Source organism: Homo sapiens, chromosome 13 (assembly GCF_000001405.40).
Source record: "Homo sapiens chromosome 13, GRCh38.p14 Primary Assembly".
NCBI lineage: Eukaryota > Metazoa > Chordata > Mammalia > Primates > Hominidae > Homo > Homo sapiens.
The window spans coordinates 100,589,711-101,438,458 of NC_000013.11; the positions used below are offsets into that span (position 1 = coordinate 100,589,711).

General features: G+C 40.2%; 2 protein-coding genes, 3 long non-coding RNA genes and 2 pseudogenes across 25 annotated transcripts, besides 20 other annotated features; 2 read left to right on the forward strand and 5 right to left on the reverse strand.

The window, feature by feature from the left end:
• TMTC4 (transmembrane O-mannosyltransferase targeting cadherins 4) lies at nt 13,915-85,365 on the reverse strand. Of its 12 annotated transcripts, none has more exons than XM_011521122.4 (20): nt 85,230-85,365; nt 80,650-80,859; nt 78,869-79,084; nt 74,511-74,626; nt 73,254-73,470; nt 66,671-66,758; nt 52,501-52,601; nt 48,971-49,144; nt 48,220-48,312; nt 47,828-47,992; nt 46,822-47,024; nt 45,314-45,485; nt 45,095-45,226; nt 36,361-36,440; nt 36,075-36,182; nt 35,825-35,966; nt 24,606-24,720; nt 22,688-22,800; nt 16,648-16,717; nt 13,915-15,432 (listed from the first exon to the last, which is right to left on the reverse strand). In XM_011521122.4, the coding sequence occupies exons 2-20, from the start codon at nt 80,650-80,652 to the stop codon at nt 15,284-15,286; spliced, it is 2,457 nt and encodes an 818-aa protein (XP_011519424.1). In that variant the 5' UTR covers nt 80,653-80,859; nt 85,230-85,365; the 3' UTR covers nt 13,915-15,283. The 12 variants fall into 12 exon arrangements, 11 of the variants coding, with proteins under 11 accessions (XP_011519424.1, NP_001337500.1, XP_047286662.1 ...); NM_001350571.2 differs by lacking the exon at nt 85,230-85,365 and adding an exon at nt 85,034-85,085; NR_146794.2 differs by lacking the exons at nt 48,971-49,144; nt 80,650-80,859; nt 85,230-85,365 and adding exons at nt 17,682-17,799; nt 85,034-85,085.
• COX5BP6 (cytochrome c oxidase subunit 5B pseudogene 6) lies at nt 33,963-34,795 on the reverse strand (annotated as a pseudogene).
• Nucleotides 37,507-38,028: an enhancer, noted in NCBI's record as "H3K27ac-H3K4me1 hESC enhancer chr13:101279471-101279992 (GRCh37/hg19 assembly coordinates)". NCBI's record gives its function as "activates a minimal SCP1, AML or CMV promoter by ChIP-STARR-seq in naive and primed H9 embryonic stem cells {active_cell/tissue: H9 hESC(naive and primed)}" and the evidence as "EXISTENCE:reporter gene assay evidence [ECO:0000049][PMID:30033119]".
• Nucleotides 69,317-69,820: an enhancer, noted in NCBI's record as "H3K27ac-H3K4me1 hESC enhancer chr13:101311281-101311784 (GRCh37/hg19 assembly coordinates)". NCBI's record gives its function as "activates a minimal SCP1, AML or CMV promoter by ChIP-STARR-seq in primed H9 embryonic stem cells {active_cell/tissue: H9 hESC(primed)}" and the evidence as "EXISTENCE:reporter gene assay evidence [ECO:0000049][PMID:30033119]".
• Nucleotides 83,461-84,350: an enhancer, noted in NCBI's record as "H3K27ac hESC enhancer chr13:101325425-101326314 (GRCh37/hg19 assembly coordinates)". NCBI's record gives its function as "activates a minimal SCP1, AML or CMV promoter by ChIP-STARR-seq in primed H9 embryonic stem cells {active_cell/tissue: H9 hESC(primed)}" and the evidence as "EXISTENCE:reporter gene assay evidence [ECO:0000049][PMID:30033119]".
• Nucleotides 84,466-84,545: a silencer, noted in NCBI's record as "silent region_5478". NCBI's record gives its function as "represses an Ori minimal core promoter by ATAC-STARR-seq in GM12878 lymphoblastoid cells {active_cell/tissue: GM12878}" and the evidence as "EXISTENCE:reporter gene assay evidence [ECO:0000049][PMID:35858748]".
• Nucleotides 84,596-84,955: a silencer, noted in NCBI's record as "silent region_5479". NCBI's record gives its function as "represses an Ori minimal core promoter by ATAC-STARR-seq in GM12878 lymphoblastoid cells {active_cell/tissue: GM12878}" and the evidence as "EXISTENCE:reporter gene assay evidence [ECO:0000049][PMID:35858748]".
• Nucleotides 84,986-85,485: a silencer, noted in NCBI's record as "silent region_5480". NCBI's record gives its function as "represses an Ori minimal core promoter by ATAC-STARR-seq in GM12878 lymphoblastoid cells {active_cell/tissue: GM12878}" and the evidence as "EXISTENCE:reporter gene assay evidence [ECO:0000049][PMID:35858748]".
• Nucleotides 85,676-85,755: an enhancer, noted in NCBI's record as "active region_7961". NCBI's record gives its function as "activates an Ori minimal core promoter by ATAC-STARR-seq in GM12878 lymphoblastoid cells {active_cell/tissue: GM12878}" and the evidence as "EXISTENCE:reporter gene assay evidence [ECO:0000049][PMID:35858748]".
• Nucleotides 108,582-109,162: an enhancer, noted in NCBI's record as "H3K27ac-H3K4me1 hESC enhancer chr13:101350546-101351126 (GRCh37/hg19 assembly coordinates)". NCBI's record gives its function as "activates a minimal SCP1, AML or CMV promoter by ChIP-STARR-seq in naive H9 embryonic stem cells {active_cell/tissue: H9 hESC(naive)}" and the evidence as "EXISTENCE:reporter gene assay evidence [ECO:0000049][PMID:30033119]".
• On the forward strand, nt 118,615-469,576 carry NALCN-AS1 (NALCN antisense RNA 1). The gene is made up of 8 exons (NR_047687.1): nt 118,615-118,683; nt 150,847-150,918; nt 423,508-423,640; nt 434,969-435,088; nt 459,570-459,655; nt 465,447-465,736; nt 467,240-467,722; nt 467,984-469,576. It is a non-coding gene; the product is annotated as an NALCN antisense RNA 1 (long non-coding RNA).
• Nucleotides 148,491-149,136: an enhancer, noted in NCBI's record as "OCT4-NANOG hESC enhancer chr13:101390455-101391100 (GRCh37/hg19 assembly coordinates)". NCBI's record gives its function as "activates a minimal SCP1, AML or CMV promoter by ChIP-STARR-seq in naive and primed H9 embryonic stem cells {active_cell/tissue: H9 hESC(naive and primed)}" and the evidence as "EXISTENCE:reporter gene assay evidence [ECO:0000049][PMID:30033119]".
• Nucleotides 165,682-167,452, reverse strand: ARF4P3 (ARF GTPase 4 pseudogene 3; annotated as a pseudogene).
• Nucleotides 291,585-291,879: an enhancer, noted in NCBI's record as "tiled region #9290; K562 Activating non-DNase unmatched - State 24:Quies, and HepG2 Activating non-DNase unmatched - State 24:Quies". NCBI's record gives its function as "activates a minimal TATA promoter and a strong SV40 promoter by Sharpr-MPRA in K562 cells, with weak activation in HepG2 cells {active_cell/tissue: HepG2 | K562}" and the evidence as "EXISTENCE:reporter gene assay evidence [ECO:0000049][PMID:27701403]".
• On the reverse strand, nt 349,810-354,654 carry LINC00411 (long intergenic non-protein coding RNA 411). Its single transcript, NR_047015.1, has 3 exons — nt 354,465-354,654; nt 351,292-351,422; nt 349,810-349,899 (listed from the first exon to the last, which is right to left on the reverse strand). It is a non-coding gene; the product is annotated as a long intergenic non-protein coding RNA 411 (long non-coding RNA).
• Nucleotides 456,813-457,314: an enhancer, noted in NCBI's record as "H3K27ac hESC enhancer chr13:101698875-101699376 (GRCh37/hg19 assembly coordinates)". NCBI's record gives its function as "activates a minimal SCP1, AML or CMV promoter by ChIP-STARR-seq in primed H9 embryonic stem cells {active_cell/tissue: H9 hESC(primed)}" and the evidence as "EXISTENCE:reporter gene assay evidence [ECO:0000049][PMID:30033119]".
• Nucleotides 459,079-460,278: an enhancer, noted in NCBI's record as "BRD4-independent group 4 enhancer chr13:101701141-101702340 (GRCh37/hg19 assembly coordinates)". NCBI's record gives its function as "activates an origin of replication core promoter dependent on BRD2, P300/CBP, MED14 and CDK7 cofactors, and independent of BRD4, by STARR-seq in HCT116 cells {active_cell/tissue: HCT116}" and the evidence as "EXISTENCE:reporter gene assay evidence [ECO:0000049][PMID:35650434]".
• Nucleotides 464,066-827,469, reverse strand: NALCN (sodium leak channel, non-selective). Of its 10 annotated transcripts, none has more exons than XM_024449336.2 (45): nt 827,407-827,469; nt 809,309-809,455; nt 805,473-805,655; nt 788,860-788,943; nt 787,207-787,346; nt 786,990-787,118; nt 755,556-755,710; nt 702,514-702,656; nt 702,280-702,384; nt 694,223-694,309; nt 668,733-668,864; nt 648,045-648,212; nt 639,683-639,874; nt 602,207-602,344; nt 586,590-586,664; nt 555,050-555,186; nt 553,370-553,511; nt 534,898-534,971; nt 527,210-527,296; nt 521,415-521,516; nt 520,909-520,978; nt 517,988-518,079; nt 517,777-517,899; nt 515,184-515,240; nt 514,820-514,940; nt 514,585-514,716; nt 513,462-513,629; nt 511,074-511,178; nt 505,864-505,970; nt 500,136-500,256; nt 499,953-500,051; nt 494,001-494,094; nt 493,382-493,488; nt 493,099-493,173; nt 491,817-491,936; nt 486,163-486,231; nt 484,804-484,952; nt 483,874-483,967; nt 478,985-479,117; nt 478,208-478,323; nt 475,694-475,851; nt 472,258-472,408; nt 470,108-470,257; nt 468,229-468,346; nt 464,066-465,778 (listed from the first exon to the last, which is right to left on the reverse strand). In XM_024449336.2, the coding sequence occupies exons 1-45, from the start codon at nt 827,422-827,424 to the stop codon at nt 465,585-465,587; spliced, it is 5,361 nt and encodes a 1,786-aa protein (XP_024305104.1). In that variant the 5' UTR covers nt 827,425-827,469; the 3' UTR covers nt 464,066-465,584. The 10 variants fall into 10 exon arrangements, with proteins under 10 accessions (XP_024305104.1, NP_001337677.1, XP_011519369.1 ...); NM_001350748.2 differs by lacking the exon at nt 827,407-827,469 and adding an exon at nt 826,603-826,798; XM_011521067.3 differs by lacking the exon at nt 527,210-527,296.
• On the forward strand, nt 473,002-477,978 carry LOC124903202 (uncharacterized). Its single transcript, XR_007063855.1, has 3 exons — nt 473,002-473,036; nt 474,031-474,109; nt 477,899-477,978. It is a non-coding gene; the product is annotated as an uncharacterized LOC124903202 (long non-coding RNA).
• Nucleotides 475,084-475,584: an enhancer, noted in NCBI's record as "H3K4me1 hESC enhancer chr13:101717146-101717646 (GRCh37/hg19 assembly coordinates)". NCBI's record gives its function as "activates a minimal SCP1, AML or CMV promoter by ChIP-STARR-seq in naive H9 embryonic stem cells {active_cell/tissue: H9 hESC(naive)}" and the evidence as "EXISTENCE:reporter gene assay evidence [ECO:0000049][PMID:30033119]".
• Nucleotides 475,585-476,085: an enhancer, noted in NCBI's record as "H3K4me1 hESC enhancer chr13:101717647-101718147 (GRCh37/hg19 assembly coordinates)". NCBI's record gives its function as "activates a minimal SCP1, AML or CMV promoter by ChIP-STARR-seq in naive H9 embryonic stem cells {active_cell/tissue: H9 hESC(naive)}" and the evidence as "EXISTENCE:reporter gene assay evidence [ECO:0000049][PMID:30033119]".
• Nucleotides 667,856-669,055: an enhancer, noted in NCBI's record as "P300/CBP strongly-dependent group 1 enhancer chr13:101909917-101911116 (GRCh37/hg19 assembly coordinates)". NCBI's record gives its function as "activates an origin of replication core promoter dependent on BRD2, BRD4, P300/CBP, MED14 and CDK7 cofactors, with strong dependence on P300/CBP, by STARR-seq in HCT116 cells {active_cell/tissue: HCT116}" and the evidence as "EXISTENCE:reporter gene assay evidence [ECO:0000049][PMID:35650434]".
• Nucleotides 668,386-668,445: an enhancer, noted in NCBI's record as "active region_7962". NCBI's record gives its function as "activates an Ori minimal core promoter by ATAC-STARR-seq in GM12878 lymphoblastoid cells {active_cell/tissue: GM12878}" and the evidence as "EXISTENCE:reporter gene assay evidence [ECO:0000049][PMID:35858748]".
• Nucleotides 744,484-745,039: an enhancer, noted in NCBI's record as "NANOG hESC enhancer chr13:101986545-101987100 (GRCh37/hg19 assembly coordinates)". NCBI's record gives its function as "activates a minimal SCP1, AML or CMV promoter by ChIP-STARR-seq in naive H9 embryonic stem cells {active_cell/tissue: H9 hESC(naive)}" and the evidence as "EXISTENCE:reporter gene assay evidence [ECO:0000049][PMID:30033119]".
• Nucleotides 825,599-826,149: an enhancer, noted in NCBI's record as "H3K27ac-H3K4me1 hESC enhancer chr13:102067660-102068210 (GRCh37/hg19 assembly coordinates)". NCBI's record gives its function as "activates a minimal SCP1, AML or CMV promoter by ChIP-STARR-seq in naive H9 embryonic stem cells {active_cell/tissue: H9 hESC(naive)}" and the evidence as "EXISTENCE:reporter gene assay evidence [ECO:0000049][PMID:30033119]".
• Nucleotides 826,150-826,700: an enhancer, noted in NCBI's record as "H3K27ac-H3K4me1 hESC enhancer chr13:102068211-102068761 (GRCh37/hg19 assembly coordinates)". NCBI's record gives its function as "activates a minimal SCP1, AML or CMV promoter by ChIP-STARR-seq in naive H9 embryonic stem cells {active_cell/tissue: H9 hESC(naive)}" and the evidence as "EXISTENCE:reporter gene assay evidence [ECO:0000049][PMID:30033119]".
• Nucleotides 834,748-835,042: an enhancer, noted in NCBI's record as "tiled region #15039; HepG2 Activating non-DNase unmatched - State 9:DNaseU". NCBI's record gives its function as "activates a minimal TATA promoter and a strong SV40 promoter by Sharpr-MPRA in HepG2 cells {active_cell/tissue: HepG2}" and the evidence as "EXISTENCE:reporter gene assay evidence [ECO:0000049][PMID:27701403]".

Sequence of the window (848,748 nt, forward strand, 5' to 3'; positions counted from 1 at the left end):
ATCTAAACCATCAGGTACATAAGTCGTTGGTTTTCACAGTTTTTTCTTGTCTTGGACACTTCATAATTAAATTGAAATGTATTAAAAAACCTTGTCTAGCTCATATTAATATTTTTTTTTTTTTTTTTTTTTTTTTTGAGACGGAGTCTCGCTCTGTCGCCTAGGCTGGAGTGCAGTGGCGGGATCTGGTTCACTGCAAGCTCCGCCTCCCGGGTTCACGCCATTCTCCTGCCTCAGCCTCCCAAGTAGCTGGGACTACAGGCGCCCGCCACTACGCCCGGCTAATTTTTTGTATGTTTAGTAGAGACGGGGTTTCACCATTTTAGCCAGGATGGTCTCGATCTCCTGACCTCGTGATCCGCCTGCCTCGGCCTCCCAAAGTGCTGGGATTACAGGCGTGAGCCACCGCGCCCGGCCTCATATTAATATTTTTAAAGACAGCAGTAATTCTTAACTTTTTGAAGCGAAAGAATGATTCCACTTTCATCTCTTTTTTGAGGGGGGAAAATCATGTCAGCAAAGGAAAGTGAGACAAATAGATAAATAATTCTTCTGATAAAGGAAAATTAAAGATGACGCAGACTAGACGAATTTTTTGTTTGTTTTGAGATGGGTTCTCACTCTGTCACCTAGGTTGGAGTACAGTAGCATGTTATTGGCTCATTGCAACCCCTGTTTCCCAGGCTCGAGTGATCCTCCCACCTCAGCCTTCTGAGTAGCTGGGACCTCAGGCACCCACCATCACGCCCGGCTAGTTTCTTGTATTTTTTGGTAGAGACAGGATTTCACCATGTTGCCCAGGGTGGTCTTGAACTCCTGAGCTCAGGCGATCCACCCGCCTTGGCCTCCCAAAGCGATGGGATTACAGGTATGAGCCACAGTGCCTAGCCAAGACAAGTGTTAAGTTGCATCCCAGATAAGGCTGGGGAAGCCCAATCTAACATAGAATAGGCTCTGTGGGATGAAGCCTTCAGTTTAACTTCTTGGAAAACAACTCACAGTTTGAAGAGCAGTTTTTGAAATGTGGTCCCAGTCCAGCAGCACTGGCAGCACCTGGGTATTTAGAAATGCACAATCTCCAGCCACACTGGAGGTGTCCTGACTCTGGGGGTCAACTCAGTGTCAGCAAGTCTGGGGGTGGGGCCCAGAGATGGACATTCTAATGAGTGATGCCAGTTCAAGTTTGAAAACCATCGCCTTTTGAGGATGTACCTCGGTGCTTCTCAAACTTTAACGTGCACGTCAGTCAACCCAGGGTCTTGTTTTAAAATGTAGATTCTGGTTCAGCTAGCCAGGAGTAGGGTCTAAGATTCTGCAGGTGGACAGAGGGTGCTAAGTGAAGATTTTCTTGTGTATAGACACACTCCAGGGTGCTGTCACTGTGAAGACAGCTCCACAGCAAAGCTTGGGTCTCATAGAGATAAAACTCACAAAGTGCCTCAAGGAAATAGACTGGTCAATCTAAGCAGGTCCCGGGCTTGTCAGTTTAGGGTTGGTCAGTTATTCAGGATCCCTTGGCAAGCCAACTGCTCTGGTAGCTTTTAGGAACTGGGTCGACTCACCAAGTCTGTTTGGTTGTGTCCAAATGGTACAATTGAGTCATTCACTGCAAAGGGTTCAGCTGCTCATTCTGGCCCCTTTGCTCTGCCTTTTTACAAACTCTCACATCCTCTAGGCTTAGGGTCATGCAGTCAGCAAATCACTATGCACCTGTATTAGTCTGTTCTTGCATTGCTATAAAGAGCTACCTGAGACTTGGTAATTTATAAAGAAAAGAGGTTTGACTCACAGTTCCACAGGCTGTACAGGAAGCATGGCTGGGGAAGCCTCAGGAAACTTACGATTATGGCAGAAGGTGAAGAGGAAAGAGTCACATCTTAAATTCTTAAACAGCCAGAGAAGGAGAAAGAGAGAGCAAAGGAGGAGGTGCCACAGAGTTTTAAACAGCCAGATCTTGTGAGATCTCACTCACTATCACGAGAACAGCCAGGGGGAAATCTGCCCCCATGATTCAATCACTTCCCACCAGGCCCTTCCCTGACACCCGGGATTACAATTCAGCGTGAGATTCAGGTGGGGACACAGACCCAAATCATATCAGCACCTGTTCAAAGCTCAGCAAACATTTTCCTTATCAACTACAAGGATTTAAACCAGCAAATTGTCTTTAACCAGAATTAACCAGTTTGGCATTTGTATTTGCCTAAATCAGAGCAGGTAATTGCTGAGCTCTGTTTTCCAGACCTGGGTGTAATAGATGTCTAATTTATATTCCTATTTAACTAAATACATTACTACTTAATATTATGCAAACGAGGCCAGCCTCCTCTGGGTGTTTCTCTCCTGCGTGCCTCCAGCATTGCAAGTAACGTCCAATAGAGGGGAAGATATCCCCTAAGTCTCTTGAAACTCTAGCTATAATGTGAGGTAAACAACCAAAAGGAGGGCTATATAAGGAGCTTGAAGTCCAACTGAATAACACCATAAAATCTACTGAAATATTACCAAATTATTTCAGTAAACCATTTAATAATCATCTTTGGGCCTAAAGAGCCTGCAGACTAAATCCAACCTGGTTGTCTATGGCCTTCAAACTAATAAAGAGTTTTACATTTTTAAATATTTGGAAAAAAATTCATAATAGTTCATGAGATTTAAGTTTCAGTGTCTGTATATAGAATTTTGTTTGTTGACACTGTCTGTGACTGCTTTCACAGGACAGCGGCAGCATTGAGTAGCTGCCACTGAGACCATATGGCCTGTAAAGCCTAAAATACTTAACATCTTCTTTTACAGAAAGTTTGCCCACGCTGCAAACTGTGTTTCTTGCTCTTGCCTCTGTTTCAACACCTTCCTCTCCTTTCTGTAACTGTCTCCCTACTGAACCCAGTTTCACGAGCACAGACCTTCATGCTTTGTGTGTATGTTTCAAGCACCTCGTGCCGTGAGGTTTACTTTCTGATCATTTCCCTGTGTAAACCAGTATGAACTTAACAAGAAGACTTTCAAATTTCAGCATAGGATTAGTAGGCTAATTTAGAAAATGCGTGTGCAAAAGATAGCAAATAGTGTATATTCTGCAAACCATTGGATTCCTTACTTCCACTTCTAAACCCGGCTCTAAAAAGTTGTTAAATTTGAAAACAGCAGGATTATTATTTCTTTCTGTGTGATTATTTTACTTGTTACAACAGGTCTCACTGCTAAACAATTTCCATGACAAATTAACGAGCAGAGAAAACCAACCTCACGAAGCTAAGTTCGCTCACTTTAAATTCAATCCCAGTATTTCTAGAATTAATGTTTTAAAGATGATGTGGGTTGCCGGCAGGTTTTTGTGAATAAGGCATTGACCTTTTCTCCACAAAAGATATGCAGTATCTTTTTTAAAAAGTGTATGAAATTTTCCAAGCAATTGCAGTTGAGATGGTTTATGCTATTCTTGCCATCTTCTGTAATTTCAGGAACAACAAGCAAAGACCGGAAGAAAGCACTATATGAGGTTATTTCCTTAGCTTTGTTGAATAAATCCCCAATCATGAATAGGAGAATAAGAATTCTCAGAAGTAATCTGACCAGCCAAATATACTATCCACCATGCTCAAAGCTAATGACATTGAAAGAGCTGTAGGCAGGCCACAGCCTCTCTAACCCTATCACCTTGCTGCCAATCAAGTCACTGCCCTGCTATTCAAGCAGTAACTTTTAAAAGGAAATAATGCTAATCTGGTGTCTAGAAATGTAGACATTACAAAATGAAATGTAGCTGGGTTCTCTTTGAGTGGTCAATGTGGGGAATTAAGGCATATTGAGTGGGCCTCATATGCCAGGCACGACATGACTCTTCTCGTGTCATCCTTTGAACAATAGTATGAACCAGATATTATTATCCCCATTCTACCTGTGAAATGGCTCTGAGAGGTAAAATAACTCACTCAAAGGTACACTGTAAATAAGCGTGCAATGGCTTGAACTCACACCCAGCTGAGCCGAAAACCTGTTCTCTTACCATGAGGTTTAAACGGGGAAGCTGGGTAATATACCCTGAACTGTATATTATCAGGACTTATCATTTATATTTGAACCTCTTTGTTAAAATTATTAGTTCCAGTAAGTAATCCTATACATGTAGTTCTCTCAGTGAAGCACTTTCACACACACGATCCATTTGATCCTTATTCTTGCATGAAATAGTAAAGACCAGGGAGAATTTCTTCTGCTTTGATTGGCACGTGGCCTGTCTGGGCCCAATCAAAGACCACCAGGTGCAAAACTGTAGTTGGATAAAGTCAGATTTATTGGCTCATTGCAAGGAGAGAAGACTGAGGCCAGAGGAATCCTGGGATGCCTCAGCAAAGGTAAAGTTTGAAGACTTAGGGGAGGGGTGGCGTGTAGGTGAAATTTAAAGGAAAGAGTGTTTTGACAGGTTCAAGGCAGACAGAGCTGTGAGTACAGATCAACATCAGGTCTGGAGTCTGGGGGTCTACATCCTTGGAGACTAGAGTTAATATAGATGCAGACTGGCACACCCAGAAACCCTTTAAGGGAAGTTCTGCACCCAGGTTGGAAATAGAGGCTGCTTGTTTGTTTCAAGGAGACTCGGATCCCCCGGGTAAGTTGAGATGGTTCCGTCCTGATGATTTCAAACAGCAAACCTTCTGATAGTCAATGCTTTTCCAGAAGGAAGCCTCTCAGTGAGTAAGAAAGCAGCAAGCACCCAAGGACGGGGGTGATTTGACCTGATATGACATCCGTGTGTCCTTGGAGGACGTATTTCCCGCTCCCTCTGCTGCTGTCGTTATCTGTGCTATCTCAGCCTGATGGATGGCAGGGGGCAGAAGTTTACTTTTTCAGTCTGAGATACCTTTTTAACTGATCAGGCCATATCAGGACTAGAAACCTTCAAAATACTTTATTTCCATGCGGGTGTTGGCATTTCAAACATTATGATATTTCACAACAGATTTTGATGAGGATTTGCATAAGCATGCAAAGCAGCTCACCTTTATAACTTCTTCCAGTGGACTTCTCTATAAGAGTTCATGTTTTTTTAAAAAAGGATAAAGCATCTAGGTATTTTTGAAGACTCCTGGGTTAGTCCAATCTTATTTCATAGAGGAGAAATTAACCAAAGCAAGGACAACTACTGATAGTGACAGGAGGCAGCCAAATGCCTAGGCAGGTAGGGCAGGTCCCCAGTGAAACGCCACCTTCAGGCCAAAAACAGCCTGAAAGCTGAAAGATCGGATTGCCGGTCCCGGATGAAGTCTGCAACCCAGAGTGAGAACTTCTGTTCCTTTTTGCCCATCCTTTCCCAATTGATTCTTTCTGAATTATGCCTTTTAACTAATCAAATGTTGCCTTTTCCAATATTACCTACAGCCTGCCCCTTCTCCATTCTGAGCCCATAAAAAGCCTCAGACTCAGCCATATTAGGGGAACTTTCCCACCTTTGGGTAGGGGCACCACCCCGGCGTCCCCTCTCCATGAAAGCTATTTCATCATTCAGTAACCCCGCCTTGCTCACGCTTTGATTGTCAGTGCATCCTCATTCTTCTTGGGTGTAAGACAAGAACTGGGGAATCAGTGCATAAGCTTGACCGGGCCTGGGCAGGCTGAGTGGGCAGGCTGTGTCCTGCAGCAGGTAGTGTGGTTGAGTGAGGCCTGGGTGGGGTGTTGCATCTTGCAAAATGACTGAGAAGAAAATCCTGTGTCACTACCATTATTTTTATCAGAAGCAACTGAGGCATGGAGTAATTAACAGATTCATCCCAGGTTCCAAGTAACTAAAGGAAGGATTGGAGTTGTTTGTATCTAATTGGATTGCTGGAACTTAAAAATAAAAGACACATGCCAGTGAAGTTAATCCTAGCACAGCTCTCACACACCTGTTCCCATGCTTTTTCTACCCTGTCACCTTGTTTGCCGAGGTCTGCAGTTTCCTAGGCCAGTACTGTGAAAGCTATCATCTGTATGTTTTATCAGAAAGTTCTAGAAATGAGCAGTTTTGATATTCAAGACAAATCTCAAGTCTAGCCATCATAATTAATGCTATCAAAATTTAACTGCTGAGACAAAATTGTTTTTACAAGATGGATAAAAGTAGAATTTAAATCAAGAGAGAAAACATTTTCTCAAACACATCACAAGTGGGAAGAAGAAAGCTTTATTGGTCTTTGGGAAATGCCACATATTTAAAAATAAATGATTAGAAATGTAGGACACTCAGGCAGTTTTGATAAACAAAGTAACTGATTAAAACTACTTGAACTAGTCAGAAAATAAGTGATTGCCCAGGTGTGGTGATTCACGCCTATAATCCCAGCACTTTGAGGGGAGGCTGAAGTAGGAGTTCAAGACCAGCCTGGGCAACATAGGGAGAACTTGTCTCTACTAAAAAAAAAAAAAAATTAACCCAGCATGGTGGCACATACCTGTGGTCCCAGCTACTCAGGAGGCTGAGGCAAGAAGATTGCTTGAGCCCAGGAGGTTGAGGCTGCAGTGGGCTGAGATCGCACCACTGCACTCCAGCCTGAGTGACAGAGCGAGATCCTGTCTACCCCCCTCAAAAAAATATATATATATAAATCTGAAATTATTTCTGGGTCATTTAATTATAGGAAAAGTGAAGGGTTTTCCCCCCTTCAGTTATTTATCAAATATTTTGATATACCAAGCTCTGGTCCAGGACTCTATATGTCTTTTCTCACGTAAACATCTCAATAATTGTGAAAAAGTTACATTCCCCATTTTACAGACAAGGAAGCCAAGGTGCTGAAAGATTAAGTGACTTGCTCTATTAGTTCCCTAGGGCTGTCATAACAAGGCCCCACAGACTGGGTGGCTTCAAACAACAGAAATGCATTCTCTTGCAGTTCTGCAGGCTGGACATCTGAGATCGAGGTATTGGCAGGGGCCACGCTACCCTGGAAGCCTCTAAGGGAGAATTCTTCCTTGTCTCTTCCAGCATTTGGTGGCCCCTGGTGTTCCTTGGCTTGTAGAAGCATCACTCTAATCCCTGCCTCTGGTGTCATCAACTCAGCATGTGGTAGAATGTGAGTCAGGATGGATTTTGGCTTTGAAAAGCTATACCCTGTTTTAAAGAGCCTGCTGAGGGAGGGAGGCTCATTAATCCAAAAGATAGGCACCTGTGTGGAAGTGCATGCCCCTAAAGGTGGAAGCCAACTGGAAGAGGATGAAGAGAGAAATGGAGATCTGTGATGTTATTGCAGGAGGTCAGTACTGTCTGCGTGGTTGAGTGGGGAAAATGAGTGATATGCCTCAAAATACAAATCCCCAGATTGGCACCACTGCAACATAGAGTGCCTGGAGGGATGCTCCAGTGATGTGAATACCTGCTGGATGTCGTCTTTGGCAGAGCCTTTGTTAAGACTCTGACTCGACATGCTGACGTTTTAATTTCCCAAGAATAATCTAGAAGAGGAAGGTAGACGCTATGTAGGTCTATGGGGGAAATTGGGTTTCTAAGATGCCATCACAAAATTTCCCATTCCACGTGCTCTTTTTACAACGTGATGTTGACATGCCTCCCATGGAGAAGTGAGGTCTGCGTTCCCTCCTCTTGAATCTGAATGGACCTATGATGATGGCAGGAGACACTTTGTGACTGCCAAAGCTAGGTCAGAAAAGGTGACATAGCTTCTGCTTGACTCTCTTGGAACTCAGCCACCATGCTGTGAGGAAGCCTAAGCAGCCACATGGAGAGGCCACGTGTTGGCATTCCAGGTCTCAGCTCCAGATGAGCTCACAGCCAATAGCACAAACTGCCAGACGTGGGTGACCAAGACCACAGATGATTCATTCCAGGTCCCAGTCTTTGTGCCACCCCAGCTCATGTGGCATGGAGCAAGAGAGGACCTATTGGGGATGAATCCAGCCCAACTTGCAGATGCATGAGTGTATTAATCAGGATAACGATGGTTGACCAAATATCTGGGCACCCCATGACCTACCTACTCAAGTTGACATATAAAATGAACCATCACAGGCCAGGTGAAGTGGCTCATGCCTGTACTCCCAGCACTTTGGGAGGCCGAGGTGGGTGGATCACCTGAGGTCAGGAGTTTGAGACCAGCCTGGCCAATGTGGCAAAACCCCACCCATACTAAAAATACAAAAATTAGCCAGGCATGGTGGCATGCTCCTGTAATCCCAGCTACTAGGGAGGCTAAGGCAGGAGAATCGCTTGAACCCGGGAGGCAGAGGTTGCAGTGAGCCAAGATCACGCCACTGCATTCCAGCCTGGGCCAAAAAGTGAGACTCTGTCTCAAAAAACAAAACCATCACAATAAGCAAATTAAACTGTTATTTTAAGCCACTAAGTTTTGAGGGTAATAACTGGAACAAACTTTTTTTTTTTTTTTTTTTTTTTTGAGATGGAGTCTCACTCTGTGGTCCAGGCTGGAATGGAGTGGCACAATCTCCACTCACTGCAACCTCTGCCTCCCGGGTTCAAGCGATTCTCCTGCCTCAGCCTCCTGAGTAGCTGGGATTACAGGCTTGAGCCACCAGGACTGGCTAATTTTTGTATTTTTAGTAGAGATGGGGTTTTGCCATGTAGGCCAGGCTGGTCTCAAACTCCTGACCTCAGGTTATCCACCTGCCTTGGCCTCCCAAAGTGCTGGGATTACAGGTGTGAGCCACTGCACAAACTATTTCTAATCAACAATTGGAAGTGCATTGGTAAAGTGAAAATAATAGCAACTGCGGGACAAAGTGGCTATACAGTCAATTTGTGAAAGCTGAAGCAGAAACGGCTGTGCAGGTGCAATTAACTTGAACCAAAAGCTTCAGGAAGGCACATTTCCAGAAGCTAAGTAAATATCTCAGGAGGACAGGGAAGCTGTCAGCTCTCAAAAATGCAATTTGGATTGTGATTCCAGGGAGGGAAAAGATGGGCAGGCACCTAAAACCAGTAATAAAATCAGGAAGTTCACCATTAAACAAAGATATTTAAAAGATTTACCGAAAAGACAAAAATATGACTTGCCCCAGGACAATATGAAAGGGACCATTTGCAAGAATGGTGTCAGAAAAGATAAGCAGAGATCCATCCATTCTTCCTTCTTTCTTTCCCTCCCTCTCCTCTCCTCCCTCCTTTCCCTTCCTTTTTCTTTTAATTATTGCAAATCCCAGACCTCCTATCATTTTACCTCTACAAACTTAGTATGTATTTCTATCTTAAATATACACATATTCTATGTAATCATAATAGCATTATCATGACAAATTTACTACTTACGGTCTCAAAAATGTCATTTTGCATTTTTTTTTCTTAACATTAGGCATCAAAAAAGGCAGATTTTGGTTAGATTCAGGTGCAACTGCCTTTTTTGTTTTTGTTTTTGGCAAGGATACATCCTGGGAGGCTCAATGTACTGTATGCAGCATCACAGTGGGAGACACACATCTGGGTGTCCCACTCTTAATGATTGTGAAATTGGTCAGTGGGGCTGGGCACAGTGGCTCACGCCTGTAATCCCAGCGCTTTGGGAACCGAGGTGGTCAGATCACTTGAGGTCAGGAGTTCAAGATCAGCTTGGCCAACATGGTGAAACCCCGTCTCTACTAAAAATACAAAAATTAGCCGGGCATGGTGGTGCGTGCCTGTAATCCCAGCTATTTAGGAGGCTGAGGCAGGAGAATTGCTTGAACCCAGGAGGCAGAGGTTGCAGTGAGCAGAGATTGCGTCATTGCACTCCAGCCTGTGGGACAGAGCAAGACTCTGTCTTAAAAAAAAAAAAAAAAAAAATTGGTCAGTGGGTTCGGCTGGTGACAGCCTGGTCCCTCCAGTGCAGTTTCCCATCAATGATTTTATTTATTGCTGATCTCTGTTTGAATCAACTGGTTCCTTGGGGACCAGAAGAAAAAAGGATGATTTCCTAATTCCCATTCTTTCATCATGTATTAGCTATAATTAGTCTATAAGGAAGAGTCTTCCTCATCAGCTATGGCTGTTTGCTAATCACATAATCACGATAGGCCTGCGGAATCCAGTTTTCCAAAGGGCATCGGACTGGTCCACTTAGGAAAGCTTTAGGGACAAAGATGAGAAATATAGACCTTGTAGGAGTCCAAGAATGAAAACATTAATTAGATTGCAATAATTAGATGCAATAAATACTTTTTAAAAACACAAATTAGATTGTGAGGTAGGTACTGTATACCCAGCTCCTACTGTACTCTAGATCAGTGCTACCCATTGGAAATATCAAATGAGCTCCAAAGCAAGCCATAGATGTAATTTTAAATTTGGTAGCCACATTAAAAAGTTAAAAAAAGGGGAAAATAATTTTAACGTTTTATTTAACCCAATATATCTAAATATTTCAACATGTAATCAAAATAAACTTTATTGAGATCTCACATTAATCTTTCATGCCAGGTCTTCAAAATCCAGCATGTATTTTACATTTATAGCACATCTTGACGTGAACTGGCCATGTGTGTAGTGCTCACTAGCCACATGTGGTGAGTGGCTACCTTACTGGACAGGACAGCTGTAGACATTTTATTATATTAACTTGAACCTTCACAACAACCTTGCAAATTAGACATTACCTGCTTTTTTTTTTTTTTTTAATTTTTTTTTTTTTTGAGACAGTCTTTCTCTGTCACCCAGGCTGGAGTGCAGTGGTGTGATCTCGGCTCACTGCAACCTCCGCCTCCTGGGTTCAAGCAGTTCTCCTGTCTCAGCCTCTCGAGTAACTGGAGCTACAAGCGCACGCCACCAGGCCTGGCTAATTTTTGTATTTTTACCGTATTGGTCAGGCTGGTCTGGAATTCCTGACTTCAGGTGATCCACCCGCTTTGGCCTCACAAAGTGCTGGGATTACAGGCATGAGCTACCGCACCGGCCTTTTTTTTCATATGAAGAAGTTGAGAGTCAGGTGGAACTTCTTGTAATATGACCACTGAATGCTGCAACTGGGGCTTAGCCAACTGTATGAATGTGCAGAGGTGCCTACATCTGTTCCCATCTGGACCTCTTAACATACATACAGGAGCCTTATTTCCTCTTTTGTAGGGCCAAACTCTACCTGATTTGGGGCCCTATCTTGTTTCTTCTCAAGAACCTTCTCTCTCCAGTTTAAGGCCAGCTTCTCCCTCAGTGGCTTCTGCGCCGAATTTTATTTAGTGCCTCTCATTCCCACACCACCCACCTCCTGCCCATGACTAGTTGATTGACTCCTTATCATTACTCTAAACTGTCCACATTTCTCCAGCCCCACTGCCACCTGGCTGCATAGAGCCACCTTCATTTCGACGCTGACACCTGGGATGGTCTCTTGGCTTCTCTGCTTATATCCTTAGCCTCTCTCCAATTCTCTTCTCACCAGCAGCCAAGTGACCTTGTCAAAACCTCACTAACTTGGATCATGTCACTGACCTGCTTTGGATTCTCCCCCAGTTTAAGTAAGCACCACGTGGTCTGTGAACCCTGTATGAGCTGGCTTATCACCAAGGCCAGCCTTCTCAAGCACCCTCCCCGGCCTCCTCAGACTTCAGCTTTCCCGCAGCAGGGCCTTTGCAGATGCTGTTGCTTCTGTGTGGTCCACGTTTTCTCAACCTTGGGACTACTGATGTTTTAGGCCAGTTGATTTTTGTAGGGGGTTGTCCTGTGAATATTGCATGTACAGCAGCAGCCTCTCTCTCCCCTGTCACTTTCCAATCAGTTTTAACAATCAAAAATATCCCCAGGCCTTGCCAAATGCCCCCCGCCCCCAAGGGTGACATCTCCCCTGGTTGAGAACAGCCAGCCTGGAGTGATCTTCCTCCCCTCTGCCTGTCAATCTCCATCCGGAAGCCACCTTCCCAGGGAGCACTTTCTTGACTCTCCAGGTTAGAGCAGGCCTCCCTCCTCAGCTACTATTCATGTGACTCTTTGATCATTTGTTTTCTCTCACTGGACTGTCCACTGCTGAGGGCAAGAGACCGTGTCCTCTTCCACCCACCTTAGTATTCAGACAGCCTAAGAAAGTATCTGGTACATAGCACTTAGTATGTGTTGAGTGAATGGGGAATAAAGGTATCTAAGGCCGGATCTGTGTACTCCCAACAGAGCCCCTCTTTCAAAAGTCCAAGCTATCACCTATGGAGGGTCTACTGGGCTCCCTACGTTATGGCTATGAGGGATCTTCTTATCACCACCGTACAGATGGGAAACTGGCGCCTGAGCAATGCTCAATGCCTTACGTATCATACTGCAGTGGGAGAGCCCCAGGTCCAAGTCTGGGTTTTCTCACCCCAAAGTCCAGGCTGGTTGGGTGTGAATATGGACATAGATGTCCAGTGCTTTGGTGGAGGGCTCAGTCTTCTGTTCCGATATTTTGTCAATAATTTGAAATAAAATGTGAAGAATGGCCTGGCACAGTGGCTCACGCCTGTAATCCCAGCACTGTGAGACCAGGGCAGGTGGGTCAGTTGAGCCCAGGAGTTCAAGACCAGCCTGGGCAATGTGGCAAAACCCTGTCTCTACAAAAAATATAAAAATTATCCAGGCATGGTGGTGCGTGCCTGTAGTCCCAGCTACTCAGCAGGCCGAGGTGGGAGAATCACTTGAACCCGGGAGGCAGAGGTTGCAGTGAGCCAAGATCACACCACTGCTCTCCAGCCTGGATGACAGAGTGAGACCCTGTCTCAAAAAAAAAAAAAAAAAAGAAAAAGAAAAAGAAAAAAAAAAGGAGAAAGAACATCTGTAAGCAATGTGACAGAATGAGAACCTCAAGGGGTCCTGTCAAGGCCTGTAGGCTACATCTGACAGGATGAACTCGGAGAGAAACAAATGTTAAGCCTGCATTTAAATTTGTAAAAATCCAAACAAGAACAGGGAAGAAGTGCTGCATTTTCACATGTGCTACATATGTTAAACCACCCAACAAACCAACACCCAGCTCCAAGCCTCTTTCCAGATTTGTTGATGTTCGCTATCAAGGAAGAGATGATGAGATTTCTCCAACTTGTGACTTCCCCATGTTTGTTTTGACACCTGCCTCCCAACTGTCATTAGCAATAAAAACATTAAAATAGTAAAAGACTCCAAATAAGAGAAGAACTGCGAGGCGGCCTTCCACTTCAGTCTTGTTTGAAAGGAAACCGAAGAAACAAAGAGGGTGGCTGCCTTAAGATGGAAAAAGAAGAAAAGGGAGCCAGTGTGTTATGCTTCCAAAATCTGCACAGATCAAAGACTTCCTGAAATATCAATCAAATTAATCACTGTGTTCCCTGGAAAGAAAACAGCTACGATGGAAATGCTGGAAGCTGAAGCAGTGAAGGCTGAGGGAATTTGTCGGTAGGCAGGGGTCCAGATTTGCACAACTTGATTTGGCACTAGTTTTAGAATCGGTAGGAAAAAAGAAGGATCCTGAAGGGGCTTTTGTAAGAAACATCATTTTGTGATTACTCTCAATAGACAAGTACTGTTTCAAAAAAAGAAGTTTGCTTTAAAAAAAAAATCAACAAAGCATATAATGCATCTATTGTATGACAAGTGAAGCACTATAGGAACATAAATAAGAGGAAGATGGTCTTAGCCACTAAAGAGAGCTATAAATTACTACTGTTGTTTTGGGACCATTTAAGAAATATTTGAAGGCTGGTTATGGTGGCTTATACCTGTAATCCCAGCACTTTGGGAAGACGAAGTGGGTGAATCACTTGAGGTCAGGAGTTCGAGACCAGCCTGACCAACGTGGTGAAACCCCGTCTCTACTAAAAATACAAAAATTAGCCGGGCATGTTGGTGCACGCCTGTAATCCCAGCTACTCGGGAGGCTGAGGCAGGAGGATCGCTTGAACCTGGGAGGCGGAGGTTGCAGTGAGCTGAGATGGTGCCACTGCACTCCAGCCTGGGAGACAGAGCAAGACTCCATCTCAAAAAAAAAAAAAGAAATATTTTAAACACAGCACTTTATTTCTTGATACATTTCAAACACCAGAAGTTACAATCACTGACTGAAACACTACACAGACCTGCCCCCAACACGTGAGTCCAGAGAATCACATTCCTCTCAGTGTGGATCTACTCGCTCTGTTCTCTGAACTTGGAAAACACTGTAGTGCCATTCTATGAAATGGTCCCCAAGTCACACAGAAGCCACATAAATGATGATTTGGTCAGTTTGATTTCATTTTAAGGTAAAGGAGGATACAAAGTTCACTACTTGAAAATAATTGATTAAGAAGGCAATATGACATTTTCATGCTAGTTTGTGTAGTAATTTTACTGCATAAGAAATTACAGAGATTGCATAAATCATTAGGTCAACAGCATACAGAGAAGAACAAAACAAAACATTGTTTGGATCAAATAAAAAACAGCAGGAACAACTCAATTCTTAAAAATACCACGAATTCCCCGAATGTGGCTCCATTTGATAGAAAATTTTGCATTTTCTGGATAATGTCTGTAGTTACATTAAGCAAAATGGAAAACGGCCTTCAGATAAACACACTAAAAAGCAGCTTACACAGATGTGTTGCCCTCTTCACCTTGGATGTAACAAAAATAAAGATGTGAGGCTGCCTGCTCTTGCCTAAAGCATGGCTTGAACTTTCAATTGATAGTAACCGCTTATGTAAAATATTACATTACATAATCTCCTGTGTATTGAAATTGCACAAGTCAGAGCATCCAAAAACTGCAAGAGTCAATTTCTTCCTATGGGGAAAAGCATATAGATATACTATGTTAAAACTTCCATTCCTCATTCGATTATTTGCCCTATTCAAAACATAAAAATACAAATAAATATTTCCTTACAAAGTTCACAGTATGTTGTTTTAAAAAAAAGAGATAAAAAAACTTAATTTGCTTTGTCATTAAATAAAAATGCTAATATATAGACATGTTCAATATTTATACAAATTGTAGGGGCCAGTGTATCCTTTCTTGGTCATAATTGAAGTTTAATAGTGCTAGTCCATACACGACAAGGCTCAGATCCCAAATGTAAGCTCAATTCTACTAAAAGTTGCTCAAGATAATTTTTTCTCTTTTTCTGTTTAATTAAAAAAGACATTTTTGGAATTTTAGAATTACATTTGAGTTGTCTGAAAAAATACAATTTCAATGAAAAATCATATCACGCATTCAAGAGTATATTGCTGGTGCTATAATCTTTTTGCATGTCTTTGTTTTCATAGAAAAAAATCAGTAAAATAACATGTCTAAGACTTTTAAATGGTTAAATGTAACCACATACTATTAATGATATGCCTCATGCACACACACACTCAAACTCAAAACATGAAGGAAACAGGATCAGACAGCTTTCTTTTGCATTAGTTCTAGCTTTCTTCTCAGCAGACCGTAATTCTCCTTAGTTCCTGATGCCGTGGGGTCAAGCTGCAAGGAGATTTCATAGTGTTTCTTGGCCAAGTCTAGATGTCCCCAACGATGATAAAGCACAGCTGAAATAGCAGGAGATAAATTTCACTGGGAATGCTTCTGAGTAACGTGCCGTATTCCTACCCTCTTGGACAAAGAAATATTACAGATCCTATGCAAACAGTTTTCAAAAGTCAATTGTATGAAACAATATTGTTTGTACTGAAAACTCTATTTATTGTAATCACACTCCCTGATGATTATCCATTTACTGCCAGTTACTCCTAGGGCTCTTCATAGCACTAGATAAGATACATCTGCCTATAGTAACATTATTACATAAAGAAGCAAAAAGAAGAGTACATGCAATGTCTTAGTGCTGCCATGAAATTTCCAGGAAGCAAGGCTGGGTATGGGAGGTGGGGGTGATGGATGCTAGGCACTGCCCAGAGCCCTGACTATGCAGAAGTTCAGCTGTTTATTTTAAATATTTCCTTACACCATTTGGGGAAGTAATAGCTTGTTTGGGTCCATTTAGAAAAAAGGCCTCTGATATCAAGAGCTGACCCTAAAATGATAGTTACAGTAAACCTAATCATTAGGATGATTAGCCTCTGATCATGACAGTGATTTTGTTAGTAAAATTAACTTTCTATATGGGCAGAAGAGCATCTGTGGACGCTTTTTGGCTTTTGTGAAGAGAAGCTTCAGAGTTGGTAGAGAACAGCTTTGGTGAAAAAACATTTCTGTGAGCATTCTAAACATCAACAATGCTATGCTCTAAACATCTTAACTATGGAGACATACAAATGCAAGAAATGAATTCTAGGGAATAAATGATTATAAATGCATTTTAGCCAAGGCATAAGAGGATATAAAGCAGAAGACCAGGCTGGAAGGGGAAGGTCTACTCTGTAAGAAGGAAGGAAAAGGAGGTAAGTTCAATGGCAAGCTTCCAAAGTACCTACGATTAATTTACTAGGAGAACTCTTCGCAACCATAGCCTCATTCTCTTGATCCAATCTCACCCTTCTCAGCTTAACACAAAGAAGGACAATCTGAGTTTCATCATGAGAAGGTAATAGAGTGGGCAAACTTTGGGGCTGTTCTGGTCATGCAATTGAGATTTGTAAGTGTGGCTATCACTTTGCTATCTTTTTAATGCAATAACAGAACCACATTTTAAAGCCAGGCTAGCTTTGAAAAAACTACTCTCCCAACATTAATTTTATAGACATGCACCCACTTCATTAAAGTAACAAAATTTCAACACGATTCAAGTTGAACATTTTTCTTACCCAAATTACCATGGTAACTTGCAGCATTTGGATTTGCTTTAATTGCCTTGAGGAATAAAGCTTCAGATTCCTAAAAAATGAGAAACATAAAAAGGAAGATATTTATTGTACATGAAGCAAAAGCAGTTCCCAGTTTTATCACCTACGGTTTTCAAACTTTTAACCTCCTCCTTTTGTATCAATGCATTCCTCCAGAAACACTCGGAAGGCCCAGCGGGGCCACGCTCTGCCAAAGAGAGGCTGACAAGGAGCAGTGGGAGGGAGTGGTGGCCGCAGAGAGGGGATGAACATGTTCGTGAGTGCCACCACCTGCCTCCCTGCAGTGGTTGGACTTCTGTAATGTTATGCAAGTCGCCCAGGTCAGGGTGCGTGATGACGACAGGAGGCCCAGGGAACAGGAGAAGGCTGAGCCGTGGAGCATACCCATGCCAATGCCATTTCCAGAGCTCTTGGGGTAGCAGTTGAGGCCCATTTCCTCTCCCCCAAGAACCTACAACACTCTGGGCCGCCCAGAAGCAGCCCCATCCATCTGGAAAGAATGTGCAGAAAAGAGGAAGGAATGGCCACCTGTCAACTACATTGTCACAGTACTGCACATGACCATCACCAAATGCCCCTGATGGGTGTGAATTGATTCTTGCACAGCCTTGCATTTCTTCCAAGTCATACTCACTTCCAACCTGGCCCCTAAAAGGCAGGGCAAAGTGTCTTCCTACCCTGATCACTGCTAAAAACTGATGGCTGGCTGGTCCCTTCTACCATAATGCTGAGAAATAAAGACGCCTAACCTGTTTTTATTGACATGTGCCCTGGGGACGCTGTTCACTCCATCCACCTTCGCATTCCTTAAGGGGAGCATGCTTTCATCAGTATCACATGCTGGGCATGGTGGCTCATGCCTGTAATCCCAACACTTTGGGAAGCCAAGGTGGGCAGATCACTTGAAGTCAGGAGTTCGAGACCAGCCTGGCCAACATGGTGAAAACCCGTCTCTACTAAAAATACAAAAATTAGCCGGGTGTGGTAGTACGTGCCTGTAATCCCAGCTACTTGGGAGGCTGAGGCAGGAGAATTGCTCCAATCCAAGAGGAGGAGGTTGCGGTGAGCCGAGACTGCGCCACTGCACTCCAGCCTGGGCAAGAGAGCAAGACTCTGTCTCAAAAAAAAAAAAAAAATCGGTATCACACATTGAGCTTAACCAAACAAATTTGTTGGTGTGGGGATAGTTTTTGTGCCTTCTACCTGGGTCATACATGAATTTTTTCCAGGTGGGCTTCCCATATCTGTGACTGTGCATTTTATAATGTGCAAGACCACCAGTTCCTTTGCCCTGTATGGCCTGTGGTACCCCTGAGAAATTGGCTGAGAATGTGGGGGACCATCTCCAAAACCATGACCTTTCAGACAGAGCTGGCAGAGAAACATTTATATTTTAGAAATGTCATCCAAGAGGGACTTAAGAAAGACATCAGGACAACATACGGGATGTCAGTTCAAAGTCAGTGTAGTGTCTACATTCCGAGTTTCAGGGGCTGAAACTCCTTCCAAGAGGGTCAAGACTCCGGCCATATCAGGAAGGCTGCAGAAAAAAAGTCAAATGGGTTGTGTAGTTTCGCAGTGGTTTCTGAGTCTCTGGGCTGTTTCTGATGATTTTCAAACATTTCCATTTAAAACCTAAAACTTGAGACATAGGAAGGCCAGGGAACCACATCTACTTAAAAATCCTTCCCAACCTGTAAATGAAGTAGTGTTAACTTGAGAGAAATGGCTTAGGGATAAAAAGTTAGGAGTTTTCTAGTGTTGCTAAATTCATTTATTCATTCAGCTAAGTTCTCAGATGCCTGTGAGGACGAACATCATTCAGGACATTGAGGAGTCAGCAATTTGGGGGACACAGTGGTGCTGAAGACAGGGAAGGGCTCAGATCTGACACCTTGTTAGAGGGCCACTGCTGTCAGCAAGGGCTGGACCCAAACTCTGCAGGGTGAGGAGGAGGCCAGTGTGAAGGAACAGGGATGAGGAATAACAGGCAGAGAGCACTGGGCCAGGGGGACAAAGGAGGAAAAATGAGTCAAGATTTCCAAGCCAGGGCAACAAAAACACGACAGCATGTGGACAAAAGAAGGGGTGTCAGGAGGAAGAGATGGTTTGAGAGGAGGTGTGGGTGGGTCGGCCTGGCTCTATCCAAGTCACGGGGGCAGCCCCTGGGCCTGTACCTGGGCCTGGGAGTGGGGTTGGAGGGGCCTCTTTAGAACGCAGCATCTGTGAGTATTCAAAGCCCATGAAATGTTCATCTATTAAATCAGCCTTCTAATGGCCTCATTCAGGAAAGCAGTGAACTGTTTATAAATTGATCTTCTGTGGAGGTCTCTGGATGACTAAAGACCCAGGCAATGAGCCAATTTAATGCCAATGAACCAATAAACTCACATTTAGAGTTGGGGATATTTTTTTTCTGAACAGAAAGGGGAAAAATAAGGTATTATGTTCTGAAGCATATTAGACAAAATGTATTTAACAAAGGTGTAGGACTGAGAAAGCCTTGCAAATTATGTCTCTAGGTAGGAACAAGCGCTAGTCTGTATGTCTAGGCGAGGAAGCCTGGGTGGGCGGAGGTCATTTCAGCCACAGCAGCCACCCAAGAGTGCTCTGGGGCACAGGGGCCACTGTGCCTCCGCTAGAATAGGAAGGGTAACATGGGAGATCTGATGAGAAGTTGAAACCGTGACTCACACAGGAAGAGAGTTATTCTCTATTCTCCCTCCTTCCTTCTGATTGCATTGGGGCTGAAGTCTGCACTTGGTGGTGGTGTGTGGGCCCCACCCTCTAACATACCGGCCAATCTCTCCTTGAAGCTAAGAGAGCTCAGAGCCTTGGCCAGCAATAGTATCTAGCTGGGATTTAGTATGATTATTTCACTTTCAGTTACCCTGTATTTACAGTAATGATGCGTTGTTTCTCCTTTAAATACATTCATGTTAAAAATCTATTTAAATAAAAATGTCAAGTAAATAAGGTAATACCTAGATGTGGCAAAAAAATATCATAAAGGTGTGACATAAATGTCTGGAGCTTAGGAAACTGACTCTATCAACATAACCTGCACTTAAGCTACAGGGCCATTGGAATTAGCACTACAGAAAAAGAAATCAGCACAGGAAGCCATGATTTAAGCACTGAAAAACATTACTTTTGTATTTTTGCTTTACCACATTAGCTTGAAACTGGAAATTAAATGGCAAGAAGTAATATAAATTTTAATACATTTTAATGATCCCTAGAGATTCACTGAATGATTGAATGCTCACTAAATGTATATATATACACACACACACACACACACACCCATACATATATACATATACATATTAACCATTTGATAGTTGCAAATTAAGTTGTTGTGCATTTTTTTGTATCACCTTGTCAAGAGGGTGGGCAGATAACTATCTCCATTTTATAGATGAACAAACTGAGACCCAGAGAGGCTAAGTGACTGCTGTTAGGTTTTAAGAAGGGCTGCTCAGATAGAATAAAAAGGTGCTTAGAGCCACGCAGATATAACGAGAACACTCACTCTGCATATCAACATCTCAAAATAGGTTCTGGAAGCCTGAACGTTTCAGGGCCAAATGAGAGATGCATTTGATCATTTTACAACTACTTAACTGGGTGCTTCGTAACTGCCCGACAGCAATGGAGATACAAAACTGGGACCAAAGACTCGGCTCCAACCTCAAGAAGCCTCCAGGCTCTCTGAGGAGATTTACCAAGTGCATGATAAATAAAACAGCAAGTGCTTGGGTAAAAAGTGAGTTGTCAGGGAGCAGACACCTGCCCTGCCATCAAGATAGCTGGGCTGGAGGGTCTGTTCACCCAGCCCTGCGACTCACCACATCCCCTCTTCTCTGGGACATCCTGCCCAGTGCTCTGCGAGGAAACACGTCCCCTCACTACATCCTGAAACAAGCAGTGCCAGGGATGCAGCTGACCATTAGCAACCGGTATCATTTTTGCATTAGAAGAGGAAAACCTAAACAGTTGCTTAAAATTCAAACCCTTAACTAAAAAAATACATGGAATGCTTGCTTGGTGGCTGATGCCATGGCTCAGGAAGTCACATCATGTCCCCCAACTTGGTAGCTCCTGAAGATCTCATCGTGAGTTCTGTGTTTCAGATTTCACCTTCTGTTTCCTTAAGTTAGGCCCAGTGCTTTGGCCTTGATAATTAAAATGCAAAATGTGTAGAGAAAGAGGAAGCTGATTTCTCCATTCTGCTTTACAGAGTATTTTCTACTTTACTTGGGGGTGGGGGAGGAAGAACAACATGAACTGGAAGCCAAACGAACTCTGGGTTTTATCCCCTTAATAGAAATTCCAGCAGTTTACAGACTGTGGGATGACAGAAAAATCAATACAACGATTATATAAGCCAAGTCTTCAAGAAGACTCGCTGTAGCTGGGTCACTGGAGGAGAACTGAGACTTGGGACCTGTCCCAGGCTGACAGATGGCTGGAAAGGTCATTAGAAGGGAAACCTGTAAACCTCACCTCCTTCCCCTGCTACACAAGTAGATTCATAAAAACTAAAACTAAGCCCTCTTCAAAAAGCTATTTCTGGAGTAAAATCTAGAAATTTAAAAAATGCATAGTGAAGCTATTCAACTCCCCAACATTATAAAACTAGAGATATGCATGAAATTATCTTACCATTGTTATTGAAAATTATACTGATAATGACATGTAATAAACAGAAAAAGAGAAGTGAATAACACTGGACAGATATTAGCTAGTTGCTGCCTTTAGGTCTTATACATAGGCTGAGTGATTGAAATAAGATATAGCCCCTGATTCTGAAATAAAGGTATTTCTCTTAAGAAACGACTAAGGCACTGCTTCTGTGATATCTGTGTTTAACACCCAGGATGCCAGCTAAAAATGCATATTCCAGCTGGGCGTGGTGGCTCATGCCTGTAATCTCAGCACTTTGGGAAGCCGAGGAGGGTGGATCACAAGGTCAGGAGATCAAGACCATCCTGGCTAACACGGTGAAACCCTGTCTCTTCTAAAAATACAAAACATTAGCCGGGCGTGGTGGCGGGCGCCTATAGTCCCAGCCACTCGGGAGGCTGAGGCAGGAGAATGGCGTGAACCCGGGAGGCGGAGCTTGCAGAGAGCCGAGATGGCGCCACTGCACTCCAGCCTGGGCGAAAGAGCGAGACTCCGTCTCAAAAAAAACAAAAAAAATAAAAAAACAACAAAAAAATGCATATTCCCTGACCTGACCTAACCCACGAAGCCAATCCCTTCTGGGGAGAATCTGGGCATCTCTACTTTAACAAGCTTCCTCAGTGATTCTGATAGACAAAATTAAAGTTTACAACCAGTCCCCTTCAACACACAGGGAGTTATGCATAGCCTATTCCTGCTCCACCCTGGCTGCCAACTGGAGCAAAGATTTAGTATCTTGTGGTTTTTGTTGGTCAGAAAACTCTGGGCCTTGCTGGTGGCCTATATAACTCAGATAAAGAAAAACCTGGAAGCAGCAAGAACCAGTCATGCATCCTCCATGGGCTGGTTATTCTTTTGTGCAGAAGATGGAACCTGCAGATAAAACCTAGAGCTCCAGCCCATGTGCAAGTGACAGAGTCAAACCCTGTTGTGCTAGGGTGGGGCTGGGGCAGGGGCACCTCCGGGGATGCACTGTGGCTGCCCTGAGTCCTCCTCCTGCACCAGCCTGCCCGGCCTCTGAGGCCAAACATTCCACAACTCCCTGCCTGCTCCCACCCCTTCCTTGGGCTTCTCTTCCTCTCTCCACGTGTGAACCACAGTGGTTAATTCTGATGAGAAAGGACACTGGGTTTGGCCCCACACCGCTGTCTTTGAAGCAACTTTTCCAGGAAACAAACTGGCCAAGCCACATTGGTGCACCACTGCCACTGTTTTGGCCTGATTCCTAATTTAACTGGGCAGAAGTAACACTTACGTCTTCTGTCAGATGCTGGCACTAACTGCAAGAACTCACAGCCTGCGGTTTACGCACCTTGTATTTCTGGGATTTCCCCAGCACGTTTGCCAACGAGAACATGAGAGAGTGATCATTAGGTATTAATTCCAGTGCCTCTCTTCCAACTGCTTCAGCTTGGGCTAAATTACCTGGGAGTGAAAAATGGAAAAATAAAAGACATGTTAATGTTGTACTCGCATTTTAGCTTCTCTCTATAACTAACAGGGTTTATGTGCACAGCACATGACAATTATGAATAAACTACTTAAGAAAATCTGTGTAGATCATGTAATACACACACACACACACACACACACACACACACACACACACGACGTTATCAGTGGCAAAGCCACTGCAATTCAGCACATTTCTGACACAACACATAAACAGCTTTTGATTAACTTCTGTAAAACCATCTAAAACCTAGTTTTAATTTTTTCCCAGATACCAGTTATACCCAAACAAATCTGCAAAATAAGAGGATGACAGTAACACTTTCATAACTGAGAATTTATCACATTGAAGTATACATTCTATATTTTCCCTAGAAACAACCATATATCTCTGCTCTACACCATGATCAAATTAACACCATCATTAACATATTTTTACTGACACATAACTGTACATATTGATGGGGTGCATGTGATACTTTGATACATGCATACAATGTGTAGTGATCAAATTAAGGTACTTAAGACAACCATCGCCTCAAATATTGATCATTTCTTTACGTTAGGAACATTTCACATCTTCTAGTTCTTGTGAAATATATCATAAAGTGTTAACTACAGTCACCCTACTGTGCAGTGGAACACTAGAACTGACTCCTATCTGTGTTTGTACCCATTAACCAGCCTATCTTTATCCCCGCCCCCTTCCCAGCCCCTAGGAACTACTGTTCTGCTCTCTAGTTCCACGAGGTCCATTTTTCCAGATCCCCCATGAGTGAGAGCATGTGATATTTGCCTTTCTGTGCCTAACACCATCATTTCTTAAAAGACGTTTGGATTTTTAAAGTGAAGGAGGCAGAGTAACTCCTAATTGATTGAATCTGGTCTGCTCAGGGATAGGAAACCAGATCTTCAAGTCGATTAGCATTATATAAAAAGAAAGAATCCATGGCTCCAAGTGTAGACTGAGGGGGCTCCTTTGAGTGAAGTCCCTGAACTTGGGGCATGGACCTAGTACTATCCATGTCATTAGCCCCAAGGCCATTCTTGCTCACTTCTGAGTGCTCCCAACACCCTAGAGGATGGCCAATGGTGGATAACAGGCTTCAGAAGAAACAAGATACTGTCACACCTCTCCCCCATTACTCAACACCAGTTCTAGGTGGAGTGTCATTTTCCCAGACATTCACATTCCAGTATGTCTAAAGAAATTCCTTCCTTCCCTCCCTTCCCTCCCTCCCTCCCTTCCTTCCTGCCTTTCTTCCTGCCTTCCTCCCTCCCTCCCCCTCTCCCCCCTACCCGCCCCCCCCTTTTTTTTTGAGATGGCGTTTCGCTCTTGTTGCCCAGGCTGGAGTGCAATGGCGTGATCTTGGCTCACTGCAACCTCCACCTCCTGGGTTCAAGCGATTCTCCTGCCTCAGCCTCCCAAGTAGCTGGGATTATAGGCATGCGCCACCACACCCGGCTAATTTTGTATTTTTAGTACGGACAGGGTTTCTCCATGTTGGTCAGGCTGGTCTCGAACTCCTGACCTCAGGTGATCTGCCCACCTCGGCCTCCCAAAGCGCTGGGATTACAGGTGTGAGCAACCGTGCCCGGCCTAGAAATTCCATTTTCTAGAGGAATAGACATTTTTGTAATAGAAAATAATTAACTTCACATTAATTTTTTTTTAAACTCAGTAGGAAAAAAGCACAATAATCTCTATTTCCTAAGTCTTCGGTGGCATTTTACTGTGGAGCCATTTCCTGTGATTTGTTCCATCCAGCTTTCTGTACCTGTATTGTCGAGGAGTATAATCATGTTGTTCCAGGCCAGGCTGTGCTCTGGTTTCAGCACGGTGGCATTTCTCCACGCATTCAAGGCATCCACGTGGCGATTGAGATCTGCATACTGAAAATAAAACACACCAAAAAATCAGTATTCCAAGTTTCCTGCTTCCTCTTTCCAAGACATTATTAAAAAAAAAAAAAAAGAAAGAAAAAGCCCAACAAACAACAATAAAAAACCAAAACCTAACTTTAATTATGGAGCTTCTAGTTTTTCATATCAACTCATTTAATCCTCAAAACAATACCAATGAAGTAAATACTATTGTTATCCCCATTTTACAGAGGAAGCAACTAAGGCACGAGGAAATGAACTTGCCCAAAGTTATAGACTAGAAATGGTAAAGCAGGAATAAGAACAAGGTCCGAACCTGTAATGTCCTATTTCCTGTTATTTAGTGATTTTAGGAATCAAATCATATTTCAGACTGCTGAAATACTGAAGAAAGCCTCATCATTAGTCTTTTTCACTAAAGACTTCATAAGTTCATTGTTGATAAAGTATTACTTAGAATAGTGAACAAAGTATTTCTCATGATCAAAAGCTATGTGTCCAATTCACCTTGTGAAGGGTGGTCTCAGGGCCTCTTCCTGCCTGTGTCTAAAGTAAATATAAAAACAGGAGCATATCAGACATACTTTGTAACTCCTTGGAAAAGTCTCCTATGGTAAGGTAAAACCTCTTGGCAATTTTGAGTTTGTTTGCTTCATTTAGGAAGGAGAAAAATACCTGTTGCTTTCTTATTTTTTATAATTTAAACTTTTATTATTATTATTATTTTTATTTTTGAGATAGAGTCTCACACTGTTGCCCGGGCTGGAGTGCAATGGCGCGATCTCGGCTCACTGCAACCTCCACCTCCCGGGTTCATGTGATTCTCCCGCTTCAGCCTTCTGAGTAGCTGGGATTACAGGCGCCCACCACCATGCCCGGCAAATTTTTTCTATTTTGAGTAGAGACGGGGTTTCACCATATTGGCCAGACTGGTCTTGAACTCCTGACCTTGTGATCGATCTGCCTGCCTCAGCCTCCCGAAGTGCTGGGATTACAGGCGTGAGCCACCGCGCCAGGCGTATGTACGTATTTAGAAACAGAGTCTCGCTCTGTTGCCCAGGCTGGAGTGCAGTGGCATGATCTTGGCTCACTGCAACCTCTGCTCACTGCAACGTCTGCCTCCCAAGTTCGAACAATTCTCGTGCCTCAGCCTCCTGAGCAGCTGGGATCACAGACGTGTGTCACCATGCCTGGCTGATTTTTGTACTTTCAGTAGAGATGGGGTTTCACGATGTTGCCCAGGCTGGTCTCAAATTCCTGGCCTCAACTGATCCGCCCACCTTGGCATCCCACAGTGCTGGGATTACAGGCGTGGGCCACCGCACTCGGCCTTCAACTTTTTATTTTAGATTCAGAATGTACATGTGCAGGTTTGTTACATGGGTAAATTGTGTGATGCTGAGGTTTGTGATAGAAATGATCCTGTCATCCAGGTAGTGAGCACAGTACCCAATAGTTAGTGTTTCAACCCTTGTTTGCCTCCCTGCCTCCCCACTCTAGTAGTCTCAAGTGTCTATGATTGCCATCTTTATGTATTAGCGCTCACTTATGAGAACATGTGGCATTTGGTTTTCTGTTCCTGGATTTATTTCCTTAGGATAGTGGCCTCCAGTGGCATCCATGTTGCTGCAAAGGACATGATTTTTTTTTTTTCGTATGGTTGTGTGGTATTCCATGGTGTATATGTACCACATTTTCTTTTTCCAATCTACAGCGGATGGGCACCTAGGTTGATTCCATGTCTTTGCTATTGTGAATAGTGATTGATGAACATATGAATGCATGTTTTGGTTTTTTTTTGAGATGCAGTCTTGCTCTGTCACCCAGGCTGGAGTGCAGTAGCACAATCTCGGCTCACTGCAACCTCCACCTCCCAGGTTCAAGCAATTTTCTGCCTCAGCCTCCCAAGTAGCTGGGATTACAGGCGCCCACCACCATGCCCAGCTAATTTTTGTATTTTTAGTAGAGATGGGCTTTCACCATCTTGGCCAGGCTGGTCTTGAACTCCTGACCTCGTAATCCACCTGCCTCGGACTTCCAAAGTGCTGGGTTTACAGGTGTGAGCCACTGTGCCCGGCCGCATGTGTCTTTTTGGTGGAATGATTTCTTTTGGGTATATAACCAGTCATGAGATTGCTGGGCCAAATGGCAGTTCTAAGTTCTTTGAGAAATCTCTAAACTGCTTTTCACAGTGGATGAACTAATTTATATACAGTGTCTAAGCATTCCTTTTTCTCCCACAGCCTTGCCAGTGACTCTTGTTTTTTCACTTTTTGATAACAGCCACTCTGACTGGTGTGAGATGGTATCTCAATTGTGGTTTTGATTTGCATTTCTCTAATGATTAGTGATGATGAGCATTTTCTCATATGTTTGTTAGCTGCTTGTATGTCTTCTTTTGAGAAGTGTCTGGTCACGCCTTTTGCCCACTTTTTAATGGGGCTGTTTTTTTGCTTGTTGATTTGTTACTTATAGATCTCAATATTAGACCTTTGTTGGATGCATAGTTTATGAATATTTTCTCCCATTCTGTAGGTCGTCTGTTTACTCTCTTGATAGTTTCTACTGCTGTGCAGAAACCCTTTAGTTTAATTAGGTCCCACTTGCCAATTTTCGTTTTTGTTGCAATTGCTTTTGAGGACTTCATCATCAATTCTTTCCCAGGGCTGATGTCTAGAATAGTGTTTCCTAGGTTTTCTTCTAGGATTTTTTTTTTTTTAAAGACAGGGTCTTATTCTGTCGCCCAGGCGGGAGCGCAGTGGTGTGATGTGGTGTGACCAGTGGCTCACTACAGCCTTGACCTCCTGGGATCAAGCGATCCTCCCACCTTGGTCTCCCAGGTAGCTGGGACTACAGGCACATACCACGATGCCCAGCTAATTTTTTTGGATTTTTTGTAGAGATTAAGTTTTGCCATGTTGCCCAGGCTGGCTTCAAACTCCTGGGCTCAAGCCATTTGCCTGCCTTGGCTCCCAAAGTGCTGGGAATACAGGTGTGAGCCACTGAGCTCAGCCTCTTCTAGGATTCTTGTAGTTTGAGGTCTTGCATTTAAATTTTTAATCTATCTTGAGTTAATGTTTGTGTTTTGTGAAAGGTAGGGGTCCAGTTTCACTCTTTTGCGTATGGCTAGCCAGCTATCCCAGCACGATTTATTGCCTAGGGAACCCTTTCCCCATTGCTTTAAAAAAAAATTGGTTAAATTGTTTGAAGACCACATGGCTGTAGATGTGTGGCTTTATTTCTGGGTTCTCTATTCTGTTCCACTCATCTGTGTGTCTGTTTTTGCACCAGTACCATACTGTTTTGGTTACTGTGGCCTTACAGTATAGTTTGAAGTCAGGTAATGTGATGCCTCTGGCTTTGTTCTTTATGCTTAGGACTGCTTTGGCTATTCAGGTTCTTTTTTGGTTCAATATGAATTTAAGAATAGCTTTTTCTAATTCTGTGAAAAATGACATTGGCAGTTTGATAGGAACAGTGTTGAATCTGTAGATTGCTTTGGGCAGTATGGCCATTTTAACAATAATGATTCTTCCAATCCATGGTCAGGAAATGTTTTTCCACTCGTTTGTGTCACCTCTGATTTCTTTCAGCAGTGTTTTGTAGTTCTCCTTGTAGAGATCCTTCACCTCCTTGATTAGCTGAATTCCCAGGTATTTTATCCTTTTTATGGCTCTTGTAAATGGGATTGCATTCTTGGTTTGGCTCTCAGCTTGAATGTGATTGGCATATAGATATGTTTCTTACTTTTGTACACTGACTTTGTATCCTGAAACTTTACTGAAGTTGTTTATGAGTTCCAGGAGCCTTCTGGTAAAGTCTGCAGGGTTTTCTAGGTGTCGAATCACACCGTCCATGAAGAGAGATAGCTTGACTTCTTCTTTTCCTATTTACATGCCTTTTATTTATTTTTCTTGCCCGACTGCTCTGGCTAGGACTTCCAGTACCATGTTGAATAAGAGTGGTGGGAGTGGGCATCCTTGCCTGGTTCCATTTCTCAAGGGGAATGCTTCCAGATTTTTGTTGCTTCTTGTTTTTTTTTTTTTTTTAATCTCTCTCTCTCTCTTTTATTTTATTTTATTTTTTTATTGATCATTCTTGGGTGTTTCTCGCAGAGGGGGATTTGGCAGGGTCATAGGACAATAGTGGAGGGAAGGTCAGCAGATAAACAAGTGAACAAAGGTCTCTGGTTTTCCTAGGCAGAGGACCCTGCGGCCTTCCGCAGTGTTTGTGTCCCTGGGTACTTGAGATTAGGGAGTGGTGATGATTCTTAACGAGCATGCTGCCTTCAAACATCTGTTTAACAAAGCACATCTTGCACCGCCCTTAATCCATTCAACTCTGAGTGGACACAGCACATGTTTCAGAGAGCACAGGGTTGGGGGTAAGGTCACCGATTAGCAGGATCCCAAGGCAGAAGAATTTTTCTTAGTACGGAACAAAATGAAAAGTCTCCCATGTCTACTTCTTTCTACACAGACACGGCAACCATCCGATTTCTCAATCTTTTCCCCACCTTTCCCCCCTTTCTATTCCACAAAACCGCCATTGTCATCCCAGCCCGTTCTCAATGAGCTGTTGGGTACACCTCCCAGATGGGGCGGCCGGCCGGGCAGAGGGGCTCCTCACTTCCCAGTAGGGGCGGCCGGGCAGAGGCGCCCCTCACCTCCCGGACGGGGCGGCTGGCCGGACGGGGGGCTGACCCACCCACCTCCCTCCCGGACGGGGCGACTGGCCGGGCGGGGGGCTGACCCCCCCACCTCCCTCCTGGATGGGGCGGCCGGCCGGGCAGAGGGGCTCCTCACTTCCCAGTAGGGGCGGTTGTTGCTTCTTTTGAGAGGGAATGTTAACATTGGTAACAGAATATAAAATGGCTAGCTCTCAATTTGCATAGTTAATAAAAGCAGACACACACACACACACACACACACACACACACACACACACACACACAGTGATGGATTTTTTAGCAGGTGACCCTGTTGCCCTCTTATCTCAGTTCAAATGCACATTTTATTTGAGTGTACTTGATCCCTTTAACTCTGCAAAAAGTACAAATGATTACAATTTATCAGAGTTTAAGGCTGTTTCCTTACTTACTGGCAAGTCTGTCTTTTCTTCAGACAACAAAAACGTTCTGACTTGTCCTACGCTACACAGCAAATAGATAGCATATTATGCAAGAAAAAGAAAGCTTTAATGAATTATGGAAACATTTATGAACATCCATTTGCTAAAGATGTTGTGGGAATTTCTCATGAGACTCAGAAACTCAAGTTACAATATTTTTACCCTTTAATGAGGAAATGATAGGAAAAGTTCAGAAAATGAAAATAATGCGATGCTTAATTATTCTAACACTTAATTATCTCTATTTGATGTTCCAGTGATTCCTCAGATCAATTCACTCCACCAAGTGATATGCATTTGAGTCACTTGGACAAAATCCATGGCAACATTTGAACACACCTAGAACAACCAACGTAACTTCCTTTATCCAACATGACAAAATTCTTCACTACTTTACTGTTACTACTACAATTATTATTACTATTTATTGAAGAATAGACTGAATCAGATAAAATTTAGTTTCATTTTGTCTCAAATTCTACTCATCTTACAGCATCTACACGAAGGGAACAAACTTTCAGGGAAGCAGAAAAAGTGGTGATTTAACCAGAACTGCTCATCCAGGAAGTAGATGGGTAACATCAATCACCCAGCAGTCCTACGCTTACCCTTCTGTACTCTGCTCTGAGAAGCAGGGGCTGGGAGTCTGCAACTACATTTCCCAGGCTTCTTCACCCTTTTGTTCTGTTCTGTCAACAGGCACTGGATGGTGGGGAGAGGGGAGCAGTCCTTTCCTCTTACTCTCACTCTCTCCTTCCTTCCCCTGGCAGTGTCTCTGAAGTGACTATGTCCCCTCCTCCACCGTCCCAGGGTGGAAGCAGTGGTCTGTCTCCATGATCACAGCTCTTGAGGCTGTGGTAGCTCCAGAGATTGTAACCTCTTGTGAGTTTTTAAATCTTGGTAGTGCCTCCTGTCTGTTCCCCCAAAACATATAGGATTCCCTTTAATCTCTGAGTTCATGTTACCATCCCATTTTTGCTCATCCAGCCTTCCAATGAGTCTAACCAATTCCTTATATTAAGTCTTCTCTATCTAAAACACTTAGAATGGTTTCTGTTTTCCTGGACACATCCAGTCCTTCCATCATGCATTGTCTTCCGCAATCCCTCTAGCCATTATTGCTTAGAATATAACTTTCTAAGATTAGTAATATGTCCCAGTAATTGCGCTCTTCCTGACTTCCTATTCCACAAGAGAACTGCCTTATATTCTCTCCATATTGGGGTCTAGAAATCAAAACAAATCGCTGTCTCCTGTTACTAGAGAGTGATTTCTTAAAACAAACAAACAAACAAACAAACAAAAAACCCTCTTAAGCTATTAAGTTCTTATTTGCCAGTATATAAATGGGTTGGTTGAGTTGTTAAAGATTAAGCTCTTAATGCTTTTAAGCTGTCAAAGAGGAAAAAGCTGGATAATTAAACCACAAGGGAAAGCAAAAGCCTTAAATAAGCAGGAACAGTTGGCGGAATGGAATACAGGAAGACCATTTCACGGCAGTGTAATTAGTAAACAATATAAACCAAAAGCAGTACAAGGTCTCAATGTGTTCAATGCTACAGATGATCTTCCAAGTGAAAGTGTAATGAATCCCAAGGACTACAGCACATGATAAAAGCTGGTACTTTATATTCTCCGTTCCTCCCTTTGGACATCATTCTTACAGAAGGAGCATTTATTATAAATCCTCTATTTTCCAAATCCCAAGGAACTGCAGTGACGGGCAGCTACTAGGAGAGGGGAGAAGACTAAGCTGTGGAGCCTAGAGGATAACCTGGGAGGCTGTGGGCAGACCCACTCACTTTGTGAGCAATAAAGTAACAGAAGAGCAATCCCCAGAAAAGGAAAAAAAGGGATGAAAGAAGAATTCTTTTTTTTTATTTTTATTTTTTGAGATGGAGTCTTGCTCCGTCGCCCAGGCTGGAGTGCAGTGGCGCCATCTCGGTTCACTGCAAGCTCCGCCTCCCGGGTTCACGCCATTCTCCTGCCTCAGCCTCCTGAGTAGCTGGGACTATAGGCGCCTGCCACCACGCCTGGCTAATTTTTTGCATTTTTAGTAGAGATGGGGTTTCACCATGTTAGCCAGGATGGTCTCGATCTCCTGACCTTGTGATCCACTCGCCTCGGCCTTCCAAAGTGCTGGGATTACAGGCGTGAGCCACCGCGCCCAACCAAAAGAAGAATTCTTATGAATACCAAGTCTCATATTTAGTCACTGAGTACTAGTTTAACAGATACAGTGAACAGAAACGGTAATCCCTACACCCATATATTCATAACCACCCAAATGCATGAATTCAGGTAAGACCTCATGTGCTCCCATCCTCCACCCCACCCCTATTCTCACTTCACTAACTTTGTGAGGATCGCCCCTGCTTTGTATGTGATTGAATTTTGAAGTCACCACTCGTAACATTATGTTGAGGTTTCACAGCCTCCCCTTCCCCCTGGGAACAAACAGCCGATCATTATAATAATTTCAGCTCTCCTGGAATCTTCAGGTCTCACAGAGAAACTGGTTTCAACATCAAAGCAGGTAACTAGGTCATAAAGCACAGAATTTTAAAATGTAAAAGAACAAAAATGCACGCAAGGTCAGTGGTTCTGGAGAAAGTTAATGTGAGACAAAGGAATATCTTGCCATTAATCTTCCTTGTTCAAGCATCATGCCATTCCATGAGTTCAGCCACATTCCTGCCACCCTTGCCTCTGTGCCCACGAAGAAATAATTCCTCCTTTCCACAGTGGAGTCAGCACATAGAGGTGGTATCTTCCTGTGGCATATCATAACTGAAACATGTTTTGCATTTTTTGAGTAATAAAAATGCGGTGATATGGTTTGGCTGTGTCCCCACCCAAATCTCATCTTGAATTGTAGCTCCCATCATTCCCATGTGTTGTGGGAGGGACCTGGTGAAAAATAACTGAATCATGGGGGTGGTTTCCCCCATACTGTTCTCGTGGTAGTGACTAAGTCTCATGAGATCTGATGGTTTTATAAGGGGAAACCTCTTTTGCTTGGCTCTTATTTTCTTTTGTCTGCTGCCATGTAAGATGTGCCTTTCACCTTCCACCTTGATTGTGAGGCCTCCCCAGCCACATGGAACTGTGAGTCCATTAAACCTCTTTTTCTCTATAAATTACCCAGTGTCAGGTATATCTTTATCAGCATTATGAAAATGGACTCATACATGCAACCACTTCACTTTAGTATTTCTTTTTTTTTAAATTTATTATTATTATACTTTAAGTTTTAGCGTACATGTGCACAATGTGCAGGTTAGTTACATATGTATATATTTCTAACACAAGCATTACTCGTCCACGTAAAGGGACTTCTGCAGAGGGGGAAGGTCACATTTTACCATTAGTTAGCCAGACGTTCCTGCTATCTTGTTTTCTCCATTCATAAGATTCTATCTCCACAACTCACAAAATCATGGCTACCCACTCCAGAAACAAAGACAGTAAGACCAAAGACATTCACATTATGGTAAAAACCAAAGCCTGGTTTTCCAATAAATGTAAAGCAGTCAGTGTTTTCTAGGATTGTTCCCCACAAACCATGGCTTCTGCTCTGACATGATTACCCTGTTATCCAAGTTCAGACAGAGCTGCTTCCCTGCTGCAGGGCCAAGGGCAGGTTACTGGAATCACCTGGGTGATTCATTATTGTTATTTTACTTACTTAATTTTTTTGAGGCAGAATCTCACTCTGTTGCCCAGGCTGGAGTGCAGTGCCGCAATCTTGGCTCACTGCAACCTCTGCTTCCCAGGTTCAAGTGATTTTCCTGCCTCAGCCTCCCCAGCAGCTGGGATTACAGGCACGTACCACCATGTCTGGCTATTTTTTGTATTTTTAGTAGAGATGTGGTTTCGCCATGTTGGCCAGGCTGGTCTTGAACTCCTGACCTCAAGTGATCCGCCCGCCTTGGCCTCCCAAAGTGCCGGGATTACAGGTATAAGCCACTGTGCCCAGTTTATTATTGTTATTTTAAAACAGATTCTCTATAGAGCCCTTGATTCCCTAAATGTCAGATGGGGTGGGACGGTCTGGATGCATGTCAGTTTTGGAAACTACTAGTTGGGTTTTGTTTTTTTTTTTTTTTTTTTTTGCAGAAGGAGAAGGAGCCAATGCAATGGCTGGTCTTTATTGGAAAGATGAAACTTTATAGCACATTTTGAGTAACTTGGTGCAGGCGCTCAATGCACCAGCTGATGGGTACCAGCTTGTAATGGGCTCCACAGCTGGGGCATTGCTGGGTCTTGCCTTTGTGCGGCCAAAACCAGATGACAGCACTGTTTTCCTCTTCACAGATGCACCCACTATTCTCTTGTTGGTGATGGAGGGGACTAAATTAGGGTCTTCCTTGGTGCCTAAAGCTGTCTTTGGGGGTAGTACATTGTATGGGTCCAGTCTCTTCCTTGCAGTCATCATGACCTCCATCTCTAGGCCAGTCACCTACTTGTTATCAATAGAAACACCACCTCCAGGCTGGGCATGGTGGCTCATGCCTGTAATCCCAGCACTTTCGGAGGCTGAGGCGGGCGGATCACGAGGTCAGGAGATCTAGACCATCCTGGCTAACATGGTGAAATCCCGTCTCTACTAAAAATACAAAACATTAGCCAGGCATGGTGGCGGGCGCCTATAGTCCCAGCTACTCCGGAGGCTGAGGCAGAAGAACGGCGTGAACCCGGGGGGCGGAGCTTGCAGTGAGCCGAGATCCCGTTGAGCCGAGATCCCGCCACTGCACTCCAGCTTGGGTGACAGAGTGAGACTCTGTCTCAAAAAAAAAAAATAAAAAAAAAATAAAAAAAGAAAGAGACACCACCTCCAGAAGCCATGGCACGCACCGTGGCCATGCCATTGGGACCGCCAGCCCTCAGGGCCTGCGCAGCCAAGCGCTCCAGCTCCATGAAGTAACCTTGAAAGCCATCGACAAGCAGCTAAGGGAACTACCAGTTCTGACAACATAAGAACTCTTTAAAGCGAAACTCTGTCTCCAAAAACAAAACAAAACAAACAAACAAACAAACAAACAAAAAACAAAACCAAGAAGCTTCAGGCCTTTAAAACGAGGGCAGCAGACATCTCTTTAGAACACGAGGATGCCTTCCTACCTGTAAGGCTAAGCTGGATAAAATCTGGAAATCTACATATAAACTTCTGTGAAAGTCATATCACTATGGATGTATTCCAGTTTGGTTAGAATGAACACAAATTTTTTAATTAACAATGTTTATTGAATACATCTAAATATATTAGGAACATATGTATTTGTTTTCTTGAAACCAAATTAAATGGTTGATTATAGGGAGAAGACAACCATTCGTGTTTAAAGAATTTTGCTATGTGTGTGTCTCATTTTATTTTTGTCAAGAAAATCAAGAGCAATCAGATCTTCGTAAACATCCTGTCAATAACCAAAAATATAAAGCTACTACAGAACACGTTATTTTCTATTTCCACCAAATAATGTCAAAGCCCTTTCAAATAAATCCCGTGCCCTCCAAAGCTGCCTTTTTTGGGGGAAATGCTCCCTGCAGATGAAGAGCTCTGCTCCCTTGAAGAAGGAGAACAAGGGAGCTCAGAAATCATACTACGGATTTGTTACTTTAATCTCTGTTCTTACTCAATTCTTGTTTTAAAAACAGAGAAACTGATGTTTATCAGGAAGTTACCCATTGGAGTGCTGTTTTACAGGGCGGACGGGACTTTAACATGTTAATTTATTCCTGGGTTTAACCTTTTGCGTGGGTGACCTCTTAAACTTGACTAATTCACACTGTACTGCTCTCTAATGAGAGCTTTAAAAAATTACTCAAAAGGAAATCAAATAGCTACCTTCAAATGAGATAGAAACATGTGAAAGAACTTTATAAAATGTATGGGCTAGGTGGGTGTCACTATGTCATTTTATTATAAATAAGAAAAATAACCCATCTTTCCTTCCACAGGCACAGGGCACCCCGCGCTTACCAGACGCCCGAGGTTGTAGTAACAGTCTGGGTATTTCCTTCTGTGTTTAATTGCTGTCCGGTAACTTTGCTCTGCTGCTTCAAACCGTTTCAGGCTATTCTGCACTATGCCTAGATTCATCCACGCAGCGGCAAAGTCTGGCCTAGAGGAGCAGTTTTAACAAAGATAAACAAGAAGATGAAAGGCTTAGATGCCGGAATGCAGGAGCTCCTTTCTTTGTCACTAGCATAATTATAAAAACAATGCTTACTGTATTTGAACAGCCAAAGACAGCAGCTCCTCAGCTTCCTGTAGCTCATTCCTTTCTTTTAAGATATTTCCAAGATTATTCATGGCATGAACATACTTGGGATTTAATCTGAAAGTTGAGAAAAAACCAAGCTGACCATTAAATGCTCAATAGTAAGTTTTTACTAAACTCTCAGGAATCGGTAAAGATATTGTAAAGTTGGGGTCTTTAAAGGAACAGGTGTTTCATATTAGAAAGTGAAAACGATCTGTGTACATAATTCTTCTGTAAGACATACTCGCCATACCTTACAGCTTCCCGGTAGTATCTGATGGCAGCTGTCTGGTTGCCTTTATCAGCCAGGTTTTTGCCAATGTTGTAGTGAACCTGCAGACAGAGAATAATTGGGCCATCAGCAGACAGACTTCTTGTTCAGAGCCTGGACCCCATCACATCTTCTAACTGAAGACAAAAGGTAAAGCGACGAGGAAAAAAAATCACCCACCAGAACTTTAGCTAAAACCCTACAGGGGTTAGGAGTTGCTTGTGCTTTAATCTCCAACCCTGTAAGAGGATCAGAAGAAAGGGGGTATAGGCATGATACATCTCTAAAGCACAACAGAAGGGAAATAACTAAAGACCTCACCAGAGACAACCAGAAAACTACAAAGCTGGGCTTTTTAAAATTTTACTTTTGATTTTTAGAGATGGGGTCTTGCTATGTTGCCCAGGCTGGAGTGCAGTAGCTATTCACAGGTGCCATCATAGCGTGCTGCAGCCTTGAACCCCTGGGATTCAGTGATTCTCTTGCCTCAGCCTCTCAAGTAGCTGGGACTACAGGCATACACCACCACACCTGGCTTGTTTTTATCATCAAAACCTCAAATTCCCCTCACCTACACACTCCACTAGAGTTGAGATAACAAAGTCTAGTCACATGTGGACATGAGTAGAAGAAAGCATGATTCTGTCCACCCATTTAAGCAAATATGGCCCTTTCTTGGATGGCACCTTTCTTCTATAGCTAGCATCACAAGCATTTTACTCTGTATCTGTAATAAGCAGAATGTTTATGGACTCTCAAAATTCAGATGTTGAAATCCTGACTCCTAATGTGATGGTATTGGGAAGTAGGGCCTCTGGGAAGTGATTGGGTCATGAGGGTGGAGGCCCATGAATGGATCAGTGCCTTCATCAAAAAGGCCCTGGAGAGCTCCCATGCCCCCTTTCCGCCACGTGAGGACACAGTGAGAAGACGACCGTCTGTGAACCAGGAGGCAGGCCCTTACCACACACCCAACCTGCCTGCACCTTGATGGTGGGCTTTCCAGCCTCTGGCACTGTGAGAAATGAGTGTCTGGCACCCTGTCTCTGGTATTATTCTCACAGGGTCTGAGCAAGGGCCTCGGTGTGGCTGGAGCACAGAGAGCAGGGATGCAGGTTGGAGAGCCCGGGAGGAGCAGCTGCGCTCGCAGGGAACCCTGAGCAAGGGCAGGCTAGGATCAGTCGTTGTCCTCAGAGCCACGAGGCCGGCGCGGGGCGGGGTCTGTAAGTGTGTGAGTGCCCCAGGGTTGCAGCAATAAAGCACCACAAACTGAGGGGCTTAACACAACACACTTCTCTCACAGTCCTGGAGGCTGAGATCACGGTGTGGGCAGGGCTGGTCCCATCACCGGCTGAGGGAAGAGACTGCTCCCTGCCTCTCTCCTGTCTCACGGTGCTTGCCCATAATTTCCGGCTTGCAGATGCCTCGCTCCCACCTCTGCCTCTGTCTTCATGACCATCTCACCTCTTGTCTGTCTCCCTGTCTCTTCTCCTGTCTTAAAAGGACACCAGTCACACTGGATTAAGGGCCCACCATCCTCTTGTATGACCTCATCTTAACTGACATCTTAATTACATCTGCAACAACCCTATTTCCAAAAAAAGGTTATACATTATACTTCTAGGTCCCAGGGGTTACGATTTGAGCGTAGCTTTTGGGAGGCACAATTAAACCCACAGCAGGAAGCCAGGGGTGGGAGGGTGGCAGAGGTCACCACCATGTTTATGTTCATATGAAACAAATCCCGTGGTGGGAAAGAGATGTGAGTGGGGGAGAAGCAGGTGTCAGGGGCTCCAGGGAGGCTGTGGCTGCAGTCCTAGGAGAGAGGTCAGCAGACTGAACTAGGGTGGTGGTGAATCTGTGGAGGGGTTTGAAGAACAGTGAGGAAGCAAAAAGCATACAAATTGGTGACCAACTGATAGGAGAGAGGGAAGAGTGTCAAGAACAAGTGGTAGGTTCCCAACATTCAGGACAGAATGGGTGTGATGACTTTCAAGAGATGTGATGGGTGACCAGCCTTGTTTAGGGGTACAGGATAGGCTGACGTGGAAGTCCATGGTCACCATCCATCTCCAGAGTTCTTTCATTTTGCAAATCTGAAACTCTGTACCCATTCTCACCTCCACCAGACCCTGGCAACCTCCATTCATTTTCCGTCTCTATGCATTTGACTCCCACGTGCCTCATGTAAGTGGAATTGTACAGGATTTGTCCATTTGTGTCACATGTGTCAGAATTTCCTTCCTTTTGTGGCTGAATAATATTCCCTTGCATGAGTACACCACATTCTGTTTGTCCATTTGTCCCTGGATGGACACCTGGGTAGCTTCTACTTTTTAGCTATTGTGAATAACGCTGCTGTGAACATGGGTGTACAAATCTCTCTGAGTCTCTGCTTTCGGTCCTTTTGGATATTTGCCTGGAAATTGAATTGTTGGATCACAGAATTCTGTTTTTAATTTTTTGAGGTACTAACATGGATAGTTTTATGTTATAGGAATTTTACCTCCATTTAAAAAAAAGAGAGAATGAGGAAAGGATTTTCAATGACTGAAGAGGGGGTGAAGTAGGCTGGATAGAATGGGGCTCCCAGCTGCCAATCTACTAGGAATTCTCAGGTCACCTTGGAACGAGGGCATCAGGGAAGCCAACGTCTGGTAGTTTCTCAACTAAACATGGGCTTAGAATAAATGACAAAGAAAAAAGTGGGGACTTGAACTAAGCCTAAGGCAGCCAGACTACACAAGCTCACGAAGACTACAATAAAAAGAATTTGTTGGCCGGGCGCAGTGCCTCATGCCTGTAATCCTAGTACTGCAGGAGGCCAAAATGGGTAGATCACCTGAGGTCAGGAGTTCGAGACCAGCGTGTCCAACATGGTGAAACCCCATCTCTACTAAAAATACAAAAATTAGCTGGGTGTGGTAGTGCACGCCTGTAATCTCAGCTACTTGGGAGGGTGAGACAGGAGAATCGCTTGAACCCAGGAGTTGGAGGCTGCAGTGAGGCAAGAGCATGCCACTGCACTTCAGCCAGGGCGACAGAGCAAGACTCTGTCTCACAAAAAGAAAAAGAAAAAGTGAAAGAAAAAGAAAAGTATTTGTTGATGATCAAAAGCTCCTTTCGGGACTTTACAATACAAAGTGAGTAGCAAGCCCAGAGGAGACGATGCTACAGAAACTCACTCAATCAGAAGCATGAAGTGTGGGTGCTGCTAACAACAGTCACGGTGAATGGTAAGATGGTGTGTAGCTGGCACACCTTGAGTGGCACCCACCAGCTGGGAGCGGTGTTGCGTGCTGTGTGATCGCGGTCTTTCCTCACGGTGGCTCGAGGCCGTGGCTGCTGTGACCCTCTCTTCTGAGTTGATAAACTGCTTCGGGGCCATTCAGCGTCTCATCTAGGGCTGTGAAGTTGGATTAGAACCAGGCTCTGAAGCCTGTGTTTCTTCCCACTAGATAATACACATTGATTACAGTGCTGGGGGAAGATGAGGGTGACTGCTCGAGGCACTTTCTAGATCCACTCATTCATACCACTGGCCTTTTTCCTAAGTAAAATCACATTTCTTTTTATATGTTATTGTCCCCCAAAGTTTACATTAAACCCTCAGCACCCCAGAATGAAAATGTATTTGGAGATAGGGTCTTTAAAGAGGTAAGTAAGGTCAAATGAGGTCATATGGTTGGGCCCCCATCCATATGACCCCAGTCCAGTATGAATGGCGTCCTTACAGAAAGAGGAAATATGGACACAGACACCAGAGATATGTGTGCACAGAAGACACACCACGTGAGGACACAGGGGGAAGGTGCCGTCTGCAAGCTAAGGAGAGAGGCCTCACAAGAAACCAACCCTGCTGACACCCTGATGTGACAATTCCAGCATTTACAACAGTGAGAAAATTAACTGTGGTCTAAGCCACCCAATCTGTGTGTATGTGTGTGTGTGTGTGTGTGTGTGTGTGTGTGTGTGTGTATGTGTGTGTGTGTGTTTATAGCAGCCTGAGAAAACTAATAAAATCTTGAAATACAGAAGTGGTTTAAACACATTCAAATAACATTATGTCTGAACACTGCTTCCAAATGACCCCTGAAAACACAACCACATCCTGCCTTATCCATCTTAACCTACAGTTACAGCACTTCGTCAAACATACTTAGATTTCTGGAAGAATATGCAGCAGTGCATATTAACAGGTTTTCTTAACTGCCAATTTAAAAGCATATAGATTTATGTTTACCCACTCTGATGAAAGGACTCACAAGCAGAGAAATTGCAGGTGATAAAAATGTGTGTACTACCATGCACCACACAGTAGAATTTAAGCTTTCTGCATCAAATTATTGTCCATTCATAGGTATTTTTGTCCTCAAATTGTAGCTTGGAGGAGGCTCAGTTAATGCTATCGCTGAAGTGTGTGTTGAGAAAAGTGCTCTAAATGATTAGAATTTGAGCTTCCCCCAACCCAGCTTGGACATGTGACTTCACCTCCTCTCGTATGCACAAAACAACCTAGGGCCGGAGAATCCAATCTGTCAGTGATGTCCTTGTAGTCCTCAGAATACAAATACAGCTTCTACTCAGACATCAACACGACGCCCGCCTCTTCCGCCCCAAGCTCCTGCTGTTTTCCTTTGTTCCAGGCAAATTCTGTTTTCTCAATAAAAAGCCCAGACAAAGAGTTCAACCGCCCTCTGCAGTATAGACAGTGTTCTGTTAGACACTCAGAATGCCAGAGACCAGAAGATCAAAGGAGAAGGACGTGGGACTCTGGAACAGGAACTAGTTAAAAATCTGATACAGCCTTAGAAGGCAGGCCATCATTAAGAATTGGTAAACAGGTTTCCCTAGAGGCCAGCTTTATCCTATGGGTTAGGTGGAGGGAATTCTTTGAATAAAAAATAGCTGCCTAGATTGCAAAACAAAACAAAACAGAACAAAAATCTCACAACCAGGTCACTTAAAATAGTGTTTAGAGAATGACTGACTTTTGTTTCCCTGAAATATAAATGATTGAAAAGCTTGTTTATTCTTCAACTTTCCCCCTAGCATTTGTGATGCACATGCTGAGGCAATGAACTAGCACAGAAGTCGAAGATAAAACAAACATTACAACCCAGTAACATGTAAATGCAAGAAAGTGAGAGTATCAGTTATGAAAGGCACCTTTAATACCAGGGCTAAACTAATTTGTTATAAATATTCTGGCAACATCTAATGTTAAACTTAAAATGTTTTGAAAACATAAAAATCCTATAGCATCCTGGGTCACTTACTCCTTAAGAAAATACCTCATTGTGGCATATGATCTGTTTCATTGTTAAAAGAATTTATTATAGAATTGTATCACAGAGTTGATGGTGTGACATACTTTTAAGCCTTAAAAACTAAAAATGATTATAAGTATACTTGGTATCTCATCCACAGTAGTCTCAGTGAATTCAACTTCCCTTTGGCTGAATTCAATAACTAATATTGATTGTCTACCATATGCAAGGCACTGTGCCTTGACATGCAGACCAGGGACCAGCACTACCTACACTGACATTGCAATCTCTCAAAAAAGATGAGTCTTAGCTCACACATCTGGCCCTAAATTAGAGCCAGTTGCCAATTTCTTACTTTATATTCAATAGATATCAAATGAAACCAGTATAGAAAATGTGTCCCCTGAAATAATGGGACTGAAGGAAACCAGTGTCTTCCTAAGTGAGATTACTTTCCTAAAATTAACTTACATTTTTTCAAAAAAAAGGAAGTAAAGATAATTTTATGACACTTCAATTTAAAAAGAAACTCCCAAAAATCTCAATCTTGCTTATATTGAATAGAATCATTGAAAAATGTTCTTGAGAAAGGACTATTACCACTGGGTCCATTTTGAAGATGAGGTCTTATATGTATTCCTTAAATTAAGAGGAAACCACACACACACACACACACACACACACACACACACACACTCTCTCTCTCTCTCTCTCTCTCTCTCTCTCTCTCTCTCTGTCTTTCTCCTAATACTTACGTGCATTCCCACAAGCACACGCCCTGTGTTTTCTAGCCTGTAACATATGAAATCACTTCCCGGGCAGATTTTTGGGTTCAGACATCACCTATGTTCCATCCCCCTTATTTACTAGAGGCACCTGGGCACATCACCATACCAGGTCTCTCTGTAGCCACCTACATTACTAACCTAGATAATGTCAGTTTAATCTTGCTATGCTTCAGTTTCTCCCATCTGGGAAAACAGAGAAAATAATACGCTGTCTCTCTAAAAAGCTGAGTGAGAGGATAATAGAGATGAATTATAGAGCCTCTGTAAAGAAATCTGAACTCCTTGTGGTGAGGAACTCCACACATAGAAGGGGCAATTACTGCGATTCAAACAGTAAAGGAAAAATAAAGCAGATCTATTAACGTTTAAGAAATTAAATCACAGGCAATTTATTTTTGGTAGCATAAAATAAATTGATAAGTCAACAAATCAAACTAAAGATAAAAGCTGAAAGTAATTCACTATTTTATCTAAGTCTCTTAACTAAAATATGAATGACAGGTTTTAATCCAAGAAAAAGATAAGTAGCCAGCATCTCTTATATATTATTCTTTACTTAAGTTTCATAATAAGATGTCAACTATTCATTAGTTTTGTTTATATAATTTTGTCTGAAATCACTGCTTTCCCTTAAATATGGAACATAGACATGAAACAGATCCAGAGAGCTCCCCGTCTCCACCCAGGAGGATTACATTTAAGCAATCTAGGCAGCTCTTATGCTGAGGACCTAAGAGAGAATGATCATTATTTCATGATAATAATCTATACTAAAAGAAAATTCTTCTAACCTAACCCCTTGGCCCCCATTTTGAGCAAATAGCGTTCTCTTCCCAACATAATGCAAAACCCAAACTGAAATGAACCTACAAAAGCTAACACTTGGCTGGGCGCGGAGGCTCATGCCTGTAATCCCAGCACTTTGGGAGGCTGAGGATGGGCGAATCACGAGGTCAGGAGTTCGAGACCAGCCTGGCTAACATAGTGAAACCCCGTCTCTACTAAAAATACAAAAATTAGCCGGGCATAGTGGCGCATGCCTGTCCTAGCTACTCGGGAGGCTGAGGCAGGAGAATCGCTTGAACCTGGGAGGCGGAGGTTGCAGTGAGCCGAGATCAGGCCACTGCACTCCAGCCTGGGCAACAGAGCAAGACTCCATCTCAGGGAAAAAAAAAAAAAAAAAAAAAAAAAAAAAAGCTAACACTTTCTGAGCACCTACTGCTGGCCACCGTGTGAGGGCATTTTAGTTCATTCAGCCCTAACAACAAATCCAGCAGATAGGTATTATCCACTTCTGATAGAAAAGGGCACTGCAAGTTTTAAAAAGTGTAGTTTTGCCCAAAGAGGCACAGCTAGTCAAGTGAAGAGCTTGGATTCATCAAGAATACAAGTGAAAAAATTCCTACCAGATTGCTTCAAACAAAAACACTGCCAATTTTAGAGTACAGTCATGCATTACTTGATGACAACAAGGATACATTCTGAGAAATGCATTGTTAGCTGATTTTGTCATTGTTTGAACATCATAAGAGTGTACTTACACAACCCTAGATGGTAAAGCCTACTATACACCTAGGCTATGTGTGGTCTAGCCCGCTGCTCCTAGGCCAGAAACCTGTGTAGCGTGTGACTGTACTGAATGCTGGAGGCAATGGTAACACAATGGTAAGGATTTGTGTATCTAAACATAGAAAAGAGGCAGTAAAAATATTGGTCGGGTGCAGTGGCTCACGCCTGTAATCCCAGCATCTGGGAGGCTGAAGCAGACGGATCACTTGAGGTCAGGAGTTCAAGATCAGCTTGGCCAACATGGTGAAACTCTGTCTCTACTAAAAATACAAAAATTAGCTGGGTGTGGTAGCAAGCGCCTGTAATCTAGCTACTCAGGAGGCTGAGGCCGGAGAATCCCTTGAACCCGGGAGGTGGAGGCTGCAGTGAGCCGAGATCGCACCACTGCACTCCAGCCTGGGTGACAAGAGAAAGACCCAGTCTCAAAAAAAAAAAAAAAAGGTATAATTTTATGGGACCATGGTCATATATATGCAATATGCGGTTTGCTGACTGAAACACTGTTACATGGCACATGACTGTATGTACATTTATGTTTACCTAATCTGACCCCCAAAAAATCACTAGCAGGGCACCCAAAGGTGACATAAATGTGTACTATTGTGCAGCACATAGCATAAACTTCCTGAACTACATTATTGCCAATTTGTAGGCATTACTACCCCTTTAAATTCCAGCTTGGAGGAGGCTAGTTAATGCTATCACTAGAGAGTGGGTTTTGAAAAGTGTGCTCTAGACATCAGAATCTGTGCCGTGCCCACCCTCAGTCTGAATACGCAATGTCACCTCCCCTGAAGCTACTTCAAAGGGTGAGTAGATCATCTGGAAGATGATTAAGACCTCATTAGAGTCATCTGTTTCATTGATACTGTCTGCTTTTAAATGACTTCTTTTCAATTTTGGCTGAGTGGAATTTTAATGAATCTTATCAAAATCATTAAAAAAAACCATACATAACAAAGAAAAACCCAAGTATTCGGTCATGGTCTTACACTAAATACTGCGCGACAGGAAATGTTCTTATTCAGCCCAAGAACTTAACAGATACCCTAGTAAGGTCCCTTTAAAAGAAATCTGGCAGCTAGGTACCTTAGCATTGAGGGGACACACAGACAGAGCACTTCTGAAAAGCTGTTCCTCACTCCGCCACTCGCCGCTGCGCAGCACACATCTCAGCGTGTTGATGAATAAGATTCCCAGCACGACAGCGGCAATGAGTTTCTTAAGAACAGAAAGACATGGTAATTGTCACCAGTGAGATGCATCCGGTCATTCTGTTCATCAGCTGGCACCACTCTCAGTTGATACCTTTTTCTTGGTATGTTTGCTCAGGGCTCCGAATCCAAAAGTCAGCAGCACACAGTACCCAACGCTGGGGAGGTAGAGGACACGCTCTGCGACCACGAAGCCCACTCGGAAGAACAGGTTACTCGCGGGGAGAAATGGGATAACGAGAAATCCCAGGCCCAGAGTAAGGATCCTGGATGATGAAAAGTATTTAAATAAATGGCTATTTCCAGACTTCTCAAGAAAAACATCCTACTCCACATTAAATTAATGCTAAAGACCTTTTCTTTTCCATGGCATCAACTGAGAAAAGATATTGTTGTCAGCCAAAGGATATCATCAGTAGAGACAGTTTAGCTTGGTAGCATGTGGATAAGGCACAAAAATATTCCTCTGGCACTTCACAGCGAGTCTAAGGGTAAAACTCAAAAGCCATACAATTCGTATGGAGAAAATTAGCATGATCGCATTTCTGAGGCCTTATTAATTCACCTACTCCTCACTATGCCTCAAACCATTTAGGTACTGAACAGTTCAGTGGATATTGTTGGTCTCAATTAATTCAAAAACTGTCCCAATCAGTTTTCACGGGGAAAAAAAAATTCCTCCAAAATGTAATGAGAATAATAACACTTAAGTAAGTTTAAAGTTTATGAAATTTGAAATAAACAAATACCATTTTTTGGTTGCTACATCACCACCATAAATTTCAGTCAGGGAGATACGAAGCTGAGCATTGAAACACTTCTGGAACCACCTGATCATTCCCAATGTCCCCTATGATGCAAGAGGATGAATTAAGACTCTAGGTCAATTTTGGTGGCTCCTTCTTGGGCCCTGTGGCTACAGTATTTCTATAAAAATCCCATTTTCTGTGGATAAGGGAACTGGGACTAAAGTTTGTGGCTCCTTAGAATTACTAACCAATTCAACACACAGGTAAACTTAAAACTTAATTTATTTTGAGACATTACTAATCTAATTCCATAAACACTTAGGCTTAAAGGAAATCACCTTAAACAGTTTTCTTTTTCATGAAACACATTTGTTTTCCCCAATTATTTTCTCAATAACTTTTTTTTCCATCAAGAAAGAACAGTCTCTTTGGGGCAATGGCTTATTTTGTACCCAGCTACAACAGAGGGAATCATGGCAGCGTTCACCAGGGTGTTTTGAGGAAGAATTGTGCAATAATGGGCACAACACACATCAATTACACTCTCTGTTCTGACCGTAAATTACTCTTTACCACCTATGGTGAAAAGGATCGCAAAATGCTACTTCCTAGGGAAAGGGGAAGGGAGGGATGAAGCAGTCATCCGTAGCTCCTCTTCCAGCCTCGCTCCCCACCCGCGGAAGCCAGCCATGGATTCCAAATGGATGGAACTCATCCTAGCCATAAATATGCATTTGAAACAAATGTCCTTAGACGTGACTTCCACAAAATCATAAAAATGATCAGCGCAGGATTTCACAAAACGCTTCTGACTCAACCAGCGTGGAACTTAAGATTCAGTGCTGCCTCTTACCTTCTCTTGTGGCCGTCTTCAGAGCACAGGGCTTGGCATATCAGGCCAATTAGGCAGAACCAGAGTGCTGCAAGTGCAATTACCCTCCAGTCGCTGATGGACTTAATGAGGGGGATGCAGCCCATTGACCAATCAAAACACAGCCACCAGGGACACAGCAGCAGCCAGGCATTCAATGAATAGTAGTAATTGTAGTTTACGGCCTGCCAGTCAAAAGGAGAACAAACATCTATTTGATACTGAACTTAAAAAACACATATATACGCACTAACTTCACTTTGGAGGCACTCATATGCTTCTGCTCAATGAAAGCAGTTGTATCAAATAAAATGTTGCCAACGTGTATTGGGTATGTGACTATAGTCTGTAAAAATGTATTAAATGTATTCAGATTTTGGTATATAAAAATATGGCAAAGCCATCAGACTATGCAATACATTCGTTATATTTCTGGCAAAGCTATGATCTATTTGCTGCCTGAAGCCTGTGACCTCTAAATCTGAGGACCCAGGGTCACCTATACACCCAATAACATAACAGGCTTCGATGGCTGTTCTCTTGATTTTGGTCTCTATGAAATGCACAGCTAAGAATCTGTGGCTTGATACCCTTGCCTTTAGAAAAAAGGCAAATCTAAAAGAATAGTCTTGACACCACTAGTCTTCTAAAGATACCACCAAGAAGGTTATATTTAGCCTTAACCCAGCCACAGGGTTAGGGAGCCCTTTCACGGGACTGGCAAGGACCCTGATGTGAGAAGGAACCACCCTCTTTACTCCTTGTTAGAACGGAAATGCAAGGAGCTTCTGCATGCCCTTTCAACCCCCTCAGGAAGACCTGCTTTCATCCCAGAACATCTTTAGTGATCGCAAGCAAACATGGAGGTGGCGCGTGTATTGGGGATTTTGTTGGCGTGCAGAGGAGTGAGACGAGGAGGAGGGGTGAGGGATCTGGGAATCTGGTGGGGGAAGAAAAGAGTCCAGGGGGCGGCAGGCTCAGAACTCACCCTCACCAGCATGCTGTCAGCAAAGGAGGCCGGGTTGTCCACCTCGGTGAAGGCCGGCGGGCCCGTGCCCATGATCCTCCAGCGCACGTAGAGCATCCCAGCCCCTCCAGAGGTGAGCAGGGTCATTCTGAAGAGGAGGCCCCCGTTCCTGAGCATGCCGAGATTCTGCAAGGACATCGCAAAGCCCCAGAGGTGGCTGATTTTCACATAAAAGTGTGGCTGAGCCAGGTACAGATGTGCAGCAATTCTGCCTGAACTGCTTCAACACTGTGCTTTAAAAGGCTGGTTATTGTAGAATTCAAAATCACAAGGAATATTTGAGAATGGCATTTTAAATCAGCTGGTACTTGACATTTTCCATGTCTGGGCTGGAGATAAAAGTACAGACTCACCTCTAATGACTTGTCCTTATGTAGTACCTTCTGGACAATTTCCAGAACATTGAATTTGCCTATCACCAAGATGTCAAATACCGCATTTAAACCCTAAGAAAGCAAAGCAAGACAATCAGCCACGGGAGAGCTTGGCTGTGTTAGGCAGCAATTACACTTCACAATTTCATTACTCAATCTAGACAAGGAACACATAGACTAGAGAATCACGGAAGACCTCTGCAGCTCTTTAAAAAAACACATAACAGCCGTACGTTTCTATGAAATTAGCTCAAGGTAATAGATCATATTTATTATTTAGTAAGCCCCTGATAGTAATGATTTCACAGTCTGCGTGTAGGAGTTCTACAAGATTCAGGATAGCTAGAAATTTGGGATTCCTAGGAAAAGCCCTCGAGAGATACCCCCTCCCCACTTTTTTTGGTCACTATAAAACAGTCCTTTAGTTCATGCAACAGAGTGTTTTCCTGGGCAGTAATCATACTGGAAGATAAAGGCAGCCATCAACCTCAAAAACCCAGCCATGTAAGTGAACCTTAAGTGCCAGTGCACTTTGGCATCTTTAGAAATGGGATGAACACACATGATAATCTCTAATGGAGCTCTGGAGATCTCTTGTGCAGAAATCTAGTTGTCCAGTAGTTTTCTCGCTGGGTTACAACTAGATGACATCTCCCAGCCTCCCCTGCAGTTAAACTAGGTTGCGGGGCTGAGTTCTAGCCTTATGGAATGTGGGAGAAGCGACACGTACCATTTTGGATGTTTGGTTGTAAAACTTGGGCACACATTCCCACTTGGTTTCCCCTTCCAGCTGGCTGGAATGGAGATGGACAGGGTGACTTTGGAAACCACACATTGATGAGAGCAGGCCTTTGCCAGGCAGGGCCGTGGTGTGGAGGACGGCCACCTCTATCAATTTACAGCTCTGTCCATGACCCATGAGGGGAACAACAAATAACTTCAATTAGCAGTCCACCTATGTTAACAGTTTCCAATAGCACCACGATAGTTACTTTCTAGCCGGTAAAATTAAACCTGTAGTTACAGGCGAAAGGAGAGATGGGCCCTGGATTCTATTCTCTCTCCTGCCATGGACTTTCTATAAATGTCACTGCTGCAGGCAGTGTCATCGACAGAACTCCCTGCCCAATCTGGATAAAGCAGTCTGCACATACTCAGTGGATATTGTTAAAGCTGCCCCTAAATGACTTGGGTCTCTTTAATATGATCTTCTTTGCGGCAAAGGAGATCACACATCATCAGAAGTCAGTGGTAATTTGTGGTTTTCAGAGCAAGGATGACATCCCTACTTAACCCTCTCCCAGAAATGCTGGGAGCCACTAATTATCTAATACATGGGCCAGTGCTGGGTTAATCAGTTCAAAGAATTCTGATTTTATTCACCCATGTGAGACATGATCTTAGTGGGTCACAGAAGACCGTTTCTGCCTGGTTGAAAACCACTTTCTAGAAGGCAGATGCTCCCTGCGTAGCAGCCATTGTCTTCTCACAGTTTTCCTGTGAGCTGCAGGACAGTTACCAAGGGGTGGCAGGTTCATGTGGTGAAGAGGCCTGAGCCAAACACAAGACTGCCCCCTTCCTTCTTAAATGCATCATCAAAATGGCCCCATTTTAATCCAATTTTTGAGAATAGCTACCTTTCACTGTATCTTTATTCATGTAAATTCAACCGAACTCTCTCCTGCTCCTGAAAAACGGCACAGAGGAGGCCTGGCGTGGTGGCTCACGCCTGTAATCCCAGCACTTTGGGAGGCTGAGGTGGGTGGATCACCTGAGGTCAGGAGTTCGAGACCAGCCTGGCCAACATGGTAAAACCCTGTCTCTACTAAAAATACAAAAATTAGCTGGACGTGGTGGCATGTGCCTGTAATCCCAGCTACTCGGGAGGCTGAGGCAGGAGAATTGCTTGAACCTGGGAGGTGGAGGTCGTAGTAAGCTGAGATTGCACCACTGCACTCCAGCCAGAGCGACAAGAGAGAAACCGTCTCGAATAAAAATAAAAATAAAATAAAATAAAATAAAATAAAAAATAAAGTACTGCACAGAGGAGCCTCCCGAGGACCTTGTAGATGGAAATTCCGACTCAGCAGGCCTGGGGAGGGGGTGGGGCCTGGGATCCTGAATTCCTAACCCTCTCCCAGATATTGCTGATGCTCCTGGTCCTCAAACCACACTTCGTATTAGGGAAAGGTTCTAAAACCAGCAGTTCTCAGGGACGATTTTGCCCTCCAGGGGGGTGTTTGGCACTGTCTGGAGACATTTTAGGTTGTCACAATTGAGAGGTCCCACTGGCATCTAGTAGGTGGAGACCAGGGACGCCACTAAACATCCCACAAACCCAGAACAGCCCCCACAAGAAAGAACTGTCTGCTGTAAAACATTAATAGTGCCAAGGTTGAAAAACACTGTTTTAGAGCAAATTAAAAAAAAATTAACTCATGAAATTCAAGTATCTTTCTATGGTAATTCTCCCTATACCATCTCTTTGCTAGCTTAATCTTAATAGATACAACCTAATAAAACACTAATTTTTGCCTTGACTTGTATCAAGCCCCAGACAGCTTTAATTGTTCTTTCCTTTCCAAGCTATTTCTATATGATCATTCTAATCCCACAACTTGGCCAGGCGTGACGGCTCATGCCTGTAACCCCAAGGCTAGGAGTTTGAGACCAGCCTGGCCAACACAGGGAGACCCCATCTCCACAAAAAATTTTAGAAAATTAGCTGGGGTGGTGGCACACACCTACACTATACCAGCTACTTGGGAGGCTGAGGTGGGAGGATCGTTGAGGCTGCAGGGAGCTGTAATCACGCCACTGCCCTCCCTCCAGCCAGGGTGACAGAGTGAGGCTCTGTCTCAAAAAAAAAAAAAAGGGAAAAAAAATTCCATATCTTTCCATTTCTCTACCTCTGTTCACAACCTTAATTTCTATATTTTCTTCTAATAATGGAAAGCAATGGAAAGCAGGAAACTGGTTAGAATGGAGAAAAAGAAAAATGGATTTCAACACCTCTCCTTTCCTGGGTCTTTAATCCTAGCATCTACTCAGATCAGACTGAAAAGGTAGATGTCTTTCCGCTTCAGAGAGCCCTCCCCCACCCCCCTGACACTGCCGGTGGAAGCCGAGGTACAGTTTTTTTCCAGGAAAACAATGTACCCCAAGAGAATACAGTGTATACACATATTACACACAGAGAGACTTCAAGGCTCGAAGTTAAAACACGTGATTACCTGGCACATCTGGCATAAAAAGAGTTCTCTGAGAACAAAGTCCCACTAGAAACATTAGCACCATTACAGATTCTCCTTTAAATACTAGACTAGTTATTAATCTTGTAATTTCAGGTCAAACATTTGTGACCATGGAACACTTTGGTTCCAGCGTTGCTTGAAGTTGCACTTGGGTGGTGATTAACTATAACCATAGGTAACCGCTGGGGGTGGAGGAATGACGAGAAGAGAGACAGAATGTGTGTGCACGTGAGGCTTTGAGTGGCTGCAGAACTCCTGTTCCTTCATCTTTTCCTTCTTTCTTTTTTTTTTTCTTTTTTTGAGATGTAGTTTTGCTGTTGTTGTCTAGGCTAGAGTGCAATGGTGCAATCTCGGCTTACCGCCACCTCCGCCTCCTGGGTTCAAGCGATTCACCTGCCTCAACCTCCTGAGTAGCTGGGATTATAGGCATGCACCATCGCGCCTGGCTAATTTTGTATTTTTAGTAGAGAAGGGGTTTCTCCATGTTGGTCAGGCTGGTTTCGAACTCCCGACCTCAGGTGATCTGCCCGCCTTGGCCTCCCAAAGTGCTGGGATTACAGGCGTGAGCCATGGCGCCCGGCCCTGTTCCTTCATTTCTAAACTATCCACCAGCCTTTCTAGATCCAGGATCAAAACCATTGATGAGGTCAGTCCTAGGTGATCTAGGACTGCTGAAATATGTACAAGCATCCCAGAAAACTCAAACCATTCTTTTATCTTTTTCTACAGGGCCTCTCAAGAGCACTCATCATGGCTCCCTAAGAACTCCTCATTCACCATTTCTCCCCAGTTGCACATGACTGTCAAGAAAGTCAGTCAATTCTCCATCTGCAATGCCAGAATTGTGACAGCGAAAGCCATTTGTCCAGAAAGGTCTATCACCTCAGGCCAGCAATGGGATGTAGGCGTGGAGAACGCCACAGAGGCAGGGCCAGCCCCAGATGTCTTTATAGGAGGGAAAAGGACACACAGAAAAAGCAGGCCCCAGCCATGTTGCGGCTCTCACCAGCACAGTGATCCCTTGCTCTTTGCACAGCATGGCCACTGCTCCCAGAAAGATACTCAGCAGCACCCAGAAGGTGGAAGAATGCGCTCCCTCCTTGTTACCTGCCAATTAAGAGAAATGATCAGTGCAAAAGTCATGGAATGCAGCTCAGTTTTTTAGCATCAGGAACTAAAATTCTAAGCAAATACCTTAAACAACCATAACTTAAAAACAGGGTTTGGGCTTCAGACAGCACTTCTCTGTGGGCAAGAGTGCATTAGACAACACCTTCTAAATGGTACCTATGTCCCCACTCAAGGCTCTCCTGAGAACGTGCCCAGGGCCTTTGGGAGGCACTGTCATGAAGCCCTGGCCACAAAGACGTCTCATGCCAGAGTCCCCACGCAGCAGGTACCTTCTTCCCAACCTACCAGTCACCTGCTAGACCATTCTGACGAGTCTTTTTGAGAACTCTCACTGAGACTGCAAACAGTCCATCTGGTTTCAAGATGACCCCAATGGTCACTGCTGCTGCCATGATGGAGCTGCTGGGAATGCCTCTGAGAATCTCCACTACTCCTGGAATAGGAGTTTGGGCCCTGTGGACACCAGGTGGCTTAGGATGGGTCTGCTCTGCTCCCTGTGTGGAACAGCTCCAACCCCTACCAAAGGATACACAGCTACTGACAGAGCTGGCACCTACCTAGCACCTGGGGCAGGTAAAGACATGGACCAGGCTGGGCTGCCAATCTGCATGGGGGCTCGAGCACCAACAAGAAGCCAAAACATCCCCAGACGTGTGAACACTGTAAGAAGCTCAGGTGGGTGGCAGCTCCAGTAACCACCACTGGTCCCTAAGTGGCCTTCTGCGAGCAGGGTCTGGCTGTACACTATCTCGTCGGTGGTGCGTGCAATTTGGGGGCCAGAACTAAACTACTAGGGAGGAGAGGGAAGCTGCATGGATACTCCTCTCCGTTGTGAAGTCCCCACTCTTCATCTAAATGAATAAGCCAACATATAAAAAAGAGATCGGTATCAAGTGGGACAAAAGCGAACCTTCTTGGAGAATCCAATTGTTAGCTCGCCTGGCATTACTCGGTTCAATTCCACTTACACCTGGAACTCCCGGTCTGAATGCCTATGGCTCTATGTAAGCATCTGAATGCCAGCTCTGCCACTCACTGCGTGACACTGAGCAAGTGACTTTCACGGTCTCAAGGAACTCACCTATAACGTGGGGGCAACGTTACCGACCTCAGGATATATTCGAAAGGAAAAAATTACATAGGAACACCTGGCCATTTGTGAGAAAAACTCATAAAGAATGCTTGCAAATGCAAAATATATCTCTATGACAACACATAAGAAATTGACTAGTTTCTGAGAAGTTCTAAAATGAAGAATTGGGGTAGAGGAGGGAGAAAGTCTTACTTTTAATCTTACTTTTCATTACATAACCTTCAGTACTCTTTACATTATTTTAACCATGTGTGTATATTAAAAGACTATGTTAAAAACTAAGCATGTTAAAAATCACTTGGTATAATGCTGGGACTACAGAAATCATTTAATTAATGTTTGTGGTACTTGGGTCAGCCAAACCTGGTCAGCTTAGAGGGGGATGGAATTTCCAATGGGGCTTTGATGCAGTAGTCAAGTGGGTGGCTGATCAGCCACTGTGCCACAAAATGTGCCAGACAACTGGATAGTGTAACAAATACACCGTGACTCTCATTAAACTGCCTGCTGGGGAAATTAACAAGTGTTTGTGTGTGTCCTGCAGACCCTGCAAGGAGGGATAGAAAAATACTTGTGAATACTTGAGATAGAATCAGCAACACCCCAGGATGGAAGGCCTTCCTGTCCTGAAAACAGCCAGTGCGTTCTGGCCTGGGGGTGGGAGGCGCTCTTTTTTTTTTTTTTTTTTTCTTTTTGAGACAGAGTCTCACTCTGTCGCCCAGGCTGGAGTGCAGTGGCACGATCTCGGGTCACTGCAAGTTCCGCCTCCTGGGTTCACCATTCTCCTGCCTCAGGCTCCCGAGTAGCTGGGACTACAGGCGCCCGCCACCATGCCCAGCTAATTTTTTGTATTTTTAGTAGAGACGGGGTTTCACCGTGTTAGCCAGGATGGTCTCCATCTCCTGACCTCATGATCCGCCTACCTTGGCCTCCCAAAGTGCTGGGATTACAGGCGTGAGTTATTGCGCCCGGCCGGGAGGCGCTCTTCACCTCAAATGCTCTACAATGGGGTTGAGACCCTGTCAAGATGAGAAGGCCTGTCCCCAGCTGGGCCCCTGGCTCTCAATGAACCATGAGCAGGACTAACTCCTGATGTGCCCAACACTAGCAGCTTGCAGCTATACAGCTGGGCTGCTAGGACAGCCTCCTCACTCCCACACAGTCTCCAGCAGCAGCAGAAAGTCTGGCCCTTTCAGCTTTTTGGGGGGAGAATCTCTGCGTATCAAATTTCTAGATTTAAAATACAAACAAATGGAATAGCTATTATACAAAAAGTTGACTTGACTTGGCTATTATAGCTGAGGCACTTTAAAGCTTTTCACAAGGCCAGCTGATCGACAGGAAAGCCTCATTAACTGAGATCCCATTGTCTCATAAAACACAACGAACATACTTTTTTTTTTTGAGATGGAGTATCGCTCTGTCACCCAGGCTAGAGTGCAATGGTGCGATCTCGGCTCACTGCAACCTCCGCCTCCCGGGTTCAAGAAACTCTCCTGCCTCAGCCTCCTGAGTAGCTGGGACTACAGATGCACGCTACCACGCCCAGCTAATTTTTGTATTTTTAGTAGAGACGGGGTTCACCATGTTGGCCAGTCTGGTCCTGAACTCCTGACCTTGTGATCCACCCGCCTCGGCCTCCCAAAGTGCTGGGATTACAGGCGTGAGCCACTGCACCCGGCCTGAACATTCTTGTTTTATGCCTTCTAATTATCTCTTTTGCCTTCAGGATAATGGTTCCTCTTCTGACCGTGGCTTTAAAGGCCTTGCTGAAGTGGCCACCGCGAACCCTCTCCAGCCCCTCCCAGCATACACTCACTCCAGGCCCACCACCACTGCCCACTTGCAGGTTCTCACCTGGGTGTGCTTACTGAGTTCCCTTGGGGCAGAACAGTCCTGGCAGAATCCTACCCAATCAATAAAGCTGTTAAATGTCACTTATGCTGTGAAAAGCCAAACCCCACCCTCTCAGGCAGGTCTCTCTGCAATTCACTTGTTTCCTTCCACAGTTAAGAGAGCAAACACCCCTGCTGTATGCACACCTGACTGCCCCTGTGAGCAGGTGAGCCCTCTGTGAGCAGGTAAGCCCGGTTCACCTCTCCATGTCCCTGACTGCCCCTGTGAGCAGGTGAGCCCCGTGCACCTCTCCATGTCCCTGACTGCCCCTGTGAGCAGGTGAGCCCCGTGCACCGCTCCAAGTCCCTGACTGCCGCTGTGAGGTGAGCCTTGTTCACTGACTGCCCCCGTAGATTAGGTTAGGCCCAGCTGTAGTGCTCTAAACTGCCCTGATCACAGTCTATCACAATATTCCTCACAGAGTTTATCACAAGCACTTGATTTTCTGTCATTCCCGAGTCGAGGGTCTGTCCACCTCGGCACTCATCACATGTGGGCTACTTACTTTTTTTGGAGGGGGGTTGCCCTGTGAATCACAGAATGTTTAGCAGTACCCTCAGCTTCTACTCATCAGAGGCCAGTAGCACCACCCCCTACCGCTCCCCTCAGTGGTGACAATCAAAAATGTCACAGATATTGCCGGATGTCAGTAGGGGCGTGGGGAGGGTAGGAAATCACTCCCACTTGAGAACCATTGCCCTAAACCAGTGCCACTCACGGGTGTGTGGTCCATGAACCTGCACCTGGATCTTATTAGACTCAGGCCCCACTGAGATCTGATGAATCAGAAATTGAGGATGGGAACCAGTAATCGGCCTTTAACAAGCTTTCCAGGTGGCTCTGATGCTCCCTAAAGGCAGGGTGCACCCTCTTGAGAGTAAGCCTGTTCACGGCTGGACGGCTGGCACCATGCCTGGCTCATAGGAGCAACTAAAAATTGTTCTGACTAAATCAGCAGGCCCGACTGACGCTGGAAGGGCAGTATATGTTCAGTGAGTGAAGTGACTATCTACTCTCTATCAAAAGGGGTGCAATAAGCTTTGTGCTCCCGACAAATCATGGAACCGCAGGTGTCAACACTGCTTCTTAGAGGCTGTGCATCATCTCTCCTGCAAGGATGGAAATGCTGGAATCCCTTCCAAGATGCTTCCAGCAGGGGGCCACCTGGCCTCGACTTGAGTAACTTCACTGGTGGGGATTAATTTTCAAACCACAGCCCGTTTCATTAAACTCTGGGTTGTTAGATTATTCTAAATGCTGAGCCCAAGCCTGTCTCCCTAAACTTCAGGTCTTAGCTGTGCCCTTGGGCAGCGATCCTCCAAGTTGTTCAGGAGGCATGGAGCCCGGAAGTCAGGCTTCCTCTACTGAATACCATTACACAACAGTATGCTTAGATCCATCAAGCAAACTAAGGATCATTTTACTTGCAGAAATTAATTACTTTCTATGTATCTAATGTCAAAAGATCACAATAAGGAGCCACAACAACAACAAAACCCTGTTAAATTACACATAATTCCAATTTGAGCACTTAACGTATTTATTGTTTCATGTGGGCATTTGCTAGCACTCATCAGCAGATAAGTATTGGCAGGCACTAAAGCTCTAAAAAAAATTATGGCCGAAATAACCCTAAACTAACAGATTGATGAATTCTTTTAGGCTATGGTTTGGGGAAAGGGACACAAGCTTTAGCGAGAGAGCACAGCGTCCAGCTTACAAGTCCATGCCAGAGCCTCGGAGAAGTCCGGGCCTTCCGCCACGTCATGAGAGATGGGTGGCTTTGTCCACTCAGTCTCGGTACAGCCTCTCTTCCCGTGACACATGTTCCTGAGTCTGGGTCAAACTACCTTTAGGATTTTCTCCTATTAGCAGTTTATTTGTAAACAAAACCTTTAATTATAAACGACCTGATTAATTACCATGGGATCTCATCCAGAGATAAACAGAGCAAGAGACCCCTGGCCCCTGCCGGCCACTCTAGACCCAGCACGAGGAGATGGTGCCATGGCCGGGCTCCATCCATTGTTTTCAAGTTGACCAGGCGCTCAGCTCCATAGCTCACTAGAAACCAAATGGACACCCTCCACCCCACCCCATCCCATCCCACCAAACTGTTACCTGAATTTGTTTTTTGTAGGCTTCTTTCACTCTCAGAATTTGTGTTGGTACTTCTCAACTAAACATAATACATTCCCCAATGTAACAGTCTCTGTTCTTAATTTCAAAAGCAAGTTCCTTGATTTTACATTTCTGCCTAGAAAAACGGAATTATCTTGTATTTTTACTTGACTGTAACATGGATTAATTTTCCCCCATGGACTTTGAAAAGAAAAATATTCCTAGTTCCTTCATTAAAAATGCCCAAAAGACAGCTCTTGAAAGCACTCTATTAACACAAAGCTAAATTATGACACAGACACGAAAGTGATGGGCTCCTCTAGAATTCCTCTAGATAAGAATTCTAGATAGTCCTCTTATCTGGAATTTAAAATGGCTTTCTCCTTACAAGGTTAAACCAGAGACTTAATTGAAAACAGAAAAATAACAACTAGAAAACACAGCCTTCAGGTTTACTGACAACCTTCTCCCTAATTTCACCTCATAATTTCACCACACTCTCAAACTCTAAACTCCACCTCTCCCATCCTCTATTGCAATTCTGACAGAAGAGTCCTACTCTTTTTCCTTAGACTTCCGATTTTGCTTCAAACACACCCAGCATGAAAAGATATGAAAGATGAAGGTAATGTTTCTTTGCTGAAGAAGTGTCTTCAGTCTCAGCAATTATTAAATATTAAGTATTACTTCTCAAAACTGTGGCAATTTCAGATCAAAGGCAAGGGCTCAATGGTCAGAGATAAACCTAGTGAGCACTACATTCTAGACCCACCACTCTCCAAGAAAGTAATCATTACAGCTAATGAGTGCTTGAAATGTATCTAGTCCCAGGTGGGATGTGTTGTTAGTGTGGAATACAAAACCGATTTTGGAAGCTTAGTATGAAAAAAAAAATGTGAACATTTTCATATTTTTATATTGATTATATGTTGGAATTATAATTTTGATATATCAAGGCAAATAAAATATATTATTAAAATCCATCTCATCTGTTTCTTTTTATAACGCGGCTACTTCAAAGTTTTCAATGCCACATATGGCTCCTGTGGTATTTCGATTGCATGGCAGTGTCTAGACCATGTGATCAAAGACCCAGCTCACAGATGACATAATGTGCACATTGCTATGTTTGTATCCAGCTCTGTCCTTGAAAACTCAGAAAATAGGAAATGAGTTTGCCTATTTAAAGCCAACTCTTTCTCCAATCCCTACCGGATTAGTCACTCAACAATTTTTGGTATATTTTTGTTTTGAGACAAGGTCTCATTCTTTTGCCCAGGCTGGAGTACAGTAGCATGATCATGACTTACTGGAGCCTTGACCTCCCAGGCTCAAGCAATCCTCCGGCCTCAGCCTCCCGAATAGCTGGGACCACAGGCACATGCCACCAGGCCTGGCTAATTTTTAAAAATTTTTATTTTTGTCGAGAAAGGGGGTCTCACTATATTGCCCAAGCTGGTCTCAAACTCTTGTGCTCAAGTGATCCTCCCGCCTTGACCTCCCCAACTGCTGGGATTACAGGTGTGAGCCACTGTGCCCAGCTGCCACTCAATATTTTATCCAGTCATAAGACTAAGCATGCACACACACTTTGAGTTTCCCAGAATCTAAACTGGAAAGCTTAATTTAATATTTTAAAACCATTTCATATAAATGAAAGGAGTCCTCTTTATATATATGCAGTATATATGTGCATGAATGATAAACCAAGGCCAGCCCATACAGCGTTGACAAAATGCTTCCAGTTCTGGAGGTGAACAAAAAAGGCCTTACAAAAATTCAAGTGAAAAACTAGCTCTGAGTGTTTAGATGGCCCAGACTAGTGGACTTCTGGAAATATGACCTGCTCCATCAAACTTCTGCCCACATAATTCCCCAAATTAAGATTTATTTTAAGCCTTAGTTTGTGAAGGTGACTAATGCTAATAATTATCAACATATAATCTAGAGGAATTTAGACTCTGTGCTTTTGTGGCTATGTTCTTATACAGTAACAAATGCAAACCATTATTTTATTTCCAAGTGTGAGCATTTTAATAAGACAATTGAGACAGGTAATAGTAGGCCACTTTGCATATAGTGGGCACTCGATAAACATCTGTTGAATCAATAAATAGTTTCATTTATTTCTATGTCTATCAGAGTCTTACTATATTACATTTTTCTTGCAATTATGAGATGTAATTTAATACCCAAAAGTTAATCATTTGCTCAGTGTGGACAAATACTGCCAGAATTCAGGTCTTTTTCACTTTTAATTTAATCTTTGAACCCCTTCACACTGGAAGAATCGCCATCATTAAGATATTCTTCTTCAAAATAAATAAATAAATAAATAAATAAATAAATAAAAATTACTTAATATTTAAAAACTATGGAGAAGATCAATATTTTCATTTTAAATTTAGAAGTAACTGTTAAAAACAGTACAAATAAATTCTGAGTGGCAGATGTCACCTCCAACACAGCTGCACTTATAAATATTTTTATTCAGAAAAATCTTCCCCAGATTTAAAATTCTAACTTGTGCATGGCTCTATGTAAGCATCTGAGGACATCACTCTTCCCCAGCATTCTCCATCTCCTCTCCATCAAGACTGTTACATTTTAAATACCAATGACCCAGGAGAGGATGGGAAAAAAAAAAACAAAAACCATTTGGACACCATGCTGCCTCTCTCATCTTTTAAGAAGACAACTTGCTCTAGGATAATTATGCAGCATTAGCAAACATCAATAGTTTACGATCCAGAATTGACCAGAGACATGCCTAGGCAATGTTCTTCTCGTTTCAGTATATTGTCTCTAGCATCTAAGAGAATTCACTCACTTAGGTAAATGGAGGCAAAGGCTAATGGAGTGAAGGGGGCACAGGGAAAAAAATGCAATGACAGAAAGACACTTGTCAGTGCTAACACCCACAAGTGCCAGCAGATGTGATCCATTTAATGAAGCACGTGCCTCGGATTTGGCACTCCTTTCCAGTGGGAAGATCTCCTTTCAGAAAAAGCATCACGTTGTACAAGTTACCCCTCTTCACCACTCTATGCCTGGCATCTCCACCGCTCAAAACTGGCACGTCATGTTGTGTGTGGGAACCACGCCACCCCGACAGGTGGCCGCGACTCTCTCTCTGCCAGAGCAACACAATGAGCATCAGATTCGCGTTCCAAAAGCTGGAACGACCAAGCCGTGCTTCTATGCACAGAATGAAAGAAGTCAGGCTTGCTGGTCTAAAACACGGGTCCATTTGGGGGAAAATCAAGCAATGAAGCAACCAAAGAAACAGGGAAAAGAGAATCTGCATGACTCCCACCGTCAGAATGCAGTCAGCAATGGCCCCAAATTGAAAACCAAGCGTCCTATCGGACATGAGTTAGCCAACTGCCCTATTTTATAAGCAGTGTGATTCTAAGTCAAAGAAAAACAGGTGTCTTTAATCAGAATGAAAATATGAGGCAATGATATCCCAAGAGCAAGATTTATCCCATTTTAGTGCCTGAACTATACAGCTTAAGGTGAACTATACAGCTATAGAACTACACAGCTTAAGGGGAGCTATATAGCTTAAGAACAATGGAGATTTGAGATCCTGCCTTTGATATTATGAGTAAGAATTTAGAACTTAAAATGGTTGTTCTAGGTATATAGAAAATCCATCCCCCTCTGGAAAAGACTCTCTTCTCCCCACTATAAATGAGAATAAATTTCTTCTTTTGGTCTTAACTCCCATGAGACAAGTATTTTAAGGTATCAGTTTAGAAACGAAATTGTTTTGGCTATTCTAGCAAGTTTAATGTGCAGAGATGATCTGTTTCCAATCTGAAATACCAGGCTTTAAGAGAGATGTAAATACAAGATGCCTCATTGTAAGAATAACACTTTTTGTTTTGGGCATTCAGAAGTAATACCCAGTGTGCCATTGATTTCATCTCACTAGTGTTTTTTGTTTGTTTGTTTTTTTAAAGAAAATGTATGCTTCCTTTATGAGGACATCTACTTTTAAAAAATTCTGTTGCAAAGATCTTGCTAGATGTTCTATTTATGCACCAAAAAAAAAAAAAAAAAAAAAAAAAGGCAGAGCCCCAGAAATGTTATGTGAGTACATTTTTCATTTTCTGAAAATACTAGGATTCCAGAGGTTAGGACAGAATAAACTCAAGCAGTTAAAAATCGTCCAGAGCTTTATAATAAAGACGTCCCATCCATAAAAAAAGTTAATGATGTTACCAAAAAAAGTATTCTCTGAAAGAATTTATTAACTAGTTGAATCATTAATTTCAGAGTACTTAATTTTTTGTTCCCTTATAATATTAAACTTGTTCCTCTGATATTAGGCCTTTCTTTGAATTTATGTTCAGATCCCAAAAGTACAAAGACCAGGGTTACGTTAAACCTGAAATTTAAACATTAAATAGCATTACTATTTGTATCTCAATAAAAAATGACTTGTCTACCACCGAAGAGTTAGTTTTTATTCTCTGCTGAACATTTATAGACATGGGCACTTGGAACAAGAAATCATCACTGCAGTGACAATAAATACATGTGTTTACCACTCAGCTTTTTGTACAATTTGTACTGACTACATAGGGTAAAATAAAAACATGGCTGGAGGCTGAGACAGGAGAATCACTTGAACCTGGGAGGTGGAGGTTGCAGTGAGCCAAGATCGTGCCACTGCATTCCAGCCTGGGTGACAAGAGCAAAACTCCGTCTCAAACAACAACAACAAACAAACAAAAAAACCAGTGCTGGGCACGGTGGCTCAGCCTGTAATCCCAGCACTTTGGGAGGCCGAGGTGGGCAGATCACTTGAGGTCAGGAGTTCAAGACCAGCCTGGCCAATGTGGCGAAACCCCGTCTCTACTAAAAACACAAAAACTAGCTGGGCGTGGTGGTGGGTGACTGTAGTCCCAGCTACTTGGGAGGCTGAGGCAGGAGAATCACTTGAACCTGGGAGGCAGAGGTTGCAGTGAGCTGAGATTGTACCACTGCACTCCAGCCTGGGCAACAGAGCAAGACTTGGTCTCGAAATAAATAAATAAATAAACATGCGACTGTTTAAGATATCTCAAACACCAAATGAACAAAGCTCTTGATCCAAATGAAAATATATATATATACACCTGAATTTTCATTAGGATCAAGAGCTCTGTTTTGTTGTACTGAAGGAAATTTAATAGAAGATGAAGGAAGTAAGTAGAACAAAGGCCATGGCCTCCCACTCTGCATAAACACAGCATGAAAAGAAAGGATCCTTACTGAGTGCCTGCTATGAGGGGTACAGGAAGGAAAAAGTCAACAGGAAAGGAAGGAGAACCAGAATATTCTGCTCTGTAGGCATTCTGAATCATGGAAGCTTTATTTTAATCAAAATATACTGGAGTTACGGTAAGCCCCTCAGGGGCATGAACTTTGTTGTTCTAGTCTTTGTATCCCCAGCACCGGAAACCTGACCTGGTACAAGAAACGCCCTTAAAGTTTGATTAACTATTGGTGATGGAATGAATGACTAAAATCAATAAGCCTTTATACTATTTTAGAACAGAATCAGAAACCCATGGCTTTTCATGAACACCTTAACCGGAATTATTTTTGCATATGGGGCTCTTACTGCTTCTTCTCTGTAAAGGTATTATTAATTTGCAGCAAGTTTTCTCCTCCTAAAAAAGACTCTTAAGTACCCTACGAACTGAACTGATCATTAACATGATGATGTTCAAGGATTATTCCAAAGAGTTGTAATCTATCAACAAAGAAGCACATTCTATTCTTCGCATGTTTAAAAAGGAGTATGGAAAATCAGAAACAGAAAAGTCGCTAAGAACAGTGCCTCTGCTAAGAGACTAGGAGAGGCTCCAGCAGACTTCACTAGCCCCGGTTCTGGGGTTGCTCAGACAAAGGGAATTTTGGGAGTTGTGAGGAGGAGGGGAGAGATGGGCTGGCAGCGTGAGGGGCTGTTCTGATGTCGCCGGGCCAGGGAACGAGGTGGACGGGGATAGGCATCCAGTCCTGAGGTCCTGAAGTGACAGAGGGTGGGTCTCAGGGTACAGCACCTTGTTGGGGAGGGGTCAGAGACCTGTTCACATGTGGGACACAGGGGACTCCCCCAAGTAAGCTGGTCACAGTGTGTCTAAGGCCCTCTCTCAAGAATCCACGTGGCTCTGCGCCTCCAGGCCTGTGATGGAATTGAGGCAGAATTCAATCATTCTGTCGGAAATCTGGAAGCGATGAGTGGGAATGGAAAATAGCAGTGAAAGCCAATTCCAAATGATGGGAACTGCAGCTCGAGGATGGGTGTTTTAAACCCTCCGCTTTACACTGCCGAGAAAAACTGTGATGATCCATAACTCAAAGCCTGCCAGGGCAGGTGGACACCATGAGGGGACAGGAAGGACACAAAATGCACGCCCAACAATCAGTTTCAGGGTCAAGACACCAAAGCCTGGATGAGCAGAAGATGCAAACTACTGTAGTTTTGTATTTTCCAAAGACCAAAGAGGCTGTTGGTGCCTGCAAAGGCCCAGAGACCACTCTGGTGGTGACTCCATCGGCTCCATTTAAATGAACGCTTTCCTTTTCCTCAAGAGGGTTCATGTTAACAAGAGAACAGATCCCACGAAGACGGGGCAGCTTGTAGACAAGAGGTCAACAGAAAGCATTCTTCAAAGGCTTCCCAGTCCACCTATCTGTCTTTTAACTGCCCCAAGTAACTTCAACCAAGTCAAAATCTAGTCATCTTAAAAAGCTTTCTATGGAAGCCACATCTACCACTGCTATCGGTTTGCAAATGCAAAAATGCCCAGGTTAACATTCTCAAAAACATCTACAAATTTAACATTAAAGGCCTCATAATTTCTTTCCAATTTTAAAATAAACATTACAAATGCTAAAAGAATGTTACCGGACAAAAAAGAAAGGTCATGTTGGTACTTACAGTTAATATATTTATGTCAGTATTGAAATATACTTTGCCTATTTCTCATGAGTCAAAGTGTTAATAATGGAACAGCCATCACACATTTAAGTACCTTTAACTTTGGTGTTGGTTTCTTGCCAAAAGCTTTATTTAAAAAGTATCTTTTGTATGGATATTTGGAAATAATTTTATAATTTACAAATGCATCAAAAATATATATGTAATATATATTAATATACAAATTTGTGAATTAAAACAGAAAAAAGAAGAGTAAAAGGTTCCAGAAAAAGAATATAAAATGTCTAGCCTTTTCACTTTTCTGTGAGAATACACCATTAAAGGAGGCCAATACATGTATCTGTTCACTCGATGGAAGAGTGTTTAGTATCATAATAGCTTTTTCATTATTTCACAAGAGCAATCTTTAGAAGTAGTGACAGGTTCTATCATATCTCCTAAATGATGTCCCCCACATGTTAAATCTATCAAGGTTTAGTACTTTCCTCAAAAATCACTCTGATGTCTTTGAAATCCATTCAGAACAAGGAGTAGTGACTTTAAGGGAGGATAAGTTAAAATTATGTTAACATCAATAAAATGGCACTTTCAGAAACTTTAGAGTTGTCTTTGAGAAAAGCCACAACGCCTATTTTTTTTTTTTTTTTTTTTTGTGAGACGGAGTGTCACTCTGTCACCCAGGCTGGAGTGCAGTGGCGCAATCTCGGCTCACTGCAGCCTCCGCCTCCCGGGTTCAAACGATTCTCCTGCCTCAGCCTCCCGAGTAGCTGGGACTACAGGCACACGCCACCACACCTGGCTAATTTTTGTACTTTTAGTAGAGATGAGGGTTTCACTATGTTGGCTATGCTGGTCTCGAACTCCTGACCTCAAGTGATCTGCTCACCTCAGCCTCCCAAAGTGCTGGGATTACAGGCGTAAGCCACCGCACCAGGCCCACAACTCCTAATTTTAAATTTTCTTCAGGAAAAATATGATTTCTGATAAACTGTTATCTGTATCTGTAAATTCAGATTTAATTGCCAACTTTTGAAAAGGAAGAACCATTATCTGTAGTGAACGTTAACAGTGAGGTAGTGAAGGGACCCCTCCCTCCCAGTCCTGTTACTGATTCACTGTCTCATGAAGAGTCACACGATTCATTATGGGGCCGGCCAATTCAACCTCGCCAGGTCTCTGGCGGCTGTGTCTCTTGGGAGATTTGTAATCATCATAGGTGGGGAGACCCTTACCCCAGGAAGAGACTGCAGTGCATTATTGCTAAGTTACAGGAAGAAAAGTTACCACCACTGTTCTCAATACTTGAAGGTGTTCTGCTCAGCTGTCCCCAAACTCTCTAATGTATCAGAAAACCGATGAGCGATGGGAAGAAGTGGTGGTTTTATCCAGGCTTGATAAGGTAATAATAATAAAAGGGGGTGGGAGTGGTTGGGTGTAACCATGCCCTGAGTGGGCACTGGCACAGGCTAGGGCCACTGGGTCACCTTTCTGCTGTGCCTTAGGGCAGTTGCAGGTGCTCCAAGACAGGGCCTGAGCCTGGGTTCAGTCTGGACAGGATGGGATGAAGGAGGGACAGTGTATGAAAAATCTCCCTGGCTCTTTCCAAGCCACCTTTGGAAGCTATGAAAGGATAGCTGGGCAATAAATACCTAGAACATCAAAACAGGACAGCCTGTCCTGGAATCATTCGCAATCCTATAATTTTGCAGGAAATAAAATGGCAAAACTCAATCCTGCTGCTGCTTCTGTTCTTGGTCTCAATACCTAATAGGATAGGCCACAGTGTGAACACCAGTGTCAGAGCTTTGCATTACGGAAAAAGCAATGGCACAAATAGACATACATATCTAAAGAGAGTTTATGCATCCTCTGGCCCAGATCCCCTCAGAGTGACACACTCACATAGATGGATTCTTTCCCGTATGTTAAGACACTGCTCAACAGGACAAAAACATGAAGAAGGTGGAAAATTAAGAAGGCAAACAGAATGCTTACTTTCTCTAAATGCTTTACAGTAGCCAAGGAAAGATAACAAGAAGAACAGGGCACACAGGAGGTCTGCACGGCCGACAACACCAGCAACCTTAAAAAAGGGGGAAGAAAACAAAGAATTACATAAAACACATTTAAGGAAATCCTAAACTTAGGAGACATAACTTTTTTTTTTTTTTTTTTGCGACAGGGTCTCACTCTGCCACCCAGGCTGGAGTGCAGCAGTGTGATCTTGGCTCACTGTAGCCTCAACCCCCCTGGGCTCAAGCAATTCTCCCATCTCAGCCTCCTGAATAGCTGGGAGCAGAGGCGCACACCACCACAGCTGGTTAATGTTTGTATTTTTTGTAGAGACGGGGTTTCACCATGTTGCCCAGGCTGGTCTTGAACTCCTGGGCTCAAGTGATCCACCCACCTCTGCTTCTCAAAGTGGTGGGATTACAGGTGTGAGCCACCGTGCCTAGCCAAAACCAAATTCTTTAGACATATAAAACAAGAAACTTCCTAGACTCTGCCACCTATTAAAATAAATACATGATGTAGCTGTGCAATAGTGCTTGGTGTTATCTTACAATCAGTTCTCTCCTCCCTTTTGGGTGTAGGACTTGACTTAACTGCTTCAAGAGAACACTGGATTGGTTTGAACCTGCTGCTAGCTATTCTGCTGGACACAGACGGCGATATGCACGTGCCATAAAAACTGTGTTCTTTAACACACGATACCCAAGAGCTCCAAAGACTTAGTCTTCTGAGGTCACAAAGTGGATTTTCAATTGGAAAATGTTATCAGCTCAAAGGTCATGATATTTAAAAAATAAAATGTGATTGGAAACATGAAGGACATAAAGGTGTGAGAGAAGTGTGAAAAGCCGTCCTGCCGATAGAAAAAGACACAGGAGTAATCCTTCAAAGCTGCCTCTGCTCTTTTTTCTTCCCTTCAGACCAAACTGATTAAGTGGGTTAACCTGGAAAGCTGAATGCTTCAAGAGTGATTAACAACTAGGATGAGAACAGAATACAATTTCTGCCATTTCTTTCCCACATTTTCCACATGGTGACTCTGCCCTTCCTTTCCTCAGTAAGAATGAAGCAATATCAACTATGTGTTTCTTTCTTCAGGCTGATTATTCCAGTAATTGTTCTCCCAATGTTGTACGTGATGAAAGACACAGAATTCCCCCCAGGGGTACTGGACTAGTTTAGGTGGGATTCGTTACTAACTGGCACCTGAATGTGACATGAACCAAAGCTTCTGCTGTGATTGTCCAGGTATCGCTTTAAAGGCTGGTAGGTTAATCCCTTCCCAAAGGATGGGGATGTGATATATGAGCTGCAGAATAAAGGACTCTTCTATAAATCAAGATAAGAAAATATACACTGACTACGAAATTACTATATTTACATATGATTCTCAAGTTCATGTGCAGTCAATAGCTGAAACAGGATGTCTTTTAGGAGCAGATTCCCCTACATCGGTTATACACGAAATGCCGAGGACCATTCGTCACTGTAACTGTGACCTCCTGATGGTTGGTACGTGGCAGCCCGTGGTGTCAGGTGATGGCTGGGAAAATTGAATAAGCTGATAAATCCACCCAGTGAACACCACACACACACAAACACTACCGAGAAGGAAGCCAGGGACAAAACAAAGGCTTAACAGATCTGGAACAAGTATGCCAGTATGCTGGAGGGGAACAATCCAATTGCTTTATGAATGAAATGAATATGCAATGAGCGCTCTGGAATACTCAGGGCTGGAAACTCACTCCATCAGGGACACAGTAAAATAGTCAGAGATGCAGCCACACAGAACAGAGCCTGGTACAGGGTGGGTGCAGCTGACTATGAGTTCCCTGGTGGGTCCTATGGGGTATGTCTATGAACAGGAGTAGCAGAAAGGCAAAGGACAGAGGACGCAGAAGCTCAGGTATCATCTCTGCAGCCCCGGGTGAGTGAGGAGGCAGCTGGTGCATCCTGGCTTTGTGGTCCTCACGCCAGGAGGACATGAGAGGAGACAGGAGCATCTCAGAGCTGTGACTATCTACAGCACCTCAGGATGGACTGGAATCCCAACCCTTTAGAGAAGAGAAAGCAATAAAAGCCAATCCAGACAAGCCTGTCCGAAGGGGACCACAGAGAACAGGGTCACAGGAAACAGGGGGAGCAGGTGTCAGAGACCAAGGGGAAGTGAGGTGAATGAGGGGGAAGGAAGTGGTTTGGAAAAATACTAGGCCTAGAGGCCAGGAGGGCCAGGCTGCCTAAACCACTTGCTATCTGGGTGGCTAGTGTAGATTTGAAGAATCACCAAAAATGAAATTTAAACATCAAAAGCTTATTTTTACAGAAATGTTTCTTTCTGCTAATTGCTGAAGACCATCCCACGACTTTGAGCAATGTACATTATGTTCCTTGACATAAAGAAAAACAAAATTTTTAAAGTATGGGAAGTGTTTTAAAGCAAAAGAGCATTTAGTATTTACAATGAATTTTTTTGGCATAGTAATTAAGAGAGATTTCACTAAAAGAATGTTAAAAAACTACCCAAGGAGAGGGACTGTATCCAATCACTGTTTGAGAATGTACATAAGCAAGAAAACATTTTCTTTTCCTTTTCTGATATTTGCATAATATGTATTTTTAGGCAAACTTTTCTACAAAGGCTATTTTTTTTCTCACAAATACTGTGAAACACTCAGAGTTTTCTGGAGAAATCACTGCAATCCCTCTGAATCCTTAAAGCAGGCGGCACCATTGTTTCCCCAGTAGGTACAATTTGCATGGGGGCCATGAAAAGGAATTAGGGGGATGGGGAAGGTTTCCCCTCCCGATTCCTTCTGGGTTAACGTCTGGGTTCATTAGACAGACAGAACTCTTTTTAAACATTTTGTTTAATTTTTTACTTCTAGAGACAGGGTCTCACTCTGTTTTCCAGGCTGGAGTGCACTGGCGTGATCATAGCTCACTGCAGCCTCAAACTCCTGGGCTTGGGCAGTCCTCCTGCCTCAGCTTCCCAAGTAGCTGGGACTCCAGGCATGCGCCACCACACCTGGCTACAGGCAGAACTCTTAAGGGGGCCTGAGCTTCTCTCCTTGATGTTGGAATTCAGACAAAGTGAAATCTTCCCCAACACTTTGAGGAAAACAAAAAGGAAAGCCCACACAAGCCACTTCTGTCCTCAGGGAAGCGCTGGGGTCCTCCTGCTAATGGCCACACAGAGCTGAAGAGCCACCAGCAGACCAGGGGCTGTGTGGCCCTCCCAGGCTCTCCTCCTTGCAGTAGGGACTGGCCTGTCAGAGGGTTTGGGTGTCTACAAACCACTTGAAGCAATGTGCGGTGGTTCATTAGAAAAACAGAGACATTCCATGAGTTGAGGAGCACAAAACACCGACTGCAATTACAGCATTACCAAGCAGAGGCCAGGAGGGGGCAAGACTGTGAGGTGCCCAAGTCATCCCCATTTGCCCGGCTGTCGTTGCTTTAAAATGGAAAATCCCCAGTCCCAGAACCCTCTCAATCTCAGGCACACTAGATGGCTGATCACCCTAGAAGACTGGAAAATTCAGGTGCTTATTTGCAGTGGGAAAAATCATTTTCAGTGTGAAATGCTGGAGAGTGGTAAAGACCTAAAACATATTAATATAAATGTTAATATAAAGAAATTCATGTTAGGCCAGGTGCAGTGGCTCACACCTGTAATCCCAGCACTTTGGGAGGCTGAGGCAGGTGGATCACTTGGGGCCAAGAGTTCGACACCAGCCTGTCCATCATGGTGAAACCCCATCTCTACTAAAAATACAAAAATTAACCGGATGTGGTGGTGCACGCCTGTAGTCCTAGCTACTTGGGAGGCAGAGGTAGGAGAATCACTTGAACCTGGGAGGTGGGGGTTGCAGTGAGCCAAGATTGTGCCACCGCACTCCAGCCCAGGTGACAGAGTGAGACTGTGTATCAAAAAAAAAAAAAAAAAAGAAAAGAAAAAAAAAGAAATTCATGTCACTAAAACTGCAGGAGCCTATACTGCTATTACTGTCTCCTAATAAATGTACACTGAGACAAATGGGGTAAACTGAGGCAGTTTACTAACCAAATCCCCATTGTCCTCATCTCACAGGGATCTATGTGGCTGGGGCTGCTGTGCCCAAGGCCAGCATTCAGGCCGCTGGCCCAGCCAGCCAGAAAGTGGGGCTGGCTCCTCGGTGTTGGTCAACACCTGGGAGGAGCTCGCCTGCCACCCATTTCCTTGGGTGTTCCACTCTTTGTATGTTTTTAAAGCTGGATTTTTTTTTTTTTTTTGACAGAGTCTTGCTCTGTCACCCAGGCTGGAGTGCAGTGGCATGGTCTTGGTTCACTGCAGCCTCTGCCTCCTGGGTTCGAGTGATTCTCCTGCCTCACCCTCCTGAGTAGCTGGGACTACAGGGGCATACCACCATGCCCGGCTCATTTTTGTATTTTTAGTAGAGACGGTTTTTCGCCATGTTGGCCAGGCTGGTTTGGAACTCCTGACCTCAAGTGATCCACCTGCTTCGGCCTCCCGAAGTGCTGTGATTACGGGTGTGAGCCACTGCGCCTGGCCTAAAGCTGGAATTTTTAACTGCAGGGTAGGAGATAACAGGGGAATGCAGACAGAAGGAAACTGAATACTATCTGCAGAAACGCTGAAAGGTAAATGTACAAAATATCTGTCTTACAATGCTAACTCTTAATTATCCACAAGTATTTCTTCAAATCTGAGTTTGAATGGATGTCATGGTGGGGAGGGGAAGAGAGAAAGAGGTTTTTCAAATGCTCCCTTTTCTCCTAGAGCTAGTCTGCCTCAGTTTCCTTTTAACCATCTGGAATGTGGACTTTCAAGATTACCATGTTCCCAGGTTGCATTTACCTGGAATGTGCGTGTGTGTGAGAGAGAATGTGTGCGTGTGAGTGTGTACGTGTGTGTAAGCACATTCAGTTATACCTGTTGGCACTTGAAACCTTTTTATAAATCAACTTCTGAATATTTAAAATGAGAATTTTAGAAAACTTTCCTTGGCTAATAATTCAAGTATTTCATTTTGCTTTTAAGATCACGCTAAATTAGACGAGAAGGAAGACAGAATCAGTACTTCTCCAGTGAATCCCTCTCTTCCAGTCCCTTATTCAGGATCAATGGCTGCACTATATCTGGGTCCCAGAGAGAACTCAGATCGAAACAAAGTCTAATTCGGTCACAGTTATATATAAAGAGCTTATAACTAAATTTTTACACAGCAGTCCCCAGCCTATTCAGCCCTTAATGTTCTCTGAATTTGCTGAGGTAAAAAACAAAGATTTAAAAAGATATCAGGAGGAGGGTGTGATAACAACTCCACAACACTCTTGATACTGAAGAATAGACAATTTACTAAAGTCAGATGCTAAAAACAGGACGTCTGCTCAGCATCTTGAAACTTCAAGAAGCAACATGCAATTGGTTAAATGTAGATATTTCAATCCCTAAGAAACGAGAAGTCTACTGTGAGGGAAGTAATAAAGTGTATGTGATTATTTTAGGCACTTCGTGCTCACAGAATGAATGACTCCAGTCAAATCTTGTCCCTCAGCAAACATGCTGCCTTTTGCATTTTCAAAGGGTCCACATGGTGGTGCAGGGGGCGGTTCCTGACAACTTCACAAATGCCTAGTGAAATCCCAGCACAGCCTATTCCAAACACACAGAGGCAGCGCGATGGGATGGAGATGCAGCCTCCAGGCCTCCACTGAGGATATGCTGATGTATTTGGTGTTGAACTGGAAAGCGGTGCCCGTACCCTGCTGGGGAGCTGCTGGTGAAGTCTCTCCACCCTCCTCCACCTCACCCTGTGTGATCCTCTCCCCCAGGTGATCAGGGTGAGGTGGAGGAGGGTGGAGAGACTTCACCAGCAGCTCCCCAGCAGAGTGCAGGCACCGCTTTCCAGTTCAATACCAAGTACATCAGCATCTCCTCAGTGGAGGCCTGGGAAGCCCAGAATTTAAGTCCTGCCCGACATCCACTTGCTCCTCACCCTGGATAAATTTTTATCCTGCCAGGCCATTCCCTCATCCCTAAAGTGGAACTGTTGTACTAGCCCCGCTGATGTCACAGCGTTTTCATAACAAGCATGTTAAGTCTAAGAAAGGATTTTATAAATCACAAAGCTGTCAGCGAACACAGAAACACTGCATCAGACCCTCCACTGAAGAACAGTTCTTAGCCTCTGAACTTTAGACCCCGAAGTCCAACAATATTTAACATCCGTGCCTTCACAGCTGGTGTTATGCTAGAAGCTAAACAGAAAGTGTCACCAGAGATCACACCACACCTTATCACGCAGTCCCCACCGACATGGTGCTCTGCATTTTTTTTTCACAAGAGATGTCTCTGCCCCAGACAGAATTGTTTCAAATGTCTGGCAGAGTATTTATGTAGTGTCCTTTCTATTTCTAGAGTATGTTGTGGAGTAGACTTTCTCCAGCTCTGGAACCAAGATGGGTACATAAAGGGAGCCTGTTTTAGGAAACCAGGCGACATGGGGGTGTCATATCGCTTCTCACGTGCATACAGATGCCTCGGGCAGACGACACTTACACACTCGGTGTGCACAGGATGGACAGCAAACAGCAGCGCGGCCAGCAGGGACGCCCTGGGGGCGAGGTGCAGCCTCCGGCCTTTACTGGTGTACTGCAGGCCGCCAAACAGAACCGAGAAGACGTCCACCATGAGGACAGAGATGCCACTGTGCAGGAGGATGTTGACCACGTGAAAGCCCACGGGGTGGAAGCCTCCCGAGAGGTAGTAGTTAATCCTGCAGAAACACAGGGTGTTCAGGGTACACGCGCAGCGGCATGCGGCAAGAAATGGCAAAGGTCTGGAGGAGAAGGCTTGTGTGTGGAAATATTAAAAGGAGAAGCGGAAGACTTTGTGCCAGCTTGATAAAAACAGCATCAAGATAAATAATGCCTGTCGAGCTAAGAAGGTTGTGGAAAAGGTGGGAATGTAATTAACTACAGGGAAAAACGGATGAAACATATGTGTCCAAGGGGAGTGGCGCTGAAGCAACTTGCAGAGGAAAATCGAAAGGAAAGCTAGACGATGTTTTAAGTGCAGAAGGGGCAAGGCTGCAATCCAAGAAGATATAATATTCCACACACTACTCATGGTTACCCCCTAGGGACCTGGATTTAAGACAGTCTTATAACTTGCTTATCCTCCAAAAAAGGGCTCCTCATCAGTATGCCCACCAGCCTTCCCCCAACGAAACACCCTCCGCTGGCAGGGATTCCTATTCTGACTGCTTCTCAGCTGCTGGTGGTTCCAATTCATCACTCCCATGCTCCTGTGGGACGTCTACTCACAAGTGTTTAAATGCACCCGAGGAGCAGGTATGGACGAGAACCTTTGTGAGGTAAATGCATCTATTAAGTGCAAGTGGCTCCCTGATTAACGGAGGGGGGATTGTTTTTAAGCAGCATATTGCTTTTGCATATTGACTTGGTAACAGTAGGAAGATTTATACCTTATTTATTTCTGTAGTGAAAAAAATCAGTTTCATCAGAGGCCCCATGATGCTTTCACTCATATTATTCCATTGGTGTTAACCAGCAAAGGGTCAAACCTCCAAGAACTGAGAAAAATATGAAACACCACCAATGTGCACGTCATCCTTCACAGGGGCCACGCTGGCCTTCTCTGCACCTAGAGACCCATGTATATGAGCAGCTCAGACCCCACCTGGAGCCACTGACTAGACTCCTGAATGCTGAGAACCTGGTGACACACACCTGTATCCAATGTCACACACAAGCTGGGAGGGACCTTCCCAGGCCCTTCAATGTCACAGCTTACCTGAAAGTCAGGACGGTGAGAGGCCGGTAGGACTTGTGGCTGGTGTTGCTGCTCAGTCTACTGCCCCAGAAGTCATGATGCCACAGGTCCCCCAGGGGCGTTTCTGCTTGGAGGTCCTGCAGGGTCACAAAGGGGATGTTCTGGACAAGGGTCTCCCATCAGCCCTAAGCCAAGCTCCTCCATCTCTCACCTGGGATGCAGTCAGGCCTCCTAGCGGGGATGCTGTGCCCAACATGTTCTCTATGTTGATATCTCGAAATACACATGGGCTCACCCCACCAGGCTTCAAACACCGATCAGCTTTCACCCTCCTGGGACATAGCTGATATGCTGAAGGGGCTGTTGCAGACCCTGGCTTCCCCCGAACTCTGCAGGCCCATAGCTCTGGTGCTGTGCTTCTGCCAGCTCCCAACCCAGGGGCTCTGCACGTGCGGGTCACCCCTGGACAGTCACCCTCAACTCTTCATGGCTCAACTCCTTCCGCCATTCATCTCCCAGCTGCCTGGCTCTGCCCTTCCTGAGCTGATCCCATCCCTCTTCCATAGGCCTCTGGACATCTCACCCTGTCAAGCAATGTGTGGCACCCTGGCAACTTACAGTCACATGACTATTTTTCTGTGCCACTAGACTGGGCTCCATGAGGACTGGGCCACATCTGGGTTTGCTGGCTGTATACAGAAGGTGCTTAATACGTGTCAAATAAGTGGACCACACAGCTAAATAAGATCACTATTAACCTCTCACATCTATTAAATAAGGTAACTTACCAAAATGTCCCAGTTAAGTATGGATAAACATATTTTTTTAAGTTTCCATTTTTGATCATGAGCTAAGCAGACTATGAAATCAGAAAAAAAACCTTAATTTTTCCAGACAAAAGTCACTAAATATTAAAAAAAACACTGTACCGCTCTTACTGCTGAGATAATTTGGTACTATACTACAGATGTTTAAAAATGCATTGTTTTACATTCAAAAGATGAAAGTAGATGGCTTAAATTGTGTCTAATGAGAAGAGAGGCAAACAAGGCACTGTGGTGGAGTAAGTAAGAAAAATGACAGATTAACTTTCTCTTTAGAGCATAATTAAACAGGAGTGTTTTAGGGACTAGAAATTACAACATGCTGATCACTTCCCCGGGTTGTCCATCAAGATTCTTCATCGCAGTAACCAAACTCTGATTAATTTAAACAAAAAGGGAATTCTTCAAAGGGGAGTTTGCAGCTCACAGACCCTCCTGTGGCCTGGAAAGCCAGGGCAGGGCCACGTGGCAGGAGCAAAACCACAAATCATGCGCCGGGCACCTGGCAGAGACTGCCTGGCTGCCTCTGGGCCCCCACCTCGCGTGACCAGTTCCTGATTCCAACAGGTGGGCGCACCTGATGGGACAGCCCGTCTGTACCAGCTCCCTAATCAAATCATCTTCTGAGCACCTAAGAATGCCCCAAACAGAAATGGGTCAAATGATGGGTGGCCCCAAAGAGCAACAAAGGTCCACAGCCACCATGCGACTTAGCACCTGCGACTTAAGTGCTTGCTGACTCAAAGGGAAAGGCTTGAAAAGAGGTGACAGATGCAAAGCTGGTCACTGATGTCCACTGTTAAGGGTGACATTTGCTTCCATGGGCATCGGCTTCAGAAGCCAGGAGCACACTGACCACTCCCCAAGAGCAGGTTAGAGATTCTGTGAAGGTCATGTGAGGCACCTGCTCCCTTCGTTGACTCAGTGACAAGCCTGGAAGCCTACCTTCTTCTACACTCTTACAGAAGTACCCGGTCAGCTGTGAAGGGCTTCGGCAGAGGATCTTTTCCTCCCTTTGAACAGGAAATGAACACCAACGAGGTTCTAAATATTTGATTAAGTGGAGCCTCCACAGCAGGGTGTGCTACAGAAAGAAAGGTCAATTCTTCCTCATAATGATTTATGGAAAAGATGTATTGTGTCTAAAATTCCCCCTAACTCCACTGTCTCAAAGAAGATCATCATCTCAAGGAACAAAAAAGGCAACTCCACACTGCAAGGAAGCATCTGGAAAACAGTCTCTAACATCACTAAAATCCAGTAACAGCCTGTTTCACATTACTGTAGGCACAGTGCCAATGAACGGAGGAGTGCCTTTCATTAACCAGGAAAAGAAAAAGGGAGGGCTAGCAAGTTAACAAAAGGGGCACAGTGTGATGCTCCCAAAAACACTGCCAAGACCATGCTCAGCAGAACCACGAAATGGCTTCATCTGCCTCACCTCACAGAAGGAACGAGAATTACACCCAGACACCGGGGCCTCCACATACAACACGGCTCGTGTTTTTCTTCTTCCTGGCTGACCAACATTTTTCAACATGGTTTCTGAATTAACACTTTATATGTCTTCTGCTTTACACAAGTGGAAGAGTCAAGATATTCTCACCAAAATGAATAATGGAATTTAAATAATAAAACTGTAGCTTTCTGAGAAAAGCAGTTCTGTGGCCATTAAGCCACCAATCCGTGCTGGGCATGGTGGCTTGCGCTTGCTATCCCAGCACTTTGGGAGGCCAAGGTGGGAGCATCGCTTCAGGCCAGGTGAGATCAACCAGGCAACACAGTGAGACTCTGTCTCTACAAAAAAATTTTAAAAGTCAGCTGGGAGTGGTGGCGCATGACTGTAATCTTAGCTACTCGGGAGGCTAAGATGGGAGGATGGCTTGAGCCCAGGCATCGGAGGCTGCAGTGAACTATGACTGCACCACTGCACTCCAGCCTGGGCAACAGAGTAACACCTTGTCCCTGTCTCATGAAAAAGCCACCAGTTTGACATAAAAGGTCTGTAGAGTTACTTAGTTCTTTTAAGCATGGTTTAAAAAAGAACTGAAACAGAATCATCTACAGTAACTGCTGAGTGAATCTGAGGAAAATTACAAATGAAGAACTTGAATTAAAAATAAATATTGGCCGGGTGTGGTGGCTCACACCTGTAATCCAGAACTTTGGGAGGCCAAAGTAGGCAGATCATCTGAGGTCAGGAGTTCAAGACCAGCCTGGCCAACATGGTGAAACCCCATCCCTACTAAAAAATACAAAAATTAGCCAGGCATGTGATGCCTGTAGTCCCAGCTACTTGGGAGGCTGAGGCAGTAGAATTGCTTGAACCCCGGAGGCAGAGGTTGTAGTGAGCCAAAATCGTGACACTGTGCTCCAGCCTGGGCAACAGAACGAGACTCTGTCTCAAAACAACAACAACAACGAAAACCCATTAAAACATTAAAAATGATCTAGTGTGTGCCCTCAAAATGGAGATCAACTGCAATATTATATCACAAATAAAATATATGCAAATCAGTCATGTTGCCCCCATACAATACATGCTTGTCATATAGAGAGTTCTTCTCAACATTTTCAGTATGAAAATGACTTTATACTTATTTGGTAGAATCCATAACTTCACATTTTTAAGAGCATTCAACAGTGTTACAAAGAGTTGCTCTAATTATATCTAGTAGGGAGCTAAATGTGTATATTCCTCTAAGTCTTCTTCACTGGCTAAGGAACACACATAAAATATCTTCTGAATAACAGATTGTTGAGAGGCTCTAACTTGTGCCATTTCCGAGTTCTTTCTCCTCTGGGCCTTGCCTGCCTCTGCATTTCTTGCTCTGGTTTTTAGCCTGCTTGAATCTTTTTCATCTTTTCCCACAAACCTCTTTCTTCTGCCCTAACTCCGGGTAGGGAGTGGAAAAAGATTACCATTTTTCCTGCACTGATACATAGCAACCACTGGTAAGCAAAATTGACTGGGATTCTGCAAGTTCAGCAACACCGAATCTCCAAACACGAAACAAGCAGGAACTGCAGCGCCCATGGGCAGCACATTCCTCCTGCCCCAGCAGCTGTCAGCAGGCTGTCCCGACAGTCTCGGAGAAGGACAAAGCGGCAGCCAGCTCCCTGCCTGCTGCTGAAGATGCACCTTCTGGCAGGTGATCACACCCGTCCATCACTGCAGCAAATGCGTGATGGGTTTTTTTTTTTTTTGAACAACTGTGGAAATGTTTTGCAAAATCTGGAATACTAAGTCTGCAACACCCTGCAATGCCCTTGCCTTGTAATCTTAGAATAACGGCCTCTTTGATCCATATGTGGACTGGAGCTCTTGAGGGGAGTGCCTGAGCTGAGGCAGGGGTTCAGAACCTTGGTGCCAGCAATAAGAAAGGCACTAAATCATGGAGGCGATGTTGAAAAGAGAGAAAAATCGAGAGCACCATCGGGGCCCAGGCCAATGCTTAACCTACATTCCACAGAGAACAATGCAACACATACTTAGATGATTACTGAGACACAGTTGGGCAGTTAAGTTTACCAGAAAAGAGTTGAGATACAAACCTTATTGTTAACAATAGCTTCTGAGTCATCAAAGACAAAGTCTCCATCATAGCTGCGTGCAAAACACACAATGGCAACCGATCCCACTACTAACTTAGCCCAGAATGGAGGAAGAACAGAAGATGGAAGAATGTGATCCAAATCAGTGTCCAACACGGCCATTCTGAAAACTGCAGGTTGGTGGCTCCCGGCTCCAGCATTATGCTGGTTAGGAATCTGCAGGAAAAACAACACTGTATAAATATTCATCAACACTGGTAGGACCGTTTCTGCAGTGGGCACCGTGAGTAAGAGCTAGATAGTCATTTATGCTATGATTTTATAGGATGTGATCAGTAACAATTTGAAGCTGTGCTTCCCAAACTTTAGTGGGCAGAAAAGTCACATGGGACACATGCAGATTCCTGGGTCCGACCACAGGATCTATCAAATCAGATGCCCTTTGGTTTCTGATGCCAGAATATCGTTTAGAAATACGAATGTAATGGTATCCTCATCAACCCCACAAGGCAAATCATTTTTAATCGTCCTTGAACCAGTTTACAAAGCTTAAAAAAAAAGTTACCATCCTACCTCATCCAATCCAGAAAAATTAATAAATAGTCATTGTTGGGTTTTAGCACACTGTGTGTGTGGCAGGGGAGAGGGTCGTGTGTAAAACACAACCCTGCTTCTGAAAGAGCTTATGGTCTATTTGTAGCATTCAGGCACACAGGCCAGGGAGCTGAGACTCTGACACAGAGACAGGGGAGTCGAACAGAGAAATCCTAAGGCGGGGCACAGGATCGAATGCTGGGTTCCTAGGCTACTGGCTCAACACAGAGGACAGATAGAGGAAATGACTGGTGGGGACAATATCTTGTCCCAGAAAAGGCTGAGCCATACAAAGGAAAGGAAGGGAGGCTATTCTGTGTGAGGATATGACCTTCAATCCTGGTGAAAGAGTCAAGATAAAAATATATCCTATTTTGAACTTTTCTTTCAAATGGGCATAATGTTTCTCGCCGGGGATGCCTGTGCCTCATCCTTGCCATGTGTTAGTTGTGCGGTCCTGTGCACAACCCCTTTCCTCTCTGAGCCCACCCCCTGCGGCCCTCTGCAAAGCATCTTAACGCCCAGTGGTCAGCGGTGCCTAACAGCTTCCCGCCTTGGAATTCGCCAAAACAAATCTCAACCTACCCCCAAACTCGCACTTTTTTATCTGTCCCCATTCCCACCACATCCTGGACAGGTGCTTTCTTTGGATTTACCAGGATCAGGTTTGGGTAAGACTGCTCGGTTCTGACCTGGGGTACCTCTGGCAACTTACTTGACCTCTCTGGGCCTGTTTCCTCAACACTAAAATGGGGATGGTAAGAGTGCCTACCTTCTAGAGTTGTCATGAGGGTTAAATAGGATTCCCAGCACTGCCTGGCTGTAATGAAGGCTCAGGGGAGGCCGGCTACTATTACTAATACTTTCTTCCAGAAGGCTGAAAGCAGAGGCACAGAATGATTTTCTGTGGGAAATCCCTTTTAGTAGCTGGTTGATTGGTACCGAGGCTCCTGTCTTTACTAAGGGACCTGGACCCTGTTCTTTTCCTGCTGAGATGAAAGAGAATTCCAGCCCCCTGATTGGGAAGGCAGTTTGGATGTATTTGTTTCTGGATCTCTAAGTGGATACCCCAGATTATGGAATCAATAAGAAGCCAGCCAAATAGGCCACCTGAAGTCACAGGCATCTTTCTATAGCCTTCTGTCTGAGTGAAGATGGAGACAGATCCAACAGGCAACGGGACACACCATTCCATGGTGATGCTGTCCCCTTCCAGGGGCCAGAAGGAGGCTCAGATTTACAATCCAGAGATGAAACAGGCCGCAACTCTTCCACTGCTTGTCTCTCGAGCCTCACAGCCTGGCATACGGCATGCTCTCAGCAAGTGCTGGGGGAATACTGCAGCTACTTTTCTTTTCCAGTCAAAGGATAAACCACTTCTCGAATCTAAATTACAACTGCAAACACAACACAGGTTAGCACACAGACCCCAACCTCTATGCTTACATTTCAGCTAAAGAAATTACTCCTGCTACTTAAAAAACAACAAATCAAGGCTGGTTGCAATGGCTCACGCCTGTAATCCCAGCACTTTGGGAGGCCGAGGCCGGTGGATGGCTTGAGCCCAGAGGTTCGAGACCAGCCTGGGCAACAAGGTGAAACCCCGTGTCTACAAAAAAAAATACAAAAATTAGCTGAGTGTGGAGGCGTATGCCTGCAGTCCCAGCTACTCAGGAGACTGAGAGGTGCGAGTATTGCTTGAGCCCAGGAGTTCCAGGCTGCAGTGAGCTGAGATCACACCTCGGCTCTACAGCATGGGCAACAGAGTGAGACCCTGTCTCAAACAACAACAAAGCCCAACAAAGCCAAATACTGAATAGTTAGGAAGATACTATGATTTAACATGGGGAGAAATTTTAGAAAATTAAATGTGAAGGAAAACAAATAATTTATAGCAATTTTAAATGCACAATAGAGTCATGAGCTGACAAAAGGTCATGTAACCGGTTTTGACGTTATCTGTTTTATTGTTTCAATAGTGAATTTATTGGCTCATGCAATATATTTTTGGAGATGGCGTCTTGCTATGTTGCCCAGACTAGCTTCAACTTTTGGGCACAAGTAACCCTCCTGCCTCGGTCTCCCAAGTAGCTGGGACTATAGGAGTGTGCCACTGAGCCTGGATATTATCTGCTTCAGGCTCAAATATTTGAAAATTATTTCACAAACGTTTGTCAAGGTTCAAATGGCCTTCTAAGTAGAATACTAAATCAGGAAATACTTTGTGCTCCTAAATTAGCGACTGTACCTCAGATTGCTTAGAACATAAACGTGTTCTAAGCAATATGTTCTAAGCATAATCATGTTCCAAGCCACAGCCCCAGGATATATAAGGCAGACTGTGGACCACACCATCAACGAGATGCCCTGGTAGGAGGCCAGGTCCAGACTCTTGGGAAGTCAAGTGGATGGCTGACTCAGTGGATCTCAGATGATCTCCTCCTCTGCTCTTGCAGGGACAGCAGGAAACCTGGCCTACCTCCAACGCCCCTGCCCCTACATCATTTCCCAGTTCTGGCTGGCTCTCCCCTCCTTGCTGTGACTCCCCTGCTTCTCTATCTCAGGGGGCTCCTTCTCCTTTCTCCAAGGCCTCCCACTTCTTTGCTGCCACTGAAAATACTCACAAATGCTCTTTTCTTTGAAGGGATTTACTGTTAACGTACATAGTGGAACAGTTTGGAAAATGCCTTTCACTAGCAAACGCAAAAAAAAAAAAAAAAAAGCTACAATTTGTTAGAAAGCCAGGCAAAGTGATCAGTCTAGTCCAGTGGTTGAGACCAAAGGCTCTGGTGACGGACAAACCTGGACTTGCCGGCTGCACGACCTTGAACTGCTTAGTCTTTCTAAGAATCAATTTCCTCACTGGCACAACACAGTACCACCACCACTTTCTTCAGAAGGTGGTGGTAAGGATTAAAGGAGAAAATGTATGCAAACAACTAGTTCTCATTATTGTTAGATTTTGGAGAAATTAGCCGCTGCTTCCCAGTCCCTGACTGCCTGTCTCGGGCGCACCCATGTTGCCAGTGTTTATTCCTGCAGATGGGCTGAGCACTAGGGCCAGCAGTAGCCCATCGGGTGACCTGGTGCGACTGAGAAAGGCGGGCCCTTCTTTTGGGCAGACCCGGGGCACATGGCTTCCTTGGTCAGGTGTCTGGCACAAACTGTACAACCATGCACAGTGACCTTGTTCCCAACTCTCCTTCCTCCAACACTAAACGACTTCTGTTCCTCAATGACCTGAGCCAGGCCTGGCACTCAGTTAAAAGAAGCCCTGTCTGAGCAAGGTGGCAGAGACGGGGGACCACCCTCTCTACATCCCTTCCCCCCTTTTTTTGAACAGGGTTTCACTCTGCCACCCAGGCTGGAGTATAGTGGTATGATCATAGCTCACCACAGCTTCACCTTACTGGGCTCAAGGGACCCTTCCACCTCAGCCTCCCAAGTAGCTGGGACTATAGGCATATGCCACCATGCCTGGCTATTTTAAATATTTTTTTGTAGAGACAGGGTCTCACTATGTTGCCCAGGCTGGAATCAAACTCCTGGCTTCAAGCGATCCTCCTGCCTCAGCCTTCCAAAGCATGGGGATTACAGGTGTGAACCACCGTGCCCGGCCTCCACCATTTTTTACAGTCAGGACATGAAATAGGAAAGGATGCTCTGTTTTCTTCCAGATGGGCCCTAGGTTGAACTTTCTGGTCCCTCTTCTCCACATGATGTCCTGCCTGGGCTCCCTGGCTCCTCTGCCATAGCTGGATCGTTAGTTCACCTTATGAAGCAACAAAAAGAGAGACCCACTGTGGCCTCTGCTACAGGCCAAGCAGAGGGCACAACCCAGGAGGAATGAAGTCAGTGTTCTGCTCGCTACCTGACTCCTGCGACAGAATCAACTGGCCCCTCAACAGGGGCTGAATCTGGAACAAAGCAGACGTCCCTTTATCCTACAATTTCTCAAACTTCTCATATCGAGCCTCTGTTTTCAGGAGGTTAAAACAAATTAATCATCAGTGAGAAGGCCAAAAAGACCCCACACAGGGACCCCAGAAAAACAAATGTCATCCAGCTGTGAACCATGAGGGCCCAATGACAGCTGACACGGCAGCCTGGACTGCGGTAAACAGAATGGCGAGACCAAACCTAAATGTTTCCCCTTGGAAAAATTAGCAGCAGCCACCTACAGAAGAATATTCCCCTCCATGCATCCAGGGGCCTGCTGACCTCTGCCCAGCCTTTCTACCTCATCTGTAACATTCAATCACATAGCCAGCCATCCTATGCACGCTGAGAGGTGACAGCGCCTCTGGGAATCAGATTAGAGAACACAATCGTTTGTGACCCTGCATCCCTGGGCCTGGCAGTTTCCTGACTGATCAGACCCTGGGCCCCTCAAGGCAGGGGCGCGAGCCACCACCACCGCCCTCCTCCGTGCAGTGCTGAATACATGCTACTGAAGGCTAAGGTATCGTCCTGCTGTGACGGCCTTCCCATTTTATAATTCAGTAGCGCACGAGGGCCATGGCTGCCTATAGCAAGAATGTGTGTGGTTTGATATTCACAGTTCCACTGTCCCAGAAAGTTTCCAGTTTGCTAGCTTGTAGCCATTTCCCCTATCTAGGTGCACTGGCCGTGATTTTACCCCACTCCATCTGGGGCGCGCCCGGCGCAGACAGGACTGCAGAGAAAAGGGACAGGGAGGGGACCTAGTCAGTCCCTACTATAACTGTTTCTCAAGACATTCTCCCCATGCATTTATTTGCTCTCCCGGGGAAAGAGCGAAGTGTGGGATGACTCATAGTGGCTAGATCGTTCCTCTAACTCCTCCCTTCTTTTGTGTGTGGTTTAAAAAAAAGAAAAACACACACGCAGCCCATAGCCACAACATCAACAAGACCAGAAGCCCCGCAGAGTTCGCAGGAGGTGGGCAGTGGCTGCGCCACCTGCTCGGCTTCCCCAAACTCCGAGCCCACGCCGGGAAGCGGCGGCTCGGTGGCCCCGGGCGCCCGGGCCGGTGGCCCCGCGCTCGCGCCGCTCCGCTCCGCAGCCGAGCGTGGAGTAGCAGGCGCTCGCGGCGCGGCGGGGGAGCCGCCGCGGAACCCAGGGCAGGCGGCCAAGCGGCCCGGCTGTGTCCAGCCATCGCCTGCGCCGCGGCCAGCTGGCGGCCAGGCGCGGGGCCCCGCGGCCAGATGGCCGCTCCGGGGACGCGCCGCAGGCGCCGGGTGCGCCCGGGCCGAGGGAGCGCCGGCGCGGCTGTGCAGGCAGGGGCTGGGGGCGGCGACCTCTGCCCGGGCGGAGAAGCTCAGGGGCCCGAGCGCGGCGGGCGGGGCGCGCAGCCTCCACGCCGCGCCCTTTGTCCCATGTGCGGCTCACACAGGGGCCCGCGTCCCCCGTGACCCCGGCCCGGGCCGCAGCTCAGGTCCCGGAACCAACTCCTCCAGCAGCGCCGCTCTGGCCCGGGCCGCCGTGCGGGGCTCGGGACACGGCGGCAGCGGGGAACCCGCGCCCGCTCCGCGTCCAACTCCGCTCGCCCCGCGGCGCGCTCGGCCCTGCAGGGGCCGCCCCGCGCGTTACCTGCAAGGAGCCTGAGCCCCGGCCGCATCTCCCTCCCGGGTGCGGAAACTCTGGCGGCTCCAGGCACCCGCCCGGACCTGGCAGGGGGAGGGGCCGCCCGCCGCGCACCCGACCCCCCCCGCGCCGCGCCTCCCGCAGCTCCCCACGCGCGCGGGCGCCCCCCAGCACCAGTCTCGGCCCGCCCCCTCCGCCCGACCATTGGCTGCTGCTCCCGTCACTTTCAGGCCACAGCCAAGTCCCTCCTCAGCTCATTGGCGGACGCGCCGGTGACGTCAGGCCAGGGGGCGCTAGTCGGCGGCGAAGGAGGCGCAGGGACAGACGGACCCGGCGGGAGAGGAGGAAGCCGGGTTGTGGGCGCGGAGCTGAGGCGGAGGCGGGGCCGGGGCGGGAAGGGGCGGCCCCAGCTGGGTCGGGCGAGGCTGGCTGCGGGAAACCGAGTGAGCCCTCGCTTTTCCTCCGGGGTCCGCGCGCGGGACCCTATTTCTGGCCTGTCTCGCGCTTCGCCTGCGCGGTGGTCTCCACGCTGGGACTGCGGCGTCCTCGCAGAACAGCCAGAACTCCACTTCTTCCTGTCCGGGAGGAGTTGTTTAAAACATGCGTATCTCCACCTTCTGCTTCTTAGAACAGAACTGACTGAAGCCGTGTTCTTCCCGCCGAGACCATGCCGCCCCATCGACCCTGCTGCGGCCAGAGCCACCCAGGGCGGGCCCACTCACCGCAGGCTCGGGCCACTTGGTTCCAAACCTCCACTCCCATCCAGGGGCCCGGCACACCCACCACACTCCCACTCTCAGAGGTCTTTGCCGCCTGCTTCAGGAGAAAAGAGAAACTTCCACTTTCCACCGGCAAAACTGCACACCTGCTCCCTCCATCACCGAGCCCCCCCCCCCACCTTCTGTTTTTCCAGTATCGCAGAATCCGATCCGTTGCTCCCTCTGGACTGGAATCCGTATCCTCGGCATTTCATCATTCCAAGATTCTCTACTCCACGTACCCTTGCTGCCACCCTCTTCTACTTTCCATCGCTGAAGTTGGTGAAAGAGGCGCCTGCCCCCAGTTTTGTGGTCTCTCAACTCCACGTGTTCGTTTTCACACTCGGTGAAATTGCCTTTTTAATTGTCGCAAGTAGCATCCACATCACTAAAGTCAAAGGACACTCTCCTTTCTCGTGTTAACTGATCTGAGCAAAATTCCTTCTTTCTCCTTAAAACACGTCTTCCTGTGGCGGGGGTGCTCCACTTTCCTGTCTGTCCCCAGTCTTGGCGTGCTTGTCTACTCTGGGTGACCACCAAATAACAGAGTTTTCAAGGTCTCAGACCTTTCCTCTTACTCCACAATTTTTCCCTGAATGATTTAACCTGCTGTCAACATTTAAATCAATATATCCCAAATTTGCAACTCTAATCTTTGCTCCTCTGAGCTCCAAATCCGTTTATCTAGCTTCCTATTCAGCTACTCCTGGTAACAAGCACCTCAAATGGAACCCATCCAAAACTGAATGCGTCCTTTCCCTGCTTGCTTTCAACTCCCTGTCTCCCTGTGATAGTGAAGACACCACTATCCAGTGTTTCCCAAACTCTGCCTTCACCTCGGCATCTAACAAATCGCCAAGATTCTACTTCCTAAATAACTCTGAAGTCTGTCCACTTCCTACCATTTCCAGTATTACGTATCATAATGTGCTTACTGCACGTGCGTTTTCCCGGCCCACACTCAGTGATGTCTCGTTGGTAGACTGTAATGGGCCATGGTCGAAGTATTTACACCATGGAAATTAGCCAACATTATGAATCATGAATCAGGGATCGATTTGTTTTGCTGATTGTCTCTAGACTTCAGAAAGTGATGGGGAAGATGTTAATAATGTAGATTAAACTTAAAAATGTGTTTAGTGCTGAAACAAGATTGCAGTTTAATGAGTTTATACAAGGGTAAGAAGTAGTTTAACAGATCACATATCAGATTTAAGGACAATAAATTTGTTGGCAAAAAGTGGATCGGTATGTAATTTCACTAGTCACATCATGGTTGAGTTACAAGCATTGGATGGATTCAGATACAAGCCTTTGGCAAAAAAGAAGCAAAGCTTTCTGTGAGAATCAGTCAAGTAGATAGAACTGACAATAAAGAGTGTCTGCCTTTTACTTGTGTATTGTTTATTACACATCCTTTATATCAGAAACATTTATAACACACATATGGTTGTATATATAGGTGGAAATAAAAAGCAGATGAGATTTTAGTCAGTTTTTTTTTTTATACTTTTAAGTTCTAGGGTACATGTGCAGAACGTGCAGGTTTGTTACATAGGTATGTATGTGCCATGTTGGTTTGCTGCACCCATCAAGTTGTCATTTACATTAGGTATTTCTCCTAATGCTATCCCTCCCCCAGCACCCCACCCCCTGACAGGCCCCGGTGTGGGTGCGTGAGGTTCCCCACCCTGTGTCCATGTGTTCTCATTGTTCAAGTCCCACCTATGAGTGAGAACATGTGGTGTTTGGTTTTCTGTCCTTGTGATGCTTTGCTCAGAATGATGGTTTGCAGCTTCATCCATGTCCCTGCAAAGGACATGAACTCATCCTTTTTTATGGCTGCATAGTATTCCATGATGTATATGTGCCACAGTTTATTAATCCAGTCTATCGCTGATGGACATTTGGGTTGGTTCCAAGTCTTTGCTATTTTAAATAGTGCTGCAATAAACATACGTGTGCATGTGCCTTTATAGTAGTGTGAGTTATAATCCTTTGGGTATATACCCAGTAATGGGATCGCTGGGTCAAATGGTATTTCTAGTTCTGGATGCTTAAGGAATAGCCACACTGTCTTCCACAATGGTTGAACTAGTTTACACTCCCACCAACAGTATAAAAGCGTTCCTGTTTCTCCACATCCTCTCCAGCATCTGTTGTTTCCTTAATTTTTAATGATAGCCATTCTAACTGGCATGAGATGGTATCTTATTGTGGTTTTGATTTGCATTTCTCTGATGGCCAGTGATGATGAGCATTTTTTCATGTGTCTGTTGGCTGCATAAATGTCTTCTTTTGAGAAGTGTCTGTTCATATCCTTTGCCCACTTTTGGATGGGGTTGTTTTTTTCTTGTAAATTAAGTTCTTCGAAGATTCTGGATATTAGCCCTTTGCCAGATGGGTAGATTGCAAACATTTTCTCCCATTCTGTAGGTTGCCTGTTCACTCTGATGATAGGTTCTTTTGCTGTGCAGAAACTCTTTAGTTTAATTAGATCCCATTTGTCAATTTTGGCTTTTGTTGCCATTGCTTTTGGTGTTTTAGACATGAAGTCCTTGCCCATGCCTATGTCCTGAATGGTATTGCCTAGGTTTTCTTCCAGGGTTTTTATGGTTTTAGGTCTAACATTTAAGTCTTTAATCCATCTTGAGTTACTTTTTGTATAAGGTGTAAGGAAGGGATCCAGTTTCAGCTTTCTACATATGGCTAGCCAGTTTTCCCAGCACCATTTATTAAATAGGGAATCCTTTCCACATTGCTTGTTTTTGTCAGGTTTATCAAAGAGATGGAGACTTGCTGTGTTGCCCAGGCTGGAGTGCAATGGTGCAATCTCAGCTCACTGCAACCTCCACCTCCCAGGTTCAAGTGATTCTCCTGCCTCAGCCTCCCGAGTAGCTGGGATTACAGGCACCCACCACCATGCCCAGCTAATTTTTGTATTTTTAGTAGAGACGGGGTTTCACCAGGTTGGCCAGGCTGGTCTCGAACTCCTGACCTCAGGTGATCCACCCGCCTCGACGTCGTAAAATGGTGGGATTACAGGTGCGAGCCACCACGCCTGGCCTAGTCAGTTTTATTATTGTCAACTCTCTATAGACAATGCACACCTTATTTCCTGCCTTCAGGGTGGCTTGCCCCCACACGGCCCCTCTTGGTGGGCTCCTGCTTCCCAGTACTCTTAGATTGAAGGCCTCAATCTTTCATGATCTGCAATGCCACAGCATGATCAGGCTGCTTGCCTGCTGCTCCTGAGTCATCTCATGCCTCTCTCTCCTGCATTCCCTAGGCCCCAGCCATGTTGGCCTTCTTGCATCCTCTGGTGTGTTCTGAGCTCATTTGCATCCTGGGCTGTGCAGGTGCACCTGCAGCGCTCCCTCCTATCCTCCTCCATCACACCTGGCTACCTCCAATTTAGAGGTCTCCAACTCTCCAGGGCCGCGGATGGGTACCTGTCTATGGCTTGTTAGGAACCCGGGCAGCACAGCAGGAAGTGAGCCTGCCAAGCGAGCAGTACCATCTGAGCTCCACCTCCTGTCAGATCAGCAACGGCATTAGATTTTCGTAGCAGTGGGAACCCTACTGTGAACTGTGCATGCGAGGGATCTAGGTTGCAAGCTCCTTATGAGAAAGAATCTAACTAATGCCTGATGATCTGAGGTGGAAGTTTCATCCCGAAACCATTGCCCCAACTCCATCCATGGAAAAATTGTCTTCCACGAAACTGGTCCCTGGTGCCAAAAAGGTTGGGGAGCAACCTTTTGCTGCCCTAATTAATTCTTCAGGTCACTACTCAAGTGTCATCTCCTCTGAAAACCCTTCCCTGAATTATCTCCCCAAACACATGTAGGTCCATCTGTATATACTCTCATAGCTTTTATTAAAACTGTAATTAACTGACAGTGTGGCCATTTGTGTAAAGTCTATCTCCAACTATCTCACTAGACTGTAAGTGCCATGAAGGCAAGACCCATGTCTGTGTAGTTAACTCCTGCACCCCTGCAGCTACTGTGCCTACCACACAGCAGGCATTTAACAAGGTATCTCCCAGAGAAGCACAACTCTTAAAGTCGCGTTACATGTTATTGGCAATACTGGAGTTAGAATCAGAGTCTCCTGACTTTATCCAATGTTCTTTTGTTCTGTAAATTGCAAAGCCAGCCATGACCAAAATGATATAACACTATGTGCCAAGCACAGGGGCAGGCTCTGTGGAGAAGGTAAAGGTAAGCATGACACTGATTCCACCTCTTACAATCTTATGGTTTCGTGAGAAGGATAAGACGCAGAGAAAATTTCCCTGTTCCTGTTCCCCTACACTGACCACAACCCCTTGCTCCGATCATGCCTTCTGCATGTGACAGCAACCCCCAGCCCCTTGGACAGGAGCTCTGGGGTTGCTGTCACACATGGAAGGCATGATGGTGGTGGACCACTCAATGTGCTCCAGGCACTATGCTTGTGTTATTTAATTCTCATAAAAGTTCTGGCCAGGCACAGTGGCTCAAGCCTGTAATCCCAGCACTTTGGGAGGCCGAGGTGGGCAGATCACTTGAGATCAGGAGTTTAAGACCAGCCTGGCCAACATGGTGAAACCCCATCTCTACTAAAAATACAAAAAAAAAAAAAAAATTAGCTGGGTGTGGTGGCGGGCACCTGTTATCCCAACTACTTGGGAGGCTGAGGCAGGAGAATCGCTCAAACCTGGGAGGCAGAAGTTGAAGTTAGCCAAGATCACACCACTGCACCCCAGCCTAGGTGACACAGCAAGACTCTGTCTCAAAAAACCCAAAACCAAAACAAAACATAACTTCTGCCAAGTGCATATCATTATCCTCATCCTACAGATGAGGAAGGAAGCACAGAGATCCGGGGTTAAGCAGTCAGTACTTTACTCAATGAAGCCAAGATTGGGCACAAAACCAAGGGATGTAGTCAGAGAGTTAAAGAACCCCCACCTGCCTAATAAGATTATGTTGGACTGGAAAGAACTGGAACAAATAAGAGAGTACATATTGTCTTGTCTCCCCATACCTTCTCCCTTGTGAAGAGCAGATGTCAAAAGTTGTTGTTGGGAGATGAGCCATTTGAGACTTTGGGGATAACTAATTTCAGTTAGTTTGGTTGTAGATTTGGAGGTGGTTGAAATGTTTTGGTGTCTAGGAAGTCTTTGGGCTCTGAAATGTGCACACAGGTGCACTGTAATTTTCATGAATAGAGCCCTCTGGAGTTGGGCAGGGCACAGCTCTCCCAGGTGTACACAGCTTCCCTGGACTTGGAGGACTCCTTTCATGAGATCCCCTCAGCCCTAGGAGAATGTAAGGGGACTCTCAAGTTTCCTTCTTGCTTGCCACCCCTGTTCACCAGATAGAAATTCCATCAAGAAACAGCATGTACAGTGACAGCAGCAACAACCCTCACCGTATACTAGCAGGGACTAAAATGTGGTTGCTGGGCAAGGAACACCTCAACACTTGTCCTTAAAAAATGTACAACCTAGAGAGAAAGAGACAACACATAAACAACCTTAATGACATAAGGCTAAATGATAAATACTGTAAATGGAGCACTAGAGAAAAATGCTCAGATGACAGAGTGGTCATTTTCTACAGGAGTGACATAAGAAGGTATAAAATTTGAGCAAAGTCTCGAGGTATGATGTGCCATCAGAGTAGTTCAACTGCTATTATGAACAATGCTAACTCTCAGTGACTTAGCCTGATCAAGTTTTCTTTCTCATGTCCTAGCCATGCACAGTCTGCTCCATACAGTCATTCTGGGACCCAGACTCCACCCATGTTGTGGCTCCAGGCTTTCATCTTTAACTGGCTTCACAGTTGCTTGGCATTATTCCTTGGGAGGAGGGGAGAAAGGAGTGAATAGATTGAAAAGACACATGTGCTATTAACTGCCTTGGCCTGGAAGTTACACACATTGCTTCCATTCTCTTTCTATTGAAGAAAAGCAGTCATGCTGTCTAGATGCAAGAGGGCTGGGCAATGTAATTTAAGTATAGGCCCAGAAAGAGAAAATCAGTTTGGTTTCACTTGTGTATGATTTTAATAGGAGAGGATTGGTGAGGAACAGCATTCCAGCCACGAATAGGCGTCAGATTTTGGAAAGCTATGGCCATATTTATAGAAATCCAGACCGCCTAGACATGGAATCTATGTGGAGGAATCAGGCTGGAAAGGGTTGAACTTTCCAGATTGAAGAAGGTATGCAATGTCATGATAAGAAACTTGGGCTTTTTTCTATAAGCAGTAGGAAATCTCTGAAGTTTCTCATGAGAGAATGAATTAACCAAGCCATGTTAAAGGAGATTAATCAGCAGAGATTGTACACAGTGAGATGCGATAAGGCTAGGGCTGGAGCAACCCTGTTTTTCTCCAGCAGCGGGGGGTTTGCTGGAAGAAACAAGGATGAATTAGATGTTTAGAGAGACATGGTGCCCAGAGACCATGCAGCGCTGGAGGCCAAGAGAGGTGCCTTAGGTCCAAAGTCTCTCATTTGTGAGGCCTCCTAGATCTTCTTGCCCCATAATTCTGGGAGATGCTTTTGTTTCCTTCCAGTATATTCCATCTTTTTTTCTTAAGATATCTTGAGTAGCTTTTCTTCCTTTTAGATGAAGGAACCTTGATTAAGATGAAGGTCGTTGGAAAGAAGATTTGAAAATTTATCTGTGTCAGACAAGGAACCAAACCTTGAACAAGGTGAATGTAACCTCCATCCACCATCCCTTGCCCTGTCTGCTTTCAATCTTAGCTGTCTGAGCAGAATTAGAGAGAACGAGTTGTCCACATGAGCCAGGCATGAGAATGGACACTTTGGTCTCTGCCATGACTTGTGGGTCATGGGGTTGATAGCCCAGGAGAGCAGGGAGGATCCCAAGGCCTAGAAGGTCATGTAGAGGGAAAATGTGCACATGAAGTAAAAGATTCTAAGAGCTTGATTGTAAGAGCCCCTCCCTGGGTCTTGTTCTCTTCTAAATGCAGCTTCCTCACTTTAAATTGCTATTTTAAATAAATGAGAAAATAATAATAAAATTTATTCTGCACTTATAACTTAGCATGTGCCAGGCATATGATACACACTTTCATTATGTGTATGAACCTGATTATGTTATAGGAACCTAATAATCCCTTGAAGTTTGCTGTAATGACCCTTTTTATTTTTTTGAGATGGAGTCTCCCTCTGTTGCCCAGTCTGGAGTGCAGTGGCGCGATCTCGGCTCACTGCAAGCTCCGCCTCCTGGGTTCACGCCATTCTCCTGCCTCAGCCTCCAGAGTAGCTGGGACTACAGGTGCGTGCCACCACGCCTGGCTATTTTTTTGTATTTTTAGTAGAGACAGGGTTTCACCATGTTAGCCAGGATGGTCTTGATCTCCTGACCTTGTGATCTGCCTGCCTTGGCCTCCCAAAGTGCTGGGATTACAGGCATGAGCCACCGTGCCCAGCCTATCATGACCCATTTCACACCTAGGGAAGTTGAATCTTGGTAATATTAAGTAACTTGCTCCAGGTCACGTAGAGAGCAAGAGTCAGAGCTGGGATGTGCACTAGGCAAACTGACACCAGATCCCATTGTAAAATCGGCACACAAAATTTCCTCCCATTTGATTACTGTTTCTTCAAATTTTTGCTTTTCTCCTCCAAATTGATAAATCTTCCCAATATGCTCCCTTTTCCTTGGATTGGGCTGAGTGAACATTGACAGATCTTGCTCTTTAGCTCAAATTCTATGGTCTTTGTGCAGACCACCACCCTCCTGCCTACATTTTTAGAGACAGGCTTTATTTCCATAATTATTATTTTCCCCACTAATCACATTTATATCTTTGTAGCTCTCATGGAATTTGGAGGGTGCTGTAATGCCTTGTGATTATTTGAGAATTTTCTCTTGTTCTTTTTTTTTTTTTTTTTTTTTTGGTCATATGTCTTTCTACCTTTGCCTGGGATGTCCCCCACACCTGGATACTTCCCACCCACCTTCAGGACTTAGTGCAAGAAGAACTTTCTTTGTAAACCAGCCTTGCTTAAATCCTCAGGTAGAATTAGTCATACCCTCCCTTGGGTCCTCAGTGGGTCCCATAAAGCTACTGAGTCTTTCCAATCTGTTAATTGCTCTTGCAAAGATTCCTTTATAAGTGTAGTGTTTTCTCATCTGATTCCTTTTCTAGTACTGAGTACAGCACTGAACACAGTAGAAACTCAAAAAAAGAAGGGGGGTTGTTGAATTTAATTCAGTTCCCAAATTCAATAGGATGACAAAATATGTAAGGAACACTCTAGTGCTCACAAGTATCTAAGGATACTTAGCCTGGAGGAGAAAAAATCAAGAAGAGTATAATATCAAATATCCTAAGGGCTGTCAGATTCTGTGCTGCTCTCGAAAGCATAATTCAAACTAGTGGGTAGAAGTTGGAAGGAGATTTTGCCTTAGTTTGAGAAATAATTTTCTAAGTATAAATGTCTAGCAATAGAATAGCTTACCATAAAAACAACCATGAGTTCCCCAAACAAATCAGGAAGAACAAAACAAATAATCCCATCAAAAAGTGGGCTAAGGACATGAATCGACAGTTCTCAAAAGAAGATATACGAATGGCCAACAAACATATGAAAAAATGCTCAATATCACTAATGATTAGGGAAATGCAAATCAAAACCACAGTGCAACCACCTTACTCCTGCAAGAATGGCCATAATAAAAAAAATTAGATGTTGGTGTGGATGTGGTGAAAAGGGAACACTTTTACACTGTTGGCGGGAATGTAAACTAGTTCAACCACTATGGAAAACAGTGTGGAGATTCCTTAAAGAACTAAAAGTAGATCTACCATTTGATCCAGCCATCCCACTCCTGGGTATCTGTCCAGACAAAAGAAGTCATTATTTGAAAAAGATACTTGCACACGCATGTTTATAGCAGCAGAATTTGCAGTTGCAAAAATATGGAACCAGCCTTAATACCCATCCATCAAGGAGTAGATAAAGAAAAATGTGGTATATATATACCATGGAATACTACTCAGCCATAAAAAGCAACGAAATAATGGCATTCGGCTGGGCGTGGTGGCTCATGCCTGTAATCCCAGCACTTTGGGAGACCCAGGCGAGCGGATCACCTGAGGTCGGGAGTTTGAGATCAGCCTGAGCAACATGGTGAAACCCCATCTCTACTAAAAATACAAAATTAGTCGGGCATGGCTGTGTGTGCCTGTAATCCCAGATACTCAGGAGGCGGAGGCAGGAGAATCGCTTGAACCCGGGAGGCAGAGGTTGCAGTGAGCCAAGATCGCACCATTGCAACCCAGCCTGGGCAAAAAGAGCGAAACTCCATCTCAAAAAGAAAAAAAAGAAAAAAGAAAAAGAAATAATGGCATTCGCAGGAACCTGGATGGAATTGGAGACCATTATTCTAAGTGAAGTAACTCAGGAATGGAAAACCAAACATGATATGTTCTCACTCATAAGTGGGAGCTAAGCTATGAGGATACAAAGGCATAAGAATGATACAATGGGCTGGGCATGGTGGCTCGTGGCAGTAATCTCATCACTTTGGGAGGCCAAGGCAGGCAGATCACTTGAGGTCAGGAGTTTGAGACCAGCCTAACCAACATGGTGAAACCCCATCTCTGCCAAAAACACAAAAAATTAGCCGGGCATGGTGGTGGGTGCCTGTAATCCCAGCTACTTGGGAGGCTAAGGCTGGAGAATCACTTGAGCCCGGGAGGTGGAGGTTGCCGTGGGCCGAGATTGCACCACTGCACTCCAGCCTGGGTGACAGAGTGAAACTCTGTCTCAAATAAAATAAAATAAAATAAGAGGTACAATGGACTTTGTGGAATTCGGGGAAAGGCTGGGAGGGGGGCATGAGGGATAAAAGACTGCACTTTGGGTGTACACTACAGTGTACACTGCTCAGGTGATGGGTGCACCAAAATCTCAAAATCTCTGCTAAAGAAATTATTCATGTAACCAAACACCACCTGTTCCCCAAAAACCCATTGAAATAAAAAAAAAATGAATCACAAGTTCCCCATCAAGTAAAATCTTCAAGCACAGACTGACCAAGCCTACTGATGAATGCACTAAGGAAAGAATGCATTCCTCCATTCAGAGGGACATTGAACCAGACCGCCTCAGAAAGATGTCTGGTCTGTGAAGATTCTGGGTTGTCAAAGTATAATTTCAAAAAAGCTAAAAACATGACTAATCTGTATGTAGAATGAGGAAGCATCACGAACTTTATTTCACTTTCTAATGAGGGAACAGGTGGTAAAACCAATTCAAATGAGAATTAGAAGGATCAGAACTGTCTCCACCAGAAAACACATTCTGGTACGTCTGCTGAGTTTGAAGCAAAACTGGTTAACGCTCTACAGGATATTAAAATAATAACCTTTAGGGTTATCTTTTTCTCTAGACAAAAATTATTTACATCTCCACTGGGCAAGGTCTACAAATTAACATGTAACTTTACAGAGACTGTACCCTTACCTACTGTAATAAGTAGAAAAAACAAAGTCACAGTCCCCTAAAAATTTTAATAATACTTGGGTGAGCCTGTTAAACAATAGCCCAGGGTATTAGTTTCCTAGAGCTGTTACAACAAATTATAACTGACTGAGTAGCTTAAAACAACAGAAATTTATTCTCTCAAGAGGCTAGAAATCTGAAATCAAGGTGCAGGCAGGGTTGGATCCTTCTGGAGTTTCTGAGGGACAATCTGTCCCATGCCCTTCTCCCAGCTTCTGGTAGTTGCTGGCCATCTGATATGGTTTGGATCTGTGTCTCCGGCCAAATCTCATGTCGAATTGTAATCCCCAATGTTGGAAGAGGGGCCTTGTGGGAGGCGATTGGATCATGAGGGTGGATTTCCCCCTTGCTGTTCTCATAATAATGAGTGAGTTCTCATGAGACCTGATTGTCTATAATAGTGTGCAGCACCTCTCCCTTCGCTCTCTTCCTCCTGCCCCATCCATGTAGGATATGCCTGCTTCCCCTTCACCTTCTGCCATGATTGTAAGTTTCCTGAGGCCTCCCCAGCCATGTTTCCTATACAGCCTGTGGAACTGTGAGCCAATTAAACCTCTTTTCTTTGTAAATTACCCAGTCTCAGGTAATTCTTTATAGCAATGCGAGAACAGACTAACACACCATCCTTGGCATTCTTTGCCCTGTAGACATGTCACCCTCTACCTCTGTCATCACATGGTGTTCTTCAGGACACCAGTCATATTGGATTTAGGGCCCAACCTACTCCAGTATGACTTAGTCTTAACTAATTACATCTGCAAAACCATACTTCCAAATAAGGTCACATTCTGAGGTTCTGGGAGGAACATGAATTTTTTTTTTTTTTGAGGGAGTGATTATTCAACTCAGTATACTCTGTAAGACAGAGAAAGGGACATCCTACCTACTCTTTTGCCTTATTTCCAAGTTTTAAGTACTTTTCTTACCACGGGTAGTTGCTTACTTTCCCAGTCTCTCCACTGGCATCTCACACATGTCATTAGCCATTCAGCTGGAGCTAGCTCTATATTTAATGATGCCACACAAAGGAAAGATATCACATATGTTTCTAATAAAAAATGTAAGAAATGGATCAAATAAAAATGTTTGAATGTAATGATACAAAAGACTTAATTTCCAGGGCAGATGTCTAGCTGTTCAGTTACTATTTTGGGAAAAATCATTTTCATGAGCTGTTTTGGTGTGGGACATGTCCCTGGAATTATTAAGGCAGACTCAGGAGAGTCAGTTTTGGCATACATTAAGAACAGGGGAGGGAATTTTAAGTTATATAGGCAGCTCTCCACCTCCTCCCATTTTATGTTTAAATAAAAGCTTTTTCATAGGAAGTCCAGTTGGGCAGAATTCAGGTTTTTTTTGTTTGTTAGTTTTGTTTTGTTTTTTCAGAGAAGTTGCCAGCATTTATCAAGGTTAGCTTCTGCAGCAAGTCTCTGCAGAATTTTCTGGGGGAAGTGGGGTCCTTTCTTTTCTTTTTTTTTTTTTTTTTTCTGAGGCAGAGTCTTTCTCTATTGTCCAGGCTGGAGTGCAATGGTGTGATCTCGGCCCACTGCCACCTCTGCCTCCCAGGTTCTAGCAATTCTGCCTCTGCCTACTGAGTAGCTGGGATTACAGGCATGCACCACCATGCCCGGCTAATTTGTGTATTTTTAGTAGAGATGGGGTTTCACTATGTTGGCCAGGCTGGTCTTGGACTCCTGACCTCGTGATCTGCCTGCCTTTGCCTCCCAAAGTGCTGGGATTACAGGCGTGAGCCACCGCACCCAGCTGGGGTCCTTCTTAAAACTACGAATGTTAGGTGAGTAGGGATTCATTACACTGCTCCATTTCCCTACCACAGGGAAGATTCTATATTAATTTAATAGGAACTTTTTTGGCTAGACTTTCTTCCAAAAATCCTGGTTGGCAGAGATGATTACTAAATTAAGAGGGGGGTAAATTGGAGAGGAAGAAGATTGAGACTCATCTCCTACCTTTCACTGATGAGATATTACCTTATCAAGATCTTTCTGATGAATTAAGATGGCCCCAACCCAGATGAAGTCTGCTGATGGTAAAGGCCATTCAGAACCCAAATGGGAGAAAGGTTGATTTGGAATCTCTTCATTCATCCTTCCATCCATCCATCCATCCATCCATCCATCCATCCATCTTTCCATCCATCTGATGCAGGACAGGTGAGCCCCCAAACTGGGGCTTAGCTCAGGAAAGTTCTTGGCTTTGCCCAGAAAATAATTCAAGGGTGAGCTGGTGGTGTTAGCTAATCTTTTATTGAAGGGTACTGCTCCTTGCAGAGCAGGGCTAGCTCACAGGCAGTTTGCCCAGAGTCAGCAACATATGGATTCTTAGCAGCTGTGTTTATTCTCACTTATGCCCACTTTCAAGCACATGCAAATTTAGGGGCAGATTAATGCACATTGGGGTGGGTTATTTAGAATTTTTAAGGAAAGGGGGAGCAACTTCCAGGTTCTTGCCATGGAAAAAGATGATAACTTCTGGGTCATTGTCATGGCATTTGTAAGCTGTCATGGAGCTGGTGGGAGTATCTTATGCTAATGAGCAATGAGGGTAGGTAGGGATCACTTTCTTTGCCATCTGCTGGTTCCTGCCAGTTTCTTCATTTCACCCCATCTGGACCAGGTCTTGTTTTGGTCAGCAAGGTTGTGACCAGAAAGCAAGTCTTGCCAGTTATCCTACTGCATTCCCTACTCAGAGATTAGATACCCCTTCTTAATCTTAAGGGGGGTGCAGAAAGGTGGAGGTCCATCTTCTGTAGCTGCTTCTTGCTGAGTTTCTGGGCATAGGCCCTGCCCGGCATTGGAAGAGTAAAAATTTCTGGATACCTAATCTAAGGAACCCAATGGCAGAATGTTTTCATTCTCTGCATCAGAAAACAGGACAGGTTGGAAGCATTCTGCAAGCATCATCTTCAGGTGGAATTGTTGTAGTCTAGAAGACATAAGCTTAATTAAGAGAATAAACAAGCAAGGGGCAAAAATTAGTAATAATAAAATAGCTATCATAGGTCTCAGGAAAGGTAAAAACTAGGTGAGAATATTAAGTGTGGTGTATTATGGCACATACTCCTACTTGTCATGTTATTTATTTGTGCATTTGTGAAACAACAGCTTTAAGTCTTCTACAGGTTCATGAGTATAGGTCATGCAGTCCTCTTATGCCTGCAGGGACTCATAAGAAACAGGTTTAATCTTGGACAGGTGTGCCCAGCTACTGATTCTCTGAAGTTTAACAGCAATGGGGGTACTCAGTAATACCTGATAAAGGCCCTTTTATTTTGGTTATGCTTGATCCTTATATTAGTACCAGAAGTGGGGTGCTGCTGTAAAGATACATGAAAATGGGGAAGTGACTTTGGAGTTGGGTAACAGGCAGAGGTTGGAACAATTTGGAGGGCTCAGAAAAAGGCAGGAAGATGTGGGAAAGTTTGGAACTTCCCAGAGATTTGTTGAATGGCTTTGACCAAAATGCTGATAGTGACTGACATGGACAACGAAATTCAGGCTGAGGTCATCTCAGATGGAGATGAGGAACTTCTTGGGAACTGGAATAAAGTCACAGTTGTTATGTTTTAGCAAAGAGACTGGCGGCATTTTCTCCTTGGGCTAGAGCTCTGTGGAACTTTGAACTTGAGAGAATGATTTAGGGTATCTGGTGGAAGAAAATACTAAGCAGCAAAGTGTTTAAGAGGTGACTTGGGTGCTATTAAAGAGCGTTTGGTTTTATGTAGTCACAAAGATATGGTTTGGAATTGGAACATATGTTTAAAAGAAAAGCAGAGCATGAAAGTTTGGAAAATTTGCAGGCTGACAATGTAATAGAAAAGAAAAACTCTTTTTTATATTCCTTTACAAAATTACACTTTAAGTTCTGGGATACATGTGTAGAATGTGCATGTTTGTTACAGAGGTATACATGTGCCATAGTGCTTTGCTGCACCCATCAACCCATCATCTACATTAGGTATTTCTCCTAATGCTATCCCTTATTTTCTGAGAAAAAGTTCAAGCCAGCTGCAGAAATTTGCATATGTAACAAGAAGCCAAATGTTAATCACTAAGACAGTGGGAAAAATGTCCTCAGTGCATGTCAGAGACCTTCCTGGCAGCCCTCTCATCACAGACCCAGAGGCCTAGGAGGAAAAAATGGTTTCATGGGCCAGGCCTAGGGCCTTCCTGCTTTGTGCAGTCTCAGGTCTTGATGCCCTATGTCCCAGCCATGGCTAAAAGGGGCCAAGGTACAGCTCAGGCCATTGCTTCAAGGGTGCCAGCCCCAAGCCTTGATGGCTTACATGTGGTGTTGGGCCTGTGGGTACACAAAAGTCAAGAATAGAGGTTTGGGAACCTTCACCTAGATTTCAGAAGATGTATGGAAATGCCTGAATGTCCAAGCAGAAGTTTGCTGCAGGGTTGAGCCCTCATAGAGAACTGCTAGGGCAGTGTAGAAGGGAAATGTGGGGTGGGAGCCCCCATACAGAATCCCCACTGGGGGTACTGCCTAGTGAAGCTGTGAGAAGAGGGCCACCATCCTCTGGACCTCAGAATGGTATATCTGCTGACAGCTTGCACCATGCACCTGGAAAACACACAGACACTCAATGCCAGCCTGTGAAAACAGCTGGGAAGGCAGCTGCACTCTGTAAAGCCACAGGGGCAGAGCTGCCCAAGGCAATGGGAGCCCACCTCTTACATCAGTGTGACCTGGGTCAAAGTGAGACATGGAGTCAAAGGAGATTATTTCAGGGCTTTAAGATTTGACTGCCCTGCTGGATTTCAGACTTGCTTGGGGCCTGTAGCCCCTTCATTTTGGTCAATTTTTCCCATTTGAAAAGAGTTTATTTACCCAGTGCCTATACCTACACTGTATCTAGGAGATAACTAACTTGCTTTTGATTTTACAGACTCATGGGAGGAAGGGACTTGCCTTGTCTCACATGAGACTTTTGACTTGGACTTTTGGGTTAGTGCTGGAATGAGTTAAGACTTCAGGGGACTGTTGGGAGGACATGATTGTATTTTGAAATATGAGGACATGAGATCTGGGAGGGGCCAGGGGCAGAAGGATATGGTTTGGCTCTGTGTCCCCACCCAATTCTCACCTTGGGTTGTAATAATCCCCATGTGTCAAGGGTGGAACCAGGTAGAGAGAATTTAATCACGGGGGCAGTTTCCCCCATCATGACAGTTTCCCCCATGCTGTTGAGTGAGCTCTTACAAGCTCAAGTGGTTTTTATAAGGGGCTTCACCCTTTGTTTGACACTCATTCTCTCTCCTGCTGCCCTCTGAAAAGGCACATTCCACCATGACTGAAAGTTCCTGAGGCCTCCCCAGCCATGTGAAACTGTTAGTCAATGGGCATTTCTTCATAGCAGTGTGAGAATAAACTAGTACAATCCTTGAGGGATTAATTTTTTTGTGTCCTTATAAGACTAAGTCTTCTGGTTGAACAGAGAAGCTGTTCTTTTTTGTGGGTGGGGGAGAAGGGCAATACTTTATTTGGTAATTTTGAAAGGCCTTTTGAACCTGGCCTAAAATTTAAGAAAGGGCATAGTGAGGCATGTCTGATACTCTATTTTCAATCATGGCCAGAATTCATTTTTTAGGTTTGTTTTTTTCCCCCCTTTGGTTAAGGGACTTAAAGTCAAAAGACTTACAACCAATTAAATATTTCAGGTGAGATGTGAATGAAAGTGGGCACTCATTAGCCCTTGAAATTTTTTTAAGCAATATAAGAGTCAAAAACAAAAAGCCACAAATAAGGTTATATATCAAGAAAAACCTAGTACTATAGTTTGGCTGTGTCCCCACCCAAATTTCATCTTGAACTGCAGCTCCCATATTCCCCTCATGTCATGGGAAGGGCCAGGCAGAGATAAATGAATCATGGGGGTGGGTCTTTCCCATGCTGCTCTCATGATAGTGAATAAGTCTCATGAGATCTGATTTTTTTTTTTTTTTTTTTTTGAGATGGAGTCTTGCTCTGTCACCAGGCTGGAGTGTAGTGGCGCAATCTCAGGTCACTGCAACCTCCGCCTTCCAGGTTCAAGTGATTCTCCTGCCTCAGCCTCCTGAGTAGCTGGGACTACAGGTGCATGTCAATGCGCCCGGCTAATTTTTTGTATTTTTAGTAGAGTTGGGGTTTCACCATATTAGCCAGGATGGTCTCGATCTCCTGACCTGGTACTCCACCTGCCTTGGCCTCCCAAAGTGCTGGGATTACAGGCATGAGATCTGATGTTTTCAGAAAAGGAAAGTTCTCCTGCACATGCTCTCTTGCCTGCCACTGTGTAAGACATGACTTTGCTCCTCCTTTGCCTCCCACCATGATTGTGAAGGCTCTCCAGCCATGTGGAACTGTGAGTCCATTAAACCTCTTTCCTTTATAAATTACCCAGTCTTGGGTATGTCTTTATTAGCAGCATGAGAACAGACTAAGACACCAAGAGCATAGAATCAAACTATATTGGGGGAAAACACTGCTCCCCCAGACCTCTAAGTCACAACAATAGTCAGAAACAGAGGAGAAAAAGTCACAGGAGGTGATGGAAAAGCTAAAGGAAAGAGTTATTTCAGGCCTTCTAACAGGGAGAAAAAGCTGAAAGCAGCAAGACACAATAACAACCGAATGTTCAAGACACAAATTTGAAAAGCTATTAAAAGAAATCGATCACAGAATTGAAAAGCAATATTTCTGATAATTTGGCAAATTAACATTTTAAGGAAACCAGGTCCAACACATAGACCATTTTTCTAGAAAGTGTACCACAAACAATCTCCCTTTAATCACAGCCAGCTTAATCACACACAAAATTCCTGTTGCAAATTCCCTTTCACAATTATCCCTATTATCGCCCACAAAGACGATTCGATGACATGGCTGGACCCTCCAACCTGTCCCGTACCACCTACCTCCCAAACAACCAGTCACTTTATTTTAAAACAAGAATCTACCACACAAGATCTGTCTTCATATTAAATCATGTTTTTCCTCATCTCTCCCTGCAAAAAATATATCTTCCACCTATAACTTTCCTCACATCTCTCTTTTCTACTGACTGGTTTTCTCCTATTTTGATCCTTCCTTTTAGTAACTTCTGAATTAGACAAAAATTATTTTTTCCAACAAAAATTTTTTCACCATAAAAAATACACCTTCCCTGGCATATTCTATATAAATCTAGGAAGCAAGAAATCCTGAAATGCCTATTGGTATTTTATAGAGGAGAACCATTCAACAATTTTAAGATTTTAAGCCACACAAAGAACTCTCTACTCAGAGCCATTTTAACCATTCGAAAGCCTATGAATCCTCAGTGGTTTACCTAGGTAAAATTCTTAAATTCTAGAAGACATATATTTTTCAAACTAATAAGTTTAGACTAGTTTTATTTGTTTAGTTTATGAGCACTCTTCTATTTATAAGCCAATTGGATAGCACACTGGACACAACACACATCACACAAATGAGGTGACCTATACAAGACTGGATCTAAGTTATTTATAAAATTGGGACTTGTCTGCTGGCCAAATTTTGTTTGCCCCAGTAGACATGGAAGACAGGATAACGCAGGGAAGGGAATCCTGTAGCATCAAGTAAGGAATGGAAGGGGTGAACTGCATTGCTCAAGGGAGACCTCAGAGTCCCTGAGCTGCTGGAGAACTCACTCAGTGGAGACACCAAAGAAAAATGTTTGGGGCCGGGTATGGTGGCTCATGCCTGTAATCCCAGCACTTTGGGGGGCTGAGGCGGGCAAATCACCTGAGGTCAGGAGTTTGAGACCAGCCTGGCCAACGTGGTGAAACCCCATCTGTACTAAAAATACAAAAATTAGCTGGGCATGGTGGCGGGCACCTGTAATCCCAGCTACTCGGGAGGCTGAGGCAGGAGAATTGCTTGAACCCAGGAGGTGAAGGTTGCAAAGAGCTGAGATTGCGCCACTGTACTCCAGCCTGGGAGACAAGAGCGAAAGTCTGTCTCAAAAACCAAAAGAGGAGAAAAGCAAAATGTTTGGGAGGCCAGTCAGGGGATCTCATCCGGGGATCCCAGACACTGACCTCAGGACACTTTCTTGGCATAGGTAACCGTGAGGTGGCAGGGAGCTTAAAGCAGCCACAAATAATTGTGTTTTTTATTATTTTTGGTTGGTTTTTTCACTTCTTTTGCCCTGTCTTTACTGTTGTAAACTTTAAAGGCCGTATTTAAGAGTTGACTCATGGCCGGGTGCAGTCGCTCACGCCTGTAATCCCAGCACTTTGGGAAGTCGATGGTGGACAGATCACGAGGTCAGGCGATCAAGACCACTGTGGCCAACATGGTGAAACCCCATCTCTACTAAAAATACAAAAATTAGCTGGGCGTGGTAGCACACACCTGTAGTCCCAGCTACTTGGGAGGCTGAGGCAGAAGAATGCTTGAACCCGGGAGGCGGAGGTTGCAGTGAGCCGAGATCATGCCACTGCACTCTAGCCTGGCGACAGAGTGAGACTCCATCTCAAAAAAAAAAAAAAAAAAAGAGTTGGCTCATAGGGGTTCGAGGTCCCACTCCTGCATCTTGTAGTTTTCGCCTAATGTCAGGGGCAGATTGAGTAATAAAATGCATATCCAGAGCTTGCCCTGCTGGGGAGTCTGGGTCTGTATTCGTTTATTTCCTGAGTGCCTCAACCAAGCGACCCTGAAACAGAGCAGGACTTTCATCTTTTCCCTGAGTTACTTATCTAACCTTGTCATAATTGACTGGCTTAACCACACACCATTCCCTCTGCTTCTTCTCCACGGCACAGCAAGCGGATGATAACATTTCCAAGTCATGCCAAGTTAAAGGATGTGGTCAAATGAACAAACTCCTCTATCATCCTCCTTGAATTTTCTGAAAACTAGCCAAATTTCTCCTTGTATAAAGCCAAATTCGAGATAGAAAATGGCACATGTACTCTGAGTGTTTCCTCATTTCCTTTAGCTACTTCCCACAATGGACACAGTTTTGATTTCAGGGGCTGAGATAAGGCCCCACTCCTGGGGTACTGGTTGGACTTACTCTCTTGGGCAGCAGGGGACATAGGCTGGGGCTAGTCGGGTAAGGGAGAGGAGTGCCTGATGACCTTGGAGTGGAATCCTGTGTTAGAGAACAGGCGGGACTGACTCAGAATTGCCGGGCAGAGGAGGCTCTGAGGAGGGCGTAGGCCTCTAGGGGGAGCCGCTAGGAGCGGATCCCTTAGGCATGGCGTCCTGGTGCCTGCAACTAACATGAGCCAGGAAAGGGCCACAAAAGCCTGTACATAATAAGGGACCTCCTCCCATATTCCTTCTTTTTTTACAGAATCAGACCAATTGTAAAATAACGTTATAATGTATAGAACCATATTTAGGCCAAATATCTTGGTTTTCTAATTTGTATTGGACTCAAACGGTGCTGCAAAAGAAAATGAGTTTCTTTTGCTTTAAGCTGGATTTTAATTTGCTCTAATAGCCTAAAAGACACCCTAGTGGCTGGTCCTCTGAGATGCTCATCATTGTCCCATGTCTAACAAGAATTTCTACTAGACACAGAAATTTTTCTAAGTCTAGTGAGAGGGAAAGCAACTGGGCTCATTAGGGTTCCCTTTTAGATTCCCGGTTCCTGCAGAGAAAATGTAAGTATAGGCAGCAAGACATTACAAAGTGGATACAAAGTGGATTATAAGTGTTTGCCGGTGAACAAAATATGACAAAAGAAGTATATTTATTAATAAAAGTATAGAAGGAAAAGTGTAAATAAAGTGACAATAAGAAAAGAAAATGCTTTTATGGAAAATGATAACTTTAGGACAGAAAACAAGAAAGGTAGACCAAGATTCCCTTGGATGGGTCTCCAACTCACAATCCTAGAGGAAATGCCAACACGAAACACCCTAGAGAATCCTGGGGGTGGCCAACAATACCAAATGCTGAAAACCCAGAGTACCCAGGTATTAGCCAACGAGGGTCCCCACACCAAATGCCGAAAACCCTGGAACATCCAGAGGGGACCAATAGTGAACACCAAAGGCCTCACTGGGGTGACAGAACAATGTGACTCTGTCATCCCAGGGTCAACACAACAGGGGACCTCTTACAGCCAAGTGTCCTGCCTTAAACAATTGCTCAAGTATGGTTAACAGGGAGTGACAGCAAAAACTGCAAGTGAAACATACATTTCAGAGCAGAAACAAAGAAAATGGCCAGTGAAGCAAATTATAATGGCACGACAGGAGAAACGACCGAGAGAAGTTGCAACAAGCATTTAGTTGATCAGGCCTGCTCTAGGGGACTTTGAATCGACTATCTAGCCAGAAGCCTTATTTTCTGGCTCACCTGATATTGAGGCAGGTGGTAGAGGGGACACCCTTTCAGCAGAGCCAAAATGGAGCTGACCAGTCTCCAACATGGGACCTAGGTGAAGGTCTCTCCAGGTTTTCACAGTTGGGTGGGATCAGTTGATGCGAGGGGACCAGTGCTGCCACTTGTCAGGAAAGATAACGGCCCTTAAAAGAGTCTATGGTTAGTACTGTAGCTCTGCTGGTTTGATTGCTGTAGCGCTGATCAGCGTGTCTTGCCATCTCTTGCCAATCACTGTCTCTTGCTGTCTTACCAATCACTGATTGCTGCTTGCTGATCGCCACTAGCCACCTTTCTCTGACTGCCACCTCTTGGTGTCTTCTTGCCCTGCTGAGCACCACCTCTCACCATCTTTCTGGTTGACATCTTACCATCTCATCATCTCTCACTGTCTCTTGTCATCTCACCTCTCTGCCAATCACCATCATCTCTCACTGTCTCTTTTCATCTCGCCTCTCTGCCAATCACCACCATCTCTGCTGTCTCACTGCCTGTCCACTGATTGCCAATTGCCACCATCTTTGTCTCTTCATGATCACCAGATGATGCAGGGACAGGTGAGCCCCAAAATTGGGGCTTCGCCCAGGAAAGAATTCAAGGGTGAGCTGGCGGTGTTAAACAGCAATCTTTTATTGAATGGCACTGCTCCTTGCAGAGCAGGGTTAACTCGTAGGCGGTGATCACAGAGTCAGCAACATATGGACTCTGAGCAACTGTGTTTATACTCACTTATACCCACTTTCAATTACATGCAAAGTAAGGAGTGGGTTAATGCAAATTTGGGGAGTTATTTAGCACCTTTTAAGGGGTGGTAACTTCTGGGTTGTTATCATGGAAAGGGGCAGTAACTTCCGAGTAGTTGCCATGGCATTTGTGAACTGTCATGGTGCTGGTGGGAGTGTCTTATACTAATGAGCAATGAGGGCAGCTAGGGATCGCTTTTTTCACCATCTGCTAGTTGCTTTTTCCTTCACTTCATCCCATGTGGACCAGATTCTGTTTCGGTCAGCAGCGTTGTGACCAGAAATCAAGTCCCACCTCACATTTATCTATCTATGTGGGTGGAGGAGGTGTCTGGGCTGGTGAACCAGGCTCAGCACAAGCCATAGCTGTTTGTGGCCTTTCTAAATCCAGCTGTTCTGGCAGAGTATCACGCAGGGAAAGCAGCTGTGCAGATGGCTGCACTAAATGTGATATCGCCTCAAGGTCCTGCTAAGGGGCACTGCTGTGTCTGAGACCAGAAAGCGCTGGGCATCTACTGGGCATGGTGGCCTCTGAGCAATGGTGCTGGGTTCTGTCTGCACAGCTGAGCTTTTCCTCTGCCTGCTCCTTTGGGGCTGAGCAATTGAACTTGGAATTCTTGGCACTGAGATGGCAGGTATAATGAAGGTTTCAAGAGGCATATAATGAAATTTTTGATAAATAGCACAGGCAGGGGCTCAAACAAGAAATTAGAAAAATGATCTGACCTTGGTTGTTTCCCAGGCTGATAAAATGGCTCAACCGGTTATAATGTTCAGTAACATTTTCCTTTGCCTGTTTTTCTCTCACTATAAGTCACCCCCGAGGTAAGTGACTCTTCCTTTTTCTTTTCTTGATGTGACAACTCTGGCCTTCTGCCTAGAATGGTGCTGTTCTTATTTCTGCAAAACCATTTAAGAAAATTGGGTAGAGTCGGGGGGAGGAGCCAAGATGGCCGAATAGGAACAGCTCCGGTCTACAGCTCCCAGCGTGAGCGACGCAGAAGACGGGTGATTTCTGCATTTCCATCTGAGGTACTGGGTTCATCTTACTAGGGAGTGCCAGACAGTGGGCGCAGGCCAGTGTGTGCGCGCACCATGCGTGAGCCGAAGCAGGGCGAGGCATTGCCTCACCTGGGAAGCGCAAGGGGTCAGGGAGTTCCCTTTCCGAGTCAAAGAAAGGGGTGACGGACGCACCTGGAAAATCGGGTCACTCCCACCCAAATATTGCGCTTTTCAGACCGGCTTAAAAAACGGCGCACCACGAGACTATATCCCACACCTGGCTCGGAGGGTCCTACGCCCACTGACTGTGCTAGCAATCTCGCTGATTGCTAGCACAGCAGTCTAAGATCAAACTGCAAGGCAGCAGCGAGGCTGGGGGAGGGGCGCCCGCCATTGCCCAGGCGTGCTTAGGTAAACAAAGCAGCCGGGAAGCTCAAACTGGGTGGAGCCCACCACAGCTCAAGGAGGCCTGCCTGCCTCTGTAGGCTCCACCTCTGGGGGCAGGGCACAGACAAACCAAAAGACAGCAGTAACCTCTGCAGACTTAAGTGTCCCTGTCTGACAGCTTTGAAGAGAGCAGTGGTTCTCCCAGAACGCAGCTGGAGATCTGAGAATGGGCAGACTGCCTCCTCAAGTGGGTCCCTGACCCCTGACCCCCGAGCAGCCTAACTGGGAGGCACCCCCCAGCAGGGGCACACTGACACCTCACACGGCAGGGTATTCCAACAGACCTGCAGCTGAGGGTCCTGTCTGTTAGAAGGAAAACTAACAAACAGAAAGGACATCCACACCAAAAACCCATCTGTACATCACCATCATCAAAGACCAAAAGTAGATAAAACCACAAAGATGGGGAAAAAACAGAACAGAAAAACTGGAAACTCTAAAACGCAGAGCGCCTCTCCTCCTCCAAAGGAACACAGTTCCTCACCAGCAACGGAACAAAGCTGGATGGAGAATGATTTTGACGAGCTGAGAGAGGAAGGCTTCAGACGATCAAATTACTCTGAGCTACGGGAGGACATTCAAACCAAAGGCAAAGAAGTTGAAAACTTTGAAAAAAATTTAGAAGAATGTATAACTAGAATAACCAATACAGAGAAGTGCTTAAAGGAGCTGATGGAGCTGAAAACCAAGGCTCGAGAACTACGTGAAGAATGCAGAAGCCTCAGGAGCCGATGCGATCAACTGGAAGAAAGGGTATCAGCAATGGAGGATGAAATGAATGAAATGAAGTGAGAAGGGAAGTTTAGAGAAAAAATAATAAAAAGAAATGAGCAAAGCCTCCAAGAAATATGGGACTATGTGAAAAGACCAAATCTACGTCTGATTGGTGTACCTGAAAGTGATGGGGAGAATGGAACCAAGTTGGAAAACACTCTGCAGGATATTATCCAGGAGAACTTCCCCAATCTAGCAAGGCAGGCCAACGTTCAGATTCAGGAAATACAGAGAACGCCACAAAGATACTCCTCGAGAAGAGCAACTCCAAGACACATAATTGTCAGATTCACCAAAGTTGAAATGAAGGACAAAATGTTAAGGGCAGCCAGAGAGAAAGGTCGGATTACCCTCAAAGGGAAGCCCATCAGACTAACAGCGCATCTCTCGGCAGAAACCCTACAAGCCAGAAGAGAGTGGGGGCCAATATTCAACATTCTTAAAGAAAAGAATTTTCAACCCAGAATTTCATATCCAGCCAAACTAAGCTTCATAAGTGAAGGAGAAATAAAATACTTTACAGACAAGCAAATGCTGAGAGATTTTGTCACCACCAGGCCTGCCCTAAAAGAGCTCCTGAAGGAAGCGCTAAACATGGAAAGGAACAACCGGTACCAGCCGCTGCAAAATCATGCCAAAATGTAAAGACCATCGAGACTAGGAAGAAACTGCATCAACTAACGAGCAAAATCACCAGCTAACATCATAATGACAGGATCAAATTCACACATAACAATATTAACTTTAAATGTAAATGGACTAAATTCTCCAATTAAAAGACACAGACTGGCAAGTTGGATGAAGAGTCAAGACCCATCAGTGTGCTGTATTCAGGAAACCCATCTCACGTGCAGAGACACACATAGGCTCAAAATAAAAGGATGGATGAAGATCTCCCAAGCAAATGGAAAACAAAAAAAGGCAGGGGTTGCAATCCTAGTCTCTGATAAAACAGACTTTAAACCAATAAAGATCAAAAGAGACAAAGAAGGCCATTACATAATGGTAAAGGGATCAATTCAACAAGAGGAGCTAACTATCCTAAATATATATGCACCCAATACAGGAGCACCCAGATTCATAAAGCAAGTCCTGAGTGACCTACAAAGAGACTTAGACTCCCACACATTAATAATGGGAGACTTTAACACCCCACTGTCAACTTTAGACAGATCAACGAGACAGAAAGTCAACAAGGATACCCAGGAATTGAACTCAGCTCTGCACCAAGTGGGCCTAATAGACATCTACAGAACTCTCCACCCCAAATCAACAGAATACACATTTTTTTCAGCACCACACCACACCTATTCCAAAATTGACCACATAGTTGGAAGTAAAGCTCTCCTCAGCCAATGTAAAAGAACAGAAATTATAACAAACTATCTCTCAGACCACAGTGCAATCAAACTAGAACTCAGGATTAAGAATCTCACTCAAAGCCGCTCAACTACATGGAAACTGAACAACTTGCTCCTGAATGACTACTGGGTACATAACGAAATGAAGGCAGAAATAAAGATGTTCTTTGAAACCAACGAGAACAAAGACACAACACACCAGAATCTCTGGGACGCATTCAAAGCAGTGTGTAGAGGGAAATTTATAGCACTAAATGCCCACAAGAGAAAGCGGGAAAGATCCAAAATTGACACCCTAACATCACAATTAAAAGAACTAGAGAAGCAAGAGCAAACACATTCAAAAGCTAGCAGAAGGCAAGAAATAACTAAGATCAGAACAGAACTGAAGGAAATAGAGACACAAAAAACCCTTCAAAAGATCAATGAATCCAGGAGCTGGTTTTTTGAAAGGATCAACAAAATTGATAGACCGCTAGCAAGACTAATAAAGAAAAAAAGAGAGAAGAATCAAATAGACACAATAAAAAATGATAAAGGGGATATCACCACCGATCCCACAGAAATACAAACTACCATCAGAGAATACTACAAACACCTCTACGCAAATAAACTAGAAAATCTAGAAGAAATGGATAAATTCCTCGACACATACACTCTCCCAAGACTAAACCAGGAAGAAGTTGAATCTCTGAATAGACCAATAACAGGAGCTGAAATTGTGGCAATAATCAATAGTTTACCAACCAAAAAGAGTCCAGGACCAGATGGATTCACAGCCGAATTCTACCAGAGGTACAAGGAGGAACTGGTACCATTCCTTCTGAAACTATTCCAATCAATAGAAAAAGAGGGAATCCACCCTAACTCATTTTATGATGCCAGCATCATTCTGATACCAAAGCTGGGCAGAGACACAGCCAAAAAAGAGAATTTTAGACCAATATCCTTGATGAACATTGATGCAAAAATCCTCAATAAAATACTGGCAAACCGAATCCAGCAGCACATCAAAAAGCTTATCCACCATGATCAAGTGGGCTTCATCCCTGGGATGCAAGGCTGGTTCAATATACGCAAATCAATAAATATAATCCAGCATATAAACAGAGCCAAAGACAAAAACCACATGATTATCACAATAGATGCAGAAAAAGCCTTTGACAAAATTCAACAACCCTTCATGCTAAAAACTCTCAATAAATTAGGTATTGATGGGACGTATTTCAAAATAATAAGAGCTATCTATGACAAACCCACAGCCAATATCATACTGAATGGGCAAAAACTGGAAGCATTCCCTTTGAAAACTGGCACAAGACAGGGATGCCCTCTCTCACCACTCCTATTCAACATAGTGTTGGAAGTTCTGGCCAGGGCAATCAGGCAGGAGAAGGAAATAAAGGGTATTCAATTAGGAAAAGAGGAAGTCAAATTGTCCCTGTTTGCAGACGACATGATTGTTTATCTAGAAAACCCCATCATCTCAGCCCCAAATCTCCTTAAGCTGATAAGCAACTTCAGCAAAGTCTCAGGATACAAAATCAATGTACAAAAATCACAAGCATTCCTATACACCAACAACAGACAAACAGAGAGCCAAATCATGAGTGAACTCCCATTCACAATTGCTTCAAAGAGAATAAAATACCTAGGAATCCAACTTACGAGGGATGTGAAGGACCTCTTCAAGGAGAACTACAAACCACTGCTCAAGGAAATAAAAGAGGATACAAACAAATGGAAGAACATTCCATGCTCATGGGTAGGAAGAATCAATATCGTGAAAATGGCCATACTGCCCAAGGTAATTTATAGATTCAATGCCATCCCCATCAAGCTACCAATGACTTTCTTCACAGAATTGGAAAAAACTACTTTAAAGTTCATATGGAACCAAAAAAGAGCCCGCATCGCCAAGTCAATCCTAAGCCAAAAGAACAAAGCTGGAGGCATCACACTACCTGACTTCAAACTATACTACAAGGCTACAGTAACCAAAACAGCATGGTACTGGTACCAAAACAGAGATATAGATCAATGGAACAGAACAGAGCCCTCAGAAATAACGCCGCATACCTACAACTATCTGATCTTTGACAAATCTGAGAAAAACAAGCAATGGGGAAAGGATTCCCTATTTAATAAATGGTGCTGGGAAAACTGGCTAGCCATATGTAGAAAGCTGAAACTGGATCCCTTCCTTACACCTTATACAAAAATCAATTCAAGATGGATTAAAGATTTAAACGTTAGACCTAAAACCATAAAAACCCTAGAAGGAAACCTAGGCATTACCATTCAGGACATAGGCATGGGCAAGGACTTCATGTCCAAAACACCAAAAGCAATGGCAACCAAAGCCAAAATTGATAAATGGGATCTAATTAAACTAAAGAGCTTCTGCACAGCAAAAGAAACTACCATCAGAGTGAACAGGCAACCTACAACATGGGAGAAAATTTTCACAACCTACTCATCTGACAAAGGGCTAATATCCAGAATCTACAATGAACTCAAAAAAATTTACAAGAAAAAAACAAACAACCCCATCAAAAATTGGGCAAGGGACATGAACAGACACTTCTCAAAAGAAGACATTTATGCAGCCAAAAAACACATGAAAAAATGCTCATCATCACTGGCCATCAGAGAAATGAAAATCAAAACCACCATGAGATATCATCTCACACCAGTTAGAATGGCAATCATTAAAAAGTCAGGAAACAACAGGTGCTGGAGAGGATGTGGAGAAATAGGAACACTTTTACACTGTTGGTGGGACTGTAAACTAGTTCAACCATTGTGGAAGTCAGTGTGGCGATTCCTCAGGGATCTAGAACTAGAAATACCATTTGACCCAGCCATCCCATTACTGGGTATATACCCAAATGACTATAAATCATGCTGCTATAAAGACACATGCACACGTATGTTTATTGCGGCATTATTCACAATAGCAAAGACTTGGAACCAACCTAAATGTCCAACAATGATAGACTGGATTAAGAAAATGTGGCACATATACACCATGGAATACTATGCAGCCATAAAAAATGATGAGTTCATGTCCTTTGTAGGGACATGGATGAAATTGGAAACCATCATTCTCAGTAAACTATCGCAAGAACAAAAAACCAAACACCGCATATTCTCACTCATAGGTGGGAATTGAACAACGAGATCACATGGACACAGGAAGGGGAATATCACACTCTGGGGACTGTGGTGGGGAGGGGGGAGTGGGGAGGGATAGCATTGGGAGATATACCTAATGCTAGATGACGAGTTAGTGGGTGCAGCGCACCAGCATGGCACATGTATACATATGTAACTAACCTGCACAATGTGCACATGTACCCTAAAACTTAAAGTATAATTAAAAAATAATAATAATAATAGTAATAATAATAATAATAATAATAATAAAGAAAATTGGGTAGAATGACCTCATTCAGAAGAGAAGAGGCCACAATTTCTGTTTTGTTTGGTTTGTTTTGTTTTTGACAATTGCCAAAGTACACTTTGTATTATTTTTATGGTCTTCATTTTATAAAATACAGAGATATTTTCATCTTTTCTGAGTAGTTGATATACAAAAAGCCTAGGTTTAACCTCAAGTTGTTGCAAATACTGTTATTGTTTTCATAGCTATGTTTAAACTTAGTTTTATGTTTGAAAATGCTACCTATTGGAAAAAATAAAGCAGAAAATAAAGAAAGAAAACACTAGAAATTCTACTTCACACTGATGACTACGTTGGTGCATTCAGGCACATTAAGTATATGTGCACAGTTTTCTCTAAAAGTATACTATACATGTTCTGTAATCAGCATCATTACTCAATCTGTCATGGACATCTTTTCATTTTGATAAATCTAAATCTAAAAATCACTTATGATGTTTGGAGACTATCACATTGTCTGTAACATAATTTACTTAATTAGCTCTCTATCAAGGGGCATTAGGTTCCTTCTGATTTTTCATCATTATAAACAGTGCTGAACATTTTTATGCTTATATTTTCCAGTTTTTAAAATTATCATCTTAAGGTAAATTGATGATGTAGGATTGCTAAGAATATGCAAACATTTTATAAAACATTTCTAGAAAGGTTATACCCATTTATATTTCCTTCAATAGTACATAAAATCTCATTTCTCAATGTTTTGCCCAAACAGGTTTTATCACCATATATGATTTTTCTAATAGGCAAGAAAAGCTTAATTTTGTTTTCAAAAATATTTCAAATAAAACATTGAAAATTTTTTAATTCGTATGTCATCTGTAGCAGCCTGATATCCAGTTCCACTCCCTAGGATCCCCTATTTTATATACTTCTACTTATATTATTTATAATGACTTTCTGTAAGTTAAGAAAATACCATTTTATTTATATTTATTTATCAATGTTAGAGAACAGATTGACTTCCACTGAATTATCAGGGATACATGTTCTTACAGCCATCTTCTTCTGCATCTAATGTTTTTATTTTATCCCACATTAATCCAGAAGAGAAAGTCAATATTTGGATTGAAAAAATCCTCTATGCAAAGCTTCTATAAACAATGTATATTCCTGAAGAAGGCTGGAGAGGCTTATTTTGAAACAAAGCAAACAATTTTAATAGTCACAGAAGACATTCTCATTTTTAAAAGCTCCATCAGCTGCCTGCTGTTAAAGATGGCAAACAAATTCTTTGTCATTATCCTCATTAGAAGACACAGTTTATTTCCTCTTCTTTTGAGTCTGGCCTGGCCTCACACTGCTTAGCCAATAGAATGTAGTACAATTGATCGATATCAGTTTATTTGAGGATTGGTGGCTTCTGCTTCCTCTCTCTCAGAATGCTGTCCTGGGGGTGCTCCCTCTTGAAATCCAGCCACCAAGACTGAGGCACTCAAGACAACACATATCCACTTGAGCTCCCAGCCAACTGCCAGCATCCACCGCCAACCCTGTGAGTGAGCCTTCTTGGACATTCTAGTCTAGCTGAGTACCCAGATGTCACAACTCCAGCTGCTTATGATAATATGGGGAATAGGAAATGTAGCCAATGAATTTGTGGATTTGGCTAAGGAGATTTCAGTTGAGCTCCTAGATGTCTTCAGACCTAGCTCACATCCTGTGGGGCAAAAGAAACACCCAGGTAACTCCAGATTTAGGGTGGATTGTCTTACAGACAATAGTACATAACTGAAGTAGCTGTTCCACCACTGAGTTTAACCTTCATCTGTCCCTGCATCTCCCACTTTTGCTAGGTCCCCACCCATCCTCTCCGCATCTCCACCCCTGCTCCTGCCAACACGATCACTTCTCTTCAAGAGTCAAACTAGCCAAATTTCTCCTCTTTCCTCACTTAAAATGTCTTTCCCCACCCTGAGGACTTTATGCCTGCTGACCCAGGTTCTCAGTGGGCAGAAACTTAGGAAGGCATCCTGCCAAACAAAGTCTCTTCTTTAAGAGAATTGCGATGAGTGACATTTTCTCTACCCATGAACCACACGTGAGCTGCACTCACCACTTCTCCTACATCCGGAGCGAAAACAACCTCCCTTCCTTCTTTTCTTTCCTCTCCCCTTCTCTTTCTTCTTCTCTTTCTGCTTCCTTGTCCTTCTCCTCATTCCTTTGCAAACCATGAAGAGATAAAACTGTCCATGATGAGATGCTCAGTTTTTTCAAGACGAATTGCTGTTCCACCTCTTAAAAAAAGATCTCACTGCAGAACTGTGCACCCGCGTTTATAAATGTTAGATAACTATGGAAATGATTTAATCAGTTCATCAACACATTTGTTAAGCACCTGTTTTCTGTAAGGCACTGAGCTAGCCAATGAGGGAAAAAGACATGTGATAGACATCGGTTTGCACTTTATTTCCTCTCACACGTCTGTCGTCAGTGCCTTATGTACGTGTCACCTAGTCTATTAATCCACACTTCCTTACTGAGTGCCACCATGTTCCAGGCAGCATGAGAAGCAAACAGCCTTCAGGAAGCTTCCCTCTTCTCCACACACTTTCTCCTTGTTAGTTTGCTCAGACTCCATAACCAAGTACCACAGGCTGGGAGTCGTAAAACCACAGAAACTTACTGTCTCTAGTCCTGGAGGCTAGAGTTTGAAATCAAGGTGTTGGCAGGGCTGTTGTCCTTTCGAGCTCTAGGGAAGGGTCCTTCTTTGCCTCTTCCAGCTTGTGGTGGCCCACAGCACTCCCCGGCTTGTAGCAGCATCACTCCAACCTCTGCCTCTATCTTTACGTGACCTTCCCTCTGTGTGTGTCTGTGTTCAAATTTTTCTCTTCTTAGAAGGACAGCAGTCGTGTTGGATAAGGGCCCGCCCTCATCCAGTATAGCCTCATTTTAACTTGATTCCATCTGCAAAGACCCTATCTCCAAATGAGGGCGCATTCGCAGGTTCTGGGGGTTAAGACTTCAACATGTCTTCAATCCGTCCACAAAACTCTTCTTTCCTCCTTCTCTTACCCTCTGATGAAACTTTCTTCTCTTCTACTCCATTCTTTACCATTCCCTTTTCTTTTTACACAGCTGTATCTTACTGTCTCATTCACCTTCATCCCAGACGAGCCTCTCCTTCATTTCCAGCTTCATATGAGTCCCCATGTCTCTCCCAGTGGTGATGCTGGCTCCCTTGGAGGTGGGGCACAGTAGCCCAGAGGGGTATGAAGGAGAGCGAGAGCGCAGGTGAATGTCTTTAGTGACACTCATCTCAGCAATTGTTCCCTCTCCCATTCACTCAGTGTCCTGCAATCTTGAATATACCACCCATAGGGAAGCATGAGGGAAGGAAAGAGCTGAGAAAGGAGAATGAAGATAAGGATGAAATTCCCTAGATAATCACAGCAAGCAATTAATCTAATTAAGCTAATATTATTCAACTAATTTTATAATACCTGCCAGAATGTTATCAGATTTCGCTGAAGTGCAGCAGCATATTTCAAAATAAGTAGAAAGGGATTACAGATCCTAACTTTGGCAATAAGACTTTGAATCCATGGACTCTGTCTCGCAGTGGGGTTATTGGCTAGTATATCATTGGTGCCTGTGGAATACTTGAGGGATTCCAGTTAGATCAATCAGTTGTATGACCTGCTGCATGTAACTGCTGATGAAGAGGCTTTATCGAGCTGAGTCAGCTTCTGATAGCTGAGCCTCAAAACCTCAGGTGTCTCTCTCTTCCATCATTTACGCAAGAGTGAGAGGTTAGGTCAGACCCTCATTGGCACAATTGTTTTAGCTCAGTGGTTGATGAGCTGATTTCCAGTTTCTCTCTCCCACAAACCTGTGACTCACCCACAAAGGAACATTAGTGGGCTTTGCGGCCCTGATTTCTGGCATCCTAGGTGGGAAAATGAAGAGAGTTAAATCATGATGACACATTGCACACCAGCTCTGCAGGCTGTGAGCCAACTGTGAGAGGCAGGCACAGAGAGCTGGTGATATGGTTTGGTTCTGTGTCCCCACCCAAATCTCTGTCAGATTGTAATCCCCAGTGTTGGAGGAGTGGCCTGGTGGGAGGGGATGGAATCATGGGGGCGGACTTCCTCCTGGCTGTTCCTGTGATAGGGAGTGAGTTCTCGCAAGACCTGGTTGTTTAAAAGTGGGCGGCACCTTCCCCTTCGCTCTTCCTCCTGCTCCTGCCCTGGTAAGAAGTGCTGCTTCCCCTTTGCTTTCTGCCATGATTGTACGTTTCCTGAGGCCTTCCCAGCCATGCTTCCTGTGTGGCCTGTGGAACGGTGAGTCAATTAAACCTCTTTTCATTATAAATTACCCAGTCTCAGGTAGTTCTTTATAGCAGTGTGAGAACTGACTCATTTCAGCTGGTGTATTAGTTTTCTATGGCTGCTGTAGCAAAATACCACAGACAGGGGAGCGTAAACAACAGAAACGTATTCTTTCAAGGTGTCAGCAGGCCTGGTTTCTTCTGAGGCTTCTCTGCTTGGCTTGCAGATGGCTGCCTTCTCAATGTGTCCTCACGTGGTCTTTCCTCTGTGTGCACACATCCCTGGTATCTCTCTTTGTGTCCAAATTTCCTTTTCTTATAAGGACACCAGTCAGATTGTGTTAGGGCTAACCCTCATGGTTTCATTTTAAATTAATTACCTCTTTAAAGGCCCTGTCTCCAAATACAGTCGCATTCTGAGGTACTGGGCGTTAGGGCTTCAATATAGGAATTTGGGGGTTGGGGAAGACACAATTCAGCCCATAACAACTGGTTAGCCAAGAGGAACTAGTTTTGGAAGGAGCATATGACTTTCTTTTCTTCCTTTTCTTCACCCCCACCATCCAGAGCCTTGATTGGGCACTTCTAGCTAATACCTCTGGAAGTTGTATTAACAATAAAGTATCTCTAAGATAAGGTTTTCCAAATAGCTTCATATTTCCTAGAGTACTTGCTAAAATGCAGATTCTTGGGCTACCTGAAATGCTATAAATGGGAAGCTCTTAGGGTTGTAGCCTAGGAGCCTGTATGTTCCCAATAATTACTTCTCCAGGTAATTCTAAAGAACACTAAACTGGAGTTGCGTCACTATCAGTTGGAGATGATTGACTTGACAAAACTAATGATTGGTCACTACTTTTTAAATATGCTGACATGCTTTTTGAATAAAAGTTGCAGAGAAAGAGCAGGCTGCTGTGGGTGAACTGTGCATAACTCTATTTTATTGATGTTTCAACCAGTAAGGACAGACTATTACTGAAGCATTAACAAATAGCTGCGGTGATTATAAATTATTGTCACCTAAATGCAGGGAATCCCACGAGTGTGTGTTGAACATGAGCATTCTATGCATCATGCAATTCTCCAGAGGAAAATCAAAGAGCAAAAGTGCCTCAGACATTCTTTCTAAAACCAGTAAGATTGTATATAGAGAGATGTTCCTCAACTTTGGTGGGGTTGCATCCCAATAAACCACCATAATTTGAAGATATTGTAAGTCGAAAATGCATTTAATACACCTAAACTACCAAACATTATAGCTTAGCCTAGCCTACCTTAAATGTGCTCAACACTTACGTTAGCCTATAGGTGGGCAAAAATCATGTAACACAAAGCCTATTTTATAATAAAGTACTTACTATCTCATGTAATTTATTGAAAAACAGAATGGTTGTATGAGTACTCAAACTACAGTTTCTACTGAACGCATTTCACTTTTGCACCATTGTAAAGTCAAAAAATCCTAAGTCAAACCATCATAAGTTGGGGACCATGTGCATATACAATCTTATATATATATATAGTATATCATCATGTGTTGCGTACTGATGGGGATATGTTGAGAAATGCATCATTAGGCAATTTCTTCACGTGCAAACATCATACACTTACACAAACCTAGATGGTATAGCCTATCACACACCTAGGTTCAATGGTATAGCCTATATATACCTACATATGGTATAGCCTATGCTCCTAGGCCACAAACCTCTACAGCATGTGACTGTATTGAATCCTGGAGGCAATTATAACAATGGTAAGTATTTACGTATCGAAACATAGAAAAAGTACAACAAAAATACCATATAAAAGATTAAACATGGTCCATCTGCACAGGGCACTTGCCATGAATGGAGCTTGCAGGATGGGCAGTTGTTCTGGGTTAGTCAGTGAGTCAGTGAGTCAGTGGAGCGTGAATGCGAAGGCCTAGGACATTACTGTCACTACTTAGACTTTATAAACACTCGACACCTAGGCTACACTTAGGAAATATATTTCTTGTTCAATAATACATTAACCCCACCTTACTGTAATGCTTTTACTTTATGAACTTTACATTTTTAAAACATTTTGACTCTTTTGTAACAACACTTAGCTTAAAGCACAAACACATTACACAGTTGTATAATAACTTTCTTTATATTCTTATACATTTTTTCTATTTTTTAATTTTTTTTTACCTTTTAAACATTTTTGTTAAAAACTAAGATACACACATACATATTTGCCTAGGCCTACACAGGTCAGGATCATCAATATCACTGTCTTGTCCCATGGCAGGGTCTTCAGGGGCAATAATTTGCATGGAGCTGTCATCTCCGATGGTAACGATGTCTCTTTTTGGGATACCTCCTGAGGAACCTGCCTGAGGCTCTTTTACAGTTACCTTTTTAAAAATAAGTAGAAGGAGCGTACTCTAAAGATAAAAAGTGTAGTATAGTAAACGCATTAACTAGTAATATAGTCATTTATTATCAAGTATTATGTACCATGAATAATTGTATGTGCTATACTTTTATGTGACTGTCAGCACAGAGGGTTTGTTTATACCAGCATCACCACGAACATGTGAGTAATATGTTGTGCTATGACATTAGGACAGCTCTGATTTCACTAGGGGATAGAAATTTTTCAGCTCTAACATTATCTTATTAGATCACTGTTGTATATGTGGTTTGTTGTTGACCAAAATGTTATTTGATGCATGACTGTATATATCTTTGTATACTATATATTAGTATAGATATCCATATGTGTATATGCATGTGTGTATATATAGAGAGAGTCAGGGTCTTGCTCTGTTGCCCAGGCTGGAGTGCAGTGGTGCGATCATGGCTCACAGCAACTTCAACCTCCTGGGCTCAAGTGATCCTCCTGCCTCAGCCTCCCAAGTAGCTGGTATCACAGGTGTGAGCCACTTCACTTGGCACCCTTTGGTATTCTGGATGTTTCCAGGTCCTACAGGCTCCTGGGGCCACCTTTTCCTCTAACACAAAAGCAACATGGCACGTGTCCCATTGTGCATAGAATAGGGCATTGAGCATCTTTCCTACATGCTTCTGGGAATTTCCTTGGAGTTTATAATCCCGTGCTCATCCCAGCTCCATATTCTAAACATCTCCATCTGGAAACTCTGTGGCCAATCTGAGCACAAGAATTCCTCACCTGCCAGCCCACGTTCTTCCTAAATTTAGCTTTCCACATGATTCCTGTTATGTGTGCTTTCTCGTTCTCTCTCTCTCTCTCCCTCTTCCTCCTCCTCTCTCTCAAATCACCTCCCATACTTCCTTCCTCCATTCTAACATCCACCCCCAAACTTTTTTTCTCCAACTACCAATGCAAGACTAAAAAAAAGTTACTGAATTATAAAAAGCAATTTAATTCTCCATCCTCATCTCTAACTGGACTCTGGGACTTCTTTTTGAGTTAAAAACAAATCATTTGGGCTGGGTGCAGTGGCTTATGCCTGTAATCCCAGCACTTTGGGAGGCTGAGGCGGGCTGATCACAAGGTCAGGAGATCGAGACCAGCCTGGCTAACATGGTGAAACCCCGTCTCTACTAAAAATACAAAAAGTTAGCCAGGCGTGGTGGTGCGTGCCTGTAGTCCCAGCTACTCGAGAGGCTGAGGCAAGAGAATTGCTTGAACCCAGGAGGCAGAGGTTGCAGTGAGCCGAGATCGCACCACTGCACTCCAGCCTGGGCGACAGAGCGAGACTCCATCTCAAAACAAACAAAAAAACCCCAAATCATTCAACGCTGATTTCCTGAACACCTGCCAGGAGATAGGCCCTGTTTTAGTGACCTGAGGTGCCCTCTAAGGTGTTCTGCTAAGGGACCATTCCACCTTCAGAACAAAGAACAGGTTGAAAGTTTGTATTTGAGACTCTCTTATACTTGGGTGAGATCAAATTCTTAGGCAGAACACTCTCTCCCAAATACATATTAGAAATATTTTATTATTTGTTTATTTATTTATTTATTTATTTTTGAGACAGGGTCTCGCTCCATCGCCCAGGCTGGAGTACAGTGGTGCGATCTCGGCTCACTGCAGCCTCTGCCTCCTGGGTTCACGCAATCCTCCTACCTCAGCCTCCTGAGTAGCTGGGATTATAGGGGCGTGCCACCACACCCAGCTAATTTTTGCATTTTCAGTAGTGACAGGATTTCACCATGTTGGCCAGGCTGATCTTGAACTCCTGACCTCAGGTGATCCATGTGCCTCAGCCTCCCAAAGTGCTGGGATTACAGGCTTGAGCAGCTGGGCCCTGCCAGAAGTAGTTTTTTTTTGTTGTTTTTTTTGAGACAGAGTCTTGCTCTGTCGCCCAGGCTGGAGTGCAGTGGCGCAATCTCGGCTCACTGCAAGCTCCGCCTCCTGGGTTCACGCCATTCTCCTGCCTCAGCCTCCCGAGTAGCTGGGACTACAGGCGTCCACCACCATGCCCGGCTAATTTTCTGTATTTTTTTAGTAGAGGCATGGTTTCACTGTGTTAGCTAGGATGGTCTCGATCTCCTGACCTCGTGATCCGCCCGCCTCGGCCTCCCAAAGTGCTGAGATTACAGGCATGAGCCACTGCGCTCGGCCAGCCAGAAGTATTTTTTTAAAGTTCTTGTTATAGTTCCTTTTTTGTGTGTGGCAAAATATATATAGTATAAAATTGGCCATTTAAACCATATTTTGAGCGAACAATTCAGTGGTATTAGGTATAATCGTGATGTTGTACAGCCATCTGCACTATCCATTTCCAGAATTTTTTCATCATCCTAAATGGAAACTCTGTTCTTGTTAAACTGTTCCTGCTACTAACTCCCATTCCCCCTCCTCTCAGCTCCTGGTACCCTCTATTCTGCTGTCTGTCTCTGTGTGTTTGCCTTCTGGCTATCTCAAATAAATGGAATCTGACATTCGTCCTTTTGGGCCTTGCTTATTTCACTTGACATGTTTTCAGGTTCATATGTGTTGTAGCAGGTATCAGATCTGCCTTCCTTTTGAAGGTGGAATAGTATTCCACTGTAGGTATATACCACAGTTTGCTTCTCCATTCATCAGTTGAGGGACATTTGGATGGTTTCTGCCTTTTGGCTACTGTGAATAAGGCTGCCATGTACATGGGTATACAGGCATGTATACCCATGTTTGAGTCTTTATTTTCAGTTATTTTGGGTATGTAGCCAAAAGATGCTGGACCATAACTGCTGTTGCATTTCTTTTTATCAAACATGATATATGGTGGGTGTCAGGACCAGTCTGGGTTTCAATGCTGGCTCAGTCACTTATAATTTGGGCAAGTAAACTCACCGTCTCATCTCCTTTCTTCCTCTTAAACAGGGGCCTGGACTAAGATCCCTTCTAGTCCTAATATTTATGAAATGAATATTGAATCATATTTCACAAAGCCACATTATACCTTATTTCAAAAATGCTTAAATTACCAAAAGTGAAATCTTCAGTTTTACATGTCTCCAAAGTTATTATGTCTTTTGTGTAGAAAATTGTAGCTGCTAATATCTGACATTGTAGCAGTCACTCTGACAGTCTTATCCATCTATCCATTATCCATTTTTAAGTTTTATGTGTTGGAAATATAAACATGAGTCACACAAATTCTATTCTTTGGCAGAAGCAGATTCTGCCAAGTTCTAGTCACACAAATTCAAAGTCACACAAATTCTAATTCATTGGCAGAAGCAGAGGTAGATCAATTCCTTTCCTCTTTTCCTTTATTCCCCCTCTCCCAATTTGAGCAGGGGGAGCATTTTGGCCCAGTCCTCACATCCATGAAAAACTTCAAACATTAGACTTCACTTCTCATGTTGAAGTTAAACACACAGTGACAGAAATCATTGACAGGATAGAGAAAAAATGATGTCATATAAATTGAATCTTGCATCTTATTACTAACCACACCTCTGTAGCATTATAAATTAATATTTTCAGTACATGCTATAATTATCTTGTGATTAACAGTCTTGCATTCGTTGTAGGAATGTTAAAAGGATTAATTTTATACATGTAAATATTTGAACTGTACCACGATGTCTGTTATCCTGGGTTTATACTTGGCTGAGAATAGCAAGGACCCCCAACAAACAGTATCTTAGGGAAGATATATATCTTCCTTCCAAGCTTCTGCCACCAGAAGGCAAGAGGGAGGCAGTCTGGGGTTTGTGTGGCCACAGGAGAGTGTTCTGACAGATGCCACATTATTTTCCCTTCCTCCTGGGCTGGACTATGTTTCCTAGACTTCTTTGCAGTTAGTGTGGCCGGATGACTGAATTCTGGCCAAAGGAAAGCAGTTGGAAGTGATATATGCAGCTTTTGCTTCTGGTTCATAAAACTTTACTGCAGAATTGGTTCATTCCCTCTTTTCATCTCTGCTGGTTGGATGTTCACACCCAGGGTGATCTGAGAAAGCATGTGTTGAAGATGGTAGCACCTCCATCAGCCTGGGTCCCTGAATCATGACATGGAGCAGAGCAGTTCCTTCCATCCCCTGCTAGTTGAAATTTACATACATCATAAATGATTGCTGTGTGAGAGTTCAAAGTTTGCTTGTTACTGCAGTTATTGTTAACTTACAAAGACTACATCAGGAGACTAGTCTCTTTCTACGTTGTCTACCTTGGACATGTAGCTTTCATCCTTATGGTCCTAAGATGACTGCCACATCACCAGCCACCAATAGCTGCATCCCAGCCAGAAAAGAAAGGAGACCAGGAAAGAGCAGAGAGGAGCCCTTTCTGAGGACTTTTACCTATTTTTTAGTGGCCAGGCTTGTGGCATGTGACTACCTCCAGCTGCAAAGGAGGCAGGGAATTTGAATATTTTGTTTGCCAGTCTCTACTGTAGATAGAGGGACATAGTATTGAAAATGAGCAAATAGGCACTAGTCTCTTTTTTGGCATTTCATCTCAAGAACTTTAAAAGCAGCCTCTTTGATCCCTGAGAGGGCCCCTTTGAGTTTCAGCCACTTCGTGCTCCTGCCTGTGGGTGGAGGTCAATATCTGGCCCCATGCTCAGTCAGGCTGACCCGGGCTGTGGTACCTTGGTTGGGCCTGGTCACCTCCCAAGTTACAGCTTTCTTTCTCTTGTCCTTCTGTCTCCACTGTTGTTTCCAGTTCATATAATTTTACTTCTGTTTTTGGCTTGTTTCTGATTTTATTTCTGCCTCCCACAGCTATACCGCCCTCCGGGAAGACTGGTAGGGATTGCTCCCAACTTGGTACAGGAGCTGGAATCCCACCACCCGTGAAGAGGCCTGGCCCTGTTCTCCTAACAGCCTGGACTCCCAGGTGCTACCCACCCTTGGTGACCCAGGGTCGCTGGGCTCAGTGCCCTGCTGGGGTGCCCATTCTCCCTGCTTACTCGCATGCCCCCATCTCCCAGGACCAGGCCTGGGAATACTCTGTTCGTCAGGACCTTGTCCATTTGGTAGCTGGGCAGTGTTGGCTGGGACTAATTCTGTGTGTGTATATATGTGTGTGCACGTGTGTGTGTCTGGTGGTTAGGGAAGGCTTGTGGATGCTGGGCTATGAAAGATGGTCTAGATCTGGGCAAGTGGAGATGAGGGTATGGCCTCCTCTATGATCACCCATAAAACACCAGGTAGGAAGCAAGTGTGACCGACATGTGACTCCACCCAAAGTCCTTAGGCCCCTTTTCCATTCCTCTTGTTCTACTCCCACCCACTCAACCCCCTACACAAACTTCTGTGTTTTGCTTCCCACAGCTCTGTACCTGGGACTCAGCTAGCGTTGCCTCCTCTTACGGAGTCCCAGGAGTGCCTGGGTTTACAGCCCATCTTCCCTCCCACCCTCACCTGGCCCTTCTCCAGTGTCAGGCAGTGGCTGGGGGGTGTAGGGAGTCTGAAGGCCCAGTGCCCTCGCCCTGGATAAAGACAAACTTCAGAGCTCCCCTCTGTTCCCTCCAAGGTCTGTGTCTGAAGTCACCCCCTTCTAGGCTTTTCCCTGTCATCTGTCCAGCTTCCTCAGTAAGTCACCTGCACATGAATCGTCATCTCAGGGCCTCTGCGGAACCCCGCCTGAGACAGCAGAAAAGTGTCTGGGGAGCAGAAATAGCTCATTTGAACTGTGGTCCAGAAAGAGCAGTCAGCTTCGAGTGCCAGGCAAGGCTGGGTCGCACTCTGTTCTGTAGGAAGGGGATGTCAGCAGCAGCTCCTGAACTGCGAATCAGCCTACAGGAGGGGGGTTAATCTATACATTAGCATGGGGGAAACTTGGAGGCAATAAGGTGGCTGGAAGGCTATTTTAATAATCCTGAGTTCTCAAAAGCTTAAAATCAGTTTTTAGGGTGTGGCAGCTGGAGGGTGAGGAATGGGGCGCACAGGAGGGGGACTTCGGAGGCTGTATTGGCCAGGGGGCACGAGAGAAGGCACCCACACTGATGCCCTGGAGTGGGGAGAGAGGGGGTGCCATCTGAAACAGAGAGAAGGGCTGGTCTAGAAAGGGAGAGGGGAAATTCCGTCTCTCATCCCTGTCTGCCACTCTGAAATCATACCCTTTCACTCTGCATTAATATTTCTTTCCCTCGCATTCTTCTTGATTTATCTTCCAGGAGCAGACCCTCCTTTCCAAGTCATCATCTGGCATAATTCTTAGATCACTATGGCTTAATTGGTGTTTGATCATTTTTAGTCTCAGCTCTTCAACATCAAGGGAGAATTTACAGGGGAACGAAAAAGATCTCATTGCGATGACGCCCAGTGTCACAGAGCTGGGTGTGTTAAGTCTTCTTTTACAGCTTTTTGAATGCCATGGCCTTGCATTTAGATAACACCTAATGCCAACAAAGCAGTGAGCTGTGAGGATTGAGCTGTGTAACGGTAGCATTTAACAGTAGGGCTGAGTTTATTGTACATTTTAAAAATTAACTCTGTCCTTCATGATCCTAAGATGTACTGATGATTCTATAGAAGCAGAATGGGTGAACTCTCAGTCCTAGAAATTCTGAATGATGAAGACACAATATAACCTGCGAATCACTTAGATCATTTTTCTTACAGACACAATACTTAGCTTTATTTGACAGTGTTTTCTAAGATTGTATTTTGCTTTAGATAATGAGCCATTGTACTAAGAATGGAGAAATGCTCCAAGGCGCTTGCTTTTAATTTAAACACAAGTTCAATGCACCATCCCAGAGTGGAGATTGCTATCATCATTAGCGCATCTCGCATCTCGGGCTATATTGCTTTCCAAATTTATATGTTCTTTGTGTTAGATGATGGTGCTGTACCCTTTCAGCAGCTCTCAGTGGGTATCCCAAGGAAAAGTATGTTCTTATTAAACAAGGACCAAACTGCTAAGGGAATGCTGCCTTAATTAGTTTAATCATTACAAATTGATTGAGACCCCACCCACATTTTTGAATGCCTACTATGTGCGGGGCACAGTGCTAACTGCTAAGCACTGGGGACACACAGAGGCACCTATAAAATGTGTCCCCTGCTGCAGAGGGACTTGTAGGCTAGTTGGCATTACAGACGTAGGAAACGGATTATTATGGTGCAGTCTGGTATGGTACACAGGGCTCAGCAGGCTTCAGGGAGGAGGCGAACACCCCTGGAGCGCCTGCAGAGCCATTCCAGTTCTCCCTAGCTTCCCTGCATGTTTCAACTGGATTCGGCACTCCTTGCATCTGCTGCTTTAAAACAAGAGAAGATTCCTCAAAAAGTTGAATGCAAAATTACTACGTGACCCTGCCATTCCACTTCTGGGTATATACCCAAGAGAACTGAAAACATGTGTCTACACAAAAGCATTTATACCCACGTACATAATAGCAGTATTCACAACAGACAAAGGGTGGAAACCGACAAAATGTCCCTCTATTACAGGAAAGAGTCCTGATCCAGACCACTAGAGAAGGTTCTTGGATCTTGTGCAAGAAAGAATTCAGGGCAAGTCCATAGAGTAAAGTGAAAGCAAGTTTATTAAGAAAGAAGAACGAAAGAATGGCTACTCCATAGACAGAACAGCCCCGAGGGCTGCTGGTTGCCCATTTTTATGGTTGTTTCTTGATGATATGCTAAACAAGGGGTGGATTATTCATGCCTCCCCTTTTTAGACCATATAGGGTAACTTCCTGTCGCTGCCGTGGCATTTGTAAACTGTCATGGTGCTGGTGGGAGTGTAGTAGTGAGGACGACCAGAGGTCACTCTCATGGCCATCTTGGTTTTGGTGGGTTTTAACCGACTTCTTTACTGAAAACTGTTTTATCAGCAAGGTTTTTATGACCTGTATCTTGTGCTGACCTCCTATCTCACCTGGAGACTTAGAATGCCTTAATCATCTGGGAATGCAGCCCAGTAGGTTTCAGCCTTATTTTACCCAGCTTCTGTTCAAGATGGGGGTGCTGTGGCTCAAATGCCTCTGACACATCAACAGATAACCTAAATGAAACAAAATACTGATACGTGCTACCACATGGATGAACTTTGACACTATTATGTGAAGTGAAATTAGCCAAATACAAAAGGTCACATACTGTATAATCCATTTACATAAAAAATCCAGAATAGGTAAATACATAGAGACAGCAGATTAGTTTTGTCAGGGGCTAATGGGGCGAGGGAATGGAGATTAACTGCTTAATAGGTATGTCATTTCCTTTTGGGGTGATGGAAAATGCATTGGAATTAGATAGAGGTGACCATTGTATAACATTGTGTATGCAGTAAATGCCACTGAATTGTATATTTCCAAATGGTTAATGTTATATATGAGAATTTTACCTCGATTAGAGAGGAGAGGACTACTTATTTGGGTGTTCAGACCAAAGCTGAAGGGATACCAATGATAATATATTCTTAATTCTCTTACCTGGGAGAGAAGGCCCTCTTCAAATCTCTTCAGTCTGTGGTATGTCTTTAGCCAAAATATACCAGGAAAATATTGGTTCGATACAAATGCATCTTGTTTTTAAGCCAACTTGGGAAAGGTAGACACAGCTCAGTTTCATAACAACAATAAAAAATACAGAGTGACAAACCCTATCAGGTGGTATTCAACAGCTCATGGGCTGTTGCCTTAATTTAGACAGAAGGCAGGCAAGGGAAGTTGCAGGAAAATAAAAAAATTAAGGACAAATTATTCATACGTGGATGATATGGTTTGGCTCTGTGTCCCTACCCAAATCTCATCTTGAAATGTAATCCCCACATGTCCAGAGAAGGACCTGGTGGGAGGTGATTGGGTCATGGGGCCAGTTTCCCCTATACTGTTCTTGTGGTAGTGAGTTCTCACGAGATCTCATGGTTTAAAACTGTCAGTTTCCCCTTTCTCTCTCTCTCTCTCTCTCTCTCTCTCTCTCTCTCCCTCTCCCTCCTGCTGCCATGTAAAACGTGCCTTGCTTCCCCTTCGCCTTCTGTCACGATCGTAAGCTTCCTGAGGCCTCCCCAGCCATGTGGAACTGTGAGTCAATGAAATCTCTTTCTTTCTAAATTACCCAGTCTCAGGTATATCTTTATAGTAATGTGAGAGTGGACTAATACAGTGGAGTTAGCAGTATTGTTAGCAGTGGCGGCAAGCTTTGCTTAAAATGGAAGACCGTACAGTGCTATCTGTTAGTATTTTGTGCTAAAGGGAAAAACAAGCCTAGTGACTGTACTAGGGAAAATGAAACGTATTCAGTTTACCTCCACAAACGTGTATGTGAAATTGATTCAGCTCAATTTTCAAAATATGTTTGTCTTAGACCCTGTACATTGGCAATACAAATACAAAGATCTGGCTCTTGTCCTCAAGGATCTTACAGCCTTCAGTAGAAATAGCCAACTGTAGTAGATGAGAGACTGAATATACACATAGACAGTGGCCAGACCGTATATAAAAATACAACTCTGACCCCAAATCTGCAGCAACTACCTCAGAAAATCAACCCATTATATACAGTAACCAGCCCAGGAAGCCATCTGCTGCCTTTAAAAGCCAGACTTACAGGAAGTCAGGCTACTATCTCTAGCAACTGGTCTAAGAAGCCAAACAATAACCCTTCTAGTAGTCGGCCCCAAATGAACAGGACTTGATTAATAACTGACACCTTCCCTAATTTTTGTGCCTGCTTCCAATTTAAGACCAACCACAGAAAGCCAACTATGGCCCTAACCAATCAGATAGGCTTCAATGCTCCTAGTTGGCCACCGTGGGCTTCCCCAGGCCAACAGCCTCCAATCAGGGCACACCTGAAGCCATCCCTTGTGTGCTCTGTAAAGTTCTCCCACTCCCCTGCCTGCCTTTGAGTCCCTGCCAAACAAAAGTGATGGTGGCCAACTCCCTTGATGGAGCAAGCTCTGAATAAGTAGCCTTTGCCTTTCTTGTGTGGGTTGTGTTCATTTATTTCTACATAGAGAAGGCAGAATAAAAGAAGTGCTAAAAACACCTACAAATTTCATACTGTGTGGGAACAAAGGGAAGAGTAATTCCTTCTGTCCCAGGAGGCTGGGAAGGCAACCTTGCAGCAAGTTGCTGAAAAACACCATGGTGCATTCCTAAAGAGCCTCCTTTTAAATTCTGATACACTAGTGCTAAAATAACTTGTGGACTGTTTTTCAGAAGGGAGACATGTTGTCCCACCTCCAAAGGGAGAAATTAGTCCTCTGAGGCCGCCGATGCTAAGGCTGCTGGTGGCTAAGGTTAGCCTCCCGCCAGCTCAGGGTTCTAAGAAAGACTTGCATCACTGACTCTGGCAGGGCTCACGTATACTTCAGGATTTCTCTGCTGGACATGAGCATAATTGTCCATAAATACATGAGAAAGGCTATGTATTTTCATTGCTATTGGCTAAATAGGCTGTTGAGATATTTATGGGCTTTCGGCCCAATTTTCTCCCTTTATCCACCTCCTTCAAGCAGATAGACCCGAGATTCTTTGCCCCCAGGAAGGCTTGAGGCTGCCTGACTTGATTCTAAACCCACTGAGGAGATAAGGCTGTAGGTCCCTGAGAGGCACTTCAATGATGAGGTGTCCTGCTTGGAGATCTGATACCGCAGAGGGGCAGGAGGGAGAGGTACGTGAATCAAGAGCAGGAAGTCTGAGGGTCTTAGAGGAGAGGGAGTCTTGGTCATGGCTTCCTGGAAGCACATGGAGATGCTGACGGACCCAGGGGAGAATCCAAGAATCCAAAGGCCGTCCAGCTCATTTAGGGAGATGGAGTCTCATGGCAGCAATGGGGCCCAGCTGGGGCCATGCAGGGGGAAGAGGATGTCTCAGCAATTAGCAAACTGATGCGAGTCCAGGGGGCATGTCACAGACCTGCAGCAGTGCACACAGACCTCCATAACCGTGCGAGAGCTTCAGGGAGACATCCGGAAACTCTGAAAGTCATTGAGGTTAGATTTTCTACCAGCCTGGTATTATTAGCACTGGGATCAGAAATCAAATTAATTTATATAAATAAAGAGATGTGCTGTTTCCTGAGTTTGTGAACTATGATTCATGTATGAACTTGATGCTTATGAAGTTAACAAAAAAGGGTCATAGAATAAATTAATACAAATGATCTCACGTGTGTATGCATAATTTCAGGGTGGGCTGTATGTACGGAAACACTCATGGTGTGGGGAGGCTGGAGGACCAAGTAGGGGAGATAGATGAATTATCTGGCCGCCCACTAGATGGCGTTAAGGAGCATGTTGTTTTACCTCTGTGGGCAGATTTCTTTGCCCTTCCTCTCTCTTTTCCTTACTACAGATTTTGCAGCGATTCTTTATGTCAGTATTCTATGTTTGTGAATTAGTAAGAACTTAGACTCCCTTAGGAAAATGCATTGAGTAGGAGTTGAAAGCTGAGTAGAAATGATGAGGAGGTTGGGAAATATTAAATCTTTCGTATATAAATTCTTGGTGCTGTTTATATTTCTGGCTTTAGAAAAAAGAGAGCTAGAACATATTTCTTTTCAGGGAGAAATGTTTTTAAACAAGCAATATTTGGGAGAACACATAACCAACATCTACAAATTACAAAAATGTGATTTGATCAGAAATATTTACAGGATTTCTAACAGAAAAACTAACTGGTCTTGATTTGTGGCTTAGAGAGGCAGCCTGCAGCTTCATAGCCTCCTATGGTTCCTGCTCTCCTGCCGCTGGCTTTGGCAAAGAGAGTCTCTTTGGTGGCAGCAGTCGGGGGAGAATGGAGGAGGGGGGATGATTCTGGCCATTGTTGGTACTGGATTCTGGGAGCAGGGCATGGCAGAGGCCAGTACTCTTGGAAGGAGGCTATTGATGGATGGCAGTCAGTTCCTAGAGCGCTGTGCAATTACAGTGTAACACCAGCCTGTGGCAGGCTCCTGGAGAGGAAGCCAACTGCCTCCCTTCTGGCCAAAAACCAGCTTCTGAGATATGGGTGCTCAGGTGGGAAGGAGACCTGGGCCCCTGGCAGGACGATGCTTCACAGTAAAGAACGAAGGCTGGAGGCCGATTCCGTGGTTTAGTTCCAGCATAAGGTGTACCTGGGTGCAGAGGGCTTGCCCCAGCCCGGGCACCAGAGATGACAGATCTGCTTGGCAACAAGGGAATCCTGGGAGGGAGGCGGAGTAGACAGAATTGCCCCCCAAAGATGTCCGCATTCTAATTCCTGGAGCCTGTGGATATGTTTCATTACATGGCAAAAGGGATTTTACAGATGCGATTGACATTACTATTAATAGTCGGTTGGCATGAAGATAGCGAGATTGTCCTGGGTCATGGGGGGTTGGAGGATACCAATGTGGTCACATGAGCCCTTCAAGCAGAGAATCCTAGGAGAGGGCAATAGGATACTCAAGTATGAGGCTGATACCACGTGCCAGTGCTGGTTTAAAGAGAGAGGGGGTAATGTGCCCAGGAATGCAGGTGACCTTAGGCAGCTGACAGAGGCTCCTGAAAATGGGCACCTCAGTCCTACAGCTGGGAGACACTGAATTCTGCCAATAACCTCAATAAGCTTAGAAGCAGGTTCTCCCAGAGTCTCCAGAGAAGAGCCCACGCAGGCCAACACCTTAATTTTGGCCTTGCAAGACCCAGAGCAGAGAAATAGCTGAGCCCACTCAGAATTCTGACCTACAGAGCTGAGAACTAATATCTTTCTGTTATTTTAAGCCACTGAGATTGTTGTTGTTTGTTCTAGCAGCAAGAGGAGAGGAATATAGGACTGGAGGCTGGGGGTGGGGAGACTGGGGCCAGGGCCTGAGGTCATACCTAATTCCAGGTTGTTCTTCATGGTGGGGGAGAAGGTGAGGGTGACATGAGTTGGGGGGTAGGGATATCAGTAGGCTCAGTGCCAGAGGGGAGACACCAGAAAAGAGCAGGAGAGGACAGTAACTCAAGATGGTGGAACTCTTTGCTGGCTTAGAACTTCCTCTAGCTCACTGCTCTGATCCTGGTGGGTGGCAGGATCATAATGGTAGCATTTTATGGAAATAGCATTTGCTATAGTTTGGATGTTTGGATCAAACCTCATGTTGAAGTTTGATCCCCAATGTTGGAGGTGGCGCCTTGTGAGATGTGTCTGGTTATGGAGGTGGATCCCTTATGAATCAATGAATGCCTTCCTTTAAGGGTGAGTGAGCGTTCCCTTTTAGGCCCATGAGAATCAGTTGTTAAAATGAGCCTGACACCTCCCTCTGCTGTCTCTTGCTTCCTCTCTCACCCTGTGATCTCTGCACATGTGGCCTCCCCTTCACCTTCCATTATAAGTGGAAGCAGCCTGAGGCCCTTGCCAGAAGCAGACGCTGGTGCCATGCTTCCTGTACAGCCTGCAGAGCCATGAGCCAACCTCTTTATAAGTTACTTAGCCTCAGATATTACTTTATAACAACACAGACTAAGACAGCATTTGTCCTTGATGGCAAAGCAATCAGCTCCACTTTTGGTCTTTCTTCATTCTTAGGCTTATTTGTTCCAGGTGTAAATCTCTTAAAATTAGCTAACACTCTTCCAGGAAATCACATTGTGAAACAAACATCAGGTGGAGAAGAAGGGTTCATTTGGCCAACATGTACTTTCTTTGATACAGCATTTTGGAAAATGGGAGATGTCTCTTCTACATTGCTTGCAAAAACCGTGCTGGGAAACCATCAGAAAAATAAATTTTCCCAAGAACAGAGCATTAAGGTTTATATTGTTTTTTACCTGAAAGCCTAAAACCAGCTTCCATTTATTTCTTGTGAATATGTCACTTTGAAATATTTAAGATCGAAAGGTTTGGCTTGTTTTTGTAGTGGCCGCTGGATGGAAAACCGACTAAAGCATGTTAAGACTGACTGGGGATGCAATGTGCCAAATTGCAAATACAGCTATCTCTACTTTCTGAGTGACTGTTTATAATACAACTGGAATTGCAGGTTCTTCTACCTCAGAGGTTGAATAAATGACTGTGTTCCCCAAGCAATTCTTGTGTCTTTTTTTCAGCCATTTCTGCACAGAATGACGGTTGTGACCTCCCAAGAGCTAATGTGTTAATTACTATGGGAAATTGCTGTGGGGTCCCCAACAGGGTTGTCTGTAGAATATTAAACTCTCAGTTTTCCAGAAGAGGCATTTCTTCCTTCGCAGTTTTGAACCATCTTCAGGACAGGAGATAACCGTATTCAAGGTTTTCTCAGTGTTCAATCTATATTGTTTCTGAATGGAGGAAATTTCTTGTACAGAGTGGTCGGGGAGATGGTCACTCTACAATTCATCAAGAGCTTAGCTGCCAAAAAATATCACCTTTGACGATCTCCAGCCTATCCTGAAAATTTCACCCTTTAAGTTTTATTTGTTTGTATACGTATTTTATATTTATACCATATCTATTTCCAAAGATGATTTGAGGAGCTATATACCATCAAGCCAGTTAAACAAGAGCCAAAAGCCAAAGCCTTATAATAAAACAAAAAAGAGATTTTTTCATCAGAAAATTTAGGCTGAGGAAAAATATGAAGTCCAAGAAAAAAATGAACTAAGATCTTTCTGGAGGCAACTGAAAAGGAGTTCATAACCAAAAGAAAGGAGGGGTTACAGACATCGAGTGTGTAACAGTAAGACAGCACTAATTCGTCATAGAAGGACAGGAATTTCCACCAGCAGAGCCCCTTAAGAAGGTTATCTGGGAGCGTGCGGAGGGCCCAAGCAATGTGCTGCAGCCCTGCCTCTTGGGTGCCTTTGCCTGCTAGTTACACTGGCTGGGGGAGGTGGGGAGAGCCCTGGCCACAGGGAGGTGCTCTCAGTGGAGGGGGCATGGCAAGTGTGGCAGCTGGGTGTCAACGTGGGGAGACCCAGGGGAACCCCACAGGCACATGAGAAGTGTAAGAAATGTTAGTTTCTTTTTTTCCCTCTCTGTTGATGTCCTCTTTAATTCAAGGCTTTGTATATGCGTGTTTAAACATTTCCAGGCAAAAATATGTTGGGGCTAAAACATTATTTCGTGGGGAGTGATTGGGAAAGTATGATATCAATTTTTTGAACTATTTTGAGCTTTGTGTGGCCTGTAATAGGGCTATTTTTTCAAGATATGAAGTGGGTATTTGAAAAAAATGCATATTCTCTGCTTTCGGAAACAGAGAACGTTAGTTGTTTAGTCTTGTTAATTGTGTACATAAACTCCTATGGATTTTTGTTTGCTTATTTTTGGTCTGCTTGAAGAATATATTTCAAAAGAGGCATGTTAAGACTGCTTTCTTCAAAAATTTTTGCTTTAAAAGATTTTTTCAAAAATTTACACCACCTCCCCATTGTACATTTTTAAGTTGGCATTTAAAAATATTCACTGTAAGGCTGGGCGCAGTGGCTCATGCCTATAATCGCAGCACTTTGCGAGGCCAAGGTAGGCGGATCACCTGAGGTCAGGAGTTTGAGACCAGCCTGGTGAACATGGTGAAACCCCATCTCTATTAAAAACACAAAAAATTAGCCAGGTGTGGTGGTAGGTGCCTGTAGTCCCAGCTACTCAAGAGGTGGATGCAGGAGAACAGCTTTAACCCAGGAGGTGGAGGCTGCAGTGAGCTTAGATTGCACCTCTGCACTCCGGTCTGGGTGGCAGAATGAAACTTTGTCTCAAAAAAAAAAAAAAAAAAAAAAAAAAAAATTTGACTGTAAGTTTAAATGGTTCAAAAGAATGTAATGTTTGAATAATATTAATAGTAAATATAATATGTTTCAATTTCTAAATTTTGGATGCTGTGTAGCGAGAGTTCAGATAATGAGGGATTTACCCAAACTCTGAGTCTATTTGGTTCCTGAATTCACAAGGTATGAATTTGGATGGAGATGGGGGTATCTATATTGAGATTAAAAAAATTATTAGGGTTTATTTTCTTCTCTAGAGATTTGCAGATAGATGGTTGGTTACCTAAATTCAGCGGCTCAAGAATGTCAGAAGACTCCCAAGCTGCCTGATATGGTTTGGCTGTGTCTCCACCCAAATCTCATCTTGAATTGTAGTTCCCATAATTCTCTTGTGTTGTGGGAGGGACCTGGTGGGAGATAATTGAATCATGGGAGCGGTTTCTCTCTACTGTTCTCATGGTAGTGAATAAGTCTCACGAGATCTCATGGTTTTATAAGGGGAAACCCCTTTTGCTGGGCTGTCATTCTCTTCTCTTGTCTGCTGCCATGTGAGATGTGCCTTTTGCCTTCAGCCATGATTGTGAGGCCTCCCCAGCCACGTGGAACTCCATTAAACCGCTTTTTCCTTATAAATTACCCAGTCTCGGGTATGTCTTTGTCATCAGCATGAAAATGGACTAATACCCTGCCTTTCAGCAATTCTGTACTATTTTATACCCTGACCAAAATCATATGCATGCCTCTTTCCCTATTCTCATTGTCAACAGTGTATGTTATAAACCTTTAGAAAGTTTTCCAATTTGAGTGAAAGAGTTATATGTTGTATTCATTTGCATTTCCCTGGTTAGCAGTGAAACTGCATGTCGTTTCATGTTTGTTTGGCTATTTAATGTATGGCACCCTCTTTGAATTGCCTTCTTGTCAATTTTGTCCAGTTTTCTATAAAGCAGTTAAAGTACAACTGTCAGAGCGAGAAAAATATCTGAAAGATAAATAACACTGTACAAATATCCATAATGCATAAAGGCTATATTGACATCTTAAATAATGATGTTATTATATTATAACTCACATACAGAAAAGTGAATAAAGCATAAGTGTACGGTTCATGAATTTCTACAAATTGAGCACACCTGTATAACCAGCACCCGGATTAAGGAACAAAGCATTACCAGACTCCCAGAAGCCTCCTGTCCCCTTTCCAGTCACTCCCTGCTCCATTCCAAGGATAACCAGCATCCTGACCCTTTTTTTTTTGATACACAGTTTTGCTCTGTTGCCCAGGCAGGAGTGCAGTGGTGAAATCTCAGCATACTGCAACTTCTACCTCATGAGTTCAAGCGATTCTCGTACCTCAGCCTTCCAAGTAGCTGGGACGACAGGCATACACCACCATGCCAGGCTAATTTTTATAGTTTTAGTAGAGACAGGGTCTTGCCTTGTTCACCAGGCTGGTCTTGAACTCCTGGCCTTAGGTGATCCACCTGCCTTAGCCTCCCAGAGTGCTGGGATTACAAGTGTGAACCACCATGCCTGGCCCATCCTGACTTTTAATACTATTGACTAGTTTGCTTATTTTTGAATTTTATCTTGTGAAATAAGTTCACAGTGCCCTAGTTACCAACTTCTCTGAGTCTGGTGAGACAGAGCACCCCCCACACACAACAAATTACATAGAGCAGGTTCATTACTCACAGATAGGCAGCAAGGGACGACAGAAGCCTAGGATCCACCATAAGCCATTCCCCTCAAGCTCTGGAAAGCTGCCCAGGACAGATGGAATCTTGACTGTGCATGACCCATTTCTATTACAGCTGAGGGACCCTGAAAAGCAGTCTGCCGTGGGCTTTGTACCTAAGGTTTTATGCCCCGGGGAAATGTGAATTGCTGGGCTAAAGTGTTGAAGGACATCTTGTTTCTAGGGTAGGGGCGTGAATAGAGTCTGGGCTGTTCTCGCCAGCTCCCCCTTCCCAGCACATTCTACAGCTGTTCTTGAGAACTACAAGTGAGAATGGGGGTAGGGGTGAGAGGTGGGGGAGAACTGGGTCAGTTCAAGATCACAGGGAGGACTGTCCTGAGTATATAAATGAATCATATCATTTGACTTCTTTTGCTCAGCAATAGTTGGTGAGATTTGATGGTATCAACATTTTAAAGCAAATCTGTCAATTATACTTTTAAATATATCCAATGGAACCTAAATGCCATAGAGATTTGTTATACACTGTCATATTTTACAAATGTATACACAAAAAACCTTTCCTAAACATTGGGAAAATGTATATTTCATCTTTCTCCTTGGCCTGAATTTCTATTCTACTTCTCCCATAGAATTTTATCTAGTAAATATAATGGAATTTTATGCTTGAAAGTCTTTAGTACTCACTCCATTAAATTTGTTTGCAGTAAAATTATGTCTATTGATTAAAAATCTTGCTTTATTTCTTATGAATATCAGGCTTTTAGTGACAAGAAGTTTATTTTATATTTAGTTATAAGTTAAATTAGAATATAATTGATCAAAATAATATATTAATATATTAATATGGAATAATATATTACAAACTTTGATAAATAATAAACCTAAAACTATATTTTATTAGAATTGTTTCTTAATAGTTGTGATAGGCAAAATGCCAGCTACCCAATTATGTTTGTATCTTAGTATCTGGGACCTGTGAATATGTTCAGTTATATGGCATAGGGGAATTAGGGTTTAGAAGGAATCAAAGTTGCCAGTCAACTGAACTTGAGATGAGGCTGGGTTGTCTAGGTGGGCCCAGTGTAATGACAAGGATGCTGATAAGTGGAAGAGGGAGAAAGAAGAGAGAGAACCAGAAAGACAGCAGCATGAGAAGGGCAGCCTCACGTTGCAGGCTTTGAAGGTGGAGGAATTAGGCCATGAGTCAAGGAGCATAGGCAGCCCCTATGCACTGGAAAAGGCAAGAAAATGGATTCTCCCCTAGAATCTCCAGAAGGAAGGCAGCTCTGCAGACACCGACATTGTGGCCTTCTGAAACCCATTTCAGACTGGCCCCCAGAAATGCAAGATGATCAATTTGCATTGTTTTAAGGCACTCAGTTTGTCATAATTTGTTATTACAGCAATAGGAAGTGAATTTGATAGTTCAATATGGTCTATTACTAAAATGAGATAGGGCACAGCATCCATTTTATTTTTAATTCATTTAATAGGAAGTGGAAAATAAAATATTTTATGTGATAAACTGGCATGAGGAGAGACTATGGTCGGAAAAAAATTTTATTATTTAAGTGTCTTGCTGATCTGCAAGAAATCATATTAATGTTTTATCAGTGAGTTTGTAAGGAATATGTCAAAAATTTATTCCCAGAAAAATTCTGTTTATATTATTTATTTTTATAGACAGGGTCTTGCTTCATTGCCCAGGCTGGTCTGCAGTGGTGTGATCATGGCTCACTGCAGCCTCGAACTCCTGGACTCAAGCAATCCTCCCACCTCAGCCATCCAAGTCGTTGGGACTACAGGCACGTGCCGCCATGCCTGGCTAATCTTAAAAAAAAAAAAATTTGTAGAGATGAGATCTTACATTACCCAGGCTGGTCTCAAACTCATGGCTTCAAGCAATCCTCCTATGACAGCCTCTCAAATTCCGGGATTACAGGCGTGTGTCCTGCAACCAGCCTTTGGTTACACTAAAAAACAACAACAACAACAAAACCAAAACAAAACAAAAACATCACTGACTCTTACTGCTTATGCTATTTGAAAGTTTTTTCTTTCTGGCTGTTAAAATATCGTAGGCATGAGTATTGAGAGCAGCTGAAAATAATTGTTTATGTTTAAAAATATTATAATGAAAAAAGGTACTTCTTGCATTCAATGTTTCTTGTAAATGCTCTCTTCACTTTGCTCTTTTGAGGACTCTTCGAGATTGGAATATCCTTTCACAATGGTTCAGAATGATGTGGCAATGGAGATAAAAGTTTTTACTCCACCATTTCACTCCACTCTAAACTGAAATCAGGACATCCCAACAGGGCTCAACATTTCTACTTTCTTACAAGATAATAGTTGACAGAAATGTGTGTAATGCAGGAAAGAAATTGGATCCTATCAGGGTGTCCTATGACATGATTAACCATTAAAGACAGCTCCTCTTTTGCCACCTGGAGGGCTTTTGGTTGGGTAACCACCCTGGTGGGACAGCTGCAGTCAGCAGTTCTCTAGAGAAGGCAGGCAGCCCATGAGACTTTAAGAACAAATACCCACAGCAGCTGGGGGTGGCTTCACCAGGCTGAAAAAGGGTCTGGGTGGAGTCCCAAGTGTCTACTATACTCTGTGTCTTATAAACTGGATATAAGTAGTTGATTTTGTGTTTGTGTGTGCATGTGTTTTAATGTTAAATTGAATATTCCTTTTAATATGCTGTAGGGAAGGAAAAAATTTTCCTCTACCCTCTTAAGTTTAGTGATGGGGACCCGTGAATTAAAGAAACAAAAGACACAATTTGTATTAATAGTTACGTGTATGGGAGTTGAGAGAAGAGAAGTAAAACTCAAAGAAGGGGTCAGACACTAGGCCTGAATATCATTTTGATAAAGGAAAGGGGCTTTGGGCTTAAAGGGATAACAAATTGTAGGGAAATGACGAGGAAATATATGGAGGGAAACAAATGGAAGAAAAGGGTTATTTTAGTAAGTTGTGTTTATGCAGACTCATCTCGGTGCCACCTCTCCATCTCAGGGGATAAGAGTCACTCTCCTCTTCCTGGGACAGAAGAGGGGGACACCTTTACAAAGGGAAATGTATGCCCTATTTTTAGGTGGATGGGGGATGGCAGAGAACTCCCTGCACCTGTTCATTCTCAATTGCCTTCAGCTCAAAATAATTTTTATGCCAAAATGGCATGTTTTGGGGTGGCAAGTCCTGATCCCCTTCACCAATTTAACCTAACCTCCCCCTCACCTCTCATAGATTCCATCAGCAAATCCTGTCATCTTTTGCAAAATATCTTCCCAGTTCTGTAAGTTGTCACTGCTTCTACAAATACCACCCTAATCCAAGTCCCCATCACATTGCCTAGACTAAGAAAATAGCCTCCAAGTTGACCAACCTATATTGCTCTCCAGCCCCTAACTCTGCCTTTTCTCTCTCTAAAACCTAAATTTGAGATTATCTAACATACCTATTGGTTGATGGTCTGTTTCCTTACTAAAGTGTAAGCTTCATGACAGCCATCAATAGTGGTGTCTCTAGTGCCTATAATAATGCCAGCCACAAAGTATACACATCATCAACACAAGGTTGAACTGATAGTTTGACTGTGTCCCCACCCAAATCTCATCTTGAATTGTAACTCCCACCATTCCCACGTGTTGTGGGAGGAACCTGGTGGGAAGTAATTGAATCATGGGGGCGCTTCTTTCCCTTGCTATTCTTTTGATAGTGAATAAGTCTCACGAGATCTGATGGTTTTAAAAATGGGAGTTTCCCTGCACAAGCTCTCTTCCCTTGCCGCCATGTGAGACATGCCTTTCACCTTCCACCATGATTGTGAGGCCTCCCCAGCTATGTGGAACTGTAAGTCCTTTATACCTCTTTCTTTTGTAAATTGCCCAGTCTTGGGTATGTGTGAAAATGGACTAATACATGAACTAAGTCCCTTAGTTATATTTATGGAATTCACTGGTATGTTTGGGTTTATTCTTATTTTCTTAATTTGTGTTCTCCTACTGGGCTTTCTAGTTGCCTTTAATTAGTGGTTCATTTTTCCACTTTTACTTTCTGTAAGTTGGAAATGTACATATTTTATATCAAATACTTAAATACTTAACATGGTCTAGAATTAATAATTACCTAGAAATTATCTAGAATTAATAAGCTTTGTCTGCAATTATCTTTTTCCTCTGCTTTCCTCAGTCCCACTGAGAAGAAAAACTTTACTGACCTTTTAGTTTTCCCTACTTAAAATCTCACCTGCTTCCATTGCTTTTAACATTGCATGGGATGTCAAAACATAAAGCTTAAACATTTACTACTTATTTTAATGTAAAAATAAATTTTACTATTGTGTTTATAGCTCATTGCATTATACCTGTCATCTCTTCCTTCTGGAACCGTCCCTCCCACTGCCCCATAATTTTCAGTAATTCTTCCAAGGAGGATCATTGGATAGTAAATTTTATGGGATTTTACGTATCTGCAAATGTCTTTATCTTAATTTTAGAAAGTTTTATAATTTCAACTTTTATTTTGGATATAGGGGTACATGTGCAGGTTTGTTACATGGGTAAATTTAGTGATGCTGAAGTTTTGGGGACAAATGATCCCCTTACCCAAGTAGTGAACATAGTACCTAATAGGTAGTTTTTCAGCCCTTGGCCCCCTTCATCTCTCCCCCCTCTAGTAGTCCCCAGTGTTTATTGTTCTCATCTTTATGTCTGTGTGTACCCGATGCTTAGCTCCCACTTATAAATGAGAACACATGGTATTTGGTCTTCTGTTCCTGTGTTTACTTAGGATAATGGAGGTTGCTGCAAGAGACATGATTTCATTATTTTTATGGCTGCACGGTATTCCATGGTGTATATGTACCACATTTCCTTTATCCAGTCCACCGTTGATGAGCATCCAGGTTAATTCCATGTTTTTGCTATTGTGAATAGTGCCGCAGTGAACATACGTGCGCATGTGTCTTTTTGGTAAAAAGACTTATTTTTCCTTTGGGCATATACCCAATAGTGGGATTGCTGAGTCTAATGGTAGCTCTGTTTTAAGTTATTTGAGAAATCTCCAAACTGCTTTCTACAGTGGCTGAACTAATTTACATTCCCACCATTGGTGTATAAGCATTCCCTTTTCTCCGCAACCTCGCCAGCATCTGTTAGTTTTTGAATGTCTTTATTTTAAAGCAGGTGTCAGCAAGCCCTTTTAAATGGTCCAAATAGTAAGTATTTTAGACTTGTGGCCATATGGTCTCAGTTGTAATTATTCAGCTCTGCCAAGGTAGTGCAAAAGCAGCCACAAATGATACCTACATAAATAATGGGTGTGACTGTATTCCAAAACAATTTGTAAAAATGGGGCTGGTCCATTGGCTATAGTTTGCCGACTTCAATTTTAAAAGATAGCTTGTCTGGCTAGAACATTTTAGGTTCAAAATTATTTTCCTTTAGATATTGAAGATAATTGCTCCAAGGTCTCCCTGTGCCCATGGTTATTGTCAAGAAGGCTGAGGTCAATCAGATTTTTTTTTTTTTTTTTTTGAGATGGAGTCTCACTCTTGTCACCCAGGCTAGAGTGCAATGGCTCACTGAAACCTCCACCTTCTGAGTTCAAGCGATTCTCATACCTCAGCCTCCCAAGTAGCTGGGATTTCTGGTGCCCACCACCACACCTGGCTAATTTTTGTATTTTTAGTAGAGACGGGTTTTCAGCATGTTGGTCAGGCTGTTCTCGAACTCCTGGTCTCAGGTGATCCACCCATCTCAGCCTCCCAGAGTGCTGGGATTACAGGCATGAGCCACCATGCCTGACCATATTATTTTTCTTTTGTCAATAACCAGTTTATTCTTCCCCAGAAGATTTTAAGGATTTTCTTTTTATTTTAATGTTGAAGTTTCTTCATGGATTTTCAACTGTCAACTCCCAAAATATCTATCAAAATAACCTTTTGATAAAGCAAAGCTAAGTTTATTAAACTTACTGTAAGGGAGACCATCACTTTGAGACCTTAGCAATGGCTCAAAGGGAGAAGTAAGGAGAGGATATTTATAGCATTTTGGTGTCTGAGCTCATGAGATTTGAGGCAGTTCTTTCAAGCTGGGGAATTGACTGGGATGAGCAAAGTTCGTAACTGATAGTTTAGGATTGTGGCCACAGTGAAGCTAGGGGCTCAAAGCAAATATTTATAAGTAAACTGTTTGATAAAAGAGCTCTTTGCCCAGATGAAAACATGGCTGTCCTGTGAGGAAAACTGGCCAGATGCACAAACTATTTGCCCAGACAAACTGGTTTGCAGGAATTTCCTAAAGTAAATAGCAGTTATTTATTGGTTTACAGCTTTATCTTTCTGGGCAAGGATTTCCTGGAGCAAATAATTAAGTTATGTTGAAACAGGTGGTCTTTGTCCTTGGTCCTAATATTTAAGCCATGTGGATGCAAATGTTCTCTCTTCTCAACTGTGTCTGGATAATTTTAAAAATATTTATCCTGCTGGGTATTGATGGCTTCTTTCAGAGACCTCATGTCTTACTTCGATTCTGTACATTTCTAATCAACTATTTCTTAAAATTTTATTTACTTTTAATTTCTCCAGGCTCTTCTTTTGTAACTCCTATTACATGGATGCTGGAACTAGATTTATTCTACAAATCTCTTAATTTTTGTGTCATTTTGAGCAAATTCCATGGTTCCATTTTCCAATCTATTTGCCTCTCAGCTGTGCTTATTTTGTTTTTCACCCACGTACTAGGTTTTTAAGTTTCAACAATTAAAATGTTCATCCAATAGTTTTGATTGGTTCTTTTTTCTTTGAGATGGGGTCTTGCTCTGTTGCCCATACCGGTCTTGAACTCCTGGGTTCAAGCGATCCTCCTGCCTTGACCTACCAAAGTGCTGAGATTACAGGCATGAGCCACCACGCCCAGACTCTTTCTATTCTTGTGATCGCACACATTATGTCCTTAAATATTTAAAGATATTTTATATGTGCATGTACACACACACACACACACACACACTTACACACACACTGCTTCTATTCACCAACCTACTTCTTTAATGAAAGTTTTTCCTTTTTCACTTATTTCTATCTTCTGATGCTGGATCTGCTGGAATATTTGATTCTGCTTATGTAAATCAATGCCAAGTTTCCCTGTTAGAAGATCTGCTATAATAGTTCACGCAGATGATTGAGATGGGGTGGGAACTGCCATTGTTGCTGCTGCTTTACACTGGCTTTAGTGAGCCTGGCAGAGGCTCCTGTGGTGTGTAAGGAGATGACATCTCACAGTGGGTCTTTAAGGCATATCTGGGGCATTGCGCTGCGTCTCTTGCTCCCAGAGTTCCTGTACCTGCTGCTCTGGGGAAGGCAGGCATATCTGGGGCATTGCGCTGCGTCTCTTGCTCCCAGAGTTCCTGTACCTGCTGCTCTGGGGAAGGCATACACTTGCATCCATGGGTGCAGGTGCCCTGCCCGGAGGCTGCCCTACCACGCTGCGCTCACCTTGGCCACTCTGAGTTCCTCCTCCTCTTTCTGGATCCCCCCTTCTTGGTCGGGGGCACCCCTTGAGGCTCACAGCAGAATTCTCCCACTCCCAGCTAGGCTGCAGTTTTTCTTCTTTATGCCTGCCTACTTTCCAATTTTAAGAGATTCTGGGCCGAGCACAGTGGCTCACGCCTGTAATCTCAGCACTTCGGGAGGCCGATGTGGGCAGATCACAGGGTTAGGAGTTTGAGACCAGCCTGGACAACATAGTGAAACCCCGTCTCTACTAAAAGTACAAAATGTAGCAGCCGGGCATGGTAGCATGCGCCTGTTGTCCCAGCTACTCGCGAGATGGAGGCAGGAGAATTGCTTGAACCTGGGAGGCGGAGGTTTCAGTGAGCCGAGAAGGTGCCACTGCACTCTAGCTTGGGCAACAAAGCTAGACTTCATCTCAAAAAGAAAAAAAGAGATTCTGTATCGTTCTGGTTCATCCAGAGTTTGTGTTCTTCTTTCCAATCATGACTATGCCCTTACGTGTTTACTTTTTTATATCTTTTTAATGATTTCTATGAATGTCATGTAGGAGGGATTAGTAATCTGTTTTGGAACATTTTTTTTAAATGTCAAATGAAAATAAACTCCAAGCCACCATCTTACATCATTGGCAAAAAATTCAGTCATTTGGGGGTACCCCATTATATAGAAAGGTCCTGGGGTATCATAAGCAGGAATAGTTATCCTGGAAGCTGACCTCTAGCCTGACCTGGTTACCTGTGAGAAACCCATCACCAAGGCCCATTGCTAGTTTTGCACCTTCTTTGCCATCATGGATCCAGAAATCTCTGCCAAAGCAGTGTCCTGGGCTGGGACTCCGATCGCTGTCTATACAACAAGCAGCCATTTCCCCTAAGGTCTGGCCACCATCCTTGGCCATTTTGAGGGACTTAGTGGGTTAGAAGTTCCTGTGCTTACCCCTGTTCTAGTTTTCTAGTATGGTGGACTCTCCCTTATATATGGTCATTCCTTTTATGTCCCCTCTCCCTTTTCCAAACACCAATTGTTTTCCTTTCTGTCCTCAGGATGTAATCTCCAAAAGAGTGATAGGATTTGAGAACTATCTACTTCTGATTCTATTCATGGGGGAAGAAAGCACAAAGGCTTATCTTGGAGTGGGCAAGGAAAAATCCAGAGAATAAACCACAAGTAGCTTTCATTATCAGCTGAGTTATCAGCCTAAACGCCTAGAGGTGTCCTTTCCATGGGCCGTCTCCACATGGGCTGGTTTGGGCTTCCTCACTGTGGCTGGGTTCTAAGCACTGGCGTCCCAAGACAGCAAGGCAGGAGTGTGTGGCATTTTTAAGAACTAGCCTTGGAAGTTCATAGTCGCTTCACTTATTATACTGGTGACAGCAGCCCAAGTTTTGTCCAGATTCGAGAAGAGAGGACTGAGACTACCACCACAAGAAAAGTGTCAAGGTGATGTTGCCAGAAGGGCAAGTGGGATGGGGCAGGTTGTGGCGGTGATGTTTGGAAGACATAATGTGACACAATCTGCCCTTTGGCCACCACGGTTCACATTCTTCTACATGTAAAATATATTATCTCCCTTCCCCAAGAACCCTCATATTAGTTCTTTTACAGCATTGTCAAGGGGGTGCCTTGAGCAGGGGAGCTTTCATCTGCCACATAAATCATCACCTTCTTCCTGAACCTTACCAAAATAAACGAGCAGGCCTCTCTGCACATGGCAGCTTCAAGATAAAGCCTTTTGTCTCCATTGGCAGCTCCAGATAGGTCTCGAAATAAACCCGCAATCCAATTAAAACCAGTGTGCCTGCTCTGTAAGTGTGATGTCAGGACTCACGTCTAGTCCTTTCTTTCAGCCACTTTGTTCCTTCTGTAGACATTCTGGAGCTGCCGTTGCACAGCGGTGAAAACAGGCCCAACTTCATATGTCAATATCATCTTTCAACACGTTATACACTGGAAACAGAAATGTTAACTTGGGTTTCTGTGAGTGATGAGATTGTTGGTAATTTTTTTATTTTCTTTTTTCTAATGTCCTAAACATTCTTCTTTCTTTTCTTTCTTCTTTTTCTTTCTTTCTTTTTTTTTTGTTTTTTGTTTTTTTGAGACAGGGTCTTGCTCTCTCACTCAGGCCGAAGTGCCGTGGTGCGATCACAGCTCACTGCAACCTCGACTCCCCACGCTCAAGCAATCCTCCCATCTCAGACTACTGAGTAGCTGGGACCACAGGCATGTGCCATCACATCCAGCTAATTTTTGTATTTTTTGTAGAGACAGGGGTCTCACCATGTTAGCCAGGCTCGTCTTGAACTCCTGGGCTCAAACTATCTGCCAGCCTCAGCTTCCCAAAATGTTGGGAGTACAGGCATGAGCCACCAGGCCTGGCTCTAAACGTTCTAAATTTTTAATTTTCTATGACAAACACTGAGTGTAGAAAACCACCTATAGACACCCTCTGCGTCAGACACCCCAGATTGTCCATCCAACACCAGCCTCCCTCCTTTATCTTTCCTCCTCACCTATTTCTGTTCTCTGGGACTCAGGGACTTAGCCGTATATGCTCTCTGTTCCCCTGCCCTCTGGCGTTGGGTTGGTTTAGCCAGGCAGGAGATCAATGGCCAGAAGGAGAGAACAATCGGGGTATTTCTTTACCTGCTTCTTCTGTGCTGTGGCTCTGGTGGCGACCACATCCTCCAAGGACAGCTCCTGCTGAGCAACCTGCCCTCAAGGCGCTAGGTTTCCTTGGGTTCAATTATGCCGTTTTCTATCTTTTCCTCTTTAGGCCAAAGGGTGGTAAGTGTTTCTCACTGTTGCTCTTCCTGAGTGTCTTTATATCCCTAATTGGCACCCTGCAGTGCTGCCCATCCTCTGTAAGCAATTCCGATATTCAATTCTCTCCATAACTGAAGCTGAGTGGTCTGTTTCCCTGCAAGCCCCTGGCTGACTCACCACTGAGGAGCTGTGGGATATTGCACAAGTCCCTCCCCTCATGAGCTTCTACTTCTCCATTTTAAAAGGGTGGATTTGGACTAGACTGGTGTTTATTAAGTTTTATGTTAATTAAAGTGTTCTTTAAAAAAGGAGTTCCCAAGGATCTAGAACTAGAAATGCTATTTGACCCAGCCATCTCATTACTGGGTCTATACCCAAAGGATTATAAATCATGCTGCTATAAAGACACATGTACACTTATGTTTATTGCAGCATTATTCACAATAGCAAAGACTTGGAACCAACCCAAATGTCCATCAATGATAGACTGGATTAAGAAACTATGGCACATATACACCATGGAATACTATGCAGCCATAAAAAAGAACACTGCATGTTCTCACTGACAGGTGGGAATTGAACAACGAGAACACTTGGACACAGAGTGGGGAACATCACACACCGGGGCCTGTCGTGGGGTTGGGGGAGGGATAGCATTAGGAGATATACCTAATGTAAATGACGAGTTAACGAGTGCAGCACACCAACATGGCACATGTATACATATGTAACAAACCTGCACGTTGTGCACATGTACCCTAGAACTTAAAGTATAATAAAAAATAAAAAATAAAATGGAGTTCCACTCTTGTGCACTGTTGGTGGGGATGTAAAACGGTGCAGCTATGGAAAAAAATGTGGTCGTTCCTCAAAAATTAAACATAGCATTACCAAAGCATCCAGAATTTCCACTTCTGAGTATATATCCAAAAGAATCGAGAGCAAGATCTCGCAGAGATATTTGTGCACCTGTGTTTGTAGCAGCATTATTCATAATAGCCAAGAGGTGGCAGCAAGTCAAACGTCCATCAGTGAATGAATGGATAAATAAAATGTAGTATATTCATACAATGGAATATTACTCAGCCTTAAAAAGGAAGGAAATTCTGACAAATGCTGTAACATGAATGAAACTTGAGGACGTTATGCTAAATAAAATAAACCAGTCATAAAAAGATAAATACTCTATGATTCCATGTGTGCGAGGTACCTAGAGTAGTAGAATTCATAGAAACAAAGTAGAATGGTAGTTGCCAGGGGTAGGGGAAGACATGCAGAGTTTTTGTTTAACAGATACAGAGTTTAAGTTTTGCAAGATGAAAAATTTCTGGAGATTGTTTTCACAACAATATAAATATGCTTATCACAACTATACACTTAAAAATGGTTAAGATGATAAATTTAATGTATATATATTTTCCCACAAAAACAAAAAAAAGTGTTCCATTCAAAAAAAGTTCTATAGTTACATCAGATTTGGAAAAGGTAGTTATACACATACCTTTTAAAGACTCACAGTATACAAGCCTCCTGAGAAGTGGTTGTTGGCTTTTTTTTTTTTTTCTTTGAGACAGAACCTCGTTCTGCTGCCCAGACTGAAGTACAGTGGCACGATCTCAGCTCACTTTAACCTCCACCTTCCGGGTTCAAGTGATTTCCAGCCATTTTTGTATTTTTAGTAGAGACAGGGTTTCACCATGTTGGCCAGGCTGGTCTTGAACTCCTGACCTCAAGTGATCTGCCCGCCTTGGCGTCCCAAAGTGCTAGTGCAAGAATTACAGGTGTGAGCCACCATGCCCGGCCCCCTGAGAAGTTTTGAGTAAAACAAAAAAAATCTGATATCCTCTGTATAAAATCATTTCCCAGAAAGAACTGACAATGGAGAACATAGTTTTGGATACAAGTGAGGAAAACCATCTCTAGAATCCCTTGTGGTTCTAAGTCCTATGGCTCTTTTCTGATTTGAAAAGAGAGTCAATCCTGGTCGATATTATTTCTGGCATGTCTTTGCTGTCTTTTCCTGAACTCAGGGATTCTCCCTGCCACAGATGTGTCTGGATGGTGACAGATGGGAATCTTCTCCAGTGACCAGAATCCATGCCTTACCTTGGGAGCCCAAGGTAAGCTGCATTTATTTCCTTGGGCGCTTTCTGAGTATTGGGTAGAAAGGGGCTTTTTGAAATATTTGAAGGTTACTTGGGTATAAACATTTTATGTGTGAATGGCTTTCAATTGCTCTCTTTGTTAATCACAACATATATGGTACTCAAAACCCAGGAAAATATACTCCTAAAGATGTTCAAATTCCCTTATTGTAACTCATCGAAATGTTTTATGGACTTGGAAATTTTTATAAGCGATTTAAAGAATACAATTATGTTTATAAAGAATTTGACTGCAGTAATTTGTAATCTGATATAGACCACATTCAGTCAAGTTGTACATAAACACTTAAGAGGTAATTAAGGTAGAAAGAAGATTTCTTTCTAAGGGTAATTACTTGGTAATTAGAGAGAGTCATTGCAGATTTTATTTTCAAAATACTTCAAGGAGAATGGAAAGTTCCAGAATAATGATTATGCATTAGTCAGAAAAAGATATTTGGACCGAAATAAATATTTGTATTACTTGATTCCTTGCCTTGAATTGGCCTAGTAGGAAACCAGGGAAATTATTTGACTGTCATAGGAACACCAACCTCCTTTTTTTTGCCCATCTCCCATCAGAGGGTCTAGAAAAGAGTTGCTGCGGATTCTGTTCTAGTTACTTGAGAAAACAGGAAAATGGCAAGGAGACATCAGTCATCAATCTGGTTGTTCCCTGTTTCCTTTCTTAGAAATTTTGCTGTGAGAATTTGGTGTTTAGGGCTATGGTGGCCACCTTTCAGCTAAAGTGAAAAGGCCAAGAACCTCACAGAGTGGTTGACCCAGAGTCCTGGAGGGATCAGCTCTAGAATCATCTGTGCCTAGACTTCTCACAATGTGTGATTACTAAATGCCTCTATTTTAATAAACTTAATTCAACAGATATTTATTGACATCTATTATCTGTTAGTCACTGTTCTAAGTACTTTACAAATATGAAAAAAAATCACTGAGTTCCATAGGGCTATCTTCTAGACGCTTTAGTCATATACCCTGTTACCTACAGCTTAGAGCATTCCCAAAAGTCCATGGTATAACCTAACCTATTATGGGTTTGATGGCATAGCATGCTGGAGCTGACTTCTAATAGCTTGCAAGAACTGATCGTTAAATTTTCCAGAATTTTTAGCCCTTGTTAAACACAGCAGGTTTATTAAATTGTCTAAACTTGTAATTAAATTGTATTAAAAATACAGTACTCAAAGCCTCAGTACTTTCTACTTATTTTAATATCATCTGACCTTTTGAATTACTTACATTTATTGCACTTATATCATCCAAATAGTATATCATGGGGCACTACTGGGCATCTCTTCCCAAATCAAGGACATCAGCTTGGTAGCTTAAAGTCAGCCATAGTGGGGATATTTGTGCCATGGAAATTGGCAACTGCTATAAATCGAAGCTTGATTTATTGTTCTGATGACTCTTAATGTTATCCATATTAAATTTAAAGATTGTCATGTCTGTAGCCATTACATTGTCAATAGCACAAAAATTTGAGGAAATATTCTTTTAGCATTAGAAAACTGTTACCTGAATCAGCAAAGAAGTTGCTCCAATCATTGATGATCAGGTAGTGTTTCTACGTATATCTTCATTATTTCACCTTCACCATACTTATTAATGCAAGCAAAAATGTCAACATTCTAATCAAAACTGCACTCATATATCAGCTGCAAACATAGGTTGGCTATGAAAACAAGAGCTTGGCAAAAATCAAGAAAAGCATTGAGAATCAATGAGAATCAATGGGCTATATGGAATTTACAATGAATTGTAGACTTTATTATCATTTGTAAATTGTATGATACACATTATGTATATCAGTAAAATCAGTAATCACCTCATGTATGTATATATTTCCATGCATTATTTGGAGAGCCAGTTGTTGAACATTTACTAGCACACCACTGGTTGGGTGGGATCAAAGGGGAAACAGGATAAGAAAGTGAGTAACAGCAATGGACATTGCCTGACTGTTCAACCCAAACCATTTTGCAGGATTGCTCTGGAATCCCTGTTCTTAGAGGCCCACACATGTTGCCAGGCTTTGAATCTAGCACTGGAAACAAGTGTCCAAGCTGGTCAGAGACATTCATCTAATCCCACTAGTTACTGAGCCCACCCAAATAGTCACCTACCAGAAGAACTATATAAAGTACACACCAGATGACTTTGATACAGTGCATGTGATTTGGGCTATAAAACTGTCCACAGAGCCTTTGACCCCAATCATTCAGGCCCTCGAAGTGTAACGTGTCTTCATGACACCCACCACCATGTACTGTATTAGGCCATACCTGTGGAGCAATGAGTATGTTGAGAACAAAAAGTAAAACACACACAAAAAAACACATATAGATATAAAAAGGTGTTCTGGGACAACCTTAGTCAGATTGCCCCTTATGAAACAAGGACTTCACTGACAGTTTCTATGCATGGGATTATTTTTCCTTCCTGGGGAAAAAGATGGAATATATGAATCCTGATTATTAAACAAGTTACCACATGGCTGTGTATGTCCTTCCTCAAAAAACAAATATCTCAGCATGAGAAGAATGCGTAATGTTTGCAAAATTCCTTAGAATTTTTAGAATTTCTTCTTTGTTTAACAGTGTTGATGACTGATGGTTGATGTAGCCACTGGAGAAAGACTGCCCATTAGGCTTTATTAAATAGATATGATTGGATTCATCATGGCACAGGCTTCTACTGTGGGAGAAACAGAGAGACACCTTCCCTTTGGGAAGCAGCTGTCTGATAGAGTCTGTGGAGTTGGGCTGTGACTTACTGCAGAAGCTTCTTGTCCATTACAAGAAAAGCCCAGGTCTATCTGAATATCTACACAAAGAGAAATTTATCTCAGAGGCAGAGGACTGAAACCAGTGTGTATAATTTGTGAATCACTTGTTTTGCATTAAGAATTAACAAAAGAGGAGAACAACTGTTGACCGTTTTCCATTTCTTGGTGTATTGAAACTTACTTCTCATTTCCCTTTGCCTACCCGCCCCCAATCCTCTTGCTTTTTTTCTTTTGAATCCCATGTCTTTATTACAGTTACCATGAACAGAACATAACTGCCTGGGCTTGAGTTCTTGTCTATTAACAAAAAAATCTATTTAATTCGTATGTAAGGTCTAACATGGAGTGGGGAAAGGCAGAAACATCTTTTATGGAGACAGATAGTGAATGATACCTTCCGAATGGTAAACATGTACTTGTTGGAGATGAGCTCAGCTCACTCAGAGATCTCATGGGAATGAATGCTTCTCCTGATTTAAGAGCATGCATATCTTATTTCCACATTGAGGGAGAAAAGAATCATAGTATAGTGGAAAGAAGAATTGGACAGATTCGGGACCCCACATTTTCCTTCTGCTGCTTGCTGCATCAGCTTGGGCAAGCTACTTGACCCCTGTGAGCCCTGTTGCCCCATCTGTGGAATGGGGATTATTATACTTACCACATGGGATATTGTGTTTATTACATGAGAAAATGTTTTTTATGGCCTGAGGCATACTGCAACTCAAAGCTGAGTAAGCAATGACAGCTGGTGTGGTGGCTCATGCCTGTAATCCCAGCACTTTGGGAGATCAAGGTGGGTGGATCACAAGGTCAAGAGATCGAAACCTTCCTGGCCGACATGGTGAAACCTCGTCTCTACAAAAAATACAAAAATTAGCTGGGTGTGGTGGCATGTGACCTGTATTCGCAGCTACTCGGGAGGCTGAGGTAGGAGAATCGCTTGAATCCGGGAGGCAGAGGTTACAGTGAGCTGAGATTGTGCCACTACAGTCCAGTCTGGCAACGGAGTGACTCCGTCTCAAAAAAAAAAAAAAGAAATGACACCTTCAAGAAATTTACAGTCTAGCAGACATTTGAAAACTAACTTTGGCTTAATCATAATATAGTGATTTCTTGTTTACCTCTGATGACTATTACTGCACTACCTATTGGAAGATAGATAGTACGGTTGGGTTTCTGTGGGGAAAAAATGGAGATATTTCCTTTGGGACAGTGACTGTGCTTAGAACTGATTACATGAAACATTCCAAGACTAAAATCCCAGTAACCTTTACCTCTCTTATTCTACTGACACCTTCACCACCCCCAAAATGAATAATAAAACACACATTCAACATCAAAACTTATGATTACAACCCAATTTTTAAAATGGGCAAAGCTGGCGTGGTGGCTCATGCCTGTAATCCCAGCACTTTAAGAGGCTGAGGCAGGCAGAATTGCTTGAGCTGAGGAGTTTGAGAACAGCCTGGGCAACGTGGCAAAATCCCATCTCTACAAAAAATACAAAAATTAGCTGGGTGTGTTGCTGTGTGCCTGTAGTCCCAGCTACTCAGGGGGCTGAGGTGGGAGGATCACTTGAGTTGTGAGGTCAAAGCTGCAGTGAGCTGAAATCATGCCACTATACTCTGAGCTTGAGCAACAGAGTGAGACTTTGTCTCAAAAAAGAGGGGGTGAGAGGCAAAAAGAACTTGAACTGACCTTTGTTATGGGCTGAATGTTTCCCCCAAAATTTGTATGTTGAAGTCCTAGCCCCCTGTACTCAGAATGTGACTGTATTTGGATACACGGTCTCTGAAGAGGTAATTAAGGTTAAATGAGACCACTGGGGTGAGCCCTAGTCCTCATAAGAAAAGGAGATTAGAGCATAAACACAGAAGAAAGCACATAAACAATCACAGAAGAGAGACTATATGAAGACACAGGAGAAGACTGCCATTTATAAGCCAAGGGAGAGGCCTCAGCAGAAATTAGTCCTGCTGACACCTTGGTCTGGGGCTTTTAGCCTCCAGAACTGAGAGAAAATAAACTTCTGTGTTTAACCCAGCTTGTGGCACTTTGTTATGGCAGCCCTAGCAAACTAATACAACTTTCCCCCAAGAAGGCATACAGATGGCCAATGAGCACATGAAAAGATGGTCAACATCATTAGTCATCAGGGAAGTGCAAATCAAAATCACAAGGAGATACCACTTCATACTTGCTAGAGTGGCTATAAACACACACACACACAAAACAAAAAATGGAAAATATAAGAGGTATTGGTGAGGATGTAGAGAAATTGGAACCCTCCTACAAATGGTACATTTTGAATGTACCATTTGAATGGTACTATGGAAAATGGTTTGACAGTTCCTCAAAAGCCAAACATAGAATTGGCATATGATCTAGCAATTCCACTCCTGTGTATATATCCAAAAGAACTAAACAGAGGACCTCAAGCAGATGCTTATAGGCCAATTGATATGATTTGACTGTGTCCCCACCCAAATCTCAAATTGTAGCTCCCATAATTCCCGTGTGTCATGGGAGGGACCTGGTGGAAGGTAATTAAATCATGGCGTGGGTCTTTCCTGTGCTGTTCTTGTGATAGTGAATAAGCCACATGAGATCCAATGGTTTAATAAATGGGAGTTCCCCTGCACAAGCTCTCTTTCCTGCTGCCATGTAAGACCTGACTTTGCTTCTCCTTTGCTTTCCACCATGATTGCGAGGCCTCCCCAGCCATGTGGAACTGTGAGTTCAATAAACCTCTTTCCTTTATAAATTACCCAGTCTTGGGTATGTCTTTATTAGCAGTGTGAGAGCAGACTAATATACCAATGTTTATAGCATTATTCACAATAGCTAAGAGGTAGAAACAACTCCAGTGTCCATCAATGGATGGAATGGATAAAATGTGGAATATGTATACAGTGGAATATTATTCAGCCATAAAAAGGAATGAAATTCTAATATGTGCTACAACATGGATGAACTTTGAAGATTTTATGCTAAGTGAAATAAACCACACAAAAGACAACTATATATTTCCCTGATATGAAATATCTAGAACGGACACATTCATAGAGGCAAGGTAGATTAGACGTCACCAGAGGCTGGGAGGAGGAGACAATGGACAGTTATTGTTTAATGAGTAGGGAGTTTGTTTGGTGTGATTAAAACGTTCTGGAGATGGATAGTGGTGATGGCTGCACAACAGTGTGACTGTATGTAATGCACAGAACTGTATACTTAAACATGGTGAAAATGGTACATTTTGTTATGTATATTTCACCATAATTTTGCAAATAATGTAATAGATGCCAAACCATTTAATTAATGGGTGAATTGTATGGTAGGTGAATCATATCTCAATATTGCTGTTGGAAAAAAACTCTGCAATAGATTGTAGTGGGTGAGAAAAGGCAGGTGATGGAGACCAAAAGGCTAAATTGAGGAGACTGCCAGAATTTTCCCCACTTTTCCTTGTTCTAACCCACTGACGAGGCCCTATTACCAGATGAGCTGAAACCATTAAATGGGCTTGGCTTCTCTAGTAGCTCGTCTTTCCTGAGTCTGAGCAATTTTGAGTATAGAAGGTGGTGCGTCCATGACGCCTCCAGGCTGACCGTCCTGTGCCCAGCCAGAACTCAGCTATCTGTTCTCAGCTTGAGCTCATCTCTTGTGTCTCAGTCAGCCTCCCCTATGGTCAGGTGGCACCTGCTTTCTGTCACCGCCTGCACTCCTTCTAGACTCTATAAATATGGACAGAACATAAATAAAAAGCCCAGCTTTGGGGCCTCTGAGCAGGATTGTTATTTACTGTTATGTAGTGTGATTCTGCACCCCCAGGGCTGTAGGCTAGTATTTGCTTTGGGGGCCTGATTGAAAGGTAGTTCTTCATGATCATAAAAAGTCAAAATCATCTCCTGTGATCCAGCCTGCTGCTACCAGCTGCAATCTATGCTTTTACATTATGCATGATTCTCAATGCTTATGGTGCAGGAAAAAGATACACAATTCCATTAGCGATTCCCAGTGTTATGCTAACCACTTCCAGGCTACTGCTGCTAATTAATGTTAATATAGAACTGCTTACATATTTATGTCTTAGTCCATGCATCATGAAGATGGCATGGGGCTCCTCTTGTTTAGGACTGATTAAGCCAATCTAAAACTGATTGAGAGCCACAAGTGATGGCTTTGGAGTGGATGGCTTTGGCAATGCAGCCTCACATTATTAAATGGAGGGGACCTGCGGAGGTGCCTGCTCTGCCGGGGCTGCTGCGCACACACGCGTGCCCAGGCGAGTTTGGACTCTCCCTCTTCCTTGCCCTTCCTGCTGTATTTATAGTGTTTGATAATCAGCATGGGTCTGGTACCTGCACTGATTTGTCCTGTAGACTGTGACCCTTTTAGCGTACAAGCTCCACCATGAACCACAGAGCTGGCTGCAGCAAACGGCCTCTCTCATCCTTTTCTCTTTCTAGGCTCCTTGCCTCTTTGTCTCTCCTCTGCTTTTCTTTATGCTTTCTTCTCTCTGTCCACCTAAATGTACTTATTTTTCAGAGCCTAAATAGTATATGTGGGGGGACAGGGAGAGAGAGAGATGGAAGGAGGAAAAGTCAGTATAAGGTAGGTATGGTTACAGGACGGGCCACTGTTGTTGGCAAGGGGACTCCATCCTGCCCAACCCTTCTGTCCACCTGAAAGTGGTCTTGCAGAGGCGTCTCTCCTCTGTTGCTCCAGGAGCTGTGGGTTCTCCCAGAACTCTCAAGCAACACGTGGAGATATATGGAGTGGGCTCTTTCCCAGGTCTCCCACTGTAGGATCAGAGTGGTGTGGGTGAAGGCAGATATACTGGGCAGAGCCTAGAGCAAGAGAAAGCGACACACAACTGCTGTCCACAGCTGCAGCAGGGGCCACCAGAGGTGCCTGCTAAGCCAGCTGACACACTATCTGGAAGAAGGCTCCATCACAGCCCTCCCATGGAGGCCACACTGCCCCAGGACATCTGGGTGGCTACAGGTGGACTTGTGCCTGCTCTCCTTTCATACCTTTTTGCATTTCCACCATCAATCTCCCCAGGAGGTTCTCCCATTCAGTGCTGAATGCCAGTTCCAACATGGCTCTTCATTTATTCACTCCAGCATTCATTGAGTGCATACAGTGGACCAGGCTCCTTGCAGGTTCTGGAGATAAAAAGAAAAAAGTGCCTGTAATCCCAGCACTTTGGGAGGCTGAGGCGGGTGGATCACAAGGTCAGGAGATCGAGACCATCATGGCTAACATGGGGAAACCCCGTCTCTACTAAAAAATACAAAAAAATTTAGCCAGACATGGTGGCAGGTGCCTGTAGTCCCAGCTACTTGGGAGGCTGAGGCAGGAGAATGACGTGAACCCAGGAGGTGGAGCTTGCAGTGAGTCCGGGTCACACCACAGCACTGCAGCCTGGGTGACAGAGCGAGACTCCATCTCAAAAAAAAAAAAAAAAACAAAAAAAGTGAACAGTCTGTGTCTATCTTAGAACCAAGGCATGAAGACACAGTCCTTGAAACAGACCACAAGAGGAGGCAGGGACTGTAAGGTAACGATGACTTGTGGGGCTCACTCATTCCCCTACTTCACAAATAGTTACCAAGCACTCACTCTGGGCCAGGTCATCTTTCAGACCCTAGGGATTCAGTGCTGCCCAGAACCCACACAGTGCTTGCCTCTCTGGGCTTGGAATAGGGGATGCCAATGGTCAGGATCACAAGTGCAACAGTAATTTATAGCAGAGGAAGATCACGTAGGCTGGAATGATTCAGATAATTTCCTCCTTCTGCCTCTCACTCTCCCTGGTCCCTCATATATACTCTTTAGGCTTTGGAAAATAAGTATATTTATGTAGACAGAAAAGAGCAGCATTCCAAGCATCAAGAAGAGCAGAGGAGGAGGCAAAGCGGGAAGAGGCCTAGGAAGACAAAACGAAGTGAGAGGGTCTTGTCTGCTGAGGCTGGACAAAGCTAACCAGGGCGGCAAGGGCAGAGGTGAACTCCCCTCCCTCCTCACCCCTTCTTGGCTTCTGATACTGGGTGTGTAGGGCTTATATGTCACTTACCCATGCCTGCGAAAATGGTTCAACATTCTTCCCAAAGTCTCATCTCTACCCAGGAGCCTGGAGAGGTTGTAGAGACGCACTATGCTTTGTTCAGGGGAGAAAATCCATGAGTCCCGGGAAGCCAGAGATAAACCTGAGTCCTGAACTGAATAAGGAAAGGATTTTGACTCATGGTAAGAACATGGCATGTCCGACTTCAAAGAAAAAGGACAACCTCTACTTTGATCTCCCTGACACCTAGATTTCACAGGGCGGCGACACGCCAGGCACTTTTTTGGTTGGGCATTTTGCATGGGCGATAGTATATTCTTAGTTGGAATGGGATAAGGAGCCCTGAATGCTTTTTAAAATTCCATGCTAAAACTGTGAATTGGGCCTAATGGAAGCCCCTAGAATGTTACTCTCAAGGATCAGAGTTTTATGTCAGCTGGGACTTTGCAGAGAGTCTTCTGTGCAAGCCCCTCACTGTCAGATGAGGAGACTGAGGCCAAGGGAAGGGAAATGACTTGCCCAGTTTTCCAAGGCTGGTAAGCAGTAGGTCAGCAGTAGCAGAGCCTGGAGCCCCATGATGAGGCCATGACCAAACACAGCCAAGTGAGCAAGACCAGGTACTGGGCAGGACAGCCTACTCCACGGGAAGCCTGCGCTACTCATATGGGAAGGAAGGCAGGAATTAGAGTTCTCCAACCCAGGGCCATTAGGCGCAAGCTCTGGATTATGTGCCATTAGGCACAGCAGAATCACCTGGGAGAGTTGTTAACACAAATGACAGATGCCCAAACCCCACCTACAGACTGGGTGTCCCCCTCCCCCTTTATATGTTGAAGCCCTAATCCCCCTGTGTTTGGAGATAGGGCCTATAGGGAGGTGTGATATTGTGATGGAATAAGCATCTTTTACAGAAGTATAAATTAGACTAAGTTGTTTCCTAAGCCTTTTTATGTGTGTTGCTCAGAATAGTGTTGGGGACTGGAGAGATTGGGGTGGGAGCCCAGGAGAGGCAGCGTCCCTCCTAGGTCATGTCAGATGAGACATAGTCAAATGTGTGGGGTCTCGGTAGCACACTGCCGGTATTCCACAAGTATGAAAGTGAGAAAACCACCCAAATATGAGACAAAGATTCTCTCCTACCCCCGTGATGAATATGAAAATCATCTTATTTAACACAAATACTATCTTGTTCCCCACTTACCTCCAGTCTCCTGCCAGCAGACATCTGCACGCAGGCAACCACAACCACATACACATACACACATAAGCACACACACAAATATACGCACGCTGTTGCACTCAGCTGCTGCAGTCAGCCATCACAGTGGCTGGATTAGACAGCAATGTGTTCCTCATTCCCTGCCTCAGGCTTTTTGCTTTAACCAGAGGTCTAAAAAAGTTTTTTTTTGTTTTGTTTTGCTTTAAAAACAAAAAGGAAATTTCTTTCTTCTGCTAGCTTTTCAGCTATGAATCGAAATGTCCCTCCTGGGTTTTGAGGTGGAGGAACAAGTCTGTAGCTTTCTGTGAGCCTCTTGGCTGCTACCAGGTGGAACTTGGACAAAATAAATGACAGTAATCATATTTTCTTGTTCTCCTTTAGTTCCCCATAATCTGGCATGTCCCCAACCCCTCACACATGGAAAGAGATTTGTCTCTTGCCTGGGTGAAGGTCTAGAATGGTGAGTGCTCCGTCTGGGCTGCCTGACTGCCGTCCCTGTGTTCTCCTGTCCCTCCCTGGCAGTTCATCCATCACCATCCAACCTCCCTGTACCCCCACCCCTCCGCGCCCCCCTCCTGCTCCATGGGGCCTGGGGGCTTTGAGGAGAGAAGGACTTTGATGAACTTCTGAAACATGCAGAGCACGTTAGGGTTCTGCCAGAGCTTCCTCTGGAGCCTGAAAGCTTGGAACTTCTCTAAGACAATGGACAAGGGCTGGGCTAAGCTCAGGGAAACATCGTTTCTCATTTTCCTTGGCGGGGCTCTCCATCAGTGCTGTGCCCTGTGTCTGCAGGCTGGGTGTTCATCTCTCAGCTGCCTCTGCTGGTGGTCTCAAGCTCAAGAGGTCTCCAAACCTTTCACGGGGGCCAGGGGGGCATTGAGATCTGCTGCCCACTGCTACTCTGGGTTGCCAGGGCATCTGGGCTGTTCCTGTGATTGGACGGCAGCTGTTTAGAAAGCCAGGCAAAGCCATGTAAGGTGAGAATACATGTGTTCCTCTGCCCTGGACACTTAAGGAACCCCAAAGGTTGTCTGGCTTCTTCATTTAGCAGGATGACATGCCCCGAAGTGAAAGATGCGAGTGTGCAGAATCCCATCATCCAAAACCCTGCCGCGAGGGCAGCAATAGCAAAGACCCCTCCACAGACACATCCCTGTGCCAGCCGGTGCTGGGGCAAACGGCAAGTCCCCAAAGCTAGGGGCATGGGGGACGTGCATTACACGGAGAAGCAGAAGCTGCTGGCGCATCCGTGACAGCTGCTGGCTGTTTTCCAGTACTGCAGGGCTCCCTGCAGCAGCAGACGAGACTGTAATGCAGAATTTGGAGTTGATTGGTACGGACAGAAAATAGCCTTTACATTGCCAATATACTTGAAGCTCTTTACATTGCTCAATATACTTGTGTTAATTCACACGTTGCTAACTGGATGGCATCGATAGGGTCCAAATGTAGTAGAGAATTGAGGAAATTACCTACATTAGTTAACTCACAGAAAACACTTTTGCTCAACCAGCAGGATATTTCTTTCTGGTTGAAATAATTGGGAACCTTGAATTATATGGTGCTGTGAACTAAACTATGTCCTCCCGGAATTCATATGTTGAAGCCTTAACCCCCAGTGTGACTGTATTTTTTTTTGTTTTTTTGAGACAGAGTCTCACTTGATCACCCAGGTTGGAGTGCAGTGGCATGATCATGGCTCAGTGTAGTCTTGACCTCTTGGGCTCAAGTGATCCTCTTCCTTCAGCCTCCCAAGTAGCTGGGACTGCAGGTGTGCACCACCACACCCGGCTAATATTTGCATTTTTTTGAAGAGATGAGGTCTCACTATGTTGTCCCGGATGGTCTCAAACTCTTGGGCTCAAGTGATCCTCCAGCCTCGACCTCCCAAAGTGCTGGGATTATAGGTGTAAGCCACCACACCCACAACGTATTAGAAATAAGGAAGGAATTAAGGGTAAATGAGGTCATTTAGGGTGGAGCCCCAATCCAGTAGGATTTGTGTCTTTATAAGGAGAGATACCAGAGAGCTCATGTACTCTCTCTGTGCCAAATGAGGACCTAGGGAAGGAAGCCATCTGCAAGCCAGGAAGAGAGCCCTCACCAGAAACTGAGTCAGCTGGCACCTTGGTCTTGGGCTTCCCCAACTCCAAAACAAAGAGAAATAAATTTCTGTTGTTTAAGTTACCCAGTCTATGGCATTTTGTTATGGCAGCCTGAACTGACTAAGATACATGACTATTTAACTCACTTTAGTTGGCATTTGGAGACAGGGCCCATATTTCCAGAAGAAAACAATTTCCAGAGGCATTTCCCCAGAAAGATATGGCTTTAGCTTGTCTCTTACTTTATCCACTTTATTTCTACTATATCATGCGCTAGAAATCTGGAAGCATGCAAGGTGTTTATATTCTATCAAAAACTAAATTGTGTTTCACATGTGTTCTCGCAGCATTTGGGAACTGGGAAAGTGGGATTTGTAAAGCCTTGTTGCTGGCCTCTGGTATTGGATAGTAGACAATGTAAATATCATCTTTAGAAGATAAAACATTTTATCTAAACAGCCTTATGATCCTGTCATTGGGTTGGAAACAGTTGCTTTCAATCTGCAGTCATACACAAGAGGGAGAGAGGCAGAATTCTTGTCTGATTCCCCCAATTCCCCAGGGATGAGAGCAGCAATCACAGATTTTCTCTCCATCACTCTGGCAGCCCTTAGGATGTCCCTAGACCACCACGCAGGTCCTCAAGCTGCCTGCCTTTTGTGTGCATGTGTTTCACAATTTCACATCTGCTGTTAGAACCAGAAATAGGTTTTTGTGGCTAGCTTGAACGTAAGCGCTTCTGGGAGTGTGGCAGCAGGACAGTTTTCTCTGTGTTGATGTGCCAGGAACATCGTAAACCCTCAATAGATGTGTTGCATTGGCTTGAACACAAATATACACCCTGGGTGCTTACAATTGCACAAAACATTTGTTTTCCAAGGATGTTCTCATTTACAGCACCTTTGACTGGTATGATTTGGGCCTGTTCTTTTGAGAATGAAAGAACTCATCTAACGGAACTGACGGATTTTATTGTGAAAACCACTAACCATGGGAATTAATGGAAAAGGGGAAAATTCCCTTTACACAGGGAGACAGCTACTGTGCTCATCTCTCAAAAGGACAAAGGATGAGTTTAATAATTACAGAGCAGCTCGCTTTACCTGATGTAGCTGGAAGTGACTAGAATGCCTCCCCCCAAAATCAATTTGTAATCACCCAGAAAAGCAAAAGAGGGTGCAGAACAATTAGAGCTGGCTTTGTGTGAAGTAGCACACATCAGAGCAGATGAATTTATTTCTGTGAGGGAAAGAGGGACTGAGTAACACAAGGCATGTATAAAGGATATTTAGGCTTCTGGAACCTTTCTACGTGATGTTTTCATCATCAGGCTGGGAAGCTTTGGGCTGAGCCATGCTACTGTTAGGTACAGAGTGAATTTTTGATTATTCTGCACCAGGCTGGGCATGGTGGCTCACGCCTGTAATCCTAGCACTTTGGGAGGCTGAGGCGGGCGGATCACCTGAGGTCAGGAGTTCCAGACCACCCTGGCCAACACGGTGAAATGCCGTCTCTATTAAAAATACAAAAATTAGCTGGGCGTGGTGGCACGCACCTGTAATCCCAGCTACTCAGTAGGCTGAGGCAGGATAATTTCTTGAACCCAGGAGGTGGAGGTTGCAGTGAGCCGCGATCATGCCACTGCATTCCAGCTTGAGTGACAGAACAAAACTCAGACTCAAAAACCAAACCAAAACCAACAAACAAAAACGACAACAATAATTCTGCACCAGTCTGGAGAGGAATACATTTGAATATTTGATTCAGACCTCACAGAGGTCTGCCCTACCCAGGTTAATTTTGCATTGCATCACAATCATTCCTGGAAGACAAGTTGACAACTCTCCTTTCAAGACACACATGGTCTCCTCACTGCGGTGCTGGGTTACTCTTGGAATCAGCAAATCAGTGGTCCTGGCAGCCAGGACTTCTACCCCCGTCTCTAAAAACAGTGGAAAGGGGCAGGTAACCAGATTTTTCTCTTTGCAGGCATAGGGGTGACTCTTGGAATTTGTATTCCTGGAAACAGACATATTGTCTGATGGCAACCCTCCTTCATCAATCCCATTTAAAACTTGTGGAAAAATCCCAAATTTTGTCTTCAGATCTTTGTGACATAGTTTGGAAATTTGCAAGTTACTAGAACCATCCAGGACACTTTAGAAAGCCTTCAAGCCACATGAAATGTGCAGAATATGAACTCCAGGATAGCAGCTCACATTTAGAAAACTGAGCCAGGGTGACACACAGACATTCAGTTTTTATTGCTACAAAAAGCACATTGGGAGATGAAGGAAATCCTAGTTCTGTGTATATATATATAAATATATACACAAATATATAATATATATATTATATAATCATCACAATAGTTATATGATTATATGTTATGTATATGCACACATACGGAATTATATATAGTCATATAACAACATGTATATATGATCATATATAATATATATTATATATTACATGTATAATATGCACATATATAACAGATTGTATATATAATAAATCATATATATATAAAATCTTTTTTAGGAATAATTCCAAATGGGTTATGAAGAAAATGTATTCATTGAATTTGATGTTTTCCAAAAACTCTTAAGATATGTTCACCCAATAAACAATAATAAAACATCAGCAGAACTATCATATACTGAGCAAAAAATCAGGCTGATACCGCAAGCAACATGCAACATAAAAAAGATACAATATAAAGGAAGACAATCTGTTGAGTTGTAAAAACCATCCGAATATGGCCAGGCATGGTGGCTCATGCCTGTAATCCCAGCACTTTGGGAGGCCAAGGCGGGTGGATCACCTGAGGTCAAGAGCTTGAGACCAGCCTGACCAATATGGTGAAACCCTGTCTCTATTGAAAATGCAAAAATCAGCTGGGCCTGGTGTCGTGCGCCCATAGTCCCAGCTACTCAGGAGGCTGAGGCAGGAGAATTGCTTGAATCTGGGAGGCGGAAGTTGCAGTAAGCTGAGATTGCGCCACTGTATTCCATCCTGGGCAGCAGAGCGAGACTGTCTCAACAAACAAACAAAAAAACTCTTCTGAATGAATGAACTCTTTGCCACCAGTACAGAACTAATTAGCTATCAAATCTAAACCACACCAAGGTAAGTTTGTCTGATGTAGGCCAGGAGTCAATATTGGGAGGAAAATAAGTTCCTCAGTGCAAGAGAGCTGAATAGTGTTTTGGAGCATTTCCCTGGATGCTATAGCAGTATTAGAAAATCTTTCTGGCAAGGGAAGGAAATAAATACAAATGGAATGCTACATTTAAAAATCAGCAAACGTCTCAGGAATAAGTGTATCAGTAAAGTAGGAAGAGGATGACTTTAAAACATTAAAACAAATTTTTGGGCTCAACAAACATTCAAAATGGATTTATTTAAAGGTTTTGCTATAGCTATGTCTAGGCATTTAGGCTTATGGGAAGTAAAATTAAAAGAGGACTCTTTTTTTCCCCAAGGAGCATTTCTTTAAAACCAAGCACATTGCTAAATAGCAACATTATACTTGGTAAACAATAATTGGCAATAAAATAAGTTTAATATTCTGCTCAAACCAGTCCTTGATATTGTTTAATAACCAGGATACAAACTGATTTTATTGTAAGTCCAAGATCAAGCCTAGATCAATTTTATCAAAATGTCCCTGGTTAGATATCTAGTTTCATTTAACATTTTGAAAGCTCCTTTGACAGCTGGTCAGGTCTCTCACACAGACCAGTTCCTTGTGTTATGCACGTGGCTTGAACAGATCATGTCCTGTTAGGAGGAGATCGAAGAGCATTTGGCAAATCCTGTGATTCTCAAAAAGCAGCAGCACTGCCTCTCTCAACTCATCTACCAGAAGCAATTTCTGCAGCTCACCTGCTACCTCCTTAATTCTTTCACGATTATTGCTATCTACCACAAATATAAGATATTGGGTATTTGGGAAGTAATACTTCCGGAGAGGCCTAATTCTATCTTGACCACCAGCATCCCATACTGTGAAACGAATGTTTTTATAGTCTACCGCTTCCACATTGCAGCCAACGGTAGGAATGGTGGTGACTATCTCCCCTAACTTCAGTTCATACGGAATGGTCGTCTTGCCAGCGGCATCCAATCCAACCATCAGAATGTGCATCTGCTTCTTGTCAAAGAGGTGGGAGAAGAAAGAGGAGATGGTGAGGCCCGTGGCGGTAGTGGCACTGGCATGGCAGAAGCAGAAGGGGCTCGGAGTGTCTCTGTGATTTCTCCTTTCATACCCCCAGGAGAACTGAATGAGAGGGAAGAGAAAGCTCATTCTTTAAACTTCAGTCCTCTCAATTTTCATCCTCTTGAAATAAACAACATTAATGACCTGGTTTACAACCTTCCATAGTCCTCCTAACGCTCAAACAACATATATACACATATGTAGAGTTTACAGGTTTTGTCCACTCTGAAATAACACCTGCGTGCTTATCTGAAACTCAAGATTATATTAAAAACATTTCCATCTTTTTCTAAAGTCTAGAGGAGGCTAAAAATAAGTTTCTCATATTCAAAATTTGAGAGGGGAAATAAAACCAAATGAGCCAAGTGTGTTTTAAAATAGCAGCTCTTGGGCTGGGTGCAGTGGTTTGTGCCTGTAATCCCAGCACTTTGGGAGGCCGAGGTGGGCGGATCACTTGAGGTCAGGAGTTCGAGACCAGCCTGGCCAACATGGTGAAAGAAACAACAAAAATATAGCTGGGCATGGTGGCAGGTGCCTATAATCCCAGCTACTCTGGAGGCTGAGGCAGGAGAATTGCTTGAACCTGGGAGGCAGAGGTTGCACTGAGATCACACCACTGCACTCCAGCCTGGGTGACAGAGTGAGACTCTTTCTAAAAAATCATAATAAAAAAGCTCTTTAACGGTTTTTTTTTTCACGTATTCTTATTAGATTGATTTTTTGTAATCCTAATTTGCATTTAGTTACTCCAATTTACTATTATAAAGTGCCCCTAACATTTTCTGATATTTTAGTCTATTTCATACCTGTAGTAAAATCTACTCATTCATTCCTAAGAATTATATATTAGCTTATTTCTGATACGTTTTAGGAATTTTCTATTGTAGAAGTCTTTAATAGGTTTTAGTTTTTTATCATTCCTTTCATAATTTGTCTTTTTTATTTAACCAGTTTCAGCTTTTACCTTTTTAAATCAATCTTCCTACTTCATTTTGCATGATTTTTATTCTCATTTCCTAATTTGAAAAACTTAGGGACAAGCTAATGCAGTGATTATGTTCATAGATGCTGAACACGAACTGCTTTGGCTTAAAGCCTTGTTTTGTCATTTACAAGCTGTGTGACTTTGGGCAAGTTACCTACACTCTCTGTGCCTAAGTTTCCTCACCTGTAAAATGGGTTGTGAAGATTAAATGAGTAAATATATGTAAGCCCTTAGAGCAATGCCTGGCACATAGTAGCTACTTGATAAATAGTTTTAGAAAGAAAACAAATGAACTCCTTTAAACAGTAAGCTCTAAGGATAGAACAATTTTGAATACATTTTTAGCTGTGGTTTTGGTATGAAACCTTCCTTTCAATAGCTTGTAGATGTTTGTTTATTTCAGTTTTCGATATATTTCTTCCAATATTTTATTATAAAAAGTTTTCAAACCTGTAAAAAAGTTGAAAGAATCATAGAGGGAACACCAGCACTAAATTCTACAAGGAACATTCTGCTGTACTTATCGAATCACCTATGCATCTAACTATCCAGCTGTCTCATCCTGCACTCCAGCTTGGTTTTTGGATGCATTTCCAGGTAAATTACGAACAAGTTTTGACGTATTTTAAATAAGGGGGCCAACCAAAGGAGTGTTTCTTAATTCTAATAATGTAATTTTGAAATTGTCCGTTCATTTCCCTTTATTAGAGTATGAACCAAGAACATGGCTTCTAAAATTTCTGCTTTGGGAAGTTTTCTTTATGGCCAAGCACATGATCAATTTTTGTAACATGGATGCAAAAGATGTATTTTCTGCTTGTAGGAAACACAGCTCTCCCTCCATGCTTACTGTTCTTGTCAATTACATAATTCAAAACCTCTATATCATTATTGATTTTTCTCTGCTTGGTTTGTCAAAATCTGAAAGATGCATATTGAAATTTCCTTTTATAATGTTCAAAAAGTTTTTCTTGCAGTTCCGTAAGTATATGTCTTCTATTTGAAGTATTCTTCTCCACTATTCCATTATAGACCCCCTGACACACTGCTGTGGTCCATCTGGTGTAGCTACAGATCGAAAGTTTCATTGCTCGCCCCCATTTCCTTTCCCCTGATCTTTTCCTGTCTTCAGGTGTCTGATTTGAGTCAGTTGACATTTGGTTAACTGTTTTCTATTTTCATTGGCTAGGAACACTGATGTTAAGATATCCTGAATCCTTGCATATAGGCAGCGAGTAAGAGATATCATGGCCTGATAGCATGGATAAACCTTCTTTAAAACTCTGATCTTTTCCCTTAGGATTTTCATCTTACTGTGTTTTTGCTTTTGGTTGTGCAAAAACCTTGCTTTTGGTTGAGCTCTTGGTCTTTTGGGTCATTAACTTGGTTCTCAGCCATGATCACCTTCTTTTTCAACTCACAATAAATTTTAAAATAAAGATATTGAGTATCTTAGTTGCATGAGCTGCCATATCAAAATACCAGAGACTGCATGGCTTAAACAACAGAAATTTGTTTTCTCACGGTTCTAAAGGCTGGAAGTCCAAGATCAAGGTGGCAGCGTAGCCATTTCTGGTGAGGACTCTCTTTTCTGGAAAGACACAGAGAGACAGATGGGGGAGGAGGGAGAGAAAGACAGCAAGATCTCTGATGTCTCTTCTTCTAAGGGGGTTAATTCCATTATGAGGGCTTCATCTAAATCTAATGATCTCCCAAGACCCCATTTCCAAACACCATCACATTGGGGATTATGGCTTCAACACATGAATTTTGAGGGGACACAATTCAGTCCATAGCATCAAGTTTTTTGTGTTTGTTTCTCCTAAACTTCCAGAACATATTTTGGGTGCTCTACTTAAATCACCTTGGGGGTTCTCATTAGTTCTCTATTACAAATTATCATCTGGATCTTTCCTGATTTGTCCCTCAAAGGGAGCCTCTTTATTCAGCTGTTCCATATCCTGCTCTTCCTCCTTGTCTCTCTCTCTCTCTCTCTCAGGGCACTGAGTCGTCTTAAACAGTTACAAGTGTGTATTTTTTTAAACTGCTCACTTGGTTGTGCCTTTAGTCCCCACACTGGCCAGGATGTTGAGGCCTACTGAGCAGTAGCAAGTTGGTGAGCCCACAGTGAGAAAACTGGAATGCTGTTAATTCCCCTTGAGTGTAGTGGGGATGATGGTCCTCCGCTGCCACAGACCTGCACAATTTAACTCAGTCCTCCTGGGATCAACAGGAATGGGCAGGCCCTTCCAGAGCCACTGGGTCACAGGTACGCAGAGGAAGAGCTTTCCTGAAAACAATCACAGGCTCTGACGCCTGAGGTCCTCAGCAATCCAGGTATGCCCAGGGCCTTAAGTTGCTGCACACCCTTGTCTGTAGCCACAGGCTCCTTAGCTTTCCCCAGATGCCAACCAGAAGAGAGTCTACATCTGCCCTCTCCTTCAGGGATGCTGAGACCTGTGGCCTCAAATGAACCCTCCAGACCCTTCCAGCTTGATTGGTGTTGGGTTTTATTTATTTATTTATTTTTTTAATATATATGTTATTTATATATAAATGTTACATATGTTTTATATATATATTTGTATATAAATAGAATAAAAGTTTCGTTTAAGGCCTTATTCAGCTGAAAAGTAGTACCAGGGACTGTTCTAAGCATTTCACATATATTAATTTGTGACTCATAAAAATCTGTGATATAGGTACTAGTAAAATGCCCATTTTACAAATGAATGAACCAAGGTGCTGAGATTAGTTAACTTTCCCAAAGTCACAAAACTAGTAAAGGGAGTTTAGCTGTGATTTAAGCCCAGGCTGTCTGGCTCCAGAATCCACCATGTTATGAAGCGACATTTATTGAAAGCCACTGTTAAAAACAACCTTATGGTATCATTAATAACATTATTCTCTTCAATTCCACCTTCTTTCCTACTTTTTGGGTGAAGAAACTGAGGCTTAGAAAATATATCTCGGCCAGGCAGGGTGGCAAATACCTGTAATCCCAGGACTTTGGGAGGGCAAAGCGGGAGGATTATTTGAGCCCAGGAATCTGAAATCAGCCTGGGCAACACAGGGAGACACTGTCTCTCTAAAATAAATGTTTAGGCCGGGCACAGTGGCTCACGCCTGTAATTCCAGAACTTTGGGAGGCCAAGGTGTGTGGATTGCCTGACATCACGAGTTTGAGACCAGCCTAGCCAACATGGTGAAACCCCATCTCTACTAAAAACACACAAAAAATTAGCCGGGCATGGTGGCACACTCCTGTAATCCCAGGTACTTGGGAGGCTGAGGCAGGAAAATCTCTTGAACCAGGGAGGTGGAAGTTGCAGTGAGTCAAGATGGAGCCACCCTTCCCATTAATATCAATGTCACTCCTTTCTCTTTTTTTAAACAAATAGATGCATTTTCTATTCAGCTTTTTATACCTCCACCTGTTTTTTTATTTATTTATTTTTTTTTTTATTGATCATTCTTGGGTGTTTCTCACAGAGGGGGATTTGGCAGGGTCATAGGACAATAGTGGAGGGAAGGTCAGCAGATAAACAAGTGAACAAAGGTCTCTGGTTTTCCTAGGCAGAGGACCCTGCGGCCTTCCGCAGCGTTTGTGTCCCTGGGTACTTGAGATTAGGGAGTGGTGATGACTCTTAATGAGCATGCTGCCTTCAAGCATCTGTTTAACAAAGCACATCTTGCACCGCCCTTAATCCATTTAACTCTGAGTGGACACAGCACATGTTTCAGAGAGCACAGGGTTGGGGGTAAGGTTACAGATCAACAGGATCCCAAGGCAGAAGAATTTTTCTTAGTACAGAACAAAATGAAAAGTCTCCCATGTCTACTTCTTTCTACACAGACACGGCAACCATCCGATTTCTCAATCTTTTCCCCACCTTTCCCCCCTTTCTATTCCACAAAACCGCCATTGTCATCCTGGCCCGTTCTCAATGAGCTGTTGGGTACACCTCCCAGACGGGGTGGTGGCCGGGCAGAGGGGCTCCTCACTTCCCAGTAGGGGCGGCCGGGCAGAGGCGCCCCTCACTTCCCGGACGGGGCGGCTGGCCGGGCGGGGGGCTGACCCCCCCACCTCCCTCCCGGACGGGGCGGCTGGCCGGGCAGAGGGGCTCCTCACTTCCCAGTAGGGGCGGCCGGGCAGAGGTGCCCCTCACCTCCCGGACGGGGCGGCTGGCGGGCGGGGGGCTGACCCCCCCACCTCCCTCCCGGACGGGGCGACTGGCCGGGCAGAGGGGCTCCTCACTTCCCAGTAGGGGCGGCCGGGCAGAGGCGCCCCTCACCTCCCGGACTGGTGTTGGGTTTTAAGTCAGAGAGGGGATCTGAGACATGTGCTCCTACCACCATCTTCTCCCAATTTTCTCAAGCCCATGCTCTTAGCATAATGGGCTTTCTGTGGCAAATAAGCTAACTCCGTGCTGAGTGTGTTTTGTGTTACTCTTCTGTCATGTTTGGGGATGGGATGCTCCACCTTCTATCAATAGAGTTGGGAGAAGTATAGGATTGGGGTGAGGGAGACATCCTGCAAGCTGCATAAAGGATCAAGGTCACTGACATTCTTTTTTTTTTTTTTTTTTTTTTTGAGACAGCATATCACTCTGTTGCCCAGGCTGGAGTGCAGTGGTGTGATCTCAGCTCACTGCAACCTCCGCCTCCTAGTGTTCAAGGGATTCTCCTGCCTCAGCCTCCCAAGTAGCTGGGATTATAGGCGCCCATCACTATGCCTGGCTAGTTTTTGTATTTTTAGTAGAGACAGGGTTTCACCATGTTGGTCAGGCTGGTCTCGAATTCCTGACCTCATGATCCACCTGCCTTAGCCTCCCAAAGTGCTGGGATTAGAGGCATGAGCCAATGCGCCCAGCCTGGCATTCTTACAACTCAAGGCATTTTGGGGATCCAGAGGTTCTCTGGACTAGGAGTAGAAGAATATTGAAGAGAACACTTGAGAATAATTGTAAGAATCAACCAAGATGCTTTTTAGAAAATACCTGGGATGCCAGGAATATTTCTGGACCAAGGAAGAAGGGGATGCGGCAGCCATGGGCAGTCCAGTGATTGGCTCAGCCAATGTGGGTGTGAGTAGGGCAGTCAGGATAGTACCAGTCCCCAGAGACATGGCAGATGCAGGAAATGACTTCTTCCAGGGGAGGTGGCCCAGGCCTGGGACAGTAGGTGACACTGGGAGGGATCAGCATTCCTCCCCGGGTGGTGTGCAGACAGCACGTGCTCAAAGGCAACTGGTGGAGGGGGCAGGTGGGGCTAAAATCCTGAGAATGGGATGGCTTTTCTAATTTGTTCACTCAGAGAGTAGCATTTTGTAATTGTCACAAATGTGGCATAATGCTGGCCATGACCTACTGTAGCAGTCTTGGATAAAATGAGATAATAAAACTAAAGTTTATTTTGTGGTATCAAAAATAAGTACATAGGAGGTAGGAGGTGGGACTCGACTCCAGACCAAATTGAAGACTGGCTGACATGCCCACCAGTGCCATGACAGTTTACCCATTGCCTGGTAACAACACGAAGGTTATCACCCTTTTTCTAGAAATTTCTGAATAACCTGCCCATTAATTTGCACGTAATTATAAGTGGGTATGGATGTGACCGCAGACCTGCCCCTGAGCTGCTACTCTCGATGCACGGCCTATGGGGTAGCCCCGCTCTGCAGGAGCAGTCACGGAGCTGTGACACTGCCGCCCCAGCAAAGCTGTTTTCCTCTACCACTGGCTCACCCTCGAATTCCTTACTGGGGGAAACCAAGAACCTTCTAGGGTGGAGCTCCAATTCTGGGGCTCCCTTGCCCTGTGACACTTAGGCAGAATTATATAATGAGATTTATTATCTGTTGTGTGGTTTTGGACAAAGAATGGTGAAAGATTTAAGAAAGTGCCTCATAAATCACTATAGTGTCTCAGAAAAAGAAAGAAAATCCCACTTTATGCCTTGCACATACGACTTCAGTGACACAGGCAGTTCTGGTCCATGTACAGATGACAATGACAGTAGGTGCTCAGCAAATACTTACTGAACAAACTCATGCAGGAAGACATAAACCCTGAGCTCTTTTTTTTTTGTCAGACGGAGTGTTGCTCTGTCAACCAGGCTAGAATGCAGTAGCTCGATTGTGGCTCACTGTAACCTCTGCCTCCTGCATTGAAGCAATTCTCCTGCCTCAGCTTCCTGAGTAGCTGGGATTACAGGCATGTGCCACCACACCCAGCAAATTTTTGAATTTTCAGTAGAGACAGGGTTTCACCATGTTGGCCAGGCTGGTCTCAAACTCCTGACCTCAGGTGATCCACCTGCCTTGGCCTCCCAAAGTGCTGGGATTACAGGTGTGAGCCAACGCGCCCGGCCCCTGAGCTCTTTCTGTTTGGATTGTTCAGTGTGCTGGTGCCTCTGTCACTTCTGCTCACCTAATCTCCATGCCAAAGTACAATTCTAGTCTCACTGTTCCCACTGTGGAAGAAGGATCCTCATGGTAGGTGTGTGAGTAGCTTCAAAGGCAAAAGCTTTGGCAAGGGAGCTGTGTTACAGCAATAGGCCATGCGGTGTTCAAGGCTGGGGGCATTTTATCGACGGGAAGGGAAACGTCAAACGTTCACTTTTTGTTAGCAATGTATACCCTAAATAGCTAAAAAAAAAAAAAAAGATAAATTGTGATTCAAATAATGCCTTGCATATTTGTGCAGTTTCCAAATGTGTTATAATTGAATTGCAGGAATTACTGAGAACAGATGCTAACAGAGACACTGAACATACCCTACAGTGAGAAAAATGACACACTTCACTCTACTTGCCCAAAATCCATTTAAATTTTAACTTGTTTTAATTGCTGCATATTTCTAGTGCAATATAATGGAGGTTTACAGAAAGATCTGATGGAAAACAGTAGATTTTGTAAAGGGCTTCAGGGTTTTTGCGTGTGATCAACAGTAGCCACACCCACTGCCAGTGACTATCCAACAGGGACGTGCTTTTTATTGCGTTTCTTTTAATAGAAAAATGTTATCACCTACATATCTCATCATTATTTACATTCTAATCACCCTCCAGTGATGAATTCAGAATGCAAGCGTTTTTCATCAGTCAGTTTGCCATGGCAACTCGAGTTGGGGAAGGCCCTTCTGCCGGCGCCGCCACTGGGCCTGGAGCGGGCCTCTTTCTTCCTCAGCTATCATTGACCTCCTGCTAGGAGACTCATCTTCTGATGTGCACTTGGTGGCAAATGGGACCAGAAAACCCCTACAAATTCTCATTTGGAAAGAAGAAAAGATAGTTTGTCTCCAATCTTTGGAAGTACAATTAGATGTTGATAGACACAGACAAGGCTAAAAAAGCAGGGCATTAGTAAAATGCTGTAAAATCTTGTTTCATCCAGTCCAAGAAGGCTAAGTGGAGTCTATCACTGTTGACCCCGACTGAGCTTCCATTAGCATGGCAATTCTTAAGTTGCCACATCTTTTGATCTTTTAAAAAGGGTCCTGGGTTTTTAACCAGTTGTCAGGAATGACTGAAATTATTGGTAAAAAAAAAAAAAAAAATCTGGCTTTCGTAACTTTGTTGGTAGCTGCAGACAAAGGAAAGGTTTTCAGGAATTCATGGGGCCAGTATAACTTAATACATTTTATATATGTTTTGGAGAAAATACACAACTACTGAAGAACAAGTGAGTAGTAAAGCAGATTTTACGACAGTCCAAGGGCTAATGTGAATCATTCATGACTAGATTTGCTCTTAGTTATTCAACGAAGAGTGTCTATTGGTTGTGGACAGTCATGTCTATTATCTGATGTAAAACTTACCTTCAGGAGATTTTTAATATAAGGGAGAAGAGAGGGCCATACAAATGGCAAAAAAAGGAGAAACATGCATAAACATATGCAGATACATATATGCGCACATAGAAATGGTGGTAAAAATATCCAGCTGTTACAAGCATTATACAAGGAATGGGAGTGAGTGGAGTTTGAAAGGAGTAATCTGATAAAATGTCATAGAGAAGGTAGTCCTAGAATAATTGCTCATTATTTTAATGATGACAGATATATACATAAATACAAAGTTTAAATATCATAAACGTACGAAAGATAAAATGACAGTCTTCCATATTACCATCCTCCAAAATAGTGATGTGCAGAGAGCCCCACCTTTTTAATACATATCTAATTATGTTACCAGAAAGGGGTCCTGATCCAGACCCTAAGAGAGGGTTCTTGGATCTCATGCAAGAAAGAATTCGAGGTGAATCTATAAAGTGACAGCAAGTTTATTAAGAAAGTAAAGGAATAAAAGAATGGCTACTTCATAGGCAGAGCAGCGGCTGCTCAACTGAGTATACTTGAAGTTATTTCTTGATTATATGCTAAACAAGGGGTGGATTATTTGTGAGTTTTCTGGGAAAGGGGTGGACAATTCCTGGAACTGAGGGTTCTTCCCTCTTTTAGACCATATAGGATAACTTCCTGATGTTGCCACGGCATTTGTAAACTGTCTTGGCGCTAGTGGGAGTGTCTTTTAGCATGCTAATGCATTATAATTAGCATACAATGAGCAGTGAGGATGACCAGAGGTCACTTTCGTCACCATCTTGGTTTTGGTGGGTTTTGGCCAGCTTCTTTACTGCATCCTGTTTTGTCAGCAAGGTCTTTGACCTGTATCTTGTGCTGACCTCCTATCTCATCCTGTGGCTAAGAACGCCTAACTTCCTGGGAATGCAGCTTAGTAGTTCTCAGCCTTGTTATACCCAGCCCCTATTCAAGATGGAATAACACTAATTCAAATGCCTCTGACAATTATATATTTCTTCCAGTTTTTAAAAATGAAAATGGGATTGGTTGGATGCGGTGGCTCATGCCTGTCATCCCAGCACTTTGGGAGGCTGAGGCAGGAGGATTGCATGAGCCTAGGAGTTCGAGACCAGTGTGGGCAACATAGGGAGACTTTGTCCCTACAAAAGAGAGAGAAAACAAGAGAAAAATAATTAATGGGGTGTGGTATCACGTACCTGTAGTCCCAGCTACTCCAGAGGCTGAAGCAGGAGGATCGCTTGAGCCCAGACTGAGTTGAGGCTGCAGTGAGCTGTGATCACACCACTGCCCTCTAGCCTGGGTGACAGAGAAAAACCCTGTCGAAAAGAAAGAAAGAGAGAGAGAGAGAGAGAGAGAGAAAGAAAATGAGATCAGAAAGCAAGAAGGAAAGAGAAAATGGGATCATAATATACATATTGTTCTGCATCCTGCTTTTCAGTAAAAAAAAAATAACATTGTTAAGTCATAGGGGGATGACATCAGTCATCCTGAAAGGGGAGATATGAGCAAATGGGTGTGGGGTGAAGGCAGGTGAGGGGAACCAAGCTTAAGGGCAAACCAAGTTTTGTCCAGATTATAGTTCTTTCTCCTGGCAAACCAAGTCCTGAACCTGTCGCCAGGCTGTTGTTTAGGCTCAGGGCTTGGATGGCCAGGAGAAAGAACTGTAACCTGGGCAAGACTTCACATTCATTAATATCATCATATGTATTAAGAGGAAATCTGAATTGATTTACATTTCAATTTCATTCAGAAGGCCAGTGGGAAGTAGTGTAGTCTAGGAGATGAGCAGTTCTTGGTGAAGTTGATTCTGTTTATAAACTGAATTACAGGAGAAAGAAGCAGAGGGCAGGGCAGCTAGGAGGATACGCAGGATAGGCCACACCACCCCAATGTGAACATGAAAAAGGAAGAAGTACCTTGTGTAAGGGAGTTAAAATCCAGTCACTTTCTTTTTTTAAAAAAATAAAACTAGTTACCCTCTGCTGCTGCTTTTTCTTTTTGTAAATCTAATTGGTGTGTCCTTCTGAATTCAGCTAAGATGACTCCTCACCCAGAGAAAGGGTTCATCTCCTCTGGCTTTTTTTGTTTCTTCTATTTTCACACCAGTTTTAGAAAAGGCAGGGCCCTCATTTGGAAGTAGCAGACAAAATGGCAGTGCAGGTTTGTGCATTCTTTCAAAAGAATTCTTGATTTTTGGCTGGGCGCTGTGGCTCACGCCTGTAATCCTAGCACTTTGGGAGTCCAAGGCGGGTGGATCACCTGAGGTCAGGAGTTCGAGACTGCCCAACGTGGTGAAACCGCGTCTCTACTAACAACACAAAAATCAGTCAGGTGTGGTGGTGTGTGCCTGTAATCTTAGCTACTTGGGAGATTGGGGCAGGAGAACTGCTTGAACCTGGAGGGTGGAGGTTGCAGTGAGCTGAAATCACACCACTTCACTCCAGCCTGGGCAAAAGAGTGAAACTCCATCTCAAAAAAAAAAAAAAAAAAAATTCTTGATTTTCCTTTGAATGTGTCCTGCTGGCTTTGTGGTGTGGAAACGGCGTGAGAAAACGGCTCCATCATGCTGTTCGTGGGACTGACTGTTCCCAGCAGTGTAGAAACCTTCCTGTTTTATGCTTAGAGCCCGATTCCAGAGTCCGTCTCTCTATTTGTCCTGATTGCAGCAAAAACATGCAGTCTACATATAATCAGAGGATCCTGCTAAACAGTTGTCAGAAAAACAACGGAAATCCTAGCTGCTTGTGATTTCATTACACCGGCCTTGTAGTTGAGTTAGTGAAAGATGAATTTATTGAGTGCATCTAGAACAGGGGCGGCACTTGGCCTAAGGACGGGTGATGTAGAGTACACTTTGTAGCAGTTATTGGTGCGACATGCGATTGAGTATTCGCTGTTGCAGGTATTCTGTTTATTGTATTTCACACAAGGTTAATTCACGGTTTTTTTTATGCTTTCAAAGCAAAAGCTATACAATACAAAATGTACATGTTAGATTTCCATGTCATAAGTAAACAAACTTTTTTTTAACAATTATAATTTTCAGAAACCTAATGAACCTATAATAAAATATTGAGAACAATAATCTTCAGTCCTATTAGGCATCGTGGGAGAACCTGGGGGAAATTTTACTTTTCCTTCTGTCAGATTTGTTTGATTATACTGTAACTCATTAATGGAACGGTTCCTGTGTGTCAGCTGCTGAGCGAAGTGGTCACTGTACATCATTTTTCGTCTTCACATCAAACCCTTTGGGACGGGTCCTATTATGATCCCCATTTTACGGTCTGTGTTACGTGAACCAATGGACTCCACTAAAGAAAAATAGAACATGAAGAATTGAAAAGTTTTGCAGTCAGTTCAGTTTTTCATGGAGCCTCTGTTTTCTCCCTGAACAACTCTGTCCCTTGACCACAGTTTCTTTGAAAATTGGCTGGGTGTGGTGGCTCACGCCTGTAATCCCAGCACTTTGGGAGGCCAAGGTGGGCAGATCACCTGAGGTCAGGAGTTCGAGACCAGCCTGGTCAACATGGTGAAACCCTGTCTCTACTAAAAATACAAAAATTAGCTGGGTGTGGTGGTGCATGCCTGTAATCCCAGCTACCTGGCAGGCTGAGGCAGGAGAATCACTGGAACCCTGGAGGCAGAGGCTGCGGTGGACTGAGATCGCACCACTGCACTCCAGCCTGGGTGACAGGGTGAGATCTGTCTCAAAAAAACCCAAAAGAACAAAAAAACAGGGGTTTTGTGCTGTGACCTCTGCTAGTTTCACCCTAGCTCACTTCCCAAGCATGTGGTTTCAGTTATGGCCTAGGTAGATTATTTTGCTCATTCACAGCTAGCTCATACCTTTCTTCTGAGCTCCAAACACACATAGCCATTTGCCCCTCAGTTTCTCCATAGATGTCTAATGGCACTGCCAACTAACTGAACATTCTTTAAACTGAATTGATGGTAGCCCCTCTGCACTCCCAGCAACAACAAACACACTGCATTCCACCAAATTCCACAAGCAGAAACCTAGTTAGTCGTAACTCCTTCATCTTTGTAACTTTCCATTTTCAATCAATTACCAATTTCTATCAATTTTGCCTCTAAAGATAGTTAAGAATCTTACAGCTTCTCTCTATGCCCACTGCTATCACCCCTGACCAGGCCTCCATCATCTTGTCTGTGATTCCTGCCATAATCTTATCTCAAAATCTTTGAGGTTATGAGTTATACATATTTCAGTCTTCTGTTTGCTCCATTAACTGTGTTTCTTTAGAATTATACTCTTCAGTAAGTTTAGCTCCACTTTCTCACAGGTTTGGTTTTCCCCGCATGTCTGCTGCTTCTTGGATTTCCACTACTTTTTTTTTTGACATTCTCTGTTCTGCTGCCTGCTTGGTTCACTTCAGCTGACCCCAGGTGGTGATGGTGCATTATTTGGAGGGTCTGTCATTTGCCTTTGGGGGCTCCCTCTTCCTTCTGGGAGTCCTGCCTGCCTCTCTGCTCTCATGCACATATTCATTCCTACTCAGCAAGCAACAACTCTTTGCCAGACACTCTTCTAGGCTGGGGGATCCAGCAAGGTATCGAACGACTGTGATAGCCACCCAAGGTTGAGTGTAGAGGTGAGAGTGGCCACAGATCTGTCAGTATTTCCCTGAAGCTGGCCCAGACCCTTGCACTGTTTGGATCCTTGGCTCCAGCTTTGAAGTTTCTTCAGTTTCTTTTGGACTCTGATTTTCCCTATAAAATTTATCCTACTTACATCCATCTTTCAGGAATTTAGTGTCAGTATTATTTTAACATTTCTTCTTTAGGCTTGGCTAATGGGTACAAAAATACAGTTAGAAGGAATAAAATCTAGTGTTCAGTAGCACAATGGGGTGACTACAGTTAACAATTTATCATATATTTCACAATAGCTAGAAGATTTGTAATGTCCCCAACACAAAGGAATGACAAATGTTTGGGGTGATGGATTTCCCAATTACCCAGATTTGATCATTGCACGTTGTATGCATATATTAAAATATCACATGTACCCTATAAATATGTACAGCTATTATATATCCATTAGCATATGAAAAACAAAAATAAATTCCTTTATTTAAAAAATAAAATTTCTTCTTAAAGTAGGTGCTCAGTCATCCTTTTTGAGCTAATCCTCTGAAAGAGCCTTCAAGAATCCATTCCGGTCCAACTACCAGGTATCGTTCTATCAAGATCACTCGTCATCCTCAAGTTGATTCTATCATTTGCCTGCTTTAAACCCTTCAGAAATATGCTAGTTCCCTTAGAACTAGGTCCAAAGTTCTTAACATGGGTCTACAAAAACCCAGATGACTATGGCCTCCGCATACCTCATCTCCTACTATTTTCCACCACTTCTAGCATTCACCTATCCTGAGTTTTCTTAATTTCTGAAATATGCTACGGTTTCAGCCACTACATGTTGACAATGTTTCAACTCCCTGGAAAAGTCTTCCTTCCTTCCTTTATATATTTTTTTAACCTAACTAAAGTCTGGGCTTAAATATCTCTTACTCCAGGAAACTTATTCCAGATCTTCCATACTAAGTTAGGTCTCCTTTAATTGCAATAACTTGTTTATTGTGTTTATTTATTATTTTAATAAGGTCTGTCTTCCTTGCTTTACTGTAGACTTTAAGACTGTAGGGAACAAAGTCAATATAACATTTTTTTCCCCTGGCATATGGAAGAATTAAATAAACATGGTTGGATAACCAAATTGTACCTATATTTCCATTTTTGTGGCTGACTGACTGAATTATATTTAGGGCTATCCAGAATAACTTTTTGTGATGGTAGAAATGTTCCATATCTGTGCTGTCCAATGTGGTATCCCATAACCACATGTGGCTACTGGGTACTTGAAATATGGCTAATGCAATGGAAAAATCTTACATGTTTCTAATTTTACTTAATTTACATTTAATTGGCTAGAGGCTACCATATTAAAGTGCACAGGAAAGATATTTCCACCTTCTAAGTCATATTTCTTTTTTTCTTTTTTCCTTTTTTTTGAGACAGAGTTTTGCTCTGTCACCCAGGCTGGAGTGCAGTGGTGTGATCTCAGCTCACTGCAACCTCTGCCTCCCGGGTTCAAGTGATTCTCCTGCCTCAGCCTCTCAAGTAGCTGGGATTACAGGTGCCTGCCACCATGCCCAGCTAATTTTTGTATTTTTAGTAGAGATGGGGTTTCACCACGTTGGCCAGGCTGGTCTTGAACTCCTGACCTCAGGTGATCTGCCCACCTCAGCCTCCCAAAGTGCTGGGATTACAGGCGTGAGCCACCGCACCCGGCCTACTCTTTGTTTCTGATTGTCTTTTTCAAGGATGTTTTTATGGTGAACAGTCTCGGAAAAGAGAGGTGGTGTCTCCCTGTGGAACAGAGCGCAGGCATGCTTATTGCCAATTTGGATTCCCTAAACTCAGCATTCTTAAGAAACAACCCACTACACTTGCAAGTGGTATCTGGCCCTCTTCACATCACCCTGTGGGATTTGGAGCTTGGGGAGCTGACTTAAAATGCCAATATTCCAATTCCTGCTACTGCTTTGAGTAAAAACTCTCCTTTGTAGCTGACCCAGAAATTTTGTGTCTTCTACCAGCCTCCATGAAATGGTGGCGGACTAACTTGTTAGCTTCCAAATAGGGTCAAATCTACACCCTTCACAGTTCTTGACACACAGACAAAACTTAAGCTCTTAAGTATTTTGCTTAGGATGGTTTTCAAGTTTGTTTCCTCGATGTTCTTCTTCTCCTCTTTCTTAAACTACCAAGGAACATTTTGCTCCTGTTAATGTTGTAAACTCAACCTTTTTGATTTATAAATAGCAAATGACAAGAGAATTCCATTCTAAAGTAACAGAATAACTTTAAAATGTGTCTAATGAGTGGGAGATGTGATTTTTCACACTATCTCCAATTCTCACAGAGTTAGGCATCTGAATAGAGAACCACTGGAACGCCTATTGAGAAGTCATGTTTTGCCTTTTTATCTTTACCAACACAAATAAAGTTCTTGGGATCTATTTGTTTTTATGATATGTATAACGTTACCTGGTAAATCACAGTGGTTATGACATTTTCCCAGACAACAAAGGGAGATTTTCCTTTTTAATATTTCATAATGCCTGAAAGACATGTTTTCTCCAAACACAAGATTTTCAATTCAAATGAATTCAGCAAATATTTATCAAGGCCCTTATTCTACTGATCATTGCTTTGTAATAGAACATCTAAGGAAATGATGACTTTTTAAAAACAATATAGTCAGTAAAAAAAAATTTTTTTTTTTTTGTGACAGAGTCTCGCTCTGTTGCCCAGGCTGGAGTGCGGTGGTGCGATCTCGGCTCACTGCAAGCTCCGCCTCCCGGGTTCCCACCGTTCTCTTGCCACAGCCTCCCGAGTAGCTGGGACTACAGGCGCCTGCCACCGCGCCTGGCTAATTTTTTATATTTTTAGTAGAGATGGGGTTTCGCCGTGTTAGCCATGATGGTCTCAATCTCCTGACCTTGTGATCCGCCCACCTTGGCCTCCCAAAGTGCTGGGATTATAGGCTTGAGCCACCGTACCTGTCCTATAGTCAGTAAAAATTTTACTAAGACAAGGCTGTGGAAAATTCTAAGAATTTGTGGATATTTGTCTTGACATGTTGCTCTTCTGGATCCTGGAATCAATTTAGCTATTGTACTTGCCAAACAAGTCAGATTCCTTAGAGTTGCTTGTTGCAAGGTGTGGCAGATTGTATTCTCCAAAAGTAGCCACAGTAATATTTCTGGGGCCCATTGACAGCTGCAGCCTTTTTCCCTTCCCCTTGAAGCTGGGCAGGATTTTGTGACCGCCACAAATAGAATGTGGGAGAAAAGACACCAGACAGGACAGGACTAGGGTAAGATGAGTGAAACATTCTCACTCCTTGGATGCCATACATAGGGGATACTAAAAAACTCAGTCATAGAAATTGTGAACCCAGAACATCTGAGACAGGTCTCAGTTAATTTAGAAAGTTTATTTTGCCAAAGTTGAGGACGCGCTGTGACACAGCCTCAGGAAGACATGCGCCTAAGCTGGTTGGGGCACAGTTTTTTTTTAATACATTTTAGGGAGGACACGAGACATCAATCAATATATGTAAGAAGCACATTAGTTCGGTCTGGAAAGGCGGAACATCTTGAAGCAAGGGCAGGAAGCTGGGAGGGAGCCTGTAAGTCACAGACAGGTGAGACACAAAAGGTTGCATTCTTTTGAGTTTCTGATGAGGCTTTCCAAAGGAGGCAATCAGATATGCATCTATCTCAGTGAGCGGAGAAATAACTTTGAATAGCATGGGAGGCAGGTTTGCCCTAAGCAGTTTCAAGCTTGAGTTTTCCTTAGTGATTTTGGGGGCCCAAGAGGTTTTCCTTTCACAATGGCCATGTGCTTGGAGTGGCATCTACAAGCCAAAGAATGGCAGAGATTGTGGGCAAACAGCAGAAGCTGCAGCAGGTATGGCAAGCTCCCTCCTAGCACCATCAGAGAGAGCGTAGCCCTGCTGACGCCTGATTCCCGAATGGTGAGACAATACATTTCTGTTGTTTTAATTCCCCCAGTGTGTCGTACTTTGTTATAGCAGCTGAGCAAATGAATCTAACACTTACGAGAGGAGTCTGCCCCAAGCTACCTCAGAGGCAGCTGGTCCCTCGTGTACATCTTATAGACAAGATGGTTTTTGCTGTATTTGTGGTAACAAGTTTGACTTAGCTTGACATGCTAGCTGTGTAGATGATGAACATTTGAGACTTCATAGGTTCGGTCTGCAGCCTGACCATTTTGGAAAAGCAAAACTGCTCTTCTCTTCTGCTTTCTTTTTCCTTCTTCACTTGAAGTTCTCTAATAACAGTGTCTGACATAGAGTAAGCCCTCAATAAATGATGATTCCTTTATCCAGCCATCTACCCCTAATTTCCTTCTTTCTTCCTTCATCAGTGGGGTGGGACCTCCATCTTCTTGGTTTCCAGATATATTTGGTTTTTATTTTTAGAAACAAACTTTGCTTGAGCCTTTGGCTTAATTTCCTCTCCTCAGTCATTACTACTTCCTGTATTTCATTTCCTTTCTCTCTTCTGCTTTCTTCACTTTCTTTCTTTTTTTTCTTTGAGATGGAGAGTCACTCTGTCGCCCAGGCTGGAGTGCAGTGCACGATCTCGGCTCACTGCAACCTCTGTCTCCCGGTTCAAGTGATTCTCGTGCCTCAGCCTCCCAATTAGCTGGGATTACAGGCACACACCACCACACCTCCCTAATCTTTGTATTTTTAGTAGAGATGGTGTTTCACTATGTTGGGTAGACTGGTCTCAAACTCCTGACCTCAGGTGATCCACCCGCCTCGGACTCCCAAAGTGCTGAGATTCCAGGCGTGAGCCACCGTGCCTGGCCTCTTTCTTCACTTTCTAATGTTGGCTCTTGACTTCGTTCTCCAAGTCACACTGTTTCCTGGTGGCCTTGCCTCTGTCCTTATCTCTGTCTTCACCTTTGTTTGTCCCCCACTCACTTCCTGTTTATAATGTGTGTCTACTTATGCCATAGCTATTTGCTTTTTTTTTTTTTTTTTTTTGACGGAGTCTCACTCTGTTGCCCAGGCTTGAGTGCAGTGACACAATCTCGGCTTACTGCAAGCTCCGACTCCCGGGTTCACGCCATTCTCCTGCCTCAGCCTCCCAAGTAGCTGGGACTACAGGTGCCCGCCACCATGCCTGGGTAATTTTTTGTGTTTTTTAGTAGAGATGGAGTTTCTCCATGTTGGTCAGGCTGGTCTCGAACTCCTGACCTCAGGTGATCCGCCCGCCTCGGCATCTCAAATTGCTGGGATTACAGGCATGAGCCACTGCACCCAGCCTTCTTTTTGTTTTTAATAAACCTTCTCCTGAAGAATAACATAGCTACCAAAAAGTGCTCAAATTATTAGTGTATAGCTTGGAGAAGTGTCACAAATGGAAAATTTCACCTGTTTCAGGAAAAAACTCTCACAACATGTTTTTCCTCTGTTTCTCACACCATCAAAATCAACACACAAGACTTCTGTGACCAAATGTGTGGGGGTTGCCCCATCACCACGCAGTGAACAGGAGGTGGGTGTCCTCCGATTCAATTCCAACACTGTTTACCTGGAGGTCGCATCAGATCCCACAGGTTGATCCCACAGGCCCCCAAGACTCCCTCTGACCACCCCTTCAGACACCAGGTGCAAATCTAGGCCTCTGGAACTTCTGACTGACAGGCTTCAAGTTGGGGTTCCCATGACCCCTTCTTTGGATTTGCCGAATTTGCAAGAATGGCTCATAGGACACTGAGAAACACTTACTTAGGTTTACCAGTTTATTATAAAGGATGTCACAAAGGATACAGATGAAGAGATGTGCAGGGTGAGGTATGGGCAAAGGGGCATGGAGCTTCCATGCCCTCCCTGGATGCACCGCCCTCCAGATGAAACCACCTTTGCAAAATTATGACTGAGACAGTGAAAGAGATCTAACCTAACCAACTCCATTTTGCTTCTAACCTTTAAGTTGTCTTTGTTCATTCCTGGGCATAGGCTGAACTAACTTGGGGAGGAACTTTATAGTTGATAGTTTAAAATAAAGATGATAATAGCCCTTTCCTAAAACAGACCTCCTTGCCTGGGGACTAGATTGCCTTTGTATGACTAACAAATTAGCCACGAGATTAGAAATTATGGCTTAGGAGTCATGCCGCTGGAGACCACAAGATTCTGACCCTCCCTAACTGCTCCTAAGATCAGTGCTTGAGATACTTTGCAGACCCTGCACTTGATGGATCAGCTGGCACCACCCAGATTGATGAACTGGCTCATCTGCCCCCCATCCAGGAACTGACTCAGCACAAGAAGACAGCTTCAATTCCCTATGATTTCATCTCCTACTTAACCCATCAGCACTCCTGGCTCACTGGTTTCCCCCCACCCACCAAGTTGTCCTTAAAAACTCTGATCCCCAAATGCCTGGGGAGGCTGATTTGAGTAATAAAACTCCGGTCTCCCACACAGCCCGCTCTGTGTGTATTACTCTTTCTCTATTGCAATTCTCCTGTCTTGATAAATCAGTTCTGTCTAGGCAGCAGGCAAGGTGAATCCAGTAGGCAGTTACACAGGAACCTGCAAGTATTCAGCTACCCAGAAGCTGTCTGAACCCAGTCCTCTTGGGTTTTTAAGGAAGCTTCAAGGGGTCAGCTTTCCTTTTCCCATGGTATTGGGTGGGACCCTCTCTAGGCTGGGTCTCATGACTCACAATCAGACAGTCAAGGAAGATTAGAGTCCTGATTGGGCCAGGTGAAAGAAGAGCAGGAGAAGGTTGGAGAGATTGTTTCCTGAAGCCTGACACACCTAACATTATAACAAAAGACTGTTAACAAGGGCTATATGAGTTATGAGCCAGGAACTGTGGATGAAAACCAATATATTTATGTGTGTAAATCACAACACCACCTTACCCAAATCAAGAAACAGAACCTTCCTAGTACCCTAGAAGCCCTCTCCTAGTCTACCTTCATCTTCTTCTCTAAAAGTAACCAAAATCCTGGTTTCAATGCCACAAATTTTTTTTTCTGCCTTGTTTGCATAAATAAAATGATATAACTATTAAATTATATTATTGTTTTTTGTTTAAGATTGTTTATGAGCTTGTTATGTTGTATGTAGTTCATTCATTTTCATAGCTGTATAATAGTCCATTGAACGAATATACCAAAATTTACTTCCAAATTCTACTATTGGCAGACACTTGGGTGGTTTCCAGTTTTGGCTCTGAGTATTCAAATCTGAGTGTTTTCAGTATATGTACCTAACATTCTTGTATATGTCTTTTGTAGTTCTTATGTATTTCTATGGGACATATCTTAGAAGTGGAATTGTTGTGTCATATGCAAAGGTTCACCATTGCTGGACATTAACATTTTTCTTTATATATATATATTTTTATTATACTTTAAGTTCTAGGGTACATGTGCACAATGTGCAGGTTTGTTACATATGTATACATATGCCATGTTGGTGTGCTGCACCCATTAACTCGTCATTTACATTAGGTATATCTCCTAATGCTATCCCTCCCCCCTTCCCCACCCCACAAAAGGCCCTAGTGTGTGATGTTCCCCTTCCTGTGTCCAAGTGTTCTCATTGTTCAATTCCCACCTGTAAGTGAGAACATGCGAAGTTTGGTTTTCTGTCCTTGTGATAGTTTGCTGAGAATGATGGTTTCCAGCTTCATCCATGTCCCTACAAAGGACATGAAGTCATCATTTTTTATGGCTGCATAGTATTCCATGGTGTATATGTGCCACATTTTCTTAATCCAGTCTATCACTGTTGGACATTTGGGTTGGTTCCAAGTCTTTGCTATAGTGAGTAGTGCCACAGTAAACATACGTGTGCATGTGTCTTTATAGCAGCATGATTTATATTCCTTTGGGTATATACCCAGTAATGGGATGGCCGGGTCAAATGGTATTTCTAGTTCTAGATCCCTGAGGAATCGCCACGCTGTCTTCCACAATGGTTGAACTAGTTTACAGTCCCACCAACAGTGTAAAAGTGTTCCTATTCTCCACATCTCTCCAGCACCTGTTGTTTCCTGACTTTTTAATGATCACCATTCTAACTGGTGTGAGATGATATCTCATTGTGGTTTTGATTTCTGTTTCTCTGATGGCCAGTGATGATGAGCGTTTTCTCATGTGTCTGTTGGCTGCATAAATGTCTTCTTTTGAGAAATGTCTGTTCATATCCTTCACCCACTTGTTGATGGGGTTGTTTTTTTCTTGTAAATTTGTTTGAGTTCTTTGTAGATTCTGGATATTAGTCCTTTGTCAGATGAGTAGATTGCAAAAGTTTTCTCCCATTCTGTAGGTTGCCTTTTCACTCTGTTGGTAGTTTCTTTTGCTGTGCAGAAGCTCTTTAGCTTAATTAGATCCCATTTGTCAATTTTGGCTTTTGTTGCCATTGCTTTTGGTGTTTTAGACATGAAGTCTTTGCCCGTGCCTATGTCCTGAATGGTATTGCCTAGGTTTACTCATAGGGTTTTTATGGTTTTAGGACTAACATGTAAGTCTTTAATCCATCTTGAATTAATTTTTGTATAAGGTGTAAGGAAGGGATCCAGTTTCAGCTTTCTGCATATGGCTAGCCAGTTTTCCCAGCACCATTTATTAAATAGGGAATCCTTTCCCCATTTCTTGTTTTTGTCAGGTTTGTCAAAGATCAGATATTTGTAGATGTGAGGTATTATTTCTGAGGGCTCTGTTCTGTTCCATTTGTCTATATCTCTGTTTTGGTACCAGTACCATGCTGTTTTGGTTACTATAGCCTTGTAGTGTAGTTTGAAGTCAGGTAGTGTGATGCCTCCAGCTTTGTTCTTTTGGCTTAGGATTGACTTGGCAATGTGGGCTCTTTTTGGTTCCATATGAACTTTAAAGTAGTTTTTTCCAATTCTGTGAAGAAAGTCATTGGTAGCTTGATGGGGATGGCATTGAATCTATAAATTACCTTGGGCAGTATGGCCATTTTCACGATATTGATTCTTCCTATCCATGAGCATGGAATGTTCTTCCATTTGTTTGTATCCTCTTTTATTTCGTTGAGCAGTGGTTTGTAGTTCTCCTTGAAGAGGTCCTTCACATCCCTTGTAAGTTGGATTCCTAGGTATTTTATTCTCTTTGAAGCAATTGTGAACGGGAGTCCACTCGTAATTTCGTTCTCTGTCTGTTATTGGTGTATAAGAATGCTTGTGATTTTTGCACATTGATTTTGTATCCTGAGACTTTGATGAAGTTGCTTATCAGCTTAAGGAGATTTTGGGCTGAGACAATGGGGTTTTCTAGATATGCAATCATGTCATCTGCAAACAGGGACAATTTGATGTCCTCTTGTCCTAATTGAATACCCTTTATTTCTTTCTCCTGCCTGATTGCCCTGGCCAGAACTTCCAACATTATGTTGAATAGGAGTGGTGAGGGAGGGCATCCCTGTCTTGTGCCAGTTTTCAAAGGGAATGCTTCCAGTTTTTGCCCATTCAGTATGATATTGGCTGTGGGTTTGTCATAAATAGCTCTTATTATTTTGAGATACGTCCCATCAATACCTAATTTATTGAGAGTTTTTTAGCATGAAGGGCTGTTGAATTTTGTCAAAGGCCTTTTCTGCATCTATTGAGATAATCATGTGGTTTTTGTCTTTGGTTCTGTTTATATGCTGGATTACATTTATTGATTTTTGTATGTTGAACCAGCCTTGCATCCCAGGGATGAAGCCCACTTGATCATGGTGGATAAGCTTTTTGATGTGCTGCTGGATTTGGTTTGCCAGTATTTTATTTATTTATGCTACGATTAAGAAATTTAAACTTCGTTTGGTATGTTTATTGGCCTCTTAAATATCCTGTTGTGAAAAGCCTATTCAACTCATTTAAGAATTTGTGTTTTGCAATGTCTTATTAATTCTTATTAATTGATTAATAAAAATGGATCAGAATTAATTGAGATTTATTAATTCTATTAATCAAATACAATTCTTTTATTTTAGTTAGAACATTTTGTGTCCTGTTTAAAAAAAAGTTTTCCTACCTCAAAGCAATAAATATACTTTTCTATGTTATCTTTTACAAATGTAATGTTTTGCTTTTCACATATAGATCCACCTGTGAAGGTTTTTTCTATATGGGGCGAGGTAGAGGAACAGATTCACTTTTCTCCATCTGGCTGTGCAACTGACTTACCAGCATTTATTGCCCCACTATTGTTGCTGCTCAGTGTTGCTTTGTCATAAAGTAAGTTTCATTCTATATTAGATCCCCCAAGTTTTGAATGGCTGTATTATATTATAGATGCATCACCAATTAAATATCCTAAAAATTAAATATCCTAAACAATCAAACATAAACAAGAAGCCAATAAGCCTCACCTGATTTGGCTAGGTGGTATTCTAACCATAAAACTTCCAAACAAAAGGGATATGGAGGAAAAAGTATGGATTTAGGCCACTTATCCCAATCTTAGCTCATGCTCTTACTCATCAATAATAGTTATTTATCCCCAGTTTTCTCCTCTATAAAATAAGAATGATAATAACTATCTCAGCCAGTTGTTAGGAGGATTAGAAATATCATAGCTTAGAAGGCTTGGCACAGAGCCGGCACCCCAAAAGTCATAGCGGTTATTAATACAGCCAAAGGTTCAGGAAGACCTCATCTCAGTTTCAGAAAGATCCTCGTTATCTTTGGAATAAAGAAAATGCTTTCGTGTGTCTACTTTGAAGAGTTGGAGGTGGCTGAGCACAGGCTGGGACTATGAGTTTTGGCTCCCAATGGCCTTTGGCTTAAAGAACCTAATAGGACCCAAAGATAGCATCAGTTTGAGAAAACACATGAGAATCTTCATTGCTGCCCTCATGGCCTTTCATATCAATACCAAAAACCTACTGTTTTGTGTTTTGTAGTCCTTTTCTTTTTTTTTTTTTTCTGGAGAGACGCAAAGAATATTTAGATAATATTTCTGTAATTATTTACTTAGTCTTGGTTTCTAATTTTCCTCAGAGAAAGGAAAGCATTATTTGAAAATAAAACTAAAGTAGCATTTAAAAATCCCTAGGTGAGGACATTTTTCCAGTGGAAGTTTAGCCTCCAGATTCCCGTGTCACTATTTTTATAGTTTTCAATAGCTTTGGCCCTTCCCAGCAGACTGGGAAGGCCTGGAACATACCATAATGCTCATATTTAAGCAACAAATAAAAAAAAACCCTATTGCTGTCAAGATTGTTGGTATTGTATTAATCTTTATGTTAGAAATCTCCTTGGAAACCTAGAGGGGAATAAAGGTTCTTTACAATGGGATAGAGAACTTTAGATTTATGATGTTTCACCAAACCATCTTTGCTTTGGGCTTTTTCACTGAGTAAATATCAAAGTTAGTAGTAAGGGCAGAAACTTGGTCCTTTTTGGACTCATTATATTGGAAATTGAATAAAATGACTGAAACAGAGACAGTTAAAAGGTGTCAGTTGGGTTTCTTTTTCTTTTTTTCTTTCTTTCTTTTTTTTTTTTTTTGTAGACAGAGTCTCACTGTCACGCAGGCTGGAGTGTAATGGCACGATCTCGGCTCACTGCAGCCTCCACCTCCTGGGTTCAAGCGATTTCCTGCCTCAGCCTCCTGAGTAGCTGGAATTACAGGCGTGTGCCATCATGCCCAGCTGATTTTTGTATTTTGAGTAGAGATGAGGTTTCACCATGTTGGCTGGGCTGGTCTTGAACTCCTGACCTCAGGTGATCCACCTGCCTCGGCATCAGTTGAGTTTCTAATCTTCATTTTTATTAATTTTATCCTGAATACAACATGAGGCATTATGGATCAGAGACAAGATTTCTTATTACAGCTCAGTAAATAATAAACATGTCACCCCCTTGCCCCATTGCTTACCCCTGGGTGACACATAAGAGACAGTGGGAATTTTCCCCGTGTTAGTAGTGGACATTCCCTAAGTGAGGGGGTAGGAAAAACTATTTGCTCTGCTTACAAAGGGAAGGAGGCAGCCACTCCTCTTGCCTTCTGAAAGGCTCTCTTTGGAAACATAAAGGGCAGAAATCCTAACTCCAGCCTTTGCCATGTAAATAAAATCTCCTCAGGTACCTGGTAGCCCCAACTGACTAGGCTTTTACACCTTACATCTAAGAAGATAAATCTCCAGTATCCCAGGCACCTTTGGAGTTAACCTAGGTGTCTATACCAGGATTTAGTCTTTTGGCCTTTGGGGAGACAAGAGATGTTTTATTTTCCTTTCAGATCAGAGCACTTAAGTAGACAAATGGCTGTGGAGCTAACTGTCATGGTGTTTGGAGAATCCCAAAAGGCCAGGGATTTTACTAAAGCATTGAGAGTGTTCCTTCCATCTGAGACATCTGCTTGCAGAAAAGGAAACAGTCAGGTGACAAGGGGCTATTTTCTCCAGTGGCCACAGGATTGCTACAGCTAGGATGAGGGAGGAATATGATGTCTCTTGGTGGGGTGTGGTGGGGGAGATTCCCCTCCCCTCTATAACATCTTTTTATGTGCAATTTACCAACTGTCAATATGACACAGAGTGTCAATAGCTAATGACTATTATATATACCTATCTCCTGGGAGTCCTTTTATCCCATCTGTTTAGGTGAGTTGATTCCATTTTTCACTTTGGAAATGTGAGTGGCATCAACTTTATCTGTAGCAGAGGGAATTTGGGTTACACCTTTATTCTGTGACACTCTAGTTCAGGGGTTGACAGTCTTCCTCTGTAAAGAGCCAGATAGCAGATATTGTAGGCTTGGCTGTCCCTAGACAGTCTCTGTGGTATATTACTTGTTCATTTATGATGGTTAAACATGTCAAAACCTGTATAGAAGCAGGCTGCGGGCAGGCTTTGGCTGTCCAAGTTGTGCTTTGTTGATCTCTGCTCTAGTTACCTTCTCCTATTCTGTCCATATTTCCCATGTTCCAAACCTCCAACTTGGGGAAGGTGAAACAATCTTTATACTCATGATATTCCCTGGTTTTCAGATCAGAAAAGACAGGCAAACTATGATGTCTGATACTTGGACTTTGTCATGGTTCTATATCAATGTCAAGTTACCTAGTCTTTGCAGCTTGATTCAAAGCTGAATTGTTTGTATTTCATGGCAGTCAGGTGGAATTTGGAAAGATATAAATATTCATAAAGATGCCATCACATTGGTGATCCAAAGACAAAGGAGTAATATAGTATCTGCTTTCTATCTTCTGAGAATTAAATCATTGTAAGCTGGGATGGAGTGACATAAAATATGCATTAAAATTATATGCTCCAAAAACATTTCATTGTAACATTTCCTTTCAATATGACCATTTAGCCATAGTGAGAAGATATATTAGGCCAACTTATTAACCAGCATACAATTAAGGGTTCCCAAAAGATTACATTTCCAAAGCACTTATTTTTCGATCTGTATTTGCTTTGAGGCTGGCCAGCAACTTTGAGAGACTCTCCGAAAGTCCAGGGCTAACGTCCATGGTGAAGCCTCCTGGGTGGCTGAGATTACAGGCATGCACCACCATGCCACCATGCCTGGCTAATTTTTGTATTTTTAGTAGAGATGAAGTTTCACCATGTTGGCCAGGATGGTCTCGAACTCCCGACCTCAAGCAATCTGCACGTTCGGCCTCCCAAAGTGCTGGGATTACAGGTGTGAGCCACCTCACCTGGGCTTATATGGTATTTTGTGTCTTTGATTTTGAGATTCACCCATGTTGTAGCCCGTATCAGTACTTCATTCTTTTCATGGCTGGGTAATATTCCATTGTACAGATCTACCCCATTTGATTTATCCATTCATCAGGTAATGGACATTTGGCTTGTTTCTGCTTACTGAGTGTGATGCTGCTCTGGACATTTGCACACTGCTTTTGTGTGGACGTACATTCTCCATTCTCTTGGGTACATACCTACATACGTAGGAGTGGCATTCCTGGGCCATATGGTAACTCTATGCTTACCTATCTGAAGAACTGCTAATTTTCCAAGCAGCCATATCAATTCTTCAATTTCCCCACATCCTTTCTAACACTTTGGTATTGTCCATCTTTTTTATTATAGCCTTCCTAGTGACTGTGAAGTGGTTTCTCAATGTGTTTTGTTTTGAGATGGGGTCTTGCTCTGTCACCCATGTTGGAGTACAGCGGTGTGATCTCGGCTCACTGCAACCTGTGCTTCTGGGGGCTCAAGTGGTCCTCCCACCTCAGCCTCCAAAGTAGCTGGGACCACAGGTGCACGCCACCATGTCTGGCTAAATTTTTGTATTTTTGGTAGAGATGAGGTTTCACCATGATGCCCAGGCTGGTCTCAAACTCCTGGGCTCAGGCAATCTGTCTACCTCAACCTCTCAAAGTGCTGGGATTACAGGCGTGAGCCACTGTGCCTGGCCTCTCAGGGTGGTTTTGATTTTCATTTTTATGATGGCGAATGATGTTGAGCATCTCTTCATGTACTTACTGGCCATTTACTATCTTTTTTGGAAAAATGTCTAATCAAATTATATGTTGTTTTAAAATTAGGTTATTTTTCTTTTTATTGATGAGTTATTTATAAGAGTGCTTTATGTTTTTGGAATACAAATCCCTTATCTGATACATGATTTTCAAATATTTTCTTTTCTTTTATTTTCTTTAAGACAGGTTCTCACTCTGTCACCCAGGCTGGAGTGCAGTGGTGTGATCATGGTTCACTGTAGCCTCAGCCTCCCTGGGCTTAGGTGATCCTCCCACCTCAGCCTCCTGAGTAGCTGGGACTACAGGCCTGCACCACCATACCTGGCTAATTTTTGCATTAATTTTGTTTGCTCAAGCAATCTGCCTACCTTGACCTCCCAAAGTGCTGGGATTACAGCTGTAAGCCACCATGCCCAGCCTGCCAATATTTTCTCCTACTCTGTGGGTTGAATTTTCACTTTCTTGGTGGTATTTTTTGAAGCACAAAAGTTTTACATTTTGATCAACTCCAATGTACTCTTTTTTTCTTCTGTCACTTGTGCTTTTTGGTGTCATATCTAAGAAACCATTGTCTAATCTAAGTTCATGAAGATTTCTTCTAAGGGTTTTATAGTTTTAGCTTACATTTAGATCTATGATACATAGGACTCCTCTTATAACCACTGTAAGTTTATCAATTTGAGGAAATTTAACATTGACAAGATACTTGTATGTAATCCCCCATTCATATTTTGATTTTCTCAGTTGACCTAATAAATTCTATAGAATTTTCTTATTTCTTTCAGTACCTGTCAGTCCAGAATTATATATACATTTAGTTATCTTGTCATTAATCTCCTTTAATGTGAAACTGTTATCTTTCATGATATTGATATTTTTAAAGATATCCCCCCCCCCCGCTTCTTTTCATTAGAATGTTCCTCATTTTGTGTCTGTCTGATGTTTCCTCATGATTAGATTCACGTTATGCCTCCCCGGTCAGCCTGAAAGTGATGTTGTATTATTTTGTACTTGTGTTTAAAACAAATAATTCTTTTACAGAGTGAATAACTAGATCCCTACATTGTTTATGTTTAAATACATGTTCAGATACCTGGTTTGGGACCAGGTGCAGTGGCTCATGTCTGTAATCCCAGCACTTTGAGAGGCTGAGGCAGGTGAATCGCTTGAGTCTAGGAGTTCGAGACCAACCTGGGCAATGTAGTGAGACCCTGTCTCTATTAAAAAAATTTAAATTTAAAAACAAAAACAAAATCCACACACCTGGTTTGGTTACAGCCAGGGATAATTCTAATTTGATTCTGAGCACCTACAGTTATTGAGCATATAAATAAATGGGAAGTTGTGGGTCTTATGATGGCTGTTCTGGTCTCTTGGCTGAATCCTCATGCCTGGGCCTAGCGCAGAAGTCTCTTTTCTGTGCTTTGTGCTAGTCTCTGTGGACTAGCTGTGTTTTTTTCTTCCTAGGTAGTAGTATTCTCTCGTCTGCATCTGATTTGATGTTTTGGTGATCGAACAATATGAAATTAAGTGACTCTATAACATGACTTGGACTATTCAGATTTCCTTAAAACTTTTTCCATCCACTGGGAAGAGTATATAAATATATATCCAGTATATATATTCAATGTGTGTGTGTGTGTATATATATATATATATATACACACACACGTATATACATATACACATATATATATATTCAGTATGTATGTGTATTTTTTCAGTACATATATTCAAATGAAATACTCAGCAGACTCCAATAATCCAGGCAGATAAAAACATAACTGCTTAGTTGAATCAGACCTGACCCTACCTTCTAAACAGGAACCTGCACTTATCTCCTGCTTTAAACTGTGAATATTTCCTGCTTGTCTCTGGGATTTTCTGAGTCTCTTTTGGCCTTTCCATCTTTAGAGGAAGTTTTATTCTTGTGGTTCAGCCTTCAGAGACAGAAATCTGGTAGAAATGAGGGGAACATTCAAAGACAGTTGTTAAGAGAGAAAATTTCTTGTTGCATGTTGGCTGAAATACATCGAGAAATATGTCAATAATGTTAAAGGAAAAAGTTGAAACTGTATCTAATTTTGGGTTTGCACTTATCTTTCCAGGAAGGAGATGAGTCTTAAAAAACAACAATCTCTACATTAACAAAAACAACAACAACAACAAGTCGCATTAAGCAACAGCTGTTTAGGGTGAGGTATGAATGTAGGACTTAAACCGTGTGATGTCTAAACTCCGTTCCATGGCCATGAGCCTGTGATGCCTGTGTTGTCTATAACCTGTCAATATTTTTCTCTCAACAATTTCCAGCTCAATAAGTGGGCGAGACAAGGTTATCAATAACAAGTTGGTTATTAAAGGTTACCGTCTATTCACGTGATAGCTTTCCATTTCCATCATTGAATTAAGGTCTCAGTTTTTATTTAGTTAGTTTTTTAGTTTTGGTTGAAAGGGGTTTGTGTTTATGTGACTTATTTGGTTAGTGGGTTATTTTGGGGGAAAAGAGGATCTCCTTCTTTTGCTGACTTAGATAAAAAATTCTTGCCTTATGAAGGCTCTGGCTGTGCTGTTGGACTTGCTAACGTGTGGAGAACATGGCTATTTAATTGTAAAAAGTTGTCCTGAGGAAAAGCCTGTATTCTCCTCACCCAGTGACTAGAAAGGATGGTGTACCATCAGTAGGCTGCAGAGAGAAAACCACTCTTTTGTGTTTTCCTTTCTTTCTACCAGGTGTAAATGTGTCAGGAAGTCCAGGATGGGGCTCCTAGGTTCAGCATTGTTATGGGTTGAAGTGTGTCTCTTCCAAATTCATGTGCTAAAGTCTGCTATAGTTTGAGTGTATCCTTCAGAATTCATGTGTTGTAAATTTGGCCCCTGGTGTGGTGTTGGGAGATGGGGCCTTTTTGAGGTGATTAGGTTGAAAGATGGATTAATACCACTCTTGTGGGACTGGGTTAATGCTTGTGGGACTGGGTTAATGCTTGTGGGAGTGAGTGTGTTCTTGCTTTTGAAGGACAGGATTAGTTACTGTGAGAGTGGGTTGTTATAAAGTGAAGCTGCCCCTCATGTTTTGCCCTTTCAGGCATGTGCCTGATTCCTGTTCTGCTTCTGTGCCACATTTCTGGTGAACACAAGGCCCTCACCAGAAGCCAACCAGAGGCAGCTGCCTGATCTCGGACTTACCAGCCTCCAGAGCCATTAGCCAAAATAAACCTCTTTTCTTTTTAAATGACCCAGTTTCAGGTATTCTGTTACAGCAACAGAGAATGGGCTAAGACAAAGTCTTAACCCTCTTTCAGAATGTGACTGTCTCTGGAGATAGAGCCTTTACAGAGATAATTAAGTTAAAATGAGGTCATTAGAGTGGACCCTAACCTAATATGACTGGTGTCTTTATAAAAAGAGGAAATTTGGATGCAGACATGTACAGAGGGAAGATGATGTCAAAACACAGGGAGAAGATGGCATCTACAAGCCAAGACCTGGAACAGATTCTTTTCTCATGGTTTTCAGAAGGAACCACCCCTGATGATATCTTGATCTCAGATTTCCAGTCTCCAAAACTATGAGACAAACATTTCAATTTTCAAGCCACCCAGTCTGTGGTACTTTTTTATGGGAGCCCTAACAAACTAATAAGCATCATGGGCAGATACACACCTGGCAGGGGAAGGGAATATCTAGGGGAGCCCAAAGCTGTTCACTTCATGGCTATTCTGGTGAAAGCTTACTTAGTAGGTAGACTAGAAAAGGACTTGCTAGACCTAGGGGAGATTAAATGTGGTAGAATCAGAAACCTGCACTTGGTAAACTGGGCAGGTCCCATACCACCTGTGTTCTCTTTGAATGATCTAGCTTATCTCAGCTTGTAGAAGGTAACCATGGCAAGCTAACCCAGCCAGTAGTGGGGAAACATCCCTCTAGGGAGCAACCTGCTCCTGCCGGTGGCTAAGGTCATGGAGGAAGAGGACTCAGAAATTAGGATCAATCCCATAGGTCAGTTAACCCTCTCTATTGTGAGTTTTAATTTTTTTCCTAAATGCTAACTTTGAAGGTTTGGATTTTGTTTTAATAAGGCTTCTTCCCTTAGGAGAATAGAGAGGAAAAGATGCTGTTTCTCTAGGAATCCCTGTAAGACAGAAAGAAGGACTTAAAACTTTTCTGTCTTCAAGGATTTGCACATATACAGGTGCCATCTCTTCTGTCCTGCCTTGCTTCAAGTTCTGCTAATACCACTGCAGGAATCTGGGCAACCCATTGTTGAGTGGTTGCTCATTCTTCTAGTGACAGGAAGTCCTTTGTCTCTGAAGACAGAGTCCTTTCTCTGTTGGACACCTCTGAAGTTAAAAGGTGCTTCTGTCTCATTTCAAATAACTTACTCCCAAAGTTTGAGAACTCAATCCATGTAAGTTCGGGATTGCCTACAACTTGAAAATGCCTACTGCTGTGGTTTAAAGAATATATGCCAGAAATTAGAAATTGTTGTAATTAAAGGAAAATGCGTCTTAAATAATTGTCTAGCAGAGAGAAATCTACATTTGCTGTGAATAGAGGCTGTCCTCAGCCTGAGATCTCAGCAAGGCTGGGCTGCCAAGGGAGGAGGCAGAATAGAGTGTTTGTCAGAGCTCTGGCAAGTGGTTAGAAGTGGGGAGAACACACAACAACCTCCCCCTCCTGAGCACACAATAACCAACCCCTTTGATCTGGGAACAATTCCAGATCTTAGTCCTAGACCAGCTGGGGCAGGATGAATGTGGAGAGGAGACATTCTCCTTCCGGAAAGTAAAGGAAAGAGGCATGAATTGCTCTTGAGTGTCTGGCTGTATGTCAACAAGTGGCCTCTCTGTTCCTTGGTTTCCAGGCGCTGGCCATGTGGTCTGTCCAGGAAGGAGAGTGTAAATGTGATAATATTGCCTGCTACACAAGAAGCATCAGCCCTAGGAAAAAACCCTTCATTACAGGAAGGAAGAAAGATCTAGGGAACTCTCCCAGTGTCAAGGAACCTGGGGAGGGAAATTAGCCACAAGAGAGTCACTTGCTGAGCATGGAATCAGTGCATGTTTTGGTGGAGGATTCTGTTGGCTGCTTGAGGTTTTTTTTTCTCTACTTTATGGTAGCACCACCTACCTAATGACCATCTGGCACAAAGTTTTCCTTTCTGAAACTGTGCAGCTTAATGCTGACAAATTCTAAGCCGCAACTCTCCTTTTTGTGATATCATTTCTTACAACTTAGAGAAACCTGCGGTTTCAGGGTCCTTTACTTCCTATGTGTCATAGTTATGATGACAGCTAAATTTACTTTAGTTACATTTCACATTGGCTACTTCTGGACACCCCAAGTCATCAGTCAATTTTCTCTGCATCACACTGTAGAATGGCTTGTTTCTGGGGAGGTTCGTGGACATGGCTAATTCCCCTCCTTTTTTTTTTTTTTTTCCCAAAAACCCGTTTGCACTCCTAAAAGATGGCTAATTGTAGCCATTATTTGCTGCTTCTAGTAATCTCTCTCTCCATTCTGAAAGAACAATTTAGCTTCCCAGCTCGTAGCATATAACAATGGCTTGCAGAATTTCTTATTTTGACTGGTGTGTGGGGTGTGTTTATGTATGTGTTTGTTTAGGAGAGAAGAATTATGGCCAGTTTTTTATTCATGACATTTATCATCTTTATTTCTCCATACTGATTCTAAAGATTGAAAATGCTTTTAATTTTAATGTTAATTTTTTTGTACATAGTATTTATGTCTTTAATATAACATGTGCTTATTTATTACTGTATGCAAGTGACTTAAATATTGAACCTTTCAAAATAAGAAATTTCTTCAATTTTTATCATTTGAGAAAAATATACTCTTTCTGGGGAATGATTTCTGTAATAGATACGGTTTATTTTAATTGTGGTGATAAACCATGCCTTCAGTAGAGACCTCTGAGAGTAACAATAGCAGCTAATTTATTTTTAGCTGTTATTTGCAGAGAAGTGTAGTTTATAAGTTATACATGATCTTATTTGATATTCACAGAAGCCTAATGAGGCAGGATGCATTCATTCCTTCATTATTTTATTTATTTAACAAATTCCTACTAATTGCTAGTGGTGTGCTGGGCACATCCAGAGGTGCTGTTGACACAGTAGTGAGCAAGGTAGATCTGGTCTTATCCTCAGGGACTTTATAGTTTAGTTAGAGCTGGTATAATTAACATTCCTGGGCTAGGTGCGGTGGCTCACGCCTGTAATCCCAGCACTTTGGGAGGCTAAGGCGGGTGGATCGCTGAAGGTCAGGAGTTCGAGGCCAGCCTGGTAAACATGGTGAAACCCCATCTCTATTAAAAATACAAAAAAAAATTTAGCTGGGCGTGGTAGTGGGTGCCTGTAATCTCAGCTACTCAGGAGGCGAATCAGGAGAATCGCTTGAATCCGGAAGGTGGAGGTTGCAGTGAGCTGAGATGGCACCACTGCACTCCACCCTGGGCAACAGAGTGAGACTCCATCTCAAAATAAATTAAAAAATATATAATTAACATTCCTATTTATCAGTCCAACCAGAGTTCAGATTGATTTGTATCTGTCTGTGATCCAGGGTCTCTGAGACCTCATTTATATTTAGCTGCCTGATCTTGCTGAGGAAAGGCACCCTGTGAAGAGGTCTAACTCCAGGAAGCTTCCATGGGGCATTTGTGCAGACAGAAACTTGGAAGGTGCTAGACATTGTGTAAAGGCAGCTGGTGAACAATGCCCTTCCAAATGTGAGATTATTTTTGGGAGGGCCTAAGGGATAAGACTTTATCATTCTGATTTACTTGCTTGAGGATATTGTCCTTCTCTGGGATGGAGACTTTCAAGAACCAGAGTTGGGGTTTTGTGTCTGTATCATCCCTGGATCTAATTTCATTCTAACTGGCACCTGCACAGAGGTTTTTACTTACTGCACCTTGACGAGGAGAGGTGTGCTCAGTTTCACTGTCATAAACCAAGTGGTTATTGAAAGAATTGAGAGACTGCTAGGGTCTTGATATTGTTTGGCTGTGTCCCCACCTGGATTAGTTTGTTTTCACACTGCTGATATAGACATACCTGACACTGGGAAGAAAAAGAGGTTTAATTGGAATTACAGTTACACATGGCTGGGGAGGCCTCAGAATCATGGTAGGAGGTGAAAGGCACTTCTTACATGGCAGAGGCAAGAGAAAATGAAGATGCAAAAGTAGAAACCCCTGATAAAACCATCAGATCTCGTGAGACTTATTCAGTGCCATGAGAACAGTATGGGGAAACCACCCCTACGATTAAATTCTCTCCCACTGGGTCCCTCCCACAACATGTGGGAATTATGGGAGTACAATTCAAGATGAGATTTGGGTGGTGACACGGCTTGGCTATGTCCCCACCCAAATCTCATCTTGACTTGTTGCTCCCACAATTCCCATGTGTTGTGGGAGGGACCCCGTGAGAGGTAATTGAATCATAGGGGGCAGGTCTTTCCTGTGCTATTCTCATGATAGTGAATAAATCTCATGTGATCTGATGGTTTTATAAAGGAGAGTTTCCCTGCACAAGCTCTCTTCTCTTTTCTGCCACCACAGGAGATGTGTCTTTCACCTTCCACCATGATTGTGAGGCCTCCCCAGCAACATGGAACTGTGAGTCCATTAAACCTTTTTCTTTTGTAAATTGCTCAGTCTCGGGTATGTCTTTATCAGCAGCATAAAAACAGACTAATACAGGTCTACTGGGATAGAGGTCAGCCTACCCCCAGGACAAGGAAGGATGCAGATGCCTCTCTGAGGAGCTCCCAGTGGTGTTGGCAGTGAAACAGGTGGCTGGCCATGAAGATAAGCACATCTAGATTTTAAAGTGCCCATCAAGAGTATAGAAGTCAGCAGCTGACACCACACGGTTGGGACATTCACTGGCTGGGTACACAGTCCTTTACAGGGTGGACTTGGCAGGGAAGTGTTCTTTTTTTTTTCTTTTTTCTTTTTTTATTTTATTATTATTATACTTTAAGTTTTAGGGTACACGTGCACAATGTGCAGGTTAGTTACATATGTATACATGTGCCATGCTGGTGTGCTGCACCCATTAACTCGTCATTTAGCATTAGGTATATCTCCTAATGCTATCCCTCCCCCTTCCCCCCACCCCACAACAGTCCCCAGAGTGTGATGTTCCCCTTCCTGTGTCCATGTGTTCTCATTGTTCAATTCCCACCTATGAGTGAGAACATTCGGTGTTTGGTTTTTTGTTCTTGCGATAGTTTATTGAGAATGATGATTTCCAATTTCATCCATGTCCGTACAAGGGACATGAACTCATCATTTTTTTATGGCTGCATAGTATTCCATGGTGTATATATGCCACATTTTCTTAATCCAGTCTATCATCGTTGGACACTTCTGCACAGCAAAAGAAACTACTATCAGAGTGAACAGACAACCTACAAAATGGGAGAAAATTTTCGCAACCTACTCTTCTGACAAAGGGCTAATATCCAGAATCTACAATGAACTCAAACAAATTTACAAGAAAAAACCAAACAACCCCATCAAAAATGGGCGAAGAACATGAACAGACACTTCTCAAAAGAAGACATTTATGCAGCCAAAAAACACATGAAAAAATGCTCACCATCACTGGCCATCAGAGAAATGCCAATCAAAACCACAATGAGATACCACCTCACACCAGTTAGAATGGCAGTCATTAAAAAGTCAAGAAATAACAGGTGCTGGAGAGGATGTGGAGAAATAGGAACACTTTTACACTGTTGGTGGGACTGTAAACTAGTTCAACCATTGTGGAAGTCAGTGTGGCAATTCCTCAGGGATCTAGAACTAGAAATACCATTTGACCCAGCCATCCCATTACTGGGTATATACCCAAAGGACTATAAATCATGCTGCTATAAAGACACATGCACATGTATGTTTATTGCAGCACTCTTCACAATAGCAAAGACTTGGAACCAACACAAATGTCCAACAATGATAGACTGGGAAGGGTTCTTTACCCCCCTCCTACCTCCCTGGAGAAGCTCACAAGAAAGGCATATAGATTTAAAATGACATATAGATTTAAAAGGACAGCAAAAATATTAATTGCATGACACCAGTTATCAAAGGACTCAGTGAGATTAAGTGGGGTGGGAGATGGATTTATAGATTATAACCCTCCCAACACCTATTCACAAATTTACCCCCCAAACATGTGTTGAACATTACACAGAGAATGGGGTTAAAGAAAAGGTCCAGCTCCCACACATTACATTAAAATATATTTCTGATTATGTCTCTTTTGGGTAATAAGAGTCTACATGAATTTTACCACCTGTGTGACTCTGAAAAAATTGCTTGTGTCAATCTTAAATAATCAGATTCAGAAAATAGGATTAAGTAGAGAGCTTATTTGAGAGCAAAGCATGAGCATAGCTACCCATGTAACATAGACTGCCAAAGAATGGAATCAGTGCAGGAAAGTTAACTTCCCAAAGCAAAGAAGTTAAGTTTTAACTTATACAGCCAGAAGCAGAGAAACTTAAGAGTTGAAACATATTTCCGCTCAAGGCCAATACATATGTTACAGTAATTTGATTGGTTACAGTTTGCTGCATCCCAAGAAAGATTGCTTTAACATTCCCTACGGAGGAGGAATGGACTCCAGGGGGTCTTATCTCTGGTGTCTTTCAGTCTTTCCTAATCATCTACAGCAGGGGTCCCCAACCCCCACCCCCAGGCCACAGACCTTTACCAGTTTTTGGCCTGTTGGGAACTGGGCTGCACAGTAGAAGGTGAGCCAGAGAAGCTTCATCTGTATTTATAGCCACTCCCCATCACTTGCATTACCACCTGAGCTCCACCTCCTGTCAGATCAGCGACGGCATTAGATTCTCATAGGAGCACAAACCCTATTGTGAACTGTACATGCCAGGGATCTAGGTTGCATGCTCCTTCTGAGAATCTAATGCCCAATGATCTGTCACTGTCTCCTAAAAACCCCAGATGGGACTGTATAGTTGCAAGAAAATAAGCCCAGGGCTTGCACTGATTCTGCATTATGGTGAGTTGTATTAGTGTCATTTTTCATTATATATTACAATGTAATAATAGAAATAAAGTACGCACTAAATGTAATGTGGTTGAATCATCCTGAAACCACCCTCCCACACTGGCCCCATCCATGGAAAAATTGTCTTCTGTGAAACCGGTCCCTGGTCCCAAAAATGTTGGGGACCACTGATCTACAAGAATAAGAAAGAGAGTTAATCTATAACTGGGGAAGCAGAGGTTGCGGCTGCATGCTGCATGACCCAGGCTATATAGCCACATTTCTCTCAAGGCTCAAAATAATTCAAAGCAGTTTTAAGTTTGAATTATTTAATGTCACACTTAACCATTCAGAGTCTGTTTTTCCTCTGCAAAGATGGGGAAAATAATAGCACCTTCTTCATGGGAATTTTAACCTATGCTTGCCACTTAGTAAACCCTGGCAAGGCACTCACAGTTGCTCATTTCTTGCCCTCTGCTTTGTCTTGACCCTGTCGTGTTCCCAGTCAGTTTCTCCTGGGAGTCAACTGAGTACAGTGAGCCCAACTTTTCCAGTCCAACTCCATGGATCATTTCCCCTGGCTTGTCCAGTTTTCCCTAAAGATTCTGCTAATCTCTACTTACCACCTCCTTCATCCTATTAAACAAAACTTTTTCAGCTTGATTTTGAGACACTTCCAAACCTTATGATGAAGGCATTCTTTCTACTGCAATAGTCCCGTTCCCTCCCTTGCAAGAATCCTTTTGAATAAGTCTCTCCTTACTAAGTCCTGATCTGTTTCTTTGATAGCACTTAATAAATATTAGCTGGTAACTACCAATACTCAGTTTTAACCAATATCCAGATTCAGCAGGAAAGCCAGGAAGCCTGGGGCTGACCAACTTCTACTTGAGAGTATCCACTGCACTCAGAAATTGCTAAAGGTTACATCTGTAGGTCTGTGTATCTTTCCAAAATGCCTTGCCTTTGGTTGCTAGCTTTTGTTTTCCAAACAACAGAAGATGGTGTATTGATATGGTTTGGGTGTGTCCCCACCCAAATCTTATCTTGAATTCTCATGTGTTGTGGGAGGGACCCAGTGGGAGGTGATTGAATCCTGGGGGCAGGTCTTTCCTATGCTGTTCTTGTGATAGTGAATAAGTCTCATGATATTTAATTGTTTTAAAAAGGGGAGTGTCCCTGCACAAGCTCTCTTCTCTTGTCTGCCACCATGTAAGATGTGCCTTTCACCTTCCACCATGATTGTGAGGCCTCCCCAGCCATGTAGAACTGTAAGTCCATTAAACCTCTTTCTTTTGTAAATTGCCTAGTCTCAGGTATGTCTTTATAAGCAGTGTGAAAATTGGCTAATTCATCTATATTGCTTCACTCTTTCATATCTGAACATTCAGGTCCCCACTTGGTTCAAGAAGAAAATTATTTCTCTTAAGAGTTGTCATTTTGGAGTGTGTGTGGCACCTGCTGTCCAGGCTGGATTCATTGGGTTTCTGAAGAGCAGAGAGGGTCAGTTGCCTCAGGGCAGAGGTGGGGACAAGCTACACCAAAAGTTTACCCCTTGAGGGCTGTCAAAACTCAGAGGAGTGGCTAGGCAGGATGTTAGTCTGTGTTTTCAGCCTCCTGGGATGTTCCTCCCCCTGGAATTGTTTTGCTGAGTTAGGAGGAGAGGGGAATTCTGCTTTGAAACCTGCTCTGCAGAAGCCAGTTTTTCAGGTTTGAGGGTCCCCAGGGATCAGTTTTCATAACAGAGAAGGTGACTGAGTTGTTGACACCCAACAGGCTCCTGTTGTTCCTGCTGACAGCTTAGCGTTCTCCTTGCGGGTCCTCCCAGCTCTCCCTCCTGGTTCCTTTTCTTTCTATCCTGTTCTTGGTTCTCCCTGACTGGAAAATGTCACCTCTTGACTGAGTCTACCTGTCTACACTGCAGAACCACAGGGAGATGGGAACAATCATACATCTCTATATGACCTTTCCCATTTCAGATGGCAGAAATTCCTAAGTGTGGGAGATTTTGTTGTTGGATTAACTGGTATTGGCTGTCCATGCCTTGAGGGCAATCACCAACTCTGCTGGGTGCCTACTGACAGAGACCCTGATTGGCCAAACTCTAGACGTGGTCCTCTGAGCCCCTCATTGATGAAGCCCCATCCTCAGGCCTTGTCCTCAAGAATCTGGTTGTAACAAGAAAACTAGGCCCAGCACAGTGGCTCATACCTGTATTCCCAGCACTTCGGGAGGCCAAGGTGGGAGGATGGCTTCAGTCCAGGAGTTTGAGACCAGCCTGGGCAACATAGTGAGACCTCATCTCTACAAAAACTAAAATGTACCTGAGTGTGGTGGTTCATGCCTGTGGTCCCTGCTACCCAAGAGCTGAGGTGGGAGGACTGCTTGAGCCTGGGAGGTTGAGGCTGCAGTGAACCATGATCATGCCACCGCAGTCCAGGCTGGGTGACAGAGCAAGATTTTTTTTTTTTTTAAATAGTCCTGCTAAGTTAGGAGATGGATATCTAATCACTCTTGATATCTGATTGTGTTCCTTATCCCACACCATTGCCCAGGGGATGTCTTGTCACCCTGGCCTGCCTTCAGCAAGAATCCTGTTAGGTCTGTTTAACCAGAAGCTCCCCAACCCCCAACACCCCCATGTTTCCTCTTATTAATTTTCCATCCACTGACCCCAACTCTACCCTTTGGCTGTAAATCTCCGCCTGCCCATGCTGAATCTGGAATGGAGCCCAGTTCTGCACCGATATCATTGCCCCCTCTTGTAGTAGTTCCTGAATAAAATCTGTCTTTACTGCTTTAACGCCAGTGCAGCTCTGGTTTTCTTTACACTATAATAAAAGCTCTATTAGTTTTTATTAGTTGTTGATGATGATGGCTGGGCAGTTCCCTTTCTTTTAATTGTTTTTACTCCTCCTAACTCAATTTTTATTGTTTCTTTTTAAAAGAAATCTATCCTCCTCTCCCCAGTAAAAATCCCACTCAGACAATTTGTGATCTAGTTGAAGTTTGCTTGCCTAAAGCAAGCTTTCAGAACAACTGGGCTCCCAGAATAATGAGAGAAGGTTGTATTTATAGTTCAAGTTATTATATAGCAGTTGACAGTTTCATTTTGATTTAAAGTCCTGTCTCTGATAATAGGAAAAAGGATCACAGCTTATCTCTGGCTGTAAGGCTTTAGAATGGCCTGTAATTCAAGGCTTATCTCTGGGAATGCACGGCTTTTAAAAATGTAAATCTTTCCTGGGCTCTGGTAGTTGCCGTCTTGTATCAGATGGGGCTAAGCTAAGGATGAGAATGTCAGTTTTATTTTTTCAGGTTGTCTTATAAGCAAATTCTACCTCAAAGGCATGAATTTGACCAAATATGTCTGTTCTAGATTTTCTGATCTAGTATAATTAACTTGATGTTCTTTTTTATTTGGTTGGTTTTGCTTACATAGGCACAGAAAGAAGTAGTGGTTATTACATAAAGACCTCCTTGTATGCTTGATCATAAGATATTAAGGTTAAGGAGTGAATTTGTGTCTGCGACTCCATCACAAAGCCCCTGGATTCATATTTTTGATCACTTTTATTATGCCAGAAATATTCTCTGTTGCCTTTAGTAGTTCATCTATTTCCATTTCAGGAACCAAAAACATGTATTCAGTTTCCCCTTGGAGTGCCTTTAACTGTAAGGTTTATCTTCTTTCTCTGAAATCTTCATATTTACTTTTCCTGGCTGACCAAGAAGTACAAGTCTTGACATCCTGTAAGGCTGGGACTCTGTAAGCCCCAGGGAAGGCTGTAGAGCAGTCTTCCAGGAGGATTCTGTAGGCATCATTTCCACATGAAGTATATAGTCCTTGTTCCTTAATGTCACAGTCTCACCAATGCCCCACAATGCAGCAGTGTCTTGTTGTGAGGTATGACCTGGAGTTCTTTGTCTCATGAACAAGAGAATTAAGGAGCATGGACACAAAGGGAGCGGTTGGAACAAAAGTTTAATAAGTAAGAGAATAAAGCTCTCTGCTGTGGAGAGAGGCCAATTTTTACAGTTGAATGCAAAGGCTTTGGTAGGAAACCAATGAGGTCTGGGTATCTCAATTGCATAAGGTGCGAATTTCTGGTAGTTCCACTCTGTCCTCCTAGTAGTCATGTGATCCCTTAGCTTCAGTTACTCCATATTGCTTTGCTTTGTTCCCCTTACTGTGCATGTGTCAGGGCATGGAATTTTCCATTGTGGGCATGTCTGGTCAAGTCACCTGTGTAGCCTTTTTTTTTTGTTTTTTGAGACAGAGTCTTGCTGTGTCACCCAGGCTGGAGTGCAGTGGTGCTATCTCTGCTTACTGCAACCTCCACCTCCCAGGTTCAAGTGAGTCTCCTGCCTCAGCCTCCCGAGTAGCTGGAATTACAGGCACATGCCACCATGCCCAGCTAATTTGTGTATTCTTAGTAGAGACGGGGTTTCACCATGTTGGCCAGGCTAGTTTCGAACTCCTGAGCTCAGGTGATCCATCCACCTAGGCCTCCCAAAGTGCTGGGATTACAGGCATGAGCCACCACTCCTGGCCCCTGTGTAGTCTTTTTTATCTGTGCAGCTGTGGGCATGTCTTAGGTAAGCCCCTCTGTGTAAATTCCCTTATCTGTGCCTGGAGGCTGTTCTTTTGTTTGAAAGAAATCAACTGAGGACCCACCCTAACTGCCTGTCTGACTGTGTTCTTTCCCTTCTCCTCTGTCATTAATAATGGGCTGGTCAAACTCAATTAAATGAGATTTAAATGAGACGCTTCTGGAACGGTTACAAGTTTGGTTTATCCAATTATATCATTAAAAAGACAGATTTTTTTTTTTCTTTTAAATTTAACTTAAAAAGTTTTTTTTTTTTTTTTTTTTTTTTTTTTTTTATAGTGATGGAGTCTCATTATGTTGCCCAGGGTGGTCTTGAACTCCTGGCCTCAAGTGATCCTCCCACCTCAGCTTCCCAAAGTGCAGGGATTACAGGCATGAGCCACCGTGCCTGGCCCAAAGACAGAATCTTATTGAATCCATGCAAATAACTACATTGCTGTGAAAAGTAAAAGGGTTTAATGAAGGCACTTTGATTGTTTGGGTCAGTTTTGCAGACAAAGGCAGTCAATACCAGTGTTTTCTATACACCCATCATCCTTAAGTTCTTGCTGATTCATTAGCTTATAATTTATATCCAGATATTCTACAGGGTATCTCCCCTGAGTTCTGAAGTAAGATTTGGAGCAACATACCATCCAATGAGTATGTTCTTGCAATTTGCATAGGATTAGTCTGCTAAATTATAGAAAGAAGAGATAGATCAATATGTAAGAAAAATTGTTTCCTCTGCCTCCTGTAAGGAAAAGGACACTAACCACAGTTAAATTACCCCTTTCAGTTCACTTTAGTCCTACACATTTAATTCCTGTTCTGCAGGAGCTTGGGTCAGCAGGTGGCTGTAAAGAGTCACCTGCTTCTGGGCCACAGGGTCCCTGGGAGTCCTGCCGCAGTCCTCTGGCACAGGCTGACGGGGCGTGATGTTACTTCACAGTATTCACGAGTCGTGAATACTGTGGGAGCCAAGGGAAAACTTCCCTGTGCCCTCTGAAGGTTTGCTGAAAAATCAATGTACAAAGGACAGATTAACTGGAGAAAAAGCATGCAAACTTATTAATGTGTACACAGGGGAGAATCACAGAGTAATCACTCCAATGCCCCAAGGCAGTGCAGAAGCTTATATACCATCTTGAGGTTACAGAAAGAATGGAGTTTCAAAGCCTTAAAAGACAAACGTCAGCTGAATTAAAATGTAAAGGAGTTCAGCTGAGCAATGAGTGATTCGCAAATCGGGCAGCCCCCAGAATCACAGCAGATTCTGAGAGTCTTCAGGTATGTGTTGTGATCAGAACAAATTTATAGACAAAAAAAGGGAAGAGATGTACAGACATTGGAAGTGAGGTACAGAAACAGCTCGATTGGTTACAGCTCAGCGTTTGCCTTATCTGAACGCAGTTTGAACGCTTAGCAGTCTATGAGTGGTTGAAGTATGGCCACTGGGATTGACCAAGACTCAGCTATTGTTACAGGTGCATACTCTTAACTTAGGTTTTAAATCTTGTCTGCCTATTAAGCTATGTTACCTAATAGGCATAGCTCCTATGCCTATTAAAAGTACGGAGTCCCCTTCAGGCCATATTTAGCTTCTCAGGCCATGTTTAGTTTGCTTTAACAAGAGCAAGTCCCAAATCATGCCGTGGTTTTGTTATGGTGGTAACCGTATTATGGTGGTAAATCAGGTTATACTGGCAAGACAGGTCATGGGAGGGGGAGGCGAAGAGGCCTGGCCGGCAAAGGTGGTCTTGTTGTATAGATGAAACCTCACAGGTAGCAGCCCTCAGAGAGAATAGATGGTAAATGTTTCTTTCAGTTGTCTCAAGGTATCAGACTCTGAGTTAATCTTGCCTAGATGTGGACAAGGGAAGACCTGGCTGCATTAATGCAGATTCTCTGCAGATGCAAATCTCTCCTGCAAAACACAGCTCTGCAAGATGACTTCTGCCTGCTGGCTCTCTGAACAGCCATCTCACAATATGTCAAAGAAATATTTTTTGGGGTAAAACATTTTGATTTCCTTCCGTATCTAAAACTGTACTCTACTGAGGCTAACATTCTTTTGATATTTCTTCCAGAAGGCTAAATTCCTGATCTGTAGCTTGTAGCAAGGGTCTTTAGGCAAGAACAAGGGAAAAAGGGGAGGTGCCTTTTGGTGTTAAGACTGAATGGTTTTGGTTAATTTAGTATAGTAATGTCAAAGAAAAATAGCACGGGACACTTGTGACAGGGGGCAAGGCAGACTTTACTCAGACTACTGCAGTAGGGGAGACAGACTCCAGGAGCAGCTGAGCTGAGCTGCAGCTAAAACAAAGGTGACTGAGATTTTTAAAGAGAGAACAGAAAGGGAACGAAAGGGGGCTCTAGAGAAATTAAAGACAGAACAAAAAAGAGACCTGGGGGCGCTATGAGGAAATGGAAAATTTCAGAAAGGGTAAGTGGAGAATTATTGAAAGTGGTTTGGCAAAGTGGATTGGGATTACGGGCATTTTATGGTTTGGCAGCATTTTGTTTGCTTGAGCAAAAAATTCAGCATAGAAGGCTGGGGTCAGCTTTAGGGACACAACTTGGTACAGGTGGAGGCCAGGCTCAAATGTAGTCAGGTCTCTTGGCACGGTGTTCTGGTAAGTTCTTCGGGCCACATGGGAGGTCACAGTAACCAGTGGTAAGGGAGTGGAGGGGAGAGTGGAGCTCCCTGTAGGAGTACAGGAACAGTGTTTCAGGATTTTGAAATGACCGATTATCCTGAGGGTAAAAACATTCGTCTCCTGTCCATGTCAAGGATATGGACAATTATCCAGGGCTTTCTAATCCAACCAATACAAATATTTTAAATATAAAGGTATTTGAAATTGAGGAACAAGCTGGGCGCTGTGGCTCCTGCCTATAACCCCAGAACTTTGAGAGGCCAGGGCAGGCGGATCGCTTGAGGTCAGGAGTTCGAGACCAGCCTGACCAACATGGTGAAACCCCGTCTCTACAGAAAAATATAAAAATTAGCTGGGCATGGTGGCATGCATCTGTAATCCCAGCTACTCGGGAGGCTGAGGCACGAGAATTGCTTGAACCCTGGAGGTGGAGGCTTCAGTTAGCCAAGATCGTGCCACTGCACTCTAGCTTAGACAACAGAGTGAGACTCTGTCTCAATAAATAAATAATAAAAAATAAAATTGAGGAACCAGCAGGGTGTGGTGGCTCACACCTGTAACCCCAGCACTTTGGGAGGCAGAGGCAGGAGGATCATTTGAGCCCAGGAGTTTGAGACCAGTCTATGTAACATAGTGAGACCCTGCTTCTACAAGGAAATTTAAAAATTAGTTGGGCATGGTGGCACAGGCCTGTGATCCCAGCCACTCAGGAGGCTAAGGTGGAAGGATCATTTGTGCCCAGGTGGTTGAGGCTGGAGTGAGCCCAGATCATGCCACTGCACTCCAGCCTGAGTGACGGAGACTTTGTCTCACAAAAGAAAAATAAATAAAATTGAGGAAGCAAAGTCTTTAAAAAACCAACTTCTTAATCATTAATGAACCAATCTTTATATTTCATTATGTGATTGCTCTGATCCGTCCCGGAGGGCCTACGATGGTGAAAATGTTCATATTAATACCATTTTACCTGTACTGAGTGATATGGGGGATGCAGCTTCTCTTTTGACTTGAGAGTTCTCAGATGGTTGCCTTGGTAATCAGGTCACCTCTCACCACGGTGCTGAGTCATTTAACAAATTGGAGGGTGTCAACCCTGATTGTTTCCCAGACTTCCCTATTCCCAAGGGCACTGGGATGGGTTCTGTCACCCAGACCCAGATTCCCACAAGATTTCCTGCCCTGCCCTGCACACCTTTGCTCCTACACAGGCTCTGCTTTTCCCCGTCCCCGGAGTGTTCTCAGGATGAGGTTGAGGGATCCAACATCCAAAGACTCAGGGCCTTCTACCTTTCCTGACTCACTTCTCACTGCTCCCCTTGGGGCCCCCCACTTTGTTTTCGGGTTGGCCAAGTGGTTGATACCTGAGAGCCCATCAGGAAGTCTAGATGGTTATATTAACCGTGCCTTTTTCTTTTATGTATTTTTGAAGTTTTGACATCTTGGGGGCCTTGCTAACCTTAGAGATGTCAGAGGCTTGTAAACCAGAGCAACTCCATCTTGAGTAGGGGCTGGGTAAAATGAGGCTGAGACCTACTGGGCTGCATTCTGAAATGGTTAAGGCATTCTAAGTCATAGGATGAGATAGGAGGTCGTCACAAGATACAGGTCATAAAGACCTTGCTGATAAAACAGCTTGCAGTGAAGAAGCCGGCCAAAACCAAAATCAAGATGGCGACAAGAGTGACCTCTGGTTGCACGACCCGTATTGTTACCCTCCCACCAGTGGCATGACAATTTACAAAAGCTGGCAATGTCAGGAAGTTACCCTGTATGGTCTATAAAATGAGAGGCATGAATAAGCCACCCCTTGTTTAGCTTATCAGCAAGAAATAACCATAAAAATGGGCAACCAGTAGCCCTCGGGGCTGCTCTATCTAAGGAGCAGCCATTCTTCTATTCCTTTACTTTCTTTCTTCTCCCCCCTCCCTCAGACGGAGTCTTGTTCTGTCGCCCAGGCTGGAGTGCAATGGCGTGATCTCTGCTTACTGCAACCTGGGTTCAAGCAATTCTCCTGCCTCAGCCTCCTGAGTAGCTGGGATTACAGGCCTATGCCACCAGCCTGGCTGCTTTTTGTATTTTTAATAGAGACGGGTTTAACCATGTTGGCCAGGCTGGTCTTGAACTGACCTGGTGATCCCTCTGCCTCGGCCTCCCACAGCGCTGGGATTACAGGCATGAGCCACCGCATCTGGCCCTATTCCTTTACTTTCTCAATAAACTTGCTTTCACTTCACTCTACAGACTGGCTGTGAATTCTTTCTTGCGTGAGATTCAAGAACCCTCTCTTGGGGTCTGTATCGGGACACCTTTCCTATAACAGACACTGACACTGCCTCTCCTAGGGTGAGCCAGTTCCTAGAGATGGTAAATGACTCACCTGTGAATGCACCTTCCATAGGCCAACCAACCAATCCAGAGCCCACACCCCACACCTGAGCTCTCACACTGCAGGTCACTGTGCCCTCATCACCCAGGGCCAGGTAGTGGACTAACCCCTGGGACCCACAGCCTGCTGAAAACAATTCAAACTAGCCAACCCTATGGCAGTTTACTCTGCCTTGCATGGTCCTTCCCTCAGGAAACACAATAAAGGCTCTTGCTCACGTTTTCCTCTCGCTCCTTCCATCTCCTAACCTGGGAGCTTTCTCGTGGGATCCCACATGGCATGATGGGCCCCCAGCTCTTGGGAACTGGGAGAATAACAATCTTTTCAATGATAATCTCCTAGTCTGTTGATTTTACCATATCTGAATAATAAAGATTAAACTAAAATATACGCACACACATTAGAAACACAAGGTGTTACTACTTCCCCTGAAAATATGGTGAGACTCACTCCCCTATCCCAAAGGAAACAAAATACTTCTCACTTCTTCCTCCTGAGTTGTTTCACCTCCATCCCTCCAGGGATCCAGGGAGAGTGAGGAGGGACTTCTTGTTAGAGGGACTTCTTGTTAGAGCAAGGAAATTCTATAAGTTTTGTCCCACCCTGAGATAAAGCCTAATGGTCTACCCTCATGCATTTCTATTTTCAAATCCTCTTTTTATTTATTAAGAATAGCATTGAACTTGGAGTTGGAGGCTGACCTGCCCTGTGTCCATCTGGCTTGGTGAGCTTTTTTGAGACCCAACTCCTCAGGGTCTTATTTTATGTCACTATTATATATAAGACTTTTAGATAGAATTTCCTAATTCCTGTGATTCTATTTCTTTTGGTTTTAAAATTTTATCAGAATCTCACGCGTTAAGGGACATGATTATGTTTCCTTCGGGAACAGAAGCTAAGCAAATGCAGTATTTATTTATCTTTGCAGATAGAGAGCGGTTGACAGAGGCTCTCCAGTCTGAATTCCAGGGAATTCTTAACTCAAGTGCTTGCTCTTGTTAGTTTCTATTTGTTACTATTAAAGAGGAGATTTTCCTTAATGATTTAATGGGAAGAAATCCTCTTAGTCAACAGGTCATCTGCTTTCACTGCCCACAACCACCCTGGCCCAGAGCTGGGGGCCTCTTAGCCTGGAACTACCAAAGACAAAAGCCTGTAAACCAATTTATCTGCCTCCAACCTCTCTGGGTCACCCTGTGTGTTGGTTTCCAGCAGTTGCTGGAGCACAGTACCACAAACCTGATGGCTTAAAACCACAAACATTTCTTTGTCACAGTTCTAGGGGATGGAAGTGTGAAGTCAGTGCTGGCGGGGTCTTGCTCCCTTTGAAACCTGCAGGGGAAGGTCCTTCCTTGCCTCTTCCAGCTCCTGGTGGCTCCAGGTGTTCCTCAGCTGGCGGCTGCATAACTTCAGCCTCTGCCTTTCTCTTCCCTCGGTCATCCTCTCCCCTTGTGTCTCTGAGGTCTTTCCACGACATTCTCCTCTTCTTATAAGGACACAGTCATTTTGGATTGTGGACCCACCCTGTTCCAGTATGACCTCAGCTTAACGAATTATATCTGCAATGACCCTGTTTCCAAGTAAGCTCACATTCACACTTGTGGGGGGTGAGGACTTCAGCATATCTTTTTGAGGGACACAGTTCAATCTGTAATAGCTTGCTTATAGTAATCTTCCTGCTTACTGTTGTTTTTCTCTGTGTCATTACTATAGAGAACACAAGGAAAGGACCTCGAGGTATTTATAACAAGAACTTACAAATAGAGGGGAGGGAAGTGTCCTCTGACCACTAAACTATACCTAATGGCTTAGTGCAGAGCGGTGTGAAGTCCACCAGAGAGTTGAGGCAGATCCTAATCTAAGACTCACCCGATGCAACCTGCTGCACACGGTGTCTGTGTAAGTGCTGTGGTGGGTTAGTCAGCCGAGGAAGCTGAGAAAAGGGAGAGCAGAGAGGACAGCAAAGGGGCACATCTTTTAGGCATCTGCAGGTCCCCAGACCGGGTCCTGGGAAGCTGGGTAGCCAAATAGTGAAGGGCTGGATGATCCTGGGTTTATATCCTTACTCTCTTCATAAGTTGTATAACTTTGAACAACTTACTTAACCTCTTTAAGCCTCAAATTCCTCATGGGAATGGTTAGACCTCCCTCCCTCTCTCCCTCTCTCCCTCTCTCCCTCTCTCCCTCTCTCCCTCTCTCCCTCTCTCTATCTCTTTCTCTCTCTCTCTCTTTCTCTCTTTCTCTCTTTCTTTTTTTGAGACAGGATCTCCCTCTATTGCCCAGGCTGGAGTGTAGTGGTGCAATCTTGGCTCACTGCAACCTCTGCCTCCTGGGCTCAAGTGATCCTCCCACCTCAGCTTCTGGAGTAGCTGGATCTACAGGCACATGCCACCACACCCAACTAATTTTTATATTTTTCTGTAGAGAGGGGGTTTTGCCATGATGCCCAAGCTGGGCTCAAACTCCTGTGCTCAAGCAGTCTGCCTGCCTTGGCTTTCCAAAATGCTGGGATGACAGGTGTGAGCCACTGCCCTTGGCCTAGACCTCCCTTTGATTGGTCGTGTATATAAAGCACTTAGGAGAGTGCCTGGTACCTACTAAGTGCTGGTAGATGGTGGTCATTGTAATAATGATTTTGCAGCAAGTATGCATTAGGACTCTTGGGCATACATAAGTGGTAGAATGAGTTTATCCAAAAGGCGGAATGTAATGGAGGAGAAATACACATACATCTAGTGTATATGTTGATTACTAAACCCAGCAATAGCGTTTATGTGACCATAATCTGGACAGGGGACCAGCTAGAATCAGGGTCTCCAATGTCACCAGGACTTTGCACTTCTGTGGATTATTTGGCATCTTATTTATAAAATTTTGTTGCCTGATTGGGTAAAACTAGGTACTTTCCAAATCTTGAGAAAGATCAAAGAGTTTTATCCTTTTCTCTGCAAGTAACTACCTATTCCTTCAGCAAAAGGAGAGAGGAGAAAATGAATATTACTGTCATCACTAAAATGGCTACAGTAACAAGAAGTTTAATGATTGAGAAGAAGTTAAAGTAAAACAGTCTCATGAAGTGCCTCTTTTCTCAGCATCACACAACAAAAGTTTCTTTACTTAGATATTTGATTCTTATTTACTATTTGCCTTGTTTTGCTCTCTGTGGCCAATTTGTCACTAGATTCTGAAGCTCTCAGTCATGTCTCTTTTGCTATTCTCATGGGTCCTGAAAATGGAACCCAGTGTTTTTTTCCCTTTGTTTCTTTGACCACACCGGGTTTTGTTTTGGATTATTTAACTGGGATATGTGGTAGAACGTTTCCACTGGAAAGATGAGAAAAGATAAACTACACCAAGACTTCTCTGTTTTCAATTTTGCTGTGACTTATTTCATCTTTGCTCAATATCATTTCTTGCTCTTGGTGAGAAGTGGAGCTCATAATAAATATAGTCTTGTGGGAAAATGATATAACATTATGAAGCCCAAACCAGGGGACACAGTCATCGTGCAAGTCACTGTATGAAAAGCATTCTTAGCTTTGGTTTTCATTCCCTTTAGGCAGTTTCTGGAGGAGATAGGCTATTCTATTCTAAAATTATGTGCCTAATACTGTCATTTTATTTCTTGAGAAGATTTTTGTGTATATTAGTATAATATGTAAAAATACAATATAATAAACACAAACATAATGTATAAATGTAATATGCATGAATGCAGACATGAATGCAAGTTTAGTAACTCACACTTTAATAGGAAGACCTAGGACCCTAAAGAAATGATAGCTTTTGTCAACATCATTGTTCCCCCAGCTGCTTTGGGGCTTTGTCATATTTTTATACAAAGCCCTATTGTGCCTACTGCCCTTCTGACCGTTCAAGGTTCATTGTTACCCTGACAGGAGCTGTGGAGGGGATGGGGCGCATTCATTCCTTTCTTTGTTTGGACCAGACTCTGTCCAATTGTGAGTGGAGACTGAATGGCTTAGGTGCAATTAGTTGGCTTCTGTGTTTGCAGACCAAGAAAACGCTAAGCTTTTAGCTCTGATGGTACCCAAAGAAAATCCTGTTGTTGGTACCAGTTTCTAGTAGCCTCACTTCCTTCTGGGGTTGAGTTATCTTAATTCATGTGGGATATAATAAGATGTCTTTGCATAGATTTTGATAGTGCTTGGAGCTGCAGCACTTAGACACCACCGGCTGTCGATGGTGTCAAATAAAAAAACAAATCCATATTTCAAAAGGATTACTGCAAAGTGGGAAGAAGAAAGGATAATTGCAATCGGGAGAAAGCTATGACCATAAGGTTGGCAGGCAGCTCAAGAGAGAGGCAGAATGGGATTTCTTTTACAGAGAGGAATAAACAAGGCTGGAAGGAACTGGGTATGGGAAGTGGTAGGCTAGTGGATGAGAGAACGTCCTACTCTGAGGTCAGCCTGTTCTTAGGGGTGGCTCTGTGCTGCTCAGGCTGAGGGTGGGTCAAAGTTCCTGTGGAAGGCGAGCAGCTTGACCCAAGCTTGGTTAAAAAGCATTTTGTTCCGCTTGATTCATGAGGACAAGCAGTTCAGCTGATCTTTTGTGAGGCCAAGAATGGGACCTGGTGTGTCTGTGTCATCTCATCCTAGGTAAAACAAAGGGAACACTCATGAGTCTTCTTTAAGTCCTGTGGGGATAGGGAGTTCTTTGCAGGCAGCTGTTTTCTGGAACACAAGAAAGTAAGGGGATTTCTTAACCGTCCCTGTTTTGCAGGATCAGTGGGCTCAGGTAAAATTCAACGTTGTCAATGGTTATGCTTAGAAGTTGTCAAACTAAATAACAGAGCGTGATTCTCCAAAAGAAAAGATGTTTATTTGGGAAGAGAGCATTGCAACGGGAATATGAATGCCGTAATATACTATGTATGTATTCAGGGAGGTAGAAGAAGAAAAAGGCTTTGAAAGGAAAAAATGAAGAGGATTACATCATTGTTTTGAAATAATTATTCTTGGCTACAAGGATCAACAGGGGTGATGCCAGTGTGGGGTTAGACAGGCAGCTACTGGGCAGATGTCTTTCCAGTAGTATTTTTGTGAGTATGGTTGTGATGGTCTTTGTGCAAGGTTGTGGCTTTTGTAGTCTTTTTTTTAAATTTCAACTTTAAAATTTTAGATTCAGGGGGTAAACACACCGGTGTGTTTCATGGGTATATTGTGTGATGCTGAGGTTTGGAGTGTGACTGATCCTGTCATCCAGGTAGTAAGCATAATACCCAGGTCTTTTTCATTATCAGGACTGCTAGCAGGAGAACCCTTTCTTCATGGCCTTGCCTGGCTCTATTTGTCAGGATTTATTTTAGCATTAGTGGCTCCATTTTGATTCAGACACCTTTCACAAAGTGAACGGGTGTCTTTATACATGGCAGGGTGCCAAGTCATGCTCCAGCTTCCCTGGGAGAAGGTGGGTTCCCATCAGCAGTGGCAGACTGATGACACATAGCACAGAGACACCGAGAGAGAATCTCTTTCCAAAGGAGGAACCAGTTTATTTAGGGAGAAAAATTGCTTTGGAAAGAGAAAAACTCTCTCGCCTGAAACCCAAGAAAGGAACATACCAAAACCTTCTGTTGTTTGCTAAATAAGAGCAAAGTTGTGTATAATAAGGCAATTTTAACAGGGAATTATCAGCAGGACATAAATGGACGGTGGGTGGGGTTTCTAATGGGTATCATGGAAGACAGATTTTCTTTGCATTAAAATTTGGTCTTGTTTTGTATTGTTTAATTATGATCATTTCAGATCCACAGTCACTTGAGTTCTTGTAAATAAATCCAGGCTCTTTTGTGTATACTCTAACAGTGGTGGTTCGTTGCTCTATCCTGCCCTGCCGTGGCTTTGTTATATCACAAAATCCAGCAAGAATTTATCTTGCTGCTAATAAAATCAGAAGATGGCCCAGAAGAAGAAGACAAGGATTTTGTCTTCTTTGAGGTTGCCCCATCTCTAACCAGTGACAGAAATGGCAGACCCAATTTAGGTCACCTTCTACCATGTCTCTTAGGATTTGTGCCTGCAGCATCATAAACAAAAGTGGCACATGGAAATGACAAAGACAGCCTGACACAGTCCTTTTGATATACGTGTATTGTTTGTGCTCTATGTTCATGCAATTACGTAAGATATTTATTTCATAAGGAGGACTTTTGAGACTCTAGTGTAGATGTTGATTACTAAGCCTTGACTATCTGTACTTGAAAATAAACTTAATATAAATTTTAATCTATCTTTTATGTTTACATGCATCATAGAGTGATTTTTACATGCAAGATTTTGGTAAAATTGGATGGGATCTTTATTCTGGAGTCTCTGTGTGGCTATAAAAGACATTTTCTCTTTTCCTTTTTTTTTTTTTTTGCCTGGTATGTTGAATCTTTCATATCCCTTAGCTTCAGTATACATGAATTGATGATTGAATAAATTAAGGATAAGCACACTGTTCTGTTCTTCTAAAACCTTTATTTATTGCTGTGATTTATCTGACAATTTACATAAAGTGCTAGTTAGTACAGCTGAAATTATTAATTCTTCAGAGAATGAGATGTTCAACTGTTTCCACAGCTCCAGGCAAATTTTCCACATTGATATGCAGGAATTACACAGACCACAACTCGTTTTTTGAATTAAAATGCATCATTGATGCTAATTTTAAGGAAGTCTGTATATTGTACTCCTATTTAACCAAACATCACATTTCCTCATTAAAATATCAGCATCCATAATGAAGCACTTTGCATTATAATTTAAAATGTCCCACTATGTTGAATGCACATTTGAACATTTAAATGTAATTCTGCTAATGTACTGATTAATTTATGTTATTCTCTTCCACTCACGTGGCAGATTTTAATTGCAATTAGTTAGCTGCTGTCGGGTCTCGGCATGCTGAAGGCTGGGGGAAGTCCTGATCGGGGTAGAACAATTACCAGGACTTTTGAGCAGGGCTGGTATTAGAGGGAGCGAGCGAGAGCACCCATCAAAGTTGTGAATCTTAATTCTCCTGGTAATAGCTATGCTTGGGGGGCCAGCATTTGCTCTGAGGAAAAAGCCAAATAAATGGGAATTATCCGAGCACTATAATACAATTAAGCTGTCACAACAACTTTGGGGACTGATCTTTTGTACTCTTTCCACGTTCATCCCGGCGGCTTGGGGGCTGATGTAGCCGGGAACGTGCTCTCTCCGGCATCCTGGGCTTTTGATGTGTGTGATGTACAGCTGTAACAAGGCATGGGGTACAACACCCGCCTTTCACTCAATGTTGTTGAGCTACAGATTCATGTAATTAATTTTAAAAAGCCATTACTTTGATCTTCATAAATATGCCCAGGATTCAAATGGAAAACCTCAAGGGGAATTTTCTCAGGAGGATGATATGGCCAAAATGCAATTTCATTAGGGTCTACTACTTGTCCCTAAATGAGGCTGCCCCCACCGGCCCCAGCTTTTATTTCAGTGGCTGCTATTACCAGCTGCACTGCTATATTATGCAGAAAATCTGCTTGCTTACTCTGCAAACAAACTGCCTTGGTTCAATGAGCTATTCGTAATGTTATGCTAAGCTTTGTGATATATTGCTATAATTTGGTGTAAAGCACTTTTAGTTCTTACACTGGTTTTATTATGTTAAGTATAGGGCACTGGTGTTTAGAAATGAGATGAAAACATAATCCTTGAGGTATTCACTATTAGTGAGGCACAGAGGAGGGGGCTCTGGGCCCCTTGAACTTGGGTTCTAGTCCTACTTCTATCACTTCATGGTCTCTGTGAACCGCTGTGCTCTTAGCTCTCAGATGAGGATAGAATGAACAATTCCTAGCTCAGGTTTATTTTGTGGGTCACATTACAAACATGGGGAAAAGAGGTCTGTAAAATTAGAGCAGAATGTGCACCTAAGGCTTGATGTTATAGTAGCACCTTACTTTTGTTTTTTATTGGCATGACTTAAAATTCTGACAAAAATACTGTTGAGAGAGATGGAGCTCCAAACTGCCAGCCTCCTTCTTAAGTAAGTAATTTCTAAAAATCCTGGTAAGTAGTAGAATTGAGCAGTGACAGTATTAACTGTGGTTAAATTGTAGAATTTTTGGAAGAGATTATGAAAGCTGACTCTACCCTCATTCAATAAAATGCATCAACATTGCAGATGATCCCCAAATTTCAGTGGCTTAACACAGCAGAAGTATACTTCTAGCTCATGCTGCATGTTCCAGGGTCCACAGGGACCCAGGTGAATGGAGACCTAATTTTTTTTTTTTAAATTGTAGTAACACATGTGTGTTTCTGAGGCCTCCAAGATGGGGGAAAAAAGGGATTCCAGGGGGCTGGGAGATGTCCCCAAACACCAGTGGGGCCTCAACCCCAGTCGGTGTCCAGGCTCTTGACAGCATCTTGAGAAGGAATTCAAGGATGAATTGTAAAGTAGTGAAAGTATGGAGATTTATTGCAATGTGAAAGGTATACACTCAAGAAAGGGGAGTGCAGGAGTATTCAAGAGAAAGCCATGCTCAAGGGGGTTTGGGGCTGCTGCCTTTATGTGTTTGTTTAAACAAAGGAATATTCAGGACAATTCCTGGAAAAAGGTGGAGACTTCTTGGAACTGTGGTGCCACCCATTTTTACACCAAATACTGGTTTTCCCGGAATGGTCACAGCACTGGCTGTGTTTAATATATTAATATATTTAGCATATTAATGAGTGTATCACAAACTCCTAGGAGAAACCTAGGTCAAATCCAGTGCCATGTTGGGTCTAGTTGGTCTTAGTCTTAGCTTGGCCCACACCCTGGTTGTGCAGAGTCTTACAGCCTCAAGCTTCTGCAGCTACTTCAACAGTTTTCCTTTTGCTAATCAGGTTAAACTGCTGCTGGCAATTTTCTATTCTCCTGCAACCACCCTGAATGACCCCTGTCTCAGGGGGACACAGGCACAGGCCCTTACATGCTTACTCCTGGAAAGGATGCAAGAAACCTATGCTCACTTCTCATAGCCCAAGGGACATGCAAGGTATGTAACATGTTGGCAGACCCATCATCCTCTCATGTGCCACCTGCTCTGAGTTGCTGACAGAGCCTGAGGTTAGTTGCTGGAATCCCAGTCTCCTGTATTTGGATGGTGGGGTGACAGAGGAGGGGTCTTGAGGGGACAGCCTCTTCCCTTAGAGGCATTTCCTAGTGGTCTGATGCATTGGCCGAATTTCCTAGGAAGTCCCACAGACAGAATCAAGTGATGCTCCTAGAGCTTTGCAGATATCATCCATAGTCCCTGCCCTGAGATGGCTTATAGTGTATCCTAGTAGACTTCTGAAGAAGCCTGACTCTGACGTGCAGGACAACTAACAGCATAGCATCCTTAGCTCCTCCAGACTGTGTTAATTTCTTATGGCTGCTGGGAAAATTACCAAAAATGTGGTGGCTTAAACAATACAAATGTATTATCTTGTAGTTCTGCAGGTCGGCAGTCAGACATGGCTTAGAATTAGTGATGGCAGCCTCCTTGCTGTGGAGGCTCTAGGGAATCTGCTGTCTTTCCTTTTCCAGAGTCCAGAGACTCCCTGCCTTCCTTTGCTCGTGGCTGCCTCTTCCATCTTCAAAGCCAGCAGCGTGGTCTCCATCATCTCTCACTTACATTTTTTTTTCTTTTTTCATTTTTTATATCTTTCTCTCTAATTCTCTTCTTTTTCCTCCTTCTACTTTTTTGTTTGTTTTGTTTTGAGACAGGGCCTCACTGTTGCCCAGACTGGAGTTCGGTGGTGCAGTCCTAACTCACTGCAGCCTCGACCCCCCTGGGCTCAAGGGATCCTCCTGCCTCAGCCTCCTGAGTAGCTGGGCCTTTTTTTTTTTTTTTTTTTTTTTTTTTTTTTTTTTTTTTGAGGCAGAGTCATGCTCTGTTGCCCAGGTTTCAGTGCAGTGGCATGATCTTGGCACACTGCAACCTCCGCCTCCCGGGTTCAAGCAATTCTTCTGCCTTAGCCTCCTGAGTAGCTGGGACTACATGTATGCACCACCACACCTGCTAATTTTTGTATTTTTAGTAGATGTGGTTTCACCATGTTGGCTGGGCTAGTCTTGAACTCCTGGGCCCAAGTGATCTGACAGCCTTGGCCTCCCAAAATGCTAGGATTACAGGCATGAGCCATGGTGCCTGGCCTCCTCCTTCTACTTTTAAGAACTCCTGTGATCCTCTTGGGCCTACCCAGATAATCCAGGCTCCTCCAGATCTGTCACAAGGTCCACAATGTGGACCACATCTGCCAAGTTATTTTTGCCATACAACCGAACATATCCGCAGGTTCTGGGGATTAGGATGTGGGGTCCTTGGAGGCCATCACTCTGCCCACCATGCAGACAGACAGTAGTGAGGACACCTGCTCTGTGCCAGAGGCTGCACCCCACTCTCTGCATGCATCCCCTCACTTAGCTTGCACAGCAGCCCTGTTAGTGAGGCCTTGTGGTGTCCTTGTTGAGTAGAGGAGGAAATCGAGGCTGAGAAAATGACCACTAAGAAGCTAAGGCAGGCTTTGAATCCGCCTTTCATGGTGGAAAGAACACAGTTTTGGAGCAGGACAGGCGGTGTGGTGAATTCAGCTCCACATCCTGATTAGCTGTGTAATGCCTGGCACTTCTGTGGTTCAATCTCCTTGTACACATACCACGTCCGTCATATGGCATGGGGCATGTGGCCCTCATGAAGAGAGCTGTGCTGTTGGAACAAAGGTGAGACACATTCTCAGTGAAAAAAACCAAATGGAAAAAAAAAAAAACATCCCAAATTCCCCTAGCACCTTGGATGTCATGGTGGAAGGAACATAGGATTTGGAACAAGACTAATTTGGGTTTGAATCCTGACTCTTACTATGTAGCAGGCTCACTTTGCCAGACTGATACGTTTTCATTTGCTAATATATGTGTATATGTTTAAAGGTTTCATTTCTTCTGTTCATTCATTAAACACGTATTCAGCTGCAAGCTGGGACCTGTCAGATGAGAAGACAGGGCATGGTTTTTGTCTTCATTGTGTAGAAGAGTGGAATCCTTTATTTCCTGCCAAGTCTCTGCTCCCTTACTTTTAAAGCTTGCCTCTCTGAACTAGAAAAGGCTGCATCCCAGTTAACTTAATTTTTTTCTCTGCTACACTCCTCAGGAAGTTTCCCTGCTGCTTCTCACGCATACTCCCTTTATTCTCATTTGCAAGATCATTACTCTCCCCCTGCTCCTGGCATCTGGCCTATTTTACTATACCCTGGCCAGTCTACCTCCTAAATGTCTCTCCTCCCCTCCTTTCCATCCTCACTGTCTTAGGTCATTGTCATTTCCTAACTAGGCATGGATCCTCTTAACAGAGTTTCCTGCTTCCAGTCTCCTCCCCTGTGGTCCCTGGCCCACACTATATTTGAGGACCCCTGGGCTCTCTTAATAACATGACATCCCAGTCTACCTAAAAGATGGTGGAGAAGATGCTTTGGGGCTGGGAGGGTCAGCTGGACCACATGTTCCCTGCTCCCGTCCTTGAGATCGAACCTGTCTTTGGGGATGCCATTACTCATGGCTGCTACCTCTGCCGACGTTTATAGCTCTATTTTCCTATGGCACTTCAGGACATAGACCCTTTTCTTTAATTTCCTTCCTCACAGCTGACACCAGATCTGGCACGTAAGCACTTAAAAAAGCCTCTTTCTCTCCGTGGAAAAACAGCGAATGACAATACAAGGAGCTGTTTTGTACTTGTTACCAGAGATGCTCAGAGATGCTGGGGGAAGTGGGGGGTCTTGCTACCTGTTTATGCTCCCTGCTCAGCTTCTTCTCTGCTGTACCATGGCAGAGACCATGTGTCCTCTTCATGCAGGGAGCTCCTTTAGGCATTTGTAGAGATCTCCCTGCCCTTTGGTATCACAAAAAACCTCTAAGCCCTCTATTTCTGTCCTAGAATCTCCAATTTTCCCAAGGGGGCTGATAGTCGTACTCTATTTTCTTCAGGGGCATCCACACTCCTTACCTAGAAGGGTGTGGCCTAGCCCTGTGGTCTCCATGCACATCCAAAAGCCACACTTGAAAATGATAGTCCAGCCTCTTTATGACAGCAACGTGAACAGTAGTTGGGGTGTAGTTTCCTCACCTGTCACTAAAATGCAAATCTAACCAAGTAATTAGTGTTTATGATCCATCAATACCTCTCCATTGCCTTCTGAAAAAAGTCTGAGCTCCTGGCTCAGGCCTTTCCTATCTTTCTAAGAGGCTTCTGACACTGCCTGTTCTCTAGCTGTATTGAAATGCCTGAGGCATTCCGCTCTCTTGTGCCTGTGTGCCTTGCTTCTGCTGTTCTGTCTGCCCAGAATTATTCCCACCTGGCAAATTCTAATTTTTTATTTTAAGAATTATTTTTAGAGACAGGGTATCACCCTGTCACCCAGGCTGGAGTATGCCTTGGCCTCCTGTGTAGCTGGGACTACAGGTGTATGCCATCATGCTTGGCTAATTATTTATTTATTTATATACATATATACATATATATACATATATACATATATACATATACATATATAATATATACATGTATATTATATATATAAAATATACACACACACACACACACACACACACATATATATATATATATATATATATATATAGAGAGAGAGAGAGAGAGAGAGAGAGAGAGAGAGAGAGAGAGAGAGAGAGAGAGAGTAGAGGCAGGGTCTGGCTATGTTGCCCACATGGGTCTCAAACTTCTGGCCTCAAGTGATCCTCCCACCTTAGCCTCTCAAAGTTTTGGGATTATAGGCATGAGCCACTGCATTTAACCCAAACTTCTATTTAATCTTCAACACAGCACAGGCATCCCCTCCCTTTTCTGTGAATCTGTCCCTGAAATTCCGCCCCCGACCTGCCCCCAACTCTTCATAGCGATAAGGATGTGATGGTGAATTCACCACACCACGTGTCCTGCTCCAAAACTGTGTTCTCTCTGCTCTTAATACATATACACATATCTAGGGGTGGGTGGTAGGGCGGGCAGAAAAGTGTTTCCTCTACTCAGACTCAGTAACTGGGGACTGTGAATTAACTGACAAAAGACACGTTAACGGGAGAAAAGGTATGTTTCTTTATGATGTTAATATTTTTTGTGCACAGGAGCTTCACAAGACAGAGAAAACCCCAAGAAGTAGTTAGATTGGAAGCTTATATACCATTTTAACAAAGGGTAATACATTGTGGAGAAGTGACTAGACAAAGAAAAGGGAGGTTTAGGCTTCTGGGGTGGTGGTAAATTGTGGGAAGGTGAATGTGTGTGTGGAAACTCATGGAAGATAAGGGTTATTTTAGCAAGGTTTCTCTCTGCAGACTCATCTTGGTGACCTTTCATCTTCTTCATGGCTATAAAACTGCTGGAGAGAAGATTTATGGCAGTCTTCATTTCTCAGAAGTTTCTGCTTTTAGTCAGATAAGAAAATCTCTGAAAAGTCTTCTTTCTGTATCTGTTGATTCTCAGTTGCCTTCAGCTCATAATAATACATATGCCAAAGTGGCATATCTTGGGGTTGTATATTCTGATCCACTTCAGCTCTTTATTATGGCCTATGTCACATTGTTTTGATAGTCTGCTTATCTGTTTCCTCCTGTGTCTGTGAGCTTATCCAGGACAGAGATATGAATTATTTGTCTTTGCATCCATATACTGATGCTTGGGTTCCACACCCACAGATTCCGATATAATTGATCTTGGATGCTGCCTGGACACTGGGATATTTAAAAGCTCCTCAAGTGATTCTAATCTGCAGGCAGGGATGAGAACAAACTGCCTATGACCAACGTTTTAGATCCTAGCATTCTCCCAGCATTCTCCAAAGCTCTTGGGGAACTTCCTCTCAAAGCATGTCAGTGATGGAGGGGAGAATACTGAAACTAACCTCTGGCTTGAGCAGTAAGCTAGCAGGAGGAAAGGGTTATCTTGGGAGCAGATGCCAACAACAGCATCTTGATCTGGAAGTTGGTACTAAACTGAGATGTGGCACCAACTCATGGAGATGAGATAGTGTTTATTGGGAAAAATCCACTGAGTTAGGGTGGTACAGAGGCAGACATCAGAGTCCACAGGAGGACCCTAACCTTGGGCTGTGGGGCTTTTAGATCGCATTGGTTGGGAAGAGATACAACAGCAATATGATATGGCAGAACTTTGGCTCCAGCGCTGGTCTGCCAACTCAGTGTTCATGGATGAGGAAGTGCAGCGTATCCCCAGGCATGGCCAGAGGGCTGTAGGCCAACCTTTGAGGTTGAATAGGATTGATTGTCTTAAGCACTGAGCTGTGGCTGGTTTCCATGGAGCTTTGCAAGAGGCCAAGTTCTTTTCTGGGAGGCCAAACTTCAGGGTGTCTATCTTAGAAAGTTAACCCTTACCCCACTCACAGAGGATGAACTCACAGACATGAGCCAGCAACAGGAGACAGGATGATCCAAAACAATTCAGAAAAGAACAAAAGAGAACTTCTGAAAATAAAAACTATAATTGTTGAAAAAAATCCTTAGTGGGATAATGAGACAGTGAATTAGACACATCTAAAAAGAGAATTACAAGAAGATATATTTGAAGAAACTATCTAGAGCAGATGCAGAGAAGAGAGATGGAGAATGTAAAATAAAATTTAGGAGGGAGCACAGAATGAAAAGGTATACCAAAAATCTAAGAGTTTCTAGAAAGAGAGAATAGGGTGAATCAAGCCAGACAACATTTGAAGAGATCACTGCTGGGAAATTGCAAGACTGTTGAAAAAGATGAATATATTGATCCCATACCAAGACAAGGCATAGTGAAATTTTACAGTACTGAAGCCAAAGAGAAGACTTTTAAGTTGTCAGAGAAAATGATTACCTATGAAGAATGTCAGTTAGTGAGTGGACTTCTCAATAGTCACATGGAAGACAGAAAATAGTGGAATAATATATTCATGAGAGAAAAGAAATGTTATCTTAGAATTCTATATCTAGAAAAATTATCTTTTAAAACTGAGAGAGAAATAGAGACCTTTTGTTCTTAGATAAAGGTGTGCAGGATTTACCTCTTCCAAATAGCATAAAACAACCCTTTGAAGGGTGTATTTCAGAAAGAAAAAAAAATGATCACAGAAGGAAAGTCTCAGAGGCAAAAAGGAATGCAGAGCCAATAAAATAGCAAATACATACATTGAAGCAAAGAGTTTGTAAATTAGAGAATAATGATTCATTTTCGTCTTTTAAAAAAGTCCCAGAATGGAAGCACTTGTCAAGTGTGTTTGTCAGTTGTATCAGGGAAAGAATAGTGGTTATATAAAAATTTCTCTGAAGTCCTTGTCTCCTTGGAAAAGAGGTTAAGATATAATCTATTACTAAACTTTAAGTTAAAGATGCATAGCACAATTTCAAAGGCAGTAAAATATCAGATTTAGGGTGCTTTAATTTCCAAGCCAGTAAAGGGAATAAATGGAAAATATGATAAAACAAATAAAAATTTTCAGTCCATCCCAAAAGACCAAGAAAAAAGAAAAAAGAGGCATTAAAATTTAAGAAGGGGAAATAAAAGGGGCATAGAAAAGGAGAGACAAATACAAATTTAAGAATAAGATAATAGAAACAAATTTCAGTATATTATTTATCTCAAAAATAGTAAATAAGCTGAATTTACATACCTTAAAAGAGATTGTCAGAAAAACAGATTTTGGGGAAAAACACAAAGAGATCTAGTGAAATGACATTTCTAAGAAATATTTCTTATAAGAACAGAAATGTTGAAAGAGGATGGAAAAATATATACCTGTCAAATACAATTAAAAAGAAAGTTGTGACAGTCATATTACTATCAAACAAAAGTAGACATTAAGGCAAGAAGCATTATTGAGGAATGAGAGGATCGCTTTTTAATAATAAAGATTCAATTTACTGGGAAGATTTAATATTTCAAATGTGTATGCACCTAATAAAATATCTTCAAAATATATAAAGCAAAAATTGTTAGATCTAAATTGAAGAACTATCTGACAAACCCACCACCAGTGTGGGAGATTCCAACACATCTCTGTCAGTTATTGATATGTCAAACAGACTGAAAAATGGTAAAGAAAATTTGCATAACACAATTACCATGCTTGATTTATTGAACATATGTAAAATTCTGCCCCAATATGCATTCTTCACAGGCACACATGGAATGTTTACTGAAATTGACCATATAGTAGGCCATAGGCAGCTATCAATTACTTTCAAAGAACTGGTAATATTCAGACCACATTCTCTTGCCACAATGCAATTAGGTTAGAAATCAATAGCAAGAAGATTAAATTGAAAAATTCCCTATATATTTAGAAATTAAACCACATGTCTAAATAGCCCAATGGATCAAAGATGAAATCATAATGCAAATGAAAAAGATGATCCATAGTTGGAAATCATCCAATCCAGTGTTGTATGCCCTTGACCCAGAGGGCCAGGTGGGAGGGGCCATGGTGAGGGCCTGACAAGGGCTCTGGGAAGATTCTTAGAAAGATTGATCCTCAAGCAATTAAGGCAAAAGCATCCAAATCCCTGACCTGTGGAGATTTCATTTTTCTTTATTGATCTGTCAAATGGTCTAAATTCTCTCACTCAGGTTGCTTCTTCTATAATTAAGGATAAAAATATTCCTGTGTTGCATTGCAGAGTGTCAGGAAAATAGTCACTTGAGCAGACCTTGCAAATGTTGGCTGGACGCCCTCACCTGCCTTTAGGGATGCCTCCGGGGGTATATAATTCCTAAGTAGACACCCATGGTTTCGTATATGGCTACTAACATGTAGGCAGGGCCTCTGGATACCCCAGGGGAAGACCTTTGATGCCTGAAGGCAGCTGGCTGCAGTTTAATCGCCAGGTAGTTCATCTCAGCCATACACTGAACTGTGGGCTTACACCCGGGATGCCTTTGAATTGGAGAGCTACAGGAAGTGACTGTGCCCTGGGCTTCTCTTATTCCCTTTCCAAGCTTCCATTCATCCACTTTCAACCCACATTCATATTCCTGCCTTAACGGCAAGTTGCAAGGAATGAGAGGCATATCTGTGCCAAGCACTGTGCAAACCTGCAAGTCCAGTGTGCACCTGTCATTTTTCACCCTCACTTTTTAGCATATCAACCTGGAGAAACTCGATGCGGCTTTCTGCATTCTAAGGCCCATAGTGCCAAGGTAGGACCCATCACTCCAAATTATTTTTTAACTTATTAAAATTAGAACCTAAGTCTAGATGATAATCTAATTCCTTCCTCCTAATTAATATCATTAATTGAACTGATTAATCCTAAATGATTAATCCTGACATGATAATGGAAACAAAGTCAAACCTCCTATTTCCTAAATACAAATGACTAAATGTAGCACAATGCTGTGTGAGCCAAAATTCGGATTATTTCAGTCTCTTCTGGAGGATGTCTCAATACAAACTCCTTAAACTTAGAGTTGGACCAGCTCATGTTGTCACAAATAAAAAGCACTGCCTGGCTTTCTCATTTGAAGTTTGAAGTACAACTTAATTTCCAAGAAACTTAGATAGCATCACGTGCCTCTGACAAGCAGTTACTAGCCGGTATTTACTCCTCAATACGGAATAAATTTAACAGCAAACGAATTACATCTAAAACCAAATCTTGTAACTGAATTAAGGTAAATATGCTCTTTCTATACAACTAACATAAAGTTTAAATAGGCAGAGAAAAGAGGCATCTTTACTTCTTAAAAGGCAATTTTCAAAAATGAATTGAAGAGTAATACATCTGAATAATAATGTCAACAAAAAGAACAACTATCCCAGCACTTTGGGAGGCCAAGGCTGGTGGATCAAATGAGCCAGGAGTTTGAGACCAGCCTGGCCACAAAGGTAAAACCCCGTCTCTACTAAAAATACAAAAATTAGCTGAATGTGGTGGCTCATGCCTGTAATCTCAGCTACATGGAAGGCTGAGGCATGATAATAACTTGAACCTGGGAGGAGGAGGTTGTAGTGAGCCAAGATCACGCCACTGCACTCCAGCCTGAGCGACAGAGCAAGACTCTGTCTCAAAAAAAAAAAAAACACAAAAAACACAAAAAACAGCTATAGCACCCTCCATGAGCAAATGGAAACATAACGTTGCTGTGTCTCATCCAAGCAATATCTAGGTTCTAGAATAGGGAGGAGGAAGAACAGAGATACATTACTTGAGGCAAGAAAATTATCCAAATGGTGTCTCTTCCTTCCTACCCAGACAAAACTGGTATTATTTCCCTATCTATTTTTCCACTTGCTCCCGGCCAATACTATAATTAAAAGACCTCCCTCCAAGGATTTCAAAGTACTTTAGAGACATGGTCTAATTAATCCTCAGTACATCCTGGTAATGTCCGCAAGCTCCAGGCCCTGCCTCTGCCCATCAGAACCCATTGAGGTGCATGCGGCCACACTTCTTGAGTGGCTTATGGGAAGTGACAGCAGCTGTCTTACCCAGCCTCTCTTTCCAGAAGCCGTGAAAATAGCCTCTCTTTCCAGAAGCTGTGAAAATGGCCTCTCTTGGGTGCCAGGGTCAGTGTTTGCCAGCTGAAGGGCCAAAAAGCCATCAATCAGCTCTGATATGCATAATCTGCATATTCATTCTTCTGAATATTCATTCTTCCGCATAATGCTCTGTTGCCTTAATTAGGGCTGCAGCCTGCGGATAGGTAGAGGCATGTTTTGGAGTCTTTCAGCCAATTTATCTTTTTAAATGAATCTTTTTTGGCCTTAGATGTTGGTCTGTTCCTATGATCACTTAGTTGCCCTTCTTGGCCTCTTCTCTGGGTTTATTTTTTGTGAGGTGGTACACAGCCTTTCTGCACTGGCTGTATTGTTGATTACACTCCCTTTTCCAGAGTTCCATTTTCTATGCAACCCTCATCCAGAAAGCGTAAAATGTCTCTTTTAGTCATTTCAACCCCAACAACACGTCGAGTTAATGGCTTTCAGCAGCACTGTTTACTACAACTCTAGATTTGCTTTCTATATAGAAAAGCTGGAGCTCACCCTAGAACCCCCAGAGTGCTGTCTGCTTGTAATTTCTCCTAAATACTCTTTATTTTCCCATCTGCCACTTTTTCCTCCCCCATATGATTGTGTGAGGTTTGTGAAGGTGATAAAACACTGGGACATTCCTGAAGCATTGCAGAGCCAGGGCTTCTCAAAACCCTAAAGAATGTTTTAAAATGTATTATTTATTATACCATCTGAGAGTCACATAGCACTTTGATATACTCAATATGATCTTAAAATAATGTTGTGAAGAAGGAAGCTCAGAATGCTTCAATATTGTTTCAAGATCACAGAGGACAAATGCAGATTTTCTTTGTACGTTATCAATTTTCTTTTCACTCTTTTTTGTCAATATCCATTCTCTTTCCATCACCACTTGTGATTCATTTGACGATTATTTACTGTATGTCTTTTTTTTTGGTGTCAGACACTGTGCCAGGGCCTAGTATTTGCACAAAAATATATATTTTTGGCCCCCGCCACAGAAAATATTTTTGTATGGGAAAGGGTCATCATGCAAAGGGTTAATGCAATACTGTGTGATGGAGACCTGAATTAGATGTTATGTACAGGTTGAGGGAATTCTTGGATTGGAAATAGAATGATAAGGAGAGAAAGAAAGAGTGTATGCAAACACGTAGAAATATGAATGCAGATGCAGAGTCTGAGGAATTCTAAGTTGTTCAGTTTTCCAGGGCTGGATTGGAAAGCAGCAGAGACAAAGGTGGGGAGACCACTGGGGCTGACATCCTAGAAAGCCTTGTGCATCATCCCAGGGAGTTTGGACTTTGGTCCTCAAGGCAGCAGGATGTCATTGAAATCCTGTATACAGCAAAGTCACATGATCAGATCCGTTGATTTTATCAAGCTCCCTCTGGGTCTTCTTTGAACCTCTCAAATTGGCACAGATGAAGGAAGACGAATATGCTTCATGTTGGGAAAGAGTGCACCGATGTGGAAATTCTCACAGAATGGTAGCAGAAAAATAAAGTGAAAAATGCTTGCTGGAAAGAAATTTGGCAATGTGTGTTAAGAGACTTGAAAGGGTTTATTCTTTTAACTCAATAGTTCTGTTGCTGCAGATATATTTTAGGAAAACGATCTTAAATAAAAAGAATATTCCAGGGCAAAGTTATTGTTTGGGCAACTACTTTTTATTAATAAGCCACTAGAAACAATCTAAAATGTCCAACAATGAAGTAATAGTTAAGAATACAATGCACTCATAAGTTTATAATGAAGCTGGTGAAAAGTTTTAAATACAGTAATGTCCAGCAATTGCACAATGTTTTTGCTACCCAAGATCCATTTACACTTATCCTGGTGAAAGAGCTGTGCTTTCTGTCTGGATCCAGGATTGGAACATGATGTCCTGGTTAAGCCATCTACCCTGCTCTCAGGGACTGGTTCAGGGGGGATCGTGCAACCTGAGCCAATTTAATCATAATGAATCTCAATAATTATTCTGGAAAGGCTGGGACAAGGATGCACCCATTTTCCTGCTGGATGTGGACAAGTTCGTGGTAATTTGTGATATTGACAACAGAAACCTCATATAAATAGAAATGTTAAAGTGGTATTTAACCAGACCCTGGGAAGAGCAACACTTGATTATTGCCAAAGAACATTTTGGGAAATGTGAAGAGACAGCTGCCCCCTTCACATTATTTATCTTTGGAAGGAATGTCAACTCAGCACCTGATTTATGAATTGAATGAGTAAGTAGAAAAAAGATTATTTATTTTGGAAAATCCTCTTCCTATCCCGAATAATACCTGTGCTATGTAATGTACAACAATGAGATGCTGGAGCAAAATATTAAGAAAGTCCCCAAAGATTCAGAGTTAATCCTCCTGCCACACTCCAGAGTAATCTTTGTTAACTGAAATGGAAAAAGTCATTTTCCCTCTAGACTTGCTGAACTTCTGTGATCAAAGCTCCAGGATTGTAGAATATGAAATTTAGGCAGCAAAAAGCGACTCAGAGTATGAATTTGCTGATTTGACTCATGTGACTTCAAGCCAAGTCTCTTAAAGTTACTTCTAAAAGTGCAGGCTGATTTCCAAACCTGAGTCACTTTAGGCTTCCAGTAAGATGAAGATCAGACAGATCTGACACAATATGGAAATGAATGTGGTAGAACAATTTTTATCCTGGGTGTGCATTTTAGCCTGTATTTGTCTCGGGAATATTTCAAGATGCCTTTGGCTTTTTGGGGGTATTAGGGTTGTAAGTGACCAGCATTCCTCGAGGTCAATGCTATTCTCTGCAAAACACAATAAAAGCTTGCAGGAGGCCGAGGGCTGTATGAGAAAATTAAGTATTGATTGAGGAGTAGATATGATGTTGTGAAATGTAGTTATTAGACTCAATTCAGTGCTGTTAATTTGAGGTCTTGCACTTTCTCAGAAGATTACACCAGTTAACAATACATTATTGAAGTCTGAGGAGTACTCTTACCCCGCCTCATGCTCTCTGCATCCTTTCTCTCAGCTTTGGAAGACTGCTTTGCCCAATCGATATGCTTTTATTGAACACAGGTTTATACAACCAGTCAGCTCAAATATGATCACTTTCAGGAGTTTGCGACGCGTGGCAAAGTCAAATTTCCTTCCAAATAATCTTCTATCAAGAAATCAGAAATCCTGAATTTAATCATCCCCCTTTTCACGTCCCATGAATTATAATAGGACCTCGGAAATGAAGAAGAAAATAAATTCATTCTTTCGCTTTCAGTGGTCCTCTCTGCCCTGCTGCTTCCAGTGGAGTTGAAATAAACAAGATCCCTGAACATGGGAAGGGATCAGAGGTATCTGTAACTAAGAACAACAGATGGAAAAAAAAAAAGTCCTTTATAAAATCTTAGAACTGGAAAGGGCATTAGAAACACCTAGTCCAGTTCTTTCACTTTCTAGATGACTCAATTCATATCTAAAGTGGCTGTGATGCGCTCAGACTTCATAGCTAGTCAGTGGCAGAGCTGGGAAAGTAATTCAGGTGTCCTGACTTCGGTTATTTTCACTATGTATTCTGCCTGCACAACTGCCTCGACTGTGTACAGGGCAAGAATCTGAGTGAACAGTCTCTTTAAGAACAATTGCATTTATAAAAAATTAAATTTACATTAGATAATTTTCTTCCAACCCTTAAATGTCAAACAAAGCTAATATGCAGACTTCTAAGAACCTTGCGCATGGTTTTACAGCATTTTTTTCTAACTTTGTTTTGTAGAGAGGAAAGTTTTTAATTATCTTCACTTTACTGATGACAAAATTAAGACCCAGAAAATCCAAATGGCTTATTTTAAGTGGTATAGCCATTTTGGATAGACAGGTAGATACTCAAACCTAGGTCCTTGTACTCTTAGTTCCGTGTTCCCTTTAATGTTCTCTGCAGCTTCCGTTGCTTACTCTAAAATTTGTCTTCTGGCTGGTGTGTTGGCCACAACTGTAACTCCAGTGCTCAATCTGGAGATCGAGGCAGGAGAATTGCTTGAGGGCATGAGCTTAAGACCAGCCTATGCAACATAGTGAGACCCCGTCTCTACAAAATACAGGTTTTTAAAAATTTGCTGTTTGGTGGTATGTGTTTGTAGTCCCAACTACTCTGGAGACTGTGGAGGGAGGATCACTTGAGCCCAGGAGGCCAAGGCTGCAGTGAGCTATGATGGCACCACTGCACTGCAGCCTGGGCGACAGGTTGTTTCTAAAATTTTTTTTTAAAAATTGTCTTCCTGTAAGACTGAAGCACTTAACACTTCTCTAGTTTTGCTACTCCTTTCCCTAAGCCGTATGCCCTGGAATGGGGCAAATGTTTGCTTAATATTTTAGCCTGTATTCTTAACACCCAAGCTTAAAATCAAAGAGGGAACTCTAATAGTATTTCTGGCTTCTCTGGGCATGGCAAATATTGTGTTAATCACTTTACTTGGTGTTTGCAATCTGTTTCATTGTCGCTAATATGAACATGACATACAATATATGAGTCATTTATTAATCTTGCTAAATTCACATTTGGCAATATTCTTTCCAGCCTGTGCAAGTGAGCACGTACAGCCTCACTTGTGATCAGAACCATGATACCCTAGAAACTGTTTCTTCCTCTGCTGTCTTCTGTGACCAGCTCTTTATTCTCCAACTAAAATCACTCGGTTGACAAGAGCTTCCCGTGTTAAGCTTCCTTCCGAAGTGATTGCAGTTTATCTTTTCCAATCAAAATGGGAACAATTTGTGCTTTCTTATGATTCCAGAGCTGCTATAAATCGGGGTAATAGATTTTTCAGTGCCTAGTAAGATAATTGTGCTGGGGAGAAGATTAAAGTGCATGCTGGGAGCCGTGAATGCTGTGTGCCTCCATCCTCCTGTTCTTGTTGCTTCCAGGACGACCTAGAAAACAAGGCTGGAGAAAGACAGCTTTAAATTCCTCATGCTAAATTAGTTCTGAGATGCTTCTGGGCAAAGACTGCCAACTGAACTCTGTTTTGACAGTAGAAATATTTATAATGAAACATAATGAAGTAAAATTTAAGTCCCAAATTACCCCAACACAGAAGCACTAAAATTGCAATTCTGGTTATAGTGACACCTCCAATTACCAAAATGCGAAATAATTCTCTTTAGAAAATGACTTCATTTTGAGGAAATGAATCCTAGCTAAGGATCATGACACACACACCAGGGGCTTCAAATCCTGTGTTACTGCTGACCCTAGAGAAGCAGATGAGATTCTCCACGTCTGTTTCCCCCTCTAGAGGCAACAGTCGATACCAACAAGCCATGTCTGAGGCTTATGTGATGCCCGTGAAGCCTTGTCGAACAGCTCTAGAAATGAAAGCACTGAGTACAGACTGGGAATTTTTGCAGCAGTAGTAACAATTGGTAGGATATAGGATATAATTAAAAACCCACAGGGTTATCACCCTTATGCAGTGATGCTCATGTTTTTTAGAAAGACTCTCATTGCCATTGATTCTCAAGAGCAAAGAAAATTTCTGACCCAGGCTGCTGGTTGTTTTGATTCTTAATGAGTGAATTCCTTTGTTTGTTCCTCTGTTCAACAAATATTTATTGCATACTTACTGTGTACCAGGTGCTATGTTTGACACCGAAGATACAACAGTGAGTATGATTGATGGGGTCATTCCCCAACAAGATATTAAAGTATTATACAGTCAGTTCTTGGTGTTCAAGGTAGTTCTGTTTGATGAAGTCACCAAAAACACTGAATTAGCAAATGCTAAGCCATTGCTCCTAGGGGAAATACAAGGTTATGTTCCTACAAGCCTCTGGTCATAATAGTTTCATCAATTGATCAATCCATAACTTTGCCTTATGTGTGTTTCTGTTTAAAGGCACCTTTTTAATAGACATTTTTGGTTCATTAACATTGAACTCACGGCTAACAGGACTGTAACTCATGCCTGAATGAAGCTTATCTGAAATGCATCTTTTCTCCATAAGACACATCATGGCCCTCCCGTGATTAGGAACACTAGCTAGCACTTCAGCACTATGTTTAGGGACCATTTTAAACAGTGAAATCACCAAGAAAAAGCACAAAAATAAAAAGGTGGCACTAGATAGACTGTGAAAAGGACACATTTACAGTATGAGAACTGAAGCGAGAAGGCAAAGAGTTGAACTTGTTCAGCTTGTTGGGAACATGCATATTGGGTGACTCAAATTTTCTGTGCACTTCTGCAAATGACCAAGGAAAGAGCCACAGGTATTGATCCTGTGGTTACAAATACATTTTAGTAAGCAGGCAAATTTGCAAATACAGAATCTGTGAATCATGTGGATCAACTATACCTCCTTGACTTGCAATTTCTTAAGCCTTTTGACCTTGAAGTTAGGGCCACTCAGCCTTCACTGGATGTTACCCCACCCTAACCCCAGACACATCTTGCACATCATAAAAAGGTAGGAGGAGTTCTTGGTCAGAAGGTCCCTGGCACTAGGTTCTATGGTTTTTCTTTTTCTTTTCTTTTCTTTTTTTTTTTTTTTTTTTTTTTGAGACAGGGTCTCATTCTGTCTCTCAGGCTGAAGTGCACTGGTGCAATCTCAGCTCACTGCAGCCTCGACCTCCTGGGCTCAGTTGATCTTTCCTACCACCCACCAGAGGCGCATACCACCACACCCAGCTAATTTTTGTATTTTTTGTAGAGGCAAGGTTTCACCATGTTGCCCAGGCTGGTCTCAAACTCCTGGGCTTGAACCATCTGCCCTCCTCAGCCTCCCAAAGTGCTAGGATTACAAGTGTGAGCCACCATGCTTGGCCTAGGTTCTGCAGTTTTAACTGGGGATTTGGGTTGTAAGAAACAGATTCCCTTGAGTTACCTCATGAAAAGGGATGTTTATTATAAGGACATATTTGAAACTGAAGGCAGCTTGCAGGACCAGCTGTGCTATGACTCTCACAGACCACACAGCTTCTCTTTCTCCAGGCATTTCTGCTCCCTTGTCTGTCCCTTTCATTCTTCTTTTCACCATGTGGCTTTTTGCTGTTTAGATATAACTCTTGTTTCCTCTTAATTCCAGCTCGAGTGTTGCCGTTTGTGGTTGCCCTGGCCCCTCTCTTGTTCCCGTAGCTTTAGCTCCCTCTGAACTGGCCCCAGTTCTCCATGTTTCCTAAGATACACTGAGGGAGAATTTGAGGGGGTCAGCTCATTGTTTCACTTTAGACCATGTCGTTGGTCCTTGCCCAGTTTCTGGACTGCCTGCCTGCCTTTAGGTCAGGTGCTTACTTACCTCTGAGTCCATCAACATGGCTGGGGCAAGTGAAATCATGTGATACAAAACATGGTGACCAAGATCTAGCCTTGCTTCAGTGTGACTGATGCCTGCTTTGTACTTCAGATCTCTCATAACTGTTTCTTCTGCCCCTTTTCTTAAATAAGGGAATTGCTTTTGTATAGAACTCAGCCCCCCTCAGTGGTTAGACATCCTGGCGTCTGAATGCCACCTAACTGGGCCTCCACTGGTTGCTTGCCATGTGGGCCTCTCCAACTGCCTACTATCTCTGCACTGGTTTAGAGATTTGCATCCCATTTCTTTTTCTTGTCTTCCTTCCTTTCTTTTTTTTTTTTTTTTTGAGACAGAGTCTCGCTCTGTTGCCCAGGCTGGAGTGCAATGACCTGATCTTGGCTCACTGCAACCTCTGCCTCCTGGGTTAAAGCGATTCTCCTGCCTCAGCCTCCCGAGTAGCCTGGGATTACAGGTGTCTGCCACTATGCCCAGCAAATTTTTGTATTTTTAGTAGAGACAAGGTTTCACCATGTTGACCAGGCTGGTCTTGAACTCCTGACCTCAGGTGATCTGCCCACCTCAGCCTCCCAAAGTGCTGGGATTACAGGTGTGAGCCACCGCACCTGGCAAATTTTGCATTCCATTTCTCCTTGCCTCATGGACTGATCTTCAATGTCAGACCTGCATTTGAATCTTATTCTTGTCTACTTATCCTTAAAAGGAACCAATGATGGTCATGTTTCATGGTCATTATTTCCATCTCCTTGACCACCAACATTCTTTGTTTTTTTTTTTTTTTTTTTTTGAGACGGAGTCTCGCTCTGTCTCCCAGGCCGGAGTGCAGTGGCACGATCTCGGCTCACGGCAAGCTCTGCCTCCCGGGTTCACACCATTCTCCTGCCTCAGCCCCTGAGTAGCTGGGACTACAGGCACCTGCCACCACACCTGGCTAATTTTTTTTTTTTTTTTTGTATTTTTAGTAGAGACAGGGTTTCACCATGTTAGCCAGGATAGCTTGACCACCAACATTCTATCAAAGTCCACAGATCTATCTAGACTCTTGCACTGTGTGCTGTGTTTTTTGACCTTGTCTCATGCCTCTTGAGTCCCACGTTGAGTCCTAAAGCCTGTGAGGTCACTATCACTATCAATATCAGTGCTCCCAAGGATATTTAAACCATAGTTCCCAGGGGGTCATATTCCTGGCACCTTATCAGGCATTCCACGCATAGCCTCTTCTCTGGAAGCTCTTCTGTGTGTGTTGGGCTAAAGCCCTCTACCAGAACATTCTCATGCACAAACTGAAACTTGATATTTTTTTACCACATGTCATCCTCACCCTGAAAAGTCTTTCAAGCTCCAGTACTTCTGTCTGGAGTCACTAGCAAGTCAAGGGCACCATGTATGTGCTTCCACATCCTTGGCTCTGCTACATCCCTTCCTGAGATGCCATCTCTAGGTCCTCGTTGGACTTGAAGTCTCCGGAGCAGTAGTTCTCGTGGCAGTGGCTTAATTCTAACATTCATCTACAATCAAACAATCTTGTGCTTGCAGTTTCCTCTGATGCTTAGAGCCTCTTCCCATCTCAGCAGCCTCAGAACCTGGCTCTCTTCCTTGGTAATGAGCTCAGGAAGACCCGTTTCTGTACTGAACCTCAGCCTACTGTCCCTGGCTTGTCATATTCCAACTACAGAAGGGTAGTCACCCTGAGGAAATGGAGTGTTGGACTGTGTGCAGTCAACACCAATGACCTCAAAGAAGGCATACCTTCTGTATTAGTCCATTTTCATACTGCTATGAAGAAATACCCAAGACTGGGTAATTTATACAGAAAAAGAGGTTTAATGGACTCTCAGTTCAACATGGCTGGGGAGGCCTCACAATCATGGCAGAAGAGAAGGAAGAGCAAAGGCACATCTTACATGGTGGCAGGCAAGACAGTGTGTGCAGGGGAACTGCCCTTTATAAAACTATCAGATCTCATGAGACTTATTCACTATCATGAGAACAGCATGGGAAAACCCACCCCCATGATTGAATTATCTCCTGCTGGGTCCCTCCCACGACAAGTGAGGATTATGGAGCTACAGTTCAAGATGAGATCTGGGTGGGGACATAGCCAAATGATATCACCTCCTAATTGGAAAAGAGATCCTTTATATTTTTATATACCCTACTTAGACTGGTTAATATTCCCTATAAAAGATACCAGAACATCCAGCATTTTCAGAAATGTCTTTTTCTAGAGTTTAGGGCTATAAGAGAACTTCATGATGTAGATTTTATCATCTTATTCTATTGAGGAAACAACTGAGCTACCAAGAAATAAGGTCATTCTTTCAATGCTCCACAGTGTTGGTGTTGGGAGTAAGACTAAAATAAGCTTGGTATAGGGGAGGGACTTCATGAATCAGATGAATGAAGAAATTAATAAATGAGGGCATGAGTAAATGACTCTGATTCCCACCATACCAGGGTCCTGCCACCTGGTCTTAAGTTTGGACATTTACCTAGGGCGGTGGGTTCAGTTCTTAGATTTCAAAGTCAGATGGTCAGCCCTCCCATCTAGCATAAGCCGAAAGTACTGAAGAGAAAGTATTTCAGAAAGTGAACATCACTATAACAACTCAAGGTGGTATTTTGCTTTGAAAGCTCAGATGGATCTGTTTATTGGGACAGTGTAATGTACATTCCTTCTTCTTTCAGCTATACAGCAATTGAATCCTTTTTTATGTTTAAGGAATCTCCTACAGGTTGAATTTTGTTGGTAGGCAAGGCCCATGTCTCTCTATAAAATCAAAAAATTGTGTGAGGTCATCAGGGTGGGCCCTGATCCCATACAACTGGGGATTTGGAGGCACACATGCACACAGGGACAGCCACATGAAGATGAAGGCAGAAATTGGGGTGATGCTTCTATGCCAAGGAGTGCCAAAAGATTGCTGGCAAACTACCAGAAGCCAGGGGAGAGGCGTGGGACAGATTCTCCTTCCCAAACCTCAGAAGGAACCAGCCCCACTGATACCTCGATCTCAGACTTCCAGCCTCCAGAACTGTGAAACAATAGATTTCTGTTCTTTAAGCCACCCAGTATGTGGTACTTTGATCTGGCAGCCCTCAGGAAACCAATACGTAGTGGACTCCCAAGAGCCGGGAGGCTGAAGGACCTGCTTTGTGTCTAGCAGGCAGCCTCTTTCCGCAGCAGCTCCGGTGCTTGGTCAAAACACTCATGATAAAATGCCCTTGATGGAAAAGGTGAGTCGTGACTTGGCTACCCCCATTGCCAAGTGTCCACTTTGCTAATAGCAGTGTCCAGCCCAGAGTCTCTGATGTATCCTGGGGGCTGAGAAGTGGGCTGGGGGATCAGTGTCTTTGTGGATGGTTGCTTACATTGTGGAGATGGCAGTGATTTGTCTTCAGTGGAATGGATTCTTATTCTGCATTTGGGTTTGCTCTGCAACTAAGCTGCCTGAGTGCAAATCATGGCTCTGCCACTTACCTTGGCAGGTTCCCTCATCTTTCCATGCTTTAGTTTCCCCAGTGCAAAATTAGGATAGAAATATTATCTACCTGTATTAGTTTCTTGGCACTGCTATAATAAATTACCGTAATTTAGTGGCTTAAAGCAATAGGAAGTGATTCTCTCAGAGTTGTGAAGGACTGAAATCTGAAATTACAGTGTTGGCAGGGCCATGCCCCCTCCAGAGGCCTGAGGGAAGAGTCCTCCATTGTCTCTCCAGCTTCTGGTGCTGCTGGCATGCCTGGGTGTGCGTCCACATCACTCGAATCTCTGCCTTGTCTTCTTCTGTGTATTTCAAATCTCCCTCTCCCTCTCTCTTATGAAGACATTTGTGATTGAATTTAGTTTGATCCTTGATAACCTTCCCCAGCCAAAGTCCTTAATCACATCTGCAAAGACGTTTTTTCCTCGTAAGGTGACATTTACAGCTTCCAGGGATTAGGAGTAATATTCTTGGGTGGAATATTTTGCGTGGCCTTTATTCAGCCTGCTCTGTTGCCTCATAGGATTGTTGTGAGAATTATATTAATTAGTTCTTGTAAACCTTTTAGAACAATATGACACATGATAAGCCTCAACAAATGTCACCAGTGAAGAAGAGTATGACAATGGTCTTAGACAACCATAAGTGTGACTGTAATTCTGCAGCCTTCTGGTAATTTTGTGAGATGCTCAATATTCTTTCAGAAATGCTGTTCTTACTTAAATGAGACAGAGATCATTCTGCAACAAATATTTGATGCAACAAATAATCCTGACTGATATCAACAATATGGGCATTATCAGCAAATGTTACTACAACTTCCCTTTGGGGTAGGAGTCTTCTTTTTAAGGGAATGTGGCCAGTGTACTCTCAGAGTTGAAATCAGAGTGGGCTGCCCACTCCTGAGAAAGGGTCAAATTGTTTCAAGATTGATCTTGCTCCAGGGACCTGAATATACATATCTGAATTGGGAAAAAAAATGCTCTCAATAAACTCAGATTAAGGTAAGCTATTCATTGATTAGCAAAAGACTGCCGTGTCTATGCCATTTAGCATTGCAGTAAAGTGTTTTGAATTAATTACTTGGAAAATCTATGATACTTTGAAAACATTTTATAATCAGTTTAATTAATCACTTTTTATGTCCTTCTTCCTGACATTTAATAAAGTCATCCCTAATAGGACAATATTTTAACACATATTGCAAATAAGAAAATGATGTTAAGCATGGTGATAAAATTAAAGCTAAAGGAGAGAATATACAACGTGTGGATTCCTGAAAAGACAGAGAGCATATGCTAGTACGTCCTGCTTTTATCTTTAATAATCTTAATAATCTTTTTTTTTTTTGGAGAAGGAGTCTCGCTCTGTCGCCCAGGCTGGAGTGCTGGAGTGCAGTGGCGCGATCTCGGCTCACTGCAAGCTCCACTTCCCGGGTTCACGCCGTTCTTCTGCCTCAGCCTCCCGAGTAGCTGGGACTACAGGCACCCACCACTGCACCCGGCTAATTTTTTGTATTTTTAATAGAGACGGGGTTTCACTGTGTTAGCCAGGATGGTCTCAATCTCCTGACCTCGTGATCCGCCCGCCTCAGCCTCCCAAAGTGCTGGGATTAACGGCGTGAGCCACCATGCCCGGCCTAAAAATCTTCTTTTTTTTTTTTTTTTTTTTTAATCACTGAGGCCCAGTGATTTGTCTTATACAACTATCCAATATCTTTAGGACATTAATCTTGCTTTGTAAGAAATTCAGTATTGAGTAGAATTTTTATTTTTTTAATGGTATTTTAAGCATGATTTCAGTTATACTTTTTCTTGATAGCTTGCTCGAAAATTTTTTAAAAGAATGAATTCTAATTTTGTCTTACCATTTGCAAGTATCGTTTTCACATATATTGAGAATTGAGTCCTGTGTTGTGATGACTCACAGCATGAGCCTATATAATGTACAAAGGAATATAGTGTTCTCTTGTACAGGAAATTCCTTTATCATGGCTCAATACACTTTGAAAATATAACTCAAACTGAAATTTAAAAGCCGTATGGAATTTTACTTATATTTAACATCCAGTTTTCACCAGGAAGCTACACGTGCGTGTTCATTGTTGTACATGTTTTTTGCCAATAAAATATAAGATGGAACAATTTAGAAATATGTATATCATCAATACTTCTCTCTATATAATATTGTATATATATTACGTGACATAATATACATTATATACATACATTATATACATTATATGTAATATCTACAAAATTGTATATAATATAGTGGTATTGTTGATATAGATATATCTAAATTGTTTCATCTGGCCAGGCGCAGTGGCTCATGCCTGTAATCCCAGCACTTTGGGAGGCAGGGGGGCGTGGATCACCTGAGGTCAGGAGTTCAAGACCAGCCTGATCAACATGGTGAAACCCCGTCTCTACTAAAAATACAAAAAATTAGGTGGGTGTGGTTGTGGGCACCTGTAATCCCACCTACTTGGGAGGCTGAGGCAGGAGAATCATTTGAACCCAGGAGGCGGAGGTTGCAGTGAGCTGAGACAGCACCATTGCACTCCAGCCTGGGTGACAAGAGCAAAAAACTCCATCTCAAAAAAAATAAAAAATAAAATAAATGGTTTCATCTTAGATTTTATTGGCAAAGAACATGTACAGCAATATGTGTGTGCATATAAATATATTGTATAAATATGTAAAAATAAATAAATAAAAATCTTGATGATGGCAAGAGTTTGGTGGGGGGTGTGGTCACTGCATATATTACTGAGAGCTGAATTCTAGCATCTTAGTGATAGTCCTTGTCGCTAAGTTAGGTGTGAAGGGAGTGCATATTCTAGGAAGAAACAGCCAAGCTACACACCCTCCAGCAAGCTCCACCTTCCAGCAAGCTCCACCCTTCAGCAGATTTCCCTGGGGGGCATGACTAACTCCACCAGACTCCCGCCACATCTCAGGAAATCTCCTTCCTTCAAGCAACCCCCTCACAAAATGATTGAGCCCGGATTTTCATCCAACTGTAGCAGGTTGCGATTGAGTCATTTCTATTTTGTTTGCCAAGCAAAAGAAAGATATCATCTCCTATATTTTGAAAGTTGCAAAGCAAATTCATATGGCCTCCTAGTGAATTAAATAGCCATCTTGGTTTTATTTCTTTAGATGATTTTTTTTTTGCTAATTCTTGCATGTATAGTGTTTATTGTATTTTATTATATTACTTTTTTTTTATCAAGGAAATTATCAGCTTTTAATCGTCCTTAGAAGATTATTAGTTACCTTAAGAGGAAATTTCGGCTTGGTGAAAAAAATTGTGGTAAAAATATAACATAAAATTTACCATTTTAACCATTTATAAGCGTACAATTCAGTTGCATTAAATACACTCACGATATTGTGCAGTCATCACCGCTATCCATTTCCAGAACTTTAAAAACTCTTCCTAAGTGGAAATTCTGTGTCCCTGAAATAATAACCTCCCATTCTCCTTTCCCCAGGCCCTGGTAACTTCTACTTTCTGGCTTTATGAATTTGCTTATTCTAGGTACCTTATATAAGTGGAATCACGCAGTATTTGCCCTTTTATGTCTGGTTAATTTCCCTTAGCATAAAGTTTTAAAGGTTCATTCTTGTTATATCATGTTCCTGAATTTCATTCCTTTTTAAAACTGAGTAATATTCCATTGTAGGTATATACCACATTTTGTTTATCCATTCACATTACATTGTATTTTTGTTCCAATTCCCTTCAACACTGAGTTTCCAGAGCACAGAGATAATGTATAGTATGTCTCTGTATTCCCAGCAGCTACCACAGTTGAAGGAAAGAAACGACAAATGGTATCTATTAATCATTCAATGGTAGGCATGGAGTTATAGTTCATTCATCACTCAGAGGCACTTTAACTTGACAGTAGGCCTGGATCTATAGTCCTGAAAGATGAAGCTGTCATTTTCAGCTGTGACCTAATAGTACAACCCTCAGAAGACCCAGTGCTTAACCCTATCCCTGCCTCTTGAGGAAAGACCACAGCACAGTGACCATTCCTTAGTCTGGGGCCTTTACTTATGCACAGAGAGAAGAGGCTGAGCTAGGCAGAACTCAGGCAGGGCAGCCTCTGACTCTGCTTTGCAGTGTTAGACAAAATGTAAGTGCAGAAATATATGCTGAAGGCAAATTTAATTTTTGCCTTATCTTGCATTTTCCAATACCCTCTTTTAGTTCGGATAATCAAATGTGAGCTTTGGAGCAGATCTAGTATCAAATGGAATTAAATATAATTTGGTCCTGTCAATTTAGTCAAAGGTGGCTTAGTAAATGATATGCCTCAGACTTTAAAAACAACTTAGGAAATCTCTGTAAATACAGAAATAGCTAAGCTCCTGTGCCACGTGACAGCAGAAAATATTCCCTTCTGTCCTATAGATTGGTTGTGCATTTTATCTTTTCCTGCCTGGACTCACAGGTACATTTATTTCAAGTTTCAAATATGACTTTATTAATGCCAGAGAAAGAGAACTGTGGCACCGATAATGCAAATGTGTGGATAGCGAAACCATGGAAACTTTGTGAAGGGGCAGAGGCCTGGTTCCCTGTGTGAGAGCCCTGGACCCCATGGGCATGGCTGGGAGTGGAGTGGGGGAGGGGGATGACTTTGGCATCTGCTGGCAGGCAGACCTAGGTTTGCATTTTCAGTCTGCATTTCAGTGGCTGGGTGACCATAGGCAAGTTACTCTCTGAGACTGAGTTTCTTCCTTGCAGGGCTATTTGGAGGATTATAATATATATAAGTGGAAATAACACATGAAAAGTGATGGCTTTACAGTGGCTTTAAAAATTACTGGTAACAATTATTAGTGTTTGCAGATGGCTATGAAGTGTTCTCTGCCAGACTAGGGAACAGTGGACCTTGGAAACATGTCTGGCCTTTGGATGGGAGAAATGTAGAGCTGCTTGTATAGTGTAATTTGAGTGGGTTCAGGTAGATAGGGGTGTCAGATTTATCTAATAACAATACACCCAGTAAATATCAATTTCAGATGAGCAACAAATAAATTTTTAGTATAAGTATATTTCATTCAATATTTGGGACTAAAAAATTATATTATTATTTTGAGTTGCAGTCTTGCACTGTCAACCAGGCTGGAGTGCAGTGGTGTGATCATAGCTCACTGCAGCCTCAAACTAATGGGCTCAAGTAATCCTCCCACCTCAGCCTCTTGAGTAGCTGGGACTACAGGTGCACACCACTGCATCTGGCTAACTTTTGTATAGATGGGGTCTCATTATGTTGCCCAGGCTGGTCTCAAACTCCTGGGCACAAGTGATCCTCCCACCGCAGCCCCACAAAGTGCTGGGATTACAGGTGTGGGCCATTCTGCCTGGCCTAGAAAATTATTTGTTTTTTTGTCCAAGATTCAAATTTGACAGGACATCCTATATGTTATGTTGCAACCCTAAACACAGGGAACCTTATCCTTTATCTGAAAGATCTACTTTAAATTCATTCCTGTGGTTCTTAAGGGATTTTTTTTTAGTTTTTCAGATCAGTTATTAACATACTGTTTTAAGCTTCCATTGTGTATAGGGAAATAGTAGCTTTGATGGGTTCTAGTTCAGAGCAAGGCATTGTGGGAATGAGGCCTGAACACTGTACTGGGGGCTGTTCAGCGTGTTCTGGAAAAGGAGAAGCGCAAGAATGGGCCATCTGAAACTGTATCACTTCCAGTTCCCATAACGAGTCTTCTTCTTAAAGCATTGTGAACCTTTCATATTCTCCCATCCCAGGGCGCAGGCAAACCTCAGGGACAGGTCGTGAGGAAGGTGGCAGCTTACCTGCAATATACAAATATACAAGTAATTTTTTAGTGTAAATATGTCCCAAATATTAAATGGGACATGCTTATACTAAAACAATTATGTGTTGCTCATGTGAAATTGATATTTAACTGGGTAGGACTGGCCTGGCAGCAGCCATTTCCACAGCTACTCTTGTGCTGTCCAAACTGCTTGGTGAAAGTGGCACAGAGACTATATGAAGGATGCAGGGGACTGTGGGGGCAGTCATGGCCCTCCCTTCATCCTCTCTGGAACCTGCTACATGCCAAATTCAGGTTGCAGGTGGAATTAAGTTTGCTAATCAGCTGACCTTAAAATAGAGAGGCCAGGCATGGTGGCCCACATCTGCATTCACAGCACTCTGGGGAGGCAGGGGGATCACTTGAAGCCTAGGAGTTTGAGACCAGCCTGGGCAGCGTAGTGAGACCCCATCCCTACAAAAAATAAATACAAATATTAGCCAGGTGTGGTGACACGCACCTGTAGTCCCAGCTACTTGGGAGGCTGAGGCAGGAGGATCACTTGGGCTTAGGAGTTTCAGGCTGCAGTGAGCTATAATCATAGCACTGCATTCCAGCCTGAGTGATGGAGTGAGACCCTGACTCTTAAAAAAAAAAATAGGGAGATGATTCTGGATTATTCAGGTGGTGGTCAGTGTAATCCAAGGAGGCCACACAAGGAGAAGAGGGAGGCAGAGGAGAACCAGGGTGATGGCAGTGAGAAAAACTTGACCTGCTGTTGCTGGCTTTGAAGACGGAGGAGGAAGGCCAGGAACCATGGCATGTGAGCACCTTCTAGAAGCTGGAAAAGTCAAGGACATGGATTCCCTTCTAGAGCCTGCAGAGAGGAAGACAGCTCTGTAGACAGCTTGGTGTTAGTCCAGTGAGACCGTTTCAATATTTGACCACAGTACTGTAGGATGATGATGCATGGTGTTTGTAACCCTCAGGGTGTTTGTGGTAATTCGTTACAGCAGCAGTGGGAAACCTACCGAGGAACCAAAGTGGGAAAAGATGAAATAGCCAATGAAATGGCTCAAAGAGTAACTGGAGTGAGAGTGTGCCCAGGTGTCTTAGGCGGAAAGCTGGTGAAGAGAATTGTCCGGACTGAGAGGCCTAGTAGATTCAAAGCACATCTTAACCACAGAAAACCATCAGTTAGAGGCCAGAGAATGTCAGACCTGGGAGGAATCCTATGACCATATGGTCCAGCCTCTCATTTCTTGGGTGAGGCATCCAATGCCCAAAGATATAATGGAATTGTTAGAATTCACAGAGCTAATCAGGGAGTGAATGATCTAGGACAAGAATCCTGTTCTTCTGACCCTTTGGCCAGCCCTCTGGGTACCACACCACGCTCACAAAAACAATACTTTACCGATGGCTCACAAAAACAATACTTTACCGATGGAGGGATTATCTATTTAAACTTCAAAGAAATTCTTTTGGAATGTTTTTGAGCCCTCCAATGCTAATTAGTGAATTGACTCAGAGTAAGACAGCGGCTCTGCCTCCCGACTCCCCAGGGATGTGTCTCTGCCATGGGGTCCCCCACCCTGTCTTATTTGGACCCACAGCTGCCCATCCTCAAGACTGTGCTTGCCCAGAGTCACCTGCTTGAGGAAGTAGAGTATGGCAATGAAGACAGCATGGGTGGGCCCTGGGTCTAGACAGGCCTGAGTTCTAGCTTTGGTGTTGTCCCTGGTGTGGACTGGTGTGTCCTGTGGAGTGACTTAGGTAATCTCTTGAAGGCTCAGGGTCCTGGTCTATAAAATGAAGAGAAGAATATAATTTAATAGGATTCAATAAGATAATCCATATAAAGCATTCAGCACGGGGTCTGGAGGCAGTCAGCGTTCAGTAAAATAGCAACTATTGTACTTGTTTTTAGAGAGACCTTCTTTGGCCCTGCCTATGGCTTCCATATCTGTCTGCATTGGGCACGTTGCTGTGCACTCCCATCAGCCCTGTGCCTGCCTCTGTTGTTCCATTTATCACATGGGGCTGCTGTATGTAATTTACTTGAATATCTCCTTGCTCTAGACTGTAAGCGACTTGGAGTCAGGAATCAGGGCTTTTTTGTGTTGGTATTTCCCAGCATCATAGATTGTACCTGACTCACAATTTGACTAGAGGAGTGGGAGTGTGCATAGGTGTCTTAGTAGGAAACCTAGAGAAGAGAATTGTCCTGACTCAGAGGCGTAGTGGCATGGGGCATCCGAGATGTAAAAAGTAATAGTCCCATTTTATAGGTGCGGAAACTGAGAGCTCTCATTTCTCCAGCCTTTTCATTGATTTCCCCCCTCTACATTTCAACCCCTTGGCAAGTTGTCTTTTGCTCTTGGACAGATCATTTTCTTCTGCTATGGAGGTTCTCTGGAGAAACATGGGGAGGCGACTGCTGAGGCTGGAAGAGCCAATGACAAATGACCAGGGGCTTATATCCAGGTGGACAGAGGCTTTTCTTCATTGCCTGGTGATTCAAAAAATGTCTATTGAATGAATTAACAAATGAACAGCTTATATACTGGATAAAAGCAAAACAATCAAGAAGCAAATGAAAACAATGAATAAAGGAAGCTACTGTAGCTTCCTCTAACACTCTGAAAATAGCTCAATCTTTAATGGGGCCTCATTTGAAAATAAAGTACCAGTGTGTGAAATCTCCTGGTGTTTATTGTCTAAGTTCTGGTTGGTTTTTCAAGCATGGCAGACAGGTAATGACTACTAATTCCTTAGCTATTGATTTTTTGGGCTTTGCTTTCACAGGGTAGGTAAATGAGCCCCTCAGTGAGGATGGGAAGAGGAGATGCTCTGATTTCCTTAAGCTCTTTGACAACATCTTTCAGGAGTCAACTTTTTTATATTATAGGTAGGTGTAATTGGAAATTTGCTTTCTTGCTACTACTTCTGTTCTAGCCAAGATTAGATATTTAGTGTGCAAACATTCCTGCGAAACGTGACACCCGAGGGCTGTAACTGACAGTTCTCAGTAGAGTCTGGGAATTGTTATTGCTGCTGAATTCCCTATCAGACATGCACCATAGTCATCCAAGTAGGCTAGAGAGTCACATACTGTCATTTGATGTGGAAATTTGTTTTCAAATGAACTCTGAGATTTGGAGAATGCACTGATCCTTCACTAGGCAGAGAGAATAAAATCTTTATAGTTTTAGACGTTGCAGAAGATTCTGGAAAGAGTCACCCTTATTCCCAAGGGTAAAAATTAGCTGATACTAATGAGACTTCTTTGAGTCTTCTTGTGGCTAAAATTTCTAAGGGGAGTGACACTTCATCTTCATAGTAGGAGAAGTGGTTTGTTGAAGTTGCTGGAGCTGGTTTCAGATGGGAAATGCAGTGAAGTAGCCTCACCCTGCTCTTGCTGCATGGTTTTATGCCTCTAGTTCCACAAACTGAGCCCAGGCAGTGTGTCCAGCCATGGGCCCGCATTGAGCATGGGAGGAGAGGCCTGACCTGCCTGAGAAAGTCCGCCATGAGGAGGAATACTTATCACGATGGAAATGGTTTTTAAAACATCTGTCTGTAGACCTATGGATGGAGAAAGAGTGCTGGAAAGGATTCAGAGAAGAATCACAAAGTGATTAAAATCTTGGAAAAGAGGGTTTATGAGTAAGAGTCTGTAATTATTCACAAGGCAAGGTCAAGGAGATGAAATAACGCCCTAAAGTAGAGAGAGAGGTGTTTTGCACACCACGGAAGACAAATGCGCCAGGGATGAGTACAGGTTTTTCTCCAAAGAACTAATGGTTGCTCTACCTGATTAAAAGATGGTCAATGTCAGGAATCGGGAAAAATGACAATTAAAGGGAAAATGTGAAATGCTTTTTCATGTATAACACTGGCAAAGACTAGAAAGATCTGCTCTTACCCAGTAGGCTAATGGGAGGAGGAAGGGAATACCCTCACCCCAGATACTGCAGAGGCTGATGAGAGCCTACATTGGCCAACTTTGTGGAGAACGATGAGGTAGTTACGTTTCCAAATCTTAACAAAGAGGCTCCTTTGCTCCAGCAGTTCCAGTAATAGGACTTTATCCTAAGGGAAACTTTGGTCCAGCGATAAAAGCCGTACATAGGTTGTTCACTGCACTGGTGTTTATCCCAGATAAATCTTATAAATGCCAACGTTTCCATCAATCTGGGATGAATTAAGCAAATTATGATATATCTATAACAGGGGTCAGCCCTTTTTCTTAAAGGACGGGATCAAAATATTTGGGGTCAGGAGGCAAAATTGAAGATATATGTAGGCACTAATATAATAATTTAAAAGTAAGGATTTAAACATGTAAAAACCATGTGTAGCTTGTGGGTTACACAAAAACAGGCAGTGGGCTGGATTTGGCCCCTGGGACTAGTTTGCTAAGTAGTTTGCCAATCTCTGGTCTCTACCATGGGATACTATAAAGCTGTTGAAAATGATGACATAGATCTATATTTATTGGCATGAGAGATATCTACAGTAAGTTACTAAGGGTAGAAAAGCAGGTTACGAAACAGCATGCAGTTATGACTCTATTTTTGTAAAAATCAATTTTTGTATATGAAGGTTATAGACTAAAATATTGACTGCAGTTAATACTCTAGGTTGTGGATTGGGGAGATCTTTATTCCTTCTTTAAATATTTCTGTATTTTGGGAAGGTAATAAACGTGTGTTACTTACAAAATTTTAAAATAACATGAAGTAATTAAAAACTGCAATGCCTCCAAAAAAGAAACACAAATAAATTAGAAAACAAAGCACTATTATACAGAATATTGCTAACTTCTCAATATTCTACCTCAATTTGGTGGTAGGAAATAAAGTGAACTTAAATTATTTTTCAGATAATAGATTAGGATAATATCTGACACTGAAGGGGTTAGCAGGATTCCCCCCACAACTTTTCCATATCTTAAGAACTTGTAAGTATAGATTGGGTGTGGTGGCTCATGCATGTAATCCCAGCACTTTGGGAGGCTGAGGTGGGAGGATTGTTTGAGCCCAGGAGGTCAAGAGCAGCCTGGGCAACATGGTAAGACTTCGTCTCCACAAAAAAATTTAAAAAATTAGCTGGGCATGGTGGCATGCACCTGTAGTCCCAACACGCAGGAGGCTGAGATGGGAGGATTGCTTGGGCCCAAGGTCAGTGCTGCAGTGAGCCATGTTCATGATATTGCACACCAGCCTAGGTGACAGAGAAAGACCTTGTCTAAAAAAAAAAAAAAAAAAAAAAAAAATAAGAAGGAGGAAAGAAAAGTCATAAGCACAAATTTGAAGGTAGGGAACAGTTGACTAAACCCTTAATACTCTTTCCAAACATTCAATTATTGCCATTACCTGTGTTAAATACAAGTTTTAGATTCATCCTGTTATGAAGTCTTGTTAGACAACCTTGGTGGGAGTGGGAGGTATGTTGACATTGTCTGCCATAAAGGAAATGGAAAAATTTAAGTTTAATCCCAGCATTTGGTTTTAACATAAGAACATTGCAAGCCAGGGAGATACCGTCATGCAGCCTGAATCAGACCGTGAACAGGGAACCAACAGCTCAGAAATAAAAAGACAAAGCTATCTAGCTAAAGTCAATAAACAACTCATTTTAAATTGCAAATGAATTAATTATCCAGTGCTTCTAAAATGTCCCTCTTGGATGCATTCCATAAAATTAGCTTTTTCATTAGCAAAGTTTTCATTGCTACCATCAGAAGAAATTCTCTCTGTGAGTGAGTTGTCTGCATAATTGGTTATCTCCAGTGATGATAGCAGCTTGTTTTCTGTGGACAGTGCAGGAGTGTGAGTATGTCCAATAAAAATTCTCTCACCAATAAAAATGTACTGAATAAGTAATGATCCCTAACATCGAGGAGGTTTTAGTTTGGTAGGAAAATGGACATTAAATGTATTGAGCTAAGTAATTCTGTTTATGTAGCAAGCCAAATAATGATAGCAGTGATAATAATAAAACCTTTGATTTATTAAGTGCCTACTAAGCCCCAAGTACAATACCAGATAACATGACTGCTAGGACATGGGCATTACTATGCTCTTTTAGATGGGGAATTAAATCTCAGAGAGGTGAAATAACTTTTTTGAGGTCACACAGCTAATAAGTGACGGGAGACCTGTTTTAATTTTGTATACTTTCCACTATGCCAAACTGCCTGCCAACTATAAACTATAAACTACTATTGTATTATCTATTAGTCTGTTCTCTTCGATCATCAGCACACATAATTGTGAGTTTATTACTGCTACAAAACCATTTCCAGGAGGATTACTATGGAGCTTATGAAACCACTTTGAGACTATTGAACTAAGAGGGACTTAGTCTTGATTTTTTTTTTTTTTTGAGACTCGGTCTCACTCTGTTGCCAGGGATGGAGTGCAGTGGCACAGTCTCAGCTCACTGCAACCTCCAACTCCTGGGTTCAAGTGATTCTTGTGCCTCAGCCTCCTGAATAGTTGGGACTACAGGCATGTGCCACCATGCCTGGCAAATTTTTGTATTTTTAGTAGAGACAGGGTTTTGCCATGTTGGCTAGGCTGGTCTTGAACTCCTAAGATCAGGTGATCCGCCTGTCTGGGCCTCCCAAAGTGTTGGGATTACAGGCGTGAGGCACTGCGCCCAGCCAGTCTTGATTTTTAAAAGACAGCAGTCATATGCATGGCCTCAGTGAACATTCACTGTCATCAATTCATTCTTCCTTCTCTCAGAAATACGCTCTTGACATCATGTAGCGCCTGGTTGATGGAGAGTGCCTTAGACTCCTTTATGATGTGTGCTACAGACCAAGGTCTCAGAGGGGTCAAGAGCTTGCATTTCATGGACTTTTGCTCCTGTTGCTGCCTGATAAATGGTTAATTGCTCCTTAGGTAGTATTGGACTAAAGAAAAACAGATTTGGACTTGCAATTTCATGGTAAGAGAGGGGAAAACCCAAAAAACAAACAACCCCCCCCCCCATTATTCTTTGCACATAGACAGTAAAACATATTCCAAGTTTTACCCTTGAATTTCCTTCAAAACCATTCATCTGTCATGTTTCCTCCATTTTTTTCAAAGCTAGGAGCAGCATCCATTTAATTGTGTACACCCTTAGTCCTCACTCATTCATTCATTCCACCATCATTCACTGAGTACCTGGTCTGTGATAGGCATCATTCCAGACAAAGGGGCACAAAGCCAAATGAAAGATGGTTCTTGCCTTCCAGGAACTTTTGGCTTTGTGTTGTATAAACAAAACATTTGTATTGTAACTACAAGGACCACAATGTGGATGAAGAGTGGAAATTCATGTAATGGTTAGCTGTCGCCACAGTGATACTGGGTAACATACCATTCCAAAACTCAATGGCTGCAACAATAATCATCTACACTTTTTCATTACACTGTGGTTGGATGGTGTACTCGTTTGGTAGGGCTGTCATGACAAAATACCACAGACTGGGTAGCTTAAATAAAAAAATTATTTTCTCATCGTTCTGGAAGTTAGAAGCCCAAGATCAAGGTGTCGGAGGCTTGGTTTCTTTTGAGGCCTTCCTCCTTGGCTTGCAGATGGTGGCCCCTTGATGTGTCTTCAGATGGTCTCTGTGCACAGACATGTCTGTGTCCTAATTTCCTCTTCTTCTGAGGATACCAGTCCTATTGCACCAAGGTCCACACATATGACATTGTTTTATTTTAATTGCCCCTTTAAAGGTTCTGTCTCCAAATAGTCACATTCTGAGGTACTGGGGCTTAAGGCTTCAACATATAAATTTTGGTGGGGGAAATAATTCATCCCATAACAGATGGGGTTTAGTTGATTTAAACTGGGTTCTGGTGGGCTTGGCAGGTCTCACATTTCTCAGTCTCCTGGAGAAGTGGGCTAGCTGGGGCATATTCCCTTCATGGCAGAAGTTGGAAGCTTCCAGAAGAGTTAGTGGAAGCATGCAATGTCTCTCAAGGCCTTGGCTCAGAACTTACACACCATCACTGTCACCCACATTCCATTGGCCAACATGAATCCTGTGGTCAAACTTGTGTTTCATGGGACAGGGAATAAACTCTCCCTCCAGTAGAAGGAAGTGCAGAGTCACAAGACAAAGCTTGTGGCCACAGGGAGGCGTGAAGAATTGGGAACAGTAACGCCGTCTATCCCAAGAGTCGGGTGCATGAATTCAGGCTGGAGTTTCTTCGACATGAAGTGAACTGAATATTTATTTTGCTTCTGAGTGTTTAGCATTGAGTAGTTTTGTTCAGGTGCTGAAATGCGCAACAGTATACCTGTCCAAGAGGCCAAAAAGTTATTTTCTGAAACAACTGCATGAGCAGTCACATTCGTTGTGTGCAAATGATCACAACCTAGTACGACTTGTACCCAGTATTGGGAGACAGAGCTTACTGCACTGAGGCTGAGGCCCCAGGTACACTCTACCCGTTGCTGCTGCTTTACGGCTATAGATTCTCTCAGGAGATATTCCAGGTCATGCAGTAGGTAAGGAAAGACCAGCAGATGTTCACTGACATGAGACTGACATGAGAACATGTCAAAGTAGATGTCCCCTGACAAGGAGTCAGTATATTTAGGTCAACACAATTAGGCAATAATGTGGTGTAAATCATTCAAAGGCCCTGGAAGCAATGGAAGTAGAGTGGAGGGAGCACTGTGAAAAAAGGAAATAGCATCAGTGCATTTCCTGAGCGAGAAAATGAGAATGGCGCCTCCCGGAGGCAGCTCTTGGCTTATTAAACGTATCCACTCATCCCGGTGGCCTGGGCTCCACTAGAGAAAAGGAGGAAAGGATTCCTAGGTGGCAGATTAGCAGCTGTGGGATTTGCTGTCAGACAAGAGAGAGGGAAGTAAAACAGATTGGACCACCTTAGGGAAGAAAAGGAAATTTATGGAAACAAATTAATTATAGCGACTGAAGTAGAGAAAAGAAAGGGTAGAGAAATCAGCAAAGGCTAGACTAAAATTTCCCAGATTGGCTTTTCTTGTCTCTGTGGGCTATGGTTAAACTCTCTAGGGCCCATGAGTTTTATGAGACTTCACCATTTTCATTTGATGGCAAGCTAAAGAAAAATTTGCTGAAGAATATGCTGGGTGACAGATGAGTATCTCTTAACTGGGTGTTGCTGGGCAATTTCAGGTCTGCATTTGCACTTCTATTTACTTTCATATTTGTGATAACTGGAAGCAGAAAAAAAACATTCTAGGACACTGGATGAAAAAGTTATTCATAGCAGTTTGATTGTGGAGAAAGTGGAGGCCGAATGAAGTAGCATATGGGATGTGGCTGCTCAACACAAAAGAACCAACACATGAAAGTATTTATTGATATTATTCTGAACCTGAATGCATACATAAGTTTTTGTAATTATTAGCAATTGTAGTGTTAAATATGAAATTATGATTTTTTTCTTTAAATGAACACGTGGAAGATGACAATATTTTGTTCTGGGATATACTATTACATTGCATGGCCTATCGATAAAATGGTTCAGGGCTCAATTTTAGTTTAGTGTTAGAAATGAAAAATAACAGAGATAACAGTGAGAGCTTCAGTGATGATCTGTCTTGCTTAAAGTCACAAGAAGCAAGTCAATAATCAGCAAAATCAAAAGGGATGTATATATATATCTTTCTTCTATGAACCACAGTGTTAGTGATTTGCTCTCAGTAAATACCATCCATCACAGCAATGATTTTTGAAAAATTGTATTGGGGTTGTAGTTTTATTTGCATTTATTTTATAACCTTATTTTGGTGGTAGAGCTGTCTAAGAGCTATATGCACAGGAGTTTTTACTTGTTCAATGTTTGTACATGCTTTAAAAATTACAACAAAAACTTATTTAAAAAGATGTTTGAGAATTCCTTTTTCCTATAGAAGTAATTTGTTCATGAGGTTGATGAAAGAAGGAGGTGAGAGGAGATAGGTGATGAAGAAAAGGTTTTCTAGGAAAAAGGTAATGCATAGTCAAAGGGTTTCCTATTGCTGCTGTAACAATCACTACAAAGCTAGTGTTGTAAAACAACACAGATTTATCCTCATACAGTTTTGGAGGCCAGGGGTCTAAGCCCAGATCACTGGTGGTCAGTCAGCTGGTTCCCTCTGGAGGGTTTAGAAGAACATCTGTTTCCTTGCTTTTTCCCACTTCTGGAGGCCACGTACATTCCTTGGCTTGTGGCCCCTTCCTCAAATCACTCTGACCTCATGTTCTGCTGTCATATCTCTGACCTCTCCTTTGACCTACCTCACTTTTAAAAGGCCTTTGTGATTACATTTAGGGCTCACTTGGCTAATTCAGGATAAACTCCCCACCCAAGGTCCTTAACTTAATCATGCCTGCAAAGTCTCTTTTGTCATATAAGGTAATATTCAAAGGTTTCAGGGATTGGAATGTGAGCACCTTTGGGGACTATTTTTCAGCTTACCTCAAGGGGACAGAGTTACATTAAGACCCAGGTTAGAAGAAGGATCAGAAAAAGTATTGTGGCAAGGCAGGGGCCCTGCATGGAATTATGGATCCAGTTTGAGTCTGAATCACTTGATAGATGAAGCAATACTTGTAAGTAGACTCTTCAGAAAGAAACATTGAACACGGGGAAAAACTTGGAAAATAAAGTCTTAGAATAAGAAAATATAAGGGTATTGTAATTTTTCTGAAATGTAGAAAGAGCTATAAATGTTGATAATTAGCCATTCTTCTTATAACAACTGCTGGATGTTAGTAACCACCTATTGTTCACATAATCCCAACAACATTGATTTATATTTTAGAGAAAGCTCCTCTGGTTTATTTATTTTCCTTTTTATGTTTTATTTTTCAGTTGTTTTTAGAGATGAGGTCTCACTATGTTGCCCAGCCTGGTCTCAAAGTACCTGGGCTCAAGGGTTCCTTCTGCCTCAGTCTCCCAAATAGCTGGGACTACAAGTGTGTGCCACGGTACTGGTCCCCTCTGATTTCTTGACTGAATGGAAGTTATTAGCAATTATAGGAAAATTGCTATAGACTGAATGTTTGAGTCCCATTAAAATTCATACTGAAATCTTAATCCCCACGGTTATGGAGTAGGAAGTGGAGTACTTAGATCATGAAGGTGGAGCCCCCATGAATGGCATTAGTGCCCTCATAAGGGATGAAAGAGTTGTCCCCTGCCATTATGTGAGGTTACAGTGAGAAGATGGGCTCCCATCAGACACTGAATCTGCCAGTGCTTTGATCTAAGACTTTTCAGCCTTCAGAACAGTGAGAAATAAATTTTTGTTGTTTGTAAACTACCCAGTCTATGGGAGTTTGTTGTAGCAGCCTGAACAGACTGAAACACATAGATTTCTAAAACTATTTTGGAACTTTCTGGAAAATTTTAGGACTCACAACACTGTACCATTGAAGGTAGTAGGAGACTGTCAGGAGAAGCATAGTTCAGGATGACTTTAGAAGTTTTCAAATGCCATTAAGTCAGAGGTGGCCTTTTTTTGTAGTTCTCGTCTCCTCACCTCCCCATGAGTTTGTTCTTAGCCTTTCTGATTGTTCAGCTGACTTGGAAGAACTTTCTGCCCAACAGTGAGTGGGTATGTGTTCTGGGAGGCCAAGTTACAGGATTCTGCCAAGAGCCAGTTGAGGCTTGGATAGTCACGTCCACATTCACAATAACACAATGGGCGCAGTGGCTCACGCCTGTAATCTCAGCACTTTGGGAGGCCAAGGCAGGTGGATCACCTGAGGTCAGGAGTTCAAGACCAGTGTGGCCAACATGGTGAAACCCCATCTCTACTAAAAGTACAAAAATTAGCCAGGTGTGGTGGCACATGCTTGTAATCCCAGCTGCTTGGGAGGCTGAGGCAGAAGAATTGCTTGAACCCAGGAGAAGGAGGTTGCAGTGAGCCGAGGTCATGTCACTGCATTCCAGCCTGGGTGACAGAGTGAGATTCTGTCTCAATTAATAGTAGTAGTAGTAATAATAATAATAATAATAATAATAATAATAATAATAGGGTAGAGTCACTGAGTTCCTCCTTCACTGTGGATAGCAGCCTCCCAGAGGAAGGAGCCCATCAGAGCTGCTGCATGCCCCAGAGCTGACTGCATACAGCTTCTACACAGGGCCAGCTTCATGCATGTGTGACCTGTGCAATCCCACAGGGCCCCTGTACTTAGGTTTCATGCTCTGCTGGTGATGTCTTGAAAATCTTAATAACTTTGAACAAGAAGACCTGCATCTTCATTCTGCACTGGGCCCTGCAAATTCTGTAACTGGTCCTGCCTGCACAATCTCACTCAGCATCCCTGCTAGTGGCCTCTGTAGGGCCAAGCCTCTCCAAATTGAAATAGAATGAATCCACCTGCAAATCATATAATGCTGGTAGCAGAAGCAGCAATGTCAACCATCAGTATGTGCTCAGTCACAATCATCACCTTGTGCTAAATTATTACATCAAGAGCTACTAGGCAATAGTTTCCTTTTTCCTTTACAGCAACCCAGCAAAGTCCATGTTACTACTATTTTGCAGAACAGAAAATAGCTCTGACTGCAAGAAAACTTGCCCAATCTGTTACAGAGCAGGTACAAGGCAGAGCCAAAAATCAGGCAGAAATGTGTGGCTCCAAAGTTCATGTTTCACCAAAATTAACTGTCTTCTCTGACATTTGCCTGACAGGCACCGTATTTTAGGAAGGGCAATTGCCTTGGCAATTTTCATTGAGAACTCACTTTACCTTGGGACATATCCAGCTGCCAGAAAGTTCTTACTCATTCTGAAATATAGAGAAAGCTTTGCACAGTGATACTCATCACAGCAGTTTAAATATTTAAAACATTTGGAAGCAGCATAAATAGTCAACAATACATTGTCAGCTAAAGGAACCAAGTTACATAGACAAAGTCAACTGTTACATAGTTATATAAATTGCATTTATAAAGATTTTAATAGTATAGAAAATAATTTTTTATAATATAAATAAATTCACCATGTGAAAAGTGCATAGATAAAAGACTTGGAAATATGCTAAGATATTAATGTAGATCATTTCAGGATTAAGGGTAACTGTGCTTTTCCGCACTTCCCAAATTTTTTACAATCCATGCAAATTTCATTTATAACTAAAAAAGATGGATGGAAAATACGTTATGCTATTGATACAATAAATATTCCTTGAGCACCTAGGATGTATTAGGTACTGTGCTTGGCACCAGCAGCAAATAAGACAAAATCCTTGCCTTCATTTTGCTTATATTATAGAATTGTTATTTTGATGAAACCTGTTATCATCATGTCGGCATCCATGTCAAGCTAATGGGCACTATTGGACTCACAGGCAACTAAAACTTACTTTTAAAAGTAAACTGTTAAGTTGATCCTGTCCTTGGAAAGTGGATTTTTTTTTTCATCAGATAGGTTCAGTGTCTTGAGATGTCTGTATTTCAGGAGTTTTAATTCTGACAAAAAGTATACTAGTTGTCCTTTCTAGCTTTGAGACCCTTGTGAATTATTCAAGCATATTTTCTCTGGCTTTATTCAGGCTAACACTAGAGGTGTTGACAGAATAGCACCAAGTTTGGGGCTCTAGAGAAGACCTCAGAGTCCCACATTCAAGTCCTGATGCTTGAATACACTGCAGGTGTGTCTGCTCCAATAGTGGATTCATGTACTGTATACATCTACTAGGGAGTTATGAAAGATTTTTCCAAAAGATTTACTTACAGTAGGAGACGTTGTACTTATGGCATCCTCCTATGAACCAGTTTAGCAACTCTGTCAAAGAAGGAAATGAGGTCTGATGAGCCTATCTCATTCTTTCCCATACCGTTTCTTAGAGTCCGCTGCCTGTGTGCAAAATGTTTTCTAAATACCCACAAACCATCTGTTAAGTAATTCGTTATAGCATTTCCCTGGTGAATAATATTAAGTTCATCTGTCTACAATTAGGAATTTGCTTTTTTGTAAATCAGAACAATATTTTCCCATAACAAGGTCCTTGATGGGCTGAGTGGAGAATCACAAATACCTTGATAGGTGGTCCTTGAGATGGAAAATCGTCTCTAATCCTGACTAGCCCGAAGACCATGGAAGTGTCTTGGCCTCTCTGTTGTCCTGAAGGCCCTCAGAGAGAGGTGAACTCTGTTAATTAAACACTCTTCATCTAAAACAAAGCATGCCAGCACAGGGAGATTACAGAAGGACCATAAATGTGAATTTTATTTTGCATTTAAAAAGCCATGCTTTATCCAATTGACATGTTGGAAAAAAGATTGATGGGGGGACTTCTTAAGAACACGAGAGGGGCTGGTAATTTGCATATTAATTTATGTACCCAAAATGAATGCAGACAGCCATAAAATGCACTTGTAATAATTATACTACCATTGAACTGTGGGCTTTTAATTAAATGGAATGTTTTTATCTTGTGTTTTTCACGTTAACCATGTTGCTATGGATGTCAAGCTGTTCTTGCAAATCAAAGCGGTGGAGATGCCTGATCCTGGGCTTTCATCACTCCCAGCCGAAGTGGCTTGCATTCCAGGGCTGTGGCAGCTGGGTCTGGGGCTCAGGGACAGCTCTGGGCACCTCTGTTTTATGCATACTTTAAAGGAGGGCAGTGGAGACCCAGCTCGGTCGAACTGGCCCTGAACAGGCATGACAAACCTAGGCTTTGGAAATGAGAAAAGAACGATGCTTGCAACCTGTGAGCCTTTTAAGTAAGTCAGAAAATGAAACCCTGGGTGTGCTTCTTGAGACATGTTTGCACCGTTTGTCGGTGCCGTTATTTTGATCTCCACTTTCATTGTGGGCATATTAGTGTTTAAGACAGCAGCTACGTTATCCAAATGATCATTTTCATGCTTTTCGATGCAGTAGCAAGAATGCTCTCCCTACTTCCCTCCATTTTTTTTTCTCCAAATAGCTGTTAAGTGGAGCCGCTTGTGACTGATATAAATAATTGCCATTGCGTTTTGATGATCTGGGCTGGACACACTTAACCTCTTGTTTTGTAATCTGAGTTGCATGGTACCGGTCCATTATTTTCATGGCAATTGCACAGACTCGGCACATCCAAGCATTGTCAACCAGCTCTGTCTCCCAGAAGGGGTTCAGGGCTCTAGATGAGGGGTTGGAGAATGCCTTTGTTGATAGAAAATGAGTAGCGTACAGGCACTATTCATATGTCCAAGGGAATTAACAAGGGAGAGTGATATCAGATATATGCAAGGCGTTTTTGTTCACTGTGACTTTTGCTACAACTTGGGCACCCAGCAACTTTTTACAGTGGCTCTGCACCGTATCCATCTCTTTTGGTTATAAGTAACAAAAGCAAGTTAATTATTAGGGACACAGGTAGGTGTGTTTCATGCAATTTAAGGGCAGGGATGGCACTGGGATTCAGAAATGATCACTAAAGAAACTGGGAATTTGATAAAAACCCAAAGAATATTCTGCTCCTCTCTTGGCTTCTCTTTCCCTCTGTGGTGAGTGCTTCATTCTTTTCTATTGGCAGAATGGCTTTCCCCACTGCTCTGCCCTCAGGGCAGGCAGAGCAGAGGTGACCAAGGCCTCCCAAGTGCTGATCCAGCCTCACAGTGTGTCACTGTCCCAGTCACTCTTTCACTTCCTCAATTCCAAGTTCCAGAGAAGGGACCCTGGCCCAGCCTCGATCTATTGCCTAGCCTCTGGTTCAGTCTTAGGGGGCCAGGGTGGTTGTGTATGTGCCTATGTGTGTTGTGTGTGTGCGTGTGCGTGCATGCATGCATGCATCTGCATGTGGAACAGGGCGGGCTGGCAAATATGACTGTGAATAGGTGAGGACAGTTAATGACACACCAGGTGTCCTTGTCTGCATGTCTCTACTGCTTTTTAATTTGACACATTCAACTGACTTCATCAAGGAATTTTCCTAATACTTTAGATGATCATGAAAACCAGGATCATCATGGTGAGGTCTTGGCAATTCATATCTTTTTAGAGCTAAGAAAGCGCTAAATACATTATATGTTCTTCAAATGAGTCACTTGGAAGAGCATTAATGTGACCACAGTCTGGTACCCAGAGTTGACAAGTGAGGAGGGAACACAAAGGGGTAGTGACCTCTCAGGTTGAGTCCAAGATGCTTCCGAGAGCTAGATCAACACCAACACACCATTTCTCCCGACGTAAAAGAGAGATTTGGTCAGAGAGCACTCTGAAATTTTACCCATCATACACTGAGCAGTCCGCTAAAGAGTCTGATTATACCTATAGTAAAAACATTGAAAGGAGGGCCACAGATTTTATCTGTCATTCTGCAATCTCCTAAATTTTAGTTTCTTCTTTGCCCTACTGTTTCAACCTCTCCTCTCCCTCTTTTTCAGCATCCCAAGTTGTTGTGAGATGAGGAACATATTTTATGGTTTTTGTACCATATTTGCCTGAAATCCTCAAAAGATGCAAACTTTTTTTAAGCTGTGAAAAGCTGAAGAAGGGAATAGCTGTAACTGTGAAGTTTTAATTATTGCTATTATGGAATGAATTATCAGGGAATAATCAAAACATACATTTCTATCTAACCCAAGACACAAGATAAATAAGAAGCTACAATGGTGCCAGGATTCATCAAGGAACTTGGAGTTATTCTGTCACCTTCATCATTATAAATCCTGAGTGACATTATCATGGAAGGTGCAGAGGCCTTGCCAGGGAAGCTCACACCCAATGGGTGGATGGGGGAATGGGAGAGGGGGCAGGGCAGATGGTTGCCTCTGTATAGACTGTGCGTGCGTGCACATGTTGGGAGACACCAACATCCTCTTCTCCATGTGTTTTTGATTGGCTGGAAAATAAGATAAAAAGAGGCACCAGTGAGAAAATGGAAGGATCACCCTTGTCACTGGTGATCATTAAAAAAAGCTGGGAATTTGATAAAAACCCAAGGACTGTTCTGCCCATCTCTTGGCTTCTTTTTCCCTCTGTCGTGAGTGCTTCATTCTTTTCTCTTGGCAGAATGGCTTTCCCTGCTGCTGTGCCCTCAGGGCAGGCAGAGTGGAGACTACCAAGACCTCCCAAGTGCTGATCCAGCCTCACAGTATGTCTCTGTCCCAGTCACTCTTTCACTTCCCGTGGGCAGGGGGACTGGCAGGTATTGGACATGTGTGAGCCCACATGGGTAGGGTGCCTTTTTCCTCCTCAGTACACTTTGGAAGAGGCTTCTGGGAGCAAGCAGAGTCTGCAGGTGCCCATACTTAGGTAGACGGCTGTTTCCATGAGTCCAGTGAAGAAGAGAAAGGGGGCAGATTCCGCCCTCCTCTAATGAGAATCTTTTTTTGTTACCCAGGCTGGAGTGTAATGGCGCAATCTCGACTCACTGTAGCCTCTGCCTCCCCAGTTGAAGTGATTCTCCTGCCTCAGCCTCCCAAGTAACTGGGACTACAGGCATGCACCACCACGCCTGGCTAATTTTTGTATTTTTAGTAGAGATGGGGTTTCGCCATATTGGCCAGGCTGGTCTCGAACTCCTGACCTCAGGTGATCCACCCACCTCAGGCTCCCAAAGTGCTGGGATTACAGGCGTGAGCTACCGTGCCTGGCTTGAGGAGAATCTTTAATAGTTTAGCTTCATACAATGGAGAATTTGAACCAAACCAACCAGGTAAGTCATTCTACCTGCATGAGGAGGAGCTAGTGGTGGGGTGGAGGCCAGGAGTGTTTGGGTATTTTCCTCACAAAAATCAGTAGCAGGAAAACAGTACAACAGCCACTGCTTTGATCCTCCACTTTATGCCCGGCACAGATCACAGTACCTGGCACTCAGAAAGGATGAATGGAGAAACTTACAAATGCCTGTCCCTGAAAAATAATAGGCACCCCATAAACACTCATTGAGTCCATAAATGCTTAAATGCTCTAGGCAACAAATTGACCCTGGAGATAATTGTAAAATATTATAGTAATAATTTGATTCTGACCACATGCTACGTCCTTTTGGAACTCTCAAGAAAGGCAACCCACAGAGCCTGCCTCAGTACCAGGGACATGGATTTTGGTCTCTTGAGATTCTGATTTTTGGGACTGTGGCAGGCAAGCACCAGCAAGTTGTCTATGCAGGTCCTGAGACTGACCCATCCACATCAGAAGGGCCAAGTGCTGCTGGAACGGGGTTGTGCGTGAGGCAGTCACCATTCAACGACGGGGTGGACGCAACTGTTCTTTTCTCTATTCCCTAAATCCTAATTAACCACATGTAGAGTCACCATCCAATGGCCAATACCATGGCTGCTGATGTTTGGGCTCCAAGCACCCAAAGTGGATTCTGTAGTTATCTTGACTAGGAGGGGGATTGGATACAAATAATTGGCATTAATTTGGTGACTGAAGGTGCGATTATATATCATTCTAGTTTTTAATGCAGCTTATTGCAAAGAAAAGACTTCCCTTTCGTGCATTTCAGTGTTTGAGTTTAGGTTTCCTCATTTCTTAAAGCTCTTTAAGCATATATACAGGAACAGTATTTCTAGGAGTGTAAATTTTGGCAGATCACACCATTTTCCTTCCTCAGCCTCTGGGCAAAAATTTCTGATAGTTAAATGAGACATACATTTAGCAATTATAATTATTTAGTGCAGATCACTTATAAAACCACCTTTTGAAGTGGGTCTAGTTAACTTTTTGTTTCAACGCAGGTACTCTGCATTAGATGGGCAGTGCCAACTGTTCTCCTGGCCACACTGGGCCATGTGGCCCAGTCACTCCTGAAGTGGAGCCACTTCCTTTGCCCCAGAGAGTCACTCCAAATTCAGGGTGAAGTGAAATTACCCTGGTTATAGTCTCATCATGGAAGGCAAATGGAGAGCAGCTCAATGCGACATGGGTTCCAAGTCTGTGAAGCCTCAGGGGACGCTGAAACATTTTCTCATTTGCCTGTGACTTCTGTCGTGTCTTTGAGAGTCAGGAAAACTCGGGCCTAAGGTGACTGTCCTGCTGATGGGGCAGTTTCTCTTTCTACCTCAGCTCACAGGGTATGTTTACAATAAGCTGATATGGGTTGAATTGTGTCCCTCGAAAAGATATGCTAAAGCCCTAACCCCTAGTACCTCAGAATGTGACTTCATCTGGAAATAGGGTGGTTCCAGATGTAATGAGTTATGATGAAGTCATACTCATCGTAGGGTGGACCCTGCTTTAATACGACTAGTGTCCTTACAAGAAGATAGCCCCATAAAGACAGAGACACACAGGGAGAAGGCAAGGGGATGGCGAAGGCAGGGATTGGAGTGATGCAGCTGCCAGCCAAGGATTGCTAAGAGTTGCCAGCCACCCTCAGAAGCTGGGAGAGTCAAGGATGCATCCTATTCAGTCCCAGAGGAGGCATTGCCGTGCCGACACCTGGATCTTTGACTTCCAGCACTCTGAGTAAGAGAATGAGTTTCCATTGCTGCAAGCCACCTAATTTGTGGTGCTTTGTTATAGTGCCATAGCAAAGGAATGCAGAAGCGTTCAGTCCTATAAAGTGACCTCTGCAGCCTCTTCCTTGAGATCTGCAGAGGTCACTTCACAGGACTGAGTGCATCTGTATCAGTTTGCTAAGTGTGTTATAACAAAGTACCTGAAACTGGGTGGCTTCAACAACAGAGATTTATTTTCTCATAATTCTGGAGGCCTGAAGTCCAAGATCCAGGTATCAGCAGGGTTGTTTTCTTCTTGGCTTGTGGATGGCCATCTTCTCCTGTGTGTTCACGTGGTCCTCCCTCTGTGTGTTTCTGTGTCGTAATCTCTTCTTAGAAGGATGTCAGTCCTGTTGGATTAGGATCTAACCCAGTGACCTCATTTTACCTCAATTCTCTCTCTAAAGACCCTGTCTCCAAACATGGTGATGTTCTGAGTTACTGTAATTAAGGACTTCAACATGCAAATTTTGGGGGTGACACATTTCAGCCCTAGCAGTCCCCTGACTAGTATGTATTCGTTGAGGGAATGAACTGTGTTTCATGCACCTGGGTACCTGCAGAACCTCATGTGGAACAAAAGTCAGTGCTTAAAGCCTTTGATTCTTAAGGGAAAAACAAAAATAGGACAAATCTGATTTCTGCTTCTGTGCTCACTCTATATAGGCCCTCAGTCCCACAGTGAAATCTAGGGTCCATGGTGAAAATGTGCATATGGGAAGATGAGGATGGCGGGGGGACGAGACAGACACACTGGATAGGAATAGGTACTCTGGCACATAGCAATAATAGTTATGACATGTGGCTTTTTGTTGTTGTTTGTGTAATGCTCGTAACTATTAGAGTTGTGTAATGGAAATTTGTCCACATACGTATCATGTTTTGTAATCAAGACCACGATGTGATAGAAAGCAGAGGGAGAAGACATGGCCTCCTCCTGGGAGTTCCTGTCTTTCTCTGCTGTTTCCAAACAGCCCCAGCTGCCCATGCTGTGCAGAGCTGGGCTTCAGCTTATCTCTGTAGCTTTCTTCTGCCCACCCTGTTGCTGGGTGTCCCAGTCCAGCCAGATGCACGGAGGTGCTGGGCCAGCCTGTGGCTATTTTACTCTCAGAATTTGTAAGCAACTACTTACAAATATGAATTCATTTCCCCCAAAATACATAAGTAGGAGCAGATGTAGTTGACCTGTGAAAATATGTTGGTGCCGACATGAAAGAAGTGGATCTTTTATTCTTTTTCTTTTATTTTTTAAAAAATAAATTCCATCATGTATATTTAAGGTCTACAGCATATTATACAATACATATAGATAGTAAAACAGTTACTATCATGAAGCAAATTAGTATTCCAACCTATTACATAGTTACTCTATTTTTTTTTTTTGTGGCAAAAACAGCTAAAATCCACTCATTTAGCATGAGTCCCATCTCCAGCACAAGTTTGTTACCTACAGTACTCGTGTTGTACATTGGATTCTCAGACTTGCTCGTCTGACATATCTGCTGTTTCGAATCCTCTGATGTGACATCTCCCCATTTCCTCCCCTGCCCCCAGTAGCCACTGTTTTGTCCTCTATCTCTATCTCTGAATATTTGATTTTTTTTTTTTTTTTTACTCTACGTGATATCATACAATATTTTCTTTCTCAGTCTGGCTTATTTCTCTTACAGTAATGTCCTTCAGCCTCATCCATGTTGTGGCAAATGGCAAGACCTTGTTCTTTTTTAGGGATGAATAATATTCCATCGTATGTAGGTAGCACAGGTTCTTTATCCATTTTCCATTGCTGGATGCTTACATTGTTTCCGTATCTTGGCTGTTGTGAAGAATGCTGCAGGGAACGTGGGAGTGCAGATGATGTCTTTATGAGGTGGTGATTTCATTTCCCTTGGGTATATTCCCTAGAAGAGGAATCGCTGGGCCATATGGTAGTTCTATTTTTAATTTGTTTAGAAACTCTCATATTGTTTTCCATAATGACTATACCAACCTGCATTCCCACCAATAGTGTACAAGAGCTCCCTTTTGCCCACACCTTTGCCAACATTTGTTTTTTTTGACTTTTTGAAAATAGCCATCCAGCGTTGTATCTCATAGTGGTTTTGATTTGCATTTTCTTGATGATTATTAATAGTGAGGGCCGGGTGTGGTGGCTCATGCCTGTAATCCCAGCACTTTGGGAGGCTGAGGCAGGTGGATCACCTGAGGTCAGGAGTTCAAGACCAGCCTGGCCAACATGGTGAAACACCGTTTCTACTAAAAATACAAAATTAGCTGGGCGTGGTGGTAGGCGCCTGTAATCCCAGCTACTCAGGAGGCTGAGGCAGAAGAATCGCTTGAACCTGGGAGGCGGAGGTTGCAGTGAGCCAAGATCACGCCATTGCACTGTAGCCTGGGCAACAAGAGCAAAACTCCATCTCAAAATAAATAAATACATAAATAAAATAATAATGAGGACCAGTTCATATACCTATTGATAATTTTTCTGTCTTCTTTGAAGAAATGTCCATTCAGGTCTGTTGCCTATTTTTTAATTCAGTTATTTGTTTTCCCATTATTGAGTTGTATGAGTTCTTTATGAATTTTGGATATTAACTTCTTGTACATATCTTTTACGAATATTTTTACCCCAATTTGTAGGCTGCTGTTTAATTTTGTTGATTATTTCCTTTGCTGTGTGGAAGCTTGTTAGTTTGATGTAGTCCCATTTATTTATTTATTTATTTATTTATTTATTTATTTATTTATTTTTGCTTGTGTGGCCTAAGCTTTTGGTGTGATATCCAAAAAATCACTGTCAAGGCCAATATCTAGAAAACTTTCTCCTATGTTCTCTTCCATAATTTCTGGTTTTATATTTAGGTCTTTTATCTATTTCAGCTTGATTTTTGTGTATGATATAAGGGTTCAGTTTCATTCTTTTGCATTTGGAAATCAGTTTTCCTGGCAACATTTATCAAAGAGATACCTCATTGTATCCTCTTGGTGTCTTTGCCATAAATTGATTGACTATGTATATTTCAATGTATTTCTGCACTCTGTATTCTGTTCTACCAGACTGTGTGTCAGTGCTATACTATTTTGATAACTATAGCTTTGCTATATTATTTTATTTTATTTTTGAGACAGGGTCTCACACTGTCACCCAGGCTGGAGTGCAGTGGCATAATCTTGGCTTATTACAGCCTTGACCTCCTGGTCTCAAGTGATCCTCCCACCTCAGTCTCCTGAGTAGTTGGGACTACAGACATGCACCACCATGCCCAACTAGTTTTTATTTTATTTTTAATTTATTTTATTTTATTTTATTTTATTTTTTGAGATGGAGTCTTGTTCTGTCACCAGGCTGGTGTGATCTTGGCTCACTGCAACCTCCCACTCCCTGGTTCGAGCAATTCTCCTTCCTCAGCCTCCGAGTTGCTGGAATTACAGGCACGTGCCACCACACCCAGCTAATTTTTGTATTTTCAGTAGAGACGGGGTTTCACCATGTTGTCCAGGATGGTCTCGATCTCCTGACCTCGTGATCCACCTGCCTCGGCCTCCCAAAGTGCTGGGATTACAGGTGTGAGCCACCGAGGCCGGCCTTTTTGTTTTAATTTTTGTAGAGACAAGTTCTCATTATGGTGGAAATATTTTCCTATTTCAATGAAGAATGCCGTTGGTATATTGATAGGGATTGTGTTGAATCTGTGTATTGCTTTGGGTGGTATGGACATTTTAACAATATTAACTCTTCCAATCCACGAACATGAGCTGTCTTTCTATTTATTTGTATCTTCTTCAATTTCTTTCATTAAGGTTTTATAGTTTTCAATGTACAGATTTTTCGCCTCCTTGGTAAGATCTATTTCTAGATTTTTAAAAATGCTATCATAAATGGGATTGTTTTCTTGATTTATTTTTCAGTTAGATTGTTATTTGTATATAAAAATGCTACTGATTTTTGTATGTCGTCTTTGTAACCTGAAACTTTACTGAATTCATTTATTATTTCTAACTTTTTTGTGTGTGTGGATACTTCGTTTTTTTCTTACAGGTAGGATCATGTCATCTGCAAATAGAGATCTTTTACTTTTATTTCTTCTTCCTGTTTGATTGATCTTGCTAGTACTTCTAGTACTATGTTGAATAGAAGTGACAAGAATGGGCATCCTTGTCTTGTACTGTATCGCAGTGAAAAAGTCTTCAGTTTTCTCTCATAGCTTAAAATGTTAGCTGTGGGTTTTTCATAAATGGCCTTTGTTATGTTGAGGAACTTTTCTTCTATACCTAAAGTGTTGAGAGCTTTTATCAAGAAAGACTGCTGGGCTTTGTCAAATGTATTTTCAGCATCATACCAATTTGTTGCCATGTATTTGTTCATAACGGTCCCTTATTATCTTTTTTAATTTGTGAGGTGTCTGTTGAAATTTCTTCACTTTTATCTTTGATTTTATTTATTTGAGTTGACAATCAGTTGAGATGATCATGTGGTTTTAACTTTCATTCTGTTAATGTAATGTAATGTGTTGATTGCTTTGTGTACGTTAAACAAGTCTTGCATACCAAGGATAAATCTCATTTTTATGCTGTATAATCTTTTTGATTTGTTGTTGGATTGGTTTGCTGGTATTTTATTGAGGATTTTTGCATCAATGGCCCTCAGAGAAACTGGCCTGTAGTTTTCTTTTCTTGTGATACCTTTGTCTGGCTTAGATATCAGGTGATGCTGGCAGTATTCCCTTTATATCTATTTTGTAGAGGAGTATAAGAATTATTGTTATTTTTTTGAATATTTAGTAGAGTTCAGCTGTGAAGCCATCTGGGCCTGGGATATTTTTTGATAGGAGTTTTTTTTTATTATTACTTATTCAATCTTATTATTTGTTATTGACATATTCAGGCTTTTTATTTCTTCCTGACTGAATCTTGGTAGGTTGTATTTTTCTATGAATTTATCCGTTTCCTCTCGGTTATCTAATTCATTGGCATATATTTGTTCATGACAGTCCCTTATTATCTTTTTTAAAATTTCTGGGGTGTCTTGAAATTTCTTCAGTTTTATTTTTGATTTTTGATTCACTTATTGGAGTCTTTTCTCTTTTTTACTTAGACTAGCTAAGGTTTTGTCAATTTTGTTTATTTTTTCCAAAAACTATCTCTTAGTTTTTTTATGTTCTCTATTGATTTACTGATTTACTTCTGTTCTTCTTTTTTTTTTTTTTTTGAAACAGTGTCTCCTCCCTTCTTTGTCCCCCAGGCTGGAGTGCAGTAGTGCAATCCCGGGTCACTGCAACCTTCACCTCCTGGGTTCAAGTGATTCTCCCACCTCAGCCTCTCAGGTGGCTTGTTCTGATTTTTATTATTTTCTTTCTCCTGCTAATTTTGGGTTTAGTGTGTTCTTTTTCTAGTTCCTTGAGGCATAATATTAGATGTTTTTCTTGGGATCTCTCTTCTTTTTTTTCTTTCTTCCTTTTTAATGTACACATTTATTGCTATAAACTTTCTTCTTGGAACTGCTTTTGTTGCATCCCATAGGTTTTGGTATTTTGTATTTCCATTTTCATTTGTCTCAAGATGTTTGTAAATTTCCCTTTTAATATTTTCATTGACCCGTTGCATACTTGTGAATTTTCCAAGATTCCTTCTGTTACTGATTTCTAGTTTCAAACCACCATGGTTTGAAATGATACTTGAGATGATTTCAGTCTTCTTCAATTTGTTAAGACTTGTTTTGTGGCTTAACATATAGTCTGTCCTGTAGAATGTTCCCACACACACTGAAGAAAAATGTGTATTCTGCTGCCGTTGGATGGAATGTTCTATATGTGTCTGTTACACCAGTTGGTCAAAAGTGAAATTCTAAGTCCAGTATTTCCTTATTAGTTTTCTGTCTGATTGATTGATACATTGTTGAAAGGGGGTTTTATTGATTATTTGTATGGTTTTTATATTCTTTGATTTATTTCTGTTTTGATTTTTATTATTTTCTTTATTTTGCTAATTTTGGGTTTAGCACGTTCTTCTTTTTCTAGTTCCTTGAGGCATAAAATGTTAGACTTTTTACTTGGAATCTTCTTTTTTTTTTTTTTTTTTTTTTTGAGATGGAGTCTCCCTCTGTCTCCCAGGCTGGAGTGCAGTGCAGTGGCGCCATCTCGGCTCACTGCAAGCTCTGCCTCCTGGGTTCACGCCATTCTCCTGCCTCAGCCTCCCGAGTAGCTGGGACTACAGGCACCCGCCACCATGCCTGGCTAATTTTTTTGTATTTTTAGTAGAGATGGGGTTTTGCCATGTTGGCCAGGCTGGTCTCAAACTCCTGACCTCAGGTGATCTGCCCACCTTGGCCTCCCAAAGTGCTGGGATTACAGGGATGAGGCACTACACCCAGCCTCCATTAACATTTGCTTTAGGTTTTAGGTGCTCCAGTTTTGGATACATATATTTCCAATGGTTATGTCCTCTAATGAATTGACCCCTTTATCATTGAATAATGATTTTCTTTGTCTCTTGCAACATTTTTTCACTTGAAGTCTATTTTATCAGGTATAAGTATAGCTACCCCTACTGTGTTTTAATTACCATTTGCATGGAATATCTTCTTCCACTATTTCACTTTCAGCCTATGTATGTCCTTAAAGTTTAAGCGTATCTCTTATAAGGAGGTAACATATAGTTAGGCCTTGTTTTTAATTTTTTAAATCCATTCAGCCACTCTATGTCTTTTGATTAAAGATTTTAATTTATTTACATTCAAGGTTATTATTGATATGTAAGGACTTACTACTGCCATTTTGTCATTTGTTTTCTGGTTGTTTTGTAGCTCCTTTGTTCCTTTCTTTCTCTCTTGTTCTCTATTTTTGTGATGTGATAATTTTCTGTAAGCTTTGATTTCTTTCTGTTTATCATTTATATATCTACTGTAGCTTTTTGTTTTGTGGTTACCATTAGACTTACATAAAACATCTTAGAGTTGTAATCTACTATTTTAAGCTGATAACAACTTAGATCATGTAAAAAACTCTATATTTTACCCTGCCCTCCCACAATTTATGTTTTTGATGTCACAATTTACATCTTTTATATTGTGTATTCCTTAACAACTTATTGTAGTTTTAGTTATTTTTGACCATTTTGACTTTTATGCTTCATACTAGAGATATGTGTAATTTATATACCACCGTTATAGTACTGGAGTATTCTGGATTTGATTATGTACTTACTTCTACCAGTAGTTTTATACTTTCATATGTATTCATGATAGTAAATATTCTCCTTTTTTTGTTTTTGCTTGAAGAGCTTCATTAAGCATTTGTTGTAAAGCAGGCCTATGGTAATGAATTCCTTTGTCTTTTGCTTGCCTGTGAAAGACTTTATTTGTCTTTCATTTCTGAAGGATAGCTTTGCTTGGTATAGTATTCTTGGCTAAGAGTATTTTTTTTCTTTCAGAATTTTGAATATATTATCCTATTCTCCTTTGGCCTGCAAGGCGTCTGCTGAGAAATCCACTGATAGTCTGACAGATATTTCCTTATACGTGATTTGGCACTTTTCTCTTGCTGCTTTAAAAATTTTCTCATTTCTTTGACTATTGACAGTTTGATTATAATGTGTCTCAGAGAACATCTCTTTGGGTTGAATCTATTTAGGAACCTTTGAGCTTCAAGGATCTGGGTGTCCATATCTCTTCCAAGACTTGGGAGCTTTTCAGGAATTATTTCATTACATAAGCTTCCTATTGCTTTCTCTGTTTCCTCTCCTTCTGAAAATTCTATAATGTGAATATTTGTTCACTTAATGGTATCCCATAAGTTCCGTAGTCTGTCTCCACTCTTTCTCATTCTTTTTTTTTTTGTTTTTCCTCTGACTGAGTCATTTCAAAAGACCTATCTTCCAGTTCACAAATTCTTTCTTCTACTTGATCCAGTCTGCTGTTGAAGCTATCAAATGAATTTTTTATTTCATTGATTGAATTCTTCAGATCCAAAATTTCTGTTTGGTTCTTTTTTGATATCTATCTCTTTTTTGAATTTCTCATTCAGATTATTAATTGTTTTCCTAATTTCATTCAGTTGTCTATTTGCATTCTCTTATATCTCAGTGAGTTTCCTTAAGATTATTATTTTTAATTATTTTTTAGGTAACTCATAAATTTCCAATTCTTTGGGGTCAGTTACCAAATAATTATTATGCCCCTTTGTAGTGTCATGTTTTCTTGCTTTTTCATGTTTCTTGTATTTCCGCATTTATGTCTGTGCACCTGGTGGTGTACCTCTTCCAAACTTTACAGAGTGGCTTTTGTAGGGGAAGACTTTCACCTGCAGATGGGCCTGAGAGTACTGGTTGAACAGAATGTTCACTGATCACTAGTTCACTGTGAGTGTAATGCTATAGTCTCCATGCAGATTCTTCAGCTGTGATCAATGTTAGCCATGACAGCAGGTGCCTTGGTGGCCTAGGCTGCAGGAGTTTGTGGCAATAATGGTGGCTGCATAGGTTATCAGGGCAAGGGCTTTAGGGAATCCTCTGTTATTGCCTTTCTCAAAGACAATATCAATATCCTCTGTTACTGTCTTACTCAAAGTGGGGAGGCTTAGCTGAGGGTATCTCTCTTAGTATTGGGTCTGACACAGCTCACAGGCAGCCACAGTGGCCCTGGGATCCAAGACGCAGGTGCTCAGAGGGGCTGTGGAGCTGGGTTCTTGGGCTGAGGGTCTTGAAAACCTATTATAGCACCTGGGATGTGGGGCACAGATTCACTCTCCAAGGCACAAGTGAATGCAGTTCTTTCACTAAGCCAGGATCTGTTGCTCTGAGGCACACCCCAGCATCTCAGGCCCAGGGGGATAGAATTGTGCTTCTAACCCTTAAGGGCAGGGTATATATAGTACTGACATGGCTCCAGGAAATAAGGGATACTCTGAAGGCTTGGGCCCTGAAGACAGAGCACAGCTGCAATTCGCAACCTGCAGCCATCAGACACGACAACTTGTGTTCTGGGGTATAAGATATCATGCACTGTTACCTCTGGAACCTGATACAGCAGTATCCCAGGCTCTGTGAGGCCAGGTATAGCAGAAGGAATGAACTAGGAATGGCAAGATGCCACCATGGCTTGGGTCCTAGGAGGCAGGGAGCAGCACAGTGATGGCTCCACTCCTTAGAGAGGCAGAGAGCCTCAGCAACTTGGACTACAGGGGGGTAGTCCTGTTCTAGGTAGGTGGAGCTCTGTGGGTATTTGGAGGATAGGGTGGCACAACTCAGCCAAGGCTCTGATTCCCTGGGACCTGAGGCATTGTGTCTACTTGGCCTTGAAAAGTGCAGCTGCATGGGTCAGTGGAGCCTCTGGATCCCTGTGGGTAGGTGCGGCATCAGCTGTGGTTCTGGGAGGTGCACCTGCTCTGGTGTACTGGAGACTTAGAGCCCCTGGAGGTAGAACGCCGCTTCACCTGTGGCATGGGGTGGTGGTGCAAGACAGCTCCAGTGTGTGGAAGGCCTGAGGTCCCTCGGGGGTGGGGTGCTGCCTCAACTGTGGTGCCAGGGCGTATGACTGCTCTGGTAGTTCGAGGCTCCGGGTCCCCAGTGGTGGAGCACCACTTCCACTTAGCCCTAAGGGGAGGGTGCACCACTGACTAGGATGTGGAGGATGTAGCAGCTCAATAGCTTGATTTTAGGGAATAAAGTGTAGCAGCAGTTTTGCTTGGGATGGCACCAAGTGGGTATGGTGCACTGGTGGCTGAGCCTGAGGGATGCAAGAATTCAGTGGCTACCCACCCCCAGAGCAGGACGCACTGTAGTGTGTCTCCAGTTCCAAGATGGCACAGTACAGTAGCAGCTTGGGCCATGGTGGAAGGGCAGGGAAGAGTGTCAGCTCCTTTTCTGTGGGTAGCTCAGCGTGTGGACTCCAGAGACTTTCTCAATGGGGCTCTGAGCCTGTGAGGACTGCAGGAGTCTCCAGTAGTGAAAATTGCAGGTGTCTGCTTTGGTGATGGGGGCTGCTGGGGTCCTCTTGCTGACCTTTCCCCTGCAGGAAGGGGTCCCTCTTGGTTTCAGGCCGATCCCCACTTGTGGGCTGGGGTGGTGGAGGAGAGGTGCCTCCTTTCTTTTGCTATGTGGCCACCATGTGATTCTGTGCTCTGCAGGATTTTTGCTGCTTCTTTGCTCTTCTCTTGTGCTCTTCTTTAGTTATTTGTTGAAATGGAGTTGTTTATTTATTGTTTTGGATTTTTTTTTTTTTTGGCTGGAGGGGCTGGTGGTGGAGAGTAATAGGAGCTTCTAGTCAGCTATCTTGGTGACATTCTGTCCTGAATCCTTTATTCTTTTGAAGTTTTTCATTCATGCATCTAGTATTCAACATGTTGAGACCCCACTGTGTGCCAGATCCACAGTCAGTCACCATATATCTGGAGGGTTTTTCCTTTTTATAATGTAGTACCAACTCTTCCCTTTACTTGTTTTTACAGGTCTTTGTAAACTCTAAGTGAATGCTTCTCAAACTTCTCTGTGAATGTGATTTCCCCAGGTTGCTTATTAAAGATGTAGATTGCTTGTTCTTTATTCCTAGAGAGTCTGAGTCAGTGGGTCTTGTGTGGAGCCTAGGAATTTGAATTTTTAGCAAATACTCCAGGAGATCCCCATACAAGTGGTCCATGGACAAATACCCTTTGAGAATACTACTGTGGGGTTGGAAGTACAGGTGAGGGAGTGGTCCTTACCTTAGCCATATTAGCACATTGCTCTTAACACTGAAGTTGAGCAGCCCATAGAAAATAAGTGTGTTTGGGGCAGGACCTATAGGGTATGTCCATAGGAATGGAGTATGTGTGCATGGGTTGGAGAGAAGGGGCTGTGGGGAAAATGAAAGGGACCTCCTTCAGCTGGGATCTGCCTTCCCTGCCTCTCTTTTCCCTGAGGAGTCCTGGGTTCCAATGGTCAGGCTTCACGTTCTTCCTTTCCTGGCTTTACTTTGCTCGATGCAGCTCACCAGAGTTCAGAATTAAATGGTTTCCTTTCTTAATGGAATTTGATTTTCAGCTTGTGAAAATATAATCAAGTGGCCTGGCCCTTTGACTGTGGCCTACAGCAGCTACTTACCAGTTTAGACTATCTTGTCAGTGTTAAGATTCGAGCTGTACTTGGAATTCCCAGGAAGAGTTTTTCTTTGCTTTTCTGAGAAACAATAGTTTTCACGCCCATTATTTCCAGCTTAATTTAAAATGTTTGTTGCTTAGGGAAATGGCCTATGCTTGTGCTGGGAGGTCTTTTGCTGAGATCTGAGACTTCTGTGTTTACAGAATGAATATTCTAGCTTGGATGGACAGTTATTTGTATCCCATTCCTATGATGAAAACCAAATGGGAAATAAACCTATGAAGACTAATAGGGGACCGCGCCACCTATGGCAACTCATTTCAGCACATAAATTTGTTTTCTTTTACCTTCAACATAAAAATCCTTTGTAAATCTCCCTTGGTAGTATCCAAAATCGCATGTCTGATCTTTTATGTACGAATCACTTCTGAAAATATCCCTGCAATTTCAATGCTATCTGGAGCAGTTACAGTCCATATTCTATGTAAAGGACTGATGGAGAAAGAGGAATAAATATTATGGCAATTATTACTATGAGCTTTTATTTTAAGCTGCAAAGCCCAAGATTTCTATGGTGATATAAGTACATCAAACTGTATTTTTTCTAGTCACATCTAAACTGGGCAATAGTAGCATATCAATAAACTTCAATTACACTCAAGAAAATACTAAAAGTGAATCTCCAGTGATGCTCAATAAAGTCTGCAGGCGCATTAGAGTTACATACAGCAGTGACATCCATCTGGTATTTTTCAGTGACTTCTAGTCAATTACTACATTTCATCCTGTGTAATCCTCTTTTATCTTCAGTTCCTGCTGGTGCAGTAATTCTCACTCTGCTGCATCTGTGGCTTTACTGTGAATTTTTATTGCCCAGGAGTCAGTGCGTCCCTTCCTGCCCCAGGATGTTGTTGAACTGTATCTGTTGAAGATTTAATCGCAATGTAGAGACACATAGGAAATATATAAAGTGACTGGCAACATCACTAAAAAATGGGCATGCTTTGAAATAAAATGTTGCCTTTCAGTCAAGTATGGATTCCATGAACCTTTGGACCTAGAGTCTGGAGTGTTGTTTTTAGCAGTGTTGTTTTTAAAGGGTAAAAAAGTAAACAAAAGAAAACAAAAAGAAGCAAAATCAATCCTGTCTGATGGTGATCTTTCGGAAAGGAGCTTTTGTACACATTTTATATACATGCTACATTTGTGTAAGTGTTTTATGTGTATATGAAAATGTACATGTGTATAAGTGGTATATATTGTAATTTGTATTCATGTTATAAAATATATTTTATATTTTGGAAAGCCGAATGTATTTTTTAAAAATCCAGGCTTTACTTTTTGGAGCAGTTGTAGGTTCACAGCAAAATTGAGAGGAAGATACAGAGATTTCCCATGTACCCCCTGCAAATTATCTCCCACTGCCAACGCCCCCCACCACATATTCTATTTGTTGTAATCAATGAACCTACATTGACACATCATTATCACCCAAATTCATAGTTTACATTAGGGCTCACTCTTGGAATTGTACATTTTCTGGGTTTTGACAAATGTGTAATGGCATGAATCCACCTTAACCTACCTTTCTGGTAGCATATAGAACAGTTTCTCTGCCCTAAGGTCCTCTGTGCTTCACCTGTTCGTCTCTCCATCCCCGCACTTCTGACGACCACTGATCTTTTTCTGTCTCCATATTTTTTGAGGACATGATATAGTTGGAATCACAACGTGTGTGGCTTTTACAGATTGGCTTCTTTTACTCAGTAATATGCATTTAAGATTCTTCCATGTTTTTTCATGGCTTGATAATAGCTGTATTTTTTTTTTTTTGAGTCAGAGTCTCGCTTTATCGCCCAGGCTAGAGTGCAGTGGCGCGATGTCAGCTCACTGCAAGCTGATAATAGCTGTATTTTTAAAAGAATTAATGAGTAATAAAACAGAATGTATTCATTGTTTAGTTTTTGAGAAAACTTACTTTGTTTGGTTTTGTTTTTAAGACAGAGTCTCACTCTGTTGCCCGTGCTGGAGTGCAATGGTGTGATCTCGGCTCACTGCAACCTCCACCTCCTGGGCTCAAGCCATCCTCCCGCCACAGCATCCCAAGTAGCTGAGACTACTGGTGTGTGCCACCATGCCCAGCTAATATTTGTATTTTTTGTAGAAATGGGGCTTTACCATGTTGCCCATGCTGGTCTTGAAATCCTGTGCTCAAGTGATTCTCCCGCCTCAGCCTCTCAAAGTGCTGGGATAATAGGCATGAGCCGCTGTGCCCTGCCAAGAGAAAACTTATTTTAATAAAATAGAGAGCGAGAAATGGAAGAAAATTGTGAGGCAGTCTTTATGTGCCTCTATCCTTCTTATTCCTTTGCCTTCAACATAAAAATAATTTGTAAGTTTACTTTTCCTCTCTCGTTTCCTTTAGTTTGCACCATTTTTGTTCTCTACTCTCATGCTACTCCTCCTCAACCCCCATGAAAGCCCTTTCTAATTGTACCTGGAAGATGTTTATTAATTCAATCATTTGGTCAGTCAGGCAAGGTGGCCTGCTAGAAAGTAGGGAGGGAGGGTGAAGAAGTTTCAGAGGGACCGTCTCACCACGCACTGTTTTCTGTCCTCACCATGTGTAAACATTCTTTTGATGTAAACACCACACAGCAGGCTTGGCTTGATTTGCCTTATTGCTAAATCTTCCTGGGCCCCTGAAGTTCCAGCTGCCAGATATTTACTCATAAAACCTTAAATCCCAAGAAGGGTGATGAGATTGGCCAGCTCTCCTACAATGACAAGAATAAAGAGAAATTGTTTTGGTTCCATCGATGGCTCCCGTTGCTCAAGCTACAGTAAATAAGGGAATGTGCTGCTCCTCCCAGGCTGCTGAGTGGGAGAGCACCCCAGGGCTGATTGGGAGAGCTCCTGGGTGCTCCTGTCCCCCAAGGCCGGTGTGCAGGCCCTGAATTATGGGCCTCTGCTGCCTCTTCTACAGACTTGGCTCTGGCTGCTGCCGCCTGGGGAAGTAGTTGCTCTGAAGCACTCTCCCTGATGGCACCGAGGTTTTCACATCCTCAGGGTTCATGCTGTGGCTTCCTCTTCTCCGTCCTGAATGAGACAGCGTTATGCCACCCTCGACGTCTGGGCAGTCCAGCTGCTGTAATGAACAGCCCCAGAGTCTCAGAATCTTAACACCTTGCGCATGACAGGGTCCAATGCAGGGTGGCAGTGAAACTCTGCTCCACACAGAACTTCAGGGATCTAGGTTCCTTAGATGTAGTGGCTCTGCCATGTCTTAGGCCCTTGGACCCCTTTGGCCAATCACTGTACTCACCTGATGAGGAAAGTGGGAGTATGGAGGATTCTGTGGGAGGTTTTATTGGCTGGGCTAGAAGTGGCAAACATCCCTTCCACCTAGGGTGACCAACTTTTAGAAAAGTCTGTGGTCTTTTTTCTGTATGAGTTTTTGTTACAACCTACACATTGCACCAAACAACTCAGGTATGGTTAGTTCATCTCTTTCTAAGCTCTTATGGCCTCTTCAAAGGTCATCACACAATTTTGGAGAAATAGCACATAAATGTCTGTATTATTATAATCTTTTTCCCTATTCTTATCCTTGATGTATTTCCAAATTAGACAAGGGCATTCTTCTTGTTCCACTCTCTGAAAGTAAGATTTTACGGAAAGCCAACATTTTAACATCTTTTTTTATGGTGGACCACAATTACAGTTATCTTTTAGGACATGTTTTAGGAAGCAATCTCTTTTCACTTTTCCACAAAGCAAAAAGTCTCATGAAGTGTTTTTGCACATTTTGAGTAAATTGTAAAGTGGCCAAAAACTTTGATTAGGAAAGCCTCAGTATCCCAGGTAAGCAAATCATACCTCTTTCCAGCAGTGTCATGGACAAAGGATGTAGGACATTTAGAAATCAGATCTTTTTATTTTCTTTGGTAAGAAGTTTACAGACTGGATGGAATTTTCCCAAATTTACATTTGCATTGTCTCCTGAATGTGCAGACAGATGAGTAAAGCCTAGTTTGTATTTGGACACGATATATCAACAATCTTCTGTTTTGTATTTCCCATGGTTTCCTTAACATCTTCAAAGAAATCAAGAAGTGGATTTGAAACTCCATTTTTTCACATCAAAGTATCTAAGATCCAAGAGGACATTTTTATGTTGCTGTGATTCTATACATCACTTGGTTTACTGTAGAAAATATGATCACTAGTAAGATCTGACAGGATCAGCCCCATACTCAGAGAGGCTAACACATCTGTTATCAAAATTTTCCTCCTTGTTCATCCGTGAAACAGTCTAGTTGCAACTCTGAATCAGAAAGTTTGGCTTTATTCAGTTCTATAAAGCAATCAAGGGAACCATGCAATGATTTGTGTTCATTCCTGTGTTATGCTCTAATTTAGAGCATTAGCACTAATTAGCACACTAGCTAATTTAGCGGCTACAGTTTTTGATAGGGCATTGGTGTCTTTTGGTGAGAAAAGACAACTTTTGATTGATTTAGATATACCTGCCTCTGTCCTTCTGAACTTGTGAGATTCCATCTCCAAATACGCTTTCATGTTCTCTTCTCCACCAGGTCCGATCCCAAATCCTTTTCTACAGATTGTGCATTGTTATCTCTTTTGATTATTTACCTGCTAATTCAGTTCTATGTGTCCTTCCAGCTGGAATTAAAGTAACAGTCATTTAGCCTTCTTTTTTTGTTTATTATTATTATTATACTTTAAGTTCTAGGGTACATGTGCATAATGTGCAGGTTTGTTACATATGTATACATGTGCCATGTTGGTGTACTGCACCCATTAACTCGTCATTTAGCATTAGGTATATCTCCTAATGCTATCCCTCCCCCCTCCCCCCACCCCACAGCAGTCCCCAGCGTGTGATGTTCCCCTTCCTGTGTCCATGTGTTCTCGTTGTTCAATTCCCACCTATGAGTGAGAACACGCGGTGTTTGGTTTTTTGTCCTTGCGATAGTTTGCTGAGAATGATGATTTCATGTCCTTTGTAGGGACATGGATGAAACTGGAAATCATCATTCTTAGCCTTCTTTTCAGTGATGTCTGGGTCATGCTGGTGTTGATATTGTATTCATTCTCATTTTCATTATCTGAACTCTTAGAAAACATGCACAACAATGGGACTAGTTAATTCTAGTCCTAATCACAACATTCACACTGTTAAATAGTAAAATAGCACCATCTTGACTCAAGGCACAATAGGTAATTCACAGGCAAAGTAGGTCTGTGAAGGTTCACAATTACAATGCACTTAAATTGCAAACTTGAGTCATGTCACTCAAAATGATGTAAAGATGAATGACTCATTACTGTGAACCAAAAATGAGGTTGTCAGATCAGTGGTTGGGGGAAAAAACAGTGATGACAGCTATGGAAGGCTGATAATCTTTGCCATATCTTTTTGCCACTAAAAACAGCGTTGCTTCCAGCTTCTATTTTTTGAAGAACTCAATGTATAGTCACCACCCTGGTTTGCCCAAGAAGTTCAAACCCTATCCATTGGGAGTTTGTACTTCTCGTCCCAAACTTCTGCATTCATTGCCAAAAATCTGGACTCTTTGTGTCATGAAGAGGGATTTTTTGGAAATCAGACTTTCAGCACTAAAAAGGGAAATTCCTGGGCAAACCAAAGTGGTGACTCACTCTACTAGCCACTTATATTGTGATAGCCAAATATGGTCACATGAATCCAACCACAACTGAATTTATGACTAGTCGAGTGCTCAGGAAAAGAGCAAATGTGTTTACTAAGTACCTCATAAGACTGCTTTATCTGCCTTTTTGCTTAGCTAATTCCTATTTATTTTTCAAATTTTATTTCATATGTAACCTCTACTGAGAATCCAAACTTGCACAGTCAAATCCTTCTCATCCCATGAGTTTTTCTATCATAATGCAAATCCTTCCCTTTCCTCGTCTTTTCCTCCCATATCTCTCCATCTCCTGCCTTCCTCCTCTCCTTCCCTCTCCCTTCCTCCTTTTTCCTTTCTTTCTTCCCTCATTCTTTCCTTCCTCCTTTCTTTCCAAAACTATGTATCGTACCTCAACTGTGGGCCAGATTCACTGCTAGGTAAGTCTATGTTTACCTTCATAGGAAACTGACAAATTGTCTTCCCAAATGTCTGTGCCATTTTAAATTTCCACTAGCAATGAGTGAGAGTTCCTGTTGCTCCACATCCTCTCCAGCATTTGATGCTGTCAGATTTTCGGATGTGAGCCTTTCTACTAGATGTATACTAATATCTTCAAAGTTCTAGTCTAGCATAGGGCATGCTATTGTTGGAATAAATCAATGAATAATGAAATGGGACAAAAAAGAGTATTTTACTACTTATTCTTCGAGGTTCCTCTGTTACTGAAGCAGGCTGCATTTGGACAGGAATTACAATTAGAAAGGGATTGCAAGCTTAAATGCTTACAAAGGGAAACAGAGTGAGTGTAAGGGCAGGAGAGAATGGGAGGAACTGTGGCAATTTGGAGACCCCAAGATAATCAGTGAACCCAGTTTTGCCAGATTTTCCAAATTTTGAGGTTGAGCCATAAAAGCAGATTTATGGGAAATCTCCCAATTTGTCAATGTTAGTAATCAACTAAAAATTATGAAACACTGTGTGGGATAGACAATACCTGTTTGTAACTAGATTGGAATGGTGAGTTATTGGTTTTTAATCTGTACGTTTTTTAATCTCTTATGCCGTAGCATTCAAGCAATGCATCCTCTATAGCTTAAGAGTTTAGTTATTATCTGGCTATTATTTCTTATTGGACATTATTTTGATTATTTAAGATAATAAAAATGAGTTTGGGATATTGGGGTTAGAACCGATGAGAAGAGGAAAATCAATGTGAAGATTTCTGTGTTAGAGGAGAAGCTAGAAAATGTGGCTTTATGGCCCTTTAAAAGCTTACTTCAGGGAACTACAGTAGTTAATGGTTGATTATTGGAAACTTTGTAAGTGTGAGAACCCTGAGTTAGGAAGTGACCTGGATCAATCAGCTTCATCTTGGACTGTGGATGTTTAATTTAAGCCACTGCCTTAGGAATTTTGAGAATCTTTCTTTTTCCGTAGTGGGGTTTTATGAGGAAAAAGAATTGGACAGGCCACCAAAGTGGGACCGGCCATTTTAATGGCCATTTTTGTTTGTTGTCTTCCTAAACTTTTTTCCTCCTCATGATGTATCAAATGTGTTCATAATTTATGGGGAGAGAAGAAATTATGTATCATATGCAATTATCTGGTAAATATTTATGAATTCTCTGCTTTTTAATATGAGGGTGTGAAAATAACTTAAGTCCTGATTGCAAATTAGCAGTTACATAAGCCTGGAGAAGACAGCAAGAAACTCACGGTTCTAAAAAAACAGGTCTTTGTTTCTACACAGAAATGTTCCTGTTAAATTGTCTCTCCTTTTTTGACATGGTTGATTCCTCTGTTTCATTACTTTTCTAATAAACCCCAAAGCTGTGCTGCAGCAGAACCAAGATATGCTCTAACTGGGAATGACATGATACATGATACAACACGATACAAAATGCATAGTAAATAAATAAATAGTTCTGTGTACCACATGGAATGGACAACCAGTGAGAAAAACACCCCTTTCTAATATTACTTGAATTAAAAGGCTTCCCAGGCTGGTGAGCTGAGTTAGTGAGGGCCCCCTGAAGAGGCCATGTTCTGACTTTCCCAAGGGCCAGTTAATTTGGCTGAGTTCAGTAATCACTGCTTGTGTCTCTGGCTCTGCAAAGTCATTTGGAGAACATGTCTTCTTCATCATTAAAGAAACCAAATATCTGAACACTTGGGCATTGCTACTTCTGGCCAATCCACTTAAGAGTGCAAACCCTATTGATGTCTTTGGTCAATACTGTTATCTCCATACCCAAAGAAAACAGTCTATGGAGAGAACCCCACTTATCTGTGTGATAATGGCCTCCCTTGACCTTTAGAGCCTCAGCTTCCTTCTCAGGTGGTTAGCAGTTAGAATTTAGGGATGTCATGTCTGTCTGTGAAAAACTCTCAAAATGCGAAGGGCTGTACAAATCCCAGACAGCATGGTTGCCTATGGTTTTCACCTTATGGAAGATAATCTCTTGTCATGACAATAGCTTTAAATGGAAAATCTGCATTCTAGCTATTTCAGGAAGTGAGATTTTGGTCTCATTTGGGCTCAATACTATAAACAAGTGGAGGTGTTCAAAAGCTCCCTTTTAACAGAAATCTGTGTTTCTCTACTAATTATCCATTCCATAGTTGTTCAGATACAAGGCCCCAAGACAGCCGTGGTGGAGCCCCTGGCTCACTTTTGGGACTGTCCAATTGGCCCCACTCCAACACGCAAGCTGCACCTTCTGAGGCCTTTTCTACTGTGCTTCCAGCTAAAATTTGATTTAAAGAAAAAGCTTTGTTATTACAAAATTGTGTTTAGAAACCATTGAGAACATTCCAAACTATACCATGAAAATGCAGTGAGCAACAACCAGACTTCAGGAAACCCTACAGGATAAGTGGTCTGGTCACTTTGGCAGATATATTCCAAGGGGAAAAAGGGATGTCCCCATGTATTCTACCTGCTCTCCATCAATGCTTTCCTCTCTCTTCTGCAGAAATCAGTTATTTCCTCTCAAATGAATCTGTGCCATAACATACGGGCATGTTATTATTTTTCCTATCTTAAAAAAAATATTTCACCTGACTTGACTGAGGCTACCAAGGGCATCTCTTCTTTGCAACAAAACTCTTTCAAAGTATCATCTATAATTGCTACCAATTCCTCTCCTCTCCTTCTCTCTAGAAAATACTCCAAACAGGTTTTTGCCTCCATTGAAACTGTTCCTAGAAAAATCTAGTGGTTAATCTCCGAGCTCATTGTACTTGACCTATCAACAGAAATTGACATTCTTTCCTGGAAACACTGTTTGTCCCTGGCTTCCTGAACACATCTCAGCTGATTTTCCTGCAATCATTCTCACTTTTTTTCTCTCTCATTCTTTTAATTTTTTTCCTGGTTTCTCTTCCTCTTCTTGGCCTCTTACATGGTCTCTGCCCCAAGACTCAATTCTTGGAACTCTTCTCTTTGCCATCTAGTCTGCTTGCCCAGGAGAGTTCATCAAAGTTCCTGTCTAAATATTATCCCTATGTCGAGGACTCTGCCTCCCATCGATTGCAGTCCTTTCTCTATAACTGCACACTCTGTCTCACTGGGATGTGTAGTAGATATCTCAAATTTGAACATGACCTGCACGTGGCCCCCACATTTCCCACCCTGTCCTGCAGGAACCAGTTTCTGCTCTCGTGAATGGCACATCTGGTCCTCCGTGTTGCAGATTAAACACCTGCTGTTAACTTCATCTCCTCTCTTACGCTAACACCAATAATCTGGTTTTTAGCAAACCTTACTTTTGGCTCTACCTCCAAAATATATGCAGAATGTGGCCACTTCCCCACTCCTTGCAGCCACTCTGATCCAAGCCACCATTGGATTTGACTGGATTTTTCTAACAGCCTTTGCTTCTGCCGGTGCTTTCTATCATTGGATTCTCACCTCCACAGCCAGACTGAACCTGCTTAAACCCAGGTCAGGTTGCTTCTTTCCCCGATCAAAATCCTCCAGTGATTCCCAACCTAGTGCAAAACTAAGCTTCTCGGCTGGGTGCAGTGGCTCACACCTGTTGTCCCAGCACGGCCGAGGTGGGCAGATCAGAAGGACAAAAGATCGAGACCAGCCTGGCCAACATGGCGAAACCCCGTCTCTACTAAAAATACAAAAATTAGTTGGGTGTGGTGGCACGTGGCTGTAATCCCAGCTACTCAGGAGGCTGAGGCAGGAGAATCGCTTGAACCAGGGAGTCAGAGGTTGCAGTGAGCTGAGATTGCACCACTGCACTCCAGCCTGGCGACAGAGTGAGACTCTGTCTCAAAAACAAAAACAAAATAAAACAACAACAACAACAACACGCTAAGCTTCTCACTTTGACCCACACGGCCCTGGCAACATACTTTACTTCCCTGATGTCATCTCCCATGACATTCCATCTTGCTCAGTGGCTCCAGACATTTGCCTCCTGGCTCTTCTGCAAATATCTGCAGGTGAGCTTTACTTTCCTTAGTGCCTTGCTTCTCCTACCAGCATGTAAATTCCATGAGCTTATTGTTCCTACTCTGTGGAACCCCTGTTCCCAGGACAATGCTTCACACAGGGTGTGCAGGCATTGAATATTTGTTGAATGAACAAATAATTTTCAGTGTTGGAAAATATGTTTAAATATGCATGTTAAAAATTTTAAGGTAATTATTTAGAGAATAGAAGTAATAGAGGTAATAGCCAAGTAATCAGAGGAGAAAAATGGAATAAAGAAAACTTTGTAACAAGAAACAGGGAAAAAAATAAAAAGGGTGCACAATAAACAGAAAACCAAAACAGAATTGCAAAAAGGAAAAACATGTCAGGAATCACAATCTATGCGAATAACACGGCTTTCTCAGATTGAATAAAAAATCCAGTTATGAGCTGTTTACAGGAGGCAAATATAAAACCAAATGATGCAGAAAGGTTGAAAATAAAAAGAAAGAAAAATACAAACCAGGCAAACATTAATAAAAAGAAAACAGAAGTAATAATGCTAAAATGACAAAATGTAACTCAAGGGTAAAAGCATTAAGAAGGAAAAAGAAAAGATGTTTTATATTAATCAAAAACACACCATGAAGATAAAAGAATCATAAAGCAATTTACAGTGCCCATCATAGTTTTGACATATAAATAAAGCAAACAATTGAAAATCTACATTCATAGTGAGAGATTTTAATACTCTTAGAAACCGACAGATCAAGTAGACAGAAAATGAAGATACAGAGTATTTGAAAACCATAACAGGTTTTTTGGGGGCATTGAGTGAAAATTGTGCTCCAAATATATATCTAGAGGATCACGAGGATTTAAGAAACAAGAAGACATATGTGGAGAAAATAAAAATTATCACACATTGTATAGATACTGTCTGAACAGAAAGAGTCAATTAAGAATCCCAATCCATTTTCTGATCTTTTGAAACATCTGGTCCTAACATTGCGTAGAGCAGCGGTTCTTGCAGTGAAAGCCCTGGATCAGTTGCGTCAGTGCCGCATGGCAATTTGTTAGAAATGCAGACTGATGGGCCCTAGCCCCAGCCCTACTGAGTCAGCAGCTCTGGGGATGGGCCCAGCTTTAACTAGCCCTCTGGGGGCTCTCACGCCAGCTCAAGAGTGAGAGCTACTGGCACAGATCAAAACTCAGAAGCCCACCTGCCTTCCTGGGTTTGAATGTCCTTGAAGCAATAGAGAAATGAATGTGCACACACTGTTCATATGTCGATTTCACAATATCCCTGAGAGTCTGCTTCATGGTAAAGGCCTGGGACTCGTCTTAGATCATCCTGACACTTTCCTGGGAAATTATGGCCTGAGTCTTTATAATTAACTTTTCTTTAAGAGAAAAGAGGTAAAATAATCAGTGGCCCTCATGCTGAAAATATTAAAAGTGTAAAAAAATTGAAATAGATGGATTAAAATAAATCAGTTATGATTTCTTATGCCTGAATTATATGCCTGGATTATGGACAAAATTTTCCCCTGTATCCATCTCTGGGTTTCCATTGGTTGCATCTACACTTTCAGCATCTCTAGGAGGTCTTCGGATGAGCCTTCCCCCAGGGAGGACACTGAGGACCAGGCATAACTGGGTAGAGAGGGAAATTAATGCCCTTTTCTTGAGACTCTTCTCCATGCCTGAGTGCCAGCCTTTCTCTGCTTCCCTTCAGGGACATGCTGCCCAGTTGAAATGCCTAAAACTGCTTCCTGGGAGCATTTGCAGTAGTAAGTGAAACACCTTTGGAGAGCATTTGTTTAAAAAAACAGAACAGCGTCATACATGCAAATTAAAATTTGTGTGTATCCGTACAACTATTCAAAGATGCATATCCAACACATCACAGTGGAAATCTGTGGAGAGGAGAGAGTTAGGGATGAGGGTTGTGGGGAAAAACAAAAGAAAACAGGAGTAGGTCCTTGTACAAAATGATTATTGTAATATGTTCTAAATCCAGAGGTATGATGTGATGGTTAATACTGAGTGTCAGCTTGATTGGATTGAAGGGTGCAATATTGATCCTGGGTGTGTCTGTGAGGGTGTTGCCAAAGGAGATTAACATTTGAGTCAGTGGACTGGGAGAGGCAGACCCATCCTTAATCTGGTGGGCACCATCTAATCAGCCACCAGTGAATATAAAGCAGGCGGAAAAGCGTGGAGAGACGAGATGGACCTAGCCTCCCAGCCTACATCTTTCTCCCGTGCTGGATGCTTCCTGCCCTCGAACACTGGACTCCAGGTTCTTCAGTTTTGGGACTCAGACTTGCTCTCCTTGCTCCTCAGCTAGCAGACAGCCTATTGTAGGACGTTGTGATCGTGTAAATTAATACCTAATAAACTCCCCTTTATATATATGTGTATATATATATCCTATTAGTTCTGTCCCCCTAAGAGAACCCTGACTAATACATAAGATTAATTCAAATCTCTGTTCCTGAGGTACTAAAGGCAAAAAAAAAAAAAAAAAAAAAAAAAGGTGGAGTTGAGCTATTCCTAATCTAAAAACTGATGCAATGTGGGAGAGGTAGTTTCTTTTAGAAATAACTTGTACTAGCTAGCTTTCAAATGGAACATAATAAATTTGTAAACTCATTACAAGTTGACTTAAGCTATAGGCCTGGTGTGATTTCAGGCTTGAAAACAAAGAAATAGTTCAGGGTTGCAATAGGGGGCCATGACTCTGAATCTTAGCTGAGCCTCTTACTAGCTGTATTACCGCATACTTGGTACTTAATCACTATCAAATTCAGTTTTCTCATCTAAAAAAGGGATAATTCTATCCACTTTACAGATTTGTGCAATAGTTGAATGTGATACCATACACGAAGGTATGTTAGGTACAGAATAGGTGCTATATAAAAGCTTTGGTGGAGAGAAGTAAGACAGGATGGGAGCCGTACCATCTCAACTGGTTTTTCAGAAGGTAATAGTATTGATTACAAGGAAAAGTTTGGATAGGAATGGTGAAGTCTTTGTGAACTGATTAATTCTATTGGAACCTCATTAGCCCTACAACTCTTCCGAATGATTCTTGATGTCGTGCACCATGCTTTTTGCGGAATTCAGTTATACAGATATGTGAGAAATAAGCCATCTCCCTCTCTCTTCTCTTCCTTCCCTCTATTCCTTCTTCTCTGTCATAGTGAACATGCTTTTCTACTGCGTAGGGCTTGACATATGTGTTATTATGGCTGTCAAAAGGAAGCCAGACCCAGAAGCTGCTGCCACACTGTGGTGTAACTGTGAGTGTGTCCCTTCAGTGCTCATAACAATGGAAGAGTTTATTCTTGATAATCTCTTAGGTCCTATGTCACTCTAATATTTTAGAACTCTGCATTTAAAGAATAATACCCTCTATCAATTCCAAGTCTAAGGAGGAGTCTTTGATCATGGTGAATTAATGTGTTACTTAGCTTTGCTATCCAAAGTGTGGTCTGTAGACCAGCAGATCACCATCATTTGGGAGCTGATTAGAAGCACAGAATTTTAGACTTTACCCAGGTCTCCTGAATAAGAATTTTCACAGGATCCCGAGGTGATGGATGTCTCATTAAAGTTTGAGAAACACTGCTTGAAAAACCACAACTCTTCTTTGTTCATATAAAATTCGCTGCCTTCAGCTTCAAAGTGTGTCTCCAGAAGCCACATAAAATTTCATCAAATTCTTGTGAGGAGGCTCACATTTTGACCATTTTTATAAAGAAAAACCGAGTTGGAGAATAAAAAGGGCTTGCTGAGGACTGGGGAGAACTGTCGCATAGAGAATGTGACCACAATCGTGCTCAGGCAGCCGTTGCCATAGGTAATGTTGGGATTCCCATTGCAGCCACATCTGCCTTTTGATACCTGAGCTAATTAAACATTAGAATATAGTGTGTTGTTTGCACAAAATGACGCCCTTTGAAAGTTGTCGAAGTTTCTTTGACATGAGAGTGGCTGATTTGTACAGTGGCATCTTAAAGACTTGATTAATGTTGTTCTATTTATTTTGACCACCCCGATCTTTAATTATAAAATTATACAGTTTAAAACGTGGCTGTCGGCCCCCGTCTGTGCCAAGTTTAACTGAACACATTTCTGTCTGGTCTCTTGTCACACTGTGGGCTTCAAAATCAATAAGCAAACTGCCTTGTTCTCAGACTCTCCATCCTCTCTTCTGCAGTCAACAGTCATAACTTTTTGAGGACACATGTTTATTGCTGCTGCTGGGGGCAGCTGCTCTTGTACCCACTTTCAAATGGGCTGTGGAAGAGACAAAGCTCATCTGGCTGCTGGTGAGTAGATGAATGTGAGCCGCTTCTCTTAGGCCATTGGTTTTTTTTTTTTTTTTCTTCCACTAGTTTTCTTGGAATGTGAATTCTCCCGCTATACAGAGGGAATTGCAGGTAGGCAATAAATAGTGTGTCTACCTAAACCACCAAGAAATGCATGGGGAAAATGAAAGCTTATGAAAATCCGATAACAAGTTAGAAATGCTATGGTGTGATTTTTCTCTTAAAGTTCTTCCTTTTATTCTTCATATCCTGCTTAGTTTTGCATCATTCGGCAACCTTTCTAGTGCTTGATTTTAAAAAGAAAGTGTCTCTGTCCCATCTTGTGTCCATATTTGACTCCTATGCTCTAAGGAAACCAGAACAAGCTTCAGGATAGAAGTGTGGCCATATCATGGGAAGTAGTAATTGGACAAAGTCCCTTTCAAATACCGCTGAAAGCAGGTGGTAGTTTTAAATGATACATTCCCTAGACACAGTTTTGCTTGATGTCTTTCTCTCTTACCTGTTTTTTTCCTTCCTTATCATTTTTGGATGTATTTAAAATGATTGTATTTTGGATTTCAGTTTTATAAGATGTTTAAAAAAATAATTGGAGGCCAGCCCCATAATTTTTATTGTATAGATAGTTTTGGCTTTCCATTCTTAACTCTTCCAAATAAAATTTCCACCATGCTTTTTAACACCTCATCTCTGGTGAAAATTAAAATGTTGTTTAAAATCACGCCATGGAAATTTTGTGCAAAATATGAAACTTTCACACTCCTTGATGCTATTATAAATCATTCGTATTGAATAAGTGTCAAAAATGACTAGGATTTAGGAGCTTAGGGAATGAAATGTTTTTTTCCCATTCTTTTCCGAAGAATTGTAACGTAGTCTGAAGATCTTGAGAGTTAGGTTTTGCTGTTCTGTGATGATGGAAATGTTCTTTGTGCTGTCTGAAATGGTGGCTGCTGGACACATGTGGTCACTGGACACTTGGAATGTAGTTAGTGCCACCGAGGAACTGAATTTTAAATTGTATTTAGTTTTACTGCATTTAAATTTAAATAGCCACATGTGGCTGCAGCTGCTTCTAAACTGCGACAGCAGAGTTGTATAGTTACAACAGAGACTAGTCTGCAAAGCTTAAAATATTTATCATCTAGGCCTTTCCAGAAAAAGCTTGTCAACCCTGGTCTAGATCAATGTTCAATGGAGTAGGACCCATGGAGAATAGGCAAAAGTAGTCAGGCCAATCTAGAGATACTTCATATTGGGCACATATGGAAAATGTTCATCTTGAAAATTATGTTAAGAGATTGGTAATTTTTTAGCTAGTTTTTTTTTTTTTTTTTTTTAAGACGAAGTCTCACTCTGTTGCCCAGGCTGGAGTGCAGTGGCGCAATCTCGGCTCACTGCAACCTCTGCCCTCCGAGTTCAAGCGATTCTCCTGCCTCAGCCTCCCGAGTAGCTGGGATTACAGGCGCCTGCCACTGCACCTGGCTAATTTTTGTATTTTTAGTAGAGACAGCGTTTCACCATCTTGGCCAGGCTGGTCTTGAACTCCTGACCTTGTGATCCACCTGCCTCGGCCTCCCAAAGTACTGGGATTACAGGCGTGAGCTACTATGACTGGCCTTAGCCAGTATTTTTTTCTGTAAAATGTGGTTAATGATTATGGTAAAATTTCAGGAAAAACAAGTGAAAAGTAAAAGTAAATTTCCACACATCTATATACTATATGCATACATATGTGTGTTTTTGTATTTGTTATAGAACAAATTATATTATTCCATATGTGATGTCCTACATATTCCATGTTGCTCCCATTTAACACTTTATTTGAATATTTTAAATAACTCAAACGTTAATCCATCCAAGGTAAAATCTCATTTCAATGATCATTTCCTTCTTTTAGAAGAGCAGTCTTACTTGCTGAGTAATTTTTGTAGCATTTGTGCTACAAACGTAGAAACAGGAGTTTCAAACGTTTAGCTATGCTTGAAATCTCAAGCGAAGGTTTAATTTAAATTTGGAGTACACATATCCACATATTTACATATGTATATAAACATGTATGTATTTATATGTGTACTCCAAATATATGTATACGTATAGTATACACACATAGTATATGTGTGTATATGTATCTATGTATACTCCAAATTTCAAAGATGCAATTGTAATGATATGTATTATTAGAGTTAAACTGAGAGAACATTTAAACTTACTATTTACTCTTCTATCTGAGAACAAGCAAAGTGAGAAACTTGACATGTGGGACAAGAGATTTTATTTGAATCCTCAAAACAATAAATGCAGGTTTATTTTCTAAATACTGGGATCTGGGCATGCTGTATAAGAAAGACATTGATTCAACCAAATTCTTTGGGCACTGATACGGTGAGGGCTAACAGGGCTAATATAAATGGAAGATATGGTAGTGTCTTGGTTTATGGTCTCTCCGGGCATACAAATCATATGAGGATAAAAAGGTAAAATGCAAGACAATACATAATTAGGAATCACCTGAGTAATATAGTAAATATCAGGGAATATCTCTTGCCAATGCTCAATTTTCACTGTGCTATGGCCCATATATTTCAACTAGACACTTTGGTGTGAAGCGCAAGGACAAGAAATGAGTTGTCAACATCAGTCTGGTTTATGGGAAAGATGAAAGACTTGGTGAATACAGTGGAGGGTAATGTACAAGGGAAAGAAAGCAACACAAAAAGCTGAGTGGTAGGAAAAAAGAGAGGGAGGTTCCAATAATAAAAGGTAAAGAGATAGAGACTGCACTGGTGTGATGGAAGTCCTGCAAAATTTTCAGTTTTCCGCCCATAGTCAAACTTTGCCAAAAATGCATAATATAGATTTAAATTACGTTGGAAGAACAAACCTCTCAGGCTGTATAAATGCAGCCCATGGGGCTAAAGAACCTGATCACGTCCAGAGTAGAGAGATAGGAAAACTTAGGGGAGGCAATTAGCAGCCCATATATACTTAATGAGCTGTTTTAAAGGGTACAGGTGACAATTAGCCTGGTACTTACCCTGTGCCAGAAGGAAGTCATTTCAGTTACTACCAAGGTTGGTCTGTGCAGATTGCTATAAATAATACTTTCCTTTGGCTGGAAATGACTCAGCAATGTCCTTTCTCAACCCCACTGTGTCATTAAGAGGCTGTGAAGGAAACTCATTCCAGATTCCCTTGGGACAAAGTGAGCATGCAGTGAAGGCAGAGAATGCCTTTCCTTGGGGTCAGGAGGGCCCCATGAGCAAGATATGGGCTGGCAATGTGATGACAGTAGTGTCCTGCATTCCTGAATGGGATGACAGCAATGTCCTGTATATCCTGTTTTGGGATAACACAGAGCCATGTTGGGAGACTGAGGCCATGGTCACGTGACCTCAAGCAAGTCATGCAATCTCTCTGCAGATCAGTTTCCCCACCTAGCTCATACTCCGTAAGAGGATATGATCATCAATAATACTTTGAAAAGATAAAAAAGAGAAAAAAAGCCCTATACGTAGTTAAGAAATCACCAATACATGCTTTAGAGCTAGATCCAAAGGTGAAGATCAGAATTAAATATGACCTGGGCTGGGGGAAGAAGGTGTCACTTAAGATATTCATCCCAGATCCAGTTGAATCCTCAGTCTGGAAGCCATGTTGGGATGAGAATCTATTCCATGGATCTATCTTTTGCTTTGACTCACATATTGGTAGAGTCTATAGATATTTCTCTGGGAAAAACTCTACCCTGGGCTAACTTGAAAAGGCATCATCCCATCAGTGTATCTGTATGAAGGTATATGTAGTATTTAGCAATAAGTAGTGGTGTTCCTTGCTTTTGAAACCAGGAAGGGTGAGCCCATAAAGTTAGTTGTGGAAATAAACAGACAACTCAAATAAGAAAAGCAGAGGTGATTTATTCAGAGTTTGATGTAGCAAGAGAGTCAGCCACCATCACTTGCATTTGGCAGAGACTCAAAGGTAGGCAGGGGAGTGGGAGAGCTTTACAGTGGGCAAAAAGGGACAGCTTCAAGTGTGTCCTGATTGAAGGCTGTTGACATAGGGAAGCTGGCTGCAGCCAACTTCCCAGATTACAGCCAACAACCCAGATTACTGGGGTCAACCCCTAGAGTTTCTGCTCCTATAGGTCTGAGGTGGGAAGTGGATACCTGCAGACCGGAAAAGTCTATGTAAGGGGTTGGGGGCATATTTGGCTTTCTTTCTGGTCCTAAGCTGGAAGTGGTGACAAAAATTAGAGAAACTGCCATTCATTAATCAAATCCTCAACATTTTGTTTTTTTTGTTGTTGTTGAAGAAGTGATTGTTTAGCCTGCTGGATTGTTACTAGAGATAGCAGTCTGGCTTCCCGCAAGTCTAGCTTGAGTAGGCTGGCTTCCTTTGTTGTTTATTATAGATAAAGGGTTGGTTTACTGGGCAGGCTGCTGCATTTGCAAGTCAGAGTTCTGTTTTTTAGATGGTCTAGCCATTCTCCATGTTGTATTAGTCTCCCGTAGTTAAGACCAAACATTAATGGAGATCTTCATTTAAATTATTATTTTACTAAGACTTGTGTGACCCTGAGAAAGTCACTTCACCTTTCATCTAAGAATAGGATTGTATTACCTGCCTAGCATAGCTCACAGGGTTGTATGTATATCAAATGAGAAAAATTGTATGCAATATGGTAGCTTGTCTCTAGGATAGGGAATAAATTTTAATGATGACAATGACAGAGACCAGTATGGAATAACAGCTATCCTTCCTTTACCCCTATCTACTCTAAGACATATGAAACCATCTTGTACTTGATTGAAAAAGGTTAATTCATATTTATTTAGCATCTTTGGCACACATTAATATTTGAACCACTTTCTTCATGAAGTGTCCCAGTTACAAAATAAATAAGAGAAAATGCATGCTCTCTCTTAAGTGTTCATATTATTAACCATTTTTGGAATAACGGACCCATTTGAGAATTTGATAAAAGTTATGGATTCTCTCCCAGAAAAATACACATATACATATACACCCAATTTTGCACACTGTTTCAAGGGGTTCATAAATGAGGAATCCATTTATGTAGACTTTTAAAGGCAGAGGTTCTCAACCTGGATTGCATATTAAAAACATCTGGATAGTTTATAAAACTCCTATTAGGTAGGCTGTACTCTTGCGGGGTGAGACCCGGACATTGGTCCTATTGAATGTCTCTCAGGTTTAAACTATTTCTTTAAGGCAGTGGTTCTCAAACTTTAATGAACTCCAGAATCACTGGAGGGCTTGTTAAACCCAGATTACTGGGCTTAACCCCCAGAGTTTCTGCTCCTATAGGTCTGGGGTGGGAAGTGGATACCTGCAGACTGGAAAAGCTCCTTGGTTGATTCTGGTGCTGACCTCTGATTGAGACTCACAGCCCTAGAGGAATGAAATCAGAATCACATCTGAGATGTGGCATTGCATGTACATAGAGGTCAAATTAAAGCGTCCACATGCCATGCTTAGCTCCTCCCATACAAGGCCACATCTGGGTGTGTGCTCTTGGAAGGAATAATAACTGAACCTTTGTTTCTCTAGGGTTCACCAGCCTGGAAGTGTGGTTGCAAAACAGAAGGCACCCCTCAGAGCTCAGGCATTGAAACTGATGGATTTCTAGTCCTATGCTCTCTGCTAAGTTCCATCCCACATGGCCCACTATCTCTCAGGCTGTAGACAGCATGCCCAATCCTGTACTCACAGTTACAGAAGGGCTGTGTTCAATACTCCTGCCCCACCTCACACCCTTTGTGGAAGTTTTTCACTTTAGCTCCTCATGGCATCAATGCCTATTATTGCTGCACTGTTGGCCAAGCAGTGGCCAGGCCAGATTAACCCTTTGGAACAGTGCCCCCTTGTCTTTCACATCCCTGCCTCCTCCTTAGGGGATAGCAGGCTTTCCCTGTCTTTTCTTTTCCTCATCATCCAAGGATATAAAAGGCTTTGAGGGGACTCAGGGTAGGGTTTATCACAGCACATCCCTGGTGAGTTTTGAGGGTTCTTTTTGCTTCAGTCTTTCCCATTTGAGCATCCTGCAATAATTCATTCAAGTGCATTGTACTACAAAGTCACTTCCATCCACCCTGCTCTGTAACCTGATACCCAATCTCCCTGGATTAAGGAGTCAGCCACCATCACTTGCATTTGGCAGAGACTCAAAGGTAGGCAGGGGAGTGGGAGAGCTTTACAGCGGACAAAAAGGGAGTATTAAGGGGAAGGTCAAATAGGTAATTTCTTCGAGTCTAAATTTTCACTGGAAACTGTCTGTCTGACTTCCCCGTTATCCATACTTCTCCAGGGACCAGAAGATTGGGAAGAGCTTGGGTCAATTAGCTTGAACAACCTTAACCCAGAAATATTGGTGTGATTACAGACTGCATTAAGGTACTTCCCTCTTTGGCGGATGTAAGTGAGCACATTCAAGACAAGGTGAAGTCCGGGCATGGTGGTCCACGCCTGTAATCCCAGCACTTTGGGAGGCTGAAGCAGGAGGATCACCTGAGGTCAGAAGTTTGAGACCAGCCTGACCAACATGGCAAAACCCTGTCTCTACTAAAAATAAAATATTAGCCAGGCATGGTGGTGCATCCCTGTAGTCCCAGCGGCTCAGGAGCCGGAGGCAGGAGAATCGCCTGAACCCAGGAGGCAGAGGTTGCAGTGAGCCAAGATCACGCCACTGCACTCCAGCCTGGGCAACAAGAGCGAAACTCTCTCTCTCTCAAAGACAAAACGAAACAACAACCAAAAACAAACAAACAAAAAAAAATGTGAAGAACACCAGAACACTGTCCCCTGACCATTGGTGCTTTTACCAGAAGAATATTTGTGCCCTGACATTTCCTTTTCCTGTCACATTTACTCATGTTTTTTGATTTTCTGGTTTGCTGGATTGCACTGTGTGGAGTGGTAAAAAGAGAGCAGTGTCAGAAAATCCATAAAGTAAGGAAAAAGCCTTCAGCCAGAACTTCTCCTTTGATAGGTGAAAGAATCCTCCAGTTTTGATTGAGGAAGCTAAAAAGAAATCTGGAAATCTGGCTTCATCCAATAAACCATGAGCCATGATCCAATAAGGCACAGTGGCTGGTTTAGATGCTAGAGGTGTAGGACCTAAATAGTTTTGCAATTAAAGGTTATCTCTCAATTTTCCACACTCTTTGGAAAAATTGTAAAGATTCATTTACTCTGTAGCATCAATTCATTCTCAAAAGTATCATATTTAACATATGAGTCTGTTAACAGAACCATTCATAATTTATTCAAGTTTCCTTCAATCCATGATGACTGGTGATTCTCTTGATATCGAGCTGCTTGTAAACTACAAAGATTGATATTTCCAGCATCCCGAGAGATTATTATCTTAGTGTCATTGCTGTTTATATCCATGTTCTATCAAAGTCAAGGACTTCTGAAGTCATCAGTGCTTTGTCACTTTCTAAGCACTTTGCATGTGCCAGGAAGTGGCCAGCATTTCATGTGCATTGTTTCATTTAGTCCTCATAAGAGCTTCACAGATGAAGACACTGATCTTGGAAAGGTGAAGTTCACACAGTGAGGAACATGGCTGCCTGTGCATTCAGTGTGCAAATAAATAAATGCATAACTGCAAAAAATATGTAATTGCAAATATGTGTATTATGGATAAGTAAATACTAAAAAGATGATATTTTCATTTTATTGACTATTTAGGTCACTGCTTTCTCCTGGCTTGAAGAAATATTACAGATTAATTGAATGAAAATTGTAAAATGATTGGGTGGTTGGGAATTGAAGGCAGTGATCCCTATGCTTCAAGATGCCTTGTGTAAGTAAGACATGAAGGCTGACACACTGACGCTTTTGTGTAGTTAGCTATGGTGAGGGCACATTTACTTTTGGTTGGGTTAGAGTTGAGAGAGCCAAGGGTCTGTAACAGGCTTTGGGGCTTGTGTGTGAGAGTGTGTGTGTGTGTGTGTGTGTGTGTGTGTGTGTGTGTGTGTGGTGGGTGAATGTGTTTGAGATGGGCAAGTAGAGAATACAGAGGTAATGAATAGACCAAGAGGAACAGCAAGCTTTAGTTGGGGGAGAGGGCTACACATTATGGAACACCAAAGACCCTCTTTGTTGGCCCTGCCAACCTTTCCAGACATAGAAATTGAGTGGGATATTGCAGTGTCAGGCTCTCAGGGGACTAAGGTTTCAAGTTGGCTTCTTTCCTTTCATTTTCTTAAGGTTGGAACTTTGGAATATCTGAGCCTTGGATTTTGTTCTACCACTGCCTTTGTTCAATCTCAGATCCTGCAAAATGTTGGTTGAGATAGGTAGTTTACCTGTATATGCTTTAGAAATGGACAAGCAACTTCATGGCGGTGTCTCAGCCTTGCTCTGCCAACTGGACATGAGTTCTAGAAGGAGTTAGGGCTGAGGGTCACCCAACTTGCTTAGTCACCCTTTGTGTTCTCATAAAACACAAGCACGTTGTGTCTGATAAAGGTCACATAGTTGTCACCATTCTTTGCTGAGGACAAAGCTGCCTTAGTTATCCCAGGAGAATGCAGTGCAAATGGAGGAAAACTCTTGTTTTATAGCATTTTTAGAGTAGCTATCTTCTCACTCTTGTTGACTCTCAATGACTCTCAATGACTCTCAATGACTTTGTGTCTGGGCCTTGCTTGGGATATGGAACCTGAGCTAGTATTTAGAATTGTGATCATTAGGTAAAAGACATCATTTCCCAAAAAGAAACTCTTATTCTGCTTCTTTGTAATTCTGCTCTTACATACGAGTATAAAAAGCTCTCCCCCTTGCACTGGCATAAAGAAAGTTCTGTTTTCTCATCTCTAACTAAGTAGGCTGAGTTCAGGGTGAGATGAGATTTCAGCTTTTCCCTTTGTTGTAGTCGGGCTTTTCAGACAGAATAATGCATTAATGGATGCACGAACACTTTTATACGATTGGCGAATTGTTCTTGTAGGAGGATAAGATGTAATGTTCATAGAAGTCAGTCTGGTCTGCAGCATGAAACCCACCAACACTAAAGTTCCACGTCGTGTAAACACCTACACCTTCTGACTTACGCTCTTCCTGGGGAGTTGTCTTTGCAGTTCATGCTTTGCTCCTTGTCATGTATAACTTTGGGTTTATTTTTTAAAGAGCATGAATTCCTGAATGGAAACAATGGTATCTTTACTTGGTTTTATATTTACCACAGTATCTTAGAAATGTACAAGCTTCTCAACTTCATGAAAATACATTAAAAAAAAAAAACTGCTGGGAATTGACTCTGAAACTCTGTGGATTCATCTTGCAAGATAATTACCTATCCATCTGCCTTAGAAATGCTAAGAAGAACAGAGAAGGTGGCTTTGAGATCTGATTCTTTATAAGAGTAACATAGGGATGAAGAGAACCCTAAGAGGTTCAGATACTTGCTATAAGGTTCCACTGGCCCTGGAGGCTTGAGTCTATAAGAAATGGGGGTAGGATGTGGGATGCAGTCAGTAGTCTTCTGTGCAATGGACGCTTCCTTGGTCATCTTCAGTCTTTTTATTTTTTATTTGTGTGTGTGTGTGTGTGTGTGTGTGTGTGTGTGTAGAGATGAGGTTTCACCATGTTTCCCAGGCTGGTCTTGAACTCTTGGGCTCAAGTGATCCACCTGTCTTGGCCTCCCAAAGTGCTGGGATTACAGGTGTGAGCCACTGTGCCTGGCCCATCTTCAGTCTTTTTGAAGGACTGTGTAGTACTGGGACTGCTTGTCAAGGTTTACTAGCCCCCATTCTAGCCCGAGAGCTGGAATTAGGTCAGGGCTGGTATGTGAGATGCCTGTGTCTGGTATGGGACAAGACAAGGATGTGTGTATCAGTAATCTATTGTTGCATAGAAAGTTACCCTAAGATTTAGTGCTTTAAAACAACAAACATTTATTGTCTCACAATATCTGTGGGTCAGGAATTTGGATGCAGCTTAGCTGGGTGTCTCTGCTTCTCCCCAAGAGCTGCAGTCTGGGTGGCAGCTGGGAGTGTGTTCTCATCTGTGGGCCTGACTGAAGGTTAAACTTGCTTCCAAGCTCATTCATGGGATTGTTGGTCGACTCAATTTCTTTTAGCTGGTGAATGGAGGCCTGTTTCTTGCTTGTTCTTGACTGAAGAGCTCCCTCAGTTTCCTGCCACATAGACTTCTCCATATGGCAGCTGGCTTCCCTCAGAATAAGCAAATGAGAGCAAGAGAGGGCACTCAAGATGGAAACAGATCTTTTTGTAATCTGATCTCTCAAATTACCTTATTGAAGAAATGACAATTTACCCTGAGCATTCATGGAAGAGATCTAAGTCCTTATCTTGTAATGAATACCTTTTGGCAATCGATCACTGAAAGCTGTGGGGTTGCTTTTCAGGCTAAGGTCCATGTCTGGTGCCAGAACTACCCTTGATAAGGCAAAAGCATCATGTACTTAATCCTTCATAACTGAAATATGGGTAGCTGTAATCTTGAATGTGCATTGAGGACAAACTACTTTCAGCTGCCATCAAGAGTAGGTCTTTGAACCATTTGATTTTCATTGGTGAGTAGGTCCTAAAATTTCCTGGGACTTCTGAGGTTGAATCTGACTGTATATTTTATAAACCAGTGATCTCTTTCTCTCACCCTGGGCCCAACCACCTTAATGGGAAGGGAAATATCTTCATGTCCCTATCTTAGCCATTTTCCTTATCCAAAGGTATTAAATTACAAATTATGCTACTGATATGATTGTTAATATTCCTTTAAAAAGTCTATCTTATTTATAAAGTAGGAAGGAAAGATGGAAACCATGAAAAAAGACAATAGATTTTATGGTGTCATCGAGGCAAAAATGACAAATTTTGCAATTTGTCACACGTGATGGAAAGAAACTCTTGAAGAGAGAATCTTGAATAGAATAATTTCTTTTACACCCAAATTATGCAGATAGATAAATGTTGCATCTCTAATGAACACAAGTAAAAGTAACCATTACCCCACACCGTTGTGTTCATTGCAGATATGGAGGTGAAAACAGTGGGCTGAAAAATGCAAAGCTTCCCCTGAAGAAGTCCTGCTGGATTTGGCCAATTTCCCTTGACATACGTTAGGAGTCATATTTCCATGGCAGGCTCAGAATTTCACAGCTTTTGTGGTTTGTGACATTGTGATTTACATGGAAATTAAAAAGGAATGACACACCAGACCAGAGGAGTGTGATCTATGAGTGAATGTGCCACTATTGAAATAAAGTATGCTTCTTTTTGAGCCTGAACAGAAATTCTGATAGCTTACACATCATGTTTAGGTCTTAACTAAGCCATAGGGCTTTATTAGTCTTTTCTTGAAGGACCTTCAAAAACAAGTTTGTTCAGTTGTACCAAAGTTGGAGGGTGGTGGCGGTGGCTTAATGCCAAGCAAAGAGCCATATCTTGAAGAGTAGGCTTGCAGTGGACATGGTAACCTGACCTCTATTTCTTTGGAAGAGAGATTCTTGAAGTGTAGAGGTAGTGTAGTGTGGTGGGAAGGGACACAGTATAAGCTGTAGAGTCAGAGAACTGGGACTTATACACCCAGCCTTGACCTTCCTGGTTGCATGAACTTGGGCAAGTCAGTCATTACCTCTGGAGACAGTTTTTCTTTTCTGTTAAGAGGAAACAATAATTAAACTGACCCCCATGATGTGATGGATAAATAAAAGATTATTCATAAAATGTGGTAATTATGCACAATGCAGTTATCAGTAATTGTGATTTTCAGAGCATTCAAGGGAGCATCCTCCAGATGGTCTTTTGAAGTATTAATATTTACAACATGATAATATTTGTATTTTTGTTCCCAGACTTAGAATTTATATCACATCAAAATTAGAAAAATTATTTTCATTAATAGATCTGAAGTGTTTGGAGGGTGGCAGGTGGAGTTGGGAAAGATTGTGGGAGTTGACGGAGACTTTTACTTCATGGACATTTCTGCGGATGAAAAATAATTCTGAAAGTGATTGCTTGCTTTGGAATTGATGTAATAGTCTCCTGAAACCAGCTCTGTAGAATGCAGAGGCTTGGGATTGGGTTGGAAGAGGTCTTTGTTACTTCCTATGCTTGGGAGAGAGGAGGTGAAAGTCTTCTCAAGTCTTAGCCCATTCCCTTTTGAGGTTTGAGGTGTTTTCTTGATGCACTAGGTTTCAAAAACTTTTCTCCTCCAAGATGTTAAACAACAAAAGAATTGCCCCATCCACCCCCACCAAAGGTCAATTGCTGGCCTTCCTCACCTTTCAGGCTCAAGTTGTGTGTGTCTTTTACCTGTGGCTTTAGTCCTGCCTACTTCCTGAACCAGTTCTGACCAGAGGAAGTGAGCAGCAGCCTCAGTGCACCAGCTGGAGTCATAGCCCCTTGAGAGCTTCTTGCTGGCCAGATCCATTCACAACACCAGGATCCTTCACTTACCCTGTTAATTCCTCAGCTTCTTATTGGTGCCCCTACAGGGTTGCTTCTTACCTCCCATGCCCTTCAGCTGCTGTGAGGCCCTGAGAGCCCCTGTGCTGCCATCTGACTTGAAGCATTGTGTGCTGCTGCCCTGGAGATGCTAACTAAACCCAAAGTGGCTGTTTTTGTTAAGATTCTCCAGGAAAACAGAACCAATAAGGGAGAGAGAAAGAGAGAGAGAGAGATTTATGATGAGTTGGCTCATGTGATCCTGGAGTCTGGCAAGTCAAAAGCTTGTCCAGTGGACTGCCAGGCTGAAGACCTGGGAAGAGCTGATGTTGCACTTCAAGTCTGAAGGCTATTGGGCGGGAGAATTCTCTTTTACTTGGAGTAGGTCAGCTTTTTGCTCTTTTTAAGCCTTCAGGATGAGGCCTACTCACATTATGGAGGGCAATCTGCTTTGCTTAGTCCACTGATTAAAATGTTAGTCTCCCCAAAAATCACCCTCACAGAAACATCCAGAATAATGTTTGACCACATCTTTGGGCAGCCAGGCCCAGCCAGGTGGACATAAAATTAGCCATCACAGTGGTCCTTTTGGATTTCCTTGACTGAAGCCTATCTGTTTATCTTCCCCCTTTATCCTCTGTATTAGATACTGAACACTGGAAAAGAATTGTCTTCCTTGTACCAGGGTGGTGGTTGTTCACTCTCCATCAGCTCAATCCTGGTTTCCTTGCCTTTCTAACTCATAATTCAGAAGTCCTAGCATGCTCATGTTTGGGAATGTCCTAATGACTGGTAAAAATAAAAAATGAAAATGGAGTCTTGTTTCTACATAGGGAGGCCAAGTCTTAGCTATCAGTTAATTACCCTCTTAATTAACTGCACCATCAGTGCAGGAGGCTGAGTATATTGGAATGTAGGTAAACTTTGGATCAGACAGACTTGGGTCTAAATACTGACCCAGCTTTGTGCCCTTAGCAAGTCACCCAGCCTCTCTTAGCTACCATTTCCTTACCCTTAGATGTGGATAAGGATACTAAATCTGCAGGATTTTTAAAAGATTAAATGAGACAATGAAGGTATGCAAGCTAGCTGGCACATAGGAAATTCATAGCAAGTGTATTTACACATCATTATTATTATTGCCATACCAATAATTACTACTGAAAAGAACAAAGATATATAATATCACTTTCTAAATAGGATTTTTAGTAGGGTTTCTAAATAACTCCAGCTAGAGAGCAGGAAACCATGGAAGATTTTCATAAAGAATCCAAATGTTAAAAAACTTAGTCAAATTTATAATTCTTCCTGGAAGGAAAATAGCTTTTTTATTTTATGGGAGAAAAAACCCTTGAAATTTACTTATTGAAACATGTCATCAAGTTCTGAGGAGAACATGAAGAAAGATTACAAAATATAGGACATATACTAGGACATCAAATGATTAATTCTGACTAAACTCAACAGATGTTCAGCAAATCAGTGATTCATTTAAAAGATGGCCCTGTTGTGTTGTCACTAGTGCTCACACAGGCTCAATAAACTAGTCACAGGAAAAACACTTAATGTGCCTAATTTGTCTTTGAGACACCATCGTGTCTAATAAGTACACAATGTCTGGGCTCTTAATTATAGGAATTTTTTTTTCCAGAAAGTAGACAGGTTGGTATAATCACTACTAAAGAAATATGAGACACAAAGAGGCATGGAAGCCTTATCAATCTGGCAGAAACATCTGGCAAGGATATGATGGAAGGAATGAGGTGATGGGGCCAAGTTCCCACAGCCTCATCACCTGCTTCAGGAGGAGAGAAACCACCCACTTGAGGATATTGTCATCCTTGCAGCTGAACCGAACAGTGTGATTTGGCCACTCGCAGTCAGATTATGTCAGCAAAGGAAGAAGGCACTGCTCTTTGGGAGTGTCAGACATTCCATGAATTAAGAATGAAATAGGAAATCATTAGGAAATCTTGATATGTCGTAATGTAATTGAAAACCTAATTTAGAGAGATGCTCGTTTTAATTTTGACTTGTCTTAGTAATTAAAGATAACATAGTTTACTGATATAACCAATATACCTCAATGTCAGAGTGCAATAAAATATCTATGTATAAAGAATAACAATAAAATGAACCCCTGTGAACCAGTACTTTAGAATTTTCTCTGTGTGACCTCTAGTCTGACAAAATCAGATTTACTGGCCCATTGCAATGAGGAAAACCACATGCTGAGAATCATAAGATGTCTCACCAAACAAAGGAAAAGATAGAAGTATTATAGGATTTGGGGGAAGGATGGAGTTTAGGCTCAAAGCAGCATCAGGTAACCCAAGGTCCTATTTCCTTGGAATCTACAAAGTTAAGATAGACATGGAAGGCTGAGTCCAGAAATCCTTTATCTGGTGCTCTGTAGCTGAGTTGTGAATCAAGAATGCTGCTCTGCGTCAAAGTGACTTAGATCCTCAGTCAAGAGCAGAATGTCTCATATTGATTTAATTTCAAACGGCAAAGCTTTTGATAGTCTATGATCTTAGAGAACAAAGTTTCTCTAAACTATGTGGTAAGTTCATTGGTGACAAAGAAAAATCAACCAAGGAAGAGGGATAGTGAATTCTGATGAAGGGGTTTCATTTTAAATAGGGTAGTCAGGGAATGTTTCATATATAAGTAAACCAAGGAATGACTCATGCAGATGCCATGGAGAAGAGCATTCTGGGCAGACAGAAGTGTGAAGGCTGAGGTGAGAGTGGGTCTTCAATGTTAGACGTTAGAGGCCTGAGGGTGTGGAATGGAGGGTAGGTGAGAAAACGCGGTAGGATACAAGGTTATCGCAGTAAGTAGAAGCCAGTTAATGCAGGATCTTGCAAATCATTGTGATAATTTTGGCTTTTACTTTGAATGAAAAGTGAAGTCATTGCAGGACTTGGAGCAGAGAAACACCAAGATCTAGCTTCCGTTCTGACAGGACCACTCTAGTTTCTGTGTTGACAGTAGACTCAATAAGGGTAGAGTAAAAAAAGCAGGGAGACCAGTTAGGAGGTTGCAACACTCACCCAGGTGAGAGAATCCAATGTCTTGGACCTGAGTAGGTGGCAGAAGAGGTGAAGACAAATGGTCAGATTCTGAATAAATGTTGAAGAACTGATAGGATTATGATGCTCTATGTCTATTCTCTTAGTGCTCACAGTAACTATTTTAATGTGCTTACTCAACTTATCAAAGTCTAAAGTTTATCACATGCTCACTGTATTCTGTAGTAATTAAAGATGTTAGAATACTTTAACTTCTTTTAAACTCTTTTAAGTCACATGTTATGACCGTCTACATTTTTATCGTCTATTCTATTCTCATATATATTAGATATTTTATTGAATACAATTGATGTTTGTTTATATTTATCTATATTTTCTTCATGATTATTTCTTCCATCTCAGATATTTAATCTAGTGTTATTTCTTCTCTGCCTAAAGTATATTCTTTATATTCTAAATATATCCCAAGTCATTTTGTTATTTCTTTCAATTTTAACAAATTTCAAAATAGTTGTAGATTTGTAAAACAGTTACAGAGAGTACAGAGAATTCCCATATACACTACATGGTGTCCTCGTTTTTAACATCTTATATTACTATGGTACATTTGTAACAATTAATGAGTCACTATCAATACATTATTATTAACTAAAGTTCATACATCCTTCAAATTTCTTTAGTTTACCTTTAATGGCCTTTTTCTGTTCACAGATTTCATCTAGAATGCAATATTACATTCAGCTGTCATATCTTTGTAGACTCCTCTGGACTGACAGTTTCTTATACTTTCCTTGTGCTTTAAGACCTTGAGACGTTTCAGGAATTTTGGTCAGATATTTTATAAAATATCCTTCAGTGGGAATTTGTCTGATATTTTTCTTATGATTAAACTGGGATTTTGGATGGAAGACCACAGAGATAAAGTGCATATTAGTGCATTTTATCAGCATATATTACCACTATCGATGTTAATCTTGATCACCTAGCTTAAGTAGTATTTGTCAGGTTTCTCTGCTATAAAGTAACTCTTTTTCTTCCTTTCCATATTGTGCCAGAGTGAGGAGTTATACTGCACCTCCTAGAAATGAGGATATGTACATAAATTATTTGAAATTAATCTCTATGGAAGATTTGTCTCTTTTACCCCATCTATATAAGTCTGGACTCATGGAGATTTATTTGATACTTTGGTTTTAGAATCCAATACTACATTATTTTGTTACTTACGTTGTTCAGCTGTAGCTGTTGATAGTTCTTTCAGGCTGGCTCTGATGTCCCTTTGACATGCCTCTGCACCGTCCCCCCCTACATCATTTTGGTTTCTTGAGCCCTTTCTTACCTTCTGGCACCATGAGATGCTCCAGGCTCCTCCTGTATATTGTCCTGCCCCAGTCCTAGAATCAGTTGTTTCTCTAAGGAACCATGGCTCCTTTTTATTGGAGAACGGAATTAGAAACCAAGACCTGGAACTAGATGTGCTCATTGCTACTGGGATATTAACGCTTCTAGGCCCTCTGAGCTGAGACAGCAAGAAAATATATGTGGGTATGCCAACTCATGTATACAGTATACACGTATCTATAAATATTTCTATATGTATCCATCTGTGTGTACATTAAGCTAAACATGAGTCATGTGGATTACTACGTGGATCATTCTAGCCTTCTTCTTTTGCTTATCTGTAACCTCCCACTCCAACAGAAAGAAACCTGTTTCCCACCATTAGGCATCCACTCACCTAATTCCATTATACATATATCATGGTTTCAGGATTGTTAACCTGTGACTTGTGGAAAAACTTTATCTAGGAGAGTACCATGCTTATATACAGTTTCTTTGGTCTTCAGTCTTGTAATCTACACTCACTTCCAAAGTTATTTAGATCATCCACTCCCCCTTCCCACAACCTTTTTCTGTGAGGTTTTCTCAAACATTTGTAACGCAGTTAGATTCTTTTGTCTCCATCCCACCCTGACATACCTTGACCTTCGAAATAATATTTTTTAAATTTGCATGACTTAAGGTTCCTTCTTTGTACTGTCAAATACTATGCACTTGATGAAATTGTCTTCTGAAGTGGTTATATCATTTTGTATTCCCAACACCAATGAATGACAGTTCCTGCTGCTTTGAATTCTTGGCAGCAATTATCATTGTCAGTTTTTTGGATATTAACTACTATAGTAGGTGTGTAGTAGTGTTATTCATGTTATGTGTCCTTTTGTGTCTGGCTTATTCCATTGAGCTCAGTGTTTTCAAAGTTCATCCATGTTGCAATATGCATCAGGATTTTATTCCCTTTTAAGACTGAATAATATTTTATTGTATGGACAGATTATATTTTGTTTATCCTTTCATCTCCTGATGGCCACTTGGGTTATTTCTACCTTTTGGCTATTGTGAATAATGCTACTGTAATCACTGTATACAAGTATTTTTTGAGACCTTGCTTTCAATTCCTTTGGGTATGTACCTAAAAGTAGAACTGCTGGGATATATGGTAATTCTATGTTTAACTCTTTGGGAAACTGCCAAACCATTTTCCACAGGTGCTACACCATTTTAAATTTCCACTATTAATGCATTTTTCTTCACTTTTATAGGTTAATTTCATGGTATAGAGCATTCTAGGTTAGTGTTTTCTTTTTCTAAACAATTTAAATATTTCATTCTACCCTTTTCTTGCTTGCATGTAATTCTTATCCTTGTTTATCTATAGGTAACTTTTTTTTCCTTCTGCCTTCTTTCAGTATTATTTGTTTTGACTTTCTGCAGTTTGAATATAAGCCTAGGCATAGGCATTGCTATTTTTTTTTTTTTTTGTATTTATTCTGTTTGGTGTTCTTGGAGCTTCCTGAATCCATGCTTTGGGTCTCATGAATTTTGGAAAGTCCTCAGCCATTTTTACTTCAAATATTTCTTTTGCTTTGTTTTCTCTTGCTTGTCCTTCTGGCATTCCAATTATGTATATATTGCAGATCTATCTATGTATCTATGTACATATCTATGTATCATTTCCTTTTGATATTGTCACACAGTTTTGAATGTTCTGCTCTGTTTTTTCTTTCTTTTTTTTTTTGTCTTTACATTTCAGTTTAGGAAGTTTATATTGACCTATCTTCAAGTTCACCGAATCTTACCTTGGCCTTGTCAGTCTACCAATGAGCTCACTGGAGGCATTTTTCCTTTTTGTGACTGGGTGTTTGATTTGTAGCATCCTTCCTTAGAGTTTCCATCTCTCTGCTTACCTCCCCATCTCTTCCAAGTGATCTACTTTTTAAATTTCAATGCTTAACATATTAATAATCATTTTTAAAAATTCCCTGTCTAACCATTACAAGATCTGAATAAAACCTGAGTATGTTTCTCATAACTGCGTTCTCTCTGGAGACTGTTTTGCCTGCCTTGTGGCATGCCTTGCAATACGTTGTTGAAAGCCATATGTGTTGTATTGGGTAGAAATTGAGGTAAATAAGCTATCTGAGGATGAATACGTTGAACTGGCTGTGAGTGGGCTGTGCTTAATGTCTGCTGCAGCTGTGTGCACCATAGGCATCAAGTACCTCCAAGTCCTTGTTGTGTCTCTCCTCTTGACTTTGGGTTTCCCTATGTGCTTCTCCTCAAACAGTCTGTGTCTTATAGCTCTTTTGGTTATAATCCACTGTTATTATACTGGAGCCTTGTTGGTGTGGTGGTAGAAGGTGGGAGAGGGAGATTGTTTCATAATTTTCCAATTACTCATCAGTGTTTTGATGGGCCTTTGTCTTGGAGCTGCGACCTTCATAAGTATTCCTCCCATGGTGTAGGTGTAGCTTTTTGCCCTCTTTCCCCTTCCCCTACTCCATCTCATGGCTGCAGCACCCTGAACAATTTCTCTGAAGCCTTGACCCTTGTTGACTGCTTTCTGCCTTAACCTTCATTAGGTGAGACAGGAAGGCTACTGTGGGCTGATATGGGGAGTATCTCCCTCCTCCATCTGGGATAAGGTATGGGAGTTGGGCTCTGGCCAAGTCCTTTCACCTGGAGTGTAGGCATTTTGTTGTAGGACTTTCTCCTTAGTTCAGCTAAAACTCAGGTTCTTGTCATACGGTCATGAAAGCTTAGGCTCGCAGAGACTTTGAAGGGTGAGAAAAATGGAATTTATTGGGTGAAAAGGAAAAAAAAAAAAAGGGAAACAGGGACTCTCAGCAAAGCAAGAATCCTGCTAACCAGTTTCTCGCCTCACAGATTGAATTCCAGATTACCACCCAGACCAGGAGAGGCCAGTCTCCTCCCCCCTGCAAAAGACGACTTGAACTTCCCAAGGCTCCACCCTGGTGTGCACTCCTCCCAGTGCACAGGCCTGTGGGAAGTTCTGCCAGGGAGCCCTTTTTACCTGGCTGTCTCAATTTGTTATGGAGAAGGCTCTGGGCATATTTCACAATGATTACTCTTCCCCTCCCCTTGACAGAGCCTTGAAAAGATCTTTGTTGGGTCCTCACTATGAGAAGAACCTTGTAGGGTTCTTGGAGGTAAAGCCCACAAATGCCTGCAGGTCCTCCTAGAGCTGCAGGGTATCCAGGAGTTTCTCACCCTTGTGCTAGTTCACACCCAACCTCCAGAAGTTTGTCACGACTGCCATTTAAGTATTCCTAGCAATCCATGGCTCTAGTTGCTTCTCCTCCAGCTCAGAAGATCTCTGTTACTTTCCCCTGGATGTGCCTATCTCTCCTAATTTGGAGATGTTGATTTGGCCAATGAGCTCAGTTCTGTTAGGCCAAAAAGCAATATTGGTTTCCAGTTTGCCCAGCTTCTCGCTGTAAGGATGGGAGTGGCAACTTCTAAGATCTTTTCATGTGAGAGCTGAAACTGGAAGTCTCTGGTTTAAATTTTTAGTCTTTTGTTTTGAGGACTAGGCTCTGATTTGTTTTATCTTGCCCACATTTCTATCTAAGGGGTCTGGGGAGTCATGCCCTACAAACCATAAGTTCTCATCAGATTTTTTTTTTTTTTTAAATCCTGTATATTATGACTTACTTTCCAATCTGACTCTGACTCTGGCATAACAAGGAAGAAAATAAAAATATTTTACCCCAAATCATGTTTCTCTGCCATATCTTGAAATGGCCCTGCAAAGCCATCCTTTGTGGGGGAAAATCTGCATCTGTAAAGAATCTCTATTAACATAGCTAGATTTTTTTTTCCAGGCTCTCCCAATCCTGAAGAGATTAACTAAAAGTCTAGCACCTTTTAAAGATCTGAATAGGAAAATTTGTCATTTATTGTCTCTCAGAGCAGCCACTATAAGACTTCAAAAGAACTTTGGTCTCTACAATCTTTTATCTTAACCTGAACATTTCCTTTCTATAGATCCCAGGTCTTCCCACCAATTGTCAACCAGAAAATATTTACATTTACCTATATCCTGGAAGTGACAGCCACCCCCAGCCCGCACCCCCTCCACCACTCCCCTTTGAGTTGTCCCGCCTTTTTGAACCAAACCAATGTACTTCTTAAATGTATTTGATTGATGTCTCATGCCTCCCTAAAACATAACAAGCCAAGCTGTACCCCAACCACCTTGGGTACATGTTCTCAGGACCTCCTCATGTACCTCATATTTGGGTCAGAATAAATCTCTTAAAATATTTAAAATCTCTATGTGTCACTCATATTTGGGTCAGAATAAATCTCTTAAAATATTTTACAGTTTGACTCTTTTTGTCAACAGATTCTTATATTTTCAAACTTTTTTCTTTTTTCAAAACACATTTTTTTACAAAAATCAATTGTATCACTACACATTAGCAATAAGCAATCTGAAAATGAAATTAAGAAAATAATTCCACTTATAAAAGCACCAAAGAACAAAATACTTAGGAACAAATATAACCAAGTAAGTGCAAGATTTGTACACTGAAAACTACAAAATAGGGTTGAAAGAAATTAAAGAAGACCAAAAGTAACAAAGACTATATGTGTTCATGTATTGGAAGACTTCATATTGTTAAAATGGCAATATTCTCCAAATTGATCTCCATATTCAGTGCAATCTCTATCAAAATCCCAATCTTTTTTTTTTTTGCAGAAATGGATAAACTAATTTTCAGTTCATTGGAAATACAACAGACCATTGAATAGCCAAAATAATCTTGACAAAACTAATGTTCAGTTCATTGGAAATACAACAGACCATTGAATAGCCAAAACAATCTTGAAAAAGTACAAACTGGAAGACTTACATATCCTGATTTCAAGACTTATTACAAATCTACAGTAATCAAAATAGTGTTGTACTAGTATAAGGATAGACATATAGATTAATGGTTTAAGAATTTAGAAATAAGCCCATACATTTATAATCAGTTGGTTTTTGGTAAGAGTGCCAAGAACATTCAGTGGGTGAAAAAATAGTCTCTTTAATAAATGATGCTGGGATAACTGGAAAACCACATGTAAAAGAATGAAATTGAACTTCTGTCTCACTCTATATACAAAAATTAACTCAAAATAAATCAAAGACTGAAATGTAAGAGATAAAACTATAAAACTCTTAGAAATAAATGAGGTGTAAATTTTTACGACCTTTGATTAGGCAATGGTTTCTTAAATATAGCACCAAAAGCACAAACAGCAAAAGAAAAAGAGATGTTATACTTTGTCAAAAATTTAAACTTTCACTTATCAAATGATGCCATCAAGAAAGTGAAAAGACAACTTGTAGACTTGGAGAAAATATCTGCAAATAGTTTAGCTGATAGGAGTCTACTATCCAGAATATATAGAGAACTCTTACAACTCAACAACAAAAAGACAATCAAATATAATTGATTTTTGTAAAAAAATTCATGTATTAAAAATGGGCAAAGAATTTCAATAAACATGTCTCCAAAGATGATATGCAGGTGGCCAAGAAGCACATGAGGAGATGCTCAGCATCATTAGTCATCTGGGAAATGCAAATCAAAACATCCAGGAGACACCACCTCACACCAACTAGGATGGCTAAATAATAAACAAAACCAAAACCCAGAAAACAAGTATTGATGAGCGTCCAGAGAAATTGGAACCCTCATTTGTTGATGGTGGGAACATTAAATGGTGCAGCCTCTATGGAAAACAGTTTGGTAGTTCTTCAGAAAGTTAAACATAGAATTACCATATGACTCAGCATTTCCACTACTAAGTGTATGCCCCCCACAACTGAAAACATCTTCCAACAAAAATCTGTACACAAATGTTCATAGCAGCATTATTAATAATGTCCAAAAAGTGGAAACAACTCAAATGTTCATCAACCAATGAAGAGAGAAACAAAAGGTATATATCCCTACAATAGAGCATCATTCAACCATAAAGAGGAATGAAATATGGATACAAATTACAACTTGAAAACATTATGTTCAGTGAAAGAAGCTAGTAAGAAAAAAATCACATATTGATTCAATGTAGATAAAATGTTCAAACGGGCAAATCCACTGAGACAAAAAGACTAGTGGCTGTCAGTAAATGGGGAGGGGAGCATTGGGATATATGAGTTTTCTTTTTGGGGTGATGAAAATATTTTGGAATTAGACAGCACTGATGGTTCCATAATACTGTAAACATGCCAAAAACTATTGAAATGTTTAATAGTGTTCAACCCTTTAATATGGTTAAAACGGTGAATTTTGTGATGTGAATTTTATCTCAAAAACAATTTTTTAAAAACATTCATAATAGTTATTTTATATTCTGCATCTGTTAATTCAAAATTCTGAAGTCTTTGTTGATCTGATTCTGCTATTTTTGTCTTTGCTTCACTCATGATGTTATTTTCATGTGTATTTTCTAAGTTTTGACTGCAAGCTGGTCTTTTTCCTTGGAGTGTCGTTTGTGGAATTAATTTGAAAATTTGATTGAAATTGTGTTTTTTTCAGAGTAATTTCGCATTTATTTCTTGCAGATACTGAAAACCTGGGACGAATTGAAAATAAGTTTGAGTTTGTTTTTGTACTCTCAGTTATTGTGGATTAGATCACAGGCCCACGAGAGCTTATTTTTTGGTTATGCATTCTCAAGGGAAATTCCTTCTCTCTTTTACCTAGTGCCAAAGTCAAGATAAGTTTCCTTGATGTCTTCTTCTCAATGACCAGTTTATTTCTCTCCATCTTTACCATCAGGCACAGTTCTTCCATATCTCACGTGGTGATTCTTCTTTTAGCCTCCTGATGTTTGGTGAGTCCTAGGCTTCATCTCTTCTTCTCTCCAATCTTGCCATCATCAGAGTGTAAACTCAATATATTCAGGGTTCAGCAGAAACCTTCACAAAGAAAGAGCTAGCTTTGGTGTTTTCTTGTCTTCAGGGTTCCTGCTTTTATTTTATTTTTGGTCATTGTGGATTGTTTCCCTTCTGCCAACTCATTGAAAAGGACATTTAGCAAGTCTTAACCTTTATTTTAGTGGTTTCAGTGGGAGAGTTGTTCAATCTAACTCCTTAACCATTTCACCAAAAATAAAAGTAGAGGTTCATATTTTGACCTTGTTATTGGTTAGAAGAGGGTCCCTGTTGTTGGTTTCCTACAAGTCAACTGCATACGTGGGTCAGAAGCACCGACACAATACTCAGGTGCTTCTTGCCTTCTACTTAGCCAGTGTCATCAGCCTAGGCTGAGGGATGGGGAAGAAGAATGCAAGGCACATGCTCAGTGATCCTGGACAAACTCTGGCCTTTGCCGTGCTCTGGTGATGGGCTGCTGTTGAACTCGGGGCCACGCAACAAAGGCTTCACCTGAAAGCTGTGCAGTCTTCTTTCCCATGGGTAGAAAGGTCTGAAATAAGCACTTTGACCTGTTTAACTCCAAATCATTGTCTCTCTATCCAGAGGATGTCCATACCAGGACAGTAGTACATGGGGTTGGGCAGCAGGTAGGTGGGAAGTTTTTTCTTCCAGACACATTATCTCTCTCCGCTGCTCTTGCCATCTGCATTATTTGGTAGATCAGTCTCTATTTGAAAGCCTCCTCATCACCCGTTCAGTTTCCAATCCAATTCCACCTGGCTTCTATCCCATTCCACTCCAGAGAAACACCTTTCACCATGTTCATTAATTATCTTTTAGTTTATTCAAAATTTACTTCCCATTCTCATCTCACTTGGCCTCTCGTCACTGGATGCTGCTGAACACCTCCTCCTTCCTGAAATTCTTACATGCCTTAGCTTCCTGGTTTTCCTCCTATCTCTATAGCCATTTCCTCTCAGGGAAATAGTTTCTTTCTCTCTAAATGACATATATCTTCCTTTCTTTCCTTTATTTATTTATTTTCCAAGGACAGGGTCTCACTCTGTCGCTTGGGCTGGAGTGCAGTGGTGTGATCACAGCTCACTGTAACCCTGAACATGTGGGCTCAAGGGAGCCTCCTGCCTCAGCCTCCCAAGTAGCTGGGATTACAGGCTTGTGCCACAATGCCTGGGTAATTTTTAAATGTTTTGTTGACCCAGGGTCTTGCTATGTTGCCTTGGCTGGTCTTTAATTCCTGGCCTCAAGCGATCCTCCTGCCTTAGCCTTACAAAGTGTTGGGATTAGAGGATTAGAGGCATAAGCCACTGCACCCAACCCACCAAATAACATTTTTCTTATTCTCTAGGCATCCTCCCATTCTTCCATCTCCATCTTTTTAACAAATACTTAACAAGCTCTGTGTTTGAGACAGAATTGACAAGTGAATAAGATAGGCATGGTCCCTGCTTTAAAGTGTTTGCAATCTAGTGTGGTATAAACAAATATTAAAGTGAGTTATGGGAATACATCACCAGGGACCCTAGTCAGTTCTGGGAGGTTGACCTCAAAACTCATATCTAAAAGATAAGTCATAGCCAGTTGGCCATTGTGAGTAGTCAGGTATGGGAAGCAGCACATTCAAAGACCCAAAGGCAAGAGAGAATGTGTGTTTGAGGGCTTGAAAGCAGCCTGGCATGGACAGAGCAAAGGGAGGAGTGGTGAGAGATGAAGCTGGAGAGGTAGGCAGGAGTCACGTTCATAGTCTTGTGTGCAGGTATGGAGAATGAATTGAAGGCTGGCCAGAAGGAAAGTGGCGAGAGTAGTTTGGAGCCCGTTGTAGAACCTCAGAAGGGAGATAAGGATGATTTGGCCAAGGGTGGTGCAGTGTGCCAAATAAAAACAAATCCAAGTTAGGTAAGGGGGGACTTTATTGAAAAGGATGATTGCAGTGGGGGGTAAGGAGAACTATTGCAAGAGAGAGAATCTCTGACCGTGACATTTGTAAGTGGATCCCAGGAAAAAGGCTTTTCTTTTGTAGGGAGGAGTGAATAAAGCTGGAAAGAACTGGGTGTGGGGAAGTGGGATGAACTGGGGCAGGTGGAGGGATCAGACATTAAATCTGAGAATGCTTTATCCTGGGGTCAGCCTGTTCTCAGGAGGGTCCTCAGGCTGAGGGTGGGTCAATGTTAGGGACTGAAGAAAAGAAAGAAACCTAACTAAAGTTTGGTCAAATAAGATTAATGGGCATCTTATTTTGATTGATCAGTGGGGACACACAGTTCATGTAATGGTTTATGAAGCAAAGAGTGGAATTGGAGGGTCTGAGCCTGACTTTGCCATAGTAAACAAAGGTGGGTGGGGGGTATCTGAGGGTCTTATCTAAGTTATAGAAGAGGATTCTTTGCAATAAGTCATTTTCCAGAGCACAAAAGAGTAGGAAATCTCTTAATCACCACTGTTCTCTAGAAGCATGGGACTCAAGTAAAAGTCAACATTGTAAAGTGGGTTGGAGGGAGTAAACTTACTTAAGAAATAATCAGCAGTAGGTAGGTTCACAGGTTGTGCTGATAGATTGAATGTCAGAATGAAGAAAAGAGAAGCATTAAGGATGTCTCGAAGTCTCTGACTTAGGGACTGAGTGAGTGACAGTGTGCAAATGAAGACAGTGACATAGAAATAAAAAGTAATTTGGTATGATGGCAAAATGGAGGAGATACCCATAGATACTGTCAGTTTCTCGTCTACTCATACCCTCTTGGTCACCACATTATTTCCGTCTTATCTCTTAAATGTGTCTTGAAGCCAACTGCTCTGCTCCTGCCTTAGTTCACACTTCCATCCTCTGTTGCCTGCACTATTAAATTCACTTTCTAACCAGGCTCTTTGCACCCAGGTGTGTTCTCACAATCCCACACGCATCTTCCACAGTCTGCTGGGATAACATATCTAGATGGATTACAGCATGCCACTCATGCTTTCAAATCTTCCCAGTTGCACATGTGTGTGGGCCTCCAATAGACTTTATTCCTTAGTCTCCTTAAACTTAAGGAGAGTTTGGAATGATAAATACAGGTTTTAAGACATATCTCACCCTGGCCCCTCCCTAAATGAGTTACTGTTCCTCTTTAGAAATTTATCTTTACCTTTTATTTCCTTTAATAATTTTTGTTCCTTTGTAATTTCTTTCATTGGATTTTGAGTCCCTTTAAGGAAGGTCCAGCGTCCTTAACTTTTGTCTCCTCAGTGCGAACAGAGTGGCTTGCAACTAGTAGGTGCTCAATAAATCTTTGTTGAACTTTTGATTAAACTCTAGGTGCATAGAGATCTCCTTGAGGTTGTTTTATACCAGCTTCTTCAGCTCCACTTTACCCGTAAGTAAGGAACTCTCTCTCCTATTGTGATTTGAGAGGAATTGTGAATTTCCACACTCTGTGATATTTTCAATCTCTCCATAAACCCTTCCTTTACTTCTTTTAAGATTTTCTCTCTTTCCTCTTGCCTCTCTAGAAGTGACATTTGAGAGGGGAGCCACAATAGCCCCAGACCTGTGAGTGTCAAGGAGTCGATCTGGTAGCTTTTCTCGTTGGCAGGAGGGAGTATTTTGTGTTTGGGGAGTGGGCAAACAGGCAGAAGGAGGGAGTGGAGAATGCTAAAAACAAACTGGATTTGAATCTCTGTAGGTGGTCCTTTTAGAAGCATTATTTTTTACTGGTAATTCACGACACCCATTACTATTACTACAGGCATTAGCATTGAATGGCGGATTTCAAACTGTGTTCTGTGGAGCCTTAGCCTTCACTGAGGGTGCTTCTGAGACTTCTACCCCTGGTGAGTGGGGGTGGTACCCAGGGAATAGGGTCCCAGGCCTCTCACCATTGGCCCCATTCAGCCAGGGTGCCTCACTGGATTCAAACCTGGAACACACCTGCCCCATCTTAGCTGGTAATCTATGGATACCTACTTGATTTTTATTTGTTTTTAATGTTCCCATCCTCCCTGGGAATGACAGGTTCTGTTTTTCCCTTCAACTATTTTAGCACATGGAGTTCACAACTCATTCCAGCTACAATGGGAAATGTTTAGTCCCGACTCCCCTTGCACAGTCTTTCCCACTAGGCTCCTGGTTCTGAAGATTGGCAGGAGGGGCCTGATTCTATTTCCCAAGATGTATAAGGTGTCAAAAGAGGCTCTAGAAATCTCAGAAACAGACCAGATAAAGAGTTTTTAAAGCAGGCTCTTTTGAGATCTAGGGTATTGAAAAGGCACTTAGGGTCTCCCCGGGGTGCTGTGGACATCACCCACATCTGTGCTTTAGCCAAGCCGTGCTCCTTTTATCTCTTAATTACTGGGACTTTATGGAATATTTCACTTGGAAGCAGGGTTCTACTGCTAATGGGAGTTTGAGGCCTAGAAGATCATTAAAGCCTTTTTCAGCTAAGATATGCCCATGTTCTTTCTTATGAAGCAATAATGAGGGGGACATTGTTATCGTCTTTTCATTGTACGGAACATAAATGATCACTCATGAGGCACAGGGGGTTGAGCCCTGGATGGCTTTGCCACAGAACAGCAGATCTGAGTCCCTCATACATAAGAAATAGAATCTTAGTTGTTAGGAATGCATGGTGCACTCGACTTCACGAACATGCGTTTTAATGCCAGTGTCAGGGCAAACTTCTACCAGCTGTCTAAACATTTACAGAACAAAATAATAGCATGCAAGATATGTAGGTTTCAGATATTTGTCATCTTAAAACAGCACTTAGTCATTAACTTAATCACAGCTGCTATATGCCAGCCAGTGTACTTTGTTTGTAAACAACACATCTGCTACAGGCAGGAATTGGGAGCTCGGCTGTGGTCGTGCGTAGCAGCCTGGTTAATGCTGGGATGTGCATCTTGAGTGTCTGAAACACATGGGCGCCATGCCTCAGACCAAACCTGCTGACTCTAGTGGGGAACAATTTAGGGTTTATTTCCTCCCAGGTGCTGCTTTTGTGGTTTTTCTCTCAACAGACTTAGATGCTTAATTTGGAGAGATGTCCTGATGTCCACAGTCATGGGTTCATTTGAAATGAGACATAGCCTCCCAAATAGTTGCTTTCGCGTTGTTATGGACTATTTACCACCCTTTCAAATTCATATGTTGAAGCCCTCACCTGCACTGTGACTATATTTGGAGGCAGGGCCTGTGAGAAGGTGATGAAGGTTACCTGAATCACAGGAGTGGGGCCCTAATGTGATGGCCCATTGTCCATATGAGAAGAGGAAGAGACCCCAGAGCTTGCTCTTTCTGCCATGTGAGGACGTGGTGAGGGTGGTCACCTGCAAGCGAGGAAGAGAACTCTCACCAAGAACCAGATTGGCTGGCACCTTGATCTTGGACTTCCCAGCCTCCAGAACTGTGAGAAATAAATTTCTGATGTTTAAGCCACCCAATCTGTGGTATCTTATTATGGCAACCAAAGCTAATAATCCTTATTTTCCTTCTCTAAATTCCTGGGTCTAACTTTTTCTTAATGCCAGTAGCATTGGGACTTCCAACGTCTTAATCTTTGCTTCTCATTTCTCGGCAGCTATTTCAACACATCTTATTGGGCCATGCCATTTGTTTTCTTCCTTTGGTATTAAGTGAAGTTCTTAGTCTCTGCTTGAGAGAAAGTACCTTGACTTCTTGTGGGTTCCTGTAACATGGCTTAAGCCATTTGTGCTCATTGTTTCTGTGTGTTCAGGCCCAAGGGATTTAGAATGACTTGTTTAGACTTTAAGTTGTGTGGTTGACACTGTTAGTTGTCTATGTGATAACCATCCCCCCGTCTTGCTGAAAAACAAAACAAAACAAAAAAAACCCGATTTTGCTCTGGGCAGCAATATATCCCAGCCCTAACACAAGAAATCAAAATTGGTCTAAATCAAGATTGAAATCCTTGATTCTGGCTTTCATTGAGATTGCTATGTGACCTAGTTCTGGCAAAAAATATTGAAGTGCAAGTCTGACAAGGAGTAGGCAGATGGAACTGGTACTTCCCTTGCCCTCTTTCTCCTGCCTTTTACATGGATATGTTGTGTGGGGCTGTGTTTTTGTGACCATGAGGCTGAAAGTCAGGATGATAAGGGTGGTGAAACAAAAAAGAAAGAGACCAGCTATGAGCATCATTGAACTGTTAAACAGTATCAGTAACTGCCTACTCTAGATTTCTTTTTCTAAGCATAATATCTTTGATATTCTTCTATATTGTACAGGGATTTGTTCCTTTCTATCCTGTGCATTCTATTAGGCAGATATATCACCACTATCCAATCTCCTATTGACGGAAATTTGAGTTGTTCCAGTTCTGGGGGATTATTAGTAAGTAATAAACATTCATATACAAGACTAATAATAAACATTCATGTACAAGATTTTTCTGGACATGTTCTCTTCCTTTATTGGGAGAAAATTTCCAGGGGTAGAATATCTGGGTTGCAAAATAAGTGTATGTTTAATTTTTATAAAAGAAATAGCTAAACTTTTTTTCCAAAGTGATTTTTCTATTTTTCATTCCCATCAGCAATGTATGAGAATTCCAATTGCTTCGCAAAAGTCGTCAACACTTGGTATTGTCAGTTGATTCATTTTAGCCATGGTGTGGGTGCCTAGTGGCATACATTGTCCTTTATATTTGCAATTCCCTAATGATGTTGAGCACTTTTTCATGTGACCATTGGCTGTGTGTGTGTATGTATATTTTTGGTGTGACGTGCTAGTTAGTCTTTTGCCCATCAAAATTAATTGGATTGTTTTTCTTTTTGTGATTGAGCTATAGGAGTTCATTATATGTTTGGGATGGAAGTCTTTTATCTGCTGTAGGTAAGGAAATAGTGGTTTGCTTATTGCCCCGCTCAAATAATTTCTGCCATGCCCCGGAGTCTGTGGACAGAAGTATCAACTCTCAGTCCTCGGGCTGGCTGTATCGTTGCCCCCACCCTGCAGCATCTCTTGCTCCCAGCAAGTTGGTTTCCTCATCAGCTTCCTGAAGTGCTGTGTTCTTTTCTGACTCCTGACAAAGACTGTTTTCTTCATTACACTCTACCCAGGCTCCCCTGAGCCCCTTTCCTCCATTAATCCCTGTATTCTGCGGTCAGTGTCCAATTTTGTCGAGAATTTTGCTAAGTCAGTTTAGCAAGAATCCTCCATCCTCGATATCTGAGCACCCTGATACCTGATAGGGTTCTTCATCCACCACCATCCCTCAGGTTGTGTGTGATCGCCCTGGTCTGTCTTCAGTAAGAATCATGCTGGGTGAGTTTAGCCAGAATCTTCCCTTCCCCGTGATGTTTCCTCTTAGTAATTTCCGTCCACTGACCCCCACTCTTCTCCTGGGCTATAAATTTCTACTTTTTCTTGTATTCAGAGTTGAGCTCAATCTTTCTCCCACCACAAAATCCCATTTCAGGGATCCTTATACCTATCATGATGGTCCTGAATAAAGTCTGCATTACATTTCTTTAAAAAGTATCACAAAATAAACTAGGCACAGAAAGATAAACATTGTATGTTCTCACTTATCTGTGGGATCTAAACATCAAAACAATTGAACTCATGGACATAGAGGGTAGAAGAATGGTTACCAGAGACTGGGAAGGGTAGTGAGGGGTTGAGAAGGAGATGGGGATGATTAATGGGTTAAAAAATAGAAAGAATGAATAAGACCTACTGCGTGATAGCACAATAGGGTGACTGTAATCAATAATAACTTAATAATAACTAAATTGTATTTTAAAATAAAGAGTGTAATTGGATTGTTTGTAATTCAAAGGATAAATGCTTGAGGGGATGGACACCCCATTCTCCATGATGTGCTTTTTTTATTATTATTATACTTTAAGTTCTAGGGTACATGTGTACAACGTGCAGGTTTGTTATATATGTATACATGTGCCATGTTGGTGTGCTGCACCCGTTAACTCGACATTAACATTAGGTATTTCTCCTAATGCTATCCCTCCCCCTACCCCTCACCCCATCCATGACAGGCCCTCATGATGTGCTTTTTTACATTCCCTGCCTTTATCAAAACATCTCATGTACCCCATAAATGTATATACATATAGTACTATATAGGTATATATACTTGTAGAACAATGTTTATAGTAGTATTCATAATAGTCAGATGGTTGAAACAACCCAAGTGTTTAGCAACAGATGAACGGTATATCCTTGACATGGAATATTATTTGGTTTTTAAAATAAATGAAATTCTGATAGTGCTGTAACATGAATGATCCTTGAAGACATTATGCTAAATGAAATAAGCTAGTCACGAAAAGACAAATATTGTATGATTCCACTCCTATGAGGAACCTCTTATAGTCAAATGTACAGAGATAAAAAGTAGATTAGAGGTTACCAGGGCCCTAAGGGTGGGAGAATGGGGAAGTATTGTTTAATGGGTACAGAGTTTCCGTTTTGGATGATGAAAATGTCTGGGAATGGGCAATGATGAGGGTTGTACAACATTTTGAATGGACTTAACGCTACAGAATTGTATACTTAAAAATGATTAAAACAGTAAATTTTATGTTAGGTGTATTTTATCATGGGAACTCCCCCCAGTATATCTAAACTGAAAGCAAGAAAGGGAAATCCGTAAGTGTCAAAATTAAAGACAGAATTAGGAGCAGCACGAAGAGGGTGGGTGAAAAGCCTTATAAGGCTGTGAGGCAGGTGGAGGCTGCTCTGTGCTGTAGGAAGTGATTTCAGCCTCAGCTGCACATTAAAATCAACTGGAGAGCTTCCAAAAGCCCTGGTGTCTGGACCTCAACCCCAGAAATTCTGATTTAATTGGGTTGGGGGTGACCTGAGCTTCCTGTATAACTAGCTTCTGGGAATTCCCATGGATTTGAAAGCTCTCTGAATATGAGTTTGCAGCCAACATGACAAATCGTATGAGGAAGGGAGGGAGGGTAGGGCCAAAGCAAAAGAAAACAGGACAGTATAAAAGATAACTTAAAAGTAAGTGTGTTTTAAGCATTCAAAGATTTAAATGAAGGAATAGGAACCAGAGTAGGAACATGACACTGTGACAAGATTTGAAAGAGAACTGAATAAAAATAAAAACTCTGCAAAGTAAATTAGCGAGACCAAAAGACGGAAAATTTGAGAGCATTTATAGGGCTTGGGACAGAGTAAGCCAGTTCCAAGATATGCCTAATAGACATTCCTGGATGACAGAACAGAGAGGATGGAGGAGAGATGCAATGGGGGAATATTCCGTATCAAGGAAAGATGCAAATTCTCAGATTGAAGGAACACACTGTCCTGAAAGATCCCAGATGAATTAAAGTTAAACTGTAAAAAATCAAAAACAAAGAGAAGATCCTCCACTCTGCCTGAGAAAGAAGACAATGACTTAGAAAGATGCCCGTGGGGACAGCTGCTGTCCCCAGCAGCAAGAGGGGGTAAAAGTGGTCTTTAAGAGGTCGGGGAAAAACACACATTGTTCTTGTAATTCAAGAGTTAAGGCAAAATTAGACACTTTCATATCTACAAAGAGAAAGAAAATGTCTGGTCTCCTCTAAAGGAACTAACAAAGGCTGTATGTTTGTAGAACAGACATTGTACAATTTTTTAAATTAAATTCAAGTATTACATGTTAATGCTTGTGAGATGAGATGAACCATTTATTTAGAGAGAAATGTGTAGCCTTACATGCATGAGTTAGAAAACAAAACAAAAAATAAAATAAACAAATAAGTATCCAAATCAAGAAAATGGACAAAAAATCAAACTAAAACCAAACAGAGTAAACCCAAGCAGAAGGGAAAATACAATAAGGATAAAGTCAGAAATTAATGAACTATGCTGGTCAAATGATTATTATGCAGCATATCTAGGTATCTACGCATGTATGTATCTATGTATCTCTCCCCTTTGGAAATCAATAAAAAAGCAAAAAATTATATAAAAGAGAGTAAAATTTATGAGCAAGCATTTCACATGAACAGAAACTTTAATGGTTAATGAGCATGAAAATATGCTCAGCCTCACTCTGCTCATTGAAAAAATGTCAAGTAAGAAAACATTGAGATACCATTTCACACCCATCAAATTATCAAACATTAAAAAGGAAAATTTGTCAGTACAAATAAGGACATGGGGAAGCAGGAACTCACTTCTGCTGCTGACAGGAATGTTGATTACTATCGTGACTTAAGAGAGCAATTGGGCAGCTTCCTGGTAAAGCAGAGGAGGTACACACCCAGCATTTCTACTTCAGCTGAGTGCCTCTGATGCTCGCTGCAAGATGGATTTTGTTATAGCAAAAAATTGGAACTTAGATGTCCACCAACAGAGTTAAGGATAAATTATTATCTGGAATCTCCTGAATGTTATACAATATTTAAGATGAATGACCTATATCAGTATGTACCAACCTGGGCTGATGTTAAAAACAATGTTGATATGCTAAATGAAATAAGCCAGAGACAGAAGGACAGAAATTGTGTGATTATTACATTTATGTGAGGTACCTAGAATAGTCAAATTCATAGAGACAGAAAGTGGAATGGCGATTGCCAGGGGCTATGGAGAGGGAAGAAATAGGGGAGTATTGTTTGATGGGTGCAGAGTTTCTATTTAGAATGATGAAAAAGTTCTAGAAATGGATGTGATGGCTACAGAACATTGTGGATATACTTGATGTTACTAAATTGGATGCATAAAAATAGTTAAAATAGGCATCTTATGTATATTTACAATAAAAACATTAAAAATCCATAACGTGGAGTGGAGAAAGAAATTTGTAGAAAGGTATATATATTTTAAGATAACTAAGATTGTTTATGATACATGCATATGTATTGAAAGTATAACTCATGAATGGCCAGGGTGTACACAGTTGCAAGACAGTGGTTTTACCGGAGAGGGAAAGAGCCAAGTGGGAAGCCTCAACTGCGTGTGATATTTCTTAAAAAGTCAAAGATCTGAAGGAAACATAACAAAATATCGATACATAATTCTTAGCGGTGGTACATGCACCTTTGAAATATTTACATTAAAGAAATCACCAGGACCATGGTTTGGGGAAATTTCCTGATAATTTAGTCGACCATTTCCAACATTTACAGGATCGCCTGGTGATGGGTTGGAGGTGGAGAGGGAGGTACTGCACATCTCTCAAACATCTGTTGACATCTTTCTTACCCCAAGAAATTTAATCACCAGACATTTCCTTGTATTATGGTGGACCAGGTGTGAGAAGAGCGGTCCTCGTATTTTGCCAAATGAAGGTGAGCCAGTTTTCATGGAAGACCTTCCACACAAGGTCCTCCAGGGAAGGGAATCATCTGGGGCCTTCTGGCTGGCTGAATTGTACATGGATTCTAGCTAACCGTAAATAACCATGAACAAAGAATATCTCAGTAGCCAATATTTTTCTCTGCTGGTATCAAATGAAATTCATTTGGTATCAGCTGGAGTTTTTATAGTGCTAATGGAAGTTATTTTCAGTTATCACGTCAGTCCATAAGTATACAAAGGCAGCAATTTCACTGGAAATCTGGAGATCAGTTTGTATGTAGGGTGTATGCTTTAGACTATTTCTGCAGTGTAAGCTTTTATCTTAAGAAATGTGGGGAATCATAAATAAAAAGGGAATGATGAAACAGAACATCCAACAAGGGCGAAGGGCGGGCTTGGAAACGTTTCATAGCATGAACATCTGAACTCCAAGATGTGGTGATGTCCAGGAAGCCCTGGGCGCGATAGGGAGCCCACGCATCTGAGAGCTCATTCCCCCGAATGTTAGTTAGCGCCCCTCCCCATTCCAACGATAGCTCTTTAAATACTGACAGTGTTTGCTTCTGTGCAGCCTCTATTTGATCTCATTCCATGGGGTAGAGGAACGGAGCCGGAACCATCAATTTTTGTTTTTTAATAAACTCGTGTAATTTGACCATACCACCACCAGGTACAAGAATGACAATGGAGCCCTGTAAATAAAAATCTGCTCCCTGCAGGATTTTAATTATTTATATTCTTTCAGCAAACAGAACCCCTGTCTGTTGTTGATGATAGCATGTGCATACATTTAAGGATCAAAATGCAGTGCCAAGGTTGTTTAGCCCAGGGAGGGGCAATTTAATTTTTTCCCCCTATGAACATGGAAATGCTGAATGCCTGATATGGTTGTGCTAAATATCATAGCTAGTAGCATTGCAGACAACTTGTTTTGTAGTAAGAACTCAGAGCTTAAGGGATTTTTTTTCTCCCTGTAAAGGCCAAAGGTAGGGTCATCTGACTCCCTTACTACGTTACATGTCCAACCGTTGATAGAACACTGCTTTTAGAAGGAATAAGCAAGAACTGTCCCCTAAAATGGTTAAAATAATAAATTTTTATGTGATGTATGTTTCATCACAATGTGTTTACCATGGTACAAATGGATAAAAAAAAATCAGTAAGCAAGTGAACAAGGTTAGTTCACACATGTTAGTTAGGCACGGAACACTATGCCAGGTACTGGGTGGGGGATGGTAAAGATTGCTTGGGATAGCAATGCTGTCTCTATTCCTTAAAAAAATTAAACCAACATATAATAATTGTACATATTTATGGGTACATAGTGATGTTATGATACATATAATGTGTAATAATTAGATCAAGGTTATTAGCTACCCATTATCTAATACATTTATCATTTCTTTGTGTTGGAAACATTCAATGTCCCCCTTCTAGCTATTTGGAACTATAATTAACATATTATTTTAACTACAGTCATCCTACATCCGTGCTATAGAACACTAGAACTTATTCTCCCTATACAGCTGTAACTATATCCTTTAAAACTCTCTCCTGATTTTCCCCTTCTCTCTACCCTTCTCAGCAGGCATTCTCCCTTCTACGAGTCATTCCTTTTTATAGCTGCTTTCTCTTATGATCCTTTCCTAGCTCTGAGTAGAGTCCCCGGCTAACAGTGGGCGGACAGATGTTTATTGAATAAAATAAAAGATATGCTCCCTGCTCTTGAAGAGCAGGGCAGAAAGAACATTGTTTTCCAAAAAAATCTAAGGGGGATTATTTATTTGCATGTATCCATCATTTGTTTGAGTGCATCTGAGCCCAGGTCATGGGTGTGCAGTGGGGGCTGTCAGGGCCCCACCCAGATCCAGTCACTGAGCCAGTTCACCTGCCCCAGCTTCTGGGAGCCTTGGTGTCCACAGCTCACAGTTACCCTTGGCCAGACAAGAGCCACTGTTTACCAGCTTCAGATGGCTGCATCCTTGCTTTCTTTATTTTTCAGTCCTATCCCACAATTCTCCTGCTCCTCCTGTGACCTGTCACCCGATAAATCACTCCAGTGAGTCCTCTTCTGAGACTTTGCTTCTAGGAGAGCTGACCAACGACAGCGTTTAAAAGGCGTTCCCTACATACTGAATGAATGAATGAGCACTCCTTTGGTCATCTCTGACGGAAATCACTGCATCCAGGGCCCCAAGTTGGTGCAAAATCCAGGGGTTATAAGAGTGGGATGATCAAGCACAGAATCTGAGGGCAGTAGGGGTTGAGAGAATGTGGGCAGGGAAGAAAAAATTAGGGCATTTTTTTTTTCTTGGTTTCACTCCTAAACTTGAAGATATAGCACAAATCCACATCACTCCCAGCCTCTCAAAATATTGTTATTTCTTCCACTTCCCTTATCATGCAATAAGATAAGGTTTTTGGGAACAAATGGTTTTGAGACAATTTTGTGGTCCAGGAGATACAGGAACACTTATCCCTCCAATCATTGCATGTCTTACACTGCATTCTGTTTTGTAGTTGCTACTTTATACAAACAATTCAGAAGGGTCATGCACCTTCAAATCACTAGCATGAATGCCAGATGTATAATATGATGTTAAATTTTTTTGATTGTTAAAAACCATTTATCACTTGTGATTTAGTTGTTACGTCATTCAAAGCACCCAATTTATTGTCCTCTGCAGCTGACGTGATGCAACTGGCATCACAGTGTGCAGAGTTACGGTCTCCTTTGCATTTTCTTCGCAACTCCCCTGAGTATCTTCAAAGCAGGACCGATACTTCTGCCCCTCACCTCTTGTGTTGCAGATAGTTCTCACGAAAGAAGGGGGCGTTCTGGGCTGGACATTTCTTTTGTTCGGGGGGTGTCCTTTAATGAAGTTCTTTCTGACGCTGTGCTAGAGGGCTCAGAGTTTCAACTTCATCTAGTGTTTCAGAGTCTCAATCTTTGTAAACTGACATTCATCAACATTAACAAATATCACTGAAAACACCATTGCACACTTGGCTTTCCACAGTTTTTTTTTTTTCAAAGACCAGCTCTCTCTGTTGCCCAAGCTGGAGTGCAGTTGTGTAATCATATCTCACTGCAGCTTTATACAAATGAATGACGTAACAACGAAATCACAAATGATAAATGGTTTTCAAAATCAAAAAATTTAACATCATACTATACATCTGGCATTCATGCTGGTGATTTGAAGGTGCATGACCCTTCTGAATTGTTTGTATAAAGCAGGCTCCTGGGCTCCCACAATCCTCCAATCGTCCTGCCTCAGCTTCTTAGTAGTTGAAACTACATGTGACACCATGCCTGGCTAATGTTTTTTAGAATTTTTTTTTTTTTTTTTTTTTTTTGTAGAGACCTAGTTTCACTATGTTGCCCAGACTGGTCTCAAACTCCTGGACTCAAGCAACCCTCCTGCCTTGGCCTCCCAAAGTATCAATATTTTAAATAAAGACCAAACCAAAGGCTTTTGTGAAAACAGAATTTGTATCTCTTCTTCATTATGGCATGGATAGGATGCAAATATCAGCAGGGCTGCTGTCTTTGCCTCAATCTGCTCAATAGCTACCATTTCTGATTGTTTAAGTCATCCTGGTTATATTGGCTTTTTATTTTTTGTGGGGGACCTAGGGTTAGGGTTACCGTAAAATCATACCCAGATGCTGCACTTAAAATGCAAGCACTCAATTTTTAACTATGATGAGATTAGAAACTGTACATAATAAATAGAATTTTGAGAAAAATGTTGAAAAATACTCTGAGGAGGTCATTCTCTGGTGTGTGGCTTGTTTAGTCTAAACTCTGGAGCTCTGCAAATCCCCTGTATGATTTCATTGTTCTTTTCTTTCCTTTTCTTGTTTTTTTCTTTTCTTTTCTTTTCTTTTTTCAGATGGAGTCTCACTCCGTCACGCAGGCTGGAGTGCAGTGGCGCGATCTTGGCTCACTGCAACCTACGCCTCCGAGTTTAAGTGATTCTCATGCCTCACCCTCTGGAGTAGCTGAGGTTACAGGTGCCACCACGCCCAGCTAATTTTTGTACTTTTAGTAGAGACAGGGCTTCCCCATGTTGGCCAGGCTGGTCTCAAACTCCTGGCCTCAAGTGATCCGCCCACCTTGGCCTCCCAAGGTGCTGCGATTGCAGGCGTGAGCCACTGTGCCTGGCCATTGTCTTATTTCCTTATACACCACATTTGACCCTACCCCAATTCCTCATTCCCAACATTTTTTCCAATTGTAAATTTCTTGCTTTATGTTTCCTTTAAAATTATTTATTCACTTTATTTTACGTATATGTAAATTTTACATCTATTTTACATAAATAATACGTATATTTTACATATATAATTAACAGAATAATTATTATATATATTTTATATATATATATATCTCCATCCCCTCAAAGATTTATCCTTTGTGTTACAAACAGTTCAATTGTAATCTTTTAGTTACTTCAAAAGGTACAATTATTATATTATTGACTACAGTCACCCTGTTGTGCTATTTATTTATTTTAAATCAAACAATGCATAAATTTACTTTTGTGGCAAAAACAATAATATGAATCCCCTCCTCCCAATTCTACTTTCTACCACAGTGATCTTTCTTTGGCATGCATCCTTCTAGGCTCTTCTTTGCATTTATAACATATACGTAGCTCTGGGAAACAGTTGAAACTGCACCCCAAGAGGATGGAGGCCATATGAAAATGAGAAGGAGCTTCATTCACCTTGGGGGAAGCTCAAGGTGGCTTATGGCAATGGTCTCCACTGGAATATGCTTCGTAGGGGGTATAAGAACATGGAGAGTTTTAAAGAAATCAGTGTCTAGGTCCCTAAATTCTATAGGTCCTCTTTCCTAAAGCTCATTCCTGGAGCGCTTGCCTGAATTCACAATAGTTCTTCTTCCAACTGGTAAACAAAAAGGTGACCTCTAACCCATCTCAAATCTTATCCACAGATTAGAAGTCTGAAAATCTCTTCAGCCTCCTTTAAACGTTAGTAGAGACACATTGAACACATAGAGATTCCCTGTATTTCTCTGTCTTAATCACTATGCAATTAAGGGTGAAAATTGCTGTTCCAGCTCTGGGTTAGATGATCTGGTTCAGATATAGGAATAGTGGGAGTTAAGACATTTTTAATAATGGCTTTATCTCTTCCATCCCCCTCCTTTTGCCAAAAAATGTAAAATTCTGTGAGAGCAAAGCAAAGTGCACTTTAAGAAATATTGAGTGCTAAAAATGACCTTTTTCATTTATTTAACCATAAGCAATTCTTTTCAGCTATTCTTAGGACTCATTTTTAGTCTGCTTTATTAGCTGGAAAGCAGAGACTGCTTGTTGAAGAAGCTAACAGTAGGTTAGTATTGCAGAATCTTTTAAATGTCACTGGAAGGCATCTAAAACTACAAAAAATTTTAGGATACATTATATAAAACCCTTGGCTAAATCTTTATGTGATTTTTTTTTCAGATTTAGGATATGTTATCCAGTTAGGTAGTTAAAAATTATTTTGTCACATTATATGTATATAGTATTTAAGTATAATTAATCTTACTTCATGTTATAAAATGTTTAATATTTTCAACTTCTTGTTAACATAAAATATATATGCTAGCTTCTGAATGGATTTGCTTTTTAGCAGTTTTGCTTTAAGAGATAACTAATTTCCAATAATTAAATTTCTTTTAATATTTATTCACATTTTTAATATATTTACATTTTTGATCTTTTTTTTACTAATAATTTTAATGATTACACAATATGGAAAGAAGTTTTAATGCTTGAAACATGATCATAGAAAATAAAACATAAAAAAGTTTGATTGCTGTAAACAGGCTTTTATTGAATAAACTGTGGTAGTGGGATCAGTAGAAGACTTCCAAGCATTAAAATATATTAAGCTACAAGTCGGAATGAAGAGTAATGAAAATACAAATAAAAGACAGGAAAGGAAATGTAAACATTTCTAAGGTCAAGAAAGAGCTAGTTCATGTACTGTTAAACTGATAATAGTATTACTAAAAACTGTGAAGAGGCTGAGATTTTACCCTCATTGCAACCTACTAGGTTAGCCTGTAACAGGTTCATGGATGCTGGTAGAAGACGTGTGACTCCTGGATCAGAGACATAAGACTTCATTACTCAGGTTACAGAAGACAGCATGAGCTTCATGTTTGGGCTGATGTCCCCCATGCCTGGCAAGGTCCATGGTGCCATGGCTTTGTGTCTGTTTGCCTAGGCTAAACTGTTCCAGAATTCCCTTTACTGTGTATTTCTGGTTGATGTGGAAGATGTGCAGGGCTGAAGGGAAGTTGCAGCCATTTGTAGATGACCCTCACTGTTCCTCATCTACTGATTCACCTTGTTGATGTGAGGTAGTAACTGGGCCTGTAGGTATTGTATCCCATCTCCCTCTAGATCCTCTTTTAGCTTCTTTGACTCCAGGGCCAGATGTGTGTGTTCACCTCAGGGATGAAGGACTCTGGCTTCTGCAGGATACTGTCATCATCAGAGGCAGAAGCAACAGAAAAGGCAACTGTTTTCCAACAGATGGCTTTCAAACCATTATGAAATTTAGATTCCATTGCATATATTTAGAAGGATGTTGTAACTTTCATTTTTAAATTTCAGCATTTACAATATGCTAAATATCACATTCTTTACAACTATTTAAGCTTATAAAGCAAATGTTTAGATGTCAATTTAAAAGTGTTCACAGGGGTACATAATTTTTCAAAATAATTAAAGAGGTATGTGAGCAATGAAGTTTGAAGGCTTTTGGTTTATAGGATGGTCGTGGTTTTAGGATGGTTTTATAGGATGGTCAAATATAAGCATGTGGACCTTTGTGTTTTTTCTGGTGCCGTTTTGTGACATCTAACATTACTGTAGGGCTGGAGGCTGCTAGAACTCCAATTTCCCTCTTCTAGAAACAGTTCTGTGAGAGTGACTGTGATGGTTAATTTTATGTGTCAATTTGACAGGGTCATGGAATATGGGTGGGTATCACCCTTCCTGTTGAGGGCCTGAAATAGAACAAAAAGGTGAGGAATGTTGAAGTCATTCTTGGCCTGACTGCTTGAGCTGGAACATCAATCTTCTGGCGCTGGTGTTCCTGGTTTTCAGGCTGTCTGACTCGGGCTAGAATCTACACCATCAGCTGTCTGGCTCTCAGGACTTCAAACTATACCACCAGCTTTCCTGGCTCTCTAGCTCGTATATGGCAAATCGTGGAACGTTTCAGCCTTCATAATTGCATGAGCCAATATTTTATAATAATTTCTCTCTCTCCCTCCATATGTGGGTGTGTGTATGTGTATGTATATATATGCTTCATATTTGTGCTGGTCCCCCATATATGTCTCCATTCTATTGGTTATTGGTTCTGTTTCTCTGGAGAACCCTGAGAAATACAGTTGCAATGGACTGAATGTTTATGTGCACCCAAAATTTATATGTCAAAATCCTAACCTTCAAAGTGATGGTATTAGGAGGTGGGGCTTTTGGGAGGTGATTACGTTATGTGAGTGGATTCCTTATGAATAGGATTAGTGCCCTTATAAAAAAGACCACAGAGAAATCCCTCATCCCTTTTGCCATGTGAAGATCTGGGGAGAAGACAGCTGAGTATAAACAAGGAAGAGGGCCTTCCCCAGACAGGGAATCTGCTGGTGCCTTCATCTTGGACTTCTCGGCCTCCAGGGCTGTGAGAAATAAATTCTGTTGTTCATGAGCCACCCAGTCTGTGGCCTTTTATTAAGGCAGCTGAACAAACGAAGACAACGGTGGTGCCTAGAACATTACTTTGAGACGAAAACAGTTCAGTAGAAAATGTAGTCATTGGGGCAGGAAAAAATACTGTTTGTTGATGATCTTGATGTTGAAAAAAATTTCCCGCAAAGGATGTTACCAGAAGTGGTGTTGCAGTAACAGTGCTAGGTAACAATTCCGAGGAGGACAGGTATCTCAGTCTGTTTGTGCATCTATAACAAAATACCTGAGACTGGGTAATTTATAAACAATAGAAATTTATTGCTCACCGATCTGAAGGCTGGGAAGTCCAAGATTAAGGCACGTGCTGATTCAGTGCCTGGTGAGGGCTGTCTGCTTCCTAGATGGCACCTTCTTCCTGGTTCCTCACATGGTAGAAGGGGCAAACAAGCTCTCTCAGGCCACTTTTATAAGGACACTGATATCGCTTATGAGGTCTCTGTCCTCATGGTGTAATCACCTAAAAGCCCCACCTCCTAATATGATTGCATTGGGGATTATGTTTCAACATATAAATTTTGGGGGGACAGATCTCCAGTTCATAGCAGCAAGTGAGCTGGCAGTGAGTATGCTCCAGGCTAGACCATGCTCCAGGCAATGGACCAGGGGTGGACACTTGATCCACTGAGCCAATGAGAATTTCTCTCCAGGGAATTTGTAACAGGAGATATGAAGTCAGAAGAAATGGCTTGAGTTGTACTTTCTTTGTGACCAGGGGAAGTCACTTAACTTTTCTGACTATTTACCTCTCTAAAATTAACAGGACCACATGAGAACTAGATGTAGAAATGTTTGTTAAAGTGCACTGTAGAATGAAAAGTGCTAGAGAACCTAAACTGTGATTCATACCATGTTCTGCCCAAAGCCTCTGTTGATCTGCATCCTGGTTGTGTTAGAATATAGACCTGTGCATTCAGCCTCTCTTTGTACCTGCTGTACAACATTTATTAACAAAATATTGGAAGGTAAGAGGTGCTGATGACCGGTCGAGTAATCAGCATGTTGATCGATCTGCACATAGTAATCAAAAACAACTTGTGTGGTTCTTTTGGATTCGTGTTCCAGATCACAGTCTAGTCTGCATTAATGTCTGTGAATGGATACTCATGTTAAAGATTTTATTTTCTTTGTTCTCTTTGCCAACTCACAAGACAATTTCCCTCAGACTTGATGTGGGAGCCTGAAAAGGTAGCCAGACACCTAGGTATGTATGTCTGTACAGCGTCACGTACTTACGTTGCTGTTGAGGGGCTGCACCTTCTGGACCTTGTTGTAAGGGAGACGGGGCAGTGAACACAGGTTTCACTGCTGCCTCCAATACCACATCCTGGCTCCCGTGGCTCAGACCTAGAGACCTTGCAGGCAGGTACTGTTAGTGATCTTAGCACTGGAGAATAAATTCTGCAAGAAGAACATTTTTCTCTCACCTGTTTCTTTGAGAACAAAGGAAAGAAAAGACTTCTAAGCTTGAATTCTAAGCAAGAAGCTTCAGTTTCATAAAACATCAAGACATTGGTTCACACAGCTTGTAGTATGTGGATACAAGTTGAAATTCTGGGAAGATAATCTTCCAAGTTCCGCAGACATCTGTATTATTTTCTGAGAGCTGTCATAACAGAGTACAGCAAATTGGGTACATCAAAACAACAGAAATTTGTTCTCTTACAGTTTTGAAGGCTAGGCATGTGAAATTAAGGTACTGGCGGGGCTGCCACACTCCCTCTAAAAGCTCTAGGAAGGGGTCCTTCCTTATTTCTTTTTTTTTTTTTTTTTTTTTTTGAGATGGAGTCTCGATCTGTCACCAGGCTGGAGTGCAGTGCTGTAATCTTGGCTCACTGCGGACTCCGCCTCCCGGGTTCAAGTGTTTCTCCTGCCTCAGCCTCCTGAGTAGATGGGACTACAGGCGTGTGCCACCACACTTAGTTATTTTTTTGTATTTTTAGTAGAGATGGGGTTTCACCATGTTGGCCAGGATGGTCTCAATCTCTTCACCTATGATCCGCCCACCTCGGCCTCCCAAAGTACCGGGATTACAGGCATGAGACACTGTGCCCGGCCCCTTGCCTCTTATTCTAGCTTCTGATTTTACTGATGTTGACTTAAAATCATGAGATCCATAAATTTGGAGAAGAGAGCTTTGTTTTTTAATAAAGGTTGCAACCTGCAGGCTGGCCATGCTGCAGGCTGAGAGGCATAGCCCCTGGCAGAGACTGAAAGCAGGCACTTTGAAGGAGGAAGGATGAGACAGGAACTGATGCTGAATGGTTTAGCTAAGTAGACGTATTCAACAGGTTATAGGAGGAACTATGAATATTCACAAAGAGGGGGCATGCATGCTTAATAAGCAAAAATGTATGTTGCATACATCCCATGTTCACTTAGGGGTGGAGACAACATTTAAATGCATTAAAAGCAGGCTTTATATGTCAGAAGATGAAATGGAGGACACAGGGCATCCATGTGCAGCTTCTGTAGACTGGCTAGAACCGGTCCATGGTCTGTGGAGGAATGTGATGTGGTCCTTGTCACCTGCTGTGTTGAGACCACAGGAAAGCAGAGAGTCTGGGTATGGCGTCTAGTGATTGGTTAAAATCAGTGGTGGAGCAAGTCTTTTGAAAGGGAGAGAAAGGCAATTTGGGGGGAGAGGGTATAAAGAGGCGCATCTGACCTCCCATCTCATTGTGGCCAGGAACTCAGTTTTCAAGGTTTCTCTGGGGTCCCCTTGGCCAAGAGAGGTCTTTTAAGTTGCTTGTAGGGGGTTAGAACATTCTTTTTTCTTTTGAGACAGGATTTCTCTCTGTCACAGAGGCTGGAGTGCAGTGGCTGATCATGGCTCACTGCAGCCTTGAACTCCTAGGCTCAAGTGATCCTCCCACCTCACCCTCCTCAGTAGCTGGAACTACAGGCATGCACCACCACACCTGGCTACTTACAACTTTTTTATTTTTTATTTTTATTTTTATTTTTTTTGTAGAGATGTAGTCTTGCTATGTTGCCCAGGCATAGGACTTCATTCTTATTTCACACCAGTGATCCTTAGCGCTCCTTGTCCTGTAGGCTCGTCATTCCAGTCTCCGCATCCATCCTCACGTGGTATTCTCCCTCTTTGTCTCTGTGTCCAAATTTCCCTCTTCTTATCAGGAGACTGGTTACATTGGATTCAGTATCCACGTACTGCAGTATGGCTTCCATTTAATCTAACTAATTACATTTTTAATGACTGTGATACTGTGATTTATAACAAGAAATACACAGAAGCTCCCTGACTTACTATGGGGTTACATCAATTGACAAACCCATTGTAAGTTGAAAATATTATAAATTAAAAATGCATTCAATACACTGCATCTATTGAACACGACAGCTTAGCCAAGCCTACCTTAACGTGCTCAGAACGCTTACATTAGCCTGTGATTGGGCAGAAACATCTAACACAAAGCCCATTTTAAAATAAGGTATTGAATTTATGTTGACCTGAAGGAAGAAATTGAGACACAAAATATAATTTTAAAGTGTTTACTTGAGCCAAGGTGAGTACAACTGCCCGGGAAATACTTCTAAGTTGCCTTGAGAAGTGCACCTTTCGGCCTTTGCTACAAGGAGGTTTTTAAGGGCAAAGGTGGACAAGGAGTGGGCTGATACAATTCATATTGATTTACAGAAATAACATTGATTAGTGATTGGCTATACGTGGTTGAACTGTAGGTTATGAGCTGTGGTGTCCAGTGTGCGGCATTGTCAGGGTAATTTGTAGTTACTTGGCATCAGTCAGTCTAGAGTCAACGTGGCAAGCACCTTGAAGAGATCAAGTCAGAATGGAGTGGGACGTGACTGCTGTTCCATTCCAGTGCTTCTCTGGGCCTGATCATTTAAGGGGGGCTTGCATTCTTCCGCTATAGTGTGTCTTTTCTTTCTCATATCTCATGTAATTTATTGACTATTGTACTGAAAGTGAAAAACAGAATGATTGCATGGGTACTCAGAGTGCAGTTTCCACTGCATCATGTCATTTCACACTGTCAAAATGTCAAAAAATTGTAAGTCAACCCATCGTGAGGGACTGTGTACATATTTGGTCTTGTTCCCATTTCCTGAAACACAGCACCTAAAATCTTTGGGATCTCCAAAGTGTGATGATATGTGTCTGTGTATGCTAGGCATATGACTGATGGCTGGGGGCTCCTGGATAGCCTCCAGGGTTGGGGGCGCTGGTTGCCAGAGGAAACAACTATGTGATTAGAGGGTTGGAACTCTCAGTCCCACCTGATCTCTGGGGAGTGGTGAGGGCTTGAAGTTTGAGTTGATCAGCAATGGCCAATACTTAATCAATCACGCCTGTGTAACAACCTACAAAGACAGCATTCGGAGTGCTTTCAGGTTGTTGAATTTGAGGAGGTGCCAGTAGGTGCCGGAAGCTCCACACCCTTCCCTCATTCCTTGCCTATGCGTCTCTTCCATCTGGCTGTTCATTTGTATCGCCGGTGATATTCTTAATAATAAATGAGTAAGTGTAAGTAAAGCATTTCCCTGAGTGTCCTAGCAAATAAATCAAACCCAAAGAGCGGGTCTTGGGAACTCTAGTTTATAGCCAGTTGGTCAGAAGCACAGATCACAACTGGGGCTTGTGACTGGTATCTGAAGTCGGGGGCAGCCACGCGAGACTGAGCCCTTCACCTTAGGTCCTGATATCATCTCTAGGTAGATAGCATCAGAATTGAATTGAATTGTAGGACACCCAGTTGGTATCTGCTTGGAGAATTGCTTGGAGTGCAGAGAAAATCCCCCATACATTTTGGTCACAGCAGGTTCTGTGTTGTGTGGAGTGTGAGAATAGTACAAACAGTTTGGTGTTTCCTATCGGCTTACAATGACCCTATTTCCAAATAAGGTCACATTCTGAGATTCCCATGGGCTAGGGCTCAACACTGTGGGGGAACACAATTCAACTCATAGCAATATCTAAGCACTAAATGTTTGTCCAGGAGGTCTTGAACCTGAAACGTTCCCAACAGCCAAGACAGAGACCCAGAGTCATGTGTTTCTATTTCCAACATAAACTTTTATAATCTACTGTGCTTTTGTTTTTATGATTCCCTCATTGGGAAAAGTTAGGAAAGAGTTTCTCAGTAAAGAATGAATAATGGGTGTTTGATTTAGTCACCATTTTTACATTCAGAAGTGAAAGCTCTGATCTTGCAGCACACAGTTTTTTTTTCCTTCTTTTTTTTTTAATGGAAATAGTTGGGGATTTAAAGTACAATGATTATAGCCTGAGGAGATATGATTGTCTCCTGCTAATTCATTGAAGTTAGTAAGGTATCTTCTATAAGACCTTAATCAGATCTTCTACCATTCATTCTATTTCTTTCCTCTATAGATTATTCTTTAAAGCAGTTTGGGTTTGTGCTTTGCAAGCATCAGGATTTTTGGATCTCACACTTGAAGCTGTGCCTATTGATCTCAAAGATATTTTATTTTCAGGACACATGGTCATTGAATTTTGTATCTGGAGATTGAATTTCTGGTCAGAAACAAGTTAAAGAAATGTTCTCGTTTTTTGTTGTTTTTCAGCATGGAAGAGGTGAACGTTAACATAAACATTTAGCCATAATTATAAATTCATCAAATGTGATGCAGTTTTAATTATACAAGGCCAATTGAAAATGCAAAACATGAATATGCAATTTTAATTTAGATACATGGGTAATTACAATGATACTTCTCACAGGAAAAAGCAGGAAAATTTCGTTTTACTCCTCGTTACCCCTCTTCCCTTAAATGCGATCCTTGTTCATTAAATCCTCTAATATCCTTGGAAATCGTCCTGCTGTGGGTTTTTTTTTAATTGCTCATAGACAACTGGAGTTAAAATCCAAATCCACCTAAAATCCAGTGTGAGAGCCTGTTTTAAAGCTCCACTTTGTGTTTTCAGGGGAAGGGCAGAACGGTCCGCACTGTTCTCATTTGTATTGACGTCAACCAAGTATCTCAGTGAAAGTGGATTTCAGACCCACCAATCGCTTACGGAAGAGATACGACATAAACATTGAAATAGTAGGAGCTATATTATACTATAAATATATAAGAGCTTTGTACTTGGTTTAAAGATTGAAGGCTGTTGTCTTCAATATATAGCTCTTCACGTATTTGTGTGGATCTCCATGTCTACATCCTCAAATAAACACTTTAACTTTGCAGGTAGGTAGTGAAGAACATGAAGACTCCATAAATACTCATATGCCAATAATATTTCAGTTAGATTCACCTCTATTCTAAATTCATATGCTTAATGATCTGTTTATTCTGTTATTAAATAAAATGAAGAGATGAGTTTCTTATTATCAGATATAACTATCAATTAAATGATTAAACTTTAACAAATATATTAGAATTTAAAACCAGTCAATTTGCTTAATTCTACTAATATATGAATATGCTACTAATATATTATTTCTACTAATATATATTAATATTCTACTAATCTATTACTTAGTAATATTCTACTAATATATTAATATTAATATTCTAATCTGTTAGTAATATTCTACTAATATATTAATATTAATATTCTACTAATACATTAATATTCTATTTAGTCTCCTTGGGAGATGTTGGCCAAGAGCGATGCCATTTCTCAAGTCAGGGAAACTCAACAGCTGGTGCCTTGGATGTAAATGTAGGTGTTTCTGGAGGGAGTTCAGAGCAGCTTCTTCCTATTCCTTCTTCCTCCATGCTGATCTCAAAGCTGCTTTTATCTGCAATGTCAACATAATGCTAAATGCAATCATCACTTGGGCTTTATATCACTTATATCTGATTCCCGTGTGTTATAACAATAATTATGCATATCATTAAATATTATCATTGGGGCAAGATTTATTTATTGCTATAAAAATTCTATTCCCATGTGATCAGTTCACATATTTTGTTGCTCAACCAAAAACTGTGTTCTAGTAAAAAAAAACAAGGGGGGGGGTAACACTTTTATCAATCTGGTTAAAACCTGATTTGGGATGATTCATGGAATTGCCTAGCAACAAAGCACTTTGATTTTACAATACTGGGTGCAATTTGACTACTCAAAACACAATAAGAAGAAAATTTTCATTGGTCTGCTTAAAGATTTTCCACTGTTATTGCAAATGTTTAAGTGGATCTCTCAGAAGCATGTTGGAATTAAAAACAACCACCACCACCTTCTTTTGAATTAGTACCTTATCTTTTAGAGCCTTTTTGAAGGAGGTTTTATTATTCATCACCATAACCAATAACACAATGATCATTATAAAGATTATTATCAGAAGCATTTATTAAAACCATTTTCCTGGATTGTAGAGTAGGTCTGTTGCTGTGGGAAAGAAGTATTTCATTAAAGAGTATCTTCACAATACAAAAGCATTTACTCAGCCTTCCATGTTGTTTTCCTGGGAGTTTCAGGAGTCATTTTAATAAGCAATCAACAGGGATTGAGCTAGTGAAAAGTATTTCAGAGTTAAGTACCACCAAAGTTAAATTCCCAACATTATCACTCTCCTTAATTATAAGCCACTAAGACAACTATTCATTGCCAATGTGCTATACAGGAATTTCCTGGTGCCCAATTACATGTGTGTATCCTGTTTAGAGAAGAGTAAAAAGGGGGAATCGTTTCAGTGCCTTCGGTGTGGAGGGACTTCTGGGCTGTGTCAGAAACACTGTTTTACCACTTAGTGCTGTGACTCGGAGATGTTCCCTGTGCACTTGCTCTGAGAACTGAGTGTAAGATCCCAGTAGACAAACGTTTTTAACGCACATGCAATGCATGCCTATTTAAATGGGATGGATGGGGAATGAGCATTGTTTAATTGGCTTTCTTATTAACAGAACATTACTAAAACACAAATCTTGCATTACTACTTTTCAATCAATGATTTTCAAACAATTGGAAAAGTCTGTTAAGTATTAAAACGAGAGTGAACAGAATCAGGATCTGGTCTCAAACATCACCTTGGGAAGAAGCTTTCCGTACCCATCCTGTCTAAAGGCACATCCTGCTCCCATTCCAGTCACTATTCTCAGACTCCCCTGAAGCCAACAGGTGCATTTACTCCGTCATATGCTAGAAAATACACTCCACAGGGACCTGGGACTGTGCTCATCTTGTCCACCACAGTATCCCCGGCAGCTAGACCAGTTCCTGGGCGATGTTGAAGCTCAACATCTATTGGTGGACCAGAGCAGTCAATTTCGGAGTGTCTCAGGGTCATAAAGAGTTAGACTGTCCAAACTGTGTGCCTGGAAGGCTATTTCTGTGGAATTTTAACCAATGTTACATGATAAAGGGGCTCTGAAGTCAAATAAATGTGAGAAATAATGGGATGAACAAGGCTAAACAGATGTTTTCAATGTAAGATTTCTGAGAATCTTCAAGATACGAATTATCCAGTCATAGTCCCTCCTCCCCTCTTTTTTGAGGAACATCTTCACCAATATTCAGAGAAAAAGACTTGGGGAAATGTTGCTGAATAGCAAATGAGGATGATTCTGATTGCTTGGGATTTTTGGTGATTTGGAGTCCATATAAACAGGCAGATATTGCAGAATGTTAAATATGCCCCCTTAAAAGAGATAATCCATTTTAAATGGCAAATAATATTTTGAGGTGTGCATAGAAGAAAGGTTTAGTGGTAATATGAGAGCCTCGGGTGTTGTTGAATCCTAATCTTATCACTATGTTTATTTTAGAGAAATGTAATTTCCTGAGAGCAACTCAGGGCTAAGTTGCAAAACCTGGAGAAGAAGGAAGTCCAGCAACATTTGTTGCTGTTTTTACATTTTGGTCTTATGTGACCTTCAGGTTTCAGCAGCTTATCCATCCAGTGATAAAAGATGCTTTTTTTTTTTTTTCGATAACAGCCTCTTTTACTTTGCCTGTTAATAACAAATGATTTCTAATTAAGAACCTCTTTTTGATCTTGATTTTGGGTGTACATTTATCAATAAGTTTAAAAGAAAGGTCTTTTGACTTATGGGATTTGTGTTTTTTACTTTTTTCAGCTATGCATTTGATCGTACTTCCCTAACCATTTCCCCAAATGGAATAATCAAATGAATTTTCTTTACCTGGTCTTGTCTCTTCAGATATTATCATGTTAAGTTGAATCCTATTCAGAGAAAATCTTACAAATATTGCAGAGTTGTTCTACCTCAGCTATTCTCTGCATCCTGTTTGTATTGCTCCAAATCTTGTCTAATTTATTTCTTTTCCTTAGGCATGCTAAAATTACTTATTCTATAAAATGGTAACTTATAAGAAAACACCACACATTTTTGCATTTGGTCCTGGTGACTTATTTTGCCACTACAAAGAAATTTAAAATGCCCTTTACCACTAAAGAGTCTAATTTTGCCTCTTCCCTCATGTTGAAAAATTTCATTCTAGTCTTACTACTAGTTAGATGGTCTACGTCTGTGGTTCCTGACATGCAGACCATGTGCGTCATGAGTTTCTTCTTGAGTCCATGTGCCCAGTAAGCAGTATCTGTAGGTTGACTAAATAATCTCTTGCACATGTATGGGTTAGTATTTTAAAAATGTAAGTAGACACTTAAGATTAAAATAATTCAAATTAATTAAAGGCATCATCGAATTCATAGAGGTATGTTTTTATTAATACAAAGAAAATAAATATAAATGCTACCTATATTATAGGGGTCTAAGAAATGTTTTGTTTAACTTTAAGTTCAGAGGTGCATGTGCAGGTTTGTTACACAGGTCAACTTGTGTGATGGGGGTTTGTTGTACAGAGTATTTCATCGACCAGGTATTAAGGCTAGTACCCATTGATTATTTTTCCTGATCCTCTCCCTCTTCCCACCCTCCACCCTCTAATAGGCCCCAGTGTGTGTTGTTCCCCTCTATGTGTCCATGTGTTCTCATCATTTAATTCCCACTTAAAAGTGAGAACATGCAGTGTTTGGTTTTCTGTTACTGCATTAGTTTTTTAAGAATAGTTGCCTCTAGCTCTGTCCATGTCCCTGCAAATGACATGACCTCATTCTTTTTTGTGGCTGCATAGTATTCCATGATGTGTATGTACCATGTTTTCTTTATCCAGTCTACCATTGATGGGCATTTAGGTTGATTCCATGTCTTTGCTATTGTGAATGGTGCTGCAATGAACATACACAGGCATGTGTCTTTATAACAGAATCATTTATATTCCTTTCGGTATATAGCTGGTAATGGGATTTCTGGGTCGAATGATATTTCTGTCTTTAGGTCTTTGAGGAATCACCACACTGTCTTCCACAGTGGTTGAACTAATTTACACCCCTGCCTCCAACAGCATATAAGCATTACTTTTTCTCCAAGACCTTGCTAGCATCTGTGTTTTTTTTTTGACTGTTTAATAATAGCCAAAAAATGTTATTTTAAACTTTTATTTTAGGTGTTAAAAAAGGTCCTCATGTTCACCCTAAGGGATTCCACGTTCCTTCCATCTTCTAGTAAGATTTTTATCCTATTATAGTATGTATTGCCCCTACCCATAATGTTAATCCAACGCTTCCTCCTATCCCTTTCTTGCTTTAGAATTTATACCCATAAGGGTGCCACATGGTTTTAAAAAGTATAGTGTGCACTTACTTTAATAATACTAGTTCACTCTTTTTTGTTTGTTTTTAGAGCTAGGATCTCACTCCATCACCCAAGCTGGAGTGCAGTGGCAAGATCATAGCTCACTGCAGCCTAGAACTCCTGGGCTCAAGCAAGCTTCTTGCCTTGGCCCTCCAAAGTTCTCAGATTACAGGTGTGAACCACCATACATTGAAAAATATGCATAAAGCTCACACTGAGTGGTTCTTGTCACTGGGTATGTATAAGAATCACCTGGCCAGGGGTGGTGGCTCACACCTGTAATCCCAGCACTTTGGGAGGCTGAGGTGGGCGGATCATGAGGTCAAGAGATCGAGACCATCCTGGCCAACATGGTGAAACCCCATCACTCCTAAAAATACAAAAATTAGCTGGGCATGGTGGCGTGCGCCTGTAGTCCCAGCTACTCAGGAGGCTGAGGGAGGAGAATCACTTGAACCTGGGAGGCAGAGGTTTCAGTGAGGCAAGATCATGCCACTGCATTCCAGCCTGGCGACAGAGTAAGACTCTATCTCAAAAAAAAAAAAAAAAAAAAAAAAAAAAGAAGAGAATCACCCAAATCACCCACGGAGAAATACAAACAAATCTCATCATGGTCCTGTCTCCACCAACAGGATGAGCATCTTCTGGGAAGGAGGGGGTGCTTGATATCTCTATTTTAAAGGAGTTCCCTAGGAGAGTCAAATGCATGGCACATAGGAAGAACCCACTGCCAGCAATGGACCAGGCACCATGTTTGGTGCCTGGCATTCCAAGAGTGAACAAGTTAGACTTGGGCACCGTCTCCTCTAAGACTCTGGTCTTGCAGAAATCCCACAGCAACTTCTCTTTGAGTCCAGTCAGCTTGTCACCAAATGCATTGTATTCTGACACCCTGCAATTATTGCATAAAAATGGTTTAATTAATTACAACATGCCAGACATAAACACTTGATTCTTGGCCTTTAAAGCTCAGATACCAGACTGTCTGGCTCTAAACTGCATGCCTGGCATATGGAGTGCACAATGCCTGGCACCTAGATGGGAATCAATAGATGTTTCTCTTTCATGAACAATTGAATAAAAGAGCAATGTTTGCTGTAAAGGAATTGTTTGCTAACTTCACATTTTCAATTATTAGTTGTGGGGAAAAACTGCCCAGAGGCAAATTTCCTGATTCCTGTTTATTAGAAAATAAACACTTGCAAAAAAAGACTGTTCTTATTACATCTCCCAAGTCTATCAAATTTCAAACATATTACAGTCTTTACTGCTAAATTTTACAAATTGTCCTTAATTCCAAGTGAGATAAATTAGATTTAGGTTTCTTCCTCTTGTAGTACCTCCCGATTCTCTCTGTCTCCCTCACTCTTTTTTGTGATTCTTACTGTTCCACTTTTATTTATGTTTTCTTTCTTTTTTTTTGCAAGGATAAGAAGATTTTGATTCTGGTACTTCTTGCTGGATGACTTTGGGAGCGTCAGGAAAGTTTTGTGGCCTACATTTTCTCATCTGTGTAATGGAAATAACATTTTCCACATTGTGCTTTAGGAGAAGGATAATAATAATATATCAAAACACATTTGGCCGGGCGCGGTGGCTCATGCCTGTAATCCCAGCAATTTGGGGGGCCGAGGCGGGTGGGTCACTTGAGGTCAGGAGGTCAAGACCGGGCTGGCCAACATGGTGAAACCTCGTCTCTACTAAAATACAAAAATTAGCTGGGTGTGGTGGTGCGTGACTGTAATCTCAGCTATTTGGGAGACTAAGGCAGGAGAATTGCTTAAACCCAGGAGGTGGAGGTTGAAGTGAGCTGAGATCGCACCACTGCACTCCAGCCTAGGTGACAGAGTGAGATCTGTCTCAAAACACACACACACACACACACACACACACACACACACAAACCCGAAAACCAAACAAAAAACCCACATTTAACTTGATATGTAGGAAGTACTAAAAAACGTCAATTGTACCTAAATATATTCCACTATTTTCATATTACAGATGAGGAAAATGAGACTTGGAGAGTTTCACCAATACACTCAAGGTCTTATAGCTCCCTAGGGCTGGACATATGCTTAGAATGTGATGGCAGTGGGAGAGGCCATGGGGAGGGGTGTACCTTGGTTCTAGGAAACACAGAGATAGTAGGAAAGTAGCATGGGAAGGACTCTATATCAAATGTGTATAAATCTATAACAAAATTCAGGCCCGAGGGTAGACGTGAGGCTGCTGATACAATAATAGCAGGAGAGATCTCTGATTCCACCCTTTGGGAGGCTCTGGCATGTTGGCTTTCAGCCGGTTCCTAAATCTTTCAGCCTGTCTTCTCTGCAGTGAACCATCCGAGGGCCTCTGTCCTTTCCTTGTATTTCTGGTCCTCTTGAATCATCCTCTTCCTCACATTTGTTTCCTCTCAGGTTCCTCATCTCTTTAGCCGATGTGGCTGAATGCCAGGTGGTATCCTGGCTAAGGCTCAGCCAATCCTGGCTTATGGGAACAAGAATGAGAACCTCGGGATTCTACACTTCATCCTAATTCCTTGGATTTTTAAGCTGTGTTTGTGCTGAGCTGGGTGCATGCTGTGTTTCTGTAGTCGATTTTTCCTCATCAGGGAGTCTCTCTTGCATACATCTTTCCTGAACCTGGTACTGACTGATTCCCCTGATTTTGAGTGTATTCTCCTAACAAAGGCAAGCAGTGCACATTGGCACAGCCGCTTGGTATTTTTCCTAGAATGCTAGAAGGAAGCAGACATTCATTTGCTTTTCGCCAGTCTCTCTTTGTCTAAATTGTCCCATTTGGCTCAGCCCGTTGGCTTTAGTCATTAGAAGGGGGATGTAGGAAACTGTTCCTCTTGGTTTATGAGCTTAAGCCCAAGTACATCAACATGTGCCTTACCAGGACAGAGATTTACATAAATATTCCTGGGCTATCAGAGTTCTGTGAAGAGTGTTTCTGCATTCCAGATGTAGGGCACGCATGTCCAAATCCCATGTGGAGGTCACAGTTCACTAACTCTGGAGGGCCACCTAGAGAAAAGAAGTGTTTCAGGATAATCACTCTGCAAACTGTAGACAAGAGACCCAGAAACCACCATTCTTTTGGTGCTGTTTAGAATTTGGACAAAGAGCCACAGACACATTTTTGAGGTGAGGAGAACTGCGTTTTCCTTTTCATAATGTAAAAAAACCCATCTTTAGCATTTTTGGAATAAGCAATATTCATCTCTCAATTAGTGTTAACAGCTAATCAGGGTGCAGCAGGATAGTAGAGCTTTCCTCGAACAGCAGGCAGCTTGTTTTATTTTTTCAATGCAGCTTAAAGATTATTTGAAAAATCTCCTTCAGAGACCAGTGTGCGGGGAGCCACCTACCCCAGTCAGAATTTAAAATGATCCATAATACAATATTAATGATTGATGCGGAAGCTCACAGTTTGGGGCTGGGGTTTAATTAGATAAGCATTGCAGCTGTTTTCGGGTGGAAGCAACTTGATAGGACGTGGAGCTGTTATGTGACTTCCCATCTACAGGGTATCTATTGAAGCGGAAACAGAAGCAAGCTACTAGGAATTATGATGATTACATTTTTTTTTTCAGTGCTGAAATGAGTAGAAGTCTGATTGTAGGGGAGGAAAAAGCATTTTGTAATTAAAAAGGTAGGTTTGGATCCTCTATTCATTTGCTCATGAACTTAACATTCATAGAAAAATCAGCTAGTTGCAGGCAAGCAAAGATCTGGCAAGCTATATGTAAAGAAGTTACATGTGTGGCTCTTTTGGCCTGTACCACTTTGCACGTACAAAATCCTTTTGCCTCAAACCCATCCTTCCCTTTGCAAACATCAGGTCATGTCAGGCTGCCTAATGTCTTATGCATGCAGACAAATACCTCTAATGGGCTGCTTTGGAATTGCTTTCTCACCCTGAAAACTTGAGAAGAATTTAAACTGGGGTCCATTTCACCGTATGTCACTTTCTAAGTCAAAGGGACTTGTCAGCATTTGATTACGATAAGAGGAGTTTCCTGTGTCTCAAGCTGGAAATGGCTAGAACGCACTGTGTAGTCTGTTTACAACTAAGCTTCAGCCTGTATGAATGACCTCTAGTCATGAGAGCCATCTCATGAGGGCAGTTTATTGAGGCTTATTGTAAATTAAATGCCCCAGATTTCCAGGATTTATTCCACCACAATGAGGCTTGGAACTCTGTACATTTAAAGTGGTTTTGTTAAATTGATTTTTAAATTATCTCTACCTAATAAAAAGGAAGCCTGTCTAGGTGTTTTGTGTTGTAAAATAATTATACTAGCCATCTGGTTATCTATGAGATAAATTTTTAATTGTTTATTGTCAATAACTACAAAATGTGAAGTCACATGAGAATGCTAAGTGTATTATTTTTATTGTGTAGATGAAGCTTACTGAGTCTTCTCCTGATTGTTCTAAATCAATTTCTGCCTGACTCTTTGTGAATAGGGGAGAAATGAATCTTTTGGAAGGTGCATTAACTCTCTCAGGTTATTGTCATTCTTTGCACTGAAAAGGGACTTAAGCACTGCTTTCTCCCTTCCGGTTAGAGGTGTTGGAAGGTGAAGAACTAGGGATTAGAAAGCTTGAAAAACGGAGCCCTGGTTTGTCCATTTTCTAGCTGTGTGATCTTGTTCAGTTTGCTAAACTTTGAGACTCTCCTCATTTGCAAAATCAAAACAATAGCACCTGCCCTGCCTATCTCACAGAGTAATTCTGAAGATCTAGTTGGATGACACATGTCTTCAGGTTGAGACCTGAAGCTAGGCATGTCTAATATTCTGCACACAAACTGTAATGAATTAATGTAATAAATCAACAGGGGCTTCAGTGAGGCAGTTCCCTGCAGTCCATGCTACTGAGAATAGATGATTCTGTCTCTCTTAAACTTTCCATTGATCAAGGACGATGGTGAAATATTTGGATTTCTAAAGCTTCTTCTAATAAGTAATAACTCTTACCACCTGCCTATTTTGAGAGGTGTGGAGAGAGTGTAGGGTTATTCAGGCAGATATATAGATGAAGAAAATTAGATTGTGCATGACCCAATGAATTACAAGTCAGACCTTGGACCCAGGACTTCTGATTCCAAGGTGAGTGTTACCTCCTTTACAGCGGATTATCTCTGCAGACAGTATGTAAAATTAATGGAAATGAGGAGATGGGCTATGAGGGAAATGTGTGATCAATTCTGGAATTGCAGAGTGCAGATGTCAACAAAGCAGGTAATTCATTAAAGAAGATCAATAGGCTGAACAGCATGGTTGCCATGAGATGGACCGCAGATCACTATTTTGTGTATACAAGAGATTTGGCTATATTGTGGATTTAAAAAAAAGTAAAACAGGCTGAGTGCAGTGCCTCGCACCTATAATCCCAGCAACTTGGGAGGCCAGGGCAGGTGGATCACTTGAAGTCAGGAGTTTGAGACCAGCCTGGCCAACATGGCGAAACCCTGTCTCTACAATAAAAAAATTAGCCGGATGTTGTGGTGTACACCTGTAATCCCAGCTACTTGGGAGGCTGAGGCAGGAGAATCTCGTGAACCCAGGAGGTGAAGGTTGAAGTGAGCCGAGATCACGCCACTATACTCCATCCTGGACAACAGAGTGAGACTCTGCCTCAAAAAAATAAATAAATAAAACATACTCCTTTTAGTTGCATGCAATAATGATTGTTGATCATTTGCAAGTGATGCTTCCATACTTGTTCCCTTGATAAAGTAATTGATCAACCTATGGTCCCTTCATGCCTTTTCTAATTGATGCTGATGGAAAAGCTGACAACAATAAGTGATAGGGTTATTGTAATACTCCATCAAGATCTTTGAGGATAGAGATGGATTATAGTGCTTTAAACATCACTATAGATCCTGAAGGCAATCAATAAACGCTACTAAGGATGGGAAAGCCTGGTGGACTGCTGAGTAAGAGGTAGATGTGAATATTTTGGATAAAGGGAATGTACAGAATGTAGGAAATGCTAATACATAGTTAATGCATAGGCAATAGACACAGGGCTTGTAATGTATAGACAAGCACTTACCTTGTAGAATAATGGTAATTTTGATGAAGGATAAACAGCAATTACTTTTAATTTATTGGTATCTATTGGTCTTCCAATCCAGTGAATAGTCTTTCAGAGTTCAAATTTGGGCTGCATTATCCATCCCAAGGTTAAATTTTCCACTGAATAGCAGTGACCCCAAATCAAGCTACTTTTCACATGACATAGTCACGCACTCGGCTGAACACTCCTGCAGCACTTTTCACATGCCTCTGTTAAGCAGTTGAGGCCACAGCTCTGATTGAGATGCCTCAGAGAAAGGTTATTAAGTGAGAAGAGTAGATGGTCTAACATCAAGCATTAAGGCACCCCAACACTTATAGGCTGTGTAAGTGAGGATTTGAGAGGTAGAGCCAATGAGTAGCTGGGGACAGGAAGACAATTAGGAGAGGGTGACATCACTATAGAAATCCAAGGAAGAAAGTGTTTCACAAAGAAGGGCGTGGCCAACAGGGCTGAGTTGTCGGGGAAGATGAGGGCTGAAAAAGGTCAGTTGGCTCAAGTAATATGGAGACCACTAGAGAACTTGGCAAGGGCTGTTTTAGTGAAATGGAGTGAGCAGAAATCATATCTCTGTGGGTTGAGAAGTGAGTGAGGGTTGTGTAAAGTAAACAGAAAGTACATACAACGATCTCACTTGCAGTTATTTTAGAATCCATGATGCCATTTTTCCATGTATTCCCCTAGAGTCACAGTTAAGACAAGCTGTGAAGGTTTCCATCCAGAAAGGCCTCCCATCCATCTGGAGCTAATATTATTTCCAGCACTCAGGGTAGCTCCTGAGAACCAACTAATCCTGTTGCCAGCCCACCTGGTGTAGGATTTCCAAGAGCAGCCGGCTTCTTCCAGAGAGGCCTGAGTCCTCCAATCCATCAGAGACTTCAGAGTCCAGGTCTGTGGACATTTCTAGGTCGTTTCTTTCCCCCATGACTCATCCATGTCTTTCACACAAACTGAACAAGGTCCTCTGGTCACTGTCCTCTTCACGTGGCCATGTGCTTCCTTCTCCCTGGACCTGATGTAATTGCTCTTCTTCTAAACTTTTCCGCTGTGCTCTGTGGAACCTCTATTAGTTGCAAACAATTTCATGCATGCTCTTCACCTAGTTACAGAAAGTTTCACCATTTCTTTGCTCTCACTGAAACCTTTGCTCTCAAGTGTATGCTCTCATTTGGATTGGGGTCCTCCTTGCTCTCAGAGTCCCTTGCAGATCTTCGCTCATTCACCATGTCTCCTGGTCACTTCCCTTCTTTCAGGGAGCCCCTGGACCTGCTGCCATTCTCTTTGTCTCAAGCGGGTGTGACTCACCCTCCACCCTGGGATCTTACCTTCTTTTCTACCTCAACAGACCAGGACATGGCAGGACCCACCATCCCAATCTATCCCCCATCTGACCGTTTCTTCTGCCTTCCTGCTTCCAGGCCCGACAGTCCTCAACCTGGGCTGCTGCAGCCTTGGGAATCAGCCTCCTGTTTCTGCTTTTGCCCTATATGGCATCTTCCATCTTCCATGACACCCAGAAGAATGTCTTAAAAATGTGTCACATTGGCCAGGCACGGTGGCTCACGCCTGTAATCCCAGCACTTTGGGAGGCCGAGGTGGGCGGATCACGAAGCCAGGAGATCGAGACGATCCTAACTAACACAGTAAAACCCCATCTCTACTAAAAATACAAAAAATTAGCCGGGCGTGGTGGCAGGCACCTGTAGTCCCAGCTACTTGGGAGACTGAGGCAGGAGAATGGCATGAACCCGGGAGGCAGAGCTTGCAGTGAGCCGAGATCATGCCACTGCACTCCAGCCTGGGCGACAGAGCGAGACTCCTTCTCAAAAAAAAAAAAAATTGTCACTTTGTGTCACACCCCCACTTAAAACCCTCCAGGAACTTTTCTTCATACCAAGACTGAACTCCAAAGCCTTACCATTGTCTGGAAAAGCCTCCAGGGTAGGCCCCTCTCTGTCCTTATCTCCTACCACATCCACCTTGCTCAGGCTACTCCAGCCACCCCCAAATCTACCAAGCTCATTCCTTCCCCACAGCATCCTCTTCCAGAGAGAGCTCCTCTTTCAGTCATCCACAGAGCTCACCCCTTGCTCCATCCAGTTCCCCACTCAAATGCCAACTCTCCCTGGTCACTTTAACTACAAGAGTTCCTTCCTCTCCCTGTCCCCAATACCACTCTCAACCCTGATGCTGGGCACACATCAGAAGCAGAATTATTGTGTCCTTGGGTGTGTTAGCGTCTCTCTCCTCCATTAAGTGCCTGGAAGGTGAGGATCTGTGCGCTGTGCCCACCACTGTCTCCTCAGCGCCTGCTGTGAGCTGAGTACATCCTATGTGCCAAATAAACCCTTGTTGGATGATGAAGGAACAAGGTAGCCAATTCACTCTTCTCCAGCCACTTTGTCTTAAAGCCATAAAACAAGTTCTTGTGGCATCCAGATGTGTTGGGCTAGAGACCTAAAATAGCAGTTCTTCTCCCAAAGTGCTACCACTGAAGAGTGGACCTCCTCTGCGCCTTCTCGGCATGACTCTCATAACTGTGCAGTCACTCTCGGGTCTCAGGATGGGCTCATTCCAGTCCTATCTCTTCTAAACTTTTGTCTACCATCTAAAGGACTCCTTGGTACCTGGCACAGGCCAGCCCATGAGGCTGGTCCCCATTTAGAATGGAAGAGAGTTGTGGTTCTTTCTCCTGAGTCTTCTCTCCCCTCTATGGGGCAGGGACGAGTGGAACTAAATGAAGGTCACAAGGCAGATATCTTCTGCCTCATAGCCAGCAGCTGTCAGCTTTGTTGGGCTCTCTGTGCTGTTATCGTCCTCTTGGCAAGGACATGTCTCAGCAAGCCTGTGCAATAACTGAAAGTTTTTCTGAACTTAAAATGTCGAGTTCTTAGGACTTCTGGGCTCAGCTTTGGGCCTTAGTTGCAATTCTGAGAAAAGCAGAGAAAACATACCAAGCCCCAGTGTCATCCTTTCAACCAAAGGTCCAGGAACAGCTCAGCTGCTGAGACTGTGCAATGAATGCACCGCTCTGGCCTCAGCTTCCTGGCTTTCCAGTGTCCCCACTCTCTTGGGCCCCTGCAAGACTGTCAGCCTCCTTACCTACCAGCCTCGAGGGACTTCCGCTTGTTCCCCACCCTGCCTATAACTTAGGGGTGATCACTTCAGCCTCCTTAGAGAGGTCTTCCTGGATGACCCCAAACACAGCAGGCTCTTCCTTGTCACACCATGTCTGTCATGGCCCCTACCCACCATCTGAAATTCTGATTTCCGTGTTTATCCTCTTGTTTCTTGTTTGCCTCCACTGCACAGCACTGGAACAATCCTTGCCTGTGTTGCTCACCACTGTGTCTCCAATGCTAATGCTAAAGCTTGGCATGTATCAGGCACTCAGTAAACGTGTTGAATGAGTGAAGACATTTCAACAATTCCCTTGCCAATGTCTTCAGTGCTCTTGCCCTCTAATGCCTTCCCCACCCGTCCACCTAAAAGCCAATCTTGGTCAACTTGCATCTCCTTTTCCTGCCCCTACCCTGGCCTGCTGAGCATGGCTGGAGGAAATCACGCGATGTTTGGGTTGCAGCTGCTACCAGTCCATGATCTCCAACCTCAGCTGAGGGCGACCATTCTTCTGTGAGTCTCAGTCATCTCTCTTCCACTTGCCACCATATTTACTTCAAGGCTTCCTCAGTTTCCCTGTGCCCCCCGACCCAACTGGGAAAGTGGAAGATATCAGATGGGAATTGGCTCAACTGTCCAGTCTCCCTGACACTTGTCTTCATCCATCCTCACATGCTTCAGTCATTGCAATGTGGCGTGGACTTCCCTTCCCTTCTCCTCCATAAGCACACACCTTCCACTGTGCTCTCCCACCTGCTCATGGGTTCCCTTCACCCAGCAGCCTTGCTCCTGGGGCTTCCACAGCTTCTTTCTTACTGATTCTTTGCCGTCAGTATTTAAACATGATCAAATCTCTCCAGTTGCGGAAAAAAAAAAAAAAAAAAAGGAAAACAAACCCCCAAGCCCACCCTCTCACCCATGTTTCATTTAGATTCTTTATTCTCTCATTCATTTCCTTTTTTACAAGTTTTTTATTGAATGCCTTCACTCCTGTTCATACTGAAATCCTCTACAATCTCATTCCGCCCCCACCACACTAAAGACCCCTGCTTTTCTGGAACCTTATACACTTAGGCTGATGAATAATTTTAGGCTGCAGTGCATGCAGGCCATTGTCTCAGCTCCACTCTAGGGAATTAAAGAAGCAAAGGCTTTTCATCTATTTATTAGGATTCTCCTAAAGAACCAAGTGGTACAAAGACCCAGAATTATCAGGGAAACCAGCCCAGTAGCCGCGCATTTGCTCTTACCTTCCCTATACCTTCATGACCAGTATCATTCTCAGGAGGTGGTGCCTTTCTATTTCTTCCCACCTGCCCCACCTACCTCTGTTTGCTGTTTTCATCTGGAGCACATGGTGTGGTTTGCCTCACTACGACAATCCCTGCTTCTTCTGTGGGAATGATCTCGACCTTGGCAAAGGTCTAGAAAAGAGTGCAGTTGGGTGCCTTCCTCCCACAAGATCCCCCCTAAGTCGTGACCTGAGGATGGAAGTTTTCTCTTGTGCCTGGATCCATATGTTCTATGTAACTGTAAAGCTGATGCCCAGTCTTATCTCTGGGGTAGACTTCACAGGTTGTCTGGGCCCCATGTGTGTCTCATGGAAAGAGCGGAAGGTCACAATGTCCCAAGGCTCCTCCAGGAGTTTGGAAGTATCTGCTGCAGATGGCTAGAGACAGATGGTTTTGAGTGGCTTGACAACAAAAAAAATGCTGTGCAAGTTCAACTGAATTCTTTTTTATTTTTTTACTTTATTTATTTATTTTTTGAGGTGGAGTCTCTCTCTGTCACCCAGGCTGGAGTGCAGTCACGTGATCTTGGCTCACTGCAACCTCCGCCTCCCAGGTTCAAGCAATTATCTTGCCTCAGCCTCTCAAGTAGCTGGGACTACAGGTGCCTGCCACCATGCCCGGCTAGTTTTTGTTATTTTAGTAGAGACAGGGTTTCACCAGGTTGGCCAGGCTGGTCTCAAACTCCTGACCTCAAGTGATCTGCCCCACTCAGCCTCCAAAAGTCCTGGGATTACAGGCGTAATCCACTGCGCCTGCCCTGAATTCTTTTTTTAAAGACTTCTGATTTTCACACACTCATTAAATCGCTTGGAATAGGGAGAAAGGATGAGAGGTAAACATTTTGGCAAGAGGAAGGTGGGAACTAGTGGTAAACAGCTAGAGGAGAGTCCACGGTGAAGGAGGGCTGGAGGATGGACGTGCTTGCCTGGTTGCTATGCAGAAAACACCATCACTGGTACACTGTGCCTTTTGCAGGCAGTGTCGTTTTGCTCGTTTCCTGCTCCATCCCTCCAGATTCCCTGCATTTCAAGACCATACCATATTAACTGGTAGCTCACTAACCTCACACCCTTCTGGGTTCCTTGGCCTGAAATTCTCTTTCTCATGAATTTTCGATTGAACTCTTATTCCTTCAAGGACCAGCTCCAACGCCAACTCCTCCACGAAGCCCTCTCTGATACCTATACTGGCAACCTCAATGAAATGGATTTCTCCTTCTTGCTTAGTCGCCTCAGCATTTTGTGTTACTTTAATACTTTTTCTGAGAAGTAACTGGTTCAGTTAAGAGAAAGACTATGGACTCTATAGAGTCAGACAGACTCAGGCTCATGCACAATTGATGATTTAGTCTGTGTGACCTTGGCCAAGTCGCTTAACTTCTCTAGGCCTCTGTTCTCCCACCTTTGGAGGTGCAATAATACCCAAATCAGACGACTTTGGTGAGGATGGGGAGGAGGAATATGAAGCTCTCTGCATGAGCTCCGTGTTCTCTAAGTTCACCCTGATCCATTGCATCTGCTGGGCACTAGGGCTACTGGCTTCCTCATCCTCATTAGACAGAAAGTTCTGTGAGTGCAGGGTTAATACCGTTATCAGTATGACATGTTCCTAGAGGGCCTAGCACCATGCTTAGTAAGTGCACATCAAATGTTTGACATATGAATTCCAATTTCCTTAGACTGTTAATTCCCAAATTTGTTCACCTCCTGGTGCTCCTAGAAAGTGAAAATATTTGTATGGATAACCTGGCGGGGCTGTGAGGGCATCGGTGTGGTGCTTGGTGAGAAGAGCAGATCCATTTTCTTTATCCTATATAATTATGGTAAAGAAAATAAGGTATTAAGAAATATATTAAATATTTTATTTGTACAATACTTTAAAGCACGACCTCTTTAAATTAGTGGCCCAAGGAAGTTATAAGAATAGAATTCCAATATAAGTTCAAGTGATTCTGAAAACATTCCGTTTTGCATTTTGTATTCACTATGAAATATTTATAAATATCGATAACTCTCAGGACACTGGGAGTCTGTCCTAGGGAACACTGATGAGGAGGAAGAGCTTTAGTCAACGTTTGTGTAAAGTTGCAGACTGTTTTTGAAGTGAGGAAGCGGACTGGCCTACAAGTGATGCCCTGGTGGGGGTCAGAAGTGGGTCAATGCAGCAGCAGGAGTTAGTACAGCACGGCCGATCTGAGCCCAGTCACCTGGCAGGTAATCAGCAGGTAATATTGCCTAAATACTTCTTGACTTTCAACGGAGCCCAATTTCTCCTGTTTTCACTCAAAAGGCACCTTGATCTTCAATGAATGTCCTTTGTTAAATTGCAAGGGACGTCCTAATAAGGTCACTGACTTCTTTTGGGCATGGCTCACGTTTGTAACTTGGAGTTCCTGATTCTGCATCGCATGTAGGTTGGCCTTGTTTGCTGTAAGATTCTGGAATGACTTTGAATAATGCTGTTGATTCCAAGGGACCCACTGCCTGCCAAAACTGTGTTCCAGGAGAAGAGATGGAAAGGAAGCAGAGAGGTACAACCTCAGGGATTGGAAAATTAGACAGACGTAGCCATCTGTTACCGCTTCCACCTCGCTCATGGGCGGCTGTTATTACAAGGCTATTTTTACAGGTGCATATTTTTGTTATGTTTGTCCTCCACTTGTCTTTCTGGGCTCATTTTGAAGCACTTGAGGCAATCCAGGGAGCCCTTTGGCTCTGTAAAAACTGCAGGATGGCTCAGAGCCTGGCATGGTAGGAGAAGATCTGTCCTGACATTCTGGTGTATTTCTACATCCAAGGATGGGAAGGGCATTTGGTGGCAATGGTGGGAGAGAGGGCTCAATGGGGCACCAGTGTGAACAGAGGAAAGACGTTGAGCAGACATATTGGGTTACTTCCACGATAACTTCAATTTCCCCACACATGCCAAATGAAATACTTGCAGGGCACACTAACCTCAATAATACAGAGAATAGTGAGACCAAATTGAACTCAAATATATGTGGGCACATAAGTATTTCCACCTTTATAATCTGACCCTAAAAGTGGTGATATACAATATGCCAAATCACCTGGGCCTCAGTGAAACTTCTTTTCATGTTGTGTTCTATTTTACTTCTAGAAATTACCATTTAGAGGGAAGCTCAGATGATAAAACCCAAGCATTCCAAGCTTTCTTTCTGCCTGGCACAAGTATTTATCATTTGTTTACATTATTCATACATTAAATGCAAAGCAGTTATTAAACATCCACCATGAATCAAGTACCCTGATAGATGCTGAGGACACAGGGCTGGATAAAACCGTCCTTGCTCTCAAGAAGCTCCCAGTCTAGTCTACAGATTTGCCTAGTGTGATACGTGCTGTTATGAAGATCACAGGGTGCACCACGGAGAGAGAGAAGAGGGGAACTTAAATCAGCCTGAGCCGTCAGAGGCACTTCATGTAACAGGCAGTGTGTGTGCCTGGATTCCTTTCTTCAGGAGGAAGGAAATACTCATTGGGTGAATCAAGACAATGGAGGGAATAGGACATTGGTCTGAAAACAACAGCACATGCAAAAGGTCCTGAGGTGGGAGCAACCTGGACCATTCTTGGTACAAGGGACAGCAGGGAGTTTGATAAAGCCAGAGGACAAGGTGTCTGGGGGACAGGGAGAATGGTTGATGAGACAGGAGAGATAGGTGAGCACTAGATCATGAAGGGTCTCCCATGACAAGCCAGGACTTTCTTGTGGGGACTTTCTTATGAAAACCATAGGGAGCTGGTGAAATAGTGGGAATAGATGGCGGCAGCTTGGCTGTTTTTGAATTTGAGAGCAACCAGCTCGGTGGCAGGAGATGGACAGTGCAGAGAATACACTGAGTGACATTGAAGTTAGAGGCAAATTGATCAAGAAAGGGGTGAGGGCCTGAATGGTCGTAGTAGCAGCAGGGATGGAGAAGAGGAGAGGATGCTGAGAGCTATTTAGAGAAACTGGTGTAGATAAGGATGAATGTCTGCATGGATGTAGGGGACCCAGGACAAAGAGCAGTGAAGGATGACTCCAGAGTTTCTATGTAGGGAAATGGGTGGGTGGTGGTATCATAAGCGGAGACAGGGATTCAGGAAGCAGAAGTGCATATGGAATGGGGGAGGGACAAGAAGAATTCCACTGCAGCATCTTGAGTTGCAGTTGCCAAGTGAATAATCCTGCGTTCATTTTCTGTGTGGCATGAACAATCCCATTGTCTACAGAGTGGGCCTGATGTTCTGTATCTTTGAGAACTGTCTCCTGATCTGCTCTTCTGTTCCCTCTCCACCTCCTCCTCCACATGAACCCCCAGCAGTCTTCCTGCTGCCCTCTCTATTCATCCCCCTCATCTGTGAGTATCTTTCCTTTGACACCTCTTTCGAGCCTCTCCATCCTCATATGATTTTCCGTGCCATCTCATTGAAAATCACTGTTCCCCGAGCAGCACCACGTGGCATTCTGTGTTGCTCGATGTCTGCCTTCCCTGATGTTCTGCTCTCCCTCACAGAGGTGGGGGCATCCAACATGATGGGAGTTAGCTCGTCAGGGGTGAGCTCGCGCAGCTGCAGAACATGAAAATGGCTGGCTGAATGCAACACGGTCCATGAGAGAGGTCCCTGGAGGTTGCTGAATATCTGTTTGAAAAAGGAGATCAAAATGACTGTGTTGTGGGCCATGGGGATGGAGAGACTCACTCATTCTTCACAACTATCTTCTCTTTTGGTAGCAGCACCCTCAGGCCTCTGGCTCTTTGCTGTGGCCAGGAACTCCCTGTGGGTTTGGGATGTGGTGGTGCTGCCAAGAGAGACCCAGCTGACGGCCTTCCTCTCTGGGTCAGCTGGCTGCCCCTCCTGCATCTGAGGACTCCCTTCTTCACATTGCTCCTCTTCTTCCACTTCCTGAAGCATGGTAGCTGAGCAATCTGAGCGGGTCCATTTCTGATTCTATGGGAATTTAGGCCCCAGGGTCTTCAAGCCCTCCTTCCGATAGGGAAAGCACTGCACATCACAGGGTGACTGTGACCTTGGCCTGGGCCTTTGGCGGACAGTGACCAGAGTCCTCCCATCTTCCATCAGCTGAGGTTCTCACCTGTGCACCTGACCATCTTGGTATCCACATAGGAGGCTCTGAAGAGCACATATACTGGTACATCAGCGTACATTCTAAGCTTGTTAAAGGCAGAGATGTGGTATATCCCTTCAACACCTAATACTTGCCATATAACAGATGCTCAGTAAATGTGTGTTGTTGAAAAGGTATGTGACTAGGTAAATTTCCTTGAAATGATCAATAGTAGTTTATATATACATATATAAGTAATACCACACTATTTTCATCATAGCTACTGTTTTTTGTTTGTTTGTTTGTTTCAGCACCTACTATGTCAGGCACTATTCCAGGCATTCTATGCACATTATTTCTAATCATCTCAACTAAGTGCATTCATTTTGTTTTTGACATATATTTATTGAGACTTCATGAGGTTAAGTTGCCTTTCCAAGGCACATCAGAAGTATCCTGAACTGAGGTTTAAATATAAGTTATTTTTAGCAATATCCATGCTCTTTCATGAGCTCATTCTCACCAGCAAATATCTTTGACAATCAGGTCTATATGTGAGTCAGCACCATCACGCCATCCTTTGGTCTGGGGCTCTGCCCCGTACTTTCCGCCATATGCAGCCACCAGCCCTATAGCACTCTAGCATGTGTGTGACACGCACGTACATACACACACTTTTCCCTGCCTCTGCCTTACTCATACCCCATGCTCCACTAGGAATGGGACCCTTACTCTTCCATAAAATATTTGATGCTTTCTTTCTTCTCTGCTTCTTTTTAGTGCACATGATTCTCTCTTATTACAGTTTTTGCTTATTCAACACTCTTAAGAAGAAATACTCATCAATGTGTGATATGTTAATATATTGCCTTGGCTAGTGCTACATGGTTCAGCTATTTTTGGAAAAAAAAGAGGATTTCTAGTTTGCCGATACAAATTGGTTTCGCAATATATTTCCCTATATGTTAGTCTTTGTATTTCTCCTCATTTTCCCCCCTCGTCTAAGGTTCCCTTTCTTCAATATTTTCCTTTTGCATCTGTTGGGACTTTAATATTGGGGTTTCCTTGGAAACTTGTTACTGGAAAATACTGAGCCATTTTATTGTAGGACTGGGTAAATACTGTGACTTATTGTGGCCAGATCAATTTAATGGCAAGGAAATGCTTATGTTCCAAGACCAATAATTACAATCCATTCCTCACTGGCTTTCCCGCTTCTGGCATGGCTCCCTGCAGTCAATCCTTCATGCAGCTGCCAACTTCATTTTTCTCACCCGCTGCTCTGACAGCATCACCTCTCTCATCCAACTCCTACAGTCGCTATTACCCCTCATGTCCATCCACACCCAAAGCTATCCCCTTAGCTTCAAGACCTTCACTACCTCAAGAGCCTTTTCCCCTCCAGTCCTAGCTAGCATTCTGCTGACAGTACTTTCACACAAGGACGTCCCTAGCCCTTAGAGACGCTCACTCTATCAAGAATTGATTGGCAGCATGCCAGTGGATTCCAGATGGATTTCTCAGTGTTGCTCCCTTTGCCTCTGAATCCCTTCCCAATACTTCTGTTCTCCCAGCCACACTCTTTGCCAAGCGTACCTGCTGAAATTTCACCTCTTTCCTATAGTCTTTTTCATTTAACAGAATGATAGATTGTATGATATATTTTATTTATTTATTATTTTTTTAAGACAGAGTCTTGTTCTTGTTGTCCAGGCTGGAGTGCAATGGTGTGATCTTGGCTCACTGCAACCTCCGCCTCCCGGGTTCAAGTGATTCTCCTGCCTCAGCCTCCCAAGTAGCTGGGATTACAGGCATGTGCCACCACGCCCGGCTAATTTTTGTATTTTTAGTAGAGACGAGGTTTCACCATGTTGGCCAGGATGGTCTCGAACTCCTGATCTTGTGATCCACCCGCCTCGGCCTCCCAAAGTGCTAGGATTACAGGCATGAGCCACCAAGCCCGGCCCAATACATTTTATTTTTACTTTTATTTATTTTTTGAGACGACGTCTTGCTGTGTCACCCAGGCTGGAGTGTGGTAACACAGTCACGGCTCACTGCAGCCTCGACTACCCGGGCTCAAGCAATTCTCCCACCTCAGCCTCCCAAGTAGCTGGGACTACAGGTGTAAGCCACTGCACCTGGCCCTGTATGATACATTTTAAATTAAAAAAAATTCAATTGTGGCAAAACACACATAACATAAAATTTACCATCGTAACCATTTTTGAGCATACAGTTTCGTAGTGTTAAGTACCTTCACATTGTTGTGCGATGAATCTCCGGCACTCTTCTCATCTCGCAAAACTGAAACTCTGCACCCATTATACAAAACTTCTGATTCGCCCTTACGCCTGGGCCCTGGAAACCACCATTCTGCTTGCTGTCTGTGTGAATGGGATTACTCTAGGTACCTCATCCAAGTGGACTCATACGGTGTCTGTCTTTTTTTGTGACTGGATTTTTTCACTTAGCATAATGTCCGCACGGTTCATCCATGTTGTAGCATGTGTCAGATTCTTTTTCCTTTCAAAAGTTGAAAAATTCTCATTGTGTGCATATATCACATTTTGTTTATTGGGTCATCTGTCAGCAGGCACTTGTGTTGCTTCCACCTTTGGCTATTGTGAACAATGCTTCTGTGAACATGGGTGTACAACTGTCTCCCTTGGGAACACTGTTTTCAATTGTTTTGGGTATATACTCATCAGTGCATTTTTAAACTCACGAAATAATTTTTGACGTTTGCTTTAAGAGGGTTTAAGTAGGATGAAACAAAAGCAACTATGTAGTGCTTTTCAATGGATCCATAGTAAGGGATGTGCTAATGTGAAGATGGGTTGTACCTGCTTCAGAACCCAGTGGTAATAAATGAATATTTCACAGTGAACAGTGAGCAGCATTTGTTTGTTGAACAGTTCAAATCTCAGAAACAGTGGGAGAGGTGATAATTCAAAAAATTGTTGAGTGTGGTTAGCTGAGTAAGTCAGTATACCTTAGGGTCTAAGTGTTTTAGGTGCTCATCTTCATTTTATAACACTTGTGGTTCTGTGATGTCAAAATATGTTTGTAGTAGAAAATATGGAAAGTACGAAAACACATACACACTTGTGTGTGTGTGTGTGCATGCAGCTCGTTTGCTAAGTGAAAAGTGTACATTCCCCTCCTTGCCAAGAGAAGTCCCCCTGATTCTCTCCCATGCCCCTTATGGGGCATTGCTCCATGTGTGTAGGGAGTCCTGTGTGGCTGGGCTGGGACACATGAGTCACAGGGATTACCCTTGTCTCTCTGGCATGGGACTCAGGCTATATGTGACTTCTTTTCCTTCAGTTTACACCTGATCTTACTCTTGAATCTTAACTCTCTGATGACAAAAGAGTCAGGAAAAGATGAAACCAAGGAAAAGTGTACCAGTGACAAAGAGTATTGTCCATTAAGGCCCACAGCAAAGTTGGCCTAAGTGCTTCCTTCCCTCTTCCAGGCAGGAGGCAGCTTGAGGCCACGCTACATGGCAGAGACCTTACTGCATAGAGCCCAGGTTTTGAACACCTTCTCTGGTCATGGATTAAGCTGGAGCCCCTAGCACCACAGACCTGTATCCTTGACCTTGATCCTATTGCAGCGCACCTCTCTGTGGTGTCCCTGCTTGTGGCTTTGAGCTGTCCCTCTGCTCAGTGCATGCCATTGCATGGGTCACAGTGGAGGTCTCCTTGCCATACAAGATGTGTCCCATCTTTCCCAAGGAGGTTCCCAGTATGTAGGTAGATCAGAGTTTTCAAATGAAAGCACTTCATACTCAGCAAGTATGCTGCAGTCTCAAATTTTGGGTTTCTTTCTTCAATTCCCCCAAAACAGATGCTGTTTCTTGAGATGATTTTGTTATGCAAGAGAAGACTGGTGCAAAAAAAAAATTGAGGAAGAGTTGAGCAATGACTTTCCTCCCCTCACTTGTTATTGTTTATTTCTTCATCTGGCTTGATGGCAAATTCAATGGAGAAGGTGCCAATCTATCCACTCTTGCTTCTAGCAGAGTCACAGAATTTCTCACATTAGAGTCACTCTGAAAAACCCAATCAATATTTGCTTAAAGAGCAAATCGGAGGCACCATTCTCATTTGAAAGTTAAGGTCCCCTTGGGATGGGATCGGCAAGCCAACTTCCTTCGTTTTTGGCTTTCCTCCTCTCTCTCTCTCCAGGGTTTTGATTCTCACTACCCTCTCACCTTCCTGCTTAATCCCCAGCCTCCATATGCCATCCATTTTTCTGGACTTTCTGCTGTGATCCAGGATTTGGAATTGGTCCTCATCCTTCCTGTTTTCACAGCAGGCCAAAAAAAAAGTAACAAAGGAATTAAAATCCCTTATGAATCAGCAGTTTGCAGAGCAGACTTCTCTTACGGATGCTTCTCATTAATACCAGGCAAGGTGTTTATTGATAGAAAACTGCAGAGGAATTTTTACAAAGTTTTTTTTTTATGTCTTCGACTCCCCCAAATAATCAGGAAACCTTTTCACTGATATACCTTATACATTTTAAATCAGAATTTCTTTTGGTGGCTTTTAACTGACGAGGCCATAGGTTTTGAGATATGCTCAACTAAAATGAATGAGGAGACCACAGGAGAGAGCTCCAACGTGGCTGACATGTATAGTGGACAGAAAACAGAGACCTGCGTTGGGCTTTGTTTATTCTTTCAAGTCTCTAAGCTGTTGAATGACAATACCCTGTATGGCATCTTAGCAGAAATGACCTGCATTTTTCATTTTTTCTTTGGTCCTCTAAAGCGTGGTGTATACCTTCTGTGTGGTTCAGATATCTTCCATATCATATTGGAGCCTTATTAACATGCCATGTGTAATACATTGACATTAGAAATAAGTCAAGCACATTGTGTGCGTGTGTGAGAGAGAGAGTATGCAAATAAAACCTAGTTCAATTTTCATAGCTACCTAGAAAGCATCTATTGTTACCCTCCTTTCACAGATGTAAAAGTCAAGGGTCAGATAAGTGACATAATTTGACATCTCACAGTAAGAGAAAGAGCTGGGATTTGCACGAGGGGTCTGCATTTACAAAACCAGTGTTCTTTTCATCTCTATGCTGCTGTTCCTTTGGTGGTGAAAACAATGATTATCTATCAGTCCCCTTGCCCTGCCATTTTCTCTCAAGCATTGCCTGGCTGAGAATAGTTGCCCAACAGTTGTGAATTTCCTTCCTTCCGTTTCCTCCTTCTCCGATCTGGCCAAGTTTCTTGGCTGCAGGCATTTACAGACTATCAAAATTCTCAAAACAGTTCAAACCAGTTCTGTGTATGAGCAGAATATAGAATCTGTCATAATGTTGGCCCCCTGAAATTATGTTTTTATACACTATGCTTTTCAAATTGGGGCCAATCAACTCGTCATTCACTGAAATATTTTCAGCAGAGATTACACTGACACATGGGGATGCATATGTCACATTTTATAGGGGAGGTTTTAAAATATGATCATTCCACTGGCATCGATTCCTTGTTAACCAAAGACGAGGTTATTTAGATGCATTGAGTGTGGCTCTTTTGGATCAACTCAGCTACTTTTGATCTTACCCAGACTTTTACAATTTTGTCTTACAAGGATATAAAAAACAAAATTTCATCCTCCTGATAGAGTAGGAAAATGATTAAATATACTATAGATATTGGAGAAATGGAACCATATTCAATTACAGTGCAAGCGTATGAAGTTCCATTTCTCACTGTGTCTGAAGTTCTGCAGTTGGGTTTCTGCCATACTAAGACGGGCGGGAGTCTCCTTGATTGAAGGTCTTCTTAGGTGAAATGCAGGATGACTGGTTATTTTTCTCGGAAATAAGGCCAGTGCAGATTTGAGAGCAGCACAATTTAGCTTCACCACTGTGCTTCTCAATCTGGAGAAATCCAAGCTATGGCTATGGAGAAGTACAGCAAGCTTAGATGAGCACTGTACCAGGAATTAGCATTTCAGCCGGAAAGTGCCTGCAGAAGCCCAGACTTGTACATCCAACAGTATCCTGGACATCTCTCAGGCAGGCATCTTAACCTTAACTGATCTAAAACTGACCTCCTGTTCCTCCTTCCCTAACCTGCCCACTCAGTTTATCCCCCTCGGTGCTTGGCAGTGCCATGCTTCTAGTTGCTCAGGCCAAAAACGTTATGGCTATCCCTGATTCCTCTCTTTCTCTCACATCCAACCCATCAGCACATTCTGTTGCCTTTGTCTCCATAATACACAATACGTCTGAATTCTGACCACTTCTCATCACCTCCATTGCCAACATGTTGGTCCAAGTCGCCATCATCTCAAGCTTGGATTGCTGTAGCAGCCTCCCACTGGATTTCCTATTCCATGCTTGTCCTTGACAGACTGACATCAACCTAGCAGCCTGGTGAACACCAATGGCAGACCATGCATCTCTCTGTCAGAACTCTCTACTGGCCCCTCATTTCCCTTAGAATAAAAGCCACAGGGTTTCTAGTGGCTTACAAGGCTCTGCAGTCTTAGCTCCTCTTCCTTCTTTGGCCTCCCCTATTAAGACTCTCTCCCTCTCTCTTTCTACTCAGCAAAGTCTTCCTTCTTTTTCTCAGCCATCAAACAGCTCAATGTTGGCCTGAGACAGATTCATTAGTGATGTTTCATCAGGTGTCTCCATCTAGTGCCTTGAACCTGTTTCAAAAATCATCTCTACACCTTCTGGAGAAAGCGCAAACCACCAGTCCAGTTAATCGGCGAGACAAGTCAGCTCTACTTCCAAAATATGTGTCTAGCAGGTTCTTTTTCCGCCAACTTCACTGTCAGTAATCCTCATTCCCAGCCCTCAGTTATTATGTCTGAACTAGGGCCTTACGGCTCTGCTTGGGTGGGCCTCCAGAGACCTTCTCAGGGCAATTCTCGCACCTCTTTACTCAAATGTCTTCTTCTCATGGAGGCCTATCTTGACCTCCCTATTTAAAATTTAAAAAGTATTCTATTGCACTTCTCCATCATAAATTGAAAATCTAGGATTTCTAGAATCTAAAAATTGAAAATTTATTAAGATAATTTTATTTATTAACCATGGAATTCTGTATTCAAATAAAATTCAAAATAATTTGATGTCAAAAAAAAAAAATTACAACCTGCATATTTTTCTGCTAGAACATAAACTCCATGAAAGCAAAAATAGTTGTCTTTAAAACAAACAAACAAAAAAAACTGATGTGTTCCTGAGAACTTAGAATAGTGCCTGGAAACAGTAGGCACCCATTACATATTGGCTTAATAAATGAATAAGCTGAAGGTCCTAGCTCCAGAACTGGATTTGATATTGTGGACAAGACACTTCAACCTTCTGAAAATTGGTTTCTCCACATATGGAGAGGTGAGGGTCTGCAACTCCTAATTCCTGACTTTGGGGAGACATAAAAACATTCCAAAATGTACATGATGCAAATATAACATGGTTCAGGGGCACACGTGGCAGAAGGTGTGAGTGACACAGTGGGCTTGTGCCCCATCCTAGAGCTGCCCTGGCTGCACACCCAGGGCTCAGTATTTCTCCTCTGGAAAGTTAGCATCACAAATTCTTGTCAAATTCTAATTTAAGGCTAATACGTAGCTGCAGTCTGACTGAATCAGGAAGAATTCAGACCACGAAAAGATGAGGGAGCCATAACGGTAAACGCTTCTGGTAAAAAGGCATTGCTATGGGAACTTGCCACTTTGCTTTACATGTGTAGCATTCTGAGTGACCAACCAGAATAATAAAGCAGCTCCTTGAATTACTTAAAATCACACCGAAACTCACTGAGGGCTTTGTGACCTAACCTTGCGTTAATGATGTCACTGTGCTCTGAAGTCCGGAAGTATTGTTACCTTGGGTTTTAACATTTTTGAATAAGTTCTTTATTAAAAATACTTGCATCAGAATTACTTGCCACTTTCTCAAACTGGTGATTTGTAATTGGAACAGATGCACTGGTGCACACAATTGTGAGAGTCCTATTTTAAAGTGTTCTTCCTCATTTTTAATGAGTTTCCTACCTTTAGGCATTGCGATATATGCCTTTATTCATCCTGGTTAAGATTTATAAGCAGCTTATAAATAAAAATTTTAATTTAACTTGTAAATGTAGTAGACATTCAACCACAAATGTCTTTTTCCTTAAGAGAGAGAAATAATCTTTACTCATTTACTCATGCATTCATTAATTCAGTTGCATCTCTGATGCATCTACTATGTGTCAAACCCTGTGTTAAGGGGTGAAGAACAGTAGTTCACAAATGGCCTCAGTCCTTACCCTTATTCATGGAGTGTATAGTCTAGTGAAAGAGAGAGAAATCAGACTAATAATTAAATACGATCTAATTAATATCAGGCTGTTACTAAGGAAAAGCAGTAGATTGAGCAGCAGGTAAACCTGAGCTGGTTGGGGTTGGGGCTAGCGTCTCCATACCGTGTGCCTTTCCACCTAGGACATGAAGGAGTCAGCCAGGAGAGAACAGGGTCGGTGTTTGTGGGATGCCCTGCATCCCGGAGGGTTGAAGAGCGTGTGTGATGGTCCTGGGGTGAGTAGGAAAAAAAGAGAAGGCCAAGAAAGAGAGAGACAATAAACTGGAGAGGGCCAAATAATGTGGGGCCTTGTCAGCTACGGGTAGAATTTGGGAATATTTGAAGAGTAAGAGGGATCCATTGAAAGGTTTCAAGCAAGAGTGTGACATAACGATTTTATTAAAGCATCACTGTGGTTGGTGAACGGAGACTGAGCTGGAGGTAAGTGTGGATGGAGGGGCAGCGCTTAGGGGCTTCTGCACTTGTCCCAATATAAACAATTTGGTTTTGTGGTGGCAGTGGTGGTAAGAATTGATAGTGAAGATGGTGAAAACAGAGCCCGCTGGACACACATTCTGGAAGTAAAACTGGCAAGTCTTGCTGATGGATTGGATGTGTAGTTTATTATCCAGAAAGTGTTGAGATGAGTTTTGGAACAGGCTCAAAAGACGCTACAAGAGGACACCTAATGGAACATCAGGAAGGAATCCAGACTCACAGTGAGGATGATGACATGATGAATTCAGCAGCTGGAGCTGGGTGGTCACCATGGGACAAAAGCTTCGGGGATCTCATTTCAGCAACCTCTTGAATTCCAGCTCACAATCTGGCATTTACATTCCCCTGCCTGCCAAATGCCAACCTTGGATTTCACTTCTGCAGAGATTTCTGGAGAGTGGTTATTCTATGTGTGTAAAAGAAGGGCTCATTCTCAGGTGTTTCCTGAGGATCCACAGAGAACTGCCAGTACTTCCAGCATCCTGGAACACTTGTCTTTTAAAAATAATTAAAACTTTTTTCACTGAAGTAATACATGCACAGAGTTAAAATAAAAATATGGAAATATGGAAATCAATCAATAAATATATGCAAAGACTTAAAATAGGAAGTGATAGTTCCCTACTGGGAATCTCTCCCCCGCTCCAACTCCTAGTCTCTAGAAGCAACCACTGTTTACCAGCTATCTTCATCTCTGTAATGATATGACCATATTTATTGAGGTGAAATTCACACAACATACAGTTTACCATTTTAAAGTGAGCAATTCATAATCGTTTCCAGATTCATCCAACTTGTAGCATGTAGCAGTATTTTGTTCCTTTTTATGGCTGAATAATATTCCATTGTATGTATATGGCACAATTTGTTTATCCATTCATCCAATGATGAACATTTGGGTAGTTCCTACCTTTCGGCTGTTACGAAAAATGCTGCTATAAACATTCATGTTTGGTGTTCATATGTTTTCATTTCTTTTAGATATATACCTAGAAGTAGAACTGCTGGATCATAAGATAATTCTATGTTTAACATTTTGAGGAGTTGCCAGGCTGTTTTCCAGTGGCTGCACCGTTTCACATTACCACCAGCAATGCATGAAGGTGCCTGTTTCTCTACATCTTCGGCAGCACTTGTTATTTCCTTTATTTATTTATTTATTTTTTTGTCTATTATAGCTATTCCAATGTGGGTGAAGTGGTATCTCATTATGTTTTGATTTGCATTTCCTTAATGACCAATTAAGTTGATTAACCTTTTGTGGGCTTTTTGGTTATTTGTACATGAAATATATGTTCATGTCCATTGCCCATTTTTTAAAGTATTATACTTTAAGTTCTGGGATACATGTACAGAGTGTGCAGATTTGTTATATAGGTATACATGTGCCATGGTGGTTTGCTGCACCCATGAACCCGTCATCTACAATAGGTATTTCTCCTAATGCTATCCTTACCCTTGCCCCCCACCCCCTGACAGGCCCTGGTGTGTGATATTCCCCTCCCCGGTGTCCATGTGTTCTCATTGTTCAGCTCCCACTTATGAGTGAGAACATGTGATGTTTGGTTTTCTGTTCCTGTGTTAGTTTGCTGAGAATGATGGTTTCCAGCTTCATCCATGTCCCTGCAAAGGACATGAACTCATTCTTTTTTATGGCTGCGTAGTATTCCATGGTGTATATGTGCCACATTTTCTTTTTTTTTTTTAAATTATACTTTAAGTTCTAGGGTACATGTGCACAACATGCAGGTTTGTTACATATGTATACATGTGCCATGTTGGTGTGCTGCGCCCATTAACTCGTCATTTACATTAGGTATATCTCCTAATGCTATCCCTCCCGCCTCCCCGCACCCCACGACAGGCCCCGGTGTGTGATGTTCCCCTTCCTGTGTCCAAGTGTTCTCATTGTTCAATTCCCACCTATGAGTGAGAACATGCGGTGTTCGGTTTTTTGTCCTTGCGATAGTTTGCTGAGAAAGATGGTTTCCAGCTTCATCCATGTCCCTAAAAAGGACATGAACTCATCATTTTTTATGGCTGCATAGTATTCCATGGTGTATATGTGCCACATTTTCTTAATCCAGTCTATCACTGATGGACATTTGGGTTGGTTCCAAGTCTTTGCTATTGTGAATAGTGCCTCAATGAACATACGTGTGCATGTCTTTATAGCAGCATGATTTATAATCCTTTGGGTATATACCCAGTAATGGGATGGCTGGGTCAAATGGTATTTCTAGTTCTAGATCCTTGAGGAATAGCCACACTGTCTTCCACAATGGTTGAACTAGTTTACAGTCCCACCAGCAGTGTAAAAGTGTTCCTATTTCTCCACATCCTCTCCAGCACCTGTTGTTTCCTGACTTTTTAATGATCGCCATTCTAACTGGTGTGAGATGGTATCTCACTGTGGTTTTGATTTGCATTTGTCTGATGGCCAGTGATGATGAGCATTTTTTCATGTGTCTGTTGGCTGCATAAATGTCTTCTTTTGAGAAGTGTCTGTTCATATCCCTTGCCCACTTGTTGATGGGGTTGTTTATTTTTTTCTTGTAAATTTGTTTGAGTTCTTTGTAGATTCTGGATATTAGCCCTTTGTCAGATGAGTAGATTGCAAAAATTTTCTCCCATTCCGTAGGTTGCCTATTGACTCTGATGGTAGTTTCTTTTGCTTTGCAGAAGCTCTTTAGTTTAATTAGGCCCCATTTGTCAATTTTGGCTTTTGTTGCCATTGCTTTTGGTGTTTTAGACATGAAGTCCTTGCCCATGCCTATGTCCTGAATGGTATTGCCTCGGTTTTCTTCTAGGGTTTTTATGGTTTTAGGTCTAACATGTAAGTCTTTAATCCATCTTGAATTAATTTTTGTATAAGGTGTAAGGAAGGGATCCAGTTTCAGCTTTCTACATACGGCTAGCCGGTTTTCCCAGCACCATTTGTTAAATATTCCCCATTTCTTGTTTTTGTCAGGTTTGTCAAAGATCAGATGGTTTTAGATGTGTGGTATTATTTCTGAGGGCTCTGTTCTGTTCCATTGGTCTGTATCTCTGTTTTGGTACCAGTACCATGCTGTTTTGGTTACTGTAGCCTTGTAGTAGAGTTTGAAGTCGGGTAGCGTGATGCCTCCAGCTTTGTTCTTTTGGCTTAGGATTGTCTTGGCGATGCGGGCTCTTTTTTGGTTCCATATGAACTTTAAGGTAGTTTTTTTCCAATTCTGTGAAAAAAGTCATTGGTAGCTTGACGGGGATGGCATTGAATCTCTAAATTACCTCGGGCACTATGGCCATTTTCACGATGTTGTTTCTTCCTATCCATGGGCATGGAATGTTCTTCCATTTGTTTCTGTCCTCTTTTATTTCCTTGAGCAGTGGTTTGTAGTTCTCCTTGAAGAGGCCCTTCACATCCCTTGTAAGTTGGATTCCTAGGTATTTTATTCTCTTTGAAGCGATTGTGAATGGGAGTTCACTCATGATTTGGCTCTCTGTTTGTCTGTTATTGGTGTATAAGAATGCTTGTGATTTTTGCACATTGATTTTGTATCCTGAGACTTTGCTAAGTGGCTTATCAGCTTAAGGAGATTTTGGGCTGAGACAATGGGGTTTTCTAAATATACAATCATGTCATCTGCAAACAGGGACAATTTGATGTCCTCTTGTCCTAATTGAATACCCTTTATTTCTTTCTCCTGCCTGATTGCCCTGGCCAGAACTTCCAACACTATGTTGAATAGGAGTGGTGAGAGAGGGCATCCCTGTCTTGTGCCAGTTTTCAAAGTGAATGCTTCCAGGTTTTGCCCATTCAGTATGATATTGGCTGTAGGTTTGTCATAAATAGCTCTTATTATTTTGAGATACGTCTCATCAATACCTAATTTATTGAGAGTTTTTAGCATGAAGGGCGGTTGAATTTTGTCAAAGGCCTTTTCTGCATCTATTGAGATAATCACGTGGTTTTTGTCTTTGGTTCTGTTTATATGCTGGATTACGTTTATTGATTTGCGTATATTGAACCAGCCTTGCATCCCAGGGATGAAGCCCACTTGATCATGGTGGATAAGCTTTTTGATGTGCTGCTGGATTTGGTTTGCCAGTATTTTATTGAGGATTTTTGCATTGATGTTCATCAAGGATATTGGTCTAAAATTCTCTTTTTTTGTTGTGTCTCTGCCCGGCTTTGGTGTCAGGATGATGCTGGCCTCATAAAATGAGTTAGGGAGGATTCCCTCTTTTTCTATTGATTGGAATAGTTTCAGAAGGAATGGTACCAGCTCCTCCTTGTACCTCTGGTAGAATTCGGCTGTGAACCCATCTGGTCCTGGACTTTTTTTGGTTGGCAGGCTATTAATTATTGCCTCAATTTCAGAGCCTGTTATTGGTCTATTCAGGGATTCAACTTCTTCCTGGTTTAGTCTTGGGAGGGTGTATGTGTCCAGGAATTTATCCCTTTCTTCTAGATTTTCTAGTTTATTTGTGTAGAGATGTTTATAGTATTATCTGATGGTAGTTTGTATTTCTGTGGGATCAGTGGTGATATCCCCTTTATCATTTTTTATTGTGTCTATTTGATTCTTCTCTCTTTTCTTCTTTATTATTCTTGCTAGCGGTCTATCAATTTTGTTGATCTTTTCAAAAATCCAGCTCCTGGATTCATTGATTTTTTGAAAGGTTTTTGAGTCTCTATCTCCTTCAGTTCTGCTCTGATCTTAGTTATTTCTTGCCTTCTACTGGCTTTTGAATGTGTTTGCTCTTGCTTCTCTAGTTCTTTTAATTGTGATGTTAGGGTTTCAATTTTGGATCTTTCCCACTTTCTCTTGTGGGCATTTAGTGCTACAAATTTCCCTCTGCACAGTGCTTTAAATGTGTCCCAGAGATTCTGGTATGTTGTGTCTTTGTTCTCATTGGTTTCAAAGAACATCTTTATTTCTGCCCTCATTTCGTTATGCACCCAGTAGTCGTTCATGATCAGGTTGCTCAGTTTCCATGTAGTTGAGCGGTTTTGAGTGAATTTCTTAATCCTGAGTTCTAGTTTGATTGCACTGTGGTCTGAGAGACAGTTTATTATAATTTCTAGTCTTTGATATTTGCTGAGCAGTGCTTTACTTCCAACTATGTGGTCAATTTTCGAATAAGTGTGATGTGGTGCTGAGAGAATGTATATTCTGTTAATTTGGGGTGGAGAGTTCTGTAGATGTCTATTAGGTCTGCTTGGTGCAGAGCTGAATTCAATTCCTGGATATCCTTGTTAACTTTCTGTCTCGTTGATCTGTCTAATGTTGACGTGGGGTGTTAAAGTCTCCCATTATTATTGTGCGGGAGTCTAAGTCTCTTTGTAGGTCTCTAAAGACTTCCTTTATGAATCTGGGTGCTCCTGTATTGGGTGCATATATATTTAGGATAGTTAGCTCTTCTTGTTGAATTGATCCCTTCACCATTATGTAATGGCCTTCTTTGTCTCTTTTGATCTTTGTTGGTTTAAAGTCTGTTTTATCAGAGACTAGGATTGCAACCCCTGCCTTTTTTTGTTTTCCATTTGCTTGGTAGATCTTCCTCCATCCCTTTATTTTGAGCCTATGTGTGTCTCTGCACGTGAGATGGGTCTCCTGAATACAGCACACTGATGGTTCTTGACTCTTTATCCAATTTGCCAGTCTGTGTCTTTTAATTGGAGCATTTAGCCCATTTACATTTAAGGTTAATATTGTTATGTGTGAATTTGATCCTGTCATTATGATATTAGCTGGTTATTTTGCTCGTTAGTTGATGCAGTTTCTTCCTAGCCTTGATGGTCTTTACAATGTGGCATGTTTTTGCAGTGGTTGGTACCGGTTGTTCCTTTCCATGTTTAGTGCTTCCTTCAGGAGCTCTTGAGGTCAGGCCTGGTGGTGACAAAATCTCTCAGCATTTGCTTGTCTGTAAAGGATTTTATTTGTCCTTCACTTATGAAGCTTAGTTTGGCTGGATATGAAATTCTGGGTTGAAAATTCTTTTCTTTAAGAATGTTGAATATTGGCCCCCACTCTCTTCTGGCTTGTAGAGTTTCTGCTGAGAGAGCCACTGTCAGTCTGGTGGGCTTCCCTTTGGAAGTTTCTGATGGGTAACCTGACCTTTCTCTCTGGCTGTCCTTAGCATTTTTTCCTTCATTTCAACTTTGGTGAATTTGACAATTATGTGTCTTGCAGTTGCTCTTCTCAGGGAGTATCTTTGTGGTGTTCTCTGTATTTCCTGAATTTGAATGTTGGCCTGCTTTGCTAGGTTGGGGAAGTTCTCCTGGATAATATCCTGCAGAGTGTTTTCCAACTTGGTTCCATTCTCCCCGTCACTTTCAGGTACACCAATCAGACGTAGATTTGGTCTTTTCACATAGTCCCATATTTCTTGGAGGATTTGTTTGTTTCTTTTTACTCTTTTTCTCTAAACTTCTCTTCTCACTTCATTTCATTAATTTGATCTTCAATCACTGATACCCTTTCTTCCACTTGATCGAATCGGCTACTGAAGCTTGTGCCTTTGTCACGTAGTTCTCATGCCATGGTTTTCAGTTCCATGAAGTCATTTAAGGCCTTCTCTTCATTGGTTATTCCAGTTAGCCATTCATCTAATCTTTTTTCAAGGTTTTTAGCTTCTTTGTGATGGGTTCGAAATTCCTCCTTTAGCTCGGAGAAGTTTGATCATCTGAAGCCTTCCCTCAACTTGTTAAAGTCATTCTCTGTCCAGCTTTGTTTCGTTGCTGGTGAGGAGCTGTGTTCCTTTGGAGGGGGAGAGGCGCTCTGATTTTTAGAATTTTCAGCTTTTCTGCTGTTTTTTCCCTATCTTGGTGGTTTTATCTACCTTTGGTCTTTGATGATGGTGACGTACAGATGGGGTTTTGGTGTGGATGTCCTTTCTGTTTGTTAGTTTTCCTTCTAACAGACAGGACCCTCAGCTGCAGGTCTGTTGGAGTTTGCTGGAGGTCCACTCCAGACCCTGTTTGCCTGGGTATCAGCAGTGGAGGTTGCAGAACAGCGAATACTGCTGAGCAGCAAATATTGCTGCCTGATCGTTCCTCTGGAAGCTTCATCTCAGAGGAGTACCTGCCATGTGAGGTGTCAGTCTGCCCCTACTGGGTGGTGCCTCCCAGTTAGGCTACTTGGGGGTCATGGACCCACTTGAGGAGGCAATCTGACTGTTCTCAGATCTCAAACTCCGTGCTGGGAGAACCACTACTGTCTTCCAAGCTGTCAGACAGGGACATTTAAGTCTGCAGAGGTTTCTGCTGCCTTTTGTTCGGCTATGCCCTGCCCCCCAGAGGTGGAGTCTACAGAGGCAGGCAGGCCTCCTTGAGCTGCAGTGGGCTCCACGCAATTCGAGCTTCCCAGCTGCTTTGTTTACCTACTCAAGCCTCAGCAATGGTGGGTGCCCCTCCCCCAGCCTCACTGCTGCCTTGCAGTTTGATCTCAGACTGCTGTGCTAGCAATGAGTGAGTCTCCATGGGCGTGGGACCCTCCGAGCCATGTGCGGAATATAATCTCCTGGTGTGCTGTTTGCTAAGACCGTTGAACAAGCACAGTATTAGGGTGGGAGTGACCCGATTTTCCAGTTGCCATCTGTCACAGCTTCCCTTGGCTAGGAATGGGAATTCCCTGACCACTTGCGATTCCCGGGTGAGGTGATGCCTCGCCATGCTTCGGCTCACGCTCGGTGGGCTGCACTGACTGTCCTGCACCCACTGTCTGAGAAGTCCCAGTGAGATGAACCCGGTATCTCAGTTGGAAACGCAGAAATCACCCAACTTCTGTGTCGCTCACGCTGGGAGCTGTAGACTGGAGCTGTTCCTATTCGGCCATCTTGGAACCCACATTTTCTTTATTCATTCTATCATTGATGGGCATTTGGGTTGCTTGCAAGTCTTTGCTATTGTAAATAGTGTGGCAGTAAACATATGTGTGCATGTGTCTTTATAGTAGAATGATTTATAATCCTTTGCATATATACCCAGTAATGCATTGCCCATTTTTTAACTGGAATTTTTGTCTTTTGTTGAAAGTGTTCTTTCAATATTTTGGATACTAGGCCCTAATCAGGTGTATGATTCGCAGATGTTTTACCTCATTTTGTAGGTTGTCTATCATTTTCTTGAAAGTGTCAATTTTATTTTTTTTTAATGTAGATAAAGTCCCATTTATCTATTTTTTTCTTTTTGTTGTTTTTGGTGTCATATCCAAGAATCTATTGCCAAATTGTGAAGATTTACTCTACATTTTCTCCTGAGAGTTTTATAGTTTTAGCTCTTATATTTGGGTTTCTGATCCATTTGGAATTACTTTTTATGTATGAGGTAGGGGTTCAACTTTATTCTTTTGCAAGTGGTTATCCAGTTGCCAAAGCACCATTTATTGAAGAGACTATTCTTTCCCCATTGAATGGTCTTGGAAGCATTGTCAAAAATCAATTGGCCATAGATATTGGTTTTATTTCTGGACTGCAGTTCTGTTGGTTTATATGTCTATCCTCATGAAAGTACCACACTATTTTGATTACTGTAAATTTTGCAGTAAATTTTGAAATTGAGATGTATGAGTCCTTCATCTTTATTCTTCTTTTTGAGGATTATTTTGGCTATTCAGGGTGCCTTACAATTTCATGTGAATTTGAGGATCATATTTTCTATTTCTGCAATAAAAAGCCATTAGAATTTTGAATGGGATTATATTGAATCTGTCGATCCTTTTGGGGAGTATTTCCATCTTAACAATATTAAAGCTTTCAATCCATTAACATGGGCTGTCTTCTCTTAATATTGTCTCTGATTTCTTTCAACAATATCCTATAGGTCTCAGTGGTCAAGCCTTTCACTTCCTTGGTTAAATTTATTTCCAGGTGTTTTATTCTTTGGATGTTAATGTAAATGGAATTGTTCACTTAATATTTTTGTCAGATTGTTTATTACTGGTGTACAAAAAGATAGCTGATTTTATATGTTGTTCTTGTACCCTGCAACTTTGCTTATTTTTATCTATCTATCAATCTATCTATCTATTTTCTGAGGTGGAGTCTTACTCTGTCATTGAGGCTGGAGTGCGGTGGCATTGTGTCAGCTCACTGTAACCTCCGTCTCCTGGGTTCAAGTGATTCTCCTGCCTCAGCCTCCCGAGTAGCTGGGATTGCAGGTGCCCACCACCACACCCAGCTAGTTTTTATATTTTTAGTAGAGATAGGGTTTCAACATGTTGGCCAGGCTGGTCTCAAACTCCTGACCTCAGGTGATCCAACTGCATCAGCCTCCCAAAGTGCTGGGATTACAGGCGTGAGCCACCCTGCCCAGCCCATTTATTAGCATTAGTAGTTTGTGTGTTGTGTGTGTGTATTTGTAATTTTCTATATATAGAATATGTCATTTGAAAATATAGATAGCTTTATTTCTTTATTTCCAACTTGGATGACTTTTATTTCTTTTTCTTGCCTAAATGCTTGGCTAAGATTTCCAGTACAATGTTTAATAGCAGTGGCAAAAGTGGGTATTCTTTTCTTTTTCCTAATCCTAATCTTTCATTTTTTCACCTTTGAGTATAATGGTAGCATGGGTTTTTCACATATACCATTTATCACGTTAAGGAAGCTCTCTTCTAGTCCTAATTTGGTGAGTGCTTTTATCATAAAAGGGTGCAGCATTTTGTAAAGTGCATATTCTGTATCTGTTAAGATCACCATGTGGTTTTTTCACTTTGTTTGAAGTTCTATTAATATAGTGTATTGATTTTTTAAATGTTGAACCATCTTTGCATTCCTGAGATAAATCCCACTTGGTCATGGTGTGTAATTCTTTTAATGTTATGTTGGATTTTGTTTGCTAGTATTTTTTTGAGGATTTTGCATCTATATTAATAAGAGACAGTGGTCTATAGTTTTCTAGTGGTTTCTCTGTATGGCTTTGGTATCAGGGAATGTTGGCCTCATAAAATGTTTTAAGAAGTATTCCTTCCTTGTCATTTTTTTGGAAGAGCTTGACTAGTACTGGTGTTCATTCCTTTTTAAATATTTGATAGTCTTCACTAGTGAAATTGTCTGGTCCTGGATTTGCCTTTYTCTGAAGGTTTTTGATTACTGATTCAATCTGTTCTTTGTTATAGGTCTATTGAGGGTTCCTATTTCTTTTTGAGTCTATTTTGGTAATTTGTGTTTCTAAGAATTTGCCCACTTCATCTAGATTTAATTTGTTGGCATATATTTGGAAAAAACTCAAACTGCTTTTCGTCTGCTCTCATACCACAATAATCATCAACACAGAATAATACTTCTGTGATCAAATGTAGGGGGTGGGGTTCTCCCCACCACCAAGTGAGCAATTGATTCTGCAGCAGACATCAACTGGGTGTCCTCCAGTTCAATTTCATCACTATCTACCTGGAGATATTGTCAGGTCTCTCACAGATTGAGGGCTCAGTCCCCAAAACCTCAGGCCCCATCAGACCCCAATTGCAAGTCTAAGTCTCCAGAACTTCTGACTGACTGAATTCAAGTTTGGATTCCTATGATCTCCTTTTTGGAGTAGATGAATTTGCTGGGGCAGCTCACAGAACTCAGGGAAACACTTATGTTTACCCTTTTATTATAAAGGCTGTTACAAAGGATGCAGATAAAGAGATGCATAGAGTGAGGAAAGAGAGAATAGGTGGGGAGCTTATATGCCCTCTCTGGGTGCATCACCCTCTAGGAACCTCCATGTGTTCAGCTATTCAGAAACTCTCTGAACCCAGTCCTTTTGAGTTTTTATAGAAGCTTCATTATGTAGGCATGACTGAAGCATGGGCAACCATGTCAAAATGTGATCGGACAAAAAAGCCATGCTCTAAACCTAGCAAGACCTGTCCAGATTCGTTTTGGCCTCTCTGTGTAGCATTCCTTCCKTYGGGGTATGAGGCAAGACCCTTTCTGCTAGAAGGTAAGAGAAAGAGATTCTATTTATTATAACAAGGGCTATGAGAGTTATGAGCCAGGAACCATGGGTGAAACATATATATACACACACGCACATATATATTATATATATAATACATATATATGTGCGTGTGTGCATATGTGTGTGTATGTGTGTGTATGTGTGTATATATGTGCATGTGTATGTGTGTATATATGTGTGCATGTATGTGTGTATATGTGTGTGCATATTCACATACACATATGTATGTATATGCAGACATGTGTATGTGTATATATACACACATATATGCAAAAACGTACATACATACACATATGTGTGTATATACAAATATACACATACGTCCACACATATATACACACATATACACATACACACATAAACACACGTATATGTATATACAAACATATACATGCACACATATATACACATACTTATCACAGCATATAATTGTTCATATTATTCTCTTATTTTAATTTCTATAAAGTTGGTAGTAATATTCTTGCCTTAATTTATGGTTTTAGTTAGTTTCATCTTCTCTCCTTAGTCAGTCTAGTTAAAAGTTTGTCAATTTTGTTGATCTTTTCAAATAACCAATTTTTGGTTTTCTTGATTCTTTCTATTGTTTTCCAGTAACACTGTGTAACAACTGCACTATTTCTCAGTGACTTAAAACAACAAACAGTGATTTTTCTTACTTATGGGTCTACTTGTCAGTTGTGAAAGTTCTTGAAGCTATGCTCCAATTATTTTATTCCTGTAATGTACTTCAATGTGTTATCTTTCAATTGTTTCTCCTTTTTCAATCATAGGTGGATTTGTGGGAAATCCACCTAAAACTTACTCTAAACAAATCTGCTGAAGTGCATTTATGTTGCCATTTAGTGACCTTTTTTTTTTGAGCCAGATGTAGCAGAATAACTGGATGCAATAACATCTGTGGCCACTACTGTAGAATTGCCCTTTCCAGTCAATCTGCAAAACATCTAATAATATGTCACAATAGAAAAAAGGCAAATGACTGTGTTCATCTTCCTCACAACTAAGGTTATTGGCAGCAGTTTGCTGTGCGAATAAGAGGACTTTAGCTTTCTAAAAACATTGACTTATTTTCATAGAAGGCCTAAGGATTGAAGAATGTCAGCTCAAACAGGGCAAAGGTATCTCTGAGCTTACTCCAGGCAAAATTGAGAACTGGCTCTTTCCTGTCTCTAAATTGAGTCACTTGGTGTCTCATGCCTATTTCTGCCTGCTGTGTTCTGAGAGGTGGAATGTCATCATCATCACGTTCTCAATGACAGATAGAACTTTGTTAGCCCTCCCAGGACTATTTTTATTTTAGAAGGGATCAGGGTCTTAAGCAGAAAAAATGAGATGATATCATTTTTGTCACCAGCCAAGTAAGAAGATGGATAAGGCAGATGGCCCTTCTAGATACTGTCATATTCAGGGGACAGAATCTGAGAGCTATTTCCAGTCTTTTCAGACTTTGTATATATATTTCACTTATCAAGTTTCTCCTTTTTAAAAATCTCACCCTTAGGTATCTCATAGGAGCCCTACATGCTATTTTGGATAGAAAATAGGTGCCATATCGTTTTCCATAAATAACATAGCTTGTGGCAGTACATATTAGGCATTTGACTGACAATTGTTTCCATAGGTTGTATTTTCATGTAAGTGCATTTGATGTCCAGGCCTACTTCATCAATTGCCTACCTGTGTTTTCTATCTTTGATTTGTCTTGGAAACATTTATTTATAATTGATACCATTTTCACTTCCTAAAAGGAATTGAGCAGCACAGAGTAAAAGATGAAATAATAACTCTTTAAAAATAGAAGTCAGAAATTAAAAGCTATGTAGTAGAGGTAATATTATAAACAACAGGATTTGAAGTCAGGGACCTCTAGGAAAATTAACCTCTCTTAGTCCCTGTCTCTTACATGTAAACTAAAACATGTAAACAATTGTACCTATATCCTCGGGTTGTTGTGAAAATTAAAGTATTTAGTTTGATGCTGGCATATTAGCAAAACTTTTAAAAACTGAAAGGATGGACCAAAACCCCAAGCTTCTTTATTTCCTATTGAGAGGTGACAGCGTGCTGGCGGTCCTCACAGCCTTCGCTCGCTCTCGGCGCCTCCTCTGCCTGGGCTCCCACTTTGGCGGCACTTGAGGAGCCCTTCAGCCCACCGCTGCACTGTGGGAGCCCCTTTCTCGGCTGGCCAAGGCCGGAGCCGGCTCCCTCAGCTTGCAGAGAGGTGTGGAGGGAGAGGCGCGAGCGGGAACCTGGGCTGCCTGCGACGCTTGCTGGCCAGCTGGAGTTCCGGGTGGGCGTGGGCTTGGCGGGCCCCGCACTCGGAGCAGCGGGCCGGCCCTGCCGGCCCGGGCAATGAGGGACTTATCGCCCAGGCCAGCGGCTGCGGAGGATGTACTGGGTCCCCCAGCAGTGCCAGCCCACCGGCGCTGCGCTCAATTTCTCACCGGGCCTTAGCTGCCTTCCCGCGGGGCAGGGCTCCGGACCTGCAGCCCGCCATGCCTGAGCCTCCCACCCCCTCCATGGGCTCCTGTGCGGCCCGAGCCTCCCCGACGAGCGCCACCCCCTGCTCCACGGAGCCCAGTCCCATCAACCACCCAAGGGCCGAGGAGTGTGGGCGTGCGGCGCGGGACTGGCACGCAGCTCCACCTGCAGCCCCGGTGCGGGATCCACTGGGTGAAGCCAGCTGGGCTCCTGAATCTGGTGGGGACGTGGAGAACCTTTATGTCTAGCCCAGGGATTGTAAATATACCAATCAGCACTCTGTATCTAGCTCAAGGTTTGTAAACACACCAATCAACACCCTGTGTCTAGCTCAGGGTTTGTGAATGCACCAATCGACACTCTGTATCTAGCTACTTTGGTGGGGCCTTGGAGAACCTTTGTGTCCACACTGTGTATCTATCTAATCTGGTGGGGAAGTGGAGAACCTTTGTGTCTAGCTCAGGGACTGTAAACGCACCAATCAGCGCCCTATCAAAAACAGACCACTTGGCTCTACCAATCAGCAGGATGTGGGTGGGGCCGGATAAGAGAATAAAAGCAGGCTGCCCGAGCCAGCAGTGGGAACCCGCTGGGGTCCCGTTCCACACTGTGGTAGCTTTGTTCTTTTGCTCTTTGCAGTAAATCTTAACTGCTGCTCACTCTGGGTCTACACTGCTTTTATGAGCTGTAACACTTACCGCGAAGGTCTGCAGCTTCACTCCTGAAGCCAGCGAGACCACGAGTCCACCGGGAGGAAGAACAACTCCAGACGTGCCGCCTTAAGAGCTGTAACACTCACTGTGAAGGTCCGCAGCTTCACTCCTGAAGCCAGCGAGACCATGAGTCCACCGTGAGGAAGAACAACTCCAGACGTGCTGCCTTAAGAGCTGTAACACTCACTGTGAAGGTCCGCAGCTTCACTCCTGAGCCAGCGAGACCACGAACCCACCAGAAGGAAGAAACTCCGAACACATCCGAACATCAGAAGGAACAAACTCCAGATGCGCCACCTTAAGAGCTGTAACACTCACCGCGAGGGTCCGCGGCTTCATTCTTGAAGTCAGTGAGACCAAGAACCCACCAATTCCAGACTCACTAAGACATTACTTTTAGCTCAGCATTTCTTGGATGCCCAGGCAAAAGTATGGATGCATAAAATTAGATAATCCCTACAGTCTTATGGAATGTGGCTTTTGCTGGCCAAGCCTCTCTCGCTTACCACAGTGCAACTTCAAGAATTAATATATTCAAAAAAGGCCTGGAATTTCCAAACAACATTCTTATTAAGGGTAAGTAGAAGTCGGAGTAGAAAGAATGTCTGGAATTTAATGAGTGTGTACTTTGTTCTGATACCTGTTTTTAAAAATGAGCACATGTGATTTCATTTAATATTCTTAATAATTCTATAAAATAGATATTATTTATCTTCCATTTCTGAATGACTAAAATAAGAAACGTAACCAAATTCACAGTCATTCAAATATTTATGTCCAGGATTGGAATCCAGGTCCGTCTGATGCCAAAGCCCATGGTTTTTCCATTCCAACATCCACCTACCTTGCCTACCCCAGCGCACCAAGTAAACAAGTGATCAGATAGACCAAAAAATGTCTAAGCAAGTCTAAGTCACTATTTAAAAAAGTGTGTTTGACTTCATTCACTTTGCCTTCGTGGGGAGCTCTTCTGGGCTGTTTTCTCATTGACTACTGGTTTTGTCTCTCATCTCCCTGAGATTTTCATCTTGGATATTTTTTCCCTAGCTTTTTGAGAATTCAAAGGAAGCATATGTATCTTAATATGCAGAATACAGAAATTCTCAGTAGGACATGCATTATTTCAGTAGAAAAAAAGAAAGCAGCAGATTGCAGTTTATTTCTCTTTGTATCTTTACTCCCCATCTTCGTGTGTGTGTGTGTGTGTGTGTGTGTGTTCGGAGGCTAGACTGCCTTACCCAGTTGTGGCTTTTTTGGTGGTTGTTATTTTGTTTCCTTTCTTTCTGGGTGCAGGTGAATTTCTAGCCTATTTGCCTTTTGAAGAGTCTCGCATAAGCCATCAACACACCTTCACCTTCCACCCATCACAGTTACCTCCTCACAGGGGAACCCACACAGTGACAACAGCTGAGTCAAAACCATCTGCTAGATCTTTCATGTCTACCCACACGTTCAATAGCATAGTATTACCTCTGCTATCTGATAAAAAGTGGTATTATCATAGCCTAATGGAAAACGATGTTCTTTCCAACAGCGCTTCTACCAAAGCTCCAGAAAGTGTATGTTGATCCGTAAAAGTACTGGAAATGCTGTTTAGATTTAAAACCATTCAGGGCTCCCTGCAAGTTTGGTAAAAGGCTCTATGCTTTCTTTGCATTATTCCAGTAATTATTGTGACTAAATATTCACCTACTTGAATAACTCAAGATAGAAGGGCAAAGATTTACTGAGCCCAGTGGCAATGATGAAGCTATGGCCTGGGATAAAATATTTGCAACACATACATCAAACAAAAGACTTGCATGTAGAATACAAAAAACAAAACAAAAACCCCTTAAACTGGAAAATAAAACAACAACAAGCAAAATGGGAAAAAGATTTGAAGAGACACTTCACAGGAGAAGATGTAGGAATGACTGGTAAGCAGGAAAGACGATGCTCAACATTGTTAACCATCAGGGACATCTCAGTGGAAACCGTGATGAAGTACCCCTGTATACTCAATAAGATGGCTGTTAGGAAAAAGACCCAGTGTTGGTGAGGATGTAGAAACTGGAATGTTCCTACAGTGTTGTGGGAATGTACAAGGGAACAGCCAAGCTGAAAAGATGTTAGCGGTTTCTTAAAAAGTTAAACCTACACCAATACATAATTCAAGCCTCTTCCACTCCTTGGTATTTACCCAGGAGAAATGAAAGCCATGTTCATACAAAGACTCTTACATTCTCATAGCAGCATGGCTCATTGCAATGGACATGCAATCTGTGTGTTCATGGACAGTAAATTGGAAAACAAAATACGTCTATCCATATAAGGGGATATCACCGAGCAACAAAATGATGTAAAAATCAGTACATGCAGCAACATGGATACATCTTAAAATCATTATGCTGAGTACATAGAATGGGGTCCCATTTAGATAAAATTGCAGAAGGTGAAAACTTATGTATAGTGGCAGAAAGCAGGTCATTGGTTGCCTGGAGATCATGGGGTCAGAAAGGGAAGAACTGATTGCAAAGGACACATTATGAAAATTTCCAGGGCAGGGTGATGGAACTGTTCAATGTCTTGATTGATTTATCTCTTGGGTGGATATGTCAAAATTTATCAAATGATACATTTAAAATATGTTCAGTTCTTGTTATGTAACGTATGTCTTCATAAATTAGTAAAAGAAAGTAAAAACTTAGTAAAAAATTTGCAACAAAGTAGTAAAGAAAAAAAAGTAGCTATTGGAGTAACCAGAAGTAATGTATGAAGAGATCAAAATTGGGAGTGATACTTGGGAATAAGAAAAGAGCTACATTTGAGAACCACTTTGAAAGACGTGTTGGCAGGACTTGTTGAAAAAGTAAACCATAAAGTTTTTAACAACCGTGATTGAGGAAGTGGTAGAAACATTGACAAAAATGGGAAAGTCAGTAGAATTGATAGAATTTGCTAATAGAAATGGCAGAGGGTTGAAGGGGAACTTAACGGAATGGACATACAGGTTGTATGTCTGTTGCTATGAGACATGCTGCTATGAGAATGTAAAAGTCTAACCTACTCATAGCTGCTTTGAATATCGTTTATGCCTTTCTCCTATCTTGCTGCTTCCTCTTGTTCTACAATTATCCTATGAATTTTCATTCCATGAAAAAGGAATTTTCTCTGTCTTATGTCTCAGTGAGTGACTTCTTTTTATCTTCCTGCTAATGTTTAAACCTGGAACCACTTGAAGCTTACTTAATCTTAAGTTTAGGCATGACTAACTTTCCTTTATTTCCTATTTCCCATTTGTTTCAGAATCTTTAAAAATCTCTCTTCTCATTCTGAAAATCTGCTCTCATAGGTATTATCATATATTCCCTAAACCTGTTTGCCTTTCCCCAGGTCTCTTTCTCCTGTACTTGTGTACAAGATTTAATATATAAGTATGTAATGTATTTTATAAAGAATTATTTAAAAATTGTTTTTAAAAAGAAAACCTTATTAGGCTAAACTTATTTAGAATGGCTCCTTGCCAAATGCTTCTAGACAAGAATAAATAAAGCCAAGAACAGCAACTATCTTGATAAAGATGTAGGGCTGGGGAGAGAAGAAGAATGTCAAGGGATTGGCAAGAGAGAGGTGCTGGGGCCACTGCAGGAGAGGGAGCTGCAAATGGGGGCAGGAACTTTAAGAAGTGTTGCTGTTGGGGGTTGTGAATTGGAACTGCTAATTCTTCATAGGTAAACCTAAAATTTGGAATTCCTCTTAAATTCCTTTTGATTGAATTGGGTTTCCTGGCATTTGACTCCCAGCAGGGACTGAGTCATGTGAAGCCCTTAAATGTTTGAGAGCTAGGTCTGAATTGGTCAAAGTAACTACAGTTTCATACATTATAGTAGCCAAGTCCATAATACTTCAGTAAATGAAAAGAAGAAAGAAAATCACTCAATTAGAAGCAAGATAACAAGCCTATAACAATTTTTTCCTTAGGCATTTAGGCTACAGCCTGTTAATAAAGTAAATGTAGCTATGGGAAGAATATTTTCATTGCCTGTAGCACAGGCTTTTGGCTCTTGTTTTAATTGGAGCTGTGCATTTGAATATTTATAAGTGTGATTTGCAAGCCTACAAATCAAATTATTTTCTGTATAGGATACCAACCAGAAAAAATGGTACTGTTTTTTGGAAAAACAATATGGTGTGTGGGATGGAATGAGGTTATGGTAACAAAATTTTCCTGACCCTAAGTTGGGCTGTGTTCTGACACATGGTTTGATAAGGCAAAATATTTTAAATCAGTGGACTCAAGGAAAAGCCAGGACATATGGCTGTCTTAGTTTGGGTACTAAAATAGAATCCTATATTCAGACACCATCTCTTTAGTAAATTAGACAGCACTACCCCAATACGTTCATGGATTTCTTGATTTATTGTTTCAGTTGCTTCTTAGCAAGATATAGAAGCCCTTCAATACATGTTTCTAGCCTCATGATTCTATTCTCTCTCACAGCCTAGCCTCATCCATTCTAAACTACTTAGTTTCACCGTATATGATGAGCAGGAAGCCCAGAATTCTGGTAATTTTCTGTTTCTGGGTCTGGGTGCTGGTTCAAAGACGTGTTCAGTTTGTGCACATTCATTGCAGGTTTTACTTATGCATATTGCTTTTCAGTACAAATTTTAAAAAGCAATCAAAATTCAGTAAGTCATGATATTCAGTAAGATATAATATTCTGATAATCTGACCTTGGAAAAGTTTTAAAAATTGTTGGTGTTTGACAGATAATTTCTGCAGAGAAGAAAACTATAAATTTTTTTGGTGGGATGGGGGAGGACATATGAGAGTTTGTGTCTAGCTCAGTAGGAGGAATTTTTTAAAAAGGAACTTAAGCATAGGTGGGCCAGGGAAAGAGGTTTTAGCTCATTTCACTTTGTTCCTTTTGATTTAATGCAAGGAATTACTCAAGAGCAGAAAGGGATCACGGCGGGAGAAGTTCAAAGTATGGGTGAGGAGGAATGGTGTAGCCAAGTCCCAGAGAAGGTGTGAGGATGGGATCAGCGCAAAGGTAGAAAGTGTGGGGCATTAGAAGAGGATCAAATTCTCTCCTTAGAAATGGCAGGGATGGGAAGAAAGATACTGAGGCTCTCATATGTGTCTAAGTCCATTTGGGATATTAAAGTGTAGGAGGTGAGTGTGGAAGTGGGAGTTGAGAAGCAAGAGGGATTAACAGAAATGTTCTCAGAGGACTTATCTGTGTGATAAGATAGGAATGAAAGTTTTGCCTGAATGGCTAGGGGGCTCCATTATGAATGCCATTGTGGTTTTATGGTGCAGTGCTTTGGAGTTCAGGGTGAAACTGAAGGAAAGTAATCAGGAGGGGTGCCCAGACAATGCTGGGCATAAGTAAAGCTCTAAGGGGTGAGGCATCAGGGTGTTGTGAAGGACCTGTACATGATAACCCCGCACAGTCTCCAAAACTGTTTGGCAGGAATTCACTGAAGTACAGTGGGACGTGTAAAATTGGAGACTTAGAGAGGGCCCAAGGGATTAAGGGTTGAGGTCAGTGGGTACCATGTTCTGTCTCTGCAGGGGAGGGGAGAGATGCCACTTGGTGTAGACTTCAGGTCTTTTCTAAATTTTAATTGTCTCACTCCCTCTGTCCTAGAGTAAGCATGTCATCGTGGCCATAATTTCTCTACAAAAAGTGCCTTAGGAAACAAAAGCTTGGGGCAATTTTTTTTCAGTACAGAGATGAGCCCCTCATGTTCCATAGCAGCTGCATAGCAGTCCTCAGGGTTATATAGATATGGAGTTACATCTGGACATCCCATTAGCTCCAAGAGGTTCAAGACAGCAGGCCTAATATTCCAGCATCAAAAAAGAGGTTCTACAAAGGTTGATTACTCCAAGTACAAGATCCCTGTGCCACCAGAGACCTGTGAATAGAATGGTTTTCTTAAACTAGATGCCAGGTCCCTCATTTCTAAATACACTGTCAGAGATGCTCTTTTTATTTTGTAAAAGGTAAGCTTCAAACATATTCTTTTTACTAATGGAAGCACTGAATCAAGATTCAGCTTAGCTCTTGGGTTATTTGCCCTGACCATCCTTTCATGCAGAGCTGGTTTTTTATCCAAACATAACCCTTCTGTCAACATCATCATCATCATCAGCTGTTTGCTTATACTCCAAATTCTTATATTACACACTTTCAGCATCATTACCCCAAATTGGAGAATTTCAGGCAGAATCATCTGTGAAAATATTAGAGGTAAAAATAAGCTATTATAGGGTGTTGATGTCACCCTGAGGCCTTGTTTGCTACTTTTCTGCTCATTTTACTGCATTTAACTCACGAGAAAAGGAACTAAACTATAATCAACTGCAATTTATCAGTGTTAATGGGGGAGAGACGAGGCATTGGCAATACAAGATAGCAAATAATAAGAGATGAATGCAAGAAAAAGATAACATATGCATACTTTAAAAAAGATTATAAATATGTAAATATCTGCCCTAATAATGTTGCAATTCAACTGGATATTCTGTGGTCTGGGAAGGGGAAAGAGGTAGAGCAAGATTACCTAGGGTTGCTGTGCATTTTGGTCATTGGCAGACGCACGGGGACCTGTGTTAGAAAGCCCAGCAAGCGGAAAATTGAGAGCTGACTTGCCGCCAACTACAATTGAAAACAGATGGGTATATCTGAGCCATGTTCACGTATCTTGTTCATTTTCTCATTAAAAAAATTGCTGCACTATTTTTAGTCTATGACTCATTTTTCGGCAAGAATCACCTGCAAGTAGATCTTAATTTTCTGCTGAACTTCAGGGAAAATTCAAGTTCAGCATGGCCTTCAAGAACTTTGACTCCTACAGAAATGGACAAAAAGGTTGGCAGGTGTCAGTCTGATGAAAGGGCTGAGATCTTGACTGCCCTTGAGGGATGCCAGTATGAGATGGCTGTGGGGCAGGCTGTGGCTGCTTGTTGGAGGGAGGCAGCATTGTTTGCATCTTGACATCTCATTTCTGTAGGAAGGCATGGATCATTTTACTAGACCCTGTGAATAAGTCAAAATAAATCAAGATCTGCATTAGAACCGAAATCTCGATTACTTTTTTTGTCAGTTTTGCTTAGGCTGTATATATAAAAATGGGAAAAAAGGGCAGACACAGAACGTCAAAGAAACCAGCTCTTTATGTTTTAATTGCAGCCAAAAAAAAAACCAGCTATATAGGAGCTTATGGTTTTAATACTCTCAATATGAGACAAACCTAAGCATTCCCACTCAGTTTCTCCCTTTCTAAGATGTCATTTCCTCCCCATCCTTAACTGTCAGGTGTTGTATCATGTTGACCCATGATATACCCTTCACCCTTGAAAGCTCATACTCCAGAGAATCATAGTTTCTTAATATTTGTTTTATTAAGTGCCACCTTCCAAGATACAGTCCTTGCTGTAGCCAATTAGCTAGTTCACTGGCTCATGAGAAGCTGCAATGCTTCTAGAAGCAATAAAATTAAAGAACAGTGCTCTCTTAAAAAGGCAGGGAGAAGTGGCAGGGCATTCTGTTGTTGCTGTTGTCCTTGTGAGCTGTCCTTCATGTTTGAGAAGCAGGGGCTGTCAAGAGCTTTACTGTACCCTTTGATGTATGAAGAATCCAATTTAGAGCTTAGTCTGTGCACATTTTCCAGTGACTAAGCCAGTCATTTGGGTTAGGGGAGTGGTATTTGTAAGGAGGTCTTTACAGCAGATATTTTTTTTTTTTTTCCTTGATAGGTGTGAAAGAAACTGGTTAGCTCTTAACCAAAGCCATTTTCTCTTCCCTCTGAGCCCAGAGTTAGATCATTTTCCAGCCCTATTGTGGTGAGGTGTGGCCACGTGACTGAGATCTGACTGATGCAATGTGCTAAGAGTCGTGTTCACACCTCTTGGCTTGGCTCATAAAAACTGCACAATATGGCCCCCCATGGTTTTTCCCCTCTGACTTGATGCAGACAAGCGTAGTAACCTGAGGAACCTGGCATTGGAGATGATGAAGCTGTGAGCCAGAAGAAGCCTGGGTCCCTGAGTCACTGGAGATCTGCCCTCTGTTAGGGAATAACCTGTTTGTGAACACAATACACATCTAGTCTCTGAAGCCACTAAGATTTAGCATTTTATCTGTTATATCTTTAGCTAGTTCTTCCTTACCTAAAACATAGAACAAGTATATGCCTATATTTAATGTGTACTGAAATTATATTTGATTCATAGTGGCAAGCAATTTTAGATTCACCTTTGTTAAACAAAGGTCTATGTATTAATATTTGCAAGAGTCATTTATTTCAAATCTTTTTAAGACATGTGATTTCTAAAAGTCAGTTAACTTTAGTGACCAGAAGGCTTCCATGTGTGAAGCACTTTTAAGGGTATTGGGTGCGGATAATAGGCATAGATAAAGGTTGATGAGGTCTCTAACTGGAGAGGAAAAATAAACCTACAAGAATATACTAAAGAAACACATGAAAACAAGGATAAATGAATAAAGTACATACACCATGTAAATTAATGTTCAGAGCTCAAAAAGAATTGTTACAAGAGGGGCTAAGGAGTTTTGAGACTTGCCAAAGATGCCTGAAAAGCTTGAAGCTAACTCGAGCTGAGGAATCAGCACTTGAACTCATGGAGCTAAATTGATTTCGGTTTCCTTCTGAGGCTGACTCAGGATTGGGGGACACAGAAAAGGATGGATTACAGTGACAGTGAGAGTGTTATTGTTTTCTACCTAAGGTCTCACCCTGGAGGTTGTCTTCCTGGAGATTTTAAAAACTAGACTCCTGAAATATACTTTAGTCCTTTTAGGTTGCCCATGTAGAAAAAATTGAATGCCACTCATATGAGAAAAGCAAAGGTGATTTATTCAGCGCTTGCCATAGCAAAGGAGTTGGCCACCATCACTTTCATTTGGCAGAGACTCAAAGGTAGGCAGAGGAGGGAGAGAGCTTTACAGTGGGCAAAAGGGATGGCTTCACGTGTGCCCCTTATTGGAAGCTGTTGGCCAGGGGAAGCCCAGGGTGGCCAATTTGGAGCACGGAAGCCTGTCTGATTGGTTGGGGCCATAGTTGGCTTTCTCTGGTTAGTCCTAAATTAGAAGCAGTCACAAAAATTAGGGAGGCTGTCAGTTACTGTGATGGTTAATTTTATATGTCAACTTGACTGGGCTAAGAGGTGCCCAGATAGCTTGTAATCAATTATTTCTGGGTGTGTCTGTGAGGGTTTTTCTGGAAGAGATTAGCATTTGAATGAGATGACTGAGTAAAGAAGATTACCCTCACCCACGTGGGCATCATCTGATTCCTTGACAGCCCAAATAGAACAAAAGGGCACAGGAAGTTCTCTCTTCTGGGACATCCATCTTTTCCTGCCCTTAAACATCAGAGCTTCTGGTTCTCAGGCCTTTGGACTCCAGGACTTACTCCAGCAGTTGGCAGGTGGGGCAGGCTCCCGTGGTTCTTAGGCCTTCAGCTTTGGACTGAATTATACAACCACTACAACCAGCTTTCCTGGTTCCCCAGGTTGCAGATGGCATATCTTGGGACTACTCAGCCTGCATAATCTGCATAATGGCATGAGTCAATTTCCATAATAAATTTCCACATATATATGTATGTATGTACAGGCATACATGTATATGTAATATATATGTAATATATATGTATACATGTATATGTGATATATATGTATACATATATATGTGATATATATGTATACATATATATGTGATATATATGTATACATATATATGTGATATATATGTATACATATATATGTGATATATAGGTAATATATATGTAATATATATGTAATATATGTGTAATATATATGTAATATATGTGTAATATATAGGTAATATATGTAATATATGTGTATACATATATGTTATATATGTGTATACATATATGTAATATATATGTGTATATATATGTATAAACACACATCTTATTGGTCTTGTTTCTTTGGAGAATCCTGACTAATACAATTATTAATTAAGTCCTGAACATTTTGGGTCTTTTGTTACAGAAGTTATTGTTTAGCTTCCTGGGTTACCACTAGAGATAGCAGACTGGCTTCCTGCGAGTCTGGCTTTAGCAGGCTGTCTTCCTGGGCTGTTTGTCATACATAATGGGCTTGGTTTCCTAAGCAGGCTGCTACAGATTTAGGGTGATAGTTCTATTCTTATTATATGGTCCAGGCACTGTGCATTTGTACATTCAGTCTTTCATTTGTTTCTTCATTTTTATGATGATTTTATTTTAAATAGACCCTTTCCTTCCTTCCTTACAGAGGACAGCTGGCTGGCTTCCTTCACTTTCATATTAATAAGCCTCAATCCTTGCTGATCATAAACCCGCACCTGAGGATGAGTGCCAGGAAATGCAATGCCTTCTTCCCTCCTGGGTTGCCTCTTTCAGAGATTTGGGGGTAAAACTTGTGTCTGCATTATTGCCCTGCGGAAAGTCTTAATCCCATCAGTCCTCAAAATCTTTTTCACTGTTTCTGTTTTTCCCAGGGGCAGTGGCATCCTCATGCAAGCTGGTCTACTGGTGGCTGCCCCTGTGACCTGCTTCTGAATGGCCAGGCAGGAAAAGTCTCCCACTGTGTTGCATTTAAAGAAAAGAAAAAGATGAATTAAGTAAAAAGCTCTGCAAACAACTGAGTGTAATTATTGGATATGTATAAACTTATGCATATTTTCCTTTTTTTAATTATACTTTAAGTTCTAGGGCACATGTGCACAACGTGCAGGTTAGTTACATATGTATACATGTGCCATGTTGGTGTGCTGCACCCATTAACTCGTCATTTAACATTCGGTATATCTCCTAATGCTATCCCTCCCCCCTCCCCCCACCCCACAACAGGCCCTGGTATGTGATGTTCCCCTTCCTGTGTCCATGTGTTCTCATTGTTCAATTCCCACCTATGAGTGAGAACATGCGGTGTTTGGTTTTTTGTCCTTGCGATAGTTTGCTGAGAATGATGGTTTCCAGCTTCATCCATGTCCCTACAAAGGACATGAACTCACCATTTTTTATTTGAATCTGTTGATTTATTGCTTTTTAAATAAAAAATGGATCTGTCCAAAAGGTGAAAATAAAGTATTTTATATTTCTTTCTTATTTCAGCTGGTTTAGCCTAAGGACAGAAAACCCCCAGCCCGTTTAGTATTCTAGGCATTTAAAAGACCCTCAAGTATCAGCTCTTTGGAAGCCCAGTGTCTTTAAATTTGCAAAATAGACAGGGCAAGATTCCATGTTTCTAACTCCCTGGGACTCATTTCAGGAGTTTGATTAACTCTTTGGTTTGTCTCAGCAAAGGGAGGCTGAAGTGTCCGCTTAGAAGAAGAGGTAGGGGGCATTCAGATGAGGGCTGTTGTCTGCCAAGATCAAAGCAGCGCTGCACATGCTAAAGAGTCTAATTCACAGACCCTCGGTGCTTAGTTGTAGCACCAACTTGAAGCCTATTTGGTCAGAAGTGGCCACTCGAGCCGTCTTAGGGCTAGGCAAGGGCTTCTTTGTTTCAGAAAGCACTTGCCACTGGGAGAAGAGAATGTGAAGTGAGGGAGCCCTCTTTTGGAGGAGGAAGGCTAAGGAGGAAAGTGAGGGAGAGTGGGAAAGACCACAGGACAAGAAGATCTAAGCCAAGGGAGCCTTGTTTGCCTTTACTGGCAGGTAGGTACTCACGAACAAGCCAGCCTGCATTTCTGAACTCACATCGTGGCAAAAGCAACAAACACTTTTAAGACAAAAGATAAAGGGTAAACTACTTATGGGAAACACTTTTCCAAAAATACCTAGATTCTAGGTGGCAGGGTTAGAATTGTTCTCTTGTCGTTTGGCTAACATAAGGGACTCCCAAGACACGAGCAGAGAGGGTGGAGATGGTTATGTGTCAGTTGGAGCGAGGTGGGAGCAGGAACCTCCTATTTAGGGCACAAATCTTTACACAGGGATGACATTTGAAAGATTTGGTCATGGACCTGGGTCCACTTCCTTTGCTTTTCAGAAAAGGTCCCAAGATTAGCAGCAAAAGTAATCCAGGTGAAAATAATCCATGAATTTGAACACTTTGTTGGGTGTAGTAGGGAGATTCTGACAGGTGCCTGATGACCCTATGTCCTGGTACCCACACCTTTGCTTAATCTCCTCCCTTCAAGTGGGGATTCACTTTTAATGTGACTCACTTTTAATGAACAGAATACAGCAGAAGTGCTGGGATGTCATTTCTGGATGATGTTGTGCAAGACTGTGACTTCTATCTGGGACACACTCCTTTTCAAATCCTCACTTGCCCACTCTGGTGAAGCCACTGCCACATCGCCAGCTGCCCTACAGAGAGGCCACGTGGCAAGATGCTGAGGGCAGCTTCTGGCTGATAGCTGTAAGGAACAGAGGGTCTCAGCCCAACAGCTTGCAAAGAACTGAATTCTGGCAACAACCTTGTGAGTGAGTGTGGAAGTGGCTCCTATTGAGCCTTGAGATGGCTACAATCTACTGTCACTGTGATTCAGTAAATGCAAGTCCTAAACCATGCCCAGCTTCCTGAATTTCAGGATATGTGAGATGAAAGTGTTGTTGCTTAGGAGTATTTGTTCCACAGCAATAAATAACTAATACACTAAGGTATTATTATTTTACTGTACCTTCTCTGCTTTGTGCACCTATTTGTCTGCTGAGTCCTATAAAGATTTATTCTTCAAAGTTTTCATTTCTTCCCTCCTTTCCGGTTTTATAGACACAGTCTATTCCAAGAAAAGCTTTAAACTTCCTGGGAAATTATAGGGAAATAAATTAGATGTCCTGACGTCTGCAGAATGTCCTCTAGACAGTGTCCTCATTATGCTGCCCTTGGTTCTTCCAGTTCATCAAATCTCATTTAGCTGTGCACCAATTAGACTGCCTTTGGCTGGAAGTGACATAAAGCTGAAAAATAGTGGATTATATAAGCCAATAGCTTATTTTTCTCACACAACAAAAAGTCTGGAGTTGAGTTGTCAAGGATGTTATTCTGTCTGAGTTGATAAACTTTGTTAAAGGTCAGAGAGTATTTTAGGCTTTGTGGGCTGTACCATCTCTGCTGCAATTACTAAATTCTGCCTTTAGGGCACAAAAGCAGCACAGATCATATGTAAACAAATGACTGCGTACCAATAAAACTTTATTTATGGACAATGAAATACAAATTTCATGTTATTTTTATGTCATAAAATATTATACATTTTAAAAATTTCCTGTAACCATTAAAACATGTAAAAGCTATTCCTTTTGTAGGCTGTATAAAAACAGGCAAGCTGGATTTGCTGGCCTTTGTATTAGCTTCCTTCCACCTTCCTACATTCTCATTTTCAGTGCATGGCTTGGTCTTCATGGGCACATTGTGACTGCTGCTGCTCCATTCACTGTGTTGGCATTTCAGGCAAAGAGAAAGGGGAGGGTGAAAGAAAAAGGAGTGTCGCCTAGATCAGATCAACAAAAGCCTTCCAGAAAACTTCAGCTTATGTCTCAATAGGCAGAACTATGTTAACGTTTTTAGCTGGGCTTATAGCAAACCTGATCAAATTTGGGGTTCTATTAGTAAGAATAGAAAGAATGGATATTGGATAACATCATTCAGATTGTAAGTGGTGAAAATGGAATTTGAACCTCTAGACCAGTGATTCTCAATGGGATGATCAACCCTTACCCTTCCCAGGGGGCATTTGGCCACATCTGGAGATATGTTTGGTCATCACAACTGGTGTGTGTGGGTGCTACTGGCATCTCATGGGTAGATGCCAGGGATACTGCTAAACATCTGCAATACAGAATTAACCAGCACAAAAGTCAATAGTGCTGAGCTTTGGACAACACAGGAGACTCTGTCTAAAAAAAAAAAAAAAAAATAAGAGCCAAGCTTGAAGAACGTTTCTTAGTCACTCTGCTATTCTCAACTATTTCTTTATCCAGCTCTCAGCTCTTTCTTTATTCAGTTCCCATATATTTTCTACACATCCGACAAAGATAATTTAAAGACAAACTGATACTTTTCCAGGTTTCCTCAGGTCTTGTATGCCATTCTGTAATAACTTTAGGAGTAAGGAAAGAATCTAAGAATTAACTACTTGGTTATTCTTGGCTAAGAATTAATTACTTGGTTTTTTAAAGAAGTTAGTTGTGGAATGAATACTGTTTAAAACATAAATGTAATATAATAATAAAAAAACCCAGAATCTCTCCCCACTTTGATCCAGAGAAAGCAAATTTCTGTGAATGCATGGTGAAGTTGAAAAGGAATGTTAATGTGCCAATTCAGTGAAATACCAACATCTCTGGGAGGTGGCCTCTGTGGGTTGTGACAGTACTAAGGAAGAGAGAAGACAGTGCAGATGCTGACTGGCTTTTCTTAAAGCCTAAAGAACTGGCATTATGTGAAAGAATTAGCAACAAATGGAAAAGACAGGGTGGAGGTGGAGGTATAAGCCCAGAAGAGTATTCTTGAATTTTTTTGGCTAGAAATATACCTCCAAATACACCTGCCGGATACTATAAAAATCTGAACATCACCAAGGAATGTAGTCACCAGATTGTCTAAAGTCAATGCTAAAGAAAAAGTCTTAAAGGCAGCTAGAGAAAAAGGTCAGATTATGTACAAAGGGAACCCCATCGGGCTAACAGCAGACTTCTCAGCAGAAACCCTATAAGCCAGAAGAGATTGAGGACCTATTTTCAGCATCTTTAAGGAAAAAAAAAAAAGAAACTCCAAACAAGAATTTCATACCCAACCAAACTAAGTTTCATAAGCAAAAGAGAAATAAAATCTTTCTCAGAAAAACAATCACTAAGGGAATTTACTACCATTAGACCAGCCTTGCAAGAGATCCTTAAGGCAATTCTAAACATGGAGATGAAGGAACAACATAATCCACAGACCCTTTGAAGCAACACACAAAAGAAACTATAAAACAGCTAACTAGCAACTTCATGATAAGATCAAAGCCTCACATATCAATATTAACCTTGAATGTAAATGGTCTTAATGCCCATTTAAAATGTACAGAGTGGCAAGTTGTGTTAAAAAAACACCACCACCACCACCCATTCATCTGCTGTATTTAAGAAACCCATCTCACACATAACAACACTCATAGACTCAAGGCTGGAGAAAGATCATGCAAACAGAAAACACAAAAGAGCAGGGGTTGTTATTCTTATATCAGGTAAAATAGACTTTAACAACAGTTAGAAGGAGGACAAATAATGGCACTACAGCATGATAAAGGGTTCAATCCAACAAGATGACATAAGTATTGTAAATATATACACATCCAACATTGGAGCACCCAAGTTCATAAAACAAGTACTTCTAGATCTATAAGAAGACTTAGCCACACAATAATAGTGAGGGACTTGAACACCCTCTGACAGTGTTAGATCATTGAGGCAAACAACTAACAAAGAAATTCTGGACTTAAATTTGACACTTGACCAATTGAACCTAATAGACATCTACAGAACACTCTATCCATCAACCACAGAATACATATTATCCTTATCTGCACAGGGAACATAATCTGATTGACCACATGCTCAGTCGTAAAACAAGTCTCAGTAAATTCAAAAAATTGAAATCATATCAACCATACATTCAGACCATGGTGGAATAAAAATACAAATAAGATCGGGCACGGTGGCTCACGCCTGTAATCCCAGCACTTTGGGAGGCCAAGGCAGGTGGATCACGAGGTCAGGAGATTGAGACCATCCTGGCTAACATGGTGAAACCACGTCTCTACTAAAAATACAAAAAAATTAGCCAGGTGTGATGGCGGACACCTGTAGTCCCAGCTACTCGGGAGGCTGAGGCAGGAGAATGGCGTGAACCTGGGAGGCAGAGCTTGCAGTGAGCCGAGATCGCACCACTGCACTCCAGCCTGGGCAACAGAGCGAGACTCCATCTCAAATAAATAAGTAAATGAATAACAAGAAGATCTCTCAAAACCACACAATTACATAGAAATTAAACAACCTGCTCTTGAATGACTTTTGGGTAAACAGTAAAATTAAGACAGAAATTTAAGAACTCTGAAATAAATGAAAACAGAGACACAACATATCAAAATCTCTGGGATGCAGCTAAAGCAGTGTTAAGGGGAAAGTTTATAGCGATAAACACCTACATGAAGAAGTTAGAAAGATCTCAAATTAACAATGTAACGTTGCACCTGAAGGAACTAGAAAAACAAGAACAAACTAACTGCAAAGCTAGCAGAAGAAAAGAAAAACTAAAATCAGGGTAGAACTGACCAAAATTGAGACACAAAAAGTAATACAAAGAATCAACAAAAACAAAAGCTGGCTTTTTTGAAAGGATAAATAAGATTGATAGATTGCTATCTAGATTTACAAAGAAAAAATGGGAGGAGATCCAAATAAGCACAATCAGAAGCAACAAAGGTTAAATTAGAACTGATCCTACAGAAATATAAAAGATTCTCAGATTATTATGAACACCTCTAACAAACTAGAAAATCTAGAGGAAATGGGCAAATTCCTGAAAACATACAACCTCCCTAGTCTGAGTCAGAAGATAAAACCCGGAACAGACCCAACTTCAGTAAAGATCCAGGATATAAAAATAAATGTACAAAAATCAGTAGCATTTCTACACCCCAATAACGTTCAACCTGAGACCCAAATTAAGAATGCAATCCCATTTATAATAGCCACAGACACACACACACAAACCTGGAAATATATCTAACCAAAGATATAAGAGATCTCCACAAGGAGAACTACAAAATGCTACTGAAAGAAATCATAGATGATACAAACAAATAGAAAATGTCCCATGCTCATGGATTGGAAGAATCATCATTAAATGGCCATACTGCCCAAAGCAATCTAAAGATTCAACACTATTCCTATCGAACTAGTAGTGTCATTTTTCACAGAATTAGAAAAAAACTATTCTATAATTCATATGTCACCAAGAAAGAGCCCAAATAGACAAAGCAATTCCAAGTGAAAAGAACAAAGCTGGAGGTATCACACTACCCAAGTTTAAACTATGCTACAAGGCTACTGTAATCAAAACAGCACTGCACTAGTACAAAACAGGCACATAGACCAATGGAACAGGATGGAGAACCCAGAAATAAAGCTGCACATCTACAGCCATCTGATCTTTGACAAAGTTGCCTATGGGGTTTTCTAGGTGCTGGGATAACTGGCTGGCCATATGCGGAAGAATGAAACTGGACTCCTATTTCTCACTATATACAAAAATTAACTCAAGATGAATTAAGACTTAAATGTACAACTACTCCGTGTTTTTGGCCTGAGCAATTAGAAAGTTGGAGTTGCCATTTAATGAGAGAAGAAAGACTGTGGGAGGAGCCAGGGTGTATAGGGAAGTTCAAGAGTTTATTTCTGGACATAAAAGTTTGATATGCTAATTACATGTCCAAGTAGAGATGTCGGGTTAACTGCTGGTTATGGGAGATTCAAGTTCAGAGGCAATGTCTGACTTCAGTGGCAATTGTCTGATACATAATTTTAGGACTCATTAGTATTTAAGGCCAATTAGGGAGACAATTCGTGAACTGGAAGATTGGTTTGAAGGAATGAAAAATGTGGCAAAGAGTGATAAAACGATAGGAAATAAGAAACAGACGAATAGGCCTGGAGGAAAGGAACAGGATGCTCCAACATATGTCAAGAGGAGAGAGCAGAAAGAGAAGATAGTAACAGTGGGAGAAGAAATGATACTTGGAAAAAATATGGCTAATAGTTTTCCAGAATTGATGAGAGATATGAATGTGTACATTAGAAAATCCGGAGAATATCAAGCAGAGTGAATAAAAGTGAAAGTAAACTTTGATATACCAGAGTGAAATTGAAGATTAGAACAAATAAACCCCCCAAATCTTAAAAAGCATAGAAAAGAACAGATGAGGCTGGGCACAGTGGCTCATGACTGTAATCCTAACACTTTGTGAGGCTGAGGTGAGTAGATCACCTGAGGTCAGGAGTTCGAGACCAGCCTGGCCAAAATGGTGAAACCCGGTCTCTACTAAAAATACAAAAATTAGCCAGGCATGGTGGCATGTGTCTGTAATCCCAGCTACCTGAGAGGCTGAGGCGAGAGTATCACTGGAACCCAGGAGGTGGAGGCTGCAGTGAGCCGAGATCATACAACTGCACTCAAAACCTGGGCGATAGAGAGAGACCTTGTCTCAGGAAAAAAAAAAAAAAAAAAAAAAAAATCAGATTCATCTAATTGTCAACTAGATTGATGGTTCACTTCTCAATAGCAAAAATAAAAACCAAAAGCACTAGAACTGCCAAAGTATTGAGAGAAAATAACTGTCATGCTGCATAGCTAACCTATCATTCAAGAACAAAGGAAAAATAAAGATATTTTCAGGCAGACTTAAAAAAATCTTCTGAAGAATATATTTCAGGAAGAAGGAAGTTAAGTGAGCTGCAAAAACCAATAGTGAGGTGCGGGGAAAAGACAAGTGTATGGGAAATCTAACCAAATAATAAATATACAGAACAACAAAAATAAGAATAACAGATCCAGATTATGGGGAAAAGACAGAGGTAAATTGCTGGCAGTAATAATATATAAGATCAGAGACAGATAATCAAAGTTAAAAGTTTCTTGCAGTGATTGTGACTAGAATTGAGCTACTGATTAGATTTTGTTTTCTTTTTTCTTCTTCAAATTTTATTTTAAGTTCAGGGGTATATGTGCAGGATGTGCAGGTTTGTTACATAGGTAAATGTGTGCCATGGTGTTTTGCTGCATAGATCATCCCATCACCTAGGTATTAAGCCTAGCATCCATTAGCTATTCTTTCTGATGCTCTCTCTCTCCCAACCCCCACCAAAAGGTCCCAGTGTGTGTTTTTCCCCACTATGTGTCCATGTGTTCTCATCATTCGGCTCCCACTTATAAGTGAGAACACATGGTGTTTGGTTTTCTGTTCAGGTAATAGTTTGCTGAGGATAATGGCTTCTAACTCCATCCATGTCCCTGCAAAGGACATTATCTTGTTCTGTTTTACGGCTGCCTAGTATTCCATGTCGTATATGTACCACATTTTCTTTATTCAGTCTATCACTGATGCACATTTAGGTTGATAGCTATTGTGAATAGTGCTGCAACGAACATATGCATGCATGTATCTTTATAATAGAATGATTTATATTTCTTTGGGTATATGCCCAGTAATGAGATTGCTGGGTCAAATAGTATTTCTGCTTCTAGATCTTTGAGAAACTGCCACACTGTCTTCCACAATGGTTGAACTAATTTACACTCCCACCAACAGTGTAAAAGCATTCCTTTTTCTCCTCAAGCTTGCCAGCATCTGTTATTTTTTGACTTTTTAATAATAGCCATTCTGACTGGTATGAGATGACATCTCATTGTGGTTTTCATTTGCATTTCTCTGATGATCAGAGATATTTGTTAGTGAGGTGTGTGGGTTGTCAAATGTAACACTAAAAAATAAAACTTCCAGATCATTGGAGGTTAAAAAAAGAAATAAAACTTGGCCAATGTAATATAGAGAAGAGAAAATGAAAGGGGCAGATAAAAGCATAATAAACAGAAATAACAAAATATAGAAATTAAAATTTCAATACTTATGATCTCTGTAAACAAACTCACTATTTTTAAAAGACAGAATCAGATTGGCTAAACAAAATCTGTAAATATGTTGCACTTAGGTGTGTGATGGTCATTTCAAACTTAGGAAACAAAACTTATTTCCCAGTTCTTCATCTGTCCATGTCAAGAGGCCTACTGCAGTCATGTTCCTGGCCTCTGGCCCTAGTGCTTATGGCTTCTTCCCATAACCAATGGCCCCGGATTTCCTAGAGTGAGTCAAACGAATCTAATAAAATGTTGCAAAGCCTGGAAATCCACTTCTTTTCTTCCCTCTCTGCCTTGGATCTGTACAAGGCAGCAATACTGGGGAAGTGTGTCTTCCCTTAGATTTAGACTTTTCCTTGGGTGTGCTCTTCTAAGGTCTGGACTAGAAGGTAGAGGCAGAGAGACAGACAGACAGACAGACACACACACACACACACACACACACACACACACAGAGAGAGAGAGAGAGAGAGAGAGAGAGAGAGAGAGAGAGAGAGAAAGAACCAGCCCAACTGGCTTTCACAACGAAGCCATATTCTCCAAACATCTTTAGTAAGAAAGGTGATGGTAGATCTCTTTGCTTGGCCCTAGAAACCTTTGGTTTCAAACCAGAAATTGGAATTGAGGTGTTGGTTTTTAAGCCTCCTCCCAACCCAACAAGATTTCCAAACCGTACTCCGGGTCTTCTTCTTAAACTTGCTCCTCCTGCAGTCTTGCATCTCATAAAATGGCTATTCAATTCTTCTAATCACCCTGGAGTCATCCTTGATGTGCCCTTTCCATCACATCTTACATCCAACCCAACAGCAAATCATCTTGGTTCTGCCTTCAAGATACATTTAGAATCTGACCGTGGCTCCCTACTTTCAGTGCTGCCCCCCACCCCGCTCAGCCATCCATGGAAGTTTCTCACCTGGAATATTGTAATAATGTGTTCTTCAATGCAAATCAGATCTGGTCACTCGTCCACTCCATTTCACTCAGAGGAAAGTCCAGCATCCTTATCGTCACCTCAAGACCTTTTGGGAGCTGTCCCTCCATCTCGCTGGCCCACCCCAGACCTCCTCTCCTGTGCTCTCCCTGTGACCCTTCACTCTACTTACAGAAGTGGGATTGGCCACCTGCTATCTCCAAGTGTACCCAAGCCTACTTTTGACTGTGGGCTTGTTCCCCAGCTCTTCCTTAAGCCTGGGGTCTGTTTTCCTAGGTATTTCCCTGGCTTGCTCCCTGGTTTCCCTGGCTTCTCAAATACCACTGTATCTGCAAGTTCTTCACTGACTACCCTCCACAAAACAGTACGCCCTCCCACTCCCCCATACCCTCTTACTCTAATTTGTTTTTCTTCATACCTCTTGTATTACCTTGTTAGTTGTTGTCTTTCTTCCTCTCCTGCCCTCTGACTGCCCCTTGTAGACTGTAAACTCCTTGATTGCAGGGACTTTGTTTAGTTCACTTCTGTTCTCCCTTTGCCTAGAACTGTACCTGGCACAGAATAATCAGTGAATAATAGTTTTGTTTTGAGTTAACTGTGAATGCTATTTGTGAGAATTAATCCTAAAATATGGAATAGGAAAAGGTTGAGTTGAAACTGAAAACATTATTCCAGGAAAATATTAACCGGAGTGGCTGGCAGTGTTAATGCCAGGCCACACAGACTTTAATGAGAAAACAAAATTTAGGAGAGAGACAATCACTATACGAAGAGAAAAAAAGAAAAATCTCTAGTAAGATACTAGAATTCTAAACCTGTTTCCACCCATGTTACCACTTGGCTCTGTATGATGCAAACATTTTAAATGACATTTGGAAGTGGACAGATCTACAGTCATGATGAGGGATTTGGCATGCCGTGCTCAGTAATTCATAGTATAAACAAAAATACTAGGCAGGATATGGGAGATTAAAATTTGAAAGCTTAATATAATGGATACACATCCTTGCTCCCAACATGTAAAGAATTCTTGAACTTTCATGACACATGAAACAATTTCCTAAATAGTGACACTAGAGCAAATTTTAATAAATGCCAAAAACTGATATCAAACATGCCATGTTCCCTCGGTGCAATCATACCACAGTGCAATCAAATTAGAAAGCCATATAAAATATTAATCCTTATCCATAATTTAAAATTTTAAAACACAATTTTAAGTATCCCATGGGTCAAAGAAGAGTCCATTATGAAAATCCAAAAATATCTGGAAGTGAATGATAGCACCAGTGTTACGGAACACAACTCATGGGATGCAGTTAAAACTGGAAAGATGGCTGTATCCTAAATACCTCCATTAGAAAGGAAGAGGACCACAGAATCAGAACTAAGTGTCCAAATGAAGACTCTTGAAAAAACTCAAACTTCATTTTTTTCTTCTCATTTTAAAAGAAATGAAAACTTGTTCTGGCCCCTAAAAGTATTGCTGGCTGTCATCCCTGGTTCTATGATGCATGTGTAGGCTGAGATTCAGCTAAATGGAGCATCTATGGCAAGAGGCTTCAAGGAAAGCATGAAGAAAATCCAGTAAGTTCTCATGTCCCACTCATGCATTTCTTATCCAGCCTTCCAGCTGGAGTGCAGTACGCAGTCGCTGAGTTGATCCTGACGGCATGTCCTCTCAAGGACCAAGATTGTTGGTGACTTTTTCTGTGTGTGATGAATCGTGAAGTGACTTGGCAGAAGTGAGAAGATGCAAATAGGCAATTAGCTTCTGAAAGTTAAAAATTGATGCAGTAGAAGAAAAATAATATTTTTGCTTATCCTCTATTTTCCATATCAAAATAAGATAAACATAAGTGACAGAAACTTTGCTTTTAAAGACAAGTAAGGAGGCAAGGTAGATGTCTGCTCTGAATTCATCATTCACATGGCTAACTTTCTCCCGTCCTTTGGGTCTTTACTGAAATGTCATTTTATCCCAGAAGACATCTCTGACCACCATGTGTAAAATGACAACATCCCCTAACATGAAACACCCCAAAGCCCCTTGCTCTCCTTTATTGATCTCTGTGCCCCATCAGGAATGGGAACTGACTTGGCAATTACTTGGTGTCGGTGTCTTGTTCATCGTTGTTCCTACAACCTATGGTCGTGGTTGACATAAATATTTACATCTCAATTGGTGTTTGATGAATAAAACATAAATGTATTTGCTAGAGTATTTATTAAAATGGGGCTCTTGGACTTGAACCCTTGGCAGTTCCAAATGCTGACCACATTAGAAGCTTCAACTATCATCTGGTTTAGTGGTCAGAGTTGATTTGGCTAATTTGAATGATTCAGCAAGAGTCTTTTGAACCTATTCATTATGCTAATTACATCCTTCCCAATCTGCCTGGTCCAGGGGAGATTTTTTTACCTGTAGATTGTTCTTCAGACTAGAATAGACAAGAAGATTTCCCCTCTTTTTAGAATCTCTGCAAATGTTTTGAAGAGATATTTGAGGAGAAAAAAAATTCTCCATTCTTCCTTTACTTGTATGTGAATCTGGACTTGGACATTTAGAGCAATTCCTGCTGATCAACCTGAAAAGAGAAAATTTAAGAAAAGAGATACAGGAAGATACTGGAAGTAAAGTCCCTATAGGACTTTGTAACTTAAAGTATCCCAGGACACTTCTGTTCTCTGGTAGTGATAGAAAGTAATATTTATTAAAGCAATTTGACAAATAAAATGGCATTGCCCTGAGTGAAAAATGGGGTTGTAATAACCCCGAATGACTGTTGTTAGTATATGGGTAATGATGAGACTCTTTATCCTCTGTCTTTGTTGATAGGTCATTCTTGCCATCAGTAACTGGAACAAGAGTTAAAATGCATGTGGCATTTCCAAAATGCCATTTCTTGTAGAAAGGTTAGCACCGTAATAAAGTTTTAGGGAACATATGAGGCCTGCTTTCTTGTTTATTGTAGGACGTGTAGTTAAAAGGCTTGTTGTCAGCCATGCCAAAGATGATATGATTGCAAGCTAGTTACAACTTGGTTTCTAAACATTCAGTGACCTGATATTATGAACAATTAGGGTGTTGGAAGGAGCAATTATTCTTTTCACACATGTATTTTAATTCTAGGGAGCCTCTTATATGAGATGTATGCAGAGATACTTCATGGTGAGTGAAATAATTTCCTTTAAATTTCAAATAGATGTCAAAACACCATGTGATAAAATCCAGCATGCAAGTTATATGATCAAAGTAAAGTCATTTTCATAAGACCAGTTTTGCATAGGATAAGAGTAAAGTTCTTTAAAATGTTTTCTTTGACTCAGAAGAATTCATTATAGAAATTATGTTGACCTAAAACTGGAAGATGAAGAAATTAGATTTGAAGTATCACAAAGTGATTTATGGGACCAGCCACCTGTCACATCTGAATCAAAGTTCAGGGTAGTTGCTGTTATACTTAATAGCACACCACTAACAATTATAAGGAATGAAGACAAAGTAAAATGTATAGAATTTATGGAGCACCGTGCAAAGCATTAATGATTAATGATTATGAAATATCAACTATATAAGCCTAAAAATTTTAGCACCTTTAATTTTACAAAGTATTCCACATCTATTAGCTTATTAAGCACTCAAAACGACCCTCAGTTTCAACACTTATCTTGGGCCAGTTTTACCAGTTCTCAGGGATATTCAGGAAGTTGCTCAGGAATATCTATTCCGAGACACATCCTTCTTAAGTGGCAGAGCCTGGAATCTTCTGCATTTTTTCCTACCATTCCCCATGCTGAATATTTAAGTCCAGCAACCTCCTTGTCTTGCACCATAATTTTGGCTGTTTAATACTGGGTGCTGCAGATGTGTAAATGAAGATGGCAGAAAATGTTCATATGACTGAAAGAGATGATAACATAGATGTTTTAAAATAATTTAGAAAGCCAGTATGAGGGAATAAGTTCTGCCCCAAATGCCAACAAGCAGCAATTTGAATATAAGCGATACTGTATTTATCTTGACTACTTTCTAGACTGAAATTGGCATATTTAACCTACAATTTAAAAATTGGTTATCCATATATGTAGTTTAAAAAGTGGAGAGCATAAAAGAGCTTATAATGAAAGGCAGTGTCTTTTAAAGGCACAGACTGATCCCAGTCTTCTCCTCCCCATCGTGAGCTCCCACCTTTATGAGTTCTGCATTGACTTTAATATTGCCAGGCTGCTAACGTTGACGATCTGAGTTTTAACATGGATTAAGCCTCCTGTGCTTTGGCTATCAAATGATTAAAAAACAATAAACTGCAATAGCCTCCTGATAGGTCTCTCTGCTTCCGCCTTTGCCCCTTCTAACTTGTTCTCACTGCAGCAGCCTGAATGATGTTGTTTGAGATCACATCGCTCATCTGGCCCCATTCCCTGCAATGTCCACCATTCACTCAAAGTGGAAGCTGAAGTCCTTCTAAGGACCTATAAAGTCCCACACAACCCACCTACCTCCTCCCACTCAACTTCCATCCCACCTTCCCACTCTCTCTCTCACTCTTTTGCTCTGGGACAGCCACCTTTACCTTTTTGGTTGGCAAATAGCCTTCTCGTCAAAAGGCTGTTCATGGCCTTCAGATGGCTACCTCCTCGCCACATTCAAATCTCCCTTGGATAACATCTTTTCACCTAATTTCATTGGCCCCTATGCAACTTGCTTCACAACTCACACCCTATCCCTCTTTGCCTGTTCTAGCATTTCCCCAGCGCACTTAACCCTACAAAACTTACCTAATGATTATCTATAATATATTATGGATTTCCTCTAGAATGTAGCTTACAATGGGGAGGCTTGTTTGTTTACTGTCTTGTTCACTGATGTAGTCCATGTGCCTACACAAGCCTGGCACATAGTAGGGAGTCAATAAACACGTGTTGAATGAACATGCAGAATTCCTGTTAAAATGATTATACAAACATTGCTTACTGAAAATTGAGAATGGAGTAGCTTCTTTTGATTATACTTCCTTCTCTGTGGTTCCAGTGTCACGAGCCCCATGCAACTTAAGGAAAAACGTTCAAATTGATTCAGCATTCTTGTTCTCCACTAAAGCAAACAAAACAGAAGTAGGCATGGTCCAGATAGAAAGCGATTAATATAAGAATTAAAAAGTGGCATGATTTTGAAGTAATTGTTCTTTTTTCACGAGACGTCCTTCTCTCTTCCTATCCTTCTCCTTCCTCTTTTGCTCCTTTTACTTCTCTTGCTTCTCTGGATGTAATACATCATTATATCAACGCTCATATTAATATTAATTCTCATATTAATTAGCCATTTTTGCAAGTCCCCCTCCTTTCCCTCTGGGATTAGCTTTTCTGCATAATTCGTCATGGTCATTGTCATGCTGCAGGCTTTCTTCAGATTTCTGGTGGTTCTTGCTTTCCCAGTCATATTCAGACTGAGGCTTCCCTGGTGGCATTTGTAAAGCAGCAGGATTTTTTTTTTTAGAGGACCTGGTGATTAAACTGAGGATTACCCTAATGCTGGAATGTGGGGGGCTTTGCTCCAGGATGTCAAAACCCTACATTAAGGGTTATAATTATCACTTGGTAGTTTGTCTATTTCTTTAGAGAAAAAAAGTTGCAGCTTTCTTCATGATTAAACATCTGTCTTGCAGGACAATCTGTACATGGAGTTGCGGGCTTCAGGCATTTCAGATGTAGACTATTAATTAACATCCCTCCCACCCTGCCCTCTGCCACCTCTGCCATCCTGATGACAGAGCTGTACTGAGATCCCACCAGAGTCTGGCTTCCTCCTTAGCTGCAGCCTTCTCTGCACCTATTTCTGTCTTCTAGAAATTTGTTTTATCTCTTGTTTTAGGCAGCCTCCCTCTCCCATATTTAATTAATTTGTGAGTATATAGTTAATAACCACATTGCTTTATTAACACCTTAAGGAAGTCTTGGGAAGAAGTGGTCATACATGTTTGCACTCAGTCTGCCATCTTGAACAGGATCATATGGGCTGGTTGTAAATTCTGTAGTTTATCCGGCTGTAATTAAGTATGGATTATGGCTATTTGATAAAAACAGTATAAAGGTGGTGCCATAGAAGCTTGCTTCTCTTCACTCTATTCTCATTGCATTGCAATTAATTTACACTGTGTATGATACACGTGCACTTAGGCTTCCTGTGCAACAGTAAAGTCTATGTGTCTGCTCTCCCTTCTTACCCCCACTGTCTTGTTAATCTCTGAAGGATGGAGATTACACCTCATTCATTTTGAAGTCCTTATGCTTACCCCAGACACAAAGATTTCTAGGGAATACTTGTTGAATGAACCAGAGCAAAATCTAAGTAAGAGTCCAATACCTCTTTATTTTAATCTTTACTATTACAGATTACTGCTTGTGCTGTCATTGTTTCTATCCCAAACTTGGAACCATTCAAACAAAAATGCACTCTTAGTACTTAGAGTCAAATTCTTCCTTTGACTTCTGTATCTTCAGGGATGTAGGCCAACTTGGTGCAATCCCAGAACAAATTCCTATGGGTGAGAACTTGTCAGAAGTTTCCCTCTCTCTCTCTCTCTCAGATCTAGACTGTTCTAGCAAATAAAAGGAATGTTTTTAGTTTGCCTTTCTAAACTCTGGATTTGCTTGAAGGTCTGTGTGTAATTTCTTGTGTGTAATAAAGGCCACAGTACAGAATGATGATGATAATAGGTACTATTCACAATATTTATAATAGAAATATGGAAACTAAAATTATCTCAGGAGGCAAATTAGAAATTGCAATAATAAGTACTATTGTAATAACAAGTCAGTGAGGGATTTATATAGGCTGATTATTAAAAAACATGTTACCAATGAATCTTTTAGAAGTATTTTAAAAGGCACTTGGACAAATCACTGCTAAGTAAAAATTTCAAGAGACTGGCCTACCCCAAGTAATTTGTTCACAGAAAGCACGATGCAGGATTCCATGAGCTATAGTAGACCTTTCATTAAGGAAGCAGTGACATAAATCATGAGTGTGGAAAACAGGGCTTCCAAGAAGTTTAATGAAGGAGATGTTGATTTGACATGAAGCATCTCAGTAGGCAGGCACTGTACCACCTCCATGTATGGAAAGAAGGGCCCCGCATGTGCCTAAGGATACATGTTGGAGCCTGCACTACAGACATGGGCATCTTGTGTAGCTCAGCATGTCACTGACCTTTGCAGCAGAGCAGACCTCACTGCATGCTCATCACCTGTGCCACTAATGGAGTGGTGCACCCCACTCCAACACGAGGCTTTTGGTGGTGCCAGATGGCACAGGAAACTCTTGAAAAGACACAAACTCAAGTCACATCAATACATTTTTTGCTTGGGTTGGTTTTACAAATCCACATTGCTCTCATGGATCGGGTAAAAAAAGATGGAAACTGAGCTCACGCTTAATGTTGATATTTCTCACTTGGATGGTACCTCCAGTCAGCTCCCCTAGACTTACTCATTTGCCCCATCCTCAACGTTTTAAGCATTCATTATATGCTTCCCAGTTATAAGTGTGTCAGCCTCATCTAGCCACATTTACTAGCTTTGCCCTTCCATCAAGTTGGACAGTAATCTCTTGCTATAATTTGAATATATCCCCCAAAAAGCATGTGTTGGAAACTTTATTCCTAATGCAACAATGTTGGGAGGTGTGTCCTAATGAGAAGTGATTAACCCTGAAGGCTGTGACCTCCTGAGTGAATTAATGCTGTTATCATAGGAGTGGGTTCCTTATACAAGGATGAGTTTGGCCCCCTTTTCATTCTCTCATTCTGTTGCCTTCTGCCATGAATGATGCAGCAGGAAGACCCTCACCAGATGCTCACCCCTTGATCTTGGACTTCCCAGCCTCCAGAAACATGAGCCAATAAATTTTTGTTTATTATAAATTACCCAGTCTCAGGTATTCCATTATAGCAGCACAAAATGGACTAAGACACCTCTCATTGTCTCAGCTGTCCTGTAGAGCTCATCTAAGTACAGCTGAGTGTAGCTCACCAGAATTGTTCCTCAAGCACTCTCCACTCATTTTGTGCATCCTATATAGAGCTTACCTCTTAAGCACTATGTAGTATATTGTATGTATTTTTACTCATCTTGTGCCCATGGCCTTCTGTTGCTTAATGTACCTATTTTACTCCATAACACTGAATAATATGCCATATGCAAAATATGGTATTTATGTCTGCACAGATGAAATTTTATACTTTAGTAAATCTATTAAAAGCTTGGTTTTTTTTTTTTTTTTTTTTTTTGTTGAGATGAAGTTTTGCTCTTGTTGCCCAGGCTGGAGTGCAGTGGCATGATCTTGGCTCACCGCAAACGCCACCTCGTGGGTTCAAGCAATTCTCCTGCCTCAGCCTCCCAAGTAGCTAGGATTACAGGCATGCACCAACATACCTGGCTAATTTTGTATTTTTAGTAGAAACAGGATTTCTCCATGTTGGTCAGGCTGGTCTCAAACTCCCGAACTAAGGTGATCTGCCCACCTCAGCCTCCCAAACTGCTGGGATTATAGGCGTGAGCCACTGTGCCCGGCCTAAAAGCTTGAATTTTATGCCCTTTGGTAACACATCTTAAATTTTTTTTCCTGACAGTTTCACATTGCAAAAGATATCACATATTTCATTTGACACTTGCATCCCTCCTATGTAGGGAAAATGAACATGAAAGAAAATTCAATGAGCAGAATCTATAATGACATGCAATTTTCCACAACCCTGACTATTTGTAGGTGAATCTTCTGAAATTCTTCCCAGTTTCTATCTGCATTTTCTTTATTGACAAAATCTTCCAAACTTTTCTTAGAAATCATTACTTTTGCACTAATATCTTATTTTTCAAACAGTGACTTTCCTTAGTTGTGATATCATAATTTCCATATTGCAGGGTACCTCAAATTCAAGTTATTTTTCTGATAGAGATTGTGTATGTTACTGTAGACCAGTGGTCCTCAACCTTTTTGGCACCAGAGACTGATTTCCTGGAAGACAATTTTTCCACAGACAGGGGTGGTGGGGAGATGGATTAGATTCTCATAAGGAGGGCACAGAATAGATCCTTCACATGCGCAGTTCATGATAGGGCTGGCACTCCTATGAGAATCAAATGCTGCCACTGATCTCACAGGAGGTGGAGCTTGGATGGTAACATTTGCTCACCCACCACTCACCTGCTGTACGGACCAGTTCCTAACTGGCCATAGGCTGTTCGATTTTCAATAATATTGTAGAGGCTTTCCTGATGTTTTTGTAGCATGAACTAGATGATTATAATAATAGCTACCTATTTTGGGGTAACTACTGTGTGCAAGATTCTTTCCACATGTAGACCCCACCTCTCTAAATGCTTCTGTTTACTATGTGGAGAGTCAAATGTGAGCTCTGTCTCATATGGTGGGTAGATTAGTCAGGGTTCTCTAGAGGGACAGAACTAATAAGATAGATATAGATATACAAAGGGGAGTTTATTAAGTATTAACTTACACAATCACAGGTTCCCACAATAGGCCACCTGCAGGCTGAGGAGCAAGGAGACCCAGTCCGAGTTCCAAAACTGAAGAACTTAAAAGTCCGATGTTCCAGAACAGGAAGCATCTAGCATGGGACAAAGATGTAGGCTGGGAGGCTAGGCCAGTCTTGCCTTTTCATGTTTTTCTGCCTGCTTTATATTCGCTGACAGCTGATTAGATGTTGCCCACCCAGATTAAGGGTGGGTCTGCTTTCCCCAGCCCACTGATTCAAATGTTAAGCTCCTTTGGCAACACCCTCATAGACAGACCCAGGATTAATACTTTGCATCCTTCAGTCCAATCAAGTTGACACTCAGTATTAACCATCACATTGGGGAAGCCACCCTCTCTCCCCCTACAGTCTGCTGAAGGGCCTCAGGACTGGCTTGCATTCTGCAGCTGCAAATGTCTAACTGGCTCAATTCCTGTCAAACTGCTTCTTCTGGTTGTCTCCACTCTCTAGCAGCTTTCTCATTACCTTACTTTCCCAGTGGAGACTTGAGGAAGGTATAAGGAAATTAGAAATGCTAAAAAGAAAGGTGTCAACATTATACATCATCTAAAGTCCATAGGCTACATTCCTATGTGCAGTTTCCTTCATTGGCCCTGGTCTAACCCCTTGTCAAGTCCCACTGCTTCTTAATGTCCCTCTTCTGGGAACGCTTGAATACTGCAGCCATTACACCTCTACTATGTCTTTTGTGAAGTCTTATTTAAGTCTCCCATCCAATATTCTATTGGTTATCTGTCTTTTTCTTAGTAAGAAAGAGACGGGTGAGGCTATGGTGTTCCCTTATCTCCAATCTAAGACAATCAACTATCCTGAGTAATGTGTCTTACATTTTCCTTCCTGAAAATTTTACATCACAAAAGGTATGAGATGTCTCATTTGACAACTGCATTTTTTTTTTTTTTTTTTTTTTTTTACTAGTTATCCTGCAACTAATAGAAGAAAGAAACATGGAGAAAATGGAGCAGATATTCAAAGTAACTGTATTTGACTTTGGTTAGCAATGATACAGACTTGGCAGGCATAAAACTGACTGTGCCATTCTGACACCCTCACTCTCTCAGCAGGTCTGATTTACTCCTGATGTTCACTTCTGGTGAGTTAATATATTACAGCAGTTTAGAATTAATTGCACCCTGTTGTATAAGTTAATTCTCATTTAATTCTTTTTCTTAATCTTACTAGCTTTTGGCTTCATAATTCTATTAAAATGGGGCAGTATATAGAAACATAAGCTGTATCAGAAAAATAGCTTAACTAATTTAATTTGTTTTCTTAAAATTGGCTGGTTTTTGCATCATAATGCCATTCAAAATGGGATGGTCTATAGAAACATATACAAGCTGTATTAGAAAATAGCTGGGCTTAAAGGCATTTTATGATATAGAAGCGATTTTCACCCGATTTACTATTTTTCCCCTGAAATCAAATATCAATATAATTAGTCTGCAATTGTGGGAATCAACCTTCTTCGTTTTAAATATGAGCATGATGATGTATTCCTGTAGTCCTGGCTACTCAGGAAGCTGAGGTGGGAGGATTGACAACCCAGGAGGGCTCATAGTTGCCATGCCATTCTTAATTTTTTTAATAAAAGATTTTTTTGAAGTATAGTGTATATATAGAAAAGTATCCAGGCTTTAAGAGCCCAGTTTGATGAATTTTCATAAAGTGAATACATCCATGTGCCTACAACTCATGTAAAAAAGCAGAATGTTGGCAACCAGACCCCCTTCCTCATACTCCTTTTTATTTTATTTTTAGTTATTATTATTATTATTATTATTATTTGTAGAGACGAGGTCCCACTATGTTGCCTAGGCTGGTCTTGAACTCCTGGGCTCAAGTGATTCTCCCATCTTGGCCTCCCAAAGTGTTGGGATTATAGGTGTGAGCCACCATGCCCCACCTCATACTCTCTTTTAGTTACCGTTCTCCCAAAGGTAACCTGACTTCTAATGCCACGGGTAACTTTGCTTGTCTTTGCAATTGATTAGTATGTAATTTTGTGTGTACATCTACTTTTGTTTTTGAGATCATCAACACAGTTGAATGTAGCATGTTTTCATTGTTGTATTCTACTGTATGAATATACAACAATTTTATAATTTATTCTAATGTTGATGGACATGTCATTTATTGCACATGTATATACATTCCCAGAGGAGGAATTGCTAGATCCTAGAGCTATACATGGTCATTTGCTATCTAAGAGTTTTTGAAAGAAGCTGTATTATAGACTCCCACCAACATTACACGATAGTTGCAGTTACTCAATGTTCTTGTCAACTTTTGGTATTCTCGGTCTTTTGGAATTTTACTCATTCTAACAAGTGTGGAGTGGCATCTCACTGAAGTTTTAATTTTCATTTTCCTGATGACTAATGAGGTTGAACACCTTTTCAGGTTTCTTGGTGATTTGGATACCCTCTTTTGTGAGGTGTCTATTTAAGCCTTTGGTCCAACTTTCTACAACTTATTTTTTTCCCTTTTTATTGATACTTTAAATAGGCAGGATTTAAATCCTTTGGCAGTTATATGTATTGAAAATATCTTCTCCTACTTATATTTTTAAATTTACTTCATGTTGAATTTTTCATATACAGAAGTATCTAATTTTAATATAGTTAAGTATGAATATTTTTCTTTACAGTTAGTGGTTTTAGCACCTATTTAAGAAATCTGGTCTACTTCAACATCATATACATATTCTCTTATGATGTCTTCTAGAACTTTAAATTTTACCTCTCACATTTGGATCTACAATCTAACAGGAATTGATTTTTACTTATACAGTGAGACGGGGTCAAAATTGATGTTTTCTTCCATTTGATCCAGTATATAGCATAATTTGCTTGCCTGATAACAGAAGATAGATAGTAACAATAATGAAAACAGAGAATGTATAGAATGATGCTCAGGAAATATAACACAACAAAAACAAAGCTAAAATAAAACCCAACAAAGAGCAAAGATTGGGTGATTGGCTATGTCTGGAGGCAATTTTGGGGTATGTATTAACACTCCCTCCAAAACTAATTTCCCATATGGCTGGGAAAGGAACCTATCACCTCCTTTTGAAAAATAACATGACTGTAAGTATTCAGATTTCATCACGATATACAGTCCCATTTCTTCTCTACAATATGCTCTTTCACATTATATGTTACATTTTACATCAACCTAAGATTAATACTCTATTTCCAAGCTTTATGCAGAATCAGACAATTTGTCATTCTTTGCACTCTGTTGTGGGAGATGAAGAAAAAAAAACCCAACTATTGTTTTGTACAAAAATAGCATTAAAAATTTTAAATTCTATTTTCCTTATTAGTTCAAGACAATGTATCCACTTTTCTTTTTTATTGGATTTGGAATTGTTATTGTGTAATACATTTAAATTCCCCAGTGTTTTATTAGAACAGCCTATTAAATTATGTGTTTGGAAGAGATGCATTCATCTTTTTACATATGAATGTTATGTAAAACTGTGGTCATGCATTTCATTTGCTTCCCACAGTGTGACTTGCGGAGGTACAGGACATCTAGGAGCATTTAGAAACCAGTTATAGGCTGGTAGATCAACTCAGAGAACAAAACAGTTGATAACTTGTTGCTTTTTATTAAGGATAATAAATATAAATGTATGTTTCTAAAGCATTAAAGACGTATATCTTCATAGCTACTATATATCAAGGGGCTGCAGGAAGCTTACATAGAATTTGAAATGACAAATATGGGCTGTGCATAGAATTTGAAATGAGAAATATTGGCCATTTTGGGGGTTGTCTCTCAGGAAGGGAGGCCGAGAGGTGGGTGTGTGGTGCTTCATCATAGAGTGAGAGGAGTTCGGGAAGCCCCAGTGTGGAGTTATGGCATTTTAGCCCTGCTTTAAGTTAAGCTGAGCTAAACATGATACGATAAAATGATCTGCAGCTTTTCTCATCAAGGCGATTCTTCAGTGATCTCAGGAAACTGGCTCACCTGGACAGAATCTGGGCATAAATTACTATAACAGAAAGGCCAAAAAGAGAAGCTTGCGAAGGAGCAGGGGAAGTAAGAAAGAGGGAGATACTCATTTCTCAACAGAATTGAGGAGCCATATCTCTAGTGAGTGGCATATATTGAATTTAATAATGTTTGTCTGCTGGAGCAGACATCAACATAGGGTGTAAAATTTGGTGTGACATCGATCTTGGACTTGGTGTATATATATACCATTTATATATATATGATATATATATATACCATTTATATATATATGACATATATATATATACCATTTATATATATGAGATATATATATACCATTTATATATGAGAGATATATATACCATTTATATATATGAGATATATATACCATTTATATATATATGAGATATATATACCATTTATATATATGAGATATATATATACCATTTATATATATGAGATATATACCATTTATATATATACCATTTATATATGAGATATATATATATCATTTATATATGAGATATATATATACCATTTATATATATATGAGATATGTATACACCATTTATATATATATGAGATATGTATACACCATTTATATATTATATATATACCATTTATATATATGATATATATCCATTTATATATGATATATATATCCATTTATATATATATGATATATATACCATTTATATATATGATATATATATCATATATATATCAATCACAAACTCCACCCTTCCCCACAAACACCTCCCAAACTAAACCCAAACCCAAAGTTGATTCTATTCAGCAAGTCTTCTCTAAAATCTGCGGCCTCTAGTTTGATCAGGCCAAAGAAATATTCAACTGTTTGATTCTTTTAAAGTCCTATTGTGTCTGAAGTTTCTTTTACCTTCTTAAAATTCTTATCTTGATCACACTTCTCTTTGCATCTGTGTCTTTTTCCACAGTTGACTTTCCAATTTATTAAAAAACACAAAAAAGCAAAAAACAAACCACCACTAGCAACAACACCCCCCGAAATCCCCCCAAACCCTGAGGTCTATATATTTCCCAAATGTGCCTTGGCTTTTCTTTTTGCTTAATTTAAATTTGTCCTATGTCTCAACATGATGTACAACTCTATGTGTGTGTGGCTACTTTTATACAGAATTGTCATCTGGCAGATTTTTTTTTTTCACAGTGTTAAGTTTTGGAATTGCTTTTTCAACTGCTTCTCTGCTCTGTAGTCTCTTGACTTGAAGTCCTGAATTCTTCTGCTGGCATTTCACATGTAGTGATGTTTGTTGTCTCTGAAATATTATGTCTGGAGTGAGCATCCCTTCAAAAATATATAGAAATATGTTTTTTAAGGTCCATGCCTAATAAAACTGCAGCTGTCTATCTGCTGAGGGAAGCAAGGAACTGCAGCTCTTGCACAGGAATAAAGTACTAGAAATATCATTACCCAGAAATTCAAGAGCTTCAGGTGCAGAATATACCAAAATAATTTCTGTTACCTGCATTCAAAATGTGGTTATGCTGACAAAACCTTCAGACAATGTGTATATGGCAAAGAATCTCTCTGAGAACCAGAGAGAAAAATCAGGAACGTTGGGGCTGTATGCACATCTAAATTCATAAAGATATTTTGGAATGACATTAACTCTGCTTGCGAGTTTCACTGGAGAACCACTGCATCACCCTCCAAAAGGAATGTATTAATATTTAGTCATAATAATGAATCTAACAAGGAAGCAATCATGTAATTGAACAATAACAGCTGTGTGTTTCCCAGAGAAGATTCAAATCAAACAACAAGAACAGAGCTTCTGTAATTTTCTCTATGCTCTTTTCTGAAGAAGAAAGGATGTTAATGTTGTATTGTTTCTTTCTTGTTTTTTGTTTTTTTTGAGACGGAGTCTCGCTCTGTTCCCCAGGCTGGAGTGCAGTGGCGTGATCTCAGCTCACTGCAAGCTCCGCCTACCGGGTTCATGCCATTCTCCTGCCTCAGCCTCCCGAGTAGCTGGGAATACAGACGCCCGCCACCATGCCTGACTAATTTTTAGTATTTTTAGTAGAGACAGAGTTTCACCGTGTTAGCCAAGATGGTCTCGATCTCCTGACCTCGTGATCCGCCTGCCTCGGCCTCCCAAAGTGCTGGGATTACAGTATTGTTTCTTTCTTTAAGTTCTTTGATATTGAGGTCAAGACTATGCTTCCACATTGGTTGACCCTCCTACCTGTTAAAAATATAAGATCTGGCTGTATCCAAAACACATGCCATTTCCAAAGCGGATTTCATATTGTCTCTTCAGGACCAACTAGGTGGCAGGAAGCTAGGACCCTCATGATGTCTTGGAACATTCAAAGTCCTGTTTCTCAGTGGGTGGAAGAGAATTAGTGAAACAACAACCACAAAAGGCTGCTGACCTTTGTTTTCCTTTGCAAGCTGACTTCTCAAGCTCTGGGGATGCCTCAGTGATCTCTGATGTGGAATTAGTGGAGGCTGGCCGTTGCTCACCTCTACACAGCCTGCTGGTCGTTAGCGAGCAGGAGTTCTGATGTTCCTCTCATCTTGGATGGTAAGAAATTTATGAAAATGCTAAGTCCTGAGGATTAATAGAGGAAATGAGGACTAAATATACAAAATAGTCCAGAAGGTGGCAGGTGGAACACAGCAATAATATATGATGTTAGTCATCAGTCATTAGTGCCACAGGGATCCTAGGCGATGGCTGGGAAATGGCTTTTGCAGGCTGAGATGGTGGTAGCGCTTCACCCTCTAAGGCAAGTGCCTATGATTCAATGGGTGAACTCACTGCCACCCCAGCAGGGTGGGGTTGGGGTTGGCTTGGTGAGAAGGGAGATGTCATCTTGCCCAAGGAGGCTTATCCCTTGTGAAAGTCTGGAACAACACACAAAACACCAGGAGGAACTGTTTCGGAGTGCTGTCTTGAATGCAAGCAGGCAGCCTCCATTTAGATCTCACTGATTCTTCTAGGATATTACAAAGCACTTTCTTACCCCAAATCCTTCAGTGCCACCCTGCCACTAAATACAAAGAAGAAGCTCTGCTTCCCACCGTGCAGAGGAGCCACAGGGATTGCATGGTCCCCATGACTGCCTCTTTGGCCCAGGGAAAGGGCCCAATCAGACAGCACCCCAGATCTTAAGAGAAGAACTTCCAGTCAAAACAACAGGGCACCCCCGTGTGCTGGAAGGTCCAACTCTCTCCAGTCCCAAGAGTGTTAAGCATCTGGCTAAGGCTTTGCTAAATTTCCCATAAGAGCTGCATTGTTTTCTTCTGTCTGTTAGACCTAGGAAGTTTTCTGGGTGTGGACGTAGGGCTTTTGCAAGTTTCAAAGCTTCCAGGGGATTAGAAACCATCATTCCCAAGCATTTACAAGAAAATCTTTTGTCTCCACTGCTTGATATCGAAAAACAAGGGTCACTCTTCTTTTCCCCTAAGGAGGGAAATGGGAACACCCCGCTGACCATCTCCTTCTGCCTCAGGCACTTTCATGGAGACAGTCGAGGGCTTTGGGGCCTGTCCTACCTGGTGGTCTACTCAGTAGAGCCATCGGGCTGAAAAGGAGACATCTGTTAAGGTAACTGGTGATCCCATGTAAAAGCTTTGACTAAACCACAGGAGCTGGAACCACTTTCTCAGTAAAGCATGCCAGGAAGCACAAATAAAGTCATGTGCTGCATAAGGACGTTTTGGTCAATGAGGGACTGCATAAATGATGGCGGTCCCATAAAATTATAATATCATATTTTTACTGTCCCTTTTCTATGTTTAGATAAACAAATATTACCATTGCATTACAACTGCTCACAGTATTTCAGCAGGAAAGGGCCCTTCGGGAGGGGCTCCAGCTTGCCTCTCCAGGTCTAGGTCTTATCGTTCTTCCCCTTGAAGTTGACCCTACAACCTTATTAAATCTTCTGCAGTTACCAAAAGTGACAATGTGCTTGGCCTTTGTTTAAGCTGTGCTCTCTGCCTTGAGCTGTCCTCCTTCCCTCTGCTCAAGTGCCCCATTTTTCATGTCCCTTGGGAACAAGCTCAGGTGTCATCACTGAATTCAGGTAGATGCCCCTCTTATCTGTCCCCAGAGCATTCTGCACTTATCCCCATCACAGCACTTCTCATGCTCTGTTATAATTTCCTTCCTATTCCATTAGCATATGAGGAACCAAGGGCCATGTGTCATTCATCCTAGTACATGTTACTTAGTGGAGTTGCATAAATACTTATGGAATGAATAAATTGACTAAGAGGTGAGCTGGGCTCAGCTTGTGGATGATCCTGAAAGATAGATTGGCAGACTCTTACCTTTTTTGGGAGTGTGCAACCGGAAACTGCTTATTGTGTTTTTGAGGTGGGAGATAATTTATTGGGACTGTCCTTTGGCATGATAGCTCTAGAATGAGTGCTAAGGTTGAATGGGATGGAAGAGAGAGCCAGTTAGTAAGCCATTGCAGGGTGCAGGTGAGACAGAATAAACTGAAGTTAAATAGGAGTAATGCGGGAACATTCAAAATAGGGTCAGTAAGAAGTGATCACAAATAACGCAAGGGAGACGGAGGAATCAAGGGTGATGTGGAGGTTTCCAGCGTCTACTGAAGTGAGTGAATGAGGATGCCTCTTTCCCACTAGAGGAAGATAGGTATGGGGGTGGCCACAGCTGCCCGGTTGCATGGATAGGAACTCCTTGACTTACCTTTTATTAGAAGATGGGTAATGATGACTCCATCACTGTAACTGCAATCTATTCTGGGTGAAGAGTGCCCATACGGTAAATGTTTTAAAATATTCTGAATATTGCCCCTGGTCCCAAGGGATGAAGGCATTGTGGAGGAGTTTTCCCTTAAGCATAGTTGAAATAGGAGAAAAAAAAAAGAAAAGGAAAAATCAGAAGTTATGTCTTAGAAGGGTGTTGATGTGGATTGGTTTACCAGGGTTGCTGTAACGGAGCAGCATGGCCTGGGTGGCTTGAACAACAGAGGTTTATTTTCTCACAGTTCTGGAGGCTAGAAGTCTGAGATCAGGCTGTCAGTGGGTTTGCATCCTCCTCAGGCCTCTCTCCGGGCATGTAGGTGGCTGTCATCTCCCTGCGTCCTCACAGGGTCTTTCCTGTGTGGGTGTCTGTGTCCTCATCTCTTCTTCTAAGGACACAAGTTTGTTTTTGGATTGGGATCCACCCTAATTACTTCACTTAACTTTAATCACCTCTTTAAAGACCTACCTCCAAATAGGGTCACGGTGTGAGATACTGGGAAGTTAGGACTTCAATATATGCATTTTGGTGGCAGGAGGCGCACAATTCAGCCCGCAACATGAGGCATGAGCAAAAATATAAATTTAAACAATGTTGGCAAAAACAGATTCAAAAGCAAAATGCAACGCCAAAGCATGAGGAAAGGGAAGAAGTTTTGGATAGTAGGCATGGATGAGGTGGTCCCGAGGGAGAGAAGAGGCTGGGGCACCACGCGGAGGGGTTTGGTAGACCCTGAGTGGTTTCTCTCATTGTAGAGGGTCAGGAACAATTTGAACACAGAACAACTGAAGAGCCAGGCTTGACGGCTCTGTTAAGGAAAAGACACTTTTAGGACGTGCAGTTGGACCTTTTCAAGAAGCTGTTGGAGGTCAGGGTCTGAGTTGAGAAAGGAGCTTGGTCCTGTAAGTCATCGACACTCAGTTGCTTCTGGATCCCATCCTCACCCCCTGCACCGCGGGGTCCTTCTCAGGGAACGGGCCACTTCCCGATGCTCCCTGGGCTGCCATCAGCTGCCATGAACACTCTGCTTAGTGGAGGCTCCGTGGCCTGTGAATTAGCATCAACCTGAAATAACAAGCAGGGGCTTCCTATGAGTCAGCCATAGTCTGTTCAGAGATGCTGCCTAAAGGGTCTAAATCCAAAGGCATTAATTAATTTGTTCCCAGGGTCCACAGCATGGGGAGCTCAAGCCCTTCCATTTCCGCTCATTGATACCGGCTGGGTAATATTATGTGGGTTCCATTTTTAATGTAGAATGCTTTATTTGACAAACATCCAGACAGCACCCCCAACTTTGTTTTCTTGAGCAGAAGAGAGAAAACAAGAGATGAAGGCATTGATGCATCAGCCCTGCAGAAAAATGGCAAAGGTTACAATATGTTATATTTAGATCCGCAATTTGCCGAAGGAAGATAATTGGGAAATTAAGTTGCCTGGTTGGGAAATCAGCCGTCCTTTTGTTTTTGTCCGGTTGTGTAGTCTCATAAATGTTCAGGGCTTCAATACCTTTAGGCACTTATAATTAATTTTTTAAAAATTGGAAGATTCAGTATATAAGCTGCCTGATTTAATGAAATAAGTCAAAAGGAGAAAAAAGAAGGGAGTTTCTTGCAGTAATTGGTTGTTACATTTTTCCACATTGCCATTCTAATTCATTCCTTTGAAAAGAGTTCGTTTTTCAGATTCTATAAGTACCCATGGCAATAAGTGCTATTTATAATAAAGAGACATAATGAGTCTCAGCTGCACCCAGGGAGGTTGCAGCAGGTCAGGAGCCTCTCTGTCTGCTCCATTGTTGCTGGGAGAGAGGGTCTTGTTCCAAGGGTTGGGTGGGAAACAGGAATTCCCCACACTGTCCCTGAAATTGTGGAGTGATGAACTAGGGAGGGAAGTCTTAACTGGAATTTTTCAATATTAGATTTTCCAGAGACTTCATTCAGCCCACTCTTCAGTAGGGAAATAAATCCTTTATGTAGAAAAAAAATCAAACCATTTCCTTTTGAATAAGGTAATCTCTGAATCTGAGGAACCCCGAGATAAGATGATGTATTAGCCTGCTCAGGCTGTCCTAACAATGTACCGCAGACTGGGTGGCTTCAACGTCGGAGATTTATTTCCTTGCAGTTCCGGAGGCCGGGAGTTCTAGAATACATCAAGGCATCCACAGGGTTGGTGTCTTCTGAGTCCTCTCTCCCGGGCATGCAGGGGGCTGTCATCTCCCTGTGTCCTCACATGGTCTTCACCCTGTGTATGTGTGCCTTACTCTTTGCTTAAAAGGACATCAGTCATATTGGGTTAGGGTAGAGCCTCATTTTACCTTCACTACCATTTTAAATACCCTATCTCCAAACACAGTCACATTCTGAGGTACTGGCTCTGCATATAAATTTGGGGGGACACATTTCAGCTCATAATAGATGTGCATCTTATTTTTGAAAATAAAATTACAGAGGTCTTTCCTCTTATTCCCTTTTCCTCTTTCACCATTCCTGCCTTTCCTGTATTAGCTGAGACAGTAATTCATATTGTCAGAGCACACACTGTCTCTCTCTCTCACACACAAACACACATACCTCCACACACTTTATCTTTCCTGCCTCCAAATTATTTTCTTGTTATTGGAAGCAAAAATGCATTTTTCCTTCATAGGCACCTTCTTACCCAGTCCTCAATGGGTGCTGTGATCAAAGGAGGCCACCACAGCTCTATTAGCTCATGCCCAAATAAAGCCAAATCTCACACCTTCCACAAGTGACCTGTGTTGCTCCCTTCCTGAGGTTGTTTCACAGAGAAGAGACCCAAGGTTAGGCTGGCTGTTGGCCTCCATCAGTGATAGTGATGGCTGGGTCACAGGTTGCTGAAGGAGTCAAGGGACTCATTCAATACTGGATGCTTCTGTTCCTCTTTCCTCTGGGGCTGGACTAATTAAGGAAAAATGTTTCCTGGCTGTTCAGGTTTCCTCCATGCTAATTCAGGCCTATTCTTGCAGATGCATACAGTTATGACTTCATTATGCTTGTTGGTATGGAAATAGAGGTAAGATCAGGTGCCCAGTGGTCTGAAAAATGTTGACATGCATTTTTGAGCCTGTCCACAGTTGTCGTTAAAGCCTTGTCAGACTTCCCTGGGAGGACATTTAGAGTGAGAAAAAAGAGAACCTAGGAAAAATTCCTGGGAAACATCAGCATTTCCAGTTCAGCTGCATGCTTGCAGATGCGAAAAAGTCAGGGAAGTGGAAGCCAGGAAGGTGAGAGGAAAACCGGGATGGGAGGAGCTGTGGAGATCAAGGGTGGGGCAAGAGTTTCATCGGGGAGGGGCAGCAGTCTGCAGTGGCCAGGGTTGTGGATACATGAAGCATATGATTCCTGACTAAGTGAGGATTTCTGGAGTGCGTCATCTAATTTTCTCTGAACTCATTTTGCAAGAATTTCCTAGGGATTCCATTGGGGCGGGCGAGGTTCCCCTTGATGCTTTCGTGTAGTAGTTGGCTCAGAGGGAATGGTGGAGGTAGGAGGCATATAGCTCCTCTTCAAGTGCCACTTCAAATCCACTAGGTGTTATCTCTCATTTTGGCTACTGAGCTACATGTTGTGCCCCCGTTCCAGCACCTTCCAGCAGGTGTAACTGACAATACTCACCCCAGGCTCACACACATAGCCTTTGCTTTGTGCTGCTGTCTTCTCCATTGGTATGGCATGGAGCATGGCCATTAGCACCTGCTCAGTGCTCATGAGTGCACCAGAGTTATTTCCCTGTGGGCAGCTTGTGACCAGAGTAGGTCAGAAGCTAATGGAGAAATGCTTCCTCCTTTCCTCCTCTGGGAAAAAGGTCTGCAGAATTGAGCAACTGGTTGCCTGTGGTGATGGCCAAATTTCTGAACACATCATTAGAATGTTAGGGTGACTCTCTCCTCCTCTGCTTTGCTTTCTCTCACCCTTGGTCCATGGACCACCCTCCCTACTGAAGTACTTGCAACTCAACTTTGGGGGAAACTGTGGATAAGAGAATTAGTCTGGGAAGAGTTGGATTACTTAAAAGTCAAAGAGGAATACGGACCCCATTGCTGGTGATAAGAGGAGTGGTGATAATCCTTGGTATGCAACAGCTTCCTGTTACTATGGCTCTTGCCTGTGGTAGAGTGATATGTGGCACAGGTGGAAGGTAATGCATTAACTTAGGTCAGCAGCTGGCAAGCCATCGTCCGTCGCCTATTTTTGTATGGCCTGTGAGTATAAAATGGCTTTTGCATTTTTAGAGGATTGGAACCACACACACACACACACACACACACACACACACACACACACACACACAGAATATGCAACAGAGACTGTGTGTAGCCTACAAAGCCTAAAATATTTTCTGTCTTCCATTTACTGACGAAGTTTGCTGAACTCTGGTGTAAGTGATAGGGTACCATGTGAACAATGAGAACATGAAGAATGGCCATGGCAGCTGACAGCTAACGGCTAGATAGTACTAGTGAACATGAGTAACACTCACAGAATATAAGCAATAATTAGACAAGGCCACTGTGTCACCACCATGGAACAAGACAGACAAGACCACTTCATGACTGTGAGTGAAACAAGATAGAGACAAGGACACCCTGCAACTCCCCCTCCAAATAACTTAACATGCCACTCTTCTAACAAGAATAAGAGACTATCACTTCGTGCTGATTGCAACTCTATCTGTGATTCAATCCTCCTGCCTCCTAATTAAAAATTACCAAGGAACCAAATCACTGAATTGTTCACATACCCTAACAGCATTCAGTCTAGAACTGTCTTTGTTTCCTTCAACTCTCCCTCCAATCACCTGGCACAAGGTCAAATTCTACAAAAATCCTATCTTAATTCCTAGTTTCCAAGACATCCCACAGCCCTACAGAAATAAAGACCACCCAACTGAGAACAAGGATGGTGATTTATTCGGAGCTTGCTGTAGTGAAAGAGTCGGCCACCATCACTGGTGTTTGGCAGAGACTCAAAGGCAGGCAGAGGGGTGGGAGAGCTTTACAGTGGGCAAAAAAGACGTCTTCAGGTGTGCCCCAATTGGAGGCTGTTGGCCTAGAGAAGCTGGAGGTGGCCAAGTAGGAGCAGGGCAGGCTATGTGATTGGTTGGGGACATATTTGACCTTCTCTGGTTTGTCCTGAATTGGAAGTGGGGACAAAAATCAAGAAATATGTCAGCTATTAATCATGTGCTGGTCATTTTGGGCTGATTGCTACAGAAGTTGTGGCTCAGAGTCTTATTGCCACCTCTGGTCCAGCCACTGGCCATGGGTGTGTTCAGTTTTCAGTTCTCTGGAATGCCTTCTTTTCTCTGCAGTAAGCTCAATGAACTTGGAAGCAGATTCTCCCCCACAGCCTCTAGGGAAGAGCCCAGCTATGTCAATGCTGATTTGGGCCTGTGAGACCCTAAGCTGAGAACACAGTTAAGGCCCCCCAGACTTCTGATCTCCAGAGTTAGAAATAAATGAGCACTCTTTCAAGCTGCTGAGTTTATGCTAATTTGTTTGACAACAGGTGATTCCTGATGGTCACTGGTTACTGGACTTGGAAAACTGTGTGAGTGCAAGCATAATTATTAGGATCACAGTGTATGCTGGGTTTTGTTAACTGCATTGACAGCCTTAAAGAAAATGGTACCCTCAGATCAGCCAACTGTCAACTCAAGGTGTGCTGTGAAAGCTGGAGGCCTGTAGAAAGAGTTTAAAGAACCATGACCTCCTTTAGCCAGAGGAAGACTAGATATCTACAAAGACCTCACTTGAGGCTGATCCTTCCTCACAAGATGGTGTTCATCCTCCTGAGGGTCTTTGCTGTGACCCCTTACCATCTCCAGACCAATGACCAGGATCAGGCCTCATAGCCCTGCCTGCCCTGAAAACATAGGGATAAAACAGATCCCAGTGGTTATTTAGCAAATGTTCTGCATCCTCTATGTCTGCATCAGTTACTACCTCAAAACAGCTGGCATTTTGCCTTTTTTCCCCCACTAATTTAAAGCGCATTCTGAGAGCAGGGGTCAGCACACTCTTTCTTTAAGGGTCAGATTGTAAATATTTTCATTTCTGCAAACCATTTGGTCTTTGTTGTTATCCTCCACTTTGCCACTAGTAGACATAGATAATACACAAGCGAATGGGCATGGCTTTTGTTCCAATATAACTTGGTTTACAAAAACAGAAACAGGCCAGATTTGGCCCACAGGCTATAGTGTTCCAGCTTCAGTCTTGGAAAATCATTTAATCTCTCTGGGTTTCATTTCTACACCTGTAAAATTAGAGTATTGTTCTAAGACAATGCCTCTCACACTCCAGCTAGCGTTAGAATCATGTGGAGAGCTACTGAAAGCACAGATTCTTGCACCTTACTCCCAGTGATTCCAGTTGAATAGGTCTGGAGTGGGATCTGCATTTTTAACATGCTCCCAGGTAAAACTAGTGCCGCTGGTCCAGGGACCATGCTTTGAGTAGCAGAAGTCTTGGGCAGTACTTCTCATCCCTGGCTTCAGAGGAGACTCGTGCTGAGAACTTTTAAAAAGATACTGATCCCTCTGTTCCACCTAAGACCAATTAAATTACAAGCAGAATCCAGGCTTCTGAGCATTTTAAAATTTCCCCCAAGGGATCATGTACAATCAGGGTTGAGATCCACTGGTGGAGGTGAGCTCCACAGCCCTGCCCTCCAAGTATGATTCTTGATGAGTGGCCTTGGCATCAGCACAACGTAGGAACTTCCCAGTAACACACAGTCTCGGGCTCCACCTTGACCTACTGAATCAGAATCCACATTATAACAAGATCCCTTGGTGATGCATGAACACATTAAAGTTGGGGAAATGGGGTTCTACAGGAAGGAATGGATGAATATTTTCACAGGTTCCTCTTCTCCTACTACACACCAGGCACTGGGTGGGCTATACTTAAGTCACTTAAACTTGCCTGTGTAGGTTTTCTACTGCTGTCCTGACAGATTAACATAAACTTAGTAACTTAAAGCAACACTCATTTATTTTCTCACAGTTCTGTGGATTGGCAGTCTGGGGAGGCTCAAGTGGGTTCTCTGCTCAGGATCTCACAGGCCCAGAGCAGGGTATTGCTGTGTTAGGCTCTTAACTCAGGCTTGGGGAAGGAATCCACTTCTAAGCTCAATTACGTTTTTGGCAGAATCAAGCTTCTTGCAGTTGTAGGACTGAGGTTGCTGTTTTCTTGTGAGCTGTTGGCCAGGGGTTGCCTTCTGCTTCTAGATGTCTCTTTGAGTTCCTTTTAACTTTTACATTATGTTCAAAGATAGCAACCATTCATCATATCCTCCTCATGCTTCCAACCTCTCTGACTCCTCCTTCCGCTACTAGCTAGTGAAAACTTGCTTTTAAAGAGCTCGTGTGATTATATTAAACTCACCTCCATAATCGCCAATTTTACTAATTCAAGGTTGATGGATTAGTAACCTTAATAACATCTGTAAAATTCCTTTTTCCATAGATGTGTTATCTCGTATATTCCCAGTCACTGGCATTAGGGCTGAAGGTCTTGGGGGACATTTAAGAATTCTGTCTACCTCAATGTACCATGCCACTTACACGTCAGTCTTAGAGTCAGATTTTGAATCTAGGTGTGTCTGATCCTAAGGCTTATATGAACATTATTTTACCAATTTGTTTCTCTGTGGTAAGAACAAAGGTGTTCTTTGTTCAGAGAAATTTATAGTTATCAAAGAGCTTTCACATTGATTTTATTGTTTGGTCTCATAAAAGACCTTTATTAGGTATTATTATTCTTTTTATGGGGGATTGAGAATGTTTAATTATTTGTTCAAGGGCCTATAAGCAGAATATAGAAAATTCAGGACTGAAGAATGGGTCTCCTGATTCCAAATTTCATACTTTTCCTTTTATATTACCACAATTTTATAATTTCTTATTTAGATCATTCTTGTTGTCTAATTAGAAAACAAATTTACCAGGATAGAATAAAAGAAACTAGCAGAGTAGTTGTAGATAGGATGCAAATGTCTGAATCCTGCAGTGGGCCCTGCACAGAAAAATAGACCCACCTGTTACGCTAATTGAAGGAAAAACTCTGCTGAAATTCAGAGAAGTACTCCATTCAGGTCTTAAAAATTATTGTTCTTAAAGAAGACAGTCATTCAATTTTTAAATGTAATTTAGAAAACAACCAATTCACAAAACAAACACTTTTTACTGAATTACAAGTCAATCATGACCTTACTTTGGAGAAATGACAGGAAATATTGGCAAATCATGTGGATGCAACTCACATTTGTGATAAGAAAGTTAGCCTGCTCCCATGGATGAAGCTTAAGGAGAATCATAAAACCATCCTCCTTCTAGTGACTATCTTTCAGTTCATTCTCTTTTTGTTTCAAAAGCAAAGAAACCAATGTGACCTGAATGAACTATAATTACAAAGCTAAGATTCTTTCAGAGGGCAGGATGATATCTACTGGTTGGGGTTTTCTTGGCATGGCCAACTAGGATTCTGGTATATAGGGCATGTCTCTCATGAGTCCCCTAATAATGTAATCATTTTTTCTTCTCCATATGGTGCAAAAGTCATATCTAGTGAGAAAGTATCCTTACATTGCCAGTTTAGAAGTTATTTTATGCTTAAAAAATGGCCCAGTCAGTTGTTCAAATAAAAAACAGCTGGAAATTCAATATCTTGGGCTGTTTCCTTGTCATCATTTATAGATGTAAGGGGTTTCATTACAATCTGAGAGGCAGTCTATGATTTAAACAAATTATCAAAAAAATTAGGCCTTGGTCAGCTCAATTTTATTAAAAGCCTTCAGATCTTAAAGGATCAATGACTACAAGAGAAAGGTTAACCCCCAGGGCTCCTGGTTGGTGAACAAACACATCAAAGTGAAATCAGAGTTAAAAGCTATTGTTCCCTTGGCTAACTTTTGCCTCTGTCATATTCAGTTGATTTGAAGAGATGAGGAATGATAAACAGGACCAGGTTACAAACATAGAACTGTTACATTTTGTTCATTTAGCCAGGAGCTTTATTCTTTTGTTTTTCATGAGATGGGTCATTTTAATAGTCAACGGTGTTGACGACAGTCACCATTCAATCTGTCATTTCTAATACAGTCTTTCCTAGGAGAATATTTCTCACGTGTTTGACAGAAAACATTATCTGTCCATCATTTCCATGGATTCCTGGGTCTCACGGGCAGAAGGACAAGGCAGATATGAGGCGGATCTGGTAAAGTAAGTCATTGTGTACTCTTTGTATTTGTTTGAAGATATTTGGTCATTTTCAGTCATATATGTGATGGAGAACCAGTTGTTAGAACAATGTGTATATTGATGGAGAAACAGGTGGGCCAGAGTGGTCGGTAGTCTGTGTGACAAACAGTGATGCCACTTTCACTATCTGAAAATGAATGAATATATTCATAGTAGTGGGCATGCAAAGGTAATAAAGACCTGACCCCCAACATCAATAATATAATAATGATGAATTCATATTCTAAATCTGATCATTTAAGGAAGGCCATCCATATCTCCATCACAATCACTTAAACAAATGCAAAAATGGATATTCTTTCTAGAATATTTCTGATGAAATTGCTTCTGAAGGCTGCAAATTAGTGCTCAAGACCCTGTTGAAAAGCAGTTTCCTGTATTCACTTATGAAGTCAAATGCAGAAATTATATTTATTTGGATTTTATTTATAGCAGAGAGAATAACTTAAAAACTGACATAGCATTCTTTTCAAATCTGAACTCAATGTCTGATTTTTGGAAGATTCATATCAGCTCTACTCTTATAAATCAGAAAACAAAAACAAAACAAACAAACAAAAAACAACAACAAAAAAAGAAAAACAGGCCCAGACACCAGCAGTGACCCAGTCAACCACTGGCCAGTCAATATGAGAGCCAGCTGGTTCTTCTAGTGAAACCTTCACCTTTCTAATCAGAGGGTTTCAGGTTTTGCTCTCTATTGAGTCAATTGCTTGAGGGTAGAAAAAGAAAATCTTCGAATTGCATTACATACCACTCCTTTCCCTTTCTATAGATTTCCCCCTCTCTCCTTTCCAGGAATATTGATTTTCTTCCCTGGGTTTCTGAAAAAGCTTTTCTCCCCAGGCATCTTTATTTGGTTTGCTGACCAAAGCATTATTCACACTTCTCCTGCGGCCACGCCAATGCCACACCCGCTGCAAGGTGCTCCCGGTCTCCTACCTCTGAACAACAGTGGTCTGAATCTCTGACTTGAGCCGTGCAGCCCTTTGAAAGAAAAGTCATTTAGGAGCTCAGCCCTCTGAGGATGTAAAGCCCGTCGCAGGTGCTTGTTTTGTCTGTCTCCGTGTGTGGAAGATGCCTTCTGTGAGGTCCTGCGCCTCTGCGTAAGCAGCTGAGTAGCTCCTTGGGCTGACAAAATACTTTGTTGTGGCTCCATTACACACCCAGGGCAACCTCTTTAGCTGGATTTTGCAGACCGGGAAATGGGCTCTGAGGGGAAGTCACGCCTCATCTCAAGGTTTACTGAGGAGCCACGAGGAGGCCCCACCGCTGCCACAGCTAACTCATGGCCTCCGGCCAGGAAGTCTGGAGATTTTAAGACCATAATGTCAGCCAGGGTGACCTCTGGAACCTGTTCACCCCTTCACCCGTTGTGAACAAGAGAGCTGAATAGCCACTATCACAGATAATAACAACAGCTGACATTATTAATAGGATGCCTTACAGGCTGTAAAATACTTTCACAAACAGGATCTCATTTGATCCTCATAATCTCAACATGAGGTGCGTAAAGCAAGCAATTATTACTAATCTCCTTTTACAGAAGAGAAAAGGAAGTCCTGAGAGATGAATCCACTTCTGGGAGGTCTGACAACGTTCAGCTTTACCTAAGCCATGGTCAGGAAACTTTTCTGCGTTCCAGGAAATGGCCGGCCACAACGACTGGCCCTTCCCTATAAAAACTTACAAAACCCTCACAGGTGACCTCCTTGTTTACCTATGACAGAACCAGACACAGTGCCAGATCCTCCAAACTCCCATTCTTTGCCTTATATGTAATCAGTTGAACTGTTTGTATCTACTGACTAATCTAGACAAGGTACTTGCTAACTTGACCTGTTTAAAAGTTCGAAATGCCAAACTTTCTTTCTTTTTTTTTTTTTTCCCATCCCACCCCACCCAGATGGAGTTTCACTCTTGTCACCCAGGCTGGAGTGAGTGCAGTGGTGCCATCTGGGCTCAGTGCAACCTCTGCCTCCCGGGTTCAAGCAATTCTCCTGCCTCAGCCTCTAGAATAGCTGGGATTACAGGCATGTGCCACCACACCCGGCTAATTTTGTTTGTTTAGTAGAGACAGGGTTTCATCATGTTGGCCAGGCTTGTTACAAACTCCTGACCTGAGGTGATCTGCTGCCTCAGCCTCCCACAGTGCTGGGATTACAAGTGTGAGCCACAGTGCCTGGCCCGAAATGCTAAACTTTCATCAAGATATTGCAATAGTCTTTTCTAAGAAAGCTCTTCCTTACTTAACTTGTGCCTGGCCCCAAATGCTAAACTTTCATCAAATATTGCAATAGTCTTTTCTAAGAAAGCTCTTCCTTACTTAACTTGGGATTTGTTTTATCTGACACAGGGCACAGGGTAAAGATCAGAGGTGGCTTCCTGTCACTCATCCAGCCAGCCACCCAGCTATGGTTACCCACAGGGCCTGATAGCCATCCCTGCCAGCGGTCAGGGTTGCATTGTGGCCCCCACTCCAGGCCTTGCTTATTGCAGGCTTGGTTCCCATGGCTGCTCTCTGTGTTCTTGCAACCTTGCATCCTGCCAGAATCTCTGGAAGAAAGCTCTTTGGCGAGAAATGAAGAACAATCCCAAAGGTGCTCCAGGAAAGTTCATTATTTTGTGTACTCTGGTGTCTTACCTTAATCAGAGAACAGTTGTCTGTGATCCTCAAAGAGGGAATTAAAGGGAGGAATGGAACCAGAATTCAGTGACAACTGGAATGAGTGACTGAGGTGTAGCGTCAATCATCAAGGTTTATTAAACTACTTAGGGTGCGTCTGGAAAAAACATGAGCCACAAATACATCTGGGGTTGTTTTTCCAAAGAGGTTTTTGGGAGATTTAGTATTTATACATTTCCTTAGAGGGAAAAGGCATGTGGAAAGAGGGGCAGGTAGGCAGTTGGCAAATACTACATTTTACATAAGATAAGGCAAATGAAGAGAGAAAGAGAGTAAAGGAATAGTCCATTTTACTTATGTCTTTGTTCTGCACCTGGGAGGAAGTTCTTCATGACATCAGTGTGGAATCAACAAACTTTAGTTTTAGGAGCTAGGCTTAGTTTGTAGACCTACAGTTATAACTGGTGGTTCTGTTGATGGGATGCCAGTGAAGAATGTACTTAGGAATGATCTGTGAGGACTGTCCTTTCCTGATGCCTGAGTCCTTTTTCTTGGGGTGAGCGGGGGGTACAAAATAGGAGCATATATTTATGGAGTACATGAGATGTTTTGATACGGGCATGCAATGTGTAATAATCATGTCATGGACAATGAGGTATCCATCCCCTCAAGCATTTATCCTTTCTTTTATGAACAATCTGATTACACTTTTTTACTTATTTTAAAATGAACAATTAAGTTATTATTGACTATAATCACCTTATTGCCAATGTTTGTCATTCTGTGCCTGGCTTATTTCACTTGATAGAATGTTCGCCAGTTCCATCCATGTTGCTGCAAATGTCAGGATCTCATTCTCTTTTAAGACTGAATAGTGCTCCATTGTGTATATGTAGCACATTTTCTTTATCCATTCATGTGTTGATGGACACAGGTTGCTTCCAAATCTTAGCTATTGTGAACAGGGCTGCAACAAACATGAGAGTGCAGAAATCTCTTGCATATACTGATTTCCTTTGTTTTGGGTGTATACCCAACAGTGGGATTGCTGGACCATATGGTAGCTCTATTTTTAGTTTTTTGAGGAACTTTCAAACTGTTCTCCATTGTGGTTGTACTAATTTATATTCCAACTAACAGTGTAGGAGTGTTCCCTTTCCTCCACATCCTCGCCAGCATTTGTTACTGCCTGTCTTTTGGATATAAGCCATTTTAACTGGGGTGAGATGATATCTCATGGTAGTTTTGTTTTGCATTTCTCTGATGATCAATGATGTTGAGCACTTTTTTGTATGCCTGTTTGCCATTTGCATGTCTTCTTCTGAGAAACCTCTATTCAAATCTTATGTCCAGTTTTTTGATCAGATTATTAGACTTTTTCCTATAGAGTTGTTTGAGTTCTTTATATATGGCGCTTATAAATCCCTTGTCAGATCGGTAGTTTGCAAATATTTTCTCCCATTATGTAGGTTGCCTCCTCACTTTGTTGATTGTTTCCTTTGCTGTGCAGAAGGTTTTTACCTTAATGTAATCCCATTTGTCCACTTCTGCTTTGGTTGCCTTGCTTGCTGGGTATTACTCAAGAAATTTTTACCCAAACCAATGTCCTGGAGAGTTTTTTCTATGTTTTCTTGTAGTAATTTCATAGTTTGAGGTCTTAGATTTAAGTCTTTAATTCATTTTGATTTAATTTTTGTATATGACCAGAGATAGGGGTCTAGTTTTATCCTGCATATGAATATCCAGTTTCCCCAGAACCATTTATTGAAGAAACTGTCTTTTCCCCAGTGTATGTTCTTGGCACCTTTATTGAAAATTCACATATTGTAGGTGTGTGGATTTATTTCTGTGTTTTCTATTCTGTTTCATTGGTCTATGTGTCTGTTTTAATGCCAGTACCATGCTATTTTGGTTACTATGGTTCTGCAGTATAATTTGAAGTCAGGTAATGTGATTCTTCCAGTTTTGTTCTATTTGCTTAGGACAGCTTTGGCTATTCTGGGTGTTTTGTGGTTCCACATAAATTTTAGGATTGTTTTTTCTATTTCTCTAAAGAAGTTCAGTGGTATTTTGACAGGTATTGCATTGAATCTGTAGATTGATTTGGGTAGTATGGACAGTTTAATAATATTGATTCTTCCAATTTATGAACATGGAATATCTTTCCGTTTTTTTGGTGTTGTCTTCAGTTTCTTTCATCAGTGTTTTGTTGTTTCATTATAGAGATCTGTTGCTTCTTTAGGTTAATTCCTAGGTTTTTAATTTTACTTTTGGCTTTTGTAAATGGGATTTACAAAAATTTCTTTTTCAGGTTGTTCACTGTTGGTATACAGGAATGCTAATGATTTCTGTACGTTGATTTTATATCCTGCAACTTTACTAAATTTGTTTATCAGTTTTAATAGTTTTTTGGTGGAGTCTTTAGGTTTTTCCAAATATAAGATCATATCATTTGCAAACAAGGAGAATTTCACTTCTTTCTTTCCAATTTGGATGCCATTTATTTCTTTCTTCTGATTGCTTTAGCTAGGAATTCCAGTAGTATGTTGGATAATACTAGTGAAAGTGGGCATCCTTGTCATGGTCATGTTCCATATCTTAGAAAAAAGCTTTCAGTTTTTCCCCATTCAATATGATACAAGCTGTGGGTCTGTCATATATGGCTTTTATTATGTTGAGGTGTGTTTCTTCTACACCCAGTTTTTTTAGGGTTTCTTATCATGAAATGATGTTGAATTTTATTGAATGCTTTTTTGGCATCAATTCAAAAGATCCTTATATCCTTTATTCTGTTTTATCCTTTATCCTTTATTCTGTTGACATGATGTATCATGTTGATTAATATACATATGTTGAAAAATTCTTGCCTCCCAGGGATAAATCCCACTTGGTTATGATGAATGATCTTTCTAATGTGTTGTTGAATTCAGTTTGCTAGTATTTTGTTGAGGACTTAAAGGCCAGAGATTTTGGCCTGTGGTTTTCTTTTTTTGAGTGTCTTTGTCTGGTTTTGCATTATAGAATGAATTTGGAAGTATTCACTTCTCCTCTATTTTTCAAAATGGTTTGAGTAGGATTAGTATTAGTTCTTCCTTAAATGTTTGGTAGAATTCAGCAGTAAAGCCATTGGGTCCTGGGCTTTTCTTTACTGAGAGAATTTTTATTTGATCTCATTACTTGTTATTGGTTTGTTTAGGTTTTGAATTTCTTACTGGCACAAGCTTGGTAGGTTTTATGTGTCTAGAAATTTGTCCATTTCTTGGAGAAATTCCAATTTATTGGCCTATAGTTGCTTATAGTAGCCACTAATGATCCTTTGAATTTTTGCAGTATCAGTTGTGAAGTCTCCTATTTCATTTCTGATTTTATGTTTTTGTACCTCTATTTTTTAAATTAGTTTGACTAAAAGGTTTGTCAATTGTGTTTAACTATAAAAAGAACCTTTTTGTTTTATTGATCCTTTTTATTATTTTTTTTCATTTCAATTTCACTTATTTCTGCTCTGATCTTTATTACTTTTCTTTTACTAATTTTGAGTTTGGTGTGCTCTTGTTTTTCTATTTCTTTAAGATGCATCATTAGATCACTTATTTGAAGGATTTCCCCTTTTTTGATGTAAGCATTTGTAGATATAAACTTCATCTTAGTACTGCTTTTGCTGTATCCCATAGGTTTTGGTATGTTGTTTCCATTAACATCTGTTTCAAGACATTTTTCAATTTCCCTCTTAATTTCTCCATTGATCCACTAGTCATTCAGGAGCATATTGCTTAATTTCCATGTGTTTGTGTACTTCCCAAAATTCCTCATGTTATTGATTTCTAGTTTTATTCCATTGTGGTCAGAGAAGATGCTTGGAATTATTTTAATTTTTTGAATGTTTTAAGATTTGTTTTTCACCTAATGTATGGTCTACGCTTGAGAATGATCCTTGCACTGAGGAAAAGAATGTATATTCTGCAGCCATTGGATGAAATGTTCTATAAATATCTATTAGATCCATTTGGCCTATAGTGAAGATTAAGTCGGATGATTCTTGGTTGATTTTCTGTCTAAAAGATCTGTCCAATGCTGAAAGTGGGGTGTTGAAGTCTCCAGCTATTCTCGTATTAGAGTCTATCTTTCTCTTTAGCTCTGACATTTGCCTTATACATCTGGATGCTCCAGTGTTGGGGACATATATATCTAAAATTGTTATTCATATATTATCTTGCTGAATTGGCCCTTTAATCATTATATAGTGACCTTGTTTGTCATTTCTTATAGATTTTGTCTCAAAAATCTATTTTGTCTGAAAATATAGTGACTCCTGCTTATATCAGACAAATTTGATATTTTTCCATCCCTTTATTTTCAGTCTGTGTGTGTCTTTATAGGTGGTGTGTTTCCTATAGGCAAGATATCAGCAGGTCTTGCTTTTTTCATTCATTTAGCCAGGCTATGCCTTTTAATTTGGGAGTTTAGTCCATTTATATTCAATGTTATTATTGATAAGTAAAGACTTCCTCCTGCCATTTTGTTATTGTTTTCTGGTTGTTTTGTGGTCTTCTCTTCCTTCTCTCTTTTTCTTCCTGTATTCAATTAACTGAAGGTGATTTTCTCTGGTGATATGATTTAGTTTCTTGCTTTTCCTTTTTTGTGTATCCATTGTATGTTTTTTGGTTTGAAGTTACCATGAGGCCTGCAAATACTAGCTTATAACCCGTGATTGTAACCCAATAGCAACTTAACCACTGTTTGCATAAATAAACAAGCAAAAAGATAACTAATAAACACTCTACACATTTTTTTTTTTTTTTGAGACAGTGTCTTTGCTCTGTTGCCCAGGCTGGAGTGCAGTGGTGCAATCTCAGCTCACGGCTCTTTCTGCCTCCATATTCAAGTGATTCTCATACTTCAGTCTCCCAAGTAGTGGAGATTATAGTCATGTGCCAGCATGCCCAGCTGATTTTTGTGTTTTTAGTAGAGATGGGGTTTCACCATATTGGCCAGTCTGGTCTCGAACTCCTGACCTCAAGTGATCCGCCTGCCTCAGCCTCCCAAAGTGCTGGGTTTATAGGCATAAGCCACAATACCTGGCCAACATTCTACATCTTAACTTCATCCCCCCACTTTTTAACGTTTTGTTTTATCTATTTACATTTTCTTATACTGTCTATGTCTTGAAAAGTTGTTCTAGTTACTATTTTTGACTGGTTCATCATTTAGTCTTTCTACTTAGAATAAAAGTAGTTTACACACCACAGTTACAGTGTTGTAATAGTCTGTGTTTGTATACTTACCATTAACAGTGAGTTTTGTATCTTCAGGTGATTACTTATTGTTCATTAACACCCTTTTCTTTCTGATTGAAGTACTCCCTTTAGCATTTCTTGTAGGACAGGTCTAGTGTTGATGAAATCCTCAGCTTTTGTTTGTCTGGGAAAGTCTTTATTTCTCTTTCATGTTTGAGGGGTATTTTTTGCCAGATATACTGTTCTGGGGTGTACATTTTCTTCTTTCAGCACTTTAAATATGTCATGCTACTCTCTCCTGGCCTGTAAGATTTCCATTGAAAAGTCTGCTGCCAGAAGCATTGGTGCTTCGTTGTATGTTAATTGTTCCTTTTCTCTTGTTGCTTTTAGGATCCTTTATCCTTGATCTTTATCCTGAATTTGATTATTAAATGCCTTGAAGTGGTCTTCTTCGGGTTAAATCTGCTTGGTGTTCTATAACTTTCTTGTACTTGGATATTGATATCTCTCTCTAGGTTTGGGAAATTCTCTGATATCCCTTTAAATAAACTTTCTGCCCCTATGTCTTTCTCTGCCTCTTCTTTAAGGTCAATAACTCTCAGATGTTCCCTTTTGAGGCTATTTTATAAATCCTGTAGGTGTGCTTAATTGTATTTTATTCTTTTTTCTTTTGTCTCCTCTGGCTGTGTATTTTCAAACAGCCTATCTTCAGGCTCACTAATTCTTTCTTCTGCTTGATCAGTTCTGCTATTAAAAGACTCTGATGCATTCTTCAGTATGCCAGTTGCATTTTTCAGCTCCAGAATTTCTGCTTGATTCTTTTTAATTACTTCAGTCTCTGTTAAATTTCCCTGATAGAATTCTGAATTCCTTCTCTGTGTTATCTTGAATTTCTTTGAGTTTCCTCAATATAGCTATTTTGAATTCTCTGTCTAAAAGGTCACATATCTCTGTTTCATTAGGATTGGTCCCTGGTGCCTTATTTAGTTCATTTGATAAGGTCATGATTTCCTGGATGGTGCTGATGCTAGATGTTCTTCGGTGTCTGGGCATTGAAGAGTTAGGTATTTATTGTTGTCTTCACTGTCTGGGCTTGTTTGTACCCATCCTTCTTGGGAAGGCTCCAGATACTTAAAGAACTAGCGTGTTGTGATATAAGCTGTATCTGCTTTAGGGGGCACCCAAGCCCAGTAACACTGTGGTTCTTGCAGACTAGCAGAGATATACCATCTGGTATCTCTTGGTATTGATGGTCGTGGACAAGATCGAGGAGAATTCTCTAGATTACCAGGCAGAGACTCTTGTTCTCTTCCCTTACTTCCTCCCAAACAAACAGGGTCTCTCTATCTCTGTTCTGAGCCACCTAAAGCTGGAGGTGAAGTGACACAAGCACCCCTGTGGCTACCATCATTATGACGGCACTTGGTTGAACTGAAGCCAGCACAGCACTGGGTCTCACCCAAGGTCTGCTGTAACCTCTCTCTGGCCACTGCCTATGTTCACTCAAGGCCCTTGGGCTTTAGAGTAAGCAGATGGCAAAGCCAACCAGGCCTTTGTCTTTTCCTTCAGGGCAGCAAGTTTGCCCAGGCCCCTGGAGGGTCTAGAGGTGCCATCTGGGAGTCAGGGACTACAGTCAAAAACCTTAGAAGTCTACTTGGTGTTCTACTGTATTGCAGCTGAGCTGGCACTCAAACCACAAGACACAGTCCTTCCTGCTCTTCCTTCCCCTTTCCAAAGGCAAAGGAGCCTCACCCTGAAGTCCCTGCCACCACAGGTCACAGGGAGTACTGCCAGACTACTGCCGATGATCCCTTAAGACCCAAGAGCTCTTCAGTCAGCTTGTGGTGAATGCTGCCTGGCCTGGGACTCACCCTTCAGGGTAGTGGGCTCCCTTCTGGACACAGGCAGGTCCAGAAATGCCATCCAAGAGTCAAGTTCTGGAATAAGGGACCCCAGGAGCCCACTTGGTGCTCTACCCTTCTGTGGCCAAACCAGCACCTAAGGTGAAGGACAAAGTCCCCTTTACTTTTCCTTCTGCTTTTCTCAAGCAGAAGGACTCTCTTACTAGAGCTACCATAGCTGGGAATGTGCCGAGTCTCACCTGAAGCCAGCAAGTCTCAGAGGCTCACCAAGGCCCTCAACATAGTTCCTGGGTATTGCTGCTGTTTATTCAGGGCCCACGGGCTCTTCAGTTAGAAGGTGTTGAGTGCTGGCAGGACTGAGTTCTTCCCTTCAAGACAGCAGGTTCCCTTCTGGCCCGGGATGTGTCTAGAAATGTCATCCAGGCGCCAGGTCCTGGATCAAAGCCCTCACAACTGTGACTGGTATCCTATCCTGCTGTGGCTTAGCCGGTATCCAAGATACAAGACAAAGTCCTCCCCACCCTTCCCTCTCCTCTCCTCAAGCAGAAGGAAGGGGTCTCTTTTGGAGCCACAAGCTGTGCAGCCTGGGGTTAGGGGAGGGGCGATGCCAGTACTCCCTTGTCTTCCCCAGCTTGTGTCTCAGTATGTCGCCCATCCCCAGTCCACTGTCTCTGGGCCTGGTTCAGCAGTAGCTCTTGCCTAAGAGTTGCAGTTCCTGTGGCCTAGACTGCTTTTCAAGTTTACTTGGAGATACAGAGCGCTGTAGCCCTCAGTGGTGAGGTTTGCAGAAACTCAAGTTTGCACGGCTGGGATCTGTGATCCTTTCTGGCTAGGGCTGGTTTAAATGTTCCCTCTGTGGGTGAGAGTGAGCTGAGTTAGGTCCTTTCGGTTTTCCTTTCTGCTCTAACAGGACAGCACTGAGTTCAGTGCTTCACAATTGCTGTGCTCTCCCTCCTCTAGTGCCTAGAGATGCTCTCCACACCACATCACAACGGTTTTTCCTGCCTCTGAAGTTAAAACCAGGTACTATGAGGGCTCACCTGATTTTTGGTTCTGATGAAGGTTGTGTGTGTGTGTGTGTGTGTGTGTGTGTGTGTGTGTGTGTGTGTAAATTGGTGTCCTTGAAGGGAGGATGATGGGTGGAGTCTTCTATTTTGCCATCTTGCTCCACCTCCACCTCACCTGAGGCCTTTTACCTCTCTCTGAGGACCCGCCTAATGCGTAATGCTGGTAACAGGTATTCATTTGGGAGAAGGTGTTGCAGTGATCTTCCCTTTTGCATAAGAATTTTGGAGGGGTCCTGAGATACTTTAATTAATTGAAGAATAATCCCAAATGTTCTCCAGGAAAGTTTATGTTGTTTTGTTTATGCTGGTGGTTTACCTTAACCCAGAAAAGTTGCTGTGATCCAAAAAGGAGCAAGTTAAAGGGAGGAATGAAACAGGAATTCAGGATGAAAAAATGAGAAATCTTTCCAATGGTTGTTGTTTTGTTTATGATGAATGCCACGGATATCAGACATTCTTATGCAGAAGTGAGTTTAAAAGATCCAAAGCATTTCCACCGTTTTCTGTTTAAAGAGCAGCAACAAGAATCACACATGTTCCAACATGCAGTTTAGAGAGGCTAGAGGCACAGATATGGACAGACGTCCCTGCTCCTAACAGCTCTCTAAGGTCTGGTGGAGGATTCAGACACATGACCTGGCCTGGAGGATTGAGCTTCTGGATTGTCTGTAAGCTAGGCAATCCACTATTTAGTCTTTAGTACTGTAATAGAGGTCTCAGTAAGTGTGTACCTTGTTTGCCTACTTTATATATTTTTATTTTGTGCGATACCAAATATTGTGGAAGGATTTCAGGTAGGAATTTTGAGTGTTGTTTTTGCATCAATTTATAAAGATGACGGTCTCTGAGCTTTGCAGGCAGTATGTCTATACCGTGTTGATTCATGTGCCTGGCTACAGGTCACCACACACTATACACTCTTGAGTTTGCTCTGGAGAAATCTCAATGAGCCACCTGCAACATAACCTGCTTTGTGGCTGGGTTCCTTAAAATCCAATATATTCTGAAGGATGTGATCAATAAGCAGATGGCTCAAGCCCATACACATGCCAAGAAATGAGGCATCTAATTAACAGTTAGACAAGGGTGTGAGGGAATTGCAGAGGGGTGTGGAGGCCCTGCCTGGGCTGGGAGACCTCGGGATGGGAGAATCAGGGCTGGTTGTGTGACGTGTCGACACATAGTGGCTGTTGGAAGTGTGAACACAGTCGGGACCTTCAGGCTGTGCTCATTAGGGCTTTGCAAAATTCCCAATTATCTCTTGACCTGGCCCTAAGCAAGGCCCCTTTCCATTGCCCTGGAAAAAAAAAATGAGTGAGTCAAAAAGGACACCTGATTTGACACGCTACATGGGTTTGGTTCTGAAGCTAGGCTAGTAGAACACAGAAATGAGGCATTCTTGTGCAACCAGTGATGACTACAGGAAGGATAAGTACCAGGAGCATCCGGTGTCACAGAGGCAAGGGCGGGCTTTTTGAGATGGCTGTATGGTGCCCCAAACAAAGGCCAGAAAGAGACGATTTGTGAGAAGAGACCAACGCGCCCCTTGCAAAGAATTCATAAGCAGTGTTTCAGTTAAACTGCAAATCTCATGGATGGTGTCAAAAGAGTGAGGACTCCTTTCCGTACACGTCTCACAGCTCAAACAGGAACAGAAAGAGGCTTTCTCTCTGTGTCTTGGAGAACCCACCACTAAGTGCTCCCTGGTGTCAGAGAAGGGAATTGGGCTCAGTGTGACAGCTTTCCCTGCTATATGTGAAATACATTATCAATCTGTTGTCAGCCTGATGCTCCCTAGCTGACTGTTTTGTTGTTGCGCTTCCAGTGTTACCCTGGGTTGGTCCCTGCGTGATGTTTCTAATATAAAATATGCAGATTGTGAAAGAGAAGACAATGCTTCGAGTCTGATCTATCCTAAGATGAATGTGCTAATGCTCCCAAGACCCATAAGACAGAGGAGGTCAAGAAGGTGCCTTGTGGTAGGCGATGCATCTTCAAATTCGTTGACACAGGCTCGTGAATTCAGATTAGCACTTGACCACAAATACACATGTTAAAACAAAGTCACATTAAACATCTCTCTTCCTCAATCTCCTTTCCCAGCTTCCTTGCAGAGAAGAAATGCAAGAAGGTGAGTGAATAAAATCAGAATTATTTGCTTTTTATTCTGAGGACAAAAGACAACTGGTTGGATTCCATGGGCACACAGTGATCTAAGGTTATAGTAACCAACAACTATGACTAAGAAAGTGATAGTCATTGTGATAGTTAATTTTACATGTCCATTTGGCTAGGCTATGGTGCCCAATTGTTTTATCAAATGCTAGCTGGATGTTGCTGTGAAGGTGATTAACATTTAAATCCATAAGCTTTGAGTAAAGTTGATTACCGTCCATAATGTGAGTGGCCCTCATCCAGTTAGCTGAAGGACTTACGAGAATGATTGAGGTTTCTGGAAGAAGAAATTCTGCCTCAAGACTTTTAACATAGAGACTCTCAGCCTGCAGATTTTGGACTCAAGACTGCAACATCATCTTGTGCCTGAAATTCCAGTAGGCTGCCTTGCCCTACAGATTTTGGACTTGTCATCATCCCCCATAATGACATGAGTCAATTCCTTAACATAAATCTCTCCTATATATCCTACTGGCTCTGTTTTTCTGGATAACCCTGATTAACACAATCATTCTGTCTATTGTAGATGATCTGTCCTCCTTGACCACACTCATTGGCCAACACTAGCCTTATTACCTGCAAACATGAGATAGCATGATCTATTGCCCAGAAAAGAGGATAGAATAGAGGCTATTTTTTTCCTCCCATCTCCCTGTTCCCCTGTCCTCTATCCTTATCTTAATCTTTCCAACCTACTATTATGCTCCAAGAGTGTTACCTACTTTTATTATTTTCTGTCTTCAAAGTTAAAGAGTGCCTGAAAGTATGCAGATAATTCAAACAAAAAAGCAACACTTCCCTGTGTAATTATTCGCTCAACTCTTTGCCTTGGTGTAATTTATGTGCTCAACACTTTTCCTTGGAATCTTAGCTAAAGAAGACTTTTCTGGGGACTGGGCGTGGTGGCTGAAGCCTGTAATCCCAGCACTTTGGGAGGCCGAGGTGGGCGGATCACGAGGTCAGGAGATCAAGACCATCCTGGCTAACACGGTGAAACCCCATCTCTACTAAAAATACAAAAAAATTAGCCAGGTGTGGTGGCGGACACCTGTAGTCCCAGCTATTCAGGAGGCTGAGGCAGGAGAATGGCGTGAACCCAGGAGGCAGAACTTGCAGTGAGCCAAGATCGCATCATTGCACTCCAGCCTGGGCGACAGAGCAAGACTCTGTCTCAAAAAAAAAAAAAAAAAGAACACTTCTGGAAACTGTTTTTCCTGGCAGTCCTTGGTCAAGTTGCTAATTTAATATTTTAGATGGTTTTGACATGGTTTAGAATGCAAAATTATCATCTTTTAATATGTATTTGTTTGCAGAGAACCCATGGGCCTTAGTTCATTTCTGCACCCACAGAGAGGTTTAATCTCATTTAAATGCTAAACATCGCAGTGGTCAGGCATTAGGAACACTGCTAGGAAGGCTGCAACAAAACAAGTGTTTCCACTTAGTGTTATTTGGGGGTTACCATCCACATCATACAGGAAATGGAGTGACAAATACCAATTTGAGAAAGGAACACAATGAAACTACATAATTCCTCTTGTAGGTTAGTTGATCTGTAACCAAGCCTTAAAAATTGACATTGACATTGAACCACTGCCTGTGAAGGGAGAATGAGAAATAACCTCAAATCTGCCTCTAAATAAACCATCCATAGCTTAATTCAAGAGTTGGGATACCAGCTCTCTAGCATTCAAATGGAATTTAGGTATTTACTAGGCATACTGTGGGGGATTTTTAAGTTGAATGGGTAACATAGAGCATTGGGGCAAAATAATAGAATACGGTTGCTGGTTTCAATGACAGCATGGGTCTTTTCCACCAAGAGACTACAGTACAAAATTTAAATCAGGTAAACTGGTCCAATGTAGAAAGCAGGCAGTCAGGGAAGCATAGTTTAAGGGTGGCATTGAAATAGTTTTGCCACTTCAATTTGGTCACTAGCTTTTGGGATCAGAGTATAGTGTCAATGAAGAGAGTCAAATTCTGTAAAATATTTGAAGAGATTTATTCTGAGCCAAATATGAGTGACCATGGCTCATGACAGCCCTCAGGAGACCCTGAGAACATGTACCCAAGGTAGTTGGGGCACAGCTTGGTTTTATACACTTTAGGGAGACACAAGACATCAATCAAATACATTTAAGATATACATTGGTTCGATTCAGAAAGGTGGTACAACCTGAAGTGGCAGGGGGGTGGTGGCGGGGCAGCTTCCAAGTTATAGGTAGATTTAAACATTTTCTGATTGGCAATTGGTTGAAAGACTTACTATCAATAGAAAGAAATGTCTGAGTTATGATAAAATGTTGCTGAGACCAAAGTTTTATCATGCAGATGAAGCCTCCAGGTAGCAGGCTCTAGAGAGAATAGATTGTAAATATTTCTTATCAGACTTAAGGTCTGTGTTGATGTTACATGCTGGTCAGCTCTTCCTGAATTCCAAAAGGGAGGTGGTATAACGAGGTATGTCTAACCTCTCTAAGAGCTCCCTCTTAGAAACAAACAGACAAAACACACAACAAAAACCACACTTGTAAACCCATCGTCCCATCTCTCCACAGCTTGACTTCTTTTCATAATCCAGATTTGGCTTAGGGATCCAAGAGTCTTGAAAATATTTCCCATGCATTTATTCTGAAATTTGCCAAGGGTAATTTGACTCCTCCCTTTGGGTTTTGTGTTTATGGTGCCTGAGATTTCAAATTTGACATTGTTAATTTTGTTCCCCACCTCCAATCAGCCTTGCCCACCTCAACAAATGTCCACTTCATTCTTTCGGTGGGGGTCACTCTGGACTTTGTTCTTTCTCTCAAATTGTCAGTCAACAACTCTGTCGGCCCTGCCTTTGAAATAAATTCATCTAGGATCCTGCCCCTCTTCACCACTGCCACCACCATGCTGGCTAAAGCCACTGTTATTTCTCGTAGGTTAGGACAACACCTTCTGTCTGGTGTTGCCTCTACTGTCTAGTCTCCACACATAGCCAGAATACTCTTAAAACATACATCAGATACCATCATTTCTTAGCTTGCCATTCTCTAATGATGTCCCACAATTCTTAGAGTAACATCTCAAAATGTGACCATGCCCTGTGTATTAGTCGTCCTCATCCTCCTCCTCCTCCTCCCCTTCTTCTTCTTCTTCTTCTTTATCATCATTAAACTTTAAGTTCTGGGATAGATGTGCAGAATATGCAGGTTTATTACATAGGTATACATGTGCCATGTGGTTTTCTGCACCCGTCAACCCATTGTCTAGGATTTGAGTGCTGCATGCATTAGGTATTTGTCCTAATGCTCTCCCTCCCCTTGTCCCCCATCCCCTGAGAGGCCCCAGTGTGTGATGTTCCCTTCTCTGTGTCCATGTGTTCTCATTGTTCAACTCTCACTTATGAGTGAAAACATGTGGTGTTTGGTTTTCTGTTCCTGTGTTAGTTTGCTGAGAATAATGGTTTCCAGATTCATCCATGTCCCTGCAAAGGACATGAATTCATTCTTTTTTATGGCTGCATAGTATTCCATGGTGTATATGTGCCATATTTTCTATATCCAGTCTATCATTGATGGGCATTTGGGTTGGTTCCAAGCCTTTGCGATTGTGAATAGCACTGCAATAAACATACATGTGCATGTATCTTTACAGTAGAATGATTTATCATCCTTTGGGTGTTTATACCCAGTAATGGGATTGTTGGGTCAAATGGTATTTCTGGTTCTAGATCTTGAGGAATCGCCACACTGTCTTCCACAATGGCTGAACTAATTTACACTGACACAGTGTAAAAGCTTTCCTATTTCTCGACATCCTCTCCAGCATCTGTTGTTTCCTGACTTTTTAATATTTGCCATTCTAACTGGCATGAGATGGTATCTCACTGCGGTTTTGATTTGCATTTCTCTAACGACCAGTGATGAGCTTTTTTTTTCATGTTTGTAGGCTGCATAAATGCCTTCTTTAGAGAAGTGTCTGTTCATATCCTTCACCCACTTTTTGATGGGGTTGTTTTTTTCTTGTAAATTTGTTTAAGTTCCTTGTAGATTCTGGATGTTAGACCTTTGTCAGATGGAGAGATTGCAAAAAATTTCTCCCATTCTGTAGGTTGCCTGTTCACTCTGATGATAGTTTCTTTTACTATGCAGAAGCTCCTTAGTTTAAGTAGATCCCATCTGTCAATTTTGGCTTTTGTTGCCATTGCTTTTGGTGTTTTTGTCATGAAGTCTTTGCCCATGCCTATGTCCTGAGGGGTATTGCCTAGGTTTTCTTCTAGGGTTTTTATGGTTTTAGGTTTTATGTTTAAATCTTTAGGCAATCTTGTGTTAATTTTTGTATAAGGTGTAAGGAAGGGGTCCAGTTTCAGTTTTCTGCATATGCTTAGCCAGTGTCCCCAGCACCACTTATTAAATAGGGAATCCTCTCCCCATTGCTTATTTTTGTCAGGTTTGTTGAAGATCAGATGGTTGTAGATGTGTGGTGTTATTTCTGTGGCCTTTGTTCTGTTCCATTGGTCTATATATCTGTTTTGGTACCAGTACCATGCTGTTTTGGTTGCTGTAGCCTTGTAGTATAGTTTGAAGCCAGGGAGTGTGATGCCTCCAGCTTTGTTCTTTTTGCTTAGGATTGTCATGGCTATACAGGCTCTTTTCTGGTTCCACATAAAATTTAAAGTAGTTTTTTCTAGTTCTGTGAAGAAAATCAATGGTAGCTTGATGGGAATAGCACTGAATCTATAAATTACTTTGGGCAGTATGGCCATTTTCACAATATCGATTCTTCCTATCCATGAGGATGGAATGTTTTTCCATTTGTTTGTGTCCTCTCTTATTTCCTTGAGCAGTGGTTTGTAGTTCTTGAAGAGGTTCTTCGCGTCCCTTGTAAGTTGTATTCCTAGGTATTTTATTTCCTTTGTAGCAATTGTGAATGAGAGTTCACTCATGATTTGGCTCTCTTTTCATCTGTTATTGGTGTTTAGGAATGCTTGTGGGTTTTGCACATTGATTTTGTATCCTGAGACTTTGCTGAAGGTTCTTATCAGCTTAAGGAGATTTTGGGCAGAGATGATGGGGTTTTCTAAATATATAATCACATCATCTGGAAATAGACAATTTGACTTCCCCTCTTCCTATCTGAATACTCTTTCTTTCTCTTGCCTGATTGCCCTAGCCAGAACTTCCAATACTATGTTGAATAGGAGTGGTGAGAGAGGGCATCCTTGTCTTGTGCCAGTTTTCAAAGGGAATGCTTCCAGCTTTTGCCCATTCAGTATGATATTGGCTGTGGGTTTGTCATAAATAGGCCTCATTATTTTGACATATGTTCCATAAATCCCTAGTTTATTGAGTGTTTTTAGCATGAAGGGATGTTGAATTTTATTGAAGGCCTTTTCTGCATCTATTGAGATAATCATGTGGTTTTTGTCATTGGTTCTGTTTATGTGATGGATTATGTTTATTGATTTGCATATGTTTGAACCAGCTTTGTATCCCAGGGATGAAGCCGACTTGATCGTGGTGGATAAGCCTTTTGATGTGCTCTTGGATTCGCTTTGCCAGTATTTTATTGAGGATTTTCGCAGCGATGTTCATCAGGGATATTGGCTTGAAATTTTATTTTTTTGTTGTGTCTCTGCTAGGTTTTGGTATCAGGATGATGCTGGCCTTATAAAATTAGGGAGGATTCCCTCTTTTCCTATTGTTTGGAGTAGCTTCAGGAGGAATGGAACCAACTCCTCTTTGTACCTCTGGTAGAATTTGGCTGTGAATCCATCTGGTCCTGGGCTTTTTTTGGTTCGTAGGCTATTAATTACTGCCTCAATTTCAGAACTTGTTATTAGTGTATATGGGGATTCAACTTCTTCCTGGGTTAGTCTTGGGAGGGTGTATGTATCCAAGAATTTATCCATTTCTTCTACATTTTCTAGTTTACTTGCATAGAGGTTTTCATAGCAGTCTCTGATGGTAGTTTTTATTTCTGTGGGATCAGTGGTGATATTCCCTTTATCATTTTTTTATTGTGTCTATTTGATTCTTCTCTCTTTTCTTCTTTATTAGTCTGGCTAGCAGTCTATCTATTTTGTTAATCTTTTCAAAAAACCAGCTCCTGGATTCATTGATTTTTTGAAGGGTTTTTCATGTCTCTGTCTCCTTCAGTTCTGCTGTTAGTGTGTTGGTTTTAGATCTTTCCTGCTTTCTGATGTGGGCATTATAGTGCTATAAATTTCCCTCTTAACACTGCTTTAGCTGTGTCCCACAGATTCTGGCATGTTGTGTCTTTATTCTCATTGGTTTCAAAGAACTTATTTATTTCTGCCTCAATTTTGTTATTTACCCAGTAGTCATTCAGGAGCAGGTTGTTCAGTTTCCATGTAGTTGTGTGGTTTTGAATGAGTTTCTTAATCCTGAGTTCTAATTTGATTGCACTATGGTCTGAGAGACTGTTTGTTACGATTTCCATTCTTTTGCAATTGCTGAGGAGTGTTTTACTTTCAATTACGTGGTCAATTTTAGAATAACTGCTACGTGGTGAAGAGAAGAATGTATATTCTATTGATTTGGGGTAGAGAGTTCTGTAGATGTCTATTAGGTCTGCTTGGTCCAGAGCTGAGTTTAAGTCCTGAATATCCTTGTTAATTTTCTGTCTCATTGTTCTGCCTAATACTGACAGTGGGGTGTTAAAGTCTCCTACTATTATTGTGTTGGAGACTAAGTCTCTTTGTAGGTCTCTAAGAACTTGCTTTATGAATCTGGGTGCTCCCGTACTGGGTACATATATATTTAGGAAAGTTAGCTCTTCTTGTTGCATTGATCCCTTTACCATTATGTAATGCCCTTCTTTGTCTTTTTTTCATCTTTGTTGGTTTAAAGTCTGTTTTATCAGAGACTAGGATTGCAACACCTGCTGTTTTTATTTATTTATTTATTTATTTATTTTTATTTTTTTAGCTTTCCATTTGCTTGGTAACTATTCCTCCATCTCTTTATTTTGAGCGTATGTGTGTCTTTGCATGTGAGTTGGGTCTCCTAAATACAGCACACCAATGGGTCTTGACTCTATCCAATTTGCCAGTCTGTGTCTTTTAATTGGGGCATTTAGTCCATTTACTTAAAGGTAATATCATTATGTGTGAATTTGTTCCTGTCATCATGACGCTAGCTGTTTATTTTGCACATTAGTTGATGCAGTTTCTTCATAGTGTCAATGGTCTTTACATTTCGGTTTGTTTTTGCAGTGGCTGGTACCAGTTTTTTCTTTCCATGTTTAGTGCTTCCTTCAGGAACTCTTGTAAGGCAGGCCTGGTGTTGACAAAATCCCTCAGCATTTGCTTGTCTATAAAGGATTTTTTTCTCCTTAACTTATGAAGCTTAGTTTGGCTGGATATAAAATTATGGGTCGAAAATTCTTTTCTTTAAGAATGTTGAATATTGGCCCCCACTCTCTTCTGGCTTGTAGGGTTTCTGCAGAGAGATCCACTGTTAGTCTAATGGGCTTCCCTTTGTAGGTAACCTGACCTTTCTCTCTGGCTGTGCTTAACACTTTTTCCTTGTTTTCAACCTTGGAAAATCTGATGATTATGTGTCTTGGGGTTGCTCTTCTCGAGGAGTATCTTTTTGGTGTTCTCTATATTTCCTGAATTTGAATGTTGACCTGTCTTGTTAGGCTGTGGAAGTTCTCTTGGAAAATATCCTGAAGTATGTTTCTTGGAAAATATCCTGAAGTATGTTTGGAAAATATCCTGAAGTATACTTTCCAACTTGGTTCCGTTCTCCCCATCACTTTCAGGTACACTAATCAATCATAGGTCTTTTCACATAGTCCCATATTTCTTGGAGGCTTTATTTGTTCCTTTTCATTCTTTTTTCTCTAATCTTGTCTTCACGCTTTATTTCATTAAGCTGATCTTCAATCTCTGATATCCTTTCTTCTGCTTGATCGATTTGGCTATTGATACTTGTGTATGCCTTACGAAGTTCTCATGCTGTGTTTTTCAGCTCCATCAGATCATTTATGTTCTTCTCTAAACTGCTTATTCTAGTTAGCAATTCCTCTAACCTTTTATCAAGGTTCTTAGCTTCCTTGCATTGGTTTAGAACATGCTCCTTTAGCTCAGTGGAGTTTGATATTACCCACCTTCTGAAGCCTACTTCTGTCGATTTGTCAAACTCATTCTCCATCCAGTTTTGTGCCCTTGCTGGAGAGGAGTTGCAATCATTTGGAGGAGAAGAGGCATTCTGTTTTTTGGAATTTTCAACATTTTTGCACTGTTTTTTCCTCATCTTCGTGGATTTATCTACCTTTGATTTTTGATACTAATGACCTTTGGGTGGGGTTTTTCTGTGGGCATCTTTTTTGTTGATGTTGATGTTATTGCTTTCTGTTTGTTAGTTTTCCTTCTAACAGTCAGGCCCCTCTTCTGCAGGTCTGCTGGAGTTTGCTGGAGGTCCACTCCAGACCCTGTTTGCCTGGGTATCACCAGTGGAGGCTGCAGAACAGCAAATATTGCTGCCTGCTCCTTCCTTTAGTAGCTTCGTCCCAGAGTGGCATCTGCCAGAAGTCAGCTGGAGCTCTTCTGTATGAGGTGTCTGTTGAACCCTGCTGGAAGGTGTCTCCCTGTCAGGAGGCATGAGGGTCAGGGACCCCCTTAAGGAGACAGTCTGTCTCTTAGCAGAGCTTGGACACTGTGCTGGGAGATCCGCTGCTCTCTTCAGAGCTGACAGGCAGAACGTTTAAGTCTGCTGAAGCTGGATCCACAGCCGCCCCTTCCCCCAGGTGCTCTGTCCCAGGCAGATGGGAATTTTACCTATCAGCCCCTGGCTGGGGCTGCTGCCTTTCTTTCAGAGATGCCCTGCCCAGAGAGGAGGAATCTGGAGAGGCAGTCTGGCCCCAGGTACTTTGCCATGCTGCGGTGAGTTCTGCAGTCAGAGTTAACACTGTAAGGGGAAAAGCACCTACTCAAGCCTCAGTAATGGTGGACGCCCCTCCCCCAACAAGCTCAATTGTCCCAGGTTGACTTCATACTGCTGTGCTGGCAGCGAGAATTTCAAGCCAGTGGATTTTAGCTTGCTGGACTTTGTGGGAATGGGACCCGCTGTGCGAGAAGACTTGGCTTCCTGGCTTCAGCCCCCTTTCCAGGGGAGTGAGTGGTTCTGTCTCACTGGGGTTCCAGGCACTGCTGGTGTATGAAAAAAAACTCCTGCAGCTGTTTATCTGCCCAGAGAGTTGCCTAGTTTTGTGCTTGAAACCCAGGGCCCTGGTAGTGTAGGCACACGAGGGAATCTCCTGGTCTGTGGGTGGCAAAAACCATGGAAAAAGCATAGTATCTGGGCTGGATAGCACAGTCCCTCACAGTAGAGTCCCTCAGGGCTTCCCTTGGCTAGGAGAGGGAGGTCCATGACCCCTTGCACTTCCTGGGTGAGGCGATACCCCACCCTGCTTCTGTTCCCCCTCCATGGGCTGCACCCACTGTCTAACCAGTCCCAGTGAGATAAACCGGGCACCTCAGTTGGAAATGCAATAATCACCCACCTTCTGCGTTGGTCTTGCTGGGAGCTGCAGACTGAAGCTGTTCCTATTCAGCCATCTTGCCAACTCTCTTGTATTAGTTTTCTATTGCTGCCATAACGAATAGTCTCCATCTTAGCAGCTAAAAACAACACCCATTTATCAACTCACAGTTCTGCAGGTCAGAGTCTCGTAGGCTTGGCTAGTTTCTCTGTCCTGAGTCTCATCAGATTGACAGCAAGGGGCTGACAAGGCTGTATTCCCTTTTGAAAATTTTGGAGATGGATGTGTGTCTTTGTTCATTCAGGTTATTCACTGAATTCAGTTCCTGTGGTTGTAGCAATGAGATCTCCGTTTCCTTTCTGGCGGTCAGCCCAGGGTAGCCTTTGCTCCTAGATGCTGCTTGCATCCCTCAATCTTTCCAGGTGGCCCCTCCACCCACAGCAGGTAGGGTCCAGGTCCCTCTCTTGCTTTAGATCTTTCCTCCTTACTCTTCTCACTCCAGCCACATTTCTCTCACTCCAGCCAGAGACATTTCTCTAATTTTAGATGGGTTCCACTCCCTGGTTTAAGGTCTGCTATCTTAATTGCATCTGCCAAATCTCATCATAGCAGTACCCAGGTTAATATTTGATTGAATTACTGGGAGATAGGAATAGTGAGGGACTACCACAGCCTAGGAAGTCTTGAATGATATGATTCCTGTGACTTCTCTGACTTCATGTCATCCCTCTTTCCCTTTTAATATCTAGACTCCAAGTCAGTATGGCCTCCTTGCTGTTTTCTCCAATTGACCAAACCTATATCCACTTGAGGGCCTTGACACCTCACATTTCCTCTGCCAGAACACCCTTGCCCGAGGCCTTTCCATGGCCCACTCTCTCACTAAGTTGGATGAGTCCTCTGGGAAGCAGACTCCAAGGCAGTATTAGGAGAGCTCAAGATTTATTGGGGGTAAGGCCTGTGAAAGATAAAGGAGAGAAGGGACAGGAGTGGGAAGGCTGGGCCTTCAGACCACAGTGCAGGTCTGACATCCTTGCAGGGATAGGAGGGGATAGGAGGATTGGATGAAGAGCCTCAGATTTCCATGCATACTGCACTGAGAAAGTGTCAGCCAGCCCAGCAGGGAGCTTTTGCCACAGAGATTGCCTGTGGAAGGGTTCCACGCTGCCCGGGAAATGGCAAGCCTTTGTATCATTGTGCTCCGTCATTGGCTGAGGATTATCCAGGAAGCATGTGACCTCCACTCAAAAGCTGAGGGAGAAACAACCAAATGTCCATCAACAGATGAGTGGATGGACAAAACGTAGTATGCACATTCAGTGGAATATTATCCAGCCATGAAAAGGAATGAAGTATTGACACACACTACCACATGGATGAACATTGAAAACACTGTGCTCAGTGAAATAAAACAGTCACAAAAGGACAAATATTGTATGCTTCTACTTATGGTAAATATTTAGAACAGGTAAATCCATAGAGACAAAATATAGATTAGAAGGTCCAAGGCTTGCAGAAGGAAGAAATGAGGAGTTATCATTTAACGGGTACAGTTTCTGTTTGAGGTGTTAACAATTTTTGAAACTGGATAGTGGTGGTGATAGTTGCACAGAATTGTGAATATAATTAACACCACTTTAAAATCTTAAAAATGGTTGAAGTGGCAAATTTTATGCTAAATACATTTTACTACAGTAAAAAACAAAACAAAACAAAAAAACAGACCGAGGCAGATCCTGAAAGCACCAGCAGCTAGAAGCTGTCAGCAAATAGCACCTTTTGTGGGAAGCACATCTCCATGGCTGCCATGCTCACTGCCTCGGGTCTCTGCCGAAATGGCAACTGAGCAGTGAGTCCCTTAATGACTAAATTACATCCAAGAGGAAGGCCTATCCTTCTCAGTCAAGTTAATTTTTCTCCATTACACTTAAAGCCTTCTGACTTATATATTTACCTGTTTATTTTCTGCTTCCCCAATAGACCATAAACACCATGAGATCAGAGCATCCATCTGTAGACTCACAGAGCAAGAAGCGTGACTGCCCCAATCTTGAATGGATGAGTAAGTAAGTGAACTACCTGATGATTCATTCATCGGACAATAGTCGATCTGAGGCAATTACAGTGTGTCTTGTGTTATTTAGACTTTCCATTGATAAATTACTATAGGCAGAGTTCAGACAGTTCTTCCTAATTAGAGAATAACCTGTCTTTTGGAAAGCTACTTTGTTTTTTTTCCCCCTGTGAATTGAATTCTCAGAGGATCATCACAGGAAAGGAGATCTCTCTGGTGTAACTTTTGTACTGAATCTGCATTGGACGTTGCTGAGCTCTGTCCTGATGGAAGAAGAATGTCCTGAGAATCAGGAAGTGTGCAGCATGTTCAGGCTGGATGTGACTTCTGTTCAGGAATGTAGGGGGTGCAATAAGAAGGTGGCGTGTCAGAAACAAGAGTTGGCACAGATGAAAGGTCTGTTGGAAAGGGTTGGAAGAGAGAGAGCATCTGTGTTTGAAGCCAAGGAGGAAGGAGGGCAGATAGAATGGTTCACGTTGGAGAGAAGAGAGAGACTGAAAGCACTTTTCTGCCTACAGAATTTTTTTTAATAGGAAGCCATGACCTTGAGCATGGTTGGAGAGAAGTCTGGGGACTATTGAGGTGCTTAGATGATATGGAAAATATATGGTGAGACCTGGAACCAGCTAGGTCAGAGATAGGGAGTGAAGAGGTGTCAATGGTGATGGACCATAATTCTATCCAGGAAAAATTAATTGTCATTATTTATGATAAGTCCTCATTCCAGACCATTGTGGTCAGTAGATAAAGGGAGAATGTGTGTCTTTCTAGGGAACTTTTGTTTCTTTTTGCCTTAGTTTTCTTCTTCCAGCACCTCTATTCTTCTTCTTCATCCCATCCCCGCAATAAAATCTGAGCAGTTTGATGCCCACATCTCAAAATGCAACCCTAAAGTCAAAGAGAGAAGGGGTGTTCCATAGGGGGATAGCTGTTAAGAGCAGGTGAGTCTGGAGGGGCCATCCCTCTCCCATCAACTGCAAAACTCTACCTAGTAAACTCCCAACTTGTACATTCCATTCAGCTTGCAAGATCCAGGAGTAGTACCCCCAAGCAATTATAATGTAAAAGATTAACAAGTGGTCCAGGGAAATGAGAATCAAACAAAAAAGGTAAGTTAAATAAAATTTATAATTATAAGGCCTGTGGGAGAAAGCTAGGAGAGAAAGCGTATTCTGGAATTAGGTCCAGAAAATGGTCAGTGTATTTCTGTGGGTCCTGGTTCAAGAAAAGATTAACAAAGGGCAGTGTTGTTTGGAAGAGCAAGTCATTGGTGCAAGATGAATGAGCCCAGTGTGGTGAGGTCCTGCAGCCCCTTTTGTCTGGTAAGTCCCTGTCACATCTCCACCCTCCTTCCATGTCCCATGCTGCTACAGAAGTTCAACTTTGAGGTTGGAGAACTAGAACCACAATTTTCTTGGAAAGCTGGGGTATTGTAAAGATTCACCCTGCATCTGTCTCTCCCTCCTCAATTCCATTTTGCACATTGCTCCCGGCGTGCTCCTCCTAAAGCCTGGTCTTGCATTATTACCATAATCTCCCTCCCTCTCCACCTCCATGGACTCCCCTTTTCTACTGATCACTGTCCACATGAAATGTGGGCATTAAAGGTTCTTTGTGCCCTTGACCAAGTCTCCAGTCTTGCCTTTGCACACCTATTCAGAAGACTTGGGAATTCATTGAATAGAGTCAACTGACGCTCTCCTTGATAATTTTCCTTTTGTTATTCCAGGCATCATTCTGTCTGCTACTTCCCCATCTATGACAATTTAAATCCAAGTATTCCTTCTTTAATGCTTAATTCACATGGCATCACCACCCCAAAAGCCTCCTCTGATCACCACTCCACCTTTCTATGGCAGATTTAACAATTACCTTATATCATGGGGACCCGCACATCTGTCTTGTCTCTCCTACTACAGTTCAAGCAAAAGATCATGTTGGTATGCTCGGCTCTGGCTTCTTCACAAGGCACAGCACAGTATATAGAAGATGCTGAGAAAGCTTTGATGGAAATAAAGAGATCTGTGGCTCAGGTGGAGAAGTAAGACTTGGAGAAGAAGCGAGGTTCTTTATAAGACAGAAAAGAATGGGGAGGGGATGAATGAACATGTACAAAAACACTGAGATAAAAAGAAAAGGGAGGTGGGGAAGTGCACATGAGAAAGCTGTTAGCTTTTTGGGTTGCTAGTTCCCTGGGAGATAGAAACAAGAGCTTGGGAAGCATCATAGAAGAACTACTCAAGGCAGAGGTCAGAAGTGCATACAAATGTATTTCTAGAGGTGTGAAAGGAGATCTTGTGGGCTGGGGGTATCTGGGGTGGACAAGATCAAGCCTGTGGTGTACCTGTGGCTATGTGGGATGAATAAGAAATAGAGGAAGAAGGAGGTGCAATGTTAGAGAGTCCTAAAGTAGAATTGGAAAGGGAGTTAGTAGAAGACAGAGACTAAACTAAAAAACTAAAATGATAAAATGATAAAAAAGCAGACAAACTGGGCAGCTTAAAACAACAGAAATGTATGTTCTCACAGTTCTTCTGGCTAGAAGTCCAGAATCAAGGTGTTGACAGGGGGCCATTCTCCCTTAGAAGCCTCTGGGAGGCGCCTTCCTTGCCTCTTGCAGCTTCTGGTAGCCCAGGTGTCCCTTGGCTCTGGGCAGCATAGCTCCGATGCCTCTGCCTTCACCGTCTCATGGCCATCCTCCCCACATGCCTGTGTCTTCAGAGGATACCAGGTATGTTGGAGTAAGGGATTACCCTCCTCTAGTATGACCTCCTCATAAGTAATTATATCTGCGAAGACCCTATTTCCTAATAAGGTCATATTCACAGGTACTAAGGGTTAGGACTTCAACCTATCCTTCTGGGGGTCACACTTCAACCCATAATAGTGGGTGAGAAGAGACCACATGAGTGCCGTTTTCATCTTCACCTCAACTTCAACGAGGGCTGCCTGGCTTTTGGCTGGTTAAAATTTTGGGATCTGTTGAAGGCCTTAGAAACAGTTCCACTGCTTACTGATATACTGAAAACCACCCATGTATAGAATGCCACTTCCTACAAGGAAACAGGCAAACACATCATTCCACTGGCTTAAAGCTGCTTTCCTGTAAGGCTTTATAACACTGGTTTTTCTTCTGTGTACCCTTATCTCATTCAGCTTGGCCAAGGCACAGCCAGCCAGACACTGCTGATGTATGTTGGTCTGGAAGTACCATTAAGAATAGAGTGGGCCGGGCACGGTGGCTCACGCCTGTAATCCCAGCACTTTGGGAGGCCGAGGCGGGTGGATCACGAGGTCAGGAGATCGAGACCATCCTGGCTAACATGGTGAAACCCCGTCTCTACTAAAAATACAAAAAAATTAGCTGGGCATGGTGGCGGGCACCTGTAGTCCCAGCTAATTGGGAGGCTGAGGCAGGAGAATGGTGTGAACCCGGGAGGTGGAGCTTGCAGTGAGCCGAGATCGTGCCACTGCACTCCAGCCTGGGTGACAGAGCAAGACTCCGTCTCAAAAAAAAAAAAAAAAAAAAAAAAAAAATAGAGTGAATAGCATTGGCCCTTCCATTCTGTCCATCCTTGTTCCCTTTGAGTCTCCTTGAAGTGCCATACAGGTCACACATGTGTGGCCTGCTCTCTCAGGGGCTCTGAGTCAAGTAAGTATTCCACCCCATATGCTTTCTGGTGCCTTTGGAACTGACAGCACCCTCTAATTAAAGGCAGTGGGTGGCGTGATGACAGGATTAGTATCAGTGTCTGGCTTCCCTAAGGACCAGGGAACACTGTGACCCAAGTTTTCCCATCTGTGTAATGGGATTTTTCATATGTTTACATATCTAGGGGTAAAATCTAAATGGGGGTGGTGCTTAATTTCTCTGGCTTGCATATGCTCTACCTGTTTCAGGAAAATCGTAGAGAGGAGTCCTACAGGAAGTGTGTGACTGTTTCGCTTCATTGAAAATATAGGGTGCTATGGCTTTAAATACATTGGTATTCTGCCCCTGGCTTCACTGCAGAATGAACAACAATGATGTTCTGCTGAACATCAATTCCAGACGTTTTAGAAAGGGCTCAGCAGTTTCGTGAGAATGAAGCTGTATTACTCAAGTGTAATGAGCCAAAAACATCTTGTTTTTATGCAGCACTAGTACAGACCCATGCCCTGGACCTGTAAGTGCCTTTTCTGTTCATTGTAGGCTTAGAGGGCACAGGGTATTCACTCAGCCTTATCAGCACAAGTGTGAAAGGAACATTCTGGCTCAGAGAATTGAGTTGAAATGAGTATCAGGGACACAGCTTTTGCCAACTAATTATGGACTGAATATTCAATCCAGGTTTGCAATGTGCTGCTACCGAGTGCCTGCCCCACCAAGAAAAGGGTTTAAAAATGGTCAACTCAGAGTAAATTATTTTACAAATCCAATATTTATTTTATCTTGTATGTACAAAAAGTAAACTCCAAGTGAACATCAAATCAAATCTAATCCTTTTGGCCACATGACTGGTTGTTCTTTATCTCATAGTTACAATGAATCATATAAACTGTAGACTGCCACTACCACGATACTTCTGTGACACAGAAGGAATGTCCTATTTGCCTATCTATCTGAGGAATGTTAAATAGAGAAAAATAGATTATAAAACAACCTGGAGGTCACAGGATTCTGAGATAATCCCTCTGTTAAAAAACATCTGAACAGCAAATGTCCAATCTGTAATAAAATAGTTAAAGGTCCAAGTCAAGTCCACTTCTACTTGGCTGGCCCAGCACAAGAAATCTAACAGCACTTTGTAATCATTTTGCTTTTCTAATTTTCCCGGAGGACATGGGCCATTGACATATAAGGAAAAAAAACAAAAACAAAAAACGATTAAGTAAGTTGTGTGATCCCTAACCTGTGAGTTCAAAGGAAGATTTTGCAGGGCACCATTATTTCCATAGAAGATTCTTTTAACAGAGATGTCATTTCAAATCTAACGTAGCAATGGTGTGTTAGGATCACCCAGAATGAAATGACTCTGCTGATTTATGGCAAAACAGACATACCTTGGGTAAGAAATGAAGCCAATGATAACATCACACATGCAAAGATTTTTTTAAATAAATTGAGCTATATAGTTTTATTCTTTTTGCTAAACTCAGTTATTAAAAGGTTTCTTAAGAAACTTAACATCTTTGCGCAACTATGTCACTCAAGTGATTTATCTACAGGTTTGTTTTAAACCGCTAAGCATCCTGAGTCCATTTCTTTGCCTGGTGCTTGCACACACAATTTTCTTAGAAGGAGGCAACAGTTTCATTAACATAACTGAGGACAGAAATCAACTTGTTCTGGTCACCAAATGTCTTGTGTATATTTAAAAATATAACACGAGAAAAAGAAGATACTTTTTAAAATTCAGAATCTGTAGTTTGTAAAACTACTATCATTTTAGCATAAGTTCAGTGCTGACCTTTTCAGATCAATCATAAATAATAAATTCTCTCAAGAGAAATATTTCTAGTGGAAATGGGAAAGATGTGAACTAAAGCTATAACCCCTGTACCCTAAATATCAGCCACTTTGGGCTTAGCACTCTTTTGCGGGGCGGTGATAATACTGCATTAGAGCACATATGAATATATACCTTAGTTTACGCAGACAGAATATATGACATTTTTAAGTGATATACATTTGCTTGCGGTATCATTTCTAATATTATCAGTACTGTCATTATACAAAAATTTTTTTGAGCAATGATTGATAGTAACCCATCATACATGCAGCTTATGCCTTTCTGTGGCAGGATGAAAATCAATTTATAAACATCTTGTGACAAGCTGGAATTCAGTTATAGATCAATTACAGATTGCTCACTGGACAATCAAGGACATTATTAGAAAACGGTTTCCACCACTAGAAATTCATCTACATTGACATCCACCTAAATATCCAGAAGGTCATCCCCACTTTCGTCGCTCTCCACAGTCAGCTGCCGGGTCCACCACTTCTTAACTTCAGAACCGCAGGAAGCCGCGTCAGTCATGGGGTTCATTTTGCACACGACAGATTTCATGGTTGTCCTTCCTCCAAACCGTAAGTTGACTGAGGACACTGAATGGCTTATTGGTTTTGGGGCTGTGGAATTAATGAGTCCTATGAGCCACTTGGTATTGCTTCACCCTATTGTAATCACTCCTAAAAACCCATGATATTCCCATCAGTGATACTTTTGGCTAACGTGTCCTAGCCACAGATGCTAAGTAAACATCCTTTTCAGGACTTGATTCTTTATGTTCACGATAGATTTTTTTTTTAATTGTGCTCATGGACAACTAATGATGTCATTTGGGAAAAAAACGTGCTGCTCACCCCTTTCATTTTGAAATAATTAAAAAAACTAGAAAATCACTAAAAAAATTCCAATTCGGGAACTATTAAGTGTCACAGAAACCTGTGCATTCATTAGCATATGCAATAAAAAAAACAAAAAGGAAGGAGAGTGTGACCCACAGTAAAGGCGAGGGGGGATGCAGTGAGGGTATGGGAGGAAAGGTGTGGTTCTGGGGCCTCACAGTCATGGTGTTGGGACCCACCTCTGCAACCTGTGGATATGTAGCTATGGGCAACTTCACGTCTCTGAACCCAAGTTTCCTCCATTGTAAGATGAAGACAATGAAAATGTCCTAATTAGACTATTGTCAGGATTAAAACAGGTTACATGAGATGACTTAGGAAAGTGCATAGCATGACACCTGTGACATTGTTGCTGCCCCCTCAAAATACTATTTTTCTTCTCCTCTGCCTCCTCAAACTCAGCCTGACCCCAAGAGCATGTCTATTTCACGATCACCGTTTTTGGTGGGGACCACCTAGGCATGGACCAGTGGAAGTACTTTTTTTTTTTTTTTTTTTTTTTTTTTTTTGGGAGACAGGTTCTCACTCTCTCACCCAGACAGGAGTGCAGCGGCACAATCTTGGTTCACCACAACCTCTGCTTCCCAGGCTCAAGTGATTCTCCTGCCTCAGCCTCCCAAGCAGCTGGGATTACAGGTGCACACCACTACCGGTCAGCTAATTTTTGTATTTTTAGTAGAGACAGGGTTTCACCATGTTGACCAGGCTGGTCTTGAACTCCAGGCCTCAAATGATCCACCTGCCTCGGCCTCCCAAAGTGCTGGGATTACAGGGGTGAGCCACTGCGCCTGGCCCAATGGAAGTACTTTTGACAGCATCATTTCTTTTGTCCATTTAAATGAATACCAAGGACTGTGCATTCTCCCCAGGTCACCTCTCCTATCTGTCCCTGCAGTATCTGGCCCCCAGCTCTGTCCATGCCTTTGTTGCCTTGTGCTCACACCACGGTAACTTCCTCCAGCTTGTAACCTGCCTCCAGGCTCTGTCATAGACAATTCCCTCCTTTGCTGCCAAGTCAACTTCCTAAAGCACAGATTCCAAAAGTCACATACTGCTCAGAAATCTTTGCTAGCTCCTAATTGCCTACAGGATAAAATTGAACCGACTCAGCTTGTAATTTATGACCTGGCACCACCATCTACGTTGTCTTGATGCTGTCATTCTCTGCTGTGTTTGAATCAGGAGGAACCTAGATCTTCTCTGATCTCTGAAAAATAAGTTCCTGGATATGAAAGGGGATACTTTCCTTGGTGGTAGTCCCAGTGAAGACCCACTGAACATCGTCAGCCTCAAAATGTAAGCTGTGCTGTCATCTGCTTTGTGGAACACATATGCTACACATCTTCTCCTTTCAATTGGGCTGAAGTTGGGGCACAGTTAAAGAGCATTATAAAGCTCCTGCTTTAGCATGAACTTAGTTATCTATAGAAAAAAACATGTACAAGGACACTGGGCTGTGGGGAGCATTGCTCTCCCTCCATTCCTGAGTGCTCTTAATGGGATTATCCTGGCTTTCCAAAACCCTATAGAGAAGAAGCTCATAGAAGAAAATTCTCTTACTGAATCAGTAAAATATGGAAAATAATGGGACTGTTTATTAAAGGATTGAATGAGAGAACACAAGTAATGCACTTAGAAGAGTGACTGGCATACAGTGAGTACTACGTAAGTGTTTGTTGTTGTTGTTTGTTATTGTATGGAGGTAAAGCAGCTTGCCTAAAGCCAGTGACCGGCTCAGCTGCAAAGTGTGCTGAGAGAAATCGGGGGCCTGTCCCTTTTTTGAGAACTTCGTGGCATTTTCTGAATGATTGCATCTGCCCACTCCCTCTTCAGTTGAATACTTTTGCCCATGTTTGAGCATGCCTTGAGGCACACAGAAAGCCCTTGGAAATTTCTCCCTCTTGCTGAATCTTGTCTTTTTCATAGGTGCTGGCTTCTCAACCATGATAGCCTGAAATGTACCCGGAAAATGGGGGCTAATGTAAGTCATATTTAGAGAAGTTATTTTGGGGGACAATGTTTTTGACAAGACTACATTTTTCATTATGTTGCTGTCTGTAAACAACTGTAGATGCAGACTTGCATTTTGAAAGGCAAGACCCAAAACACACAAACAGAGTAAATACCTTTAAAATGCCTCGATCGCTGGAGAAATGCCTGGATGGACCTACCTGAGGGCAGACGCCACTGCCCAAATTTCCTCTGGGGTTTCCCTGCGTCGGCTGCATCTTGCCGACTTCCTCCTCGATCCGACAGCGTGGGGCTCAGGAGCTGCTGCTGGCTGCTTGTCTGCATGGGAGGAGAAGCACACAGTTACCGTCTTTTTAACCCTGCGCTCTCCTCCTTTTACTATAAGAAAGGAAAACACATGGCAGGAGGACAAGTGGGAAGAACAACATGGACTCAGAGTGTCCACAATGGGGAAAAGTGAAAATGGGTATAAAGGGTCACAGAAGAAAAAGAGCCACCACTGCACGCCCTGCTGAAGGAGACACCACTCTTCCTGGGACATCTTGTCCTGGGTAACCCCCACTGCTTCGTTCCCCTCCATGCCTGAGAATGTCATTGTTTCCCTTCATATCTTCGCTGGCAAACCAGGGGGTAAGGAAGGGGAACTGCAGGAAGGAAGGTGGGGCAGTGGGGACGGGCTGGGCGGGGGCAGTCTACTGTCACCAGCCTGGAGATCCACACTTAGAGCTTCAGGGAAAGAGTTCTCTGCAGGCAAAGCTGTATGATGGGCCCTGGTGGAGGATGGAGCTGATAACAATCTAAGCTACAGTGAAAGAAAGAGAGATGCCAAGACTTCCCACACATTTCACCTGTTCTCAGGTTCACCTGTCACCTCTCCCTTTCCTAACAAAAGCCTTGGTCTTCACATCTCTTTAGTATCCTTTTTTTTTTTTTTTTGTCACCTCTTTCTTTCTTAGGCTTTTTCATCTAAAAACAGAGGGCTCTGAAATCATCACTTTCCCCAACCTCATTAGCCCTGTCTCACTGTCTGTCCTGACTTCAGCCTGCCTCCCTCTCCCATGCGAGACATTGCCAACCATCTTCAGGGTGACCAGTGGCAAGGCCACTGCAGATGCCTCCCCTTGCCCCTTGGTTGACTAACTCCGCAGAAGTCCCTGCAGTCGGTGGCAGATGATTTCTAAAGGCTGGGGAGCCCAAAACATGAGATCTACTGAAAACTGAGCTATGGCACCAGTGGGCCTCCTGGAGCACCCTGCTGGGCCGTGGAGCCTTAGGCTTCCAAAGGTACTCTGGCCCCTGGCTGCGTTGCTGCACACCATGGAGCCTGGTGCTGCTGGGGGCTCTGCACAGAGCACGGGATCAGCTCCACGTTGTTAACCTCAAATCGTAATTGCTGCCTCATAAAGGGGCAGGTCCTCCCAGCCAGCTGCTTCTCACAGCACAGGACTCTCCAGGACGCTGATAACTCCTTGTACTTTTTTATATAGACACATACATAGAGTTTGAAAATGAAAATATGCTGTGACTTAATAAATAGAAACTCCTCAAGCCAATTGTCCTGAATTCCATATGTTCTTCTGATACCCAACCAGGAAAGGATATATCTTCAATGAGTCTGATTATTTAAGGAGGTTGAAAGCTAATTACAAACATTTTCACTGATTTTACTGCAAATTTCTATGACTTTAGAGAAGGGAGGAAAATATTTAGGGCAGAGCTTCCTGTAAACCATACTCCATGTAATATACCCAGATTCAAATGCAGCCCTTAGAGCTGATGTTAACTCTTTAGACAAAAATAAAACTACAGAATTATGAAGTTCAGGGCATTCACTTTTTTTGGCATTCATATGAGTCAGACTCTTTTTAAATAACCTCAACTGCATCCAAGATGGCAAAGACATAGACATAATCTGGATCAATGGATTTCCGTTGCCTTTTTTTTTTTTAATGAAAATATTCCTATTAGAAATATTGTCACCTTGTTTGAATGATCTGACCAGCACCCATTTTATTTATTTTTATTAAAAGAAAGAAGCCCACAGAGTGTCCTGGGACAGAGGACGCCTCGTGCCCATACCTCAGGTTGCATGCTGTTGTCCTGACTGTTGGCATTCGTGTCCTCACTGGGCTGGGTGGTCTCGATGCTGGGCGGGTTCAGAAACCGGCTCAGCTCTTGCTGCTGACTCTCTCTCAGGCTGTGGATGATACTGCACGACTGCTGCTGTTTCTATGGAAATGCGATTGTTTGTTCAGTAAAATAAGCCCAGCATCCTGCCTGCCCCACCGCCACACAAATCTTATTTTCTTCTCCCCTCTCCTAAGACCTGCATGACGGGTGACCTCTTAGGAATTTCCAAGTAAGGATCCTGAACTAATTTCAATGTTCAATTAAGGTAGGCTGATGCAAAGGTGGGCTTAGAGAGGTATGCATTGACTTCCCAGTCCATTTTCATTTGTGTAACAATCAGAATAGTGACGGTCATTGATGCTTGTATTTTATTTATTTGTTTTTCTTTTTGTTGTTGGTGTTTTCTGTTTTTTTTTTTTTTTTTTTAGATAGGATCTCACTATGTCCCGTAGACTAGAGTTCAGTGGTGCGATTATTATAGCTCACTGTAACCTTAAACTCCTAGGCTCAAGCTATGCTCCTGCCTCAGCCTCCTGAGAAGCTGAGACTAAAAGTGTGCATGACTGTGGCTGGCTAATTAATTTTTTTTTTTTTTTTTTTTTTTCAGAGAGGAGGTCTCACTCTGTTGCCCAAGCTAGTTTCAAACTTCTGGTCTTAAGCGATCCTCCCGCCTCAGTTTCCCAATGTGCTGGGATTACAGGCATGAGACACTGTGCCCAGCTTATGTCTTATTTAAAATTACTAATGTGGCTATTCTATTTTTTCTCCTCTTATTTTATTCTAGGCTCATTAAGCCAATACAATCCCAACCCCTTTCCCACTTTCCTGCAAGTTGTAAGAGGCAAAGAGCCTTGGGTGGATGAGAAAACCTTTGTGCTTGTCTTGGTTCTGAAGTTTTCAGGTCAATCCAGGAGACCAATCTGTCTCGGCATATACTAAAGCCAGGACTCCTTGTGCCCTCTCAGAGCCAGAGGAGGACAGATTGATCCCTGGAGCTAACATAGCTACAGTGGCCAGCAGTGATGGGACATCACTGGGCAGCTGGCCTTGCTATAGGAGGTTGAGTTGTATCTTTTCTCTGGGAACCTTTTCTCCTCCAATAGAAATACATGTGTCTGCAATTGACGTTGTTGCTCTGAGGAAGAGGATTGAAACAATCTCTGTTATATATAAATGTTTAGTGATTGCTTTGGGTTTTTTCCCTGTCTGTGAAACATGCCAAAAGCATTCATAAAAGTAATTATCTCATAGAAACATTCACTGTAAATACAGTATATGTCAATGCAGTATACATTCATTAATTTATGAGTTAGAGAATCTTATAGGCTTATAAGTCAGGAAGCAGGAAACATCATTAATCTTGAGAGGTGGTCTTTTCAGAATAAATGACATTATCACAGTTTGTTGAAATTTTTAGCAGCAATTTAAAGTAGTTTTGCAAATTCAATATGTGGAAAATTCTAGAATTTTGAACAGTTGAGTTTAATAAATGGACATCATATTTTAATATCAATAAACTTTTTTTTTTTTTGAGACAGATTCTCACTGTGTCACCCAGGCTGGAGTGCAGTGGCATGATCTCAGCTCACTGCAACTTCTACCTCCCAGGTTCAAGTGATTCTCATGCCTCAGCCTCCTGAGTAGCTGGGACTACAGGCATGTGTGCCACGCCTGGTTAATTTTTGTATTTTTAGTAGAGATGGGGTTTTGCCATGTTGGCAGGCTGGTCTCCAACTCCTGGCCTCAAGTGAGTTGAGCTCCCCCCTTGACCTCTCATAGTGCTGGGATTACAGGCATGAGCCACCACACCTGGCCAATAAACTGCTTTTTAAGTCTTCATGTCATATTATAAAAATGGGATTCCATGGAAACTCCTAATGGACTCTGCTAAAGAGGGCAGGGCTGACTGTGGACTAGAGTGAAAGTCTGCATCATGATCTGACCACTGTAAGTGGAGGTAGTGGACATAGTTTAAAGGGATAGAAGGCTGATCACAGAAGGAGCTAATCCCATGTTCACGAAGCTCTTTTCTTTCATCCTCCTGCGGGGCAGGGCGGGGCGGGGCGGGGACCCAACCTGCATGTGTGCAGTTCACTCACAGCTCTGATGCGCTTCAGGCACTTCTTGAGCCACATGCGGATGGTCTGCTTGGCCACCTCCTCCTCTATGGTGTACTCCAGCTGCTCCCTCGCCAGGAGTTCCTCCAGCTGCAAGCTCTTCCGGATGTCCACGGACCGGTATGAAAGCATGCTGGTGGGAGAAACACACCTGCAATCGCAGCTCTGATTCACCTGAGATTTACACCCTTAGATACGTCAAAATCCAGAGAGGACATCACTCAGTCTAATAAGTCTAGTGTTTTGACGCCACCCCTCGCCACCCGCATGTCTTGGGCTGGTCCTGTCACCTCTCTGTGTCTCCCTTCCCTCGTCTGTAAAACAAAGATGATAGATAGTCCTGGTAACTCCTTTATTTAATGACTAAGTGAGTTAATATCTGTGAGGCTCTTATAGTAGTAAGTGCCATCTAAGTGCCTGTAAAGCAAAAGATCCAGGCTAGGAAAAGGCTCGCGACTTTCTCTGCAGAAGGAAGACCGCACCTCCCATACTTTCTTCACACTTAGCCCCCCGAGGTGATGGTTAATATGCTCGGCTGTGCGTCACACATCCCTACTCCCTGCATCCCACTTCCCTCTCTGTTTCTCTCATTCATCCTTCTGTATCTTCCTTATTAATTAATTTTTTCTTTTTTTGAGATGGAGCTTCACTCTTGTTGACCAGGCTGGAGTGTAATGGCGTGCTGTCAGCTCACTGCAACCTCCGCCTCCTGGGTTCAAGCATTTCTTCTGCCTCAGCCTCCCAAGTAGCTGGGATTACAGGTGTGTGCCACCACGCCCAGCTAGTTTTGTATTTTTAGTAGAGACGAGTTTTCACCATGTTGGTCAAACTGGTCTTAAACTCCTAACCTCAAATGATCCACCTGCCTCAGCCTCCCAAAGAGCTGGGATTACAGGTGTGAGCCACCATGCCTGGTCTTCCTTATTAATTTCAGAGGCTACCAAACAAACCCAGGGTTGAATATCCACTCCCATTTAACCCTTGACACACAGCAGGCCCATGCAGTTGTAGGTAAAGCCAACACAGCATTACAGTTCATGGGGCAATAAGGCAGCTCCCAGGATGCCTGGACTGAGCAGTCCACCACCAGAGGAGAAGACAGCCCCTCTTGGCAGTGTGATGCACCCAGGTGTAGCCACAGGATTCCAGGTTATGGCTCAGACCCATGCACCCTGGTGCACCTGTGAGCTACCCACTTCTGTGAGCTCAGTTCCATCCTAGAGCCCAAATCACAGCCTGGAGGCTCTTGAGAGCACTGGTACATTGGGCTTCTCTTTGCTAAATCTCTTCCCACCACAGAGGGAAAAAAAATGAATTTTCTCTTCCTCTCTTCCCTGACTCATCAAGAATCCCATCAAAGCTTCATTGCTTTTATCTTCACTGTTTGTTTTTATCATATACTGGGCTAGGGGAATAAATAGGAAGGGGAGAGACAGCCCCATCACAGATTTTGCCTGGGTCTATTTTTATTAGATACATCGGTGTGTTCCAAAGAGGCTGAATATTAATTATTAATGACAACAGTATGCCTATCTGCCTCATGTCAACCAAAAAAATTTGCCACTAGGAGGAAAGACTCAGAAACATTCTGACAGAGATGACCTCCTTTGTGATTCACATGCATTTCTCCGTCCCATGTTTTTCTGCTTTTTAGCTTGTTGGTGGAAGAACTGGATAGTGGGAGGTGAAATTGATAACTTGAGAGAACTTTTCCCAGATTCTTCCTGTGCTGATCTGATCCTTTTTTTTTTTCAGCTTCTGGCCACAAGCATATTTCTGTACACCTGAGTTCTCCTGAAATTTGAGACACAACACAATATCCCACACACTCCTTGTAGGTACTGCTATGTGATTAAAATAGCTACTGCTAGTCAGTCGCTCTTATTTTTTTCTGTGGCATGGACCCCTGTGGCAGTGGAGCTTATGGGACATTTCTTGAAATAATGCTTTAAATGCACGGAATGAAATACACCGTATTACAAAGGAAACCAATTATATTAAAATACAATTCTCAAATTTACTTTAAAACGGCAGTGATAAAGTAACATAAGTAAGTGCTTCCTTTATTATTCCATTAAATAATACCATCTAGCAGAGCTCAAATGACTACCATAACTCAGAAGCACTGGTGAGCATAAATGATATTTTAAGATGTCAGTCAAGGCAGTCAGTTATGTCATCTGAAAATATCTATGATTTCTCCTGGTAACAAAGACATGGATATTGCTAATGCGACTGTGGTTTGTTGCCTACGTTCATCATGGAAGAGAATGACACATTTCAAAGAGTGATTAGTGAAAATAAAGATGTAATTGTTTCCCCCTTGCAAGTCCATGGGCCTCTGTTTTATCCATGGACTCCTGCTTAAGAAGCTGTTATGGGTTAAATGTTTCCTCCCAAAAAAAGATATGTTGGAGTCCTAACCTCTAGTACCTCAGAACGTAAGGTTATTTGGAAATAGAACATTGCAGATGTAATTAGTAATTAAGTTAAAATGAGATCACAGTGGAGTAGAATGGACTCCTAATGTAATACGACAGATGTTCTTATAAAAGGAGGAATTTGAACATAGATACACACACACACACACACACACACACAAACAGAATGCCATGTGAAGATGAAGGGAGACCAAGCTGATGCTTCTACAAGCCAAGGAATGACCAACATTGGCAGCGCACCTCCAGCAGCCAGGGGAGAGGCTAGGCTAGATTCTCCCTCACAGGCCTCAGAAGGAATCAGCCCCGCAATACCTCCATCTCGGGCTTCCAGCATCCAGGACTTCGAGACCATACCTTTCTGTTGTTTAAATCCCTCAGCTTAAGGTGCTAAGTTACAGTAGCCCAAGGAAACAAATACAGAAGTCTCCCAGGAAGAAGAAAAGGCAGAGACTCCATTTGACCCTCTGTCCTGTCTGGGCGCTCATGAAATGTCTGGAAAATCTGGTGTTTTAGCCAACGGGGCAACCATCACAGAGCAGGCCAGGCAAATTCTCATCAGACCCATGCAAGTGAGGTGCTCTGCATGTTAGTCCCAGCTTTGCCAGAGCCCTGTAACCGCAAGCAAGTCACTCAGCTCTTCTGGGCAGTTCCCGCATCACAGGGAAGGGGTGGGACTGTGCTCTCCCAGATCCCTTCCACCTCTCCCCTCGGGGTGCACCTCAGTGGGCAGGGGTCCCTACGGGACATCAGGGCACAGCCGCCCAGCCCTCCCCTGCGAGGCACCTACTTGGAAATGTTCACTGGAGGACGGCAGGAAAGGGCACTTAGCGCCTGGGACATGTGACCCCACTTCACGACCACAGCAGATGTGGCATTTTGGGTTGGAAACACACTTGTTAATTGTACTGCAGAGGCCTTGAAGGCTGACAGCTGTGGTTTCTGGCCCCCATTCAGCCCTGCGAAAGCCTGCCTTGTACCTCAGGACATCATGGAAGGTGACGTCGCCGCCATTGTGGAGCCTCTCCATTTCGTAGCACATGTGCTTAAACAGGAGCTTGTCCTTGTCCAGGTCCACCTCCAGCCTCCCACGCAGTAGCCGCAGCAGGAACTTGACGCGGAACGTGGGGATCACCCCCTGCGGGGCAGAGCACAAGAAGTAGCAAATCATCAGGCCTCGATGATTCACTTGGGTTTCTCAAAAGAAAAAAAAAAAGGTGCTATTTCTCAAAAGCTAGCATAATTAGCACCAGATGTGAAGAAAGCTGGTCACCTCCTTGGAGCCTGGTAGAATTAAGTGCACTAAGAAGAGCAGAGGATAGAAAACTGAGTGATAAATTTCTGCTGGTGCTTCTCTTTCTGGGATGTCACCACATTGCAGCATTTGGAGTGAGGCATGGGAAGCTCCCCTTCAGCCCCCCAGGACCCTACTCTTGCTCTCACCAGGCTGATGCTTGCATAGCCTGTCCCACAGACGCCACCTCCAACACATGCACTGAGTGGGCCATAATGTACTCACACAAGGTAATGGACAAGACACACACGTGTAATCCTCCTCTTCACTCAATCGGGATGCTAGGAACGTCTCAATGTTTATTACATGTTTTTCTACCATTAAAAGATAACTCGTGTTGGATCATGCCTGTAATCTCAGCACTTTGGGAGGCCGAGGCGGGTGGATCACCTGAGGTCAGGAGTTCGAGACCAGCCTGGCCAGCATGATGAAGCCCAGTCTCTACTAAAAATAAAAAAATTACCCGGACATAGTGGTACATGCCTGTAGTCCCAGCTATTTGGGAGGCTGAGGCTGGGGAATCACTTGAACCCAGGAAGCAGAGGTTGCACCACTGCATTCCAGCCTGGAGACAGAGTGGGACTCCATCTCAAAAAAAAAAAAAAAAGAGCTAACTAACTCCTTTTCATGTCTTCTTCAGGATTAGAAAAACTATATACAAGAGAATTAGGCCTTCAGCTCTGCCCTCTTCTGGGGTCAGAACTGATCCAGACACTGAGAATCTAAGATGTGTTGCTACCTTCCATGCAACACAAACCACCATGCCCCCTGGCTGTATCTTTGAATGAAAGTGCTGGGCGGAACACTGGCGACCATGACTGCCTGCCAGTTACTGACATCTCGGTGTGCAGGGCAGTGGGTCTTCATGTGTGTATTGCATGAAAGCAGGTTCCCGTGGGTGACAGTTACAGAGAGACAGGTGGATCCTGAGGAGCTGAGAGTGAGCTCAGATGCCCTGCACGCAGGGCTCTCACTACCTTGAAAGGAAAGCCCTCAAGACTGAAGCCTGGGCGGGCAGGGGTACCAAGAAGAGGGAGCAAATTGGGGTGAGTGCACTGCCGGAGCCCCTCATTTATGATGCCCAGGCTGGCTTCTTGGTCTTTGTGCCCTTCATCAACTCTTCTTGAACTATTTCCAGATCTCGCCCCAAATACCCTGGCAGAACTTTCCTTGTTGTTCAGACATGAGGTCCCACAGCACCCCTCAGGCCTCCTTCATGGTCATTCCTGCCGGCGCAGCCCCAACCCCAACTACTGTCTATAGTTTTAACTTCTGGAAATACTGCACTATTTATTATTATTTCACTTTTTATTATTTGTCTCCACCTATTAGACTGTAAGCTCTGTGAGTACAGGAGCTGTTCCATCTTGTTCACTGCTATATCCTCAGTGCCTAGAACTGTGCCTGAGTGTTTGCTTGGATGAGGAAGAGAGAAGAGGAGAGGGAGGAAGAACAGGAGGAAGTGGAGAAGGAGGAGGTGGGGGAGGAGAAGGTAGAGGAAGGGGTAGAGGAGGAGGAGGTAGGGGGGAAGATGAGGTGGAAGAGGAGGTGGACGAGGAGGAGGGGGAAGAGGAGGGGGAAGAGGAGGGGGAAGAGGAGGGGGAAGAGGAGGGGGAAGAAGAGGGGGTAGAGGAGGAGGAGTAGGAGGAAGGGAAGGAGGTGGAGGTTGATGACGACAATGACAAGAAGAGGAAGAGCAGACTGCAGCTACTTTGGCTAATTTTAAGAAACCTTGGGTAAACTTTATGGTTAAAACATTCAAGTAGTAACTCAAAAATAATCCAATACACACCTTCAGATGCCACTTAAATAACTCCTTTGTACTTTTAATTGGGATTGCTGCTTGAGTTTGAGGTGATCATGAATTTGTAATATACTGTCCCTTTGGTAGTTTCAGTGTCACCTCTTTTTCTGGCCTGAGCCCAAGGCTGATTCCTACAGAGTCCCTTTGGCTTCCTTTCCCTGCTGGCCTTCGGAAAGTCTGAAGAAGAGGATGTTCATGGTTGAAGATCATGTAAGGAGGAACGATGCTGTCTCCCTTCCTAGAGGATTCTGCTGAACTGTAAATGATGGCTTTCTGCAATTCACCATTTAAAAATTCAATCTGTGTCATTTGCCAACCTGAAAACCATTTAAGTGTTTGAGACATGTTGATAAGTCTCTTTGAGGTGAGGCATGAAACAACAACCCACTCCCATACCTCTCTTTTATCATCCACCATGTTCCATATTATTTGAAAGTGGCGAAGATCATTGTAACTTAAAAGCTGGTCCTCCTCAGTGGAATAAAACAAGGAGAAATTCTCCACAATTATGGCTTTTAAAAAAAGAAAAATTCAGAAGTTAGACCATTATGCTAATCTGTCATATTTTAGAAAGAGTAAAACATCTATTATTAATAATGGATTCTATCACCTATATCATAAGCCAAATTTTTAAAGTGCTTTTAGTATGGTTTCCAAATTGGCATGTTTACACTTGGACTAAGCTATTTCTCCAGCTCCTGCCTTTCCAAAACATGAGGGTCGTAAGCACAAACACACATTCTGTGTATAGAGATAGTCATGCCAGCTGGCTTTAACTCTTAGTTGAGAGTTCCAGGGCCATTTTTAAAGGTCAAATTGAGTTCTGGGTGGGCCCACATCTGGGTAAATAAGGTGTACCTTTCAAAAACATAAATGTGATATTTCAAGGCTAGAAAGATAGTCCTCTCTGATATTTGTTCAACTCAATCCATGAGAAGAGCCCTTTTGAAATTAATGATCATAATAAATGCTACAACTCTTAAAATTGCAGTCAACTGTCATTTACGTGCCTTTCAAAGGTCTTTTCAGCTTCTGGATTGAGAGACAACAATTTATAATTAATGCCATGAAACACCCACCCCAAGAAATCCAGGGTAATTGCTTGAAAATAATACATAATTATCTAAGTACCTGAGTTTAAAGAGTAAAAAGTATTCAACTAACATCACTTACCTACAAGCAGATTTAGCATGATGTAGGCAATGATGACATAAAATGAACAGAAATACATAAGTGCCCCAGCATAATTTCCACAGTCTGTTGCCCAGTATGTAAATTCATCTGGAGTACAAAACGGAGGCTGAACCTTTGGGGCATTGGGGTGGAAGAAGGAGAGGATAAGAGTAGAGAATACAAATTTCTTTTAGCTGACTATAGTTAATGAATAGATTCCTAAACATATAGCATATAATTAACTTCAAAGTAAGCTTTCAAAAGCCACATACATTGGGTACATCATCTGTAGCAGAAATAAAGAAGAATATTTCACTTATGCTATGCTGTTATCTTGTAGAATCCCAAGGTTATTGCCATTTTTAAAAGCACAATGAAAATGAACTGATCTCCACTAGATATTCTTTCTGCCACCACCACCAGCCCCAAGTGATAAGTAGCCACTGTGATCAAACTGCAGAAAATCAAATAAAAAGACATTTGCAAGTTTTTCTCTGACTGAAGTAATGGGTTAAGATTTGGGAATATAGACTCTACAGGTATACCTCGGAGACATTGCAGTTTCAGTTCCAGACTGCTGTGATAAAGTGAATATTGCAATAAAGTCCTATGCATGTTTTGGTTTCCCAGTGCACATGCAACTCATGTTTATACCATACTGTGGCTTATTAAGTGCACAATGGCATTATGTCCAAAAAGGTACAGACCTTAATAAAAAGTACTTTTATTGCTAAGAAAAGCTAACAATCATGTGAGCCTTCAGTGAGTTGTAATCTTCTGCTGGTGGTGGAGGGTCTTGCCTCAATGTTGACAGCTGCTGACTGAGCAGGGTGGTGGCTGCTGAAGGTTGGGGTGGCTGTGGCGATTTCTTAAAACAAGTCAACATGGAAGTTTATCATATCAATTGACTCTTCCTTTCATGAAAGATTTTTCTGCAGCATGTGATGCTGTTTGCTAGCATTTTACCCACAATAGAACTTCTTTCGAATTTGGAGTCAACCCTCTCAAACCCTGCTGCTGGTTTATCGAGTAATTTTATGTAACATTATAAATCCTTTGTTGTCATTATGACTATGTTCATAGCATCTTCTGCAAGAGTAGATTCCATTTCAAGAAACCACTCTGATCATCCATAAGGAGCAATCTTCATTCCTTCAAGTTTGATCAGGAGACTGCAGCAATTCAGTCGCGTCTTCAGGTTCCATTTCTAATTCTAGTTCTCTTGCTATTTCTACCAACCACATGTGCAGCGACCTCCTTCACTGAAGTCTTGAACCCCTCAAAGTCATCCATAATGGCTGGAATCAACTTCTTCCAAATTCCTGTTAATGTTGATGATATTTTGACCTCCTTCCATGAATCATGAATGTTTTTTTTTTTTTTTTTTTTTGAGACGGAGTCTCACTCTGTCGCCCAGGCTGGAGTGCAGTGGTGCAATCTCCGCTCACTGCAAGCTCCGCCTCCTGGGCTTACGCCATTCTCCTGCCTCAGCCTCCCGAGTAGCTGAGTCTACAGGCGCCCACCACCATGCCCGGCTAATTTTTTGTATCTTTAGTACAGACAAGGTTTCACCATGTTAGCCAGGATGGTCTCGATCTCCTGACCTCGTGATCCACCCGCCTTGACCTCCCAAAGTGCTAGGATTACAGGCGTGAGCCACTGCGCCTGGCCATGAATGTTCTTAATGGCATGTAGAATAGTGAATCCTTTCCAGAAGGTTTTCAATATACTTTGCCCAGATCCATCAGAGCAATCACTATCTATGGCAGCTATTAGCCTTATGAAATCTATTTCTGAAATAATAAGACTTGAAAGTTGAAATGACTTCTTGATCCATGGACAGAATGGATGTTGTGTTAGCAGGCATGAAAACAATGTTAATCTCCTTATACATCTCCTGATACAGCTCTTGGGTGACCAGGTAGATGCATTGTTAATGAGCAGTACTACTTTGAAAGCAATCTTTTTTTTCTGAGCAGTAGGTCTCAAGAGTGGGCTTAAATATCCAGCAAACCATGCTGCAAACAGCTATTCTGTCATCCAGGCTTTGTTGTTCCATTTATAGAGCACAGGCAGGGTAGATTTAGCATAATTCTTAAGAGACTGTATTAGTCCATTCTCACACTGCTAATAAAGACATACCTGAGACTGGGTAATTTATAAAGGAAAGAGATTTAATTGACTCACAGTTCAGCAGGGATTGGGAGGCCTCAGGAGATTTACAATCACGGCGGAAGGGGAAGCAAATATGTTCTTCTTCACATGGTGGCAGCAAGAAGTGCCAAGAAAATGGGGGGAAAAACCTCTTATAAAACCATCAGATCTCATGACGGCTATAGTGAGAACTCACTCAGTATCACAAGAACAGGATGGAAGAAACCACCCCCATGATTCAATTATCTCTGCCTGGTCCCTCCCACGACACATGGAGATTAAGGGAACTACAATTCAAGATGAGATTTGGGTGGGGACACAGTCAAACCATTGCAGGGTCCTAGGATTTTTGGAATGGTAAATGAGCATTGGCTTCCACTGAAAGTCACCAGCTGCATTAGTCCCTAACAACAGAGTAAGTCTGTTATTTGAAGCTTTGAATCCAGGCATTGACTTCTCCTTTCTAGCTATGAAAGTTCTAGAGGGCATCTTCTTCCAATAGAAGGCTGTTTTGTCTACATTGAAAATCCATTGTTTAGTGTAGCCACCTTAATTATTTGAGCTAGATCTTCTAGATAACTTGCCACAGCTTTTATATCAGCAGCACTTACACTTTCATATTATGGAGATGGCTTCTTTCTTTCCTTAAACATAATGAACCAACCTTTGCTAGCGTCAAACATTTTTTTCTACAGCGTCCTCACCTCTCTCACCCTTCATAAATTTGAAGAGAGTAAGGGCCTTCTTCTGCATTTGGCTTTAGCTTAAGGGCATGTTGTGGCTAGTCTGATCTTCTACTGAGACCGGTAAAATTTTTTCTCCATATCAGCCATAAGGCTATTTCTTATCAGTCATGTGTTCACTGGAGTAGCATTTTAATTCCCTTCAAGAACTTTTCCTTTGAATTTACAACTTGAGTAACTATTTGGTGCAAGGGACCTAGCTTTTGGGCTAACTCAGCTTTTGACATGCCTTCCTCCATAAGCTTAATCATTTCTAGCTTTTGATTTGAAGTGACTGATGTGTGAATCTTCTATTCACTTGAACACTTATAGGCCATTGTAGGGTTGTGAATCGGCCTAATGTCAATATTGTTGTGTCTCAGGACATAGGGAGGCCCAAGAAAAGAGAGAAGAGTTGGAGAAACAGATGTTCGGTGCAGCAATCAGAAGACATATGACATTTATCAATTAAATTCTCCATCTTATTGAGCATGGTTCATGGCACCCCTCAAAAAAAACTACAAAAGAAACATCAAAAGATCACTGATCACAGATCACCAAAACAGATAATAATGAAAAAGTCCGAAATAGTGAGAATTACCAAAATGTGATACAGAACCAGAAAGTGAGCAAACATGCTATTGGAAAAATGGCCCTGATAGACCTGCTCCACACAAGATTGCCATAAACCTTCAACTTGTAAAAATGCAATGTCTGCAAAAGGCAATAAGGGAAGCACAGTAAAACAAGATGTGCCTGCACATAGAAAATTCACATTCAAATTGTGTGAGGAGTAAGCCCCATTCTTGGAACACTGTTATGGGATGCTATGGAATAGCACAAGACTTAAGTCATCAAAAACTCTCTCATTGTTTACAGGCTCTATAAAATGCCGACACCTCTGAGAGAACTTTCTGGTTTTTCTCAGCCAGATAAACTAGCTCTCTCTTCTATAATCCCAGCATTCTGCTTGTATTTTTATTTAAGATTCATTAAATTTTGCCTTGTATTCTATTTGATTTGGCAAATTCTCCTTGTTAATTCATGCATGAAGTCCCAGCACTCCTACTGTGTGCTAGGTTTGTGCCAAGTTTGGGGAGAGACTGGTAAGAAAGACATAGGCGGCCCTATCTCTTCTTCCTACTGACAGTTGAGTGCTGTGCAGTCCAATATGGTGACCACTAGCTCCATGCAGCGATGTAAATTTAAATTTATGTTAATTAAAATGTAATAATATAAAATTAAAACTAAAATTCAGTTCCTCAGTTGTGTTAGCCACATTTTAAATGCTCCATAACCACATATGGCTAGTGGCTCCCGAATTGGACAGTGCAGATTTCCATCACTGCAGACATTTTTTAACACAGCATTGGTCTGTCCTACGGTGAGAAAGAGATAAAATAAATGAATGTAAGCCAGTAATTCACTACAGCTCCTTATTACAAAGGAGAACTATAGAGCAGCATAAGAACATGTAGCTGGCTGTCTTAGCTTAAGGCAAAAGACCTGTTTAAACTGAGACCAGAAGGATGATGCTTGGGGAAGACAGGATATAGTAAGAAGGAAGTATAAAGTATACTTTATAGTATAAAGGAAGAGTAACTCAGAGCCCTTGAGGTAAGCTCCTTGAGTGTGCCTTGGAGTTGTTGAAGACCTAGGGCCTAGCATATAGCTGAGGGGCAGTGAACTATCCACTGAACACATTAAATTAAAGGGCTTCCTGTTTGACTTTCATTACCAAAATATTAAAGATGGGAGGGAAAGAACAACACTCACAAAATGCATATTTGTTGAATGGAACTACAATAGCTCAAGTTGGGTTAATTGAGTATTTTGCCCTAAATATTCACACATTGGAATGTATAATAATGCAATTTTATGGACTGAAGTGTCAGGATTTATATTTCATACATAAAGTCTTAACGCTAACAAGGATGATCCTGCCAACATTGTGTTGCAAGAGTTTCATGCTGATTCTAAGTCTAAGCCTTGTTCATGATGAGAGATATTTACCATACAGTCATGCATAATCTTGTTCCAGTCTTCACCTGTGACAATTCGGAACAGTACGGTAATAGCTTTTCCAGCCGAAGAAAAATTTGCATGCCTAATTTAAGAAAAAAAAATTAACAGAATGTGAATTATAGAAGGGTTTGTCATGAAATAGCATGGTTTGCCAACACCAAAACAAGTGGAGGTTGTAGCAAATTTGGTTGCTAAGTCACCTTTTCCAAAGGTTATACCTTTTTATTAATTTGTCATTTATACTTGCCTCCAAGTATAGCCGTCTGAACACCCAACTCTAGCATGGCCACTAATTTATTACCATTCATCTTGAATGACTAAGTAGGCAGGCTTTGGCAACTAAGTGATTCCTTCTTTCACTTGGACGATGCTATAAAAGGTGGGGCAGCCATGTATCTAATTCCTACAACTTGACATATCGGTATATACTTTGTTGTATCAGGACTTGAAAAAAAATGATGCATCTATAAAACTTAGGCAAATCGTTGAAAACTGCTTTTCATATATTACAACCATTTGGGGGGCTCTAAATTCCCATATTTTGCTGAGAAAGAAACCCAGAGTTATCTTAAAATTGTTCCATCTAAAAATAATATATCATTTTTTGGCAATATGTAGATAGAAAAAGTGCTGGAATTAGGAGTGATGATTACTGAATGTTGGTGGAATTATAGATTCTTTTTGTTTTCTTTTATTTCTAATTTTTCTAAGGTTTTGAAAGTAGACCTTTTCAGTTGAATAACCTTTTTCAACTGGAAAAATATCATTTAAAACTTGGCTATTTTATTTTAATTTCCAACTGATTACTTCCCTTTCCCCTCTCCTAGACTTTAATAGACAAAAAACATTTGTTTATTTAAAATTTTATTACCAAAGGGTTTGCTTGATAAATGAATAGAAAGATAAGTATATACCAACCTGTTAATATTCTCCCCATATTTCACAGTACCAAATAAAACAACTCCAGCAAAAGCGTAACACAGCAGCAAGAGAAACATGCCTACTATGATAAAGAAGCTCTTGTACATGCTGACGACCACTGTCAAGAGGAGCATCTTTAGCGTTACCTGGGGACCAGGGGTGGGAAGCGGGGAGACAGAGAGAGAGAGAGAGAGAGACAGAGACAGAGAGAGAGAGAGAGAGAGAGAATATTCAATCTATTAAGCTATGGAAGACCTGGGTAGCAACTAATCTTTAAGCAGATTGGCTCAAAATCACTCTTAGGTGTATCATTTGAAAGTTGCTTTCTATAAGGTATTACATCAAAATATTCTTCAAAACCCACCAGGCGTTGGGCGAATTTTATTTTTACTTCAAACATTTCAGCCTCTTCACACAAATTAATAAGAGTAACACTAAGCATTTTCACCTTCCATTTTCTCTTCTGCTCCTCAATTCTCTATGATAAGGGCTACACATTTTTGACTGACAGCAAGTAAACTCAGGTTTCTTCCACAAACAGACTTTCACAAAAACAAACCTAAGCAATGGTATAATACTAAATAACTATCAAATATTAAGTATATTGGTTATGTGTATATATGGAATGTATATATGAAATAACGTTTGTAATAAAAAAGGAAACAGCATTGTAAAAAATGAAAAATATATGTGGAATATACCCATGGACATTAACAAATAATATTAAAAAATCTGGAATCTCATCCTGGCTAACGTGGTGAAACCCTGTCTCTACTAAAAATACAAAAATTAGCTGGGTGTGGTGGCACATGCCTGTAATCTCAGCTACTCGGGAGGCTGAGGCAGGAGAATCACTTGAACCTGGGAGGTGGAGAAAACAGTGAGCCGAGATCCTGCCACTGCACTCCAGCCTGGTGACAGAGCAAGACTCCATCTCAAAAAAAAAAAAAAAAAAAAAATCTGGAATCATGGAAACATAAAAATTCATTAAAGATTATTTTTCTTTGAAGTTACTTAACTTTATTGAAAATAAAAATAAAAATGCATTAAGAAAGAATATTGGTTTTTGTTTTCATGACTGGTTATCTTTAATTAATTAAATTAATAAATTTAAATAATTTACTTAATTATTGAATATAAAGAATAAGCAACATAAATGGCAGGAAACACATCGAATGATAACTAAGCTACTGATTCATTTAACAATGTTTAATATTTGTTAATCTTGACTTATGATGTCTAGTAATTTGTGATTACATCCCTAAATAACCGAGGTAAGGCTGTAATCAATTAATCACCATTCTTTCATTAACACATATATGACCTTTAAGATAAGATTCTTAACAATGTACTTACATGTTTTCCACAGATGGAGAAAAACCTAAATACAATCACACAAGCGCCCATCATGTAAGTATATGCATTCTGAAATTTAAACAGAAGACAGCTTCTCATAATTTGCACAAAAGATCTTGTTACAGTTCCATTTTTTAAGCCTTCTGTGAAGTATACTGAATAATTAGCTTAATATGTGTAAATTATTATAAGAAAGTGATCTAAAAAAGGTGCTGAAAAGGTCACTGCAAAAACTCATGAATAAATATTAGATTTAAAATTCAGTCTCAAATGAAACTTCGGGTTCTGTTTTGCTCAGCTAAATTCTGTATTTTGAAATTTATTTTACATAAAATGGTGACCAGCTCTTTTGCATACAGGGTGTGAAAAACACAGGATAACAGTGCAACATAGGAAGGTCAACTGACATAGGAGGTAAAGGAATCCTGGCAAAGAGAAAGGGCTGATGGTGGAAAAGATTGCCAGAAGTCAGATTCTAGACACCACTGAAGAACAAACATACACTCATTCCTCTAAGCTGATTTCAGAGAGGTCCTCCCTGCTCAGGAACACATCCAGCTCTTTTTTCAAGGGTGTGATTAGCAGGAAGAGATGACTGCACTTTATGAATAAGAAAGCTTCATTTGAGAAACAAAGATCCCACCAGCTATAACTGCAATAACAACCTTGACATTCAGCCGATGCCAGAGTGTGATTACTCTCAAGGAGGCTTGCCTAGCCAAATGATGACAGTCACAGATGGGCCCCGCGAAGGGGGTCCAGTGAGATCCTTGGTGAGGTCCAAGCACATGAATGTGTGCACATAGCATCCTTGGATGGGGAACTTTCCTTCCCAATAGTCCACTGCAAAATACGGTGGAGAATGAGCATCCTTCCAAGACCAAAGAGGTTCTTGGAGAAGAACAAAGGCAATTAGGCAGAAAAGGGAAGTTGGTCTTTGGGTTTAAGATTTCCTCTCTGAGGTTATCTGGGATTAGAGAGTCTACTTGACTTTTGCTTGGACTCAGTAGCTTTAGGTTGCATTTCGATATGGTTTGGCTATGTTCCCACCCAAACCTTATTTTGGATTGTAGTTCCCATAATCCCCATGTATCCTGGGAGGGACCAGGTGGAGATAATTGAATCACTGGGGTGGTTTCCCTCATCCTGTTCTTGTGATGATTAAGTCTCACCAGGTCTGATAGTTTTATAAGGGGCTTCCCCTTTCACTGGTCACTCATACTTCTTCCTGCCACCATGTGGAGAAAGATGTGTTTGCTTCCCCTTCCACCATGATCATAAGTTTTCTGAGGCCTTCCCAGCCATGCAGAACTGTGAGTCAATTAAACCTCGTTCCTTTATAAATTACCCAGTTTTGGGTATTTCTTCATAGCAGCATGAAAAAGGACTAACACAGTAAATTCGTACTTAGAGTGGGGGGCTACTATAAGGATACCTGAAAATGTGGAAGCGACTTTGGAACTGGGTAACAGGCAGAGGTTGGAACAATTTGGAGGACTCAGAAGAAGACAGGAAGATATGGGAAAGTTTGGAACTTCCTACTTGTTGGATAGCTTTGACCAAAATACTGATAGTGATATGGACAGTGAAGTCCAGGCTGAGGTGGTCTCAGGTGGAGATGAGGAACTTATTGGGAACTAGGGCAAAGGTGACTCTTGTTATGCTTTAGCAAAGAGACTGGCAGCATTTTGCCCCTGCCCTAGAGATCTGTGGAACTTTGAATTTAAGAGAGATGATTTAGGGTATCTGGTAGAATAAATTTCTAAGTGACACAGTGTTCAAGAGGAAGCAGAGTATAAATATTTGGAAAATGTGCAGTCTGATGATTTTTATAGAAAAGAAAACCTTATTTACTAGGGAGAAATTGAAGCCAGTTGCAGAAATTTACATAAGTAACGAGGGACTGAATGCTAATCACCAGGACAATGGGGAAAATGTCCCCAAGGGCATGCCAGAGACCTTCACAGCAGCCCCTTCCATCACAGGCCTGGAAGCCTAGAAGGGAACAATGGTTTTGTGGGTGGGCCCCAGGCTCCCTCTGCTCTATGCAGCTTTGGGACATGGTGCCCTGCCTTCCAGCAGCTTCTGCTCCAGCCATGGCTAAAAGGTGCCAATATACAGCTCAGGCTGATGCTTCAAAGAGTGCAAGCCCCACGACTTGGTGGCTTACACATGGTTTTGGGCCTGTGGGTGAACAGAAGTCAAGAACTGAGGTTTGGGAACCTCTGCCTAGATTTCACAGGATGTATAGAAACAACTGGATGTCCAGGCAGAAGTTTGCTGTGGGGGTAGAGCCCTCATGGAGAACCTCTGCTGGGGCAGTGCGGAAGGAAAATGTGTGGTTGGAGTCCACACACAGAGTCCACACACAGAGTCCCCACTGGAGCACTGCCTAGTGGAGCTGTGAGAAGAGGGCCACCATCCTCCAGACTCCAGAATGGTAGATCCACTGACAGCTTGCACTGTGTGCCTGGAAAAGCCACAGACACTCAATACCAGTCCAGGAGGGGGTCTGTACCCTGCAAAGCCACAATGGTGGAGCTGCCCAAGGCCATGGGAGCCCACCTCTTGCATCAGTGTGCCCTGGATATATATAAGACAGAGTCAAAGGAGATTATTTTGGAACTTTAATGTTTAATGACTGCCCTATTGGATTTTGGACTTGCATGGTGCCTATAGCCCCTTTGTTTTGGCCAATTTCTCCCATTTGGAATGGGTATATTTACCCAATGCCTGTACCCCCATTGTATCTAGGAAGTAACTAACTTGCTTTTGATTTTACAGGCTCATAGGCAGCAGAAACTTTCCTGTTCTCAGATAAGACTTTGGGCTTGGACTTTTAAGTTAATGCTGGAATGAATTAAGACTTTCGGGGACTGTTGGGAGGGTATGATTGTATTTTGAATTGTGAAGACATGAGATTTGGGAGGGGTCCAGGCAGAATGATATGGTTTAACTGTGTCCCCACCCAAATCTCATCTTGAATTGTAGTTCCCATTATCTCCACATGTTGTGGGAGGGACCAGGTGGAGATAATTGAATTAAGGGAGGCAGTTTCCCCCATCCTGTTCTCATGATATTGAGTTAGTTCTCACAAGATCTGATGGTTTTATAAGGGACTTCCCCCTTTGCTGGGCACTCATTCTTCTCTCTCCTGTTCCCTTGTGAAGAAGGATGTGTTTGCTTCCCTTTCCACCATGATTGTAAGTTGCCTGGGGCCTTCCCAGCCATGTGGAACTTTGAGTCAATTAAATATCTTTCCTTTATAAATTACCCAGTTTTGGGTATTTCTTCATAACAGTGTGAGAAGGGACTAATACAAATTTTATCTGGAGAAAGGAAAAACATGGGCCTTGCTGCCTTTTCTTCCCATGTTAGCTAAAGATCTATTGCAGATACCTTCCCTCTTTATGTTTTGGAAGTAATGACAACCAATAGTTTTTAGGATGAGAATCTGAATTCTTCACCTGGACTGCAAGGTCCTAAGAGGTCTGATACCTTCTTACCCATCCAAATCTTGTACTATGCTAGTACTATGTATCTATCCTTCTTCCAGCTCTGTCATCTTTCCATCACAGGGACAACTACCTGAAATGCCCTCCCCTTATCCTACAGATGGAGCCATCACTCCCTTGGGGATGTCTTCCAAGACCTCTCTGATGAAGCCATCTCCCACTATTATCTATGTTGTCACAGGAACACAGGCTCTCCTTCATCTCCCTCATCATAGTCATTATACTCATAGATTTGTGAGCAATTGATGACTATCTATCTACTTTTCTAGGATATAAGGTTCACAAGAGCAGCAACTATATTTGTTTTGCTTATTACATTCTTCTCAGTTACTAGTACTGTGTCTTGTACTAGGAATTGAGAACCATTTATTGCTGAGAAAATACTTCAGGATGACTGAGAGCTCACCTAGGCTTCATACAGCCCCTGATGCTGAAGGTAACCACTGGTTTAAGAAGGACGCTCACTATGTTCATGAGCACAGCGTCTCGTATTAAGGCAAGCCCTTTAGGATGTGTAAATGAGTCTTTCCCAGCATGTCTCTAACACTAAGGGGATGGGAGAATGGATAGAAGGAAACAGGGAAAAACCGATAATATTCCTTGGGATGAGATCAAGTATGACTAACAAAAAGAAGGTAATTATAATAATGCCTACAGGCTTGTATAATCTTTCTAGTTCAAGAAAGCCTCAAATATATTATCTCACTTGATCTTCATAATGCCAGAGGGAATAGGTGGATTATGAAGTTATATTGGCCATTCAGAGCAGGAAACAAAGGATCATTGAAGGCAAATAAATTAGTCAAGGCTGGAAAATGGTGGAACCTAGACTAGGACCCATATCTTCCAGAGCTGTGCTATCCAACATGGTAACCAGCAGCCACATGGAACCACATGTGGTTACTGAGCACTTAAAATGTGGCAATTTAAATGAAGATATGCTGTAAATGTAAGATACATACTCAGCCAAAGACTTCACACACAGATACAAGGATACTACTTATCTCAATAATTTTATATTGCTTACACATGAAAATAATAATACTTTGGATATAGTTTAGAAAATATAATTATTAAATTGTTAATAATTAAATTATATAAATAATTATAATTACATAAGTATAATTACATACATAATAGTTATAAGTATATAAATAATAATTATACATAAATAATTATAACCAAATAATTATATAATTAAATAATTATTAAATTAATTATATAATCAATTAAATTAATTATTTAATTAAATATATTAATATATAATATATAACTATATAAATAATAAAAATATATACATACACATACACATAATGCATCTTTTAATTAATACATATTTTAAATAATAAAATATATTACATAATTAAATAATTAATTATTATTTATTTAATAATTATTAACAATTTAATAGTTATATTTTCTAAACCACTACTTTTTTATTGTGGCTTCTAGAAAATGTTAAGTGATATCTGTGGCCACATTTTATTTTCATTGGACAATATGGCCCTAGATTACAGTTCAGTACACCCATAGCTGCAGATTTTGAGTGGGATCTCAGACTGAATGGAGGGTGAAGGCACTTTAGGTAAAATAGTGAGAACACAGATATAGAGATGGAGAATCATATGCTTTAGAGAAGTGGAGGCTAAATGTCTTATAGAAAATGAAACAGTGGAAGCACTTGAGAATCACATTGTGAAATACTGATTATAACAAAGTGGAACAAATGCTATATTTCAGCTGAGAAAACAGGAAAACAGGACTATAGTCTTCTGATACTAGCTTGTGTGAATTTGGACAGTTCTCAGTCTCTGTTGCAGTCTTCCTCTCTCTTTCTTGTTTTCCCCTTTGGTAAAATGAGGGGCTAAACCAGAAGATCTTGAAGGTCCTTCTCTTTCTAGCTTGCATCGTCTAGGTCTTTGAGGGGCCAGGTTTTGCCTGTGTGAAGAGTGTGGGGGTGTGTACATGTAGACACAAGCATGTCTGAGAGCCCATCACAGTCAAAGCTGGGCTTTAGGGAGGTCCATCTAACACCTCAGAGCAGGTTGATGTGGAGTAAAATGAGACTGGAAACAGGACTGAGCAGAACTGAACCAAACTGAAATAATCAGCTGAAATCAACTTGACTTCTATGCTTACCAGGAGGGCAAAGTGAAGCACCACCCATACAACGCCAAGCGACGTCACCAGGAGATCGTATCGGTTTCTTCTGCTTTGCCAGAAGCCAGCAGGCGACATTGCTATGATCTTCATGGTAACCTGGAGAAAAAGCAAAGAAGAAAATAAACAGAGAGAGTGTTTAGTACATATTTAAATGTATTAACTTGAGATGCATTATGTGTATGTATTTTTTTCAAATGAAGAAAATTTTAAATTATTTGATGTGGACACAGTATCTTTTCCATTGAAAATGAGACAAACACTTTAATGCCCTTTGAGGTTTCCTTTTAGGCCACGTGCCTACACTATCTATCTGTCTGTCTGTCTATTTATTTATTATTATTTTTTGAGACTGAGTCTCGCTCTGTCACCCAGGCTGGAGTGCAGTGGCATGATCTTGGCTCACTGTAGCCTCTGCCTCCCGGGTTCAAGCAATTCTCCTGCCTCAGCCTCCCGAGTAGCTGAGATTATAGGCACGTGCAACCACTCCTGGCTAATTTTTGTATTTTTAGTAGAGATGGGGTTTCACCACGTTGGCCAGGCTGGTCTCAAACTCCTGGCCTCAGGTGATCCACCCACATCGGCTTCCCAAAGTTCTGGGGTTACAGGAGTGAGCCAGCATGCTCGGTTATACTATCTATTTAAAGAATAATTGTAAACATGTAGTAACTAAAAATAAGAGTTTATTACCAAGATATATGATTTTATTTTTGAAGCTAAGTAGCTTACAAATCTGTGTTCTCTACACTCTTTCCTCTTCGTTTTATGACTAGTTCTGATCATGGGACATTTTTCTTCCTTAAGCAAAAGGCCATAGATTTTGGGAAACATCAACCAGTGTAGGGCAAAATAAGAATCTGCTTGTATTTCAGGAAGACTGCCCTGGAAAGCAATATTATGAGAATCACATGTTAAAATAACCTTGTCTGGGCCAACTTGTTTTGCGTCTCTATTGCAATTTGAGTCAATGAATTATAGTGGCTTGCACCATTCCCTCTAAATATCAGAACTCGCATAACTAGACAGGCCAATGTTCAGACACAACAATCGACAGCAGCATTTCTGTAGTTAGAAAAATCTGATGGATAAAGTGATGTCTTTGTTCGAGTTAAGCAGAACCGCTTAAGTAGGAAATATCCTAAGGGCAAACTTCAAAGGCAATGGAACACAGAGAGGAGAGTAAGTGGCATCAAAGAGGGAGGCTGATTTACTTTAAAACTGTGCACAGATTCCCCCAGAGCTAGCTGACTCATTACAGTACCTCCAGAACAAAGATGAAGGTGAAAACAACTGACATTGTTGCCAAAGGTACGGTCACCGGGTCCTCGACGTCCCACTGCAACAGAAACAGCACACGAGTCGTTGCCCACGTCCATCGGACACATACAGGCTTGCCCCTCTTCTGCCCACTTTGCCATTGACAGTGAATCTTAATTTTTACACCCAAGAACATAACCGTGAATGCATATAGCAGCTTGTGATACTCTCGGATGTAGCAGTGAATACAAAATTCATTCCCGGAGTCTTAGGGTGAAACGAAGTACCTTGACAGAGAGCAACACCGACTGGGCCAGGACGAGTAATGCGATTGTCCTCTTAAAAAATGGATGCTGGGTTATGTCATACATTTTAGCTCTAAAACCATCATTATCTAGAAAAGAAAGGTTTGGGCAAGGGCATTTTAGACACAGGTCACATTTACTTTCTTGTCGTTTATTTTCTTAAATGCTTATCTTAAAACCCATTACATTTTTCTCCCCAAACAGTTCCGTCTATTGTGAGGTGTTTTTGCAGCAATGGCTGGCTCTGAATATTCAAAACGACAGTGCATGATGCCGTCTATATTGGAAGGAGAAGTGCATCATTCAATTTCTGTCAGTTTAATACATTTCACTTATATTTTTAAAAGGCAAGAGCAAATATATTTTATTTAAAAATTCATTTTTTCATTAAGGCTTAGTCTGAGAGCACTGAAGCACAGCCTTTGGGTGGTTGATTTTAATAGCCTTATGGAGAGATCTGTGGTTTGGAGCCTGTTTCTGTATTACCTTATGCACAACCTCCCAGCGGCCTCACGATTATTATTTTAATTTAAATCTGAGACTCCTGGGGAATCGTGCACACTAGTGCCCAACATGAATAAAATCAGAGCATTTTGGGTACCCGGGCGAGGCGGAAGATGAAGAGGCTGTGCGATCTTCAGTCGGCTCTTCAGGTCTTCCCATCTTCTCTGATCGACGGTCAGCAAAGCCGTCCCCTTAACAGACAAAAGAAAGCAGGAAAAGGCCTTTTGTCATGTGCTTGCACCAAGAACATGGCAGATGGGGTGCCGAGACAAACAGGACTGATGTGAGGGCTTGCACTGACCATGTTCTTCCAACCGTGGTGGTGAGAGAAACATGGTCAGAATGCTCAAAGTTGGTCTCGGGAGGAGTTCCCAAAATGATGACCAGGTGTTTCAGAGAGAATTCAGCAGCCTTCGACTTGTATCTTTGGAGATGTGTAATATTCAGGTTTGGGAAAATGTAAAGAGGAGTTTCTACATAATTACATTTTCAAAAAAGGATACTCACTAATAGTAGTTAGTTTCCTTTCATTTCATAGCAGCAAAATTATAGCTTGTCAATGCTGTGGCTTCCAGTTAAGGGTATGTTGTCTTTCTTTAAAAAATGTCTAATATGTGCAATTGCAAAACTGTTTTTGAGAGATACAAAGTCATAGAGTTTGCATTTTAAGAAAGTAGTGCTGTGATAACTGCCTAAATGGAATTCCATATTCTGTATAATAGAGTACTTGATTAAAATGCATATGATTAAAATTATATTATATTGTATTGCACTGCACTGCATTATATTTTATCATAAAAGCTGAAGTGTAATTTTAAAAACTAGACAAAAACCCCACTCTCCCTTTCCTTACCCAGAGCTAACCACTACCCTTCAGGCGTGCATCCTCCTTACTATGTTTTCAGACTTTTGTGCTTACGCATGAATCAATACGTAAGAATTTGTTCTGAATTTTTTAATATTTATAGAAATGGACTCCAACATGTGATTATTTATGCTGTTTCTTTATATCTGCATTGAACAGTATACTTTCCATACAACTAGATTACTAAATCTAATTTGTTTAACTGCTCACAAACACCATCCACTGTACGAATATCCGAAGTTATTCATTTTTGATTTATGGACTATAACCAATGCTGCAATAAGCATCCATGTACTGTCTCACAGTAAATATCTATGAGGGTTTCTCCATTGTTGATCTCTAGGAGAAGAATTGATGGGGTCTAGGAATTTAAGCATCTTTACATTTACCAGATGTTGCCAACTTGCTTTCCAAAGAGCAAAAACCAAAACAAATTTCCTACCAGCAATACACAGGTGTTACCATATCCTAATATTCTTGCAATACTTGATATTGCCAGACATTGTAATCTGACCATTTTGATAGGTGTGAAAATGTATCTAATGTTGTTTTAATATTAACGAGATGAAACATTTGCATGTGTGTAAATGGTGATGCTTGTATCTTCCTATGTGAATTGCCCATTCATATCCTTTGCTCATTTTTGTATTTTGATATTTACTTTTTAATGGTTTGTAGAGATTCTTTATACATGCTGGATACTAATCTTTTATCAATTATGTAAGTTGTACATATTTTCTCTTAGTCTTGGCTTGTATTTTTATTTTGCTTAGAGTGTCTTTTGTCATTCAGAACATTTTAATTTAAATATAATCGAGTTTATAATTTTTTTCCTTTACAGATTTCACTTGGTGGCTAATGGGATGAAATCCATAACTACTCCAGGGCAAAAAACAAATGCTTACTAGGGGTGGGGAGGGGAACTAGAATAGGGATAGTCAAATGTTGATTAATGGATATGAAAATACAGCTAGATTGGAGGAATAAATTTTAGTGTTCCATGGTAATATATGGTGAATCTAATTGACAACAATTAATTGTTTATTTTTAAATACCTAGAAGAGAGGATTATGAATGTTCCCAACACAAAACAGTGATAAATGTTTGAGGTGATAGATATGCTAATTATCCTGATTTGATCATTACACATTATAATACATGAATTGAAATATCACACTGTACCCGATAAATATGTACAATTATGCGCTGATTAAAAATAATAAAGGCAAAAACATTATTTGCTGCTTATCTGAAATTCAAATAAAAAATAAATGCTGACATGCTTTAAAAATGGTTTAAATTTTGCTTTTCATATTGAAGTCTTTAATTCATCTGGAATTCATTTTTGAGTATGCAGTGAGGTAGAGATCTCAGCATAGCTCTTTACATCAATACAATCAATACTCCCAACACCACTCCTTGTTGGTCTCACCACCCTCTGCACTAATTTGTTGAGCTGCTTCTGTTTTCTACATACATGGGTCCCTGCTGGGTCTTTCTAGTTTTTTCTGTAAGTCTAATTTTCTATACCTATAACAATACTGACACTCTTTTAATGATTGTAGCTTACTTTCTTGTTTCATGTTTTTATTTTTGTTCAACCTTCCTAGAGGTTTATTGACTTGATTTAAAAAAAACCAAAACCCAGCTTTTGTTATTCTTGAATATTATAGAAGCTATACAAGTTTCCTTACTTTCTGTATCATTAATTTGTGTCCTAATCTTTGTTACTTTCTTCCCCCCTACTTTATTTGATTTTACTTTATTATAATTTATTGATTTGGATATTTGACATATTAATATTTAACTTGTGATTCTTCTTTAATATATACACTTAAAACGATACATTTATTTGTAATTACTGATTTACCTATACCTCATTAGTTTTTGTATATGACGCTATAAAATGTTTTGTCTGTAAATATTTTGTGATTTTCTATTATAATTTCTTCAACTCATAAATTATTTATAGTATTGTCTTAATATTTCCAAATTGTAGAGTTTTTTTTGTTTTTGTTTTCATTATGGTCAGAAAACATTCTTACATTATCAATTCTTGGGTAATTATGGCCTTCTGGGAGACACATTTTGTGCTTGAAAATAATGCACATTCTCAAATTGTTGTAATTAGAGTTTTCCTTATACATTCACTTGATTGTGTTTATTGTATCAAATCTCATATTTCCTTTTATTCTACTCTGAATTATGAGATTTTTTGAGATATATGTTAATATCTTTCACTATGATTTTGGATTTTCTAGCTTCTTTTTACAACTTGTTTAATTTTTGCTTTGTACATTTTGGGATTTGGAAGTTCTATATCTTTCTGGTGATTATTTTGTCATTCTTTAGTACATCATTTATTCCCAATAATAGTGTTTGTTTAAAATTGTTCTTTTCTGATAATCACATTGCTAAACCACTTTTCTCACTAATTATAAGCAAACACTTGTTCTCTGGCCACCATAGACACTAATGTAATTACTTTGTTATACATAAAAAAAATTTTGGAAAGTTGAACTCTGAAAGGATCTAAAAGAATAATAGGCATGGAGATATCATCTGATCATTAATATATAAAAACCTCTGAAAGTTTATTATTATCAAGTTAGGTTAATAAATCAAACACATTGTCTTACATAGTAGAGAAATCAGAAAAAAATCTATATTACTAATATAGACTTGGAACTCTTTAAAGAGGTTTCCATTTTCAAAAGAAGACATATTTTTGCATGATTCTGAATTGTACCCTAAAGATTCCCTCATTTTCTATCTCTGTTGTCTCTACATTTGGAAATTTACCTATGTGCCTTTGGGTATGACTATTAAGATGTGTGCTCCATGAGGGCAAATAACTTTTCTGTGTTTAGTGTTTAGGTTAGTTCACTAGGTCCTCAGTGTCAAGAGCAGCCTCTGGCACCTAGTAGATGCTCAAATACATCTGTTGAATGATTGAATAATGTATAAATGCTGTTAGATGGCAGCTCATGAGCTGCTTTCTAAAAAAAAAAAAAAACTTGCAGAGAAAGAAACTTTTCTAAAAGGCTCACATAATTTAGCAATTGATATCTCCAATTAACAAATCAAGTTTGTAAAGCTTGGTAATATAATTTCTTGTCAATTTCTCCTTTCTTTAAGTGCCCATTTGAGCTGATAGAACATACGCCCCAGATCCCCCAAACAGGCCACGTTACTCTTTCCTACCTGCAGAACATAAATACAGTGCTGGATGGAGACCTCCCTGGTTATTCTGCTAACCTCAGCCACTTCTCTAAGCTCAAGTGTTGCAATTAATTATACATTTATTTCCAGTTACTGAACATTTTATGTTGTTCTATGTATGTTGCTGAATTGTGAGCTGTGATACATTCTAATCTTCCTGAAATCAGGTGTCTGCTCAGACGGCTTCTTAACGGTGTTCTGGGCAAGCAGTGCCTAAACTCTCCTGTTAATTGACTGATTAGCTTCTGCTTATATTCTAGAATTCTCAGTGTCTGCTGCATTACATGGCTCAAAGGCATCTAAAAAGATCCTTCTTCCTCTTTCTGCTTGGTATTAAACTCAACACTGTAGGGCTCAAAGCATCTCGTTAATGAATGTGATAGGAGTAAAATAAGGGGCTGGGTGACATGATCACTACTGTTCTTTCTGTCTCTAACATCCCATGTTTCTGAGGGTCCAAGTAGAGTCGGGGCCCAAAAGAGGAATTTTTAAATCTCACCCTTTGAAAGCCTGAATGAAATGACATGCTCATTAGCCACACATCAAAGGTGTCAATTGACTGGCTAACTGGTACCACTCACGTTGAGCCTGAGGACAGTGAATGACAGATACAGTCCCATGTGTAGCAACACAAACTGAAGAGCTCTGATGTGAACGCATGGGAATCAGTCCTAGCCATGAATAACATCGAGCAGCACGGTGCTTTACAGGCAGATCTAGCTTCAACTTAATGCAGAGTGAAGGTTGACTTTATTCTACTCATGCCTTCGAAGAATCACAGAGCCTGCGGTAATAGGCACCAATTCTGAATTCTGGCCCTGTTTATCACACCTTATAAGCCCCAGACTAGTCATTGCTTTTTCTGCAACCGTGCATTTGAGAGTTGTGAGAATTGATTGAATATGTAAAATCTTAGTACACAGTGTGTGCTCAAAAACTGCATGCACTTCCCTTACTATGATTCCAAAGACTGCGTCTCAAACAATAGAGGGCATAGCTCAAGTGCCTAGATGAGCAAGCCCCTCTCCAAGGAGTGCTAATAGAATGTTCTTCCCCAAACTCACACTTTGATAGGAAACTACATTGTTATTTTCCCATTTGTGAGCCTTTGTTCTAATCATTAGAGCTGTTACAAACTCAACAGGCTTCCCGAGTTCACAAAGTATGTCAAGTTCATATGAAATTAGAAAATCTTTTTTTCTTTTTTTTCTTTTTTTTTTTTGAGTCTCGCTCTGTTGCTCAGGCTGGATGCAGTGGTGTGATCTCGGCTCACTGCAACCTCTGCCTTCTAGGTTCAAACGATTCTCATGCCTCAGCCAACCCAGTAGCTGGGATTACAGGCATGCGCCACCACGCCCGGCTAATTTTTGTATTTTTAGTAGAGACAGGGTTTCACTATGTTGGCCAGGCTGGTCTTGAACTCCTGACCTCAAGTGATCCACCCGCCTTGGCCTCCCAAAGTGCTGGGATTACAGGCGTGAGCCACCATGCCCTGCCACAAAATCTTTTTTTCTGTGAATTAGGATTTTGAAATTTCTACCAGACTCCCCTCACCCCCATCAAAATCCTGAGTTCACCTACTGAGTTACACAGAAGCATACAATTTACATTTAGTGAAAGTAATATTACCTGTAATTAGCGAATCACTTTCATCTATTGTATTTTAATAACTTGCTGCCCATCTTTCTTTTCAATTTGAACAATAGGAGACGCGCCTCTCAGTTGTCGGTGAATTAATGACACTGTTACCAAAAGGGTAAATTTAGCAAGAGAACTGTACTCTTAAATAATGTGTCTGAAAAGCAGCAATGAGGGAGCTTGTAAAACAGTTATAGAGATTATTTACACCAGTCACATTACAGTTTAAAGCGGCTTCACGCCGCGTGTGAAAAGAAACAAATAGCTCAAAGTGAGTGGCTAGAAAAGGCTAAACCCTGTGGTATCCAAACCAAAAATCCTTACCTTGTTTTCATTGAAATTAGCAATAACTACTCCAACAAAAAGGGTCAGTCCAATCATGCAACCCAGGAATACAAAAACATGAATATAGATTCCATGGATCTGCATAAAGGAAAATATGGTTATTCATCAAAACAAATGAAAGCTGCTCTTGAAGTGTTCAAAGGATTCGATGTGCTCGCTTACCGGCCCCACACGATGAATAATAACATCTCTCACTTCCACCCAGCCTTTCAAGGAGAGAACTTCAAACAACGCCAGCATAGCGTTTCCCACATTGTCGAAATTAAAGTTCCGAGGATTCGCCCTGCGATTCCAATACAGGAATGTTCTGTGAAATTCCAATAAGCAGCACCCGAAGGCAAATATCTGTAGCCCTTTCCAGTCATGAGTGTGGGATATGTGTGTGTGTGTGTATATACACACACATATATACACACACACGTGTGCGTGCACACACACATACATATGTGTGTATATGTATACACACACATTTTTACGCTATATGGCATTCGTTTGCTAAATCATAACAATGCATCAATGTGTTATAATTGATTGTGTTCATTAGGTAATGATGGGGTGATCTCAATGTAAAACAGCTCTAGTTCTAGCTTGAGAGGTTCTGCAACATTTCTACCTTGTCCTGATTACCCTGAGGACTGGACAGATGATTTTATCGATTTGCACAAAGAAGCATTGGATTTTGGATGTGGATTTTGAAATAGTTTTGTAACTGAAAATCTTTCGAAAGGCATAAATTACAATTGCCTGTGTTAGTATAGAAAGTGTAGAGTAGAATTTAGTCACTTTATTTCACTTTGTGTCATCATGGTGAACACAGGGCTGGAAAGTAGTGATGCATTTAGAGGTCACTGAGACGGCAAGAGGTGTTTGCTTGTAGTATGTATTTTTCCAAATTACTCTCTTCCAGTTGGATTTTTTCTTATTAACTCTGAGTCTTCTCAGTGGACTCTTAGTCTGGTCCCCTTTATGGGTGGTATGCTTTCTACCTCCACCGCTGATTCCTGATTCCTGAAACTCATTGGCTTATTCATTTTCTGTTTTCTTATAGATTTGGGGGGTACACGTGCAGGCTTGTTACATGGGTGTATTGCATAATGCTGGGGTTTGAGCTTCTAATGAACCCATTACTCAGATAGTGCACGCAGAATCCAACAGGTAATTTTTCCAACCTATGACCTCCTTCCTTCCTCCTCCCATTTGAAGTCCCCGCTGTCCAGAGTTTCCAACTTTATGTCGAGGTGTACCCACTGTTTAGCTCCCACTTCTGTGGGGGCCAGGGATGTCTCATTTCTTGTTCTTTTAACATGGTTATACTTTTCTCTTCCCAATTATAAAAGTGATCCTTTTTACTAGATTGCATCTTCTTTAATTGTTATGGTTCTTAGCTAACATTTTTGTTGTTAATAGAAGAAGCTTTCAGTGGCTTTTCCCCCTCTTTCCTTCTTATTAGAGGCTAATTTTAAATAATTAAGATTTTGATAACCAAACACTGGAAAATCATGGACTATATTTCTTGAATTTAATGAAGAACTGAGCTCCGGACCACTGACTAGAGTAGGCCCCTTGGAGCCTATTTAAATTATATTTTGATCATTTTTTCCCCCTGCTAGCTCATTTCTCAAAATTTAACCCTCAGGACAGGCAACGCTCTAGGGAAAATCTGGTTCTGTACTTTTCTACCATCTTTTATGTTTTTTAAACTATAGAGACAATCACAAGATGTGCCTTCATAAGTTTTTTGAATATTAAATAGATGAGGATATAAGAAGAAAACATTAAACTGAAACTGATTTGTTCTTAAGGGCTTAGGGCTGATTAGTGGAGACGGTCTTTAATATAGTGCAAAAGCCCCACTCAGAAATGCATATTTTGGAATTCTGCTTTATATTTTTTTATGTATGAAAGTACAAATATATTCTTTTGGATGCTTCCAACAATCTTTCCTTTGGGATGTTTCCACTAAATTTCATATATTTTACAGTAGACAGAAGTTATAAGGATTCTACAGATGCCACAGTTTGCTTGAATAAGGATTTTTTACAAGCAAGTGAACCGGTTCTCAGAGCCGGTGTTGGACTTCCTTACCTGCTCATTTTCTTTTGTAGAAGTGCTTTCTTAGCTGAATTTGCAGCCACTGAAACTACTGTTATGTTCTAGATCTTCTAGAAGTTAGAATATGTGAAAAATATTCTAACTAAACCAAGTAAAACAAAATGTAGCATCAAAGACTTCAATAGTTGGAAGAATTTATCACATTAAAAAAATAAGTCTTTTTCAGTTTTAATCATGTAAAGTGTTTTCTTATGCTTTCTTCATGCTAGCAAAGTTGCAAAGTTTGAAACTTTACCTGTAACTACGGAGTCCTTCAATAAATCCCAAATGCCATCTATTATTGTCATTTTTACCTGCTACCCTTCCTTGAATTGAAAAGGTTGTCATTTTTTCTGGTTAATTTGTGAAATATTGTAATCTTGCCTGTCCAATTCAGAAAACTAAGACATTAGATCTGACCACATAATTTTGTCAGTTTTTTACCTCCCAGAGGAGGTGCTCCAAGGCCCCCCAAGATCAAGGTAGGGAGAGCTGCTCTTCCCTTGGGGAACATGGGGGCACCCTGAAGACGTGACTGAGCGTCTGCCCTTGGATGTGGAAATGCAGAAAAAGACTTTGTCCAAAAACGGCATGCTGTATCTTACACAACCATCTCTCCTAAAAGAAATCAGAAACGTCGTACTTCCTACAGCACCCCAACGCTTTTTGCCTTGAGCTTTGGGCATAGAGTTGCCTTAACTTGTAATACCAAACCTATGCCTAGACTTTCCTCCTCACCTGCCTCTGACCCTGCCCCCTTCACCTGGCTAGTTCCTATTGGTTGTCCTTCAAAAGGTAACCAGTGTGTCTTCTCATCTGGTCCTTCTCTTTGGCCCTGCATAGTTGGGGTTAGGTGCTTCTCCTGTGTGTCCATTGTACCCTTAGCCTTTCTGTAGGAATCAGAGGCAGGTATATGATGAAGCCAAAGAAACCTAAGGGGTAGGACCCCTCTTTTGTACAGGCCCTTCTGAGATGTTGGTACCCCAAATTGTTTGGGCCTTAGACCCTATAAAACCTGATCACCTTCTTCCTAGAACATATCACAGTGTAGCTTAACATTACATGGAGATGAGTTTCGGGTGAGCCAGAGGTAAGCTTAGGGGCTTCTCTGTGCAGCATTAAAGCCCTTAGCATATTATATAAAATTATTTGTAATTTTATTTTCTGTTTCCCACTAGACTTTAAGCTCCTAAGGGGTAGGGGCCATCGCTTATTCAGGGCCTTACCACAGTGACAAGCATACTAGCTGGTGAAGAGCAAGCACTCAATAAATACATTTATTATAAGCCTGAATACTTTGTTAGTTTTTCTCCCATGCATGCCATTTTCCTATATTCCAGACCTCCTCTTAAAATAAATCACACTGTATTTATAATCCATGATATGTTTAATCCTTTTTACTGAGGTGACTCATCAAGTCTGAGTGATTCAGAAGAAAGTACATTTATTAATCTGAAGAGAGAATATTGAAACTAGACTGTCTCCTGAATTAGTGCATATTTATGTCCTAATTATAATTACCAAAGCATTCCTCTAGTGTATTCCTAGATATGTTATTTTCTTAATCATAATTTAGCCAATATAAAATTACAAAATTTCAGCTTCCAACTCTTGATTAGCTTACTTAAGAAGGAAAGTGTAAAAAGTTATCATGGTTACAGATGACATTTATTAGATCGAAGGTGTCTATTTCACTACAATCCAAGTCACATTATCCTGGAGAAATGGACAAGAGCACTTGTGATGATGTTCAAGGAATGCCTGGCTATTTGCTTATGCTTCTAGAATGGCATTGCCTTTGAAACCCCTAATAATACCTTCCATAAAATATTGCATTTAAATTAACTTTGATTTTAAAAATCCCATGTAGCTGGTTTTATGGACTAGGTTGAGTGCTATAGGGCACAACTGGCAGGTTTACTTTTCTCCAAACACTACCTTCAAGTGTGTTCCAGCTCCCTGTCTGAATTCTTGGGGAGGTCCCAGAGCTTTTTGGTTATTTTCAGTAATTCAGTTTTACATCCAACTGATCCTATAACTCATATAACAATCCCATCCTTAGCAGCTCAAGGACCCCGGTTTGAGGAAAGGAAGAAAAGTTGGCCACTTTCTTCACTTCCACTCATCCTCTTCAGGCCACCACGAGATTCTCACATGACTGAGGTGGGATGTCGTTGAAAGGAATGGAGGAATGGAGTTTAAGTCTTGTGCATCTGATACAATTGGATTCTGGCCATAGGTGTTCAAGAGTTTGAACCCCCTCTCCAGCCCAGGAGTGCCTCATTGCACCTTTTCTCCTGTAAGTGTGCAGTCTTTGGGTGATTCTCAAGTCTGGCTCCTGGAAACACACCTACGGACCCTTTGGAGGGGGGTACCCTTTCCCAGCACAAAGCCCTTTGCCGCAAGGCTCAAGAGGACTCAGATGATGTGGCCCTAGGCAGTGACTACTGGGCTCTCCAGGAACACCAGATAACCCTGCTCTCCAGATGGTGATGAGCAGCCTGGCCACAAGAGTCTCTCTTCTTGCCCTGCCCATCTCTGACGTTAAGTGATCCCCCTGGGGTACCTCACTTGGCAGAGGTGGGAGGCACCCTCTACCTTTCTCTATAGTGAAGGAAATGAAATGCCCCAGTGTTCTCTATTCCTGACTACATTTACTTCCATGATATTATCTTTGAATTAATAAAAATTAATAAATTATAACATAAATAACTTTATGCTATAATTAATTTTTATCTCATGGAAGAAAATTTTTATGCTCCTTTAATTTTTATTTCAATGGAAATTGGACGGCTTTTCTAGTCAGCAGTGGGGCCAGGATATTCTCATGTCTCACATTCCTCTCTCTCCAAGCTGAAGCCACATACCCCAAATGAATCCTTTTTCTCAGTTCTTGGATATTTTAAAAAATAAAAACCCAATATGCATTCTATTGGATTACGTATAAAAGCGAATTTCATATGAGAAAAATGCCAAAGAGAGGTAACAGTGAGTGCTAGGGTACAGCTGGGTGAAATGCTGTTCCTTTTAAAGAGTTTTGACATTTAGAAAAGAACATCAATTGTGACAAAAGCAGAGGTGCTGTGACTCAGTTGTTATTCTTACACATTTTCTAAAAGAAAACTTAAAAAACAGATAATAATTTTAAAGGACAAATGAAGGTGACAGAACACTCAGTTCACCAATGACACAGACTGAGAGATTCACTCATGGTCATTAATAAAATAAGAAAGAAGGTACTAGGTATTTCTAGCTTTGATCTAAGTGCTTTGAAAACTCAATTTAAAGAAAAAGGAATATTAAAGGGAAAGTTAGAAGCAATCAACTGTGTCACTGATTATTCCTCTCTAGTGTTTCAATAATGGAAGTCCTTCAGTGTAAATGGGTTTTAAAATGGAAATAGCTTTATGATTTAGGGTTCTATTATGAGGACATCAGATCCTCCTTTAAAGATATAAACTCAGGATAAGTTTAGTTTTAATTTGACAGAAAATCCTGTTAAGCCTAATTTTTTAAGGCATTTGAATCCAGATACATATTTCTGAAGTATTAGAAAAATACTGAGATAATATTTCTCTAGTTTCATGAAGCTATATAGAACTCATTGCACTACTTGCTCTCTTATTTTTTACCTTATTTCTATCTTCCAATATAATCTAGCGCTTCGCCCTGTATGACTTAAGATCATTTTAACATCTCTAGCAAAACTACTTTTAGTTACATGCCATATGATACTTATTTAAAGCCTTATACTGACAAACACACCATTCTTCAGAATATTTTTTTATGATATACTTACCAAACACGGGGCACCCAAAATCCAGGTTTTTTCTCTCCAGGCCTCAATTTTAAATTTAAGTTCTTTGACACACTGACATTAATTCTGAATATGCCATTGCAATCTTCCTAAAGTAGAAAAACAAGAGGAGAGGGGAAACCTGGTCAGAAAATGAACTCAGAAAAGATAAAGGATAGGAAACTCTTTCTTCTTTCACGGAATCCCAAAAGCCCTTTATCTAACAACAGTGATGTGGACAGCTACCCAGCAAATAGTAACAAAGACTTTGGAGACAGGCAGTTAAAAATCGATGCTGAGAATATTACTTAAATGAGCAAAGGACCTGAGTAGACACTTCTCCAAGGAAGATATGCAAATGGCCAAAAAGCACACGACAAGATGCTCAGTATCATGTGCCATCTGCCATCCGGAAAATGCAAATCAAAACCATAATGATATATCACCTCACACCCACTGAGAAAGCCATAACCAAAAAGTCAGATAACAACAAGCATTGGCGAGGATGTGGAGGAATCGCAATCCTCATACTGGAACCCTTACATACTGGTGGGGATGTAGAATGGTGCAACCACTTTGGAAAACATTCTAGCAGGTCCTCAAACCACTAACACAGAGTTACCATATGAGCCAGCAACTCCACTCCTAGGTATCTACCCAAGAGAGATGAAAATATATGTCCCTATAGAAACTTGTATAAAATGTTTATATAAGCATTATTCACAATAGCCAAAAGGTGGAAACAATCCAGATGTCCATTTTTGAACAAACAGATAAACAAAATGTGGTCCAACCATACAAGTGAATATTATTCAGCCATAGGAAGGGATGAAGTCCTGATACGTGCTACAACATGGAGGATCCTTGAAAATATTATGCTAATTGAGAAAAAAGTCACAAAAGACCATATGTTATGATTTTATTCATATAGAAGTCCAGAACAGTGAACTCTATAGAGACAAAAAGAATATTAGTTGTTGTTTAGGTCTTGAGGTGGAGGCTAAAGGGATGGGGGTAATAGTTAAGAGACATAGGGTTTCTTTTCAAGGAGATACAAATGTTCTAAAAGTGGCTGTCGTGTATACAACTCTATGAATACGCTAAAAAACCATTGAATTGAACACTTGAAGTGGGTGTATTGTGTGGTATGTGGATTACATCTCAATAAAGCTGTTAAAAAGGTTTTAAAAATTAAACATCTATAGGAAGTTTTTGACTCATTTCCTATTCTCCCTTTGGTTATTTTTGTTTCTTTGGCTATGATGGTCATATTTTGAACCTAAATCTCTTTTCTGGGTTCAAGGTGTAGATGGTAAAATTCTTGATCACTGTTTGAATATTTCAACAAAAATTCCATTTTAATCTGCTTCACGTCCTCTTTGACCCTAAGCCATGTCTCCTCTTGGCCTCCTCCTTTCTGTCCCTGGACCAGCATCCCAGCAGAAGCCCAGCATCAAGCTTAGGGTTCCCTGGGCTTTCCCTGTCCTTCTTGGCCCAAGTCTCCATTCTTACTACGATGAGTTTAGTAATGCCAACGTTACTTCTTTCTGGATTACCAGCATGATTCTTTAAAATAAGAATATTTTAATGCAAATAACACATCTTTAATTTATAAAGCCTGGACAAATAAAAGGAAGAAAACTTACCCACAATTGCCACAGACAAACACAATGAACGTTTTGGAGTATATCCTTCCAGTCTTTTTTCCTATATGTATCTGAGCTCATAAAGTTTATATTCTTCCATCGCCCACTTTTTTCAGCTAAAACTACATTGCGATTATCTTTCCATAACCATACCTTTTTATGTAGAACATTATTTGGAAAGGCTGTGTTGTAGTGTATTGTATAAAGGTCCCTTGACATATTTGGCCTCACTGCCTTTTCCAATTTGTCTTCCTGAACCCACCTGAGCCCACCTTTGATTGCATGAAGCAGTCTGGTATCTTGGTGAAAAGCCAGGGTGCCTGGACACTAGTTCCCTGCTTCTCCACTTATTAGGTGGGTGACCTTGGACAAATTATTTAATCTTTCTACACCTGTTTTCCTCATTAGGAATGGATATCCTCATTAGGATATGGGTAACAAAAACAGCACTAGGAATGGTGCTTTGTACTTTGTGGGCACTAGGATGTGTCTGATTCCTCTTCTTACCAACCTTTTGTGGTTTCTCACTTCTCATCAACGAAATTCCAAACCCCTTAGCCAGGCATTTCAGGCACTTGAGGATCTCTCCCTAACTTACATTTCTGGCCTTGTTCTTCAGTTTTTTCCTACATGGGCGGGAATGAAATTAACACTCACTGTTGAGATCAGGTTAGGTACTTCGCATAAACAAGGTAATCTAATCTTCATAATATCATTGTGTGAGAAGCATTCAAGGCAGAAATAGGTTCCAGAAGGATTAAGTGACCAGACCAGGCCATCACCTCTCCTGAAGTAGGATTCCAATCTCAGAAGCTGTGATTTCGAAGCCCATGCTCCTTCCTCCTTGTTCGGTCCCTGCCTCTACACTGTGACCCTTCTTTGTATGCTCCGTGTCCTTCTTCACTGCTTGCTCTCCTTGGAAGGTCCTTTCCTGCTCATCTCAAATCCCACCTCCTCCCTGAAGCCCTCCCAGTACAGTACTCCCAGTTGGAAGCACAATTTCCCATGCTGACATCATAGATTACATGTTATTTCTGCTTCTCATAGGCTTTTGAAAACTGCTGACTTTATATTACTGTTGCTTGAACATGAAACACGTTCTGATTGGACAGAAAATGCCACAAAACAGAAGCAAGGACCTCCTAATGTTTCCCTTCCACATTTCATTTCACCTATCACAGTGCCTTGGACACAACTGACATTTAATGACTATTTGTCAAAAGGTATCCTCAGCGTTTGTTTACAGGGTTTTGGTGACAAAGTCCTAGGCTCCATATCTATATCTATATTGATCTCATGACATCTGTTGAGTTTTAAGACAACAAACAAAGGAGCAGAGGGAGGAAGTGCTCAGCCTCATACAAGAAAACACATCTTCCCAACTGGAAACTATGGGCGCAGCAACTGAAGCTTCGTTGTCTTTAACAGGAACTGTGTGTGATCTAAATGTTGGTGTATCTACTTTCCCCCTTTCTTTGGATTTATCTCTTCTTTTAGTAAGATGGGCTGAAGTTCTCCAACAGAACTTCAGCCGACGTCACCTTCACTCATGGCGTTTTTGGCCTCGGCCTCGGCCTCTTATGTTTGGATTTGAGAAGACAAAAAGACTCAAGCCCCGTCTCACCGTGCCAATTTCTTTTCAATCGTTCTGCTTGGTGCTGGTGCTCTCTATGATGGCTGAGTCTCCTTAGGCTTTCCATCTGAGCCTCGCACAGACCTCACTGCTCTAGGAAACAGGATAAATGCATCATGAAATCTGTGTCTATGCTCATCTGCTGGCTGCTGTCACCATCAATCTTCAGCTTTGGCTGGGTATGAGTGGATAATGTAAAATCACCATGCTCTTAGGCCACTGTTAATATACTGAGTCATCCAAGATTCCTAGCAGGCTTCATCCTGAAGTGTTATTATCTTTCTGGCCTCTGTTCAGTGTGGATCAAAAATCACTCTTCTTTCCACACACAAGCTTGTGGATGAATGCGTCAGGTCTCTGTCACTTTCTTTATCAGCTAATTTGATACGGCATGACCGTCAGGCCACATTCCTTGTTCTGTCTTCTCAGGTGTATCAAAGCTCTTGGAATGTCTCTCCCAGTCTGGCCTTTGTTTCAAATTCTCATTATTAATATAATTTATAATGTATTTTGGCTGAACAAAGATGTTACCTGTATTTTGTCACAATTAGAGAACAATTTGTATCATTTAAAATCTATACTAGATAGCCATATTTGCTAGAAATAAATAATGTAGTTCAGGTCTAGTAGGCCTTTTGAAGATATACATTTAGGAACTGAGGCATCATTTTATTGGGATCAAAGAGAAAATGCTTTTCTAGTTTATACATCAGCAGTGGTTGGTTTACTTTATGAATTTACTTGTAACATAAGAATCCTAAGAGAATGGGACACTTTATGATATTACAAAAATTGTCTAATTATTAACCAAACTGTGTCCCCCTTTTATTTTTCTGGAGCACACAACTAAATTCCAGCCCCCCTTGCAGTATCTCTGCTCTTTACAGAGGAATGTGGGTGGAGCAGATTCTCCCACAGCCCACTCAGTTGGAGATGGCTCTCCACTGTTATCTCCAGCTCATTGAAGAAGGCTCTGAAGACATGGCAAAGGGTGGCGGCATAGGATAGAAGGCATGTGAGTCCCTGAGTGGTCATTTGGAGGAGAGCTGTATATAGTGTATATATTGCAAATGTATATATTGCAACTGATCCAAGATGCAATATATACATTTCATTATGTGAAGCTACCGAAATATTGGGCTTGTTACAGCAGCTAGCCTTCCCTTATAACCAATGACTGAAGAAAGAGAAAGAAACGCCGTAGTGCAAGTATTCAAGTTTGGGTCTTTGTGGAGGTCCTTGTTGGTTGTCATAAAGAGGGAGATTCTGGGCAGCTAGAGCTAATGTAAAGGCACTGGCTTTCTAATGGGGAGAAAGCTGAGAGTGGGGAAGCAATAAAAAGTGGTGAGAACCAAACGCTGCTTCTTGGACATTTTTGCATGGGGCTGTTTGCTGATATGAGTCTTATGTGACAACAAAGGAAGGATCAAGTTAGCTAAGACCTCAAGGGAAAGTATCCAAAGCTTACAGCTGTAAACAGCTGGAATCTTGGGTGACCACACTCAAGTTGTCAACAGTGGGTTGACACTGGAATAGGAGGGAAGAGTGACATTCTCTGAGGTGTGCTTTTCATCTTATTAACCTTTCTAGCCAGAAGAGACATATCACATGCTTAAGCAAAAAGGGGTTTGTGGGAAGAGAATTCTTAGGGTTTTATAGGGAGTTCTTAAACTAGGCTTGTCAGCCACTGGTACCACATGCTTGCCAAGGGAGTGTAAACACCTTATTATTATTTTGTTTTCTTTTTAGGGACAGGGCTCTCGCTCTGTTGCCCAGGTTGGAGTACAGTGGTGAGATCATAGCTCACTGCAACCTTGACCTCCAGTTTCAAGTAATCTTCCCTCCTTGGCATTCCAAAGTGCTAGGATTGTAGGCACATGCCACCACACTTGGCCCTTAATTTTTATTTCAAAAGACAGAAAGATACATCTTACCCTTCTAATAATGTTGGGATCATTGCACTTGGCCAGTTTTCCAGCAAAAAGCTGAACTCCAAAGCTTGCAAAAACGAGCATTAATGTCAGCAAAAGAATGGAGACCTGAAAGAAATTGATGAAATGTTAAATCTCTTGTTAAAGACTAAATATTAGGTTTGGTTTAAACAGTGACATAAATAGGACTTCTAAGATAACATTGTATAAAAATCATGGGTTTTTGATGATATATTTTAACTTCTCCACCATAGGTCACACAATTAGCCTTACTGGAAGGTCAAAAGGAGAAAATTAACAAGCTTTGAATTTTTTAAATGGAAACATGAATTTCATGTAAGAAAATGGAATAAGGTATTTTTGATATGGCTTGAACTTTTCTGACTTTAAAATCAACACCTTGATCTTTTTTATTTAATGGAACAAAGGAAAAAAATGTTTAAGTAATTATATTTTGTCTATTTTTTCCCAAATGGACATATATATATTTATTTTTTTTTCTTTTTTTTTTTTTTTTTGAGATGGAGTGCCACTCTGTCCCCCAGGGTGGAGTGCAATGGTGCAATCTCAGCTCACTGCAACCTCCACCTCCTGGGTTCAAGCAATTCTACTGCCTCAGCCTCCCGAGTAGCTGGGACTACAGGCACACGCCACCAAGCCCAGCTAATTTTTGTATTTTTAGTAGAGACAGGGTTTCATCATATTGGTCAGGCTGGTCTTGAACTCCTGACCTCAGGCAATCCACCCGCCTGGGCCTCTCAAAGTGCTGGGATTACAGGCGTGAGCCACTATGCCTGGCCTGGATTCATATTTTTATTAGCAGAGCACAAATGAGCGGGACAGTGGCTTAGCTGTCTTGTAACTGTGAAGGTGTGCGTTAGGAGAATGTTCTATGCATAGAGGAGAGGAGAGAATTCAGTCCTGAAGAGCAAATCTGTTAATTAACTCATGCTCCCTCTGCTGGCTGACTTCTTTGGTCTCAGCAGAGACGAGTGGCAGAGGGCAAAATATGGAACAAGTGAACTGCACTGGTTGAATAACCTAAACATATACCTAAGTGTACTAAAATCACACTGACCACCATTAGGGAAAGGCACAAATTCTCCTCTAAAATTTATTATTGATCAAAAGATTCATATACATTAGCAGTCAGGTGATATTTTCTTTTAATTCCAGCTGTGTGAAGAGTCACTGTTTTATGGCTTTGCATAAAGAAAACAAGAATTTTTAAACCCATCTTAAAAAAGAAATTCAGCAACTGGGAGGCTGAGGTGGGTGGATCTCCTGAGGTCAGGAGTTCAAGGGCAGCATGGGTAACATGGTGCAGCCCCGTGTCTACTAAAATACAAAAAATTAACTGGGAGTGGTGGCACATGCGTGTAGTCTCAGCTACTTGGGAGGCTGAGGCATGAGAATCTCTTGAACCCAGTAGGTGGAAGTTGCAGTGAGCTGAGATTGCGCCATTGCACTCCAGCCTGGGCGACAGAGCAAGATTCTGTCTCAAAAAAAAAGAAAAAAAAAGTCAGTAATGATATATATACCTCTAGTAACATCACAATCTATCTTTAAAATACATTTGTGTCAACTACAACTACAGCTGTTTTCTCATCACAGGTAAGTCTCTAGAAAGCAAGATACAAAACAAGCCTATGTAAATTAATTCATGCTTCTCATGCACAAGCAGACCTCATCAATAATAAAAAAAACTTTTGATCACTGTTTTGTAAGGCAAAGATCTTTCTGTAACAGATTGTGAACAATGAGCCTCTTTCTTGTTGTTTTATCTCTGACCTTGTTTTCAGAAGACCCTAAATCAATGTTTGCCCAGCTAGAAAGTACGTTTTGCCCCCTCAATCATCTTTGTAATCACTCATTACTGTAATGCTGAAGTTAATTGAAGTGGGTTATACCTATATGTTGCATTTTTAAAGTTGTTTTATGTTAACACTCCTGAGATCTAAAGACAAATTCTGTGCTATATTATTTCAGGAACACACAGAATGAGATTAGGAGCCCAAAAGCATGAATTCCTAATCCCATTTGTGGAGTACACAGTGTTGAATCTTCTTATCCTTCATTTTCAGATGGGAGGAAACTAAAACCCAGAGTAGGAATTAGAGTCAAGAGGTTAGTACCGAAAGAGTCAGCAGATAGGAACTCTTTCAAATCTCAGAGTGCTTCTCTTTAGGTGAATTAAATAAACTCATACGCCAGAAGTGCCCATGAGTAAAGTGTTTGAAGGTGCATTGTGTTTTGTTAGTGCCTCCATTACCCTCTGGCAATAACCAAAACTATTGAATTGACCTCAATAAGCAAGACTCACTTTTCCCTCATTAGCTGCATTAGAGGTGGACTACTGTGAACTGGAATCAAAGGATAATTCTCACATACCAAAAAAATTTCCTTGAAGCCGCTGAAAAGTTCTCGAACAACTTTCCTCATCTGGGGCACCAGTTTGAATATGCGCAGAGGTCTCAGGCACCGAAGGACCATTAGAAGCTGAGCTCCCGATTCAGCAGGTACATTTTGAGGCATCCAACAAAGAAATATCAAGCTCACCTAAAGGGGAACAAATGATCTCTGGAATTTATACAATTCATCCCCTACTATTTACATTTTCTGACAGCCGACTGGCCACAACTTTTCATTTAGCAGAGATTCCACTCACTGGTTGTACGTGCCATCTGTTAACTTTAAACAACAAACCTCATCTAGACTTGCTAGGTACCTCAAAGGAAAGTCATCATGTGTATGCAGGAAAGAAATGGGGGTGTCCACACCGTGTGTGTGTGTGTGTGTACACCAGTGCGTTCTGCCTCTTCTTTTAACTTACTACTCTGGAGGCTCCACTGATGTCGATCTGGCTGGAATTCCTTTTATCAAGGTTACTGCTATTTTATTAATGACCTGCAACATGCTACTTGTTAATGATCACAATTCTCCTTGTTGTCTCTGCAAAGACATTGATTTCATGCCTCCTTGGACATACAGGAAAAATAAAAAATTCTCTGAGCCCATTTCTATGGTTTTCCAGCGAGTTTTACTAGACAGTTGAATGGGCAACTGCTATAGCCAGGTATTTTATGCAATGGAATCAGGAGAGAGATACAATCACAATCACTTTAGTTTGCTTTCAGCAATAAGGGGCTCATAATCAATAACATGGTTTATATGAGGCAAACTTTTTTTTTTTAGTATAGAAGCCATAAGGTTTGTGGGATGCAAACTAGATTTGCCATGTTAGACCTTATTAATGTATGTCTCATTCATACATAAAATTGTGATTAGTGTATTTGAACAATATAACTATCCATAGATATTTATGATGCTCTTAATTTAGATTTTACATGCATGGCCCTTATTTGCATATAATGAACTACTCTAGAGTCCATTTAAGAATTCGGTTAGGGAATCTAAGCCTCTGTAACTCATACCTCTTGCGCTTATACCAAGAAATGCAGGAGATTTTACAAAACCATTACATTTTTCATTTAGGCAATAAGCAAAGACTTACAAGATATATAAATATGTCCATTACTCCACCGAAGTCCCTGATGACAGCAGTTGGAGTGAAAAATAAGCCATCTGCCATAATCTTCAGATTAAGCTCAATGCTCATGAATATCACAAACACATACTCAGCAATCTGAAACGGGCAAAAGGCAGTTTGGTTACAATGAACGGAAAAACAGCAGGTCAGTATTTTACCTCCTAGTTGTAAGCTGAGATTTTGCAGCGGTAAGCGGTACCTGCAAAGTAGGTGCATGCATGACTCTTCGAAACGGGGACTCAAACATCATGGAAATGCAAGAGCAGATGGTTACGATGATCATGACCCAGTCCAGGTAAGTGACCAATCCCAGCAAATCACTGCCAAAGACCAAACAAAATTGAGAAACATAAAGGTTCCAGGAAAGGCTTCTAAGAGTTAGAGATGATGGCTTCTGTGGCTCTATCAACATGACTGGTATTTTAAAAACATCATTCCCCAATCATCTATTTCATAGCACTATATAGCAAGAAAATAAAAGAGAATTTTAATCGTTGTATGCAGCATAAAATAGTACATGAAAACTTTAAATGTGCATGGAAAATGAAGTTGGTGATGCTTACTAAAGTTGATGGTACTTTGTATTTTTCACAGCTCCTGTGACAGGGTCTGTTTTAGATCTGTAAGAGAACACATATATAAAATTCTGCAACAAAGCAAGCATGTTTTAACTTGCTAAAAATCATATTTGCAAACATCTCATCTACCTAAAATCTCTTTTACAGCCTCTCTACAATGTCCATTATAAAATATGTTAACTGTAGGTAACTCTGGAGGTCAGAGAACATTGATGAAAGAAAAAATCCAAAGAATTTGCAGTTGATGCTTATGAAAATAAAGTTTTATATTTCTCAAAATACTTGATTTTAGACTTTGTGACTTTGTTCAGAATTTTCTGACATGGGTAGTACAAAATTAAGTTTTGACTTTCATTTAAAAACACTCATTTGAAATCTTTGCCTTAATAGTTCAAGAATGTTAGTTATTCAAGATTATTTAATTAAATACTCCATAATTTAAATAGACTTCTTCCCCCTGCATTTAACTGTGATGTGGTAGAATGATTTATTTAGAATTTCTTGGAAGGGAGAGTCGTTGTTTCTACTTTCAGGAAGCCTGTGAGCACTGTCAATGAGATTGCTTACAGTCTTTGTGTATGTGTCCCCAATTACAACAGAGTCTTCATCAATTGTATTCAACATCAGCTGCCTTGCTGATAAAAGGGAAATTACATCACACTAAGTGAAGTGGAGAATTAACCATGAGATGTTAAGGTACAGGCAGCCAACAGGATAATTCAAGATAAAAAAAACGTACTTCAAGAACTGATCAAATCAATCTCCAAAATGGCATTTTCTTCCTTTACTTTGAAAACTCATGGAAGATTTTAATAATTGTGACTCAGTTGCTTTAAATTGTGAAAGTCTTTATAGAACAGCAGAAAGAACAATAGTCTGGCAATCAAGAGAGAGCCAGGTAGTAGCTGGGTCCCTGAGCAAAGCCCTCAACTTCTGCACGCTTAAATGTCCTCCTCTGTTGAAGGAGGGGGCACACAAATGACACCGAGTGGTCCCTGAGGTCTCTTCCATCCCTGAAATGTTATAATAGTGTGTATTAGTTTCCTCGAGCTGCTGTAACAAAGTACCACTGGTGCTTAAGACTGGATGGCTCAAGCAACATAAGTTTATTTTCTCATAGTTTTGGAGGCTGGAAATCCAAGATCAAGATGCCAGCTGAGTTGGTTCTTTCTGAGGGCTGTGAGGGAAAACCCTGTTCCAGGGCTGTCTCCTTGACTTGTGGAGAGCCGTCTTCTCCCTACGTGTCTTCGCAAGGTCTTCTCTCTGTATATGTCTGTGTCCAAATGTTCTCTTAAGGAAACCAATCATATTAGATTAGGGCCCACCCTAATGATCTCATTTTAATTAACCTGTTTAAAATTCCTATTTCCAAATACAGTCACATTCTGAGGTTCTGAGGGTTTGGACTCTACCGTATGGATTTTGTGGAGGGGGAACAATTCAGTCCATAACAGATAGTGATTATCATATGCTACTAATTAATAACAAAGAAATCAATTTACTTAAACGATGGCATCAGGGACACTCCAACTACATAATGGGAACATGGAAAGTTTTCTCATTTCCTCCATGACTCTTAATGTCTTCAGAATATTTACTTAAAGGTACTGATAGGGTTTGGCTCTGCGTCCCTACCCAAATCTCATCTTGAATGGTAGCTCCCATAATTCCCACATGTTGTAGGAGGGACCCAGTCAGAGATAATTGAATCATGGGGGCGGTTCCCCCATACTGTTCTTGTGGTGGTGAATAAGTCTCATGAGATCTGATGATTTTATGAGGGGTTTCTGCTTTCACTTCCCTCTCTTGTCTGCTGCCATGTAAGATGTGCCTTTTGCCTTCCACCATGATTGAAAGGCTTCCCCAGCCACTTGGAACTGTGAATCCAATAAATCTCTTTTTCTTTATAAATTACCCAGTCTCAGGTATGTCTTTATCAGTGGCATGAAAATGGACTCATACAGGTATGCTTGACAAAAATCCATTTCATCCATTTGTTGCCTGTCAAACTTGGCTTAGGTGTCCACAACTAGTGTCTTCAATGTCCACTCTACTTACGGCTTCTTACACATTTCTTCCATGTTGGTAGGGTAGAGACAGTGAACAGTGGGTTTCCTTCTTATAACAGTTGGTAATGAAAGCACTAATCAACTTTACGTTATTCTCCAAAAAACAAATTGAGGTATTTTTACCACAAAGGAACTACAAGCCTCATGGAAGACATGGACAATGACCTTCCTTTCACCATGTCCTTTAGTCTCCTTTTGTCTCAGTACTTCCAAAATAAAATATGGAGTTAATAATGCCGATATAAGTGTATCAGGAAACTGTTAAAATGCACAAACGAAAATGGCTGTTTTGTGTTTTATCAATGCGAGTTTTCTATAAATGTTAACTACTTGCGACCTTTGTTTTCCACCTGGTCGGGTGTTCAGCAAAGAGGAGCAGCATGATTAATTAGTCCGCAGTTTATTTTGTGACCCCATTAGGATTACACGTTCCTTCTTCTTCATATGACAACACCCCTGCTGTTTGCATGGCTCAGGCCAAACACCTGGCTGAAATGAAGTGTACTTACGCGTTGAAGCGTGCTCGGACCACCACCCGGCAAAAGTTTCTGAACCTGTGTTCTCGCCCGACAATGAACAGTGGCTTATCGAAGTATGGGTGGTTCTCTCTGAGTTCCTCTTCTTGCACTTTCCTTGAAGGAGAAATTCATGGGAGAATGAGGCTAAGGGAAATTTTGCCATTCCCGAATGAGAGCCATGGGACACTGCAGCAACCTGTACCTTTTCATCTCTGCTTGCTCCTTTTTTTCCTGAATCATCTTTATTTCACTGTCTTCTCTTTGTGCATTTCTATATCTCACTGTATTGGAATGCTAGAAATAAATTAACAGGGGGTGTGTTAAAACAGGAGGGTTTTGAATGCAAAATATATTATCAGTTAAAAAACTTAAAACTAATATCTCCCTCAATATAAAGTATAAATATTAATTACATATATTTACTGTTAAACATATATTTATATATTTATATTAAATGTATATTTTACAATGTATATTTATACTAAATGTATATATTTACAACAAATATGTATATTTACACTAAATGTATATATTTACATTAAATATGTATATTTATACTAAGTATATATTTACAATAAATATATATCTATATGAAATGTATATATTTATAATTATGTATATTTATACTAAAGGTATATATTTACATTAAATATGTAATTTAAAGTAAATGTATATACTTACATTAAATATATAAATTTACAGTATATAAAATATGTATACGATTAAATGTACATATTTAATGGCCACAGTCTTCATAGCAAGAGTATTTGTTCCTCTAAAAAGTAATTCATTCAGCACATATTGATTGAAATCCTATTATGTGCCAGGCACTATTCTAGTGTGCAGGATATGGCAAGTGGAAACAAAACATCCTTATTCTCATAGGATGTTCTAGTCAGTGGGAGACAGATAAAAAATAATTCAAAATAAGTATGTAAGAGGATGCTTAGTGATCCGATTTTTTAAAAAATCACAATGGGTGAAAGGCATAGAGAGACATAGACAGGCTAGAAGATTATGATTTTAAATGAACAGGTCAGGGTAGACCTCAATATGAAGGTGCTATTTGAGGAAAGACTAGAAGGAGGTGAGGGTGCAGGCTGTGGTAGGACTACAGAAATGTGTTCTTCCAGAGCTAGGAGCAGGCCTGGCGTGTCTACATGTGGAATAGCCAGGATGCCAGTGTGGGTAAAGCTAAGAGAGGTGAGCAGGCCATGCAGGCCCTTCACAGCCCTTTAGATGGACCCCATGGAAGGTGCAAGGCCAGAGTTCCAGTAACTCAGTAGATTTTACAGAAAGCACTCCTTAGACTTAATTATCTGTGTCTGCTATCATTCAGAATAAGTGAAAAAGTTAAAATTCTCTAATTTAAATCTCCCCTTTGTGGGAGAAAAGACATTATAAGAATTTATTGGAAATGATCAGAACCCCATGGCATTTTGCTATGGAGAAGGTGGGAGATGGATTTTACTATACTTCTACATGAAAAATAGGGTAGGAAGTCTCTGAAGAAGTAAGCTCCGGCACTGAGACTATTCAAATAGGGCCTTTGCTGTCTATGTTTAAACACATTATTTTCAAAGACATGTTCTGATTTGATTCTTAAGTAGGTTGTACATTTCGGTTGAAACATATTGAAGGCGCTTTGAATGAGGGTTGCCTCTTTGACTTTTCACCTGAAAATGTTCTCCGTGCAATATGGCTGACTCTGCAGTTCTAAGTTGCGCAGGCCATATGTTGGATTTGATGGCAATTCTATGTCAACAATATGGTAGCCAATCAGATAGAGCTATGGATATTAAAAATCATGGTGGTAAACAGAGCTCTGTGCCAACTAGAACCATGTCTATAGGGTATTGGTGATATCAGGTGTTCTCATTGCCAACTTCTCGCTCTTGATTTTGCCCGGAACACTTAATAAAAACCATGTACTTGGACTAAAACAGCAGTTTCTACAGAATGAAAGCAGATGTAGTAGGCAAGCACTCCAAAAGCTCAAGAAATAAGAGATAAGTGGTGAAAAAGAGAAAAACGAAATAACCCCAAGGCTTTGCTAACTTTCTCTTGCTAGCCCTCCTTTCTCAAGTGCCATCCTTGGCTCTGAACATTCAAGATTACTTTTTAAGCCAGTTCATCCAGATTCAACCTAACGCCTGTCTTTTTACCAGGGCTTCATAATTACGGTTATTTAATATGCATTTCCCAAACCTTTCATTGTAATCTTTGCATGGTATAGCTGCTGGGCCATATAACGCTTGGCTTCTCTGCATTTTTTTCATGTCTCCTTCATTTCATTTGGGTCTCCGGGATAATGCAGATGGGTCTACGATAACCATCGTATCTAAAATTCCCTGCCCCCAAATCCCCACCTTTGATTTATTTACATGACTTCATTTTACTTTACATTATAAAGCAAATCTGTCACAGTAATGAAGAGATGATGGAAAATAAAAAGAAATCACTCCAGAAATTCCATTATATTTTTATGAACTTATTATCTGTCTCCTATTCTAAAATTTAAGCTCCAGGAGGGCACTGAGTCTATCTTATTACCCCACTGCTCCTCGTTCCTTAAAACAGAACCCAGCACAGAGCAAACACTTGATAACTATTTATAGAGCCAGTAAATAAATCCATGACTTAGAGTCTAAAAGCAAAAAGCTTTCCTGGGAAATACTAGGTAGTCCTTGACAGGAAAATTCTTCTAGAAATAAAATTTCACTTCCTAATATATAAAGCCCTGAAATTATAGACCCTTGATCTAGATTCTAGAATATTCGATTCTCAGTGAATATTCAAAGTCAATGATGCAAATCAATCCTATATACAATGCTTAAAATGTCTTTAATTTCAAGTCAAATCCAACTGATAATGACACTTTTGTGTTACTATTTTAACTAAGACATGTGCTTTGTGTGGGATGACTGGAGTTTTCTGCTGTTAACAGTTACTTCTGATACTTGGCTACATAATTCATATCCTGAGTTTCCTGATTCCCTCTGGTATGAAGTCTTAAGGAGACATGGGAATGCAGCAGAAAGACACTGGGCATTGTCTAAGCAGTCATTTAAATACATTTTCATAATCACGTTTCTGAAATCCAAAGCATTGCTTAAAACTTACATCTTGAGTCAAAGTTTCAAGAGATTTTCCCCTGCTGATCCTCTGGCTGTTTGATCCATGTCTTAGTGACCTAAAACAACCACAGGCACTGGTTAATACATCTCAAGATCAAACTGGCCTTTCAAGCAGTGACCATGATAAAATCAAAATAAAACACTTTTTCTGCTACAACGCCACAAATGCCTATGATTTCTTTTCATAGCAGAAGCTTATACTCTCTCCAAATGTCTTTGATCCCATCTAACAAAATTCAGAATTTTTCCTTCTGATCTTAAAGGTGAGAATTTGGCCATCTCTAAGGAAAAGGATTGTGAAGTAGAGATTTTTTTGAATCTTTGGATCTGATTAGGTGTTTCATTATTGTAACAAACAGCAAATAGAACGCGATTCCTCAGCCATGCCTGTCTGGCAGCCAGGGCTGACAGCCGTGACTGTGTACAGCGACCATTTCCTGTAAAACCCCCCTTTTTTAGAGTCTCTGAAGCCCTGTCTTCCCAAGTATTTACCTGCGCTCTTGGCGGATATGATGCTGCACGCTGAGGATTGACCTCTCCTTTGCGGGCTGCCCCTCAAATGATCCGCTCAGCATGCGCTGTCGGGTGCAAGCTCTAGGAAAAAAAAAGGAGCCCAAGATAAATGCATGGTTTGTACACTTGAGATGAATAACACATAAGTGCTCATTACTTTTATTATTTTAAAGGCAACACCAATGAAAACACAAAATACAGCAAATAACGTATAATTATAAAGGAAAATGAACTTTACGCTCTGCGTCAAGAACACTTACAAAGCAGAAGTATCACAGCTATGAAGAAGGGCTGGAAAATAAACAGAAAGCTCCCCTCTTGCCCCTCCTCCTTCTGCCTCCTCCCTCCTTTCCAAAAATAATGGTAGAGCTTCTATCAGGACACCATAAGCAGAAGGCCAGCCTACCCACAGTGATATGGTTTGGCTTTGTCCCCACCCAAATCTCATCTTGAATTCCCATGTGTCGTGGGAGGGACCCGGTGGGAGGTAATTGAATCATGGGGGCAGGTCTTTCTTGTGCTTTTCTCGTGATTGTGAATTAGTCTCATAAGATCTGATGGTTTTAAAAAGGGGAGTTTCCCTGTACAAGCTCTCTTCTCTTGTCTGCTGCCATATAAGACGTGCCTTTCACCGTCTGCTATGATTGTGAGGCCTCTCCAGCCACGTGGAACTGTAAGTTCACTAAACCTCTTTCTTTCGTAAATTGCCCAGTCTCAGGTATGTCTTTACTAGCAGCATGAAAACAGATTAATACACACAGGCAATCATGATGTCGGTTTTGAATTTAAACAAGGTTTCTAATAAACCCCCTTTGGGAAGGATTTGTCCACTCAGGCTCCTGGAATGATTAAATATATGTTCCAAGGAGATTTTGTAGAACTTTAGGAAGATAGGAAAACATAAGCTTACAAGCAAAAATGAGTCATAAAGAGAAGTAACTAAAGCTGGAATTATGCACAACAATGTAAACATACTTAACACGACTGAACTGTACACTTAGAAATGGTTTAGATGGTAAATGTTATGTGTTGTTTTTAAAACCACAGTTCAAAAAAAAAAAAAAAGCACACAGTTTTTGGAATTATTACCTACAGAAACCTCAATCTGAAGCTTGCAGCTTACTGGTAACCAGTTACCACTTGTTTAAACCACGAAGACTTTTAAAAACATGTTCTTTTTGGACAATAACTGGACTTGTGTTAATTTCTGATTTGCTAATGAGTGAAGACAATTGGGTGGCCTAACACCTGTGGTGTGAATGATTTTGGTGAGAAAAAAAAATTATTCTCCAGAAAATTTTCTCCAACTGGGAATGACAGGAATTCCCTTGAGATAGTTGATAAGTGGCAAGAAAATAACACAAGGGATTAAAAGACCTGTGTGCCAGAAGTTACACTGTTATGAAGTAGTTGAGTGATCTTTGGGCCTAACTTCCTCATTGGTAAAATGAAGAGAAAGCCTTGCTCTGAAAGATAGCTCACAGGTTGAAAATGCAATGATTTTATGATATGCAAATCTAATGATACTCTATTTGCTCAACACCTGAACACACAATTCTGCCATTTTTTACATATTATTTTCACATTTATGTTTCTTAAAATGCATTTCTTGAATGGCTTTGAATATGATTACCATCTGTCTGAGAATTAAGATCTTTGAGAAAAAGATTTGTATGTGCTTAGCGCACTTAAAATAGCAGCTCTTATGATACATGTATAATAGAAGCATTTTTAAGTATTTAAATATAACACATATATTACAGAAGAACTTATATAATACATCATATAAGAACTTATTATATAGTAATACATTATATAAGAACTTACTAAATATGTCATATTTAAGTCCTTAAAAATGTTTTTAATGTGGATGAAGATAATTATGGTGAATATCTATGAAAAATCATACAAATTCACTGAATGTAAATGTATTCTTGGAAACAAACCCTAAATAATCACTATTTTTCATTTACTAAACAGCATGAAGCAACTTTTCTACAGATATATAAATATGTCTAACGAGAACATTCTGAAAAATCTTATTCCATTATACAAGGAGACCACTGGCCACACACAGGTTCCTGGTGAATGAGGGAAGGACCGCAGATGGAAGTTATAAACCTGAGGTTGGACGGTGGATGCAGGAGCAAGGCAATGGGAAGGAAGTTTTATGACCCTTTGGCCTAGAGCTCACCTGGACATTGAGACAGGTATAGAAAGATTCCCATGATAGGACGTTTCTGCATAATGAAACAGCCTTGTACAGCCTAAGCCATTGTCACATTTGTTGGTCATGTAAGAAATTTTGCTATTTTGGAAAATAACAGTGTTGGCAGAAAGCTATGAACTTCAGTTGGACACAATCAGACCTGCTAAGAGGTTACATATACTCTAATCCAATGTGCCCAGGTTCATACAAAAGCATGGTAAAAGTTTGCTTTATTATTTTTTAAAGGGAATACAATGTTACTATAGATAAGCATATACAGTAAGGCAAACCATGAAATAAATACCAAATAGTGTTTTAACATGCACAGTATAATGACAGACTGATATAAATGGGCTCTGAAAAGTAACATGAAATGAGAAATGAATATTTCACCTATGTGAAAGCACAAAAAAAGACTTGTTTTATACTCCATGTTCCTACAGTATGTTATTAACCAAGCTTGTTTAACGCTCATGGCATTTTGTTATCATTAGTTATTCCCCTTACTAGGCTGTGAGTTGATTAGGGACCACTTTATCACTCAGCCTCCCATTCCTAGGAAGTTCAGTTTCTGGCCCTCATGCTGCCTGATGAACAGAATGAGTAAGTGAAAAGGTGGGGAGGGGTGAGTAGGGAGGGTAGCGGCAGGTGCGTGGGGACTGTGTGACCCCATCCCTAACTTGCTAGCCTCTCATGGTTCAAAGAAGTGCACCCTGCAGTGCAGCTGCTGATGGAAAGTTCTGCCTTTGTCTGGAAGCCTAATGGAGAAGATGAGTTGAGAAAACATAAGCTTTAAAAGCACACACTTCTGACTTCAGCTTTTATAAGCTGTGGGACCTTAGACAGGTGATGTGCTTTCTCTAAGCCTCCATTTCCCATATGTAAAATGCAGAGAACAATAATGCCTTTCCTTCTGACTTCACAGGGAGCTGGAAGAAGTAAAGATGATTATGAATGTGACAGTGCTTTGGAAACATCAACGCTTTCTTTGAATTTTAGTTGCTATTATTTCCTGTTGTATCTTTTCCCGCGTCATGGTGGATGTTATAACACTCTACATAGCATATTCATTCTCTCTCTCTCTCTCTCTCTCTCTCTCGCTGACTTGCTCTTCCCATCTTGCTTGCTTGCCCTGGTGAAGCAAGCTGCATATTGTGAGGTGCTCTACGGAGAGTTCCACTTGGGGAGGAATCCAGCAAACCGGATGGAACTGAGGCCTTCATATCACAGCTCACGAGGAACTGAATCCACTAACAACCATGCGATTGAGTGGGGCTCTTCCCATTCAAGTCCAAATGCATGCAGCTTGGAGAGAGACATGACTAAGGGATGCCCAGATTCCTGACTAAAACTGTGAGATGAAAAACGTGTTGTTTAAATCACTTAAGTTTTGGAGTAATTTGTCCTGCAGCAATAGATCACGAATGCGGTTATTATCACTGCCTTAAAAAGACTAAGCCTAACGAGCAGCATGGCTTGCACAGCCCCGTTTAGTGTCCCTCTAACCTCCCTTTCTGGTCTCATCTTTACCAGGAGGAACCTCGTTCTCTCCATGCCATTTTCTTTGTTCTTTTAGTTCGTCACATATGCCATGCTCCAAAGAGCTCTAAGAGAGTAGGGTTTTCTTTAAAATTGGTCATGATTATTTCTCAGCTCTTATCCACAGTAGGTGCTCAATAAATATTTGTGGAATGAATGAACCTTGAAATTCCGTGAAGATCAAATATTTTCTTTTCTGATCACTCCCTGCTTTTGAAGCATGAAAATAATCACGGACAAAACAGCATGTGTTTAAAATATACTTTTAAAGGGGCAAGTTAAATAATCTTAATTTTATCTCAAGTTAGAATATGATGCCACTCAAGAATAATGGGCTGCATACCTACACTAGAAGAGACAGTAATGAAAAAAAAAAGACATTGCTTCTTACGACTAAAAACTTCATACATCTTTCTCTATGTTGTATGTGAAAGCTATTAGGGAAGCCTGAAAGCCAAGAGGGAGCAGAGCAGGCTGTAGCAGGTGAACTTAGTTCAATTTCTTTAACTGGAGATCAGATCTGTTGCTGGGAACATAGTCTCCATATACCTCCTCTTACAGGAATCTAATACTTGCAAGCCGAAATAGTGAGTAACTACAAAATTTGAGACTTCCAATATTTTATATAAGAAATGAGATGCATACATCCTTAAAGTTACGAAGTAACAGACCTACCCAGAAGGAGAAGAACTTGAATATTCCATTTTGTTATATTTTGCCACTTTACATTTTTCATTAGTATTGAGATGCCTTTTGGTCTCATGTAAGGACAAAGGAGGTGCATTTTCAGAAAGAAAATGCTCATTTATTTGCTTCCCAGAGTAAAGGCAAGGCTAATTTTACTGGAAGAATACTGTGATCTTCAGGGACAGTCTCACTTTTCTTAGAGGAAAGACTGGGTAGTGTCAGGTACCAAGGTTTTTAACATCTTCCCTAGATCTTTTCACAATGGCAAGTACTAGAAGGCCAGTTTCTTAGGAACTCCATCTAGTGGCTTCATATAAAAAACTGGCCTGCCTCCTCAGCTTCTGCAACTGGGAGGCACAAGACTTCAAGTGTCTGGTGAAAAATAATGAAGTCTTTTGTCTTGTCTGGGTGAGGAAATTCTTCATTATGCAGGCATATGTAATCCCTTTATTCCTGTTCCCTGGAGGAGAATTACAGTGAGGCATTTTCCTTTTCCCAGTTGGGGTTAATGTTATGCCCTCTCTACCTTTGAAAGTAAAACAAGATGAGGACCCCTGAGGATGATTCAAATGTGGGAATATTCTTCAGCAAACACACATTCCCAGTTGCAAAAATATTACCCCTGGTTTCTTGCCAAGCCTTTGAGAAAAAATAATATGAAAGATTGATCCTTTTTTTTCCCCCTGCATTGCCTTTGTGCTGTGGAATTTCAATTGCTCCTTATATGACAGCCATATATATATATATATATATAATCTTTTATGGACGTTGGGGAAAGAGAATCATGTCTTGAAATTGTCTCTATTTTTCTTGACATTTCTCCATCTAAAATATTTTAAAATTGGCCCAAAGATTATGGTTATAAGAGAGATCTTTGGAGCTTTATTAGCCTTTAAACACCACTAGTTGTTTATAGACACAGTAGCAGGGGGTCCCCGGTTCTTTTCTTCTTTGTCTCCATGTCTTCTTTCTTAATGTCCCAGAACAAGGGTGTGGAAAAAGCCTATACATTCTGTAATGAAAGGGAGAGGCCTATGAGTCTTCAAATTATTTTCACTCATTATAGAAAAGTTAGATTACACAATACCGTCTGGTATTAAACGTAATTACCATCTAAAGGAACTGCAGTATAACTTTGCAGAGCATTACATTTGAGGGATTTTGCTCAAATCTTGAACTCCACAAGTAATTCATTTAAAAGTATTATCCAAGGTTGGTTAATGTAATGTAATCACATTAGCAGACAACAGGAAAATAGTCTTTCAGTGGTAATTATGTAAAACTATGACTGTATAACTAAGAGAATAGATAATGAGTATTTCCTGGAAATGGCTCTTACCTGACTCCACTAGAGTGACAATGTGATCTTCCCAAGTAGAGACAACAGCGGATGCTAATGGGTGAGCTCGTCGGTAATGGCCTCTTGCTGAGATGAGGAAAAAGCTGCATTTTTATCCTAGTGGATACCCCACTCCTTTGTGAGTCAGCCCTATCCTGAGTAAATGGATCTGGCTCTTTCATAGCAACTGCCAGTTAGTTCTTCCCAATCTTGTGTTATTCATAAAAATGTTTTCATAGAAAGGCATGTAAATACATGGGCGACCAGAACTTCATTGTAGGCAGAAAATAAAATAAACCTTGAATGTCTTTATCTTACGCACTTATACCCATACTATAAACAAAAAAGAAAAATTAACTCATGAGAAATCCATGCCTTTCGTGCATCTATTAAATTTCAGCATAAAAAATGTCTGCAACCCCGCATCATTCACTGGGCTTCAAATTTAGTAACCCAACTACTGACTCCGAAACATGCAAATTACAATGCAAAGGCTGAACTTTTTACTACAATAAAAGTGAAATTTTGTAAATGCTGCAGGAACTGCATTGGCCAATTTTCAACAGATATGTATTCCATTTTTCTTTACTACTTTACTCTCCAGTGACAAAATAACAAAAGAAAGACCTTGTTAAGATATCTTTCCATCTCCATGGTTCTATCTTTCCCAGAATGCCATATAGTTAGAATCATACAGTATGTAGACTTTTCAGACTGACTTCTTTTACTCAGTAACAGGCATTTATGTTTACACCATGTCTTTCCATGATGATATCTAATTTCCTTTCCATGCTGAATAATTATTCCACTGTCTGGATGTACCACAGTTTGCTTATCCATTCTCCTACTGAAGGACATCTTGGTTGCTTCCAAGTTTTGGCAATTAGGAATAAAGCTGCCATCAACATCAATGCATGTCTATGGAGACACATATCTATGTATTTCTATGTGCATTTCTATGTCTGTGGAAACAGTAAAAAGATCATTGGTTGCCAGGGTTTGTGGGGAGGGAGGAATGAATAGGTGGAGCACAGAGGATTTTTAGAGCACTCAAATTACTCTGTATGATGTTATAATGATAGATACACATCATCACATATTTGTTCAAACCCATAGACTATAGTACTCTAGGAGTGAACCCTAGTGTCAGCTACAGACTTGGCGTGATAGTGATGTGTCAGTGTAGGTTCATCAATTGTAACAAATGTACCACTCTGATGGGGATGTTGATAGTTGGGGAGACTGTGCCTGTGTGGGGGCAGAAGGTACATGGGAAATCTCTGTACCTTTGCTCCATTTTGCCGCAAACCTAAAACTGCTCAAAAAATAGTCTATTAAAAAAAACTTCCCACATCTGTTTGGTAAAACTCAATAGTAGCCCTTCTAATCCATAACACTATTATAATCACTTTTGGGCTTAACTAAAAACAATCTATAAATCATATGCTATCTCAATAAAATATAACATATTTTGATTACCGCAAATCAGGTACTATCTAAAAATGTGATTAGAATATATTATTTTTGTTTTAGTTATATTTTGCCACTTTTAAATCTTTACTATTTTATGTTTTATGCAAAAACATATATCTACACATCTTGTCTCCTTAGTTTATGGTTGTCTGAATACAGTTAATTTTCATCTATCTACTTAGCTTATTTCCAAATAGTCTTTCAACTAACTTATCAGAGTTTTTAAGTGTCAGGAAAATCTTAAGAAAAAGCCAACAATAACCAGGCAGACTTCATAGAATTGCAAAGATAAATATTTATGACATTCATTCTCATACTCTATTTTCTTAAAACTTGGGGTTATTCATACCAAATGCTAAGAAAAAAATTGCTGCTATCTCAGGGGTTGGCACAAACCCTAGGCTGCAAGGGTCTCTGTCGTTTCTTTCTCTCATCTGTAGGGTCAGTCCAGCACCTTCCCTTTCCACTGAGGAGCTGAGCTCAAAGGTCCAGGGGACGCTGTAAGGTACTCAGGCCCTCCCAGCAGTGTACAGGGTGTCTTGCTAGTTCTGCCCAGAATGCGGAGCTGCAGAGAAATAATATGACCTTATCCAAAGTTGCTGAATAGCTGGCTAACCTATGGAACAATAATTATAAAAGGAGAACTTTCCAAATGGGAAAAAGCAAATGGTGTGAAATGCCTGGCATGTGAGACACTACAGAGATATTTCTCGAATGAATGCGTGAATTCTTAGGGGCACTTTCTTTCAGGAAAAAAAATCCAGCTAATGTCATTTACATAATTGCAGATTAATAAATACATAGTGATTATATATATATGTAAGTAGTATATAAGTTGTATTTATAGTCATTAAATGATTCTTTTAAAATGATAAGAGAAAAACTATCTCTATGTATTTTATTAAATCCGTTTAATTTTTTTCTGTAGTAAGTAGCACTAAACTAAAGACTATTCCTTAAGACTTAAACAGTTATTAATATAAGTGCATGGCAAAGAAAGTTACGTTATAAAACCAAATGTCAGAATGCAAACATCATACGAGACTGAGCATTCGAAAGGTTATAAATATATTGTCCTCACTAAGGAGGTACTCATGGCAAACCACACAAGGATGGAACTTTCTAAACTAATGTAAAATGTTTAATTGTTTTATTTTAACATTTCTCTATTCATTCAGCCTTGCAGGAACGATAATGCATTTTTTGCTCGATTTCAGGGCTTTGAATTAGAGGAAATCTCAACAAAGGTAGTGATGCTTTTGAAAGTACATTGCTATTTGTTTTTTATTTCGCCTGATGAGAGAAAAGGTCACTGCCTTTTGAAAAGAAGCTTTATTTAGTGGAGCTGAACGATACAGTCTAAGTCAGAACAACAATAAATTTAATAGCAATCCTGGATTTTATAATTCAGGTAGTGGAACATCCTCTTCGGATAACTCTTAAAAAACAACAACTCAGATGCCTGTTTGTGCCAAGTGAATCATCTGCATTTTAGCATGGGCCAGTAGCCTCAAGTTCTGTAAAAATGGCCCACTTTTTTTTTTCTCATCAAAGAGTTCTCAAATATATCAAAAAATTCATTTATATTTCTCAAAACATCAATTAATTTTCAAAAGTACAAGAACATGAATTAAAGATGATTATACATAGAAATGGGTGATTCTACCTGTGAGTTACATACCTCAGGCTCTAGGGCCCTTCCTCTCTGAAAGACTTCTTCCTCTGTGGGCTGGAATTTCCTGTTCATAGTAATGTATATAACATACTTTCTGCTAGAATAATGTGGATCCTGTTTCAAATGGAAGATGGATATTTGGAAATGTGGGTCCCCCCTGAGAACTAAGACCCCTGGCAGCTCTCCAGCTTAATTTCCAGGGCTGAGAGCTGAGCCTCTGCGTCAATATGACTTGACTTGTCCAGGAAGGTAAAGCTGTTAAACAGTCAGCAACTTCACCGTTGATTTCAGGCACTTCCCACAAATTCATTTATCTGAACTATAGACTGCTGGGCCAACCCCTTTCTCCAGACAGTAGGTCACTCAACTGGTCAAGCTAGTCACCTACAAATAGTTGGTATTCATTAGGATTTTTTGTGAAGACTCTACCCAATGGGGATCAATGCCAAACTTAAAAAAAAAAAAAAACCACTATAAAAGTCAGTTGTATTTGTTTGTTAAAGGTAATACATGTGTCTGGTTAAAAATCTGAAAGGCACAAAAGAAAAAATAAATTTCATGTGTGAAGAGGACAACATAAGGTCACCATTTATTTTTCTTCTCTTAGATCACCCAAGTCAAGAAGGAGAATGAAAATAGAAGGGCAAACTCGCTGTAAAGAATGGATTACTCAAATGTTGAACCAAAGCCGGGGGAAAGAACATGGAAAGCAGTGGAGAGGCACCAGGCAGGTCGCTTTCTCTTTCTGGTCCTCAACCACAGCACTGCCGTCTTCAGAACAGTAACTATTACTTGTCCATACCAGGCATCTTCAATACTCCTCAACTCATATCAAGAATTCTGCCCAGTCTAAACAGACCTCCATCCTACAAACACTGAAACCCAAACCCAAAACCTTACATATATCCACCTCTCACTTATCCCTTCTGAGACATTATGAAAACAAAGTGGCAGTTTCCCTTACTGGAATAAGTATTAAATTTTGCTTGGTCAATAGATTATTCAGACAATCTTTTTAAGGTAGATAAGAAAACTGAGGGTCAGATTAGTGAGGTGTTCAATGTTACAGAGAAGCAGAGCCTGATCCCAGCCAGGGGGGATTTAACACCAAGTCCAGTATCCTACATTAGATCTTCAGGGGCCCTGAAGATCGCCTCCTCCTAGCTCCCATGGAATAGACAAGAGAGCTGAGAATTGAAATTAATTGTCTGTTTACACAGCCAGGCCTCCAGAAACCTTAAGTCAAGGGGTTGCTTTATTTTTTCCCAAATACTTGTTATTTTTTGGAAAGTTATCTCAAGACGCTAATATTTCATAAAAACTTCCTATTCTTATATCACTCTGGATTTAAGGTTTTTGTGATTTATCTCTATCTGCACACAAATTAGGACGAATGCCAACCTGTGATATTTGCCGGAATGATCCAGCTCAGGTCTCTTTTTCAAGCCTCCCTATACTGCTGTTACTTACCTCCCTGGCGAGGAACCTCTTGGATAAGACTAAAGACAATAATTCTATGAAATTAAAAACACCTAGAAAGTTAAGAGGAATAGAACACTAAAACGGCAGTCTCTTCCAGATTTCTTTTATTTATATCAAGATAGACCCATCTATTAAAAGACAGAATCTGCATCCTCTTTGTCTTAAAAGCCCTTTCATTTTTTAAAAGCCTTCTTTCAAAATGCAAATGGTCCTGGGAGACCCCACTGCTAAGTTATCCAGGAACCTTGGCAGAGTTTAATCGACAGCAAGGTTGGAGCCTAGGAGAGCGGAGTCCCTAGAGGCAGTAAAAAGACACTGAAAAAGTGGTGGAGAGCTTTTTCTCCTTCCCAATTTTGTGGAAGGTTATTCGAATCAATTGTCCTGAGGTTACTGCAAATGTTTTCCTTTTTTTTTTTTTTAAAAAAAATTCTTTTTCTCCCTCTTTTTTTCCTTTTAGCTGTTATTGTTCCTTGAAAAACAGTATAAAACAATACAAACACTCATTGACATGGACCCAATCTATTCTTGACTTTTTAACTGATGGATCACATTATAATGCAGGTATGGTATCATTGCCATTACTATTACTACGATTAGTGGTGAAAAGATAAGTATTCCCAAAATATCAGTTTGATTTTTTGCACTTGCCCTTAATTCATGCAGAAACTAGCATAGAAGCAATGAAGAAACCATTCGCACAGAAGAAAAAACAAAATGGCTTTCTAAGATCAAATTTGTATTTTAAAAAATTCTAAGGTTTTTTATTTTTTCAAATTATGGCTTTTTATTTCCTGAGTTTCAAAAGGTGATATAGCTCAGGTAGTTTTAAGGTGCTGCCTCTCATTCTGTAGTATGCTGGGCTGCAGTAAAATATTATTTATTGGCTGTGGGTATCCCCTAAACTACACCATTGTTAGGCAAGTTAGAGGTGTCTATATTCCCTGATAGTCTTAAAAATATTGCTCATGTACATTATATAATTGAAAAAACAAAAACACTTCTGTATATTTAAAAATCAGCAACTATATCCCTCTTGCACCACGTTAAATAGAAGAATGTAATTTCTAGCATTATTGTGTTTGTGCTTGAAAATAATTTTAAGAAAATATTGGAGACTCTTCGCCATCCAATCTATTCAATTTTATGACATTGGGCACTTATTAAATCAGTTTTCATTGTTGAACCAATCAGCTGAATCTGTCAGAAAAAGTCTGGCTTTATTTTTCAATTCAAATAACATGTAACCACATGCCCTTGTGACAATCATGTTATTTCTAAGGCCTAATCTAAGGTGGATAGCTTTGGGAAGGAAGTTATCCATAAAACTGTCACCTGGATAAATAATAAGGCACGGCCCCATGGGACCCTCTTTTTGGAGAAATCCAGGTGGGAACGGTCCTTTTGCTTGGCAACCCAGAGGATTTTACATCCCAGATTAATACACGCCATAGTTTCCGGATGAGTGAGAGTTTCACCTTTCTTTTGTAAACTGAGAGAGGGGTAAATAAGGACAGGAGGGTGAAAAAGGTAAAGTGATAGATCAGTTTTAAGGAAGAGTTCCTAGGGAAGTGAGGTCTGGAAATCTCTTCCTTGCCAGTATCTGTTTCTGCATCTGCCTTGGAAAGTCTCTGGGAACCCATTCACACAGAGGGCCCATTCACACTGCAAGGCAGTGGCTCTGGACAGGTGAGTAAGGTCCCTGTAGTTCCTGACTTGGCAGGCAGATACTCGATGCAGACTGAGAATTATGATGTCCTTGTAGGTAGTTTCTGGCTTGAGGGTGAATTTCTCTTTTTAGTGAGTGGATCAGCCTTGCTGTAGGACCCTACCATGAACCTGTCTGATGTAGGTGCAGCTGGAATCATGATCCTGATGTAACATGTGTGGTTCAAGGCCAGCCTCACTGCATGATCTGATGGTAATACCAGGATGGAGTTACCAGCCAGTCGGGAGTAAGCCTAAGTTGGGGCGCAGGTTGTCTATTTCAATGAGACCTTGTCTGTTTATCTCATCACATTTTGTGGTGATAATATACAAGCCCTAGAAATGCTTATTTTCATCCTATGACAGCTACTCCAACACATACTTAACTCTATGCATGAACGTCAGCCAATATTGAGAGAAATACTGTCTTGATGAGTTAGGAAATTTTTTTTGCACACAAATTTTAGGTAGTATTATAAAGTAAGAATAGTTTTAAAGATCATATATACTAAGCTTTATTTTCTCACACAGTCTTCCAAGTTATAGTAATATGCATTCTGGAGAGAATGCATTAATGTCTATTCCTAGTAATAAATCTAGTAGAAGGGAGCTAGAACTCCTTATCACTCACCGCAGGTTTGCAGGGGGCTTCCTGGCATGAATCTGTCCACTCGCCTTGCGAGCGATCCTACCTCCAGCTCCCAATCTTGAGTTGTGTCATCTACATATGTCTATGTAATATATGTACCAATAAATGATATTCTAAATGCCTATGTGTTTTTATACTCATCATGTTACTCCATAATATAACATATAGTCTTATAAAACACTCAAGTCGGTTGCTTAGTTTTCCTCCTTGATACTTCATTTCAGCGCATCTTCTAGAAAGTAGCATTAAAAGCATATGTTTTCATAGGCATTCTAAGATTGGTATACTTTTTATTATTTCCGGATTTTTAATAAATGTGCTCTTAATAGTGTAATGAACTATAATGAAAAAGTTTACCCTTTTACCATTTATCCTTTAGATTGCAATTTCTCCTTTACATATCACAAAAGATATAAAACTGTTAAAAATAACAGTAAGTTATTTTCACCTTTTGGTCAATGTTTATACTTATCATTTATGTTTAAATACTTGAAAGAAAGGCCTACTGAGCTACTAAAATTTTTTTTTAGAAATGACATCAATATGTCTTTTACATTGTTTATAAGTACATAGATACTCAAAGCTACTTTCTGGCAGAAAGTATATGCTGATGCCCAGAACATTAATTCATTTTTCAAAAAGCTATTTTTCGATTAATATAATCCCACTTGTGTTTAAATATGTGTCAACATTAATTGGTGTTACCTTAAGATTTTAGTGACTGCGGTCTCCTTTTCCAGAAGGTTCCTTGCCCTGATGCTGAAAACAGACTTGCGAAGCTGAAAATGATAAGAGTATGACTTTTAGTTTTGGAATGTTAAGAAATAATATACTGTCAAATCATTCAATAGATGACATTGTTAAAACATGAAACATGAATATGTTTCGCTAAAGCATCATCGTACAATTGACAATTCTTGTCTATTTTTACTTTTATTTGGGCAGCACCATGAACAAACTTGTGGGGCCCCACGTCCCAGCCACGGATGGTGCATTGGCTGTGCCTCACTCTGATAATGGCCTTCGTCTGAATAAAATTTTCAGTTTCCAAAGACTTTAACGTTGACCCTCATACTGGACTCCTTATTTGTCTTTGATTAGCGCAATGTTCTCTAATCCACATTATGTCTGCTGCAGGTTCTTGGCCTGTAACCTAACACTAATCTGAACAATGAGTTTAGGAGTTGTTTTGCTTGCAGGTGTGGGGAATGAATGAAATGGGCATTCAAGATCTCTTCCTAGTTGGCGATGATAAAATTACTCCAGAGAAGAGAACTAAGGAGAAAACCATCCTGGATGCTGACTGTAAATTCAAAGATATACTCCCCAAGCTCAGTTCTGTGTGGCTTGCTAGTTGCAGATTTTAGATTGGTGGAAGGTGTACAAGGAGTTAAAGCAGGCAGAAGAAGGGCAAAGAGAAAACAGGCAAATGGGCCACTATGTTCTCATAATAATAAATAAATAACTAGATTCACAATAATAAATAACTAGAATAAATAATAAATAACAGGAAAGTGTAACTCCAGTAGTCAGACTGAAGATAGTAATTGAGACCTGTTCATTTTGATCAATAGATTAGATTTACTGAGCACTTAGCATGATATTAGTGACCATAGGAGATTTAGGGTAAATAGAATTTGGAGTTCTTGGTTTCTAGAAGTGAATAGCCTAGATAGGAAGACAAGGGTAGGACACATGAGATCATCAGTGACAAGTACAGTGCAGTAGATGGCACAGTGCTAGATGATACGTAAAGGAGAAAACACAAGATCAGAGGGGCTGGAGCTCTCTGCGGTGGAACAGCAAGTCTGGACTAGTCGGCAAAGGCTTCAATGAAAAAGTGGAGGTTATACTGGGCCTTGAAGGAAGGCTAAGATTCCTAGAGGCAAAGGCGGTACTGGGTGAAGGACTGAAGTGGACATGTGTGCACAGGGCAAGTTAATTTGGTACAAACTACCTGTATAAGTGCTGTGCTAGCCAGATCTTGAAACCAGGCAAGAAGCCCTACAGGGCATACTGTGTGTCAAACAAAGTTGAGGGGGGAAAGAAAACCCTCAGAAGACAGAAAACTCTGTATTCAGTAAAAATAGATCACCTAGTTAGTTTCTTTTCAACAAGGGTTAGGTATGTTGAGGTACAAACTCACAGCACCCCATTCTACAAACAAAGCTATGAACAAATGCTATAATGTCAGTCAGTGTGTCCATAAAGCCATAGTGGAGAAGAACCAGAGTAACAAACAGGTCTTTTTAGTCACAAATGATAACCTAGATAACATCAAAACTAGCAATCCACTTTTCATATTTTACAGCAGATATGTAGTAAAGATCAGCATCACTGAACATACTGGTGATTTCCCCCTCATGAGGAAAGGTGGTTTGTTCATTTTTCTGCTCAAAAATGAAAAACCGGAATTGGTTTCATTATTCACTAGAACTCTTAGGAGAAAAATTAATGTATGGACAAGGAGACAAGAGTGGATACCAACTATTTGGAACTTCCATTTTCTTGGTAGCACATACATGCTATTTCCAATGATAAATCTTGAAACTTTCCTACTTCTCCCCTCCTGAAAGAGTTGACTTTTGGCATAATTTTTTTTTTTTTTTTAAGATAGTCTTGCTCTGCCATCCAGGCTGGAGTGCAGTGGCGTAATCTCAGCTCACCGCAACTTCCACCTCCTGGGTTCAAGCGATTCTCCTGCCTCAGCCACCCGAGTAGCTGGGACTACAGGTGCCCGCCACCATGCCCGACTGATTTTTGTATTTTTAGTAGAGATGGGGTTTCACCATATTGGCCAGGCTGGTCTTGAACTCCTGACCTTGTGATCCACCTGCCTCAGCCTCCCAAAGTGCTGAGATTACAGGCATGAGCCACCACACCCGGCCAAAAGTTGACTTTTGACATGGATTTAACCTCTCTTGAGTTGACAGCTCAGCTCCTAAGGAAAGCTGCTTGGAGCCGCTTTTGGAGATGGAAGACTCAGCTGGTGGCCCCATCATCGTGGAGCATCTGCTCTTTAGACACCTAAGAACACACATAGTCCTGAGACAGACCCAGGCACAGAGGTCCTGTGACAGTGAGTTTTAAGAGAGGACTCCAGATTCCACAACTCTTATTTCATCTTGAAAGGACAATGACATGTGTTAGTTGTCTTTCCTTCAGTGGAAGATGAGAGTCTGAATCCAATCACTTATCTACTGCCCCTGCAATTTCACGTTAGGAAAAACTTTTGGGATAATATCTGGTACACTATTGCCTAAATGATTTCTGCCCTGCACAAGATTGCTAAAAGGCTACTGAATGGCCTTTGTCCTGAATTTGAACTAAGACAAAATACAGTATTAATTCATACAGGAGAGTACTTGAGAACTGTTTTTATAACTAATGCCAGAGGTAGCAGGAGAATCAATATTATAATAGAAAAACATCAGATTTAGCTTTGGGATGTTCTTTTGTTTTGTTTTGTTTTTTGAGAAAGAGTCTCACTCTGTTGCCCAGGTTGGAGGGCAGTGGTGTGATCCCGGCTCACTGCAACCTCCGCCCCCTGGGTTCAAGCAATACTCCTGCCTCAGCCTCCCTAGTAGCTGGGATTACAGGCATGCACTACCACACCGGCTAATTTTTGTATTTTTAGTAGAGACGAGGTTTCACCATGTTGGCCAGGCTGGCCTCAAACTCCTGACCTCAAGTGATCCACCGACCTTGGCCTCCCAAAGTGCTGGGATTACAGGTGTGAGCCTCCACACCTGGCCTTTGGGATGTTCTTAAAAGAAGGAAAGGACTCACACACACATATATATGTCTTCTTTCATCTACTTATACATATATATATGATATTACATTTGATGTCCTAGATATGTATTTAGATCGTTATATACTTTCTTTTTTCTACTAAATAAAGAAGGCCTATAGTGATTATCTAGTTATTCCCTTCTTTTTTCTTACTTCTATAGTAAAGCTTTGCGAATTTTTTTTGGCAAAGGGCATTCCTAGACTGTGCTAAACATAAAGAGCTCAGAGCTACACTGCTCTGCAGTGCCCTCTTCTGGCTCTAGAAGATACTGACAATCACCTGAAATAATTAGCAAAACAAAGAATACAGAGATCCATTTCATGATGAGTAATTTCAGATCTGAAATTGTAAATTACAGCTATGAAAGGAGCCAGTAATTGCTCATTCTGGATGTAAACATATCAGAGATGTGGGAATAAAAAGGAAGGGGATGAATGATGGAATTACAAGGAGTTTACTTTGAAAAAAGTCAAAGATTCGTTGAAGAAGATTTTCTTCGGTTTTGTTTGGAAACTGAAAACATCCAACTGCCTCAGATAACAATTCTTTGACAGAATTAATAACTCAAAACAAGTAAATTAAATTTAAATTATCAACAATATAGAGATATTTTAAGTCTTGAACTTCTAAGTTAAAACACGTTTCCAGAATTACATACTTTAACACATAATTCAAAAGCTTCAACTCAATTCCCATAGAGTTATTTGTGATTGAATAATTTGGACCTGAAAGACATTCCAATGTATGAATCTTGCTGATTTTTTGGCGATGTCTTCTAATTAATCTACATGTTACCCTTTTTTCCCCTTAAAATAGAGAAACCTGGGCCATTTGACCTATAGTTTTTGAGTCTGGATTTTTTTTTTTCTTTTTTTGACAGGGTTTCGTTCTGTCACCCAGGCTGGAGTGCATGCAGTGGAATTATCATGACTCACTGCAGTCTTGACCTCCTGGGCTGAATCGATCCTCCTGTCTCAGCCTTCTGAGTAGCTGGGACTACAGGCGTGTGCCATCACATATAGCTAAGTAACATTTTTTTTTTTTTAAGAGATGGGGTTTCTTCATGTTGCACAGGCTGGTCTTGAAATGCCTGGGCTCAAGTGATCCTCCTGCCGTGGCCTCCCAATATGCTGGGATTGTAGGAGTAAGCCACCGCACCCAGCCAAGAGAGAGTCTGGATTTTGCTGAAAGCACACTCTTGGTACAGTTCAACACGTTCTTCTGTCTTCTATTTTCTGAAAATCGGCAGCTGGATCCAGAGGTTTCATCATACAGACTCTGGTTTCATCCCTTTGGCAAGGCCATAGGTGGTGTCAGATTCTTCCATCGAAAGGAACAGAGTGTGTGTGTTTCTTTTTGTGATGTTACGGGTCTTGATGTTCATTTCTTAGATCCCTTGACTTCATTCCGTTTGCAAAACTGTCATTTCTTTTTCATTTATTAGTTGGGATAGTTTTATAATGAGGTGCTTTCCCTCCTGTATTATTTGGTTACCCAGTAGCAAAACTGGTATGGAAAAGCCAAGATAAATGCTTGATTATCGACTTTTACTTATTAATTTTACATGGTTGATTTTCTATCATCGCTCAAGGTAACCAATTACTATTTAAAAAATGTCATTATGAACTCAAGATTTAAACTTATTTAATGTTTAATGGATTTCAGTCCATGTCAATTACCATTTCTTACTGTTAGTCAAATTATCTCTACTGTGCTCATTGGGAGTTTTTCAAGTTGGTCAGTCTGTAGGTTCTTTTTATATGACCCTCGTAGTCTTTGACAAAGCTTCCTTGTTCCTAGTATGACAAGATGCTCCAAGGTCAGCTTGTACACTTCCTATTCAAAATCAACCATTTTCTTCAAGAAGCCCTGGTTTACTTATTGGAAAATTGGAAAAATGGTGTTTCAAGAACATATCTAGAGCCCATAGATGCTCACTGCTATGGAGTTGGTCACTGTTTCAAATATTTTGCCTGGGTTTATTCTGATGTTTTCAATTTAAATTCATGACCCAGGATTTTTTTTTTTTTTTTTTAGTTATACTTTAAGTTCTGGGGTACATGAGCAGAACGTGCAGGTTTGTTACGTAGGTATGCATGTCCCACAGTGGTTGGCTGCACCCATCAACCCGTCATCTACATTAGGTATTTCTCCTAATGCTATCCCTCCCCTTGCCCCCCACCCCGATAGCACCCAGTGTGTGATGTTCCCCTCCCTGTGCCCATATGTTCTCATTGTTCAATTCCTACTTATGACTGAGAACATGCTGTGTTTGGTTTTCTGTTCCTGTGTTAGTTTGCTGAGAATGATGGTTTCCAGCTTCATCCGTGTCCCTGCAAAGGACATGAGCTCATTCTTTTATATGGCTGCATAGTATTCCATGGTGTATACGTGCCACGTTTTCTTTAGGATTTTTATTTTTACCTAAGCTTTTCTATATGATATCTATATCTCCTTTTTTCTCCACAAAGAGCACTCTTGATTATCAAGAGCACCAGGGATGCCAGAATTAGATTGTCTCAACAGTGACTCAGTTTTATTTCACATTTCATAGACAATAGTCTCAGAATGAAAATACACAACCAAGAAAACTACTGAATATCTTAAGGGTTTGCATATCTTCTTCCCGTTCACCTCCTCATTTGTATATCTGTACTCTATCCATATTAGAACAAATAATTATTACATATTTCACTCTTCATGTTGTCCTTATGTAGTTAGTTGTTACATATGAATGTGAATTTTTATGCCAAATGGTTTAAGAGTCCCTTTTGGAGTTCATTTAGGTTATCTGAGGCATGTTTTTTAGTAGATTACAGGTTCATTGAAACAAGATTACTTGTATCTTACATTACTCATATTCTTAGATCTTGAAAGCAGTTTCTCTGACCTTGAAAGTTGAAAGTCAGTTTTCAGGATGGAAAAAAATCTGGCTCAGATATTCTTTGCCTGGGCATCCTATATATGTTACTCTATTTTCTTCTGACATAAAGCATTGCTGCTGAAAAATCTCATGATAATCTAACGTTCTTTCCTTTATAAATCACTTGTTCTTATTTGGGCTAGATAATATATTTTTAAAAAATTTAAAGACCTGTCATTTGTCTGGTGTATGTATTGTTTTTAATCATTTACTCCAATATTTTTAGGTGTGTGCTGTCAATATATAGTTTCATATCTTTTTATGTTTCAGAAAAGTTTAGTATACGTTTTATTCTCTTGCTGTGGTTTTTCTTCCTTAGGGACACCTATAATGCAGATGTCGGATTTTTGACTTTCTTCAATTTGTCATTTTTCTTGCAAATCATTTTCATCTCTTTCTTCATTTCTCTTTGATTTTAAAAAATGCCCTCTTCTCCATTTTCTATTTCTCACTTTTGAATCATCTGAGGTCTCTTTATGTTCCTTCTCGTTTAGTTTTCATTGCTTTAATTTATAACTTTTCTCAGTTCTGGCACCTCATTTCTGAGTTTTTCTAACTTTTATTTATGTTGCTATTTCATCCTTATGTAATTTTTAATGTCTTTTAACTAATTTTTCAATAGTATGCTACAGTTTGAGCTGGTTAGAGCACGTTTTTGTAGGTTGCTTTCCTTGTCTACAGTGAGAGACAGTATTCTGCTGTTTTTTTCTTATAATAACGTTTGCAGGGAATTTGGCTTTGATAATTTTCCTTACTCATTTTTATACAAAATTAGTTTTCCCAAACAGTTTAGTATTTCTCTTCTAACTTCAGAGTTTCCTCTTCTGTTGTTTTAATATATCGATCAAATATGGTAGCTTTCTTTCTGGAATTTCCAAGCTCTGTTTCCCAATCCTCCTCCCCCCACAAATTTTGTCTGGATCTGCTTTTATCCTTATCACTCTTGTTCCTGGCCTGTTCAATTTTGATTCCACTCCTGGACTTTTTATTTCAGAATGGAGCAAAGAAGATGTTCTACCATTCCATGAACATTGGACGCTCTGTAACTAAGCTTGGTTTCCTCCCACAGACACTAATATCATGCAAATCATGTGGCTGTTTGTCAACACTTGCTTTTATTTAGGGTTTGTGGATTACCGAGTTTTATGGTAAATATTAACTATGGATTTGGGGTTTTGATATCTTGGTATTCTTTTTGTTTTCATGTGGGAATTCAAGGTTAAAAAACAATGTCAATGCCTCTGTCATCTTTATAGAAGAAGGCTCCTTAATTTTTTCTTGTTGAATTTTAAAGTAGATTTATCAATTTTATTACTGCTTCCAAAGAACAAAATTTCAATTATGTTGATATTATTTATCACCTCTTTCCCCCCATTTGATTAATAACTGCTTTTCTCTTTATTATTTCTTTCTTTCTGCTATCTTAGTGTTTCCTTGGTTGATAATTTTTCTAAATTCTTGAAATGAATGCTTGGAGGATTAATTTAAGCCTTTATTTCTTTACTAGATATTCATTCAGGGCTAAATTTTTTCCTCTAAAAATGCCATTAGCTACTTCCCACAAGTTTGATGCATCTTTTGTTCATTATTTTTTAATTGTAGATATTTTCTTATTTTCATTGGTGTTTCTTCTGTGCTTATTTGAAAATAGTTTTAAATTTCTGAATGTGTAGGTTTTTTTGTGGTTATTTTCTTCTTATTAGGTTTCTGATTTTGTTACATTTTGGTCAAATAATATCTTTTCTAGGACACTGATGTGTATATATTTAGAAGTCTGTGGTAAATGGTTACATTTAAAATCATACATGTGTTCTTGAATTAGAATGTTATTCTCTAGTCATTGAATGAAGAATTTTATAGATGCCCATTGCACATTTAAAAATGTACATTTTATAACTTCTACATCTGTATTTCTTGGCTCCTTGATCTGTGCTGAGGTGATATATACATATTTTAAACTTAATCTTCAAACTAATCCTCATAGGTAGGTAAGGTATTATTATCTCTTTTTTCCAGATTAAAGATCTAAGGCTCATAAAAATTAAGTTGTCTAAGTTCACTCAGATAATAAATTGCAAAATTATTACTAGAACTCTGGATCATGCAGCTTCAGTGTTCAAATCTTTTCACTGCATTATGTCTATGTAAAATGTCACTAGGCTTAGTATAAAAAAGCATTTTCTAAACTATATCATAACAAAATATTATCTGCTTGACTTGAAATATTTTGTTTACACATATTATAAACTCTTGCTATTCTCACATCCTAATGCAAAATCGAAACTAACCAACTTTTTGTTTGTTCTACATATGCATAATTGATTTTCAGAATAATGACTCTGAAGCACTGAAAGAGATCAATACATTTCCTAACTCATTAAAGCTAGTATGATCATAGTTTTTATATTTTACACTTACTGATTCCTTAAAATCTGGGATCCATCAAAACTCTCAATCAATCAGAATATTAATTTGATTAATTCAATCACCCAGAAGTAACCACAGACCTATCTTGAATATAGATTCCTTTAGGATGCGGCAATGCTTAGACCTAAAGAACCATAGCTTGACCCTAGAAACCACCTTCAGAATGAAGCCATCAATATTTATTTGACAAAGCACACCACAAGTATTATAAATATTCAATAGCTTTTTTGATTTACAATGTTAACAATACATTTCTGTTTCTAACTGGGAAAAAGTTTGAGTGGCTCCATTTTTCTTTTCTCACTTTACAAATATTAACAGGTTAATAATAAATGGGAAAGTGGTTATAAAAACATATGACCATAAGACACAAAACCACGGTCCAATGAATATGGCTTGATGAATGTCATTTCTGCTAGAAAGTTGTAGTGTAATTATTGTAACGAGCCACTTTATTGAATAAGTCTCCCAAATAAAATATAGTAATTGGGAATAAGCAATTACTTAAAATTGCATGGGTCGAAGGTGGTATCTCATTTGACTGTATTTGAATTTTCATGCACCCGTGAATTCATAATTAATCCCAAAGTGCATACGACAGATCATGTGTGTGGCAAGATGTTTCTATAAAATAAACTTTCTCTGGAATTGACATTATGCTTAGAAAAAAAATTTTAAAAGGTGATTAATGTGAGCATCAGCAAGATTAAAATGTTGATTATGGATGTATATAAAGGTGAATACCATTATAATATCATGTTATGAAGCTTTGAACAGTATCTTAAAATGTGAATTTTGTGAAGAGAATTTTAGATGATGGGTCAAGATTTCTTATTGTAGGCCAGGTGCGGTGGCTCACGCCTGTAATCCCAGCACTTTGGGAGGCCGAGGTGGGTGGATCACGAGGTCAGGAGATCGAGACCATCCTGGCTAACATGGTGAAACCCCGTCTCTACTAAAAAATAGAAAAAATAAGCCGGGCATGGTGGCGGGCGCCTGTAGTCCCAGCTGCTCGGGAGGCTGAGGCAGGAGAATGGCGTGAACCTGGGAGGCAGAGCTTGCAGTGAGCTGAGATCGCGCCACTGCACTCCAGCATGGGCCACAGAGCGAGACTCTGTCTCAAAAAAACAAACAAACAAAAAAAAAGATTTCCTATTGTAACTTATTTCAATATCATGTGTTCTGAACCCTGTAAAAACACTATGTGTAGGAGTTAAAATATTCATATAAACATGCATGTGCACGTGTGTGCATGCCATGCATACACCAAATCTTCGCTCTTCCTTTGGACTCCTAGGCACCCAGCACAAGTTGATCCCTGCCCTGTGTGAAACATCTTTTTATCTTTCTGTAAATTCCAATAGATTGTAAACTCCTTAGGATATGTATAATGTATTCTTTGTTTATTACATTTTCTTTCATTGTCTAGCACTGTGCATTGTTGGTGCTTGAAATATATTTGAAAATTGAATTAATTTCATAATATTAAAGTATTACTTTTTCTATCTTATATATTTTAATGTAGTTAGTCCTTGAAAATAAGAAATATGAATGACGTAAAAATTACAAAGAGGGACTGCTTATTTTGAAATGAATCAACTAACTTGATATATAGGAACAGCTTGTAATATTAGAAACTAAACAATTTAAAACTTAATGGATCTGATTTTTTTTTGCACGTGAATGTTATGACAATGTTTCGGCCACTAACACAGTAGCCTGGGGTCACTTGGTCAAATCTCCAACATCTTACACATCAAATAATGAAACTGTGCAAAAATCGAGGGAAAAGCAATATCTTCGAGTACTGAAACAAATTTAGATAGGTTTAATATACAGTACTTAATGATAAGAAACTATAAATGCCCGGGTGCGGAGACTCACGCCTGTAGTCCCAGCACTTTGGGAGGCCGAGGCGGGTGGATCACGAGGTCAGGAAATCGAGACCATCCTGGCTAACACGGTGAAACCCTGTCTCTACTAAAAATACAAAAAAATTAGCCGGGCGTGGTTGCGGGCGCCTGTAGTCCCAGCTACTCAGGAGGCTGAGGCAGGAGAATGGCGTGAACCCGGGAGGCGGAGCTTGCAGTGAGCCGAGATCGTGCCGCTGCACCCCAGGCTGGGTGACAGAGCGAGACTCCGTCTCAAACAAACAAACAAACAAAACTATAAATATACGCTAGATAGATTTTAATTACAAAAGTAAAATACAAAATGACTTTATGATTATATCTAATATAAACAGGAAGGCAAAGATTGGAAATCTGCAGAGACAAAAGAAGGTGAGTGGGCTTGTGATTCTAGAGTAAATGTCAGATGCTTTTAACCTGTTTGTGAATTTAGAAATTCCAAAATTTTTTTTTGTTTTGAGACGGAGTCTCGCTGTATCGCCCAAGCTGGAGTGCAGTGGCATGATCTTGGCTCACTGCAACCTCCGCCCCCTGGGCTCAAGCAATTCTCATGCCTCAGCCTCCCGAGTAGCTGGGACTATAGTTGTGTGCCACCATGCTCAGCTACTTTTTTTTAGTAGAGATGGGGTTTCACCATGTTGCCCAGGATGGTCTCGAACTCCTGAGCTCAGGTGATCCGCCAGCCTTGGCCTCCCAAAGTGCTGGGATTATGGGTGTAGAAATTCGAAATTTAAGGTCTGTGGCAACACAAGGAAGCAGGACTTGGACTCAACACCATCATCAGCAACAAATACAACACACTGAGACTAGCATGACACTTGATAGAAGAGACAATTTATAAGTAAAACTGTAGTCAGAAGAGGAAAAAGTTTAAAAAGAAGAGCAAAATGTAAATTTCCAAGATAGATTTAGCAGCGGCCTTAACTCCTTGATACCTCTTTTGTGCATGATACAGAAAATGCGATTAAAAATCTTTTAAATTACCTATAAAAAATTCTTAATCCTAGACTGATTTACTTTTGACTCTCAATGCGCATTTACTAAGGAATACAAACAGCTGATACATAGTTCCAACCTAAAAATGGTTACACAATTAAATATTCTGCAAAAATAATCATTGAGAGGGAATTCCTACTCTAATGTTAGTTGAATATAGAAAGATGTGTTTGTTTACTCAGGGCCCAGCAAACTGTTTGCATATAATGGTCCTCAAAAATGATTGTTGGATGAAAGGGTGAGTGCTCACACACACAGATATTTGGTTTTAGCTTGAGAATTTACTGCAAAGACCAGTAAGAAGAAAAAATGGTTTGATTTTATAGTACGCATCGTTTTATTTATTTATTTATTTATTTATATATTATACTTTAGGTTCTAGGGTGCATGTGCACAACGTGCAGGTTTGTTACATAGGTATGCATGTGCCATGTTTGTGTGCTGCACCCATTAACTCATCATTTACATTAGGTATATCTCCTAATACTATCCCTCCCCCCTCCCCCTGCCCCATGACAGGTCCCAGTGTGTGATGTTCCCCTTCCTGTGTCCAAGTGTTCTCATTGTTCAGTTCCCACCTATGAGTGAGAACATGCAGTATTTGGTTTTTTGTCCTTGTGATAGTTTGCTGAGAATGATGGTTTCCAGCTTCATCCACGTCCCTACAAAGGACATGAACTCATCCTTTTTTATGACTGCATAGTATTCCATGGTGTATATGTGCCACATTTTCTTAATCCAGTCTATCATTGATGGACATTTGGGTTGGTTCCAGGTCTTTGCTATTGTGAACAGTGCTGCAATAAACATACATGTGCATGTGTCTTTATAGCAGCATGATTTATAATCCTTTGGGCATGTACCCAGTAATGGGATGGCTGGGTCAAATGTATTTCTAGTTCTAGATCCTTGAGGAATAGCACGCTGTCTTCCACAATGGTTGAACTAGTTTACGGTCCCACCAACAGTGTAAAAGTGTTCCTATTTCTCCACATCCTCTCCAGCACCTGTTGTTTCCTGACTTTTTAATGATCGCCATTCTAACTGGTGTGAGATGGTATCTCATTGTGGCTTTGATTTGCATTTCTCTGATGGCCAGTGATGATGAAATCTTACGCATCTTTTTATTTCTTTCCATTATTGTGACTAAATTGGGAATCCATTATCTACTAAAGCATTTTTAAGCTAGAGAGAAGTGTACAGAGTTTTCATATTTGACATGAGGAACACCAATTCTTCCCTTTGAGATACAACCCATGGTTACATGGTAGCATCATGTCATCTGTCACTCTTTTCCTGGAGATACATCTTGAATGGTACTGCAGAGAAGCTAAGCCATTATTTAAAAAAAAAATTCTTTCAAAAGACCAAAAGCCCTAAAAATGAAAACAGGCTGTGTTCGTTCGTTCATTTGTTCATTCTCTCTCTCTCTCTCTCTCTTTTAAGGTGAACAAACATTCATTCATCCTGGAAATTATAGATCAGGCTGAGTAACTTGCTATGTGAGGAGTTACAAGAACAAATTATCAAGCACTCTATAATCATATAGAACATTATAAAATGCTGTATGGCAATAAAAAAAACGGAAGAGTAAATCTTACCAGAATGACCTAATTTACTTCTTCAGATTCGAAGACACCGTGTAGACAATAGGGATAGCAACTAAAATATCAACAAAAATCAAACTCTAAAAAAATCAGACTTAGGTACCATAAGGAAATTGATCAGTAATTAATATATTGCACTCAACTAGACTGTTACATCTGAAGGTTAAATTTATGTAAAAGTCTTTTGTCCTAACTGATGAATAGAAATCTGTTTGCTGAGTCTGACTTCATGGTACAGTTTAGTAACAGTAACCTTTCTTGTCTGGTTTGAGAGGCACAGAACATATGCTAGCCCAGGTGCAATGCTAGGTATTTAACATTATTACATTATTTGATTCTCACAACAAACCTTGAAAATGAGAATTATCTCCACTTTACTGATGAGGGTTGGAACCTGCACCACTTAATCACTCTTCTACCCAATTTCTCTCAAACATCGAGCACCTGATGCTTTGCATACCTTTGCATATATGTCCCCCTCTGCCTGGGGTGCTTTCTTCCTTTATCAATCAATCACACTTCTTCTGTAAGGGGAACTTAGGGGGTTCTGTCTCATGGTTCCAGTAATACTTTTTACTTTCATGCATGTATGTGCATTTCCTCCCATTGGACTATGAGCTTCTAAAGGGTACAGTTCGCATCTTGCTCACTGTTGAATTCCCACAGCCCAGAGAATAGCAGATGAATAACGGGTGCTCTATAAGTGCTTGTTGAATGACTGAATGAATGTTAATGAGTTATAAAATAAAATGGGTAAACAAAACATAGTCATTCCAATGATCATTTTCCTCTTTACTGTACATAAGTTAGCTGTTCATTGTGAAGGCTTATTAAAGAACTATCATATGCTTCAGCAGAAAGGAGGCTGACAAGAGGGTGGGCAGATATTGCCCTACTGTCAGAGAAAATATTCACTGTTCATTATTATGTGGGCTCTGATTCTATGCTGGGAAGTACAGGGGCACGAGGTGGAGGTGCTGGGACAGCCCTCATCCTAGCATGGCTCCAGGAGGTTCACTCATGCTTCCCAGGCTATTGCAGGTTCTGACATAAGAAATGGTGCATCAGCCAAGACAGCAGCACAGAACCATCCTCAGGCCACAGGGCAGTGAGACGCTGTAGACTCAACCACAGGTGAGACCTTGACCTTGACTGGATGTCTCACTTCGGAGAACAGAGCGGGCTGCTTTTATTACAGGGTTACTGGAAAGTCAAGTTCAGATCTCACTTTATTAATCACCACTCTGCTTAAGGAAACTAGAGTTTAATTTCAATAATATGGAGGAAAAATACAAGTAGAAATTGTTGCTTGATTTCTTTCTGCTTGGAAACTGGAAAAGCCCCTGTCAAAATCCTTGAATCAGGAAGAAAAGGAACCTCTCACAATTGCTCACAGGAACGGTAGGTAGCAGGATAAAGGGATGGGGAAATGACCACTTGGGAAGGTCGTTTCTATGGAGTCTCAAACGACAGGCAGGAAAACACTCTTTCCTGTCTTTTCCTTTTAGGATCTGGGTCAGCCCCAAGATTTTAAAGATTTTTGTTTGCTGGTTGTTTTCTGGGAGAAGGACAGGTATTTTAAACTGTATAATAAAGGTGATCCACCAGGGCTATTTTTAAAAACATGGTTTCTGCAAAGTGAGGTTGCCATGGGAATTACTCATCCCTGTTCAAAGCTTGGGTAATTACTGGGAGAAAATCTTGCCTAATGTGCTTTTGTGTTTTCTGCAATGCTTCATCAAACCCCAGCCCCCTTCTGGGGTTGCTGTCAGTTGTTGTTTTTTTCTCCCTGAACTTGCAGTCTTCAGGCACCTGGGGCTTCACTATTTTCCCTGGAAAGAGAAAGGTGATTCCCTCTAGCATAGTGAAGTCAGAAGTTTCTCCTGGTACAAGATAACCATTAAGAGAACAGTTTTATTTTATTGTTCCTTTGTTCATGTTATGAGAATCACCGATAAACCAGCCTCTAATGTCCTTTTTCTTTCATACCAGTCACTGAGGAAACACAGCCTCAATTTGCACAATTTGCAGAGGGCTGGGTGGTTTTTTTTTTTCACGTAGAGTGAAGAACCCTGCCTGTCACTTTACTGTGACTAGGATTTCCAAAGGCAATTGGGATTTTAATGGAAATTTCTAAGTGCTCGCTGAAAAATACTTTATAAGGGGAACTAATGGTGGTAGGGTCTGTGACGGGGATTTTTGTTCTGTGTTTATGCGCTCTTGTTTTTAAGTGGCTTTCGGGTTTCTTAATAAAAATGAAAAAGGCTTGCCGTATTCATAATACAAATGCCAGAATGCTGTCTCCGCAATTTGTGCTTCCATTAAATCCTTATCACTGAAATCCTTTGAAGAGGGATTTTCTGCTTTAGATTTCCCTGGCCCAGGGGCACTCAACAAGGTTGACAAATCCTAAGGTCTTATGAGGAACACCAAGAACTGGTGGGAACTATTGCTGAAAATGGTGGATCCTGAAAAGAATTAAGTCTACTTTTCTGACAACCTAGATCGAATCAAAGCTTTAAGAAAGCGTGGATAGTAACAGGAGCAGTTGTCTTGCCACTCCCATAATAGGGTCCTCTGATGAAGAAAAAGTATGTTTTTGACATTCCACTTTCCAAGTGGGAGCAATAAGACATGTTGTATGGGATAAAACGTGTTATTCCAACTGTACCTGGGGAGGGTTCGCTTCGGGCGGGCGCACAGAGGGGCGGGCCACATTCTCTTTAGACTCCTCCTCAGCCCGGCACATGCCTCTCAAGACTCTTTTTATCTTTGTCCTCACCAAATCAAAATACTGTGTTCAGGAAATGTGAGAAACAATCACATTTCCTTTTAGAGAGAAAATAAACTCATATTTCAATTTTGTGTTTCCAGTGGGGTAGTGTTACCAGTGATTTTTAAAAGCATGTCATGGTTTTGTGACTTTGGCCATAATGGAAATCAGCTCTCTATCCTCTTCCTGGAGATAAGTGGTCACAAGGACAGCCCAGACTTCTGGCTTACAATCTGCTTTGGAAACAAAACAAAACAAAACAACCTGCTTTCTAGTCCACGCAAACTGCAATTTCAGACTGACTGGCTGAAGCCAAGGCACTATCTTCCCACTTGTTTATCCACTGACATATGACCTTCTGCTTCCATGCCCCATGCACAGTGTTGAGTGGATTATAACTGTGAAGAAGAGAGGTGATAAGTTTAATTTAAAAAAATCAAAAAAGCCAGGCATGGTGGCCATGCCTATAGTCCCGGCTACTCGGGAGGCTGAGGCAGGAGGATCACTTGAGCTCAGGAGTTCAAGGCTATAGTGCACTATGGCCGTGCCTGTGAATAGCCACTGCACCCCAGCCTGGGCAACACAGCAAGATCTCATCTCTAAAAAAATAAAAATAAAAGATAAAAGTAAAGCCTCTAAGGACAGCTAAGGGTAATATGCAAGCCTTTAAGGATAGTTAAGGGTCATATGTCCATATCATAATTTTTCACGAGAAATTTAGAAGCAAAGGATGACCTCAGTTGAAATCTAATTAGTGTCCTGGAAGACCAAGCACAGAACAAAAATAGAGAGATGGCAATCCCAGGGGAGAGAGAAGCAGATGGAAGAGTAACAATTGAACGCAAAATAAATGGAAATTTCCCTGAGCAAATATCTTAGTTGGCAAGCTGAAAAGACTCTAGTTGGAGCAGTTCTGATGAAAAAAGACATATAAGGTATATTCTAAGAAAGCTTCTGAACTCCAAGGATACACAGAAAATCTTACAAGTTTTCCTGAAGAAACAAGCAAACCAAGTCTACCAACCAAAAGGCTAATTACTTAAAAAAAAAATGACATTGGCATCAGACTTGTCATTTACAATCTTGGATTCTGCAAAGATAGTAGAATAGCATCTCTAGATGGCTGAAGGAAAATCAACACATGGAAATCCTTGAAAAAGAAGAGACATCCTGCAAAGAAAATCATCATCATTTTCAGCAAGAGCAACATGACTGAACTACAGCAGAGAACCTGGGAGCTGGGGGAGAGGTAAACGGGAGTAGTATCACATTAGGGGAGGGGAGGTGAGAAAGAGGAGGAGAAAAGGGGGAGGTGAAAAAGGAGGAAAAAGGGGAGGCAAGAAAGAGGAGAAAAAGGGGAGGCGAGATAAAGAGAAAGGTGAGGGAATTCCAAAGGGTTCATCCCTGTGGGAAGGGAAAGAAAGCGGAGAGAAAGAAGATCCTGGAGGATGAAACAGTTGGCATTTTATTGTCACATGATCATAGAGAAATATGGATTTCACTATAAGCAAAAGAAAAAGGGCAGTAACAATGTAAAGGAATAAAAAACACTCTAGGAATGCCAAAGTGGAATACTTGCAAGTGAACTAGATGTTTTTGCAAACTCTACTGTTTAATCTCTTTAATATTAAAGGACAATTATTAATCTTTCATTTTCTAACTGAACTGACATTGATTATGTGACCAAGCTGATATATATAGTTTGATACTATGCATACATATATACACACATATACATTTATATGTCTATGTGTGTATATATAAATATGTTTACTTATTATACCTAGATAATACATTCTATGTCTTTTTTTTTTTTTTTTTTTTTGAGATGGAGTCTCACTCTGTTGCCCAGGCTGGAGTACAGTGGCACAATCTCAGCTCACTGCAACCTCTGCCTCCTAGGTTCGAGTGATTCTCCTGCCTCAGCCTCCCGAGTAGCTGGGATTACAGGCATCCACCACCACGCCCAGCTGACTTTTGTATTTTTAGTAGAGATGGGGTTACACCATGTTGGCCAAGCTGGTCTCGAACTTCTGACCTCAAGTGATCCACCCGCCTCGGCCTCCCAAAGTGCTGGGATTACAGGGGTGAGCCATGGCACACAGCCCTTATATTATTTTTTTTAAAAGTGAATAAATGAAAAAGTACATTTCTTTAAAATTATTACCTAAATTTGCTTTATTTATATGTGGTTCCCTACTGATACTTTGCTGTGGAATCTGAAAAAAATTTTCCCTTCTACTTTTCAAATGATAAAGAAATAGGTAAACTAGAACATGAATAAGCTCTTGCACCTAAGTTCCTGCCACATACTAAGCATTGAATAAATGGCAATTCTTTCGACCGATTTTAGAGAAACATGCTCTCGTATCCTCTCTGATGTAATAAGTAGACATAAGCAGTTGTACTTGCAGGAGATGGCAGGTCATTACACCTGGACTGAGCCTTGGAGATCCCAGCCCTTTATTCCGCACCTGAGAAAATGCAGATTTGGGAGGCTCTTGATGTTTACAAAGTCGCATGGCTGCCACGTGGCGCAGCTCAAAAGCTTACACGGGCAAATGCAAAATTTCAATGCATAGAGTAAAAAATGTTAGGTTTCATGATATCTTTTACAAATGAAATCATTTTATTTTCATTATTCTCTTGAGAAATTGGATTCCAGGACCCTAAAGAACTCTGCGGTTCTTTTCTCAAACATAGATGCTTTTTAGAAGCCTGGTTATTCGAAACAGCAGATCTTACTTTTTGGTCGATGTATTTGTTGTCCTCAATTGCTGAGCGTTTGGAGTGGTCGCAGGAGGAGGAAGAGGTGGTCGGGAGGCTTCTCAGGAGGCAACATGTGTCCTGTTGCTGGCGGTCAATAAACTGCTTCATAAAACTCTCCCTTTGCAAATGAAGTATATGTGCATCAGGCATTATTAGTGGAAGGGAGCAAGTGACAGCATTTTGCAATGATGAGTTTGCTTGAGCAAAGATAAAGCAGTGATAAAAGATCATAGAAAACTAGATCATGACTAAAATATTTCATTAGCAACAGCTTCCTGAAACTCAGTGACTCCTGCTTAAAAAGCAATATCCTTGAAATAACTTTCAAGCAATATTACTCAGTAACCGATGGTAGTTTTTTGAATCTTTTTTTTTTTTGAGACGGAGTTTCACTCTTGTTGCCCAGGCTGGAGTGCAATGGTGCAATCTCAGCTCACCACAACCTCCGCCTCCCGAGTTTAAGCAATTCTCCTGCCTCAGCCTCCAGAGTAGCTGGGATTACAGGCATGCGCCACCACGCCCAGCTAATTTTGTATTTTTACTAGAGATGGGATTTCTCCATGTTGGTCAGGCTGGTCTCGAACTCCCGACCTCAGGTGATCTGCCCGGTTCGGCCTCCCAAAGTGCTGGGATTACAGGTGTGAGCCACCGCACCCAGCCCAGTTTTTTGAATCTTATTGTGGTAATAAAACACTTTTTTTCCCCCTCTAAGACTTGGAAGAATTAGTTGCTCTCTCTAAATGTCCATTTATCATAAGAATGACTAAGAGAGAATTTTACATTTTAAGACTCAAAAGCAAGTGCGTTCATCTGATCTTCAAAGCATAACGAAAATTCAAGTAACGTCTCTTCAAATTACCAAATTCAATTAATTTTGTTTTTTAAAATTAGAAATGCAAATATATTTCTACCCGAATTTTAAATATTATGGCACCATATATAGTCTCATACTTTTATAACCCCCCACAGAATTATTTTTAAAGCTAGTAACATATTACTGTAATTCTGTTTGTAATTTCTTGAGCTATAACTAGAAGAATTTCCTTTTATTATTAAAAATAGGTGTTTAAAGCATCTTTTATGCATTTGCTTAACTGGAGGGCAAACGTGGTAGAAAATCAAATCAGTATGAGTGGAAAAACGCCACGGTTCTTCTTTTAAAAAGTGGAAGGCAAATTATATATGGTAACCTGACATGGTAGGCTCCATAAACACTGTAGTAGTACACAAACTGGGCCAGCTGTGGTTTCCCTGTTTGCTTGAAAATAAAAGGGCCACAGAGGCAATTTTAGTCTCATACGGTTGGGGTCTGAGATTGATGTCTACCTGCCATCCCTGCAACACTGAGCAGCTTCTCCAGTTTCCTGGGATGTCCCATTCCCGAGGAGTCATCCCAGAGAGAAGCGATGGGAAGCAGCCTTCTTGCTTAGGCTACTGCAGTTATAAAGTGACTCTTCTGTGAATACATTGCTTAAAAGAGTCAAAGTTGTTTATTTATTTATTTATTTTAAATAGAGGTAGAGGTAGTAGAAAGATGACAATAAAATAGAAAGAAACCCAACCCACATATACTTAAAAGAAGGGTTAAATCAGATTTAAGATGATGAATCTTTTACAATATATGTGAAATATGCAATTAAAGAAGTATTTTGGTACCTGATTTTAGGAACTGTAAAATCTGAAGGAAGCTTTGAGATTTTCACCATTTGAGGTCTGTTTGGAAATTTTTCAAAGATTCGCAGGCGTAAAGGGAGCTTTTCTTTGGTGTCCGCATTTGCTTCACTTTGCTTTAACTAAAGAAAAATTGGAAAGAAGAAAAAAAGGGGGAACCTATAATACTATTATATACGTTACACAAAATTAGTTTTAGAATGGAAGCAATAAGTAATTACATGAAATGCCAGTAGATGGCAGCAAAGGCCTACCAAGTATACCTCTCTTGCCCGCCATAAATTGCTCTATGAGCTAAAACTTTTGAGTTAACAGAAAAAACAAAAACAAAACTTAACAACAAAAAAACTAAACCAGAAAAAAATTCAAGGAAAACTTTATGTCATTTTATTCCCAAAGACAAGTCTCTTTTCATCTCAGACATTTTTAATGGTTTACTATTACTTGCATATTTAAACAATAAAATTTGTTTACACATGCCTAACGCTAGAATTAAAAATTTTTAAAAACCATGAAAAATTTAAAAAAAATTAACTACAGAATCATACTAAGTAGTAGCATTTGTAAAGAGAGACAATGGCAGGAAAATTGGTTATGTCGCCTAGCAGATTAAAACAGAAAAGCTCAAAACACAAATACCACATTTGGTCCATGCAGCGAGTTTTCCATTTGGCTGCAAACATGCTTGGACACGACGAACTTAAATGCCATATGATATCTTTGTGAGGAATGACAATCAAATGGATTTATTTAAGAGTGTATATTTATATTTCTACAAATTGAGTTTCAGGGAAGCTCAGGTTTAACATCATAAACTGGAACAAGGCTGAACTAAGATACTACAAAGGTGGACTGTGGCTTCCAGAATTCATGCTATACTTTCCTATGCTCTCTTTTTCTCTCCCAGTGCCGACGTCTCTTGGAGTCCCTCTTTACTTCTGTTTACCTCTCCCCTTCTCCAGGACCTTCTGCAGAGTGGAACACCCTTCCCCACGTCTGCCCTGTCTTCTGTCCCGGCTTCCCAAACTGCATCTTTTAACACTGATGCCTTTCAAAGAGTACATGTAATTCAGGCTGCCTTTTTGGAGGGATTTGGGGGGTGGGTTTCAAAAATCATCCACTCATTTACCTCCTTGTTGGGTATGGTTTTACTCTATAATTTGTTTTAGGAATTATGGAAAGATAAGAATTAGAGGCCAAGAGAGCTTTTAAAACAGGAAGAGAGATGGCAATGCATCCCTCCTATATGTGGAAATACAAATTGGCTAAGGAGAACAGGAGGGCTTCTTTTTGGGGAAACATTCCCATTTCAATATGATGGATGACTCAACTATCCTATTGGTTGTGAGCTCATGATGAGATTATACATCCTGATTTCTGGTTTTCTTATTAGGCTGCAGAAATCGCTCTTATGTTTTTGTTTTGTGTAACATAAACATTTACCTTAGCCATTTGTAAGTCTGATTTGATTTTGTGGGTAGCCTTTGGTTTTTCTGTCTTAGATGGTAATCTTATTTGGAGAAGGAGTCACTGCTGTTCGTTGCCTTCCTCCCTTCCTAACTGGAGTGCTCAACGCAGTAATGTGTGCAAAATGGCACGTTCTCAACAGTTCCATGGTTATGATGATGACAATGGTAAGGAATTAGCTCCCAAAGACACAAAACAAAAAGTAGTAGCATCTCTGTGAGAGGTACACAGTTAGAAAAATGATTCCACACACGAGTAAAGAGATTTACCAGGAAGAGTCTTGTTTTCTAAAAGTTGATACAACTAGTAGAAAAATACTTGTCAGTGGTAAATAGAGCAGAAGTAGAAAAAGCAGTTAATCTATTAGATCAGATCAGAGTGTAAGGCAGGTATATCAGGCCAAAGGTGATAAGACAGAGCAGAAATAAAGTATTGTTAATTCATGCATTTGCTGACTCATTTATTTATACATTGATACTGTCACTTATAAATCAAATCTTACAGGTCAGGTTCTGTGCTAAGCTCAGGGGATATAAAAAGAAATAAGTCACTGCACTCGCCCTCACGGAGCCCACAGTATAACTGGGTAGATAGTTCTATAAAGAGACAATGATAATAAAATAGAATGGCCACTCTGGCAGATATAGGAACAGAGTGCTCGGAAACACAAGGTATAGAGCAAAGAGAGAAATAAGAAAAAAAATGAAGGCACTACTTCTACTCCACGAGACTTCACGGGCAGCAGAATAGACACACGTGGTCAGAAGAGTTGACTTGGGGGCTCTAGATGTATCAGGACTGGTATGCATATTTTATGAGAATTCAATGTCTTCAAACAGACACAAGGGCAAATGGTATATTAATTGGGACATATCATTGAAATGAGAACACAGAGTTCTTTCCTAAAAGCCTCTAGGCCTGCCCACTGCCTGCATCCCCACCAGTGCCTCCCTGGCCAATGCACCACTGGGTTCCTGCATTTCCTGCAGTGCTTTCTCCATCTGCTTCAGCTCTTTCTAATCTGCTCTTCATTCTGCGGTTATTGCCATTTCTCACGCTCTGTCTTAAAACTTTTCAATGGCATTCCACTGCCTTTTTCTTCCTCTCTCTCTCTTTTTTTTTTTTTTTTTTGAGATGGAGTCTTGCTCTGTCTCCCAGGCTGGAGTGCAGTGGTGCGATCTTGGCTCACCGCAACCTCTGCCTTCTGGTTCAAGCCTCAGTTTCCTGAGTCGCTGGAATTATAAGCATGCACCACCACACCTGGCTACCCACTGCTTTTAACAAACAAACAAAAAAACTTTTGTTTTAACAAACAAAAACAAAAATATAAACTTTTCTTTTTTAAAGATATGGGATCTTGCAATGTTGCCCAGGCTGGCCTCAAACTCCTGGGCTCAAGGGATCCTCTTGCCTCAGCCTCCTGAGTAGCCGGGACTACAGGTGCGAGCTGCCATGCCTGGTCAAAATCTCAATCTTCAATCTAGGCTCAGAGGCCTTTTTTTGGCCCCTCCCTGCCTGTCCAGCCTCAGCTAGCTCTATCCCCACACCGGGTTCCAGTCACATCCTTCAGTTGCTTGGAAACATCTGCACCCTCTGCCTCAGAACCTCTGTGCCTCCCCCACCTCTGCCGGCCCTCTGCTGGCCCTCTGCTGGGTTCCCCTTTCTTCCTCTTTTTCTCTTGAACTCCATCAAATTCTACTTGTTTTCTAGATTTCAGTTCCACTAGAAATTCCTCACAGAAGCTTTCTCTGACAAAGTTTTCCTCTTACAAGCTCATAACATGGTAGGATGAATCCTATAATATTGCTGTTTGTGTGGCTCAAAGCAGTTGAACATCTGCAATTTCTTACGGGTCAATTGAATCCACAATACATTAGTTTCCTAGGACTCCTGTCACACATTACCACTAGATCATTAGCTTAACACAATAGAAATTTACTCTCTCAGCATTCTGGAGGCTAGAAGTCAAAAACCAAGGCGCCAGCAGGGCCATGCTCTCTCTGAAGGCTCCAGGCGAGAGTCCTTCCTTGCCTTTCTCTTGTTTCTCATGATTCTCAGCCATGCTCGGAGTTCCCTGGCTTGTAGCTGTAACACCCCATCCCTGCTTCTGTCACCACATGGCCTTCTGGGCCTGCGTGTTTCTGTGTCTCTGAATCTGAATCCCCCTCTCCTTTTCCTTATAGATGCCAAACACTGGACCATCCAGAACAATTAACTTAACTGGTTACCTCTGCAAAGACCCAATTTCCAAAGATGGTCTCATTCTGAGGATCCAGCTGGACAAAAATTTTGGGGGAATGCCTTAAACCCCCTACTCGTACTGTCGTTTGACACTATATTGTGTGACCCCTTGCACAACAGTTCTCTTTTCCCTGAGACTGTAAACTTGGTGAGGACAGGAACCATGCAGGGCTCTGCTCATTATTCCACGGGCAGTGGCTGGCATGGCACTGGACACAAGGTGAGCTGAGCAAATATTCAGTGAAGGAATAATGGTATTGATCAGGTGGCGGAACTCAACTCTAAGCTAAACTCTCCAGCAGACAACTGGGAAATAAAAGAAAAGATTTTAGATATATCCTGAAGGGTAGAGAGATAAGCATAAAATATCTATTGATTGATTGAATAAATTTGTTAGTGTGGAGTATGCGTGTCCTTAGATTCACAGAAGAGAATAAAATTAGACTCCTGTGTCGTTTAACCTGAACTGATGTCTGTCGTTGACAAACTAATGAATGTTTAGACAAAGTACAGATATAAAAATTTTGTAGGCTGGGCGCAGTGGCTCACGCCTGTAATCCCAGTACTTTGGGAGGCCGAGGTGGGCGGATCACGAGGTAAGGAGATCGAGACCATCCTGGCTAACACGGTGAAACCCCGTCTCTGCTAAAAATACAAAAAATTAGCTGGGCGTGGTGGCAGGCGCCTGTAGTCCCAGCTACTAGGGAGGCTGAGGCAGGAGAATGGCGTGAACCCGGGAGGTGGAGCTTACAGTGAGCCAAGATTGTGCCACTGCACTCCAGCCTGGGGGACACAGCGAGACTGTCTCAAAAAAAAAAAAAAAAAATTATAAAGGGACATGTTGGAGAAATGGCAAGTTATATTTTATCGAATATCCTTGAATATATTGTTTAACATATGTAGGATACCAACAGTCACCTTGTTTACACATTTTAAAAATGGGTTTCACCCGCATTCTAATTGGTATTAGAGATATTTACACTCCCCAAAGCTTGTACGCTCCTTAGGAACAAGATACCATTTTAAATTTACTTCTATAGTACATTCTAGGGAGTAGAAATAGAACTCTTTGTAAATAAATGAATTAGAACTCAGCACAACTTGGTCATTGCGCTGTGAAACTACAAAGAACAGACGGGAAGCTCTTTTTGGAGACTCAGAAGGTTCTTCACGATTGTGCAAACCTGGCATCATTGCCCTACAGTTGTGCATTAAGGGCCAGTTAACACAGAGAAGGATGAGCGGCTGCTTGAAGGGTGAGTATTTTGAATCTCATGGCTGAGGCACTGAATCAAACCTCCTAAAAGCAAGGACTTGTTCTTCTGGACAGCAGTTCCCATGCACTCTTTGCTGTTATTAAGAGAGAAGCAGCATCAACTAAAAATGAGCACAGGTAAATCCAGCAGCCCTGTGGATCCTCTCCTAGGTGCGTGCCTGCAAGAACTGCGTGCACACCCACAAGGCACAAGCCCTCCCTTGGCCACAGCAGTGTCAGTTGTTAAAAGTCCCAAAATGTGAACTGTCCAAATGCCCACTAGCAGTTGAGTGGGAAAATACATTTGGGTTTATTTAAATATTTGAATGAGTGAACTACATCTCAGTGTAAGAAATGTGGATTTCACAACATAACATTGAGTGAAGGGAGCCAGACGCAACAACAGAGTACATACTGTTGTATGTACTCCATTCCACGTGGAGGAAGTTAAACCAGCAGGTGGCACTGACGTGTGCTGCCGGGTGTCTGCAGAGTGGTCGTCCTGGGTGGGGGTGGCGGGGAGCGGGAGGGAGTATGGAAAGGAGCTTCTAAGGCACAGTCAATATTTCCTGAGCAGGGTGCTGGGTGTGTTCAGTTTACAAAAATGTATACTATACCTCTTTCTATATGTATATTAGAGTTCAGTTAAAAGTTTTTCAAAAGGGAAGATGATGCAGTTAAGCAAAATTATTCCATTCTTACTTCGGCACTATCAGCCACCAAAACTTTGACGTCTTTCCCAACCCATGATTTTGACCAAGCTACAGACACAGAAAAAGGAAGAAAGAGTAAGATGGGAGTAGACAGGGTGTGTGTTGGTGGTGGGGGATGAGGTGACCATGATACACAAAGTATTACATGTTATTTTGAAGCCACTATTAAGTTTCTTTAAAATGTAATGAAATGGTATTCTACCTTTTATCCAAATTCTTTCCCCTTTTTTGCATTTAAGCAAAGATTTTGCAAGATTAAATTTACTTTGATGCAAATGAATGAATAATATATATTATAAGAAGTGGTTATGAATTTTTAAGATCATTATACTATACCAAGAAAAGAAGATCTTTTAACATAAAGTAATTATAATTGTAAATGTCCATTTAAAAAGTGTTTTTAAGATCATGATTCTTGAAGGAAAAGAACACAGTGTAGAGAATCCTAGGATTTTATTTCTCATATTGAAAAATCTAATGTAAAGAACAGTACAAAGGAAGTTTATAATGGCCTCAGCTGAGCATGAAGTCTGGCTGCAACCGAGAGATCAAATGATAGCTTTGTCACACATTCACATGGTAAAGAAAAGCACATTTGCAAGAATGAAATTAGAATCAAAGAAACAAACTTCAAACCTTGAGCTTTAAAACTAGAAGTCGTCTAAGCTCAGTGCTATTCTACGGCTCAGCATCTGCCTGGCTGAGATATCATTACACATCGGGCGGCTGAAATCCTCTGCTTTCCCTGACTTCTCAAGAGACTTCGGGTGTAATTGCTCTGCACGACACATACTGTGTTCTGCCTCATCGCTTAAATCTTCCCTATTTCAGCCTGTGCTTTCTTCTGTTAAAATATTCAAACATTATTCAGTTTCAGTTCCTTTCTGATTGCTGTGAGGAATAACTGAATTGAAGAATTACATTAAATAAAAATTTTTGTAATTTTTTGGTATGATTTCCCAAAAGAAAACAATTTAAAAAACATTCAGACTTGGGAGATTCTCATTTTGAAATCTAGTCCGTGTTAGTTTGAAAACTGTGCATAGATTTGTGAGTTGATGTAACTGTAGAATATTTTTTGGTTGTTCAATATAGGAAAAATAACCACATTATCTTCAATCAGAAGAAAGGAGTCCCTCCTCTTTGTTATGTGAATAAATTAAGGCTGAAGTCTCTTTGCTTCTTTACACAGTGGCTTTAGCTATTTTTTCTGTATCTATATATATGACATAGCAATTCAGAACATAGAGTCTTGCTAAGGCGTAAACTATTATTTTTCAAGGGAGTTTCTCTTGCTAATTTGTATATGTGATTTTACAACCCAAATCGCACAGTCAAAACAGATGGGGCATCTGGAATAATGATCACACATGTTGGTTTTTAATAATACCTCTGTGTAATTATAAAACCTTAATATGCAAATACAAAGAATATCCCTCACTGGCCTGTGAAATCCAATACAGAATTTCTTCAGGTGGGTGGGCACTGTCTTTTCTGCTGTGGACAAAAGGCAACCAAGTCAAATTAGTGCATAGAAGACAGCGATACTGTACAGTTTTCAAACGTTTCATCAAAAAACATGTTTAAGTCACTAATTTTTCCCCGTTTTACAAAAATATTTAATACACCCAGTATATCCAAGGTCAAAGTGGGGTTTTCAATTATTTGGACGCATCGACTGAAGCCACAGATAGAAATTGGAGGGCTCATTTCTTGGTTAGCCTATGGGCCATAAAAGCTACATTTTTATGTGATAGCTGACATCCAAAATGTTCATAACATTAGCTGATTAACTGCATGTGCTGTATCCTGGCTGGTTACTCATTCGTCCAAGCAGCATGTCCCTTAAGTAAGTATGAAGAGAAGCTCTGTTTTCGGAGGGGCGGATGCACTGGGCAATTAAGTGGCTGTTTTGTGTTTGTTGGTTTGGGAGCTCAGCAGAGCACTTATAACAGACTGTTGCATTCCTGCCACTTATGATATCCCTGAAGTGTGCATAAAATGTTTACTTTCATGCTGTTATCACAACCCTTAAGATCTTACAAGCTTTAAATGTCCTTCAGAAGGTTACTTTGTGCAACAACATAGATAATATTTGCAGCAAGGCTAAGCTAACCAACAACTCTAATGAATTAGTAAAAGAAAAAAAAAACTATTCAAATCCAGAATACCTAATTATGTTGAATGAGCACATTTTGCTCATATTATTGTCCTTTAATATCCCATTAATGTAATTAATAATTTCTTAGAGACAGTGGTGATGAATAAAGATTGATTTTGTAGGTTTATTCTTCTAGGTCCCAAACATCTCTATTTTATATTATATCTGTCCTTTGTTACTCCACTGAGACACAGTTGTTTCCATCAGAGAATTTACTGAGTCATAGAAATATGCTCAGTGTGATAAAAAAAAGTATATATCTTTTTTGCTCCACTTCAGAGGAAATTATATTAGAGTTTCATGTCAACTAGATACTTGGTTCTTATTGTGAGATGATTCTTCGTTAAGTGCTAGGGAAAAATGTCACACCAAAGGGAATTCAGGATACACACACACACACTTACACACACACAAACACGCACATACACTCCCATGTAATTTTTCTCTTTTTTTTAATTTATAAAACATCAGAGATAGCATAAGTAAAAACAGTAAAAAACAAAGTAAGAAGACATGGATTTAAACTTTTGTTCAGTTTTATAATCTCTTCACCCCTTTGGATTTCAGTGTTCTCAAATAAAAAATGAGGATCTTTAGTCTTTCATATAAATGCCAGACGTGTAAGTGAGATAGCAATATGCCTGTAATTTGAATTACTCAAGGGAAATGTGCTATACAAACCAAAGCTATCACCATGCCACAGTGACTGCTTGCTCTACAGGAGGAGGACTTCACCCATATGAATGGGGTGACACATATGTGTGCTTGAGTCCCTTCCCTCTGGCTAATCTGAGACAACTCAACCTCTCCCTCTTTCCCCAATTTCTTCTCGTTTGCTATGTTGATTGGATTGTTTTCTCAAGACTCTTGGTTGTAAAAATGAAAACGAAAATAGGCAGTTAAACCATTTCTCCTGATCATGCCTCCTTTGCTATTTAAGGTTGCTTCTTCAAAGAGATGCTTACAGCACCATTATATCGCTTCCCACCCCTCTTCCAGCCTCTCCTGTCTCAGGTGTCCCCCCCTGCCTCAGTGGGGCTGCTCTTGGCAAAGTCAGCGTATTTCCCATTTTGCTGAATCCAATGGTCAATTGGTCATCCAAATTTCATCTCGTTGAGACTCCTGAAACCTTCCTAACTGGCTTTCTGTCTTAGTTTTTTCCCTTTAAACCAATCTTTTAGAACATCTAGAAAAGAAATACCTTTATGTCCCTCTGGTCCTTAAAGTAATGCAAAGACTATCAATTATGTACAGAAGAAATTCTAATCTTCTTAGCATGGCATAAGCGGGTCTTCCAGTGCTTTGCCCTCTATGCTCTAACCTGTAGGTCTGTGCCCCCCTCACACAGGGATGTCACATGAAGATACTGCTCCCCATGCCTGCAATACACTTATTTAACTCTTATAAATCCTTCCAAAACCATCTTCTCCAGGAATATTTCTCAGAATAACAACTGGTAGGTGAAGCAGTAAACACGCGTGCTGGATATGATGCTGAACACTTTATGCTAATATTATTTAACCCTAAAAATTAGCTCCCTGATGTCGGTACCATAATTAGCTCCATATTATGCAATGTCATCGATGAGGAAACAGGTCCATGGAGCTTCAATTAGCTGCCTGAAGTCACATAGCTAGAAGTGGCAGAACTGGAATTTGACAACAATTTTCCTGATTCCAGAGCTTGAGCTTCTAAAACTGTTGTATACTGCCACACCAAAACAACACTTTCAAGCAATTGGTACACTTTTACTTGTGAATCTTGTGCCTGTTATTCCTCTTATATGGGATATTTTCTCTCGTTTTCCTAAGAAAATTTTATGCATCATTTTTAGACACATCTTCCAGGACCTGCCTCTAAACCAAATTAGGCACATCTTCCTCTGTGCACCTTGCATTTAGTCACATCTCCCTCTGTTGCACCTTGCTCAGGGGTTTGCACTATAACTTTCTAATTACGTGTGCTTTTCCCCTACTAGCATGATGCATTTTTAATTAAGGGCACAACTCTCTGTGGCCCTGTGGCCTCAAATTGTGCACACAATACAATGATAATCCAATGGTGATGAGATGAGAACAAGAAGGCAACACTAACGGAGTCCCATCAACAGGCAGAAGAGGATCATTTGTAATATTTCTCTTCATTCTATTATTGTTTTCTTAGAGCCTTTACAATATGGAATCATCTATATTATCCAGCACAAGCAAGTCTGCCGATTTCAGATGAGTTATATTACTGGCAAAGATGAAAGAGGAGTAATGACAAGTTACATCAGATTTTCTATTAGAAACAAAATCACAAAAAGCATTTGGCTCTTGATAAAGTGTGTGTTCCCAGCTTTTTAAGATCAAAAAAGAATAATAAAGTATAAACTTGATACAACGTATTCATGGCAGAAAGCTACACAGATGTACATATCTTTGAACAAGGCAACACAGGAGCTAATTTCTATGTTGCATTATTACAGCTTACCATAGAAAATTCTCATCCTGTTTACAAAAACACTATTTTGAAGTAATTTAAAACTCACATGAGAGTTGCAAAGATAGTACAGAGAGTTCCTGTATACCTTGACCCAGCATGTTATATACCATAGAACATTTATCAAAACTACAAAATTAACCTTGGTCAAATACTTTTAACTAAAGAAGTTATTGGGAATTCCCAGGTTTTTGCACGAATGACTTTCGTCTGATCCAGGAGCTCATCCTGGAAACCACATTGCATTTCATTGTCACATCTGAAGTTTCTCTTGGCTGTGACAATTCCTCTAATTCTTCTTGTTGTTAATGACTTTGATGGTTTCGAGGAGTATCAGTCAGGTAATTTGCAGAGTGTCCCCCAATTTTGGGTTGTCTGATCTTTTCTCATGATTAGACTGAGCTTATACATTTTTGGGACAAATACCATGGAGATGATACGCCCTTCTCGTCATATCAGTGTGTATATGACATTGAGGTTAACTGTCCTTACTTGGGTAAGGTGATGTCTGCCAGGTTTCTGCATTATAAAGTTACATTCAGTGTTTCTCTTTTCCTACTCCATTGGCTTGAAGCAAGTCACTGACTCCAACTGACACTTAGAAGAATTAAAGCTTTATCTCTTAGGAAGGAGGAGTATCAAAGAATTTGTGGGTGGATGTTAAAGCTGCTACAATAATTAAAAAAAGACTTGGAGAGGACACTTTGAGGCCATGCAAATGTTTTATTTCTCCTTAAAGTTTCACATACTAATTTTGGTATTCATCAGCTCTTGTCTGTGGCAATTACAACAATAGTTTCCTAATGGCAATTTTCTGTTTACTTCATTTATTATTCTATTATTTCTATTTCTCTACATTTCTTACTTGGAATTATTCTGAGAGAATCAGTTGTCCCTCCTCCTTTATTTATTTATTCAATCATGTATCTGTATAAATATGTATTTGTGACTATTTATTGTATTCTTTGGGTTATAACCCAGTACTTTCCTTATTCATTTCATTGCTCAAAGTCTTCCTGCTTTGGCCACTGGGGGCACTTTCAGTCGGCTTCTCTAGTCTTCAGACATACTTCTATCTATTTTGTTTGTTTGTTTGTTTGCTTGTTTGTTTTTTCCTTTTTAGCTCTTCTTTATTTTCTGGCACCACAAAATGTCCTATCCTCATCTTGTGTTCTCTTTAATTCAGCTCTAAAGCCAGCCATTTCTTCAGAGTGCCGACTTGTTTTATTGGAGAATGTTATTTAGGGACCAAAATCCCAGCACTAGGTTTCTCATTGTTTCTAGTATATCCTTACTTCTAGGCTCCCTCAGCAGAAAGAGCGGGGAAATACATGTATGTATACTAACTCATGTACACACACTCTCTCACATTTACCTAGTTTTGTATATATTTACCTACGTATGTATCTTACATAACCCTCCAACCATATGTATGCAGGTATATATATATATATGCATGTAACTACCTACCTATCCTCTCTCTTAAAATAAGCTGAGTTCTTACTGATACTCCTAATCTAGCCCCACAGGTTCTCCTGTGGCATCTCCCCTCTGCTCATTTATAACTTCTTTCTCTGATGGTATGAACTCTGGCTCTCATTTTCTATAGAAAATTCCCTTATTTGTTGCACTTAGTGTGCATGTAACGTTGTATCAGTAATGGTATTTACTATCAAATAAATATGACACTTTAAATTAGAGGCATGGAAAATACGTACTTTGGAATGCAGTCTTAACATTGGGGTCTTGGACCCCAGCAGTGTCCTATTCCCTTAAGTAATTTCTTTTCTGGCCACAATCATGCATTTCCAATTATCATTTTTGTGTATGTCTGTGGTCAAATGAATAGTTTTTAAATGTCTCCTATGTTGATAAAAGGGCTTATTAGATACACTATGAAAATTCACATTAATCCACATATTTTATTAAAAACAAGTGGAAATAGGGATAACATTAAAGAAAATAACATGTATATACTGCACTCATGTCCCAGTAACAATCTAACAAAATTAGTATATTGTTAATACCTGAGTACAAGTTATCAAGGCAGATGGTTCTATGGTTATGTAAGACACATGCATAGATAGGTAAATATATACAAAACTAGCTAAATACATGTATGTGTGTACTTGAGTTAGTACACATACATGTATTTCCCTGCTCTTCTTGCTGAGAGAGCCTAGAAACACTGATATACTGGAAACAATGAGAAACCTAGTGCTAGGTTTTTGGTCCCTAAATACCATTCTCCAATAAAACAAATCAGCACTCTTTGAAGAAATGGCTGGCTTTAGAGCTGAATTACAGAAAACACAAGATGAGGACTGGAAATTTCACGGTGACAGAATGCCAGGAATGTCTCACCTCTCACTGTGCCTGGGGATGCCCTACCTCTCACTGAGTAATGCTCCAAGTGGAATGTAAGGGAAGGCCAACAGTGAAATCAGTCATCCTCAATTATAGGAAAGTTGGATTATAAATGAGGATAAAAGACTGGTTGTTATCCCTAGTTAATTCCCTAACTTTTTGGTCAACTTTGGTTATTAAAAATTTACTTCAGTGCAGTCTAGTCTCATATCTGATTCAAACCTCCCTTCTTCCTCACCCCATTACATGACAGTATGACATATGGTTTTGAGCTAGGGAGGGGACATGGTCTTTTTTTTTTTTTTTTCCTGAGATGGAGTCTTGCTCTGTTGCCCAGAGCTGGAGTGCAATGGCGTGATCTCAGCTCACTACGACCTCTGCCTCCTGGGTTCAAGCAATTCTCCTGCCTCAGCTTCCTGAGTAGCTGGGATTATAGGCAGGCGCCACCACACCCAGCTAATTTTTGTATTTTTAGTAGAGACAGGGTTTCACCACGTTGGCCAGGCTGGTCTCAAACTCTTGACCTTGTGATCCACCCACCTCAGCCTCCCAAAGTGCTGAGATTACAGGGTGAGCAACCAACTGTCTTTTCTTTCATTGCTCCACATCTTCTTCTTTTGGGTGTAGCTCCTCCAAAGTTGGGGTCAGAGTGGAGAGTTAGGAGCAGAAGGTATTATCTTAGGAAACCACTGACCTCCCTTCTAGTTTGGTTTGGATCTACACCCATTCAGCACTTATGTCCTTTGTTGATAGGGTTAACATATAATTTGTGTGATTTCTTTTTTGTATAAGGAGAGTTTTACTCTGGTCTTCCGCAGCCAAAGACGTCCTAAGAGAAAGAGAATCTTGTCTTCCTTAGGTCCTTCCTTTAATCCTCTCCTGAATGAGCATGTCTTGGCTTGGCCTCTGCCTGTGCAGCCCTCTGCCTCCCCAACCTTCCTCTAACATCTGTCATGGGCACCGCTGAGCTCCCCTCTGCACTGTCTGAGGTGGCAGAGAAGGAGAAAGGGGTGGGGTTCCCCCAGCCCAGCATTAATCTTAGAAAATATTCTTCTTGACAGTCCTTTCTTGACAAGCTACTGCTAGCTGTACTCTGGCTGGCCTCTGACTTTCAGAACTGTCTATGTCACGCAAGGGCAGGTTCACTCTACCCCCATCTGCACCATTCTTCAGAAGGAAGATGCCAGCTTCCTTTCACAACCAACTCAGCTTGCTGTAATCTAGTGGCTGAACTGAGTAGAGCTACGGGTTTCCAAGCTTCCAGATAGAAGAGCCAGTCTCTTTCTGTTTGACTGGTACTCCTCACTCCTACAAGTGATTCTCTGGAAGTCCTCTCTTGCGCTTTGGCAAAGGAGGAATAATCTCTCTCCGTAAACACTGCTACTGATGATTCTACCACAACTTTCCTCCCACAGCACTCTCCTTATTTCATCTGGGGGAGTGTGAGCTGGGAAGATAATCAGGAATAAGAGGACCACCAGTCATCTTTGGAAGGTGGAATCTCAATTTAGAAGATAGAGCACTTAGCACTGAGATTTTAGGCACAAATCCAGAGTAAGATGAAATGATCCAGTTAAAAATATGTTGAAGGCATATGAGAATCCAGGTAGTCATATAATTCCCTTTCCTAAACTCCCAGAGTGAAAAAATAATAGGAAAGTGGGAAAGTTTGATGGCATATTAAGTAAATGGCAAGGAATGAATATCATCACTTTCCTGACTTTTATTCTTTCATTTGATCCATGTACAAATACAAAGCAATGCTGTCAATGACAGCATTTATTAATACAACCAAGATTTCTGCTAAGAGAAAATTGTATGTATTGACAAAATCTGACTATTCTCAGAGGAGATTACTTATCTAGGGCCCTGTGACCCCAGCTCTAGTGCCAGAGCTTGCAGCACAGGTCAGGTACATGGTAGACCCAGCTCTTCATCATGGCTTGCAGTCGCCCCCTCCGGGTGGTTACTAACATGTTGCCTATGCTGGGGATTGCGGTTTGTGTAGGTGGCCAGGGGTCGGAGCAGAAATTCGCAGTAATGAACAGAGAACATATTAGAACTACGTATATTAGAAAACCATGCAGCATGAACACCCCAAAATCAGAAGAGACACTGGACATAAACAACAGATCTGTCATAATGAAGTATACAGCTACAGGTGTCCCAGTAATGACAGCTCTCGACTCTTTCCCGGATGAGAATTTTAGATCTAGAAGAGATCTTGTCAGGGTCTAGTGCAGGGGCCCAGATTTAAATGCCTATGAGACCAGGGAGATGATATAAGTGCCAGCTTGGATGACATAAAACAATCATATAAGACAATATATAGGAGTTAGGACTCGTGTCATCAAAGAAAAGAGGGCACACCGGATCTAAAGATACCCAAGTTAGATTTGGTAAAACTGAAAGAGAGGGAAGACATTTCTCCAAAATCACATCTCTTTGTTAGTGAGAGAGAAGGTTTTTTTTGTTTTTTGTTATTTTTTGTTATTTTTATTTTATTTTATTTTGAGACGGAGTCTCATTCTGTCGCCCAGGCTGAAGTGCAGCGGTGCGATCTCGGCTCACTGCAACCTCTGCCTCCTGGGTTCAAGCGATTCTACTGCCTCAGCCTCCTGAGTAGCTGGGACTACAGGTACACACCACCATGCCTGACTAATTTTTTGTATTTTTAGTAGAGACAGGGTTTCACCATGTTAGCCAGGATGGTCTCGATCTCCTGACCTTGTGATCTGCCCGCCTTGGCCTCCCAAAGGAGAGAGAAGTTTTCATTGTTTCCTCCTGTGGACCACTCAGTGGAAGGAAAATGTTTGCAAGGTCCCTTCTAAATTTCCTTCCCTCTTCCTTCTTTTTCGCTTTGTCTGTGTCTCTTGCCTTTTATCTGCGCTTATCATAAAGCAGAGAGGTAAAGTGAGAACAGGAGCCATATGAAGGTGTAACTGACCAAGCGTGGGGAGGAGGGGCAGGCTAGGAAATGGGAACCAATACTCCCTCAGGACCCTACAATGGCACTCACATCTGCTTCCTCCTGAATGAGTGGTTGGGGAGGAGCTGGATTATCTCAGCTCCTCTTTTCTGTTACCTTTGCCTAGACTGTTAAATTACAGTGGCATGCAATAGATAAACATATTAAATCTCTCTGTAATATGCAGGTGAGTTCTCCAAATGTCTGCCTGTTCTGTTTTTTGTTTTGTTTTGTTTTTGTTTTTTTTTATGAAGGTGTTTCTTCCTTATAAATTGCCTTATGGTACAAAGTAACTCATCACCCTTGTCAAAGCTGGTTGAGCCAGAAACCGGGCCAAAGACAGGGACTTTCTATAAGACTGGCCAGCATTGCGAGGCAATCAGAGATGAAATTCCTGCCTAAAAGGAATCATATTGATTAGCTGGATCGACCAAATCTGTTCTTATTGATCAAGTTTTGAACCTGAGATACAGAAAATGTTGACTATTTGCAATGGAACTGAAAGTGAAAATACACAAGGAGGAAAACAGAGACAGGTTGAGTTACCATAAAGGCAAACACCAGCAGTTATTAAATGTTGCTCTTCCTCAAGGCTCCAGCATATTTTTTCTTCCCACCCTATACAATCTCATCCAGATTTACACCTTCCAGTATTATGAAAACATGGAGAACTTTACTAGGACTGAAGCTCAAAGGAGGCAGTCATTTTTGTCTGTTCTGTTCATTGACCTACGCCACATGTCTAGAACAGCACCTGAATAAATAATTGAGAATTACATTGAATGTCCACATTTATATCTCTAGGCAGCCATCCTTCTCCCCTGAACTCCAGACCTATACACAACTATTAGGCATCTCTGTTCAGACATCTTGAAAGATTCACCAACTCAACATGCCCAAGGCTGAGTTGATGAACGTTTCCCCCAAATACGGTTGTATGCTAGTGTTTCTTAACTCAGTTAATGACATTTCATTCATGCAACTGTAGAAACCTGAAACCAGGAATCATCTTTGAGACTCTCTCACTCATGTCTTTAAATCCAACCTATCACCAAGTCCCTCTTGATTTTATTTTCCAAACAGCTCTCTGGTTCACCACTGCCTCCCATCTTATAAGCTTTCAGTGGCTCAGGTTAAAGGTAAACATTAAAGGTAAATGTTCTGGCTGGTATGGTGGCTCATGCCTGTAATCCCAGCACTTTGGGAGGCCAAGGCAGGCGGATCACCTGAGGTCAGGAGTTCAAGACCAGCCTGGCCAACATGGTGAAACCCCGTCTCTTCTAAAAATATAAAAATTAGCCAGGAGTGGTGGCGCACGCCTGTAATCCCAGCTACTCGGGAGGCTGAGGCAGGAGAATCGCTTGAACCTTGGAGGTAGAGGTTGCAGTGAGCCAAGACTGTACCACTGCACTCCAGCCTGGGTGACAGAGTGAGACTGTCTCAAAACAAACAAACAAACAAAAAACAAATGGTAAATGACCTTACCGTGTTTCTCAAGGCACTGCATGGTTCATGCCCTGCTGACTTTTCCACACTTACTCTATACCACTCCACCCTGGTCTTCCTGCATTCTGGGTGCACAGAGGCTTTCCCTTCTCCCTGGAGTTGTGCTCCCCTCCCCTGACCCACCACACCTCCGTGAAGTCCACAAGGCTCATCTTGCAAAACTTAGCTCTCCTGTAACTTTCTTCATCCTCACCCCTGACCACCATTTGTGTCGGGGTCTTCTACGAGTGTCTCTCCTTAAATGATGTTATTTTCTGAAGAAAGCTCATCTCAATCTTTACACAGTTAGGAATTATTTTAATTACTTGATTTACATCCAACTCCCCTATTAGACCAGAAGGCTCCATGGGAGCAAAGAACTTACTTATTATTGTACCTGGCCTAGCGTTGTACACATGGTAGGGACTCAAATATTTGAAGAATGGATGATAAAGCAGATTGTGAGGATGCTTCCAGAAGAACGGAAAAGTACATGAATTACTTGAAAAAAGATCCAAACGGACTGTGTGAAAGTTGAGTTCAAAAGGAATCAGGGCAATGACTCCAGCTCCAGCATGTTCCTATTTAATGTGTAGGTCCACACAGGGTAAACCTCACTATTCTAACTCCTCACAACAAATCTTAACACAACTATAAGAGTGCCTTTTTGTAATTCAACAACTGCCAGGCACCGCATAAAACTGAAAACTGTCATGCTTTTCTCTTAGAACCATTGCAATCTAGTTTCCCACTGCCTGTGACAGGATCTGAAAGAAAAAGTGCTGCGAGGTTGCTCTTCCTTATCATCCTTGCTGTTTTCAATGGTACAGTGCAGTAAGCTCATGCTTCTTAACAATTTTGTTCTCTTGATTAAAGGAAACAAAATAAAATAGCATCCTTACAGTTAAGCAGTGGGTGGTGTTCAGTTGGAGTTGAAGTGTGAGCTTCTCTCCTGTTTGGGCACATCTTCCCTCCAAATCCCACTATATTTTATTTTATTTATTTTTTTGAGATGGAGTTTCACTCTTGTTGAGATGGAGATTCGCAGACGCGATCTCAGCTCACTGCAACCTCTGCCTCCTGGGTTCAAGTGATTCTCCTGTCTCAGTCTCCCAAGTAGCTAGGACTACAGGCGCCCGCCACTACGCCTGGCTAATTTTTTGTATTTTTAGTAGAGATAGGGTTTCACCATATTGGCCAGGCTAGTCTCAAACTCCTGACCACAGGTGATCCACCTGCCTCGGCTTCCCAAAGTGCTGGGATTACAGGTGTGAGTCACCATGCCTGGCCTATATATATATATATTTTAATTGAAGGGTTACCTTGCAGAGTGCTGTGGAAACTAGAATGAAAATAATTCTGAATTAGCACAATTAAAGAATGATACAACCGACAACCCACCATTGTAGACTCGAGTGGACAATCTTAGGTGTGTAGTTTCATGTTTGTTCCATGGTAAGAGAGATCATGCTAACAAAACAGTCCCGAGTACCCATGGATGAGGCAAAGAAAAGGTCTCTAAAACAATGTCCTTCTGGTTTGAGTTAATCACACATGACATGAAATTTTGGAAGGGCTTACAGAAACCTTTCCTCTAAGAAAGTCTCAAGTCTATAAAATTTTACTATGATGGGGTTTGATTCCTATAATCAAAGAAAGGCAGAAGAAAATAACTCCAACTGCTGAGAAAGCTGCTCCAGGGTGGCGCAGGCTGGCGTAGGATTCCAAGGGTACGTCCATTGTTCCCTGCTGCCCCATGCTCTCAGCCAGGCTACTTGCCAGCTTTAGAAGGGATCGTTTCTTCTTGAGTCCAGAGAACAAGGCTCTGGAGGTGTGTTAGTTGTCTAGGGCCGCTGCCACAAAGTTCCAAAAAACTGGGTGGCTGAAAACAGAAATGTATTGTCTCATATTTCTGGGGGCTGGAAGTCTGAGATCAAGATGTCAGCAAGGCAAGCTCCTTCTGGAGGTTCTGAGGGGGGTCTACTCCATGGGACTTTTCCAGCTGCTTGTGATGCCAGCAATCCTGGGTGTTCCTTGTGGACCACATCACTCTGGTCTGTGGCTTCATCATCACACAGTGCTCTCTCTGTGTGTCTGTGTCTGTGTCTCTTCTCTTTTTATGAGGACAACAGTCATATTGAGTCCACCCTAATGACCTCATCTTAACCTGATTGCATCTACAAAGACCCTATTTCCAATCAAGTTACATTCACAGGGACTGAGGCGTAGGGCTTCCACGTACCTATTTGAGGGACAGAATTCCACTCATATCAGGAGAACATCAATTCTAACAGGTACTTCTGTTTTGAACTGACTTTTTGAATCTCCCACCTATACTTATTTGACTGTAAAAATCCAGTTGGCTGTTTCTATCTTTATCTTTCTTGGGGGGTTGGGGGGACAGGGTCTTTCTCTGTTGCCCAGGCTAGAATGCAGTGGCACAATCACAGCTCACTGCAGCCTTGACCTCCCAGGCTCAAGTGATTCTCCTACCTCAGCCTCACAAGCAGCTGGGACCACAGGTATGGACCACCACACTGCGATAATTTTTATTTTTTGTAGAGATGAGGGTCTCACTATATTGCCCAGGTTGGTCTCCAACTACTGGGCTCAAGCGATCCTCCCACCTTGGCCTCCCATATTTCTACTTTTTGAATGACTTCTAGATTCCTAGGCTGTTGTTTTTATGTTGATAATTGATATTCCCAAATTCTGAGCCTCTGTTGTGACTTCTTGGCTTAAACCTTGATCTAAACTGTTCTGTCTTAGCCATTTCATTTCTTCAAACCAATTTTATTGCTGTTTATGTCTTAGTGTGACAGAGAATTTATTATAAAAAGTCTAACATTTATTATAAAAGTAAGAATTTATTATAAAAGTAAGTAGCTATTTCAGAAATAGCAGATCAAATGCTCTATAAGCTGATCTTTTGAGATTTACATCATGGAAAGTTATGGGCAATAATAAACTGACCTCAAAAGAGTCATCTCTGACCAAAAGATTGAAAGAATGGCTTCAAGTGGAGTTAGGTAGCATCAACAGATTTGAGTGAAATGCAGAGTTTTTCAACTCTCAGCCACTAATGATTTATAGGTTCTTCAGGGTACGGTCCTCTCGCTCCTGGGCAGCTGTTCCCTGGAGCATCAGGAATCCTTGATATCTGATATTTCCAGCTGCTTTTGCTTCCTACCTATTGACTTCAGCGTGTTGTACAAATATCATTCTCTATGCATACCACAATGGCAAAAGGTTGGGTAGCACTGTAGCAAATGGTGTTAACATATCTAACAAAATTAAGAATCAGCCAGCAACCAGGTGGTCTATCTGGAAACAGAGTATGAGGCGTTTGAGGAAAAGGTTGGTGATCCACCTTCACTTCCTTACCCGTCATTGATTCCCTATCCTCTGCAACCCAGCTCTGTATCATCGAAGGCCCTGAGCTTGCTCTTATTGCCTTCACTAACCACCTCCTTATTGTTAATATGATCAGTTTTAAATAAAAGAAATTAATTGTGGTAAAAAACATACAACATAAATTTTGCCATCTTGATCATTTTTGTCGTTGTTGTTGTTATTTGAGACAGGGTCTCACTCTTGCCCAGGCCGAAATGTAATGGCATGATCACAGCTCACTGAAGCCTTGATCTCTTGGGCTCAAGCAATCCTTTCACCTTGGCCACCTACGTAGCTGTGACTACAGGCATGCGCCACCATGTCCGGCTAGGCTAATTTTTTGTATTTTTAGTAGAGACAGGGTGTTGCCACGTTGCGCAGGCTGATCTCAAATTCCTGGGCTCAAACAATGTGCTTACCTCGGCCTCCTAAAGTTTTGGGATTACAGGCGTGAGCCACCACGCCTAGCCCCATCTTAACCATTTTAAGTGTACAGTTCAGCAGTGTTAAACATACTCACATTGTTGTACAACAGATCTCCAGAACTTTTTCATCTTTCAAAGTGGAAACTCTGTACCCATTGAACAACAATGGGTTTACTCCCCTCCCTAGCCCCTGGCAACTCTCATTCTGTCTTCTGTTTCTCTGAATTTGACTACTTTAGATAAACTCACATAAGAGAAACCATACAGAATTTGTCTTTTTGTGACTGGCTTATTTCACTTAGCATGATGTCCTCAAGGTTCATCCATGTGTAGCATGTGTCAGAGTTTTATTCATGTTTAAGGCTGAATGATATTTCCTTGCGTGTAGATACCACATTTTGTTTATCTATTCATCCACTGGTGGACACTAGGGTTGCTTCCACCTTCTGTTATTGTGAAAAATACTGCAATGAACATGAGTGTGCAAATATGTCTTTGAGATTCTATTTTCATTTCTTTTGGATATACATATCCAGAAGTATATTTTATCATATGATCATGCTACTTTTAATTTTTTGAGGAACTGCCATACTGTTTTCCGCAGCAGCAGCACCATTTTACATTCTCATCAACAAAGTACAAATGTTGCAATTTTTTCACATTCTTGCCAAACTGTTTTTTTTTTTGATAGTGGCCATTCTAATAGGTATAAAGTGGTATCTCATTGTGGTTTCTATTTGCATTTCTCTAATGATTAGTGATGTTGAACATCTTTTCATCTACTTGGCCATTTGTATACCTTTTTTAGATAAATGTCAGCTTAAGTATTTTGCCTATTTTTAAAACAGATTATTTGTATTTTTCTTGTTGACTATAGGAGCTCTTTCATATTCTCAATATTAACTCCTCATCAGACACACGATTTGCAAATATTTTCTACAATCCCATAGGTTGGCTTTTCACTCTATTGATTGTTTCCTTTGACGTGCAAGTGTTTTTAAGTTTAATGCAGTCTCCTATTTTTGCTTTTGCTGTCTGTGCCATATCCAATAAATCATTGACAATTCCAATGTCATGAAGCTTTTGCCTTGTTTTCTTCTAGGAGCTTTATGGTTTTAGGTCTTTTGTTAAGGTCCTTAATCCATTTTGAGCTAATTTTTATATATGATATAAGGTAAGGGCCAAACTTCATTCTTTTGTGTGTGGTATCCAATTTTTCAACATCATTTGTTGAAGAGACTGTCCTTTCCCCATAGTGTGGTCTTGACACCACTGTTGAAGATCATGTGACTATATATGTGAGGGTTTACTTGTGGCCTCTCTATTCTGTTCCACTGGTCTATATGTGTGCCTTTATGCCAGTATCACACTGTTTTGATTATTTTATCTTTGTAATATGTTTTGAAATCAGGAAGTATGACATCTTCAAGTTTGTTCTTTTTCAGAATTGTTTTGGCTATTTGGTATCCCTTAAGATTTCGTATGAATTTTAAGATTTCTTTTCTATATCTGCAAAAAGCGTCATTGGAATTTTACGAAAGATTGCATTGAATCTGTAGATTGCTTTGGATGGTATGAACATTTTAACAATATTAAGCCTTCCAGTTCTTCAACACAGAATGTCTTTTCACTTGCAGATGTTCCTCAACTTACAATAGGGTTTATAAATTCATTATAAGTTGAAAATACTGTAAAAGTGCATTTTTTAACTTATGATATTTTCAAGTTACTATGAGTGTTTCTGGATATAATTCCATCATAAGTTGAGGAGCATACTGAGCGTGTATCTGTTTTGCACCATCATAAAATCAGAAAATTGTAAGTTGCCAGGTTAGGTGGTTCACGCCTGTAATCCCAGCACTTTGGGAGGCTGAGGCAGGTGAGTCACTTGAGGTCAGGAGTTCGAGACCAGCCCTGGCCAACATGGTGAAACCCTGTCTCTACTGAAAATACAAAAATTAGTTGGATTTGGTGGTGCATGCCTGTAATCCCAGCTACTTGGTAGACTGAGGCAGGAGAATCACTTGAACCTGGGAGGCAGAGGTTGCAGTGAGCCAAAGATCATGCTACTGCACTCCAGCCTAAGGAAAAGGTTGAGACTCTGTCAAAAAAAAACAAAAACAAAAACTGTTAAGTCGAATCATCGTAAGTCAGAATTCATCTTTATTTGTGGCTTAAGTTCTTTCCTCAGTATTTTATAGTTTTCAGGGTATGTGTCTTTGCCTCCTTGGCTAAGTTTATTCCAAGTATTTTATTCTTTTTGGTGCTACTGTAAATGGGATTGCTTTCCATGGTGACTATTTTTTTGACCTCTCTGAAGTCTTTGAGATCGTTGAACAAGGATCTCTCTTGAAACTCTTTCACCTTTTGATCTTGGTGACAAACACATTCTAGGCTTTCCTCTTACCTCTTGTGCTGTGACTTCTCATACACATTTTGGCTCCTCCTCACTGGTTCATACCATTTATTTATTACCCCTTAGGGAACCATCCTTCCCTTGGTAAGTTCCTGCTCTCTAAAGGCTTAAATTACCATCTGCATGTTGATTTTGCTCTTTTTCAGTATCTATTTCAGCCTAGATATTCCACCTAAGCTTTAAACTTTGTATCTCTCCATAGACATTGTCTCATAGATATTTCCCAGGCATCTCAGGGAAAATATGACCAAACTTCTTCCCCCGAAAAAAAACCCAAATAAACAAAACTCTCATTTCTTCTTTCTCTTGTATTTCTTCTGCATCAGCGCACTTAAAGAAATCTAGAAATCTGGGTGACATCCCTGTGTCCTGGTTTTTCTCACTTCCTACATCCAATTTGTCACTAAATCCTCTTCTCTGTACTCCACCGCTTTCGATATTCTCTCATTCCTATTTCCTTTGGTTCAGGCTGCCATCACCACTTGCCTCAAGAACGGATTCTTCCATCTCCAGTCTGGGTGCCCTCCAGTGCATTTCACACTGACACCAAAATGTAGGTATGATTATGACACCCTGTGGCATCAATACCATCAGAATAATATCAAAATGCTTAGTGCTGCTCAAGCATTTCCTGTGCTGGTATCTCCTTATTTTTCCAGTTAACAATTTTCTCTCTTGCTCTACACATTAGCCACAGCAAACTCTTAGTGTCGAGAAAGCCACTCTGTTTTTTTCCCACCTAAAAAAGACTCTGCAGTTCCCTTGGTCTTCACTACCCTCCTTCATGCCATCTTCCTCCAACCCTCTTCACCTGGATTAGCACTACTCAACCTCCAGATTTCAGTCTGCACCTGCTTGTGAGAAAACGTCCCTGATTTCACAGTCTGCTTTAGATGTTTTCTGTGTGCTTCCGAAACATTATCCTTATAATCATCACCACTGAACCCAAACTGCCTGTTTACTTGTCTTTTTCTCCCACTGGCTCAGGAGTTATTTTTGAGGGTAGAAACAGTGTCCTGACCATCACATGTCCCTAGCCCCAACACAATATCTATAGCATAGTAGATGAGTGTCCAGACCCCAGTTTCACAGAATGAGTAGATTTAGTTTCTAGGTCACTAATATCTCAACTGTAAAAGAGATAACTCAGTTGATCTCAGCCTATCTTAGCCTATGCCATTATGTATTTTTAAAAATATTTTTATTTATTTTTAGATTTTACTTTAAATACTGGGATACATGTGCAGAATGTGCAGGTTTGTTACACAGGCTTACATGTGCCATGGTGGTTTGCTGCATCTATCAAACCATCATCTATGTATTTAAATCACACAACCTTTCTCGCCTCCCTCTCCATCCTGATTCCTGGCTCACTAAGCTATAGTCTGATTATAATTTGGCTTCTTCTTTGAATACCCACAGGGAGAAAATATGCTGATCTAAAAAATGGATAAGCATCTCATCCAATCCACACCTAGATATGCTTTTCATTATAAATGAAGGAGCTGGTTCTCTGCAGGCAGCATGGCCTTTTTCAGCAAGGACATTGGTTTAGGGTCAGACAGCCTTTGTGGCTCTGACCCAGGCACATATGAATTGTGTGGACTTGGGTGAGAAATTCACTCCCCTGAATGTTAGTTGCCACGTCTTTAATATTTAGGATTAAATGTGATAATTTAATATAAAGTAGCCTACACAAGGTAGTTCTCAATAGATAGCATTTGCTCCTGCAGCAGTTATATCAGTCTTTTAAAATTACATTAGTTTGAGTTCATTCATGAGAGACTGACAAAATGCTGAGAAGATTGAAGATTCAACTAACATCAGGAGATGCAACCAGTGCTCAGCCGAATGGCATCTTCCAGCAGTATCCCTGCCACCTTGCTACCGCCCTCAATCTGGAATGAACTCAATATAGGCGACAAAATGGACATGCAAATGAGAGCTTCAGGTGTGTTAGGCAAGATTCTCCAGAGAAACAGGACCAATAAAATATACATCAGTATTTATTTTAAGGTATTGGCTCATGTAATTATGGAGGCTGATGATAAGTCCCACTATCTGCTCTCTTCAAGCTGGAGACCTTTGGAAGCCAGGGCAACATTTTGAAGGCCTAAGAACCAGGATTCCTCAGGGCAGGAGAAGGTTGTTTACATGGTGCAGGCAATGAGACAGACAGCAAATTCAGCTTTCCTCCACCTTTTTGTTCTATCTGGGACCTCAAAGCTTTGGAAGTGGTTTAACGACATTGGGGAAGGAGGTCTGCTTTACTCAGGCTACCAATTCAAATGCAAATCTTTCCAGAACCACCCGACAGATGCACCCAGAAACAATGTTTTACCAGCTATCTGGGCATCCCTTAGCCCAGTCAAGTTGACACATAAAATCAACTATCATGCAGCTTAAGGCTAAAGAAAAACATTCACCTAGAGCTCATACTTTAACAAAAGAGAATATAAGATATTTATGGTTTTTGTTTAAAAAAGTCACAGTCAATAAGAAAGGAAAGCTTCTTAATATATAATATCTATCCAACACTATGCAGTGGACTCTAGCAAAGACCAAACATCATTAAATTGGAACCAGGATTCAAGTGAGACTGGATACAGGGCTGGGTAAACAGTTTTCAATTTCACAGCTCTGAATTTAATCTAAACAGACTACCTATACTTCCCTTTTCGATGATTCCTCCCCTCAGGCTTTTCTGTGGGTTTTTTCTTCCCTCAAAGCTTAATGAATTTTATACCACTTAAAAGAAAACCCTTTATATCTGTCTTTCACCAAATTTGCAAAAATCATTAAAGCTGCAAGAATTCTCTTCATATTCAAACCTTGCAAAACTCTGTGTACATTCCCCAGTGTCATTCCTGCATCACTTGAGCTTCACAGTCATCAACTCTTCCGTTCAGAGAAGTTTTAGGTCAAGGGTTTTGTTGTAGCCTCTATACCAACTGATTTATCAGGAATCTCCTCAGCTCACCACAATCTCATTTTTAGCCAATTTTTAAATGTCATGCAGAAACAATGTTTTATATATATGTGTGTATAAATACTAAATATAAAAAATATAATTTTTATATACTGTTACATATATTACACACATTATGTATAATTTATGTCATGTATTACATATATTTATAAATATAATCTTTATATTTAATATATACATATACGTATAGATATTACATATATGTAATACAAAATTATAATATATTTTTGTATTTAATGTATGACATATACATATATGTTACATATATTACATATATGTAATAATAGATATACACACACACACATATATATTTTTTTCCGAGGTCTCTGTATTGGCTTTTGGGGATGCTGAAAAGAGAAATATGGTTTCTACGTACTTCAATATGGGGGTCATGTAAATGATGGCAGCTATGAAAAGATTACGCTGCCCTATTGCTATTAGCAATCAGCTGTGTCATATATATAACACACAGGGAAGGCAATAGAGGAATTTCATATGGTTATATGATTGAGGTGAGTTTTTGGAACATGATTGTGGGAAGTGACAAAGGAAAAGCCATAGAGGTGACCATCACGGCACACACTGGTGATGTCTTGGAGAGGCGGTGATGGGAATAAACACACCAGAGCCTCTCAAAATTTCTGTGCAAAAAGTCCTTTTACTTTCTCCTCTGGATTCTAAAACCCAAACTTCTTTCCTGCCAAAATGCCTCGATTAAGCAATAAGAAATTCATTGTAGCTTTAAACAAATTTGCTTAAAGGAAACTATATATGAAAACACTTCAGAACTATAGTATTAAGGAAACAGTGCTGCCACTTAGAATTTTCAGGTTTCCAGCTAAAAGTATTAAACTTGACATTTTATTTAGCAGGTGCGGGCTTATATTAAGTGAATGCACAATTCTCTTCCAGCTTCCTGAAGTATTAAAAATGACACCATAGCTTCTCATGAGGACGCCTAGAGCTCAGCAGTCCTTGGCTAGAAACCACCTCTGATGCACACGGAGGTTGCATAGAAAAATAATGGGAAAAGACATACAGCGCCATGCTTCTCTTCCAGGAGAACACGGGCCCACCGACAATCCATCATGCAGCCCATGCCTGCCCTCAGGGAGCTTCTGAGGGGAACGCCCTGGTGGGCTTTGACTTTTGGCCACTGACTTGCTCACATTCCTAACTCTGGATTTGGCCACATTCCTGCACCTTTATCCCTGAGTTATAGTCATACTCTTTATTTCATATCTGGTGTTTTCCTACTTCACTTCTTCCTTCTTTTCCATTATAATTTCTTCACTAGTACCTTTTCACTTTCTACCACCATCTCACACCCTTAGCTTAAGGGCGGCCTCTCCTCTCCCCTGTATGAGGGCTGCTTCCTCTTCCTCTGTTGAGCCCTACTGAGTGTTGCATGTTAACACCCCCATTTATTGTTATTATTATTTGAGACGGAGTCTCGCTCTGTCACCCAGGCTGGAGTACAGTGGCGCCATCTTGGCTCACTGCAAGCTCCGCCTCCCGGGTTTACGCCATTCTCCTGCCTCAGCCTCCCAAGTAGCTGGGACTACAGGTGCCCGCCACCACGCGCAGCTAATTTTTTTGTTTTTCGTATTTTTAGTAGAGACGGGATTTCACCGTGTTAGCCAGGATGGTCTCGATCTCCTGACCTCGTGATCCGCCCACCTCAGCCTCCCCAAGTGCTGGGATTACAGGTGTGAGCCACCGCGCCTGGCCAACACCCCCATTTTAGAGCGAACAGGCCCTGGTTTTTATTACTCTTGAAAAAAATCTATGAACCAACTTTTACATATTAACACAGTTAAAAACATATCGATAATAAAAGACATTAAAGTCACTAAAATGCTGCTATGCTGCAAGCCTGTTATGTAGGCGTCTGAGGAGGATCATCACTCCAAGAAGATCATTGCAAAGTGGCACCTTGAGTGGCGTTTGCCATCGCGCAGCAAGACTGTAACTCCAGTGGCTCTGATTAGATCCTCTGAGTTTTGAGAGGAAACAAAGAACTAATGTGAATAGTTTTAACGATTGGGTTGCTGCATTCACCGCTATTCTCAGAAACTGTCCTTCATTCTAACAGTTACTTGAATATGAGGATGCCTTTGTTATCTACAACATCATTATTTATAAACAAATAATTCATAGTCCTATGAGTGCCCTCCCCAGTATGCATGACTCATGTTTGGCCTTTATATAGCTTTAGTTTGAATCAATACAGTTTAGAGGTTAAGAGTGTGGGCTTTCGGTCCAAATTGCCTAGGTTCAAATTCTAGCTCCGACATTTGTTGGCTGTGTAACCTTGAGCAAGTTACTTAACCTCTCTATGTCTTAGTTTCCTCATCTGTAAGATGGACATAATAATAACACCTGCATTGAATGGGTCGTTTTGAAAAATAAGTGAAAACATAAAACACTTGATACTGAGCAAGAATTCAACCAATGTCACCATAGCTATGAGAATCTACATACAAGCAGATGTGGTAAAAGAAGCAAAAAGTTTGAACGGAGCAAAGATGGAATTTGGAATGCATAGCGCTTTCTGAAACTTGAAACATTAAGAAAATCAAATACTTTTTTTGAACATTTCCTCCACTCTACTCTCTATCTGGGAGTAGTAAAAATAGAGTACATAAGTTTAAATCTTAAGGACTGGATTTGTACATGGACAATTGAAACAAATATTTAGGGTACCAATTTCATTGTTTTTTAAAAGAATCTGTAAAAGACAGTCTAAAGTTTCAGGTATCCACATGACCACATGTGTATATGAAAGTGAATGCATGAGAATGTGTGTGTTTTTAAAAATATGCAAATGAGCCCTACCTTAAAGGCCAAGATCACTGAAAATAAGAAAAATCAGGGGCATAAAAAATGACACCGTTGTTAAAAACTACTGAAAACAAAACATAATCATACAAAAATGAGAGAAAGTTAACCAGGAACACTTTAACTTAGTTTAATAATATTTGCTATAATGAATTTCAGGTTCAACGAGTTTCAAGTATGAAATTAATAGAAGAATTTAATAGATACATAGTTTCAGTCCAACCATGAATAAAGAATAGTGTAAAAAGTACTAACAAAAATGGAATTGCTGCGTTATGATTGGAGTTTTCAATGCCCAAATACCCAGAGTATATGGTCCAAATTGTAGGCTAGTGCAATTGGATAACCAGTTCTGATATACAGAATTTCCAGAAACACAAAGCTTCACTAATATCTAGCAAGTGATTAAAAGCCATTTTATAAATAATGACATTTACCCAAAGTGAAGGGCCATATAGTTTATTAAAACTTTATAGCCCAGGAAGAATGTCAATGCCAATTAAAGTCCTGACTTTTTATTGTTGCTTCTTCACTTTGGGTCAGATATGAAATGCCTATTGTGACCACTAGATATAAAGATGACAAAAAATTTAAGTAGGCTATGCATATACGTGTATATATAAATAAGTTAAAATGTTGAAAAAAATGAACACTGCAAAGTATCCTTAGGTTTGAATTCACAATCCTGAAAAAATTGCTACATACAAGTTTATTTTGTTGCTTTCCAGCAGAAAAATTATTTTACAAATGAGGGCTGGAATTATATGGTTATTTAAAAGCATATGGAACCTGGCGGTAGCACTAGCTAAAAAAAATTGGATATTTTAAATTTTATCTATAGAATACACATTGTAACATACTGTCTCAGAGGATAGTACATATCTGTGCATAATAACCATGGCATGAAGGAAAAGTGACAGCTCAATACCAGATTTGTAAAGCATGGACTAAAGTGGTTCTACAGCAGCAGATTTTTATTGATCATGTCTAATTATATGGCTGGTCACTTTCAATCTTGAATTCACCTATTAGATATTTTTTTCTGCAACTAGAAGCCACACAAAGTATTTTCATTGATGGCATAAAGGAATGTCCCAACTCTCATTTGAAGAATCTATCACTGCTGCCACAGAGTGAAAAGACGGGGAAGAAATCATCTCTAGCAGAGCCGGGAAGATGCCCATTTGCCTGGGTAGCTGTAGGATGGTAAAGAACTCAAAACCTTTCTTGGTATGCTCCAAGTAGGAATCTTCATAACAATTTTTTTTTGTTTGTTTGTTCTGTTTTTTTTTTTCCTTGTTGATACCCTCTGTTAAAAGCATAGGCTTTAAAGGTAAGAGTAATAAAATGAAATGCCTAACCTGATCATGAGATAGATTAAAAAAAATTAAAAAATTTAAATAGGTTATACTTTTTGCTTTGTTAAAAATAGAGAGCTTTGGGAAATTCTGAATATGGAGGGCCTGCTTATAATTCCAAATGGAAAGTTTCAGAGCCATGGTTCTGTTAACATTATAACAGGTGTGGTTCTGTCAACATTATAACATTCTAACAGTTGGGTAGAGTTTGGTAGTTAACATCTCAACTATTCTCTCAGTTTTGGGGAGGGTGATACAAGAACGTTCCACCCATTGTCCCACTCTCTTGCGAGCTCTTCTTCTCAAAGGGTCTGTACTCTTTGATAGAGCCAAATATTCAAGCCAAATATCCTCCATGCAACAGAAGCTATAGGAATGATTGACGATAGCTGTAATCCTCCTGCCATTAAGAACACAGCATTCACCTATTTCTAGTTTCATTCTCTGGGGTATAACTTTCACCATGATGACATCCCGTCTGTTTTCATACATAACTGGGTCCACATTTGATCATTTATTCTGTTTCTTATACTCACTATGGGCACCCAGACTAAATTGTCCTTTAGTGTCTAGAGACCAGGCAGGTTGATTGTAGTATTTTTATGATGATGATAAAGACTATTACATATAATTATGCAAAATCTGGCCTTGAGGCATCTCATTTCCAAACAACCTTCATTTAATGGCAGAAGGAGAACAGTCTCCAAATCCAATTAACTATACTCTGCCCATTTTACTTTTATTCAAAAATAATAAAACTATTCCTAGGATATTTATAGAGTAATAGAAAGTTTCCCTTGTTAATATTAGATAAAAGTTAAACTTAACACCATTTTACCACCTTCGATAGCCTTATTACATTTTATTTTTACTTTGAAGCTCAAATTTTTAATATTGCCTATAAGCAAATGGTTTGCCCCTGGTTTTTTGTCCTTTTTAAAAAAAATCCCCCACACACTACTTACTTGTTTAAGCTTCTTTAGGTCTTCATCAAGTTCTAAGTTGTCCAAAATAACAGCAACAAACAAACTCAGGAGGATCTATAAAATGGTGAAATAACAATGAAAAAACCCACATGCCATAAGTATCAAAATATTATATGTATAATATAGCTACCTAAAATATATTGAGTATATAATTCATTAAATGCAAAATAAACATGCAGTGATGAATCATTGCATAGGCATTTCAAGGTATTTATCACAAATACATGAAATAAAATGCATACGTTCATTGAAATAATATGTTAACTTGCTTTATGAAACCAACTTACTTAAAAAGGAAATTAAGAAAAAGGTTTTTTTGAACTCAACAATCCCACTTGTGTGATAATATTCTAAAAAAGTGATCTGAACTATTGATGAAAAGCTTAATATACACAGGTGCTTATTAGAGGGTTGTTTGTAATAAGGAAATATTAGAAATAACATCCAACTTTGCATGAATAGTCAATACAGTTATAGAGATTTATGTGATAAGATACATGCAGCCATTACAAATTCCCATGTGGTAGCTACTCTTCAAGATGGCCTCCAGCGTTGTTCTAGACTCCTGGTTCATGCCTTTGTGTAGTTCCCTTCCACACTGAATATGTCTGGCCTGTGTCATCAGCAGGTTGCAGAAATAATTGTGTGTGACTTATGAGGCTAGGCAATAAAATACACTGTGTCTTTACCCTTGGTCTCTCCTAGATCACCTGCTCTGTGGAAGCAGGTGCTATGTTGTGAGGATGCTCAAGCAGCCCTCTGGAGAGGTCCATGTGGTGAGGAACTGAGGCCTCCTGCCAACAGCCACTGGAGTGACCCATCTTGGAAAGAGGCACTCCAGCCCTAGTAAAACTTCAAGGTGACTGCAGCTGTAGACAACATCTCAACTGCAACCTCATGACACTTTGAACTAGAAACACTCAGCTAAGCCTGTCTCAGATTCCCAACCTTGAGAAACTAATTGAGATAATAAACATCTATTTCCTGGTAGGCTTCTAATGTGTGGGTAATTTATTACACAGCAACAGATACCTAATACACTGGTGAATTTTTATGGTGTTGAAAACACATTATAACAGTAAATACGAGTATATATATATATATATATATATGGTAGAAGCTCAACTATGCATATAACGGAGTAATAGAGAAAATGCTTGAAGGAGGTACTTTAGAAATATTAATGGTACTTGCTTTTGTGTATTGGAGTAATACAATTTTTCCTCTTTTAAAAAATGTTATGATTTTCTCAGTTTTTAAAAAATGTATGCTTCTTTTAGAACAGGTAAATAAAATAAAACAAAATAGCATAATTTTTAAAAATATTTTACGCTGTAGTCCCTCTTCAACTTTGAATTTTTTTAAGTCCCATATTCACTTGATCATCTTTTTCATTTCTAACTCATATTTTTCTTTTCAGTTTTCTTCTTAATGAATTATTCCCATTTGTTAATATTAGGTGGTTAAGCATGAAGGTCAGAAAGTTGAGATAATTCAGCCAGTGCTAGAGAAGTTATTATGCAGAAGTTAATGGCTAGCTCTTTTTCAATTTTAATGAGTATATCAACATGATTAAATTATGATGGGATATGCTTGGCTTGGGACAAATGCCAGCACCCTTCTTTTCAACAGCCATGCCCTTTGGAGTCTTACCATAACTTGAAGAAGATACAGAATGATCTAGACCAGAGGGTTTTTATTAACATCACCATGACTGGTACACCACTGGTAACTGGGCATCAGGCTTATTCTGAACCAGACATCATTCCAAACTGGACATTTTAAAGTTTGCTCCATGTTCAGCCCATTTCCCAATACCTCGACGACAGAAAGTAATATCAGAGGCAGAGTCTACCTTCCCCTGTCTTGATTTCTCACCCCGAATTCTGAGATGTTCACCTGCTGGTTTCCTTCTGCAGGAGGGGATATCTTATACCCCTTCTCTCACACCTGGGCACTGGAGCAGGCATTGTTCTGTGTCCTAATTTAATCATGTTTCCTCTCTCTCTAGTGAAAGTACAAACATGAATCTAAAAAAAGGGGGGTCGGAAGGGATCCTGTTCGCCTCCCTTTTCTTAGAGCATTTCCTTTATAAGACTTGGAATTGTAAATTCTTTCCCTTTCTGTTTGAGATGTATATAAATACTTTTAAGAGCCAAATAAGCTTCTCACCAGTTCTACAACCTAAAAGAATGTTTTCCTTGAGGGCTGTCTCCTTGAAGTAATGTAAACATCAAGGAAGACAAGAGCCTCCGTCTCCCCTTCTCCGTAGAGGGTGGGAGTTTAGACATCTGGCTCCAAGTTGTAAACCTACCTACTTGTCACGGAAATATGAGAAGTTTTAATTTTCCTTTGGATAAAGGCAATCAGCTCCCACAGATGGCCACCCCACTTACCAGGTGAATTTAGGATAAACTATATTTAACAAGTGGTGCTGTCAAGCCTTCTTACTTGAGGACTAGTTATTTCTATCTTGAGAACACGTATGGAAAGCGGTGATATAAAAGAGGGAGGTATTTTCTGCCTCCGTGATCTCTTTAGCAGATTGCCAGTGATGTGCATTGCAGCCTGCGTTAGAGCTTTTTCAATAATAAAACTGGGCTCTCTCTCCTCTACCTTTAAGGAGAGGTTTCGTGGGTTGGCAGGAGATTTTATTCTTAATTATATCCCCCAAACTGGACAGAGGGCAGGCTACTTAAGGACAGCAAGGCTATGTTATTCTATTAAATTTGACAAACAGTTGACTGGACTCCATGGATGTGTGAGGCACTGCCTGGTCTGATACATAAATACAATATTGCACTCACTGCAGTGATGTTTATCACTGAATTAAGCAGACATAGAAGAGAGCACTGTGCTTGGAGTCAGAGAGCTCAGGTAGCAAACAGGCTGTGCCAGCTATGAGCCACGTGGCAACTGCCAGCCCACAGTGAGTTTCGGTGCTCTCGTTTGTAAAATATTACAAATGTAATAATAGCTCAACAAATTGCAGCTTTTTTTTCATTTAATTCTCCCCGAGCAACCCTGACATGTAGTATAGCTATACAATGTCTGAAAATATACAGACATAAAATTAGTTATGCAAAGCTAAAATAAATTTCTTGGTTTTTCTACAAATGAATTGAATTTGGTGCACAATCCCTCCATTTCTGTTGGGGGCTGGAAACATTATCTTGCTACATCAGTTCCATTCAGTCCTTTCAAGCTCAGTTACATTTGAATAAATGCTCCTTTTCTTTTTAGGGTAGTTTAAGGTCAAGGTTACCCACTACAAGCTGGGTAATATGTCCTCCATCCCCCATCAGGGGAACTGATGAGGCTGTACAGGGGGTTTGGGGCTTTCTTTCTGCTGACTTGACCACCATCTCAGCTCCCAAAGCTAAGAGCTCTGATTCCCAGTGATGTCCTCCATATGCGCTTCCTAGAGTACTGTAACACCGTGCACGGAGTTGGTAGCTTCAAACAACAGACATTTATTTGATCACAATTCTGGAGGCCAGAGTCCAAAATTGAGTTGTCGGCAAGACCACACTCTCTCCAAAGGCCACGGGGGAGAATACTCCCTTGTCTCTTCCAGCTGCTGGTGGCCTCCTCTGTCCCTCGGCTTGTGGCTTTGTTAACACCAGTCACTTGGCCTTTATCTAACACCAGTCACAAGGCTTTCTCTCTGTGTCTTGTGCTCTTTTGTGTCTTACAAGGACGCTTGTCATTGGACTTAGGGCCCACCCAGATAATCCAGGATGATCTCATCACAAGATCCTTAATTTAATTACATCTGCAAAGACTCTTTTTCCAATAAGGTCGTGTTCATAGGTTCTGTGGGTTAAGCCATGGTCCTATCTTTTGTAGGGGCCCATTTAATCCACTATACTCTCCACCTGGTCTTTTTTTTTTTTTTTTTTTTGAGACAGGGCCTCACATTGTCACCCAGGCTGGAGTGCAGTGGTGTGATCTCAACTCATGCAGCCTCCACCTCATGGGCTCAAGCGATCCTCCCACCTCAGCCTCCCAAGTAGCTGGGACTACAGGCACCTACCACCATGCCTGGCTACTTTTTTTTTTTTTTTTATTTTTTGTAGAGACAAGGTTGACCAGGCTGGTCTTGAACTCCTGAGCTCATGAGATCCGTGGATCTTGGCCTCCCAAAGTGCTAGGATTACAGGTGTGAGTCACCACGCCTGGCCTCCGCGTGGCCTTTGGCTTGGGCTGTTGTTCCCACAACACATGTATTAGCTCTCAACTCAGGGAAACTCAGAAAGGGCTGTCATTCCACTTGGAACTAACGGAGACTTGTTCTTGTGGGATATTCCGGGCCTCTCCACCGAGAACTCTCAGGCAGCTGCCCAACTCTGCCCTGGCTGCCCCTGGCCCATGTGGGGCCCCCAGCAAGGTTCTCTCCCCATCAGGTTCCAAGAAGAATTAGGGTCAAGTCTTGGATGTCAAAACACACCTGTGTGGGTACCAACACTGCCGATGCTCCCAAGTGAGGTGTGTGGGCATCTCCCACGGAAACACGCTTTGTCTCTCTCTCTCTCTGCATCTGTCTCTCTCATGCTCCATCCCAGAAATCAGTCTTATTTCTTCTCAGAAAGCAGAAACGTGAAAGAAAATTGGAGAGCGGATGGGAAGGGCGGCCACGCAAGTGTGAAGAAGGAGGACCAGAAATGAAGCCCCATCATAAATTCACACATTTAGTTCTGTACCATTTTGAAGCATTTAGACTTGGAGAGCCCATCTGGGCACATGGGCCAGGGGGGCACTTTCCGAACACTACTTATCGAAGATTGTGAGACAATGACAGAGAGCCAAGGATGCTCTCCCAAGCCACGCAGATGCCAAGGAGAAGACTGATTTTGGAAAAGAGCTGTGAGGAACGCATTCCAGGTGGTGTGGTGAGGGCCTGGTGAGTAAGTCTGGCCAGAGTCTGGCTTCCAGGCAGAGGGTTTGGAGGCTGGAGAGGAAGGCAGGATGGACAGGCGTCTTGAGTGCCACAGAGGTCACGGATAAGAGAGGGAGGCTGGAATAATCACAAAGTGATGACATCAGTTTCTTTCTGCTAAATTTTTCCTTTTAAAAGTTCTGGGGCTTTTTGTGTGTGTGTTTTTGTTTTTAATGCATGTAATGCAGCAAGTTTAAACTGGCTCAGCTGGGCATGGTGACTCATGCGTGTAATCCTAGCAGTTTGGGAAGCTGAGGCAGGATTGCTTGACCCCAGGAATTTGAGACCAGCCTGGGCAACCCTGTCTCTCAAAAAAAAAAAAAACAAAAATTAGTCAGGCATGGTGGCGCATGCCTGTGGCCCCAGCTACTTGGGAGGAGGCTGAGGTGGGAGGATTTCTTGAGCCTGGGAGGTCGAGGCTGCAGTGAGCTGTGAATGTGCCACTGCACTCTAGGCCTGGATGGCAGAGCAAGTCCCTGTCTCCAAAAACTAAAAACAAACAAAACAAAAAAATAAACTGGCTCACTGAAATAGTAACTAGACAAGGTTAAGTGCAGTTTGACAAAATGTTATTAGATATATAATGTTTTCTAGCCGGGTGCAGTGGCTCACGCCTGTAATCCCAGCACTTTGGGAGGCCAAGGCCGGCAGATCACGAGGTCAGGAGATCGAGACCATCCTGGCTAACATGGTGAAACCCCGTTTCTACTAAAAGTACAAAAAAATTAGCCGGGCGTGGTGGCGGGTGCCTGTAGTCCCAGTTACTCCGGAGGCTGAGGCAGGAGAATGGCGTGAACCCGGGAGGCGGAGCTTGCAGTGAGCCGAGATCGTGCCACTGCACTCCAGCCTGGGCAACAGAGCGAGACTCCATCTCAAAAAAAAAAAAAAAAAAAAAAAAGATATGTAATGTTTTCTTACATTGGTTAAACAAGAAACTGGTATATACTTTTTCCTTGGGATAAACAGAGAAAAGCCACCCTCAGAGCAGGACAGAGAGAGCCACGGCATGCCAGCTGCACTGACTCCTCAAGGCAGATGCATTTGATATTTGCTGTGGATAGGAGAAGGCAAGACTCCTAAAGGAAGAGCTTTGGCTTCTCTGGGAAAACGCTGCGTGACTTCACAACAGGAAGGCCCAAACTTAAAGAATTAGAACAAACTCTTGGGGAGGCAACAAATTTAAAAATAATATAATAAAGTTTGAAGTTTGCTTGAAAGTAGCATAAACCTAATTTTATTCAGCAAATATCTTTGTTTAGGCATCATTTTTCAATTAATTTGACAGTGGCATGACAAAAGCACAAACTTACAAAACAGAAACTGGTTCAAGATGTATGTGTGTGGTAGGGGGCTTGGGTTTCCGCTGAAGCCCTATTTGAATGTGGACTTTCAGATTGATCCTCATCAAACTGTCCCTGGCATGTAGGGCACTGTGATAAGGTGGCAACTGGCACTCCGGGTGAGAGATGACTGAAGTCTGACCCAAGGCTTTGGCTGTGTCTTTGCAATGGAAACAGAAGATTCAGGAGGTGCAGGGTGAGTCTGTAGCTGATTGCCAGGAGGTGAGAATGACTTTGCGGTTCTTTTCTCACAGACTCTAATAAGGTGACAATAAGCACTGCGATAAAGGGTAGAAGTGAAGGAAGAATGGCAGCTTGGTGTCCATCATATTTAATTTATGTTATCAATGATACAGTATTTTCCTACAAACCCAGTGCAATGTGGATTTGGACTGAAAGAGCAGGTCGACCTGGGTGTCAGACACTTGCCAACACATGGTATGGAAAGTCATGGGAGTGGGTGACAAGCCCTCATTCTGAAAGGAAGAACCATTTTTCAGTTCTCTGAGTGTTCTCATTTATTCTGTTTTTACAGAAAGCTGAGGTAATGCTCATTAGTAATCAGAACCCATTACAGCGATGTCTGCATATTACCTTCAGCTAATGTTTACCTACACTACCACATGTTGCTGTGCCAAAAGGTTTTTCTATAGCCACTAAATGTGATTTACAGGTTCATATTAAAACGGTATTGATGTAATAAAGGAATTTTACAGGGACTTGCCACATTAAATCACAGGAGTGTCATCATATGTATAAAACACTTTTACCTTTGTGTTTTGACTGTTCTAAATTATGCAACTAATTTGCTTTGCATTATTTATTTCTTAATATTTAGATTTATGTGATATTTCTATTGAGTGATTGATTGATTGATTGAGGCAGAGTCTCTCTCTGTCCCCCAGGCTGGAGTGCAGTGGTGCGATCTCAGCTCACTGCAACCTCTACCTCCCGGGTTCAAGTGGTTCTCCTGCTTCAGCCTCCGAAGTAGCTGGGATTTTAGGTGCCTGCCACCACACCAGGCTAATTTTTGTGTGTTTAGTAGACACAGGGTTTTACCATGTTGATCAGGCTGGTCTGGAATTCCCGACCTCAGGTGATCCACCCGCCTCGGCCTCCCAAAGTGCTGGGATTATAGGGGGAGCCACCACGCCTGGCCCGATATTTCAATTTATACTGCAGCAGGATATACTATGTCCCTATTTTTTTTTAATGATATAATTTCAGGGGAAAAAGGCTAATGACACCACCTTTCATCTCCTCTTGAACCCTGCTAAGTACATGTATGCTTTCAACACAGTGGTGTTTAGTTTGTACAATGCTGTAAAAAAGAAAGCCAAATATCTATTTTTTCATGCATTTACTATTTGGCACTTTTAACAGGTCTATAGCGTTTGATCATATTAATATGCAACACAGCATTTGTCCTACTGTGTAATATACAGCTGATGTATGTATCCACTTTTTAATTTTATGACCGATATTGATACATTATGAATCAGTGATGTCAATGAAAAAGTGGAGAATAACAATGTATTTCAGATATCTAATTCTTTATTTCCCTCAGATTATAATGCCCATTGCTAAGGTATGTTTAGCATTGACAATGCATTCAGTGTGGAAAATGCCACATTATCAGGCCTGCTGAAGTCTGGGAAGTCTCTCTCAGAATATTTATGAATGATATAATAGGATTTTGACCTTTCAGCTTAGTGGATTTCAAAAGCGTAATTTTCCAGGTTCAAACTGGTACCTGGACCAGGGTCTCACAGGCGTTTGATTTCTCTAATATTCTTTATGACGCTCCTCTTTCTCTAATACCTCCTCTTCCTTTTTCTCCTCTGAAACAGCCCAGATTCACCTCAGTTAATGCTGTGGTAGTTATTTGCTCTGTTTAAGTTTTATACATGTGACCACAGATATATTTATTTTTTTTCTATTTAACTACAATAAATTTCAGTCAAATTCAATAAATTACTGAAATAGTTGCATTTGCAAGTATAATTATTTCTTCCAATTTTGTTGTGATGCAGATCATTTTGTCCAACATAATGTAGTTCTCATTCCCTCGGAATAAGACTTTTGGATTAGCATGATTCAAACAGCTGAAAAGTATGATTTATTTTTGCAAGAGGGCAGCCTTGTCATTCACAATGGATTTTCTGGTTGAAAATTTCTCTCCCTGCAGCAACATATCCTATTTTACATTCTCTCTGACTCTGCAGATAGCCATGACCTTACCCTATATAGCTTTCCCTTTTCAGTTTTCTTTCTTTTTATAAAGTTTAATTTTATGATTTTTTTCCTTTTATATAGCTTAAAGATGTCCCTTTAGCTGAAATTTCACCTTTAATCTTATTTTCTTCTTTGCTGTGAACTTTATTAATAATTTCTTATCTTTAAATTATTTTGAAATATACACTAGAAACACAGCAGGAATCAATGTCCCACACTCTTGTGTTTTTCTTTTCCTGTTTACCATTTATAATCACCCTATCCTAAGCTGTCTTGCCGCCTGTGGTATGAAACAATTTCACTTTTTATATGGGTCAACAAAAAGTCAAATGTAATCAGCGCAGTGTAAAATGGGATACGTTCAACACAGATGCACTTTTAAATGAATTCTATACAATCAAGTTATTTAATTTACACTTTGGAATGCCCATTTGTGTCAGCAAAATATGACTATTCTCAGCAAGCTGCCACTACCGAGGCAAAATCAAGAGATTGCTGTGTTAATTTCAGCACTTCAAAGGTAACAAAAAGACTACCCACAATGAACGCTTAATTACATTTTCTTTCTTTTCAGTATTCACATCACAGGGCTTTCCTTTGAAACAGTAATAGACAGAAAAACATTGCAGGAAAAATGGAGTCTTTCAACTTGTTAGGTCTTCCATAGTCCCTATCCCCAAATCATTGGCAAAGATGGGGAAAAAGATGAATTTAACAAGCATTCAATAAACTGCAATCAGTCAGGACAGAAATACAGAATACATACCTGGCGGAAGAGAGAGATGTTTGAAAGGGACAATACATGGAGGTTATGAATATGCATTTGCTATATACTTCAGCTTGATTTTCATTGTGGGCTGAAAATTGGTGCCCCCAGGGGTGATGAAATAGCCTGCTGTTCTTTATTCCAGAACAAGCTGCAACCACACATTTTATTTTTCGCTGCTTGGCACATGCCTGTCCCTGGGAAGACTAAATCAGGAACTCATCAAGTTGTATGGCACCACTGTTCGGTGTGAACAAAAGACACATCAGAGCTTGTATGTTTACACAGACTACTTTTTTTTTCCCTTCTCACCCATTTGGGTTAAAATGCGTTGTAGCATTTTGTAAAAGGAAACATACAATTAAACAAAAATGCTCATTTTAAGGTAAGTTCAGCTCTGAAGACAGGCTTATGGAATATTTTAACTTGTGAAGTTTAGTTTTTAGGGGCATGCAATGTGTGTGTAACACAGACCTGTCACCCTCACGCATGTGTTTATATGTTAGCCCACAGACTATCTCCAGCTGTTTCACTGCCACTACTTTTGATATTTCTCATAAGGCAGATTGGGAACAACTGGGAAGCAGATGTTTATTGATCACATAGCAAGTAGCAATGTACACATGCCTCTCTTACCATTTGCATCTTTAGGCCTTGGAACCACTGGTTTTATTTGTTTGTTGGTTAGCCTGTCTGTGTTCGTTATTGCTAATTTCCAATTATTTGTAGCCCCTAAGAGGACATGAATTAAGCTCTTTCCCACTTTGGCCAGGACGTAGGTTAGTACCTGCACGTGGTAGTAGAGGTTCAGTAAAACTGTATCAAATCAAATTGAACTCACTTCATAAAGCCCATTACAGTAACTGTTAGTCTAAGGGTACAAAGGAAAAGAGAAACAACTGCTGACCATGTTTTAAGCAAAATTTTTTGTGAACTGGGGAAGTGACTTCAGTATTAGACTTTTTTTGGGTAGTATAGAAGTGATAATCTTTGTTTTAATTTAGTTATATAGTGTTTCCTTTTATTAAATTATATATCATTTAAAAAATAATTTAGAAATTTAAAAGTTTGAACAGTTTACCTTTTTTGTGTTAGACTTCATAATCAGATAAATCAAATAAATATTCTAAACCTTGCAGTTTCTCATATAAATCTGAGAAAAATTGATTTGAGTTTTATTTAAACAGTATATTTCATCTAGCTTATGCTATATCTAACTAGTAAGTAGAGATGAGCTAAAGACTTAAAGGTGAAAAGCAAAAATTGTAAACAATTAGAAGAAGATATAGGAGAATATTTGTATTACCTCAGGTGGGAAAGAATTCCTTAAGCATGAGGTCAAAATAAATACAGACCATCAGTGAAAAACCGATAGTTTTGACCTAATTTGATCATTCCACAATGTATGCATGTATCAAAACATCACGTTGTACCCCATAAATACAGTAGGCCCCCCCCTTATCCACTGTCTCACTTTCTGTAGTTTCAGTTCCCTGTGGTCAGCCACAGCCTGAAAATATTAAGACATTTTGAAAAGGAGAGATGGAGACAGAGAGAGAATGCGTATTCACATAACTTTTATTACAGTATATTGTCATAACTGTTCTATTTTGTTATTATTGTTGTTGATTTCTTACTATGCCTCATTTACAAATTAAACTTTATCAAAGTTATGTATGTATAATAAAACACATAGTATATATAGGGTTCTGTACTATCCATGGTTTCAGGTATCTACTGGGAATCTTGGAAAGTTTCCCTTGGGGACAAAGGAGGACTACTATATATACAATTATTATTTGTTAACTAAAAATGAAATAAAAATATATAGAATGTCAAAAGACATCACAGACAAACTGGAAGACAAAATACTGCCTAAGAGAGGATATTCGCAACACATGTAATAGTCAAGAGATTAATATCCAACAAATATCCAATAAATGAGTTAAGACAAATTTGTTTTTAGGAAAATAGGTAAAGCAAACAATTGAGTCACAAAAAAGATGGTCAATAAACATAGTAAGAGGTGCTCCCTTATTAATAATTATGGAAATGCAAAAATGCAAGCCCAATTGATACCAGTGTTCACTCATAAGATTGCCAAAACCTCACATGTCAAACAATGTGACGTCTAAGTGAGAGTGTAAGAACACAGGAATTCTCAACTATTGCACTTGGGAGGGTAAATTAGCACAATTTATCTATAGAGCAGGAGTCCACAGTGTTTTCTTAAAGGTCCAGACAGTAAACATTTTAGACGTTGAGGGTCATGAGGCAATACTGAGGATATTCTGTGGGTACCTGTATAACCACTAAATTATAGAAACCATTTTTAGCTCACAGGTTGTATAATACAGGTGGTGGGCTGGATTTGGTATCTGGGCTTGCAGGTCCCTAGTATAGAGCAATTTGGGCAGTACCTAAGATCTAAGCATTCTACTTTTGGACATATATCCTAGAGAAATTCACATAAGTGGGCACGATACATAAATGTATTGCAGCATTATAAAAGTACAACTTTGGAAAACAGCCTAAATAGCCATCAGAAAGGGAACTGATAAACAAATATGGCATATTCACAGTCCGCGGAGTACCATACGGCTCTCTATAACAATGACCAAATTAGCTTCATGTGGAGTAAGATAAAAAGATCTCAGAAAAAAATAGCCAGTGAAAAATTTAACTGCAGAATATATGTTGAGTTTGATACCATTTGTTCTAAAAATTGCTGCCACAAATAATTGATAAGGAGGGAAACACATGACCATGTATAACTTGGCCCCAGCATGGACTTATAGGGAGAGAAGTATGTATTACCAGACCACTCCCCTAGGGATGGCCATCAGTTGACTGGAGCAGTGCTTTGCAAACTAAGAAAACTTAATATTAATCTTCAGAATTTTGGGCATAAAATGTATTTAGATGGTAACCTTAAGTTTAAAATACTATATGTATACATATATATACACACACATATATATACATATATACACACACATATATATACATATATACACACATATATACATATATACACATATATACACACACACACGTGTGTGTGTGTGTCTGTGTGTGTGTATATATATATATATTTTTTTGAGATGGAGTTTCACTGTTGTTGCCCAGGCTGGGGTACAACAGCATGATCTCGGCTCACTGCAACCCCCACCTCCCAGATTCAAGTGATTCTCCCCTGCCTCAGTATCCTGAGTAGCTGGGCTTACAGGTGCTCACCACCATGCCTGGCTAATATTTTGTATTTTTAGTAGAGATAGGGTTTCACCATGTTGGCCAGGCTGATCTTTAACTCCTGACCTCAGGTGATCCACCTGCCTCAGCCTCCCAAAGTGCTGGGATTACAGGCGTGAGCCACCGTGCTGGCCATAAATACTATATTTTTAATGGATGCATATATGTGTGGGAAACCTCTGCATTTCATTGATTTTAAGATGCACATTTACTTTCACCTTTTAAAAACTCTGAAGTAGGGATGCCCCTTATCCTCTATGTGTATAGTTTAATTGTTTTTCTCTTTAGTGTTACACAAACTGAGTCTTCTACTGAATGACAGAATGTTAAATTTAGTGAAATATGTTCTAAAAATTGGAAAATGAATTTATATTAAAATTATCAGAGTCATTGCCTGGGAGAAGAGGTATAGGGAAGGAGAGAAAGAAGAAGAATGGAAATTAATTCAGGAAGGGGCATAAATGATACCCTAATAAATGATACTTGCATAAATTAAAAATATCTGAACATAATATAAATTTAACATTTATTAATATATGGCTTTAAATGCACAAACCGTCTTATCTACATTTAAAGGGGCTCAGTGCTGGTGCTCTAAAACATCCTCAGAAATACAGGGTTAACTCGCAGATACATGACAACCTTGGAAACTGGGTGTATTGTGAATTATTATCCTCACTTTCCGATACAAACAACAGAGAGATCAGGGAAGTTATGTGAGTCTTCAGAAATCAGATATCGAGTGACCAGCAGAGCTAGAACCTGAATCTGGATTTTTGCCTTCCAATTTCATAGTCTTGTACGACACCACATTTACCAAACTGTTCTCGTTAACATGTAGACTTCTGAATTCTCAATTGCCTTACAGACTTTTAAAAAGTGTGAATAAAAGAACAAGTTATTTCAATTTTCAGTTTTAACTTATAACTGTTGTTTGAAAATTGCAATAAAAAAGTTAGAACAGATGTTTTGGGTAGATACTTAAATCAGTAAGTGGAAAGAGTAGAATTAGAGATTGGTTTTCATCTTGTGCTCTGTGGATTCCTAAAGCCTCAGGTGAACCCCAGGAGTCCTTGGATGAACTTTAAGTGATCTATAACCAATGCCATATTTTAGCCCATAAAGAAGATTTAGATTGCCCAAGAAGGCTATATACCAGTTTTAATATTTTATTTTATTATATTAGTGACCCCAGTAGAATTTTCACTTGAAAAAATATTACTTTACTAAATAATGTAATAGGCTAGTTTTTTCTTCCAGCTTTCATTTTTTGTGTCCCTGATTTAAGAATCAAACATATATCTGAGTGTGAAACATTTTCAGTGAGGAAAGTAAACCATTTTGTTGCTTTATTAGGAAAACGATTAGGTTGATTACTATAAAATAATTAGATTGATATTCCCTGACATAGATGATTTCAATGAAATCTATCCTGCATTTAACCCACAATCAACAGTCTGAGCAATTCCATAGTTTTAGAGTAACTTAAACACAAGTAGCTTAATAAACTTAGTTGAACGCATAAATGATGTGTAAATGAATGGATGAATGAATAAATGGCACAGGCTTAAAGGTCCTGGAAGGGAAGATGCAAAGACCCCAGGGCTAAGTGTTGTGCAAACACCAGCACAGCCAGATTCAGCTTTGCAAGCCAGGCTTCCATTCCTATTGCACAATGTTCCTATCTTTCGCGTAACTTTTAAAAGTCAACTCCATGTATAAAAAGGCCAAAACTATGTCTATGTAGTTCTACTGTTTGAGCCCATGACTTCACACCATGTAACAATGAATTCTCATTAACTTTTTGGTGGACATGTCTTAGTTTTGAAAGCCTCTGTCTGTCTATAGCAAACACAACTTCTAAGTTATATCTAGTTTATCAAGGACTTATTTCATTCATAGATATTTAGAATTAAAACTGACCTTAGAGATTATATGTAATTTGTTTGATGTGAGTGATTCTTTGGCAGAAGTTTGATTTGACAAAGACATTTTTTCAGACAACTTTAAACTTCATTATCCAGGGAAGCAATAATAATTAGCTGCAAGACTAAGGACCAAATCTAGATCAGACAGACCTGGGAACACTCTGGTCATATTTACATTCCATGTGACATCAGATAAATTACTAAACTCTTCTGAGTATCAGTTTTATCATCTGTTAACTGGGAATACTATCTAATCGGGTGTTCCAAAGATTAGCAATAATATTGTAAGATATTTTGTAACTGTAAGACATATTGCCAAAAACAATAGTAGCAGTTGTATTTATTTCTTGTATTCCTGATAAAGGGAAACATTTGAGTCCTCAACTTGGAACTTCTAACGTGATGTTAGAACTTAGGTTTGCTTCTTAAATATGAACAAATTTATTACATAGAGATGAGCATTTGGTATTACATTCCTTAGTAAGTCACAGGCTGCATTTCATAACATTTTTTCTTTGTTTTTAATGGAAGTATATTGAAGAGAAAAATCTGCTTGTGTGACAGAAGTCGGTTCTTACTGGACTTTGGTATTCAGTTTTCTTGTGCTTTTACAATACTTGCAGCAATGTGTTTTATTTTTTTCCATGTGTTTTTTTCCAGTCGCACATAGCACAAAACCACTGTGCTGATTTCTAATTAACTGACTGCACCCTGAGGTCTATAGCTTCTGTCTTCAGTTTAATTACAGCTGTGAAGAGGATGCAGTGAAACTGAAGACAGTGTCTCTACATGAGAAAAAAAATAATAATGGAGTTCCGGTTTGATCCTGAGATCATCTAGGTGTGAATGCTTGGGGATACTTAAATTGGTATGTAAATGTGAGATTTTCATTTTGTTCTGTCTTGTTTTCCCTCTTACAAACACTGGTACCTGATGGAGAAAATATCTAACTTAACAAATCAAGCAGTTCTTTGATGTGTAGAAACTTAGAATGGAAGGAGGGATCTCATCCAACCAGATTAGTCTGCATTAGTCCTTTGGCTCCCATTTTGAAATTGACAATAGGCCAAATATCTGTTGATGTTCATCCCATTATAAATTCCAAGATATAATTGAAAAAAAAATGCTGAACTCACCAGAGTGGCAAAAAGATGATAGAGAATGAAATAGATGGCAACCACGGGTGCCCACATATGTCCCACAGCATTTAGAGTTTGGTCCATTACGTCCACCCATCCTTCCTGGGTGAGGATCTGGAACATGGACATAAATGCCTAAGAGGAAAAGAACAAAGGTATTACACACTAGCTTTAGGCTTGCATACAACTTCAAATTAGCATGTGATGTTTGAAGACTTTGATCTCAATATTATTGATTTTTATCTGATCAGGGCAAGAACAGTCTTGATTCAACACATAGGAAAGATATAAGAATAAAGATCTTAAAAATGTGATATTTAACTATTTGATGTGGAATAAGAAAATAATTACCCTGAATTAAAATTAGTTTTGTTCGCAGTAAATGCTGTTGAGCAAATTAGAAACAAATTCAAGATCTTTGGTTTTTGCCGTTAATTTTTTTCCTTTCAGCAAGCTATCTAACATTTTCAACAGATTACTTTTTCTTTGTTCCTGCTGCTAAGAGAAACTTATTTTTATAGTGAATTACACTTGTCTAAGGCATATAAAGGCATATAATTTTATTTTTATGGTACCTTTCTATCATATTATTTTAGCTATCATATTAAAAACATGGGACTCTTTAAAAAAGAAATATTTCTAAGTGATATTGCCACACTGGACAGCTTGAAGACAAACACATTTTTCATGATTTAAAAAAAGTTTCAAGGCACAGGGTCAAGATCATGGAAGAAGCCAAGACCAAAAAAACAAACAAACAAACAAAAAAGAAATAAAAAATAGAGCATTCCAACAAAGGCCAGCCAAGCTAAAAATCTCACACACTTTCTGCCAATATCTTTGGCTAGTTTCATTCTTACATATTTTTCTAATTAAATATATGTGTATCTGTGAGTCTCCAACTCATGTATCCTATACACATTAGTAGTCAATAAATACTTTTTAATGAGACTATGATGATATCTGGAGCAAGTTGCCCCACTGGAGTCTAGTGACTCTTTAAAAACATCTTTATAGACTTCAGTACGATAAAGACATAAATTGAATTCTCAGATATTGGGATTCCAATAAATAAAGTCCAGGATAATGCAAGGATGGACTGAGACCAAGACAGAAACCCAGTTACACTGGGGGACCTAAAGATAGACCTAATCTGGTAAAGATGATTTCATCTGATTCCTTCTTTTTTTTTTTTTTTTGAAGATAAGGAAAATGAGGCTCAAAGATGTTAAGTGATTATCCCAAAGTCACACTATTAATTTCTGGCACTAATAGAAGTAGCACCCAGGCATTAGGACTCCAAAGTAAGTACTTTTCCAAATATTGCATCCTGCATTCAGTGAAGTCTACCCAGGATCTACCAGGCCTAATTACATAGTAATCTAAGTATAATTTTCACACTTGATCTTAGCCAAAAGGCTGAGAAGCGACCTAACTGTAATTTCCTTCAGTAAGGATAACAAACTTTCTTAGAGGTACACTGTTCAAGGCCCAGAACACAGTGGACCTATTTGAAAAAGGAGCAATTAATTGTTAAATGAACCACGAACTAGAAGATAAGTTCTTCCACTTATCCTTTGTCCATGTGCAAAGTAATTATTTTTACCTTGAGTTGATTTTTCTATAATCTCATTACCTTATGAAGAAGTGTTTTGTTCATGAAAATATGAAGCGTGTTGTTATTGATACTTGACCGCACCATCACCAAGGGCAATATACTATTTTTCTTGTTATGGTGCCCAAGAGACAGCCACTCTCTGCAAAAATTATTCCTTCTAAAATTGCTTTTGAGAATTTTTCAACACATCACTTATCCTTATAAGTATTTCAGAACTCATCATTGAGGGCAATTATTTTTTTCCTGTATTTTTTTTCTCTTGAATATTTATTGTATCCAAAGGTGAGGAACACGAATTCCAAAGATGATTCACATAAAAATATCAGATTGCTGTATTTTCTTCAATGAAGGTATCGGTGTGAAAACATGTACATATCCTGGAGATTCAACAGCAATAGGTGAAGAGTCAAAATGCCTGCCAGTATAAAAGAAATTTCACTGGACATGGCTTTCTTTCCCCAAAAGTAGCAGGACAACTCATGATTAAGCCCAACAGATTTATTTTGGTATCTGGAGACTAAAAATGTAAGTGCACCTTTCAGCTGTCTTGGGCATGAACCAGCTGATGTTTTCTCATCTGTTGCATTACATTTGATCAACACAGTAGCTGCTTGGGAACGTGGAGTTATGGGATTGTAATCTGTTGTTGTGAGATAAGCGATGTGGGCAAGAGCACTGGGGTTATCCTCTTTTCATTTCAGAGTCTCGGGAGAAAAAAAAATCGAATTTCCACACAGCTCAACCACCTGAAAGCTCATATTGTGAGATGCACTAAATTATATTTGCGAACAAGGCTTTCTGTGACAATGGGATCTGTGTGTTTATGGCTGCTGAAATGAATAAACCAATGAAAGGTAGTGCCAACAAATACTTCTATTAGAGGCTGAAAATTAACTTGTGTCTTGCTTGAAGGGTGCCTTATCAGTTTTGTGGAGATTTTTATCCAGAAATTTAAATTCAAATGGTAGTGTGCTTGAGATAGTGACTCAAGTGCACTTACTGACTTACATTGTCCGTAGGGCCTGTGCTCTTTATTTATTCAAACAAGGATTATTAGTGGTTACTAAAGGTTTGATGCATTGGGGATTGAGTGGAGTAAGACATAGTTTCTTCCCTTAAGAATTGTATAATTGAGAGGGGAAGAAAAAGATGAACAGGATCAATTCTCAAAAAGGAAGAATACTGGCTGGGCATGATGGCTCACGCCTGTAATCCCAGCACTTTGGGAGGCCAAGGCGGGCAGATCACTTGAGGTCAGGAGTTCCAGACCAGCCTGGCCAACATGGTGAAACCCCGTCTCTACTAAAAATACAAAAATTAGCCAGTTGTGGTGATGGTCACCTGTAATCCCAGCTACTCGGGAGGCTGAGGAAGAAGAATTGCTTGAACCTGGGAGGCGGAGGTTTCAGTGAGCTGAGATTGTGCCACTGCACTCCAGCCTGGACAACAGAGCGAGATCCTGTCTCAAAAGAAAAAAGAAAATAAAAAGAAAGGGAAGAATAGTAACTTTGGTGTGTAAGCAAAATATGGTTAAAGTACTGAGGGGCAACAGAGAAGAGCCAATTTAGTCCTCTTGGGTGAATCAAGAACAGTTTTGGGAAAATGAAGCAACTGACCTCAGTAATGCACAGGAGTAGAGTTTCAGTGGAAAGAAGGCAGAGAGGAAGTTGTTTCTCTGAACTACCTATTCGCATGTTATTCCATTTTTCTGCCCTGTTGACCATTTTATTTTCTTTATTGGTTTCCACCAACTCTTTACAAATAAGAAAACCCATCTTTTATCTGCCATGTATGTTCAGTGCATTTTCCCCTATACATTTCTTATATTTTTGCAAAGATCAGTTTTAAATTTCAGTGTGGTCTAATTTGTCATTCCTTTTAAGTGTTTTTATTTTGCTTAAAAAGACTTCTCTCACTGCATGATTAGACATAAATTTACCCATGGTTTTATGCAGTAGTTTGACACTTTCCTTGCTTTATTATTTTAAACATGTTGAACCTGAATTGGCTGTTTAAATCAGTTTAAATCTGAAATTTATTTTGGTATAAGTAATGAGACAGGAATTTTTTGTTTTCACTTCTGATGGCGTTATGCCTATCCCTATTTAGGATTTCTTGATTTATCCACTTTAGACATAGACTTCTGCTATGATATGTGAAGATTTCATTCAGGCACAACATCACTCCCCACTTCCCTTAACCACTCCCAAATTTGGATGTAAATCTCGATTTCTTTTTCCATCAAACTAGAAAGACTTGACCCCTTCCAGTGTGAGATGAAGGTATTACCATTGCCACTTGTCAGGTCACCTCTTCTCTCTGCTTTCATTTTCCATCTCGTGTCATGTATACATTTATATCCTCAAGTTTGACAATATTTACATTTTGTTTTTCTATCATAATTGGGTCATCCGTGCTTCTCAGCAGGTTGATAATCAATATGTTGATAGTCAATGTTTCCTATGAAAACATTGCTCACTCTTGGGCCAGGTAATGTTCTAAAATTATACTTCCCCCTCCAAGACTCTATTAGACAGTAAATGGTCAAGGTTAAATGGAACCTTCCTTACTTTCCATTAATTGCTCAGAATCTGGGCCAATTTAACTCACGTTATTTGAGCCATTTTTTTTTAATACAATCTTTGGTTTGGTTTTGTTTTTGCTGAGATTTTCTGACTATTTCTCACATGTCTCATTGGGAAAATAAATATATTCTTTCTTTCTTCTATCTCAAGTAGCTTCCAGATTCTCACACATTACACTTATCATTTAGAATAAACCCTTCTTACTATCCTGCAGATGTTCTTTCTTTAAACCATCAATTGCCCAGAAACCATTTGATTCTTACTCTCATAGATATTATTCTTGGGGTCCTCTCACTACCTGTTTTAATTTGAACTAATTTCTTTCTAGACTGGTTCCACAGTTGCCAAAATTTCCACTTTTAACATTATTATCTAGATCTTTCATTCTTTCTAATACAGGGGCAGAGAATTATTCCAGATATCTCATCCCACTCATTAGCATCCTTTTTCAATTTATCAACGAGGTTTTCTTCTCTGTGTTTTACTGTTTCAGTATGAGGAGAGGGGTACAGGGAGAGAAGTATTAGCTGAGGCTGTGTATGGGCAATTATGCTTGAAATATCAGGCTTCAGATATTTCTTCAATTCAGGTAGGTTCAGGAAATCTTTATTGCAGCCAGAACTAATCAGTCCTAAGTGTTCACTTCCCCAAATTCACTGGCCTCTCTCCAGCCATCATTCCCACTCCACTGACTCCAGGTGAGGGAGAAGTCAATGTCCTCCTGTTGGTTTTGGTTCTCTGTATGGGCGAATAGGACAACTCCTGGGGCTTTCGACACCCCTCTTTATCCTGAGCTTCCTGTACTCTTGAAGCTTCTGTTTTTGTCTCTTCATATTTTCATTATGCTACATTTTTGTAGCAGAATGGGAGATGATTCATTTTCAGAAGGTATGACATTTTGCCTTCACTCTCAAGCCTCCTCAGCTGAAAAAAATAAAAATGGTGAGATCTAGTGGATTATTTTGCCTCTGGAACAAGTGGCTTCTATACATGAGTGGTTCTTATCACTTTCCAGGGCTCTGCATAGCCCTTTGGCCACAGACTTCACAGATTGGGGAATTTGAGTATACGGTTTCGTTGTTTTTCCAAGTTTATTTCTTCTTAACTTCTTCCAGAAGACAGTCTTAAGGGATGAGCCTAGAATATTCATGTTCTCTCTCATTCTCTTCTCCTCCTCCGCGACCCTTTCCTTTTCCTCCTCCTTCATCTTTCTCTTCTTTTCTTTCCTCCTAGCTGCTATTCGGAGAAAATGGCATGAAATTGTAGCTCTTCCTTACTGTAGTTATGCTGGTATAATTTTCTCAGGTCATTTTATTCATTTCCTTAGGTTTTATTAGCAGGGGAGTTGGGTAATTTTGCTATTTTACCCCTCAAGTCCAAACCTATACATGTAAGTATGAGTAAACAACTGTGTTTACAAGTGCTATTTTGTTTGCTGCTAGTAACATTATCACATATTAAACATCACTATACGGGTCAATCACTGTTAATGCTGCAGATGCCTCCCTGCTGATAACTGCACCAGGGATGAGCAGTTTACTTGAGAATGGTCCAGTTTGCTATGAGGTGATCTGGAACAAGCAACTCTACCCTGCCAGGGAAGAAATAAGTAAATCAAAAGCATCTCTAGTGAATTTTAATGGGAAACTATGAAGAAAAATCAGATTGCCAACAGTAGGCTCTGGAAGTGAACAAATGAATGGAGATCAGCCATGCAGTTGAGTGGGACAACAAAAGGGAAATTACAAAGTCAAAGTTGCCAGCACATTGATGTTCCCAGGAATCAGTCTCTGCATGAACAGAATTTAAGTGGAAAAGAAAACATATTGAATAAACAGACTGCAATGATTTTTACCTAATGGAGAAGAAAGATTTTGAAAATAATGAGCTGAGTTCAGTTGTTGTTTCTAATTAGAGTGTATCATCTTCCTTGGATATATGAGAACAGGGTGAGAACCAGAGAGTAGAGGGTGAAAGCACAACAGGAATGTATGAGGAATCTTATGCAAAAATTAATTCAAGATGGAATAAAGACTTAAATGTCAGACATAAAACCATGAAAACCCTAGAAGAAAACCTAGGCAATACCATTCAGGACATAGGCATGGGCAAAGACTTCATGTCTAAAACACCAAAAGGAATGGCAACAAAACCCAAAATTGACAAATGGGATCTAATTAAACTAAAGAGCTTCTGCACAGCAAAAGAAACTACCATCAGAGTGAACAGGCAACTTACAGAATGGGAGAAAATTTTTGCAATCTACTCATCTGACAAAGGGCTAATATCCAGAATCTACAATGAACTCAAACAAATTATAAGAAGAAAACAAACAACCCCATCAAAAAGTGGGCAAAGGATTTGAACAGACACTTTTCAAAAGAAGACATTTATGCAGCCAACAGACACATGAAAAAATGCTCATCATCACTGGCCATCAGAGAAATGCAAATCAAAACCATAATGAGATACTATCTCACACCAGTTAGAATGGCGATCATTAAAAAGTCAGGAAACAACAGGTGCTGGAGAGGATGTGGAGAAATACGAACACTTTTACACTGTTGGTGGGACTGCAAACTAGTTCAACCATTGTGGAAGTCAGTGTGGCAATTCCTCAGGGATCTAGAACTAGAATTACCATTTGACCCAGCCATCCCATTACTGGGTATATACTCACAGGATTATAAATCATTCTGCTATAAAGACACATGCATATGTATGTTTATTGTGGCACTATTCACAATAGCAAAGACTTGGAACCAACCCAAATGTCCAACAATGATAGACTGGATTAAGAAAATGTGGCACATATACACCATAGAATACTATGCAGCCATAAAATTGATGAGTTCATGTCCCTTGTAGGGACATGGATGAAGCTGGAAACTATCATTCTCAGCAAACTATCACAAGGACAAAAGTCAAACACTGCACTTTCTCACTCATAGGTGGGAACTGAATAATGAGAACACATGGACACAGGAAGGGGAACATCACACACTGGGGCCTGTTGTGGGGTGGGGGGAGGTGGGAGGTATAGCATTAGGAGATATAGCTAATGTAAATGACAAGTTAATGGGTACAGCACACCAACATGGCATATATATACATATGTAACAAACCTGCACATTGTGCACATGTACCCTAAAATTTAAAGTATAATAAAAAAAAGAGTTGGAAAAAATAAATAAATAAATCATGCTGCTATAAAGACACATGCACACATATGTTTACTGTGGCACTATTCACAATAGCAAAGACTTGGAACCAACCCAAATGTCCAACAATTATAGACTGGATTAAGAAAATGTGGCACATATACACAATGGAATACTATGCAGCCATAAAAAATGATGAGTTCATGTCCTTTGTAGGGACATGGATGAAGCTGGAAACCATCATTCTCAGCAAACTATCGCAAGGACAAAAAACCAAACACCGCATGTTCTCACTCATAGGTGGGAATTGAACAATGAGAACACTTGGACACAGGAAGGGGAACATCACACACTGGGGCCTGTTGTGGGGTGGGGGGAGGGGGGAGGGATAGCATTAGGAGATATAGCTAATGTAAATGACGAGTTAATGGGTGCAGCACACTAACATGGCACATGTATACATATGTACAAACCTGCACGTTGTGCACATGTACCCTAGAACTTAGAGTATAAATAAATATATATATATAGAAATGTCACAGGGATGCTCCGGGTGAAAACACAGAGAAAAGCAGTGAACAAGCATCTTTCAGTCACCAAAAGAGCCAGAGCACTGCACTACAGAGCCACAAAATCCAATGCCAGCCCTTTGCATGCTCCTTTGCTGGTTTCTCTTCAATTTCCTAATGTCTAAATGTTACAGAGCTCCAGTACTTGACCTCAGATCTTTTCTTATATCTCAATACTCACTACCTGCTTGATCTCATCCATTGTAATGCCTTCACATCCCTTGTATGTTCTGATGACTTCCACAGTTATATTTCCAGCCCCACCTCCAGAATCAACTCCACATTTTTACTTGGACAGATGTTAGATAACAGGAATCTCAAGTATTTGATGTGTCATATGAAACTCCTCATGCCCCACTTTCAAACCTGTTCTTTCTGCACTCCTTCCCAGCCAAGAAAATGGCAAATCTATTCTTCAAGTTATTCAGGCCAATGACCCTGAAGACATCTTTGGTTCATCTCATTTCCTCACATCCTACATCCAATCTTTCAGGAAATCCTGCTAAATCCAACCTTAGTCCTTGCTTCCAGTTCTGCATTTGTCCCTGATCTTCCTTGATATTACTTCCAAAACAGATAACATTTTTCCCCTAAATGCCCTCACGCTTTGGTGCTGTATTTTCCGGTTATAAGTTGAGATTAAGAGCGTCGGATAAAAATAAGACCACCAAAGAGGGAAGAAAGGGGGATAAGCAAAAGTTTCCACAGCTTCTCTTTTGTTCCTAGCACCCCTTAAACATCAACATAGGTGGGCTAGGCCATGTTGCCTACACTAGGCTTCCCACAGGGCCACTGAGGACCCATGCCATAGGGTCATGGCAGAGCCAGATCATCAATAGCAGAAGATCCTTTTCTCTCTCAAGCCCCAAGAACCCATTTCTGACCCTAAATATCTCTAATAGACTTCCTTAGAGTTAGGTGAAGGCAAAGCAAGGGTATTTTCCTATGCTGAAATAAACAGGCTGAAAGATCATGCAAAGGAGTTTTAAGCCCTTAAAAAATATCATGGATGACCTTTGAAATTTGATGACTCAATGCATATTTTGGTATTTTAGTATGTGTGGATATCAATTTAAGTTCAAACATAGTCAAATATTAAGAAAAAGTAGAATGGTTAAACATCTTGGGTTTTGGTCAAAGTAGAGTAAGTAGAATATATAGTACCATCCCTTTGCTATATCCCAAGCACATAGATATGCTTTTGTGTGCATATAAATGCTTGAAAGTGTATACAATAAACCTGTAACTCTAAGGACTAGAATGGAAAGGACTAAGGAACTATGGAAGGGGTCTATACTATTTTTTTTGACTTTTAAAAGAAATAGGTTTTTGAGATACAATTTGCATACCATAAAGTTCACCTTTTAAAGTGTACGATTAAGTGGGTTTTAGTTTATTCACATGGTTGTGCAGCCATTACCACTATCTAATTTAAGAACATTCTCTTTATCCCCAAAAGAAGCTACATACTTGTTAGCTGTCATTCTCCATTCCTCCCTCCCTCAGCCTTTGGAAATCAAAGACATCTACTTTCTGTCTCTATGGCTTTTTGTACTCTGGATATTTTCTATAAATGGAATCACCCAATATGTGGCCAGGGGTCATCCATGTTGTAGTATGCATCGGAACTTCATTCCCTTTTGTTGCCAAATAATATTTTATTAATGGATATACCACATTTTACCTATTTATCAGTTGATATTTGGGTTGTTTCCACCTTTTGGCTATTATGAATAATGCTGTTATGAACATTTATATACAAGTTTTTGTGTAAACATATGTTTTGATAAATTACTTCTGACTTTTTTTTTACTGTTTGTACTAAAATACGTGTAAAATGTACATTTTTTCATTTAAAAATATATACACTAAAAATGTTAAAATGTGGTGGGGAATACAACTCGTATCATCCACATATAACTTTGATTTTACAACATAACTTGTATCAACTTTTTAAATCTTTAACTGGTTTCAAGAACTCTTTCTCTACAAAAAAAGTTGCTTTCAAAATAAAATCTACTTGATGATTTATATAGTAGCTCAACCTTTTTATTGAGAGAGTCCCTGTTATATCTTACTATAAGACAGCCCTAAAATAGAAGACTTGCCTTGATGGTATTCACTGAGTGCAAAAGTGACTTCTCTTCTGTTTTTAATTGCCTTAATGATTCATTTACTCAGTCTCCTTGTTTCGATTTTTCCCAAACAGCAATAATTAGTAGAATAGTTTTATCTTCAGAAAAACCCACTGACCTCATAATCCGTTAATATTTTGTTTTATAATTCCTTTGCTTTTATTTAAAACTTAATTCAGCTATTCAAAGCTACAGCAATATTTAGGATAATATTGATATACAGTAAATGCTGGTCGTACCTAATGTTGGGGTTACATTTCTAAAAAGTATATTGGTTGGCAAAGTCATAACTGACGGGATGAAGATCTTGTGGAGAATTAGGGGTTAAGGAAAACCAATGAAGATGACATGAAATGTATTTAAAATCCTATGGTAAATAAAAGCTCCAGAAGCCACAACTTACTATGGCTAAACTAAATTGTACCTAAATACACATAGTGTGGATTTGGAATTTGGAGTATAAATATAGTACTGTTGGTTAGAGCCATTGACCATAGCTATTTCTTTATTTCAGATCCCTCCAATTCAATCACACTCTTCCCAGTTCTTCAAATTCCATCTCTCTGTCTTTTTTTGTGAAACCCTCAGGAAAAATATCGATTCCTAGGTGAATCTGATACTCCATGGCTGCCCCTAGCCATCCAGCTGCCCTGTGGAGAGAGCTATATCCCAGGGAAATGGGTTCCCTCCTCACACAGCCTCCAAAGGGACTTCGACACTGCCAACAAAGCTCCTGCTCCCATTAGTACATGCCTATCAGCCAGGAGCTTTTCAAAGCTGCTCCCCCTGGTGTAACTTCAGCCACCTCCATCACTGCTCTCACTCTAAAGAGATCACCTTTCTAGAAGGAATGGCTGAGGGACTGCGTTTAAGATAGAGATTGAATCGCTGAGTATGCAGACCAGGATGCTCTGTAAGCCAGCAGATCAGTGAGGTCAAGAACCAAGTACTCAGCCTCTGCTTTCACAGCGTCTGAGTCTAAGTCACCGACTTACTTAACGGCTTTGGGAAAAACATTCAGCCGTCCTGAGACCAGCCTTTCTCAAATATGCAATCCCATTGTCACTCGAAGATTGTTTTGAAAATCAAAATAACATATATGTGAATACTTTAAAAATAATAAAGCATTATATAAAGAATAGTTGAAATAATAATTTTGAAATCTGCCTTAAAAATATTGTCCCAAGGAAAAGCAACTTCTATCACAGTGGTTAAATTCCGGAATTCCTATGTTTTCTTTTTTTTGAGACAGAGTTTCGCTCTTGTCGCCCAGGCTGGAGTGCAATGGCACGATCTTGGCTCACTGCAACCTCCACCTTCCAGGTTCAAACGATTCTCCTGCCTCAGTCTCCTAAGTAGCTGGGATTACAGGTGCCTACCACCACACCTGGCTGACTTTTGTATTTTTTAGTAGAGACGGGGTTTCACCATGTTGGCCAGGCTGGTCTTGAACTCCTGACCTCAGGTGATCCACCCACCTCAGCTTCCCAAAGTGCTGGGATTACAGGTGTGAGCCACTGTGCCCGGCCCAGAATTCCTGTGTATTCTTTATGACTTAAAATGTTTGGTCATATATGGTGTGATTCCATTTTTATAAAGTTCAAAAATTATAAAGGATAAACTATTTTTTAAGGAATTTCTTTTAGATACATAATTTTGAAAATTTGACAGTGTTTTCAAAGACATTATTTCCTTTCATCTTTGAAGTACACGATACATATCTTCCAGCTATAAAGGTCTACTATTCTATAATCTATTAACTGTTAATGACAGTCAATTGGAAAATTTTGTTTTTTTTACAATATACTTTCCAGTCTATTTTTCCAAGCCAGATCTTACCTATAAAAGTTAAACAAAGAAGCTACAGTGACTTCTTACTAATAGATGCTATGAATTGCCTTTTGGTGCTGTCAACTCATCAGGGTCTTCTACTGAATCAACAGTAAAAATTGCAGTTGGCAAATTGACTGAAAATAAGGAGGCAGGTAAATTAAGTGCTTTGCTCTATGTCGTAAGTCATCACATGACTGGATGTTAAAACGCAATGGAACACTAACTGAATTTTGGTGTAGGGTCCTAGTCTGGGGAGTTTAATTATGAGTGACTTTTAAATGATAAAGATTTTGTAGCTATTTTTATACATATCTCTCTATGTATGAACTCTTTTGGAATTAGAGATCTGTTGAAGTCAATTACCTTTATGTTAATAGAACTTAGGCGTTTAAAATATCACTGTATCTGTAAAATAATTCCTTATTCCTTGTGATTTAGGAGGAAATAAAGTTGAAACTGGTGGTTTCAGTTAATTCTGTGACTGCCTTTTATGTTGGCAAGAAAGACCAAGTAGTTCTTTTTTCAAAATGAACCCACATTATTTATTTTGCTTTTACAATTCCCAAAATATGCTTGTTGCCAAGCATACCACTTAAATGAATAAAGAGAGAGGAGAAAAAAACTGTTTATTGTTCAAATTTTAGATGACTAAGGAAAAGTCTTCTGAATCTAGACTTTTGTAATTGGCCTTAAATGTCAAAATGAGCTTGAACATAATTAGAAGCAAAGCAGACATCAGAACATTATGCCTATTCCAGCAGCAAATTACTTTAAGTGGAGTCTACACTTAAATATAATTTCAAGAGTAAAAGAAAAAAAAAGTAACAGAAGCACATTGGCAAAAACCAGCGAATCTTTTTGCTAGTTATGAAAATATATGTAGGTATGTCCAATTGTCTCTTTCCTTGGCTATGCTTGGGTTAACTTTTATGTATTATACCATAAATGACAGCTGGACAAGGTCATGAATTTGTACTAGGATTTCATTGCAGCTAAGATGAAATGATATGAGAACAGGCACTGAACCAGGACTAGCATTTGTATGGTGCTTTGCAATTCCCACAGTAGTTAATTGTCCATTATTTAATATAATCTTAGCAATGACCCTGTGAAGTGATTACTGTAGATATAATGGCCCCTACTGCAGATGGAGAGCTGAAGTACATAGGGTTTAAATCAAGAACTCCAGCTTACAGGTAGCAAATGGTGTTGCTCAGTATCCAGGCTGAGATCTCTTGACTTTGATTCCTTCTGTGCTCTTGGGTGTTACAGGTAAAAGACATTTAAGATCTAATAATTGCTGATCCCTTTCCATTATTAAAATTAATAAAACAAAGAACATACATGCATATTCTCAGCAATATCTAAAAATTTTAATCCTCTTTTTTCCAGCACACCTATATTGCACTCCATATAATGCTTGGCTGATTAATGAAAAATAGATATCCTCAGTATTTTTTACTCTTTGCTAAAATAAGCTCTACTGATTAACATTTTTATGTATGAACACATAACCTTTTTATTTTTATGAAAATATAAAATTACAAAATATATTTTAATAATAAAAATATTTCAGTAATTTGAGACTTAAAGTTCCTGTATTAGAAATATTTATTTTAAGGAAAAATATCAAGATCAACTGAATGAACTTATATTTTACCCCTGACAATCTTTCTTGCAGAGCATGGTATTTTTAGTTGAAAGGTATACTTCCCACCGATTATGTTAAAATAATGTTGAACTGCAACCGTCTAGCTGACAACAAACAGCTGTGAAAATGAGACCTGGAGATTTATGCAAATAGGGGACTTTTGAATTAATGCTCTTCATAGAACAGACTGTCAAGTTTCTTGGAGTACTTATGACCTATTTCTTAATAAGAGATTTTGCTAATGTCAGCCATATTACATTTTTATAAGTTAAATGCATTTCATTGTCAATCAAATATGTGCTATAAAATTGTACATGAAATTGATATTTTCATTTCAGTGCAATGATAATTACTAATATATACAAAACAGTGCTTCGAAAAACACAGATGTATGCCCCATTGTTAAATGGAGGATTAATTAAAAATATTTCCGTAACTAAAACAGCACAGAATCTACATAGGAAATTTCACTATGTTCTCGCAATACTATGCTCAAAAATAATATTTTTATATTTAGCTTTAAATAGAAAGCAGCTTTGGTCAGAGAAATGCTTATGTTTTGCATATTAAAATAAACCACACTTCAGACATGGAGTTTGCCTGGCTATTGTTCTTCTCTTTACAAATGTGGAAATATGACTACTATTTTCTCTGCTCATTTCCTCATGCCCAATACTTAATTTTTAAAAGTTTTAAATCTGAGATTTTCTAAAATCTCACCCAATTCCTGCCTTCCTCCCTCCCTGTATCTTTCTCTTATCATGTGAAAAAGTAACCTGTGTAATCAACTTTGATTTCTCATTTCTCTTCACTAAGCTCACAAATAAAGAGCTTTATCAAAAATGATGTGGTCTTTTGCAGATATAAATTTCAAAGCCACACTTCTAATAGTGCTTATTTAGTACTTTAATACCTTAAAAATAAACTTGATAGCTGTTTATGAATAAACACTTAATTGAAATTATTTTACTTTAATAAAATATTTTACAAGTCAAAAACCTAAATTAGTTTTATTGTAAATATAACTAGCATGTCCGTGTGTGTGTGTATTTTCTTTCTTTTAGAACTTTACCTGTTCATGTACTTGCCATTTAAAAAATAGTTTTTTTCTCACTGATGTTTAACTATAAAGTAAGGTTTTATATCTATTTGTTTATCAGTCCACCTGTTTCCATTTTTGAAGATTTTCATAGTAAAAAATCTCAAAATACCAAAATATATGAAGCATAAAATAATTCAAACAACAGGTTTTTTAAATATATATATATATATATACACATATAACAAAAAATGTATATATTTTGTTTTGTAATTTAAACATTCTATCAGTTTGTTTCTAGGCATACAAATGTACTTGAATCAAAATTGAATTCAGCTGCAAATATAGTTTGGTAAAATTTTTAAAAATATTTTATCATCACCATTTCTCTCACTCATGACTTACATCACTAATTAGTCTATAAAAATATAGTTTTGATAATTGCATGATAAACCACTATATTTCAAAATTTACTTAGTCATTCTACTATGGTTGGACAGAAAAACTGTTTCAAAATTTTCAAAACAGTAAATAATGCAACAAAAAACATTTTTTGAAGATCAATCTTTGTATGCATCTCAGGTTACTTTCTTAGGAGAGATTTTTATAAATGCAATTAGAAGATCAAAGGATAAGATGCTTTTTAGTGTCATTTTATATAATAAAAAACCAATTCTCAGAAAAGTTACACAAATTTTCACTGCCACATGCAATATATCACAGTATCTGTGCTTCCTTGCCAGCAGTGTGCATTGTTGATAACAAAAACCAAATATAGCAAATAAATCTTGTCCATTTGACATTTTCTTACTGAAATGGTAAGTTAAGGTTGTATTTCATATTTTGTTTAGAAAATATTTTTGGTGGTTATTTTTGACTTGTTTAAAAATTCAAATTCATTCTTCTTTGTAATTGATTTTATTCTGTTAGGCTTAGGTGGCCTTTGACTATCCAAGATTAAGATTTTATTTTCTTTTTGTTCTCTACATTTTTCATTCTTTAAATATCCTTGCTCTAATTCATCAAGAAAATGTTTTGATACATAGTATTGAGACATGAAGCTGGCTGGGCTTCTGGGTTGAGTGGGGACTTGGAGAACTTTTCTGTCTAGCCAAAGGATTGTAAATGCACCAATCAGCACTCTGTGTCTAGCTAAAGATTTGTAAACACACCAATCAGCACTCTGTAAAATGGACCAATCAGCGCTCTGTAAAATGGACCAATCAGCAGGATGTGGGTGGGGCCAGATAAGGGAATAAAAGCAGACCACCCAAGCCAGCAGCAGCAACCTGCTTGGGTCCCCTTCCGTGCTGTGGAAGCTTTGTTCTTTTGCTCTTTGCAATACATCTTGCTGCTGCTCACTCTTTGGGTCCGCACTGTCTTTATGAGCTGCAACACTCACCGCAAAGGTCTGCGGCTTCACTCCTGAAGCCAGCGAGACCACGAACCCACCGGAAGGAATGAACAACTCCAGAGGCGCTGCCTTTATGAGCTGTAACACTCACCACGAAGGTCTGCAGCGTCACTCCTGAAGCCAGCAAGACAACGAACCCACCAGGAGGGACAAACAACTCCCAACAGGAGGAACGAACAACTCCAGATGCGCCACCTTTATGAACTGTAACACTCACCACGAAGGTCTGCAGCTTCACTCCTGAAGCCAGCAAGACCACGAACCCACCAGGAGGGACAAAGAACTCCCGACGGGAGGAACAAACAACTCCAGATGTGCCACCTTTATGAACTGTAACACTCATCACAGAGGTCTGCAGCTTCACTCCTGAGGCCAGCGAGACCAGGAACCCACCAGAAGGCAGAAACTCCGGACACGTCCAAATATCAGAAGGAACAAACTCTAGACACACCATCTTTAAGAACTGTAACACTCACCGCAAGGGTCTGCGGCTTCATTCTTGAAGTCAGCAAGACCAAGAACCCAACAATTCCGGACACAGTATGAGAGGGCTTTAGTATTCCCAACTTAACTTGTTTAATATGTCTTTTAATCATTCATTGTGACACTTTGTTACATGTTGTTTGAGTGAATATATGGTGATATGGTTTGCATGTGTGTCCTTTCCAAATCCCATGTTGAAATGTGATCCCCAGTGTTGGAGGTGGGGCCTGCTGGGAGGTGTTTAGGTCACGGGGCAGCTGTCTCACAAATGGCTTGGTGCTGTCTATGATAACGAGTGAGCTCTCGCTCTAAGCTCTAAATTCACAGGAGATCTGGTTGTTTGAAAGAGTTGGCGCCTCCTCTCTCTTTTGTTTCTGTTCTCGCCATGTGAAACCGCTTGCTCCCCTTTCACCTTCTGCCATGACTGGAAGCTTGCTGAGGCCTCACAAGGAGCAGACGCTGGTGCTACACTTCCTGTACAGCCTGCAGAATGGTGAGCCAATTAAACCTCTTTGCTTTAGAAATTGCTCAGTCTCAGGTATTTCTTTATAGCAATGCGTGTTTGCCCATTCATCTGTCTGCGAACCCTAAGTCATACACTTCTAGTTATTGTAGCCTTATATGTTTTCTTGTTGGTTCTCATCAATTTCTGGTGCTGTTCCTCACTGCTTCTTTTTTATAACGTCCATAATTTTCCTTAATGAAGTCGTTTTGAGAATTATATTAGATATATGTGGATATCTATGTGTGTGTGCACCTCTCTCTCTCTGTGTATACCCATCCATCTCTCCATTTTTCTTCAAGGCTCTTGTAAACTCTCACACATAAAAAGCAATCACATATAGTAACCATTAAGATTAATAACATCCAGAAAAATGTCTTTCTGGACTTGATCAGGAATAATTATGCTTCTCTAGGAACTAGTTGGTACCTCATAATCACTGTAGAACTTGTATAAACATGTTTGTCTATCAAAGTGTATATTTGCTAGAAAAATTAGTCACGCTTGGTCCGGGATTCTGGGAAACATGAGTGTCCTCATGATGAGCCTTTTAGGTTTTGGAGTGCCATTTTTTGTTTCCATCTTAATTTGTTTTATTTTTAATTACTTTAAATTTTGATTAAATTTATTTGACCTGGATATAATTATTGCCGGACACATTATATTCTGTTAGAACAAGGCCAAATATAATAAACATTTCTTTTTATTTATTGTTGAATTGGCAGCAACTATAAGATGAAGATAATAATCTTTGTCTAGTGAGTAATACAGGAAAGTTCTCCCTCGCTCTTCAAGAGAGTGTTGCCTTTCCTTTCATTTGCTGTACCTTTGCATAATCCCACTGGCTTTACTTCATTTTACTCAACTTGAAATGACTTGGTTTATCCCAAGAGACAGCAAATGTGACATTTGTCTAGAATGTTAACAGAATTCACTTTTTGGTGGTTCATATTAATATGCATTCTTTATTGCCAACTTTGCAGAGTTCTCACAGGAATTTAGCAAGTACATTTCTGTTGGATTGAGGCAGGATTTTTATCTTTTGCCTGTTGCCTTTTTCTCCGGAATTCTGAAAACTAAAATAACAACACAAAGAAGCAACAGCAAAAGCCACAGCAGCAATACTGCAGACCTCCATCTAAACTAGCTACTAAGGTTCTTTCTGCATCTGGTCCCACCTGCTCTGCTTTTCCTTTTGTATTGCACAATTTAAGATTATAGGATGCAGCCCATTAGCTTCCATTTGCTTAGAGGGGGTCCCTCTCTCCTTCCCCACCCCCATCTGCATGCACATGTGCTCAGCCAGATGCATGCTCACACACGTACACACATTATGCTTTATCCCATCATGCTTCCTGGAAATTAAGATTTCAACATTGATTCCTAGAAAAAATGTTAGAGACAGTCCTCTGCAGAAGTAGGCATTTTAGTCTTCTGGCACACTAAGACTCTGGGTGTTACATCCAAGAAGGGTATACCCAAGAGAAAGAATGAATATACATATCATTGGGTGAATGGTCTCTGTTTAGTTCCGTATATGTAATAGTTAATGATAAGCTATTTCCGCGTCTGGAAATAACTTGTCGGTTTGTCTTATTTTTCTGTAATATGATTTTTTTTTACCTTTTGCATTTGTCTGGAAAGTCGCAAAAGACTGATTAAAAATAATCTCCTAAACTGGAATTGGGGACTATTTTTAAAGTTTTAAACTTTCTATACAACACAGAAAACTGAGTGCCCACCATTCCATTAATTCTCCAGTCATTTACCCTTGGATGCTGGGCTACCTCAGTGCTGCTAGGAATTCAGCATGCCATGCTAAGACATGGGCTTTCCATGCATTTAAGAAGGACAACTGCTACTACTTGTTAAGTGCCTGTTTACATGGCAGGCGCAGTGCTAACTACTTTGCACCTGTTACTTCCTTTAATCTTCCTACCAATCCTCTAAGTTATGTATTATTATCCTGTTTTATTGATAGGAAATTGTGGGTAGCCATGAGAGACTGACAATAGAGTCTCACTACAGACTGTATTTTTTGTAGGCAAGACTACATAAATCATGTGCCTGTTTTGTTGTTCAAAATTCCACCGACATTCTTTATGCAGTAGAGCTAAAAGGCATACAGACACAAATGTATGAACTGTCCTCTTTTTGTAGGCAAGAATCCACAAAATATTTAATAACACGGTCATGTTTTCATCACTGAAAACATACTTGAGGAAGCTCATTATAATGGAATGAGACAATACTTTTCATTAATGACTTTCATTTATTTTTAAAATTTGAACAATGGAACAGTCTGATTATTAAAATAATATTAATGTAAGATGGCAATTAAATAGTTGGGAAATTGCAAATAAGATGATTGGTGAAAAACTACCAAAATAAGATGAGCTGCAAAAATAGGTTCTCCCTGAAAGAGTACTCTTCTAGGGTTAGGGGTAGGAAACAGGATGCTTTATTCAAGGAAAGTCATAATTCTGATCATTGCAGTTCAGTGGACCAATGATATTAATATACAACAGCAGGAAAAGATGGCCAATTTTATGTGATTCATCCTCTAAAAGGAAGTACACAGGATATTATTTTATCATTTCATCATTATGCCACAGATGAGTCACCACAAAAATAAATTCCAACAGGAGCAAGGAAAAAAAAACCCTAATGTTATAGTAGAAAGGAAATAATGAAAATTAATTTTACAGTTTTTTTTGGGGGGGGAGACAATGACAATAAACTATATATATATATATATATCTCATGGTATCACTTTAAAATAAGCCAAATTGTTAGTTTCTATTGCAGAGTCATGCTCAACCATGGATAACAATCTGGCCTAAAGCTTCAGATGAGACTCAATTTTATGAAACTGTGAAAGATTTGACACAGTAACAGCCTCACAGAAAAAAATATAAAATATCTCCAAAGATGCCTGAAATTTATCAACTGATCATAAATTCTTGTCTTTCATCAATAAAAATGAATTTTGTTCAATGAAAATACCTCCTCATAGAAATAACATTTCTTCCAGTGTAACTTTCCTCAAAATAGCTCTTCTGCTATTCTCCAAGAAAAAAAAAATTAAAAAAAATAAAGTAAAAATCTTCAAAAGCTCCCTTGTGTCACAGTTCCAACCACTGAAGACCCTCCATGTCTGGTTTCCCATTGCTACTGCCATCCTTTGGTCATATGTCCCTCCATGCCTGTGATTCTCCATGTCTCTAATTTACTCATTTGGTTTTTCTTATATGGAATGCCTTCATCTAATGCCATGACCCAAATCTCTACCTGTTGAAATTATATTCACCCCTAAAGACAAATCTTTATAAAGCTCTGCACACCTCCTTCTCTGGAAGCAATATTTTTCTCTCATTAAATGAGCTGATATTTGGAAGTGCTAGGCACACAGTAAATTCCCAGAATTTTAAAATACTCTCCCAAATGTCTTTGCTATTACTTTAGAACTGAGTACATCTATTGTAGCATATGTCACCTTTGGCTTACTTGAGATCTTTCTTATGTGTTCTACTATGGGATGAGTTGTTTCAGTCCTTCCTTGGGTTCTTGACAATGCTATAGTTAAAGAGGGCAGTGAGTACATTTGTTCATGTCGGTATGCTTCCTAGCTGTGTTGCATAAAGAATGTTGATAGAATTATGAATGAAAAACCAAGAACATGATTTATTTATCTTCATCATAAATGGGTATATCAGATATTTTGTGAAAGATGATTTTCAGTGGTGTGGCAGACTGAGGGAGGGTAAAGCTGAGGCTATGACATTCAAAGAGGACACAATATCCTCAATGCAAACAAAGGCAAAAGACTGTGAGGCTGCGGACAGTAAAGGCAAACACTGGGATGGCCTGCCCTAGATCATGCTCATTTTAAAAAGTCTATCCATCTGAAGTCTTATCCATCTGATAGGAAGGATCAATACCATGAAAATGGCCATACTGCCCAAGGTAATTTATAGATTCAATGCCATCGCCATCAAGCTACCAATGACTTTCTTCACAGAATTGGAAAAAACTACTTTAAAGTTCATATGGAACCAAAAAAGAGCCCGCATTGCCAAGACAATCCTAAGCCAAAAGAACAAAGCTGGAGGCATCACGCTACCTGACTTCAAACTATACTATAAGGCTACAGTAACCAAAACAGCATGGTACTGGTACCAAAACAGAGATATAGACCAATGGAATAGAACAGAGCCCTCAGAAATAATACCACACATCTACAACCATCTGATCTTTGACAAACCTGACAAAAACAAGAAATGGGGAAAGGATTCCCTATTTAATAAATGGTGCTGGGAAAACTGGCTAGCCATATGTAGAAAGCTGAAACTGGATCCCTTCCTTACACCTTATACAAAAATTAATTCAAGATGGATTAAAAACTTAAATGTTAGACCTAAAACCATAAAAACCCTAGAAGAAAATCTAGGCAATACCATTCAGGATATAGGCATGGGCAAGGACTTCATGAGTAAAACACCCAACGCAATGGCAACAGGAGCCAAAATAGACAAATGGGATCTAATTAAGCTAAAGAGCCTCTGCACAGCAAAAGAAACTACCATCAGAGTGAACAGGCAACCTACAGAATGAGAGAAAATTTTTACAATCTACCCATCTGACAAAGGGCTAATATCCAGAATCTACAAAGAACTTAAATTTACAAGAAAAAATCAAACAACTCCTTCAAAAAGTGGGCGAAGGATATGAACAGACACTTCTCAAAAGAAGACATTTATGCAGCCAAAAGACACATGAAAAAATGCTCATCATCACTGGCCATCAGAGAAATGCAAATCAAAACCACAATGAGATGCCATCTCACACCAGTTAGAATGGCGATCATTAAAAAGTCAGGAAACAACAGGTGCTGGAGGCATATAGAGAAATAGGAACACTTTTACACTGTTGGTGGGACTGTAAACTAGTTCAATCATTGTGGAAGACAGTGTGGCGATTCCTCAAGGATCTAGAACTAGAAATACCATTTGACCCAGCCCTCCCATTACTGGGTATATACCCAAAGGATTATAAATCATGCTGCTATAAAGACACATGCACACGTATGTTTATTGTGGCACTATTCACAATAGCAAAGACTTGGAACCAACCCAAGTGTCCAACAATGATAGACTGGATTAAGAAAATGTGGCACATGTATACACCATGGAATACTATGCAGCCATAAAAATGGATGAGTTCATGTCCTTTGTAGGGACATGGATGAAGGTGGAAACCATCATTCTGAGCAAACTATCGCAAGGACAGAAAACCAAACACTGCATGTTCTCACTGATAGGTGGGAATTGAACAATGAGAACATTTGGACACAGGGTGGGGAATATCACACTCCAGGGCCTGTCATGGGGTGGGGGGAGGTGGGAGGGATAGCATTAGGAGATATACCTAATGTAAATGATGAGTTAATGGGTGCAGCACACCAACATGGCACATGTATACATATGTAACAAACCTGCACGTTATGCACATGTACCCTAGAACTTAAAGTATAATTTTTAAAAAAGTCTATCCATCTGAGAGTCCATGGAGTACTGTTTCTTCTTCTCAAAAATTTATTAGTGAACCTCAGTTTCTCATCCTGTATGGAAAAAAATGATTCAAAAACCCCAGGAAATTCTGGATAAAATGCAAAAAGCATCCTTTTAAAGGTGAATAGTCCAAGAAAATAATTAAAAACTCCAGGGACCAAAAGCTAAGAAGTAGCTTGAATCAAGAAAAGTCAGTTTCTCTAGAGAATTTCCGATCTCTGCTAGACTTTGGTTTTTAATGTTGTGTCAGAGATAAGGTACAAAGTCATGAACCTTTGAAAGGAGGAGACTGCTGAGATACTTGAGCAAAGCTATATAGTTATTGGTTTTAAACCTCAGAGAGGAGGTTGATCCAGATCCAGTAAAAAAAATTCAATGGCAAAAGGGGATGACAAGGGAGCCTGTGCCTCTTGACTTGGGCACTCACATATGGAACCACGTTATGACACAGCTGGCATATGATGCAGAACTAGGGGGCATGAATAGATTGGTCAATAAATGGTACTGTGGCAATTGTTTATCCAAATGGAAATAAAATTGTTCCCTCTCTCACAGCAGCCACAAAAATCAATTCAGGCTAAATGAAGAGCTAAGTGTTTCAAGCAAAATAAAGCCTGACCAGACCAAGTGTTCCTGAGTGGTAAAGTAGAGAATACTCTCATATACTGCTGATAGCTTAGGATAAATTGGTAAAACTACTTTGGAATGAAAGTTTATCAATACCAATGAGAAATGAGGATATGTTTATTCTAAGACCCAGCAACTCTATTCCCAGATACATACCCTAAAAAGAATTATTTCACATGTGCACAAATCAATGTACAAAAATGTTCAGAGCAGTACTGTTTGGATTTACAATATTTAGAAACATCCAACACCTGGATGCATTACTTTTCTATTGATGTGTAACAAATTACCACAAACGAAGCAGCTTAACACTCATTTGTTACTTCACAGTTTTTGAAGGTCAGAATGTGGGCATGGTGTAATATAACTGTGCTCTCAGCTCAGAGTCTCAAAAGGTGGAAATCAAGATGCTGGCTGGGCTTTGGTCTCATCTGGAGCTTGCGGTCTTCTTCTAACTTCATTTGGGTTATTATCAGAGGGTTGTTCCTTAGGGTTGCAGGACTGAGAGTCCTGCTTTCTTGATGGCTGTTGCCCAGGGTCTTGGCCACACAGCACTTCACAACATGGAGGCTTACTTTTTTTTTCCTATTTATTAATTTATTTATTAATTTATTATACTTTAAGTTCTAGGGTACATGTGCACAACGTGCAGGTTTGTTACATATGTATACATGTGCCACGTTGGTGTGCTGCACCCGTTAACTCATCATTTACATTAGGTATATCTCCTAATGCAAGCCAACAGAAGACCCTTTCTTGCTTTAAATCTAAGAAAAGGCCAGTACCTCTGATTAGGACAGGCCCACACATGACAATCTCTATTTATGACTGACTCAACATTAAATGCTTAGCAACCTATTCACAGGAATGACAGCCCATCATATTCACAAATCCTACCAGTATCGAAGGGTAGGGGATGATGCAGGGTATGGACACTCGTGCGGAGATATCATGGGGGACAGCTTAGAATCTGCCTACTGCACAGGAAAATGAAAAAATAAATTGTGTTCTGTCTGTATAAAGAATGTATTATATATGCAATATAATATGTAGTTGCTTTTTATACAGTAATGACAATAAATAAAATACAGCTCCATGTACTCATTTAGGTAACTCTCATAAACATAATATTGAGCAATAAAAGCAATTAGCAGGAGAAATAGTACAGAATGAGACCATATAAGGCAAGTTTAAATTACACAAAAGATATATGATTTTCAGTTGATGTCCATATATGCATTAAAAGTATAAAGAAATTTATTAACAAAACACACATCAAAATCAGAAAAGTGATTCTCCATGGGAGAGTGAGAGGACAGAGATCAGGAAGAGGCACCCAGGGACTTCAGGTCTATTGCAATTTAGTGTTTGTTAAGTATGGCCACAGAGGAGTATGTTTTATTATTATTCATATCTTTTTGCACATCAAATATTTCATGATAAAATTAAAAATACATGAAAGACAGAACAAAAATTAAAGATTTCAGCAATATTAATTGAACTAATAGTTTTAAATATTAAAATAAACCTTGAATCTATTAAAAATGTCACACACTCTCACTACATCTGACAAATAATTTAAAAAATTAAGGAGCAAATTGTTTCTTCAAATTTTTTGGTAATTCCTTTAATACAACTAACTGCACGACTAGTCATTTTGGTGGCAAGAGGAAAGGAAAGTTAATTTTTAATTATGTGTTTTATAGCATTTGTTGCTTCTATCGTGCAATAACTGTTTTGGACATATTTTATAAGTGAAAACTCAATAGAGCAAGTAATTAACATTTAGAGAATGAAAATTAAGAAAACCTATATCAAATAAATCATACTAAAATTTAAGTACTTTGTGTTATAGAGGATAATATATTACTTAGAAATAAAAACTATCCCCATTTATACAACCGCTAAACATATGAGGTCTGTTTATTATTTTAGTGGGAAATCAGAAGGAATAAAGGTACAGAGCTGGTTAAAGATGGACAGTGAATGTTTACTGCATTTATTTCAGTAATTTAGAGGCAGTTGCTTTCTATAATAAATGGAGGAAAAACTGAGTAAAATCTTACTGAAGCTGCTTATGAGCTTTTGTTAGGCAATTATGGAAAAACATGCAATTTGTTTTTGTTACAGAAAGACTGTGGTTGTTCTTGCTTATGGCAATCTGTCTTAGGACCTGTACAGGCTGTTCCAGAATGAATAGTTCATCTAAATTGTACTCATACAATATATTCATCCCAACAAAACAGGAACTGTTGCATATTGCCTTACATCAGGATTTCATCTTGTTATTTCTATTTAGCAGTGTAGCTGTTTGGTCCAAACTAGAACAGAAAGTTATTGGCTTGAGATGACAAAGTTGTTTTATTAAATTCTATCAATATAGCATTCTTTGTTTTTCCATCGAGTAGAATTCGAGCATCCCTTCTCCATCTCTTGGGCTTATATACTGATAGAGTCCTAGCTGTCTTCCTTTCTGACTCTACTTACTGATGCTTACAGATCCCACTGCACAGTGTTAAGTGCTCTTGGAGGTGTAAGGAATGCACATGCTCTCAACCTCAAGGTACCTGTAGACTAGCAAAGGCAGTAAGACCCATGTGTAATGTCAATGGTATGTGATAGAAACTGACCAGTACCATAAAAACAGGGAGAGCAGGAATCCATAACTGATCTACTCTGTGTCCAGCCCTATGCTAGCTACTTTGCAGGTACCTACCTATTTGGGCATCTTGGGAAGGATCTGGGGTCCAGATGTTTCTGGTGAAAGGAATTAAACACCAGCTTTCTTTCTACCACGTCTATTTACAAACCTTGTTTGCATGGGGAATATAGGAGCAGCTTTGGAGACAGAGCTGAGAGAAATCTTGTCCAGGTTTTGGGTCTGACCCAAGTAGTTGTCTTCACAACATCTACTCCTTCCCATGTGATTAACCAAAGCCAGTAATTTTAATTCTAGGAATGACCCTGTTACTCAATCCTGCCAATGAGAGATGACAGCAAGTTTGCTGGAAGGAAAGGGATGATAGAAAAGGTTTCCTGGTCCTAAGGAGGAGGCCTGGGAACAGAGGACCCACATATTCCTCTAGATGTCATCAGGAAGCCTGGAAATGTCACATCCATTTTGCTAACATAGGAAGACAACCCATGGAGAAGGTCACTGTATGAGTTTGCTAGGGCTGTGGTAAAAAAGCTCCACAAACCTGGTGGCTTAAAACAACAGAAATGTATTGTCTCACAGGTATGGAGGCCAGAAGTCTAAAATTAAGGTGTTAGCAGGGCTGTGCTCTGACAGCTCTAGGGAAAAAAATCTTCCCTTGTATCTTACGGCTTCTGGTGTTTGCCAGCATTCTTTGACATTCCTTGGCTTGTAGATGCCATTCCAGTCCCATGGCCATATCCCCGTGTCATACAGTTTAGATCTGTGTCCCCACCCAAATCTCATGTTCAATTGTAATCCCCAATATTGGAGGTGGGGCCTGATGGGAGTGATTAGATTATAGGGGTGGTTTCTCAGGAATGGTTGAGCACCATCTTCTCAGTGCTGTTCTCATGACACTGAGTGAGTCATCATGAAATCAGGTTGCTTAAAAGTGTGTAGCACCTCCTCTCTCTTTCTTTTCCTCCTGCTCCAGCCATATAAGACTTGCCTGCTTCCCCTTTGCCTTCTGCTGTGATTGTAAGTTTCTTGTGGTTTCCCCAGGAGCCAAGCAGATGCTGCCATGCTTCCTATACAACCTGCAGAACCGGGAGCAATTAAACCTCTCTTCTTTGTAATTACCCAGTCTCAGATATTTCTTTATAGCAATGTGAGAGCAGGCTAATATACTGTGGGTCTATATCATCTTCCTCTTATGCATATTTGTGTCTGTTCTTTCCCTTTTCATAAAAGCATCAGGCATACTGGATTAGGGTCCACCCTGATTACTTCATTTTAACTTGATTACCTGTATTTCAAATAAAGTTATATTTTGAGGTTCTGGGAGTTGGGATATCAACATACATTTTTGGGGGAACACTGACAATTCAAACAACAATTAAGAGAATTTCAGTGAAAGATCCAGTCCTGACTTCCTGAAAGCTACCTGATCTCTTGAATTTTATGGAATAAATTTCCTTATTCTTAAAGTCAACTGGAATCAAGTTTTCTGTTACTTGCAGCCAAAGTGTTTGCAACGGAATTATGCAGACGCTTCTGATTGGATAGGGTAAGGGGAATGATGGAGGGTAATGAGGATCCTGGAGGAATGAACAATACTGGGAAAAGGAATCCGGCATGCTGAGCCTCACCCAGTATGTAAGGATGACAGATGTTTGTGTTGGTTCAGCATTGTTGCTCATTCTCCATTCAAACACCTCTTCACAAGCTGTCACTTGGAACATCCTTTCACCTGTCTCATGTGTGGGATCTTCTTAGACAAATGCTGTTTCTGCTGTGGCACAGAGACTATCAGGTGCTGGTTTGGGATCCTGACATGATCATTCCTAACACTCACAGGCTGTGCCCCAAAATGTTAATACCTCTATACCTTTCTTGATTTCCTGAAGTCCTCTGGGAAGTTTGTGATGAACTATTCCAGAGGCCTTTCCTTCCAGGTACAGATTGACAAAATATTTATATTCTTGGCACTCAATAAGTATTTCCTAACTGAACACTTTCTAGTGTGTTTGCTTGGCTAGAAGTGACCTAATGGATAATAGTTGGTAGGAGCAGTAGACAACTTCAAATCCAGCTGTCCAGCTGTGTAACTTTGTGTGGGTTATGCAAGCTCTCCAAGCTTCAAAGTCTTACTATGTGTAAGTAGGGCTCTTAGTTATCATGCCTGTTTGATAGACATCATTACCATTTTAAAAATGAATGAAGCTCAGACAAATTAAGTGTCACCTAAGACTACACACCTGGTAAATAGTGCTGAAGCAGATTCAGGGTGAGTGCCCTCCCCAAGCCTCCCATGTGCTTCCACACTTTATTTTCCCACACCATTCTGCAGCCCTATAAACATTGCTGGGAGGCAGCCTCCAAGACGGCCTGGACCCAAGTCAAGATAACATAGACAATTGCTGATTTTTAAAGTCTGTATTTCACTTTGCGATACATCATGTGATTTTTCTTGCAGAAAATTTGTTCTGGTCATGTCCTGTGCCTTGGCTAATACTGTAATTAACCAACCTACCTTAAGCACTCAACCACTGGATAATGTCTAGAGAAGGGAGGGAAAAGAAACCCAGGGATGTGCGTCTGACGACAAATCTAGCCTTGAGTAAAATATGTTTTTAATCATCTCTCCTGAATGATTTTCTATCTGGCAAGTAAGACCAATTGGTGATGCTTTATTTGATTAGGGATGATAATGACCCCTTTTGTAATTGTAATATTTTTTAACATTTCCTTGTAAAATTTTATTACTCTTCATGGATTTCACCTTTAGTAACATTTATGTGAAAGGAAAAATATACTCCTTCTAGTCACTTCACACGTTCAGGCTGTCACCATTGTCAGCTGCTGAATAACTGATTAGGGGGCCTGGGAGAGGCCGAGCTGCTTTCATTATGATGGTCAAAATAATCAGGCAAAATGGTGCAATTGAGTAATTGGAGATCTGAAAATGTAATACTACTTGATTACTATTATAGCTGGAAAATAGAGCAAGTATAGAGGGGCTAAGTCAGGAATGGATCTAAAAAGCAGCCTTGCCATTTATACAGATAATATTATCAATTTCAAATATATTACATAGGCTGTAATCTAGTCTTTTAAGAAATACTTTCTAAGCCCAGTTGTGTCATCTTTGTATATTATTTAATACACAAAATGCAGAAGAAAAAAAAACACATTTCGGCTTACATCTTGGTTGTGAAGAATAAAAATGTAAAGAATGATTTGCCCAGTATCACATAGCTAAAAAGCAATGGGGCATTGATGCACAATCGGACTTGTAGGGACAGAAGTACAGACTCTTAAATGCATTTTTTAAAAATAGAGGCCCACAGTCCTTATTCACAACTCCAAAATTTAAAAATTTCTGAAAATACTTGAAGGTCCTTTTGAATTTTTTTTTTTTCTTATAGTACATTTAGTAGCAAAATCTACTGCAACCTCTGACTCCCTGGTTCAAATGATTCTCCTGCCTCAGCCTCCTGAGTAGCTGGGATTACAGGCACACGCCACCACACCCAGCTAATTTTTGTGTTTTTAGTAGAGACAGGGTTCCACCATGTTGGCCAGGATGGTCTCCATCTCCTGACCTCATGATCCGCCCACCTCAGCCTCTCAAAGTGCTGGGATTACAGGCATGAGCCCTGCACCTGGCCAAAGACACCTTTTTTACTATCCCTCTACATCCCTCCTCTCAAAACCTTTATGCTTTCACTTGGACCAACCCTGACACAGGCTACTCCCAACAACTCATCTGGACTGTCCTCCCCTGGGGGTTTAGAGACAGCCATCACTATTTCAGTCACTTCAATTAGACCTCTCCCAACTACCTCTACAACCCAGGATTTTGCTGCAATATGTGGACAGTTTACTCCTTTGCAGCCCCTTTCTTGACCATTGTATTCAACACACCACCAAGATTTTAAATGTTTTGGCTGAATGTGGGTACCTGGTGTCCAAAAGGAAGGCCCAATTAACCTCACCGAAAGTTTCATACCTAGGACTGATCATAACTCCAAATACCCGAGAAATGCTGTTGGCATGAAAGCAAGGTGTTCAACAAATCCCATTTCCTAAAACGAAAAGGGACTTACTTTCCTTCCTTGGATTAGTGGGATATTTCCGATTATGGGTAGCAAATTTTGCCATTATTGCTAAACCCCTTTATGAACACACAAAAGGAAATCTTGACCAACCACTCACTCCCACCCCAGACCTTTATCATGCTTTTTCTCATCTAAAACGTGCCTTATTGCAGGCCCATGCTTTAGACATTCCAAACCTCCTAAGACCTTTTCATCTATATTTACACAGTTCTCATAATCAGGCCCTTGGACTATTAGCCCAACTTATGGGAGACTCCTTCTCAACAGTGGCATATTTTTCAAAACAACTAGACCCCATTTATAAAATCTGGTCCCTTTTCTTAAAAATTTTGGCCACAGCCTCTCTAATTATCTCTGAGACACAAAAACTCATGTTCTACAAACCCCTTCAGGTATTTTCTTCTCACAGTCTACAAGATATGGTCAGCCATAGGCGCTCACCCCCATCTCATCCTCTCATATGCAAGCCTTACATTTAACCCTCCTTCAACCCGCTATCTCTCTTCATAGATGCTCCCCACCTAATCCCGCCTCTCTTTTACCCTCAATACCGATTTTAGATCCTGACCAATACTCATGCTCTGATCTAATTGAAAGTTCTCCTACCATGTTTCACCATCTTACTTCCACTCACATAAAGGGAGCCCCAGACTGGTTTATAGATGGCAGTGCATCAAAAAACCCTCCTCTCCAAGCAGGATATGCCATCATTGAGGGATAGCGTTATGATACCCACTCTCTCCCATCTAGAAGAGTGATAGAGGCTGCCCCCTTGCCTTTGGGCACATCCGCCCAACAAGCAGAATTAGTTGCCCTAATAAGAGCACTAACCCTACCAAAAAACACACAAGTTAATAATACACCAATTCTAAATATGCTTATAACATCATCCATTCCAATGCCTAAATTTGGAGGGAGCGGGGCTATCTCACAGTTATAGGAACCCCTATCATTAATGGAAAGCTCATTCATCCTCTATTAAAGGCACTTCTACTTCCAGAAAAGGTTGCAGTTATTCATGGCAAAGAACATCAGACAAAAGCCACATTTCTTTAGGGAACCATGAGGCTGACTACTGGGCAAAACATGTCTCAACCAATCACCCAATTCCCCAATACTTATTTCCCTTCATACAACATATCCCCTTCTTTTATCCAGAACACCAAACACAACAACTAATCATGGCAGGGGCACAATTCAAACCCCCCAAACTGATTCATACAAAACAAATTAGTCCTACCTGACCCTGAAAAAAACAACTCTTTTACGGGACATTCACAACCTCTTCCATGCTAGCCATTCACCTCTACAACACTTCTTAAATTCCCATAAACACATAACCCCAGATATAAAGGAACAGTTAAAAGCCATTTCCCATCAATGCTCTATTTGCCAGAAAGCTTCACCCCATTCCAACACTAGACACTCTTCTTTCCCAATCCATCAAGCCAGGGGACACCTTCCAGGACAGGATTGGCAAATTGATTTTACCCATATACCCCCAGTAAAAAGGGTTTGATTTCTTTTAGTTCTGGTTGATACCTTTTTGGAATGGCTTGAGGCTTTTCCCACAACCAACAAACGAGCCTCTAATGTCACCTCCAAATTAATAACAGAAATCATCCCCAGGTTTGGGGTGCCTCTTTCTTTTCAATCTGATAATGGCCCTGAATTCATTTCTCAGATTACTCAAACACTTTCACAAGCCCTACAAATTACCTGGAAGCTACACATCCCCTATCGACCTCAATCTTCAGAAAAGGTTGAAAAAATGAATGGCATTCTAAAAAACACCCTCACCAGGTACTCACTCCAGACACATAAAGACTCGGTTACACTTTTGCCTTTAGCCCTTCTAAAAATTCAGGTGCTCTCACATAAACCTTTAATGCTCAGCCCCTTTGAACTCACATATGGGAGACCACTTGCCCCTTTTGGTCCACCTCAGGGTCAAGCCCCACCTCTGCCAACCCCTCTCATTTCCCCTCTTGTACATACCATCTGCCATTTCATTTGGGAATATGCTGACAAACACCTGCCACAACTTGTCACCAACTCCTCTAATCCCTTCCTACAGCCAGGAGACTGGGTTCTGATAAAAGATCCCAGTCCTAGCCCCAATTCCCTCCTTACACCTAAATGGAAAGGACCTTACCAGATCATCCTTACTACACCCATGGCAGCAAAACTCCAGGGACTCCCCAACTGGTTTCATTATACCTCTCTCAAGAAAACAGACTTCCCTTCACCACATACACAAACAACCAAATCTAAAACCCCTTCAGCCTTCTCTTGTGTCTCCACAGGACCTACTTCCCTTCGCCTCACCTAAATCCTGGAGGAAAAGGAAGAGAAATCCACATAAGCTGCTTATGTCTCTTTCTCTCCCAAACTTTCACTGCTTCCTAACCAACCTTGCTACAGACCTTCAGTGGTACCCTTACAAAGCTCCCATTATACATGCTAATCAGTTTCTGACTGTTCTATGGTACCTATGGCTTCAAGGAACTTTCCAGGACTTTACTACTACCCAAATAACTTTTTTCTCTTTTTGATTGTTTCTTTCAATATAAATTCCCTAATCATATCAACCTCACCAATAAAACCACTCCTCACTGCTCTCAAACTAGAATGCTCTATAAACCTTACACAATCCCTCTTGCTGCAAAGCTAACTCTTCCTTTGCTCCAGAGTGCTGGATATGCTTATCGCTGTCTTCCTCAGCTTACACAGCCCTTCCTACACCCCTTCATGACCTTTGAACAGGAAATATAACCCTAACTTATAAACTCCCAAAAGGAGCTTCCTTTTTTGAGAGAGCCGACACCCTGTTCAGAGATTATTTCACTTCCAGGGCCAATCGGGCCAACAAAATATTTCAAACCTATTACAACTCTCTACAATGCCTTAAGCACCAAGACCCTCCCATTGAAGGGCCCATAACTACACACACCCCCCTTTTACAACAAGCCTCACTTTGCTTTTCAGCCTCGGAGGGAAATTTCCCTGTAGGGTCCTTAACATCTAACCAATGCAATCACACTATCATTGTTAAACACCCCTCTGACCATCAAAGTAGCCACGTTGACTACCAAGTATCACCTGAAACAAATGGAGCATTTCTGCAACCAGCTAGTTTACAGCCTCTCCGTCAACCAATGCCTCCTGCCTAACTTGCGCTGCCCCTGGTGCCCAACTTTTTCCATGGCTCAATATCAATGGTGCAACATCCGATTGCATTAAATGTGTAAAAAATAACTCTTCCTATATCTCTACTATAGTGGGTGTCTCCCTGGCCTCCTCCTTGTCCACCTGGAGTAAAAAACCGCAGGAAAGAAAAAACACCCCATCTTTAATTTGCTTATCTTCTTTCCCTATCTCCGCCTGCATTATGACAAAGGCTTGTTCTTTTTATGCGGTACCAACACATATCTTTTTCTCCCCACCAACTAGACCAGAACCTGTACCCTAGTTTATCTTTCTCCCTCCGTTGGACTAGTTCCTCCTAATCAATCTTCACCTGTTCCATTCATCCAGTATGTTAGAAAAAGGAGGAGCATCCAAGTCATTCCTTTAATGGCTGCCTTATGTATAACCTCCGGGCTTGGATTGGGAGCAGGCAGACTGGCCAACTCCTTAACATACTTTAAAGTTCTTTCAACAGAACTACAGGATTTATTAAAAGATATAGCCCAAAGCCTTATAAGAGTCGAAGACCAATTAGACTCCTTGCCTGGAGCAGTCCTCCAAAATAGACTGGGATTAGATCTTACAATGGCTGAAAAAGGGGGTCTCTGCCTCTCACTGAGTGAGGAATGTTGCTTCTATCTCAACCAATCAGGCCTAGTAAGAGATGCTGCTGAAAAACTTGAAGAAAGGGCTAAAACGTGAAAGGAATACCAAAACAACCAAATACATTCTTGGTTTAGAAACAAAATCCTAACATGGACCATCCCATTCTTGGGCCCTCTCCTAATAATATGCCTAGGACTAATGTGCTTACCTGGCTTAATTCACCTTTTTCAAAGATTTTTTAACTGACAGGATCATGGACATCTCACAATTACCTAAAAACATCTACAGATGGCATTACTCCCACAATCAACCCAAGACCAAAGAACCCTCTGACCCTCCACTCAGCAGGAAGTAGCCAGAAAGAATATACCACCCCTCTTCCTTTCTATAACTGTAGGGACTGGATTGACAGAGCAGGAGATCGTCGTCTTGGAGAAACACCACCATTTTAAGTTCCCTTTGATTAAAAAAACACCCAAATCAAGCACCCAAACATCAGCCTAATGCCTAATGTCAGCATCACCAGAAACATTCCAACCCTAAGATAAACCCCCTCTGACCAGAAACACGCCAACCCTGAGACAGCCTCCCCTCCAACCAGACATCCCAATCCCAACCCCACAATAAACTTTCCCTCACATAGAAACATTCCGAACCTGCGATAAGCTCCCCACTTCCTACACCCTTAAATACCCTTAGTCTGTAAGAGAGAATGCTCCTGAGCAAAATTGGCCAGAAGCCCCTCTAAAGTTTATTCTCCAAAATAAATCTGTCTTTTACTGTTGAGCTGCTTTTTGTGTTTCTTACCTCTTTAACTCTTACAATAACCATCCCCATGTTCCCATGGAAAAGATGGCCAGCTGATCTTTTTATTTACCCAGTGAAGGGGCAGACCCAGAGAAGGTGGGCCTAATGATGTGGCTATCATTTTGGCTTGCCTCCCTCCAGCCTCCGTTCCAGGAGTCCTGCTCCTGGCCAAAATCCTATGTGTGATCTGATGGCAAGGCCTTGCCTGGGAGACCTCCCGGGGACCACTGCCATCCCCACCCTAGACATGGTGCATGACCAGGGCACTGCCATTTCTGGAGGGACTTGCAATTTATGACTCAGCTCTGCCCTGCCAGGCCAGCTGGGATCATGGCCATAGCTGCAGTCCCAGACCAGGTGCCTCTGTGCAGAGGCCTCCTGATCAGGGCCCAGATGAGGCACTTTCCTCCATGCTGGCTCCGTTCCTTTCTTCTCCTATCCCTTCCTTCCTTATGCTTCCCCTCCCTAGGTGCAGGAATGGCTGGAACCTTTTGTTCAGGACTGCTTAGCAAGGAAAAGAGCCCTCCCTCCCCCATGCCTGCTGATCCACCTGACCCTTAACCAACACCTCCGGACGCTGGAGAGCTGGAGAGCGGTGCCTACCTTTGCCTCCTGCCTGTACTGTTGCAGTGAGGGAACAAAGTCTTGATTGTAACTTTCAGCTTGGCTTGCTGTCCTGAGGATCACCTCGACACCTGTCAGCTCAACACCTGTCTAAGGCCAATCTTTGTCCTCTTGCTGTGGATACTGCCTTCTCCCACCTCTGCAGGAACCTTTGCCATCATCCTCCTTATCTCACCCATCTGCAACCTCACTAGCTACTTGCCCTCTCTCATCAGCACTTAAACATCGTATGTAAGTGCACCTGAAAGCAATAACTCAAGCATACCCCGAGAATGACCCTTCTTGCCAGACACACCTGAATGTGTGTTCTGAGCTAGGGAATCTAGGAGTGGCCAACCCAGAGATTGACTCCTTGTTGATGAGGAACATCTGAGTCCCCATCTCCTCCCGTGGAACACTGGCTATACACAGGGAATTGAGGCCCCAAGTCTGGGGTGAATTAAGATTTCCATGTGGAGGTTGCTGGGGGAGTGTGCTAAGTAAAAATGCTATGTAAATTGCATGCATTTTGCAAGCAGGTCTTGTTCTCCTGACCAGCCAGCCAGCATTGGACTCCCTCCCCTGTATGTAAGCCCTCAATGAAACCCCATGTCTCATCTGCTGGCTCTGGGTCTCTTCTTCAGCCTCTTGAACCTGGTGCCTTCCCTACTAGAGTTGATAGGAGTTTGGCATGACAGATACGATCACACTTTCAACCGACTTCAGAGTTCCTTGGCCTTTTGTCCTCCTCTTACCATTGATGGTTCTTGCTAAGTTCTGGAAGAAGGATTTGCTCACCTCAGACATTTAGTACATGCTGTTCCTGTGATGGGAATCCGTTCCCTTGCACTTCCTTTGGCTACATCCAGCCATTGGAGTCACCTGTTCCCATAAGCCTTTCTGGACTTTTCCATGCCTGGGAATCGGCCTTGCCTCTGTGTCCCCAGAGCACCTGGTGTCTGCCTTCATCAAGGCCTGTGGTGCCCTGTGCTTACCTACTGGTTCCTCCCCTCAACTGAGAATTTCTTGAGGACTTATGTCCCCATGATTACCTAAATGACCAGATGCTTTAAAGGCACTCGACAAATCCTTGGCGGCACATGAATGAAGAATCTGCATTATAAAAGGATGAATTCCAACACTGGTAGCTAAAATAATAAATTTAGCATAGGATTTTTAAAAAAATCCCTAAAATAAAGCTAAGCTATCCATTAGAAGTACAGACCCTTTTGCTGTCAAAGCTTAACTTTTAAAAATATATGTTGTTTTTACCCCAATATTATTCTTCCCATATGATATGGTTTGGCTGTGTCCCCACCCAAATGTCATCTTGAATTGTAGCTCCCATAATTCCCATGTGTTGTGGAAGGGACCAGGTGTGAGATAATTGAATCATGGGGGCGGTTTCCCCCCTGCTGCTCTTGTGGTAGTGAATAAGTCTCACGAGATCTGATGGTTTTATAAGAGGTTTCCCCCTTTAGCTTGGCTCTCATTCTCTCTTGCCTGCCACCATGTAAGATGTGCCTTTCACCTTCCACCATGACTGTGAGGCCTCTCCAGCCACGTGGAACTGTGAGTCCATTAAACCTCTTTTTCTTTATAAATTACCCAGTTTCATCGAGTATGTCTTTATCATCAGTGTAAGAATGGACTAATACACCATATAATAGGCCTTACTATTTCAACTTAGGGTAAAAATATATACATTATTTGTCTGGTCATTGTATTTTTTTATGTTTCTAAGTCCACATAGAGTTAAATTTCAAGGTCCTTCTGGTTAAGAGCTGTACCTCTTACATGACTTTTGTTTATGGATCCATTGATTTCTAACTTCCTTTTTAGCTTAAGTGAATTCTACTGAGAAAGCTGAGAGACATTTAAAATCTGAAGAGCCTATGAATTTTATTTTATTGAAAATCAAAAGCTTCCTTCTAGATTCTGACTAACATAACAATATATAAATTATAAAACATTAAAAATATGTTAACTCTCTTGAACACAAAAATGCAAGCTTTATTTTAAAATTCTGCTGTATTTTAATTTATAGGTGCTAAGAACCCTAGCATTCAGGTTTCAGCATCTAACTCTATTAGATTATTTCCAGAATTTTAGAATTGATATATAATCTGACAATGCTGAAAATGGTCTCAAACACCTGCACCCTGCAGAAGAGACAATTTTAAATATTAAAATCTAATTATCCCAAGTTATCAAAAATAGGATAATACTTCTGAATGACTAAAGTGAAATTACTTTGATGTTAATCATTATTACTAAAATAAGAACAATGAATTTAACTTACTGCATTTTTAAAACTCTTACCCTCGGAAACGTAGTAAATCTGTCCAGTTCTTCGACAAAGCAGAACATCTGCAAACTAATTGCTGACATAACAATCAAGAGGCTGGCAGTAAATACAACCAAACTCCCAAGCTTTTTTCCAGGACCAAATATCTTGTACACAAAGTCTTCTAATGCAGGTGAAATCTTAATCAGCCGAACTACTCGGAGAACCTATCAAGGGAGAGAGAAACATTTATTTACACATATGATCATTTATTTACACTGAATCTTAAATATATTCATACTAAAATATTATTTTATAGTGCTTTATGAAAATCATACCTCTCTATTTGAATATCTAGTGACTAAAATTAACAATAGAATAACCATTGGTCTAGCTCAATAAATCCCAAATGAATGGATGAACTAAGTGTTTTAACATATTATATGATTATACAAAATGATATTCACTAGTACGTATTGTTGAAATAAAATTAATATTTTTCTAACGTTCAAATATGCAAGGAAACCTTTAATTCAATACAGGTTGAACATTCCTAATTTAAAACATAAAATGCTCAAAAATTTAAAGTTTTTGAGTGCTGATATGAGGCCATAAGTGAAAAATTCTACACCTGACACCTTTGCTTTATGATGGTTCAATGTATACACACTTTGTTTCATGCATAAAAAAACTATTAAGAATATTGCATACAACTACCTTCAGGGAATGTATTTGAGGTGTTTATAAAACATAAACAATTTTTGTGTTTAGACTTGGGTCCCATTCCCAGGATATCTCATTATGCACATACATACAAATATTCCAAAATCTGACAAACATCGAAAGCCAAAACACTTCTGTTCCCAAGCATTTGGGATACAGATACTCAACCTGTATTAGTTATATTCACTGTCTCATAAAATATTTTCCTAGGTATTATTAGAAAATCACAAGGAAATGGAAAGAGAAGCAAACTTTTGCCAAGAATCTTTACTTCTTATTGAGATTATCAGCCCAGTATCCATTTTCTCTTTCCTCCTTTAAAAAACAGAACTTTCCGAATTCTAACCTAGCAAGTGGTTGCCTGGGGCTATAGCCTACACATTCCAGTCTCCCTTGCAGCTAGCTGTCTCCAGTGGACTGGGTTCAGACCTACGGAATGTGAGAGGAAATGATTTGTACAAGTTTTGGTGCATTAAGTTAAACTTTCTCTGAATCCTTTTTAAAATACCTTTCTCTTGCCTGGAAATGGAAACAAATAGTGTAGCCCCTTTGGACCAGAAATAGAAGGCTTGCATAGAATACGACAGGTCCTGTCCAACCCGACAGGCTGGGTGACCATGGGGGGCACAGCCACCTGCTTTCCCTGCATACTTACCAACTGCTGCAGAGAAATAAACTTCTGTCTTATGTAAGTTTTGTATTTTTGGATCTTTGTTATATGTACTCAACTATTCTCTCTCTATATATACACGCATGTATATGTGTGTGTGTATATATTTACATATATTTTAGTCATGCATCGCATAACTTTTGAGTCAAGTATGGGCCACGTATAGGATGGTGGTCCTATAAGACTTACCTTTTCTATATTTAGCTATGTTTAGATATACAAATACTTACCTTTGTGTGACAATTGCCTACAGTATTCAATGTAGTCATACACTGTACAGGTTTGTAGCCTAGGAGCAATAGGCCATACCATATAGCCTAGGTATATAGTGGGCTATACATCTAGGTTTGTGTAAGTAAACTCTATGATCACACGACAACAAAATTGCCTAACAATGCATTTCTCAAAATGTATCTCTGCTGTTAAATGATGCATGACTGTGTATACACACACACACACACATCTAAATATATACAGATATATTTAGATGTTTTGCATACTCACATTTGCAAAAAAAAATAAGTAATTAATTGACAAATTTATTCACTCATTTGTTTAACAAACCTTTATTGATTACTATGTGCCAAACTTTGTGTTGGACAAATAGGATTCAATGGCTACTATTACAAAGCGAGTATAACACAAAGACACAGCTTTTAAGGACATATTTATATGATTAGTATGTATAAATTAGTACATAATTAAAAGCTGAAGTATATAGTGTGAAAAATACAACTTTTCATTAAGTCTAAGATGTCACCAATTTTGTATGTAGCTCTAAGAAATAAAAAAATGCTGCCAATTAAAGTATAACACACCACTGATTATAACAGCTCCCAAATTCAGAGATATTAACATAGGAAAATTGCATTCTTGGCATAAATGAAATATAGTTTATACAATGATCATCCAAGATTTTTTGATGTCAATAAGAGATTGAGTTGTCTGTTAAAGATGAATAGTGTATTTAGAACACAGTAAGAAACAGAAAATTCATTTTTAAAAATTAGATTTTAATTTTTACATGTCTAAAATAACATTTGTTTCTTTTTGGCTTTCCAGTGCCTCTGGCTTCTTCAACTCTGCCTGGTTTTCCTTTAGCAAATCATTCCTACCCCAGCCTTAGTACAAAGGTGCAAGAAGGACTCCCCACCCGTCATGATCCAGATCTGGCCAGAGTATTCACAGTCATCTGAGTCATCCTCAGGGCTTTTGCTGGATGCCTTTAATAAGAAATGTTCTATTTCTTTTTTTTTTTTTTTTAATCCCCAACGGGTACTGCTGTAAGAGTCACACAAACTCTTACAGAGCTCCTGGGAGCCATCTTTGCCTTCACATAGAGAAAACCAGCTTAAGAATGACACCGACACACCAACAGAAGAAAGGTAGGTGAAGACATACACTGAGCCCCTGACACCATATCGGCCTCTGAATTTTGCCATACCTGAAACCACGTTTACTGCATTTACTTTGATTTAACAGGAAGTATCAGTGGTCAGTCTTATTCCTATTGTCTGCAGAATGCAAATGATATGGTTTACAGCATGTAAGTAAACCAATTGAAAAAAAATGACTAAAGCATGTTTCCTTCATGCTAATTTGCAATTTTTAAACATATGTAAGAAATTATGTTGTTCAAATTAAGCATCATACCACATGGTGCAGCTACCAATTTTTCCTGCTGTAATTCTTTTCTTTTCTTTTTTTTTTTTTGTGACGGAGTCTCACTCTGTCGCCCAGGCTGGAGTGTAGTGGAGCGATCTCGGCTCACTGCAAGCTCCACCTCCCGGGTTCACACCATTCTCCTGCCTCAGCCTCCCGAGTAGCTGGGACTACAGGCGCCCACCACCACACCCAGCTAATTTTTTTGTAATTTTAGTAGAGACGGGGTTTCACCATGTTAGCCAGGATGGTCTCGATCTCCTGACCTCGTGATCCGCCTGCCTCGGCCTCCCAAAGTGCTGGGATTACAGGTGTGAGCCACTGCACCCGGCCATCCTGCTGTAATTCTTAACATACATTCCCAAATCAGGACATATTACTCTCAGATAATCTTTACAAAGAACAAGCAAACAGCTTTATCATAAGAACTATTAAAGTATTAACATTCGTATTAATTTCCAGAATAATAATCTGGAAAGATTTCACATTTTTATCAGATTTGTCTATTTTCGGACATAAATAATTCAGTACCTAACTGTAAACAGCTTGAAAAAAATGGAACTATTTAATACCACTTCCACATTGGTGATTTGATCAGCATTTTCAAAGGGTTAAACCTGCATTCCTAGAAAGGAAAAATCCCTGTCAGTGAGTCTAATTGTGCCTTTTCATTTATTCAGGGATCAGCAGGTTTTTCACTCTATCTACCCTATAAAGATTTTTGATTTTGTGTTCCTACAGATACAACATGAAGTAAACCATACTCTCAAAGATAAGCACTTCAGAACATTTTGTCTCTGAAACACATTTTCCTGGTCACATTTCTGAGTCCTTCTCTTAAAGGTCACTCTGTTGATTTGTAGTGAGATGCTGTAGAAATTGCATAGTTAAGAATATGAACTCTGAAATTCATGTTCTTGGGAAGAATTTTTTTTTTTTTTTTTGTGAGACGGAGTCTCCCTCTGTGGCCCAGGCTGGAGAGCAGTGGCGCAATCTCAGCTCACTGCAAGCTCCACCTCCCGGGTTCACACCATTCTCCTGCCTCAGCCTCCCAAGTAGCTGGGACTACAGGCGCCCACCACCACGCCTGGCTAATTTTTTGTATTTTTAGTAGAGACGGGGTTTCACCATGTTAGCCGGGATAGTCTTGATCTCCTGACCTCGTGATCCACCCGCCTCGGCCTCCCAAAGTGCTGGGATTACAGGTGTGAGCCACTGCGCCCAGCCGGGAAGAAGATTTAGCTCCATCATCTGCTAGGTATGCGGTCTTGGGCAAGTCAACAGATTTCTTGAGACCTCAATTTACACATACAGTCCTTATCTTAGGGCTTGTTATGAGAAACAAATGAGACAATGCACTCAGCAAGATGCCCGACCCACAGGAAATTCACAAGACGCACCAGTCAATATCATCAGGATGATACCGATATGTAAGAACCACAGCGTTTTGCAAGACCTGATGATTTCCCACAGGCCATGCTGCCCTGCATTGGTTGCAGCCCAGCCACGCTGGCCTTTGTGCTATTCCTTGAACACATCAATCATGCACCCACCTCAGGACATGCTCAGTGTGATTCTCTCCACCTGGAATGCTTCCCCTCAGACCTCCTTACAGTTTGCTCCTTCACTTCATTCAGTCTCTGCTCAAACCTCACCTCTTCAGAGAGGGCTTCTATGAACAACTAATCTAAAATAGCCCCTACTACACAATCTCTATGCTTTTTACCCTGCACACTTCTTCCTTAAGACATTTCCAGTACTTGTACTTCACATTCCTTTGTGTACTTCTTTGTGAACTGTTTGCCTTTAGAATTTCAGCTTCATAAAATGGGAATCCTCTCTGCTTTGTCCACTGCTCCATCTTCAGTATCTGGAACAGTGGCTGACACATAGTAGAAGCTCAGAAATATCACTTGAATAAATACATGAATAACTTCAGTAGTTAGTCTAACAGATAACTAATATTTTAAAGGAAGCCACTTTGCACTAAACATTACTTCATTTAAATGTGAGAAATATGAAATTGTCTAAGGAAAGACTTGTTGCCAACACAGTAAAGAAAGGTTGATTGAAATGAGAAGTGTGAGGACCAATAGGGAAGACCAATGTAGGCCTTTATACAAAGAGCCGCTCTGTCTGGTACAGTGGATTCTCCACATGCAAATTTGCAAAAACCCTTGTGACACCTAAGTTTCTCAAGAGATTTACTTTCTAGCCACAAATTAACTGAGATCATTTTTATTCATTATTAATACATTAGAAAAAGAGAAGCATGGCCATGTATAGAGAGATACAAATGAAAATCACCTAATCATTAACATAAATTAAACAGAACCAATTACAGAATAATCCAAAATCAAAGACAAAACTGAAATTGCAAACTTCACTGTGATTTGACTATCTATCTACTATCTATCTATCTACTATCTATCTATCTATCATCTACCTATCTATCTATCTATCATCTGTCTATCTATAAAATGGTTACAGCCTTGCAGGCTAATATTAGATATTTTGTAAAAAAACAGACTAGTAGGAAAATCAGACATGATGACAAGAGTAGGAAACTAGAGATGATTAATAATTTGTAATAAATTGGTTTCTTTCTAGTCATTTTTTTCCATTTTATAGGTATTTTACATATGTATATAATAAATATATACATACATATATGTAGTTATGTATATAATATAATTTATGCTGTTTATCGTTTAAATAAAACAGTCATATTTCTAAGTTATAAAAAACTCATCACAATTATAATTTTATGGTTAAATTCGCGTTATGACTTATTAAGCTATTCCTCAAATGTTTGTCATTTAAACAGTTTTCTTTTTTCTCTCATTAATTCTATAATAAATATTTTGCACACAAATGTTATTTTCTAACTTTTTACTGAAAAATGGCATGTCAGAGACTATAGCAATTTTAAGGCCCTGAATATATTTTATACTGTACCTTTGCTGAAATAGGCAACACCAATTTTCTTAATTTGGCTACTTTAATAGCTTTGTAAAAAAGGTATGCTGTTGTTTTGATATAAAGGATATTCTCTATAATTATGTGCAATGATGCCCTAAGGTAGGTACTCAATGGCCATGATAACTTTGTGAATCTAGAGAGCAGTGCACAAGAGCTTATAATCACAGGAATGTTTGGAAAGCACATTTTGTATCAAGAGTTTTAAACATGTATATCTCTTGCCCCAGCCATGTCACTTATGATAGCTAAGCTTCAGGATATAACTCAACAAATGAGGAGAGATTTACATCCACGGATGCTGAGGGAAGTGAGCGCTTGAACTATGAAAACCCTCTGTGGTTTCAATATGCTTAGCTGTGATTACAAGGGCTCAGCTTTTTGCCTGGGTTTGTAGGGGGTTTTGCTTTTTACTTTTTGTGAATTATATTTGCATGTCCTTTCCCCCAGGTACTAAAAGTGTCTAGTTACCTGTGATCTGGCAGTTAAAGTGAATATTGTTCTGAAAATAATATTTTGGTATTACTAATAAATAAAATCAATAAAGTTGCAATGCATGTTCTTTTTCCTAAGGGGTTAGAGTCCTGTTTCTCAAAATTACTTCTTTAAAATTCTACTGTCATTTTATTTCCCAAATATTTAACAATATCTATTTAGAAAACAATCAATGCACATTCTAGTGTTTCCATGATAAATTATATAAATGCGAAGGACATGAACAGACACTTCTCAAAAGAAGACATTTATGCAGCCAAAAAACACATGGAAAAATGCTCACCATCACTGGCCATCAGAGAAACGCAAATGAAAACCACAATGAGATACCATCTCACACCAGTTAGAATGGCAATCATTAAAAAGTCAGGAAACAACAGGTGCTGGAGAGGATGTGGAGAAATAGGAACACTTTTACACTGTTGGTGGGACTGTAAACTAGTTCAACTCTTGTGGAAGTCAGTGTGGCGATTCCTCAGGGATCTAGAACTAGAAATACCATTTGACCCAGCCATCCCATTACTGGGTATATACCCAAAGGACTATAAATCATGCTGCTATAAAGACACATGCACACGTATGTTTATTGCGGCACTCTTCACAATAGGAAAGACTTGGAACCAACCCAAATGTCCAACAATGATAGACTGGATTAAGAAAATGTGGCGCATATACACCATGGAATACTATGCAGCCATAAAAAATGATGAGTTCATGTCCTTTGTAGGGGACGTGGATGAAATTGGAAATCATCATTCTCAGTAAACTATCGCAAGAACAAAAAACCAAACACCGCATATTCTCACTCATAGGTGGGAATTGAACAATGAGAACACATGGACACAGGAAGGGGAACATCACACTCTGGGGCCTGTTGTGGGGTGGGGGGAGGGGGCAGGGATAGCTTTAGGAGATATACCTAATGCTAGATGACGAGTTAGTGGGTGCAGCACACCAGCATGGCACATGTATACATATGTAACTAACCTGCACATTGTGCACATGTACCCTAAAACTTAAAGTATAATAATAATAAAATAAAATAAAATAAAAAATAAAATAATATAAAATAAAATAAAATAAAATAAAAAATAAATGACCAAGTTTGAATCAGGAAAATGACTACATTTGAGGTGTTTTTGACTAGAATACCATGTAGACATATTTTATCATTTTGACTAAGTATTTACCAGGACAGTGAGCGTGTTGCTATATTCAATAATAACAAAGAATGTAACTAATAATTACTGTTTATTGCATAATTAGAAAGCAATGTGATCCAATATATCACATTTAAAAAAAGATATCCAATTATTACAAGTTAAATAAGAATTATAAGTGCCATCATGAAGTAACAGGCATTTATAAATAATACTGTATGAGTAATTACAATCTGTAAAGGTAAGTTTTATAAACCTTTAATATTTTCATTATAAACCGTTGTTGAGCAAACACTTAGCCTTATCGACAAGGAAGAGAAACACTTGGGATTAAATTAATGTTTCCTAGTCTTTAAAGTTTGTGCCAACATCTTATGTAGTTTAAAATTTGATACGCATGTATGGATATATGTTATCCATATATAAAAATATGTGTATCTATATACTGCTAATTTAGGAAAAGTAAGTAAAACATCTACATTGTTTCTGTGAATTTTCAGGAGTTTTAAAAAGCGATTGTTACAATTTGTGAATGCACTTTTCTAATTTGTAAGATGTCATTGTGCCTTTCTCAAGTTCATATTTACCATAATAGTTATTATATATAAATATTATATATAATTCTATGTGGTTGTTAAAATAATGTGACAGGTATTTACTCTGGAAATAAATAAATTTCTAAAGACAAATAGGCATTATTTTTATTACCTGAAAGTACGTGAATTGTGAATGATAAAGATCTGGGTATACATGAAGAGTAGTTCCAATTACGAGTAGTAGTTCGAATTTGTGGAGAGATGAGCTAATATATCCAGTAAATCCCAAACACCATATCTTCAGAAGTGCTTCCAAATCAAAAAGTACTGTAAAAGCCACCTAGAGAAACAAAGAAACATTGAAATTGAAATTCAGAACTATAATTTATTCTAAATTATTTCACATATTTGTCAGTGTATGAATTTTTGCCACTATCATATACACTAAGGTGCCCCATAAGGTCAAGAATGACATTTTACTTTAAGAATGCATTTGAAACATACCAACTAGAACACAGTAGACCAAAGCAATCTTAAACAATTATAAAAACATGTTATGATTTTGAATGTTTGTGAGTGGCATTATTTCTTTATTATCTATATTTGATATTATTTTAAAACCATTATTATTTAAAGACTTTCTATGTACACAAAAGGCTGAATTTTTTTGTATGTTGTATTTTTTAAGATAAAATTTATTTAATGTACATGGCATATTATAAAATAACAACTTACATATTATTAACCTAATTAAACTAAAATTTAAAAGTTAAAATATCATTTATTCCTTTATGCTTTAGGCCACATGGCAAAAGAGAAATTGAGATTTCATACCAAGCAATTGATCTATGTGTGCTTATGCAAATAAATCAATATGTTACTTTAATATTAATAAAATTAATGATCAATATTAGTATATTAACACATTTATTTGATCTTTTAATCTCTCACATGCATTCTATGAATTTACTATTCCAAATAACAATATTATAAAACACACACATAAAGACAGCATGTTATTTCCTTTACATGTCCTATGAACAAGAATTTTCATTTTGTAAAGGAGATTGCAGCTGGAATTAAAATTTGCAATAGAAGATTAACTTCTAATTAAAGACTATGAGGGTGACTACTGGGATTAGTCATAATATGTCCCTCTGAGAAGACACTACATGATTTATTGAAGATAGGAATATAGCAGACCTTGCTTCTCTTCTTCTAGACTAATGTGGAGTATCAGAAGGGATTTTCTTCCACTCATATATGGAACATGTGGGGAAAATGCAGTTTTAATAATAGTGTTTTAAGAAATGAAACATTAAAGGCACTGCAGATAGTTAATTTAGATGTGAAGAGGAAATTAGCATCACTTCTCAAATCTACCATTTCTGCAGATTCTAGTTGCTTTTTAATTTTAATTGCCATTTCCCTCCTTAAAAAACATAACAAGGTAATATATTTTAAATTTGAAATGATCTTAAGTCCACAAAACACGTGGATGAACTCCTTTGCCCACGTTTCTCAGGTATTTCATGTTAATGTCATGTATATTCTTTCCTTGATCATCTGCTTCTTCATCCACACATATGCAATCACAGAAACAGGCTTGCAATTACATGTTTTTACATGAGATGTAAAAACAATTGTTACAATTTATGAAAGCACTATTTCTAATTTTAAAGATGTCATTGTCCTCTGTCAAGTTCATACTTTCTATACACTTATTATGTATAAATATTACATACAGTTCTATGAAGTTGTTAAAAATAATGTGACAGGTATTTACTCTGGAAAGAAAAAAAATTCTAAAGACAAATAGGCATTCTTGGTATTACCTAAAGTTACGTGAACTGTGAATGATAAAGATTTGGGTATGCAGGAATATTATATATCACTCTGCAACTTGTTTTCTGAGTCACTAACAATCGTGGATATCCCTCCAGATTAAGGGATATAGGTCCTATGTTTTATTTATCAGCTGCATAATTTCCCATAGTGTTCAATGTTTATGTAACTCAACATTTTCTCTACTAATTCATTGATGGGTGGTATTTGCAGGAATCATCAGGAAGGTGGTTAAGCACATTGCTACTTCAATAAAAAGGCTGCACTAAGCATCCTCCCTCAATACCAGTATTTATTGAGGCTTTCATATCTATAAATAGATTTCCAAAGTTGGTATTGCTGGGGCAAAGACAGATTAGTGTGTTTTAAATTTAGAAAATATTAAAGTGATTACTTTCAAAATATTATAAGAAATCATTTGCCCTTCAGCAATACAGGAAAGTTATCTTGTCTCAAATCCATGCCAGTATCAGTGTAATCAAACTTATTGTTGCTCATCTGTTTATATGTTTATTAATCACTTTAATTTCTTTTTAAAGTAATTAAATGTTACTGTCCGTAACCTTGACACTATTATATGGTGTTATGTTGTGTTCCTTATGCGTTTTGGGAGTTGTTGGTATTGAGGACAATAATCTTTGCTATATATACTGCAAACATTTTTTCCCTAGCCAACAGTCTGGTTTCTAACTTTGATATTGTTAGTGCTACAAACATAAAATTTACATGTTCACATATGTCTACAACTTTATGATTTTTTTCTTTACCTTTTACATATAAAATAGAACTTTAAGAAGATTAATACTAGTCTTCATATCCAGGAATGCACTCTTTTCCTATTTATTTGAACTGTATTTTACGTTCTTTAATAAGTTTTTTCCATATAAATATCCTAAATATCCTATCTTTCTTTCTCTCTCTCTCTCTCTATCTATCTATGTATTTTTTCTTTTTTACTATTTCTACCCAGTTAGTTCCAGTGGGAAGAAAAGCTATTGATTTCTCTATATTGACCTTCTGTACCCACTTTACTAGATTCTTCTATTAATTCTAATATTTTTCATAAAGTCTCACGATTTTTATAGAAATGTGCACAATTTCATAAGGAAATAAAATAAGATTATTTCATTTTTAAGATTTATTTTGGAGTTAATCATATGAATGCATTAGTTATAAAGGTACAGTTATATAATGGTTGCTAAATACAAAATGGTAATAATAGGAATCCATAACTTGCTCCTTGTTTTCAATGAAAGTTTCTTCAGCGTTCATATATAGTGGTTGAAATGAGTCTTGGTGATTAATTTTTATCATGTTTAAAGACTTTCCTTTTCTTCCTATTCTCCTTCAAAGGATTTAACCTTTAATTCACTGAGGCAATGAAATATAACACAAAAGCTCCTGATGTTAACCATTTATTTATTTTTGGAAAAAAACTCTAGATGATAATGCTAACATGTTGGATTTTATTGGGTAATATATTTTATTTATAATTTTCACAGTTACTGTTTTATGTGAAATTGGCCTATAGTTTTACTTGTATATCATTATCAGGTTTTGGCTAAGATTATGCTAGCTTTATCATTCATTCTGTACAGTTTTTATCTTTTGTATGAAAATTTCTGAAATAAAATAAGAATTAGCACACCTTTAAAAGTAGACAGAAAGCACCAGGAAACCCACATGGGCACAGGCCTTTTGGTGATGGTGGAGCAAAGCTGTCCAGTGCTGTTCAGATCAGGTTTCTTATCTCATCCATCAATTTGGCAGTTTGTATTTTGCCAGGAAATCATTGATTGTCTCTAGATTTTCAAGACCTGCATTTAGGGTACATATTTTTCCAGAAAGAATTGGTTCTTCCAGGGAACCTGGGTCATCTTAGAAATTTGGGTCCCCCTTAAATCAACTTTTGGCTGCTGTTTCTCAGATTCTGGACGTAATGGGATTTTGAGCTCCAACCCCACGAGTGGGCAGGCTGTCTTACACAATTCAGTACAGATAACATGATAACCTTTTTTTTTCTTTTTCTGAGACAGAGTCTTACTCTGTCACCCAGTCTGGAGTGCAGTGGCATGATCAGTCTTAGCTCACTGGGACCTCTGCCTCCCAGGTTCAAGTGATTCTCCTGCCTCAGCCTCCCGAGTAGCTGGAATTACAGGCACATGCCACCATGCCTGGCTAATTTTTGTATGTTTAGTAGAGATGGGGTTTCACCATGTTGGCCAGGTTGGTCTCGAACTCCTGACCTCAAGTGATCCACCCACCTCGGCCTCCCAAAGTGCTGGGATTACAGGCGTGAGCCACCATGCCCGGCCAGAGATAACATTTTTGATCTGCCAGGGGTCAAGGTCCAGAATGATGATCCCATCCTTTCCCTCTGAGGGATGGGATTTTTCCTTCCTGATGTTATGTGGGGCCTCTCTTCTGCCTCTTCACTTTGCACAGGCCTCTAGTCACTTCCATCCTGGACACACTCCTGAAAACTGCAAGTTCTGGTCACAAGGATTTGCAAATGTCCTCAGGGCAGCCACTGCCTTGGGGCCCACCTGGTATTCTGGACTCACGTCACATTTAATTTTTGGCCTCAAGAATTTTCCTTAATTTTTTGCACACTCTGCTGAACATTTAAAACGTCTTAATATTTTAAGTGTTTGGTAGAAATGATTTTTAGTTACCTTGCAGGGCCACTTTGTATGTGCTTCCTATAAGCAGTGTACAATTTTTATTTTGTGTTTAAACATACTCAGATTTTCTAGGGTTTTTGATAAGAAAATTCAACCTGCTCAAACAAAATGTGCCAAAGTTATACTTGGTCTTACGCTTCCTGTGTATTTTATGTCATTGCTGTTTCATTTTTAACCTTATCTTGTCTTTTTTTAACTTGGTCAACTATTTGCTAATTTCTTTCCCTATTCATTAATTTGGACGCTCGACTTGGTTTTTCTAATCTCCTGGCTTAATTCTCAATGGTTAGACATCAAACCAATGCTTTTTTCTTATTGCTTCACAACTAAATTGCTGGCTCACTCATCCCTCCACCCCACACATCTGCAAACTTCATAGTACACTTCTACCATCCCACTCTCCTTTGATATCACACCCTTTCCTAAGTCCTGGTTTTGCTGAAATCATTTACAAATTTATTACTAGTTTCTTTAATGTTATCATTTCTCTTTTTTCAAAGATCCCTATTTGACATATTTATTATTATCTATTGAGATCCAATGCCCATCAATTCTCTCTTCTTTTGTCTAGTCATTGAGATTGCAATTTACTTATCTTGTGATTAGCACACTTTAAAGTAGTTTTCTCAAATAAATACAAAGGGTTTTATGCTCTCTTAGTCCTTTTGTATATAAAATGCATTTTTAACACTGACAGATGAACATGTTGTCTGTGTTCAGATTCTGTAGTTGCAGTTCTATTCTCTCAGTAGTCTATGTATATTGATTCATTACCTTCCACTTTCCAGTATTGTAGATGAGTCATCCATTGCACAATACATTTATTTTACTTTTTCAGGTTTAGGTTCAGCCTGTTTAGGGGCTGAACAAGGTTACTTCTTTATGCTTGCAACCTAGGAAGGTCACCAGGACATGAGTAAGCATCTATTTTCATTTAATCTCACTAAAATTTAGTGAGCTCTTTCAGTTTGCAGATTTATGTTTTTTTTTTTTTTTCATTTATGTAAGCTTTCTTCCGTTGTTTATGACAACTTTTCTTCTATCTGTTCGCTTTTTCCTTCAGGGACTCCTATTATTCATAGCTGTGTGGATAGGCTATTTTACTTTGCCCTTATTATTATATCTCTACCACTTTTTGAGTTATTTTTTCCTGCTTCATCTCCCATATTAAAAACTAGCTCTCAAGGACTATGCCCTTTTTTAACTCATTTTTTGGACATTTTTAGTTGAAGTTACAGAAATTGTATTTTGTGCCCTGCTTACTTTTTCTTGAGACAACAACAACAACAACAACAACGGATTCTCTCGCCCATCAATTCTACTTGCTTGGGAAATCTCTAGACTAGACATTTGTCTTGATTCTCTGAGTTTCATCCTCAGTTTCTGAGTCTCCCTTTGTGTGTGAGTTAACTTTTCTTTCCTTCACCATGGATACATGTTTTTGATGTAATTGTCGTTTGTCTTTTATGCTATCTTAAGCAGTGGCAAATGAGGGGTAGTAGAGGGCACCATAGTTTACGGAGGCGAAAGACCTGAAAAGCCATAGCTCCTTTGCTGAACATCTGAAGAAGGCTTTTTGGTGACAGGATTTCCCAGAAATGAGTGGAGTCATTTATTGACCCCCTTCTCCACCTGGAGTAATTCAGTCTCTAGTGAGCTTCCCTTCCTGGCCCACTGAGACCCACAGGACTCTGTGGACTGCTCCTGGACCACAAGCAGCATACAGGCAGGTCCAGCTCCTCTGCGGGAAATGAAAGGCTCTCTGCCCTGAGCAGTGGCCTCAGGGGACCAGAGGACTCAGACTTTGCTGCAAGTCCTGCGACAGGTACTTCCTCTCTAGCACAGGCTTCTTAGTTCTGGCCTTGCAATGATATGGGGAAGACTTGAACCTGTTTTCTCTCCTATGGATACTAGGGAATCTCAGGAGAAACTGAAATTGATGTGTCATGAAGGTCCCATCCACATGCCTGACCTGGTTGCTGTATTAGCAGAGGAAGCAGTAATAGGCATTCATTACATCATCTCTCCCTTCACCTGTATTTTCAGACTGAGATTTTCATTCCAAAAAAAAAGAGTGGTGATCCATTTTAAAGTGTTTTTTTAAAAGAAAACTACTAATGAATGCCTGAAAGATATTCCAATAGATTGTCTAATTATGTATACATACAATTAATCACCTTACTAACTGCATATATTATCAAAAGGACAGATGGAATGAACTGTTTAAATGAGCATAATTTATAGTAAAATATGCAGCTGGATCTGTTTGCATTACAATTTTCTCTGTGGGAAAATGATATTCTTTTGAAAGACACTAAAAGGCACTAAAAGATTTAGCAAATTGTTATGTGATTATATTTAAATATCTATAGTCTCACTGATTTTCCCCTAGAATTCCTGATTCCAGATTCTCTTGGAATCAAATGGCTTGCTTTGAACATAATTTGTTAACTTTTACAAGCCAACACTCTAGCTCTCTGAAATATTCATGCCAAAGTGATAACATTTTATGGAAAATCAATGCACATAAAAATATGCCTAACTTAACTTGAAGGTATGGGTTATCCTGCCATAGAGAAGAACTGTGTCAGGATTTAAAGAAGGTGATTAGGAAAATCAAATTAGTTTAAATGATCACTAAGTATTTCAGTGTAGGTTATGGGGTTTGGTACAGGACTTAAATTCAGAGGACTATAATAGTTCAGAAGAACCAAAATAGAAGCAGTGGAGGCAAGCTCTAGTAACCACTTCTCAATGTGCAGCTCCAGATTATTGCAGTGAACTCAACCTTGATGGTAGCTGGACAGGGTGGAATTTGCCAGGGGCATGCTGGGAGCCATCTAAAAGGGAGAAGGCAACTGGGGTCTCTGCAGAACCTAGTTGCCTGGAGGGCTCCCACCAAAGTCACCTGTGCAGGTGTCCAATCTCAAGGCTTTCTGCAAATCCCAGGCATTCAGCAGGCAGCCTGTGGAAAAGTGGAACGGTGGCTTCCATTTGTCACTCTTAGCCTGGCAGCCCTCCACTGCTTTGGCCCTCCTCAGTCTGCAGCCCCTGCACCAAGAAGGGCTCATTGGGACCCTTCTTCTGTTTCATATTCTGCAGTGCATTCCACCTTTGTGAGTACCTACAAGTTAAAACTTAACTTTTTAAGAGTTAAGACAAAATTTGTAAGAGTATAATAAACTTTTCTTTTTTTTTGCATTACTTTAAGAAAACTTAGAAACAATGCATAGAAAAGAAGAGAAATATTTATTTCTTCTTACAAATACCCCAAAGCAGTGTTTCCCAATCTTTTTTTAAATCACCTCTTCTAAGAAGTCTTTTAGAGATTTTGTTCTTAATCACCACCTCATGGAGTTTTGATACCTCTACCATATTATATATCTTTTTACATACTCTACTTTGGTTATTTGGTCTACAAGGCAATCTGCATTATAAAAGAGAGAATTTTCTACCCCCCAACTAAGAACATATTTTCACCCCTTTGGAGGTGATTTTACTCCCTGTTGAGAATGCATGCTCAACCGATATACCTGGTTTGATGTCGCCATAATGAGGCAGGAGAATAGGGTCTGGAGGCAGGGAACCTAAGTCCATTTCACACTGACTTCTTAGAACTAAATTGAAAGAAAAACCCTAACTTTCCATGCCTGAGTAGCAAAAGGACCAGGGGCTACTCCCTTTGCAAACCCCCACCTTTTCTGTGCGGCAGATGGATAATTGAAAGTACCTCTGATCGGTTGCTTTTCCCAACCAGACACTTGCCTAGGAATGTAACTTCGTAACTTCACCTCAGCCTCTGATTGCGGGCAACCACTTCATTTACATGGGGTGAACACCAAGTAGGTGGCCAATGGGAAACCTCTAGGGGGTATTTGGACCTGAGAAGATTCTGTATCTGGGGCCCTTGAGCTGCTGCTTGGGCTCACTCCCACACTGTGAAGTGTACTTTCACTTTCAATAAATCTCTGCTTTCCTTGCTTCTTTCTTTCCTTGCTTTGCTGTGCGTTTTGTCCAGTTCTTTATTCAAAACGTCAAGAACCTGGACAACTTGCAGTCGAGACCCTCTACCAGTAACAACAGCAGAGTTTAACTAATCTCGTAAACACAGGCCTATGAGATAAAATGGTAGAGATGGACATTGCCCATGAGTGGAAAGATATTTGAAATGTGTTATCTAATATTTGTGTTGCAGTCTCTGTTTTCTAATTTCAAAGAATCATGATGGATATCATGAGAAAAAAATGCATATTTATCACAAAGGAAGATTACAGGACAAAGCTCACAAGAAAATCAGTTCAGGCAATCCCATTCTCTTACATGAAATTCAGATTCAATAACAACAAAAAGTGATTACTGATTACCTGTATCAGTCTGGAGCTGTCTGTAAATCACCTACTCTTAGCTTATAGTGTATATCAGTATGTTATAAAGAGCAAATTTTGAGATGGATGGTTGAGAAGTCCAGATTGTCATTATTGTATTATATTTTTACCTAACAAGATAATGTCCAGATCTTTTAGAAACACACACAAAAAGTAATTGTCAGAAGAAACCTATTTACTTGAAGTTTCCCAGAAAATGAAATTAAACTCAACAATAATGTCAAAGACTGCTGCTATGGCAAGATTGATTATTTTCTTCATTTGGCCAATTTTTATGATTAATGAACTCAAACGTGGGTGTCAGATTTTGTTGGGGCCAAAATAAATGACTCTTCATTTTAACAAATATCATAAAACCAAATGTCTTCAGAGGAATGCAGAAATCACTTTTCTAGAAAAGAGGACTCCCTGCAAGACGGCAAAATGAGTTCATGATTTATGAAACCCCTTCTGTTTCAAACATACTGTGATCAAAGGAAAAAACAGGAAACCAAAGAGGCAGGAAGGAATTCTAAACGAGGTTAACCTCTTTGTTGACCAGAAATGCAACAGAAACATATGCTAGGTCAAGAATCAGGCAATGTTGGACTCAATTGCTTCCTATAGGGTGAGGAGACTAAGGCACCTTAGATAAGGTAAAGATGAGAACCTTCATAGTGAAAAGACAGGGACTAGAATGGGTTTCTCTGCTAAGGAAAGGACAGAGACCAACTACCCAAGGCTAAGACCTTATAGGCAGCTGCAGGCCTCCAGAGGCAGGAGGAGAAATTATCAGCTTATCTGAAAAATCAGAACAAGATATTTTATGGAATATAGACTAGTGACAAGAACTGTGATATCACCCATATCAAGGGGCTAGCATTCTCCAAATGACACTTAAAAACCTGGCTCTGGATGGTAGGGTCCAGGGTCAAGGTTAAGGCAACTGCAATATCCCTAAGAAAGTAGAAGTGATCATAGAGGGAGGGAGAGAGAAATAAGAAAATCTCCCAAGCCAAATGAGGCAGCATGCAAAGATTTTAAATAAATCTAATGAGAAAGAAAACAAAATTCTAAAATTCAAACTATGAATTTACTCTCAGTAAAATTAATTTTGTCAAACTTTTTTTTCACCATCATTTAGTTGTTTTCATTATTTTATTTTTTTAAATTAAATTCAATTAAATTTAAAGTTCCAGGATATATGTGCAGGATATGCAGGTTTGTTACATAAGTAAATGTGTGCCATGGCGGTTTGCTGCACCTATAAACCCATGACCTAGGTATTAAGCCCCACATGCATTAGCTATTTATCCTGATGCTACCCCTCCCCCCACCTCCTGATAGGCCCCAGTGTGTGTTGTTGTTCTCCCTGTGTCCATGTTCAGCTATTCAGTGTTCTCATTATCCAGCTCCCACTTATAAGTGAGAACATGCAGTGTTCGGTTTTCTGTTCCTGTGTTAGTTTGCTGAGGATGATGGCTTCCCGATCTATCCATGTCCCTGCAAAGGATGTGATCTCGTTCCTTTTTATCGCTGCCTAGTATTCCATAGTGTATACGTACCACATTTTCTTTATCCAGTCTATCCCTGATGGACATTTGGGTTGATTCCATGTCTTTGCTATTGTGAACAGTGCTGCGATGAACATATGCATGCATGTATCTTTATAATAGAATGATTTATATTCCACCCAGAGAACCCCAGTAAGAATTTTCAAAGAAGTTTAAGATGACCAAAGAGATAAATGAAAAAGAGAAAATAATAAAGGTGAGAGGAGAAATTTAAAAAACAAAGAAATAAAGGGACTTAATAGTTCAAAATATTGGGAACGAACCAATAATTTCAGGTACATTAGAAACTGTTAGTGTCAACCAAACTAAAAGCTGGTTCTTTGAATGAAAAATAAAGAATTTTACTGGCTTTTGCCTCAAGTTCCTGGGAAGTAGCCTCTACATCCTTGGAATTTGCCAATTGATAGGTATCTTTGTTATTTATGGTGACCCTGGTAGTTTATGGCAATGAGATCATTCATGAGCACTGGCCATGTCAGAAACTCCAACCTTGTGTGCATGGCCAGTGATTCCAGCGATCATGCCTACCTAAGGAAATCCCAATCAGAAGCCTCAGCACAAAGCTCAGGTGAGCTTCCCTGGTTCTCAGCGCTCTGAATATTGTTTCACATCCATGTGCTGAGAGGGTGATATGTCCTCACTCCATGAAAAGAGGAAACAGCAAGTTTCACATGTAGGACTCTCCAGACCTTTCTCTCTGCATCTCTTCTTTTGGCTGGCTCTGATTTGCAACCTTTTTGCTTTAATAAAAATGTAATCAGAAGTATAGCACTTTCCTGATTTCTGTGAGTCATTCTAGCAAATTATCAAACTTGAGAAGGCTAGTGGAAACCCCCGAGTTTTTAGCCTGTTGATATGTCATATGATATGTCATATGTCATATCAACCATATTAGCCATATGATATGTCATATGTCAGGGAGGCCCTGGAACCCCCTGAGCTTACAGTTAGTATCTCGAGTAAGGGTAATCTTGTAGAGGACTGTGCCTCTGTGCTGTGAAGTTTGGTCTAAAATCCAGGTAGTTAGCATCAGAAGTCATTTACTTCTATAAAAAAGAAAGTTATAAATAAACAATATTGGCAGCAAAAAGGATTATACATTCAGTTTCAATAGAGATTATAAAAATCCTGAGAGAAAACTGTGGAAATGTGAGACATTAGTTAAAATTAATGACTCTATAAATAGCAAGCAATAAACCATGAAACTGACAAACCATAATAATCAAACCATAAAATAAGTCATTAATCAAGATCTCTCTTCTCCCTTTCTCCACCAGGGATCCCACTGCAAACAATAGCCCTAGATGGTGTTCCAGAGGGACTTTATTCATTCTTTCACAGAAGAGAAAAAGAGAAAAATATGTCTATTCCATTTGTGAAAGGAAGTGTAACTTCCCTAACAAAATCAGACTAGCAATGTAAAAGAAAATAAAATCACAGAACTACTATCCTTATGATTGAAAATTCCTAATATAATGTCAGCTTATTGGATTTGTTTATTAAAAGTAATGCTATAAAATCAAGTGTTTCAGGAATCTAAAATAGTTTCAGTATCAAAATATCTATTATTCTAATATACTGCACTAAGAAATTAAAAAGGAAAGTCTGTGTAGTCAGCTCAGTATAGGTAGAAGAAGATTGAATACTCAACTCATAATGAGAAATGCTCTTGGCAACCTAGAAATAGAAGTGAGCTTTATTAACATGATGAAAGGCATCTATAAAAACCTACAAATGACATTAATGATGAAATCATAAGCATTCGTATCAAAATATAGAAAAACACCCAGCATGTCCACTATCACTGCCTCTATTCAACATTTTATTAGAGACCCACACCCGGATAATAAAAGAAGAAAAAAATCAGAGATATGATAATTAGACGTGGAAAGACAAAACCTTAATTTCAGAAGATACAATTATCTACATAGAAATTCCAATCAAGTCTATGGATGATCACAAACAACCAATTGTAGTAAAGTTGCTGGCTATGAATTAGGTCAATATAAAAAATTAATATTATTCCTACATCAATAAAAATGTAATTGAAATTATTTCATTCACAAAAGAAACTGTAGGATATGTAGGCATGAATGTAACAAAAAATGTGGAAGACCTTTGGAGAAAATTATAAAGCATTGTTGGAAAACACTAAGGAAGGTTAGAATAACTGAATAGAGATGTTCTTAACATCAATTAAAATCTCATTACTAAAATGAATTAAATTTTCATAATGTAGAGCAAGAATAGCAAGACCAAGAACAGATAAAACAAATCTGAAGAAGAATATCAACATCAGTAGCTTGCCCTAATAGATCTCAAGGTTTATTATAAAGGATAGCACTTATGACAACATGTTATCAACTAAAGCTTTGATGTATAGACACAGACTGAGGTGTCCAGAAACACAATTGTGCACATGTGTAAACCTGATATATGACAGAAATTGCACTACAGGAGTGAGGAAAGAATGAATTTTCAATGAATCTTCGAAGGACAATTGTTTATATATGGGGAAAAAATCAAGTCCTTATCTCATTCCAAATGTATTGGAGTCTAAAATTGAAAAAGCACAACTTGAAAACTCTAGCCTTTACTATAAGAGAATGTCTTTAATGACTCTGGTATAGATAAGACACAAAAAGCACTGAATCAAAAATTAAAGATGACTATATCTTACAGTGTTAAAATTAATAACTTCTATTGAAGAAAAGACAGCAAATAAAAGTTAAAAGACAAGCTGAAGGCTGGGAGATGTCTGCACTGCATACTACTAGATAACTGAAAAATCAATTAGGGTACAGATTAAACAGGCAAAATTATAGAAGAGGAAATTCAGGGCTGACAGAATACGAAAAAAAGGTCAAATCTCTATGGTAACCAAGAAAATGTATATTAAGACTATAATGATTATATGAGATTGTAAGAAACTTAAAAATCCTGAACAAAAAAAAGTAGTATGAAGTAGAGCTGCTCATATATCCTGGTAGGAATGTAAATTGACACAAGCACTTTGAAGTTCAATTTAACAATATTTAGCAAAGTTGAAAGTGAGCATATCTGACAAATTCACAATTTTAAGTCTAGGTATATATTTAGAAAGAGCTCTCCCAAATGTGGCACAGAAATTCTAATGACAATGTTTACTGAAGTATTGTTTTCAACAGCAAAAAGTTGGAAGCAATTGAAATACCCATTGCCCTTACATGCAGAACAAATAAATTCATGCTTCAATCGACATGAATCAATTTCCCAAATATAATGAGGATTGAAAAAGTGGCACCTTAATACTTCATACTATTATAAAGCATGCATTGATATGATGAATATAGTTCTCTGTGGATTAGGGAGAAGGAGGAGATCAAGAAGTGGTACACAGGGATCTTCTACTCTACTAATGATGTTTTATTTCTGATTGAAAAACCTGACCCAAACATGAAAAACTATTAATTTTTTAAAAATCTGGGTGACGGACACACAAATATTGGTTATAATATTTTCTCTATGTGTTGAATTTATGAAATACTTTCTAATTAAGAAGGAAATAAAAGAAAGTCACAGATTTTCAAAGGATAGAAATTTCAAAAAGAAGGAAAAATAACCATAGAAAAAGAATCCTGCAAAATAATCATATTAATACACAAAGGCTAATGGTTGCTTCTGACATCATAGGTATCTGACATAAATAAGTCTAATCCTGCCCAAATCTTATTTGTGTAAAATTAATTTAGTCTCAGCACGTTTTGCTTCATCAATAATCTGTTTTAGAAACAACATTCTCTCAAGCTGTAACTTCTCTCAGCGAACTAGCACCTTGGCAGTTTATGACTCATTCCCTCCGACAAGACAACTTAATACATATTTAGTCTACCACAATAGAGAATGATTTTTAGATCTATTGGAAACACGGATTTAATAACTAAAACTGCTCATATGGATATGATGTGTTGAGACAAACACTGACTTGGAAATTGTTCTTAATTTCTTCTTGTAGAGTCACTAAAATTTCTTTGATAAATCATGTTATTGCCACAAATTTTAGGTATACACCTCACTCAAGATTACACCAGATAATCTCACAGAACTATAGCTTCTAAGAGTAGAAAGAGGTCCTTAGAGTCACACATCGATGGCCATATCTTATTTACTTTATTTACCTCTGATTCCCCATCACCAAGCACAACTGCCATGTAAGAAAGGATACTAGGCCCTTCTTCCTCTCTGTTCTCTGACTTTATAATTGAAATGAGATGAAAAATTTTATATCCATGTGAAATCTTTGCAGAGAAACTCTGAATGTATTTAAAATAAATATTTCCTGTGGGGGACTAAGAGGGCTTAAGTAATAGATGATACTTTCTTTTCTGAGGAATCTAGATCCTCTTAATAGCAGAGCTTTTTGTTTTGCTGAACAAAAAGCAAGTGAAGATGCAAGTCTGGGGGTGGAGTGGAATTGCTGTGCATGAGTAGCAGGGGAAGAGCCTGCCTGGCTGATGACAAGTTGGGGAGATATGGGAGTAGGCTGGGTAGGAGGGATAGACAGAGTTGAGGGTAAGAGGAGTTCTAGTTAATTTACTGTGGGGTATGTAGCACAGAGTCCTAGGACTTCTTTCTCCCCTCTGGCTTCATTGGAAAACATGACTGTCCTCATTAATACTTAACACCAGGAGGTGGAAGAGGATTGAGCTCCCCATTCAGATAGGTCTAGAGGAAATCAGAGAACATAGCTGGGGATAATGCTAGGGGGTGACACAGAGCTAACTTTGGGCCTCTCTGTAGGTCCGTTGCCTTCCTTGTTGTATCTCTCCCATCTGTTTGTGAGTTTCTCAAAAGAAGAATTGAGATAAAAGAAGATAAAGCTTTTAATCTCCTGTGCTGTGCTGATAAATTTTGTTAAATGTACAGTCTAATGGATACAAATACATTCATATAATAATAAGAAAAATATTGCTTATATTTTATTTCTTAAGAAAATAATATATATTTTAAAATGTAATCATGTTCATTATAACATATGATTTAATGTGCAATAATAATATATTCTCTTAGATCACAATGAAAAGTTAAAATTCTTACAGAGGAAAATAAACTTTACCTTTTTCTGTTTATGCATAGGCTACAAAAGAGGTAAACTGTTTCCTGTTTCTTAACTAATTCTAAATGTAGGTTAATTAATCCAAAGTAACAAAACAAGTCCCCAGCTTCACAACAGAAGCTAAGTATCTTAATTTATTCTTAAAGGGTGATTTTTAGACTGTGAGTTGGCTCTTAATGGGTAAAGTGCTTTATTTTAGATTTTCTAAATAATTTATTCTGGAATATGTGGGAACTTAAAAAATAACTTCTTTAAAAGCTCATGACCTGTTGTGATCCATTTTTAAAATAAACTTTTCAAAATATTACATAATGCTATTGCCTTACATACTGCATCATTATAGTCTATAAACTTGAATTGCTGTTATTATAACTATTTTGAGAATTAAATGAGACAATGAATTCTTTTAAAGCACTTAGAACATAATGGGCCCCCCAAAAATCATAGCTTTATTGTTGTCAGTATTAAAATATTTGACTTTAACACAAAATGTTATTATTTATTTGTATTTTAAATAATTGAATATAATCCAATATTCAATTATTTGACATTGCTCTCTGTTTCTATAGCTTAAACCAAGATCCATTTTTGTAAATAAAGTTTTATTGGAAAACAACCATTCTGAGACACACTCACTTTTGTACAATTTCAGAGTTGAGTAGTTGAGACAGAGAGAGGGTGGTCTACAAAAGGCAAAATGTTTACTATCTGGGTCTGCAAGAAAGAGTTTGCCAAACCCTGGCCTAAACTCAAGACATCTTTATAAACTTTATAAAAATAGAATATATTATGAAAAAGTAAGTTTAATTAAAGTGACTTTTTCACATTCATTTGAAACAAATCACTTTGTCTCATGTATAAGTTTCTGATACAAAGAGAAATGGCAATGTAATCTGAATAAAAACGAAACATACTTGGGGAAAGTCAAACACACAAAATCAAAAACAGAGTGGAACGGCCAGGAGTGATGGCTCACGCCTGTAATTCCAGCACTCTGGGAGGTCAAGATGGATGGATCGCTCGAGCCCAGGAGTTTGAGACCAGCCTGGCTAACATGGCGAAACCCCATCTCTACTAGAAATACAAAAATTAGCTGGGTGTGCCTGTTATCCCAGCTTCTTGGGATGCTAAGGCAAGAGAACCACTGGAACTTGGGAGGCAGAGGTTGCAGGGAGCCGAGATGGTGCCACTGCACTCTAGCCTGAGCAACAGAGTGGGACTGTCTCAAAAAAAAAAAAAAAAAAAAAAGGAGACAAAAACAACAACAAAAAAACCCCAAAACCTAGAGTGGAACAAATTCAGAATGCTTAAGTAGTTCAAGAGTACACTGATGGGGTCTATCTGGTTGTTTAAGTCAACAAAATCACCACTACCTAGTTTATTTATTTATTTATTTTTCCAGGATTTCAAGTTAGTTTTTAGCTGGTTAACTGATTTGCCGCTTTGTTAAGAATGAATGACATGTGGCCGGGCGCGGTGGCTCACGCCTGTAATCCCAGCACTTTGGGAGGCCGAGGCGGGCGGATCACGAGGTCAGGAGATCGAGACCATCCCGGCTAAAACGGTGAAACCCCGTCTCTACTAAAAATACAAAAAATTAGCCGGGCGTAGTGGCGGGCGCCTGTAGTCCCAGCTACTTGGGAGGCTGAGGCAGGAGAATGGCGTGAACCCGGGAGGCGGAGCTTGCAGTGAGCCGAGATCCCGCCACTGCACTCCAGCCTGGGCGACAGAGCGAGACTCTGTCTCAAAAAAAAAAAAAAAAAAAAAAAGAATGAATGACATGTTAAAAGCTGCATTCATGTAATGTACCAATGTGATGAACTTGGGAATAAGTGTACCCCTGTGAAACCATTACCATCAATGCCATTGACATATCCACCACCTCTCAAAGTTTCCTCCCACACCCTTTCTTATTATTATTGTCAGGGGACAACAATTATTGGACACATAATATATACTGAATTCCACCATCCAATCCTGTCTGTCTGTTGTTGAGGTTGTTTTTATTTTTAATATTATATAAAAAAGAAAAAAGACAAGGATTTACCAACTACCCCTGGACTCTACAATACACTTAAATAGTAACCAGTCAACTCTACAACATTCAATTATTTGACATTTTGTTGGAATTTCTTAAGGTATGAGGATAAATCATCTACCATACATAAACACATTAGGAAAGGATCAATTCTGTACATGAAAAAGTTAGGTAAAATTTACTAAAGAATTCCCTTCCCTGCTGTTGCCAGTGTGGAGGGCCTATTCACTTATGCTCCAGGACTGATTTAGTGTGACCACCTGCCCACCCTGTGCTAGATCACAAAAGCAATGTTACTGTAATCTCTAATGTCAAGATTCCCTCAGGAGCAGATGCAGATTCCTCCTCCCAGAGAGATAAGCATAACTGTAATCTCTTGTGGTCATTTCTGCTTTTGTTTCCTGGCATTTTTGCCAGCAAATCTTTACCTACTGATGCTATTACTCTTGTATCATTCTTCTGTCTCATCGATCTTCCCACTTCTCCCTCCTCAGAGCCTTGAACTAATCTTTGAGTCTCTCCTACGTTAAATAATGTCCTCTACATTATCAATCTCTGTTCCCAGAATCTACTTTCTGTCTGTGCCTCAACTGATTCTCTCTCAAATACATGAGTTACCCCTGCAGCCCTTTCCAGCCCTTTCTAGTAGAACATGTAGACGAGGAAGAGGTGCCCATCCATTACTCCTTGATACTCCTTTGCAACGTATTCCATGAGGTTAAACCATGCTGTCACCCACTCTCCCTGTAGCTGTCTTCTGTCCTTCTGTCAATCTGTTCATCAGTCACTCGCTCATTCCCCGTGACTTTGCTCCCTGACTCCACTCTTCTCTCCAAGAACTGGCCTCACTCTGAGTGACTTCAATGTCCATGTGAAGACTCAGCCAGCGCCTTAGCTTCAACAGTCGTTTCCATTTCTGCCTTGACTCCATCAATATGTTTAAGCCACCCACATTCACGTGACACCCTAGATTTTATATTTCATTACTTAGAATTACCCTGGAATTGTAAAATCCTGGACTCCACTCTCTGATCATAACCTCTTCTGGTTCTATTATTCCATCACTTTGGTGGTACCCGTCCTTTAACCATATAGAGACCATTGATCCTTCACCTTCACTCCTCCATTCTCCTCCCATTTCCACATCCAACAGAAACCACAGGGTCATCATTTCAACTCCTTTGCCAGCAATCCATCTTTTCCCCTTGTTTCTCAGTTCCCCTAACCTGAAAAAAATCCCTAAAGGTGGATTGATTTAAATGTTGCTTTTCCCTCTTCTTATACAGGGCTAAAAAGTCGCAGAGCTATCTGAATTGGTATCACTGTAAATCCATAGTCCTAAATGGATCTTTAATGTTGCATTTGCTGTATTGTTAATTTTTTGCCTAACCCCAGGCACCTCTTCCCTCTCCCCTTTCTTTGCCAACTTCCCACTTCACTGTCTCATCATCTGGCTGGATGCAGACCTTGCTTCCTACTTCCTGGGAAAAACAGAAATAACTTGATGAGGCTTCCTTCATTGTTCTTTCCCTGTGTTAGAAATTTACCTGCAAATATTAGTATCAGTCTAGGCTTCTTTCTGCTTTTTTTTTTTTTTTTGAGATGGAGTCTCACTCTGTCACCCTGGCTGGAATTCAGTGGTGCGCTCTTGGCTCACTGCAACCTCCGCCTCCCAGGTTCAAGTGATTCTCCTGCCTCAGCCTCCAGAGTAGCTGGGATTACAGGTGCCCGACACTACACCCAGCTAATTTTTTGTATTTTTAGTATAGATGGGGTTTCACCATGTTGGCCAGGCTTGTCTCGAACTCCTGACCTCGTGATCCACCCGCCTTGGCCTCCCAAAGTTCTGGGATTACGGGCGTAAGCCACCATACCCGACCTTCTCTCTGCTTTTATTGACAATCCATTCATCGTGTGCTGGATTTTCAGCAAAATTATACCTATTTTTCAGAGGCTGGGCTGGATATAATTTCTTCATCAGCCCCTGTCATTAGTTCTCCATAGCACAAAACTCTTATTGTTTATTGTTTTTTTTTTTTTTTTTTGCTAGATTGTAAGCTCCATATACCAGGTGGCCATTGGGCAAATGTTGCATCACAGAGACTGTAGCCCAGTAAAAGTTTTGTATTAACGGTATTTTGTTTCAGGAGACATACTTCCATGAAGAGGAGAATTCAGAAGCGACTACTTAAAAGTTTCTTGATATCCACGTAGATGTCTATGCTCGTTAGGTACATGCAATCAATTCTTTTTCAGAAAAGCTTGTGCGTGGGTAGACTAAATTTTTATTAACCAAATCAATTTTTAAATGTACTGAGAGAATTCTAGGAATGTAATAACACTTAATTATATGGCAAATTGATTTTTTTTATGTGAAAAATGCTTTGGTAAAAATAATAAAATTGTGACTTTTTTCTGTCTTTTCAGTTTACTTTTTCATAGGTTGGATTTATTGAAGCGTTGTACAACTGTGTATGTATACCTCACTCACACAATGAATGGGTTTCTACGTTGTCAATCAATTTTTTTGTAAATATGTAACCATTGAATTCTGAGATATATTTTAGGTAAGTTTTTACATTAAAAAAACAAAGATCTTGGAAAATTATTAAAATGCTTTAATATAAATGCAAAATGCTTATTGAAAGAAATAAAAATTAAAATATTTTAAGAATCAGGTATTAACAAAATTACCTTATCAATAGGAAGTACTATTCCAAAACTGTAATATGATATGTAGAGTGCTAGGGAGATGCTTATTTAATCATGAAACCTACCTTTAATTGGTGTCTTTAATGTAGGTTGTAACACCCGTTTCTAGAGGAGTAATTTATCATTACCATCTCTCTATATGTCCTTCCAGCCCTCTTCTACGTATTGCTGAGCTGACCAGCTTATTTATGATCTTCTGAATCTGTGCCTGCTTGTACTTAGTAGGAAACAAACTAATGTACGCTGAGAAAGGGAGAGATAATAAGAGGTGGATAGGAAAACAGCAAGATTCTAGAGTAAGACCCAGGGGAAAAGGGTTACCCTGGCAACGTGACATACTGTGAGGAAGATGACTCAGGCCCGCGGTGACAGGAAATGAATCAGGCCACACTGTGACCAGAGGAACCACTTAAGAAGCAGACAATGATTCAGCTTTGGTGAAAGTCAAGTAATGAACAGGCTACACTTCACTTTTGCATCTCTAAGAGGCACTGTCCGCGGTTCACCTGCTCCTTGCCCAGCGATCTGCACGGTGGAGAGCTGCTTACCTCCGCCAGGTAGAACTCGTCGTACTGCCTCCTGAAGTTTTCTCCTTTGTAGTAGTTGCTAGCCGCCACGATCACGTCCACGGTCACCATGCTCAGGATGAACATGTGGAAAACGGATGACCGCATCATTTTCTGAGGGGGCGAAACAGACAGACTCTTAACAAAGAAATAAACCTCATGATTAAGTGTAATTGACTTAGTCCTTGGCTGACAGCACCTTTGTGATGTGCTGCTATGCAAAACAGGGCTTCCAAGATAAAGCCATCCATGTCCCACACTGCTGAACTGGGCAGGCAAGGGAACCTTTCTTTCAGGCAGCTAAACAGTGACTAGGAAGATGGTTTCAGAGACTTTTGACTAAAAATGGAAAACATATATCATTTGTGTATGGCTTGCATCTTAATTTTTAATTGGTTGGTTGGGTAGTATTTATCCTTAATTCTGACTGTATGGATAAATGGCTTTTAAAAAGCTAGTAACACAAAACAAGTATTTCTTTATTCTGTGTTTAGGGAGAATACTGCAGATGAAAATATTTTAGAGATGATTATTATACAACTGGAAAAGTAAGAGAAACCTGAGATTTATTTTTTACTTATTACTTCCATAAATATTTGTTGAAAATTTTACTACAACTTCTAGTAAGTGACATGTACATCATACTTGCTCTCTACCTGGAGTTTTTCTAGGTGCTTTACATAAATTAACTCATAACAGCCCTAGGAACCTATTCTAATAAGGAAACTGAGGCTCAAAGAGGTTAAGTAACTTTCCCACTGTCAAACAGGGATTGAAGATGGACTCAATACTGGAACCCAAGTCTGGTCCAAGTCTACTGCCTACATTAAGATAAAGATAATTAAACATTAAAAAATAATGAGTATTATTTATTATTATTATTATTATTTTGAGAAAGAGTCTCGCTCTCTCGCCCAGGCTAGAGTGCAGTGGCGTGATCTTGGCTCACTGCAAGCTCTGCTTCCTGGATTCACGTCATTCTCCGGCTTCAGCCTCCCGAGTAGCTGGGACTACAGGCGCCCGCCACCACGTCTGGCTAATTTTTTTGTATTTTTAGTAGAGACAGGGTTTCACCACGTTAGCCAGGATGGTCTCGATCTTCTGACCTCATGATCCGCCCGCCTCGGCCTCCCAAAGTGTTGGGATTACAGGCATGAGCCACCATGCCTGGCCATAATGAGTATTATTATAAAGGTTATCATGTATTAAACGGTTACTATGTTCCAGGCCATATTATTCACATTAAAAATATTTGTGGGTACATAGTAAGTGTATATATATATATATATATACACACACACATAAATATATATATATACACATATATATTTATGGAGTACACAAGATGTTTTGATACAGGCATGCAATGGGGAATAAGCATATCATGGAGAATGGGGTATCCTTTGAGTTACAAATGATTATGTTACACTCTTTAAGTTATTTTAAAATGTACAGTTATTATTATTGACTGCAGTCACTGTATTATGCTAGCAAATAGTAGGTCTTATCTATTCTTTCTATTTTTTTTGTTCCCATTAACCATCCCTGCCTCCCCCCGTCCCCCCAGTACCCATCTCAGCCTCTGGCAACCAATCTCTACTCTCTATGTCCATGAGTTTGATTATCTTGATTTTGTGATCCCACAAATAAGTGAGAACATGTGATGTTTGTCTTTCTGTGCCTGGCTTATTTCGCTTAACATAATGATCTCCAGTTCCATCCATGTTGTTACAAATGACTGGATCTTGTTCTTTACTATGGTTGAATAGTGCTCCATTACGCATATGTACTGTATTTTCTTTATCTATTCGTCTGTTGATGGACACTTAGGTTGCTTCCAAATCTTATTGCAAACAGTGCTGCAGCAAACATGGGAGTGAAGATTTCTCTTAGATATACTTATTTCCTTTCTTTTGGGTATATGCCCAGCAGTGGGATTGCTAAATTACAGCAGCTCAATTTTTAGTTTTTTGAGGAATGTTCAAACTGTTCTCCATAGTGATTGTACTAATTTACCTTCCCACCAACAGTGTAGAAGGGTTCCCTTTTCTTCGCATCCTCACCAGCATTTATTATTGCCTGACTTTTGAATATAAACCATTTTAACTGGGGTGATATGATGTCTCATTGTAGTTTTCATTTGCATTTCTCTGATGATCAATGATGTTGAACACCTTTTCATATGCCTGTTTGTGTCATTTGTATGTCTTCTTTTGAGAAATGTCTATTCAAATCTTTTGCCCATTTTTTGATCAGATTATTAGATTTTTCCTATAGAGTTGTTTCAGGTCCTTATATATTCTGGTTATTAATCCTTTGTCAGAGGGGTAGTTTGCAAATATTTTCTCTAATTCTGTGTGTTGTCTCTTCACTTTGTTAATTGTATCTTTTGCTGTGCAGAAGCTTTGTAACTTGATGTAATCCCATTTGTCCATTTTTGCTTTGGTTGCCGGTGCTTATGGGGGTATTGCTCATAAAATCTTTGCCCAGTCCAATGTCCTGGAGATTTTCCCCAGTGTTTTCTTGTAGTAATTTCATAGTTTGAGGTCATAGCTTTAAGTCTTTAATCCATTTTGATGTGATTTTTGTACCTTACAGAGATAGGGGTTAGTTTCATTCTTCTGCATATGGATGTCCAGGACCATTTATTGAAGGAACTCTCTTTTCCCCAGTGTATGTTCTTGGCACCTTTGTTAAAAATGAGTTCACTGTAGGTGTGTGGATTTCCTTCTGGGTTCTCTATTCTGTTTCGTTGGTCTATGTGTCTGTTTTTATGGCAGTACCACGGCGTTTTGATTACTGTAGCTTTGAATTATAAATTGAAGTCAGGTAATGTGATTCCCCCAGCTTTGTTCAATTTGTTTAGGATAGATTTGGCTCTTCTGTGGTTTCATATAATTTTAGAATTTTTTTCTATTTCTGTGAAGAATATCATTGGTATTTTGATAAGGATTCAATTGCATCTGTAGACTGCTTTGGGTAGTATGAACATTTTAACAATATTGATTCTTCCAATCCATGAATATGGAATATTTTTCCATTTTTGGTGTCCTCTTCGATTTCTTTCATCACTGTTTGATAGTGTTCATTATGGAGATCCTTCAATTTTTTGGTTAATTGCAAGGAATTTTATTTTATTTGTAGCTACCGTAAATGGGATTACTTTCTTGATTTCTTTTTCACACTGTTTGCTGTTGGCTTATAGAAATGCTACTAATTTTTGTATGTTGATTTTGTATCCTGCAACATTACTAGGTTTGTTCATCAGTTCTTATAGTTTCCTTGTGGAGTCTTTAGGTTTTTCCAAATATAAGATCATATCATCTGCAAACAAGGATAATTTGACTTCTTCCGTTCCAATTTGGATGCCCTTTAATCTTTCTCTTGTCCTATTTTTCTAGCTGGGACTTCCAGTACTATGTTGAATAACAGAGGTGATAGTGGGCATCCTTGTCATGTTGCAGGTATTAGAGGAAAGGCTTTTCAGATTTTCCCCATTCAGTATGATACTAGCTGTGGGTCTGTCATATATAGCTTTTATTATGTTGATGTATGTTCCTTCTATCCCCAGTTTTGCTGAGGGGTTTTACCATGAAGAGATGTTGAATTTTGCCAAATGCTTTTTTAGCATGAATTGAAATGATCATATAGCTTTTATCCTTCATTCTGTTGATAGGATGTATCACATTCATTTATTTGCATATGTTGAATCATCCTTGTATCCCAGGGATAAATCCGACTTGGTCATAATCCACATTATTCAAATGTTATTTGTTTTATCTACTTTAATATCCACCATAGCTCTATATGGTGAGATATATTACTCACATTTCACACAGTTCAGAGAGACTAAGTCATTTTACCCTAGTCTATTTAAAGTCCATTCTGGGGCCCGCTGCCCACTGTGGGGTAGAGAATACTTAAATGGAGAGAGTGGAGGCTGAAGGCCCTGGGCAGCAGAAAGAGGAGAGAGAAGCAGACCTATGGAAAGGAACTGAGCACAAACAACACACCACTGAGCCACATCTGCCCAGGGACTAGCGCCACCACACATCCTCTTTCTGAGGTTTCATTTCTTCTGGGTATTTATTAACACATGCCCTTACTGTCTGGTCTGACCTGAGAATCCTTTAGTCCTTGCAGCTCAAAGAGCTATTTTCCTTAGCTGTGGATTTATGTCTTAAGCAAACTGTTATTACTAAAATGGGGTAAGAGAACAAGAACTGCCTCTTCTGAGCACTGCCAATGTCTCCATGACTCTATGTATGTGTTTCATGGGGTCTTCCTTATCCTACATCAGGTGCTCTGGGCCAAACTGCCTGGAGCCGTAACTCCACCACTTACTGGCACTGTGGCCCCAGGGGAGTTACTTAAACCTCTGTTTTCTCATTGATAAAGTGGAGAAAATAGTACCTACTCCAAAGACTTGTTATTAATTTTAAATGAGTCAATATATGTAAAGGGCTTAGAACAGTGATTACACTTACAAATATTCTACAAAGGTTTACAGAAAAAAGGAATGCAATTTTGTGAATCAAGCATTTTTCTGTTCGGGAATGAGAAATTAATTACCCGAGGTTGAAGAATTAATTATGTTGCATATCAGACTCAGCCCATAGTCTAGTGAGGTAAGTAACATTGATAAGGATCTAATAATTTGAGACATGCCAGTGACATCGGGAAAGTAGACTTTTATTAAGGCTTCCTGTCACCGTGGCTATTGATGCATATCCGTTTCCCTTTGACTTTATTTTACAGGTAATACAAAAATCAAATTCCAGAGCTGCCAATCAACATGTTTATATGCACATCAATTTACTTGCAGAAATGACTGACCTTCATAACACAGATAGGCAAATCATCTGGCACATTTCTATGCTCATTAAAATTTTTATTGTTATTTAGTCTTTCTTGCATTGTGAGAGTTAAATTCCATTACTATTATTCCTTTTCTATACTCCTTTCAGCATAATGTTCTATTAGAAATATTTCTGCTGATTTCCATTTCATCTGCATGGCAGAAAAGCCACAACTTTCTTTTTCTATTTTCCTTAGCTGTGGATTTATGTCTTAAGTAAACTGTTATTACTGAAAGATCCAAACAAAGCTTTTAGCCATGGCTGTCAGGAAACTTTTAAATTGGTTTTGTAACTGTCACAGCTTCACTTTGGTGCTGTCATTATAATTAGGTTGTTTTTTGTCTGAATGTCTACATGTCCCTGTTGGTTCAGAGTTATTAAAATAATCACTTACAATGGATTTTGATACACTATAATCACCATTGCTTAGCTGACTTTCTCCAAAGCAGTAACTTTCAAATATTAAATAAGAATTAAGGTGATAAATATGTGCAGTACCTACATTTAAATATTAAAATCAGTAACTCCAGCTTTAAAGTTAGAGCTAGTGGCATGGCCCACTTCAACTCAATTCACTTCAGCCAGTGCTTGAAACTGGCTATCAGTTTCTTTAATGTAAAAAGGCTGATGACATTACATTTAGATTCATCCTTGTATCTACAGGAAAGTCCAAATTTATACTTTTCAATTTTTTATTTTCTAATAAAAATTAATATAAAGGAAAATGTTAAAGCTGAGTCAGTACCACAAAATATTATATGACTTGAGGTCTTCACAATTGCATTATTTAATATGGATGCATGATCTATCCCTCTACCTATCTATGTAGACAGATGAACACATACATCTCTAGTATATGTGTATGTGAGTACATACATATGTGGATTCACATATGTGTGTGCATATTCTTTTTTATTTATATATTTTAATATAAGGTCCTTCAGACTCCACATACACATTTGATTTTTTAAAGTTTCCTTTAATTGCAATGTCATTTTGGTTTACATTTTTTAAAAGCAGAGGAGTTTTGGATATGTTTTTAGTTTGGCTTTGATCCAAAAATTACTTATCTGTGTATATGACAGCTGGAATTTTCAAAATACAAAGAGTCTATACTAGATTAATCCCCAAGGCAGCATTATCTGTCAGGAATGAGCATTGTTACTCAAAGTGTGGTCCCTGGACCAGCAGCAACCTGGAAGCAATTATTAAGAATGCAGGATCTCAGGCCCCATCCCAGGCCTACTGAATCAGAATCTGTATCTTTAACACGGTTCCCAGGTGATTCGTGAGCATGTTGAATTTTGAGAAGCACTGTTGTAGGGGATACTCCTTAATAGCAGGCTGCACTGGGTGACCTATAAGATTATTTGCAACTTCACAGTTTCATGATTCTAAAAGTCTATAATGACTAGAATAGAATACCACAGATGCTGGCTGGAATGTAATATGTTGGACTACACTAACATAAAAATGGCTGCCAACCTTGTCCCCATACCCCAACTCCATGGTCAAAAATCAACTAAATCTGTTTGGCTTCATAAAAACAAAAGCATGTGTTAGTTTTGCAACCATTTGGAGGCATTATAAAGACATCATTACAGACTCTCATAAAGTTAAGAAATGCAAATGCAGGTGGCCTCCAGGATGTGAAAAAAGCAAGGAAGCCATTTCTTCTCCAGAGTCTCCCAAAGCAATGCAGCCTTGTTGATACCTTGTGTTTAGCCTAAGGAAGTCCATTTTGGACTTCTAACTGCAGAGTTCTAAGAGAATACATGTGTGTGGTTTTAAGTCACTGAATTTGTGGTTATTTGTTACAGCAGCAACAGGAAACTAACACAGCATTGTCAACGATTTTGACAGACACCAGCTCAAACTGTCTTGTATACCAGCTCAAATCACCTTCTATGAAACATGATTGTATAAAAGTGCCCAGGGCTACAAAATGGTACCTGACCATAGGGTTCCACACAAGGTGACTTGCCAACGTGGGGTCTCTGTAACTTTGACAACTACAGATATAAAACTCATAACAGCAACCAACGCTTTCATCTTGCTTTGTGTCCAAAAGTGTAATGAGACAATGAGTCTGGAACAATGGGACTGAGTCCAACCTCAAGCAGAACAACAAGAAAGGTCACTTTTTCCCGCATTGATTCTGAGTCCTGCCATGAAAGCAAACCTCCCAGGAGACTGTGGAAGTCTAAGCCAAACACGGGGAGGGCTTCTCACGCAATTAAAATGGACACCAACAGGATGGATTATTGAAATAAGAGCTACTGTTTTCTGGAGTGCTTGGTTTGTGCCAAGATTCATTCCAAAGATGTTGCTTGCTCATGTAATAACATCTTTAATCCTCAACAACTCTGTGAGGTAGATACTTTTGCATCCCCTTTTACATATGGAGAAACAGGCTCAGAAAGTCTAAGTAGATTTCTAGGCCCACAGAGATAGAAACATCTTAGACATTGTGAGCCCAAACCAGGTAGTCTCTTGCCTTGTATCAGACAGTCAAAATTCATCAGTCAACATTGCTCTATATATTAAAAAAGAGTGACAGCAGCTTCCTCACCAAGTATTTGTGGTTGGATAGAAGGTATAAGTACATGAACCCTAAATCTGAAAGCTGAAGACAATCTGTTTTTCACAGAAAGATTTAAGATTGCCATGGTTTAATGGAATATCAATTTTGAAGACAGGATGAACTGAGTTTAAATCTTGTCTCTGTGCTGGATTTCACCTTTCTGTGACTCAGTTTTCTCACAGAGGAAATGAGTATGATGACATCTACATCTTTTGGCTGTAAAACGAAAATAAATGAGACTTCAGTGTAGAGTCTAGCCTGCAGTGGACACCGTGTGCTCTGTAACTCTCATTATTTCAGTCTTGGAAAGCACTCTAAGGATTTGAAAGTAGAGATGCAGTCAGTTGCTTACAGGGAAGGCCTGAAGGTGTAACATAAGAAATCAGGTGGAAGAGATTAGTAATCTTGAAATGGACCGTGAACATTTATAAACTTTCAAAATGATCTAAAGCTATCTTATCTTTTTTTGTGGTATAAATGCTTAAGTACTTCATAAAAGCTCTTTCTATTAAATTTCTCCAATAATTTTTCCTATGAAACAGTAACTTAAAGATTCTGAAGACTGTAGGCAAAGAGACAAAATAGTGGTCTCAGAGGTTGCAATAAATATAAATTAGGATAATGAATAGTACAGCTCAGAAATGAAATCTGTCTTTAAATTGCTGCTTGAGTGAGTAAAACAACTCAACTTAGTAAAACAAAGTCTCCTCCACTGAATACTGCATCAGCCATGTACTAAAACTTGTGTTTTAATTGGATTTTGAAATAAACTTATTTGGAGAACAATGCAATTACATGATGAAATTCTCAGAAACCATCTTGCATATGAGCCATGAACATAAGAACAAGGACACAATGTAAAAGACCAAATGCATAAAACCTAAAATAAATCTCCCATTTGCAAGTGGGACATCTTTTGCTTCCCTTATTTAGAAGACATCTGGATATTCATTACTTCTACTATCAATGTACACAATTATTCTGTCCAATACAAAGAATTTATATGAAAAAGGTAACACTTATATCAACACTGAAAACATAACCAGTGGATATCCTTAGAGACTGCCTTTCCCATCTGTCTGTTCCTGATGCGTCCTTAGAGAGTCAGGACAGAAGGGAATCCACATGTCCATCTCCACAAAGGTACCAAGAGCCTATGATTTCAGTGGACACCCTGCCAGCTGCCACGCCCTATCAGTGGCTGGCTCTCTTTATTGGAATGGAGAGCCGAGTAAGGGAATCCTGGACAGACCCTTTATCTCTAGGCCATGTGAGTATAGCTTTCACTCTACTCTGTAAGAGTAAGGTTAGATGTGAAATCACAAATCAACAAACACATGTGGATGTTATTTTTTTCAATCACCAGCTCCTCTTGACTTTACAACACAAACTAGATTTTAACAAGAAGGAAAAAGCACCAGTAATGGCTGGTGTGAAAGAAATCACCTCTAAGCAGGATTGATTATGATGCCAAGCCAGTGATTTTCAAATTCCTCTTAGCCTGTGTGAAAAAACCCAGTGGCCTCCAATTGAATTCACCTCCCTGTATCCACACATCCTTGGCAGTATCCTCCACACCAACTCCAGACTCAGCCATGTGACTTATTTTGGTCAGTGAGATGGTAGCAAAGGTGAAGTAAGCAGAGACTTGGAAAATACTTGTGTATTAGAAATTACTCTTGCTGCTCTTGGAACCCCGAGCGACCACATCAACCCTGCAGCCTAGCCTGTTGCATGGTGGCCAGGTGGCCATGGGCCCTGCCATTCTCTTCATTCCAATTAATGGCGAGCCACACCCAAAATCAGAGATGCCAGCTGACGAGTGGCTGACCGCAGAGGCAGGGGTGAGCTCAGCTGTAGTCAGCTGAGATTGGCTCAGACTAGCAGGGCTGTTCAACTGATCCGCAAATTCATGAGCAAGAGTTAGTGTCTGTCCAGGCCATTAAGTTTTAGGATGCCTTGTGGTTTAGCAAAAGCTATTATACCTACCAAGCTGGTTTCCTCTTCCTGGCATATAGCTCATCTACATCACTCAGCTTACTATTACTGAAGTGGAGCAATGTGATTGGTTCTCACAACCAGAACAGAAATGGAAGTGATGCATCACTTTGGATGTGTCACTTTGAGAAAGGGTGTGCCTTCTCGAAAGTCTCCCTCTCTCTTTCCCTCTACAGTGATGTTGGAAACTAGGTACTTTGGATGGAGGCATCAAAAATTCCACTTTCTGCAAACAAAATTTTGCAACGTGTTTACATAGACATGTATGACATGTATGTATGTATATGCCATCTCTGACTGCAGTGGGAGTGCAGCTTGCCCCAGCTGTGGTGTGCTGGAGCTGCAATCACATCTCTCTCCACCTTCATGTTTACTGATGTCATGTTGGTGACTTGAAATTGGCCATGGTGGGAGCATTTACATTATGGAAAGCAGAAAATGCTAACAGTCAGGACTCCTGGACTTCAACTTGATTGTTCACCACCCAGCTCCCCCAGCTCTTATGGCATCTCTGAGTCTGCTGTAGGGTATTTGAAAACTCATACATTGATCATAAATAATAACCCTTGTGGGAAGGGGAGACTATTTTCTGGGCTTTTCTAAGGTGTTTAGCTTTGTTACTCTAGTCTGGGTCATATATATTACATATAGTCCTTTTCTGCTGTTTAGAGACTCCTTATCAATCATAATGCCATGGCAGTCACATAGCTATGATGCCTTACTAAGCACTAGGAGCACACAAAAGCCATTTCTGGGCATTGGGATACTGCCACTAAGACTACAGAGATACAAATATATCAGTTAAAGTAAGAAATATTTAAAACAGAACTTTTCCTATATCCTGCCCAATAAAATCATCTGTCTTGAATTGATTTAAAACATGGGAAATTTTCTTTATGAAAGCTTCAATTTAGGACAACATGTATTTCCTAGAGTACAATGCCATAATGGATATTCACAATTTAAACTATCTTATAGAACACTACTTAAAATCTCCTGGTTTCCTCACACTTTGTGGCCTACATTTATGGATTAGTAGGAGAAAGGAAAAGTAAATGATGACATGTACAAAAACCTTTCAATTAACTAACCTATAATTTATGGATTAAGAACTCAATACCCCTGCATGACTTCATTATTGACTTGGAAGAAAAATTAAGAATAAACATGCTAAAATCTTGGCTTTTCAACAATGAAGTGTTCACTTTGCTTACTTGGCTGGACATGGGTAAGAAAAATAAAAAATATTAGTTATTCCGCAACACTTTTCTTTCATGTTCCTTGGTGTCCAGAAAGAGTAGAAAAAGCTCATATATATATATATATATATATATATATATTTTAGCCTGGTGTTCCTAAGCTTCAGTACTCAGTTCCTGCAAGGCTGGATTCATAGTAGATTCAACAATAATTTTTGATATAACTTAATTTCCTCCATGTACTCAATTGGCCATGGAGCATCTTCTGCCTCCTTCTGAGGAAAGTAGCCTCGGGGGTGAAACATTTCTCTATCTCCTGTATTAAATGAAAGTAATGTTGGTACTGTTGACATAGTTAACTGGACCATGAGCCAGGCTTCAGAAAGGCAGTTTCCCCTGAGGTGTCTTAGCAAGGACTCCTAAAAGAGGGATGCTGTAACCTAGATGGTGGTCCCAAGACCCTTTCATCCCCTTCCCTATCTTTGGCATGTATTAATACAAAGTGAGTAAAACAAATTAGGACACTAGAGTTCAAGCAATACAATCTTGTTGCTTCAAGTAATATGATCTCCTATTCCAGGAAGCCACACCATTCTGCTTTGGGCACAAGAAGACCCAGGGTGATGGTCAACAAAGGAGGCCTCACTATACATGTTCCAGCAGTAAGTCTCAGCCTGTGGCAGTCACCAGGGCTGTCCCTTCTTCATGACCCTCTGATTCTGACATACACTCAAGTGTCAGTGAAATACTAGAGTAAAAATTAAGAATGAAAATGCTAAAATCTTGGCTTTTCAACGGTGAAGTGTTGACCTTGCTTACTTGGCTGGACATAGGTAATAATAAAAATAAGAATATTAGTCCTTCCACAATAATTTTCTCTCATGTTCCCTGGTGTCTAGAAAGAGTAGAAAAATCCAACCATTATTTTTTTTAGCCTGATGTTCCTAGACTTCAGTACTGAGTTCCTAAAAGGATGGACGCATTAGATTAAACAATTTGAATATACATGATGTTTTATATTTTTCTCACTAGTACTCCGCCAACCACATAGTTACTGAATAATCTCAACAGACTTTGACAAAAGGTGCTTTCTTAGTTACCTGTATTGTTGTGAGTTTTTCTTTATCTTTGTCTTCATGGGTAAGTTAGTGAGAAGTCAGGAAGGACTACAATAGGGCTGCTAGACAGGTGACACGACGCCATGATGGTTTTGAGATGTCATTGACATTCCCACAGCTAATTAAATTCCTACATCTAGAATCACTTCAAATTGACTTTTATGTTCATCTTTTATTTTTAGTATTAAACGGTGGGCAGTTGAACACAAAACTTTTGTTTTAAACTCAAGAGACAAATTATGAATTCAAAATTGAAGCTAGCTGTCCTTTCTAATACACTGCATTTCTAATGCAATGCAGGACCTCACTTGTGATATTTAATAAATGCATACATAAATAAAATAATTTTGAGCTATGTAGAATCTTTAAGGAAAGACTCATTTTGAAATATTTAGAGTATTTAGGAAAAACATTAAAACAAATGCGAAGGACTGAACTGCCTGATACACAAAGTGACTTACATTTTAGATTATGTCTAAACCTGTCAGCAGCTTTAGAGTGCATAAGGCATCATATTGCTGCTCCAAACCCTTCTACTGCAGATTGTGTTGAACACTGAGAAAATACACAGCACTTTCAAACCCTGGGTTTAAGTCTTAAAGAAGGCTGTGTATTTAACCTGGAGATCAAGACTTGCAAAACCAAACCAAACGAACAAACAGAAAAACTCATCCTTCATTTTTGCCAAAGGTGACAATGCAACAAATCTTTGGTGATGGAAATTTGTCTCCAATGGACATTTTAAAAATGCTTGGCATAAGTTAGCACATGTCTCCTAATTAATATAATTGTAAACATTCAAGAGTTATAGGACTGATTCAAACTGGAGGATGAAAATATAATAGGAGACAGGAATTTAGTTTGAGATAATGTGGCATGCAAATAATTTTAAAATGTTCTGCATATTTCTTCCAGTGAGGTTTAAAAATCAAAGAAGCAAAACTGTTTAATTGCCAGTAAGACAGATAAACAAATAAATAAAAATAACACTGATATTTTAATCTTATTTTTTATTATCCTATGCCTGGTCATCTGGTGTCTATTCTAAATATAATTATTATTTGAAATATAATCAGGATATATTAGATACATATTGAATATATATTTAAATAAATATATATGGGATATTTAGAACTGAGGATTTATACAATTGGCCTCTCTGTTTAGTTTATTTGGCCACTGACTTCAAAATTACAATAGGCCTTTTTCAAGTAGCATTTTAGCTACCCCTTTCTACATGTAGCTATTTTATTTTTCCTGGTTTTAATATTTATTCCAGGTAATTACTGCATAACCATTTTTATATTCACTTTTTCCTACAAACTTTTCCTCCAAGCAGTTGTTTTATATTCCCCTGAGAAATTGAAAATGAATGTGTGTGCGCCTGTGTGTGAGTGTATGTGTGTGTGTGAGGTATGTGCGTGTGTATGTGTGAGCATGCATGATTATGTACAAGTGTGTTTGTGCATGTGTGTGTGCATGTGTGCATAAGCATGTAAATGTCTGTGTGTCACTGTGTCACTGAGTATGCGTGAGGTGTGTGTGTGTATAAGCGTGTGTATGCATGTCTGTGTGCATGCATGTGTGTGTGTGTCAGTGTGTCACCGTTTGTGAGTGTGCATTGTGAGGTGTGTGTGAGCATGCACGTGTGTGTAGCCATATGCATGTGTGCATATGTGTGTGCGTGTGATTGTGTGTCACTGTGTGTATGTACGTGTGAAGTGTGTGTGCATGAGCATGTGCGTGTAGATATGTGTGTGTGCCTGTGTGCATGTGTGTGTCTGCGATTGTGTGTCACTGTGTGTGTATGTACATGTGAGTTGTGTGAGCGTGCATGAGCATGTATAAGTGTGTAGGCATGTGTATGTGCACGAGTGTGCATGTGTGTGTCTGTGTCACTGTGTGTGTTTGAGGTGTGTGTGCGTGTGAGCATGTGTGAGCCTGTATGAGTGTGTGTGTGTACACATGCATGCTGTGTTTTTGACTGTGTGTCTCTGCATGCATGTGTGAGCCTGTATGAGTGTGTATGTGTGTGTACACATGCATGCTGTGTTTTTGACTGTGTGTCTCTGTTTGCGTGCATGCGTGAGCATTTGGGGGAAGTATCGTTTGACACCTGCCTAAGGGGAGAGTAAGAATTTGGGTCTGCTGTGTGTGAGGCTATGTTTTCTGCACGTGAACGCAGCTGGATATGTACAATCACGTATAATTCAGAAAATTTTTGGCAAATGCCTATCGTGAATGAAGCAATAGAGAAGAAAGAGAAACAAAAAAGAAAATGACCAAATATAATCAAGGAATCAGAGATCACTCTGTTGAGGAAGCACTGACCTGATTTTGAGGGCAGGAATATGAAGATGGAGTGGAGAGAATGAGTCAAAAAATATCAAAATACTGAAGTAATGACAGAATTGAAGAAGGATCAGATTGAATTTGGAGAGGACAAAAGGAGAAGCATAATGGGTTGGTTTGGAGGTTTCTGGAAATGCAGGGAAAACCTAGTTTCTTTGTGGGAATGGGCTGGGGAGAGAGCTGCGTTCTGGAGGGAACCTACATTCTCATGGGCTCCATCAATTCTTGAAATGATCTGCCAGTTTGTGGGAAGGTTCACGAAGAAGACAGTTTCAGGAGTGCCTAGGATGTCACTTTGTCACTTGAAATGCTCACATCACACAGGCCACCTCCCCTCAATCTTAGCCTTCAATGGAAATGTTTTCAAAGAGCATTAAAACACTGAAGGAATAATTTCGCCACCGTTTGACCTACTTTCAGCAAGCACCTGTTACCTCCCTCTGTTCCTCACAGGAGGCACGCGGTGGAATATGCTACCAGAGGGAAACTGACATCCATTGTACCACGTCTCATGCATATGTACTTTCATTCTCTTGTCAGAGACTTTCCTCATGGTAATAGAGCACGGGGGTGTGTTGGAAGATGGTTCAAAAGTGTGCAGCCACATCTGTCAAAGTGTCAAGAGATGAAAACTCCTACCTGAGCAGCAGCGGGAAAACGGCTTGTCACAGCAGCCGCTGAGGAATGAGGGTCCAATTGAATAGACTTCTATTTATCAAGCACTGGAGTGACCCTTCCCACAGCTATGGCTTATGCTAAAATAGTATTTAAACAGCTATATACCTGCTTGGTTTGGTGCTAAAAGAGTCAATTATAACTTTTCACCTTTCTAAGACTCACACTTAAGCACACAACGAAGCAACTTTCTAATCGGTTTCTTTAATACCACATAAAAGAATTGCCTTATTGACTAAACATGGGAGAGATGAAAAAGGCACATGTGTCAAGCATTTAATATTTTAGATTTGTCTTTATATCTAATATCTTAAATTTTTATTTAGAAAGAAACAATATACCCTTTAGAAACACTCAGAATTCCTGAACATCACTTAGAAAAATCAACAGATAAATGGGCAAATGAGATAAACAAGCAATCTACAGTCAGGAGATCGAGACCATCCTGGCTAACACAGTGAAACCCCGTCTCTTCTAAAAATACAAAAAATTAGCCGGGCGTGGTGGCAGGCACCTGTAGACCCAGCAACTCGGGAGGCTGGGGCAGGAGAATGGCGTGAACCCAGGAGGCGGAGCTTTCAGTGAGCCAAGATCACGCCACCGCACTCCAGCCTGGGCGACAGAGCAAGACTCCATCTCAAAAAAAAAAAAAAAAAAAAAAAGAAAATGTGTGGCCCTTGAACCTAAAAATGTTCAACATCCATTAATCAGGGAGATCAGGGAGATGCAAATTTACATTACAGGACACCATTTCGTGTCATCTGGTGTAAAAGCCTGATAACATCAAGTGCAGATGAAGATGTAGACAACGAGCACCCTTACACGTTTCTAGAAGGCATACAAAATAGCCCTATCATCCGGAGAGCCATCTGCCATATCTCAGAGAGTCAAAGGTGCTCATATCCTTTAACCCAGAAATTGCTGTCCTAGCTATATATGTTAGAACACCTCTCTCACGTGTGCATACAAAGGCACGGATAAGAAAGGTCTTAGAAGGTCTGCAATAGCAAAACAATCAAGCTCAATGTCCATCGATAGTGGAATGAATAAATGAATGAAGAAACTGGGTTATTTTCACAGTAGGGTAATACACAGGGGTGAAAATGAAGTAGTTAAAAGTATAACGTGGACTGCCTGAGATGAAATCCCCATTCAGTAACTATGTGACCTTCATCAAATTCCTTATGCTGTCTGTGCCTCAACCTCCTCTTTTGTAAAACAGATCGTATTAGTACCTACCTTTATGGTGCTGTGAGCATTAAATAATTTAATACCTAATAAAACACACAGTGAGTGGTCCATAAATATTAGCTATTATTATTTCTGACAGACACATAGGTATTTTTTATCTGTGTTTCTAAATTATTTCAGAATATGTATTTTTTAAATGCAAGGAAATCGACTTAATATTATGTTGTAAAATAGCACCAATTTACAAATTGTCCATTTGTAAGTTTATAGTAACTACGTGGTGTTTCTCTAAAGAAACTATCTTATACAGCATGATTTGAGCTTCAGGTGAGACTGTAATAGCCTATTTTTTTAGCTCTTAATAAACTTCTCAAGTCCTATAAGATTTAGAAGTTTGACAGGAAAAATGATCCCTGAGTTGTAAGTACTGCAGTCAAGTCTCACCACTTAGTATGGCCAAAGAGTTGTGTCCTCTCTCCTCCCATTCCATGAAGCTAAGGAGGGTGGTTGAGTAGTGGTTCCAGCAGAGATGGGGCAAGGCTTTCAGAGAGGATTAAAAAGGGCGGTTTCAAACGACTTTGGGTTTGCTCTGCAGGGAAATCCAATACTTGGCTTCAGCAGACCTGCTCTTTCCTTCCATTTGCACTCTCCTGACCTGCTGCTCCCGGCCACGCCTCCTGTTTCTGATGCCCCCACGCAACTTCATTTTTTCCCAGTGCACCTTCACCTTTGGGTGTTTTCTGGGGAGTCTCGTTAGGGCTTTTGATTGGGAGGTCATTACACCCAGTCACAATCAGCCATACTTGGGTAATATGCAAGGAGAGAAACAAACCAAAACAAAACAGAATAAAGCCAGTGTTCAAGGTGAGAAAACAGAGGCAGGCTCACAGACAGAAATCATGTGGCTCAAACGGAGAGTGAGAGACAGGCAGAGAAAGGCCGAATGACACTTGCAATCAATGTTCCCTTTGAGCAGATGGTCTGTTCCTTCCAAATAATTCTTTACTAAGTCATAAATACTCAATAATTCTCTCAAACCCAGGAAAACTGCATTCTCATCCCCATTTTCCATAAACGTGTCCTGTCGCGTACCACTGGTAGGTAGTGTAGCTGAAATATGTTTCCAGAGTCTTATCTCTAACAGACCACAATAGCGTGTAGTCTCAAAACAAGATGTTGTGTTGGGTGTCTATGCATCAGGTGAAGATAAGGAGATCTGTAGCTGGGGAGGAAGAAGGGAGAGGTGAGGAGGTCATGTTGGGAGATGCGCATTTAGGCAGTTGTAGCACAAAAAGGAAAAGAAACCAGGTATGGGGCTTGGCTTATCTATGTTCCTAGGCTTTTCTTTTTCACCACGAGTCATCTTGTCCCCACAGTATGGACCAAAAACAGGAAAAGGCAGGCAGATCACGAGGTCAGAAGATCGAGATCATCCTGGCCAACGTGGTGAAACCCCGTCTCTACTAAAATACAAAAAATTAGCTGGGCATGGTGGCGGGCGCCTGTAGTCTCAGCTACTCAGGAGGCTGAGGCAGGAGAATCGCTTGAACCTGGGAGGTAGAGGTTGCAGTGAGCCGAGATCGCACCAATGCACTCCAGCCTGATGACAGAGCGAGACTCCTTCTCAAAAAAAAAAAAAAAAAAAAAAAAAAAAAAGGAACAGGCACGAGGGGCCCCTAAGTGACAAGCACATCAGCAATGCACAGAGATGAGAAAGAGCCAGAAAGACATTGCAGGCATGACAGAGGATGGGAGGGGGTTTTTCAGGGGTTCTAGGACATTCGCTTACTCGTTTTAACGTGAGGATAAATTTATTAGGAATTGCACACATTTACCATGCTCAGTATCTTATTAAACTCAGCCTTATTAAGCATGGTATAAATTTCATTAATAACTGGATAAACATGAGAAATGTCCTAGACAAATTAATATAATTAAGTTGATTAACAAAAAATTTTAACAAGTGGCGTTAAAGAGCTCACCACATATAACTTACCAAGCTAACAATACCTTTCTGCTAGTCCTCCTGCTCCAAACTTGTGGTCTTGCAGTTAAATTTACAAGTATGTGCATTTTCATTTATTATAAAAACAGAAAGATCACTTCAAGGGCACCAGATTGAATCGTTTCCTTGCATGCCTGCATATGGTTCCTATTCTAATTATAATTATAGCTATGATTGTAATTGTAATTTGTGTTTCAGAACACAAAATAAATTTGTGGTTTCAAACTGCAGACAAAAGATGCCTATATTCTCCTCCACAAATGGCTCAATAGAGCCTATTTTTTCTGTAGAAGAGTAAGAAGATCTTTTATGTGCCCTAATTCATTGACTATCTCCATAAGCAATATTTGAAAAGAGGAAACAAATACCATAATAATGGAAATATTTGATATAAGGTAAAATATGTATGTGCACATGTGGGAATGTAGGAAAACAATTTAAAATTAGTTGCTAATGTGTGATCAGAATCACTGCCCATTGAAATATATAAAATCCTAATAGTTTTATGCCAGCAATGTTTCTATATATATGTATATACACATATACATATACACACATATGCACTTATATATGTATATATAAAAACGTGTGTATATATATGTTTGTGTATATATACACACACATAGAGAGAGAGGGAGAAAGAGAGAATAAATTATTACTCGTAAAAAACTCAGCATCACAGAAGCATTGGTTACTTCATGTATTTAATTTAATAATGGTGAGGAAAATTAAGCCACCTTAATCAATCTTGTTTTATTAAATTACCTAATTACTTATAGTAACTGGATGAGGATACAGAGTAGAAAATATGGTGAAAAGTATAATACATAATACCAATGGAGACAGTTTTGATTTTTTAGTACATTTCATTTATAAGAGAACTTGAGCCAGCTTCCAATTATGCTGAGTTATGATTTTAACATTTTAAAATGTTAAAAACATAAAATATATGAAAATACTATTTTGGAATCACTGAAATGTGTGGACTAATTGTTATTATATAATCTTTGTGATCTAAAGTTACATTATTTTCATTTATTCCGTGAGTCACCCAACCAAGTGCCTCCTGAGACCTAGCAAGTAACATAATGAGAAAACTAGGCTTAGGGTTACATATTTAACACATCGGAATAACTTTTTTCTTAAAATACTAGGTTCATTTCTCATTGTTTTCTGTAATCACAGGGTGCTTTTAAAATGCCTTGTATTTATTCTTTATTCATTCATCCATGCATTTGTGTATCTTTATACATTTATATATTTATGAATTTATTACTTGTTTATTTATTTCCACACGATAGAGTCACGGACAAAGAGAAATCTTTCTCTACTCTTAGAAAAATAAATGTATGAATTCTTGGGTAGGTAAAACACTCACCTCCAGTGCTGTGGAGACAATATGGAGAGTTGGGAAACTGAGGCACAATAAAGCCTCTCTGCCTCTGCTCATGTGGCAGCCACCACTCAGCTCTGGCCAACTCTAGCCAGGTGGAAATGAGAGCTCTTTATTGCCAGATCATTCTCTTTTACAAGATGGGTAGGACGTGTGGGTTTTTATGTAAAATACTCTGGTTTTTAAACTTTGGGTCAAATTTAAAAACAAAGTCCCACTTTGAACAAAATCAACAGTTCCCAGTAGTTAAATGGGAACTCAAACATCAGTTTGCTGTCTCTCAGATATTATTGATACCTCATTTTTTCTAATTTATTTCAACAGTTTCAAAATTACAAAGTACAGCCGTTCAAATGTTTCATTCCAATAAACTCTGTTTTCTCATTAACATACAATTAGTTTGGGTTCAGCTGGGCACAGTGGCTCACACCTGTAATCCCAGCACTTTGGGAGGCCGAGGTGGGCGGATCATGAGGTCAGGAGTTCAAGACCAGCCTGACCAACATGGTGAAACCCGGTTTCTACTAAAAATACAAAAATCAGCCAGGCGTGGTGGCGCATGCCTGTAGTCCCAGCTACTCTGGAGGCTGAGGCAGGAGAATCACTTGAACCTGGGAGGCGGAGGTTGCAATGAGCCAAGATTGTGCCACTGGATTCCAGCCTGGGCAGGAGAGTGAGACTCTGTCTCAAAAAAAAAAAAAAAAAAAAAAAAGAATGAGTTTGGGTTCTTTTCAATGATGCTATTCCTAACACTATATTTCTAAACATAAGACAAATTTATCTTATATGCTTACAAGATGAAAAGAGTTCTGAAAGAGGTGAAACATAACAGAAGTCAGGGTTATGTCCTGCCAAGGCTCTGCCACCACATATTAGAGGAGACATCCTGGCAAAACTATCCAGAGATATCCAAAGTCCTACAACCTCTGCGAGGCACTTTCTGGAAGCAAACTCCAAGTGTACTGCTTGCTTTAGACTCCAACGACATGCATATAGAAATAAGTGTTCTGTATGGAAAAGGGTGTTATTGCCACAGTCTATTCAATTTCTAGTTCTTACAGACAAGACCAGGAGGACAAACAGAGCAGCTTCTAAGCGAGAGGTCAAATAAGTACTTTCATAAGCCAAGAAGGTACTGCCTCCTTCTTTCACTGGACTGTTCTCGGTTAATAAACATAATTGATCATCTCTCATGTCTAAAGCACAGTTGCAGAAGTGACCATGACTGGTATGGTCTCTAAAGTAATGGAATTTCCCCTGGTTGGAGAAGCAGACATCAACAACTAATTATATCCTTAATTTATTTTATTAAAATTATGACAGACATAAAAGAAAAGTGTAGGATGATATGAAAACATGTAACAGAGGTACCTGGCTTATTTTTTGAGGATAAGAAAGTGATGTTTGAGCTGAGTTCTGAAGGATGAGTGAGAAGGAAGTGGTGTAGGAAGAGGAAACATTCTGTGAAAATGTCAGTGCTTCCTGGAGGCAGAAATGCTTTTTCATGTGAGATAAAATGCATAAATGCAGGAGTCTGAGAAGAATCGACTCAACATTAACCTCCAAGTTACTCATTGGAAGAAGAATGAGGAAGGATACATTGAAAGAAGATTTCAAGTAAACTCTTCCTTTTAATTTTATTTCCATATTAATTTTTTATGAGAACATGTTCACATTTTGCTTGTTTTAAAAATAAAAAGGGCCGGGCGCGGTGGCTCACGCCTGTAATCCCAGCACTTTGGGAGGCCGAGGCGGGCGGATCACGAGGTCAGGAGATCGAGACCATCCCGGCTAAAACGGTGAAACCCCGTCTCTACTAAAAATACAAAAAAATTAGCCGGGCGTAGTGGCGGGCGCCTGTAGTCCCAGCTACTTGGGAGGCTGAGGCAGGAGAATGGCGTGAACCCGGGAGGCGGAGCTTGCAGTGAGCCGAGATCCCGCCACTGCACTCCAGCCTGGGCGACAGAGCGAGACTCCGTCTCAAAAAATAAATAAATAAATAAAATAAATAAATAAATAAATAAATAAATAAATAAATAAATAAAAAGAAGTGGTATATGCTCCTGTTCAGCCTTGAGGGTAAGATACCATGGTAGTCCAAGCCAGGGAGTGGAAGACTGAGATGAAAGTTTTCCTGTTACCCAGTTTTAGATGGCATTAATCATTAGTGAAAGCCATCAAGTATTTCAGGACCATTTTATCTTCAATATATTTTTACTTAATTCTTTTCTTTTAATTAATTAATTATTTTCTTGCTGAGACATAGAAATGTATTCTCTCTCTAATCACAGCTCCTGCCCGGTACAAACAGATAACTTCTTGGCCATCCCACTTTTCTTCCATGCACTCTTCATTGCTGCCTCTGGAAAGCTTTATTCAGGGCCAAACACATGAAGTTGAGTGGAATGAAACTTGTGTCACACTGAATTACCTGACCCCTTTCCCCCCAGTTTCTAAGCATATGAGTCACATTCATAAGATGTCATAAGCATGCTGCTATATTCATAACACATATCTCATATAGGGGTCTCTGAGATGCCACATCTATACACTTCAAGCCCAACATCTATCCCCACACCATTCCAATCTTTATTTTACTATCTCCTTGCTCGATTTTGTCATCACACTTCACCCTGTCATTAATCCCTTGTTATTCTCAAATCTTTGTGATAAGGAGGCTGACTTGCCTCCTAATTTCAGATGGCCACCTTGAGGCATCTATTAACAAGGATTTAATAGATTTTAAAGCTCTGGATACCATACGACTCTGATTTGGCACTCAGAGTAGCCCTGATAGTTTATTTCTCTATCACGAACTTATGATTACTTGCATATTTTTTTCAGCTGGATAAAGCATGGGGCTAGGAGCCATAAGACCCAGCCATTAGTCCTGGGTTCTCCCTCTGGTTGAATGTAATTCACATCCCTATGTTCTCTGAATCAGCACTTTCTCCTATAAATGGCTGACCAGGCATGTAGGTCTTTCTACATCACAGGGTTGTAGTAAACCTCATCCTTAGTCATTCTTTTCCTCATTCTCTCTCTCTCTTTTTTTTTTTTTTTTGAGACAGAGTCTCACTCTGTTGCCCAGGCTACATTGCAGTGGCACAATCTCAGCTCACTGCAACCTCCACCTCCCGGGTTCAAGTGATTCTTGTGCCTTAGCCTCCCAAGTAGCTGGGATTACAGGCGTGCACCACAACACCTGGGTAATATTTGGATTTTTAGTAGAGATGGGGTTTCACCATGTTGGCCAGGCTGGTCTCAAACTCATGACCTCAGGTGATCTGCCTGCCTCAGCCTCCCAAAATGCTGGAATTACTCAAGGTTTTGATTTTAAGATTATGCACTAAAACCTTCCCTGACCTCTCAAAGCGGACCCCAATTTATATATTCTCATTGCATCTTGCATTACTTCTTTCAAAACCCACATCACTCTTGTGATTGCTAGCTCAATGCTGCCTTTTTCCCTCCCACTCTCAAGCATACTGTAAGCTCTATGAGTGTGGAGACTGTGCATGTTTCTTTCAAGACTATCTTAGTGTCTAGCACATAGTTGGTACTCAGTAAATATCAGTTGATGGATTAAAAAATAATGTCAATAAAAGTGCTTTTTAGGTAAGAAGCTAGTACTATAATCTTTGTCATTATTGTTATTACTATTAGTAGTGATAGTAGGAGTAAAGGTAGTTGTAGTAGTTTTATATTAGCAGCATAGTCAACATCAAATATAGGATGGAAGGAGGACCACAAAATAATACTTATCAATATTCATTGTAAGCTTTTCTACTTATTGCCCTCCATTTTTTTAAACTGACAGAAATAAATAACTAACAATAAACAAAATGAAAAGGCAGTCTATGGAACAGGGGAAAATTGGAACACCATATTTCTGAAAAGGAGATAATATTCAAAAGATGCAAAGAACTCATACAACTCAATAACAAAAAGCCCCCAAACTAAAAAACAAAAACAAACACAAAATGCAAATAATCTGATTATAAATGAGCAAATTCTGAGTAGATTTTTTTCCAAAGAAGACATATGAATGGCCAATAGGTATATGAAAAAGTGCATACGATCCCTAATTATCAGGGAAATACAAATTTAAACCACATTGAGATATCACCTCATATCTGTTACAATGGTCACCATCAAAAAGACAAAAGATAACTATTTGGCAAAGGCATAAAGAAAAGATAACCCTTTTACACTGTTGGTGGGGATTTAAATTGGTAGAGCCATTCTGAAACGCAGTATGGAGGTTTCCCAAAAAATTAAAAATAGAACTACCATATGATCCCACAATCCCACTTCTGGATATATGCCCAAAGGAAATGAAATCAGTATCTCAAAGAGACATCTGCAGCCCCGTGTTTACTGCAGCGTTATTCACAATGGTCAAGACAGGGAACAACCTAAGTGTCTACTGATGGATGAATGGATAAAAAAAATGTGGTATAGACATACAATGAAATATTACTCAGCCATAATAAAGAAAAAAATCCTGCCATTGACAACTATATGGATAAGCCTGGAGGACGTTATGCTAAGTGAAATGAACTAGACACAGAAAGACAAACACCGCATAATCTCATTTATATATGGAATCTCAAAAAGTCAAATTCATTGAAGCAGAGAGTAGGATTGTGGTTACCAGGGGCTGGGGACAGGGGGTAGAAATGGGGAGATATTAGTTATCAGTCAAAAGATGGCCAAGTTCTCAGGATCTAATAAACAAAGTGATTCATTAATGGTTAATAATACTGTATTGTATACATGAGATTTGCTAGGAGATTAGATCTTAAGTGTTACCCCCCACCCCACACACACAGAGGTAACTACTGAATATATGCGGTGATGGGTGTGTTAATTAGCTTGGTTGCAACAATCGTTTTACACTGTGTACATATATCAAATCATCACATTGTATACCTTAAGTATTTACAATTTTATTTGTTAATCACACCTCAATACAAATAGAAACAAAAAGAAGTAAATAACTCTATGGTAAAATGGCCATATAAACATAGCCCACAGTAATGGCTCAGAGTACAATTTTATTTTTCATGTACCCATCCTTGAGTTGCATAAGAAGTCCCTATCTGGAGAAAGACCCAAAAGAAAGAAAAGAGATACAGTCTCATCCCACGGCAGATGTGAACACTTCTCCAAATTATGAGGGCAGGATATAAACAACTATGGAAACCACCCCTTGCGAGAAGAGGATTTGTCACTGAAAACCAAAAAGGCTAAAGAAAATAAAATTCTCCAGGTGGAAGAATCAATTCTCCGGTCCTACGAGTGGGCTGCTTGGAGGGAAAATGAAAGTGAAAATATTATGGAAAGTTAGGGGTGCTGCTCTTGGTAAGGTGACATTATTTTGAATGAGTTACTGATATTTAGGGGGCAAGGAGGGGAAACCAAGGAAGAGAAGATGTCAGTATGGCCCCCTGAAGAAGAGATAAAGGAGTTTATTGGGCCTTATTGTTATTATTGTTATCCATATTGTTGTCAATGGCAGCTTGGAGAAGATGGTTTTTCCAGAAAGTTCACAGGCAGGGACGTGAGACTCCATCTTCTAATCACTGTGAGAATCTATCTCATGAGGACTCTCAGGCCCCACCTGCAATCCTTATGTTTGCTATCAGTGCACTTTGCTAAAGAAACACCTCTACATTATGTTCCTCTGAAAGCTTCCAAATGCAGAAAAACAGAGAGACTATGTATTAACATATTTTTCCCAGTTACTCGGGGAGGTATGAAACAATGAATTTGCCCACTGCCACATAACTCAGTCCTTCGGTAAAGAATATTTTTATAAGATTTCACATGTCAACAAAATTCTTCATTGATTCAATACCACTGAAATGCTCTTACATGCCTGCAGCCATCAGAAACTTATCAAATCCCTATTGTGTATGTTAAAAAAAAAAAAGCTAGGTCCTGGGAATAGAGGAAGGAGTGAAATACCATCTCTAACTTCAGGATTTTAAATTTGGACAAATCTAGAGCTTAAAGAGCTGTGGATTTTCTTGGATGAAATAAAATTCAAAGACCTTTGCTGGGCGATTTTTAAAAATGTCATTGTACTGCACCTGGAGGCAGGCTGGGGCGCGTCCCTGGGGCTTGTTGACATCCACAGCTACCAGCTGCCAACCTCCAGCAGCATCTTCATGAAACATCTTCAAGACAAAGAAGGGAGATGAGTCAGAGACATTTAATATGGAACATTGAGAACTCTATGTCTCCAGCTTTGTATATTTTTATGTTATCAAAAATTTGTCTTCTTATGGATTTATATTTGGAATGAAGTCATTTCAATTATAGTTCTTTAACATTGAAAGCTTAAATGAATGAAAAAAGAACAATGATAATAACTTGAGTTTATTGACTACTTGCTATGTCAGGCACTTTCTGTCTTGCATATGCTTTGCATATAATTGCTCAAATATTCTTCTCCACAAGAGAAATACTTTAGTATTTTATCCCCATTATATTGATAAATATCTATTAGATCTGGGAGAAAATGAAAATCAGAATTTAAAAGCATTGTGTCTGGTGTGTTTTTACTATAGGTTGCAAATTTTTATTTTTATTTAGTGGACAGTCTTCCACTCCCTGGCTTGGACTACCATGGTATCTTACCCTCAAGGCTGAACAGGAGCACTGACCTAATAAAAATATTCTCAGGATCCATAAAATAAGAAGTGTGCGTGTGGCATAGGGAAAGAACTGGTGTTATTTTAATGGTAGAAGATTGCCACATTGCTTAATACACTTTGTGTAATTATTTTAACTAGGCAGCAATTAACCTGCTCAGCAGAAATTTTATGTACGTATTATGAAGGGAACAAGTAGTTTCTTTTGGATTAAAGACCCAAGTGATGAAATTCAAGATGCTACAGGCCCACTAAATCTGAAATCCATTGAATTAGATACCTAGGTTATTATCTCCTAGGTACCTATTATCTCCTAGGTATCATCACATATTACCTATGTGTCAATATTACACCCAGCTGGAAGACATTTCCCACTTTCACGTATTTTCCCACTAACATATTTTTCTTTCTAGTTCTTAGGAGCGAGTGTGTGTGTATGTGTGTATGGTAGGAATAGGGCAAAATTAAACATTTTTGTTTTTCTAAATAATGATACTAACTACAAGTGCTCACTGTTTCATTCCTACCTGAGGTCGCTGTTTTACAGAAATAAATGTTTCCTTTGTCACCCTTATTTATGTCCTCCTGTTAGTCTGACCCTGTATTCGAAGGGGTAACTGCTGATGGAAATACGAATGAGATGATGCAAAGATCCCATTACCTAGGATTTGTAATTAGAGTTTCAAATCCCTGGTAGTAGTGGTGGTAGATCCTTTGTGGAAAATAAACTTGCCTTCTATAAAATGAGTGAGGTGGTGAGAGACAGTTGCCAAAAATCACAGTCCCTATATGTATTTTTATTATTTATTTATTTTTGGGGGGAGATAGAGTCCTGCTCTGTCGCCCAGGCTGGAGTGTAGGGGCGTGATCTCCACTCACTCCAACCTCCACCTCCCGGGTTCAAGCAATTTTCCTGTCTCAGCCTCCCGAGTAGCTGGGACTACAGGCACCCGCCACAATGCCCAACTAATTTTTGTATTTTTTTTTTTACTAGACAGAGGGTTTCAGCTTGTTGTCCAGGGTGGTTTTGAACTCCTGAGCTCAGGCAATCCCCCAGCTTCTGCCTCCTATATGTATTTTTAAATGACAAAATTAAGGTGCACATTTACATAAAGCTCCTTTGACAAAGATGCCAACTGCAAATTGCTCATCTCAGCTGTCCATTTACAGGATTCTGATTTTCTTTAGAATAAACTGCAAAAACTCTTTTTGGGGTGAATCAAGCATATTCTTCCTGAATAGCTCATTCTGAGAATATAGACATCAGTGGAGATGCAAACCTGTTATAGGACCTTGTAAAGTTTCTGTCAAAATTCTGGAAGCCTCATTTTAAGGATAAAAGACAAAACCAGCATTGCCAGTCACCAGTTATTAATAAAAACCCTCTGTTGATACATCCTATACTCTCTAATTGTGGCATAAAGGATCCCTGGGGCATATATTGACTTTGATCAGTAGCAGACTAATTTTCTCTCTTAAATTTTTTTTTCAATAGACCAAAATCAAAAGAATCAATTTAATTTTCAGTAAAAGTGTTCTCCCAAGGTCACTTATTTGTATGAAATAAGTAAAGGAAATGCAAAAACGTTCAATTTCTCTTTAATCCCCTGAATTATACAACATTTAGATTGGTTAATATTACAGTAGATCTTTGAGACAGAAGCTGGGCTAGCTAGCAGAAGCCAAGAATCCTCAGAGACTCAAATCCTTGCGGGGAGCGTGGCAGGGACTGCCAGTCTTTCCTTTGTATCTCTTTTCCCTGTTTTACAAAGAGAATCTGTATGGGGCCACTAGGCTACCAAGAAAAAAGGCCAGTTCTTGCCCTTTTTTTGAAGCTGAGCTTGACCATGTAACTACATACAGGACTATAGGATGCAAGCAGAAACCCTCTTTTCCTGTATTTCCTTCTTCTTCCTGCTCTCTGGGATATGGATGTGAGGGTTAGAGCTACAGCAGCCATGCTAGTCTACAAGGTGACTGTGGTAATGGGGGCTGTGCAAAGTGGAACAGGAAGGAAGGTGTCTGGATCCGTGGCAACACAGACAACCATACCATGCTGAATGAGCACCTCCAACTTTATATGAGAGAGAATGGGATTCCTCATCGCATACGTCACCTAAGCAACTTATTTTGGGCTTTTTTGTCCCTTGCAACTGAATGTAACTTAACTAGTATACGTGGTTTCTGTTAGAATGTCCATTAATTTTTTTTTTCATTTTACTGATGTAATTTTCCTTTCTCATTCTATAATTAAATATTTTACTATTAAAGGCTTAGAAAATGAGGATGAGTTGCAAAAGAAACAGCTTAAACCCATTCCCCAGAGACACCACCACTAACATTTTACAGTTAACATTCCAGGTATTATACACACACACACACACACACACACACACACACACCTGCATCCCACAGACAAACATAGGATCTTTTTTTGTACTAATATGTCATCAGCATATCTTCACATCAATAAAGTTCAATTCTTATTTTAATGGTTTGCATTTATTCCAATTTCATAATTTATAATCGATAACTTATTGCTAGAGACTAAGATTGTTTCCATTTTTAAAAAATTGCCATAATGCCTCATAAACATCCTCAAACATATGCCCTTGGCTACTGCCCCCAATTTTTCTTAGGATACATTTCTAAAAGCGGACTTTCTTGGTCAGATAGTATGTATGTTTTACTTTTGGATACATATTGCCAAACGGTTTTCTGGAAAAGATGTTTTAATTCATACTCTTGGCAACAATGTATGCGAATGTCCCTTTCAGCCAGCAATAAATACTGTCTTTTTTAAGAAAAGAAAAGTTAACATGAGGCCAGAACAAAGACAGCATGTTGACAGCAGGGCTTGTAATGGCTAAATTGAAAGGTGGTAGCATCTCATGCTGAATAAAAAGGCTCTTGCAGCTGAGCAACCTGGTTTTGAGTCCCAGTTTTACCACTAGCCAGTTATATAACATTGGGTTAGATAATTAACTTTCCAATCATTGTCATTTTTTACATGCAAAGTGGAGACATTAATAGTGCCCACTTCACAGTATTATTATGAAAATTAAATAAGACAGTTTGTAAAGCCATTAGACTAGTGCAGATCTCAATATATGGGAGTGACTGTAAGAAGATGTTCTGAATTAGTAGAATCTCACCAATAACACAAATGAATTTCCATGGCACTCTCCTCTTAGCACAATCATTTGGAAGCGCATGGAGATTTCAACTTTGAGAATTCTCTCAGGCCTGTCCATTTGCAACTGCTACAGTTTTATAACTGGTCGGTTGGTTTGTAAAGTAGCTAAAAATGCTTCTGGGATTGTTCCATTATAGGCATAATATCATCATCATCAACAACATGAATAACAGGTTATCTAATGGATAGTGGTAAGAGAAAGAATCTTGGTAATGGAGAATCACTAGCAGCTGAATTAGAATTCCAAACTCAAGACAGGCACACACACATCCACATACACAGTAATGCAGAGAAAATCTAAAATTTACTTTGCAATTTGCATGCTCTTTGGATTCTTTGAAAATTTATGGTTTTTCAAAAAATAGCTAATAGTCACTATGACAGAAAATAGTGAAAGTGGATACCTGGCTTGATTTCATTACGAAATAATATATTCAATGATGCAACCTCACAAAATTTAATTCTCATTTATGGTTTCCTATGATGATTGTACTATTCTATTATTATGGTTTCTTATTAGAAGGCACTCATTATTACACCATGCTAGAAGCACCCTTCCCTGAAATGCATTAATTGAATTGTTTTCTCACATATTTTAATGATGTATATTCATGAGGAAATAAATGGTCTTGGAACACAGTAAACACATTTTTGCTAAAGTATTTTCTTTGAGCATTAAGTTATATGTAGCTTTCTTTTTGGAGGAGAAATTCTTTCCATTTTGGATCATGTGTCTTTTCATCCATTTTTTCTCTACTTTTTAACCCAGCACTGAACATTTATGCACAAGTTGCTTTAGGCATTGTATAACCCATATTCTAAGAATGTTGATGGAAACCCAAAGGAGAAAAACTCAAAAGTGCCCATTCTTCCCACACCAGTTCTACCTTTATCAGTCTTCTCTGTTAATTAGGGGATATTAATTCAGAAAACACATGTCAGCAAGAGTGCTCAATCAGAGATAATAACAGACCCAGAAATGATTGCTGTCTTTGTGCAATCAGAATATTTAATTATTTACCAAACCTTCAATATGATCCTATTGGATTATGATTCATTTATAAAAGTTAGATATGTATTGACTGTCAGAAGCCTGCTTTCTGTCTCCTACCATTTTAACAGAAAAGTAGCCTTGTGTGGCTCTAAAATTTAGCAGTTCTTTGAGTTCTACTCAAGGCAAAGTTGGGATAAGCTCATCTCCATCATGAGCTAGTCTAGATCAGAGGACCATGGGGCTCATAACAGGTATCTGAAGTAAAGCATCTAAATAATGGGAGTAAAGGTCTGGGTTAGTGAGATACGGTACTCAGGACTTCGTCTTTCAGCTCACCTGCACATCCCAACATCCAGTCATGGGACATCACTAAAAAGTTGTGGCCTGGGTAACCCTATAGTGGATTAACAAAGCAGGGTATTATATCATGGGTGTATGAATCACTTATCCTTCAACCCAATCCACAACTGAGCACAAGGCAATAGTTACCCACGTCTAAGAATCAGGCAGGTATGAAATCACAAGGCTCTCAGAGGCCAGAGTCAATATTTAGTAATTTGAAATTTTCTACATCATTTTCCTTCTGTTTTCCAGTTACATGTTATATTATGGTCTCCTAAAGACCCTTGGCATTAATGTCTCTGTAATTTGTTCCTATGCTGTGTCTTGGAGGCATTTGGTGGTGACCATTCAATTGAAAAATATTGCTTCGTTATTTTAAAGAAACAGTTCTCATCACAGATTTCCTTTCGCCTCCCTTGAAATGGTCCCTGTCAGAGCCAGTTCCTAGTGAGCTGCCTAATATAACAGAAAGCCCCTTCTTTGTTCTGAAAATGTGCATATATATATATATATATATATATACACATATTTTCTATACACATGGCTGTTATGGGAAGTCTGCAGACTTAGACATCAACAAGTCCAACAAGCCCAGGACCCTTTAGTCCTTTGATGAGAATAGCCTATATTTAACAACTGCAAATTTTCCATATGCTAGAGAAAGGCAAGAATGTACTTCCATGTTTGAAAAGCTGTGTGCATTATAATAATCATCTTTATTTTATTTCCTTCAAATTAGTAACTTGTGATCTAGTGTTTTAAACCACTGAATGAGAAGTCCCTGTTCACGGAATTTGGTCATATTTTACAAACATAATAGCATCATGGCAAATTATGTCTCTCCCTTCTCTACACATAAAAGCATCAGAGGGCCCACTCGCAAGTGGCTAGCCAGGGTGGGCGGGGCCTGAAGCTCGTTGCTAGGCTGCCTGAGTGGTGTTTCACCCAGAGGCTGACAGCAGGAGCTTTGGTTGCTTAGCAACCAGGTCCTCAGCTATAGCATTTTTCTTAATGAAGGTTTTTCACAATTCTCTGTATGATTACCACTGCTGAATATCTAGACGCATTACCTCTGAATTACCAATTTATTCCTCTTGATTAAGTACAATTTTGCATCAAAATGATTCTGTACAACTTTGTTCCAAGTCTCTTCACATTTCCCTTTCTATTAGAACCATTGCCTGACTTGGTGGTGCTTCCAAACACTATTTTTTCCAGCTGTGATTTTATACGTGAGAGTTACTCCATAAACATACTATGGTTTTAAAGGAATCTTAGGTCATCTCCAGGAACACTGCATGTGAGTTAAGGGCTGAGATCATAGTTCCATATTCCATTTAGGTCTCAAAGTCATAACTGAAAACATGTCCTTCTAGAGGCTGCCACCTCGGAATGGACCGGGAACTTTCTTATCTCTCATAGTTTGCAAAAAGAGAGGAGAGAGGAGATGAGAACTTGCTATGGTTGATTTCTTGAAGGCTTTTCTACATGGCATTTCTGATATAACCTGGATAGCATATTCAAAAAACCTTTCATGGAAGTTTGAACAGTTGTTTGTAAAAACTGAATAAGACTGACACTATTTCATCTATAATGAATTGACTGGACAATTCAGACTTTTACAGCATCATAAAGATGCCTCAACACCACCAGGCTTTTCCCAAATTAGTGTGTTTAATTGCATTTTAACAAATAATTATTAAAAGCTCAACTTGAGGGTTTTCAAAAGTAAAATTTGTACACCTCGGCTCCTTGATAGATACCTTTGTCTTAACAGTATTTGTAAGTGTTTACAAAGTTGTTAAATATCCTTTAGAATTTAATATTATAATAATTACAAGGCATTATATCATTTTATTCCTGATTCTGGAATTTATATTTTCTCTCTCTTTTATAAAGATTCACGCTAGAAGAAGATACACAAATCTGCCCTTCCTTTTTTTAACACCACAAAAACACACACGTGAAACAAAACCAAAAATAAAAACAAAGGCATTGGATCTGAATTGCCCTCTTTTGTAATAACTGCCCTGCTGCTTTTAGCAAATCTGTAGCCCACCTTCAAATTCTCAGGAGCCTTATGGTTTTATGGAAACAATATTGCTATGGAACTTATGGGAATCCTTCTGAATATATAGGGATTCTTTAAAAAATCACAAACATGCATTTGGGGTTGAGGGATCTTTTTCATAGTTTATTGTACTGTGGTTTGTTCTGAATGAAATATATTTTCCATTACAAAATTCTAATCCTACACATAGACATTACATAGGCTTGCAAGTACATGAATAAATACCCATAAAAGTAAGAAATTCCATAGTGGTTGCATTTTATCCACAAGCCATTTGAGGATTTGTGATGTCAGAATCAAAGGTATGTAATAAATGTGGTTGACGATCTTGGTTTTGTATCAAAACCACCCACGGAGCTGTTACAAAATATAGGTGTCATTACCTCACTGCCTGGAAGCTCTGATTTGATTGTTCTGTGTTTGGGCCTTTGAACCTGTTTTATTTTATTTTCTTTTATGTTTTTTGGGGATAGGATCTTGCTCTGTCACCCAGGCTGGGGTGCAGTGTTGTGATTGCAGCTCACTGTACCTTTGACCTCCTGAGCTCAAGTGATCCTCCCATCTCAGCCTACTGAGTAGCTGGGACTACAAGCTCATGCCACTACTCTTGGCTAATTTTTAAAATTTTTTTGTAGAGACAGGGTCTTGCTACATTACCTAGGCTGATCTCAAACTCCTGGGCTCAAGCAATCCCTCTCCCTCAGCCTCCCAAAGTGCTGGAATTACAAGCATGAGCCACTGTGCCTGACTGGCAACTGTATTTTTAAACAGCTTCCTGAGTCAGACTATAGAAGCCCATCATGCAAGAGCTTCCCCAAGGTCCACTGATGGTGAGGGTGAGACATGTGCATGCTCGAATGGGTTATAACATCCTCTTGCTGATAGCGTACCTGGGTGGTGGCTGTTGAGGTAGTGCTGCTTCTCGATCCCCACATTTGTTGAAACTGTACTCTGATTTCTGCAAATGTTTCAATGATAACAGCAATAAACACGTTCTGAAAAAAATCACAAACCACATTTACCAAAGTCTAAGAATGACAAAGCAGAGGGCAACCAAAACCAAACAAAAGATCTGCAGAACTATCACAGAACATAGACTTTCTTAGTACAATTCTTCGCAGTACCTTCACAAGCCAGGCGAGGAAGAAAATGAGAGTGATGAAATAGAAGTAGGAACGCCAACGGGGAAAGCTGTCAATTGCTCTGTACATGAGGAACACCCAGCCTTCCTGTGAGGCGGCCTCATAGACGGTGAATATACTAGTTCCTGTCATGACAGAGGAGGACAGACTGAGTCACAGCTGACTTTTGAAATAAGAAAGCATTTTCCAGAAAAACAATCAATATTTATCCATACTTATTTTCTCAATGACAAAAGTGCTTCAAAAATTGATTAGAATCACATGCAACACATTTTACTGTTCTCTTAAAATTTTAATAAAGTTGTTTCTGACTTCAAGCCAGGGTAATTTCAACATCTAACAATAAAATAATTTGATATTATACCTTTAGCTGTTAAATGCAAATAATAATGTGGAAAAGGAAATAAACAGTCAAACCAAGTATATATATGTATAATTAAAAAAAGGATATGTACCATTTAAGCTTGCCACTTGGAGCCTAACACATTCAATAAGCTGAAAAGCACCTGCTATAGTTTTAACCAAAATGAAATAAATGGGAGAACTGAGTTTCATTTGAAATCACTTTCTCACAGGGAGAGTAAAGTATCTCAGGCTCCACAATTGATATGATGGAGCTTGTCTTTGGATTCCATGGTGTTACCGAACACCAGAATGTAAGGCAGTGAATCACCAAATAGGACTTTGTATTTTCTGGGAGAATTACCTCATAGAAAGTACTTCTAGTAATGGAAAGAAAGGAAAGCTAAAAATATGTGGATAGATTTTTTAACATTGGTTAAGAGAACCTAAAATGCCATGTAGGGAAAAGATGTGTTTAATCCTAACAACACTATAAGATGTTTTACAGACAGGGAAACTAAAGCATATAAAGATAAAGTGACTTGTCTGAGGATGCAAAGATAATAATTAAGGGAACTGGAATTAACTCAGTCATTCTGGTACAAAGCCCCACACATCCAACTGTGATGATATCTTGCCTCTTTAATAGTCTTTCTGTAGTTAGTTTCTCCATCTGTAAAATGGGAAATAACACAGACTTTACTGTGTTGTAAGGATTTAATGACTTAATTCCTGTAAATCACAGGGTAGGTTCTTAAGATATTTCAGGTATCATTTATGACTATAAAATTGAAAATAATTGCTCAATATGCTTTTGTGAGAAAACACACACACATATACCATTGAAGTTGTTTATAAAATAAATATAAGTTGTTATTCATAAAACTGGTAAACATTTGTACCTCAATAAATTCTACTTCTATAAATAAGTTTTATTATTACAGAATATAAAACCAATCTCCACTCATACATGTTTTAGTTACACAGAAATTTAAACTAGAATGTGCATATGACCAAGTATCCAAACAAAGAGGAGAGTTGCACAGGTTGGGGCAGCCTCACTGTTTCTTTGAGCCTGTGCATGAGAAAGCAGAATCAGAGCAACAGCAAACACCAAGGCATGCAGAACAGAAGGCAAGTCCAGCCGCAGACTTGATGACAAGGGAGAAAAAGAGGCTGGAAAGAAAAGCTAAGAGAAAGAAGCAAAGTGCAGTCCTATCGCCTATTATGCATTAATGTGTGCTAATATACTTTCTATAGAATATAACTTCATAAATGTCCTGCCTTTCATTTTAAAAATCATATTTTGTACATTGGTACTGTAACTCCTTGTCATACAGCTGGTATTTGTAAAGCATGTTGAGTTTCTAGCCTCTTTAACACAACATGCTAAGGAAATCTCTGTCTTATTAGCTAGGCAAATGGCGAAGTGGGGATGAGGGCAGATATTATCAATACCATCTTACAGAAAAGAAAAGTGAAGGTCACTGGTTAATGAAGGTCTCCAAGGTGGAAAGTGGTAGAACCAGAAATTGAACCCATATCATCAGGTCAAAAAAAATTTTTTTTTACCATGCTATTTATATTTCTCTTGATTGAGACTGGGGCTTTAAAAAGAAATTATTAATGGGTACAAACATAGAGTTAGATAGAAGGAATAAGTTGTAATGTTCCATGGCAGACGAGGGTGATTATAGTTAACAACAATGTATTGTGTATTTCAAAATAGCTAGCAGAGAGGCCTTGAAATGTTCCCAACACATAGAAATGATAAATGCTTGAGGTTATGGATATCCTAAATATCTTGATTTGATAATTACACATTTTATCCATAAAACAAAATATCACAGGTACCCCATAAATATGTACAATTATTATGTATCAATAAGTATGTTAAAAAGAGATTATTTTCTCTTATTATCCTTAAATATAGTTAATGTTTTTCTGAGGGATTATAATGGCTAAGTTTATTGTTTCTTTTTTTTTTTTTTTTTTTTTTTAGTGAAAGCTGGGTCCAGGGGGATCACTGCCTTCTGGTCCTGTGATGCCGCCAACGTACTGGATATACCAGCATTTATTGTTAAGTTTAGTGAGGGTGGGGGTAGTTTAGTGAGGGATTTAGAGTCATTTGATTATGAAGTGAGATGGTCACATGGGGATGAAGTAATTCTTTAACATAATATCTGTATGCAGAAGTACAGTATACAGAGATAAGAATTTACAATATTGTGTGCATCAGCAATTTCTAACAGAGCCTTAAAACAGAAAACAGTCTTTCCATAACCTATGATTAGCAAGGTATTAATCAGCAGTAACAGTTGCAGCAAAAGCTGGTTACAAACAATCCATAGAAACAGGACGTGAAGCTAGACAACCGGTTACAACACAAATTCTCAGAAGGGAGTATGCCTTAACCCTAAAGAGGCCTAGAAGAGCCCTGGCAAGATAAGGGCATTTATAGCCCTATCTTATCCATATGAACAGGCGCCCCCTCATGCATCTGTTCATAGGCTCTCCACAGTAAACTTATAAGTTTCTTAAAAGTTGACTTTTAAGAAAAAGGTTCAGAGAGGAACAACACATACATAAAATGTCAACAGCAAACAGAAGCAACTGTTTTTATTGATGATTCATAGGTACTAACACTGGACAATACCTTTGCTTTATGTGCACTGAATATGAAACATATTTTTAACATTAAACAAACAATTTATAATGTATATCCCTTATTTTCCTCTAGGTTTTTGAATGAAACCAAACAGTGGCTACAGAAATCCACTATTATCTACCATTCAAGTTTAATAGCTGTATTAACTGAGCATTTTCATGTAGAATATGGAGCTTGTCACTATAAGATTAAATTTGAGAGGAACATTGAAAATTATCCTCCCTCTCCCTGTCCAGATCTTTCTTAATCACATCTGCAAGCAAGATGTCATTTGGAGTCAAGTAAAAAAGAGCACATTGAACTAGTAGCCTTGAAACTTCTACTCCATTTTTTTTTCTAATTGGACAAAGGAAAAAAGGAAAGAAACAGAAACCCACAGTACAGCTCAAAGAGAAGGGTTTGTTGACACAAAGAGGTGAGACATTCGTGAAAGTATAACCAAAACACTCCCCAGGAAGACGCTGACGATGGAAAGAAATGTTTCCCATACGTGAACTACACTGGGTAGAAAGGCTGTGAAGAAGTAACAGTTACAAAGGCAAAGGCAATGGACGAAGATGGTCCTTCCTCATCTCTTTACTACTCCTGGCTTTGCCAAACATAGCAAAAGAAATCACTTTTCAAAAATGGTTTTCCAATGGTCGACCAATATTTAAACTGACAAAAATCAAATGTATGTTCCTTTCATTTTCTTTGGGAAGTGGAGGACCCTGAGAAAGAAACTGTAGCTACTGAAACTTCTTTTGCACAGTCCCGCTCTCGCTGCTGGCCCTGCACTGCTTCCCTCTGGCCCTCTTGACAGACTCCTGGGCTGCCCAGCTCAGCTCCTCTGTGCCCTCAGCTACACTAGGCAATGGCCCTTAGTACTCCCAGAGAGCCTCCCATTCAACTGTCTCATGTCACTCGTCATACTGAATTCTCTACCTTGTTTGTTTCCCTCAGTAGGTGTGAGCACTCTAAAGTTAAAACTGTATCTTTCATTTCTGTACCAGACACTGAGGAGCACTCAAAGATTGTTGATAAATTAAACAATGATTTTGTAGCCTACAGACATAGGAAAGCATTTCTCAAATATTTGCTTTTTGATTAATTCTTCCTCAATATTAATACTGCACAGATAATTTGGAAACTATTTTGTAGTGAATTGACTTTGCTTTGCTGATTTTCAAAATTCTCTTAAAACACCTGCACACTCATATATAAACATAAAAACCCATGCTATACACACAGAAAAGTCTTCATCTACTGTTTGATCCAACATGGAAAATTTCTAGGAAGAACATTGATACATTTAAAATATTTTTTCTAGATGTGCTACAGAATATTTTTAGTCCATTTTAATTATAGAACTAAAATTTCTGGCTAAACGACCATATTTTTGTTAAATGAAAAATGATGCTACAACAGCACCTGGGAATATAACGCATTAATTTTTTAGAGAACAATAAGGCCTGTTCCAAAAATATCCCTGGAGAGCTCTTGGAATAGCACTACTTTCTCAGACCCCAAACTCTCAAGGCACAAATTAAAGCTGTGCAAGAAATGCAATCACAACAATGATACTCATGATAATCAGTTCTCCTGATTTCATTCATTCTTTCTGACCTCTTCCACTGGTGGTTTGAATTGATTAAATAAGAAGACCACAAGTCTATGTTTAGAAGATAAATACTAACCTTGAAACTTTCTACACACTGCCTGTATTGAGAATAGTAGAGGATATTTTTTATAGCTCTGAACAAAATTATATTCCCATCTGTTTTGATTACCTTTAGGATTTTATTTACCGCTTTGCCCTCTTCTGCTGACTCTTTTCCCATGAAAAAAGAGGTGAGATATTTGTGTTTTGGGAGTACTCCCATTTGTTTCTTCTAGTCTTAGGTTACATAACCACATTGTCATTCCACTCTCAAGTGAGAGGGTCATAAAATTGTGATGATAACTAGCAACACACTACAAACCTGGGGTCCTACCACTAAACCTCTCTCCAAACACAAAATACCTATAGTACTATTCTAACAATGGTAATACCTGATCTGCCATGACAGAAGTTGGGAAGTTAGAATTGGAGATGTAAGCCCGAGACAGTGGAATAAGAATGAGTCAGTACCCAAGGGCTTGGTCTGAAAAATCACCTTCACTCCCACACTCAGAATTTTTAAAAGAACAAAGAGGATTTATTTTATGACCATCCATTTCTTTCTCTCTCCCAGTGTTTGGATCCTCAGCAATGTTCTTGAACTTTAACCCCTCCAGGGATATGGAACACCCCATCTTCTGAGACAGCTCCTTACCAGGTATGCTAGAGCCCATTCACTGGATGCTGCCAGGCTTCAGTCCCTTTGGGAACCTCTCTTGGGCTTGCAAGGCACAACAAGCTATAGGAGTCTGCAGAATTAGTCCTTGCACCCCCTTTGCGTGAATCATCCTTTGTGTTACTCGGGTCATCCTGCTACAGGTGCTTGTTTTCTTATCTGGTCCTTTAACTCTTCCAATCTGATCTACTGTTTATGAAATTGGCCTGATTATCCGGCTTCATTTACTGTCTGGGAATAGACTTTCATCTGTGGTGAACAAAATGGCAACTTTCTTGTTACTCAAGATCATCAGTTTCCCTCAGACTTTTCTAAATGACTCTTTCTGATCCTCCAGCTGACTCTGATCAGACATCACCCTTTTCAGAGAGAAGCTGATTGACTTTGTCCTGGTTAAATCTCAGTTTGAGCATCCCCTTCAGTTGGAAGGGAAAAGAAACTTACACGTTACTCAACCACTATACATGGATGACTATGCTGTATCTGTGTCTCAATGAACTGTCTACTGTCAGTCAGTAGATTTAACTGTGGAAGTGTATGATCCTAATCCTAAACTCCAAATAGATACTTATTTGCTCAACTACATTTGCAATGACTAAATATTCAATCCTGAATGGTGGTCAAATAAGAGCTTGATGTTTTCACATGTGCATGATTAGAAGTACAACTTGTTCAAGATGGGGTGGGTTGTGCTATATTGGTTTTTATTTGTTTCTGTCTTTTTATGTTTACATATATACAACTTGCCTAATCTCCAGCTATTTTTTTTTTTTGAGACGGTGTCTTGCTCTGTCACCCAGGCTGGAGTGCAGTGGCTTGATCTCAACGCACTGCAACCTCTGCCTCCAGATTCAAGTGATTCTCCTGCCTCAGCCTCCCCAAGTAGCTGGGACTACAGGCACATGCCACCACGCCTGGCTAAGTTTTGTATTTTTAGTAGAGACAGGGTTTCGTCATGTTGGCCAGGCTGGCCTCGAACTCCTGACCTCAGGTGATCCACTCACCTCGGCCTCCCAAAGTGCTAGAACTGCTCCATAGGGCAATATTCTTATTAAACTGCAGAACTAATGAAAAAAGAGAGCGATGAATAGTTTAAGAGAGAACTTGCTGAAGCTACACAAAATGTAAGTTTGGTACTAGTGACATCTGCAGGTGGATGATGCTTTAATGGGAAGGTCTGTCCTATGCATTGCAAGATGTGTAGCCACACCCCTGACCTCTACCCACTAAATTCCAACAGTCCCTGCAACCCCCAACCAAAAATACTTGTAGACATTCACCAGTGGCCCTTGTTGGAAAAATTGCCAATTGAGAAACACTTTTCTAACTTGACAGCCTCTCTGATTCTTCAGCTTTTGCCCTGCAGTGCCTAGCACAGGGTCTAGCATATAATTTATATTAAGTATTTTTGAAATGAATTGAATCTCTTCACTTGAGATCAAATACAAGACTTAAAAATGACATTTCATTCTTCTTTAAAGATTTTTGAAGGCTAAAAGCCTAGATCCTAAGACATTGCTTATTTGTATAAAGTATTTGCCACACAGTAGACAGCTCAATAGTACCATTACATAAATTTTTATCATTTTGCTGTTTTAACAACTAGGCACTGGAAAGAAAAGCTTATTTCTTTTTAAAATTCCTGCTATGTAGTAAGATGACTGTATACATGCATATCTTAGAATTTGGGGGAAGGGAGGCTATCTCTGCTTGCGGAATAAGCCATTACAAAAGTACATTAATTAAAATCGAAAATAAATTAACATATTTTGAATGAAATAAATAGTGCAAAATGTTCCCAAACGAAATTAAATGACTGCCTTCTGAACTGTCCCAAGACAAACCACACACAGGGTTTTTTTTGTTTGTTTGTTTGTTTGTTTGTTTGTTTTTGGGTAAGCTTTCAGGTTTTTCTTCTGAATCAAGATGAGACATTCAGTATATTCATAGAAAAACACAGAAGAAAACAGACTAATTCTTAATCCACGTTGGTAGACTCTGGTTCTGTCTGGATCATGAGACAGATAATACAAACTTGCAAAACAGCTCAGTAGCCTCTACAATGAAACCTAAGCAGCAGCCACCAGATTAAGAACAAAGTGGCCACCTCTTCAATTCAGCTACAAACTTGCATTTGAGGTCACTTTTGATGGCAAAATCTATATTGCAATTATTAGTTTTTATTTTTGGTGAACTCTCAGTTTCTCTCATCCTCTAATAATCTCTTCACTCAGATATACCATCTGTTATGCAGATTTTAGCCACATATTAAAAAAAATTTTAGCCAAAGGTCAGTAGTGAGATTGACTGTAACTTACTATAATGTTTTTCTTCACCAAATTTCCCCACACCATCTCAGCACTTTCTTCTTAACTGAGAGCTGGTTCTGTGGTAAGAGTAAATTGTACCCCAACAGTAGTTATCATAAAGTAAATGTATTTAGTGTGACATAATTAAAAAAAAAAAGCAGCAGCGAGGGGTGTGTACTCTTAAGGTGGACATCTGGACTCAACATAATGAACATTTGTCACGGTGGCTGGATGATCCACATACATGAAATAAGATCATGTGGATCAGCAGACCAGCAACAGCAAGAAAGGTGCATCCTGAATTGCAGAGATTTACTAAACGATAAAGCAGCTAGAACTAAATTACTTGGGAGGATGTTACCATCCTAGTGAATAAAACCTCTGTAAACCATGTTTTCTCCCTCCGATCCTCCTTCCTTCCTTCCCTCCTTCTTCTTCTTCCTCTTCTTTTCCTTCCTTCCTTCTTTTTCTTTTTCTTCTTTCTTTCTTTCTTTCCTTCCTTCCTTCCTTCCTTCCTTCCTTCCCTCCTTCCTTCCTTTCTTTCTCTTTTTTTTCTCTCTCTTTCTTTCTTCCTTTCCTTTTTTTCTTTTTCTGAGATGGAGTCTCGCCCTGTCACCCAGGCTGGAGTGCAGTGGTACAGTCTTGGCTCACTGCAGCCTTCACCTCCTGGGTTCAACCAATTTTCTGCCTCAGCCTCCCAAGGAGCTGGGATTACAGGCATAAGCCACCACGCTCAGCCTCAAAAAAATAAACTTAAGTATTTTTCCCTGATAGACTGTGCTGTAACATTGTGCCTGTAATAATAATCTTCAACACAACTTGTCCACACACTCAAGTCATGTGCTCCACACACCCAGCCTGAGGCTTGCCACGTGGCATATCAAGGCAATAAAACAAAATAAAGCAAAAACCACATTTTTTATTTGCTATTCCAGAACATGGGACAAACATAAAAGGACTTTTTTAAAATTATAAATGCCTTAAAAATATTTATAAACTTTATGTTTTTGAGCTACTTTAATTTTGATTTTGGTTTCTTTGTTTGTTTTTTACACTTAAGCACTCTTTTGGCACAACTTGCCATATTGGTAAACTCACTTTGTTACCTTAAACCATACACATGTTTACATATATCTTCTAAGTTAATTTTTTATAAGTAATAAAGAATCATAGTTGAAATATGTTTCCTTAAATGTAGAAAATTTCTAAAGTTCCAAGTTCTGAACAGAGAATACTTCAAAGAAAGGAGAGGTGAAGGCTTTCACTATAGTATTCACAAATGGAAAAGAAGTGTTGACAAGCCGGATGCTGACATTGGCAGGAAAGTGTAGGTACTACAGCAGAACAGTTCCCAGGACGCTCAGTCCACACGCCAACTACAGCACTCCCTGCGCCCCCTGCGCTCGGCAATTTCCAGGTAGGCTGAGAGTAAGGGTAGCAAAGAAACCTGGTCAGATACCCCTCAGCCTGTGAATCAGCATTCTGCCTTTGAGGAGCAGTGAGGTCAGGTCAAAAGAGCTTCTTGGAAGTTTATTTTCCATTAGTTGTCTTAAGAAGAAAAGAAAGGCCGGGCGCAGTGGCTCATGCCTGTAATTCCAGCACTTCGGGAGGCCAAGGCAGGTGGATCATGAGGTCAGGAGCTTGAGACCAACCTGGCCAACATGGTGAAACCTTGTCTCTACTAAAAATACAAAAATTATCCAGGCCTGGTGGCATGTACCTGTAATCCCAGCTACTTGGGAGGCTGAGGCAGGAGAATTGCTTGAACCTGGGAGGCAGAGGGTGCAGTGAGCCGAGATCACACCACCGCACTCCAGCCTCGGGGACAGAGCAAGACTCTGTCTCAAAAAAAAAAGACAAGACAAGAAAAAAAAAAACAAAACCCTACGCTTTGCCACAGTTAGCTGTCATTTACAGTTCCTAACATTCCAGTCATCCATTACTTCTTACCTAGGTAACCTGTGTGAGTCAGTACACCCTGGACCTCAACTTCCATGGATGCACTAGGGCAGTGATGATACTGCTGATCACCACTAAGGCGCTAAAGAAATGTTAATTAGAAGCTTTTCAATTGTCCTAAAGAGTACACAAAATATGTCATACCAGAAATATGTTTCCTCTGAGGGTCTTTTAGTTTTGTCACCCATATTTTAAAGATTTATTGGAAGGAAATCTTTTCAAAGGAAATTGAAGCAAAAGGGCTAGAAGTTCGCATAATGTTAAGATAATAGTTATGACATAAAAAATTCATAATAGTCCAAAAATTAGAACCAAGCATTTGGCAAAAGTACTAAGATATTTTTCCTCCTATTCTGAGATATGCACATGGTTCATATCTGCATCATCATACATATTCAATAAAAATGAAAATGCAAAAATTAACAATAAGGTAGACCTGGTCAGTCTACCTCAGAAGAGCTACAAGAGCAATTATTTATTTATTTATTTATTTTTAATAGGAAGGCTGAATGAACTAGTAAATAATCTCGGAATAAAAAGATCAACCAAGATTGGAAATAAATAATTGACGTTTGTTTATAAAGGCAGATTAAAATCCAATTTTAAAAAATCCGATTAGGTCTACGTGGGAGGGAAGAAACATACCTGAGTGATAGGGACCAAATGTAATTTTAAATAAATGTGAGATAAGAAATACAAATAACACATGGAATTAACTAAAAATAAAGTTCTTATTTGTATTACGATAAATACCAAATTTACACTGAATGTCATTAATTTAAATATTTATAATACAGCACTAAAAGCAAAGATGTGTTCTAATATCATTTGTAATAATATTACAACTTAATGGTTAAAACTGAATAGAAAATGTTAACTAACTGCTAAAAATTTGAAGCTTGTACATGGGGAAATTGTTCTGTCTTATAACTTCACGTTTACATATGTGAATAAAAATATTCACAGAATTTTTCCTGTATTTGCTATCCACATTCTTCAGTAAGCTTCCAAAGCCTGAAAACATGTTTAAAATTGAAATTTGTTCAACTGGTTTAGGTTTTTTTTTTCCAATGTGCTACAGATTCCAGTTTAAAGGTTAAACTAAAATTAAAAATCATTTTTCATGTATTAAGTTATGCTGCCAAGAAAGCTCTGTACTGTATATTCCTACTTTTCCAGCATTTCCAATGTAGACCAGAACTCTACAGAGGTGAGAGAAGAATATGAGAAAATTGTAACCAATTAACTTTTAAAACACTGTTGATTTCCAGTTACTGACTTTCAGTGTGCTCAGCATTTTTCTTGTTATGAAGACAGGATTGATAACTTCCAAGCTCTTTACAAGCAGAAACAGAAACCAGAAGTCAAAAAAGCTTCGTTTTGATTTAAGATATAGATCAAAAATAGTACAGATAAATGAACATATTTGATTAGAACGAGTTTTAAATTAATGTCTACAAAGACGTGGTTCTCTGCTTACATGTGGTCTAGTCTGCCTGGTCACAATTTGGCTTATGCATCACTAACAGCACAGGATGAAAAGGCCGTCATTAGCACAGAGAGAGGCTGAATTGTGATGGGGCGATTCTCCTGGTGGACCCCAAGACATTATGTCAGAATAATGCATTATAAGTCATTTTCCCCACCAACAACTTTTTCTATTTACGTTTTAATATTTGCCTGTTTTCTTTTCTGCTTGATTTTAACAACTAACTGCAAGGCAACATTAGATACAGACAACATACTTAGAATAGTGGCGAAAGAGGAAGGAAAACGGTCATTCACGGAATATGGTTCAAGTACCCATTACATAATAGCACAACAAACTTAATCAAAGCCAGAGAGCTTTGGGCAGCTGTGATCTGGCCTGCTTATGCCTGGAATAAAATGTCTTTCCGCGCTCTCATTAGGCACATTGGCAAGACGGCTGCACCAGGCCAGAGCTCATTTGGCCAGCAATCATACCTTTCTAGCAAGTATCTGGGCTAACGACCTCAAGAGAGCAATCAGACATTTGTGCTGTGGCTGATGGAGTAATACTGACTGGCTATTCCTGACTGGGAGGAATACAGAAAAATCATCCCTGGAAACACTAGCTAAACTCTAACATGCAGAGAAATATGGAGCAATTGGCAATTATTTAAAACTTTAATAGTATTTTATTTAATTCACTATTCAGAAGGTATAACTCACTGTTCTTGTTCATCAACCAATGCAGGGTATTCATAAGTCTTTTTGTAGAGTGTAGGTGTTCGTCTTACAAATCACTTTGCAGCCAGGTGTTTGAGCTTCAATGACCTCCATTTAAATCTGAGGAAATATCTAAAATGATTTTTATTTTAAGTTTTTGTACTTTAATTTTATTTTTAATTTTAAGTACACTTATTTCAGATGTAAAGACTTTTTTGTTATTTTATTATGTTATTATTTTTATTTTATTTTTAAATTTAAGTTCTGGGATACATGTGCAGAATGTGCAGGTTTGTTACATAGGTATGCATGTGGCATGATGGTTTGCTGCACCTATTGACCCATCATCTAGGTTTTAAGCCCCACATGCACTAGGTATTTGTCCTCATGCTCTCCCTCCCCTTCCCTCCCACCCCCTGACAGGCCCTGGTGTGTATTTTGTTATTTTTTGAGACAGGGTTTGGCTCTGTCACCCAGGATGGAATGCAGTGGTGCCATCTCGGCTCACTTCAATCTCCGCCTGGGATTACAGGCGGATGAGGAGCTGGGACTACAGGCACTCACTACCACGCCTGGTTAATTTTTGTATTTCTTGTAGAGACCAGGTTTCGCCATGTTGCTCAGGCTGGCCTTGAAGTCCTGAGCTCAAGCGGTCCACCCACCTTGGCCACCTAAAGTGTTGGGATTACAGGTGTGAGCCACCACACCTGGCCTGGAATAATTTTTTTCTTTTCTTTTTTTTTTTTTTTTGAGACGGAATCTTGCTCTGTTGCCAGGCTAGGGTGCGGTGGCTGGATCTCAGCTCGCTGCAATCTCCGCCTCCCGTGTTAAAGTGATTCTCCTGCCTCAGCCTCCCGAGTAGCTGCGACTACAGGTCCCTGCCACCACGCCCAGCTGATTTTTGTATTTTTAGTAGAGATGGGGGTTTCACCATGTTGGCCAGACTGGTCTTGATCTCCTGACCTCGTGATCCGCCCGCCTCAGCCTCCCAAAGTGCTGGGATTACAGGCATGAGCCACCGCACCCGGCCTGGCCTGGAATAATTTTTAAAGAAAAAATTATTGTTATTGTTTGTTGACAAAATCCGGCATTATATACCTGACGGTTTTTATGAACCTCTGTACTAGATTCATTCAACAAGATTAGGAATGAGAGGGCAGGTCAAACGTTGTCTCTTATTGGGACATGAAGAAATGGAGTTGAATGTTGTATCCAACTCTCTTACTTGGTTAATCTTGTCACTTTCTGCCTTCTCATCACTGGTGGTTACTTATTGGTTGGAAGGAAATAAGTATCTCCTATGATAGTTGTGTTTCGTAATTCTCTTATAGTTGAATAAATTTGCTATTGCCTAATGGACGCTTATAAAATATCCAGCACAAATCATTGAAGTTAAAGAGGCACAAGGACATTTTATCATCTACATAGACATTTTAGCAAGACAATTCTTTCATTTGGCCTATTTAATTTTTCCAGCCTTTTAACCCTTATGTTTTGACCTAGAATTCACAACTACCTCATACTGCAAAAAGAGACAACAATCAAAAGGCTAATATTCAAGGTTTTAATCTTATTTGCACGACAAATTCAAGTCCAACAATACCTCTTGTCTCCTTTTATCTCAAAGCTTTAATTTTAGGGAGACACAGATTCTGTACAATGTAGGTTATACCATTGTTTATCTCATTTTATTGGAAAAATGCAGTATTTATAAAAGTTTGTCCAAATTTTAAAGTTTAAAGTTGTTTATCCTTTTTGTCCCTTTGTAGATTGTAAACTCCATGAAAGCAGCCACTCTGTGTTGGTCACCACCATATTCCTAGGGCCTGGGCCAGTGCCTGGCAGATGAAACACAGGTATGTTAATCTGGACAAAACATAAAATGTAGATTAAATGGGCAAAGGAAAGTAACAAAGCAGAGAGAGGTCAGGGAGAGGGGCTGGTGGAAATATTCAAAGAGGAAACACATGTAAAAGGGAAGAGTGTGTTGGACCATGTGAAGAGCCACAATTATAGAGGTCAGCAGACTTTGAAAGCCGGCCAGTCTGCTCATCTGCCATCCTGGAGGGTCTCCAGGAGGGGACTATCCAGATTAATTTCCATGAATGGTGCCCGAGGCCAGTTGGTGACCCACACCAGCTGCCAGAGCTCCCGAGGCTGCAGACCTGCTTTGCTGACTAAGGATGCCCCAGGCCCTCATTGCCAGACTCAGCCACCTCCCTTGAGAGGTGCTGCATTCCCCACATCCCTTCCCACAGTATCTATCACGCATTGCTAGCTCAATGGCTCCACTTGTCTCCAGACACTGGCTTCCATTTCCTCTGCAGATGCCCATTTCATGGCCTCATGTGACCCTTCTCCCACGTCGGTCCTCAGAAATGTGGGCCAATGGGTTGTTTTACCCTCTATGTCGAGAAATTCCTCTAGGTCCAGCCGTGCAGGCACTGACAAAGCTGCTTTGGCCTCCCCTCTGCCCTGCCCTTGTCCTGGTGATTCTTTTATACCAGTCCTGATGCTGGCTTTGACTTTAGAGCCATTGCTTGTGTAGCTTCAGTGTTCACATGGCATTTGCAGGAGGTGGGACACCATCGTCCTCCACCTCAGCATCCCAAACGTTAGAATATCATCACATTCATTAAAGTGGCTGAGACTTGTCATGAATTGCTGTGGGTCAGGCTTGGCTCATTTAATCCTCACTGACACCTTAGTACTACAAACACCATTTTACTGATACAGAAAGCGAGTTAAGCCATTTGCTAAGGTCGCATGGCAAGGAAGTGCTACTGTGGGTTGGATCCTGCCCTCCATGCAAGCTTAATCCCCTGTCCCTATCAGGCTTTCTTTGTGTGGAGGAAGTTCAGGTGCTATTATCAGGTGCATTTTCTTGGACTCTGAGAACCCAGGCTCCTTCCTGCGGTTTCTGAGGTAAGGGGTGGGGCTCTGAGATGCCTTCAGTCCCTGGAAGAGCCAAGCATAGGCTGGGTTTGAAGTTCATGTTGTTGCATGATTATTAACCACAACCAATAGACATGAGCATCTTGTTTGGGGCCATTATTGTTATGAACTTCTAAGTCAGGGTAAGGTCTCAGCTTCATTTTCCTGCTACTATTATGGAGATCCTTGGGTGCTTAGCCCCTCTTTGTCGCTTGGAGAAAAACCTCATGTTTTGGTATGATTAGCTTCTGAGCAGAGCGATGGTGGTCTGGGCCCCATTAGACAGCTCCAACCCATGGAAGCCACAGACAACTGTTGGCCACAAACCCAGAACAGTCATAACTTTGAACTTCCTAGGACTGTCACAGATTACACAGATGGAGAGAAACATCCTGTTACACACCAGGCCTTTCTCTATTTCAGTTCTCCACCAACACACTGGCAAGTCGTTCTTATCACTCTTACATTAAAAATGAAAAGACTGTGGCTTAATGAGACTAAACACATCCCTGAGTTCACCCAGAGTGGATGTCTGGAGCGGCATTCCAATGAATCCGTGCTCGCCTCCACAGACTATGTTCTTTCCACTCTGCCATGCATGTCTGAACTTTCTGAAACTTTTCTTGGCTTGGTTTTGAGGAATTTGAACAAATTCCTGTCTGGTATACTTTGTGAGAGCAAAAATTCTGCTTTTAAAGTTAAACAGACTAGCCCAAGAAAAGGGAAGGGAGGAGGGGTGAAATTTCCTTCCTGCATTTTGGATTAGCAATAGTTCTTCTGTGCTTTTGCTTGGGTTGAGGAGAACATTTCTCTGCCTTCTCTGCACTCTTAGCTCCTCAAATGATTGTCCAACAAGAGTAGGTAAAGATAGTTTTAAATATTCTTAGAGTTCTAACCAAAATCCGATATTTAAAATTTAAAAAGCAGCAAGATTTTAATTATTTTCACTAATCTGTTAGGTAAATCAGAACAATATAAAATTTAGCAGTGACTCTGGTTTAGCTTTTGGGTGTATTGGGTGTACCTTTTGGATATTCCATACGATTACTGAAATTCTAACTATGGCTTTGTTCTGTGTTAAAAATGTAATCATTTGAGAAATATAAAATAGAGAAATTAGTTTATAACAATAAATTTGTTTTGACTTCAATAAATGAAGTCAAATTTCATGGCTTCATTTTTGGAATATATTTATAATGGACTGGGCATTTTGTCCTTTGGTTATTTAAGCCTGTAGTAGATATTGCTGCTTGCGACTCTAGACTCATTCTTCTCTTCTTCCTGGGCGCATGGCTGCTCAGTGAGGGAATATGTTTCCTAGAATTTCCTGCAAGGAGTTGTGGCCTTGTGACAAAGTTCTTCCTGATGTATGCAACTCCCAAGCCATCTACAAAAACTCCTTCCCTGGACTCATTTTTCCCTTCCCTTCCACCAGCTAGAAATAGAGAAGCCAAGGACAGACTTGGAGAGTAAGTGTTGAGTTTGGCAGAGATGCCACAGAGGCCTGCACTTTGGGATGACTTCATGGGGCCCAGCTCATCCAAATACCCACATACCCAGGATGGCAGCTTCAGAAAGAAATCAACTTGTGTCTTGCTTGAGCCATTGTGTTGTGAGTTCTCTCTTTAAAGCTTACTTTACCCCAACTATTACATAGACTGAGACTCAAAGTAGCTATGGTCCGTGGGCCCAGTTCTCAGAAACGGCTGATGTTCACAAGGATGTCTGTTTGGAAAAAATATGCTAACTAAAAATTATTGACATACAGACATTTTAGGATTTCACACAAGTATATGAAGCAGATTGGACGGTTCAGGGAAACAAAACAAGGCAAAGTTCCAACTGATGTCTGATAAAACAGCTCTTTTTTTCTCACAAAAGCCACTCTACTAACCTTGCCCTAAGTTACTGGCATACCAAGACACAGAAATTCACACTTCATACCTACACTTAGCCCGAAGAATGAACTCCACCCATAGATCTAAAATAACAAGGTAAAATGTACAATTTAATGTCACATAAAGATTTGCTTAAGATTCTTTGAAATGTTCAAAGGAGATACTTTGAATATGAGATTGTTACTTTTTAAATATAGGGTTTTGGTTTCATGACTAATGGTATGATTCAACAACATGGAGCAATAAATTATTTCTCAAGAAAAAGCATTATACTTTAATTTGTCCCATTTCAAGGCTTTAAAAATCTTGCCAAAATAATGCTATTTTTACCAAATAAAATGTTAAAATACAGGCAAAGTCTTAAGAATAATACACACACACACACAATTCAACATTACTAAACTCAGACATACCAAAGAAATTCACATTCTTGAAAGGACTACCAAGCCTGCATCTTGTTATTCTAGGCAAACAAATATGAGAAATATTTAGTACTGGAATAGGAAGTATTTTGGCAAGTTTTTGCAAGTGCTTTGACCTCACAGTTCATGACCATAATGAATGGCCACCTCAGTGATATAAATCAGACACCACATAGTTTGATAAAATGTAGGGATACATTTCCTCATCTGTCAATCAAAGCATGCTCATTGGCCACTTCAGCACATCAACCACCCCATATTCATTTTGTCTATTGGCAAATAATTCCTAAGACAGTCTGTCTTAAATTTCAGCAAGACTCTAGTGTAATGCCTTGTGGTTTGAGTGAAATTCACATCATGTAACCAAGCTTTTGCAAATTTGATCATTTTACTTTATGGAAAATATTTTCATCTCAGCCATTGTTGACTTTGTATTCTTGACAAGAATTAAGCAAGTCTCATTGATCCTTTACTGTGTCAAAGAAAACAATTTTAAAAAAATTGAGCATGTGTAGTTTTCATTATTCAATCATGTTTTCTGTTTTGACATAAAAAGTGAAAAAATTCTACCAGCTATAGCATTTTCAATCTAATCACATTACTGGAACTTAACATGTAATGAAACCGAGATCCTCATATTTCCCCTCAAACATGCTCTTCTGGAAGTTAATGGCAAGTCTATCTAATCACTGAGGCCAGAAGCTTTAGAATGATCTTTTCCTTTTAACACACAGCCAATCTCTTAGTAAATCCCATAAAGTAAACATGAACACTATATTCAGCATCTTCTGTGACCTCCACTGCTACCACCTTTGTCCAAGCCACTGCCATCTCTCGCCTGGACTCTTAGGACAGTCTCTTCTGTCATTGCTTCCCTTGATTCTATTCTCTGCCCAGCAAGCAGAGTTGTCCTGATCAGTTTTGTCTCGCCTCTACTCAAAATGCTCCACGGGCTTTCCATCTCATTTAAAAGGAATAGCCAAGGTCATTACGTTGCCCTGGAAGGCTCTACGTGATCCATTCCTTGTTACCTTTCCAATCGTATTCCCTTTCTCTTTCTCCATAGCTTCATTCAAGACCTGTTGGCCTCCTCATATGAGGAGGAGAGCATGGGGCATGCTTCCTTCTCAAGGCCTTTGCAAGGGCTGTTCCCGATGCCCTGCACACTCTTCCCCAGAGAGCCATGTGACTTGCCCCTTCCCAACTACTACATTTTCCTTGAAGGGACACCTTCATGGCCACCTTATCTGAAACTGCAATTCCTGCTCACACCTTCCCCTCTCTTTGTCTGCTTTCCTTTTCTCCTTGACACTTATTACTACGTAGCATGCTATTTATTTTACTTACTTATTTTCATTATTTCCTGTTTCCTTTGGTAGAATTTGTCAACTCCATGAAAGCAAGGATTTTTTCTCTGTTTTTCACTGTTGTGATCAAATGCCTAGCACATAGTGGGTCCTCAATAAACTATTTTTGAATATTGAATGGATAAAATATTTTCCCATATAATCAATTGACCAGGAAGGAAACTGATAGAAAAATAGTAAAGAAACACATTCACATATAATGGAAATAAAGTCAGAACTGAATCAGAAAATAGGATATTCACATATGGAATGTGTAAAAAAATCTCTTGATGGGGATGGCACTGAATCTGTAAATTACCATGGGCAGTGTGGCCATTTTCACGATATTGATTCTTCCTACCCATGAGCATGGAATGTTCTTCCATTTGTTTGTATCCTCTTTTATTTCATTGAGCAGTGGTTTGTAGTTCTCCTTGAAGAGGTCCTTCACATCCCTCGTAAGTTGGATTGCTAGGTATTTTATTCTCTTTGAAGCAACTGTGAATGGGAGTTCACTCATGATTTGGCTCTCTGTTTGTCTGTTATTGGTGTATAAGAATGCTTGTGATTTTTGCACATTGATTTTGTATCCTGAGACTTTGCTGAAGTTGCTTATCAGCTTAAGGAGATTTTGGGCTGAGACAATGGGGTTTTCTAGATATATAATCATGTCATCTGCAAACAGGGACAATTTGACTTCCTCTTTTCCTAATTGAATACCCTTTATTTCCTTCTCCTGCCTAATTGCCCTGGCCAGGACTTCCAACATTATGTTGAATAGGAGTGGTGAGAGAGGGCATCCCTGTCTTGTGCCAGTTTTCAAAGGGAATGCTTCCATTTTTGCCCATTCAGTATGATATTGGCTGTGGGTTTGTCATAGATAGCTCTTATTATTTTGAGATACGTCCCATCAATACCTAATTTATTGAGAGTTTTTAGCATGAAGGGCTGTTGAATTTTGTCAAAGGCCTTTTCTGCATGTATTGAGATAATCATGTGGTTTTTGTCTTTGGTTCTGTTTATATGCTGGATTACATTTATTGATTTGCGTATGTTGAACCAGCCTTGCATCCCAGGGATGAAGCCCACCTGATCATGGTGGATAAGCTTTTTGATGTGCTGCTGGATTCGGTTTGCCAGTATTTTATTGAGGATTTTTGCATCAATGTTCATCAAAGATATTGGTCTAAAATTCTCTTTTTTGGTTGTGTCTCTGCCCGGCTTTGGTATCAGGATGATGCTGGCCTCATAAAATGAGTTAGGGAGGATTCCCTCTTTTTCTATTGATTGGAATAGTTTCAGAAGGAATGGTACCAGTTCCTCCTTGTACCTCTGGTAGAATTCGGCTGTGAATCCATCTGGTCCCGGACTTTTTTTGGTTGGTAAGCTATTGATTATTGCCACAATTTCAGAGCCTGTTATTGGTCTATTCAGAGATTCAACTTCTTCCTGGTTTAGTCTTGGGAGGGTGTACGTGTCGAGGAATTTATCCATTTCTTCTAGATTTTCTAGTTTATTTGCGTAGAGGTGTTTGTAATATTCTCTGATGGTAGTTTGCATTTCTGTGGGATCGGTGGTGATATCCCCTTTATCATTTTTTATTGCGTCTATTTGATTCTTCTCTCTTTTCTTCTTTATTAGTCTTGTTAGAGGTCTATCAATTTTGTTGATCTTTTCAAAAAACCAGCTCCTGGATTCATTAATTTTTTGAAAGGTTTTTTGTGTCTCTATTTCCTTCAGTTCTGCTCTGATTTTAGCTATTTCTTGCCTTCTGCTAGCTTTTGAATGTGTTTGCTCTTGCTTTTCTAGTTCTTTTAATTGTGATGTTAGGGTGTCAATTTTGGATCTTTCCTGCTTTCTCTTGTGGGCATTTAGTGCTATAAATTTCCCTCTACACACTGCTTTGAATGTGTCCCAGAGATTCTGGTATGTTGTGTCTTTGTTCTCGTTGGTTTCAAAGAACATCTTTATTTCTGCCTTCATTTCATTATGTACCCAGTATTCATTCAGGAGCAGGTTGTTCAGTTTCCATGTAGTTGAGCGGTTTTGAGTGAGTTTCTTAATCCTGAGTTCTAGTTTGATTGCACTGTGGTCTGAGAGACAGTTTGTTATAATTTCTGTTCTTTTACATTTGCTGAGGAGTGCTTTACTTCCAACTATGTGGTCAAGCTACCAATGACTTTCTTCACAGAACTGGAAAAAACTACTTTAAAGTTCATATGGAACCAAAAAAGAGCCCGCATCACCAAGTCAATCCTAAGCCAAAAGAGCAAAGCTGCAGGCATCAAGCTACCTGACTTCAAACTATACTACAAGGCTACAGTAACCAAAACAGCATGGTACTGGTACCAAAACAGAGATATAGATCAATGGAACAGAACAGAGCCCTCAGAAATAATGCCACATATCTACAACCATCTGTTCTTTGACAAACCTGACAAAAACAAGAAATGGGGAAAGGATTCCCTATTTAATAAATGGTGCTGGGAAAACTGGCTAGCCATATGTAGAAAGCTGAAACTGGATCCCTTCCTTACACCTTATACAAAAATTAATTCAAGATGGATTAAAGACTTACGTGTTAGACCTAAAACCATAAAAACCCTAGAGGAAAACCTAGGCAATACCATTCAGGACATAGGCATGGGCAAAGACTTCATGTCTAAAACACCAAAAGCAATGGCAACAAAAGCCAAAATTGACAAATGGGATTTAATTAAACTAAAGAGCTTCTGCACAGCAAAAGAAACCGTCATCAGAGTGAATAGGGAACCTATAAAATGGGAGAAAATTTTTCATCTGACAAACGGCTAATATCCAGAATCTACAATGAACTCAAACAAATTTACAAGAAAAAAACAAACAACCCCATCAAAAAGTGGGTGAAGGATATGAACAGACACTTCTCAAAAGAAGACATTTATGCAGCCAAAAAACACATGAAAAAATGCTCATCATCACTGGCCATCAGAGAACTGCAAATCAAAACCACAATGAGATACCATCTCACACCAATCATTAAAATGTCAGGAAAGAACAGGTGCTGGAGAGGATGTGGAGAAACAGGAACACTTTTACACTGTTGGTAGGACTATAAACTAGTTCAACCCTTGTGGAAGTTGGTGTGGCGATTCCTCAGGGATCTAGAACTAGAAATACCATTTGACCCAGCCATCCCATTACTGGGTATATACCCAAAGGATTATAAATCATGCTGCTATAAAGACACATGCACATGTATGTTTATTGTGGCACTATTCACAATAGCAAAGACTTGGAACCAACCCAAATGTCCAACAACGAGAGACTGGATTAGGAAAATGTGGCACATATACACCATGGAATACTATGCAGCCATAAAAAATGAAGAGTTCATGTCCTTTGTAGGGACATGGATGAAGCTGGAAACCATCATTCTCAGCAAACTATCGCAAGGACAAAAAATCAAACACCGCATGTTCTCACTCATAGGTGGGAATTGAACAATGAGAACACATGGACACAGGAAGGCGAACATCACACACTGGGGACTGTTGTGGGGTGGGGGGAGGGGGGAGGGATAGCATTTGGAGATAGGCCTAATGCTAAATGACGAGTTAATGGGTGCAGCACACTAACATGGCACATGTATACATATGTAACAAACCTGCACGTTGTGCACATGTACCCTAAAACTTAAAGTATAATAATAAAATAAAAAAATGTATATAGGGAATGATTAAAAAAACTGTCATTAGGCATTAGCTAGCTGCATCAATCAGAGACACGGAAAACAAACATATGAGTACATGTGAAATTTTGGAGCAAGGGCCAGACTAATGTAGGAATAGGTGGCATTTTCCTAATATGCTTATTCTATGGCAGATGGTTCCTATATTTTACAGCCTGAATAGTTCAGTCACTGTGAATTCTCTATCTCTAGTAAAATACAATCATATTTGGGGACTAGCTGTACATACCACAGCACCTCTTATTTCCACAATATCACCCACATAAACCCAGGAATCACTCAGTTCTCTATTCTCGATATTCGAACAAATGCACAGGACAATTTTTCAAATGAATACAAAATGCAAATTATACTGAACAAAAAGAATTTCATGTCAAAGATCCTCCCACTAATAAGGCTTTGATTCAGCCTTTAAGTTTCATTAAAACCCAGCAGCAGCAGACTCCTGTACAAAGGCAGGTGAGCAAAGCTTTGTATTTAACGTGTCATTTGGATGCATATGAAATCTGTTGACTTGCCTGTACTTAAGTTCATACCTGAGAGTGTACTTGTTAGTTGGTTCCCACTGGCGGGAAGAGGACAATGCTGGCGAGATACTAAAGTGATGCTGCCTGAACGTACCTCCAGTGAGATGCTAAGGAAGGGCTTACAAAGGAAAAGGGTTAACGATGGAGAGAGGCTTTAAGGAATAAAACGTAATACAAAAATAAATAATCATTATTTGTTTAATTAATATGTTTAATCATTATTTAATTACCAGTAAATTAACGAACTGTAATGCTAGGGAAAAATTGGTCAAAATGAGAAATATGATCATATTCACAAAATGCCAATGTGGTTTTAACTTAGAAAGAAAAATTGTCAAAACGATAAAATAATCATTAATTCTAGAAAGTCTAGATAATCTGAACACCCTTAAAGAAGAGAGCGAAAACTGTCAAGAGCCAGCAAAGGCTCACTGGGAAGGCATCAGTTCCAACCAGATTTCTTTTCCTTCTTAAAATATTTATGTATGTATGCATGCATGTATTGATATTACAGGATCACTAGCAGTATAGATCTAGTAGCACTTAATTTCAACAAGATAGTTCATATTTTATTCTTTAGAGGAGATGAAGAAATGGTAGTAGGCCTAGATGAATTCACAGCTGACTGCACAAGCTTATCTATACTAAGTTTCTATGTAGAAATTAAGGGAGAAATTCTACATTAATTTAAGATATAAACAGCAGAAAACTTTCTTAGTAAGAATGTGTACACCACCCATTTAATATATAATCTCTCAAGAAAAGTCTTTAATGAAACTAATCTATGCTTTTAAACTAGTGTCTAATCATAATGATTAATATCAAGTAATCATTAATAAGAATTGATCTAATGGTGTTTCTTAAATATAGTAAACACAAACACTAGAAAGCATATACTTAGAAATACCAGACTCTTTTACCCTAAGAGGGTAAAAATGAAACATCACTACTGAGGTGAGTGTTCAGAGTTGGTAAGACTTGACTCCTCCTTTTAAGCTACCAAGCCTGTTTTTTTTGTTCCTATCTGATATGCTCCTGATCTGTCTTCAGTGCCAAAATCTCCCCTGAAATGACCAGTGATGGGACAAGATATATTCTCCTCTTCCTTGCCTTCTTTCCATGTTATGCAGTGTGTTCGACTTGGAAGAGAAGTCAAGTCACCCAATACTCAAGTGACAGTTGTAGCTCTGTCACTAATGAAAGGAAAGAATCAAACTTAGTCTATAGACTAAGATACTTAGATCATATATGAGAATCCACTCTTAAAGTGTACAATGCTATTCAATAAATGTCCTTCTCATCAAAACTTAAATGCCTTGTCCTCTTCCTCTCCCACACAGCAACAGATGACAATGGTCTAATTCATCATGCTAATTAGCAAATAGATTAAATTATGTACTAATCCCTCTCAGTTCGATCAGCCCTCAATCTAACTGAAGGTCATTTATTGCCTAGAGGAGTCCTAAGTACCCAGACATTTTATGTTCATAAGTGAGAGAGACCTCACTGGTTAGGGCGACCTCCTAGGATTCCAGATTTATTCTTCACCTACAGAGCATACTGGCACCACCCACTGTATCTAAATTACCTATTTATTTCATGTGTTCAAGAACATTTTGTTTCCACATTCATCTTTCCTGACTTTCTGTCATTACTGAAAATATTATGTGAGGTCCAGCAAAGAAAGTTTCCATTTTCTTAAGTTCAAACATCAAATTTTTCTTGGATGGAAATCTTAGCCATCTGTCAGCACTCTGATTCCCTGTCAAGAATATACCCTTTTATACCTGTACTCTGGAAAATTCTTTTTTAAATTTCTTGTATACATTGCAAGGAGAAAATTAATGTTCAGTTTATATGTTCCTTGCTTTTCAAATGTTCCAAAGGTTGGGACCAGGTGACCATCCACTCTAATCCTTACAAATTTTAAAATTATGTCTTCCTGTAGATTATCATAGAACAGATTTATGAGAAAAAAAATGCTTCACTGATAGGTGCAGATAATTAAGTACTTTCATGATGCTAAATATAATGTATTTGATGTAGTTTTTAGATTGTTAAATGCCTTTTCATTTTAAAAATAAATCTATAATTACCTTGTATACTTAACCTTAATTTTCCAGCTATTCTGTAAATTCTTTATTGAAATGCACAGTGTTCAATATATTTTTTTTAGCTTCATCTCCTCATCTTAGGATTTTCTAAAAATTAACCAAAGCCAAATTTTGTTTTCGAGGGATTAAATGGCTATTTCCTGAAATTGTTTAGTCAAATATTTAGAAAGTTGTTCTGAATCATTTAAGTTTGCTTCCACTTATTTTACTGTACAAAAAAGTCTTTTTAAGAAAATATAATTATTTGTATAAATAATAATGTTTGATATAGAACATCTTTACAGGTGAGGACATAGAGATAATTTTATGAGATGAAGGCAAGACATTTTACTCATAAACTAGACATCCTCTGGAAATGCTATGAAAGTCAAGGAAGAATTTTGATCTGATTCACCCTCCTTAGCCATTGGCTTGCCAATCTCCATCTGAAAAGTGCACACCAAGGACATTGTCCAGAAAAGCTAACTTCTCCCTCGTAAGCATCATTGGTTTAAACCCATAAGGTATGGTAACCATAGGGGATCCCTGATTAATTTCCTATTGTACTGCTCAGGATGGCCTCTGTGATCCACCTGATCTGGTCAATTGCATCTTCTAACATCACTCCAGATTTCCTCCATATAACCAATTAAACTACTCCTTTAGCGACTCCTGTGATTTTGTGGTTTCTCAAACATGGACGCCCTCTCTTCCTGTTCTTTCACACCCTTACCTCTACATGGGCCAAGAGCCACTCTGAAAGCCTCAGAGATTTAGGAAGGTTATGTTTCCTCACCAGTGGCTCATCAGTGTTTGCTTTATTATAATGCTTACCTCTGCTTACATAACCCACATAAATGTTATGTGCATTTATTCTTTATATATGCATAGATTATTCCACTTTTTTTTAAAGCTAAAAACATTATCTACTTATTTTTTAACGTATTGAAATGTCAGTTCTTCCGGGATGACCCTGTGATAATAGAGGAGGGAGATCCTTTCTTTGTGGTTTTGTAGTATACAAAAGTACATTATTTACAGATATACTTGCTCAACTGGGTTTTAAATTCCTTAATCTGCTCTATCCCTTCATTACCCCTTTTCCCATTGTCACAGAATCCTTAGGGTGTCACTTCACCAGCCGGAAACCTCTGTAGCCAGTGGCACGTTTGCCCAAGTTTTTCTCACCCGCTGGGCTCGTTCTGCCCACCCGGCCTGGCAGGCAGCATTTGACTTTCACTACCAGCCTGGATCCCATGCCCACCAAGGTTGAGCCAGGTGGGGAGCAGTGCGGGGTGCATGAGTGAGTGAGCATGGAGTCTGGCCATGGTGCACAGCCAGACACGCTGGCTGCGGTGGGGTGGTCAGCTCTGGGAACTGGCATGGGCGCCGGCTCCCTGCTGTGGCTAGACCAGGCATACTGCAAGTGGTTTCAGGATCCCTAAGCATGAACATTATTAGAACACAGTGAAGCTGCTGCATTTGGAATTTTCCATTGTCATCAGAAACTAATATTTCTGAATAGGGGGAAATCTTAACTATGTGAAGAGACACCTAGCACTTTCAGCTATGGAAGACCTATTTGACATCAATTTCTGAAAATGACTTGGCTCTTGAGCAGAAAAATGTAATTAATTCCCAGATATGTGTACTTCATGTCCCTTTTATCCTTAGTAGGCTGAAGAGGCTAGAATTATATGCAACTAAGGAAATCCACCCCAGGGAACTTTTCAAGAAAGCACTACAATTATTGATAATTCACCAATAAGAAAGCCCTAAAACTCAAAACTGATGTTTAAATTTTTAAAACCTTTGTGGATACAATTAAGCATGATGTATTTTTAGAATAATTATGACACTGCGCAAGATTGTCCTCACATCTTTTTTTTAGTGAAGAAGACTTCATTACAGCTGACAAGTGACTCATAAAAACAGAAATCCCTGCCTACTCTTCAAACTCAATAAACCTGGACAAAAGAAATAAAAACCTAATAAACACCCACCTGTGGGTAAAGTGCTGCTGGATGTTGTTATGAGTTGAATGGACTAGAAATAATAAACTGGGTACCACTGGAGGGAAAATACCTGCAGCTCAAATGCATCTCAAGGGGCACATGAATGAGAACTGCAGTATATTTTGCAGAATCTCTTAGCAGGACTGTGGATGAGCCCAGACAAAATGGAGGAAGTCCCCCAAGGTACAGCCAGATATAGAAAGTGCTCAGAAACTCTTTCCTCTGTTGGTCACAGGGCTTGTCTAGTCCTAACCTGCTATAGTCAGGGAACCTCATTATCAGGACCTCTCTGCTCCTCCTGCAGCCTCTCCCACCTATTGTTCTTGGCCCCTTTAGTTTGATGTTCTTGCTTCATCCTGTGCCAAACCTACTGATAGTGGAAGCACTGATTTGACTCAACCACACAGGACACCCAGGCTGGAGTGACACTTCTGAAAGATGAAACCTTCTGCTTTAAATAATGAAATACTCAGAAAACACAATACCTTCTGAATCAAAGCGATTTTATCATAGTCAAAATATTGGCCTAAATATACTTTGTTATATTTGATTACATGTTTTTAGAAGATACGTAAACCATGATTTTGAAGTGATTTTTTTGGTACATACGTTCCCATTTTCAAACATTTATGAAATGCATGTGTTTTACCTTTATGATGAGAAAAAAAGGTAAAAGATTTTAAATCAACAAGTCATGTATATTTTATATACAGCCATTTGTTGCATAGAAGAAGGATTTTCTTATATATGTATAATGAACAAACAAGGCTGAATTTAGATGGCTCTGAAAATGTGGACTCATATCAGGAAATATATCAAATTATCATTTTACTTTTATATAAAGTTGATAATTCACTGCTGTGAAAACTAACCAATATAAAATTTATGAATTAAAAAAATAGCTATTCTATTCCCTAAGCATCTGTGGATTTTTAAATAGGTCTTTTTCTTTTAAAAATCAATCTCAAACACACAATCCCTAAAGCCAAATTCTTCTTATGTTTCCCATGATAGTTAACTAATCTTGTTCTTTCTGCCCATCTCATGTCTCACTCCTGGGTGATCAGAGCACTTCCTGGCATCCCAGTAAGTTCTATTGTCCATCTTTCCTGCCTATTAGCACAGAATGAACATCATGATTATTTAGTGTACTAAAATCTACCTTCAGGTATTCAATTTACAACAACAATAACAAAGCAAGTCTTACACGTATGCGACAACTTTTCAGGTATAAAGGATCTTAGAAAACCATGAGTTTCCTCAAATTACAACTCACTAAAATTAATACAAAGTCAAGAAATTTGCTAAGCATTCTGAAATAAAATATAAGCTAGAAAACCTCTGGTTGTCATTTTAAGCTGGATTTTAGATTAAGGTTGTTTTTGCTTCCCCTATATTTCTGTTTTAGAAGGAAAATTAAAAATTCTGGGACATTTTCCATTCTGAAGTCATTTGGTTGTTAGCTTTGTACCTTTCAGACACTTGAGATGCTCAATAATACTGCAAAGTACAGTTCTTGCTGTGTGCTATTATTTGCAGTGCCATATAAAGAAGGTTTTTAAAATAGGAGAATATTAGAGTGGGGGAGGAAAAAAAGACTCTATTTTTATATCCCATTAGACAGTTTACTGCCTTTCAAGACACCGAGTATAAGGAAGGGTCCATTACCAGTTTTTCAGGTTCTTGGAATATGTCTCAAAAGGGTTTTTGTTAGTGACTGCAGTCAGCTTTCAGAGCTCTATCCTTCCTTGTTCCTGACAGATGCCCACAATGAACTCGCCTATTATTTTTTTGTTTTTTATTCTTGGAATGGGGATAGCTATAAAATCTGCTTCTCTTACTACATCTATCCCTCCTTTTATTTGATTCTAACACCCTATTAATACAATATCTTGTCGCATATCTTTTTCCATTGTAATAATACTTTCCCAGGGTTAGAAGAAAGGGCAATGAGATTTGCCAGTCTGCAGAGCAACACCGTTAATTTCTTGATCATGGTATAGGTGACAATACCATTCAATGATGCCGATGTTATGACAAAGTCATTCTTGATTCTCTATTGCCCATAAATGTCTGTGAAATTCCACATTTTTCTTTTGTCCCACAAGCCAAATCCTTATTTAGAACATGGCTTCTGTTTAGAATCCTATGTACGATTCTGAATTCTAGGCCTCCAGCATTTTATCCTTTCATTAACTCTAAAATCCTATAACCTTAAAATAAATAATAGACAAAAGTCAAATATACCAATATATGTAAGAAAAAGACACACACACAAGTCCAGAAGGAAAATGGGCGAAGCATGTGAACCAGCAATTCGTAGAAGAAAAAAACCTGAGTGGCCAATAAACATATAAAAAAATGCTTAACTTGATTATAACCTCATCAGTTACTATAAAGGAATAGAAATCACACTCATTTAGTTGGCTAAAATTTACAAGTTTCATTATATCAAATATTGACATGCTAAGAGGAAAACAGATACATTCTTAGTACTGGTGGGAGTATGCAGGAACAATTTGGAAGTATATATTAAAAATTAAAAATGTGCATACCCAGTAATTCTATTTTCAAATACAGAACTATTCCCATGGTACACAAGGAGACTCATGCAAGTATATTAATACTCCAGTATTAGTAATCACACACACACAAAAGGCATCAATCAATTGTAGAATGACCAAATAAAATACGTGATAGTCACCACTAAATTACCTGGAGTAGGTGTATATTTATTCATATAAATAATATGTAAACAACACTCCATATATTCTATGTAAACATATGTATATACCCATATGAAAGTGAGTTTCAAAGTCAAAAATGTCATACATTAAACTCATAATAATGTTATCTTGGAGATACCGGAGAGAGGACCGGAATTGTAGATAATCATAAAAAAGACTTTGCTGTCTTAATAGTTTAAAGAAAAGAATTAATGTATTTCTTATGTAATTGAGTTTTTTAAATTCAAGAAATATATGAACTGTAAGGCAGACACTCTTTATTACTAAAGTTTTACTTTACAAGTCAAACATGGAAAAAATAAAATATCCATTCTTAGATTAATTCATTGGGAAAACTAGAGGCTTATAGGATTTTTTTCTAATGAATTTCTCCTTTAAAAACCTTTGTATTCATTAACTGGATATCATTTCATGGGGTGTATTTGTGTGGGTATATATGAACATGTCCATGCATGTGGAATATAGGGAATTCACACAGATCTATAACTGTGTGACTCTGGTGTGCAATGTGCAAATCAACTGATAATGCACAAATATATATGACACAAAGTACGTCAATGTGAACAATACAGATGTGTAAATGATCGTGTGCAAATTATTTGACAATGTACAATGCACATTTTTAAGTATAACATACACATGCTAGGCTAAGCAGTGTATAACTTAATCAGTATAAAATTCCTTACTTTAAAGTATATGTTTTTATATTAATTCCAAAAGAACAGCAATTTTTAAAATGTTTCCAGTTTATTAATTCAATATTTTTAAACAGACTATCAAAGAAATCATCTGGTTAACGTTTGATGTGCTTTTCATTTGAAGTCTAATATCGTAGCAGAAGGTTGGACTTGATGATCTCATATGTTTAGTTTCATCTCTAACCTCTATCATTTGTGATTTAAATAGAAACCACTTGTTTTAACTATTATAGAAGTATTGAAACTAATTTAATTTAAAAATCTCTAAGCGTGGTTTTTTTATTTTTTATTTTTTTGAGACAGAGTCTCACTCTGTCGCCCAGGTTGAAATTTAGTGGCATGATCTCGGCTCACTGCAACCTCTGCCTCCCGGGTTCAAACAATTCTCCTACCTCAGCCTCCCAAGTAGCTGGAATTACAGGTGCCCACCACCATGCCTGGCTAATTTTGTATTTTTAGTAGAGACAGGGTTTCACCATGTTGGCCAGGCTGGTCTCAAACTTGTGACCTCAGGTGATACTGCCCGCCTTGGCCTCCCAAAGTGCTGGGATTACAGGTGTGAGCCACTGCGCCTGGCCCTAAGCATCCATTTTTAAGTAAGATAACTCTATTTTGTTGAATAAACCTTTAAAAATTCTAAAAAATCACTTCAACAAAATAACAGTCATGACTTACCATTATTAACATCTTATAATCCAATAATAATATGATTTTATTTCACATATGTATACTTAATATAAAAAGTTTACTATTAATTGTATCAGTATATAAAACAGTCAATTAATTTGGAATAGTAGGTAGAGACTGATGAATAATGAACTTGCCAAATTTCTTAGCTTAAATAACTCATAATTACAGACCTTAGCCATTTGTATTAACTAGAATAAATGTCTCAGCATTGTCAAGATTTGCCAAACAAATTACAAATTTTACGGCATAATCTGTTGACATTAACAAACAATCTGTACTGAATTTGCTATGTGAACGACACAATGCAACTCTATTAATTCAGCATATGTACAATATGTTCTTAGATTCTATTTCCACAGGTCCCCTGCTATAATTCCATCTTCTTCAAAATTTATTTTAATATTGTATTTCCTCAGTGCATGATTATTATTTTACAGTCAATAACTTTTGAAAATTACCCTAATCCAAAGAGCAGAACATAAAGTCTGACATGTAAATCTTATCCTCTGCCTACAGCCTCAACATAGTAAGCTCAATTATTGGTTAGAATTTATAACCTATACAAATAGAGGTTTTATAATGGAATCCAGTAGGAAGAAAAAAATAAGTCTCATGATTTTCCATGCATTCAGGATAAGACAGGGAAACAGTCACATGTACTAACATGTAAGTTATGCATTTATGCAATCTCCTTTTCTGGAAGGCAAATATTGTGCACTGCCTGTCTGAAGACTTCTGTTTGGAAAATAAGGTATTTTTTCAAATGGGTAACTTTTCTTCTGCCATTTTGTTGTAGAGTAGTACAGGAGTCACTGAGATAGGTTCCTCTATGTAGAGAGGCACTGAATAAGCAGAATAAACACCCATCACCCAGAAAACCATGGGAAGCAACGTTTAACTTAGTAGCAATTTCACATGACATTAACATTCAGAAAATATGCATTATTAGTATAATTCTATTTAAGTATGCAACCAGAGGGTAAAAAAATTTACTGTGAAGGTTAGAATGGCTTGTATACTTCATAATTGTATGACATTTGGTCACCGCCAATTAGAATATTTTGAGTCCTCGTAACACGTCTCAACTGGCTTGTAGAAGAGTAAATGATAGAAACAACTCATACTACTGTGCAACAAGTATTTAACACTGACGAAAGCAAAAAATATAATGTCAATCAGTTAACATTTTAGTGGGTTTCTGTTTTGTAAAAAGAACAAAAGAAACACTAAAACTTTGTAACACCAGAATTTAAAATATTTTATCAGATTACACAATAAATATATTTTAAGTACAATTTGTTCCCCAACAACTTTAGTTTTTAACAATTGTCGAGCAGTGGTTTGTAGTTCTCCTTGAAGAGCTCCTTCACATCCCTTGTAAGTTAGATTCCTAGGTATTTTACTCTCTTTGAAGCAATTGTGAATGGGAGTTCACTCATGATTTGGCTCTCTGTCTGTTATTGGTGTATAGGAATGCTTGTGATTTTTGCACATTGATTTTGTATCCTGAGACTTTGCTGAAGTTGCCTATCAGCTTAAGGAGATTTTGGGCTGAGACGATGGGGTTTTCTAGATATACAATCATGTCATCTGCAAACAGGGACAATTTGACTTCCTCTCTTCCTAATTGAATACCCTTTATTTCTTTCTCCTGCCTGACTGCCCTGGCCAGAACTTCCAACACTATGTTGAATAGGAGTGGTGAGGGAGGCCATCCCTGTCTTGTGCCGGTTTTCAAAGGGAATGCTTCCAGTTTTTGCCCATTCAGTATGATATTGGCTGTGGTTTTGTCACAAATAGCTCTTATTATTTTGAGATACGTCCCATCAATACTTAATTTATTGAGAGTTTTTAGCATGAAGGGCTGTTGCATTGGGCTTGCTATCCTTTTCCTTAAAGGATTAAACTTCTGGACAAGCTGGTTCCTGGCAATACCAAAACTTCACCTGTCTGTTCATAGCTTCTCAGTGGCTTAAATCCGTACAGGGTTGGTCAGTTTGGAATACTATCAAAAGGCAAGCATCTTCCACATGAAACAGCACATACTACAGATAAAGTAACAAATGGGCTGACTTTATGAAATATCTCAAACAAGTGTATAAACAGAGATGACCAAAGGAACTTCCACTTGCCAACCTAGTACACTTGAGCTGTAGGAGCCAAAACACTGAAGGGTTTCTCTGCTTATTAAGTTTGTTGGCCTAGGTGAAAGTACCCCTCCAGTGCTTGGCAATTTGCAATGTGGGCACTGAATGGATGTTGATTTTTCTCTCCTTATTACAATAGTTAATGGTCACTGTAAATCACAACGATTCACAAATCCTCTTGAATTTTGCCCCTTACACAAAACAGCCAGCTGCTGTCCCTTGATTTTGTACTGTCTGCCATCAAGACTTTCTTCCCAGGTCCCATTTTCAGGGGGCAAAGGGCCTCTTAAGCCCTCCTCAAAGGTCAGCAAAATGTGCTTTTCCTCAGCAGCTGCTTCTTTTCTTTGTTCATCATCCAGGCTAGTGCTAGCTGCTTTCTTACGGCTGATATCCGTTTTATCCTCTGCAGACTAGTCACAGACAGCTGCAAGCTAATTAACCCCTCCAGGTGTCTCTCCTTTTAGGTTTAAACATGGTGTGTGTGGCTAGGAGACAAGATGGTAAGAATATGTAAGAGGTGTTATCATTATTTTGACTCAATTTCTGTTCCTTCTGGCCTCATTTCACAGAGCTTTATTAATGTTACCAACACCAAGAAAAATTAGCACAAGGTATTCCCTTTTAAACTGATTAACAGAAGAAAACAGTTTAGTTTAGAAATTTGCTTGAGACTTGAGAGTTCAGTCAAACTCTGTTAATGCCTCAACTATCTTTAGTTATTACCATAATTTAGATTTTATTTATTTTGGTTTTTGTTTCTGCCTACAAGTTTCCTTTTTTACAAAAACTAAACAGCAAACCTGTTTGACAATTTACTTCTTGAAATCTAGCACTATGTTTTAAGCTAGACAAAAATTTAAGGACACAATTGGAGTTCTAAAACTTGAAACAAATCAGCTCTTAATAAGGTAGGTAATCAACTTATAAGCAAGAATAAATTTGTAATCAAATGAAAATGCAATGCCATCCATCTCAGGTTCTGTGTTTGTACTTACCTGGTGCCTGCCTTCCAGTGGTAAACATAGTGCCTAACATATAGTAGATCTCAATAAATATTTGCTGAATGAATGAATGAGTGAATGAATAAACTTAAAACACTGCTCAGAGATGTGACTGCACATCTCAGGTTTTCCAAAACATTCCTGATCTCAAAAATCCCAACAAGTGCAAAATACTGGTTGAGAAAACTCTACTTCCCAGACGACTACCTCTGTCTTCAGAAATGCTGATGACACAATCTAATTAGTTTTTGGAAAATACAGAGTATAGTACAGGGCATTGATTTAGAGTATACATTTTTAGTTGGAATGATTTGCATCTAAATCCCTGACTTGCCATTTACATTGTGGGTTTAGGTAGTTGCTTAATGTCATGACCCCCCTTCTTTGGTAAAATGAGGGTTTTTCAATGATATGTTGCCATATAACAAATCACTGCAAAATATGGTGGGTTAAAGCATCTGCTATTTATTGGCCCGTGGTTCTGCAGAAGGCAATTTGGGCTAGGGTCAGATGGGTGATTCTTCTGCTGATCTCAGCTGGGTCTAACAGGGCCAAATAGTCGGAGAAGGCTTTGTTCAGAAGTCAAGCAGCTGGGGCTGGCTGACCTCAGTTCTCCATGTGGCCTCTTCTCCTTTTCTAGGCTAGACTGGGCTTCTCTCCATGGTCATCTTAGGGCAGTACTCAGATAAACAAGAGAGAGAGCCGCAGGGCCTCGTGGGACCTTAGTTCCAAAACTTGCACAATGCCACTCTGCCATTATCTCAAGGGGAAAGAAAGTTATAGGCATCAGATTTAAGGGGAGGAAAAATACATTCCACTTCTTGGTGGAAGGGAGGCAATGTCACATGGCAAATGGGTTATGTGTCCAGAGAAGCGACGATTCTTACTCTACCCTTGCAAATAATCCACTAGAGAAAGTAATCAGTGGGTTATTTAAACATTAAAAGTGCTATCAATGATAGCGCTTTTGCATGTTTATTGTATTTTAACAAATGATAGTTTATTGTATTTAAATAAATGATAGTTTATTGTATTTTTATTAGTTTTCTGTAAGATAATTATTTTTCTCCTTCTCTGGCTCATTTTCAAGTAATTTTTCTAGCTAAAACATTGGGGGGGATGATATTTAGTATTTTGATTCTAATTTTTTAAGCAATTTCTTTAATCATTCAGGCTCATGCTTCCATTCTAAAGAATACTCACTGATTAAATTTAACCCAGATTCAGTGAATTTTATGTCTAACCTATTATCCACTTTTCAAAAATTCCTTAAAGTGAATGACAGGTTTAAGGCACATAGCCTGTGTATTTGTGAGAGGCAGCAGAAAGGAGGTGACTTTCAGGGATATACCCATCCCAGGTAATCCTTCTTTTAAAAATTCATGTTTAGAGTTCAAGGAACATCGAGTCAGGGAAAGAGGGCCAGAACTGGATTTGTGAGAAATGGATTCTCACAAATCTAGACAAAATTAGAGATGTGTTATAGCCTCTGAGCCTCCTAGGATAAAGACTGCAAAGGATTCTAGGCAGCTGTGGGAAGATAGAATCAAAAAAGAAGCTTGGGCTGAGTGGTTTTTCCTACCTTTATTCTAGTCTGGGGGTTGGCTAACTTTCCGTAAATGGCCAGATGGTAAACATTTTAGGCTTTATGGGCCTCAGGGTTTCTGTTGGAACTACTGAACTTTTCTGCTGTTGGAGAAAAGCAGCCACAGACCATGTCTAAACAAATGGGCAGGGAGTTGCGATAAAACTTTGTTTACAAAAACTGGCAGTAAGCAGGATTTGACCCACTGGCCATGGTTTGCTGATCCCTGCTCTAGTCAGTTGTAAATACACAGCTACAGCATTGCTTTAAGTCTTTAGAAGTCCTGCCAGGACATAGCGTCTCAGCTTAGAAATAGCTTTGCTGGTAGTATCTCAAAGCAGTGCAAGAAATAGTAAAATAGTTTCAAACATTTTATTCCCAATGAAAGTCTCCATGCAAGAGAGCATACACCAGTGAATACAGCATATACTAGCAAAGTAAAATGTGAGTACTGTATTTTTTTTTCTTTTTTGAGACAGTATCTCGTTCTACAGCCCAGGCTAGAGTGCGGTGGCGTGATCTCGGCTCATTGCAACCTCTGCTTCCCAGGCTTAAGCCATCCTCCCACCTCAGCCTCCCAAGTAGCTGGGACCACAGGCATGCACCACCACACCCAGCAAAGTACTGTATATTTTTAAATTACATTGTATAATCATGAGTGTTTTGCCAGACTAAAAGGAGGCAATCTAAATCTAATGCCATGGAATGAATATAGACATAGGTTTGTCTCCTATTTTTCCCACTTTCTATCTGTGTGACCCTATGACTATTTGCTCTATAATTCCTTAATTTATTTACTTAATTATGTATCTAGTAAAGATAATTATAATCAGTTAAATATTGAGAACTCATTAGGTGTGAGGATGAGAATAGTCTACTTTAGTCTTCCTATGACACTCTGTGATATGTACCATTTTTATCCCTATTTTACAGGGCAGAAGAGGTTAAGTAACTTGTCCAACATTCCCCACCTAGTAAGATGCAGACTATGTCCTGAAACCAATTCCTTCTTTTATCTGGATAGGACCATCCACAGAATACTCACTATTGTAGCTCTACCCCATGACAGGTGAATATAATCATCACTGAGCCCTGTCTCTGTCCCCTAAGAGCTGCTTCTGTTCTCTGCATCTCAACATCTGTACCATTAGAATAAGTTAATAACATGTCACACCTGGGGTTGATGTGAGGACTAGGTGACTTTCCTTACATACAATGTAAGGATCCTAAGTATCTTTACAGGAAAGCCTCTTTCAGTTCAACTTCAATTTGGTGTCAAGATTTACAATCACCGCTAGTTTTTAAATGAGATAATATATCTGTATGCACAAATATAGGTTATTGTTTTACTGGACATAAGATGGTAAGAATTGCCTAGGACAATTTACTTGTTTTATATTTAGGTAATTCTGAATTAGGGTTTTTATTTCATATTTTGCTTATTTGCTGAAGTACTTATATGGAAAGTGAAAGCATTTGAATATTTGCTGCAATTAATATTAAGAAGCTTAAGCATCCCAAATCTTAATCCACTGGAATTGTTCTCAGTACTCAATAATTATTATTGCTGATTTGCAGTCTTGTCTCATTCTCTTGCTCTCTAATATTATTTTGTCTTTACACAAATTGACTGCTGATGTGTTGTCTTCCCAGGCTGCACAGAGGTTGGCATAACTATTCAGCAGCAAAAAAATACTAAAAATAATAACACCGAAATGGAATATTTGTAAAATTAAAAGTTCAAGGAAATACCAACTTTTAAGAACTAATGCTTAATTAATAAAATGCATTTTATATATAAGTATAAAAATACATTTAGAATATAAAATCATAGATGCATCATATCAAAGAAAGGAAAATTGCATCATTACATGGGAATCCTAAAAATATAAAAACATAGGCTGGACACAGTGGCTCACACCTGTAATCTCTGCACTTTGGGAGGCTGAGGTGGGCAGATCACCTGAGGTCAGGAGTTCTAAACCAGCCTGGCCGAAATGGTGAAACCCTGTCTCTACTAAAAATATAAAAATTAGCCGGGCGTGGTGGCTCACGCCTGTAGTCCCAGCTACTTGGGAGGCTGAGGCATGAGAATTGCTTGAACCCGGGAGGAGGAGGCTGCAGTGAGCTGAGATCATGCCACTGCACTCCAGCCTGGGTGACAGAGAGAGACTGTTTCAAAAAAAATTATATATAATATATATATACATATATATAATGTTATTAGCAGCATATATATATATGGGCTTTAGGTCAATGTGTTGGACTATGCTTATTTAGACACCTTTTTCCCTTACCCTCCTCACCCTATGCCAAATCAACACAAGGAAATAGATAAAAGAGAGTAAGTTTTGAATGTATAAATTATCTCAAAGCTACATGAGCAAACTATCCAGCGGTCAGAGAGTTTGGGAGAATATAAAATCAGAGCTGTGAGCAGCAGCTGAAGCCAAATGGTTCACAGATGTACTTGGAGTCAATATAAATCTTCAGGGCTTCTGGGTCCCAATAGAGAGAGGAGTTGGGAGGCACCTAATATAAGACAGTAAGTTGGAGCTGAGGTGTCTCTACAAAGCTGGGTGTTACAAAGGATTGTTCTGCATTTTATCTGGACTGGAAGAACCCTGGCCTCCAGCTCAGAAAAAAGCAGAATGTTGCTTGACTTCTGTCCAGATCCATGCGGGGCAAAAGAGTCTCCTCAGAGAAATCAGAATCCAGACCTGGGCCAACTGAAGTGTGTAGTCTAATTTTACAGTGCCCCCATAATGCAAATAGTTCAAGGACCTCTCCTTCCCTGATATGGTTTAGCTGTGTTTCCACCCAAATGTCATCTTGAATTGTAGCTCCCATAATAATCCCCATGTGTCCTGGGAGGGATTCAGTGGGAGGTAATTGAATCATGGGGGCGAGTCTTTCCTGTGCTGTTCTCATGATGGTGAATAAGCCTCACAAGATCTGACGGTTTTATAAAGGGCAGTTTCCCTGCACAGGCTCTCTTGCCTGCCCCCATGTAAGATGTGCCTGCCACCAAGTAAGACATACCTTTACTTCTTCACCTTGTGCCATGATTGTGAGGCCTCCCCAGCCATGTGGAACTGTGAATCTATTAAATCTTTTTCTTTATAAATTACCCAGTCTCAAGTATGTCTTTATTAGCAGCATGAGAACACATTAATATATTCTTTAAGCCACAAAAGTAACACGAGTATCAGTAAGAACGGCTGATATCCATGAAACTGCAGCAAACACAACCCCAGTCACAGTTCAGGCCAGAGTACCCCTGAAAAATGAGCTCATAGCCAGTGGAAATGAGCTCATAGCCAATATTATAAACCACACAAGAAAATGAACTATTGTAAAGGAGAGTTAGAAAATATGGAAGCATTAGAAACAAATTCTAAAATAAGCATGTTTAAAATGTTTGGTGAGATGAAGAAAAGATTAGAAAGAAAACAGCAAGAACAGGAATCTAAGATAAAAGAACAGGCAGGTTTGAAACAGAATTAGATAGAAATATTAGGTATAAAAATTATAGATGTTGGAATTGAAAATTCGATAAATAAATAGCAGTCTAGACACACTGAGAGAAAATTAAGAGTTCAGCAAAGAATTTGAGCTTGAAAATACGTAAACAACTCTTGGAGGGACAGAGAATGATAGAAGATTCCTTGTGCAACTAATCAAGGATCAAGAGTGTAACCCAGGGTCCCTGGGTTTTTGGGTACACACTGTGAAGAACTATCCACTTTTAACTGTTGCACCTTGAGTTTCCGTTGTTTAAAAGTGTTCTAGGAAGAAGCCGAGCCCCTGCAAAACAAAGAACAAACACAAAAAACTGGTCCCAGGCATCCGGGGATGCCTGAGCTGGAGATGAACTTTGGAGACCTCTTCACCTTACCATACTAAATGCCCTGCCCAGGGAAGAGCTTATGTGCCATTTTCTGTATGGGCAACATATGAAGAAGCATGAACAACAGCTGTGCCTGCCTGCACTCCACCTCTGCACACAGTGACTCAGCTAAGCAGCCCCCACAAAGCCCTGTTTCCACCTGTGTCTGGGGAGGCACTGCTTTGGGAACTATCCCCAGTGTTCTACTTACTTGTTGCCAGTAATGAAATCCCTTGGTTAAATCCTCCTTGGTTGTGGTCATTGGACTCCCACCTGCCAAGCAACTGAACCCGCCCATTGTGTGGTAACAAGAGAAGTCAAGAAAATAGAGGGAAGTTAGAAAGCACGATTTAAAGACATGGAGGATAGAATAAAAAATATGATAAAAACAAATATTAATCAGTATTCCAGAAAACAAAGAATAGAGAGAATGGAGAAGAGAGCTGTTTTGAGAAGATAATACCTAAAAACCTTCCAGAATTGAAGAAAGGCATGAGTCTCATATGCAGAGAATGAGTTCACAGTAGATAAAAAATAAAAATCCATGCCTAGGCACAGGATACTAAGACCATAAGACAGCAAAGACAAAGGGTAAATCTTAAAAACTACCAGAGAAAAACGATGTTAAAAAAAACCCAAATTCACAAAGCCAAAAAAAAAAAAAAAAAAAAAAAGGAAAGCCTTAAAATTCGACTCACGGTAGGCTTGTTATTGGCAGTAATAGATTCCAGAATACAACGAACATATCTCAGGTTTTATGTCCAATCAATACCAAAGGAGAATTCTGCACTAATTGAAGCTAATTATCAAAAATAAGACAAATTAAAGCCATTTTCAGAAAAGTACACAGGAAGCAGAAATATTTAGCCAGCTACAAAATGAAGGTGGCACACTTAACTTATGCTACTGTAGATCTTATTTAACAAAAGCAAAAATAAAAACGTAATTCTCTAAAGATTATTTTGCATTACCAGAACTAATAAAAACATTTGTTTCAGAGGTTAGACAAGTTACGTAAATGTGAGAAATAAAGGAAATAGGGGAAGTGAGACTTGCAGCAAATGTGGAGTGCTCACGCTTCACTTTAACAAAGTTATAGTAAAAAAGTTTGGAAACAATGTCTGTACACACGCACACACTCAGACAGGGATGCCTGCATCCAGCACATGGCTGTAAGAACTACTACAAGTTAATGATCCATCGTTTCTTCTAAATTTATTTCACCTTCATTTCTTGTTTTATTTTAATATCTCTGTTTGAGGGCTGTTCATATTTATTAACATCATTCTATTTTCAGTACCTATATAGAGTAAGTGCAAAATAACTGTTTGTTGAATATATTATTTATGAGTACATCTCATTCTTCTGCTTACTGTGAGAAAGTATCTCCTATTCTTTCAGAATGGTTACATTCTCAGAAAAATAGAAATACATCTCACTTTTCTACTTACCTAAAAATAAAGCTGATCAATAATAATCTTTATAGTAGCAATTGTGGTAGTGGTTGTTATTTTTGTTTTAATGGTGGCAGCTTATATTTATTAGCCATTCATGATTTATTCTAATACGTTTATTTTAGTTTTAATTTTATTTAGCATATTTAAGTTATTTAGCATGTTTTAGTATATTTAGAATATTTTGCTTTTATGATTCCAGAATCCCAAGTCCTAAGGGAGTGAGAGCTGAGGGGTAGGGAAGAATAAAGGAGAAAAATGGATGGGCTCTCTCCACTGTCCAGTGACTCCTCGGGATGACCAACTTCTTTTTCATAGCCCACATGGCTCAGGCTAGAAGCACTTTGTCAAAGGCTGGGGGCTTTCTCTCCAGAGAAGGAGGCTCTTACCTCTTCAGCAGGGTTTTGGCAAAGCAGGGCTCACAAGCTGGAACATGGAAGCCCCTAGAGTTCAAGGGTCAGGTCTTCATTAGCCTTGAGGTAAGAGCTGTGTTACGGCTTTCCTAAATAACACTATTATTATTTTTTGCTCCAACTGATTAGTTGATAAAACGGATTTGATTTCATAGAGTGTCCAGGGAATTATGTTCTGCAGGCTGCTGTCGCCAGCAGAGAAAGTTTCCTTGACTGTCCATACACGATTTCCATGCTATTCTATTCACATTTGTTTCACGTGAGTATCTGGCTTAACAGAGAAGTCATACATTCAAACGAACAGTGAAATTAGAGCCTAGAGTTGTATTTGAATTTGATTTAAATTTTCAATTACTAAATTTCTGCAGAATGATGATTTTCAAAAGGCAATCTATCAAATATAAAATTCTCATAAATGTGATCAGCCAGTCCTCAAGTATATACCGAGTTCAATGAGAGCGAGAAAAGACATCAAAAGAAGTGCCTGAGGCTCTGCTCCCACCTGAGACAACTGGGTCTAATGAACGAATCCAGAACATAAGGGTAAAACACACACAGGCACGCACGTGTGCACACACACACACACACTCCCAGACGGTGGGACACATGTAGAACGAAGTAACGAAGTGTCCACTTTGATGCACAAACCTTGCTATCACAGTTCAGACAGAAGGGAGATGAGTGCTGCTGGCAGATTAGGGGAAACTTACCTGAGTAGGTCCTGACAGGTGAGTCACAGGAGATGGGGGTAGGGGGAGCGGTAGGAGAGAGGCAATCCAGGAAGAATGGGATGAACACATACATTCAAGAAGAGAATGGAGAGAGGCATTCCAGGAAGAATGGGATGAATACATACATTCAAGAAGAGAATGGACTGCCAGTGTTCAGAAGAGTACAGAGTACGGAATACGAAATGCCTACATTATTTTTTTTCTTCAATATTTATGCATATTGAAAAAGAATACCTTGTATTTATAAAAATTCACTCACGCAATAAAGGCAGTACTATGAATCCTTATCTTTTAAAAAAGTAAACCGCCAGCTATCTCATATTAAAAATGTGCATATCATTTCACCCAGAAATTGTTTCTAGGAATCTGTTCTAAAGCATAATCACACATGAGCACAGAATGTATATATGCCTGTATTCAACACAGCATTACTTATTGCAGGGAAAGACTGAAAACCACTTAAATGTCTATCAGTAAGGGAAGAATGAAAAACATGTTATAACATACCATGAAACTTACAGAGAGGGGAGAAGAAATGAGAAAAGAAAGGAAGAGAGGGAAGGAGGGAGGGAATTATATATGGCAGAATTTATTACTTTCTTAAATCATTAAATCTCTTACATTATTTGAAGTATTACTTTTTTAACTTATAAATGTTTAAAATACAACCATAAAAATGCTAATTTCTTGGAATCCACTAGATATTTCCAATGAACACTGTCTTCTACATATAACATGAAATAAATCATCACTTTATGCTCTCCAAAATTTACTTTTAAAATTTCCTTTCACTGTCTGATGAAAAACTCCTCTAGTCACTATCTTTTCTCATCCATTCAACAAGAACTCCTAAACATCTTTCAGCAGACAATGGACAACCTTATTTTTAAAAAGTCATGCCTGCAATTTCTGCCTTTAAACTCCTTTCTTCCTAACATTCTGAAGAATATCTGGACACCTAATTTCAGTTTAAGTAAGTCTGTGGCCCTATTTGAGAACCTGAGAAACCTAAAGACAGTCCCTTTAAAAATCCTCAAGCACACATTTCATGTAACCTAGGGGCACTTATGATTCAAGATACAAGGATAAAACTCCTTGCATTTGGCTAAGAGTTTTCACAAATATTCCTCATAGGATGTTTCTTGATCTTGTCCTCGACTCAACAAAAATATGTCAGGTTTTCCTTGTTCCATGATAAAGGAATTTTTATCAGAGCAAACAGAATTATCATAGATGAAGCCCTTTTAGTTGAATTCTATTGCCTTAGTTCTCTCTTCCATATGTGTTTTCATAAAAATCAATAAGTAATTCCTATGGCAACAGTAAACATCAAGATAAATGCATCAGAAAAACCCCTTGGTGCTTTTTTTTTTTTGAAAGCATTATAAATCTCAATTACATATTTTACAAATTAGTCTTTACTGGGCTTTTTCTTTTATGACTGCAGTAAAAATATACGTTCTGTAATAAATCATGGTTGTAGATATATAACTTTCTGTTTTCTATTTATTTGTAAAGTTCTCATCTGATATCACATATGGTAGCATGAAATATGCTTTAATATCATTTAACTCTGATGAATCAATTTTTAGCAGCAGCATCAACAAAATTCAATTTACATCCCATTATAATTTGAATAAAAGTAATTTTCTTTCATCATATTTTATGTCCATATTTAACATCAGATGTAATAAGAGGCAAATTATAAAAATAATAGAATACTAATAGAAAAAGATATAGAAAGTTATTTCAAAGTCAAGCAAATCCTGTGTTAAAACTAAAACACTGGACCCGTGTAAGTGGATCCATTGTCAATCCTATTTCAGCAAGATACAGGGGTAGTCCGAAGCACAGAACTCCACCAGTGATGAAAATAATAACTGATATTTCTAAATCAATATTTAATAAAACTGATTTATGACCCACACAGGGAGCTGAGTCCATAGCTTATAGTCAATACTACCCAAATTCAAAGAAGAAAAATACCACAAAAGTAAATAACAGCTACAGTATATTTCTTCTTGTAAAAAATACCAGTCCCAAATTTCAATACTCATAATTACGTTCTTCAGAAGTGAGTTGGGAATATAGGAAATCTGGAAGACTCAATCACCCTTTACCTTAGTTTTCTGCATTTTCTTGAAAGGCCCAATTAATTTATTGTTGCCAAAAGCAATTCATGAAGATTACAAGTCATCATCTTAAATTTGTTCTTAGCATCCAAAATCCACATGTTAACTCCTGTGGAGCTGACGACTTGTAGTTTTCTTATCTAATATTTTAAGGAGGATATATATAGAAAAGCTTTATAATTTTTTCGTAAAGAAAACTAATAAGGTAAATACTGTTTATGTCACATTCTAATAAAGAAATTAATTAATGTGGATTTCCAAAATCACCTTGTATAAATTTGTTGGTTAATTTGTGATAATTTAGAAAGCAAATTTAAATATTCATATCTCAAAGAAAGTAAATTCAAATACACAACAGAAATTAATGCATGTAGCTATACATTACATATAGCAAACACATGCCTTATCACGGCATTTTGAATTTAGTTCAAATACACACAAAACTTACTAAAATATACCAAATAGCATATTTTCTTTTGCTTGCTAAGTTCTCTCCCACATCTCTAGCCATGATGTGTCTACCACCTAATTTTACATCAAAAGTAGTATTTACTAATTTTTTCTGGCATTATCTCTAATCCTTGCCCAGATGTTTACAGCTCAGTAGCTTATAAAACTGCATTGCCTCCCAGGTACATTGTTTAATATTTATATTCTTTCATTCAACTAACATATATTATGCACCAACTCTCTGTCTCACAGAATACAGAATACAAGGGACTAGACTTAAAGCCAGAGACCAACCCCTTAAGGGGCCATCAGTTTGCAGTGGACGTCACATTCCTTCACATTTACTCTTTATTATTTATTTATTTATTTATTTATTTATTTATTTATTTATTTATTTTTTGAGACAGAGTCTTGCTCTGTTGCCCAGGCTGGAGTTCAGTGGCTCAATCTCGGCTTACTGTAACCTCTGCCTCCCAGATTCAAGCGATTCTCCTGCCTCAGCCTCCCGAGTAGCTGGGATTACTGGCACCCGCCATCATGCCCAGCTAATTTTTGTATTTCTGTAGAGACAGGATTTCACTATGTTGCCCAGGCTGGTCTTGAATTCCTGACCTCAGGTGATCTGCCTGCCTCAGCCTCCCAAAGTGCTTGGATTACAGGCTTGAGCCACCACGCCCAGCCCACATTTATTCTTTTTTCTAAGACTTGTCTAAAGACTTCAGGACAAGAGGGAGGTCACCATGTTGCAGGATATGCCACTATGGCAGGTCACTCTTTTGGAAGATGTGTTTCTTCCATCATCATAATGAGACTTTATAATGGACCAGGTGTCCTGACAAGCCACAGGAATGAAGGTTACTCATGGCTGGCTACTCTGGTAACGTAGTAGTTTGTAGATCAAGAGCACAGGCTTCAGCCTCAGCACACGGGGCAGCAAGACATGGCTTCCAAATGCGGCTGGTAAGAGGCTCTGGGAGAGTTCATTCTTGCTTATCTCATTCTCCCCACTCATCAGCTGAGGGATAATGATACCCCATGGGCTGATTTTGAGGATTAAAAACACAATGGATGCAAAACCTTTTCACTGGTGCCAGGCACATAATATGCAATCGATAAATGATACCAACAGTTGTCCTAAGTAATGACAGTAATTACAAAAGTAACGACTGTCTGATGGACAATTAGTCACCATAAGAATACAGTGTTTATTATTTCCTGGCTTTACCTTCGACTTTTGAATATATAGAACAGGCAAAGTGATCCACCATATACAGCTCGTGTAGTGTTAAGGGCATATGTTGTATGTCTTTTCTATTAGTTATTTTCAGAATGTCTTGATTCATAGTTTATCTTGCTTGTGGGCTTCCTCTGCTATAAGCTGTTTCAGTTGAATTTCATTTATTCTGGATTTTTTTGAAAATGGGCTTTTGTCATTTATTCTGATGATTCTAAAGACTAATAAAAAATGCATGATAGCGATTTACTTCCTAAGTGACTTTTCAGGATGAGTTTTATCATCCAATGACATTCATTAAGTTGTTTAGTCCAAACTGAACATTTTTTATTTTTTACCTGACTGTACAATGAATGAAGGGTTCAAATAACCACCTGAATAGTTTTGTTCTCATCTCTTGTACCAAATGTTTTACTTTCTTTTAAAAGGTCATGACAAGGAATCACCAGTTCGATGGTGTTTTTTTGCTGTGATTTATTTCGCATATATGGTATATTTTGTGTTGCTTTCTTTCTAACTGGCACATCACCTCTGTTTGGATAACGGTCTTCCCCATCAGCATTTCACTAAAGGGAAATAATGCTAACATTCCACTAGAAAATTAGGAATAAAACTAAGCTTTGCAAATTGTTTTTGAATTTTCTTCTTAAACACTATTTTGAGTTGTAAGACGGTTTGGTGGAAACAGCAAGTATGGTGGACATCTGCAAATCTGGAGAAGTGAGTTCAGCCTGCCTCTGCCCGGAGTTCTCTGTAATTCTAATCCCACTCACTCTGACTCTCAGATCCCCACCTGTGTGGGTAAAATGTATGACTGCATTATCTGTTCCAGCTCTAAACTTCTGTAATTTCATTTCCAGTGTTATTACAGAAAATCACAGTGTCGCCTCTTTTATGTCTCAGCTTTTATGTCTCATATGTTTATGAGCAAGTGGGAACAGCGGAAGTAGGAACTGAAAGTGGGGTAAGTATTCAGAAAAGGGAAGACACATTTTCTAAATAGGGTAAGTTGCTGTGATTTTGTGTCACTTCGACAGTGTGGCTTTTAGGATGTTGTCAATCCCCAAACCTTACCACTGTATGATTCCTACCCACCTTGCCACCCATACTGCAATCACGGAATCTCAATGTCTGCTAAATAAATTTTGCGATTTTGCAAGATGTCCTTTAGATTATGTCTACTACTCAGGAAGCTTGCAACATGGGGAGTGTGTGATATCTTGAGTGCACGGGCTAATGTCTTAGCAGGGATGAGTCAGTTGGGGGTCCTTAGGAAGGAGCCACAGGAAAGCTATCCAGAAATAAAGATGGAAAGGTGCATAAATGGAAGAAAGAGACAGAAATAACTAGTATCTCAGTTGTCACGTGGCTCAGGGAATTAGAGGAGGTCGGAAAATAAATCACTTAGTGCTGGAGCCCCTGCACATCACAGCATGGCTGTGCCTTCTGCTCAATGCCCCAGCTGGTGCTTTACTTAGGCTCTGTGGAAGGAGCACCTGTTGAAAGGCGCTGAAAGGGAGAGGCTCCAATCCAGGGGTCACAGATTCGAATGTATATGGATAAATAAATAAAATTAAACATATGCATGATGCTTCATCAAACTAGAAAATTCAATGACACGGGCTAAATGTTGATCAGATTCTAGAGAGATTGGTACAAGCACAGAAGTCAGGACATTTGTGAGAGGGGAGGGGAATAATTGATGAATAAAGACCAAACATCACCAAAAACTTGCCTTCTAGAATGCTAGTCATTGATTGGAATAAAATGAAATGGGAGATATGAGTTAACATAGGCAAGATGCAAGGTTAAGAACACCGTGCCCCGGCGGGTACAGTGGCTCACGCCTGTAATCCCAGCACTTTTGGAGGCCGAGGCGGGTGGATCACGAGGTCAGGAGATCGAGACCCTCCTGGCTAACACGGTGAAACTCCGTCTCTACTAAAAATACAAAAAAATTAGCCAGGCATGGTGATGGGCGCCTGTAGTCCCAGCTAACTGGGAGGCAGAGGCAGGAGAATTGCTTGAACCCAGGAGGCAAAGTTTGCAGTGAGCCAAAATTGTGCCACTGCACTCCAGCTTGGGCGACAGACCGAGACTCCATCTCAAACAAACAAACAAACAAAAAACACCGTGCCCCTGCCCCAATGCCTCTCCCTTGAATAAGATACTGGAAAACCTGCATAGTTAATGTCTGTAAACAAAGGGAATCATATCAGATGCAGTGTGTGAGTGTGAAAATATCTATGTCCTGCCCTCCCTTATTATTACACCATTTTCCCTCAAATAACACAGAGATACATTCATATTTTGCCCGTGCATCCCAATTTCTAGTTCATTCTGCGTTTGTTCTACGCTACACGTACTCTAAGTGTAGTTTCTCAGTTGCTCTTTACATTAACTGTATAAGGTAGGTCTATCACTTACCCCATTTCCTAGATGGGGAAATTGAGGCAAGAGAGTTAATTACTTTCCTAAGGCTGTCACACTAATATAAAGTGGAGTCATGATCTAAACCCCAGGGCCATTCTTTTGAACAACTGTGCTTCAAGCAAACTTTACCACAAAGGAGTCATGTGCCCCTAATAATTTTAAACATGCTACAGCAAATAGCATAACTCTATTCAGAGGTTAAAAAATATACTGTTTGTTACTTTTCTTTTGAGAACTATTATCAAGATTTAGAAAGAATTGATTCCAATATTATTACTCATATTGAAATGATTTTTTGGGACGTGGTCATAGATAATATTATTTGGATTTTTGAGTTATTTCTAAAGAAAGTAATTTCTGAGTTTATCATGCATTCTCATCTCATGACAAGTATGCACATATCTCTATTATACATTTCATATATTGTATAAATGTTACTTTTTTAACTGCTAAAATGTGAATGTTAAGAATATCAACATAATCACACTATCTCCCCCGGTTTTCATCTTATCTCTTCTAGATATTCATAATTTATAATATTTACATTGTATTTTGTAAATCCTACAGTTACATTAGCTTTGTTCTTAAAACAAATAGATACTAGAGACTAGCTCATGATAAGAAATTCTTGATTGACTGAATGTTTTCAAGAAGATTTCATGCAAAATATAGTCTCTATGTTCCTGCCTCTTCAAAAATATTCAGAAAGAGCTTGACCCATTCTTTCCCTAAAGAATTTGTAAGCATTGTGCCATTACATTCTAGAGTTCCATATTGACATGAAGTTTCAGGCCTCTCTGATGTACCTCCTTATAGCTAACTTGACCTTATTTTTTCTGGATGCCTAATGAATGTTTTCTTTAGCTTTGATTTCCAACAATTTTACTAAGATGTGTCTCAGTGTTGACTGTTCTATGTTCACTTACTGAGAAAAGCTGCATCCTTCGAATCTGTAATTCAGTGCTCTGTTTCCTACTAAGCTTTTATGAGTTATATATCATGATTTTTTTTCAGTTTTAAAAGTACCTCAAAGTACATTTTTATAGATGTGGTCCTCATTCTTTCAATTATGACTCATCTTTGAAATAAATTTTTGTTAGACCAGATGTCTGTCACTGTTTCACTTTGGGGAGGAACAGGGTAATGTTCTAGGATAGTGCAATGGACAGAATGCTGATGTTTCCCCCAAATTCATTTGTTGAATTTCTAACCCCCATGGGGGTGATGCTACCAGAAGGTAGGACCTTTGGGTGTGATTAGATCATGAAGGTGGAGCCCACATTAATGGTATTAGTAACCTTATGAAGGAGGTTCAAGAGAGAACCCTTACTGCTTCTACTACGTGAGGACACAGTGAAAAGGTGCCATTCTATGAACCAGGAAGTGAGCCTTCACCAGGCATGAAATCTGCTGCTGTCTTGCTCTTGGACTTCCCAGACTCTAGAACTGTGAGAAATAAATTTCTCTTGGTTATGAGACACTGATTCTGTGACATTTTGTTACAACAACCAAAATGGATCAAGATGGAATTGAAGGTTTTTATAATACAGGTGTGTGTGTGTCTATGTGTGTATTTCTTTAGTCCAATGGTTCATAACTCTGCATGCACATAAATTAATCACCTGGAGAGCCTTTAAAAGCCATCTATTCCTTGGATCACTCTAAGGTTGTGATTTAATTGACATGAGGATGGTGCTTGAGAATCTGTTTGTTTTAAAAGGTTCCCCAGGTCATCCTAAGTTATAGTGGCCATGAAAACCTTCCGTTTAGCTTTTATCCCATTCTAGCCAACCCAGATCAGCAGCAACAAAGCAGTTGTGTCCCCTCCACTCTATCTCCCCACCAACTGCCTGCAGAAATGAGGGCCTCTGCCTTGTGATGCTGCATGGGGTCCTAGTAAGCCTCCACAATCAGCCTTTGCTCTGATTCCCTGACTCAAATATGAGACAGTTGTGTTCCTCCAGGAACATGCATTATCTTAGAATATTGCTATCCTGCTGGTGCTGTCTGAGATCCACAGTAGGCAGAATCTTCTCAGGAAGTTTTCTGTTAGATGCCCAGTCCTGTGATGTGGTTTATAGTTACAGCTTTTCAGAGTTCTTAAACATGAAAATTTCATTTCTGTTTCTCAATCTTCTTGATATTTGGATGATTTTGGGGACACAAAGAGGCAAAGATGTCTTTACTCTTCAATCTTACAACAGGGGTTCCTTGTAATTTTTTCTACTCCATGACTCTGGCTTTTAATATATTTTAAAATTTGAATTTTTCAACATCATCAGTGTTAAATCTTAATGAGACATAAAGCTACTTCTGCCAGAAATTTTATAAGTGAATTGAAATTCATGTTTTGAATGGTAATTTGATTAGTAAGAAAAGGAAATGGGCTCCTTTTTAACTAACCATAATTACTTACATATTCAAGTATATTAGCCAAATTCATATGCATAATTAGGCACCTAATTATGTTTTAAATTCAAATGCATGCATGAAGAGATGATCACATGTGTCTAATAAAATATTTTATTTTCCTCATTTTGGGCAAAAAATTGTCTTTTGTTTCCATAAGAACTTTTAAATATAGTAGTTTGTGTATCTACAGAGATACATAATATCAGGAAGCAGCTATCAATTTCAATCTAAATTATAACGACCATTTAAAAATGTTTTGGTTATGGTACAAGATCAACATTTCATTATCTAACAATTAGTCATACAGTGATGATGAATTTGGGAAAAATAAGCAAACGGATGAAATTAAGCCTGTATAGAAAGGAAGGAGTCATGAGGAATAATGAATATTGCCAACAAAAACAGACAAAATCAGGCAAAAGAACAACAAGAAAACAACTAAATTCTCTATTGTGGCTCTGCCTCCTCATACAAACATGCCTGGTTACCAATGAATTAAAAAGACATACGCTTTGTTGAGCCTATTAGTAAATATTTATGGAGGGCTCCCTGTGAGCCAGGCATAGCCCTGTGCCCTGGAGACTTGAAGACGAAAAGATGCACTTCCTGTTTTCAAGGAGCTTAAATCCTTGGGAGATAAATTAACAGTACAGCTATAGTAAGATAATTGCTTTAGTAGGGGGCGACTGCCTCCAAGGCAATTTCCTCCTAGAACTGGTCCTCTCAAGTCAGCACAGTACAAGGAGACTTTTTCTCTCAAAAAGAGATTCTACCCTATATTAAGCAAAGCCATTGTAAGTCAGAGTGAAGAAAGATGAATCAACTTGAATATAATGCTGCATTTTGAATTTGGGTACAATTGTTGCATTAAAAACGGTGAGGGTATGAGGTGCTTTAGCTACATGATTTTAAAAAATTGGAGGTTATTTTCTGTAAGGGCAACCTTAACCCTGGAATGGTGACCACTCTCCATAGAAGACATGGATACACTCAGACCCTAAAAGAAAGAGCTGCAGACTCTGATAAGGCATGCATTCTAGTCATGCCCAGCTGTTGGAACTCCTGAAGCTTATTCCGCACAGCCTATCAGCCTATATACATCTCGCCTCCCATACCACATCTGTGATTTCTTCCTCATGCCTAAAAGTTATTGGTATAATTCATGATGCCTCTGTACTTTTGAGACAGAGGGAAGGATTTAAGACTAATTACAAAGTTGGATAAGTTTAAGAGAGTATAGAAAATTGAAATTGCTTCACATCAGTTGGCTTCTGGATTTTTGTGAAATAGGAGACAATATTACTGGTCAAAAGAGATGGAAGAATGCCATCTAACTATAATGCTTGAAATAAAATATGAGGAAATACTAAAACATAAAGATGAAAACCTGAGATGTTATTTGCAAAACTGACTTTAAAAAGATACCATCAGCCCACGTTCAGTACTATATTCTATATAAAAGCTGTAACTTTATGGTTTAGCACGCAGGCCTGACACTTGAAGAAATTTTAGTTTAAAAAATTACTCTGATAACAATTCTCAAGGCATAAAATACTTGTTTGGAATTATACATTTTTTGCTTTAATAATATAATATGCGCAACTTGCATGGAATTATAAAAATACAATGATATCAACTAAATGGCAGATGCTAAATTCTTTCATTATGTATGTAATGGCACATTTTAGGACTTAATAAGGCAAGCCAAGAAGAATGTACACATTTGAGCACATAGTTCTCATGCACAAGCATTTCCCATACATTTATTACTTAGTTGATGCATATTCACTAAGTAGTTCATTAATTGTATTCTAATCAAGGAGCACTTTTCAGCTCTAATGCACTCATCAATACCTAGTATTACAGTTTTTAAGACTTACCTTGCCTATTAGGGTATAGTTACATAGTTACATATGAAAGGAAACCAAATTTTGTTTATCTTTGAGTCAACAACCCAGAACCCTGTTCAACAAACAAATATTTTTAAATGCTTAAATGCTGTTATTGAGAATCGAAATAGTCAAAAATGAGAGATCTGTAACTCCATACAAACACTGCTGCCCATATACATACACAGCTTGTATGCTACGCACTGTCGGGTAGAATATATTATAAAATAGGCATAGAATTAAAATTTATATTTGTATTTCTTCTATACTACAGCCAGTCAAAATATTAGTATCAATTATTTAATTATTCTGTCCACTTCATAAACATCACAAAATAGAAACTTAAAACGTATTTTACCAGTAAGACAGACCTATCTCATTAAAGCCACTGTAGCCCAGCTCTTGCCTGCTAAGTCCCAGATCTTCAAGGTCCATGCATTTAAATCCAGGTGGGCACTGGTAGCCTTCTTCTAGCTCTGGTGAGCAGTGTGTGTCTGGAATAGCTAAACTATTCCAGGTTACATTCCTGTGAACAACACATGAAAGTGTTAGACAATTTCAACAATCATAAATGTTGATTACAATGAATAATGTAATTACCCTTCATTAATATCTATGTATCTGGCCAAGTGAGGTTGCTCATGCCTGTAATCGTTGCACTTTGGGAGGCATAGGCAGGAGAATCCCTTGAGCCCAGGGGTTCGAGGTTGCAGTGAACTATGATCATGCCACTGCATTCTAGCCTGGGCAACAGAGCAAGACCTTGAGAGACCTTTGCTCTTTCTATCTATCTATCTATCTATCTATCTATCTATCTATCTATCTAAGAGTACAGCAAAGAGAATATATATATATATATATATATATATATATATATTTAGAGAGGGAGAGAGAGAGAAAGAGAGACCTTGAGAGACCTTCTTGCTCTTATGTTGTAGATACCAAATCACTGATGACAAGCATTGTTGATGAGGTTAATAATATTTGTACCACACACTTTGAAATATAGAGTCAGTTAAGACTGAAGCGAAGATGGATCATTTGGCTTACATATAAGAATGAGAAATGAGGAGATATACGTGACGTGTCTGTCTAAAATCATATCTTTCTGGCCCACCCAACTGTGGTAATTGGTAATATATATATGAGACCTTGAGAGACTTTCTCTCTCTCTCTCTCTCTCTCTCTCTCTCTATATATATATATATATATATATATGATGTTATTTGCAAAATTGTGTATGTGTATCTGAATATAGTTTTAAGATTCATAATCCATAAATGATATTCATAACATTAATTACATATTAAACATTCTCAAATGATATCTGATTCATCCCCACAATAGCTCTTTATAAGAATACTATCACCATTACGGTTTTTGCCATTACAGACTGAGACCCAGATAAGCAAAGGAAGGAATTTTTCTACAGATTTGCAAAGAACGTTAACTTGTCTGAGGAGTCATTGTGATTCACAAAATTCTTGTCTCACTGTGGGCACACATTTTACTTCCCCACTTCTAAGCAATGTTGCATGATGAAAATCATTTTCTTTGCAGTACGAATACTACGAAACTCATCAATGATACTTGTCCTTCTGAGTGTTGGAAGGTGTCTAGTTTAGAAATAACCAGACAAATAAGGAGAAATGGAAGGAACTCAAGGTATCCCATAGGAAAGAGAGATTATGAGGTGATTTAGTGATAGCTCTAGGAATATAAGAATCCTTTAGGTGGATAATGACATAACCCATTTTTATCCTTCTTAAGAATAGGTTGGATATCAACTTGATATAAAGGATTTAGATATGTAATGGCTTTCCTGACAGCAAGTATAGATAACATAGGACTGCTGACTGTAGACTCTCATTCTGGGTTGACCTTAAAAATGGACCCCAAATAGCTGCTATCTGAGGTATCCCACACAGATTGAGCAGACGCCAAAGTCTGGGCTTGATGATTTCAGAAGCCTTCTAAATCCATAATTGTGTTACACTAATTTCCCACTACATCAATGTTTCTAGGAATTTCTTAAATGGAGAACAACCCTAAGACAGCCTCAGTCACGTGAGTTTCTGACCAAATTGAGGTAGACTTACCAGATGACTCTTTTTCTTTAATACCTTCTTATGTTCAGTTGCTGCTTCCATCCCTTTTATAATATGCTTTCTCTAAAGTCTGACACCTAATTGTGCAATCCCTTAGCTATTTGCTGCCACCACGCATACACACACGTACATAGTTTTACACACACACACACACACACACACACCCCATGGCTGGTGATACTTTGCCCACTTCTCAGCCATAAACAAAGCTCCAGAAACTTCACCCATGATTCAAACACCCTAAGCTATTCCTTTAGGGTTCTGCCCTTTGTCAGCAGCAGATGAGCTCATCTGTCTGCTGGTCTCAGGAAATAAGTGGTTAAATCATTGCTCCCTCTAGTCATATTTTAAGCTGGTCCTTTGGACCCCATCTGTAAAACCCAAGGGAAAGGCTCTAATTGTGGAAATTACCACAATTGGGTGGGTCAGAAAGATATTATTTTAGACAGACACATCGTGTATATCTCCCCATTTCTCATTCTTACATGTAGGCCAAATGATTCATCTTTGCTTCAGTCTGATCTGACTCTGTTTCAGAATGTGTGGTACAAATACTATGAACCTCATCAACGATGCTTGTCATCAATGATTTGGTACCTACAATATAACAGTAAGATGGTAAGGAGACTGGGCTTCTGAGTTTCAGAGTGAGGCTTTCTGGGTTTGATCCCAGCTCTGCCATTTACTGGTTGTGTGACTTAAATAAGGCTCTAAGGGCCTCTAAGCTCAGCTTCCTCATCTGTAAGGTAGAGAGAGTAATCATAATTAAAAGCAAAGCTCATGTGAGGGTTAAGTAAAGTAAACCAAGTAATGCACTTTGCATAGCACCTAATGTGTTGCAAGTACTGTACTCAAATAATGCTTGATCTAAATGATTATTAATCATTACAATAATACAATGTAGCATAAATCCCAGCATGTAAAAACAGAACAATAAAGACTTGTTAAAAGAGGAGAAGAAACTTTAGCATGTTCATAGAACTATGCAGCTAAGAGATACTATATGGATCACCTAGTTCTTCATTTACTCTTGAAGGCAAGGTGAAGTTCAGAGAGGGAAGGGTCTACTAGCCCATCAAAATTACATATATTTTTAATTCCAAATACTTTTAAAAATACAATAGCAGAAATGTCTAAGATAACACTCTGTCTACATGAAAAAGTTTCCAAAAAAATCACATTTCAGATATTTGGAGAAGAAATTGGACTTTGGAGCCAATCTTCTTGGCTGTGAGTTCTGACCTACTTATTACATGTGTGACTTAAGCATGCTTTAGTTTTCCAATCCATAATGGTGTGAAAACGTCTACCTCATAAGCCTGGGGTGAGACGTAAGTATTTACATCTGTAAATTGTATAAAACAGGTACTTGATAGACAATCAATGCTAGATGTTACCTACTGTTATTGACAGTTTGAAAGTTGTAGATTTCCTAGATTGAAACTCCAGCCCTGTGTGTATAGCCTCAGTTATCCCACTTCCAAAATGAGGATAGTTATTGCATTCTTTGTAGGGGCATTTTAATGATTAAATTAGATAATGTGCAACACTCAGAATGGTGCCAAAAATAAGTTAATCACTCAACTGTTAATGATTATGATTTTTTAAATTAATTTATAAATATTAGAGTATTTTTTCCTTTTTTCTTCCTATTATATTTGCTTTTTCTTTCATATTAGTGCTGATACTCATTTTAAGCACAACTCTCACTAGATATTATTTTGAAGTCTTTGGCTTCAGAGGCAGCAGGCTTGAAACATTTTTACCAACATCAAGTTATTAGCAAATGTTTATTAGAAACACATTTATTAGAAGATTAATTGCCCTGGAACACATGTATCTAAAACCACAAGGTAATTACTGTTTTTAAAAATTGAAATGAATGTCAAGAGTTTCAGAATATATATTTGTTAATCTTTGTTTCATTTTTTTCAGTTAACAAGAATCTTCCAGAGTTTATTTTTATTCATTAACCTTAATTATTTCCGTAGTCATTTTCCCTCAGGTACTTTGGATAGAGAACAAGTGACTCTCTGGAGTTGGGGGTGGGGTGGATGGAATTCTTGCCCCACCAGGAAAATCCTGGACATAGACAATGATTCTTTCAGTGGTAATAAATATCCACTCATGTTTAAACGGGTTTCAAGACCAGCATTTCTTACTCACATATTTCTTGAATAAAGTATCTACTTGTAATCTCCCTCTTTTAACTTTTTAGCCCATTTCTGTGACTCCAAGACAATGAAATTACTTTTGTTCACTTCCATATGATATACCCAATCAGAAAAATTTTAGTTTTATCTTCTGTGACCTCTCAGCAGTGCTCTGAATTGTTGTTTTTGTGGTAGAGAAAATACTGGTCCCCTAAAGATGTCCCCATTCTAACATATGGAACCTGTGAGTAGATAATGTTGCATAGCAAAAGGGAACTAAAGTTATAGGTGTGATTAAGGCTAAAGACATTAAATTTGGGAGATGATCCTGAATTATCCAGGTGGACCCAACCTAACTCCATGAATCACTAACAGTGATCATGGCTGTGGTTGGAGAGAGATGTGAGTATGGGAGGAAGACACAGATGCAACTCTGCTGGCTTTGAAGGTGCTGGTTTGTCCATATTTCTTAGGCCATTCTGCTTTTCCATCTCCTCTAGTCGTGAGCTGACCTTTAGTCATGAGCTGCTCTGAGCTCTGTCTTTGACCTTTCTCTTTTCATGATAACTCTCCCAGGCAATCTCATCCACTTTCATGATTTCTCAATTCTCTGTCATCCTTTACATCGTTGTAGAGTCTTAGAGCTACATGTCCAACTGCTTATTAGATTTCTCCACTTGGCTACACCACAAGTACCTCCAGCTCAATAGGTCCCTTATTCAATTTGAAATCCTAAACCAGAGTTCCCTGTCATAACAAACAGGACCAGCTTCCAAACCGTGGAGCAAACTTGAAGTCTTAGAATCATGCTTGATACCTACTTCTCCCTCAACCCTCATAAGTAATCGTCACGTTCTCCAACATATTCTCAAAATATCTTTTGAGCTAATTCCATTCTCTCCATCTCCCTCTCTACACACACTCTTATCTGGCCTCCTCACTGGCCACCCTGCCTCCCACTCTTAGCCTTTCTGATACATTTGGCACAAAGCATATGGAGAGACCCTTCATAATCACTGTCCTACCTTAACAGTGGCAAACCTGTAACATGGTCTGCAAGATACTGAAGGATCTGGCTCCTCCCACACTTCAAACACCCCTTTGTACCCCCTTTCCCCCAAGTATCCCAGTGTCTGACCACGTTGGCCTTCTCCCAGCTCCTGCCTAATGCAGGGTCTTCTCCTCCACTTGGAAGTCTCTCCTGTTTTCTTTGGTTAACCCCATTTTTGTAGCCTTCAGGCCCCAGCTTAACTATCATTTTCTCGGGGGAGCCACTCCAAGTGCCTTCCACTGGGCCAGGTTTCCCTGCTATAACTTCTCAAGGTACCCTCACTTTTTGTTTCTGGCACTTGAGACAAAGGCAATTCATGTTTGTGTGGTCATCTGTTCATTGGATGTCTTCCAAACTCAACTGTTCCTTAGTGTAATTTCCAATTCCATGAAGTCCCTGACACAGCGTCTATGATAGTTAAATTTATGTATCAACTTGACTAAAGTATGGTGCCTGGCTGTTTGGTTGAACACCAGTCTAGATGTTGCTGTGAAGGTATTTTACAGTTGTGATTAACACTTAAATTGATAGACTTTGAGTAAAGCATGTCACCCTCCATAATGTGAGTGGGACTCATCTTATTAATAGGAAAGATTTTGACTTCTCTGCAGGGAGAGGTCACTGGCCTACCACATCTTTGGCAGAGCCTTTGGCCTGCCACATCAGCTTCTGCTGAAATTTCCAGGCTGCCCTGAAGATTTTGGTCTTAACAGCCTACAAAATTACATGAGCCAATTCCTTAAAGTAAATCTCTTTATATCTGTATCTGTATCTATAGACATATCTTTTGAGCTAAGCCAACATACATATATGTATATACACATACATATATATAATATATTCTATTCTATATTCTCTCTGGAGAAACCTAATATATAGTAGATGTTTAATAATTATTTTCTGAATAAATGAATGAATGAATGAATGTGTCTTTCTACCATTATTTAAATCTATGGTGAATTATTTATTTGTAAACTACAGAAACTCTTTAATAAGTGGATCCTGTTGTTTTATGCACTTTTAAGTGTAATAATCCACAAATTGGCACTGATTTTCAATGTTTTAAATTTCTGGCTTTAGTAGCTTCCATGTATCAAAATGAGTACTAGAATCCCTGGGAGCAGCTAATTGTTTTTTTAAAAGCCTTCAATTATCCTCCTAGCATATGTTTGCTTGTTTGTTTTTAATTCTTAACAAAACATTCTATTTACAAATAACATTTTGTAGGAGTTTGAGATCTAAGAAAATGTGTTCTGAACTTGTTACTAAAATTGTTGATAATGGCCACAAACAATACCTCAGGACCTCAGAGTCCTGTGGTTTTAAGTTATTCACCACTCCTAGCGGTGCAGAGCACTGAGCTGTATATCACAACACAAAGATGATCATCTCAGTTCGGTGATTAACCAACTTAATTACCTTGGGAGATTCACTTGAAACATTTGAGCTTCAGTTTCCTCATCTGAAAAATGAGAAACTTTCCAGCTGTTTAAAAAACAATTCCCAGAAGGACCTCATAACGCTTTCATATAAAAGAAAAGGGATATACTTAAGCAAAAGCATGTGCCCCATAATTCAACATATGCTTCACTGTGCATAGTTCTCCTCTCACCACAAGACTCACCAACGACAAAGGCAATAGCTTAAGACTTCATGTTAAGATTCCTCTCTTCGTTATTCACAATATCGTCTTTCTCTACAGATATGGAACTACCATCATGGCTTCTGGCACTGCACTTAGTGTTGGCCTTCTGTAATCACTGTCATTAATGAATATGACTATGCTTATGATGACTTAGCCTCTTTTCAGAAAAATTTTCCTGTATTCGTAGGGGGGCACTTAATTGTATTTGAATGTCTGTTTATTAATTCATAATAATTATTTTTGACAAGCCTACTCTATGCCACACAGCATGCTAGGAATGGAGATGAATAAAAGGAATAAAATGGACTCAGGGACTTTACTGCTTAGTATGAGAGAGAATAAAAAAGGAATGACCACAGGAGAGTGTGATGAATGCTTTAAGAGCTATCTATATGCTCCTGATGTTAACTGAAGTTCAAAGCGGAAACATCAACTATGACTACGGGTGGCAGATGGTGGGTACTGGGAAAACCTTGCAATAGGGTGTTGCTTGGAGTGACTATTATTAAAGGATGCACACGTACTAGTTCTAGGGATGGAATAAATAGCATAACATTCTGGAAAGTGAAAATGTCAGAGCCTGCATTTGCATATGAGAGAGAGAGAGTGACAGAAAGAAAGAGAGAGAGAAAGAGAGAGACCTTTTCACCTTTTCTCTGGTGAGTGTAGCTGTTTAGTGAGATACAAGGATTGTTAACAAGCAGTTGTTATCATACAAAAGCAATTTTTAAACTACACTGTTAGAGATTTATAGATTAGGGTAAAAGACAAGGATTCGTGCTACCCTAAATGGATACTGTGACTGATGCAGCATGAGCTGATTATAAACTGTTCCTAGTAGGTGAGAAAGGACAAAAAAGGTCAAAAGATACTCACAAAATAAATTATTACTAAATTTACTTGCTAGATTTTCAAAACATATACCTATGATAGGAATTTATACATAGCAATTTTGTTTACATTGTTATTACCTTTTTTTGTTAAAAAGCTAAAGACAAACAGGCTAAGGATTACTTCTTGGTATCGAAATTTGACCCATTTGTTGTAAAAGACATTTGCAGAGTCCAAGCTACAATACATTTCTGAAGTCGGCATTCCATAAGAAATTGTCAGTGATGTAAATAAATAAGTAGCCCAACAAATCCACATGCAACAGATAACACTATACAACTTGAGCATTTTGTTTTTGATTGCATCTGTAAGGCTTCATTTTTATTTATATAGTATGTTCTAGAAATACATCAAAAATAGAGGAACACAATTCTAAATAAACCCATGGAGAAAATTACACCCACACACAATCATACATAGACACAGACACAGACTCTTTTGCACTCAAGAGAATAATGAATATAGCCTTTGATACCTTACGTGGTGCTTGTCTTGCCTTTTGTGGCAGATATAAAAATTTAGCAAGACACATTATCTTGCTAAAAGCTGACCCCTAGATTGAGAGGTTTTCCTGGTCATTGCATGTACTTACAGAAAACTTAGTCTGGCTGTTACCGCCTTCCAGCTTCACTTCAGACAATCATCTGACTTCATTTTCACTCTTATTTAGCTTCCTCTGGTCAGGATTAATTATAAACTCCTATGAATTGGTCTAGCTAATTCTAATGCTGGATGCTTTGGAATACTAATCCCACCCTGGAAAGCAAGAGTCTTATTTGCAGAGATAAATTATTTATTGATTTTGGAAAACTTTCAATGGCTCCGCCTGGACTTTTAGTGGAACTGCAAAACAAGATAAATATTCTGAAGCAGGAAATAATATTGACATCACACCTCTTTTAATAAACAAGTTAACCTGGCACATTTTTTCTAGGAAATAAGTTGTAAAACTGAGTATTTTAATATGATTTTCCCACTCCTTTCACCCATTCCTGAAAGGGTTGGTAGGCAAAGTTGTAAAGAATTGTAGCCATCATGCATAAAAATGGTAAAATTAAGTATTTTTTCAAATATTGTGACTATGAAATTTAAGTGACAATGCAGTACATGATTTTATTTTAAAGGAATATTTTAAATAGTTATCTTGTTATATCTGAATAGCTTTTTAAAATAATATATGTTCCCCAAGTTGACTCCCTCAACTACTTTGCCAGTATGGATAAGGGACAGTGCACCTGACAGAAGCCAGAAGACTGCAGTTGGGTTAGGATAAGGCAATGAGAGGGCATGAACATATTCAAAATAATATCAGAAAAGTTGGTCGGGTGCAGTGGCTCACGCCTGCAATCCCAGCACTTTGGGAGGCCGAGGCGGGCGGATCACCTAAGGTCAGGAATTCGAGACCAGCCTGGCCAACACAGTAAAACCCATCTCTACTAAAAATACAAAAATTAGCCAGGTTTGGTAGCGTATGCCTGTAATCCCAGCTACTTGGGAGGCTGAGGCAGGAGAATCACTTGAACCCAGCGGGTAGAGGTTGCACTGAGCCAACATCATGCCACTGAACTACAGCCTGGGCAACAGAGTGAGATTCCACCTCAAAAAGAAAAGAAAAGAAAAGTTAAGCATCAGGACACAGAGGATGCACTGATCAGCTCCAAACTGAAATGTGAAACCGTTTGAGGTTATAAGGCAGTCCACTGTCTTTGACTTTTAAAATCTGGGCCAAGAGATCCTCACGCAGCAACTTTTCTCCTTTTGCCTTAGGAACTGGAAACTACAGGGTGAGAATCTATATGTAAAGAGAGCCAGTTGACATAATGGAAAGGGGCCACCAGAATTTGGGGCCAAGCATAACAGAACTTCAGTTGGTAATTCAGCCAATTAACTTTGGCAAGGAGCAATTTGCTCATCTTTCTTGTGAAGATCAAATTTATGAAACTGTATTATAAATTAGAAATTGTGAATATAAATCACCTCTTACATACTTGGAGGTCAAAATATATTTATGTTAATTGAATGTGGTTTGACTGAGTTGTATGGCTGGAGAGAGGCAATTTTTTTTCCACTCCAATAAGCTTTCATCCTTTCAAGGTGGCCAGACATACTAACGACTCCCTGATATAGTTTGGATATTTGTCCTTGCGCAAATCTCATCGAAGTATACTCCTCAGCGCTGGAGGTGGGGCCTGGTGGGAGGTGATTGGATCACAGGGGCAGAACCCTCATGAATGGCTTGAGCCAACTCCTAGGTGATCAATGAGCTCCTGCTCTGAGTTCACAGGGGATCTGGTCATTTACAAGTGTAGGGCACCTCCCCTCCACTATCTCTCTCTCGTGTTCATTCTTGTCACGTGATGTGCCTGCTCCCCGTCTGCCTTCTGCCATGATTGTAAGCTTCCTGAGGCCTCATCAGAAGCTGAGCAGGTGCCTGGTGCCATGCTTCCTGTACAGCCTGGAGAACCATGAGCCAATTAAACCTTTCTTCTTTATAAAATACCCAGTCTCCAACTTGGATAAAGAGTTAAGATCCATTGGTATGCTGTATTCAGGGGACCGATCTCATGTGCAAAGACACACATAGGCTCAAAATAAAGGGATGGAGGAAGACCTACCAAGCAAATGGAAAGAAAAAAAAAAATCAGGGGTTGCAATCCTAGCCTCTGAGAAAACGGACTTTAAACAAACAAAGATAAAAAAAGACAAAGAATGGCATTACTTAAAGGTAAAGGGATCAATTCAACAAGAAGAGCTAACTATCCTAAATATATATGCACCCAATACAGGAGCACCCAGATTCATAAAACAAGTTCTTAGAGATCCACAAAGAGACTTAGACTCCCACAAAATAATAGTGGGAGAATTTAACACCCCACTGTCAATATTAGACAGATTAACGAGACAGAAAATTAACAAGGATATTCAGGACTTGAACTCAGCTCTGGATCAAGTGGACCTAATGGACATCTATAGAACTCTCAACCCCAAATCAACAGAATATACATTCTTCTCAGTGCGACATGGCACTTATTCTAAAATCAACCACATAATTGGAAGTAAAACACTGCTCAGCAAATGCAAAAGAACTGAACTCATAACAAACAGTCTCTCAGACCACAGTGCAATCAAATTAGAACTCAGGATTAAGAAACTCACTCAAAACAACACAATTACAAGGAAATTGAACAACCTGCTGCTGAATGACTCCTGAGTAAATAATGAAGTTAAGGCACAAATCAAGAAGTTCTTTGAAACCAATGAGAACAAAGAGACAACGTACCAGAATATCTGGGAACTAAAGCAGTGTTAAGAAGGAAATTTATAGTACTAAATGCCCACATCAGAAAGCTAGAAATATCTCAAATGGATACCCTAACATCACAATGAAAAGAACTAGAGAAGCAAGAGCAAAAAAATCTAAAAGCTAGCAGAAGACAAGAAATAACTAAGATCAGAGCAGAATTGAAGGAGACAGTGACACAAGAAGCCATTCAAAAAATTAATGAATTCAGGAGCTAATTTTTGAAAAAATTAACAAAATAGATAGACAGACTGCTAGCTAAACTGATAAAGAAGAAAAGAGAGAAGAATCAAATAGACACAATAAAAAATGATAACGGGGATATCACCACTGACCCCACAGAAATACAAAATACCATCAGAATACTATAAACATGTCTACCTAAATAAACTAGAAAATCTAGAAGAAATGGATAAATTCTTGGACACACGCACCCTCCCAAGAAGTTGGCTCCCTAAATAAACCAATAACAAGTTCTGAAATTGAGGTAGTAATTAATAGCCTACCAACCAAAAAAAGCCCAGGACCAGACAGATTCACAGCCAAATTCTACCAGAGGTACAAAGAGGAGCTGGTATCATTCCTTCTGAAACTATTCCAAAAGAATTGAAAAGGAGGGACTCCTTCCTAACTCATTTTATGAGGTCAGCATCATCCCGATACGAAAACCTGGCAGAGACACAACAACAACAAAAATAAAACTTCAGGCCAATATCCCTGATGAACATCAATGCAAAAATCCTCAATAAAATACTGGCAAACCGAATCCAACAGCACATCAAAAAGCTTACCCACCACAATCAAGTCGGCTTCATCCCTGAAGTGTAAGGCTGGTTCAGCATACACAAATCAATAAACGTAATTCATCACATAAACAGAACCAGAGACAAAAGCCACATGATTCTCAATAGATGCAGAAAAGGCCTTTGATAAAATTCAACAACTCTTCATGTTAAAAGCTTTCAATAAACTAGGTATTGATGGAACATATCTCAAAATAATAAGTGCTATTTGTGACAAACCCACAGCCAGTATCATACTGAATGGGAAAAAGCTGGAAGCATTCTTTTTGAAAACTGGCACAAGACAAGGATGCCCTCTCTCACCACTCCTATTCAACATAGTATTGGATGTTCTGGCCAGAGCAATCAGTCAAGAGAAAGAAATAAAGGGTATTTAAATAGGAAGAGAGGAAGTGAAATTTTCTGTTTCCAGATGTCGTGATTCTATAGTTAGAAAACCCCATCATCTCAGCCCGAAAACTCCTTAACCTGATAAGCAACTTCAGCAAATCTCAGGATACAAAATGGATGTGCAAAAATCACAAGTATTCCTATACACCAAAAATACACAAGCAGAGAGCCAAATCATGAATGAACTCCCATTCACAATTGCTACAAAGAGAATAAAATACTTAGGAATACAACTTACAAAGGACGTGAAGGACCTCTTCAAGGAGAACTACAAATCACTGCTCAAGGAAATAAGAGACGACACAAACAAATGGAAAAACATTCCATCCTCATGGATAGGAAGAATCAATATCATGAAAATGGCCATACTGCCCAAAATAAATTATAGATTCAATGCTATTCCCATCAAACTACCATTGACATTCTTCACAGAATTAGAAAAAAACTACCCTAAATTTCATATGGAACCAAAAAAGAGCCTGTATAACCAAGACAATCCTTAGGAAAAAGAACAAAGCTGGAGGCATCATGCTACCTGACTTCAAACTATACTACAAGGCTAGAGTAACCAAAACAGCATGGCACTGGTACCAAAACAGCCATATAGACCAATGGAACAGAACAGAGACCTCAGAAATCACATCACGCATCTACAACCATCTGATCTTTGACAAACCTGACAAAAACAAGCAGTGGGGAAAGGATTCCCTATTTAATAAATGGTGCTGAGAAAACTTGCTAGCCATGTGCAGAAAACTAAAACTGGACCCCTTATACCTTAGACAAAAATTAAATCGAGATGGATTAAAGACTTAAATGTTAAACCCATAACCATAAAAACCCTAGAAGAAAACTTAGGCAATACTATTCAGGACATAGACATGGACAGTGATTTCATGATGAAAATGCTAAAAGCAATGGCAAGAAAAGCCAAAACAGACAAATGGGATCTAATTAAACTAGAAGTACTAAAGAGCTTATGCACAGCAAAAGAAACTATCATCAGAGTGAACAGGCAACCTACAGAATAGAATAGGAGAAAATTTTTGCAATCTACCCATCTGACAAAGGTCTAATATCCACAACCTATAAGAAATGTAAACAAATTTGCAAGAAAAAAAGAAACAACCCCATCAAAAAGTGAACAAAGGATATGAACAGACTCTTCTCAAAAGAAGATATTTATGCAGCCAAAAAACATGAAAAAAAGCTCAACACCACTGATCACTAGGGAAATGCAAACCAAAACCACAATGCAGTACCATTTCACACCAGTCAGAACGGCGATTATTAAAAAGTCAAGAAACAATAAATGCTGGCGAGGATGTGGAGAAATAGGAACGCTTTTACACTGTTGGTAGGAATGTAAATTAGTTCAACCACTGTGGAAGACAATGTGATGATTCATCAAGGATCTAGAACCAGAAATAAAATTTGACACAGCAATCCCATTACTGGGTATACACCCAAAAGAATAGACATCATTCTACTATAAAGATACATGTACACGTATGTTTCTTGCAACACTATTTACAATAGCAAAGACACGGAACCACCCAAATACCCATCAAGGATAGACTGGACTAAGAAAATGTGGGACATATACACCATGGAATACTATGCAGCCATAAAAAGAAATGAGATCATATCCTTTGCAGGGACATGGATGAAGCTGGAAGCCATCACCTTCAGCAAACGTAACACAGGATCAGAAAACCAAACAGCGCATGTTCTCACTCATAAGTGGGAGTTGAACAATGAGAACATACAACACATACTGGGGTCTGTCGCGGGGTGAGGGGCAGGGGGAGGGAGAGCATTAGGACAAATAGCTAATGCATGCGGGGCTGAAAACATAGATGATGGGTTGACAGGTGCAGCAAACCACCATGGCACATGTATACCTAGGTAGCAAACCTGCACATTCTGCCCATGTATCCCACAACTTAAAGTAAAAATTTTTTAAAAAGCAAACAAGTGAATAAATGGATACAAAGCAGGAAAAAAAGTAGAAAATACTTATTTAACAGGATGGCATTTATTACCCAGAAAGTTCTGAAAAAAATTATTAGGAGATGCTTGCTCCCTAGGGTGCTAAAGACTACTTAAAATCAACATTACAAATTACAGAACATGAAAGATACGTGTATCTTGAGCTTCGCATAAAACTGATGTCTCTTTATGGTTAAATTTAGACTATAATGTACTTTTGAGGGGGCAATATCACAGCAGTGATGCTGCGTCCTTCTGTGTGCATCAGCACATCATAAAAATTTGTCCTAGTGCAGTTAATGTTTATGATTCACTTGGTTAAAGAGCTCTCTGACAGACTGTCGCACTACAGAGTTAATTATTTTTCTCTTAATTATTAGGTATCTTTATGCAGCTGATGTGCATAAACCATCACATTTAATCTGGCAGCTGCCCTTCTTTCTTAGGTTTTCTTTGCATATATCTGTCTTTGGTAAATGAAAACTCTCATCTTTGTTTACAAGCCAGAAAAACTAGAAAAAGAAACACAGGCTCTTCCACTTACTGAATTTTTGACAAAATATTCTTCTTTGGCCAAAAACATTGACATTACTGGTGAGCTTGTTAAAAATTCAGAAACTGAGGCTTTCTTCCAGATCTTCTGAAAAAATAATCTACATTAACACGATCTCCAGTTTATTGTACACATTAAGATTTGAGAGGTACCTTTTAAGTCAATATTTCTTTTCCATCTGAAAAATATACAGAACTCATTCTGTATGATACAAATATAGGACCCAAAAATGTAATAAAAGAAATAAGATACCCAGTCTCAGTTTTTCTTTTTCTCTTTCTTTCTTTTTCTTTCTTTCTTTCTCTTTCTTTCTTTTCTTTCTCTTTCTCTTTTTCTTTCCTTTCTTTTTTCTTTCTTTCTCTCTTTTTTTCTTTCTTTCTTTCTCTTTCTTCCTCTCTTCCTCTCTTCCTCTCTCTCTCTCTCTCTCTCTCTCTCTCTCTCTCTCTCTCCTTCCTTCCTTCCTTCCTTCGATGGAGTTTCACTCTGTGACCCAGGCTAGAATGCAGTGGCATGATCTCGGCTCACTGCAACCTCCCTCACCTCCCGGCTCCAACGATTCTTGTGCCTCAGCCTCCCAAGTAGCTGGGATCACAGGTGCACAGTACCATTCCCAGCTATTTCTTGTATTTTCAGTAGAGATGGGGTTCCACCATATTGCCCAGGTTGGTCTTGAACTCCTAGTCTCAAGTCATCTGCCCGTCTTGACCTCTCAAAGTGCTGGGATTACAGGCATGAGCCACCGTGCCCTGCCAGTTTCAGGTATTTCTTTATAGCAATGAAAGAATGGATTTACAAACTCCCCAATGATGTGAACACGAAAAGTAAAGTCAGTGAGGGATTTTAAAAGTGCCAATGCCCCTGACGACTCCAACCACACTCAACCACAAAGTACACCAGCCCAATTCAATCTCTAGAAATAAGAACATGTAAGAGTCACTAAATAAATAAAATTGAGATGGTTGTCCGTCCCAGAAAACAAAGACATACCTGCCTCTTTGCAGGAAAGACAGGAGGCTCTAATTACCTCTGGTGCTCCTTGGACATTTCTGGGGAAATAGTCTTAAGGGAAGAGGACAGGCATGCTACCCTTGGGCAGGGCAGTAAGCAGCTAGCTAGAAGACTAACATTTCTTTGAAGACTCAAGGTCTATTTTTTTAAAAAGCCATGTAATTTTGTGTTCTACTCTATAACATATCTTTTGGAGTTTAATTGCAAAACTAAAATTTTAAACGATTGATTTCTAACCTGGCCAATTCTGAGAATCTCAGCCTTGCCTAAAAATACGAATCACAAATGTGGCTTGGAATCAGTATTTTTTACAACTTTTGCCAGGTGATTTTCTTTACCAAAGAGATTTCATCCTAAAAATTAATTTTCAAAATTTACTCTTGGTGCTGCTGTAGTTATGCATACTTATTATGGTTTCTATCATGGGGAAAACCAAGCTGGTTGGGTGGAACCTGAGATACAAAAGTGATAGTAAATATCGATTCTGTGGAGGCGGCTACAGTAAACACTATTTGTGAGGGACAGAATAGGTAGAGCTCCTCATTCCACACTCACAGAGGATGTTCAGAAGTTCCAGTGCATGCCTTTAGAATTCAGTCTTAAAATAAGCAATCGTAATTAACCACTTACTCATGCGTCCCACTGAGAACTTGTCTTTTAAGAATAGGCTCCTTGTAACTAAAGGAAAACTAAATATTTTATTCAAACATTTTGGACACACATGTTGAAGGAAGGTTATCTCATACACTGAACAAGTTACAACTGAAAGCATAGAAAGCAGTGTGAGGGAGAAATGGGTCTAGTCTTGCTTCTGATACAAGCTGTTTCATCTCAGCCACTTTATTTAACTTTACTCAGCTTCAATTTCCTTGGCTGTAATATACAGTGTAAAAATGGAACATAACTTATCGGGTTGTTATAAGTATTAAGTGAGAAAATAACATACAGCAATTGTTCAATAAAAGTTATTTACCACTAAAAATAAGAATCTTATAACCTATAATATTACATTATCTTCTTTTTGGGAAGTAAACATATGATCAAAAGATGGATCAAAATAAGTTACATTTCTTTTAGACCCCCATTCAAACTGCATGGTTTTCTTTTGGTATACTGAAGACTCTCACAAACATTTTTGCTATTCTGGTAAAAATCATGCTGGTATTAATTTTCATCTGAAAGTTCAATTTATTCTGAAATATATTCTTATATTTACTTTATTAATATTATTATCATATGAAAGGCTGGTTTCTGGCACCTCAGGTGGTTCACATCTTGGAGATCAATGTGCAGAACAATTTTAAAAGAGATATATAGATAGTACTAAAAATATATAATATATCACTAGTTTATAGATTTAGATGAAGTCGAATCCCATGAAACATAACATATACATAGGGATAGAAACCAGACTTAATGAAAACTTTAATGTAGAAATTATACTACATATATTATAAACAGTTTATACATATGGATGTGGATCTCTATATGTCTATAGGTTTATGAATGTAGAATTAAAATACAGAAGTTTCTCAAATGGTAAAACGTACATAGGCTTGGAAGTTAGACTTGAGTTAAAATCCTGGCTTTCTTACTTACCATCTGGACATATTATTTAACCTCCCAGAAATGAAAGGATGGCTTAACATATGGAAATCAATAAACATGATACATTACATAAATAAACCAGGAACAAAAACCATGTTATTATTTCAATAGATGCAGAAAAAGCATTTGGTAAAATTCAACATGTCTTTATTATCAAAACACTAAAAAATTGAGTATAAAAGGGGTATACCTCAAAACAATAAAGACCATATTTGACAAACCCATGGCTAACATCATACCAAAGGCGGAAAAATTGAAAGCCTTTCTGCTAAGATCTGGAACAAGATCAGGACGCCCATTTTCATCAGATTTATTCAACATACTACTGGAAGTTCTAGCCAGAGCAATCAGATAAGAGAAAGAAATAAACGACATCCAAATTGGGAAGGAAGAAATAAAATTATCCTCATTTGCAGACGACATGATCTTACACTTAGAAAATCCTAAAGACTCCACCAAAAACTGTTAGAAATGATAAGCAAACTCAGTAAATTGCAGGATACAAAACCAACATACAAAAATTAATAGCATTTATATACACCAACAGTGAACAATCTGAAAAATAAATCAAGAAAGCAATGCCATTTACAATATTTATTAAAAAATTAAAAATGCCTAGGAATAATTGTGACTAAAGAAGTGAAAGATCTCTACAATGAAAACTATAACACTCTGATGAAAGAAATTGAAGTGGACACAAAAAATGGAAAGATATTCGATGCTCATGAATTGGAAGAATCAATATTGTTAAAATGTCAACACTACCCGAAGCAATCTACAGTTTCAATGCAATCTCTATCAAAATACCAATGACATTCTTCACAGGAATATAAAAAACTATCCTAAAATTTATATTAAAACACAAAAGATTCTGAATAGCCAAAGCAATCTCGTGCAAAAAGAACAAAGCTGGAGGCATCACACTAACTGACTTCAAAATATGCTACAAAGCTATAGCAACCAAACCAGCATGGTACTGGTAAAAAAACAGAAAATATCCCAATGGAATGGAATAGAAAACCCAGAAATAAATACATGCTTTTACAGCCAATTCATTCTTGACAAAGGTATCAAGAACATTAAGGAAAGGACAGTCTCTTCAACAAATGGTGCTGGGAAAAATGGATATCCATGTGCAGAAGAATAAAATTATGCTCCTACCTCTCATCATATAAAAATCAAATAATAAAGGATTAAAGACTTAAATCTAAGAACTGAATCTATGAAACTCCTAGAAGAAAACATTGGGTAAATGCTCCAGGACACTGGACTGGGCAAATTTTTGGGGGGACAAAATCTGAAAAGCACAGGCAACTAAAGCAAAAATAGATAAATGGAATTGCATTAAGCTCAAAACTTCGGCACAGCAAAGGAAACAATCAACAAATTGAAGTGACAGCCCACAGAATAAGGGAAAATGTCTGCAAATGATTCAACTGACAAAGGATTAATAACCAGAATATATAAAGAACTCAAATAACTCAATGGGAAAAATCTAATAATCTGATTAAGAAATGGGCAAAAAATCTGAATAGACATTTCTCAAAAGAAGACATACAAATGGCAAGTAGGTATATAAAAATGGTTAACATCACTAATCATCAGGGAAATGCAAATAAAAGCTACAGTGAAATATCATGTCACCCCAAGTTAAAATGGCTTTTATAAAAAAGACAGTGAGTGCTGGTGAGAATGTAGAGAAACAGGAACACTCATACACTGTTGGTGGTAATGCAAATTCTGACAGCCACTGTGAAAAACAGTACGGACTGAAAAAAACTAAACATGGAACAACTCTATGATCCAGCAATTTCACTATTGGGTATATATCCAAAAGGGAGGAAATCTATATATTTAAGAGATAGCAGCACTCACATGTTGACTGCAGCACTATTCCAAATAGCCAAATACGGAATCAACCTAACTGCCCACCAATGGATAAATGGATAAAGAAAATGTGATATGTATATATACACACACACAGTGTTAATACTATTCAGCCATAAAAATGAGTGAAATCCTGACGTTTGCAGCTGCATGGACAGAACTGGAGGTCATTATGTTAAAAGAAATAAGCCAAGCACAGAAAGACAAATATCACATGATCTCACTCATATTTAGGCCTTAAGTAAGTGGATCTTATGAAGATAGAAAGTAGATTGGTTGTTACCAGAGAAGGGGAAGGGTAAAGCCCAGGGTTGGATGAAGAAAGGTTGGTGAATGGGTACAAAAATACAGTCAGATAAAATAAATAAGACCTAAGCATTTGATAAATCAGTAGGGTGACTATAGTAAACAGTAATTTATTACATATTTCAAAATAGCTAGTAGAGAATAATTCAAATGTTCCCAGTATTAAGAAAAATGTTTCAGGTGATGGATATGCCAATTGCCCTGATTTGATTATTATGCCTTACATCAATGTATCGAAATATCATATGTACTCCAAAAATACTTACATCTATTGTGTCAATAAACATATGTAAATAAATAAATACATAGGAATCAAGAAGACGTCATAGACCGTTGCATGAATTTGGGGCAATTATGATTTTACATATTCTACAAAACTGTCTCTTGATAAAGTCCTTAGAAATTAAAAATTAATGCTCTAAATTCCAGTATGTTTCCATTTGTATTTCTTTTTCTTTTAACTTTTATTTTAGATTCAGGGATACATGTGCAGGTTTGTTATATAGGTAAACTGCGTGTCATGCGAGCGTGGCGTACAGATTGTTTCGCCACTCAGCTAATAAGCATAGCACCCGATAGGTAGTTTTTCAGTCCTCACCTTCCTCTCATCCTCCACCCTCAGGTAGGCTCCAGTGTCTGTTGTTGCCTTCTTTGTGTCTGTATGTACTCAGTGTTTAGCTCTCATTCATAAGTGAGAACAAGCGGTATTTGGTTTTCTCTTCCTGTGTTAGTTTGCTTAGGATAACGGCCTCCAGCTTCATTCATGTTGCTACAAAGGACATAGTCTCATTCTTTCTCATGGCTGCATAGCATTCCATGAAAAAACCTCTTTATTTTGTCAACAAAATTTATAAGACAATACTTCACTTATTTGCCAAGTACCCTAAAGAATACGTGACAAATAAATTTTAATTTAGTTGATAAATTTTAATGTATTTATTTTAATAAATGTAAAATGTATTTGGACCAGCAAGAGCAAACTGCAAAAAAATCCAACTTTATATTATCTCTAATTCAACTCTTGGTGATATTTTATAAAATACCAAGTTCTATAAACTTCCCCTGGGCAAGGTGACCATAAAATGCATTGTCTACATTGAGATTCCTTAAAATCGAATAACAGGCTGTTAGTGATTACTTTGAAACAGTAGGGATAAGCCAAGATTGTCCTGGGCATCTGTGATGTGTGATCACCCTACCTCTGGGCTTAAAGCTAGTGGTCCAGCCATCGCGAATATGTTCCTGAGTTCCTGTTTGAATCCTGCTCTCTCTATATTAAACTTTCATATATTTAATGGTTACACTTACTTACCTTAAAGTTTTTCTAATTATCTCACTCTTGGAAATAAGATTTCATTATTTGATACCGAGCTATGAATATGTTTCCCTTCTTTTTCAGGAATGATAATAAGGTGTCAGGTAAGTCTTCATCTTTTCTATTTAACCTGCCAGCTCATTTTTAAACATTCCTGTTCCAGCTTCGGGGAGATTTCTGCCATCACAGTTGGTATTTCACAACACCTGTTTCTGCTACAAGCCATTGCTCTCCTCAACTTTCTTTAGGAAATGAGCTGCTTTGCTTAGTCAAATCTCATTACTCTTTTCATAATTGCCTTAGGTCTCCATTCATTAACAGAGAAGAATCTAAAGCTTTACTAGTACTGCTACTGAAGACATAACTAAGATTTCCTGCTATTGGGCCTTACAGGAACTAAGTTCCATTTAAAAGCAAAACTGTATATATTGTGTTGCTTCTTTATCTTGTTTGCCTCACATATTAAACACAATCAGTTCTGGAGGTCAACTATGAAACCCAAGATATGCAAGTTTCTGGTCTGAAATCTCTGTCATGATTAGGCTATAATACATGCAAATCAATTAGGCAGAACTTGGAACAATTGTTAACAATTTCTCTTAATCGTTTCTCTTAAATGATTAAGAGAAATGAGGTCACGGCAGTAGCTGGTAACACTGATTGCTGAAAACACAGCCATCATACCTTAGCTTAATATGTGACTCGGAGATGTGTATAATACATTTTTTAAATAATAGTATTTCAATTGACAAATCATAATTGTATTACTTTAATGCAGCACCATGTGATGTTTTGATGTATGTATACAAGACATAATGGTTACATCGGGCCAATTAATATATCCATCATATCACTTAACTTTTTTGTGATGATACATTTGAAATTTACTTTCTTAGTTATGTTGACATATATAACGCATTATTATTGACCATTGTCACCCTGTTGTGCATGGATCTCAAAACTTACTCTTACTGCCTAGCTGAAACTTTGTACCCTTTGATCAGCAGCTCCTCATTCCCTTGCAGCTCCATCTCCTTCTCACCGCAGCCCCTGATAACCACCATTGTCCTCTCTACTTCAATGAATTAACTGGTTAGGATTCCACATATGCGTGAGATCATGCAGTATTGATCTTTCTGTGCCTGGCTTATTTCACTTAGCATAATGTCCTCTAGATTCATTCCTGTTATTCCAAATGACAGAATTTCTTTTTTTATTTTTTTTTATTTTTTTAATTTTAATATATAAAGTTGTATTTATTCAATGGACTCTGCAGTTGTAGAAAGAAACTCACAACTTAAATCTACCATCCCAGTTTGGGGCCAGCATTCTATTATACATCCTAGTACTCTATTACATTGTTTCATCTGAAAGGTATTATCCTGCCTTAATTTCCAATTCAAACACTCCATTCCTAATTCTAGAGTTTGCTCAAAGGTCATATTCTTTACAAAGACTATAAAACTCACATTTTCTCTCTTTTTTGACATCTGATAACACTTTCTAACTAATTATTATTATTATTACTAATCAATGCCTAAGGTAATTAATCTTTGGCTGCCTCAAGTGTGAGCTCCTCCAGGACATGACCTATTTTTTTCTTCCTCTTTTATCCCTAGTGCTTAATTCCACGTCCCATGCATTCTAGGTCTTAAAGCTTTTATGCTTAATAAATATTAAATTAATGAGCTGGGATTCTGGAAATCTAAATATGGAGTAAAAATCAACTCTAATTGTGTAGGATTGAAACAAAACTATATAAATTAGTTTATCTTATTTTCTGTGTATATGTTGAAGGTTACATGTACATTTTCAAAAGTAGATACTGATTTAAAAGGTGAGATCATAAATATAGATGTGAAAAATCATCTTTATATGTAAAAACAATAATTTTATTTTAGGTTTCAGCTTCTTTGGCAGTTCATTATGGTCTTCAGAATAAAATGCCAACTTGTAAGCATGGTGGTGTCTTGATGTGGCGTCTCCTATTTCTCTGCTTTCACGGTTTGTCTTTTCCCTATGATGCTCCTTTCACTTTGAATGTTCTTACACAGGGAATTCTTTTTTTGACTTTTTTGAAATTTATTTTATTTTATTTTATTTTATTATTATTATACTTTAAGTTTTAGGGTACATGTGCACAATGTGCAGGTTAGTTACATATGTATACATGTGCCATGCTGGTGTGCTGTACCCATTAACTCATCATTTAGCATTAGGTATATCTCCTAAAGCTATCCCTCCCCCCTCCCCCCACCCCACAACAGTCCCCAGAGTGTGATGTTCTCCTTCCTGTATCCATGTGTTCTCATTGTTCAATTCCCACCTATGAGTGAGAATATGCGGTGTTTGGTTTTTTGTTCTTGCGATAGTTTACTGAGAATGATGATTTCCAATTTCATCCACGTCCCTACCAAGGACATGAACTCATCATTTTTTATGGCTGCATAGTATTCCATGGTGTATATGTGCCACATTTTCTTAATCCAGTCTATCATTGTTGGACATTTGGGTTGGTTCCAAGTCTTTGCTATTGTGAATAGTGCTGCAATAAACATACGTGTGCATGTGTCTTTATAGCAGCAAAAAAAGTCATAGTTTAGAGGCTACAAAAGGAAACAGAAAAGTTTAAAAATTTTCAAATCAATTAACATTTTCTGTTTTATTTTGAGTTTGGATATTTCTTGAGTCTCTAAGAGTAAAACTACATTTATGTCTGGGCTAATAGTAACGGTAAAATGGTGCTGACAGTTTTTCTGCTTATGTGTGGGGCTTTAAAATGCAGTAATATTGAACTGAAATTTTTTTTTAAAAATAAGGCTGGACATGGTGGCTCAGGCCTTTAATCCCAGCACTTTGGGAGGCTGAGGCAGGCAGATCTCTTGAGGTCAGGAGTTCGAGACCAGCCTGGCCAACATGATGAAGCCCTGTCTCTGCTAAAAATACAAAAATTACCCGGGTGTGGTGGCACACGCCTGTAGTCCCAGCTACTTGGGGGGCTGAAGCAGGAGAATCTCTTGAACCTGGGAGATGGATGTTTCAGTAAGCTGAGATCATGCCACTGCACTCCAGCCTGGGTGTCAGAGTGAGAGTCTGTCTCAAAAAAACAACAACAAAAAAGATATTATTGATAGATTCTTGAAATGAATTATCAAAGCTATAACAGTTGTGATTATGAGCAACATTACTACCATGTGGCTAGTTAAGCATTTTCTTCTTAAATAGTAAACAAAGAGTCACATAAAAAGAAGACAAAATAAATGTGTGTGTGTGTGTGTGTGTGTGTGTGTGTGTATGCTACTAGGCAGGTTTTACACATATGGGAAAGAGAAAAATGCAGCCATTTCACCATAATGGCTATGTCTCAGGTAACTAAGCATTCTGTCAACATTTATGAAATTTTTCATGGTGAACTTCATTTTTAGGATAAAGTAATGAGCTGGAGCTAATATTTAGATCACAAGGCATGTTTTCATGCATTTTTTCAGTATCATTCTTTTCTTGGTACCAAATACAGCGTGGAACTAGCAAAGAATACTTACTGAAGCAACTCTAGGGTCATGAGTTCAGAAGACATTCGTGTATCTGTTCTCAATTTCTGCGATCATTTATGTGCCAATATGAGCTTTCGTTTGCCAGCATAATGCCTGATCTTCTAGCTGCATTTACAAGTTTTATAACTCTCACATTCTGACTTGGTTTTAATAAAACGGTAATTTGAAGCCAGCCTCTGTACCCACTGCAGTACTACACAGCTGCTTTCTTATCCAGAAGATTTCCCTGTTCTTCATCTCCATATTGATTGTCTCCAACCCACACAATATCTTTTTCCATTTTCATATTCACTCATAGAACAATCTAGGCATATTCTACAGCCTACATACACTAAAAAAATAAATCCAACTACCTACAGATTTTCTTCCATGCATTTGTCTCTTCCCTCACCCACACAGTCAACTCCCTTACTCACCACTTGCTTCAATTTTCTTACTCCGTATATGAACTAATTCACTGCTTCTTTCTGCTTAAACTTTGTTTTTCTATTTTTTAGCCATTTCTCCTTTCCTGCTTTTAGCAACTTACTTTTCTCTGTTTCTTTTTTATTTCATCTTCTTTATCAATTTGTCATCATGTTAATATTATCTGTCTAAATAGAATATGTTCTCAACCATGCCTTCAATAAATAGTTACTAATTATTTATTCTGTGTTAGGATACTAGGTAGTAAGGATAAAAAGATGAATATAACACAATATCCTCTTTACCTTTCTCATACGTGTCCTCAAGGACCTTAGACAAAAATAGAAAAAAAAATAGCTATGGATGTGAGTCCTGGTTGTGGCAAGATGGACTACACCAAATTCAACTCCTTCCACTACAAACAAATAGATAGCATTAAAAACTCCGCATTTAGGCTCACAATACAAAACCTGCATTCCAAAATGTCAAAACATAAGAAGGAAAGCAGTAAATGAGTAGGAACAGAAGGAACATGAGTTGACATAGTGTTATGAATGGGAGCTAATGCCTGGGTTTTAATGCCCATGTGAGGCGGAAGACCAGGTCTTGAGCCCATGTAAAGCTGAAAGCTGGAAATATGACCCCATGTGTAAAGCCAGATTGTAATTTGAAAGACTTTCAGAGTGTGATATTGGCAAAGAGGTAGTCCAATAGACCAGTGAAGCACAACAGAGCCCCACAGGAACAGACCCACGTATAGACAGGGAATTAGTGAATGAGACAGGTGAAACTAAACTCAGTGGGTAATAGCACACAATAAATAGTGCAGGCACAATTGCTTAACCATATGAAAAATTAGATTTCTACTTCACACTGAGACATTTTAAGCAGTTTCAGTGGGTGTAACTGACATAACATAAACTGCACATACGAAAGTGTACAGTTTGATAAGTTTTGGCACATGTACAGAAGCACAGTCAAGATAATGAACATGTCAATAAACCCCAAAGGTTTCTTGAGGCCCCTTTGTAATCCCTTAATTCCCACCACAACCTTTATCACTAGGCAACTGCTGATTTCTTTTCTATCATTAAAGATAAGTTTGCATTTTCTAGAATTTTATGTAAATGGAATAATAGAACATGTCCTCTTTTTAAATCTGGCTTTATTCAGTCATCATAATTATTTTGAGATTTATCCAAGATGCTGTATACATCAATAGTTCATTATTTATTATTATTAAACAGTATTTATTATATGGATATACCATCATTAGTTTATCTATCTGTTGATGGAAATTTGGGTTGTCACCAGTTTGGAGTACTATGAATAAAGTTGCTGTGGGCATTCATGTGTAAATCTTTCTATGGACATACATTTTTATTTATTTTGGTTAAATACCTGGAGTGGAATAAATGAGATGTGGCAGGTGCCTGTCCAACTTTTTTTCTTTCTTTCATTTTTACTTCTTAGAGACTGGGTCTCACTCTATCACCCAGGCTGGAGTGCAGTGACGCAATCATAGCTCACTCTAGTCTCAAACTCCTGGGCTCAAGTGATCATCCCACCTCAGTCTCCCAAAGTGCTGAGATTACAGGTGTGTGCCACTGTACCCAGCTTGATCAACTCTTTTATTTTTATTTTTTTAAAAACTGCCAAACTGTGTTTTGAAGGAGTTGTAATATTTGCTGTAAAGTTGTGATATTTGTACCATCCTCTATTCCCCCAAAATAGCTTATAGGAGTTAGTTGCTTCTCATTGTTAATGTTGTATGCCACGCACTGATGCAGAGGACAAAATAAATTTGGTAGGCACCACTTGATTCACTTCACCTATTTAAAAAACATACAAAATCTCCAAGGTTTTGACAGTGGAATGAGAGTTGCTGATTAGAGCATCTGACCAGTTGGTCCACACTCTCTTACTACTGAGTTTCTTCTTCATTTACGCTCTTAGTACTGGGCTTAATTTCATCACCACCAGGCTGGGCTCAGGATTGTGCAGCCCATGCTCTAAAACTAAGAATTTGTCATGTGCTCCCTTTTACTGTCAATCCAGGAATGGTCTAAAGTACACGTAAGTAATTGTGGGAACAAATCAATTGATTAATAAGATAAAAGATGATTAAATAAAATAAATTATTTCAGAGTTACACATTACTTTAGAGTTATGATTACTGAAAAATTTGAAACGTCATGTTCTTGACCCATCATATACCCTGGCATCCCGAAGCTAATTAGGAAAAAAATTCAAAATTCATGACGATAAAAAGGTCAGCCCATCTGAAAGATACAATGACACGTTATGCGCCTAATTAAAGTTGAAAATTATAGAAAGCAAAAACTGACAAAAATAAGAGAGATTGAAAATTTCTGTCATGTCTAGAAAATTGAATAGTACTCTCTCAGCAATTGCTAGAACAACCCTGATTTTAAAAACCAAGAAGGATAGAAATACCCAGAACAAATTATCAGCCAACTTGACTTTGGTGACATTTATAGATATTATACTCAAAAACTGCAGATTTCACTTTTTTCTTTTCAAATTCTCATGGAATTTTCACCAATTCAGACCATATACTGGTCCTTAAAATGATTCCTAATGAATTTCAAAAGGCTGAAATTTCACAGGGACTATTGTCTGACCACAACAGAATAAAATTATGCACCCAAATAACATTTTTAGAAAATCTCATCCTTCTAAAAATGCACTTCTAAATAACCTACAGGTCAAAGGAGAAATCACATATATTAGAAGATATTTGAATTGAATAATAATAAAAATACAACATATCAACATTTTGGAAATGCAGCTAAAACAGTGCTTAGAGGCTAAAACAGTGCTTAGAGGAAAATTATATTTTTAAATTATTGTATTAGAAAAATGTTAAAAGATGTCTATATACCTTCATTTTATGAAAGATGAAAAAGAAAACAAAAACTAAAAAGCAGAAATAAGGAAATAATGAAGATAAAAAATCAACATGAAAAACAGACTAACAATAGAGAACATTAAATAGGGCAAAGATTCTTGTGTGTGTGTGAAAAGAATAATACAATTGAGAAGACATAAAAAAATGGAGAGAAAGGTACAAATTATCAATGTCAGGAAAAAATGGCTTATTACCACTATTCTACAGATGTTAAAAAGATAATCAGACATTCAAAAGATAATCAGAGGGCATTTGTATAAACATTATGCAATATTGACAAATTATAAAAATAGGTAAGCTCTTTGAAAAGCAAAATTTACCAACTTAACAGAACAAGAAAGATAACAACTCCATAGCTCTGTAAGTTGAATACATTTAATTTGTAATGAAAAACGTTCTCACAAAGAAAATTTCAGGCCCTGAGTTTTACTCATGAATTCTATCAAACATTTAAGAAAGAAAGAATATGAATCTTATATTAACCCTTGGAAACATGTTCCACTTGTTTTATGAGGACAGCATTACCCGGATTTCAAGACCCGGTAAAGATATTTCAATTTAAAAAACCTAAAAATAATGCTCCTTGTGAACAAAGATGCAATAATTTGTAACAAAAACATTAGCAAATCAAATCTTCCAATGTATAAAGAGGAATACAATATGACCAAATTAGCAATATACCAGAAATGCAAGATTGGTTTCTATTTAAAAAGTCAATCATGTAATTCATTACATTAACTGAACAAAACGGAAAAGCACTGGACAAAATTTAGCATACATCAATGATCAAAAACTCTTGGCACTATAGGAATTAAAGGTAACTTCCTCACTTTGAAAACTCTACAGCTCACATCCCACTTAACGGAAATACTGAGAGCTTCTCCTAAGATACCGATGTCCATTCCAACCACTAAGTTAAGACTACATCTTGACCCGTACCTCATAAGAAATACACAAATTAATTTGAGGAGGATCATTATTTTCAGGAAGTACCTCATAAGAAATATACAAGTTAATTTGAGAAGGATCATAATTTTCAGGAAGTAGAATAATAAATGCAATAACTTACTCTCTGGATTTAATTCTGACAGAAAAAGGAAATAGTTCCCTCAAGACATATATAATAAATATGTAAAGATTTTTATATTCACCAAAATCTCAATAAAGTGGTTAAAGTAGAGACATAATTTCAATAATAGGGGAAAATAATAATATGTCCAGAAAATGGTTATCAAAAAGTTATTTTCCAAGGCTATTTTGAACAATAATAATGAAGATTAGGAGTGGGGTTAGTAGCAACAGTATTTTTCTTTTAAAAATAATTTTGAATAGATTATTCACTCACATCATGCAAAAATAAAAGTTATATTAAAAAACAAGAAAAAATGAGATCTTTACTTCAACATAATACTATGGATAATCAAGGAAGGCATGGTATCTGTCCACACTTCTGTGAACCTAAGGTAAATTTCTTTCTTTTTTTTTTTTTTTTTTTTTGAGACGGAGTCTTGCTCTGTGGTCCAGGCTGGAGTGCAGTGGCGCGATCTCAGCTCACTGCAACCTCCGCCTTCTGGATTCAAGCAATTCTCTTGTCTCAGCCTCCCGATCACAGGTGCCTCCTGGCATTACAGGTGCCTGTGCCACCATGCCCGGCTAATTTTCATATTTTTAGTAGAGAGGGGGTTTCACCGTATTGGTCAGGCTGGTCTGGAACTCCTGACCTCAGGTTATCTACCCTCCTCAGCCTCCTAAAGTGCTGAGATTACAGGTGTGAGCCACTGTGCACAGCCCCCTCTGGTAAATTTCTAAGTAGGTATGAGATGCATGCCTTCTAAATAAAAATAAAATTAATTAAGGCCTTGACTAATAGATTATGCTTTACTGTTTAACATTTAACCAGTGAAATTATACTGATGTTTTGAAGTTACTGAATACATTCATATTTTCCTAGAAACTTGCACATGCCTCCTGGTCTGAAAACACGTGGAAACAAAATCTCTACCTTTTTGGAGTTGACATTCTTTGGGGTGGTGCAACAGCAAACAACTAAATTCACTTTTAGTTTTTAGAACATTATATAATTATTAGGAGTTGCATAATATACATATACTGTTTGTGCATGAATTAGAAATTCAATTATTAAATTTATTTCTGTGAGAGACTAATAATTAAATGACCATTATAAATGTGAAATAAACTCAGAATTAATTTAGTTACTTTGTCAGTAAAATAACATAGCCATGAGTTACTCATAGATGTTTTCCTTTCACACTCTTACAAGTTTAAATTTTGGTCTTCTTTATTGCTCTTTCCTTTTTTTTAACCATGTTATCTCTATTTTGGAGGATACACTTATGCCTACCACCTCAGCATGTAAGCGTGTTTACGTATCTCTTTATGACAACAAAATAATGACAGCTGGCATACAGTGAATGCCTTTACTATGTGCTGGTTACTTTGCTTGTCTTTACATTCATTCCCTCATTTGCTCTTCCTGATGCCTCTAGAAAGTATGTCCTGTTATTAATCTACTTCATTGAGGAGTAACCTAAATAATTTATGCAAACTCATAAAATAAAGTGTTGGAATTGAGCCAAGCTTATCATGATGTCTATACTCACAGAGATATTCACTTATTTGTGGTTTATTTACTTTGTATATATACAAGTATATAGACTTTATGAAAAAGAAATCCTCCAACTGCAGAAAACACAACATAACCCTTTCAATGTTTTTAAACTCAATGATCCTTATATACCCAATTGGTTTGTAAGTAGATATTGATATATTAAAAATATTTTGAAGATGAATGGCTGCTTGTAATCTCTTTTTGAATTTTACAAAGTGCTTTAAATCTAATTTCTAAGATTTGAATCAAGATTTTTCAATCGGTAATTTATGGATGAGTTCTTCATTTATAAATAGACAAATTCCTATGTGAAGATTTGAATATAAGGTATAAAATCAATTGTATTATCCCCAATCCCTGCTGCCCTGAAATCTGGCATAGTCATATCTGTTGCACTTCTGGGTTGTGCTTGGAACCCCAAACTCTATATCTAGCTAACACCTAATGGGACACTTCTGGACCATCCAGGGGCCAACATCCCACTCTGCTCTCTCCTGCCATCACATCCCTGGAGTTGTATATTAACAATGATCAGCCAAGTAGAAGAGGCAGGTGCTCTATTGCATAATACATAATAGGTAATTAAAGTACATACATTCTATCTTACCCACCAACCCTACAACAGTCAAATGCAACAGATAATAGTGTTTAGTCTAGAAATGATGTTATAATCATTTAGGAAACTATTTTAGGGAATGATGACAAAAGTAAATAATAATAAAAATGAGCTTTTTTTCCCGAACATGTAACTCATTCTAATATGAAAAGCTTCCACAGTGAAGCTCTAGGTTTATGTTATTATGTTAGCACACTCCCCATTTTGCCACACTAAGGTTTCTAAATGTACACTTTGCATTTGCTTAATCTACTTTTCCACCAGGTTACATTTTCCAATCTGTCCTGTCTTGAATACTTGTCTTTAAAAATTGGACAAAACAAAAATTAGTCGGGCATGGTGGTGCACGCCTGTAGTCCCAGCTACTTGGCAGGCTGAGGAAGGAGAAACGCTTGAACCCGGGATGCGGAGGTTGCAGTGAACCGAGATCGCGCCACTGCACCCCAGCCTCATGACAGAGCGAGACTCCATCTCAAAAATAAAATAAAATAAAATAAAATAAAAACTGGACAAAAACAATACCGAGGAAGCAGAGACACAGAACAAAGAGGACATAAGCACTGTTTAAAAAATCTGACATAGAGGTTATTCTTATGAAAATTACAGAGATATCTTTGTTAATCAACTAGATTAAAATGCAGTTAATAGATAAACTTACCCTGGCTTTGTGTCATTTACAACACAGTGATAAGTAAATGTTCCAAACATCTGAACTCCTAAAATTCCATAAAGAAGTAGAAAGAAAAGTAGAAAAATGGAAACACTCCATATTTGTTCTCCCGATCGCCTAGAGAAACAAAAGTAGGTAAAGTACATAAAACTTACAAAAAACTTCATAAACTTTTCCTCTTAACTTATTGTAAAGCAGCGCTCACTTTAAAATATTTGTAATTCTGGTCCTTGGCAGTTCAAATCGGAAATAAATCCGGAATGCTCGGATCATAATCAGTGGCCGTGGAATCCGCAACATGCCCCAAGGTGACATCTGATCAACTATATCAGCAATTTCAAACACCTACAAATTAAAAGATGGGTAAATGAGGTTGGATTTTCCCTTAGCATTGCTTATAGTCATGGAACATACAGATGTTAGCAGCATAAGTAGGTGCACCTCTACTCTGAATTTAGCCATACATTATTTTCCACCAAAATCCACTTTCTTTTGAGTATATTTTGAAGCTATAGCTATCTTAACAGAAACAAATACATAAACTAATAAGAACAACATTAATCTTATTCATTTCCTGTCTCGTTCGTTAAGACAGTTTTTAGTTACAAGAAGTGCCAACTTAGAATATATAGTAAGTATGCTGTCTTTCTTGTTAATAACGTTCTTTAGTGGAGGCTTTTGAATATCTAGAAAATAAAGTAATAGAGAAAGGGTTAAAATATTAAAAAAGAATTGCACTATTTACTAACAGGCAAAATAATAATTTGAAATGTTTGTCAATCACATAATAGTTATTAAATGGAAAAGAACACATTAATGTGAGAAACAATTCAACCTGACAAAGCTGATTAAAAAAATATATGAGTGATGAAATTAAATTGTGGGAGAGGTGAACTTTATAAAAATATGAAAGGAAAGCTTATCAACAAACACTATGATGAGTTGGCAGAATGGGCTGTGAAGTTTTGAATTCTGAATTTTTAAATAAAGAATAGATGATTGAACTCTAGAGACCTGTACAACATTGTACCTACAGTTAACAATAATTTATTGTACAATTAAAATTCATTAAAACAGTAGATTTCATGTTAGGCATTCTTACCACAACCAAATCAAAACAGATCAAATCAAATCAATAGAATATAGTAACTTTAGTTGAATTAAAAGGCAAAATCATGTCTGAATGAATGCACAGAAATTAATTCTACTTATTTTCCAATCAAATCTGTCCTGTAAGTCTTTTTAATGTACGTTCCCCATCACTTATAATAAAGCATTTAATATTTGCAATATAGTATTTTATGTTGGCTAATACCTATCCAAATATGGGGAGACTAGACTTTAAATTTTTAAGTTCAATTTTTTATTTACAAATACAGAAATATTGCTCCACATTGTTTCCTTCATTTCAGGGAATATATTTTATATCTGATTAACAGCTAATAATTTTCTATAGTATTGATTTTCGTTTCTGATTGAGAAATAATTCACAATCATAACTGACAATAATTAAGATATTACAGCTATTGACTTTTCTAACAATAAAATGTTTGAGGTGATATAAAATTGCTAATTATGCAGATTTGATCATTACACCTTGTATACATCAAATATCACTCAGTCCCCCATAAATACATACAAGTATTACGTATCAATTAAAATTAATTTTTCAAATTTCAAATATGTCAGAGTAAACAGACTAATCACATCTGTTAAAATAAAAATAAAATAAAATGTTGTAGGCAATTACACAATCACATTTGATATATATTTTGTAATATTTCTATTTAGACTTTTAATGCAAAATAATTCCCATTTTGGAGAATACCTGCTTGTAATTTAAAAAATATTTAATTACCTGTAGCACCAAAGAAACCCAAAGGCAAAAGACCATAAATCCATCAAAAACACACCAGCGATCTTTCACATAGGAACTATCCCCCTAAAAATAAATTTTACATGGCATTATTAGGCAAAGCAAATATTTTAAAGAACAATCTGTGGAGGAAAATGTCAAATATTATTTCAATAAAAGCTATCTACAATTTTTGTATCATAATAGAACAGACTTTCACAAGGAATAAGTTTAGCATTTTAAGTAGCATTACTTATAAGAAAAATAATTTATAAAAGACAAGCAACTTTGCAGGTAAAATATTTAATTCATGCAAAGGGAAAATATCACTATTTTTTTTTTCTCAGCCACACAAATTCTAACACTTAAAGAACCAGAAGCCATTGTTCCAAATATGCTATGTAGGTCCTAAGCCAGCTCCCTGCCTACAAGAACCAAGAGTGCACTGTGGTCAACAGGAAGGTCTTTAAAACTGCTAGGTTTAGCACCGTTAGTAGGAAAACTAACAAGGCATTCACTTCAAGCTGATTAAAAAGTGAAGAAGAAAAAAAGCTCATCATCACTGGTCATTAGAGAAATGCAAATCAAAACCACAATGAGATACCATCTCACGCCAGTTTAATGGTGATCATTAAAAAGTCAGGAAACAACAGATGCTGGAGAGGATGTAGAGAACTAGGAACACTTTTACACTGTTGGTGGGAGTGTAAATTAGTTCAACCATTGTGAAAGACAGTGTGGCGATTCCTCAAGGATCTAGAACCAGAAATACCATTTGACCTAGCAATCCCATTACTGGATATATACCCAAAGGATTACAAATCATTCTAGTACAAGGACACATGCACACGTATGTTTATTGCAGCACTATTCACAATAGCAAAGACTTGGAATCAATCCAAATGCCCATCAATGATAAACTGGTTAAAGAAAATGTGGCCCAATATACTATGGAATACTATGCAGCCATAAAAAAGGATGAGTTCATGTTTCTTGAAGGGACATGGATGAAGCTGGAAACCATCACTCTCAGCCAAACTAACACAGGAACAGAAAACCAAACACTGCATGTTCTCACTCATAAGTGGGAGTCGAACAATGAGAACATATGGACACAGGGAGGGGAACATCACACACGGGCCTGTCAAGAGGTGGGGGGCTAGGAGAGGGATAGCATTAGGAGAAACACCTAACGTAGATGACAGGTTGATGGTGCAGCAAACCACCATGGCACGTGTATACCTGTGTAACAAAACTGCACATTCTGCAAATTTTTTATAATAATAAAAAAAGACCCAACTATCCTAACTATATATGCACTTTACACAGGAACACCCAAATTTATAAAGCAAGTTCTTAGAGATGTTCAAAGAGACTTACAGTTCTGCATAATAATATTGGGAGATTTCAACACCTTGACAGTATTAGATCATTAAGGCAAAAACCCCCAAAGATCAAATGCACCTGATAGACATCTACAGAACTTTCCACTGTATATATGTGGATGTATATATACACATATATACATTTTTTCTCATTGTCACATAGCACATATTCTAACATCAACACTTAATCAGACATAAAACATCTCTCAGAAAATGCAAAATAACTGAAATCAAAACAACCATTCTCTTGGACCACAGTGTAATAAAAATAGAATTCAAGACTAACAAAAAAAAGTGAAGAAGAAACTTGTCTTAATTTGCAAGGAAAACACATATTGACTTTAATTTTAATTGGGATTGCATATGTAAAAGAAAGATAAAGATGTACCACTTTCATTTTTTAATAGGGTATCTATTCTGACATTAGAATGCTTTAATAACATGGGAATTTAAAAAATGCCTTTGGAATAATAAAACAGAAAACTTCATGAGGTTAAAAATTAGAAACTTTAAACAGAAAAGCCTTTGCTTTTTTAGGACTATCCCATTAAATCATGAATTCTGTAATCATCCATGTAAGTCAATTCTGAATTCAGTCACATATATCATTACCTCCTCTGATTAAACCTGCTAGGGAAATGAAAATAGAAATAAAATGTCAAGATTTCAAATCAAATGATAAAACATGTTGCAGGATATTGACATAAGCCTCTACCTTTAGTAACAAATAAGTATCCAAATATCTCCTTGAGAGGTTTCTGGAAATAGTTTATGGTGTATGCAAAACTAACACTATGATAAAACACTTAATGGAAGTTATTTGACCCAAAAATGAAGTATAAACTCAACTTAATGAACACTGGGTAAGTGCCTGTTTTACATTAGAGGATATATAATGCCTAGCTAACACACACACACACACACACACACACACACACACACCACCATCACCACCACCAACAACCAAAAGAACAGTCTTGTAGAAAAACAGATGTGAACACATCCAGCTAGTATATAAAGCAAAATAACTTAAAGCTATAAACATGGTGGGAAAGATGGTAAGATTAATTCTATGGGGAGTTTAGAGAAACCAATGTTAATTCCCAAATGAACGGACAAATAATGTTTTCAGGGGCAAGGTAATCAACCAAACTTGGTGACTCCTGGGTTTGGGAAGACTCACAAAAGAGATATGAAAGCAAACTCTGAAGCTTGGCTCTGGGTGACAAGAAGGACAATGGCCTTATTAAATTGTGTGATTATCATCATATGAAGATTTATACCCAAGGAAGAGAAAAGCTGCATCTTAGGATGCTACCGATGCTACTGGTGTTTATGTGCTACACATAAACGCATCACAAAGGTTACATATATAACAAATAACGTAAGGATTTTTTATAGTCATCTTCAACTTTTTTTATAGTTGCATTTTTTAATAGTTGTGTTAAAGATCTCACAGAGGATCTTTAACTATAAGCATCATACTTGCCTCGTATATTGCACAGTTGAAAATGTAAATTAATTATAATCTAAATACAGATAACATAGCCCATATAAAATTGACTTTTTCTGAGCCTAAATTTGATTAATACCCAAGAAGGTAATAGAAGATGAATTATTTAAAGTTGTGCCCTTCATTCCTTCCTCCCTCTCTCCCTCCCTTACTTCCTTCTTTCCCTCAGCTCATAAGCATCCCTTTAACCTAGGCAGTGTTCAAGAACTAGGGATACGAGGGTGAACAAAACAAACGCTTCTGTCTTTAAGCAATTTACATTCTGAATGAAATAAAATATAAAATATTCATTATGTTATATGTTGACAAGTGTCATGAAGAAAAATAAAAGTGTATATTTTCAAATGGACTTTTATTAAATGAACAAATGTTTTTTACTTGTGTGTTAGGGAAAAAAAAAGAAAAGTATCACTTCATCTTTATTTTAAGAACTAGGCAGAGTTGTCACTTGTTTTTAAAAAGGCAAAGAATTCCAAAAACGAAAACTGAAATTTTATGGGACTCAGCAGAGAACTATGTTAAAATTGGAGCAATGAATGAGTACATATTAGGCAGGAAAAGAGTAATTATAGATCGTTGAGTACACGGGCACCCAAATAGGATGAATTTATATTGTACTTTTTCAAAACAGTATTACTATTTTATTTCATTTTTGTCATTAACAATGTTATATGTAGCAGCACTACAATTACCCTCTTTTTAATTGCTCATAATTTGCTTTAGAAATGAATTAAACTCGGTGGAACATTGAATGAGAGTTCACCATTACAATGAGGTACATTTACAATGTTAACAAATGAGGATAAACAGTGATACTTCCCTTTGTGTTATGGGGAGGGGGGCGGGCAAGTGAATGGCCAGGAGCCAAAGGTGGAGGAGAGACATGCTTTTCACAATGTATTCTGATATGTTTTTGGACCAATGCTTACATGTTAAATTTTTAAAAATAGCTTTTCAATTTTTTTTTTAAGTTGGACATTTTAGCTTTAACAAAATCACTTCTCCAGTTGGCAAAAATAAATTTAAATTTAAAAATTGGGGCCTCACCAATTCAGAATGAAAAGCTATCAATAACAGATGTGACTGAATTTTTGTTTCTGATTTCTTTGCTAAGGAAATTAATGTTGTAAAACTGGCCCACACTACATTTCAAACTATATAAAATAATGAATTATTTTAAATCATTTTAGAAGCACCAGTGGTGATCAGAAATTAGAAGCATACAAACATCTTAATTTCGAACGACCTCAGTTATAAAAACTGGCTTAGCAAAAATTCTACCATGTAATGTAGAAAACTTTCTTTTCCATAGGAAGTAATTTAATTGTTTTGTTTGGAATGTCTTCTGCCTTGGACTTTTCAGAAACATATAGTGGCATTCCTGTGTCACCAACAAGCTCAGCACATGCTAGATGGTATGCAGTGGTCAATCAGAATTGACCTCTTTTTATTTTCCCAGTGAAGTATGGAAATAATCCTCTGGGCATAAGTTTCATGTATTACTTTTTGGCTCATGTTTCCAAGAGTCATTCAATATTCATAAACATCTTTTATAAGCAGAGTTATGACCCAAGATACAAAGGCCAGCAACCCTCAGCATTTTTCCATTTGTAAAAAATCTTTGGCTTTTTAATGTTCATTGTTTTTCATGCTGTCCATCTTCCCGAAAAATTCTGCCAAGTCTGTGCCAACCTTTCCTTCCAGAGTGATCTGACTACAGCCTCCTCTGATCACCTTAACTCAGGCGTCATGCAACAACTGACAACTCAGCTCATGTATATAAATAATGTGCATCTTGTGTTACTCGCAGAATATGCCTTTGTAATCCATATTGGTTATTTCATGAATTTATATTTGGTCTCTCCAACTTATTGGATCTGATGGTGAAGTTTGAGTTTCCTACTTAAATCTTCTCTGAACGTATTCTCTGGAGTTACATTAGAAAAAAAAAAAGAAGTCTATCTCTCATGGTAAATGTTTGAGTGTATTCTGAAGATGAGTAACACCCTGAGACTTTAAGTCGGATAATTTAAGGTTGTGTTTGCAGCACCCAGTACAGTGGGTGACATATAGCAGATATTAAATGAATGATGAGATAGGTACATGAACCATGTCTTAGATACAGTGTATACAGCAAGATGTCAGTTAATATACAATGTATACAGCAAGATGTCAGTTAATATTTCTTAATGAATGCATCCATCCATCCATCTATTCACTGAAATTATTTGTATGCTTCTAAAAAGAAATTATTCCTTTCTGGCTCCTTTGTAACCATGAAAGATCACAGACGAGATTATGAGATGACTTATGGATACTTCCTGGATTAGCATAGTTTGCATAAGCAGAACTAAACATGCCATGCAAATACAGTTACGGTTTACATATTTTATACATTACCATGATTGTAAATACAATTGAACTGGTAGGAATTAAAATTACTATCATATTAATCATTATCAATAATTGCTAAGGCACAATAAGTTTATAATACTTTTAAATAAGTAGAATGCAGACCTTGAAATCTGACACTTTGCAATACAATCTTGGATTATGTTTTGTATCTGGCACATTTATCAAATTATCGTCAGAAGCCCTAGCCATAGTAGTCAAAGTTGCTTTGATTCCATTTATAAGCATGGCCAGATCCTTTAAAATTCTACTGTATTGAGGCTCAAGTTATAATATTTGCAACCCAATTCTAAAATATGCAACCAGAAGCTAACACATATGAATGCCCAGTGGTACTCAAGATATTTTAACACCTTAAATATGAAAAAATGTTTTAATTTGTTTGTTCCATCAACAAGAAATGGAGGGCAGAGAGTGCTTGAGCTATGCGCAAAAATCAGCACTTTGGTGGCTGAGGAGAGGAGTGCTTCAAGAGCTGTATATGTCAATTTTTATAACGGTAAACACTTGAAGACTGCCAATCAACGATAAGGTAAGAAAGTAACAACATATCATGCAAGTATTTAACAAGCAGAAAAAGGAAACACATTTATAGGGATATATTTTGCAGTGACAAAATGATATGCACTGGTACAGTTTCATGAGAACAGGATTTATTGTCCCAAGTTTCCAGGGCCCATCTGTCACTATGTCTTAGCATCATTATATATTACTTCAACAGTGCTTAAAGGATGCATGCTACTTTTACTTGTATCTATTGCCAGATGTGAAATAGACAACTGAGAATGGTCTAAAGAACTCACAGTCTGCAATGCATGAAGTGCTCTGCAACAACACAGACATGTATCATCCAAATAGTTTCTTTTCACCTCTAGGGATTTGGTGAGTGAAAATGCTTCCAGCAAGAGGAATTAGGGAGGCAATTAGAAGAAAGCTGTTGAGGAGTGGGAATTGATGGGCAAGCACCTTCAAGCTTTGGGAATATTATAAAAGATGGAAAACACTTAAAACAAATGCATTCCTCCAACAAAAATTGTTAAAGACATTTCTTGCTGGAAGGACTTTCTGCTTCAGTTTCTCTCCCCAGCTGTGCATCCAGCATGTAACTTCCAGAGTGAACTATTCAAACACAAATCAGATTGTACCACTCTCAGATGAAAATCCTCCATGCATCTTTACTGACCACAGAACAAAGTCAGAACTCCTTGCAGAGCCTGCTGGGCCCTCCATGATGCAGCCAGGTCTAGTTTCACAAACTCCTCTCCAGCTGCCTCCTGTGCACAGCCCATCTGCCACTTCTGACTACTTTGAGCTCGGCATGTACCTTGCTGTTCCACTCCTTTGTGCCTCATATTCCTTTTCTTTCTCCGTGAGATCCCTTACTTCTATCTTACTTCCATCACCCCTGCCACAGACCACACTTACTCATCCTTCAAGGCATTGTTTCACGTTCCTCTTTCTTCAAGACTTCTCTGATATCCCCAAGCAGACAGTTTTGGTCCTTTTCTTTTTTATGCCTGCCTCCCCCATAGCTTTTACAGACCACTATTAAAGCCCTTTCATAAAAAAAAAGAAGGTCCCTCTCTATGTAGATTCTCATTATACTAATATTTGCTATTTATATCTGCAAAAAATGTTTGCCCCAGAATCACTATGAACCTAGAAGAACCACCATAATGACTTTGCACGTGTGCCAATGGAGACATTAAAGTTGCCAGTGGATTCTGCCAAAGGTATAGTGTGCAATGCAGGTGTATCTCTGTTGTTCACCTTTTGGGCCCAATCTTGTACCAGCATTGTTTACCTACTTAACTATTTAATACTAGTGCATTGATATCTTCCTCTGTCTTACCTTTCCCCTGAAAGTTAGCCTTTCAAAAGATCCAAAAATTGAGTTTACCAACCCAGGCCCATTTTATCATATTTCACCAATTCTAAAACACACCCTACCCTGCTCCAACACAGTTGCACAATTCTGGATTCAGCATGCATCTTCTAATTGATGCTTCAATTAAAATCTTACATCTTACAGTCAAAGTATAATTAGAAGCCTTTATTATTTCTTAGAGACCCGTGAATCTGTGAAGTGATGCCATTTTTTTTTACAATTGATGATATCAACAATTCAATAAAATATGGTGGATGGTACTTTAATGTATTTTTTAAATTTACTTAATAACAGAAACTTCCTGTTATTGTTGGGCACATATAAAACATCCACTGTGGTTTGATTAGTGCAAATAATTGGGTAAGGGATGTTTTAAATGCTTTTTATTTTGCAGAAATATGCAGGTTGACTTGTATAGGTATTAGATGGTAATGCAGTGATATTTGGAGAAATCAGTCGAGCTCCCCTAATACATTATTAGTTTTCCCATATAAATTAGTGAAAGAGAAGTGCCTATTTTCTGAAAATATGCTATCCACCATGTTTTCAGAAATATATTGGATGTTGAAAATGAAGAGTGCCTGTATGTGCTAAGTCTGTCCCACAGAGTGAACCAGGTTTTCTCTGAGGACAGGAGCTCTGCTTGGTTTTGTCTGTTTCCCTTCTCCAAGGACAGAGATGAGCTCATTGTAAGTGTTCAATAAATGGTTGCTGGATGACTAAAGGAAAACTTGGAAACTGTACTTGGGTTTAAGAATATAACTCATTCTTATATTACATTTATATCTTAAATATCTTAAACATTTTCATATCTTACATATTTTATATTTATATTTATACATATTTTAATATATTTGGCAAATTACTAGGTCAATAAACTTAGTAGGCAATGCTAGGAAGCCACAGCTTTGACACGTTTGTTTTGAAAAAATAAAGTTTCTGGGTTTGGTTTGTCGTGCATAATTTTATAAACTAGGTATCATTGGATAACACTACTTTAACGATTAGGTATGACTCTTAGGTACACCATAACATTGCCAAAATTGGCTAGGTATAATTTTAAAGAACTGTGCATGACAGCTGGGCAAAAATACATTGGTTTGCTTCTATAAATATTTTCTTATGGACTAACATACTTTTATGCATGGAAAAGACTCTTTAAAAAATAACAGGTTGGCCAGGCGCGGTGGCTCACGCCTGTAATCCCAGCACTTTGGGAGGCCGAGGCGGGTGGATCATGAGGTCAGGAGATCGAGACCATCCTGGCTAACAAGGTGAAACCCCGTCTCTACTAAAAATACAAAAAATTAGCCGGGCGCGGTGGCGGGCGCCTGTAGTCCCAGCTACTCGGGAGGCTGAGGCAGGAGAATGGCGTGAACCCGGGAAGCGGAGCTTGCAGTGAGCCGAGATTGCGCCACTGCAGTCCGCAGTCCGGCCTGGGCGACAGAGCGAGACTCCGTCTCAAAAAAAAAAAAAAAAAAAAAAAAAAACAGGTTAGCATTTCGCAAATCACTGGCATATGTGTACATCAACTCACACACACTTTTCCACCCAGAACACATGGCTAACAGGTACTGCTCACTCAATAACTAAATTTGACTATTCCTTAGAAATATTTTAGATGGAAATCAGTGAATATTAAACATTTCATATTTGCACAACTCTGTTCCAAACAATGTGAAAACTTACTATGAAAAGTGTAACCTGAAGATTAAAATAGAACATGTATATTCATAACGTTCCTATTTATGTATGAAAAAATACAAGCTTAAATGTTAGTGAGAAAATGCAGCACATATTTGCAAATTATTCTGGGTGAAGGGACTAAAGAATTGAGAGATAACTGCAGTGCTATTGGCAAATGTATTAAGGTAGAAAAAGTATGAAAAATGATGAGGTTTTCAGCAGACAAGTGCTTAACAAAAGTTTTAAAAATTATGGTAGAGTTGAAGAAAGCATAGTAACTCAAACTTGAGTAATATGAGAGGTCCCCTGAAAGGTATAGAACTTCGATGTGACAGTGTGTTTTTATTATGATGTAACTTAAACACCTACAATATGTACAAATTTCTCATGTAAGTATAAAAGCAAAACAAATTTACAAATACAAAAATGCAAAGCTAATAAAATATAAATTAGGAACATACATTTAATGTGACAAAGGACATTTTGCTAAAATAAAGTCTTATTAAAAGTTTAAGTTTTGAATATAAGAAAATAATATCAAGCCCAATATACTCTTTGAGCTGTATCTGTTATGACATGCATGTTTGAAGAAGTCTGTAGTATAAAAATAATAAAACTGTGGCTTAGATTTAATATCATGAAAATGACAGTACTTACTGATATAATTATTACCCTCTAACAATAATAGAGGCCATGATGGTAAAAATTTAGTGAGTTGATACATTTAAAGCTTGGTTCAGGATAAACAGATTTCATATTTAACTATATTTAACTAAAACGTTAGCTAGCATTTAAACATAGAATACCAGTTTTACTGAGCTATGAAGTTGAGCTGACTACTTCAAGATAATGTTAACAGTGCAATATTACTAAAATTGCATTACAGTTGTATTTGATCCAATTATTTCTGAATGAAAACCAGAAAACCTTATTTGATTTTCATTTTAAATTTCACCTCTTACAGATTGAAAATAAAAAAAAAAATTTTGGTTGTAGTAAATAGCTCATCACCCAAATGTTGATGGAAATGTGAAAATACTGGAAATGGCTAATTTACAGCATTTTGAAAACGATTTGGTCCTAAGTCATTTCTTTCTCTTTTAACTATTGATTCAACTTCTAACATTTACATTATTAAAACTTGTGTTCTCTCACTGCTCTGTTCACTTGGAATGAGTATATAATTTATATATTAAGTATGCCTCTGTTCTTTTTATCATTAGACTGTGACAACTAGCAGAATGCCTACTATCATTTTAGTGATGTGAAATCCAAGTCTTTATTTAATGACTTAAAAAAACAAAAGTTTTCTTGTAGGAACATGTCACTTATTTGTTTCATTCAAATGGAACCCTTAAGAAGTCAACACATGGCAATTTCAATCATAAAATGCTTCACCCAGAATATTCAGATCTTTCAATGCATGGGCAAAGGTTGCCATGGCCCCAATAACCACTACACACAAGTGACAGGGCCATTCATGGCCCTCTAGTGAGCTAGGGCCGGGCAACTACACAGAATGTGAGCTAGGGCCGGGCAACGTCCAGGGGAGTACTGTGAATAACAGAGATGTTAGCATTCTCCCAAGACCAACTTTCTCCCAAGATGGCCTCCTGAGACAGGTTCCAGTTTTCTGAACCTATGCTTATCTAAACCTAGTGCTTATAAAAACTAGCCTAGCCACATTGTGGAAGATACAGACAATTTTGGAATCATCCTGAAATCTGTTCATTGAAGCTATGGAGGATGCCCACCTCTTCCATAAACCAGTAGATTTCCAAAACCCCAAAATCACTAATAAATACGTGTGGAATGCTGAGCAGATATCTCAGAAGGTGAACCTTAAAATAAATGGCAACATTTGTAGAAATGTAAACTGGTAGGCTGCAAGTTGCAGGTTAATGTAAAACAAAGGAACAAAACAAAAACAAATGACTACCAATGTCCCCAAGAAACTGCAGAAAGATCAGAGGCAATGGAATATTAGAAACTCCAAAGGACACCCAACAAAAACCCTTTCCAGACCACAGCCCCATGTTTAGAATGGCAATTCAGTAGGGCAGGGACACTGGGGCCAGTGGGTAAGAAATATTCGATAATTGGGCCAGCAGTCCAGAGGCAGCAGAGCTCAGAACCTGACGGTCGGTACACAGAAAAGCTCCATGTTTACCCATCAGGATAACAACAGTGGAGGGACCCCTCGTACTGACAATATGCAGAGGCTACTCTACCCAATGTGTGGGAAAAACTCCCATTTCATGTGAACAACAAGAAGAACAACCAAACAAACGGATCATGATGAAGCCCTTGTAAAAACATTACAGAATAAGATGAATGAAATAATACATAGGCCGGGCATGGTGGCTCACGCCTGGAATCCCAGAACCTTGGGAGGCCAAGGCAGGCGAATCACCTGAGGTCAGGAGTCTGAGACTGGCCTGGCCAACGTGGTGAAACCCCATCTCTACTAAAAATACAAAAATTAGCCGGGTGTGGTGGTGCGTGCCTGTAATCTCAGCTACTCAGGAGGCTGAGGCAGGAGAATTGCTTGAACCCAGAAGGTGGAGGTTGCAGTGAGCCAAGATTGCACCACTGTACTCCGGCCTGGGTGACAGAGCGAGGTTCTGTCTCAAAAAATAATAAAAGTAAAAATAAAATAATACATAAACGTATAAACAGAAAATAAACACTCAAAGCAGATGAAGACTATAATCGAATATGACAACATGACCAAAAGAAATTTAAACAAATAGAAGCTCCAAAAGAATCACAAAACTAGAAATAAGAAAACACAGAAATGATGTCTAAATGATAAGAGACTAAAAAAAGAAAGAACAAAAACTGTTCAGGAAATGATGAAAAAGAAATGAAAAAAGTATTTGAGAAAGAGGAGTGAAATACAGGGGACAGAGGAGTGAGGGGACAGCATGAGGAGTGAAGCAAGGGAAAGAGAATGTAGAAAACATAAAAACAGAGGGAAATACATGGAAAGAAAACAAAGGAAAGGAAAGACCAAACCATAGATCCTGGTATAATTAGAATACAAAAGGAATCCTGAAAACAATGCAATAAAATAAATATCACATGATGAAACTAGGAAAATATATCCGTAACTATCAACAAAAAGATAACATACATTCTCATAGAGCTGCTGACTTGAACAATAAAGGGAAAGTCTCTTTCCGTATTCAGGAGAAAAGAGCAAGCCACTTCGAGGGAAAAAAAAACATTCTCAGCAGTAACATTTTATGCTGCTGGTTAACATTATCCTTGTGGTTAACATTTTAACCACGAGGCAAGGAAGCAGCAGATTTAAGAGTCTCAAGAAATGAAAATGTGAGACAAACACCTTCGAAAAGTTAGAAACAGACCCATAAAGTAAACCAAATAAAGCAAAGAAAGAAACTAATAAATGCACTTGGACACAGGAAGGGGAACATCACAAACCGGGGCCTGTCATGGGGTCGGGGGAGGGAGGAGGGATAGCATTAGGAAATATACCTAATGTAAATGACAAGTTAATGGGTGCAGCACACCAACATGGCACATGTATACATATGTAACAAACCTGCATGTTATGCACATGTACCCTAGAACTTAAAGTATAATAAAAATATTTTTAAAGGAAAAAAATTAAACAAAAATTAATAAGTTAATTAAGCTGATTCTTTTTAAAAAAAATCAACAAAATGAGCAAACCAATTGGCTAACCTAAAACAAAATGGAACAAACAAAAAATACTGCTAGCCAACCTGATGACAACAAAATGCTAATCAAAATAACAAAAAAATACAAAATTAGGAGAAAATCAAACAGAGGAAAGAAAAGCTATTTACACAGGTCTATGTTACCAAATAATTAAACAAAATAAATAGGGGATAATTTCCTAAGAAAATATACTTCACCAAATAGACCCCAATAGACCAAGCAAGTCTGAAACAGACAGTTTTGACTGAACACTGTGACTCACGCCTGTAATCCCAGCACTTTGGGAGGCCGAGGTGGGAGGATCGCTTGAGTCTGGGAGTTGGAGACCAGCCTGGGCAACATAGCAAGACCCTGTCTCTAAAAAAAGTTTTAAGAATCAGCCACACATGGTGGCACACACCTGTAGTCCCAGCTACATGGGAGGATGAGGTGGGAGATCTCTTGATCCCAAGAGCTGGAGGTTGCAGTGAGCTATGATCACACCACTACACTCCAGCCTGGGCAACAGAGCAAGATCTTGTCTCTACTAAAAAATGAAGACATAGGTCTGCCACAGTGGCTCACGCCTGTAATCCCAGCACTTTGGGAAGCCAAGACAGGTGGATCACAAGGTCAGGAGATTGAGACCATCCTGGCCAACACAGTGAAACCGCATCTCTACTAAACACACAAAAAGTTAGCCAGGCGTGGTGGCACACGCTTGTAGTCCCAGCTACTCGGGAGGCTAAGGCAGGAGAATCGCTTGAACCTGGGGGACAGAGGTTGCAGTGAGCCGAAAATGAACCACTGCACTCCAGCCTGGGTGACAAGAGTGAGACTCCATCTCGAAAAAACAAAAACAAAAACAAAAAAAAAACAAAAAATAAAAAATAAAAATAAAAATAAAACAGACAATTTCCATAGAAGAAATAGGAAATACTGCAAAGGAACCCCCACAAAAACGCAACAGGACCAGATGATTTCACCGGGAACTGATACCAAACTTTTAAAGTGAAAACAATTCTGAGAGTGCTCAGACTATTTTATAGTGTGCATACATGCCCGCCACCCACACACATGAAAAATCTAATATCAAAACCTGACAAAGATTAGACCAAATTTAAAATAAGGAAAATAATAACATATATAACAAAACAACACATTAAAATAGAATAAAAATGTATGTTGACCCAGTAGGGATTTTTCTTTATCGGAATGGAAGGATAACTCAATATTTAAAAATCTCTTCTCTTACAAGCACTAAGGAAAAAATAATAATTTGACAAATTAAAAATAAACATTTGACAAATTAAAAAGCTAGTTGTGCTACAACTCTCAAAATGTGAAATTAAAGTTTATTCACTTAATCCAATAATGTACACATACTTCAAATCCCAATTTTTTGAACTAGTTAATGAAGAAACACTAGAGATGTTCTAGATAAACCAAAAACAAAACAAAATAAAAATGTTCACTACCTCTACTAGTATTTAAAATTTTACCGGCAGTGTTAGTCAATTCATTTATTTTACTTTAAGTAAGTAAAAGCAACTAGGGCATAAAAATTACAAAGAAAAAGACAAATCTTTCTTTATTTGAATATGATATGATCATATGGAAGCATCAAAAGAATTAGCAGGAAAACTATTATGACTAATACAAGAATCTAGAACATTTAGTAAAGTAGCAGAATATAATATTAATGTATAGAAACCAACAGCCTTCATTTAAAAGAACAAGTTAGAACATGTAATAGAAGACCTCATACAAATAACAAAATGATTAAATAAAATACCAAAGCATAAATATAACCAAGAATGTGCAAAATCTGTATGAGGAAACCTACAAAACTCTCCTGTATGACATAAAATGCAGACAATAGAAAGTTTGTCCATGATTTGGATAAGAATTGTGTATGGTACAAATAACCACAAACAAAGCCAATCACAATGGCAAACTGGGAAAAACAATTGCAACTTATATCACAAACGGCTGATACTTCTAACACACACAGAGTGGCCAAAATTGAATGAAAAAATAGTAACTTAAAAATGGCTCTTGATACATAAAATCCCATCTAACCTCACTCTCAAAAGGGAAATGCAAATTAAAACTACAGTGGATTACCGTTTCCCACCCTTCAGACTGGCAAATATCCAGAAGTCTGACATATTTTGAGGTGACCATGTGGGAAAGAAGCACCTGTGCGCATTGCTGGTCAAAATACAAAGCAGTTCAGAGGACAAGGAGTACACAGAAACTATTCAAGAGCACCATCTGGAAGCAATCAGCCAAATCTCAAATGTAGAATCTTCCACAAGACAAAAGACGCATGTCTTCCAATGGATCAATGACATAGGAAAATTTTTTGCAGGATGTGAAAAGCTGAAACTTAGTGGACTTACAGAGACTTAAAGGAGACTTAAGAAACATAAGTGGGAGGCCGAGGCGGGCAGATCACCTGAGGTCGGGAGTTCAAGACCAACATGGAGAAGCCCCATCTCTACTGAAAATACAAAATTAGCCCGGGGTGGTGGCTTATGCCTGTAATCCCAGCTACTTGGGAGGCTGAGGCAGGAGAATTGCTTGAATGCAGGAGGCAGAGGTTGCAGTGAGCTGAGATCGTGCCATTGCACTCCAGCCTGGGCAACAAAAGTGAACCTCCCTCCCAAAAACGAAAACAAAAACAATCAAGTATACTATGTAAACCTTGTCTGAGTCTTGAGTTGAAGAAACCAACCATAAAAAAAATTTGTGACAATATTAGGAAATATGAACGGTGGGTTAAGTATTAGCCTACATTAAGGAATTATTGCTAAGTCTTGTTACAAATATTTTATCATATGTAAAATATTATTATATTTGATAATGGTATGGTGGTTATAAAAAGAGAAAATTTTATCAGTCACCAATACAAAAGGAGTTATTTCTGAAATGACTTGGTTTCTCAGATTTGCTTTAAAATGAAACAGAATTGGCTAAATATTGATAATTGTTGATGTGTAGTTACAGGGATTCACATTATAACTGTAATATACTTTGGGGTAAATTTTTTAAAGTCCACAATAAAAAGTTAAACAAGAACCTATTAATGCATTGTCTGTGATCTCTGTCTTTCAAGGATGGCACACAATTAATTATGTATAAAAGGGAAGCAATGAAATTGACAAATAATTATGTGTTATATATTGTCTCAGTAGATTCTCAAAATCCTTGTACAAAATAAAACACTTTCTCACCAAAATTAGCTAACTTGAGATGCTGATACAACCAGTAAGTGAAAGAACTAAGATCTGAGTCGTCTGTCATTTGTCAAACTCTAAAATCTGCACTCCTATTACTGCTTCCCCAAATAGTACAATTTAAATACTCTAGGGACAGCATCATCTACATATGTTTAACCTATGTAAAGATTAGTGCTATGGAAGGAAAAGATATCCAGTGACAGAAATTTTCTTCCTTTTCTTTCCCTTTCTTTACCCTTTTAAAACATTTTATATCTATTTTGTTTCCAATTGGTACTAATTTCACATGACACATAATTTTCCTTTTGGCCCCAGACATTTTTTCCATCTCATGTCCTTTTTTTTTTATCCTTTTGTATTTTCAAAACACATCAAGTAAATGACATCGTGCTGCAATAATATCATGCTCTAACTCTATCATGTGACTCTGATTCTGCACTCCCTAAGTCAACAAATAATAAGGTGCTTCTCTGGGCCAGCCCCTGTGCTGGGTTGTGGGCTCAGCCCTAAGTGGCATGAATAACCCTACTCGAGACTTCACACAGTCATTAGTCAAACCATCTTGTTCCTTCTCAGATATTCCAAGAGTTTGTGACTTACAAAATTTATTTAACTTTTAAAATAGTCTCATGCAACAATTTCTCCCAGTCTCTGGAGTTATGCCTTTTTAAAAAGGACTTCCATATGTATAAGATAAAATGATGTTTTGTTTTACTGAAATGAACAAGAAAATATGATTAAAGGGATTAAGACTTTCAACACATTTAGGTTCTTAGTTTAAATGACATGGAAGTGCTCACCTTGACAATGCCCCGGATGTGCATTTTTGCTATCATCTCTGCCGTGTAGAGAAACATCAATAATGTATCCAAAGTGAAGGTCACATACTGAAGTGGAGGATAGTGCTCGAAGGTCATTGGCGTATTCATACAAACAGAAATGACGCTGATGATGGCACAGATGCGCAGCAAAGAGTGAACCCACTGCAATGATGGTCCAGAGTTACTACACGGCACCATAACTGATATCTCAAACTTGTATTATGAACCACACTAAGTGGAAAACATAATACTGAGGTTAAAATAGTTTACTAATGTGGAGGTGAAGAAGAAGAAATCTAACACTAAGTGCATATAATGTGCTACAAATATTTTCACGTTTTTATATCATTTAATTCTCAAGGCACCTATTTTCCACATAAACACACTAAGACAGAAAGGTGGAGGCATTTCTGTGGCCATGCGTTACAAAGACCCAAAGCATAGACGGAACCTGATCAGGCTCTCCCAAACATCTGATAACCTCCTGGGCATCAGACTACAATATAGGAAGATTCTGGTTCAATTAAAATATGTGTTTGTAATTTAGTCACATAGGAACTTGATGTGCCATTACTTTTTTTTCATTTTTGTACTATAAGTACCTAGAATTAGGGGCATACTATATTTACCATAACTTCCCTAGCATCTAGCACAAGGGCCTATCATAGTAGTTAAGAAATGCTTTTTAAATGAATTGATATATAACACATCCCATATTTAGAATTTCCTTTCTATTTGTATCTGATATATAATGCCTTTGTATAAAAATACAAAGAAACTTTTTAAAAATCTGGTCTCATCCTACATTTGAAAAAAATGCATAGATTTTTTCTCTTTATTTTGGAGAACACATTTTATACAAATTTAGCCCAGACATCTTTCAAAATTCCACAAAATAACTTTCTGTGCAACACTACAGGCATGTCTGCTGTCTGAAGATTTTCTTTAACCCCAAAATAAGAAGAAAGAATTAAAGATAAGTGTGTGTTAACATGAATATATATACAGGACATACAATCACTCATACTCAATATTTTATTATGAAAACTAGTATCTAGGATTAAAAAAATACTTAACTGCATCTCCATGCTAAACCCACCACAATTAATATTACCAGTTAATCAATTAGTATACAATTCTTAAACATAATCCAAATACGTTTTTATTGACTATCTGGGACATATATGAAATTATGATAATTCTTTAATATAATACTCTGAAAAAAATTTTAGTCTTGTAGTAGATGGATTCTGCAGCTATATATACTAGCAAATACTCAAGATGAAAAATAGAAAAGACTGTCAGAACTTTCAGGAGACTCAGACACTTGCAGCTGAGGAGTTATAATATTTATCTGACAGTTATAATATTTACATGAAGATATTTTGCTGCTAATTCCATACCACATAAGCCACTGATGATTCAGTTTACTTTAAAGGTTGATGTATTTTTCATGCAATTTGGAAGCACTTCAATAAACATTGGTGTGTGAATTTAGCCCCATCTGGACTTTCAACATAAAGAATCTAATTATACAAAAGAGCTTCCAAATATAAGTTCTTCAACAACAAAAGTGTTTTTAGTTTAAAGACATAATTTTAATGAAGAATTATTAATTTTAGTAAGTGCCTCCAAGGCCACATCTTTTATACTACCTTCTTCATAAGTTTGTAGAAAGCTCTGTAATAAGATGGACACTAAGAAAAAGTTAGGGGTGCTTCATTCTCTATTCCATTCAATTCTCTAAGTATGAATGAAGGCCTACTATGTGTCAGAATGCTGGGAATGGAGAACAAAATATGGAAGCAACACACTTCTGACTCCTGCTTTGCAGTCCAAGAAGTAAAACACCTATGAATGTATTATATATATATATATATATATATATATATATATATATATATATACATACACATACATATATATAATGTGTGCATATACACATAGCATGTTATATGTATGTATATATTATGTTTCATGTAAATACACATACATGTAAACACATGTAGTCTGGAAGGCAGATTAGAGAAAGAAAGACAGACTGGGAAGGACAACAAAGAGTCCATGCAGATCCTGCATGTATCATGGTTAGGGGAAAGACAAGCACTGCAAGAGGCAAAAACATGTCACATTATATAACATTATAAAACATGTTCTAGATAAGACATAATATACATATATCATGTATAGTCTCACGTATATAACATATATACATATTACATATACATGTTATATGCATGCACATATAAATATATGTACACATTATACATACATATAATATATATGTATATGCATATGCGACATGTATATATGTTATATACACATGATATTTATATGTGTGGGTAATATGCATATATGTTAACACATATAACATATATGTGTATGTGTAATGTGTATATATGTGATATACATATAACCTGTTATATGTTTATATGTATGTGTATATAACATGTATATATACCTAAGACAATAGATCCATAAATATATGTATATTATATAAATATACACACGACCTACAATGTATATAATGTAAATATACACATAATATATGATGCATATAAAAATACAGTTATTTATAGATAACTTTATATTTACATACAAATATAAAACAGGCTAAGTGGAAAGAGAAGAGAGGTACATTCTGTCTGTGGTGGAAATAAGCCTTTCAGAGGAGGATGCCAGAGGTGACATCTCATCCAGTCCTAATGGATGAGGAGGATTTGACTCATCAGAGGAGCTGGGAAAGGGTCACTGGGGCCAGGGAGCAGTACGAGCAGGGAAAGCAATGTGAACAATCCAGAGAGCCTAGAGGAGTAGGAGGCTGCTGATGGGGCTCAAGTGGACAGTGTGCTGACACAGGAAAGGAGCAGTTGCTGGACAGGTTAGGTCCTGAATGAAAAGAAGCAGGAATGTCACACTAACGTATTTTAATTTGCAATGAAGGTAATAGGGATGCTTCCATGATTATAAAGCAGAAGCGTGATGTGAATAAAAATAGAAATATAGAAAGAAATGTGAGCAGGCAGGGAAAGTAACCTGGAGGGCAGATTAGAGGAAGAGAGACTGGGAAGGACAGCAAAGAGTCCAAGCAGATCATGTGTGTATCATGGTTGGGGGAAGGACAAGCACTGCAAGAGGGAACAGGCCATTTCCTTTTGTTACTTCAGCATCAACCATGAGATGAGTAAGAAGTTGATCCTGCTTGGTTTTGCAGAGCTGAGATTCCAGCACTCATGGATATGCATGCCTGTCAGGCTTAGTTCTGGTTACTATGCTTTCTGGCACACAGTCGTGCCTGGCCTAGCAGTTCTTCTCAAATCCTCATCAACTTAATTAGGCGGTGAAGGTGACAAAGTTCTTCAGAGATACCATCCATTATCTCATTGACCTTTTACTCAAATTTTGCAAATCAGAAGGAGACCTTTAATTCCAAACATGTGCATATTGTCTCACGGATTCAGGAACGTTGACAACAAGTAAAGGAGGTTCATTCAGAACAGGTTGCTCATCTTGGACCCCAGCTTTGGATCAGCCTAAGAAGTGGTATCATCTCTACACCATGTGACTCTGAGGACAGGGTGCACAGCGTGGGGAGGGGAGGGGATCAGACTACCCAGTGCATCTTCCTATGTGAGTAACTCATAGCGACATCTCACTATTTCATTGGATTGTTCTCTACTTCCAGACTCTGAACCTCATCCATATTCTACTGCAGCTCAGATATTTCGAAGCCAAAGGTACATGATATTTGAATTTGTCAATCACATTTATCTCACATCCACATATGCTTCTCCATACTCAAAGAAGAAACTTACTGGTTTGTTAATCCAGAGGATGTCAGCATTATCCGACAGAGACTCATCAGGACCAAAGTCAGTGACTGGCTGGGCTTCCACCCTGGAACTCTGCTTCCTTTTGAGCATGCTGAGGTTAGCTTTGGTGAGCAAGCACAAAACCACAGTCTGGGAAAAGGAAAAGTTGTATTTGTCATCTAAACCATCTTGCCCTCATCAAAAAATTGAGTTCCCCACATATATCTACTTATTTGTAAGGCATATATGTGTTCTACTCCATAGTGTATAATAAACATATGAAAATAGAAACTTTAAAAGGATGAGATAAATTAATACCAACAGAAGCTTGATTTTTTTCTCCCAAAGCAATGGATTATTTTATGTACTTCAAAAGCAGTTTAGAGGCTAGCTATTTAGAATAGCTAGAGTAAAATGGGTTGCTTCTTAGGGCAGACATATTCTTGGGAAAATCTTTTTAGATGTATGCTCTTATACCTAAAGCTGTCTCCACATAGAGGTGCTTTGTGCTAGAACACTGCTGAGTAATACAGATGAAATGCACAGATCTTCCCCATGGTTTCCCCAGTGTTAATTTAATACGACATTCACAGACGTCTCTTACTTCCAACAGTAGCCCCAAGTTGATCTCCCAACTTGGGAGGGGAGGGAGGTCAGAAAGAATGGGGGAAGAACCTCCCCTAAATGGAGATGTTGTTTTATGAATGCAGTGATTATCTAAATTCTTCCAGCTACTCTGAAGTAAATTGTTCATGAAATTACATTGAGGTGGGAGATGAGATGCCTGCTAACTGCTTAAATTTCCACAATTCTGAAACATCTACATCCTGTGATAGACGTTACCTCCCTATGGCCATTGCTACTGCCTTCCACAACTCAGCAGTCACTTGAAGGGGGGCTATTATATGTCAGCCCTCAGGACACAAATAGCAAATAAGTGCAATACAATGTGAGAAGAATTGTTATAAAGGCAGGTGGTACCTGATGATCCCTGAGTCGACTGTGAGACTTCCCATTTGATTAGCACCTGGATTGAGTCTTAAAGGAAGGTGAGGAACTAACAGCTATGGGCATATACTATGTTTGGGACACTTAGCAATGATATTTTATTTGATCTTTACAACAGCCCTAACCAAAAAAAAACAAAAAACAAAAAACTCATCTTCTTACACATGCATGAGAAAAATGAGAAAAGCTAGCCTCAAGGCAGGTAATAACTTGACCAAGGCCATCCAAGCAAACTTGAAATTTAAAATAAGCTCTGTTTGACTACAATGTGTAAGGGGTTTAGAGTTGACCATGCTGAAGCTGCAGACTATTAGGAGAATTTCTCAAGGCGGGTAACAGAAAAAAAAGAGCGCTTCAGGCAAAAAAAAGAGGCTGAGTCAGGAAAACGTAGCACTGCAGTTTTAACATCAGGCGGGTTCACTGGCTCTCCTATCTGGTGCTCCATGGGTCTAGAGAAAGAAACCTAACCAAGCACAATGGGTGCCACTTAGTCCTCACTGGAGTACAAGAACATGTTTGCAGTGTGTGTGTGTGTGTGTGTGTGTGTGTGTGTGTGTGCACGTGTGTGCGCGCGCACACAGATGCAGTTTTTACTGGAAAAGAGAATAAAACACAGAAACTCAGAACAAAGCAGCTCCGAATCTGATTGCCTGTATTGAGCACCTATCCCCATCGCTATGTGCTCCTTTATCTACCTGGGCAGGTATCTCTGCCTAACTCTCCTGATATGGGTTGGCTGTGTCCTCCCACCCCCCAAAATTTCATCTTGAATTATAATCCCCACAATCCCCACGTGTGGAGAGAGGGGTTGAATTATGGTGGCGGTTTCCCCCATGCTGTTCTCATGATAGGGAGTGAGTTCTCACAAGATCTGATGGTTTTATAAGTGTTTGACAGTTCCTACTTCACACACTCTTTCTCCTGCCGCCTTGTGAAGAAGGTGTCTTCGACCATGATTGTAAGTTTCCTGAGGCCTCCCCAGCCATGCAGAATGGAGTCAATTAAACCTCTTTCCTTTATAAATTAGCCAGCGTCGTCAGGTATTTCTTTATAGAAGTGTGAAAACGGACGGATTCACCTCCTATTCCCAGAAGAAAACAAGCTAACTGGCTTGAAGACATGCTGGGTATTTCCAGGCTGTTATTGCTCTGAATATTGAGTTTGAATATGGGCTTTGCAGTAGGCTGCACTAATTAATTTATGTTATATAATTGGAGTTTGGGACTCTTTGATATCCCATGTTAATGTATACAGAGTATTTAAAGTGTTTTTTTTTTCTCTGATGTACTGGTAGTGGGGAAGGAAATCTGGTGGCCTCAATTTGAGATGCCTCTTCAATGACAGTCTCCTATCCACCCAAATACTGAGTGTAGATACAATCTTTTAGAAATCCTTCAAGATGACACATACAAAGGAGCAAGTAAAAGAGTGGTTTCACTTCAAAGATTATATAAGGAATTTTAGAGATCTGTCCACAATTCCTCTTTCACTGAGCAGTGGAGACAATGGGCATATGAATTCCATGCACCTTTATTATCAATACGCCACCTAAAGCAAAAATCATTTTTGATTATGGATTTGTTTATCTAGAAAAATACATGTCCAGAATTTATTGTTTTTTAAAAAATTCCCACTTTGGTTATATCTGACCAACCAAAATAGTGCAATTATAACTGAATGACATTAGCTGTCACTCACATTTACCTTCACTTTACCTGCTCCCAGGTGCCACTAAATCTCACAGTGCCCAAGAAATGATCTAAGCTCCAAAGATACCTGGCTAATCCACACATACATAAAAACTCAACAACTAGCTCCTGGATCTCTAGATTTAATTTAATACTATTAAATATTATATAAAGCATTCAAGTAGTAAAATAAATTTAAGTTACAAACACATGAGGAATTCAAAATTAATTTGAGGTGGTTGATTGTAATAATTTTCCTTTGCAAACAGAAATATTGTTTTATGCCTTCATTCATGTTGAATCAATAAAACTGCATACAGCAGACCTATTATTTCTCTGATAAAAACCAGTAGGGATATTTAAGTATCCTAGGTAAGTTTATTATTTTGATAGGAAATTGCTCCTGTGTATCTGAGCCTTATCATTATTATGTTTTTATAAGCCAATATCTCTTTTTTCTGTTTACCAAAGTGTCCTTCATAAGACAGTACACAAAGTTTGAAAAACATGGCTTTCAAAAGGTTTCCGACATTTATTAAAAGTAGTTGGTATTTAAATAGTTCAATATCGGGAGAGAGGCTACACAGTCACAATGTATCCATTAATAAATCTTTTACTCAGAAACAGCTTATAGCAACTCAGGAAACTCATTCATCCCATGTTCATTGCTGTTTTAAATGGTTAAGACCCAGTTTTTGTATTCTGTGATAGCAATTTCATTTCTATTGGTATATACTTTCCCTACTTCATTCCAGCCCCGTCTTCACAGTATTAAAATTAAAATATTCCATTTTCTTTAACTGCAGCGCCCTTGCAACACTATGGGTCATTTCTTTCCCTTGCAGCTCTCTTGGGTTCAGTATTAAAGTCTTTTGAATCTTCTCCTGTCTTCCAAATTATGGTTCACAGCATGCCCTTCTTGCCTGTCTTCTCTACTTAACCCCTTAAGTGATCACCTGTTGTTACAGTTTCCATTACCATCTGTGTCCAGCTACTAATTTAGAGAGGTATCGGTGCTGCTTCCCCCGCAGATGTAGGAAGACGGTGCCAACACCATCATGAATGAAGATTCAGCCTGAGAGAGCGACATGAGCCAGGCATCCTGCTTTTCTCCTTCCTCTCATGTCCCAGACCCTACTGCTCTGAACTCTTCAGGTTCCCCATGTGCAGCGGGAAGGCCCAGCAGGTTCTCTTTGCACCCACTCTCAGCAGTGGATTGTTTTCTTGCTCATTCATTCCATATATGTACAACGGCCTTTTTCACCTATCCCCATTTCTAGACTCCTTTCTAGGTAGGCCATGGGCCCTCAGGTCTGGGATGCCTTTCAAAATGTTCCCTCTTTTATATAAAAAAAAATCAGCTTCCAAACACACTGTAGGTCTCCTTTGTAGCCCAGAAAACCTCAGTGTATCTTCTTATTTCTCATTCACTCACTCATTTGTTCATTCATTCATTCACACAGCAAATATTATGCATCCACTGTGGTATCAGGCACTGCGGTATGTGCTGGGTATACAGCACTGAATATGAAGGCATTCTTGAAGCTTACGAACTGCCTACTTTATTTAACCTTATGTTTCCAGGACCCTGAGTCCCACTGATTTGTACCTGCACTTCCTTTCACACTCATACCACATGCTGCACTCAGGTTGGCTAAACATACCATTATTCACCATCCTGCAACCTTTACTCAACTAATTCAAACCCTTTATCCAAGCCATGTCCTCTTTGTTATCCAATGCCAATCCCACATCAGTCTTTCCTAATTCCCTCACTTAACTCATGAAGACTTTGTCTATGTGTGTGATTTGTTATAACTGAAAAACTTAATATTTGGGAATAAAGATGTGAGAAGATAAACATACAACTTGTATAAAATGAAAGCATCTATTTCATTCTAAAAAGCCCCAAAGAAGACAGAAGTCATTGACTCATTTTTAATCATTAGGTGTTATTAAGGTTGTCAATACATCAATACCAACAACCACTCTTCTGATAACTTTTGTGCATAAACTGTGGGGTCTTTAGGAGTGCAAGTGAAATTGTTTATCAACCGCCCTATTGCAGACACAGACACACACATACACACTTAATGGTGGGTTTTTATCTCTTTGCTTAGTATCCCTGGCACAGTTTGAGAAGGAAATTAAGAAAAGAAAATGTTCAATAACATCTCCGGGACTCTTCACCTCAAACTCTGACTTTCATGTCTTTGGGAAACCAACCAGCATTGCTAGCAGAAGTTTCTCATTCATTCATGTTTGCATAATTGTTTTGTTTTTTGACTATCCTGACCATTTTGTTAAGTGACGTGGATTTAACATTGAACAAAACATACTAGGTCTTTTCCCTCCATGTTCCTGACATGGAAGACAACATACTGTATTTAAAGGCAGAGTAGCTGATTAATTAAAAGAGAGCCTCTAGTGTGGCGCACTTTCTCTTCAACGTCCATCTAGTGGTTTTCTTATTCCTTCAGTACCTTACTGCTGGCTCCATACTACCTCCCTAGGCAAGGAATATTGAGCAGTGGATTCCCAACACGTTTCTGTGCTATCGGGCATAATGAGATTCATGCAAAAATCCAGGAGAGCTGACTGGTCTTTCTTTGCCTAGATCTCAAATACTTAAACCTTAAATTAAGTTAGAAGAAAATAATTCTATTCTTATTTTATTTTCATTAACACAAGTAATACAGGTTTGTTGTAGAAAAATTAGAAAAACTATATAAACAAAATAAGAAACAAAAATGAAAGCCATCAGGGATTCCACTTCTAGAGACTCAATCATTTTTGCAAAGAATTTGTTGAGCACATACATTGTGTCTGCCACCGAACAAGGGGCTGCAGATGAAGTAGTAATTAGTTATGGTCTCTTGTGGAATTTTCTTTAGGGTGCTTACTCTCCAAGAGGATATGAATTGTATCTCTTTTAGGACTTTCTTTGCCACATATATTTTTCCATGCATACATTTATTTTTAAATGGCTGCTTACACATGGTTTTGTAACCAGATTTTTTAAATCTAGCCATATTCTGTGAACATCATCCTCTGTCAATAAATACACATGTGCAGAAAATCCTAACTGTAAGTAAACACTACCTTCAAACATCTGTGCCCCTTCCTTGTCTTTCTTGTCCCATAGCTCATTCACATGCTTATACGTGCAAGGCCTTACAAGGTGAGCTGATATAAGCACAGCTTTCCAGATTAGGTTCCCAGTGTTAAATTTGTATCTGAGAAAGGCATTACCCCATATTTTGAAGACACATGTATTTGATGTTACCAATTTGTTAATGTAGGCATTACAATATTAATTCTTATTTCAAATGTTTTTATTTCTTCCTCTTTTTAGTTCCAATAGCCACAGAACTCAAAACAACAAACCACTAAAATCTACATTTGAACAAGAGCTTCCTGTCCTTTCCCTATATGCACATTTACATCTTCAGTTTTACCTCAATACACCACAGTGAAAACTTGACGACAAAAGGCGATGCTTAACAGCAAGATGGCCTTGTTTCTGTAAAGTTTGACTGTCAATTTTGCTTGCTAAGTTCCTTCTCAGACAGAAGACATGTCCATTCAGAGCAAATGAATGTAGCATCATACATTTTATGCTATGGTTTCAACTAGGAAAAAATACCCCATATTTTTGTCTTATTATCTGTTATCCAACATCCATCCACCTGCCTCATGTGTCACCATCCCTGCCCACTCTGCCGTCCTCCAATTCCCAGGGCCCATTTGAGCCTCAGAGCTACTGATACCTGCACCTCCCTCTGCCCAGCTGAGTGTCCTCTCTGTGCATCTTGAGTGTATGAACTTCCCCTCTTTCTCTGAGCCCAGATCATCTGTGTCCTGCATGCTCACGCTCTTCCTCTCCCTCCATGAGGTCACCTCTCACGGCCTCCACAGCCTCTCACACGCACTGGGCACTTTCCAGACCAGAATCCAGCAACTCTGCTGTCTCCCATTTAGGGGCTGCTCAATGACTGCCTTGAGATTTCAATCATCACGACAATTTAAGGGAAAGTGTTAAAAACAGAAGTTGCTGTAAAAATGAATGTTATCTCCTACTCAGAATGCTTTCTCCAAAGGAAAATAGCCTTCAGTAGCTCACACACACTTGCACACACACATATACCCCATGAAAAAGTGCTTTGGGATACATGAGAGTTTCCATGTTAAAATAGTGAGCTCACTGGTTGATTTCAACCCAAATTACGTTTACTGTCATGCAAAAACAGAGTCCTTCTAACAAAAATGTTGGTTGAGGGGTTATTATGTGCCAGTCTGTTTAATAATATCATACATTTTCAGGCCATGTGTGGTGGCTCCCACTTGTAATCCTAGCATTTAGGGAAGCTGAGGCAGTGGATCGCTTGAGTCCAGGAGTTCGAGACCAGCCTGGGCAACATGGAGAAAACCCATCTCTACAAAAAAAAAAAAAAAATACAAAAAATTAGCTGGGAGTACTGGCATGCACCTGTAGTCCCAGCTACTCAGGAGTCTGAGGTGGGAGGCTCACTTGAGCCTGGGAAGTAGAGGCTGCAATGAGCCAAGATCATACTACTGCCCCTCAGCCTGGGTGACAGAGTGAGACTCTGTCTCAAAAAGAAAAAAAGAAAAAAGAATATGCACTATGTCATTCCATTTTCACAAGAACCATTTTACAGATGAGGAAACTTAGGCACAGAGACAAGACGGGACAATGTGCCTGACAGAACTATTGAATCAAAAATTAAGTATATTACAGAATGGACAGGAAATGAGAAAATGACTTTTTCAATATATTTAAATCATATAGCCTGGTGTTTACAAACTCTTGGCATCAATTATTTTTTGTGCAAATAGTACAGACATTTCTCATCTCCTGAAATTGAATCCATTTTTATTATCTGACTCACTTTATGATTTTTCTCACCACACACTTATAAAAATGTCAATTTTTTTCTGGTAGAAATCATCAAACCTCTCATTAAATCTATCTAAATAACCCTTTCAAGTTTCTGAAGGTATTATCCATTTATTATTCCTTTTTCCTTGAGGATGAATCCTAGAAATATTCTATTATACCTTCATTATTTTTTTCTCTAAATTTGGTAAAGAATGAGAAAAACATATTTACTAACTCCCATTTGATAATCTCACCCCATGTAGTGAAGAGACAGATCTCTCCATTTCCTAAAATGACAGATTTCTTCACTTCCTAGAGTTAGTTTTAGTCTCGTAATTTCTTGACTGACTAGGCTAAGAATATGAAAACTAAAAAATAGATTCCACCTATGATACATGGCTAAAAGAATGTATGTAATTTTTTACAGAGATTGTGCAAGAGCAATTAAAAGGTATGTATTGAGAAAGTTTTTCTGTCATACCCAAAATCCAAAGCCCAGAACACAGTTGTTATGATTTGTTTTGTAGTGCTCTCTGTTCTTCTAGCAAGGAAAATGCAGACAAAATAGAAATTCTCTAACAAAAGTTTATCAAGAGGTGACTGTTTATTTGATAAAAAGAACATCTACTCTATAAGTTTCCAATCATAATATGTTGGAATATCCCAAAAGGTGGTAAACTCCTTTATGGATACTCTCAGAGGGAATGACTACACATTTTAGAGTTTGCAGAAAAGATTTCTCCTCTGTCTGGGACTTTGCAATAGATGATATCCAAAGTGACTTCCAATGATAAAAGTGATTAATACTCTTGACACTGCTCAGATTTTTATGCATTTGATCATTTCTCAGGGTAGAATGAAAGTCCATAAACTACTGTGCATAATTATAGAATAGAAGCAAGCTTAGACATTATGTACTCATTTTTTTAACTTGAAAGATGAGAACAAATATTATTGAAAGCTTACTCCATGCCAGGCACTATTCTAAGCATTTGACACCTCTCTGAAGTAGTTTTTAGTATTATTCCCACTACAGAGATTAAAAATTGGAGGCAAACATGCCCAGACCCACATGAATTGGAAGCAAGTTTAGAATCCAAGTAGTCTATTTGTCGGGAGAACAGAGGGAGGGAGAGAAATGGTGAAGCATTTGACTTTCACTTTTTAACCTTAAGAACTTTTGTACATTTCACAAACACGAACTTCTGTACATGTTCACAAAGATGATGTGTTTTATTTATAATTTCTTTGAAACAAGTAAAACATTAAAAAAATTTTCAGTTTAAACAAGTTACACCTAACATTTGCTGAGGGTTTATTAAGTGTGAGGCTAATTGTTACCTATTTCTCACCATGCCTCAATGAGGTAAGTGTCTCTCTCTCTGTTATTCTGATTTTACAGGTGAAACTGAGTTTTGGAGAAGATAAGTGCCTTGTCTGAGGTCACATGGTTAGCTGTGATAAACCACGAGGGAGCCAGGTCTTTCTGATTGCCACCCCAGGAATACTTTGCTGTCCATGTCTTCTTTCAGTCTGACCCTTTCAAGTCTTTGTAAATAGAACAGTCTTCTTTCCCAGAGAACAGAGACGGGAATCTCCAAGTTCCTGCCTATTCCACGTCTAAGTAATAAAACCAAATTAGAGCATGCCTGCCACTAGACTTACAATGCCAGTCCTTCCGGGCCCTCTCAAGCAAGCCTCTCCTCCGCGTATCCTTAGCTTGTGAACTTCAATGAGCTGGATGCATCATTCCCTGTAATCTGGCCTCTGCTCAGAGGAAAGGCAGCAGCTCTATGTTTTCTCTCTTAAACTTAGCCTGGAGTCCTGCGTCTCCCCCAGCAACACAGCAGAGAACATGTTAGCAGGAGAACTAAGACAGCATCAAAAAACTGACACCCTGGGCATCACAGCGGCAATGCGTGTCTCCACAACAGAACAGCGGCCCACTCCCCTGCCCCTGCAGGTAGTGGATTGTTGTGGTTGATTTTCAATCTAATTTTGTACAAAAGTCAAGACCCTGATTTGGCTGCCTGGTTTTCTTTGTTCTTCCTTCTCTTTTTCTTTCTGCCTCTCTCCTTCTCTCTCTCTCCTCCAAATGCCACCTGCCACTTTTCTTTTGGGGTACTCATTCATCTGTGTCTTGGCCCTCACTAAATAATGTAGCTCTGCAAAAAACAGAATTTTGCATGCATGGTCCAGTCCCAGCAGACTTCAAGGGCTACCCAAGGTGGTGACCACATAGGGGAAGGCAAATGTTTCAAAGAACCATCTCCAAAAACAGACTCTTCTGTTTTCCTTTTGTCAAGGTACTGATTAGAAATAAAAAATGGTTCCCCACTTTTTATGAGTCTATTTCTTAAATCCCAAAGTAAAACAGCAGGTTATTTTTCTCTGGTTATTTCTAGAAAAACTCCAAAACTGTCATTACTTCTCCAAGGATTCTGTTTTGTTTTATTTTTTAATTGTGAAAATTGAATTTTCTCTGGCCTTTAAAGTGATTGGGTTTGCTAAAGGGATTCAGTACACACCACAATGCCCCAATGCCCTTTTGTCATTGCACCCTGCACGCCCAAACTAAAACTGTCATTGCACCTACATGCCCAAACTAAAACTGTCAAGCAGTATGAGAGGGAACTGGGTCGTATTTTTGTCACCTACATCACAGTAATTTTTATTTTTGTTTCATTGTAGTAGGAGCATTTAACACGAGAACTGTCTTAACAGATTTTTACATTCACTATAAAATGTTAACTACAGGCACAATGTCATAACACAGATCTCTCGAGCTCACTCATCTTGCATAACTGAAACGTTCTACCCAGTAATTAACAACTCCCCATTTTCCCCTCCTCCCAGCCCCTGGCCACCACCGTCCTACCCTGTGCTGAGTATATATCCTACTCTATATTAATTATCCAGTGTTGGATATTTTATTTTGATGAGCTGCTACTATCATTTATATATTATGAAAAACCAGAAAGGGGATACTTATTTTGATTGTGGTTGTTTAATCTTATAATATGAATCTGTAAAGGTTAGATAAAGAAGGTGGATGGTTTAAAACAGTGGTTTTCAAAATTTGCTACTATATTTAAACATAACAGAAGATCAAAGGGAGATTATGTTTTTGTGTTTGTTAAATTTTGCAATATGAATCCACAAATTTGCTCAAAAGGGGATGGTTTAAAATAGTAATTCCTAAAGACTGCTTAACATATGAATTATCAAGGGAGGTTCAGAAACATTCTCAACACTATAAACCGAATGGTTCTGCCTTCCTCAAGTCATATGTTGAAGCTCTTATCTCTAATGTATTTGGAGGTGGGGCCTTTGGGAGGTCATGAGGCCATGAAGGTGGAGACCCCATGAATGGGACTAGCGAATCTATAAGAAGAACGGAGGCAGCTGAATGGTCTGTGGACCAGGAAGACAGCCCTCACAGGAATCAGCCAGCACCTTGATCTTGGACTTCTTAGTCTCCAGACTGTATAAAACCAAAGTCTGGAGTTTAAGCCACCTAGTCTGTGCTATTTGTTACAGCAGCCCAAGCTAACTAAGACACTCAAGCTGAGGCCTCCTTCACCTCAGACATACTAAATCAGAATCTTTAAGGGTGGAAAACAGGACATTGTATTTTTTTAAAAACATCTTCAGGTGATCCCTGCACACCTCTCCCATCACTGTTTCCAAATTAATGAGGCATCACTAGCCTAGATGCTCAGAAGAGAACACTTAGAGAGTTCACATTGCATAGTCATGGCTCTGTGTGGAAAAGAATAAGAGAGTCTAATTATAAGCAACACAGGCAAAATATGTCTGAGACAAAAATTTTGATTTATAATTGTATGTATATACAGTATATTCTATTCTTTCCTCAGAAATCTTCAGAATTTACTTTTAAAATAACTAACTTGCATTGTATACAGGAATTAAATTTTTGTTTTATAAAAGGATAACTAAGATATTTGAGTTTTTGTTGGGGTTTCTGTTATGATTTTCTAGTCTAGACTACACCTTTAAATTGCCATTCAATGCCTTCAAAGAAAGGAAGCAAAACGATATTGCCTCTGGAAGTAATCTCATGTGAATTTCAAAATAACAATAAAACAACTAGAAAAGGGAATGAAGCAAAGGATTTACCCTGTAGATACTATTAACTGAAAGATAAAGCCGTAACAATTTCTTTTAACTAGACTTAATAGAATACAATAGCACAATCACCCAAGCTCGATGATCGGAAATTATTTTTAACCTAGGACTCCCTTTCATTCTCTTCCTTCCATCACTAAGACGTGGTAGCATTAGTTTTTGTGGATATATCTTTACCATCCACCTCTTCATTTCCATTACTGCAATCTGATTCCAGTTCTTCAATCTTGGAATTGTATATCCAATTTCTCCAGTGCATTTCTTCACTAACCTCCTTGTCATCATTCCAATTTGTTGGCATTCTAATTTACCTTAAATATACCTGTAGATCAATATTCCTCCCAGATTGGAATGCTGTAGCTCTCAGTTTTTGCTATCAGATTTAGAGTTTATCTATGTCATAGTGAATTCATTCATGTTTTCATTCTTAAAACTTTATCCTCTTTCTTTTTTTTCCTTTTTTTTTGTACTTCTTAAGATGAAATGCTGACTCCCAATACCATTTTAGGTCACAAAACTCTTTAAAAAGATATTGAGTCTGTGGGCATGCTTCCGCTTCCATTTCCCCTAAAATAAGCATCAGACTTTTTTTTTTTTTTTTGAGACGGAGTCTTGCCCTGTCGCCCAGGCTGGAGTGTAATGCGTGATCTCGGCTCGCTGCAACCTCTGCCTCCTGGGTTCAAATGATTCGCCTGCCTCAGCCTCCCCTCCCGAGTAGCTGAGATTACAGGTGCCCACCATCACACCTAGCTAATTTTTTTGTATTTTTAGCAGGGACGGGGTTTCACCATGTTGGCCACGCTGGTCTCAAACTCCTGACCTCGTGATCCACCCATCTCGGCCTCCCAAAGTGCTGGGATTACAGGCGTGAGCCACCGCGCCCGGCCAGCATTATGCTTTTGACTGTGCATACTATAATGCTCTGATCGTTGGTATATATGGGAAGCCTGTAGTTATAAATGTATTAAAGATAGCAACTTTTATGACTTTACGGTCTTTTTTCTCATTTAATCAAACAATTTTTTGAACTGTTTTCTGATATTTACACACTTCTACCTCATTTTTTTTTACTGATATCACTTGCCTAGTATGTATTTCTTCACCTATTTATTTTTCACTTTTGACTCATTTACAACGTAAGAGAATTGTCTACTGATATTTTTCAGGACTACAGATTTTCAGGACGTTATTTTATGTTTGCTGATAATTTTAGAGAGGAAGTATAACATTAATCTAAATTTTCTCTTTGTGGATAAGTAATTTCTGAAGCATTTGATCACAATGATGGTGAAATATTTTTCTTTTTATTGGTTTTCAAATCCAAAGTTTTTATCAGGCTATATGTAGATGTTGGCTAAGTTTTATTAATTGTTTTGGTACATGATAACTTATTTTCATCTGAAGATTTGGATTGTTTTTAATCTAAAAGAAAAAAAGAATCTTATCTCACTTTAAAACATGGCTGTGTTCCATGCACTGTGATCCCCTCTGTCAGGAAAAACATTTATTGGTGTGTCTCTGTTGGCTGTCTTCCATCTATATCATTCTCTCTCCAAACAACATCCTCTTTTCATCTCTTTTCTTTGCATAATTGGAAATAATTCTCACTCTTGATCTCTTCATAAATGATTCTCTTGGCTTCAGTGTTCTGGTCTATCCTACTTCTAATTCTTCCACTCCTGCTGCGGAGGCCTACCCCTGCCCCCACCCTGGACCTGTGGGGTCAGTCCCTGTCTTCAGAACATATTCCGGTATGGCTGCCTTGCCCTGGGATCTCATGGAGAAACAAGCAATTCTGTTTTACAAAAGCCTGCTTCCAACTTTCAACTTCGCTCCTTCATACTAAGGGGCTCTTCCAGGGTCTCTCTTCCGTATTTTTTGTACACTGATCTTAGAAAGGAAATTGTGAACTGAACTTTAGCTTTTCCTATCAGTCCTGTTCCATCTATACTGAATCTACCAGAAAAGCCTTGGATTCTGCAGCCTAGGAAAGAAAGATCCTCTTCTTCCTTTACCTGTGGGGGTACAGATTTCTCACTATGTAAGCCCTTTTGATCATTTACTTGAAGTCTGAGTAGGAAAGCAAAAAGCAGAATTAGACTCCTGAATACAACAGCCAATTTTCTAAAGGAACTTGCATTGATTTTTTTCTTTTTCCAGCTTTGAACTTTTATAGTATTCCTATTTTGGCTTTACTCTAAGAGGTATATTTTAGCATCTGGTTTTCAGGTGATTTTTGTAAAGGTCAAGTTTTTATATAGCACAAAGGTCAAACATCCAAATTATTATGTTACCTTCTTTTATTTCTGTAAAAGAGGGAATGTGATCCACCAACACTTTTTGTAAAAGGGTAGATTTACCTCAAAAGCAGATTAAGCAATTTATTCAAAATTATAATCTGAATTCTTTAGGAAATCAATTTAAAGACATACAATATATCTCTATAATAATTCAGATACTTCTTTTTTCAAAGACATAATTACTGGAAATTTATCATAAATAAATTATAATCTGAATTTTTCAGGAAACCAATTTGAAGATATGGAAAAATAGGTGACAGATATGGACATATTTGGATATTTATACTGAAAAACATAAAATAGAAATAAATCTCTACATTATAACTATCAGGACACTGTTTATAATGATGAAAAACTGGAAACAGCAAATGTCCAATGATAGAGGTATGGTTAAATATATGAGGCTGTATTTACTGGGTATGGTGTTATACAGCCATTTACAATTTTTAAGTAAGAAAATTATATAGAAATATTTTAAATATTTATAATAAATATTCAGTGGTAAAAACAGTATAAAAGTTGTCCAATGCCACGATGACAACTACCTGAAGTCAAGCCCTTAAAAAGACTACAAAAAACACACAGATATTGTGGTCATCTGTCTTCGGTTATTAAAACTAGCTGTTTACTCTTTTTTCTCTATCATTCTATCATCTCTATCAACTTTGGTTACTTTAAAATTCAAAAAATCAATTAAAAAAATTTAAGCATTTGCATAGAGTTTGAAGGTATGAAAATCTGTGCTGGTCCTTGAGACAGGCGAGAATTGTATAACATGAGTGAAGCTCTAAAATGTTGATAACATTTTGGGACAGGGGCATTCTTTTTTTATTTTTAAACAGAGTCTCACTCTGTGCCCAGTCGCCCATTCTAGAGTACAGTGGTGCCATCATAGCCTGCTGCAGCCTTGACATCTCTGGGCTCACGCGATCCTTCCACCTCAGCCTCCCAAGTAACTGGGGCTACAGGTGTACACCACTACACTTGGTGAATTTTTTTTTTTTTTGTAGAGACGGGGTTTCACCATGTTGCCCAGGCTGGTCTGGACTCTTGGGTTCAAGCAATAGGCCTGCCTTGGCCTCCCAAAGTGCTGGGATTATAGGCATGAGCCACCGTGTGTGGCCTTGGGGACCATTCTTAATATGTTTAAGCTCACTATCATAGTTTCCACAGCAAAACTAGAAAATAAGACATCTCACTGTATATCCACCTGCTTACATATTTGTCTTTCCTGAAGGATTCTTAGGCTCTCAGTTTATCTCTTTTTCTCACTCACCACCCAGCTTCTGGCCCAGTGCTTAGCTTATCTTAGGATATAGAGGTGTAGATGTGAATTTTCATTCACAAACTTGAAATCCACATGTGACTCTGACCTGGGATAAATTTATACAGCTATGGAAATTCTGAAATTATCTGAACATCATCGATAAATGATAAAACAAATGTGTACATTTGTGTATACACATACATGCACACACAAAGCATGCCGGAATGATAAAATCACCTGGAAACCATTTCAAAGAAATGCCATACCCAAGAAGAAGAAAATGCTACTCAAATCTTCAGTTCACTAAATTGCAACTAAATGACACTATTTTGAGTAGACTTTTTTTAAGTACATTTTTTAAGTACATTTCTCCTTTGAATATCTTGCAAGTCCTATCCAAAGTTATAAGTGTACAACCACTATTTTATAAGACATGCTTTCTCCTAGAGTTCTGTAGAGATTTTAGCATAGTCCTTATCAGTGACGGCACATTTATTCTGCAAACAGATTATGTCTTCTATGAACACAGAAGAGGATCCAACTGAACCTTTTCACTTTTTAAGTTTTTCTCCAAAGCTGGATTTTGTCTTCACACTGTCTGGTTTTAGCAGTGGCTAGGTCAAAGTATACTACAGAAGAACGAAAAATCGACTCTAGAAAAGCACGCAGAATGACAGCCAACCAGTTAGGGAGTAAATGTTTCTCGTTGCAGATGTTTGGGAAGCCATGATTTTTATTTAGAACTGTGGAAACCTTATCTTTGAATTTAAAAAGCCAGTCCTGAGATGCATCTGCCTCAGGGGTAACTACCATAGTGAAACCGCTCCTCTCCCAGGCCATATCAAATCACAGTTGTAGTTATGAACATACAAATCACACACATATATATATATATATACATACATATATATTTCAAAATCGCCACCTGTTAATTTTTGATCCCCTATTAGAGGTGTTATCCACCAACTACTAACACGAAGGTCACTGGTCCTCAACCCACATTTCACCACCAGGGCAGTCGGGCCTAGCTGATGACCACACGAACACCAGATTAAGAGTAAAACCTTCTGAGGCCTGAAAGTGAGCGTGTATTCACACATCCTTAATAATACAGTGTCTGAAAAATTGTACCTGAAACTGAAAGATTTATTCTAAGGTATTTCAAGCACTAAGGGTCTGAGTTCAGCATTCTCACACCATCCTGAAAGAGGAACATTAAGTCAGCAAAATGACTGCGATCTGGGCCCCCAGAGGGATCCCAGCCAGGCCATCCTTGCTGGTGTCTTAAAGATTCAGTGACAAAATGGTGTTGCTTGGCAGGACACTGTTTTGCGTTCGGTGTAGCCACCCTAATGACGGCTGCTTAACAAGGCCAATGAATATCATAAGGGACATTTAGCAAGGAGCAATCCACAGGAGCATGGGGGTGGGGCAAGGCCGCGGAGCCCCCGCGGAGACCTGCTGGAGCCAGGCTGCCCACCCCCACCTCCCCACCCGCGCGTTGGCCCAGAGGTTTACCCAGGCAGCGGCCCTGGTGCCGAGGGGGCAGGTGCAGCGCTGTAGTGATGCCCAGTGGCCTCGTCCTCAGCCACCTGCCCCCCAACACCTGCTAGATGCCCAGGCGGGGCAGGCCCGAGGTGTCGCCGGCCCTGGGCTTCCCAAGCCAGCCCAGGGGCATCCCGCGGCAGGCGCCCCCGACACCCACGCGCAGGAATAGGGAGGGCGCATCGCGGCTCCCGCGCCCCGGCCAGGCCGGCAAGGACCCCACCGCCCCGCTCTCGGGTGGAGGCGCCCCTCCCCACCCCTCCCCCGCGCGGGGCCCCCGCCCGCAGCCCCTCTAGCAGCCCCTCTCGCAGCCCCAGCGCCCCTGAGCCGTCCTGGCCCGGACCGGCCAAGGAACTAACGAGCGCGCATCGCGGGCCTCGGGCGCAGGGCACGGAGCCGGCCGCGCCGCAGCCTCCCGGGCACCGGCGGCGGTGACCAACCTGTAACCCCAGCGCTCAGAGCTGTCATGGTGCCCGCGGGCGGCGGCGGCGGCGACAGTGGGCGACCGGCAGGATCAGTGCCAGGCGCGGCGCCCAGGGCGGGCGGGGACGCGGGCCCCTCACCTACGGCGGCTCAGCTCAGGCAGCGCGCTCGGCCCGGCTGGGGCCGCGGCTCACGCTCGCCGTGTCACTCACTGAGCGCCGCCGCCGCCGGGCAGGCTGGGGGAGGGGTGGGAGCCGGAGTTTTCGGGCCTTTAAAAAATTATTATTTTATTTAAATTTTTAAAGTTAGCTTTGCTACAGGGACTGCAGTGATGCCGAAGGGCGGGCACCGCAGAGGAGGCTGCGCCGCAGTTGGTGGGGAGCGCCAGGGTCGGTACTGGCAGTTCCTTCTTGCCGGCTGCCACCCGCAGTCAGTCTCACAGCAACAGCTAGGCTCTCATCTGCGAGCTCCTCTCGGGGGTCTTTCGTACTCAACAGCACGGCGGCGGTGTGCACGGGAGTCCGCCGGGCACACGCGGGGTACACTTAAGTGCACTGCCAGGAGGCCGGGAGCCCAGCGTGCGAGCGTGAGGTCAGACTGTGCACGGTACCGAGGACTAGTTCCATTCCTGAGTATGAAAGGGTGAAACCGTTCACCTCAAGTTTCACCCCGGAGTTATTAAATAATGAATGCATCAGTCACACTTATAGTTTTCTAAATAGGTTGACGTTCGCCTTTAAAATTAAAATATGTTGTCGTGTGGATGAGACAAAGTCTATTCAGAAATTGACAGTCCCCCACCCCATACCCTGTGAGTATACCTGGACAGCAGACTGCATCTGAGGCTTCCTAGGGCTCCCAGCAGAGCAGGTTTAGGGAAATCTGGCCTCCTAAGCACCATGCCCAGGGCGACATCCTCCCACTCATTCCCACTCTCTGAAAGGTTTACTTTGGGTCTGGAATCTTGCCATGTAGTCAGATACGAAAATCCCCAGGGAACTCCTGACCAGTGATTTAGACATCATGCACACAGGCATATAAATAAAGGGAAAGAAACAACTGAATGAAGCTTTCTCTACAAGAGAAATTCTAAACAAAGAGCATTTGTCTATCACAAAATGTTATGTGGCAAGGTATAGAAGTAAAACTACACAAACCTACATTTTAAAAATGTATTTTCTGGTTACAGATATTTAATTAATCTACTTTCTTAAAAAGTCCATTCACAATTTGTTCACATTCATAATCCATATTAGTACGTTTTATTGTTTACAGGGAAATGTTAAAATATTGGTATTTCATGAAATACAGAGTCATGCGAGATAATTTTTCAAATTTCTAAAGACTTCAGAAAAACTGTGTCAAAAGCCAGGTTTTAAACAAATGATGAAATCACTCCTCATAAGAAAAAATTGACAGTAATTTAAACAATGCTAAATCTACAACCAGTTTGCTTAGAAAAAGTATTTACCAACTTGTTTCATCATCTTTATTTGCGGCTTTCAATTGCTTGTTCTAAATACTAGTTTATTTCACAAACTGAAATATATAGCTATATATATATGGTAGCTGAATGATAGTGTGTTATTCCTTGACATTCGTTCGAATTATCTGTTAGTAAATTATATTAAGGAAATATTTAAACATTTATTTATAATGTTTTGAAGTGGTCAAGGCAGTGATTTTTTACTAATCTCAGTGCCACTCCTCACCCAACAGGCATTTCAGACCTTTCTCTGTCCTTGGTTGAACTACCTCTGTTAAGTCTCTATAATTCATGCTCATGAGCCAAACAATCCCAATGATGATGGAGACAGTCTCAGAGAATTCATGGGCTTCAAGGAAGTCATGGAATCCAGCACACTCATCCTATAATGCATAGGGATTCACTGTGTATTGGAGTAGACAATCATTTTAAAAAACAGGTACATCCAAAATATCATAGTACCCCTTCTACCTGCTCAGTATCTCTCTTCTTTTGTTTTCTTTGTTATTTTTAGAGACAAGGCCTATCTCCGTTGCCTAGCCTGGAGTGCATTGATGTGATTATAGCTCACTGCATCCTCAAAGCAAAAGTAGAAAGGATGAACAAATATCTTTTCCAGGTTGAATTGGCCCTGTAACTACATTCATTGCTGGAATCCAGTAAAAGTCAATTGCTGGCCTGTGGGTTCAATATAAACTGAGAATATAATTCAGGTGTGTTTTGTATGACTCAATGTATATTGTTGACAAATTAAGATCAATTACCAACATTTGAAAACCACAAGAATTTTATTTTATCAGGAAAAATAGGAAGATATGGATAACAGGCAGCCTCCACCATGCCCAGCTAATTTTTGTATTTTTAGTAGAGACGGGGTTTTGCCATGTTGGCCAGGCTGGACTCGAACTCCTGACCTCAGGTGATCCACCCACCTTGGCCTCCCAAAGTGCTGGGATTACAGGCGTAAGCCACCATACCTGTAGGAGTCTGAGGCATGACAATCACTTGAACTGGGGAGGCAGAGGTTGTGGTGAGCTGAGATTGTGCCACTGCACTCCAGCTTGGTTGGGTGATAGAGTGAGACTCCGTCTTGAAAAAAAAAAAAGGAAGGAAGATCTGGCCAGGTCAGTTCTGCATTCCCAAGTGGTAGGGGGCCAATAGGGGCATCCTGTGCCTCCCATAGGTGGGCATATACTTCCCATTTGCCTCCATGTCCCCAGCCTGCTTCAATTCCTGGCCCTGGAAGGTGTTTGCATGTAGGAGCCTATACAATTAAATCTGTATTTGACGGTATGAGATTGGGGAAAGGATAATGTCAAACACAGAGAAAGCAGTCAATACAGAAAGTTTTACAATAAAGAGGATGAAGCCAAGCCAATGCACAACCAAGATAGTAGTAGCCTTTGGTTTAAATGAAATTGTGTTCATGGTCCTGCAAGTGCTTTGGAATGGATGTGATATCATTTGTCTGTGTCCCCATCCAAATCTCATCTTGAATTGTAGCTCCCACAATTCCCATGTGTTGTAGGAGGGACCTGGTGGGAGATAATTGAATCATGGGGGCAGTTTCCCCCATACTGTTCTTGTGGTAGTGAATAAGTCTCATGGGATCTGATGGTTTTATAAGGCCCTTTCTCTTGGTCTTCATTTTCTCTCGTCTGCTGCCGTGTAAGACGTGCCTTTCGCCTTCCACCATGACTGTGAGGCCTCCCCAGCCATGGGGAACCGTGAGTCCGTTAAATCTCTTTTTCTTTGTAAATCACCCAGTCTCCAGTATGTCTTTATCAGCAGGATGAGAACAGACTAATAATACAGGAAGTAGCTATGAAATGCAAGACAGCAAGAATTTGATGAAAACAGGGTATTTGTTTTTCACTAACTCATTTGTTCCTACTGCTTATTTCCACCTTAATTAGTATTTCACTGGACACCATGGTGAGTTACTGGGAAAACAATAGGCATGCTAAAAGAGAAATTTGAAAATCCATGGAGGGACTGTCCTGTGCTCTATGGAAATATAGACACTGAATCAATTGGAGAAGAATTCTGCTCGAATATAATTATGTTTCATTTGATTTATGAGTAGATTATGCTTTAGTAACTACACAAGACTGTAATATTTTTGAGACTCTCATTAAGATTAGGTTTTTTTTTTTTTGAGATGGAGTCTCGCTCTGTCACCCAGGCTGGAGTGCAGTGGCGCAGTCTCGGCTCACTGCAAGCTCTGCCTCCCGGGTTCACGCCATTCTCCTGCCTCAGCCTCTCCGAGTAGCTGGGACTACAGGCGCCCGCCACCACGCCCGGCTAATTTTTTTTTATTTTTAGTAGAGACAGGGTTTCACCGTGGTCTCGATCTCCTGACCTCATGATCCACCCGCCTCGGCCTCCCAAAGTGCTGGGATTACAAGCGTGAGCCACCGCGCCCGGCCTAAGATTAGTTTTAATCCGTATACACTTGTTTATGTTCTGTGATTTCAAGACCCACATGTCACCAAATATTGCTATGATGAACTTTTAGATGCTCTTTGGGCAGGGAAAATTAAGGTTTAGAATACACACCTAAAAATGTAAACAGGCTAACTAATAGGCATCTCCTGCTTGTTGCCTCACTAACATGGATTTACATGTACAGGCGTTCCTGGAAGACAGTGCAATTTGGTTTCAGACCAATGCAATAAAGTACATATCACAATGAGGCAAGTCACACAATTTTTTTTTATATTCCAATGCATATATAAGTTATGTATACACTGTACTGTATACTAAAATATATATATATCTTAACTTAAAAATACTTTATTGCCAAACAATGCAAATGATCATCTGAGCCTTCTGTGAGTCTGTGAGTCATAACCTTTTTTTTTTTTTTTTTTTTGAGTATCACTCTTGTCACCCAGGCTGGAGTGCAATGGTGCAATCTTGGCTCACTGCAACCTCTGCCTCCTGGGTTCAAGTGATTCTCCTACCTCAGCCTCCTTAGTAGCTAGGACTACAGGCGTGCATCACCACGCCCAGATAATTTTTGTATTTTTAGTAGAGACGGGGTGCGATCATGTTGGCCAGGCTGGTCTTGAACTCCTGACCTCAAATGATCCGCCCGCCTTGGACTCCCAAAGTGCTGGGATTACAGGCGTAAGCCACTGTGCCCAGCCCCTCATAACCTATTTGTTGGAGGAGGGTCTTGCCTCATTGTTGATGACTGCTGGTTGATCAGGCTGGTGCTTACTGAAGGCTGGAGTGGCTGTGGCAATTTCTTAAAAATAGACAAGCATGAAGTTTGCCACATTGGTTGACTCTTCCTTTCATGAGAGATTTTTCTGTAACATGCCATGCCATTCAATGGCTTTTTACCCACAATAGAACATTTATCAAAATTGCAGTCACTCCTCTCAAACTCTGCTACAGCTTTATCAATTAAGTTTATGTAATATTCTAAACCCTTTGTTGTCACTTCAACAATGTTCACAGAATCTTTACGAGGAGAAGATTCCATCTCAAGAAACCACTTTCTTTGCTCATCCATAAGAAGCAACTCATCCATTTAAGTTTTATCATGAGATTGTAGCAATTCGGTCACATCTTCAGGCTCTATTTCTAATTCTAGTTCTCTCACTATTTCCACTAAATCTGCAGTTACTTCCTCCACTGAAGTTTTGAACCCCTCAAAGTCATCCACGGGGGTTGGAATCAAGTTTATCCAAGCCCCTGTTAAAGCTGATATTTTTATATTCTTCCATGAATCAGGAATGTACTTAACAGCATCTGGAATGGTGAATCCTTTCCAGAGGGTTTTCAATTTACTTAGTCCAGATCCACCAGAAGAATAGCTATCTATAGCAGCTATAGCCTTACAAAATGTATTTCTTAATAAGACTTGAGAGTTAAAATGGCTGCATAATAAATGTGTTAGCAGGCATGAAAATAACATTCATCCCCTCTCCAGCAGAGCTCATGGATAACTAGGTACATTGTCAACGAGCAGTAATAGTTGGAAAAGAATCTTTTTTTTTTTTTCTGAGCAGTAGGACTCAACAGTGGGCTTAAAATATCCAGTAAACCAGAGCTGGGTGTGGTGGCTCATGCCTACAATTCTAGCAATTTGAGAAGCTAAGGAGGGAGGATTGCTTGAGCCAGGAGTTTGAGACCCTGTCTGTACAAAAATTCAAACAATTAGCTAGGCATAGGGCATATGCCTGTAATCCCAGCTACATGGAAGGCTGAAGCAGGACGATTGCTTGAGCACAGGAGGTTGAGGCTGCAGTGAGCTGTGTTTGTGCCACAGCACTCTAGCCTGGGTGACAGAGCAAGACTCTGTCTCAAAAAAAAGATAATAGAAAAAAGAAAAAAGAAATTCCAGTGAACCATGCTGTAACACATGTGCTGCCATCTAGACTTTGTTGTGCTATTTCTAGAGCACAGGGGGAGTAGATCTAGCATAATTCTTAAGGGCTCTAGGAGTTTGGGAATGGTGAATGAGCAATGGCTTCTACTTAGTCACCAGCTGCATTAGCCCCTCACAACAGAGTTAGCCTGTCCTTTGATCTTTGAAGCCAGACACTGGCTTCTTCCCTCTAGCTATAAAAGTCCTAGATGGCATCCTCTTCCAATAGCAGGTTGTTTTGTCTACATTGAAAATCTGTCATTGAGTATAGCCACCTTCATTAGTTATCTTAGTGAGAACTTCTGGATAACTTGCTGCAGCTTCTGCATCAGCTGCTTCACCTCATATTTTTATGTTACGGAGCCAGCTTCTTTTTCTTAGACCTCATGAATCAGTCTTTGCCAGCTTCATATTTTTCTTTTGCAGCTTCCTGACCTCTCTCAGACTTCATAGAACTGAAGAGAGTTAAGGCCTTGCTCTGGATCAGGCTTTGGCTTCAGGGAATGTAGTGGCTGGTTTCATGTTCTATCCAGATTACTACAACTTTCTCCATATCAGCAAAAAGGCTGTTTTGCTTTCTTATTACTCGTGTGTTCACTGGAGTAGTACTTTTAGTTTCCTTCAAGAACTATTCTTTTGCATTCACAACTTGGCTAACTGTTTGGGGCAAGAGGCCTAGCTTTTGATCTATCTCAGCTTTTGACGTGCCTTTCTCACTAAACTTAATCATTTCTAAGTTTTGATTTAAAGAGAGAGATTTGGAACTCTTCCTTTCACTTGAACACTTAGAGGCAATTGTAGGGTTATTAATTGACATAATTTCAATATTGCCATGTTTCAGGGAATAGAGAGGTCCATGGAAAGGGAGAAAGAAGGAGGAACAGCCAGTTGGTAGAGCAGTCAGAACACATACAACATTTACTGATTAGGTTCTCTACCATGGACATGGTTCATGATGCTCCGAAACAATTACAATAGTAACATCAAAGATCACTGATTACATATTGCCATCACAGATACGATAATAATGGAAAAGTCTGAAATATTGAGAATTACCAAAATGTGACACAGAGATACAAAATGAGCACATGCAGTTGGGGAAGCAGCCCCGATAGACTTGCTTGAGGCAGGGTTGCCACAAACCTTCAATCTGTAAAAACAAAATACAATATCTGCAAAGCACAATAAAATGAGATGTGCCTGTACAGAATTCAGCCTTGGCAGAATAGATGCATTTTGATAATGGAGTGCATTGGGAAATTTAAGGCAGTTTGCCTCCCAGATCGCCCAGCAGGAAACACGATGTGGAGTGTCTCTGGGGAAAGGAAAGAGATAACAGAAGAGATGTCGCTAAGTTTTGTAGCCCCAAAGACCAATCTCACTTTGCGTAGCTCTGTCTTGGATCTTGAGGGAAGTAACAAGTGTGATAAGATTCTATTGAGGAAAGAACTGCTGGGTTGGTGGTCTTCACTTGCCAGTGATATTCTAGATGAAAAACTTGAATAAGTCTTCTTCTCGTAAGTCAGCATCTCTAAGCAACCACAAAACATTTATTCATAATTAAATATTTCAAGCTATTGAAAGACACCGCGCATCATAGCTTTTCCTTAAGGCGATGTTCCTCAAACTTCTCTGATAATAAGGATTACCTGGACCATCTTAACTATTTCCAGAGAGGTTCTCATTAAGTATCTCTGGAGTAGGAAAGGCAACTGTGGAGAATTCCTCTTTATAAAACAGACATCCTTTCCTAACAGGCCAGAGTGGACTTGCCTACTTTCCTCCCTGTCCTGCGAGTCTGTGTGCTTCAACCACCATCTGGACCAGTTCTGCAACACCTATAGACCCTGCACTTACATTGTAGCTGTGTTATCTGAAGCACTAAAAACAGGTGAGCGCAAGTAGGTGGTAAAAATCCATCTGCTGAGTCAGAGTGGAGGTCTTTGAAAGGTTGGCATATGGCCTTTAATTGTGTCATTGAAATCAGCTGTGGATGGGAGAAGCCTTAGTATACCCATCAACAGAAAATAAGGGTAAGTTCATAGAAAGATGCTATTAAACCTCAAAGAGACAGAAGCTGTGATGTTTATACTGGGCAGAAATATCTTTGGGCAAGGAATGCAATTGATTTTTCTTATGGAAAAAATAACTGCCTAATGACATCGGAGAGGTGACGGACACACTGTACTTGGAAAATCCTATGGTGGAGAAGTAGGTGTGATATTCACACTGTGCGTACTTTACAGATTAATCAAAAATATTTTCTACATCACCGTTTTGTTGTACTTTAGAATTATATTTTCAGAGGAAACTAGGTTTTAGAGAAAAAAAAACAAAAGGAAGCCTGTGAAATCAGGAGTAAACAGTAATGCCAATTAAGCACTCGTGCTGGGAGCAAAACAGAGGCCTCATTGTGTTGAGCCACAGCTGAGCCAATCGCCCAAAGGAACTGGTGGACTTCTAAAAACAAAGGTCAAGTTTCAAGTGAATCACTCAGCAACAAAATGAAGAATATTTTGACCATTTAATAAAGGCTGCTACAAGATAGGAGTAAAGCTTTGGTTCCAAAACTAACCATGAAGAACTCATTTATTGCATAAAATATCTTAGCAAATACATGATAACCAGGGGCTCAGACCCTTCAGGATTGATGGGCTGGGTCACTCCATGAGACACGAGCTGAGAGGGAGAGGGATCCAAATAAGAGAGGGGATGAGCATCATTTACTGAGTTCGGGCCAGCTGTAGCAGCACTGGCTGTTGTTCATTTCAGTAATTCTCCTCTTATACATTGCCCAGAAATCAGGACCAACAAAGATCCTGGACAAATTGTCCCTGGATGGAAAAAACTTAAAGAGAGAAGCAAGTAGATCTGAGTAGCCTGAGAAGCAAGAGCTAGACAGTGCTGGATACTACTGGCACCACACCCAGATCCTAACAGGCCAGTGCAATTATCACCCAACTTGTGTTAGGATGACTGCTAACTTCTCAGAACTGTCCCCTTCCCCAGAGAATGACCCTCTTCTGAATAGCAGATGTCTTACATGGGTCGGTATAACCCCACCCTGACGCAGGGGCAGTCTGAAGTCAGGGACAAATGGACATGTTTCTACAAAAGCTAGGCCTCTTGCCTCCAGGTGGACCAGCTCTGTGTGTCATTCTTCTCCAGAGTTCCCCAGAGGTCCAGGCTGAAGCTGAACTCCATCTCCCCATATATTTAGAAGGAGCATGCCCTGTGCAGTTTTGATTGCTCAGCAGCGTCTTCTATGTGCTGATCATGAAGTTCAATATTTTTGCATCTTAATTTTTGTTTGCTTGATTTGTAAGTTTCTGAAAAGTTTGTATTAAAATCCCCCTCTATGACTGAGGGTTTATCTTTATTTATATTTCTGTCAGTCTTGCTTTATATGATGTGAGGCGATGTTACAAAGTGCATACAAATTTAAAATTGCTATATTTTCCCAATGTAATAAAACTTTGGCCATTCCAAAGTGACTTTATATCTGGTGATATGGTTTGGATTTGTGTTCCCGCCCAAATCTCGTGTCAAATTGGAGGAGGGGCCTGGTGGGAGGTGATTAGATTATGGCCGGAGATTTCCCCCTTGCTGTTCTCGTGACAGTGAGTTATCACGAGATTTGATGCTTTAAAAGTGTGTGGCACTTCCCCTTTCGCTCTGTCTCTCTCCTGCCACCATCCGAAGAAGGTGCGTGCTTCCTTTTCGCCTCCCACCATAATTGTAAGTTTCCCGAGGCTGCCCAATCATGTTTCCTGTTAAGCCTGCAGAAGTGTGAGTCAGTTAAACCTCTTTTCTTCATGAATTACCTAGTCTCAGGTAGTTCTTTATAGCAGTGTGAGAATGAACTAATACACCTGGTAATGCTTTTTTCTTTAAAGTAATATTAGTGTAGCTGCCCCAGGTCTCTTCTGCTGTGTATTTTTCATCCTTTTTCACTTTCTATTCTTTAAACTTCTTTTTTTCCCCTATGATTTAAACTTTAACATTTTATCTTTTTACTTTCAACCTTTCTGAATCCTAATTTTTGATATACTTCTGATTGTGCATGTTTGTCTTTTGATTTAGTATTTTGATCATTTATCTGCCCAGATTTCCATTTGAGAAAACCTGCTGGTGGCAAATAGTTCCTTTTTTGTTGTTTATTTGATAATGTCGTTAATTACTAAGTCTTGAAAGATGAATTTGTCCTGATATAATAAATTCCTAGTGTAGTTTAGCATTTATATTATCTCAGCACATTGAATATAAAATACCACTTCAGCATCTTCTAACAAACTAACAAACGTTTCTATTTTTTTTGAGACGGAGTCTCGCTCCGTCGCCCAGGCTGGAGCGCAGTGACGCGATCTCGGCTCACTGCAAGCTCCGCCTCCCGGTTTCACGCCATTCTCCTGCCTCAGCCTCGGAGTAGCTGGAACTACAGGCGACCGCCACCATGCCCGGCTAATTTTTTGTATTTTTAGTAAAGACGGGGTTTCACCGTGTTAGCCAGGGTGGTCTCGATCTCCTGACCTCGTGATCCGCCCGCCTCGACCTCCCAAAGTGCTGGGATTACAGGTGTGAGCCACCGCGCCCAGCCACAAACGTTTCTATTTTTGAGAAGTCAGTGCTCAGTCTATATGTTTTTCTATTGATCTATCTTTTTATATGTGTGTATATATATATATTTACTCTTTGTGTTTGTTTTTCTGGAATTTCTCCATGATGGATTTATGTGTGGATGTCTTTTTATCTATTCTAGTTGAGATTTATTAGACTCGGAACTTATGGATTGGTATTAATTATTTCTTCTGCTTGTTCTCTCCTTCTGGGGCTCCAGTTTATGTACATTAGCCCATCACGCTTTATCCTTCATGTCTATGGATCTGTATTTCCTTTGTTCCTTTATTATGTATTCTGAATAGTTCATCTGACCTGTTTTTCAGTTCACTTATACACCTTGCTGCATCTAAAAAGCTATTAAACCAGTCTTTTCAGTTATTAATTTCAAATATTTATTTAGTTTTTGAAATGCTATTTGATTTTTTATGTGGCTAGCTGTTTTTTTATTTCCTACAGATATTTTTAGGTTGCTCTTTATTGACTTATGCTCTAAACATAATACAGTTATTTTATATTATATGTCTGGCAATTTCAAAGTCTAAATATTTTCTGGATCTGTTTTTGCAGTCTAATTTTTTCTGAAGATTCTTCATCATGGTGTCTAATTTTCTCTCTCTGTTGCTTATTTTTTCAACAAGTGGTCTCGAAAAATCTTTTACAAAATTTTTTGAGACTTAAGATGAAAATGGTTTCACTAGGGAGGATTTGTTTTAGCTTTTGTCAGACACCTAAAGACACCAACAGTCCATAGTACAAGGATGACCAAAATTCATGGCATGTGATTTTTTTTATCACCTGTGGGAAGGCATTTTGTCTAAAAATCTGTGCTAGTGCTTGCTCTTAGTTATAAATCCTTGGGGACAATGCTTCCTTATGCTCAGCTTCAAGGCAAATCTTGTCCTCTGTCTTCTCAAGTCTATGGAATCCAATGGAAGATTTATAGCTTTTTCTTTTGCTATAAACAAAAGTTTTATTTAAACTGGATAGGCAAATTCCCTTATGGTAGAAATGCCTTCAACCTCTGCTTATATTCCAGTATTCATTCTTGTTGCCTGCATTTCGCCTGATGATTGCTGACTGTCTTATCAGCTCTTGGATGCTTTTAGGAAGAATTAAAATTTTTAATATTTAGTCTAGCTTTTATAATTATATTTACCAGGAAGCTTAGCTAGAAAATCTAGACCACTTTTTCTCCAGAAACAGAAGTCACTGGACACTTCTTTGAATCTTTCACAAAATACTTGAGTAGATGTTTTCACCTCCTTGCTGCCACATGAACTATGGGGCATGCTTCTACCTTAGGGCCTTTGCACCTAGCCTTTCCTATAAAGTACTCTTCCCTCAGAAATCTTTTGAGCTCACTTGATCCTTCACTTGTTTGGGCTGTTTTTCAATTTTTATTTCAGAATTGGGGAACATGTGAGGGTTTGTTACAAAGGTATATTGCATGATGCTGAGGTTTGGAGTACAAATGTATCTGCCACCAAGGTAGTGAGTATAGCACTCTATAGGTAGTTTTGTTTTGTTTTGTTTTGAGACTGAGCCTCACTCTGTTACCCAGGCTGGAGTGCAGTGGCGCGATCTCAGCTCACTGCATCCTCCACCTCCCGGATTCAAGCAATTCTCGTGCCTCAGGCTCCCAAGTAGCTGGAACACAGGCGTGGGCCACCATGCCTGGCTAATTTTTGTATCTTTAGTAGAGATGGGATTTCACTATGTTGGCCAGGCTGGTCTTGAACTCCTGATCTCAGGTGTTCCACCCACCTCAGCCTCCCAAAGTACAGGGATTACAGATGTGAGCCACTGTGCTCAGCCTCTACAAGTAGTTTTTTCCAACCCTTATCCCCCTCCCTCCCTCCCTCCTCCCTCTTGTATTCCCCAGTGTCTATTGTTCCCATCTTTATGTCCGTGTGTACCCAATGTTTAGCTCCCACTTGTAAGTGTGAACATGCAGTTTTCTGTTTTGGTTTCTTGTTTCTGCATTAGTTCACTTAAGTCCTTCGCTTCCTGTATATTAACTTCCCAGTCAAACCTTCACTGTCTACCCCATCTAAAATGCCATCACCCCAATCCATATTTCTTATTTTTTCATTTAAAACAATCTTTACTCCTTAGTTCTTTTAGATACCCAACATTCTCTATATTTTACTTATCTTGCCCATTGTCCACACCACTGAAATAGAAGGTTCATCAGGGCAGGGGTTTTGTTTGTTTCACCCATTTGCTCTATCCTTAACACCTAGAACAGTGCTTAGCACATACTAGGCATTTAAAAATATGTATTGAATGAATAATGGAACAACTGCAGTCTTGGATCCTGTCTTTTAAGGACATAGACTAGTGTTTTAGAAATGCAGGACTGATGTAGCACAATTGAATTATTATGGAAATGTTGGAATAGCAAATTAGAATTACAGCTAAAAATAAATAAATTGCTAAACTTTGGGTCTGGCAAATAAGGGCATCTGTCAATAGTTTAAACAGGAGAGCAACCAATCATGCAAGTCAGTTGTAGAAGAGAGTGTACCTTGCACTGGAAGAAGAAAGCATAAACAGTACAAAGCATATTATTTCAGAGGATTTGTTCTCTACTCCCATAGTTTTACTTTTTAAAATTTAAAATATATGCTCTTTGAGAGTAGGGATTTCTGTCAGTTTAGTTCACTGCTATATTCTCTCCCTCAAAAGAGATCTTGTATATGCTGTGTGCAATAGTTACTTTTTGAATATGTGATATTATGAATATTGACATTGACATTATTGTTGAGTAAATTAAATTATACATATGATTATGACATGAATATAGCCATAGCTTACTCAGCAAGTCTTTTAGTGAGATGGTCAATAGAAACCCATGATTCAACTGGATATCTTGATAGGCCACCTGGAATTAAGTCTTCAATGAACAATGTTTATAGAAAAGCGGATTTTGGTGTCAAAGCAAAAGCTACTGCAGAAATAAGCATCTCTTTTGTACATAAGTCTCTGCCTATCTACCAGGGTAGTTTAGAGGTATTGCCTATAAGTCACTTGTAGCAAAAGGTATGCTCTGTGCATATATAGATGGAGCCACTAGTAGTCCAGCCTTTCTGTGAAGAAAACAGCACCCTCTATTATGGGGTGACTCAACACATATCAGGGATTATGGCTTGGAGAAAATATAGCAAGGCCTGGATTTCAGCCCCATGCATTCCCTCAGCCAGGTGTCTGTGCAAAGCATGACTTGCACAATCCGATATAGTGAGCTCATGTGTGGATGGCTTTCCAGAATGTTAGTTTGCATGTCTACTAGCGGTGCACCGTGAGCCTGCCTCACCCATCCTCTTCAGTGTTATAGTCTATAGTCTTTCCAGTTGAAATGATGAAAAATCATATCTCATTGTTTTGTTATTTTACCTTTTCTTGCTTACCTGGTGAGTTTGACTTTTGAACTACGTTTTTATGTATTTCTTGTTTTTATGACCTTTTTCTACAATTTGCTTATTTTGTTGGAAAACTAACATTTTATTATCAATTTATAAAATTTGATAAGATATATGTTGCTATATATATGTGTGAATGTGTACGCATTTATACATATACACAAATTATGTATATGAAGACATATATGTTGCTATTATTTTGCCAAGCTTATTATAATACATAGAAGAATATACTTTTTCTCTTCAGTGGTTCTAACAGTTGTAGACTTTTAGTGAAAAACTGTGTTCAAAGTCTTAAATTAGGAATTGTTAATAATTTTTTTCATAAATTTTATAAATATTTCTCCCATTTAGTATAGGTTTTACTTTTTTTGTGATGTATCAAAAGTTCAGTAAACTCTGTTAGCCTTTTCCTTTGTGGTTTTTCCCTTTGTTTTTATGCTATTAACATGTATCAATATATTTATATTTATAAATCTATATCTAGCTTTGTTCCATTTAGAATTTAGAGTTTGGTATCAACTGAAGACTTAGGTCATTTTATTTTGAAAAAAATAGCTGTCCAAATATTTCATCATAACCATTAATGTTTACTGTATTTAGAATATAAGGTTCAATTTTGATTTATCTTTTCTGTGATATGATGTAAATGTTAACTCTTGCACAAAATTTATTCCATTTTTAGTATCTTCCCCATAAAATGCACTTAAATAGTTAAAAGAAAAAGTCTTATTTGCCAACTGCCACTATTACAGTTCTTTTCTATTATGTATTAGTCATATTGTAATTATTTCTGCAAATTAATTTTGGAAAACCATTTTATGCCATCCACAAAAGTAACATGTTAAGATTTTTAGTGACATTTCATTAAGCATTTGAGTTACCCTGTGAGTAACTGACATCTTTGTTATTGTCTAGGAAGATGGCATAGCCCTTTTCATTGAGTTCTAATTTGATAGTTCGCATTAAATTTATGTATTTTCTCTTATAAAGGCTCCATACATTTCATGCAGAAGTCATTCTTAAAAGTTTTAAATATTTGGGTAACCATTGGCTCTGTGATTTTCCCTATTTATATCCAAATTTGTTATTGCCCTACATAGATAAAATATCTAGTTTTGTACATTTATCTTGTATTTGGCTACATTTCTGAACTCTTAAGAATTCTAAAAGTATTTAGTTCCTTCTGGATTCATGTATGTTGCTATTACTTTGCCAAGCTTCATGTGAGGCATAAAAGAAGATACACTTTCTTTTCTCTTGAATGGTTTTAACATTGGTCTACCTCTAATGAAAAACTATTTCCCAGACCATAGGCTTGCCTGAGGTTTGCATGAACCTGGGGATGTGGAATGATTGGCAGAAACCATATTAACCAGCTTCATATCCATTATAATTTCAACCAATGAGTACCACAGAGTGAGTTATGGTGAATCACTTCCACAGAAGAAATTTCCTGAGAGATTTCAATCCTGTTATATATGAAAATTGTCAGAAGTAAACAGCACTAGGTCAAAAAAGTTTTCAACTTATGTCAGCTCTTTTAGCGCATACATGAGACGTATTTTGTTCATTTCTGTATCCCTAGAACCTAGAACAGGACTAGAAAATAGTAGAATTCAACATCTATTTCTTTATTGCTGTTGAATATAAATTTGGAGAAGTCAAATTGCCTATAGGAGAAAAATAACCTGATACTGACAAATCTATAGGCTTTGGAGTGTCGGCAGCGTCTACTAGTGTGTATTTAGAGGGAATTTTTGAGATGACTCAAGATTTTGAGTGGCATTTTATTAAGCATTTGAATTACTTTGTAACTGACATCTTTGTTATTGTCTAGAAGAATGGCATAGCCCTTTTCATTGAAGTCTAATTTGATAGTTTGCATTATATTGATGTATTTTCTCTTATGTGGGTTTCATACATTTCATGCAGAAGTCATTCTTAAAGAGTTTTGAATAAGACTCTTATCCAAAATTCCCTCTAAAAACACGTTAGTAGACATTGGTGGTTGTCTGACCAATTAGTTCTCTCTCCCCTTGGCCATGTGCTCAGGGCAAGGGCCAATCACCAACTCAAATGAACAGCCATGTTAATGCTGTTTCCGCCTTCAGTAGTTGTGTTAGGCATAGGCATATGACATAATTTTGTTCAACAAGGCTTGTGAGGTAGAGGGATCAGACCTTCTGAGAAAGATCTTTTTCATTCTTAAAAAGGAACGTTAAGTCAGAGACATGCTTTACTTCCCAGAGGATATTCTGAGTGAGTTTTATGAGTTGGTGAGGTTTAGACTGGACACAGCCATCTGGTAACCATGAAGGGACAAGTCTGAGACCAGAGCCAACAGCCTGAGGATGAGGGGCAAACACAGAGGAAGAATCTGGGCCCCATGAGGTCAACAGTGAGCTGCTAAAATTAACCTGAAATTTCCCTGCTGGGAGACATTGTGTTGTGAAATAGTTTTATACCATCTTTTACTAGGTTTTCAATTACCAGCAGTTGGATGCACCCTGTGATCCAATGGATACAAATGAGATTTAGAAGTGCACTTTAACTTAAATAAAATAAATAGCCTTGTCTAATGTATTAACGAGAAAGACATTTTTGTCTTATTTATATGTCTTATATTCTTTGAAATGAAATAAATGACCATATATGCTTGTAAAGAGAGGGAGTCTACAGATATTTGGAGAAAGGACATTCTGGGTGGAGAGAACACAGAGTGCAAAGGACTTGAAGTTAAAGTGCATCCAGCAGTCTCAAGGAAGAGTAAAGGGGTCCATGTGAGTGGAATAAGGTGAGCAAGGGAGAGAGGAGCAGGAGATGGGGCGCAGAGATAAGCAGGTGAGGTGCAGGTCATGGAATGGCTGTAGGTCATTCAAAAAACTTTTTTTTTTTTATATTTCCCCAAGAAATGAAAAGATTTTCAGCAAAAGAGCACAGTGGTCTAATAATGGCTTAAGAATCATTCTGGCTAAGTTGTCTAAGGGGAATAAGGGCAGAAGCAGGGAGACCTGATTAGCTGTCTCCCGCTATTCGGGCAAGAGCAGATGTTGAGTTGGAGTGGGAGCGGTGGGGATGGTGAGATGTGTGCTGATGCAAAATCATTTCCAAAGGATCTGACAGGAATCACTGAAGGATAGAGTGTGGGCAATGAGAGAGAACGTGGACTGTGAGGAGTCAAAGATCACCCTGAGGTTTTAGGCCTGAGCCTCTAGAAAAATGAAGTTATGATTTATTTAGATGGGGAGGGCTGTAGGAGGAGCAGGTTTAGATGTGGGTTAAGGGAAAAACAAGAGCTTGGTTTTGACATGTGAAACTTTGGATGCCTGTTAGATCTCCAAGAGAAGACTCTGAGTAGCATTTGTAATATAGACATATCACAAAAGATAGAAGTATGTATGTATATACACATGTGTGTACATACATATATATATGAATATATCATTTATAGAAATAGTCATATAGGAGTGTATGTGAGTTATAAATCTGGTAGTCTTCAGCATAGAAATGGTGTTTAAATCCTAGAAACTGGATAAAATCACCTAGGAAATCTCTTTTCTATATAGAAATATAGAAGTGGTCCACAGTCAAGCATAGGGCATACAATAGTTTCAAGGCCAAGCAGATGTGAATGGAGACACTCTGCATAAACAACTCCTTAAAGGAGTTTTGCTGTAAATGGAAAGATAGAAATGATGTGACAATTGAAGAAGGAAGTACATCAAAGAATTTTTTTTTTTTTGTACAGTTGGGAGACATAACAGTACACTTTATGCTGAACTGGTGGACAGGCAAAACATGATAATGCAAAGACTGGTAAATAAAGAAAGCATTGCCCTTGTGGAGAGGAGTGGGATAGGATCCAGTGGACAAAGGAGGGCTGGCCTGCACTAGAAGGCAGGTGATTCATCCACTCATTCACACTAGCAGAAAAGAAGGCAGAGTGCAAGGTCCTAAAGGCAGGGAGTGGGTAGTTAGCTGACACAAGCTTATGAAAATTTCTTCTAATTGATTTTATTTTATGTCAGTAAAATAGGAAGAAACTCATTAAGTGAAGGTGAAGATTGAAAAAAGATGTGTTGGAGGTTTGGGGAAAAGAAAGTTATGCATTAGTCAACTAGAAGAATGGAGGAGAAGCTGGATTGGACTGTGGGTGATTGCTAGAAATATTAAGAAACCACGAAGGAGAGCATCAGGATAAATAGCTAATGCAAATGGGACTTAATACCTAGGTGATGGGTTGATAGGTGCAGCAAACCACCATGGCACACGTTCACCTAGGTAACAAACCTGCACGTCCTGCACATGTATCCCGGAACTTAAAATAAAATATTAAAGAAGAACCCACTGGAAAGAATTGATCATGAAGTTAAAGCGAGATATGTACATTTTTGTCCTAGCCTTGCTCAGTTATGTGAGTGAATGTGATGATAATGCAGTCTGCTCTTGTCAGGATTGTGGTTTGGCCTGGAGAGTAATACAAAAATCTTCAAGTCCAGTGCCACTGTGGCAATGTCTCCTGTGGCTGTGTTTCCCTTAAGAAGTTTAAGTCAGATTCATGTGAGTTTCTCAAGTCATTGTATCTTGTGTGCTAGCATAGAGCTTTCAGAACTCATCAGCCCTTCTGCTCATGAAAGATACCTATCCTCAGAGAAAAGATGAAAAATGAAGAGATGTATCATCAAGGGAATAAATGAGCCATTTGGAACCACATCAAGTAAATAAAATATTTCTCTAAGAAATATGCATTGTGGTTTATCACCAAAACCATTGAACCTCATTAACCTCAGTGATAACGTACACAATTGGTTTTGAGATGTTTACAGCTGGACTCTACCAAAACATAAGACTATTAGAGAGTAAAAGATATGGGAAATATATTCATTGGCTGGATACATTATTCTACATTAATATTTTCCAAAGGATTAATTTGGCCTCATCTTGGTTCAATACTGTCTTTTATGGTAATATATCTTCTTATTTAGATTTTGAGGCTCTGAAAAAGAGGGCCTTATAAGGCTTCACATATAGTCTTTTTTTCTGTGTCTTGTACTTTTGTTTTTTTTAACCCAGTTAGGAGCTAAATCAGTATTTGCTTAATGAATTAACTACCAATTAATTCACAAATTCAGTTGTTCAAGTTTTAAGTGCTTTGTATGAATAATGGTCCCTTTGATGCAATGGATATTTTTAGGGAGACAGTCAAATATTTTTATATTAGGAACTAAAAATTTTCCATTCCCTGACCAGAAATCAATCTCAAAACACGGCCATGATAATGTCTAATTATGAAACCACCAGGGAACCAAAGCTTCCTATTTTAGTGTGAAAATAAAATAGAGGATGATGTTGAATAAGTATGTCCTCATTAGCCTTCAAAACATTCTCACATTGTTGGACTGGAAAAACCCTAAGAGGCTGTTGGCTTTATCATCTACTTCCAGGCAGGATGATAACTAAATCATACCGAAAATATTGTTGCCTTTCTTAAATAAAAATCTTCAGTGAAAACTATTTTATAAAAATGTTTTAGTTATAAATTTTCATGATGCTGTATAACAAATTAAAAATTACAGACATGATCTGATTTTTATGTTTTTATCACATCAAACAATTGGTGTAATAAATCTTCGTAACTAAATTTTTGGACTCAAATAATGGTTTTCTTATTTGATATTTCATCATTGTTTAAATTTCCCAGAAGCAGGCTCTGAGATGAATATTTGTGTGCAATTTTAAAAACAAGTGCTCCCAGGGGAGACTGACATCGAAGTAGAAGGAGGACAGGAGGTAGAAAAGATAACTGTTCAGTCTTAGGCAGAAGACCCGCAGGGACCGGAACTTAGCATGATTATGTTTGGGGATTCTAAATTATAACTTACACCTCAGAGTTGTCTAAACTTAAGGCAGATTTGCAGTTTTTCACCCAACAGTCATTAGTTAATAGCTTTAGGAGGGTAAATAAGGAGGGGGGAATAAAAATAAACATTTAGGCACTTCTGACTCTGCATTTGTTGACAAAGTGGCTCGATAGTCTGAGGGCAGTGACCTGAAGTTCTACAGGAGCTGGCGCATCCCACCTATACCAACAGAAGTTGCGAATCTCGGGGAACCTGGACAAGGCAGCAGCCATGTCTGCTACCCATGGCAGGTGCCTTCAAGATGCTGAGAAAATACAGCCAACACATATAAAGCAGTTACAGTGCAGTGCAAAAATTAATTAACTAGTTGTCATTGTAAGTTCAACATAAATTGAGACTGTGAAGATTATCCATATGGGCTGAAAGACACTGATCAGACATTGAACTAAACAGGTCTTTAAAAATGTGAAAGATTTAAGTACATGGAGAAGTAAGGGCATTTCAAGTAGATGCAAAAGCAAGATTTTTGAAGATCAAGAAACAAGTGTTGAGGTGGAATTAGGAGTACACAAGGTTTGCTGGGAAAAGGAAGAAGCAAGATTGGGCAGGGGGAGCCATCAGACTTCTGTGCTGACCTGACATTGCCTCTGTGCCAGCCCTGTGGGAGGCCCTTGATCCATGATTGCCCTAAGATTATACTACATTTGGCTCAAATGGCTGGACTCTCAGATCACTGCTTTGTACAGCCAGAGACAGACCATCCTGAGAATATCGTGACCTTGGTTCACACCTGTTTTTGAAGGGGTGAACAGCTGGTGGCGTTCAGCCTACCCTACTCCTCCCAGCTGGTTAACAAGTACTTTTCTGAAGGGAATTCTACACTATATAGCTTTATTTTTGTTCTTATGGCTAAGTGCAAAATGTCAGAAATTATGAATGCTTGTGAGACAATATCAGACTATTTGTAATGGAATAGAAACCACCTTGGTAATCATAAGAAATATTACAGATTGTGAGAAATATTCCTCGGGTCTGTGCTGCTTGTATTTCTCATCGTCTTGCAAACCTGGTGTCAGTCTTGATAGTACTTAATAGATGTACACTGAATTTTTTTTTTGAATAACTGAATGAGTCTAGGCAAGTACTTGTTGCTATGGGAAGGGTATGGGGATGATCCAGTGTTCCAGCTGAATCAAAGAAAACCGAGTTACCTGAGAACATGTGGCAGGGAAGGAGAAAGAAGTAACTAAAGTGGAAAACAGATGGGTGCAGAATAAATTTTACCATCTTTATTCTTTGAACTAAGGCTAATTCTGTTCCAAAAGAAGCAATTGACTGTAAGCACAATGCTTTCTCTATAATCTACTAGCATGATTATCTTGCTTTGTATGCCTGACTTTTGCAAGCATCGTGTTTCCACCTCATGAAGTTGTTGTATGAGTTAAACAAGATAAAATATCACATCTTGTTTATTCCAAGAGGCAATTATTTTGTTCACATTTTTGACAAATTTGAAATTGGATCAATAGCAATGAATGGCATTTTGCGATCTCTATTGGTAAGTCATGATGATGCACAAACATCCAAAGCTCTGACTTTGAAATCTGCAAAACTGGTGTCAGGAACTTGCAAGAAAATTCTGAGATAGTAGCAGAGCAAGTGAGTTGTGTTGAGCACGAGTGGGCCATGGTGACTCAACTGAGTTCAGAAAACTTCTAGAAGTTGGAATAAAAAATTGGGCAGCTATAGAAATATACAAAGAGCTCAGCACCAAAGGGATTTGGCTTCTTTCATAGGTTGTATTAAGTAAAACTGCATCACCTGCACTTAAGGACAATATATAATCAGAGGGTGATATATTGTATGAAAAACACAGTCATATGATTCCAAGTTGAAAAGTGAATAGTTGGACTCTCCAAAGGAGTTTTAGGAATATCTCAATTTATTTCACCTGTGTTTTCTTTTTATTTCTATATAATAATATGCCAATATAATGATGTTTTGGTAAACAAGGAACCACATATATGATAGGGATCCCATTAAGGTTATAAAGCCATATTTTTACTGTTTCTTTTCTATGTTTGCATATGTTTAGATATACAGATACTTACTATTGTGTTACAGTTGTCTCCAGCATTCAGTACAGTAATGTCCCATACAGATTTGTAGCCTGGAGGAAATAGGCTATACCATACAGCCCAGGTGCGTGGTAGGCTATCAGGGTGTGTATGTACACTCTGTGATGCTCACACAGTGATGAAATTGCCTAGTGATGCACTTCTCAGGGAAGACCCTGTTGTTAAGCAATGTAGAACTGTAATAGGGAGATATGACAAAAAATATACTTCTAAATAAGCCTAAAATATCTCTTTCAATAAATATAAAATTAA

Coding starts and splice junctions, on each gene's coding strand:
- TMTC4 (XM_011521122.4), bottom strand. Junction 73,471..74,510: donor CTCACCGTCCTGACTTTCAG/GTAAGCTGTGAC, acceptor GTGTTTCTGCAG/GATTAACTACTACCTCTCGG. Junction 45,227..45,313: donor GCAAACATACCAAGAAAAAG/GTATCAACTGAG, acceptor TCTGTTCTTAAG/AAACTCATTGCCGCTGTCGT.
- NALCN (XM_024449336.2), bottom strand. Junction 517,900..517,987: donor GAGCAAGCAGAGATGAAAAG/GTACAGGTTGCT, acceptor TTCTCCTTCAAG/GAAAGTGCAAGAAGAGGAAC. Junction 484,953..486,162: donor TCTCCATCTGTGGAAAACAT/GTAAGTACATTG, acceptor CCTGGTCCCCAG/GTAACGCTAAAGATGCTCCT.